The sequence below is a fragment of the Hesperophylax consimilis genome, chromosome 16, assembly GCF_061612785.1.
Source record: "Hesperophylax consimilis isolate HC1 chromosome 16, BYU_Hcon_1.0, whole genome shotgun sequence".
NCBI lineage: Eukaryota > Metazoa > Arthropoda > Insecta > Trichoptera > Limnephilidae > Hesperophylax > Hesperophylax consimilis.
In genome coordinates this window covers 23557872-24632137 of record NC_142851.1, presented here as the reverse complement: position 1 = coordinate 24632137, position 1074266 = coordinate 23557872, and the positions used below count along the sequence as shown (strand labels likewise).

Here is a 1074266-nt window from a genome sequence, read left to right as displayed (position 1 = left end):
TTTGGTGTAAAAAAACGTTTTGTAGAAATCTGGCACAGCCGTTTTTGCAAGCGCAACGACTATATGAAAGATCTAGGATTGCTTTGCATGTAACAAAGTGTGTTTCTAAAGAATCTATTTACATATAAAACGTATGGATTGTAAGTTATCTAGATGTCTTAATGCATTGCATAAGTATGTTGCGTCCGTGGGTTCAGTGTGTCCTTATCTTTATGCAATTATGCATTTAATTAGATCAATTGTAGAAAAATTTAACCTTACGCGGCTGTCGCATGTGTGATCCATGGAGTTTCATTAAAACACATACACTGCGTCAAAATGTGATGCATGATGAGATAGATTATGTTGAAAAGGCAGCGTTGTAAAGGTTAACACATTTATTTTAGTTAATTGATTCATTGATACAGATTGTAAAATTCTAATATTCTGCAGATATCTACCTCTTTGCTTGTTTGTTAACTTTTTGATCGCCGATGCAAAATTTTCGCTGTGCGCCAAACTGAATCTATTTTCGTAATAACTTTTTTTTACAAAATTATGTTTTTGTAAATTGTACTGTCTTATATATTTATATAAATAGTAAATAATCTCACATAAGTAGTTTCCCAAGAATATCTAGTTATATTCAGAGAAAAGATTTTTTAATAGAATCCTTAAGGATACGCTGGCGAACAAGAGGTTAAAGAGTAATTTATTAAATAAAAATTATTGTATTGTGTAATGCAAACTTGGCTATGGGAGCACCAATTTTTTTTAATTAAAACGCTTTCTTCTCTCAAAAACAATGCTCAACATCTGTTGAAAGTTGCTCGCACCAAAAAGACTTTGCTTAAAATATTAATTATTGTTAGAGAAAACAAATACATCATTATGTAATAAAATTGTTAAACATATTTCACAATGTTTTGTGATAAGTAAAACAAATCTATTTCACACGCATATATTTAACAAAATCATGTCTTCATTGATTCGCAAAGAGAATTAATCATTTTAAAAGTTTGTGAAAAATGTATTATTTAGTTATTACTGGGATCCATTTGACTTGGATATCCTTAAGATAAGTTATTTATTGAACTTTGTATAATTATTTTTCTTGAATATTATCATAATTATATTATTATTGCTGCTGCAGTTCCTCTGGTATTGCCATATGGAAAGATGATATTATTTTGGAATTATCAAGATATTGCTTTAAATAAAACTTTTCGAAAATAAACTGATTTTTTATTTATTACATACTACTGACGTGTACCTGGTGTCGCTCCAGGGTAAAGAATGGTTTTGAGTGTAGTCTTCCTCGAGCACACCCGACTTGTATCACTCAAACAACTCTCCAAACATTCCTCTCACTAATAAGAACATACTTTGAAATTTTCAGCGAAATCGATAGAGTAGTTTTTAAGTCTATAGAGCACACACATAGGAACATATACAGGGTTTTCCAATAAGAGGTGTTATTTTGAATAGCCCGCTATTTCGGTAGATGTTACTTTTGAAGCTGTCATTTTTTGACATTTGACAAGTAGAAACTACGCCATTAATAAAAATGGAACGATACACGCTTCAACAACGCATTGAAATTATTAAAATTCATTTGAGTGAATCAAATGCAAATCATCTTGAGTGATGAGGCCCATTTCCACCTCGGTGGCTTCGTCAACAAGCAAAATTGTCACTTCTGGGGCTCGGAAAACCCAAGAGTTATTGTTGAAAAGCCTCTCTATCCTCAACGTGTGACTGTTTGGTGCGGTTTATGGTCCGGCGGAGTCATTGGACCTTACTTTTTCGAAAATGAGGCTGGAGCAACAGTTACGGTGAATGGATTGCGCTATCGAGAGATGATTAATGATTTTTTATGGCCGGAATTGGATGGTATTGATCTGGACAACGTTTACTTTCAACAAGACGGCGCTACGTGCCACACAAGCAACGAAACCATTGATCTTTTACGATTGAATATCAAAATAACACCTCTCATTAGAAAACCCTGTAGATTACAAATTCTATTTGGTTTTGGATAAAAAATGGTCATATTTTCATGCTCAGCTTCTAAATAATGATTTCACTTCTAAATAGTGATGAATTTAACACAGATCTGCAAACTTATTTATCCAGTTGGTGGTGCTCTTGAGCAGTGCTCCGCAACCTTTTCTCACCTACGACACACAAAATTTCTCCCTAGAATTCCGCGGCACACCGAAAGCTAAAATATAAAGATATTAAATTGATACACAAATTTTACAATAATTTCTTGTTTTTTATTTGAAAAGTATACACACATACATATAACTACAACATATTTATTTTTACGCCATATTAATAATTATTATAAAATAATAATAAATTAATGAGCTACTAATTGTTAAATTATCCTGCGCTTGTTTCAATGAACACAAAAGTTTTATATTCGGCTCGATTTTTGACAGCGCAACCCGAACATCTTGGTCAAGGTTTAAGCATGACCGATTATCATACAAGCGTTGAAAAACTTTGCTCACATAAATATGTCGTTGAAAATGGAATGCTTTGACGGAAATGCGAGGATATTCTTTTTTAACGTAAATCCAGAAAACATCTAATGGATTTTTTTATTGAATAAATATTTATACATATCAACAAACAAGTCCTGCTAAGCCAATTGAATTGGCTTGTTAACAGGTGCTTAAAGTTCTTAATCTTCGGGTCATGTCATTATTTAAATCTGTAAATTCCTCTCGAATTTGCAGAGGCAGTGCTTCTGTAGAATTTATTGCATTGGTTGCAAAAGGATTTCGAATCCAATCGTCAAAATATTGACCAAATTTCTGCTGAAGCATACTTAAATGTTGTTGGGCCAGATCCACGGTTAATTGTTTGTTTTTAATTGTAAGCAATTGCATTGCTGTTTGCACGGATGGCGCTGCGGCAATGACGGGTAATAAAAGGGGTTTTGTCTCTTGCGTAAAATAAAAAAATCCAACGTTACAATTTACACACTGCTGCATACATCGCGAAGCATTGATGGTCAAAAATTTACCGGAGGAACTTTTGAACACGATGAATGAATGTATTAAAATCGTTGCGCAATTTATTGCATTGGTTGCAAAAGGATTTCGAATCCAATAATCAAAATACTGACTAAATTTCTGCTGAAGCATACTTAAATGTTGTTGGGCCAGATCCACAGTTAATTGTTTGTTTTCAATTGTACTATGGTTGGTATTTTGGTACATTTCTAAACATCCCTTTTGCAACTCTTTCTGCTATAGTTCGTTATTAAGTTCATTCAAATGCTCGAATATATCAACCATGTATGTAAGTTTGGCTATCCAGTAATTATCATCGAGGTGCTGATATATCAGCACCGCCTAAAAATACGCCCGAACTATAGTTCGGGCGTATTTTGATTTAAAAGAAACTCACGCGCCTCGTGACGAAGCTCAAACAATCTAGCCAAAACTTTGCCTCGGGATAGCCAACGAATTTCAGTATAAAACAATAAAGATTCATATTCGACCCCCATTTCTGCACAGAGTATGCCAAAGATTCCCGAGTTTAGGGCTCTTGATTTAATTATGTTTACGATTTTAATACATTCATTCATCGTGTTCAAAAGTTCCTCCGGTAAATTTTTGACCATCAATGCTTCGCGATGTATGCAGCAGTGTGTAAATTGAAACGTTGGATTTTTTTGTTTCACACAAGATACAAAACCCTTTTTACTACCCGTCATTGCCGCAGCGCCATCCGTGCAAACAGCAATGCAATTGCTCCATTTAATATTATATATTTTGAATAAATCATAGGTTACTTGAAAAATTTCTTCACCGGTAGTTCGTTTTGAACCTCCTTACAAAATAAATAATATTCTTTAATAAAGTCCTCGTTAACGAAACGTACAATAGCTATCAACTGTGCTTTATTTTTAATATCGGTTGTTTCGTCGATCTGAAGCGCAAATTTTTCAGCCAATAACAGTTTTCTAATCAGTGCTCCTAATATATTGTGAATACGTCTTTTAACAGTATCGGCAGACAATCAAAAAAAGACAATATTATGAAAAATATTTTGTCATTGTGTATTAAATACGTAATGATATATTGTAAAATGTCAAATACATTGAATTTGACCGCAATTTGTCCGGCTCACGGCACACCAGTGTGCCACGGCACACCGGTTGCGGAGCACTGCTCTTGAGGATTGAAAAGTTTTGAGCGAAGTAAAATGTTAGTCACTACATAAGGGGGTGAGGATGAAAAACAGAGAGGACATGAGGTAAAAATAAATTTATGATGTTAATCATTTTTAATATTTGGAGAAAAATTGGATTCTATCAAAAGTCAAAAGCGCTCTAAATTTTGGCAGTTTTCAGCGTCTTGTCGATTTGAGGGGTTTCAATATCTTTACAAGGCTTCATGCATGTAAGTGTGGCAATAGACGAGCAGCTTGTAGCAGTCCATTGTGGGCAACATAAATGCTGTTGGCTTGCTGCCGCGACAACTGCAAGCCAGCTGCAAACAGCTGCGGCTGCATGGAGTTGGCGATGCACAAATTAGCTACTTGCGTACATTTTTAATTGGTTTAAAAATACGTATTTAAAATATTCATGTAATTACCGCACAAGAGTCCCAACTGTCCGGAGCCAGTGGAACTATGGCATCCCCAATTAGGGTATGTTAAATACGTAGTACTTTCTAAAAAATGTTGCAATTTTAAAACATCAAACATGTAAAAAAAATATGCCTCAGAAATCCGTTGTCAATAAAAAAAGAAATAAAATTATCTCGCAAGTCGCCCATTATGTATTTGGTATTTTTGATCATTACTATTGTTTTTCTCAGTAGGTATACCAACATGCTATATTATAAAATCGAGAAATTAAAATAACTGATTTTTCTAATGGCGATGAGCGATTGGTAGGTACCTACTTTACGACAACCATTTAGCAACATTTTTTTAACTCAAATCACGTCGCAGCGCCAAATTACGAAAAGTGGGCTGCGGTAGGAATTGAACCAGTATATTATAGGCCATCAATATGAATTTTCATACAGACTGGAAAACACATAACTTTTTAAAAAAACACAAACTCCATGCCTTACTGTGAGCATTCAGTAGGCCCACCTACTCGTATTATTTTATGTAGCTACAATGGAAGCTTTCAAGATGACCAAAATGTGGGCTTGTGTAAATTCAACAGAGCGGTCTGGAGACTCGCATCAAATGAGAGCACAATGTACGAGAACACAAAGGGTTTAGGGACTCCTCGAAGAAAAGACGCCATGTGAATGTGACAATGATAGCGGATGTTTGGTGCGTGTCACAGTCCCTCACCTGCAGCCATCTACCTGTCTGAGACATACATACATATACATAGCGATCATGTTTCTAATAAACACTTGTGTACACAAATGGTAATCAAACAAGCTGCTTACCGTTCCAAATCCTTACTAATTCGAAATAAAGAAATTGATTCAGTCCGTGACTAAATATCGTACGTGTTGCACAACGGTCGCGCCCTTAGTCAGATATCTCGATGGTTTTGGTTTACGCCATGAGTAAAACTCCCCCGTACAGTGAACAACTATACTCCGAGTATACGCCGCTTACGCTCGTGCCGGTCTGTGCCACTAACTTCCCGCGCAGAGTGTCCGAGGGCTTCGACAGCGACCCCAACGGCCACGAGGAGGGAGATGATGACAAAGTCATTCTAGAAATAGGCGGGCCGGAGTGCAAGAGTGATAGATACGAAGATGACCTCAACACCAACAACTCGTGCGCGCAGACATTCTACCACAAGAAGTACGACAAGACTTCTCCCCACCAGCGGGCGCTTTACAGGAGCGACAGTCCGAACTGCATGAATAGACTCCAATGTGACTCTCGAGGAAGGGTGTACGCGGATCACATGAGCGATGACCGCGAGGACGCTCAAGATTCAATGGACAGAAGTGTGGATTATTTGAATTTTGACCTGTCTAGTCAGCACGAAGGGCTGAGGAAAGGTTTGGGGGTGCGACTGGGCGAGGACTACGCGCAGCAGCTTGGCCAGGGCAGCCGGGGGCTCGGGGGACTCGGGGCAGAGCCGCAGCACCTCCTGCGGGTAGACACGATGGGGGTCTCCTGGCGGGAGAGGGCGCTGCAACTGGAGAGAGGTTGCTCTCAACCACTTTTTACGACGCCATATGGTGATATTAAAGTAGAAATAGCCAACAATATGAAATATTTTTGTTGACATCTCTATTACCTATGTGTTATCATCTTGTTATCGATGTTCGTCATAGTGAAGAAGAAGAAGGTGATGCGACGGTTCTTGCATAATGCAGAATTCCGAGATGAAATGAAAAACGATCATTCTAAGTTAACAATCAAAGTACCACGCTATTAAAGCAATCTCATTTTTTATAATTAACTTTGACTGGCCATCTATTTAATAATTTTCTTACTTATGTAGGACAATAATAAATTATTTTGCGTATTTAAATTAGTTACTGAAGAGCTAGCTTAAGATTAACAAATAAAATGTATTTTTAATTATTATGTACCTGAATACGTTTTTAATCAATGTACGGGATAGCATTTATATTTGCATCGAATATGGTTTAAAAATATTTAATTCCGGTGAAAAGTTCGCTTTACCTTATCATTCTTCCAGTGCTCCTGATTGTAAAGATCATAATATATCGCATTATTATTTGTGCTTTCTACATGACAAAACATGGCGTCGGAAAATTCTGTGTGGAATTTCAAGTGCAAGTATGCACAAATTTAAAAATTATCAGTTTTCAAATCTTTCAGATGATTTCTTCTAGTCTCTACCAGAAACTGATAAGAAATCTGTTGTAATCCTTCCAGTTTCCCTTTAGTTACTCCAATCATGTTCAAAGTGGAATTTATTAATATTCCATTTTTAAATTTTTTTCGAAGGAAGCAAATACTTTGTGGTGTGACATTATACATTATATGAAAAACGCAATTTGTAATACACCACTTTTATTGACATGAAAAAAAACACTATTTGTAGTACACCACTTTTATAATAACAGTGAATCTTCCTGATATTTTCTTCCAGTCTCTGTCAAAAACTGATAGAACTCTTTTGTAATCCGTTCATTTTCCCTTTAGTTACTCCAATCATGTTCAAACGTGAAATTTATTAAAATTCCTATTTTTAAATCTGTCAGATTTTCTTTCAGGGTTGCCAGAAACTGATAATAAACTCGGTGGTTAGCGTTCCAGTTTCCTTTAGTTTAATATTCCATTTTCAAATCTTTCTGATGTTTTCTTTCAGTTCTGCGAGAAACTACATAATAAGAAGTCAGCAATCATTTCAATTTCTCTATGGTTAGTGTATTTTGACAATAATTGATGGGAGAGTGCAAGTTTCCGTCCTTGTCCGCAGAGTACAAGAAGTCCGCGTGCGACAGGGAGAGGACGAGGATGCGAGACATGAACAAGGCATTTGATCTCCTTCGCTCCAAGCTGCCCGCCACCAAACCCTCCAAGAAGAAATACTCCAAGATAGAGTGCTTGAGGTAAGCAACTTATCGATATTTCCCTGTTACGTAAAGCTATTTAAAAATAAACTTTTTGGTAAATTATAATGTGGTTCAAATAAATATAAACCCAACATAACCCAACCAAAATGAAAATTTATGTTTTTTTATATTGGAATAATTGAGTAAAACCTCAAATTGTAATTTTCAAATATCAAATTTTTTATAAGAAAAAAGTTTGTTGGAGCACAAACGCAACCGGGGTTTTTATATAATTTTTTTTATTAAGAATTGAAAGTTGTATCTAAAAGTTCGTTTACAAGCAATAACTTGCATGCGCAATCATTTTGTGCAAATTTTGCGCAAAAGTACGGTACACCGTGAGGCGTCCATACGACAGCGACTTGCATGCGCAAACAGTTGGTGGACAAGTCGTAATCATTTTTGAAGTCGCAAGTCATTTGCGCATTATACAGTTACACTGTCTTAAGGCGATGCCATACGTAGTAATGCAAAATCATGTGTTTTTGGTTTGAAAATTTGGTCGCCTAGAAATGTTTCAGATGCTTTAATTAAATACTGCGAGTAGAATACATCTTGGCCTTTGAAATAATCGAGTATTTTTTAGATAAGTCTTTTTATAAGCCCAGAAAAAAATAATGTAAAGGCCTATTAAAACTGATTTAAAGTTCAACATCTCCTACTTACGAACCCATTTTCGGTTATGATTTTATTGTATAATGTGGCAAATTAAGTTATTTATAAAATGATCGAAAAAAAATTAAATATTTAGGTATGCCTGAACATCCACAAAATAAAATAAAAGGCACTTTTTGGCCATGTTTTTTTCTTGCATAAATCAAAACAGGCGGATGGTGTAAAGCGGGAATTTAAACCTTATCGCCATCTACGTAAGGGTTGTTATTGATAGCGGCTCAATTTAAAATATTACACGACGTAGTGCATCGCCTTAACGTACATGGTTACTTGTGCAAATAAGGGCATAAAATTTAGTTTGCGCACTGCGGATTTTAGTAACGTTCGTGCAAGCCATCTGCGCGGTATACCGTTCAGTCGTCATAACGTGCGTGCTTACTTGCTTATTTGTGCAAATTAGAGTTTGTCCAAGTAAGATTGAATGACGGACATATTATACTAGTCGACTATAACGCTTCTCAGGACTCTTGATGATGTACTCATATTTATAACATTCCCTATCATCTTGTAATCTTTGTTCTCAATATTATGTGGCCATTATTTTTAAAATTTATTTTCAACATCTTCTGACAAAGCGGATGCCTACAGTATAAATAAAAATGAATGGATTAAAGAATACAATCACAAGCCACAAGTGAAGTGTGATTGCTGACAGTAAAAGAAAAATACAGGACGGAATTACAATGAGAATATATTATTAATTTATCTGCAGACATGAATTCTCTCAGAAACGATTCGATAAGGACGGTGGTTAAGATTGATACAGATTAGTGTGTTTATATTATTAAAAACCACTGGGAGGTCTAAACTGGAATCTGTAATAATTGTTTATTTAGTTAACCACTATTGCAACCATGCTCATATCAGCGTATCAACGAATTCACAAAGTTTCCACGATACCAGTGTTTAGTAGTAGAGTGATTTAGTGACTACTACGTAGCTACTACTTATCACTAAAATAAGTACACTTATCATACAAAATATTTATAATATATAAAATTTAGGCCACCGTAATATAGGCATGTTCCCATATTAGTAGTCGATAGTCGTATAAAAAGTTTACATGAGTGAAGAAAAAAATCATCGGGTAAAAAACAGTTTTTTTTACAACATTTCATCCATTTTCAATTTTTGACCGGGCTTAGTACTATCTCTTGGGTCGGAAAGTAGCCAATTTCAAAGAGTTTTTTTTGTTAGACTGAGGATTGAACCCTCCACCCCAAGTGTGTGGCTCTTAAGCTGCTGTAAACTTTTTTATTTTTGGTTTGACTGAGTATTGAATCTTCCTTCCCAAGGATTGGAGTTAACTACGCTAATAACTGAGCCAAATCCCAATTGGGTAGTACTGAAATTTATTTCGTATATGGCATACAATTTCAAAGAAATGCGTAAATAATGTCCGCAAGGTCAAGGTAGATGGAATGCATTGTCATTGACAACGAATCTATCTACCAGTTATCAGCTCGATCGGATGTCGGGAAGTGGGTTAATTTATATTTCAAAGATTCCACTTTTTCATTTCCATTCATTCATTCATTAAAGAAAACAAATTTGAAATTCAAATAGATGTATTTTTAAATAGTATTTTATATTCATCATATGTGAAATACAGGGTTTTCCAATAAGAGGTGTTATTTTGATCTTCAACCGTAAAATATCAATGGTTTCGTTGCTTGTGTGGCACGTAGCGCCGTCTTGTTGAAAATAAACATTGTTCAAATAAATACCATCCCGGAATCAGATATAAATATAGCCATAAAAAATCATTATTCATCTCTCGATAGCGCAATCCATTCATTGTAACTGTTGCTCCAGCCTCATTTTCGAAAAAGTAATGTCGAAGAGAGGCTTTTCAAAAATAACTCTTGGGTTTTCCGAGCCCCAGATGCGACAATTTTGCTTGTCGACGAAGCCACCGAGGTGGAAATGGGCCTCATCACTCAAGATGATTTGCATTTGATTCACTCAAGTGAATTTTAATAATTTAAATGCGTTGTTAAAGCGTGTATCGTTCCATTTTTTTGATGACGTAGTTTCTACTTGTCAAATGTCAAAAAATGACAGCTTCAAAAGTAACATCTCCCGAAATTGCAGGCTATTCAAAATAACACGTCTTATTGGAAAACCCTGTAGTATACGTAACAAAATATTTGCGGGCACTCTGATCTGATTTCAAGGTAGTCTAATTTAAGTACCTAATACCTGATGGATTTTTTAATTCCAGAATAGCGATATGTTATATCCGCCACCTGCAGTATATGGTGAACTCGCCCCCCGAGCAGGCGACCCCCGGATGGGTCCCCAGCCCATCCGCCCTGGGGCACTCGCCCGGCGGGGCCCGCCCCCGGCGCGGGGTCCGCCCGCCCCTCACACACCCGCCCTCGCAGGCCCAGCAGCCGCCGCCCTACCCCCACCAATATGCCACATACGGCTACATGTGAGGGCAATGATAATGACGGGGATGCATAAGTAATAGAAACAAAGGAGATGAGCTATGAACCATTATTAGTAAGAAACCGCCCGTATAAGTGATGTCAACATCGTTCTTCAGGGTTCCATGACAATAAGAACATTGAAGAAAAGTGAAGATATCCAAAGAAAACTAATCTAACCCAACATATTATTTTATGATATTCTATTTTATTGGGTTATCCGTTCTCCCGTACTGCGGAAAATCGCTTCTACGTGCCCCGCCGTTGTATCTGTCTACACGCCAAACGCATAATTTTCATTGGCTCCGCCGCATTTTTGGTCCTACCGCGGTGACAGTCAGCGCGCTTCCATGCCGTATCTCCATTTGCTTCTATTCTATGCGAGGATGGGAGAGAGAACTCAGATATATGGTGAAGTTTTGTGAAAACAATGACTCAGTTAAATTGCATTAAAATATCAATGTATGTTAACGTAATTTTTATTCTATAAATCCATATTGCCAAAGATCATTTAAAGAATTTTCTAAAAAACAGAATAAAGAAAAACGTAAGAGGTACTACGTGAGTGTGTTTTGTTATCCAAAAGTCTGGCCAATCTGGCCTCAATTATCAAATACAGAACTGTATTTCAACATCATTATGAAATTCAAATGGTATAGCGGTATACGATGTCAGGCAAGTGTAAGAGAGACTTGCCTGACATCGCATGCTAAATGGGTTTTATCAGTGGCCACATTGGTTTACATTAAAATCTAATTGGAAGGTATTTCTAGTGTGTATTATACATTCACTGTTCGAAATGCGACGGCCCTCCAAACTAGCAAAACCGAGCAAAATTAAAATGATATAAAACTGCTAAGTTACTCGAATTTTTCAATGGCTATATTTTATAATTTAAAAACAAAACATTAAAATTGCTCACATTCTTACTAGATATTTGCTATACCTTCTGAATTAAAAAAAAAAAAATCAGTTTGGTTGAGTGTTTTGGACTCAAATCCAAAATTAAGTTTTGTATGAAAAAGGACGCACAGCCTTCCATCTTGCAGCAAATATTCGATTGAATAATAGATTTAGCAATAATTTTACGTCTTTTCAGTTTACGAAAAAAAAGCGAAATAATTATGACGTTTAACATATTTAACATATTCTAGGCTTACAGGTAAATTTGTCCGGAACTTTCAGATTCTAGCAATAAATAATTGTCAATATTGACCATGTTCGTTTAGCCAATCAACTTTGTCTTGTTGTTTTTCTTACCAATTATCAGTTGCAGCTATGTACATCTAATAAAAGTTCATACAGCCACCACAGTTTTACCATAGACTCAAATGATCTTTAATCATTAGGTGTACAATGTGTACATCGCTACACGACCAGATCTACAACTTACTAATACCACCTTCACATATCGTTTTACAAAAAGACAAAATATACATGTATACATAAATATATGCATAATTACTTCTCAACGTAATAAATATTATAGCTTTATGATAATGTTACCTTTCTAAAATATATCCAAATAAATGAAACGTTAACTTTTTGTAATGTAAATAAAAGATATTAAAAAAAGTTTTTGCTATTTTTTTTATTTTTTATTTACATAATAAATTTTGTATAAAATGTTGGTTATAAAACATAAACTTGTTTATAAAACAAAACAACGTGTAAGAAATCGAATAACATTTTTTTCGCCGAGAGTTACTCTATACAAATGACAAGTTATATCTTTTATATATAAATAAATAATTTTAGAAAAACCCGTACATCGTAATTTTTACTTAAAACACATATTTTTGTAAAGAATGGTTTTAAAAATCTTTAAAAAAAATTGTAAGAAGGACTTTTAGAATTTTCAGAGAAAAATATTAATTTCACGAATTTATTGATTAAGTTGCTGACAGTTTCTTGTTTTTTCTTTTGTTGTATTAAACTGGAATATTTCAAAAGAAGCCTGAAATAACATCTTCCTGTTGTTTCTTCCTTCTTTAACATCCTTATCCGGTCATTGAAACGAGTCCTGTCAAAAATCAAATAAATTGATAAATAATTTGACAAAATTGTGCCAAGCTGTTTTACAGTATTTATTGAAAAATATTTTTTACAGGCGTTGATTTATATAAGACGTTTTAAAAAACTCTGCTAGGTATTGTTTGGATGGTTAAAAAATGATGATTTTTATGATCTCTAACAAAATCAAGTACAGGTCGCTATCCACTGTAAATATAATAGCTACCAAACCTCTATGGATTGTTAGTTCTGTTTCTCTGCTGTTTGCCTGCAGAGAAAAGCATGTTAAGCTGTATTTGGTTTTCAAAAAACATTAGGCACTTACCGCCAAATACGAGGACGAGTAATTTGTTGTAGAAACTGACCCATTTACTATCAATTTCATCCAATGAGGGAGCGTACTGAAAAAATTAAAGGCACTGTAAAATTGCATGCGAAGCTTAATGCTAAATCACTATTTTGATTCATCTTTAAAACGAATGAGTGTACATTATGAAGTCATTGAATTAATGTTGCAGAATAATATATTTTGACTGCTTTGGTGTTTTTTTTACAATTTGCTTACGCAGATGACATCGCCGTCACAGCTCAAGCCAAAACCCTTAAAGCAGCAGAAGATATCCTCAATTCTGACCTAAAGGCTTTGGAAGAATATTTCCTCAATTGGCGACTAAAGCCAAATGGGTCGAAAACAGTTGCGACAGCTTTTCATCTTAGTAATTCACAAGCGGATGCCAAACTCTGTGTTCAGTTTGATGGAAAAAATATTTACCATGACCCCCACCCCCGCTATCTCGGAGTTACTTTGGACAGGAGCTTGAACTACCGGCAACACATGGAAACAGTGGGTAAAAAAACCAGGACAAGGCTTAACTTAGTTAATAAGCTAGCTGGAACTAGCTGGGGATGCGACGCCAACACGCTCAGAACAGCATCCATTGCCCTGGTTTTCTCAACGGCTGAATACTGTGCTCCAGTATGGGCTAGAAGCGCCCACACTTCCATGGTAGACGTTCAGCTTAATGCCACAATGCGAACCATCAGCGGGACTTTAAAATCTACTCCTCTCCCTTGGCTCCCCGTACTTGCAAACATAACCCCGCCAAACATCAGGCGAGAAATTGCAACACTGAGGGAATACAAGAAGGCGCTGCAAAAAAGCGCAATACCTCTACACGAAGATGTCGTCTCCCACCCGGCATGCCGCTTGAAGTCCCGAAAGCCCTTCTGGGCGGAAGGAGAGAGGCTCCTCCGACTACCTCTCACCCCAGAAGATAGGTGGAAACTTGAGTGGCAAACGGCCAACGTGGGAAATGCCCATCTCATACAGGACCCCACCGAGAGACAGCCTGGGTTCTCACTGCCTCGCAAAACCTGGTCCGCCATCAATAGGTTAAGGTGCTCCCATAGCCGCTGTGCCCACATGATGCACAGATGGGGCCTTAAAGAGTCGGCGATGTGTGAATGTGGTGCGGTGCAGACTACCGAACATGTGGTCAACGAATGCCCGCTCCATTCATTCCCCGGCGGGATTGATGAGGTCCACATGGCGACGCCTGAGGCCCTAAAATGGCTCGCGGATCTAGATGTCCCCCTCTGACCCCCCACCATACGAAAGAAGAAGAAGAAGAAGAAGACTGCTTTGGTTCTTTAAAGTCGATAAGATGCAGGATTTCACAACAGTATAATAATAATAATAATAATATTTGGCTGATTGGAACGACTTTGCTAATTTATTAAGAATCTCTTCAATTTTTTGGTAATTTCGGTTAAGACGAAGCTTAATGCCAAATCTCTATTTTGATTAATCTTTGTAACGAATTGGTGTACACTATGAATACAAAAAATATGCTTTAGATAAATTGAAGATTTTCCTATCGTTTCGCTTAAGTGAATACAAATAAAAAATAAATTAAGTACTCAATAAAAAATATAAATGTAAACTGAAATTTTTTTTTTTTTTAATAGAAATGTATGAACGCGTAATGGAAACTACTTGGAAAATACAGGATTATTGCTAAGATTATGTGTGACAGTTTCACTAGATTAAATTTTTTTTTGCTTTTTTATTAAATTATTTATAAAATAAATAAGAACCAGTTTTGTGCTTGAAATCGAACGTTTCTAGTCAAGCGATTTTAATGCGTATTACCTACATTATAAGTTATACCAAGAATCTACACATTTTTGGCTTGTAGCTTCCTATTAAGACGGCACAAGACTCTAATGGCGGGGGTTTGCTCGACGCTCACATTTTAATTATTTCTGATGAACGTATTACTAAAATATTAAATGTTTCTAGTGGGATCCCTACAGATGTGAGTAATTTTTATTTAAGATTAATAAAAACAGGACCTTACAAATAAAATATTTTGTACAAAACGCTTTGAAAATTTTATAAAACTTTTTTCAACTATAAAATTAGCGGCAATCACCACATTTTATTTTTCTAGACGATGAATTAATAACTTCCCTAGAGATCCCTCTAGAAACGTTTGAGATTTTAGTAATACGATCATCAGAAATACTTAAAATAAACCCCACGGAAATATCGATTTTCCATGCCTGCTAGGGCAAACCCGACTGTAGGTCCGTCCATTACGCCGGGCTGCGCCCCGAATATTGTTTTTACACGACATCACTTATGTTGTTCTCCATTTACTCTGATTCTAGCTTTATTTTAGGGTATTGTCTCGTCTCAATAAGTCTTAGTTTTTCATTCATGGGTACTATAGGCACCTCGTGCTATTTTAAGCTTAGATTTAAGAATAGTTTTAAAATTAAGGATGTTTAAGGCTCTCACGGGTGTGTTGGGAGGCAGACACACGCAGGGAGATGGGGGTCCCGTGATAACCCCGTACCACTTCCTGAAGGTGAACTCCGTCGTCTTGCCTTCGCACCATACCCCTTCTTCGCGGGTCCACACCACTGCCCCACCCACCACGGCGCTCTGCAATACACAATATATACGGAGAAAAATTAGTATAGCTGATTTATTGAAATCCTCTTAAAAGCGTGAGTGCAATACATTTCCTAGTAAAATATTAGTCTACTCAGAATATATCGAAACACGTGTTGTCATCGGAACACGCAGGTTATAAGGATTGAAATAATACAATATTAGATATTTATGAACACATGTTCCGAAATCCTAACAAAATATTCGCATTTTAGCGACAATTTTTTAGGAAACCTTTCAATTCGTTAAAGGCCATGTTTAGCAGGAATACGAATAATTTGATCAGATTTTTAATAAATTAGTAAATTTTCTCTGTGTAGGTCATGTTTATTAGGTTTAACTTAGTGGAAACATACGTTGGGTTCTCACCCAAGCGTCGTGGGTTCAATTCTTCTGCTAGCTAAGTCTACCATAATGTGATTGATGAATTAAAAAAAAATATATTATATATATATAATTACATTTTCATTCATTTTACGCCCGTAGGGCTTTTGCATAGGTATAAGTGGTATAATTTTGACATGTTGCATATTTACCTAATACATAGGTACATAAGGATTGTGTTGGGATATAGATAACTATTTAAAATACCAAAAAATAAATAATTCCTCAAGCAATATTTTTAACTTATAATGATGATAGTAGGTGTTTGGCCAGGTTATTTGTAACCCGTAAATGTTTGACCTTATTTACAAATATAAATACGTTATATATAAGTAGGTTCGAGAACAGACCCTTGCGGCACTCCCTAGGGAATCTTCATTAATACATATGTATGTATATGTATATGCAAGTAAAAGGAAAAACTGTCTTTTCATGCAAAATTAAATTGGAGATGACTCAAGTTAGTTACAAAGAAATTACTAGGTAACTTCACTTATTTTTCTTCTTACCATTTTTTTCAAATACTAACTTGTAACATAACAATATGACATCACTAACGCAAACGTGGTCTAACCCCAAATACTAACTTGTAACATAACAATATGACATCACTAACGCAAACGTGGTTTAACCCTAAATACTAACTTGTAACATAACAATATGACATCACTAACGCAAACGTGGTTTAACCCCAAATACTAACTTGTAACATAACAATATGACATCACTAACGCAAACGTGGTTTAACCCCAAATACTAACTTGTAACATAACAATATGACATCACTAACGCAAACGTGGTTTAACCCCAAATACTAACTTGTAACATAACAATATGACATCACTAACGCAAACGTGGTTTAACCCCAAATACTAACTTGTAACATAACAATATGACATCACTAACGCAAACGTGGTTTAACCCCAAATACTAACTTGTAACATAACAATATGACATCACTAACGCAAACGTGGTTTAACCCCAAATACTAACTTGTAACATAACAATATGACATCACTAACGCAAACGTGGTTTAACCCCAAATACTAACTTGTAACATAACAATATGACATCACTAACGCAAACGTGGTTTAACCCCCAAATACTAACTTGTAACATAACAATATGACATCACTAACGCAAACGTGGTTTAACCCCAAATTTGCACAATGGAGATAAATGAACGTCGTTGAATAATTGCGTGTTTTTTCAACAGTGATAATACTATGTTTTAGTGGGTTGGATAGGGCCTTGAAATAGAAATCTGTTAAATAGTACATGTTTTTATCTGGCAGATGATGTGTCATAAGTGTGGGCGTGGCGCCGATGATGCGCCGTGATCTGCTACCCAGGCTATAGCGCCGTGATCACGCGGCTGTCATCTGTCAAAGTGAAAGATCCCATCTAAAGAAATGTTGTTCCGCGGCAGTTACCCAATTGATCTGACACCCTCTCCCGAGGAAGATCAAAGCGTAAGATCGAAGACACCTCAACATATAATCTGCAAAGGCCACTCCCAAATAAGCGTTGATGCATATATCATGGTCTGTCGCTACCTTAAACCAATACCGCAGAAAACAGTGTTAATGGTACCATCTTCTGGAATAAAAACGTGATAACATTGGTAAGTATAATACGGATTTTGTGTCAGTGGATAGTTTGAATCGTACCTTTACTGCGAGTGTCAGCAGTCTGAAGAGGAAGGCAATTCCAGAAAATGGGGGCACGGGTGGTTGGCACGGTGAGACGGGGCACGGGTAACAGCAAGGGCTGGGGCATGGACCGCAGGGCGGGCAACAGGGCGGCGGACACGGCGTGACACACGGCTTTAGTTTTAGCGGCGGGCATGGCGGCGGGATATAGTCTGGCCGCGGGGATGGGGTCGCTGCCGAGGCGCGCGGCGGGCACTTGGGCGGGCACGGGGGTGGGCATGGCGGGCAGGGCGGGGGCGGTGGGCACGGGGGCGGCGGGCACGGCGGGCATGGACACGGGCAGGGGGGCGGACATCGCGGGGGGCACGGGCAGGGTGGTGGGCATCGCGGAGGGCAAGGCGGCGGGCAGGGCGGCGGGCAAGGGCAGGGCGGTGGGCACCGTGGAGGGCAAGGTGGCGGGCACGGAGGACATGGGGGCGGGCAGGCAGGGCCCTTGACGTTCCGCAGTTTTTCACAGGGAGACACGTGCATGACGTCGGTTCTGGGCGCAGGGGGAGATACTCCAGGAGGCTGGGTCCCGCATGGAGAGCCTCCACAAGTAGATTTATCTGCAATAGTAAAGGTTGATGGTTATTTTTTTCTAGGGCAGTTTTACCTATTATACTTTTTTAATAAACTGTCTGACATATAACTTGGGCATAAATGTCTGCATTATTACGTTCTTGTTGCTAACCCGTCCAAACCTGGACGACATTTCGATAAAATTGGCGATTTCCGCTTATATTTAAATAACCTTTTCGCGTGAATATTTCGGTTTACGAAAACAATTATAAATAGCGCGTGGTTTCAACTTAATTACTACAAGAAACAGCTATTTGTCGGGAAGATGGTAAAAAATGCATCAAAGTTCAATTTTTCTCAATCAAAGTTATGTTTGAAGGTTAGGAAATACGCATAAATTATTAAAATAACCGAAACTAACAACCTAAAATACATATTTTGTGCATGCTTACTTAAACTCCCGACGTAAATAGATGTCTCCAGTAGATATTTAAGTTGAAATCAAGTGTTGTTTTTTAAAGATCCGGTAAAATTTCGATCGCGCTGGCCTCGCTTATTATGAATATTTTTTAGATAAAACCTTTAGATTCACCTTAATTACTGTACGACAAAACTTTTAACCTTCGGGGAGGTGGAAAATATTGCAATAAAAATTTCAATTACGTAAAACTAAAATTAGCTTTCGTTTTGTGAAACGAGACCGTCCATTTTCAAACTTTTATTTGTTTATTGTCAAATTTCATTTTGTTTTGTTGGTATTTCTGTTACTATAGGACAAAACGAACGGCTAGAAGTAGCTAGAGACAATCGCGCGGGCGTTTTTTTTAATGTTAAAAAATTCCGTCAAATTAGTATTTACCTAATATGCATGCATTATGTGCGTTGTGATTGAAATTTATTAGCTGGATTTTATTTTTTTACGTTCAAATTTTATTTAAGTAAACTATATCTGCGATGTTGAGCGGCTACGCTAAGTTTGTAATACAAAAAAAAGTGCCCCTTTTATAGCGCCTGCTCGCGTCAAGGCAAGAAAAACATCCCAGTTTTCAATTAGTTTAGCGGCTACGCTAGGTTTGTGTAACATGGTTTGTGATTCAAAAGAAAGTGTCCCTTTTATACCGCCTGCTCGCGTCAAGGCAAGAAAAACATCCCAGTTTTCAATTAGTTTAGCGGCTACGCTAGGTTTGTGTAACATGGTTTGTGATTCAAAAAAAGTGTCCCTTTTATACCGCCTGCTCGCGTCAAGGCAAGAAAAACATCCCAGTTTTAAAATAGTTTAGCGGCTACGCTAGGTTTGTTGTAGTTTTATATATATATATATATATATATATCTCAAAAACCATGTTACACAAACCTAGCGTAGCCGCTAAACTAATTGAAAACTGGGATGTTTTTCTTGCCTTGACGCGAGCAGGCGGTATAAAAGGGACACTTTCTTTTGAATCACAAACCATGTTACACAAACCTAGCGTAGCCGCTAAACTAATTGAAAACTGGGATGTTTTTCTTGCATTGACGCGAGCAGGCGGTATAAAGGGGCATTTTCTTTTTCATCATAAACCATGTTACAAAAACTTAGCGTAGCCGCTCAACATCGCAGAAATAGTTTACTTAAATAAAATTTGAACGTAAAAAAATAAAATCCAGCTAATAAAATTCAATCACAACGCACACAATGCATGCATATTAGGTAAATACTAATTTGACGGAATTTTTTAATATTAAAAAAAAACGCCCGCGCGATTATGTTTCTAGCCACTTCTAGCCGTTCGTTTCGTCCCATAGTAACAGAAATACCAACAAAACAAAATGACGTTTGACAGTAAAGTTTGAAAATGGACGGTCTCGTTTCACAAAACGAAAGCTAATTTTAATTTTACGTAATTGAAATTTTTATTGCAATATTTTCCACCTCCCCGAAGGTTAAAAGTTGTGTCGTACAGTAATTAAGGTGAATCTAAAGGTTTTATCTAAAAAATATTCATAATAAGCGAGGCCAGCGCGATCGAAATTTTACCAAAGATCCTTTGCATGAAGCGGAATTCGAAAGCTTTACCAACATTTCCACGTCGTCAGTCACTCTCATCTACTTCGCTTTCTAAACGTAGGACACTTTCCGATCATCGTGCCGAATGCCCAGCTAAGCTGCTAATCCTTACATTCATCTTTTTATCTCTATTCTAATGCCTCTGTTGACTACGAAAAACCTCTGCCAAAAGCTCGCACAGATTTTAGAAATGCACACTAATTTTACCATCGAGTATTATATATCTTAAGTAACTGCCAAATATCTTAGTTCTTCTTTTACAACATCAAAAAAGGTATATTTGATTAATTTACCGGAATAGTAAAGCGATCTTTCAGTCCTGATTTTCCTGACCGGAGGGCCTTTTGTCAAATATTTGATGAGCGCCATGGCAGCATCCTTCCCTTTGTTCATTGCCATTCTGGAATCCTTTTGGAAGTTTACAACTTTTTAGCATTTATAATAGCGCGATTCAGTATTTATATACCTATTTAAAAAAAAAACACTTAAAATTTATAAAATCTAAAATAGTAGGGTGATATCGGACTTAGAAATAAAACTTGAACGTAACTGAATGTCAAGTTCAAAATTCGGTATTTGAATATTGTGAAATATATTTCAATGACAATAGGAATTAGGTAGGTACCTTTTTAAAGTTTTTATAAAAGAATCAAGAATTATGTAATTTTTAAAATGTTTTGTTTTATTTTATTGAATAATATACGTGCACTATATGTAGGATATTTGTATGTAGGATTTATCGGGACGTACCGATCGACAGATCTAAGCCAAAGTTTATTTGTTTGTGGGGTACGTCCTGATACATTCGTAGGTATAATAAATATAAACAAATTAAAACGGATTGTTGATTACCTCCAAAGGGCCACCGATGGGGGCCCAATCCAGGTCCAGGCAGCCATGTATTGTTGGGTTGGCACGGTAGGTTTCTTATGTGGTGACAAAAGTAGGTATTCTGAAAAATCGCCCCCGCTCGAGGAGAAATCATTTTTTACCCTCACGATAAATTAACGGGTCAATTTAAAAACGTCATCGATTTAAAATCATGACGATATATAGAATTTTCGTTGTATTGTAAAAATATTCGGTTTTTCATGAAAACATGTTCCGACATAATGATATATTCGTAATTTTCTAAGAGTTTATCAGGATTATATAACCTGTCAATTCATTCGTAAGACCTGCAATGCTGTCTTTAACCGAAATTACCAAAAATTTGAAGAGATTCTTAATACATTAGCAATAGTTGTTTCAATCAGCCAAATATTATTATTATTATTAGACTGTTGTGAAATCTGCATCTCATCGAATTTAAAGTACCAAACCAGTCAAAATATATTATTCTGCAACATTAATTCAGGGACTAACTACCACACATATTCACCTATTTCTTGCCTTCATACACTTGGAAACAATTCACCCCGGGCTATGGCTACGGATACGGCTATGGATACGGGCTATTCACGGGCTATGGGAAGTAGGATTTATAAAATAAAATACTTCGTGTCTATAAGTACATTAAAATTAATCTACTCATCTCTCGCCGAATCCACTGTCCGATATGGAATTACGTCTTGGAGACATTCATGTAAAACAAATATAAGCTATATACAAACGTCACAAAATTCCATTATTAAGTTATTAATCCATAAATACACAAATGCACACAGAAATAACATCAAAATAATGTACAAATCTTTTAATGTTTTATCTGTTAGTGGATTATTGTTGTATAATATCATAAGTAAACAAATTATCTCGTTTCCTAGTATAAGGAAATAGTCTACCATAAACATAACACAAGATTCACTCAAAATGATGGATTAGTGGTTCCGAAATGTACCAATAAGTACGGAGAAAGAACTCTAAACTACATTGTGCCCAAGATATCTAATAATCTACAAATGTCAATAAAAAATAATACCTTGTGTACCACTAAAGTCCAATAGAAAATGGCTATTGGACACAGATGATATGTACTGATGCCCTACTGAGGCCCTTGTATAGCTAATTGGAATTCACAATGGATACAAATGCACACAGAAGTAACATCAAAATAATGTACAAATCTTTTAATGTTTTATCTGTTAGTGGATTATTGTTGTATAATATCATAAGTAAAAAAATTATATCGTTTCCTTGTATAAGGAAATAGTCTACCATAAACATAACACAAGATTCACTCAAAATGATGGATTAGTGGTTCCGAAATGTACCAATAAGTACGGAGAAAGAACTCTAAACTACATTGTGCCCAAGATATCTAATAATCTACAAATGTCAATAAAAAATAATACCTTGTGTACCACTAAAGTCCAATAGAAAATGGCTATTGGACACGGATGATATGTACTGATGCCCTACTGAGGCCCTTGTATAGCTAATTGGAATTCACAATGGAACTTAAAAATATATAGTAAATTGTACCTACCGATGTATGCTAAATATGGATATTCTTTCGATGTGACTGTTTCAATTGTACTTGTCTGATATGTAACGCTTTTACTGCAACTATATTTTTATATTTTTATTTTTTCTATTCTGTTATATTAAGTTAACCGCGTTATATTAACTTAACCGTGTCATTGTGCGAAGTATTGTCTGTATGTACCTGCTGACAAACTGCAAAAGCAGTTTAGCAGGTTTAAATTTTAAAATAAATAAAAAAAAACAATATCTAACTAACTAACCATCACGCCGTTTCCCCGCAGGGGTAGGCAGAGAGGACGGACCGCCAAACAACTCGGTCTTGGCACACACTTCTTGCCTCATTCACATTCATAAATCGTCTCATACATACTCTTCTATGTATGAGACGATGTATGACAAGACTCGAGTATCTGATTCACTTGATCGTGCTATGTCTTCCTCGGGCGTCCCCGACTTCATATATTCTCCTTACACTTCTTTCTTCGCTCATTCGCTCTACATGACCAAACCATCTAAGCGTCCCTTTCTTAATCTTACTCATTACGCTTACATCAATCTTGCACTTTTTGCCAATCTTGCACATTCCTCACACGATCATATATGGTTTTACCACACACATACGCCTCAGGGATCTCATTTCAACAGCATTCAATCTACTTTCATCCTTTCTTTGCCAGTTCCATGCCTCACTTCCATACATCAGCGTAGGTACCAGCACTCCATTGTGGACTGCTAACTTCGCTTCTTTAGACAATTTTTTGTTGGCGACATATTTAATATAAGTTTCCTTGTATTTAAGAGATACCTGAATCATATTTTTATGTAGCATAATATTATTATTTGGAATCATCGCATAGCATCAAGCAAAGGCATATATTTTTACATTATTCTTATTGCTTACTGATAAATTATATATTATAAACTTAAGGGTATTATTATTTTTACGCCATCTGAAATTTAATAACTGGTATATGATTTTTATTTTTTCTTTTTTCTAATATTACATTTTAATAAATACGTTTAAATGCAACTTTATATCTACCATGTTCTATGTTCATTTTTTAAGTTTATTATTTTTATTTTTTGTTAGCTGAACGTAAAAAGACTCTTGTCTTTGTATCATGCAAAATATAGAATCTTGTAAAGCCTGTCAGGGCTTTTATAATCACTTAAATGTTGAATTGCAGTGTATCGTGGCGTAGTGTAGGGCAGGGGTGTCTTAATTGGTTTTTTCTTTAGTCATTGGTTCTTTTAGACTGACTAACAACACTTTGCCAATATTCAAAGGCCCAATCGTTGAGGGTTAAACATCCATTTTGGAATCGGATCGGAAGTTTTTTTAAGGGAATTAGATATTTAACCCTTCAAGCCTCGGAAAGACATTTCTAGCCACAAACATCGTATTCCATTAGAGGCTCTCAAGGACAGATCTGACCGGGGCGTCCATGCATTACAAAAGTATTTTTGTCTTTTTTTATAATGCGTAGATATGCGATTTGTTCGTCGTTTGAAATATAAATAACTATTCTTCTCAGTTTGTGTCAAAGGGTTTGATTACAAATTGGCGGGATGTTTTGATTTTCAACAGTTGAAAGTTAAAAAATTATTTATGTTCTTTTATTGTGTGAATGGCATAAAAAGTGATGCGATAGTTTTCTTATTAATTTTTCACTTGTAGCAATAACTTTGTGGGTATACATAATTATAGTAATTAAAATAAAATAACTTTGTTTGAATATCACTTTATTTTAATTTTTATTCTTATTAATTCCCTACACAAAAGCAATGCGTTTTCTAAATATTAAATTCTTTGAAAATTATGGATGTTTCGAGTAAAAATATACAGTTAGTTTTTTTGGTAACATTTTCATGTTTGAAATTATTTTTTTTAGATATATCAGCGTTTATTTCAAATACAAAAATTTCAAAGATAATTTTATCTGGTTTCTAAAAGGTATTTCTTTTAACGACAAATCGAAAAATAAGTAGCACATTTTAAATACCTCGGCATTCTGAAATTCCACGAAATTTTACCGTGTGGTTGGGACTTAAAAATATTTAAAAAAAAAAAGAGTTAATACGCACCATGTTTAGTCAAGGAGCTTTCATTTTAATTTCCAGATCGTTCCCATTTACGGAAAGTATTGCATATTGCAGTGCACTACCCCTGCATTGCCGCATACCTTCTAGAATAAACTATTACTCATATTATTCATAGAATACGTGAATGGTTTAAATAGTAAAACTCAGCTTCCGAATCGAATCTCGCGGAGTTGTCGTTTCTGTCAGCTTCCGGTACTGCCATTTCTGTGTGGGAGCCATCTTATCAGCATCCGGTAGCCATGACGCCCTCGTCCTGGCTCTGATTTAATTGGACTATTTTATTCTTTATTATTATTAGTGTTTAGCGTTTATCGCATTTTGGAACGCCGTTGTGGCGTACTTTCAATCTCTCCGTAGCACAGAGGACTGAATCGCAACATTAGCTGGTCAAATATATTTCTGGAAAAAAAGGAGTACCAATATTTTCTTATGCAAAGTCTCTCAACGTATCCCAATTGGGGATGCCATAGTCCCACTGATTCAAAACGGCTCAAAATATTAAAAAAGTTTTTGGTGTTCAAATTATTAATTATGATTTTTAACCATATAGAAGTTGTAATTATTTTTTCACGTAAAAATAAGTTTTTCACATACTTGAAACTATTTAGGAAAGTAGATATTTCTGCTGGCGAAAACCTTATTGTCGTTATTTTTGTTAATCCAAGGTCTCAAAAAGCCCTCGAATAAAAGGATTTGGGTCTGGGAACATTTGAATATAATATTATCGCAAAGTTTAACAATAAAATATATAAAAATAATAATATTGCAGCTTAACTTAATTTTGGTATTTTCATAATAATTATTTGTGGTATTTTTTATGGAATCAATAACTATTATAAATAAAATTTTCAGAATATAGGTAGATACTTTGAAAAAAAAATATGTGAACGGTTGTTTCGAAAAATGCACAAAATACGATCAACAGCCTGGGTATCTAGCACGGTCGATCGATAAAGGATTTTTAGATAATTTCGATAACTTGTCATTATTCTCGAGCACGACTGCAGATCGGTGCCAAACAAACAACAGTTCATGTCGACTAAATTAAGAACACTTAGTCGTTGTGTATGGTTGTTTTTTCGTTGGCGATCTGCAATCAAGCTCGGGAACGATAAAGAGGTACCCACTTTATCGATCTACCGCGCTAGATACTTACAATTTGGGAGGAGAGTTTGGGTACCGCCGCCCTGGGAACCATTTATTGGATAACAAAAACCTCTGCCATAGGTCACCCCAAGTAGTTCGCTACATTTAGTGATTTGGCAAGGGTGCCCGGCTTCATCGGGTGACGTGTGTTCAGGATGCGCCAGCCCACCAGCTGCGAGGTGTGCCGGATCGGGAAAGAGGCTGGTTTGGGGAGAATTATTGACCTCTCCAACTGATCTCTCTTGACCCATCGCCTTACGCCACAGCGGGAAGGATAGATCATACGTCCCGCATACCATTTTCCTTCCCAGAACTTCCTCGCCTTCTGTTCCGTAAAAATACCCTCCACACAACCTCCCGAAAGATGACATGTGTGGGATTAATGTAAAAAACGGAAACATTGATGAAGTGATAATCTGGTATTTATTTTTCAACATATTGTTATATTTCTAATATTTGACTAGCCTTCTATAAATGGATTTCAAAATTTCAACGTTTTTTTTACATATAAAAATATTTTTTCAAATAAGTTCCATGAAAATAAATAAAAACATAGTGATTTCGTAATATTTTTTTACATGTATTGTCGTGTAGAATCATCTCCCAAAATTCGTGCACTTTACCCCCGGACACCTTGCATACTGATTTTAACAAGTTTTAGCAATTGTGATTTTTTGGCCATCTAATGTAGCAATATGGACGACTGTGCACATATCTGATAGCAGTTACATTGTTTCCGTGTTGGAGTTTAAAAGGATGTAATATTGTTATGATACTCGCAAATATTGACACATAAAATAAAAGGTGAAATTATTAGGGCTGTCGGATACAAGATTTTTTTTTTAAATTTGTCGCGATGTTGTGAATTAGCTTTACTACTTGACTTTTCTCGAGCTTTAACACTATATTTTATTATCGCAGAACCGTGAAAAATCACAATAATAAAATGACAGAAAAAAAATTTAATAAAAATGTTACATCAACTACATTATCGCTCGTCTGAATTTTTCACACAAGCAGTTGCAATTTTGAAAGAGACTTAAATTCAAAACAAATTTGCGTTCATTGATTTAACACAGAACTAACTAACGCACGTAACAGAGAATCTAAATTAGTTAATTAGTTTGATGACGATTGATAATTTAAATATCTGGAAAAAATCATCTTGGTTTTTTAGCTAGGATATATGACAGATGCGAATTGAAAATCATTATATCGTCCAAATAGAAACAACTTCCATGACGCAAGGGCTCACCCTTCGATAGCAAGGAGGATGGGTGATTATCTAAGAGCAGGTTTTATTATCATAATATCAACACGAGTCATATTTGGTCCTCCCTTTCGTGTGTGGTGTAAGTTTGAGTTTTTCGGAAACACATGTGAAAATGCAGCGTTCTTGATTTAGAAACTTATTTATTATTATTTGACGGCCGGCGTGGTCTAGTGGTATACGCTTTCGACTACAGATCCGAAGGTCGCGGGTTCGAACCCGGCGTGCGCAAATAAATTTTATTTGATTAATTTGTGTTATTTCACAATTAATTCATTTAAAATAATATATAGTATATTTGCGGCACGTTCCAGAGTGGAAGATACTCTCAGTATCGCCCTGGTGTAAGACCACCATTCAGAATTGAAACGTTGCTTGAAATGGCTTTAGCCGTGTTTGGTGACCAGATCTGAATAGCCAGGTACTTCCCCACCTTCCTCTTCCCCATCTCCCTCCCCTCCCCAATACCCTCAGCCTCACAACATACCCCAATTGGGGATGCCATAGTCTCACTGGCTCCAGACGGGAGCAGTTGGGACTCTTGTGCGGTAATACTGTAAAAAAAAAAAAAAAAAAAAAAAGAATCCTTCCTAACAGCACACTTTAGCTATTCTGAGCTGCAGTGCATGCAAGGGATGACCATATAACTGAGTGACAAGTCGTTACTATCTAAGATTGATTGCACAATTTGTGTCCTACATTCTAGATGATAAAAATATAAAAATATGACGATTCTAGCACATTCGAGTACCACGTGTTCCACGTGGGTATGAATGAACTCCCACTCGGCAATTTGGCGCGATAAGCCAATGAACCAAATCACTTCCTGGCTCCCCAAATTCTTATCATTCACCCCAATTCTTCGCTAAAACTGCGATAGTTGTAAAAATATAATAAATGTAAGTTTTATTTTATATTTATTACGTAGCTGTTTTAATTAAATAACTAATTGTGCGAAGGCTGTGTGATAATTAAAATGAGATTGTATTAATTGTGTCAGAAAGGGCAATAGGTACCTCTTACTTACTACTGAGAGTGGGCTTGAACTATCTACAATTTTTATGTTGCTATGTGAAAAACCTAGCCTTTACAATTCATCACGACTTAATGAAGTAATACGGTATGGATATATCACTTAAAGGCAATAAGGTAATAATAGGTAAAAGGTATAAAGCTGAAGACGGGTTATTTGACAGAATTTGAGCGCCTTTGAGGTGTTTTTGCACAAAAACGGCGCTATACAAGTCATCCAAGTATTATTTATTATTAATTCATAAAATTTCAAAGTTACTTACAAGTTTTTTAGTTCTGTAAGGTTCTATTTGTGATGAGCGCGGCTCATAACCGGGGTTTCAAAATATTCGCACATTTCAGAACACCTTCGTAACCTTCACTGGCTCAAGTGCCCTGAAAGAATCCAGTACAAACTGTGCTGGATGGTGTTTAAATCCATCAATGAAATGGCCCCACCTTACATCTATGAACTATGCGTCCCGGAAAACACTGGTCTGAGGCAGGTAACTCTTAGATCAGCAACATCATCAGCTGTAGGCAGACTGATACTAGAACCTAAGCGCAAGCCAAATACTAAGTTTGGTGATCGCGCTTTCAGAGTATCTGGGTCGAAGGCTTGGAATAAACTCAAACTAAGATCCATAACAAGTCCTTAAATTAAATATACCATTCCTTAGAGAGAGTCCAGCTATATTCAATTTTCCAATTATGTCCTAAATCCTGTATCTAAATTTCGCTAATAAACAATTAGATAATGTTTTTTTTTTAATTTTTTTATTTTTTTTATTTTTTTTTATTCTAGATAAAAGAAAATTACATTTTCACTTATTTAACTAGAAATAACATATATATTACACATAAATATATTACACACCGATATTATTCACTTTCATTGTTTTGTTGATTGAGCATAAAACTGAACAATTTTTTTTTAAATGTACCTATACTTTTTTAATTTTTAATTTCGTCTGGGAGGCAATTATATATGTTGCTTCCCTCGTAACACTTAATGTTAATTAAGTGTTAATCTCAAGTGACCTACCAGGTAAGTATTGTACTGTATCCATACATAGTTAGTTACAAAATAGATCACTGTAGAAATGTATTATAAATTTGTACAGCGCCCTTGAGGTGATTTTGCACAAAAACAGCGCTATACAAGTAATCCAATTATTATTATTATTATTAAAGTGTGTCTAAAGGTATGACAGGTATTCGTGTATGAATGAGATGATTATGCCGATGTGTAAAAGGGCGTGTCGGCTGTGTATCTCATATTTTTAATCATTATCTTCCCGATAGTAAATCCAGTCCACAAGAGTACATTATTTTATTTTCCTTCAAATATAAATTTACGTGGTGATTGAGCTCAGAGTTTCAAACGGGCGATCACCACACTATTCAAGTTCTGTTATTATTTCATCGTGGGCCGGTTGTTTCACGGTACTAGGATAGCAACAGAACGTGACTAGAACTTTCACAGACTTGAATATTAATTTTGAAATTTGACAAATTGTTAAAATTCTATGAAACAAAACCGTCTCTATCAAAATCACAAAGAACAAAAAATGTGATGAATTAGCGGGATAATTTTTTTCTCCACGATACGATATAAATCTTTTCTACCTAATTGAAAAAATCACGAGGCACGTGTAATGTGAAGGAAATGTGTGTCCAGCGTTGTTATTTTTCTATAAATCACTTTTTATTGTTTTACGATGTGGGCAAAATTCCACGCGATTCCTCTTCAAATTCGATTTGATTCGAGGTATATATGCATTTATTTGCCGCTTGCTGTGGTGGTAGAGTAGCTGTATATTGATTGTCAGCTTATTCGTAACTAGGGAATGCTTATCCATATTATAATAAAATTAAATGTAATATAATGGGAACACCTCCTTCACATTACACGTACCTCGTGATTGACGAACAAAAATTTCAAAAAAATTAAATTTGATCATAGACATATGATATATTCATATGTCTGTGAATTTGATATAATTTAACTACATCGAAAATATATCCACTGAAAAAATAAAACGATAGAAGTATGTTGTGGGCGTGTTTATGTGATCGAATTAAGGTAAATTTTATTTTACTTCCGTTGAAATTGATGAAACACTTTCAAAAATTGAAATTCTTTCTCGAGGCTCATAAAAGTTATGCTATCTCACTTTATTTTACGGTGAGAAATATGGTTTAGTCAGTGTTAGAAAGAGATAATACCAGCTTTCAGCTTTTAGCTTGCATTAAAAAAATACCGTAAACGCTCCCAAAAATTAAATAACAATTCAATGAAACAACATTTAGTATTTGTAATATATTTGTCAAGGCTTTGCAAATTTTTTTATGAATATTTTTATATTTAACGAAAGAGTGATAATGAACTATTATTTTTATAATACATTTGTCTAATTAAATTTGTTTTTAGTTTCATGTGAAGTTTTTCATTAGAATACACTCATGTTTGAATTCCGATGAATGTTGTCAGTGCCCCTACATTGAGCGCTCTACTCAGATGAAGTACCCACCTCACTGTTGATCCATATCTCAAATGGAATTTTCATACTCAAATAATTGCAAACAAAATAAGAAAAACCATTCAATTTTTCAGAACCGTACAAAACTTTCTCTGCTTACGACACCTGAAAATGATTTATTTTGCAGTCTGCCAATCTCTTATTCAGTATGGTAACACAGCATGGGGAGGCGGCACTTCATCTGCACTAGACCCAATCATAAAGGCTCAGAAAACAATTTTAAAAATAATTCTTAGGCTACCTACAATTACAGACTCGAACCTAATCTTTAATATTATGTTTATTTTTCGGAATAACTTTATTGAGTAAAACCTCAAATTGTAATATGAATGTGTTTGATTTAATATTATGAATGTGTTTGATGTTCGGCAGCTATATGCAAAAAATATCCTAACTCATCTGTTCACAAATATACATAATTACTACGAAAAAAGTTCAAATACACGATATACTCGAAGCATCAACAAAAACTTACTACAAATACCGATAACGCATACTACTTTTGATCAATACTTTGCGACAAGACTCTACAATATTCTTCCAGACAATATAAAACAATGTGATTCACAAAAAATTTCAAAGACAATGTAAAAATTTGGATCAAAAATAAGAATATTGAAGTAACCACATTATTATTATTATTAATTTTTTAATTATTTTTTATTTTTAATAATATGTTTACATGGTACATAATTCATTTTACATCTTGGGTCTTTTTACTACTCTTCCATTGAAAGCATTTGCTTGTGTATGGAAGGGGAGTGTACATAAATGTTGTTGTTAGTTAGTACTTAAAATAATTCATTGTACATAAATGTATGTTTGCTGTAGTATTTTTTTTTATAGTAGTGAAGTATATTAATATAATAAATTTAAAAAAAGAAAGGAAGTTATGGAAAACTAAGGATATTTGTGAGATTAATTAAGTGACAGTAGTTTTTTTTTTCAGAATATTTTTAAAGTGTCTCTTGACAGAGAGCAGTATTCTGGTTTTATCATTAATGCTTCTGATTTCTTCTGGTAGACGATTGAAAAAAGTTCTTCCCTGGTAAGTATAATGATGTTGTGCAAAAGACGTATTTAGTTTTGGGCATAGAAAAACATGTCTAAGTCGCGTTCTGTTTTCATTTAAAAATTGATATTTATCTTTTTCTTTTATAATTTGGATTAATGAGTTTTTAATATATAGGTCTTTAAATGAATGTACTTGAAATTCTCCAAACAGGCGTTCTGTTGGGTAGTCAAAGGATTTTTTTAAATATAATTTTAATAATTGTTCTTTGTATAATATAATTGAGCGAATACATCTTAATACAAGTATAGGTATGTTCAAAGGTATTAAGAAGTAAGTTTAAAAATTCTGCCTCAACACAGGCTAGCCTATTGAGGCGGTATTTGAGAAACCTCAACTAACTGTAATTTTATTTTCTTTTTTACCTATTATCATATCATATAGTTTTTGTATTTTTCTGTTAATTTTATAACCTTAAAAAAAAGTTACAAATCAATGTACAATATACATCATAATATGGATTTTTAGTTGAAATGTGCCAACTTTCTTAAATATTATTATGGTTCTCATAGGAGACGTGCATTGCAAAATGTCCGAGGGTTTAGGGGTTAATTCAAGCAGGTGTAGTGTATATGCAAGAAATAATATTTAGCGTAAGATCAGGGTAAGTTACAATGGGTGGCCCGCTTTCCAGGTTAGTAGGTGATGCTTAAACCCCTTTTAATTAGTTACTTTAGTAATTTGCCGCTCCAGAGCTTGGTTGGGATAAGTCTCGAGTTTCCATTATGTCTGGCAGAGAAGAATCTTTGCATTGTGGAGGCGGCCTCTTCTCTTCTGCAACTGTTTTCTATACAAACATGTTATATATTGTGTTTAAAGTGCATACATTCAGTCTTATGGATAAATCTTGGACTTTGTCAAGAAGGGGTGGATAACCATTTATGGATTTGCGCTAAGCAATCGACATTAATCGAATGTTGCAAGACCCTGAGCAGAAAATTAAATTTGCTATAGTAAGGTAACGGTCTGCAGCCCAGTTCAGTGTGGATTTTTTCTGTGCAGCGTTCGGTATATTATGTTGATTGCTTACCGATCCTTGGGTCTGCTCAAGCAGTAAAAATAATCGAAAGATGAGTTCTGCCAATACGAAAATTGAAAGCATTTCTATATGAACTTGTCAAATAGCATCGTAATTTTTATCACGAGGCACCTATGTATATTGCTTTTAATATATCCGTATGACTATCAAAAAAAATTACTTCTTTATGTCCGATAGCACGGTGGGCTGGTCTAAATAAATCGGACTGGCCAATTTCGAGTCTTAAAGTGAGTCTCTTTTCCTCACAAATTTAAGATAGGCAATTTACATCACGGAACTCTCATGTTGCTTCTTAACTCTTAAAAAACTGCATATTGGATATAGGCTTCATTTTGTTAAAGTGATAAAGCGAGTTCGAGGCTATGGGTGTCAATAATATCCACTAACCCGAATTGGATAAAATATTGCTCAGCAAATGAAAACAATTAACACTTAAAATTTTGCCATTCATTTTGATTTCCCTAAACAAAGGTTTTATATTTACAATCCGCATTCACAAAGTTCCCCAAAAAATTATCAACTCTTTAAAATTTTTTTTTTTTGAATCTCTGAAGCAAAAAATATAAACCTATCTTTCTTTCAAGTTTACAAATATATCGCATGCTTTTAAAATAGTTCAGTAATGATAAATTAAGTCATTTTTAGAATATGATGCTTGTTGTAAACATATATGAAATTTTCATAAACATAAATAATTATGGTGATTTATTTTTGTAGTATTATGCCGTGTTATGCTACTTCCTTCTTTAGCCAACGTTTAGGGCGGCATTACAGTGTCCATCACCAGGACAGATGTAAAAATAAATCACTTTTACAGTTTTAGCCGCGAAAATCTCAAATCGTATCGTGTTAAGAATTTATTTAGAAATTATGTAGAAAAAGTGAACTTTAAATTTTGAAATCGTTCAAAAGTGTTGAAGTGGATCATCCAATATGAACAAATATTAGATCTTACGATTAATTTATTCCCGATTACCTGATCAGTAATCATCATCAGAAACATTATCGTATCAAAAGAGATGATTGATGAAAATAAAACGCGAAATAAACCGCGCGCCGGGCCGGTCGGCCCGTGATCCACTAGTGCCGCTCTCAAACCAAAGGGTTGGTGCTTGCTGATTCGGCTATCCGAGACCTACATCTGGCTCTGTTTCATTCCTCCCCCTGCTCCCGGCCCAACTTACATCCCGACTGCTCGCGCCAGCATAGGGAGATTGACCCAACCCGGTACAGTGCTCCATCGCTTGTACTGCTCGTGGTCCGTGGTCTGTGGTCCGTGTTCAGTAGGCAGGCGACCCAGCCATCGTCCCCTGTCCTCAGTCGAGTTGCCGCTGTTGGCTGGAGCGGTCGCGTACTTTTACCAAAAAAACATACCTTCCGATTTATCTTCTTCGTAGAGAGATTTCGACGGGCGGGATTTCGTTTTTTTTTTCCCTCAATTTTTTTCAAACCTTTTTTTCGTCGGCGGCAAACTGTACGCATTCTTCTATCTTTACCCCGTGCCGTATATATCATACTTATCCAAATATATACAGGTAGTTTTTTTAAGAAAGGGTAGTCTTTTATCGCCGGATTTGATCTGTTAAAAAAACACCGGCCTAATTTTTAATTTTTAACGTCTGTTTATAATTATAGCGGATCGTTTGTCGGGTTTTGTTAGAAGTGAATCAGACTCGTTTTTTAAACTTTCTATCATTTCGTGTGTTTAGAAAATAATAATAAGTGTTTTTGGGTTTTGTTGATAAGGGTGTATTCGGGAATAAGGACTCCAGTGAGAGAGGCGGGGTCTGGAGTGACTCTGACCTTTGGTTTTCGAAGATCTGGAGGAGCAAGGAATGCAGCAGGAATGATGAATATCTCAACGCATTGGCGGTAAGTTTTTTGAGCTTTTGTGAAGCTTTCGAGACCGTTTTGCAATATTAGCGTTACCGACTAACGGAAATAATTTTTTCAGAAATATTTTTTTATCTTGTTAGATTTTTTTAGTTGTGTATTTAATAATTATAATTGAAACTGTCTATAAGTGTTATAATACTGATTTGCATGAAGAATTTGCGAACAGCAATAAAATATGAATAAATTTCGTTTTCATTTGGCTAATTGAGGATTAAAATAATTAATAGATTAGTATTTTAAACAGTTATCGCACATTCATTCCTTTTCTCATAATATATGATATTTAGAAGGAACGTGTTTATTAATTGTTAATTAGAATATTAGGTGTATGCGGTTTAGTGAAAATGCAACTAAAAGTGGTTATTGGAAAAAATAATTTTCAATTAACATTAAGTACGTTTCCTTCTTTGTACAATTCGCCTAGTACCTATACATTTTACCAGGTACTTAGCTGCACATGTGTACGTGAGTTCTAGCGTACTGCAGTATGGACCAGGGTTCAATTCCAGCACTGATGTATAACGTAGGCACTTGATACATTGCTTCCAAAGTGCAATGAATCACTACCTTCTTTCAAGTGAAATATTGCAGACACTGTTCATAGGCCCCAGGGTCTAGGTTTGTGCCTATTCTGTCTATTGGATAAATCGGTCTGCTAGCTTCATAATTTAATTCTAACTAAACTAATTTAATAGCGTAAGTGAGGTGCGAAAAGCTAATAAATGTACTTAATTTCTAATAGTTACCACCCGGCTTCGCCTGAGATTTCAAAATCCTTTATCTTATTGAACGTTTGACGAATATGGAACAAATATTTTTTTTTTTTAGTTAAATGACTACGTGTTTTTAAGGTCCAGAACTGATGAATTATTATTGATAGTGTCGCGCTGTACGTATAACACACAACCCCCTTACTAATAAACGTGTTTTAAATTTTTCACAACTGATAAACATCAATTTAAGATACTTTAATGGTTGTTTATTATTAGTGTAAAATTTAAAACACGTTTATTAGTAAGGTCCTTAGTATTTAGAAATACATTATATTTTTGTATGATTTGTCTCTATTGTCAATTGTCACAATAAAAATTGTGTAAACCAGAGTTGACACAAACACAGTTATTACCCATAAAATGCATTGCTTGCATACAGACTTTTCGTTTTTTCGACTTCAGAGAAGAATATTCCAGCGATATTGAAAAAAAACGTTAATGTTTTCTTGAATAAAAAATATACATGCACTGTAAAAATATCGAATATTGTTTTTTTGTTTACGAAAGGTTCCCCTTTTCACTAAAAAACTATAAGTGGGTGTAAGCTAGACAAATGCTGTTTCTCAGTGACAAGGACATCACTTTTTTTAAAAAGTTTCTTTATTCAATGAAATTATTAGTTACATGCATTGAGGAATTTTTCGACCACCATGCTAGGCACCCGTGTTATGGTGGTCGATATGTCAAAAGTGTACATATATATTTTTGTTATTTGTTTTTGGGGTGTCGCGCTAACTCCTTCTTTATCCAACGTTTCGGACAGCATTGCAGTGTCCATCATCAGGGCAGATGTGTTACAAAATTATAGCGAAGTTTAATAACTTATAACGTGAGTATTAAGTGCACGTTTAGCATTCAAAAAAATATTAAAAAAAAACTTCGCAATGGATCCGGTTTTGAACCAAATATATTTATTTTTAAATTAATTATTCCTGCATAATTTTACAACGCAGAAAAAAACGTTTCTATGATTAAGTACCGAAAAAAAAATAACTACTACTTGATAACTAAAAAAAGATTCGAATTTAATGTGAAATTAAATTGCATCATCTGAGACTTGAACCCAGAACCTTGAACTTGCCGGGAGAACATACAAACAAATTTAAATACAGACCTAATATAAAATAGATAATACAAACAGGCGAACAATACATTTACGCGATAATTAAACCTCTAACACATCTGCCCTGATGATGGACACTGCAATGCTGTCCGAAACGTTGGCTAAAGAAGGAGTTAGCGCGACACGGGATAACACCCCAAAAACAAAAAACAAAAATTCTTTTAGCCGTGAAAATATTAAACTGTATTTATATATGTTAAGAATATCAGAACGAGAAGATTGTACTGTAATGGGATTAACAATCTATTCTACAATTTAAAAATATACCTATATAAATAACACGAGTTGGTCGGCTAAATTCGTGGAACAATAATTGTGCGACCTTTACCTACATATTTGCCGACAAATTCGCAATTTGAATACCAGTGGGATAAACTAAATTGCCTCAAACATTTGACACAATAATAATGTCATTATTATTCCCGATTTTTCATTAGACACAATCTATTTAATTACGAGACGCTTATAGATGCTAATTTTTCACACAAGCCATACGAAATATATGAAAAAACGTGGACAAGGCGATTAGTAGGCTTTTGGAATTTAACAGTGTCACTGTTTATACATTTATTTTGTACACGAGATAATTGCTTGCATTTTGCTGCAAGATGTTTGCAATTCGTGACCTGACAATTCCAGGGTACTAACCACTTTGAACGTGATAATTAAATCGTTTTTAGTCCGCCAAACAAAACCCACATCCTTCTGTTATTCTAATAATTTATTATTTTATTTTGATGCTACACCTAAAAAGACTCTCATTAAAGACTGTACGGAACACGTGTTCATGAAAATCCGAATATTTTCGTATATCAAATGCACGTGCACGATACATCATGATAATATATTATATTAGTAATTGATTAAAACTTTATCAGGAAACCTGTTAATTCATTCGTTAAGGCCTGCAGTCCCATTTTTAACAGAATTACCAATTATTTGAAGAGATTCTTATTAAATTAGTAAATAGTTATTTTTCTCCGTGTGTGTAAAGACAGGGGAATTATATCGCCACCCGGTTGGGTAGCGTTGTGAGTCTGTAGGAATGGATTTAGTAATGCGTATCTTCAACAGACCCGTATTATATAAGGAATGATGCCGGTAGCTCGTTCCAGATGCGAGCCGACCTCCACAAAAACGTGTCGGGGAAACGAGCCGTTCTCATGAACATGACTTCATTGTGAACGGGCGTTTCGCTCGTATCCGTTGAGTTTCGCGTACGTGCACCGGTGCACAGAGGATCAATGCTGCTAGCTCCTTCGAGCACGCTCCATTGAAATGCCTGTAGAATAGTCTCAGCATGCCTACATTGCTTTTGTGCATTAGAGGTGGCAATCGGACTATTAACAACGGATCAATCAGACGGACCGGCTTGCTTTGCAAAGAATCATTAATACCTGATAATAATACAACGTGTTATAAAATTATTGTTTTGTTCCTTTTTCCATAAGGAAACATATGATGCAATATTAAATTCAATCTGATTTACAATTATAATAATATTGTATTTATAAGTAAGATATTAAAACATATCGATAGAAAAATGCAATTTTGTTAGGTTATGAACGGTGTCCGGAATTAAATTCGTAAAACACGCGGAAAACTCGAAAAATTTACATTACATCATTTACATAATTATCCTGTTAAAAAAGTGACAGCATGCCAAGTTACTGATAAATAATAGTAATACTTAATAATTATTTAATAAGTAATAATAATAAGTAAAAAAATTTATTCCAGGATGTGGAGATGTTAGTGCAATCCCACACGTCCCATAGCAATTAAGGATCTTAAAATATTAGTCATTCAGAATATATCGACTTCACGTGTTCTTTTCCGAATATACGTACTTATCAATTTCAGTTTTTGTATGAATACGTGTTCCGCAGTCAAAACATTTACTTTTGACTGATGTTTTCTTACGAACTTTTTCAAATCATTCGTTATAGGCCCGCAGTCGCATTTTTAACAGGTAAACGAATTATTAGACCAGAATTTTTATAAATTAACAGTATTTAACATCGGTAAGTGTTCTCCGTGTAGAGATATAGAGAACCCAAAAAAACTTTTCTTTCTATCTGAATATTTCGTAAAAAAAAACGTATTTTTCGGCAACGAAGGGATTAAAAAAACATTAAGCAGTTGATATTAACCCCTAGCGACCGATTTTTTTCAAATTTGACCAAAGAAATTCAGCTTCGGACTCGATTTCAAATTTGAAGTAGATTCACTAACTTCCCGCTTGTACTACAAATTTAAGGACACCGCATACTTACCGCATATTGGTGTAAAATTTAATTATAAATTTAATATATTCTCCCAATCATGGATAATAAATTGCATCCGAACATTAATAAAATGTTACTTTCTGATCTAACGGTTACTCATAATCAGTCTAGGACCCATTACAATTAATCTAGTAATAATGTACAGTGGTAACAGTTTAATCATAATTTTAAAATTAGCATGTGGAAATTGTAGGAACCGTAAATAAAATCACCACCATCTCAGTTTGTAATTAAACAGCTTTTCGCCGTTGGATCCCAGTGATTTAAGTCTGGCGGTATGATTGTTTTGCCTTTTTTCCAAGTGGGTTGAAATGTGCGAACACAAGACATCAAATGGAGTGCAGCCTAAATAATGACATAACAAGCAGTTATTTTTTTTTATGTGAATTATGTCACTGGTCCCGCGTGGTAACAGCAATAATAGCATCTCACATTGTGATTTGTGACCAATTTTGGTTTGCGGCCAGTTTTTTAAAGTAACGTCTGCGTTTACTAAGAAATCTTGAATTGTTTATACATTTAAAACATGACTGTTTTAATTTTTAAAAAAATATATGGATACGCTTTCGAATCATTGAAGTGTCATTCTTTGTACTTACATTTTTTGTTTATTATTTAGATTGGCAACACTTTTGAAGGCATCATCGGAAGCGTCATACAAAATAACTAGTAGTTCACAAATATTAGACCCCGTGTTCAAAAAAGTGTGTTTCTAATTTTCTATTATTTGATAAATAAAAGCTAAAATTCGATGATTTCAGGGGAAATTTCATCCACATACTTAATTATTTTTTTGTTGCTAATAAGTAATTACACAATTTTTCCAAAGAAACGTCACCATTTCAATTACAACTTTCTTGAGGTCGATAGGTACCTGTCATATTTTTGATTATTTCGATTTGGCATTTCGTAATAGGAACCACGATCATGCGAACTCTCGCGGGATAAAAATGTAGTATTTAACACGACCACCATCTTGAGCCGAAACCGGAACGTAACAAACCAATTTACAGTCAGATGAAATGCCAAATGGTCGAGTTAAAACAGGACTTCGCTACGCTCAGACAATTAGACGACCTCCGTGGCAAAGTTGTAAGGTCCTCGACATTTTACCCATATATCGCAGTGGGTATTGAAACATGGGAAAAGCGAGATAGTAAAGATAATGACAATATATACATTGTTTTGGTGTATTCAGCATAAAGAAAAAATAAATTATTTCGTGATCCAAAAGTTTCACAACACAATACTATTCAGAATTAAACTGTATGCATCCTCCGAATTGTATATATTGTGAAAACTAACACGATCTGGAATGTTTGAAGGTTACTTTCGTTATACGTTTTATTTGAGAATCATCGGAGTTAATAGGATTAATCAATTTATTGAACGCCAACGGTCTCACTAGCGTCTGCGTATGTGATTTTAATCCGGGTATTTGTATTCGATTGCTTTGCAGTAAAGATATATAAGTGTAACATATTAATTTATATAGATAACCAAAACTATTTAATGTCCGTTTGTTCAAAATAACTAGAGCCACTAGTTTATAACAGATACCTACGTACTTTGATTTTCATATATGTAAATGTGAATCTTATAATATCTACATAATATAAATCTATTTTTTTTGTGTTTAGTCGAGTGGTCAGTTGCAAGTAAAACGTTTGAAGGTGCTGTACGCGTGGGGACAATGCTCTTTAGTGGCAATTTCTAAGTAGCAATGACACTAGACTAGGCGTCGTGTAAAACTGCAAATTCCAATTCCAATTCAAATTCCAAACGTTAGCATTCTTGGTAATTCAATTTATTCATTTTTGTATGAACATTAAAATAGCACAAAACTAATATTTTGTTGTTTGTCAGCAGAAATCTTTTTACCTGCGTAGGCAGGGACTGAAAAATATTTAAAATCGTCTTATTATTTGACAGTTACTTTGACATTTTAAAGCTCTGTAGGTCATGATGGAAATGACGATTGAAGCTGAAAATTGATGCATTGACCTAAATGATAAAAAGTGTCATGACGTCAGAGTTCATACAATGATACCCAAAATATTCTGTGATTAAATAATAATACATTTAAATAAGTTATAATGTTTTAGTCGCACTGTCCTTCCAGGAAAAGGAACGTTCTGAATTTGTTTCATAAAATCTAAATGGAGAAAACTAACCGATATAAAATATTACTAATTTATTAAAAATCAGGTCATATTATCGCACTCCGGTTGAAAACTGGACTGCATGTCTTTAACGCATGAATTGACAGGTTTCCTTACAAACTATCAGTAAAACACGAATGTGTTATGGGAATGTCGGAATACGTGTTTCGACGTATAAAAATTCTAATATTTTCGCTTTTCGTCATTATATTTTTTAGGATTAACGCAGCAGCATGAAAATGTTCATATATATTCTGAATAAATAAAGATTTTGTTAGAAAATGTTCTGCCCTCACGCTTTTAACAGGATTTGAATAAATCAGCAATACTCATTTTTCTCCGTGTACCATTTAAATTTTGTGTTTTTACTTCTTTCATCTCTGGCTTTCAGCATTGAAGTGATAATCATGTAATGTTGAATAGTGCTTTCACACAAACGAAGTATTGAATTCCGTAAGTATAAACTTAAACTTTAGGGTGCACCGTTTAAACCTGCGCTGTGAACCCGCTTCTCTACAGAACATCAGACCATCCCATTTCAGTGTGGATGCTGCGATGATTTTTTGTCCTTGCAAAATTGATTTTTCAGCAGTCATACATTGTTAAATAAATAACGTTTTTGGCTTTTTGTACGCTCCATAAATGCGGCAGTTAACGTGTCAACGATGTTTTGTGATCTTGACGTAATTTAGTAGGCGCCGTTTGACCTATTAGAGTCAATGCAATGAATCTTCTTCACTCGTTTGTGTCCATAAAAAACATAGATACCTATTAAATCATTTAAGTGGTATGTAATGGTAGGAGAGTGCTCTAATATTTTAATGGTTCCATTGATTACCACACATGACCAGATCAGGATAGTGGCAATGCAACACACTTTAACACGTTTTTTAAAAGCGATGTAAAGTCATGAAAATTGATGAAAAGAAACTAGATTTAGGCGGTAATGTAAAATCATGTGTTTTTGGTATGAAAATTTGATCGCTTAGAACTATTTGAAATGCTTTAATTAAATAATGCAAGTAGTACATGTCCTGGTCTGTGAAATAATCGAGCGTTTTTTTTAAAATTAGTCTTTTTACAAGCCCAGAAAAAATAAAGTATCAGGCCTATGAAACTGCTTTTAAGTTCAAAATGTTCTACTTACGAACCCATTTTCGGTTATAGTTTTATTGTATGACGTGGCAAATTAAGTTCTTCAGAAAATGATCATAAAAAATTTAAATAATTGTATTTAAATTTAAAAATAAAATAAAATACTCTTTTGTCATTGTCACTGCCGTTTATTGCATAAATCAAAACAGGCGGTTGGCGCCAAGCGGGGATTTGAACCTTATGACCATTTGCATAAGGAGTGTTAGCGGAACGATTCCAAACGGCCCGATTATGCAACGTGTTGCATCGGCTTAAATAGGTTAGGTTAGGTTTATGGGCCTTTTTTCATCATTTTTATACCACTTCTCGCAAATGTGTTGAATTGCCACTGTCCTGAGATGGAATCCTGGTGAAAGCCTACCGTTCAAAATCACTGACATTGAAAAATTAATTTTACTGTAGTTATTAACATTTCATCAAATAATAGGTGATAACCTCCCGCTAGTATTTCTTTTCAGATATATTTATTGGTTTTACGTTATATTATTTATTGAAGGCACATCTTTATCGGAAACTAGTTTGCTTTAAAATCAAGTAAAGTGGTGTACCTATAAAAAAACAAAATATATGTCAAATAATATCCGTTGTCGTAATGCTCAAAATAATAAATATTATATAAAATTCACGTATGTTCGTATCCACCGACATTATTATTGTTATTTCTTGCTAGAGCAATCTCGATACCGATGGGTTACAAAACTCAATTTAGGACGGGAGGAATGTACTGTACATAATTTCACTAAAATATAGTACAAAAAGAGGGATTAAGAAGAAAAAACAAACAAGGGAAAACAAAAAGAAACAAACAAAGAAAAAAAAATAATGTATGAAAAACCAGCACAATAAAATGTGGTTCTCTAATTAATTTATTGTTATCAAAAATTAAGCACCAAATAAAATGGACTAGATCAACCACAATACCGACAAAGAAATTTGGGAACAGATGACGTTGTTCTAACAAAGTTTATAAATAATTTTATACGACCCGGTTTGCAATTGTATTCTTACAGTATACCTACCTACCTACTATATGTTTTTGAAACTTTGCTAGTATTTTTATTGGTGATATCCTGTAAATATTATTACTAGTTTTATGGCATGGTAATTGGTTATTTGTTTTATTACCCATCTAATAATAATATTTTTATTTAACTTGAATAATTTGATATAATCACCATTTTGGTATTTGAGTTAATGAATTTTATTTTATTGAATTAAATTATATAAATTCACAATTTCTTCATATAAAATAATAAACATACCAATAAATTCAGAGATGTGCAAAATGGGTACCCAAAACCATTTGAAATGCAAAATGGAAATGGGTCAAAACTTTTCCATTTGAAAATGCAAAATGCAAAATGGTTTTTAGAAAAGCATTTCAAATGCAAAATGCAAAATACCTGTTTTCAAAATGCATTGAAAATGCAAAATGGTTTCTCAGGTCAAACAATTAAAATAATTATAGAATTTTTAAACAATTTTTTCATTTAATAATGGACATCAATGTAGAACAAACATATTACTTGATGGTAAATCCAAAAACACCACGACTACAGATTATGAAACCACAAAAAATTTGCGCGGGACTAATGTTGCCAACGTAAAAACATAGAAACTGCTATCTAACATTTAATATTACAGCGTCATGACCCCATGTTCAGTATTTGAATCAGTATTTTTTGTAATGGTATCACTCAATTGCCAGGGCTCCTACCAGGGAGCAACTTGACAAATGTAAATTATCTCTTAGAGCGAGGTTGAGGACCGACTGATATTTGGGGCTTATGAAAAAAAGATGAGTGGAGATAGTAGGAAGAATGTTGCAAAAAAGCATTTAAAATGGAAAATGCATTGAGAAAAGCATTTAAAATGCAAAATGGTTTTTAGAAAAGCATTTAAAATGCAAAATGGAAAATACCCATTTTGTATTTTCCATTTCCATTTGAAATGGATTTATTTGAAATAAAGCACATCTCTGAATACATTATACTTATGGCACATTCCACTGAATAACCAGGGACATTCTCACCTTCCTGTTCCCCCATAACCTCCAGTCTTACAACATACCTTAATTGGGGATGCCATAGTCTCACTGGCTCTGGTTAGCAGGCTTGTTCGGTATTCACATTTAAAAATGTAAACTATGCAGATGACAAAATAACGTGTAATTTATTAATTGACGGGTGCGTGTTTCGATACTTTTCATTTCTAGGAATGATTAATTCATACATTCAAATTCAATCTCTTTAACATCCATACTCCAACACTCATAAGCCTTTAGTACACGGAGAGTAATGACTATTGCTAATTTATTAAGAATATCTTCAAATATTGGTAATTCCGGCTAAAAACGGGATTGCAGGCCTTACGAATAAATCAACTAATTTCCTGATAAACTTTTTGCAAATTACGATGTCCGAACACGTGTTTGAATTACAAAGATAATTCTTTTTATCGTCATGAAGTATTATTTACGCAAATCAATAAAACATTCTTGAACGCATGTTTTATTAATAAGGCCTGTTAATTTATCGTGAGGGCTTTCGTTTATTTTGGACTACACTTCTTAGAATAATTGTTTGATGTAAAGTTACTTCAATGGTAAGTGCTTCTAAACTTGTGTTATTTATCCTTTTGCCACAACTGCAAACACCACACCCAATTGATAGTAGCCAGTGAGACTATTACATCCCCAAATGTGCCCATGTTGATATTGTGAGGTTAGAATTAAGGGGTTTGGCTGACGAAGGTTGCATTCAGATTCAGACGCTAAAGAAAGCCAAAGTCAATTTAAGTAATGGTAACCAGTACCTACTACCATTCTGGAATATTAACTATATTGTATGGATCCGTGCAGCCGTTCAAGGCTGGGTAGGTAAGTACTTATAGAATGCTTTGTACAGTCTTAAAGTGGATTATTATTTTTCATATTATGGTATAATAGTAGCTACCTACCCTTTGCGGAGCATCAAACCCGAGAAACTCTGTTAGTTTTCTGAGAAACCAACGCATGTGTTACCGCAACATGTTGCCGGGAACACATTGTTTTCAAACAGACTAGAATAATAGTACCTACCCACTTGTAAACGTCATTATTTTAATGCTGCAGTTATTTACCATATCTTCTATCTTTTGAAAGATGTGTATGTAAACATTACATCTAGTTAGTGGCAAAAATTTAATCCCCGGAGTCTGTTGGAATATGGAATATGGGACCGTCAGTAAGGGAATGTTTGAATTTATGTGCAGAAAACAGTACACATTGAACCAAGGCTTTTCAATATAATTATGGTATTACATATTATACATGGTGTTATGGAACTATTTGACTTATTTTAACCTGATATTCTTGAAATTATTTGGAATAAAAAATGCAAATGAAATTTTGGTCTCCGGTGACATATTTTCACCAAAAACATAGAAAAACAGTAGGAATTGGACAGTTTGATAATTTAAAAAAAAGTCACCGGAAGCCAAAAGTTTATCGATATATTTTACTCCAAATAATGTCAAGAATCACTGTTATTAAATGACGTCCCCTAACACCCTGCATATAATTAAATTTGAATGCATGAATCGTGCACTCACCAGATCTATATACTCCCAGCTTGTTACTAATTGCGTAGTTTGCTAATAGGACGGAGTAATTCCCGAAAACTTGATAGTTAGTGAGAAACTGCCCGGAGTGCAGAACGCGGAAATAGTTAGTATGTAGTACGTGTTTCACATTATGTGGATTATGTGCAGTTGTTTTCGCGAGCTTTTGGTTGGAAAGTTGCAATCTCTAAACAAAATCGACCGCAAGTCCGAGAATAGTGTAACAGCGGCATTTCCTGCTGGGACTATATTCATTCCAGGAAGTATAAGAGCATTGGAAACAACGTTATCTTCGGGGAATTCACAGTTGTGAGAAATCACAATGCAACGGACCAACAATCGCGTAATTGTTAATTACATTTAAGTTATTAGGAATACGATAATTCCCGACATTATTATTAATAGATTAAGTTGATGCCATACGTAGTAATTCAAAATCTTGTGTTTTTGGTTTGAAAATTTGGTCTCCTAGAAATGTTTCAGATGCTTTAATTAAATAGGTACTGCGAGTAGAATACATCTTGGGCTCTGAAATAATCGAGTATTTTTAGTCTTTTTATAAGCCCAGAAAAAAATAGTGTAAAGGCCTATGAAAACTGCTTTAAAGTTCAAAATCTCTTACTTACGAACGCATTATCGGTTATGATTTTATTGTATAATGTGGAAAATTAAGTTATTTATAAAATGATCGAAAAAAAATTTAATATTTATCCCTGAACATCGACAAAATAAAATAAAAGGCACTTTTAGGCCATGTTTTTTTCTTGCATAAATCAAAACAGGCGGATGGTGTTAAGCGGGAATTTAAACCTTATCGCCATCTACGTAAGGGTTGTTATTGATAGCGGCTCAATTTAAAATATTACACGACGTAGTGCATCGCCTTAAAAAACAAACTTTGTTTCAGAGACAGTCTGCAATACCTACACACTTTCCAATCTCTGATGTGATATTTTCTTTACAGTGTAAATAAAAAAATATATATCGCATAATCTTGCACTGCAGAGTGATAGATACTATCCCCCCGGTAACGTTCCTTTCCATCCCACTTCGTTTTGTTTCAACCCTATAGTACGCTAACGTACCCCAATTATTGGGGATGCCAGTGAATCAGGCAGATGGGATGCGCGGTGACCGCATAAAACAATGTTAGTTCGTATTAATGCCGCCTGCACATATAGGAGTGGATACACATAGAATGTAATACAATGACACAAACATATTATTATTTACAATGACACAAGTATGTGATTATCAGAATTTTTATATTACTTAAGAATGCCAAATTTGTATTATTTTAGTTTAACTCCGGATTTGTCCCTATTCCCCGTGGGCGGCCTTGGGCCGCCACGCGCCATCATTTCTCCTATAATCAAGTGCAAACCGCAAAACGCTCGTTGAAGCCGGTGGAAGATGCAATAGAACACTAAATCATTATGTAAGATAACTACAAAGATACTTCGTAGCTGTGATTTTGCAAAAGAGAAACGAACGAACAAATAATGAACTATTTTTAAAATCCATAGATTTTGTCGTATTCTCAAAATCTACACTACCGACTGCATTAAAAGTCTCCGCTGATTCATAAATAGGTAGGTAACTACTGTTTTTTATGTAAATTCAGTGAGGTTATGGCAACCCCAAATTATTGGGGAATGTTACGAGACTCAAATAAAGAAAGAATAAGAGGAAATTTGGGAAGTACCTGCCTTTCTAGCTACAGCTGATCAATAATTCGTCATTAGGACATACAAGCAGTTCAATAACCAAGATGCTATGTTAGCATTGTTCGATGGCATATTGAGAAGCAAGCTGGAGTATGCGAGCGATGTTTGGGCACCGTACCACCAGAAGTACATTGAAATGATAGAGCAAATCCAGAAGAAATTCCTCAGGTATGTCTATATGTGGACGCATGGAACCTATCCTAGGTTCATGCACCATATCGACTTACTAGAGGAAACTAATTCTGTGAGTCTGGAAACTAGGCGGAAAGCAAGCCTAGCCATTATATCTTTCAAAATTTGGAACAATTTTATTGATAGTCCATTCCTCTTGGGATGCTATGATTTATATGTACCAGACCACTACAGCCGAAGTCGATACCATGACTTATTCAGAGTACCAAAAGGCAAAACCGACGTCCTGGCAAAGAATAGCATGACGAGGGGAGTGGTGCTGTTGAACGAACTAGCAAAGAATTTGGATGTAAATGACTGTTCTCTAAATGACCTAAAACAATTATTGAAGAGTCACTTACCCAAATGCTGATATGATGTAAAATTTTATTGTATGTAAAATTGTACTGTAACTGGAATGAATGTTCTGTTGTACAATAAAAAAATAAAATAAAAATAAACATAACCAAAGCATTTCAACCAACCTTCCGATTCTATATTCTTTGATTTGTATTTTTATTATTTGCATTCCACACGCGAAAAAACCCATGTAATATAGTATTTTTCTATACTCACGCTGAGATTTAAGCCTCCGAAATCCCCGAGGGCAAAAATGGCCTCCGTGGTCGAGAGGTTAGGTTCTCCACTAGCAGCTCGAGATCGCGGATTAATATCCCGGCGTGCACAAGTAAATTTTATTTAATTAATTGGTGTTCCTTCATAATTAATTCATCACAAATAATATATATCAAGATAAGATACTAGAGTATCCACCTGATGAAAGACCACGGTTCAAAATTGGAACGTTGCGTGAAATGGCTTTAGCCTTGTTTGGTGACCAGATCTGAATAGCCAGGTACTTCACCATCTTACTCTTCCCAATCTAATTCCCAACCAAATATATGAATTGGAAATCAAAATACATATGTGTAGCATTTAGTTTTATCTCTCCGAGTCAAAACCCTTAGAAGCTGGCCCTGACTTCCGAACTAATGAATGAATACATCTGATTTTCAAAGGCCAGTTAACTGGGCGTTTATTTACAAGTGCCCCTGTAATTAGACTCTTTGAAGATATTTTTATGTGGAACTTACGAGAATGTTTGTAATTTTCTTTAGCAGACTGAAAATATCCTCTTGCAAACATTTGTAATCTGCTAATCATAAAGCAAACTTTCTAAATTACATGGTATGTTTGATAATAATGCTAGTTAATTCCGGGATATATCTGAATTAAAAAATATATACGTAAACTGAAGTGGTATTATATTATTGAAGACGGAAAAATAAAAACTTTTGGGAAAAGAGAAGTTTATGTAACAGCTTATCTTCTCTCTGCGGATGTTATTCCAATTTATAAAAATATTTTAACAATTTTAATTAGAAATATGTGTAGAATTATGTTGAAATATTAGGTTAGGGTGAGGTTGTATTTATTCAGTAGCTGAGTGGAAAGCAGCGTCGGGTTCTCACCCAGGCATCAATCATTGCACAAGCAACATTTTACAATTTTTAATAAATTTGATATTGTTAGGTTATTTGTATGTAACTCGGGAATGTTTGTATATATTTTTACAGAGAAGTTAAATGGTTAAGGTTACGTCAAGATACACACCTGAAGATTGTCTAAAACATAAATGTTTCAAGTATTGTTACATATATTAGTACATACATTTTAGCCAAGTGTTAGTAGTTTTATTATTGAATATTGTACTAGTGACTTGTAATAGAGTCTGTAATATGTATGTATGTAATATGTACTGGTACTGGTACTGTTTGCTTCAGTCTGGTACGTATTGTATTATAATGAAGTGTTTAGTATTTTGTTTGTTTTTCCTTGCACATTCAATGGGAGCTTTCATTCTTTCTACCTCTTCATAGAACAAGGATAAACATTGCTCTTTCAATCTTTTGTATTATTTCATGCAAACGTAAATCTCTAGCAGTCAGCAGTTAGTACCCAGATACCTGATTTATATTCCATTGTGCGCCGATACTGAGGGAGGGGGGGTTTAACCACCAAACCTAACCTAACCCATCGGCCTCAGTATTATGTGTGAAAAAAGAGAATAGTACTTGTAGATATCATTAAAAAAAACATAATTTCTTTTATTTATGTGATATAAATAATAAATGGTGGGTGAGTGAGGTCCCTCCTGAGGTCGAAACCCTCTCCCCCCAGGGTGGAACCGCCTATGTGAATGGTATAGCTACGCCACTGTGGGTAGGTAATAAGCAGAACATTTAAAATACATCGTTTGTTTGCTCTTACCGATATTTGCTAGGATAAGCACTAATTAATAAAGTTTCGTCGTGGAGTAATAACAACTTTTATCACCTTTTGTCCGCAACCTCAACTCAACGATCTTAAACGTTCGATCTCTGAAATCTGACTCAAATAACAAAAAACCACAATGTTTGTCCCGTATTTTTCGAAAGTTTAGTAAGAAAGAAGTGATCAAATCAATTACGTAATGAATATCTCATTTATATTTTTTCCATCAGTTGGCATATTTTAACAAAATTGTTTCTAGTAGAATCAAAATTCCCAAGGAAGCTCCACAATTACGTAAAAAAGGAAACGCTGAGGACAGTTTGTGGTCAGGTTTGTGGTTGTGGTGTGCTCAGGTTTCTGGATAGTTCTGGTTGTGTGTTGTTTTGTGTTTGTGGTTGTGGGTAAATGAAACCACAGCCGGCAGTTACTGTCAATCATCTCAGCAAGGTGAACACGGGTCGCAAATTGGCGCCACAAAGTGTACAATGTATACCTTATGCTACGTATACATACGCGAGCCGAACTGAAAATTGAAAAAAAAATACGGATCAAAAGTATACACAGAATGTCTGGGGGTAAAGTGCACTAACTTCGGGAGGTGATTCTACATGATGGTAGAAGTAAAAAAGAAAATAACTTTTTTAGTTTATTTTCACATACAAAAAATTCAACTTATCTACCTAAAAAACTAACTTAAAACATTGAAATGTCGAAAAAGTTACTTATCTTTTTTACTTATAAAATGTAGAACCACCACCCGAAGTTAGCGCACTTTACCCACGGATACCCTGTACTTAGATAATGTAAAATTTAACCATATAATCATAACAAAACGGGGTATATTCACAAACTATGAATACCATTAAATTCATATTCAGAAATGGTTTCAACTGGCTACAACGTCATATATTATTGAAACCGCCATTAGCTGGTAAGACGGCTGTCACCAACGTTGCCCGGCGTGACGTCAACCTTGCCGAATTCACGAATAAGAAAGAACATATCGTTTTAGCTGCAAATCGAAAAGGCACATTTGAAATCGTTACAGAAAATGTATTCGTCAACATAAAAAAAACCATCACTATCGTAATTTTTTCGAGAGTACCTAAAACACAATGAAAATACCCAAAGAAAAACAACATAGTGAAAACGAGGTTATCTTTCACAAAGCAGGGGTAGAGGGTTCGTAAATAACTTATTGATTTATTTTTTTATAAAATACATTAAATTTTGTAAATTGACCCGAGGACAGACGGAAAATATCAAGGCCTGGAAGGATAAATAACTCAGTTTACATCACTTCATTTCTTATATACACAATCTACATGTTACGCGAACAATGTTCGCTTCATCAAGAGTAAAAATACACTATGATGTTATTGTGCTTTTCCCACGACCTTCTGAAAAATGAATGCTGTATGATATTGATATTAATATTTGGCTAATTATTATAGCGCCGTTTTCGTGAAAAGTCACCTGATTTATTATTGATAGAGCGGCTTTATTGTATTTGACCATTCCTTCTGGGAGACGGGTTACTGTGCTACTATTGTTGGCAGGTTATTTGGGTGTACTATTAATTATACATCGGTCACTTACATAGGTTTTTTTCGTGTTTCGTGATCAGATCTGAATAGCAAAGTACTTTCTTACCTTGCCCTTCCTTTTCCTCTTCTACTTGCCGTTCCAACTCCCCTCAACTTCAAACATATCCCAATTGAGGATGCCATGGGGATGGAACTCGTGTGAAAATATGATATGGGAAAAGGACGATTGGGAGGTTCCTGACTATTCAGATCTGGTCACTTGACACAGCTAATTCAATGGCAATGCTTAAAATGCCAAGCAACGCAGCTTAAGAGGCTAGGAAAAACGGTGGAAACTTTACTTGAAAATTTTCATGGTCACCTCGTGATGTTCCACGATATTATCGCAAAGGATAGTGTTTTAGGTAGATTATTAGGTACTACTAAACTACTATCTTAGTCCAATGTAGGGTTACGTTTCCAATATTTACGGGCTAGGGTTTAAAAGACTTTTCTTATTAATTTTCTACGTAGGTACCTATTACCTATCTTTGTAAAATATAATATATTTTTCTCGTTGCGTGGACTCCCCGCCGATGGGATGGGGTACTTGCGTGGTAAAATGATATTAACCAAGTCGGTATCTACCTCTCGGCAAGATACAACAGAATCCAATTTGAACCATTTTACAGCCGACATAACCTCCAAGCTTTCATACGATCCTTTCTTCTTTTTACCGCCGCCATCTTTTTACGATGAAATAAGTAACCCTGTTATTTTTATTTTTGCGTTTACGATTCGTTTTAATGGTCACATCGCGTCTTCATATAGGTATGTATCAACTCAATCATTGCAAAGTTTCATTAAAGTTTACGACGCGTGTTAAATGTTATATATAGTTTTATAATCATACATTGCCCCGAGCAAGAACTAAGCAATTATTTTCAAATATAACAATTATATTTGGCCTTAAAGTGTTTCCATTTACAAATACATAATAATAAGAACAATTTATTACCAGTCCAGTTTTACTACTAATATTAATTTGATCGAAAGTTGAAACCGATCGGGAATTTGTAGTACTGCTAGAGTCTTCCAAAATTTTACAAATCCGTGTTTCAGCTCGTGACGTCACATTATGAAAGTAACGTGATTTGTCCTTATACACGTTGTCCGAAAATTAACAGTACAAGCGGGAAACAAAAAAAATACATCACACAAAGAATCAAAAAACTTTTTTTTTTCGATTTGAACATTTAGTTTTTTTTAAAATATACACATATAAATATATACAGGGTTTTCCAATAAGAGGTGTTATTTTGAATAGCCCGCTATTTCGGTAGATGTTACTTTTGAAGCTGTTATTTTTTGACATTTGACAAGTATAAAACTACGCCATTAATAAAAATGGAACGATACACGCTTCAACAACGCATTAAAATTATTAAAATTCACTTGAGTGAATGAAATGCAAATCATCTTGAGTGATGGGGCCCATTTCCACCTCGGTGGCTTCGTCAACAAGCAAAAATGTCGCATCTGGGGCTCGGAAAACCCAAGAATTATTGTTGAAAAGCCTCTCTATCCTCAACGTGTGACTGTTTGGTGCGGTTTGTGGTCCGGCGACGGAGTCATTGGACCTTACTTTTTTGAAAATGAGGCTGGAGCAACAGTTACGGTGAATGGATTGCGCTATCGAGAGAAGATTAATGATTTTTTATGGCCGGAATAGGATGGTATTGATCTGGACTTTACTTTCAAGAAGACGGCGCTACGTGCTACACAAGCAACGAAACCATTGATCTTTTACGATTGAATATCAAAATAACACCTCTTATTGGAAAACCCTGTTTATATTTTTTTTTTCTCCTTTTTTTCGGCATCCAATTGGTTAAAACATAACTAAAAAGCTGATATTAAACCCTAGCGACTGATTTGTTTTGGACTGTATTATAGTATCCATTATCAAGGCAGATGTGTTTACCAAAAACGATTAACTCAAAAAATCAAAAATTTATATCACAAAATCAACTTCAAAGCGATGTAGATTCACCAGTTTCCCACTTATACTACGAGTTTCCAGATTATTACGATATTTATTTAACACTGAATGCTTTTTCCAAAAATACATAATTGTCTTTATAAAATGCTTGGGCTTGTGCACGTTATTTTAACGAAATTGTAAACTAATCCTTAATTATTACTTACTACTTCTACGATCTTGAATCCTATAATTGATTAAATTGGGTTATAACTTGAAATTGGATAACGAAAAACGATATCATAGAACCGAAAAAAATCATGTTGCATCATGGCGGCTGCGCAGTCGCCCGTTCCCGCGCCTGCGCAAGGAGTGCGAAGTTTTTCTGGGAATTCTGGCGGGATTTTTTCTTTGGCTGCCTCCTTTGTTTATCCTGGCTGTTATTAATGAGATCTTTTAAAGTTTATACTTGGTTTCGAGGCTTTCCGGCGCACCATTACCATTACAGAGGATTCAGTAAACCAACCGACAACTTATGTTTACACGTCCGTCAAAGAAGCGCTTTTATAAAACGTTTTATTCGCTACATTTTTCTTAAGCATTCAACATTCGCCAAATAAGTTTTCTTAATTTTAGATTAGCTTCTCAAAACATTTATATTCGGCATAGAGAAGAGATAAACCGATAGACGTATGTTATGGGTTTAAGAGAGTAATATGAGATTCAAAACTAACCTTTAACAATCTTACTGATTGCATGCAAAAGATAGTTTTAAAGAATCTTAAAGTTCTTTAATGAGAAGAATTCGTCAGAAAAATTCACTTCTAACGTGTGAAAAATCTGAGTGATTTTCTTCACACGAGTTTAAAATAGTTACAGCAAGTAAAAAAAATATTTATGGCCATCAACATTATTTTGTCTATTGATTTTGGGCAGTTATCAATATTAGAAGCAAACAGTTCACCCGTGTTTCTGCGATATGCCACAATTCGCATTCAACAGTTTTAATTACCAGGTCAGCAGACTTCAAAGGAGATAATATTTTTATGTTCGATGATTTACTCAAGCGTTTAATAATTTCGCACCTAAAAATCATCGTAAACAGAGAATAGGCATGCTAAAACGACTCGCAAAAACCTTTCGAGTTGGCTAAATTAACACTTTCCACAATATTAGCACGCGATGGTAGTTTTAGAAATGATGCAATGTCTGGAGATATCGTTTAAAATTTGCGAGACTTTTCTCACACTTATTTGTTATCTCATTGACGCTTCGTTTCTTCGCAATTTGGCGACAAGCATGACTAATTAGGTAATAAATCCATTTGTAGAGTCATTGCTTGTAACGATAAACAGTGCAGACAACTTATAGTTAATAGTAGGTAGGTACATGGTAGGTGCAGGGTCGGCCCTGAACCAAAAGGCACCTGGCGCTCGTAAAAACCTTAAGGGTGTTATTTAAGATGTTATATAATATGATCAGCGCCTTGACTCCTTTGTTCCTTGGCGACTGCTCCAATTGCGCCTGAACAAGGTCGGCCTACACTAAGTAAGGTGTACTTTGGGTTCTAGGTTCTAGGCAAATATTTTACTTTGACTACGAAATGTCTCTACCTTTGCTGGTTTCATTTTTCAGAAATGTTTAAATGAGACCAATTTATATATACTTCAACACCTCTGCCGTAGGTCACCCTAAGTGGTTCGTTACGTTTGGTGATTTGGCAGGGGTGTCAGGGTTCATCGGGTGAGGTGTGTTCAGGATACGCCTGCCCACCACAGAATTTCTTCAACAAGCTTGCTCTTAAAAAAAGTTATTTATGAAGATAATCTCTATTCAGATGCTAAGTTGAAAAAGTTATAACAGGAGATTCCCTGGATAGAAGAAAATTGCAAAGTAGGTGTGTTCCGAAAATGAAAATGAAAATTTTATGAAAAACACATTTGGATCTTTTATTTAATATGTTATAGGAATGAAAACATTCTCAGTGTTTCTCTAAATGCTACTTAACAAAGATGACAAGAGATTTTTGCTCTATTTTGAATAAGAGGTGTTTTATTTAATATTTTCACGCTTACGTCCCTTACGCCCCATCAATTAAAATTGGGCTTCCTCTCTCATTCGTTTTTACATATCTCCCTTTCAAACCTTCTTCTTCTTCTTTTTGATCGCTTATAACGGAGCCTTATTAAATTATTACTATTTTCGAACGAACACTATTATAAGCCCTTTAGTCGCTAGATTAGCTCAATAAGTCTCATTAGATATTTTTTAACGTTTCTATAGGCGTTGCTATGATTTCTAGTACTTTGAACTTTCTGCTATCGTAACGTATCTACAGCGATAGTAAAATGATTGAAGTTAGCCTTTTGCTTGTTTAAAATCATCCTCCGCTCTTCGCCTCCTTCGAATGTTTAATTTGGCAGTCGGAAAACATCTTCTTCGGTAAAATTCCGATGGCCTGTTCAACTTCAGTGCGAATAAATTTGCTCGGCCCAATTTTTCGACACTTCATTATTACAGGCATTACCGGCTTCACTGGCACTCCGTGGGCCATTCATATATTTAACATTTAACATATTATTATATTATAAACACAAGTGCTAATGATAGGCCGTCATCGGGCGTTATGTAAACAATCTCGTAGTAGTCTGAAATTCTTTGGTTCTCTCTCCTCTTTCTGCTGTCCTGGGAAGTTAAGTAGTTATTAAAAGTAATTCTGTTATTATAATTTAATTAGAAATGACGTCTTTCAGATTTCTAACGTGTTTAAGTTCGCTTGATGTAATTTAATTGTGAATATAAACTGTTGGGGTGTTGCAAAGTCTCGTCAGCTGATCAGAAATTGGCGACCTTAGAGCGTTATAAAGATTTTGTGACCTTTAGTTAGGTAATATTGTAAATATTATATACTAACTTACGATTTTACGAGCCAAATTATCATTCGTAATGTGGATCTCCCATTCATTACCCATGTTTTTACGAAGGGGACCAATTTTTGGAAGAAAATAAAGAAATGAAAGTGACGCATGAAGTCATGAACGAATGAGTGCACTCCAATTAGACGGAAACTCTTACAAACGTTATTTTTAACATTGATAATGGTTGTAATATTATCGTTTTTGTAATCCACCTAACCTAAAAAATACGTCTTAGATAAATTGAAGGTTTTCCTATCGTTTCGCTTGAGTAGAATACAAATAAAATAATAAATTACTCAATAAAAAATATAAATGTAAACTACTAAAAAAAATATTTTTTCAATTGAAATGTATGAACACGTAAAAGAAAACACTTTAAAAATACATTATTATAGTTAAGATTATCTGTGACAGTTTCACTAGATTAACTTTTTTGCTTTCTTTTAAAATTATTTACAAAATATTTAAAAACCAGTTTTGTGCTTGAAATTGAACGTTTCTAGACTCCGTTTTTCAAGCGATTTTAATGCCTATTACCTACAATATGAGGTATACCAAGAATATACACATTTTTGGCTTGTAGTTTCATCTTAAGTGAAATGTTGGCGACACTTTTCAAATGTGCGCGGTATTATACTAATAAGGGTTCATGGCCCATCTCCTGTATTTCTATTATCTCTGGTTACTAAACAATATGTATACCTCCCAAAAAGCAAACAAATTTTATTTTAGCCTTGTCAAAAAAAAAGAAACGCGTTGGTCTCTCATCAAGATACATTTTCCTTCAAAGAAGATTAAAGTTTTCCGTGGTCAGTTATAAATCGCAGATGCCTACAAATGACGTCATCCCTGAAAATTAACTGATCTCTAGGCGGTTCATAGAAACTGGTGTAAAAAAGAACTTTGTGTAAATATTTAAAGTAACGTTACTTGGTAATGAGTGTGTTTGAGTAAAGACTGAATCGGATCCAAAGTAGGTATACATAAGTATGTACGAGTATATCTAATCTACTGTAAGCCGGGTCGAAATAGAAAACTGTCTAAACATACTGTTATTTATTTTCTTAAGATTTCAATGAGTTTGATCTCAAGAAAATCTGCGTTGAGAAATTCAACAGGTACTGTTTCTGTAACTTACTGTAGGTACTTTTTCTAAAGACGTTATTCGTTCTGGTGATTGATAGGATTAAACATTTGCTAAAATTGATAAAAATTCACAAATTTATCGATTCAGAAGTCAGCGTTTTCAAAGGAAATATTGTCATCGCTCAATCAGCGCCATTTTGTTTTTTTGGACATTTGAAAGGTCGACATTAAACGCCGACTTTAGATCCGTTTCAGCTTTTAAACATATTGCTAAGAGCATAAAAGTACTACTGTCATATTTATATGCTTGTAAGGTGATCACAACATGACAGAAAATAAAAGAATATGATGTAACGTGTTATATGAATAGAATATGATTATATACGTAAATGCAGGGCCGGCCCTGAACCAAACTCCGCCTGGCGCGAGTGTAATTTTGGCGCGCCTTGTCAAAACCAGCAGACCAGTGATCACTGTAATCAATAATATTCCGATGATTTGTATTTTTGTGTAGCGCCGTTTCTATGAAAAATATCTTTAGAGCGATGTATTAGGACTTGCTACGTACAGTAGTGCTATGGGTAACTTACTACGTGCAGCCTACAATACTCACCAGACATTTTAGGTTATAATAATAAATGTGGAATCACAAACTTTATCCTATACTGGAAGCGCCAATTCTTGAGGGTTAGATACCCACATGAATGTTTGTGATCCCAGGGTTCTCAGGGGGTTGGGTACGAAACCAGAAATGTGTCAGGTTACAAGGTGTACTTTAGAGTCAAGGAAAGAAGATTTAGAGTAACATGAATGTATATTATTTCGAATACAATATAAGTCTACACACTCTACCGTATGAGTTATAGAGAAAACAACATAATAACAGTTAGATATAAGCTTACCCCCAAGGTTCCGACCACACTTTATCTATCTAGCTAACTAAGAAACATCCTACTCGAGCTGGAGCAGCACCTCCTCAGGCTGAGCTCCTAGGGGCTCCAGCCGGAACAAGAGGAAGAGTCAGTTCCGCCTCCTGGTGACTGTCCGTGGCAGGAAACTGTGTAATCTGGCGACTGAGGAAGAGGTATCAGATGCCCGCGGTCGCATCCGTGTATCCTGGCGAGGATTCCCTTTATGTAAGGAAAAATAGGCCTCCCCACGGCCCTGGTGAAAATGCGGTCGGCGTAGTGCCAAACCGCGAGAAAGAATACTATCCTTATGTTTCCGGGAACCGGGCACAATATTTTAAGTCACTGGCTTCTTCATCCCATAAAGGATGGGTCGGATTCAAGGCAGATCGACTCCGTTTTCGATTCATGATCCCGCGTGGTTACAATACTCGAACGAGCCACGGAACTAATTCCACTATGGAACTTCGTATTTACACCATTTATACGATTTTATTATGCAATCTCCGCGTATAAAATTAGACTTCGCCTCTCCGATTAAAGGGAAACCATTCCCAAAACAATTTCACTCCAGAAAACTGTGACTGTCGTCTGCCGAGAAATCAGGCCCACCATCTGATTTCTCCGCAGGCAAGGAAGTGAGTTCTCCCGGAACTCACCCAGATGTCGCCCTAAAAAAATAGACAAAAACTAGAAGTTGCACTCAACACTACTAGGCCAGTTCCTACTTTATAAACATTGAGGCGGGTGGAGATGTAATGATGCAGTACTACATGGAAAAAGTATTAATAATTATATAAAAAAAATATGAACTAGAACCGCATCATAACAGACTGTTAGATGTTAGGTATTAAATATAGCCCTATGTATAAAACTTAATAAACCTCAAAACAAACATAATAATTCTACAAAAAGAAAAATTAAATAAGATATCCCTTTTGAAAGAAATCAAAATCACCAAACTCATTGCTATATAGAGAGGTGAAGATTTTCTAATAAATACTGACGAATGTAAGAGTAATTTTTATTATTTGTAATTTGTAATTTTAAATACCTACTGAACTTAATTTGAAACTTTATTTCTACAAATATATTATTGTTTTTTTTATTTTTATTTATATTATAGCACATAATATATGTAACCATTGTGTATACGTGTACTTTAAGAGAAATAAAAAATATTTAAAACTAAACGATTAAAGATGTTTTCTGTTGGCCATTTGATGATAATATTTCATTAAAATTTCGATAAAGCACCCCAACCTAGTGAGAGTACAAAAATTGAAAAATCTCAGTTAGAAAAATGTCAAATTCAAACGCAACAAACCAAACCTTTTCAAAGAATCCTGCTCAAAAGAATTCAGTTATGACACAAACGTGTTTATGAAGAATAATAAAAAAAAAGTAATTTGCGAAAACGAAACATCACTGAAGAATAAAAAAGCACACGAGTTCACTTCATAAGTTCCGCAATAATTGATCAAAGAAGTTGGTTTTTCTTCCTGGAATTTACTTTGTCTATTTACAGAGGGAGCTTTCAAAGCACAAACATTTAAAATGAGTCATTATATTTCTGCGATGAAGCAAATTACCTTTTTTTTCTAAAATGCTATGTTGTATTGTACATTTCTACACAACAGTTAAACAATTTTATGAAAATGTAACATTTCTTGCTTTCCTGTTTAAAGATTAAAATTTATTACTGAAAAAAAATGTAGTAATACAATGATTGTACATTATAATATTTCCCGCGAAATGGCATTTAAGACAATACAGAAAAATAACAATTTACATAAAAAAAATGTAAAAGACAGCGATATTCGAACAAAAAAATCAGGAGTCTGTAAACTCAATTGTAATTCCTTTTTATAGGTAGAACTACTAGAAAATTTCACATAAGAGTTAAATAACATAAGAGAGCTCTACAAAATAATAATCATGATTGGTTTATTTGTATAGCGCTGTTTTCGTGAGAAAATCTGAGTTTAATGACCATTTATTAGAGAATGATCACACTTTCGAGCTAAATACGGGGTTAAAAATATTTCACATGGGTTGGAAGGCATCGCAGATTAATTATTTGAAATAAAAATAAAAATAAAAACTGTTGTGATTAGGTACCTAAGTATTTTACATACCGATATTTTGTACGAAAATCTTTCATTCGCCTATTAATATCTTCTTATATGGTGATGCCCTTGGGAAGAATCACTAGGTTAATTAACTGCCCCGCAGGAAATGTGGATATTTTCCACATGTCCTACAACGTATTTAAACGTGAAATATTATTATTCAATACTTATAAATTGTAAATCTAAATTTGAAACTTTTTTCTTTGTCCCACTTGTAAATGTACCTATTTGTTATTCACTTTTTTGTAAATGTTAATTATCGATATTGCAATGTTCTGGTTCATACTGTTTTTGCAAATAAACAATAAATAAATAAATAAATAAATAAGATTGCTGGAAGAATATTATTTTTTTTTAAATTACTACGTTGTTATCCCCTTTGAACTATTGCTTTTATGCTTTGGTTTTCTTAGAAATTTGTTGCATCTTTTTTCTGAAAAGTTTGTTTATCGAAGATAACTTCGATTAATAATCTGACATGGGTACAAGCTCCAGGATGTATATTCTTGTAAGTGTCAAGATTTGAAGCTTTTGAAAACCTTTAAAGAGCTCGGAGAGCACAACAATAAAATACAAGTTTGCAGTAATTTCCATATTTATTTCCCAATTCGATAGGCATAAAACATAATGAATATTTACTGAACTTTCAGACCTGATGTTTCTGGATTTTCTGTTTCCTTATTTTTTATTTATTTAGATTTAACTGCACAAGTGCCATTTACATAATGATATTATCGACAGTCATAGTAAAATATAGAAAGAAATGAATAATGTTGAGATTATATAAGTAAACAAGAAAAAAGTACAAATTAGTACAAAGTTTGTGAAAGAAATTAAGGCGATGCCATAAATAGTAATGCAAAATCATGTGTTTTTGGTTTGAAAATTTGGTCGCCTAAAAATGTTTCAGATGCTTTAATTAAATACTGCGAGTAGAATACATCTTGGCCTTTGAAATAATCGAGTATTTTTTAGATAAGTCTTTTTATAAGCCCAGAAAAAAATAATGTAAAGGCCTATGAAAACTGCTTTAAAGTTCAAAATCTCCTACTTACGAACTCATTTTTGGTTATGATATTATTGTATAATGTGACAAATTAAATTATTTATAAAATGATCGAAAAAAAAAAAAATATTTATGCCTGAACATCCACAAAATAAAATAAAAGGCACTTTTTGGCCATGTTTTTTTCTTGCATAAATCAAAACATGCGGATGGTGTTAAGCGGGAATTTAAACCTTATCGCCATCTACGTAAGGGTTGTTATTGATAGCGGCTCAATTTAAAATATTACACGACGTAATGCATCGCCTTAAGAAGAAACAAAAACCTGTTATGCAGTGATCTCATTAAAATATGCACGGCTAAATGTTTAATCAGGTGTAATCATTTAATACATAAGTGTTGATTGGTATATATACTATAATTTGTGAGGTATGCATAATGCATAGGAATTATAAATCTCGAAGTTTATTCACATATCCGGACCAAGATAAGAAGGCATGTTTAACATAACACAACATAGATGGTATTGAAAAGCAATTACTTGATTTTGTGAATGAAAGTTTAAAGCAATGTTTATGATAGTCAATACAGACAGACAAACAGACGGGCTGGTGGTCTTGCCTTATCAGTAAAGAGGCTCACCTTACTGCCCTCACTGGATACCTATACTTGCGGTGGCTCCTTTTTACTGGAAAACCGGTTCGGCTCCTCAGTACTCGGTACATGTCCCGGTAAAACGGAATTACTTGTAAATTCTGCGACATGTTTGGGAGATGAGTGTCACTGAAAACGAGAGTAGGCACGTTTGCAATTTGTAAAAAAATTGTCATTCGTTGATGTTGGAATCTTGTTTGAAATTTTGTTGCTCTATGGAATTCAATATTCATAATGATACATTTTAAACATGCCATTCTATATTTATAGAATGTAAAATTTTAACTGGCTAAAAACCATAACTTCATTTGCTGCAGCGGTATACTGATTGGATTAAACGTCGCACAATTTGGTGCGGCGGTATGCTGAAAGGATTGAACGTTGCACAAGACTAGGTTAGTTAAGTATGTGAAAAAATATTAAGTGAATTCGGTTGTAGATGTTGATACACAAATAATTATGGGATTTTTCGCTCCTATACAGTTCAGATCAAGCTAAAAGTGCATTTGTCAATTCATCATTCACATTCCTATATCGTCTCATACATATAATATTACTTGGATGATTTGTAGAGCACCATTTTTTGTGAAAAATCACCTAAAGGGCGACGTGCTCTTCTGTTTTCAGACTTTTGACCTGGTCAGACTCAAGCATTTGATTCACTTGATCATGTTTTGTATTCCTATGGCATTCCTGATGTTTAAATTAGTTAATATTTTAGTATTTAAATACTTATAAAATATTATCAAACTAATCCGTAGAATCTTAACTTCTCCGTTTCTTTAGTATGCGTGTGATGAATTGATATTGATTTGAAGATTTTTTGCGTTTTTAATACCTGTAGCAAGCTTGATCCTTACCAGTTTCCCGTGCTTTTATGGAGGGAACCAATGTGGGAATATTTATTTTCGTAAAAGACCATTAAAAGCATACGGTTCATACATTTGAATGAATGAGTGCACTCCAATCACCCGTAGACGTTGACAAACGTTATTTTTACCTTCTATTAACGACGTGATCTTTCAACTTCATTTCCCCTTAAAAACGCTCCCTTACCTAAAACAATATTTTTTCAGTGTGAAAGACGCGGTGCGACGCTATTTCGGAAAACCGATATTCATTACGTCGTTATAGTTAAAAACGGAACTGTACATTTTAACAGGATATTTTTACAGCAATTTCCATAAGTAGATTATTTTATACTAGCTACTGTTTTGTATTGAGAGAGTTGCTGCATACCAATGAATCTATAACACAGGGAGAGCGAACGGTTCACTCGATCGTGTCATGTCTTCCCTATTGGCGTAATATTCTACATAACGCACGTGAGCCGCACCCAATAAGCAAATAAATAGTTAAGCTGTTTAAACGGCCCAATAAAGTGCATGGTATCATTTGTGATTATAATAATGCATTTACGTCATCCCGTCAATATACAAATATTTATTAACTTACTTGGTGATTGGGACCAGCTTATGTGCGTTGCATGGAGATTCTGGACGAAGCTAATTATGAAATTATGTGTATTGATTTAATAAAATTCAATAATTTATTTAAAAGCTCACCATCTTTTATATACTTTCCGCGAATTCGTCTTTTCCTATTAAATCTGTCTTTTTAATCAAATAAGAAATATTCTTTTGTTATATTATTGATCTATTAAACTTAAAACAGATTATATTCATGTTGTCTAATACTAACATACATCACATTTTAATTTACATTTTGCTTATTTGTAATACTTATTACATACATAATTTTAATAGTTTTATTAAAACATTAGGTATATTATTAATTTCACTGAGAACTAAACTTACATTTGCATGTGTTTTTTATTTGTTCAATCTCTTTAGTGTAATGTTTTCTTTCTGTCTTGCATAGTGTGTTTGGAAGTCTTAATGCAGTAATGTAGTTGTCTCTGAAGTTGGTTGATAATATTAAGGATTCATTTTTAATACGTAGGTACGTGAGTGAAGCTAGTCATAACAAGCCATAAAAATTTGCGTAATACGATGCTATAAATATTTGATAATATAACAATCGTTAAAAATATAACATTGTAGGTGGTCGTAAATTTGATGGTCACGATATAATATATTTTGTGTAGCTAGGTGGGTAATTCTTTTGGAATGTAGCGTTGCATTTTTATTAGGCATTAACATAGTCAATCATTTGAAGGAACATGTGCATGCACAATAATAATTGAATAAAGAAAATAAAGTAATTAAATTGACATTTTAACTGTTTCATACATCGACTGAGATCTATCAAGATTATCTTAATTTTCTTAACGCTTTATTGTCTGCTATCTTTATGTTGACCTGACGTAAGTTGAAAGGGTCGAATTAGCTCAGTGGTTAGAGTACTTCCTAGATGCGACTGAATCTTTTCTCGTCTGTTCTGTTTCACATATAGTCGTTAATATTATCATCAATGATTAGAAATAAAATGACTTGTGAACGCGGAGTTTTTAACCAGCGATTTCCGGATTGCTAGTCGAGATCGAGTACTTTCCAACCTTCCTTTTCCTCATCTCCTTCCACTCCCGACTCCCGTAAGCCTCACAACGTATCCTTATTGGGGATATGGGTAGGTATATATAAAAGCACGGATATCTAAAACAGCTAACGTAAACCACCCGGTAAACTTTAAGAGTGCGTATAAACAAGCGAACCGAACTGCAGAGCTGAACCACGACTTATTAGAAAATAATTCGTGGCTGAGCTAACGTGAATTGTACTGACTAACTTGTTAAAGAACTAAACCAGTTCCATTTAAGGTAGAAGCGCGTGGCGTGGTATTCTGAAGTTCGGGGCTGAATCCCCCTTATATGGGGAGAATCTCACGCGGCCATGTGTTTTATTGAATTACATTTTACCAAACCTAGCCTACAACTGTTCCTGTCCATTCTTCATCTCGTGAGGTGATCCATCACTGTTTGGATACCGTACAACACTGAAGAAATTATATCTAGAAGTGTTATAATTATCGATGTTGGGACTGTGCAAAGATGCGCTCCCCACACTCAACATAACCCAACAAAATGCTCAAATCAGATACATTATTTATTTATTTATTTATACGCCCATTGGGCTTTTACATACATAGTTAATAAAAAAATAATATTCTGAAGATTCATAATAATATTAAAGTTCACAAAAGTAATAGTAAAAATACATATAACCATATCCATTTGACATATTATAACTTATAACAGCAAGTAAATAGCACAAAAATAAGAATATTCCTACTCCTAAGTTATACAGACTTAAATTAGTTAATAAGAAATGTAAAGTTTATATGTAAATTCTAGGTAGTGGCAGCAGTAACATGATACAATACGACACATAGTGTATGAGGCCTTTGAGTAAGAAAGCTAGCGAAATAATAATTATTGGCAGTATTGTTAACAAATATACTGCTTTTGACTGGTTGTAGTGGCCTGCTAAATCGAGGGCGATCGGTCAGTCATTTTACATAGTTTATATAAAAAAATATTGTGCAGATTATAAATATAGAATAGTAAAGCAATAATATAACATTCACCATTAGACATATAAAACCAAGCAAAACGCAAAAGTAAACATGATAGTTTGTAGGTATAAGCCTGTTTTGTCGATCTTGAGGAAATAATTCAATAAGAGGTGCAATAGCTAGATGTTTATTGTTTTATTTTAAAAGTTCTAATATTTTGGTTTTAAATTTGGAAACCGATTGCAAATGATAGACATCAATTTTTTTTTTTTATAGTGAATACCTCACAAGAGTCCCAACTGCTCCCGTCTGGAGCCAGTGAGACTATGGCATCCCCAATTGGGGGATGTTGTGAGGCTGAAGGTAAGTGGGGAAGGGAAAGAGGAAGGTGGGGAAGTACCTGGCTATTCAGATCTAGTCACTAAACACGGCTAAAGCCATTTGGAGCAACGTTTCAATTCTGAATGGTGGTCTTACACCAGGGCGATACTGGTAGTATCTTCCACTCTGATTGAACTATATTTGTTTCAAAGTGTATGAAGCCTTTGAATTGGAGAGTTTACGAAGTAATTATTGGTAGATTAGAACAGTAAATCAAATTTAATAAAGTTATTATCAAGTTTTGCAAATATTCCCGCCACCTCGGAATAGGCTCAGCCTAGTGAGGTGGATTATACCAAAAAATGTTATTTTATTGGTTAACTAATATTTTTTTAGTTTTTATTATTGTGACAGCTGTTTCGGCGTTCAAGGCCATTTTCAAATCGTGGTTTGGCCACGTTGAGACGCCTTATTTATTTATATGATTCAATTTTACCCCGTCCAATGAAAATTTTTATGATTTATTATATTATATCGGTAATACCGATTTGAATTGAAATTCTGCGGGGTAACTAGAATCATTTAAATAAGTCGAAACTAAACTAGTAAACTAAAAACTAAATACTTGCAGAAATTAATAATAACATTATTAAATTTGATTTACATAAAATAAAAATAAATGGAGTTCTACACTAAAACAATTAATACATTAGAACAGGATTATCATAAATAATACAGGGTTTACCAATAAGAGGTGTTATTTTGATATTCAATCGTAAAAGATCAATGGTTTCGTTGCTTGGGTTGTCCAGATCAATACCATCCAATTCCGGTAATAAAAAATCATTAATCATCTCTCGATAGCGCAATTCATTCACCGTAACTGTTGCTCCAGCCTCATTTTCGAAAAAGTAAGGACCAATGTTACACGTTGAGGATAGAGAGGCTTTTCAACAATAACTCTTGGGTTTTCCGAGCCCCAGATGCGACAATTTTGCTTGTTGACGAAGCCACCGAGGTGGAAATGGGCCTCATCACTCAAGATGATTTGTATTTGATTCACTCAAGTGAATTTTAATAACTTCAATGCGTTGTTGAAGCGTGTATCATTCCATTTTTATTAACGGCGTAGTTTCTACTTGTCAAATGTCAAAAAAGGACAGCTTCAAAAGTAATATCTACCGAAATAACGGGCTATTCAAAATAACACCTCTTATTGGAAACCACTGTATTAGTTTCGGTTGTGCGTCTGCCTGTAATTCTGGTTCAGTGAACTCTAGAACTCAGATTTGCTTAGAATTTAAGTGTCATTATCAAAATTGGAACTGATTTAATAAAGCGATAAATCGATGAAGTAGGTAGGTACCTGCCTATTATAAAATATTGTTATACTATCCTTTTAGTAGGTACTTAAAGAATAATATAATATAAGGTAGGTACCGATAATAAAATAATATTTTTTTTACAGAAAAAAACAATAATATCTAAAAATCAATTCTATATTTGAAATTTATTTTGTTTAAATATCTAAGGGTTTGTCTTGACAAGCAGAGTCTGATTTCGTTATTTTTCAATGGTCTACGCTTTTCCATTTTCAAGAAAGCATTATTAACTATATTTTTAACATAACATCCGTTGTCTTTTCACGGGCCTGCGCTAGTTTTATTTTGTAATAGTGGTAGGTACTCCGAATTTTTATTAGTCCAAAAAACCTCAAACCGTAATAAACGGACTTTTCGCCAAACAGACGTATTTATATTTTATACTAGTCGAAACGCCGAGGCGGCAGCCGACGGGCTGCCGCTGACTCAGCTCATTACTCACAACAATGGTAAACTAGCAGTTAAAAACCCGCTTCGCGGGTTTTTTTCTGCTAGGCCCTGCGGGCGGCTCTTGGTTGGGCTTCGCCCATATTAACAACAGTTACATTTAATAGATAGATATTAAGACATTCACAGAGAGAGGGTGAGTATATATATTGTTAAAACACGGAACAGGAAGGAGTTAATTAATAATAACATGCTAAATTTACGCATAATAAGAATGACAGTTGTTTGAATAAATGAAATTTTACGTATTTGTGATGGATTATTTCAAATGAAACACTATTATTGACTACATGTCTACAACTGATATTAACTGTTATGGTACCTAATATAATTAGCTCATAGGAGACTTGCAGTGCTTAAATATGTGTTACAACCGTCAATGTCTATAAGTTGAATCTATATCGTTTAGTTTGTCACAATAGATTATTACATATTGATTAATTGTACCCGTGTTTATGAATAAAAGGAGGGGAATTGTGCGATGAGATTAGCAATCGGTTTAATTAAAAGGTGTTAATTTTACTCCAACTGGTGGTAATTCTTTACCTACAACTGTTACTGTATCTAATAAAGTTTAAAGTTAGATTATATATACAACATCATCAGGAGAGTAAAAATCTATATATAAAGGTAGATTATTACAATATAGCGCCCCTGAGGTGATATCTCACAAAAGCGGCCTTATGCAAATTGTCCAATAAATGAATAAATATAATGTTTACATTTTATTGTGTATACACCGAAGTCAAAAATTAAATATAGATTGCAATTGGGAAAGAAGAAGTGGAAGGAGGGGGGAGGGGTAAGAGTAGGCTGGGTTTATAATAATTAGGAATTACAATATCGTTAGACGGGAAAGACCAGTTGAGTGGGAAAATATTCAAAAAAGAGTTTATAAAAAAATTCTTGTTAATTATATCTGCTTTTATATTAACATGTTTCCTCATTTCTTAAATTTCAAAATTATTTATAGTGAAGTATTTTAAGACCTGAAAAAAAACAAATAGCATATAACCATAAAACAATATATTCATAAGACAAATAGCATTTAATAACGGTTATTCTAATAAATTTATAGTTGAAATACTAAATAAAAAAATTAAACATATTCTCTTCAAACGGTCTTTCTAAAGATAGAAATAAACAATGGCGTAGAATTCTGTTTGTGGATAACGATACTTCTAAAATTATATATAAAAAACAATCCTGGTACTATTCAACTGGCGTTTTACACTAATAACAATGAAGAAATATATTCTTAATAATAAAGATAGCAAAATTCAAACAAAAAAATCAGGAGTTTAAAAAATCTATTGGGATGATTGTAATTTCTTTTACAAAGGTAGAACCAATAGAAACTTTGAAGTCAGAACTAAAGAATATCGCAGGGCTCTAAATGGAAATAGTGAATCTGAGTTTGCAAATCATCTTTTGAATAATGATCACACTTTCGATAAAAAAATCAGGTCTTAAAATACTTCACTCAGGATATAAAGCATCGCAAATAAATAATTTTGAAATTTTAGAAATTAGAAAACATGTCAATATAAAATCAGATATAATTAATAAACAAAAAAATATAAATAATAATGAAAAATGCCATTACAGAGTGATAAGCTTCCAGAAGAAATCTTCTTAGTAAACGCTTGTTAATCATAAGTAGTCAAATATTGTGAGCTGCATATTTAAATATTCGCGCCATTCATTTGGTTCGTTTTTAAACCGCCAGAGGTGCGCTCTGTCGGCCATGGCGTATCGGCCATTGAAGGAACGCGTGATTTTTTTATAAACGTCAAACATAATCACGTAACTGTGGATAATTTTCATTGTAATGTAATTAATCCAATGGATTATGAACATTCTAAAACATATTTTCTTCGATATTATCCAAAAATTATATGAGCAGAAACGATGCTTTTGAAGAAATCTCGTATTATTATTAGGCGATCCTATTTTAGTATAAAATCGTGTCTTAATTTTCAAGATAGCGGAATTTAACCGAAACAGACAATTTAAATTTGACCAATCAGAGAGCCTACATCGTCCAGACGCAAGAGTATTAATACTATCAGATAACTTATCTATTCCCAATCCGATTTGAAAGAAAACTGATGTGGTCGAGATTACTTCGTCCACAGGGACACGCCCACGACACACTTCTTTCAGTTTTTTCTTCAGTGTTGTGCATGCATATGGATTGACCCTAAATATTATAAACATTGCATGATTGTTGGGTCGGTGTTTCAGAAAAGGAAATAATTTGACAAATGAGTCGAATGGTTAATGGACAACATTAGCCATAAATCAGAAATCTTTCTACTAAGCCCACCAGAGTGGTAGATTTAAGTTTTTTAAAATTTATTTTATATTATTTATTTGTGTTATAAGCATTCTTTACATACGTATTTTACGGTTTTAGGAATTGTTTATATCACTGACCAATAAAACAACGATATTAAAATATAAGACCAAATTAAAAAAAAAGAATAATACATAACAATAAGTAGTTCTGACAAAGTGCAACTACAGGTATGAAAATGGTTTTTGAAATATTTTCTAGGTTTACATTTAAACATGGAGTGGATATCAATAATAACAATGAGAGAAAGTAATGTTATTCAATTCAAACTCCTGTAATTCTGTTATTCTAACTTATTTTGTTCAATTCAAACTGAAAGCAGAACAGGAAAAAAGAATAAAATGTGGTAAAAAAAATCAATAAAATCAATAAAAAAATATTTTGACACATTCGGACGAATATAATTTTTTAAAGAATGTTGTGAATTTAGTAAGGCTCGTGTTAAACAAATGAACATAATCTATTGAACGTGCTACAGCTTCTTCTTATAAATACATACATTTTCAAGATAATTAATTAGTATCTCTCTTAGGAAAGAAAATGTGTCCGGAGATCGAGTAACTCTTAACGGAAATCTGCAATTAATATTTTATAATACGTACGGTATCAATAAAATAGTGAATTAATTTATAAAAAGCATTACTAGGTCTCTAATATCAGGGAGTTGATCAACTGTTTTAGGGTTCATTTTCTGCGTCGATTTATATATAGAACAATATTCTCAGTATCGCCCTGGAAAAAACCACCACTCAGAATCAAATCGTTACTTAGTAACTTTGACCGTGTTTAGTGGTCAGATGTTCTGAATGGCAAAATGATGCTTCTCAACCTCTCTATTCCCATCTCCTTCTCCTCCCCACTCCCTTCAGCTTCATAATATGCCCCATAGTTGGGGATGCCATCGTCCCAATGGATGCGGGCAATTGAACTATTATATTAACATTTAGATAATTGAAAAAATGTATTAAAATAGTAGTTGCACGGTAAAAAAATTTATACTTTTATGTTTGATCAGATAAAACTCTCAAATTATGAGGTGTGGCTTTATGAAATTGGCATTGATATTTATATTGGAAATTTCCAGATTAACTCAACTATTTTCAGTTCGTAACATCATTTTAATCAAGAACGATGGGTCTTTGAAAAATTCAATCAACCTTGAAGTTTCAGATAGAATTAAGTGCCATGATACCAAAGACCTTTCGTTAGAAAATTCTAAGAGCTTTAAAAGCTTTATGGTTTAGACTTTGAAAAGGTACTGTGAATGTGTGTCGAAGACCCTTGTTTTAGGTTAACACTACACTAATCAAATAGTCGGCCAGTGATCATTGCTACCGACAAAAAGTTGAATACTTATACGATAATTGGTTATGAACACACGGCCCTAATGTACAGAAACATAGTTAAGTGTGTTATTTGCGTGCACAGGAAGCATGAAGCAAATAGCTACTGCTACACAGTGGTTCGATACGAAACTTTCCCTGGCCAAAATTACTAATGAAAAAAAGGTAATTTGTAGTGTTATTTTCAACTACATTTCCATCGAGAAACCTGAACATTATCTGCAAACCTTTTCAGCAAGATGGAAGAATCAAAATGCTAAGCCTGGAACCAGTGGGACAATGGCGTCCCCAATGGGGTATTCACGTTTATTGCGAAGTTGGAAAGTAGCAGGCCATAAAGATCTTACCACTAAATTCGGCTGAAATAATATCGAGCAGTTCTGAACAGTGAACCTTCACCAGGGTGATACTATGAGTTTCTGCCACTCTGGAACGTTCCGCAAATATATTTTATAGCTATGTAAATAATTTAATTAAAATTTACTTTCGTACGCTGAAATTCGAAGCCGCTTTCTTTGTAGCTCTGTTTCCACAATCATATATATTAACCTCTTGGCTACGAAGGTCGTAAATTCCCTGTAAAAAATTAGATAATATAAGATTTCAAAAACTATAAGCCAAAACAAGTTTTTCAACACAATACGAAAATTCCGTTTTTAGCTGTGAATACCAAATCAACTGCCTGGTCAATAAGTATTATCATGTAAGACTGCCATATCTCTAACTAGCTCTACCATTTATAAGTTATACGAATTATTGCTTTATTTCAATCTCAAGTATTTTCAAATATCTGGAAAAACACTACCATTAAAAAAGCATAATACATTATGTATGCACCATACAGATGGTTTGGTTAAGTTTAGTTAATTTGTGTTTGGACAAATAAATAAACAAACAAAAAAAGAAAGTCGAACATTACATAAGCGATTGATTCAGAATTGTCAATTGGGATTGTGACGCCGTTCTTCTAGGGGTACGATATGCAATTAATATAATCAATTAACTCTTTTCAATATCATATTTTTGACCACCTAATGTTGCGTTTCGGACATTATTTGTGCATCTTCCTAGATTCTAGTAGGTTATTGGACAATCTCACACCAACAAACAATATTACGCGCATTGTTTGTGATTACCTTTAGCTGTGATGTGTTGTTTGGGTAATAAACACGCACCTGGAGTGGGTCAGAGTTATCAGCCATCATTCATGAGCCACCATTCAAAGTTTAGTAGTATTTAACAGCTAGTATAAAGTGGTTCACGTTTTTCAGCGGGAAGAATGATAATGATATTATTTAGTATTGGCACATATTATTACACCTACACCTTGATTCATCTTCATGCTACAAAACTCCATGTAAAACATTTGCCTTCTTCATTTTCAACAAAAAACATGCGAATTCATTTTCATTTGTGTCCGTTTCACAAATTTAGGTACGTAGGTACCAAGTTTTCTAAAAGAATTAACGTATTCATTATTATTTTGTATCTAATCCAACCTTCCATACATATTACGAAAATAAGTGTTAAAACAAGACCCAGTCAACCTTAGTAATGATAGTAAACAAACCTTGGCTCTCACTTTAGTCTCATAAATATGTGTATAAAAAATAGTAATTGACTTAAATATTTTAGAAAAGGGTTGCTCTATTTCAAAAACTTAAAAAAGATTTTTATGAATAACTAGCCCAGACCCGTGAAAAACCACGGGATATTGTATTTTACTGAAGGATTTGTGAAGTTTAAATTTTTTGCCTCAGGATCAAATTGCCTTTCAAAAAGAAATATTGGCATATATATGAAATGTCTTAATAATATAATTACATTTTTTTCATATATTAGAGGAACGTCAGAAACAAATAAAAAACCTTTCGAATGGACACCGTTACTAAACGTCACCTATAAAAAAAAATTAAACGAAAATAATATATATTTAAAACATTTGTGTATATTGTATATTGTACAAATCATCAGTTATAATTTTGAAAATATCAAAAAAAAATTCGTCTTTATTACCCATGAATATTTCACTTCACAGACCACCGAAATTATTAGTAAGTTTGGAGTGTTTCAAAGCGTCGGGTTCCTATCCATAAATTGCAGGTTCAATACTTTGATAACTAGGTAAGTCCTCCACCATTGCAAAATGCATAAAAACATTTAGATATTCATTTAGACCTCTGCCATAGTTCTCCCCATAGTTCGCTACGTTTGGTAATTTAGCAGGAGTAGGCTGGTTTGGGGAGACTCCTTGACCTCTCCAACTCTCTTGACCTATCGCCTTGCACCGCAGCGGGAGGGATAGATCATTCGACCGTCACTCCTGGACACACTGATCCCTACATTCCTACCCACCCCTCATACCTGTTTTACTTCCCAGAACTTCCTCTCCTTCCCTTCCTTCCTTTACTTCTGACGACCCTCCACATAGTATCCCCAAAGATGACATAGGCTCTGAGAGAAATTATTTTTTTCAGGGCCTCTTTTGTGAGGTTAAGCTTAAAAAAATATTGTAATGGTGGAATTCAAACGTGGTCAGGTTTTTTGCAATCCGGAAATATATAATGTCTTTAGTTTAAAATCCAAATTTAATCTAAATAGCAATGTTAACAATTGTAAGTACGTGTTCAAACGTGCGTATAATCTCTAAATAGTATAAAATTAATTCACTTTCCGCGTCTGTTTGTGCGCTTAGCTCTTCTAAGTGACGCAACGAATTTTGATAGGGTTTTCAGTGTTTTCACCATCATTTAGAGAATTTCTTCCGGAAGGTTCATATATATATATATATATATATATATATATATATATATATATATATATATATAATATATATATATATAAATATAATATACATGTATTATATATATATATATATATATATATATATATATAATACATGTGTATCTTCCAGAATGCGACTATTACATATTGCTCAGTAAAGTTTAACCTTCAAGCCAGTTCCCACAGTTCGTATTTTCAAGTTTAGTGTAGTTTCCCACATTTGCAGATTCGACCCTACAATAAAACAATTCATTGGCCTGGTATTTTTATAAACATATTGCCTTGTTTGTATCATTTATGATTTAAGAATTGGTGACATTTTACTGCAAGCGGCGGCAGTTTTCAAATAGAGCTGTGCGCTATCTATTTTATGATGACCCTAGTTAAACCATTATGCCTAAAAATATTTGCCAATACCTTTCCCACCCCTGTCCCATAGTAATAAAAACCCCAAATAAAGTTTCATCTCCCTCAAAATAATTCCTTTAAAATATTTCTATTGTTTAAATCACGTCTGTATCATTAAAAATAGTTGATTGCATTTCATTTTATGTTAAGAATGTTGTTTGCCAACGAGCGGGTGGAACATCTTTATTTTGGTAAAATTTCCTTCAGAATTTAGTTTAAATACAGATAGCTCCCAGAAAAAGGTCAGTATTAGAGTATTGCTATAACGGGTAGGTACAGACGTACCTACGGAGGAGCGAGTGTTGAAATAACTGGTAGGTACATGCGTACCTAGGCAGTCAGTCGTGAGATAATTACTAGGTTTATGTAAACCTAGGGAAAACTGAAGAATAGAGGAAACTAGACCTTTATTTCTTTCAGTTTAAGTTTTAGCAGAGGAAAATAAGATCCTCTGCAATTATATTGTGAATTAATAAATTTATATGTCAAGAAGAAGAAGTGTTTTCCTGCATTCCATCTGACGGCGTGTTCTCGTACCACGATAGCAGAAACAACATGTATATTATATTTATAGAAAGTAATAGAAAAGTTGAGCAACGCCGGGTGCACGTCAGCTAATAAGTAATATCATATAATTTAAATTTATACTTAACATATGTGTATGTAATGAATAAGTGATACCTGTGGGTAAAAACTGTACTTACCTACAGCAGAATACGAAATTGCAAAGTTCTTAGCAACACGTCATTTTGATGGTGGATTTTAAATTCCGTCCCACGATTTAAATTCGAATTTGGAACATCGTTCCAGAGGGCTGCGAGCGACAGGCCGGGATGGTCAGGGTACCGCCAGGGCGGGGAGGGTGAGAGGGGAAAGGGGCAGCTGGATTTTGGCGGCAAAAACCCGCCGTAAATTATTCAAATGCGCGCGCATGCCGTTAAATGTCGTCCAACGGGTTTTTTTAGAGGCTTTCGGCTTTTGTTTCTTTGCGAAAGTCCAGACTCGGGAATACACTTTGTATTTGAACTGCGCTGAACACTTGCGATTGCGACCAGAGCTTTCAAAGTTCGGCAGCAAGATTCTAACCTCTAAAAGATTCTTGATTGAGGTGCTGCAAAAGGGTGGAAAACGAAATTTTTGGAGTGGAGTGGAAATTTAAAATCCAAAAGATCAATCTCCACACAAATTAATAAATGACAAAATAGAACGTTGAAAAAAAAGTAAAGAAAAATGACTTAACCTAACCTAACCCATCCGATCATTTTAGCATGTTCTGTTTATTCAGTTACTCTTTATTTTTTTACGTCACATCTGGAAACAGTAGGATTAAAAAGATTAAATCTCAAACCGAAATCTTTTTTAGACTGAGCATATCGAAGTCCTGTTTTAACTCGACCGTCTTGCATTTCGTATGAAATTCTGGGACTAGCTACCATATGTATTCCTCTTTGTCCAGAATAATAATGGAGGGAAAAAATTATACCAAGTAGGTGGACATCTTCAATTTATCTTTTAACAAATATAAAATGTTGTTAATGAAGCAATTCAGTTATGTACAATTAATAATGTATATTTCTTACAAAAAGTAATGTATATTTCTTCATATATGTAAAAGCCCCGAAACAAGGCGTTAATTAATAAATAAATATATATTTTATCAGGGCATATCGAAAAAACATTCTTAAATTGATGTTTAAATAAATAAGGCCTATTAATTTATCGTTTACTCTTCGTGTACCTACGTTGTTAGGCTAGGTTAGGTTAGATTCCACAAACATCTCCAATGTGATGCTAATTTTTATTTGCTATGCTAAAAACCTCTATTTAGAAGCAACGAAAATATTAAGGTTCTGACGGCTATATATTATTGCTTTTAGGTCGTCAAATCCTTCTTTAATGAATCAGTGATACCTTTTAAACTCCAAGTGTTTGCCTTCCTCAAACAATCGTCGGTTTGTTGAACCTCGCGTGCCAACCGCTTGTTCCAAATATTTGTCTAGCTGTACTGGGATGCAAAGGGCCTTGTTTCCTCATGTTAACTTGTCCCGAAGCTTGTGGACTCTGTCGACAGATTGCGCCACGTTCGCAGGTGCTGAATTCACGAATAATAATCATGCCAGTTTTAAGTACTTACTTACCCTAAGTACTTGGTATTCTCCCATCTTCTCTGTCAACAAATCGAGGAATTTTAATTTCTTATGCACCGTGTTGGAAATTAAATAAGCATTTATTTCCGTTAGAATGGGTCTTGGGAAATGTGGTTACGAATATTTAACCCATTTCTTCAACCTACTGATGGTTTTACTGACTGCTGATCTTATGTATACATATATTTAATTTTTTTGTGATATCGCACTGGAGTCCCAACTGCTCCCAATCTTCTGGAGCCAATAAGACTCTGGTATCCCCAATTGGGGTATGTTGTGAAGCTAAAGGTAGCGAGGAGGGGAAGGAGATCTAGAAGGAATTATATCTACTATATGTATATTATTTTAAAGGAGTAAATTTTGAAATAACACAAATTAATCAAATAAAATTTAATTGCACACGCCGGGATTTGAACATATTTGGGAATGCTGTGCGGAGGCTATTTTTATGTAAAGGAATGAGAGGAAGTTCTGCGAAGGAAAAGGGTATGAGGGGTGGGAAGGAATCTGGGGGTCAAAGTGTGGGTCAACAAGACTTTCCCGATTCGGCCCGCCACGCAGTATGTGGACAAACGCATCCGCCCCCAAGACCAAGACAAACCGCACCCCATGAACCAGGGCACCCCTGCTAAGTCACCAAGCGTAACGAACCACTTGCGGTGACCGATGGCAGGGGTGTAGGTTATACAATAAATGGTTCCCGGTGCGGCGGTACCCATACCCGCCTCCCGAATTGAGAGAGGCAGATACTTTCCCATCTCCTTCCTCTTCCGACTACCTTCAGCCTCACAACATACCCAAATTGGGGATGTCCTAGTCTCACTGGTTCTAGGCAGTTAGGAGCAGTCGTGACTTCTGTGCGGTATTAGCATAAAAAAATGTATTTAGGGATATGATTATTTATAAATAATTTTGGTATTAAGTGTGAATTCGACAACATATCTCGATGAATCTGAATTCTTTACTATTGTTTATTTGGGCGTCAAGTAATTCGACACTATATCCAAGGGTTACCGAATCTACATTAATACTCCTTTTTTCGGAAGGCCTTCGTTCAGATAAGAATCTCGAATAAAGCGAAGAAATTCGATCTGGATTTTAGATTTGGTCAAGTGTTTGAATTTTAACAGATTACTGAAATATAATATGGGCTATATGTTTAACGAATCGAAAATACACACTAGAAGTGACTTACGTATAGATTTGAATAAAACCGACGTCGCCACTGACTTGACACCTTTTGGTTCTAGTCGTTATATATAACCCATTTAGCAAGCGCTCTCTCTTCCACTTGCGAGGTATCGTACATCGCCATCCGATTTTAATTTAAGGCGATGCCATACGTAGTAATGCAAAATCATGTGTTTTTGGTTTGAAAATTTGGTCGCCTAGAAATGTTTCAGATGCTTTAATTAAATACTGCGAGTAAAATACATCTTGGCCTTTGAAATAATCGAGTCTTAATAATTAAGTCTTTTTATAAGCCCAGAAAAAAATAATGTAACGGCCTATAAAAACTGCTTTAAAGTTCAAAATCTCCTACTTACGAACCCATTTTCGGTTATGATTTTTTTGTATAATGTGGAAAATTAGGTTATTTAAAAAATGATCGAAAAAAAAATTAAATATTTATGCCTGAACATCCACAAAATAAAATAAAAGGCACTTTTTGGCCATGTTTTTGTCTCGCATTAATCAAAACAGGCCACATTAATTAAACAAACACCATCCGTGTTAAGCGGGAATTTAAACCTTATCGCCATCTACGTAAGGGTTGTTATTGATAGCGGCTCAATTTGGAATACGATCTTTATTATTAAGGCGATGCTCACGACGTAGTGCATCGCCTTAATAATAAAGATAAAACACAGTTCTGTATTTGAAATTTAAGGCCCAGTTGGCCAGACTTTTGGATCCCGAAACAAGCCCACATCACATTTTTGTGCTCTTCTTTGTTCTGTGACTATAATGTTATTTACTAGTATTACCTTTTGTGTTTATTATTAAAAAAATTGAATCTTAATTTCATAGTCTACTATGACTTACTACCCGATTTGCTCCGGTTTCAATATTCTTTCTTGAAACAATTATATAACGCTGCTTCTCGGATAAATATGAAATCTTGTCTAATTTTTTAACACCTAAATTAATATTTTAAGGACCCTATTTTAAAAATAAAATCTGCTACTTATATGACTGCAAAGCACACCTTTCGAGAGCTTATGGATAATACTACCACTTTTTAATAGTTATATGGAATTACATTTATCATAGTTTTTTTTTTCTTTTATATCTTGCGTCAAACTGTTCCCACACTTATAGTACCGCTATTCTCATAAATACATTTGTGGCTCTTCTTATAAAATATGCAAAGAAATAATATAAACAATATTAACTCATAGTTTAAATATGCTCGTACATTTTGATTAAAACTCATTTAGGTACTTTCATTGGTTCGGATTGTTCAAATGGACTTTTTTTCATTTTTTCAGTACCTACCTTAATGGAAATAAACATGAATAATATTATTAAACAATAAATTTGTTTAAGTTCCCAGATCCAGATTTCGTTTCGAAAAAAGTTTCGAAAATTCAACTACACCAAGGTTTCTTTAAAAAAATATATAAATTTGTAACGTTTCTGTTAGATGCTTTTGTATTTACCAACACCAAAACATGAGGTAATTGTAAGCGTTATAAAACAAGGAAAAATAATATATTAAGAATTTAATGCTGATTCACATTTTGACAGAATCGGATCAGTAAAAACTAGTCACGATCAATAATAATCTAGAAAAAAAAGAAATGTATAATAGATGAGATTACGTGGCATAATTCTGAACAAAGCAACTCGGCAAGCTTAGGTGGCACCTAAATCTATATATTAAAAAATTATATTTGAATGTTAATAATATATATTTTTTCAATAAATATTTAAAATAAAGTGCTTAGTAATATAATTGAATCAATGTTTTTTCAAATACATTTAAGCTCATAAAAAGATCAACAAAATAATTTATAGGGAAATTAATACTTCCAAACTAAACACATTAGATATTTGTAACAATAAAAGTTTAAAAATGTTACATATGGTGTTTAAATAAACGCACAGTAGACAATAAAAAAAAAACATATCAATCATTAAAGGAACCATAGTCCATGTCTTGGGTTGTTTTTATTTTAAAAATCACCTGATTTTTCTTTGATATCATAGATGTGTATCACCAACCAAGTCTAGACAGGGCGTGTGGTCATTAATGACACAGAAACCAAAATGATTGGTTCCGAAAATTGGGTTACGAAAATATTTATTAGAAAGAAAGTGCATTATTTCGCAGTCAAAATATCGAGAGAAGCAGTGAATTTTACCTTTGTTGGTCTGCTAGGACTACATTTCCTACAAGACATTATGCCTTCGAGGCGTATGAAATTAACCATTAGTGGGCAGAATTATTCGACCTCTTTTGTAAGCTTTTTTTTTGTTATTTGTTTTTGGGGTATTATGCCGTGTTGCGCTAACTCCTTCCTTAGCCAACGTTTCGGACAGCATTGCAGTGTCCATCATCAGGGCAGATGTGTTATTTATCTCATCTCTTTTGTAAGCGTCTAAAAAACATCTACACGGAAAAAACTTACTGATAAATTTTTTTAATTTTTTAAGAAACTATTCAAATTATTCGTACACCGGTAAAAACGGGACTGCAGGACATTAACGAATGAATTGATAACTGAGGTACCCTGATCAAATTTTAGTAAAATACCTATGTTTTATCACACGTATTCATAAAAATACTAACATTACATATTTTTACGAAAAACGCAGGTGCATGAACACATAATCCGAAATTATTACGACTTTATCAGGAAGCGGTCTACAGTCCTGTTTTTAACTGGTTTACCAATAATTTAATAAGTATTTTTTTTTATAAATCAGCAATACCTACTCATTTATCTGCGTCTAGAGTTGATATATCGATGACTTGTAGATTGTAAGTTATTTTTGGTTAAATGGAAAGTTATCTATGTAAGTATCTTTTGAAAAATCAGTGATTCGATTATTTTGCATTTAATTCCGGCCCATTTCCATCAGACAAGTAATGGCCAATAGCTTAGGTAGGTACCTACATAATGTTATCGGGAAACGCGCTGTCCCCACCGCACACTCACACGAGCATCCTTCTTTATGGGTTCGGTCTCCGCTAAAGGTTCCTGTTCATTGACTCCGGCTATCTATCTCTACTTCTTCATCTACTACCTATTATTTATCTATGCTTTTTGCATTGTTCTGATGAAAGCTCTGGAAAGCACGCCGATGCGAGTATAGAATAGATATCGGGTTTCATAACGATACATTATGTAAATGTGTGTTCCGTGTAAAAGGCATGGTATGATCGAATAAACAAGATAATAATATATTCTAGTTGACAATGTTGAAATTTGTTCATCTTCTTTTTTATGGTGGATTAATTAGGACGCACGGAAAACGAGTATGGTTGATTTATTGAAATTCTGTTAAAAACGTCATTGCAATCCATTTCCTAATAAAATATTAGTCCATTCAGAATATATCGGAATACGTTTTCATGCAGCTGTGTTTTTCCTGATAAATATAATGATGAAATGCGACAATATTATGAACACGTGTTCCGACATCCTAATAACATCCTATTTTAAGAACATGACCACTAATACTAAATTACCGTTCTTAAGTTTGTTATAGTAAAGCGCACTTGAAGTGAAATTACACTAAACTGCGCTATATAAATGCTATGTTATTATTTTATTCGTTTGTTGCCGACAGTTTGTTAGGAAACCTGTCGATTGATCTTTATTATTGATACCATTTTTCTAATTAAACGTTGGCAAAAAATACAAAACATATGGTGTATTGTCTATTTTTTGACAGTTGAACACATATTTTAAAGCTCCGTAGCTCATGATGATGTAAATTGTGGTGCGATAATAATTGGGTTGGAACGTATAATTTGGGCGTGGGATTTACGTATTATATGTTGTAGTGACACATCACGCTCTAATCTTTCTCAGGAGAAGGGTAAGATCAATTGGGGAACTGCTGCGGAATATCATTTATTTCTATGAGATTTTCGCAGTCGCATAATTTTCCAATATAGCTAGTTCACTGCGCATATCGTCGACACGCTCACACTTGTAAAAAATCATCTTTTTAGGTGTGACAGGTCTGTATGGAATTGTACGGCGAGCATTATGGAGTTTTTAAAAAATCTTTGAACTAATAGCGTAATCTGTCACCCCCTTTATGGATTATAGGTTTTTAACGGGCACATGATATATGCTTAAATCAAATAACATAATAAAAAAATCAAACTGATATAATACGTGCGACGTACGCATAGCAACTAATTTTTAAATAAGGAACGACTTATTTAGTAACAACTTACTTATCTAATGATTTATAACTACCAACCCATTAATCATCACTAGGAAATTATATGTGAAACATGGTTGATTAATGGGTGTGAAAATGTGTGCAGAAACAAAACATAACATAGTCTAATAACAATATTATTAATTTCCTCAACAGATATACAGGGTGTATCAGAACGTACCGGAAAGATTTTTAACTGTATTAAAAAATGTTTTTATAATTTTACTATCTAATTATATATTTTTTAAATTGAAAAAAAAATCTATTACCCGTCACCACCAATCACGCTGCCACACGTCGTAATAGATCACGTGATACGTACTCTCTCTCGCCTGTAGGGTGGTGCTGGAGCGAGATGGAGTGCGTATCAAATGCCCTTCTAGGCTGTACCCAGTGGCGACATGTAATGGAAAAAAAATTAAATTGAAAGCAAAAAAGTTATCAGAGAGCAAAATAACATCTACATATGTTTTACTTAAAATATTCTCAGGAATCGCTGGCTAAAATCAAGATAAATCATGTTTACACCTGGATATCCTGGATAATCCTGTATAAAATATGTTGACATTACAAAAGGTCATCCAATATTTCGAAGATTAAATGGAATATTAGTATTTCTGAATGTAACTTCATAATAATTGCATGTTGCTATTCTGTTGTTTAAGGCTGTTTTCAAATATTAAATTTTCTTTCTTTTATTTTTTTTTTAAATAAGTACATGGGAAGTATTGCAAACCCTGCATACATTCAGCATTTTTATTTATTTATTTATTTTTTATTGTAATTATAAAGAAATGGTACAAATTATCAATAATATTTTACATAATATTCTTATTTAATTACACAGTTAGTAGAGAAATATTCTAGTGTCTAACTATATAATAGATTTTTGTAATAGAAAGAAGAAATTACAAGCCATGTTTACAATGTATATTAGCTATGCTCCGAATATACATATTGCTTAGTAATATTATAAATCATAACAATATAGCCTATTTCTTGTGGATCTCACTAAAAACTCTGAGACAGCCCTGTCGTCTTAAATTTAAATTCCTTAGACAGAAATATCTGAATTTTCTAGGTCAACGAAACTATTTTACAAAATTTCCAAATCAATGAGTTACGATGGCTTTAAAAAAGAGTTAAAATCTATGGGCACAGCAAAGTGCTTATGTAGATTTCAATTTCGTCTATTAACAAAATATAATAATGTATAGATTTTACTCCTTTTTGTAATAAATATTTCGAGCGATCCGATATGTAAAACTAGTAACTTATACATAATATTAAAATCGTTGTAAAGTAATTTTCATACACATTATTTTTGTAATTAAAAAAGTAGCACAACGAAAACTATTGCCGAATTTTCTAGTAAATTTCAATCGATATCATATGCCAAAAATTATAATGACAGCAACGATTTTTAGAAATGTGTCGATCTGCTGATGTATTCTTAAGGACCAGATGTGGATCATATTTATTTATGCAGACGCGATATTTTATTTATTACAGGAAACATCTTGGGTTCGTAGACTCTTTGGAGCATTGGAGCTTCAAGGTTCAAAATATCACACGAATCGTAAATTCATGATAACTTCAGGATGTATCGAGGCATAAAGCAAAGTTCCGCAGTAAATCTCAGTGGATTATTATTCTTTTCTAAATTACAACATATATTGAGGGTATAGAACAAGCAATAATTATTTGTTAACCCAACTACATAAGTATTACCAAAGCTACTATTAAGACCGGCTTCACCCGGTTTCGTTTTTTTTTTTAAACATTTATTTATAAATTCTCTATATGATGTTCTGGGACACAAATAGTTGACCTGAATGCTTCATACAAACCGATTTCTGATTTTTGGGCACACTTTAAACCTATCACTGTGGAGCCATTTTTTCAAATCACCACGTCATTTTCACCATGGGCTAAGAACTTTCAAAATCATTTTATCCGTCATATTATAACACAGCACTATATTGTTTGCTCTATCGTTTACAATCAAAATCACATGCCGCGTAGTAAAAAGCTATTACACACGTAAAATAACATGAAAACTAAAAAACGTTTTAAAATAAATCTGTGTAATTTTTATACACACAAACAGACTATTATTTAAAATTTTAACGTAGATAATACGAAGCTATTACTGAATAATAGCATTCCTTGATTTATTTCATTCCTTTATTATACCATTATACCACTGTCACATTTTACCACGATACAGTGGCGTGATTTCCATAAAGGCTGAAAAGCTGTGCGTACCTTGAAAATAACTCGTGAACTTTTTATGATGATGCAATGATAGAGTTTTTTTTTAAAGAAAAACAATGATTCGAGTTATAAAATATACAGCTAAACCACTTTTAAAACTTTTCTCGTATCCGAGAGTAAAAGTACATATAAAGTAAATGATAGAACAAACAATATAGCGATGGGTTATAATATGACAGGATAAAATGATTTTGAAAGTTGAAGTTGAATAATGGTGAAAAAATGGCTCCACAGTGATTGGTTTAGAATATGCACACAAATCAGAAATCTGTTTGTATGAAGTTATATAATATATGAGTTATAAAATGTACAGGTAAACAACTTTTACAAATTTTTTCTCCTATTTATACTTTTACTTTCGGATAGGAGGAAAGTGGTAAAGTGGTTTACCTGTATATTTTTATAACTTATACACTATACAGATTCATAAAAACATCGTATTTCTTTTAAAAAAAACTATCAACCTGGCTACACCCACTAATAGAAAATAATAATAAAAAGGCTATTTTCAAAGCCACCAAAATATTTAATGCTACGCAATCAAAAATACTGTAGCCTGCCCTTGGTTAAAGAGCATTACACGCCACTGCTATAACATCAGAACTTGTGTAGGTAATATAAATATAGAATGCGGAATATTATTCAGATGCTAGCACCTCACTATTGTGACTTGTGACAGCTGCGTGATGAATAACTTCCTGGGTAAGGACTGTGAGGAGTGAAGAGGCACTGATCCTTACCTCGCCACTATAACTCCTCCAGAGTGATCTGACATCGGTTGAATCCTTGATTCACGATCGGGGTTAAGGTGATTCTTTATTATACGTCCTGGCAAATGAAGGTGGAAAAAGGAGGGCTCTGCAATTGATTACATTTCTTTAAAATATAATTCGAATATCGCTGGTTCAAATCCCGGGGGGCGCAAGAAAACTTTATTTTATTATTTTGTGTTGCTTTTTAATTAATAAATTCTTCAAAAGCAAATTGCATACTTGCGACACCTTATAGAGTGGTAGATACTTTCAGTATCGCCCTGGTGAAAGACTACCGTTCAAAATTAAACCGTTGCTTGACATATCTTTAGCCGTCTTTGGTAACTACAACTGAATAGCCAAGTACTTCCGCACCTTCCTCTTCCCCGTCTACTTCCCTTCCGTACTAACTTCAAACTCACAATTTACTGAATATACCCCAATTGGGGATGCCAAAGTCTCACAGGCTCCAAACGTTGGGAGCAGTTGGGACTCTTGTACGGTAGTCACATTAAAAAAAGTGACAACACGTATATTTTTACATTACTTATAAATGAGTGGTGTTTTCCGAAATGAAATGATTTCATATTATCATATAATGAGATAACTTTTTAAAATTAAATTTTTTATGCTTTGTAATCGAAATAATTTATTGGAAAAGTGTTTTTGTATTTCAAGTAAAATCATAAAAAAATAACAACTTAAAAAGATATTTAAGTACGTATAGGTAGGTAGGTATAAATAGAGATTTGGGTAAGTAGGTATATACCTACACCTATCTATATGTTGTTATGTCAAAATCGAAAGTCAAATAATATCCTACTGTTATCTGCATGTAGGAAGTTTTAACGTACTTGAAATATAACTACCCTAATTATAATCAATTAAAAATCGGTATAACTCGGTGTTGCCAACCTAATGAAAAAAATATTGACACTGTACCCGTCACTCCACGGGTCGGTAAGCAATCGACATAAACCAAATGCTATGCTCTGCGCAAAAAACAGTTCAACATTGAACTGCGCTGCAGACCTATAGTAAACTTATTTTTCCAGTGGGACGACGAACTTACACACATTTCTACATTAACTTGCCAAAATGTAATTATTATCTAAACACATTTTTGGAAAAACAAAACTTAGGTAAAAACTTTAAACATTAAAATATACACTTTGCTTTCTCCCACAACTAGTAACTGGTAGGTACCTACGTCGTCAAGCACACAATTCCCACCATAATGATAATATTATAATCAATTCATCTGAGGGACCTACCTAACCTTTTCACGTATTATGCATGAGAATACACTTCTCAGCATTGCAAGATGATTGATAACCTTTCTACTTAATGCCTTGAATTGTTGACACAACCATAAGAATTACTCATATAACATATATACGTCACAAATTACTTCAAATTCTGCGAACAGAAAATCGGAGACCGCGGGAAAGTTCGTGTAAATGTCCTTTCTATATAATCTATACATTTCTTAATTCCTGCAAATTTAATACTTGCTTCAAAGTAATTAAATCGATGTAATTGTTTACCAGTCCCAGTGAGAGGTCGTAAGTGACGTCGTCGTTCTGTCTTTATAGTTTTCATACAAGGCCTATGAGAAGCGCCCCTGAGGTGATATCTCACAAAAGCGGCGCTATAAAAATTGTCCAATATTATTATTATTATTATTATAAGGACGAGGACGATCGTTTGAACTAGTATATTGTATTGCTGTAACCGCGCATTTATCTGTATATTCCAGACACACAAAGCTATTCAAATTTCCTAACATTATAACTCACCGTTCAAAGTTATCGTTGTAGCTGATTCAGATAATATGATTTTTGCTTTATATGAGCAAAGAAAACGGTTATCGTCAATTTATGTAAGACCTTTCGACTGTACTTTCTATGATTATTTGAAAACGTTTGGCCAATTTCACCAAAAGTAGCGAAAAATTGATCTTACTTCGGACATACGAACACGCCCATAACACATTATTACACTATAGGTATAATTATCTTTTCAGTGGTTCAGAAATTTGACACTTCATGTTTTTTTTTGCCGGAAGAAATTATTTATACCCAGAAATTATATTTCAGTGCGAAATTAAACAACATAAAATCACCCATATTTATAATTGAAACAGCTGGAGTCGCATGAATAATCATTTAAGCTTTTATCCTCCTTGAATAATTTATTAATGTGACAAATGTATGTGATGTCCTCGTATTTAATATCGCAGTCCACTTCCTACTTTTTCATGTGTTTCACATGAAAGGTCTTGTACTCACGATTATTCACTTCAAGTTATTTTGTAGGTTGGAGTCTTTGAATCGAAACGTTCATGTGTTTTTGTTAGTTTACAGAAGGAAGCTGTTTTAAAGGTACGCTAACTGATATTATTTTACCTACTACATCAGTGGTATAGGAATCCTTCTTAACTAATTTGCGGGTCTTGTGTCGTTTTGCAGTTTTATGGGTCTTTTTTGGTTTTAAGGGGGATTTGTGGATTATACATCCACTTGCAGATCGAAGTTGAAAATTTGTTGAATTTGGGTTCAGCTGCTGAACTTTGACGTTGAAGTGTCCTACTGTGGCATTATGTTGTGGATTTGTGAGCCTTGTACGGAACTTCGTTGTTACAGACTTTCGCCGTCCTGCCGAGCTTTGTTTTGCAATTTTGTGCAATTCTTGCAGAATGTTGTTTTTACAGATATGTGAATTTTGTGTCTTGTTGCAGAGTTTGTTTTGCAGTTTTGAGATTCTTGTTACCCCCACTAAAAACATTGTTGGTACTTTTTTTCTCCTACAGATCTTTGTCGTGTTTGTGGGTCTTTTTTTAATTTTTTTTTTTTATAGTGAATACCTCACAATAGTCCCAACTGCTCCCGTCTGGAGCCAGTGAGACTATGGCATACCCAATTGTGGGATGTTGTGAGGCTGAAGGTAAGTGGGGAAGGGAAAGAGGAAGGTGGGAAAGTACCTGGCTATTCAGATCTAGTCACTAAACACGGCTAAAGCCATTTGGAGCAACGTTTCAATTCTGAATGGTGGTCTTACACCAGGGCGATACTGGTAGTATCTTCCACTCTGGAACGTGTCTATTTTCACCCTGCATAAAATTGTTTTTACGACTTAAATATTTTTTTCCTTTCTCAGAATTTTGCTGTGTATTCGTTTTGCATCCTTCTACGGAACCTTGTTTTGCAGATTTGTGGATATTCTGCATTAGTGCAGAACTTTATGGTTACATACGGGCAGGAACCCTCCCGCAGTAACAGACAAATAAAAGCTAAGAAACAAAGCCTGGATGAAGGCAGACGTATTTATTCTGTGAATACCCCTGACCTCAGTTATTAGTTTGTTTTTATTTTTTTCTTTATTGGGTAATATTATTTTTTTTTACATATTATTACTTGATTTTGCTGTGTAATTTTTTTGGGCACTATACCATTCTTTCCTAATGTACGCTGGCGTTTGTGTTTTATGAAAAGATTGCTCGTTAACATAAGAAAAAAAGTATTTATTACAGAAAGTAAAATATAAAATAAAAACGTTTAAACAAATTATAGATATGATACAGAGACATGAAGAACCATTTAAAAATTACGAAGGTATTTAAATTATACAAGTAAATGTATTATAAACACTATTTACATGCGTGATATAAAAATCCCAAATCTCACTTGCATTTTAACATGTAATTTTAACAAAATAATAATAATATTAATATTTTCTTGAATTTGCAATTATGTGGAATGAATTCAGCTGGTAATATGAGGTAATTCCATATAATACTCAAAATTTGACAAAATGCTTACAATGCAAAACACAGTTTCTTGGAATAGAAAATATTGTGTTAAACTCAAAACAATGGTAATTAGTGCTGATATGAATATTAATGCTTTTAAAAGCTATTTATCATCTGAAATTGATATTTTTCGCAAGCACCAACGAAACGTACACCAAATATCAACTTTTGTTATCATTACAACAGTTAATTTTCAGTTCATTAAGCGAATATTTCAAAAAAATATTTGTATTTGACTATGATATATTTAAACTTTGATTTCTGACTACGATATATTAAAACTTTGATTTCTTTACGTTGAGACATGTAGTTACCCTGAGACCTTCAAGAAAGAGACAACATTTAATATTTAGTTAACAAAATCTGGTTTAAAATCTGTCCCATGGGATATGGGTATGCATCTGTTCCCGATACGTTCCATGGCTGACCTTTATTGGCCGTAAAACCGTCATAATAATAATTATTTACATAATGTGCTATCTTCCGTGCGGATACTGATTTGAGTTCGTAGAGTCGTTGGTTCAGTCAGTTCAGAGAGCTATTGCCCAACCTTGCATAAAAACATGGAGTTAAGATTTTTAGGAATTTATTGCTTCGTGAGCAAGAACTATTTTTATTGGATATGTAACGCAAGTAGAAAAGTAACTACATTCATTGAAATTTTAAACTCCGTTGATTCTGTTTTCAAAATTATCGTTGTTCATATTTGAAACATTTCGTTAATCTATTGTTGTAGAGATGAATCAAACACAGTAGGTACTCAGTAAACACACAGATGAATTGCTTGCTTACACTATATTTCTAACTTGTTAGTCGACTTCAGAAAAGAAAATTCTAGTGAAACTGAAAAACGACTGTTAATGTAACTGGACAGGCTTAGTACGATTTTTTTTAAGAACACTTCGGTTCAACGTAATTATCCTAAAATACGTCAAATCATTCATAATTTAACGAAATAGCTGTTAAAATACAGCATTTTCCATCTCTCCTGACTTATAAATATTTGCTTTTCATAAGGTTTCTTTCAAAAAAATATTCGTATTGAGCGTTTCCAGTTACTCTAAAACCTTACCAAAAGTTGTGAGGATTTTGCGTATTATCCGGTACTTTTGTTTTCCGCGGGACACGGAAAAAATATCTGTTGAAAAGGATAGTCTTACCTTGTATCAACATACTATACACATACTGTCTCAATGTTTAGTTCTACAAAAGATAATCTTACCTATGTGGGTGTTTTGGAAATGTTTCACAATGCTCATTCAACATTAATCATGGGATAGGAATCTTAAAATCATAGACGCGTCTTCATAATATTATTATCCAAATAAAATTACAGCATGACAATGACTCACAGTCTTCATTGTAAAAAGCTTGTCTCAGCATTTTCATAACAGTGTTATGAAAGCACAACCTTTCGGTGACAATTACCATCTCAAAACAAAGCCTAAAGTATTGTTTAAAGGGTTTACTATGTTCTTAGCAAATGATAAGCTCTTTCCGTGCATTTGTTACTTTTTAACATCTATTTGGATTGTGAGTTTGCTTGGTAGGGATCGGCTATTTACAGCTGCGCGGGCTTTTTGACGTTTCCCCCGCCAGTGTTGCCACCCGTGTGTTAAAAAAGAAAACACAAGCGCAGCGCGGCGGGTGAGTAAGGATAAAAAAATACACGGTGGAACCAAAAAATACACTTAATGAGCGATACTTACTTATATGGAAAATATGTAAATCAAATAAAATATGTAATTGACCCCTATAAAAATGCTTTAAGCGCGTTTTCATGTAAATACAATTACAATGTTTGTGTAATATATGTTTTTAGTAAAAAAATAATGTGCCGTTCGAAATTCACATTACTAATTTCGTTTAGTTTAAAATTGATTAATTTAATTCTAATTTAATTTAATTTAACAAATGAAACCAAAAAAATAAACGAAATGAGTATATTTAAAACAAAAGTCAAAACATGGCTTAGAGATCAAAGTAATAATCAACTTACAAACATTATGAAAACAATGTAAAGACAATTCAAAACTAAATACAAAAAATTAAGAAAAACTACAGGCCGCCTCAGAACAGGAAACCCTAGTGAGGAGGACTGTGAAAAAAATACAAAAAATATACTTATATTATACTTTAAACCTACATAATGTACAAATTTTGCTATTGATATTAATAAAAAAAAATAAAAAAAAAAAATTTTTTTCAACCAGAATTATTATTACTTTAATATGTGAAATTTTCACGTTGAAATCAAATATTTTGTACACCATGTCATTGGTATTTGCCAAATATCTCACGCAATCACAAAAAATGGTGATTATATTAAAATTTGTTAACACAAAGATGCAGTAATTGTTTCGAATACTAGAAAAATTTAGAGGTAGATAGGTACTGAGATTCATTTTGGTGTTTTGATGGAATACGCAATACGCGTTAATGATAGGTTGAGTCTTATTAGATAATCAGATTCCAATTTGATAATACCAAATATTTAAAGTTGGAATGGTTGCCCTATTCCACAGTGCATTTCTCCCATGCAGTGCTTGAATGGAATGCGTCATTTCATAGAAGCGATTCTTTTTCCCCTGGCAACACGTGTGCAGCAAATTGCGCGGGAATCGCTGTTGAAAACGTCATTATAAGTAAGCATCGAGTGAACTGCATGTGAACTTTATTTTTTATTACTTTTACCCTTTAAACTTTATAGCTGCCGTTGGCTAGGATATAAAAAAATGTAAGAGAAGATGTCACGGTGTTTAAAGTTACTGAAACATTATCTAGATGTCGTTAAAATTCAGGGAAAACATAATGTTATTACTATCGAGAGGGTTTTTTTTCTCTAACATCTGTGTAAATCAGAATCGAAATAACGTAAATATATTTAAAAAATAAGTGAATAGGTACCGTAAAAGAGCGCCAACTGCTACCAATAAAGAAATCCTGTCAACAAATCCTGTTAATAAATTTTTTCATGAATGTTCACCTTCTAACTTAAATACCAGGATTTTAATTGTTTTTTACAAATGTCGATTTTAATTTCGCATTTTTCAAAGCCCGCCAAGACAATTGAAATCGGAAAGCGTGACGTCATATGTACCTCGGTTTTGTCGGTTAACGGAAAGGTCAATTCAACTCGAGTCGGTATGAAATTAACAAATCCCAACTTAAACATTTAGCAAGATTTCCAAAATACATTAATTATTTGGAAATACTTTTTATACGGCAGTGGTGACACGTGTGAGAGTCTACGCAGCGCGACGTGTGAGGTAGCTGTGTAAGTTCTGTCAGAACCCGCCGACCAATCACAGAAAACCCTTTTAAAACACCTGTTATGCGGTGATCTCATTAATATATGCCCTGCTAAAACCTGTTATGCGACGATGTTATTAATATATGCCCTGCTAAAACCTGTTATGCGATGAACTTATTAATAAATGCCCTGAACCTGTTATGCGATGATCTTATTAATAAATGCCCTGCTAAAACCTGTTATGCGATGATCTTATTAATATATATGCCCCGCTAAAAACTGTTATGCCGCGATCTCATTAATATATGCCCCGCTAAAACGTTTCAATAATACATACTATGGAACCTTGATTTAATGGAAGGTACATGAAAAAGAATCAACATTAATATATCAGGGCTATCCAGCTGATAATTTACAATTTTATATGAAAATATTAGATTTTCAAGCTGAATGAAGCGAAGTATCTGGCTATTCAAATGTGGGCTAAACAAGGCTAAAGTTATTTCAATAAACGTTTTGTTTCTGAATGCTGGTCTTTCACCAGGAAGACGATACTACATGGGTGGTTTCAGGTAATAAATAAATTAATAAAACCCGTTTATCACCTTAACCCTTATTACGGTGCCAAATTACGACGGTAAGTACCTACCCACCCCGTTTATCAAAAAATATTTAGGCTGGTACTTACCTGCGGATGTCATATTATTTGAATAAAGATTAATCTGTACTCTAAAAAAAACTTTTGAAAGTAAGAACTTGTTTGGGATTCCAAATATGAATACAATAATAGCTAATCACGGCTCTAAAAGGATTAGTGGTTCAGGTTTCCTACCCTTATTTTTTGTGCCACTTTTGACTTTTTATATGGGATTAAATTTACCTGTCTCGCCGCCATAATAATTTATAAGGAGCTGTAATTTGTCCTTTGTAAATGCCTCCGAACTTCGCGGTGGTCCAAAAAAACTGAACAAGGTAGTTAAAAAAGTTGAATTATAGATAATATTTAATATTCAGTAGAAAACTTATTTCTTTCTTATTTACACAACTAATTAATAAAAATAAATTAAGCAATCAAACATATAAATTTTGTTTGTGCGTCATTCCCGCGTGAAATTATTCACGTTCGATGAACTCAAATTTGCTTTGAATTTAAATATCATTTTTAATTGAAAACTGTTTGTGTAAAGAATAATTCCGACGAGCTACGAATTAGGTACCTATCTATAATACATATATTATTTTAACAGAAAATTATTTTAATTGTTTTTTTCAAATTAAGAATATTAATATCTCGTGATGTATCACGGGTATGTGCAAAAGTAACAATAATAACAATATCATAAACGTTGCAGTTTCTTTTGATTCATTATCGAAAAGATATTTTATGTTAATACTAGTTATTTGAACCGAAATAAATGGAGGTATAAATTTTCATTTCCAATTTCTTATTTTTATATGATATTTTATTAGACATAAACTCACAAAGGAAAATCCATAATTGGCTTTATTTTGGCTATATTCTGCACATACTGATAAAATGAAAACTGTCGATAGCCCGAAATGAATAAGTAAGTAAGTAAGATTTTCTCCTTTCTCATTAAAAATTTATGCATCAGAAAGAGACGTAAAAAACTAAACTTAATCAGCGGCAATACTTATGTTTTTTAAAATTATTTTATTATTTTAAAAAACACCCTGTTGACAGAATTATCTCAAATTGTCACAGTGACTAAAGTGAAATGAAGATGCAAATCGTTGAGAAATGAAAAAAAATACTTCCTGTTACGACTACAAAATACCCCAAATTCTTTTTTCAAATTCAATTTCCACTCAGAAACAGGTATATTTTTTTATGGGTATATTAGGTTGCCGTCAAATGAGAAGAGGGTTGTTTCGTTGTTTGTGGTTTCTTTTCAAAATGGTGTCACTGTAGTGATTCCGGTAGCTGCTTTGTGAAATATGGATATTATAATCTGTTAAAGTATTTGTACAGTTGTATTGATGGCGAGATTCCCAATTCTCACACCTGACGGGGAAAGGGAATCCCACCCTAAATACAAAGAGTTAACGAAATAAGAAATAACTCTTCAGGAATTTAAGAACGGCTGACAGTCATCTTCCTCTTTTTTTAAAGGTCAAAACTTCATCTATCTCAGAAACGGTTATACACAGATATATTAAGAAGAAGAATACAATTTTGAGCTACATGTATGAATAAAAGGTAATGGAGACAATTTTACTATTTTGCGACATGCGTCAAAGGATAGTTGATAAACTTACTGTTTCAATTGTCAATGCAGAATGGTTAGGCAAATGAGTCGCTCTGTTGATTGCGAGTTCTGATAGACAGAAGTCCTCGTTTTCTGAGTATAAAAAAGGTGCACGGGATGTCCCACGAGTATACTCGTTAAGGACATATAAGTTAACCTCTTTCAATATAGGTACGTGTATTAAATATAGTTCCGGAAATTAGTTAAAATAATATTTGCCTAAAAATATTTTTCGACGTGCTTCTAAGGTGTTGAAATCGAGCATTCCTGTTAAGAATGGATACAGAAATGGATAGAACGTATATTCTCTCATATATAAGAAACGTAAACCTCTTTTGTACTTTTTCTATTTCTAAGATATGGTTTTGTTTAGAAGGGGCCCAAATAATAAAGCTATATTCCAGGATACTGCGAACAAGGGCTTCATATCATTTTTTTTTTTTTTTTTTTTTTTAAATAAAAATATGTTTTCTGTATTGCGATTTCGTTAGTAAATGATCTCGCATTACGAAGAACAAATCCAAAAAAATTGTTGGCGTGGGAGACAATGTCAGAGAGATTTGCTTCCAAAATCACACATGTCTCGAATCAAATTATTGCGTGATAATATATTTTTATTAATGTGGTAGGGGAACAGGAATGTATCTTTCGATCTTGTAAATGTGACGACACTGCATTTCTGGATGCTGAAAGGTAAGTTGTTCAGTTCCGACCATTTGACAAGTAAATCAAGGTAAATATGGAGAATGGAATCGTTGTGATTTTTAAGCTTTGAAAACAGGCAATCCACATCAATGATAATATGCTTTTTTTCAATGGTTTCTCACGCTTACGGTGTATGTACGTATTTATTCACTGACGGCACAAACGTAACTGACTAGAAAGGTGAAAATCAACATAGCAGAAGCGAAATCCTCCTAGCTTTGAACTTTTAAAAGTATGGATTTGAACAGTGGGAACACCGCATACCCAGTCGGTTTTAGATACCTACACCGGCAGCGTATATCGCCTATATGTGAATGGGCATTAAGACTTGTGGTGGGGATAAAACAAATAATTATAATTATTAAATAAATAAATATAATTAAATAATAATTATTGAATGTTCGGTTTAAGGACCAACGAAGTAAGCTGTTCCAAATGAATCAGTAGTAATAGGAAATGTGTAGGAGTTGTTTCCTCTGTCAGACGTGTTCTTATCAGCTTATCACTTCGGTCATTGTTATGTTGACATACATTCGCGAACATTACAACTAAAATTTATGTAATTTCATAAAAACATATTTTAATATGAATGCTGCACAACAGTCCGAACCACTCCGATCCGTCTGGAGTCAGTGAGACTATGGAATACCCAATTGGGGTATGTTGTGAGGGTGAAGGTAGTGGGGAGGCGAAATAGACGGGGAAGAGGAAGGGGAGGGAGTACCTGGCTATTGAGATCTAGACACCAAAACACGGCTGAAGCTATTTCGAGCAACGTTTCAATTCTGAATGATGGTCTTAAACCAGGGCGATACTAATATTTTAAATTGATAAATTGTGAAATAACGCAAATTAATGAAATCAAATTTACTTGCGCACGACGTGATTTGAACCCGCAACTTTGCTTGTCTGGCTTGCTAGTCGATCGCGGTGGCTGTCAAACTAATTCCAGAAAATTTCTATAATCACATTGTGTGTATTTGCTAATGTTGTTTTCTTTTATTTTCAGGTAAGTGGCATCCTTTACTCTGAAAACAAACTTCATGGCTTAAAATGAGTGAGTAAATTTTTTTACAGGTTTATATATACGTATATAATTATTTGTAATAAAATAATGACATTTGTGCCAATTTATCTGATTGCAATCTTTATGAGAATACGCGACGGCACAAAAAGGGGGATTGTCAAAGTAACGACTGAATAATGAAATATTCTTTAAAACCTTTGACCTCATCTACCAGGCAAACATAAACAGCGAGTGGTAATCTGGCATCGTAAAAAAGTCGATGCAATGCCCTTACGAATGCGTATACCCCTCTGTGTGCTTACGGAAACCGACTGAGTATTGTGAACAACCCCTCCTATTATTTACCCCTGTCACGTATCAGGGGAGCATAACGCATGCGCTCAGGTAAAATCTGCCACGTGTACCTTTTACCTCAAAGCACTTGTTACGTTTCACATCTCCACCAAAACAAATGTAAGCAAAGAACGCAAACTCGCAAAAAAATCCGTTCTTAAACACTGCACGCTCAAATGTCATATTTATAAGAGGGTTCTTTTTGGTGAATGTTTCATTTGATTCGTTTTAAGGTTCGGTATCAGGTTGCATGCAGGTTGTTTTCGTAGGTATTTTACCTCGGCGAATTTCTGCGCTCCTGGTACAAGGCTGGCAGCTTGCCACAGGTATTCTCCCCAGAGACCGGGCCAGGTGACCGGGCAGCGGGCACCGGATTCACGTAAGTGAAGCACACCGTATTGCCGTGTGACTCACCTCCTCACCGTTCTGCGATCCGGAGCCAGTTCACCTGTACAGGTTTACCACAGGTTGCTCCAAGGACGCGGCGTCCTTAAGAACAAGGTTACGCTGAAAATGAAAGGGGTTGAACTCTAGGATTCCAAAAAATATTTAAAATATCGAAACGAATCCAAAAAAACAAAAACATTAAAAAAATAATCACAGATTTTATGACGTACTTGTTCGGGGTTTGGGAATAAATATAATATATTATACTTTTTCTAAAATAGTTACCTACCGTAAAGTTCTTTAGACCGGTTAGTAGCTGAGTGAACAAGTGTGTCGGGTTATCACCCAGGTGTATCGGTCGTCAATTCAATTAGTCTGTTGGCTTAGTCTTCAATCATTGCACTAACACCATTTTAGGATAATTATGATGATAGTAGGAGTATTTGAAAAAATATTTTTAAGCTATTCGTACCATGGTAATTTTTGCCTCGAAAGAAGTAAGTTCCAATAATTTAGTATACCAGTTCGAGTTCATCGAACTGGTAAGGTTACAATCATAGACATATCCACAACCGAAATTAGTATTTTTGATCACAGTTAAGCATAATTATTTAGAGTTTTTTTTGTATCGTTTCATAGAATTTCAAATTTCTAGTACAACTCTGTTTTCTGCTAAACGCGTAACACCTGAACTTTCAGTTTACCTCTGAGCACCTGAAAACACCAGTAAGCTTTCCTGCAACGCCACACAGGTGGAGGCACCTAGCACATAAAATACAACAAACAATAACAATGTTCTCTTATACTCCAAATACCAATTCATTACACCAAACCAATTCTTACCACACTTTTACTGAATGGTAAAAACGTAGGCAGTACAAGTTTTACTGGATTACTAAATTCAAGCAGGTAGGGTTACTGAAATGTTTCTTATAAAAGGTTTGACTATTCCCAAGCAAACTTCTGCAATGAATCCAACGCTTTTTACAAACGTCTTCAAATTTGCTTTTTCTACTTTTTATAGATGTCGCTATTTATCCGTTATCGTTTTATTTGACTAAAATTATTGAAGATACTTGTTACCTTCGACGTGAGTGGTTTGTTTATGCCTTCGAGGCTTTATGAAAAAAGGTAATACTGTACGCACAAATGTGTAGGTAATTAAAACAAGCAATGCATTTTTACCCAATTGGTTTGTTATTAATAATAATTTATAAAAATATCCGTGTTAGTTTGTGAATTGTGTCATAATAAGTATAGAAGATTTAATACTATTTGAACTAAAGAAACTGAAAACAGGATTATTTGAAGTTTTCTGATTTTCGGTGGTCTTTGAAATTTCTGTGAGAAATATCGATCGGTTGACGTTTGTTTCCTTTTGCGCGTTTTTGAGGCGGCAAGCCCGCCGAGCGTCAGCGCCGCCGCCGCCTTTTCTCCGGAGAGCAGAAAATTGGAGGGAAAACGGTTACGGTGACAATTTTGGCGCCACTTTTAATGCGCATGCGTAAACTGGTCATAGTTAGAACAAGCAAGAGTTGAGTCTGTCGAACTTTCCATTAGCTGACAAGCATATAACACGAACGCTTGAAACAACTCAATCTTTGGGACATTATTTATTTATTTTTACTTCCACCTTAGATTTTTACTTCCACCTTAGCAGTTAAAAATATAGAACAAGAAATATGGCGTCGTATCTTAATTTTTTTAAATGATAAGCTATTTAAAAGCTCCGTATCTAATGAAGACAAAAATTGCTGAAAAAGGTCCCTATGACTGAAAAATTTCAAATAGAAAAAATGTACAAATCAAAAAAGAGACTTTCTGGGTCGATTATAAACACAAAAAAAGTTTAAATATTGAACATAAAACCAACGACATTTTTAAAAAGTTCACCCTGTTTAGAAAAAATATCAGGTTTCAGTTTTCCTGTCAGACGTCATGTTCCGTTAAGAGGACTACAATTTTCAGGGAGAAAGGTAGTGAAATGTACTGCACAACGTTGCCAAACCCAGAGGAAAATACACCGGAAAGTATTTTGCAGGCTAAGTTAAAAAGCTCCCTTCATTCCTAGCTGAATAGGGTTTATTAGGAAGACTTTTTATAAGGTGGTTAAATTTACCTTTGTTCTGATGAAACGGTATATTGCTCATGATTATACTTCGTTTATGAATGGAATTTCAGATATTGTACTGAGATATGTAGTTACACACTTTAAAGAGCTCTTGTTTGAGCACTGGATGGATAAAAAATACTATTTTTTCTGCAAATTCAAATCAGTTTCAAATTAGCTCGAATTAAAAAAGATATATATGTTTTTCAAGTTTTGTAAATGTTTATTTTCCATATAAAAATATTTTTACATAAAAGAGCATTATTTTTCCCATTAAAATATTTCATTTTTTAACCCAAAAACTAGCTTAAAACATTGGAATTTCAAAGAAACATATCTTTTTTACTACTAAAATAATGTAGAATGTAAAATCACCCTCCGAAGTTAGCGCACCTTATCCTTGGACATCCTGTATTTTAGAAAAAATGGGGAACTGTTGAGATCGTGGTTTTGATGTGATAGTCCTTTGTATTTGGACAGTATTTTTTTCAAACGAACGAACCAATGTGTCTGATGGAAACTGTAACGTTGTCCGAAACGTTGGCCAAAGAAGGAGTTAGCGCAACACGGCATAACACCCCAAAAACAAACAACAAAAATACTTTTGGCCGTGAAAATCTTAAATCATATTTGAACAAAATATTTTCAAATACTTGCAAAATTCTGTCTTCCATGTTCGATCTTCTTTTGGAAATAACGGTAGTCTACTTAGATAGGTACTTTTATCTATCCTCTATTCATTACGTAGATAAGTCAATTTATTAATCAACACGGTATGAAAATATTCACATACCTGGTATAAGCCTGTATCAATAAAACCTGTTACACCGACAGACGCACCACCCAAATTAATTTAATTAAAAAAACAAACAAAGAGGCGTTTTTGAAACCAACTTATTTTTAATTGGTTTCTCCATACATTAAGGATGGACACGGGGCATTCTGAGATGAGATGAGAATTCCATTTTCCATTCCCCAGATGGCCAGAATATCTCGAGATCAATAACCTTTTTATTGATGATCCCTTAATTGAATGCTGGAAGTAAATATACCTTTTAATGAATGCATATGGCTGCGTGGTGCTCACTCAATACTCAATACTACTAAGTCATAAATCTTAAATCTTAATATAAAGATGTAGTGAAGTCCGTGGCATTCGAGGAATTCCTACTGTTTTATGGACTTACAAGTTTTAGTACCTTCGGCTGAGATACCAACACTATACTAGTCCCAGCGAGAGGTCGTACGTGACGTCATCTTCCTAATATTTTCTGTCTCTTTCATTTTGATTCAAGGACGATCATTGATGATGTACGTACGAGCTTTGGCTGTGACCATTTATATTTTGTCACATTTGAAAAACGATAATTTATGACGTGGCTTTCTTCATGAATGTTAAATTGTTATCAAAACTCTATACCTCTACCTCGTGACGGAAATGACGTTGCGAGCTGAAAATAAAAGCGTTCACCTAGAAGGTCCAGAAAAGTAAGAATGTTTTTATTTAATGTCTGAGATTCCAGCACTATTGTGTCAGGGCATATTTTCTGATGTTGAGTTTTGAAAGTTTCTCCGTTTTAAAAGTTCTGTAGCTAATCATAGAAAAGACGTAGCAAGTGGAAAATAGTCACTTTAACCTATACATTAAATAGCTCACCATTTGAGAGTTTTTGTAGCTTTACGGCACACACAGATTTTCAGCATCGTTGTGTAGATTTTTTATAAGGGAAGTAAATAGAAATTGAAGGTTATCTTAATTATGAAGAGAAAAGTAAATATTTAGACACTCAAATGAAATATGCCTGGTCAAACATAGGCGAATGCAAATAATGGTGCAAGTTATTTTTTCTCTATTAATTTCCTTAATTTATTCAAAATACAAATAAAGATTTTATGACGGGCCAAATTAAGCGTGCTCGTATTATGGTAGTCAAAGGACGTGATATGGGTTTTGTCACAAATATAAATAAAATGGTATAATTATTTTGCTTTTTTGCATGGTGGAGAATACTTTCAGTATCGCCCTGGAGAGATAATACATCGCTATCCAAGATTAGGCAGTAGAAAACTGCATCGGCTCAAAAGCATGAGCTCTGAAATCGGGTTCTGTAGTATAATTTTTTTTATAATGATAAAGTAATGTTTATAAGACAAAGTTTTTTATGCATATCGCACATTTTTATGCATATGTGTCGGAAATAAGCCAACGTAGCTCAGTGGTCCAGAGCACCTGACCGGACATCAGAAGGTGTGGGTTCAATTTCCGTCGGCGGCATTTATTTTTACTCGGGAGATACAGGGTTTTCCAATAAGAGGTGTTATTTTGAATAGTCCGCTATTTCGGTAGATGTTACTTTTAAAGCTGTCATTTTTTAACATTTGACGAGTCGAAACTACGCCATTTTAATAAAAATGGAACGATACACGCTTCAACAACGCATTGAAATTATTAAAATTCACTTGAGTGAATCAAATGCAAATCATCTTGAGTGATGAAGCCCTTTTCCACCTCGGTGGCTTCGTCAACAAGCAAAATTGTCGCATCTGGGGCTCGGAAAACCCAAGAGTTATTGTTGAAAAGCCTCTCTATCCTCAACGTGTGACTGTGTGGTGCGGTTTATGGTTCGGCGGAGTCATCGGACCTTACTTTTTTGAAAATGAGGCTGGAGCAACAGTTACGGTGAATGGATTGCACTATCAAGAGATGATTAATGATTTTTTATGGCCGGAATTCAATGGTATTGATCTGGACAACGTTTGCTTTGAACAAGACGGCGCTACGTGCCACACAAGCAACGAAACCATTGATCTTTTAAGATTGAATATCAAAATAACACCTCTTGTTGGAAAACCCTTTATTTTCAATTTGTATGGATATTTCAGGCGTCTAATTATTGCTTATAATATAATTTTTATAGTATGGTTTCTGATATGAGGATATACCTCACAGAGGTTCCAACTACCCGAAGTCAGTGGAACTGCAGCATCCCATATTAGGATATGTCGTGAGGCATGGGAATTGGGAAGTGGTATGGAGATGAAAGTTGGTAAGTATCTGGTCATTTCAAGCAACGTTTCGATTCCGAATTATAGTATTTGACAAGGGCGATAGGGGATAAAAGGAGGGGGGAGGGAAAGAGACGGGAATCTACCGCATTGGAATTAATGCCAATTAATTATTAAGGATACAAATTCTGTATTGGGTTTGTAGATATTTGTCCAAAAACCAGTTAGGAAACCAGTTACCGCTTTGTTTCAATCTCCTTGCATAATCTCAGTGAGCTAATCGGCGATTCCGAAAGATGAAAGGCATAAAAACTTGGGTTATTAGGTCATCGGTCCTAATGTTTGTTCAATGTGGGTGGTGGCCATTGCCATGCTTCTTTATTTTCATTTTTATTAGCTCCATGGCCAGTGAACTGTCAGAATTATTTCGGGATGTTTGTATTTGCAATCTGGGCACACCAATGTTGATTCGGTAAGCCACAGCAATCGGGTCAAACACTGACATAAGAAAAACCGAAAAAATTACAGCGTTGAAAAATACTTACATTTTTGGTAATTGTATATTTTTATGGCGGTACCACGTGGCACAGCTCAAACATACAGATGACGTCATAACAGTTGTCAAGCTTCACAATGCTTTGCATTGGCGCAGCGAGCATTATATAATGAGCTGAAAACAGTTTTTAAACGTCTTTTTTAATGTGAATAGTGGGTTTGAAAATATACACTTAAATGTTTTATGGTTTTTTTTTGGTTTAACAATTTTCACTTACTCACGGTCAATTTAGTGAGGCCTTCATTTAGCGGTGAAATGAGAGGGAAGGAATCCATTACAAGAGGTCATGATAATTAAAATACTTTATAAAACTGAAATTACTTTTGAAAAAGCGAGGAATACTGCATAAGGACGAGGAATGTTACCACCCAGAACGTCCTGATGAACCTCTGAATGCATAACTAATTAAAGGATACGTAGTCCCTAAGACATAAATAATACATGTTTACTGCAATTCAGGGAGGTCGGTCAACATGACGAATTTAAGCTACCAAAAAATATTAAACAACTTAACTATTAATCCCCATTTATATAAAAAAATTATATTTTAATTTTAATTTTAAAACCAATTGGATAACATTTCGGAGAGCGTTAAAGTGCCCATTATCTGTAACTGCAGATAATCTATTTCAACTACTTATGTAAGATTAGATTTTCTTAATGTAAATACCGAACAAGAGTCCCAACTACTCCCAACCGTCTGAAGCCAATGAGACTACGGCATCCCCAATTGGGGTATGTTGTGAGGCTGAACGTAGTGGGGAGGGAAAGGAGATCGGGAAGAGAAAAGTGGGGGAGTACCCAGCTATTCAGATCTGGTCACCAAATACGGCTAAAGCTATTTCAAGCAAAGTTTCAACTATGCGAACATGTTGCAAGTGTACTATGCATTATTTTTAATGAAGTGAAATAACGCAAATTAATCACATGAATTTTACTTGCGCACTCTGGGATTTAGCGTAGGCACAAAACATTAAAAAAACTCAATTGACAGACACAAGCTTTGAACAAAGACACCATAAATACCAGGCAATAAAAAACTTTTAATAATCTTACATTCGATACAAAAAAGGAAACAGAAAACATTTTACCCAAAATTAAGATTAGGAAAAGAGCAAAAAGGCGATATTACACAAATTTGATTACTTGAAAGAATAAAACTGCATGTCAAAACTAACCTACAAGAAAATGTTCGAATATATAATACACAATACATAGTACACAATATACATATATTATACACAACGTACCTTATTGCCTAATTTTTCATGACAGGCTTTGTGATTTTTTTTTCTATATTATTTTGTACCTACGTTCGAAGATGAAGATTACTAATAAATCTAGAAGAAACAAGACACAGAAAATAAAAAAAAAGACAACGTCTTACCGGGACAACGTCTTAACCAATCGACCACTGGGACTTATTAAACGTCGTAGATCTCACATTTCAAATTCAGAAATAAACATATCATCTAGAAACTAATTCATATTTTTATTGGCAGAAGTAGGGGACTCCCGAGGAAGACATAGCACGATCAAATGAATCAAATACTTGAGTCGGGCCATGTCGAAAGTCAGAAAGAGTTTGTATGAGATGATGTATGAATGTGAATGAGGCAAGAAGTGCGTGCCAAGACCGAGTTATTTGGCGGTCCGTCCTCTCTGCCTACCCCTGCAGGACGGCGTGATGGTTAGTTACTTGTTCTGTTTCATGTTTTGTTTAAATTTATTTGTATTATCTTCTTCAATGATATATTGTATTGATGGGTATAACCTTCCAAAAGTTATGGAAAAAGTTGCTATATTATTTTATTTCCTTTTTTAAAATTTATTTAAAAATACAGGGTGGGGAAAAAGTAATTAACCTTTTGGAAAACGCTATAACTTTTGCAAAACGGCGTCAAATGTCAATTCGGTTTTGAAATTTGTGAAGTAAACAAACGCTGAATACAAATCGACAAGACATGTGGGGCAAAAGTAATCACCTTATTGTAAAATGCTATAACTTTTGTAAATAGAGCTAAATGTCGATTCGGTTTTGACATTTGTGAAGTAAACAAACGCAGAATACAAATTAACAAGACATAAATCGGTTTACTCCGCAAAACGCGGAATAACAAGCATTACCAAAGTTTATCATAACAAAAAAATTCAGCGAAAGAACATCGAGTGATTACTTTTGCCCTACCCTGTATTTTATAGAATATCAAATGAGGGCTCATCTTGGGTTATATACTACCCAGAGAAGCCCACATTTATAATAATATTAAAAAATAATATATGATGTTATTGCTAACTATAAAAAAAATAAATATAAATTGAACACTCTTGAGGGATGAAACAATACTGATACAATGATAAAATGTAGGTTCCCGTGTGAATAAATTGATACAGACATAAAATCCCTCACTGGAATTTCTCATTGTTGTGCCAAACATTTCACATAAACTTAACTGTTTAGTACTTTGTACTTTATTTGTATGAACAACTTGAATTGTCATTTTAACCAATAAAAACAAATCGTTTTACACAGTACGCTTACATCATAATTTTACATTGGAACAACAACGAACAAACATTGTACTAACACAACAGAATGCTCAATATTTCATCAAAAATAATGTCTGAAGCAATACAGGCTCCACTTTGTCACAAGCGCATTTAAGATGAGCCATTTGCATGTAAATAAGGCAGTCGATATCTTCTTAGCATAGTAATGCCCTCATCTTTCACAATGCCAGGATAAATTCAGTATCCTTAGATGCATGTCAGGATTCCCGCTATCAAACGTGATTGCTGACCGGATATTGATGCAATTCAATTGTTTTCCGATTATGACATTGTTATTTTGAATGTTATTACGATGTACAGATATGTTTTTGAGTAAGAGAACTCACGATATCAAAGTTCATTGCTATACCAACAAACTGTTCAGGTTTAAATGGTATTCGAGAATCGAATGGGTGTAATAATTTGGTAATGTTTAAAATACCCTGCATTTTAAATACTTGCATTGATTATCGTCTACTTCTGTTCTGTTTTATTCTCTTTCTTCTTAAGGTGAAGCTTAATGCTAAATCACTATTTTGATTAATCTTTATAACGAATTGGCGTACATTATGAATACCAAAAATATGCTTTATATAAATTGAAGGTTTTCCTACCGTTTCCCTTGAGTAGAATACAAATACAAAATAAATTACTAAGTAAAAAATATAAATTTAAAATACTAAAAATTAAAAGTCGATTTAATCTTCAGTTTATGTCACTATTAATTTCATAACTTTTAACGTTAAAATGACATCTGCCAGTTGAAACTACATGGTTAAATATTTCTATACGCAGATGATACTGCAATATTTTACTTCGGAAAAAACTTAGAAACTCTATTAGAACAATCTCAAAAGGATCTTAATATACTAAACAGTTGGCTAATAAAAAATATATTAAAAATAAATATTAAAAAAACCGGCTACATAATCCTAAGCTCACCCAAAATAATAATACCATCGCATAAACCTTTACAAATAGAAGAAAGGGACCTGCTTATTCTAGACAGCGAAAAATACCTTTTGATAAACAACACGTAGAAAAATTAAAAGAAAAATCATCCCACTAATTAGTATATTTGGTAGAATTGCCCATCTCCTACCAACAGATCTAAAGAGGAGCCTTATAATTTAGTTTAATCCAGTCCCATCTAAATGAATTAATAGAAATATGGGGAAACACATGCATTACATACCTACATGATTTACAAATAATACAGAACAAAGTTATTAAAAAACTCTTCAATTATAACCAGGGCACTCCCACAAAAAAACTATATCAAAATGAAATTCTTGAAAATAAGAAAATTGTACGAATACAATATATGCCTCCTAATCTACAAAATCCAAAATGGACTTATACACACAAACACAACATTTAAACAAACGTCACAAGTACACGAACATTATACTAGGCAACATAACAAATTGTACACAAATACTGTAAGGACTGAAAGTGGTAAAAGAGGCATTGGCCCCGAGGGTGCACAAATATACAATCTCCTTCCAGATAACCTTAAAACGGAGAGTATAAATGTATTTAAAAAATACTTTTTAATCTTAAGTTATCAGAACAAAATAAGAAAACTGCTTATTTAATGTGGTATGTACTTATTTTAGGTAAGAAAGTGAAATATAAAATTTCTTTTAACTTAATAAATAAAAAAATAAAAAAATGAGTTTTGCTTATTTTTAAATTAATAATTATATGTGTTATAACCACAGACATAGGAATTAATAGACGAGAAGATAATGGCGAGGGGTAAAATCAACTGTTGAAGAACGAAGGGGGTTAAGCTGACTGTGATTCGTCAATAAATCAATCTGACAGTAAATAGGCATCTCGCATTATAATATCACCATTTAGTTCTTAAAAGTAAAATCTGCTTTTGAATGAATAGACATTTTTACATGGGAGCGCAAATTACTCGCCACGTTATGAACTAATTTGCGAAGTCCAAATTCAGCAAAGTAAATTTCTTCTGTTTGCAGAGTCGTAGTTAGTTTCAGAGTATTTAGTTAAGACACTTTTACAAATGTTTCATAATTTACTTACCCCAGTAAACAACGATGAGCACACTTGAGAATCGCTACATTGTGATGTGATAGTATATGTTTCTAAAACTGATCCATATAATACGGTGTGAATAAGCTTAAAATAAAGTAAAATAATGCTTACTTATGGAATGTAATACGACAATTGGGTTTATTCTCTTTTTCACATCTATTTTTACAAGTTTTCATATCACAAGTCAACATTTTGCCGTGTTATTTCGTAAAATGAACCGATGATGCCTCGACCATAGTTCGCACAAGAATGATGACGTCACGTTTTCAAATTTCACTTGAGGCCATACGCGAGCCCAGCCGGCTCCAATAGAACCGGTATGGGGAGTGGGGATAATACGCTTTTAATCACTTAGGGCAGGTCTACTAATATTCATATGTCTATGGTTATAACGCTTAATATTGAACCTGTTTTTCACGTAATATATTGAACGTATTTACCTGCTATAACAATTTACGTGGCTTAAGAAGAAAATACACAACTGCATGGTATATTGCTTATTTATGGACACCGCTATGAGAGTCATTGTACAACGAGATCCCTGAAAAGATTTTTAGTGACTAACCGTTTAGCAGTAAAAAAATTGCACAGCCTTCCAAAATCCCGAAAAACCTTAAAAGTAGAACTAAAAACATCGACACCCTAAAACCCTAATAAATTCCATGTTCATTATCCAGATGCTGTGTATAAGTCTCCCGATGAAGGAGTTTAGGGAAATATTATCTTATCATCAACATCCCACTTGCCTCAAGTGTTCCTTTAAAATAAATAATCTCTTATCGTGCCCTTGTCTTTATATAAGCACTTATGTATCTTTCCGTTATCGCTTCTGTCTTATGTAAACATGAACTTAAAGTTTCGTGTTGAGAGCTTTAACAGACCGTAATCGCTGATCGCTTCATTATTTGGAAGTCACAATCTGATGAGTCGATTTGTGTTGTATTATGAAAATTATTGGTTAAGCGCAAATATTGAAGGTTGAAATGGCTAGTGACCACACAAAACATACATAGTACACAGGCACAGAACACATACAAGATGCCAGATCAGACATCAAAACAGACAGCGGACAGACGAGAGACAGACAGAGCAAGAGGAAGGACGAGACATCCTTTCCTCTCTGATATTCTGCGGTTACCTCGGTGACACAGCAACAGACAGACATTTCTACCTTCTATCTGGGCTGGACGATCAATATTAAATTCCTTATAATCTGTTAACAAAACAGAAATAGATATACAAAAGATAAGAGTATGTAGAAGGATTTAAATATCTTGCTATATTTGCTTCAATAATTTTTTATTTATTTTATTTTTATCTTTTTTAATTATCTTTTAAATTTTTTTTTTCACAAAATATAACATATTAAAGCATATTTAATACACTCTCCTACAAAAGCTGACACTTGTGGTTAGGAGAGGACAAATAATTAATAACTTTAAAAAAAATTAAGAATTTAACATAATTAGAGATTAAGACATAATATTTTTTAAGATTATAAAGGTACTCGTAATTAAAACAAATGTATATGGGATGTACAAAAAACATTAGGAATAACAAAACAGTCAACAATATATCATCAGAGGAAGTTAAAATTATATGGTGTTACTATAAAAATATGATTTAATTTTTTTTTAATATTTGTCGTATTTTTTTTCTGTTCGCATATCAACGGGCTTTACTCTACAAAATAATTAATGACTACACATGTATCAATTATAAAAAACACAAATAAGTCAATAATGAGAGGGATGCTTAGCACCAGAAAAACAACCAAAGTGATACCGATTATTTATATTTGTAATACCGCACAAGAGTCCCGACTGGTACGGCATTATCTTTTTGGGGAGTGTTGTGAAGTTGGAGGAGATGGGAGAGAGTTATGAGAAGTACTCTTGGCTAGACAGGTATGGTAACTAAATACTTACAGCTAATTCTATTTCATTCCAAGAATGGTGGTGTTTTATTTTGCAATCCCGAGAGAATCTACAGTTTAAATAAATAATAGACTTTAAGTTATATAAGTGTGTAAACGATTCGCGGAATCTCCCGAAGACACGAAGATAATTTTTTTGCAAAAAAGTAATGGATTCGAAGAAACGCTAGAATTAAACCATTCCTAAATAAAATGAATGATGTAAAGATAGAATGCAAATAAACAGGTAAGTCTATTTTATGTGCCGAGAAACTGAACAAAATAGGCTCATGTGATTTTTGACATTCTATCATTCATTGACATGAACTTCGTACATTTCAAACGATTTTTCCACAATTCTTACAAATATTATTACATTACAAGCGACTTTTTCACAATTCTTACAAATACTATTACATTACAAGCGACTTTTCTATAATTCTTACAAATACTATTACATTTCAAGTGCATTTTCTAAAATTTGTTCTCTTTGATTAAGAAGAATTTTAATCAACCGTAAACATAAAGTTAAAACATAATCTGTTTTTAAAAGCTTGTGTTAGTACGTTCAGATATAATTTCGTCATCAATTTAGCATAAATTCTCTATGCCCATACGAAAAATCGAAGTGATATGTAAATATTTTTTAATGTGATTACCGCACAGTCCCAACTGCGCGGAGCCGTTAAAACAATGGCATCCCCAATTGCGGTATGTTGTGTGGCTATAGGTAATGGGAAGAGGAATAAGATGGGGAGAGAAAGGTGGGAAGTACCTGTTTATCATACACGACTAAAGCCGTTTCAAGTAACGTACAATTCTGAATGGTGGTCTTACACCAGGGTGAAACTGAGAGTATATTTCACTAAGGAACGTGCCGCAAAAGTACCTCATAATATTTTAAACGATTAAATTGTGAAATAACCAAACTAGGTCTACTTGGTCACGCCGGGATTTGAAGATTTGAAGTCAAATTTACAGTAGTTCGTGACATAAAAAAATGTAAGTATAAAATGTTTTTGTTTTGATAGTTCATGGCCATCTTTACTGGTTTTGAATTTCACAAAAGGTGTTGACAGTTTAACCATCCAGCCCTGCAAACCATCACAAGGCGAGGTCAAATAAACCGTAAATTGCTTTAATCACGTAACCGTCGCTCTCGTAATTCCCAGAGACATCTCTGGCCAGGTTAAATTCTGACGAGATGAACCCAGCGTTATTGTTGCTCCAACTGCAATAAGTCTTATTTATTTTACAGACACCGCAAAGTCATATTTGCTTAGATTACGTGAGATCACAAAATGGCAAGGACCATAAACCAATCCGTTGAAGAGATTCATCTCAATTATACTGAGAAAAGACCTATACAAAGTGTACCTACTTTGGATTTTGCTTTATTGACCGCGTGTGAAAGACTTTTTTAGACAAAACTCTAAAAAAATTCAATATTATTATTAATTCAGTATTATTGACTTTATTATTTTAATTTCTCAAATATCGATAATATTTATTACTTTTACAGGCTTTACTGCCTGGCTAAGCTTGCGATTAGTATTGAAAATAATGGTTTGAACAATATGGTTTCAAATCGTATTTTTCTCATATTTAAAAGTTCCACGTTAGAAATGTTGTAACGAACTGAAAACTGTCGCATTTGGATTGAAATTCCGAATAGAAAAAGCTGTGTATCTGTGCATTTATATATGCCAGACTCACCATTCCAGTTTTTTGTGAAAATAGATTTTCTGTTGTGCTGTTAAAATTACTTTGGCTAGCATTCAACAAGGACTTAATCTAGGGCCACCTTAAATATGATATGTAAACATTTCAAATCGTTTCAAAATGAGAACGTGTATGAACCACAGGTTGATTGTTTTAGAAACAAGCAAATTAAAAAAAATATGTACATACTAAAATATACTATCATACTACATATTTATTAACAACATTATCTTTAAGACCACCATGATTGTTTATAAAGTGCATGTTCGATAATACGTTATTTCCTCGCGATGTTTGATCACGTCTTTTGAGCCGAACGAGCTTTTGTGAACGCTATGACTTATGGTTTATCGATTCGTTGCATTGTTTATTGTCTCCTGTTTGCAGAAGAGTCAACTTTGTTATAACCCATGTCAATGCTGATATAGGTTTACCTCATAGCCAAAAGGCATTAATGGTTTCATTGTTGATTTATGCTGGATAAACTATTGTCTTAATTCAGAATTAAACCTGTTTGTTTGCCACAGCAAAAGACGTTTAAAAGGTTAACTTTGAAGAAATTTGTGCAAACTTTTAAATTTTAAATTTATAGATCAATATATATTACTATATTACGGTTTTCAGTTAACAGTGTTACATATATAAAGCTTTGAATATCCATTCATGTATCGAAAAATAGGGAAAGTCGTGATATTTTTTAATTGCTCAATAAGAAAAAGAGTAGGTATATAAAGACGGACGAAGCCAGGCTGTATTGTAACTGATGGTTTTTCATAAATTTCGTGGGCAGAGGCAAGGAAAGGTATGAATGAGGAGGCAATACATTGTGCTAAATTCAAAAGTTATGGAGTTCTCTGAGTGTAGCGAAGTCCTGTTTAACTCGACTGTTTTGAATTTCCTGTCTGTAAATTTGTTTGTATGTTCCGTTTCCGGATCAAAATGGTGGCTGTTTTAATTTTGTTTAATTTTTAATTATTTAATTCTTCAATTAAGCAGTTTCTCAACAGGATGTACATATTCAATTATAATGTAAATATGTATAAATAATATTATTACTAATTTTAAATATGCAAAATATTGTTGCTACTTATAAAATATTCAGATTATTACTATTGCCACACAGTCTAAAACAACACTAAATCTACATTCTAATAAATAACAACTATTAATGATTATATCTACCTAGCGGCCATGTTTTCAGCATATATCTGACTCTATTTAAGAATTTACAATTTTTTAATGTAATTTGGCAATATTTTGAACATTTTGGGCACGTTTTCTCCTAGGGTTCGCTGTCCGCTGTCTTTGTGAAGCCAGTGTTGTGTTCATGTTCTAATTTAGTTTTATATTCAGAGTCTGATATATGATGAATAAATATTTTGCCGCATAGTGCCTGCACAGGTAAGATATTTAAATTTCGATATAACAATGAAATGTTACGTGTCTCTGAAAAAATATATTTTTTGAAAAAAGTAATTAAACCATAGAATTTTCAACTGATTGTAGGTAATTTAAGTTAATTTTACAAAGAGTGTCCCCAAATGGTTGTTTCATAGAGTAGAGTTGATTGTGTGAGTGATTCTATAAATGATTTTCAAAATATTCGCAGGAACGAAACACTTCACTTTAAATAATCTACTCTACAATCGCTCTCAGACTTTTACAAGTATTGTTTATTTGAATGTCTGAAAATGGCAATCAACAGTCACTCTCAAATAATAATAATAATGGTCAATTTTTATAGCGCCGCTTTTTTGAGTTATCACCTCAGGGGCGCTTTAAACGTATTCATTTACCATTTCAATTTTATCGTATTTGCAGAGCTGCAAAATGTTTTGATGAATACATGTAAAGTTGTAAATATATGAATTCAGTAAAGATTATCTTTGAAAGTGTGAAACCGTCGTGTTTATTTGGACATTACCATGGATCATACCAGCCTGAAGAAAGTTTGAAATAATAATTGTCTATGGAAAAATTCTTAAATTCCTTATTTAAAAAAATATATTTATTTTTTATAGTTAAGTAGGTAGAAATTTAGGTACCTACTTACAAATCTTATGATTTCTTCTGAAATCATAAGTTTCGATTTATAAAATAAGAGAAACAAGAAACATAAATGAATAACATAAATATAATAGTCCCCAATGAGATGAGCAGCGTAGGATTCTATTGTAATGTACCATTTTATGAATAAATTATTGAAATAGAGGTTCACTGTCCACAGAGTTACTAGTTTTAAATTATTATTTTTCAATAAGAGAGTAAACAAGAACGAATGCTGAACAACGGTTGAAGTCGGGTAGTAAAGCTGGAAAAAATATAATATTAAAAAAAAATTGAGACTTTCTAAACTAACGATTCAGATTACATCGTGTTTTACACATTTTCAATTATTGCATTCATACATACATTTATGATTCATATTCATGTATTACCAACAAGCAGTTACAGCATCTTCATACATTTAAGATTATGTGGGTAGTATTGGATTTTATTTAAATTATCTGCAAAGATAGCCTAATTGCGATTGCATTGCAATCACGAACCCGCCTCGTAAGCAATTAATGCATGTTATGATTGAAGTTGAACGAGATGACTAAACAAACATAACCTTGCTTCAGTCATTAGCCCCCAGACATCCGTCTGTCATTCTGAACTCCTGGGAGGGCTGAGAAATAAACAAACTGCATTTCGCGACATTATTCGTTTATTAGTTTATCTTCGATAGGCGTTTTTAATTGCCCAACGGTTAATATTTTATACTAAGAAACAATGACTTCCACCGTTCAGAATCGTAACTTTGAAATAACAATTTCCTTGGTTAGTGACCAGATCTGAGTAGCCAGGTAGGTACCTAATTCAAGACTTTCCTTTCTCCATCTCTTTCTTCAACGTCCTTCCAAAACTTATCCCAATTGCCATAGTCCTATTAGCTAAAGACAAGTGGGAGCAGTTGGGAGTCTTGTGCGGTATTCACGTAAAAATAATTTAGGGAGAAAATCAATAAATAATATTAATAAGGTAATTTAGATACCTACTTTTATATATATTGGAGCCATAACACAATAAATTAAGTCTTATTGAGAATTACTTGAATTGTGTTCGCACACAATTCAATAACCACAAAAAGTCATTTATATCTGTGCAGTCGGAGAAGTCGCTACTGTAGATATTACGGTTACCAGTGAAAATAACAACACGTTTTGCAACCGTTATTTCAAGACACTTTCAAAGAAATCTTTTATTTCATTGGACGTTTCGAAATGTGGAATAAACAACGTGACTTCTTGTCTTTTTACAGATGTATGTTGAACCAACAACGTGACTTTTTGTCTTTTTACACATAAATGTGGAACAAACAACGTGACTTTTTATCTTTTTACCGATAAATGCATCTTTTGAAGCTCCGCAGATCTTGAAACGAGCTTAAAATAGTTGTATTGTTTATCTAGAAATTTCAGACAAAAAATAAATGTCTTATAAATTATTGTACATTCAATACAAATGCGACGAAGTTACATTAAACATCGATTGCAAATTCAATCCATCTTGTTATGTTCACGTATAAAATTATACTGATATTTGTATGATAAACATTGTAATATGAACAACGATAATTCCGATAGCATTTTCATATGCCAAAAAATATTTTAATCACGCGGTAGATATTCAATCTAAAACACAGCCAATATAAATAATTCATCAATAATTCAATTCTGTTAGATAATCTTGCATGTCATAAGCGATTAGTAATCAAATAATGCAGTATTGATTCATCTTAGAAGATGCAATTAGATGTACGATTAAATGCAGACAAATCTATATTCAATGCTGAAATATTAGACTCCCAATGGCACCGGAAGTGCAAGGATGACGGACCGGAAGCCGTGGGAGGCCTTGGCCGCCATATTAGATCGGGAATGGCGGGAAACGAGAGACAAACCGGTAAATGATGGATACGATCACGAAGTTCATTACATTTGATATCTGATCTTGAATTGATGTGAATTAATGTCAATATACCATAAACCATCTAGCTTTTGATTAATTTACAACATTATTTGTGTTTATTTATTTATTACACGCCCTAATGGGCTTTTACACACTACAAAGTTTAATAGTTGAGTATCACAGTTATTTTCTTTGGATTTTGGCGCAGACGTTTTAACAATGAGCTCTATACTCTGTTTAAGGAGCTAAACGTCACAAAATTCATAAAACTGGGAAGACTTCGGTGGCTAGGTCATGTGGAGAGAATGACCGAGCATCAAGAACCAAAGTCCCTTTTTTATTTTTTTTATAGTGAATACCTCACAAGAGTCCCAACTGCTCCCGTCTGGAGCCAGTGAGACTATGGCATCCCCAATTGGGGGATGTTGTGAGGCTGAAGGTAAGAAGGGAAGGGAAAGAGGAAGGTGGGGAAGTACCTGGCTATTCAGATCTAGTCACTAAACACGGCTAAAGCCATTTGGAGCAACGTTTCAATTCTGAATGGTGGTCTTACACCAGGGCGATACTGGTAGTATCTTCCACTCTGGAACGTGCCGCAAATATACTATATATTATTTTAATTAATTAATTGTGAAATAACACAAATTAATCAAATAAAATTTATTTGCGCACGCCGGGTTCGAACCCGCGACCTTCGGAATGGCAGTCCAATGCGTTACCACTGGACTATGCGGCCGGCCCTGCTGAGCTCAAGACCGATAGGGAGACCGATAGGGGGACCGATAGGGGGACCGATATTCGGGCGCTCTTCGGGGCTGCCGGCTGCTTTTTGGAAGCGCTCCGAGTTTATTTTTGAAATCCTGGGAAGTCCTCAATTTTCCAGGTGTAAATTTAGCATAAAATAACCGCATTAAGTTTTAGTTTACGTGTATAAAAGTAAAATAATTTTTCTGTAGCCCCTTCGGGCTTAATTCAAGTTTTAATATAAAGTTTTACATATTTTTAGTTCAAATCTGCCACGTTATCCAAAAAGTGCACAGTGAAAGGCAAAACATCGGTCGTCGGTTTTAAATGCTTACCACATGTGCACGGTGATAGACTAGTGAACAGTTTCAAGTGCGTGTAAGTGATTTATGAGGGTATCCTTTGGGCTATGATGGTTGTAAACAATGTCGTATATGACCGGGCCACACTACTCAGACTTAATAGTGAAAGTGTCTATTTGGACCCTGCAATAGCTGCAAAGATATCGCTGTATAACCTTGGACGCGTTATTACTAAAACAACTACCCGTAAAATTAGGTTTCGTGGTTGCAGAGCTGGACGCAGTAGGAAAAAACATCTGGAACACAGCATCGAAATAGTTACGTCACCGCTAACAAAAGAACAGGGAAAAGTAGCAACTCAAATTCTCCCGATTCCGGAGAGAGAATATAACACAGTTAATGCTTGTATACAACGGCATGCCAACTTTAAGAGCCGTCAACTAGGTATAGGATCCTGGAATGTTAGATCTCTCAATAACAAGATAGAGGAGGTAGGGGAGGTTTTCAACGAACAGAATCTTCATGTCCTGGCCATAACTGAGACTTGGCACGAAAATAGTGACTCTTTTTCAATAAAGAGACTCCGAGCTTTAGGTTATGTCGTGCTAGAAGAAGCCCGACCTAAAGCAACAATTTCTCGGGATGACAACATCGCTAGCGTAAATCACGGGGGTATCGTGATTTTAGGTCGCCAGGGCTTGCGTTTAACAAGGGTGTCAATTGGTGCATACCGAACCTTTGAGCACTTGGGATGCCGAGTTTCGTCTGCAGGAGCATCATTCATTTTATTTACCCTATACCGGCCTGGTTCAAAACAAATCACTTTGGACTTTTTTAATGAATTTTCGTGTTTTCTCGAGCGGGTTGTGGGACTTTCCGATAATATTTTCATAACAGGTGACATTAACATTCACTTAGAGCGTCTAGAATCACCAAATACTCTTAAATTCACTGATTTATTAGACTGCTTCGGATGCCGTCAATGGGTTAATTCCCCGACTCACGATGCTGGCGGAACTTTGGACATTTTTATCTCAAAGTCAAGCGGTCCGTTTCTGGTAGCGGATAGTGTGGATGTAGGACTATCAGACCATCGACTTATTCGCGCAGAAATCGATTTTAACCCACCGAAAATTCCTTACGTTACTATCACATCAAGAGCATGGCGCGGTTTTAACTTTGACGACTTCCTGTCAGAACTAAAAGCTTCTCCGCTCTGTACACATAGCGCATGGGAAACAGAGTCGCCAACCAAACTAGCAGCAGATTATAACACCATCCTTTCAACCCTTTTAAATACATATGCTCCAATTTCTACAAAAACTCGGCGTCTACGAAAATCTGATGCCTGGTTTGACGAAGAATGTCGGAGCCAGAAGAGATTGATGCGTAAATTGGAGAGGTCCTACAGACACTCGGGGGTTACATCACGGAACGATTGGATACAGGCTCAAAAAGAGTACACGATCTTAATCCGTTCAAAAAGGTCTGAATATTGGACAAATAGGATCACTTCAGAGCGTCAAAATCCACGTAGTCTTTGGAACTCGGTTAAGACAGTCATTGCTGATGTCCATGCACCAAATACAATCGACATAGCTCCGGAAATCTTCTCCAAGTTTTTCCTTGACAAAATTGAGTCAATACGAGCCCTAACAACCTACGCTCCACCACCGTATTTTACTAAATGCAATAGAGAAAACCTTTCTGCCTTCAAACCTACATCCCTAGAAGAAGTAAGGAAATTAATTCTTACTTCACCGAACAAGCAGTGTTCGCTCGACCCTATTCCAACGTGGCTACTGAAAAAGTGTTGCAATGAAATTGCTCCCTTTTTAGTTCATCTTTTCAATAAGTCACTTAGCACGGGTGACTTTCCAAAATCCCTTAAATCAGCTATCGTAACTCCATTATTAAAAAAACCACAACTGGACGCTGAAGATCTTTCAAATTACCGACCTGTTTCAAATCTGCCTTTTATATCAAAAATATTAGAAAAAATCGCTGCCTCACAGGTCATATGTCACTTAAATTCAAATGAATTATTAACTAAATACCAATCTGCATACAGACGGTTCCACTCCACAGAAACCGGGTTACTACGTGTTTTGTCGGACATAACTACTGCCATTGAGTCGGGTAAACTGGCACTTCTTTCAGTCTTGGACATGAGTGCTGCATTTGACACGATTGACCATGACTTTCTTATTAAACGATTAGATGAATCATTTGGTTTAAACTGCGATGTTAAGACCTGGCTGACATCGTACCTGGCCAACCGTTTACAAGCCGTAAAAGTAGGAAAAAACCAATCAAATTATGCAACCCTTTCATCTGGAGTACCCCAAGGGTCCGTTCTGGGTCCACTACTCTTCATCCTCTTCACAAATGATGTCGCTAAAATAATAGAATCATTCGGCCTTCTATCTCACTGCTACGCTGATGACCAGCAAGTTTACTTTTACTGCTTACCAGAAGAAATAAACAGTCTAAAAATTCGTATAACTGAGTGTATAGAAGCAATTACTCGCTGGATGACCTCAAATAGATTGAAACTGAATCCCACAAAGACTGAGTTTCTGTGGACTGCTACAAGCAGACGTCAGCATAACATTGAAAACTCCCCAATAACCATTTCCGGAAGTGACATCACTCCAAAAACGTGCATCAAATTACTGGGTGTCAATCTGGATGCTAATTTTTCCCTTAAAACTCAGGTGAACAGAACTGTAAGCACGGGGTTCTTTCAATTAAGGCAAATTAAAGCAGTGCGGAGAAACCTGCCAACAGAGGCGACTAAATTGCTAGTCAATTCCTATGTTGTTTCACGTCTAGATTATTGCAACGGAATATATGCAAGTCTCCCTAAATGTCAAATCAACAAATTACAATCCGTTTTCAACGCCGCGGCAAGGCTTATCACCGGAGTATCTAAATACTCCCACATTTCAGAGCATCTCAAAAATCTGCACTGGCTCAAATGTCCTGAAAGAATCCAGTTCAAGGTATGCTGGATGGTATTTAAGTCACTTAACGGAATGGCTCCGGCTTATTTATCAGAATTGTGTATTCCAGAAGATTCCAACTCCCGACAGTCAACCCTTAGGTCAGCAACGTCATCAGCTATCGGAAGGTTGAAGGAACCAAAGCGCACACCAGATACTAAGTTCGGTGAGCGTGCTTTTGCCGTGTCAGGACCTAAAGCCTGGAATGGACTGCCACATGATTTGAGAATGATCGCAGACTCGACAGAATTTAGGTCTAAACTTAAAACGCACCTTTTCAGACAGTCGTATCCATAATTTCATAAATAAATAAATAAATAAAAATGATAACAAACTAACAATTTGTAGGCTTTTAAGACAGTTAAAATACATTTAAATTAAAATAAAAACTATAGCAGACTTAAGATCATGCGACGACCAGTGTTTTTTGATATAGTGTCCTCTGCGTGCAGTTCTATCTTTTATAAGCATAAACATTTTAATATAAGTGTGTTTGTTGGAAGTGACTTGCCAGGTAAGTATGTTTTGGTATCATTTCTAAATAACAAATGTAGATCCTAGGAAATAAATTGTACAGCGCCCTTGAGGTGATTTTTCACAAAAACGGCGCTCTACAAATTATCCAATTATTATTGTTATTATTATTATTATTGGAGAAGGAGCCTGGGAAGGCCAAGGTTAAGATGGAGCGACAACGTCCTCAAAGATTTGTCTGCCTTGGAGCTTCGAAACTGGAGTGAGCTGGCGCGGGACCGAGATGAGTGGAGGAAGACTCTTGAGGAGGCCAAGACCCACCAGGGGTTGTAGAGCCAAAAGTGATGATGATGATCACAGTTATTATAAATTCTACAAAATTAAAACAATAAAGGAAACGTAATACAACGAAAAAAGAAAAATATTAAATGTTACAACAAAAGCATATAATAAAATAAGATACATTAGTAAAAATGATAAGAAGTCTCACATAAATAGACATTCAAAATAAAAAAAAATATATATATTGCGGAAATTACAGATGTCTATTTGTGTCTCGATATATAAAAAAATTGAAATAAACAATATTTATATTGATTATTTTTAAGATGAAATATATCTCCCAGATCAGAATATTTATTTCCGAGACTGTGAAGTCTTGGAATCGGTGAATTTTGATAAGACGGTGTCCTGGTGTTGTAAAAATAAAAGGGTAGTAAATTTCGGCAAGATCTTTTGGGTATGTGGATGCTGATTAATTGGAGTAACTCAAGACAGTCAATTTTGTAATGAAGTATTTTATGTAATACTATTAAATCTGTGTTTATTCTTCTTTCAGAAAGTTTTAATAGGGACAATAATTTATCTAGTAAGTAGTTATAATCAATGTTTTCTACAGGAATATGCAATTTATAGTTTGTATACTTGAGGAACTTATGTTGAATCTTTTCAATGTTTATACTAACTTTAACCGACACGCTTAACTCTTAAACCCCCGTAATAAGCGTTCGAGAATGGTTTGAGCACGCTAATATTAAAAAAAACAACGATAATAATTAATGCATTGGCTACATTTAAAGATACACTGTGAATTTTTTCATGTCACACATTAAATAACAGAGCAAAACGTGTTTTTTAAAGTTAATCGAGGGAATTCTGTATAATTAAAGTTTCGGCAAAATAAATGTAAAGATATTATCTTTAAAAATAACTATTTTTTGGAACTTAAAGAGTTATCGAGAAACTTGTTATAAATCGGTAGAAATTGGGTATGCGGGGCTTAACTTAACTTTGAAATATACATACTATGGGATTAAAAATAGTTCCTTCGTTCGAGCTTTATGGTAAAAATCTTCTTTCGTTGATGGAATTAAATTTACTAGTTGATTTTACAGACAAATTAAAATAAAATCATGACTCCAAAACTCAGCGAAAGTTATTTTAAACGCAAATTTATTTTTTGGATGACGGATTTTCTTAAATGGAACGAACCTACGTCTACATGTTCCATGTTGAAATTTAATATAAATTTTTTAACACCACCAAGATATTACCTCTGGGCACAGAGACAAAGCTCTGAATGCTCTTCCGCTAAACAAATACTAAAACAATAATACTAAATTAGACGATGATAAACTTATTTTACACGTGTCTTGTAAGATATTCGCTGACTACCGGTTACCGTTATTTCACTATCTAGGTAAACCTAATAAAACATGCACGATAAATGTATTTTATCGCTAGAATGCAATCTATGCACATGGTGAAGACATAAATAATGATAAAGCAAAATAACCATTGAATATTATCAAGGAAATATTAACAGTGTCTACCCGAGAAACAATATTATTCATATTCCTACATATTATGGTAGTAGAGTTCACAGTTAGGTACTTTATTGAGGAAATAGTAAGTATTTGAGACTAGGTATACAAACTTCTAAAAATAACTTGAACATTTCATTACTTCCTACCATACAAATGCATTATACTAAATATTATGTGGGTTCTATGTCATGACAAAGACGTAGCAGATGCATTAAAACTTTGGTAAAAGCTGTAAAATACTTTTTGAAAGCTGTTTAAAAAATTTAAATTTAGCAAGGCTTCTTTTAATTTGTCTGTAATCGAATTTTTTTGGAACGGCGGGCTTTAGCAACATGCAGTTTCTACAGTTTTTGTCTGAAATTTCTAGTTGAATGCACATATTTTTAGTTTGCAACTCTGTTTCCATCGTAGTTATAAAACTAGGCACAACTAGTTAACTAGTTATATCTCCAATCGAAAATTGGAACCGAAAAAAAGACACGATAATCGCTGTGAAACTCACGATGATCTTCTGAAACGTCACCAAGTAAGCTATCCAATGAAAAACTCTGAATTTTGACAGCTGAGTACTCAACTTGAAGCACGCCGTTGTGTTGTGGAGATTTGACAGATTTGAATATATTGTTTATACGATATTAGCGAAATGTCCGTCAGTATGTGGCTCTCATTTCTTAATCAGATGCAAACGACCAAGTGGCTCGTTAAGAAATTGTGCATTGCCAAGGCGTAATTTTGAAATCTCAACACAAAATACGACTCTTTATTGTAACCAAAAAAGGTGCGAGTTTCTTTTTGCTTGTTTCTTATTTGTAATAGCATTAACGTAACTTGCCGCGGAATTGAATCTAATTTCTTTTTCAGACCATATCCCCGTGTTTGGATTGGATTGTACCTATTCTGATTCCGTATTGAATCGTGAGTATGTCGTTTATGTCATGTAAGCATCAACTAATATATAGATAGATGGAATTATATCTGGATTGATGATTTAATCTGTTATATATAATTAATTGGCTTGTTGAAATAAAAAAAATAATAATTAACATGTAACTGAGTTTTTCATTTTTCTATTATAAACGGAGAAATGTCAAAATTCAATAATGGCGTAGGAAAGCACAATCACAGTTGAAAATCTTTAAAATTTCAAGTAAATTCAGTTTATTTTTGCAACATCTCGATTGTTTATCTCAACAACAATTATATTTGAAAAGGTTCATTCAAATATCAAGTAATTTTCATGGCAGCTTGATTGTTTTTTTAAATCATAATAACAAGTTTCCACCTGTGCTAATAAAGATAGTGCGCTGATAAAGCGCTGTCCTGAGAAAGTGAGCTGTAAAGAAAGATACTTATTTTCGCAGGGCAGCACTGATGTCAGATGGAGTATAGTTCTCGTGATTTTCCTACTTGAGTTCTGTCACGCAATGTAATAACAGAACTTGAATAAGACCGTCACAGAAGCCAAAAATTAACGTTTAAATTTAATTAATTTTTCAAATACTGTGAAACAACCCATCCTTAGAATTTTTACATTCCAAACATATTTATTTTCTTCATGGATGATATGTGACGTAGATATTTTACAAGCATACTAAATGTTGCCATATCTATGGTTAAATTGTGGACCAACTTGCTTCATACAAAAAGCTCGGAGTTATCAATTTAGTGAGTGGTATATTTATGGAACTGGGAAACTTCCATTTCACAAGCATACTAAATGTTGCCATATCTATGGTTAAATTGTGGACCAACTTGCTTCATACAAAAAGCTCGGAGTTATCAATTTAGTGAGTGGTATATTTATGGAACTGGGAAACTTCCATTTCCCAGTTAACAAAAGACGATGGTAGTTAAATCTAAAATATCTACCAACATCTTTTTACCTGATTGGTCCCGTTAAGGGCAGATCGGTTAGTATTAGGTACGCCACTGCTAAGAGAGTTTCCCATAGTTTGACATTGAAACATTGAAAGAAAATAACAGCATACTTAACATTTATCTGTGGTTAAAGTTATTTCTGCTACCTTGACTTAAGAATGCAACATAACATAGGCAGGTACTCCCTGAAAACGGTTAACATTTATATTAGTACTATGTGGGTACAATATTATAAGATAAGTTTTACCATTCTAGAGCTTTCATAAGAAAAATAACAATATCTTATTTACTTTACTTGATACCGATAAAAGTGTATTTTGGGTATTTCTGTGTCCGAAGTAAGGTAAATTATGTCTTACTTCGGGCGAAATTGATTAAATATTTTCAACTACCGAAATATTTCTTTATAATCAATGTCATTGACCTCTCTCTCTAGTGTCAGAACCAAAAGGTTCTATGGACAATTCTTTTTCTTTCACATAGTAGTAAATTCGATATTTTAAAATAAAAGGAAAGAATTTTTTTAAACTTAATAATTTCGGTTGTCGGTGCATGGGTACATGCGTGAAGTGATGTGAAATATTCCCGCGTAGTGAGTAAAATTATTCAACTTCGAATCAGTAATCTTCGAACTTTCAAAATTGGAACTGGTTTTGGGAACCAAGCGATGAAGTAGGTACAAATATATATTTTTTTTTAAATATAATAGTACACTTTAAATGCGTATTTCTGTTTAATTCTTTAAGAGACATCGTTATTTTTCACATGATTACTAACGGTGTTCATTCGAAAGCAAAATTTCTAAAGTTTCTCCAATTTGTCAGAAAAAAGTATAAGTATTTGTTTTTGTCAAGCTGTCAAAATTTTTAATGCTCCGAAATCAAAAATACAATCCGATTATTCACCTTTGATATTACGCCGATTATGCAAATAAAATCGCTCGTGCAAAATGATCAATGTATAATACATTTATATGTGTATTTCTTTGGCTGTTTGATTTTATTGGCTTAATGCGTATGTGTATGCTGTCGCATCGTCACCGTGTATTTTGGTACCCGGTGGTTAAGCAAATGCTTATTTTACCGGCCGTCTGTGCGTGCTGAGAATACATCACGTAAAGGCACACACGGTACCGGCAGGCATGAATGGGTACGCGGAACAGCGCCGGTAATGGGTGATTAAAAAAAACCCACGTTTTCGCAATTAATTTTAATATTTATTTTGGCAACGGTTTAAAGTCTCCTCGGTTTTTTTATGTTGCATTTGCAGTCAATTTTTAGGAATCGAACAGAAATGAGAAAACATAATGTAAAAAACTATATTTTGTGACTAGGTCTGTGTAGTAGTAGTCTACGTATTTTTAATGTTCATCACCTTTAACTTTTTTATTGGTCTCACACTGGGTACACTATACAGGGTGTATCGGCACTAACCCGACAAACTTTAACCAGCTATTCCTTAGCACATTTGGAGTAAAAAATGTTGACACTTTGCTGTCCGGTAGCATTTTTTTTCAATTAAAAACAAAAAAATTAAAAATTTCCACACTACATCACTGTCATCGGCATTGCTTTTCGTGTTCAACAGCTGTTATAAGCAAGTATGTCGAAAAGCGTCTTCGCTCTTTCGCACACACTAAAAAATAATAGTTAAAAATGAGACGAATGGTGCCGTACCATTTCGTTGTGATTGTAAAAGCGCGCCAATATAGGTACACACGTACATTCTTCAACGGAATTCGAATAAAATATTGCCAGATGGGTTTTTAAACTTTGACAAAGGATAAAAAAGTGGTGACATGTGGTGAAAATATGAATGATAAATTTTTTATTAAAAAAAATATTACCGGACAGCAAAGTGCACATAAGATTTTTTACTCCAAATATGCTAAGAAATAGCTGGTTAAAGTTTGTCGGGTACGTGCCGATACACCCTGTATTTGTGGATTATAAAAAACATTATCCTTTTCAGGGCATTAAAATAGATTCAACCTTTTTTGAAGCATGCTCCTATCGGTATCCTATAGCTATCCCATTGGTATCCAATCGGTATCCAATTGGTATCCTATCGGTATCCTATCGGTATCCTAACGGTATCCTGTCGTACAAATAATTTAATTTTTAAATGTTTTTTTGAATACCGCACAAGATTGAATAACTTTGCTCGGAGCTAGTGGGACTATGGCATCCCCAATTGGGATGTGTTGTAAGATTGAGTGGGACGAAATGAAATAAGAAGACCAAGATGTCTTAGTGAAATCTGACCTTAATGACACGGAATATTATTTTGTACACATGACAACATTATTATTATCCACCTATCTCTCTCTATTCATTGTCAAATATTAGAAACAGCGTCTCCCTTCTGCTAATTAAATTAAAATTAAAACGAAGAACGATAAATTCTGCCCACAAATCTTAATTATTTCTGCTATTCTTCAAATTAAAATTCCAGCTACAATTTAATGTCGAAGAGTTTTATGGCCAGTTAGCAGGTTCTTGCAATTTATTGTGCAGGAACGGCAATAATATTTCTGAAACCAAATAAGTTTTTCTCAGAATTGTAAACCCTTTTCTCACCATCCTTCTTTTCTTCATAATATGTGGTGGAATTGTGTAATGTTCATCGTCTTTCTTGTAAGTTTAACGACGTTTATTTGTGCATTTTGTGAACCAGCTGGCACCATTGAGAAATCACCGGAGTGCTTTCATTCAATGAAATGCATAATACAAGATCAAATTGTACCTAAGAGCTAACTAACCAACTAACCATCACGCCGTTTCTCCGCAAGGGGCCATGATGGTTTGATTTTAATCATTTCTATTTTATTTTATTTATTATAATTATTATTTTTTGGCCCTGACATGTCGATGTAATACAGACACCGATACATATAAAATATCTATTTAGTGGTCATAATGATCTATGTGACCTAATAGGGGTTGATAGGTCAAACGACGGGGAACTCATTGTTATAGATCATCTTAATCCTCCCCTCTTAATAATCTGCAAATACTAATCATCCAATAATCATTTCATTAATATGTTGTTTTTATTTTAACCAGAATTGACATTTTCTTTTGTACCTAAATTCTAAAACAATCTATCTGAATTTTGTTCACTCTTGGCAGTTTATCCCACAAATCCTGCTTCCTTTCACTACCCGTAAGATGTAAATACTAATTTTCCGATTCTCTAATTTAAATAGCTGTGCTTTTGTAAAGCAATTAAACTAAAGCTTTAATATGTATTGCACGATGCCTTTAAGGTGATATTTTATAGCCTAATTAAGTTCGCAAATAATATCTCATTGACCCAAAAAACTCTTTGAATAATCACTACAGATCTTTTTTATTTATTAATTTTATTTTAATAATTTGTACATCAAAGCTTACAAATGAATAATTTTAACTTATATACTATATTTTCTCTTACTTAATGTGGCTCTTACAATACATTTTGAATCTACCAGTTGGTGCAGACTTAATGTGGCTCTTATAATACATTTTGAATCTACCAGTTGGTGCAGACTTAATGTGGCCCTTATAATACATCTTATATCTACCAGTTGGTGCAGACTTAATGTGGCTCTTATAATACATCTTGAATCTACCAGTTGGTGCAGACTTAAAAGTTTCCGGCAGCGCATTATAATGATTCATCCCTTGGTATTGTAAACTATTTTGCGTATTCAATATGTCATTGCACGTCCTTGTGTTATGTCTGTGAATGTCCTTCTTGATTGTTTGAAAAGTATTTTGGCAACAGATTTTTTATTGTTTTATGTATAAATATCATCGCGTTCGAGGTTTAACTGTTAGATACTTTAGTTCCTGTAACGTTATGGTTATTTTTGAAAATCTATTTCGTATTATTCTCTATAACTAGTATTATTCTCATTGCCATTTTTTGAGAATTAGCAACTTATTCCACATTGCAACTTATTTGGTTATTTGTCGTTGCACGAGAAAATAATCGAACAAGATTCCCACGAGAGTCATTGTTGTATCACAGTCGAGAATTCTCTCACTCTCCTATCTCTTTCTCTCTATTGAGTCTCCCTTTTATCCACATATCACTAGAACTACCGTTCATTCCAATGACCTCAGCGGCATATCGCTAATTCCGCAATATGTTTAACGAGCATTTATCCAAATATAACAAGCGATAATCTGTCCAGCACTTTCCAGCTTCAGCTCCCAGTCCCAGCCAATGAGTGACTCACTGCCGGCAAATTCAATGATCACGCAATAATGGCCAGTGAACGCATTCCTCAACAAGCTGCGAAGTGACATAATGCAATAAAAATGCCGCAAAGTCAATCGAGAGATGAATCCAATGTTGTGGCTTTTCGATTACTTACAATGCGAAATACAACAATTCATTTAACTTACAAGTGCACATGTGAGGCGCTGAAAAGATACCCTGGAATAGATGATACTAGTTGCACTTCTCATTTGTCGATGTAAATATAATTCTATTTATGTATGAAATAGATTAAGCTTTCGAATATCTTTAGTGTTATGAAATTTGTAGACCTCCTTCTGTCAGGAATCTTGAAATTTCATCCATAAATCAAGGTACCTGTGTTATTATTTTGGAAAGTTATTTGGTTCTAAAATGTCTAATCAAGTGGTCCAAGCTGAAGTGCTTGGGGTACGCCCGCCAAAATGATAACAGCTATACAGCAGAAAATGGTGTCGAGAAAGTTGCACATATTTTTGTATGTACGGCTTTAAAACATCCACTTAACTTAAAAAAATATAAGAAAGTCACATTGATCAGTAAGAAATTTAGTATCTATTTCAATGTTCATTAATTTGCTAATTTCTAGTGCCGTTTTTGGTACGCTGCGACCACAGAATATAACAAAACTCATTTTTATAGAGCTTTTAGTAGTATAAGAAAACAGTTTTAGTACTTTATGAGTAAGATTCCATTTAAAAACCAATAAATTAGAACGTGTTTACTAATCGGCACGAAATGGGCAAATAAACTACACAATTCAAATTAACATTGAACTCATCTCGTAAAATCCGAAGCAGGGCATGATCACGAAATGCAATTATCAACTGCTGATGTTTTATTCCGTTAGCATCATCAGTGTAATGGCGGAAATGATATTTTATAATACTGCCTACGATTAAGATCAGCAACGCAAATGTGCACTTTGCATGCAATGGTGCTTCAATCACCTCCAAACATGGCGGCGTTTTCAGCAACGGAACTAGAAGTCGCATTAAAATGTTACGACTTCGGTAATCATGATCATGGGGCTACCGTGCGTCATAATGAACCATCATCTTCTCCTTGGTTTTATTAAATATGATTGCAGCAGGCTCTAGACATCTAGGTAGCTGATTTCATCCTACAAGATGGCAGATTAGATAACAGATTTGCATTCAAGTTTGACATAACTACAAAGACATATTTGGACGACTGTTAGCTTGGTGCTTAGGTACCTCCTTACCTAATTATGTTATTTTTTTCAATGTACACGTATGCATATGGTTTTCACCCTTCGATGGTGTTTGGCCATAATTTCAACACACGTAGAGAGGGTAGGAGCACTTTTATTCTAATTGGTATAGGTATATCAATGTAATTAATCAAATTTAAGTGAAATTGAAGATATAATATTGAATAGCGGAGAAGCAATATTATTCTATATAAGAACAATTCTTAAAATTTCAAAGTTAATTTTCAAGTTCTGTGAAGGTTTTGTTATTATTTCAGTTCTGTGAAGTAACTGGCCTATGATGATATAAAAAACAGAAGTTGAATAGGACATTCACGGAACCCGAAATTTGAACATTGAAATTTGATCAATTGTTCAAATTCTATAAAAAAATCCGTCCTTAATAAAATTAGGATATTTTTGAGTTATTATTTATTTATTTATTCATTGACGCCCTATTGGGCTTTTAAGTACATAAAAATTACAAATTTCATTTTTAAAAACAGTATAAAACAAACAATAGAAAATCGAAATAAAATATAATGATTTCTCATACATTATTTACATTTAAAAAGTGGTGGACTAATTTGGCTTTAAATGTATTGAAGTTTAAATTAAATATGTCATCGACATCACTTAGTTCATTGCCCAACCTATGTATTCTTTCTAACCCAGAATTCGTAGCAAAGTTATTGTTGTAGAATAAAATATTCCGTCTAGTATATTTTGGAGGTAAAGATAGCAAAGTTTATAGTAAAGTAAAGATAGCAAGTTTATAGTGCCAGGGCTGTTTAACCTTGAATGAACAATTTTATATAATAAAAGGAGATCAAATATTTTCGCCATTCAGAAAATTTCGATAAGTTAAGTTTACTGCGTAAATTGACATAATTGATTTCAATAATAGCAATACCAACTTTGAAATTAATAAAAAATATTATAATTATAATGTTCTGCCAGTATTTTATTCACGTTACGGAATTAACTTATTCACTTGCTATTTTTCTCCTTGAATTGGCAGAAAGGGACTCGACTCGCGTTTGTCGTTATACATGAATATTCTCGTCGAAAGTATTAGTATATTCATTTTATTTATTTTATATATAGAAAAAAAACAGTACATAATTACAGTGCTGAAAAAATATACAGGAATTAGATATTTAATGTTGGGTACCTATGATATGTTTCCTTGTAATGTCCAGTATATTTATTCCTTAATTATCAGGTGACGTGTGTAGTATATAGGTGTGTGTGTGTGTGTGTGTGTGTGTGTAATGTGTGTTAGTGTATGTAATGTGTGTTAGTGTATGTGTGTGTGTGTATATGTATGTGCATTGAACAGTTTATATTATTGACATGATGCCACGTTTGAATTTGAGCAGTGAATCCGAAAAATGTCAATTTTTGAGTTTAGACAAATATCATTTAGAGTATGGAGAGCTCGGTTGATTGGCGAATTAGATGTTGCATTTATGTCGTGTGCGTATCGAAGGAATGTTAAAATTAAAAAGGGACAGACGTTCGGTACAGTCGATGTTATTCTTTAAAATTATATGCTAGATGTTTTTTTGTACTTTCCACCATTACGTCGTGATGATAATTGTTAGCATTTTTAAAACAATGATTACAGGGCCAACTTTAAGGCTAAATATGCCAATGTGTTGGCGTTACGGTTTGGTCCTTTAGCCCTTCAGCGTGATACTTTAAGGCGAAATTTAAAATTACAGCGGGACCCTTTGATTATATCTTTCACCGCCATTTGCCGAAGAGCTAATCACATAATATTATGATTGCGTGATTTGGAAGAACTAAAATCCTTTCGGCTTGGGTCTTAAATGTCTTATGTTTAAAATAATCCCCCAAACGAACTTTTCGTTTTAATCGTGTGTCAGTTAGCGGGTGAATTTTGGAAGCGTTTTGGAACCTAATATATTTGATGAACATTTTTTTATATTGTCTTGTATTTTATTTATAGTGTCTTGTTATTTATATTAGTATCTAATTATTTTATTTATTTGTTTGTTTGTTACAAAAATATTACAGCATAGATTTTGACTGTCCAACTAGGAAGGTCTCCCGTTCTAGGACAGTCAAATTGACAGTGAATATACGTAATGGTGAAATCACTGTCACAATTTATTTTGAGAGATTACAAGAGTGAAAGCGAGGATACATGATGTAGCCTTTATATTATTATATTTTAATACATAATGAAATAAACAGTAAAAAAAATGAAAATAATAGGAATAAAATTAAAATAAAAGAAAATAAAATTAAAATAAAATTTTTAATTTGTAAACAGAAGAAATAAATCAGGCGCTTGTATCACATAATTATCATACAATATTTTTTAACATAGAAATAAGACTATAAGACTTAAGAAATAAATAAAATAAATCATAACTTAAGAAATAAATAAATAAATATATTATTGCCAGCGTAATTTAAAAAAAGGATAACAAGAGAAAATTTTCAAGAACAGACAATATGTTGACACATAAATCGTGTTTTAGAATGCTTTGAAAATCTTTGGATTTAACCAGTAGTATCAAAACAAAATGACTTAAAAATTCCAAGTTATAAAATCACATTCGGAAAAAAGGAACTACATCTATTTTGCAACAAAATTCCACAACATCCTTCCCGAAGATATAAAAGGAATAGACAAGTTTAATGAGTACAAATCAAGAATAAAAATTTGACTGGAAGAGGTCATTGAAAAAACAAACAAAAAATACTAAAAACGACATAGAACAACTCAGTACGATTTTTTTAAATCAAGATATTGTTAAAAATGTGACTATATGGCCATTTACCAATAAAATATTAGTCATTCAGAATATATCTGAACACGTGTTCACGCAAGTGCCCTTATCCGAATAAATATAATGGCGAGATGAAGAACAATTCCACGCCTTACTGATGATAGTTTGTTATGAAATTTGTCAAATCATTTTAGGCCCACAATAGGCCTCCAATCCCGTTTTTAATAGGAAAACGAATAATTTGACTGGATAAATTAACAATTTTTCATATCAGTAAGTTTGGTCCTTGTTAAATTAAATAAATTTAGTCCGCCTCAGCACAACATCCCCTAGTGAGGAGGACTAAGAAATGTCATTACTATACTGAAATTCACCATAATCTTGTGTCTGTACAATGTTTTATATAGTCGCTAAAATAAAAAAAAACATATATACATATATTTCCCTTCGGTATTGAGAAAAACACTACATAGAATATTTTGAATTAAGGTTTTGATTAAGTCAGAATAATAGAAGAATGTGAATGAGGCAAGAAGTGTGTGCCAAGACCGAGTTGTTTGACGGTCCGTCCTCTATGCCTACCCCTGTATAGTTAGTTAGTTAGTTAGTTAAGGTTTTGAATAAAATATAACCGAGCTGGCAGACCGCTGTTCCTGATTAAGATATGTGAGATTGAAAGGAGTGAGAAAGCATCCTGTCGATACTGAAAGTATCTACCACTTTGAGATATAATAACGTTCAAGTACCAATGAATAACAAACTCTCAATACTGATTGGATCATATCTATAGCGCCGTATTCGTGAGAAAATCACTTCGAGGGCGCTTAACAACTTAATTTATACATGAAACCTGTTCCCTTCCACATAGACTTATAACTACGATTTATTACTAGTGGCTTATAACTAAAATTAATAGCCAGTGACTTACATCTAAGACTAACAATACATATTTTTATGACATGAGTTAGTATTTACACAATAAAAACTCAGCCACTGACCAGTCAGCAACGATATTTGTAACCCGAATGTTTTTTCTCATTAAATAATCAATTAAATTATTCAAATAGAAAATTGCCAAGCGTAGGTACTCACTTCTGATAGCTTGGTCGTAACCTCTCCCTCCTTCAAAATATACGATGCTTGTCATGGATATAGAGGTTACAATCGAGTTCTCAACGGCAGAACTAAGCATGTTATAGGTCATAAAACGATGTTATGATGTGCATTAAGTTCCCGTCGTAATCACGTAAGAAATGAGTAATCACCCGATCAAATTTCCTGTGCAGTTTTTCCTCTCGTAAGTGGATAATTTAGAAAATATCAATTTGAACGGTAGATGCTGCAAGAATTTAAAAATTTCATGCTTCGAGATTTATGACGAGAAGGTTGGCACCAGTGTTCACAGATTGCCAATGGCAAAAAAGCAACCCTCAAATTACGCAGGTACTTGTTACTGGTACAGGTACTGTTAAATTAGGTAGGTACTTGATGCAATTATTTACACGCTTCGCGATAATTCAAGCGATAAAAAACTAAACGATACGTCTTGTAATTAACTGGGTTGGTGCCGATTTTGATATAAATAAATAATAATATCAACTTTTCCCTACCTTCTCGAGAGTAGATGAAACATCACTTTATACGTCGGTTAGTAAGTGAGTTAACCCTTTCACACCGCATTATTGTTTCCACACATATAAAATATGTAATGCTTGAAAATACCTCAGAAAATTATTTGAAAACTTTTGGTGTTTCATTTTTTTTTTAGAAAAAAAAAATGAAACACCATTTATGTTAATTTGGATTAACATTGCACGTCAGAGGGTATTTTTTAAATAGTAAATTAAAATAAACATAACACTAAAGTGATACAAATAACTGTTTCATGTCAAAAATGCACATTTACAATGCAGTGATAATCTCTAAGGTACAAACAAATAAAATTTTAACCAAATTTCATTCAGAAATAATCTAGGATAATAAATTTTTAAAAATTCGCCATCCTAGTCGAAAACATGTCCGTCACTACCATTGTTAAACTGAATGTACATTGAAATTCATTTACCATATTCTGGCAAATGAACAGTGAATTGAACTCATGTTATTATTATAGAACACATCTTAATGCGTTAAAATATTTGGAATTCGATTAGAAAATATTGATATCTCACCTTAAATTAAGTAATCAATGACGGCAGAAATTCGATGAAACTCACAATATGATGTCAAAATATTTATCGTGTTGTGGCTGGAATAAGGATTTCAACCGATCGGAAAAAATAGACGCCACAGAAAAGAGTACAAGCTACAATAAAACAAAAATACGGCTTTTCTAAATCGCTACCATTGCGGTAAAAAAATCACAAAGTTCGTGTTAATTTGAATTAACACTGGGGATAAAAGGGTTAAGTGTGAAACCGCACAAGAGTCTCAATTGAGTCAGTGAGAATAGCAACCCCATTTGGGGTATTTTATGAAACTGAAAATAGTGTTCTATTAATTCAAATTTAAAACTCAAAATTTGTGGTAGTATTTAATAATATTATGAACAATATAGTATTTTAACTTCGGGAGGTGATTTCTATTGATTTCTGTTCTTACAAAACATTAAAAATATTTAGTTTAACATTAAATGTAGTGATTCACCTTACAACAGGCGTTCTGTGTTGTGCTCTAACATTAATTCTGTGTGTATATTTTGTGCCTTAATCACACCTCAAGTTTCCCACATTCCTCCTATAAATAAAGTAACCCGACAATGCAATGGTCAGTGTTTAGTGTTTATAAAATAATCAATAGATTTTAACGAGGAAGTTAATTCTGAAAACCACTTGTGGCAAACGGCTGAAATTAAAGAGATTACGTCACTCCATATCGATTCCATCAATTTTCTATTATTTGTCTTTAATCGCTTGACCTGCTTCAGCTCTCAACACTATTTCAAGAAAATCCAATTTATTTTTGTATCACTCCCCGTCGTAAACCATTTTAAGTGGAAGTATGCTCCTATATATAATTACATTCTTCTTATTAATCCATTAACTTTTAAAAATCTTACACTTGATACAAAAAATAATGGAAACAGAAGACATTTTACGTTAAAAATGAAGTTTTCGTTAAAGAAGAAAAATACACAACCGCTTGGAAGAAAAATTATTCTGTTAAAAAAGTGATGCCAATTTCCTGATAAGTCATTCAGAATATATCGAAGAGCGAATTCCTTTCCTAAAAAATATCATGACGGAATACGACAAAATCAGTATCAACATGTGTATAAACCATTGATGTATTTGTATAAACACGTGTTCCGCCGTCCTTTTAAACATTCTCATTTTACTGATACTTTGTTATGAGCTCTGTCATTATCTGTCAATTCATTCGAAGCCTGCAATCTCATTTTTAACAGGGAAACGAATAATTGGACTAGATTTTTAATAAAGAAACAGTATTTTATATCAGTAAGTTTTCTCCGTGTAACATCAATTGCCTAATTAAAAACCGCATTTATTATTTTCTTTCATTTTACTTTATTGTATTTCGTAAAGTGGTTAAATGCGGGGGCCACATTATCAAATTCTGTTTTAAAGTATGTAAAGTTATTTTATCAAACAAAAATAAAATAAATTATATTATAATATTACATTTCTATTTTGCCTCCATGATGGTTTTTCTGACCGATATGAAGTCTGCATTATCCAAAGCATTTTCCGTTTATCAGTCATAAATTTTAACCATAGAGAACAGCAAGAAGAGCACCATAGAGATCACCTACCTTGGCGTTTGTTCTACCTGCTGGTTTTGACAAAAAAACTACACTCTACTACACTCGCGCCAGGCGGCGTTTGGTTCAGTGCCGGCCCTGGTCACACCTAGCAGAATATTGAACCCGCGACGCCAGTATCCGATATATTGATATATTTTTTTTTTTTTGTATTAAAATGTACACTGCTGACAGCTTTGTTGTGAACAAACCCACTCTCTATAAATATTATGTAAAGTTCTGTAAATCTCACATGGTTGTACTTGGTATTTCCGTCCATGAGCTAGGTGCAAACATCCGCCGAAAGGATCAATGGAATTAGTGCCGAAAATTACACGATTAGTATTTATTTATCATACAATTATACAACACGAAAAGAATATATATTTTTAAAACTTTGGGATTGTCATACAGACGCAAAAATACAATCAAATATGTATATACTGAAGATTTTTCTTAGCTTTATAAGCATGCTCAAGAACCTGACCTAACCTAACCTAACATAACACTAAAACTTTCCGCTTCTTTTTGTTTTGCCAAACTGTCCGATCTCCACGTACTTCCTATTTGTTGGGTTGGGTCAGGTTAGTAAGATCCGTAGTTCGGCCATTCAGGTAACAAATTTACCGATTGTATTTTGCATCTGTATAACATAGATGAAAAGTCTTTAGCTATGGTTTGGCGGCCAGAACTGAATAGCCAAGACTCAAAACACACTCTAATACTGCCGTAACTAAAAACACATGCCATAGTCCCACTAGCTCCTGACAGTTGGGACTCTTGTGGGGTAATTCAGATAAAATACTAATGGATTAATTAAGTTTAATAGATTAAGGGCGGCTTGCACCAACTATCGCAAATTTTATCTTAAATTGTATTTAACTAAACGTATTTAAGACCCTAAATACATTTAACTTAAATGCGTTTAGTTGCGTCCTGCACCACGCAGTTCGGTGGCAATTTTAGTTAAACGTGTTTAACGCGTCGGTAAAACAGTTACCGCGTGGTTACCGCCATTAACGCGTAAATAAAACAGCTACGATGTTTCATTTTACTTGAAGTGTCAAAATATTTTGTGATTGTGTGTGTGGTTTAATAGTGTTTTCATTTATTTTATGAAGAAAAAGTTAAAGCAAATAGACATAATGATGAAATAAGACAAAAAGAGCTTCTGTTGTTGGAATTAAAAATAAAACAATTATCCGAGTAATTTTGTTTTTTATTTCTTTTACATACTATATTGTTTTAAAGTATTATAAGAATGCTGTAGGTATGATTAGAAGTTTACAACCTTGCAAAGTACTCCTCGATAAGGAGCGTTAGCTCCAAGTGACGAGCACCTCGCTGATGTTTTTATTGGCGTTGAATTTTAACTGAGGTTCAATTTCTTGCACTAATAATGATGTCGTTTCTTTACTGAGACGAAATCTTCTTTGAAACTTCTTGGCACTGAGTGTTTCAAATCAATTTGTTCTTGTGTTTACTTCTCTGACTATATTATAATTTATTTATAATTTCTATAATATAATTTCTTCATGATCGTCAGAATACAAATCCCAAATGTTCATTGTGAATACAAATTAAAATGAGATAGATTTTAACCACAATCAGAAATCAAAGAGATAACCTAAACAAAATTTGACAGTACTGCTTAGAGTAGGGCTAAACACGTTTAACTCGGTTAAACGGCCGCTTTTGGGTATTTAACTTTGACAGTTCTTTAAATGCATTTAACGACTTAAATTTTGTGGTGCAAGACGCCAAGTCGACTTAAATCAAATAATGTGTTTAAAATTATATTTAAATCAAATTTAACTTATGGTGCAAGCCGCCCTCAGACAAACTTAAACCGCCCGCGCTAGTTAAAATGACGCCTTTATTTCATCCGGAAACTGGGGTCAATCTTCGTTTAACGACTGACCCTTCCTTGAATATAAAGGTACTTACTAGAATCGCTAGATACGTATATAATTATCTTACATAAAAGAAAAAGAGTATACATTTAAACACTTTATTAGGGAGATCGATTGATAGGTACATTTTATCTAAACACGGGTAGAATTAATCGGGAACATTATTTTTTTATCTCGGTAATTTTAAGTTGCTTGAGGTATGTATGTTGTAAGGTCATTAATTTTCAGTCAGGTTTCATTTCTTGGTTATGTATCGGCATATTTATCAAAGTCACTGAACATTTAATCGCTGGAAGTGTGATCTATACTGATTTAAAAAAAAAATGATGTCAGAAAATTAAAACCAATCGATTCCTACGCCCTAGAAAGACCAATGATATAAATTTTTTGTTCCAGAAAGAAATTAGATTTTTTTTATTACTCCCATGTTTTACTTTGGGAACATTGAAATGTTTACAATTTTGTACATACCTTAGGGTTATAGTTGTAAACAATGGAGGTAAAAATATTTTCTAACATCACTATGGTTTACAATTGGATAAAAAAATGAAAATGTCAGAAATTAATTATATCTTGACGTAAAAAATTGTATCTGAATGTTTTAAACATCGAATTTGTCACATTAAAAACATCTACATCATTGATATATTCAATTGCTGAGCTGAGAAATTGGCGAGTTTGCTACACAATTTGTTTGAAATTGTTTGAAATGGCGACATTGAAATTAGTCTTTATGCTCATTGTGTTGATTAGATACTCTTAAATTAATCAGACTAAGAAGTTTGAAACAGTCGAACTTTAAATTTACAATTTTGAAAAAGAAGCATCGAAGCTTATCTTACGCCAATTCTCAAGCGAGTTTGGTATTTAATAAAAAATGTAGTTAATTTGTTCTAAGGGGATAATTTAACTTAAAATTAATAATAAGAAATCTTTCAACGTTATTAATGTCAATTTTATGGTGAGATGACCAAATAACGGAATTAAACTCTAATTTGTTAGAACTAATGAGACAAATACAATTGTCATGCCAATAAAGTTTGTAATGGTTCCCAATAAAATCCTAATGTTTTTATACTAATATGTGTTCTACAAATCCTAGTTTTTCATCAAAAATAACTCCGAGGTCTCTAATTTTAGTTCAAATTTCCAGTCGCATATGGTCTATCGCATAATTGAATCGAATTGGAAATTTGTTTCTACAGAAAGTTATTGATTTATATTAGAAATATTTAGAAATAGATTTGTTAGTAACTCACCAATTATACAATTAATTTACACTTGATTGAAGCCCTTGGGAATCATTAAAACGGAAAGTGAATTATTCATTATTTGAAGGTGGTTGATTAATTTAGCCCGATATATAAAATGTCCTTCGGGCACACGGACACGCCCACAACACACTTCTGTACGTTTATCTTTTCAGTGTTTTAAGTTAATTCCAAAGTTTTTAGCATTAGTATCATGTTATCGTAACTGCGAATATAATGCATACACGTAAATAAATTTTCTGAACCATCGGAAAATCTCGCTCGGTGAGCTCTGGGATTATGAAATCAGCACAGTTTTTTTCCGTCAGGAATTTTTAGCACGACAAACTAGTTTCAGAGAGAAATGTTACTTACACCATGAGCTATGAAGCTTGAAACTATTAATAACGCCTCACTCAATATGTCACCGAGAAACAATCATTTTTCTTTATTTTTAGCGAAAAGATACAGAAGGATTTGAAAAAATACATTACTGGTAATGTTTCGGAAATACTCTAATATAATTTTTAGGGTTCTATTTTTATTATTTTTTTTTCTTCTTTAACTGGATTTTCTTTTTCTGAAGTCGCATAACAAGTTTGAAACATGCTATATGCAAGCAATGCATCTGTGTGAGTACTATGTTTGTTTCACCCCTCACTGCGATACGTATAAAAACGGGTTTTCACAGTTTAAGTACCTACTTTCCAGTTGTAAAGATTATTATTTATTACTATTTTTTTATGTCTTTGTATGTTTGTTGTTTTTGATTAAGGACGTTGATTTATGATAATTTTGATTGCGTGTCATTAAATGCCGAGATTATGATATCTCTAACATCCCAATTTACGAATGAAACGGCTTTTGTCGATGGTTCAGGAAGAGCCTTTTATTGTCCTGCCTGAATACAGTCTAATGATAAGGTGACTGTTGCCGAGAGATTGATGGGACTAAAACAACAATAATAAATATGTAATAAAATTTTGCGTTTTAGAAGTCTGAAAGAATAATATCTGAAATACTTGCAGAAAGATAATTTATCGAGATATACCATCTCTTCAAATCCAGTTTCCATATTCCTTTACGATCCAAATTTTGTATTATATATTTTTTTATCTCCGCTTCTCATCTCACTAGGGAATTTCTGTGTAGAGATGAGCAACTTTACAATTATATTCAATCAAATAATTAAATCACATAAAACATACACAGAGTATCATATCGAAATAGGGTTCCTAATGTGTTTCACAACAGAATCCACGATATGGGCAATCCAACAAACATCACCACTCTCAGCCAGTATGGAATTGTTATTACCATTTTCCTGAATAGATTCAACGAACCTGTAGTTTTATATGTTCACCGAGCATATCATAAAGCAACGGAGCTTTATAATAAAAAACTCCCTTGTCTAAAGAATGTTCTGGTATTCACAGGCTGATACATTAAAGAAGAACCCAATCTAGTGTTCCGCACTTGTTGTGATCTTTTGGCAGCATCAATGTTATTGAAAAAATTACAGAGAGCCTGTACTATGTACAACTTCTTCTTCTTTCGTATGGTGGGGGGGTCAGAAGGGGACATCTAGGTCTGCGAGCCAGTCTAGGGCCTCAGGCGTCGCCATTTGGACCTCTTCAATCCCGCCGGGGAATGAATGAAGCGGCATTCGTTGACCACATGTTCGGTGGTCAGCACCGCACCACATTCACACATCGCCGACCCTTTAAGGGCCCATTTGTGCATCATGTGGGCACAGCGGCTATGAGTTTTGCGAGGCAATGAAAAAGAAAGGCTCTCTCGGTGGGGTCCTGTATGAGATGGGCATTTCCCACGTTGGCCGTTTAAAACTGCCATGTACAACTGCCTTATTAACATAATTTTACTTTCACTGTATAATAACTGTGACGAACACAAAAACTTTTCTTAAGCAATATTTTATTTTTAAAATTAATTTTTATGCAACATTTAAAGGCATTACTATTTGTTACCCGTGAAAAATCACAGGATAAATAATGGCTTCAACTTTCTATTATTTTTATCATTTTATTCTGTTTTATGTTCAATTCATCTGTTTTTTTGTTTTTGTTTTTTCTGTTCTATTTTTTGTTTTTTGATCATATTTTTTGTATCTCTAAATGGAATGTGTGAGACTGCACTAACCTCCTCCAAAAAAAAACCAACAACAAACCAACATTTATTTTTATTATTTTTTTAAATTTAATAAAAACCAATTTTAACAACACAATTATTAAGTTCTGCAAGTAATTTTTGGTTTTTGTTATTGTTACAGCTGTTTCGGCTTTCAAGGCCATTTTCAAACTGTTAATTAAAAAAAAAAAAAATTATTATTTTTAGAAACATTCAACAATCTATGTAACGTTTATATGCTAATGTTTTTTTTCTCTTTTGTTTGCAGGTAAGTGGGATCCTGAACATTGAAAACAAACAATTCGTAATGTGAAAAGGTAAGTATATAAAATATGATTTGAGATGTTCACGGCCAAATTATAATAGTGATTTATTTTTGGGGTATTATGCCGTGTTGCGCTACCTCCTTCTTTAGCCAACGTTTCGGACAGCATTGGAGTGTCCACCATCAGGGCAGATGTGTATTTGTTGTAATTACAATTAACACGGCATAATACCCCAAAAACAAATGACTATTATAAAAAATATTTTCAAGATAATTTAACATTTTCACACAAGATTTAGAAAAGTGAATGCCGCCCACGAATTCAAACTGCCGGAACCAGTGGGACTATGGCATCACCAATTGGGGCATATTATGAGTCTGAAGGGAGTGGCGAGGGAAGGAGATGGGAAAGATTAAGTTTAAAAAGTATTGGCTATTCAGATCTGGTTACCAAACACGATTAAAGCCATTCGATAACGAGAGTATCTACGACTCTGGAACGTGCCGCAAATATTCTAAATATAATTTTATTTGATTTAAATATGAAATAACACATATCATTATGTGTTAGTACAGGGTGCGGCGCGGGAACTTAAATGTACCTCTTTGTAAAGGAAAAATAATAAAAATGATATCTTGTATACTTTTTGTTGAGGTGAACTTCAATGTATACCATAATTAATTAATTGACTTTGGAAGTAGTGTTTATAATGAATGAATTAATTAACATAATTCAGGTTCAACACTTGGTCACCTGTTCCCATAGGGTCCAGGACCAGGGTTAATTGACCCCCGGTGCCCGCGCGGGGCCCTAAACGTCCCGTCCGCCTCAAAAGGCCCATTAGGGACCATGAAATCAGTGTTTATGGGACCCACCGGCTCGCTGGCCCTTTCATGATGTTCACAGGCTTCTATGTCAAGTACCTACCCACAATACCTTCAGTAGGTACCTACCTCAGGGCAGACTAATGACTTGTACAAAGAACCGGTAACTCTTTAACATACATTTTCGCCTAAGGAGGCACTGAAATTATGTACATATAATATAATTTTGTCAATGCTTTTATCACATTTGTGAACATTATGATGATATAAATTTATTTAACAAAAGTAAATTATAGTATCCCTCAAGGGAACTTTTCAAAGCTAGAACGTTACCAAAAAAATCAACCCGTAAAAAAATATTTTAATATAATAGATCTATTTTTATTAACAGATGTAATTAAAAATATATATTTTTGGTTTGACTAAGGATTCAACCCTCCTCTTCAGGAACTGGCTCTTAACTACTGCGAACTTTAAAAAATGTATTTTAAAACATTGGCTTGACTGAAAATTTTTTAATTTTAATATTTTTTTATTGGAGAAAACACAGTTATAGACAGTAAAAACCTTCATTAGAGAATTCACCTACATCCTAATTATTTATCACAGATTAAACATGCGAGCCTTTAAAAACATAATAACAAGCCTATGCAAATGTAAAATTACAAAGTAATTTATATTAATAAATGTTTATTAAAAATAGGAGAAAGTGAACAATATTTATTATTAATGTTTTAAACTTTGTTTAGTGACCAGATTTGAAAAGCCAAGTCCTATCAATTCTCCTCTCCCCCCTCTCCTTTTGCTCTGATTGGTTGGTACAGAGATTTATTTAAGTACTTTTTTTATAATGTCATCCAATTACAGAGGGATGGGTGTGTGTGCGTGAGTGCCATCAACAGATAGAATGCACTGTCACCGACCAAGAGTTTGTCTGAGAATCTGTCAAGATTGTCGGGAAGTAGATTAATTTCCATTTCCAAGATTCCATTTAATTTATTTATTCATAAATTCAATAAAACAATAACGAAATTCAAAAAGAAGTATTTAAACAATATAAAGCTAGTAGTTCTGTGAACGGTGGTAGATTTCGCGTATTGTTGATTACACCGACTGGACAGCTCGCAACTCTAATGCGCTCTGGCGGAATAAAAAGGTACTATCAAACACGGCTACCATTTTGTCAGAATTTACTGGATACGGAACACATGAACAAATTCACAGACAGAAAAATGCATAGTGAGCTCAGTATATAATATATTATATGCAAACACATTCGAAGAATTCCAACTGTCCGGAGCCTGTAGAACTATTGCATCCCACTCTTAGGAATTGTTGTAAGTTTAAGGAAAGCGAGCGAGACAGCAACAGGAGTAGGGGAAGAGGAAAATTCATGTGTGGGCTTGCAATGGGATTTGGCTATTCAGGTCTGGTCACTAAACAAAGTTTAAAACATTTTAAGCAACGTTTTGATTCGAACGATTAAACGGACAAAGACATTAAAACAAAGACCCCTGAAGCATCGATAGTTAATTCCATGATCATTATTGAAATTTACATATTATTTTTTAAGCACTGACTTAACTAGATTTCTATCGTGCAATCCGAAAACAGAGATATTATCCTGGTCATCTACATGAATAAATTTCACATGGTAAAATCAGCTATCATTTCATTTTTTAAATATGATGTATTGAGATTTTTACAACACTAGCTGTCCAAGCAAACGATAATTCCTACCTATATCTAGATTCTGATGCATCTAAAATATATGTGTATTTATTTAAGTGCATGAGTTGCACATTCTATGGAATCTCAACAGGTAGCCATTTCTGATTAGTGGTTTAATGCTCGAATCATGCTTCTACCTGCTTCCCTTGTCAATACCTATACCCAATCGAAAGTGAAATCTCACTGTCCCCGCTTTATTTACAAATCTAAAATATGATCAGTAAAATTAATTATTAATACTTAATATAATATTATATACTAAAAATATTAATCTAATATAAAATGACAATTTTTGTAAGGATGGGTTATCACAGAGTTTTTAGTAAGTCTTGTTCTCCACGAGATTTTAGCACCCGTTTTACTTACATGGTATTTGAAAAATATTGAACGAAAGATTTGCGTTTTATCAGATTTTTGACAGTTTTATGGTAAAACTCGATAAAAATGCATTGCAATATGGTTGTTAATATCTGAAAAAACATTAAACATTCACGCAATCACTTTTTAAAAATCATTTGTTTAATTTAAATAGAAAAGCACTTTAAAAATTAAGGCGGTGCACTACGTAGTAAGTCATGTGTTTTTGGTTTGAAAATTTGGTCGCCTAGAAATGTTTCAGATGCTTTAATTATACTGCGAGTAGAATACATCCTGGCCTCTGAAATAATCGAGTATTTTAGAAAAAATAATGTATAAGGCCTATGAAAACTGCTTTAAAGTTCAAAATCTCCTACTTACGAAACCATTTTCGGTTATAATTTTATTTTATAATGTGGCGAATTAAGTTATTTAGAAAATGATCGAAAAACATTTACATATTTGTGCCTGAACATCCACAAAATAAAATAAAAGGCACTTTTTGGCAATGTTTTTTTCTTTCATAAATCACAACAGGTGGATGGTGTAACGCTGGAATTTAAGCCTTATCGCCATCTACGTAAGGTGTGTTATTGATAGCGGCTCGATTAAAAATATTACACGACGTAGTGCATCGCCTTAACTAAAAGTTTTCAGGTGCCATTGGTACTTGAACCCTTATTCAAATCTAGTTTTATCTGATAATTTCGCGATTACGCATTTATTTTTGGAAATCATTAAATCTGTTGTGAAATGCACTTTAGTCGTGATGGAAGATTTAGCCAGCCGAGGAATTGAACTCAGGATGCCTAGGTGGATATCTAGGTGAACCAGATGCGATCTCAACTCAGTCACTGACAGATCTATTTTTTCCATCACATTTGGTTTGTGAAAACATCGTTTATACGATATTAGAAAACGTGTTGAATACTAAGCAAGTCGCATTAAAGCTCTTTTAACTAGAATACTCTATCAAGAGAGCAAAAATAAGATACATTTAAAAAAAATTAAGTTATCACATTAATATTTTTTTATATCCACAAATATTTGTGTTGACATGTGACTTAAAAAAACGGTATAAGTGTCACCTGAGATCACTAAAAATCTCATTTTCTCTAAAATATTCTATAAGAAATTTGACTTTTCATTGGTGAGACATAATCAAAGTTTTTTATTTCTTATTATTTTTCGGAATAACTTATTGAGTAAAACCTCAAATTATAATATTTAAATATTGAAGACAATATTAGTGATTCTTAAACGCAAATCTGAAACAGAAAAATCAGAAAAGGAAACGGTCGCATCTGTCCCAGATGTGACCGTTTCCTTTTCTGATTTTTCTGTTTCAGATTTGCGTTTAAGAATCACTAATATTGTCTTCAATATTTAAATATATTTTTTTTTTATATCTGATTCTCTCATAAGAGAATCAAATTTTAAAGTTAATTTTCAAGTTCTTTTCAAGTTCTTTTATTTTTTCAGTTCTATCAAGTATCTGGCCTATAATGATATAATAACAGAACTTGAATAGGACATTCACAGAACTCGCAAATGAACCTTGAAATTTGATGAATTATTCAAATTCAATGAAACAACAGCTATGGTAAAATAGCTATGGTTTTAGCTATGGTAAAACCTAGTCATTACACTTAGACAACTAATTTCTTAAACTCACAAATAGGTCCACGCATTTATAAGCGTGATAAAAATTAAAGCACGTAATCCATTTATCCACTTTATCATTCGATACAAAGCGACTATGCGTGATTCCGAATGGGAATAAATATCAGTGACAATAGGAGATGCTGCGTGGATAATAATCCTCTTGAATAATAGTTCCTGCTATTCATCCCGTCGTAGTAGAGCCTTATTGCTTGTGACCGGACCATAGGGCTGGTGTGAACACCACCACTGGGGGTCCAGCCCGGAGGTTGGAAGTAACCAGTGGTCTGCAAACTTTACTAGTTTGTGTAATTAAAAGAATGAGATTTTTTAATTAAATTCATTGAATCTTTTTATAATACCAATTCCAGGATAAAACAGAACATACACGTAAAAAAACCAAACGTAACCTTACATATTATTTTATCGTGTACTTTTGTATTTAATCTAATTACCTAATATACTTACCAACATCTAACAGTACAAAACAATTTTATGTTGCAAAATGTTCACATTTCATTGTGTTAAAGGCAAATATATAAATTATGTGTTTTCACACGTAAGTTTAATGTTTTCGTTTCCGTTTTCGTGAAAAATCGCTTGGCTAATTTACATTGCTCCGTTTTCGTTAAAAAATCACCCAAGAGCGCTGTTCAAATATATTTATTAATTAATAACATAATAACTAGTGAGTTACATCTTAGACTTATTTCTAGTGACTTACGACTAAGGCTATAACTACTGACTTACATCTAAGACTTATATCTAGTGACTTACGACTAAGGTCTATAACTACTGTCTTAATGACCTATTTAAAAAAAAAAATTATTTTTTTTAATTTAATATTTGAAAAAATATATATTTACACAGATACAGGATAAAAAAAGATATAAAACAATAGACATTAAAGTAGCCTTTCCTCACCATAAAGAGACAATGCTCTTGTGTTTGGTGAGGGATTCTAGTTCAATTATGTACATGTTAGTATTAAGGTAAATAATTTATAAAGAAACAACATTTATTTATTTACATATTTATGTAGAAACTTACAACTAACATACTTAAATTTTAAAATACACCGATAAATACTATTTCTTATTTTACAAGCGCCAGAGAAGAGGAAAGGTCTGTTATATTCGGATGTTTAATAATTAATTTTAGAACGCGGGTGCAAAATGCACACAATGGGTTATGAAAACAGGCTTCAATATCAATCACAAATTAACACATAAATCTAAATATGTATAGTCGACCAATTCGTCTATTTTATCCGGCAACGTTGGAATTACAAATTACAACCTACGTTTTCAAAAAATATTTCAAGAATTGAGAAAAGGGAACAAATAATAATATGACGTTTCTCCATATTTTCTTATTTCTTGAGAATTCATTGGTTTTTCGAAGCTTCATAGATAATTTTGGAAATAAACATGAGTACCGAAAATAAAAAAAAGCGTGCGAGAAAATCCAGTCCGAAATAGCAGTACAAATAGAAAGACGCATATCGATGGATGGAGCGTTTTTTGTTTGTTTTAGATATCGGACAATTGTTACGCAACAATTCTCGTAACTATTACTGAACAAAACATAGTACCTGAGCTCACGATGGTGCGGTAGGTATTCTAAAAGAATGGGAGGATTTTGTTTACCCGAAGGAAGCCCTAAATATAGAAAATATGAGATATTGAAAAAACATGTCACGCTAAAAAGACTAGAATTTTTTTTTTATAGTTCGATATCAAAAGGTTGCCGATCAGTGATATTATAAACCGATGCATTTCGGAACGCTCCTCTGTACAGGGCAGATTTATCTCCGCCTGGTGCAACGGAAAAGATATACAAATTATATTGTAATTGATATTTTGATTTTAATGACTTTTTCACGTGCGTCGAATTTCAGTGGAATTAAGTCGTAATAATAATCCCTTCCAGGAAAAATACCACTATTTCTTTATTTTTATGGACATTTTTTCAAGTTTTATCGATCAGCGGTAAAAAAATTGGTAGCTTTCAGGAGCATTTCGGATGTTTTCTAAGGATTAAAATAAAATAAGTGAGTGTAGCTCTTTTATATCCTTAATAAAGTTGACATTTTATTATCGTATTATAAATCCTTGTTTAACTTTTTATGGTATTACAACAGCTTCCAACTCTCCGGAGGCAGTTGACTATGGTGTATCCAATTTGGATATATAGCGAGGCTGAAGAGAGTGGGCTGGGGAAGGAGTTAGGGAAGAAGAGTTAGGAAAGTACCTGGCTATTCAGTTTTAGTTGACAAGCGCTACTAAAGCCACCTTAACCTTCCAGCGAGCGCGTTGAGAAATTTCCCTTGAGCGGGCGCTTGTCGTAAATTTTACGTCATCAAGTTTTCTCCATGTAAGTGGTGTTTTCTTTATACAAATGTTAGGGAATTTCTTTAAGGATATGAAAAATCATAATAGGCAGTAATTTAAAAAAAATATATTTGACTTTCTTAAAAAAAACGAAGCAACACTCTAAACATGTTAATATTTCAAAACAAAATATTTTATCGACCTATTTAGTTAGAATCAATATTCTCATCCTTACAATTGTTACAAACCACCTCAACTGAAGAATGGTTCTTGCATGTAAAGGACTGGCAACGGCAACACTTCATTGATGCTGAGGAACTTTTCTTATCCAGTGCACATAACCGACAAACACCGCATTTTGGAAAGCTTCTGTTTTATTCTTCTGTTATCGGTTCAACTGCCCTACTGTAATTCACTTTGAGAAAAGCATTTATATTTTGCGGTAAATGTTTGACATTTGATTTGACTCTAGCATAGCTCGAAGCTTGATGCTTACAACTAAGTCGCAAGAGTGGGGGAAGCGATAAGGCGCGTTTGTCGTAAATTTTACGACAGCGCGCCCGCTGGAAGGTTAAGCAAGGTTTTGATTCAGAATAATGGTCTTCCAGAGAAATATCTTCCACTCTGGTCTTTCGAAGGATTTCCATAAACCCCTGGATAATATCTGATTAAAAAATAGATTTCTGGTTTGTTAATTAAAATGGAAACAAATTAGCACATTTAGTTCAGTAATACTTAAATCATCAAACAAACTATTTTTTTTGTCTGTGATGTGCGTTGGTTATTTTTGGTTCAATGAAATCAACGTTGCTTTGAATTTAAATGTCAATTTCTAAACTGGAAACAGTCGTATACCGTAAATTTTTAAGTGTTCTGCACTATCCAAAAATGCAAATGTCGGTATCTGCGCATAAAACGGTTTTTAAAATTTTCAAAATTGTAAAAAAACTTTTTTCTTAAGAATCAAGAATACTGACGAAACCCTTATTTTTCACGGGTCACCGACACTGTTTAAAATAATTAAATATTTACACACAGTACGTGAAAATATCGTCTAAATGTTAGAACACGTGTTGAACTTAAAACAAGTTGCGTTAAAGCTTTTTGAACCAGAAAATCGTGTTTATATTTACACAATATGATATACAAAGTTTATTTGCAAAACATCAATCGTAAAAATTTCAGAGACCAAACCACCCATATTCTTGTCCAGCTGCTTACTAAGTTAGCTTATTACGTTAGCTGTATAGTTCCTTTTTGCACTTTCGCTGTTCGCTGTTCCTGGATTACTCAATTCCCATACTATAGATGGATAATTATTAATTCATCGAATTATTCGGTCGTAATGTTGAAGATCTTTCTTTTTTAATAATAATTTATATAATCATACGTGATATTAAGTAACTCGCAAGGAATTTATATATTTACTAAAAAAAATAGTAAAATAAAGTAAAATGGTAAGCCACTCATCTCACTAAAGCATTAATGTGTCGAGCAGCTTTACAATTAAAGAAATAAAAATAATTCAAACTTAATTTAAACCTACAAAATTACAAAAATAAACACTAAATATGGTTACTCAAACTAAAATTACAGTTGGGTAGTCCATTTATAGTTGGCAACGTTCTGCTGTACACTAAATAAGTATTAGAAAGTACATGTGGTGGCTTATCAGCCACAATCATATGACATATATTAACAAAAAAATAAAAATAGGTAAATTCTAATAGGTAAATAATAGTAAGTAATTAATAAAAGTATACTAAGTATACAATGATATAAAACGGTAGTTGAGAGGAGAAGGAGATGCGGCAGAGGAAGGTGAAGAATTACCTGGCTATTCTGACCTGGCAAGTCTACCTATATCTGTTCGACTTATCACGGCCGAAACCATTTTAAACAACGCGTTCATTTCTGAACGGCGGTCATACATCAGGGCGATACTGAAAGTACACCCCACTTTAGAACGTGACACAAATGTACTGTATATTAATTTTATGAATTAATTGTGACTAATTTCGACTCCTTGTCCAGTGCAATGAAATTGATTATATATTCGAGAAAGAATTTCGACATTTGAATGTTTTTGACCAATTTTTCCAGAGTGAGGTTAACTTGAACTTACTTAGATACACAGACATGCCCAAAACACACTTATATCGTATTATTTCATTAGTGTGTGTGAATATATGAACATCCGATAATCTACAATGTGAGCACATCATATAATATGTCTGTGTGTAGTCTGTACTAGATACCTATCTTGTGCATTCTTCCGATATTGTACTTAAATTGTTTATCTAACAACATAAAATACGCGTTGAAATTTCTATACAAACTACCTACCAGTTGTTGAGTTAGGTTAGTTATCTACAGTAACATCTCGTTTAACGAAGCTTCGACGATAGAAGCCACGTTATAATAAATAGTAACAATTATGATAACCTTAAATAGAACTGAAGAGTGCGAGTTCCAAACACTTCTTGTTTGATTCACATTCATGCATAATCACTGTCGTCTTTTATTGCGAATATTAGAATTTCCCGACATTAGTACGATTGTTGGTTTTATCTTTCTAGGGCGTCCCGTTTCTTTTTACCTGTACTTGATCGTATTAAATATATTTTTATTATAACGTGAAAACCAAAGATATTAGAAGAACGAGATGTGCTATGCGCAGTTCGTACTGAGTGGAATTGTTTTGCCCAGTGTCGCCGGTTTTGTTCACCAATACTACTGCACACCTTCGCTTGCGCTAAGGTATCCGCACTAATACATAGAACAGATTTCTGTGCGTACACGTCCCGATACCGTTCAAAGTACCCTAATTAGGTAGTACTCCGGCTACGGTCCGGCGGCCAACATAGCATATCTCGTTCTTCTAATATCTTTGGTGAAAACCGTAGAAGAGTCTCAACTAGCTTGAGCCGTTGGAACTATGACATTGCATAGAAATGAGGAGGGGAAGAGATGGGTAATGATAGATTAGAAAATATCTGCCTATTTAAATGTGATAATTTATCTGGGTTGTATCAATTTTAAACAACGTTTCAGTATTTTTTCTTTGTTACACATTTCTTTGTCGATCGGTTATACATGTTTAAATCAGCAAAAATCAACCATTCGTAAGAATTTATTAAAAATAATTATAGATAGTTTTTGACGAAAAAGCAGTATGTTTGAAGTTAGTAATAAGACCACTAATAGTTTTGTGGATAGTAGGTAGTATACCTGGCTTTAAAAAACAGTGTGTTTAATTTCTAAATTAATAAATCAAAACCAAAATTTATGTAATCATAAAATATATAAGTAGGTACTTAAATACATATCTATTTATTCATAAACCATTTAATTTATGTAACATTTTTTGTAATTATGTAATAATTTGTCCAAACGTTACTTCCTCAGGTAGGCAGGTACCATGATATTTAAAAAAAAAACGAATAAGAAAGTTCAAATAAACACGATGATTTTTACAATAAAAAAAAATCTTTACAGAATATCTTAAAACGGAAACGGAACGTGCAAACAAATTTACAGACAGGCAAATCGCAAAACGGTCGAGTACATATATCTACAAAAACACAAATTATATCTGATACTAAGTGCTATCCATTTAACGGTATATTATACATTACATATAATATATGTCTCTACCTATGCTATTTAAATCTCGACAAATGCTTTGACAGAACTGTATCGATAATCGAGGTGTTTCTGTTCTGGTCTCGGATTAAAGATTACAAATCTTGTATTCTCTTCCGTGGATAATCCTTTCATATTATTACGTTGTGGGATGCTGGTATTTTGTGCTGAATTGAAAGTTGAGATTACAATGAAGTTATGATTTAATGTGGGAGTAAAGAAACTTGAATATCTTATATTTCATTTTTTATGTAAAAGTCCAAATATTTCCAAAGCTTTACATTAAATCAGATAATCTGCGGAAAACTTTTGAAAGACACTTTCACAGCTTTTTAGCCTGCGATTTCTAGACCAGCGTCATTTCCATTTCCACCGTGATCGCATCAAAAATATATCAAATTCATGTAAATCTGGATAGCAAACTGAGCGTTGCAAAGTCCCGTTTTAACTCTACCGTTTGGCAGTTTATCTGTGTGTAACTTTGTTTGATGCGTTTCGTTACCGGTTCAAGATGGTGGCTACTACCTTTTTCCCGCCAGATTTCCCACGAACGTCGTCCTAGTACGAGTTGTCAAATAATAATTATTTTACAAGCAATAATTATTAGCCTGAAACACTCATCCACATTGAAAAATCTCCTGATAAAAGATACATGACGCCAACGGGACATGAACCCGTGTCCTTCCGATTTCAGGTCAACAGCTCTGACCACTGAGCTATGGCGGCTTATCTCTTATCCGCGAAATAATTCAATATATACTAGTGTTTCATTCAACAATTACTGCTTGTTACATTTTTCCCACCTGAAAACAACCAACTTTATTTTATATGAGAAAGGCATTGTAAGTGCTAACTCTCTCACTAGATGGCGTCGAGACAAATTGTCTACATTTTTTGGTGAAGATACTAGAACTTGTCATTCAGTCTAATAATTATTGCTTGTAAAATAATTGTTACCCTTTTTGCTATGCATAAAAAATCTTGTCTTAAACATTAGTTTACCAAAAAAAATAGTAAATAATAGAATAATCAATCTGGCTCTATCATTGTTAAAAAGAATTGTCATTGAGATAGTGACGTTTTTTTCGACAAATTGTATTGTGCTTATTAAAAAAAAGTTAAGTACTTACATAAAATATAAGAATTTTATTACATACTTACTATCACAATTTTTCAGAGTAAATTTTGGATTTGTTTTATAAAATAAACGTACTTTTTTATTATTCATAGAACTACTAGTAACTGCTTGCTTTAATATATTTTTTAACGAGGCTATCGCACAAAGAGTTCAAACTTTCTTGAGCCAGAGGGTCTAAGACATGCCCTATTGGTGTATGTTGTGAGGCCGACGAGAGTTGTTAGGAGATGGAGATGAGGCATAAAAAGGTGGGAAGTACCTTTATATTCAGCTCTGGTCACCAAACACGCCAAAAGCCATTTCAAACAAAATTTTGACTCTGTATACTAAAAAAGGTTTGTACAACATACCTGCGGTCTTAAAAATGTAAAAAAGTTATTATATTAATTAAATGTAGTTTATAAGCAGAGCTCTATGAATTCTCCTTCAAATTATCACTATACCTATGAGCTTTTATCAAACCGAAACGAACTTTTCTTAAACCGTTCTTAAATATTCGTTAATTTAGCCTTAAGCGATAGGCGTTAGGATTTAATACTCGTAGATATTAGATAAATAAATATTTGATTGTTAGAATCAGGGGCGTAGCAAACGCAAGGCGTGAGCAGCTGTCAGGAGAAAGGGACCCGGAAAAAAATGATTTACAGAATGGCTATTTGTACAGTATTTATAAATCGATTATGAAAAATTAAAAATTGAAAATTGTAATTCCTCGATGTTAGTGTATGAGCTCACCCATAGATGGCACTAGATTAGTCTATTAGGTTTGGCGTTAGCTGTTGGGTATTGTAGAGACTGAGTGTATAATAAAGTGCAAATCTCAAGGTCATGTTCCATGTTACTCCAACCGCCTGCTAATTTAGTTATCCGATCCCATTGTCAATCTATCAGACAAACTTTGTTGAAGCTGGTTTTATTTTATAAGAGAATTTGTCAGAAACCCCGAAGACAACAAATTAAAATGGTCCTGACGTCATTTGACCCCCGATCGCTCGACCATCATCTTACGATTCAAAATCGTGTGGAGCTAATTTACTTACACCTTTTTTAAATTTTATTTAGGAAACAAACAGTCATTTATATATTTAGCATAAACAGCACTTAATTACAATATTAGACCAATAATGTTCCATTAATTCTAGTCGTTGATTCAATATTTGCACCTTTATTTATTTATTTGTTTGAATGCCCATAGGGTTTTTAAACAAATAACATAGATACATTTTTAAATAAAGAACACAAGTACAAAATAGTTATAATAATCTTATAATCATGATAACTAATTGAAATAGTTATTGATATTTGCATTGAATATTTTTTGAATAAAGAACACAAGTACAAAATAGTTATAATATAATCATGTTAACAACTGAAATAATTATTGAGTATTTTTTTAAAATAAAGAACAGAAGTTCAAAATAGTTATAATAATGAGCTGAAAGAATTATTGATATTTGTATTGAATTTCACAAGACAAGCAATAAAAATTACTACATAATGAAAACATATAAAAAAATACTTGCACTTGAAGACAATAATTTACTGTAGTTCCTCATTTTGAGTACCATCATGTACTTATTAACTTCAGGCAGTCAAATATTTGTGCGTTAAAAAATAAACTTGATTACTGTCAAACGACTAAAAAAAGTGTTTATCGTGTTCATTACATCTACGAGTAATTACCGTACTAGCCCCCGAGTTATATTATGACTCTTACCAACCTCACATAGGGAGGCATGTCTTAGTCGCTATGGTAACATTATAAATTAAAACAAATAAGTACCTTCTTATTAGTGTGAAGTCACAAGCCACAAGCGCTCAGCAACATTTTCTTCGTTCCTTTTATCCATTATGAAATAACAACACCTTCGACGGGCAGAGCCGGATCCGGCGCAATCACAAGATGCTTGTTAAGATAATTAAGTTATTAATAATGTTCACTAATGAATAAATCATTTTTTATATGAATATCAAACAAGAATCCTAACGGAGTAGGTAGGAGATTAGCTGGAGGTTAAAACCATATCAAGCAATGTTTTGATTCTGAAATAATTATATAAGAATGAAATTCTGAATATGGTGAAACGAAATAACTAAGCCTATCTCTACGAGATTTTTAATTAACCATGCTGAAATATCGATCAGTAGCTCAATTATGATTGGTGAAAGCTACTGTTATTAACCATAGAAGTTAATGATAGAAATGGCAGCTTTTATCAAAAACAGTTTAATTAAAAAAGCGGCGCAAATACCATAATGCCAGAGCTCAGATTTTTTAAATTATTTTAAGCTTGTAGTTATTATCTGTTCCACTTTCTCGCGACGGATCTGGCTGCCAGTAAGGGAAACCCTTTACATAACACCGCCCCTGATTGGTCGACAGATAATAATTCCAGTTTTAATTTTTTCCTTCTTTTTTCCCTCGGGTCGTGAGACCGTTCGAAAGGTTTAGGTCAGATTTAAGCAATCCCACCAAAGTTCGCTCCAAAAGCTCGGGGAGATTTTTTTCAAAGCAAATTTCATAGATCTCAGCTCCGTCTCGATTGGGGGCATTGTGTAATTTGAAAAGGATGTGTGCGAATGGAGGGCAGATTGTTGCATAATATGATGTATATGGCGTTTAACTTTTCCTTTAAAAGCCTGGAACGAATAATAATAAAAAAACAACAAGAATACATTTTAGATGAACAAATGCTTTACAGAAAAACGTTATTAAACGGTAGTTTTATTGATTAGAGTTCCCAAAAATCCACCAAACTTAGCAATCAACATTGTGTCACATTGATACAAAATGGTTTTAATTATTTTTTGCAAAACAAAAAAAAATCATTACAAACGGTTTAGTTTAGAATAAAATGTTAAATCTTACTTTCGTCATTAGAAAGCAAAAGAAGTATCAAAGAAGTGTATGGTATTTAAGACTACCCAACGAGGTATACAAATTTTGTTCACATTTCCATATGCAACGAAAATCAGTTGTAGTATGTTTGAAATATTAGCACTTATAGCATTCTCACAACTATGCAAATACCGACAAGCAACTGTACCTTTGTTACGATAATGGATCGTTTGTTTGTGCATGGACATTGTGGATAGACGGGAAATATATAAACACTGTATTTTATGACTCTAAAATAGGTACCAGACCACAAATACACTTCGAACTATGAGTTATAATTCATATTTTACGTATAGGAGAGTGTAAATAAGTCAAATCTTTCGCTTAGGAATGGTCAGGGTAGGGCTAATTGAAGTTAACATAATTATATATCAACTTGTAGAATGGGTAGTGTGGGGCTAATTGAAGTTAACATAATTATATATCTACTTGTAGAATGGGTAGTGTGGGGCTAATTGAAGTTAACATAATTATATATCTACTTGTAGAATGGGTAGGGTGGGGCTAATTGAAGTTCACATAATTATGTATCTACTTGTATAATTTTCTATTATATTCGATAAAAGTGAAAACGTCTTTTTTATGAAGTATTTCTCAGATTCGAACACGTTTCCGTGCCTTATTCTATATTTTTTCCCTGTAGAACATTTTAAAATATGTTATCGCATGTAACTCCGTTAATGGAGGACTGAACGCAGTTGGCGCTAACAAAAAAATGTCCAAAGAAGCGAAGATAGCAGTCCATAATGGAGTGCTGGTACCTACCCTGATGTATGGAAGTGAGGCATGGAACTGGCAAAGAAATGATGAAAGTAAATTGAATGCTGTTGAAATGAGATCCCTGGGGCGTATGTGTGGTAAAACCATGTATGATCGTGTGAGCAATGTGTAGATCCGCAAAGAGTGCAAGGCTGATATAAGCGTAAAGAGTAGAATTAATAATGGGACCCTTAAGTGATTTGGGCATGCAGAGCGAATGAGCGAAGAAAGGAGTGTAAGGAGGATATATGATGCAAATGCGAATGGTAGCAGAAGTCGTGGACGCCCGAAGAAGACATGGCACTATCAAGTGAATCAGTTACTCGACTCGGGCAATGTCAAAAGTCAGAATAATAGAAGAGTATGTATGAGACGATGTATGAATGTGAATGAGGCAAGAAGTTTGTGCCAAGACCGAGTTGTTTGGCGGTCCGTCCTCTCTGCCTACCCCTGTTAGTTAGTTAGTAAGTTATTTAGTTAGTTAGTTATCGCATATTTTTGACACGTACTAAAGTGATATATTATGAGTATCGCCATGATGAAAAATCATAATTTGGAGTCGAAGTTTTGCTTAGTGACCAGATTGGGAACTTCCCATCCTACCGCCTTTTCTCTCCTTCGCCTATACCTTACCCTAACTAGTGATGTCATAGTCCCACTAACTAAAGACAATTCGGACTCTTGTGTGGTTTTCAAATACAAAACATATGGTCGTTTGTTAATTTTAGACAGTTAAATAGGTAATTCAAAGCTTACAATAGTTGCAACTTTGTCTCAGAAATCCCAGAGAGAAAAATGATAATTTTCATGATGCCAGAGTTCACCATTAAAGTGTTATTGCTACTTCAGCATACAGATTTACAGCTTTTAGTTTATGCATGTTATCCGAGTGATTAATGTATCCAATCATCAGGGATTACAATGTACCAATTAAAGTTCATTATAACAGTTCACACACATAATATATCTGAAATAGACATTCTTCGTAATCGGTTTCGTCTAAATTTACTATTGGTTAACATAACACGGAAATTGGGCATTGAACGCTCAAACGGAATTGGACAAGCAAACGCCACGAGCGGAAACTAAACGTAAATTCCAACATAAACAAAATAAATTATATTCGAACGGAACAAGATGTATAATGAAAAGAAAAATTTTCTCAGAACTTCGCACCTTCAGAACGAAATTGTTTCATTTATAAATTTAGCGGTCCTATGAACATATTATTTGTTGGCTATTTCGTAGAGCATATTATATAAGATATTTATAATATGTTTATTAAACGTAGATAAGTAATGAAAGCTTGGAAATTGACTGGAAGAACGTATTTGTCTCAAAGCAGCAGGGCTGTAGCTCGTAGCTGCTATGAATTCATTTAGTTTTAAAATATACATTTAACTCCTTGAAAGAGGCCATATAATTCAATAATTTATTCTACATTTTCAATAGTTTAATAAGAAAAAAATAGTGTTCATGCATTAGTTTTATTTTCAAAGTACACAATTTATTATTGATACTGAAATTTTTAAGTTTTTATCTCAAAAATACGTTTTTTGTGTTAAGTCGTTTTTCTACACAACTTCTGGATTATATTGAGGTGTCTTGTTTTATAAAAATACAAATCCTTGATTTAATTGACCCACTCTTTGGGTGCAAGTCCCGTTGTATTTCAATTTGTTATCATCAACCAGATCAGACTAACTTGAAACTTTTAGCTCCTATAAACACTTCAGTAGTCATTTTTTTTTTTTTTTTTTTTATTAAATATCAAAATAATATACAAAAAATCAAAAAGTCCCAATAAACTACTTTAAAGTAGTTTGTCATTGGGTGCTTTTAACTTAAACAGATTATATCAAATGTATACATTCATATCATGAGAGGTGTAATACAATAAAAATAAAAACAAAAAACAATTAAAGCGTATGCAGTTAGAAATAGTTTGTATTAGAGTCTAGTACAAACTATTTCTTTCAGCTAGCCAATTTTTCAACAAAAAAATTCTTTTTATATTTGTACATTTTTTGATTTCTGCAGGTAACATATTTAAACAATTTGGTATCATGTAGTCTAGCGTTCTTTGTCCATATTTGTTTACATGCTTTGGTACGATTAGTCCTTCATTTAATGTAAAACGAGTATTGTAAGTGTGTTCCAGTCTATTTATGTACATAGGGTTATTTATGTGCTGAAAAATTATTTTATACCACATAATTGCTCTTACCGAGAGGATTTTCAGATTTTGATAAAGGTATGGAACATTATGCCTTTGTTCATATAAACTTTTATGAGCTAATAATTTAACAAGAGAATTTTGAACTGATTGAACATGATTTATATTTGTTTTAGAGGAAAATCCCCAAGCTGTAATTCCATACCTTATGATAGATTCAGCTAGTGATAAATAAATTATTCGAAGTGTGCATATTGGAACATAAAATTTTAATTTATATAATCTACTAATAATAGATCTCAGTCGTTCACAGACTTTATTTATCTGTAAATCCCATTTGAAAAAACAATCAATAATAACACCTAAATAAACATATTTTTTAACCAGTTCAATATTTTCACATGTACACAACGCAGGGATACCAACATGTAGGCAATCTGAATTGTGTGTTTTAATTTCGGGTATAATAGTATTTACCTTGGCATTTGGTGATCTAATGTGTATCAATTTAGTTTTTTTTGCATTTATGATTAGGCCAGAGTCTTATGAACTTTACTTGAAAATGCAAAAAATATTTCTTGTATACTCACCTTTCTGGAGTGAGAAAAGCTATAACTTTGTAAATTCTAACGACGGTAATGTGGTATGCATCGCAATATCCACGGAATCTAGTAATCATCCTGAGGTCACGTTTTAAGGAGTTCTCCGGTCGCTGGACCCCTGGTATCCAGATTCTTAGTCTTCCTGTCCTGCTCCAATGGTTTTCACATTAGTCAATTCACCTCTTCTTTGGTCTTTCTCTGGTCGCTTCTACTAGGGAACCTCTTGGTCATGATTTTCGGTCTCATGTAATCTGACACTCGTTCCGTGTACGTGGACATCATAGTCTTTGGAACCTAGAGAATCTTGTGATAGTACCATGCTTAATTAGATTCTTGAATTCACAATTCATTACATTCAACATTTAGTCGTGAATTAGAAAATATTGAATTTATAAATATATAATTCTGATAAAACTGCCAAGTAAGTATATTTTCTGTATCCGTTTGAATATAATTAAATAAATCATTAGATCCTAGGAACTCATAATAAATTATAAAGCGCCCTTGAGGTGATTTTTAAAAAAGAAAACGGCGCTATAAAGATTATCCAATAATTATAATTATATTTTTTTAAATTACGTAAATTAGTTTTTTACACTACTGAGGAAAATTATTTGCCCGATAGCCTCTCATCTTTGAGAAAAGGAAGGAGTGAACCTGGGTCTTGAAGAGTCCCATGTTGTAGGAGGGAGAAAACACAGAGGCCGGCAAATCATTCCACAGCTGAGCTGTTGAACTCAAGACGGAGTCGTAGAAACGAGCCGTTCCCATGTGCCAAATGCCAACTGAGTACAAAATGTTGGGCGCGCGTTTAGCGTGTTTCCTACTGTGCAACGGTGCCGAAGAGATAATTGATGCTAGTTCCTCGAAGCATCTTCCATTAAAATACCAGTGGAACAAGGACATCATTACCATCCGACGCTTGTGTTCGAACTTTTCAAACAACTTAAATGCATGTGCCAACAATATGCTTGACATGTATATTTTGTGTCTGAAAATAGTTCATTGAACTCGCCTAGAACTATTTAAATTCTCAAACATAAATGAAGAATGCGTCGTATCATATTATCAATCAAAAAAAAGTGAGAGTTTCTGGAAGGTATAATCCCGCCTAGAACAAACTATTATTTAGTTTTAAGCAAATGTTTCGCTGACCGAAGAAGAACGTTCTACATAGTTATTTTAATCTAGGTAGAAGGAGCGGGAATTATTACCTATCTCAACTAAATCCAGTTAACTATAACGTTTTCAATGAAATTCGACCCATCGGCGATGAAGTAATTAAAAGCAATGCGTTGCTTTAGTGACAAGAAAACTGTAGTTTTGTCTATTTCACAATTTTATAATAATAAGTGACTGAGTTGGCATCGCATCTGAATACCAACGATGACTGGCTAAGTACTCCATCACGACACAAGTAACATTTTCCGCCAAATGTGATGGTAGTAGGAAATAGTCACATTAGTTTTAAGCTATTCGCAACCCGGGAATGTTTGTCTTTATTTGCAGATTTTTTTTTTAAATTTTAGAGCCAGAATGTCGGACTTATTTTGAAAATATCTTTATTTGAATAGATATTTTCTGCTCATGATGGTAATGTCATTGCTTGCGAAACAGGTGGTGCAAACTTCATGTCACCCAGTACAGGTAAAAAAAATATTCAGAAATGTTCAAAATAAAGAGGTAGGTTTCTATAACATACCACTCACACAAAAATAATATATCCAATTAATAAAAACTACACAATTGAAAAGAATGCTTTGCAAGAAATTTCTTGATTTATGCTGACGGCCGTTGTTCCCAATCCTACTGATCAACTGTTGAGCCAACATTTTGGCTAAACACTGCTCAAACGCAAAACTACTCTCTTTCTAACGGAAAGGTGACGACTGAGTAATCAACCAATTTAAGCAAGCCAAACTACTTGATTAAGCTTGCCTCAGTAAATTAATAGTTATAAAAAGTGTGGACAGATTGAAAAATGTTCATGACACGGTGGCATTAAAGTCAAACTAACACTTTATTTTTTGCATGTTTGGTTTGTTCAAAAAAATATTAAATATCGGTTTGTGTAAATGTAAAAAATATATGTATATTTGCATTAATAATATATACAATAATTAATTATTCAATATTAATTTAACATTGAAAGTTTTTAGTTTGATTTCATTTTATTGTATAACCTAAGATAATAAACGGTAAGATGTTTGGAAATAGGCGAATCGAACGTCACTGAACAAATCACTTGGCTGATCGGAGCCTGAGATTTATCGTTTGAAATGTTGGGAACAACGGTCGTAAGTGTTTTATTATCTATACATAATAATCGGGTGCGTAAAGCAGAGTAACACAGAATATAAAGTTGTTATATTGTCTTAATTACTTCAGTCATAATTTGGGATTTTTTATCGATTAACAAGAACACATATTAAAATTAAACGATTATTTAAAAATAATTATTTAAATTCGGTCTATTAAAATGTTAAAAGTTATCGTCAAAATATGACCCGCTTCGGGTTATTTCGACCCCCCAACAGTTTTCTTATAATATATTTCTTAGAATACACAACTGCACCATGGTGATAACGTCCTCTCATGAGAGGACGTTATTTTTCCGAGATGAGCGAAAAGGGACTTACTGATGAAGATTTTGTTTTTGAATAATAAAAAAAATATATAATTAGTCGTATCCTACGCCCAGAGCCAAGGAGCCTATCTTTCGAGAACTTAGTTAATGGCTTTACAAAGAGCTTCATTATCTTATTCAGGTCTTTATCCCACAGTTCTGTAATCCAATGAACCATAGACACCTACCAATCTGTCCGATGATGGATATTACACACAGACAAATCTCGATTTACCTTCAATGTTTTCTCTGGTTTAACAGATTACCACAAAATCCCAGTTCGATGACGTCCAGACCCACGCGTGTTGAAAATTTGGTTATTTTAATACTATTTGTTTACTGTTAATTTATTTTAAAAAGGCGATGAATCAGAACTTGCAGGAATTTATTACACATTCACATAATAAAACTCCGTGCAAATAATATCTGGTTAAATGTAAAACAGAAAAAAAAGTTATTTAAAGCCTAAGGACGGGTTTAATCATGAGCCGGTTGTTTCATAGTACTTGGATAATAACCAGTGGCGGCTCGTGACTTTTGGGTGTACTAGAGTGCTAATATTATAAAAAACGGCATTTCTGATGTTGTTATAGCTGAAAACGATTTTTTATTTTTTTTTCAAAAAACGATTTTTTGTATGAAAATTTTCAGGAAATTTCAGTATAGCCGTGTGCCGCACGGAATTCCTGAAAATCTTCATACAAAAAATCAATTTAAAAAAAAAATTAAAAATCGTTTTCAGCTACAACAACATCAATAGAGCCATTTTTTGTAATATTAGCACTCTAGTAACCCAAAAGTCACGAGCCGCCACTGATAATAACAGAACTTGAATAGGACTTTCACAGAATTTTAACATTAGCTTTGATGAATTGTTCAAATTCTGTGAAACATCCCGTCCTAAAACAACAAAAACTCTCGATCACTTTATGTCATGAAACTTGCACATATTTTCGGACTGGAATTTCATTTGAAAAATCACTCGGAAAAAGTTTTCGAGTAAAGCATGGGTGATTAACTGTACGTACTAATTGCATAACGCCAGATATCACGGTTCTAAAGCTTTTTCTGCTTCGTAAAATCTATTTTATTTTTTTAAAGTTCCTAAAATCATCCTTAAATGTATTTCTGCAGTGTGATTTTGATGTTTAATTTCATCCCGACCCGTTCAAACTCGCTCAAAGTCGGGTTGCAACTAACTAGGTACAAGCAATTTCATAAAATTATCATATTACGCAGAGCCAAGTCATTGAACGCGATGACACAGACTGACATAAACCAGTAGAGGGAAAACAAGTAGCAACGTTTACTTTAGACGTTTTAAGGCATTTAATTAATCTGTGGTCGCTAGACACGGCCTAGACATCTCACTCCCTGTTCGCTGGACAGCCTCTCATGGTCCATTTAACCACCATCAATCATAACGAAGGGCAACCATAATACAGATGGAATTAGATACATAATTAGGGCCATACTAATGAACGTGTAAATATTTAAACTGATAAACAACCATTAATGTTTGGTAAATGGTTGTTTATCAGTCGTGTAAAATTCAAAAGACGGGTTTATTTATTTATTTACGCCTATTAAAGCTTTTACATATATATAACAATATTTACGAAATTATACTCGTAAATACGATATAGAAATTATAGGAAACGACTGTTTAAAACACTTTGCACAAAAATAAATATAAAGTAAAAATATTATTGAATTTGATCCAAACAAAATATAAAAAATCCAAAATATTTTATTTCTTATTTGTAATAAGCATTTACTTTGTGGCTCGTCATAATTTACAATAAAAGATATAAATTTGTTTTATACCACTTTAATTTTAATTGTACTCTACCGGTTTCGGAAGCACCCTTCATTCATCAGGAGAATATTAAAACTAACCTATGATACAAAATATTGACAGATATATAAACAAAAAATATGATTTAGGTGTTTGAGTGGGAGGTTAACAAAGGGGAACGGGTAATTGCGGGAATTCCAGCAATAACAGAGCGATTTACTGGAAATATATCTAGAATGGGACTACACGATAAATTAATTTGATTATTCAATATACTAGCGTTATTATTTAGGGATAGCTTCTAAGTTATCCAATCATTTGCTTTTATTATTACGGTGAAGAATTTTAACCCCTGTGTCAAAAGTATGATTGGTGGAAATAAGATGATTGGCAAACTCAAATGAAAAATTATTGTTATTTAAACATCTTAAATGTTCCGTGATTCTATTATTTATATTTCTGGTTGTCTTACCTATGTAGAATGATGGACAATCATTGCAACATAGTTGATAAATGCCTGAGTGGCTCAATTTATGATCTTTATCTTTAGTGTTTTTTAATAATTTCGGTATTTGGACTGGGACAGAGCGGCAACTAACTAAATTCCTTCTTATAAATTCACTCCATAAAAATATCCAATTCACTTTAGAGATAGGCAGTAATTCATTAATTATTTTTTTTAGATTTAACGCTAACTTCAGTAAATAATAAAATTGAGTACAATTAAAATTAAAGTGGTCTAAAACAAATTTATATCTTTTATTGTTTATTTTATTTCTTTCAGCCGACAAAACGCTGTTAATGTGTTAGTCAATTTAAATAACTTTATCAAAATATTCCCCTACTTGATGTAAAAAACTTCAATAAGGTCTGCTTATATATTGAAATTGATGTACTAAATATATCAACAATATTGGAGTATTTGTTTCCTAGCTGTTGAATCCGTCGTATAGGAGTGTGATATTGGAACGTTGATGTAGAATTGCTACAATAATATGGTAGGTACTGTCTTGTAACCGACCTGCTTGGTGTATGAAAAAAGATTACATATAATAAATCAGGGGTATCAAACATTGAATGAATGATTTTATACAAACAGGTTAAATCGGAAATGATTCCACGATCAGATAATTTTATTAAATTTAATGAACAAAGTACCTTATCATAATTTAGGCATTCTCTAGGCATGCCCATTTTACTTAAAAAAGATAATATATTTAATATATTTCATTTATATATATCTTATCAATATTTCTATATATATAAACAAAGGAAATGTGAGTTTTTAACCATTAGGTAGGCGGCACATTACGCTATACGCATCATGGCTTGCCTTATTTCAGCATATCGCTCGCACCAAAGTGTCGCCGACAGTGTTTACCTACTTTTAAAACTACTGCGAAACGAAATTACGTACAGCATTGTTTATACCTACAAACTAACTACATAACTTTTTATGGCTGTGCCACTTTGATAGTGCGTGCATTTTGGTCCTACTCGGCGGCAGTCGGCACGCTTCCTTGCCATATCTCCCTTTGTCCCAATCATCCATCTTTCATGATTTTTATAGTGTTATTTATATATCATGTACCTTTATAGTTTCGCGATAACTTGGTGAACCTATGCTGAGGTAACACTTGTTTTTTTAAGTAGTATTTTTGTGAATTTATTGTTAAGGAATATTAAATAATACTTTAAGAAAGACAAAAAATACGGAAAATTAACTTACTAAATAACTAACTATTACGCCTTTTCACATCAGGGGTAGGCAGAGATAAAGGACCGCCAAAAAACACGGTCTTGGCACACACTCCTTGCCTCATTCACATTCATACATCGTCTCATACATACTATTCTATTATTCTGACTCTTGACATGGCCTGACTCGAGTATCTGATTCACTTGATCGTGCCGTGTCTTCCTCGGGCGTCCCCGACTTCTGCTACCATAATTAATATTATTATATTAATTTGGTGAAAAATAAAATTAATTATTAAATAATTGTGTAGGTTCCTTTTGTTTTTATCCAGACTGAAACATTTCGTTTGATTAAATGTATTGGAGTATTCTGCATGGATTTTTTCAATGACTTACATAGTTTAATTGCGTAGTACTTAAAATGTATTTCCTTGATTGGTAAATTTTAATAAATTTTAATAATTCATAATAAATGTAATTAAAATATCATACATTTAGTATCGAAAATGTAATCCATTAGTATTGATCACAGATGCAGTGCTTACACACAGCATGTTTCAAACTTGTAATTCGACTTCAGAACAGAAAATATAATGAAATTGATCAAAGCTTATTCTCACATAATAAAAAGAACGTATTTTAAAATATTTCGAAAAACTGTAAAAAACATTACAATATTTACATTATATCAACTTTGTTTACACCGCTATGTTTCAAAACCAAAGGTTTCTTCCTCATGGTACAAAGTACTCGTATAATAATATTGTCCGTCTTATTTGAGACCGTTAGGATGGCCGATGCCATTTAATCATGTGTACATAAATAATGTAATCCTGTATGCATCATGAAGCTCCCCGTTGACTAATTAACCCGTTGAGAGGCGACTTGACGGATTGCCTAGGAAAATCTACAAGACACTGTTTATTAGATGCCTCAAATTAACTACACTCTACGCCCCATTTCACGGATAGTTTATATTAACTATGATCGTTCATTCATTTTATGGAGTGGATTTCTGATCTCACACGGATATAATAATATTTTATGGGGATAATGCAATTTTATTTTCCTTTCATTGTTATAACTGTAAAGCGTAATTATCATTTTTCACAGTCGGGGGCTTCTTCCATGTTCAAATATAAACATATATTTTAATACACTTTCAAGGCAGTCAACTTCCTTCTTTTTACTTTTCAACGAGATTATGTACAAGAAAAATGCCAACAACTTGCTTTCAAGGTATTCTCAATCGTTCTTCTGTTTTCAAAACAAATGCACTCGAATTTGCACTATGTTCTTGCCATTATTCCAAATTTCAAATATTTTTCCAGCAAGGTGATAGTTAGGGATAGGTAGGAACTGGATAAATGACATCCCGGTAGGAACTTAGCATATTATTCTCATTTCAAAACCGAACAAGTTTATTAAATCTTTATAAATGTGAGGATATTGTGCCAGCGCTTTATTAGCAGCATACACATACCTGGACGGATGACGAACCTCGTTCTAGAACTATTGGTGGACTCTCTAGTCCAGTTTCTTCACCACCTAGCATTCTTGCTGCAGACTCTCCATCTTCTATCTTCGTGTCACCTGTTCCTGTACTTCATTTTACTTAACTTAACTTCACATTTTTTTGCAATATTTATATTTTTTGTAATATCTGCATCAACTGCAAAGCACCCCTGAGGTGATGTCTCACAAAAGCGGCGCTATACAAATTAGCCAAGAATAAATAAATAAATATACTTTGTCTTTCTAGAACATCTCCGAGTTCTTCTTCCGCCAACCTACTGTTTACACATTCCCTGACAATATTTTCTTTGTCCATCTGCTGTACGAGGCGAAATCATCCAAGCGTTCCTTTATTAGAAAAATAATTTTCGGGTTCCTTTCAGATCGCATCTTTCGTGATACGTTCATACCTGGTTGTATGTACATACACTTCAGGGAACTAATTTCTTTCAGCTTCTATTGCATTCACTTTACTATCGTCCTCTTATGCGTTTTTATATCTCAATGACGGATCTATATGGAGTTGACAACAGAACTTCGTTGTGTGGCTATCTTAACTTCCTTTGAAAGTTTGTTTTTTGTAATTTGTGACCCCTACATTCCATTAATTTTTTCATGTATCAGCCTCTCTGTCCGCGTATTTTGCAAACACGCTTTCCAGGTAGCATACACTCATCCAATTGCTCCTAGAATTAACCATCTTTTTCTTGATACGCTGTCTCATTGCTAAGAATAGTGACCCCCCCAAGCCAATTGCTCTGATGAACCAGGGGGAGATTCCGGTTCTACTAAAGGATAAGGAATTTTCCTTGACCTTAAAATTATTGACGATTGTTATGTTAACTGCGATTCCAGTTCTCTCGGATTACGGCGAAAAAATCGTCAATTTTGAGGTTACGGAAAAATCCTTATCCTCACGGTCCTGTGCTGCACGGAGAGTCGTGGACATAAACGTACAAGACGCCAATGATATATTATCACTCCAACGCATTTTGCTTCTCTTGTCTAATAATCTACAATAAGTTGAATAATTTACTACAGAAAAATGTTTCCCAATTGAGAACATAACTTTACTATTCCTACAAGGAAATGTTTAGTACCTACGTAGCTTTACTATTCCTATAAGAAAAGGTTTGGTACCTTTTTTTTGCTTTACTATTCCTACAAGGAAATGTTTAGTACCTACATAGCTTTACTAATCCTATAAGGAAATGTTTGCAGAGGTAATCTTGTTACCCGTGAATAATTTCTATATAATACACGAACAACATCGTCTCGTCTGTTAAAGTAATGACTTTCCAGCATTCATAGTAGTAAGTATTGTCGTTAATGTAATTTTCCTGCGACAGGATTGCCTATTAGGCAGCCGGCAACTAAATTTCAATGGTGGCGGCTTTGAACTTGGTTCCAACGGCATTCGTTTCTCAATGCAGACGATCATTCCTTTGACTACCGAGCAAAATCGTTTTTACTTTCATACGGTTCATGAATGAAGTTCAAACGTTTATAAATAGACATTATTTTCTCTAGCACGGAACATTTCACAAAATTCAGAACGAATAAAAATAAATACTGACATGCCACATGGAAAAACTAAAATTCCACATGTAGAAAGCTGTATAACGAAATTCGTAAATGATTTAATATTTGGAATTGAATCACTGAAAAATCATGTTCCTACATGACGAACATTAAGGACCGATTGCTTCACAGAATTTGAACAATTAATAAAATTTCTAAATTAAAATTCAAGGTCCGTTATTATTTCAAATATTTCAATCCACCGGCCCATAATGATGTAGAAACAGAACTTGAATAGAACTTTCTGATAATAGTTTGACTAGTGTGTAGTTATTAACAAGATTGATCACTGTACAAATGTATTATATATTTGTACAGCGCCCTTGAGGTAATTTTGCACAAAAACGTCGCTATGTAAAAATTTTTTTCCGACTTTATGTCTGGGTTAAATCTTCCCCACAGGAAAAACTAAACCCTTCCACACACTTTTCCACAAATGATCATCTAGTCAATCCACATTATGCAAGTGCATTATATAAGCATAATAAATACAAAACAATACAGGAACAATACGTCAATCCATCAGAGATCAAATGGGAAAATAATTCACCGACTCCAGATATTTTCATATTAGAGGGTTCGGCTCGGTAGAACTCCTAACTGGACCTGTATTAAATATAATTATTAACTTTAAAATTAACATTAAAATTTCATGAATTGTTCAAACTCTGTGAAACAACCCGTCCTTACTGTCCTATTCACTAGCGACTAAAAGTTTGACAAATTCTGGGATTTACTCTAAGATTTAGATCTTTATTTATTGCCAAATATCAGAAAATGCATCTAACACCAAACACATTTTTCTAGCGAATTTCTTGTTTACATTTTTAATTTATGTTCACAAACTATCTTATAAGAAGCATTTTCTCATTATCTGGCTACCTCAGGGAGCCATGTAAGGTATTTTTAGTGACAGTAATTAGAAATTAAAATAAACAATTCTATAGAAAATTGTATTCTTGTTTAGGATAGGAGAAATGCATTTGTCTTCTTTTTGCGATTTTTTTTTTTTATATTAACTGCACACAGGAGGCCCTGAAGAAAAATAATTTCCCTCAGGGCCTATGTCATCTTTAGGGATGCTGTGTGGAGGGTCTTTTTGTGGAGAGGAAGGAGTGAACATGGGTCTTGAAGAGTCCCATGTTGTAGGAGGGAGGAAACACAGAGGCCGGCAGTTCGTTCCACAGCCGAGCTGTTGAACTCAAGAAAGAATCGTAGAAGCGACCCGTTCTCATGTGACAAATGTCAACCGTGTACAAATGTTGGGCGCGCGTTTGGCGTGTATCCCGACTACGCACCGGTGCCGAAGGGATCAATGACGCTAGTTCCTCAGAGCATCTTCCATTGTAATACCGATAGAACAAGGACAGCATACCTACCTGACGCCTGTGCTCTAAAGATTGCAGTCCGTTTGTTAAGATTGGAGAATCTATCAAACGGACCGATCGTTTCTGCACAGAGTCAAGGGTTTTTTTCAGGTATTTAGGGGCTCCGGACCAGAGATGGCTGCCAAATTCGCACTTGCGATACCTAAGATGTTAGATTGAATGTCAGATTTTGTCATGCTTACAAGAATTTAAGAATTAATGCACTCAGTTTGCAAACATCCTGCTGACAGACTTTTCGATTCTCTGTTATTGGTCGTTTAGCTGTATCAGGTTTCATATTTAATTTTAAAATTCTAATCACGTACGTTGCCCTCATTACTAAGATTAAAGTTCCAGTATAACATGGGTATAACGAGCTTTTACCATGTAAATCACTGATACTATAAATTTAATTTGAATTAATTGCTTCACTAAGGATGTAGGCAGTAGTAGCTATCTACAATCCCGGCTTTCGAAGGTTTGAAATATTTATAATTGAATAATCCTGTTTTGAGTTCGTTTGATTGGGGTAAACATACCGCCTTGATTAACTGGTCATGAGATATAGTACACTTGCAGCTTTTGACAACTTTTTGGGTTCAAAAATTCTTCCACTGCATTATATCGATCGTGTGGTGTGAGCCGTGTAAGGTAATTAATTTTATTTTTTATCGATTTTCAATCAACATGTACCGTAATTAGTGTTAACCACTTCACTATATAAATTATGCATTCAATATAAAAAAATAAGAAAAAATCATTTCAATTTAAAATAAAATAATTTAAATTTCATTTATCATGTATGTATATCACATAATACGGGCATGAGCCTAATATGGTAGGTAGTTGAGAAAATCACCAAATTTGTAATCTTTGAAAAATTTATAAAATAAAAAACTTCAGGGCTATCTCATATCTGGGGGTGCAGCGTGAAAAGCCTTTTTGAGATATTGAAGGAGTGAACGAACCTGTGTCTACCTATGTTGTAGGATGGAGGAAACACAGAGGCCGACAGAAGATTGAACCCAGGACACGCGGGTGGGTGGACAAAAGCGCGACGCATTTGTCCTTTTAGCTACTAATCGGTTAAACTAAAAAGCTCTAAAAAATGCAAAAAATCTATCGGTCGTATATCTACATGAATAAAAATGTAAATGTTCGTTTGTTTAAAATCTTAAATATCCGAAAATTCTTAACCGATTGCTTTGAAATTTTAACACAACATTGCATTCAAATACGCGTGTGTTACCTGTAATTATATAGATTTCACCTGTGACAGGTGAGCAAGAATGCTATTTTTTAAATAGCGCCATCTGTTGTGCGTAAAAGCAACACGCGCTATTGTTTATCTATTTGCAAGGAAAAGACTGAACCACAGCAAGGCGTGGCGGAGTACTGTTAGTATTATAAATACAAATTATTAAGATTATCTATCCATGTGGTTTATTGCCACAAATGTCGTCATTATGAATAAGTAATAGTAAGTATATTCAGCAAGAAAAGAAAGTGAACGAATTTCCATAAGAAAAACATTTTCTAGAATTTATAATTTCCATCTGTATAAATGTCAACTAAAGTGTTAACTTTCTAAAAGGCTTCGGTTCGTCAACTCCATTGAATGCATTAATTAGTCCTTTTATTACGCCGCGTGTTGAATTAGTATTTCTATGTAGGTAGGTATGTACAATACGTACATCTGTCGGAACTAAAATGACACTACTGTGCCCTCTTTAAATGTTTGAATGTTTAGTAGCTGGAAACATGCGATGAATTTTTATTGCACAATGTCAGTCTTGCAGAAAAATGTATTGAAGGCCCATGTAAAATGCATTGAAGTTTCAAGTAAAATGTATTGAAGGCCCAAGTAAAATGTATTGAAGGTCCAAGTAAAATGCATTGAAGTCTCAAGTAAAATATATTGAAGGCCCAAGTAAAATATATTGAAGGCCCAAGTAAAATGCATTGAAGTCTCAAGTAAAATGTATTGAAGGCTCAAGTAAAATGTATTGAAGGCTCAAGTGAAATGTATTAAAGGCCCTAGTAAAATGCATTGAAGTCTCAAGTAAAATGTATTGAAGTCTCAAGTAAAATGTATTGAAGGCTCAAGTAAAATGTATTAAAGACCCTAGTAAAATGCATTGAAGTGTAAAGTAAAATGTATTGAAGGCTCAAGTAAAATGTATTAAAGGCCCAAGTAAAATGCACTGATGAATAAAGTAATCATGAAGCAGAAATCCATTTTTTGAAGCAGTGAAACTCTGAAACGGCGAGTTACGACCTTATGCAATTTACTAAGCTCTTCTCTTTACAATTGTTCGGAAACGCAAAATATTTAGCTCGGAACGTCGGTTCCTTCATGTGTTTATGAATCTGAAAATTTAACAAGAAATTTTTCAGGAGATAAATGTTCAACATGAAAAACGTGGTTAAAGCACGCATTAAGTGGGGTGATAGTATTCATTTATATAAAATAGAAAAAAAAATCATCGAAGCAACAATTTTATTTCGTATTATTTAAAGAATTAATTTTTAGCTTGTTTCAAAAGGTATCTCAGTCAAATTAGATTTAAGTTGATGCAAATCTATATTTTCCTTAACATAAGTTTTCATCTTTTATAATTTGTGATCATAATATGAATTGCCTTTACCTCGTCATAATGGTACAAATAACTTTTCCACTAAAAAACAAACACTGCATACTCCAGTAACAAGTTTTGACTATCCCAATAAAATTTTATATCTGGAATGAGTGTTTTTCATAGATTAATCTGTAGTGGTCCTCCCACGCGAGATGCTGTGGATAGGTTAGGATGGTCATGAGAATTCTCTCTCATCACGAGGTCTGCCCTCCCATCTCATTTCTTCTGACGGGTCTTGATGGTTTCGTTCCTATTTCACTCAACTGGTTAGTTGTTGGTGGCGAGATGTTAGATGCTGCATGTTAGGTAGGGGCAGGTTGCCTTATGTCCGTCACTGCTGGAGATTAGTGCCAGTGGTGGTGAACCTTTAGCAGAATAAAATTGTGGGCACTAAAGTAATAATTCTTTTAAAAATCGCAGAGTGATCCATGACTGGGATTTGAACTCATGATTACTTTTTCACTATCCCAATGTCTGCTCTAACAAATGAACTGTCATCGCCTCATCGCGTTTTTGGACTTGTCGTGTTTCATCAATATATACATATATGTTGTTTTAGAAAATATTAACATTGCTTTTAGTTTTATCCTAGTCATCTAAAACCTACAGATTTTGTTTATGTTAGTGAGGTGTTTCAATTACCTAATCGTTGTTTAGATGAAGGTGATGTTGTCAAATTATTTTTTTTGCTACTTTAGACAAAAAACGGATTATCGTTATACATTATGGTTAAAATAAAGCAAATGACGTAAATACCTGCCATCTTACGAATACTTGTGACATAGAATAATTTAAAGTGGTCAAATAAAAAAAAATACGATTAGGCAACGTTTTATTATAAAAAAATATTTCTATCATAAGTCTCATAAATGCTTTCTATGAAAATTGGTTGAATCCTTACAATTTTCGTTGAAAATATTTTTAAACTTATTCATAACTTTCAAAAGGTGGTCAAATCCAACCAGCGCCGGCCCTGTGCGGGAGCAATTGGAGCAGTCCGCTCCAGACGCCGAATCGTCAAGGCACCAAGGCGCTGAGAATACCTAACACCTAACGGTCCTAACACATCGCCCTTAAGGCGATGCCATACGTAGTAATGCAAAATCATGTGTTTATGGTTTGAAAATTTGGTCGCCTACAAATGTTTCAGATGCTTTAATTAAATACTGCGAGTAGAATACATCTTGGCCTTTGAAATAACCGAGTATTTTTTAGATAAGTCTTTTAATAAGCCTAGAAAAAAATAGTGTAAAGGCCTATGAAAACTGCTTTAAAGTTCAAAATCTCCTACTTACGAACCCATTTTCGGTTATAATTTTATTGTATAGTGTGGCAAATCAATTTATTTATAAAATGATCGAAAAACATTTAAATATTTATGCCTGAACATCCATAAAATAAAATAAAAGGCACTTTTTGGCCATGTTTTTTTCTTGCATAAATCAAAACAGGCGGATGGTGTTAAGCGGGAATTTAAACTTTACCGCCATCTACGTAAGGGTTGTTATTGATAGCGGCTCAATTTAAAATATTACACGACGTAGTGCATCGCCTTAAGATTATTTTTCACAATAAAAAACGGCGCTACAAAAAATACATTAATCCGATTATTATCGATAACAGTGATTACCTACCTAGACGTCTACCGGATTTGACAAGGAACGTCAACATTTTACTCCCGCCAGACACCGTTTGGCTTAGGGCCGGCCTTAAATCCAACAATTTTTGGTGTTTTTCGACATTTTTTACGATAATTTGATCTAAGTTACAAAATTGAAAAAAAAAACGTTTTTCTAAAGTGATTTTTCACAAAAAAACAGTGCTATACAAATATAATAATTATTAAAATAAATATGATTAGTGATTTAATAACTTTCCTTACCCCTGCAAACAGTATAATCCTATTTGATTAGTATGACCGTCACCGCAGTGGGTCCGATAGTATAATATTGAAAACGTACACCCGCTACCCAATTAACGTTATGGCATTTTCAATTAGTTTGCTTTTAGAAGGGGTAATGTGAAATCCATATTAATTACAAAATTGATATAAACCAACAATAAAGTGACTCAATCTCAAATATTAATATGTTCATTCAAATGATATCCTGATGAAATATGACTCGTGTCTAAAAAGTGCTGAAAGTGAATAATACGATTACATATTGAATTGTGATTCTGATGTGATGAAATAAATTGATAAATCATCAACATTAATAATTTTAAAAAAATTATATTATTGATTTTAGTTATGTAAGATTAAATATGTGGTGTCTAAAATAGCAAATATTATATATTTTTAGAAAATATACAGTTTTTATGTAAATTATTAACACAAATAACTCTATGAATCCTCCCCTCTGCAATATGTTCAGCGCCCTTTAGGTAATTTTGTACAAAAACGGCGCTATACAAATCATCTTAATAATATTTTTTTTTTATTACAACACCCATGCATTCTAACTCTAACCATCTTTCACATTCCTTGTCCAATTTTCTCACTTAAATTATGATAAAAAAATATTTATAACAAAATCTGAATTGGATAAATTAATAACAATTATGAAAATTTTCAATCTATAAACTTCACCCGCTATAACTCAGGGATATCATAACATAACTCAGGGATATCCTAACATAACTCAGGGATATCATCACATAACTCAGGGATATCCTAACATAACTCAGGGATATCATAACATAACTCAGGGATATCCTAACATAACTCATGGATATCCTAACATAACTCAGGGATATCCTAACATAACTCAGGGATATCCTAACATAACTCAGGGATATCCTAACATGGCGGGTGAAATAATACTAAAACATGAATATTCTGTACATTTTTCCTTGAAATAAAAACATATATATGTTAATAGACAGACAGAATTCGTTACTATATTTATTAACGCCCTTTTTAAGATTTTTCACTAAGGAATTACATGGAGAAAACTGACTGATATAAAATATTAGTAATTTATTAAACATATGGTCAAATTATTAGTATTCCGGTTGGAAACGGGACTGCATGCCTTTAACGAATGAATTGACAGGTTTCCTAACAAACTCTCAGTAAAACACGAATGTGTTATGTCGGAACTTCAATAAATATATCGGATAAAATTTTTAATATTTTCGCATTTCGACACTATATTTATTAGGATAAACGCAGCTGCGTAAACACGTATTCCAATATATTCTGAATGTACTAATAGTTTGTTAGGAAATAGCTTGCAATCATGTTTTGATTTCAATAAGTAACGGCAATACTCATTTTTCTCCGTCTAGTTAGTAAAATTATATACAATTCCATTACTGTTTTACAGTTTTTTTTATACATAACTGTACTGCCTAGCAACAATATTTTGTATTTATTAAGTGATAAATTGCAGATGTCCTCTGACTCGACATAATTATAAGTACATCATATTACAATAGTTAGTCCCAGAATTCCCGTTCCGAAAAAAAATCCGACTTAAGTAGAACGAAGAAGTAACGAAAATGGAATACATAAAAACATGTACCAACTTTGGCGAAAATGTTTAACTGACAGTAGCCTTCCATATGTCTTCTTAAAAATGGTGTCGAAGGCTTCATTTTTCATAGGTTTGCTAGGTAAAAAAGGATTCGTTAGGTAGGTAGGTAGGAATCTACTTTGTTGGTTGGTGCTGCTAAAATCTATTGAAATTATTAAAAACGTGGGAAAAACGAAGTGTATTGCTTCAACGATTACTCCCGACTATCATCTTAACTGAATGCAGGCAGGTTATAAGTGCATATATGCGCAGGAATGTTTATGTAGGCAACTTGTAATTAAAGGCTCGAGAGATTTAAGATTTAGTATTAAATCTCTGGTAGGAGGCAGACTCTACTTGAACATGTCCGGAGGTGGGAACAGGGCACCGAGCTTATACTTTTAATATTTAGAAGAGGAACTGACGCTTCGGTACAATCACTAATCGCTTTCAAGATGAACGAGCGACGTTTACGCACTTGACGACTGGATAGTGGACAGTGCCTGTAGTATTTTATAGAATTAATTTATAAAACATATTATACCCACCTTGATGTAAGACAGTGAGAATGGAACAGGCAGAGGAAGGATGAAAGTAGATTGAATGCGATTTCTGTAGAAATGAGATTCCTGAAACGTATGTATGGTAAAACCATCTTTGCTCTCGTGAGAAATGTGGAGATTCGCAAAGAATGCAGGGTTGATACAAGCGTAATTAGTAAATTTGTGAATCAAAATACTGGAGTTGGGCCATCTCAGAATAATGGAAGGGTTCGTATGATACGATGTATGAATGTGAATGAAGCAAGGAGTGCTTAGGAGTTATTAGGCGGCCCGTCCTCTCTGCCTACCCGAGCAGTGAAACGGCGTGGTGGTTAGTTAGTTAGTTATATCGAAAGAGTCCCAAGTACTCCCAACCGTCCAGAGCAAGTGGGACAATGGCATTCCCTATTGGAGTATGTTGTGAGGCTGAAATGAAAGGGCAGGGAAGGGAATTAGATGAGGAGGAAGGTTAAGAAGTACCCAGCTATTCAGATCTGGTCACTAATTACGACAAAAATCATTTCAAGTAGCGTTTCGATTCCGAATGGTGGACTTCCACCAGAGGACACGGAATTTACTACTTGAAACGTGCAGCAATATAGGGCTTCAATCATTTAAACAGTGTACTTTCCTTATGCATTATTCCTAATAAACAGTGACATTTAAAAAATTAAATAAATAAATAAAAAAATCTTTTCAACAATAGACCTGCGTTAAAGTACCTATATATAAAAAATATATGTTCGTCAACATTACATAAAAAGTGTTATTATTCATGTACACAAAAATATAGAAAATCTTGATGAAATTGATCATAAATATATCACAAGAAATCACACACGAAAGGATCTCGTGGTCCCAGGCAGCAATACGGCAAAGTATCAAAAGTCGTATACATATCTGGGACGGAAATTATACAATAAAATCCCCGAAGAATTGAATATTAAAACATGCAAAATGTCTTTCATCGGTTCAATAATAACTAAATGGTTGATTGGCTTGGGAGGGTGGAGACTGAAAAACTATTAAATAATGTCACGTAAAATTTTACATGGCTACCTATTAATGACTCATTAAGTAAAAACTTAATATATATCAAATTTGATAAAAAAAACAGCGACACATTAATTTTACAGAATAAATTGTTGGCAATTTTTACAGCATTTGGTTCCTTAGAATGGGCAATCTGCCTAGCTAGGAACTAATGTCGACCTACAATTCATAATAACATTTGTAATTATTTTTAATATACTTATACGGATATTGCAATATTATCTTGTCTTTTTGGTATGTAATGTAATAAATAAATAAACATACAATATTATTAATGGAACTAGACGATTATTTTTTTCAATATTTGAAATGAGTGTCCACATGGTTCTTTGAAAAAAAAATTAAAAATGCAATAACAAAATTAATAAAAAAACATTTCAGTCATTTTTCACGTGTACCGAATATGATATTCTTCTTCTGATTATCAAATTATCAATCATCAAAAAATACAAATTTCGCTTGTCTGTGCGTCCTAAGTAACTCTGGTTCAATGAACTTAAATCTGCTTTGAGTTTATTTTCAAAATTGGAAGCTATATTATAATATTTGGAACAGAAAATTATTTTAATTTTTTTTCAAATTGGAAATGATTTTCCCTTGATTTTTCACAGGTCTGCGCCAGCATGTATTCTATGTGTTGGTCTGTATACCTACACATTTATGTACAATAAGAATTATTGGTTTCTAGGGTCATCTCTATTCACCTGTAACTCCGAACACTGCCATAAAACAACCAATATGTCACGTCTATTAAAACTCGATAGATTCTCTTTACAGTCCATAAAAGTCTGGTCGTGGATAATTGGACGTCGTATTCAGGAAACTTTTCCATATTATTTATATAGGGTATGATATATTTATCGCTTGTAGGTCGTTAAACACCGACAAACATGACCATTTTATAGATTTTATGAAGGTGGTTTTAAGAAGAAAAATACTTATTACATGAGATGATGGACGTATTCACGCCTCATTTTGATTTAGTCACGATTTTTTCAAACTTTCTCATATTATTTTATGACGAGTCTCTATTCTCAGTAGTTATGGATAATACATGTTCTGTGACATCGGCGTATTAAAGTTCTTTGAACGATTAAAATAACATCTTAAAATAAGACCCCCGTGGCAGAGCTTTAAGTTCTTTTCTTAAATGTAACAATTCGTAAAAAGTATCTAATTTTTACAGGTTTTCAGTTGTTCGATGGTTATCACAGGTTTTCAGTTGCTCGATGGTTTTCACAGTTTTTCAGTAACTCGATGGTTTTCACAGATTTTATATTTTTAAAAGTAGGTACATTTCAATGGCTGCTCGTGACTTTTCAGTGAACTAGAGTGATAAGATTGATAAATACGGCATTAATGATGTTGTCACTGGTCACTCAGTCAAGTAATCGCCTAACCCCTCACATCGACTATACCTGTCCAATTCCTACTTCCTGACGTTGTCACTGGTCACTGGTCACTCAGCTGAGTAATCGCCAAACCCCTCACATCGACTATACCTGTCCAATTCCTACTTCCTGACGTTGTCACTGGTCACTGGTCACTCAGCTGAGTAATCGCACAACCCCTCACATCGACTATTCCTGTCCAATTCCTACTTCCTGACGTTGTCACTGGTCACTCGGCCGAGTAATCGCCCAACCCCTCACATCGACCATACCTGTCCAATTCCTACTTCCTGACGTTGTCACTGGTCACTCAGCCGAGTAATCGCCCAACCCCTCACATCGACTATACCTGTCCAATTCCTACTTCCTGACGTTGTCACTGGTCACTGGTCACTCAGCTGAGTAATCGCCCAACCCCTCACATCGACCATACCTGTCCAATTCCTATTTCCTGACGTTGTCACTGGTCACTCGGCCGAGTAATCGCCCAACCCCTCACATCGACCATACCTGTCCAATTCCTACTTCCTGACGTTGTCACTGGTCACTCAGCTGAGGAATCGCCCAACCCCTCACATCGACCATACCTGTCCAATTTCTATTTCCTGACGTTGTCACTGGTCACTCGGCCGAGTAATCGCCCAACCCCTCACATTGACCATACCTGTCCAATTCCTATTTCCTGACGTTGTCACTGGTCACTCAGCCGAGTAATCGCCCAACCCCTCACATCGACCATACCTGTCCAATTCCTATTTCCTGACGTTGTCACTGGCCACTCGGCCGAGTAATCGCCCAACCCCTCACATCGACCATACCTGTCGATTTGTAGTTTTTTGTTAAAAAAAACATTATAATATAAAAAAAAACAAAATTTCAGTTACATTTTTTTTTCAAATAATGCCAGGAATCACTTCAAGTATGTCCGTTATCACCTTATATACATTTACATCATTCAATGAATCCAAAGGATATTTGCGAAGGCTTTAGCTATGTTTAGTGACCAGATCTTTCCCTCACCTACTTAGGAATATGTTTTATAAAATCTACTTCAGAATGACCTTTCGTGAGTTGTTTCATAACTAAACTTTGTAAAACTTTTCTCTAATTGTATATTTTCTTTTTCTTACAGTTACTTGGCGCTCTTATCATTTCTCCTCACCACATTCTTCAGTTACGCAGTGGGAAGAAATTTTAATGTAAGTTGAGATTTGAACTATTTATTTTCGTACGTAATTATAATAATCCCAGAACAAACCTTTTTTTTAATTTTTGCATTCCAACGCCGCAAGGCATCATAATATATATTTTATGTGAAAGCATTTCACGTTTATGAGTAAATAGTTGAGGTTGTAGGTTAAATATCTTTTTTAAAACTATTATATTTTGTGAATATCTTTGTTCGTGTCTGGTTTTCATCTACTCAACAATGAACAAAAAAACATTTGAAATATACAGGGTGTCCGGAAACTCGTAGTACAAGCGGGAAACTGGTGAATCTACATCACATTTGGAGTCGATTTTGTAGTATATTTTTTTTTATTTGTGCTTTCGTTATCGAGTAAATCGAGTTTGAAGTTGATTTTTTTTTTTTTTTTTTTTTTTAATCAAATTCTTATAAATTATTACTGAAGATCAAAGTACCCAACTAATTAAAACTATTTGAAAGTAAAACAAATGAAGAAACTCGGATTTGAAGCATTATTTTGAAATCACCCTTCATTTAACCCGGTGTAATCATAAAATATTTCTGCTCTGCAGGGTTAAAACATCTGTTATTCAACCCTAAACACCAGAAAAAACTTTAACCCTAAAATAGCCGAAAAATATTTTTTTTTGGTTTTTTTTTTTTTTTTTTGAAAATGCTCAAATCAAAAAACTTTATGTTTTTTTGGGTTCCCCATGTGGTGTAGATTCTCCAGTTTCCCGCTTGTACTACGAGTTTCCGGACACCGTGTATAACTACGGATTTCAAACGTTATCAATTAGAACATAACAAATATTTTTCAGTAAACTAAATGATTTCAAAGAATAATAAATATTTTTCCGTACTTTTAATAATTATCCTTATTTTTTTTTTAAATTTGCCATGCAGTAGAATATCCAAGCACAATGTCTTTTGTAGATTTTGGTAAGTAAATAGCATTTAATTATTTTTTATTTTTACATTAAATCCACACAGGAGGCCCTGAGGAAAATAATTTCACTCAAGAACTACGTCATCTTTGAGGATGCTGTGTGGAGGGTTTTTTTAAAGGAAGGAAGGAGAAGAAGTTATGGGAAAGAAAAAGTATGAGGGGTCGGTAGAAATCCTTCCACCCGGAGAAAAATCACCCTGTTAAAAAAGAATAAGCGAACTTCTTGATAAAATATTAGTCATTCAGAATATATCGAAAACACTTGTTCTTTTCCTAATAGATATCATAACGGAATGCTACTATATAAGCATGTCAGTATCAATATCAGTATTTGTATGAACACGTGTTCCGCCGTCCTCACAAAAAATTGCTTTTAACTAATACTTTGTTAGGAACTCTTTCAATTCATTCGTTATAGGCCCGCAGACCCTTTTTTAACAGAAAAACGAAAAATTTGACGAGATTTCAATAAATTAATAATATTTTTCTTAGTAAGTTTTCTTTGTGAACTACAATGTAATTTATGTGTCGGGGTTGAGAGAGTCCAACTGGAGAGGTCAAGGGTCTCTGTTAGTAGTACTGTTAATAAAGTCAAATAAATCTCTTAGAAACCCACCAGAAGAAAAAAAGTGGTAATATTTTCATTTTAAAAAGAGCCGGGTTCAAATTAAGACAATTATCATTTATCATTCAGCTTTACATTCATCGTCCAGAATCCTCGAGACTTGTAATGCTCCGGAACAAAAATGTTTAGACAGTAATTTATATGCACCAACGAGCGTGTTGAGATATGTTAATCCTGTCAAAAGAAACCAAATAAAACGATTTGAAACGAGAATGGAACTCTGTGCTTTGATAACGACTTCATAATGCATTAATGTTGAATATATTTTTGAATTTATTATTAATTTGCTTTTTAAATGGCAGCAAACTACAAAACACAGTTTTGTACTGAAAGTACAGGGTTTTCCAATAAGAGATGTTATTTTGATATTCAATCGTAAAAGATCAATGGTTTCGTTGTTTGTGTGAAAGTAAACGTTGTCTAGATCAATACCATCCAATTCCGGCCATAAAAAATCATTAATCACATCTCGATAGCGCAATCCATTCACCGTAACTGTTGCTCCAGCCTCATTTTCGAAAAAGTAAGGTCCAATGACTCCGCCGGACCATAAACCGTACCAAACAGTCACACGTTGAGGATAAAGAGGCTTTTCAACAATAACTCTTGGGTTTTCCGAGCTCCAGATGTGACAATTTTGCTTGTTGACGAAGCCACCGAGGTGGAAATGGGCCTCATAACTCAAGATGATTTGCATTTGATTCACTCAAGTGAATTTTAATAATTTCAATGCATTGTTGAAGCGTGTATCGTTCCATTTTTATTAATGGCGTAGTTTCTACTGGCGTAATGTTAGAAAATGACAGCTGCAAAAGTAACATCTACCGAAATAGCGGGTTATTCAAAATAACACCTCTTATTGGAAAACCCTGTATATTATACATCATGTTTAATTTGTGTCATCTGTTACGTTAATTTTACTGAAATTATAATAAGTGTAACATTTATTTTGTAATATTTATAATTTTACTAGACTCGTTAGATAATATGGTCCTGCCTCTGCAAGCCCCGTTTTACCCGTTCTTTAAGATTCTTCTATCATATGTAAACATTCTTATGAAATGGTGACAGTTTATTAGAAATAAAACTTTAAAGTTCTGATGGGTACAATTCTTTTAACGTGTGATAAACATTGAGAAGGTGGAATATTTGTCGCTTGTAAAAATAATAACATCTCGAGAATTAAAAAATATTTTTATTTAAATATGTAGAAACACTAAATAAAAGTTCTGAAATATATGTGTATCTGCACAAAAACAATAAGATAAAGAAAAAACTTAATCAGTAACAAATTTATCTTTAACTTTTTGAAGGTTATATCCATTAGCGTAATAAATCATTGAAAGAAGATAATGATAACAAATCTAAATGAAACATGAAACAGAACAAGACACAGAAAATAAAAATGATAACGGTCACAACTAGAAATCGAACTCAGTATCTCTTGTCTTACCGGGACAGCGTCTTAACCACACAATTTTGGGAAAATTGTATTTAAGATCGATAAATATGACGTTTATTATCTAGGTCCTAAGTAGTCGAGTAGTTAACACGCTGTCCCGGTAAGATATGATATCCTTAGTTCGTTTCCTAGTTATGACCGTTATCCTTTTATTTTCTGTGTCTTGTTCTGTTTCATTTTCGTTTAGATTTGTTAGTATTAACTTCTTCTTCAATGATATAAAAAAATTTACAAGAATACGTGACGGATATATGAGAAAATAATAAGAAATGATTTCTTGTATTCGTTTTGGTTGATTTAAGTTAGCGTCAATTTGTCTGCATCATGCATGATTCATTTATCATTATTTGCAAAGCCGTGCCGCAAATCACAACCTTTCCAGGAACCAATTACACGCTGCATGGAGGTTCCCAGTTCCCATTAGGTTTATACGGCGAGGCACCGCATCCCCATGGTATTATTCCAGCCTCTCCCGCAATGAGGAGATGAATGATGGGAGAAGTGAATAGCACGGACCGGCTGGCTAAATTAGATTGGGGATACTTACTGCGGCGGAGGCAACTTTACTTTGACTATGATCTTGGTTTGGGTCTAGGATCTGAAGAGCAGGTGTCAATTAGCGGTAACTATGTTATGACCACGAAGTTCACAGAGCATGTGAGTAGGAATGGCATAGTGTGAAGTAGTTTAGGACACAGTGTCGGACTTGCGGATAGTAAGCTTCGGTCATTCGTTTAAAATACATGATTTTTCTCATTATTCACCGTATTACTATTTAACTCAAATATTCACCGTATTACTATCTAACTCAAATATTCACCGTATTACTATCTAACTCAAATATTCACCTTATTACTATCTAACTCAAATATTCACCGTTTTACTATCTTACTCAAATATTCACCGAATTACTATCTAACTCAAATTCCAGTACATTTTTAAAAAAGCACGTTTTTAAATAAAAAAAATAAAGTAAGATTTTATGTTCGTGGAGATCCTTGCGTGTGTTGCGGTATCAGTACCTCTAGATAGCGATAGCGTTGGGTCACTGCGGGGTAAGAGGGGACTGTGGGCGGGTGTTCCAAACTAGTTAAAACCAGTTTTACACTTTTTTGAATTAGATGTTATCACGAAAGTGATAAATTAAAGTTGTCAAAATTATTATATGTTATAATGGATAAATGGTTTTACTATAACAGATAATTTTATATTATGATAATATAATAGATAATAGTAATTCATTAAAAATATTGTATAAATGTCATTACATTAGCGGACTGCGCTAAACTAAAGCATAAATCTAATGTTAAATGACATTACACTAGCGGGCTGCGCTAAACTAAATCATAACTCTAGTGTTAAGTGACATTACATTAGCGGACTGCGCTAAACTAAATCATAACTCTAATGTTAAGTAACATTACCTACATTAGCGGACTGCGCTAAACTAAAGCATAAATCTAATGTTAAATGACATTACACTAGCGGGCTGCGCTAAACTAAATCATAACTCTAATGTTAAGTGACATTACATTAGCGGACTGCGCTAAACTAAATCATAAATCTAATGGTAAATGACATTACACTAGCGGGCTGCGCTAAACTAAATCATAACTCTAGTGTTAAGTGACATTACATTAGCGGACTGCGCTAAACTAAATCATAACTCTAATGTTAAGTAACATTACCTACATTAGCGGACTGCGCTAAACTAAAGCATAAATCTAATGTTAAATGACATTACACTAGCGGGCTGCGCTAAACTAAATCATAACTCTAGTGTTAAGTGACATTACATTAGCGGACTGCGCTAAACTAAATCATAACTCTAATGTTAAGTAACATTACCTACATTAGCGGACTGCGCTAAACTAAAGCATAAATCTAATGTTAAATGACATTACACTAGCGGGCTGCGCTAAACTAAATCATAACTCTAATGTTAAGTGACATTACATTAGCGGACTGCGCTAAACTAAATCATAAATCTAATGTTAAATGACATTTAATTAGCGGACTACGCCAAACTAAAGCATACATCTAATGTTAAATGACATTAAATTAGCGGACTGCGCTAAACTAAATCATAAATCTAATGTTAAATGACATTACATTAGCGGACTGCGCCAAACTAAATCATAAATCTAATGTTAAATTACATTACATTGTCGGACTGCGCTAAACTAAATCATAAATCTAATGTTAAATATCTCGGAATCTTACTAGATACAAATGTTACATGGAAAGACAATATAAATATCACAGTGGAAAGAATAAGAAAACTTATCTTTGACTATTACATATCTATGACTACTACATCTATCTACTTCTATATCTATGACTACTACATATAAAACATATTAAACAAGAAAACCATCAAAATTGTCTATTATTATGCATAAATGCAGTCCCTTTTGCAGTCTGGCATTATTGGGTGGGTAGGGGCCTTTAAAGCCACCTTATAACACATAATAACAATTCAAAGAGTAATTATTAAAATTATCCTTATGAAACCATACGACTTCCCAACTTCAGGGAATAGATTTTAGGGAATTTAATGTAACTATCATAAACTGTATAAAGAAACGCCTTAAATCAAATTTATAAAGAATACTTCATCAATAAAATTCACCCTTTAGCACTTCACCCCTTGGCAATAGATTCAAAACAAAAAGGCCTAATAGTTATCCCGATGCGCAATGGTAAGAACGGCCAAGGCTCAGCACCACTATTTGTATTTAGGTGTGAAATGGTACAATATGTTATTGTCCAAAAACAAAATTGAGGTAACCGAAGTTTTGAACTAAGAACAATTCAAAAAGCAAATTAACTCCATGAAATTGGATAATGATATATTGGACCCATATACGTTTATAATCTATACTATCTAGCATTAAAAAAAAATGGCTCTTGTTATAATACTAATTCTTTAAAATTGCGTTTATTGAAATATGTTTGTAGTTAATTTGAATATTGAATTATGTTTGTAGTTATATTTTTATAAGCAATAATTAGTCGCCTGTAATATCAATACAAATTGAAAATATTTCCTGAGTAAGAATAAATGCAGCCGACGGAAATTGTACCCGCTGTTTCTGATGTCCGGTGAGACGCTCTGGACTACTAAGCCACGTCGGCTTATTTCCAACACGTCAAATAATTCAATATGTACTAGTACTTCAATCAACAATTACTGCTAGTTATATTTTTTTCACCTGTAAACAACCAACTTTATTTTTTTATTATTGCTTATAATAATTTATTATCGTTTGTGCTATGTCCTTGTTGTACCGGACGTACCTCCACCGACTTAAATTAATTTGCATAAATCTGAATTTACGCAGAGGCAGTTCCTTTACAAACTCACCTCTGCGCATATTCGAATTTATGCAACAAAATCATCTCTAAAAACTTGTGTAAAATCTGTCATCTTATATGAAAAATTGATTAATAAATAAAACCACGGGGTCAAGCAGTCATCATTATAGACAAAAAACAAAGGCTTGACCCCCCAACACCCTCTTATAAATTAAAATACCTATCATAATAAATTTGTACAAAACATGGAGGATTTGCATGAAATTTGAAATTGTGCAGACGCAGTTTCCTTTACAAAACTTGCCGTTTGCACAAAATTGAATATTGTGCAAAGCTTCCCTTTTAAATACCAACTCCCTTTAATATGTAAATTAGCACAAAATTGAATATTGTGCAAAGCTGCCTTTTTAATATGTAAATTTGTGCACACTCACAAAATGTCTGAAAATAAAAATGTCCCGGGCAGGCGGATTAAAGAGACAGTCAGGGACCAAGTCAAATTCGTCCCCTTCCGAGTTGCGCGACAACGGCGCTCTGTCCTATGAAAATTCTGTCCTTTAAAAGGCAGAAAACTTGCGCAATTCGGCAGAGATCCAGCAACCATCGAACCATCAACATCTCTCCTGGACTGCCCCTGACTGCCTCTTCAAGCCTCTTCTGCCTTGGGATCTTCACTTCAACCTGGCCTTCTTCTTTCTCCCGGATCCCTGGTGCTCACCAAGAAGAAGCATTTCACAATAGTCGAAGCGTCCCTTGTCAGGGCGCAGGTTCCCCCCTACCTTCCTCCCCCTGCCTTATACCTTTCTCCCATAATCTCCCACATTTTCCCCATTTCTCCCTTTCCCTATATTTTCCCCATTTCCCCCCCACATTTTTCCCCACTTTTCCCTTTCCTCATTTTTCCCCATTTTTTCCCACATTTTTCCCCTTTTTCAACATTTTCTCTCCTTTTTCCCGGTTTTCCTTCCAAGGCGTCGAAGCGGCCAGCCGGCCACTCCCGCTATATCGTCTGTGCGGCCGGCGACTACAGTGCCGTCCCGTACACTTGTCTTATAAACATTAGTTTATCATTAAAAATATATATATATGTTTGTAGTTAATTTGAATATTGAATTTTGTTTGTAGTTAATTTAAAAATTGAATTATTTTAATTTGTGTGTCGAATTACCTTTTTAGTTATTTAATAAGACTTTAAATATTGTTTACACATCGCCTTTAAGCTTTATTTTCTTAGTGTATATAATTACTCCTCCCATAAACACGAGGTCCTGGAGCTCCTTATGAAGTAGTAGAATAATTGGGAAAATATATATTTATTTCGCATATTAATTTGAAATTTTGTATTGTTTTGTAATAAATAAAAAAATAATAAAGTGGACGGAAATTCCTCCACACATCGACATTACAAGAATTAAATATTTCTTGGACGATATGTATATTTTTCAAAACTTAAAAAGGACGCCACTGGCGTAGGTTTGACTACCAACTGATTTCGAATCGGAATCCGTGCGCCTAGTTAGATGGTTACATACTAAAATATAGCATATTGGCTTTGCGTATTGCGTAGTGAAGGCGCAACAATAGAAAATTAGCTGGCGACTAGCGATGGAAATTACGCCGCGAGCTGAAAATTGTTACGTTAACCTAGACATTTTCATGATTTCAAAGCCAAAGATAAAGCGAAAGTTTTTAGTGATGCGATGCAATACGGGCGGGGAAGTCAAAATGCTGGGTTAGGTTAGGTTAGGTTAGGAAAGGCAGCGTTTGGTAAAGAGAGTTTTGGTAACATTTGATAATGTTAGAAAGTGAAGCCCACGATTTGACAAGTCTAAGGCATAGTTTTTAAAACATATTTGACGTTTTCGACGTTTCGCCAATCAGCAACGAATTGGTGTACATTATAAATACCAAATAATATGCTTTAGATAAATAGAAGGTTTTTCTATCGTTTAGCTTGAGTAGAATACAAATAAAAAAATAAATTTCTCAAAAAAAATGTAAACTACTAAATTTTTTTTTTTCAATAGGAATGTATGAACGCGTAAAGGAAACTAATTAAAAAAATACAGTATTATAGCTAAAATTATCTGTGAGAAAGAGTATCTGATATTATGTGTGTTTCACTTGATTAAGTTTTTAGCTTTCTTATAAAATTATTTACAAAATAAATAAAAACCAGTTATGTGCTTGAAATCAAACGTTTCTAGACTCCGTTTTTCAAGCGATTTTAATGCCTATTACCTACAATATAAGGTATACAAAGAATATACACTTTTTTTCTGAAATTCTACCGACAAATACTATACTTCCCTTTGAAAAATGTTCATTTTGAAGGTACTCTCTATTCAGATGCCGAGTTAAAAAAACTAGAAATCACAATTTTTTTTCTGAAAATTATAAAAAATACACCTGGTTCCGTTAACATATGTATAAAAAAATACGATGTTTCTTTAAAATCCATTTCACTCACTTATCACACACTCCTTAGTTTATTGGTTTTTTACATGTATATTAATGACTATATGTATGCATGTACGGTCATACTTGATATGTATATTTTACTTTGATTTATTTTTCCATTTCAAGTACTATTATTAAAATTCGATATTAATTACAGCGTTGGTATTTTACCATTACTTATTAGTTTTTTTCTATATATACAGCAGACATTATTTTTCTTCTTTTTTATACTTCTGTTTTATAATACATAACAGTATATTATACATACATATATTTATTTTTTATATACCTTACCAGTAAATTATTTTCCTGTTTTAAGTCTTACTGGTTTGCAACAAAAATGAATATTTGTATGCATATACGAATGTACTACTTACTTTATATTTGAAACTTTGCTTTATTTACAATATCAGGTGTTATTATTTAGATTTGATGTTGGCATTAGATTAGCATTTGATTTTTTATTTTTTGTTGTATATAGTTATGCTAGTTTTTATTATGTTATACTTATATACATAAATTATTAATTTCCTATGTAAAATCCCGATGGGGCGTTAATGAATAATACATAAATAAATATCCAAATATTTTTGCTCTATTTTAAATAAGTTACATTTTATTAAATATTTTCACTATAATCGTTTTTTTTTATTGAAAGCGCGCTCCCTCTATCATTCGTATTTGCATATCTCCCCTTTCAATCGTTTAATTTTATCCTTGATTCAGCACAGATGTGCCTACGGGAATCCGGTCAATCCGGCAATCTTCTACGTTATGTTTTGTAGTTTGAATGTCTGTATGTTTTGTCTTTATATTTTATGTAATAGTAACATTTAAAATATAATACGGTTCTCATTCGTTTAATTCCAGGTAACAAACATTCGCATTCGCCAGAAGCGGCAACAGGGGGCGGAGTTGTTTCATCCCAGCGCCTCCGTGGTGCCGGGGGGCGAAGGAGGGGGCGCCTGGGGGCCCTGGGGGGCGCCCTCGTCCTGCTCGAGATCCTGCGGGGGCGGTGTCTCATCGCAACTCAGGAGATGCGCTGATTATTAGTGAGTACTTACCTACCATAAAGGTTCCATAAAAAACAGAATAGTGTTGAAAAAAAACAATCCTAACCTAACCATACCTATCCTTTTTATCATGTTCTGTTTTGTCCGGTTCCCTGTTTGATGCATTTTATTGGGAAAGAAAGATGTCTGAGGCGTTCAGTCCTTTGGTTGTGGTATTTCAATCTTTCCTCACGATTTGATGGCCATCGAAACCTTGATCAGCGCCATTTTGAATTTTTAACATTTGAATGGTCATGCTGTTGTGCTTGTCTGCCGATCACATTTTGAACGAACCATTCAAATGTGAAAATATCAAAATGGGGCTGATCGACAATTTGATGGTCCTGATTTGATAGTGGCGAATGTTTGAAACAACTCAACCTAATGCTGTGGACATCGAAAACTATAACTTACCTATACTAGCACGGTCGATCGATAAAGGTTTCATAGATAATCCCCCTTACTTATAAAAGCAGTGTAAACATAACACAACGCGGCGCGTAAGGTCGGTACCTACACTGAAATCTTTATTTATTACTACGGCCGCAGCGTTTCTACCGAGTTAAACCAGGCTTTCCCATACCAACGTTGTAGAGGCGTAGAAGAATCTAATTCGTAAGTCTGAATGTCGATAATTTCTTATACAGGGTTTTCCAATAAGAGGTGTTATTTTGACATTCAATCGTAAAATATCAATGGTTTCGTTGCTTGTGTGGCACTTAGCGCCGTCTTGTTGAAAGTAAACGTTGTCCAGATCAATACCATCCAATTCTGGCCATAAAAAAATCATTAATCATCTCTCGATAGCGCAATCCATTCACCGTAACTGTTGCTCCAGCCTCATTTTCGAAAAAGTAAGGTCCAATGACTCCGCCGGACCATAAACCGCACCAAACAGTCACACGTTGAGAATAGAGAGGTTTTTCAACAATAACTCTTGGGTTTTCCGAGCTCCAGATGTGAAAATTTTGCTTGTTGACGAAGCCACCGAGGTGGAAATGGGCCTCATCACTCAAGATGATTTGCATTTGATTCACTCAAGTGAATTTTAATAATTTCAATGAGTTGTTGAAGCGTGTATCGTTTGATGAAATGACAGCTTCAAAAGTAACATCTACCGAAATAGCGGACTATTCAAAATAACACCTCTTATTGGAAAACCCTATGATTATAGAGCATGATTGCAGATCGCCAAGGAACAAATAACAGTTCGCAACTACTAAATGTTCTTAATTCGACGTTGTTTATACTTCGTCGATTTGCAGTCGTCTTCAGGAATGATGACAGGCCATCGGCATTATCGATAAATCCTTTATCGATCGACAGTGCTAGATACCCTAGGCTTTAATTTTGAAATCCAAAAACTAAAAAATACCAATGTGTATTTATAAAAAGTCAAATATGCATGTTTCAAAAGAATTTTCTTATCAATTTAATAATGCACATCGATTATTTTAATATGCGTCTATCACCGGATCGCGGGAAGTTTAATAAAATGAAAAAACAATAATATTATTTATGGTGTCTGCGGTTAAGCGCTACAGGCGAAATTGATTTATTCATGGCTTTGTTGAAATTGGCAATGGCAAATTGAGAATCCATTGTACTTGGCCGGTGCGGTACCTCCATCTCATTCTTGTGAGCATTGCAATAAAAGATGCTTGATTTTTCACACCTCTTGACATCTTCATAATTATTATGAGAGAATGAACGTGCTTGGCAATAATAATGATTTAATCACTAATGTATACGAAAGTTTGCAGGGTTCATGGTAACTGCAATCTTTATTTATTTATTCAATTATTAAAGCCCTTTTTAAGGACTTTAACATGGGAAAAGTAAAACAAAAAAGTTTTTTCTTCTTTTTGGGTATACATAACTGAACTGCCCCAACATCAATCTTTTGTATTTATTTAATGATAATTTAAAGATGTCTATTGACTGGTTGTAATAATTATTTCCACAGACATAGGAATTAATAGACGAGAAGATAATGGCGAGGGGTAAAATCAACTGTTGAAGAACGAAGGGAGTAAGGCTGACTGTGATTCGTCAATAAATCAATCTGACAGTAAATAGCCATCTCGCATTATAATATCACCATTTACTTCTTAAAAGTAAAACCTGCTTTTGAATGAATAGACATTTTTACATGGGAGCGCAAATTACTCGCCACGTTATGAACAAATTTGCGAAGTCCAAATTCGGCAAAAAAATTTGGTTCTATTTTCAGAGTCGAATATTTCGTTTAAGTATTTAGTTAAGACACTTCTATAAATGTTCATAATTTACTTCCCAGCAACCAACCAGCTTTGTGTTTCGCGTCCAGACGTTTCTCGATGTGATAGTAACAACTGATTCATATTATACGATGTGAATATGCTTAAAATAAAGTAAAATAATGCTTATATATGGAATGTAATACGACAATTGGGTTTATTCTCTTTTTCACATCTATTTTTACAAGTTTTCGTAGTACAAGTCAACATTTTGCCGTGTTATTTCGTAAAATGAACCGATGATGCCTCGACCATAATTCGCACAAGAATGATGACGTCACGTTTTCAAATTTCACTTGAGGCCATACGCGAGCACAGCCGGCTCCAATGGAACCGGTATGGGGAGTGGGGATAATACGCTTTTAATAACTTAGGGCAGGTCTACTAATATTCATATGTCTATGATTATTTCCCTCTTTCGCGTTAGTATTCTGTGTAATGCGGAGTACCTACTTAGTAGAAACCTGGAATTTCTGCATTGAAATAAATTTCATCTTACAGTATTACGTAATAGAATCGTAAAGCATGATTTTTTAAAGAAAAATATGGAAATAGTCCACGAAAACCCTCCTGTCTGCGGCATTTTTCAAACGAAATCTTGAATTTGGATTTGAGGCCAAAATACATGACCAATATATTTCTAGGGCGCCTCCAACTTCCACCATTCACTTCTGTATACCACAATGTTACTATTAAAAAACTAGATTACATTGACTTTAATTCGACTTCGTCTCCCATTACGGTGCAGAGATATTGCGTTAAGTATTCCTCGGTCTTATTCTAAATACTCCTGGCACTAATAACAACAAATTTTTAGCGATATCGGTCGACTACTTTTCGAGTTTTGTGAACGCAAACATACACATGCTGAATTTTTATATATTAAGATTAGAAAACAGTTAGAATTTAACTCAACCATTTGGAATGCATTTTATAATAAGGCGTTGTCCTGCCACAGATTGCCGTCTATGCAGGGAAGTTAAAATTTGTGGTTGTAGGTATGTACTTTTAGATGATAAAATAAAAAAAAAATCTTGACAACAGCGTCACCTATCGGGTCCAAAACTATCCTATATTTCAAGCTGGAACTATCCATATATATTCCCAACATTTTATTGAAATCGGTTGGGCGGTTTCGGAGATTAGCGTGTACGAACACAGTGACACGTGAAGTTTTTATATATTAAGATAATCCATAAAATAATAAAAATTTTAGTGAGTTAATGGTAATTATGAAAAAAAAATCTTTCTTAAACTATGTAAAATATAAATTTAAAAAAATATAACGTCATAAAAAAGCGTTTTTCGGCAATTATGTTTGGCAAATTTGTGTTCCTTCCTTCAAGCCCATAATTTTTTTTTAATAACTGATTTAATTTAATTTTACATTACATACGTAGTAGGAAATTTTTATTGGAATAACTTTTCCTTAAATTTTGAAAGTTAATGTAATAAATCATTGAAGAAGAAGATAATGATAAAAAATAAAAAGGTAACAGTCACAACTAGGAATCGAACTTATCATTTACTCACAGATATTTTCTAAAGTTGCCCCAAGTAGGTGATAAATTGATTTCTAAGTGCCTATATTATAATTTGAAAAACAATACTTAAAGTAACACAAATCCGTACAAGATATCATTTGCTACACCTTTGATTAAACAATAATTATTCAGTTGAGAAGTTTGGCCTCAAGTCTAAATTATGATAGGGCCGCTCAAACATTCCCATACAAATGTTATAGTTCAACGAAATTGTTGGAATACCCTTTTTAAGCATATTTTTATAATCTTCCAATAGCTTGATATAGTAAGAATATTGTAATTGATATAAATGACGTCTAAAACGATCTGTAATAAGGCGCTTTAGACGATATCGGTAGTAAGGCGCTGATGTGTTGATCTAAGGCAGAGGTTCCCAAACTTTTTTTCCCCGTAGACCACTTGCCAAATATATTTTTTTCCGTAGACCCCCTGCCTTCCGAATATTGAATTTTCCTAAAACTATTAACGTCCCGTGTGATAATCATTTCTCTTTTTCGTAAGAAGATTCCCTTCCCTTGCCTGTGCAACAACCTGGTGGGTGTATAGTTTCTCTGTCTTTACATTGTGTAGACAGGGGCGACCTTGTGAGGTATTTATTACACCAAATGAAAATAGAGCACGATAAGCAACGGGAATTTCTTTCTGTAGCTGGCCCTACAGAACTGTCCCTTAAGTTCTTTGTTAGCGCTTATTCCGATCAGTTCTTCTTGTCATATGATATCCGATTCTTCAACATTCCATTTCCACAGTCAAAATGTCCTCAAACTTAGTTTTGAAGTCTGAGTGAAGTACATTTAAATGTTGAACATCATTATTACCCTGGACGTTTTTCAAAAACAAGTTGGGAATCTAGGAAAATTTGCAGCTTCCGATGTGCAATGTATTGCTTCAATATATTAATACTGACTATAAAAAGAATGTGTAATTTTATTTATATACCTCAATAAACAACTTAACGAAATAAAAAAATACAAATATCAAATAAGTAATTTTTCAGTCTATTATTAGTATTACGTAAACTGTGTTATTTGTGTTAGGTGTATTGTGTCATCTACGGAACTCCTAAATGTTGACTTAAGGTAAATGGGGGTCCGCTCGTATGTACCCCCATTTGAATCTCGTGGACCCCCAAACTTTTTTCTCGCTGACGTAGACCCCCAGCAAGCCAATATCGACCCCTGGGGGTCTATATAGACCACTTTGGGAACCTCTGATCTAAGGGGTGTCTCAATGACAACCCGTTGCGCTGCGGAAGAACAATGCCAGGGGAAGGGTAAACGATCCGTACCGCTACAGGAGAGACTGGTACTAGTTGTAGGTATTAGGGCGCTGATGTGATGATCCATAGGGTGTCTTAACGATCAACCCGTTTCGCTGCGGAAGAACAATGCCAGGGGAAGGCTAAAAATATTATTATTGGATGGTCTCTGTTTGGTAATAAATAGAATTCTGTTACTAGGTGCGTTTAATTATCTAGATTAATGAGGTCAGCGTTTTGTAAAAAATTGCATTATACGCATTGTTCGTTCATTCCAGGAACGATTTGCACCATTGCATTAATTACATTATTAGCATCATTGCAACATACCTTGCGGTGAGTAGAACTATATAGCATGGGGAATGCATTGACCCCAAGTATTAGCCGTCATATGGTTTTACTTCAGATCTGGTCACCAAACACGGTTAAAGCCATTTGAAGCAACATTTCAATACTGAATGGTGATCTTACACCAGGGCGATACTGAGAGTATCTTCCACTCTGAAACTGTATTATTTTAAATGTATAAATTGTGAAATAACGAGATTCAATAAATAAAATTTTACTTGTGCACGCCGGGATTTGAACCCGCGACCTTCAGATGGCAAGTCAATAGCCTTATCCCTCGACCACGGAGAATAAGTATTTATTTTGTACTAATATAATATCATCACTAAGTAGGTATCGCTGAAGTGAAAGAAGGTATATAAATGCAGCAATACTGTTAAACGCATTCTGTACTGGCCTGTATATGTGTGAGACATGGTGTCACTACCGAACTTGCTCGATGGAACGACTCCGAATTTAATATAATGACGCCTGTAGAATCATATTTGGATACCGAAGATACAGCAGCGCATCGACAATGTTCACGGAACTAGGACTGAATGGATTTGCCGGCCTGATGAGACACCAGGTCACTGGAGCCAGGATGCGGCTAATGGCCTCCGCCAACACGTTGGTGGCCGCAGCCTGCCAGCGCCACTCCTGAGTGAGCGCTGGGCCCAAGCGCACTCAATACCACACCCTGCATAGTTGTCCTTATTGGTTAATTTATTATATCTATTATACAAAAAAAAATGTGTATCTATATGGGACGTGTGGGATTGCATTAACCTCCCCACATTCTGAAATAAAATTATTATTATTATTATAAATACCGTAGTATTTGTGGAATTTGTGGTACATACTTTATTAGTAAGAAACAATCGAAAAAGGCTAGAAAAGTGATGTCGGGGATTGGATCTTCAGTAGGAACTCGTTCGGAGTGTATTTATTATCAAACAATACCTGTTTTATGTTTTACTTGTGGATCCCGCAATGCTTCGCCATTGATAATGTCTTTCTCGGGCGTCTACGACTACTTCTACCATTTAAACCACCCTCTAAATATTCCTGACACTAATAAGAACACACTTTAAAATTTCCATCTCATAAGGTTTATCTTAACTTGATTACAAAACATCGACTTTTCTCTACTTTCTATAAATGTATATTATTATTATAAACCTTTGGGGAAAAAATGATCTAAAACCCTGCCAAAATTCGTTGCGTAGTTTAGGAGAACTAAGCGCACAAAGAGACAGACGCGGATAACGACTTATACTATTTAGAATAAGAAGATTGATTGTGAGAATAATAGTATTAATTTTATTTTAACTGTTATCATTCCAGTGCGGATGGTAGTCCTCGCTGTCAAGGGGGAGACAAGAAATATTTCTCCTGCAACACTCAGGTAAGAAAAAAAAAAAAAATTGTTGTTATAATAAGATAATTTTGTTACAGTAAGAAGCCACTTTAAAAATTGTGGGCTGAAGAAAAATAACTTTGAAAAGTGGCCAGTTGGATCTGGGGAGCTTTGATATGGTATATTTTGAGGTCAAATGATAACTCGATGATAACATGACAATGTAATACACTTTTAAAAGTGATATAAAGTCATTAAAAGTGATGAAAAAAAGAACTAATCCAATAACCCAATTGTTGTTTCATCACTTTTCATGACTTTTTAAAGGTGTGTTTAGTTGTCATTGTAATATATTTTTAGACACATAATACATATATCTAGAAATCATGTGTAGTAAATATTTTTTAACATTTATTTGTCTCTTTTAGGACTGTCCTGAAGGAAGTTTAGATTTTCGGTCGGAACAGTGCTCAAATTACGATTCAACGCCTTTCGAAGGTGTCACATATCGGTAAGTACTACATAATAAATAGTTAAATTATTTAACTTACAATAAATAAATCTGTTTTCTTTTCTTGCTTGCATGAAATAACCTTCCAAATCTGCGCCAGGAGAGGACATCATAAGCAGAAGCAGAATTTTTGTTCACAGTCTCAATTTTTTTCTTTTCTGTAGATGGGTGCCATACACGAAAGCGCCCAACCCTTGTGAGCTGAACTGCATGCCGCGAGGAGAGAGGTTCTACTACAGGCACGACAATAAAGTGACTGATGGAACCCTCTGCAACGAAGAGTCCCTCGACGTTTGTGTCGATGGGGAATGTCTGGTAAGATTAAAAAAAAATAAAACAAAATAAGCATTCAAAATAAAAAAAATGTACTTACCTATGTTGTTTTATTTTTATTTTATTTTTTAGCCTGTTGGATGTGACATGATGCTGGGTTCTCAAGCGCGGGAAGATAAATGCAGAGAATGCGGGGGAGATGGGTCATCTTGCAAAACTACATCAGGAGTTTATGACAAAGATGACTTGACCGTTGGTAAGAAGTGAATAAAATAAAATAAATATATAATTTCAGTTTATATTTTGAACCGAAGAATAACAAAGGAAGTTCAGTGAGAATCTTGTTAATTTAAATTTAAAGGGGTTATTTGGATACGTAATAAACATACCCATTTAATTCAAAATAAAACATTTCTATTGCTAAAAGTTCTATTGAAACCCTCATTCTTTCTCATGAATGTCACATGTTTATATTTAGAGAAGTTACAGTGAAGTTTTCAGCGGCGGGAATATAGTACTATTTACCCAATCATAATCACAATCAGACAATATTAGCGATTCCTAAACGAAAATCTGAAATGGAAAAATCAGAAAAAGATACGGTCACATCTAGCACTCGAACCCAGGACACTTTTTGTACATAAAAATGGTTACCTATAAAAAAATTTCCATAATTAAATTACATCATTACGTCATTCCAAAAATAAAATATTCACTATAGACTTGCAAAAAAAGTCAATAGATGTCAATAAAAATAAAAATAAGATATATTTATCTAAAGACACTGTCTATATTGCATTTAGTTCAGGGTTAAATCTTGAGATCATACATAAAGATAGCTGCCAATAAAAAAAATGTGCAGTGAGAAAATAAAGATAATGTTGGTAGTTCTTATCGAAGTATAATACAGTTAAATATGAAGCAGATAGGGTCCCATTAGCTCAGTTGGTAGAACGGTGCCCCGGCAAGTCAAGAGTCCTGGGTTCGAGTCCTAGATGTGACCGTATCTTTTTCTGATTTTTCTGTTTCAGATTTTCATTTAGGAATCGCTAATATTGTCTTCAATAATTAAATATTACAATTTGAGGTTTTACTCATTAAGTTAATCAAAGTTTTTAGTTTTTACTAAACAATGTTTTATATTTATCTATAGGTATATGTATTTAGGACTTGTCATAAAATACTTACTATTAAATTTTTTTTAGGATACAATGACATTTTACTCATTCCGCAAGGGGCTACTAATATTGTGATACAAGAACGAAGACCATCAAATAATTACTTAGGTAAGAAGATAAATCAATAAACATCAAAGTAAAGAACATAGTAATGTTTTCTTGCTTTCTCTGAATATACTGATATACCCTTTCTATACAGAAAATATTATGATTGCTTTTATTTCCAGCCATCAGAAACAAGGACGGTGAATTCTATTTGAATGGAAATTGGCGAATTGATTTTCCCCGATCATTTACGTTCGCTGGCGCCATCTGGCATTATGAGAGGAAGCCGCAAGGATTTGCCGCTCCCGACAGCCTCAAATGTCTGGGACCAACATCCGAACCTGTCTATCTTGTCGTAAGTAATACTGAATCAGTTATTGCTGTTCATACCGCAAATATTGCTTTAATCCTATATTACTTACTATTTTAAACAGGTGGCATTGATTGATGTAGATACATACATGGTAAATTAATTATCCATCATAAACAATAATTTGTAATTGTGAATGTGCTTGTGTACAACGATCAAAGCTTGCAAACAACCTGATGACCTTGCTTAAACTAATGGATGTTCCCTTAGATGCTGTATCAAGGAGCCAATGTTGGAGTCAGCTACGAGTATAGCGTTCCCCAGGGCATTTCTCAAAGTACTGATGATGAATATGCCTGGGTGCACGATGCCTTCACACACTGCTCAGCATCATGCGGCGGAGGTTTGTCTTCTTTTTCTAATCATAAACAAAACATTAAAATACTTTGATTTTATCTCCTTAATCATATTCTTGGAGAGTTCACGGGGCTACTTGGGATGCTGGATTTTCTCAGCATCAATAAGTTATTACGAAAATAGAATTAACTGGTGGATGGTGAAAATTTAGCTTCGGCACTACAAAAGTTAAGTAAGTATTTCAGGTTCTCGTCAACTGTATTATGGGTAAACAATGTGATTTCTTGAATTGTCATGCTAACTTAGAAAGGGTTGTTTCATAGAATTTGAACAATTCATCAAATTTCAAAGTTCATTTTCAGGTTCTGTGAATGTGCTATTCAAGTTCTGTTATTATATCATTATAGGCCAGTTACTTGAAAAACCTGAAATAATAACAGAACTTGAAAAGAACTCTCAAGGAATTTGAAAATTAACTTCGAATTTTAAAGAAATTCTCTGAAAAAACCCGTCATTACCCGTCCGCTGTGGCTTTTTTTTTAGGTCTCTCTTAGTTATTGGATTCGTTACATTGCAGTTCCTAGAGAAGCTTTTATGTAAGCAACACTGATTGAAAATTTCCAGGATATCAGGTCCGCAATGTCACATGTGCCTCCCAGAAAGAACTGACCCCTGTGGACGACAGCCTCTGTGACGAAGCACTGAAACCTGCTGTCAACCAGACCTGCTCCAATATCCCCTGTGCCGCGAGCTGGAAGGAGGGAGAGTGGGAGGAGTGCAGCGAGGCATGCGGAGACAAGGGAGTGCAGTCGAGACAGATATACTGCCACAAGATTGTCTTGCAAGGGTGAGTCAGAACCTAGATTAGTTTGTGGTCAATCTTTGTATGAGCAATATGACAAGATTATCTGGCAGGGGTTAGTCAGAATCTAGATTAATTTGATGTCAGTCAATAGGACACCAATATTTTTAGTTTAGTTTAGTTTAGAATTTATTTATGGATTTCTAATAATAATATTTATCCATGTGTCTTTCAGGTTACCAACTGTAGTGAATGATGATGAGTGCTTCCAACTCCTGGGGCCTAAACCTCCGCAGCACCAGAAATGCAATGTGGGGCTCCCGTGTCCCAGCTGGCACGTGGGACCATGGAATCCCGTAAGTATTGCTCTGAAAACAGTAATTAGACAACTGGACAGTAATGGTTTATCGGTTATCATATGATACTTGAAAAATCATCACCTCCTGCCCCTTGTCCTATTCAGGTTGCCCGTGACCCGGATTACTTCAAAGGCCTCCGTCCATTGCAGACCCAATCTCTAAATTTACTTTGTCCGGGATGACCAAATAGCCATTTTCCCTCTGAATTTGTCACCAGTATTTTTGGCAGAAGGTGATCTTCAGGCATTCTGAGTACATATAAAAGAAACCTCATTCACAACTTTTCTTCGAAGCAGGGATATGATTCTAAATCTCGGATCATCGAGCTTCTCTCTGGATTCCACTTAATAAATTGATAATTGTAAATTACAAACTTAAATAAAGAATATATTATGACAGTGTAATATTAGGAATTTAATGAATAAAAAAATCTGTTTTGATTTCAGTGTGACAAACTGTGTGGAGAAGGTAAGCAACGCCGCAACATCAGATGTTTCCGCAAGGTGGACGGGAAGATCGAGGTATTGGACGATGACCAGTGTGCCGAGGAGAAACCCGAAAAGGAGATGTCCTGCTTCATCCATCCCTGCGATGGTGTTGATTGGATAGTGTCAGACTGGAGCGGAGTAAGTACCTACTTACTTCATATATATACATATAGATGTTTTTTTATAAAATAATAATAATAATATTTGGATGATTTGTATAGCGCCGTTTTTGTGCAAAATCATCTCAGTTTATTTATTTATTTTATTTAAGGGGCATCAACAATTTAAAATGTATGTGCAATTTACTTAACTGAGAAACCAATTACAGATTTCTTAATTATACTAATACAGGTATTTAACAATAAATCCAGTGCCTGCCCTGAGCTTAGCAGTGCCTGAGCCGGCCCTGAATAAATCAGTATAGTTATGAATACAGTCCATCAAGAAAGCGTATGAAATTGAATCACATCTCATTACTTGACATCACTAAGTGACACTGGTTTTAAAATTAATTAGATTCAAATGTGAGGTTATTAATTAACTCCCGAATTTGACTTTTTGATAATGGATAGGGAAAATGGCATGTAATTCAATATTTCCAAATGTTTTTACTAGAAATATTTGGGTAGGTATCACTAATCTCTGAACACCGTTTGACGTTGCTGAGAAAAATGTTCACTTGGAATATAGTGCTTTTTGAAAGGTGTATAATTTTTCCATTTCCTGTCTTGGTGTTGCCATTTAAAACCATTAAAACATTCGAAGTGCTGTCCATTTTTTTACACTTTCTTGAGGGACTGAATGTATCAGGTTAAATGCTTGAAAAGCAGATTATTAACAAGATCATAATTAATTATAATTTCATCTTTCTAGTGCGACTCGTGCCTGTCAAAGGTGAAAACACGTTCTGCCCACTGCGCCACGAAGAAGGGGGAGATATTCCCCTCTTCCTTCTGTGCTAACCACCCCGAACCAGTTCTTCAGGCTGACTGCGATGCCTCCCTACTCCCCGCCTGCGATGCGCAGTGGTACACCAGCCAATGGAGCAAGGTAGTGTCAAACATCATTTTTTTTTTTACACATATAAATTATCAGCGCTGAAACCATTGGAGATTCTTGACCTCATACCTGTCTTGTTAGAAATATCCATAAATAAACCGATCACTAGATCGATATCTTTGAGCTTTTTGTATTAAACAAATTGGTTCACTATTTAACCATATTTAGACAATTTTTTAGCATGCGACAATACTTCGTTACATACCCTCGACGAGGAAATTTAAAAACAAGACAACCATAGACAGTATAATTCTCATTTGGAGCATACTTATTAGCATAAAATATTAAAAAAATGTTTGAAATGTCAAAATAAATATTATCTCAGAAACAGGAAAAATGAAAAAAAAAAAAAAACTCAGTTACATGTTAAGCCTTTTTATTTCAGCAAGACAATAAATTATAGATACAGGTTAAATCATGAATGAATAAGGTAGAACGATGGAATTCTACCTAGCATCATATAATCACTATCCAGTATGCACATTTCTGGCAGGAACACGGATACCGTCTGAAAAAAAAGAATTATTTCTGCGGTGATTTAGCAAAAGAGAGCCACAAACCGATGGACATCTGGCTAATATTGGATAAACAAAATATATTAGAATCCGCTAAAACTTCACAACAACGGCGTAGTTCGAGATCATCTTTGTAAGGGTCCCAACCATATGTATATAATTATCGAATCATAATGCAAGTCTTCTTTTTATATTTATCTTCGTGCCTTTCGTTTACATCGGTATTTCAACAAAATGATAGTATATTATTTGTTAGTGTAATAATTTAATTCCTGGAATGAGGGTTTTTATGACCGTGAAACAAGATTCGAATCTATATCTCTGTTCCACACTCACTCAACTCCTATGTGCAAGCAAGCGAGAGATGTCGGGCGTATTTAAAGAAAGCAGGTATGGGCAAATACCGATAGGCGGACCGTAATAAACATATTACAAGGTTAAATGAGTTGCATTTCAAATAATATTCGATTTTCTTTTAGTACTTTCATAGCTTGGGTATGCTGAGTAACTACGAAATTCTAGAAATTTTTATTGAAATATTTTCGAAGATATAGTGATTTAAAAGCAAATTAAAGAAATTCGCACGGGACCTTTATTTTTACCCGGAGACAGCATAGCGCCAGCGCAAAAAATATGCGCCAGAAATGTGTTAAAAAATAAACAATAAAAATATTTTAAAAAACCTCTGTCTCTGCCTCATATGCAAACATGTAACTGAAATAGATAATATAATAGAGCTCTCAGCAGCAAGACCAGAGGAGCATATAAAAATTAAATTGTTAAGAATTAATATTAAAAGGAGCATAGTTGTGTATTTCTTATTTCTGTAGCAAAAAAAGTGCTGCAGAAATACGAAATACACAAGTCAATAGTTCACTGACGGCACAAAGTTCCCAAAACAACCAATTTATTACAAAATCAAAAAACAAAATCCCTCCCTGAAGGCCATTCTTCAACTATCGATGTATTATATTTAGATGAGACACAAAGCGAAAAAAATGGTTACAGTTTTTTACCTCTATTTGACCTATAATGGTCACAATGCTCTAACGGCGAAAACCAAAAACTACGGAATCCGTGCCCGGTTCTTCGACGAGATATTAGTGCACAATAACGCCTCTAATCGTATAGCTCTGCGTCTACAACATAGTAGTTTTTTTTCAATCATTCTATGATAACTTAATATTATGATTCTTGGGATTTATGTTCATATTTAATTAAATAAATTGGAACTACAAATAACTCCTTCATTTTATGTGAATCACATTTAATAATATCAATATCAATACCTTAAGTAGGCAAAACATGTATTGATTTATACATCAAAACAGTGTTCCTGCTTTGTTCGAAATCTGTGTAGGAATGTAATTTATAAATGAATTTTCCAGTGTTCTGGCAAATGTGGCGACGGCGTGCAATCCCGTCGCGTGTTCTGCGGCATATTCAACGGAGAGTCTCTGCAGAAGGTGGCGGATAAACGTTGCGACGTCCCAGATAAACCCAAAGACACGCAGCCGTGTGAGCTGACTGCCGAACAGAAGAACTGCCCAGCGGAGTGGCACTATGGACCTTACAGCGAGGTTTGTAATAATAATAATAATCATAAGAAAACATTTCAATAGTGCAGTTTTGTGTTATCACTTCGAGTGCACTTTACTACACTATTAATCACCTCTATTTATGTTCCCCGGGTTAGAATTTTTTTACTTTCTAAATAATCTGTAGCCACAAGACAAGACAAAAAACTTATAAAACAATTACAAAATACTAACGCTACTAGCGGTAAGCTATCCTGGAGACGTAAATCAATTCAATTCTGAGAATAAAAAAAAATCCTGATTTTTTGGAATGATGAATGAATCTTTAAAATCTGTTTTGTACATCGATGAAAAAGTGACAAATACAGTTGGATGGGTTGGAATAATGGTCATAAAAAATAAAATTATATTAAAACATTATGATAATGGGCACTTTTATAATTCCCATGGCATAGGCACGACGATAGACGTTTCATTTCTTTAATACTTGTTGTGTTTGTTATTAGGGAGGTTTATGATAATGAAAGCATTTCTCCTTTTGGGTAACCAGAAATATGTGCATCGGCGCAAGCTAGCGTAGCAAGTAGGGAAATATAATAAAATGAGAGAAAACAAAAATGTAAATGTATATACGTCAGATCAAGTTACAACTAGTGGAGAAAATTAAATTATGTAACAAATTATTGTGGATACTAATGTTACATTGTATGAAACGGTTAACTGTTAACAATAGTTTTGTCTCATTTTCATTATTGTTTGGTGTGTAAGGAAGAGCTTATGAATGAAAGTTTTTTGTTATTATTATGCCGTTGCTGTAGAAATTATAAGAGTGCTCAGTGAAAAAAAACAAAAATTGTACATACCCACCCCAAATGCTGTCCTATATAATTACTACATTAGTTACAATAGGCGTGGTAAGATTATTATTATGATTATAATATACGAGCAAAGGAGATAGCAGGATTCTCTATATTCTGTCGTCATTATTGTTACGTGTAGTCTGTGGATCGAGGTAGGTATTCCTTAGCTGATGAGAAGAAACATTGACATTGTTTTAATTTTACTTTCGATGTTATAGTGCTCCAAGGAATGCGGTGGAGGGGAGCAGATACGCAAAGTGTTGTGCCTGAGTGAGAACAAGACCGTTTCTGGATGCGATGTTGATTCCATCTTAGATTCCACTCAACAGTGCAACATGCAGGCCTGCACTGAAGGTGAGTGAATATTTTACTTTAGTATTTCTTTGCATCCTCGTTGTGCATTCTTTTATCAGAGACTGGCTATAATCGATGCAATTTCACCCCCCCCTCCTTATGGATCTTACAAAATTGTGTTCACAGCTGTGAATTAGTAAAATAAAATACATGCATTTATTACACCTATTTAATCAATTCAATCCCACTTCAGACTTCAATTTTTGCTATGTACCTATCCAGTTTTGAACATCAAAGTACAGTCAAATCATTTTAAAGAAATTTTTGCAAGCAATAATTACTCGCCTTAAATATCCATACAAATTGAAAATATCTCCGAGTAAAAATGCCGCCGACGGGAATTGAACTCACACATTCTGATTGCCGGCCAGCCGCTCTGAACCACTAGATTTACTTGTGAGATATTTTCAATTTGTATGGATATTTCACTTGAAGGTACCTTACATAAACAGCTCCCGCACGTTTGATCGACACCGGTTCTGTTCCCAAAAACAGATTTATTTTGTGAAGATTTCAAAAATAAACTCAGGCTTTTATGAAGTCGATTGTAACGGGTTAAAAAGATTTGCTTGTACGATTTTTGTTCTGGGATCGATTAGCTGATTTTTTACTGAACCATGCATTAAAAATTAAGTTAATTTGTGAAGGGATTCTTGAAATAATAATTCCTTCTTCACAACAAAGCTGGTCTTTCATTTAGTCTAAAAACTCTTATAATCGGGAATGAGTGTGCAGGACGGTCTAGAGGCTAAAGTCCTCTCTATTATGGTTTCATAATCCCTCTAATCCTCGAAACCTCGCGGCTATCCGCACCTTGGTACCCGCCATGGAGGGGAGACCCTATATTCTACCGATATCTGACAGATAACTCATCTATAACCTTTATGATCTATCTACACTAGAACCATCTATGTCTCGTAGCTCGAACTATCACAAGTTAAGTGAATGTGATCCTATGCATATAAATAATTCAATTAACTACTATAAAATAATAAATAATTACCATTACAGACGAAGTCTTGCCAGTTAATGTTGGCTCAACACAACCGGTCACCGATTATGAAGATGAGGAATGGTGTGAAGATGAGGACTATGATTCTTCGGAAGAAGATGGTGTCACATCTGCAATGGTAAGCTGAATTATTTTTTATGGTTAACTGGTATCAGAAAATCATATTTTGATGATTTTCAACCTAATAATTACAAGAGATCGAATTTTTTGGTCAAATATAAATAAATTCTTTGACAACTTCTGTGTCAGAGCAGTAAAACAGTCGAAATACAGAGATAAATTTATCTAGTGTACATATACACTAACTGACCACCATTCAGAACAAAAAATTTCTTGTGTCGGCTTTAGCTAGGTTTAGTGACCAGAATTGAATGGCCAAGTAATTCCCAACCTTCCTCTTCTTCTTCTCATCCCTCAAGTCCCCACAGTGACGCTTCAAATCTGCTCAACAATGCTCAAATGGTGATTGGTGATGCTGGCCATGGATTCCACTGGCGCCGGGCTGTTGAAGTGGAAAAATCATTATGTTTTTATATTTTTAACAGGATGAGTCAGCTACAGAAACATCTTTGGATGATCTGATGATGAGCGATGGTCCTACTTCCTCTGGAGACGGTGAAGACACATCCGTTACAGGTATTATTTTCAATGAATTTTCACTGAAAAATAGTTTCACTACTATTTTATTGCTAGCAACTCATTTAACCTTACTAGAAAAGTACCTTTCCTTAAATGAATAAATTGAACGTTTTCTCTATTTTCAGATTATGGATACGGCTCATACTCCCCCGAGATGGATACCTCCGATACAATTGATATAGGTTCTGGAGATGATTCTTGTACCACCGATTCTGATTGTAGGTTAAAACTATGTATTATAAATTATAAACACTACAATCTTTTGAAATAATATGTTAAATTGAAATTGTATTTTTATATTTCAGTTAGCACAAGTCCAGTTTCACCGGATTCTGAAGGCACAACCACAAGCGATGACCTTGTAAATGGAAGCACAGAATCCTCTGAAAGTTCATCCGAGGGCTCTACCGATGCTGAGAGCTCTACGGATGCAGAAACCTCAACAGAAGCGTCTTCTGATTCTTCTACGGATTCCAGCAGCGAGAGTTCTGAAAGCCCGAGTGATTCAAGCACAGATAGCTCAAGCACGGACGCTTCAAGCGTTGATAGCTCAAGCGTTGATAGTTCAAGCGTTAACGGTTCAAGTACAGTTGAATCTTCAATAGATGCAAGCACAGATTCATCCAGTGATAGTTCCACAAGTACCGATTCAAGTATAGATTCATCCAGTGACAGTGCTGCAAGTACCGATTCAAGCGTAGAAACCTCAAGCGTTGATGTTCCAAGTACAGACATAAGTTCTGATGCAAGTACTGATGCTTCAAGCACAGAAACCTCAAGCATTGATGTGTCAAGTACAGACGCAAGTTCTGATGCAAGTACAGAGTCAAGTACTGACAATTCAAGCATAGAACCCAGTAGTGAAGCTTCTAGTGCAGATACAAGTACTTACGCTTCAAGCACAGACTCTAGTTCTGACGCTTCTAGCTCAGATTCCAGTTCAGATTCCAGCACAGATGTTTCCAGTTCAGACTCTACAATTACAGATGATACAACTACAGATATTTCGAGCACCGATTCTTCAAGCATGGACGCTTCAAGTACAGATGCTTCTAGTACAGATTTATCTAGCACAGATGTTTCGAGCATTGATGCTTCAAGTACAGATGCTTCAAGTACAGAGGCTTCAAGTTCAGATGCTTCAAGTACAGATAGCTCTACGGACACTACCGCTGATGCTCTTTCAACTGAAGCTATAAATGGTAGATACTAATACTGATTTCATTAAATATTTTGTATCATACATATTATATTTCTTTGATGGGCGGACATAACAGTATAACTGCATTTTTGACCATATAACGATTTATATGAGAAAATGTGTCTTGTGTATGCCGGCATCAATGGTATTAACAGTATAGTTACACCAGTACTCAAAACATATTATATGTTTTGAGTACTAAAGATTTTATATATGAACTATTTTAGATACTCCCGCAATAAAAATGTAGGTATGTGTACATTCATAGCACTTGCCAGGTTTGATAAGCGGTGCATAACTTCTTTAGTTAGGTTGAAATAACTATTAACTCCACAACTACTTATCTTTTCAGATGACCAGACCACCACGGAGGAGTATGTGCCTCGCGTCGGTGGAGAATTTGACCCAGAAAGTGACATCACACATGAAGATAAGACAACAATCGCCAGCTCAGGTATATATCCTCATCTAAAACATAAGTCGAAGGTTCAGTATCTTAATTATTAAACATAATATTTACACGGACACTGGTACTTGATGTGAAATAATTATGGGAATCATTGAGGGGACATTTACAAGCTGATATGTAGGAATTAGAATATCAGCACCTGGAAATAAAGTAACTCCGAATGGTATAGTTGGTGACATTTTTAAGTAAACAGTCGAAATAAGCAGCTGATGGTTCGTCAAACAATTTCTGATCTGTCCACATTCATAAAGGTGATATGTTCGGTCTACATTAGTTCAGAAGCATTTTTCCCAAATAGGCATTTTCCCATGACAGTCATCCCAAATGTGGTGGGTTTAAGGGTTACTTTGAGAATGTTGAGATTTGTCCATGGAGTGTCCATCTTGTACATCGTCCTGTCCACTGCCTTCTACTACTTTATACTGATGGTTGTTAACACTTTTTCTTACCGATATAGAATTTTTGCAGCCTTTAATACAGGGTGTAACAGCATATATTAAAAGGTTTTGGTAAAGGTTACGAATTCCGCTTCACGGTAAATACGCAATATTTCACTTTCAAATAAATAGATTTAGCTTTATTAATTCAAAACATGATTTATTATGTCGGGGGAGACGGAAAAATACGCACTTTTAATTTTAATTTCGTTTATTAAGTCACTTACGCGATATGTCACACGAGATTTCAAAGAAACAAAATAATGTGACATTTGCCGGAAATACCACAACTAGTTATTTACCTAGCCAGTGCGCGGGTTAGGTACAGTACCTACCTACGAACTAATTCAGTTAAAGAAAATAAAATCTTGAAAATATTAAATTAATATACATAACCTAACCTAATCTAACTGTGATTTTCTATAGCAATAAAATGCCCCTTTAATAACGCCTGCTCGCGTCCCCTTTACAGTTACATCCCAGTTTTCAAATAGTTTGTGGGCTACGCTAGGTTTGTATAGACTTGTTTGTGATTTAATTCTAATACCTATTTTCCATGTTCTAACCTAACCTAACCTAAACTACCTAAACGGAATACGTTTAATCACATTTTATTCTATTTGTTTGTTATTCGGGTATTTTATTTAATTATATGTTGATTATTTGTTATAAATAATACATTGACTTACATATTAATATGGATTAATTATACACGATGATATTATTTATTTTATATGGCAATACTAATTTTTTTTTGGTTGGCATCAGTGTCTATGAAATATTTTGTAGGTATGAATTACGATATTATAAATATAATCCAACTCTTGAACTCTTGATATGATCATAGTCGCTTTCGGCGGCGCCGCATACTAATTGACATATCGCGTAAGTGACTTAATAAACGAAATTAAAATTAAAAGTGCGTATATTTCCGTCTCCCCCGACATAATAAATCATGTTTTGAATTAATAAAGCTAAATCCATTTATTTGAAAGTGAAATATTGCGTATTAAGAGTGAAGCGGAATAGGAGAAAATTAATAAGGTTTTTAATCAGCGATTCCTGAGCATATTTGAAATAAAAATGTAATTTTCTTGTCCAATGATATTTTGGTCAGAAAAAAACTAAAAATATATGTGTAGCAGTGTAATTGATCAGTGGCAACGTGCGAATGTAAAACAAATTATCCGACTGCAAAACGACATCTACGTTTTTTACTCCAAATATTCTCACGAATCGCTGGTTAAAATCCATATGGTTTGTGCTGTTACACCCTGTATAGAGGTACATACATACAAACGTGATCATTTTTATTGGTGACTATAATATATTACACCATTGCTTTTGCAGACTCATCGTCAGGCAGCAGTAGTGATTCCTCTACTGATTCGACTGGTTCAACCGATTCAACTGAAGTGTCAAGCGATAGTTCAACTGATGGCTCCACAGATGCTTCAACTGATGGTTCCACAGATGCTTCAACTGGTGATTCAACAGAGTTTTCAACAGAGATTTCAACGGAGATTTCAACGGAGATTTCTACAGACAGCTCAACATTTGGTCCTACAGAAAGTTTGACTGACAGTTCATCTGACAGTTCTACAGATAGTTCTTCAGAATCTTCTTCTGACTCCTCTACAGATTTGTCAACAGACGAATCTTCAACCTTATCAGGATCAACTGATATCAGTTCCACTGATGAATGTAAGACATATTTACCGATAATAAAATTCTAATTTTTTAACCTAACAAAATTCAAATTTGAAAGGTTGAAAATCATTGCATTTGTAGGTATGTGTTCTAAAAAAATAATGTAAGTAATACAATTTAAAATTGCTCTGAATCTAAGAATTAGCAATTGTTACGTACATATTCATAAATTGATGTACTTATGTATAATGATTTGTTTTGCAGCCACTAGCGAAGGTTCGACAGAAGAGTCATCATCTGAAGGTTCCACCATTGAACAAAGCACTGACTTGACTGAGAGCACTTCAGAAGTATCAACAGAAACGGAAGACGGATACACCGAATCTAGCAGAAGTAAAACACATTCAAACCTTCTTTCCAAATCATCCCTTTATCATTACAAGATTTTTCTATAAATAGAATATTTAAGAAACTATGACAAAGCTTAGTTAACTTTCAATTTAATCTGATGTTGAACAGCAAAAATTCAGTTAAAAATACAGAAAATTAAACATTTCTTTCAGTAGAGATTTTCGCCTATTTTTTATGGTGGGTATTTTTTTTTTTTTTTTTTACATTAACTCCACACAGGAGGCCCTGAAGAAAATAATTTCCCTCAGGGCCTATGTCATCTTTGGGGATGCTGTGTGGAGGGTCTTTTTGTGGAGAGGAAAGAGTGAACATGGGTCTTGAAGAATCCCATGTTGTAGGAGGGAGGAAACACAGAGGCCGGCAGTTCATTCCACAGCCGAGCTGTTGAACTTAAGAACGAATCGTAGAAGCGACCCGTTCTCATGTGACAAATGTCAACCATGTACGTATGTTGGGCGCGCGTTTGGCGTGTATCCCGACTACGCACCAGTGCCGAAGGGATCAATGACGCTAGTTCCTCAGAGCATCTTCCATTGTAATACCGATAGAACAAGGACAGCATAACTACCTGACGCCTGTGCTCTAAAGATTGCAGTCCGTTTGTTAAGATGTCCGTATGTACAATAACAGTTTTTAAAGTTGACTTTGAAGAAATGTTTTCTATGAAATTAATGTCAGTGAAGTTTTACAAGCTTGTCAAAATAGCAGCCATCAACTGAGAGTCCCAACTGAAACCAGTGAGGATAAGGTATCCCTAATTGGGGTATGTCGTGAAACAGAATGTAGAGGGGAGGGGAACGAGATGGGGAAGGGAAAGGTGGCGAAGTACCTAGCTATTCAGATCTGGTCTTTCACCAGGAATACTGAGAGCATTTTCTACTAAGGAATGTGTCGCAAATATACTATTATATTAATTTAAATGAATTAATTGTGAAACAATACAAATTAACTAAATAAAATTTAATTGTGCATTTGGATTTGAATCCGTGGTCTTCAGATTCGTAGTCGAGAGCATTATCTTTAGTCATATATAGGCCAGCCTATATTAATGTATAAGTGCCACAGTCATTATAATAATAATAATCCATTTTATATTCTTTTTTAGGTTCATGGGGCTGGGGCACTAACACTGTCGGAGGAACCAAAGATGGCAAGAAGTGCAAGAGGAGGCCCAAGAAGTCATCTTGCCTCAAGTCAACATTCGGATGCTGCTTCGACAATAAGACAGCTGCTACTGGACCATTCGAGAAAGGTAATACATTTCTCTGTGCTTCTGGTGTTTCGTATGATGCCGGACATTACCATTCGCCATTGTTAGGTTTTATTAATCTGGTGCTTACATAACCCATTCTATCGATGTTTCTTAACCTGGGGATCAGTTATCAACTCTTCATGGTGTGATTATTGATATGAAGACAGTCGGCGAAGCTCTTGTAAGAATTCAGGCCTTATTCCTTTGATAGTAGCCTATTATACTTTGATCAAAAATAAAAATAAAAAACCACTCCCTAGTATTGGGCGAAATGCAGGACATACAAGAGGCAAGTGCGGCTTGGCAGGTTACCAACGAACATCAGTGAACTACTAATAAAACACGTCCTTTCTATTTCTATTGATTGGTGATTGCTGATGTTTCCTAGCTCCATGGCGTTGCTTGCCAGGTATTTGAGACTTCTAACCATAAAATTAGGACATTACACCATAAATGAACGGGTGTTTCTTCATCATCTTCACATGTTATATTCGGTCACCGGATAAAACAATCAGTGCTAAACAGAACATGATAAAAGAATAGGTTAGGTTAGGTTAAGTTCGTTGTTTTTTTGTTCCTTTTCTTCACTCTTCTTCAATGTTCTAAATTATATCCTAATAATTTATTATGGAAATGGAACCATTATATCATACAGCTATTAATTAGTGCAGCTGGAATAGAGGCTGATAAAGCCTTCCTAAAACGATTATAAACTGTTTTATATTTGCTGTCCAGATTGTCCCAACCCGGCTACCTGCAAAGTGAGCAAGCACGGCTGCTGTCCGGACGGCGTGTCGGCTGCCGCCGGAGCAGACGGCAAGGGCTGTCCCGTGTTGCCGTGCAACGAGACTCTGTTTGGATGCTGCTCTGACAAGAAGACTGCTGCACAAGGCAACAACCAGGACGGGTGCCCACCACCTTGCAAATCCTCCAAGTGAGACAATTAATTATATTAATTACTTACCCTCTTACTTATAAACACGGTGCAAATATAAACCGACGCCTAACGTCGGAACAGTGAAAAACTTGACTTATTATCACAGCATTTGTGTGGTTAAAATGTCCTTAAACCAGGCTTAAGGCGGGCTTCACCATACCAACGTTGAACCGGCGTAAAAGAAAAATAATTAGTAAGAAGATTAAACATTAAAACAATCACTATATGCGACACTATTTCAGTTACATTTATGTAAAGCATGTGTACATGGGAACGGATAACTATACTTAATAAATTCTTACACACTGGTTCACCGTTGGTATAGTTAAGCAGGCCTTAAGCCCAGTTTAAAGCCTTTTTAACCATACCCACCCCAAAGTAATAAATAGAGTAATAAGTAATGTTTTTCAAACCTCAGGCTCCATGTAATATTTATACTTATTTATGCGATTATAAGGGGAATTATGATGTGGGGGTTTTACTTTATTATTTTATTTACATTTAAATTTTGTTTTTAATAAAATATAATACAAACATATTATCTGGTAAGACAGTACAATATACAAAACCATGTAGGCGATCAAGAAGTTAAGTTTCTGTCAATTTCCCCGATTTCTGATGGCATAATTAAGCTGAAATTTAAATATGCAACGGTAAGGTTAACTTAACCTAGAGCTTGTTCAATGGACACGATTTGACCCTTAGAGTGCTTAAACTAAGGCAAAACACTTTAATGTTATGTTACGTTTACAGATATGGATGCTGCGCAGATGGAAAACAAGAAGCTACAGGAAAGAATAAGAAGGGATGCCCAGAATCTATCGGTTAGCACATTACATCATAAAAATAAATATATTTCCGATTTCAAGAATGTTTTCATCTTTCAAGATTTCTTACTAACTTATATGTTGGTTTAGTGACAACGACCAAAGCCCCGCCGGTGGACTGTTCCAAGAGCAAGCATGGATGTTGCGGAGACAACAGCACTGCGGCCAGCGGACCCGACAAGCAGGGATGTCCCTGTGAGATTAGCCAGCATGGCTGCTGTCCTGACCAGACTGCCGGTAACTTTCCTTATCCCTGTCACTTATATAGTGAAACTGTGTCGTAACATATTCAAAGGGACTGGTAAATACAATGAAACTCTCAGGGCTGTCAATGTAAATTTGGCTCATATTTTAACTTTCAATTTCAGTTGTCAAGGGACTAAACACTATACAATTTGTGTGAAAAACTACTCAGGTTTTATTGGATGTTTAAGATATTTATTTAAAAATTCTTACAAACAAAAGTCACATCAAACAATCTCAGATTGATGTTACTTGATTGGTACCCAAAATTTATAACAATTATTGTTGATCTACTTGAAAATAGTATTTCGACAATCAATTTGTGTAAAATACATAAAGAGTAAAATAGATTTTACGGCCATAAATTGGGGTATTATGAAATGTGGCGCTTCCTCCTCAGACACAACCTTGCAGTTTCCATCATCAGGACAGATTTGCAGACATGTAGATTGCGGAGGATCAATTAGATGGGGAATTATCTCTTTTTTATTAACATTCTAGAATGAAAAGGCAGTTCTTAAAATAATAAATTGTTTTATTTAATAGCTACTGGCCCGAATCAAGAGGGCTGCATCTTTATCTGCACCGGCACCACCTTTGGCTGCTGCCCCGACAAAGAAACTCCGGCCCACGGCCCCAACGGAGAAGGCTGCTGCATCTCTCAGGCCTACGGTTGCTGTCCAGATAACATTGTGCCAGCAAGAGGACCTGGATTCGAAGGTAAATATTATAATAATTATTATTGATAGAAAGCATTTTAAGGGTATATAGTGTAAAGCTTAGTTTATGGCTTCTAAGGAATGCTAAAATTATAAGATTGACCCTAATTCAGTACATCATTTAATTAATTACATTAACTACACACAGGAGGCCCAAGGGAAAATATTTTCCCTCAGCTCCTATGTTATCTTTGAAGATGCTGTGTGGAAAGAGAAAGAAGGTGGTCTATTACAGGTAATATACAAGGTGTCCTGGGGTAAAGTACACTAACTTCGGGATGTGCTTCCACATGATAGTACAAGTAAAAAAGATTTTTTTTCCAAATTCCAACGTTTTAAGGTTTATTCTTGTATGAAAAATATTTTTGGTTGATGATAATTTGATAATTAATAATTAATAATTTGACGTTTCCTGATGCATTTCCTTTGCAGGGTGTGGATGTCAATGGTCTCCATACGGCTGCTGCCCTGACAACACAACGACTGCTCGAGGATACAACAACGAGGGCTGCAGCTGTGAGCACACTCCCCACGGCTGCTGCCCCAACAAGTCAGTCATATTAGAAGCAATATTCCCATTATATACTACTCTAAGTCTTATTTACATTTTTACTATGGTCTTCTATAAAAAAATTGCAAATGAATTTGATGGGTTAGAATTTATGAGCATATTGCTGATTCTATTCAGACACGCTTACGTCAGACAGTTTTTCGATCTATTCAGAGATATTTCGTGAAACATGTGTATTTTATCATAATAAGGAGTCTAATTCACAGGAACTAGGGTTCTCCAATGGTAACTCCAATGCTACCTAATCAATTAAATCAACTAGTAAATTTTAAAGTTTTTTAAAATTTAATAAATATTCTATAATGGCAACATTCTTTAGAATTCTTAAAAGAAGTCTTCAAAAGGAACACTTCACAACCAAACACACACGGCTAAGTGCCATCGAGAATCTCCCATTCACAAATGCCCCGACCTATCACTCGTCTTTCTTTCCAGCATAATCCATATAATTACTACGCTTTCTCACTTAGATACACCCCGGCACTCGGTCCTAAATTCGAGGGCTGTGCATGTTACACATACCAGTTTGGTTGCTGCCCCGATGGCAAGAGAGTGGCTCGAGGGCCACGCGGTCAGGGCTGCAGCTGCCTGGAATCGGAGCATGGCTGCTGCTCTGATGAACAGACCCAGGCCCAGGGTCCGGAGAAGGAGGGCTGTGACTGCTCCTCCAGCAAATTCGGGTGCTGCCCTGATGGCCAGGCTGAGGCCACGGGACCGGAGTTTGAGGGATGTTTGGATAAACCCATCAATTTGCAAGGTAACCATTTCAACATATATACTTAACCTTCCTAACCTAACCTATCCTTAGTAACCTTCTTAACACATTTCTGGTGGGTATTTTTTGCACTGGTGCTACGCTGTCTCCGGGCGAAAATAAAGGTCCCGCGCGAATTACTTTAATTTGTTTTAAGTTCATATCGTTGAAAATAATTAAAAGGTTTTAATAAAAATTTCTACGTAGTAACTCAGCATACCCAAGCTATAAAAGTGCTAAACGAAAATCGAATATTATTTGAAATGCAACTCAATTAACCTTGTAATATGTTTATTACGCCTGTCGGTATTTGCCCATACCTGCTTTTTTAAATACACCCAACATCTCTCGCTCGCTTGCACATATGAGTTGAATGGATAGAGAAAGATATTCGAATCAGGTTTCACGGTCATAAAAACCCTTATTTCAGGAATTGAATTATTACAATAACAAATAATATACTATTCTTTTGTGGAAATACCGATGTAAATGAAAAGCACGAAGATAAATATAAAAAGAAGACTTGCATTACGATTCGATAATTATATAGTTGGGACCTTTACAAAGATATTGGTATGTAATATTCATATAAATTAATAATTATGTTTTTATAAACATTGAATAATTCCATCTTTTCTGCCATTGAAATCAGGCCGGCACAGAAGGTAGAACTACCCTTCCCGGCGTTAAGCATCAATCGACCAAACGGGTAGAACTACTTTTCCCGGCTGAAGTGCGTTAACACACTTGTGCGGGAAAGGAAGTTCTACCTGTTTGATCTACTGGTGCTCAACAGCGGGAAGGTTTTATAGTATTTTTTTTTTTAGTTGCAATTGCAAAGTTTGTACATGATGTTGGTATAAAGAATAATATAAATATAAATTCAATTTTTTTCACAGTCCTCCTGTAGTTTTATAAACTTTTTTACATATTTAGTTTCAAGTTGTCTTTATATCGTATTCCTAATATGTATTTGTAAGTTGAATATCACTTTGTTCTCTCAGCCATGTTTTTACTTTTGTTTTAAATATATTCGTTTCCATAATTTTTTTTTGGTTGATTTGGTAGAGCATTGTATAATTTCGTAGCATGGAATTTAATATTCCTCTGTCCATAAGATGTATTAAAACTTGGAGTAATCAGTATATTTTGGCTTGTTGCTCTGGTTGAGTATTTAGAAATCTTTTTTTAAAATTTGAAATAATTATTTTTGAAAAAAGTTTTTGTACATTGTAGACTTAAAAGTTTTTAAATATTTCTTTTGTCGGAGTTCTAACCGGAACTTTTAGAATTGTCTTTAGTACTGCTATTTGGGCTATGTAGAACCGCTCTGTGTGAGTGCTCAAGGCAGACCCCAAACCAGTTATTTTGTACTCTGTTAGCGATTGACACAAAGCGTTGTACACTTTTTGAATGTAGTTTATGTTGAGGATTTAGGGATGTTTCTAAAGAAGAATTATGTACGTGGTGAGTTTTTTTGTAATTACGTCAATGTGTGAGTTCCATCAGATATTTTCATCGATTTTGATTCTAAGATATGATGGTTTTGGAGTGTGCTATAGTGGGACAGAGGCATGATAAACCTTAATTATGTTGATAGATACCTTGGCATGTAATTTACCTAAAGTTAGATCTACCTTTAACGCTGGTTATACTTAAACAGAGTAAAAGGTATTGCTATCTGATAATTCTACATGAATATGGTATACCAATATCTTTAGAAAAGTCCCAGCTATAGTTTTATAGCGCAGGTAAAGTGAGTAACACCTAGAAATTTCTTCAAAATATGTACATTATTTTCGAAGATATAGCGATTTAAAGTTAACATTTCTAACTACGAACCTGCCTATATTACCTTCCTCTTCCGCCGTTCCGTCCCCTCCTCACTTCCTTCAGCCTCTCAACAAACCGCAATTGTATTATTTACCCCATAGCGCCAATGGCTTTGTGCAGTTGGGACTCTTAAGTGGTGTTCGCATAAAAAGAGTTGTGTTTGAAACTTCCACAGTGACTTGCCTTTGTTGAGTATAATATTATTTGTGTGATCATATAAAAAATCGACATATTTATCTAAGCAGCTTTGAACATCGCTAATATGGGTATTGCGATTATCAGTGCAAAATAAATATAGCTAAAAATGTTATTTTTGAACGAAAACTAAAATAAACACATTTTTACTAATATTTGCAGATGACAAGTTATGTTATATGAGGCTTATTTAGTGATTGCATGTAATTACTGATATGTTCTTCTCGTTCAGCTGCCTGCTCCCTGGAAAAGGAGCGCGGGCCGTGCCGAGGCTTCAAGGTGAAGTGGTACTACGACACGGTGTACGGTGGCTGCTCCCGCTTCTGGTACGGAGACTGCGAGGGCAACGGAAATAGGTTCAACTCCAAGGAGGAGTGCTCAGACGTCTGTGTTGAGCCCGTGGGAAAGGGTGAGTCTCAATCATCATTCTTTTGTTGACAGTGTCCTTTTGATGTCCATGTCTTTTCGATGATAGTGTCCTTTTGATGACCGTGTCCTTTTGACAGTCAAGGGCACCCACCACTTTCCCGAACCGCTTTTGAGCACCAGATGGGTCCCTCTAACGGTTTTCACATCAAGATTTAACCTTTTTTTAAACGGAGGTTCTATTAAGTGATTCTAAAATACTAAAGTACTTTTGATGACAGCATCCTTTTGAAGACAGCATTCTTTTACATTTTGTAATAGTACTGCTCATTATTTTGATGAATTTGTTCCACAGACATCTGCAAGCTGCCTAAGATGAAAGGTCCTTGTGAAAACTACAACCCAACCTGGTACTTTGACACGGAGAGGAAGCAGTGTGGTCAGTTCTTCTATGGAGGCTGCCTTGGTAACAACAACAGGTTCCCCAGTCGCGAGGACTGCCAGAAGCAGTGCGAGGATATCAAACCCGAAGGTTTCTATGTTATTCATTAATCAATTATCTTATTAATATGGTGCTTCGTTTTTAGCTGTAAGGAATTTTGTTCGTCCCACTGTTGAGTTTGGCAGCCATTCCTTGTCTGGAGCCACGAAAATTTTTGACTGTGCAGAAAGGGATAGTCCATTTCATAAATTTCTTTATCTTAGTGAAAGGATTGCGGTCTTTAGAACATTAGGCAGCATTTATGTACATGTTCGACCGGTTTCGAGCCAAGCTATCTGCAATTGTGTAGTCTGTTGGCATTAAATTCATATTGCTATTTTTCCACATCATTGACAATATTAGTGCAAGTTTATAAATAAATAGACCCTTTATTAATGCAGATAATCTAACACATTCCATAAAGCAATTGCATACATAAAAATGTTTAACATTGATTATTTCCCCAGACGTATGTGTCTTGGAGACGGACCCCGGCCAATGTAGCGGCAACTTCACCCGCTGGTCTTTCAACGCCGAGAGCCGCAGCTGCCAGCCCTTCACCTGGGGAGGTTGCCAGGGCAATGACAATAGATTCATCTCGGAGTCTGCCTGCATTCTGCAGTGCGATACTCCCGGAAAAGCGAAAGGTTTGGACACTGATAAAAAAAGCAAATTAACTCATACAAAGTTTGATACTTTTAAAATACATTTATCAAAATTTTACCTGTTTCAAATTCTCGTCATATTTCTTGAACATCAAATGGTCGATCAGCGCCATTTTGAATTTTCGACAGTTGAATTGTCCTCTTAAACACTGATTCTCGGTGCGTCTTTTCAACAAATTGTGATTATCTGACAAAGCAATCATGACCTTTGTACTAAAGCCAAAATGATATTAACATCTGCAAAAGACAATTTGATGTTCATCAAATGTGACAAGAGTTTAAAACAATCCAACTTAAGATTGCATCGTTTGCTCTAAGTAAAAATAATAGAATGTGCAACTAATTGATTAAAAATGCTAAAATAACATGAATCCTGTGATGAAAAGTACACTAAAGCAATCAGGATTTAAAACAAGAAACTTTCTTTCTTTGTGAAAGATTAACGCCAGCCATTTATAACCTACTTTTATATAAATGCATTATAGATGCATACATGCATTTCATTACTTACAACAAATGTAACTATTTTATTTACAATAAAATACTGCTATTTTTCTAAAATGCCTAAAATACGTACCTGCGCATTAAGAAGCTTCACCTTTTTTTGAAAATAAAATAACATGCATTTTTAATCAAGTCTTCTAATAAAGGTGAAGGAAATTTATGCCTACAGAACTTCTTCACACTTTACGTTTAGTACATTTCTATAGTACAAACTTAATTATTAATATTGCATTCTTTAACTTTTCTAATTTTCAGAGTATTACAAAATAATTCCTAACAAAACTGTATGCTTTGCACGTAAAAGACAACATTTTCTCAATAGAACTTATTTACATTATATCTTGACAACAGATAATTTAATGTAAATTAGGTACAATCCAAAATAATAATTTCAACATCAAAAGTATTGTGTTGTTTGATTTTTGAGGTAATTTGTCATATTATGCTTCCCATTTCAGAGATCCTTGCAGTTTGCACAATCTGCTCTGTTGATGGATGGTTATTTTATGGCATAATACAGCAAAAGTCAAACATCGCACAATACGAAAGACGTGTGGATCGGGCTTTATATGTATTATCAATTTGCGTTCACATCTGTGTGAATAAATAATTTTTAAATGAGAAAATGTGGTCTTGTATGACTTGATGTGGTGTTGGTTGGCTATGTAGACATGTGCCTGCTCCCCCGTTCTGCTGGAAACTGCACCCAGAAGCTGTCTAAGTGGTTCTTTGATCCAGCCGAGAACCGCTGCATGCCATTCTACTACACAGGTTGCAATGGCAACACCAACCAGTTTGACAGTGAGGAGCAGTGCGACCAGAAGTGTCCTAAAGTAGTCGGTGAGTTGATGATTTGCTGACTGTTGGTTTATGACCGTTCTCAATCAGATCAGAAGTGTCTCAAAGTAGTTGATGTCTTGCTGACTGTTGACTTGTGACAGTTCTCGATCGAACCAGAAGTGTCTCAAAGTAGTCGGTGAGTTGATGTCTCGCTGACTATTTACTTGTGACAGTTCCAAGGAGGTGGAGATCAACTAATTTAATAAATCCAATCATGCAGAGAACTCTGCTCATATTACTACATCATCTGCTGCGAGAAAACCATGTTTGTCGGTCAATTCATGAATATATTCCTTTATATTTTAAACCATTTTTAATCCTTCAATTCTTTCGATCTTTATTTATTGGTTGTGGCAGATCACAATTTAATAGTATTCTTCTTCTGGTGCACTCTCCTATCGGAGGTTGGCTATCATTGGGGCAAATTTCATTCTGCAAGCTACAGCCCGGAACCTAACCTAACTTGAGGTACATTAGAAGCCTGGTTCCAGTTAACAATATTCTTACTATCAACCCTTTCAGTTCTATCGGTCCTCCCAATCTTTTCAAAATAGGTTTCTATTGGATCTCTTCTTGTGACAAACCACTAATTAGCCTAAACTATCCTAAGTTTAGATGTTGTATAATCCTGGTTTTGCTTAGTAATATTGCAGATCCTTTCAGTCCTTTTCTTTCGATCTGATTTAAAAAAATCTTTTAATTCCTTTCTTGTGATAAACCATTACTTAACCTAACCTATGGAATACAATTGAACTCCACTTCAACTCTCAACAGCAAAGGATAAAAATAAACATAAATTTACTAAAATTTATCAATTTTTTCACGATTTGCCCAAACGAACCTTATTTTGAAATTATTTCAGCTTTCTATTGTTGCAACACTGATTTGGGTAAGTGACAAAAAATAAAGTAGGTACCCCCCTGCGCCTGTTAATTAATAACAAATTGCACAACACTGTAAACGGTGATGGAATGCCAAACTGATTAATAATTAATAACTTTATAACAGATTAATAATATAACCTACTAAAATATCACACAAGATATTTCTAATCAATTCATATTACACAAGTAAGTACCTACTCTTGTAAAGATGTAGATTTTAAACAATATTATTAACTATGTATTATTGATTTGAATGTTTGTATTATTTTTGGTTGAAGTAGTTCAGGAATATGGCCAGAAAGGCCTTGTTCAGTTTATTAAATATTGAATCAAGCAATTTTTCAAACATAAAAAATAATTGTAATGAGGCCATTGATGAACAAATCTGTGTAACTAACAGTACGTTATTTTATATAGAACAAGACATCTGCACATTGCCGTCAGCTACCGGGGAGTGTGCCGAGTACAGGGAGAAATGGTTCTATGACTCCGCAGAAAAGAGGTTTGTTCAATATTCGTACGAAAACAGCACATAATACATGTTTAAAACAATTCTTTCATGTGTTAAGTAGTCAGGCGATCAATATCACTTATTAACGTGCTTTCGTCATTGACAATATGTTTGACTTTGCGGACGTCTGCAGAAACATAACCTAAAGTACATAAATAAAGTGATAATCTTTGGATTTTTATTTCCTCAATTTTGGATACTTGCGATATAAGTAAAGAAAATCTCATTCAGCAATGAAATCTCATTCAGCAATGAAATCTCATTCAGCAATGAAATCTCATTCAGCAATGAAATCTCATTCAGCAATGAAATCTCATTCAGCAATGAAATCTCATTCAGCAATGAAATCATTCCGCTGCGTCAATGTCACTTGTATGTGGTGTCTGTATGCTCAATCAAAATACACATCATTCCCCCGTCAATGGGAAGTCTCAATTGTCAATCGCTTCAATTGCCTCAGTAAAGATCAATTAGCAATAATTGTCAATTAAAGATGTAGATTGACTCAACTATTGATCATCTTCAGGGCGTATTAGAAAGTCTGGCACAGCTCAATATGCTTTGGATGAATAGAGTTCGATACTCATAATGGGTGCCGGCTTGACACCACGTTGTGTTAAGTGAAAGGGTTACATTGTGGAATTATTAATCTTGTCAATCGCATTTTATTTTTAAAATAGGTACATAAATATAAATAATAATCCTATATAAATTGATTGTTTTTTTGATGCACAGGTGTCGCCAGTTCTACTACGGAGGATGTGGAGGTAATACCAATAACTTCCCCACGGAGCAAGAGTGCGAAGCGCGCTGCAGTGAGCGTGAGGTCACCACCACCGTCCAGCCTGAGCAAACATACGGTCAAGGTATACTCAATAAAATACAATGAAGTTTTCATAAAACCTTATTACCACAGCAGTAGACTGGCAATGTTATTCAAACAACAATATTTAACAGCTATAATTGAGTCCTGCTTGAAAACTATAAAATGAAAACAGTAATGCAGCAGCAGGGGCGAATCTAACAGTCAGCATTTCAGAAAATGCTGACTGGGCCCCTACCTACTGGGCCCCTGCCTATTGGGTCCCACCGTGGCCCCCTTGGCCCCTTGTGCATCGAAAAAATAGAAAAATCAACCCACGCATTGCCAATGCATAATATAATATGTTCTGAAATACATTTCATGATATGCAGTGAATATAGCAAAATGCGTGACGACGATACGGTTAACGTCCACAGTCCACTTGAAAGCTCTATATAATTGATTAAAAAAAAACTGTATTTTTGGGTATTAGTTATTTTGGCGTCAAATCCAAAATTATGTTTTGTATGAAAGAGGCAAGCAGCCATTCCTCATAAATTAAATTTTTTGGTTAAAAATAGATTTCTCCCCCTTCTTGGAAACGTTTGCTGACTGCCTTTTGAGTCTTAGATCCGCCTCTGTGCGGCAGCTCAAAACCTTATTTTCTAGCTGACAATATTATTGCCATAACAACATAACACTAGAGGTTATCCACCGCTTACCCGCCCTGGTATAAGTAACAGATGGTTACTCCTTCAGGGCTCTCAAAAGGACTCTAATTTTTTTTTTTTTTAACGACTCTACATTTATTATAAAATGAATCTAGACCTCCAATGTCCCTACATAGTGGTTAGGCTGCAGGATGCCTACAATATTACACAAAAACACAAATAACAATATTAAAATATGTACAGGTATAGTAAAATAAAATAGGCCAAAAAATAATACAGGACGAAATAACTGCTTAAAGCCTAGGCCATCTGTAGAGAAAGAAAAAAAAAGAAAGGAAACACATATACATTCATGTTTATATTGTAGGAATCTACATTTTAATCTTGAATCTACATAACAACATAACAGTCCAAAATTGAGTTTGAGATCCAAATTCTGCATTAAAACTTTACAATAACACTAATATTGTGGCAATTCATATCAATATCTTTTGGCTGACAATTTTAACGCCACAAAAATATTTTGACATTGTAATGTCAGTATACTTTCAACAGTAATGTGGCAACCCAAAATCAGGATCCTATAGCTGACATTTATCGCCAGAACAATAGCGAGAGAGCGCAGTAACTTCTAGCTGACAACATTATTTCCACAACAATCTTGTGGCGAATTAAATATGTTTTCCGCATATTTTAGCTGCCTGTAATTGGAATTTTAAACTTACCCAGATTCCTGTAGTAGAGACGTTGACCTAATTTATGCAGATATTTATGTGAGAACCTTTTTAAGCGGGTTTTAACACGTTTTATTTTCTTTTCCACAGAAATCTGCTTCCTCCCTATTGACCCCAGGCCTTGCCCAGTCACCCAGCCCCGCTGGTTCTACGACAGTTCCGATGGAGTGTGCAAACAGTTTAGGTACGGTAACTGCCAGTCCAGGAACCAGAACAACTTCCGCGACAGGGAAGACTGCGAAGCTCATTGCTCCACTGCTCAAGGTAAGTGGGGTATACAGTACCAAAATAAATATTACAAGACAAAATTAATAACACGCATTGTACTTTTTTTTCAATTCAATTATTCCATAAATATTTTCTTTGTATTGGTGTTACTTATTTCGACACAGGAAAGTGATACATATTGCCACCAGAATATTGGTATGTTCTTTATTCACTCGAGCAATGGGTGTTCGGTTTTCGATTTGACTAATCGATTTAATTAATATCATTCCTCAAATATTAACTTCTATATACAGGAGTTGGTAGAGACAAGATGGGACTAACGTGTAATATGTATTTATGTTTAGATCTGTGTCAGCTTCCAATGGCCGTTGGTCCGTGTGATAACTCAGTGACTCAGTGGTTCTACGACAAGAACACAGATTCCTGTAGTCAGTTCGCTTATGGAGGATGTGAAGGAAATGGAAACAGGTAATTATCAAAACTAAGATATTTATGTAAGTACCTATGATATGTAGTTATGTTTGTTGTATGGAAAAGTAATGTGGTGAAAGTTTGAATAAGTATGATTTTAGTTACTCAAGGTTAATTAATTTGATTTTAGGTTCAATGTTAAGAACGAATGTGAAGAGAGGTGCAAACAAGGACCGATCGAACCAGAAGTCGACCCCAATGTCATTTCTCCGGCTACACCGGTAATTTTATTTATTTATTTATACCCATATAACATTAGGAAAAATAATATTTAAATAAGAACATGAAAGAAAATATTATTAGACCAAAAGGGTTAATATTTTACAAAAAAATATGATACATATAGGTAATTTACTAATTAAGATATTGGTTAATTTTCAGCGTCCCCAGGATGCCCTGCCTGATGTGTGCCTGGAGCCCCTGGCTACGGGCGACTGCCGAGAGAGCCTGTCAGTGTGGGCCTACGACCCCAGCACCGGGCGCTGCGCCAACTTCCTGTACAGCGGCTGCGGCGGCAATGGGAACCGCTTCCTGTCTGAGGAGCAGTGCGAGAGGCAGTGCGGACAGTTCCGCAGGATCGGTGAGGATAAATTATTTGTTAATAAGTGAAGAAAAACAACACATAAAACAAACCTAATCTAATTAACCAACCATCACGCCGTTTCTCTGCAGGAGTTGGCTTAGAGGCTAGACCACCAAAAACTCTGTCTCTGTACACACTCCTTACTTCATTCACATTCACATATCGTCTCATACATAGATACACTTCTATTATTCTGACGCTTGACATAACCCGATTGGATTTCAATCACTTGATCTCTTCATGTTTTCCTTGGGTGCCCCTGAATTCTTCTACCATTCACTTCCACCTCATATTTTCATTATATTCCTTTCTTTGTTCATATGCTCGACATGCTTAAACCATCCAAACATTCCTTTATTAATCTTAACTATTATGCCTTGCATTCTTTCTGTAAAAAAAAGGCCTAACCTAACCTAAACTAACCCAAGCTAATCTATTCTTTCATCATATTCTGTTTTGTCACTGTTCTGATTTGTTTGTATACCCTTATTCATTGGCAAAGTAAAGGATTCAAAGTTTGCAAAATCTCTGACGGTATCCATGGGGATAGATAGACCGTAGTAGGTAACATGTGTATTTTATCATGCTAATAAATAATTAATATTTCCCAGAGGTGTGTCGCTACCCCAAAGACGTGGGTAACTGCAAGGCCAACTTCCAGAAGTACTACTTCGACGAGGAACAGCAGCAGTGCCTGGAGTTCGTGTGGGGCGGTTGCGGCGGGGCACCCAACCGCTTCAGCAGCCAGGCCGAGTGTACTGCCGTGTGTGTCGACCACCGCGAGCTGCCGCCAGACACGCCAGTGCAGACCGATGAAGGTACAATAATTATCTATTTGTTATATTACTGAAAACAACAAATAAAAATTTGCACTAAGTGCCAAAAAACTGAAACTGAGCTATGGGGATTTAGTGAAGAAACCGAAAATATCTGTTTATTATCTTCTTCATGGCTATGTTTTACAATATTTCATCATTTTTATGACATATTTTATCTTAGTGCCTATTTGTTAATTTTTTTATTCAATTATGAATTTAATTAATAATATCTTTAAATCTACACTAAAAAATGATTCCTTACAGGATAAAGATGATTCATGAACTTAAAAATCTTATATGGCGTGAGACCATTGTCGGGCAAGATTATATAAGTCCAAAAGAAGATGTTAGATGATAGGACGACAAAAATTGTGAGAGTGTGGGTGCCCCAGGGCTGGAGGCTATTGGCCAGGGATCACGCAAGTGGAGGCCGAACTCCACTATCAATAATGTTGAATTTACCTGTGTGAAGGATGTTTGCTGATTAACAGCTTCAAACTGCAATAATTGACTTAATTTAGTGATGAATTCAGTGATAATTGACTTCTGATTCATTGATTATCAGAAGCAATGCAGTTACTAGAACACTGAAGGGAAACTGTTGATCGGAACGACATTGGAAAGGGAATTTAAATAGCTAGCTTTCGGATATGATGATGTGCAGTGAAACCAGCACTCATGAAATAAAGGAATCTTCTTTTAGATTAGTAACTGCCAGAACAATGTTGATAAAATCTTGCACACTCCAGTTGGAGTTCTTCTTCTTACCTGTGATGGGAGAGTTGTATGTCAAAATTGTATGTTGAGGTTAATCAACGGTATCGGCAGTCACATGAATCAATACAGATATGCCCTCTGTAAGAAAATAATCTTCTAAGAAGTGTTCAGTGGTGTCATAATTAATAATCCTGTTTTAATAGGGCTATGTGATTACCGCATAAGAGTTTCAACTGTGCCGAGTTAGTGGAACTGTTATTTTCCCAATTTGAGAAATTTGTGATTACGTGTTCATAAAAGGAGTTTTTTTTACAGTATAGGGTGATTAGCCCAACAACGAACCCTCCTCTTTTATCCCGGCACATATAGTGTACATATTGTTAGAGAGAAGATCAAACTTTTAAATAGCAATTTATTCACAATATGTGTAACTTATACTATCAAATTCTGGGACTAAACCAAATCCACAATATAAACTAATATCAGGTTGGTATTTTATTTCAATTCTTTCTATTCTCTTGATTCAATTCTATTGTACCAGTGTTTTCACATTCATTCAAATATTTAAAAAATACACAATATGTATACATATTTTGACCGGTCAGTGGCTGAGCTGGTATCGCGTTTCCAGGCGTAGTGTGTTCAATTCTTCGGCTGGCGAAGTCCTCCATCACAACACAAGCAACACTTTTCCGCTTACTGTGGTGGTAGTAGGAGGTTTTTAAATATTGTCAGGTTATTTGTAACCCGGGAATTTCTTTCAATAAAAAAACAAAAAAACACATAGGTATACTTCACGCACTAACACTTACATTTTAAGTTGACTGTTTCACTAAAATAAATGATAATACTGAGTTATATTATTTTTAGGCATTTCTTTTCTGCACATTCTTCATCTGCATAATATTTTGATCCTTCTACCTTCCCCTAGCGATTTGCAAACTGCAGGTTGACACGGGCAACTGCGTGGGTGCGTATTTCCGCCGATACTACTACAGCGAGGAGTACGGAAGTTGCCTCGCATTTATTTACACTGGCTGCGGGGGCAACTCTAACAACTTCAAGTCCATTCAGGCTTGCACACAAACCTGCGCACCACAACGTTAGTTCAATTGCGAAGTTAACGCACGCCTGGTCTGTCAAATGATTGGCCTTCATGCACCGCCAGTGTTGTACAGCACAAGAATTATTATTTTTACCACACTAAAATGTTGCTTTATGCATCCAGTTCTTTGTTGCACCAATGTTTAAAAAAAAATAGTTTATTTCCATCAATAGGAGATATTTTTATGTATATAATATATGTATGTTTGCTTGATGAACAAAGCTTTTTTCATACGATGTATGTAATATAATAAATAAATATGATGGTTTTCCAAGTGTTTTGCACAATTTGTACATAAATTTATTGAATCAATTGTGATTTGAAAATGCTATATTGATTTATGTCAATGTATTATTATGTGTGTTGCTTATATATGTATTATAAATTACATTATGCCTACTATTTTATTCTACGGACATAAAAAAATCATATTATTATACATATTTAATATCTGACATATATATTTGAAGACATGTAATAAAATAGGGCCTAAGCAGAGGCGGCTCTAGGAATCCACACGTAGTAGGTCATTTGAAGGAATCTAACTAATCTTTATTTGTAGATATGTAGTTAATCTTAATTTATATCAATTGGTAGGTAGGTACGTCATGAGTCTGCGACTCAAAATACATATTATTTTAATATAGTAAATTGGAAATAACTACACAATCCATGTACTTACGGCAAATTATTTTACGTTTTAATATAGTTGTGCACGACATTAAAGTAAATAAAATAAGAGTTTGAAACGCCCGTCCGCAGTATCCAAATATACTGAGTGCAAAGCTAAGAGTATGGTGATTCCGTGGTGCTAAACGACGTGTGGTTTATCAATTCCATTTAAATTTAGTCGTGCAATTCTATTTGACAGTGATATTTTAAGTTTTTTGTTTTGTTTCATTATTCAGTTTTATTCTACATCGATAACGACATAAAGAATTATTCTAAGCCTTTCCCGAACTGCAGTTGATAAACAACCATTGTTCCACACACGACAAGCATGTAAAATGAAAAACCAGCATAATATGTTTATGTCACCATCTCTTTAAAACATGTAATATTCATTATGCTGTCTCCCTCACAGCAATGACCTAAGCATTCCTAAGCTTTCTTCGGTACCTAATTTTTACTTAGACGAAAGACATAGTGCCATCTCGTTTATTCTATGGCACGCAGAGAATTTATTCTATGGCACATAGAGACAGAAGATGCCAAAGACGGGACATTCTTTGAATTGACCCAGCGAATCGCGTGGACTGGTGAATGAAAGGTTCTATTAGAGACAACAGATGTCACTGCTCGTCACTCACCGCCGCCGCTTGCAGCTGTTTCTCGGTACATTTCAAATAAATTAAGAATAAGACCAGTTGTTTTGATGCACATAATTTATTATTATTGTTGTCTTATAATTTTGGGGGGTCAAACACCAATTGACCTAAGGGAAGAACCGCCCTTGGGCATAAGTTCCAGATAAATGATAAAAGTTTCAATTACAGTTGAAAAAGTTTAATTTTTAAAAAATGATTACCTACTAGAGTCCCAACTACTCCCTGCTAGCTAGTCAGTGATTATAGTATCCCTATCTACAGTATCTACCACTCTGATAGTATCTAGGGAGAGTATCTACCAATTGTCTATTGTAGTATGGAGCAAAAGGCCCATCCTGTTACACCCTGACAAAATAAAGCAATTCCTCGTTGTGCTTGCAAAAACGGCTATGTGCCAGATATCAGCAAAACGTTTTCTCAAACAAAAATTTCTAAAAAAATCAAGGAGTCGGTCTCAATCTCTGCAATGTACAAAAGTTTAATCTTTATCGCACAATACTCATTAGAAAGTTGTTTTTTGACACATTTGAATAAAAAAGTTGGAAGTTTTTTGTTTTCCTGTAAAATTTGGTAAAACTCACATAGTCGGTCTTGTACTTGCAATGATCAATTATTTTTAATTTAGGTTATTGGCGTAGGCATATAGAAAATTTTCACATACTCAACTCAAAAAAATTATTTCTCGGTGTTACTTAAGTGTCTTCATTTTTATTTCTTTTTGTTTCTTACACTATACTTCTTTTCCTCTGTGGTCATTGTTTTGTATGTCTATAAAATTGTTACTGTAATATATATGTATCCTTTTTGTATCTTTACACTTACTTACATTGTTTCAAAATGTGTCACGTGATGGGATAGATTGCGTTGAAAAGGCCTGCTTTGCGAAGGTTAAAAAAATACAAATCTATTCGTCACGATCTAAACTGTTTTGTACGTTTCCAGATTCAAACGAGATTGACGTGGACACGCGCTTCGATAAGGAGGTAACCGAAGAACCGGAGCCACCGCGCCAGGAGGTGAACCCATGCCAGCAGTACCAGGACCACTGCGCCGGGCTGCGCTGCCCCTACGGAGACATCAGGTCTGTTCAGCAGGACGGCTGCGAGAGGTGCGACTGCAGCGATCCTTGCACCAGAACCCGGTGTGAAGAAGGAAGCCGATGCGTTGTTGACTTCTACAGAGACAGAGTTACTGGAGAGACCAAGTTCACTCCAGTGTGCAGACAGGGTGAGAACCTTTTCCATTCATCAATATAATTTAATTTTAATTTCACCCTATAACTAGACCTTACTAAAGAGAACCTATATTTGTAAAGAGCATATTTTAAGGAAAGGAAGGATTGAACTCAGTTTTAAGGCGAAGCACTACGTAGTAATGCAAAATCATGTGTTTTTATTTGGAAAACTTGATCGCTTAGAAATACTTTAGATGCTTTGTTTAAATACTGCGAGTAGAACACATCTCAGCATTTGAAAGAATCCAGCCTTTGTATAAGCCCAGAAAAAAATAATTATCAGACAACTGCTTAAAAGTTCAAATTCTCCTACTCAACCCATCATAGGTTATGGTTTTATTGTACTGTGGCAAATTAAGTTCTTTAAATAAAATAATAATTATAATAATTTTTCGGTGTTTTTTTTTTCTTGCATGAATCAAAACAGGCAGCCGGTGTGAAGCGGGAATTTAAACCTTATCACCATCTATATAAGGAGTGTTATTCCTAGCGGCCTGATTCCAAATGTTACGCAATGTGGTGCATCGCGTTAAAGAGATCCTTGTTGTAGAAGGAAGTTTGGTGTGTGTCCTGGCTGTGCACTGGGCACCATCATAAAATTTGTTGTTTAGAACAATTTCCATTGGAATACCGGTGGAATAAATACAGCATTCCTCTGTATAATATTTGTGTTTTGTTGATAGAAAGGCACAATGAAATATCGACTCCGTTAGATAGTATAATCTTCAAAGTACAACTGGTATGACGATAAAATACCTTTCATCTGTGTTGTACATTCATTAGAGTTATGCATTCACTATTAATCTTCAACCTATGTTCATTACACTACCTAATATCGAAGATTGGATCTCAGCCAGTAAGATGAGGGAACCAAACAGATTTCCCTTTCTTGCGTAGTGACATAATAGTAGTAAGTTAGATAATAATATTATGATAGCCGAAACCTAACCTAACCCGACTCAATTTACCTATACTAATTTTATTATTGATGAAAGCCAAACATTTATTTCCTTCCAGACATCAAAGCAGGAGAATGCCCTGAAGTTGCCGAGGAGATGGACGAAAACGCCATTGCTCCATCCGGAGACCGATGTGACCGCGAGTGCAACACTGACGCAGATTGCTCCGCGGAACTCAAGTGCTGCCGGCGTGGCTGCAGCCTGGCCTGCGTCAGGCCTGTGGAGCACTACGAGCCCGCCTACACGGTGCAACCCACGCAGTTCAACTATCCTCCAGGAGGTACTTGTATTTCTCATTGTAACCTCATTGTAATGTTATGCTTGTCAGCTGATCACAAACGGATCTAGAATCGGCGTTTAATGGGGTATTTTCTAATATCAAAAACAGAAAAAATTACTCTGAATGGCCATTTGATGACAATTTTACATTTGAATTTTTGTGAAACACCCCAACCATCTAGAAATATAAAGTGGCAATTTGTTTCTATTCTTCATCAAAATCGTTCAATTTTCTTTGTCTTTGGGAAATTCAGTCTATCAAGATTGTTGTCAAACCTTCCTTCCACACTTCTACCTGTCTTCAGTCAACCTGAAATGTTTTTATTATATCCTACTGCATCTCTTCCACCTTCCATGAGTGTTTTCAGTATACATTCAACACTTGTCGCTCCGTATATACTTTCTGTGTTGTGTTGTCTCAGTACTTGCTTGTTTGTGGCCCGTGCTGTCCATGGCAAGATCAGTAATCTTCTGTACATTCAGATTTCAAAAGCCTCAATTTGGTTCATTGAATTAGACTTTTCGTTGCCTGCAAATGTAATTCACCAGGACTTTTTACTTAACAATATGTTAATACGAATGTATACTTGTAATAAAACAATTATTGTGGTAAAGTAAATTCTTGTTATGTGCATATGTTAAAATATAATGTAAAATATGTATGTAATTTGTTTCATATTATGTACATATGTACCACTTAATTTGTTGCTAGATAATATCAAAATCTTATCTTTTCTCTCAGCCGAACCCCCAAGGATTGACGACACTGTGGATCGTGAAGTATCGGGGGGGGAAGGAAATGTGGCCACCTTGCGCTGCCTCGTCTATGGAAACCCTCCTCCTTCCATCACTTGGAAGAAAGATTCCATCGATGTGAGTATACAACTAAAATGTGTATGTTATTACCATGTACGTTTATTAACGCCATTAAATGGCCAATCCAGGATGACTTACGCGGTGATGTTACATACGCCGTCATCTTCGATACGCGGTGATGTTACATACACGGTGATATTGCATACCCAGTGATGTTACATACGCGGTGATGTTACATACGCTGTGATGGATTGCCGTCGACGACATCACATATTAACTTAAGGGGGATGTTAAATTTACTAAACAGTTTTGATGTATCAATTATGGTTTAAAAAGCGAGTTATCTTCTAAATAAATCCAAAATAGTTTGGTATATTCTGTTGGAGGCAAAAAAATCTGAATTTTTTTTTTGTCCTCCGCTGCTCATCTTACTAGGGAATTCCTGTGTTGAGATGAGCAGCTTTACAATTATATTTAATCAAATAAGTAAATTACATAATACATACATGGATGGATTATATCGAATATGGGCTTTCTTAGGTGATTTATGACAGGAGCTATGATATGGGTAATCCAAAATCACGCTAGTATGGAATTTTTGAACATTTTCTTGAATAGATTTAACGAACATATAATTTATATATTTTCACTAAGCATATTATAAAGCAACAGGCATAACAATAAGAAAAACTCCTTTGTCCAAAGGATGTTCTGGTATTCACCTGCTGATACATTAATGAAAAACCCAATCTAGTGTTACGCACTTGTTGTGATCTTTTGGTTAAAACAAACTTCTTTCAAGTTTGTCCTTAATTTGTTTCACAGTTATTAGTCCATCCCTTTATCAGAGGAATTCATACAATAGATTGACTATAACAGTATGTGTGTTTTTTTTATCTTACATAGATTGACGGCAAATCTGGTCGCCACCGAATAACGACTGACGGATCTCTTCACATCATATCTCTATACAGAAACGATACCGGTGTTTACATCTGCATCGCTAACAATGGCATTGGACCCTCAGTGCAAAAAGAAATCAGGCTCCAAGTCAGCGGTGAGTCAATAATCATGTCTTAATTATGACTCAATAATGAGGTGAATGGATTTCTGTATCGCTGAAATTAATTAACAATTATGTTGAATTATCGTCTGGTGTTGGTAACTTTGCACATACTTAAAACTTAATATGCATTTTGATGTAATGATGTAATTTTGTTTTAACATTTTTTACTGAAAACTTTCTTAACATTCTTTGCACTATTTGAGAGCATGGAAGTGACTTAAAATTATGTCAATGCCAGAAATAGTGTTGATACAGCAGGAGTAGGTGGTTGTAAGGCACTACATATTAACTTTTCACCAATTTTATGGGTTAAATCTCGGGTTGAGAGCCTCTGAACGTACCTCTTAATATGAATGTTGTGTAATTTATTAAAACTACTATGTACTAATTATTTTCATCAATCTGTATGTAACCAAGGAGTTAAAAAAAAATGAAGACTAATTGGCCTAACATAGTGAAATTAAGTTTTTGCTTTTTTGAAGATGTTAGATATTGCCGTCCAGGGTTCGATCCCCATTCTGTGTACTTTGGCAGTCAAAACTAGATTTCAGTACACTTAAAAAAAAAAATTCACAATTTATTAGTATGTAAATATGTTTTCAATTTCTACTTCAACCCTTTGGACGCCAAATCAACTAAGTCTCCTTTTTTTATAAACAAAATTAAAAAATGCTGTGTATTGGTTTGAACTCCTTGGTTTGTGGCTAGCATAAATGTTTCTTTAACCTAACCCTTGTTGCGCGCGCATGCTATTTGTCACTAAAGATCCCACACCTCACGCTGCTGACGTTATACCCGGGGAAGAACGTGTGGTGGAAACCCTTGGCAATCCTCTGATCCTGCGCTGCTCCGCCTACGGCTGGCCGTCCCCGACCGTTCAATGGTGGCAAGGAGAAACTATGCTGCCCATCGACAGTCAAGATTATGAACAAAGACGAGATCACTCTTTACTGATCCGATCTCTGCAAATCACGCAACTTGGAGAATATGCTTGTCAAGCGTATAACGGTATTGGGAAACCGGGATCGTGGAAGATCGTGGTACAGGCTGTGAGGCCGTTGAACGCGATTGACCCAATATATGAGGCATTCAGCCGCTTTCTGGTGGCGGCTCCAACACATTCTTTAGTGATTGTAACCCCGAGACCGCACCGAACTTACTACGCTTCTCCTTCCCCATCGCCGACACCGGAAGAACCTTCACCAGAAATCAACATTCCAGAAATTCCAAGAGAACCAGATGTATTGTACACCGGTATGTAATAAATACTAGTCATTCTAATAATGTAATGATTCTATTTTTCAGAAAATTATGTTGAAATCACGGTACAAAAATATGGGTGGTCGGTTTATTTTCTTGATTTCAATATGCTTTGGTAGTATTATTTGCAATGTGCGTTTTAATAAAAAATGATTATTTCCGTTTGGTTATGGCCATTTCTTTGCATGGTATGAAGTTAGTGTTATTATGTACAATAACCATTTATGTTCCCTAGCTTCTAAATTTAATAAAATTTAGACAATTTAATAGATTTTGTGAGGTATCTGACAACAGTTATGTTGTAGTAATTGTTTTAACCCTAATACACTTTATGAATATTATATTGTTTATTACTTACAAGAAAACAAACAACAATAACAAGTATAAATGACATAATTAAGTGTCATAATAAAATAAAATGGGGAGCAAAATACTAATGTTTGTATGTTATATATATATAGTCCCCGTGTCTGTGAACCTGACCCTGACTCAGCGCTCCTTCCCCGTGGGTTCGGACCTCTCTCTCCTATGCTCCGTTGAAGGCTATCCACTCCCGGAGGTTACATGGTTGAGGGACAATATTCCCCTGTCCACCGGAGGAAGGATCGATATTTCTGGTGAGTTATACACACATGTATTGTATCAATTGATTATGTCATATGTAAATTGACACAGATAAATTAATGTATTCCTTCTTATTTCAGAGAGCAATCGGTTAACCGTGTACCGAGTGAACACAACAGACTCTGGCACTTACAACTGCACCGCCCGCAATCTCTACAGTTCTGCGTACGCTTCCGTCTCCATCAATGTAGAAGGTAACCCTCATCAAAGTGATTATTAATTAGACAATAGAACGATGGCTAATCATATTTAGGTCTCAACGCTCTAGACCTTGAGCCCACGGCTGTCTAAATTTAGGTAGACGGTTTTCGCTAATTTATTTTTATGATTTTTTTTATAAAACTTGCAAATATGGGATAAACAATGAAATATTGGTGGATTCCAAACGCCAGTAAGCAGATTATATGCTTCCTTATTAACATTTGGAGATATATATTTTGAATGAGCGCGGGCGAATCCAAAACTGAATGCCCGGAAACCTCCATCGCTCAAGACATATTTTTTAAAATTCGCCATCGCTCCAGTGGCTAAATTTTTCTCCTTCTTTAGGGTTCCAACTCTATTTATGGTGCTGAACTACTCGTGGTCTTCAGTCAACTGTAAGAGGTTCAACCTCTGGATTGGTAACCGAGGAACTTACTGTTATTATTTCTAGATTCCTAAATTGCATGTTATTATGTTTCAGGACAATATATTCATCCAAACTGCACGGATAATCCATTCTTCGCCAACTGCAAGCTTATTGTCCAGGCAAAGTATTGCACTCACGTGTATTATGCCAGGTAAGATCATTCATTCATTCTGAATTTATCTTTCCGATTGAAAACAAATTATTATAGTATTGAGTAAGGTTTGAGATTCAATTATTTTGCTTTCCACAACCTTATTGTCATTTGGCATGCAATACTGCGAATGGGATTTTTTTTTTAAAAAGGATTTATAATTGCCATTCCATTCAAAATCATTTTCTCCATGTACGCTTGATACAGAATGGCGAATATTTGTTAAAATGTTTGTTTTTGGACGACATATTTGTTTTTTTTCTCTCTCCTGAACAATTTGTTTCATGTCCCTTACGCGGTACTGCCAGAGATGTGCAAAATGGGTACCCAAAACCATTTGAAATGCAAAATGGAAATGGGTCAAAACTTTTCCATTTGAAAATGCAAAATGCAAAATGGTTTTTAGAAAAGCATTTCAAATGCAAAATGCAAAATACCCATTTTCAAAATGCATTGAAAATGCAAAATGGTTTCTCAGGTCAAACAATTAAAATAATTATAGAATTTTCAAACAATTTTGTCATTTAATAATGGACATCAATGTAGAACAAACATATTACATGATGGTAAATCCAAAAACACCACGACTACTGATTATGAAACCACAAAATATTTGCGCGGGACTAATGTTGCCAACGTAAAAACATAGAAACTGCTATCTAACATTTAATATTAGAGCGTCATGGCCCCATGTTCAGTATTTAAATCAGTATTTTTTGTAATCACTCAATTGCCAGGGCTCCTACCAGGGAGCAACTTGACAAATGTAAATTATCTCTCATAGCGAGGTTGAGGACCGACTGATTATGGGGCTTATGAAAAAAAGATGAGTGGAGATAGTAGGAAGAATGTTGCAAAAAAGCATTTAAAATGGAAAATGCATTGAGAAAAGCATTTAAAATGCAAAATGCAAAATGGTTTTTAGAAAAGCATTTAAAATTCAAAATGGAAAATACCCATTTTGCATTTTGCATTTCCATTTGAAATGGACTTATTTGAAATAAAGCACATCTCTGGGTACTGCATATAGAATAACGTCATGATTTTCACTGTGAATGAACATTACTACTTTTGTAATTTATTATAAAATATATATTTGTTTTTAGGTTCTGTTGCCGATCCTGCACAATGGCTGGTCTCCTTCCTTCGGATGGTAGTCATTTGTGGAATAAAAAGAAATAGCGTCTTTTTTAGCGGATTCCTGACTTAACTTACCTAGTTAGTTTGCAGCAGTTTTAAACTCCAAGCTTTGACTCCTCTTTTCAAAAGCCAAGTCACAAATTTTTACTAAATATTATAACAAACTTTAAAATATTATTTCCTTTATTGGTCTCTTGCTAACATTAATAGTTATTTTATGAACTGAGGTAGAACTCTAAACGCACCAGAGTAAGTCAATAAATTTCTAGTAAACCTCTTAGCTAGAGTTCTAGTATATTTATTAATTTTAGTTTGTTGCTATTTAAATTTAGTTTAATAAATGTTACTAATAAAAAACTATTCTTTTAAATGTCTGAAAATTCTTCACTGCCATTTTTGTACATTTTTTTGTAAATTATTTACTTTTTCATTAAAATATTATGTGTTATTATAAATGGAATTCGTAAACAATTATATTAATTTGAATGTAGATATAAAAAAAAATAACTTGCTATTATTTGGGAATTATAATTCGAAAAGATGGTACTCAGTTTTTATAAAAAAAATAATTTTATGATGTTAATTTTTAGTTTCAAAGTCAATTTTTTAATAGCTATTATTAAATAATAAGTCGAATACTAGAATCAAATCTTTTCCTTTAGAATACACTGTTTTAACTTGAACTTTGTCAATAACATAATAGTTTTTAATTTACTCAAATTATAAAATTAACAAATCATTTCTCTGATAGCAAAGAAATTAATATGCAATTTTTACAAATATTGATGCGAATAATATTTTTTATTTTATAGCTTTTTTAATGTTTACTATAACTAAGTATGCAGATATTTGAATTGTACACACCCATTAGGTGATATGGTTTTCAAATCGTTGTTTCTGGCAGAAAATATAGAGGATAAACATTTGCTTCATTTGTTATAATTTCTTGGGTAGAATAATTTATTTTGATAGTTTACGTTATGTGATAGAGGTAACACTTTTACTAAATAAGTTTGCACAAGTAAAATCTGCTGTACAAAGTAAATTCCTAAATAATAAAAATAATGCATCACATTGGTGGTTCTAGTAAAGTGCATTTTTGATTAACTATAGTATCCGTTGAATTTCAAATTAAAATGAATTCTTTTTCATACGAATTGATATCGCGTTTGCATTGAATTGGCCCAAGTAAAATGTAGCCTAACCCGAAATTCGCAATCTTTAGAACGAAATTTCAATTAGCTTGAAATTCAAATTCAAACACATTTAAATAGTGTTCGCATGGACTCCGCCCATGTAAAATGCAGCGTTACAGTCCAAAACGGAGCGTACTGTCATTAATTTTGTGATTTGTTTAAAAAAAACGGTGGTCTGCTACTTTTTTCCTGCAAAATACCAAAAAGTTAACATAACATTTCATATATTGCAAAATACAATCGCTTTTTCCAAAAAAATAGCAACTTTCTTTCACGAATAATAATAATGCAAATGTCGCCAAAATAATATAAATTTTGCCAAAAAATACAGTAAAATTTCCTTAACAATGGCCAGGTCGTTTTCATTTAGTTTTGTTTTTTTACCTCAAATATAATTTATTTTACGAAAAGTATTGAATCCTTTAAATTATGATTAAAACACTAAATAATTAGTACATATTTATAATATCACGTTATATTATAATCAATCACACCTTCATCAATATAGTCATTATTGACTATGAAAATAGGGTGCAATATGCAATATTATACATATAAATTAGTCTGTATTTATTGTTTAACATAATATGTTTGTAATTCATTTAAATTCTTTGAATATATATTTTTTAATCAGTTTTTTAGTGTATTAAATAAATACAAAGTGTTTTTTTTTGTCTTTCATTCGAAATATTGATAAGTAGGTTCTCCAGAAAGAATCCTAAGGAAAAAGTTAGTATTAAGAATTGTCTACAATTTCAGTGCTTTAAATGGTGCCTATAATATAATATGTTAGTTTTGTATTTAGTTATATGTATTGTTGACAGTTGACAGTTAACAGGGATGCATAAATGTATGAAAGTTTTGTTCTCGTCATTAAGGGCATTCATATGTATTTTAACCACTTAAATGTTTTTTACAATTTTCCTGTGAAACCCAAAGTGCATTTATTAAAAAATAACTTAATTACATTTCATGATATGAAAATAAATTTACAACTTAAATGTATTAACTGTAAATAAATAAAAAATCTATTTTAATGGTGAAAATATTATTTTATTTTAGTTTGTAATATGGTTTTCCATTTTTTATTAGTACACTTTTGTAAATAAAATTAATTAAATCGATACATAATGATTTCAAAATATAACGGTAGTAAAGGAAATCCTGACTTCCAAAATAAGAAGTATAATATCAGTACAAATTAATCACGAGTCAAAACTAATAAATTGTTAATAATCATTAAAAAATAGCTAATAATATGGTTTATTTTATTTATTTTTTAGTAACAAAAAGAAATATATAATCTCACCTATCACAGAAAGCTTTTATTTAGGAATGTCAGTTAACAATACTGAATTACTAATGCCACTGAGAAGCAAGGAGTTTTAAGTTCATTTATTCACGCTGAAATTAAATTCAGAAATCATTTATTTTTTTGTAAATATATCTAACTTGCTTTAGCATATTTGCTGATTCAATTAAAAAAAAGTACAAAATGTTTTTTACATGTGTTTTATAAACGTAAAAATATCTAATAATATAATATATAAAGTTAGTGATTCGAAAGGAAAATTTTAAAAAAAAAATTTAGGCATTTTGTAGGCATAATATAAGATTTACTAAAAGGGCTTATTTACAAAAAAAAAATAAAGTAAATAAAATACAAACATCTACAAAAAAAATAAATTAAATATTTGTGTGGCAAAAAAATGTTAGTTTGGGTCATCAGAATAAAATAAAGTCCAGCCATAATATGAGACGTGTGTGAATAATTCTACAGTGCAAAAAAAAAAATAATTTTCAGGTTGAATATGATTTCGATGCACGCAGTCATGAATATAATATTTTTAAGTAGGCCTAGAGTGCTCAGGTAGCTCAATGGAAAATATTTTATTTTGAGTCCAAAGTTCTGCGTGTTTTAGATTACCATTTCAATAATTTGATAATGTACGCAGTCATACCCCTTATATAGAAGCAAATCAATTATAAAGTTGTCTAAAAACACTATTCCTCGATCAATAATAATTCCAGAAAAATCATAAAAAAAATACATATACACACATATATACAAAGAGCCAATGGAATTATGGAAAGTTCAAATTTGGGGAACGTTAATTATGGAGGCTGAAGGGAAGGATTAAGGAAGGTTGCTGATCAAGATTCTTTCATCAGGGAGAGGAATGGAAAGAACCCTGGAACTAGGAGAAATACTATACCATATTTTCACTATTTACTAAGCTTTTGTAAGTATGATAAAGCGTGGATGGATTTTAAATGAATAATTTAAAAGCTGTTGGTTCTGCTGGAATTCAAATGTGCTCCAAAGAACTAGTAAAATTGTTCTTTTCCGTAATAATTGTAGTCAGGAGGGAAACCTTTGCATTCCAATCATTTGCACATGGATGGATAAGTTTTTCAGCATGAGATTTGTTTTTTTACAATTCTATACCAGTGAGCTAGTGGATTACGTTTTATCCCTCCAACAAATATCTTCAAGTCTTAAGTTCACTCACTGCTCTGCCACGGAAGTCGTAAAAGAAACAACATTTTTCGTACGTAATTCATAGATAAATAATAGTTTTACAATAAATCAGAGGAAGAAAAAAAAAATTAACTAAGGCAATTCAGAGTGTAAATTTTGACGATTTTTTTTTTAAATTTCTGAGGGGCGTAACAACAATAATTTAAAAAATTTGAGGGTTCTATTACAACGCAATTTCATGTTATTTACAAATAATTTGTCATCTTCATTAGAACATTCTGACGACATAACTTTTAGAATTTTGTAAAATATTGCATAGTACCGAAGATAATAAGCCATCAAAAAGTTGATATTTGCGTCCGGCCGACAAACGGGTGACATCGCGGTACGTGCATGGCAGTGCTTCAGTAGTGCCATTCTAATTATCAATTGTACTGGGTGTAACGTTACGCGACAAAATTGCATACATTTCACCAACGTTCACTTTGAAAGCTCATAACTATGTCAATAATAAATTATTTTTACCGTCGTTATAATTTAATATATTTTATTAATTATTAATTTTTTTTAAATATGAGATAGCCTCATTATCTTGTTAATATTTTTCCTTCCTTTGATTCATTATATAAAATTAAAAATTATTCTACCACAAAAATGGAGACCATTGGTAATATTGATAGTGGCCGTCATTGGCTAGAAATTACCCTGGTCGTACCAATGGACTTTCCTGAAGGGGGTATGACTATTTTTCCATAATTGATTTTTAACAAACCTACCCAACCTATTCGAATGACTTGACTAGGCTACATTGGTTGTTACATGTAATAATTCAAATGACTTGATGTACCGATAGTTGGTTGGTTGATTTGTCGGCCCCAGAGGGAGTGAGGTTAGGTTAGGTTACCGCTTCTTGGCAGGCTGGGGCTTCTTGTTGAACTGGAAGGAGGCGCACTTGGGGATGTGGCGCTCGGCTGCGGATGCGTTGAACCTGCGGCCGCAGTGCGGGCATGACACGTAGTCAGATGTGTCAGACGGTGGTGGAGGCGGGAGGTCAGATAGTTTTCCTGTAAAAGTAATACGGATTTGTACAAATTTCAATACCCATACAATGAGAATTTGAACAGCGAGTTTTGTGTCCTCATAATGATATCTGGACCTCTAGCACAAGCACATCAATAGATGACATCAATGTCGGTAATTTCTCATCACTCCTAAGCCTATTCCATGTGTCTGCGGAATATATTACATACTAAGAATGCCTTTCATGTAGATTTGAATGGAAAGCGATGTCACCAGACTCTTTATCTTTTGATTCTCTTTCTCCTACACTGCTGACATCATATATTATATCGCAAGCGAAATGAAAATTTCGTAATGATGATGAAACGAATTTTTGCATTTGAAATTTAAGCAAAGGATGGTCACACTTTTGGATCACAAAACATGCCCACACTGCGTTTCTTGTGTTCTTCTTTGTTCTATGCAAATATCTATTTCGAGGTATCTGATTGTTAAAGCAAATGTATTGTACGTATAATATTAAATATTGAATATTTTTAACAGGAAGAATCACAGAGATACATGGATTCATATATGAAAACGACTTTGCTACTAAGTTAAACCACAAGCTATTTATTACACCAAACACATCGATGATTTAATAAGCAGAGGATACAGGCTTCTCGGCTTCGTAATTAGAAACTCATATCCGTTTCGTAACACAAAAACACTGACGTTATTATATAACACACTAGTCCTAAGTGTACTTGAATCAAACTCGATCATCTGGGCTCCACATGAATTAACATACATCGATTTATATATGAATCCTATAATTTCTATACCCACTATATCCGATTTTTTGACAAAATGATCTGAGTATGACATCTTGTTCACATTTTTGCGAGCAATAAGAGGAGCCTAAAATTGAGTTTCAAAACCCTCCTTATCATGACCAAAAACCATGCTAAAACTGCGAGTGAGAAACCAAATCCGCTATATCATACAGAAAGTCACTATCAAAACCCGCTATATCGGATTCAACGAATCACAAGCAGTTATTTTGCCAAAATACAATATGGCCGCCGCTCTGACGCCACGCTCGTGTGTCAAAATGATCTACGCGTGAGTTTCTAAACCCGCCATGTCGCCTCAGTTGACTTTCAAAATCACGAAGTGAGTATCAAAATCCGCTATATCCATTTTATTTATCGAAATTACTTAATTATTGCTAGACATATATAGAAAAATAAATGCTTTTCGAAATTTTATTACTCCAATTCATTATATAAAAAATTTTAATGCATTTACTTATGTACGCTAGAGATGTGACAGTTTTTTGCGGTTTTCTCCAAATCAATGAAAGTTGATATAGCGGGTATAGAAATTACACGACTCATATTAGGCATGACCAATTACCACTCCCTAGAGACACGTAGAGGTATTGCTTTGCTTAAATATTTTTTCCAACTAATAAACGGTCACTTATCTAATAATGAGATACTGGCCCAATTAAATTTTTTTGTACCAGAGTCTCACTCTCGAGGACGTCATCACAATCTTCTATATAGTAGAGCAAGCCGCACTAATTTATTAATGAACTCACCTATGGGGAGAGCTACGTGCTTTTTGAATGCGGTAGATTATTTTTTTTTTTTTTTTTTATTATAAATTTTTAAAGATACAGGTATATGCAGTCCCACAAAGCTGTCACACATGACGGCTTGTCTGTAGGTTCTACAAATAATATATATAAAACATTTTTAATTTTTAATACATGTATGACACAAAATTATACAATAAACAATATCACAAAATAATATATATCAAAGTACCTACCTATATACAAATTATTTAGGCAGGTACGTTGAGATGTTCAGGAATACATCAATAATAATGTTCAGAGATACATTGATTCGTCGCTTATTAGCCAACGCTTAGTGTTTTTGGGGCAGGGTCTCTCATTATTCTGAGGTTTAAAATAATTATTAAATTTATTGAAAATCTCTGGTATTAAATATTTAAGCGTTCGGCTTCCATACTTATTTGTTACTCTTGGAATAATGAGGCCCTTATTTTCAGTGAATCTTGTTGTGTGATTATGCACCGGTTGCTTTTTATATTTGCTATCTCCCTCATTATCCATTATAATAATGTACCAAAGAAGACCCTTTATTGGAAGTAGGCCCTCAGAACCATACAGTAGTTTTAGATTACTTCTTTGTCTGTAGATATTCGGTGGTACAATTTTTTTTATTATAGCAATTTGTAAGTTTTGTATATATTTAATATAAATATTGCTTGAGTGCCCCCAAGTTCGTATGCCATATCTGAGTATGGATTCGACCATAGAAAAATAAATTATTTTAAGAGTACAATGAGGCAAAACAAATTTCAGTTTATAAAAATTACTTGCAAAAGATCGGAGCTGGTTACAGATTTTAGCCACTTGTTTATCCCATTTAAATTTATTGTCTACTATTAGTCCCAGATAAGTATATTCGTTAGTAAAGTCAATTGTTTCACAGTGGCAAATATTTTCAATTTTTCTATGAATACATTCAGAATTATGAGCAATTATTTTGGGTATATTCCATATTCCCAGGCTTGGTGATTTTACATACATACATTTTGTTTTTTTAACATTAATAATTAAACCAACATCATGAGCCCATTTAAGTAGCTCGTTAAAGTCACTTTGCAATTGTTGAATAGCTATGATAGGATTTTCATTGGATACTACAAGTGCAGTATCGTCAGCAAAAATGAATCTAAAGGCCTTTTTAAAGAGTTTTGACATAACAATAACATATATAATGTACAATTTTGGACCTAAAATTGATCCTTGCGGTACTCCTGATTTAATATGTCTTCCTTTACTCATATCATTTAAAATCTTTACGTTCATTTTTCTATTAGTTAAGTAGTTTTTAAAGAATGAGAGGAGTTTACCCCGGATTCCAATGTTTTCAAGAACCTTAATTAATTGTATATGGCTGAGAGTGTCAAAAGCTTTTGAGTAGTCAATAAAAAGCACCAGTACATGTTTTTTAGAATTAAGTTGAGAATTTATAAAATCAGAAAATTTTTCCAGCAATTTATCACAACTTTTTTTTTTCTGGAACCCGTACTGGCATTCATCTATAATATTCAAATTATTCAAATATTTATCTAAATTTATCGAAATATATTTTTCTAAAATTTTTTCTAGTGCCGGGAGAATAGAAATTGGCCTGTAATTGTTAATTTCGGAGTGATCTCCATTTTTGAAAATAGGTCTTACAATGCTATTTTTTAATTCATCGGGGATGAGGCTGGTATCGATTATTCTGTTGATAAAGTGAGCAATAACAGGGCTAAGTAATTTGACATGTTTTTTTAAATCAAACATACGAATTAGATCTATGCCCGGTGACTTTGAATTTTTCATACCTCCGATAATATATTCAATTTGCTTAGCATTAGCTCTAGGTAAGTACATTGAATGCGGTAGGGATTCTTGCAAGTGATTAGACGCTCGGAAATCACATTCATGTAACAACTTATTAACTCCTTCATCAAAAAAGTTAGCAAAATTTTCTGCCACTGCATCAGAAGATTGTGACTTTAGGAAATATTTAGATAAGACTTCATCGCAACCAGATTTATTTTTCCTACCCAAAATTGTATTAATTTCATTCCATGTTTTTTTAATGTTCTTGAAACAGTGATTAAATTTGTTATTATAGTATGCCTTTTTTGTGTTTAATATTTGTTTATTAAGTTTATTTCTATATTTTTTGAAAGAGATTTCATATTTTTTATTATTAGGCGTGTTTTTCCACTTTTTCCACATGGCATCTCGTATTAGAATACTTTCAGCGAGACTGTCATTCATCCAAGTTTTTTGGTTATTTCGAATTTTTTTTGTTTTTAATTTTGTAAAGGTACTTTTTTCATAAATATTTTTAAAAATCGATTTTAATTCTGCATAAATAATGTTTGGTTCAGACAATTTTAACATTGCATTCCAATCGGTGATTTCGATCAATAAATCAATCCTTTTGTCCGATAGTGCAGTGTAATACTCTTGGTGCGATTTGTCGACGGTACATTTATCATAGTAACAGAAGTTAATACTAGCTGCAGTTAGGTAGTGGTCAGCTATTATTGAATCGCATACGCATGAACTGATTTCGGTCGTCTCCTTCACTCTTACATAGATATGGTCTAAACATGAAGCCGTTACATAATTAGTCAATATCGCTTCTCTAGTCACATCATTTATACATCTGGTCATTCCAAAATGAGACATGAGGTTTTCATATTGCATAGTTATGGGTTCGTGTACATTTAATAAGTTAATATTCGTATCACCTAGAACCAATACGGATTCTTTTATGTCAATATTTCCCAATATTGTCTCCAGCTCATCAAGAAATAATTTTTTTTTTGTATTTGGCGGTCTATATATTGCTAAAAGATGTAAGCGAATATGTTTGTTTACTGAAATGGTTCCGTAAACGCATTCAAAATTATTAGTCATAATATTTATTTTTTCAAATGTAAGGTGATCTTTCACGTACACAATAATACCGCCACCCGATCTTTTTGTTCGACAAAAATGGTACGAATTAAATCCCGGTAATTTATAAAGATTTATATTATTTTCATTAATAGACGTTTCGCATAGCGAAATTAAGTCGATGTTTCTCAAAGAGCTAGAAACAATTAATAGTAAAGTGTCCCAATATTTAGATAAAGATCGTATATTTAAGTTGATGGCAGTTATTTTATTATTTCCTAACACATGTTTTTTTGTAGCCCAGTTTTCAAAAATTGACGTGCGTTCATAATCTATTTCTGCTGAATCAAAATCACAGTTCAAGTCACCCATATAGAATAATATTTTAATTGGCAGCAATAATATATAAACATGTATTGGGATTTATAAATATAAATACGATAGATACATAACAATATAGCAGTTAGTATTTCCGATATGTTCCAGGTTAGATTATAGTTTTGTACAGAACAAGGTAGGTTTACTAATTGGCAACAATAATTACATATTGAACTTTTTCTACACATACGAATACACGAAGAGTGCGCGAACATCAATATAATCATAGATTTCAGTATACTAGCGTTTAACACTGTGGCAATGGGATAATGCATTGTAACATAAATGGCAAAAATTTTCGGCAAGGATATGAAATATTTATGTCTCAATAAATTATATACATTACGATGCATAAATGAAAGTGATAATATGAAGTTAAAAAATGAAAAAATTGTGATTAGCATTGTAATTGTTTTTTAGAATTATAATACATACCTAATCATAGTCTATACGACTTTGAGCGATATGCATCATCTTTTTGTAGTAAGAACAATTAGTATTATTAGCTTTGTGATTGGTATTTAGGGTCATCTTGAATAAGGTGTTCTGATGTGCACAGTTACTACATTTTTCTTCAGTGTTTTTGTTAGGGCATTCCTTCCATTCGTGATCTTTTGCGCAATGTAAACACGTCGCACGTTTGTCCTTATTAAAACATTTTAATGCAGTGTGACCAAATTTGAGACAATGGTAGCATTGCGTCAAGGGGCTGGCATCTTCCACTCGTACTCTGCTAAAACCAATGTTAATTTTTTCCTTTTCCATGAGGTAAGACCTTACTGCTCCGCTGGTTTCAAATATATAATTAGTGAGTCCATTTTGGTTTTTTGGTTTAAACATTTTTATTAGTTTAATCGTGTTTTTAGTATCGCTATTCATGATATCTTTTATTCCATCGTTTTGTGTTTTTATTGCCTCAATTATGTCCTCTTCAGTTAAATCTACTTGAAGATTTCTTATGAATATTTTTGGATTTTTCTTTCTTAATTCCTCTGCAACCATGTTTTTTTTAAGGGTTTTATTGATTTCATCTGTCAATTTCTCTGCATGTTCTTTTGAAGGACAAGATATAATTAATTTATTTTGCGAGGCTTTTCGTATTCCGTTCACTGCGATACCCAAGTTTGCTATTTTAATTTTCTTTACGATTTGTTCTTTAATAGCATCCGATGTCATGTTCGAATCTTCACCTTTGATGATCAATGAGAATTTGGATTCCGGGATTACTTTGAGACAACTTGCGTATGTTTTTTTTTCAAAATAGCTCGTATTCTCGATTTTTTTTTCTAATTTTTCAATTAGTTTTGACTGCAGACAAACAATCTCGTTTTGAAAAGATATTTTTTCCTGAGTCCATTTTTCTTCTAATAGTTTTATATTTAATTCCAGATTATTTTTAGCTTTCGAGTCCTTTACCGTAGAAATATTTGAAATTTCTAATTTTATGTTTTCTATTATCGACAGCACGTCCATAATGGGTTAAGCTTGTGACCGCCTCGCGGAACACCTCGCTCCCGGCAAAACTTAGATAAATGATAAAAAATTAGATTTATTTTTTGTGTCCTATAGCGTATTTGCGAGATTTTTGGCATTGCATATACACTGCATAAATGGTACAATTATAACGTCTTAGGCTTTATTACCTGTAATTGTTATAAATAAATGTACAAATTATATATAAATAAATAAATATATATATAAATAAATAAATAAAGTTGTCGAGCGTAGATGGGTGGACGGTTCTAAGGAACTGTAAGGAGATATCAGGGGACCAACAGGAGTGATGGTGTTTTAGACCAGGACTCACAAATGGTGTAGAGATATAATGATACAATATGTCATACATTGTATGTCCTTCATTTACTAACCTCCTTTCTTGATGTGCAGGGTGACCTGTTTGGCAGCTCGGATGGCGTTGATGAAATCCTCGTGCTTCTTCCTCCAGTTGTTGGGGCGCAGTGTGACGGGGCCGCTTCGGGGCGCCGTCTGCACCTTGCCGGCCTTCTTCACCACCTTCACGTAGGGTTCCACATCCGTACCCTGGAAGGCAGACAAAATTTGGACCGGTTTTCTAATTAATGGCTACACAATTTTTTACCAGTAAATCATTTTACCGGTAAAAAAAATCAACAGCGATTACCATCGACACTCCAGGGTGGGATTTGGCCTCCTGTACAAATGTTCCCCACCAGCTGTAATACTTAGGATGTTTCACAAAAATTCAAATGTAACATTGTCATAAAATGGCAATTCCATGATAATGTTACATTTGAATTTCTGCGGCCTTAGTTATTCACCTTCACCCAGGAACTTCCATCTTGCTTCTACCGTCTTCGAAGAGTCATTCCCCTCTTCCTCGGTCTGCCTCTGAGTCACTTCCACTACGGCACCTATGTGGTGATGATATTCGGTATTCCTGGCATTATTTCCACACAGCATTTATATTTTTTGTTATAATAATTGCAAGCAAACTTTGAATCTCAAGAACGAGAAACCGTTCTAAGTTTCTGCAGGTCCCAAAGTCTGTACTGCCCTCATAAGCAAAAAGGCAGCCGGAAATGACATTTCATGTTTATCAAACTATTATAATAAAAGTAATCAGAATGTGACTGTTGAAAATTTCCAACTGGTTTTTTTGCTTATGACAGCAGTATAATGGGCTTATGCAGAAGGAAGTAGACGTGGACTGACTATGTGAAAGAAGACTGGAACAAAATGGAAAGGTTCGGAAAATATAAAAGTATCTACAAGGATTGAAGTGCGGAGAACAATATGGAAGAAACAAATACCAGTAGAGAAATCAATCACCATAATGAATTTTAAAATAATCGGAAGTTCTATTTTCTTAGGACGAGTTGTTTCACAATTCATTAATTTCGAAGTTAATTTTCAAGTTCTGTTATTATTTCAGTTCTGTGAAGCACCTGGCCCATAATTATATAAAACAGAACTTGAAAATTAACTTCCAATTAATTTGAAAAATCGTATAGATAGGTGCTTACCACCATGCAAAATGAAAAAAAAAATAATAATAAATAAGAGTGCAATAATTAGTTTCAATAAAATAGAATTTTCACAAAACACCATGCGAGGAAAGATAAGTAGATTGTTTCAGGTAAAAATAATGATAAAAAATGTTGTAAACAAGCAGCTTAACAAATAAGGAAGACAAAATAAGAATAATTTCTAACTATCTGCAATATATAATGAGAAATACACAGCAGAAAGCAGACAGAACATTGAGTTTTCGGGCACACACTCGCACGTCACACGTATACATTTTTAAAATTTTATACTTACATCAAGACCCTGGTTCCCAACAGAAAAAATGTTAATAATATATTTTTAGTAACTGAAAACATCTTTATACAATAATTAAGTATTTTTAATATTTACGTGAGATCAGTGAACAAAGGCATGTAAGGAACTCTTATTACCAGAATAAAATACATGCTTTATTCTGCAGTAAACAGCTAAAGAGTATTTACAAAGAACTTAAATACACTTCTAGGGAATAATGTCGGAATTTTCATCTACATGGTGAAATCCCCAGATTAATCAATCAGGTTGTCTCCTACAACGAAATATAATTTTATTTACAAATGTATCATATTAATTTTTGGATTTTTTGAAAAAAACCCATGAATGGTACCAACGATATAAGCACCGCCATATTAGGATTTAGCAGAGTGTGTACAAATCCATGCTACTAACCTGTACTAACTATAAGAACTACTATATAACTACAGAAGTCAGCTCCTAAAACCAATCTTAATTTGAAGTTTCATAACGTAAATTGTAACCCAAACACATTCTGTAGCTGTGAGGAGATGAAATCTGGAAAACTTATTAAGTATTTAGGTGTAACTATAGATTGTCAACTTAAATGGACCAGCCATATTGAAAAAACTGTTAACAAATTGAGATACCTAAAATACATTTTTAAAAGAATGAGTAGTGTAGTAAATATAAAAACCATGAAACTAGTTTATGACTCACTAGTTCATTGATCTCTTTCCTATGGAATAATTGGATGGGGCTGAACTTTCAAGAATCATGTAAAACCACTAGAAATTGCTCAAAAATCAATTATTAAGATAATGTACTAAAAAACTAAATCCTATCCCTCTAAACAATTGTTCCAAGAAACTGAAGTTTTGGACCTTAAGCATGCGACCAAACAACTTTATTAAAAATTCAAATCGTGCCAGCCAACGATATGGCGCTTGTGAATATGCTGTGCCTCACTGCAAAACCAGGTTGGCCCAAAGGCATATTAGTTTTATTGCTCCAAAAATGTATAATTCTTTATGTACAATCATTAAAAGGGCCACGTGTGTAAACCTTAAATCTTTTAAAAACTACATCAAATCTTGGCTAAAAAACACTGAACTAGATATTTCTTTCTTATAAGTTTTAGCAAAGCTATCTATAACATTTATATACATAGACAGTTTTTTTTTTTTATTATTTCACATACATACAAAACAGCGGATATATTTTATTGTTTGTAATGCTTTGTCTGCTAATTCACTTTTTAAGGTGTCTTGTTTAAAAACTAGTATTTACCTTATTTTTGTGTTATTTTAAAACTCTTAAATATTTCATGCTTTAGTTTCTTGTATTGCATCTCTACAGTAACTCTTTTAAAATAACTTAAATTTATATTTGATATTGTATCTCCACTTAAACCATGGAAATAAGATAAAAATACTCATAATACCCACACTCAGGCTTCGCCTTCGTGGGATTTTTTTAAATTACGTACATTTATTACAATATTTTATTCAGTTTTCAATATTTTATGTAACTATCCACGTATGTATAAAAAAAAATTTAATAGATAAAAAAAAATAAAAAATATATATATATACTAGCCCAGTGCAAAAATCCGGAATCAGATACAATACAACCCGCAAAAATATTGGTATTTGTGGCTGGCCAATAAGCGTGTGCTGCAGCACTGCCAAAAATTATTATTTTAAATTGTACTGAACTGTGTATCGTGTGACATCACAAGACACGATTGCATAAGTTTTAACCAATTTCACTTTGAAAGCTTATAACTTCGTCTTCGATATCGAATAACTAATTTTATTGTAGTTTTTAACAATAATTAATTTATCTAGTATAAACCTTTACTAACTGCCAACTACTTATTTCTATGACATTAAGGACACTTTACAATACATCTAAAACTTATTCTTTATAGTATTTAGGCATAACCACGAAAATCACCAAGGCTTTTAGCTTCTTTAAAATCTGTCGGTAGTTCATTAAAAATCTTAAATCCTTTGAAATAGAGATTATTTTGGGTTCCCGAAAAATTTGTTTTTGGAAGTCTTAAAATCCCCACAGTTTCTCGTGGGGTAGCCATGTATTGCGAAAATAAAATTTACATTCTTAAACATGTATTTCGGGAGCATCTTTCAATAAGGTAATAAAAATTATTTTGGTGTCTCACACATAATATTCCTAGTTTTTTCTGCATAATAGTTAGTTATCTTAAAATACCTACTACAATTCAAAAGTGCTATTAATTTATAACGAAATATAAAAGTAAGAGACAACCTCATTTAGAATAACTAATTTAATAAAAAAATAAGTTATCGAATTTCGAGAATTTATATTAGGTAAGGAAATATGGCATATACTTAAATATAGGTAGGGAGGAGGTTTATTTATTTAACAGGTAATTCAACTCACCGCAATCCTATGTTTGATGGCATCGTAGGGCTTCCTCTTCTTCTGCTTGGCGCAGATCTCCTGGTGCTTGGCCAGCCTCTCAGAGGCGAACTGGCGGTTGCAGATCTTGCACCTCTCCCCAGAGCCCTCGCCCGCCGGGGGGGACTGGAAAATAAAATCTGTCTTAAACGAAACACATCCCGGCCAGAACTTTGAATGATTATAAGCACCGGCTCCTTTCGGGTTTGTTGGAGGTGTTGTGGTCAAATGAAAGAAAATAAACCACTATGTTAAAAGATGACGAAGTAAGACACTGTTTTTGTATGATAAACGTTCTGACTTTTATTTAGCCCATTGTCCCACTGGCTTGGTAACGGTAGGTACCTATCGAATCGACAAAAACCGGAGGCTGCACAGAAAAGCCCGCAATGACTGCGTTGCAAACCTAAGTGAGTACCTATTACATTTTTGGTTTTGTCCTTCGTCGATCTGGTACTCTTACCGAGCCGGTGAGACGGGCTAGCTGTTTATTATCAGTTTATTATTTATCCTCCCAAGAACATCGTCTCCTTAATTTCCTTAAAAATACCCTCCACTCAGCATTCCCTAACATGACATAGGCCCTGACGGAAACTATTTTCCTCGGCAGTGGGACTAATGATTTTATTTATAAACGTGTCTTAACAAGTTCAATGCAATATGCAATTGAACTCTGTTATCTCCCGTCAACATTGTCAACTCCGGCAACAAAATCATCAATCCTTTTCGTCATTTTCCCGATATTTTCGAGCTCTCGATTTTTGGTGAAATCGAGAAATTCTGAAGAAAACTAAGAGAACAGTCATATTTCGATTCACGGATTCGGGTAGGTATCTATTTTATAAGGTAGGTATCTGGTATAAAACATAAAGAGCGCTAATACATCTCTACCATTATTTTCTCAGCCAAACCCCGCTTACTGTAGTAAAATAGCGCTTAGAAACACAGAAGCTTTATATTTTACAGCCATAGGTAAGCCGGCCAAGGAGAAAAATAAGCAATTTATTCACCCGACAAAGTCACGTTACCGCAAAAACGTTGTTTAGAATTTTTAATAAAGTTCTTAGAAATTATCTTCCTAAATTCGCAAAATATTTCATTTCACTTCAATATAGTCAATTTTGCTTCGAAATTTCGAGTAAACATTGAATTTCTAACCACAAAACTTAATTTGTTGTTTTTTGTAGCATAAGTAATATTTAGCAACATGTGTAAGCTATGCACGAAGCGAACTCGATGAAAATTAAAAGTATAAAACGTTTTGTTTATTCAATATTATTTCATATTATCAAAGAGACCTACGAGTACCTATGGATTACGGATTATGGTCAAAGGCCCTTACTAGAGGGATACACTGTGTAAAGCGGAAAGAATATTTTATAAAGTTATGATTCATCTTGCATTATCCTCAATAATATTTCAGACTTTCGTCGTGGATCACGAAACATAGGTGAAAGAATAACGCTTCCCGCCGGGTGGGTAATATTATGTCTATTAACTGTTTGGAAAGTGGTTAAAAAAAATAATTATAAAACTGGGACAGCTCTGCGGCGCAGGACAAACAGCAAGATTGGAAAATAACCGACCAACAAAAAGACAAAAAGTCTGCGTGGGAAATCTAACTTGGGTGACTGAGCAATGTGGAAACCCCCAAACTCAGTGTGTGCCTAGGGACCCTAAACACGCGGACAACCTAGACACGTGGAAATTGAGGTGGATAGCGTGAAGGCGCCAGGACTCTTAAAAAGATGAACATGCAGTGGGGGAAAAAGGACTTCGAAAATTTTTGAAAACCCGAAAAGGATTTCGAATTCAATAAGAATAACAAGGATAGACAACAACAATAGACAGCATTGCGTAAAACAAACCTTCCCGCAACACAGCAGTCCTGATGTTGGACTCTTCTACTCCCCAGAATCGGCAAAGAAGGGAGATTACACGACCAGTCGTGTTGTCATTATTCGACCCAAAACAGCAAAAAATAAAACACAAATATGTAGATCCTTATTTTTTGTGGAAAAAATGATTCACAAGCGGTTTAATTTCTACTTTTTGGCTTATGAAAAAATATGGGTAAGTAGGTAAAAAAAACTTATATCACTAAATTCTTCGTTTCGAGAACGAGTTTCAGAAATACATCAAAGTAGGTATAGTTAAGAATTTTGAAAAACAACGTTAGCTAAAATCGTTAATTTCACCGTCAGTTTATTTTTAAAGTCCAGTTAAAAATGCATGCAAGTGAAATGAGGTAGGTACATGGACACAGATCGAGAAATGCAAAAATAAAAAGGTTAACTACCTACAGGGAAAAAATCACAATTGGCTCGGGCAACGAAACTTTGTGGTGAAATTCCGTTAGTTCATAAAATAAATAACATTTTGGATAGAATCGTACGTCGGTAGGTACATACATGTAAATGTTTAAGTATTTATTTATTAACGGACTTACGTCCAATTTAAAAAATAATAATACGAAATTTTATAAAAACAATGTAAATGAAAGAGTAAAGAGTGGTATCTCAAAGCAAAGACAAAAGACAGACATAATCAAAGAAAAAAAATTAAGATATAAGTTAAATCAAGACTTCGCCAGAAGTCAAAATATTTATACACGGTGTCCGGAAACTCGTAGTACAAGCGGGAAACTGGAGAATCTACACCACATGGGGAACCCAAAAAAACATAAAGTTTTTTGATTTGAGCATTTTCAAAAAAAAAAAAAAACCAAAAAAAAATATTTTTCGGCTATTTTAGGGTTAAAGTTTTTTCTGGTGTTTAGGGTTGAATAACAGATGTTTTAACCCTGCAGAGCAGAAATATTTTATGATTACACCGGGTTAAATGAAGGGTGATTTCAAAATAATGCTTCAAATCCGAGTTTCTTCATTTGTTTCACTTTCAAATAGTTTTAATTAGTTGGGTACTTTGATCTTCAGTAATAATTTATAAGAACTTGATAAAAAAAAAAAAAAAATCAACTTTAAACTCGATTTACTCGATAACGAAAGTTCAAATAAAAAAAAAATATACTACAAAATCGACTCCAAATGTGATGTAGATTCACCAGTTTCCCGCTTGTACTACGAGTTTCCGGACACCCTGTATATGTAATATTTTCTCACTTGACTGATAGAAATCATAGACTAGCTTTAGACTTGTAAGTTTTTTCGTAAATTTACGACTTCTAGCCAATGGGCATATTGAATTTTCAAAATGCAATATGCCCAATGGCTAGAAGTCGTAAATTTACGAAAAAACTTACAAGTCTAAAGCTAGCCTTAGACTTTTACCGAAAAAATCAAGGTCTTGCTTGATTTGAGTTGACAAGTATAAGCATTTTAGACAGTGGTGAATTATAACCATAAATATAAACTGTATATCTATTAGAGCAAACAATAACGTGATCTAACTTTATTTAATAAAATAATATTAATCCAATTTTCTATTTCGGAAATAAGCATTTATATAATGATACATTAAACACACTGAATTAATAACCGTTGATCCTAAATATTGCAAAATATCACAAAGCATGATGATAACAACGCGTTTCGACAAAAGATCGAGCATCTTTATCGAGCGGAAAGCCGAAATGGTCAGCTCTGATCCTGTTTGTCGGAGTTCAAAAAATATAGGTATGTTTTCGACGTAAAAACTAAACTAATTACCATAACGCGATAGTCTAGGCACGAAAAGACCGTATCAGCAAGTGTTTTAATGTGCCGACACGGCCATACACAAAGGGGATTCCTGGAAAAGCAGTCCGGAGCTTCTGTAGGGACGTGTGTGGGGATACGGTAGGGTAGGGAGGAAGGGGTGGCAGTTTTTTGCGAAAGCCTTAAAATAGGGCGACCAGTAACCGCAGATTTTTGGCGTAGGTTTTATACAATTAAAAAAATCAGACATAATGCTACAACACCCCAAAGGCGTACATATTACATGTGTAACAGGAAGGAATGTTTAATGAACTTAATATTTTGAAAAATAAATACTAAAAACGGGTTAGGTAACAGACTAGAGCGATATTTTAACGCCCGAGTTTTCCGCTATTCAGGCGACTTCTCTGACCACCTATCGTAGAGAAAGATATTCAATATTTTTAATTGTTTTTGCGGTCACAAAGATGCTCTCAGAATCAGAAACTCTGGAAATGAATTTCATAATAAAAAATTATTAATGCTCTACGAAAATTATCAATGTTTTTTTGATGTTGATATTATGGCATCATTCATGAAATTAAACTCTCAACGACAGCCAATACCGAGAAACTTCACAATAAATATAATGTTTTTCATATGCTATGTAGGTATAGTACATATTTTTTTAATTACATAAACATGAACTCATGTGTGCTATGGCATACATTCCTTAAGATCCTACCCGAGGATTCGATATTAGAAAACAAATTCTTTACTGAATTATTATTACTAACCCGTACAATTTCCTTATAAACTTGCTTAATTCTTGCGAAATGTTGTTTTTATAAATTGTACCCTTTTACCAGATAATTTGTTTATTCTTTTTCATGAACATAGCATTTAATCTACCATAAACGTATTTCCGAAAGAATAACTACTTAGATTCAGAGAAATGATTTTTTTGAACGTGCTTCAAATCGTAACCGGAAAATAGTAAACAAATTACAGACAGATGAAATGAAAAAACATCAAGTTAAAGCAGGCTTCGCCACACTCAATAAATTATTTCAATAAAAAATTGAGGTCGATAAGAAAACCTGATAAACTTGTCGCTTTCCGCTTTCGTTTAAAATAAAAAGACCACTTGGTTTCAACTCAATAGAAAAAATATAACAAGAAACCATTCATGTCGTAGGAGATGATAAAAATGCATTAAAGGTGTATTTTTCTCAATCTAAGATAAGTTTTAATGTTAGCAAATATGCATAAATTATTAAAATAACCCAGACTTAACACCTTAAAAACCTATTTTGTGCTTATACCTACGACTTCCCACTTGGTTAACGCAATTGAAAATTTAAATTCATAATTTTCCGCCGCCCGAAATGCAAAAAGTGTTCTTTTATAGTAATTAAGGCGAATATAAAGTTTTTTTCTAAAAAATATTCGTAATAAGCGTGTCAGGCCCTATCCAAAATTTACCAAATCTTCTGATTGAAACATAGATTTCGTGAATCTTTCACAAGAATTTGGTCGCATGGTGGAGGGACGTCAAAAAAAGCCATAAAGATCTTGGCAGAAAAATAATAAGAAATGAAAGCTCAGCCAACATCTCTACAGCATTCAGACAAATGAATTATCGTCACCTCAGCCACAAATCACCTTAATGTTCTTCGTATGGCGGTGGAGGACGTTCATAAATTTGAAAGGGAAAAAATAAAAATAATAACACGTATAAACGACTCACCTCAGCTTTGGACGCCATTCTTCTCGGCGAAGCAGCCGACACTGTCCTGATAGGAGTCTATAAAAAACAACCCCTTTAATAATTTTTATTATTTACGTTAACAATTTATTTATTAGTCTTACTGCGGGAAATGTTAAAAGATTTACGGTGAAGCTATTTGCCGAATTTTCAGATTTTCATGAACTGTCAAGACAGATTTTGCAAATCAATAGCATAGTAACGAGATGTTTATTGATCTGTAACCAAGGTAATTAGAACGATTAAAACAGCTTCGTTGAATAACTATAGCCGATCTTTGTAAACTTTGAACTTGTGAAAGTTCAAAAGCACGAAGGTTAAGTAAAAAATATATAAGCCACGTAGTACCTAGTTACTATTCAGCGTCGCTTGGGTTTCGTCAGTATTTTTTTTGTTGAAGTACAATCTTTATTAAAACAAAAATTGGAACAAATAATAGTACGAAATCAGAGTCATCAAAGATAGTATTTAATATATAGTATGTAATATAAAAAACGCGTTAAGTAAAACTAGAAATATATTTGAATAAGTTTGAGAAGAATGAAGCATCTTGAGAAGATAATAATTTACCTATTAGCCAAACTAAACTATGTTCCAAGTAAAAAAATAACACGTATCATTTTTTAAAATGTGGACTTATTCGTCTTTAATGACGTTGAGTCTTATTGATTTACAGTTGAATTCAAATTTCAATGGTTTCACAGCTCCATTTCCCACAGTAAAAATGACATTGCAAGTTGAAAATAATTGCGTTGACCTAAAAAAACAAATACAGAAAAAAAGTTGTCCAAATTTCATAAGGCGAGAGTTTTTAGTGACCCAAATTTATTTATTTTATTTATTTATTTAACGCCCAGAGGGCTTTTACACGTGGGTGGTACAAATTTAATGGCAGTTTTGAAACATAAGAAAGAAAAGAAAGAAATAATAAAAATAAAATTACATAAGTATATGCGAGAAACAAAATTAAAAATAACAAGAACATAAATTAAAAAAATACAGCGATTTGACTGTACAAATGAACAAACTATAGTTAAAATAAAAAAATGGCATTCTCCTACTACTCCGAAGTAAAAATTGATAAGTCTACTTGCTACGTGAAAAGAGAAAAAAGCTTAATAATAAATTGAGAAAAAAAATAAAAGGTACAGGGGGTTCTTACTCTGGGTTTAGGTTCAAGTGGCGTCCTAGCCTTTACTGGAGTGGGCGGTGTGGCAACTGTAGGACTGCTGGTTTGTGACACTTTAGGCTTAATCGTTGTCGTAGTCCTCAGCGTCTTGGGAGGTGTTGCTCTAGCCCTTTCAACAGGCGACCCTTTCCCCCTTCCTTCTCCACTCGGACTATTCATGGAATTACCTCTCGGACCCATTACTCGCTCATCTGTTACAACTTTCCTAGTAGTTCCGTTCTTTGTTACGATTATATTGTTGTTCGCTTCTGATTGCTTAGCATGGCGCTGGCTGGGCAAGGCACCTCCCACATTGGGCAGTTTGTTGGAGATGGGGTCTAGGGTCAGCTGGTCAAAGCTGATGCCATCCGGGAATGTTACGTCGTCGAGGAACTCGTCATTGTTGAGGTTGTGGTCCCTGAAGATGCGCTCGGACTCGAAACGGTGAGTCTTTGAGAGGTTGGGCAGGTCGTGATTACTAGATCTCTGCAACAAAAGTTAAAAATAATTATATCAAAAGGGCACTAAAGCTACATTGTACAAAAATGGATTAAAATAGCATCTACAGTGGTAACCCCATCGAGTGCAAAGTAAGGTGTGTTGATCTGATGTGAAGGTGTTATTGGTCATCGTTTCAATGGATGATGAAATTATTATATTAATATTATTGAGTTGGGCAAATTACAAAAATATGTATGGAAAACTGGAGCCGAGTTTTGACTTAAAAGAGATGAGATTTTGAGGTCAGGCATTTTAGATAAGGGGTGATAGAAAATAGGGTGTATTTTTAAAGAGGAACAACCAAAATATATGTAAAGATCTCACTTCTGGACCACAGAAAGTACAATTCTGAGACACAAGCACGTGAGTTTTAGAAAAGTGAGAGCAAACATGGAAATGTTCAATACGCATTTGAATAGGAAAAGAAGTAGATTTTAATATATTTTGGAAAAAATCGGGTAATTGATGGAACAAATATATGGAAATATTTATATATGTTTTATGGTCCCTGTTCTCGCCCATTCTCGGCCAGTTTTAACCGTGATCAACCGTCAAGCACAAAAGAGTGACAGTTCAAACACGATGGAAATTACAACAAATTGACGCTGATCGTTTAATCTTAGTGCTGTTCAGAAACAAGTGAGATTAAACAATTAAGATTATTGCAACAAACAAAAACATTTTTCTATTTGTTCAATATATTCCACAAATCATACTAACAAGTTATAAACCACCATAATATATATATATATAATATATACCACCGTGATCTCAAAAAGCGAATGTAAGGACCTTGGAGTCTACGTAGACAGTAAACTTATATTTAATACGCACATTTCTTCAATCACTACCAGATCTTACAAAATGTTAGGTTTCGTACTGCGTCTGAGTAAATTATTTAAAAATCCACGTACGCTAGTAATGCTTTATTCCTCACTAGTCAGAAGTACACTGGAATATGCATCGCCTGTCTCGAATCCCAAATACACTTACTATGTCAATAATATAGAGCGCATACAAAATAAATTCATTAAGTACCTAGGTTATAAATACAACAATAATTATATCTGCACTCTCCAATCCCTGAAATCCAGGCGAACGGTAGCTGACATGACATTTCTCCATAAAATAATACACAACGAAATAGACTGCTCAGAACTTCTATCCCAAATAAATTTTAACACCCCATCTAAAAGAACTCGACACACCAACCTTTTTTACACAACTAGTAATAATACAAACGCTGCAGCCAATTCCCCTATTTCTCGCATCCTTCAAACATTCAACTCAATTCAGACAAGCACAAATACCGATATATTTTTTGATTCTCTCCCTCTATTTAAGAAAAACTTTTTTAGCACACTGAATTCGCCCACATAACACATACAACCACACACAGACACACATGCACACGTACACACACACAAACACTCACACACACCTCTCTCCTTCCCCAGCACACTAATTTAACTTAACTTAAAAATGTAACTTAACCGTAAAATGTACAATATACCTCATATGCATATATGTCAGCGACATGTCATTGGTACCAATTATTGTACTAACTTTTATAATTTTGTAACTATTGTCATCTATGTAATTATGTACTGTTTGTTTCTGCAATAAACAAAAATAAATAAAAATAAAAATAAATAACAAACTGTGGAAGCTTAATGTAATATCATATTAACCATTATATGATGTAAAATTAACTGAAACATGATATCGGCGTTTCACTTCCTGTTGACATTAAATTTTCCTGCGAGGAAATTAATGTTGGTTAATATTAGCACTAATATTACTAGCTGCCAATTAATTAAGCGATACATCAATAGAAGTGTATTGTGGACGTAAGTGTCAGAAGTAAGTTTAGTTTTTCCTTATTTTTGGAGAAATTTTGCAAACATTTCCAAAAAACGAGATTCTTTCTCCAACTGAAAATCAATTTCATTGGCCTGTCTGGGCTCTGCGAGTAATTTATAAAATTTCACTGTTTTTTGTATTTTCGAAAAAAAATCGATAATGAAGATATTTTTATGTTGACAAATACATTTTCTATAACAATTTGAAATGTGCCATGTTCGGTTTGGCGCCAAACAACATATATTGTATTATTCGTGAATTTGACGGTGTTGACGTCACGCCGGGCGACGTTGGTGACGGCCGTCTTAAGACACTGGCGTTTTATATGTCATAATGGCATTGTAGCCATTGGAACCGTTTCGGAATGTGCGGTTTTAGATCGTTTTCAAAATCAATAATTATAAACTAAATTATGTAAATACTAATCCTTTTTAGTACAATTATCAGAATCAGAAAAATAAACTTACGTTTATTTTAAACCTAAGTCTTCCACACATTTTAACGGTTTTCATAGTTTGTGACAATGCGCCTTCAGACATCAGAGGCGTTAATGCGTACCTATACAGGGCGTCCGGGGGTAAAGTACGCTAACTTTGGAAGGTGATTCTACATGATGGGAGAAATAAAAAGATAAGTATATATTTTTAGAAATTTTATTGTTTATTTTCCATAAAAAATATTTTTCCGTAGAAGAATATTTTCCATACAAACAATTAAACTTTTTAATCTAAAAACTACCTTCAAACATTAAAATTTCGAAAAAAGTTATATTTCTTTTTTACTTCTAAAATCATGTAGAATCAGTCCCAAAAAGTTAGCGCACTTTTCGCCCGGATACCTGTACAATATCACGTAGAAATGGATTCGACCACAGATTATAGAAGAACACAAGAAATGCTATGTGGGCGTGTTTCGTGATCCAAAAGTCTGGTCAATATGGTCTTAAATTTCCAATACGTAACTGTGTTTAATCATCATTATGAAATTTAAATGCGATGGCGATATACGATGTAAGGCAAATGAAAAAGAGGATTAAGATTTAGCGAATGCTAAATGATCTAGAACTTAAACGAATTGAGTCAGTGAAGAATTTGGTTTGTAATCAAATTCACATGGAAGGCATTTCTAGATTCTAGTGTGTATTATCTATTCAGTGGGTTCCACCACAAGTGAGAGGGGACCGGGTTCGGTAGTTTCCGTTGTTTGCCAGTCTTTCGCCGTTAGAGCGTAGGGGTATTTACCTCCAACTAAGTGGTACAATTTTTCGCTTTATGCCTCATCCAAGTAAAATAAAGCAATGCATTTTAGTGCTACAACAGTGCGGTCGTACGCAGTATTCGTTTAGTGTATCGTATCGAGTATTGTACTACATTCCTACCTCGCAAAGTACCTCGCGAGCGTATTAAGAAAGAACATGGATGACATTATCGAAGATATTAAGAGGGATATCGCAAAGATCACATCTGTTAAAGATTAAAGAATAAAACTGAGTTTGGAAAACAACCTAAAGAAACTAGAAGAACAAATTATAATAGAAAATTGTATCCTACAAAAAAAAATTATTGGTCTAAAAGAGCAAATTATAACAAACAATGAGCACTATAATGAGAAATTAGAGAGTTTCATGGTAAAAAATATAAAAACATATGCGCAAGCCACAACAACAATTAACAAAATCGATAAACAAATTCCACAAAAGCACGCTATCATAAAATTAACGACTAAAAACTTCAAGGCTGAAGAAATGAGAAAAAGAATCGAAAAAAACATAGATGTAACCAAAATGAAAGTTGGTGTCACTGAATTTAAAAAAAATGGTGATCAAAAAATCATAATCTCATGTGCAAAAAAAGAGACGTACAAAAATTGGCCACAAAAATAAATGAAACATTCGGTGAAGACATAAACGCTGAAGAAACAAAAAAGAGAAAACCAATAATGATCGTAAAAAGATTACAATCAAATTTGTCAGAGGATTAAATTGTCTTAGGCATAACTCAGCAAAATAAGGGGCTACAAAATTTCCGAAAGGATGATTTCAAACTGATAAAAGAAATCAAACTGAAAAAATTCGACCAACAAAAGACGTCCCAACAAGATATGTCAAACTACTTACTACAAACGTCAGGAGCCATCAGAAAAATACTAGTTAACATTGGAAAAATCAATATAAAATACCAAAGAGTCCCAATTGAAGATCTTAACCCCCTTACGCAGTGTTATCATTGCCTGAAGCATGGACACACAGCATTAAGATGACTGAACAAAACGCAACCTCCTACCTGCCCCCATTGTTCAAAAGATCACACCCTAGCAAAATGCACAGAAAGAAACAATAAACCAATCTGTTACAACTGTTCCTGCAATAATAGAAAATTCAAAGCAAACATATCGGACGATCACAGTGCTGATAGCTTCAACTGCACACACAGACAAAAAATGCTTCAAATCGCCAAAGAGAGAATAGAATATGAATAAAATTGCACACCTCCTTATTAGCGATAAAAAACACAAAGGCTCTCAACAGGTCCGTTCTCCATAAAATCTAACTCCAACAGTGAAACGAACAAAGGTAATTCACGGCTACTAATGAATTTCAATATTATTATTTCTTCGATATGAATGACTTTGTGGTAAATGCTATAGATAAAACCATATCAATAGATGAAAGAATATATACATCGGTGAACGAAAAAAACAACATATTAGCGATAAATTCCGAATTTATCCTAACCATATTTCATATGAATGTAAGGAGCATAGAACGGCATTTAGACGAACTCCTGGTAACAATAAAATTACTTAACAGACTAGACTGCATAATATTAACAGAGACGCATTCATCGAGCGATATAAATTATAATATTCCGGGTTATACACAGTGGCGTAGCTAGGTAACCAAGGGCCCTGGGGCAAATTAAAAAATGGGGCCCCACTGCTATGTAAACTGATTAGGTTTTATCAAATAAAAATATGAAATATACAAACACTTTAAAAATGCTAAGCTACTTAAGCTCTTTTTTGTGCAGGTAATAAACAGTAACAAGAACAAGTAACAACATAAATTACAATTAATACTTGGTGTAGGTTTGGCTAATAAAACGAAATAGAGAAGATTCAAGGGTTTATTATATAAAGGTCGGGCCTTCCAACTGACTAAATAACAATTATATTTACAATTTTTTCCTAGCTTTAGTTTTCGCAAAAGTATCAATGACTTCGTTTAAATCCAGGCTTGATGCGGTTTTGTTTTCAATTGCTATTAGCGATAAATGTCGGAGTCGAGTTTGGCCCATCTTATTTCTTAAATAATTTTTAATTTGCTAAATGACCTTTCAGCTGCTGCAGAAGTGACAGGAATTGTAAAGAATAATAACATTGCTGTAAATACTTCCGTTAGGTCGCATTCTAGCACTCCATATTTGCTCATTATTTCCTTACATAATTGGTGAACAGTTCATGCTTGAGTTAGTTGAGGTAAAACTAGATGGTAAATATTAATAAATTGAAGTGAAAAACTAGGGCCTATTATATCTGAATATTTTCTTTGGAATTTGTCACACTTTTGTAATAAAGTTGCTTCATCAACATGTAATAAAAACGTTGGTGTTAGAAAATCGAATATATGACAGACTGCACTCATACCAATAAAACGTGTATCTAATTGAGATATTACTGTGTCTAGTACATTATTGAAAATCTCAATTATAAATATTTTTTCTTGGTTTGGAAATCGGTGATCAGCAGCTAATTCATCAAAATGTTTTTTTAACTTTTCTTTACCTTTTTTCTTGAAAATGGGTATCAATACCATATTTTCTTGCAGTTTCACTAGCTTTGCACTTGGATAGTTCGAAATCATTTCTATAAATTTGCAACTTTGCTTTGGTCTCTGCTAAAACTTTACTCGCCTCGCCCAAATTGATGTCGCATTTTTGTAAAGTTTTGGATGCATAATTGATGTCGTTCAATACACTGTGCATGAATTTGCAAAGCAACACGAACTCGAAATTTAGCATTTTTGTTTTAATACTCTCTGCTTCACTACGCTCATCTTTAGTAGGACTATTTCTGATAATGCTTTGATAATATCCATATATTGACCCTACTGGACCATCTAGTCGGATTTAGTTTTTTTAGAGTGGGGTCCGATTCGCCAGTGAATTTTGACAGTAGATCCCAACGTTTGATGCTGTTTCCTGAATTTAGCTGAATTTATTCTCAACTGAGTTGTCATGATTAAAGTGGGGTTGCAAGTTGCAACCTGTCATATTTATTTTGAAAATGGGTGAAATTTCCAAAAGTTCAGTTCGATCGAGATTTCTGGTAAGGATTCGAGGCCCCCCTGAGCTTGAGGGCCCCGGGGCACTGCCCCGCGTAGCCCCTACGTAGCTACGCCGCTGGTTATACATACTATGCAAAAATACCCAAATTAATAAAAACAGCAGAATCGCAATATTTATTTCAAATAAATATGTTGTGACTTTTGACGGAGAAATCCAAATGCACAATGTAAACATTTTAAATATGGAAATCAGTTTCCAAAAGTACACCTTTAGCATATTCGCTATATATAGTACCCATGCCTCAATATTATCAACCTATGTAGATGAACTAAAACACATTCTTCTTGCGGACAGAAATAAGAAAACCATCATTGTCGGAGACATTAACCTCAATATCGCAAACGATTACTCATCCTATGACAAAGATAATTATCTGAATATGATGGCAGAATTAAATTATATTTCGTGTATTAATTCATTTACGAGAATTATCCCAGGTCAACGACCTTCGTGCATAGATCATGTGTTCACAAATATTCAAGATATAAAAAACATAGTATCTGCAGTCATACAAACGACAATCACAGATCATTTCGGGTGCATTTTTACGTACAATTACGATAAAAAATGTTTACCAATACAAACTCTAACTCCGGAGATAGACAACGGCCGACGCAAAACGCTCAACATAAATGCCCTAATACATAATCTAGATGAAGAGAAATGGCACGACATCTACAATTGTAATGACAGGAATAAATGCTTCGAACTATTTGAAAAAAAATTACCAACGCACGTAAGTACTGCACAATTCATTGATTCCAGAAAAAAATCATCAAAATTTAAACCGGTTAAGCCATGGATAATTTTTGGATTAATTGTATCAATCATACACAAAGAAGCACTATACAAAAAATTATTCGACAACCTACAAATGAAACACTAAAGAATCACCTAAAAGCATACAAAAACAAACTTATTTATTTAATAAAAAACACAAAAGAAAACTATTTTCGGCAAAAATTGGAAGCAACGGAGAACGATGCAAAAAAAGTCTGGCATATTGTAAATGAAATCATAGACAAGAAAAAACATTAAAAAAATGAAATACATAGCATCACACATAATAATATCACAATACGATGCAAAGAAAATCCTTTAGATGCCGCTGACATATTCAACAACTTCTTTGCAAATGTAGGCAAAAACCTTGCAAATCAAATTCAAAAAGTACCGTCCAATGACGTACAGAACCTTAACATTAATATCTCAAACAAAATTGACATGTTTCACCTTACTTCAGCACAGGAAATCAAGCAAATCATTTGAAGCATGAAGGGAAGATCAGCACCAAGTTTCGATGGAATTACTGTCGAAACACTAAAAATTATCAAAAAACATATCTCAAAACCCTTAACACATTTAATCAACATAAGTCTCGAAAGCGGAATATTCCCAACTGTATATAGACAAACCATCATCACTCCAATTCATAAATCTGGCAACCCAGAAGAAGTCTCAAATTATCGTCCAATATCGCTGATCTCAAACATTGCGAAAATCTTTGAAAAAATTATCAAAAAACGATTGACTGAATTTATTGATAAAAATGACGTAATTCACGGCAACCAATATGGATTTATGAAAAATAGAAGTACCCAAGATGCAATTGCCAAATTATCGAACATAATCCAGGACACATTAGACAAATCTTTGAAATGCCTCGGAATCTTCATATATCTTAAAAAAGCTTTCGATAGTATTTCTCATGATAAACTTATTGAAAAATTGAATTGTGTTGGGATAAACGATAAAGCTCTAAAATGGATAAAAAGCTATTTATTTGAACGATGACAAGTAGTCAAGATAAACAACTCACTTAGTCTACCACTAACAAGTAATTTCGGGATACCGCAAGGCACAGTCCTAGGCCCCCTACTATTTATAATTTATGTCAACGATATTTTCAAACTACCACTTAACGCAAAACATAATATCCTATGTCAACGACACCTATCATAGTGAATGGGATCGACTGGAATATAGTAAACGAACAAGCAAATAATAGCATGAACACATTGAAACAATGGTTTGATACAAATCTTCTCTCATTGAACACTAACAAGACATACTATATACATTTCTCAATTAACAAACTACAAACACTCCCTAACACTAAAATAATTATTCACAACAGCAAATGTAATAAAAACATATTTATCCAAGGCTGTTCAATATTGAACTCAGTATCAGAAATTAAATATCTCGGAGTGATAATAGAACAGCATATGAAGTGGAAAAGACATATCTGTGAATTGGTTAAGCGTATCAGAAAGTGTGTATACACATTCATAAGATTAAGAAATATTTTAAAAAGAAATAACCTAAAAAGAGTATACTACGCACTAATCCAGTCGTTAATTCAATAAGGAATTATTGGATGGGGGGGGGGGGAGGGGGTCATACAATAAGATTCTAACCCCGATCAAAGTGGTCCATAAGCTAATCCTTAAAGTAATCCTCAAGAAACCCTCCACGTATCCAACAGAAACGCTATTTACAGATTTCGGGGTGCCCCGAGTAGAAGATATATTCAAGAAAAATGCAATTATACAAATTTATAAAGATAATATAACTAAAAAATTTGAAACCCACTTATCTAAAAGATATCAATACAATATCAAAATTCCAAAATGTAATACCAAACAAATGCAAAATAACTATAAATATTTAGGAATAAAGTATTTCAACAACCTTCCGATTGAAATAAAGAAATTTAAGGATATTAACATACTTAAACTAAAACTGAAGTTACTCTTTCAGAAATAATTAACTAAATAATTGCCTGTTTTTCCCTTCATTGATATTCATTGATATTTATTATCAGTCTATACTCATCTCCACTGTATTTAGATTTTGTCTCTTTATATATTGTTCCTATCATATATATATTTAATTATAGCATAATGATATTCTATTTTTCTTATAATTGGTGTAACTCTCTCACCAAGCGCAAAAACCAGTTTCTTCATTGGTGAGATTGCGTACATAAATATATTTTATAATGTAAATATATTTTTTATGTACTCATATTATATTCTGTACCCATTTATATATAATAAATAAAAAAAAAATAATAAAAAAATGCAAAAGAATCAAAAGAAGTCAATAAATTATTGTTAACAACAAATTTATACATTTTTATCCTAGATTTGGACGATATTGACAGATTATTTATTTTTATGTTACAAATTATGTCATTTTATGTTACATATAATATTTTCTGTTTCCAGTACTTTGTTAACTTGAATTTTTTTATTATTCTCATTGTAATTTCTCAAAAAGTTATACTTCATAGTACGTAAAAGCTTCCTAGGCATTTAAAATAAGATAAATAAATAAACAAATTCAATTGCAATGCCAGGAGCCAATCCGATTAAATTCAATCATTTTACTCAATAAAGATACGTAAGGAAAACAATAAGGAATCTGCCAATAAACGAGCTTTAAACCTTAGGTAAATTGGCGACATCAGTTTCCATTCATAGCGGTATATTACGAATAAAGCTTCTTGTAACTATCTGTTCAGCGTATTTAGATAATCTACAACATAATATGTATTTATTATCAAGAAGGTTAAATCGATTAATTTTAAAAAGTCGGAAAACAATATTTACAGTAAAGTTGAACATCACACGAACTAAAAAAATGTGTTGTTTTAATTTAAATAACCTGTTTAATCTCCACAACCTCCTTCCTCACATAATCCCCATCTGGGTGCGCAGTTGTGGTCTGCACCCTTTGTGCCCCATTTTGTTGGGGCCGGGGCGCAGGCCGGGAACCCTGGGGCCGAGCTGCCCCGGGGGGTGCCGGGGGCCCCAGGGGCTGCAGCGGGTGGCTCTTGTCTATGCCGGCCCTTGTACGGCGTTCTTCGAACATCTGCCGGACCTGGAGAAAATGAAAAATATCAATGGAAAATGTTAACATATATTGTACAATCAAGAGAAGGAATAACGGGGTTAGTTTCATAAAAAAATGTTTTTAACAAAGGCCATTAAAATAACAACCTACCTAACCTAACCTCACTAAACTGAACCACATTTTTTCTCAAAAGGAATGGCACATACATTATCTAGTACGCAATTAGTTTTGTCATTGGGTTTTTGTATTTGTACATATTATATATATGCCCCAGCCACTTTGAAAGAACATTGCGTATTAAAAAAGAAAATGGAGGTATGAAAGCGTTTTTTTGTCGAAATTTGAAAATTTATAGCGAGAACTGCGCATCATAAGACGGTTTTTCATTTATTTATTTTTCCTTAAACTTTTCTTAATTTTTTTTGTACATACTATTTATTTAACGATATTGTGCACTTTCTCTTATTTTTCCAAAAAAGATAATTTTTTTATACAGAGTGTACAAGGGTAAAGTGCACAAACTTCGGGAGGTGATTCTAAATGATGGTAGAAGTAAAAAAGAAACATAACTTTTTTCAGGTAAACATGTTGAATTGTTTGTATGGGAAAATAAATACTGTCTCGTGGAAAAATTGTTTTGAAATCCCATTATTTTTTTTTCATACAAAATATATTTTTACTTCAACCATCATGCAGAATAAATATTTATAGTAAATATATTTTTCCTTAAAATTAATGTATTTTTTTTTAAAGTTTTATTTATTTATCTGGTGCTGTGTTCATCTTTGAGAAATAGTTAGGTGCAGGCGAGTTTGCCAATTAATGTTTTACATTGTCTTGTCAAGTAATTACTGTCTGTGTTTGTGGTTACTCTTTAATAACGAAAAAATGATAAACAGCGTTTTTTTTGTTATGAGCTACGGAGCTTTGAAATATGAAACAGTAAGAACGTAAGACAATACACCATACTGTTTGTTCCACAATGAATATTTTATTTATTTAGTTATTTTTTTATTGATACATAATTTAGAGAGTACATGTGGTTTTTGTGATATTTCACCCTCCATGCTAGGGATGACCCTGTGTTATGGCGGGTGAATTTAACAGTTTGCGGACATAGAATCTATACATTACTATAATATAAACAAAGATTTATAGCTAGTTTGAATAAATAAATGAATATTAAATTGGTTCTTAAACTTTCAATGACAAAAACAATTACTTGTCTCTTTAAATCTACTGACTAGTATTAGAAATTAAGGTAGGTACTTACACAGAGAAAAAAGTATTGCAAATTTATTAAAAATCTGTCAAATTATTGGTTATCTGGTTAAAAACGAGATTGCAGGCCGTTTCCTAGTAAAATTTTAGTTAATTCTTAATATGTCTGAACACTGTATCTCATCCCTGAATGTAAACATCATAAAAGCATTCTCGTTGACATTAACATATCTCTGGAAACTCCTATGGTGGACAACAAACGAACAATAAATCTTTTTAGGAAAGCTAACTTTGAAACAATAAATAACGTCCTCAGTAGTATTGATTGGGATGCAGAATTTTTAAACCTATCAACCAATACTGCTATTGACCGCTTTTATGCAATTTTATATGAAATCATTCGATTAAACGTCCCGTCAAAAGAAGTTCATATTAATAATTCTTATCCCTATTGGTTTAGTCCAGCCCTAATAAAACTGACTAAGGAAAAATATAAAGTGTTTAAAATGTGGAAAAGGTGGTCCAATCCTTTAGACCAGTGCTCCGCAACCGGTGTGCCGTGGCACACTGGTGTGCCGTGAGCCGGACACAGGTGTGCCGCGGTCAAATTCAATGTATTTGACATTTTACAATATTTCATTATGTATTTAATACACAATGACAAAATATTTTAACAACCGATATTAAAAATAAAGCACAGTTGATAGCTATTGTACTTTTCGTTGACGAGGACTTTATTTAAGAACATTATTTATTTTGTAAGGAGGTTCCAGAGCGAACTACCGGTGAAGAATTTTTTCAAGTAACCGATGATTTCTTCAAAATATATAATATTAAATGGAGCAATTGCATTGCTGTTTGCACGGATGGCGCTGCGGCAATGACAGGTAGTAAAAAGGGTTTTGTCTCTTGTGTAAAACAAAAAAATCCAACGTTACAATTTACACACTGCTGCATACATCGAGAATCATCGATGGTCAAAAATTTACCTCAGGAACTTTTGAACACGATGAATGAATGCATTAAAATCTTAAACATAATTAAATCAAAAGCCCCAAACTCGCGAATCTTTGGAATACTCTGTTCAAAAATGGGAGCCGAATATGAATCCTTATTGTTTTATACTGAAATGCGTTGGATATCCCGAGGCAAAGTTTTGGCTAGATTGTTTGAGCTTCGTCACGAGGTGCGTGAGTTTATTTTAAATCATAATATGCCCGAACTATATCAGCACCTAGATGATAATTACTGGATAGCCAAACTGGCTGATATATTCGAGCATTTGAATGAACTTAATGACGAACTTTGGCAGAAAGAGTTGCAAAAAGGATGTTTGGAAATGTACCAAAGGATCAACCCTAGTACAATTGAAAACAAACAATTAACTGTGGATCTGGCCCAACAACATTTAAGTATACTTCAGCAGAAATTTGGTCTGTATTTTTATTCCATTAATACGGAACAATACGATTGGATTCGAAATCCTTTTGCAACCAATGCAATAAATTCTACGGAAGCACTGCCTCTGCAAATTCGAGTGAAATTTACAGATTTAAATAATGACATGACATCACATGACATGACTTCACTTCTCCGAAGATCAATTAGATGTTTTCTGGATTTACATTAAAAAAAAATATCCTCACATTTCCGTCAAAGCATTCTTAACACTACTTCCATTTTCAACGACATATTATGTGAGCAAAGTTTTTCAACGCTTATATTAATTAAAAATAATAAGCGGTCATGCTTAAAAGGTCTTTTTTTAATTTTTTTTTATTTATTCAAAAAAACAGTTTTTAACATAAAAAAACGTACTCTGCACATCTCACTAGGGCATTCCTGTATCAAGATGTGCAGCTTTACAATTATATCATTTAAAACAATACATATATGTAAACTTAATATAGTAATAACATTAACATTAGTCTTGACCAACAACTTCGGGTTGCGCTGTCAAAAATCAAGCCGAATATAAAACGTTTGTGTTCATTGAAACAAGCGCAGGTTAATTTAACAATTAATCGCTCATTAATTTATTATTATTTTATAATAATTATTAAGATTGCGTGAAAATAAATATGTTATATTTGGTTCCATGATAACTCAACACAGTGAAAATTCAACACACCTTTAAAAAGTGATATAAAGTCATTAGAAACGATGAAAAAAATAATTTAAACCTAACCTAACCTACTTAACCCAGTTATTAAAGTTTTTGTTTCATCACTTTCGATGACTTTATATTTCTTTTTAAAGATGTAATGAATTATCATTGTGATGATTAATCCTATTTATATCTATGTATGTATCCTATTCAAATAAAAAAACAAGAAGTTATTGTAAAATTTGTGCATCAATTTAATATCTATGTATTTTAGCTTTTGGTGTGCCGCGGAATTCTAGGAAGAAATTTGGTGTGTCGTAGGCGAGAAAAGGTTGCGGAGCACTGCTTTAGACTACCGTGAATTCTGTATCCTTCGATCAAGGCAAAAGAAATTGTCTAGAGAATGTCTTAAACAATTTGTAACAAACGCTGAACTTAATATATCTCGTGACCCTAAAAACTTTTAGTCTAATGTTAAAGGAAAAAGAAATAATTCTGGTTTACCTCATGTTATGATACTGGGCGAAGTGACTGCTGAAAATCCTTTCGCAATATGTAACCTGTTCTCACAGCATTTTGTCTCCACCTTTAATTACAACACTATTTCCGATGTACACTCTACCAACTATCATTTTGACAATCAAGTTAATATCTCCTCGGTATCAGTTTCAAAACAAAAAATAGAAAAAATAATCGATACTATTTCTAGCTCACTGGGTGCGGGTAGTGATAAAATTCCGGCTTTCTTTATCAAAATGTGTAGCAAGGTAATCTCGAAGCCCCTATTATTGCTCTTTCAATCCTCATTGAAAGAAGGTATCTTTCCTGATCGTTGGAAGAGTGCTCTCATCACACCTGTTTTTAAGTCTGGGGTTAAAAATGATGTCCAGAACTATCGACCGATATCTAAATTACCAATCTTTAGTAAAATTTTTGAAAAAATTGTTCATGAACAACTATATAACTGCATCGAGTCTGTAATACTCGTGAGCCAACATGGCTTTATGAAAAAAAGATCGGTTGTATCTAATCTTGCCATTTTCATTGAAAATATTACTAAATCAATGGATGATCAAATCCAAGTTGACGTAATCTATACAGACTTCTCAAAAGCGTTTGATAAAATTGACCACAGTCTTCTTTTGTCCAAATTACTAGCTTTGGGAATTCATGGGGATTTATATAGATGGTTAGTCTCCTATCTTAATGGGCGCACTCAGGGAGTAACAATAAATGGCTTCATCTCTGAGATTGTAAATATACCCTCAGGTGTGCCCCAAGGATCTCACCTGGGACCGTTACTGTTTACAATTTTCATCAACGACATTATAAAATGCTTTAATTATGCAAATGTTCTACTTTTCGCTGATGATATGAAAATATTCCTGCCTATTCATTCTATAATTGACTGCTTTAAACTACAAGAAGATCTGTATAGGCTTAATGATTATTGTATCCGCAATCGTCTCAACATGAACACTTCTAAATGTTATGTAATTACCTTCACTAGAAATAAAATTAAATTTGACCATAATTATCATATAGCTGGCCAACTACTCAAAAAAGTTACACAAATTCGTGATCTAGGTGTTATACTTGACAGTAAACTTACATTTGAGGCTCATATTGATATGATTGTTAAGAAAGCCCTTAGAATGCTAGGATTCTTATTCCGTATTGGAAAAGAATTTAATAATATCATAACACTTAAAATATTGTATTTTTCTTATGTTCGCAGTCATCTTGAATTCGCGTCTCCCATATGGAATCCTCAATATAAAATTTACATAAATCGCATTGAAGCCATCCAAAGAAAATTTGTCCACCATTTAAATTTCAAATTAAATTCAAACCTTGACGTTAACAGCTCGATGGACCTTTATGGACTTAAGCCATTAAAAACTAGAAGAGACTCCGCAGATATAATATATCTCCATAAAATTATCAATGGCTTTATTGATTGTTCTCCCCTTCTGTCTGAAATTAATTTTAGAGTCCCGAGCGTTAGAACTAGAGAAAAATCACTTTTTCATCTCCATAAATGTTCTACTAATATCAGACAAAATGCGTTTATATTCAGAGCCTGTAGTATATTTAATAAGAATTTTAATGATATGGACATATTCACAAGTAATTTAGGAACCTTTAAAAGATATGTAATAACTAACATTAAATAATTTTAAATATTCTACTGGAAGTTATCATGTTATTGCTTTGAATCCTTTCCAGTTACTTACCTTCCAATTTATACTCATGAGTTCAATTTAGTTGTAGGTATACATTTATTATATTGTTATTATTGCTATTGTGTAGTGCTTTTATTGATTGCTGCTGTGTTGAAATTTTACAATACATTATGTTTTGAATTTTAGCTGGTTATTAATATATCAGTTAAATTTAAATTTTTGAAATTTAGCTGGTTATTAGTATATCAGTTAACTTTAAATTTTTATTTATTTGTGTTCCTAGATCTGTTATTATTTTTTATTTATTATTTACAATATTGTATTTTTTGTAAATCTCTCAGGCCACGGGTACAGAACCCTTAGTTTTTTTTAATATTCTTTATTATTATTATAATTTTAAGTGAAAATCTGTTATTGGATTTTATCTTTATTATTTAGTTTATTCTTATATTTGTAAACAATCTGTTGATTTTCCCAAATAAATAAAATAAAATAAAAACACTTGTTAGCACCTAAATTTACATTGATAATATGCAGGGTGTTTGGGTGTAAAGTGCGCTAACTTCGGGAGGTGATCCAACATTATGGTAGGCGTAAAGAAGAAAAAAAAACTTTTATAGAATTTCTAGTGAATATTTTTCAAAACAAAATATTTTTCTATAGAAGATTAACTATTTTCCCATACAAACAATTCAAGGTTTTTACCTAAAAATTACAAAAACAGATTTTATTTCGAAAAAAGTTTAGCTTCTTTTTTACTTGTACTATCATGTAGAATCAACCCCCGAAGTTAATTTCCCCAGACAGCCTACTACACACATATATATATATATATATATATACTGGACACCCTACTATATAATGACGAAATGAAAAAAAATATTAGGATTTTTATGAACACGTGTTTCGATATCGTGATAATATATTTGTATTTTACTAAAAATATATAAGGAAACATATTATATACATATTACATTTGCAGCTGGAAAACCGTTCGTACCAGCGACAAGAATTTTCTCCCGCCGACAAACAGTTCATGCGCTGCTGGCATTGGAATTTCACCCTACCTGGAATTTTTTATATGCGATTTAAACCTGGAAGCCATGAGAAATTGCATACATTTTTATAACGGAATCGCTTGCACTCGAAACACTTTACATAACAATTAATTTTTTATCCCATTTTCGATTTCCTTCAAAAACGGATCTGGTGCTCCAAAGGGCCTGCAATCCCGTTTTTAATCGGATTACGAATAATTTGAAGAGATTCTTAGTTAATTAGCAATACTCATTTTTCATGTAGAAAAATAAGCAAACATGCTAATAATTTGAATTGCAGTAATGCCAAAAAATATATTTACCACAGCATAATTAATTCTTAAAATGTGAATTTAGTCGCTTTAGTTAGCGTTTGTGCTAGGTCAGGTTGGTAGCAAGGCAGAACAAGTCGACATCTCTAATGAATTATTAATAACGGATCTGACGGAGATAAATTCACAGACAAGCGAGAGGAATACGGCTGTAAAAGTTCTGGCGTTTGGGAGCTCAGGGTCACGTAAATAATATAGCTGGTATATCATTGTGATCGTTCGGATAATTAGAGTCTTGATCGAATTAAAACAATCTGAAACTAGGTCACATATAAACTCTCTTTAGTTTTCGGCAGGGATGAAAAATATGTGATTGTTTTTTAAACACCGAAAAAAAGAATAAAAAAAACATCGATTTTAGAATAGAAATCGGAATGGATATGTTTTAATTCTTCATGCCTTATACATATATATATAGGAATGCACTGCACTGTGTTTCAAGCTGAGATGAAAGCTTAGCCTGAGCACAGGAGAATATGAGTATCGGGTACAGGAATAAGAACATAAATATATGTTCGGATAGCCAGGCGGCCGTATGGCACTGGAAAGTAACCGATGCGACTCCAGACTGGTGATGGAATGCAGGACTATCCTTATAGAACTGGCGACCATCAATAAAGTAACCCTGCTCTGGGTACCAGAACATAAACGTATTGAGGGCAACGAGCGGGCTGACGAACTAGCAAGGAAAGGGGCGAAAGCACCACTTGCGGGATCCGAGCCGGCCGTAGGAGTAGCAGCTTGCCACACCAAATTACATATCAAGAGGTGGGTCAAATCCCAACACTGGAAGGAATGGAAGAAGGCACCCGGAATGAGGCAATGTAAAGTTCTCATAAACGGATCGGACCCTAACCGAACCAGGCAACTACTCGATATGGACAGAAACTCACTGAGGGAACTGGTAGGACTATTAACGGGACACTGCCATCTCAGGAGACACATGCAACTGTTGGGAGTGGAAAACACCAACATCTTTAGGAAATGTGAAGAGGAGGAAGAGACTCCAATTCACCTATGGTGCTAATGTCCCGCTCTGCTGGGAATAAGGCTCAGATACCTGGGAAGACACACTGTGGAACCAGAAGACATCGCCATATATCCAATGACAGCCCTGGTGAACTTCATAAAAGGGACCGGGTTACTGGCAAGGGAATGAGGTAAAATGGGATATAGTACAATGGGCCTATGGCCTAAGTGCTCGCGGGGAACGTAAGTAAACCGCCTCCGACTTAAAAAAAATTAAAAAAAAAAAACAAACCTATATACCACAATATACAAACATATATATCACAACATACCCATTGTTTGTATGCCATAGTATATATACTGGCTGTATTTATTTATATATATATATATATATATATATATATATACTCGGCGTTACTGGGGGGTTATTCTTAGGAGATAGACATATAGCTGGCTTTTTCGAGGGTCTTTTTAAGATATACAATACCGTAGTACATCATTTTGATATATCTCATAAGGTTTAGCCAGCTTTAGCAATGTAAGCTCCCAAAAAAATAATTTGAGTTTATTACAAAACATCGACTTTTTATAAATATATTATATATGTATATAAACCTTCCGGAAAAAAATCTCAAAATTATAGTGAAAACTCCATTAAAATACGTTGGGCGGTTTAGAAGAACTAAGTGTACAAACAGACATACTCGAAAAGCGACTTTATTTATATATAAATATACATAATTTTTTTAGGAAGTAACATTTTTTTAGAATACCGTTAAACACTGCCGGGAGCCATGCCATGGATCTATGCTATTGTAAGGCTGAGGAAAGAAGCAGCAGAGAAGAAAAGGGGAAGGTTGGCTTTAAAAAAATATTTCTGATGGACCTTAACTAAAGTTGTTTCATGCAAGGTTGTGATTTAGAATGGTTGTCTCTCACCGATGCGATATTAAATCTCTGTTCGAAAATATTCATTTTTGTGACCAGATCTGTATAACCAGGTACTTCCCAACATTCCTCTTCCTTTTCAACTTCCCCTCCCCACTTTCTACAGTCTCACAACATACCCATTGTTTGTATGCCATAGTCCCACTTGATCTGGGAAGTTGGAACTATTGTGCGGTATTCAAATAAAATATAAAAATAGTCTATTAGGCTTTCGTTTATCACAAAGATGTGCTACTTGCATTAAAAAGGAAATATACAATTAAGTTGAGTGGTGGGTGGTGTTTTTACAGATTCACCCGACACGTAATATACCACGAAAGGAAATTGAAATAAAGATTAATTGCTTGAAAAAATCAAACGTAGCGGTTGGAACCATTATACCCGATTGATTGCGTTATAATTAACGATAAAATAATAATAAAAAACAAATTAAAATGGATTTTTTTATTAATTTGCGATTAAAATCATTCATCATACTAAATATATTTTCACCCCTAGTTGTATGATACATAACGTAGGTTAGAATAATATTCTTCCATCCCTGTGACCCATTAAAATACGAATAAGTTTTTAAAGGGATTTTTTTACAATAGACGAAATAAACATTAAATTCAGAAGCAACGTTTGAAGAATTATGTTTGTGCTGACGCTGACAAAACATAGGAACCGACTTTACACATAAAAAGGACGGCTTTGGAAATAGGACAATTCCATTAAGGTACGTCAATCCATTTCCAAGTGTACCAAGGTTACATTTTTAATAATTTTTTTTACTAATGCTAGGATTATTCCGCACGTCGAAAATTTCGAACACAGATTATTCCGCACATGGCAAACTCCAATCACAGATTATTCCGCATATGGTGAACCCCGAACACAGATTGTTCGACAGACGGAAACTCATAAAATATGATAATTGGAAAAATTCAAAACTCCGAACATAGGTTCCTTACTCGTAGATTATTCTTGACATAGATTATTAGGCACATAAACAAATATGTATATATGGTGACCGGATAAATCAACAAAATGATAATTCATTACATCTTAAAAAGTTATATAAAGTCATGGAAAGTGATGAAACAAAAACTTTTTTAACTAGGTTAAGTAGGTTAGGTTAGGTTAGGTTCTAAATTGTTGAATAGTCACTGTACTGACTATTCAACAATTTAGAACCTGACCTACTTATATATATATATATTTATATGTAGTACAGACCAAAACTTTCATTGATATTGTTGGCGAAACTCTAAGTGACTAGTTCACTCACGGGGACTCCATCGAAGTTACACGACCGCAGATACTTTAATAGTACACAACTGCTGCCCCTATACAAATCGCAAGTGCTCCCTACCGTATTTGGTAGCCACTTATGTTCTGGAGTCCCCAAATATTTAGAAAAAAAACCTAGACTCTGTCTTCACCGTTCGATAGATTCCCCTGTCTCAAAACATGGTTTGCAATCTTTACAGCACGTGCGTCATGTGGGAATGCTGTCTCTATTCTACCGGCATTTCATTGTAAGATGCCCCGAGGAATTTATTTATTTATTTATACTGGGTTTTTACAGATGTTCTCGCTTATGTGAGAACTATCCAGTTACAAAAACTCAGTTAAGTTACAGACAAAAATCTAAAAATTACACACATACAGGTAAAAATGAAATAAAATACAGTTTACGTTCAATTAAAAAAACCAAACAAATAATTATTTAAAATAATATATAAGCTCAGAAAAATTACAAATAATATTAGGAGAGACAAGAGACAAGAGAGTTACATTGATACGTAATATAATTATCTAAACATATTATTTAGCAGCAGCAGAAGATTTTTTTTGAATCTGTATAGATTATCGACGAAAATATCTACTTCAGCATACTCAATCTTATTATACAGTCGACACATTTGGGTCAGAGGGCTAAAATAGGCGATATTCTTTTTGAATATATTCAGGTGAAAATGCTATGGTGTCTCAAACAATGGGAATTAGGGACATTTATTTCAATATTATACACATAAAACACGCTCTCAACATTTATACACGGTTATCATATGCCACATGATAACGGGTCGTTTGTACGACTCGTTTTTGAGTTCAACTGCTCGGTTGTGGAACAATTTATAGGATTCTGTATTTCCTTCCTCCTACAACAACATCTTCAAGACCTATGTTCATCTCCCCACAAAGACCCTCCACACAGTATCCCCAAAGATGGTAAGGCTCTGAGGGAAATTATTTTCCTCAAATTGTTGGTGGTTTCATATTTTTCTAATGTTCAGCTGAAAAGTATTTTTGTGCCTAGGGCAACTTCCTACGTGATATCTGATTTTTCCTTTCTATTTTATAGCTTTTATAAGAAACCCTTTCTTTGACAGCGGACCAGCAAAATAAAATGAACGACGTACTTATTTTAAATGCAGTATTTTTATTCACGTGTGTTACGATTAACTACCTTTTTACGTGTAAACGACTGAACATAATTTATTAACCGCTTCGGGTACATTTGGCCAGCCTCTTAAAATCGGTACCGGCTTTACAAAACTGCCATCAAATACACGTAATCCCCAAATACAAGTGAAATGAATTATTAATATTTATCCTAGCGAATCGGGGTCGGTTTGTTACCCCACTCTACTTACGGGTGGTGGGGTAGGGTGAAGGGGGAAGTAGGGGTAACTTGAAATACGGTAAAAAGTTACACGGCAATAAAAGTGTATGACGTCAATTTTGCAAAAGGTTTTCAACTTAGAAGCGAAGTGTAGTAGAAATACAAGTCACATAATTTAAATAAAGGTGTGAATGTTTTTTATTAGTAGAAAGCAAACAAACACCAAAAGGAAGACATAGTACGATCAAGTGAATCAAATTTCAAGACTCGAGAAGAATTATTGAAAAGTCAGTATGAATGAGAATGAGTGTGTGCCAAGACAGAGTTGTGTGGCGTTCCATCATCTCTGCCTACCTATTTGGCGAAAAGCGTGATGTTTAGGTAGTTAGTTAGTTTTTCACTGAGAGGAAATAAAAAATTAACTGAAACTGAAAACAAGCATTCTTGTTGAAAATCACTTAATTGAAATCTCAACTGTTATCTACATAGTTTATCATGGGACTAGACTTCAAAAAGCTGTATCAGTACGTAAAGCCGTGTACAGATATTAACAACATAACATGCAATGCAACAAAGGTTGCAACGCTCGCGTATGTGGACCAACCAAATGCACTTGTACCACGAACAATTTGTGCGCACCTTTTACCGATGTAATATATTTTCACTGCGAAACTGTGAACAACCTTCCAAGAACTTCGCTCCGCGCACACCTCGAATTCTTTGTATTCGTCGAAAAATTTGGATCGTAGCGCGCCACCCGTGAATGCCCGCATCATGCTCGTTCGGTACGCAGTTCATAGCGACGAATCGTTGTGGTAATTTGTTGAAACTAGCGGCGAATCGTTCATGAACAAGCCGCGTAATTGAGCTAGCTCTTTTTGACGAGCCGTATTCGTTACTCTTTTTTATGCTTTAGAAAAAATTGCGGCATTAAAATTATCCAACCTAGCATCTAGTTTTTTTCGTGGTACGAGGAAACTTACCGGTACCAAGAGTTGTTCGATCATTCATAAGCTTACGCTGAGAGCTGGGCATCGGGGGAGTCGTAGCGGGGGAGCCGTACTGGAGGAGATGTATCGGGCGAGCACAGTATTCTCATTGTTCACGCTCCGAGCTAATGGCTCCCGTTTAAGGCCCCGTAGTAAAAGATGGGTTCAAAGATGGTTTTAAAGGGAGATATGTAAATACGAATGCTATTATATTAAAAAAACGATAATAATTAAGGCGATGTCATACGTAGTAATGCAAAATCATGTGTTTTTGGTTTGAAAATTTGATCGCCTAGAAATGTTTCAGATGCTTTAATTAAATACTGCGAGTAGAATACATTTTGGCCTTTGAAATAATCGAGTATTTTTTAGATAAGTCTTTTTATAAGCCCAGAAAAAAATAGTGTAAAGGCCTATGAAAACTGCTTTAAAGTTCAAAATCTCCTACTTACGAACCCATTTTAGGTTATGATTTTATTGTATAATGTGGCAAATTGAGTAATTTATAAAATGATCGAAAAAAATTAAATATTTATGCCTGAACATCCACAAAATAAAATAAAAGGCAGTTTTTGGCTATGTTTTTTTCTTTCATAAATCAAAACAGGCGGATGGTGTTAAGCTGGAATTTAAACCTTATCGCCATCTAAGTAAGGGTTGTTATTGATAGCGGCTCAATTTAAAATACTACACGACGTAGTGCATCGCCTTAAGCGAAAATGGTGAAAAAATTTAGTAAAACACGACTCATTTGAAATCGAGCAAACTCTCGACAATCGCTTTAGTTGCATTTAAAGGGTTCTATGCTAACTCAACACAATGACAATTCAACACACTTTTAAAAATTGATATAAAGTCATTAAAAACGATGAAATTTTTTTTTTAACCTAACTTAACCTACTTAACCCAGTTAATAAAGTTTTTGTTTCATCACTTTCCATGACTTTATATAACTTTTTAAAGATGTGATGAATTATCATTTTGATGATTTATCCGGTCACCCATTTAAAGATACCTACACTGTGAATGTTTTCATGCCTATAACCTACCAAATAACAGAAAAAACGTGTTTTTAATAATTTTCGGAGCTTACTTTGCGATTTTATTCTATCGAGGAAATTTCATATAATTGACGTTTCGGCATAAAAAATGTACAGATACTATCTTAAATTGACATATATATTTTTTGAATTTTAAAAACTTAAGTAGTAAACGAGAAACTTGTTATAAATAGGTAGAAATTGGTTGTGCGGGGGCTTAATTGAGCCGTCGTTAAAATGAGTCGACTTTTTGAGCCGTACGAAAATATTGAGCGGGTACCGTGGCTCCCACTCCTAATGAAATGAGTCATGACTCATCGCAAGTTGCAACCTTTGTTGCATTGCGTGTTGTGTTTCCAATATCTGTACGCCGATTTACAATTAAGAATTTTAAAAAAGTTACGAAGAAAACTTCGTATAGGTACTTCGTGTACTTCTCTCTATGGAACCTCGAATATATATTAGAATTTAAAACATTAAAATCATTATAGATGTGATTATTTGCTTCAATTTATATATGTAATAAATTATATGGAATAAGGGCGATACAAAAATAATTTCAAATTTCACGTGAGGTCTCAAGTACCCTACTAATGGCTAAGACTAGCGATCACATGTTCCAGAGTGGTAGATGCTTCAGAATCGAAACTTTGCTTAAAATAGTCTTAGTTAAACGCGTTTGGTGACCAGATCTAAATAGCCAGGTATTTCCCCACCTTCTCCTCTCCAATCCCTTTTCATACCACTCCTTCAGACTCATTACATACCCCAATGGGGGATTCCTTAGTCCTACTTGCCTCAAGCAGTTGAAACCTATAAAGTTCATGAAAAAATAAATAATTTTCAAAAAGACTTTCTTCGAATTCCAAAGAAAACCCGTAGCTTATTTAAACAGCAGCAATACAAGATATTTCGCAATACGATAAAAATATATTAAATTATATTAATAACCTACTGTAGAATGGTTTCATAAAACAATATTTTTGAATGAGCTTTCCATTATTTCGAATGAATGCTTTATGATCTCCAAATTGAAGCTGAAATTGACTGAAAAACGACAAACTGGTAAATGTTAAACTAATTTCAGTTGACATTTTCCCCCTAAATTCAGATAGTGTCTTGTATTGAAACAATGAGATTTTCAGCTCGGTAATCTTACAATAAAATTTTGAGAAATGAAACATTGCACGTAAATGGAAGGAACGTTTGAAATAACGGGCCAACTAAGCACTATGTAAAATATGAAATGTTAAAAAAAACTTTTGAAACGTAACCATAATATTTATTTCAATTGATTGAATATATTTCTGGAATCTCCGACAACGTGACATGACGTTGAAAGTCTTCGAGGACGGGAATTGCAAAATGCAAATGCTCAGCTGTGCTGTTAACAGCCAAAAAAATATTACAAAGTTTTTTTATTCTGAATAAATAAATAATAATAATTATTATTCTTTTTTACTTCACTACACAAGGGATGCGCCGAACCGAAAGCATGTGTTCGTCCAGAAAATAGCCGTTTTAGTAACCAGTTTTGAAAATCAGATAGATCATAAACTTTCTCTTTCCCGTCTCCTTCCACTCTTCGTTCCATTATGCCTCACTATATACCCCAATTGGGAATGCCATAGTCTCACAGGCTTCTGGTGATTGGAAGCAGTTGGGACTCTTGAGCGATAAACACACAAAACACATGTTGCTCTGTCTGAAAATATCTCGAATTGAAACATTACTTGAATTAAAAAAAAAAAAGACTAAATTGATAATACCTACTAGTCTTTTGATCAGCAACCTTAAATTAACAACCGAGTATTTTCAACTAAAGTTCACAGTGCGAAGGGTTAGTACAACTATCTTGGTAGACTGTTATACACTACCTAGGGGTAAGTAAGTTTGTATAGCTTTCGCCAGAGTTACATTCACGCCTGGCCAGACTGTGATTAGAAGCGATGCGGCCTGCCCGGGTTGGGTTAAGGGTGGTATTAGCTAAAGCCCGTTGCCCTTGAACAAGGGTGAGGAAAATTAATCAGTTCACCCATAAGAACAAACATAACATAAGGTAGGCAAACACAAGTACAGAATAGTAGATGGTAACTAACAGAATTTCGACGTACCACGCGCACAAGTGTTAAGTGCAGTTTTAAGTAAAAATGTTTGAAGTGAATTTAAGCAAACCTTTTTAAATATTTGACTGTACCAGTCTAGGGTCAAGGTCTTCTTAGTTTTCTTTTCAATCAGTATAGATCATACTTGTCAGGGTGAGTTTTCGAAGTTTTTTTTCTTTAAAATTTTGATACGACTTAAAAGTTACACATTAATTGCCAACGCTCAAAAAAGTTTTAAAATACATGGTTTTGAGAAATTAGCGTTACTTTCCGAAAGTAGATGTTTTTGCAACATATTCTGATAAAATAAACACGAAAACATAACATTTTAATGCTTTGATAGCAAGATAATTGTATGGAAAAACGTTTTATGTATTTTTGAAATTTATATCTGTAGGTTGGTACCTAAATCAAATAGCATATTATTATAGATGCCAAATTAAAAAAAAAAACATCGTAAAATAGACACGCACAGTATTGCCAGAAAAATGAGAAAAAATTTCAACTTTAATAAATTTCTACAATTATGCAAATGCCAAATCGTATCTATTATAAAGAACACTTCTACCATAATTTTAAGTCGCGCTGCTCCATATATTGCTAAGGCTGTGTGAATTGCGAATGTAGCCTAGGCTTGTGGTTGACTTAAGCAGTAAGTAGTTAATGTTAACAGTGGTTTAACCCAATTACCGAGACAAGATACAGTAGTTAAAGCAAACAACATATTCGAGCGCTCTGAGTAAACAAGTGTTTCTCTCATTTCTCATTGCGGACGACGCACGGTGTTTTCATCAGATAGTACCGATAGAACAACGTGAATTTTCACGGCATATTTTACATCAATACCTTCTTTACGATTGAAATACTACATAAAAACATTAAAAAAACTTTACAATTATAATCTAGATACCCACAAGAAAAACTCTACAACGTAATTTACTTAATGAAAATTAGAAAATCATACGAATGTAACATATACCTTTTAATCAACAAAATACAAAATGGACAACATTTATAAAAGCGTCACAAGTACACGATCACTATACAAGACAACTTAATAGATTGTACTCTAATAGTAAAGACTGAAGGTAGTAAGAGAAGCATAGGCTATGAGGGTATACACATTTACAGAATCCTTCGCGATAGCCTGAAAATAGTAAGAAAAGCATAGGCCATGAGGGTACACACATTTACAGAATCCTTCCCGATAGCCTCAAAAAAGAGAATCGAATAAATAAATTTAAAAATAAAATAAAAAATTCATTCTTAAGATAAGTGAACAAAATTATATGTCGTTTAATGTAGAATGATTTTTAAGAAAATAAATTATGTATTATTGTTGTATGTATGTATGTATGTAATATTTTAAAGCTTTATTTATGTAGTTAGTTGGAAAGCATGAAATTGAATTTTTCCTCTTTAATGCCTTATTCATTTTGAATATTGTGTACAAAAAAAAATTTTTTTTCTTAAAAGCAAAAAATTTGGTTTTCTTAGAAACAAACAATGTCCCTAAAACACTATTTAAAGACACTGTGCTGCGGAATATGGAATAATACGAATCAAAATAAATATCTGCTTCAAGTTGAAGTTCTTTCAATACACTTTTTGACGGCCTCCGTGGTCAAGGGGTGAGGCTTTCTACTAGCAAGCTAGAGGTCACGGGTTCAAATCCCGGAGTGCGCAAGTAAATTGTATTTGATTAATTTGTGTTATTTCACAATTTAATAATTTAAAATAATATATTGTACAATTTATCCACGTTCCAGAGTGGAAGATATTCTCATTATCGCCCTGGTGCAAAACCACCATTCAGATTTGAAACATTGTTTGAAATGGCTTTGGCTCTATACCATCTACTTTCCCTCTCAACTACATTCAGCCACACAAAACACCCCAAATCTCACTGGCTCCAGGCGGTTGGGAGGAGTTGGGACTTTTGCAGTTTCACATAAAAAATAACACTAAAAACATAAATGAATTAATTACGATAGTTAAAACGCACCAACTTATAATAGAAAAATAATTATATGTTTATCCTGACGAAGAAACCACCGTTTTCGAAAAACGTCGATTATTTTCATTAAATAGAGGTGCACAAAGTTTTTGTTTCATTAAATTAATAAAATGTTAAATTATGATGTCGCAAAGTGAATTTGCGATTATTGAAGAAATATAAAATAACTGTTTAAATTTTTTTTTGCCAAGCCGAGAACGTAACGTAAACTTACAGCAGCTCGTCCTATGATACAGTTGTAATTATTACTTTGCATAGGTTTCCGAAGCCCACGAAAGCAAACACCTTGATAATAATGTTTAGTGCATCATTTGACAAATTTCCAATTCGTATCGCTTCATGTTATAAAAAAAATCACGTTTGATGAACATTAACACGACTTGTGTCGCGTTAGCAGGCGACTATTTCAAAATCCGTACAAATACAAAACAAATCATAATAATGCTATATCGCCACTTTTGCGCTCCTCTGTAAATAATATGCAATGAATTTTGAAAAATTCTACGTCGGGCAGTTGGAACCCTTATGCGGCAAGTATATAAAAATAATAAAATACATTATTTTTAAATTATTTGCCTAAATATTTAACTAAGCTTTCTGGTTACCGCTGAATTTCCGTTGGACTTAACCTCTCGGCAACAGAGTAAAGAAAAACACTACAAATATTCTACTCCATACAAATTTGAATGAAAACCAATGTCGCAATTGATTAAGTACCTTTTGGTTCTAGCCCAATTATCATACGTTATGTCTCTATTACCCATTTAAAATGGAAATTTCATAATGATGATGATACAAATTTCTGGATTTGAAATTTAAGCAAAGAATGCCAGACTTCTGCATCATGAAACATGCCCATATCCAAAGCTTTTATGACATAATATGAATTTGGGTTTGTGAGAAAGAATTAGAGGTTAAAATGATCTCTAAGCGGCAGGTTGAAATAGTTCCACGTACAAAATACATCTTCTATATTCCTTCATTGTTCAGTGAGATACACGTAATATTGTGTAGGAGTTGTCGGGGGGAGGGGAAAGGCGGGTGAGAAGAAGCAGAATTAGTGGAAGGTGGTAGGAAAGGGGAGGCTGAAAATAATAAGGGAATGAAGGAGAAGAAAGCGAACCAAGACCAAGGTTTTGTTACCTCCAATTTTATTCACTATTGCGAAGTAGTATTTTTGTTAAAAAATTGATACCGAATACAGAATGCCGAGGAAAAAAGAAAATAAAAATATATTATTTATCGTTCCTGTTTTCAGTTTGTATTAGATTTATTAGTGTTAAAAAGTTACTTCGGGTGACAGCTGTCTCGGTCGAGGTCGTGCAAAAGCATTAGGCTAACTAGCAGAGTAGACATAATAATAATTGATTAAATTTAATTAATTCCAAAATAAAAACTAATGAAAAACATCAAACTTTGATGTCACTACGCGATTATATATATAATCAATTACAATACAGGGTGTATCGGCACGTACCCGACAAACTTTAACCAGCTATTCCTTAGCACATTTGGAGTAAAAAAATGTTATGGGCTCTTTGCTATCCGGTAACATTTTTTTTTATTAAAAAATTTACCATTCATATTTTCACCACATGTCACCAATGTTTTATCCCCTGGAAATATTTTGTTCGAGTTTCGTTGAATAATGTACGTACGTAATTACGTAGGCGCGCTTTTACAATCACAACGAAATGGCACAGCACCATTCGTCTCATTTTTAACTATTATTATTTAGTGTGTACGAAAGAGCGAGGACACTGTTTGACGCACTTGCTAATAACAGCTGTTGAACGCGAAAAACAAGGCAAATGACAGTGACGGAGTGTGGATTTTTTATTTATTTTTTGTTTTTAATGGAAAAAAAATGTTACCGGACAGCAAAGCGCCCATAACATTTTTTACTCCAAGTGTGCTGAGGAATAGCTGGTTAAAGTTTGTCGGGTACTTGCCGATACACCCTGTATATAATAATAATATGTGGGATGATCATTTTGAGACTTTGTCCTCCAATAAGGGATTATAGTACAGAAAGATCCAAAAGGAAGCGTTTAAAACACCTGAAGTTAACCCGAAAAGATCAGAAATGAGAATCATTTTTAGATTATGATCAGGACATATACTAATGGGAATAATATTGTGTTTGATAGATAGTATGATCTGTGCTCGATATGTGAACATTATGATACATTAATGAAGTGCATTAGATATGAACAAAACAGAGAGTGAAAGTATTGATGTCCTCAAATCCACCGGAAGTTCAGAATTTAATAGTTTCAACTGCGTTGTATGCCATATACATATTTAAAGTAAAGTCAGACATGGAACTAGGTACCTTTTAAAGAAAATTAGACATAATAATGACAATATATTAATATTTTAATTTTAAAACATATGGGGTAAAAAAGACTAACATTATGTTATGAGAAACCTCGATGACAAAAAAAAATTACTAATTTTGTCTGTTAAATGTGTGAATTAGATAGGTAATTACCTCTTTAAGCACCTTATTTAAGTTTTTAATGATTTTAATGAACAATAAACAATCAATTTATTAGCACCCTTTCTAGGGGTTTTTACATATGAATAGTAAAAAATATTCAGCACCTACATATTTATCATATATAACTAAACTGCTTCAGTGACAATATTTTGTATTTGTTAAAGTGATAAATTAAAGATGTCCAATGACTCGGTATAAGTATTTCCATGCATAGGTATTCTGGGCAATGAGGAATACATTAGGTAGTTAGCCCAAGAATCATATTCTTCTAGTATTACGTAGTAGAATCCGAAAGTATATCAATGCAAGCAATTCTGGACTATTAAATGCATCATTTAGAATTTTACATAGAAATACCAAGTCAGTGAAAATCCTTTCGTAATGTAGATTCCAGACGGTATAATTGTACTCAAGTTGACTTCTAACAAAGACAAAATAGAACAGTTGTTGAAATTTCTAGTTAACCTAGTTATAAATCCCCAACATTTGTAAGCCCTTGTTAGAGATTTCCGTTGTGTGGTTAACAAAATAAAGATATGATTGAAAAGTTATGCCTTGTGTTTAAGTGTTTAATTTGTATTAATGTCTCAAAAGAATTGTTATCAATGTTTTATTAAAGATAACCAGATTTTTATTCGCGAAAATCTAACCCTTTGACATTTTGAGATATTTAAGAAGTCTGTTTTCATTGCACCAAACTAACAATTTATTGATATTATCTTGAAAAATATTACAAAGATAAATAAGCAAAAAGTAAGATAAATACATGATGAAATATTTTTGTAACATAATTTATAAAGAAGATAAACAATATTGGATCAAGGTGTGAACCCTGTGGGAATAACTACAATTTTGAATTTTATTTCCGGCCTACATGCAGTGGTTGTGCATCGTAAAATGCAATTTAACCATTACTGATAATGCAGCAGATGTTTTATTTCTTACCGCTATCACATAACACGCTTTTTTAGCTGAGCCAGATCGGCACAGAGTCACCCACCTGACAGGGAGAGGGATTGTAAGTGGGAGTTTGGGGTAGATTTCAGTGAGCGCAGAAAGAGATGAGACCCTGTAGGGTGTTTCCTTACAACCAATTAAGCTCGGAATTCGTAAAAAGCACAAATATGCTGAAATAACAAGCCCGCACTTGCGGGCTGTAGGTATTATGGGATGAGATTATTTGCGCAGTAAGGCTTCTTTCCTTGGGCACTTTCACAAAGAAATGATAATAATAATTTTAAATACAAACACTAGAGAATTATGATTAGTTAAAACAAGTTGTTTAGCAATTCCCTCTAACATTTGTATTCACTTGTTCCTAAGCGGACTAGCATGCAGGCTAGGGTGGTTACAAGGTATAAGGTGAAAAAATATTTTTGTCCTAATGCCGGCCTGACCCTCCTTATATTTGCCATTTGTCTAGAAAATAAGATTTGGAAAATTTTAGCTCAATTGGATAATTTTAACCCGTGCCAAATATGAAAAATCGATTTTTTGCAAAAAAAAAACTTAATTTAATCAATTTTGATCAAATTTTGTTTCTTTTGAACACTATACATTATTAAACAATATAATAAACAACATCACATTTAATAACATAATATAATATATAATAAAACATAAAACAATCATTTTTTTTCAACGTGCAATTTGTTTTGATACCACTGCGATAAATACTGGTTGCTTCAACGGAACCTGCTTTTTATTGGAGCAATTATTAGAGAAAAAATTTCTTTATTTAGCATGTCGCCACCATATTTTAGAAATTATTCTCATATCAGTTTTTGATTTAAAAATGGGCACAACTACTGGACCCCACTCAAATATTTTTAAAAACTTTCAGACTAGATGGTCGAAGCTAGACAAGACAAAATACAAAACTGCTATTGAAGATAAAAATATTAGACATAAAATAGGGAATTCAACAATTAAAAAACCAACAGCCAAGGGATGATTACAAAGAATTAATTCAACTTTCGTTAGTTGTGTTAGGACGTACTCCCCCAAAAGATACTTTTTTTCAAAGTTCCTGATGCCATTCATCACGCTATATGGATGGCGAAGGCCATTTATTGTATCAAAGTATATCTTTTCAGGGATCAATTTACGTTAACAAATGTAGAAAAAAAGCTATCACTGACATTTGTTTATTTTTAATAAACATTTATGTAAAAGCGTGGTTTAACGCCCCCAAACCCACTTTCGCCCCCAACCAAGACCTACAATTTTTAAAATCTCTTGTAAAATATAGAGAAATCGATAAAGAACTTGCAGACAAGGCACTGTCTAAAATGATAAATCATCTGTGGTACCTCAATTCTGAGCAAGTCGCATTTTCTTTCTTCGATGAAAAGTTAGAAAAAAGTGTCAAAACAAGCATGGCTGTAAAAAGTCTACAATTAATTCCAATTGAAGAACAAACATATGATAGGGATGTGAACGCAAAACTCAGTCTCCATCAAGTGGATAATTTATTGGACAAAGATATCGTTTTTTTTTGTTTCTCATCAAACTCTAAATTTTTTCAAAAGATTTGAAATTGATACAGAATTTTTAAATACGGATCCTGATATATGGTGTGAAAATGCACATTATTTAAAAGCAAAAAAAAATTGTGAACGGTTTCAAGGTTGTCAATGACACAACTGAAAGAGGAGTAAAATTAATCCAAGATTTAAATTCCTGTTTGACATAAGACGAAAAACAACGACAGTTTCTGTTACAAGTTGTATCGGAATGTCGAAATTTTTTTCCTGACTCTTCAAAAGCCACGTTATCTAAGCCATTACCACCTTAATCTGATAATTAATTGTAAATGTAAATAATAATAATAATAACTTCTTTCTTTCGTAATGCTTTCTTTTGTATATTTTAAATAATAAAACGTTGAACATTATTTCTCCTTTGTTTTTTATACCTTTTTGCATTTCTTTTCTCGTAAATCCATCATTTTCAATTTGGATTGTGCTGTATTTACTTTGAAAAAAGTTTTAACTACACCTTTTTTTATGTACCAATTGAGAAAATAAATAAAGCAAAATCTGGAGATGACATGTAATTAAATTTTGCAATATTGTTAGGTATTTTATAAAAATAGTAGTCTTAATTTTATAGAAAGTTAAACTTCAACCTTGATGAGGCACGGGTTAACCTTATCCAATTGATCTGAAACTTCACTAATCTCATTTTTTAGCCAATTGGCAGCTTTTAGGGGGGTCATCACAACAAAATTCCAACATTGATTTTTTGTAACCACCCTAATGCAGGCTCTTGTCAAAACTAAACGATAAAGTTTTCAATTTACGCCAGAATTTCCCACATCTGGAAAGAATAAATTATAAACTCACATCAAAGTGCATCTTTAATGTTATTTTAATTGTAAAGCATAAATTTGTTTCTTAAGTAGAAAACTCTGAAACAGTGAGCTCTGGTGTCATGATAATTTTACAAACCAAATAATTTACTACAACTATATTTTAGATTAAAACTATATTTATACTGGTTAAATAGCCCACCAGTCTTCGTCATTCAAAATTACTATCGGATTAAACCTTATTTTTAGCGATAGCTCCATAAAACATGAAGTATTACATCATAAATCAACAAGTTTTAGCTGTGAATTAGGCCAATATTGATACTATTAACACTAGAAAAATCAGCTAATCAGGGCCGGATCTGCAACAGATTGGTCCAGATGTGGAAAGCATTAATTATAATGATTTTTTTATTATCTTATTTCTTACAAGTAGAGATAATGACAATCTAACTGGGTTCTCCCGTGCTGACAATTTCATTTTCACAATAAAATTTAATTATATGAATAATATGTAGTTATTAAAAGAACTGCATACATAACTTATGCAGTATTTTTAGTGCTGTTGAGTTGAGCTAGTTTTCGTTTATGTATTTGGCGACAGTGTGTTTTCTATTTCTGATCTCCGGATATTTAATTAAAGACTCCCAGATCTATAATACATAATTTAGAGTTGTCGGAGGAAAACTATTATCGGAATAAAAAAATAATTTCGTCACATCAGTAATACTACAAATCGAAACCGGATTCGTGCTGGTGATTTTAGCGATAGCGTAAATAACAATATATATTTTAAACTTCGTATGAATAAGAAGTTTTTTCAATCGATCGAAACTTTTTAGGAAGTGAAGCAATTTCCGCTTTTACCATTTTTAGTTAGAGTATCGACTTCGCCTGAATTATTTCCTGTCTGATGCGGAAATTTCTAAAGTTTGAATGAATCGGAACTCTCTCGTGGTAACTCGCTAGGTAGGTGACGTGACTATACAAAATCTGCTTGTAAACTTTTTAAAGCGGTATCATAACGTCTTGTCAGATTAATTTCCAAAGAAGACTTTATCGCATAACGGTTGAATTGTTGAATTATTAATAACATTTCTAGACGTTTCTCGTAATAAGAAAGTTTCATTGAAACAAGGCGCCGTTAAACGTGTTGTCAAACTTGAAATATTAATTTCACTAACAAAGTACATCGTCTCCAGAGAACTATTATGTCAAGCAACTTTGTAAAGTGTGATTCTCAAAAAAGAAAAATCATTACATTGAGAATATTATTCAAGGTACAAATTGTGAAACTTTAAATTTAATTAGAAATGTTGTGACATAATAATAAGAAAACGAAGATGTAAATATATATTTTATTTAAATTAAGTGGTTAAAATCATCGATTTCATTAATAGCTGTGGAATAAATTGTACTTAGTCGGAAAATAGTGAAAATTTATTCTTTAAATCTTTGTAGTAACGTATTGCATTGCACTGCCACTATACAGGGTGTCCGGAGGTAAAGTGCACAAATGGGAGGATATTTTACATGATAGTACAAGTAAAAAAGAGACAACTGTTTTAGAAATTCCAACCATTTAAGTTAGTTTTCAGGTAAAAAGGGTATGGAAAAAATAATATTCTTCTATGGAAATATATTATTTTTGTACGGGAATGAAACATATGAATTTTGAAAAAAAAAATCTTTTTACTTTTACCATCATCTAGAATATCTTACCGAAGTTTGTGCACATTTTTTTAATGTAAATACAACACAAGAGTACCAACTGCTCCCAACCATTTGGAGCCAGTTATGGCATCACCTATTGAGGTATGTTTAGAGGCTGAAGCTAACGGGAGTGGGAAACAAAAGAGATGGGGAAGAGAAAAGTATCTTGCTATTCAGATCTGGTCACCAAACACGGCTAAGCCATTTCAAGCAACATTTTTATTCTTAATGGTGTTCTTTCACTAAGCTACCACTCTTTTGTGGCAAAAGTCGAAGACGGAAAAATATTATTAAGAATAATGAAAGAATAAATAATAAAATGACGAATGCACTATCTCGGCCGAGCACTCGCCAGGCGTAATTCAGGCACTAGGCTGCGCGCTAACCACAGAGTAAAAAAATTGATCGACTCTGTTTCACACAACAAACAGTCATAAAACGTTCCAGATGAGCCTCATTTTGTATTTGTACCCGTATTGTATCGTATCTGTTATCTGCAAAGTAAATAATTTTACTGTTCGAATAAATAATTTAGCAAGCGGTTCACGATTTGGAATTATGTTTCATATATTGTAAATAGTATTTTGTATTCCGTGTAACCCTCAATCCTCGGTATCGAGTGCCCGTGCTTCGGCCGAAACGGGCAGATTGGGACACATCTTTATGTTCGACACAAACACAATTGAATTTAATAAAAATGTTTCGAAATTCTACAAAGCTTCATATTATTTAGGTGTATATTATTGACGTAAATTAAGAAATCGATTATTATATTTTGAAAGCCTTTTCATACAAAGCGATCAATTGTATTTCACAAAGAATTGATTGATAATACATCATTAACAGACCGATTGCCTTCTCTGATGCACAGACCCAATGTGGGAATGCTGAGTCTATTCTTAAGGTATTTTAATGGAGCTATTTTATCTGTTTTTCCTTCTTCATATAATACGGGCCTCTTTAAGATCCTCATTAATAAATCCCTTCCTACAGCCCCTAACTTATCCCTCCTCATAACGCTGCCCAACCGGGTAGCGATATGGCTCCCTGCCTTTAGGCGCGCTTGTGAGGTGTCACATAAAAATTGTAGCGGATGGATTTTCTTTCTTTTAAAACTTGTTCCTGATTAACCTTAGTTGTTTCAATTTCTTAAAGCGATGCACTACGTTGTGTAGTATTTTAAACTGAGCCGTTATCAATAACAACCCCTACGTAGATAGAGATAAGGTTTAAATTCCCGCTTAACACCATCCGCCTGTTTTGATTTATGCAAGAAAAAAACATGGCCAAAAAGTGCCTTTTATTTTATTTTGTGGATGTTCAGGCATATATATTTATTTTTTCCGATCATTTTATAAATAACTTAATTTGCCACATTAAACAATAAAATAATAACCGAAAATGGGTTCGCAAGTAGGAGATTTTGAGCTTTAAAGCAGTTTTCATAGGCCTATACATTATTTTTTTCTGGGCTTATAAAAAGACTCTAAAAAGATCTAAAAAATACTCGATTATTTCAAAGGTCAAGATGTATTCTACTCTCAGTATTTAATTAAAGCATCTGAAACATTTTTAGGCGACCAAATTTTCAAACCAAAAACACATGATTTTGCATTACTACGTAGTGCATCGCTTTAATTTATAAATGTTATGGTTTGGAGTAGCAAAAAAGTCATCCTTGCAATTCGCCACTCTGATAACTTGTTCACTGGCAAGAACTTTAGATCTGCCTATTTGTTAGATTAAAATCAAATATCATGATGGAACCACGCGGTGCGGTTGGTTATCTGATCGTATGGAACTCACCTTGCCGGGGTTCTGCGGAGCGGTGGTGGCCGCGCCCCCCACCCGCTTGAGGGCTTGTGCCTGCGCGCTCTCGTACATCCTCACCAGCTTCTGCTCCTTCTCCTCGAGCTGGCGCTGTTGGAAGCGGGCCTGGAAGCATATATAAGGGTATTAGCATAAGTCGTTTTTATTACCAACAGCCCGGGCGTACTTTTAAAAAGTTCATTTATTTTCAAATATTTTCGAAAAGTTTTGACAAAGGAAAAGCTCGCTAGGTTTAATGGAAGTTTCACAGTTTAGGTTTCACAGCTAAAAAAAAATGTGTTTATCTGACGCGACTTAACTGTTTGTAAATAATGAAATTATTATAATTAATGTATGAAAATTTCATGTATCCTTGAATTTTTTTTGATGTATCCACCTATATGGATAACTTGTTTTTAGTAGAATGTTTAATTGGTAGAACCTACAGACAAGCTGCCATATGACAGCTTTATGGGACTACCTTAATTTTGTACAAAAATTGTTTCTATTTACTTAATAAAAAAAAATAAAAAATAAAAAAATAAAGAATCTAAGAACTAACAACTGTACAGCGTGATGATGACCCTATAGGTGATTTTTCATGGCGCTTTGTAAAGTATCCATTTCTTATTATAATCTTTATTATTATTTATTCTTATTTATTCTTATTAAGCACAGCCGAAGATCACGCAGTTTTACAGTCGTGTTTGATCGTTTATTCTCGGTTTACTACAAACTAATAACTTGAATTATTATTATTATTAGGTACAGCCGAAGATCACGCAGTTTTACAGTCGTGCTTGAACGTTTACTCTGGGCTTACTATAAACAAGGAGAAAACATACGACTATCAAATTTTACATTGATTGTATATAATTTAATTTAATATAATAGCCAATTTTTTCCCTCACCAATATTGATATCAGGGCATTAAAAAATACAGAATTATTATAATTTTTGATGCTCGTGAAAATAAGCTTAAATATTTATAAAAAAATTAATACCACAAGTATGGATCTCCAATGTGAGATTTTCAATTTGACCGGTCAGTGGTTGAGTGGGCATAACGCTTGGGTCTCACCCGAGCGTCGAGTGTTCGATTCCTCGGCTGGCTAAGTCCTCCATCACAACACAAGCAACATTTTCGGCTTTCTGTGGTGGTAGTAGGAGATTTTCAAATATTGTTGGGTTATTCGTAACCTAGGAATGTTTGTCTTTCTTTTTAAAAAGTAAAAAAAAAATATTCTTAGGCCAAAAGGGGTGGGGAAGAAGGAAATGGGAAAGGGGAAGGTTGGAAAGTGATTAATCTAGTAACGGTAATAAATATAAATACCAGGCGAGGAAAAATTAATATCGCTAATTTATTAAGAATCCGGTTAAAAACGGGATTGCTCGTCGTTTCCTGATAAAACTTTAGTAAATTAAAATAAAACACGTGTTTATTCAGCTGCATTTGTATTGATAATATACAGTGACGAAATGCGGAAATAAAAAGATTTTTATGAAAATACATTCCTATTCTACTAAAAACTTACTAGTAATCCTAAAAACCCTATTCATCAAGGGACTGCAAACCCGTTTTTAACCAAATAACGAATAATTTGAAAAAATTCTTAAAAAAACTGCCATATTCAATATTAGTATTTTCTCCGGTGCACGATGCAAACAAATATGATTAATATTATCGTATTATATAAACGGTTATTATATAAACCAAGAAAACAAACGTCAAAACGAGGTCAGGAGTTGAAAAGGGAAACTGTCAAGAAAGAGTTTCCTACCCAATCGTCATGACTTCAAAAATCCTGCAATGGGTAATGATTAACGATATCATTATTTAAGGCACCATAGTGGGAAGGCCACGGAAAAAAAACATTTTTTTCGTAAAACCGACAGGCTGCAGACACAATTCAATGAGATTTTTTAAAATTACGATTGTAACAATGACACACAAGACTTTTATTAAATTGGCGGGCGGAATATTTGGGTAAATAAATACCCAGGCTTTTAATTGCCAAGCAAAAGTTATTTATATGACCCAAATTGCCTGAATGTTTGTGTTTACGACTAGAGAAGGACAAATCTGCCACTTTAACAAGCCACTTATTGTAATTTATTAATCTTTTACATGGAATGGCAATGCTTTTTTAGAAAAATCGTATGTCCAACCAGACATTATCATCGAAAATGCTTTTCAGCAGTTTTCCAACATATTGGCTAACCGGTCCCTTCCGAATATATTTATCAATCCCACCTCAAAGATAAGGTTAGCAAAACACAATCCCTTCATTGAAGGCGAGCAATAAACTGTTCTAAAAGTGTCATGATTATAAAAAGCTATTGGACAACATGATTACCTAAAACATCAAAATGCATTACATTAAAAAAAGGCAATATTACGTCGTAGTCCTAGTAAATATAAAGCACGGTACTCGGGTCTACATGTAACTTAAATCCCAAATGAAAAGTTTCAGATGCTGAAAGCTTAGAAATTTTAACATGAGAAAGATTTGAAAATATGAGTTTGAACTTTCGTTCTTTATTTTTTTTTTGTTTGCTTCTATGTATATCTAATGGCTCAGCACGGTCGGGAAAAGGTTTCACCGCTGGCAAACGTAGGGATGAAAACATCCCTTGGAAGGTTTTTATTTCTTAATGTCCGGCTATAAAATTTATACGGGGATGAAAAAATGTATGAAAAAACAGCGAATAACACAAGTTTTCTTATGAGAAGCCATAAATTCTACATTAGGAACTAATGTGCCTTCTCGGCATTTAAAATCATATTAATATTATTGCGGACATAAAAAATGTTATGACATGTTGACAGGGGTGCTGGCGATAATATATTAAATACACAACTAGCAGTACCAGTTGGCTAGGCCTTGTGGACGGCTTTAAGAGGAAGCTACAAGCAAAAAATGTGTATATTCTTGGTATACCATAGGCAATAGGAATTAAAACCGCTTGATAAACGGAGTCTAGAAACGTTCGATTTCAAGCACAAAACTAGTTTTTATTTATTTTGTAAATAATTTTATAAGAAAGCAAATCAAGTGAAACTGTCACAGTAATCTTAGCTACAATACTGTATTTTTTTAAAGTTGTTTTCTTTACGCGTTCATAAATTTCTATTTTTTTTTTTTAGTAGTTTCCATTTATGTTTTTTATTGAGTAATTTATTTTTTTAAATCTGTATTATACTCAAGCAAAACGATAGGAAAACCTTTAATTTATCTAAAGCATATTTTTTGGTATTCATAATGTACACCAATTCGTTATAAAGATTAATAAAAATAGTGATTTAGTATTAAGCTTCGCCTTAACCAATTTATCGAAGAATAGCCATAGCTGCTTACAAATAAATTATTAAAAAAATATTTGATGGTATTTTTCAAAGGTTTATAGCCGGGATTTAAATCGTTCACGATGAGATCAGGTGAACGTGCATGATACAAACGTGATCACGCAAAGCCCGGTCCACATAATGTGTTCCATTTTACCGTATCAGATTATCGTATCCGTATCAACAACGCGTATTATGGTACATACATTATATGGACTCACTTGAGATCAAGTGAAGTGGAAAAAGTTTCCAAAACTTCTTTCAACTTTCTCCGAAAACCTTGTACTCATGCGGGCGTAGTCCTGAACAATCACCATATTGTACGGGTGGAACGTAAGGTCTGCCTTGTAAAATTTTTTTCGAAGTCGTATCAGACAAAAGTTCCCAAAGCAGAAGAATGCTTACGAGCTGAACGTAACGAAGATTGCAAAATGCACCGTTTACAGTTACAGTTTCAGAAATTATATGGCGTATCTTCTTAATTAATATAACTTTTAAATTTGTTTATTTTCATATTTTCTTAAACCATAATTAATTACAGATACACAATATTTTTTATTCTGATGCTCTATAGCGCCCGCTTCTATGGGAGAGAAACATAAAAAAAAACGAAAAAATATACTGTGAATACTAATTTCATTATTTATTATTGTTAATAAATATTATTACATTTTGTAAACTGATTAATCAATTTATGAAAAAAGTAAAAAATGTTTTACGGACGAGAAAATTATCGTTTTTACCGAACGCAAAGTGTACCATGTGAGAATCAAAACTATCTCAAGCAATTTTTATGTTGATACAGTCCTTGTGTAATTTCGTCCATGTGTAATTTTAGCAGTATTATATTGGTACGTGAAGTTCACTCCTGTGTAATTTCCAATGAAATGAGAGACTCGCGGGGGGTTTTTATGCCATACACTTATTTTATGTTATAGACATGACGCGTAGTTGGTAGGTTTTCATAATATGCAAAACCATAACTTAAATTAGGCAAAGAAACTTCTCGGAATGCTTAAGAAGATAAAGACTAATTTAAATTATAAACTTTGAATAACTTCTATGTCATATTATCCACCATTGTATTGCACGGGTATGTATATCAGACTCGTAAATAAAAAAGATCTCTTTGGTTTAACAAGTTTTAATAAGAAATAAAAATAAAAATTTAACCCTTAAGTTTTTCCTAATACAATTTTTTTTCCACCTATATAATACAATCTTTGTAACTTGCTTCCCAATAAAAATTGAAAAGACATAAATAAACAATTTTAAATAACCCTAAAGCAGTGTTTCCCAAGCTTCTTGGTGAAATGCCTATCACAAATGATTCAAAAATTCCCCCCTCCTCATAGAAAAAAATAATTTAGCAACAACGGGAGAGCGTCGCAGACAAAATTTTTCCTTCATTAAAAAATACCTCTAATGAAAGTGGCATATTTGCAAGCTTGTAAAGCGTTTTATAAATTACGTATATAACAGAATACAAGTCCACGAACAAATGAGTTAATAACCTAAGTAACATCAATACGCGTAGTGTTGCCATCTTCTTTTCTGGGGAAGTCAGGGTTGCAATATCAACATTTTTTTATTCGATAAATGCGATTTTTTTTAACAGAAAATACAATTAAATAATGCTTTGGGCATCGCTCCCCAAAACATTGAAATTCCCCCGGTGGGTTGGGCGTGCGCCCCGCTTTTGAAACACTTCTGTAAAGAAAGCTTCTGCCCAATTTAGTAAACGAATTTAAATCAATATATTTAGATATGTTATGATTTATGAATGGATATATTCCCTTGAATTACTTATTACATAGGTGGAAATTCTAATTTTGACTGAAAAAGGTTGAAAGTCGAAATAATAAATGTTTTCAAATAAGCAAAACTCTCACTGAAAGAGTAGATCAAAGCTTAAAAAAATACTATTTATTTAAAGCGGCAAAAATATTGTGGATTAATAAAAAAGCAAGTAAAAGAGGATCATAAATCCTAAATACACACACATATTATTATAAAAGGGCTTTTAATATTGGCACACATTCCTTGTAGGTTATTAGTAGAATAGTTTTTTATGTTATATATTATGAATTGATCAAACACAGAAAAAAAACTAGCCGTTGAGTAAACGAAAAACGCTTTGACATAGTGAACTTTGCAGATGGCCGAAAGATGCACATTATGGACTATTTTATGAATCTATCGATTTCAAAAGAAATACAAAAAATACAGTGGCGGCGCCCCTGAGTGCAATGTTATGGGTATCAATATGTACCTTAATCGTATTATTTACCCGTTCAAAATATCTAAAAATTGCTGGTTCTGATTTAGCAAACATAAATCAAAAATGAAAACATTGAAATAGATAAAAAAAAATGTTTTTATTTTTTTACCAAAGCTGCATTTTATTTTATATTATTATTACAATAGTTAAATAAATATAAATATTTCGCTTTCTAACTAACTACATAGATAAAAGCTGTACAGTATTTATACATATAATAAAAATAATTTTACATAGTATAATGAAGATACATAATATCTTATTTTAAGGATTATTCTACATTATGATGTGGTTCACTCGTTTTATGATTAATTTTTTTTTTTAAATGTATTTTATTCTTAATCATTATACATTTTCGTTGTTTTAACCACAGATTTTCGATTGAATCTTGGTTTTTGTAATATTCACACAAGACTTTGGTCGTTAGTGTGGAGGGCCGTTAAAATATTATTTTCACTTAACAAAGCAAGCTGAGCCAATATGTTATTTTATTTGTTGGTCTTTATTATAATTCAAATTCTTAAAATCGATCCTCCTAAATTCGGAAACCATTTCCATAAATATGCTTTTGTCGAAATTCGTGGCAAAATCCAATATTCAACCGCAAAAACCAATTTATTCCGCCTTTCAATGTAAATTTAATAAATAATATTCAGAAGGTTAAATGCGAGCGAGTAAAAAAAATTAAAACAAATAAAATGAAATTTTTCAAGGACAACTTATTTTTTTTTAAACCAGCAATTTTATTCGAACAACGTAATACATTTGCAGGCGATATTCGTTCCAACGTCTGAGCAGTACCTAGAGTGAATGAAATATTATTTCAGGATATTTTATTGTAATAATGGAAGAAGATGTTTGGGCTGCCCGGGGAAGGTATGGGCATGATGTTAAATACGAGACTATTACGATATGTGTATTTGAATGAAGCGAGGAGTAATTAGTAATTACGAGTAAGTATGTAATTGTGATAAAATAGGGAGGGTGGTATATTTATACTTTGTCCACTTACTTAAAACAAATTGTAAATAGTGAAGATAATTCATAGTTTTTTTTTGCTTCTTTTAGATCAACGTTTGACCCAATTTATTTCTTTGGAATTCGATATTCTGAGGATAAGATGAACATCATTTATTGGTTTATCCTTGGGCCTTGTAATTTTTTTGTTTGCGGCGCTTTCTTTGTAGGTACGCGCTACGATTGATATTTGAATGATCATTTCACCAACGGTTAGTGGCTGAGTTGGTATCGCGTTTGTGTCTCATCAAGGAGTCGTCTGTTTAATTCCTTGGTGGGCTAAGTCCTCTATAACAACGCAAACAATATTTTCCGTTTACTTTGTAGGATATTTACAAATATTGTCAAGTTTTACGTAACCCGAGAATGTTTGTCTTTCTTCAAAAAAAAATTCATTGTTTTTTAGATGAGGGGGGAGGGCTTGAAATATAATTGAAAAGTGGGCTCAAAAAGGTTGGGTACCTCTGAATCAGTTAAATGTTTTTAATAATGGGTAAATGAACTATTTTTCTGTCAAACTTTAATAAACGGTTTAACTTATCTTTTTGATTTATAATCCACACCTGGAAATTGCTGGAAAGCGTCGTTAAATAGTTTTGAAAAGTAAAATAGATTTAAAACAAGGATATCTGCTATCATAGCCTTTATAATTTATTACAAAGTAATTAAATTTAACCAATTTGAATATTTGCGAAATATGGTTGATATTATCTTAGATAGATTGTTAGTCAAACAGCTTATGTAAACAATTAATAGCTTGTCTAGACTGAATTAATTTCCAGTCTTGCTAGAATCGTCCTACGATTAAATTCAAACTCAACTAATATGGAAATTGAAAAAAATACTGCCTGGTTCAGCTACGGCTCTCTAAAATAGAGCGTATTCTGGTTTCCCAGCTCGCAGTTCAACCTTGGTTTGATGATTTAAAAATGAAACCGGAAATAGGAGAATCGGTTTCGTTCAGCAAAAGGAAAGAGTTGATCAAAGTATTGCTTCAGTAAGCTGCGAAAATATAAGAGCAGAAATTCGGTGACCCGATTGTCAAGCAGTTTTAACGGAAGGTACTTGAAAGTAATCCACCTGCCACCATAATCTGAGTGCTAGAATATACAAAAAGGAAATTAAAATATGCGGAGACCGCACCCTCCTTAAGCAATGCAGGAAGATCGGAAAATATGCGGAGACCGTACCTTCAATACCTGAGCCAACGCAAGAAGATCTGAAAATATGCGGAGAAAGCGCAGAAAAAATTGAAAATATGCGGAGACCGCACCTTCAATACCTGTGACAGCGCAGGAAGATCTGAAAATACGCGGAGATCGCACCTTCAATACTTGATCCAGCGCAGGAAGATCTGAAAAAATGCGGGGACCGCACCTTCAATACCTGAGCCAACGCAGGAAGATCGGAAATGGTTACATTATGACGACATTATACAAGCGTGAATTTCACATACCAATATTACACTGCCAGAATTACACCCGGACAAAATCAGATATCGAGAGAATTACATCTACAGTTACACCAACTGGATCTACATATGCCAAAGAACCTGATCCAACCTAACCGAACCTAACTTTTGTTTTTGACCAAATATAAAATTTATTTAGCACCCTCCGGATCTTACTAATAAACGTGTTTTAATTTTTACACAACTATTAAACAGCTGTTTACGATACATAAATGGTTGTTTATAAGTTGTGAAAAATTTTAAACGCGTTTATACTCGTAAGTAAGGCTTTCTAAATTTTAAACTAATTAAAAACAGTTTTTTAAGATGTGTGTAATTCCTGTAAGTGTAATTCTTTCCGTGTGTAATTCCGTCCGTGCGTAATTCTGGAAGTGTGGAATTATCATTGAAAGAACCAATAATAATTGGTACGTGAAATTCACCCCGTGTAATTTCCCCATCACACCATCTGAAATACATTCTCGCGGTATACAAAAGAATTTGGTAAGATTTAAAAAAAACACGTTAGTTAAAAAAATGTCACAAATAAAAAAAATTGTCGCCGTAGAATTGAATTTCTGATCACTGTGCAGCGTGCAATAGGGGATACGGATTACAACACAGAATCATATGTTGAAAAGCAGGCAAATTCCAGCACTGGAATAGAAGGAAGAAAGTTCTCGGAACGGGCAAATCCCCATTTACCTCCAATCCGCTTACGAGGAGTGGCGGTTTCTTCTAATGATGGATATGTGATATGTGAAGTTGTACAGTGAACTCCCAAAGAATAACTACGGCGAACAAGATTCACTTGGATTATAATTTTACCACAGGATGAACAGAGCGCTACTACCTCATTGTATTTTCCGGTACAAATAAATGGCGCACAAGACTCCAGATTAAAAAAAATCCACCAATCACACGGCAAAACCCCTGCGATAATAATGACTTGGATAATATCGAAGGAATAATATTTATACTGGTGCAATAATTTTAATTATAAAGCTTTTTTTTCTAAATCAAATTATATAAAAATATTTTATAAACGAGTTTTGTGGTGATTTATTTTAATTAATACATTTTGAAAATATTATTAGTCAGATCGAAATGTTCATGCAATTTTACAGCTGACTGTCAGAATTCAATATTGATCTCGTATGCAAGGAAATCGTACGAAGGGAAAATAAGAATGAAACGAAAGACCGAATGCAGGGAAAATGTAATACCCTAGTGCGTAAGATCGCTTGTGATGGCTCTTTGAGTGGTGACTCCTGAAGGATAATGTAGAAAGGAGCTTTACATTCCTTTGTATGGGATTCAATAATATTTAAATATTTGTTTCACAAAAGCAGCGGAATACCTGCATTATTATATATAATAATGGGATTTCAAGCTTCTTGTAAAAGTAATATGAAATCTTAGATTCAATCAAAATTCTAATATATACTCGTACATTGCAAGAAAATTGAAAAGCAGCACTGCTCTCGCAGATATTTTTCTATAGTTTGTGATATTTGAAAAGTAACAAGTACTTTAATAATGAACAGCTTATTCAGTTGGCTCTCTGAGGTAACAAGAAAATATAAAAGTGTTAATTGTAGAATATTTGGAAAAATAAATAAAAAATATGATTGATAGAAAAAATGTTTTTATGTAAAGCTAACTTATTTTTTTTAGTTTTGGGAGTGGAGAGCTATTGACAAATTGGGGTTATCGAATCCAATTATTTGATTTCTATAGGATTTTTGCAAAAACCAAAAAAGTTATACACAGAGTAAATCAGTGCTAAGTACTCGTATGATAAAGTCATCATTACATATGCGAATTCCGGGATCTAAAAGTGGAGGCCATATACAAACTCCAATCATTCGAGATTATTACATATATCATTCTGAGGAATGTATCAATAAGGGATTCCTGTAGATCTAATATTCAAGTATTCAATATACAATATTCCAGGCTAACGGCACACATGAACTGATAACGACTCCCTTCATCGAACGCCAACAAAGAAATAACTGACAAGGATTTGAAATCCCTGATTTTTAAGAATGATTCTGAATTGGAAGAAGTAGACCTTTGAAATAAGGGCAAAAGAAATACAAGTTGACATATTATCATTACAACAGATGACGACTAAAATCGCACTACCTACTTTATTCGTTTAAGTATGCTCAAGATTACATAATTTAATAAATTTATTTGTCGTTAAGTTTCAATATAAATTTTAAGAACGAAAATGAAATACATTTTTCTTTACAATCCGGTGAAAGACGCATTTCCTTAAACTTAACATTCAGTGAATTACGAATAAAAAAAATAAAAAAAAGTATAAGTAAAGCTTTAAATAACGGAAGAAAGAAGTGTAAATTCAAATATTGCCAAATAATATTAATAAGATTACACGAAAGATGGAAGTTTTACAAGCGATTTTATAGGCGTCAGGCGTCAAATGGATGCTGTCCTGATTATACCGGTATTTCAATGAAAGATTTATCCATTTGGCATCGGTACATAGTCGGAAAGCACTCCAAACGCGCGTATTTGTTAATTGAAGACAATAATAACGACTCTCAAACAAAAGATGCGAAACAAAAAAGACAGAAAAAGATTTTGTCGCACCTTGGAATTAAACTCAAGACCTCTTCCTTTACTCCGGGCTAATAGGACTTTATCAACATAATTTTTTTTATCATACTTCAACTGACAAACATTACCTTTATTTTCTTAATGTGTGTATGCAATCTAGATGGTGCCTTAGAAAAATATATCCATTTATATTTTAATGTGTGACATCTATTGACTTTTCTACAAGTCTAAGATGAATATCTTTATAGTGTAATAACTTTATGAGTTAAACCTTAAATTGGGATATTTAATCATTGAAGACAACATTAATGACTCTCAAACGAAAGGAATGAAACAGAATAGATAGAAAAAGATTCAGTCGCATCGAGGAATTGAACCTATATTTGTACTCAGCTGAGAGATTCTCAATTGTTCGTCATGACATCACTGAACACAGATCAAATTGGCTCGGCTCCTTGGTTCGATCGTGCGCGGCCCGTTAATTTCCACCTTGCCCAAATGGATTCAGTCAAATGGTTCTACCGTATGTATCCAACTTAAAGAAAGACAGACATTCCCGGTTAGCTGACAATAATTTGAAAATCTTATACTACCATCACAGCAAGCGGAACATGTTGCTTGTATCGTGATGGAAGGCTTACCGGTTATTATTTAATGAATATACACATTTCGGACCCATCTGTAGATATTATTATCAACAGAAAAAATAAAAGCACAAAATCCATCTTCGTTCGCGCAGAAATTCCATTTTCCATAATCTTTCAAAGCTTTTCGCAATTTTTCCACCGTTCACGCTCTTCAAGACACAATCGAAGCTTTTAGGCCCTATCCACTTTGCCTAGAATTTTGTTTTCACGGAATTATTTTAGCTCGGAGAATTTTAATAAAGTAGTTTTTGTCGCCAGCGAGGTACGAAAACTCATTAACTTTTATAGGTATTTGCTCGGCGAGAAATTGATATCGGCTGACTTAAAAATACCTATTAATGAAATTGGAGAGAACTCTGTGAAGGGATCTACTTTGAATATTAATCGCATGAGACGAATACCTATACTATATTTACAAGTATATGTCGGTATGGATAGCATTTCTAGAAATTCTTTGTTCAGTGGCCTTACACAGGGTATCCGGGGGTAAAGTGCATTAGCTTTTTGAAGGCCTCCGTGGTCGAGGGGTAAGGCTCTCGATTAACAAGATGGAGGTCGCAGGTTCTAAAATTTTATTTGATTAATTTATGTTATTTCACAAAATAATATATAGTGTACTTACGACAGGTTCCAGAATGGAAGATACTCTCAGTATCTCCGTAGTGTAAGACCACAATTCAGAATTGAAACGTTGCTTGAAATGGTTTTAGCCGTGTTTGGTGACCAGATCTGAATTGCCAGGCATTTCTCCCTCTGTTGGGAAGTAAAAGCTTCATAGATGCACGCACAGATAGCAGTGCATAGAGCTTGCGTGGAAGTCCGCAAAATGGAGCCAGTGGCCAGTAGTCGCCAGGGCCAGTGGGAAGGCTCTCACAAAAACTTACTGTTTCAGATTCCAACTAACCAGCTACTAGTTAGGTCGACTACCGAGTCACAATTATAATACGCGGAGTATTAATTAAATAATTAATATAAAATAACCATTTATTTATAAACTCCGACGAGTTGGAGACCTGTTTGTACGAACACAACATCCTCGTACCTCTTCTCCTTATCTTTCATTTCCCAACTACCTTCAGCCTCACAACATATCCCATTTGGGTATGCTGTAATATTACTGGCTCCAGAAGGTCCTCAGACGAAACTCAGGAGGTATCGAGGAATAAAATTTTCCACCTTTTGGGATACTGTGAGGATGGTCTCTCGTTTAAGGAAAGGAAGGAGAGGGAGGTTCTGGGAATGTAAAGGGCATAAGAGCTAGATTAGGATCAGTGTGTCCAGGAAAGATGGGCATAATATAACCCTACCACTGTGGCTCAAGTCGATGGGTCGAGAAACCAGTTGGAGAGGTCGAAGGGTCTACCCAAACAGTTTCTCCCAATCTGGCACGCCACGCAACTGATGGGCAGGCGTATCCTGAACACACCTTACCCGATGAACTCGGGCACCCCTGCTGAACCAACAAACGTAACGAACCACTTTGGGTGACCTATGGCAGAGGTGTTGATTATCAAATAAATGGTTCCCGGGGCGGCGGTATCTAAATCCGCCTCCCAAAGTGGGACTCTTATGCGGTTTCACATAAAAAAAGGTGAGGGCAGAAGTAAAATGATAAATATTTTTTCCTAATCCCGTTGATTTTCGCATACAATTTTTTTTTTCATAGTAGTTTATATATTTTACTTCATAAACAATTAATATTTTTTACCCGATAACTCCCTTAAAACGGAAGAATTTCGAAAAAAGTTTTATTCTCAATTTAATTAAAAAAAAAACAATGGAAAGGCTTCGGGTGCAATATAACAACGCTTACCGATTGATGTTCGGACTCTCCAGGCACTACAGTGCCTCCTCAATGTTTACAGAAGGGCGAGTTCCAGGATTTACAGCTCTGTTGAGAACCAAGATTGCAGGACTGAGGGAAGGATATATCATTCCAGAAATATTCTTATCATAGAATCCCGTCTGACTTCAGGATCGAGCATTGAAGACCATTGGAGAAAGATATTTTCTCCCACAATCTTAGATCCGATGGATTCCTGTGCTTCTTTGCCGTAATTTAATTTTTAATTAAAAATTTTAATTTTTAATTTTAAATTTTTTATTTTTAATTTTTAATTTTTAATATTTAATTTTTAATTTTTAATTTTAATTTTTAATTTTTAATTTTAATTTTAAATTATTAATCTATTTTTTTTTCTATGATGTAAATTATTATCTGTACTTATACCCTCGTATTACAGTGTGATAAAGAAAAAAATAGCTTTTCCTCACCATAAAGAGACTCATGTGTTTGGTGGGGGAATTCAAGCACAAATAATAACGTCATTAAATAAATCAAATAATAACATAAGAATAAATAAGAAATGCTTATTTAACTCAAATTTATCGAAAACATAAAGCAGAAAAATGACAGGTATGGACTCTTACAGTAGTTTTAGATAATTTTTCAATTTAAGCTTCAATTCATTAATATTTTGGATAATATTTGGATTTAAAGAAGTATTAAAAAAATAAATTAATCTTAGATAGATGAGAAGAAGATATTTCGAGTATTTATGCTCGGTTTTCAATTTTTTAATTTTTATATTATTTTGATATATTGCTGATATATTAAATTGTTAATTATTTGTCTGTTTTTATTTAAAATGTTTGTATCATTGAATATTTTTTATACATTTTGTCTATTGAAGGCACATTGAATATAATAAAAAGGGTTTCAGTAGAAAATGTGGATGGTTTTGTCAAGATTACCTTAATTATTAATGTTTTAATTTAATACAATATCATAAGTATGTTATTTATCTTTTTCTTTTGTAGAATTACCCACGAAAGTTAGTGTACCTGGTATCTAGACTTATAGAAAAATAAATTATAGATTCCTGTACGAATTGAAATGACGACCTACCAACACCAAAGTTAGGATCCTTGGTTACGGATGGAAAGATCGCGGGTTTCTATCATTCAATTTATGTTTTTATTCGCAAGTAATTAAATTAATGTAATGAATCTGCGTCATGAAACTTCAATTTATGCGTTGATTCGCAAATAAATAAATTAATCTGCATCATGAAACTTAAAACAATAATTAAAATAATGCAGTGCATCTGCGGCATGAAATATAAAATAGCCGTGTTTAGTAATCAGATCTAAATAACCATGTGCTTCTCAACTTTACCATCTCCTTCCAACACACTTTAGTCTCACAACTGACCTACAAGCCAATTCAATTGGCTTAGCAGGACCTCTTTGTTGATATGTATTAACTATTTATTCAATAATAATAAAAAAAAATAATTTTCGATATTTTGGGTATTTTCACTGTTTATTTTTATATTTTAGAAAAAAAATTACGATAATGAAGGTATTTTATTTTTTTGTTGAAAAAGTTTTCTATAACGACTTAAAATGTGTCATTTTTGATTTGCCGCCATCACGGCATGTTCATCGCCGGACAACTTTGGTGATAGGCGGATTACCAGCTAATGGCGGTTTCGACAACTTAATGACGTTGTAGCCATTTGGAACCGTTTCAAAAAGTGCGAAATCAATAATTATGTACGAAACATTTTTAGATTTTTAGCAGAATGTGCTGAATCAGACATACTAATTTTGAATCTTCCACACATTTTTAATTCCCAAAACACAGATTGTCAAGATATCCAAATGGGTATACTATAGTCTTACTGGCTACTAAAAGGGTTAAGGGTTGAATGAGGCGGAAGTGGGTGGCGGTTCCCACTCGCCTGCTGCTTTATTACAAAAGCGGAGTGTGAACGACCTCTCAATTCTACCGTCACCACTCCTTGTACCCCTGGTATCGCCACCCTTGGATGATTTGCAGATTTAGGCAGTTGTTCAACCCAAAAACCATACCGATACACTGAATACGCGTGAAAACTCTTTAGGTTAAGCTGTTCATTATAATAAGGTATTTAGGTAATATAAATTACAAATTAAAAGAGATTCAATGTCGATATTTTTGCGATGCACAGCATAGAATATTTTATTTCGTAATATTTTTCAACTAACCGTGCTCTTCATACCTTCAATAATATTTGCCGCAACTCTAACATAGACGTTTTTTCGGATTCACGGCCAAAATATAAAAGTAGCATCATGTCAATGATGTTATAAACAGTTCAATATGCATATATATATGTGTTATTTCTATAGAGCACCACTTCTTAAAATCATAAACTCCCCCACACATACATACATACTTGTACACCACACACGTCACCAGAAAATTCCTCAACAACAAATAAGAAAATACGAGGAAATATCATAATTTATATTTACCAGTAAAAGGTTGATTGATATAAATTGAGAACGTTAGTTTTCCAATTAACGAATTCTAACGAAATTAAAGATTTTTTATAATTATTATGCCCACCTAAATAAATACTATTTATGCTCACTCTTTATTTTTAATTTTTTTAAATTATCATACTATTAAAGCATGGTGAAAATACGACAGTTTTAAGTAATATGGCTGGAAAATTTGAATAGGAATTTGATCTAGTGTGAAATTAAGAAATTAAATGTTTGTAAAACAGATAAATCTCTCTAATGAAATGCCTATTATTATAAAAAGTCGAAGAAAACCTCACAAATGACCACAACTAAACACAATTAGTCTTAGTTATAAAGATTCCCTAATATGCCAGAAGCGCTGGTATAGCTATACGGTGAGAGCATAGACATATGAATATTAAGTGAGAGCCATGAGAGAGCCGTATACTGCTCGGGTTAAAGAATTTACTCATACAATATTTTTTTAGACTGGCAGAAATTTTTTCCAATCCTCAAAAAACAAGGTAATTTTCGCATATCGCGTTTAGCTGCTAACTTTGTTGATTTGCGATATCATTGCCCCGGTATGCTTTAAATTGCTTCGAAATTTTTCCAATTTGATTATGCGTTCCGTATTGGCATTGGTAAATCTATATTTCGATTTAAAATAATCCTTTGATAGTGCTGCCAATAGGTATTACTGCTTTTTACATTTTCATTGATCGATATTTGTCAAATCAACCCGATTTTTAACAAAGTCTCCGTCCTAATATGTCCTTAATCCCGGGGTCGGGCGTTTTAAAAATCGGTATACGGAGTACGCATGCGCATATTATGCGTAACGTTTTCTACTAACCTGTTCTTATCTCTCCGTATTATCCATTATAAGTAAGACGGACTTTGAATAGTAATTTCATTAAAAATACGCAGGAGGCACACGCGTTCCTTATCTGCCGAGTTTCTGTTTAATCGGATGTAGGGGGGGTGAGTTAATTTCCTCTTCCAAAATTTGCATTCATTCATTAATGACAACAAAAGTGAAATTCAAAAAGATGTATTTAAAAAGCGTGCACTTCTATTACAGATGAGCAAACACAGTGTTCAATTACACTATTATTGAAGATGCATGAATATTTGAACAAAATTAACATAATATTGATTGTTTCAACACGATGACAAATACTCGCTGTGTACTGGCACTGCCGACCCACTGTGCACATATTTCTTTTACCCACACATTATACCATATTGCGTTTGTATGGCATTGCGCAGTGGGCGATTCGTAATGAGTCAGATACTAAATATAGTAAACATTCACTTGTGCCATATTACATTGCACTTGTGCAGCCTTCTACAAAGGTGTCATCAAAAGGTGCACGAAAGTACTTTCGGAAATAAATGCAAAAATGGCAAGAGTAATTTATTCTTACAAAGTTGTCAATTTATCATCATAACATTGAAGTTTTGTGAAGCCTCTTCATACTAAAGAGTATATTTAAAATGTTACCAAACCTTTTCCAACCTATTGTTTTTTTATTTAATTATTCCCTGATTTAATTTTTTTAATCTTACATTCAGTCGGGTAAAGGTAATATTTTCTTTGACTTTTTTTTGCCTATTACCGATATAAATATTTATTTTATTACCGATATTATTATTTTGTACAGTAATATACAAAATAAATGTCGGTCCTACCCGAGCGGTATTTGCGAGGATGTTAGCGCGGTTGACTCGAGTCCCTTGGAAGGTAAATACAATCCCCAGTCAAACATTTTTTTTTTGGTTTTTTAAGTTTTAAAAGCCATTTTAAATTACATGTATTATATTTAAAAAAAAAACGTTTTTACGAGTTGATTTTTTCACAATCACACATTAATTGTGACAACATAACAAACACAACGTTATTCGTAATTAACTTATTCAGGCATCATCGAACTAAATGCCCATAATGATTGAACATGAAACGAAATGATTTATTGATAATATTTATATTATGATTGCTAAGGATGGTACGACAATTTTCAAGTTCTGTGCAAGTTCTATTGTAGTTCGGTTATTATTTAATCATGGGCCAGTTGCTTCACAGAACTGAAATAATTACAGATCTCGAATTGAACTTTATTATAATTAATTTCGAAATTTGAATTAGTCCATTCGTTGAGTACCAATCAATTTGGTACGCAACAATATTTGAAAATATAATAAAAATTATAAAGTATGTACATATTTTCTTGCCTCTCTATTATTTTTCACACAAGCAGTTGAAATTTACACTTAAAATGAAGCAAAATTTCATGCTGGAAAATAAGACATTTTCCAACGATTGAAATTAGTATGTTTGATAACTATGGTTTTATATATTTTTATATCTCGCTAGAACAATCCCCATAAGTGACGAAGCACATTTAAAAACGGGAGGATCTTACAATAGAGGAATGGGAGTTAATAGGTACAATAGGTATTGTTTATTAGTAGTATATGGTATTGTATCAAAATTAAAAGATTCATATATAATATAGCAACAGAATAAATAAGATGGGTTAAGTAGAACAAACAAACAGGAGAAAATAAAAAAGTACCAAAAAAAAAATGCATATAAGCACAGAGCTAAGGTAGGAAAAAGAGAAATAAATAATGGATGATTGAAAATAAAGAGAAAATAAAACGAGGGAAAAAAGAAACAGGAAAATAGGGCGAAAAAATATGAATTTTCATTTTTAAATGCATTTTTTAAACTATTTATTAATAAACGTAGGTACTTCTAAGAAAAGCAAATTGACAGAAGAGCATTTTATAACTTCTAAAAGATGCCGTTTTATATATAATATTGAATCAGTAGAAAAAATTATTTAAGTATAAAATACATGGTATGTATATAACTGTTATTTACTGACATTGAATTACCATACAAGGCAACTGCCGGTTTCACTGTGACCAATACATTACAGTTATTTTGTATGAAGTATAAATGATATTTTTTTTAAATCTTGCTAATAAATGCGTTTCAAACCCAATACAACCGATAACCAACCATCAATTTTTGTTTCTCAGCTGCACAAAATCTAAAACACGCCCATTGTGTGGAAATTATGGGGAAAATATCAAATTAAATGCATTTAAAAATGAATATTAAAAAAACGTAATATACAGTGTTAACCTGCATCTTGGTCATTTCAAAGTACGAGTATTTGCTACAAGAAAATTCAATGAAAAAAAATATTGCGGTTATGCGCCTAACCCCTATGAGAAATTAATAGAATTCAAACATCAAACTATTTTGCTGAAAAAATATCTCAATTTTTAAAAGGATTGTTTTAGTAAAAGAACGTAGTTATAAACTGCTAAGTTTATAGTAGAGAGTTTTCTATAAACATAACTTATGTTAGAAAGCGAATAAATCTTCTATCAAAAACCAGAAACAAACCGTGTTTGGTGACCAGATATAAAAAGCCAGTTACTTCCACTTTCTTTTTACCCATCTCCTTCCCCTCCTTACTCCCTTTAGCCTCACAATGTACCCCAATAGGGGATGCCAGTGATGCTACAGTTTCACTGACACTTGGGACTCAAAAATTACGATTTTAGAATACATAAATGAGATTAATTAAAGACGTACTCGTATTTAAAAAAAAATAACAAACGAATGATTTACTTATTTATTGAACACCGTAGCGTTTTTACAAACGTAATACGTGTCGAAAATTACAAAAATTATACAGAAATAATAAATCACTACAATAAATACATATCAGAGATTTTTAAACGTAAATTTGAAACAGAAAAATGAGAAAAAGATACGTTCGCATCTAGGACTTAAGCCCAAGACCTTTGCCTGGCCGGGGAGTTGCTCTACCAACTGAGCTAATGGGACCCTATTTCTTTCGGTTATATTTAACTGTATCGAAGTTTGATAAAAATCGCTAATATTGTCTTCAATAATTGAATATTACAATTTGAGGTTTTACTCATCAGGTTATTCTAAAAATAAATAGTAAACAGAAACATATCAGTTATATTCACCAATAATTATTAATCTAAATTGAGAGATTTTAAACATATTAAAAAAGTCTGTGTATGTATTGGCAGTTCGGTGAAATCGCGTTAGTAAATAAAGTGACTTATGGAAGAGACATTACGTACAGTTTTCAATTTTCTTACAGTTTCAAGTTGGCGGACATTATATTTGATATCTGTCGTTTGTTATTGTTTTACGTTAGGAGTGAAAATATTGCATATAACTTAAAATATTGCTCGGTATTGCGATTTTCGCATGTATTTTTTATCAGAAACGTCAGATGACAGATGTTTCCATTTGACCCATTTCGTGTTCTAAGTGATGCCATTTTAAAATACATCTATTTTAATTACACTTTTGTTTTCGTAAATTAATTAATAAATGCAAATCTTAGATGTGGAAATTAATCCACTTTCCGATATCCGAGCGAACTGAAACTCAGCAAATAGACTCGTTGTTTATGACAATGCATTCTATCAAAATTTGGTGGCAATCATGCATACAGACGCGGACATGTACGCATTTTTCTGAAATTAATACATTAATAATAATAATAATAATAATTAATACATTATATTCCGTTACATATTAAAAAATATAAAACTAAGCTGGGGTATGACTCACCTTTACCAAGAATGTGCCGTTATTTTAACGAGACATATAAAAGTCATCCCATTGATTTGTCAATGTCATCACTGGCCACCTTCAAATCAAACGTAAACAAGACTTAAAGCTACCTATCGTGTTGATCTATAAAATAATTACTGTTGCTGTTATGAAATGTATATGTAAGTGTATATATTTGTGTATACATGTATGCATGTAGGTGCATACATGTACATTATTCTTTACTTATAGTTTTGTGTTCATCAATGTTGTGTTTGTCTGTAATTAGTGATAGTATCAACCAAGTTTAATTAGTGTAATTGAATTTCGAGAGCTTTGATATGAATCACTGTTGACAAACCTAAGAAAAAAAAAAAAAAAAAAAAAATTAAATGACATTACAGCAGTATACGAAATAAACGGCGGTCCTACCCAAGCAGGATTTGGCATAGTTGTTCAGTCCTTGGCAAGGAAGGTTCAATCTTCAGTCAAAGCAATTTTTTTCCTTTGTAATTCGATACCAGTCAGTCCAAGAGGCTCAAGTATCTCGAAAATTGAAAATAGGTGTATTATGGTAAAAAAACGTTTTTACGGGTTGATTTTTTTAAAAATTTAGTACCGTCTCAAAATATTATTTTTTCTCTAATAGCAACAATCTGTATGACCAGCGGCGTAGCTACATAGGGGCTACGCGGGGCAGTGCCCCGGGGCCCTCAAGCTCAGGGGGCCCTCGAATCTTTACCAGAAATCTCGATCGAACTGAACTTTTGGAAATTTCTCCCATTTTCAAAATAAATATGACAGGTTGCAACTTGCAACCCCACTTTAATCATGACAACTCAGTTGAGAGAAATTCAAAAGTTATGCCTAGGAAATTCCCCTAAATTCTTTCCGTAGGTTGACAGTGTTGTCAATTTGACGGATAGTGATATGTGCGTCATTCCCCAACGACACTTGTAGCGTATTAAAATATGGATAAAAATAAGAAACCCAGTGGTGCATTTAAACGCAAACAACGCCAAGAAAGAGAAGATAGTAAACAAAAATTGCCCAAAATTGACAAGTTTTTTAGTCAGCCTTCTGCAAGTACATCTGGCCAAAATATTTCTATTGATTGTGACTCAAACAATGTGGTAACTGCAGAAGCAGTTAATGTGGTAACTGTTAAGAAGCCTACTGAAGAAGATTCGACAATTATTGCAGTTGGAGATACCTCCGCCGCCGATCATGTGAACGTGGATGATGTTTGCATGACACACATAAGAGCGGAGGGTTTGGAGGAACCACAGACCTCAAATCTTCTTATGACTTGGGAAACTTCACGAACAAAATATTAAGTGATAACGAAAAACGTCAAATTCTTGATATGGGGCCTTTACAGCCTTCAGGACCTTTTCTAACAGACATCAACCAGAACAATAGGTGTTTTTCAAAATCGTACTACTTTTCGTGTTCTAAATATGGGCCAGTTATTCGTTTTTGGTTGTGTTATTCCAAAATACTAGACGCTGCCTATTGTCAACCCTGCTGGTTATTTGCTTCACAAAGGAATAATGTTTGGTGTACGGGAATTCGAGATTGGAAGCATTTATCAGAAAGAATTAAACAACACAGTTGTTCGAGTGGCAATTACAATTTTTTTTTGGATATGTATGTATAAGACAATTTATTTTAGAATATTTAGTTCTAACATTGTAATCAATATAGTTACATTTCTAATCATATGCATTACCGACCGGTCGGTCGATGGCCGAGTTGACATCGCGTTTGGGTCCCACCCAGGCGTAGTGTGTTCAATTCCTCGGCTGGCTAAGTCCTTCATCACAAAGCAAGCAACATTTTCAGCCTACTGTGATGGTAGTAGGAGATATTCAAATATTGTCAGGTTATTCGTAACCCGGGAATGTTTGTCTTTCTTTTAAAAAAAATGTAAATTTCTTTTTGCGTTAGCATCATCATAACAAGAATTTAAGTACGTAAGTTTTGTCGAGTTAACTTAAAATTTTGGTGGTACCATAAAATTTGGTTATTTTTGAAACATTAAAAGCATTCTGCGCCTATCTAAGTCCTTTTTTTACGATAACTTAAAACATTTAGGTTTGAAAAAGAATTTTCTTAGAATGTTATGTATAATTTTTTGTTAGAAATTCCGGAGATGGTAAAGTTTTCTTTAAAGTCGTTTTACGAGCTTATGAAGCAATGTTCAAATAGAAATATTAATAAAGAATGCACGTTTTTGGAACATAGGCTTCAACAAATCACTTAATGCCCAGAAAATTCAAATTCAAATAATAAAAATAAAAAAAATTGCACAAAAATACAGAGTACAAAGGTTATAGCTTATAGGTTACACCCTATTTCTTCCAGTTAACCCAACAAATACAAATTATATTACATAACCCAACAATTACATGTTAACAAATGTATGTAAATAATAAACAAAAAAACAGAGGTTATTTAATTGATGTAAGGTATTCATTTAAGGTGTAGTGACATTTGTTTAAAAGAAATGTTTTTATAAATCATTTAAATTTAAGTATGTCGGTTATTTGTTTGATGCTACGTGGAAGGTTGTTATTTACTTATTTTGCCAGCTTTCGAGATAAAATATTACATTGTGTGGCGTGCTTTATTCATAAGATGATTCTGTTGTGAAATTCAGACCAAAATTTTGGAAATGGGTCATTAAAATCGAAGGGTAACTGTGCATTCAATTTGCACATTCAAAATTATTATGACATGGGCGTTAGGAAACAATATAGATTTTCTCTTGTGGCGTTGATTACACTTATTGAAAAAAAATTGGTCATGATGGCAAAAAGCTTTACGAGCTATTTCGGGTTCATTCCTCCGTTTATTTGATATAATATTTCTATTATAAGGCAAAAATATACTGAATGTTCTAACAATACAGGGTGTCCGGGGGTAAAGTGTACTAACTTCGGGGGGTGATTCCACAAAACATTAAATTGTTTGTATGGGAAAGTAAATATTCTTGTATGAAATAATATTTTGGTATGGGAAAAAAAATGAATTTAGAAAATAGTTCTTAATCTTTTTTACTTCTACCATCATGTAGAAACACCTCCCAAAGTAAGTGCTTTTTAACCCCGGACACCCTGTATAGAGGATGTTTAGTATTTAAACAGTTATGGATAATATCTACCATTTTTCCCATCATATACCTACTATCAGACCTACTATCCATTTTTTCCTTAAAAACAGCCTTTTCCACACTTGAAAAGAATAAGATGATTTGTTGCATTGTAAATTGTCGCAAGTACAGCATTCGAATTCGTGTCGTGTAGCAAGAAGGTGCAATCGTAGTGTTCTCGTTGTATTATACACATGCTTTGTGCTCGGTTTGCAAATATGAAAATCAAATTACAGATTATCTCGTTTCGGAGGAAATTTCACCCCGTGAACAGTGCAAGTTCGTCGACAGCCCTATTGCCGGGATTCTGGGGAATTCAAGGCAAGCTGTTCCTTCATTCCACTTTTTCCCGTGATTTATTCAAAACCAATTGAATGAGCTCTTTACCGTCGTATTTTTTGTGGATTTGATTTACAGTTCATTTACGTGTAATAGAACACGTTACAGAAGGAGTAATACGTCAACGGTTTTTTTACAATTAAGTTTATTAAATTTATACTATATGTTAAATTCGGATATTAATTTTAATTTTTCTGTTTTGTAGATGTAGTTATTATCATGTAAATATTGAGTTAAGTTTATTGTGTGTTGAAGTATTATATTATTTTGTTTTTGGTAGGCCTACTAAAACTATGATGGCGTTACTCCCCAGTTCAAACGAGTGAATTGATTTCTCTGCTGATTTGGGTAGTTTTACAAACTGGTACTTTTATAGTTACCCTCCTGGAATGACTGTGTTTTTAAATCCTATGTAAATAATAACTTAACCAATAGTAAATAAAAAAATAAATAAATAACAAAATAAAACACAAATCATACTTCGATCGACCGGCAAGCATTTGTAGTCAGAATGGTTGCATCCCCGCGCACTGCGCGGGACAGTGTTCCTGCCTGTTTTAATATATTTTCTGAGAAATTGGGAGTAAATTTTCCTCTAATTATAATTTAATCAGGTGTGCAAAATACTCGTTAAAGCAAATCACCAAATATTAATTTCAAATTTAATCCAAAATACTTTTTAATAGTTTTTTTTCCATTTTTTTTTTCAATCTAATATTTTGTCTATGGCTCATTCGTAAGACATATATTAACAAGTCTGCAGTTAGCGTTAGACATGGTATGTTTATCTACCTGTTCGAGGCATTACAAGTTTATGGAGACTTGCGTGCCATCAATATTGAAAAAGTATTATTTTCTGTTTTCATAAAAAAATATTGTGATATTGTTACATAATCAGATTGTTATAAATCGCGTAGCTACATAAGTTTGTTTTATAAATTTTTCGTTTTCGAAAAAAAAATAATGCCACGATTCTCTAGAACATACGAACTGAAGACGGTGATAGTGATGACAATTTCAAAGTACATGACAGTAATCAATTTGAGTGCAGTGATTTTGAAGTAAGAAGAAATTGAAAATTAAGGATTGTATACACGAGTGACAGTGAAGATGCAATAAGTTATCTTATTTTTTACAACGTATCATTTAAAAATGTGAAAAAAACTCATTCTGGAGATGTGTAATTATAATTGATATTATAGTGTGCGAAAGATCGAAGATCTATAGTGTGGAGGGGTTTGACAATGTCTCCTGGATAGTAAAAATATCTTTTTAGTTTACGGCGTTGTACTAAAATATTGACCAATATTTTATTATTGAGACAATATGTGCAAAATTTATAGAAATCTAAATAAATGGATTATTACTAAATACGAAATGAACATTTATAAATTTCATAGCATCCCCAATCGAACAGATAAATGTCTCTTTCAATACTAAACTAAGAATGTCATATTTATTTAAGGGTCTATCCTATTTACTAAGCACATGATAGGTCATAGTATATCTAATTATTGCTTATTTGATTGACGTCAACTTTTGTGTTTAGGTCGTTTCGGATAAACAACATTATCTGTGTGGGCGTTTTAGGATCAAACAAAAAAAAGATTTGGAAGGGAATTTGGTCCATAGACAGATGGTGGAGAATGAGAAACAGCTGTTTTGGTGCGGTCGCTTTAGATTCAATATATGGCTAATTCTAGTCACAATAATCAGCAACTGGGCATTTTCGCCGACGTTTTTACAGCGCCCTTGATGTGATTTTCACGAAAATATTATTACTGCGTCTGTGTTCAAAGATTTTTTATTGTTTTTTTTTCATATTTACGGACTGAAGAATATTGTAAAGATACTTATTTTTGACATAAAAAATATTTATTTTCTTAATTTAGCCAGTAAAATACTATATGATTGTTGCGTTTTTGTCCCAAGATTTTTATTGTTTTTTTTCTTCATAATACGGATTGCAGAATATTTAAAAGATATTTATTTATAACATAAAATATTCATTTTCTTAATTTAGTCAGTTAAATACTATCTAATCTGTATATATATATTCTAATCTGTATTTATATCAGAGGTTTGTGTCACCGCTAACGCACGTAACGCATTGTTGACGTTATCCGTAAATAAATATAGTTTTTGCTAATATAATATCTTTTATCGTAGTAAACTATAGTGTAAAGTGATTAAACAACATTGCCCTTTGGCACTAACTAACTAGCTTTGTGAACATTCCCCTCAATCTAAAAATATCGCGAATGTGAAATACGCTTGTCATCGTGATACCTTAAAACTTAAACAAAACAACAACAAAAAAACTAATCTCGTGCTGCATACAACACAATTCTTTGCGAATCTCACCATTCAACTAGTTAAAATCACAGTGCAAAATATAGTGAACTATAGTGAAAAAATAATAGTGAAAAAAAAAAAAAACAACATAACAACACATTATTAAACTTAAGAACTTACAATAAAAATCCTCTGTCACCAACCTAGAAATATAAGAGTAATATCCACCGTCGTTCGAAAAGGGCGAATAGCTCCGTGGTCTAAAGCACCATAACCCAAGGCGACGCCCATGGTTCGATCCTCACACCGGCGAAATTATAAACGAACTTTTTATTTTTATTTTTTATAAATCTAATTTTTACTATTATTTTTTGATAATAACAAGCTATTTTCATAAAAATAAATTTATTTTAATAATAATAATACCTGCCAATAAATAAATAAAAAATTAATTTTAACACCTATCAGCACAAAAATAAATATGGAGAACTTCACCTGCAGCAAGTGTCCAGAACCTATAATTACAAAGGAATCGATGTTTTGGTGCTCTTCCTGTGAAGAGAGTCTTCACTTTGCCTGCGGCGGCATAACTGAGGGTCAGTACCGGAAGCTCTCCCAAGAAAAACGAGCCAACACCAAATGCAGCGGATGCAAGACGGAACCTCGTCGAACGGCGCGATCAACTTCCACATCGAGTAAAGAGATCGCACCGCCTCCTGCCAACGTCAGCAAAACAGGACTAAGTCCAGGGGAAACTCTTCTAATGGAGGAGCTCCGACAAATCAAGATGGAACTCCAAGATTTCAAGGGCATCCAAACAAAAGTGGCAGTATTATATGATGAATTCAAAGAATTCAAGAATTCATTGACCTTTTTAAACTCAAAAATGGAGGGATTTGAGGATGAATTGAAAAAGACAATCCTCAAAATGAAAACAATAGATTCAGTCCAAAAGAAAAACATGGAACTTGAAGCAAAAGTTACAATGCTCGAGTTTAAACTAGACGATCAAGAACGCCAACAAAAAAATTACGCTGCCGAAATAAGAGGAATACCTGAGGCTGAAGGTGAAAAGTTACGCTCCTTAGGCCTCTCCGGACCGCGCACTCCAGTTTATATATCGGAACACCTAACGTCGACAAATAAACGCTTACTCTACCTGGCGAAGAAGACGGCTACGGAAAAAAAGCTAGCTTACGTATGGGTTAAAGCGGGAAGGGTCTACGTACGCCAAACATCAGAATCGCGAGCTATACACATTACATCTGAAAATATTCTTCTCACACTATGACTCACCAATACAAGCATACACATAATATTTTACTCAAACACCACACACACATCTGTACATTTACAAATCTTATCATTGTGGGTATACTTGCATTATATGGCTACTCCAACTAAAATTGCGACAGAGATAATAGAACGCAATATTCATCCTCTAAAATGGCCTCAACACTGAATATTGATTTTGAAATATCATGTAATATAGAACACACTTTCACCAATACTACAGATTTTAAAGCAACCGTCGCCGAAAATAACTCCCTAAACATAATTTCTCAAAATATTAGAAGCATTCAAAAAAACTTTGACAATTTTGCAGTATTTTTACAAGACCTTAACACTCATTTCGATATTATCATTTTAAGCGAATGTTGGATAGACGAAACTTTCACTGACATTAACATATTAGGATATACGACTTTCCACACAACTACTAAACTGAACCAAAATGATGGGATCGTTATCTTTATTAAGGACTCGCTGAACTCTTCTCTATCAGAAATAAAATTAACAGAAGCAAATTGCGTCAAAATATCTCTAGGATCAGATTTATCTATTTTGGCTATTTATAGGCCCCCATGCTACAAAAATATATCACCTTTCCTAAACTCTTTACAACAACTCATGGAAAACAATAAAAATACTCAACAACTCATCTTAGCAGGAGACATAAATATAAACCTTCTTAACTGTAAACCCAAAACTAACGAATATCTAAGTCTACTAGCTCACTATGGCCTTCAGTCAACAATAAATTCTTCGACAAGAACCTCACTAGAGTCAAAATCCTGTATTGATCATATTTTTGTTAAAACAAAAAATAAAACCATCTCATCCACTATTCATTCCACCGTTACTGACCATTTCACCACCACACTTGGTATGCGATTGAAAAATTAAATAAAACGTAAAATATATACAAATATGTCACAGCATATCATAGATTTCAAAGCACTTAGCTCTGATATAAGTCACGAATCTTGGATTACAACTCTAAAAGAAACGGATCCAAATAAAGCGCTAAATGAATTTCTATTAACCCTGAATACGTTTACCACTAAACACACTATAATAAAAACACGTAAAAACACTACTCACAAAACACTTCAAATTAAACCATGGATTACAGCAGGTCTAGTAAAAAGTATACACAGACGGAATATAATGCATGCAAGAGTAAACAAAAACCCAATGGACAGTAAACTAAAACACAATTATTTATTATACAGAAACCTATGTAATAGACTAGTAAAGCAGGCGAAACATGAGTTCTACAGGAAAGAAATAGATAATGCCGGAGGAGACACAAAAAAGATATGGAGAGTTATCAAAGATGCCGCTTATTCAAAACCTAAGAACAGTACTTCTATTAATAAATTGTTAGTCGATGGGGAAATCTGTTTAACACAAAACGAACCCAAAAAATTGCAAATCACATTAATTATCATTTTTCCAACGTTGGCTTAGATTTAGCGGAAAAAATACTTACAAAGAACCACACGACAGAAGAGCTACTTGTCAAAGCAAGTTCCTCCTTGCGACCAAATCATTCCTTTAACATTTATAAAATAAATAAAAAAGAAATTAACGAACTCATTCTTTCTCTCAAAACTCATTGTGCACCTGGCCCGGACAACATATCTAACCAAATCCTGATTAATTTACGAGAATATATCGGTATACCTCTCCTACATATATTTAATCAAAGTTTCTTCCAATGTGTTGTACCTGACAAACTTAAAATTGCCAGTATTACCCCGATCCATAAATCTGGAGACAAAACGTTAATCTCCAACTACAGACCTATTTCACTACTTAACTCTCTATCAAAACTCCTAGAAAAAGCAATGAAAAAAAGACTGCTATCCTACCTCGATAAACACAACCTACTATCAAGTCATCAATTCGGTTTTCGGGCAAAAATGGGCACAGAACAGGCAATTTCTGAATTAACCAACTTCATTGTAAAACATGTAGATAAGGGATCTAAAGTAATTGGAGTTTTTCTAGATCTGGCTAAAGCCTTTGACACCATCTCTCATGATATGCTATACGAAAAACTTAAAAATATTGGCATCAATGGAAAACCGCTCAAATGGTTCATCGGGAAATTTCACAAAAAATAGGAAACAAATAGTTGAACTTAATAAATGCTTGAGTGACACAGCAGAAATAAAGTACGGAGTGCCTCAGGGCAGTGTCTTAGGCCCTATTCTTTTTCTTATCTATATTAATGGTCTCACTGATATTAAAATTCCAACACTCTGCTATAATGTGATCAGCTACGCAGATGATACTGTACTTCTTTTTAAAGAGCAATCTTGGGAAAAGGCATTTAAGAGCGCCGAATTTGGTATGAGGGAGATAAAAAAATGGCTCGACAAAAATCTTCTTACCCTAAACACCTCGAAAACCAAATTTCTAACATTCAGTAAAACAAATATTGGGCAACCAAAAACCGTCCCGCTTTTACACCTGTATCCATGTACTACATCACAAACCAAAAACTGCGACTGCGAAAAAATTGAACATTCGGATAATATTAAGTATCTTGGTTTAACAGTGGATTGCAAACTAAAATGGGAACTTCACATAATTTCACTTGCAATGAGAATCCGGAAACAAATATACATTTTTAAAACGATTAGAAACATTATGTCACTTAAACTACTAAAAAATTTCTACTTTTCCCTTTGTCAAAGCATTTTAATTTATGGTATATCGGCATGGGGTGGTGCCGCAGACACATACATCAAGCTACTTAATACAGCTCATAAAGCACTTATTAGAACTATGTTCAAAAAACCATATCTTTATCCCACTGAAAATCTTTTAATTAAAAATAAAATACTTGACATCAGGAAGCTATTCATAAAAAAAATTATCCATACAAATTGCATAAAATCGTCACCTTCACACATATCTCACTCCCAGAACACTAGAGCTAAATCTAACAATCATTTACAAGTGCCAATAATTAAATCCACTCTTGCTAAAAAACATGAATCTTACCTCGCACCTTCCATATTCAATATTTTCTTAAAAGAAACACAACATACAACTCAAATCAACAGAAAATGTACATATAAAGACTTTAATACGTGGCTAATGAACAAAAAAAGAAATTGCATTAACAAGTTACTCGCAAACCTTCCATGCTAATTTTTATATGACATATTAAAATGTTCAATTAGTGTTACATATGAATGTAATAATTTATATTTAGTTTATTTTACCTAGGTAATCTTTTATTTTTTAATTTACGTTTCTTTTTCCTGTATTTTGTATTTTTATTTATTTACTTTGTATTTTTATTCATTTTTTATTTTTTTATTAATGATATATGTAATAGTAGATACTGCTACCCGGCTTAGAACAGAAATTGTCTAGTGAGTCGGGTAGCGCACATAATTTGTAAACAAATATTGATATCAATAAACGCCCGGGTTACCGGCAATAAAAAAAAAAAATATTTGAATTACTTATTTTCTTAAAAAGGAAGGGTGTTTTTGCCATGTCATATTTCTACATTTTATTAAGCAACTCTGATTTCGTAATTAATATTAGGTACGTAAGATAAATTATGTGGTGTCTTAAATAGCTCCCATATATATTTTTTTTTTTAAATATAAATTTTTATGTAAATTTCTGACCAACATTTAAAAAAATCAAGATTCATATTTCTGGTAAAGAATCCGTTAGTTCCATTCTGTGACCACGTTTATTTATTTTTAGAGACCTTTTTAGGCGTTTTTACATAGGAATAGTTTATAAATAATTTAATATAAAAAATTTAAAATATAAATATGAATATGAATAATGCAATTAATAATTTGTATTGATATGGCTGTGAAGTCGTAAAATCCATCAAAACCTTGTTCCTGTCCTGACTTGACATTATCTCTATTGTTTGAGTCCTATTTTTGTCATAGAATCTTTTATTGTAACATTTCTAATTGTATTTACTTCGTGTAATACGTAATGTGTTAATTGGAATTGGCCCGTTAGTAAATAAATAAATAAAATAACATACAATTATATTACTATTAAAGAGATTTTGTACCCTTGTAGTGATCTCTTGTTCAATATTCAAACGTCCGACGTAAAATCTTTTTACTTTCCTGCATGTTTTTCTAACTTATATTGTTGACGAGCGTAGTAAAGTCCTGTTCTAGCTTGAGCGCTTTGCATTTCATCTGCCTGTGTATTTTTTGTAAGTTCCGTTTCAAGATGGTATACGTGTTGGCTAATACCCTTTTAGCCCGCCAGAGTTTACATGCGCGTTACGTGCTGTCAAATCGGAATCATCAACATCACGCGAGGTCTACTCTTCACAGAACTACAAGTTATAATGTTGTTTCCATAATTAATAATATTTTAAAAACAACAAAGTAACATTAATTTATTGTTTGATGGTTGTGATAATGTATTATTTGGACTGCCATTGTCTTGGAGTGGCATATTTACTCGGTATCTTTCAATTCAGTCAATAATCTCAACGTCACCTTTCGGAGTATTTAGTTAGTCCACGATTCCGGCAGCACTTCAAGTATCACAGCAGCTCTCATCTGACATTCTCGCCAGGCCCGGCGCGGTAATTATTCCCTGAACGGGGTGCCTCCGGGCTGGCCGGTCTGGGGGCGGCGGGCGGGCTTGGTAGGACGGTGGTAGTGTTGGTCCTAAATAAACAATCGGCCGTAATGTATTCAGCAACAAAGCCGGCACTCTGGCACGGGGACACATTTACGAAGGCAATCTTCTTATTTAAGCCGCGGGGAATTCAATACGGGTTGTTTGACGAGCAGAATGGATGCCAGTCCCACTTAATCAACGTACTTTACTAATAATATAAAACAAAGACTGGTCTCTATTTGTCATTGGAACATTATTTCAATTAAAGGTTTTATCTAAAAAAATACCTTTAAACGATTTTGTACATCTCGCTAGACGGCGAGAGAGTAGACTTCTGAATCCAAATGACTAGCATAATATAAAGGTCTCCAACAACAGACTGAGGAAATGCAGCGCTTCGGAAATGTTCCTGAAGGGACGGGTGCACTCTTTTCAAGCACTTTTCTGCAACCGCATGGGAAGCCTTATATTTAATTTTATTTAATTGTAAAATGGGGGTCTCAGGCAAATTAGCAAGTGAGGCCCACATTTTCATAAAATATTTGAACATACTGTATATTATTGTATCACTAAAAAATGGTTAAACCACACCGAAACATTTTAATCGTGTCTAAATGATATTTCAGATAATGTGCGGTTATAATTTATTTAAAAAAATTATATAAATGTAAACCATAAGCAACTATTGTTTATTACTAACCCTTGTGTAAAAATATGTAAATAATGCTACCAATTTAAAACCCCTTGGGCATATGTAAGGTAAATAAAAGTAAATAAATCAATAAAAACAACCACAACATGGAAAAAAAACACTATTATTAAAATGCACGTGGCCATCATTGTGGAAGTAACAATATCAGATATATTTATGAAAGAAATCAACTATTCTCAGGTTATTCATGTTTCGGAAATGAGTTTATATCATATTATTTAACAAAAAACAACACACACCGCATATGAAATGAAAACATTACTCCTTAACATTAACCATTTTGTGTAGATCGATGTTTTGGCTACCCACGAAAAACTATCAATATATTCAAGAAATAGGTATATGTCACAAACCACGCACGATTTTGCAGCTTATTAAACAACCCACACCTCGTCGATTTAACGTGTCTTATATGATATAAAGTCTACCGTTTGGACGGATCACGCGGCATCAAATATTGAGGAAAATCTCGACATGGAGCGGAAAACAGCACGTAGAATATGAAAATCCTGCTGGAGGAAACTGAATTATAAAACCCGATGAAAGGAAAATTACCCAGGATCGCCCGGAAAAGCTACAAAAAAACCTTCTCTCCCGCGTTGAAAATACCCATATTATGATGTACGGAGACATTTTCAGCATGAGAAGGAACCTACTAACTGGGAAAAGCTTATTAACAAATACACCAGGTTGGAGAGGCTTAAACAGACGGAATAAACGATAGAATGAGATTTGGTGATTGAATCTCCAAAATTCTTTCAAATTGATGAAAAAATTAATGCCGTCAAGTTTTTGTTGGATTCTGAAAATTTAATCATATCAGAAAGTAATTTAATATTCTGAATATCAGAAAAGTATTTCAATAAAGTTTTGTCCGATGACGCGGAGCCAGTGGGATTAAGGCATCTCCGATTTGGGTAACCTAACCTAATTATTGAAAACAATTACATAATTTTTTAATTTTATTTTATTTAATATCATAGAAACAAACAGTACATGAACTACAGAGATGAAACAATATACTGGAATAAGATATTTCAAGTTGGGTACCCATGATATGTTTCCTTATAATTTCCGCTAAGTGGTATGTTTATTCCTTAATTACCAGGTGACGTGTGTAGTATGTAGGTGTGTGTGTTTAATGTATGTGAGAGTGTTTGTGTGTGTGTGTGTGTGTGTCTGTATGTATGCGCAGTTTAAATTATTAACATGATGCCACGTTTGAATTTGGGCAGTGAATCCGAAAAAGTGTCAATGTTAGAGTTAAGACACATATTATTTAGAGTGTGAAGAGCTCGATTAATTGGCGAATTAGATGATGCATTTGTTTTATAATTAAGCGTGTGGAATAGCACTGTATGCCGTGTACGTCTCAAAGGTATGTTAAAATGAATAAGGGACAGAAGTTCGGTACAGTCGATGTTATTGTTTAAAATTCTGTGTATAAATATTGAGACAGCTACTACTCGTCTTTGCTGCAAAGTTTCAAATGTAAATTCAAAGTTATAATTCTTTAAAACCGTCAACCCTATTCAGAGCATGAACTGGACAAGTTTTGCAGCATATTTTTAGCGTGACATAGATTTATTCCACGGTTTCGTGGACAAAAATAATATACACGTCCCAAAAATGTCACCAAATCTGGGTTAGGTACTTACTTCCCCGCCTTCATAATATTACTTTATCAGAAAAGGTACTTGAACCCAAGCCTCATAATTTTGTAAAACAAGACCTTTAGGCACGCAAGAATCATATTAATTATTATAATGAAAAATTATAATAGACTTAATGGTAATAGGAGAATTTTTATGGTAACATTGGTTACCATATTATTGGCTGGACGTAAGTACCTAATTATTCTCAATTCGGTGGACCAGTTTCACGAAAATACCGATCGAATCATTTATAAAGGTAGTAAATTATTTTATACCCATTTCATAGACACGTAATGAATAAAAAAGCGATTGAAAGAAACATAATAATATTTTTATTGAGCTATATTAGAATCATACCTTCCTATAATTTTGAGTTGAGAAACGTCTATGTATAATATTATGACCTAGATACTCTCACTTACGCCCTTGTGGAAGACTGCCGTTGCTGAGAGCCGAAATGTAGCTTGAAATGGCTTTAGTCATGTTTGGCGACAAGATCTGGAAAGCTAGGTAATTACTAACTTTTCTCTTTCCCATCTCCTTCCCACCCCTACTAAACTTAGCTTCACAACATAACCCTAATTAGGTACACCGATTTAACATTCAATGAAGAGATGATATACTTTTTTTTTGATTTCTTCTATCTTCCCACTTGTTTGGGCAGTTGGAAGCAATTGGGACTCTTGTGCGATTTTAACATTCAAAAAAATTTCTACTAATATATACAGAATCGTTAACCCTTTCAAAACTTGCAGTTGTTAAACATATTTGATGCTTGATAACAATTGGTAGAGTTATTCGAAAAATATTGGTGTTTTTTTCAATATAGCTTAGAAGTTATTGCTAGTTTAATTAGAAATAAAATTAGATCTAGCAGGGCGTGTTTCAAATAAAATGATCAATCGTATACTGTTAACCACGAATATAACATTTTATTAAAATAAAAAAATATATATTGCAGATTATCCTTTCAAAACTTAAAAAAAAAATCGGGAGAAAAAATTCGGTCGAGATTGAATTAAAGTATAAAGAACGCTATCGCCTGAATTATAGGCTAAAATCCAATAAAAAAATCGCAAAGCCACTTATACAAGAAATAGGAAAACGAAAACCACCAATTTTTACTAGCCTACGATAGTAAGGAGAAATTTCTGAAATCCGTGTATATTTGAATATTGGTCAAGAGAGGGTTAAGGACTGCAGCTTGAAAGGTAAGGTTTGCCCTGATAGTAGTCATACTCCGATAGGTAAGAGCACGAGAATTAGAAGTAGCAAAGACAAGAGTTTAATAGGATGGTACATTTGATATTTATACAGGGTAAAAAAAACAATCGAGTAAGGTTATTGCCATTGCTCACAGAAATCTGATTCAAATTACTTAACATCAAAAACCGCCACATTGTTATGGTCAATAAAAAAAAACAAAAATGCATATTTTTTCGTTTTTTATTGGCCTTTAAGCACTGTAAATGACCTTAGTGCGATTTTGTACGAATGACATTGAAGCATTTTTTTTTATTTAATTTATATATTTTATTGTTTCTTTACATGCGGTATCACAGTTAATATTTTAATTATCAACCTCACTAGCTTGTGTCACTATAAAAAATAACACAAAGTAATATGTATACTGAAAGAACAATGTTGTTGCATGAAAAATGAGTACCTACTAAGCTGAAGGAACCTTTTTTAATAAAGTAGTAAACATGTAGGGTGACCACGTGAAATAATATATTTTACTATAATAATTTAAAAGAATAAAGATGACATGTAAAAGAAAAAAATGCTATATACTATGCGATTAATTTAGGACAAGGATGAGAAAAAAACAAATACCATATATTTTACATGGTTCCATGATAAATCAACACATCCACAATTCAACACACCTTTAAAAAGTGATATAAAGTCATTAGAAACGATGAAAAAAATATTTAAACCTAAACTAACCAAACCTACTTAACCCAGTTAATAAAGTTTTTGTTTCATCACTTTCCATGACTTTATATAACTTTTTAAAGATGTGATGAATTATCATTGTGATGATTTATCCGGTCACCATTTTACATAACTACTAAGAAATACTTTTTACACTCATTTTTTTAACATTTATTTTTAGCAGCTGAATTAAAATTTTGTGATGACAGGACTTACTTCCACGATTCCTTCTTTTAATTTTACCATGATTTTTATCTGTGATGGTTTATTTTTCACTATCATCGGCTCTTTTCTTTAAAGCTCATAAATCTCCGCAAAATTGATTCAAATTTAGATTTTCATAATATGATCGATACAGCTTGAAATGGTAGAAGAAACTCTTGTAGGTGAAATTATGATTGGCTTCAAAGCCAAAAGCCAAATCATAAAAATGATGTATTTTTGAGTTTTCATATTACTAAAATCCAAAGTATTAATATTTATGTTACCAAATAAAATAATTTCCTTATTTTGTATAGATGTAGTCAAGCAGTGCACTCAGTGATTCAAGAAAAAAATTCTGTGTGAGCCTGGGCCGGAGGTTTTATATAATTTTTAATAAATATAAACTTCCAAGTAAAGAAAACTATTCAAGTTAATGAATATTGGATGGTAAACTTATGTTCTGTACTGTCATCAAAATCATTTTTTTTCCTGAATCAATATCCATTTTTAATTCTGTAAATATTTTCGGTGCCCGTTACTAATCAACCACCATAATATTCTATTGAGGTCTTCTTAGGACGGGTTGTTTCGGAGAATTTGAACTGAAATAAAAACAGAACTTGAAAAAATCTTTCACAGAACTTGAAAATGAACGTTGAAATTTGATGAATTATTCAAATTCTCCGAAACAACCCGTCCAGTGTTTTATTTTCTTGATTTTTTGCCTTCATCTTCTTTCATTAAAATGGATTCGTTTTTAAACCAAATATATTCTAATTTTTTTCCCTTCGTTTTGGCTTTTCAAAGTAATTCCTTAAAATAATGAGTTAGTGATTTTCCTAGGAATATCATTTTATTACGGATTGAAATTACCTTCTTGTTTACTATTTTTACTCTTGTTTTTGGATTTCTAATTTTTACCTGTTCGATTACCTGGTCTTCTGTCATATTACCGAGGTAATATCCTATGAAATTATTTTGAGAATAGCATTTTCTGTTAGTTTTATGACAGTTATTTCGGGATGTTCATCAATATTTTCGTCAATTCCTGTTATTTCAGTACAGTTATTAAGGTTCGACTGTTCTAAGCAAGCCAGTCTAATATCCAAATGCTTAATAATTTTACCTTCATTTGCCAAATCATTTTTAAGCTCTAAACTTCTACGTTTTGATGGTCGCCGATGCCATCTGAGTATTTTTTTTTTCAAATTTAAAATGGTAATGTTTCTTCATTTCCACAATGGCGTTCAACGTGTTAACGTCATTCATGGAGTCTATGCGAGCAATTAAATCATCGTATTTTTGACAAATAAATTCGGTTGTCCTTTGAAATTCCATAATTTTTTTATCAATTGTATGACAAACTTTTGTAATGTTTGTATGCAAAGTTGTGCATAATGAACTATTATAATATTATTTGTGTGCTCTTATTGCAGTTGTATCGGCTAATAATTTTTCTGGGGTATTTGAGGAGACAAGGAACGGGATATGTTATTAAATGTAAGTACGTTTTGGCATTTTTCATATATCCTCCGCTTCACCCTGCGGCTTCAAATTGTTCTCGAATAGCTCCGTCCACGGCTTTTTATGTTCATGGAATTTACTCTTTCATATTTACTAACCAAAAAATATAACCCAGCACCACCATCACCCCGCATTCCTCTTAACTTTCCTTTAACTCGTTGCGTATTCGTTAACAAATAATTTGACAAGGATTTCGGCGAAGGGAAAACGCGCGGGGTAGAGTGGGGCGACATGTCAACCTAATGACAGTTTGCCGTTATTGTACACCACTGAGGCTTGTTTACGTCAGCCTATTGAGTGAGTTGTTATTATTAGTGTGGCACTATCGGAAAGTAATTAACGAAAACTGGAGTTATAAACATTTCGCCATGAATAAAGATAGGTGTTATCGTAATTAAATTTTATAACTTTGTTAATCTTGTAAAATAAGTTAGAAGTGCTTTGACAGTGGAAGGAAAACCCACCATTTTAGGTAAACAATTGCTGCATTTGACGATGTTAACACACTTCGGGCGGGAAGGGTAGTTCCACCTTTTACGCCAGTCTTACTTGAATGGCGGAAAAGGCATTGTTGTCACAATAAACTAGAAAAATAAAAAAATTAGCAATAATTTAAACACAAATTAAAATTAACTGTGGCATTTGATCATAAAATTACTACCGAGGAGGAAAAATGACTACTGAGTATACGGAGGCATCATAAGGATGAACTATTCCTGTATAAAGTAGGTAACAATAATATTCAATGCCCAGAGTTGCTAAACAAGATTCCATTCAATGTAGCGTTCAACACGCTCTTGTGTCCTGTTCAGGGTTGATCAAAGAAAAAGGAACTCTAAGGAGAATTCTAGCCTGAACAGACTATGCAATAATCATAATAGCGTATTATCTAAGGTTGATATTTTCAGTTGCGAACTTACCAAATACAAGAGGTCAATAAAAGAATATCTTTCTGATGGTTTGTGGACAATGTTTATGTATCTATTGTTTATATCTCTATTATGATTTGATTTATATCTACAACCTCTCTCCATGGCTATAAATGTATTTTTTTGTAAATTTTTCGTTTTATATAATCTTTTGTTTTGTATAAATTTTTTAATTCATATTCCTTTCTCACAAATTTAAATAACTTATTCCATATTATGCTGTCTCAGTTAAAGTAACAAGGAGGAAATCCATAATTGGTTTTATTTTACTAAATAACACTTATGTACAAACTGTCGATTTCCCAAAAAAAAAGAATAAATATTTTTTCAAAAGGAACCTATATTTAAGCCCGCAGAATAGGTAATAAGGGGTGGAAGCTGTCCAATGCTATGTTGAGTACAGGCAATCAGAGGCATAAAATGGTACACTATATTACAGCTGTGTTACATCTGTGTTGGAGCTGTGAAAAACTGAGAGGCACTTGTTTTATGCCTCCACGAACTCAGAAAATGGTTCATGAACATGTAAACACTCGATCCCCTAATATGAGCTCATCAACATCGAACTATGGAAACCATATAAAAAATACCATTCTCCAATGGAAAATTTCACCGGAAAAAAAAAATTCCAGCCAATAACTAACCTTGTGCTCATTAAGAGTCGCGTCCCTCCACGTGTAGAAGACCGGCTGTGGCCAAGACGTGTTGACTTGGTCCTTCCTGTCCATCCTGGCGGCCCAGCCCCTGGGGGGGCCCAGTACGGGGATACTTCCCAGACTCCTGTTGAGCCAGCTCTTGCCGCCCCAGGAGCTCAGGAGGTCATAGGAGAGACCTTCCGCGTCTGCCTGCATAGTGGTTTTCTTTGCACAGTTCCAGTTTGAAAATTTGGAAACTTTTATTTTATGTCTTTCTTGTTACTCCAACAAACAATTTTTTCAATTTTTATCACTTTTTTAGCTGTAATCCTCTTGTTCTTCTTTTAAATAGGTCTTTCCTTAATTGCCTGATAGGTTGACACAATTCCAGTTTGAAAATTTGTTAACTTTTGTTTCCTTGAGTCTCTCTTAATAAAAATTCTTAGCTAAAATGTTGATATTCACAATTTGTTTTTGATGAAACTTCCGCGTCTGTCTGCATGATTTATTTCTTGATACAGTTCTATTATGAAAAGTCAGAAACTTTTGTTCACACAAACAATTTATTGATACTTTTAATCTTGTTTCACTAAACCATTTTAAAAAAAGTAGATAAGTTCTTATTTAAACATGTATTTTCTTTCATGTCTCTCTGCTGAATGATAGATTTCTTGATGTAGTTCTGTTATGAAATGTCCGAAACTTTTATTTCTTGGAGTATCTTTTGTAACTCCCCAGACAAAAAAAAAAATATTATTTTTTATCACTTGCTTAGCTGAACCTTTATTTTTAAAGCCATTTGAAGTAATCTTTTGTTAATCTGAACGGCAATTTTGTCTTTTCTTGTTGGCCGTATTGCTTTTTAACGATCGTCAGCAGTCCATTTAGTGCGCATTATTTAACTTGTTTAACATGACGTTCAATAGGAGTATTGTCCTTAATATTATAGGTATGGCTCTTAAAATTTCATCGTTACAATCAAATTAGTTAGAGAGGTCGAACAACTTTAGTTAAAAAACATATTGTATGGAGCGGTAACATTTGGTAGGTACTACAGTAAACATTAAACTGGTTATTAATATATTAAGCAAACCGCTTTTGTTTTCTGAAATATTATATGCCAGTTACATAAGTCTATCCACATTACTTCACAACGTCAGGGGCGTAACATATTTTTTAAAACAATATTTATAACTCTATGTGAAAATTCCAAAGCAATATCATTCTGGGATTGAATTATAATTGCTAAAAACTTTTGTCGAAATTTCACCAAGACTTCAATTTACATTTCGGAGACCGTTTATATTATAATCAAAAGTTCTTCACGCAATAATATTAATTGTCTCCTGAGATAGGAAAAGTTAGTAATTACATATATCACGGAGCGCTTAGCTTCGGTATCTTTGTTCAAAATTAGTATTTTAAGTACATTTTGTAAGTGTCTTATTTTGCACCGGTTTTTGAACAATTTTGTTTTCTTACACAAAATATTTTTTCTAGAAAATCAATAATTTACGTATTTGATATTATCAAATAATGAATGAATTCAAATCAGTCCTTGAAATTGAAGTATTGGCACGTCATCCAACACAAACCTGTAATTAATTAGTACTAATTGGATAATTGATCGGTTTTCTCTCAGTACAACCAGAGAATCTAATTAGGAGAGTAGGTACTTAGCTAATATTGCCAGTTGCAATGACTGATTGTTATGAAACTGAGGCTCCGAAACGGTTTTAAAATGAAATTGATTAACGGTTATTTGGACGAATTAAAATAACTGAAAACATGTTATTTTTTCTCAAACCAGTTAAAAAAGTAAAATCTACAACCTAAATTATTTTGGAATAATCATAATAATTAATCATTCCAAAAATTAACTTATATTTAAAAAAAAGCGTTAAAATCTGTACAAGACAAAGATGCTATTCTGGAAGTGAATATTCGGGTTCTGAAGCAGGAGAAGGTGAAAACACCAATGTTCAGCAAGTAGAAGAAGAAGAGCCAGGACCAGATGTGGTGACAAAGAAGAGGCTCCAGAGGCCACAAGTTGCTCGCCGGAGGAGGTCGAGGTCCAGGAGACGTCGAAGGGGATCTCGAAGACGTCACCGTCGCCGCCGTTAAACTGCGGCCGAATTTCAAAGACGATCGACCACCATTCTCAAAAACCCCCCTTTATTCATAGTACCGATCACCTGATATAAGATTTGAGCTGATTCGAAGCCAACCTGAGATAACAGTGAAGAATTGAACACTACAAGAAACCATTTGAAGAATAACAAATCTACAACATGGCAGGGCGAAAATCTTGAAATTTTTCAAGCATTTGAAAATTTCTTCACAAGAAATTCTTTGTTTTGAATTGGTGCAAAAAATGTTTTTCAAAGTGTACTTGTGTTGTTTAACGCTACCAATTGATTTTTTTGCACATATTTTCAAAATGTTAACCTAATTAGTTTCATTTTAAAACCCATTCGTCACATTTATCGCATTTTTATTAAATGAAAAATAAAGGGGATTCAAAAAAAAATATCTCAGACTATAAAAATATTACCAGTAGGATTTATAGGCCCTGTTAGGAGTTCTACCGAGCCGAACCCTCCGATATGAACATATCTGGAGTCGGTGAATTATTTTCCCATTTTATCTCTGGTGAGTTGACGTGTTGTTCTTGTATTTTTTGGTATTTATTATGCTTAGATAATGCACTTGCATAATGTTGATTGACTAGATGATCGTTTGTGGAAGGGTTTAGTTTTTCCTATGGGGAAGATTTAACCCGGACATAAAATCGGAAAAGATATAAATATAAAACATTTAAAAGTAGAGTAGTTAGGTTTGACATTATGATTATGTCTCATCATACACGGGACCGAGAGCCCACTAAAATTCTTCAGTAAATGGCTTACAACGTGTATTTGATTTCCTAATTATAAGTAAACAATATATATTTTGGTTACATTTGAAGAGCGACAAATATAGGATTACTAAACTGATATTTCAGGGGAGATTAATGGAAGACGTAGAAGAGTTAAAAAGGATCCGGTTAGAATGCAGATTCTATGAATTGTTCCACACTACAGACTACGGTCTGCGGGGTTAAGATTGCTCTGATGATAGTCAATCTCCGACATGAGATGAAACAAGATGTACAAGAAGAGCTTTGGCTGATTATTTTTGATTATTTGGCAATTTAAGGCTGATTAATGGCAGTAGTCGGAATAAACAGCCGGAGTCTAGCAGCACAACGAAACTGTGGTACCATTACAGATGGCGTGACAATGAGGCTTGGATATAGTACGGGAGGAAGGCGAGTAGACTGAATGTATTACTTTTGAATGTTATCCTTAAGGTCGAAGTTTATTCGTATTAGTATCAGGAGTGTTTGGAGAGCGGTTTGAATGGATTAAAAAGTCGGGGACGTCCGAAGAAAACTTACCGCATTATCTGTGTAATGGAATGAGATACGAAGTCGAATAAAAGTCGATATATTGTTGTTTTTTAATAGTAATTTGGTATGCAGTCATGAACGGTAGAAATAATAGGGGACGTTCGAGGAAGGCTTAACGCATTATTTCTGCACTGTAATGAGATACGGAGTCGAATAAAATACGATATAATGTGAATATAGTGAAGTGAGTTAGGGACGCCCCCGAAGAAGACATGGCACGATTAAGTGAAACAAAACCTTATAAAAAGTAAACTTTTCAATCCTTTAGAATAATATTATTTCTACCATAAAAATAGACCAGTTTCAGGTACACTAGAATTTACAACATCAAAACTTTATTCTAAATCATTCATAACCCAGAGCAACGCCGGGTTCATGTCACCTAGTGATTAATATTTATTTATTTATTTATTGACGCCCTATTGGGCTTTTAAGTACATAAAAATTACAAATTTCATTTTTAGCAACAGTATAAAACAAACAATAGAAAATCGAAATAAAATATAATGATTTCTTATACATTATTTACATTTAAAAAGTGGTAGACTAATTTGGCTTTAAATGTATTAACGTTTAAATTAAATATGTCAGCGACATCACTTAGTTCATTGCCCAACCTATGTATTCTTTCTAACACAGAATTCGTGGCGAAGTTATTGTTGTAGAATAAAATATTCCGTCTAGTATATTTTGGAGGTATATGTAAAGATAGCAAGTTTATAGTGTCAGGGCAGTCTAACCTTGAATGCACAATTTTATATAATAAAAGAAGATCAAATATTTTTCGCCTTTCAGATAATTTCAATAAGTTAAGTTTACTGCGTAAATTGACATAATTGATTTCAATAATAGGAATACCAATTTTGAAATTAATAAAACGTAAAAATTTATTTTGAATTTTTTCAATTTGTAAACAATGAGAGTTGAAATGAGGACACCAAATGGTTGCATTGTATTCAACCTGATTTCTAACCAGAGACGTGTACAGTAATTTTATAGTTTTTATGTTATTAAAGTCTTTAGCGATTCTGAGAATAAATCCAAGCATTTGTAATCCCTTACTGGTAATGCTATTAATGTGATTCAAGAAGCGTAATTTGGAGTCAAAGATAACTCCAAGGTCATTGAATTCAAAAACTCTTTTTAGATTGGCATTGTTAATTGAGTACCTAGTCGAATAATAAAGGGGTTTTAGATCTATGGAAACTGATCGTTTGGCATTTGTTGATATTAAGATGTAATTTGTTTACGATGCACCATTCATAAAGTTTATTTAAGTTCATTTGTAGAGTTCAACAATCAGAAGAATTACCGATCGATTTAAACATCTTTAGATCATCGGCGAATAGAAGAAAGTGAATATTATCGAAAATTAGTGAAATGTCATTAATAAATAGTAGGAAAAGAATTGGTCCTAGGTGGGAACCTTGGGGGACCCCACTTAACGCAAAAAAAGTGTAAGAAGTTGTGGAGGTAATTTTTACAGATAATTTTCAATATAATTTTCAATATAAACAAGATTAAGAAATTAATACTGAGGTCTTTAGGATATGTAAAATGGATGGACAGTAAAAGAGAGTCAGAAAGAAAAAAAGAAATTGAGAATATTTTAGGAAGACGTGGCACAATTCAGTAGGGTCATGTCAAAACTGTTATTGGTTAATATATTTAAATATTGAAGACAATATTAGTGATTTTTAAACGAAAATCTGAAACAGAAAAATCAGAAAAGGAAACGGTCACATCTGGGACTCGAACCCAGGACCCTTGTCTTTCCGGGACAATGCTCTACCAACTGCGCTAATGGGACCCTATTCTCCTCGGTCACTTTTAACTGTATCATACTTCGAATAAGAACTACCAACATTGTCTTCATTTTTTTTTTTTTTTTTTTTTTTTTTTTTTTTTTTTTTTTTTTTTTTTCACCGCACATTTTTATTGGCAACTATCTTTATGTATGATCGCAAGATTCAACCCGAACTAAATGCAATCCAGACAGCGTCTTTTAGATAAACCTATCTTATTTTTTATTTTTAATGTGCGACATCTGTTGACTTCTAAAGTCTAGAATGAATATTTATTTTTCGGAATAACTTTATTGAGTAAAACCTCAAATTGTAATATTTAAATATTGAAGACAATATTAGTGATTTTTAAACGAAAATCTGAAACAGAAAAATCAGAAAAGGAAACGGTCACATCTGGGACTCGAACCCAGGACCCTTGTCATTTTTTTTATCTAAAAGACGCTGTCTGGATTGCATTTAGTTCGGGTTGAATCTTGCGATCATACATAAAGATAGTTGCCAATAAAAATGTGCGGTGAAAAAATGAAGACAATGTTGGTAGTTCTTATTCGAAGTATGATACAGTTAAAAGTGACCGAGGGGAATAGGGTCCCATTAGCGCAGTTGGTAGAGCATTGTCCCGGAAAGACAAGGGTCCTGGGTTCGAGTCCCAGATGTGACCGTTTCCTTTTCTGATTTTTCTGTTTCAGATTTTCGTTTAAAAATCACTAATATTGTCTTCAATATTTAAATATTACAATTTGAGGTTTTACTCAATAAAGTTATTCCGAAAAATAAATGGTTAATATATTGGTTGGTATAATCAGATATTGGCGTTGGCAGCCAATGATTGCAAAAAGTATTGAAATAGTCAACACATTGATGCATTAGCTAAAATACCAACGATCATTGACGTTTCACAAGAAAGTAAGCGCGAATGTTTCAAAAATGTGCGTGTGAGAGATTTGTTGGAAATGATTTGGAGGCTTTGTGCTAAATGTAACATTGCAAGCTTTGCATTTTGTATTGGAGGTTGCTATAGGTCAGGATAATTTGTTTGCTTCCGTTTACTCATGTTAGCAAATACATTTAACTGCCGAACTTCGATCAGTGAAATTATATTCAACATATTTCAAATACAAGAGAAATTCACACAAAAAACAATTGTAACAAGTCTCTTGAAAAAAAAACAGGTAATTTATCGAAAATACCCGCAAAATAAACGAAATCATACAAATACCAAGAGAATAAACGCACGAAATATGCGGCATAAAACCGAAGAATTCTTACAAACACATGAAATTAATACAACATTTGGGCAAAGAAAATATTTGCGACTAAAATATACAATAATCTTTAGATGAATCAAAGTCAATGCATTAACCTGCCAGATAAAACAAAACAATTAAAAAACAAAATAAAAAAACAAATTAAACAAACATTCTTGACTACTGTTTGATGAAACGAGACACATTGTGACTAAACTTTAGATGAATCAAAGTCAATGCATTAACCTGCCAGATAAAACAAAACAATTAAAAAACAAAATAAAAAACAAATTAAACAAACATTCTTGACTACTGTTTGATGAAACGAGACACATTGTGACTAAACTTTAGATGAATCAATGTCAATGCATTAACCGGCCAGAGAAAACAAGACAATTAAAACACAAAATAAAAAACAAATAAAAAATTCTCGACTACTGCCTGATGAAACGAGACACTTAAAAATTTAAACAAATTACAATTTTTGATATTAGTAAACTCACCCAAATCAAAAATTTATGTTTTCTAATCCCATTATTGTTACTAATTCCAAACTGATATCAAATTGCTTCCAACTAATCGTAAATCTACCCGCTGTTCAAATACCAGCGAGACAGGCTCAACAAATACTGTGAAAATAAATGTAGTTACCTACAGCCCTAATAAATAAATAAAAAATTAATGGAATAACGCCGGCTAATAATTTTTTATATTATTTATTAAAAGTAGCTCCATCATTTTTTCTTCATCTATGTCCGTACATCTCATCATGCATACTCTTCTGAAATTCAGACTCTCGACTCAAGTATGTATAGGCTTGACTTAATCGTGCCATGTCGTCATGGGGCATCTTGACTTCTCACACCCGCTGGGGCGTCACATAAAATCTTACCTTTTATCGCAAAAAATATAAAACGGTTAATTTAATCATGTCTGAAATATCCCTAAATAATAATAAATATCATTAATTTAATAGCATAATATTATATTATGTAATAGCACTTAACACTTTAAATTCTGCTTAAAATTATGAAACAATTAATTACAAAAGCATCACAGTAATTTTTACACGACGCACGTTTTATCAGATGTAATGTTTACTTTGAACGCTTTACTTTCAGAACAATTACTTAATTGTTGATTCTAGGCACCAATTTAATTACGTACGCAAGAAAAGGCGAAAGCACATTGACGTAATGATGTAATAAACCGAAAAAGACATAAACGTCGTAATAATTCACAAAATCACACCACAGCACTATAATGTTATCTATTGGTGACCGCAAGCGACCATCACTTTGGTAAGAGGGTAGGGGGTTCGTTTCAACAGTAGGGTTGTAATACCTACTGTAACCCTGTAAGGGTGTTTCGCGTATTAACGTTACTGGAGGAATAACAAGTATAGCTGTCAATATGTTAGGGGTAGCGGTTTGTTTTTAGCAGCCTGTCGCCATGGCAACCCCAAACCCTACGAAAAGCGCGGCTTTCGATGGGAGTTTGGTGAATCACAAACTTGTAATACCTGTGTAGTTAACTGCACATAATTTGCCTGGGATACATCAGAAAGCTGCGAATATTGGTATACCTACAAATTAGGAAAGTACGTTAAATTACCCACAAACACACCGCTATACTTACAATGTTTTAAGTTTTAACTATGCCTATTTAAAATGTTACCGACTCTCCACGCTAGCAACTAAATTTACGTAAAAATATTGCAAATTTAATGATTCATTCGAAGATTCAAGCCATAATTCGCAAGAAAACTGAAAATTTTACTGTCCCAATTTACAAAAATATACTCATAATTCGCAAGCAAACTATAACACATATATTTTTACGCACTTTTTTTTTTATTTTACGGAGGATTGAACCTTCCTACCCAGGGACTGACTCTTAACTGCTGTAGACTTTTAAAAGGTCTTTAAAAGTCTACAAAAACTTTTCTGTTTGACTGAGGATTTAACCTTGCTCCCCAGGGACTGGAATAAACAACTGATCGAATAAGGATCAAAATTTATGTCATATATTGACTGCGGTAATACCAATCAATTTTAAAGAAATGTGTGTATGGCCCCATGTGTATGCATGGATGGAATGCATTGTCATCGACAGTGAGTTTCGGGATTTTGAGATTTCCGGAAGTGGGTCAATTTCTTCTTCCAAGATTTGATTTAATTCCTTCACAAAAACAAAATCATAATTCGAACTGAATAAATTAATTAAAATTTTTTTTTTTATTTATTTCACGCCTATTAAGGCTTTTACATACATATATATAGAAAAATATTTACGAAATTATACACGATAATAGTGCAGGAAACGACTATTTAAAACAATTGCAAAAAAAAATAAAGTCAAAATATCACAGACATAGGAATTAATAGACGAGAAGATAATGGCTAGGGGTAAAATCAACTGTTGAAGAACGAAGGGGGTGAAGCTGACTGTGATTCGTCAATAAATCAATCTGACAGTAAATAGGCATCTCGCATTATAATATCACCATTTACTTCTTAAGTAAAACCTGCTTTTGAATGAATAGACATTTTTACATGGGAGCGCAAATTACTCGCCACGTTATGAACTAATTTGCGAAGTCCTAATTCGGCAAAGTAAATTTCTTCTGTTTGCAGAGTCGTAGTTAGTTTCAGAGTATTTAGTTAAGACACTTTTACAAATGTTTCATAATTTACTTCCCAGAACCAACCAGCTTTGTGTTTCGCGTCCAGACGTTTCTCGATGTGATAGTAACAACTGATTCATATTATACGATGTGAATATGCTTAAAATAAAGTAAAATAATGCTTATATATGGAATGTAATACGACAATTGGGTTTATTCTCTTTTTCACATCTATTTTTATAAGTTTTCATAGTACAAGTCAACATTTTGCCGTGTTATTTCGTAAAATGAACCGATGATGCCTCGACCATAGTTCGCACAAGACTGATGACGTCACGTTTTCAAATTTCACTTGAGGCCATACGCGAGCCCAGCCGGCTCCAATGGAACCGGTATGGGGAGTGGGGATAATACGCTTTTAATCACTTAGGGCAGGTCTACTAATATTCATATGTCTATGCAAAATATCAATGAACTTGATCTACACAGTATGTAGGCACAAAACATAAATAATCCAAAATATTTTTTTCTGTTTCAGTTGACAAAATTATTATGTGCTAGTCAAATTAAATACCTTTATTAAATTATTTCACTACTTAATGAAAAAAACTTCAATAGGGTATGCTTATACAGGGTGTCCGGAAACTCGTAGTACAAGCGGGAAACTGGTGAATCTACATCACATTTGGAGTCGATTTTGTAGTGTATTTTTTTTTATTTGAGCTTTCGTTATCGAGTAAATCGAGTTTGAAGTTGATTTTTTTTTTTTTTTTTTTTTTTTTTAATCAAATTCTTATAAATTATTACTGAAGATCAAAGTACCCAACTAATTAAAACTATTTGAAAGTAAAACAAATGAAGAAACTCGGATTTGAAGCATTATTTTGAAATCAACCTTCATTTAACTCGGTGTAATCATAAAATATTTCTGCTCTGCAGGGTTAAAACATCTGTTATTCAACCCTAAACACCAGAAAAAAACCGAAAAATATTTTTTTTTGGTTTTTTTTTTTTTTTTTGAAAATGCTCAAATCAAAAAACTTTATGTTTTTTTGGGTTCCCCATGTGGTGTAGATTCTCCAGTTTCCCGCTTGTACTACGAGTTTCCGGACACCGTGTATATTTAAATTGATTTACTAAATATATCAACAACATCGTAGTATTTGTTTCCTAGCTGTTGAATCCGTCGCATAGGAGTGTGATATTGGGACGTTGATATAGAATTGCTACAATAATATGGTAGGTACTGTCTTGTAACCAACCTGCTTGAAGTATGAATAATAAACATTTGATAAAACATCTCATAAAGACATCTAATGAAATATTAAGTTACAAAGTAAGATAAAATAAATTATAATAAACATTTGATAAAACATCTCATAAAGACATCTAATGAAATATTAAGTTACAAAGTAAGATACACTATGCACTTACATTTATGGGAGACATTATTAATCACAGTAACACATATTAACAAACCCGGCTCTGAGCCAAATAGCATTTAAAGCGGGTTAAATTTTGTCGCCTTTAGAAATATCGCTCAAGGGTTCCAACTGTCTAGAGACGGTGGGACTATGGCATCTGATAGTATTATTGTCCCAGCGTCTGTACGATGTAGGCCCTCTGATTGATCAAATTAAAATTCTGTGATTCTGATAAATTCTGCATAGGGGGTCTGCAGGCAAAAAATACCAATCTGCCCCTCAATTTTAAGCAACCGTAAGGTTCGTTTCGGTTTGCAGGCGACTGGATACAAAAAAAAAATAAGACATTAAAAATTAAGACACGATTTCATACTGAAAAAGAATCGCCACATGTAATACGATATTTCTTCAAAAATATCGTTTCTGCTCATACAATTTTTGGATAATATCGAAGAAAATATGTTTTAGAAAGTTCATAATCCATTTGATTAATTACATTACAGTGAAAATTATCCACAATTACGTGATTACGTTTGACGTTTGACGAAAAAAGCACGCGTTCATTCAAAATGGCCGATACGCACCGCGGCAAAAGCTCCCGACAGAGCGCACCTCTGGCGGTGTAAAAACGAACCAAAAAACTGGCGCGAATATTTAAATATGCAAAATTACTTGACCATTAAGCGTTTCATCAGAAGATTTCTTCTGGAAGTTTATTTAAACTTTGCAATGGCATTTTTTATTTTTATTTATAATTTTTTTTGCTTATTAATTATATCTGATTTTATATTGACATGTTTTCTAATTTCTAAAATTTCAAAATTATTTATTTGCGATGCTTTAATCCTGATTGTTTATTTATATCTTAAGAAATAGGGTAAAAATACCATTTGAAGAGAATATGTTTAATTTTTTTATTTAGTATTTCAACTATCAATTTATTAGAATAACCGTTATTAAATGTTATTTGTCTTATGAATATATTGTTTTATGGTTACATGCTATTTTTTTTCAGGTCTTAAAATACTTCACACAGGATATAAAGCATCGCAAATAAATAATTTAGAAATTTTAGAAATAAGAGAACATGTTTATAAAAGCAGATATAATTAACAAGAATTTTAATTAACTATCTTTTAAATATTTTCCCACTTAACTGGTCTTTCATATTGTAATTCCTAATTCTTATAAACCCAGTCTACTCTTACCCCTCCCCCCCTTCTGCCACTTCTTTTTTCCAATTGTAATCTATATTTAATTTTTGACTTCGGTGTATACTTCGTTCATGAAACATGTATTGTTTGTATATAATAAAGTGATTTAAAAAAAGTTATTTATTTTTTAATAAAATAAAGTTTAATCGGATAACATTATTTTATCTATTTCCGTTGTATATCAATGCATACGTACATAATAAAATGTAAACATTATATTTATTTATTAATTGGACAATTTGAATAGCGCCGCTTTTGTGAGATATCACCCCAGGGGCGCTATATTGTAAAAATCTACCTTTTTATATAGATTTTTACTCTCCTGATGAAGGTCTATATATAATCTAACTTTAAACTTTATTAGATACAGTAACAGTTTTAGGTATAGAATTACCACCAGTTGGAGTAAAATTCACACCTTTTAATTAAACCGACTGCTAAACTCATCGCACAATTACCCTCCTTTTATTCATAAACACGGGTACAATTAATCAATATGTAATAATCTATTATTTACGTCAACTTTGTTATAACTATATTTAATTGTGACAAACTATACGATATTGATTCAACTTATAGACATTGACGGTTGTAACACATGCACTGCAAGTCTCCTATGAGCTAATTATATTAGGTACAGTAACAGTTAATATCAGTTGTAGACAATAATAGTAGTCAATAATAGTGTTTCATTTGAAATAATCCATCACAAATACGTAAAATTTCATTTATTTAAACAACTGTCATTCTTATTATGCGTAAATTTAGTATGTTTTTATACATTAACTCCTTCCTGTTACGTGTTTTAACTATATATACTGACCCTCTCTCTGTGAATGACCTGATATCTATCTATTATGTGACTGTTGTTAATATCACTTAAAATGGGCGAATTCCAGAGAAGTGCCGCCCGCAGGGCCTAGCAGAAAAAAGGGGTTTTTAACTGCTAGTCCACAATTATCACGTTATGTAGTTAGGCCGAGAAAAGTGGAGAATGGAAAAATATGGGGATAGGATGTACCTGGCTATTCAATTCTAGCCACCAAACACAGCTGATGTCATTTTATTAATTCAAAAACAGTACAGGAAATCTCACCAGGGTATCTTATGTCGAGATGATGTGCAGCTTTGCAATTATCTTAGGACGGGTTGATTCCGAGAATTTAAACAATTCTTCAAACTTCAAAGTTAATTTTCAAGTTCCGTGAAAGATTTATTCAAGTTTTGTCATTATTTCAGCTCTGTCGAGTAACAAGCTTATAATGATATAATAACAGAGCTTGAATAGAACTTTCATAGAACCTGAAAATGAACGTTGAAATTTGATGAATTGTTCAAATTCTCCGAAACAACCGACCTTAATTTATAAAAAATTGATATGGCTGAAAATTTGTTCTTATTAGTGCTAGGAGCGTTTAGACAGTGGTTTGAATGGTAGAAGTAGTCGGGGACTACCGAGAAATTCTTAACGCAATATCTCTGCACCGGAATGGGATAAGGAGTAGAATTAAAGTCAATGTCATGAAGTTTTTAACAATAACATTGTGGTAGTGAATGATGGAAGAAGTCAAGAGACGCCTGAGCAAAACATTAGCAATAGCAAAGCATGCAGGGTCCACTAGTAGTGAATAATAATGTAAATAAGGTGAACTTTATATAATATTGAAAATTTAAACCTACAAAAGTTTTACAAAAATAAACAATACATTTATTCAAACTAAAATTACAGCTGGACAATATTTTAAAGTTAGCAAAAATAACATTCAACTGCCTTAATGAGCATTATAAAGTACCAGAGTTGGCTTACCAGCTACAATCATAAGGTGACCATAGTGACAATGCCTGAATGGATAGTATGAATAATTATTAACAATAAATAAAAAAATTACAGTAAAGTAAATAAATATAAAAAAATAGGACACAATGAAGTACATATAAATAAGCATCATTTGAAGCATCCTTTGGATAACTGGAAAGTGATCTTTCATCTGAGATATAATAAGAGTATACGCAGTACTCGATAGAACACTAGATATTTAAAATAATAAAATTTGTACTTCGGAATTCGCAACTTCTAGGTCAGGAGCAAATAAGCTTATCGCTCTTCAGAAAATGCCGCTAATTCAGCGTGGAAGATACTCACAGTATCGCCCTGGTGTAGGACCATCATTCAGAATTGAAACTTTGCTTGAAATGGCTTTGGCCGTGTTTGGTGACCAGATCTGAATAGCCAGGTAATTCTCCACCTTTTTCTACACCATCTCCTTCTCCTCCCCATTTCCTTTAGAATCACAAAATACCCCGATTGGGGATGCAATAGTCTCAATAGCTCCAGACGGTTGGGAGCAGTGGGGACTCATGTGCTGTGTCACATAAAAAAAAAATTACAAAGGTTATTGACCTTAACCCTAGAATACTAAACATATTTTTTAGCCCATTAATGCTAAACTTCGCCTGTGAGGCGACTTTTATAAAAAAAAACCATATTTTACTTTAAAAAAATACAACATATTAAAACAAAAACAAAAACACTTTTATTACATATTGGGTAACAAAAAAAAAATAACACAATTCATTTTTTAAATACATTAAATATATTAAAAGCTTATTTTAAGATCATATATTTTGTTTCGTGGTATACAGAGATCTTTTACAAAAAAAAAAAAATCAAAAAAATTCACAATTGGAAATAAAAAAAAAACTTCTGGGTCTTATAGACCTGAGATGTACTAAGTCTATAAAAATATATTTCACAGCTTACAACTTAAAAATATTCATTGAGACCAAAATAAAGTTTCGGTTTTTTCCACCTACTTTTTTTTGTCGCATTTGCAACAGTTTGGAGACCGGTGTTCTAAGCAGTATGTTAACTTGCATTTTGCGCAGAAATAAATACTCATACGCCTCAATTTCGGGGGGCAGAAGTCACACATTGATCTTTTTCCCTTTTTTATGCATGGTTCATCTGAATCAGTGTCAGTATTATGACCAACCACGTCATGAATTGCAGAACGGACTCTTTTCTGCATACGTGGCCTTTCTTCCAAACGGATGGCGCACCAGTCGCTGCATAGGTTCTTGCTTAATATCTTGAGAAATTCTCTTCTTGACATTGGCTTTATTTTCAAAGCTTCGCAATTGGATACATAAATTACAAAGCTATTGAGTAGAGCCATATTCAACATTCCATAGAACATGCAAAGTGGCCAACGCCTAGTTTTACGGCTACAGCTTGAGTGACCACACATCTGGTCAAAAGTATCCACAGCACCTTTTGTTTCGTTATAAGAATGAATTATTGTCGGCTTACCGGAAACGGAGTCAACAGAAGGCTTGTCGTGCATCGTAGAGAGCAAAAGAACGGTCTTTTGAGGTTTTGGCTTGTAGCTAACAAGAGTGAGCTTTTCGTGGAATCCAAAAAGAGATGTCCCAACAGGGCGTGATGAATTATGTTTGAACTCTGGTGGAATTTCTTGCTTATTATTTCGAATTGTTCCAATAAGAGTAAGGTTGTATGGTGGTCGAAGCAATTGCTCAGCTAGCGGTATAGAAGTAAACCAGTTATCGGCAGTTAAATTACGATTTGTGCCATGTATAGTCTTTGTAAGCAGCTTACAATAGTAAGAGCCTAATGGTTCGTTTATAGCTGTACCGAGGTTTTTTCCCAAATACGGTGAGGCATCAAACATATATTTTGATCTAACATCGCACACTAAAACAATCTTTATTCCGTATTTGGCCGGCTTATTAGGAATATACATACGGAATGGACGTCGTCCCCTGAATGCCAAAAGTTGTTCATCTATTGTCACGTATGAGCTTGGTTTATACAGATCTCTACATTGCTTGATAAAAATTTCCCAAATATTTCGGATAGGCGCAAACTTATCAGTTTTTTTTCTGTCGTCTCGAGTGTTACGATCATCGAAACGCAGACACTTTACAAGGAACTCAAACCGTTCACAGCTCATTGCAGCTAAATTTTGGGATCCACAAATCGTAGGATCAAACAGCTCATTTGTTGTCAAGTGATTATTTTTCAACGCTCCGCTCAAGATAAATATGCCAAGAAGCGCACGAAGCTCTTCTATTCTGACCTGTGATGTAGTAGTATTCTGAATTTTATACTTGGTAGCTGTTTGTATAATATATTCATTAGTCCGCAAAAGTACTTCGTCCATCAACTCCGAAGTAAAAAACAGTTCAAAACATTTCATGGGATCAACAATGCCCTTGGCGCCTTCTTTTGGGCCTGGCACAATATGGACTATGTTTCTCGAAAGAGTTCTGTTCGATTTTTGTTGTGACGAAGAAGGTTCTGAGGACCAAATATATTTGTTCTTTCCCCTCATAATCGATGCCGATGGCGTAATTATCCGATTCTCACAAGCCGGCTGCTCCCTATTTTGCGCCGTGGCTAAAGCTTCCTGAACATGAGTCGGTGTGGATTGTACATCGACATGAATTTGATTTGATACATGAATATTCTGCAAGTCATCGTCTAACTCAGTGACGTAATTGGGGTCATCCACACTGTCATCTGAATCAAAATCCGCTCCTAAATCGTCGTCCTCTTCACTTCCATCTACCGATATTTCCTCCAGTCATTTAAGTAGCTGCGCTTCAGACGTTGCCATTTCATAAAACTATAAAAATTATACTCAAACTTTAATTTTTAGCAAAAAATCAAAAAAAAAACCACAAACATATATGTACAAAAAAATTACCTTTAATGCTAAACTTCGCCTCACAGGCGCCACACGTGTCTGTATCTCAACAACGCAGCCGAGCAAATCCAAAAAACGTCTGTGCGCTAGCTCGTACAACACTCAACTGAGTTGGCGCGAGCGCATGCTTTGATACGAGTGAGCGATCAGGAGATATCACTCCAAAAAAAAATTGCTTCGCCTCACAGGCGATGTTTAGCATTCTAGGGTTAAGAGAACTCTTGATGAATCAGAAAAATATTAACATTTGAGATAGGCCTAAGTTCAAATTTACAAAATAGATGACATTTTATAGCTTAACTCGCAAAAGGCCCAATATTCAAATTATTATTCAGTAGGTACTATTTCCGACGGCGTTAAAATTTTATGGTTAAACTAACCGATCGGAACTTTTATCAATCTGGATGAGAATGCAAAATAAAATCCTAGTACTTAAACCATAAAACTTTCTTTCTATTCGCCATTATTTTTTAACAGGTCAATAAACACTTTTCTACAGTGACGAAATAAAATGACGAATTCTATAACCCATGCTAAAACCCATTAAAAAGATACCCGGGATAAATAATTTAATGGTAGATTAAAGTTTCCCCTGTTTACTGCTGAATGCTTCAGGTTTGATTGGGATTTCGGGCTTTTGTTGATCGTGTCCACTGGTCGCAAATTCACTAGAAGTGCAACATATGGCGATTTGAAAGACAACAAATGTACAAACCTTTATACAGGCAATAATGCCAACATTTAAATATATTTGACAAAAGTAAGCGTAAGTTAATTTATTTTGCTTTTTAATTTAATCTGTTGGTCTCCTGAATAAATAAATAAATAATCGATTCATGAAGCTCGCTGATCAACTTTACTTCGAAGTAAGTTATAGAAAATTATTACCCGTAAAGTAAGGAGACGTAATGACCAAAAGTTGGGAAATTTACAAGAAAATAATGGAACGCCTAATCAATTCCGACTTAGCAGAATTTTCGGGGAAAATGAAACACTGTCGGAGGAAAAACATGATTATGAGAGCTTTTAATGAGGGTCGATTGGAGATTCTATACCTTGTTTGACTAAATTCTTTCAATAATATTATAGGAAAATCAATGTAAAAAATATATTCTAACTATTATTACTTTCAAATATAAATTTATTTCATTTAAAACCGCATTTTTTGTGTAATTCTGGTATGACTAATTGAAGTTGGTACGTGTAATTTCGTCCATGTGTTATTCCTTTTGCGTTTTATTCTAGCAGTGTACATGAAATTCATGGCACCCAAATGTACCCACACTGGCACATGAAAATCACGGGACCTACGTGTACCTACATTGGAAAATGACATTCACGCCTGAGTAATTTTGATACATAACCGTTAAAAGTACCTTCTATAAAGGTTTATGTAGTAATAATATTTTACTAGCGAACTTCAGAGAATCAACTATGGGTGTAAATAATTTTTATTTTATTATTATTGTGGGTTACGATATAGCTTACAGTAATTGTTATAAGGGATAACAGACAACATGCAGACCGACAGCATAATTTGCAGTTGAAAGTTGAAAAAAAAATGTTGCTTGAAAAACCTCTAAACCAGAGGTTCCCAAAGTGGTCTATATGGTCCACCAGGGGTCAATATCGGCTTGCTGGGGGTCCATGTCAGCGAGAAACAAATTTAGGGGGTTCACAGAAATCAAATGGGGGTACATACAAGCCGACCCCCATTCACCTCAAGTCAACATTTAGGAGTTGAATGTTACATTACACCTAACACAAATAACACAGTTTACGTAATACTAATAATAGACTGAGAAATTACTTATTTGATATGTTTATATTTCGTAAAGTTGTTTATTGAGGTATATAAACAGAGATATACGTTTCTTTTCTCGTCAGAATTAATATATTGAAGCAAAACATTGCACATCGGAAGCCGCGAATTTTCCTAAATTCACAACTTGTTTTTGAAAAACGTCCAGGGTAACGTTTATCAACATTTAAATGTACTTCACACAGACTTAAAAATTAAGTTTGGGGAAATTTCGGAAGTGGAACGGAAATCATGTGACAAGAAGAAATGAACGGAATAAGCACTGACAAAGAACTTAAGGGGCAGTTCTGTAGGGATAGCTACAGAAAGAAATTCTTATCCTGCTTCATTTTCATTCGGTGTAATACTTCACAAAGGCGCCCCTGTCTGCACAATGCAATTACAGAGGGACTATACCGCCACCCGGTTGTGTTGGACAGGCAAGGGAAGGGAATCTTTTTACGAAAAAATAAACGATTATCACGTGGGACGTTAAAAGTTTTAGGAAAATTCCATTTTCGGCAAGCAGGGGGTCTACGGAAGAAAAAAAATTAGCAAGTGGTCTACGGGGTGGAAAGTTTGGAAACCTCTGTTCTAAACATACGTAGCCAGATTGGGGATGCCAGTCTTACTAGCTTCGGTTAACAGCGAGCAGTTGCGAGCTCTTGTACGGCATTCGCATAAAAAATATTTTCTTACTTTTGTCAAATTAACAGTACCAATTACCAGTAGTCAAAGTAATGAAAGTAATAGACGAAATTATGGGTTTATTAACTTAGTTTGTTTTATGACATATTAAAACTATATTTTAAAGAGATGCGGAATCTCTTTGTCCTCCTTCGTATAATCCGGGTCGGCGATATAGTTCTCCCGTCTTTAAAGTATTCATTTTATTAAGAGCGGGAGCCACGGTACCAGCTCTAAATTTTCGTACGGATCAAAGAGTCGACTCAATTGAACTACGGCTCAATTGAACGGTAGCCGTGAGCTAAGAGCGTATGAGCAATGAGAATTCTGTGTTCGCACGATACGATTCGCCCGACACGGCTCCCCCGGCACAGCTACTCGCTACCTACCAGCGTATAAATGATCGTACGGCTGCGCTGCCTCGTAACATGAGATAAATAATAAGCTGGGTATTTAGTACGTGTAGGAACATACTTCCAAATCCTGATGTTGGACTTTCAGACGCCGTTATAATTTGAAATAATTTTAGAATTTAAACAATAATTGTATAATTTGAAATCTAAAATATCTCCTGATAAAAAAGGATACCGTTTAATTAACCCGTTGTACTGTTTAATTGGAATCATAAAAATACGGCTCATCAAAAAGAGCTCAATTGTGCGGCTCGCTCATGAACGACTCATCGCTATTATATACAGAAGGCCGCTCTTGTGAGGTGTAACATAAAAATGGTTTTATAATTGCTGGCTAAGCTTAATATAAAGATTTATTGGAAATAACACTTTCATTCCAATTAATTACTATAAAAGCCAACTTACATCCCCGGGAATGGAAAATACTGCGATTACAATTACGTTAAATGAAAATTTTATATTTTATGCGACGACCCCCCATCTTGACATTTTGGTATGTTGGTATTCCTGATATTTTGTGTGATATAAATTATTAATATAAAAAAACTAGACTAAAACTCCATTTTATATTTCATACAAAATATCAGGAATACCAACATAACATATATCAATATTTCATATTATTGATAAAAATTTGTACAATATCAATATGGCGGCCGTCCCATACAAAAACAAATTTTTACTACACATTATTTTAATTAAATTATTTTCCATACCCCAGGATGTAAACAGGTGGCTATTTTGTATTTGAGTTGAATCAAAGTGTTATTTTTGTATGTGAAACCGCACAGTCCCAACTGCTTTTAATGGGCTGGAGACAGTGAGACTATGCCAACCCTGATTGGGGTAAGTTGTGAGACTGAAGGAAGTGGGGAAGGGAAGAAGATGGGGGTAGCAATATCAGAGGAAGGAGGGGCAGACACAAACACAAATTAATCAAATTAAATGGGATTTGATCCCGCTACCTCCAGCTTGCTAGTCGAGAGCCTTACCCCTCGACCACGGAGGTGGTCGAAACATTCGCCAAAAATTATATTTTTGCCTTGAATTGACGTATACTCTTTTTTTCTCTTCGTGGAAAGATTTTAGGGTATTAATTACCAAGAAATCTTTACGAAAACTGAAAATTTTTAAAACCAGACAAAAAAAAAATTATACCTTTTTTTCAGTAATGTAATTTAATTAATCAAAAACTTGAAATTGCCTATTCTTCTTTTTTGCTGGCTGATATATGTCAAGAAGCCGTATCTTTAAAACCGAATTAATTAATTTATAAATTCATTAAAAAAATCCTAGAATTTGAAGATAAAGAAGCTCTGTAAAAAAACTAAAAAAAAAACTTTTTTCGCTTGGCTCTAATTAAATTTCTCTTGGCTTTTCCATACGGGTAAGCTTCGAGGGTAATTCAATAATCGAATATAATTTCGCCTCCAAGAATCAGAGTGGCGTAAGAACTTAGTATATTGGAAGAAGGGCTAATAGAGACAAGTGGCGAGAAACCGAAAGAAAACTCAAAAGAGACATAATACATTAAAAATACAAAATTATATTGTTAGAAACATACCATACCACGTCAATTTCGAATCTTTTAAGAGCGACAAATTCAACCTTTGGAATATCAAGGGTAACGTGCCAATCGCCCCCCCCCCCATACGCCAGCTGACAATATTTTCGTAATAACTTACTTGGTTTTTGTAAATTGTACAGTCTTACCAGATGACGTCGTTATATATTAATAAAAATGGTATTTAATCTACCATAAGAAATTTCGCTCAGAGAAATGATTTCGTTGATTGTGTCAATATATACAATATATGTATCCTATATCAACTACATACATAGTTTCCCAGGGTAGGTATTTACTAATTTTAAGACAAATGTTTTTTTTTTAATTTCAGGGAAAACGAATTCTAAAATACTTTATGATCCATAAAATCACACATCGCACATTGCTATGATCCCATATAGAAGGCCAGAGACAAAATTACATGTATATTTATATTTGGGCACAGTTCTAAAGTGAACCAACTCCAGCAAAGCGACTTAAAGTTTCTTTTTATACTTGGATGTCTTTCCGAAAGAGTGCAGTAGGCAAAAAGAAAGTTCATCTGCAAGATAAAAAAAAAACTTATCGCGTATTATGTGTACAAATATTGAAAGACCCGATTTCCGAACATGGAAAAAGTTTGAATAAATAAAGACGAAAACCCTGTTCACAACTTCTTCGCAGCCTTTTGGCCCGAATCGCAAGTGGTCCTCCCACAGGGATACGCCACTGATTCGGAATCAAGTTAACATCGCACACCTAGTTAAAGAAAATAACAAGTAAAGAAGTCAATTTTTGAGTGATGACGATATATATAAATGATACAAGATATTTACAAGCTTTACAAGCAATAACAGAGGCTCACATTCCGTAATTGTATAAAAATTCACATTAACACAGTTAAAAATTAGAATTAGATACTGCTGCACTCTGTAGGCGTAAGACTTAAGCTTTTAAGGTGTTGAACTTGACTAAATCTAATTTGAGTTCTACTCAAAGGTCACAAGATAAAATTATTTTGTTTTATTTTAAAAACATCAAGCCATCGTTTTTAAACAAAATATATATGTTTGTTAGAATTTTCCTTCTTTCATTACCAACCGCCAAGCGAGCAGGGTCTTTCTGACTACCTAAGAGGAGCCGGGCCTTTTTGGATTAGATATTTGAATTCATCATGTGATTGTTCCAGTGTAAAATAAAATTAAGTGAATTTCAAACGAGTGTTTTTTTAATTGAAGAGACCTGACAACTTAATAAAAACTTTTATGTTTATATTTAATTTTATTATATTTACTTACACTTCTACTTTTTGTTAATTACATCATTCTTTAGTACTGCGTTATATTTTTTGCTACACTGGAGAATTTTGATTTGTAGCAGTATGTAAAAATGTTATTTTGAATTATTATGTAATTTTTTCTCGTTCCAAAATGACAACCAAAAATTCACGGATATTGCATATAACAAGAAATAATTGAAAAACGAATCTATTATAATTTTACCTACGGCAGAGACATTCTTGAATTTTTAATTTTCATGCATAAATAAATTTATTTGGTTTATCTCAAAACTAAATTTTTGGGATATTTGTCTTTAACCAATAGTAGGATATTATAAAATATGCAGGGTGTCTCAAAAAAAGTGTCAAGTTGAAGTCCAGAGGTAGAACACTCCTAAGGGTACATAAATCACCCCCATATACGTTGCGAGATTTCTTGATGTTTTAGAATTATTTGTATTTTTTTTTTGTAAAACCTTGACACAATAGATTGTTCGTAACAGAACCATGAATAATTGAGATACATACGTTTTTTCTTTCTAATTAGGTAAATAGCATGTCTTGTAGATACAAACATAATTGTGGGCAGATCTGATACATTTGTGCCATAAAAAGATGATATGAAAAGTCGAATCCCAAAGTTAGTTGAAATTCAAAACTCTTAAAATTTCTGAGGGCGATTTTCAAAAGTCACTGATAAAATTCCACCCAGATCTTTTTTTTTAAACTTTCTGATTTTATCATCTATTTACCCTGCAAATTTCATTGACCCATATCTACGGCGTCATATTTAAAATTTGTCCTAAATCATAATAAGTATACAAAAACACGTTTAAAAAGGTGAGCTAAAGAAAACTAAATAATAATTGTCATTAATTGTTTATTATTGAATCACAAAAAGTTTTCAAAATAACGACCTTTGATACAAACCCTTTGTTTTAGTAGCATGAACGCCACTCCGTTGGTTTTTATTGTTCTTCTGCCTGTCTCAACTTTGTTCGTAATTCCACTAAATTTTAATTTATTTGGTGTAAACTAACTGTTTGTAATAACCCCAGAGGAAGAAATCGATGAGATATAAGGCGATGCCATACGTAGTAATGCGAAATCATGTGTTTTTGGTTTGAAAATTTGGTCGCCTAGAAATTTTTCAGATGCTTTAATTAAATACTGCAAGTAGAATACATGTTGGCCTTTCAAATAATCAAGTATTTTTAAGATAAGTCTTTTTATAATCCCAGAAAAAATAATGTATAAGGTTTATGAAAACTGCTTTAAAGTTCAAAATCCCCTACTTACGAACCCATTTTCGGTTATGATTTTATTGTATAACGTGGCAAATTAAGTTATTTATATAATTATCGGAAAAAATTAAATGAAAATGAAAATTAAAAATTTATGCCTGAGCATCCACAAAATAAAATAAAAGGCACTTTTTGGCCATGTTTTTTTCCTTCATAAATCAAAACAGGCGGATGGTGTTAAGCGGGAATTTAAACCTTATCACCATCTACGTAAGGATTGTTATTGATAGCGGCTCAATTTAAAATATTACGCGACGTAGTGCATCGCATTAAGTCGGATGCCCCGCTTGTGCTCTAAGCTTTCTTAGCTTACCCTATTAAATCATTTTGAAAATAAGAAATCAAACTAAAAAATAAAATGTAACACCTAAAAGGTACCGATATCGTTTATGCCATAACAATGTTGGGGTTCATTCACTAAATCAATAAAAAGGAAGTAATAAAATCACAGAATAATAAAAATGATCAGTACACCGATGTTACATTTACGTTTTAGTGACTCCGTTATATACGATATCGACGTATCGATAGGGTCGGAAAAAAAAACCGAACTTCAATGGGCACGCGCGAGCGATATTACCATGAAAAATATAATTTTTTTGTTTGTTTTTAAATTTTGATGTTTTGTTTACTGAAAATTATTGTTTACCATTTAATACTTCATTTTTCACAACATTTTTAATAAAAAGTAATAATATACTGGGTATATACTAAACAAAAAAGTTTAATTGAGCACGAGTAATTAATAAAACTAAACCAAATAAGTTTTTTAAAAGAAATATATTGTGTTGAATAATTTAATTATGGAGACCTTATTGGTACATTAAATTATTTTTACGATTATAATTGGTTCACCTAAATTATTTTTTGATACCAACAATTATAAATGATGCTTCTTCCGTTTTAGGAATCACAATTATTATTATAATAACATTTTTTGTTTATTTCAGCTGAACAGAGCGACTAGTGCAATACTCTGCCAGCCATATATAAGCGTACATTTAAATAAATTACTTGATATTAAGTTGAAAATAAAATATGTTTAGCACGGTGGCTTGAGGGAAATTTTCCATCTATAGTGAAGAGGCGCGCCCCCGCACTGGATGACGGCCTGGACAAGAGTGTTTTCCGATCTCCGGTGATGACTCGTCCTGGCCACTCTGTGGCGCATCTAAGTAGCAAACCTATGCACCTTCCCTTCTGCAAATATCTCTGAAGCGCTGCATCACCAAGGGAGGCCGAACAGCGCCCTGTATGTATAAAAACAATACAAAAAGGAATGGGTACTAAATATAATGTCATAGGTGCCTACAAACATATTTTCATCAAACGACATAATATACTCGTACCCGATTCATGACGTAAATGGTGCGAGCTTCCGGCACCTTTGTGGCGGTCCACGTAGAGAAAATTTACATTTAAATAAAAACGATGAAAAGCTCATTTCGAAATACGCTTCACAAAGCTCTGCGGTCAAATCCAAACACTGGATTCGGAACGCCTCGGACCGATCGCATTATTCCCCATCAATATTCTTTTGTGTGGAATGAATTGGAATTCCCACCCAAACTACTTTGGAACTTTCCAATGATTGTTATGTTCCATTCGTTTCCTCGTGTCGTCATTTTTTTAAAAATCCAAAGCGACAGAGCGTCGCTACGGAGCGACCAGCAGATATCCCCTGGGAAAAGAAAGTGGCAGAATATTATGCTGGGAAAAGTGGAGAAATTGACACACGAGGAGAGAATAAAGATATGAATTTGTGTATAAAAATCTCTCAACGCAGAGCTGAATGTAGTCAGTGAAAATGTTTTTTTGTGAAGATTGCTAGTTGTTATAATCCGTCAATTTGTTCCCTTTTTATAATTTTTTTATAATAAATTAGCTGACGTGTACCCGGCGTTGCTCTAATTTACTCTACTTTCTATAAATATAATATCCATGTATTATATATATAAACTTTCCTCAAGAAATTCTCTAAATGATTGTGAAAATCCAATTAAACTACGTTGCACAGTTTTATATTTATTCCCGGGTTACGAGTAACCTGACAATATTTGAAAATCTCCTACTACCACCACAGTAAGCTGAAAATGTTGCTTGTGTTGTGATGGAGGACTTAGCCAGCCGAGGAATTGAACACGCTACGCCTGGGTGGGACCCAAACGCGATGTCAACTCGGCCACCGACCGGTCGTTTAGAAGAACTAAGCGCACAAGCCGACTGACGCGGATGGTGACATTATATTATACTATTTAGAGACACAAATATATTGTAATTTTTTTTCAGGGAACAGCCTGTAATCCCGTTTTTAGGTTCATTATGATCTGAGATGTTCCGGGATGTTCTCCAACGTTCCAAACTATTCCCGAACTTTCCAGAATGTTCTAGGAATAGTTGTGGAATGCTCGCAAATGTTCTGGACTGCTCTAGAAATTTTTAGAAGACTATACTTCCAGCTCTTATATCTTCAAAAGCACGCCCTCCGCACATTGTACACTTACTTTTATAATATAAATTGATATTTTACGTTTTTCATAATATACAAATGTAACGTCGAAAAAATCTATATAAATAAAAATGTAAGTGTTCGTTTTTTTCAAAATTTGAAAGTTCCTCATCGATTTTTTGACACACAGTTGTATTCAAATTCGCTTGCGTTTTTTTATACCTTTGACAGGTTGAAACATGCTTTTATGCAAAACAGCGCAATCTGTTGTACAAACAGTGCCATCTGATGGACGTAAAAGCAAAACGCGCTATTGTTTCTCTAACTGCACAGCCAGGCTGAGACACAGCAATGCGTGGCGGGGTACAGCTAGTAATAAATAAATATTATAAAATATTACCTCAGAATCGAGATAATCTGTAGCAGAAAGTCTTACTTTCCGACCAAATTCCATACAAGCGAACAATATCATAAAGAATCTCAAATCTTTCACTAGCAGCATATGAATATATTAAAGTGTAATATCCGCAGGTTACATCACAGAAGGAATTTCATTTTTCATCACACATAGCTCACGGAACACAATGTTCACCCGTAGCATCTACCCCGTACACACTGCATAATGCAACAACCCTCGAATTCCCGACATGGGCATTATATGAGCATTACACTTCCCGCTCCCCACCACTCCCGTACCCCAGGGTGCATTAACAAAGCCTATTTCAGCGAAGAGCGTCAGGCAGGTCAAGGTGAATATACATCTTTTTATAAGGCTAAATAAAACAGAAATTATGTTCTCAAGGGGAAAAACCACGCAGCTTGCTGAGACATAAGGCAAGTGCGTGTTATATTACAACGTTCCACGGGAAAATTTTATCTCCGTGAATGATAAATTTAGAGAACTCTGATTCACCATTATTATGAAATTCAAATGGTAAGGTGACATACTACGATGTTAAATAAGAATAAGAGGGACAGAGCTAAATCAGCCAGAAAAAAAGGGTCAGTAAGTCAGTCGCAACAATGGTTACCATTTAAATCTATAATGGAACGCATTTCTAGTATTTTTCGTTATTCTATGTTTGTACTGATAGAATGAATGTTCGTAGATTGTTCAAGTTCGTGATGAAATCATTTAACTCTAGATCAAAGTTCAAAGCACTAAAAATTGTTAAACACAAAGCTTAAAGCTCAAAACCCCCAGATCGTCGAGACAGAATGGTTGTTCGTAGAGTGTTCAAGTGCGTGACGAAATCATTTAACACTAAAGATCAAAGTTCAAAGCTCTGAAAATTGGCAAACCTTAAGCTTAAAGCTCAAAAGCTTAAAACACAAAGCTTAAAGCTTAAAGCACAAAACTCGACGCTCAACGCTCAAAGCTCAAAGCTCAAATCTCAATATTCGAATCAGATATTCGAAGGTAAAAGCTCGTTATTCGAAGATAAAACTCATTATCCAATATAAGATTGAGTATTGTAGCGCCTTTCGTGGCAACCGGACGCGTCATGCCGTCCTCTAACCGCTTTGTGTTTTTTTTTAGTATTTTCAAAAAATTATTTTTAAAATCAGTCAATCAACATTTTAAATTAACTTACCAATTAGTAATCAAAACTTTATAAAAATGTGATTAGAGTGTAGTGTGTTAAAAATGAATATATATTCGAAATTCGCTGAAGTTGAACTTGGGACGAGAATCGGTAACTGTAGGTACGCCAGACGTTTTCAACGGAATTCTTGGAAAATCCGAAGGCCCTAACAACCAGAAGGTCCACTGTTGGTGGACGCGGTGCACTCGTTTTGGCAGTTTCCTCACCTTCTTGCTGCAGAGTCTCCATCTTCATGTCACCTGTTTCTGAACTTCATTACCTGTTCCTGTACTTCATTTTATTTAACATAATTTCAATATATTTTATAATATTTATATTTTTTGAAATACCTGCATCAACTGTAAAGCGCCCCTGAGGTGATATCTCACAAAAACAGCGTTATACAAAGTGTCTAATAAATAAAGATAAAAGCTTAGTAAATATTCAAAAGTAAGCAGTAAGGGAAAATGTTTCCAATAAAATTTAGATGAGACTATCTTGTGACACGAACTCCACACAGGAATAGTAATAATCCACGAGTTTTTTAACACAAAATTTGGATTTTTGGCCAGCATACTGGACCAAACTTGAATTTTTTAAGGTAAGTATAGCAAATATCTAGTATGGTAGTGTGCTATTTTATGTATTTATGTTTTAAACTATAGTACAGGCCATCAAAGAATTTAATTTATTGACGATTTCAAAGGCCATTTTAGCAATTTTCAATGAGTAATTTTGATCATTAAAAAATAAACTTCTCCCATCTACTCTGTTGATATTATGAAAAAATTAAAATTTATGTACTACAAAATGTAAGTTAAATTTAAGACCGTCAAAATGCTTTTTTAATGATTTTTTTATATAAATTTCATTATATTTACAAAGAAGGTCGAGTACAATTATTTTTTAAAATAATTGCCATTAACTCACAATAATTACCAAAGTTGCCTCAAAAATCATGAAAAGTCGTAAACTTCTTTAATGGCATTTATTTTAATAATTTTTAAACACAAATAAATAAAATAGCACATTATCCGTATTAGATATTTGCTATAAATCTTAATTAAAACATAATTCTTCCATTCAGTTAAGTGTTTTGGCCTCAAATCCAAATTTAAGTTTTGTATGAAAAAGATCGCGCAGCCGTTCCTCATAAAATGATTTCATCTGTGACGAAAAAATATTCGGTTAGTTGGTCCTACGTATTGTCATACATATTACTGATTTTTTTTAAAATATAAAACTTTCTTAAATGTAAAATTTTATCATAGTTTTCTCGACTGCTATGCCCGTATCATTATCATGACAGTTGTAATTGTGATAGACAAATACGCTTCTTTTAAAAATCAAACGTAAATTGACACCGCACGATTCTTAAAACGGCGTGTTCATCCCATTGATCCATGGTTTGTCCTGTCTCGAATAGCACATAATAGACTCTTGCGTAAACAAAATATAGGTTTAGGATAGCGGAGAGAATCAGATTAGGAGAGTGCTCATATCGCGCAGGTTCTGTCAATCACCCCCTCAAGTCACCCTTGGTCTGGATGGGAATGGTGCCTAACTGCCTGGCGTCCCAGACAGACGCATAAACCCCGCGCTCGAACTTATTGGAACATTTTTCCATAAAACGACGGCGCGCAAACGTCGAATTGAATTTACGGCGCCAAAAATATATATTTTAAAAATTCTAATCAGAAATGCTTATGAGGAGACTACCTATGAAAATCATTCAGAAACATACCTTATTAGGGTTAGTTGGGATCAAGTGTTCGTATTTTTATTTTAAATTAGTGAGATAGATATAACATATAATTTTGAATAAACTTTAAGATGACGATAACTTGTACTGTTCATTTTTTTTAAAATTATACATATATGTAGTTTTTTTCTCTTAATATTATTTTCCTTTACAGCGGGGTCGCCAAGACTATCTGAAAAAAATGCGCTCGATTTAACTTGTCCAGCTAATTTGTTCGCTTTTGGTAACAACTGATATGATCTCACAGAAATAGTAATACCTCCCTTACTATTATGGTACTTACTAAATATGATCTAAAAGGTATTAGAAAAAGAAAACACTACGCTTTATATTCAAAGTTAACCACAGTAAAAATAAAATAAATAATAGTGCACCTTTAAGAAATCAAGGGTTCCAACTTCAATTTGAAAAAGGCTTCGTGAATTTTTTATTAATTATTTTTTAATGAAACGAAAAAAAAGTGACATTTACATTTATTATTATTATTAGTTATTATACATCAGCACTTTTACTTACAAAAACCGTAAAGCGAAATATTTATTTTTTGTTTGCATTAAAAATTTTAACATTTCAAAAAACATATGTTTATTTCTAATAATAAAATTTAAATTTGTATTTTATCCTTTCCAAAACAGTTTTCAGTTTGCGGATACGTTTAGAAATATTCCATTTATTTGCATTTTATTGCAAAGCGGAAATACTCCGACCTTCCGAAAGAATGGGCTTGAGGCCTGGGGAGTTAATAAAAGGGGGGTAACGGGGGATTTATATTAAACGTTTTAATATTAGTTAAAACATATTTTTTTCGAACTAGTAGAAAAGAGAACTTTTTGTATAACTCTAGCTAAAGTAAGCATTTCAATATATATTTTTGAAGAAAAATAATATTAAAAAAAAACAAATATGGTATTTATATTACGCACAACTGTTAATAATTGCATTTGAAAGTCCATACCTAACGTTTCAATATACATGTTGGAACCTTTATAATTTTAAGGCGATGCCATACGTAGTAATGCAAAATCATGTGTTTTTGGTTTGAAAATTTGGTCGCCTAGAAATGTTTCAGATGCTTTAATTAAATACTGCAAGTAGAATACATCTTGGCCTTTGACATAATCGAGTATTTTTTAGATAAGTCTTTTTATAAGACCAGAAAAAAATAATGTATAAGGCAATAATATATAAATATTTATGCCTGAACTTTTTGGCCATGTTTTTTTCTTGCATAAATCAAAACAAGCGGATGGTGTTAAGCGGGAATTTAAACCTTATCGTCATCTACGTAAGGGTTGTTATTGATAGCGGCCCAATTAAAAATATTACACGACGTAGTGCATCGCCTTAAAGGTCAAAAACAGGACGAGCGTAGAAACTTCGTAAATGATTCGGGCGTAACTAACTGTATTCATAAAATAAAATCTTCCGGTTCATGTTGAACTGGTTTATAGAGAATGTAAGGTATTTGTGATTAGTGGGAAAACAATACTTTTGCCTATTTTTGGCACCGTAATTTACTTTGACCGATGTAATAATAATACCTAAAACAGTGGAGAGACATGCAGAGCGGGTTCGAGTCACTTTACCGTGAGCCAAGTTTAGTTATTGCTATCCGTGGAAATTCCTAAACGTTATTCTGTGTGATGAGGAAAAAAGAAGTGAAATTCAAATCATATAAATTAAATTCTCCCTACTCCCAACGGGCCGTTAAATAATTAAATAAAAATTGTTGTTTCATCCAATATCTAAATAAAGGAATAATATTAATATAAATCAAACTTTAAAAAATGTGGAGGGTCGGAAAGAAAGCAAGGACGATGGAAGCTTAGTGAGTAATATGAAGAAACGGACGCTTATTTGGTTTGGGCATGTGGAGTGAATTGTTCGCAGAAAGGAGTGTAATGAAAATAATATATGACGCGAATGTTGATGATAGAATAAGCCAGGGATGTTAGAGGAAGACATTACACGATTGAATGAATCAAATAGTTGAGTCGGGCTATTTTGAGGGAGAGTCATAATAACAGAAGGGTACCTATGTATGCATGTGCATGAAGCAAAGAGTGTGTGGAAGACCGAGTTGTTGGTGGTCCATGATATCTGCTTAACCAAGATAGTTATTACATGTTAGAAGTAATCATAAACTTTGTTTTATGATTTTTTTTTTTTTTTTTTTAAAAGAAAGACAAACATTCCCGGGTTACGAATAACCAAACAATGTTTGAAAATCTCCTACTACCACCACAGCCGAAATTGTTGCTTGTGTTGTGATGGAGGACTTAGCCAGCCGAGGAATCGAACACGCGACGCTCGGGTGAGACCCAAGCGCTATGCCCACTCAACCACTGACCGGTCCTTGATGATGTTCGAAATAAATTCAAAAACACTTTTTTGAGTAAAGAAAGACAAGCTAAGTTAAGCCGCATTCTAGCCGATTCGGGTTAGGTCGGATCGCACTAACACCGGGTTATATGACTGTGCACTCGCACTTGGTTCAGTTTACTTCTAAAACTTCCCCTCATTTATCAAGGCTTCTTTTGTTTTCGCAGAGAATAGCGGACGCCCGAAGACCGCAATAGAGTAAAAATGAGACATGTAAAAGGGCTTATTGTCACAAAATATTGTTATTAATAAAGACAAGACATATAAGTTAATAATTCTACATAGGATCATTTAAGAAAATGGGTTCTTAACAATAAAATGTTTTTTTTGTAATTATTAAGCCCCTTTTAAAATTTCTGGAATTGTGAGTTCCGGTGTCATGAATTTGCAAAGCATTGTTCTATATAAAATCGAAAGGTCAACACTATCGTTTAGTTCAATCAAGCTTCCAAACGTCATTTGCACAATACTATGGAGCTGAGTCAAAAAACAAGTAAAAAAAGCAATAGATCACAAATAAAGGATGTCCTAACTCGGGCGAAGGTGGGTAGCGACTAAAAAACAAACTTGAATAATTATTTCCTTATTTTTAAATGTCGTTCAATCAATAATTTAAAAAAGCTATAAAGACAACTTAGTAATATTAACCCCTCGGGTCTAGATAAAAAATCAAGTTTTCAAATATTTCCACTTGATATTCAATTTCAAATAGATTCGCTGTTTTTGAAAGTATCCAAAAATTAAATACTGTTTTGGAAAGCAGATAAAAGATTCTTTCAGATTTTAAAGTGACAAATGCAATCAAAAATTATTATTTAACGACCTTAGCAGTCAAGTTATTGTAAAAGTATTGCGAAGTATGCGATTCAATCGAAGGTTTATTATTATAATCTATTTTATTGAAATAAGAGTGAGGCGTGTCGTATATTTGGTCTTCGTACGTTTGGCAAACTTGACCTTCGCAACCAAAGGAAGGTCGTTGTCTACATCTGATTCCGAAAAACTCTCTGAAAGCCCGGGCGATGCCAGGGACTTCAGCTTGCAATACAAACTTATTAAAATTGTATAGCGCAGTATGATTTTCACTTCAAGATTTAAGTTATAAATCGCCGAAAAAATCTAAAAATGTTAAAAAATTACGCAAATCAATTTGCGTGTTTTAATTATTTTATTTTGAATTTAAAATTTAATTTTTAAATACTTCTAGTTTTTTTTATGTCAATATCGCAAAAAAGTTCCAACCCAAAACAATAATGGAGGTAGTCATTTCATTAAGCCTGGATGAAAGAGAATTGTGCCTCAAAATATCCTGTTGAGTCCTTCCCAGTTCCCTTTGTGGCATATTTTCTCCTTAGTGCAATGGTGACTTATACACAAAGTTTCACAATCCACGGTCCTTTGATTACACATAAATTACATATCACTAAATGATAATGGTTTTTTTGTGATGTGGCCTTACTTAAATGGCTCAGATTTCAAAAGCTAAAGTCACGTAGAAGAAAACGGAAAACCTTTTAGTGACAGTAGGAAACGAGAAAAAATTCAGACGAGAAGATAATAAATACAGTCACTTCGTCGAACCGTTGTTTGTTAAACGAAGAGTTATATTCAACCGAGAGTTGAAGCATTCAATTTACTATCGCTGAAACCGGCAGTAGAGGTTAAACGTGTATCGGCGTTCAAAAGGCACTAAATGAGGGTAAAGAGGAAATAATACAGTACAATCTAGAGTAAGGGGTTTTCTGAATCCTTTCGAAATGGGAAAGAAAGAGTGTTTGAGGTTGGCCCGGGACTGTTGGTTATTTTCTGATAAAAAAGGTTTTTTATGGAGTAGTCGAAGACGAGTACTTGCGTACGTACTTTAGCAGTGTTGGGTAAAAACACTTACATTAGTCAATTTATAAAGAAAAACTCGCTGAAGCTTATAAACCTCAGTGTAATATTTAATCAATGAAGAAGATAATATAAACAAGTCGGAACATGGAATAGAAAAAAAAAACTAATAATAAGTTGAATATTCATTCTAGACTTCTACAGAAAAGTCAATAGATGTCCCATATAAAATAAAATCGGATAGGAATATCCGAGACACTATGCAAATACATTCTGGTAAGAACTTTGCAATTATTCCAAAGATGGCCGCCAATAACAACGTGAAAATAAATATTGGCAATTCGGAAATTGAAATACGAGATCAATAAAAATGACCGAATATATTCAGGTCTCAGTAGCTCAATTGCGAGTAAAACTAGAGGGTCGCAATTGTGACCGTTACCTTTTTATTATTCTGCGTGTTTTTCAATGAGAGTAATATTATTTTCTTCATTGATCATATATTAATGTTACCTACAATAATAAATAAATAAATTACCCCAGTATTTATTTATAAGTTAAAAAATAGAATGTAACCAGATGATGTTAAAAAGTTTTAGGATTAATGGTACAATTCATGGTTAACTACGAGAAGCTGAAATTATGTCATTATATAGGATTACTAAGACAAATTTATCGGGAACAAAAAACAATATATTTTTAAAGGTTTTAAAATAAAAACCCAGTTAAAAGTTGTTAGGGAAGCTAAAAGTTTTGTAGTTTTTTGTGGGTTGTGTCTCAATGTTGTGAAGCCAAAATGTTGCAAAAATATGTAGGTAATAGAATATTACAATAGTATAAAATGTTAACCTTTTATTGTTTATTGTGTTATTTTAAGTAGGTACATAGTTATCAATATCATAATACAATCCTTATATACATATAATTATGGTAACACATTTAAAATGAATCAATCACATATTTTCTTAATTTAATTTTAAATGTTTTTATGTTTTCTTCTGATTTTATTTCTTCTGGTAGCTCTCCAAATATCTTCAACGCTCCGTACATCAATGACTTTTGACTCTGTGTTTTTTTCCTGAAGGGGAGTCTCAATTCATTTCTTTTCCTTGTCTCATGTGTGTGTTTGTTCTGTAGTTTATCAATTTTTCTTAGGAATTCACTAGACGTATGGCCATTGATTATCTTGTAGATTAAAAATATGGTATTAAAGTAAATAATTTGTTTAAATGACAAGATATTTAACTCCTTCAACATGTTCTTAATTTTTGTGTATCTATTTTTCTTCAATATGGTTCTCATTGCTCTATTTTGTAGAATTGTCATTTGTTTGATTACACCCTCGTTGGATAAGAATAGAATGCTGCTACAGTAATTTATGTGTGGTACAATAATTGCGTTGTACACATTTTTACTGGAAACTGTGTTAAGGAATCTTCTTATTCTTCCCAACAGTGAGATTTTTTTGGCTATCTTTTTAATAATTTGTTTTGTATTTTGAGCAAAAGTTAATTTGGAGTCAATTATTACCCCCAAATATTTCATTTCAAATACTTCTTTCAATACTTCACCGTCTATCAATATGTTTTTTTTTGTTTGCGTTACTCGTTTTCCAATGTTCATGAATTTTGTTTTGTTTACATTCAATTTAAGTTTATTTTTCTTTATAGCTAAATAAATTAAACTTTAAAAATAGGGGATAGTGATAGAGCTTTGTTGCGAGTTAGTTGGGAGCCTTGGAGGTCAGTTGGAAGTAAAAAAGCAGAACCTATTTTTTTGCTTCAAATCAAATCAAAAATTATTTATTGTAAAATAAAAATTACAAAAGGTGTAGCTTATGGGTAGACCCATAAAATACATGTCTCATCAAAAAATAATAAATAAATGGGTCTAGTTACAGCGAACGGAATTGTCGGTCCTTAGAGAATAATACGGGAATTGATTAAAAAATATAAAAATATGCATTTTTAGGTTCACGTAATGAAGGTTTTTTTCTTCATGATCTACTTAGATTTATAAATAATCATATAAGCATTTCAATTTTTATGTAATGTGTTAAAATGTAAAAGTCGGAAAATGGCGTGTATAAAAAAGTAGTAGTAAGTAAAAAAATATAGTAAAACATGAAAAGTAACACAGTATACAAAAATGGTCGATTGTTTCAAACCGGGTGAAGATAGTTGCCAAGTGTATCCCCCTACTGGTAAATAATACTACTCACGCTATTATTAGGAACAACATCTTACATAAGTAGGCCTAAACAAACTTTCGCATTAAATAATTATCTCGTAGAAGTTTCCTTTGTTTGCAAACTTAATATACGTAATATATTCCATTTGACAGGGCATGAGCCCCAGTTACGGGGCTTAATTCCAACTGAGACATTGCCGATCAATCTAAAGTTCAATATTAATCCACCCCCGGGTTGTCTCAACCCCGGGACCAACCCCCTGAAACGGCACACCGCCACGTTTCTACCCCTTCTGCGTTTCAACGGAGAGTGAAAAATGAGCTGGGGTTTTTATTGGTCCATATTTTAGCGGTCGGGAAATATGGAAGTTTTTATATTTAAACGCAGGAAATATTTTATAAAACCAGTTCGGTGATATTTCGGATGGTTTATTACCGAATCATAATAAAATGATGACTGTTCAGAAATTGAAGAACGAAATCCGATTTCGAAGAGTTAAGCCGATTATCAAACGTATGGAGTGCTTTAGGCTGGCCGCATACATACGTTTTCCGTATTCGATTTCCGAATACGTTTTCCGTATTCGGAATTCCGCGAGACTAGCGCAAACGTTCGTTTTTCTTCATTCGGAATGTATAAAGGTCAGTACCAGTGTTGCCAACAAGGGCGACATATCGCCATTTAGGCTACTCAGAGCGAGAATCGGCGCCGAAAAAATCTAAAAGGCGACTGGTCGCCAATTAAGCTACTTCAAAAACATCAATTTTAAACATGTCCCGAAATTCTCTAGCCACCCCCCTTCCATGAAATTTATTTTTCTGGGGACAAATTTTATATTTTCTTGAAATTTGTTTATTTTCTGGGGACAAATTTTATTTTTTTGAAATTCTCTAGCCACCCCCTCCCACGAAATTTTTATTTTCACGTAAAAACATCAATTTTAAACATGTCCCACCTAACAGCAAATTCGGCTACTTTAGGCTACCTTATGTATGAGAAACGGCGATATTAGGTCAAGATCCGTTGGCAACACTGAATTACTGAACATAAATTTCCGAACGTTTGCGTCGGCACAAACAAACTGTATGCAATAGCTGCGTTCCGCATGACGTCATTAGGTTTTTTCCATTCGGTTTCTCCGAACGCGCCGGCTCGCATTCGGAACGTGCGTAAGGAATTTGTTCCGTTCGGAACTAAAACGAACGTGTGCGGCAGTTAATGTATTTTCTACTGATTCCGTGCATTCGGATGTCCGAATACGGAAAACGAATTCGGAAATCGAATACGGAAAACGTATGTATGCGGCCAGCCTTAAGGGACTACGGGCCAATGTTAATTTGCCCACGTTTTATTAGGATTTTTTTACAGCAGAAATAGAAAAACAATCTAAGAAATAAAACAATATTTTTTGTTTAAAACCATGAATTTTTATTAATTTTAAGACCGACCGGTTTCGCTTCACTCGAGCATCGTCAGGGTACAAAATAAAACTGAAACAAAAAAAAATAAAAAAAATAGAAAAAGAATCAATGGTTAAATAAGAATTTCTACAAACGTTTTCTATTCAATTTATCCGTTTATTACAAACTCGCTGTACCCCGCTTCGCGTTTCTGTGGCTCCTTCCAGAATATTCAAGAGCATTCTCGAACTTTCCGAAATCTTCTAGATTCACCAACACACTCCGCCACTCAGTTTGGAACCTTATAGAACATTCTTGAACTGTCTCCTTCCAGAACTTTCTAGAGAATTCGAGAACCTGCACGAACTTTTTGGAACCTTCCAGACTCACCGATAAAGTCGGCAGTCCCATTCTGAAATAATCTGAAGCATTCGCGTCCTTCCCATACTTATTTCGTTTGACGCTCATCAAACAATGTGATGGAAGTTTGAAACTGAATGGGCAAACATTTCTTTAGCTGCTGAAAAAAACTATATGTCACAAAAATCATTAACGGACAATGTACCTAGTTATGCAAGTTTTCACTGCACTTTCCGAATAATTTGTCAAACCAAATTATTGTTTACATACCACCCTTTCAGCATACGGCCACAGCTTTGGCGGAGGTGGTTTCGTCGGGCTGTATGGTTACTGGTAGCCACCCATACCCCACCCACCAGGGCACGCTAAACAACCGAAAGAAATAAGTGCCAACGAACGGTAATTTTAAGAAGATGTAACGGTTTATAGGTAATTACTGAACAACATGAATTAGGTACTAACAGCAGACCCGTGAAAACTCATGGGATATTTTTATCATTTTTTTTTCATGCTTGTACATAGGTACAGTTTACAGGTAAATAGATAATTTGTGCAAGTAATAAAAAACCAATGTTCCTAATATAAAACGTAGTAGTAGTGTGTGAAGAAATCAGTAACCTACCTCACTAGGAGAATCTCATAGAGGTGTTCGCATGTTTTAGATATAATTTTACACCTGACTAATAAATGTGTTTTAAATTTTACACAGCTCAAACAACCATTTATGCATGGTTTAAGACACGTTTATTGCTAAGGCCATTATTGTACATTTGTAGCAGTCAAAGCACGTCATAATAGTTTAAAGACACATAATGGAATATATTTAGTATAATTGAAATTTTCGGGTACTCAAATTTAGCCATAACTTAAAAATATTTTGCCGCAAATTCAGTATAAAGTAAATTGTTAATATAAATAGTTATATTCAGCCGCGGTTACCATATTTTATGGTAATCATAAATAATAATGCAAGTAAATAGCTAATTAGTGAAATCCAGCTATGTTTAACGGTAAACAGTTTAAATTACCGGTAACGCACGCCCTACGAATCACCCACCCCAGTACCCTTCGTTAGGACTTTGTTAAGTTCGTGATGTTGGCGAAATATGACGCTGCACAATACCGGCGCACGCTTTAATTATAAGCTCCTAAGTAATTCAATCGGCTGGCTCATAAACTGCCAGACTGCTAGTTCACAGAATACACAATACATAACTAACTTAGCAAAGACGGACCGAAAGTCTCGCGGGATACTTGCAAGTGGTTTAGTTACGGTTCTTTGTGGATTTCTTTACTACGCTAGTTTATTTAACGAGGAGCATAAAGTTTTCTTCGTCATACTAATAAACCGGTGTAATTATTAATTATATTAAATAAGCTCAATTCACTCGGTGTTACATGGGAAAAATGCAGTAAATGCATTAAAGTTTCAAAGTTGTAATGATAAAAAAATACAATTTATTTGCAAAATAATTTAAGAATTTTTAAAAATTGAATTCCTAACGAAGGGATATCTAAGGGGTGGGTGATTAGATAATTTTAACTGTTTACCGTTAAACACAGCTGAATTTCACTAATGAGAAAATTACTTGCATTATAATTTCTGATTACCATAAAATATGATTGACTTTCATAACCAAACAATTTATATATTTTTATCACCGGTTTTCGTTAAACCGATTTACCGGTAAGTTTGGCTGATTGCAACTATTTAAATTCTTGTTTATTAACAATTTATTTTATACCGAATTTGCGACAAATTGTGGCAAAATTTGACTACACAAAAATGCAATTATACTAACTATATTCCATTATTTTATATTTTCTATTAGTCTAAACTGCACTATTATGATGTACTGAATTTTATACATTCTAAAGCGATACGACAGAAGTGTTGACCTAGAAATTCCACATGGAAAAAAAAGGTTCGAATTTCATGGTGCCAGAGCTCATCGTTTTCTGTTTTATGTGTATAATTACTTACCTTGTTGATAATTTACAGCTCAAACAAAATGACTTCTTACCTGAAAAAGAAAAAAAAATAATTAAGGTCAGTATATTTGAAAAATATACCAGAGAAAAATCATAACTTACAATGAATAACTTACAATGTTAAAATTAATCTAAGGAAAATGGCAAACAAGATTATTCCATAAAAGTAAAGATATTGATTGTACGCCATAGTTTTAAAACCACAAAGATAACATCCACCGCTACACAAAACTGTACTATGAGTAAAATTTAAATGAATTCAGTTTTATATTCTGAATAAAATTAGAAAATAATTATGTAGCCGTGTTGATAAAATTTACACAGACTCATTGCTAACTACCCATGATATTAAATTTTTTGATGGGTATGGTTTAATCCTACTTTTGATAGTATTATTATTTACCAGTCTGAAGTGACATTCTGAAAATGATACCATTCGATAATAACAAGAGTACGAGGTTCAATAATTTTTAAAATTAAATATACACGATTAAAAAAACCACATGTAAACTAAAAATATTCCAACACCTTATGCTTACAAGTACATGCAAAATATTCGCTGTTAGGTTAGATTAACAAAATATTTTTACTAAATAATGTTGAAAAATGAACATGCAGAGATTTGGAATCAGCCGATTGAATCATTAGAGATCAAACAAAGCTTTTAAGCTACTATGTTTTAGTTGTAAACCGTTGGAATTTGTATCACTAGCGAGCTTTTATCCTTTAATTCCTGCCTCGTGCCGGTAGTTAAAATAATAAAACAGGATACCATGAAACTGCGATGCATTTCAAATGAATGAAGATTAAGGTCTTTCGTTCACGGGGATATGTAAGTATCCGATATTTATGTTGTGTAGTTACGTTGCATCGCACACAAATTGTCACGCACAGTCCGCCCATGTAGCTACTGAAATCACGAGGCTTGCGTGCTTCGCCACTAAATATTGTTGAATTATCGAAACGTCGAAAAAAAAAGAAAGCCATAACCTCACTCACAACCAAACAGTTGCTTTAGCTGTCATTTTTTATTCTGTCATTATTTGCTCACTGTTTTATTCCTAGTATTGAAGCATAGGTATTGTTGTTGCACACAAGTGACGCCATGCTTAAAGTCTCGACGACGTGAATTGCGACTACCGCTGGTCGTTGGAGACTAACGTTGCTGATCAGTTTACAAAATGTCGGCAACGTATACTTGTTTGTGTGTCACCATGGATGTCGGTAGCCGCGAAAATACTTGAATCGTCGAATATCGGATGTTTGCGTATCCCTGTGGAAGAAGGGCCTTACATTCAGTACGACACCCAGATTCAGCAACACGGGTTTTCTTTAAAAAATACTTTTTATAGTTATAGCTCTATGTGGTTAATACCAAATAATAATTTTTTTATGAAAATGCATTATAAGTGCACCTAGATTCTAGAAACATATCTAACTACTTCTTCCAGTGCAATGAAGGATTGCTGCTTGAAATAGCTAAGCAGAACTGTACTCGCACCAGTAACATAGGTTTCGAAGCCATAACGTGCGGCGTCTTCAATCACCCTCCCCCTAGATTATCAATTGTTTAAACTTGAATGTCAAACAGAACTTTGCTAGGTACACTAAACCATTCAATGTATTGTTTATTTAAATGTTGCGAAGACGAAGTAACTATGTCAGAAGTACTATCGAGTATCGAGATCTACGTGACTAATACGAGTGGTACTGGTAATACTGGATGAAGATTTCCCTGATGATAGCCAACCTCCAATAGTTACCCCATCTGTCGATTGTATCTAGGTATATATTACCAATCACTGAACAGAAAATCCCAAGAAGTAGGAAAAACTGATTTGAAAGCAAACTGATGTTCGATACTTTAGGTATTAGGGCTACCAGCAATGTAGCTTGAAAGATATTTTCGTGCGCATATATTAAAATCAGCCATCTCCTTAGATACTCAAATTTTGTCATATCCCAGCAATGGCCCAATATTTTTCAGACGCTTCTCACTCCGAACTCTAATGTTGAATAATATTATTATTCTCTTTCACTCAGAAGTACATACTCCTGTACCTAGCATTTCACTCCATTCTTTCACCTCGAATCTCCCATTTACCTCGCTTCTCCCCGCGAGCTACGAACAAACAAGGAAATGATTACATGATTCAACCTCGTTTTAGGCTTTTCGTATTACTTCTCATGTTTTGAAAAATTTTGTGCAGTTTTCCGCAGTCCTGGTCACGTTTATGAAAGTTTCCGATGTTCATGTTTCCATATTTGTCACGAGTTGATTTTTGTATCTCTGAATAAACTCGGAAAGGCTAACAACAATACGAAATAAGTTGGTTGAGGTTATTCAGAGGGAAATCATTGAAATGTGAAAGCATGTCTCGTTCTCTACTGAATTTTTAAGGCGAATGTGGTATAATAACAGTGAGCCCTTTGTAGTTTGAGCATAGTTTTGCAAACATAATTCAACCGAAGCAACTCGATATGACGTAAGAACTATTCGGTGACCGGGAACAGTTCAAACAAATTGTCCGGTAATTTATTCAAGTCTCCTATCTATTTTCTTACTATCTTTAAGAGAGAAAGTTTAAAAAAACCCTGTCTTATATATAAATATTTTTATGTTCTCCTCATTATTTACTTACACATCACGTATTAATATTTTTATGCTATCTACAATTTTAAAACTAGTACTGAATTATTTTTTTCACTCCTCTCATTCAAATGCGACTTTATATCTACTATATATTATGTTCATTTGTTAAGTTTTTGTTATCTAAACATTCATTATTGAATCATGCAGTAAATCATGTAAAATATGTATCATAGCCCATCAGGGCGTTTATAATATTATAAATAAATTAGTTTTGTAACTTCAACGTCATTTATTTGAATGTTTGCATATCTGTAAAATGGGTGTGTGTATTTTTTATTATTATTTATAATATGTTATTACAAAAAAATGACTTTATTATTTGACCATGAATTACTTGTCTGATTATGGCGAGGAAAACCTCTTATTATTTTTTCTTCATCACAGTGCAAAAATAAATGTTTGTATTAAAATAAAAAAAAAAAATCATCCTCGTTCCTGATGGGTACAAAAGACAAAACGGTTTTATTTAGTGATGTTTCTTCAGAACGTTACTTTTGATTGAAAAATAAAGTGTTTATACGATGCATAGTGCAAAATACTAACCATCCAAGACATTAAAGTGCACAGAATACAATGTTGAGTAAATGTTACTCATATTTTCAATATTTGTTTTTCATATGTCCAACAAGCAACAGAACATATTCTCTGTGATTTAAATACCTTGATAATATTAATTGCTTTTATCTTACATTGCAAAATTTTAAGTCCAAGAAAATGGTAATAATACTATTTTTTGTTAAATACCCTGCAGATGAGACATTTTTCTCTTTACGGCGCCAGGTCTTGGTAATCTTGCAGTTTGGATCTGGTTTGAACGACACCCGTTTGAACTCACACGGAGCAGGAAAATAAGTATTTTGTCAAACTAGTATGGGAATAAATAAATTATAGCAATTTAATTTTTTAAAAGGTAATGTATAATGAGTTATTACAGATTTTTATGACACTAAAACAACGTCGTCTCCTACAAGACGTTTTCATATTTTTTACAAAATATATATTTTTTTATTAATTTAGAGCATGCTTATGCTTAATTTATGCATGTATCAAGCCAAAAAGCTTGACACATCACGGTACATGCGCGGACTCTGCACCACTCAAATTACTATTATTAATGCACTGAATAAAGTCTTGTGATATCACGACACACCGTTGTTTCAAGACGTAACGTTGCGTAAAGTTTTACGCAACTTAACTTTGGAAGCTCATTTTTGGAGATAATACGAACTAATCTTCCTGTCATTAATAAATATTTAAATACATTATTTGTTCTCACTACGATCAGCTTGCTAGGCAAAAATTTGAGTAAAGTAAACGTTAAAATGTATTTTGCGTGAATACTAAACATTCATACGAAAGTTTTACTACCCTATATTTCTTGTTAAAATGAATTCCACGATGTGCTCGTTTCATTATATTTCGTATGTTTTTAAATACATCTGTTCAAATCTCACTTTTTTTTTGCTAATAAATGAATACAAAATCTTGAAAGAGGAAATTAACCGGCTTTCCGATATAAACTCTTTGTCGATGACTATGCATTCCACCAACTGGTGGCAATAAACACAGACATATATGCAGTTACTTGAAAACGAATGACATTATAATATGCGGAAGACATAAACTCCGACAGTAAATACAAGCTTTGGACAAAGACACTATGAATACCATGGTATAAAGGCATTCAACAGTCTAACACTTGAAAATAAAATTGAGGAATACAAAAATAAATTCAGACACAAAATTACAAAATGTATTAAAGAACAAAAAAAACAATAATACCAAAATTTCATAACATAAAATAATAAAACCTACACGTAACACACATCACTCACAAACATACAAGATAATATATACACATTTCTCTTTAAATGTATTATATATATTATAAAATAAAGGCCTCAAAACGGGTAAGCCACCCAGTGAGGCCAACATTACTGGATAACTATGAAATGTAAAAATCATATTATACCAAAATAAAAATAATAAAAAAATATCTATCCTACCCTATCGGAATTTGGCGAGGTTTGAAAAGTTGTCGACTCCAGTTTCTGGATAGAAAGGTTCTATCCTCAGTCAAATCATTATTTTTATTTTAAATTATAAAATACATTTAAAAATGAATGTATTGGAGCAAAAAAATGTTTTATTACAGGATGATTTTTTATTTTAAAATACAGACAATCTTTACAGATTATGGGTAACCCGAGAGTATTTGAAAATCTCCTTCTAACTACCTTCGTTATAAGCGCAAGATATTGTTTGTGATATAGAAGAATCTAACCCACGATGTATGGGTGAAAACCCGACTCATAACTCAGCCACTGACATTGATAGCTCAATCGATTCAACTGAGATCACTGTCGCCACTGTATTAAATAATAAATCAGTGAATAAAGTAATAAATCATCAGTGAATAAAATAAACAACATCAATATAAGATGAATTTATACAAAAAGTGTCAAAAGCCAAGAGGCAGTATTACGAGTATGCCTATAATGGTTAGTACGTAATATCTTTTCAATTCGTTCCATTATGTATATCTTGTGTTAAGCAATTCACAGCAAAAGATATTATCCTAGACGGGGTGATATACTCTAGAGTAAATTTCCCAATAATAACAGGGCTTTTCAATGCGGTGCCCGCGGTTTAATCGCGAGCTACTATTTACAAAATCATAGAGATTGCAAATTAAAATCGTCAAATCAAATTTTATGTTGATAATTTGTGTGGATTTTTGAAGACATATGAGGAACACTATTTTCAATGATGGAAATAATTTTTTTAACTCACCAGCGTATGTCATGTTATTGTGTTTTTAGTTATTTTTTATATCAACCCCGCACAGGAGGCCTTGAGGAAAATAAATAATTGAAAAATCATCATACACAATCTCGTACCTGGAAACGTATTGAAATATTATCATACACAATCTCGTACCTGGAAACGTATTGAAATATTATCATACACAATCTCGTACCTGGAAACGAATTGAAATATCGATTTATCACGTGATAAATTAGTGACCGAAGGAATGCACTGTCTAAAAACACACCAGCGGTCATTAGACCTGGATTCAAGTGCGATTTCTGGTCGCGAGATTAATCGCGTCGACCAAAATCTAGTGCGAGTCATTTAGTCATATATGTGTGCCCCTGTATTTGAAACAATGCGTTTTCTTTTTGCGACTGAACCATCGCAAGTATCACTTAACGTTGGCAGTGGATTCCAGGCATTAGTGTGGAGGGCGGTCACAGGAAAAGTAATATTTTACATCGTCATTATTTAAAAAAAAACTAATACTTTCAAATACCTAAATCGAATGACGAACATTTCAGTGTTGAAATATTTTTAATATTTTATTTTATGGAAACGTAACGTCCTTATCCAATATAACAGAAATTAAAAACTTAAGAAAAAAGTGTTCCTCTGTTTTAATGAACAAAATTTCGATTATATGACCATGTATTCGATATAAAATATGGTTCCATGATAACTCAACACAGTGACAATTCAACACACTTTTAAAAAGTGATATAAAATCATTAGAAACGATGAATTTTTTTTTTAACATAACATAACATAACATAACCTAACCGAACCTAACCTACTTAACCCAGTTAATAAAGTTTTTTGTTTCATCACTTTCCATGACTTTATATAACTTTTTAAAGATGTGATGAATTATCATTGTGATGATTTATCCGGTCACCATAAAATATATCGCCAACTAAAATTTTTAATAACACGACTGTTTTCCTTACTGTATAATTTTTTTCCTTCACTTCCGGCCTAATCTTGAATGCGTCCTGACTGTAAAATTGTTGAGACCCCCTGCTCTAGAAAAATGAGCACTAGATTTTGTAGGCTCAATGAAATGATGATCGCGTCCTCTGATCAATCGGGCGAAAAGCTATTTATTCTTTGGGTTGATGGGCCCTGGAAAAACATTGTAGGGGTTGGTTTATTTTTACTTGAAAGTTGTTGTTACAAGTATAAAGTGTTTCGTCTCGCTGGTTATTATAGATATTAGATTTTTTAAATTATATCAGCGGAACAGGGGTTGTAAACCTTTTCAATGTCAAAGCACATTTAAAAAAAAAAAATTAAAATTTAAGATTTATAATGTTTCTGTACTGTTATGTACTTTACGAAAGTCTGGACACTAAATAAAGTATATTAATGCTATGCATTGCATATAATACATTATTTATTAATGTATGTATATAAAAGAAAACATTCGTGGGATACGATTATCTGACAATAGATTGAAGTCCTGCTACTTACATCATCATACGCGGATATTTTTATTTGTGCAATTATGAAGCCAGTGGTGGATTGAACCCGCGACGCCTGGGTAGGAACACGACGTTACACATTCACATTCCACACTCACTTCTTTCTTTTTTTATTTATTTTTGATAGTTTTTATACAGTTTTATTTACCATTATCTATCTTTATACTGTTAATCTGCTTTAATTAATCTCTTTTAAAAGACTTTTTTTTATTTCCACCTTGTTTCTCTTTAATTATTTATGTTTTTTTTGTATATAATATGAATCTTATATGATAAATTCATCGGTTTATGCAACCATGTAAAATGTAATATTTTTTTTATAAAATGTGTATATTTGTTCGTTTTACCAATAATGAAAAAAATAAAATAATAATGAGGAGATTATTCTAAAACCAGAAGCAAAATACCTACCTATTTATGTGAGTGACAGTTTTTTTTCGTTAAATTTTTTACAAAAAGTTTAGAAAAAGCTAAGAAAAAAGGAAGAAAGAAATCAGAGAGGTCTTTCCTGCAAGAAAGACTTAGGACGGGTTGTTTCGGAGAATTTGAACAATTCATCAAATTTCAACGTTCATTTTCAAGTTCTGTGAAAGATTTTTTCAAGTTCTGTTTTTATTTCAGTTTTGTCAAGCAACTAGCCTACAATGATATGATAACAGAACTTGAATAGGACTTTCACAAAACCCAAAAATGAACGTTGAAATTTGATGAATTGTTCAAATTCTCCGAAACAACCCGTCCTTACTATTGCTTCTCTTCTCCCTGATGAAAGTGTTTATTTTGTAAACGACTCTGTTTAGGAATAATCATTTCATCCCCCCCCCCACCTCCACCGGAACAACTATTTTTTTCCAGACAAAAAAATTAAATTAGATTAGTATTTTAAATTTAGAAATCATCCATTGAAACTAGATTATAAAAAATGGTGAACACTTTATTAATTTTATTTAAGAATTGTGAACAAAAATATTTATTTATTTTTGAATGTTTTGACACATTTCAATTATTCGAAAAACGATGACATTTCAATATTTTGTAAAATATGACGTATATTCTTTATATCACAATAAAGAAAGGAAAAAAGTGTCTGGAGATTGTAGGTCTGTGGCAATCCAATTGGGGTATGTAGCGATGTTGAAGAAAGGGGAGTGAGGTATGTTGGAAATCGAAAGGTTGAGAAATTCCTAGCTGTTCAGGTTCTGGTCAATAAACAGGGCTAAAGCCATTTCAAGAAACGGAATGGCGGTCTTTCACCAGGACGATACTGAGATTATCTTCCACTATAGAACGTGCAGCAAATTACAGATAATTTTTAAATAATTAATTGAGAAATTATAGAAATTAATTTAGAAAAACTATTTGATTATTATTAAATTGTATTCACAGTTAAAGATCTCGGCTCTCGACCATGGTTATTAAGGTTTAGTCACTAAACACAGTTAAAGTTAAACAAACACGATTCAAGTAATTTTTTGATTCTGAATGGTGATCTTTCACAAAGGCGATAATAAGAGAAACCAAACATATCTGCAACCAAATACAGAATATTAACGATTAGCGTATCTGCAACAAAACACAGAATATTAACGATTATAACATATCTTCAACAAAATACAGAATACTAACGATTGCGTATATGCAACAAAACACGGAATATTAACGATTAGCATATCTGCAACAAAACACAGAATATTAACGATTAGCAAATCTGCAACAAAACACAGAATATTAACGATTATCATATCTGCAACAAAATACAGAACATTAACGATTAACAAATCTGCAAAAAAAGACAGAATTTTAACGTTTAAAATATTTGTATTTCGGCATAGTAATTAATGAAATGAAAAACAAACCAATGAATTTTAAAGCAGTAATTAAAATATGTCAAACAAAGCAAGTCCTATTCAATATTCTTTGTTGAATTCAATGATTCCGCATTACTTCCAGAGAACAAAACAAATTTCATTCAATGAAACAAATCTATTTTAGATAATAACCATTATCGAACCCTTTCAGAAGTTAAATAAAAACAAATAGACCCAATCGACTAATAAAGCAGATGAATGGCCAAAAAGAGATAGCAATTTAGTTTTTTCTTTCGGAAAACAGAAGAAAAATAAACAAAAATCAAACAAGAATACAATTTCAAGACCATTCAATCATTAATTTTCATTCCCAGCCTATTTTTACGCGCCCGTTGAGAACTTAGAAGCTTGAAGTTTGCGAGCAAATTGGATTTTTAGATTTTGCTAGGCCAATTCGTCAGAGGCCTCGGAGCGGAAGTGATAGTCTCTAATCTGGTAAAATGGATATAAAGCCTCTGCCACGAGAATACAACCTTCCCCGGGGCGTGGGGCACTCACCCCTCGAGCGGCTGGCGCCATAGCTGTCATAAAAACCTCCACAGCGAAATTGAATTTTTATACAGACACTGGACTGCGGAATCACTTATATTAATATTTTCTACCGGTATGAATAAGAACCACGGATTTAATATCACGGCGATTCCTGAAAATCTGCGCTTAATGGGATGAGATGGATCTCTGTACTTGAATTTGTCCTTTTCGGTAAGAAAAACAACCAATTGCAGCAAATATAAAAATGAAATATAGTACAGATTCCCTAAGTTACTCACTTATTTACTACTGGCTTCACTACTCGTTGTGAAGTTTTTCGAGATTTTAAAACATTTTTTCCGTATTGAATAACTGAATTACATGGACCAAACTATTTTCCATTTTCCCATATTTTCTTTCAGTATAGTGGAAAATTTTAGGCCATGATGCAAATGACTATAACCTCTGAATGAATTCCAGACGGCAAAATATGTACAAATTTATTGACGCAAGAGCTAACCGTCTGAGAACTTCTTTTGCGTAAGAAACAGATTTTCCATTTTATCATTAAAAGATAGAAACATTGTCCTGTTGTAATTTCTTTAAACCTATCCAGATTCTTATTTTTCCTGGAGTATTTTTCTTATCTATGTGAATGACATATATTTTTAAATAGAGTGTGTTTGTTAAAATAATACCTAAAAATAGATGTTGCGCTTCATGGTTAAGATACTACATTGCGGTACTATCTACTGGGTAGAAAAGGCAGGTTCCAGCTACCGCCTTGCCGATAAGAAACCTTAAGTAGCGGCGGTATAGAATGGAGTGTAGCAGGGTGGCATTACCTAGGTGGTTATATAGAAGGGGAGGAGGCGGCGTACAGCAACACACCCCGGGGCTCTCCTGTCACACTGAATAAGGGTAAATTACAGTCCCACTTGGCCGTTGCGCGGCGTCAGTCCCCAACTCCTCGGAATTTTTCAAACATTTTGATCAAAAACCTCTTCGCATTTGAAAGAAGCCTGGAATTGCCCGAAATATAATTATAAAGGAAGGTGGAACTTACCTAGGTGTTTTAAGAGTTTATGCGAAACTTGAAATCAATGAGATGATTGAGTTGTACGGTGAGAGATGAATCCGGTATTATGAAAGATTGTTAAAAATCGTAATATTGCCACGGTGCTTTATTCATAGGCCACGAGTAAAAAAGGAAACGTTATATCTTTGATATGTGACACGCTATACAAGATAAACATTGTAGCAGTTTTTGCAACAGAGACAATAGATGTTTGTTTTATCAATTTCAATTAAGCAGGTTTGAAGAACCGTTAGTTCATTTTTTATTATCGATTATTAAGTCTTTCTTAGTTTCTAAAATTTTTTCCCTCATTACTTCGTCAATAAGAATGAAAATATATTTGTTAAAAATATTCAATTTAATGGCACTTAGTTACTTTATTCATCAAATTTCGAAGTTGATTTTCAAGTTCTATGAATGTTCTATCCAAGTTCTATTATTATAGCATTATTAGCCAGTTGATTCACAAAACTGAAATAGAACTTGAATAAAACCTTCACAGAACTTGAAAATCAACTTTGAAATTTGATAAATTGTTCGAATTCTCTGAAACAATCCATCCTTAATTATACCCCCTTTTCAACTAGCAGCGCATGGCTCTGTTTATAACTCAAAACATACCCCCAACTTTAGAAGGTTGGTTACCATCAACAGGACTTCTCTGAGTTGAGTGAAGTTTTATACCACCTTTTAAGGAGTAATTCACATATCCTTTTTTTATTTTGAATTTACTTGTGTTGGAAGAAGAGTCCTTCGCTAGTTAGAAGTTAGCCTTATCTAACTTCTCATTTTGCCAGATTGGATATCGTGGTACGTGCATCACAAGGTCTGTTCTACCATTTTTTTTATCAAATATCAAATTATTTTCAAGAATGAAAGTTTTATCAAATCTTAAACGATTGTGAAACCGATATATTTATTCAGGAGAAAATTTATCGAAACAAAAATTTAATCGCTGTATAAATTTTGACTCAATGCTTTTTCAGACATTTCGCGAGATTTGTATCGCCACTTGTTGGAAATACGAACATGCCTTTTCTTTTTTACTTAACGCAATGGAAGGAGTGAAAGAAAACCATTCGCTTGAACGCTAATGTGTGTTGTATGTTTAGCGGGTTTCGGAAAAAAAACATCACGAAATAAATGACAAGTGTAAACACTTCAATTTTGAACAGGCGCCTTGTTATTTGTAGCAGCCTTTCGCTTTGTTATGTGAACAACGAAAAGGGGTGGTAAAAACTGATTTCCTTGTTTTGTAAAACTTTTTGTAAAAATAAATCCTTCTTACAGAGGATAAAAAGATTTAATTTTTGGGTTTGGATCAAGTATTTTCACAAAGGGTCTCTCCTAATGATAAAATACTGATTGATCTATGATTAATAGGAATGGTCAACGATCGTAGCGCAGTTATTTTAAAGTATGAAATATAGAAGAAATGAAAATAAGTATAACAAGTATATGATTTAAAGAAAATAAGAAGAATAGAACGAAAATATATGTAGGATGGTGACCGGACAAATCATCACAATGATAATTGATCACATCTTTAAAAAGTTATATAAAGTCATGGAAAATGATAAAACAAAAACTTTATGGACTGGGTTAAGTAGGTTATGTAAGGTTAGGTTAGGTTATAAAAACTTTTTTTTTCAACGTTTCTAATGACTTTATATCACTTTTTAAAAGTGTGTTGAATTGTCACTGTGTTGAGTTATCATGGAACCGTATCCAAGTATCAAATTATTTTTATGTATTTCACATAAACACTAACTCGCACATATAAAATATCAACATATATTTTTTTCTTATTTATCATTATATATAATATATAAATTCAATTTACGAAATCAATGTACTAATAAGAAAAAAATAACTGTTGATATTTTATATGTGCGAGTTAGTGTTTATGTGAAATACATAAAAATAATTTGATACGTGGATACATTATTCTTTAGCATGTTTTGTAAAGATTCTTGTTTGAATTCCGGCTTATTAGCCGGAATAATACTTTTAATACCAGGGTGAAAAAAATATTTTCACAATATTGTTCTCGACAAATACCGAAGCGACCCTAAAGTACATGAAACGTATCAGTGGTGTCAAACCATTTTTAATAATTAATGCAAAAACTATTAATCTTTCTGCTAATATAATTGTTATTTAAATACGAAAATTTTTAGTGGTGGTGTAGATTAATATTATGTTCCTTAAAGAAATTTCGCCCCTATCCGCCAGATATCCATTTTTGGACACCGGTTTTAAATCAAGTAATTGATCTTGATCTTTTGATGTCATTATTTAGTGCGTTGAATATTTTAGGTGCGATATATGAGTATTATCTCTGTGAAAAGGTAGTTTTTGTATTAGGCATTTTGCATTATCCTTGAGGCACACCGTAGGAGATTGGTAAACGGTAGTTTTTAAACCATACCAGGGCAGTACCTTCTATCCCAATCTGTTATAGTTTTTTTAGAAGATGTGGCGTGAAATTGTATTGAAGGGTTTAGTCAGATCTAGAAAGCCAGCGAGAGCTTTATTGCCCCTATCGAGGTTATCAGATATCAGTTTAGTAAAGGTTGCAATAACGTCTGCAGTAGGTACTATGATTTTTGCGAAAACTATACTGGTTATTTGATAGGATTTTAGTATCCCCGAGGAACTTGAGGAGTCTTAGTTTTACTACTTTTCAATGATTTTGGAAATTGTGCTCTTTAGGGATATAATTATTTAGCCTGTAATTATTTAGGGAGGATCTGTCACCTGATTTGAATATGGTGATGATCAAAGCATGTTAAAGAGTTTGGAAATATGCCAGATTGGAGGTTTAAGTTTATAATATACTGGAGAGGCTTCGCAATAAAAAAATTACATGTGCTTAGTAAGTTTGGTAGAGATTTTGTCTATTCCTGTTGAGTTTTTAATGTTGAAATATTTCTGTAATTTATAGTTCAGTGGTGGGAGTGAAAAAAAATAGACTATATCTCAAGTCTCAAGGGGGCCAAGGATATTTCTCTAGCAAATTCATGTTCCGAAACATTATCAAGATATGATTGAAAAGGTTAGGACCGATTGAAGTAAAAAAAATCATTGAAATGGTCTGCGATTTTTTCAGATTCATTACTTGTAATAATGAATCTGAAAGAAAAAAAATCTTAAGCGAAAGGTCTTCAATGTTAATCTTATTGATTGGTGTTGTCGTTTGTTTGGTGCAAGGTATGTCCTTAACAATATCTCATATTTTTTCGTTATTGATTTGTTTTTTATAGTAATCTTCTCTGGCCTTTGAAGTAATTTTTTTGCACACATTTCCGTATTTCTTATGGAATAAGTTAGATTCGTAGTCGCCTGGATTTTTTTATAGATTGTGTGAAGTTCAATAAAATTATGAATATAATACGATTCCCAACGAGCACGGAACCATTGAGACTATTTCATCCTTAATTGGGGTGTGCATTGAAGTTAAAGGATGTGGGGATGTGAAAGAGGGGGGAAACAGAAAGTGCATAAATATTCCTGTCTTATCAATAAACACATTCATTCAAGCAATAGTTCAGACCTAAATGGCAGTTTTTTACCAGCGCGATACTGAATTCAAGCCAAGGCTAGGAAAATTTTCTTTCTTAATATTGATCGATTGTTTTATTCCAGCAGTTTTGTACCAGTTCAAATAAATATGTAGTATATTTCCACCTTTTGATGCAAATTCCATGTCTCACCCCATATATCATAATCAGAACCCGTGTACGTTTTGACTAATAGCCGTGTTTCCACGAATAACTTATTTTTTTTAATAATGTCTATACATGAGGCCTGGCCTCCACTTGCGATTTTTAGTCGCGCGATTGTTCGGTGTCAAAAATAAAACTCATTGTTTCAAATACAAGTGCACACACTTGCGACTAAACAATCGCAGCGATTAAAACAGTGCAACCGGTCCTTAAGGCGATCCACCTCGGCGGGTAACATTCGTAATTAGGTGAAATCACGCACTCCAACTTCAATGGAGATAACGTTGAAATTTCCGCTTAAGGCGATGCATCACGTCGTTTAACATTTCGAATCGGGTCGCTAACAAAATACTCCTTATGCAGATGGCGATAAGGTTTAAATTCCCACTTAACACCAGCCGTATGTTTTGATTTATGCAAGAAAAAAAACATCGCCAAATGGAGAGTTTTCTTTTTAAATTTAGTTCAGGCGCAAATATTCAATATTTTAGTCAAATTTTCTAAAGAACTTAATGTAGTGATCTATCGACTACACCAATTTGTGGAGACTTTTGACTGAGTCACTTGGTAACGGACTGGTTCTTTTTTGTAGAATATTTTGAATATTCTTCTGTAGCTTTACAATAATAATACTGCAGTAGTGAATGTACACTATTTACACGTTTATTGTGGCACTACTGGTACATGTTACTTAGAATGAAGCTCCTGATAAAAATACAGGAAATAAAAGTAGACCCATTTATATTATTCAGCCTAACTATGCTGTCTCTTTCATACACGAACGTCTCTTTCATACATTCAGACATACGTTCATTACACTTAATTTGCCACAGTATAAAATAAAACCATAACCGAAAAATGGGTCGTAGTTACGAGGATACGAAAAAAAGATCAAAATACATCTCGATTATTTCAAAGGCCAATATGTGTTCTAATCGCAGTATTTAATTAAGGCATTTATAATATTTATAAGTTATCAAAAAAAAAAGATTTCGCTTGACTTTACATTAGGTCTTTGCATTCATCGCCTTCCTTAATTACGTATGAATGTGTTTAATAAATAATTTACTTCATAAGAACACAAGCTGTAACGATTTGTGATATCTTGCACAAAAAGCTCTGTTAAGTTCTAAATTCTATTTAAGCCTATTTGTGAAAGGGATGGTTAATTTCTGTAAATAAAGAATAATAATTACAATGAGTGTATCCCTTACATTGGAGTTGTGTTTCCACTCGACCCTAGCGGAACTAGACCCTTGGCGAGGTGTGGAATAATGATGGTTAGTTGAACAAGGAAAAGCTCCGACAAGCCTCTACTTGAGACCCGTTTGACATACAACACTGGAGAAGTGTTAATTTACGGAAATAACCAACGGCAGTTGAAATGGAACATGGTTTGTTTTGTTATGATTTAAGGTGATGTTCCGTGGCAGAGTAGTTAACTTTAAACCAATGGGCCGCGGATTCGAAACCAAGCGTTAACAATAAAAATGGATTTCTTTTGTGGAGTTAAATATAAATTTCGGTTTGTTTCTGTCTGTAACTCCGGTTCAATGAAATCTAGAACTTGGATTTGTTTTCAACATATTTAAAGATTAGAACTGATTGTAGGACCAGCAATAATGTAGGTACCAAAACGATTTTATTTCATTAAAATAACAATAATTCTATATTTAAAATGTGTACTTCTTCTGTTAAATTTTTTGACAGATGCCATTTTTTAAAGTAAATATTATATTTATAAATACTTTCAGCTTCACAAATCCAAGATTTCCAGCTTTTTCACGGATCTGCGCTAGTTTCACATTAAAAAGTTTAAAATGATACATATCTACTCGAGGTATACATATTTCCACACCGATTCAGTTAGATGTGGACTAGGTCTAATTATAATTATAAATAATTATTCATCATATTTTAAATAATTTATGGCACGCTATAAGGACAAGCCCTGCTATACTATGGGAGTGTTTATCTATCGCTCGTGTGAGACAAGCATATTGAGTAGCACGACTATAATTTTTATTTCTGTAAAAACTGCGTATTCAAACTTTGAAATTTTCGTGAAACAATTGGCAAATTTAAAGTAATGCTTCGTTGTACAGTAACTCGAAAAAAAATATTTAATAAATTATATACATATATTAAAGGCTGAGTGTTTCGGATTGGTTTTAGATCTGAAAAAAAAAATGGTAAAAACTTTTAAAGATTTTCTCGACGAAATACCAAATTTCATCTTCCGAACTTGTCTGGGTACTAATTAATAGTAAAATCGCAGAGCAAAAAATTGAAATTATAAATTACACCGGGTGCTTTGAAATCATTTCAATATATTTATTTTGATCTTCGCCGTTAGTGGAAGGCTCAGTTAGATTAAAACTAAAGCATTTTAGAATTCAGACCAAGCTAATAACACGAAATTCATTAGATAAACATTTCAAACGAATTTCAAAGCACTTGGCAAACATTTATTTTTTAAACTCTGGTCGAGTCAAACAAACTGAAACGTTCTTTGAATAGAAACTCCTCCTTTTGTTGAGAATGAAGCTTTTATCTTCTTTTAAGTTTTAGGCAAAACCCAACAAAAGTAACAACATAGGTTTTTTAAACAGAGCTTTTTTATGTATATTTATAACGAAGAATCAAGTAAAACGGATAAACAATACGAATTTATCATACTTTTGAAAAGTCCATTTCCTCAAATTATGTTTTTATGAACACACTTTTTCTATTACGATTAACTTATTTTCAAAAAAGTACATGAACAAAATATAAAATATTTTATGGTTGTTCCGTCACGCCGATTTGCTTTTGACAGGCCGTGTGCTGACCAATAGTATGGTCAGCTTTTGAACTGTACAGTTTGAATTCACACACGTCAACTATAATCACGGAGTGCCGTGAGTCGTACAATCGTATCGAAACGTTCGTCTTGTCAATACCAATGTGTTTACTATCGCCGGTTATTTATCGGAATAATCCTTTAAACGTATTTTATCGCAACTATCGCAATCCAATTCAACATAACGAGTGTTACCGTACAACGATCACCGTTCCAGTGCTGACAGATGATTCTCGAGATGCAGATTTCGTTCGCCACCCGGTAAGCTGACTGTGAATTAACCTTACAAATTGTGTTATCGCATTCGCCTGTCATAAGCCATAGGCTTTGTCCATGCTTTATCTGTGTGGAATAGCCCTTTAAAATACGGCTATCCCAACCCTTGTTCGTACCTAGAACAATGGTGATTAATGAGTAGTGTTTAAGCAAGTTCAAAAATACATATTGTTGAAAAGGCTATTTTTATTAAATACTAACAGAAAGGGGTGAAAGATATAAAGGCTACCTTCTGCAAAGGTTACCTACACACAGTTATTTAGTTTTTTAATATTCGGTTTGTACCATGTAGCGATTCCATCAAACAGAAAGTTAAAGAATGGGGTTTCCCCTTCAAAAAGATAACTCCGAGGAAACGCCAGGTATAATGAAATTTTCAAACTCATATACGTTTAGGAGAGAAGAGGGATTTTCAAACTAATTTAAAGCAAAGTCGTACATAGTACATAAAATATTATTACCTTTCTGGAAAAAAGAAAGGAAGAAGTGGTACATCAAGTCCTGACTACCCGGAAGAACCTGTCTGTGCCAGTGAAGTTATGGAAATCTCAACATTGGCAAATTGAATAATAGGGTACGAGGAGTAAAAAGCAATACGAAAATTTACGAAAACAAGGCTATTTAGAAGTTGTAAAACGTTTTAAAGGGGTCTTTTCTGAAAATTACGTTTGATAAAACTCGTCCCTTAAATTACAATAAGTGTTCTTGGAAAGCATTGACAACTGGTAACTTTTTCTCGCCAGAGAACCTAGGTGCTTAAATGGAAAAAAATAACATACATTTTATCATTGGAATTTTTGTTGTTTGGAGCGAAGCACCCGATTGCTCTGTTAAGATGAACGAAAAGGTAAAATAAAATAATGTTATATCACGGTGCAACCTTATACCCATTTTTTACACTGATTTCGACCTGCTAGAGGTATCTTCTGTCTGGTAAGTGGAAAGGGTAATGCTGAGCAGTCAAACACAATATTAGAGTAGAATTGTACAGTGCAATAGCATAATTGGAAAAGCGGTTCTCTTATAAAGTCTCCAGTGCAGTGCGCACTCAGTTACGCAGAAACATAAAACATGGTAGATTGCCAAAGTGATAAAATAAAGTAAAACGTCTCTAAAATAAAATAAAAAAGTCAATAGGTATGGTTGTATAATCTCTGACTTAATTCTAAAAGGGCTAATGTAATTAACGATATTTTTATTCGATTTCGCCTCAATATTCGTTTATCTTTAGAATTTTAAAAAAACATTTCGATTTTGAGAAAGGATTTTTCAAGATGTGGGTGCCAATATTACATAAATAAATCACTTTTATTATAATTAAAACTTGCTCAAAAAATCGCAAATTCGACATAGGAAAATTTGAATTCTAATTGCTTTCTGAAACTTGAAAAAATTGATATTGTCCCTTTAATAAGATGGCCACAGTTATTTGGGAAAGTAATCTAGGTAGTACCTAATGGGTCCCTTTCAAAATATAAATTACTTTTGCAAAGCCTCCATAAATAATAATAAGCTAATCCTCCATAAGTGTAATAAATAATTAAATGCTAAAAAAGTCTCTCTGCCATAGTTTATGAGGAGCAAAATTAGGAAGTGTAAACTCATCGCTGGCATTATGGCCGAGTGTAACATCCCCCGAAAAACATTACACGAGTAAATAGGTAGTGAAAGTGGCGTAAAGTGTAGTGAAAGCTCAAAGCTCGGGGGGGGGGGAGGGTTCCCTAAACCCAGCTTCAGGCCCGGGAAGGTTCCGAGGGATACATTATCCGCGATGTTGTGAAGTATTTACGGTGGAAAATCACGTATTTACTAAACATTGCTGCGAATTAGAGGGTGGTTACGGAATTAACTGAAAAAGGTAGGCACCTTGAAATGAGTGATGCCCGTGTGAAGATTGTTGTAGTTTTAATGTTATTAGACTATATGTATTACAACTGGTGATGGAATGCAGGATGTCTTGGAAAACTCTTTTACCAACGGGATGGCCCTGATTTGAATGCCCTGTCATAAAGTGTGGTCGGTTAGTTGATTGACCGGGCCAAAGCGACGGGTTCCTATCCAGATATCGCAAGTTTAATTATCTGCCATCTTAGTCCTCCATCACTGATCACAGCAACATTTTGCGTTTATTTTTCATACTTAGTTTTATTACGTATGTATTTGTTTATAAGAATGACAACAAATACATACGTAACATAAATGACTTAACAAGAATGGCAACATTCAAAACATAATATCAAGAATTATGATCCATTAAACTACGTGCATGGTAGGCAAACATTTTACATAAAAACATGATATGGGAAAAATAATCAGTTGGAGTTAGATCAAAAGAGAAAAATAGCGGTGTTTAATAATGACGGTAGAACATAGACATATGAATATTAGTAGACCTGCCCTAAGTGATTAAAAGCGTATTATCCCCACTCCCCATACCGGTTCCATTGGAGCCGGCTGGGCTCGCGTATGGCCTCAAGTGAAATTTGAAAACGTGACGTCATCATTCTTGTGCGAACTATGGTCGAGGCATCATCGGTTCATTTTACGAAATAACACGGCAAAATGTTGACTTGTGATATGAAAACTTGTAAAAATAGATGTGAAAAAGAGAATAAACCCAATTGTCGTATTACATTCTATAAGTAAGCATTATTTTACTTTATTTTAAGCTTATTCACACCGTATTATATGAATCAGTTTTAGAAACATATACTATCACATCACAATGTAGCGATTCTCAAGTGTGCTCATCGTTGTTTACTGGGGTAAGTAAATTATGAAACATTTGTAAAAGTGTCTTAACTAAATACTCTGAAACTAACTACGACTCTGCAAACAGAAGAAATTTACTTTGCCGAATTTGGACTTCGCAAATTAGTTCATAACGAGGCGAGTAATTTGCGCTCCCATGTAAAAATGTCTATTCATTCAAAAGCAGATTTTACTTTTAAGAACTAAATGGTGATATTATAATGCGAGATGCCTATTTACTGTCAGATTGATTTATTGATGAATCACAGTCAGCTTAACCCCCTTCGTTCTTCAACAGTTGATTTTACCCCTCGCCATTATCTTCTCGTCTATTAATTCCTTTGTCTGTGCGGTAGAATAATTATAAGAGAAGATTTATTTGTTAATAGATAACTTTATTATTACACATTTCAACATCATATTTGACATGATAATATTGTTAAAAAAGTCACTGTTACGTATGTTCTGTACAGAAAGAGGTAATATTTTATTACTGAGATATCATCGAGTAATTCGTAACCTGGGAATATTCGTCTCACTTTTAAAAAGGCATCAAGGGTAAAAAGCGTACTGATGAACTAGTAAAACTGATATAAATAACTACCAACTTGGGCTTGAGCCCGATTTTTTTTTTTTTTTTATGTGACACCTCACAAGAGTGTCCCTGGCTGTGCAGTGTACAGACAGGGGAACTATGTCACCACCCGGTTGGGTGGCGTTGTGAGGCGGAATAAGGTAGGGGCTGTAGGAAGGGATTTGTTAATGCGGGCCTTGAAGAGGCTCGGATTATAGGAGGGAGGAAAAACAAATGCCAGTAGCTCGTTCCACATACGAGCCGACTTACACAAAAACGAGTCGTAAAAACGGCCCGTTCTCATGAAGCCAACGTCAACCGTGAACGGGTGTTCAGTTCGTGTCCGTCGAGTTTCGCGCACGTGCACCGGTGCATCAGGAATCAATGCTGCTAGCTCCTTGGAGCAGGCTCCATTGAAATACCTGTAGAACAGACACAGCATGCCTACATTGCGTCTATGCATTAGAGAAGGCAATCGGTCTGTTAACAACGGATTGTCAATCAGACGGATCGCTCTCCTTTCCACAGATTCAAGCAGGTTTATCAAGTATTTTGGGGCACCAGCCCAAAGGTGGCTCCCAAATTCAATAGTTGGGCGGACTTGAGACTTGTACAGGGTCAGCAGCTGGTCACTGTTGAAGAATCTCCTAGCCCTGTACAAGACGCCCAACTTTTTGGAGGCCTGATTTACTCAGGCTTCTATGGATCCCCGATACTTGAGCTGGTCTGATATAGTAACTCCAAGCATTTCAATGGAGTCTTTATTGGGGAGAGTGCTCCCATCAAATTGCGCCAGACCGTCATTGATCTCCCTCTTTGCCGAGACAAGCTTGGGTTTTTGAGACGTTGAAACTGACCAAGTTGGCCTTACCCCAGGCACGAACCATCTCGAGGTGGTGGTCAATTTTTTGCTTCAAAACTTCCCGAGCTGTTCGGACGTCATAGGTGGAAGGGAGCCTGTCAAAAATATAACCCTCGTGAACGGTGCTGTCATCAACGCAGGAGTGAATTGGTGTACATTCAACGAGATCGTTGATGTGCAATAAAAACAGCGTCGGAGACAGCAAAGATCCTTGTGGCACCCCCGCATTGATTTGGTGCGGTGAGGAAGAAGAGCCTTCAACCACGGTTTGAATTGTTCTTCCCCTCAGAAAGTCTGCAATCCAACTATGCAGGGTTGGGTGGATCCCATACGATGGTAACTTCCCGATAAGCGCCCGGTGCCAGACTCTGTCAAAGGCTTTGGAGATATCCAACCCAACGGTTTGAGTTTCACCAAAACGTTCCATGTACCGCCCCCAAATATGCGTAACATATCCGAGTAGATCGCCACACGATCGATTTCGACGAAATCCATATTGTCGATCGCTTAGGATATTGTTATTCTCGAGATATGTGAGCAATTTTTTGTAAACCACCCTTTCTAATACCTTCGAGAGTATGGAAGTGATGGCTATGGGACGGTAGTTAGAAGGGTCGGGAACACCTCTTGAGGACCAAGGCAGGTATTCCGTCCGGCCCACTGGCTTTGTCGACTTTCAGCTCGTTCAAGACTCGGAGAACCTCTCTGTTCCGGATCTTCGGTTCCTCCATTTGAAAACCGCAGTGCGGAATGGAAGGAGGAGTCTCTCCGTTATCTTGAAGAGTTGAGTTTTCCGCGAAAATTTTGCCTAATAATTCAGCTTTCTCGCGGGCCGAGTTAGCCAGCCGACCATCAGGCTTGGTCAGAGGTGGGAAAGTGGTTCTGCAGAAATTTCTTCCGATCGAGCTAGCGAGTGACCAGAAAGCACGGCTACCAGTGGGGCAGTCAGCCAGCTTTTTCGCAATTATCTGGTCGTGATCGCTCTTAGCTCTATTTAGAACTCTCTTACAATCCTTTGCCCGTTTTCGGTATTCCGAAAGGTTATTCATGGAGCTAATCTTCCGGAGTGCATTAAAAGCCGTATTTTTGAGTCCGACAGCTTCAGCACAGCGATGGTCAAACCACGGTTTTGTGCCCGCTCCAGAGGATTTGACGGAGAAGGGAATGTAGCAATCCATTGCTGATGTGATTACTTCTCCTACCTCGCGTGCACAAATTGATGGGTCCTCGGAGCTAAAGCATACAGTACTCCAAGGAAAGGCGCCAAAGAAAGACCGCATGCCGTCCCATTTTGCTGCCCTGTAGTGCCATACCTTCCTCTTTACATGTTTGTCGGGTTGACGGTTCATGGAGGATGGGACAGAGGTGGTAATCAGGCAGTGGTCAGAGGATCCTAAGAGCGCTGTCACCTCCACTCTGTACCCGAGTGGCTCACTAGTGAGAAACAAATCGAGTAGGTTGGCTCGATGTGATGGGATGTCTGGTATTCTAGTCGGAGATTCTACGAGTTGGCTTAGTCCATGGATAAGAGCAAAGGATTCCGCTGATCTACCGGCAGAGTTTGTTGGGCCCGAAAACTTCAGCCAAGGATTACAAACTCGGCCGATGGGTAACGGGGCAAGAGAATATCTACAGTGTCACTCAGAGACGAGCGCAGCTGATGTCAGCACGGCTGTAAAGGCAGACACCTCCTTTTGGCCTGAAAAGGCTTTCCAGATGATATCCTGGGCAGTTCAGATAGGAGGTATCTGGGGGCTCGGCAATCTGTGTTTCCGTAAGGAAGAGGAGATGGGGGAGAGAAGTTGGTGGTGGATGGGAGTTAGGTTGGTGTGCAGACCACGAATGTTAGCGAAATTCACCTTCATCCTCGGTCCACACTGAGGACTCCTACTGTTCGCTGTCGCTGAGTTTATATTAATTTGTTGTGAGTTCATAGTTTTTAAGTTTGTTTTATTTGTTTGTGGGATTTAGGATGGGTTGGGAAGGATTAGGTTAAAAAGGTTGGGTGGGGAGTTGGAGAGTGGAGCAACTGGATACACCAAATGTAAGGTATGTTCTTCTGACTGCGGTTCTAGGCAATGGGCAGGAGAGTCCGGCTGTGGAGGTCGCCCAGTGCACCCCAAACGCTAGATGCTGGGTCCTCACCGGTCACGAACCGGCGCAACATTTGGGGTGGTTTCATAGGGTTATACGACATTATTATCAAGTTAATGGCATTATATCATTACATCGGAAAAATTTACACCTGGACAAAATTACGTACGGAAAGAATCACAATGACTTAAATTACACCTACTGGAATTAAATACAATTTTAAACTTATTTTTACAGACATTTTTTAAAATATTGTTTTCAGCTTCACAAAAAATAATTACTTTGATATTTGGGCAACCACGATGTCCCGGTGGAAGTGTCCTAGAAGTTATATTATATTGTATTATTATATTGTCCTAGAAGATATTGAGGAAGAATGCGAAGTCTTGAGGATTGAAGATGAATGGCCAGGAACCGGAGCCGGTAGAGCAAAATTTTAGAAGAGGCCACTGACTATATTTAATAGAATTGCCTTAAAGCCAAATTTCCGTCCGTTTCAACGGCTGGAAGCAACTGCGTGTCAACTTATTTTGGCACATTTATTGAATTAAAAACGTCATCATTAGTATTTTGAGGCCCGGCTGCGTAAGATAAATTTAAAAAAAACTTCCACATGACGAAACTGGTAATTCAGCTGAGTAACCGCCTAATCCCTGAAGTTGACCCTAGCTGTCAAATTCTTCTGATTTTTTATGTTTTTGTAGACAAAAAAATATCAAGAAACTCCCATGAGGCCAAAATTTAATTATCATTTTTTACTCCAAATAATGTCAGGAATTACTGGTTGAAGCAAATCAAGTCCCTTAACACTCTATATATACAGTTAAGACCACGATCCCTAATATGGCATTATATTTACAGGTGAGCGTCATTTTTCTAAATTTTAAGCGAATTCAGTTTAAATTTAACCGTTTTTAAGACGTCAGTGAGAGGAACTCGTACTATCACAGCATAAGTATGGGGACGCAAAATAAAAAAAAAACGTGCGGTCAGCAAATTATTGATTGTTTCTTCGAATGTATTGGTCAAGTGAGTCGAATTCTGACAAGATTTTTCAGAAATGAACGCTTCTATTCGTTTTCTTTCGGATGGCGGGGGGAGGGGTCAGAGGAGAATGTCTAGGTTAGTGAACCAGTCTAGGGCCTCAGGCATCGCACTGTAGACCTCATCAATCCCTTCCAGGGAATGAAGCAGCGGGTAATCTTTGACCACATATTCTGTGGTCTGCACCGCACCGCATTCACACATCGCCGACTCTTTAAGACCCCACCTGTGTATTATATATTATGGGCATAGAGGCTGTAGGAGGACCTTATTCTATTAATGGCGGACGAGGCAGTGAGAAACCAGGCTATCACTCAGTGGGGTCGCGCATGAGATGGGCATTTTTCTCGTCGGCTGATAGCCACTCAAATTTCCACCTATCTTCTGAAGTGAGAGATATTCGGAGGAGCCTTTCTCCTTCCAACCAGACGGGTTTTCAGGACTTCAAGTGGCAAGCAGGGTGAGAGACGACATCATTCTGCAAAGGTATTGAGTTTTTTGGCAGCGGCTTCTTGTATTCCCTGAGTGTTGTAATCTCTCACCTCTTGACGGGAATATATTTGCAAGTACGAGGAGCCAAGGTAGAAGTGTAGATTTTAAAGTCCCGCTTGTTCGCATTGTGGCATTAGGTTGAACATCGACCATGGTTTTGTGAGCGCTTCTAGCCCAAACTGCAGCATAGTATTCAGCTGTTGACATAACTAAACAAACTTCCTTGGGTGAGAACACTTTTTTGGTATGCATAAATGTATATTATGCCGTGTAGGGAAAGTCGGGGACTTTTAGAAACATTTAATACTAGTTTCGTTTAAAAAAATTAAAGTTGAGTTTTCACGTGAGAACCAATGGAGGGAGCCATCTGGTCCTCGAAACGATTCACGGTTCATTCCTTAAACGGTTGAGAAAATCAGGACAATGGATGCCGTTCTTAAGGCATTAGCTTCGCATCCCCAACTAGTTTCTGCTAGCATATTGACTAAGTTGAGACTTGTCCTGGTTTTTTGCTACCTGTTCGTATGTGTTACCCTTAAATTAGCAGAGGACCTTTAACTCTGACCTAAAGGCTACGGAAAAATATTTCGTCAATTGACGACTAAATTCGAATGGGTAGAAAACAGTTGTGACAGCTATCCATCTAAGCAATTCCAGGCGAAAAGCAAACTCTGTGTTCAGTTTGATTGAAAAAATATTTACCATGACCCCCATTCCCTCGCGATCTGGGAGTTACTTTGGATAGGAGCCTGAACTACCGGCAACACATACTCGTACAAACGGTTCTATAATAATGATCAACAAAGCAGCAGGGAAATTTTGTTATAGAGCAGAACAGATCAATTGCCATCTCCAATGCACAATGTAGGTACACTGAATCTGTTCTACAGGTACTTGAATGGAGACTGCTTGAGGGAGCTAGCATCATTGTTCTCCTGCGCGCCGGCGCACCTACGTTAAAAAGGACACGAGCTAATCAGCCGTTTACTGGTGATTTTTTTTTTGATGAGAATGGTTCGTTTCTTCTACTCGTTTTTGTGTAAGTCGACACAATGTGTCTTTCCTCTTCAATAAATTCGGACCTCTTCAAGGCCCACATTAACAAATCCCTCCCTATAACCCCTTCCTCGACTCGCCTTACAACCATTTCAAAACAGTCTTCGTGTCTTTGCATCGTACAGACAGAAACGCTCTTGTGAGCTGTTAAATAAATAAAAATAACGTCGTTACTGTAAAGGCGCAGCCGTTTCACAGACAAAACAGTTTAAAAAAAGAGTGGCTTTAATGCGTTAAGGTGCCGAAAATCATGAAACAAATTGTGCCCGTGAAAAGGTCTGATTTAATTATTCACAGCACACATTAGGGCATGAAAGTTTGATACATGGCCCTTCTACGCCACCTGATCCTAATAAAGGCCAATCAATTCACCGAAGGCTGCGAAAGTAAGCAGTAATTAAGTTGATTAATTCGATTAGCTCCAGACGGCACTTCAGCCCGTATTATGTGCGCCATTAATTAAACAAGGAGGCTACGCAGCCCGAAGCACACGAGCATCGTAAGGGCTGATGTATTATTCCCATTATGTCAGACATTAACACGATATTGCCAATACGGCCTATCGATATTTCAAATAATAACATTGCGATTTTTGGGTCTTATAGGTTTCGTCTGAAAATAAATATACCCCTTTTTTAAATACTTCTATTTAAATTTCACCTTTGTTTACGGGAATTAATGATTTTAGAAACTTCCCGATATCCGATCGAGCTTAAACTCGGCAGAAAGACTCGTTGTCGGTGACAATGCATTCTTATAACTAGTGGCAATCACATACACACACGCGGACATATATGCATATCTCTGAAATCGGCAATCTTTATAACAATGTCGATCCTGATCGGCATTTGGCGAGAACCAAGACCCAAGTACACATTTCGATTAAATGTCTTAAACTCTGACTCTTCTCTCAACCCATTTATTTAACTGTGTAAAAATAAGACATTATTATTTTTGGTTCAATATTTATGTCAATGATTATAATATATAATGAAGAGTGCTGAAACTTAATGTACTACCGGTACTAAATATTTATCCTTAATTAAATTAGTTGAAGAGTATAAAATTAATCTTAATAATAAAGATAAAATCCAATAACAGATTTTCACATAACATTATAATAATAATAAAGAATATTAAAAAAAACTAAGGGTTCTGTACCCGTGGCCTGAGAGATTTACAAAAAATACAATATTGTAAATAATAAATAAAAAATAATAGAAGATGAAAGAACACAAATAAATAAAAATTTAAAGTTAACTGATATACTAATAACCAGCTAAAATTCAAAACATAATGTATTGTAAAATTTCAACACAGCAGCAATCAATGAAAGCACTACACAATAGCAATAATAACAATATAATAAATGTATACCTGCAACTAAATTTAACACATGAGTATAAATTGGAAGGTAAGTAACTGGAAAGGATTCAAAGCAACAACATGATAACTTCCAGTAGAATATTTAAAATTATTTAATGTTAGTTATTACATATCTTTTAAAGGTTCTTAAATTACATGTGAATATGTCCATATCATTAAAATTCTTATTAAATATACTACAAGCTCTGAATTCTTCTTAACTTATGCAACGGATTTTGATAGGCTTTTAACTATTATTGAGAGGTTTTCTTGCGGAAGGTTTATATATATATATTACATTTTTACTATAATTATAGAAAGTAGAGTAAAATCGATGTTTTGTAATCAAGTAATAAAAAGTATTTTCGGGCGCTTACATTGCTAACGCTGGCTAAAGCTAATGAGATACATCAAAATAAGGTACAACCATGGTACAACGGTATTGTATATTTTAAAAAGGTCTAGAGAAAATTCATTGATGGTGTGTATCTCCTAAGAACAACCCTTTGCAATTCCGGGTACATGTCAGCTAATCTAATATAGAATGAATGGGAATAGAAAATATAGTAGTTTTAGATTGTTGGCACTTCAGGCTAACCCTGGTATAAGGTTTTAACCTTCGTTATCTATTTATGGTTTTGAATTTCTGAAGAGATGAGTCTTGAGTGCTCTGACTTCTGTTGAGTTGTTTATTAGTCTTGGATACTTCATGTGGTAATTTATTTAAGGCTTAAGCGCCTGAAATAGTATTGACGTAGATACGAGTCTTAGAACTGCTAATGGAATTTATTTTTGGTAACGTTAAGTTTAAATTACAAACAATTTAATGGTAACGGTGGACTTGAAATAATAATGTGGTAGTGGTACCTACCTCCCTTACATAGAAGGGCGGCAAGTTGGCAACAGTCTGTAGCTTAGCAATTTATTTTCGTATTGCACTCCCTGACATAAAGTTCTAATGTACTGGCTGTGGCAATAGAAAAAGATTATTTAATTTATCACTGCAACTCAAACTTAAAAGAATCTAAGATAGTACAATTAAGTTGATAGAGAAAGTAATTTCAATTATATTTAACTGATTTAGGACTTTTTGTTTGGACTTTCCTATTCTCAATAATCAATTAGACATATCAAGTAGTCCAATATTAGGTTTGTTTCCAATAAAATCATCTATAAATCATTCTCCTTATCACCATATCAGTTGATGCTTTGTTTCTCCAGATATATTATTATAATCCATTAGTCTACATAATTATCTTTCGGTTTTTCCCATGTCTTTTGTACTTGTGTAAATGTATTGTATGCTTTCTCTGTTATATTTATATAATATTGTCTCCCTCTAATTTTATTTTTATATAAGCTCATACTTTGTACTTTTTGTTTAGTATTAATTTGTACCCTGAAGATGCTTGAGTAAAGCGAAACTGGTCTGTTCTAAAAATTATTAAAAACTCTGGTTTTTAAGGTTTTTCCAAAAAACTGGTTGAAAAACAAAAAGTATTTTATTTCATTAAATATGCCAAACCACAAAGTGATTACTTTCTACAATCATATGTAAGAACTAGACAGCGAATGATATAAAATACTTACATGCAAAATGAGATATTTATGTCTCTTTTTTGAATAGACGATTACAATTCATATAACAATAAAAAAAACCAATTTGGTACTTAATTATAATTACTTTGTTTAAAAAACTTTTTGAGGACCAACAGAGTTACGCGGTATGAGCGTGGAACACGGTTTATAAACGAGTAGGTAAGATTTATTTATTTAAAGCAACATCACCGCAAGGAAACAGTTCGGCAATGATTCATTAAATTTGTACAGGTAAGCGAAATTTGCAACGGTGGGCGTAACCGACAACACAATGTCGAGACAGAGAGGAAACTGGGTTAGACCGAGGGGGCGTTGACCTCTCACAAGACAGAATCCGACAGTGTTCACTATTGGCAAGGACAATCTATTGCGAAGTGGAGAAATTAACAGCAATATTCCTACATCGCTAATGAGAAGTCAAATTCATTGCACAATTCAATATTATTATTGATCAATTTAATTAAGATTTAATTCCAACTGGACTGGCTGGAGAGTGCCAACTGCGAACCTGATCTGTGTCATATTGATAATTATGACAATTACGATAATTATATAGGAATAAAATATCTAAAATATCTGGAGTCGGTGAATTATTTTCCCATTTGATCTCTGGTGAGTTGACGTGTTGTTCTATTGTTTTGTGTTTATTACACTTATATAATGAACTTGCATAATTTGGATTGACTAGATTAGTTTTTTTGTGGGGAAGACTTAACCCGGACAAAGTCGAAATAAAAATAACCTCATACCCGATACATGGAAATCGAAAAGTGCACACATTCTGCATAAATCGGTTCTGGACTTAGGGAGAGTCCAGAGCGAACATATGCTAACTTACAGATAAACAATAAATGTTTATTACGTTCATATAATTATTTAATATTTTTGGCCTCTAGACCTAAAATTCTCATTTCACTCTCACCACTGTAAACATAAATCATTTATATTGTAAAAGCCTTTTACGGCGTCTAAATAAATAAATAAATAAACTCAAATAATATGTACAGTTTAAAATAATAATTCTTAATCTAATTTATCTCTAATATTATAAAGATGAAAAAAATTTCCACAATGTTATGCATTGTTATGTAAAAAGTAATTTCTGCAACGATTGAATTTATTGATATATATTTGTGTTACATTGATTGTCCTGAAATGGGAAACCTTCCCAGTTGGACAGCCAAAGATTCACTATTCTGGAATTGTATTTTTTGTATCTAATAAATAAATAAATAATTTAACAAATAAATCAAAATGTGAGCAATTATTAATTTTTGGATGAACAAAGACCCATTTCCTGGAGTAAGTGGAACTATGGAAACACCGAATGAGAAGCGTTGTAAAGAAATTGCGGATTTTTTTATTGAATAAATAGTTAATACATATCAACAAACAAGTCCTGCTAAGCTAATTGAATTGGCTTGTCAACAGGTGCTTAAAGTTTAGTTACATACATTTTTATAAGTTATAATTTACATCTTATATCTACAGAATCAACAATTTTTTCATACAATTTTTCATACATATTAAAGTAAATATTTTTTTTCCGATAGCTAATTTTTCACCATATATTTAACCTTATTCATAGACTTTGTCACATAAATATTTTGTGACAAGTTTAGTTCTTGCTTAATTGGGGTTATTTTGTCTATGGTGTTTTTTCTCAAACTCTGGCAATATTTTGAAGGAAGGAAGTACAGTTTTGTTTATGGTCACTTCCTCCCCGGCCTGCCTTGCCGGTGGGTCGGTGGATCCAGTCACTCTCCTTTAAAGGGGCTTCAATCTGAGTTAATCATGTGAATAGGAGTTATTATTTCTTTTAAAAAAGGCGCGGGGTGTTTATCCATTCACGAACAGTTCGTGTTTGTTATTATTTTAGTGGGGAATATGGAATCCCGCTTTTATTGAGTGTTGGGCGATGGTCATGTCGGAGTGCTCGTGTTTCGGACTTGAAACCGAGATGGGTTTGGTCCTAGCTGTGGCTGGTTGTTCTTGGCGGAGTGTCCCCGTGTCGCAAGAGAACGGATTGCTGTCTTGGCTCCGTTGAAGAGTCTGGTCGACTACCACGTGCTGCAGGCCTGATGCCCCTGCAGGCGTCCATTGAAGGAGCTGCGTTCTCCCGCTGCCACTAAGAATACGGATTGCTGTCTTGGCTCCGTTGAAGAGTCTGGTCGACTACCACGTGCTGCAGGCCCGATGCCCCTGCAGGCGTCCATTGAAGGAGTTGCGTCCTCCTGCTTCCACCAAGGGAAGGATGTCCTGGCTTTCGACTCGGGTCCGTTCCCCGTTGCCGAGAGCAAGTCTTCGTTCGCCATCCGTTGTCGTTCTTTCGTTTCACGTTAAGTTAGTTTAGTTTGATTCAGGAGTCCATCGGGTATGTGCCTATATTTATTTCTATGGTTACAATGTTTATCATCTGTACTGCTTTGTTGTAACTCTTGATGTTTCAATATATTTTCCATTAAGAATTCATTCTTATTATTTATGATCACCCAACTTACTTGACAGGAAATTAATCCCACAATCATGAGATGAGATCTCTGCTCTACCGTTTCCTTTTAAACATTGGAATGTACCTACCTACATTACATTTCACCATTTCATACATTACATTTGGCGACCCAACATTTTCCTTACATTACAACTTATATTGCTTTATAGTGATAAAGTGAATAAAGGAAAGGGAAAACGAAATGAACCTTTTAATTCAATCTGTTACTCATAGCATTTTTATAAATATGAAATAGAATAAGAAATATTTTTTTTCACGAGAGTCTGTCCAAAGACAGTGGGACTAAGCACAAAGTTTATTGTGAAGCTGAAGGGCATAGGAGGGGAAGCGGAACTTTGGGATTACCTGGCTTTCAGGTCTAATTTTGCTGTTGTAGCTAGTTGGAGCTTAATTTTTTTTTTACATTAAATCTACTCAATAAGCCCTACTGAAAATAATTTCTCTCAGGGCGTGTGCCATGTTATCTTTGGGGACGCATTATTAACTAATTTTATTTCGACTTTATATCCGGGTTAAGTCTTCCCCACAGGAAAAAACTAAGCCCTTCCACCCACTTTTCCACAAATGATCATCTAGTCAATCCACATTATGCAGATAGATTATGAAAATAGTTCAACGACTCCAGATATATTCATATCGGAGGGTTCGGCTTGGTAGAACTCCTAACTAGACCTATAAATCCTATTGATCCCTCAGTATAAATATTCAAAAAATCTTTCGTAATCCTACATGTATTTAAAATTATTGATAATTGCATTTTTATATATAAATTCCTTGACATATCTAATACGCCTAAATTTTGAATGAGAGAGGTAGGTATAACGCCAGTAGCCGAAATAACAAATGGTTATTATTATTCAAATTAATATTATTATTTTAAAATATTTATTTTATATTATTATTTAAATTATTGGTTTAAAATTATTAATTTATTATTATTATTTAACTTTCTACTATATTTTTATTATTATTGTTAAAATTATTTATGTATTATTCATGCGTTATTTATTTATTTCATACATATTTATTAAACATTCCTTTTATATTTCTTATTTAGATGTAACTTATTAACTTTTTATGTAATAATAACTTATTTTTATTTGATTAATTTTTTTTTCTTAGTTATTTATTATTTATTTATTACGTATTTTTTTACTAATTTCTTATGTGCTTCCTATCATTTCAATCGTTCCTGATTAAGTTTTTTCTCCATATATATACAGTCTACTTTACCATCCGGGTAATGCAAAAGCCAGTGAATGGTTCATGTAAACTAATCAATATTGGTACCTCACTTAGAAGAGGGCGGATTATTAGGCGAGTTATCACTCCTCTCCTCAGCACTTCTGCTCCTCTGGCACTGCCTCACCCGGGAAGATAGCCTCATTAAGGCGACACAAGACTCGTAACCGACGAATTATTATATATTATATATATGTATTTAGTGCGATCCCATGGATGTAAGTTATTTATATTTAAGATTAATAAAAACAGTAACTTAAGTATAAACGGTTTAAAAAATGTATCAATATTTTTTCAACTATAAAATTAGCGATAAGCACCAGATATTATTTTTCTAAACGATGATTTAGTAACTTTCCGAGGGATTCCTCTAGAAACATCTGGGATTTTAGTAATTTCATCAGATATAATTAAAATAATCCCCACGGGAAGATCAATTTTTTGTAGGCCTGCTAGGGTGAATTCGACCGTAGATCCGTCCATAACGTCGGGCCGCATATTGTTTTTCACATGACTTCATCACTTGTGAAGTTAAGATTCACACATTATTTTCGCGCGTCGATTATTTTCATGCATGGCTTCTCAAAGATTCTGACTTTGTTTAAGGGTATTGTGTCGTCTTAAGACACCGATCACACTGAGCAGTTAGGCTATTGATGCGGCAAGTGTGAGTACTTAGTGTATCGTGAATATTCAAGCGAGACATATTTACAGTATAACAGGCTGAACCGTATACCCTTTATTTGAAATTTTGATACGCCAGGGATCTCAAAAAATATACTACATCTACCTTTATTCTTCAAATTTTCAAAACTATTTTTTGTTGTTCTTTAACTCACAGAAGTTTGGTGATAATAAGTGTTTAAAGACAAAATACTTTTTTATCAGTTACTAGCGCCATAGCGGCACTCATTGCGCTTGTAAAACTAACTAACAGGTAAAAACGTGTTCTACTATTATCACGCGAGTAGCAGCGCGTGAGGCCGGATTCTGAAGTTTCCGGTCGTTCGGCGTTAGAACGTTGGCGGTCGGTTGTATTATAGTTATTAAAACGTGAGCCTCGAGCAAACCTCCGTTATTACAGCTTTGTGCGGCTAGTATTTCTTTGATAGGAAAACACTGACTTTTTCCCTTCTTGAACATTTATTATTTTTATATTAAGAATTTTCTGCGATATATATCTCAGTGATAGTGTCAAATGAAAAAAATGTATTTTTGAACTGAAAAAAATGAGATCTATTTAAATTTATACATATAGATCTCGGAGATGCGACTGAATGTAACAATCGTAATAACACGAAAAGTCGCTAATCAGAGTTGGACAGACGTACCTGTCGATATTAATAAATGGTATCGGCGTAATCTGATACTAATTTCGGTTTTTGGTGAATGGGTAAGTATGTGCAATATTCCTGCGTAATTAATTTTCAAGGTTATCATATCGGAAAAACGATAAATAGGTTTAAACTTTTTAAAATATTTTTTTATTCGAAATGCGTATTTTTTTTGGTCAAATGATTGACAGATGCTTTGATGAATTAAAAGAGTTTACTGAAGACGTTATTGAAAATATTTTAGCGGCCCATTTAAATACACATATTTTGAATGGCAATCATAATCACGCTTCTTCTTTCGTATGGTGGGGGGGTCAGGGGGACATCTAGGTCTGCGAGCCATTCTAGGGCCTCAGGCGTCGCCATGTGAACCTCATCAATCCCGCCGGGGATTGAATGGAGCGGGCATTCGTTGACCATATGTTCGGTGGTCTGCACCGCACCACATTCACACATCGCCGACTCCGACAGATGGGCCGACCAAGGCGTCATCTGTGCATCACGTGGGGACAGCGGCTATGGGAGGCACCTTAACCTATTGGCGATATTGACGATGGTGGACCAGGTTTTGCGAGGCAATGAGAACCCAGGCTGTCTCTCGATGGGGTCCTGCATGAGGTGGGCATTTCCCACGTTGGACGTTTGCCACTCAAGTTTCTACCTATCTTCTGGGGTGAGAGGTAATCAGAGGAGCGTCTCTCCTCCTAATCATGCAACATTTTTTGTTCGATTAGTATGAATATTTCGTTACTTATATTTTTATAATGTCATTGGGGAAATGTTTCAATGTTTAAAGTTTACTAATATACGAGAGTACTTCTTCTTTTGGAAGTCTAAGATATTGATGCAAATATTATTTTATTCATATTTCAGTATCACATACCCATTATTCTTATAATATCCTGTGATTTTTCGCAGGTCTGTGCTAGTATACAATAATATGATCTGATCCATGCTACAGGGATTCACAGAACGACAAATTAACCCAAACCTAATTATAAACAGCAACCTGATAAAGCAGTGTTAATAAGTCATTAAACAACTCGACTAACTAAATTTTCGTTAGCGACAGATCTGATATTCCCCGCGTTTAACACCTTACGGGAAAGATATTTGTGGCAAATTGCATTAGTGAGACTTCTCAACCGGAGCAGAAGCCAGTGAGTTGACACCTGGTTGGCAATAACGATTATTGAATAATACTACGTTTGATCGGGCCAGGTATCGATTACCGGTCCTCAACCCACACAGCCGGCGCGCCCCCGTCAACCGGTTCTATTTCAAGGAAAACTCAAAGTATTATACATTGTATTGTACAGAGAGTTGTTGGAAATTAGAGTCATTTGTCATTGCGCGGTCCTTGGATAATGGTAATGAACGTAGGTGGGTTATTTTTAATTATAAGGTACCAACCTAAATCTAATAAATTTGCCATTATATACGGATTACGTATTGAAATAGTGATTTGGTGGTGATAAATGATAAATGGTCTCCAAACAGAGAATTTTCCGAAGCAGCTTTAAAAAAAACTTTTACCACATTAAAATATATAATAATATCAATAAATCTATGCTTGTAGGCTACACTAAAAACTCTTAATAGTTTCTTAATAATTTTCGGATGGTTACGTCGTTTCCATGTTTTCGACTATTTATTGGAATGTCATTTTTGTTTTCGGTAATGAATGAATGCAAATTTTGGAAGAGGAAACTCATCCACTACCCGACATCTGACCAAGCTGAAACTCGGTAAATACACTCGTAATTTATCTTTTGGGGTTATGCGTATATGACGTTATCGTTTATGCGTATATGACGGTACAACAGTTAATGCACGAAATAAATTTCGGTTCTCCCCGATCGGCATTTGGCGAGGTTGGTAAAAGGATTCAGTCAAACCAATTTTTTTTTCTTTTAAAATTTAAAAAATAGATTTACCATACTAAAAAAAAGGGTTTTACTCGTTGCGGTCTGTCAAAATATATCAAACTGAGATATTGGACCCTTTGTTTCTATGCCCTGAAAACCTTTTATCCATGATGTTTTAAATCTGCTAAACTATCATAGTACACAATTATTATAAAAAACTCTAAACAAAGGTTAACAGAATTATTGTTCACACTTTAGAATTGCAATAAATACACATAAAAATCTTGATTCATTTTTATAAAAGTATCCATACATCTGCAGAGTAAAGATACAAAATTTAAGCCGATTTTTACTTTTTATTTTGACTTACGACACTTTACAGGCGGGAGTGCGAATTATTTACCGTCGTAAAAACATAGTTGAAGTAATAAGTCTACGCGATGAAACCTTATTCTTCGTAGGTACTTCTATCTGAGAGTATTCATAAATAATCACGAAGGTGTGTTGTTAGGTTGGGGGTTTCCCTCCATAAAATAATATAAAAAAATGCCAGCGCGACGCTCACAGCGTTCGCCACTGAAGAGAGAAACCGATAGAAGTGCATTGCAGGCGTGTTCGTGTGCCTGAAGTAATCCAACTTGGGAGGCGGGTTTGTGTACCGCCTTACTTGACGCAACACCATCACCCCAAGTGGTTTGCTACGTTTGGTAATTTAGCAGGGGTGGTCGGGTTCATCGGTGGAGGTATCTCAGGTTTTCACCATTGAAGTAATAATCATGTATTGTTTCATAGTGCTTTCATACAAAAAAAGAATTGAATTCCATAAGTCTAAACGTATGTTCATGATACGCCTGCCCACCACCACCGGCGTGCCAGATCGGGAGAGGATGATTTGGGGAGACCCTTTGACCTCTCTAACTGGTCTCTCAACCCATATCGCTTTGCGCCCCAGCGAGAGGTATATATTTATAACGCAATACTAGACACAGTGATCCCCATATTCCTACCTACCCCTCATACATTTTTCCTTCCCAGAACTTCCTCTACGTAAAAAGGACCCTGTGTCTGTCATACAGCTACGTACATAGTTACTTTGTGAATAATCATTATTTATACAATTATTCTTACATACTAACAGTAGGTATGTACTTACACACAGTGTCCGGAAACACGTAGTACAACCAGGAAACTGTTGAATTTACATCACATTATTGGAGTCGATTTTTTGGTGTAAATTTTTGTGATTTAAGATTTCGTTTTAGAGTAAATCGAGTCTGAAGTTAGATTTTTTTAAGGTCAAGTTAAAAAAACCGTTTGCTAGGGGATTAATATCAACTGTACCTTAAAATGCGTCAAAGCATAGAACCGGCTCCAAGGTTTTTTAAACCCTTTAATTGCCCTTTTTAACCCTTTAATTTAAGTGTACGGGTTCTCTATGTGATGTAGATTCACCAGTTAACCGCTTGTACTACAAGTTTTAGGACACCGTTTATTTAAGTGCAAATAATATTTAGTCATGTAATCCCTACAATTTATGCGACAGAATGCATAGATAAAATTTCCAGTAATTGTCTCTTCAGTAGAAGGTGGCTAATAAATTAAAGCGGCAACAGGAACTTTCCTGGCCATCCGGTACATTGTGCCCGGGCGTGGGAGCGGCCAGTGATGTAATCCCACCCCGTGCAGGGTGGGGCAGGAGCACTTCACCGTTTTACTAGTTTTACGAGCAATTGTATTAAAATTACTTCCAAGTTAAACACTGTAATATTACGTCGGATGGTCGCGGATTGTAAGGCCAATTAACTAAATAATTAACGATAATCGTCGCTTAAAATGTATATTTTTGAGAGGAACTGAATCCACAAAGCGTTTAGCTGAATGTAGCCTTAATTTGGGTATCTCTCTATTTACAGACTTAATTGAAAAGAATTTAAAAACTCACGCAAAACAAGCGTTATAATGTTCGTTAATAATAATTAATAGATTCCGTTAGTGTAAATGAGCCAAGAAATGAGTGAAGGGAGAATATATCACGCAAATGTGAATGGTATTAGAATTAGACGTTAGGGACGCCTGAGGCAGTCATGGCAGTGAATCAGATTCTTGAGTCGGGCCATGGCAAGAGTCAGAATAATAAAAGAGTATGCATGAGATGATGTATGAATGTGAATGAGGCAAAGAGTGTGTGCCAAGACCGAGTTGTTTGGCGGTCCGTCTTCTTTGCCTACCCCTGCGGAGAAACGGCGTGATGGCTAGTTAGTTAGTTTGTTAGATTTTTTAAAATATTAAATTTAAAATACCATTTTCTGTGAGTTCAAATGCTATGTTTCAAATACAGCCGTAGCGGAGATTTAAAAAATTGTAATTTCTCACTTAAGGGGTAAATGTTACCCTTGGAAATGCAATGTGGAGGGTATGTTTAAGACAAGCAAGGATTGAAACCTAGTGTTCTAAAGAAACACTTATTGAGGAAGGCGGAATACGAATATCAGCATGAAATAATTGATTTAAAAGCTGATCTGTAACGTAAAAACTTCCTGTTCTCGTGTGGGAAATGTTAAACAAGCGCAAATGTAATCTGACCACATTAAAATGCTCAATGTAAGGCTAGCAAATATAAATTCGAAATTAAAAGATGGAAACCCAGAGAATAAAATCAACAACAAAAAAATGTTTTTTTTACTACAATGCTTCTATTTAAAAATGTCTTTTAAACGTAAAAATAAAATAAAATTGGTTTGACTGAGGATTGAACCTTCTTCCCCAGGGACTAGAGTCCAACGCTGACATCACCGATTGGGTGTAGGACCGACATTTATTTCGTATGTATGTGTATTTGTCCGCGTATGTATACGTGATTGACATAAAAAATTGAAAAAATGCATTATCGTCTACAACGATTTTATCTGCCGAGTTTTAACTCAATCGGATTTCAGGAAATGGGTTAATTTCCGCTGCATTCATTACCAAAAACAAAAGTGAAATTCAAATAGACGTATTAAAAAAAGTAATTGAACCGAAAAAAGAGCCACATTTTGTAGATTTAAAGCTTAGGACTTCGATTGAAACTTGCAATTCGTGATACTTTCATATGAATTTGGTCGCTTGTGGCTGTTAAATATCATGATAATGTATGGAGCGTACTTAAAAAAAAAACACAATGATATCGTTTTATTGTAATTAATTTAACACCATGGAAATGACAATTTTTAAAAATTTTATTCTAGAATAATTGATTCGGATTTATTTTCTATATAACCAACAGAGATATTAATATTTTCCCCCTACCTTCAATTTATTATCGTATCCAACAAAAATTTCAAGTCACCACACTAAAACATAGATTAACAAGTCCATGTAAGTCGGAGTGCGGGAATTCACTGAAACAAGCTTAGTATATTGTGTCGGTGGCTTCTGAATTATTCCAATTGCAATATGCTTGCACAGAGTGTACCCACATTGCAGTATCGCCACTACACTGCCATAACTCAAAAATCTGGAGTTTTGCTTTAATTATTTTTTTTTTTAAACTTCCGATTTAGTTGTCCGGGTTAAGTCTTCCCCAAAGGAAAAACTTAACCCTTCCACTCACTTTTCCACAAATGATCATCTAGTCAATCAACATTATGTAAGTGCATTATATAAGCAAAATAAATACAAAACAATACAAGAATAACACGTCAAATCACCAGAGATCAAATGGGAAAATAATTCACCGACTCCAGATATTTTCATATCAGAGGGTTCGGCTCGGTAGAACTTCTAACAGGGCCTATAAATCCTGCTGATCCCTCAACATAAATATTTAAAAAATCTTTTGTTATCCTGTATTCAAAATGACCGACTTTTGCATCTTTATATATAATTTTTTTGATAGATCTAATACGCCTAAATTTTTAATTAGAGAGCTAGGTATAATGCCAGTAGCCGAAATAACGAATGGTAATATTTTTATAGTCTGAGAATGCCAAATTCTTTTTATTTCATTTCCTAAATCTGTATATTTTCTTATTTTTTCACTAACAGATTTTTGAATATTACAGGAATTTGGAATAGCGACATCAATGATATAAGTTATTTTGTCATGTAAAACTATATCAGGTCTATTATGACTAATCGCTCGGTCTGTAAGTATAGTTTTATCATAATATATTTTATAAAATTCGTTTTCTAAAAATGAATTTGGTTCGTATTCATAATATGGTACTACATTACGGCAGTCAATCAAGTTATGTTTAATTACCAAATTTTGGTGAATTATTTTTAAAACTTGATTGTGCCTAAATGTATACTCGGACGGTGCTAATATAGAACATCCCGATATAATATGTTCTATAGTTTCCGGAAAAGCCAAACATTTTCTACACAAATCATCAATTTGATTTGTATCTTTGATTATATGCTTTCTATAATTTTTAGTATTAATGACACTATCCTGAATGGCAAGCATAAATCCTTCTATTTCTGCGCTCAACTCTCCAATACTCAACCATTTGTTTGACGAAATTTTGTCAACATACGTTTGGTTGAGATAATTGAAGTGTTTTGCGTGTAAAATTTTATTTGACCAGGAATCTAATAATTCCTGGTTGGGATTTATAAAAATGTTGGCATTCTCATCGTATAAATTTAAAGGTGTAATATTTCTATCTGCCTTGCAAATTATTTTGTGCATTTCTGAGCTATGAGCTTTCCTATGAAAAAAAGTTCTTAGCATTTCTACCTGATTATGTTTCAAAGAAGTTATTTTGACTATACCTCTACCTCCTAAATTTCTAGGTAAATTAACTCGTTCTATAGCTGAATTTGGATGATGGCAATTAAACTTTGTTAGCGTAGTTCTAATTAATCTTTCTAAGTTATCTAAATCTGTATTAGACCATTTAATTATGCCAAATGAGTACGTTAATAGAGGTATTGCCCAAGTATTTATTGCTTTTACTAAATTTTTAGCAGATAGATTGCATTTTAAAATTTTCCTGATCCTAGTTTGAAATTTAATCCTAATATCATTTTTAATACTACTATGGTCTAATCTATTTGATTGTGGGTATCCTAAATACTTATAAACCTCATCCCTTTTCATACTAGTAATTTGGAAATTTCTAAATATACTCTCGTCCCCATCTACAATTTTGCCTTTCTCTATATGGATCGTTCTACATTTATCTAAACCAAAAGTCATTTTGATATCATCTGAAAAGTTTTTAACTACCTCGATCATTTTCTCTAAATTTTGTTCAGAATTCGAAAATAATTTTATGTCATCCATATATAATAAATGCGAAATTGTACTACTCTCCCTTGTATTACCCTTAACTTTTATTCCAAACTTGCTTTTAATTAACATTTTAGATAGAGGATTCAATGCTAAACAAAACCAAAGAGGACTCAATGAGTCTCCTTGAAAAATTCCTCTTTTAATTGAAATGCCCGGTATTACTATTTTCTTACCTTTTAAATTGATAAGTAAATTGGTATTCCAAAAGGACATAATATTTTCCAGAAAGCTAATAATAATGGGGTTAATTTTATATATATTTAATACTTTGATCAGCCACGAGTGCGGGACACTATCGAAAGCCTTTTGGTAGTCTATATAGCAAGTATGTAAATTACGTTTTCGAGTTTGAATCTGTTTTAGAATTACAGAATCAATAACTAATTGTTCTTTACATCCCATATGTTTTCTGCGACAACCTTTTTGTTGTTCAGATAAAATATTCATAAGTATTTTTATTATTTACCTTATATTCATTCTTTCGAATTATAATATGTACTAGCTCATGTGTACCTGGCATTGCTGAGGGTTATGGATGGTTTAGGGTATCTAAAGTATTGTAGAGAATTAAAACTAGTAAACTGGGTGTAATATTGTAAGGTATTGTATACTATACATTTTTTAACCAAATCGGTAGAGAACTTTTGATTTTTCAAGTACCCGCCGAAATTTTTAAACTTCGTTAACGGTCCAATTTTGAACCAAATCTTTGTAGAACTCACTACATTCAAGATGGTTGTCGGAATTGTGCATTTTTAATAATTTTGATAATATTTGAGGTAAGCTGCTCTTTAACCATACCTATTCCGATTTTTTTGGTTTTATTGGAGAAAACACAGATACAGACAGTAATAAACATGACAGTATAAAAGCATTGATTGGAGAATTTGCCTCCATCCTAACCATTTCTCAGAGATTAACATCGTAGCCTTTAAAAAAATACAAATATAACATTACAAAGATAGTTATAATAAAAATTATATTTGGCTAATTTATATAGCGCCGATTTCGTGAAAAATCACCTCAAGGGCGCTGTACAAATATATTACTCAAATAATTAATACTAGAACTACTGACTTAAAACTAGTGACTTAGATGTAAGAGTTATATCTTGTGACTTCCGACTTAGGCTTATAACTGCTAACCTAATGACATATATATTTAAATATAAAGAAGCTAATAGAAGCTAATAGAAGCTGATAATTTGGTAGGCGGGAATGGGTACCGCCGCCCTGGGAACCATTTATTGGATGACCAACACCTCGGCCACAGGTCACCCCAAGTGGTTCGCTACGTTTGGTGACTTAGCAGGGGTGCCCGGGTTCATGGGTTAAGGTTTGCCCAGGTCTTGGTGGCGGGTGCGTCGGCCCACCTTCTGCGTGGCGGGCCGGTTGGGAGATGCTGGTTGAGGGAGACCCTTTACAACCGGTTACCGCTGTCCGGGCCGCTCGATAGTACAGGGGCCCGACCCTCAGGCTCACGACTAAGGGTGGGCTGCCCCATCAGCGAGTGAAAAAACCCCGCCACTGCTGTTGTGCCGGTTCGTGACCGGAGGGGACCCAGCAGCAGCGTTTGGGGCGCATTGGATGCCCTCTCCAGCCGGACTCTCCCAGCCTATCGCCTAGCACCGCAGTGGGTGGGCTGGAACCAAACGCTCATCACTCCTGGACAGTCTGAACCCCATATTCCTACCCACCCCTCATACCTTTCCATTCCAGACCTTCCTTTCACTTCATACCCTTAAAAAATAAAAAAAAAAAAAAATAAAATCATGAATATACATAAAAACAAACTTAACATCTTTACAGCGGCGAGTAGCAGGCGTCCCCGGTGCGGGCCAAAACTGTTGGTAAATTTTGCCAACATTCGCGGCCTGCACACAAATTTAAATTCCGTCCATCACCATCTTTTGTCCCAACGTCCCAACCTTCTTTTCCTATCCGAAACTCAGATAGCCGAGCCGCCAGACTCCTCCTATCTGGACTGCCCGGGCTTTACCCTCGCAAGCAAATTCCGACTGAAAGGAGGAGTCTGCCTCTATAGTCGAGCTGACGTCAACTGTGTGCGACTATTGAGTCTGGAAAACTCCAGATTCGACGTAATGTGGGTGCGCGTCAATCTTGCCAGTACGGCAAGATTCTACGCATGTCTATACCGCTCACCGAACCATAGCGAATCAGACACTTCCGAGCTCTTCAAACATTTGAGCGATACTATTGATGATCTCTTGCCCCGCTACCCTTCGGCCGAGTTTGTTGTTCTGGGGGACTTCAACGTTCATAACGAACCATGGTTGAAGTTCTCAGGCCCAACGGACTCGGCTGGCCGACAGGCGGAATCCTTTGCCATTTGCTACGGATTAGAGCAATTGGTTCAGGAGCCTACAAGGGTTCCTGATGTCCAGACTCACCGCTCCAATCTGTTAGACCTATTCTTAACTACTGTGCCACACGGTTATAAGATTGACGTCACAGCGCCTCTGGGATCATCTGACCACTGCCTAGTGACGACATCAATCCCCGTTAGCCTCAGACCTGTAATGATCTGCCCTTTGTACTTCAAACTTTTCCTTCTCTTCTTTCTACGATAAATTTTCCTTAAGTCCCGTATGTAACTTTTCCATAAGGCTTTGGTTATATATATATCCGGGGAGGGAAGGTCCTCCCTGCCGTCTTTTCTTTATTACACACCCCTTCAAGAGTGTACATCCTAGTTTGTCTACGTGACGTACGACCTTGAACGTACTCATTTCACGTGACGGTTCAGTATAAAAGGCTTCACCGAACGTTGTGTTGGTTTTTTGTTTCTCGGTTTAGAAACCTAGTTATCTATGTATGTGTGGTATCCCTTGGTTCTTTTGAGATAGAGTGAGTTGAATCCATTACCGCTGTGTTTTAAAACCATTTTATAAACCTTATCTTCTAAGTCGCCTGCTCCCCCCCCCCCCACTAGCTACTCGATTCTACCTATCGTAGGGTAATGTGAATATAATAAAGTGTTAGATTTTATATATGTGATATACATACGATAAATTTATGGTGTTAGTTGTCGGCGCCATCCATGTATATATTTTAGGAGGGGAAGGAGAGGAAAAGAAATGAATTTTTTTCAAGCTAAGATTGACTCCTCCTCTTACCAAACAAAACTGATGGATGATAATTTGAGCAAGGCGATCGATATCTGCGTGTCTGGATATCACAACCGGCCGGGTCTCCCCTTGTTCCAAATCGGCAACCGTCACGCCAGAATAAAGAAAACCAGGTCTCATCACCAATTTCAGAATTGCCCCAATCTCATACACCTCCAGGAAAATCTACTTTACTGAGTGTAGAAGGGGAAAACCATGACATCCCTTGTCACGAATCTAGTCGCGAAAATGTGACACGCAAGGTCCTAAGTTACGTGCCACCTCTAGAAAACGTTGTAACTCCCACGCCGTCGGGGATTTACATCCCTTTCTAGGTCAATACATAGATAACACACGACGATCTTGTCGACATTTAGCCTGCTTTTTAACGATAGGTTGTGTGCCTACCCATTCAGCCAATTATCATGTGAGATATATGTAAGGTCTACTCGAAATGCCAAATTTAGGATGAGGACTGTCTGTATTTTAATATTCGGTTCTAGTAATTATTTTATGAGGTTACTAGCATCCTCGTGTATTAGGTATGGGTAACTTCTACTGAATACCTATCCTCTCAGGTAGGTATAAACGGATAATTGGTTTGATTTTTGCATTTAATTTAAAGAGGCTGCCTACCTCTCGAAAGGTACCTGTTGAGAAAAGTTGTTCGGTTGGTAGTTTTATTTCGGAGATTACCATCTCCCTCTTTCGACTTTAGATTTGTTTTTGTGCATCCCAATTCGTAACTTAGAAAGTCAAACAATAGATGAAAAGTATTAAATTAGAAAGTCAAATAACGGAAGAAAAGTTTTCGTTTTGTTCCGTCTGGTTGCATCCAATCGCTTTCAATTCGGGAGGGCATACGCCAGCAAAACTTCCCCTTTGACCGACTGTACACCGCGCCTCTCGGTCTATATATGAAAAGGTCATTGGCTCGTCTCTCGCTGACGGCTGATTGACATTTCGCCTAGCACATCCCTTTTAATGATAACATTATTTGGGCGGCAGGTGTCGTAAACTTAGTTCCTGTACCTCGGTTGTATCCGTCTTTTAAAAGGGTCCTCTGAAATTTAATAAATAATATAAAAAAACTCACCCAGTTAGTCATCTCTCATTCTCAGCGTGAAGCTTACCTGGTTACACTATATAGCTAAATCACTTTAATTTTCGACCTCCTCCCTACGCCTATAAAAGGGTAATTAAATAATTCTGTAAATACAATTGTACCTCCCTAATCTCTGTTGGGATTCGAACCCGAGTTTATAATTTGTTTGATCCTCTGGTTTTCGGTCTCCGTGGATAGATCTCGCCAAATCAATTTCTCCCTAGACCGATTAAAACTTGCTGCCTTCATATACGTTCACTCTGTTTTAACGAAATCATTATTATTATTATTTTCTCACTGAGTCGAACCACTTTCACTTCACACAAACACTGGTTCAATAATCTTTCACTTTAATTCAAAAACCAACAAAGCTTTCTTACACCATCTGAATTCACTAATTAACTCTAATTTCACACAACACTTTTGATTTGTTTTTATTTCTCGGAGCTGTGAACGTATCTAAGTTCAAGACTCGACTGTTTCATCGATCTCTGCTCCTTTCCCGTGGGAACATGGCACTTCTAGCCCGTCTGTCAACAAATCCCATCTGTTAGCCCAAACAAAAATTTTTTAGAGCACGTTCGTTTATTATTTATCGTTTATTTATGTGGATGTTCAAAACATCACAGACCAACCAATGAGAGGCTGAGGAGAAAAGTGTGGCACTATAGGTCAGCAGATTGGTTCGGTATGCGGGCCCATTTCAATGCTTTTCCGTGGTCAGCTGTTTGTTTTCGGACTTCGGACCCTTCAAGATGTGCCCAGGAGATTGGTGAAGTCATCAATTCGGCGATGGATGGCTTCATACAATCGACTACTAAAGAAACTGGTGTGGGCTCAAAGCCGTGGTTCAGTCGACAATGCTCCGAAGCAGTTCGACGAAAAAACGCGGCTTACCGAGCCTACAACACATCTCGAACGCCCGAAAGCAGATCAGCATACAACAAATCGGCAAAGGAATGCAAGAGAATCATCAATAGGTCAAAATTCGAACACGACCTGCAGATCAGCAAAAAGCTGGCTGCCTGCCCGCATGGCAGCAGAGCATTCTGGTCGCTTGCGGGCTCAATAGGTCGAAATTTTTGCAAACCCAGTTTGCCACCTCTTACCAGACCTGACGGCTCACTAGCAAACACCGCCACCGAAAAGGCAAACCTTTTGGGGAAAATGTTTGCGGAAAACTCGACCCTCGACGACGGGGGTGCTGTTCCGCCGTCGGTTCCTCACTGCGGCTTCTATATGAAAAAGCTGAGGATCCGGCATCGGGATGTACTCTACGTCATACGGGGGCTCGATGTTAACAAAGCTAGTGGACCTGATGGAATACCTGCCCTGGTATTGCAGAGGTGTGCTGCGGAAATAGTTCCAGTTTTGACAAAGCTCTTCAAAATGTCCCTGAAGTGTGGCACTGTGCCCTCTGGTTGGAAAAAAGCGGTAATTCACCCTATTCCTAAGAAAGGTGACCGCTCCAACCCGGCCAACTACCGCCCCACAGCGATCACATCAGTTCTGTCCAAAGTGATGGAACGTGTGATCAACGACAAACTGCTCACATACCTCGAGAAGAACAAAATTATCAACGACCGTCAATACGGATTCCGGCGGAACCGCTCGTGCGGTGATCTTCTCGCGTATGTGACGCATGTTTGGGGGTGGTGCCTGGAACGTCACGGTGAGACCCAAACGGTCGCACTAGACATATCCAAGGCCTTTGACCGGGTCTGGCACCGAGGACTTGTCAACAAATTGCATTCTTACGGACTTCCCGCATCCCTGTGTACGTGGATTGCTGACTTTTTAAGGGATAGGTCGATTCAGGCGGTTGCTGACGGTTTCACCTCTTCCTCGCACTCCATAAATGCTGGCGTCCCACAGGGATCGGTTCTGTCTCCAACTTTGTTTTTGTTGCACATCAATGACCTTTTGACATGTGCACCGATTCATTGTTACGCGGATGACAGTACAGTTCATGATAGCTTTTTGTTTGACAAGCCCCCAAAGGGCACACAAACTCCAACGGCTCGGAGGGCTTTGAAGCAGAGAAACTCCAACGGCTCGGAGGGCTTTGAAGCAGAGAATGGACGGTTATCTCGAGAGTATTTCCTCCTGGGGTAAAAATAATCTCGTCGAATTTAATGTTTCAAAGACCCAATCCTGTCTGATTACGTCTAAAAGGGATCCAAATGATAATCTAGTCTCCTTCAACGGAAGCAATCTTCCGAACAGGCCTTCCATTGATATGCTTGGTGTAACTATAAGTGACCAGCTCAGGTACGGGGGCTCCATCGAAGCTAGAGTAAAGTTGGCCTCTCAGAAGCTGGGCGTACTGTACAGGGCCCGCAGATACTTTAATAGTACACAACTGCTCACCCTGTACAAATCGCAAGTGCGCCCTACTGTCGAATTTGGCAGCCATCTCTGGTCTGGAGCCCCAAAATACCTGAAAAAAACCCTTGACTCTGTGCAGAAACGGGCGGTTCGTTAGATAGATTCCCCAATCTTAACAAACGGACTGCAATCTTTAGAGCGTCAGGTAGGTATGCTGTCCTTGTTCTATCGGTATTACAATGGAAGATGCTCTGAAGAACTAGCGTCATTGATCCCTTCGGCACCGGTGCGTAGTCGGGATACACGCCAAACGCGCTCCCAACATTTGTACACAGTTGACACTTGTCACATGAGAACGGGTCGCTTCTACGATTCGTTCTTAAGTTCAACAGCTCGGCTGTGGAACGAACTGCCGGCCTCTGTGTTTCCTCCCTCCTACAACATGGGACTCTTCAAGACCCATGTTCACTCCTTCCTCTCCACAAAAAGACCCTCCACACAGCATCCCCAAAGATGACATAGGCCCTGAGGGAAATTATTTTCTTCAGGGCCTCCTGTGTGGAGTAAATATAAAAAAAAAAAAAAAAAAAAACAACTAACATTAACATAAACAATCTAATTTAACTTTCGCCATAAGAAGGAAAGAAAGTTCTAATATTAATAATTGTTAATTAATAAATACGAGAAAGTGCTCAATATACATTAACAAATGTGTATAAATATTTTTTAGCAAATAGAGGGTAAATGTAATTAATTCGAAAATTTTATTTTATAGGAAAAAAGTTTTCAATTTTATACTAAAATTATTTTGAAGGAAATCGGTGTGGAAACTTTAGAATTTCGTCAACATTCAAGAAACGTACATGCAAAATATACGCAAGTTATAGGCATATTATATAAATTCATGTTAACATATTCCTAAGTTTCACTAAGATATATTTTGACTTATGGCAGTATATTTGCGGGCGTGCGATGTATTAATCATCGCTTTAATCGCAAGATTGATTACGTCTATTCCCCATTTGACATACTCCTTGGCTAAACGGTAAAACTTGTGTGCCCCGGACCCGTAAGTCGTGAGTTCATAACCCGGCGCAAGGAAATATTTTTTTCTTTCTTTTACAAAGAAAGACAAACATTTTAAGGTTACGAATAACCTTACAATATTTGAAAAGAAAAAGTCATTATATCATCATTAAAAAACGAACATGTTGCTCAAGCAATGATGAGGGCTTACGATGATGCTAGCACAGGAATTGAACACACAACAAACGCCCTAGTGCCAACAGTCACATACTCGTACTATGTATGTTTTTTTCACATTTTACGTTATTAAAAATAATGAACGGAATATTTGTAAGTAGTTTCAGAGTTGTAGAGATTTTCAACATCATCTTGGTAAGATATTACAATCTTAAAATGGCATTTGAAGATCTGAATAGCGTAATCTCACGGAAAATTACGATTTGTGACGTCGTTGATTGTGAAGGGAACTGAAAACAAGTGAAGCACTTATCCTTAAATTATATAAAATAATAATTTCGCATTGTGCTGCCGAGTTATAAGTATGAAGTTTTTCTAAAAATTGGTAATTTGGAACTTGCAGATTGGTTGTCGGTAGGTCCAAAGATTATAACATTTATTTTTAACAGGTCATTGCCGGGCATTTGACTTCTGAAGGCGTTATTTAAATTTAAATCCAGAGGTTTATCGAGCAAAAAATTGTAGCGTGGGTTTTCCGTCTATGGCTTTCACGGATTTGTATTAATAATGGATAACGCACACTACTGACAAACTGAGGCATCTATCGAAAGAGAAAAAAAAACAGTAAAATAATCATAACATGTTCTGCCAAAAAAAAAAGTTTTTTTATTCGGTCGAATATTTTGAAAATCTACGCGTTAAGGGTAAACTTATTCATATTCATACAAAAAAAATATTCATAAAATGGATGGCGCTAATTTAATTATTTTTGGAAAAAAACGCTTTTCGCAAGTTATGCTTTAAAACATAAAAGAAGAATTTGTTTAGTCACGTACTAATAGTTTAGTTTGTATGAAAACTCAATTATTTTAGAAAGGCATAAAAATAATATATTGTATTGGCGATTCAATCCAATCCAAATTTAATCTTAATGTTTTAAAGCATAAATTGCAAAAAAAAAATATCCTTAAATAATAACATTAGCGCCGTCTATGAATAAACAATTCATGATTAATTTTATGTTTAGGTATCTACCCCTAACAGATAAATAAGGGAGATCTATTATGGAGGTTGGGCGTTGTATTTGTTTAACTTTGAATACCTACGGCTCCAGAGTCCCAGCTGCCCAGAGCCAATGGCCAAGTACACCATGAGACTGGATGGAGTGGGGAGGGAAAGTATATGGGGAAAAGGAAGTTTGGTTAGTTTGAACGGGATTAACAAAAAATACTCAATACTCCATTAACGACCTCCAAGTATTACAAACTCTGTGATGCTTTGCATCATTCTACGCCAACACCTACTTAAAAGCAAGGCACACAGTATAAGTAATTATTCGCAAACATATACGTGTTACTTTACAAATATGAAAACCACACTCATGATGGTATGATGTCACTGGAGTAGGTATATAAATAAACATACTGATTTCGGTGGTTAGTGCATGTGTGGATGCGTGAAGTGATGTATTCCAGCATAATGCGCAAAATTATTCTAGATCAGAGAACTTTAAAAAAAAATTGGAACTAATTATGATTTAAGATTTTCACGGCCAAAGCGCATCTGCCCTGACGATGGACACTGTAACGTTGTCCGAAACGTTGGCTTAAGAAGGAGTTAGCGCAACACGGCATAAAACCCCAAAAACAAATAACAAAAACGGAACTAATTAGTTTAAATTATATAAGACAGGCAATAAAGCAGGTACCGAAAATGAATTAATTGACTAATATTTCTTTATTTGACAAAAGTATTTCTACAGATGTCGTAATTTTTAAAGCTTACTAAAATTCGATGGGTATTTTTTCTCTTTTAAAAGACAATGTTCCTGAGGCAAATATATATTTTATAAATCCTTTAAACTTCACGAATCCTTCAATTATAATGCACTAGTTAATAATACTTAGCTCTCTCATTCAAAATTTAGGCGTACAGATATATGTCAAAGAATTTATACATAAAAATGCAAAAATCAGTCATTTAAAATACATGTAGGATTAAGAAAGATTTTTTAAATATTTGTATTGAGGGATCAGTAGGATTTATAGGTACAATTTGAAGTTCTACCGAGTCGAACCCTCTGATATGAAAATATCTGGAGTCGGTGAATTATTTTCCCATTTGATCTCTGGTGGGTTGACGTGTTGTTTTTGAATTATTTTGTATTTATTATGCTTATATTATGCACTTGCATAATTTGGTTTGACTAGATGATCATTTGTGGAAAAGTGTGTGGAAGGGTTTAGTTTTTCCTGTTGGGAAGATTTAACCCGGACATAAAATCGGAAAAAAGAATATTAAAGTGAATTAAATTCCAGTATTCCTAACTAAACATAACTTTAATTTTTTTAACAAATACGAAAATAATTAATTATTAAAACCACATTTTTGGTATGTGTAATTTCAGTAGGTGTGTAATTCATGCCTCTGTAATTTCGTCTTGACACAGGACCTGAAGTCCTGAAGCGCAGGACGAATATGTCAGGAAGCGCTTTGCAGAAGCGATGGGTCCCCGACCCAAATAAGACAAAAAAGATAATTATGTTATTACCGTAAATAGGGGAAAATAAACTGCCAAAGAGTTCAACTTTGCTAAAATTTTTCAAACGTTAGCTTTATAAAGTGATCATAAAATGCGATGTATAAAACTGTCCGACTGTTTATCATAAATTATACTTGCCAATATACACGTGATAAGTTTATTTTTTTAACTTTATACATTGCTCATCGCTCATGTAACCATACAACCACATGCGTGTATATCTCGATTTTGAGTTAAACATGCGAAATGAGTTCCCCAAGTTTTTTTGTGTAAAAATACCACGTCTGCTATTTATCTAACTACAACTTTATTACAATAAAGTATTACAAACGTAAAACGTAGTTTTCACAAAAATTAAAAGATAATACTTTAGAATATTATAATTATAGTGTAAAAATATATCACTTTTCTGATTAAAGGTAGGTACCTACATTATCGCCTGTCTGTTTCAATTGCGAAATTGACACTAATATAAAATCCGAGTTAGAGTTTATCGAACCAGAATTATGTGAGTCAAATAGGAATCTATGTCTTAATTTAAGTCATAGATCGACATAATTTATTATAAAAATACTAGTGGACACCGCAATGATTTGCTATTGCTAATGTTTTTCTCAGGTGTCTCCGACATCTTCCATCATTTACTACTGTATACCAGAATGTTACTCATAAAAAATACATTACATCGAATTTAATTAGACTCCGTATCTCAATTCACAAAAAGAGCCCAGAGCGACGTATTTGTGGCAGCCGGTGACAGCTTGTCTGACCGACGGGCTTATTTATTTAATATCAACGGTATAAATATACCATAAACAATGATAACATGTCACAGTTAAAATCGTAGAAATATTTAAAAAAAAGAATTACAAATATATGTGGCATTTGATTGTGAAATAACATTAGAGAGTAAGTAAGTAAGTAAACAAGAGATATATATACTTATTATGGCTTATGTGCGATAATAAGCGCAGTAAATCACCAGTTTGTCTACTGGACCTCAGTACCTTTTCATCTTTTTCAGCGTTCATTGCGAATCTAAGCTTTAAATCAGGGAAATTCCCTAACCATTTAAAGCAGTCAATCGTCATTTTACTGCATAAAAGTGGGGACAAATCACTGATACATAATTACCGGCCTGTTTCCTTGCTCAACTCTGTCTCTAAAATTATGGAGAAAATTGTAAAGAACCGTCTCATCCTTTATCTCGAAAATAACAACATCCTTTCTAGTAGACAATTCGGCTTTCGCAAAGGTTTAAGCACTGAAAACGCCATCGCTAATTTGACAAAAATCATCTCTAATAATCTAGATAAAGGTAGTAAATGCATTGCACTTTTTTTAGATCTAGCTAAAGCGTTCGACACTATCTCGCACAAAATTCTGCTGAATAAACTACAGCGAATTGGGATACAGGGTCAAATTTTCAAGTGGTTTGTTAGTTACCTAGAAAACAGGAGCCAAAGAGTGGATATTAACGGTACTCTAAGTGATCCAGCCAATATTAAATATGGCGTACCGCAAGGAAGTACACTAGGTCCCATATTGTTTAATGTTTATATAAATGACTTATGTAATACTTCATTTGCAGACCACATTATTACATTTGCTGACGATACAGTACTTTTATTCGAAGGTAAAACCTGGAATGAGTCTTGCATTAAAGCTGAATTTGGCATAAACAAAGTTAAACAGTGGCTAGATAGTAATCTCCTCACTCTAAACTCGGATAAAACGAAATTCATCTGCTTCAGTTCAACTCAAGCGGGTCAACCACAAGAAATTATTAACATTAGAATACACCATTGTTATGACACTATTACATGTAAATGCAATACCTTAGAATGTGTGGACAATATAAGATACCTAGGAATTATCATTGATAAATTTCTGAGATGGGACAAACACATAGCCTTTACTTCCACAAAGGTCAGGAAACTTACACATCTGTTTATAGCAATAAGAAATATTCTATGTCTAAATGATTTGAAACGAATTTACTTTGCAATGTGCAATTCCATACTAGACTATGCTTCCTTAGGTTGGGGAGGTTGTGCTAAAACCATACTAGATCCCTTAGCTAAATCCCAGAAATCGCTTATAAGAGTCATACTGAAAAAACCTTTCAGGTACCCCAGCGATTCATTGTTCGCAGAGTTTCGTGTTCTTGATGTAAGACAATTATACATGAGGAAAATCATATTACATACTCAAAAACAGAGGCACTACTTAGCTTCCGTAAACCACTGTCATAATACAAGACATGCAAAAAAAAACCCAACAGTTCCGCCCACCACTTCCTCATCTTTAGCACAGAGACAATTCTCATACTTAGGCCCTAAACTGCTCAATCTCATACCTGATGCATGGAAGGCAAAGAGTACTAATATTCTGCGTATGCAGGTAAACAATTGGCTTCTGGTCTTGGGGAGAGCTGAATGCGAGAATATGCTAAAAAACAGTAATTAAATTGTAAATTTTGTTTTTCTTTACATTCTTCTTTACATTTTAACTTATATTGGTATTATATTAGCATTACAGGAACTGTATTTTTACATAAAGAAAGTTCGAAAATTGTTCAATTCTTCGTGATATTTTTCCTTAAAGGAAAAGTTCCTTCTTTACTTTCATTTATTATTTTTTTTTTATTTTTCATTTCCTTGTTTTATCTATTAATATTTCTTTAGTTTATTATATCAGCTAAACAATAGTAAAAAAAAAAAAAAAAAAATGTCGTGGTATAACTGAAAGTATACTAGATTATGAATATACATTTGTATTACTTTACCAACAGAATTTCTTCAATTCAGTTTCATTTTCAAATTCATTTTCTTGTTTTTATCTATTAATATTTCTTTAGTTTATTATGTCAGCTAAACAATAGTAAAATATGTCGTGATATAACTGAAAGTATTCTAGAATATGAATATACATATGTATTTTTTTTTAACAACAGAATAGTCAACACTATAATTTACTATAATTTACATGTAAAAACATTATCATATTGGAATGTCCTAAAACGGGCAATCGCCTAGTTGGACATTTTAAGTTCATTAATCGTATTATGTAATATTTACAAACAAACAATAAATAAATAAAATAAATAAATAAATCTAAGGTGCCAACTACCGAACGCAAAGCTTGCGTCCGCCGCGCTGTTCGCGATGTCGCCGGGGCACGTTTATTGTTACTGCTTATGTATGAAGGACAGTGAGTGATATTGCACCTAAAATAACTGGGCCTCCGACTATAGATTATGCCGTTTAATAAGGGGACGAACATTGATAGGTCTCCCAGCCAAGAGAAATCTCTAAATACTCGTAAGATAAAAATTATAGGATAATATGAGAAAAAATAATACAAAAAGACGAAAAATTACTACAAAGTTAGTGAAAGCAATAAATAATAAACAAAAACAAAAATCCTGTTACGCAGTTACCTCGTTAAAATATGTACTGCCAAAGAGATTAATTAGTACCGCTCCATGCTAAATTTTATATTGTGTATATTGACAAATATATTTGCAAATTCGTCAAATATTCTTCAGACACCGTTTTCTCAAAATGCAGTTATCTATGTTTCTTTTGCATTAAATGAGCGATATTATGATTGTGTGATTTATTTATACCGTCCTAATATTATGTTTTTATAGTACGTAAAGATAGTGGGATAATAATAATATTAATTGATGCCTTGATAATCCTAGGCATTAAATAAGTTCAGAGCGAAAGGAAAAGTGAATACATGAGCCTTGATGGTCCTCTATCTTAATATGGTATAATAAACTATAGGTAATAAAATAGGTATAAATTAAAGGGGTATTTAGGTTTGGTAAAGGTATGACAGACTTATTTATGAATATTTAAATGTATTATTTAAAATCAACCAATTCAAATTTGAAGAGTGATCAGAACGATATTGGAATTATGTTTCCGACTGTATTAAATCAGGCCTGTATAATACACGCATAACATCGAGCTAGCCTCAGCTTAAGTAGGGTTAAACAAATTCCGCACATTTTCAAATTCCGTGGGATTGCTGGATACAATTTAGATATCTCGCGGGTTTGGGGGGGGGGTTATTTATTTAGGGGTACTAAATTAAAATAATGCCAATATTTGATAATTTTTTTTTATTATTTGGTACCAACTATATTTGATAGATACTGATTTTGTAAAATTACATTGCAAAGGTAACATAGTAAGTATAATAAGCGTTTAATTTTTTGAAAATCCGTTTCAAATATAATTGATACCAAATAATGAAAAGTGCTTAAGAAATATTGGCATTATTTCAATTTAAAAACTCTTAATAAATAACCTCCAAATCCTGAGATATCCTGCGAATTTTATAAATTTTATCCTGCAATCTGGAGAAATTGAAAAAATACATATCTCATTATGTTACAAAAAAAGATATTGTGAGGTCTTTGAAAAAAAAAATATCGTAAAAAAATACTGTTCCGGACCGGACTCTTCACCGTTATTTGAGATCAATATGGTATTAATAGAATTATTAGTTAAAAACCTATACATTGGAAGTGTAGTGTAATAAGTATTTTAAGAAGGCTTGATATAAATTCAGATCGTTATATAAATAAGGCTATGGATGAGTTCTGTCACGCGCACTCTCTTCCCGTGTTATCGCAGTACTCTGGGCATTTTGCGTTCGCGTATCACGTGATCCGCAACTCGCATGCACGCGCTAATCAAATGTTTTTGGTGTAAATAATATATATTTTTAAATCCTGTTAATCCCGCATACGAAAAATCCCACAAATACGCGGTACCAAATATAGCTGAAATCCCGGGGGATTTGAGGGATTGAAAACTCTAGTTTAAAGGTACCTGGAGCAGTCCGATTAACAAAACAATAGCTTGCGATTTTACATGCAGACCTGTGACTTTATTGGTGATCTCTGTATGTGCAATAGGAATAAATTTCAGATTCGGCATAAATATTCTCCATAGAGTAGGGGCTACGTATCACCGGCTCATAGCAGGTGTGAAACAATGGTATCGTATCAAATTCACAGAGTAGAAGCGTACGGATTTGAAAATATTGTTCCTATCTACACAAAAATACATGAAAAAATGGCACTGGGCGTGTGAACTGGTGATATACTTATGTTGCAGGCAAACACCATTTACACTGATGTATTGTAATTGAGCGAACTGCCAAATGAACAGTACATCAGTGCCAAATCAGATCTTACACGCCCTTATAGTCTTATTACAATACTCACCCCTATTTCATTGTAACTTCAACTAAGGTCAAAGCGACTCCGGTGATTTTGCATATTCTAACAAAAATAAAATGGGTACTAATAAAGTAATTTGGTAGGTGATAGGCACACATGTATTTATTTTCACAAATGTTAACGAACCGACTCTTTGGGTGTTTACGAGTTAAGTTCGCACAGTGGTTTGTTCTGCGCAATAACTGTACGGATGCGAAACACGGAAGCTAAAAAATATAAGCACAATGACTCAAATACAAGAATCAGAAATGTTTTCCCTTTTTGAAATTATAGTAGTCAAACCTTTAGGCTTTTCAATATTTTGCTCAGGTATTTTAAATGCGCTATATATTTCTCATTCTATATGCTTTCGTTAGCAAATATTACTGTTTTAGAAACAAAAATAAATCTATTAGGTCCATGTATTACGAATAAACATTGCCATTATTAAATAAAAGTCAAAAACGCTGACCACATTTTTATTTAATTTTTTACTCAAAATGAAGAAAAAATTGACAGAACACGATATCTCGAAAACACATAAATATATTATGGGCTCGGTAATTCAATCATAACCTACGGCTGAATTGGGTGGGAGGGGTACAGGAAAAACAATATTAAACCCGTTATTGAAGGCACAGAAATCTATTTTACACGTTATTCTGAAGAAACCTTTCAGATATTCGAGCGATGCTCTCTTCAGGGAATTTAACGTACTTGATGTTCGACAGTGTGATATAAAAACAGATAATAATGCACGTTTATAAAAAATAAAAACCATATAAAAACCATCGAACAAAAATATCAGACTAGAATTAAGGGCAGAAATAACTTGTCTGTTACAACGAACAACACAGCAAAAAAAGTATTCTCGTACCTCTGTCCAAAAATATACAATAAAATCCCTTGAAACTGTGTGAATTGTCATCCTTAAGCCCAAAAATAGCAAATTGATCATCAGATTTGGGCAGGACAGATTTGGAAATGTTATCATCTTCAATTTTATTTTTTTTTTTTCAAAATATAATTTTTCTTCATCAATTTTTTTCCATATTTTATAGTTATATAAATTAATATAAAAATATGTTTTTCAAATTTACAATTTTGTATTAGAAATAAAACAAAATAAATTAATGCCATGATTAATTTCTTAAACAGGCACTGACTAGTTAGAAACTAATGTTGACAAAGCCATAATGTATTCACGCCTGTATTGCAGCTTATCCTCGACATACATTGAACTATTTTTGGCGTAATACGTCAATAATTTTTTTTGTATCAAATAAAAATAAACATACATAACTTTTGTATAGGGAATATAAAATAAAATATTCATTTTACTTTTTCTTCGTTTATATACAAATGTTATGTTAATGGTGCTGTTTCTGCTATCGTGGTACGAGAACACGCCGTCAGATGGAATGCAGGAAAAGACTTCTTCTTCTTGACATATAAATATATTAATTCACAATATATTTGCAGAGGATCTTATTTTCCTCTGCTAAAACTTAAACTGAAAGAAATAAAGGTCTAGTTTCCTTTATTCTTCAGTTTTCCCTAGGTTTACATAAACCTAGTAATTATCTCACGACTGACTGCCTAGGTACGCATGTACCTACCAGTTATTTCAACACTCGCTACTGCGTAGATACGTCTGTACCTACCCGTTCTAGCAACACTCTAATACTGTCCTTTTTCTGGGAGGTATCTGTATTTAAACTAAATTCTGAAGGACATTTTACCAAAATAAAGATGTTCCTCCCGCTCGTTGGCAAACAACATTCTTAACATAAAATAAAATGCACTTAACTATTCTTAATGATACAAACGTGACTTAAACAATACAAATATTTTAAAGGAATTATTTTAAGGGAGATGAAACTTTATTTGGGGTTTTTATTACTATGGGACAGGGGTGGGAAAGGTATTGGCAAATATTTTTAGGCATAATGGTTTAACTAGGGTGATCATAAAATATAAAGCGAACAGCCCTATTTGAAAGCTGCCGCTGCTTGCAGTAAAATGTCACTAATTCTTAAATCATAAATGATACACAAACAAGACAATATCTTTATAAAAATACCAGGCCAATGAATTGCTTTATTGTAGGGTCGAATCTGCAAATGTGGGAAACTACACTAATTTTGAAAATACGAACTGTGGGAACGGGCCTGATTTTATATTTTACTGAGCAATATGTAAAAGTCGCATTCTGGAAGATACAGGTGCGAATTAGGAATACTTCACATTGACTATTTTTAAGATTTTATTCATGACGTTCAGTGTATTTTTATTATTTGAGGCAAACAGAAGAATTATTAATTCTCTTTTCTAATATCGAAAAATCTCATATTGTTAGACAAATGATGAAAATGGTTTTATAATATCTAGACACCTGGTATATACGACGGCCGGCATAGTCCAGTGGTAACGCATTGGACTGCCATTCCGAAGGTCGCGGGTTCGAACCCGGCGTGCGCAAATAAATTTTATTTGATTAATTTGTGTTATTTCACAATTAATTAATTAAAATAATATATAGTATATTTGCGGCACGTTCCAGAGTGGAAGATACTACCAGTATCGCCCTGGTGTAAGACCACCATTCAGAATTGAAACGTTGCTCCAAATGGCTTTAGCCGTGTTTAGCGACTAGATCTGAATAGCCAGGTACTTCCCCACCTTCCTCTTTCCCTTCCCCACTTACCTTCAGCCTCACAACATCCCCCAATTGGGGATGCCATAGTCTCACTGGCTCCAGACGGGAGCAGTTGGGACTCTTGTGAGGTATTAACTATAAAAAAAAATAAAAAAAAAATATACGCCTGGTTATATTTGGCCCTAACAGGCCAGATGGGTTTTAAAAAAAATTCTTTGGGCGTGATTTGAGATTTTCACGGCCAAAAGTATTATAGTGATTTGTTTTTGGGGTATTATGCCGTGTTGAGCTAGATCCTTCTTTAGCCAACGTTTCGGGCAGCATTGCAGTGTCCATCGTCAGGGCAGATGTGTAATCAGATTATATATATCATCATCCCTGATGATGGACACTGCATTGCTGCGCAACGCGGCATAATACCCCAAAAACAAATCACTATAAATAATTCTTTGGTACACGATAAGTACATGACCATGAGCATTTTTACAAGTATATATAATATTATCCTCTTGTCCCTTAAGGATACTATTAAAAAATATTTCTCTGAATATAACTAGTTATTACTAGGGAAAATAAAAATGGCAGATAATATACTATTTTGATAAATAAGATGAACAAGTAATGAATCTACCTAGATTTCGCCGTTTATCCCATATTTTTAGATTCTTTACGGCACACTATGACAAGCGATCTCTCAAAACGTTTTTGCAAAATGGCTAAACATGCTATATTTATAGAAGCTCAAAATTACTCCAGTGGTTAACGTTATCAGAATTAAATGCATTGAAGTTTTAAAACGTCCTGCCTAATTGTCCAACATAAACATAAAAAACCCGATAAGCCTTCTACTTTTGCTCAGATGTTTTTGAACCGGAGTTATATTTTGGCAACTCGGTGAACTCGCTCTTCGGAGTTCAAGGAAGATCACCAATATGAACAAAACACATGGCCGACTGCATTCCTGGGAATAACTGCGAACAGCCGGTCGCAGCGGAAAGTGTCGGGATTCTGTTCGCCGCGGGTCCAATCAAAAAGTCTGTCGAACCATTGGGAAGATTGAGTTCATCGAATCCATTTCATCGTCAATTTTTTTTTCATTTACATTTGTTTTCCGTTACGGGTTATTTACTATTTGAACACACTCTTAATACGGATAATTAATAAATACAATACATACTAATCGCCTTATATTTGCCTTGATAATTATCATGATGAAATGCAAAAATATTCGAATCTTCATGTTCCGACATTACGAAAATATATTCATATTTTATTAAAAGTTTATCAGGAAACCCGTTAATTTGTTCGTAAGGCCTGGTACCCCGTTTTTAACCGGAATTACCAATAATATGAAGAGAGTCTTAATAAATTAGCTAAAGTCATTTCCTCAGTGTAAAACTATTAGCTACTATCAATATGACATTAATTTGATGGTAGGTAAAAAAGTATGAATATAATAATAATAATTGGAAAAACTGAAAATAAATAAAAATGGATTTTTCGCTAAATGGGTTGCTTTCCATTTCGATATCAGACCCATCAGATATCAGACATGGCGCTATTAAATCACGCGTTAACGGGGACCCATCAGATATCAGACACCCGGCGCTACTAACTCACATGTTAATGGGGACCCATCAGATATCAGACATGGCGCTATTATATCACGCGTTAACGGGGACCCTTCAGATATCAGATATGGCGCTACTAAATCACACGTTAACGGGGACCCATCAGATATCAGACACCCGGCGCTACTAACTCACATGTTAATGGGGACCCATCAGATATCAGACATGGCGCTATTAAATCACGCGTTAACGGGAACCCATCAGATATTAGATATCAGATATTGCGCTACAAAATGGCACTGATCGATTTGTGATGATGTAAGATGTGTCGGTCGATCAAACAACTGAACTGGCTACTATGACTTTTACTCGTTCGTATCAGATGAAATTTCTTAGAAATCTTTCCTTTTTTAAAGGTCAGCTACTCCTCCATAGTTCAGCTCATAGATATAATTTATGTATTTAAGTAGTTAATAAAAGGGGTTTTGAGCGCTCCTCACACTATGCTAAATCAGTAAAGGTGCGTCATCGATCCACTGCACTGCCACATTGAATCCTTTGGCGTAATAAGAAATAGCCAACAAAGGGTCATCTACACCAGCGAAGTGCCAACCTGCAACTTGGAAGAACCGAAGTGAAGTTCTCACAGATTCAAAATGTTCTGGTGTTCATTTGTATCTCGTTTACACTCATTACTTGTGTTGATACTTCCTATGCTAATATTTTAGTGCTCGGCTAAAAGCGGTGCATTGCTCTGGAAAGCTATCGTTGAAATCATGGAATAAGGATTGTTCTTCCTTATTCTATTAATTCGATGTTTGAAACTTTGTTATTATATTCACGTATTTTATTAATGGTTTTGACTTAGTTTTACTATATGTTTGAATTAACTAATTTAGAAATATATGGTTGGATTAGAGAGGTGTTGTATCTCAATAAACAATCATTTTTAAAATCAATTTCCAAGTTAAAATTTCGTGGAAAACTCGATTTTATTGTACCTCTATTTAATAAAAAAATAAATTATTATTAAAGATGCGGGCCTGATATGTGTGAGAAAATCTTTATTATTTTTTATTTTATTTATTGTGTATATCATCGAATTAAAATAATCGAAATTTTATAGTGAGTTACTTTTATTATTAAAAAAAATCATTTTTATTATCACTGCAATTATCTTTTGTGAAGTCGAATATAATTTTATAACACGCGCTACATCGGCAAGTGTTAGTACCTGATGTGTTCAACACAGCTCTGGTCACGATTTCCGATCATTAATTGATTAGTTGATTTCATCGCTGAAGAACATCCAGATTTCGTCGGGCGAATCATTGATAAATTGGTATAATTTGACACACAAGTAAGCCATAAAACACAAATATCGTAATAACCAACTGATATGTACTGTGTGTAAGCAATTTATCATTTCCTAGTTTTGGCGAGCGTCTGTCTTTTGAGCAACATATTCATATCATTTATCAGTTCGTAAATGGTCACACTGGTCAGTGGTCATTTTATTCAACTTCTTATAATAATAATAACGGAAAAATCATTTTGTTCATACTTTTTGTCTTGCCGACTTTATTATACAATCAGTTGAAGAATCACGGGAAAATTTCATTAAAGTAGTTAAAATATTATTATTATTTGAAATAAATAGCAGGTTATTTCACCAACACGAAATAAACGTGGTTTTCATCAATGCTTAAGTATATTTACTGCACGTTAATCACGATAATTATATATTGAATATTAGAATAATTTAGCGCTATATTAATAATTATAGGGTTTAAGCCTTAAAATTGTAAAGATGTGGCTAGATTTCCACAAGTGATCATTTAGTCAATCCACATTATGCAAGTGCATTATATAAGCATAATTAATACAAAACAATACAAGAACAACACGTCAACTAAATTTTCTTTTCCGACTTTATGTCCGGGTTAAATCTTCCCCACAGGAAAAACTAAACCCTTCCACACACTTTTCAACTAACTAATAACTATAACTATATTATTACTAATATTACTAACATTACGTATGTCTAGAAAGTTAGTCCATATGGATGAATATTGATTCCGCTTAATCATTGTAGACACAGAACAAATAACTAATAATTACTAACTAACATGAAACTGTTTACTGCGGTTTAAAGACAATGAATCCACCTATATTTAACCGTTTATACCTTATTGTTCAATTCTATAAACTTCATAATGTTTTTTTGTAAACTTGGTGTAATACCCCTTTACAACCGGATTCATACGAGCGTGAGTTAGTCGTTGAAAATTTTTTAACGAAAATTGAATCTGTTTTTGGGAGCGGACCCGGTGTCGATCGATCGTGCGGGAACTGCTCTAGCCGCGTGAAGTTAGATGAACGTGTTTGAACTAGCCAGTAGCTTGAGAAATACGCTCGAAGATGTTTGTATTTTTTGAGCCAGCAGTTGGCAAAGGTATGTGGATATTTTAGTATTTATTTGTTGATACATTTGTAATATTGTGTATTATTTCAGAGCCTAAGATGTTAAATAACAGTTTAAATGCACTTTTGTGTAGTTGTGTTACGTTAACTAATAGTTATTATCCTTTTAATCTCTAACAGCACGATCGTAACATTCAGGGTTATGGTCACATTTTTAGGTGATTTATATACAAATATTTTATTTTAAAGTGCTCATTTATCAACCACCTAATCGGTATTTTTTGTTTATTTTAAGGAATCACCATAAAAGAGTATAATGTTTTGAAGATTCTGGGTGATGGTGACGAGTCAGAAATTGAAGATCTGGGCAATGATGATGAAGGGTTTTTTGGCAGAGTGTGTTGACCTGTTTACGGATCTACAGAAACCCATGAAAAATGACAATAATCTCCCTCCTCACACTATATCAAGATCGAAGAAGCCAAGGCAGAAAAGAGATTCGAGGAAGAAGTGGAGACGAAAGCGTACATGGAACCAAACACCATTCACAGATAAATCCCATGACCTCCCTGAGCTACCGAAGAACACTTCGGAATTCCATGGAATATTTTATGGACTATTTCGACAATTTTTTTGAAAAAGCTACTACATGTTCTAACTTGTACCACCTAAGAACAATTGCTAATGTACTGGCGTGCTGATGAGCTCTGAAGTGATGCAACGCGATAGTTTCCTGTGCTTTTCCTTTTGCGTTTCGAATGCTTTTCATGTGGTTGAGACAGATGCAGCTCCACCAGAAAAGGCCCAAAACCCGCTATGGAAAGTTCAACCAGTAATAAAATGGGTTCAAATGCATGTACCAAGCTTGAAAAAGTTCCAGGTTATTATTCGATTGACGAGCAAATGATCCCGTTTACTGGACGATGTAAACTTTGCCAGGTGGTGAAGAACAAGCCTCGCCCTGTAGGATTACAGAATTTTGTTCTCACAACAAGTCGTGGCCTCATGCTGGATTTTGCCATATATCAGGGAGCCAAGAGTACTTTCGGAGACATACCACTTGGCCTTGGTCCATCGGTAATTCTACACTTGGCTAAAAGTGTCCCCCCGGCAGCTGTCTTTACTTTGATCGCTATTTTGATGAAACAACTACACCTTCAAAAACTACATGGCACTGGGACTATTATGCTAAATAGATTAGCTGGAAGAGTCCACATTTAATTTAAAAATGACAGAGTCATGCTTTAAAGAGAAATCCAGCAGTTTGTCAGTGGAAAAACTGTACTTGTTAAATGGAAAGATAACAAATCAGTTCTGATGGTATCAAATTGCACTGGTGCTGGAAATAAGACATCAGTCAAAAGATGGGACAAAATTTCAAGGTCTTACATTGACATTTTAGCTCCAAAGATAGTGCAGAATTACAATATGCACACGGGAGGAGTGGACGTTCTGGACCAGCTCGTACCTTCATTAAAACCAAAAAATGGACACTGAAAGTTCTAATCCATTTCGTGGACTTGGCTCTGGTAAATGCTTGGAAACTCTATACAAATGATTGCTTGCAAATGGAGTTCCCAGGAACAAGATATTGACATTATTAGAGTTTCGCCTGGATGTTGCCGATAGATCTGTAAATAAACCTGAAAAAAAGAGAAGAAGTGTCGAAAAAGATGAGGAAGAAGACGAATTGCCAAGTAATAGGAATAACAGGCCAGCAAATCCACCATCTGTAGCTAAAAGATATGATGAATATAATCATTTCCCAGTTTTTGACGAGATAAATGCTCCCAGAGTCTGCCGCTATGAAAATTGCAGAAGCAGTTCTAAAATGCAAATTGTATCTGTGTTTATCTCGAGGGAAAAATTGTTTTTATAATTACCACAAGAAAACATAATTTCAAAAATGTAGTACTGTGTAAATGCATGAAAAAGCATAAATAAATATTGTTTTTTAATTTATTGTGTTTATTTTAGAGAAATTATACCGAAATAATGATAAGCGCACGATCGTGCGCATGTCAAATTATTCCTGAATCGCACGATAGTGCGTGTACTTTTTCTAAGTAGCTGGTCTCTGGAGATTTTTAAAATTATTTTTCCCTGACCTAAGGGATAGTATCTAAAAGCTTTATGGGTATGATGCATTGTTATTCCAATTTTTTTTCCACCGGTTGCAAAGGGATACGCCAAAAATTGCTCGATTATTTATTATTATAAGAAAAAATGATCTGCAGACAAGCAACCATGTGGCAGCTTTGCAAAACCACCTTTTTTTAAAACAAAATCTGTATTATTTAACGCAGCTCCGTGGAAAATCACGGGATATTAGAATTGTAGGCATTGTGATCCTCGTCTTTCAAAAGACGATAAGTAATTTACATTTAGAATGAAAACTTGTAAACTAAGGCGCCATTCGGGAGGTAAAACTTATTAAACTTAATTGACTGAGCGTAACGAAGACCTGTTTTAACTCGACCGTTTAGCATTTCATTTGTCTGTACATTTGTTTGTTACGTACCGGATCCGATTTCATGGTGGCCTTGTTGGATACTAACTTTTGATCCCGCCAAAGAACGCGTGGTCGTGGCTTCCACTACGAGCTTTCAAATCGGAACTATCAATGCTATTATGGTGCCTACCGGCCAGAGAAAATCTGATATAAATAAAAATCAACCCGGTAAAACTATTTTTTTTAACACAATACATCTATTTTTAACTAGCTGACGTGTACTGGGCGATGCTCGGAGTTGTGAATGATTTGGAGTAACATTTTAATTATCTGACGTGTACTGGGCGTTGCTCAGGGTTGCGAATGATTAGGAGTGAGGTTTTAGTTAGTTGACGTGTACTCAACGTTGTTCGGGGTTGTGAATGATAGGAGTAATGTTTTAACAAGCTGACGTGTACTGGGCGTTGCTCGGAGTTGTGAATGACTAGGAGTAATGTTTTCTAGCTGACGCGTAGGTACTGGGCGTCGCTCGGGGTTGTGAATGATTAGGAGTAACGTTTTAACTGGCTATCGTGTACTTGGCATTGCTCGGGGTTGGGAATGATTAGGAGTAACGTTTTAACTGGCTATCGTGTACTTGGCGTTGCTCGGGGTTGGGAATGATTAGGAGTAACGTTTTAACTGGCTATCGTGTACTTGGCGTTGCTCGGGGTTGGGAATGATTAGGAGTAACGTTTTAACTGGCTATCGTGTACTTGGCGTTGCTCGGGGTTGGGAATGATTAGGAGTAACGTTTTAACTGGCTATCGTGTACTTGGCGTTGCTCGGGGTTGGGAATGATTAGGAGTAACGTTTTAACTGGCTGACGTGTACTCCGCGTTGCTCGAGGTTATGAATGATAAGGAGTAACGTTTGGAGGTTGTGAATTCTAGGATAAACACTTTTCTCTATTTTATTTAACTACAATATCCATGTATAATAATTTTTATTTTTTTTCATCTAACTCACTTCCGTGAAAAATCACGGGATATTATAATTGTAGGCATTGTGAAACTGAAAGTATTTATAAAAACATATGTTCCTAAAGTCGTCTTCGTCTTTCAAAGATAAACCTTTCGGAAGAAATTCTCTAAATTAATGAAAACCCTATCGAAATTTGCCGTTGCGTAGTTTAGAATAACTAAGCGCACAGACAGACGCGGATAGGGACTTTATTTTACACTATCAGAGATTACAGAAGAGATATTCGACCTAGTTACTACTAGCAAATTTTAAAGTTTTTTTTTTAGTTTGACTGAGAATTGAACCATCCTCCCCAGGGACTGAAGACAACCGCTCCAAAAACCGCGCCAAATCCCCATTGGGAAGCGACATTTATTTAATATATTACTGTAATGCTAATATGATTGCTACAAAAATAAGATAGAATGCATTGATTGTCATCAACAACGTCGGAATGCTAATCTTATGCTAATCTCCGCTTTCAAAATTTGCATTCATTCATTAACGAATACGAAATCGAATTTAAATATGTGTATTTAAAAAGAATTGACAGTTCTTTGGACAAATTGTATAATTCCTTATTTGAAATACCTAAGTGTGTAGGTATTTAAGTACCTACACACAAATCTTTTTATTTCAGGGGAAATTTTATAGCAAGTATGTTTCTAAGAGATAATTAGAAACATACTTTTTTGAACGCGAGGTCTACTATTCACAAAACTACTAGTCATGCATCGACAGCCGTTTGTGACCTACTAGTTCAGTCGGCGGTAATTGGTTTTCATGAACTTTAATAGAATGGAGTCAACTGTGAGCGCATGGTGTCAAATCTAATTCATTAACCGTCAATATTGTGTATAAAAACTTTTGTTGTGTCAATATTGGCAATAATTAAGCGACCCCCATAAACCATGTAGGTAAATTGTCAATTATTTTCGCTGTCACAGGGGACGTCACCCGACACCAGCCACCCGTCAGCCACGCGTCACTCCAGTTGTACTTCCACGTAGCACGACGCGACGTGTCTAGAATGACTTTACTGCCGTGGAGCGTATAAGGCGATTCGACTTCTCAATGAGGTTGGATATATCTTAGATATATTTAGATGTGCGTGAAGGCACTTAAAAATAGATTACTACTTGTGTGAGTAATTCTAACTACTGACATTTTTTTAATACATCTATTTGAATTTTACTTTTGTGTTCGTGAAATAATGCAAATCTTAAATTGGAAATTAAGCCACTTTATGACATCCGATCAAGCTGAGACTCGGCAGATAGACTCGTTGTCGATGGCAATGCATTTTATTGATTGCATCATATTTTGGTGGCAATAACGCACCCACGCGCGGACATACGCATTTCTCTGAAATTCGATGACGGTCTTATCCTGTGGGGATTTGGCTCGGTCGGATTTTTAGAGTTGACGATTCCAGTTCCTTTTACTCCAGTTTTTTTAGTCAAACAGATTCTGTTAAATAGTTAAGATTACTTACCTGGTTCAAAGTTGAGTGCTCAATTGAAAGTAAAGGGATATCTTACCTGAAAGAAAAAAAATGTAGTTAGTAAATGATCGACATAGTTACGTTGGTTGCCTTTGGGTATATTGATGCGTGTGTCGTGTTGTGCTTTCTACCAAGAGCCACCTTTGAAGTTGGCCTTGCAATGAACAAAATATGTAGGTGCCTGCCTCACTGACCGTGAGAATTAATAAACAATGTTATAATTGCCCAGAAATCTTTTGTTTTCTTCTTTCATGCAAAATGTGTTCAAATTGAGATGCTGGTATGACGTATGATAGTGTAGGTGAAAAAAACTGTTTCATTATACCCATACTAGCGCAAATTCATGAAAAATCATGGGATATTATGATTCTAATGTGAAAAAAGGTAATTAAAATAAAGTTATACATCGGTACGTAGTGAGACTACGTATCCCCAATCGGGGTATAATATGAGACAGGAGAAGCAGTGTGGAGGGGGAGGAGATGGGGAGGGAAAGGAGATGGGGAAAGGAAGAAGAAGTACCTGGATATTTAGATCTAGTCACCAAACACGGCCAAAGTCCTGAGTTAAAGATACTCTTACTATCGCCCTGATGTAAGACCACTATTCAAAATTGAAACGTTGCTTCAGATGGTCAAAGCCATTAGGGCGATACTGAGAGTATCTTTCACTCTAGAACGTGCCGAAAATATACTATATATTTAACCATATTTATTGTGATTTAAACAATAAATCAAATAAAATTTACTTGCGCACGCCGGGATCTGAATACGCTTGCTAGTCTAAAGCCTTAAACCTCGACCACCTAGACAAACTTCACCCCATTAACCCAGGCACCCCTGATAAGTCACCAAACGTAGCGAACCACTTGGAGTGGCAGAGGTGTTGTTTATCCAATGAATGGTACCCGGAGCGGTGGTACCCACACCCGTTTCCCAAATGGAAAAATAATATGATAATCATTTTTACGATTGGCACAACCGTCAAATGTCACATCTAGAGTGTTTTTATACTAACAACTTTCAACATGGCGTCAACTGAAAACGAGAAATTACGTTTTCATAAATTTTATTGAAATTATTATTCAAATGCTTATTTTAGATCTCCCCCAACCTAACGTTTTCTTACAGTAATTAAGTTAAAACGAAGTTTTATTTCAATAATCCATGCGTATTAACAATGCGGTAGAATACTGAATAATATTGAATTAGGATGCCGTAAAATAAATGCGCATATTAAATATACTAATTTCGGTTGTCTGTGCATGCAAGCGTTATGTGAAATAATCCTACGTATTCCCGAGAAATGCGTAAAATTATTCCAGTTTTTGACAATTGGAATTGCTAAATATTAAATCATATCAGACGAGCAATAAAGTAGGCATCAAAATATATTGTTTTAAATTAATTAATATTCAATATTTGAAATATGTATGAACACATTTGTTTGGTTAACATTTTCAAAATTAATTAATATTCAACATTCGAAATAAGCATTTACACTTTTCTTTAGTTAACATTTTTTTAAATGAATTCATATTAAATTTTTGAAATATGTATGCACTCATTTATTTTGTTAACATTTTTGACAGATCCTTAATATGAATAATGATATTTAAAGTTTAATAACGGTGTTCATTCGAATGGTAAATTGATCGTCACAAATTATCTTTTGATGGCAAATGTTCCTGAGGCAAATACTTTCAGCTTCCTACAATTATAATATCCTGTGATTTTTCACGGGTCTGCTCTAGTACTCAATAAATGTGCACATTCGGTACGTGCACGGGACGGTGAGTGGGGCGGCTTGTTTACGCGTTCTGATCGATTTGTAGAAGTGGTTTAGTCTGGGCTACAACCAAGGAACATTATGTCTGGAGGGGTATTATTTACATTTGCCTAGTATAGATGTAACTTTTCCATGTTTACGTAATGTTTTCTCTTGTCCTTTACATCAATTTAAGTTATGCATTTGCATTTCCTTTTCGTAATGCTTTGAAAGTTCATCAATCATTGCTTAGATATTTCTATATAAACTTGTTAAATAAATATTGTTATATAATTTTTTTCCGATAAACGTTTGGTATCGCAATCAACAATTCACACAGACGATTGAAAGATGTTCGCCCGAAAGTATCAATCTGCAAGATAAGCAGATAAGCAAGCGAGTATTCCATTTATGGACAGTGCCTACCCTACCTTAATCACACAAAAATTATTGCAAGAAATCAATATACATTTTCAAAAATATCGCGAACTACCATCACGAATCTCAGCGCACTACTGTGAAGGAGTAATGTTAAAGGCAGAAATTAAGTACACGGAGAAATCTTACTGATTTGAAATATTGTTAATTTATTCAAAATCTGGTCAAATTATTCGTTTTCCTGCGGAACTGGAGGCCTATAATGAATGATTTGCAAAATTTCATAACAAACTATCTGTAAAGCACGAATATGTTATGAGGAAGTCGGAACACGTGTTCTTCAAAATAATAATATTTTTGCATCTCGTCCAGTATATTTATTCGGAGAAGGCTACTTGCGTGAACAACTGTTCAGATATATTCTGAAAGATTAATATTTTACCACTAAATGGTCAAGCAGTGACATTTAAAAAAAAGCGGTACAGCGGACAAAAATGACGTATACTTCTTATTCAAGTGTTCCCTGTATCCTACACGTCGAATGGAACATACTACTGCCAAATAAAGCAATCAATGTCATCTCTTAGTGACTATGTTAATTTTTATAAATAACTAGTATACCCCGCAATGTTAGTGTCTTCCTCAGACGTCTCCGACTTTTTCCACCATTCACTACTACAGGGTTTTCCAATAAGAGGTGTTATTTTGAATAGCCCGATATTTCGGTAGATATTACTTTTGAAGCTGTCATTTCTTAAAATTTGACAAGTAAAAACAACGCAACGATACACGCTTTAACAACGCATTGAAATTATTAAAACTCACTTGAGTGAATCAAATGCAAATAATCTTGGGTGATGAGGCCCATTTCCACCTCGGTGGTTTCGTCAACAAGCAAAATTGTCGCATCTGAGGCTCGGAAAACCCAAGAGTGATTGTTGAAAAGCCTCTCTATCCTCAACGTGTGACTATTTTGTGCGGTTTATGGTCCGGCGGAGTCATTTGACCTTACTTTTTTGAAAATGAAGCTAGAGCAACAGTTACGGTGAATGGATTGCGCTATCTAGAGATGATTAATGATTTTTTTATGGCCGGAATTGGATGGTATTGATTTGGCCAACGTTTACTTTCAACAAGACGGCGCTACGTGCCACACAAGCAACGAAACCATTGATCTTTTACGATTGAATATCGAAATAACACCTCTTATTGGAAAACCCTGAATATATCACAACATTACTGTTAAAAAACTACATTACATCGACTGTAATTCGATTCCGTGTCTAATTCCTGTGCAGAGATATAGCGTTAAGTACTCCTCGGGCATCCCCGATATTTTCTACCATTCAAACCAACCTCTCTAAACGCTTATGGCACTAATAACAAGAAAATTTGAAATTTTCAGCGATATCGGTACACTGTTTTTCGAGTTATGCAAGCACAAAAATAAGCAGGTGGAATTATTCATATATTAAGATAGTAATATACAGGGTGTATCGGCACTAACCCGACAAACTTTAACCAGCTATTCCTTAGCACATTTGGAGTAAAAAATGTTATGTACACTTTGCTGTCCGGTAACATTTTTTTTCTTTTAAAAACAAAAAATAAATAAAATTTCCACACTCCGCTACTGCCCACAGTATAGGGGTAAAATAATTGGCAACGCCGCGCTACTGTCATCTCTTTCACACATATTCTGTCTCAAGTCCCGTGTGGTTCCCGCCACCCCGTCTCGTATCAGTGGTCAGTGCTGTTTTGGGAGTTCGCATGTCATCAAGTTTCTAGTTTCGTTTTTGTTTTGTTATCTAAGTTTTTACTGTTGAAATATGCCCCTCAATTATCCACCTGCCGAGCAAGCAGATATTGTTTTTGTTTATGGATTTTGCAATGGAAATTCACGAGCAGCCGTAAGGGAGTATCGCATGAGGTTTCCTGGAAGACGCGTCCCACACCATGCTACCTTTGTCCAGGTTTGTACCCTATCAATTGTTTATTGAAACTATTTACATTCATTGATAATGCCAAAAAGCGCTTTTGAAATTTAAACTGGGAACATTAAAAACATAACAAGGGGCCACCAACTTTAAAAATGTAAATTGTACTTTAGGTGATTTGTGTTCAGTGGTCACTAAACGGCGTTTTAAAAAGTTAATTAATTTTAATCTCTAATAAATGCATCATTCACTGCAATTGAATTCACTCCCTTTCTCACCATGGGATTATTTAAATTACTTGAATTCAATTTCACCCCTGTGAATCCAAGATATCAACCGTACCTAGTTAAGAAAATTATAATTTAAAACACTTTGTTATACATTTTACTATAAAAAAATGAAATAAATGAAGAGAAAACGTAAGTTTTCTGATATGTGCCTAAAATAAGTGTTCTTTAAAAATAAAATGAGTGAAAAAGCCCGCGATTGTTTATTTGACATTATTACTGAGCTGAATAATAAAAGCAGTTATTTGTTGTTTTGTTTCAGATGTATCAACAATTGCGTGACTGTGGCATCGGACGGATTGAAGGCGCCGGCGGAGGACACAACATCGTTCCTGTGGCAGTTGAGGAGAGAATCCTGAACTTAATTACCGAAGACCCCACGCTGTCCGTGCGTCGGGTCGCTCTGATGATAGGACACAGGGAACACATGGCGGTATGGAGAGTTCTGAAGAAGCACGGGCTCAAACCTTTTCACTATAGGCGCTGCCAAGGCCTCATGGAGAATGACCACTTTTCCAGAGTCGTGTACTGCAGAAGAATGCTGCATAATGTCATAAGAGATGCAGACTTCATGAAAAACATATTGTTTACCGACGAAGCACAGTTCACTAAAACAGGAGTGCTAAATGTGCACAACTTGCACCATTGGGCTGAACAAAACCCCAAGCTTGTTCGGGAGTCGTCGAGCCAGGACAGATTTTCCATCAACATGTGGGCAGGAATCCTGGGAAATCAAATACTCGGTCCAATCGAGTTGCCTCCCAGACTAAATGGACCGATGTATTTGGAGTTCTTACAAGTGCAACTGGGCGAGATTCTGGAAGATGTGAACCTCGAATTACTACGGAGAATGTGGTTCCAGCACGATGGAGCCCCACCACACTATTCGATTGCCGTGCGGAACTACTTGGATGTCGAGTTTCCTGGTCGTTGGATAGGCCGTGGAAGTCCGGCCATTGCTTGGCCACCAAGATCACCCGACCTGACCCCCCTGGATTACTACCTGTGGGGGGCTCTCAAGGAAAAAGTGTATGCTAAGCCAATAGCCTCAAGAGAGCAACTGCTCGAACGAGTGATGGAAGCCGCTGCAGAAATTAAAGCAAATCCTGCAAACTTAAATAATCAAAATATAACAAGACTACACGCTTGCATCGAAAATAATGGTAGTCACTTCGAACAAATGCTCCAATAAAAAAATTAACATAAACTACATGTCCGCATTTTCATTTATTATTTATTGGTAAAATTCTCACAATGTCATTCATTTACACATCAATATTACCTACATATCAATATTTAATAAAATCTGTAGAAGAGTATGCCCGTCGGCATTCAACAAGTTTTTCGACAAGTGTGTCGAAAAGCGTCTTCTCTCTTTCCTACACACTAAATATTAATGGTTAAAAATGAGACGACTGATGCTTGTAAGCGCGCCAATACGTAAAAACAACGAAACTCGAATAAGAATTGCCAGGTGGGTTTTTTAATCGCTTTAATCTGACTTTAAACAATAATTAAACACGTAAAAATTATTTAATATAATATTACAGTACAGTACTTTGAACCTTCGCAATAAATTTATTTGATTTTAAGTTTAGTTTGTAGAACTCCATTTCAATTTAGAGATTTTTTTTATTTTAACAGTCTTATTAAAAAATTTATAAAAACAGTGTGTTTATAAACAAGTTCTGCTAGTTGTAATTATTATTACGCGTGACAGCTGTTTCACCTTCTGACGGCATTATCAAACTTTGGTAAAGCCACTTACAGACGACGTAAGTGATAACTTTCTTTTTTTATTATTCTGGCTTTATTGATTTCCGAGTAAATTGTCGTAAATTATTATTTGCTAATCCCAATATTATTTGCTAATGCTAATAATTAAGTGAAATTTTAAACAATGCAATAATAGGATTATTGCATTGTTAATTTCACTTAATGTCGTTGGTATTTCCAACTGATGACTCAGGGGTTTATTTCCCTGAATAATTAAGTATTTTGGGGTCTAATTATTATGCATTTCATTAATCCGATAATTTAAACAATTTTTATGTTGAATTGGGGTAAGTTTTATGGCTAAGGGAAGGAGTGGAAGGTGAGGAAGTACCTGGATATTCAGATCTGGTCACCAAATACGGCTAGTCATTTCAAGCAACGTTTAAATTCTAAACCTGGATATTCAGATCTGGTCACCAAATACGGCTAGTCATTTCAAGCAACGTTTAAATTCTGAACCTGGATATTCAGATCTGGTCACCAAATACGGCTAGTCATTTCAAGTAACGTTTAAATTCTAAACCTGGATATTCAGATCTGGTCACCAAATACGGCTAGTCATTTCAAGCAACGTTTAAATTCTGAACCTGGATATTCAGATCTGGTCACCAAATACGGCTAGTCATTTCAAGCAACGTTTAAATTCTAAACCTGGATATTCAGATCTGGTCACCAAATACGGCTAGTCATTTCAAGCAACGTTTAAATTCTGAACCTGGATATTCAGATCTGGTCACCAAATACGGCTAGTCATTTCAAGCAACGTTTAAATTCTAAACCTGGATATTCAGATCTGGTCACCAAATACGGCTAGTCATTTCAAGCAACGTTTAAATTCTGAACCTGGATATTCAGATCTGGTCACCAAATACGGCTAGTCATTTCAAGCAACGTTTAAATTCTGAATTAATTAATCAATTACGAAAAAGCGTGGGGTTAAGAATATTTTTTTTAAATTATAGTTGTAATTTATTGTCGATTTTTTAAAAAAATTGCGATATTTTAAATAAAATTTAATAATTATTGTTTAAATAAATTAGCAATCTGGCAGCATTCATTTGCAGGTGGTCAATCCAATGCAGTCATGACGTTTGTGTGAGTGCTTTCCTTTGTCTCAGTGTGTTGCGCAGCAGTTTTATATGAACCGTTTTTTGATTCATCGGGATTGTTTTTAAAACTATACATTCTTTGTACCTTCAAATTAGTGGAAATAAACTTAAGTGTGTCAAGCTGCTCGTTATATTCCGGTAATTCTGGAAGGCTTTTAACATAAGCAATAATATTCATAAATCACATTCCGCGAAGTTGTAAATAACTAAATTTATTAAAAAATATACGTTGTAGGATAGCCTAGCAAGTAACATTTTGACAGAGCACTTACGGTGATTTAAAAAACAACGGCGCTGTTCAAATAATCCAATTATTATTATTGATAAGTACCTAAGTGAGGAAAATTGTTTTTAAAAGTGCTCAGAATTATTGGACTTCGATTATAAATTCAGGAAATCTACTAATTAGTTTCTTAGTTTCAAAATTAGACTATTTAATACGTGAAACGCGTAAGAGGTGAAACCAAAGCATTCCAGAGGTGAAACAATTTAGATACAAAAATAAAACTGATGTGTACAATACAAGAAGACAATCAGTGATTCGCATACGAAAAATGTGAATAATCATTATTGTTAAATAAAATATTTCTTTTCTGGTACTGGATTATGTAATACGGGCTTCGTTCGCAGCAACACGCGAGAGTTGCGATGTTGCTTTCAAATTTTGACAAAGGATAAAACAGTGGTGACATGTGGTGAAAATATGTTTAATTAATTTTTTATTAAAAAAAAACGTTACCGGACAGCAAAGTGCACATAACATTTTTTACTCCAAATGTGCTAAGGAATAGCTGGTTAAAGTTTGTCGGGTTAGTGCCGATACACCCTGTATATGGTGACCGGGTAAATCATCAAAATGAAAATTCATCACATCTTTAAAAAGTTTTATAAAGTCATTGAAAGTGATGAAACAAAAAACATTATTAACTGGGTTAAGTAGGTTAGGTTAAAAAAAAATTTTTTTCATCGTTTTTAAAGACTTCATATCATTTTTTAAAGGTGTGTTGAATAGTCATTGTGTTGAATTAGCATGGAACCATATATATATACCATGAATTAAATACTAGTGTATTACATATATATAGCATCCACAACGATGAATCCTGTGTAGGATTAATATATTTAAAAAAATGATGCAGTTATTTTATATTTGTTGTAACTTTGGCAAATCTAAATTATGCAACAAATCTAAATTATACCACTTATACCTATGTAAAAGCTATACGGGCGTAAAGTGAATAAAAATATATAATCCCAAACAACATTCGGTTAGAAACAGAAGCTTAGCCTTCTTATCTTAAGGGTTGTCTATGGAAAGCTTTTTTTACCAATGATTTCGCTGTTTATCGTACTGCCTACCCTGGTTAAATAATCTTTGCACGCCGCTATAGATAAGCTATATATATATATATTTATTAAAATAATAATATAGCTCTTTGCGTCACAGGCAGACAGAAACTAATCTAACATTATGTGAATTCTGATAAAATTCGAGTATTATTGGAGTACCTACTATTTTGGCAGGTGTTATAATATGAATACATGAGAATATCATGAAAATAAACCGACCATAAATTATATAGATCATATGTAAGTAGGTGTGTAATTGATCGCACACTGAAAAATTTCTTCATGGTTAACATAAAAAATGTTAAAAACAAAAAAAAAAAATATTTCGAAAAACTACGAAAGCAGAGCTTTAAAAAACTAACATGATGAAATAGACATTTACTAAAGAAAGTTGTCGAATTCCGCTGAAAGCAAAAGCTCTTTAAAAAAACAACGCTTGATTTCAACTTACATATCTAATGGAGGCAACTATTTAAGTTGGGGATTTAAGTGAACACGTACAGAATAGGTTTTTAGGGTGTTAGTGTGAGTTATTTCAATAATATATTTGTATTTTCTAACCTTCAAATATAACTTTGAGAAAAAATGCATCTTTTACCATAACATCCCACGACATAAATAGTTATTGATTGTAGTAATTAAGATGTAGCATTCTGGAGGAGGCCCACCACTTTTTCGACCTGTTTTAGGTACTGATGGTACCCCTTCAGAGCTCTCGCGAGGACGCTAATTTTTTTGATATAACGAGTCTACATTTAAAATTTCAAAACAAGACCTCCAAAATGTAGTAAGATGTAGCAGTAACCAAGTGCTATTTATTATTTTGTTGAATATTAAGCGTGCAGCGGAATTTGAAAATTTTTGTAATATTGAATTTTATATTGCCGCTAAAACGACATGTTCATGCGGAAGACGGCTGTGACGTCACGCCAGCCAACAGTTCTAGGTAGCCCCGGGTCCGGTGCCTGTTACAGTTGTTTGCGAACAGTGGGGGAACCTACGTCATAATACCACCAACCACATACGAACCATTTGCGAATTCATGGTTTTGGGTTTGTTATTAAGTACTTACTATTTTAATAGAAGACACCTCAAAAAAAATTTACAGTTTAAAAAAACCCATCCTGTTATTTAATGAAATTAAGAAAATGTTAGTATACTTCTTCAATGCTCAACTTATGTTTGCAAGACAAGGTTTTTATGCAAAGCACAAAGGATAAAAAAATATTAAAAAATGTAAAATTGTTGAGTTAAATACTAGTATTTATTGAATTATTTAGTGGTTTATAAATAAGCCAACATAGCATAGTGGCTAGTGCACCTGACCGGCAATCAGAAGGCTTCAGGTTCGATTCCCGTCGATGGCATTTATTTATTTATATGGGTGTTTCAGGATAATAATTATGGCTTATAATAATTTGTTAAAAGAATGTTACCTAAAACATGTCTGATTATGTAGAGAAAACATATGAATGGAACAATACCATATGAGATCCCTAAAAAAACATCGACGATTCGACACATCTGTAGGTACCTACATCTTCACATTCTATGCAGCATCCCACTCCGAGCAGAGTCAATGTACCGGAGAGCGCAACGTGAAACCTGTTTGGATATGGGAGAACGAGTAGACGCGAGGAGAGATTGGATTTGTCGGGCGCTGGCTCATTTCGAAATTGAACGAAAATTAATAATTATTACTATTTATGATTTTGGCACAGCAGATATGTTATTAAAACATGTGATATTTAATTAAATTTGGAATGTATGATGATGGTTACCAATTACGTAATTAGTTAATTACTTACACAGGGTGCAACGAATCAGAAGGTGCAGTTTTGAAGGTCCGATATATCCCGTGGGGGTAGGAACCTGGGAGAGGTTTCGACTCTCATTGTGTCGGGTTTTCAGTCTTTACTATGGTTTGGAATCATATTCGTGAGGTTAAATTTATATAAACATAGTCACGGTTTTTATTTATTTACTAAACTTTTTATAAATCAAATGTAGACAGTAATTTTCCTCTTAATTTGAGCGTCAAGTTAGTTAGACGACCTCCGTGATAGAGGGGTAAGGGTCTCGACTAGCAAGCTAAGGGTCGCGGGTTCGAATCGCAGCGTGCGCTATTAAAAATAATTTATTTTATAATTATTTCATTTAAAATAATATATAGTATACTTGCCGGCAAGTTCTAGGGTGGAAGATACTCTCAGTATCGCCCTGGTGTAAGACCACCATTCAGAATTGAAACGTTGCTTGAAATGGCTTCAGCAGTGTTTGTTGACCAGATCTGAATAGCCAGGAATTCTTTTACCTTTCTCTTCCCCATCTCTTTCCCTTCACATTCTCTTCAGCCTCACAACACACCCCAGTTGGGATGACATAGTCTCGCTGGCTCCAGACGGTTGAGAGCAGTTGGGACTCTTGTGCGGTATTCAAATTTTCGCCGTACGCAAATTACCATCGTACGAGTCTATTATAGTTATAGTCTTAGGACTGATTGTTTCGGAGAATTTGAAGAATTCTTCAAATTTCAAAGTTAATTTTCAAGTTCTGTGAAAGATTATTTCTGTTCTGTTAAGCAACTAGTCTAAAATGATATTATAACAGAACTTGAATAGGACTCTCAAAGAATGTTGAAATTTGATGAACTGTTCAAATTCTCCGAAACAGAGTGATTTCCCAAGAATAGCCAGTATTATTCACAGAAATATTTTTTAATAGTATCCCAGGCGAGCAAGGGGATAAATAAAAGGGTTTTTTTTATAAACATTCATGTAAACAGTGACCTTCCTCTTGATTTAAAGGTTAAGTGTGAAAAATTTCATCTTTTTCATATAATACTAGCTGAAGTCACCGGCGTGGCCCGGTTTTTAACAGAGTTCTTTGAAATCATATGTAGACTGTACTTTTCTCTTATTTTGAACGTCAAGTGTTCAAAACATCATCAAGAAGTATCAAAATTCTGCTTTAAGGTGTGGAAAAATGAGGTGGGGATGGTTTTAAAAATCTTATGTAGACATTGAACTTCTTCTTGTTTTGAAGATCAAGTGTGAAAAGTTAAATGGAGTTCTACCAATTAACGCGCAATAACACTGTTTTAAAAAGATAATTCATTTACAATAATGAAATGTTGCTATTGGTTTTAAGATCATTTCGGCATAGGCTAACCTTTAGTATACTTTTACTACCAAAAGTTACAAGAAATGAAAGGATAATGAATAAACAATAATAAAACTTTAATAGCCTATTCGGTCTGACATCCAATAAATTTGATAATACCCGTACTCAAATAAAATGCTCAATAGAGACATTTACCAGGCTGTCTATTTGGTGCCAAGATTTAATCTAATGCATTATGTATTTACCATTCAACCCGTCCACTTTCTAGAAATCTACTTACCATCTCCCGATCCTCTTCCTACCCTCTACGATCCGCTCTCATTCATCTCAAGTGGGATCACTTCCGAGAGAGATCGCACGGGAATCATCACATGACTGTACCTAATTAATAATTATTATTTTGATTACTAAAGATAGTGAGCGAGCTTCGCGTCTTATAATATATTTATTTACAACATTAAGGGGTCTATTTTTTGACGTTAACATTAAAAAATAGCAACCAGTATAAAGCCAGGTATCTTTTTTTATTAATAGATGTATTTAATTTTTGATTTTTTCGTGTGACTGAGGACTGAACCTACCTCCCCAGGGATTGGCTCTTAACTGCTGTGATCTTTCAAAATGTCTTTTAAAACATAATTGAAGTGAAACTTCTTTAGGCGCGTAATTCGGGGACGGAGTAAAACCGAGTCAGGATCGACACGAAAATGCGGGTACCCCCACCACCGCTCACCGTTCACTGTCCCTCTCTCACCATATGCGCTTGTTGAGGTGGGGGAGCCGCTCACGAACGTTCTCTCTCTTCTCTTCTTTCCTCTCTCTCAGACACCAGCGAACTGCGCCACGCCAAGCATCAGCTGCTTGGTTAGTATACTGCGTCGTGAGTGTAATACGAGTGAAATACGTAATTGATTGTGGTTCATACGGTTTAACAAAAGAAGTTTCACTTCTGTCTTGCGTAGGCTTGACACACCCACTTTTTTTTTTTTTTGGTTTGACTGAGGATTTACCCTTCCTCCCCAGAGACTGACTAAAATGAATGAACCGTAAACTTAAGCCAAATCAATCGTGATTGAAAGGTACCGAGATTTATTTCGTATTTTAACAGTTGTAAATTTTTTATAATCCAATTTCAGATAAATGCGTGTGTGTGCGTGAGTGTATTAAAAAGTGGATATAATGCATTGTCATAGACAACGAGTATATCTGCCGAGTTTCAGTTCGATCGGAAAGTGCATTAATTTCCACTTTCAAATTTGTATTCATTCATTCATCCACGAAAACAAAATTTAGTTACCACCTTTATTGCTCAGTTCACTTAGTTCCAATTTTGAAAATCAAAGCAAATCTCAGTTCCAAAGAGCATTGACCCGAAGTTACACAAGGACACCACCACTGATATCATTATTTCTCATTAATAACTTAGCATGGAGAGCGAAAGGAACTAAAAAAAACTATTTTACTTTAATTTTAAATCAAATTTAAAGGAAATTGAGAATCATTTTGGTCTATGCATCAAAATATATTTTTTAATTAAGCCCTAATACCCAGCACGTACATAGTATAAAAAATGATAACTTAGCGTTCTAAATTATAAGAAAATAAAGGAAGTATTGAAGACAATATTTGCAATTCTTAAATGAAAATTTGGAATAGAAAAATCAGAAAAAGGTACGGTTAATTTGAGCCAGGAATTGAACCTTGCCTTGCTGGGGCACCGCTCTGCGAACTGAGCTGATTAAATTAAAATTTAAGGTTTTACTCATTAAATTATTCAAAAAATAGAAAATAAAGTAATTTCTCAAAAAAGTAAGAAAAAAATTGGTGATTTTCGTTTTGGATGTGTTATATAAACAGTTTACATGACAAAATAGAACTGAGAAGTAAATCAAAGAAAAACAGAACTTAACTAAACTAACCAAACCTAACCTATTTTTATTTGGTCACGTTCTGTTTTGTCCGGTTACCAAAATAAACAAACCACACTCCAACATTTTCTTATTGAATAGCAACTCTCGTAACGTTTTATTATATTCACCGGTCAATAATAAATAAATTCAATAAGAGTTATGTTGTGATCCTTGTCAGCTTAAAACGATTTGGACAAAAGCGGAAATTGACCGAAGATTGGCGTTTAACTTCGATTATTCAAAAGTCAAATTTTCAAAATAGTGCTGATCTTCAATTTGCATTTTTTCTCTTCAACCCGGTAACCGGATAATATAAAACGGTGGCAAATGAAAATACGATAAAACAACATAAGATACGTTAGTTTAGGCAAGGTGAGGTTAGGTTGTGTATATAAATAGTTTATTTCTCCCTTTACATCATATTCCTGCTTTTTAATGTTCTTATTTTTTTTCCTGGAACCTCACCATTCCTAGTATTACAAAAAAATAGTATTCCCGGAACTGTCTTGGATCAGCAAAATCAAAATACTCCTAGTAAAACAATGTTATAAGTGGTCTCAAAACAAAAGCCGGTGGTGACGTCACTCGACTCGCGAGTGGTCAAGTGAGTCAGATTGATGACAGAATCAACACCGACGCTAACTAATCAGTGAAATTACACTCGAGGAATGTAACCGGTTGGAACCAGCCATTATTAACTACTCATAATTTTAGTTATTTTAGTTAAAGTTTCATTACCATACACACATAAGAAAAATTTAAGCCGTAAAGGTAAAAAAAATCCTTTCCAACTCATTTGTTGGTTCGTTCATGAAGTTTAAATTGTATGTATCGGCGGTATACCTATAATATGCGGAAAAATTATAGGAACAATGTGAGTGATACCTGACAATCATAGTTTGAAACATTTATTTATTTATTTCTCATCCTACATTCTTTGTACAAACATTTATTTATTTTATTTATTTATTTGGTACATTATTTTTTACAATTTATGTTTTCCAGTAATGTAGGCCTCACTGGGTGGCTTGCCCGTGCTGAGGCCTTCATTTTATAATATGAAAATATAATCTACAAATTACATTTAAAGAGAAAATAATAAATTTAAAAAGAAAATAATAAATTTAAAATTAAAAATATGAAATACATAATAATACATTTAAAATTAGAAAATAAGACAATGAAAATCTTGTGTGTTTGTGAGTGATGTGTGTTTATATTGGTTTTGTGTGTTACGTGTAGGTTTTATTTTTATTTTATGCCATGAAATTTTGGTAATATTGTCTTTTTTGTTCTTTAATCCATTTTGTAATTTTGTGTGTGAATTTATTTTTAGTTTCCTCAATTTTAATTTCAACTTTTACACTGTTGAAAGCTTTTATAGCATGGTATTGGTAGTGTCTTTGTCCAAAGCTTGAATTTACTGTCGGAGTTTTTATGTTTTCTTTGTACGCTTGTCTAACTGGTCTGTTAGTGCTATTTTGTGTATGTTGAAATTTATTTTTTTTGTCAAAAATGTAGTTTAGTAGTGTTTTAACATATAATTTATTACAAACATTAAATAAAATGTTTGCGCAAACATAAAAAGTAGGTCAGTGGCCGTACACATTTTTGTATACAGACGCAATGTTCGGTTCAACAGTGTCGCAGGAGACACGGATGAAGGCATATGTGCGCAGTTAATTTTAGTTAGTATATTCCTCAGGGCCTTCTTATAGGATTCAACGTACAAAATTTGGTCTTTGTAAGGTAAATCGCGTTTAAGAGTACTTGGTTGGTAACGTACGCGAGTTTATTCTCCTGAACCAATCAATCCAAACTGAAAAAGATGCAACCTTTAACCACGTTTGATTTTTTAATCAATAATTGTTATGATTATGTGTTTCCATCTTTTCCAAAATAGTAAAAAACAATTGTCCATTAGAATTGATGTTAATTGAGTTAAATATCTTTTATTTTGGTGTTTCTTTATTCATAATTTTTTTAATGATTACAATTATTTTGTTGTCTACAACCACCATACTATACTCATGCCCGTGACTCATGCAAGTGAGAGAAAAAAGAGGTGAAAAAAGAAAACATTAATTAAACCTTTTAGCGTATTGTGTGGTTCATTTACGCACATCATGATAGATGACAGTTTCCCATTTAGAAATAAAAATTGATAGCCATTATTTTTCAATATGTATCGAAACCCCCATAATTGTCAAAAAAAAAATTTTGCTGGTAAAATAAACTCCATTCAGAAAAAAAAACATTTGGTCAATGTATTGAAATTGGAAACGAAAATGCGGAAAATTTCTTCTCTTTTCCACTGGAGTAACACTACCACGTTTCAAAATCATCCAACTTCAAAGTTGTTTCTCTTCACATTTTCTTTCATGGGCTCCTACTCCAGAATATCTCCAATTCTCAGAGTTAGTCACCCTCGACCTTCAGTGTTTAGTCATGTAAAGCTAACCCAGCGAAGCTCCAACTATTCGCTTAAATTTGTGGCGCAAAAACTTCTGTGGAAGCGGTTTAGTTTGTGAACAAAGTTTCACTCTTGAGGGGCTGGTGAAAATTAACATTTTCCTGGCAAACAATGCGGTGCATTCGTGCACTGTGGCATTTCAAACGAAAATACAGTGTGACTCTCTAAAGTTTGACGCTAGTTTGCACAGAAAACAGTGTTTTAGCGGAAATCAGAGATTGGAAACAAAGGGTACATTTGAAATATATGTTTTTTTCGACGTGTGAACAACTAATTAATTTACTTGCATAGTACATTATGTAGATAAATCATAAATTCATATGTATTTACATCCACAATTTAAAGTAGAAATAGTTTAAATAAGACTAATGTAATTTTTAATGCTTTCAATAATAATACAGGGTGACCAGGGATAAAGCGCGCTATCTTCGAGGTCTGATTCTAACTAAAAAATGGAAGCAACTTTTTTAGAAATTCCAATGTTTTAAGGTGGTTTTAGGTAAAACAGTGGAATTTTTTGTGTGGGAAAATAAATATTCTTCAATGGAAAAATTATTTTTATAGGAAAATAAACTTTCTTGATATATTCTGAATGACTAATATTTTATCAGGTAGTTGGCATAATTTTTAAGAGTATGATTTTTCTCGGTGCAATTTTATTCCCTGTCTGAATAGCCATCTACTCCCTTAGCATCTGCTTTCACTTCTCCCCTTCTTCACTTTCTTAAAAAAAAACAAAGAATTTTTGAGCTAGCCACAGTTTGACGATTCTGGGCACCATACATCACCCGTCGCGCGTCGGTCTCTCGTCTCGCCTCTCTTCGTAGAGTGACTTAAGTGTGCTAGTGGGTACACACACAGACACAGAGACCCACAAGGACCTACTCAGGCCCATTCGCGACCTCAGCTCGCATCGCCTTGTTAGGGCATGCGGGCGATTCTCTACGTATGGAGTGGAGCCGGTAAGGCGTCAGAATCTCGTCGACACAGTACTGAATTAATGTGAGCTGTATGATTGATTCGGCATTCGTTTCGCGGCAAATGTCAAAACAGCGAGAGTGATTTCGATTATTTAAATTAGTACAAAACGTAAAGACAAAAAATAATGATGAATTGATGAAAAATACATATTGAATAATTTGGCGGGTTTTGAATAAGCCGACGAAATTGGTAGAAAACCTGACCGGCAATCAGAAGGTTGCGTGTTCAATTCCCGCCGGTATCATAATTATCAGATTGTTGGACTTGTTTAAGTTTCGATAACTGTCGAAGTGCATTAAATGTAGCATGTTTCGTAATCTCTTTGAAAATCTGCAGTAAAAAATAAATATAACCTTGGCGTCAAGAAGTTTCAAAAGATAAATAATTGTCTCATACAAGGCCAACGTACTTATTTTCAGACTATAACGTCACTTCCATAATAGGCTACAGAACTTTGAAATATAATTGCACCGTTTAAAAATAAAAGACAAAGTACTATTTAGCTGTTTTTTTATTTTTTCAACATTGATCAGTTTGACACGATATATAGGAAAAAGAGCGTTGTAATGATGATCGAAATCGGGTATTAAAGCAAGATAGTATTATTTTTATCGTTAGTATTCTGAAGTCCTTATCAATATTAAATGTTACACTGATAGATTTAATTCTTTAAAAAATAACGTGCACACTATTTATTTATTCGTTAAATAGTATTTAAGAATAAAACCGTAATCCGCTCATCTCACTAGGGCATTTCTGTGTCGAGACGTGCAGCTTTACAATTATGGTAATTATAAAAAAATCATATAAAATTATGGAAATATTAAAAATTTAAACCTCATTTACGTGAAACCGCTCAAGAGACCCAACTGCTCCTAACCGTTTGTAACCAATAAGACTATGGCATCACAATTAGGGTATGTTGTGAGGTTGAACGTAGTGGGGAGGGGAAGGAGATAGGGAAGAAGAAGGCGGGCAAGTACCTGGCTATTCAAATCTGGTCACCAAAACGGCTAAAGCCATTTAAATTCTGAACGGTGGTCTTACACCAGGGTGATACTAAGAGTATTCACCACTCTACTCTAGAACGTGCCGTAAATATACTGTATATTATTTTGAATGAGTAAATTGTGAAAGAACACAAATCAATCAAATAAAATTTACTTGCGCACGACAGGGTTTGAACCTGCGACCTTCGGCTTGCTAGTCGAGAGCCTTACCTCTCTATCAAGGAGGCCGTCAGACCTACAAAATGATTACAAAAATAAATACAACACTTATTAAAATTAAAATATCATTTGTTTATTCACATTAATAAACTAGACTAACAGAAATAAAAGAAAAATATTTACAAAACGACCCAATTATAATTTATCTCTTAATGATGATATTTCATAACGTAAAAAAATATCTCTAAATTATTTCAAAAATATTGAAACTAATGTTCACCAAACTTTAATAATTAGAGTTTATAATCAAAGCTAATTTAGAAAATTAAAATTAACTATTTACGCAAACAAATTTATTGGGAACTAAATTTCAAAGCCAAATATATTTTGGTGTAAACTCCGATCAAATCCCTCAAGAACGAGTGGGGGATTTATAATATTAATAATTTATTATTCATGTCAGTAATGCCTCAATTCGGGGGAATGAATATAAATTCGCTCAAAGACCTTTCATCGGTTTTGATGAAGATTTGACTACCTACGTACTATAACATTTATTCACAAATCCAATTGAAAAAAAAACAAATATTCATTAAAAATGCTTATAAAAAAAAAACAAAATTTCTAAGGAATAATTAAATTTTCCAATCAAACGAAAAAAAGAAAATTGGAAATAAGTATGTTTGAAATTTAATTTATTTTATTAAAATACTTCAATTTCTTTGAAGTGTATAAATTGTTCACGAACAAAGAAAATTTGATTTCTAGACCTAACAATTAATGAATGTCTACAATTTCACGTTACTATATATTTATTTTCACACAAGGAACATCGAACAATAAATCAATATTACTTTCAATGTCATATTGTGTCTATTTTTAATCGTATACTAGTCGCAGCGATAGCTCGTACACACGTCAGTGACGATCGTTCTCTTCCTTCTCACATGTCTTGTATGAAAATGAATCAGACAATACTCGAACGATGACGTCACGTACGACCTCTCGATGGGACTAGTATAGTCGCACATATTTCTGATAAGGTATATTCATAGGCTATATAATTTACCACCTGTAAAGGCTTCGATTCGATAGGAAAAACCTTAAACACCCACCTCACAGTGAGGTGCCCTATTATTGTTTTGTTACGAGGTCTTAAAATGATATAATATACTTGTTTATCGTCATGTGGCCTTCTTGAAAGTAAAAAATCTATATTTTATATTTTGTGAATATTACAAAAGTGTCAGAATATTACAAAAGTTTATCCTTCATTTTGGATTGATACAAAGTATATGCGAGTAAAAGCAGGCAACATTTTATTTGCTTAGTAAAATCATTGCTTAGTGCAAATAAGTATTATGAAATGATTATTTTTATAAATTAAAAAAAAAACATTATAATTGGTTAAAAATTTTTGATTTTGCGTACCCAGCAATGTTAACTTTGTAGGTAAAAAGTGCGATGGTGCGTCATGGGCAACACTCATTTATGGTAAAAAAAACTCTTACACGTAATATTTTAACAAACAGCGGACGATTGCTTTGTAATTGGGACGGTTGGTCACTTAGGCCGACACATTTATTATGTATGAGACATGTAAATACGGCTGAAGGTAGGAAACGCGGCAGGTTGCCACAATTACCCACAATTTGACGGTACTGAGGTGGTCAAGGTTATTGGGCCAACGTTACCTCTGGGAAAATGTTAAAAATACTATTATCAGACGGCAAATTTATTATCAAGTTAACGAGGGGATACCCGATTTCTGAAGAGCACGTTTATATCAAAGTATTTATAAGTATTAGAAAAATGTGTGGTGTTCCTCAAGGATACATTGTGAAGCAGACGTTATTTAATATACACGCTAATAAAACATGCAAATGATTTTGATTGGTTGCACCATCACTCGGTATATTTATGATATTCGTGTGCAACCGCAATAATTTTAGTGTATGTGATTTTCGATTTGAGCGGCCACTAAACAGGGTTAGAAAGGATCAGCAACCCGGAAAGTTGTAGGTACAGGAATTTCATGGATTAGAGGAGCCTGATTCATCAGAGCTGTTGGCATATTTTAGATCCCGACGAGGGAAAACATTGACAAAGTTATGAAGAATGGTGATGGCATCTTGGATTGTGGTTAAACTCCAGCAAACCACACGAATTGTACTTCCGTATGTCATCAGCGATAAAGACAAGAGAATATTTGAATGTACGTTTAGTTTAACGGGATATTTAAGACCTTCATACGATATTTAGTAATCAAAAGTGAAAAGGAACAATCCACTTATTCAAGGATTTTATGGAACATTGTCCACAAATAAATAACAGGGTTTAATAATATAATGTTATGTATACGGGAAATATTTCATTGAAATTCTACCATTGTGTTTATCGTACCGTTTAGATTAGAAATATTTCTTTTATATGATAAAATACTTACTCTTTCTACTTGGTAAGTATTTCAGAGTTGCAATTCCAACAGGCAGAATAATTGAAATTGCGAATCTTTGCGAAGCTGGCATATTTTACTGTAAGACATTCCTAGATCGTATTTTATTTTTAACAGTATTTATCACTACATAACCTAATATTACACCGGCTCATTTGCAATATTTAAAAAAAAATCAAAGTAGGTATGTAGACAAGGTTTTATGAAAAGCACAAAGGATAACACATTATTACTAGCAATAATTATTAGCCTGAAATACAAATATAAATTGATAAATCTTCGGTGAAAAAATAAATGCCGCCGACGGGAATTATTTTTTATTTCCAATCGGTGGCATTTATTTTTTCTCGGAAGATTTTTTCAATTATATTTGTGTTTCAGGCTAGTAATTATTGCACTCAAGATAGGCTATCAATTGTCGTTCGCCAAACTGAGAACTTTAACCTGGAATAGGTCATTTCTTAGGTACTAAGAAATTGAAACGCGGGAGAAGCAGATAAAGATCACCGTGCGTTGGATTGTTCGGAACCTAGGTATCAGGATCCGCGGCGCTACATATAACTCATGACCGTGAGGAGCGCAGAAGCCTTTTTAAAAATATTACCGTAAGAGTAAGATGTGTCATCATTCAAAAGTAATAATTTACCCACTTGATTCACATCTGCAAAGTGCAAGTATTTTTCCACGGTCAATTGCTGCATTGTGTTTGATACGGTGCATCATATATCATTAGAATAAGTACTTTGCGTTTCCTTATGCCTTATGGAGGCATGGACAATTTTCAGAGAGTGAATGATTAAAAAGCGTTGGAGTAGAAAAATGAGATTAAGGACGGGTTGTTTCTCAGAATTTGAACGATTCATGGAATTTGAACTTTAATTTTCAAGTTCTGTTAAAGTCCTATTCAAGTTTTGTTATAATATAATTATGGGCCAGTTACTTCAGAGAACTGACATAGTAATAAAAATTGTATAGAATTTTTACAGAAATAGAAAATTAACTTTTAAATTTGATGAATTGTTCAAATCTATGATACAACCAGTCTTAACCTTCATGTCATCCATAATGTCCCGGAGCAAGGTCATTAGGAGATACTTGTGATGTCATAATGCAGTCTTGACTTCAAACAGTTCGTATTGACAGTCTCAATGAAAACTACAAATAATGACTCTGGAATCTTGATATAGTCAAATTTTCAATTAGTATAAATGTAAATAATAGTGTGGCAATCGATTAGCCGTTTGAATTGACGACATTCGTGGCTGAACGGTTAAGATCGTTAACTCCAGGCCAGAGACCGCGGGTTTGAAACTAGTTATGAGAAAACACATTGTATTTCATGTATATACGTTATTTCACATAGAATTAACGTAAAATAGAAAAATTATATTATTTGTTTGTGGTACGTTTCACAGTGGTAGGTAGATACGTCCTCTTAATATCGCCCTGGTGAAAGATCACAATTCAAAATCTTAACATTGGTTGTAGTGGCTTTGATCGTGTTCAGTGACCAGATTTGAAAAGTTTTGGTTAATAGGTTTAATTTGTTAATTTTCAACCTCATGCTTTTCTATCTCTTCACTCAACTCATTCTTTTTAGTGTCCCAGATGACATAGTCCTAACGGCACTGAGCAGTTTGCACTCTTGTGAGATATTCTCACAAGAAAAGAATTTGAGAAAATTTTACACGAATCGAAATATTGTAATGAAAATAATGTTTTGGATGTGTTTCGTTTGAAATCAAATCGTTTTCACGTAGAATAAATACCTTGTCAATATATCGGTTATTTTAGGATTCGAAACTTTTCTAAAATAATCGGTAAATTCTTGATGTTACTAAATTCTTATCATTAGATAGATCAGTTTATTTCTAAATTATTAGTTAACGTTTCGTCTAATGAATTCTCTGTCAATGTTACAAAGCTCTCAACTATTCCCTATTGTACTCGTTAGGTCGAATTACTGGGAAAGAAATGCCCCAACGAAGGGGATGAAGAGATAATCACAGAGTTTACCACAGACATCTACCCTTTGATTAGAAAAGCGCTCTTCCACACGAAATTATTTATTTATACGATTCGTTTCATGACAAAGATACGGTATAATAAATGAAGCCTTCTTGACTGAGCGTCGTATTGAATTTAGTCTTTCTGTAAATTTGTTTGTTACGTCCCTGTTCCGGTTTATCCTTATAGTGGCCGATTTAATGGTTTATTAAATACTATTTTAATTTTTGGAAATTGGAAAATGTACATTTTTGGTTTTGATTTATTAAATAAGAGAGAATTACAAACACCCTTTTTGGGGGTAAGGTCTTCTGTCCATCGAAAGTACTGGCTTTTGATAACTATTCTTGGGAATACGTCGGATAGGTATGTAACATTATTTATATTAGCAAAAAATCTTTTATTGTTGTTGCTTTTTAACCATATTCAGGATGCAATTGCGGCGTTATCCATTCTGGGAGAACTGGGCATTTGGAGAACTTGAAATTGGATAAATTAATGGTTATTGGTAAACTGGAATGCGAGAGACGCCGAGGAAGATCGCCGATATTCATCTGTTCAACGTATCGGTGATCACCAATGTATCACAAACGTTAGCGTCAGCGGCTCTCAACTCTGCACAGAACCGTTAGTAGTGGATAAGTCTGGTTCATCAGGGCAATTGGAGTAGGAGTTGAAATCCTCAGCAATGAGGCAACGACTCGAGAAGAAGAATACGATTCTAGCCCAATCAAAATCGTATTTTTAGCTACATAATGTTGTTATTCGGCGTATGTGCAGCGGCAAGTTTATCAAATTGTGTGGTCTCGCCATTCAAGCTAGAGCTCGACCAAGGTTAAGGGTTGAGCGAATCTAAAGTATTGTAATTAACATAATACAGGTAGAGGCGCTGGCCGGTCTGGTTGTTGAGATGTTTATTGTAAAGTTTACTGTACCTTAAAACGATGATGAAGACATTTAGAGCTAAGGTAAAGAAAACAAATTAAACAATTTCAGGCATTCATTAAAGCCGACCTTTACAATAAAGATTATATTTTTTTTTAAGAAGAGGCGAAAGCGAACACTGTTCATAATTTATTAACTATTGAAAGTTTACGTTTAGCATAATTTTAATATTGGTATTCTTTTAATTATTATTGATTTTAAAAAAATATCGAAAAATCGTTTTACCTATACCAATTTATACATTGTTTGACAGCATTTAGGGAACTATTGGTAAAGGGAAAGATACAAGCAGGAACTCGAATCTTAAGTCACACTTCTAAATTTTGGAGACCATCTGAAAATTCTATAGAACTACCGATTTGGTTCGAAATTGGTAGAAGGGAAGTTATTTTTTATTTGTGAAACCAAAAAAGTGACTATAGCCAGTGAGACTATAGCATCACCAATTGGAGTATGTTGTGAGGCTGATGGTTGTGGGGAGGGGAAGGAAATGGGGAAGAGGAAGGTGAGTACTTATTACTTACGCAAATATTCTACAAATGTATAATTTTAAATTAATAAATTGTGATATAACACAAATTAATCGAATGAATTTTACTTGTGGATGACGGCATTTGAACCTGCGACCTTCGGTTTGCTAGTTGAGAGCCTTATCCCTCGATCACGGACACCGTCATTATGTGGAGCTGAACCCGAAACAAGTTATTTGGAAAAAAAATTGGCTGCCATATTTTAATTATAGAGTATCGATTTTTTTTAAATAGGTTTAGTGGAGGTTGTGGTATGAGAAGAACATCAGAATTTCGAGGTGGCTGTCGAAAAATTGTACTTCGATTTTAGATTCGAGTTCACCTCAAACTCAACCATCACTATACCAATTTGAAACAAATCGGAGAACTGTGAAATTTCAAGAAAATCGCCGATTTTTTTAAATTTGACTTCATTCTAGATTAACGTTCAGATCCTTCTAACATCACCTATACCGATTTTTTACCAAATCGGTGCAGAACTTTTGAAAGATTTTGATTTTGTTCTTTTAACACAGAATGTGTTACAAATCGATATTGAAATTGAAGTAACATACATAAAAACTTTCTTCACTGGAGTAGATTTGCAGCAGAAAATGTGTTACTACTTCGCTGTTAAGATAAGGAGGTATTAATTATTTCTGACATGTATGAACGTAACGTATTCAACGTACTTACATAATATTAATTAAATAGTAAGTCAACAATCTTATTCTACTTCTAAAACAACTATCTAAGTCGTTGTATTCAAATAGATTTTAATCAGAGAATCGCTAAGCTAATTCTGCTTGCGTCATCTCCAGAGATGTCTAAAATAATTACAACGAATGATATTGTAATCACAGGCAAGGTAGACACACAAATGCCCCAGACTAATCTCTGAATAAGAACATAATAATTAGCAGCAGTGAATGCACTACACAGCAGCACGAAATGAAAAAATAATCAATGAAATTGTCTAAAGTTGTAAACTATGCGAAGCGACTGCACTGCTTAACTGACCAGCTATGAGCTTAACAGCTATATCTACACTAGCAGCAAAATTCTTATAATTCTTGCAATTGAGAATTTTTTTTGAGAAATATACGATTTAACGTAAAAACTCAAAAATGCATTCCGCTACCCACTAACAAAAATACATATAATATTTGTAAATATTTCATTAATTCATATAATTCATTAATATTTTTCTATCGATTTAATTTGTTTTCTTTCATAAAACACCATACTGAACGTCTAAGACGATTGAATTAAGTAAATTAATGTTTCAATTTATAATTAATAAATTAATCAGTTAATTTATAATTTAATCAATTAGTTTATAATTAATAAATTAATCAGTTAATTTATAATTTAATCAATTAATTTATAATTAATAAATTAATCAGTATCATGCTAACGCTCACAACGGGAGCACGTATCAATTAATTTATAATTAATAAATTAATCAGTATCATGCTAACGCTCACAACGGGAGCACGTATAGCAACAACAATAACGATCGTATCGGGAGCCCGTATCGCAGTATTGTCATTACATCGAACACCCTAACCCATTCATGACGGTGGAAGAATTACTTATCTTACTAAAAAATAAAGTACAAAAAATTCAAACCGTGACTGATTCGAAAACAAAAACCAACATTGAAAAGATTATCGTTGAACTGGACAATGAAGTAAAATCAGAAACATCAAAAATGAAAGAAAAAATAATAAAACTTCAAGACAAATTAATAGAACGTAACGACCTACTGGTAGAAAAAATAAAAAAAATTATCGATAAAAATACTAAGGAACCATCCTATGCCCAGATGACCGAAGAAAAAAAACATTGGACAAACGAACCTAATTATGCCATTCTTATATCGGCAGAAGACAAAAAAACTTCGGAACAAATTGAAAAATGCATTTCTGAATCCATATCAGCCTTAAAATTAGGGATTGGAATAAACAGCCTAAAAAAACAACAAAAAAACGGATTTTGATGACCTGTCCGAAGAAAACGGACGCCGAAACATTGAGAGATGAAATTAATAAAACTGAATTTGTCATAATCGCCAAAAATATTGAAAAAAAGAAACCATGCATGATAATTAAAGGCGTGAGTGCCGAATACAACGAAGAATGCGAAGAAAATTTCATGAATGACATTATTAGTCAAAATCAAGATATCAAAAATTTGGATCAAATTAAAGTGATGAAATTTAAAAAAAAAACAAGAAAAGTGACAAACTGTGCAATGTTATTATCGAAACAAGTGCCCAAATTCGTAAAGAACTAATTGAGAAACAGCGAATAAATATAGGCTTCGTAAGAGCCCATATCGAGGACTGCAACCCTCTGATGCATTGTTACCATTGTCTTGGTTTTGGACACACCTCTATCAAATGCCTTAACAAAATGAATAAACCAAGATGCATGTATTGGAGCGAAGAACATATATTTAAGGATTGCGTGAAAAAGGACAAAACCCCAAAGTGTTTAAACTGTACCAAAACAAATACGATATACAAAACAAATGTAACTACGGACCATAAAGCAAATGATGTTAAATGTACCTACCGAAAAAGAATGATGAATATGGAAATTAAAAAAATTGAATACCAGTAAAAAGAAGAAAAAAAATAACATCAATTAATACATTCGACAAAATGGAAGACTTTAATAACATACAACTGGAAAACACCTTCAGAATCAGTGAATTCAAGAGTCATAGTGCAAAAGAGTGTAACGAAATCATCACAGACAAATTCCTTGGTATAGAAATAATCCACCTTAATATACGTAGCCTTCAAAAAAACATTGAAGAATTTATTCTCAATATAAATAATCTTCAAGTAAAGCCGGGAGTCATAGTGTTAACGGAAACGTTCACAAATAGTGACTCACCACATTACAATTTACACGAATATACTTACATACAAACAAGCACAAATATTTATAAGAATAGTGGAATCGTGGTATGGGTACATAATAAATTTAACATTGTAACAATTTCGGAACACAATATAGACTCAACAAACTGCATAGAAATTCAACTTAGCAACAACAAAACGAATTATTCTTTAATAGCAATATACAGAACCCATGAATCTAATGCTAACGTATTTATTGAACAAATACGGCATATAATATCAAAATTCAAAAATAAGAATTGCATAATAACGGGAGATTTCCATATCAACATTAACAAAAATAATGATAGTAAAATTAAACATGAATACTTAAATTGTATGACTGAAAATAATTTTAAATCGTGTAATAATGAAAACACGCGTGAAATTCAAGGTCAAAAATCATCTTGTCTAGATCATTTCTGGACAAATATTAACTTAAAGGATCTTCATAAAATTAAAACCACTGTATGGAAAAATAACATTACAGACCATCATACATGTATATTTTTGTACGAAGATGGAAAAGAAATTCACACAAAAAACATGTCAGTAAAAAAATCATATACCAAATTAAACATAGAGAAATTAATTGAAAAATTGAAAACGGAAAATTGGAAACAAGTAATCGACTGTCAAGAGGTTGATTTATGCTCAAATAACTTCGAAAACATTTTAGCGATACATATAGAAAACTCTAAAACGGAAATTCCAAATCGAAATTTAGCTAAAAATAAATTCTTGAAACCGTGGATCACACAGAGATTATTTAATTCAATTAGAGAATAAAGTAAACTTTACAAAAAAACAGTTAATTTCCCAAATGACAAAGAATTGGATTGCAGATATAAAAAATACAAAAATAAGCTTACACGCATAATTAAAATCAGTTGATGAGTATTATAAACATAAAATAATAAACTCCGAAAATAACCCAAAAATAATCTGGAAAACAATTAATTGTGCAATAGAAAATGATAAACAAAATAAACCAATCAATGAAATTGAAGATGAAAATAAAGTAAAAATAAACGCTAATGTAAATCCAAAAAGATGGGCAAATGTATTCAACTCCTTCTTCGCAAAAGTTGGGCAAAACCTCGAAAAAAAAATTAACGTGACAAAAGGATCAACTAAAAAACCAATTATTGAAGATATACAAAATATAAACTCATTGTCCCGATTTAAAATGACTAGTGAAGTAGATATTTTGAAAAAATAATTGAAAATATGAACGGAGGTTCGTCGCCAGGATATGATAATATAACGATCCAAATTCTAAAATCTATTAAAAACTATGTGATAAAACCATTAACTCACCTGATTAATCTGAGCCTTAAGAAAGGAATATTTCCATCAAATTATAAGAAAACAATTATCTCGCCTATATTTAAAAGTGGAAACACCTTTCATGTTACCTACTATCGACCAATTTCTCTAATCTCTAATATTGGAAAAATATTCGAAAAAATTGTGAAATCTCAACTCATGGAATTTATTGAAAACAACAAAATACTTCACCATAACCAATATGGATTCCGAAAAGCGCGCAGCACACAAGATGCAATTGCAAACGTTACTTCACGCATATACGAAAACCTAGATAAGAGTAAAAAATGTTTAGGCATTTTCATAGACCTAAGAAAAGCATTTGACAGCATATCTCACTCAAAACTTATGAAAAAATTAGATAATCTGAACATTAAGGAGAATGTTGCAAATTGGATAAAAAGCTACTTAAAGAATCGCCCACAGTATGTCAAAATAAACAATATATACAGCGATGAAGAGACGTCTGAATATGGAATCCCACAAAGAACGGTACTGGGTCCATTACTATTTATCTTATATGTAAACGGGATATTCTCCCAGTCAATTCTAGGTAGTATAACTTCATACGCGGACGATACAGTACTCATTGAAAGTGATAATACATGGAGTAAAACAAAAAGCAACAGAAGAAATAAATCTACTCAAATACTGGTTTGACATAAACCTACTATCCCTAAATAGCGAAAAAACCCATGTATTGCCATTCGCAATAAAATCAAACGATATTCCACAAAAAATTGACATAATTATACACGACAACTTTAAAGGACATAATGCAAATCACTGTACAATAAATTGTTCCACACTACAAATTACAAATAAAATTAAATACTAAAGAATAATAATGGACAAAAACCTTAACTGGAAAGATCAAATCAACCTTGCCATTAAAAAAATAAGGAAATTAATTTATATTTTTCTGAAACTGCGTAACTTTCTATCATTGGAAAATTTAACTTCAGTCTACTACGCATTAGTACAATCGAATCTCCAATACGGTGTAACCAGTTGGGGATCCGCATACAAAACTAATCTCCTACCTATTGAAATTATACAACGTCTGATTGTTGAAATAATATTGAAAAAAACCGAGAGATTATCCAACTCAACTTATATTTGAAGAATTTAAAGTACTAAAATTTAATGATCTTATTCGAAAAAACATAATAATTCAAATAATAAAAGAAACAACTGAAAGACGTACTCGTCAAAAACATATATTTCCAATACAAAAATGTAACACTTCATTTGCACAACATCATTACACATTTCTAGGCAAAAAATACTTTAATAACCTACCTGATAATATCAGAAAAATCGAAGACGACAAAACCCTACTCAAAGCGATCAAAGAACATTTCAATGTAAAAAATCAAAATAACGAAATTCGTCAGTTAAATAATGTAACGTTATAAATCGTTAAATTGTACATTGTTGGTATACACTTATATTTTTAATATTCTTAACTCCTTAAATTATTAATAAGAATACTTACATAAATAATGTTCATCTCGATACTCAGCATCTCCCAAAAATCAAAAAACATTTTAAAAAATTGTGAAAACTAATTTTTATATATCATTATTGTTAGCAAATATTATTATTCATTGTAAACTGTTTAATTATTAATAATAAAAAAATGTAAGTATATTTATCTGAGTAAAGTAAAATTTTATGTAAGTTAAGTAGCCACTGAATAGTAATATTTGCATTTCTATCCGCCTGAAGTAAGGTCGCTTTTATCTTACTTCAAATGAAATTGATCAAACATTTTCAAATATCAAAATTCTTTCTTGAACACACATAATATAATAATATTATATCACAATATTAATTTTACTGTTTTTTTTTTAAATTCTCAATAAAAACATAAAAATAATGAAAGCATTTTTATTATTTAGTATATTTTTCATAGCGACATAAAATCTGCCATTTAATTTTCCTACAAAATGACATACTCGTTTTTGTTCGTGAATATTGCGTTGTTGACGTCACACTGGCTTACCAGCCAGTGGCGTTTTGTATGTCATGATGACGCTGAAGCCGGTTGGAAACGTTTTGAAATGTGCGTGCGGCTTGAGATCATTTTAAAATTAATAATTTATTTGTTAGAAATCTTAAATCTCTGAAAGTCCTTCAACGATTGCTTTGAAATTTTGACATAACGTTGCATTCGAATACGTGTGTGTTTTTATATACAGGTATGTAGACAGGTAAAAAATGTTTTTTTTTAATAAAGAGCGCCATCTGCTGGACATAAAAGAAACACGCACTGTTGTTTCTCTATTTACACACACTGCAGAGATATACTGAGTCACAGAAAAGCGTGGCGAGGTTTCAGCTAGTTTTTAATGAAAATATTAAAAATACACATTGTTAGAACGATGACAAAATAAGAAAAAAATAATTTTAAATCTTCTTATAATCAGGCGACAGTTTTATTTCAATCCAGTAAACAACAACAACATTCTTCTGTTCTTACAATTAACACATTAGCCCACTGAATTAGGTAAACAAAGGCTGTGTTTAGGTCACATTGATTACTCTTTAATTCAGTTACGTTATTAATTTATAAAATGTTTGATGTAAACATAAATTTGTTAGCTTATACAAGTTTTTGTTGTAGGTCACTCAACCAAACAGGTTAAAAAGTATTCGCACGATTTTCTTGTTGAATATTTACTATATTATAAGCATAAGTGGCTTTTGTTGTGGCATTACTAAATAATTAAATTTAAAGTGATAAATACCTACCCATAAATGCAATAATAACCAATTTTATTTTAAATAATAATTACTAATCAATCACCGCTTAATGTAAGGGCACTTGTTTGTCGACAATATATTTTTTTATTCATTACTATACGTCTATCCTGACGAAGAAACCACTGGTTTCATATAACATATCAATTCTCTTTGATTGAATAGTCGTGTTTATTTGATCAATTTTGATCAATTCGCATAGCAAAACCCTTCCACAACATAAACACTCCATATTCCCTTTATACCTCATATATTCGCCCGCACCTGGAACATTGTACACCGATCTGGACTCCTTTATACCAAGCCCATATCGACAGAATAGAAAGAATTCAAAAAAAAATTTAAACTCATAAATTATAAACTAAATTTACACTTCTCAAATTATACCAAATCCACTAAATTTCATACTTTTAACTCGCTCCAAACACGACGTCTAATTTTTGATCAAATTTTATTATTTAAAATCCTAAATAATGGTCTCGACTCACCAGAACTTACCAATTTAATAAATCTTCATATTCTGTCTAGATCACCCCGACAATCTGATTTATTTTATCTACCCTCGTTCAGAACAAACATTCGAAAAAATTTCCCAATTCCTCGTATATGTGAACAATATAATACAAAATTTTACAGAATTGACATTTTTGGTAATAACCTAAAGAAATATCGATATGAAGAAATGCGTACGATCGATTATTAATATGAGAGTTGTGATGAACTTGCCCTGGGATAAATTTTTTTCCGTTTATTGTAGGAATTAATTAATTCTGGTTTCTCCAATCAAAACGTGATCAGGGGTGACATCTAGAATGAAGCTGGGAAGTAGAGGGAACCAGGGTGTGTCGTTTTTTTATCTACGCCAAAAGATAAGATGTAACCAATCAGAGAGACCTAATGAAAGTTCGAAATAGAGAGGCAACACCTACTTTATTGATTTATTATGGTGAGAAAGAATTTTTCAGTTGATTTCACGAAATAAGGACTTACCAGATGTTGGCGTTAAAGCTATTTTAAAAACAAGTGCTTGAATTTATGATGATAGCAAAAAAAATAGGAACATGCACTGCATTATCAGAGACCTCCGTGATGGTATTTTGAATTCTCAGATTTATTCCAGTGCAGTAGTAACGAATTTGGCAGGTTGGGGCGGATAGACAAAAAAACCCTAGCAAAGTCAATAAGAAACAATTAAACTCCGCTAAGCAATGCTACTAAGTGACTTATTAAGTAGGAAATACGCCGTTAAATATAGTTACGTAATTTTTCTAAGGATTTGGACGAATTATAATTATGACGAGCGAGGTAAACAAAATTTTAACAGGACGAGTTTGGAAGTTGCTTGATTAAATTGACGGGGTCGAGTTTCATTCCTTGGGACAAAAAAGTTGACAGTCCAACAATTTATGGGTTTTGAAACGACTGAAATTAATGTGACGGATTCTAGTGCTTATAATTTATGTGATCGTTTTAGAGCGATTCTGTCCTAAAAGTTTCAGATTTCGGAAACATAAATTAGATCTCGCCATATGGCGAAAGGCGGAGTTTATTTGGGGGAGGAGACGAGGGGGTGGGGGGAGATGGAGGGAGTTTAGATTGAGGAGCGCGAGGAGACGGTCAAGATAGTCAGTTTTTGAAAGGTTGGAAGACGGTCAAATAGAGTCAAGCAGAATAGAGCCAAAGGTTCTAGGTTTGGGAGACGGTCAAGGATAATCAGGATCAGTCAGCATTTTAAGATAGTCGAGTTCAGTAAAAGCTAGGAAACGCGTCAACAAAGAATTCATCGTCGGGACACGAACGCGGTTAAAATCATTTAGTGTAGAAAGTGTAGTTTTTCTAACAGCATGAGTATTTTACTGCATGTGACTGTGATTGTTTTTTATAATTATTTGGGATGCACTAAGATGATGAATTGGTAAGTCTTATTATAAACTAATTATCAACCTTTATTTCCTGTGGATTTCTTAGAGAAATAAATTCGTTCCAATACGGGTAAACAAAATAATACAATCGTACTTTGAAGTAAGGGTATTTAACTTGAATACTATAGGTAATTATGTTAAAATCTTCAACAGAAGAATTTGAAGTCCGGACCCTTCTATAATAAGGGGTCATAAATCACATATTGTGTCGAAGCCAACCGGGTTTTGGCCATTGCAAAAAGGATGACGAGCGGGTTACTTTTAACACGTTAAATTATTGAACAATGGGCATTATATGGGTGACGAGTTAGAATACCTTTCGTAAATTTAATATGATTTAATAATTCTTCATTAGTTATATTTAGCGTCTAAAATTTATAAAATATAAACCATTATATTTATGCGATGTCTAATATGATATGAACAATCGATTCGGGCAGCCGGCTAACGGTTAATTATATGCTTTAGTACCTGTTATTTAACAATAAGTTCTCGTGTCCTCCTTGGACATTCAATATATTTGGTATTACCAAAGTTATTCACGGAATTAATACAGCGGATTGAAGGTAGTCGCCGAGAGTATGCATCTGTCTGGCTTCCCTATTCTATCAAGTGAGATTTTCATTCACATAAGTTTGGCTTGGGACAAAGTGTACGACTTTTCCGTAGGCTATCCTATCTTATCAAAGTGACAAAAGCAAAGGAATCGAAATTGGTAATTGGCTTGCCTACTAGGGACTTTTTTGTGTTAGCAAATTCGGAACCCTGGATACCAGAATAGCGTCTATTTCAGTAGCGCAGCGCCGGCCTTTCCCGTGCTCTTAATGTGGTTGAGTTATCCCGTAAAAGCATCGGTTTCTGTCAAGGGGGTTGGAGGACCAGCCTAAGATGGTTACCCTGGATAGACCCCTGTTCTGAGTATTTTCAACTGGTGAGAGGACGCTTTCACGGAGTTCCAGTCGAAGGGAACGAAGATTGCCAATGGGCTTTCCTACTTGAGTTAGTTTGGTAGACGAAGGAATAAAGCGGATAATGGCTATGCTATATAATAACTTTTCTGTGCCTTTGTAGATCTACAAAAAGCATACGACCGAGTCGACAGGAAAAAGCTATGGAAGGTGTTGTCCAAGTATGGAGTGAATACAAATCTGACTCAGGCAATTGCGTCTCTGTATGAGGGAAGCGTTGCATGTGTTAGGGTGAACGGTGATTTTACGGGGTGGTTTGATATCACAAAAGGTGTTAAACAAGGCTGCGTAATGTCACCATGGTTATTCAATCTTTACATGGATAATTGCAAAAATTGAAAGAGGTGGGATTGGGCGCGAATTTGAATAATTTGAAAGTATGTTGCCTGTTGTATGCTGATGATGCGGTGCTGATTGCTAATAGTCCACAACGGAGTGCTGGTACCTACCTTGATGTATGGAAGTGAGGCATGGAACTGGCAAAGAAAGGATGAAAGTAGATTGAATGCTGTTGAAATGAGATCCCTGAGGCGTATGTGTGGTAAAACCATGTTTGATCGTGTGAGGAATGTGGAGATCCGCAAAGAGTGCAAGGCTGATGTAAGCGTAATAAGTAAGATTAAGAAAGGGACGCTTAGATGGTTTGGGCATGTAGAGCGAATGAGCAAAGATAGGAGTGTAAGGAGGATATATGATGCAAATGCGAATGGTAGCAGAAGTTGGGAACGCCCGAGGAAGACATGGCACGATCAAGTGAATCAGATACTCGAGTCGGGCCATGTCAAGAGTCAGAATAATAGAAGAGTATGTATGAGACGATGTATGAATGTGAATGAGGCAAGGAGTGTGTGCCAAGACCGAGTTGTTTGGCGGTCCGTCCTCTCTGCCTACCCCTGCGGGGGGCGTGATGGTTAGTTAGTTATGGCTATGCTATCCTTTTTTGACTTATGGGGGAGGTTTTCTCGCTGGCAGAACGAAGGGATCGTGACGAATATGAAGTTGTTTCGACGATCTTCCAACAGCCTTCCTGTCACATCCAATAAATATTTACCCCACTATAGGAGAAGTCATCTAGAATTAAGTTGGGAATTGACTCTGACTGAAACCGTTTGAGGTGACGTAGATCGGATGATTTCAGATTCACGACCTGATAATTCCTGTATCCCTGATTCTTAGCGCCGGAAGTCGAGGATACCATTTTCTACCATTCTTTGATATTTGAAGCGGACGGAAGGTAACAAACAATAGAGCGAGTGACCATGACTTGAAAGTGGAGTAAGACTTCCCGTCCCGGAAACATTCGTTATGTCGGATGGGTGGCCTTCATCCAAATTAAATATTGATATGACTATTTTGAGTGTGGACGAAAGACTTGAAGTATGTTCTGTATTGCACATATGATAAACATGTGTCATTACCTCTACTGGAACGAGAAGCTGTATAGGCTGGGGCCAGGAGCTATTTGGAGTAACGTGACTGCAGAGGCGAAGGCGAACAAACTGAGGCTGGATCTAACTTATTCTTACAAGCGTAAACCAGAGGGGTGTTCACGGGACTCCCGAACTCCTGACGTTGCTGATGCAAACCACTTCAGTATATGTTTATGTTTGAGGTTAGTAGAGTGGACTCGTAACTTTCGGCATGCTGGCGGAGCTTAACTCATCATTGATTTGGGGGAGGTTGACGCGACCTGAACCTCGCGCCACCCACGTACCTCAAATGGTTCCTGACATCAGGCTATCATGCCCACCGAACCGGAGCAGCTCCTTATACCCAACGGTATAAAATTAATCTTCACCAATCATCATCACCATCAACATCATCATTTACCACCAAGGACCTTCATATCAGAATTCAAAGGAATCCTACCTTCATCACCCTCCGGCAGGAGGCAAAACATGTCATTATTTCACCTGTCGCTGAGCGACATTCAATTAACCTCTGGAGGAGATGGGGTTGGACTATCAACCTTGATGCTCTCGAGCTGGCCACGTTGATGGATGGGATTTGGACGGAGACCAACCGTAGCAACACATGTTTTGTCTCTAGCCATTCCTTAAAATACCTACTCGTAGAAATAACTCACAAAGTTAACAATCCATAGTCAAATCATTAACCTAGAATCTTGTGCATCTTGAATTGAATTTGTCTATAGAGAATTTCATGTACTTGCATTTAATTGTCCCATTGTATTAGCACATCATCGACTGTAGTAACCGGAAACGTTTTGGCGAGCTAACAAGGTAGGAAAAAGGTAGTTAAAATCAGGATAGTCGGTCATTGTCTTATTTTAAAACCATACAGAATGTAACACGCCTCATCTAAAAGGAACCAAAGTTACCACAACCAATTAAAAGGATCCTTCAATGAATTAATCACTGTCTAAACAAAAAATTGACACAACGTGACATATTAATTCGATAAGATTGAAGGGCTGATGTACCGCAAGAAGTTGCAAATCGGACGGGAGAAATCATTAGTTTCAAGAAGGAGAAGGTAGAGTCAGCGATTCGTTTTGCGCGGGAGAGGGGTATTTACCAAAATACATACCCGAGTAAAACATTAAAAACAGTATGGAATGTATCAGCAGCATCTCCTATCCTCTCCTATTTTCCTCTTCCTCTCCCCTTCCTTTAACACCAAATTAATTTTAAGATACTAAAACTTCATTTCTAATGAACTTTAACATAAGAAACTTCTGTGGCTTGACTTCAGTTAACTTGTATATTTATATCTATCATTGTATATTATATAAAAGCTGTTTGTTTCTTACAAAATAAATAAATAAAGTTATCTATTTTATATAAATTAAAAGGTTAAGGTGTTAACTAAGGTTTTTTGCGAAAATAAATTAGAAATTATAAGAATAAAGACGAAATTGATAATTGCGAAATACTAAAAATAGAATTTCGTCGCTAGTGTGTAGGCGGTACGAGCCAGTACAAAGAATTAAATGATTACGAGTAAATAATTGGCAGCCTTTTTGTTGCGGGCGCTATTTCGTTATACGTACATGTGTACTTTCAGGTGACTCATGGCATGGCCATTGTTCGCGTTATGCATTCTCATATAACTCATTAATAACATTTATTGCATCACCTTGCGTTTTTCAAGCGATCGTAGACAAATAAATGTATGTATTTTTAACGTGTGTTAAAATATTTTTAACGAATACATAATGTATTGTTTAGTAAACATACTTTATCAGAATTGGTTTTTTGTGCAACTAGGAAGATTTTTACGGTTTTAGAAGAGTCAAATATAGTCAAATCACTTCTACAGCGCCGTCTTCGTGAGAAAATCACACCAAGGGGCTTAATAACTTAACTTATATGTTTAACTTGTACCGTTCCACTTACCACTTTGATTTATTACTAGTGGCGTATAACTAAGATCAATAGCTAGTGATTACAACTAACACTTATAACTAGTGAGTTAAAAACTATACACATTTTTGTGATGAGAATCGATATTTTTTTCATTTGTATCATCAGAAACTACCAATAATCTGTGTGTCAAAGAAGCAAAACTATCAAATATGACCGGTCGGTGGCTGGAATAGGTCCCAGCCAGGCGTAGTGTGTTTAATTCCTCGGCTGGCTCCTCTAAGTTTAAGTCCTCCTCACAACACAAGCAATATTTTTCGCTTACTGTGATGGTAGTAGATTTTGAAATATTTTCAGGTTATTTGTAACTCGAGAATGTTTGTCTTTCTTTAAAAAACTCCATATATATCATACAGCTCTGGCCTCATGAAATATGTACTGCTTTTTTTACCTACAGCTTCAAGATTAAAATAATTTTTTTGAAATTGAAAAATTTATATTTTTTGTTTCTTAACATAGAAATCTAAGGTTGTTTTGTAGAACTATAATAATTGTGTCTGTCATTTAACATATTGTTAAAAATAAGTTAATTTTTTGGCATGTTCAAAACCACAATTCCGAAACGAAACATTGTTTGAAATGCCTCGAACCGTGTTAACCAGAACCGAATAGCCAGGAATTTCCAAACCCACTCCTCCCGTATCTCTTTTCACTCCCTTCTACCGCAAAACACACGGGACGCCATAGTCCTACCGGCTTAGGACGGTTGTGACCGCATACATTTTTTTAAATGATAGGTTACAGCACCAGTAAAATAACATGTATTCACAAACATCAATCATGAACGTTTCCAACAATAATGGTTTGATCGCCAGATACGCTCAAAGCCGATCAAGTGGTACTCTCCGTAATGCGTTTGCACTCCAATCACCATCCCGCTTTACCAGAGGCGGACGAACCCCGCGGGCAACGGAAATTTCCCGGCGGACATACAGTGCCTATTGGACCCAACATATTCTCAAAAAAAACTGCGTCAATAGATACATACTGCGTGTTTCAAATAAATGAAAAAGTAAGGTATCCCACAGGGACGTTAAACAAGGTAGAGTTTAAAAATTCCGTTGACCTGGCGAGAAATTTACGTGTAAATGTTTTGTATAAAACCTTTTACTAAACACAACTACAGGATACGGCAAAACAGAGAGTGCAGTTTTGAAGGGCTATTAAAAGAAACGGCTCAACTTACAGACATGGGGTTTATTTTATTTCATTAGGTACATTATGCCGTTTTATGCATCAGTTCCGAAAGATGACATCTTGATGTCACATGGGACATATTGACGGGTATAGAGCGGTGATTGCCTCCCGAATTCAATCCTTGAGTTCTTCCAAGGTGTGAGGCCGATGTTTAAAAACACTTTCTTTCAGGTAGCCCCACAAGAAGAAGTCGCAAATTGCAACTGGAAGGCCCGATGGGTGGCTCAAAAAAAACGGTTATTTTCAAGAAACATGCGGACGGCGAAGCCCGGGCATTGTCCGGATCAAACCATTATGATGACTGAAAAGGGCACGATCCTCCCGACACAATGAGACCTCTTCCAGATTCCTATCCCCACCACATGGGATGTGATGTATCAGCCCTTCAAAACTGCACTGTCTGTTTTACTGTACCCTGTATTAGAATCACAATCTGGTAGTGCTCGCAAATGAAAAACATATGTACCAATATTTAATTTTTGCTCTACGAGCTCATCTAAAACGATTCCTCTGATTGAAAACCAAATTACAGACTACGATACGCTATGAGGGCAGCTTTTTAATCTGAATCTAATCTTCAATGGGTCTAGTGACAGTATAAGGATTGTCCGATGTTTTTTATGGAACTCATATACATAGCGCGGTTTTAAACTGTTTGCTTTCAATAAAAGTTAAGATATACGGAATCGAATACACTCGAATATAATTGATATACACTACTTCATGTTGGTGAGAATTAAAAAAAAATTAAAATAAGAAAATGCAAAGAGGATGGAGAAACAGCGATTCATATGGTGGAACAAGGAGACGTTGCCAGCGCTCAAGCTGTTGGTGAACTTTATGACTACTGGTCTACCGTCAAAGGAATAATGTGATACTTCAGAGCTTGTGTAATAAACATTTGGTCTATGCGCGTGGGATCTATTCAGACCACCTCCATATCAGTAAAAATTATAAAAACATGAAATGATTCACCTGTGGAAAAATATAAATGATACATAAGTAAAATGAAACATAGTTGTGAATAAAATAAGGCCACTGAAGGACCACAATAGGACTTTAAAAAAATATATAACTATATTTACCATGCATTACCAGTTCGCTGCTGTTTCACTAAGCCTGTAGGAGGCATTGAGTAGTAGGTAGGCACCAAATCGTTTTACGGATTGTGTATAATGTGGAGGAAAACAAAGCTTCGACGAATGAAGGGCCCGGACTTCGAAATGGCTAAACGGTTTCAACTTAGTCGATCCGAATATGTTGAAAAATTTGTGTTTGTTGTTCTTTGATGTTTGGTTTTAGTTCCTGCGCAACTTATAGGATGTGTTTTCTATCCGCAATAAAGAAGAACGATACAAAATTACTTGCGAATACAGATATATTTACAATCCTTAATATCACATTTTACCCTAGTCTCAACCCAACTTATTAACTTACCTACTGAAAATTTAAAAAAATTATGGTCTCTTTTCATCTTTTTTAAAGTTTCTGAATATTGTATTTCCAGACAGCACTAATTTGATGACGCCAGAGCTCACTACCTCAAGAGATTTTGTAGTTTTAGACATCATTGTAATTAAAAAAAACAGATTTTTTGCTTATTGTTAATACAAATTTCAAAAACGTCTTCGTGGGAAATCCCGAAAATCATTCCCACAAAAAACGCTTGCCGCTATATTGCGGTAGACTATAATCTTTCTGCTAAATAACAAGATTGTTCAAAACATAGCAATCCTTCATAATTATTCTAAAGCACGATAGAAAACAACTGCACTCGGAGTAAAATAATTCGTTTGTTGTGATTAAATACAAAAATGCACTACTTTCTTCACGATACATTGATAATGGTAAAATTACAATAAAATTCCTGTACCGATACATGCGTTTATTTTTAGACCATTTTGTGTGGTTCTACCTTATCTTATCTGAATGAAAATTATATTGATAGCAAGGCGAGAATTGGACGATAAATAGGTATTATTTGTCGGGATATAAAACAGCAGGTAGTGAAACATATTCTGCCCACAAGGTAACACGTGATGTGTGGCCAACTATTGCCAATGACACGCAGAGGAGTCGGAACTCACCTCACCGCAGAAATATCATACCATATGAAGGCAAATAGGTGAAGACATTGAGTTATAAGTATGTTAATTATATAAAATAGAGTAGGTAGCCCACACAGGCGGAGGTTTCACCTCGTTCCATTTGGATCAGCGGAGGTACGAGTAGGTATGTGGTGCAGATAGGGGAACAGTTTACGTGTTTTTTTTTTTAAATATTTAATTGTTATCAAGTTTTCAACTCCATTTTAATTTTAAATTTTTTTAAATTCAAATATTCAATAATAAATTATTAAATGTATTAAAAATACTGAATGCTGTAGAAATGAGATCCCTGAGGCGTATGTGTGATAAAACCATGCATGATCGTGTGAGAAATGATGAGATCCGCAAATAGTGCAAGGCTGATGTAAGCGTAAGGAGTAAGATTAAGAAAGGGACGGTTTATACGGTTTGGGCATGTAGAGAAAATGTGCGAAGAAAGGAGTGTAAGGATAATATATGACGCAAATGCGAATGGTAGCAGAAGTCGGGGATGCCTGAGGAAGACATGGCACGGTCAAGTGAATCACATACTTGAGTCGGTCCATATCAAGAGTCCACGGAAAGTATGTACGAGACGATACATGAATGTGAATAAGGCAAGGAGTGTGTGCCAAGACCGAGTTGTTTGGCGGTCCGTCCGTTCTGCCTATCCCTGTGGGAAACGGTGTGGTGGTTAGTTAGTCAAAACAATGTATATATAAATAGAAAGGTGACGTTTTCTTTAATTTTTTGGCAAAACCTATTCTTGCTTAAAACACATTTTCTCGATAAAAGTTACTACGTAGTTATTTTTTAACATTAACTTTCCCTCAGAGCCTTAGTCAAAACCTATCCTTGCTTAAAACACATTTTCTCGATAAAAGTTACTACGTAGTTATTTTTTAACATTAACTTTCCCTCAGAGCCTTAGTCAAAACCTATCCTTGCTTAAAACACATTTTCTCGATAAAAGTTACTACGTAGTTATTTTTTAACATTAACTTTCCCTCAGAGCCTTAGTCAACTTTGGGGATGCTTTACGGAGGATCTTTTTATCAAGGAGTAAACATGAGACTTATGACGTAGGAGGGAGGAAACACAGAGATCGGCAAATCTTTACAAAACCAGCTGTTGAACTCACGAACGAGTCGTATAAGTCGACCCGTTATCATGTAACAAATTTCAACCTTGTACAGATGTTGGGCGCGCATTTATATGTTCCGTTACTATGTATCAATGCCGGAACGATCAATGACGATTGTTCCTCGGAGTATCTTTAATTGAAATATTGGTAGAACAAGGAAACGAAGATGTTGCAGTTACGCAAACAAACGGCAGTAAGGCGTTTCGATATAGGATTACGTCAAATTCAGACGATTGTTTTAGGTCTACTAAATTGCTGGGATAGTATATGGATACAACCTCCACCAAAGTGGAGTCACTTTTTTATCTTACAATTTCAACTAATTATAATACGTCTATAGGTTTAGAACGGTTATATCATTTCACCCGTCCAATGAATATTTATTTAGGTATTGCAGTTTGTGCATAAAATATGATTCATTGATTTCAGTTCTACCAATCATCGATCATTTAAAAAAATTATTACGGAAACAAATAAAATTCATGACATGTAATAATTTACTGACAATTAGTTGGAATGATATCATTCCAGGAAGGATGAAAACATTTTCAATACAAAAAAAACTCATAACTCATAAATTTATTACATACTTTTTATAATTCCAGCTAACTAACCCGTTGGGCGCATTTTGCATCCGTGTTCTAAAATTAATTTTTAAACACCCTAATATAATAGAACTTCAATCTTCTGGCGATTATTAATGTATTTTTAAATGTCAGTATGTTAGTTATAAATAAGTAAATATATATATGTTATAGACCTTGGTCGTAAGTCACTAGACATAAGTTTTAGATGTAAGACACAAGTTATTATGAATCCTAGTTATAAGCCAATGTAATAAATATATTTGTACAGTGCTCTTGTGGTGATTTTCCACTAAAATGGCGCTATATAAATTAGCCAAATATTATTATTAAAATAATACATTTGGATTCAATAAATATGAATACTTGAATATCAATGGCCCTTGAGGCTAGTTATCAAATTCATTTACAAGTAGTACTAATTCCAAGAATCAATCTAAGATCTAATTTTAATTTGAATTTGAATCGGCTCTCCAAGGTAACTAACTGGAAATCGAAAAATATCCATTATAAGGTATTAAGAAATGAACGGATGAGCGTTGTCTTCAATTTATTTTTTGCAATTAATCTGAAACCTTGATTTTATAACGCTTTGCAACAACTAATGTGGAAAAAGATAAATATGACGATATGCATTGAAAATGTATTGAAATATTTACAGTTGATTTTAGAAATGTGTTGAAATATTTACAGTTGATTTTAGAAATGTATTGAAATATTTACAGTTGATTTTAAAAATGTATTGAAATATTTACAGTTGATTTTAGAAATACAATATTCTTTCACCATAAGTATTAATATATAAATTCCAGCAGTAATTGTTGAATGAAATACTAGTATTTATTGAAGTATTTGGCGGTTGAAAATAAGCAGACGTAGCACAGTGGTTCCGTGCACCTGACCGGCAATCAGAAGGTACGGGTTTAATTCCCGTCGGCGGCATTTATTTTTTCCCGGAAGATTTTTTCAATTTATATTGGTGTTTCAGGCTGTTAAATTTAAATTTAATAGAGTACCACCAATATTACATTGAGTTTCATTGGAGTAAATATCACGTGATAAGTGAATCTTTTATCAGCTTGATAAATATAATACTATGTAGTAGTAAAAGCAGTGGTTTTAATCCCAAGACATTTCATCTTTACTACGCACATATTATTATTATCTATGATCCTCAGGTGTGCTTTCAAAACCGGTGTCATCTCAGGATTCTGTGCGAGTGATAATAAATTGGCAAACGTTAAACTTGGTATCAATCGTAAAGATCAGGTAGAATTCTCAGAAGGCAGAAGCTGGGTAAAGGTGTATTTTATATTAGAACTAGCTGACGGGTACCCGGCGTTGCTCAGGGTTGCGAATGGCTTGGAGTAAAGTTTTGAGGTTGTGAATTCTAGTGTGTACCTGAAAACTAGGTTCATTTTTAAGGTGGAAATAATATTATTTAAAAAAATTTAAAAGTTAATTTTTAAGATATTTTTTCACTTAATCGTGCCACGCCCCCCTTGACTTCTTCTCCCATTCATATACATTCTCTTTATACACCATTTTTCGTTGATCATATAAGCCAAATTTTACCACATATAAGTATTTGTTTTACTTGATCGAGCCACGCTTCTTCGGGTGTCCGAGATTTCATCTACCATTCACTTCCACGTCATGCATTCCCCGTATATACCTTTCTTCGTTCATCACATACGCCATATTTTACCAAAGTCAATAGGGCACATAAATACGGACACCGCATTTTATTTATACAGATATATATCATATTTACAATATCGTACGAAAATAGTATGTACAGATTCCCACAATAATGTCCATAACAATACACATCTATATACATATGTATGAACCCATTGTTAATGGTAGGTAAAGTGCTAACAGTTGAAAGATTCAAATCATTGTTCCCATAATAATGTATTCTTTTGTAAGCAGTAATTGAACACAATAGTTATTAATAATTATTATTACAGAATTAAACCATTTATCACCACCGTGGTTTTAAAACACATGCTTATTGAAGGTATATTTAGAAATGACTCATACAGGTAAACATTTATCTACTCGCTGGCGTCATAAAATAATTTATCTTCATGCATTATAATATTTTCTCTTTATTTCCTGACAAGTATTTATTAGCTGTTACATGTATGTGAATGAGTTGTGTTCCTGCTGTTGTGGGAAATATAATAAATAAATAATTATAAATATAAAGGGGTATGGAAAGGGGTAATAATTATAAAGGGGTATGGATTTGGAACAGGCATTTGATGCAACGGAGCAATTTCAATCTTACAGCAATAAGATGCAATTGCGTCGCTACTCAAATTTCACGGCCATGGGGACCAGCACAGTGAAATCGATAACTTTACAATATCGAATCAATAGGCGTGACTACCGATAATTTTGTACCGATTTCTCGAGCACGGTCGCAATATCGATATAAATCTATGGATCGTTTATACGTTTTCTTTCAGTTCTAATAGCTTAGTTAGTTCATCCCCACTAAGCCAGTTAATTTGAATAACGAACGACATTATCCAAAAAGTCGTGCATATTGACAGCTTATACGACAACTTGGAGGACGCGCTAAAAGTAGCGGCTATCAACCGACTGTCGGAATCAAATTCTGACCGTTCTCGGTAAATAACACAACTGACCATAGATAACGTATTTCGTGATTTAGTGAGAATAATATTTTCCTCATTCTTTAGCTGCCCAATTCTTTCTTCACTTCCTAGAAAAGAAAATCACAAAAAACTACGTGTAAGTTTATTTAATTTTTAATCCCACCGTAACTAAAACGTTTATTAAAGAAGTTTCCTATAAGCGCAACGATGTGCCTATGTACAGTACACACGTACGTTTTTTAAATAGGATCAATAATAGTCTCTAAAAATTAAGGAGGGCCACAGCTCGCTTGCTCGTGCTCCGAGAACTCCAGTTTACGTAGGTTTCTAATCGAATTAAAAATGAAGTACAAATATTTGTACTGAAAGAGAGAAGGTTGATTTTAAATGTAATACACCCTTTGTTTAAAAATAATCATGCTTTCGGTCAGTTAAGCATGCACCATCTAAACTTGCAGGTACAATCATAAATCTAACAGATAAAGTGTGACCTATCGCATGCGAAGCAACGTGTCAGGCGGTCAGTGGAGCAATAATTATTGATTTCATTTCCGGGTTCGAATCGAAGACTAGACAACTGCAATATCAAATGTTGAGGAGATAACGATAAAACAACAGTTTGAACCGTAGATAATAAAATCAAATGAGATAGGTTAAAAAACATTATATTGACTGAACATTGTGAAGTCCCAATTTAACTCGACCGTTTTGCATTTTGTCTGTCTGTGAATTTGTTTGTACGTTCCGTTTCCGTTTCAAGATGGCGGCCGTTTTAATGTAACATAAAAAGATCATCTTTTCAAATGTGAAATCGGCGTATTTATTTGTTCTTATTCGCATTTTTTTTTTCAATATACTTACGTACGTTTATTTAAAAAATATTTATTTTTTATAATATTTATATTTAAAATATTATAAAAATATTCATATTATATTTTCAATATACGTACGTACGTTTATTTAAAAAATAGCATAAATCCTCATTTGAAATAAAAAAGTAACATGGTTGATAATTAATTAGGTAGGTATTTAAGTACCTACTTACAATCTTATGACTTCGGAGGAAATTGTGATTTTGATTTATTCTAATTTTTTGGAGACGAGGTCTACTTTCACAGAACTACTAATTAATATGAAACGGTGGAAACAAATGTGTTGCCTAACATCGTTTACGGTAGTACCGCGAATCGCATTTAAGCACATCGTCGTCCAGCCCTTGTTTTTACCTACAAACCAAGCGCGTAATTTTCTTTGGTAATCTGCGAAGTTTGGTGGTAGTTCGGCGACAGTCGGCCCGCTTCTATGCCATATCTGCCTTTGGTTCTACTATCTATCGGTTGAACGGTTCAGTGACCACCTGCTCAATGCTCCGTATACTAGGGCAAGGATGTCGGTTGTTACATGGTCGGTTGAGCAAAAAACCCAATTCGACCTGACGACACTCAAGATTTAGTGACATCTCTGAGAGCACAGTTCAGACTCAAAAAGCATGAAAGAAATCAAAATAATACCTACGCTGTATAATAATAATAATGAAAATTATTTTTATTTTAATCGGGTCCACGTGCAAGGGTTGTGTGCAATGCACAATAACACACAATAAAATATATTTTTTTATAAATACGAAAGCAAAGAAATAAATGAACGCTAAAAAAATTGCGACATTTATTGGAGCATTATTTTGGGAGGGAAGATTGCATTGGGAGTTGGTCGATTTATGCCCCATTGTAGCATAAAAACAATTTACTCTACCTGATGTACACTTTTAGCTGGCGGTGCAAGACTCCGATAACCGAAATAATATTGTCTGTATGCGTTGTTCCATTGAACTCTTATGGCATTTCATTGTGCTTGCGTATAGTGGATCCACAGGTCTCCCGTGTAGTGTAGTGTATAGGTTTGTGTGTTTATGTTTATGCGTTGAATAGCATTCTATCCATAGGGTTGGCACAACCTCATCGTTTGGTTGAGATCCGCGGTGATGACATCGCCCAGGTATTTCACCTCGAATACAACTTTCAGTGTATTGTTTTTCAGTTGTATTGAAGGCATGACGGAATAGATTAAATTTTTTCAATAATGGTGTTTTCTGTGCTATTTCTCATCGGCACTACAATATTTGGCTATACCTGTTCCTCAAATATAAGTAGATATAATTCTTCCAAATACTCACTTGGAAAGCCCGGCTATGGTATGGTGAACATATTTTCACTGACGGTTTGTTAAACAAAAATGATGGTTCTACAAGAGAGTTTAATGTAATAATTTCCAGTGCAAAACAACGAGTCTAGACGGACGGGTGCAGCTAAATGATGCTTTTTGATCTTTCTGACGCCTTCTTACTGATCGAAGTGACTTATGAGGACAGTGATTTAGATATGGGTGAACTTTTATTTGGATTCTTCGAAATAATGGTGATTATTATAAGACTAATTTTCTTTAATTAACTTTCTTTTATATGGTCATTAAAAATATATGGACGATTATTCCCGCAAACTAGCAGTTAGTTTGTATTATTTATGTAGTGAAGTAGAATTTAATTTATGATAAAGTGTTTAGGGACCATATTTTTGATAACATATTTAAGTATTTGATGTTCTACATCCATAAATGAGGGTGTATGATGATCGAGGAATTCGACGTCAAGTTATAGATGACACCATAAAAAGGGTTACGATATTTTCTTTCAGATCTTTTATACTTCAGATTTTAAGTAATAAACCATTGGTGATTTCCTCGATTTGAACATGAGCTACTGTTAGACATGGTTCGTTAAAACAATGATTGAATCGCCGGAAGTTGCCGAATCCGCGAAACAAAATCCGGAAAGGGGACAGATTAACTGATAGAAATGACTGATTAACATCGACGATTTTAAAATGAACTGTAATCAGATGAAATGCAAGTAGACTTTCTAAATAAGTAACAACAGGAAGCAATTATAATAGGAATAGGACGTAACATTTAAAGTGGATGAGAGATAAATCTAAAACAAATGAGTTTAGCGAACTAACTTTCATCACACGAAACGATGAAGCTCTTGGAATATGGTTTAATAGGAACATTCTCAAAATGCCCTACAATACTGATTAATGTAGAAGTTATTGGTCAAATTCCCAAAAACTAAGCAATTATCAATAATATAAAAGGAAGAATGCGAACTAAAATAGCTTAGTCACAACATTAAAAGGAACATAAAAAATTCCTAACCCAACCCAACTTAACCCGTATAATATTAGTGTAACACCAGTGAACATCATCAAAGATGATTAAGGTCTCGAGTAAAATTATTTTCTTCAGGGCATAATGTAAAAAAAAAACAAAGTTTATGTTTGATTAGTATTTTTTATGTGAAACTGCAGAAGAGTTCCAACTCTTGGAGCCAGTGCGAACATAGTAAGACAGTTGTAAGGCAGTTGTGTGACTGGAACGAGCGCAATGATCTTCTGAGATGTTTTGGGCTCCAGTGTGCAGGATGAGCTGAGCACTGCCCCCATGACAGTCAGCCTCCCATTTAAGAGAGGGCACCCGATATTAATAATTTGAGATGCAGTCACCCTGTATAATACTAACGTCCTGGCAGCCATGAAGAAGTCTATCGAGAATTCTCTTATTTCATATAATTAAGCTAATTGAATAATTACAGTTCCAAACTTACCAACGTCAAAGAAGGGCGTTCCGATGTGCGCATGCCCAGTTGTGCGTTGAACGCCTTGGACACGTATTATAGCATACTATTCTGTAGTCAGTTTATGTTCCTAATTGCAAACCACTTTACGGATTGTACATTAGGCTACAATAGATCTCCCTTCGCAGACGAATACGACACAAGTACGACTCACGTAAATTTCGCTACAAAAAAATATCCAAGTGGTATTTTCATTATTAGGTATAACCTTTTCTTCATCCATAAAAATGTATAAATGCATAACTTTCTATTGTGTTTAGAAAAGTTGAGGTGAGAAAACCAAAAACTTTCCGACGAATCTCTGGCGTCTTGAAATTTGGTCAGTTTCTTCAGTTTTACACTAGCTCTTCGTATTTACGTAAAATTAGACATATTTACTATATGCTACTTTACAACTACTACATAACAGAACAACTCCATTTCAGCAAGAACTCTAAAACGGCGAGTATTATGAAATAAGTGCAGTTTTACGAAAATAATTTCTAGGTTAATGCATTTTTTAAAGAGATTTAGAAAGTAATTTTAACTGTCAAAAAAATGCGACCAGGCCTCATAGAATTATTTATAAATATTATATTGTTACAAATTGTTGACTTATTATTAATAAACACAAATTACGAATTATTTCCAAGTGCCTAAGAATCATACTACTACGATTCATCGACACATTATTCAATTAAAATTTTATAATTATTTTTATTGAAATATGTAATTCCATCAACATTTCACAACAGTCATGTCCAGTAAATCAGTTGGGATTTTATTGAAATGGGTAAGTATGCGTAAGTACATTCCATCAACATTGCAAGGCAGTCATGTCCAGTATATTAGTTGGGATTTTATTGAAATGGGTAAGTATGCCTTAGTATATTTCATCAACATTGCAAAACAGTCATGTCCAGTATATTAGTTGGGATTTTATTGAAATGGGTAAGTATCCGTAAGTACATTCCATCAACATTGCAAGGCAGTCATGTCTAATATAATAGTTTGAATTATAAAATGACAATTTATTTTTGAACAGATTATCGGATAACTACAATTTATAAACTCTTGAAGCATGAAATGCATCATTGCTCGAAGAGTGAGTCATAAACCTGTCAAAAGAAGAAAAAAGTTTTCATGATGTCAGAAATAAGAATAGACATTGTGAAACAACCAATGAAAGTTGATAAGATCATCCATGACTGCAAAAACAATTGAATAAACAATAAGGAAAACACAAAAGCATATTTATATACACTTATCTTAAATATGTAAATAAATAAAACATTTATATACACATATATAATACATGTAAATAAATAAACAATTTTTCTTCATTGGCTTTTATTTATTCATAAAATAACATGTTTTAAACCATATTAATGTTTTCTTGTCTCATCCACGACAGTTATAGTATAGATATTTTAAATATCCATATCTCCAGATGAAATTAACGTTGCAAGCTGAAAATAGTTGTGATGACCTTGATCTTTTACATTGGAAAGTGATGACACTTGAACCCAACGTTCTAGAGATTTTTCTGCGAGAAAAGAAAAACCCTTTTTTCTACTTTATTTTTAAGATAAACATTATATATACATAATAAAATGTTAACAACTCCTCGTTTAGTGATTTTAAAAACAATTAATTTATAAATATTACAGTCATGAAATGTTTATTGTAAATGAACTTTAATAATACAACCTCTTTTAACATAATGATTTGTAAAAATCAAAATAAATAATAGTAACAAATGGCAGCACTATGATGAATAAAATTACTAATATTTCAATAATATATATTACGTCGAGTGTCTTTTAACGGCTTAGCCTATTTCAGTGAATCGCTCGCCATACATTCGCATTGGTAGTGTATGGCGAAAGATATGCTGAAATAAACCAAGCCATGGTGCGTATAGCGTGATGTGTCGTCTACTGAAGCCTGTGCTATCACAAGCCACGAGAATATAGCGTGATCTTTACCAAGCTATATTTTCGTGGCTTGGCCTATTTCAGTATATCGCTCGCCATACATTCCCATTGGTAGTGCATGGCGAGCGATATACTGAAATAGGCTAAGCCATGTTGCGTAATGTGTCGCCTGCCTGATTGTCATCAATAATATATTTAGCACATGTGCATTGCAGATCAAATAAAATTACTTACGCACACCGGGATTTGAACCTGCAGCCTCCGGCTCGCTAGCCGAGAGTCTTACCACTCGACCACGGTGGCCATCTTTAAACAACTTTCCGTGACACATCCCCAACATTGCGAAATAATACTTAAAACCTATATTGTACCAACAAACTTTTTACATAAAATTAAAAAATAAATTAAATAAGAAACATGACATGAAAGTGAACGATAAAAAATGGGAGACGGAAGGCACGATCAAGTGAATCAAATACCTGTGTCGGGTCATTTCAAGGGCCAGAAAAACAGAAGATTATGTATGAGACGATGTATGAAGAACAGAGTGTATGCCAAGACAGAGTTGTGTGGCGGTCCATCCTCCCTGACTACTCACGAGGAAAACTGCATTGGTTCGATATTTATGCCTACCTGCATCCATTCCGTTGAAATCAAATGGTAATATCAGAAAGTGCTGACACTCGAAAAACTTGTGCCAGATGTTACAAGGATGCAGAAGAATCGAAACTCTCGATACCGGATCAAAAAACCCCTTACATTTTAACATATATCCTCTCTGCCTACTCATTTCGAACACTCCTTGAAGGTACGCATGTAAACACGCCCGATTATAGGTGTTTATTGCCTATCTACATTTACCTTGGTGAAATAGGTATTATGCGATAGTATTTTTGTCTACGCATTCGCTACGAAACAGTTAGGATTATCGATTTCCCCAGTGTTTTCTTCATTTTTTCAAGAGATATGTACAATTTACATACACTCACTTACATATTGGTTCTATCTGTGTGTTGACCGCAATTAATCCTCCGCACAAAAATGGAATAGTAATTTACTATGTATTAACTGACTCCAAAATCATAACATAATTATCAAGCTGATTCATGAACATTTATCACATTTTTATATTAGGTTCTGGTCTTACCTGCATTTGATTTAATCTGCTCATCTTGAAATAATGTTGACAACACTTATTTTAAACAATGTTTTTATTCGATAATAAAAGAACAACACAACACTACAATGTCAAACTAATAACCAAAAAGACTTGATAACGCACAAACACAAATATTAATCCATATAAAACATCGCTTTACTATTATTTAATAAAGTTTCAATTTTGAGGTTAAGTCTATAAAGAAAAAATCCCAACTGTTTTTTCGTTCGAATATTTACCGACGTCAGACTGTCAAAATTCAAGTTAGGAGCGAACACTCGTTAGAACACCGCGGGAATGTTCGTAAAATACACGAATTTTAAATAAATATAAGATCGTTCATTTATGTTCCTAAATTAAAGTTTTATGGTTGATTTATAATAATTAGGTACCGTTCTATAATGTACGCCGTCGTCAGATTCGCAGCCTTAACTAACGGCTCGCTGCTTTTTGTTTAGCGCGCTGTTCTAACCAGACTTAGGAACAAAAGCAAGGTCACGCAAATTATGCGGCTTAGTGAAAAAGTGTTTTCATTTAAGTGTGCTTTCATTGTGTTTGCGAGCAATTTTTACTCGGGTGTATCGTGACTCGATACTGAGGTTTTCTATCGGGTGCCGGTGTGTTCGATGTTTTATATACATATTATTATACCGATCAAACATTGCAGCTGATTCACCGAAACCACAGGCACTGGCGGGAAAAGGACGAATTCATCTTTCAAGTGTGATGGAACAATGGCGGAACAATTTTGAGACTGGTTGTTAAAATTTTAATAATAATTCATATTGCCATACATATATGTACCTACTCTGGTTGATTGTTCTAGATATTATATCGATTTACGCAGGTAGGTCAAGAATTGATTTTATTTTGCATTGGTACCGTTGTAATTTATTATCTAAATGCCAATTATTTTAACAAGCTCTATAAGTCGAATGTTTTTCTTTTGTTGGAACAAAACGCGTGTCGATTGGGAGTTTATTGATTTAATATTTTATTAAGTATGCAACAGCTACCAATATAAAAACTATTGATACGGTTTACTTAAATAACTTTTTTCGGTGAACTAACTATGAATTGTTTTTGAAAAATTAGATTTTATGTGTAATAGCTACTTTTTTCGTTGATCAATACTTTTATAACATGTTGTGGATAACAATCAATTCAATGAACGTTGAATTTTACAATTTGCAACTGATAAGTATTAAATCATATCAGATAAGAGAAAAAGAGGTATTTTTTTAATAATCTCACAAAGTGCTAATAGTTTTAGAAACATAATAAAACAAAAAAATACAGTAATTGGCAAACAATGGATCTTTAAATATTTAAATGTAAGTATGTATTGCCACAAAAAAAAGAAAAAACATCAATATTTAAGGAAAATAGGTGTTCTCAATTCCTCTTTAAACTTAACCATCTTTTCAATCTCAGTAACTTCCTTCAGGATTTTTTTATACAGTTGGACGGCATGGTACATGAGAGATTTCTGGGTGCTTGATTTTTTTCTTGCTGGCAATCTGATTTTCCTTGCATTTCTCGTCCAGTGGTTGTAATTTATTTTTCTATTCAGTTCATTAGAAATCATCCCTATTTTAATTTTATGTATAAAAAGAAGTATATTAAAATATATATTTTGTTTTACCGTCATAAAATTTAGCTCATTTAACATGTGTGGACCGAAATTATTTTATTTTAGTAACTAATAAAAAAATTCTATGTTTGAAAGGTCTTTTGTTTAAGTTTTTGATAAATCTAGATTTTTGAGAGATCTAAATCTGAATAATAATTTGTTAGGGTAAACGGACATTTACGCATTCGTCAAAGACGCTAATTAAATTATTTTAATAAAAAAAAGTTTTTGAAGTTGTGCTTTATAATGTTAAAATGAATTGTTTGTTTGCACTTATATACCTACACGTAATATGAATTTGAATGTGTAGTTTTACCCATATAAAACTCAATTCTTTCAAAATACACATAAAAATACAATATTAGATTAAATCACCGATTCGTTATTGTATAATATACACAAATTTAATTTATTTTTAAATGCATTTCTTGAATAATTGAGTTTTTTACATACAGTTGGCTTGGTATTTTGAGGATTGATTATGGAAAACACTTTTGACTCTTATAAATGACTACTGACGAGGACAACATTCGAGTTGTTCCTTCAATAGATCACCAGACAATAATAATCTCACTACCTACAGTAGTGATGTGACCTGCGAATAGTGATGTGACACCGACAAAACTATTTACTTACATTCATATTACGTATACACATACATACACAAACAAGAATATTCATCTTAATATTTTAAAGCGCAACTTTCAAAACGTGTTTTTTCTTAAAATAATTAAATCAGCGCCGTCTATGAACGCGTAGATTAAAACATATTATGTTCCGTTTACTCTTAAAGTTCACTAACAATTTTAATAGTAAATTTCTAACGGTCTCTACTTCAGCTTCACAAATTGTACAACTATAATATCCCATGATTTTTCACGGATCTGCGCCAGTCTATATATATATATCTTTAAAAAAATGTGTTCTTAAACTTGAAAATAAATGCGAAAGGAAGCAATAGCTTTAAACAAAGAAAATCTTCAATAAACCATTTTCGTTGTAATATAGGAAAGCTGGTTATCACAAAATATAATTTGATACAAGTGGATTGAAAAAAATAAATTACGAGTTTTTATAAAGGTAAAATATAAAATCTAAGAAACACGAAACCATAATATGTCACCCCAAATCAATTGAGGGCAAACTCGTGACGGGGGTAAAAATCTCTTCCAATGAATTGAATCCAATAAACCAATTTATTTAAACATCTTGTACCGATTCGAACTAGGTTAAGTGGATCCAATAAAACCAATTACTTCAGTCTAATAGTTTTTATTACGTTTTTTTATAAAATGTACATACAAACATTTATATAATTTACCAACTGTATACCAAATAAATCAATGGTTACAACGGCACAGTTATTACATATATCTATTAATTTATTTTCAGTACAAACACATAGTATGGTCATGGGATTAATAAAATTTCTACCTAATTATATGACATACTTTTTGGAAAATAAAACAGGTAAAAAAGTAGCAAGCACCTACCGAAATTACAATTTTATCACTTTTGAGGGTTGTCCTATAAGAAATGAAACAAAAGGCTGAGGTGATTTTTTTCCAAAAATATGGCGTAATCGAAATATGTCATCGTGTTTATCTTTGGCACCTACTTCTTATTCACGATATATTTTTAAATCAATTCTGTTTTGCATATTGGCACTTTCAGAAACTAAACATTATAATAACTATTATTATTATTTTATTAAGTTGGAAAGAAAATTTAATTTTCTTCGTAACACGTAAATGAGGAGTACTTTCGCAAAACAGGCTTATTCCAATTTTTGTTCAAATTTGATCTATTAGTGCAATATTTTTCTAAATACATTTATTTATGCGCAATATTTTTGCGAAACGATGTTGCAAAAGTTACTTATTATCATGGAAAAGTAATTTTAAAATTGTGTGTCAATCAAAACAATCTTATTCCATTTCAAACAACACAGCATTTTACATCATAAAATGGCCGCCTGTTTGCTTTGTATGAAAATATCTGTCAGTTGTGCTTTGGCATATCAAAATCAGCTTATTCCAAGAGAGTTAGTTGGTTGCGACTCAAACAAAAAACATCTTATTAGTTTTCAATATTTTTTTACATTTTATGATCCAAATCGAATACTATTGAAATAATCTATTGTTAAAAAAAACACAAACAAACAATCACATATTTAACACCTGTATAAGTTTTTTGTAATTACAAAACGCTCAGTTGGAATAAGTCTGTTTTGCAAAAATACCAATGAAATTTAAATCAAATGGATGGTTATAATAATAAACATCATTGACTATAATATTCAATCAAGTAGGTCGTGTTACGAAATAATTCGCCGAAATCTATAATATAGTGATTTTGTATTAGGTATATTATATATTTACATTTCGAAAAATAACAACATTTTTATTGTGTTTGATAAACAGATTATTTCGTGTTTTCTAAAATAAAGAGATTGCTACAAAATTGGTTGTAATTTGCTTTTATTTCCAAGCAAACGATCCTCTAAGTTTTCATACTTTTACAGCAATGCGGGGCGTGGGGTATTTTTTGTGAAATCACCTTTTTACCATAAATTTTCTATTAATTAAAATATTTTTTCATATTTATGAGAACTAATTTTTTCTTGTACCGTAATGACTACGTTCAATAGTATTTAGCACACATATTTTATTAACAATGATGACCGGCATCTTTTATTATTTAAAATATAAGCTTTCAATTTATTACGCTAGTAAAATATAAAACAACAAAAAACTATATAATGTTATTTGTAGAGTTAACGTTAGGTTTGATTCTCACTGATCCGCAGAAACTTTGAAAGCCAACAAACATCGATTCAGCAATTGCAAAGCTTGCCCTATCAACAAAATGACTTGGGCTAGGGAATTCAATGGCTTTACGAGGATTTAAAAAAATATATATCCATTTTGAATGTGACTCAAATAAAAATTCGAAAGACGTCAGACAGCGCGCGTAGTGATCCGGAGTAGATTCAAATTATTTCCAAAAATTGTACAAGAGCGTCAGAAGAATTGTTTTTGGAAACTTTTTGTTCAAATTATACAATTTCTGAAAACAACTTGTTATATTTATTGGAGTTTATCAAGTATTATTTTCCTCTGCATAGTAAAATTATCAATGAAGATGGTATTTTTAAAACACCTCGATAACTATGTTTACATAATGTACCTATTTCAACATATCAAAAGACACCTGAAATTAGCTATTAAATGAAAATCAGTAAGATTGACAGTGGTTTTTTTTTAAATTTTCACCTCCGAAGCGACAGTCACTCAACGTAATAATTTCACGTCTTTTGTAGGTAGTTTGTTTTACAAGGGCTAATATATACATCATTAAAAGTCGACTGTGATAAAAATACCAAAGTTTAGTCGATTATGATAAATAAAAATACCAAAGTTTTCATTAATTAAATATGGTAACTGACTACATGCCAATAGGTTGGCGTAGTGCAGCGAGTAATAAATCACAATAAAAATAAAATAAATATTTTAATTTTCACTCTTCCGCGCGCTCAGTGAGAACCACGAAAACAAAAATTAGTACATTTATGTATATAATTACATATATATTTTATCCATAGGTGTCTATAACATATGTCGACTCTAAAACACGCACATAAAATATACACACATTTTTAAATATTAATCTTATATTTAAGAACACACACATTTGATGCTAAACTTCCATTAAGAGATGTCGCATCGTTAGGATAATTTACTTTACACATAATAATTGAGTGTATTGACTTTATATTAACAATAGAATACATTTACCTACAAACATCCTAACAGACATACACACATACATTTATTTATTCATGCAAATACGAGTAAAACTATTCAGGTCGGTATTTATCTAGAAGATATACCTACAATAGTTATATTTTGGTTTCATGTAAAATTTGCTTTAGTTAAGAGAAGGTTCTAATCTAACTAAACCATAGAGTATATAATAGGTAATAGAAACGTCTGTGCAGTTTGGTCGTAGCTAGGCGACAGCCTGCACGGGTTCATTACACTTTGTTTCTAGTATCTGTATTTTAAATAAACTAATAATAGTGTTTACACAAAGTGAGTGTTTCAATTTTTGCAACCAAAGATATCTAAGTTCAATAATTTTAATACGGGTTCGAGTTCTTTGTGTGAATATTCCTAGAAATTTCTTACACTTTGCGGAAAATGTTACACCGATTGCCTGCACTTGAAAATTCAGGCGTTTACATATATTTTTCCGACAAAAATAGTACCTACTAAACTTCCAACGAAACTCTTCTTTCTCCATCCGTATAATTTATTTCTATGAAGTGATCCATCACTTTGAGAATTATTTTAGTTATAACTACAAATTATTATTTTAACTGACTATGGCATCCTCATTTGAGAAATGTTATGAAGCAGATAGGAGCGGGGATGGGAAGGAAATAGGAAGAGAAGGGTTGGGAAGTACCAGGATAATTGAGATCAGGTCACCAAAAACGGCGATAGCCATTTGGAGCAACGTTTCGAATCTGAATGGTGGTCTATCACAAGAGTGAAACTGGAAGTATCTGTCACTCTAGATCAGTCATACTCAACCTGCGGCCCGCCAAGCTATTTTGTGCGGCCCTCAATACATTTAATATCAGGAAAATAGTTTACAAAATCTGGCATTCTATATCATATAATTAATTTGAGATTAATTGCGACTTTGACGTACAGACATTGAAACCCGAAGAGGATAGTCGTTGTCGTGTCAACATCAGATCTGGTATAAGAGTGTTGCTACTGCACACGCTAGATCTATCTCCTAAAAGATATGACAGACAAATATGCGCGCAAATAATTTTGCTCGTGGCAACACATAAATTTTTGACAGCTCCAAAGTTAAATGCGTCACAGCCACAGTATTGCCAAAAAACGGGGATGGTGGGTTTCATGATATTTTTGTCATACCAGTCAGTGTTGCCAACGAAGGCGATTTATCGCCATTTAGGCTACTCAGAACGAGAATCGGCAACGAAAAAATCTAAGAGGCGACTAGTCGCCTATTAGGCTACTTCAGAAACAAGTTATTCAAATCAGCCAAATCACAAATAATAATAAAAAAAACATAACAAAAATCTCTTGAACTTACCTTTTAAACAAAAATACACTAATGCCGTCTGAAGTTGTCGTTTAATTTTGCCCAATTTATGACATTTCATTTTGACGTTTTGTGATTTGCTGACAGTATTTTTGATGGGTATTTTTAGTAGCTATTTTTGACCGGTATATTCTATGGGTAATTTTGATTTGTATTTGTGACCGGTATTTGATATAATATTTTTTGCGACCGGAAAAATGTGAGGAATTTTTCGAAACGGAATTCCGTAGCTACCCCCCCCCCTCCAGCCCATGGATTTCGAAAAATTGTTGTGGGGAATCACATATGATGTTTTTGGCTGTGCGGAATTTATTTTCAGCGAAGTTCTGTAACAACCCCCCCCCATGGATTTTATTAGAATTTAGCTTTAATTTTATTTTATTGGATTTTAGCGAGTTCATTAGAACACTGATACTAGTATAGTGTTCTAATGAACTCGATTCTTGTTCTGAGTAGCCTAAATAGCGATAAATCGCCTTCGTTGGCAACACTGGTGACCGCGCGCAAGCTGCATTGTTTGTTTTACCGCGGGCCCGCGACACTTTCAAATTGGCGGATTGGCGGGTTTTTTGAAAATGGTTCACGCGGGCCACTTATAATTCGTTCGCGGGCCACATTGTGGCCCGCGGGCCTGGGGTTGGGCAGCCTTGCTCTAGATGATGTACGACATAGGCGTTATAAGAATGTGACAAATCCTCAGAAAATGTGCCTCTTAATTTAATGGAAGAATAAATTAACTGGACTAATTCCCATTTTTCCTATGAAAATTTAATTTTGTCTATAAGCTCCCCCCTATTCCCAGTTTCGAAGTTAGCAACAACTCCGTAAAAAGTAAAGCCCCCTACAACTTTTGTGATGAAAAAAACAAATAGTGCTTCAGTACACTTGAATAATCAGGTTATATTACGTGTGCTATTTTATAGTTCTATTCCCAGAGAATCTTATGTACGTCATCGACGATCGTCCGCTTCCTTCTCAAATCGTATTGTACGAAAACGAAAAAGACAGAAGATACTAGAACGATGACTTCACGTACGACCTCTTTGTGACTATTTTACTGACAGTTGCAATTAGTTCCATCCACGCGGAATTTGATTAATGGCAATTGGTAAGCGTAGCCGGCAATTTGCTGTTGAAACAGTGGTTATGGTAATAAATCATTGAAACTTCGACAATATTATGTTATCAAAGACATACGAGTATAAGTTTCAAAGGGAGCAAACACTGAGTCTAAATGAAAGAATGTCTGTTCCAAAAATTACTAATACGGGCAACGAACATTATCGTAGCTTGTATCTTCTATATTCAATAAGATTCCAATGCATATAAAAAGCCAATCAAATTGCACCACTGAATTCAAAAAAATATTGAAAAAAGAGTAGATCAACATTTTTTATATAGATTTAATACAATCACCACCATTGTATACATGTGATTGTATAAATATGCCAATGAGTGTTTTAATGTATGTTCTGTGCCTTTGAGTGCGTGTATGCCTATGAGCATGCTGACCGTATTATATCTGTCTATGTTGTACATTTTGTATATTTTGTCACTCTATATTGTAGTACTTGAAATGTTATTCTTCTTTACATATGTTCTACATTGTGGCTTCTAGTTATGTGTGTGTTTTAGTGCTACAATTCATAATTTCAAATTGACCTGCTGACAAACTGCTTTGACAGTTAAGCGGGTGTTTTTTATAATAAACAGTCAATAAAAGTAACAGGAAAAAAATGCATATTGCTGGCTAGCCTATTTTGACATATTTTAAGTCATAATATATATATAACTTTGATTTATCTGATTTTAGAATAAAAACAATTTGTAATTGATCTGAAATATGACGTAATCCTCAAACATCTTTCAAAATGCTTAAAAAAGTAGCTGACTGATACATTATTGGATAAACTATTTAATTTTCCTTACAATGCTATAATTTGAGAGCGAAAATTCCCTAAGTCGCGCAGTCAATCTTTTTCATCAAAACGATGATGCGATCTCTATAACATTGACAACGATCTAATTCACTTCGGGTAGATGCGTCGAAATTAGAATTTGGCTAATTATTGAAAAGTGAAAATGTTTTTTCTCCCCAGGCCTAAGGCACATTCTGTCAGATGTTCGGAGTATTTGTGCTTCGCAATAAAACCCAAATAAGTGCAATAGTTCTGAACGTACCCGACCACAGAAAACTGTATTGAAATGTAATAAAATACTCCTTAACATTTTATTATTATTAATTATAACATGTATTTAAATGTCGAAATTTTGAATGCAAACATAGAAAGTAATTAAAAAGATTCACTTTACGTTTTTTATAACTAAAATTACTGATAACAAAAAATATCTAAAAACATGCTTATTTTATTAGACAAATCATCATATAAACTGTCGTTTCATTTACAAATAAATTTAAAAAAAATCAATTCATAATTTATAAATTCTAATCATTTTAATTTTTCTGTGGTTAACTTCTAGATTTTAATATAGCTGGATGTTTTTTTTCTTCCTAACACCGTTTAGATCATATTTCTCATCAGAAAACAACGATTTCTGTGAGATCATATGAGTTGTTCCTAAAAGCGACCAATTTGACCTGAAGGGCTAAATAAGGTCAGCTTAAGTGATAGCTTCCTATGATTTCTGCGAGATCATATGAGTCGTTCCCAAAAGCGATAAAATTAAACTGAAGGGATTATAAGGTCAGCTTAAATGATCGCTTCCTATTATTTATGTGAGATCATATGAGTATTTCCCAAAATCGATAAAATTAACCTGAAGGGCTAAATAAGGTGAGCTTAAGTGATCGCTTCCTATGATTCCTGTGAAATCGTTCCCAAAAGCGACCAAATTAAACTGAAGGGATTATAAGGTCAGCTTAAATGATCGCTTCCTATGATTTATGTGAGATCATATGAGTCGTTCCCAAAAGCGACCAAAGTAACCTGAAGGTCTAAATAAGGTCAGCTAAAGTAATTGCTTCCTATGAAAATTATGTCATAATTGATTACTTCAATATAATCTTATCTGCGCGGTGGTAAATAATATTTTGGAAACAAAACTCTGGGGCATAGACTAATTCGAAATTTGCAAATGAATTATTTGATACCCTAATCTCAGTGTCATACGAAAATAGGCACCAACATTTGCGTTTATCTTAATTACATCTTAGTCCTTCATTTCATTTATCTTTGTGTCAACAAATTGAAGACATCACCGCAAAAGGACCAGTAGGTATTCTCTTTCAATGTTTTTTATTCTAAACAGTACAATCCCTGTTCTGTCGGTACTATAGTGGAAAATGCTCCAAGGAACTACTAGCTTCATCGATCCGTGCATAATCGGGAAACACACCAAATATCATAATTTGTGCACGTACACGGTTGACATTTGTCACATGAGAACGGGTCGCTCCTACTACTCTTACTCGAATTCAACAGCTCGGCTGTGGAACGATTTGCCGGCCTCTGTGTTTCCTCCCCCCTACGACGTGGTGTCTTCAAGACCCATGTTCACTCCTTCCTCTCCTCAGAAAGACCCTCCCACACAGCATCCCCAGAGATCCCCGTCGTACTCTTCAAAGTTTTTACCTTGATAGCAAAATTAGCGATTGCGTGGTTACACACGGTTAAACAGTTTAAGATACATAGCCAGTTTATAAATCTAATATTTCATTATTGAAGACAATATTAAGGATTTCTAAAAGAAAATTTAAAAGAAAAAATCAGAAAAAGATACTGTCACATCTAGGACTTGAACGTGGGATCCTTGCTGGGGCACCGCTCTACCAACTGAGCTAATGGGATCATATCTCTTTCGGTCATATTTAACTGTTAATCATACTTCGAATAAGAACTACCAAAATTATCTTCATTTTTCTCACCGCACATTTTTATTGGCAGCTATTTTTATGTATGAGCGCAAGTTTCAACCCGAACTACGTAAAATCTAGACAGTTTCTTTAGGTAATTATATATTATTTTAATTTAATTTTAGTGATTTTTCTGCTAAGTCTAGGATGAATATTTTATTTTTTGAAATAATTTAATGAGTAAAGCTTCAAATTGTAATAAATAATTACTGAAGACAATATTAGCGATTTTTAAATGAAAATTTGATTCATAAAATAAGAAAACGATACGTTCACATCTAAGACTCGAACCCAGGACCCTTGCCTTGCAGGGGCCCAAGGGTCCTTATAGTTATTCCAAAAATAATATAGTTAATCTAATAAGTGCGTAGAGTCTGAAACGCGAGTCTCTCGTAACACTACGCGTTTGAAAATTTAAAAGCTTTTTCTGGTATCTCAAAGCTCTAGAGGTTTCTTTCAAAATAAACGTGAAGGGTGTTAGCAATATTGGAGTTACTATAATATTTGTCACAGAATTTCGAATGAGTTTCAATAGTATCATGCTTTCAAACGAAAAGAAAAATGTTTAAAATCTAACACTCTTGAAAAAATATGATGATATAAGTAAATTTTGTATTTAAACTGTTGCTTCGAAAAAATATTATGCAAAGCGTATAAAATGTTAATGTTATAATCTTTTACTTGGCATATTGTATTAAACTTTTTTTCCATATAATCCGTTTAGCTTCATCGGGGGAAGTATGTTATAACATTTTTATCTTTATGGACTTATAAAACTAGAAACTAAAGAGCAATTCCTTTTAACGAAACTATCGTAAAGGCAACATCCACCTAAAAGTTTTCCGGATCGATTTTCCATAAGCGAGAAGTCTTTACTTTTTTTTTTTCTAGGAACTAAACTTCTATTCCTAACTCGTCATAATATATTTGGTTTAGTGTACTGGGTCTTTTAGTACTGAGTCCGACGAAACTTAACTTTACCGTCGTTATGTCATGCTTTATAATAGAAACGTTATCACACGGGTTCATAAAGTTAGATACTTTTTTCATAAACAGTTGACTGACTAAACCGGCTGACTATTATATAGCCGTTGCGGAGCAAAAGTCACCTCTTTTCTTCTCATGGACTTCAAAAAAGCAAAATTTAGCCCCTACACCGTTTTTACAACATCATCACTGACCATGCAGTTACTGATAGTAAGAAGTAGCAGCACTAACGTGTATTCCTTCCGAAGATTACTCTCTTAATAAAAAGAACATCATATTAAGGAGGCTTCAGATCCAGGAGATCTCCAGAGAGCCTGACCCAAAAGGTAACAAAACGTAATATAATATAACTATATATTATAATACTTTGCTATAGATGGTACCTAATTTGTCACGGAAACCTAAGATTGGACGTGTTTTTGTTTTATATATATGGGGGCAGGGTAACGTTTTCATCCTTTCTCAGCCAATTTCATTAAACATATAGTATTATTTCTAAATGATTTTTTTGCAACTTTTTACAAGTAAGCTTACATAATAAATTAGCTTCATCGCTCTCATGAGAGGCGGCAGCGTAATTTCTCTACGTTTCTTAGAATTAGCTTTCCATCTTAGGGTACACATATTATTACATAGATATAAATAACTAACAAACATGCAGATTTGACATTATAGACACCGATTCTTTTACAATTGCTAATAATTATTTCGATTATTACAAAACTCGTATGTAGATTATGCTAAGTAACATTAATCAATCAATTGGTTATTAAAACTAATGGGATTCGTGACAAAACTGTCGGAGTAACGGGCAGTCTTTGGGAAGGTTGGAAGCATAATTTTAAATGTACTCAACACTTAAAATTCTAATAAAAAAAAACTTTCGAAATGGATCTTAAATTTTAAAGTGGGGATCAATTTCTCATGTCTTCCGATGCTTTTAGGAAAATACTCTCTTCGTATTGTATTTAGTAATAACAAGACAACAATTCGTTTGAGGACATTTTATTTATACTTGATCGGACTTTTTATTTATACTTGATCGGACTTTTTCAATGACGAAATATTAGGGATAAGGTCGTTGTGCCAAAAAGGGAGTTAGGTTACTGTCTAAGGACTAAGGTGAAACATGATAGATATCACATTTGGCATATGGCCCGTATCTATTAGTGCTTACGGGATCTAAGCTTCATAATCAATGTACAATTAATTACAAGATCTCAAAAATGTACCTACTGACAGGAGGATTAAGGAATTTTTCTATATCTTACTTTTTAAAATCAGAATTTTAACAATCATAAGAGGGTGGGAGTGGGTGGTGGGTATTTACCATTGACATGGGTTCTAAACTATGTACATACCTATCTCCTATATCGTACATATTATCATCTAATAACATAATACTTATTTTGATTGACACCACGTTTATTTCCATATAAAATATCTGTACCAATTACTTTATAAAGGTACTCGTGAGCGCTAAATACTTCTATAATAAGGGTCTTAGCATTAAGAATGTTAAAAAAACGTGTTTTTTCTCATTGTTATAATATTGCACAAAACAAAATTTATAACCCATCGTTTTAACCGACTGTTGTAATACTTTTTTACAAACGTTATGAAAAATCGAACATGAAATTTAGTTATTTTTGTGATGTGATGTTGAGAATGATGAAAACAAAATCTTTAAATTAATTGTAATTACAGATTACAGCACTAACGTAGGTAGAGTAAGAATGATTTTCCACTTGAAAGGTTTTTTTCAAATGTGAATTTTACTAACCGGAAATTTTACGTTCTAAAATAAATTTATCATTAAATATACAAACTAAAATATATTTTATAATTTTCTATATTCAAAGAGATTAACAGAAAACCTTTTCTTTAGCATGGGTGATACAAATGATTGATTGTGTCAACAATTTACATTAGATTTTTCTGTTTGAAAATTGGTTACGTATAAGAAAAGGTAATAACAAAATAAAACGAAGAATCGTGACTCCCTTATCATGCACGAGAACTCTGCTTTTTTGACAAAGACAAATACATGAGTGTAAAAATGCAAGTATGCTCTTACAAATAAAAAAATCTTAAAAAATATATGTGTAAAATGAACCTCTTATTTATATTACAATACAAGAAAAAAGTGTACTTTTTTTCTAAATAAGATAAATCATGTTAAGTAGGTGATGTAAATTTATGATTTATGCTATCACTTAAATCACTCTGAATTACTTTTTATCTCTTTTTAAAAGTGTTCTGTTTCGTCACTGATCTGTTTATTTATGGAACCAAAAAATGTCATTTTTCATTCTAACCATACAAGGTGTCCGGGGTGCAAGCATTACAGATAAATACATTTGTTCGAAATTGTAAGGTTAAGGTCAATTTAAAAAGATCCGTGACGGCATAGTACATTTACAGACAGATGGCACATTTCCTTTGTCGTTCCTTCAGTGATACCACAGTGACTCTTATTCACACGTATCAGTGATTCCATCAGTTCTTTCACAAAGCCATCATGCAACATATACGTTTACAACGGCGCTACTTTCGTGATCATCTATTTGATTTTTTAAACATTAACCCCACACAGAAGGCCCTGATGCTGTGTGGATTGTGATTGATTAGTGTATATTGCTCTATTTAATAATACAGAAGAAGATGAGGAAAAAAGCAAAATGGGTGCATGAAGCATGGCAGAAAAAAGAAACAGAAAGTGACTTTAGATTGCATAAATAATTAGTGCTATTTTAATATTCTTTTTAATAAACTGAATTTCCCAAAAATCTCATTTCGCTTCCGACGTGTCCGTGATCCGGCGAAAAATGTTTTTCAACGATACGTATTTGCCAGTGGCTAAATTGATTCTAAGATCACTGATACAGACGTGTACAGACGCATTCATAGAGGATGTATGAAAAAATATTTTTTTCACTGACACGGACGCTGTTGCCGGTACTGTGCCATAACAGATAAGTGTTCATGTACCTTTATGTTTCTTTCAGGAAAAAAATGCATTTGTTTTAACGTCATTGGTGGTAATTGTTTTAAGGCAGTTTCCATGAACATATTTATATAATAATATTAAAACATTTATTTATCAATAGATAATTAGTTTTTATATTTTTTCACAGCATATTTGGTTTGGTTTGAATGTGGATCATCAGATTTTACGTTGCCAGTCTTCACTCCCGGCGTATTCATCGGGGAAGTTCAACGTTACACTCTAGATTTTTAGTTGGAATTTAACTTCGAAGTTACTCTACTTTACCCCGGGACACCTTGTAGATTTTTATTTTAGAATAACGTGATATCTTGAAATTGACATGTACTTATGTACATGTATTTTATAATGTACTAGTGGGCCCGGGCAGACGTTGTCCCCACAGACCGCCTTCAAAGTAGACCGTATTTTATATAGACCTCATTTTTAGTAGGCTGCCTTTTATCTGTCGTCGCTGTTGTCAGATATTTTATGCATTTGACATACATAGAATACATGCGCAAGTCACTTCCATTGTAGATATTGTTTTGACGTTTCATTTGATATCGATCATTTCAGCAGATTGTGATTATTTTTCAGTACGACCGGAACCGTTCTATTCTCTTAGAACTGCCCTGAAGTATGTCTTTTACAGTTCGACGAATACGATCAGCCGTACGAATCCGATGCATAAAAAACACTTTTAACATATGTATATATACCTATATTTTTTTTATCGATTAAATTTTCAAGTTTAATAAATAAAATTATTATTTTTAAATTAATAATGAATAAAAATCAAATGTTATAAATGAGGTTAATAAAGATTGATTCTTAAGTCACTAAATTTCAATTTAGTGTAGTGCGTTTTGGTGAACAATATTTTTTGTCAATCCGTCTTTTGCCAATTTGAGAATATTTTTTAAAATGATAATACGCTGAACTTGCTATGGAGGCCTTAGACTTCCATAGCAAGTGCTATAACTAAGTGTAAATTTTATTACTGTAGGTAGTGTATGTACCTTACATTAAGTTTATGAAAAGAGTTAAGATACATAAAAAATTTTAGATTTGACAACAGCGCCACCTTTCGAGTCCAAAACTATCCTATGTTTCAAGCTGGAACTAACCATACACGTTCACAAAATTTCATTAAAATCGGTTAACGGTTTCGTAGATTAGCGTGTACGAACACAGTGACAAGTGATTTTTATATATTAAGATGCGCTAGGTATCTATTTTGAATTTTGAAGTAATTGATGGTTGAATTTACTTCGTCTGAAATTGTAGCTCGTTCGGGTGCTATTGCCTCCTCACATCCGGAAAAGATTTTAAAGACGTTTTCACGCCAAAATGATCTTTTTGACTTGTTAGTCCGCGGGTCCTATTTTTGAGGTAAAATGAAAAGGTGAATTCTTTTTCAATTATTTACATTGCTGTCACATGGCCCTGTCGTGGGTTTAAGATATGAAAAATGTTTATTTCAGTAAAAAGTACCCGGCCGTTATGATAACTAATGGAAAACGTTATCAAATAATGAAATCTGGCGCCAATTTACAGTGCGATAAAAAACGCCCCGTAAATCTAATTTTAATGCCTGCTAAGTGATTTATTCTTTCGAAATAATGCTGCGCACAAAATTACAATGTTAACTCTATGGCCCGAATATTTCAAAAAATAATATGAATGAGTTTTAAATTTACTAATTTAAAAAAAATTACGTTCCCTTTAGTTTCACTTTTTTTTAATATCTGGATTAAAACTCTGTGTTCTTTTTAAAATCACATAAAGTAAAGACATGTAATTCAGCAGAATTAAGATTACATTAGTTACGTTATTTCAAATAATTAATGAAACGATGTAATAGAGTTTTATGTAACGTTATTGTAATCAGATTCTATAAAACTCCTTAGTTCTTCTATCATAATCTTTAAATCTTATTCTACTTAGAATTCTTCTACATTCAGGTTATCATCAAACGACTTGCGATGATTTTCATGCACTAACTAGTCGTTAAATATATTTACAGTTTATATCGAGGGAGAAGAAAAATTGTACAACACACTTATCTCGTAGTGTTTGGCGTAGTACATTGGAGATGTTAAACAAAATGTGACAGTTACACTTAACTTTTGGTTTGGCATGATGGATTATTTGTATCCGTGATGGAGTTATCCTTAGTAAAAATGACGTGTCTGTGCTAAGCTCTCTGCCACGCCACGAATCAGACCAATGTCAACCATTACTTGCAAAGTTTCCCAATTCTATACCTCCAAAATATTGTTACTCCAAAGACCTATCAAACGAGAGAGGACACAAACCAAATTGATATGAGAATATTGAAAAAAATGATACTACGCTAAACTTGCTATGGAGGCCTTAGACATCCAAAAAATAACTAAGTGTAATTTTTATTAGTGTAGGTAGTGTATGTACCTTACATTAAGATTATGAAAGGAGTTCAGTTTTTTCCTGTTATTTATTAAACGAATCCTTCTCATGGAGATGAATTAAGTATTAAATGTTAAATGTTGAAAAAACAGAAAAGGTTCTTAAAAAATAATAAATAATTTTGGATGGTTTTCTTATTTTACACTCCTAACATTTACTACAATTTCAGATTTTTTCTAAAACATACATTTTTACTCATTTCAATAGTGAGCTCTCCTACAAAGCACTGTACAAAGTTTACATGAAAAATATCTATCAATTTTCAATTGAAAGCTCGACCGACAAATATTTATATTTTATCGAAACATTAATTAAAAGTATAAAATGGGAACCAGAATCTGCCAATCCAATCCAATTTATTAATGAAATGAAAATATTCTTTTCATGTATTTTCATTGTTTGCTGTAAATCACTTGTTATTTAAATACCACAGCGTCGTGGTATTTTAATAACAAAATAAATTCTGATTTATTTTTTTCATCAAATCAATTTTGTTTATATAGCAAAATCACCATGGTTTTTACGGCTTGCAATTGTTCGATTAATAAATCTACATTATTAATTTTAACAAAAATTACCAAAATTTTAATTTGTTTTTATTTTTTGGAAACATTTTGCATCGTATAAAAGTTTCATTTTCGTTAAAAATACACTAAGCACTTTTCATTCAATACAATGAAAAACCCCGTATATTACAAACATGTTTGGATTTCTACGTATTTATCACCCACTTCAAATCTCCCTGAAACATTGGTAATTTACGCTGCGACGAAGAAACCTTTTATGAAATGATCAATAAAAAAAAGATTTATGTAAGAATTGCTCGTAGGCGTAGGTATAAATACTTACAACCTTGATGGCAGGTATAATTACTTACCACTACAGCAAAGCGGAAATTTTAGTTTTAAAAAAAGTTAAATTACCATTCATAAGATAAGGTTTCAATATCATCAAGAGGTTTTAGCGCACATTAAAAAACATCTTCTTTATCGAAATAATTTTCCGTTCACCTTTCTACATCATGAAATCTCCACAATCAACGTTGAAATCCCAGTCCTCCGCTCCACCGTCATCATAATCGTTGATATTGACACCACCGTAGTCGGCGTAGCTCCGTTCGTAGGAACCTTCGTAGAGGGCCGCCCCGTCAGGGCCGGCGCAGGCACCCACCGCCGCTACGGAGTTACTGTGATGCACCAGTGGCATAGCGTGCAGCGCAAAATCATCCCCTTCCTGCGACCAGGTCAATCCTGTAGAAGAATAATACATCAGAAACTGGCAAGGATAAAACTGCTGCTGAGGGACCAGTTAACGTTATTTTTGGTAGTTTAAAATAAAGAATGATTAAGAAATGGGTAAGTAACAAATATATGGTCTTATCTCTGAGAGTTAACCTCTCTTTCTATCACTTATATATATTAGCTCCACACTTCATCTTAGAGGATGCTGTGTGGAGGTTTTTTTTAAGGAAAGGAAGGAGGGGAAATTCTGGGAAGGAAAAAAGGTTTGAGGTATCGCGATGTCGTTAGAAATTTAGGGGTCAGTTGGTCAAGAAGTAACGGACGTATGAATTTATCCCTCCAACGGCGATGTAAGGTTGGGTCGGGAAAGTCTGGCTGGAGACGTCAAAAGACCACCCTCAACCAGTCTCTCCCGATTCGATCTGCCACGCAGTAAGTGATAATCATCCGCCGATAACATCAAGACAAATCTTATCCCCATGAACCCTGGCACTCCTGCATGGGCACGATATATATATATATATATTAAAAGAAAGATTATCATTTCCTGGCTACGATTACTCATACAATTTTAAGCTCTATCATTAAACTCCCGAATCTTGCCATTAAAATCAGAAATGTGTTGTAATTTATTTATTTTCATGTATGTACAATGGTGGAGGTGTTTAGCCAGCAGAGGAATGAACCCGTAACACCTAGGCGCGAAGCCAATGCTTTTGTCCAATCGGCTACTAATTAAATGTATGTCGAGAAGTAGTGAGATTTTACCACAAAAGTATCAGCGATACGTCTTTACGATGTTAAAAAAGTGAATTTTATACACGGCACACGCCTACAAATGCAAGTATATTGTCATTGATGTTGAGGTTTACGGTTGAAGTTGAAAGTATTTTGATTAAACTCTCGTTTAGGCTTACGGCGGGTCCTTGTCGTGTCTGGAAGTGCAAAGTTTTCAAAATATGATTTTCTTTATTTTATTGTAGGTACTATCATATGTTTTTTTAGTGATGGCAACAATACCTATAATAATTATAATGATAATAAGTACCTAAAAATGTTTTAGAAATGTGAAAATAAGACTACAACTTTCAATTTTCTTTAAAATTTAGAACATTGTCTATGGGGAGTAACTGAAGTCAATTTTGTAAATTAATGTAAAGAAGTGGAGCTTAATGCCAAAAGGTTTAAAAAATAATAAAATAACATTAACAAAAATAATTTTATACTAATACTATGTTGTTTGTTAATAGTCGTGGACCCTTCAATTTGTTTGTAAAGTGGGATACACAAAATTTTCAAATTGAAGAAAATTTGAATTGAATGGTAGACGAATTTGGGAACGCCCGAAGAAGACATGGCACGATCGAGTAAATTAGATGATTGAGTCGGGCCACGTCAAGTCAGAATAAAGTAAGAGTATTTACAAGAAGATGTATGAATGTGAACGAGGCAAGGAACGTGCCAAGAACGTTTTGCCGGTCCGCCTTCCCTGCCTAACCCTGCGGGGGAAACGGCGTAATAGTTAGTTAGTTTGAATTTAAAAAATTCGAATTTTAAGATCTACAAGAAGATATTATTCATACTCATGATTTATATTAGGGGTTAAACAAGTTTTGTTACATATAAAAACAATATTCTATAAAAAAAATTTCCCACAATTTTTTTCTAATTTACATTAGTTTAAATGTCCACAAATGATCAGTCAATTAACATAAAAAGGCAGTCAGGGCTCGTCTAAAGAACGGCGATGGAGTGTTTAATAGTCTCTTGAGGGTGATCATACCATTTGCAAAGGTTCTTGTAAATACTGAAAACTACATTATTGAGTATTATTCTATTACAATAAATAGAGAATATAAAGTGCCACGTAGGTAAGATTTTACAATAATGTTAGAAATCCAATATGTGTATACTGCCGAATTGGTAATAATTCCAACGAGTTTGCCAATGTTCTTATTATGGCAAGAATCGGAACAAATGTGTTTTTTAATTTTTTTTTTTGGTTTGAAGTAGATGTGGGCTTTATGGATTTTTAAGACAATTTACGTTTAGTATATCAGAAAATGTTGATATAGTGAATTTTGATAAATGTATTGCTTTTGAGCGCTTACGCAAGTGAAGTCAAGAACATTTGCTTATGGTATCAACAGAATTAGGCCAAATAGTCATCGAGTAAGTTACATACACAGACAGTCAATGTCTCAAAAGGTTTTAAATTTAAACTCACTCCCACTCCACACGCCGTTGGGGTGCGTGACCCATCCCCAGCCCTGCCCCCACTCCAGTTCCCCGTGAAGTTGTCCTGCGAATGGAACCTGTCTCTCAGGCGGCGTTCTATCTGTTGACAAACGCTTAGACTTAACGTGAAGTGTTCGACATTTCTCTCTTTAACAGTACTTGCCGAGAGGAACTGCGTCGAACTAATAATGACCAGGTTTAATACTACTTTCCAGGAAAAACAGTGGCATACCAGATGTGAAGACAAAAGTGAACATAAAATCTCATATTTTTCATAAAATTATGTTTTAATAAGTTGGGCAATCTCCTTTAAGGCGTCTTAAACAGATAGGTTTCAAATTTAAATCTCAAAAAGTAGTCAATCGAGGGTTTTATGATTGGCTTTGTTTTTAAGCATTTGAATAATCCATATCAAATACGAAGTCAGCTTTATTTTGCTTGCATTGAATTCAAAGAAATTTGCTACTTATTCCCTTGATGAACATACCTAATGTGAATTATGACTGCACCTAAAACATTGAGTGCGGGTAAATGGGGTTTTTAAAATAAAAAAAATGGCTATATTAATAAGACTGACTTACCATTCCAGCTTTTCAACAAAAAGTACATTACAGAATACCAAAAAGAAAAAAAGGTTAAATCTAATATTTCCAAAATTCTGCCTCTTATTCAATTTTTCTGTGGTTTGTCAACCGGTTGTGTCTCAAAGAGAACTTATAAAAAAATAGGAAAATGGTTGCAGTAAAAAGATCAAAAATAAAATTACCATGCTTTTATAAGAGCTACATAATATTAGTATAAGAGTTTCTTCTAAAAAAATTGTAAATATTTAACTTACTTCCACTCCAAACCCCGTTAGGCAGGGTGACCCAGCCCCACCCCTGGCCCCATTCTAGTTCTCTGTGCAGCTGGCCAGCCAGTGGAACCTGTCTCTTCAATAGGGCAACCAGGTTCTTGCCGGTGGTGACCCCATCTCCACTAGCGCTCGTGTGGCAACGCCTCACCTCTCGGGCCGCCAGTTCAGTAGCGGTTGCGGCTGTAACAAAATATGGAATTAGTTTACTTAAAAAGGTGTAAAAAATAAAACATATTATACCACATTTCTATAATCTTAACTCGCGTTATATAAAAAAATAAAGGAATAGTGATTTTGTTATTAAGGAAATCGATCTAGGAATATGTAAAAACAACAAATAAAATAGGTCCCGTGTGCGATCCGTGCGGAACTCCGAAACATATTTATTTTTGTGAGAAATTGCATTTTCTCAGAAATAAACCTTTTCGTGAGACTTATTTCCTATAATATTCCATAACGCCGAGATCATCATTTCAAAGCTCCTAGATGAGGTCTGAATTTTTTTGCGAATCGTTGGAACCCTTTCGGGTGCCAAACATTATTTTAAAGGTATTAAAAAACTTAAGCTTACAAAAAATTGTTTTTCACACACATCTAAGCATCACGCTGTCCGTGTGTCAGTGAGTAAAAACTGTTTGATTATGGCAGTTATGACATGACTATGCCGTGTATCGTAACTTCTACGCAAATACTGTAAAATACTCGTATATCATAAAATACGCATTCTACATCATTTGATTAGGTACTGTGTCTAATTTTAATTTCTCCTTTTTGTTAAATAATGGCTAGGTGCTTTAGAAAAACTGTTGAATTATCGCGTTGATATATTTTTGTAATTAAATATATTAAATACCAAACAACTAAATTGTTAAAAGGTGTAGTGTATGGACGTCAAATTTTAGTGTGTGAAGGCGATCATATAAAGAAATTTTCTTTTCGTAACGTGATCTGTACCTAGTAGGGTGGATTACCAATTAACGCTGGCATAGATAAGCACAAATAATTATATTTAATTTTACATATATATATATATATATATATATATATATATATATATATATATATATATATATATATATATATATATATTTATACATATTAAACATACATATTATCAATAAATAACAAAATGTGTACGGAGATCGAACAAAGAGCCGTAACATTCAATCTATCAAGTAAAATTTTAGCTAAAATATTAGAAATAAAACATATTGGTAATACCTACATTTTAGACAGTAAATTTGTAAACAAGAGAGATTTATTACAATCAAGCTGAACAGTACTAAGTTTTGTAAAATACGATTGTAAAAATAAAGAACTTTTTTTTATTTTTTTTATTTTTTTATTGAATAAATAGTTAATACATATCAACAAACAAGTCCTGCTAAGCCAATTGAATTGGCTTGTCAACAGGTGCTTAAAGTTTAGTTTCATATACATTTTTATAAGTTATAATTTACATATTATATCTACAGAATCAACAATTATTTGATACAATTTTTCATACATATTAAAGTAAATTTTTTTTCCGATAGCCAATTTTTCACCATATATTTAACCTTATTCATAGATTTACATTGCTTTATAGTGTCAGGTAATAAATTAAATATCTTCGGTATGTTGTATTCAAACGTTCTCTGTCCGTATTTATTATTAAATTTCGGAACTATTAACCCGTCATTGCGCGTGAATCTAGTACTGTATTTATGTTCTAATTTTTCTTTATGCTGCGGTGTAAATATATACTGAATTATGATTTTTTGCCATAGAATAGCCTTAACAGGTAAAATTTTGGCACTCTGAAACAGCAACGGTGTATTATGTCTCTGTTTAAAAATATTAGGGACGACTATTAATTTTACAATTGCGTTTTGTACAACTTGGCCTTGTTTCAGATTGGTTATAGTAGTATTTCCCCATATGATTAATCCATATCTTATAATAGATTCTGCCATTGACATATAAATTATTTTAAGTGTTTCAATTGATAGGAAAAAATTTAATGTGTACATTCTGCCAGTAATTGATCTGAGTCTTTTACAGGTTTTTTAACCGTTTTTTAGGTTAGGTAACCGGATAAATCATCAAAATGATAATTCATCACATCTTTAAAAAGTTATATAAAGTCATGGAAAGTGATGAAACAAAAATTTTATTAACTGGGTTAGGTTAGGTTAGGTTAAAAAAAATATTTTATCATCGTTTCTAATGACTTTATATCACTTTTTAAAAGTTTGTTGAATTGTCACTGTGTTGAGTTATCATGGAACCCCCATAAAAATTTCCAAAATGATTGTTTGAAACGAAAAAAATAAAACGATGCCTTTGTTTTCAATAACTGCAAGCAACAACAACAGTCAATGTTTACTCACTCGCAAAGTCGCAACAAAAGAAACCATCTGGCATTGGCAGGTTATTAGTATTATCACAAAAATAAACTGTTTATATTCCTTACTAAGAGGATCTATTAAAGGATAGGCATCGAGTTTAGTGCCTTCAGTAATCTGTAATGGCCTCCACAGCCATCTTCCTTTTCGTAATTAATTTTTGATTCTGGGATTTAATTGACGCGATTAATAATACGGCATTTTGTGAACATTAGAGCGGCAACAAAGGGTCTTTCACGGCTTGTTCGAGAGAACGAGACCCACAAAAAAGATGTTTATTACTTATTACAAGGTGAGCTGGTAGTCTAACGATGTAATTATAGAAAATGGTTGTCAGATGCACGGAATAAAACAATATGAAACACCCCTCAGTGAGTAAAATAAACTTGTTACGATTCAGGTAACTTTTGAAAGTAGGTATACGCTTTCTCAGACGTAACGCGAATATATATATCACTTCTCATATTTATTCTAACAAATCTGAACTATGCTGACATAGCAATTTCAGCTAACCAAAAATAGCGATAGCGATAAGTACCTACGTGCTTATTATATTGATAAATACCTACAATTTTAATTATCAACACCAATTTTTTTTTCTTCGAAGAAATATACAGAACTGTTGTAGATACTTTCATTTATATTTTCCATTGTCGCCTTGGCTTTATTTTGGCTAATATCCAAACATTTCTTCGAAGAACAATGCATTTTATACATATTTTTCTGCCATTGTGCCAACACTTGAAGTCATAACAACGATTTCTCATATTTTGTATTGAAGTTACAAAGCTGAAATCATTGAAATGATTTATCTATAGGTAAAGATAACTTGTAACTTTGTTCTGGGCTTCGTCTGTTTTAACACGCTTTAACAAAATCTTTTGTCTTTTTATTAAGTTTAAAAATATTGAAAAAGCTCCCGGAAATGATAGAGCGAATCAAAAAAATTACTTGTTTCAGACTTACGCTCTGTCCTAGAATCCAAAACAAAACATTCGAGATTTTAAACCTTTAAAATCTCTTAAATTTGACGTAAAGATAAGCTGAAATTAATAACTAATAAATTAAAATCATTGGTACTCAGGTTGATTTATCTTCTTAAGAGAAACGGCAGCGCGGCCTTTTTCATGTAAAACTTACATTTTCAATTGAGGCGAGGATATATATATATATATATATATATATATATGTGTGTATAGTAAATATCCAAAACGAATATCATTTTATTTATTTGTGTTTAAAATTATAAAATGTAAGCTATTAAATAATAAAATATTTACACTTTGAAAATTTTTCGTGAGTCAATAGTATTTAAAAAAATAAAATCCTGCCGAACCTACAATGTAAATAAAATTAAATATAAAAAAATGTTTGTCATGTCGAAATTTTAAATTTGTGTACCAACGTTAATCGGACATATGTAAAATAAATTTAAGCCCATCAAAATGTATTTTTATTTTTTTATATTTATATAGTACGTGAAGAAATTAAAAAAAATATATCATTAACTCGCAAATCAGTGCTAAAGTTGCCTCTAAAATCGAATAAATTCGTTTTTTTTTATTTTATAATTTGAAAACAAAAATAAATAAACTAGCACATAACCGTATTAGATATTTGCTACACCTTGTGATTTAAAAATATTTATTCTGCTTGGTCAAGTATTTTGGCATCAAATCTAATATTCTCTCCCCAATAATTGGGTAGGTAATTAATAACGGAGTTAAACTAACAGATATATAAGTGTTTACGTGTAGCCATGTAGGTTTATTCTAGGAAATACGGTCGAAGAGCAAAACGATTAGATAATTTGTTCGTTTGTTTCGAACGATTTAGTGAGATGGAGCTCATTTAGATTTGCTTAGGGATCGATTAATTAGTTGTGTTCCGTATCGTAAAAATCGATAAACATCATGAGGGATGGCAAATTAAGATGCAAAACATTTAATTATGTTATTAATTAAATATTTTATTTATATTAAGAGTCGAATATTTTCAGTATAGAGAACATGGATTTATTTTATTTCATGATTTCGGTATTCGAAAGTCTACCTAAGTATCATGTTGCATAGTGCTTGCTTGCAATGGTGGAATTGGTAATATTTGAGATCGTCACTAATTATAATTACTCTTTAAGGCGATGCACTACGTAGTGTAATATTTTAAATCGAGCCGCTATCAATAACACCCCTTACGTAGATGGCGATAAGGTTTAAATTCCCGCTTAACACCATCCGCCTGTTTTGATTTATGCAAGAAAAAAACATGGCCAAAAAGTGCCTTTTATTATATTTTGTGGATGTTCAGGCATAAATATTAAATTTTTATCCGATCATTTTATAAATAACTTAAAAAGCCACATTATACAATAAAATCATAACTGCAAATGAGTTCGTAAGTAGGAGATTTTGAACTTTAAAGCGGTTTTCATAGGCCTTATACATTATTTTTTTCTGGGCTTATAAAAAGACTAAAAAATACTCGATTATTTCAAAGGTCAAGATGTATTCTACTCGCAGTATTTAAATAAAGCATCTGAAACATTTCTAGGCGACCAAATTTTTAAACCAAAAACACATGATTTTGAATTACTACGTAGTGCATCGCCTTAAAGTCAAAATTATCGCGAACCTTGCAAATTCTAATACTTGGGAATGACTTAGTCAACAAATTACATTAAAATACAAATATGCACGTTATCGTCTTACTAAATGAACCCAACATGTGGGAAGTAACAAACACTCTCATGTAACTTATGTTTCCAGTAAATTCTTAATTCAAACGTTGTTGATGTATGGCAAAGATAAACATTCAAAGAAAATTTGTGTACGAAGGAAATATATATAAGGTTGCGTGCTTAAAAGTTGCGGAGAATACTACATTCTACATCACGGGCTTGACTGAGATGACAAGATGTGTTTACTCGCTTACACCAATCGAATGCTTGGTGAAAGGCTGGGAATACAAGTACAATTTTATCATCCGACAGTCGGTTCCGATAGTCTGATCAGACTATCCGAAGGCCTTCATGCCATGCATCTGTTGAAACAGTCCATACTCATCCGATCCGATTATCGGGTCATTCGGCCGAATCGGAAGGTCGTTGCTTATTTTATTACCGATCCGATTGTTTGAAGCGATGTGCCTACTTTTGTAAGGAACTGAAATTCACGTCTGACTTTTTTCCGACTCGTCGGAAGGTTGCTATTTGGTGAGGAAATCCTCCAATTACGGGGAAATTTCAAAACTTTTTCATAAATGTGCATTTCGCAGGAGAATTTTTTTGTGGGGAAAATGTGAAAATTTGGACATTAATTGATTATTCTACGGTTTTGAAAAAATATATTCATAATAATTTTGAAAATCCAATAGAATTTTTTTAACTTAGCAGAAAATTTTCAAAAAAACAAAAAAATAAATGCAAATTTCAATAGAACTTTGTTACATTTTGAAGGTAGAATTACTTTTACATTGTGAATGTCGAGGATATGTTCGGCGCTGTTTAAATTAAAAAGGATGTAATATTTTTATGTAGGATTATTTTTTTCGACGGGGATAAGTCAACCGTGACTAACTCTCAAACAACATAAGTATTGCACACTAAAGCAATGAAGATTTTAAAATGATTGCAACACAAAAGAATTGTACGACAGATTTATATTGAATGGTACGTTGAAGTTTGTGAAAAGTACTGTTCGTAAAGCGCTCGTTGATGCTTTATAATATAGTCGTGTTACCTTGAGACATTTAGTAGCCGGCGGAGGTACCTCCAGGAACCGCGTAGTACTTTCTCGCACAGTCCGGCTCGTTCAGTAGTATAAATAACCCACCCATTCCAGTAGATTATAGGCCGCATGAGGTACTGAAGTATACCGAGGTACCTTAGCGCTTGGGCGACACCAGTGGTGGCGGTAGGTTCAGGGCGCTTTTTGGGCGTTTGCATGTAGCCCTATGTATTGTTAGTTGTGTGACACTGCATTTGGAATTTGTGGGAAATCGCCATTTTATTCACCCCAATTTAGGGATTTTTAGCACTTATTGTGGGAATTTTGTTCCCTGCTTGTCAGGTGAGTAGGACATCTATGCTCGTCAGTTTGCAAATGAGTATTGACACCTTATTACTTCAGAACAGATGTATTAATGCCTTTGATGTAAAAATATTATTCAATTAATAAAAAACTATTTATTTATATACTTTTCTGCTGTGTAATTAATATTATGCATGATAGCTATTTTGTTTTCTGAAAGCATTATCACATTTGATAATGTCTTCAAAAGGCTAACTAAATATTTGTTTATAAAATGGATTATAATACTATTAAATAGGTAGAAACATAAAATATCCCCTCCAAAAATACTTCAACCAGGAGTAGCAATCTGGAGGTCACGGGATCAAATCCTAACTAAACTTTATTTGACTGTGTTGGATTATTTCACAATATATTCATTTAGAATAATAAATAGTAAATATGCAATACGTTACAGGATGGAGGATACTCTCAGTATCGCCCTGGTGTAAGACAACCTTCCAGAATTGAAACGACTTTAGCCATGTTTAGTAACCAGATTTTAATAGCCAGGTACTTTTTCACCTTCCTCCTCTTCGTCTCCTTCCTTTTCCTCATCTAATTCCCCTACCCGCATCTTTCAGATGGTTCGGAGCAGTTGCGTTACTCTTATGCGGTAAATAAAAAAAGACATACATAGAACTTAAAATTCAAATGGAGTTCACAAATTGAACATCATGACAATAAATAAACATCACTGCCTATAATGTAAGGAAGGAGTACCATGATGGGGAAATAAAACAAATTAGACCACAACAAATCGGACGCAAAAATCGGACCTGTGTTTGTTTCATCCGATCCGATAGACAATCGTAAAGCAAAATCAGACATGTATTCTCGGCCTAAATAAATGTGAATAGAGTAAATAAAAAATATAAATTATGTCCGCTGGACCTAGTTCAGTGATTCTACAAGCTTTGTCACGGTAACATATCTTCACATTTTAATTCATCTAAGTAGTCAACACTTCTCTAACCTATTGACCAAAATTTATTGCGAATTTGTAGATCTAGTCTATAATTCGATACCTTGTTTTCATATAAATTATGTCAATGGTTGAAGACTAGGCGGTGGAAACGTCTCCCTTTCTCTAGTGAGCGGGTAAGGCCAGTGAGTAAAATAAAGGAGCAACACCTGTGACAGGAGCATACTTGCGGAGGTGTTTCATTAATTAAATTAGACTTAATTTCATTAATTAGTTAGGTCAAGGATGACGGAAGGAAAATGCGTGCCTGTTACTACTCAGTAATAAATTTAGAGAATTAATCAATACACGTGAATTATCATTAAAATAAAACTATTTAAGGGATAGATTTTTTTTTGTGGAGATCGTTTAGAACTCCATATCAATGAATATAATCTAAAATGTATGTAAAAACGAAGAAAAAGAAGGAAGAAAGGAAATATATGAGGGAATGTTGCCGCGCAACTGAAATAAAAACAAAAAAAATTAGTAACTTAAAATAAGATACAATTTATTTAATCATCATGATTTTGTGCTACTCATACTAAAAATGTGATACAATGAACTTCTGTAACGATAGTAACTAGCATTGAATATGTCAGCATGTGTGTCTATATTTAAGTTTTTTGTTGTACCAATTACAGGTTCTGTTCAAATATTCATTTTGATTGGAGTTGGTGTTGCGTTTGTCAATATAGAAAAGGTTTTTCTGTCTGTTATGTCGATGCGGTGCGTGGACATTTATTTTGTTTAACAACTCCGGACAATCAACTTTTGAGATAGTCATTTTGTAAGGGAGCATCTGATTAGAAATAAGCCTCCTGTTGAATAGTTTCGTGATTCAAAAACGTTTCTCGATTTCATCATTAGAGTTGTATATGTTGAATGATTTAAAATTGAGAAATTTTTGAAATCGCTCCTGAACTCTTTCTAACCTGTTAATATAAACAATGTAGCGCGGATAAATAAAGACAAAATAAAGCTGCTGACTGTAGGCCGAACGCAACATCAGATGAGAATAGAGATGGCAGGAGTTCCACTAAAGAACACCAAGGAGTTTGTCTACCTCGGGAGCAAAATAACATGGGACGGTCGGTCTAAGAGCGAGGTTGACAGCCGTATACATCAGGCTAGGCTTGCATTCAATAAAAGGTCGAAAATAATAGAATCGAATAATATAGACCTAAAACTGAGAATACTCCTCATCAAGACCTATGTATGGAGTATCTTGATGTACGGCTGCGAAACATGGTGCCTATCCGAAAGAGATAAACGGAGACTAGAGGCTTTTGAGATGTGGTCCTATAGAAGACTGTTAGGAATTTCCTGGAGAGACCATATTACAAATGAGGAGGTTTTCCAAAGAATCGAAGGAGGAAGGCACCTGCTCAGGACCTTGTACGAAAGGCGTGCAAGATGGATCGGCCATGTTATACGACAAGAAGGCCTCTTGCATGTCATAATGGAGGGTATGACCGAGGGGACAAACTCTAGGGGACGCCCACGCCGAGAGTACCTGGAGGACATGCTGGTGGACGTGCGCTGCTCATCATATGCAGAAGTCAAAAGAGCCGCACAAGACAGGGAAGAATGGAAGAGGAGATTAGATGAAATTGCTGCAAATCAATCCCAGGATTGAAACCAGAGAGAGAGAGCGCGGATTCCAAACCTGTGAACGGAATGCCAGGTGTAGACGAACATGTGAATTATAGAGAACCAGATAAATCTTAGTGTTGTTGAAGAATTTGCATGTTATTAGCACAAAACCTAGACGTTTGGTTGCTTTGGTCCGAAAGAAACCAAAGATCACGTATATAGTCTTTATTTTTTAGTAGCGATCCAGAAATGGCGAAATTATGCGATATTTTCATACGGTTGCATGTGAATGTGACATTGCAGCATTTCAATATATTGATAACAAGCTTGTTTCTGAGACAGTAATCAGTCAGTCGGTCAAGATCTGCTTGCAGATCTTGAGGAGCTGAATATTTTGACGGTGAAGCAAACTGTGTATTTGAATGTACTTTTTTTTATACATAAAATTAACATAGGGATGATGTCTAAGGAACTGAAAAGAAAAATAAATTACAATAACGAGATACACGGACACGGGACGAGAAATTCTAAGCAAATTAGATTGCCAACAAGAAAAAAAACAAGCACCCAAAAATCTCTGATGTACCAGGCCGTTCAACTCTATAACAAAATCCCGAAGGAAATTGCTGTGATAGAAAATATTAATAAGTTCAAAAATGAATTAAGAAAATATGTCTATCTCAATTATTAATGTTTCTTTTTTGTGATTTTATTGAAATATTTAAAGAAAGATTATGTTTGCCAAACAATGTACATTTTTATATGTTTATAAAACTATTAGCACACACGAAGATGTGAGCTAACTTAAGATTAATAAATAAATAAAATAAAGACACAAACAGCAGTCGGGGGAGCTCATATGTAGGTATATCTTCATATTATCATCAATAAATAGTACAATTTGAGCGTTGTGGAAACATGTCGTAATATCATTTATATACTCGTAGATATGGAAAAGCGAGGGACCAGAAATGGACCCCTGGGGCACACCGGAAGTAATAATTTTCCTGATGGAGGAAAATCCACCCATCGTGACAGCCTGAGACCTATTCGTTACGTATGAAGATATCCAACGAAGGAGATCTCCATGAATACCATGATAATCAAGTATTCTAAGCAGAACGTTGTGATTGATCTTGTCAAAGAACTTACTATAATCGGTATAGACTGCATCAACTTGCACACGTTTATCCATGCAGGCAGACAGGAAATTTGTAAATATTATAAGATATGTAGCAACAGAGCGACCTGCAAAGAATCCATGTTGAAATTCGTTGATCGAATTCTTTACGACGGGGAATAACTGGTCATAGACTATGTTTTCGAATACCTTTGAGAAAATGCATAGCTCAGAAATAGTTTTATAGTTATCTGCTTCACACTTAGATTCCAATTTATGGATTGGTGTGATGCAAGTTCTTTTCCATTTATCTGGAAATGTACCAGTTTTGAGTGATATATTGAACAGTATTGACAGCGGAAGTGACAAATGATTTGCGCACTCGGTAATGAACAGTGGTGGGATACCATCTCTCCAGCTCCGTTTTTAGTACTGTGATGGACTCGCCCTGGGATAATTTTTTCTTATTTGTTGATTTATTATGGTTAGAAAGAATTTTTCAGTTGATTTGGGTTTACCAGATGTTGGCCTTAAAGCTGCTTTAGAAACAAGTGTTTAGATTTATTAGGGTAGAGAAAAAAATAGGAACATGCACTGTATCGTCGCAGACCTCCGTGATGGTCGTTTGAATTCTTAGATTTTATTCAGTGGGGTAGAAATGGATTTGCCAGAGTAGGGGGGGGATAGGAAAAAAAACCTAACGAGATCGATAAGAAACAATTCAACTAGGTTGAGCAATGCTACTAAGTGGCTTTCTAAGTATGAAATACGCCGTTAAATATAGTTACGTAATTTTCTAAGGATTCAGACGAATTATAATTATGAATAGCGAGGTAAATAACATTTTAACAGGACGAGTTTGGAATTTGCCTAATTAAATTAAAATCTCGCAAGAAGATTAAAAAAATAAAACTATCACATCATAATTATTTACTACATTCTAGAATTAGGTTGGTAATTTGAAAAGAGGCTAAAAACTGGTGGGCCAACACGCCACTGGACTGGGGGTAGTCAAGTTTCATCCTTTGAACAAAGAATTAGACATTTTACTGGAGAAGTAACAATTTATTGGTTTTGAAACGATTTAAAATTAATGTGACAGGTTCTAGGGCCATAATTGATGTGTTCCTTTAGTGCATTTCTGTCTTTTGAAAACAAAAAGCATTCAGAATTCAAAAGAACATAAATTAGAAATCGCATATGGTGATTTGGGGGGGTTGGTTTGAGAAGGGGGAGTCTGGATTTGAAAGCGCGGGGAGACGGTCGGGACAGTTAGCGTTGAAGATCGGAAGGAGGAAGTCGATAGTCGTGGTTAGAAAAAGCGGTTCAAGACAGTCAGCGTTGAAGGTCGGAAGAAGCAAGTCGATAGTCGTGGTTAAGGAGCGCGGGCGGGTAGTCAGTTTTTGGGAGTCTGGATTTGAAAGCGCGGGGAGACGGTCGGGACAGTCAGCGTTGAAGGTCGGAAGAAGCAAGTCGATAGTCGTGGTTAAGGAGCGCGGGCGGGTAGTCAGTTTTTGATAGTCTGGATTTGAAAGCGCGGGGAGACGGTCGAGACAGTTAGCGTTGAAGATCGGAAGGAGGAAGTCGATAGTCGTGGTTAAGGAGCCCGGGCGGATAGACAGTTAGCGTTGAAGAACGGGGGAAGGAAGTCGATAGTCGTGGTTAGGGAGCGCGGGGAGACGGTCGGGACAGTCAGCGTTGAAGAACGGAAGAAGAAAGTCGATAGTCGAGGGTGAAAAAAGCGGTTCAAGAGAGTCAGGTTTTGAAAACGTTGGGAGACGATCAAATACAGTCAAGGGGGTCAGAGTTTCAAGGTTTGGGAGACGGTCAGGAATAATCAGGATCGGTCAGCGTTTTAAGATAGTCGAGTTAGTAAAAACTAGGAAGCGCGTCAACAAGAATTAATCGTCGGGACGCGAACACGGCTAAAATCATTTAGTGTAGAAGGTGTGGTTTTCTAACAGCATGAGTATTTCACTGCATGTGGCTGTGTTTGTTCTTTATAATTATTTGGATTGTTGACTCTAAGATGTATCGGTAAGTCTATTATAATCTAATTATTAACACTTATTTCCCTAATGTAAACCAAATAATTCAATTGTATTTTGAAGTAAGAGTATTTAACTTGAATACTATAGAATAAAATCTTCAACAGAATAATATAGTGCGGACCCGTTTAGCAGAAGAGGCCATAAATCACCTAAAGTGGGGGCCGACCGGGACCCGGCCATTTCGAAACTCAAAGAAAAAAAAACCTTTAGATCATCCAACAATAGACATTGTTTATGAGTTAGACTATTTTATGCAATTTAAAATGATTTAATAATTCTCCAGTAGTTATATTTAGCGCCAAAATTTATAGAACACAAACCATTGTATTTATGCAGTGTTTTTATAGTAACGGATAGAACGGTTATTAGTCGAAACAATCAGATACCTATGGGCGGAATAGTAACGGATAGAACGGTTACTAGTCGAAACAATCAGATACCTATGGGCGGAATAGTAACGGATAGAACGGTTAATTAAATGCTTCAATGCCTGTTATTTGACAATGAGTTGTCGTATCCTCCTTGGCAATTCAACTTATTCTATACGGAATTCATAAAATATATTTAATTACATATAACTTATTCAAACATCATAATTTTAATTCATTTTTGAATCGGAATAACGCAGCGGATTGAGGCTAGCCGCCGAGAGAATGCATCTGTCTGGCATTCCTATTCTATCAAGCGAGATTTTAATTTTTCATAGGTTTGACGGGGACGAAGTATACGAATTTTCCGTAGGCTGTCCTATCTTACCAAAGCGACAAAAGCGAAGGGAACGAAATTTGTAATTTGGCTTGCCTAATAGGGACTTTTGTGTTAGCAAAGTCGATAACCCTGGATACCGAGATAACGTCTATTTTAGTATAGCAGCGCCGGCTTTTTCCCCTGCTATTGGTGTGGTTGAGTTATTCCCGTAAAAGCACCGGTTTCTGTCGAAGGTGTTGGCGGACCAGCCTTAGATAGTCACCCTGAATAGACCCCTGTTTCGAGTATTTTCAGCTGGTGAGAGGACGCTTTCACGGAGTTCAAATCGAAGGGAACGATAATTGCTAATGGGCTTTCCTACTTGAGTTAGCTGGTAGACGAAGGAACAAAGCGGATAAGGGCTATGCTATTCTTGTCTGGCGTATGGAGAGGATTTTCTCGCTGACAGAACGAAGGGAACGTGACGAATATGAAGTTGTTTCGGCGATTTCTGACGTCCTTCCTGTCAAATTCAATAAGTACTTACCCCACTATAGGAGGAGAAGTCATCCAGAATTAGGTTGGAAATTGACTCCGACTGAAACCGTTTGAGCTGACGGAGATCGGATGATTTCAGATTCACGACCTGATGATTCCAGTATCCCTGATCCTTAGCGCCAGAAGTCGAGGATATCACTTTCTACCATTCTTTGATATTTGAAGCGAGCGGAGGGTGACAAACGATAGAGCGAGTGACCATGACTTTGAAGTGGGGTAAAATCTCCCGTCTAGGAAACATTCGTTATGTCGGATGGACGCCCTCATCCAAATTAAATATTGACATGACTATTTTGAGTGTGGACGAAAGACTTGAAGTATGTTCTGTATTGTACATATGATAAATATGTGTCATTACCTCTACTGGAACGAGAAGCTGTATAGACTGGAGCCAGGAGCTATTTGGAGTAGCGTGACTGCAGAGGCGAAGTCGAACAAACTGAAGCTGAATTCATCATTATCCTTGCGAGCGTAAACCAGAGGGGTGTTCACGGGACTCCCGAACTCCTGACGTTGCTGATGCAAACCACTTCAGTATATGTTTATGTTTGAGGTTAGTAGAGTGGACTCCTAATTTTCGGCATGCTGGCGAAGCTTAACTCATCATCGATTTGGGGGAGGTTGACGCGACCTAAACCTCGCGCTACCCACGTGACCCAAATGGTTCCTGACACCAGGCTATCATGCCACCGGACCGGAGCAGCCCCTTGTACCTAACGGTATAAGATGAATCTTCATCATTCATCATCAACATCAACATCAACAGTTACCACCGAGGACCCACATTTCACTTCCATCACCCTCCGGCAGGAGGCAAAACATGTCATTATTTCATCTGTCGCTGAGCGATATTCAATTCATTTCTGGAGGTGTTGGGATTGGACCATCAACTTGGCTGCTCTCGAGCTGGTCACGTTGATGGATGGGATTTGGACGGAGACCAATCGAAAGCAACACATGTTTTGTCTCTAGCTATTCCCGAAAATACCTACTCATAGAAATAACTCACAAAACTAACAAACCATAGTCAAATCATTAACTTAGAATCTTGTGCATCTTGAATTGAATTGTGTATAGCGAATTTCATGTACTTGTAATTAATTGTCTCATTATATTAGCACATTATCGACTGCAGCAACCGGAAACGTTTGGGCGAGCAAACAAGGTAGGAAAAGGTAGTTAAAATCAGGGTAGTCGGTCATTGTCTTATTTTCAAACCATACAAAGTGTAACACGCCTCATCTAAAAAGAACCAAAGTTACCACAACCAATTAAAAGGATCCTTCAATGAATTAATCCCTGTCGAAACAAAAAATTGACACAACGTGACATATTAATTCGTTAAGATTGAAGGGTTGATAAACCGCGAGAAGTTGCAAATCAAAACTAACAAAAGATTAATCCGTCGTTAAGAACCTAGGGGATACGGGGAAAACATTACAGTACAGATACAAGGTCAGCATCGATTGAAACTGGTCCCACCGCGCCAACCTGCTCAACTATGGAGTCATCGTAGGAAGTCTCCAGTGAGTCCACTGGTTCGTAGACGGAATGGAAATAATCCGCAAACAAATCACAGATCGCCTGGCCACCCTCCACTTTTTTATCCTTAAGATTAAAAACGCTACGAATAGAGGTTGATAGTTTTTTTGGTTTTTAATATGACCAGAATGCCTTGGTATCTTTGGCGATATTTTCCTCAGCGTTATAGATAAAGTCTTCGTGACATTTTTTTGCCATTTTTTATGTCTGATTCGTAGCCGTGAAAACGTAATTTAATCGGAGAGGTATTTATACGTAGTATATAGTCTGTAAAATTTGTTCTTTTCATAAATAAGTTGTAGGAATGTTTACCAACACGCCGCGATAAACCTTTTGTCCGGCTTAAAAATCAATTCTTTCAAAAAGGCAAGCCAATGAAATATTGGATTGAACCACCGATACAATATTGTATTTGTATGCCTTTCATGAAATAATTGAGTTTTATAACTATAATAAATATTCCGTGAGTACATGCACACACAAATAATTCATCTCAATATTTAAGAGCACGACTTGCAAAAGTGTTTATCCATTAAAAATCAATTCATCGCGACATGAACAAGCAGGTTATGACTAATGTAATGTTAATCCTTAAATCAATAAGTAAATCTTGTTAAATTAATAAAAGGAAAAAATTAAACGTAATCTAATAACTATAAAAAAATTAATTACCAGCAGCTAGCAACCTATACGGTATCTATAATTATATACTTTCAGGAAATATTTTCACTACCTAAATACTTCCAGAAAATGGGTTGAATCTGTAAAAACATTCATCCCTTCGCTTCTGTCGTTTCTGCCACCCATTCTGTATATCGGGCATTGTTTTTAGTGCTTATTTAGTCGCTAATTAGCACGGCACACCATCGAAACGGATTCTGTTGTAGTTAATAATAAGTATTCTTGAAACTAAGAGTGTCGGAATATATTAAACAAAATTAGAACATCAGCTTTGGAACCCGAAAATACTTCTTCAAATTCATTAATTTCAGTCCTCTCTTTGAGATACAGAGTTATAATAACACGTGGAATGTTAAGTTCACTTACTGAAGTTCGCGTTTTGAAGTACCCAGCTTCATCTCGGGAATCAATTATGCAAGAAGAAAAGTTGTTGTTTGACAAATTTTCGCAAAACGAAAAGTTTTGTGGAAGAATTATTTATCAGTTTTCACCGGCCAACGAGAATTTTCAGTACCATTAAATAAATTTGATAACTCTGAGTGAACGTGTTTTTATGTTTGTTTTTACTTTTTGCATTAGTTCCACGTAGGAAGGCCCTGAGAAAAAAATCCCTCACGGCCTATGTTATTTTTGGTGATGCTGTGTGGAAGGTCTTTTTAGAGCAAGGAAGAAAATATTGTTCTGGGAAGGAAAAAGGTATAAAGGGTGGGTAGGAATCTGGGGTCAATGGGTCGAGAGAGAGTCCGACTGGATACGTCAATAGGTCACCCTCAACCAGCTCCTACCCGCTAGACATACCTCACCCCATGATCCCGGGCACCCCTGCTAAGTGATATATTCATGGGTGTTGGTTATCTAACAAATCGTTCCCGGGGCGGCGGTACCAATACCCGCGCAACTCCCAACCGTCTACAGCCAGCGAGACTATGTATGGCACCCCCAATCGGGGTATGTTGTGAGGCTGGAGGTAGTGGGGATGGAAAGGAGATGGGGAAGAGGAACCTGGCTATTCAGATCTGTCACCAAACATGGTTAAAGCAATTTCAATTCTAATTGGTGGTCTTACACCGGGCAATACTTAGAGAGTATCTTCCACTCTGGAACGTGCTGAAAGTATATTATATACAGTATATCCTACAGTATCTGGGTTTCTTAGTAAGAATATGTAAAGTTTTTAAAAGTGCTAAGACTCTAAGAAATGTTGTTTTGTTCATTGGTCTGAAGTCCACTGGAGTATGCTTCCACAATATGGAATCCTCAATATAAGGTATACATAGATTTAGTAGAAAGTATACAGAATAAATTTTCGAAACATTTACTCAAGAAATACAAAAAACTATAAATAATATGTTAACTTTACAAAAAAGACGCACATTGTCAGATCTGTTGTTTCTACATACTCTGCTAAATAATAAAATAGATAGTCCCAAATTGCTATCCGTCATTGGTTTAAATGTTCCAACGAGGCGTACCAGGCACATTACAATTTTTCATATTGAAGCCAACAATACCAATGCAGCAAATGGTGACCGGAAAAAATCATCACAATGATAATTCATCACATCTTTAAAAAGTTATATAAAGTCATGGAAAGTGATGAAACAAAAACTTTATTAACTGGGTTAAGTAGGTTAGGTTCGGTTAGGTTAGGTTGGGTTAAACATTTTATTTTTTCATCGTTTCTAATGACTTTATATCACTTTTTAAAAGTGTGTTCAATGATCACTGTGTTGAATTATCATGGAACCGCAGCAAACAACTCAGTAATTACTCGCGCAATAACAACTTACACCCACTACGAAAAATTACTACATATAGACATCTTTCATGATTCATTTCTAACATACAAAACTAACTTACTAAGTTTCTTAGTGTGACATATTTAAAAAATACTTTCACTCATTTTCTATCTATATTCTAAACTTCTATCTCATATTCTGTCAATTACAATTCGTGAGCATATTATAATTCTTGATTTAATTTTTTTTTCTCTCCACATGCTTTCTTCCTTTTGTAAATTTTACCTACTGATAAATAAATTAAAATTAAAATTCTTCGATTTTAGCTTAAAATCATTAGTTAAGTTTTCAGAACAATTTCAGGCGAAATTACGTAATGATATTTTATGGACATACGTAATAGGTACTGTAACTATATAATAACAAATATCCTTAACTGTATCTTATTGTACTGTGTATGTCTTAATAAATAAATAAATATATTATTTTAAGTGAATACATTGTGAAATAACAAAATTAATCAAATAAAATTTACTTTCTCACGCCAGGATTTGAACCCGTGACCTTTGTCTTTCTAGACAAGAGCCTTACCTCATGACAACGGAGGCCGTCAAAATAATTAAATATTTTTAATTTATTTTATTTTAAATATTTCATTAAGGAATTTTACATTTTGTCCAAAGAAATGTCACAATCTCAATGAAAATTATTTTTTCAATCTTTCTACAGGCCGGTAGGTATGCGTACCATGATATTGATTATTACTTATTTGACAGCTCGTAGTAGGAACCACGATCATGCAAAATCTTGCGGGATAAAATATAGTATTCAATACGGCAGCCATCTTGAACCGGAACCGGAATGTAAGAAATAAATTAAATAAATGCCAAGTGTTCGAGTTAAAATAGGACCGAAAAACACTTTCAAACTTTATGCAAGAAGAGGCTCATTTTCCACAGACACAAACACAAAAAACATGGACATGTCCACAAAACACATTTCTGTGTACTTTTCAGTGATTATCTCGTATTGTGATTTATACATTATGGGTAATCAGGTTGCTTTCCAATCACATAAGTAAGTTGGATGTTTCGGGAGGCAAGATTTATTAGGATCTCAATTAACAAGATTGAATGATCTGCTCTTAAGGAACCTTTTCCTTTCCGGCGATAATTGATCTAACCGTTTTATTTTCCTCGGTGAAACTAAAGTAAAAACTTTTTTAAACTTAGAAAATTGGGACAAATGAGAAACAAAAACTGTTTTAGTTTCATGGTGCCCGGGTTTTCCGTTCTAGCGATTTTGCTGATTCAAATATCAGGTACTTTCCCACTTTTATTTTTTCCATCTCCTTCTTCTTCCCACTACCTTCAGCCTCATAAAATACCCAAATTTGGGATGCTATGGGCGCACTGGCTCCAGACGGTTGGGAGCACGATTGGGAGGTTTCACAATAAAATAATTAAAAAACCTTTTTAACATCTCCCCGACTAATAATAAGTTGAAACGAAGTGTTATATCAATAACTTGTGCGCTTAAAGCGTGAGGCGGAATTTAAGAATTTTACCAAACATTAAAAAAGTATCTTGTAAATAGTTGTGTTTCACATTATTTAAAATTTCACTCAACAATGTGTTTGTTTCTGAACCTTTTTTGTAAATTCAATTACTGCAAACAAATTGAAATTCACTCCCCATCGTGACAACTTAGTTAAAGTTTCAAGGCTCGCTATGATCACTAAATCTTTGTTTAGTAATGATTTAACACAATTAAGTTCGGGCCTATTTGGTCAACAACTGCTAACAACCGATACTTAGGGTTCAGAGCCTCCACGGCGCATAGGTTGAGAAGTAGGACCATCCCAATTAAAACTTTGGTCAACAATAATATTCCTGTATTAAACAAAGGATTTTGAATTTCCCGAAACAAGTGTAATTTACATAGTTTGACAATGGTAGGCGCCCTCTACCGATATCTTGGTAATTTCTGTGAATTTACAAAAGGCAGTTCTTTGTTCGGCAATCTATTCTTTTAAGAACTATTGAAATTGCTTTTCAATTGTGTGTATTTATAAATTTGATTAAGAATCGTCTTTTGTCGTCCATTTTGAAGATCTTCATGGTCGAACGGTTAAATCTTTTGCTACGGATGCAGATACTCTCGGCGCGCGCTAAAAACAATATTCGTTGTAGAGCAGAAAATACTCTAAGTATCGCCTTGGTGACCGCCATTCAAAATTGAAACGTTGTTTGAAATTGTTTTAGCCGTGTTTGATGTCAAGATCTTAATAGCCAGGTGCTTCCCCACACTCCTCTCCCTCATCTCCTTTCCCTCCCAAACACCTTTATCCTCACAACCTACTCCAATTGCAGATGCCGTACTCTCACTAGCTCCAGACGGATGGGACTATTTCACATTAAAAAAACTTTTTAATGTGAAATAAAGATTAAAAAAGAGTTTTTCATTTATAATAAAATAGCATGTTTGCAGCATGTTTCGAAGAAGTAGATACCTACTCTCAATATTTTCTTGGTGAAAGAACACGATTCGTTGAATCGAATTGTTTGTGACTTGTTATGTCAATCGTAATGATTGACCAGATCTGCATAGCCTGATATTTCCTATCCTTCCTATCGCCTGTCTCCTTCCCCTCCCCCACTTTTTAACCCCGCTATTTATTCAAATCGAAAAGTATTATATTGTTACTGTAACGTAAATATATATAAGATATTTTAGAAATAGCCAAAATATATGCTTAGCCTTTGGGGGCGTATGAGATAAAGGGAATGGGGTGGATTCGACGATAAACTCGATTATTTCCGTCAGTGAGGCGGGAAATTTATTTATTTTTTCTAGCTCTAAATTCCATTCATGATAATCTTCAGACCGAAGAATTATCGACTATTGCCCAGAATTTCAACTGCCAGGTACATTGGGCAAAGATCATAATTTTCACTAATTGGAAGTGGTAATTCATATTATACAAGACATAAAAAAACGATTTGTTTAAGTTTTTGACTGATTGAAGAAACTAGATGATGCTAAAGTAAAAGAAGCCCCTAGCGAACAAAATATGAAACATTATTTATTTATTTATTACACGCCCTAGTGAGCTTTTCTTTAAAAAAAATACAAGCATTTTGTATCAGAGTAAACACTTAAAAATTAATACAATAAAGAAGAATGTTAACATAATGGCAAAAATGAATCCTCACTCATATAATTAAATTTATAAGATTCAACAAAACAAAATAGTAGAAGCGGAGAAGTTATATGGGAACATAGGTCTATTTGTGTCAAGAAGAATAAAAGTGATAGAATATACAACATTTATACTGATTAGTTTTCAAATGAAATATATCACCCAGATCAGAATATTCGTTTCCGAGATTGTTAAGTCTCGGAATCGGAGAATTTTGGTAAGCTAGTGTCCTGGTGTTATTGAAGTAAAAAGGTAAGAAATGTTGGCACGTTTTTTTTGGGAACATGGATATTGATACATTGAAGTAATTCGGGACAGTCAATTTTAAAATGTAGTATTCTTTGTGACAGTATTAAATCTGTGCTTATTCTTCTTTCTGAAAGTTTCAATAGAGACATTTTATCCAAGAGGTAATTGTAATTTATTTTTTGTATAGGAATATGCAATTTATAATTTATAAACCTTATAAACTTTCGTTGAATCTTTTCAATGTTATCTGAATGAATATTGAAAAATGGAGACAATAAAGTCGAGTTATACTCAAGTTGGCATCTGACAAGAGTTTTATATAACATAATAAATGTTCCTAAATTATTGAAATCTTTTGCAGCTCTCAAAACAAAGCCAAGAGTGTTTAGGGCCTTGTTGATAATATCATTAATATGACATAAAAATGTGAGTTTATTGTCGAACACAATGCCTAGATCAATAATTTTACTAACACAAATTAAATTTTCATCATTTAATGAATATTGAAAAAAAATATTTACTTATTTTGGAAAAATGAATGAATTGGCATTTATTTATGTTTAATGCTAATTTTTTGGCTGAGCACCATTCAAAAAGATGTCTCAAGTTAGTTTGAAGTGTAATACAATCATTCATGTGGTTAATCTCTTTATAAAGTTTCATGTCATCGGCAAACAGTAAAACGTTTATATCAGTAAATACATCAATGATGTCATTTATGAATATTATAAACAAAATGGGCCCTAGATGAGAGCCTTTAACCATTATGACTTTTTAATAAACTTGTATTGGCACTTCATATCGTGTCTGAATTACATAGAGATACTTGAAGCTTAGTGTTTTAGTTCAGTTGCTGAGTAAAGTTCAGTAGTATTTAAACACGCAAAGAAAGTTTGGTACCACCTAACTGTTTTCTTTTATGATTTTATCAAATATGCATTGCTTTTTAATTTGATTTTCTGGAAGTAGAAATACAAAATATAATTAGTCATTTTAATGTATGTTCGAGAACTTTGCATTCTGGTAGAATATTAATCGGTTGAGACTTAATAAAATTGGACTTTAATCTTATACATAAAGCAATAATTTCTCTCACGAAACATGAGAACCAACTCCCCAAAGTCCAGAAAACTTCCCAAAACTTCCCTCCCCGCTGCCGCGATCCTTGTCACTTTTCCGCTTGAAGAATCTTTTTACATACATTTTTCATTTTTCCGCCAAACGATTACGCACTCCGCTTATAAAAGTTTTCCGATAGCCGATCCCAGAAATATGCCGATAAATGTCAATCAAGCTTTTTAAATGAAAATATACGGTAATTTTATGAGCTTAAACACTCATAAATCGTTTTTTTTTTCAAGTAATTACTTACGCTTTAAAGGAGATCCATTGATACAAAATTAGCAAAGGACCTTGAGTTACATATTTGGCCTTTGAATCATGATCCTTACTCTTGTTTTTGTGCGTTACCTCACTGTAAATATTGGCTTGAATGTTATGATTAAACTAAAAACAGATAATTTGATTATAAATTAACACACGCATATCTATTTGTACAATCCCATAAATGTTTGTATAAAGATAAACTACCTATAAATATAAACGAATTTATGAATGTCATTACCTCTTTAGTAATCGTGTGGCTTTCTTTGACATTTTCCTAACACTAGTGGATTTTTTGTTTCAGATGCAGTTTTGGGTGGTGAAAACCCATTGTCTTACATTTTGAAAAAAGAAGGTTTTTTTTCATTTGATGTCAGTTTAATGAAAATTAACGACTGTGCAAGCAAGGAGATCTAAGATATTTACAATAAAATGCGATGAGCGCTAGAGATTTTCGTACGTTTGGTTTTGCATTCACCTACGCTCATTATAAAAATCGTACATCCGAATATTGATACTAAAACAAATAAATTGTTAAGTGTCGTTTGAAGCCAATGAATTTCCTATATTTCGTAATTTATCTTTTTTATATCATTGATGAGAATATAATACTAATTAATCTAAACGAAACATGAAACAGTACAAAACTACCTTTTTCAATTTTTTTTGGGATGCTGTGTGGAAGGTTTTATTAAGGAAAGGAAGGAAATGAAGTTCTGTTAAGGTAAATGTGTGTCCAGGAGTGATGGACGTACGAATCTATTCTTTCCTAGCGGCGCAAGGCGGTGGGTCAAGAGAGACCAGGAGAGGTCAAAAAGTCTTCCCAAACCAGCCTCTCCCGATCTGGTAGGCAGTCGCATCCTGAACACAACTCACCTGATGAACCCCGGCACCCCTTCTAAGTCACCAAACGTAGTAAACCACTTGGGGTGACCAGGCTGAGGGGTTAGTTTTCCAATGAATGGTTCCCGGGGCGTCGGTACCGAAAGCGGCCTACCAAATTGAATAAAATTAAGCTCCACTAGTTTGAATAACAATTAAGTAAAATAAATTAAATTATTATGAAAAGGTAATTATAACGTATCTATACATGAGAATCTTTTATAAATTAATTTTAAAAAGTTTTGTAATATTTAGTACGACTGAAAGTGCTAATGCACCACATAATAGACGAAAGCAACTGATTACACTTTTATCAATACGCTGAAGTCCACTCAACTGAAAAAAATTCCTTTAAATAAAGAAATGTTGATAGTAAAGACCGAAAAAATGTATCAAAAAATAAGCAGTCTAGGATTAGCTGTGGCATCAATAAATAAAAGGTATTTGTATCACAAAAGTAACTCTGTTTCATTCTGATGGGAATCTCATTATTTATTTAATCACATACTCCAGCTACCGTACCTTGCTCGTTTATCAAAGACATTAAAGTTTCCTAGAACTTTCATGCAAGGGATAAACATTTGATAAGGCTTCCTACGTAAGTAGAACCATCATACTTCTACATACTTAGAAATTTTGAATTGAGCTTGAAGTAGTGCTTTACTTTTTTTTGTTATTTGTTTTTGGGTTTTTATGCCGTGTTGCGCTAACTCCTTCTTTAGGCTAAAGAAGGAGTTAGCGCAACACGGCATAACACCCCAAAAACAAATAACAAAAATACTTTTGGCCGTGAAAATCTTAAATCATATGAGTGCTTTACTATTCCTATCCACGATAATCTTCATAGAAAATACATGAAATAAAATTGTAAACTCTTTAGGTTTGTAATTGCAGTCGAGCACACCTTTAGTTACTTGCTGGTTTTGCCCTAGTTTTAAACATATTTCTTCTAAATAAACCATTCTTCATGTTTTATATATTAACTGTTGAATAGACATGTCAACATTTTTCATAATTCATAGCTCATGATGAAAATGATAATGCATGGTGAACTTGGTTAAAACTACAAAAAAAAAATAACGAAAAAAGCAGTACGATTTTGATGGCAGATTTCCACTTAGATTTACCCTTAAAGTGATTTTCTCACGAAAACGGCGTTATACAGATAATCCAATCTGATAGTATTATTACGCGATCGTCTTGACGGTGTAGGCCCTCTGATTGGTCAAATTCAAATTGTTTGTTTCGGGTAAATTCCGCATAGGGGGTCTGCAGGCACAAAATACCACTCTGGCCCTCAATTTTAACCAACCGTTAGGTTCATTTCGGTTTAAATATCGCCGATACGCACGGCGGAGATGGCCGACAGAGCACACCTCTGGCGGTATAAAGAACGAACCAAATGACTGCCGCGAATATTTAAATATGCAGTACACACAGTTATGCAAAATTGCTTGTCCATTAACAAGCGTTTAATAATTTGGTTTATAATTTTTTTTGCTTATTAATTATTTATTAATTTCTATACATGCATTACGTGTCTACCAATTATTTACATTTGTATATAATACATAAATTGAGAACTGTTAATATGGTGTTTTTTTATGCTGGGTTTTAGTAGGTGACACTGTGGTGGGTAATGTTATATGTTTCGTGAACACCTCACTGGGAGAACCTGTGCTGAGGTGTTAACATGGTTATGATTAAATGGTACATGTATTTATGTGTATTGGTTAAATTTTCTTATATAAATGTAGGTTGGGTTTTTAATTTTTCTTTTAATGGTTATTGTACATTGTTATTTAAAGATAAGGAAAAAAATATTTATTTATATGCACATATATGTCTTAAAATACTTCACACAGGACATAAAGCATCGCAAATAAATAATTTAGAAATTTTATAAATAAGAAAACATGTTAATATAAAAGCAGATATAATTAACAAGAATTTTTTTTTATAAACACTCTTTTAAATATTTTCCCACTTAACTGGTCTTTCCCGTGTAACGATAATTCCTAATTCTTATAAACCCAGTCTACTCTTACCCCTCCCCTCTCCTTCCACTTCTTCTTTCCAATTGTAATCTTTATTTGATTTTTGACTTCGGTTTATAAATAAACATGTATTGGTATATAATAAACTGATGTTAACAACGCTATTTGTTTTTTAATAAAATATAGTTTAATCAGATAACATTATTTTATCTATTTCCGTTGTATATCAATGCATATGTACACAATAAAATGTAAACATTATATTTATTTATTTATTGGGCAATTTGCATAGCGCCGCTTTTGTGAGATGTCACTTCAGGGACGCTATATTGTAATAATCAACTTTTATATATAGATTTTTATATAGATGTCCTAATGAAGGTATATATGTAATCTAACTTTAAACTTTATTAGATACAGTAACAGTTGAAGATAAAGAATTACCACCAGTTGGAGTAAAATTAACACCTTTTAATTAAACCGACTGCTAATCTCATCGCACAATTACCCTCTAATCAATATCAATAACTGTCAATTCTTATTATGCCTAAATTGAGCATGTTATTATTCATTAACTCCTTCCTGTTCTGTGTTTTAACAATATATACTCACACTCTCTCTGTGAATGAACTAATATCTATCTATTAAATGTAACTGTTGTTAGTATCACATAAAATGGCCGAAGCCCAACGAAGTGCCGCCCGCAGGGCCTAGCAGCGAAACCCCTTTTTAACTGCTAGTCATTATTATTACGATAACTCATTTAATTTTCATAGAATATTCTTAATTTATTTAGAAAACCTATAAAATTTAATAACTTAGTATCTACATAGGTACTTAAGTACAGGTATTAAACAATATACTTTTTCGGAAGCGAATTCAATGTTTTATCTTCTAGGGTAATGCTTTCAAATGTCGACAAAAAAAAGTTTTTTTTTTCATTTATGAAGTAGTCTTTGTAATATAACCATCACAAAGTGGTGTTCACTAAGTTATTGTTTTAAACTAGTTGTACCCCATCACGCGAAGCTGTGGCTGAGTCTGTCTGTGCAGATATATAAACATTAGCGCGTTTTGCTTTGACGTCAAAAATATGGCGCTGTTTTAAAATAAAGCATGATTATATCTGGCATAAGTGACACCTATAAAATTTAAGTATATATAAACACACGCGTATTCGAATGCGACGTTGTGTCAAAATTTAAAAGCAATCGTAGAAGAACTTTCGGAGACTAAAGCTTTTGAACAAACGAATATTTAAATTTTTATTTTTATAGAGGGAATTTTTTTTTAATTTTAAAATATTTTCGATTATTATTTGTCATTTAAGAAAATATTTCCAGAGTGTTTGAAAATGTATAAATTAATAAGATTAAATTTAAATTGTTAAAAAGTGTAATCTAATCAATTTATTAAATCGCCGTACGACAGCACTCATGTAAAACTTCTTTCAAATTTTAATCTCGACTTAAAATGTATCGAGATTGATGATATTTTATTCGTCCATAGATCTAGATACACCGCGTTTGGCTATATTTTACTTGGTAAAGAGCGTTGAGCTTTAAGTAACGCGCTGTAGGCACTCCCACCAGAATGGCAGTAGGGAGGGCTCGCGAAAAGTTTAGCAGTTAAAGTTTGTTCGTTGCGGCCAGCGACGGACAAAATAAGCAAGATTTTGAGAAAAGCCCCTCTCGCCTCCATGACAAATCAGAACATTATTGAAAAGTGATATAAAGCCATTAAAAGTGATAAAAGAAACAAATTATCTTAAAATCCTGGTCTAACCTAGTTAACCTTCTTTTTTTATCGTCAATTATTAATGAGCAAATCCAGGATCCATTGTTGCTGCCGACAATGACGATAATGAACAAAAAAAGACGATAAAAAATTGCCAAATAGTTTTGTCAACTGCTTGACATCTTCAGGATGTAAAAAAGCGCACATTGAAATAACCGGATCGGGTGCAGAAAAGCAAGGAAATGGCTTGCAGCGCTCTCAGTTACGGGACTTTTATGCGCTTGATCTGAATGTTAGTTTTTAAATTAACCGCCTTCAAATCGGGTTGTGTACTTTAAAATTTAGGGAAGTGGATAAATTATAACTCATTTCTAAAAGTGACTAACTAAATAGTGGGAAACAAAATATAACATTTTGGAAAAAGCCCAAACTTTTGTATACCCGATTTGGGATATGTGAATAAGTTTTTTCATGCAGCCAGCAATTTTGCACCATTATTGAAGAGACTAGTTAATTTTCGCGGACCAAATGGTGGTTTGCAATGATATTTGCTACTCTGTAAGATTAATTTATAGACAAATCTCCGAAAGAAGGATGGTCACCGCAAAAATCGGTTTGTTTCCTTTTCTTTGATATGCGAGTCTTTTCATTTGAATGTCTATGGTCGTGGCATTTTCTTAACTCCCCTCTATGAAATATATTTAAATAAATCGAATATTCAATCGGTCACGCTGGCAAACATACCATCTTGGGAAAGAGAAAAAGATTTTGAGCATTGTATCTTGAAGGTTACATTCCTATTTGAATTATTATTGTATTCGTATTCTTGTGTAAGTATTACATCTTAACTTACCTTAAGTAATCTTAAACCACCACACATTTAAGTATTGACACATTCTCATTGCTTCAAAGACATTTATCTTTATTATGGTCTCACGCATCTCTTTTAAACTTCATTCACTATTAATGTGATATTCTGATCATAAAACGACCTTGGGCCAGTTGAATGCAGTGCCGTCCGCCCCTGGCGCCCGTGCCCAGCCAGCCAGTTCACTAGGGGTGGGTCTGCGAGGGGTGGCTGCGTTCTATCGCAGATGTAGCAGGATTATTATCTTCTTTGATTACGTCGCGAGGTTCATTAATCAGTCTCAGAGAAGTGGTGTTTTGTTTTCGACTCTTAACTGGTGAAGTTACGACTCGAATTAATAACCCATCATAATAGTTTTATTTAAATATAATAGTTGGCAAGTTTATACTGTTTGCCAGGTTATCGACAATAGATTCTTTGTTGAAATTAGTTAACTTTTTGTATGATTTAAAAATATGAACAAGCATTTTATCAATGTTCACATTCATTTTGTTTATTTAAATATTCATTTTATCCAGTCGTCTAATTCTTATTCCATATTTTTGTAGTATTTTGCATCACGTTTCTCCAATAACTACAATTGAAAAATATTGACTACCTCCTAAATTTCTTTATTCATTACTTTATAATTGTTGATCGCCTCCCTCTGATCCTCTCACACCACTTATTTTACAGTTGCGTTTATTTCTGTATTTGTATGTCATTTTGATTTTAGTTAACCTATTCTGTTGGTTCTGAAACATAAACAATGTTTGATTTTGGAATAATTTAATGAGTAAAACCTCAAATTGTAAAATTTAATTATTAAAGACAATTTTAGCGATTCTTAAATGAAAATTTCAAACAGAAACATCAGTAAAGATACGGTGATATCTAGTACTTGAACCCAAGACCCTAGCCTTGCCGGGGCGCCGCTCTACCAACTGACTTTATAGGACCCTATCTCTTTCGGACACATTTAACTGTATCGTACTTCGTAAAAGAACTACCGTCATTTTCTTCATTTTCTCACCGCAAATTTTATTGACTGCTATCCTTATACATGATCGCTAGATTCAAGCCGAACTAAATGCAATCTAGACGGTGTTTAAGTGTAGATTTAATAGCTGTCCATACTAGCAATAAAATTCATCTCTTCGCTCGACTTTACTTGTCAAGGCCCCGTAGTACGCGTTCAAAGATGGTTCTAAAGGGAGATATGTAAATACGAATGTTAGAGGGAGCGCGTTAATATTAAAAAACGATAATAATTAAGCGAAAATGGTGAAAATATTTTATAAATCACGGCTCGTTTGAAAGAGAGCAAAAATCTTTTTTTTATCTTAAAAAATAACTTATAATATTTTATTTTCGAACATAAAAACTTACAGAGTTAACGAGAAACGTGTTATAAATCGGTAGAAATTGGGTATGCGTAAGGCCTAATATTAAAACACATCTATTGACTTCTCTGCAAGTCTAGGATGAATATTTATTTGTTTCCTTAAATGATCGCTAATATTGTCTTTAATAATTAAAAAAAAATGGCATAATAAGTGTTTGGTTATTATTTAATAAAAATTGGTGCACAAAGAATTTATCAAATAAATAATAATACAAGTTAAATAAGAATAGCAAAAAGTGATTATATGGACAAAATTATATTTATTTCTAGCAATATACAGTTATTATGGTAAAAAATACTAACTTCGCTAGTTTTGCTATATAACACTGAGTCGCGATATTATAGAGAAATCTGATGCATGTTGGTACACGTAAATCAGAAACTGTACAAAAGCTCATATTAAATGTTATACACTAGAAGAGAAATGAAATGATATCTACAAAAAATTCAATGAAAAAAATAGTTTTGTTTTACTCGGAATGATGTGGAGTAATGGCTTGCGTGATTCCATTATCAGTATAAAAATCATCAATTTCCAATAACCATAATCCCATAAAATAAGATTTTACTATGAAAAGCGGTTTTTTTTCCAGAATCCTTTTTAAGGGAAAAATGTAAGTTCTTTAGGTACTCTCAATATCTCTGGCTCCACTGGGCTGAACTGATAAGGAAAATAATCCTAAAAAGAGTGAGTAAGAGTGGTACTGAAGGCTGTATAACTATAGGGAGTAAAACCTCCAGGGGGCGGGCATTGCCCATCGCTCCTAAGCAGATCCCAATTTCGACCGAACTCAGGGAAGTGACACCTCGATCTTCGGTATATCGATTGTTCACCTGGGCATCCGAGTATATCAGACGTGAAAAGCGATGAAGATGAAATTAAAATGTCCGAAATTTATCTTGTGGAAAAACGCATTGAATACGTTTTATTGGAGATTCAGGTAGAAAATATAGTTTCCAACTGGTTTAAGATTTAATGATTTTAGTATAACCGTTTGTATATCAACTATTGTAATTAATGATACGTAAACAGAAATACATAAACGAGATGTTCATAGCTCATGTGATGAGTTTATAAACCTTATAACGTCGGTATCATTTTTATGAAACCGGATGTGTTCGTGTAAATGAGTGATGCACGTGAACATATATATTTGTGTTTTACTGTTTGTTTGACCTCCATGAGACAATATTTTTAAGTGATCTTCGTAGACCATACGAGGGCAGTTGAAGTAATCGGCCTAGGCAATGTAACACGATTTTTTCGGGAAAAACTTAATTTATTTCTCAACACATTCTCTTTTTAGCTCCATACCATTCCGATTCGGGAGGCGGGTATAGGTGCCACCGCCCCGGAACCATTTCTTCGATAACTAACACTTCTGCAATAGGTCACCCGAAGTGGATCGTAACGTTTGGCAGCTTAGCAGGGGTGCCAGAGATCAGTCGCCAACTGCCTGGCCGGCCAGATTAGAAGAGACTGAATGAGGGAGATCTTTTGACGTCTCCAAAAAGTCTTGCTTGAAACATCGCCTTGCATCGCTGATTTGAATTCATACATCTGTCACTCCTGATCCTGATCGATGCTGATTGTCAATTTCTTGAAGCTCTAAAAATACGCCTTTGTGTCAGCGATGACCTTCCTATCTCTTGCCACCAAAACATTTTTTATATTTTTAAAATAAATGAATGTTGCAAGAGGTCAAATCTAGAGAAAATGGTAGATCAACATCCAAATCGCGGTTTGGAGTTTTCCTATTGCTACTACGCGCTTGTGCATCCCAAAAAATATTAAGACTATTATTTTATCTATCTATCTACATGTAACTCTTCGAAAGTTTTATTTAACTGACTTTATAAATTGAATTAATACATTGGCATATCTATATATCTAGATAAATAAAAATATAAATGTTCGTTTTTTCAAAATCTTAAATCTCCGAAAGGTCTTCACCCATTACTTTAAAATTTCGATACAAGGTTGCATTCGAACACGCGTATGTTTTTATTTACCTATATTTTTTGATGCTACCTGTGACAGGTAAAAACATGTTTTTTTAAACAGTGCCCTCTGTTGGACGTATCTCCACAGACAAACTGAGAAAAATATATCTTTCAAATATTCTGTAATTTCTAGCTATGAAGAAAACAAATCACGGTCGCGGAACATGACAAAAAAGCAATGCACTCGACTTTGTTCTCTGTACTTTTATGAATCTTTTGTATTTTAATCACATTTTTACTATATTTGGCTGAATTTATAAAAAAACAGTAACATAAAGTAAACAAATAAAACTTTAACAAGTAAGAAATACATTTTAGTTCCTAAAGAAGGTTTTTTTTATTGATTGAAGCCAAACCAACGACATAATTTTTCCGATTATGAGGAATTTACTGAAGTGAAAATGTTTTCTAAAGAAATTTGAATCACACGCATGTACGAGAAAGTGTTTGATTGAAATTACACAGGCGTGAATTTCACGTATCGATACACATGGACGGAATTACACATGGAGAAAATTATACCTACTGGAATTACACATGACTAAAAAAAGTGTAATTTTTTTAATAGTTTTAAGTTTTTCAGTGTTAAATAATGAATAATAATTAGTGCGTGCTAATTTTTTTTTTTTATTTAAAAATATATTTCTTTTATATAAAAACATAAATATGATAAACTAAAAAAAAAACTAATTACAATAAAAATGTTTTTTTTTAAAGTAACTACCCAAATAAATATCATATTAAAAAATGTTAGATAAGGTTTTTTCGATCTGTGTTATTTTAGTAGGTATACGTAATTTTAGGAAGTGTAATTTCATTAGTTTGTAATTCCGGCAGTGCAATATTGGTTTGTGAAATTCATGCACACATGGAGGAAAATGAGTTTTGTTTATTTATAAAGAATCTCTTCATATTATTAGTAATCCGGTCAAAAAACGAACGGATTGCAAACCTTAACAAATGAATTAACAGGTTGCGTGATAAGCTTTTGGTAAATTACGAAGATATTATGACGATGTCGGAACACGTGTTCATGAAAATCCGAATATTTCGTCATGGTATATTATCAAGGCAAGTGTGCACGTGCATTATTTATATTTTAATATCATTATTTAATTTAAAATGGAAATCAATACTATTATCAATTTCAATTTGTAATTAAACTTGAAATAAAAATAATAGTAAGAAATAAAATAGAAAACTTTCATATATTTAGAGTAAATGGTTTTCCTGTTTTCAGTCTTACTGGTTTTGCAACAAACATGAATATTTGTATGCATATACGAATGTTTGTACATTCGTATATGCATGTACATTTGTACATACTAACTTTATATTCGCAACGTTGCTTTATTGACAATATCAGGTGTTATTATTTGGATTTGATGTTAATCTTAGTATTAGCATTTGTTTTTTTTTGTATATAGTAGTTATGCTATTATCCATGTATTATGTTTCAGTTACATACATAAATTATCAATTTCCTCTGTTAAAGCCCGATAGGGCGTTAATGAATATTAAATAAATATTTTATTTTTTAATATACTTTAAAAAAACTCTATCATGCAAAGTTTAATTTTAAGTTAATGAAGGTATTTTTTTTAAATTTTTTGATTATTTGTAATGTTTGTTTTTTTTAGTATTTTAAAAATGGTAACATATTTAAAATTTGCATTAAAAAAAAAACTATGTTTTTCCCACCGGTTGATAAATAATTAATTTAAAACGGCCCACCAACCAAATTGTAGTAACAGTAATGATCATTCGAAGAATCATGAAATAATACACGCACAATTTGAAAACGCGTCGATTTACATTGTTTTGATTTCTTATTAATCTCGGCTACAAATCCGCAGCTCAAAGGTTTGAATCTCGGCGTGCTCGTAAAATTTGAGTATTTTCAAAACTATTTCAATAAATATAATATAGTGTACCTAGATTTGTAGAGTTATAGATTATTGTATTACATTATTCCCTGGTGGGGGATAACCATTCATAGTCCAAGCGTTGCTTGACATGGCTTTAGCCGTGTTTAGTGACCAGATCTGAAGAGCCAGATACTTTCACACTTTCCTATTAACCATCATCTTCCCCTCACTACTACCTTCAGCCTCACAACACACTCAAATTGAGGATGCCTTAGTCTCACTGGCTTCAGACGGTTAGAGCAGTTGAAACTCTACTATAATAAAAAAATATTATATTTTTATATTTGCGGCTTTTTTGGAGAGCAGATTAAATTACACAATGTCCGACTTATTCAATTTTAGATTTAGATTTAATAGCTCACCATACTGTCAATAAAATTCTTCTGATAAAAGATGGTATGTCAATACGAATGTTAAAGGGAGCGCGCTAATATAAAAAAAAAATGTACAAAATTTTCTCGACAAATGTTTTAGGTACATTTGAAAATTCAGTGTATCTTTAAATGTACCTAAAACATTTGTCGAGAAAATTTTAATCTATTTCAAACGAGTCGTGTTCTATTAAATATTTTCATCATTTTCACTTAAAATTCTTCTGATAAAAGATGGTATGTCAATACGAATGTTAAAGGGAGGGCGCTAATATAAAAAAAACGATAATAATTAAGTGAAAATGATGAAAATATTTAAAAGAACACGACTCTTTTGAAATAGAGCAAAATTTTCTCGACAAATGTTTTAGGTACATTTAAAGATACACTGTGAATTTTTTCATGCCAATAAAATATATAACAGAACAAAATATGTTTTTAATAATTTTCGGAGCTTACTTTGCGATATTTTTCTATCGAAAGAATTTTACATGATTAACATTCGGCATAACAAATGTATAGATGTTATTTTTAACAATAACAAATATTTCTTTTTGAAACTTAAAAACTTACAGAGTTAACGAGAAACTAGTTAGAAATCGTTAGAAATTGGGTATGCGGGGCTTAAAGCAGTTAAAAGTCCCAGTTTCTCCGTTCTAAGGCTGTATATTAAAAAAATATAATACATGAACAATGTTTATTATTGTTTGTATCTGGTTTTTCTCTCGTAAACATGTTTTTTTGCCGTCATTATTATTATTTCGATTACATAGGAATAACTCAACTGAGCAATCCGCTATGGGCAAATCATGTAAATAAAATAAGGTTTTTATAGACCAGCCAAATACAGGGTTTTCCAATAAGAGGTGTTATTTTTTATAGCCCGCTATTTCGGTAGATTTTACTTTTAAAGTTGTCAGTTTTTTTAATTTGACACGTAGAAACTACGCCATTGATAAAAATGGAACGATACACGCTTCGACAACATATTGAAATTATTAAAATTCACTTGAGTGAATAAAATGCAAATCATCTTGAGTGATAAGGCCCATTTCCACCTCGGTGGCTTCGTCAAAAAGCAAAATTGTCGCATCTGGGGCTTGGAAAACCCAAGAATTATTGTTAAAAAGCCTCTCTATTCTCAACGTGTGACTGTTTGGTGCGGTTTATGGTCCGGCGGAGTCATTGGACCTTACTTTTTCGAAAATGAGGCTGGAGCAACAGTTATGGTGAATAGATTGCGCTATCTAGAGATGATTAATAATTTTTATAGCCGGAATTAGATGGTATTGATCTAGACAACGTTTATTTTCAACAATACGGCGCTACGTGCCACACAAGCAACGAAACCATTGATCTTTTACGATTGAATATCAAAATAACACCTCTTATTGGAAAACCCCGTATGATCCCATCGAAGATTTCTGCCTTAATAATCTAACATAATATAATATCCACGTAAAACAAGTAAAGAATACAAAATCAGTCACGATTTAATTATGTGCTGATTTGTAAATTTATAACAGCATCTCATATTCAGATTTGCCTTCTAGTTTTTGCAGACAGTAAAAATTAATTGCGTTTTTGTTCTTTCGAGCGAAACAATTTATTTTTTTATTTTTATGTGTGACAGCACACGAGTCCCAACCCAACTGTATCAGACGTAATCGTGTGACACACAAGACTGTAAATGGGGCCGGTGATCCCAATCTGTGGAGGCGTGAGATGTCGTCCTTCAGTGGCGTGGAGGGGTAGAACGGGGCCGTCTCTGAAGCCGCTGTAGAGCTGGTCCGATAGCTTGTCGCTTGTTCTTGAGCTGATTCCGAGTCTGGTCCGAAGGGGTAGGCAAGTCCGTGGTTCAGGGTGAGGCGGGGGTCAGAGTGAAAGAAGGCGAGTAGAAGCAGAAGTCGGAGCGAGGTAGAGGGCAGAGCAGAGAGAGAGGTGTAGAGCTGGTGGTGGTTGCTGGCTAACTGACGTTTTCAGGGCCTGTCGCCCGTTTTATAGGCCACCAGCGGGCGCACGACGCGCACACGGGCTCACTTTCTCTTTGATTCCTGGAATCCGTGAGCCGTGTTTGCGACGCTATCGCGGCGCCCCGCCGCTCGGCCGGTAGTTTTGGGCCGTGGCCGAACGTGACCACGGCCTTCCTTTCTGATCCTCAGAACCGTGCCCGTGGGACGTAATGACGGCGTACCACCGGACATTTTAATATGGGGCGACGTCGGCTGATATTGGAGCAGTACGTCCGTTACACTCCCCCCGTGGAGCTCGGCTACACTCTTTGCAAGCGGCGTGCTGCGACATGGTCCCCGGCGGCATTTCTGGTGGCATGGTCCCCGGTGGCATGGTCCCCGGTGGCATGGTCCCCGGCGGTATGGTTCCCGGCGTTATGGTCCCCGGCGGCATGGTCTCCGGTGGCATGGTCCCCGGCGGCATGGTCCAGGGCGTTGGCAGCGAGGCTGGTGGGGCGGTGTCCGGACAAGCCATCCTCAGTGTTGTCCCGAGCTGGCGGGCGGCCCGCTGATGTTCGACCGAGCTGCTCGGCTATTTTCGGTGAGGCCCGACCGCGGCACCGCGTTGGTCAGCCGCTTCAGGAACGCGGCAGGCTGCACCACGGTAGCCGCGTGCGTCTGGTTGGCCACCTTACCCAACCACAAGAGGCGTAGGGCTAACGGCATCTTCGAGGCGATCTCGCTGAGGAGGGGCGGGTTAGAGAGGTAATCACCCTGCAGGTTCCCCAGCGAAGCCACGATGTTCTGCACCGTGCCCGAGAACTCCACGAGAAGCTCGGTCGATGCGTCCTCTTGTAGTCGGGTCAGCCGCTTTATCCTATCGAACATGATAGCCGCGACAGAGTGCGCGCCCCCAAAGCGGTGCTCCAGGACATACATAATTTCCGGCACCTGCGCCGGGTCCAGGAGGAGAGGGCTGACGGCTTCTCGTGCCTTTCCCTTCAGGGCACGCTGCAGCCGCATCAGATTCTCGGCCGCCGTCATCCCGCAGGTGGCCGCAGACTGGAGGAATTGCGCCTTCCAGGCTTGCCACTCTATGGCGTCGCCAGCGTATGGCGGCAAGTCCTTTGCGCTGGACTGCCGGGCGATGAGGGATGCCATCCGCTCATCTTCAGGATGGTAGCGAGGTGTGCCACCGGCCTGGGACTGCCGGAGGGCGTCGGCGAACATGGACGTCACCTGGACGAGAGGGACACTCCCTTGATTCACCCAGTCTCGTGTATGCCTCGCTGCCTCATCCGCTCGGTTGCAGGCCCCGTATCCGTCAGCGGGGGGCTGCGATGGCGAGTTTCCGCTCGGGGCAAAGGCTGGGAACTGGGCGGGCCCGCGGGTCACACCGGAATAGCCGTACTGCGGCTCTGGTCCACCTCGCAGCGTCGCGGCGCCTGGGGAAGCGCCGTCCGTGAGTGGATCCGCAGCATGGTTTCTCTCCGTCCCGGTGTGAGCCCTTGCGGCGCGGCGCGAGCTCCCGAAAACATCGCTAGGCTGGGCTGTAGTTGTTGACTGGCGCCGCAGTCTGTGGAAGACCCACCCGTGGTGCTGTAGCTTGCGGAACAGTGGGCTCTCCCCCCACTGTGTAGGCAAGGCTGTGACTGGGGCCGCTAGAGGGCGCCGCAGTCTGTGGCAGGCCCACCCGTGGGCCAGTGGTGTGCGCCTCGGGTGCGTAGCTCTGAGATTGCCCGGGGCCGCTAGATGGCTGGCTTCCGGGATAGGCTCCGTCGGGTTGCCAGGCTGCAGGTGAAGCGGTCCGCGTGAGGCCCTTCAGCATGGCGACAAGTTCTGCCATCTGTCGGGCGTGGTCGTCCTGCAGCTTCTGGGTGCGCCGCCTCTCAGCTTTTAGCTCGAGCTGCGCCTGCCGGAGCGTGTCCTCGCTGGAAGCCTCGCTTCTTGACGAGACGTCGGCCGCGGCAGGGGTCGTCTGTGGTGGTGATGCGCCGGAGGGACCAGGCAGTGGGTCCGCTCGGGGATCAGAGGGGGCCAGGGGGGCGTTTGGATGGAGTCCGGGGGGCGCGGCTGTGGCCGCCCCGGTCGGTGTGGGATCATCGCTTCCCTGCGATGAATCCCCGTCAGCGCTGTTCTTCCCAGAGCGCAGTGAAGGTGACATCTTATCCACAGAAAGATCCGGCGTCGAAGGACCACTTATGTATCAGACGTAATCGTGTGACACACAAGACTGTAAATGGGGCCGGTGATCCCAATCTGTGGAGGCGTGAGATGTCGTCCTTCAGTGGCGTGGAGGGGTAGAACGGGGCCGTCTCTGAAGCCGCTGTAGAGCTGGTCCGATAGCTTGTCGCTTGTTCTTGAGCTGATTCCGAGTCTGGTCCGAAGGGGTAGGCAAGTCCGTGGTCCAGGGTGAGGCGGGGGTCAGAGTGAAAGAAGGCGAGTAGAAGCAGAAGTCGGAGCGAGGTAGAGGGCAGAGCAGAGAGAGAGGTGTAGAGCTGGTGGTGGTTGCTGGCTAACTGACGTTTTCAGGGCCTGTCGCCCGTTTTATAGGCCACCAGCGGGCGCACGACGCGCACACGGGCTCACTTTCTCTTTGATTCCTGGAATCCGTGAGCCGTGTTTGCGACGCTATCGCGGCGCCCCGCCGCTCGGCCGGTAGTTTTGGGCCGTGGCCGAACGTGACCACGGCCTTCCTTTCTGATCCTCAGAACCGTGCCCGTGGGACGTAATGACGGCGTACCACCGGTCATTTTTGACGCTATGACGGCGCATGGCGCACGGCACGGCTTCCCACTACGTTTTGGCACGGTTCTAACAATCGTGCCCGAATTAAATTATGATTTTACCAGCTCTCACAATACTTCTCTGCCCGTATACCCCTAGCCAAGCTCCGACGTTCATTTATTATAAGATCACAAAAACATTTTACATCATTTTACAAACAGAGGGTTATAACAATTTATCTTTTCACACATCAGCATTTTACATTCTTCAATTTAACAACAGGGCAAATATCAAATTTTAATATGGGGCGACGTCGGCTGATATTGGAGCAGTACGTCCGTTACACCAACCATCTGGAGCCAGTGAGACTTTGTTGTGAGGCTGAAGGTAAAAGGAGGGGGAAGGAGGCGGGGAATAGGTAGGTCAGATCTGGTCGCCAAACAAGGCCAAAGCCATTTCAAGCAACATTTCAATTCTCAATGGTGGTCTTACTGCTTAAACCAGGGCGATACTGAGAGTATCTTCGACTATCTACTATCGACGTAGATAGTTTACGACATTAAGAAGGAATTAATTATTTACGTAATGGACATAATACTTAATAAAAATATATTATTTATTAATTTTATAATTAATTAAAATTATAATAAACCAACGTGTATGTAACAGAACTGCAATCAAACACGTTCAATACTTAGTCTAACTTTCAAACTTAAACATCTTGGTGAATAAATTATGTATAGATCAACATTTTAAATTGAAAACACTTATTTTTGAAGTTTTCAAACGAATTAAGAAATGTATTTATATATTTATAAGATTTTAAAATATTCTGACATTAGAAAACCTAAAAAAAGTGTACTATTGAATTGCTCAATCTATATTACAATATAGTATCATTGGCTGGCATGTGATATTGTTTAAAATCCACTTTGAATTTCAAAGATTTATAATTAAAGGGGGTTAAAGATTACGCTATAAGTTGAAAGCTTTTTATATATATATATTTTTTTTAATGTTCTTTATTCAGTAAAGTTTATACATTACAGTAAACGGGTAAATTTTTGGCCACCACACTAGGCACATGCCCGTGTTGTAGTGGTCAATTTTATGTTAAGTATAATAATACAAATTAAAAATAAGTTGAATGAAAAAAAAATAATATAAAAATAAAATAAAATAATTTATACATCTAAAACAAGTATGAAGTATAAAGTATGAAGTATATATAACTCCATATTGCTTGCCATACAATCCTATACAGACCTGTCACACCTAAAAAGATGATGTGCTGTAAGCGTGGGCGTGGCGACGATATGCGCTGTGATCTGCTAGCCAGGCCACATTTGAAAATTATGCGACCATCTCTCCTACCTACTGCAGGAGAAGGGGTCAGAACAATTTACGGAGCGCCGTTATTAAGCGGCTGACATCTGTCAAGGTGACAGATACCATACAAATAAATGATATTCTGCGGAAGTCCCCCAATTGATCTGACCCCTCTCCTGGGGAAGATTGTAGCTAAGTGTATCAGCCTAACATATAACACGTGCACGATACGCCCAATTTATATGCTCATAATATAGCGTAATGTGTATAAGGCTTGAAAAAAAAAACATTTACACTTTCTACCGAAACCCATTTTATAATATTGACCAGCGAATAATAAATGTTCAAAATACAGATTTTAAAAGAAACAAATAATTCAATATAAAGTTATCAAAATAAAATTAAAATTCCAAAATTAGATACCATCCATATTCAAAATGCCTACCTTATTTTAACAACCTTCCTTTAAATCCAAAAAAATACAGAAAAATTCCTCAATTAAAGCTTAAATTTTAAAAAATACCTAAAACTAATACATGAGAAGAAATTTGATATTATTTTAAAAAACTTTTCCATTTTTTTTTATTTAACTCACTTGACTTCTTTGCATAAGCATGAATTCCTGCAACAGACATTGTCTGTTTATTGGGAAGAAAAACTTTTATTTTTCTCATCTGTATCACATTGTAATCTTTATCATATTTAATAAAAAAAATATTTATATATACCTATTTAATAATAAAAATATACAAGTGCTCTAGATAATTATCAAAAAACTAATTTTGTTGTATTTCTTTCAACAACTCTGTTTCAATGAACTCTATTATTCGAATTTAACTTAAATTTTAGGGTCATTTTTAAGGTAGGTGCCCACCTATAAAATTGTATTTTAAAATAATAGTATTTTTATTGTCTTTTTCAAAATTGTAATTTGTAAAAAATCACAATCTGTGCTCATTATATTGTACTATCGCAGAGCTGTGAAAATCACTGGACTTATATTTAAATTAAAAATTTAAATATAAGTCGATACATATTTAAAAAAAAATATATATATATTTAAAATCTTAAATAATGTTGCCACGACCGAGAACTGAACAATGATCAACTGCAACTATGCTGGTCATTACACAAACAACTAATTTAATAACGGTGGTGAAATTCATTACAGAAATAATCAGAATTACGCATTTTATTTCATTTAATTTTTATTATTTAAGAATATCACATTCGAAATGTTACGTACACACAACCTAAATATTATAAACTCTGCCTCTCCGATGATAAAAAGGAAGGTACGTGCGGTTAACCTGTTAAAAATAATGTTGTGAGATAATCTAATGTTGATATTAATTAGTAGTTTGTAAAAATACTCGCTAAAAAAAAATACGCTCCAACGTTTACGCTACTGAACACAATTCTGTGTGTTTTTCAAAGTATAAGATGTTCATTATATTGTTGTTAATATTGTTTAGATTTAAAAACAGCTAATTTGATTGCAGTTAGCTAACGTTTTATTCAAATTAAAAAGTAGTTTCAATAATAGTGATAATCTTTTAATAATAAACTTCAATAAATTCTTAAAACTCCAGACGAATGAAAGTTTGTTTGAATAGAATATTTTAAATTAAATCCGACGGACAAGTAGGAATTTTTATGTCTCTCGTTCAGCGCCACAAGTGGGGTGGAAAATTCCTGAACTTAGGTATTCAATAAAAGTATTTGCAAAGGTTTGCTCAGCCAGATAGGGGGGCTATTCTGTACTATCGATGTCTGGAGATTATGGCGGCTAGATAACTGCGCACAAGGCAAGGCCACACAATGTAAGTGCACATGTAGATTGATAACAGCGCACAAGGCAAGGGCACACAATGTAGGTGCACATGTAGATTGATAACAGCGCACAAGGCAAGGGCACACAATGTAGGTGCACATGTAGATTGATAACTGCACACAAGGCAATTGCACACAATGCAAGTGCACATGTAGATTGATAACAGCGCACAACGCAAGTGCACACAATGTAGGTGCACATGTAGATTGATAACTGCACACAAGGCAATTGCACACAATACAGGTGCACATGTAGATTGATAACAGCGCACAAGGCAAGTGCACACAATGTAGGTGCACATGTAGATTGATATGATTTATATGCACAATATTGTTTGTATTCTTATGGTCACCAATGTATCGATAATCTTTTATTTTATATAAATTTTAGTTTTTTTTTTCCCCTTTATTTTTGTTGTATTATTTTGTTCTATTATTTTATACAATTCTTTTATTTTATATAATTATAACTTCACATTTCTCATAAATTTAATTATTTCTTCTAATGCTGTCTTACGTAAAGTCACAAGGAGGAAATCCGTGATTGGTTTTATTTTGGCTATTTTACTTATGTACAATCTGTAAAAATGTAAGCTGTTGATTTCCCAAAAATGAATAAATAAATTAATAAATAAATAAATAACAGCGCACAAGGCAAGTGCACACAATGTAGGTGCACATGTAGATTGATAACAGCGCACAAGGCAAGTGCACACAATGCAGGTGCACATGTAGATTGATAACTGCGCATAAATTAGCAAATAACATATATTATAAACAAGCATAAATTTTTTTAGGAACTCTGTAATATAAATTTAAAATTCAAAATTTAAAAAAATATTTACTGATAATTTATTTTTAACAAGCTATACCTGTTTACTATTTGACTTATTTTGGGTTATTATGCCGTGTTGCGCTACCTCCTTCTTAAACCAACGTTTCTGACAGATGTATGATGTCTGATGATAGACACTGAAATGTTATACGAAAAGTTGACTAAAGATGGAGGTAGCGCAACACGGCATAATACTCCAAAAATAAATCACTATAATGTTTTTGACCATGAAAATCTCAAATCATGAACATTTTTTTTTATAGTTACAGATTAGTAAGCAATAAGATTTAAAATTTTTTCTCTAATCTCTGTCAATGTAATGCGCATGTATTATATAAATAAACCTTCCAGAAAAAAATCTCTAAAAGATAGTGAAAACTTTTTCTAAAACCGTTGCATAGTTTAGAAGAACTAAGCGCACAAACAAACAGACGCAGATAGTGACTTTGTTTTATACTATTTAGAGATAACAATTATTTTGTACAGTAATTTATAATTACCACGTCTACTGGCATAGACATGAGAGTGCCCAGAACATTACAAAATATGAATAAAGAATCATAAATGCACGAATCCATGTGCTTTTGTGAATCTTGTCCATATGCGCACTTGTCAACTGGGCACTTTATATGTCAATGAATGCACTTGTTCATGTGTGCACTTGGTCATGTGTGTTTCGCCAATATGTGCACCTCTCATGTGAGCAAATGTCTTGTACGCACGCGACTTGTGCGCAGTTTTAATGGAAACATGAATTACGTTTTACCTTATAATCTTCGTACAAAATATTGTTGTAGTATGAATTACCGGCTGAGGGCAGAAGTTAGTTTTCCTTTCTATTTTTTATAATATGCTGATTTATTTAATTTTAAAGGAGATTCAGCAATGATTGACGTAACGGAAATTAAATTGGACATTTTATTTACCAGTAAATTTTATTTATTCTTTACAAAGAAATTCATTTGGCCTTCCCAACCCTTTATAATATTTAATAACCATATCTTCTAATTTAAATCAGGGCAGAGATTTTAGTAAATACGTGGGGAACAAAACAAAAATTATCTGTTAATATTAAAATAGTTTTAGTCGCTTTTCATATATTTAACAAGTCTTTGAAAGGACACGTCGATTTTGCCGACGTCGATGAAGTGAAACACAAATATTGGCCTTAAAAACTAAAACGGAGAGGCAGAGAGCAGATAAAGAATTAAAGCAGAAAGTCAATAACATCAGACAAATAAAACCTACCTACTTTAAAAGTTATCAAAAATAGATGGTCTCCGTGGTCGAGGGATAAGGCGCTTACCTAGGAATCCAAAAGTAACGAGTTCACATCCCGGCGTGCCCATTAATTTTTCACAATTTATTAATTTAAAATAATATTTATAGCATATATAGTATACTTGCAGCACGTCCCAAAGTCAAAGATACTCTCAGTTTGGCCCGCTGAAAGACCACTATTCAGAAATAAAACGGCTTTAGACTTATTTGGTGACCAGATCTGAATAGCCAAGTACTTCTCCGCCTTCCTCTTCCCCATCTCCTCCCCTTTCTACTATCTTTAGCCTCACAACATACCCCAATTGGGGATGCTATAGTATCACTGGATCCAGACGATTAGGAGCAGGGATTGCGGTATTCAAATTAAACAAAAAAAGTAACGTTGATTATACATTATCAAAGTCCGTGCCATAGTTTGGAAGAACTAAGCGCATAAACAGACGGACGCGGATAGTGACTTTGTTTTATACTCCAGGGTTTTCCAATAAAAGGTGTTATTTTGATATTCAATCGTAAAAAATCAATGGTTTCGTTGCTTGTGTGGCACGTAGCACCGTTTTGTTGAAAATAAACGTTGTTCAGATCAATACTATCCAATTTCGGCCATAAAAAATCATTGATCATCTCTTGATAGCGATCCATTCACCGTAACTGTTGCTCCAGCCTCATTTCTGAAAAAGTAAGTCCAATTACTCCGCCGGACCATAAACCGCACCAAACAGTCACATGTTGAGGATAGAGAGGCTTTTCAACAATAACTCTTGGGTTTTCCGAGCCCCAAATGCGACAATTTTGCTTGTTGACGAAGCCACCGAGGTGGAAATGGGCCTCATCACTCAAGATGATTTGCATTTGATTCACTCAAGTGAATTTTTATAATTTCAATGCATTGTTGAAGCGTGTATCGTTCCATTTTTATTAATGAAGTAGTTTTTACTTGACAAATATTAAAAAAAATGATAGCTTCAAAAGTAACATCTACCGAAATAGCGGGCTATTCAAAATAACACCTCTTATTGGATAACTCTGTATTTAAAAATCCTTGGGGTTTGTTTGTTTACTCGTAAATCAATTTATTTATGCAACTGATCGGCATCAACAAAAGTGTGCCTTCTTTGGTATAAACAAATTATATAAAATGCTATGGATATTGGATAAGTTAAAGTTTTTGACATTTTTATATGAACTCTTGAAGGCCCTGGGGGAAATATTTTCTCCGAAGGTTTTGTTATTTTTCAGGTGCTGTGTGGAACTGTGGATGGTGAAAAATATTTAATTAATCAGAAACCGGGAAACACATTTACATTAAATACATTTTTGCCTACTTTACGTGTGAGTCGACTATATTTCGATGAATAACTTTTAATTTTAAATAAAATATCAATATGTTATTGGAAATGAATATTTGAGTTCGCGAGCATCGTTTCGCCGGCTGTTCTAGATATCGATGTTTGCCAGACTCGCTCGAAGGGAGTTATAGAGATTAGGGGCGGATATCATCCCGGGGTTTAAGTTTAAGAGGGGAGGAGGGGTGAGAGCTTGAGAGCAAATATGAACATTCGACTAAAGTTTGTTTTCTTTTTTTCGAGGGGAAATTTGTTTTCCAAGGAAACTTTACGAAAAAGTATCAAACGAAATTGTGTTATTCTGACTCTTGAATGACATGTGATTGGATAAATGTTTGAATTTATATGAGATAAACCAACTTGATATAATTCGTTGTCTCTGAACAGCCAGGTACTTTCCATTTCAATCTACTTCTCTCCCGAACTTCCTTCAGCCTCCAACGTTTTATAGTCTCATTGAACTATGTTTGGACTGCGCACTAACCACATAAAATAACAGACATTCTCCTTCATAGTAAAGGTGAGTCGGTTACTAATGGTTTGCAAAATCAACATTGAAGATGTATCTTTACTAAAACCAATAAAAAGTAAAAGACATAGAATAAAGAAGAAAACTAGAAGTGCATTTCATTTAAATTTGAATGGAAATAAATGTGCGATTGACTTAGTGCCTTTTGGTTCTAGACTATTTAGCACGCGGTTTGTCTCTCTTACGCTTGCCTGCAGTTGTATATCAGTGAAATACAGTATTATATGGAAATAAAGGCCACGTTTAAGTGTCTCGTTGGGTCACTAAATACGCCAACAAGGCAATTCTCGCGTCCAATTCTTCGTTTTGTGGTAAAAGATAAGGTGAAATTTTCCACTTGTTTGGAAATATCGTAGAAAAAATATCAGACGAAAGACGAGAATGAATGGTTCTGAAGACGTTTTTGCAGGAAGTCACGAAAAACATCTCTATTGGTACTTCTGAAAGTACCAGTATGAGGAAGTGATAAATATAGCATATCTTATATTTTCCTTTAAGTTCCAGGAAGAGGGTGGAAAATATTTCAAAAGTGAATTGATAACAATGTTATGTTTTTCTTTAAAATGCCGATATTTTTTTATAATGAATACATAGAAAACAGAAATTCTATGAAAATGGTATGTGGTTGAACGACCGAATATTTTAGATTCCTTTTATGTTTTTCTTGTGGATCTCATTTACTTTACATAATAAGTATGTCAATCCTCACAAAGTCATAAAAAACGTAGCTTTATATGAAAATGATAATATATATAATAATTATAATATTGCATTATAATTTTGTACTAAACTTGGAAAGCAAAACTCATATTTTATGACTAATTTATTCGCTGCATTTAATGACGTCTTATCCAGCGCGACCTCGTATAGGATATGAGCTCCGAGAATTCCAACGTGGAATTGCAAGTCAGTATTACTACAACGTGAATTCGTGGAATCAATATTCTTATTGGTTTTGAGGTCAGAATACGAATATTTTGTAAATGGGATGATAATAATTTTCTGACGATTAACATTTTTTGTAAAAGATCACTATTTTAAATCAATATTATGATACGTACATATATCTGTACAATACCAAATTTTTATTTAATTTAATTTTCTATTTTAGAGGCGGGTGCTCCAGGAACAATTTATTGGATAACCAACACCCGTGCCATGTGTCACCTCAAGTGGTTTGCTACGTTTGGTGACTTAGCAGGAGTGCTCGGGTTCATGGAGTGTGGTTTTTCTAAGTCTTGAACCAACCGACCTATCTTTTGCACCGCAGTGGGAGGGAGAGATGCACACGTCCGTCACTCCTGAACACATTGATCGCTATATTTCTACCCACCTCTCATAGTTTATCTTTCCCAGAGATTTCTCCTCTTCATTTCTCTAAAAAAAAACCTTCACACAGCATCCCCAAAGATGACATACAGCTCGGCTGTGGAACGATTTGCCGGCCCGTGTGCTTCCTCCCTCCTACAACAAAAGTCTCTTTAAGACCCATGTTTCGCTTTCCTCTCCTCGAAAAGACACTCCACCTAGCATCTCCAAAGATGACCTAGGCCCCGAAGGAAATTATTTTCCTCAGGACCTCCTGTGTGGAGTTGATGTTAAAAAACAAATTATTTTCGAAAGTTTTTTTTGGCGTGGTTAACTATTTTTATGGTTATAAATACATTGATTTTGTCAACTTTCCAAAAAATCAATAAATCATTACTCTACACGGGAACGCTGAGGGCGAGAAAATGTAAGCCATACTACTAGGTAAAGATACTATAGTGTGCACAGTGCACTATTAACGGAATCAATACTGCATAACGTATCAAATACCAACACAAGTAAGGTAGGTTAGTATAGCATGACGTACCAAATACCAACACAGGTAAGATAGGTAAATATTGCATGACGTACCGAATACCAACACCGTTAGGGTAGGTAAATACTGCATGACGTACCAAATACCAACACAGCTAAGATAGGTAAATATTGCATGACGTACCGAATACCAACACCGTTAGGGTAGGTAAATACTGCATGACGTACCAAATACCAACACAGGTAAGGTAGGTAAATTTGTGGAATAAATAATTTGTGGTGAGATTTTCAAGTAGATTCAGAAATTAATGTGGAAATAAACAAAATGATTTAAATAATAGCACGTACTAGCAAAAACGCTTACATATGACAGAAACAAATCAAATAAACCCAAACACTCAGTAGAACCAGAAAAGACAAAGAAGATCGAAGGAAAATAAATTTGAATACTAACAACGTCTAGAACGGTAGGAGACAGATGTAACGGGTGATTTGTATATGAAATGGATTGATTGCCAGAGAGATATTTTTCATGTACTGATTTATCTGTAAAAAGGCCACACCACGAGAAACAATACCATAAGATACTATCCCATACCATATATAGGTGATTTTTCACAAAAACGGCGCTATACAAATTATCCAATTATTATTATTATTATTATACCATAATATACTTCACCTAAGACGAAATATTTTCGTCTAAATATTTTAAGACTATGGCTGAGGGTAGACGAGCCATCATAATTAAGTCACACAAAACTTTTTAATAACATCAATATCATTAAGCAACTCTACTTTGCCTACGTACGAAGTCATCTGGAGTTTGCATCAATTGTTTGGTCTCCATTCTATAAAATCCACATAAACAAAATCGAAGCAATTCAAAACAAATTCCTAAAATATCTCTGTTACAGGTCATATTATGTAAGATTTAATAATTATGCAGAGGCAGCTTCGTACTTTAAAATTGATTCATTAAGTGTACGAAGGCATCATGCAGATGCTCTATTCCTATATAAATTAATTAATAATAATATTCAATGCCCAGAGTTGCTAAATAATATTAAATTTAATGTGCCTGCACGTTTAACACGGTCTTCTATCCTGTTTAAAATCGATCAAAGCAAAACGAACTGTAGACAAAATTCTTGCCTGAACAGAATATGTAATAATTACAATAACATATTATTCAATATCGACATCTTCAATTGCGAATTTACTAAATATAAAATGACCTTAAAAGAGTATTTTACTGATGTTTCTTGAATTGATGTTTCTGATGTTTATGTTTCTAGTATTTATATATTTATAATCCTGTTATGGTATGATTTATATGCACAACATTGTCTTCTTATGGTTATGGTTATGATATGATTTATATGCACAATATTGTTTGTATTCTTATGGTTACCAATGTATCGATAATCCTTTATTTTATATAAATTTTAGTTTTTTTTTCCCCTTTATTTTTGTTGTATTATTTTGTTCTATTATTTTATACAATTCTTTTATTTTATATAATTATAACTTTACATTTCTCATAAATTTAATTATTTCTTCTAATGCTGTCTTACGTAAAGTCACAAGGAGGAAATCCGTAATTGGTTTTATTTTGGCTATTTCACTTATGTACAATCTGTAAAAATGTAAACTGTTGATTTCCCAAATATGAATAAATAAATAAATAAATAAATAAATTATTAATGTTTTCAACATCGATTAAGTTTATCCATCTCCATATGTTTAGTTCAGAGTTCGTTATCGTGATGTATGGTAATGAGTATTTAAGCGATAGATGGCGCTAGTCATAAAGCTTACTCCAGAGGCCGTCAGATGTCGCTAGAGTGTAACAGATGTTTGTGAGGTTATAGTGACAGGGAACAAGCTTCTCGAACCAGAGCATTACCAACTCTCGGGTAATGAACAGTGTAGGTAAATCCAGACATATTATTTGTAACGTAAATAAACACAATTATAGGTAGAACCTTTTACTTTTTAACAAAGAATTCCCAACAGTTAAATCTGAAAAATATGACAGATATAACAGTTATTTACCAGGGATATAAGATTAGATTAAGAGACCCTGAAAAAGGGACAAATTACGTTACAAAAAAAAAAATTCAAAAGTTCACTCATGAACAACACATAAAACGAAGATAATTAATCATGACTGCCCGAATGAACCACGAGTGTAATATTAAGAGGCATTCCACTGAATTAATCTCAACAACGTATCATGTATCATTTACACAAGTGTTAATTTCCGGAAAATTCGGTTTGGATTTTCTATGGAAAACCGTCGCCAGCGGCGCGCGGAGGCCCGCCCACGCGTAACTCGTTTTCAGGCCCCAATTTGCAAACGAAGTTCCAATTACTGGGATCAGTGGGTCTGTCGAACCAAATTACGTTTTTAACAATTCCCTCAAGTGGTAGCGGGATCCTGGATGTCTTTAGAGCATAACACCCCGGAGATGAATAATAAAAGTCGTTACTTATGAAGGTATCTGATGGTGCGGTAAAAAATATTTGTATAGAGTTTCTCAGGACAGTAATGCCAGGTGGTGTATTTTTTAAATTATTTACTTTTCTATATATAATTTTTCGAATGAACAGTGTTACACACATGAACAAAAAATATATCTCTAACCAATCGGGGAAAACATCCAGTAAAACATTGCAAAATACAGCATACAGATTACTCTGAAGATAGCCAACCTTTGATAGTAGAAGGTATCAGAAGAAAAATAAGAATGCGTTAAATGAAAAAAAAACACAAACTATGATAGATTCCGTTCAATTTTATAGTGATTTATTTTTGGGATATTATGACGTGTTTCGCCACTTCCTTCCCTAGCCAACGTTTCATCGTCAATCATCAGGGCAGATGTGTAAACGAGGATTGCGGTGAAGTGTGTATATAAATAAATTTTTATTCATAATTAATCTACCCGCCTACACCGTATTTTAAGGTTTTTCGGACACGATGCTCGCCAAACCAAGGACTCCAAGTGTTAGGCAGGGGAAGGAGAGGAAAGTCGCCAATGCGCAGGAAAGATCAATTATCACCGGCGTCCAATACGTCCGGGTCCTTGGAGGAGTTTTATCCACCATGGAAATTGGAGAGGGTCATGATTCTCAGCAAGGAGGAACCGACTTCGGAGAAACGACTGCGCGGTCCTTTTCATAAATTTGGATTTGAGGTCAAAATACCCAGCCAAACAGAAAAATATATTTTTAAATAAAAATATATATAGCAAATAAGTACGTATAGGTATATTTGCACGGAGAAAAATGAGTAATGATGATTTATTGAAAATCTCTCCAAATTATTAGGAATAATGTTAAAAACAGGACTGTTAGCCACTTCCTGATAAAGTGATGTTAAATTTGCTATAATATCGGAACACGTGTTTATCCACCTGCGATAGTCTTAATAATATATCAGGACGAAATGCAAAAATGTTTGGACTTGTTTGAACACGTGTACGGACATCGTGACAAAACATCGATATTTTACTTAGTTTATTTTACTTAAGTTTTTTAGGATACCTATCAATTTTATCGTTAATGGCCTACAATTCCGTTTATAACAATACGAATACTTTATGGGATTTTTAATAAAATTAGCAATTCTTTTTATAGGGAAGTTTTCTCCGTGTACTATTTAATTTTTTGAGTCTTTAAATCATGAAAACACAGTATTAATATAATAAAAAATAAAATACAGTAAAATTGCGTTTTTTTCGTGTAGAAATCTTTATTTACATACTGCAAATTTGTTTTCCAACGTTAATCTTTTAATTTAAGTTTATTCCCATTAAAATAATTTTTTTATTGTTTTATTAATCCTTTTTTTATAATTCATCATATTGGTATGATAAATAAAAAAATAAAATAAAACATTAATCATTAACTCATATAAAGTAATTTCAATTTTTTATCAAAAATCATTGAAAATTGGAATCTTTAATGGCCTACATTAATTCATTTAAAACACATATAAATAAATAAAAAAAAAGTATGACTGCTTTACCGTTTGATTAATCATATATAATCATTTCATTTTGTTTGGTTGTGTATTTTGGACCATATTCACAAAGGTCGTTATTCAAAATATTTTCTGCAATTACATTGGTGTTTAATAGTTCTACGGAGACCATAAAAAAGATAATCTAGGAACATCCCTTGCTTGCCACAAATCTTTTCATAAATAATATCTTATACTTTTTAAAACCAGCAAAATATCTTTTTACAAGTGCGTGCAGATTAGGGGTTTATAAACAACCTTTGCGGTCCCTGACAAAACCTTTACAATTAATAACTCAGTTTAGAAAAGCAATAAGTCTAAAACGTTTTTTTTAATCCCCGCACCTTTCTAATCCGAACAAACAACCTAGAGGATATTTACAACGTAAAAATTACTTAACCATAATGTAAACCATTTTTATTTCATTTCTGACTATGGATTGTTTACCAGGTAGCTTTATAATTAATTTCACCTATGTTATTCTTCCATTTGAAAAACATGTTTCCTAAAATGAAAATTAAATTTGAAGTAGGTAAATTATTGAAATTTTCACCCTGCTTCGGGTATCTTCAGATTGGAGTTCTTTTGGAGACCATTCCAGAAATACACCATGAAAAGGCACAAATTTTCAAGAAAAATTAGTAATATAACAAAAGGAAGACTATTTACAGTTTAGAAAGTATCCATCACCTATTTTGGAACTAACCTGGAGATGTCAAAGACAAAAAATTACTCTGCTATAACTTCAAGAGACGAGTGAATTCTTACTCAAAAACACTATATAAGCAAAATAAATTAAAAAAATATCAGTTTATTGGATGAAAAGATTGACTCTGAGCGAACCAACGTATGACGTCTCTGGAACTCAATAAGGACTGTAATTTCCGAAGTCACTATTACAAGAAGATATTTATTTCCCCAGACGCCTTCTCAAAGTTTTTACGGAATTTTTTTCCATTCGTGCCTTTATATCTCATGCTCTTACGCCAATTTCGCTTTTATTTCTGAAGAGGTAATTAAAATAATTTCAAGTTCGCTCAGTAAGCATTGCAGACTTGATCATATACCAATATATGGTTATTAAAATGATGTTCGAATGTCTTAGCTCCTAGTTCACGTTTTTAATAAATCAATCAGCACGGGGGACTTAAGTCAGCTGTATTTACACCGATAGGTTAGTAAGTCACAACTAGATGTCGATAACTTTAACTTACCTTTCACATAAAAAATTCTGGAGAAAATTTATGCTGCAAAAATGACCAGTCATTTGAATTCAAGACAATTATTCGCAAATCGTCAATCTGCACACATAAAGTTCCACTCAACAGAAACTGGACTAGTTCGTATGTTATCAGAAATATCTCTTGCCATAGAGTCAGGTAAGTTAGCACTTATCTCACTCCTAGACATGAATGCAGGGTTTGACACGATTGATCATGACTTCCTCATTAAGAGATAAGAGGAAACATTTGGTTTGAAATCCGACATAAAAAAATAGCTGGCATCCTATCTATACAATCGCTTACAAGCCGTAAAGGTTGGAAATAAACTGTATAACTTCGCAACAATTTCTTTAGGAATACCCCAGGGATCTGTTTTGAGTCCACTTCTCTTCATTCTTTTTACAAATAATGTCGCCAAAATAATCGAGTCATTTGGTCTCTTATCTCACTGCTATGCTGACGATCAGAAAGTTTATTTTTACTGCACTCCAAACGAAATCAATAGTCTCAAAACCCGTATAGCTGATTGTATGGAAGCAAAAACTCGTTGGATGTCTTCAAACAAGCTTTAGCAGTATCCAGAGATTGAGTTTCTCTAGGCGGCCACAAACAAACGTCAATATATCCTAGACGATTCAGCTATTTGTATTTCGGTCAAAATCATTTCAAAAACAACAGTCTACCTTTTCGGTGTCAATCTAGAATCAGAATTTTTGCTTAGAAGTCGAATAAATAGGACTTTATGCCCCCGGTTTTTTTACCTAAGACAACTCAAGTCAGTCCAAAAAAACTTTCCTATAGAGGCAAAAAAACTACTCATCAACGCTGTGGTCTCACGTCTCGATTACTGCAACGGAATTTATGGCAGCCTTCCAAAATACCAAACCGACAAACTTCAATCCATGTTAATGCGGCGGCACGGCTGGTGACTGGAATCTATAAATATTCACACATTTCAGATCCCATTCTTAACCTTCACTGGCTCAGGTGCCCTGAAAGAATCCAATACAAATTGTGCTGGATGGTGCTTAAAGCCATCAATGAAATGGCCCCACCTCACACTGAGGCAGTCAACTCTTAGATCAGCAACATCATAAGCTACAGACTGATAGAACCTAAAGTATGGAGATCGTGCTTTTGGAGTATCTAGCCCTAAGGATTGGAATGAACTCTCTACGGAACTTAGATGCATAACAAGGCCAACAGAATTCAGGTCCAAACTAAACACTTACCTGTTCAGGCTCTCATACCATTAAACTAAATATACCTTATTTAATAATATTTTCTTCTAATTTAAATTCCTCTGGCAATTTGCCAAATATGTCCATTGATTCGTAAATTAACGACTTGTGTTAATGTCACAATTTTTCAAGTTTACCGACGTTCGAAAGGTAAATTTCTTCTTTTGAAAGGCAATGATCTTGGGACTTTTAACTTCACAAATTGTACAAAAATTATATTATCCCATAACTTTTTCCGGGTCTGCAATAGTAATATATATATTTCATGTGGTATAGTTATAGGTTGGAAAACAATATAATAACAATAGAAATTCGCCATTTTGAAAAATAGAATCACACTCCATCGTATTAATGAGAGTTGTGGACCGAATGCCAAATGGGTCCTACAATCTCTTTCAGTTTCCTGAAATATTTGATAATCGAAGCCTTTCCGTACCCGCTCGTACGTGTAAAGCCTTCACAATGATTATTTTCATTTATAAGACGTCTCAAATCACGTGTGCTGCACATACCTAGGGGTGGTTTTCCCTCAAGCGAGATGTTATTGTTTTGAACACTGATGTAGGTTAATGTTTACTGGCCGGATATCGGAATAGACCTTTGTTATCTATAAGGGTGGCCTATTTCATTCAACTGAGATAGAAGAAATCAAAATTAAGCGGAAAATTATTTTTTCTGGAATATATTCTGCGACGCAATTTTTTCTTTGTTATTGCTATTTTCACAGAGGAAAAATTAATATATTTTTAGGCATAAAATCTCTGGGTTTTGCCAATGTTCTGGTCTCATTAATTATACGCACTAGCATTATAGCTCAACGCTGCCATTTTTTTATAGCAATATCGTTTATATAATGAAGAACGAAGCTGTAATAGATGCATTTGTTTATAAATAAGACAATACGAAAAAATTTAAAAAAAAACCGAATCAAATTTGACAATACAAGAAAGACAAAACTTTCAAGTGTTCGAAGAAAAAATCTTCTTTGAAATCTACATAAAAAATATTTGGACAAAGTCCAGAAGTAATATTTGGTCATATTTATAAAAAATTAGATAATTAATTAAAACTGTTTATTTTGATAAACAAGTAGGTTTTGTTGTAAACAGTACGGAAAACGTTATTTTAAACTATACAGAGAATATTTGTAACTACCGATGAAACTTAAATAATTCTTGATCACCCCTTCCTAAGTCGAAAAAGCTACTCCTCATGAACATGTGTTACCTAATATATGACTTCTGAAAAAAATAATTCAATGGTAAATTTATTGTTATCAAGTGTAATTTTTGGTTTTTATTTTATATTTTCAATAATATTATTATTAAATTATCATTTTTTTAAATTATTTACAAACAAGTTCTGCTGTGTAATCATTATTACACGTGATAGCTATTTTTCCCTGTGAACGAATTAACAAACTGTATGCTTTTAAAGGGCGAAACAACTATTACGCGTAGTAATAATTATACAGCAGAACTTATTTATAAATAAGTAGTTTTTTGTAAAAAAATAGTACTCGATAATTAATCGGACATATAAAATATAAAATGGTAGAGTCTATAATATCCGCATACCTATCTAAATCATAAAGCTAAAATTGCATACTGAATTAAAATTTTAAGTACCTGAATGATACATAATATTAAACTAAACGTTCTTAAGTGCTTCCAAAGTTATAACTAAATCAAAAGCATTTAACGAATGCTTCGCCGATTAATCTCCAGAGCTTAAATATTCATTCATAGCAGCGAGGCCTACGTGTTGTCTCAATGGGAACCCTTTCATTGCCTTGGAGAAAACTGTATAACCCGATACACGTGCTCCTTGCGTGGCTTACATTATTCCCGTTATTCACCCCCCGGGAGATTTATCTCCACTAGGGGAGGAGAGCGGCTAGGGGAGCGAAAACAAAACCGTTTGTTCTCACACGTGAGCTGATTAACTGCCAAATAAATGGTATAATACGGATATTTTACGACCCTGATTAGGAATGGGTTTGATAACTTTTAATTCACGGTCTCAATTGGATGAAAAACAAAATAATAATTCAGGAACGTCTCTTTTTTAAAATTAATTTCAAGGGTTTACCCATCAATGTGATATATAATTAATGAAGAAGATAATACTAATAAATCTAATATAAACGTGAAATAGAACAAGAGTCAGAAAAATAAGAAGGTAACGGTCACAACTAGGAATCGAACCCAGGATCTTAATGCGGAAGGTTAAAGGAACTATAGCGCACGCCAAGTTCAGAAATGTGGTTTTAGAGTATCAGACCTTAAAACTTAGAATCGTCTGCACACGTGAACTGAATTTAGAGCAAAACTTAACTCATTTCCACGAATACTGAAAACTTTAGTAGTGATATCTGATACCTAAAATCAGGTTTTATATTTTAATTTTGAATTGTGAAATTGTCTATTTTGAGTAGTTAACGTTTTTTCTGGACGCTAGATAGCTTTTTCGGACGTGAGAGATATACGTGACTACCAAAAATCATTTATTTCAAAATAAATAAACATTGAAAAAACTGGAATACCGTTTAACATAACTTAAAATGAATGATGCATGTAATAATTTCTTTGATCCAAACACACTATACTATTAATAAATAATGAAGGCAACTTGCTTCACTAGCGCCTCCTATCGTCATGAGTAGTGCGCTTCGATTTCCTCTCATGTATTTGAACGGACTTGAAATTATATTCTTTATTTTATGTTAATAAATTATTTGAATTATGAAGAGGATTTTTTAAATTAGATTGATGATTAAAGGATATTTTTTAAATTCTTACTGTTTTTTTGCTCATACATTAAAAAAATATTACAGCAGCTAGTAACTCTGTCTTTGTGGTTAAGAAAGGTAATAAAATATTTATAAAAATGTCAGAAATTTGTCAAAAAGATTTCAATTAATTTAATAATATGAATTTTTAACAAAAAATTGAAATTTATTAACAGTACGTATCAATATGTTTAATGTCTTTGAATTTTTTTCCCCTTTCATTTAGTCTGGGCCTCTTCAAGACCCGCATTAATAAATCCTTTCCTCTAGCCGCTAAACCTTCCTTGCCCCACAAGGCTGCCCAATCGGCTGGTGACATAGCTCTCCTGCCTTTACAATGTGCAGACCGGGGCGCTCTTGTGAATTGTCACGAAAAAAATTCAAAAGGTGTTTTCAACATCAACATTGACGATGATTATAACATGAACTTCATAGAATGCTACATAGAACTAAAACAGCTTTGCTGAATTAACCTTAAAAAAATTAAAATTATATTTACACGTGTTTTACGAAATCAACAAGATTTTATTTTCTAGGATTTTACTAAATCCTTTCATCAACTATAACCTGTTAACCTTTTCTGGCATCTTAAAAAATGACTTAGAAGTGTTTTTGCTGTTTGTTCGTTAACTAAACCACGGAACCCATTATTATAAACATCTTTATATATTTTTTAATCAAAATAAGCGCAAAACACCGCCACCACATACTAAATAAATTTAATTTGCCGCCATTGAGAGGAATGTCTAAGTCAACATGCTACACTAGCTCCCTCTAGCGACTAGAGTTGTTGAAATTCCCACTATTTTACTGAACGTATCATTAATATTATAAGGTATTTGATTGATGTAATCCAACATAACATAATGTCCAATCTAAATAAAAACTGTAAAGAAAATTTTACATAAAAATTTACACATTAAACCTTGGATCTCACAGAATATTGTACTGTTAAATATCGCATTGTTAACATTATTATAATGTAAGCTATCAAGAATATGTGTCAATGCAAAATTAAATTGGAAGAAAAATTCATATTTAATCTCTAGAGCTCTGAAGACATAATTTTTCCGTTTCTTCTTTGCCTTTCCGATTTTCCCCTAAAGTACATAATATTATGTGTGATAAAAACTATGTCTCGGTCACCCCGATATTTGAAGTCCATCCTAATACAAGTTATGAGAAAAACGTATCGTTTAGCCATCTCATTTATCTTATTTACTGGTATTTCATTTTCAGGCTGTGGCGGCGGACTAAGGCGGATTTAAGGGTTAGTTGAGAGGGTGTGGGGCGTGGGTGGGATGGAAGAAACTGGGAGGGTTGAATAGTGAACCGTTTTTACTTAAGGCTGGATTATTGATGTGAATTGAGATAGATAGTTCCTCCAAATCCATGGATCTTGGTACAAATTATCTCTTTCTTTTGATGATTGATCTGCTTTTGTTGAACAAAAAATGTGGGCATTTTCTGATAATTAATATTACCAAATGTAAAATATCTCTTGGAAAGCATTAAAACACAGTAAAAAGTCTAAACTAACACAGTTTGCTTGCATCTAGAAGTTGAAATACTAGATTAAACACATTTTTTAAATTTACATCTTCAGATTTGTTTCTATTTGTAACAAATATTCGGTTTTAAATTATACTGATCTGAACCATGAACTATGAACCGACAACTAACTGTGATATCTACAGCTACAGGCATTATAAGAAAATTAGCCAAAGTAAAAAATCTGTGTGCTGAGGTATAAAATCTAGAAAACTGAGTTCAAGGTTTAAGAAATTGCAAATCATTTTGTGAGTGGGTTTTTCATTAGATAGAGCTATTTTCAGTTCGCAAAAATATTAGGAAAAACGAGTGTTGAGTATTATTGTTGCGGACGAAGACTTTTAGTAGCTATTATTTTTGTAGTATAGATCATACTGTAAAAATATTGACTTACTTTTTACTCATTAAGAATCAAATTATAAATTAGATTTCAACCCTAAAATTTCTGCCTAGGTTTTCTTTTTCTTCTTTTTGTTTGACTTCTCTGTCATGGAAATATCTAAATGCGACATTAACCGGCTTGTTCATAAATCATTTCCAACACTAAGCGACATGGATCCAGTCAAGGAAACTTGGAACTTATGCGGCAGTGTAATAGAGGTCATTGTTTCATTATTGAATCAGGCCCAGAAAAGGGGTTCATGAAGGGTGAAGGGCAGCACGACGTCGCAGAAGATTGTAAGTTACTATCGAATCTTTTTTCCTTCGTCCTTCTTTGAAGAAGAACTTATTTCTGGGAAATAATACTTTCTCTAGTCACAGAGACATTTTTTCCACGTTCTACGTTCAGTTTTTTTTTGCAAAAATGCGTGGTGCTCATTCCAAAAATAATTAAACACCGTAACTGTGAAATAGAGATCTGTTTTGTGAAGCAACTGTGATGCAACTGTGATGTGATGCAACTGTGATATGTGATGTTTCGCTATAGAAATTAGCGAAACTTTTTTCTAGAATTTCGACCAATATATTTTTTTATGCAGCTTGCAAATGCTATATCAATTTACATTAAAAAGAAGTACGCTTTACGATTTTTTTTGCGTTAAAGACCTTCGGCAAGACTTGGACGAACCTCATCACATGAACTCGGGCAACCCTGCTAAGTAACAAAATGTAGCAAAACAATTGGGGTGACCTATGGCAGAGGTGTTGGTTTTCCAATAAATGGTTCTCAGGGCGACGGTACCAATACCCACCTCCAAAATACAATCTATTATTTGCAATGCATCGAAATTTGTCTCACTATTTTCTGATAAATTACATTTGAAATAGCATTCGAATTTAGCTCGCGCCCATGTATTTTTTAGCGCCTCTCCTCAAGGGTTAGCAACTCAATACGTTTATTATTTTAGTTTAATCGCAATACTAAATTCCTCACTGCAACTTGCCAATACTCGAATCCCGCCGTATTGACACAATCTTTACTGCAAAATGTTACAATGCGGTCAAGATAGAAATCTATCTCAGTGAAGCGAAAATTCCCTTCTTTGAAATCTTCCTTTTACATCAGATTTACTTTGATCAATTGCAATCTTATTTCCAAAAAGCCATTTTTAAAATAACATTCCACTCTGCTCGGTCAAAATTAGATCTTCAAAACGTATAAAACAAGCCAATACTTTCCAGTCGATGATATTTTGTTGATGTTGAAATCTTTTCCGATTTATTTAAGCAACTTCAAAGAAAGTTAAACAGCTTCTTTAAAAATTGAGGCAAAACATCGTTTTTTAGATTATGAAGAATATTTACTTCAGGAAAACTAGGTGAACTGAAGCGAGAAATAATCTTCAAGAGGGTAGTGAGAGAGCATAGCGAGTTTTGAAGTTAAGGCGATGCCATACGTAGTAATGCAAAATCATGTGTTTTTGGTTTGAAAATTTGGTCGCCTAGAAATGTTTCAGATGCTTTAATTAAATAATGCGAGTAGAATACATCTTGGCCTTTGAAATAATCGAGTATTTTTTAGATAAGTCTTTTTATAAGCCCAGAAAAAAATAATGTAAAGGCCTATGAAAACTGATTTAAAGGTCAAAATCTCCTACTTACAAACCTACGAACGATAATGTGGCAAATTAAGTTATTTATAAAATGATCGAAAAAATTTTTAATATTTATGCCTGAACATAATAATACAAAATAAAATAAAAGGTACTTTTTTGCCACGTTTTTTTCTTGCATAAATCAAAACATGGTGTTAAGCGGGAATTTATTTTTTTTTATTTTTTTTTTTTTATAGTGAATACTTCACAAGAGTCCCAACTGCTCCCGTCTGGAGCCAGTGAGACTATGGCATCCCCAATTGGGGGATGTTGTGAGGCTGAAGGTAAGTGGGGAAGGGAAAGAGGAAGGTGGAGAAGTACCTGGCTATTCAGATCTAGTCACTAAACACGGCTAAAGCCATTTGGAGCAACGTTTCAATTCTGAATGGTGGTCTTACACCAGGGCGATACTGGTAGTATCTTCCACTCTGGAACGTGCCGCAAATATACTATATATTATTTTAATTAATTAATTGTGAAATAACACAAATTAATCAAATAAAATTTATTTGCGCACGCCGGGTTCGAACCCGCGAATTTAAACCTTATCGCCATCTACGTAAGGGTTGTTATTGATAGCGGCTCAATTTAAAATATTACACGACGTAGTGCATCGCCTTAACGATAAAACTATTAATTCGTTACTAATAACTATACAGCTTAGTTCTAGTTATAAACTCTATTTTTATATGAACACTTTGAAAACATTACTTGTCCCTTTTATAACAGGTATATATGGAAAAACGTTCTGTACCGAAAATATAGGTTTAAAAATCTATCCACGTTTCAATACGTTCAAAGTTTGAAAAGTATTGAATTTGAAAGTTTGTTTATTGACTATCATACATCATCTCGATGAGTGAAACAATCTGTAAAAATGGTATAAAATAATATCAAAAATATATTTATGAATTAAGCAATGACAAATTATAACGAATACATTGTGAAATCAAAGCCCTATATAAAATAGCACGGTTTGGATGAGTCCATGATTTAAGTTTTTTTATGTCATCTTATCAATAAAAGATATAACTAAATAGTTTATTTGCATAAATACTGAAATAAATCACTTCGAAGAGCATAAACAAATTCGAGGCTTGAGCCTTAAGTTGAAGTCTCAGCATTCTGTGTATGGAGAATGAATTCGAAATGAAATATTGCAGTGATATAAAATTATTTACTAAAATTGATATGAGCTGCTTCAGAAAAAACAACCAATTTTCGTATCGAAAATGAGAACAACAAATTATTATAAGCAATAATCATTAGCCTGAAATCTAATATAAATTGAAAAATTCTTCCGAGAAATAATAAATGCCGCCGACGAGAATCGAACCCGGACCTTCTGATTGCTGGCCAGTTGCACGGAACCACTGTGCTACGTCGGTTTTTAACCGCCAAATAATTCAATAAATACTATTATTTCAATTAACAAATATTTTTTGATTTTTTTTCACCTGAAAACAACGAACTTTATGTTTGTAAGGAAAGGTATTGTTATTGTATTTCTCACTAGGTGGCGTCGAGATATATTATATTTTAATTTAATGGTGAAATATTTTGACTTTAATTAATTATTAATATTTTTTATAAAAGGTAAGCTTATGTATAGCATAAAGTTTTATGCATAGCATAAAGGATAACAACTAATTATAAGCAATAATTAGTCATCCGGAATACTTTGTTTAAATCGAAAACATTCTCCTTTTATTTTACCAAAAACACATTGAAGTATTCATGCTTTTCTTTATATTTATCCTTGATTTACTAAAAAATAAAAAAACCTTGCGATCTTACTGCATACATAAATATATTATAAACTAAAGCCATTTAGGTGAAATGTATTTAGTTATCAAGTCAAAAGTTTGTCAAATAATTTCGTACATAAATATTTATGTGTTTTGAAAGTTCCAAAATCTTGTTTGCTGACTTCAGTTCCCCGCTATATAACATTGTTTTCAAGTCGATTTGGAGTTGGGAGCCATATAGCATTGGAGTTGTGGAGATTTAGGATCTGGGGTTCAGCCCTGACTTTTGACTTGAAAGTTTTACACAGGGTATAAAAAATAATTACGGATTCAGATAGTAGAATTTTCGAGGTTATTGCGATGAGGAAATTTAGCTGTTTTCTTTTATTTTTTTTGGAAAAAAGTGTCCTTGTGACGGAAAATTATAACGTATATTTCTATAGCTTGAAACACGAAATTTTTCAGGCGGCCAACGGCGGATCAATTGTCATATTTTTGTTATAGGTATCTATGAACTCGCATTTGCAACGCAATCGAATGCAAAGAAAAAAAGTAAATAGAACTTATAAGTGCATTAACTTACTAATGCGCAGTTTTGCAGACGATTTTCTCGACTTCGAAGGACCATTAATTTTGTATACAGTTAAAACTCTCTTCTCAGATCGATCGTTATAACGTAGCGTATAAAAAGAGAACGTTACCCGAATTTATAATATATACGTGTATATGTGTATTTTTATATATTTTTTAGAGTAGCTATCGAACAAGAACCTCAACTACTCCAAACTCCTGAAATCAGTGAAACATTGGCGTCCCCAAATGTGGTTGCTGTGAGGCTGAAGGTAGTGGGACGAGGAAAAGATATGGGAGAGAAGGATGCGTTGAAGCCCCTGTCTATTTAGATGTGGTCACCAAACACGACTAAATCCATTTCAAGCAATATTTGAAATCTGAATAGTGAATATTACTGTTTTTTCTATTTAATCAATATGCGGAATATCGGAAATTACTATTTTAAATTATTTACTCAACCGTAATGAATATAACTGAAAGCATTTGAAAACAAAACCTAAGCTAATTTTAAGCATATCAACTTTTAATTTAGAAAATTGGAACCATAAATCATATCAGACGTGTGAAACCACATTATTTTATTTATCAATAATAATTTATTTAAAATGTGTATTTCTTTTGTTGAAACGTATGATAGATGCTTATGCTTTAATAAGGTGAATATTATTTATTTAGACAGTGTGCGTGGTTTCACTGAACTAGATCCATTGGTCATACATTAGTGGACCGTCCATTTCCCCTCCTATTTCATTCGCACATTAATATTCTTTAAAAGGCTATCCTTTTCGTAAGCTAGAATATTGTTCAATTAATATGAATATAACAGGTTTTATAGATTTAATAATAAAAATATTTCAGTAAAATGTTTCTTCTTAATAATATGGTGTCTTGAATAATAAACAATAGTTGACGCATGTTTAGTATTGAAACAGTTTGGCATAATACCTAACATCATTTCGCACCATAAACTATCATACCTACTATCCATTTCCTTCGTTAAATCAACATTACTCACATTGTAAAGAAGAAGATGATTCTGATGCATTATAAATTGTCACAAGTCAGTACATTATTCGCATTTTGTGGCAAGCAGTTGCATGCGTTGTGTCGTCGTGAATGGGATTCATATATTCACATTCTTTGTGCTCTTTTTTGCAAATCATCATCTTGTTTTGCAGTAAATTTTCACCCTGTGTACAGTGCCAGTTTGTCGAGAGCCATACTGCAGGGATTTATGGGAATTCAAGGTAAGCTGTTTCCATCATTCCAAATTTCCCGTGATTTTCAAATCAAATTGAATGTGCTTTATATTTTCGCATCCTTGTTGATTTGGTTTACAGTCCATTCCGTGTAATATAATACGGTACGTATGGAAATTTGCTGGCGCAACCTCAAAATTGCCTGAATTTATTGGGTGACTACCTAACTAACTATTTACTAAGAGGAGTCAAACAGTAGTTTCACTTTGTACTCTGGAAATGGCTAAGGTTGTGGCTTCACTAAGGTAACAACTGCGTCAAATTAAAAGTGCTTACCCACAACGCCAGCGCCGTGAAATCATTGATAGTCTGCTAATTCGTTCGAAGTTTCAAGCAATATCTCGATGTTGAATGTTATCCTTTCACTAGAAGAATCGGGTGTAATTATGATAATATTCACGATTTTTATTTTATAATGTTGAGTTGATTTAAGGCTGTTGATGTGTTCTCTTTTTAAATTATTTTACTTGGTTTTTCGGGAATAGGAAGTAGAAATTAACCCACTTCCCGACATCCGATCGAGCTGAAACTCGGCAGATAAAGTCGTTGTCAATAATTGAAAATAGATGTATTATTATTTTTATAAGCAATAATTATTAGCCTGAAACACCCATCCACATTGGAAAATCTCCTGATAAAAGATACATGACGCCAACGGGACTTGAAGCCGTGTCCTTTCGATTTCCGGTCGATGTATTATGGTAAAAAAAGTAAGTTTTTTTTAAAAATTTAATTCAAATGACGGCGTCGAGTGATTTTGCAATTATTAAAGCACTTTTATTAGTTCATTATGACTGAAGTCAATAAAGGTGTCCGTAAAAACATCGGGATCGAGAGTTTAATTGAATTTTATTGAGAAATGCATTTTTTAATGCCAATTTACTGTGATTGAATACTCTATAGCGCCGTGACAAAAAATATGGAATTAAATAAAAACTAATGCTTTTCACGACTAACTAAAGTTTTAATTTAATTTCATATATTTTGTGAAACGTTCAAGTGACGAAAATGTTGAAAATTTAACCTGCTGAAGGTAATCTTGTATTAATATTAATTAACCAGTATTAACAGGGCACGATCTCGAGCAGTTACGTATCTGTTTTCGACCAGAGTCCTTTGAATTGCGGAGTCAACCGAAAACTTTCCGTTACGGTAGCAATTAAAAGTTTAAGTTTCTACCTGTTTAGAGGATTCCTACTTTGACCCGAGTAGAGCCTTCCGAGGGATGTATAGAACCTCTGCCTACCTCACCACCCTCTCCTTTAGGCCACCTGCCAATCCCGTGTACTCGTACTTGCTTCTTAACAACTTTTCGGGGTGGAGTGAGGAGTAATTATTAAATTTAGTTCCTCATGGGAGAGAGAATTTTTTTTAAATTATTGTTTTTGAAGTTATGAGGTAGGAAGATCGAAAAATTATTTTTCCCTGGATTTCTACTACTGATACCCTCTACGCAATTTAAATTGACCTATTTGAATAATCACCGTATTTAAAAAAAAAGTGGGTGTGTCAAGCCTACGCAAGACAGAAGTGAAACTTCTAGTATTCCTCTCTCTCTATTTTCATTTCATCATCTCTATTTTCTCTCTTAGGTTAGTTTGAAAATTAGAGGTTAAATAATTCAACGACGAAGCATGGATTTGCTTTTTCTAATATTTTCTTATAGATGAATGACGTTCGATTAATGTATAGTTCCAAAAATTTTCAATTTATTCACAAGTATACAATATTACATAAATAACAATATTACAATTAAAAATTACAAAGAAATTACAATGACAATGATGTGTTCATCACCTCTATCTCGTCACTACTCATTTTTAACACTGAAATTCTGTACCAAACCGTATGAACCACAATCAATTACGTATTTCACTCGTATTACACTCACGACGCAGTATACTAACCAAGCAGCTGATGCTTGGCGTGGCGCAGTTCGCTGGTGTCTGAGAGAGAGGAAAGAAGAGAAGAGAGAGAACGTTCGTGAGCGGCTCCCCCACCTCAACAAGCGCATATGGTGAGAGAGGGACAGTGAACGGTGAGCGGTGGTGGGGGTACCCGCATTTTCGTGTCGATCCTGACTCGGTTTTACTCCGTCCCCGAAAATCCATTACGCGCCTAAAGAAGTTTCACTTCAAAAATATTTTTTTAGACTTCTTTGTAAACATTTTGAGATTCATTTACTTATAGTACTTGCTTACATTTAAATATTCACTGCACTTATTAAAGCACAAAAAAATGTACCCATCATATTATTATTAATTACTTATAAGTAACTACAATAATGTACTGTACACACTTCTTCTAGACACGATCTAAAGCTCCCACGTAAGAGTAGTATTAAAACCTCATAATATGTAGAAATGCAATGTAAATACTATTTTAAATGTAATTATCTTATAACTTTTATATATATATATATATTTTATAAAAATCTAATAAACTACTACTTATAAACGTAGGAAGCCTTAAAAGATGCCATCATGCTATACCAACAAGCGATGCCATCCTCTAAGAAAATATCTATTTGCAAGGTGACCTCATTTGGATGCGGAAGACTTGTACAATTTATTTATTTATTGATAAACTATTTACTAATAACCTGACACTATTTGAAAATCTCCTACTACGGCCACTTTAAGCGGAAAATGTTGCTTGTGTTGTGATTGAGGACTTAGCCAGCCGAGGAATTGAACACACTACGTCTGGGTGTTATCCAAAAGCGATTTAAACTCAACCACCGACGGGTGGCTGAGTTGACATCGCGCTGACATCGCGTTGACATCGCGTTGACATCGCACATTCCCGCTTGACCAGATTTGAATAGCCTAACAACTAGGATTGACTAACTAACCTACCTCTTCTCCTATCTCTTTCCTCTGTTTACTTCGTTCAGCCGCATAACATATCCAGTTAGAGATACCTACCATAGTCTTACTGGATCTGGGTAGCTGAGGATTTTGTGCGGTATTCACATAAAAAAGAATAAAGAAAAATTACTAATAACACAAAAATTTATTGTTACGTGTAGAAAAACAAAATGTTTCCAAGGGATTGCTGAAATAACCTTTAAAAGAGTAACTGTTTGAAACGGTGCATGAATTTGAATGAAGCAAGGAGCATGTGACAAGACAGAATGATGTAGCAGTCCATCATATCTGCTTATACCTCTGGTAAAATTGAGTGATTTTTCGTTAGTTAGTAGGTACATAACACAGAAATAAATATTGGAAATCCATGAAAAAAATCGTTTAAGTGATGCTTCATTTGCGATTTTCTTGCGCTGTTTAGCTTATATCATGGAATTGAGTTTTAGAAACCACAAAACCTTTGCAGCAAAATGATAACTAGTGTGGAGGGCCGTAAAGAGCAACTAAACACACTATTTCTGCAGATGTTTAAGTATTACAAATAAGGTTATTTTTATATAAAATTTACGAAATAGGAAAGTGAATAGAAAGAGGTAATGAAAATAAGATAAAACAAAATCCTCAATGGAAAAAATGTTTATTAAAATAAAAATATTTTTATCGTTTCGCCGTATTTCAAATTTCATCGAAAGAGAACGCCTCGAGATTTGTACTTTACACAGGGCGGAAAGAAAAATAAAATATATAACATAAGTACCCAAAATAGAATCTTCGGAAGATTTCCATTTTTAATTCCCCGGGCGCTCAAAGTTGGACCGTGGAGGGGAACAAATCTAAAAGAGCTTTCAAACTTCTCAACACACTATCAACGCGAAGTGGGTGGTGTGTTCGAATGCAAAAACAGAAGGAATAAACAATATTAAAGGAAACAAATCACTAAAAATTTTGATTTCTCGAATGTTGTTTGAAATTGGCTGCGATCAAATTATTTATTATGACAATAAATCATTATAGAAAATTTAAACACATATTATATGTTAAAGGTACAATTTATTCAATAATATGTAAATCCCCATTTACCCCAAGAGGTTAGGAAGAAAATGATTAGACGGTCAAGAATAGCCAATACCATTTTTAACCTTGATTATTTAATCAATGAGTGTTACATTTAAAAAAAGGATGTATGATTAATTAATACAGATATTTATGTTTTTCTTATATCGAATAATAAAAAAACCGTATCATATTTCGACAGATCTAGAACACTCCGTATTTTCCACTAGCCTTGATGTAAAAGTTAAGTATTTATAGATATTGTGTAAAAGTGTTCGATTAGCTGTCGGGCGGATAGATTTCGTTACTCACAGCGGGTAATGGTAGATCGGTTCCATGATAACTCGACACAGTGACAATTCAACACAGTGACAATTATATCACTTTAAAAAGTGATTTAAAGTCATTAGAAACGATGAAAAAAAATTAAACCTAACCTACTTAACCCAGTTAATAAAGTTTTTGTTTCATCACTTTCCATGACTTTATATAACTTTTTAAATATGTAGTGAATTATCATTTTGATGATTTATCCAGTCACCGGGTAGAACATCTGTAATATCTTAGGGAATGTTACGGCTTTCTTAAGTTTGCGGTGCAACCAAATGATAAAATTCTTCAATATCTTTCAAAGATTGATGACTCAATAGTACGATACAATAGCTAGATTAATTATGTACATACAATCGTACCCCAAAGACTTGAATCGCTGAACAGATTAAAATAAAGCTGATGTAGGAACAAACCCAGCTTGAAAATTATCCCGATGGAACATACTCCAAAGAAATCCAAATACATCCAAAGAAATAATAGTATGTATTAATATTTATGAATGGTAAACAAGAAAAGGTTTTATGCAAAGCACAAAGGATAGCAAATTATTATAAGCAATAATTATTAGCCTGAAACACAAATATAACTTGAAAACATCTTACGAGAAAAAAATAAATTCCCGTCGGTGGCACTTATATTTTCTAGGAAGGATTTTCAATTTATATTTGTGTTTCAGGCTAACAATTATCGCTTATAATATTTTTTTTGATATATGTATGTTCATGAAATGTACTCACGTCTTACTCGAACCATGGGTCTTTTGAATGCTGTCCGGAGGTGTGGTAAGGTCATCACTAGCTCTATGTGGGGTGGCGGGGGCAACTAGTGAAACAAAATATAAAACACTTTGATAAAACACTTCAGACGACAAAGATAATTGGTTTTAAATTCCACACACATGCCTACAATTTACAAAGAAGGAAGTTTATTTACCAAAATACTGAATAAACAAGAAAGGCAAACATTCGCGGGGTACGAATAATATTTAAAAAATTTATACGACCACTACAGTAAGAGAAAAATGTTGCTTGTGTTGTAATAGAAGGCTTAGTCAGCCGAGGAATTGAACGCTCCACGCCTGGGTGGGAACGCGATGCCAACTCAGCCAGTGACCGGTCGATATCTATTTACATAAAGACGAGCGTCTGTGGCGGGCGGCGTGGATTTGATTTTTGTACAAATCTTACTGTATTTTGCCACAATGATTGGTATGAGTTAGTAGACTGAATGACCAGTTCACAAAACACTCGCCTTTCTTGACACCATTTAAAAGAGTTCAATAAAAGCAATACAAAAAATGACTATCTGTAGAAAAAGATCACGGAGCATTGGTTTGCGTGGATCTTATTAATATGAAAGGTAGAAAAGAAATCAAACAACTTATTAATATGTAAGGTAGAAAAGAAATCAAACAACTTATTAATATGTAAGGTAGAAAAGAAATCAAACAACTTATTAATATGTAAGGTAGAAAAGAAATCAAACATCTTACAGTTTTTGAAATTGCAGTCATCCAGTCCCTGAGCAGCATTGTAATGAAAGAAGAAAAAAACATGTTAGATATTTGTAGACACATAGAACAAAGGAAACGTTGGGCATATTAATTTATTTCTTCGATAAACTTGAAAATTTAATATTTTAGAAGAGCAAAACATAGTATTAATATTATAACCACTATCGATGTCGAAATATTTGCTGTTACCTGTTGGACTTCGGTATTTTAAACTGCGACTTATCAATCATCAATTAATCAATATAAATAAAAATGTTCGTTTGTTCAAAATCTTAAGTCTCCGAAAGTCCTTAATTGATTGTTTTGAAATTTTTGACACAAAGTTGCTGTCAAATATGCGTGTGTTTTTTTAATATATATATATATATATATATAATTTTTATTTTTTTAATATATATATACTAAAATTATGACAAGAAAAAAATGATTTAAAAAAACAGTTCCATCTGTTGGACGTAAAAGCAACATGCACTATTGTTTCTCTATCTGCACAGATAGACTGAGCCGTAGCAACGCGTGGTGGGGTACGGTTAGTAAAAATATTTTTTTAGTTATTTTTAATTTACGTATTCATTTAGTATTTCCTAAATCATAATAATTTTCATTTATGTTCCTTATTATTAGACATAAAAAAATTTCTTTCGTTTTACGCCTTTCTCACTCTGGTGGAAATTTTAATATTACGGTTCATTCTCCCGCTTTATTGGTCAATAAAATTGGTTTTATGACGTAGCGAGATATGCCAGCTTAATTATTATGTATAGTGTAATTTACTTTATTACGTCTAAGAAATCTAAGCCGAGTGTTTCACTTTAAGAATTGTAATATTAACCTTTAAATAATTATGACGAGGAATATTTCACATTTCAAACGAAGCTTTGTTGATAAAAGGAAATACGGTTAACGGGAGAACACAGAAAGGCAAATTAATAAATAACGGTACCTACTTCAAACAATCAACTTAATTTTAAATTTAAAAAAAAATTTTCTCAATGGAAGAAATTCATCTAAGCGAATAGATTCGAAGTGGGTGAAAAAGTTAACTTGTATGTTTAAAAAATAGGAATTATATTTGACAAAAAACTAACGTTCAACCAACACATTGAATACATTGTAAGTAAATCAAATAAATTACTTGGTTTTATTGTAAGATCAACTAAACTATTCAAGAATTCTAAAAGCCTAATAATTCTATTCAATTCGTTAATCCGCATTGTTCTTGAGTATGGGTCAACAGTCTGGAATCCACATTATATCACACAGGTATCTAGACTTGAATCTGTCTAAAGAAAATTTACACATATTTTGTCTTATCGATCAGGTGTCTACCATCTACTAGACGGTTACGAACAAAGACTTACATATTTCAAATGAGAGAGTCTAGTTAAAAGACAAAACATAAATGACCTCTTAATACTTTACAAAATTGTGAATAATCAAGTAGATAGTAACATAGTCCATCAAATCAAGTTAAACGCCAGGCCCAAATTCACTAGAAACCATAACATATTTTGGACCGAAATTTTTACCAATAACACTGGTTACTTTAATCCTATGTCGAGAATGTCTCGATCATACAACGATATTGCTAAAACACATGCTTGCATATATATTTTCGTAAATAATATAACTTGTTTCAAGAGATATCTCCACGATTTCTGTGCCTAAAAAAAAACAAATATTTTTTTATTGTTTCGATTTTTGATATTTTGATATTTTCTATTATATACCTAATTTAAACATATTTTTAAAAATATTATGTCTTGTAATTTTTAGCTTTGTATAAAAAAATACTGATATTTTTGTGATAGTGAATTACACATTAGTCTTGGGACATTTATATTTGTATTTAAATTTATTTTATACTGACCACAAGAATGTACTTTAAATGTCCTGTTTGTGTCTCAATAAAAAAGAACATAAATAACATTGTTTTAGCGCCTCACGTATAAAAATAAAAATTGCTAATTTATTAAGAAACTCTTAAAATTATTGGTATTTTTATAAAACCGCATTGCAGGCCTTGTGAATGAATTAACAAGTTTACTGATAACATCCCAAAACTCCAGAAATAGACTTCATCAATGTATTGATACTAAAGGCTGCCATCTTGCTGAAATGGTTTTCAAAACAAAAAATGCGATTATGTACTGATCATAGTAAAAAAGACTCTTAATTTTTAAAATTTATTTTATACCTCCTGAAAAACATCTGCCCCACCCTGTATTATCAGGAACTAATTAATTTTATCCATAATCCATTGTAATGAACCTACAGCATAATAATTATAATGGGCGAATGTACGACGTCATCAATCTCTTAAAGACGTCATCAACTTTAAATACGACGCGTGTCTATATTTATTGACGTCGCGTATGTATTAATTTCTTATTAGGGAAAATAATAGAAGTCTTCCTCTTTCGCAATACTCTTCTCCTCACTCCCTTCAGCATCACATTATTTAAAGATCCAATGGTTACTTTTAAATGTAATTCTTTTATGCTAAGATAAAAAAATAGACAGCTGGTGTCATAAATATAAAAGATTTAAAATCAAACAACTATACTTAGTAATATTTAATTATTGAAGACAATACTAGCGATTCGACGAAAAATCAGAAAAAAGATTCGGTCACATCTAGGACTCGAACCCAGAACCCTTGCCTTGCCGGGGCACCGCTCTACCAACAGAACTAATGGGACCCTATCTCCTTTGGTCATATTTAACTGTATCATACTTCGAATAAGAACTACTAACATTCAAGGGTCCTGGGTTCGAGTCCTAGACATGACCGTATCTTTTTCTGAGTTTTCTGTTTCAGATTTTCGTTTAGGAATCGCTAGTATTGTCTTCAATAATCAAATATTACAATTTGAGGTTTTACTCACTAAGTTATTCCAAAAAATAAATAACTGTACTTTGAATTCGTACGAAGCCATCTGAAGTGTGAGTGTCTCCATTTTACGAGGAACATAATTAACAAAAATGCATCGATTCATTTATCATATTTAAATATTTTGTATATATACGTAATGCCGACACTATTTTATTGTTAAGCACATCATTTATTTATTGGCCAATTTGTATAGCGCCGTTTTTGTGAGATGTTTTACATTTGATGCAGGTATGACAAAAAAATATAAATATTACAAAAATAAATTAAAATGAAGTTAAATAAAGTGAAGTACAGGAACAGGTGATGAAATACAGAAACAGGTCACACAGAGATGGAGACTCTGCAGCAAGAACCCTAGGTACTAGGTAGTGAGGAAACTGAACCAGCTGCTGCAGCGAGAGAGTGCACCGCGTTTACCAACAGTGCCAGCACGAGGTTCGTCATCCATCCAGGTATGTGTCTGCTGCTTATTAAGCGCTGACACAGTATCCTTACATAGATAACAGACGTTTGCAGCACCGCTGTGACGTTCGGCAAGTCCATCATTCATCTCCATATAATCTTGTTCCTGGTGATTGTGTTAGTGGTGCAATTAAAGGCGACGGTCGGGATAATAAATTACCCTGGGTACTTGTTAGGGCCTCCAGAGTTTCCAATAATTCCGTTAAAAACATCTGGCGTCCCTACAGTTACCGATTCTCGTCCCATTTTAACTTCAATTTCGGATATTTTTTAGCACAATTTTCGGTTATTCAATTTTAACACACTGCACTCTAATCACATTACTGTAAAGTTCTGATCCCTAATTGGCAAGTTAATTTAAAATGTTGATTGACTGATTTTAAAAATAATTTCAATGGGATGTTGGCTCATTTCCTTTGAAAATACTAAAAAGAACACAAAACTGTTGGAGGACGGCATGACGCGTCCGGCTGCCACGAAGGGCGCTACAATAGTGTATTTGTATAATTGATGTCGTCCATGGTCGAGGAGTTATGTTATCGACTAATAATCCGGAGGTTGCATGTTCAAATCCCGTCGTGCGCAAGTAAATTTTATTTGATAAATATATATAAATCATAATTTACACATTTAAATAAAATAAAGTATATTTGCGACATATCCCAGAGTGAAAGACACTCTCAGTATCGTCCTGATGTAAGAACAACAGTCAGAATTGAAACGTTGCTTGAAATGGCTCTGGCCGTATTTAGTGACCAGATCTTAATAGCCAGATACTTTTCCACTTTCTTCTTCCCCACCTCCTTCCACTTTCTACTACTTTCGGCTTTACAACATATCCCAATATGGGGATGGCATATTCTCACTGGCTCCAGGCGGATGGAAGCAGTTGGGACTCTTGCGCGGTATTTACACAAAAAACAAGATTTTTTTTCTCGGTTAAATAAATTGCGCATGTTTATACCAACCAAATCGCAAACTGCTGATTTCTCTAAAATAAATTAAATAAATGTACACTTCTAGCAGTCGGAATTGGGATCAGTTTCCACAAGATTACTTATTTGTTTATATTTCCTCAAGCTTAGCAGTCTTCTTACACAAGTCATATTATTTATTTTTTAAAGATATGCATCTATTTCCAGACTTCCATTTCCACTTTACATTTGGATTGAAATAACAAACACGGCGGATTGGGAAGTGATTGGATTATTTCATTAATTTTATGTCTCATCGTAGTTTTGTTTTCAAGCCCATATTCATTCCCAAATTGGAAATGTTTGAAAACAATATCAACATTAATAAGTTTTTGATGAATGACATTAGACTTTAGACGAACTATCCCTCCGAGATTTCAATAATTATTCCGCTCCAACAAATCCATTTCTAAAAGCACCACATTTTGGATAGTGGTTGGTATAAGCTTAATGAAAAGAGCAAAATAATATTTTAATACAATATGTGTCACAACTCTTTTTAAAGCATTTTTGTTTGAATAATGAGAATTAAATTATCGAAGAAAACACTTTGTGGCTTGACATTATAAAAATAAAAAAGTTCTTTGTTTAAAACCACATTATTTGGCATCCCCAATTTGGGTATGTTGTGAGGCTGAAGGTAGTATGAATGGTAAGGAGATGGAGAAGAGGAAGGTGGGGAGTACCTGGCTATTCAGATCTGGTCACCAAACACGGCCAAAGCCATTTCAAGCCACGTTTCTATTCTGAGTGGTGTTCTTAATCAGGGCGATACTGAGAGTATCATCCGCTACGGAACGTGCTTCAAGTATACTTTATATTATTTTAAATGTACAAATTGTGAACAAAACACAAATTCATTACATTAAATAAACTTTAGCCCTCTTGGATTTGAACCCGTAACTTGTGGATTGATAGTCGAGTGCCTTACCCCTCGACCACGGTGAGTCATTATGAGTTTTTACTTTACTTAACGGTAAGCAGAAATTACAGAATGCCACACGTCTTGAAATACAAGTTAGCATATAGTTATATTATTATTTGTATTTTTTCTTTTAAATTATGATTAGCCCCTGGCTATAGTGGTTAAAAATATGAGAATAAGCGGAAAATATTGCTTGTGGAATGATAACGGACCAGCTAGGAGAAGAATTTAACCCACAAAACCAGGATAGGAACCATACACATTTGTCCACTCAGCCAATAACCAAATAACATTACAAAAAATATGTTTATAAAGACTTTGAATTAAAACCATGTTGTATCCCTCCTATCACTCCTTCTCAATTTCTTTTGTGGCCAGACATAATATAATATACAGATATAAAAATGGTAACAGACATAATGTAATAAACAGATATAAAAAGAATATCAGATATAATATAATAAACAGATATAAAAAAATATCAGACATAATATAATAAACAGATATAAAAGAATATCAGACATAATATAATATACACATATAAAATTAATATCAGACATAATATAATAAAAAGATATAAATATCATATCAGATATAATATAATAAACAGATATAAAAAGAATATCAGTCATAATTATAATATACAGATATAAAAATAATATCAGGCCTAATATAATAAACAGATATTCCGGTCAGCAACGTAAGCAGATATACACGATAAAATAACGATAGCAGTCAAGTACAATAAGCGTGTTTACACGTCAACGCGTGTGTTTCCACAAAAATCGTCATAACTCCGTTATTCTTCTAGTGACATCCCTAAAACAAAAAGTAGAATATTCGTATTGAATGAAGCTTCACATCTCTATTCAAAGTTATCCATAGAAACCCGTAAAAAGACCTACTCAGTGGAAGCAAATTTTACCCGCCAAATCGTAAAACGACGCCAAGAAAGCCGTTTGACGTGCCGACCCGCCTCGCAAGTTTAATTATTTTTTTTAAAATATATTTTGTATGAAATGGTCAAAAAGTGAAGTGACAGAATTGTTTATTGTACATTTGTACGATGAAATAAGTGTTTTTTTTTACATTATCCGTGATTTTAGTATCGTTTTTACATAAAACATTACAGGTGAGTCATTTTTACAATTTTTTCATGTTTCCATTCTAAATTTAAATATTTACAAATGTTAATATTTATTTATGATACAACAATTTGAAAGCCTATTTTGTAACCTTTCTAAAACAGTTTTTACTATTCGGCTCCGTTCAGTAATGTTTCATTTATAGAGCTTTGATTGTGAGGCGGTAATAACACAACGTTTTCGTGAAATTGACATTTCGGTAAAGACATCTTAGCTTCAAGTTCGCGAAAAGTCGGAGGGGTTAAAAGAATATCAGACATTATATAATATACAGATATAAAAATAATATCAGACATAATATAATATACAGATATAAAAATAATATCAGACATAATATAATAAACAGATATATAAAATTTATATGTGTTTGTTCTAGTTTTGTAGTGTCAAACACATCCTCTCATATTTGTTAATTCTAGATCAGATTTCAATTTTCTCTCCAATGCTCCAACAAAGTTCTCCACGCCATTTCAATTATGAGTTATGGAGTTTTATAATATCTATATGAATATCTCAAAAACATAGTAAAGTACATGACATTTGTTTTATATTTAAACACATCAATTATAACATATTTTACATATGCTCCATATAGGAGGCCCATGACTATGTCATCTTAAGGGATACTTTGTGGAAGGTCTTTTTAAGAAAAGGAAGCTTTGGGAAGGAAAAAAGTGTGAGGGGTAGGTAGGAACCTGGAGTTAGGTGTGTCCAGGATTGACGGGTATAGGATTACATATCTTCAACAATCTGGCTGGAGGGGTCAAAAAGCCTCCCTCAATCAGTCTCTCTTGATCCGGCCCATCACGCAGTAGGCGAGCAGACGTAACCACCGTCGAGACCCGGACAAACCTCACCCCATGAACCCGGGCACCCCTGCTATGTCACCAAATGCAGCGAAACACTTGAGGTGACTATGGCAGAAGTGATGATTATATTATTAGTTTGCATACCCGCTTTCCATTTTGGGAAACTTACCTATTAAATGTTATGAAAAAAATGAGATAAAAAAAATTAACTACTTGAGCATATTGTTTAATCCTCATTTTTCAAAGGTTCATGATTGTTTTTTTTTTACTAAAGGGGTGCGTCTGGTTGTCACTGGAAAAGCTTCATATCTAACCGTTCAAAGTTTTACATTGTTACTCCTCTCCTGTAATTACCCCCATTTTCAAATGTTTCGCAAACACAATTTCCTTATAAATTTAATTTAGATTAAATTTGATAATATTATTATTAAGTTCTGCAAGTGTTTTAGTTTTTTATTATTGTGACAGCTGTTTCGGCTTACAAGGCCATTTTCAAACTGTGGTTAGTCCACATTGAGACGACGTTTTTATACTATTTCAAATGTAAATTTTGAAGGTGCTGTCGCGCGTCGGACCTGGGGGGGCCCTGACTTTCCCTCGGCCAGCTCAGAAGCGGGGGCATGAGACGTCTCTCTCATAGTCAGGGTTCGGGGTCAGCGCGAGGCTCAAGAATCCATATCCCACCGTCTACACAAAACACTCCCATACAACCGCTATCCCCAAATGAAAGAGGTTAGGTTTTTATAAATCAACATTGTATTTGAGCGGCAAAATGGACATTACATGGGTGAATGACAATAGAATACAGGTTGTTACATCCTAACTAGAATTATCATCAAAGGGTTCCCTAATCTCTCTCTGGGAAATAATTAACAGCTCTCTCTAGGCCGACAGGCAGCGTGGACGAATTTAGGTTATTAGCGGACACATTCAAGGGTAATAGGAAATGTAAGAGACTCACAGCGTGGTGTTGTCGGGGTATCCTGTTGATTGCAGGACTGTGCGCCGTGTTTCAAACAAACGGTGCCAGCCTGTCGATGTTCAAAGCGCGACATTGTCGTACATTTGGCTTCTCGACCGAGCGGTGCGAATTGGAACGCGGGCGCCGAAACGAACACACGTCCAGCTAGGTCAGAGGTCGGCGCGTAAGAAGGAGGAACGAGGAGCTCGGTCGCCGGGGGTGGGGGGAACTGTAGCGGATCTTTTGCGCGTTACGTTTGACCCAGCAACTAGCCTGATAATTCCCGCTACTCAAGTTGGCAACTGTAGGATCTTTGCGCCTAAAATCTGTTATATGACACCTCCCCCCGCGCTCGTAAAAAGGGCGACGTGGTAATGGAGCATCAGGGTTAAAAGATCCTCTATGTGCCTCCCTTGGGGTTTTTTGACAAAACAAGAGTTGCCCTTAGTTTGAGAGACTTGGATGGCCAGAGAGATGCCTAGCTAAAACATAATGACTAGCTTATGCCATAGGCTAGGTAACAATATTTGTGGGGAGAAATGAGGAAGGGTACATAGCATGTTTGGAGCAAATAATTTTGGGGAGAGAGCAGGTGTGGAAACAACAAGTAAAATTATGCAATTAGAAAACAAAAGACATGGTTATGCAATTGAAAGACAAAAGACAAAATTATACAATTGAAAGACAAAAGGGCATGGTTATGCAATTGAAAAAACAATAGACAACATTATACAATTGAAAAAAACAAAAGACGGAATGTTAAGGTGTGATTCTAGGGTTTCATTGGTCTGGAAGCTAAGTTTGCGTTGCGTTGGTTTTTTGGTTTCGAAGAGTTGCGAAGGAAACGAGATTTCACTGACTCTAAAAGATTACATTATCACTGTAATCTGACCCATTGAGATAACACTCAGGAGTACACTTAGGCCTTGGAAAGAACACTTTGCTTCGTTGTGGGCGTTGATGTTTGCGAAGTGGGGCTGTGGTTTGCGGGGCTGCGGCTATGGTTACAGTGGTCATTGGAGAGAGTAGTCCAGGTTCCGTAGTTATGCCAGTACGAGTCCTATGTGCTATTATGGTGGGCACGGATCGTATGTGTTGGTTATCGGAGCATAATGTAGCTCAGGATAACTTTTTAGAGATGCGCAGTTTGTGTTTACTGGAGGGGCAAAGGGTAATTATGTTTCACCCATGACCTGGTATGTGTCACTGCATGACAGAGCAAGAGACGGTATAACTGGCATTGGCATTGAGGGCAAGAAATTTGAACTCCGGGACTAGCGTGTCCGAAAGGTAGTTCAGAGTGTCATAAAGTATAGTGGGACAACTCGGCTTGCAGTGGTGTGACAAACGTCATACATATGAGTGGTATTGTCTGTGGTTTCAGGAACAAGATGGAACAAGATGGAACAAGTGTGTAGCGAGTAGTAGTCGAGGGGCCTTTGTAACCACAGCGCAGGCTGCTAGGAGGTGAGGCTCAGCTTGGCTGCTGGAGATGGCATCCGCCTGGGCTTCTTTTTAAATCCGGGGGAATTATTATTAAAGCAAATTTCTTGAAGTTTACCTGCCTAGGGACCAATGAAGAAAAGTTTGGAGAGAAACAAAATGTGTCCAGAAAAAATAAACAAACGAGGTTTAACTGCCGGTCCAGAGAGTGACGAAGAGTGTGAGAGAGAGGTAGAGAGAGGTTCCTAACTAGTTTTGATTACATAAACATTATCCTTTATTAGGATGACTTGGCGTTTGCCGAATGACAAACTGTCTTGGTTGAAAAAACAACCGGCCTTCTTTGGCCTATGTTAACATACAGGTGGTAACATTTTCGTAGGATTTCAAAGAACAAGACAAAAAAATTCGTGAACGAGTCACGGCAACAGCAGGGAAACTAATTCATGAATAAAGGTTGTCAGAAAAGACAGACGATACGCCAAGTGCGTATCATACATATTCAAAATTCATGAATGTGTTTTGTTGAGGAGAGAAAAAAAAAACAACATACGTGAAAGGTGAGGTAGGAAGCCTGTTGGTGACCGGAACAATTACCGATTCGAACTCGAAGTGAGGGCGAAATATGGTTGACAACAGATTTTCCACTTCATACATATGCCTGAGGGCATGGGGGTAGGGAGTGGGAGGAAAAAAGGACGGGAATTGAGTTACGAAATTGCTAGAGACTGGACTAATTTCCAATTCAACCTCTATGTGAGAGTGAAACATATTCAACCAGCAGATTTCCTGACTCTTTACATTTTAATAAAGTGGATTAATTTTAAACAGTATTTGAATACACATTGTACTAAAGAGGCTAATCTTTTGCGTGTATTTGGCAAAAGATTAGGGGTCGTTTTAAACTTCTACATGATTGTGAGAAAAGACAGACCCTAGTTCCAATTTCACAAACCTGGGATTCTTTTTATTCGTTTCCCAGACGACGAGTTTAGTGGTTTTGTGCCCATCGATTAACTCCTGCGGCACTATGCCCCATAATTGACAGTGAAGCTGAAAACTAGTCCTTTTGGGATAGTAGATATTCCTGGGCTTCTTTTCTTTTTGGAAAGCAGCAAAAACAGGAAGTCCACGGGCATTGGCGTTGAACAAAGAGGTTTCTGTGAAATACTTACGTAGTTCACATATAAAGGTTTGATATTATTTCGTTCGCACGATTCATGGTGAGTATTGTAACGTCTTCACGTATAGTGTACGAGTATGCAGTATATGCAAGGTACAACTCAATTATAGACAGAAGTCAAAGAGTGTAAAAACAGTTCCTTAAAGGAGATGACGATGTCGATATTATGTCGTTCACACGAATCACGGTAAGTATTATTATTACGTCTCCACGTCTCGTGTACAGGGTTGTACACAATTATACACAAAAGCGGTTCTCATGACATGTTAATGACACACGACCAGATTATACACAAGGGCGGTACTCATGGCAAATTAATGTCACACGACCAAATTATACACAAAGGCGGTACTCATGGCAAATTAATGTCACACGACCAAATTATACACAAAGGCGGTACTCATGGCAAGTTAATGTCACACGACCAAATTATACACAAAGGCGGTACTCATGGCAAATTAATGTCACACGACCAAATTATAACACATGGTTATAAGTATTAAGTAATTGTAACGAACTTCTCGTGTAGTGGTGGATTTTTTAAGGATCTCTCCTATCGCGTGACAAATTTTACATTTAAATATAATTCAACAAAAGCTAGCAGTATCATTTGATACTGTTTGCAAAGATTTGTTAGATTGACTAACTCCGTAGCCTGGAGAGGCGTACGATGGAACAATAGAGAAGATAAACAATTTCAATGTTACTTCATTTGTTACAAGGTGCAAGGTGATGGTAGGAGGTATTTCTACTTACATCGTGCGATGGGTGAGAACAGGCCCATAATGGCTTTACATACTGTTCATTGTAGCGTGCAATTGGGTTGCAAACACTTGGTTAAATGGTGAGACAAAGGTTGGGTGTTTATATTATGCAACGATGATCGAACAAAGTCCTGTTGATTTACGTTGTGATATAATTATTTGCGTTCGAAGATCAGGATAACCGTAAGGTTTTACTAACCTGTCCCGTAGGGTTGAAACGTGAGGTACGAGACATACGTGACGTAACAGTAGAGAAAAGAAATCGAGATCTCGTCATACAATAAAAGACCTTAATGGGTTTTACATACTTTTAGTTGAAGCGAATCCAGTTATGGTATGTGGTTTTATAGGACCGACATTTGGTTTTCTTTTATAAATGCAATTTCCCAAAATGGATGTGTCAAAATCCGATTTTTGGTAAATGTGAGCTTGGGTAGGACGCCATCAATTTTTGAAAGGAAAAAATTGAAAAAAAATGAAAAAAATTATATACATACAAAGAAGACAATTATGTGATTAATTGCTACTTGGTTCTTGCCTTTGAGACCACTATAGGGTTTTACATACTCAAGGTAACGTTGAATTGGACAAGAAAGAATTAATGGCTGTACTTGACAGGTTTTCTTTTTTTTTAAAAAAAAGGGGTCGGTATTTAACACTTTGGAATTTACAAAATCCGAACTCTTTTGGATGGCACTCTTATGAGTGATTACCAATCGTTATTTTACAAGGACAAAAACAAAAGTGGGGTGGTTCTTTCTAACACGACGAAGGGAACAAAATGAAACGAAAATGGGGTGACATGACATAAACATTGCATAGTGTAGAAGTTGAGAAGCAAAAGCGGGTTCGCGACTTCCCGGCGATTGTAACTCGAAAACGTGTCTCTATTCTAAAATGATCAGTTTCAGAACAGGTGAGAAAATAAAACGTAAAAAGAGAGAAAACGATTGTCGTGAGGGAAAGAACGTTATTACAGGAATAATATTTCATGGTCATAATATGTTAATATACATTTATTTACAAAGGTAGGTTAAACTCGTTTTTGACGAATAGGTTGACATGTAGTTGACACTTTACACGCCTAATTATGGTAAGACTTCATAAGCTTACAATAGTTTGTGATAATACACAATGGGTTAGTTTAAAGTTGCTGGGGTGGTGGGGCAGTTTCAACTGTCTCCTCACTTCCAGACTTTACAATGTCCTTAATATGGTAATTACCAGTATGTTTGCCAGAGGAGTCGGACAGGTAGTAAACTAAGTCCGATATTTTTCTTACAACCTTGGCTTTGACAAAACGGGGTGCCAGCTTGGCAGAGAAGTACAGGGCTCCTTGAGAGAGGGTGTTATTCCTTCTCCAGACAACATCGCCTACATTAAAAGTGATGTGTTTCCTACGTAGGTTATATCTGTCCGCACTTTTTTGGTGGGCCAGCAATAGGGCATCAGTAACTTCACTATAAATGGCAGTAAGTTTTTCCAAACGATGAGCGTAATCAACGGCAGGATTGCTTGTGGAGGTGGTTGACGTGGGGAAATTCGTGTTCCAGTGCAATGAACCATGTACCACCTGTTCCATACCGTGTTTTAAAAAGAAGGGGGTGTAACCAGTGGATAGGTTAACAGTGTTATTCATGGCAGCTTGAATTTTATCTAAATTCTTACACCAATTACGTTGGTCTTTGTCAACCAAAATGGCCAGAGCTGTGTTAATAGTCTGGTTATACCTTTCGACAGTGTTATTTTGGGGAGTGTACAAGGTATTATAATAAATATCTTTAATCCCGTATTTAGCAAGGAAATCTTTAAATTCTTGTGCTATAAACTGTTTTCCGTTGTCAACTATTACGGTTTTGGGTGTTCCGTAGGGTATGAAAATGTGTTTTTCCACAAGTTTGACAATGGCGGCGGCGTTGGCTCTTTTTAAGGGGAAAATCCAACAAAATTTGGTAAAGATATCCACAATGCTGAGTATATGCATGTGTCCAGAATAACTCCTGGGAAAAGGTCCGACGAGGTCCATAGATAACGATTGGAGGGGTCTATCAGCACGTTTGGGTTTTCCCATTAGGCCGGCAGGGGGTGCCGTACTATGTTTGTAAGCTTTACATGTTTCACATTTGGAGATGTAGTTGCGAACTTGCTTGAAAAGACCAGGCCAGTAATACTTCAAGGAAATCTTTTTATACGTCTTGAAGGTTCCTGGGTGTATAGAGTCGGGGGCACTATGATTGTTGATGATTACTTGTTTTCTCTTTTCGAGGGGCACAACGAGTTTCCAAGAGTAATCTTCAAGGATGGACAGTGGGGCCTTACAATTGCGATATAGTTGTCCTTCTTTTATAATAAAATTGGGAAACTTTTGTTGATTGTTTTTGCATCCTTCATAGATTTTGAGATACCATTCATCTTTTGTGGATGGGGTAGAGGCAATTGTATCGATGTTTAATGTGGCAAGTTCAATTCTTGACAGGGCATCTGGGACAATATTGTCCGCACCTTTACGGTGGATGACATCGAAAGTGTATTGGGACAAACGAGAAGCCCAGCGAGCGAGTCTGCCGGAGGGATTACTTAGAGAGATCAACCATTTCAAACTACTATGGTCTGTGACTACAGTAAATTTGCTACCGTCTATGTAACCGCGAAAATGGTGAACAGAATCCAATACTGCCAGTAACTCTTTTTCGGTGATTCCGTAATTTTTCTCGTGTTTATTCAAGGTGCGGGAAAAGTAGGCTACCGGGTGTTCGCCATCGGGGAATTCCTGAGTTAGGACTCCACCGATCCCTACGTTAGAAGCATCCGTATGGAGGGTAAAAGGTAGTTCAAAATTAGGGCAATTCAGGACAGGGGCTGTTTGAAGAGCATTTTTTAAAGTCGTAAAAGCTTCTTCGGCTTCAGTAGACCAACGAAAGTTGCTGATACCTTTACGGATACCAGTAATTTTGTTTAATGGGGCCGAAATAGTGGAAAAGTCTTTAATGAATCTCCTATAGTAACCTGTAAGTCCAAGGAAACCTTTGACTTCTTTCGCGTTTTTGGGTCGGGGGAAATTTGCCATTGCTTCCACCTTAGTAGGATCTGTTCTCAGACCTTTTTTGTCGACAATGAATCCCAAATAACGCAGGCGAGACTTACAAAATTCAGACTTCTTTAAATTGATGGTTAAACCAGCAAATTTAAGTTGTTGAAAAACTTTTTCCAGCATTAACAGGTGTTTTTCGAAGGTGTCACTAACGATGATGAGATCATCAAGGTAGCAGAATAGGTTGTTGTCAACTTCAGGGCCGAATAGTTTGTCCATCAGCCTCTGTAGTTCGGCGGGGCTATTTTTTAGACCAAAAGGTAGCCTTTTAAAGTGGAACATTCCCCTACCAGGTACAACAAAAGCAGTTTTTTCGCAGGATTCCGCATCTAAAGGTATTTGCCAGAAAGCTTTGCTTAGATCAATGGAAGAAATGAATTTGGCATTGCGTAATTTGTCTAAAGTTGCGTGAACGAAAGGCAGTGGGTACGCGTCGGCTTCAGTACAAGAGTTCAATCGTCTACTGTCGAGGCAAAAGCGTGCAGAGCCGTCTTTTTTTGAAACCAAAAGGGTTGGGTTGGTCCAAGCACTTCTGCTGGGAACTACCACTCCCATTTTCAACATTTCATCAAGTTCATTTTCTAAAAGTTTCAATTTTTGGGGGGCTAAATTGTAGTAGCGTTGCTTGATTGGTGGGCCGTTGGTTTTGATGTGGTGTTTTACCAAATTAGTTAAACCCAGTCCGCATTTTTCGAAAGATATTGATTCAAATTTGTTGATCATTTCCTTTAATTGGAGAGCCTGGTCAGTGCTTAGGTTTTCGTGAGGAATTATAGTGCGAATCTCACCAACTTGAGCGACCGGAGGTTTTTGGCCAAGAGTATTAAATACTTGTGGAGCAACGTTAAAAGCCTTCCAGAAGTCAACGCCAAGGATGAAATTCTGGGATATAGAGGGTACTATTAGAAAGTTAATTGTAACTGTGTTATTGTTACATTTAATTGGTAATTGCAGAGTACCGATGACTGTCTGGGGAGCATTGTCCGCAGTTGTCACGAGTGTAGGTTTGGAAAAAACTTTAAAACCGTTGTTAACAAAAGGCAGGTGGGCATTGTTGCCGAGGCAACTAACAGATGCACCACTATCTAGTAGTCCAGAGAAGGGGACATTGTTAACGGAGAAAAGGGCATAAGGTCTTCCATCTTTAGCTTGTTTGCAACAAACCGAAGAAACATTTAAGGTCTGGTTAAAATATTTAATGTGTGATAACCAATCAGTCCATTCCTTAGACCTTGGTACAGAATGAATACCTGAGAGGTTATTATTTAGTTTTTTGGTTTTCTTGCATGAAAATTCGGTGGGGGTTTAGAGAAATCCACTTGAGGTTTAACAAAGTGAGGGTCTTGCAACCTTTCCATGTTATTTCTTGATTTTTTGAAAATTTCACGCAGTTCGTCGCGTGGAGGAGAACGATCCCTGGAGCGATGTCTCTTTAAGGTTCTGGGTTCTTTAGCTTCCAGAAATTTGGCCTGCTTGAAACAAGTGGTTGCTAGGTGACCTACTTTTTTGCAAAAGGAGCAAACTTTTTTGTTGTCAAATTCTGGTTTTAATCCAGAAGGACGGCTTGGTACAGTGATATTGTCCGTGGTGGTTTTGTTGTTTTTCCTGTCTTGGTGGGATTCCAAAATGAGGCAAACTTCGTTTAAATGGGCCAACGACACAATTTTCTGTGAGGTGATAATGTTTTCATATCTTTGTAGGAGGCCATCAGTTATAACTGGTAATAATTCGGCTTCCGAGACAGGGTGGGAAAGTTTGATGTTGATGGATTCGGCCCTCTCTATGAATGTTGCCACAGTTTCGTTTACTAATTGTTTAATGGATAGTAACGATAATTTAATTCTGTGTTGGGCCTCTGATTTGCCGAAGCTAGTGATCAGGGCTGATCTGAGTTTATTCCAGTCCTTGCATTTTGATTTTTGTATTCGGTGCCACGGGATTAATTCTGGAGATATTAGTTCTATAAAGTTTTTCTGCAGCACGTCAAATGGAACATTTTTAATTGAGGCCGTTTCTTCGATTCGGTCAATGAAATCCAGTACATCAGAAACACCGTTATATTTGATCTTCCAAGGAGTGAGATCGTATGTTTTTTCTTGTGCCGTGATGGGTGCATTGTCTTGTTTTACTGTAACATGTGTCCTGGTTTCTTTGTTAGAAACGGGGATTTCCAAAACTGGGGTATTGGGTGCCTTGTCTTCACTTGCAACGGATAGGTTTATTTTCCTGATGAACTTCTTGTTGAATAACAAAGCGTATGCTTTCAATGCTGACTTTGATTTGTTTAGTGGTGATATTCCTCTGTCTTTTAAGACGGCTTGTAGGTGCACTTTGGATAAGTTGTGTACATTGGGAATGACACCCATGTCCAAAGATGTAGCCATTTGATTGGAATTCATTGTTAAAAAATGGTTTAAAAAGGGAAAAAAAACTCCGAAATTCTTCTAAGTCTTTTTGAAGAAAATTTGGCCAGGGGGACACTTTAGGATTTGCATTATTTAATTTTGTGGGCACTATTCGCACTTATATTCACTGCACTCGAGGAAAGGCACGAAAAAAGGCACAAAAACAGCACTTTAGAAGCGAAAAAAACACTTTTGATGGAAAGATTTTATATTTGCTTCATTTACTGGCACTAAATTGTGAGATTGAACACACGTTCTTATTATTGCGTCGAGAAAGCACTTCTTTGCAAAAAAACACTGCACTTCTGAAGTTAATTTGAAACAATTCACTTAAAATCACTTTTATAACAGTCAATGCTGAAAAAAAAACAAGAAAATGGACAAACACCGTACCTATATAATTAATCGGGATAAAGAATTATTTGTGTTTTACAGGTTGTAGCTGATATATTTTTTAGAAATCAGCTTCGATGGGCCGTTGGGTGTATTGTGCTTTTTTTAAAAAAAATCACTTCCGGTGTAAAAATTGGCTTCACAGTTCTAAATCCTGACTGTTATTATTACGGTGCAATTTATGCCGAAATTAAAACAGTGGGTTTGTTTTGTTTAAACAAAGAACACAGAATCTATGTTATTGAAGAAACATTATGTTCAAACTTTCGTTATCACAGCGTTTTGGCGGGAATTTCGTGCGTCTCTTTTATTCGTTCGAGAGGATTCCTACCGTTATTTTTTCGCGGCAAAATGCGCTTGACAACAAACAAAAGTTCTCGCGGCGAAAATGCGCTTGGCAACAAAATTGCATAGTACATGTTTTCAAATTGGGGGCAATCGTAAAGGCAATTCTGTGCAGTCGGGAAGGATATGTTTAAAAAAAAATTCTGCCCTAAGTTGGTCGCCAGTGTCGCGCGTCGGACCTGGGGGGTCCTGACTTTCCCTCGGCCAGCTCAGAAGCGGGGGCATGAGACGTCTCTCTCATAGTCAGGGTTCGGGGTCAGCGCGAGGCTCAAGAATCCATATCCCACCGTCTACACAAAACACTCCCATACAACCGCTATCCCCAAATGAAAGAGGTTAGGTTTTTATAAATCAACATTGTATTTGAGCGGCAAAATGGACATTACATGGGTGAATGACAATAGAATACAGGTTGTTACATCCTAACTAGAATTATCATCAAAGGGTTCCCTAATCTCTCTCTGGGAAATAATTAACAGCTCTCTCTAGGCCGACAGGCAGCGTGGACGAATTTAGGTTATTAGCGGACACATTCAAGGGTAATAGGAAATGTAAGAGACTCACAGCGTGGTGTTGTCGGGGTATCCTGTTGATTGCAGGACTGTGCGCCGTGTTTCAAACAAACGGTGCCAGCCTGTCGATGTTCAAAGCGCGACATTGTCGTACATTTGGCTTCTCGACCGAGCGGTGCGAATTGGAACGCGGGCGCCGAAACGAACACACGTCCAGCTAGGTCAGAGGTCGGCGCGTAAGAAGGAGGAACGAGGAGCTCGGTCGCCGGGGGTGGGGGGAACTGTAGCGGATCTTTTGCGCGTTACGTTTGACCCAGCAACTAGCCTGATAATTCCCGCTACTCAAGTTGGCAACTGTAGGATCTTTGCGCCTAAAATCTGTTATATGACAGTGCATACATTGATTTATTACTGGTTACACCGATGACATGATCTATTGTTGGTTAAACCAATCTATGTTTTCCCCTCAGTAAATGGTAATGGGTTCTTAATTATTTACTAATGACTTTATTGCTATGAATTATTTGGGTGCATTATACTGCTTGGGTTTTGTGAAAATACTAAGAAGTGGTGAGTAAATTATTTTCCGTACTTTATTAATTAGTGTTAAATTTGGGTCATTCGTTCGTTTATTGATTTCTAATTGTTCAAGTAAATTTAATCTAATGCCCTTTTTTTCTATATGCAATGGTTTAGGACCCTTGTTGTTAAGTGGGGTATGATTATTCACCAAGAGATGTTCTGCGAATTTTGAGGATGTGTTTTTATTATTATAACATCGTATATGTTCTTGGAATCTAGTTGAGAATGCCCTCCCCGTTTGTCCGATGTAAGTGGCGTTACAATCGGCGTGGTCACATTTTAATTCATATATGCCACTGTTATTGAGTATAGGGATTTTACTTTTAGAGTTTTTAAGGCTTGTTCCTAAATTATTGTTTGTTCGAAAAGCTATATTTAAACCACATTTTTTAATTTCTTTTGCAATTTTTTCAGATATTGGGCCGAGGAATTCGAGACATGCAAATTTTTCTATATTTTTGTTATTTACCGGATATATTAAATTGATTTTATTTTTATATTTCTTATTTTTTATTATTTTTTCAATGTTATTTGCCTCATAGCCGTTATTAATCGCGATCGTTTTTATCGTTTCCTTTTCTTTTACATAAGCTTTATTGTCTAAGGGAATGTTAATGAGTCTATGTACCATTGAATGGTACGCTGATAATTTATGAGACCAAGGATGATTTGAATTTGAATTTATTGTTGTATCTGTAAAAGTTGGTTTTCTAAATATTTCAAAGGTATGTTTATTATTACTTTTACCAATTGTCAGATCTAAAAAGTTTATTTTACCTTCAATCTCATGTTCAACTGTGAAGCAGATTTTATTATTAACGGTGTTGGCCCAATTAGTAAAGATATCTAACTGTCGGTTGGTACCATTCCAACATATAAGGATGTCGTCTACGTATCGGACATAGTATACTATATGTTTAGCTAAGGGAGATTTAAGAATTATATTTTCAATATAATCCATAAATATCTCCGCTAGAAGTGGACTTAATGGTGACCCCATGGGGAGACCATCATGTTGTTGGTAATATATATCATTGAAAAGGAAATAATTTGTATCTACGCAGATTTTTATGAGCTGGAATAACTCTTTTCTTATTACCGGATTGATATTGCATTTTTCCAAGATATTTTCAATTATTATTAGGCATTCTTTAATGGGGATGTTGGTAAATAGGGATTTTACGTCTAGAGAAATGAATTTACAGTTATGCGGGAGATTAAAATTTTTTATTTTATTAATTTTATTAAAAATAACTGCCGTTTATTAGAAAAAACACTAAAATCGATAAACAATAAAAATAAATATGCTGTCAGTACAGAAACCCGAACATTGAAAGAAATTAGAGATAAAATTAAAAATAATAATCTAACTATAACCAAAGCTGACAAAGGTAACTCAATCGTTATTTTAGATAGAATTGATTACATCAGTAAGGTGGAAGACTTCTTGTTACCAGAAGATTTTAAAATTTTAACTAAGGATCCAACCAATAAAATTGTCAATAACGTCAACATCCTTTTAAATAATTGCAATGCCATATTTCCCACCGAATGGTCAAAGAAAAACGTAAGGGTCATGAACCCAAGAGCCCCAGCTCTGTATGGCCAACCTAAGCTCCATAAAGCGAATAATCCAATAAGGCCCGTAGTATCTTTTATTAACGCCCCTACATCAAACCTGGCTAAAAGACTTAACTTCATCTTCAAAAAATTAACAAATTTTTCACCACGTTACAGTGTCAAAAACTCGATAGAACTAGTTAATAAAATAAAAAATTTTAATCTCCCGCATAACTGTAAATTCATTTCTCTAGACGTAAAATCCCTATTTACCAACATCCCCATTAAAGAATGCCTAATAATAATTGAAAATATCTTGGAAAAATGCAATATCAATCCGGTAATAAGAAAAGAGTTATTCCAGCTCATAAAAATCTGCGTAGATACAAATTATTTCCTTTTCAATGATATATATTACCAACAACATGATGGTCTCCCCATGGGGTCACCATTAAGTCCACTTCTAGCGGAGATATTTATGGATTATATTGAAAATATAATTCTTAAATCTCCCTTAGCTAAACATATAGTATACTATGTCCGATACGTAGACGACATCCTTATATGTTGGAATGGTACCAACCGACAGTTAGATATCTTTACTAATTGGGCCAACACCGTTAATAATAAAATCTGCTTCACAGTTGAACATGAGATTGAAGGTAAAATAAACTTTTTAGATCTGACAATTGGTAAAAGTAATAATAAACATACCTTTGAAATATTTAGAAAACCAACTTTTACAGATACAACAATAAATTCAAATTCAAATCATCCTTGGTCTCATAAATTATCAGCGTACCATTCAATGGTACATAGACTCATTAACATTCCCTTAGACAATAAAGCTTATGTAAAAGAAAAGGAAACGATAAAAACGATCGCGATTAATAACGGCTATGAGGCAAATAACATTGAAAAAATAATAAAAAATAAGAAATATAAAAATAAAATCAATTTAATATATCCGGTAAATAACAAAATATAGAAAAATTTGCATGTCTCAAATTCCTCGGCCCAATATCTGAAAAAATTTCAAAAGAAATTAAAAAATGTGGTTTAAATATAGCTTTTCGAACAAACAATAATTTAGGAACAAGCCTTAAAAACTCTAAAAGTAAAATCCCTATACTCAATAACAGTGGCATATATGAATTAAAATGTGACCACGCCGATTGTAACGCCACTTACATCGGACAAACGGGGAGGGCATTCTCAACTAGATTCCAAGAACATATACGATGTTATAATAATAAAAACACATCCTCAAAATTCGCAGAACATCTCTTGGTGAATAATCATACCCCACTTAACAACAAGGGTCCTAAACCATTGCATATAGAAAAAAAGGGCATTAGATTAAATTTACTTGAACAATTAGAAATCAATAAACGAACGAATGACCCAAATTTAACACTAATTAATAAAGTACGGAAAATAATTTACTCACCACTTCTTAGTATTTTCACAAAACCCAAGCAGTATAATGCACCCAAATAATTCATAGCAATAAAGTCATTAGTAAATAATTAAGAACCCATTACCATTTACTGAGGGGAAAACATAGATTGGTTTAACCAACAATAGATCATGTCATCGGTGTAACCAGTAATAAATCAATGTATGCACCTTCAAAATTTACATTTGAAATAGTATAAAAACGTCGTCTCAATGTGGACTAACCACAGTTTGAAAATGGCCTTGTAAGCCGAAACAGCTGTCACAATAATAAAAAACTAAAACACTTGCAGAACTTAATAATAATATTATCAAATTTAATCTAAATTAAATTTATAAAAAAATTAAATGGAGTTCTACGAATTAAACACAAAAACAATAAATAACACAATTTCCGACGCAAACTTCGCCCGAAGCGCAACACGAAGAATTCAAACATCAAAAATTTAAAAGACCAAATTTATCAAATAATGGACTCGCCCAATTCGAGGGATGTCCTATTTGAATTTAAGATATAAAATTATGAGTTGTGAATGAGAATCATAGAAACTGCAGACAAGCTGCCACATTCATGGCAACTTTGCAGGACATCTATTTTTTTAATATGTCTGTAATATGAATGCATTATAATAAATAAAATACACAATTCAGTAATACAGTAATTTTTGGTACCAGGCCTAACCACTTGGTTGTGGTCTGAATATGCTTCTCGACTAGGTTTGTTTGTTTAATGTTTGTTTGGCCTCTTGCCCGCTGAATAATGTACGTGTACATAATATTATAAATCATTCTCACCTCATCTCAATCTCAGATTTGGCTAGCATTCATACGTCTCTACGAGACCACATCACCAGCATGAGGAAGTTTCATAACTTAGGGAAGTAGTTGCAGACGGGCAATGTTGGCCTGCGCAATGCACGGTACATGAATCGTCCACATGGTGGCCATGAACAGCATTTATGTGAACTCTTTGACCAGGTATTTCTGCGTTGCTGACCTCTTGGCAATTGAATCCTATAATAAAATTCATTTCATCATACTGACCTCATCTCCATCTCCGATTTAGCTAGCATCCACACTACCGAAGCCGTGTCTCTGCGAGACCCCACCGCCATGAGCTGCGATAAGGAGGTACCCACAGGTAGTGGAGGCCTGCGTGGCACCTGGCCCGTCCACTTGGCCATGGCCAGCATCTCAGGTGACTCCTTGACCAGGTGTTTCTGCGTTGCAAGTCTCTTTCCAGATGAATCCTGGGAACAAACAAAATGTATTATATTATTTTATTTTTGAAATATCCACTTAAAACGGGGAAATCATACTAATTTTTGAGTTTTTCAATTGTTAATTCAAAGTTAAATAGTCACGATTATTTATGGGAATGTGAAAACTTGATTTGTTTCACCGTAATCAACACATTTTTTACATCATTTATCAAATTAAATTTGGTTTTTAATCGATTAAACTAACTTGAGTAATGAAACTCAAAATTTTATATTTTGGATTTCAGTATACGTATGTCAGGTGCACAATAGACAGAACAAGATTTTCGACAGGTAGACTTGCGTGTAAGAAAAGTCGTTAACGTTAAGGAAAAATCAAGGAGAAATATTATGAAATGAAAAAATTTGTGATGTTCTACGTCAAAATAAAATGTCAGCTTCATGGGCTTTTCTATGTTATTCAAATTTCGAACTTCGCCAAGAATATTATAGTTAATAACGAGGGCGAAAAAATGGACTCTGTGATTTTGTTTGAAATGGGGAACACGCATTATATTATATACATAAGATTTTTAGAAATATATGTTTTTTAAAAAATAAAATACATCAGGGGCATAAAAGTTGCGCGTTCAAATACTGATAATTATAAAAAGGTATCTGAAAAATCACAAAAGCCAGTCATCAAAATTATCATTAATTTATATAAAACAATTGAATGGCAAGCAACAAATAAATTAGAGCCTTTTCCAACATTTTGGCAGTTTTTATCTCTTCCGAAACCGTCATTAATTTCATTATTAATTATGTACCACACTACCCTCTACACTGGATCCCCAAAGATTATAATATAGACCCTAAGTTAAATTATTTTTCAATAGGCCTCCTGTGCAAAGTTTATTTAAAAAGAGAACTACGGATTTGATTTTGATGGCTGCAAATTTGGAGAAAAGTTGCGAGTTTCTTAACGCAAGAGTTTACCGTAATAGAGCTTTTTTGCATATAATCATGTTACGTTACAATTGAGTTATGCTTCTAGTTACTTTCCCGATCGCATTTACGCTGGAATGTGAATGAATTTGATTCTAGAACGTGGAGCAAAACAAAAAAATTAAAAACGTATATATATATATATATATATATTGATCGTCTTTCAGAAAGGCTTCCTCCATCTCATGTGATCTAACAGAAGTCGTTGTATCGTCCTTACTATTGTGGTGAGAAATATGGTCTAAACGGTGTTAGAAAGAAAAAACACAACGCTTTATATTCAAATCTAAATGTTAACCAGAATATAATTAAAATGTACACCTTTATGAATCCAAAGGTTCCGACCGCGATTTGAAAAAAACTTGAATTTTTTTTATAATTATTTATATACGTAACGACAAGAAAATAATGTTACACTAACGTTTATAATACTAAGTCTAATAAAATAAGAGTGTTACTAAATATTTTTGCGCTATCGGTAATTTTTTAGTTACAAAAAACGTAAAGTGAACGATTTTTTTTATTTTTTTATGTTTACATTCAAAATTATAACATTTCAAAAAACGTACATGTGTTTATAAAAATAACATTTGAAAGCATAATTTATCACTTTTTTAAATCAGTTTTTACTTTTTTGATACGTTCAGAAATATTGCATTTATTTGTATTTTATTGATATGGAGTATTAACTCAAAACTTCTAACAGAATAAGCCCGATGCCTGAGGAGTAATGAATTTTGAAGAAACAATTGACACCCGTACCCGTGACCTAAAACTATTTCAGTGTTTGAGGTTTTCCGATACGTTTTCTAAAAAGAGAAACGGCAAGAAATAGCGAAAGCAAAGCTTCTATTACCATCGTTAGAAACGGGCGTTAAACTACTTTATTCTCAAAGTTTTTCAATTATCTTGATTGTTTGTAGTCTCATTTCAATATGCCCGGTCTCGAAGTGAGCAAAGAACGTTTCGATTGAAAATCGTATAAATCATTAGGAGTTTAGTTTTTATTGCGGAAAGTTGGGATTTCGACGAAAGTTCGTAAGTCAAAATACAAATATATCTTTAGGCGAAGCACTACGCCGTGTAATATTTTAAATTGAGCCGCTATCAATAACAACCCTTACGTAGATGGCGATAAGGTTTAAATTCCCGCTTAACACCATCCGCCTGTTTTGATTTATGCAAGAAAAAAAACATGGCCAAAAAGTGCCTTTTATTTTATGTTGTGGATGTTCAGGCATAAATATATTTTTTTTCTATCATTTTATAAATAACTTAATTTGCCACATTATACAATAAAATCATAACCGAAAATGGGTTCGTAAGAAGGAAATTTTGAACTTTAAAGCAGTTTTCATAGGTCTTTACATTATTTTTTTCAGGGCTTATAAAAAGACCTATCTAAAAAATACTCGATTATTTCAAAGGTTAAGATGTATTCTACTCGTAGTATTTAATTAAAGCATCTGAAACATTTCTAGGCGACCAAATTTTCAAACCAAAAACACATGATTTTGCATTACTACGTATGGCATCGCCTTAATATGTAATGCAATAATTGCGACCGGTCGGTGGCTGAGTTGACATCGCGTTTGTGTTCAATTCCTCGGCTGGCTAAGTCCTCCGTGACAACACAAGCAACGTGTGGTGGTAGTAAATATTGTCAGGTTATTCGTAACCTGGGAATATTTTTATTTATTTTAAAATAAAACCAAATATAAAAATCATGTGTCACTGTGTGCGTACACGCTAATCTCCGAAACCACAGAACCGATTTAAGGCGATGCCATACGTAGTAATTCAAAATCATGTGTTTTTGGTTTGAAAATTTGGTCGCCTAAAAATGTTTCAGATGCTTTAATTAAATACTGCGAGTAGAATACATCCTGGCCTTTGAAACAATCGAGAATTTTTTTTATAAGTCTTTTTATAAGCCCAGAAAAAAATAATGTATAAGGCATATGAAAACTGCTTTAAAGTTCAAAATCTCCTGCTTACGAACCCATTTTCGGTTATTATTTTATTGTATAATGTGGAAAATTAAGTTATTCATAAAATGATCGAAATTTTTTTAAATATTTATGCCTGAACATCCACAAAATAAAATAAAAGGCACTTTTTGGCCATGTTTTTTTCTTGCATTAATCAAAACAGGCGGATGGTGTTAAACGGGAATTTAAACCATATCGCCATCTACGTAAGGTGTTTTATTGATAGCGGCTCGATTTAAAATATTACACGACGTAGTGTATCGCCTTAAATGAAATTTTTTTAATGTGTGTGGTTGGTTTAAGCTTGAAATATAGGAATGTTTTGGACCTGATAGGTGGCGTTGTTGTCGAGATTAAAAAAAAATAATAAATAAATTTCACCCAAAAATACATAAAAACCACAAATTTTAACATCCCTACATATAATTATTATAAAATGCATTCCAATTAAGATTTAAGATTTTCACGGCCAAAAGTATTTTTGTTATTTGTTTTTGGGGTGTTATGCCGTGTTGCGCTAACTCCTTCTTTAGCCAACGTTTCGGACAGCATTGCAGTGTCCATCATCAGGGCAGATGTGTTATTAATAATAACACATTAATAACACATCTGCCCTGATGATGGACACTGCAATGCTGTCCGAAACGTTGGCTAAAGAATGCATTCCAATTGATTGAGTTAAGATCTAACTGGTTTCAGTTTGTTTCACAGTTTGGCTGGTTTTTTTATTAAAAAAAAACAGCTTACGTATGTTTGTGCTCGCAAAACTTGAAAAGTAGTCGAACGATATCGCTAAAAACTTTTTATTTTTTTGTTATTAGTATCAAGAGTATTTAGAGATTTTTAAATAGTAAAAGAAGTAGGGGACGCCCGAGGAATACTTAACGCAATGTCTCTGCACTGGAATGAGATACGGAGTCGAGTTAAAGTCGATGTAATGTAGTATTTTAACAGTAACTTTTTGGTATACAGTAATGAATTGTGGAAGAAGTGGGAGGCGCCCTAGAAAGACATATATATATATATATATATATATATACTTAATTTTATTTCATATCGTATGAGCGATGCAGATCGGAATTCGGTTAACGAACACTGCCTCTCCACAAACCTATCCGTGGCCAGAAGCTTGACAAATTTTTCGTCCATTAATGGTGATGTTTTTTTTTCTGAGTAAATGATTAGTTACTCAATTTTGTCTATCAAGCGTAAAAATGATGTACGTTCGTAGTGCATTGAAAAGTAAAAATGCGTAAAAACAATCATATTTTAACTATAGTGGTTGATACTCCCAGTATCGCCCTTGTGAAAGATTAGCATTCTTAATCGTAGCAGTGGCTTAAGCCTTGATTTTGACCAGATCTGAAAATTTTTCTAACCTTTCTCTTTCACGTCTTCTTTCCCTCCCCACACACGGAGAAAACTTATTGATATTAAATATTGTAAATTTATCAAAAATCTAGTCTATTCGTTTTTGTCTTAAGAACGGGACTAGAGGTCTTTAACCATTGATGTATAATACTTTAGTCTATTTTTTTATTATTTTTTTTATTTATTTATTTAATTCAAAAAACAGTTTTTACATAAAAAGCATACTCTGCACATCTCACTAGGGCATTCCTGTATCAAGATGTGCAGCTTTACAATAATATCATTTAAAAAAATACATATATGTAAATTTAAAATAATAACAACATTAAATTAAATTTAAACAAAAAAAGAAAAGTTTATGACACGGACGTTTCGAGACCGGTAGACAAAAATAAACAAAATTTTAGTAACAAATGTATGAAAAAAATAAAAACAAAAAAGTCAACAAAAGAAGCATTATTAAGTAAGTTGGCAACAATAATATTCTTCTGTTAACTAAAGTACAAGGTACCTGTGCTGGCTTATCAGACACAAGCATAAGCATAGGGAAACCATACTGACAATTACAACATGGATAGTATGAATAATAGATTATAAGAAAAAATAAAAAATAACTAAATAAAAAAAGGTAAATAATAACCGATAGGTAAGTAGATAATATTATAATAAAAAGTAAGTAAGTAAATATTTTAGCTAGACAATAATTAAAGTAAATATTAATACGATAATTAAGTAGATAATAATAATAATAAGTAACATAATAATAAATAACCAAAAGTTATTTTAGAAGTAAATAAGTGCATGCGCAGTAAGTAAATAAGGATTGTATCGAAACAGAGCTTCCACAAGGAATTATGATATAAGCGACAACATGGGTGATCCAAAATCATCATTCTCAGCTAGTACGGAGATTTTGACCATTTTCTTGAATGAATTTAACGTACCTATAGTTTTTATATTTTCTCCAAGCATATTATATAGCAACGGAGCTTTATATGAAAAACTCCTTTGTCCGAAGGATGTTCTGGTATACACCGGCTGATACATTAAAGAAGAACCCATTCTAGTGCTGCGCACTTGTTGAGATCTTTTGGCAGTCTATGTCTTTAACGAATGATTTGAGAGATTTCATAACAAAAGCACGAATATGTTACGAGGAAGTGTGAACACGTGTTCTTCAAAATAATAATATTTTCGTATCTCGTCCATTATACGAGTATTTATTCAGACAAGGCCACCTGAGTTGAACCTACGTGTTCAGATGTATTCTGAATGACTTGAATTTTATTAGGAAATAGTCATATATTTAACAGTATCTTGATAAAAAAGCCGAACTTAATTTTCTTCGTGCACCCTCAGCCAAACAGCAAATGTTTATCTCAATTAATAGGAATTCTTTGATTTTTGTGGCTTATGTCAATAAGGAGAAGCTGGTGAAAAAATGAGTAATCAGACTATAAAGTGATGTTAAGGTCAATTTCGGATTGCTAAAACCTAAGGATTTAAATCTGTATATTACATTATTTATAATTTTTACTAATTTCATTATGTCAGTAAATCCATAAAGGTATAACGTTTGACAAGATTTAAAATACATAATAGTCATAACACAATAGTTTAAACACATTAATTATAAACAAAACTTACATTTCTCAAATTACGCCGATTCTATTAATTACCACAACTTCAACTCACTTCATACACGACGTTTGGTTTTTGACCAAATTTTATTATTTAAAATTCTTAACAATGGCCTCGACTCACCAGAGCTAATGAATTTAATAAATATTCATATTCCAACAAGATCAACACGGCAATCCCATTTGTTTCATTTACCTACATGTAGAACTAACTTTAGAAAAAATTCACCAATTCCACGTATATGTGCCCAATATAATACTAAATTTCAAAACATAGATATTTTTAGCAATACACTTCACAAATATCGATTAGAAGTAACTCGTACGATCGAAAATTAATACTATAGTATGGAATGTTTCAGAGCATCTCCTATCCTCATCCTAAATACCTATTCCTCTCCTCCTCACCTAAAATATAAATATATATATATATATATTTTTTATGCAATAAAACTCCATCTCCAATCAATATTAACATAGGAGACTTTTTTGGCTTGACTGTTTTTAACATGTATATATTTATATTTATATTTTATGTATAAGCTGTTTGTCTCTTACCTTTACCAATAAATAAACAAATAAATAACCATTGTTTTGAATTATTGTAAGGTCACCGTTACGTATATTTCCACGGTAAATCCGAATTTCTCATAAATCTGAAAAGCTTGAAATATTAGACAAAGGTTCTACCTGACTATAGATCAGCCATAGCTCGTATCCAAAAAAACCTTCTATCTATATCTTTGGCTTAACTTCCTGTTTCCGTGTAAACAAAAATAAAAAATTCAATTTCCTTCAAAGTAAACAATCATGTTTGATTTTTGGAAAAAAACTTTCATAACGGCGGAATTTATTATTGTAGAAATATATCAAACAAAATCTTTTCCATGTTACATAATAAAGTAGTATACAAAGAATATAAATTAATTCGATGAGACATTTTTAAAGTGTGATTTTTTTTAAAGAAAAAAATCATTACAGGGTTGCAAATAACTCTAAAATATTTGAAAATATCATACTACCACCACAATAAATGGAAAAAAAGTTGATGGTATTGTGATGGAGGAATTAGCCCGACGAGGAATTGAGTTCACTATGCTTGGAGGAATACAAGACGCGATGACAACTCATCCACTGACCGGTCGTCATCATGCATTTGTGCAATGCATTGCCGCACATTCATGGTAATGTAAGAACAGCAATAAAAAAATTGTGTAATAGCGCAGTAGTATTGAAAGAATACGTGCGCCAAAGAATCGATGTATGAACGACGTAACGTAAAGAGTCGTGACGTCGCCTGACGTGTTCTCACTGTGGGCACCCGCTCGAGTGGCTGAAACCGTGAAATGAGGAAGACAGACTACTCTCATAACGGCAAATCATGTGTTAGAGCAGTGAAGACATGGATCTCGCGTGCATTAACGACGCATGCGCAGACGCATCCTTGATCGTTGACAATCGTCGACAAGTCGGCAACTTAGCGGATGCTTAAAATAAAGAATAAAAAACGCTAAATTTTCAAACAAACATAATTATTTATTTTTAGTAATATTTTCGTAATTTTAATACAAGTATCTATTCTCAAGATTTTTTCCCAAGTCATTATAAAATGCAGGCAAGTGGCCTATTGGATAATGCTCCAAAAAACTAGCGTTATTGTTCCCTTTCAGCAACTATCAACGCGTGCCCAACATTTGTTGACGATTAACATTTGCCGCGTGATAAATGGACACTTTGCGACTTAATTTTTGCTAAAAACTCCGCTGTGGGATGACTTGCAGGTTTAACAAATATGTTTATTTGAAGGCCCCACATGAAAACCTAATGTTGCATATAAATTTACTTCTACCTGAACCTCGAATTACAGGAAAGGAAGGAAGCAACCTCAAGCGGCGTTTTGCTCGATTTGGTGTTGCTTCGTTCCTTCCCCATAATTCGAGGCTCAGCTCGCATTTTGGCTCGCAAATGTAACTAACTAACTAACCATTACGCCGTTTCTCCGCAGGGGTAGGCAGATAGGACGGACCGCCAAACAACTCGGTATTGGCACACACTCCTTGCCTCATTTACATTCATACATCGTCTCATTCATACTCTTCTACTATTCTGACTCTTGACATGGCCCGACTCAAGTAGCAAATATCTCGCAAATGTACTCGCACCATTATAATCTCCAATATGAATACGTGAAAGGAGTACATTAAAATATACGCAAATGAAATAAATGACGAAAAATATTAATACACATCTTTGTTTTTTTTTATATATATTCAACCCTTGGAGTACCTGTACTCGAAGAGTTACCTCTCTCGGTCACGTGAAAGTACTCGCTTGGTGACAAAGTAATACTCTTATGCCGAACTTTAACTCGCATAAAGTTATTTATTCAACCCCGAAAAAGTTATAAATTCAATTTCACTAAAGTTATATATTCCACTCTAATAGAGATAAAATATATTTCACTCTCCGGCGTACATAAATAAATGACAGAAAGTAACGCTTTCGAGGGGGAAGAAAAAAAAAACTACATTCCTTCTCTTGGTCTCGGATTTTCTTATATGAACCGTAGTAATCGATAAGACAGGACTTCTACAGGGTGAAATACTTCGAGCTTAAGATTTTTTAAATTACTCTCTTAATGTGTTTATTAAGTTTAATTTTCAAAAAAACATGTTATAATGTAAAAAAATTATATTTTAAAAATACAAGATGTATTATATATGTATTATACCCCCCATAATTAAGTTGAGCTTGTGTATATGAGGGGTGTGTCATCATATCATCGTTATTTATTTATCTAAATTAGAGTTTTCAGTTTAACTTATTTTCAGTTTAATTAACTATATAATTAATTTGAGCATAATAAACACAAATACTTCTTTGGCCAGAGTAAAAAAAAATAATAATTTTAATTTACGTGATGGAGTGCACAATACTTTCATCAGCCGAGAGGTCACTCATTTTATGGTTATTCTTAACCCCTAAGGCCTCTGGCATATTGTGTGCAATTTATGTATATTTCCGCTTTGCAATATAATCCAAATAAATGGAATATTTCTAAACGCTTCTGAAAACTACAACATATATTAGAAAGGTGATGAAATTGAATTCAAAATATTGTTATTAGAAATATGTAATTTATTAAATATTAAAATTTGAAATGCAAACATAGAAAAGTTTGAAAATAGGCTCACTTTACGTTTTTTAGTACAAACACTGAACTAAAATTATTAAAAAAATCTATTGTTAACCTTACAGTCACCTTACTTTTATGTTATTTCGTATAAAAATAATTAATAAAACAATGGCGAAGTTTTATAATTTTTTTCAAAATAATGTTGAAACCTTTGGTTTCATAGAGCGCATTTGAATAATTGTGTTGTCAACATTTAGATTTTAAGATAAAGCGTGGTGTTTTCTCTTTCTAACATCGTTTAGATCGTATTTCTCATCATGAAAGTAAGGGAAACAACGATTTCTTTGAGACCATGTATGAGCTGTTCCCTAAAACGAACAAATCAGCCCGAGTTTACTAGTTCTATAGGGTGTTTTCCATTGATATAGTAGTAGAAAAGCCTCAGCTTATCAACCTTTCCAAGTTTCAACGACTGCAATTTGTTAATCGCCCATTTATGCACTATGGGTATTGAGTTTTTGCAAGTATTTAGGAACTGCAGAGTAATGGTGACTGCCAAAATGATTAATGTAGGTAGGTACGCACTACATAATATTATAACGATCTATTACCCACTCGTGCGATTGGTGTCATAAATACATTTACCATATTATTGAATTAATACCATTCCTCAAAATATTGATATGGAAATATATAAATATATACTTACTGCATCAAGATTTCACCGTTTATTTAGGTTGTATAAAGAACAATAATAACACCGATATACGAGTATATAAAGCAGACTGCCCAAATGACCCACAAAATTCCCGCCCTATTTCTTTTGTATATAAAATATTCGAAAAAAATTGTAAAAATCAAATCTTGTCCTTTCTAGAACAACATCACATTATAAATCCTAAACAGTATGGTTTCAAAAAAAAAACACCAGCACCCACGATGATATTGCAAAAATAACAAATTATATATATACCGCCCGAGACTCAAATAAAAAATGCATTGGAATATTTATTGACCTTAAAGCATTTGATAGTATTTCACATACTGACTTTAATAATAAAAATCAATTGGAATAAATGGAATGGTACTGTCCTGGATTATAAGCTTTTTGAAAAATAGATACCACAAGGCACAGTTTTAGGGCCACTATTGTTAATATTATATGTAAATGATATATTTGAAGTTGTTAAACACGGGGAAATCTTCTCATATGCAGATGTCACAGTGCTTCTTCTAAAAGCAAACACATGGTTAGAACTGAAAAAAAAAGCTAACACAGACATCAATGTATTGAAAACATGGTTTGACAATAACCGACTAACGTTAAACTCTAAAAAAACACACTAAGTACCATTTTTCATCAAAAAACTAAATACGCCGCATGAAAAAAACATTAGGATTCACTCTGCACCAAACATTCAACAACACCACTGTAAAGTTACAGTGTTAGTAAGTACCGTGTACTAATATTGAAATCAAAACTTTAGCCAAATATCTAGGGATCACTATTGACCAATGCCTAAAATGGGTACCACATATAACCATTGTCAAAAACAGAGTACGAAAATTAACCTATATTTTTAGCTGCTTGAGACATATTCTAAATAAAGAACTACTGAGAATGACGTACTTCGGATTCTGTCAATTCGTAATCCAATGTGATATAATAGAATGACGGGCCGCCTATAAAACTCACACACAATCTCTTTTTATTCCGCAAATACTATTAATTAAAATATTCAAAGAATTAAAATTCAGAAAATTAAATACTCTATTCCTGTATCACTCAACTTTACAAGTTTACAATGAGGATATACTAAACAAAACCGTACCATTCGAAAACACAGCAAATTTCAGGCAAAAATACATGTTACCAATTCCGATTTGTAAAAAAACTTTGGGTCAGCAAAACTACAAATACTTAGGAACAAATTTCTTCAATGAATTGCCAGAAAATATACGATCACTTAATGACAGATTCAAAGAATTCAAAACACAATTATATAAATATACTGGAAACCTTAAATGAAAAAAAAAAAAACAAACAAACAAAAATTTGGCACATTATGGCAAGCGATCGATCAAAAGGTTTTTGCAAACTTTGCATGATATGCTAAAAATCTCTCGAGTGGTTAACACTACGACGGCCGGCGTGGTCTAGTGGTATACGCTTTTGACTACAGATCCGAAGGTCGCGGGTTCGAACCCGGCGTGCGCAAATAAATTTTATTTGATTAATTTGTGTTATTTCACAATTAATTAATTTAAAATAATATATAGTATATTTGCGGCACGTTCCAGAGTGGAAGATACTCTCAGTATCGCCCTGGTGTAAGACCACCATTCAGAATTGAAACGTTGCTTGAAATGGCTTTAGCCGTGTTTGGTGACCAGATCTGAATAGCCAGGTACTTCCCCACCTTCCTCTTCCCCATCTCCCTCCCCTCCCCAATACCCTCAGCCTCACATCATATCCCAATTGGGGATGCCATAGTCTCACTGGCTCCAGACGGGAGCAGTTGGGACTCTTGTGCGGTAATACTGTAAAAAAAAAAAAAAAAACACTATTATATTGGCGTTGGCAATCATTTAAAGTATTGAGTAAAAGTCTCGAACACGTACACATCTACAAGATAATGCATGCGTATCGGCATTTATCGAGTAACACACGCGAATGTAGGCTTTATGCAAAAAAAATCTAACTAGACTCTCTTTTTGATTGCCCCCTATAAGTCTAGAATCTAAAATTATATATTTATCAAAAGTGTTACACCCTGTAGTTTGTAGGTATGGCCAAAATAGCCAGAGAGAACTTTCACGGATGAAAGCAAGTCGATTTATTCTAATGGATTTTTCCTTTGTGGTCCCGGAGATTGACTTGAATTTCAATTTTGCTTTTAATAAAACAACCCCGTAAAAAATAAAAATTTTATTGTTCATTTTACGGGCTAAAAATATTACGGCCAATTTTTTTTATATGAATACAGCATAAGATTCCCAATTGCTCCCAACAGTTTGGAACCAGTGCGACTATGGCATCACCAATTGGGTGTGTCGCGAGGCTGAAGGTAGTGGATATGGGAAGGAGATGGTGAAGAGGAAAATGGGGAGTGCCTGGCCATTCAAACCTAGTCACTAAACACGTCTGAAGTCACTTCAAGTAATGTTTCGATTCTGAATGGTGGTCTTTCTGTAGGATAATATTGAAAGATCTACCTACCTGGAACTTGCCCCAAATATGCCATGTATTATTATAAATGCATTTTGAAAAAACACAAATCAATCTAATAAATACATTTTTCGCACATCATGATTTGAACACTCGACTTCCGGATCCGTGGCCAAAGATATTAATGTGTTTTTTTTAATTTATTCAGAAAAATATTTGATACAATTTATTAGCTTAACACTTCCACCCCGGACCGGGGTTATAATTCTACACTAACTAGAGTTTTAAGCTGTATCTAGATGGTTTTTTACACCATATAACAAATAATTTAGGTAATCTTAGAAAAACTATTCAGCTATCGATCTGCATTTAAAAAATTTATATCGCATTACTACTTTTTAAGATATTAAATAAATTACATCTAAATCTGATAGAATATTTTTTACGGGGCGGGACTTTATAAACGTTTCCACGAACTGGACGAAGATCCTGCCGAAGCCGGTAGCCGAAAGATAAATTTTGCATTGTAATAAAAAGGGCTACACCGTTATAATTGAGTCACGCTAGTATTCTTATTATCACTTTACCATTTTGCTTTACCTAATGATTGACCGGAATTGAAATGGGAGAGGCGGTAACTGGACAATTTTTAAGGGATAGTAAGTAATTTCTTAGTTATTAATGAAAAGGACTTAATCCGAATCGGTGACACAGCGCTTCTCATATGTCCTTTTGAAATACTAAGATATTCACTTGGCGGTCCCAGACCATTTCGTCTGGGTAACATCCGGCGCAGGTGTCCTTATACATTCTATGAGCAACACATTTTAGGAACACAATTAAAATTGCATCCGTCTCTGTTTGTCGTATGAAATACAAATAGACCAGAAAGAGACAATTATTTTTTTAAATTTGTTGGAATTTGGAAGATAGAACTTGCTCAAAAGTTTAAAGTACAGTATGATTGAAGACTGCAGCGAATAAATAGTGTTTTCGGTTATTGCTAACTTGTGTTTTGGTGTTAAATAATTCTCTTTGGGAACGGACCAGTTTCACAGTGCTACGGGCGTCTTCAGATTGGTAAGTACATTTATCTTATGCAATGGCGTATAAAAGTATATGTTTCAGGGGTGTTAACTAACTAACTAACCATCACGCCGTTTCCCCGCAGGGGTAGGCAGAGAGGACGGACCGCCAAACAACTCGGTCTTGGCACACACTCTTTGCCTCATTCACATTCATACATCGTCTCATACATACTCTTCTATTTTTCTGACTCTTGACATGACCCGACTCAAGTATCTGATTCACTTGATCGTGCCATGTCTTCCTCGGGCGTCCCCTACTTCTTACACCATTCACACTTGCGTCATATATTCTCCTTACGCTCCTTTCTTCATTCATTCGCTCTACATGCCCAAACCATCTGAGGGTCCCTTTCTTAATTTTACTCATTACGCTCACATCAGCCTTGCATTCTTTGCGGATATCCACATTACTCACACGATCATACATGGTTTTACCACACGTACGCCTCAGGGATCTCATCTCTACAGCATTCAGCCTACTTTCATCCTTCCTCTGCCAGTTCCATGCTTCACTGCCATACATCAGGGTAGGTACCAGCACTCCATTGTGGACTGCCAGCTTTGCTTCTTTGGACAGCTTTTTGTTGGCGCCTACGGCATTTAACCCACCATTTATGGAGTTACCTGCATTCACCCTTCTTTCAATATCCCTATCAGCCTTCCCATCTCTCGTAAACATACTTCCCAAATACACAAACTCATCCACTTGCTCCAAGTATTCATCATTCACAACTATATTGCACACTGTTTTCATACTCTCTCTTTCAAATACCATGACTTTGGACTTACTTACATTCATAAACATTATTTATTCTCCACAATATTAAAATATTGCATTTTAATAGTTTGCTTTTATTGATGGTATCAGTGTCAAAATTTCTCGGTGTATTATTATTATAACTGCATATTATTGCAGCTTGTTTTTGCGCTTTTACTCAAAATGTTCATTTGGTTCCCATATTCTTTTATTTTATGATAAAAATTATTATATTAATTCTAAATTTATTTTCATGTAAACATTATGTATTCCATTGCTCAAACCATACAATTTATAGAATAATCGTACTACTAGTAGTACTAATAGTACCTACTAGTTTTTCACGCATTAGAATATGACCATATGATTTAAATAGCGCCGTTTTTGTGAAAATTCACCTCAAGAAGCGTTAAATTTAGTCTTACATTAATTATAATTAACAAAAAGGTATCATTTAATTCTTTTCTTTATGTGAAATAATAATTTCAAGATGTTTTTGTTATTTATTTTATTTTATCTTCGTTATTTGATAGATCATTAAAAACATAAAAATGTAAACACATAATCAACGGAAGGCACCCATGGTTATTTTTTGGATGCATAAATTTTCGATTTGAGATATTTTGAGAATATCAATCTCAGATGGGAAGGCTGATAGAGATATTGAAAGATGGGTAAATGCAGGTAACTCCATTAATGGAGGACTGAATTCCGTTGGCGCCAACAAAAAGCTGTCTAAAGAAGCGAAGCTAGTAGTCCACAGTGGAATGCTTGTACCTACCCTGATGTATGGCAGTGAGGCATGGAACTGGCAGATGATGATGATGAAAGTAGACTGAATGCTGTTGATATGAGATCCCTGAGGAGTATGTGTGGTAAAACCATATTTGATCGTATGAGAAATGTGGAAATCTGCAAAGAATGCAAGGCTGATGTAAGTGCAATGAGTAAAATTACAATATGCCCATGCTATTGATTATATTACGACTGGCAATTTAATGTTATTTTTCTTGGAAGCCTCGAACCAGGTGAAGGTAGTTATAATGTGTTGATTGTTTTGAGAAAGGAATTGTGGAGCGGGAAAACGAAAAATTAAAAACAATCATTGATTATAAATTTTATGAATAAAAGTGTTGTTTTCTAATACACTACACATATATTAATAGTAGGGGCAGGTAGGTAGGTACTTACGACTTTTAGAAAACCTATTTTGGATAAAACGAGTAATCGCTCTAAGGAGAAAATTTAGTTTTTTGTGCTCGCTATAACCAAGTTTGACTGTATATATATATTCATATATCGTCTCATATATATATATATATATGAGACGATATATGAATGTGAATGAGGCAAAGAGTGTGTACCAAGACCGAGTTTTTGGCGGTCTGTCCTCTCTGCCTAGGTACCCCTGCGGGAAACGACGTGATGATTAGATATTTAGTTAGTTATTATTGAAAAGTAAGTGGGTTGATGCTACATAATTACTTTTTTCTGATTACAGATTGCAGGCTCTGATTGCAGATTCAGTTACGATATCAAGTTTACCTACTTACTTTTTAAATTTACACAATTCTAAAAAAATGCCCAAAAAATTTTTAAACGCTGAGCAGGTGCGAGCGTTATTAGAGAAAGACTCTGGTAGTGATGAGTCAAACAGTGATTTTGAATTTGAAAACATTCAAAACACATCGGACATTGAAGATCATGTTTCTTTTGAAAGTTCTTCTGAAAGTGAATCCGACACCTCTGACGAAGATGCCGAAAAGATTACTGATGAAACGGAAGAAAAATCTTTTACTTCCAAATCTGGATTTAAGTGGAGTTCCGTTCCTCCGACACAATCCCGTAGTAGGCAACACAATATTGTTTACTCTCGTCCTGGCCTAACAAATAAAATCAAAAATATTTCATCTATTGGAGACGCATTTTCATTGTTTATTACTGACGATATTCTCAAAGAAATAGTTACTGAAACCCAACGTTTTTGTGTGAGGGAAAACAAGGGCACAGCCGATGATGCATCAATTTCTACGGATGAAATTAAATCCTTTATCGGCATATTGCTTGCTGCTGGGAGAAACCGTTGCAGAAAGATGCAGTTGAAAGAGTTGTGGACAACGAATGATCTATTTAGGCAATTTTTTTATACAGCAGCTATGTCTAGAGATAGATTTGCATTCTTATTTAGTACTCTACGATTTGATGATAGAGTGACTAGGCACGAAAGAATCGCACAAAGTGGGACAAAACTGGAGGCGATAAAATCAATTTATGAAAATTTTAACGCAGCTTGCACTAGAAATTACTCCCCGGATTCCCACATCACCGTAGACGAACGTTTGGCGACGTACCGGGGATCATGTCCTTTCCGTGTATACATGAAAAGCAAACCTGGACGATACGGAATTAAAATATGGGTGGCAGCTGATGCCAAAACAGCCTATATTTTAAATACTCAAGTATACACGGGCAAAATTGGCAATGCCCGAGAAGTAAATCAGGGGTTACGAGTCGTAACTGACTTAGTAGCACCATATTACGGTTCTGGAAGAGGTGTTACGACAGACAACTTTTTCACGTCAATACCTCTTGCCAATAAATTATTGGATAATAATTTGACGCTGACTGGTACATTGAGGTCGAATAAAAGAGAAATTCCAAAAGAATTTTTACCTTCTCCGCAAAGGGAATTACATACAAGCCTTTTTGGTTTTACCGATGCACTTACAATTGTTTCTTATGTGCCGAAAAAGAAGAGTGCAGTGGCTCTTCTTTCAACCGAATTCCACGACGACAAAATTTCATCAGCGTCAGAGTCAAAAAAGCCAGATATAATATTACATTACAACTCAACAAAGGGGGCTGTAGACACCGGGGACAAAATGACAAGGGAATATTCCTGCGTTAGGTCGACAAGAAGGTGGCCATTTCGTATTTTCATGGAGATTTTAGATATGGCTGCCTTGAATGCTTATGTTATTTGGATCACTAAATATCCAGAATGGCATTCAAATGACCGAAGCAGACGAAAAATCTTTATCAGGGAGTTGGCCATGGACTTAGTGAAAAACAACATTAAAAGTAGAAAAGAAAGCGGTGTAAAATTTCACAAAGCGCAGCAATACGGCTTCGAATTATTTGAAAAAGTTATGCCGAGCACAAGCGACGATATTGTATTAAATGAAGTACAAGTTTTACCTACCAAGGCAATACGAAGACGGTGTTATCTTTGCCCGCGCAACATTGATAGAAAAACTAAGCTGTGTTGTTATACTTGCAGGAAATCTATTTGTGTTCTGCACAGGGTCCAAGAAAATTTTTGTACTAACTGTAAAACTATCAAGGACAATGCCAATAATGAATGTTGTTAAAATAATAAAAGTTGCTTAGGACGGATCTTTTGACAGATTTTAAACAATTCATCAAATTTTGATGTTAATTTTCAGGTTCTGCGAAAGTTCTATTCAAGTTCCGATATTATTTCAGTTCTGTGAAGTACCTGGCCTATACTGATATCATAACAGAACTTGAATAGAAATTTCATAGAACTTTAAAATTAACAAACAATCTGTCATTTTTGTAATAAGCATATCCGACCTTTAGAAATTTCTTCTATTATTCACTTTTTCTAGTATTTTTGCTGTTTCTTTTCAAGTCATCACTATACTAATGGTGCCATGATCTGCAATTTTAGGTTTGTCTAGTATTTTAGAATTTGTTCACGTTCATTTGATTACACAAACTCAATTAGTGTACTGGTTGTTTGTGTTATCTTGGTGTATTCTCAGTCGAATTGTTTCATTTTTAAAATGATCACGTTGGAAAATATTTTGCATAAAAATCCGTTTTGTTTATTTCATATTAATATTATAGTTTTTAATAATAAATTACGTGTATTTTAAATAATTAAAGCATTCATGATAGTGCATGTAGTCACTTACTAACATTTGGTAAATGAACAACATATTTTTCTATAAGAAAACAAACATTTTTCGACCATATCTTTTGTGCTTTTAATCATTTCTCTGTTTATCACTTTTTTACAAGAAGTCCCTCTACTGTTTTAGACGTGGTGCACTTTTCTCATTTTCCATTTAAATTTATGTATAAAGGTTTCAATTGCTCAAAGCATAGTGGTCATTTGGAAATTGTTAATTTATGCGATTGTTTATTGATAACTTGATATCAATTTTACAATGTTTTCCAGAACATCTAGTTCACTTTTGCAGTCTTGTGCAATAAGTATATATCCAGGAGTCATTACGCTATAATATCTTACAAGTGAAATGTTGTCAAAAACCGGACATAATATCCAATAGTTACTGTACCTTCTTATAACATTATATTTTATGTTTTTCCATCAAATTACGCAAAAATTGTGTTGTTAACGTCAGCTTGTTTTTGTTTTGTCTTCTTTTATAAATATGATCCCAATTTTAGATTAGATTATTTCTTGGTAATCACTTTGCATTTCATTTTTTCATACAATTTATTCTGGAGTATATTTATTCGATTTACCAATAAATTAAAGTTTGGGATATGTATGTACCAAAATTAATAGCTGACAGAATTATTCGCTATTTAATAATGCTGATTTTATTCCATGTTGTTTGGGTTTAACTTTCATCGTGTTGTGTGTGTTTTTCTAAATTGTGAATTTTTATTTAAAAAGTTATTGTCTTCTAGCTAGGTTATAATTTTCGTTTATTTCATCTTCAATTTTGGGAACTCGTGCCGTGTGTATATGTTACATTCCACTTGCTCAAGAAAAAAAATTCTTTGTAATAATACGATAAAGAGTAAATATCTTACATTTCAAGTTGTGATTTTCATCACGCGATTTGTGTATAATATGTAAATATAACGATCGTCCAGTTGATTAGTCAGACATCTCCGAAGAATCGGAATTTGAGTTGAGTATACAGTTATATGTAAAATGAAAAAACAAACAAAATATATGTTTTCTGGGTTATTTGTAGAAAATTTAAAAATGTCGTACTAATGTACCGAACCGTTATACTTCCCGGTGTTATTTTTTTATAGCATATTTAATTTATAAAATACAGACACATGTAAATAATATTTGGTTTATGGCGAGCATTCGAACATTGCTTTCCTCATTATCTCAAAACTTTGTATTTAGAGATGTCTGACTAATCAACTGGATGATCGACATGTCTTGTTTACCAGTAATAGGTATGTTCATTATACTATATGTGTAATAATTTTTGCTAATATCTAATGTTTGTTTCATAAAACTCATTTATTATAAAGTAGGTACCTACCTTATGTGTTTCCAAAATGTTGAGGTGTATTTTTGTAAAAATATAATATTTTGAGGTGTGTTTTTTGTCTTTTTGTAAATTTCTTCATTTTACTACGATATTATGTGTGTAAGATATTTTAAAATTATATTAAAATTATGTTTTATATTACGAATGTCTTTTTCTATTTTCTATTATAATTTTGCAATTTTCAGTTTATTTAATCAATCCCTATAAATGGTCACCATAAAAGAGATAGCCTCCTAGTATGATGACGTTTCTATTCTAAATGGTGGTTTTTGTTCAGGGCAATACTGAACGCATTTCCCATCCTTGGCCGTGCGGAAAATATATTATATTAAATGCATTATATTTTATGAATTATTTATGAAATATCACATAATTATTGAATTAATTTGCGCTTGCTGGGATTTTGAACCCGCGACCCAGAATCTCAACCATTTGACCATGGGGGCCGTCATTACTAAGAAAAAGAGAGAAATTCTCCGGTTTCTCATATGTATCCTATTACGAGTTTATAAATACCGTTTCCAGATCTCTCATAAATATTGTTTATCAAAAACGGGGAATTCTCAGGCTACAATAAAAAAATATTTATTTCAAGATTGGATTTCAATACTTTAAAAATACCTTATTTTTAACAATTTGAAGTTATTAAAAATACCTTATTTTTTACAATTTTATTTGATAAAACATTACAAAACAAAACCATTCACCGTTAAAAATGTAAAACATACCTACATAAATGGATCAGTGAAAAACTATAAACTCAATATATACCTATTCAAGCAAACGCATCATTTATGATTACAGGTTAACTGCGGCACGATGCTAGATGATACTCTAAATGAAATTATAATAAAAACAATCAGAAATAAGATATTAATTATTTTTTTTTTTGTAAACTAATGTTTAAGACAAGAATTTTTTTTCATAGCACAAAGGGTAACATTTATTTATAAGCAATAATTATTAGCTTGAAACACTCATCCACATTGAAAAATCTCCCGAGAAAAGATACATAATAATAATAAGAATAATTGTAGAAATAAAATAATTTAATACCTACATTAAATATCAACATACAACATTTGTTTCAAAATATTTAACATCCGTACCTAGTTTAGTAGTACGTAGTAGTTTTCATAAACTATAAAAGTAAAAAATACATATCCATCATTTACAGACCACCCTATGCAAGAAACTAGCCACCCACGTCGACGCTTAATCGCCAATCGGCAGTCGAGATTCGGAAACGAGGGGCGATGCTTGCTACGTACCCGCCTTCTCCGTTTTCTTTGAAAACATATGCGTTATGGTCTAAATTCATTAGAACATTAATTATGACTTTATTTATGAAACGATTTTGATAATGACTACTGAAATATGTAATATATACTTCCCTCTAATTATAACCAAAACAAATTTCATCGAATTATGTCATTAACACCTTTTAATAAGCAAAACAAATTGGGGGACTGAGTGACCCCGCTTCGGATCCAATGTGATTTTTTTCTTTCCGGGACGAAAGGGTTAAACTCGAACAAAAAACTTAAAAAAATATATTATCTTTAATATTGCTGTCCAAGTTTCAATGCCTCAACAGTTAAACAATCTCTTTCCTTTTTTAAAATTATTGAAATTTAAGTAACTATCCATAAAATAACAATAACACTTTTAGGCTGGCCGCAAACATACGTTTTCCGTATTCGATTTAAGAATTCGTTTTCCGTATTCGGAATTCCGTGAGACTAGTGCAAACGTTCGTTTTTCTACATTTGGAATGTATAAACGTCAGAACCAGTGTTGCCAACAAGGGCGATATATCGCCATTTAGGCTACTCAGAGCGAGAAGAATCGGCGCCGAAAAAATCTAAAAGGCGACTGGGCGCCAATTAAGCTACTTCAAAAACATCAATTTTAAACATGTCCCGAAATTCTCTAGCCACCCCCCCCCCCCCATGAAATTTATTTTTCGGGGACAAATTTTATATTTTCTTGAAATTCTCTAGCCACCCTCCCCATGAATTTTTTTTATTTTCTGGGGACAAATTTTATTTTTTTGAAATTCTCTAGCCCCCCCCCCACGAAATTTTTTTATTTTCACGTAAAAACATCAATTTTAAACATGTCCCACCTAACAGCAAATTCGGCTACTTTACGCTACCTTATGTATGAGAAACGGCGATATTAGGTCAAGATCCGTTGGCAACACTGAATTACGAATGGAAATTTCCGTACGTTTGCGTCGGCACAAACAAACTGTATGCAATAGCTGCGTTCCACATGACTTCATTAGGTTTTTTCCATTCGTTTTCTCCGAACGCGCCGGCTGGCATTCGGAACGTGCGTAAGGAATTTGTTCCGTTCGGAACTAAAACGAACGTGTGCGGCAGTTAATGTATTTTCTACTGATTCCGTGCATTCGGATGTCCGAATACGGAAAACTAATTCGGAAATCGAATACGAAAAACGTATGTATGCGGCCAGCCTAACTGTCACTTGAAAGGTTTTTCCTAGTCCTTTAATCGCCCTTGAGGTGATTTTCTCACGAAAACGGCGCTAATCATTATTAAAGCTAATGGTAAAAGTTGAGAGCATTTAACAAATGCATAGACTTTTAATTATTTTATTGTTAGGTGATTGTATAGTTCTTCATTCGAAACTTTTTTACCGTGCTAGATTTTTGATTGTAGATATGCAGTTTAAGCATACGTAGATGACTAAACAAACGTAGATACGTATTTTGTTTTCAACAACGTTACAAACGCTTAATCGTTTTCCAATATATTTGTTAGAAAGAAAGATGTGCATGTTTTTTCCCGAATGTCTCCTGCCAGTATGGCAAGCATTAATTAAAATGTTTTCACGATTCAAGCAGATGTTATTTTGTTCTAAGTAATATATTTGGTTGTTATATACTAAAAATTAAAATTAACATAAAACCACGGAATTCAAAAGGTCGTCTATTAGACCCTGAAGGTCAACAGAATTCTATAAGCGAGCTCCCCTTGACAGATTCTAAGAAAATGATTACAAGAAATGGTCGTTTGTCCCAGACAGGACTCTCACTTAGCAGAAGGAGGTTCTTAATTGGACTGCTAAAGCTCGAGGACATTGTTGGATGGCAGTGACTTACTTATGTTAAATAGTGCTTTCTTACAAACAAAGTATTGAATTCCGTAAGCCTAGTATTTATTTGGTTACTTTCAACATTCAGGTTTTCAGAAAAATATACATTTTTTCAATCGAATATTTAGAAAAATAATTTTATTTTATCTGAACATGAAAAATTCTCAGTCCAAAATTCTAGCAAATTAATTCTGCCAAAAGTTTTTGCTTTCAACTTATCAAAAAATGTACTATGTATCAAAATAAAATATATATCTTAACTAGCCTTTTTCAACACATCCATAGTGAGACAGGCACACTAAAAAAAGTACAGACACAGCTAAAAATCGTAAATACATAATATATTATATATACCCTAACACAAATTATTTTTCTATCTATTTGTCAATTTGAATATCAAATTTGCATTTGTTGAAAAGAAATTTGAGAAAACTTACTGATATGAAATATTGTTAATCAATTCAAAATGACAAATTTCATAGCAAACTATCAGTAAAGCACGAATAACTTATGAGGAAGTCGAAACACGTGTATAATAAAAGTTTCGCATCTCGTCCATTATATTTATTCGGACAAAAGAAACGTTAACACGGGTTCAGATATAATCTTAACGACTAATATTTTATTATAAAAGGATCATGCAGTCACATTTTGAACAGTATCTTGATAAAAAAAGTCGCACTATTTTTTCTCTATGATGTTTCTATAACGGTTTTTTCAAGTATAAATTAGCTTATGTTATTACTTTTTAAGTTCAGGCAGAGTTTACTTTCAAAGCTTCGTTTAATCAAAAGTCTAGCGAATGTTGAATAAGTGTAATAAATTTGTATTTACCTTAAACCACGCCATTGTTGAGTCGTCATAAAGGACGACCCATTCTTCTGACCAACTCCCCCACAGTAGTCTTTCTGAAAAGAGAAACAAACTTCATTACTACCTACTTATTATCATTATATAAAATATTATTGTATCGAACTCCTGGAAAACAAAAACAAGTATTACAGCTCACGAGAAACGAAATAAGCTCCTGCGATTCAATCATGCGATGTTATTGCGGATAAATTGATTTGCTTTTACTCTAAAGGAAGATCACAAAAATTTATCTTGTTTTGAAATGACATTGATCTACGATATTTTGAAATAGTCTATTCAAAATCAAAAAGTTTCAATTCTGTTTTTCGTTTTTCAAAAAAAATCAATTTCAGTTATAGTTTATTTCTAAAGTTGGTTAAACGTTTAAATTAGACGTGTGTTTAATATTTAACCATCAAGTTTTGTAACTGGAAAATATTTATTTATTTATTTTATTAATTTATTTATTTAAAAAAAAAAAAAAAATGTATTGTAAATATGTTTAGTTCAAAGACAAAATAATTAAATGTGTCAAAAAATATTACAATTTCGACGCCCTTCGTGGTTATCGACTACGAATCCGGAGGATCTCTTGGAATAGGCTCTCGATTACGAAATCATATGTAGTTTATTTGCGGCAGATTCTAGAGTGAAAACTACACTCAGTAACTCAGCCCAGGTGAAAGATAAGCGTTGAATATTGAAACATTGCTTGAAATGGCGTTGGTCGCATTTGGTATATGGCCCAGATTTTAATGTACTATAACGGTAGGTACTTCTCTACCTTCTGGTTGCACATTTCGTTCTTATCCCAACTACCCTCGGCCACAAAACATACCACAATTATTGGGGATGCCTCAGTGACATTGACTCCACACGGTTGGGAGCAGTTGGGACTCTTGTTCGGTATTCACATAAACATTGTTACTGTAATATTATTTCAAATGACATTAATGACATATTATAATCGGTTTTATTATTTTTCTTATTTTGTATCTTTCGTATTTTACCTGATATGTATGAAATCTTGCAAACACCGAAATAAATATTTAAAACTAAAAAATTATCATATTATGATCGCGATAGTACTAAATATTATATTCTGCAGTCTACACCCAAAGAGAACGTATTATTAATTTGTGTTTCCTTCATGTTAAATTGACAGTTCAATCCAACTGTCGATTTCCATTTAAAATTGGCCTGAGTAAAAAGACTTCGTCACAAAACTAGGTATTTATTTGAATTAAAATATATTATCCTTTCAGCTTGTTTACCGTTTCCTTTGGTAACCTACTTCGCAAAAGCACAAAGTCATCCACTCGTTCGAAGGTTTCAGCGTTAACAACTATATCGCCATCAACCTCTCCCTTAAAAACCATGACTTTGTACTTATCTTACTCCGGCCGTGAACACGATATTATTATTTATCACACATTAGATGAGATTCATCTATGGAGTTGAACTAGGTAATACCCTACTGTAATTTACTTTTATATCTATCAATTTATAATATTCTTGGTAATCATACGTTAAATAAACTCAAAAGTTTTAAAAATAATAATACACAGGTATGAAGCAAAAGTAACACTAGTTTTATGGAAAAAAGCAAGAATTAAAGATTCTGCAAAATGCCACAAGTTTACCTACACATTACTAATATTCCATTACTATATCAGCGCGGAAACCTGCCATCAGTGCTATTAACCCAATAAGTAAAGATTATTAATATGTCAATTTGACTAGCACTACTTTCAAACCCTCATAAAATGCATTTTTACTACGGTTTCAAATAATTACAAAGAATAACAACTTTATACAAAGGTAAAAAATAAAACGAATGTTCGTAGTTTGTACTAACTACTTATTTATTCCAAAATTAATGTTTAAACCTTGTGGTTGCAACTCCTCAAAATCAAAAATTAAAACATTTTTCCCGTTATCTAAAGTTAACATAAAAAGCTTAATTCTCTTAAAGAACATAAAATATTATCCATTTCACTGTGAAAATTTGGTAAATGGCGGCAATTTATCCCGTAATCACTGCTAGTTCTCGTCGGAGACAGAGTTGGCAAGAAGAACTAGCACAATCAGCTCTTAGAAAGATACATCATAAAACACACGCAGTGTTAGTTGAAACGACTGAGATTAGTCCTCCAGGGTTAAGAACATTACTTTTAATTAATGCAATAAAGCTAAGTAATATCGATTTAAGTAATTAAAGTGTAGTTTAATGTCATCTAATGAATACTGTTATCAAAACATTTAAGTACTAGAAAATTGTTTAACAAATAGCGAATTGCTTTGAATGGAGAAGATTTTAATATTAAATTGAATAAATACCTTTATTTGTTTATATTATACTCCCTTTTATCGTAATATCATCAACCACCTGCGTTGGATGTTACCAATCTAGTCCTACACGTAATAAAGATATAATGCTTATAACCAATACAAGCCCTCATAAGGGGTAGATCGTTATTAAATACTAGGTTCCTACCCTTATAAAATTAAACCCTAGAGAGATAAACACCCTTTATCAAAGGTTAAGGTTTACGCATTTGAATTACTGTACCAAGTTGAAGGTTGTACCTATCTCTGTTAACTACAATAATTTACCGTATTCAAGACTACTTTGTAGTTGATTCAGGATAAATTTAATTTAATGGCATTTAATTTATATTTTGAATGAGGATATTGTACTATAATGGGTTGATTAAGGATTAAGAATTAGTTTGCATGGTAAGTTAAATTGTGTGGTGATGTCGTAATTGGATATTGAAAACGTTATTCGATTTATGTTGTGGTGAGATCCTTTAATTAAACAAAAAACATTATTTGGCGAAAAACATTGTAATAATAATGCAAGATAGTAATCTTTAGAAATTCATTCAAATATTAAGGGATATTATATATTATGAAATAAAAGGCATTTGGTTAATTTAATTTTAAAAAACAATCAAAGGAGGTTCAGGTATAAATAAAAATCATCGACCACTATTAAATCCAAAGAATAAAGATTTCTCCATAAAATCCACAAAAATTTAAATGGAAAAAAATCCATTTAGTCCCATAGCCCAGCACTCCATCTCACTTAAAAGCGGCAGAGATCGTAGTTCTCACTCCAATTTGAATTTTGCAAAGTTTTGAATTTTGAATTTAAGCTCCGATTACGCAATTTCTATTTCAATTTGGGAGACGGATTTGGTTACCGCCGCCCCGGGAACCATTTACTGGATAACCAACACCTCTGCCACATGTCGCCCCAAGTAGTTCGCTACGCTTAATGATTTAGAAGGGGTCCCGGCTTCATCGGGTGAAGTGTGTTTAAGATGTGCCTGTCTACCAGCTGCGTGGAGTGCCAGATCGGGAAAGGCTGGTTTGGGTAGACCCTTTGATCTCTTCAACTGGTCTCTCGACTTATCGCCTTGCGCCGCAGTGGGATTAGTATGGCTGTCACTCCTGGACATATTGATCCCTAGATTCCTACCCAACCCTCATGACTTTTACCTTCCTAGAACTTCCTCATCACGAAACACGTCCAAAAGACGCTTTGAATATTTAGAACCGAATCACAAAAAAATAAATAATTTTTAATTCTCTTACTGAAGGCCTGCAAAATTATCAATCACAAGCTGTAACTGACTTCGTGAACACATCTCTCCAATCAAGTGATCTACGAGTACTTATCGCAAAGCAGAAACTTTTATAAACTAAACTTAGTATTAAAATTACATTTACAGGTAACTAACTAACTAACTAACTAACCATCAAGCCGTTTTAGGCAGAGAGGAAGGACCGCCAAACAACTCGTTCTTGACACCCACTCCATGCCTGATTCACATTCATACATCGTCTCATATATACTTTTCTATTATTCTGACTGTTGACATGGCCCGACTCGAGAAACTTTTTTTTTAATTGCCGGCAACCCGGGCTTTTATTGTAATAACATGATCAATATTACAAATATGAAAGTAACCCGCCTCACTAGAAGATTTCTTTTCTGAGGCGGGATTTGATCTAACATCTGATTCACTTGATCGTGCCATGTCTTCCCCGACTTCTAATATTTGCATTTGCATCATATATCCTTCTTTCACTCCTTTCTTCGGTCATTCGCTCTACACGCCCAAACCATCTAAGATTCCCTTTCGTAATCCTACTCATTACGCTTAGCTTTGCACTCTTTGCGGATATCCACATTTCTCACTCGATCACACATGGTTTCATCACACATACACCTCACGAATCTCATTTTAACAGCATTCATTTACAGGTTGAGTATGGTTAATTAGTAATGAATTTAAAAGCACTATATATCATCGTATTACTTCAATTATCAACGAAAGATTCTATCACAGAATAAAATATGTTAAAGTTGAATCTGTTGGCAAAATTTCTTGACATACAAGCAGGGTGTCCGGGGGTTAAGTACACTACCTTCGGGAGGTGATTCTACATGATTTTCAAAAAAAGTTGTTTTTCTTTTCTACTTCTTAAATCATTTAAAATCAAACCCCCCCTCCCCCGAAGTTAGTGCACTTTACCCTCGGACACCCTATATTAACACAGTCTCAGTGGAAAATTCATCATATGAATTTCGTTACCTGAAATTGTAACCAAAACTGATGCAGTAAATACTTCTCCTGATTATATTAAAACATGTGAGAATGGTTTATCGGATTGATTTTATCGGTTTTACCGGATGTCCTGATTGAATAGTCCTCAATTTTAGGCACCAGACTTACTTAAATTATTGAACAATTGTATTGAATATTAAGTAAATATGTAGAGATAAAAGACCCGCTTGATACGGACATTTTATTTAAAAAATATTTTTAATTGTTAGATAATAATGAAAAGTTAGTATCTCATTTTGCGGAAAAGGAAAATAGTGCATTTTAGTAGCTATTTTGTCAAAAAAAACTGATAATTTGGTGTCATTCCTTTACGCCAAGTTTTGACACAATAATACTATAATGTTTTTTTCTAGTTTTTATATTTATTTCTTAATTTAATCCAAACCAAGAAATTAAGAACCTATAATAGGATGAAACGTTTATATTTAGGATTAAATTAAATAATTTTTTAGTTTTCCCGCTTTCAATCTTTTACCGAAAAATATTCAAGTGATAACTAAACTTCCTCAATATTTAAAAGAGTTAAAATTATGGCTTTTCAATACAGCAGTTGAAATTTTTTTTATTTAATTTGTATCACTTCATGTTTCTCACAATCTATACACTTAATATTACACTAAACACTTATAACTTCACTATACACTATTGTGAACACTTTTTATACAAAAGGCTTAGACAAATTGTAATCTTGTTTTTGTTTTATATGCCCTCAGTTTGTTTCTTTCTAGGTACAATAATATAATATATTTAACTGTGATGTCCGTACGAATCTTGCGGAATCGTACGAAAGGCGATGCACGCTAGTTGTGTACCCTCTTTTGTTATAAGTAAAGAATCACGTTAGGGGTTACCAATACCTTACGCACAGCCATGGAGTCAAAAAATATAGTGTATGGAGTATTATCGTGCCTTTATTGTAGCGTGTCGGGTATTATGCAATAATATTCTTATGTGATTTATGTACTGGTATTTATTGGGGAGCTGTTTGTAACAAAAGAGGGCACACAACTAACGTGCATCGCCTTTTATAAGATCTTGCAACCATTCCATCTCGCTTGCACTCATCCATATTCGTACAGACATCACATTAACTATATTACTAACGCACAGGCTGCGCCTTAGTGGGTTCCCATTTTCCTTATTGATTTTTATAATATTGTATCTTCTTAGTGTAAAAATTGGGAAAAATAAAGGTATTAAAAAAAATAAGAAAAGAACATAACTGCCGCTTTCTTTTGCTTCAATGACAAATAGCTGCCAAGTGAACAATCGACTTTAATTTGAAAGAAATAACTATCAAAATGCACTATTTTCGATTTCCAGAAACGTAAATACTTAGTGCTCATTATTATCTAACTGTATTTTTATTTTTTTTTTCAAACAACATTGTATTTTTTCTGAACATTTACCGAATATCATTAAATTTATTTTTTGAAATAAAAATTGCTATCGTTTTCTAATAATACTAGGTAGGTACTCACTTTTATAGCGTAACATATAACCTCCCTTGATTTGGGCGCCTCCGTGTTCTGAAACAAATAAAATAACAGGTTTACGTTAATCTTCTTATATTTATATGGCCAGTCCCGTGTGAAGGGCAAGTTTATCGTGAATAACAGGGGTTTAGTTAAGATCTTTATATCAATATAATACTGGCTATAAATCAGAACTAAATAATATATTTTATGTTTCCAAAATACATGTATTATATAGGTACCTTCACATTATAGGTTATGGTAGAAACACATTAATGATATTATTGTTTAAAATAATTTAATAATATCGATCAATCTGATTTTCTTTTTTTCTTTTCTTTCTTCAATCTATATAACTTCATTCAAACAAAAAGTAATTAAGAATAAATCAATTATTATAGATCGAAACTAACTCGTCTCGTTGCAATTCAATCCCTGATGCAAGTAATTAATTGGCTGCAACAATCGTCAGCGAGTTGCATCTTTCCAGTTAAGTTCCAATTCTTGTCAATTGTACCGAAATTATACAAAATTGGTAGTAGAGAACAGTCACTCTAACAAACTAATATATATATATTTTTTTAATGTGAACACCGCCCAGTCAACAAGTCCCAACTTTTCCACTCTAACCGGAGGCAGTGAGACAATGATTTCCCCATTTATTGAAAAGTGTTATGAGGCTGAAGGGTATGGGGAAGAGGATGGCGCGGAAGTGCCTGGTTATCCCGATATGGTCACCAAACACGCCTAAAGTAATTTCAAGCCACGTTTCGATTCCGAATGGTGATTTTTCACTACGGTGATTCTGCAAAAAAATATGGAATACCTACAGATACGGAAAAGATTACAGCTTTGAGGATTGGAATAAACACTGGAGTAAAGGTGACATTCAAGTAATCTGCCATCAATAAGATGGATTTATAAAATATGCATTAGTTTTTAAGAGAAGTAATAAACAAAGTCATACAATTACAGAGATGCAGAGTTAGGTTTCTATCTAGTTAGATGGGTTAATAAATTGACAATTTTACTCAACGGATCAGAAATTAAACGTCTCGTTTTGAGCCTAGTGTCATTTCGTAATGGATGATAAGCCTCTTCGCCAATATTTTTTTTCATATTTAATAATTAAATTGAAACATTTTCTGGAATGAAAAATGTGGGTAGTTACCCTTTGTACCTAAAATAAAAATAAAAATTAGTTGACGTTTCAAATTTAATAATGACATTTCATCAAGAAGTTACAAAGGCGTGTTAAGGTAAAGATTACGGCTGAGCAAATTCTGGTATGCAGATGTTATAGATCTCTCTAACGAAGACCCGAATTCAATGAACTTGAACAATATTCAAGTAATACTGCATTAAAAATGAATCTCATGAACACCGAGGTGATAACGACAACCAATTTGGTTTTAAATCTAAATTGTCAACACATATGGCAATATTCAGTTTGAAACAAAGTATCGAATATTATAAGGCAAGAAAAACAACAGTGTATGCTTGCTTTCTAGACCTGAGTAAAGTTTTCGACCGAGTATCTCATGCACTGATTTGGAAAAACTAAAAGAAATGAATGTACCCAGTTCAATAATTAACATTCTGGTAAGCTGGCATCATCAACAAGAGAAGCAAGTTATCTGGAAAAATAAAATGTCAGTACCAGTGAATATGGAATGCGGCGTCAGACAAGGGAGAAGCTTATCACCAATTTTATTTTACGTCCATATGAATGATTTAAGCAATAAACTCACCTCGGCGAATGTAGATTGTTACCTGGGAAACATTTGCGTAAATAAAATTTCGTACGCCGATGACATGGTTATTTTGTCTCCAAGCATTAAAACATTAAGAAAGCTGTTAAAGATATGCGAAGAATACGCCGCTAAACATAACATGGTCTACAACCCAACTAAATCTGTGTTATTAGTATTGAAAACGGGCGCAGGCCCTAAAAAAGTACTACCCGTCAGCCTAAACGGCACAAAAATAACTGAAAAACCGGAGGTCAAATACTTAGGACACATCGTAACAGCGGAGCTCAATGATGATAAGGATATTGAGCGACAGAGAAGATCACTGTGCATCAGAGCAAATATGATTTCTCGACGATTTAACAAGTGTGGCCCAAAAGCAAAAAGGCAACTTTTTAACACATACTGCACGAGCCTATATACCTCGGAGCTGTGGACCAACTTCAACAAAGCATCTCTAAAAAGAATGGAAGTACAGTACCTACAACAATTCCTACCGAATACTTTTTGGGCTGTCCTGGTACTGCAGTGCCACTGAGATGTTTGTAGAAGGGCGTGTTCCCGGATTCCGAGCACTAATGAAAAAACGGATCACCGGCTTTCAAACGCGACTAGCCACGAGCGAAAATGGTCTTGTGATGGCAGCACTGCACTTCTGGCAGGGACCTATTTTCAAGCGATGGAGCCAAATCCTGATGTCATAGATAAAAAAATATATATTCATATATATTTTTTAATTTTTTTTTTCTTTTTAAAAAACTTTAGTCTCATTATTTTTAAAATTATTGTCTTTTGTGTTCGTTTACTGTGTATGTATTAACTAACAATATTTTTTATATTTACTTTAAATATTCTATGTATAATATGGAGCTGGTGGGATTGCATCACCCTCCCCGAGATCTGGAAAAAACAAGAAAAAAAATAGTAACAATAACATGTCAATGACAAGAAAATGTCAATGACATTTGTCGAGTTTTTGTTTTGCTTAAAAAAATTTAAATTTTATTTTTATTTATTTAAATTTTATTTTTTAGCTAAAATATATCAAAATCTATAAAACTATAAACAAATAAATAGTGTTTGCAAACAAGCCAACTTAAACTTCTGTGTGCAGTGAATCTGTTTCTAGTCTGCATATCCGCAATTTTGTTTGACATAACTTTTATCTAGGTCATCTTCTTAACATGGATTACATCTATTTACTGTCAGTGTCTGCTGTATAATACAGATATTCTCCTATGTACACTGCAACATGTATCACTTTTATGTAAAAGCCTTAAATAGTAAAAACATAGTTCTTCGGACATTCTAAAACACTGTGTTTTTAAACTGATCTAGATAATTTATCGCATTTAAAGGGTTAAAGTAGTAATTTAATCCAGAACCTTGAGTAAAAAAAGGATGTCACCCGTTGAAGACAAAGGTAGCCAAAGATACCGTCACAATTTCAAAACTCATGGGGGACAATTACCCACGAGTATTTTGGGAATAAGAAATGCCGCCAACAGACAAAAGGCTGTAGTAAAAACATGATTTCTCAAATAATTTTACTGCATAGTTACAAACCGAACAAGAAACAAAGATACATCTTAATTGTCTAAAATAAATAGAATTTCATCTAACGTAAATAATTATCTTCTGTCTACATATCTATTAATGTAAAAAAGAGTGTCTATGGTGGATAGAACGGATTTGATTTTTGTATAATCTTGTACAATTCTACTGTTTTATTCCGAGATTAAAGAAATTTGTCATACATGGCTTTAAAAACTACCATCATCCCCTTTTCCCACCCTTAAAACTGTGTTTTGACACATTTTTATGAAATTTCGCATACTTGGGTATCCAGCACGGTCGATAGATAAAAGATTTATCGATGATGTCGATAACTTGTTACCGTTCCTGAACACTACTGCAGATGGCTAACCAGTAAAAAACAGTTCACGACGAATAAATTAAGAAGACTTTCTCGTTGTGAAGTGTTTTTATTCGTTAGCAAAATGCAGTCATGCTCAGAAACGATGACAATTTACTCACATTATCGATGAATATGTATCGATCGACCGTGTTAGATTACCAGATATTTAAAATAATCGGAAAATCACTGTCATCTGTTTAACCCTGGCAACGCCGGTCGGAGAAGTCAGCTAAAATAACATTAAAAGATCTATTTTTCAAAAAATTACACATTTATTCAATTTATACATTTACATATAAATATAAAGTAAAAAAATCTTTGGATTCAGAGAAATTCAATAGGGATTTAATTTAAAAAGATAAAAAATCTTTGATTCGAGCAATATTATCTCCAACAAAGCTTCCCAAATTGACAATAACTAAAGAAAAAAGCCAAAAGTTGTTCCTGAGAAAACTCATAAAATTAGATTTATTTTCTTATTCGATCATCCGGCATTGAAAAATACCTTCGCTGGAAACGGAAGTCACTGGGCCGTCGTTAGGCTTTAAAGTTGGAACAATTAGAATATCTTAATTCCAAATTCGAGATTCAAACCTGCCTTGGCGGACGGAAAGTCAAATTCCGGCGGTAGTTTCCGGATTTGAAATTCAAATTTGGATTTTTCCAGTTCTGAAATCGAATCTCGACCGGAAAGGGTGCCTGGCGGGACGCGTCACGCCGTGTATTCGACACCCCGCACCACGTTTCAAAGATTTTCAAACTTAAATAGGTCATTACATTAATAACAGGAACAATGAGATAAGGGTGAAAAGGGCGTTAAATTTAAAAAAGGAACACTTTTGTCCAAGAGAGTACGTATTTTTTTCATAAGCTCCACACATTCCTATGGCATCTTAGGGGAAACTGGATGGAGAACCTTTCACTCTCTCTCGATCCGGCTCACCAAGCAGCAGGTGGGTAGGCGCATTCGCCGCCAACACAAGCTAAACAAACCTCATCCTATGATCCCGGGCACTTGGGGACCTTTTGGTGACCTATGGCATAGTTCTTGGTTATCCGATAAATGGTTCCCGGTATGAATACCAATAGTTTGTGAAATATTATGGTTTTTAAAATAAATAAAAATAATGTCTCTTATATTTTAAAGTACTTTCATAACTGCTAAGTTCCTTCAAGGAGCTTGTTAGCAGGAGCTTACTGAATATAAATATTATGAAAGTTACAAAAATCGTTTGTAATACTGTCCATCTTAACAAGAGTGAAAGTAAAAAAAAATATATATCAGCAGTACAATCATAATAATAATAATAATAACATGGCATTTATATACATAGCGCAGTTTAGTGCCATTTCACTTCAAGTGCGCTTAACTACTCGTATAACAAACATAAAAAATGGTAATTCAGTATTAGTGCTTCTTAAAATTATTCCTACAGTGTGCCTTACCCAATACAGATCTAATATTATAACACTAAATACACTAATATACAAAGTGATGAAAAAACTTAGAATAACAATAACAGCAGGACAGGACAAAACAAGAATATTAAAACTTAAATATAATATAAAACAGGAGGCAGTTTGTGCTCAGAAATGAGAATCTTCTGAGCAGACACTTTAAAAAGGTACAATAAGGAGACAACCGAAACCAAACAATTACCGGAAGTTTTAGAACATGGCTTATTATAAAATATTGAAGGGAAGTTAAAATATATGAATGGTAAGATTTTTTAAATAATTTTGTTTTTAAAGCCCGTTTAAATTCAGCCAAATTCTGGAGATTGTAAGAGCTGAAGGAAGTCTATTTCAGATGAGCGCGACTGTTACACTAAAAGAACGATTATAGTAAACGGCTAGATTTGACCTAGAAAGTTCGATTAGACTATTACTATCATCTAGATCTGCTGACCTTAGAGTAAGCTGTCTTTGCTTAAGTTTTATCGGATACATAGTTCCGATATATAGGCTGGCGCCATTCCTTGCAATGCTTTGAAGGTCATTAAGCAGATCTTAAACTCTATTCTTTCAGGGCATCGAAGCCAGTGAAGGCGATCCCTTATTATACGGGGTTATACGGCAATACTTAGATTCACCAAAAATCATTCTCGCCGCAGCATTAATCATAGACGTCCAATTTGATAGACTTGTCCTAACTTGAAATCCGGGAATCATTTTAACGAGCTGGAGGCAGTCCGCGTGATTTTATTTTTGGCACCAGGAGGGTTCAAGAAAGCTTTGAATAATCTACGACAGTCGTACATTGAACGCTGAAATAACCAGACCCTGCTCAGAAAACTTCGCCAAAATAAAGCATCGGTTGCAGCTCAGTCCATTGTGAGACTATTCTGTTTTTTCAAATCGGGTTGCGTAGCGATGCTTAAAGAGTGAAGTAGGTAAACCAACACATTTTTTATTGTGTCTTACTATCTAGGGTAAGAAAATATTCAGTTTTAGAAATAAGCTCAAACCTTTGTTCACGCGATTTGGGATATACAGTTGTTGTGGATACGTTTGTGGATATAAGTTTTTTACACAGCCAGCAAATTGTGCATCATTGTAAAAATGACTATTCGTAAGCAGATTATATTTTTGCGGACTAAATTGTGATATTACAATGCGAGCTGCTTCATACTCACATACATTACAGAAAAGGAGACGCCCCCTCCGCGCTCTGCGTATCTTGGTTTATTTTTTCCCTGATGGGCTAGTCTGTCAATTTGGATTTCTGTGAGTATAATTCAAATTTTATGTAAATACCTACCGGATTCTTTTAAAAAATAATAAACAAAATTAACTCGGTACAAAAAAACGTTCCCTGTTATCTAGGTCTTTAAATACTACGAAAAAAATGTTCAAAGACAACTTTTTTTAAATCGCGTGGCCCTTCTTGGAAATATGTATTAATTACGTTCATGGGTTCGTTGTATTGGTATATGGGTTTGTATTGCGTATACGGCCAGCTTATGATAAATGTTACTAATAATAAGAAATTATTATGCTCATTATCAAAATCAGTTAGCACATTCCCATTGTTTCTTTCTTAGAAAATGGATGAATAAATGGAAGAGAGAAGTAGGAACTTATTCTGATACGATATTACTGATGTTATTGAAAGAACCTTCTACTTATAACATTATGAACCTAAATGGCAAAATTATAAATAAAGGAACACAAATTGGCCGATTAAAAAAAAGACATAGTATTTGTACATGAAAATATAATAAACTAACTAAAAATTTCAACGAGCTTACTTAAGGTGCGTTTTTTTATGTGAATTTCGCACCAACTTCTCCCAAGCCAGTGAGATATGGACAGTGGCATCCCCAATTTAGGTGAGTTGAAAAGGGAAGGCGATGGGGAAGACGAAGGTGGGGAGGTACTTGGCTATTCAGAACTGGTCACCAAACAGGGCTAAAGCCATTTCAGGCAACGTTTCAATTCTGAATGGTGGTCTTACATCAGGATGATAGCGAGAGTCTGTTCCTCTCAAGAAACTCTGTGTGTTTAAACTATGTAACAAAACATCTTTTTAGCCGAGCTCTGTGGCTTTGTATTTATTATATTGCTGAACTAAATAAAAAAAAGCATTCACAACCGCATCACATAGTATAGAATATAATATTAAATATAAGTGCACTTAAACCATATCATATATTATAGTTCATCAGAAATTCTGTTCAAAGAATTTTTTTTTTAAGAACTTAAAGTCAGAAAAATATTATATTTATTTTTCCTTAGATTTCTACCGAACCCTCATTTCACCACCATTAATTTTTACCTTCCCAGAACTACCTCTCTTTCCTTTTCTTAAAAAAGACCATCCACAAGATGACGTAGGCCCTGAGGGAAATTATTTTAATTAGTTGACACACATTTCAGTTGGTCGTTCCATGAATGTTATTAGAGCATAGCTATATATATTTTTAAATGTTTATTAAAAAATAATATAGCCTCAATCAGACAAAATGTGTTATTATTTACATAGAAATTATTTCAAGCTAGGCTTGTGCGAATGAGGGATGTGTTATTATGTTTTTTTTAATATTTATTTGTTAAAGTTTTCAGTTTTATTTTCTACCCAACTCTGTTTTAAGTGTTTTTAAGATGAAATTTAAAGTCTCTTTTATTATTTGTATTTCTGATTATTTTTAAAAATGTATTTAAAAACTTTGCTCTAAGATATTTATTGTTGAATTGCCCCATTTTTTACATTTTGGAGAATTGATGTTTGTCAGAGTTTTATTTTATTTTTAATGGGTGCAGTTTTATTTTCAATATTATATTTAAATATAATAGTGAAAATAAAACTGCACCCATTAAAAATAAAATAAAACTCTGACAAACATCAATTCTCCAAAATGTAAAAAATGGGGCAATTCAACAATAAATATCTTAGAGTAAAGTTTTTAAATACATTTTTAAAAATAATCAGAAATACAAATAATAAAAGAGACTTTAAATTTCATCTTAAAAACACTTAAAACAGAGTTGGATAGAAAATAAAACTGAAAACTTTAACAAATAAATATTAAAAAAACATAATAACACATCCCTCATTCGCACAAGCCTAGCTTGAAATAATTTCTATGTAAATAATAACACATTTTGTCTGATTGAGGCTATATTATTTTTTAATAAACATTTAAAAATATATATAGCTATGCTCTAATAACATTCATGGAACGACCAACTGAAATGTGTGTCAACTAATTAAAATAATTTCCCTCAGGGCCTACGTCATCTTGTGGATGGTCTTTTTTAAGAAAAGGAAAGAGAGGTAGTTCTGGGAAGGTAAAAATTAATGGTGGTGAAATGAGGGTTCGGTAGAAATCTAAGGATCAATGTATCCAGGAGTGACGCAAGGCCACCCAGCTGGTGGGCATGCGTATCCTGAATGCACCTCACCAGATGAACCAGGGCACCCCTGCTAAACCACCAAACCTAGCAACCACTTGGGGTCACCTATGGCAGAGGTGTTGATTATCCAATAAATGGTTATTGGGGCCACGGTACCCAAAGCCGCTTCCTAAATTGGGAATACTTTAATTCACCATAATATTTTTAATGTACCCTTTTTTATAAAGTCACTTAAAAAAGTGTGGTTTTAGCAAGCGCACACTTGACGGATGTAAGGCGATAGCTATACAGCTGTGCTACAAAAAAAAAACGGGCCTTCGGTCCGGTAGCTCCATAGAGAGTTTCCTCTGGTTTTGTTGATAGCCGATATGAAAGAATTAAGTAATTTGATATAATGTATTCTTTGAGGAAGACACAGTGTTTTTATTTACCACGGCAGTATTTGTATAGCTCTAGATTTAGACTACAAAGTTGGGCTAAATATATAGCTGTTTTCGGGTGGAGTTTAAGAAAGCCAGTTGCAAAACTATTTGCTATAGCAAAGCTTTAATAGCTGTTTTGAAAACGTGGGTTTTGAAATCCACTGACTTGTGTCGCGTGAAGTACCGACATTTTTCCTTTGATGTATTATATTAAGTTGTGACATGAAGCCAAATAATAGGTTCAGATTTTTACCTCCAACTGACCTCCAACTCTCCGAACGCCCTAACTAAAACTACTGAATCCGGTCTACCCGCACCGCTTATCGCGTTCTAATAGTGGAACAAATTTCGACGAGATATCAGTACGCAGTAGCGCCTCTAAGTGTAGCTTTATGCAGAATGCTGTTTGCACAATACGTTATATTCTTCTTAAAATTACCACTATAACTTTGTAAGATTCTTGGTTATACTTACGCAAGACTGTTATAGAAAAACGTAAAATTTAACTTGAATTGTAATTTGAGCATGGATGTAGAATTTGGGGTACCTTGGTACCTACCTATATTAACCCTATTAAAACTGAAAGTTAGTTGCAAAAATTTTATAATTGATGAAAATATCAAGTAACACAAAAAAGTCCATACCTAATACTAAAAGTAAATTGTTGTTTATTGTGTCTTCACATGGTAAATTAAATTTCACTGGAACTAAACATGAAATTAACCATTTTATAAGTTAATCAAAATATCACAAAAATATATTGAAAACACATTATTGCCATAAAAGTTTTAACGTAAATGATAATTAAAGCTGTGCGTATCTCAAATAAGGTACCTAGTTAAACAAAATATCTTTTTTTTTGCTTTTGTATAAGATTTATCTGAGTAGAGCATATTTTTATTAAAAAATACATCCTTTAGACAGATCGGGTTCTGTTCAATTTATATGTCTACGTGTTAACGAAGTACCCAAATTCCTCACCAACAGTCTAAAATTTGAGTACAAAAATCGTACAAATACCAAATGAAGATATTAAAACATTTGTTGTATGCAGGTACATAAAACGGTTGAAAAAACTAAGCGAGCCACAGTTTTCCCCGAAAAGCGAGTCGCTTTATCGATCCGCGGACTAGGCTGGAATTTCATGAATGGACCAGTCTACACCTGCCCTCTCACTCCGTCTCGCAGTCGCGTCCCTCTCGCATTCTTCTCGAGCACGTACCCTCACACTTGAAAAATGGTAATGCAAGTTGGAAACACAATGGCCTATTCTCACCACGAGTTGGTGAACAACGGAGAAAATTATGTGAGAAGACAGCGAATTCAGCACTTACCTTTTCGGGGATTAATTGCTAAAGGAGAAAGTGTTTGTCCCCTGCTTTTTCAAACACTTCGAAAACTCGAGAAAGGAAATCACACCTTCACAACACCGGCATCTTGTGTCGTGAAGGTGTGATTTGTTGCGTCTTGTGTCGTGAAGGTGTGATTTGTTGCGTCTTGTGTTGTGATACCAAACGTATGAGAAAATGTATGTAAAATGGAAAGTATCCTTATAGTAATCCAACAGACAAAGTTTTTTTTTTGTTTTTTTTTGTTGACTGAGGATTGAACCTTCCTCCCCAAGGACTGGAGTAAACCGTGCTAACAACTGAGCCAAATTACAATTGGGTAGGTCAGACATTTATTTAGTATATTAACTGCCGTAATCTCATCAGTTTTCAGCGAAAATACGTGGATGTCCACGTTTGAATGCGTGACTGCCACCAAAAGAATAATGAAAACAGAAAACAGAAGTGAAATTCAAATAGAAGTATTTGATAAAAAAAAAGTTGCAATAGCCTATGAGTCTGAGCTGGTGGGAGGGGAGGAGAGAAAGGAGGGGAAGGGGATGGATGTAGTCTGTGTGGGGTGGTATGTATTGTGTGAATGTTATTTAATGGTTTCATGTTTGAAGATGTGAAGTGCAGAGTTAAATAACAATTTCTGTGTATGAAATGTAATAATGTACGAATATATTATATTATGTACAATATTATATTGTTTACGACAAGACATTGCGGATTTCACCAAGGTATTTTTTACTTTACAAGCACAAAAGAAATCCATTTTCTGGCTTCTTTGAAAAAAATTTGTGTGTTTCTTTGCAAAAGTTATATTTTATGGCCCATAAAAAGCTTCAGATATTTTCTTTAATGGGGTTAGACTGATATTTGAAAAGTCATGAATGTAATGGTTTTCAGATATTTTGTAATTCGAATATTAGTGTGTCGGGGGCGAGTGGCACTATGGCACTTACAGATTCAGATTAATATTTGGTGAACTGAAATTAGAGAACGACGAGAGACTTTTTACTTTGTGTGCATTTATTCTAATTTGTTGTATAATGCCGGGTTTCAAATTCTTAACCTGTGGGTTCAGAGCCTAGGAACTTACTAATCTTTTACGTAGCTCATAGGTAGATCGTAGGTAGATGATGAATGGTATTTTTCAATTTTGGAGTTGGCAAAACTTATATTGTAAATATCTTGTTATTTTTCAATATTTGTGTACATTTTATGATTCAAGTCGAATGTAACTAAAGTAATCTATTACAAAAAAAAACACAAATAAAAAATATAATTTTTTCCATTAACACAACACAAGAGTCCGTGAAGAAAAGAATTTCCTTCGGGGCCTATGTCATCTTTTGGAATGCTGCCTGGAGGGTATTTTTAAGGAAAGAAATAAGAGGAAGTTCTGGGAAGGTAAGAGGTATGAGGCTTGGGTAGGAATCTAGGGATCAGTATGCCCAGGAGTGATGGACATATGAATATATCCTTCCCACTGAAGCGCAAGGCGATAGGTCGAGAGACCAGTTGGAGGGGTCAATAGGTCTCTCCAAAACAGCCTCTCCCAATCTGGTACAGGTGAATCCTAACAACGCACCTCTTCCGATGAACCCGGGCAACCCTGCTTAATCACCAAAAGAAGCGAAACATTCGGGGTGACCTATGAAAATGATGTTGTTTATCCAATAGATGGTTCCCGGGGCGGCGGCGGCCCAAACCCGCCACCCAAATTCTATATTTAAATAAAATATTTGGCTCCTTTAACAGTATTTTGCGATTTCCCAACAAAACGTTTAGGTAGATATCAATTTTGCAAAAGCACTCCTCGTCTATTAGGAGATTTTGTGAAATATCACTATTCCATCCGCTAGATCGCTTGTATTGGCACGAAATTTATTGAAATTTTGTAAAAACTGTTTCATTTCAAACTTACTAAACTATCCGAAAATACTAAGTAATAATGATAGTGGTTACGTAAAATGAATCTACAAAAACTAATGATAAATTTGCTATTTGCAAATTTCAGCAAACAATTACAAACATTTGACCTTTTTAGGTGGCGCCCTGCATACAAATCAGTTTTCTTCTCATGCAGAAGGCACCATCTGGCGGCGAAACTATTAAGTATGAAACTGGGTAGGAAAAAATCTAGACAATTAGTAGCATCTGCTGCGTACGCCCGCTTTGACTTAATGAAACCAAAAAAATGGTCCAACGAGTTAGAATTTATATTAACAATACAATATTTTCCCTTTCGAAAATATCAGAGGCAAAAGCACTAGTAGGTTTATAGGTACATTGTTTTTTTTGCTCGTAGTCGTTTGAAAATTATTGAGTAAAACAAAAGGGTCATATTCTAGCTAAAATAATCGTATATGACAAACATAACATTTTATTTTGTACCGAAATACGTTATTGAGAAAGATACAAAGTTATAAGACCGGTTCGCGTTAGACATGAATTTGTGCCTCCTCGTATGTATAAAACGGATAATTGCTTGGCAAAATTTGGATAGTAGAAACATGAAGCATATTTGTTTTCAGTCATGCTTATATTTTTTTCTGTTTACAATGTTATATTATAATAATAAACAAAACAATCGTGTTAAGGCGATGCACTACGTCGTGTAATATTTTTAATTAAGCCGCTATCAATAACAACCCTTACGTAGATGGCGATAAGGTTTAAATTCCCGCCAACACCATCCGCCTGTTTTGATTTATGCAAGAAAAAAACACAGCCAGAAAGTGCCTTTTATTTTATTTTGTGGATGTTCAGGCATGAAAATTTTTTTTTTTTCGATTATTTTATAAATAACTTAATTTGCTACATTATACAATAAAATCATAACCGAAAATGGGTTCGTTAGTAGGAGATTTTGAACTTTAAAGCAGTTTTCATAGGCCTTATACAATATTTTTTCTGGGCTTATAAAAAGACTTATCTAAAAAATACTCGATTATCTCAAAGTCCAAGATGTGTTCTACAGCATCTGAAACATTTCTAAGTGACCAAATTTTCAAACCAAAAACACATGATTTTGCATTACTACGTATGGCATCGCCTTAAACAGTGCCATTACTAATAAAATGGTCTGTATCACCAATGGTCATACTTTTTTTCGGAATCGGTTATAATGTAATTGGGGAGGATACTTGTTTATTCCAAAACACATATCTGTATTTTTCTGCTCTGATGTCATCATTATCATCACCTTGATTCACTTTCAGGTGATTTTTCACAAAAATGGCGCTAGAGAAATTTTAAAATTATAATAATATTAATAATTAAAGAATTCAGATTGTTCTTAAAACTAATTAATTAAATATGTACCGTTTTAACAAGATACCCAAATTAATATTTTTTCACCAACCTACAACTAAAACGATTTTTGGTCAAAGAAATTTGCAATATTTCTCTATAAAACTATTTAACATCCTCCCTCTTGCAATAAAAAAAACATCATCAAAATAACCGACTTCAAAAGAACTTGGTTATTTAAGATATGGATTATGGACACGCGAAGAAAGAATATAAATAAATTTTGCAACCTAACAAAGATTAACGTTATGTTATGTTTTTCTTCTGTTTATTTTTCCGATATACATTTTTCTTCTGTAATGTTATGTTTTTTTCCATTATTTCGCATTATAATTTACCATCCGTATAGCGGGGTTTATTTAACGGGGTACCCCAGTAAGGTCACATGATTTTCAACAATTGTAAAAAATTATTAAATAAATAAACTAATGCTCGTTAATATATATATATTCCGTTTTGACTAACAAAACACGATGATATACTTATACTTTTTAAATTAATGAATAACTTTATAGAATGCCCTTAAATGTTAAATCTTATAAATATCCTTGACCCTGTTAAATCTACCCGACTCCACCGTCTTTTCCACTGTGACAATCAGAGTACTAACTATTCATATCACTCACTACTAGCCCGATTTCACCAAACTGCGAATACATAGTATTTCTTTTCGTTATATTCGAAACCCCTCCGTCCTGCATCAAAGATGATGATTTGTATTTCTATGTTATGTTTGTAACTTAATAAGTGTTTACTATATCCACTAATATGCATTATGGGTACTAATATGTATTTTATTTCTACGTTACGTAAATTTTCAACTTGTCTTATATTTGTAAAATTAATACAAATAAATAAACACAAAAACATATATTTTTTTAACCTTTCGGGCTTAAAAATATTTTTACCAACAAGTCCCAACAACAAGGTGAAATTTCATGGAATTTCGAAATGCTACCGAAGCATCTAAAATGTGCTAATTATGGCTTATTTTTTAAGTTGTAGTAAAAAGAAATACCATTTTATATAAAATATAAGATTATCTTTGAAACACGAAAATGATAATAAAAAAACTTACCGCGAAATTTTTTCTTGAAATTACGTCCATAATTTTGAAAGAATTTGATATTTACCAAACACATTCCTTTTGTGTAGGCAATTAGTAACAAAACTATCAGCTGAATTTTTATGCCGTTTATACACCAATATTTTTTATCATTTTTTAACTTCCAACTGTCAATGAAAAAATCCCGTCAATTTGTGATCATATACTAAACATTTTTTGAAATTTTATCCATTAAATTATGTATAAATATTTGAGACTAACTGAGAAGAAAAATTATTTATCTTTCCAATGAAATCACATATCTACGCATTATAGAAAAAATAAAACTTTTGTAATGTGAGGTACGCCACTACTCGAGTCGGATGGTGTCGGGTACTACTTGTTACATAGTGGTACCTAGGTACTTAGGCCGTGGTAGAACCTACTAGACACTTCGGTCGTTGCCTAGAGATCAAGCCGGACGGTACCTGAAACCACTGTGCTATTGCTACAGGCATTGGGCGACCGCTAGAATCTTCAGCGTTACGGGCGGCAACATATTGTAGTGATAGTAACTAGAATGTTCAGGAACCTTTTTAGGTGTAACTTGAACCGCTTTGGAACCTTCTAGCAAACACCGTAGGTAATGCTCATTTACGTACCCGCTGGATGATTCTCGATGCATTTGCACATTATAAAAGCGACAGCGGGAAGGTTCTCAGGCAGTCTTCTACTTGCATATCCTGAACGCTCTAATCAAAAAAAATTAATCAATTATATCAATCAAAAAAATATAGATTACTTAAATAATCCTAGCTGTGTCTGTTGTGATTAATTACATGTGTGATACGTGAAATATTGTTAAAATTTATTCACGGCTGTTTTATCACGGCAATAGAATAAATTTACTATAAAAACTTTTATAGTTTAATTTCAACACCGAATACATCTTCAACCTTCGTAACAAATGTATGAACGCCTCTGATGAAATATGATGTTTATGGCTAGTAATGTCCTTCCTAGGCCTGAAGAATTTTAAGAATACAATGTTTCGTAAAGTTTTCTTCATTTCCTTTAAGTTTTTAACCACGTAATACATTTTGATGATTCGTCTTCACCTGTCAACGTAGTTTTGTATGCTCAGTTCGCGACATTGCGTCTTAAAATTGACCCGAAGATCTTTGATCTTGTCACATCGAGTGACCACATTTTGTCACGACCCAATTGATAAGTTGAATCATTTTCATTTTATTTTCTTTTAACAACAAGAAAAGGGTGATTTACGTCATGTAATCACTACTAATCGAGCTATTACAAAGTAATCAAATGACCCCTAAATCGTTATTTAGTTATTATATCGTTATATGGTTATTACACATAATAAATTAACTCTTGACAAGCCAAAATGCCAAACAAAACGTCTGTAACAAAGTGGGTCTTCCGACGACCCTATTCATTTTTCTGTCTTATGGGCTTTTAAACTACAGAAATCCCAATCCTTCAGTCAATTATTAATGGGAACTTATGTATTTGTTATTCAGCAAGAGCGCAAAATAAATAACTTATCGCTCTAATAATATTGAAAGATTCTCCAAGTAATCCCATTGATAAACTATTATGCTTACATTTCATAATATATCGGCGCGGTTTATAAAAACAAGCGTTAATGATTACGCCTCAACACATTCCTCGAATGAATAAATCCTCTTGTGCCGTATGTTTGTTCATCGTAATTTAATTACATAAATATTTCCCGATTGGCTGAGAAATGGTTTGATTTCGCTAACAGCACGATGGTTTTTACCTTACATGACATTCCGCCGCCAACGAAATTTCGTGCAAACTTTCCATATCTCGTGTTGGTAATGTTCTGGTTTCATGTAATGCTATCACCGGGTGGTCTCAATCAACTTCACTGTTGAACTTATCAAAACCATATTGAAAAAAAAAAATCTTTCGAATTTTCGATTCCATGCACTTTTTCCGTTCGCACAAATCCAGGGATTTTATTTTTTGCTTTTCTACGATATTTTTATATACAGGGTGTCCCTCTCTAAATTTAAAATTTACCCCCGGAAACCCTGTAAATGTGTTCCCGTAATTGTCAGACGTATTAACGTGAAAGGAGCACCTTTGTTACAAACCTTAGCATATGAAAAAAAATGATGGAAAGTAATGAATGTATGAATGGTAATGAAAAACTGCGGGATGGTAGTTTATACATTTGAATGGTGAGGTGAGATGATGAGGTTTGGTAGTATGGTTATGAAATATTCATGGTTGGTAGTGAAATATATAAAATAATTTTTAAGCATTTAAGGAATACCTTGTTTTAACTGAAAATGAGAAAAACGATTTTCAAATAAAAATTTGCAGCGTATCCAGTAGTTTTATAGATTTTTCTAGAATTTTCTGTTTTCTATATCAAAAAATAGATGAAACCAAATTATATGTTCACCAAACCGAAATTATCCACTTTTGTTGGACAACTCCTCAAGTATCTTGAATACCAAAATTCAAGAAGCTGCTTTTCTTGATAATATTAGCTATTATTAACCTCTACAGATGGTTACAGATGCAAATATTTTATTAACCTCCAAACATCTTCATTTCTATACTTTAACCCTAGAAGCCTAATCTATTTTATAGGTACATAAAGCCTTAACATACCTCTCAGAGGCGTGCACATGTAAATGACGGCCAGTAGGCCAAAATATACCTACTTGTGCCCTATTTTTCGATGGAAAGCTACGGTTGAAATGTAAACTAATAATAAAACACAGTTTTATCAATGAAAACTACTATCACAGGTATTTATTACAACGAATCAAAAAATTATGCTTATGTTCAAACAAAAAAATCGTCTTCTTAAAAATCAACTTGAACATATGTTTTTTTTAAACAATCATATATTTTTTAAGATTAATTTCTTGTTCTTAGGGCAAACATTAAAAGTAATCATGCTTTTAATTACTAGCTATAATTTTAGAGCAATCTACACAGACATCAACTTTGTGCTCAGAAAATACTGATTTTTTGCACTTATAGCACACTAATTTTGACATTCTCTTTTTTTTAGCAGCAAAAAGCGCAGTATTTACGTTTTTTGGGCTCTGGTTCTCCTGCCGGAAGTTTATTACCTGAATCAGTAGGTTTTGCGAAAATTTGGCTTATATTTTTAAGTCGGAGCTTCAAGTCTGAATCCAAGGCTTGACCGAATCTGTGCCGAGTTGTTTAATGAATTCTCTTTTGTTTGAGAGTTTATTTGATCATGCTGTGGCCATAAATTACCGCAGAATTAACGAAAGCCATGTTTAAGATGCCATGGAAACAGCCATTGACTATCTATTAGTTTTGCGGCTGCACGACATTGAGGAGCACATTTGATCAAATGAATCTACTCCTCCTTTTGTTTGGTTCTAGAAATGAATCATGTCTGGTTTGCCACTTGAATTATTAATTATTGCATTTTCATCACAACAAGATAAAAGGTAAACCATATTTGCAGGTTTTGGCTTGTACGATAGAAGTGTCAGAGGGCCATCAAAACAAAACGTAGAACTGCCAACAGGTCGAGATCTCGAGTTCTTCAATTTTTCGTGCATTTCTCGCTTATTTGATCGAATAGTGCCCACTAGATTTAATTTTTAATTTGAGTTGGTCCTCGAGAGGTGCGGACTTTATTCATAGCTGAAGTTGTGTGAGATGATTGACCCTTATTTGTAGACCAAACATCCTGCGTCCATTCTTACCGTGAAGAGTATTTCCAGGAACACGATAAATTCGCCCTGAGTTGGCAGATTGCGAAGCATGAGCAGAATAAGATGCTAGGTCAGCTTTTGAAATTTTGAGTCGGCTTCTTCAGTGGGAGCAGATTCTTGTAAAGGGAAAGCGTCTTCAGTTACATAGTTATTCTCATCTTTGCTTTGAATGTCGTCCAAACTGGCTGTCCTCGTCTTCAGGAGCTGATTCTCCCAGAGAAAGACTATTTTCTTGGTCTAAGATTTTCAAAATATCGTTACTGTTTAATATATTAGACCATGACATATTGGTATCTGAAACAATGCCAAAATAAACATAAAATGGACGAAAAATTAACGAAATTAAAAACACATAATCTTAGTTAAAAGTTACACAAAGCCTAAACATACGTCTCGCAGGCGTATTATACCTCAAAAACTCACAAATGGCTGGATTTACCTTAGTGATACAGGTACCATCGGCGAGCTCCTGTCGGCCACTGGGTTGGTTAAAGAGCACGAGGAGCTAACTTCAACCGTTAGAAAGAGAAATAGAATTTACGATTGTGTGTACGCTTCGCAGGCGTAGATAAGGCTTCTAGGGTTAAAACACTTAAAAAATATATATTTATATATATATCGCCCTGGTAGAAGAGTAGTCTCATTTGTTTACTTCCCACTCAAATACATATTGGCTAGTTAATAATTAAATCATTCGGTTGTCAGTTTAAATTTTGTTCTGACGAAAGAAGGTTGCTACCGAAACCGGTTGACAGTTTAATAAATTGTACTGATAAACAGTGAGTATCTGTTGATTTTAATCCAATTATGGAGTCATGTAATTTTTACAAGTACGTAAAATAACCATGATGAGAAAATATAATAATATAGTCAACAAACTGGAACAATTCCTTTGTATTATTTAAATAAACCATCTTAACAGGTTCTGAAAAAACAGTATTTAAAAATGTTTCCAAGTAACCCGGTGCTCAAACAAACCTGTCATTTTCAGATGTCAAAAGGTTTAATGTCTTTTGAGTCGTGTTTCTGTCAAATTATGCGTACTACCAATGCATAATGCCAAATTTCAGCCATTCGACGCGAAAAAAGGTTGGGAAACTCAAGTGTGGATATTTGATGAAAGTTTTACAAAAATTTCTGTTTGATCGGGCAGTTTAAAACTCCGTGTTTTTTTTTCTTGCTTGAAACATTATAAAGATATTTAAATAAAAGCTAATATCTCAGATATCATTTACTAAAATTCCAGGGAGAGAGAGTTATTGGTGTTTTTAAGAGCTAACTTAATAGTTTGCTTGATTTTACATACAAATACTGATCATCCGATGGGATTCTATGGTTTTTCTAAATATGTCAGTAGCACTATTTTTAGTCCCTGTTTTTTTTTTAAATATTCCCATTCAATTTCTATCTTATTAAGTATATTGGTTTAACATTAGGTATGTATGGCGTCTTGATTTTTTTTCACTATAGGTCGTTTTTAACTACAAGAGACTTTCTGCTTTTTTATTTATTTACTAGGCGAAGTCCAGCGTTTTCCGGCGTTGCCCAGGCTTTACATGGTGTTTTTCGAAATCAGACCAGTCAATGAGTGAAAGTATGCAAAATTTCATCAATCTTGAAATTAAACTGTATATTTGTATACAAATCAAATCCTTAACGCCCTAACGCCACAGATACTCTTCCATATAAATAAATTACATTTACGTAGAATTGACACATCAAATCACCTAATATTATTAACATTGTTAGTTGTTTTTTTAATTTTTTTATGTGATACCTCGCAATAGCGCCTTGTGTGTACAGTGTAAAAGCAGGGGAACTACGTCGCCACCCGGTTGGGCAGCGTTGTGAGGTGGGTTGAGGTAGGGACAGTTGGAAGGGATTTATTAAGGCGAGTCATTACCATCTTATGAGAGGCCCTGATTATATGAAGGAGAAAAACTAATGCCGGTAGCACGTTCCACATACGAGCCGACTTTAAAAACTTCGTAGATTTAATATTTGTAAAATAATAATAAAAATAAAAAAAATTATATCGTCTTCATTTTATATTAATTAAATTGACCTTTACTTCACGTACATCCTAGTGCATATTACGACATCATTCGACACCAAATTTGAATAAATAATATAAATGTTAATCAAACGTACTACTTTGAACCATATTATTTAAATTGGCATGTGTGTGCTTTTACGTAAATATAATGACATAGTTCGCATCGTTGTGTTTATTCTGCAAAATAAATTAAACATCGCTATTTTTTTAATTGAATCCAACTCAATACAATCCCCAATCTAACCCTTTCGTACTTATGTGTGACTGAAATGGGGTAGTTTTTGTGTAAATGAAATATATTACCCGTTTTTAGCGTGGAACTCAAGGGCCAAGGGTTGAGGCACATGTAAATGATCTTTTTGTCCGAGTGCTACATGGCAATAGCGAGGGAACTGGAATGAGTGGTAGGAATTGTATTAAGGGGATGGCAATAATTTAAATGCGTTGGAATGGGTGAAAGACATTCTGGAGAGAATTCAGCAGAATTTTGGGATATTGTAATATCACGGGCATAGAATATCGGCGTACGCCATTTCCAAAATATCAAAGATATGTGTTTATGAATTTTAATAATACATATTATGATATATATTTAATTATCATGGAATTCAAAAATCTGACATAATAATTTATTCATCAAAAGTAATAACTTGTTTCTCGCTGGCATTTCAATATCCGTACCTTATATTACATATTAATAACAGTTGAACAGGGTTCTATCTGAAAATCTTTTAAAAAATGGTATTTGAATGCAAAAAAAAATTCTTTCGCTCATTTTTATAGCCAAAATATCTTTCAAAAACCATTTGTGTTGTATTTCCGAAGATACTTGTTTGACGAAGTTCTAACATCAAGTTTTTAAAATAGGTAAATAGATTATGAGAAATCCCTTCGCAATCTTTGACACCTCGTATCTCCGAACGAAGTAGGGTGAACATTTTTTTTTATTTTTATTTTTTTTTTTTTTTTTTTTATCGTACGACAGACAGGTAAGTCCAATTATGGTACAATTTTATTAAAACTAACAATACATGTACATATTTACATAGAATCCTATCCAACTGAGGTGACGATATGAGGCGACGACCAGTCAGTAGCTGATTTGGCATCGCGTTTTGGTCCCACCCAGATGTCGTGAATTCGTCAGATGGCTAAGTCCTCCATCATGACACAATTGACATTTTCCGCCAATTGTAGTGGTAGTAGGAGCTTTTCTTTTTTTTAATCTTTTATTATTATTTTTATTCTTACCCGTGCTTTAAAAAATAAAAAAAATAAGCACAACGATTAGTGATCACTCATTGAAGTCATGTCTCCGGATACAAACTCACTCCGAACTAGGTGGAAGAGTGATCGAAGCTTCTTAAGCCTACTTCAGTTATTAACATTATATATATTCATGTGAAAAGGGATAGTGAAATATCAAGGAGTCTATAAATGAGATCTAAATTTCTACGACAAATATTATTTGTTTTTGCAATTTTTGATAACAAATGTAACTTATGAACTATCCACCCTAAGGACCTTAGCACAAGCATGTCGGTAGATAAGACAAACTAAGCTGTCCAGTTTGTTTTTCTATAACCTTAAAGCACGAACTCTATCGATAATTAATGTAATCACTCTCGGGAAAAAAATCACCCTTCAATGGTAACACTGATATTACTCAGATGTATTGAACGATCTAAATTAAATTGTTTCTTTTGTACAAATTTTCTTGGACTCTAAACTTACCTTTGATAAACACGTTGATTACATTGTCACCAAAGCATCAAAAAGTCTAGGTTTTGTACTGAGAACATGCAAATTTTTCAAAAATACTAAGACATATCTGACTCTCTACAATTCACATGTTCGTTCTCACCTGGAGTACTGTTCACCGGTGTGGAACCCGCGCTATATTGTTTATGTTAACAGGTTAAAAGAGTTCAGGAACGATTTCTCAAATTCCTCAATTTTAAATCATTCAACATATACAACTCTTACGACGAAATTGAGAAACATTTTCGAATCACAAAACTACTCAACAGGAGGATTGTCGCTGATCAGATGCTCTTGTAAAAAAATATTAACTCAAAAGTTGACTGCCCGGAGTTGCTGAACAAAATAAATTTCCATGCGCCAATTCGATATCGCAGACAAAATACACTTTTCTACATTGATTAATTGGTCTGTTTTTTTCTTATCCTCTTATGCATATTGTATTACTAAGACTGTTTATGTTCCTCAAATAAATAACGGTTGCACGCTTTTCAGAAAATTCCTTTAAATGAATCTTCCCTACAATTCCAGGTAGTAGATTTTGGGAAAAATCACGTAACTCCCTAGATGTCTAGAGTCTAGAATCTGCAAACCTAGGAGTGTCTGTTATATCCAACTATCCACCCTTACTCACCTAAATATACCTAGAGGTGTCTGCCCTACCCTTGAGGAACTACCCCAATACCCACCCTAACAAATCAATATATAGATATTAAGTTTTTCAACTCAAATGCACTTTTTGACATGGTAGGAAATAGGAGTATACAAAACATTCGCCGTACATTGAAATATAGGAGACACATAGATTATTATAATTTTTATTTTAATACTTTGCTTTCGGATAAGGCAGTTTCAGAAGGTTATAAGAGAGTTTCCAATTGAACGTTCTTCACATCTCAAAAAATTGTAGTGTGCCAATCAAAGTTGTTGAGGAAAAAATGCATCAATTATGTTTAAATCAATAACAATCATTGTAAGAAGATGGGGTTGTTTCATTGTACCCGTCAATTGTTATAACGATGTCGTATTGGGTTAGGGTAAATTTATTAATTTTCTGATAATAGGAACAAGGATGGTACGATGATACTGCATTTTTTCTGATAATAGGAACAAGGATGATACAACGAGACTGCAATATTTTCTTATAATAGGAACAAGGATGATACGATGAGACTGCAATATTTTCGAAGTTTATTTTGAATAAACTCTGCTTTGGAGTTAAATTAAACTTCAGAGAAAAGCAGCAGTCTTGTTATTGTTCAAAGTGTAATTGGTTTTTATTTTGTTCGGATAGAAGTTTCTTAGAGAAAGCATTTCAAAAGTGTAAGTTTTGTCCGGGAAAAAATATTACAAGAAATTTTTTCGCGATATCTCACGAAAGTTGATTCGCTTTCGTCTTACTAAAGTTAAAATACTCCTAACAAATCAGCCATTTTTCCGATGGAGAGATGATATTATTTTCAAAAAGAGTGTTTTCCATTTCTTATAGCACCTTTGGCAGGATCGGATTACATTTTATTCAAGAATATCCTATTGAATACATCACCCATCGACTCTTGATTCGCCTGAACAATAGGTCGATATTTGATATCTTCCCATTTCTCATGAGCGATATATCAATGCCGTATCGATACATGTAATAAAGGCCTGATTGAACATTGCGGGGATATTAGAAGGTAGGAAGAAGGGAGGTGAAATAATGGAAAGTGAACGTGGAACGGGTGAAAGTAGAGGAGGATGGTGATTACCCCGAGGAATGGAGGGCTTCGGGGAGGATATCAAATGGGAGTGAAGAACTTCCGAGAGCAATCGAAGTCCAAATCGTGAGTTTTTTTTCATTCCGTAGATGAATGAATGTATTTTTATGTGAATACCGCACAAGAGTTCTAACTACTCGCAACCGTCTGGAACCAGTGAGACTATGGCATCCCTATTTCGGGTATGTTGTGAGGCTGAAAGTGGTGGGAGGTTAAGGAGATGGGGAAAAGGAATATGGGGGAGTAACTAGCTATTCAGATGTGGTTACCAAGCACGGCTAAATCCAGTTGAAGCAACGTTTCAATCCTGAATGGTGGTCTTAGAACAGGGCGATACTGAGAGTATCTTCCACTCAGAAACGTGCAGCAAGCATAATTTATATTATTTTCAATAAATAAATAAAGAAATAACACAAAAAATAAAATAAAATTTACTTGTGCATGCCGTGATTTGAACCCGCGATCTTCGGCTTGCTAGTCGAGATCCTTATCCCTCAACCATGAAGACTGAATGTGGTTGGTAATTGGATAACTTGTATAGCGCCATTTTTGTGAAAAAGTACAATTTATTACGAATTCCTTGTCTCCATCTAATTTAATTACTTACAAAACATTTTGCAAGTGAAAACTGATATTTAATAATTAAAATTATTCACGGATAAAACTACGATGTTGTCTTTAATTTTATTAATGACGAGAGACAAACGTTCACAGCTTACTTAAAATATTTAAATCCTATAACTACCATCACTTTAAGCGAAAAATATTGTTTGTAAAATAATGACAAAGCCCAGAGAAGGATTCAACAAAGAAGCTCGTAAAGATCAGAAACGACAAGAAGAGTTCACAAGTCTACTCTTGGTTGGGTGAGCGTTCAAATGAGATATATTAAAATGATTATTCCTACATCATTTTAATTAATGGTTGTCATTAATAATTTTTAATGATTCCACCAGTTCCAAGAGTAAGATAGTTTTAACAGGTGGAATTATTTAGTTTTGAAATTTTGCTTGAAATGGCTTTAGTAAAGTTAAATTTTCAGATCTGACAGGGTATGCTAGATACATATATATTATTAATTTATAGTTTTGGTCTGCTATTTATGTGGTAATAATAGAAAGAAAAAAAACATAGACCGTTTTTTATGTTCATCATTAATGTTAAAGTGACTTAATGATAATGATTTGAATTTGAAGAATAATTCCAATCAGAACGATAAGAATCAGCTTAATTGGTCATATGGCCTCCTTCAGAGTCGTAGATACCGTTGGTATCGCTTTGGGAGAGATCACAATTCAGGATCAGGATCGAACGGTGGTTTTTATTTACTTATGCCGTATTTACTAACAGAATATAAATATCCAGGTAGTCCCAACATTCCTCTCCCCCTCTTCTTGTTTCCCCCACTCTTTTTCAACCCAACATAAGCCGTGTGGAAATATCATAGTTTCACTGCCTCCGGGCAGTTGGGACTGCTGCAGTATTCAACTCTAAAAAAATCTCTATTGATCTTTGCCAATTTTTGGCTCTTTGCCATCCGGAACCTGTGGCTTATTTTAGATGACCACTGTTGTCTTAAATCCTATTTTTAATTTTAAAATTTTTGAAACCTTCGCATTTAACTGTTTTGAGTGACAATCAAGTTTTTGTCATGATAAAAATGAATATATGTCATAACACATTCCTCCACCCTCCAATATATCTTACTCATTACGATTAAATACACATACATTACACAAGAGATTATTACGAGTTGGAAGAAACATATCACTTTGTTTTTGTGAATCCAATAACGTTTGAGCTTCGCTACTGACAGCTTCGCTTTTCCAAGATAAAGTGTATGAAAACTGGTAAGCTGGAGCCAATATTACGTCCCGAGCCAAACAATCCGAAAACATGTTTATGATTCAAACTAATTTGAAACACGATATGGTACGTCCATAATAATACTTCCAACATAAGTAATTTTCTTTTTGAGCGTCCGACGTCAAATTTACAAAGAAATATGTCTAAACTTCACGTCTAATTGAGAAATTAGAGAAATAAATTTATTATGGAATAGCCATAATACTCGAAAAAGTTCCTAATGGAAACGATTCCGGAGAAAATACACTATTTCCGTATGATTGTGTTTTTCAAGTAGCGTAATATGTACTCAACCAAAAAGATAACGACTAATTTACGCAAAGGGTTTTTTTCTTGAAACAGGTTTTTTTTATTTATTAGTCGTGGCTTGGCGAAATTAATATTTGACCGAAACATTATATTTTGAACTCCGTTCTAACAAGGTTTTGCATAATAATTAATAATACAAATAATTAGTAAAAAAGATTAATTTCGGTGGTGTTTTTCGGTGTCTATGTGTATTGTGTAACACAGATTCAATGATCTCTGGAAGCTATATGTTATTTTATTGGACAAACTTACCGTAATCTTCGCTTTTCGGCTTTTTACAAAGCGAAAACATCTTCCTTGAGTTGAATCCAACCTTAAACAAATAAAAATTCTCAATTAGTTACAATTATTAATACATTTAATGCAACGTTACCCAATAGACTGGTGATATAGTTCTCATGTCTTTACACTGTACAGACGGGACCGCGATTGTAATGTGTCACATAATATAAATATATTTGTTTTAGTGGCTGAAACCTTTACATAATTAATAATTAATAATAATTAAAATAATGATAGTCATAATAAAACCAATGTAATGTTACTTACATTATACGGTAAGAGCAAGTGGAAGAAAAAAATTGACTGAAAAAAACTGTATTTATTTTCATTGCACATTACATAATAAATTATCACATTCCTTAATTTAAAGGTTAACTAAAAATGAAAATAATACAAAATTAGTGTTTTATTATTCCAAAAATGATTAATGAACTACATGTAACTTTGTGTTGCACAAAGTAATCAAAAAGCTATTTATTTCACTTCAAACCCAGAACATTCACAAAAATTATATATGGAAACAAAACTGTTAAAAATAGGAAACTATATTAATATAATATGACCGGTCGGTGGCCGAGTTAACATCGCGTTTGGGTCCCACCCAGGCGTAGTGTGTTCAATTCCTCGGCTGGCTAAGTCCTCCATCACAACACAAGCAACATTTTCAGCTTACTGTAGTGGTAGTAGGAGATTTTAAAATATTGTCAGGTTATTCGAAACCCAGAAATTTTTGTCTTTCTTTTTAAAAAAAAAAAATAATAATACATGTCTCTTTCTATATAAAATAAATAATAAACCCCTACATATACATATAGAATTTATTAAAATATCCACAAACACTTTACACGGCAACACGACAACATACATTTAAACACCATACATACTCACTACGACAAACAATCTATTTTTTACTAGGGGGGCAACATATGTAATTGCCTGTATTTGAATGTAAAAATCTGTAAAAATGTATTTGTTTATAGTTAAATAAGTAAAAACGTATATTTAAAAAAATATAGTTTTTGAAAAAATATTAATCGGTGTGTGAAATGTAGAATTTCAACATTTCATAAAACCTGCCATTAAAACATTATATTCGACGAATAATCATTGGGAGCGTATAAAGACATTTATTTATAATTTTAAAACAACGTTGGAGCTTTTCGTACGGTAAGAGCCCGAATTTAACAAAAATTTTCTAGATGGACACAAATTTCACCGAAAACACGATGTTTAATTCAATGAAGCGTTTAACTACGGTAAAGCTAAGGTTTTCACACAATGATTTAGTCGTAGTATCCACTTATTGCCTGCTGAGTGCTTTTCTGCCCTTGGGCTGGGGGAAGGAAAGAAGTATTAAGCAAGAGGGGATCCTTATTGATGTAAGACATCCATGTGGAGGATGAAAACAGAAAGAGATGCTAGACTTCCAGCTATTCATATTGTACTACCTCATTCTGAATGGTGAGCTTATAACGATTGTCGAATAAAACAGTACATTATCATAAAAGCAAATATTTCGTGTTAAACAAGATTTGATTGAATTTGTCGTGCCTTTCGAAGCAGGCTATGAGTTTATAAAATGTACTAAGAAAACCCTTCACTCGGAATAATGTAAGAAATAATGTAATGTGAAAAGGCACCTCACATCATATAAGAAGATGTAAACCCTTCCAAATTGAGTTATCTAAGGTTTAGCAGCTTTCAAGTGGGGTCTTAATGGGACAGTTTTCTACGACGTAATGCTAAATAAAAGATATAATAGCGTACTTCGCGAGCCCTACACGAATATGTGGAGTAAACATTTTTTTGCTTTATAGATTTAGAGGTTGTGTAGATATCACAGTGTTTATTGAGTCAGTAAAGTTTTCTGTTGCGATGTCTCCGGACCGATGCTCGACGCTGAAGTGGACATGATCGTTGGCGAATTACCCAGGCTAAAGATTAAAACCACATCGGTGGATGTAATCGACGGCGAATCCTCCAAGTCGATGGTCAACAGCATATGAAGCGGAGATAAACGATGGTGGAGTAGTCGTGGCGATGAAGTCGGTGGCTCTACATCGCGTTGGTAGAGACTAAACTTGTGGATGATGCTCAGCACTTGCGTTGTATAGAGTATTGTGACTTTTTTGTGGCGTTTGTAGGTAGTAACTCAGCAAATAATACGTGATCTTGTACTGGTATTTATTCGGAAGCTGTTGTAACAAAAGAGGCACACAAATTACGTGCATCGCTTTTTATAAGATCTCGCAAGCATGCTCTCTCGCTTACACTCATACACATTCGAACAGACATTACAACACTGGTGAACCCCATTCTTAACTAACCGCGTCGCCATGGGCCACGGACCTACTACGCCCGGCGATGCATGCCCTTAAAGGAGAGGCTACAATTAATCATCGACTCCGCGGATTTTTACTGTGACATATTCGCTGGTCTGTGCCTTGGCCCAGTGACATATTCGCGTATGGACAGCCGTTGGCCTGGGATTGACCGGAGTGCTAAAGACTGACTGCTTAAGGCTGAATACGACTTTATTTATGTAAGGTATGCTGTAACTATAACTGAAATAATAACTGTAACCAAAACTGTTAATAAAACTGCATTTTATTTTTAACCGTAACCACAAGTTTAATTGTAAAGATCTACCTTTGAGTGAGATGTTTGCTCAATGATGCACAGTTGGGACCTTTAAGAGTCGGTGTGGAGTGAATGAATGCGGTGAGGTGCAGACCACAAAGCATGTGGTTAAAGAATGCTCGCTACATCATTCACAGGCGGGATTGATAAGGTCCACATGGCAACACCTGGGCTCTAGACTAGCTCACTAACCCAGATATTCCCCTCTAACCCCCCATACGAAGGAAAAAGAACTATAAATATAACTTTAAGCATATCTGTTAACTAATAACTTTAATAAAAACTTTAAATAAAACTGTAACTATAATCGTAACCGTAACTAAACCTTAATTGTAACTGTAACTATAGTTGTAACCACAACTGTAACCATAATGTAACAACAAATGTAACCACAATAGTAAGTAACTGTAACAATAACTAATTTTTTTATTTTCGGGTATAACTTGTATATTTTAAATTACGAGTAATTTCGCCAGGATTCATCCGTTCTTTCCCAGCATCTCCGAATTTCCATCTTACTAACAATTGCAAAATGATACCATAATCCTAAGACTCGAGGGAGTGAGATGAGTCTTCTTTCAAATGAAAAAGAAAAATTTAGAAGTATTGTCGACTCGATTCATACATTCTTAATTCGCGAATTCTTTTCTCCCCACAAGAATCCTTCATTTGAAAATATCGTGGTTACTCTTGCTCCGGACAGTCTACTTTTGCATTTAATGCGAATAATATTTTATAAATTTAAAACATAAAGGTATAAGTTTTTTTAATATTGCACACTAGATTTTGTTTCCGACCTTTGTTTGGTATTTCATATTTGACAGTATACTCCACCACAGACATTTAGAAAGCTCGAGCGAGATGATTAAATTTAGCCGGCATTTGGTAAAGTGCCCGTTGAAGAAACACTTTTCATGATTTTTATTGTGACCAGGCAACATCTGTGCGATGTATAAGAAAGCCATCCCATTTAGAAAAAATAATTTTTGTTTTAAACGTAGGAACAAGGAGAAATTTTCTACTTTCTGCGAACTTAACCTTAATTTTTATCTTCGAATTTTAATAACTTTGATTAAAAATTGCAGGAAAAAACCAAAAAATAATGATAAGGTCATCTAATAAGAGCCCAACCACTTTCAAGGCGATATAAAATGAGCTTTCGAAGAATAACGCTTTTGTAAATATGATTTTTTATGCGTTAGTAAAAATCACGCAATTTCCAAAACAAAAGACAAGCGTCTCAACAATAAGCTATAAACAATAGCTAAGCAATAAACAATAGCTTAGCAATAAACAATAGCTAAGCAATAAACAATAGCTGTTATAGTGTTATCCGAAACATTTACGAACGCTGAGTCACCGCCTTATCACTTACCTGAGTACAACTATATTTCTACCAAAGTAGACATCAATAAAAATTCGGGAATAATAATATTTGCAAGCAATAAATTTAGTATTGTTAACATAATAGAACATCCAATACACTTAGTAAACTGCATCGAAGTACATTTCAAACTCGGCAAATCCATATACCATCTAATAGCTATCTATAGAACGCATGGCTCGAGTATTATTACATTTATTAATGACCTCAAATACATATTATTAAAATTAAAAAATAAACTTTGTTTCGTCGTAGGAGATTTTAACGTTAATATTAATGAAAAAATAGAAAATAATAACAAAAATGAATACATCAATTGTATGACTGAACAAAATTTTATATCTTGCATAAATAAAAATACTAGGGAAATAAAAGAACATACTCCATCTTGTTTAGACCACATTTGGACAAATGTAAACATTAAAGATCTTCACAAAATAAAATCAATTGTTTGGAAAACTAACATAACTGATCATCACTCATGCTTACTTCTGTATAATAATAATATTAAACATAAAAAACATAATTTAATAACCAAAAAATCAACAATAGATATGACTATTCTCTCTAAAAAATTAAAAAAGGAAGATTGGAATAATGTTTTAAACAGTGATGATACTGAAATTTGTTCGACTAACTTCGAAAATATTATGTCACAACACATTAAAAATTCGACAACTGAGATAACAACATACATAAAATCAAAATTAAGATGTTTAAAACCTTGGATTACTAAAGGACTTATTATATCTATCAGAAATAAAGAAAAACTTTACAAAATAACTTTAAAAAATCCCCAAGATGAAAAAGCATATATTTTCTATAAAAAATATAAAAATAAATTAACATCTTATATTAAAAAAAGTAAAGAAGAGTATTTTAAAAATAAAATATTATCTTCAGAAAATAACCATAAAGAAATGTGGAAAACTGTTAATTTCGCCATAGAAAATACAAAAACACAAAACATTAAGTACATTGAACATGATAAAAAAATTATAGATGCCAATATACAGCCTAAACAATGTGCAAACATATTTAATTCCTTCTTTGCAAATGTTGGGAAAAATCTTGCGAAAAATATTCATAAGCCTTCAAACCAAGAAAACCATAAAAATAAAAATATACAGAAACGTAATATACTTTCAATGTTTGAAACAACAACAGAATGTGAAATCTCGAAAATAATAGAAAATATGAAAGGAGGTTCGTCCCCCGGTTTTGATTCTATTACGACACACATGTTAAAAACTATGAAACCTCACTTAATAAAACCTATCACTCATTTAATAAACTTAAGTTTAACAAATGGAATTTTTCCAATGAACTACAAAACCACAATAATCTCACCTATTTACAAATCTGGAGATCCACATCAAGCAACGAATTATCGCCCAATATGTCTAATTTCTAATATAGGAAAGATCTTTGAAAAAATAGTAAAAAAACAATTGGTAAATTTTCTAGATAATAATAAAATATTACACAAAAACCAGTTTGGCTTTATAAAATCACTCAGCACACAAGATGCTATTGCTAACGTAACTTCGTCAATTTATGAATCATTAGATAAAGGTAAAAAATGTGCGGGTATATTTATTGACCTTAGAAAGGCATTCGATAGCATATCCCATGAGATGTTATTAAAAAAATTGAATAATATTGGCATAAAAGGCAACGCAATTAAATGGATCACCGACTACTTAAAAAACCGTCCTCAAGTAGTAAAAATCAATCGTGTTAATAGTGATCAAGAGATTACAAGCTTTGGAATCCCCCAAGGTACAGTGCTTGGACCAATTCTATTTACTATATATGTAAACGATATTTTTTTTCAACCCTTACATGGTCAAATTACGTCATACGCCGATGATACAGTATTAATAATAAGTGATACGAATTGGGAAAATGTAGAATTAAAGGCCACAGAAGACATCAACACGCTCAAGAATTTTTTCGACACTAATTTACTGTCACTTAATAAAGAAAAGACATTTGTAATTCCATTTGCAATCCATACAAATGATACTCCTAAAAATTTTAACATTGTCATACATAATAATACTAAAATTCACAGCCAAAACTATTGCAAATCAAACTGTACAGTACTAAAAACAACACATAAAATTAAATATCTAGGAGTAATTATTGATAAAAATCTGAAATGGAAGGAGCAAATATGTCAAGTAGTAAACAAAATTAGAAAATTAATATATATATTTTTAAGAATTAGAAACTTTCTGTCGATAAAAAATCTATATTTAATTTACTATGCCTTAGTTCAATCCACTTTACAATACGCTATTATTAGTTGGGGATCCGCGTATAAATGTAACCTTCTTCCAATTGAAATTATACAAAGAACAATTATTAAAATTATATTAAAAAAATCCTTTGACTACCCAACAGAACGCCTGTTTGAAGAATTTCAAGTACCTACATTTAAAGACCTATATATTAAAAACTCATTAATCCAAATTATAAAAGAAAAAGATAAATATCAATTTTTAAATGAAAACAGAACGCGACTTAGACATGTTTTTCTATGCCCAAAACTAAATACGTCTTTTGCACAACATCATTATACTTACCAGGGAAGAACTTTTTTCAATCGTCTACCAGAAGAAATCAGAAGCATTAATGATAAAACCCGAATACTGCTCTCTGTCAAGAGACATTTTAAAAATATTCTGAAAAAAAAAACTACTGTCACTTAATTAATCTCACAAATATCCTTAGTTTTCCATAACTTCCTTTCTTTTTTAAATTAAATTAAAAAAATAAATTAATATATTATCCTTCACTACTATCAAAAAAAATACTACAGCAAACATACATTTATGTAAAAAGTATTATTTAAGTACTAACTAACAACAACATTTATGTACACTCCCCTTCCATACACAAGCAAATGCTTTCAATGGAAGAGTAGTAAAAAAAAATACAAGATGTAAAATGAATTATGCACCATGTAAACATATTATTAAAAATAAAAAATAATTACAAAAAAAAAAAAAAAAATAAATAAACAATAGCTAAGCAATAAACAATAGCTCAAGTTCATTATTTTACTCATCTCTCACATAACAGTGATCGTTAAGTAGAGAGATGTCCAAAGGGTCGAGTTCCAACCCAGGAGTCGCGGGTTCAATCCTTTGCTAGCTAAGTCGTACATGATTATAGTATAAATAAACACATAAATGTTTTTTTTCGTAAATGGTTGAGATAATGGCAAAGCGATATGGGAGTAGCAGAAACAAACATGTTATATGTTTTTTTGTAACCCGGAGGTGTTTGTATTTTGTAAAAAAACTTGCGTAAGTCAAAACTTCTAAAAGGGTGGGATTATCAACTTCTTTTAGAGTCGCTTTAAAAAAATACCGATACTGAAGGCGTAGGAAGAATTAAAGTTTTTATTGTGAAAATACTTTTTTTCTTTCTCTTTTATCTTAAACATTATAATAAAATATACTTTTGTACACCTACATACCATTTGATATATCAAATATATATATATATATATATATATATATATATATATATATATATTTTTAATCTAAACTTTTATTTTAAATTTTCCGTCCCATACACTAAATGATTATAACGTTAAGATCATGTAAAAGTCCATCAGGATTTTTATAATTAATAAATACAATTAAATATATTAGTTATTAGTCAGAAAGTTTTTTCATGTTTTTTTCTTTCACAAAAACACGTCTCCGGGAGTGGCTCAGAGATAATAATGATAAATAGATAAAGGAAAGACTTGAAAATGGCTTGGCCTATATATGATCATAAATAAGCACATGAAAACAATAAAAAAAACTGTTGCCTTGCCTCACCGGTATTCAGATGTGGAAGGACCTTAAATTATTGTCTACAGCGAGGCAATAAATATCCTTCTTGTTAAAATGAAACCGGAGTGCTTTTGCCCTGAAAAGGATTGTTTTTCGGGACTTTAGTTTCAACGAAGATGTACTACAGATTTTGACGTCGAAAAATAATGGCTGGCAAAATATGACCCTTTTCTTTGTTACATAATAATGTAACTAAGCTACTTATTTTTATGAAAAAAAATAATTGAAGATGTTCCATTTTTTAGGAAAACATTTTAATTAAGCAAATCAGTCACTTTGACAGATTTTTAAAGAAAAAAAACTGTATTTAGTGGGGCTTAATCCGCTTTTCCTTTTTAAAAATTAAATAAGAATTGAGGAGTCGGCGAGGAAAATAGTACTTAGGATGGTAAGGGGAAAACGGGCAAACTGGCAAAGAATTAGGTTTGGATGATAGTGGAGACAATTGAAGGAAAAATAAAATTAAGGTTTGAACAGAAAGAAAACAGCAGGGTTAAACAAAAAATCGGGGGGATATAGAGAAAACATAATGATTTAATAGATAATTGAGATCAAAAGAGTGAATTTTAGGGAAAAAATATTAAGGAGTCCTAAACAAAGGTTTGATTATGGCATTGAACGCCGAACCAGCAATCACAATAATATAAAGAAAAAATAGTTGCGGTTCTTAAAAATAATATTTGAATTATTTATATAATATAAGAACCATGAACACTAGTAAATTTACACCGAGTAAATAACAAAGCTAATTTAGATCCAGTTTGTAATACAATATTGGAAATAAAAAATATGGTAATATATAAGTAACTGACAAATGAGGTACATAGTAATTGTACCAGCTAACAGCTCTGAGCGTGTATAACATAAACTGTTACAAAATAGAAGTTAAGAAGGTAGTGTAAATAAAAAAAACCAACAGTGAGAACCTGTACTCAATACAATGATTAATAGAATATATTACGTAATATAACATATAACTCACTTAACACAAATATATAGGTTAGTTATATAATAAGTTCAATATATTTCTAGTTAAGATGATGAAAAAAAACTAATTTTCCATGAAATTATGTTAGTAAAATGCATAACGTGTATACAATTTCGAACTATGAAAAGAGGGAATAAAAAGAAAGGCCAGTTAAATAATTGGATTAACATCAGGGTAGAGCTTATTATCGATAAACCATTCAATTAATTTTTACAAATTTGCTGAGATAGTATAACAGTCGTTTAGGATTTGAATTAATTTAAAATGCTTCAGATTATCTACGAACATAAATACATAAACGTATTAAAAAAATATTTCAAATGTCGTTCAAAAAAAAGATAAATAAAACAGGTCATATGTGGGAACCTTGCGGTACACGACTGTTGATAGTATGAAAAATATTTATTTATAATTATATGATAAAACCCCATTTAGTTTAAAACTAAGTTTCTATTTGAAAGATACTTATAAAAAGAGACGACGAATTTATTTTTTCATATATACGGCACAACGTGTGCCACCAACAAAAGTATGAATAGTGAAAGTACAAAAACTCAAACAAAAGTATAAGTGACAAGCATTAAATGTAAGAGTTCAACAACTCAAAGAATGGTATAAAGTAACAAGTATAAAATGTAAAAGTACAACAACTCAAATAAATACAATACAATACAACAATAACATTCAATGACAGCTGTCGTGTTTTTATTTCACTCTTGAAATATCGCAAAATAAAATAAAAAATTCTAGCTAAAATCTAAATATCTATATTTTAATAGCTTTAATAGTGAAGTGAAGTTATACTAATTAATATTTCGTGCCAAAATGACTACACGAGCAACTGCAAAAACACTAAATACTACGGACACCCAACTCCTCCAACTTCTTGACAAAAAGTTTGAAGAATTTAAGGTACAATTTCTGGAAATCATCAGAAACGAGTATAAAGAAGAAATCGAGGAATTAAAAAATAAAATATTAACTCTAAAAAAAAAAATTGATACGAAAAAAAACAACAACCTTGAAAAAACTCTGGAACAAAACGCCGTAATACAAAGTGAATTTAAAGAATTACAAAAACAATTGGATGCTAACGAACAACACGCACGCATTAATAACATAGAGATCATTGGGATACCAGAAAAAAAACAAGAGAACCTGACGGAGATTATCAAAAGGATCTATTCAGAATTAAATATAGTAAGCGACGACATTGAATATGCCACCCGAGTCACCCCCAAGGAGAAGATTGAAGGAAGACCGCGGAATATTATAGTAAAACTAAAGGGCAGGAATCAGAAAGACGAAATCATAGCAATCCGGACAAGAAAGGGCCTAACAGCAGAGGATATTAACTTTAATGGAAAACAACGGATCTATATAAATGAACATTTAACTCATAAAAACAAAGTACTCTACAAAAAGGTCAGAGAGTTTACCAAAATTAATAAATTCAAATTCTGTTGGATCAAAAATTGTAAAATTTATGTAAGACTTAATGAAAACACAAATCACCATTGCATAAATAATTATAATGATCTAGAAAAACTAAAAACATATAATATTTCCATCAACTAACTTTCCAGCAACATTATATTAACTGCACTATATACTTAATACAATGGAATCATTAGAATTATACTATCAAAACTTAAGAGGTCTCAGAACCAAGACACACATTTTTCTTCAAAATGTATTATTAAACAACTATGACATTATATGTCTCAGTGAAACATGGCTTAGCAATTCAATCTTTAATGAGGAACTTTTCGATCCACGGTACCATATTTACAGACGAGATAGAGATTATCATAACCTCAATCAATGGTTATGGTTATGATATGATTTATATGCACAATATTGTTTGTATTCTTATGGTTACCAATGTATCGATAATCCTTTATTTTATATACATTTTAGTTTTTTTTCCCCTTTATTTTTGTTGTATTATTTTGTTCTATTATTTTATACAATTCTTTTATTTTATATAATTATAACTTCACATTTCTCATAAATTTAATTATTTCATCTAATGCTGTCTTACGTAAAGTCACAAGGAGGAAATCCGTAATTGGTTTTATTTTGGCTATTTCACTTATGTACAATCTGTAAAAATGTAAACTGTTGATTTCCCAAAAAAAAAAAATTAATAAATAAAAATAAATAAAAGTATAAAATGTAAAAGTCCAACAACTCAAAGAAAAGTTTAAAATGTAAAAGTAGAACAATTGATAGAAAAGTATAAAGTAACAAATGTAAAAGTACAACAACTCGAAGAAAAGTATAAAATGTTAAATTAATAAAATATCTAAAAGTATAAAATGTACAAAAAATATTATTTATTTAAAAAGTGAGGACTGCTAAGTATGAGCAACGAAGAAGAAAATAATTGACAGAAGCAGAAAATCTTTGATAAATCTAACTATTCATTGAAAAAGTTCAATATCAAGTTTCCAGTTGTGAAATTTTCACTTTCTATCTTTGTTCGGAGCCCTCGCACATTTTGATAGTAAAGGTTAAGTGTGCTAAATTTTTGTTTGACCCACAACGATTATTGGTATTGAGTTTATATATTTAATGATGATATTAGTTTTGCCGTTTTTTATTCTTGATTCCAGTTCACTATGTAAAAGAGCAAATTCATTTATTTCTAGATCAGCGAAGTCGTTTGCTGCTTTTGCACCATTTTACAACTTTGCTCTGTTCAGCACAATAGATTTGGAAGGTGTTGCATCTTTGAATTCGATCTTGATGGTCCTAGGTTGGTCAGGTTTCTGTACTTAAAATGTTTAACTAATAATTAATTATTTAAACTAATATTTTTTAACTTTAAATTAAATAAAGAAGAATGTTGTGACGAATCGAATTTCATCGCAAGTACATTTGAATAAAAAGGTGCGTCCAAGACAAAGATAGTGTTGATATACGTGGGTCGTAAGGACAAGGATTGAAGAGGGGAGAAGAATGGGGTAGGGCCACAGGTCCTACATGTACCTACATAGAGCAAAGACAGTCAAGACGGAGAGGGGTGAGAATCAAGATTGTGACGGGAGTGGAGGTGGAACACGAAGTATGCATTATAATATGCATTCCCCGTCCAGCGGCGTGATGCTGAGCGGTGGATGATAAAGTTGCAGTTGTGTTTGGGAAAGTGATTTGGAAGATATTTGTTCGTTCTGGCGATGTAAAGCAAAGCGTGAGATAAAAAATGTACGGTATCTAGACGCGGCCGGTAGCCAAAGTGCGAATAACAAAGGGACAAAAAGTATATCTAAGTATAATTGAGATTTATTATTAAAACTTGGCCAAATCTTATTAAAATCTTTCAAATATTTAAATAGATCTTTATAATTAAATTTATCCCCCTCCTCCCAACAAACGCGACCAAATTGGTGAGAAGGTGAAGTGGAGAAAGTAAACGAATGAACAGGTAAAATATAAAGCTGCATTTATTTATATAATCATTATTATTCTTAGCTAGTTACCGGGGACCAAAACATATTTGCTCGTAATGAAATTGATTAGGGAACAGAAAAAAAACAATCAGATAAAATAGAGTTATTGACAGAAATTAATTATTAGATTATCGGAGAAAATATGTGTTATGAATAGGATGCTTGGTCTCGAAATGGGAATATGCTTGGACCTACAAGAATGCCATTTATCCAGTTCCTACTATCCGTAACCATCATCTTGCTGGAAAACTATTTGAAATATGAAACATAACAATTTCAAATAAATCGCGCTTGATTTCACAAACTCGATTTCAGTTATTTTGAAAACAGAAGATAGATTGGAACTATCTTGGAAGCAAGTTGTTTGTATATTATAATCTCGTCGAAAAATAAAAAAAAGGATGTTGACTATCTTGTAAGTGGATAATATCGATTTAAGTGCTCATTTGTTGGGTTGCGGCGATAATTACCTCGAGGTATAGCAGTGGAACTTACTATAATGTGAGCTCCTTAGAAGGAATACATTGGTAGGTGATTAATCATCCAGTTTTTTTTCTCCTATACTTTGTTCATTCCTACACAGAATATCACCTAGTTCCAGAAAACACTAAGGACGGGTTGTTTGAGAAAATTTTAACAATTCATCAAATTTCAACGATTGTTTTCAGATTCTGTATTCTGATTCAGTTCTGTTATTATAGCATTATAGATCAGTTGCTTGAAAGAACTAAAATGATAAAAGAACTTGAAAAAATCTTTTATAGAACTTGAAAATAAACTAAACTAAATTTAGACAATAGTGCGAATTCTACGAAACAACCCGCCCTTATTCATTTCGTTTCGTTTAAATTATTTACATTCCATTTGTAAGTACATTTAAAGGTGTAATTCGTAACCTGTTTCGGGTGCAACCAGTGGCGGCTCGTGACTTTTGGGTGTATTAAAGTGCTTGTTTTACAAAAAAGTTGCATTATCGATGTTATTGTAGCAAAATACTTTTTTCTTTTTTTTTTTCGAAAATTCGGTTTTTGTATGTAGATTTTAAGAATATCGGCGCACGGCTAAACTGAAATTTCCTGAAAACCTTCAAACAAAAAATTGAATTTTCGAAAAAAACTACATCAATAATGTCGAATTTTTCAAACTTACCACTCTATCACACTATAAATTAACGATTCGCTACTGGATGCAACATATAAACAGGGTTAAAACAAAGTTAAACATCGCTTGAAATTATATATGTGTAAATAGTCAATGATGAACACGAGAAGAAGAGCACATATTGTAATATAAAAATTCAGCCTTTGTATGAAAAATCAAAAAGTAGGAAACCAATGTTGCTGAACACTTCAAAGTTTATTCTTATTAGTGCCAAAAATGTTAAGAAAGTGGTTTGAATTATATATAAGAAGTCGAGAACGTCCAAGGAATACGTAACGCAATATCTCTACACCAGAATAAGATACTAAGTCAAATTAAAATCGATGTAATGTAGTTTTTTTAACAGTAACAGTATAGTATATAGTAGTGAATGCTGGTAGAAGTCGGAAACTCCCTAAAAAGGCATAAACAATAGCAAAGCATCGCGGGGTCCACTATTATTTTTATAATTATTTAATTTTGGTCTATAAATTTAATTGAGACAAAGATTCTCATTTGTTGATCTTCCAAAATACTAATTTCAGTTGTGTGTCTATCTATAATTCTGGTTCAATAAACTCTAAGTCGGATTTGATATTGTTGTAAATTTCGGAATTGGAACACACAGTCGATAATGTAGGTAGGTTAATCAGAAATATTATTAATTTTTAAATAATAATTAAAATTATTCTTTTCTACACTTAAAGTGTGTATTTCTATCGTTCAAAGATTTGATTTTTACTAAAATTAGTTGATCCAGCTTCCTTCAGTGAATAAAGTGATGTAAAGGTACACTTATGTCCAAGATTGGTATTTACCACTCACTTCAGAGTTTTCTTAGAAGATCGAAAGGAGAAATTTCTGATGCTCTGAATCTTGCCAAATTTCCGATTGTCTTAAGAGTCTATAATACTCTTTATATAAGAACTGCAATACTCTTTTAAATGACATGAATATGCTTAAATTATCGGACAGAAGAGTTAACTTGGTAGTTATTTACAAAATTGATAAGCTTTTGGATTCCACTACGTAAAACTAGAAGTCAGAATGTTTCAGTGCGAAAATTCCGGTATTAACTACCACTTGTATTCTTCACTGCCCAGAATGGAGGCAATTAATTATACCAAGTCAGCGGATAGCTTCAATTTATCACTAAATAAATACAACAGTCTGTTACTGAGGCAGTTCAGTTATGTGTAATAAATGCGGTGTAATTTTATCACTAAAAAAGGAGTTAATAAATAAATAAAATGCGAATCAATTGGAAGGCCGCCGCAATAGCTTATTTGCTAGCTGCACGGCAATAAACTACCATTGCGACATCTACCGTCTTCCTTAGATGGACCCATCAGAGAACCTGTAGCTTACTCGGTACCAATTGGAAGAAATTTTAAAATTGTGAGAACATTAAAACGGTTTGTTCCAATTCGATCATTCATGTCAGGAAAAGTCAGAGAAACTAAACATTTTTGTATTTCAGCTATGCAATAAACATTAAGACTCATATAAAATAGTAAAAATTGACGCTGTTTCGTCACGCCATTGGTCCCCGGTGGGTTTGTTCTGTTCCCGTCAGTCGCAGAGTCAGGATTAAAACAATTTACTTTTGAATACCGCCGCCTGCGGTGATTCTGCAACGACTTCTGACCTAATCACAACGTAATAATTTGATGAGTGTATCGGGAATGTATGTATTGGGAAGTGCAATCCTGCAGGGATCACATGTTTTTATTCGACAGAGAGGACCTAATCCTTTACCATGTCACCGTAAAGACCCTTCAATCTTATTTTTTCCCAAATCACGAAATCTGTTTTTTATTTAAAAGTTCTTTGAGAATCGGATTGATTTATTTTTAAGCTTTTGAATATGTACATATCATACACAACTTTTTAGACCACATGCATTTAAAAATAAGTCATTTTTATCATTATAGAGAGTGACACACACAAAAATTTTATGGTCTTCTTTTAAAATATCACTATGGGGATTGCTTAAAAAGGATTCTCTAGAAATACCTACTTTCCTAACCATAAAGTGATAGAAATGCTACAAAATACAATTTCAAGAACTTTATAAGGTTGAGTTACGATATCATAATTTCCAGGCGTTTCTACGAAGTTGAAAAAAGCCTTTCGAACTCCTTCTCATGAACAACTTTATAACGAATTAACTTTATTTGGAAACCAAAATAATGTTTTAAAGTAGCATTTTCTTCTCCATTCTCATTATCAAACTCCGCAGTTAAACTAACGACCGATTTATCATTTACGATTTTTGAAAAATTATTTTTAAATCTTAATGCCATTATTTTTATGACACTAATTAATGTCCAACCGCAGAGGGATTAGCGTTGAAACCGAAAGATGGATCGATTAATGTAAACCTTCTAATATTAAATAATTAGATATCAAAAGAAATGTGAAAATTTAGATTTTAGAAAATAACAAATACACTGCGATAGGATAATAATCGGTTGGCGCCCGGAGCCAGTCTTACTATGGTATTCCCGATCTTTGTATTTATTGTGACGCTGAAGTCAGTGGGGAGAGGAAGGAGATGATTCGTTGGGTTGCCACGTGTTTCCACCTAACTAGGTCATATTGCGGAGTTAGACCGGCCATAAGTCCAGCCCAACATAACACAAGTGTTAGCAAAAGATTGCGTACAAATTGATTTGAAACTCGGGTTTATGTTGGTAACAGGGCTATTACAAGTTGAACCATGTGAGAGTTTAAAGATTTACCAGAGCAATCTCGTGCGCTCATTTTTAATTGCAGCGGAAACAAGGAACAAGCACACGATGCAATGCAACCTTTCTATTTCAATTATTATTTGATATTTAATATTACGATATACATGCACCAATATGGATAATTTTAATAAGTGAATTGGGCATATATTATTTATATAATGAACAGAGTTGGTATGTGTTGGACGAAATTGGGGGAGAGTTAAAATAAACAATTTTTATAATTTTAAATGTAAGGCACATAGTTATTCCACATTCGTTATTGGCTTTTCATTCGGGTACGAAATTTGGGCCACATTGTATTGGAAAAATATTTAATTAACTGTACAAAAACCGTTTTCGCATACATAATAGTAGTGAGCGTAAATCACACGTCACATTTGAAAATTAATGGATATTGTCCGGTAAGTCTATTCTTTCACAAATCGATGGATTTATATATAATAAACGCCATTTTTTAGCATATTTTTACCATATTATACTACTCATATCCGTATGATAATCCTATTTATAAATTAAAAAAATGGTAAATAAGTAAGAACGAAAATTAAAAATGTTTCTTATAAAATAAAATCAGTAAATGAGAAATTTTGGTAAATCAACAGTCCGAAAAATATATTTGTCAGGTTTGGTAGCTGACTTAATGTCTTTCAAAAATATTCAAAAATGTACTATATAAATTTTACTTTTAGGAAAACTAAAATTCTATTGCGTAAAATATACTTACCTATGTTTGTAAAGTAGATTCTGATTTGTATCCTTAAAACTAATATTTCCATAATACCATCATCATCACCCATAACGTTGCTACATTCCAAGTGTAGGATTGACTCTCCTCCACAAATGTTCTCTTTCAGCTTCGTTTCATTCATCTAAAATTTTAGTGTTTCCCAACAGTTCATACCTTCCGGGAAATCATTTCTCTTCTTTGTTCTGCCACACGATTTTTTCCACCGAAGAACAAACTTGTAAATATTTTTCAGTATTTTATCATCTGGTATTCATTTAACAATATGTCCAGGCCATCGCAGTCTTGAAGACCAACACATTTTTTTAATGCACGGTCCTTTTTTATGCTTAACATTATTGAAATTATTATTATAGTATTTATTACATTATAGTATCAACCTACTTTATTTATAAGGAACGTTATGTTATGAGTATACAACAGCGGTATGTAATTCAAATACTTTGTAGATTTTATATCAATAATACATAAAAAAAAGAACACAACAAATCCGTACCACTAGATATGGCTGTTCGTTGAAGTTTGTGGCGGTATTTACTAAAACATTTTTTTGTCAAAGAATCTTTTTGTATCAGTATCCACTTTCTTTTAATATTCTTCAAGATTATATCAAGTCGTCCAATTATTGTATTTTTTTTAAATGTGAAAAACAGTGCTTCAATTTTTTTTCATTTTTTTTTATATTAAGTTCGATAAATTTGTTAAAAACTGACAATCACTATCGATATCGATCAAATATAGTTACAGTGCATTCTCACAATATCCAGCTGGCCACCCATATAAGTTTTTATAATTTCTACTTGTAATATTGCGTGTTTATGCAGTGATTACTTGGTATTGCTTCGTTAAAATGTGTAAATTGTCAAACTCAATAAAGGCTTTGTTCTAGTAAAGTTGATAATTATGTGAAATTTTTTGCAATATGTTCTGTATAATTGTTTATTCTTTAAAAAAAATAAAAATAAACAATAGTTTGGTTCCAAACAATTTGATGAGGAAAATTGGAAAAAAAAATTTTTTCTCCATCTTTGGCAAATCGCCACATGGGAATGATTAAAAGCATCTAAATTGTTTTATTACAAGAATATTTGGGAGCAAATTTTCTTTCATTCTGCTGAATTGTAATATTATTTACCATAAAGTAAACAGAATGATTTATTGAAAAAATTGTAATTGTGCCACCTTATAATTGTCGTTGAAAGAACTGGGTCAAACATTTTCTTCTAAGGGGATAAGATCTAAATATGTGCTTCATAAACTAGGGACAACCCAATGCTTCAGATAAGAAGCTATGTTGTACATGGTGACCGAATAAATCATCACAATGATTATTCATCACATTTTTAAAAAGTTATATAAAGTCATGGAAAGAGATGAAACAAAAACTTTATTAACTGGGTTAAGTAGGTTAGGTTAGGTTAGGTTAATTTTTTTTTTCATCGTTTCTAATGACTTTACATCACTTTTTAAAAGTTTGTTGAATTGTCACTGTGTTGAGTTATCATGGAACCGTTGTACATATTTCAAATGAATTAAAGTGAATATTTTATTATTTTAAAATAATAATTATTTAAATTTTTCGAAGCGATTAACTGTTTAAAGCTACTGAATGTATTTAATTTGTCGAAACAAAAGATGTTAGGAAGAACAAAGGGTTTTCCCGAAAATTCTTTTAATGATGATGCAGAGATGCTTTTAATAAATATTGCAGTGTAGTAAAACAAAAAATATGTTTTCTTTCATCTCATTTCATTATAAAAGTCCCATAAAAAGTGTTTTAAAAGGCTTTAAAAAGTTTCATTTATTTTTTTAAAAATGGCTAGTCATAATAACTACCATATATGTAAACAACATAGGTAAATACGTAGTAATATTACATAAAATAACTGTCATACTTCTACTACTTATCATTTTTTAATAGTTTTTATTATTAGTAAATTTGATCGAAAAACTACGATCTAGAAATCAAAACTGACAATTCGTAGGAAATTTTAAAATTCAATATAAGGCAGAAATCTGTAGAAAATATCGAACGTAAACATAAACGTGAAAAGATGGAGGTAATTGGGGCGACAAAGATATAATTTCATTAAACATCTATATAAATTGATATCACGTAATGTAACTATAAGTATTTTGTACAACATGCAAAGGCGTGATTAGTTTCTTAGAACAGACATCTGCCTAGTTAGAAACTCATCTTAACTGGGCCTTAATGTATTCCCACCTGTATTGCAGATAATTCTCGACGCACGTATACTGATTCCGGTGACCCGACTTTTGATCCCCCTACTGTTGACCCCCCCCCCCCAAAAGTTGGTCCCTCTGCCAGTTAACCCCTCGGTTAACAACAGTTAACAATTGATCCCCCAAAGGATTATTTCGGTTGTAATTACTTCATGGTGCCGTTATATGCAGAGAGAAACTAGAATCGGTGTTGTAAATTGAAATGCTTACAATTTTGTACACAAGGGTTATAAACAATGGTAGCAAAAAATAATATCTTACATGAGAGAGGTATACAATTGGATAAAATATAGAAAAATATTAATTATAAACTGAAAAAAAAAAGTTTGAGTATGTTTTAAATATCGAATTTATTGTAATAAAAATGTAGACAACACTGGTATATTCATTTGCTAAGCAGTATAAGCGAGGAATTGGTGAGTTTTGTTTGTACTCTTTAGGTACTCTTAAATTGACCAAAATCAGAAGATTGCAACAGTTGAGCTCTGAATTTACAAGTTTGAAAAAAAGCATCGGTCGTTTATCCTACGCCGATCCTTAAATATTTTTAATATTTGTTATAAAATGTACTAAATTTGTTATAAGGAGATGTTACGTTTTAAACATTGAAAAAAAAACCTTATAGTGCTGACCGTTTTTGTAATAGAACCAATGTTCAATTACAATGCAGAAATAGAACAAAAAAATTCGAAGATTTTTTTTTTATAAATTGTGAATTTATAGCTTCTTGACAGATATTATATAAAGAGACTTATTTTACTCGACGAAAAAAATGGAACGTGTTTTTGTAAATTCACCCATTAGATCCTCAGTAACATAACTTGTGTAATCATTGTCTCTCCTACCACACAGAGACTGCCTCCGTGTAGGAACTTGAAAGATTTCACAAATTCCTTCATGAAAATTTAATGGTAAGCATTTCAAGTTGAAATTTTCATCACCCCTCCTTGAGATAAGGTTTTATCAAAGTTCTGCCGCTTTGATGCGATCTTCGAAGAGAGTAGAGGAATGGTCTAGATGATCAACGCTTAAATATTTTAATTGTTAAATCTTTTATGGTAATTGAATTTACCTATTTTAAATTGGAGTTTTGTTTGGCTATTTACACTAAAATTAAATTAGGATAACGTAACTCTAAACTTCAACTTTTACATATTATAATTAATAAATGTTTTAAATCAATTGATGCAAGCAAATCATTTAAAGAAGAGGGCACTCTTTAATTCATTCCAACCAGATTGAAACACCAACCCGCAGTGCGCACGATAGTGTTTTTCTTTTACCATATTTTACAATTTTTCTATAATAGTATTATTTATTTAGTAAAAATACTATTTATGTAAACAAGTTCTGCGGTGTAATTATTATTACTTGTGGCAGCTGTTTCGCCCTCCAAAGTAATTATCTAACTGTTTGATAGTGCTTTCTGTACTAAAATACCAAAGCAAAACTTGTTAGTAAATAAACGTTTTTTTCATAAATTGAATGTTAATATTACTGAATACATAAAAGAAAAACTTTAAAATTAAATGGAGTTCTACACGGAAAAAAATGAGTATTGCCAAGAATATCTTCATAGAATCTGGTTAAAAACGGGATTGCAAGCCTTTAACGAATGATTTGATAAGTTTCCTGTTAAATTTTTAGTAAATGTGAAATGTATTTCCATGATGGTGAAACACCTGACCATAAAAATCATAACATTTTTGAATTTCGTCATTATATATTGTCAAGGAAAATGCAGGTGCATGAACACGTATTGCAACATATTATGAATGTACAAAATATTTATCAGGAAACGCCCTGAAATCCCGTATTAAACGGGTAACGAATAATTAAAAGATATTTTTTTATAAATCAGCAATTCTAATTTTTCACCGTATTCAAATCAAACTACTTAGCACTAAGTAAAAACCTTTTTATAATTGCTTCTTACTTCAACTTCTTTCAATTTAATTTTTCTTTCTTTGATAATGCCGACTGATTGACGATATTTAAAATGTTTTCTTATGATTTTATAGAAAAGGTTTTATGAATTTATTGATTTGGAACCATTCACAGAAAGTAATCTACCATAATCTGGATTAAGCGATTAGTAAGTATATCTGGTGAGAGCTCAGTATATTAATCTGTGTCTTCTATACTCCATAAAATGGTTCATCTGAAGAGTGTCATTCGGTTCACAAATATCAGTATACAAAAATATGGTATAGATTTTCGAAGTCTAATTTTAAACTTTAGCAAAAATCTGGTAAACGTTGGTTATGAAGGAATTACAAGTATTTTAATAATCTACCAGGGATTCTGGGAAGGGAATGCGAAACGCATGAGTACTTAATGAAAAAATAAGTATACAGTAAGTTCGTTGCAAAATTATGGATTGTGGAACATTAAATTAATTGAAATTTTAAAAGATTTTTAAAGTTTTTACACATTTCTGTGCAGGATTCTAAAGAGAAATTTGGCGTCTCCTAAGGAACATACAAATGAATATTGAAGAGTTAGTACGCTATTGAATACTTTTATATAAAACTGGTTCAAATTAATAAAGTTAATAAAGTTTTATAGAGAAATGTAAATATTGTTTAGTAAATAATTTTGATGCACAACTCTAAGTCATAACTACAACGCTCAATCTTTAACATAATATCACTTTTCTACGGGAAAATAATATTTTAATGAAAAATGTATTAAAAAAAAATCTTAATATAAGACTTTTACTTGCTTAAACAAAAACTTACTTCATATCTCCCGTTGCCGTATCGTTTCCAGACCCTTGAACTGAGTGAACTCAAAGTTCTTTCTTCGAAGAAAAAAAATCTAATATTAGAGGTAAAACAAAGAATAAGTACTTATGATTTTTTGAGTCATTCAAAGGTTTCTTATAACATATACAAACCTAATAAGTATAAAAATTTCATTCCTTTGTCAAACTATAACTTAGTTTCCTAGTTTCATTTTTTCTCAGTAGGCAATTCGAAACACTTTGTGCCAATGGAGTGAAAATCAAAAAATGTTTGTTTTCTCGGAAACAATTCACAAAATTTTCAATTTTCCCTTTTCGGAGAAATTATTTTCCATTGAAAGTAACGCCTCGGAGGGAAACCGTTTTCAATTCCAGCAAGAACATTTTTTTGCACAATTGTGTACGTATACATTCGTTTAAGCCGTTATTTTAGAACTTCATTCTAGAAGCAAAAATACTTTCATAAATATATATATTCTGATACACAAAATTAAATTTGCAACTTATTTTCGTCATAATTTTCTCACTTTTTCGTTAATTTTACGAAAAAGTCAAATTCTCTAACGTCATTCTTTATTGAAAAACTCACGTTTCACTATCAACAAATACAAATAATGATGAAAATATTCAACCATTTCATCTTACTAAAGAGACTAGAACAAATAGGAATACATGGAGACTTATTGCGCTGGCTGAAATCATATTTATATAATAGAGTAACTTCTGGAGTACCACAGGGGTCAAATCTTGGCCCCCTGCTTTTTCTTATATTCATAAATGACCTTGGCTCGAAATTAAACCGTGATTATGCTTTTTTCGCCGATGATCTTAAAGTTTTTCATAAAATTAAGTCTGTTACCGATCATCTAGTGCTACAAAAGGATCTCGATACACTTAATAACTGGTGTACTGTCAATGATATGCACTTAAATGTTGAAAAATGTTACATTTTAAACTTTACTCGAAATAAGGTTATAAAGAATTTTTCCTATTTCATTAATAAGATTATTCTTAAGAAAGTGTCTTCTATAAGAGATCCAGGAATTACTCTTGGTTCTAAATTCATATTTGATTTACATATTAATGACAATAAGTCCAGATCACTTAAAAATAATAACTAAACCTTTTAAAGATCCTCAATCAATTCTAACCCTTGACTATGCCTTAATTAGAAGTAAACTTGAATATGGAATCACTATTTGGAATCCACATTATTGCAAGTATGAAAACATTATAGAATCGGTTAAAAAAATGCTTACACTATTATCTTTCAAATGACCATCTTAGATCGTACGACGCACGTCGCGGTCGTGAATACTTTAAGATTAATACACTTAAAATAAGAAGGCAATTGACTGACCTAATATGTTTGCATAAAATTATCCACGGACATCTTGATACATCATTATGTTTTAGAAGTATTGAAATAAATGTACCCAATTCCCATTGTTTAAGACGCCATAACATTTTTCACCTGAATATTTTCAAAAATAATATCGCCTATTTTAGCCCTCTGACCCAAATGTGTAGATTGTACAATAAGATTGAGTGTGCTGAAGTAGATATTTTTGTCGATAATTTGTTTGAATTCAGAAAAAAAAATCTGCTCTTGTTAAATAATATGTTGCACTGATTATATTATGTATTACTTGCGTCTCTTACTTTTCTGAAATATTTGTATTTCATATTTATTTTGAATTTTTTTTTTTTTTTTTAAATTATAATCTTTATTAAGGTATATGAGAATAAATGTGTCTTTGTATGTGTATTTGTATGCTGAGTTTTTATAACTGGATTGTTCTCACGTAAGTGAGATCGTCTGTAAAAACCCGGTATAAATAAATAAATAAATAAAAAACAAGAAAATTGTGACAAACATATCAATTACACACTAATAGAAGGATCTTTGGTATTGGTAAGTAATAATCTCATGAAATAGAAAGACCATTGGGTTAATTTTAACCCATAATTTGCTTGGAACGTGGCATGGTGAAAGACGTTGGAATTTTAATATCTTTGTGTGGTATGCTTGGCTGGAAAAAGAATCAGCGGTCACCAGGAGATGATATTAGCTGATGACCTAAAGAGAACTTTTGGTTTCGGATGTTAATAGACTCTACCAACTGGGAAAACTGAAGTCATTATTTGATTGAGGCCTGTATTCATTTTTATTTTTAATAATATGTTTACATGGTACATAATTCATTTTACATCTTGGGTTTTTTTTACTACTCTTCCATTGAAAGCATTTGCTTGTGTATGGAAGGGGAGTGTACATAAATGTTGTTGTTAGTTAGTACTTAAATAATTCATTGTACATAAATGTATGTTTGCTGTAGTATTTTTTTTGATAGTAGTGAAGGATAATATATTAATATGATAAATTTTAAAAAAGGAAAGGAAGTTATGGAAAATTAAGGATATTTGTGAGTTTTTTTTTTCAGAATATTTTTAAAGTGTCTCTTGACAGAGAGCAGTATTCGGGTTTTATCATTAATGCTTCTGATTTCTTCTGGTAGACGATTGAAAAAAGTTCTTCCCTGGTAAGTATAATGATGTTGTGCAAAAGACGTATTTAGTTTTGGGCATAGAAAAACATGTCTAAGTCGCGTTCTGTTTTCATTTGAAAATTGATATTTATCTTTTTCTTTTATAATTTGGATTAATGAGTTTTTAATATATAGGTCTTTAAATGTAAGTACTTGAAATTCTTCAAACAGGCGTTCTGTTGGGTAGTCAAAGGATTTTTTAAATAAAATTTTAATAATTGTTCTTTGTATAATTTCAATTGGAAGAAGGTTACATTTATACGCGGATCCCCAACTAATAATAGCGTATTGTAAAGTGGATCTAAGAATTTTCTTTAATATATATATTATACAATCAAAGGGACTTTTACACCCATAATTATGATATACATAATAATAATGGGCAACGGTAATCATTGAGCAAATTTTAGCTAATACAAATTTGTACAACCCTTTAGTGATACAGAAAAAAAAATTATTATGTTTAATTTAGTAATTATTTAAGGGGTGTACTGCGACCAACCGACGATTTTATATTAATTCAGTTTCGAAAATGCACGTTTCAGTAATTCACAGCTTTGTACCTCATGGCTGTTGTCTTACATTTTGAATAAAGCCGATTAAAAAGGTATTCAGTTTTCAGTATTCTATGTACGTTGGTACATTCAATTTATTTTATCTCAGACTTGTCAACTAATGTCAGGACCTTGACTTTTTTGTGGTCTTAATGATTGTCAGTGCTTACGTAAGTAATATTTTTTTATTTATATGACATAGTCGTTAAATCCGTCAAAAAATGTCCCTGTCTTGACTTGACATTATCTTTATTGTTTTTATGCTTTTATGTCAAAGCTGTAAATTTTTAAATTATCCTATAGTTTAACATCTCTTCGTGTCATATGTTATATGTTCTAATTGGACATTGTCCGTTAATAAATAAATAATAACCTGTCTCAATGGGAAAAAGATTCAGATTCCAGGGAGCAACATTTAATTATCATGCATCTTAATTCATGGGACTGGCTTACTGTCAAATAAAGAAGAAATGGGAGAATGGAAAAAAACTGTATGCATACCGACCTACGCACTGAGAAGCACGGAATTCATCACTATAGGTATTGTGTAAAAACCAAGAAGGTCCAATAGATGCAGGTAACTAGATAGCATATTATATTATCTCGTATATGACTTTAACACCGTAAGAACAGACGATATTCAAGAGCCAAGTGGCAACATCTAATAGGTATGTGAATATTCAAATGTTTTTCTAGGCTTGCTAGCTTAGAATGTAAATGCACGCAAGCATTATCTATGATAATTAATTGTACGGTGAAAAAATGTTGTCCTTGGTCTTGGTCGTTAAAAATATTTTCTATTAAAAATTTTTTAAAAGAATGGCGTAGTATTAGGTTTTTAACAGAACATTTAAATTTAGTGGCATTTAAAAAAATCTGATTTCTAAATTTTCATGAACATTTTTAATTTCTTCTCCGACAATTATTGTAAAGTCACTTTGTGGCATCATTTTTAGTGATAAAACAATTATTTACCAAAATGCAAAACACCTAAGTTTTATTATAACAAATAATTTAGTTAGAATAAAAAGAGAAAAAAAAATATACGACAAATTTGTAGTATGGTATACTATAATAAAAGTCTTACCTCAAAAAATACCGGTAAATCTCAGAAGATCACTCCTTGAAACTTTACGAAAGATACATTCCACTCACTTCTTGAATGAAACGTCAGAGTATAATAACTCATAGATGAGTACAATAAAAATCACATCACTTTCGCGCCATATTCATTCCAACACAATAGCAAGCCAACGCGCCAAGAAAAAAAAGTATGTTTTTTTAAACGTTTTATATTTTATTAATTTTTATCTATTTTTTCATGTATTTTCAGTTTCACCGGAGAGTGGACATTGCCAGACTGAACCGGCTTTCCAACTAACGAGAGCTTGGAGAAGTTGATATGGAGCTCGGGAAAGTCCGTTGGTGTTCGGTTGTGCTCGGTTTTCTTGCCTCTACTCCTCCAGCTAGAAGGTAAAATAGCTACGCCATACAATACTCGGATTAGGCCAAGATAATAATATTCTGTCTCGCAGTGAAATAATTTATAAGCGCTTACATTAGACTCTTTTCTACCCGCCTGGTTACGTACGAGCACTATAAACGATTCATGAGAGATGGTAAAAGATCTTAAAATTTCTGTAATTACCTATTTCAATAAAACAGTGTTTTTTTTCTTTTCAAAAGTTGACACAATTGAAGGATTTGTTAAAATAACGCTACATCTCTGAAATTTTAGATCTGAAAGCAAAGTTGGGGGGGAGGGATCCTTTCAGCTTTGCAGCAGAAACAGAAAGAAACATTTACTTCTTGCTTTCTTCTACTATTATTATTATCTTTGTCAAATGTAGCCTACTTATTCATTTCGAGATTTGAAGATACTCTCAGTATCGCCCTGGTTGGTATAAGATCACCGTTGGGAAGCGAAACATTGCTTGAATTGGCATTGGCCGTGTTTGGTGACCAGATCTAAATAACCAGGTACTTTCCGACCTTTCTCTCCTTCATTTCCTTCCTATTCTCCTAACATTTAGCCCCACAACATACCCCAATCGGGGGTGCCATAGTCTCACTGGCTCCAGACGATTGGGATCAGTTGGTCACTTGATCACTTTTGTGGGGTTTAAAAATAATATAATTATACTTTCTTGTTCATATTTATACTTGCTTATCTACTTATATATCATATTTAAAATCAACAGTTCCTATCTTCTTCTAGTATGCGCTTCTATCGGAGTCCGGCTATTATCTGGGAGTTACTCGTTTGACGCGTTTTTCCGCAATCTATTGTCATCAATTTTTAACCAATATTTCAAACGAATTTCCATCCAAAAATAAATGGGTTAATATAAATTTAACAATTTTGTAAAAAGAAACAGGTGTTTGACAGAAACGATTTAATAACACTCTGTGAATCTCAGCTCGAGATTTGACGCAACTGACGGATCTATCCTAATAACAAAAATGCCCTAAATCATCAATCTTAGGCCAAGTTGCTTTGATCATTATAAGATGAATGATTTAATATAATAGAAGATCTGACACGTCTTGGACACCACCTTAACACTTATTTAAGTAAAGCTAACACATGGATAATACTTACAAATATCACTAGTGTACACATTGTTAGCGTTTCATTGCAATTTCAATTTCAATTTTTTTGTGAATACCAAACAAGATTCCATCTACCGGATCTAATAAAACTGTGGTTTTGCCAATTTGTAACATGTTGTGCAATTCAAGGAGTGGCGCGGGCGAGGGGAAAGAGATGGGTAAAAAAGGTTGGGAAATGTCTGGCTATTCAACAGTAGCGTGTATCTGACAAAAGGTAGGACGTGTGTATTGTTTTTTTTTCAATTATTAAATAAGAGAAAATTAGAAACACACTTTTTTGGATGCGAGATCTACTGTTCACAGAACTAAATAACATTTAATCACCTCCATCATGTGCAACGGGTAAATTGCTTTACTTCAAATATCCGAGAACACTTATTAGGACGGGTTGTTTCGGAGAATTTGAACAATTCATCAAATTTCAACGTTCATTTACGGGTTCTGTGAAAGTCCTATTCAAATTCTGTTATTATATCATTATAGGCTAGTTGCTTGACAGAACTGAAATAAAAACAGAACTTGAAAAAATCTTTCACAGAACCTGAAAATAAACGTTAAAATTTGATGAATTGTTCAAATTCTCCGACACAACCCGTCCAACTTTGACAATTTAAAAAAATCAACCCGTAAACAACAAAGTTTTAATTATTTTTATAAGCAATAATTGTTCGCCTGAAACACTCATCCACATTGAAAAAATCTCCTGATAAAAAATACATGACGCCAACGGGACTCGAACCCGTGTCCATTCGATTTCCGGTCGAAAGCTCTGACCACTGAGCTATGGGGGCTTATTTCTTACCCGAGAAAATATTCAATATATGCTAGTGTTTCATTCAACAATTACTGCTTTTTTACATTTTTTCACCTGAGAACAACCAACTTTATTTTTATATGAGAAAGGCATTGTAAGTGCTAAATCTCTAAATAAGCCCCCATAGCTCAGTGGTCAGAGCTTTCGACCGGAAATCGAATGGACACGGGTTCGAGTCCCGTTGGCGTCATGTATTTTTTATCAGGAGATTTTTTCAATGTGGATGAGTGTTTCAGGCGAACAATTATTGCTTATAAAAATAATTGTTATCCTTTGTGCTATGCATAAATAAAATCTTGTCTTTAAAACATTAATTTATCAAAAAAATAATAACAAAGTTTTGTTACTAAAATACATATATTTTCTATTTTCGATCTAGTTGCGCCATCTTCGCCGGCTAGTGACAAATTTTTAAGATTTTTTTTTATTTTTTACTGTGGATTGAACCTTTCTGCTGAAAACTGCTGTGAACTTTTAAAATGTCTTGTAAAACTTAGGATATATATTTGTATATGTTTTCTTTAGTTTGATGAAGGATTGTACCTTTCTTCCCAGAGACTGGAGTCAACCGCGATAACAACCTCAACAAAGGCCGATCTTGTCGATGTCTAATTTCAATAAGTTATTCTTTATTACTCCTATTATTTATACATTTTTTTCATGTTAGCGCGCTGCCTTCAACATTTACATATTTCCATTTACATATTTCCTTCTCAACCCATATTCTTCTTATTTTTGAACGCTTATTACGTAGCCTTAAATGTCACCTTTCCTTACTACGAGAAGTACTTATTTACCACTCTAGTGTACTACGTATAGAGTGTACACGTGTACACTAAACAGCTTCTATTTGAATCACGAGCAGGTGAGGTAGTGAAGCAGAGATGAAATCTGTCAAAAACACTCCCTAATGATTGCCGTCACAATGCTACTTTAAAATCACGTGGACCTACAACGTGAAACCTGCCACAGCAGTAACAAACAACGCAATTCATTCCCGGCAAACCATGTTAATAAAATGAAATAATAATTTTTCAAATAAAAGTCCACAATTTTTTTTTTTTTTTTCTTTATTTATAAAAATATATTTGGATACAGGTTTTTTAGATGCTTTTCGACTACCACACTAGACACATGTCCGTATGTAGTCGAAATTTGTGTATGATTATATAAATGTAATACATGATTCATTCAGTTTTAAAATAGGTATAGGTTAAATAGGTTTAACTGATAATAAGAAAGAGATGAAAATAAAGATAAATTAATTAATTATTTAAAAAATAAATTTAAACAGAATTGAAATGAAAAAAAATAATAGTAAAGCAAATATAAAGAATAATAAATTTATTAAGCTCGTATAGAAAAAATGTATTCACCAAGCTTTATTTCATATAGTAATGTAAAATTTATTTAATCAGTGTTATAACGCATGTAAAAACAGTCAGCCTTACTAATAAACGTAGTGTAAATTTTATACGATTGATAAATAACCGTGTACGTAAAAACCCTAATAATAAACAAAAGATGACCGTTCGGTGGCTGAGTTGACATCGCGTTTGGGTCCCACCCAGGCGTAATGTGTTTAATTCCTCGGCTCGCTAAGTCCTCCAACACAACACAAGCAACATTTTCCGCTTACTGTGGGGGTAGTAGGAGATTTTCAAATATTGTCAGGTTATTCGTAACCAGGGAATATTTGTTTTTCTTTAAAACAAAAAAGGCGACTAAACCGATATTATTTTTTTAATGATAAACTAACATTTATAAGACAAGGTTTTATGCATGGCATAAAGGATAACACATAATTATAAGCAATAAGTAGTCATCCGAAATACTAATACAAATTGAAAAATAAATTATTAATATTATTAATATTTCAATTTGTATTAGTATTTGTAAACCGATATTATTTAACAGCCATAAAAAAAGTGTACATCGTTTATATAACGGAAGAGGGTAGTTTATTTGCTGTCTAAATTTACAATTTCTCATAGAATTTTAGAATATTTCTAATGTATTTTTAATTGTGCCGTATATTTATTCCTGTTGAAGATGTCGTAGAAATAAACACCATTTTAGAAACTAGACAAACTTGCATTTTCGATTTTTGTATCTGAAATATACATTAAATTTTATTAATTTTAATATTTTATATCATGCGTGAAAAAAATTTAAAAAAAAATCGCAAACATTTTTACTCATAACAATTATTTAACAGTACACAAAATTTTCAAAACGCGTTCCTTTTACTTGATCTGTAAGAAAACTGTCACTTCGCTGAGGCCCCCATTTTACAATTATATGTGAAAAATCGCCCTCTTAAATGAACAGTTTTGTATGTATGTTAAGTTAAACGAATTTAAATTAAACATTAAGAAATAAAATAAAAGAAATAAAATAAAATAAATAATATAAAAGATATAAAATAAAATACATTAATGAAATTTTATTATTTTGGGTAGTAATAAAAACTAAGCAATATGTGTGTAATTATTATTTCGGTTGTGTACGATATTGTGTACTATGTAGGTAATTTTTTTTATCTATTAAGATTTATTTTTGTAATACATCTGTGTTGGTTCTTTAACCCATATATTATTTTTTTTCGTATATTTTTTTTTGTTTTCCTCATATTATTAAACGATTAATTGCCCGGTGTTTGTAGTGATTTTGTTCAAAGCTTGTGCTTATCGACAGAGTTTTTATTTTTTTGTATGTACGCTCGTCTAACTATTAGTGTTATTTTTTGTTTGTTGAAATATAGTTTTTTGGTCAAAAATGTATTTTAGTAATGTTTTTTCGTATATTTGGCGTTTATCTAATACCTTAAGGTGCTGAATATTTGGTCACTGTCAGCCTTTCTATGTTTTTTTTTTTAATATTACCTTTATGATAGTTTTCTGTGTAATTTCCAAATAACCGACAGCTGGGATTGTTGCATCATCCCAAACAATTATACCGCATTCTTAATGGATAGGCAAAGTCCATAGTATATTGTTTTACTTTGAATATGTTTATGTTCAGGATAATGTGTGTTGTTTGGAGGAGTTTATTTGTGTTGTGTATATGATGTGTTCATCTGAGGTAATTGTCTATTGTGATTCCAAAATATTTTATTTGGTCAGTTTTTTCTATATAATTATAGAGAATTAATATTATAACAATAGCCAAAGTTTTTAAAATGCTAGATAGTATATAGTACAATATTTTGTTATCCAATTTCAGGGATATAATTTTCTTTTTGAATTTTTCGTATACCTTAATTTTGTTTTTGGGCAATAATATATTGTAGCATTTTACACCTAAATACGAGTAGTGGTGGTAATCCGTGGTCGTTCGTGATATTGGGATGGCTATTAGGCCCTTTGTTTTGCCCTTCTATTGCTTAAACTATCTAAGGAGTGAACTTTATTGATGAATTATTCATTATAAATTTGATATGAGGCGTTAATTGTATACAATTTTGTGATAGTTGGTACATTAAATTCCCGAAATATCACTAAAGTCGTATAGTTTCCTAAGGATGATTTTAACAATAGTTCTTTGAATTGTTGGGCTGTAAGGTATCTTTAAAGGCCCCTCCCACCCAATAATGCCTTACTAAAAAAAGGAAGGACGTATTAATGCATAATAGAAAATTTTGATAGTTTTCTGGTTCAGTATTTTACGTACATATGTTATAAAAGACAGAGATAAGTTTTCTTATTCTTTCCTCTGTGAGGTTGATATGGTTTTTCCATGGAACATTTTTTATCGATAAGGATTCCGACATATTTAACATATATGATTTAGTATAGCGCAGTCCGTATTATATGTAATGTCATTAATACAATTTTTGTAATTAATGGTTTTGGAAATTGAATTTTATGGCATATCTTGTAGATAGAATGGAATATAATAGGTTTTTTCCTGTGTTGAGTGATAATAGATTGTTATCGAACTATATTTTGAGAAACCCAAAATTTCATCTTCACTTAGTGTGTGATTTAATTTTACCTTTTGACTTAGATAGCTTTGTAACCAATACCTAACCTTGCCAATAATACCGGTGTCTATAATTTATTAATTAGTTTTGTTTGTGAGATACTATCAAATGCCTTACGTTAATATTAGTTATCCAATGCATGATATATAGTTTTAGTTAGTTTTGCAATGGCATCATGATTACCTGGTTTTTCTCTAAATCCAAATTGGCTAGGATTAAGTATCTTCAATAAAATAAATATATTGTTTTTTCACAAACTTTTCAATTTTCAGACAAGAAATATAGTTTAATAATTGATATTTCGTTGGGGCTGAATAATTTAAAAACAGGAGTTACAATTACAACAGGAGTTGTTATTTCGTCTATTCCCGGTGCAATGTTGTTTTTCTTCTTTCGTAGTTTAAAGATATTCAAAGAATACTTGCGTATGAATGAAGTACATAAACGAGAGTGTGCGGTTTTTTCGTATTTGCGTCGAACACTACATTCTACATCACAGGTGTGAGTGAGATAAAATATACAGTAATGGTAAAAACATACTGGGTACGTTACTTATGCAAATCAAGATATCTGTACTGAGTAAACATTTTATATGGCAATAGAAGCTTTATAAATACACTTTTCACACGCAACGCAAATCTACACTTCCATGCCGGCGTGAGACGTTTAAAAATGGAGGGGGTGGTGTCACGCCTCTAATTTAATTTCTCATCTATGAGTGATATTATATTTGCATCTTCTGTTGGTTTGGTTTATTTATAATTGTTTGTTTTGACAGTAGTTGGCTAAATGAAATAATAAACTAAGCTAATCATCCTCAAATAGGAAGACATGACAAGCTATGATTTGCGTCTGCTAAGAATTTAGCTAATGGAGTTAATGTAAAAAAAGTGAAACATATAAAAATATTAACCTAAAAAAAAGAGGTTTAATCAACTAAAGAAACTTAGGAACTAGAGACCACTCGTTGAGTGCGTAGAATCAGTGTGCACGTTGACCTGTGAACGTAGTGATGCAGATGTCACGTTTTTTTTATTCTTTATTCATTTATTTTTTACATCGACTACCTTTACTCGCTTACACTACAAGACGAACACGCAATACTGTATGAGACCATCTTCTGGTATTAGGTTGTCTCTTTTATACTTACGTTCGCTATTTCTCTAATGACGCTGAAAATCTTCGGGAAGCAATCGAAATAATCGTATATTTATAATATTTAAGATTTAAATCTTATTTCTTAGCTTTCATTATTGTTTGTCAAATAATGAAAACATTTTCTTATCACACAAAAAGGCATTTTTGCACTTTTCAAATGTAATTTACTTAGAGGTGGCACACGACCTTACGCGACGCGTGGCAGTTTAGTACTAAAATTACGAAATCTAAATAAATACAATTGTCTCGCTTTTGACTTGCCACTTTGAGATTCCTACAGTACGTCTTCAATTATTTTAACGTCATCACATATTTTCAATTTTTGAGCTACTAAAAACTGTCAGCTACGAACGAAATTGCTTGAAATTCGAGATGGTCGAAATTTCTGATCTTGTTAGAAATTTGAAAGAAAGGGGATCCTCCGCTTTCTCATAATTTCAACTGTATTGAAAATTCAATGGATCTGGAACGTTTTTATCCCGGAACATTTTAATTTATTTTGAGAATCCGTTTCAAAGTTACTTATCTGGATAAAGTTCAGGTTCCAAATCGCAAAAAAGGCCGGAAGAAATAAAAAAAAATAATATAGATCGCAAGAAGAACAGGAAAGCAAGCAGAAATATACCGTATTGCAGTCCGAGACCCTAGGAATACGAATGAAATTCGAATGATTCTAGTCGCTGAAATTGTAGACAGGATTTGTTTTTTCTCTGGAATTTTATTTTCTGTAGTTGATTAACTAGATTGCGTTCTGTGTTCATGTTATCTGGCTACCATACCTACTATACATAACAGGGTGCAACTCGTGCGGCACTGTATCCATTTTACTTACACTTAGAAGGAAATTATGTTATTCATAATCTGTATGCATGATCAAGGTACCTGTTGTCTAATCACCCACCAAATAACTTCAAATAAAAAACACCATAAATTCATTTATTTATTGGAAAATTTGTACAGCGCCGCTTTTGTGAGATATCACCCCAGGGCCGCTTTACTGTTGATGCAGGTATTACAAAAAAATATAAATATTACAAATATAAAATTGAAATTAGGTTAAATAAAATGAAATACAGGAACAGGTGATGAAGTACAGAAACAGGTGACACGAAGATGGACACATTCAAGTATCTACATAATAACATTCTGCTGTTACACGTTTCGTTTTATAATATTCACTACAGTAAAATTATTTGCCTTCGAAAATTAACCAAAGGAAACAAATTTATAAAAAAATATTTTTATAAGATTATTATATTCATGATTTATTGAAGTTTGTTTGCCGTTGACCGATGTTATATTCTTGTTCCTATTAGTGTCAATCACAACCCTACTTTAGAAAACATTCTTTTAACTGTTTCAGTAGTGCACTTATGTTTTCACATGTAGATTATATTTTATGCTTGATAATAACACCATAGGAAATTATTTGATGTGCCTTTTTTGTTTTGGCTTAGATTTCTATAATTCATTTTTATTATGTTTCTACACACAGGGATAATTTTTGTTAATAAGGAAAAAATAGTCATTCATTTAACCCTTTCAAAACTGCACTTCTATTTTCTAATTTAGGTAATATTTTATGCTTGATGACTTAAGAAAATCGTTTAAAGTGTAACATGAATAAATATAAAGGTATATAAAAATAATAATTGGTCCCAGACCAAGCCAGACGAGATCTTTCACTTTATTCGCGATATTTGCCGCGGGAATAAGGATTTCAATCTAGCAGAAAAAAATAGCCGCAATCTTTCAATATAATTTTTCCTTACGCAAAATACGGGTTTTCCTTCATATGCCTTGGGAAGAACACTAATATTGAAAGGTTGAAAACAGCTGAACTAATAATTAACCTTTTTTAACATTTCTTGCGACTTGAAATTTGTATGAAGGTTGACATTAATGTAACATTCCAAGTGGATTAATATTTTCGAACAACTACGTTGACAAGAAAACTATTACAAATTAAATATTCATAATATATAACACAGGAACCACCAAAGAAAACTGTCCATTTGGCTTTGTCTGGAGAAATCTTATTTTTATTTATTAATAGTTATAAAACATACAAACAAACCTATAGATAATTTTTCTGTGTCAAGACAGACGTAGGAAGTAAGCACAAGTATTAAGATTAACAAGATATTTGAGTTTAATCCCATAATAACAAATGTAGTATTTGCATGTAAGTGTTCAGATATTATATTAATAGGAAGCTACAAGCCAAAAATGTGTATATTCTTGGTATGCCTTATATCGTAGGTAATAGGCATTACAATCGCTTGACAAACAGAGTCTAGAAACTTTCCGTTTCAAGCAAAAAACTGGTTTTTATTTATTTTGTAAATAATTTTATAAGAAAGCAAAAAAAATAATCAAGTGAAACTGTTACAGATAATTTTAGGTATAATACTGTATTTTTTAAAAGTTGTTTCCTTTTTGCGTTCATACATTTCTATTGAAAAAAAATTTTTTTTAGTAGTTTGCATTTATATTTTTTATTGAGTAATTTATTTTTTATTTGTATTCTACTCAAGCGAAGCGATAGGAAGACCTTCAATTTATTTAAAGTTTATTTTTTTGGTAAACATAATGTAGACCAATTCGTTATAAAGTTAATCAAAATAGTGATTAATTCGCATTAAGGTTTGCCTTAAGTGGAACGGCTGCCCGACCTTTTTCGTACAAAATTTGGTTTCAGGCAAGAATAAGGAAGTTGAGTCCATTTTTTTTATTTTTTTTATCAATGTTCGCATTCAAACTTAAATACTGGTATTTTTTTTTTTTTTTTTAAGTTTTTTTTCATAGTTAAATTAATTTTCAAAGTTTAAATTTTATTAAGCCCGCCAAAACGAGCGGAATCCGAGCGGTAACAGGCGGGGTGTAGTGTGACGTCATTAGAACTGTGAAAACCACGTCGCTTAAGCATTATGTATGGAAAAAAATTTAATTCTTCAACAAGGAATTCCAGTAATTTTTTTACCAATGTTAACCGTCTATTATAATTGATGTTATTAAAAAAAAAAAGAAAATTGATTAAGATTTCATAGTTAAATTAATATTTTAAGTTAGAATATTTGCTTTTCACGCCCGATACGGTACTTGTACGGTATCGCCGTCGCTACTTGTTGACGTTCCCCGCGCGAATTCAGGACCACCGCGCAGAAAAGTAAAGACCAAAAGTAAAATAACGGTTTACAGCCCAGTTCACTGTGAGACTTTTCTGAGCGGCCGGCGGCCTGAAGTGTATCACATGCTTTGTGACATGTATAATAATAAAAACATCTAAGTTATGCAATAAACAACATATTATTATAAAGCACTATACGAATATGTATCTTTAGAAATCCATTTCATATAATAATAATAACAAATACGTACATATATTTGACAAACCCAAATAAACCTTTGGCCTATACACCTCTCTCGTCTAAATCGACCATCTCTCATGTAATAGAAAGAGATGCACCATAGGTGTTCCGTTGTACGTACAAGTCACGACACATGTGACGACAGAATTCTTTCGACCAATCGTGGAGCGTATACAGTATATTGCTATTGAATGCTTTTTCAAGAACGTTTAACTAATTGTAAAAATAATAATATAGAAATATATTTATATATTTAGAATCGATATTTTTTGATCTACATGAACATATTTTTTAAAAGTCAAAATATTTTTCACTCAACTTCCTTATTATTAAATTTTTAAAAAGAACACACAATATTTCAAAATGTTTACAGCCGTGGTTGTCCGTCGCGTTTGTATAAAAAAATAAAAATAAAAAAGTACAAAAATGGTTTTTTTTCGTGTGTTTTTTGTTATTTGTTTTTAAGGTGTTATGCCGTGTTGCGCTAACTCCTTCTTTAGCCAACGTTTCGGACAACGTTACAGTGTCCATAATCAAACACTCCAAAAACAAATAGCAAAAATGCTTATGGAGATAATGATTTAAGGAATAATAAAAAAAAAATAAAAAACGTTAAAATAAGTTCATTTTATTTTATTAATGTAATTTCATTATTACATTACAAAATATTTGAATTTTCAATTAAATAATCTTCAATAATTTGTATCTAATCAGTGTGTAGTAGAGTTTATTTTTATGGGAAAAATATTTTATTGCTTGTAAAAAAAAGGTAGAATTTTTAGGTAATCTTTCATAATGTAATAAAGTTGCGTGATGAATTACATACTAGACAAGAATTTAATTAATTCCTTTGTTCAACATATTTTCTATTGTGCTTCAAAACATGTGCTTTGTAAACATTCCATTCTGATTTCTGCTGTGTAACATTTCAAAGAATTTGTTCCTCTCCTTACATGTCAAACCACAAAGTGACTGTTTTCAACAAAATATTAAAAAAAAACTAAATACCTTAATACTTATTAAGAATTTGAAATCAAAAGAATCTAATACACATTGCCGTAAAAACACTATGTAATGTGATTTCCAGATTATTCATAAGTTTTCAATGAAGCATGTGTTTTGATTTGTAAAACGAAAGGTTCTTCTCTCGGTGATGTGATTCAAATAACCATATTACCTTTAAAATTTTGTAGTAATTCGTATTCCATTATTTTAACGGATTCGCGTTTATATAAAATAAAAATAAATTCAACGCCTTATGTAATTAATTTCCATACAGGTATTTTAGTTTGGATTTTTATTTTCAACAGATGATATTATTATTTGAGATTTTCACGGCCAAAAGAATAAAAGTGATTGGTTTTTGGGGTGTTATGCCGTGTTGCGTTACCTCCTTCTTTAGCCAACGTTTCGGACAGCATTGCAGTGTCCATCATTAGATTACACATCTGTCCTGATGATGGACACTGCAATGCTGTCTGAAACGTTGGCTAAAGAAGGAGATAGTGCAACACGGCATAATACCCCGAAAACAAATCACTATAGATGATATTATGAATACATATTTTTTTTAAAGAACAATTACTTTTTTGATTATTTAGTTGTCGGACCCTGTATCAAATACACTGATAAAAGACTTTGTAATTATTGTTCTGTGAATTATTATTACGAACGTTGTGCTTTATTCACTCGTATTCGGTCTATCTACGATATCGGCACTATTTAACGCGAAGAGCCTTCCTTATTCATTTCGTTACACGAATAATAAGCTATCAAATTATCAATTGAATAAAATAATTATCACGTTGACATTTGAATTTTAACTGGGATTATTTGAATTTCGGCTACTTTAATTTTCCTTACAGTTTTATCCTGTGAGTGAAAACGGCGGATATTTTTTTCAAAATGCTGATTCTTACCTATTTATTAGTACTATTATTCTCAACCATAATGGTGAAAACCAATGTAGTGGATATTTTACTACCCAGTATAGATATTAAAATTAAAATAGAAATCGCAACTTGCGTTTTGAAGATTGTAGAAAAATACATTGGACATTCTAAAATGCAAGAGTTCAGAGGAAATATCTATCAAATCAAAACAAGCCGTACAACACCGACGACTCAAAAATATCTACTCTTAAAAATACACGAAAGTGGAAACATCTCAGTCATTAACGTAGCCATAAAAAATAAATCATTGGATACCTCAAACCTAATAGATAAGATTACAATATACGTAATTGTCCTTGAAAAACCCGAAGATATTTCGGATGAAATCATTGTTTTGATGAAACATCCCAGTTGGAATCCAAAAACCAGATTCTTTATTATTATTAATGATGCCGAGTCTGACGTTTTAATGATATTTAACATCCTAAGGAAATACAGAGTCTTGGATTCATATGTTATCCTGATAACTCCCAATGATGGGAAGGTAGAGTCATTCACCTGGTTTCCATTTGAAGCTGGTAGCTGTGGAAAGATAGCGAAGAAAGCAACCAAGCTGGACGTTTGCGTGAATGGAGAATTGAACCAACTAAATGCAGGGCAAATCAAATTCCCAAAACGATTTCAGACACAATGCCCTCTTAAACTTCTGGCCGTCGTCTCCCAACCGTATATTATGCCATCAATTTACAATGCAACTTCTTTAGAAAATAAAGGTATAGAAATCAAATTGTTACAGTTGATGTCAGACAATATAAATTTATCTCTCACTATACATCCACTATTTTCGTATGATGAAGGTTTGATGGAAAATGTATATTCTTCACTAGATCTGGAAGGAGCTGATGTTGTTGCTGGGAACTTATTTCCTGAACTATATACCCCTGACTTCGATAATGTGATCTACTATCTGCAGGATGAACTCACATGGTGCGTACCCGTAAGCCGTAGCTCGAACCTTGTCATTTTGGGAGAATTCCAAATACATTTTTACATATGATTCGTGGATACTCATAGGTGCAACAGCGGTGCTAGTTTCTATAATCGTTCAATATCTCAGTGCCCAAAAAAAGTTTTCGATATCTCTGGCGCAATCTATTCTTACATTACTTTCAGTTTCTTCAATGATGCTGGGAAGAGTTACAAAATTCAAGCATGATAGCAGTTTTCTTAGGTTAACTTTCGTAGGGTGGCTTGTTGTATGTGTGATTACAAATGTTATAATCCAAAGCTCACTGCGAACTTTTATTGTCAATCCTGATACCGAGAAACAAGTTGAAACTTTTGATGATATAACTCAAACTACACTATCTTTTGGCGGGCACGGAATTCACTTATTGAATTTCGAATCATCAAGTGATAACAATAAAGTTTTCACCAGAAAATACCAGATGTGCCAACCTTTGAAGCTTTGTTTAGACAAGATTAGGCAAGGAGACTTTGCCATCGCTGCTCCACGGAGTTACATGAGGTTCTACCAGCAGAAACAATTAGCCAACATGTCTCGCACCGACATCCACTGCTTTCTAAAGAACCCGTGGAAGACTTACAACCCAATGATATTCGTTTGGAAACATTATCCTTATCGTTTCAGGATGCAAAGCATCGCCGACAGAATTTTCGAGAGCGGACTACTATTTAAATGGTACTCCGAAATAATTACGCATAAGTTTCAGAAATCTGATGAAGCCATTGCAAGATCAAACAATAAACCTTTGAATGTGAATGAATTTAAGGCTTTGGGTTTATTTTATGCAGCCTCAATTTCTCTCAGTGTTCTTATATTTGTTTTAGAAATGGTTAATTCAAAAATAATAATATAATATAATAATTTTGAAAAAAATCCGATTTACAAAATAGCAAACATAATCCTAAAAAAAAGTTTTGTCTTTAAAATTATGTATCAGTGTCAGTAGATCACCGCCAGTGAAATTTCAATTGACCCTCAGAAAAAAATCACACTGAATCAAACTGTAACATCTAGCGGATGCCACAGGCTCTGAAAACTCACCGAATTACGATAATTTTAAAAATAAACTGCCAAAAATTCAAACTAAAAAAAAGTCCCGTAATATTAAATATATTTCGTTTAGGTCTATAAATTGGTCTTTAACTTTCCCGAAGCCAAAAAAAATTAACATCTGAGAGTTGGCAGTTATGATCTGGTGTTTTTAGATGCATAGTTCGTACTCCTCCTATTGGTCTTTGATGCCTTCTATAACAGATTTTATTTTAGGCTTTTCTGTCATGTTAATTTACCTCTTAATTAATAATTATTAACTAATAATCACGTATTTAGATTTAAATAAAAATATATGTATCGGGTACATGCAACATCTCATCTAAACTCGACTGCGATCCTCCATATAATTTTGGAACTTGCCCATTTTAACAAAAATAATAATATTAACAAAACCATAAATTATCATGTAACAAGATAATTTTTTGAGTTATATTATGCTAGTTCTAATTTCCTCGTAGGGAGAGTTAAAGTAAGCTATGTTAAAATACAATATTGCGGAATTTATAAGTACCTGTATAATGTATGTGTTTGGTGTTAAACTATTTCTCGTGAAGCGAATAAAAAAAATAGTTTTCCAAAATATAACAACACACAAGTGTAAAATTTATTTTTTAAAGTTACGGTATATAATGGGCCTTACTAATAAACATGTTTTTATTTTTGCACAAATGACAAACAACCCTTAAAGTTGAGTACATTTTTTTACATACGGCGTGACATTTTATTAGTTTTTTAATTCGTTTTGGTGGCGGATTAAATGAACTATTTACAAGAATCAATAAAACCGCTGTACATTCTCATAAAATTAGTCCTTTTGCTAATTATGCTTTAATTTTTTTGAGAATATACAGTAATTTTTAAATACATAGTTTGCGAAATAAATAATAGTTAATTTCTTTGAATCTATAATAATTCAGTCAAGACTGTTCTATTTAAATAATTTCATGGAACTTTATTTGTTAAGGCTTAATAAATGCCTCAAGCGCTCCACCCCACCCTATACCGCCTTATATGCGGCCGGGCGCGGTGGTGGGGATGATACATTGTACTACGTAGATAGCCTGCTCGTCTATCTCTAGAACGTTGTATTGGTTCATTGTCCTGTCCTGCAAACACCAGTCCACCCTAGGACACCATTGTCCGGACATTCCGCTACGGACCATGGGTTCTGGATAATACCAATTTGTCCTGTCCTCGTGTAAACTAGGCATAACCCACGCGGTACTGTATCCTCTATACTTAAACCTAAAAGGAATATTGTGTTATTCACTATCAGCATGATCAAGGTACTTGCAGTCTAATCACCATAAAGCTTCCAATTTTTAATAAATAACCACTATAAATTAATTTATAAGTATTTGCATATTAACATTCTGCTGTTTAATAATTAATTATAATTTAAGCTGATGTAAATAAATTTTAGTAAATTTACCAAAGAAAAAAATATTAGTTTATTATATTAAAGATTTATTTTTGTTTGCTTGCTGTCGGACAATGTCATATATTCCCTTATATTTAACAAGTTGGTACCTACTTTAAAAAACGCTAATTTGACCCTTTCAGTACTGCACTGATTTTCACATACTATATAATATTTGTTTAAATTTTTATACATTTTTTGTTTTGTTATACGTTAGATATTGTTTTTTATCAGGTTTTATTAGATTTGGTCATCACATTATCACATTATTTTCATTAATTCAGAGTTAACTCTGATATAACCGATTGATTTAATTTAATTATTACATTGTTACTTTCAATAAAATCATAAAATAAAACCAAATAATTAATTTATTTAGAATGACTACATATGACCACACGAGTGCCATTTATATAGATGTATTTTTTTGACTGTCATAGAAAGAAGAAAGAAAAAATATAGTTTAAGATTACATAAGAAAAAAAAAATCAAATAAAAAGAGTATACAAGTATAATATAGTAAGCTGTTGATGAAACCAGTGAAATAAAAACCAAAACAAAAAAACTTATTATACAGTGACCTTTTTTAAAATATGTATTGATTCAGTGTTTTATTTGTACAGTTTTAAACTTCAATAGAGGCATATTAAAAACATCAGCAACATTAGCATAAGAGTTACCAATGGTGTGTAATCTATTTATTACAAAATAATAAGCTGAGATCGTGTATAGTTGTCACAAAAATAGGCAACATTAATATATCAGGACCATTCAACTGATACCTTCCAATTTAATATAAAAAATATTAGAATAATAATAATAATGAATCCCAGTCCAAGCGAAATAGGAGCCGAAATGGGAGCCTAAACGGGATCTGTCACCATATTTGCGGTATTTGTCGCGGGAATAAGGAATGCAGAAATAAGCAGAAAAAAATAGCCGCCGTTAGGAATATCCTTCACAAGAATAGAATAATCCTTTTTCTATGTCTACAAGCGCAAGTAACGGAACTGTTTGTCTCACAAAATCAAGGGACATTTTTGTTATCCTTATGGTGCCTTCGAAAGAACACTGGTATTGAAAGGGTTAATAGCTTTATCCCTACAAGCCTCGGAAGAAAATTACTAGCCACTAACATCATAATCCATCAGAGGCTCTAACGGATGTTCATACATTAAAAAAAGTATTAGTAGAAAGTTTGAAAAAATACTGGCCAACATGTCTCAACTGATCCACTGCTTTCTGAAGACACCGTGGAAGACTTAAATGATATTTGTTTGGAAGCATTATGCATATCGCTTAAGGATATAGAGTTTTCGAGAGCGGATTACTATTTAAATGGTACTCGGAAATAATTACGCATAAATATCAGAAATATGATAAAGCCATTCCAAGATCAAACAATAAACCTTTGGATATGAATGAATATAAGGCTTTGGGTCTATTGTAAGTCGCTTCAATTTCTTTCTTTGTTCTTATATTTGTTTTTGAAAATATTATCTTTAACAAAACCTGTTGTTAGAGATAATTTATAAGATTTATGATATTATAAAAATGATCGGTCAAAAATTCAAACCACTGAACGTCCAGCAATATTTTTTTTAGAATTAAACTTTTTATGTCTATACTCTGGGCTAGCTCTGAAATAAGATTTTTTATTTCTATTATCTCTTTTTATGGACATGTCTTTCTGAAAAGACGGGTTTCGATCTATTTCGATCGGCCTCACCATTGACCCATACCTCAAATGGAATATACATACTCAGATCATTGCGAATAAAATTAGGAAAACAATACATTTCTTCAGATCCGTAAGGAACTTCCTTAACTTACAAATTCTAAAAACGATTTATTTTGCATTAACCCAATCTATCATTGAGTATGGTATCATTGCATGGGGAGGGGGTACTTCATCAGCTCTAGATCCTGTTGAAAAGGCGCAGAAAACAATTATGAAAATTATTCTCAAACTTCCTCAAACTGCTTACAGTAACTTAATTTTCAACATAATGAGAGTATTTGATGTTCGACAGATCTATGTAAAAACTATCCTCATGCATCTCTTTAAAAACAAACACGTGCTTTACGAAAAAAAAACTAACTTTAGATTTACGCGTAATTCGAACAAAGACATGTTGCAAGTTCCAGCACTTTCTTCCACCTTTGGTCAACGTAGCTTTGGCTACTTTGCCACAAAGATCTTCAACATGCTCCCGGAAAATATTAAAGAGAGTCAAACACGGAAAGAGTTTAAAAAAAATGTTAAAATTTGGATTTATTCAAATGATCGAGCCTACACTGGTGCCCTCACCCAAACGCCTTGTCATTGACAGTTATTGCAGTATGTACGGTGCTAAAACTTACTATATACGTATTGTGTAAATGCAAACAATAATGAAAAGTAACCAAATGCCTTGTCACAGTGAGTTATTATAGTATGTATTGTGTTTAAACTTATTCTATCTGTATCTTCAATATGTAACAATAATGTAACCTAAAATAATGGATTGCTGTATGGGAACCCATATTAAACATTTACATATTAGCAAACCATAGACAAAATGGAGAAATAATTAACTAAAAATTCTGCCTCAATACAGGTTCGCCTAGTGAGGCAGGTTATGCACAACCTAAAATATAGTATATTATGCCATTTCTATATAACACTCTTACATTGATAAATATTTTTTCTTATATTAGAAACTGCCGTATTATTGTAACATTATTCTTTCAACAATTTCATTGTTTCTAACTGACATATAATTATACAACTTACTAATGATATATTATATATATTCTGTAATTTTTTGATGAAATAAATAAATTTAAAAAAAAAATTATTTGAGTTCTTTTGAAACTTCCAGTAATCTTAATTAATCATTAGTGGTTATCTTTTCGAAGACTTAGCGCCCGTTACACCAAAGCACCGCATCCACAATATCCGTCGTTCGCTTTGGTACCTTCAACTTTCCAAAAGCCAATACAAAATACCATCTGAGAGTTGGCAGTCGTAATCTGGTGTTTTCAGGTGCAGAGTTTGTACTCCTTTCATTGATTTTTGGGGCCTTCTATAACCGATGTTATTTTACGGTATTGTTTATTGTTAAAACGGTTAATTTTCCTCCTAACTATAATTACTTGGAACTATTAATCACAAAACTAGTATTCATCTATAAATTGGCATGTTTCTATTTTGTACAATTATATTATGTACTAGTTCTAATGTGCTTATTGGTAAACTTAAAGTAAACTAGTTTGAAATTGAAAATTACGGACATTATAAATACCTGCATATTACATGTGGAATCTGGGTTCAATGATATACTTATTCTAGTAGGCGGGAAAAAAAACCATGTAACAGAAAAAAATAAATACAATAAAAATAATGCCCAGGTTGCCGGCACTTAAGCTGAAACTCAATATATATTTTTAATATAAAATAAAGTGCTAATGTACAGGATTTTCCAATAAGAGGTGTTATTTTATTTTAGAGGTGTTGTTGATGATCGGCCGCCTTGAGTTCTTGTATTAACTGAACTTTATAAGCCTTAAGACACAAATCTTCATGCAAAACGGTGTAATGACGTTTGTGGAATGCCTAATTCCAAAGAACGACGAGGAATGGACAAACCTGGGTTTTCTTCAACACTTTCGGCTACAGGAGCAATATTCTCGGCTGTTCTTGAGCGACGTGCACGGGTTTTATTCTTCACATCACTAAGTTGTCCCAACAGCTCAAATTGTTCTACCAATTTCTGTATTGCGGTCCGACAAGGTGCTTCACGACGACCCAAAAATGTTAGAGTATTACGAACATTCCCTGCCAAATTTTCACCATGTGAATTTTAATAATTTTAATGCGTTGTTGAAGCGTGTATCGTTCCATTTTTATTATTGGCGTAGTTTTTACTTGTCAAATGTGAAAAAATAACAGCTTCAAAAGTAACATCTATCGAAATAGCGGGCTATTCAAAATATCATCTCTTATTGGGAAACCCTATACAACCACATGCAAGAATATAATGTTAATGTGAAATGTTAATATAAATTTAATTTGCCTTACTAATAAACATCTTTTCAATTTTACACAGCTGATAAACAACCATTAAAATAGGGTAAATTCTGTTACATACAGCGTGATATTTTATTACTGTTTTGAATTTGTTTTGGTAGCGGATTAAAAAAGAGAATCAAAAAATCCACTGTGTATTTGCAAGATTTTGAATTGATTTGGAGGTTTAAAATATGAGTCCTTTTGCTAATTCTGTTTTCTTTATTTTTTTTTAAATACGTGTTCAATAGTTACCAGAATGAATGATTAATGGATTTTAAATACATGTATAAAAACTCAGTCGAAAATGTTCTGCTTATATTATATTATGTAATTATAATATTTTCTTTAGTTACTTGTGAAGGCTTAATAAATCCATCAAGCGCTCTACTCAATCCCAAACGCCTTAAATGCAACTGGGTGCGATGGTGGGGGTAAGGCATTTTCCCGCCTGTCTATCACTAGGACAATATCTTCGTTCATTTTCCTGTCCACCAAACATCTGTTCACCCTGGGACAATGGGTCAGGCGCGGGACAATACAATATTATCCTGTCCTTGTGTGAACGAGGCATAACTCATGCAGCACTGTATCCACTGTACGTAAACATAAAAAAGAATATTGTGTTAATCAGTATTATAAAGTTCCAAATGTTTTAAATAGAATCACGATAAATTAATATTTTATTACCAACATTATTACATGAACACACGTTTCGTTTTATTATTTACACTACAACAAATTAATTGGCTTTAGTAAATTTCCTAATGAAAAAATCCATAAAAATCATTATAAGTTTATTATATTCATGATTTATTGAAGTTTGCTTGCTGTCAAACAATGTCATATTACTATCCGTATTAGTACGAAGCACGTATGTACTTAAAAAAACATTGATTTGACCCTTTTAGTACTTAATTTTTGTTGTCACATACAAATTTTTCGTGTTCATTTTTTTTCGTTTTGGGTTAGATTATTTTAAAATTTGATTTTCATCAAATTTAAAATTTGAAAAAAGCTGACAAAACAATTGATTTAAATAAATAAAAATCTCTATGTGTTTTTTGACAGCCATAGTACAATATAGAATGAAAAGATATATTTTAAGATTATATAATTAAACATAACAAAAAAAGAATATACATTAGCACAAGATATGAAAGCATTTCAGAAGAAACAAAAACAAAATATATATTATGCAGTGACCGCGTATGTAGGCATATTAAAACATCAGCAACATTAGCATAAGAATTATAAAACCTAATCTTGTAATAACAGTATTGTAGCCTGATACCGTAGTAAAATTGTCACAATAATACATACTAGGGAACCTTGATCAAACTATGGGAACATGACAGTGAATCACTATTAGATCAGGGCGATCCAACTGATAATATAGAATTGAATATAAAAATACAAGAAAATTAGTAATAATAATGATCCCAGACCAAGCGATATGGTTACAAGTGATATGTGTAGTATTTGTGGCGGGAATACGGATTGCAACATTGCAGAAAAAATAGCCGCTATAAGAAATATCCTGCATAAGCATAAAATAATCAAAAAGCCTTCGGAAGTACTCTGGTACTGAAAGCGTTAATAGTTTTAAAGCAGTACATTGAACAAACAACAAACATTTTTTTGAAATTTGCTTGACAGATCTATTTAAATTTCCCTATAGATTGATGTTTCCAAACTACTTCGTTGACAAGAAAACAATTAGAAATGAAATATGCAAAATGTAAAACAGGGTCCAGCAAGAGAAACCTGTCGTTTGGATTGGTGGTGTCTGGAGATCAATGTTTCATAAATCTAACATTTAATTAGGTATCATTATAAAACATGTAATTGATTTTTCAATGCCTGTTTCAGTGAAAAATTACTGTATTGAGACGGCCGTAGGAGGGAGGTATAGGCATTAAATGTAATGTTCCTTTTTGTGTGAGAGCAAGGGATTGTCTTTAATCTGTAAATGATTGACCTAAACTTATAGTTCCAATTACAATACTAATTACTAATTTAGATAGCAACTAGCTAGCATTCGGGAGCACTTGGTAGTATTCGGCTATTGGATTTGCCAAAACAGAATAACATCATATACACAATAAAAGTATGTTGACTTTTCTATATACTGCGGAAATATGTGATTTGTTCGTCTTTGGAAAGAAAAATAATTATTTTTTTCAGTTTATCTCAAATATTTTTACTTACTTCTACAAAATTCTAAAAATTATCAATGTATATGATTGAAATTGGCTAGATTGTGAGCGTTTATAAAGCAAACCAATAAATTCAACATCTTATGTAAGATTGGATCCTACCTAGGTATTTAAAAAAAAGGTTTTTTTAAATTATATGTTTGACGACTTGAAAAGCACAATTAGTTTTAAGGGACAAAACTTATATAGTGATTGAGTTGCCGGACCCTGTACAAAATACATTCGAGGAAGACTTTGTAATTGTATTTTGGATTAATAATGAGTATAGTGTAACTAATTCACTTTTATTCAGTATGCCTACAAAGTAGGTACGTATCTAACGTGTAGATTCTTCCTCATTCATTTCATCACACGAGTAATATGCAATTAAGTTGTCTATCGAATAAAATAATATAATCTTGACATTTGAATTTAATGAAGGCTTATTCGAATTAAGTTATTCTCGGCTACATTTAATTTTGTTCTACATAAACAGGCTTTAATTTTTTTTCACAATGCTAAATATTACTCAATTATTAATGCTATTATTCTCTTCCGTAATGGTTAAATCTAACGCAGTAGATATTTTGCTGCCCCAAATAGATATTAAAAATAAAATAGAAACCGCTTCTTGTGTTTTCAAGATTGTAGAAAAATACATGGGACATTCTTCAGTACAAGAATTCAGAGGAAATATTTTTCAAATCAAAACAAGCCGTACGACACCGACGACTCAAAAATATCTACTCCTAAAAATACACGAAAGTGGAAACATGTCAGTCATTAACATAGCAATAAAAAAGAAATCATTGAATACATCGAACTTCGTAGATAAGATTACAATATATGTAATTATCCTAGAAGAACCCGAAGACATTTCCGACGAAATTATTGTCTTGGTCAAACATCCCAGTTGGAATCCAAAAACCAGATTCTTCATTGTTATTGATGATCCTGAGTGTGACATTTTAATGGTCTTCAATGTCCTGAGGAAATACAGAATCTTCGATTCGTACGTTATCCTGACAACTCCCAATGATGAAAAGGTAGAGTCATTCACCTGGTTTCCATTTGAAGCTGGTAGCTGTGGAAAGATAGCGAAGAAAGCAATCAAACTGGACGTTTGCATGAATGGAAAACTGAGCCAAGTAAATGCAGGGCAAACAAAATTCCCAAAACGGTTTCAGATACAATGCCCACTTAAACTTCTGGCTATCGTATCTCAACCATACATTATGCCAGCTATTTACAATGAAACTTCTTCGGAAAATAAAGGTATAGAAATGAAATTGTTGCACTTGATATCAGACAACCTAAATTTTTCGCTCAATATACATCCACTATTTTCGTATGATGAAGGTTTGATGAAAAATGGCTATTCCTCACTAGACTTGGAGGAAGCAGATATCGTTGCTGGCAACATATTTCCTGAATTATTTACCCCTGACTTCGATACTATAATTTACTACCTGCAGGATGAACTCACTTGGTGCGTGCCCGTAGCCCGAACGTTTACATTTTGGGAGAATTTAAAATTCATTTTTACATTCAATTCGTGGATACTCATAGGTGCTACAGCAGTTCTAGTTTCTATAATTGTTCAATATCTCAGTTCTCAAAAAAACATTTCAATATCTCTGGCGCAATGTACTCATACATTATTTTCAGTTTCTTCAATGATGCTTGGAAGAGTTACAAAATTCAAGCATGATAACAGTTTTCTTAGGTTAACGTTTGGAGGGTGGCTTGTTGTATGTGTGATTACAAATGTTATAATTCAAAGTTCACTGCGAACTTTTACTGTCAATCCCCACACCGAGAAACAAATAGACACTATTGATGATTTATCGCAAACTAAAATACCTTATGGAGGTCATGGAATTCACTTAATGAATTTCGATACATCGAATAATAATGGTAGAACTTTCGTCAAAAACTACCAGATGTGTGAACCTCTGAAACATTGTATAAACAAGGTTAGGAAAGGAAACTTCGCCATCGCTATTCCGCTGAGTTACATGAGGCTCTACCAGCAGAGACAATTGGCCAACATGTCTCGCACTGACATCCACTGCTTTTTGAAGAACCCATGGAAGACATATACACCAATGATATTTGTTTGGAAACATTATCCTTATCACGTAAGAATGCAGAACATCGCCAACAGAGTTTTCGAGAGTGGATTACTACCGAAATGGTACTCGGAAATAATTACGCATAAATTTCAGAAATCTGATCAAGCCATTCCAAGATCAAACAATAAACCTTTGGATATGAATGAATTCGAGGCTTTGGGTCTATTTTATGCAGCCTCAATTTCTCTTAGTGTTTTTATATTTGTTGTAGAAATGGTGAATTCAATTTTGAAATCAAATAAATTTAATCTAATTCAGAAAATCAAAAATATAATCCTTAAAAAATAGTTTCGTGTTAAAATTTGTGTATCAGTGTCAGTGGACCACCGCCAATGATTCTTTGATCTGCACACATATTGATTTGACTTCCGACAAAATTCATGTAACATCTAGCCAGATGTTACATGAATTTTGTACATCAACTGTAAAAAAATGGAACTACAAAAAGTCGCGAAATCATTATAATTGGTTTTGAACTACAGAATTTTGGTACATACTACGGGCTAGCTCTGGAATAAGATTAATATCTATTATCTGTTTATGGAAATGTCTTTCTGAATAAGTGAGTTTCGATCTTTGGGCTGAATTCTATTTATACTTCCTACAATCTTAATTAAATATAAATGGTAGCCTTTTCCAAGAATATCCGAAGTTCGCGTTGGTACCTTCAACTTTTCTAAAAGCTAATAAAAAAAAATCTGAGAGTTGGTTGATCCGGTATTTTCGGTTTCATGGTTCGTATTCGATGATCCCTTGCCATTAAGTACCAAAATTATAGAACCTAATAATATGGGATATCCAGGTGGATTCAATGATTTAAAATCACGTTAAGAAGTTTCATACGTCAATAAAATATTAATCTTTAGAGATATTGTATTGATTAAATAATATTGTAAATGTAGATCGAGTGGTTAACTTATAATTATTAAGACAAATAACAAATATTTATTTTAACAAATGCATAAAATCTAAAAATACCTGTATGAAATTTGAAACAAAAGAATGTAATGAAACCCTCTAATGCAGTGCTATTTTAAAATTATGGTATAATTTTATTAATATAATGGGCCTTACTACTAAAATATATTAAAAATTTAAAATAACGTTTTAAATGTTTGCACAAATGATAAACAACCATGGAGTAGGGTAAATTGTTCTACTGCAGCGTGATATTTTAGTAGCCATTTGAATTTGTTTGCTAGCCGATTAAATGTACTCAAAAAAAGCTGTGTATTGGTATTGGTTTGGGGGTTTAAAACGTAGGTTTTTTTGCTAAATGTGATATAATTTTTTTTTATTATTGCTTTTTTAGTAAGTATAATAAGTCAATCAAGAAATTTCAATTAATATTTTATTATGTAACATTAATTATGTGTTTTAAGTTATAACTACAATACTTATAATTACATTCATAAGTACAAAACCCAAGAAATAACAACAAACACGTACAATAGAAACACTAGCTTTCATGGTCAAAAACTTATCCAACAAATAACTACTAATTCAACTTTTGGGCAAAAAAGCTTCTTATATCATAGTATTAAACTCTACAATAAAATACCACTCTCACTCAAAAACCTCAACATTATAACATACAAATCTCAAATAAAAAGTTCGATACTTAATATAGGGAGATCTGAAAAAAAAATATACTGATATCAAACACAGACTAAAACCGAATCTATTAAACTGAACTATACAAAAAAACACTGTGTTACTTTAAAAAAAAAAAAAAATATATACTACATGATATATGTTTATAATTAAATTCATATGTTACTTTGTTGTAATATTAATTTCTGATAATTAAATTATAATATGTAAATGACATATTATAATTTCAGCACGGGAGATCCCAGTGAAGATATCATTATCTCTATATGTTACCAATGAAAAGAAGACAATAAATCATTATAATTATTATTATTATTTGTAAAGGCTTAAATGCATCACGCGCTCTACTCCGTCCCACAATGCCTTAAATGCTACTAGCGCAGTAAATAGTCTATCTCATGACAAGTAAGCTAGTTTAAAAGACAAAATTGAGATGTTTATAATGACAAATATAATTTACAATTTCAATTTGGGAGGAGGGTATTACTCGCACATATAAAATATCATCAATTTATGTTTTCTTATTTCCGTAATAGTTACTACTTCATATATATTGTTTTACTTCTTATATTATTTTTAATTTTTTCTATACTCCTTATTTTTTTTTTGTAACTTTCTTATATTTATATATTGTAATTTTTAATATTTTTTTGAATATTTCTTTTAAATTTCCTTATTTCATATTTAATATATAATCGACCATCATACCACAGGCATGTGACTAGCATAATGATGAAAAAAAATCTCTAAGACTGTAATTAAAAGTGCACGAAATAAAGAAATATTTAATAAAAAAATTAAATTGGCCTTTATTTTGGATTTGTTTCTGACGTCCTGCGAATACTCATGAAAAAAAAATCATGGGCAATTGAAATCCACAAAAAACTCCATTTATATTAACAGAGATGGCAGGAGTATAGCTCTTGGTATTCGGTACTTGATGGCTAATAAATAAATAAATAATAATAATAATACCTGGATGACTTTTATAGCGCCGTTTTTGTGCAAAAACACCTCAAGGGCGCTGTACAAACTTATAATACATTTCTACAGTGTTATAACTTAACTATTTATGGAGAAAATATACAGTTCAATACTTACCTGGTAGGTCACTTGAGATTAACACTTAATTAACATTATCTAATTGTTTATTGGCGAAATTTAGATACAGGGTTTAGGACTTAATTGAAAAATTGAATATAACTGGACTTTCTCTTAGGATTGGTATATTTAATTTAAGGGTACGACAACTTAAAAAGGTAAGTTTTTAGTTTAGACCTGAATTCTGTTGGACTTGTTATGGATCTTAGTTTCGGAGGGAGTTTATTCCAAGCCTTCGGCCCAGATACTCCGAAAGCGCGATCACCAAACTTAGTATTTGGCTTGCGCATAGGTTCTATCAGTCTGCCTACAGCTGCTGATGTTGCTGATCTAAGCGTTGACTGCCTCAGACCAGTGTTTTCCGGGAAGCGTAGTTCAGAGATGTAGGGTGGGGCCATTTCATTGATGGATTTAAACACCATCCAGCACAGTTTGTACTGGATTCTTTCAGGGCACTTGAGCCAGTGAAGGTTACGAAGGTGTTTTGAATTGTGCGAATATTTCGAAACCCCGGTTATGAGCCGTGCTGCTGCATTAAACACTGATTGAAGTTTGTCAATTTGATATTTTGGAAGGCTGGCATAAATGCCGTTGCAGTAATCGAGACGTGAGACTACGTAAGAGTTGATAAGTAGTTTTGTTGCTTCTGAAGGAAGGTTTCTTCGGACAGACTTGAGTTGTCTTAGGTGAAAAAAACCGGTGCTTACAGTCCTATTTATTTGACTTTTAAACGAAAAGTCTGAATCTAAATTGACACCGAAAAGTTTGACTGTTGTTTTTGAGATGATATCGCTGCCGGAAATAGTAATAGGTGAATTGTCTATGAAATGTTGACGTTTGTTTGTGGCTACCCAGAGGAACTCAGTCTTAGATGGATTGAGCTTCAGCTTGTTTGAAGACATCCAACGAGTTATTGCTTCTAGACATTCAGTTATACGGATCTTGAGACTATTGATTTCATTTGGAGCGCAGTAAAAATAAACTTGCTGATCGTCAGCGTAGCAGTGAGACAAGAGATCAAATGACTCGATTATTTTGGCGACATCATTTGTAAAAAGGATGAAGAGAAGTGGACCCAAAACTGGGGTACCCCTGAAGAAAGTGTTGCGAAGTTGGACAATTTATTTCCAACCCTCACGGCTTGTAAGCGATTGGATAAATAGGATACCAGTCAATTTTTTATGTCGGAATTCATACCAAATGTTTCCTCTAATCTCCTAATGAGGAATTCATGATCAATCGTGTCAAACGCTGCACTCATGTCTAGGAGTGAGATAAGTGATAACTTACCTGACTCTACGGCCAGCGTTATGTCTGATAGCATACGAAGTAGTCCGGTTTCAGTTGAGTGGAACTTTCTGTACGCAGATTGACGTTTTGCGAATAATTTATTTGAATTCAAGTGACTGGTTATTTGTGCGGCAGCAATTTTCTCCAGGATTTTTGAAATAAATGGTAAGTTTGAAACGGGCCGATAATTACCTAAGTTATCGGCGTCTAGATGTGAATTTTTCAGGATTGGTGTAACTACAGCTGACTTGAGTGGTTCAGGAAAGTCACCCGTGCTAAGTGATTTATTAAAAACATGAACTAGGAATGGAGCTAAAACAGTAGAACATTGTTTTAATAACCATGTCGGTATGGGATCAAGACTGCACTGTTTATTAGGCGAGCTTGAAATAATTTTTATTACTTCTTCCAGCGTTGTGGGTTTGAAGGAAGACAAAATTCCTTTAGAATTTAAAGTGAATATTGGCGGAGGGGCATGAGATGCGGAAGCACGAATGGATTCAATTTTTTCCCGAAAAAAAAATTGAGAAAGCTTCCGGGGTAATATCTATTTTCGTTGGAACAGTGACTTCCGAAATTACTGTCTTTATTGAGTTCCAAAGACGTCGCGGGTCGGTTCGCTCAGAGTTAATCTTTTCTTTCCAATAGTCTGATCTTTTAGAATTAATTTTACACGTATACTGTTTTTGAGCAAGGATCCACTCGTCTCTTGTAGTTACAGAAGAGTTTTTCCTATAGGTCCTCTCTAATTTCCGCATAAGTCTCTTCTGGTTTCGACATTCATCGTCAAACCAGCCGTCAGACTTTCGAACTTTCCGTGTTTTTGATGATGTCGGGGCATATTTATTTAACAGACATGAAAGTATTTTATTATATGTCTTGACAAGTTCGGTAGGGGTCTTTGTTTCCCAAACATTGGGTGTACATAAGAGAGAGGTCTGTAACTCTTCCAGAAAATCGCTAAAGCAAAATTTACGCTATTCCCTTGATACAATTGTTTTATATGGTACTTTAGGTGGGTTAAAATCAATATCAGTGCAAACGAGCCGATGGTCTGACAGTCCTATATCACGAATATCTGCTGAAAGCGGTGGATCACTGTTCCTTGAAATTAGTACATCTAATGTACCACCAGCATCATGAGTTGGGACGTCGACCCATTGGTGGCATCCAAAGCTGGCTAATAGATCTAAGAATTTAACAGTGTTTGGTGATGTCACGCGCTCGAGACGAATATTAATGTCGCCTGTTATAATGAGTGTGTCGGAGAGTCCGACTGAAACTTCCAAAAACTGTGAAAACTCATTATAAAATTCGACAGAGATTGGTTTCGATCCGGGCCTATAAAGGGTGCACAACATGAACGACGTTCCTGAAGAAGAAACCCTGCATCCAATATACTCAAACGTGTTAAATGTACCGAGAGCTACTTTGTTTAGCCGTAATCCTGGTCGGGCTATTATCGCGACACCCCCGTGATTCATGAGTGAGATATTGTTTGATGGTAGGTCCCTACTAGGTCGAGCTTCTTCAATAACCACATACCCTAAAGCTCGAAGTCTCTTAATTGAGTACGAATCACTGTTCTCGTGCCAAGTTTCTGTGACAGGAAGGATATGGAGTTTTTGGTCTCTGAAAATATCGTCCACCACCTCTAGTTTGTTGTTAAGGGATCGAGCATTCCAGGAACCAATCGCAAGCTGTCTGCTCCTATAGTTGGCATGTCGTTCTAATCTAATTTCATTTAAGTTGTTGTGGAATTTATCAGAATCGCGGAGGGCTTTGGACGGTAGGTAATTCTGTTTGTCGATCGGTTCGACTACTTGAACATCCTGTACTGACGGAGACTTATTATTATTTTCATTACCATTGTTATTATTAATAATTTTTGGAACGTATTTTTCCTCCCTGCATAAATATTTTGTTTTTTTGTCCACCGCGACACCCCCTGTATCTAAATTTCACATTCGGATCACGGACTAGATTGTATATGGTTTCTTTTGCAGTCACTGAAGGGTTCAACACACTTTTATAACTTAGGAGTGTAGCCCGATCACTTACAGCAGGAGTGTTTTCGGCCTGTGCTGCATCACAAAATATTGTAACATATTGTTTCTTTCTGATGCACAGTGTATGTTTTTTATGATAGCGTCCAGCACGGCAACCACGAAATTTAATTTTACGAGTAGTATAATTATCGCGTCCAAGGTCATATAATGATATTTTTGCGGCTAATTTAGGGTCCAAAAAAACACTTTCACTTTTGAGATGTAGTAGTGTCGCCTTGTCGTATCGGATATTGTTTACAGTCACCATAGTTCAAAGAATACCCATTATAGATCACTTGACGCATTTACACTTGACACGGTTGCTCGCTTGTCTTTCACACTGCACATGTGGCCTATTCTTTCGACCGATTTTACCGATGCTGCAGCGTTATTATGCACTTCTAGAACAACGTGGCAGATTTGAACTTAAAATATTTGAAATTTTGTATTAAAACTTGAATTAATCTCGAATCAGCGACACTAAAATTATTTTATTTTTATACATCTAACTTAAAAATTATTGTGGTTATTTTATACTTTATCTACACCGAAAAAAATGAGAACTTCCCAAGATTTTTCAAAATAAACGCGAAGCGCTTAAAAAAGCAGCCGGCCGCCCCTAGAGCGCCTCTGTCACCCTAAACACATACTTCACCACAATCTACATATCTTCCCAGATGAAGGATAAATTGTAAAAATAATTGCTAAAGAAGTGAAAGCACGCCACGTCATAGCGCAATAACCCAAAAAATAATCAACAAAATTATACGACTAAAGCCCATGCCAGAACTTTTTTTGGACTCAAAAATCATAGTTACATAGGTCGTTGAAATAATGATTATAGCTTGTTGAAATAAGTAACAGAATCCAAATAACTCAAAAGATGATGTTATATTGGTTGGAAAACATTTTTCCGTTATGTGGAAGTTATTCAGTGTTGGCTACTTGGAGTGTACGTTGGCGATAAAAAGTAGAAACTCACCACAGAATGCGAACCAAATATTGTCAAATTATTCAAATGGCATTTTTATTCTTGAGGTATTACAAATTTCCAACGAACTAATAATGAATGTGGTTCGGCAGACTCATACGTGCGGTCAAATTTGTCGAGGAATCACATTAAATAAACCACTCGGGTTTAGCAAACTTGACTCTCAGAAGTATTGTTGTACCACAAACTAAAATTATTTCACAGCGGGATTGCGATACGAGGTGTGATTTTAAATGGCTTTAATTATTTAGAATTTTGGAATTGACCTTTCTGGACTGACGGCGAAATTTCATTCTTGCAGATTTTGAACCTGAAAAACAAGCACCTTGTTTTTTACTATTATAATGCCAGGTTTTTCTTTCAAGACCAATTTAAAAATTTCATCAAAAATGGTTCTAAGCATTTCATCGTAATTAGAACACTGAAAAACAAGATGATCTAGTTTCCTATGAATGTATAAAGCAGCGAATGTGTAAACGTAAACCTATCCCCATGTAAACGAGGAAAGCTAGTATCAGGAGCTCAAAGCTCTGTGGGGATTGTTTGCAGCAAACATTTTCAGGCGCATTTTATACCGCGAGCTTTATTCAATAAACTCGGAATTCCTATTGAAATGATAAACGTGTGAAACGGTGTAATGTTAGTAAAATGAAAATTCGTGGCAAATGGAAAAAATATCAAATGCAAGTAGGAGACAAATAAAATTTATTTTGGAAATGTTAAACTTATAAAATTTCACTAAAAATCTAATGAATAATATCTTAATCCTAAATAAATGAGTAGTTAATTCAATAATTTTATCTGTTAATAATATTAATAATAATAACATGGCATTTACAGAGCGCAGTTTAGTGTCATTTTATTTTAAGTGCGCTTTATTATAACAAACTTAAAAACGGTCATTCAGTATTAGTGGTCATGTTTTTAAAATTATTCCTACAGTGTGCCTTACTTAATACAGACCTAATATTATAACACTAAATATGCTGTTTATACAAAGTGATGACAAAACTTAGAATAATAATAACAGCAGAAAAGGACAAAACAAGAATATTAAAACTAAAACATAATATAAAACAGGAAGCACTTTGTGCTCATAAATGAGAATCTTCTGAGCAGACATTTTAAAAAGGTACCATAAAGAAGCAAACGAAACCAAACAATAACCGGAAGTTTTAGAATATGGCTTATTATAAAATATTGAAAAGAAGTTAAGATTTACGAATGGTAAATTTTTTTAAATAATTTTGTTTTTAAAGCCCGTTTAAATTCAGCCAAATTCTGGAGATTAGTAAGAGCTGAAGGAAGTCTATTCCAGATGAGCGGGTCTGTTACACTAAAGGAGCGATCATAGTAAACTGTTCGATTAGAATGTGTTATTCAGAATCTGTTATTCAGTTAGTATCTGTCACTAACGTCAAAAGAGCTGCCACCTAGTAATGAGGTGTTTGTAAAAACCCCTCGTTTAATGTTGTGTGCTCGCCCTTCTACATACCCACACATTTCTATGTATGCACGGTTTCAGGCATGGGAAAATCTACCACTTAGTACACGACACATAACAATATATTATGTACACTTGTACGACGGAAATGATATATCCTCATACACTCGCGATGTACCGAGTCTCCCTTGTTCTTCTGTTCCCCGGGTAGAAGATAGCAGACAGAAGCTTACTCACGTTGCATATACCTGTGTCAGACATTGTGCTTACGTTATAACTATGCAGGTACGTATTATTTAACGCATTTTCCCCTCTTATTTCTGAGTTCCGCGTCGTTTTCCTTAAATATTTTCACACGAGTGCCGGTTTTGTTGTGTCTAAGAGTATTTGTATACATGTGAATTTATTTACGAATAATATGTAGATTATTATATATATTGTTATAGTAGCTGAAATGAAAATATCTGTTTTAGGAATCTCATTTTTTTACTAGATATATAACATTATATTGAACTATCTAGCTACAGGTCCCGGTGCCCGTGCTTTATTCTGCTCTAAGCGATGAAAAGGGGAAGGTTATGGCTTTATCTCGTATAGATAATGAACTTTCTCATATAATGTAGGTCAAGTGTGCAAAATTTAATCAATATTGGAATCAGACCAAAAAATTGAATTAAAAAATATCCCACCAACACCATTTTTATGTATTATGTAATATCTACTAAAGATAGATACAATATGGTACCTTCCGAGGCATTGTCTCATACCAACATCATGTTACTTGCAAATATGAATTATATAAAAATTTTACAAACATATTGGAAATAATGGTCACCTAAACGGCAGTGCGATAATACTTGGCTCATAAACAACGAGATCGATACCAAAGTGCAACTTTTTTTTTAACATTTCTATTTTATTTTTATTTTTAATAAATTGTCATGAAACGCAGACATTTAGAGCTTTAAACAATACATTACATTATTATGAATGCTTTCAAATTGTTTTGTTACAGAACATATATTATCGTTTTTGTGGTGTCCGGAAATTTGTAGTTCAAGCGGGAAACTGGTGAATCTACATTACATTTAAACTCGATTTTTCAGTACTACTTAAATTGAATTGAGCTTTCGTTTTCAAGTAAATCGAGTCCAAAGTTGATCTTTTTAAAGTAAAGTTGAAGTAAATCGGTCGGTAGGAGGTCAATGTCAGATGTTCAGTCTTATAAAATGCACCTAGTGTAGACTCGTCTCCAATCGTTTCATAACCCTATTGTTGGAATAAAATGTAAAATACCTTTTTTTAAATCGAAATGCTCAGACCGAAAAAAACGTTTTCCTAGGTTCTCTATGTAACGAAAATTCACCAGTTTCCCGGTCGTAATAATATTCTCAGGATACGATTACTCCGTAAGAATAATCGAGATATGCATATAAGGTAGCAGTGGGTGTACGATACGTCCTTTAATAAGTTTCTCTAAGAAAACATTGATTCCTGTAAAAGTAATACATAAAAGACTTTTTTTTCACATCGATGTGACCTGCACAAATCACGTGCTATTGTGATCGATACAAATCGCTAGGGCGAAAATGCTATGCAGAACTGTCTATTCAATATGATGCTTGGGGTGCACTGCATCCCATCATTGGGTCAGTAGCACTTCGAGCATAGGTTTGACTGACCCATTTACCCAATAGACCGGCCGAGAGGCGTTTTTACAAAACCTGTACCATTCAGTCCCGGAGAAGACAGTAATATTACTGACCTACTAAATAGGTAAGTTGTAGATACCTTGTTTTTGTTTGTGAAAAATCATTTACAAAGCCTATACAATAGGAAAGAGAATAACCCTGTCTACTCTATGGCCTATACCATTTCAGCCAGGGAGACAACTGTGATAGTCCATTAATATGGTCGATAGTGATTTGTTTGTACGAAAGCACTTACAAAGCGTATACCATTTCAGTCACGATGATGACTGTGGAAGGATAGACTTTGTTTACACGAAATCATTTACAAAGCATATACCATTTCAATCACGGTGATGACTGTGATAGAATAGCATTTGTTGGCACGAAATCATTAACAAATCATATACCACTTCAATCACGGTGATGACTGTGATAGAATAGCATTTGTTTGCACAAAATCATTTAAAAATCGTATAACATTTCAATCACGTGACAACTGTGATAAAGTATTTGTTGTTTGTGCAAAATCGTTTACAAAGCCTACTCCATTTCAGTACATATACTTGTGCATTATTTTTTTGGGGATTGAGAAATACAATACAATGGTACAGTCTAATCTAATGTAATCTATATGTTACGTTACGTTAGTTAATGTTAATGCAGTCTCAGTTAGGTAAGATTTAGACAAGCGAATGCAAATGCAGTCTAAGTTAGGTTAGATTTACATAAACTAATATTAATCATGCATTATAGTCGTCATTATGAGTGAAAATGATTTGAGACTGAAAAGTTACAGACTTTGAAAATGATTTTGCACAAGCAAAGTCAGTTATTTATTTTACATATTTATTTATTTAGACGCCGTAAAAGGCTTTTACAATATACATGATTTATGTTTACAGTGGTTCACAGGAGCGAAACAGTATTATGTTAAACAGAATAATTACTGAGAAATTATGTTGAAAATTAAACAAAAATAACATCTGGTATACATAGGTACATTAGCATTTTTATTTTCAATCCGTACAGTAGTTTAGTATTGAGGTTATTGTAGTATTATTAAACAGTAGTATTATTCAATTTATGAAAAAAATGGATATTTAAACAAATTCCATTATGTAATTATTATAACATAGCAGAACTTGTTTATAAATACACCATTTACAAAAAAAAATGAATCAATAAAAGAAAAAAATAAAGTTCGAAAAATTAAAAAAAAAAATGATGAACTACTTTCGTCACCGTGGCTGAAATGGTATAGGCTTTGTAAATATGCGACCGGGAGGTTGAAGCCATTGATTTTTTTAATAGTACCTACCTGCAGGTGGGTATGATTTATTGATCTCTCGAGGAAACATAGATCAAAGTATCTAGGCCATTCACGATATTTGAAAATATAAGAAAAATAAATCGTCTGCTCTACCCTCCAATGCTTTAATAAAGCAGCGCGCTGCAGCTGGGGGTGATTTTGGTATACAAATGTTTTTAAACTAGATAATGTATAGTTAGATTAGTAAAAAGACAAAAATTTGTGGGTTGACTAAAAAAATAGGTAGTAAATGAGACTGACTTTGGGTTTATTGGAACTTCACTTCATCAACAATCACTTTATCTGGACAATATAACCCGAAAAAAGAAAGTGAAAAAAGCTTGTTTAGTTATAAACTTCTCTGAGAGAGAGTAGGTATATATATATATAAGTAATAAAGATGAGTATTTATCAGATTACAATTGTTCTCCAAGTGTTTTTAAGATGATTTCAGAACCAATAAAAATAAATTCAATTTCTAATTCCAAGGAAATATTGACACAATTCACTTCAATGTTATAACGTCTGAAAAGAAAACGCTGGAACTGCATCTGGGATTTTCTTACAATAATCGTTCCATTTCTCGGATGTGTAGGTTCCACTAAAATCTATTGGTACCTATTTGGAAATGATATTATGTAACTTCAAATATTTAATTTCACATACCTACAAACTACAAACAAATTTGTAGAGTGCTACAAAATATAGGATTTAAGATATTGATATTTGGCATGCAATACCACTTATGCGACAAGGAACAAATATCTCAGGAGGTAAAACAACGAAAGACGAGCGGTTTTGTCATTGGAAATCACATACGCGGTGTATTGAACTTAGAAATCAAGTATACGAAGAATATTTAGATACACTCAAAATTTTTGGCTATCCGATTAAAAACGGGATTGCAGGCCGTTTTCTGATAAAATACACGTAGGTACGCGGTATTTCATCAGATTATACTAAGAAATCACAAATGCAGTATTACATCATAATGTATAATCATGAGTGTCATACACAAGAAAATGATTACCTATGATTCGTAAAGCATTAAAACACTTGACGCTTTTGGAAGAATTGCCACCTATCGTTATTGCGTGTATAATTTATTCGCGTCACAAGTTTTCCGTATAGAGTTTTCCGGAAAATGGTCCAGTTAGTTACGGTAATACCAATTTATAGTGACAATAATATTAATATGTTCATATCAAACAGTGAGACTATGGCATTCCCAATTGGTTTATGTTGTGAGACTGAAAGTAGAAAGAAGGGGAAGGAGATGGGGAAGAGTAAGGTGGTAGAAGTACGTGACATTTTTAGATCTGGTCACCAAACATGGCTAAAGCCATTTCAAACAATGTTTTATGTCTTAATGGCGGTCATAAGGTGATACTTAGATTATCTTCTATTATGGAACGTACCGCAAGTACACTAAGTAACCCGCGACCTCCGGATTGCTAGTAGAGAGCCTAACCCCGCTACTATGTAGGCTGTCCAATAGTAAAACTTCACTAACGAACAAATCGCAGAATGGAACTTCCCGACCCGTTGTCCTAGACGGGCACATCGCACTCAGCGACATTTCAGGTGCGTCCCATTTAACGGGCCCGCGGACCAGGGGCCGCTGGAGGGGGTAACCCGGTCACAGGGCGACACCCCCTAAGTGGGGCACGGGGCCGTCACTGCGCGGGGACCGCGGGCCGGGGCTGGCACGCCCTGCTACTCCTCTGGACGGGGGTTCCTGCCCAATATCTCCATATTCCAGGAAAACTGTGTTGGAACGATAGGATTTATATATGTCATTTCCTCGATGGGCCGAAATAGTTTTTAAAGTAGTTCAATTGCATTAAATATACTAATTTCATTTGCCTATGATTTTTAATATTCCTTCGTAATAAACTAGATCTTGCTTTGAAATTTTAAAAATTCGAACTGATGATTGAGTGAATTCAGTCAAGCGATATTGAAGGTGCTTATCCACAATCTGAAAATTATTTTTTAAAATTTATTAATCTAGTCTATTTTGGAAATTTGTATTAAATTTTTTTTAAATGATTATATGAGTTTATTTGCGGTGTTCACTCGCAATTAAAATTTCTGACGTTTCGCTAATTTGCTAATGAAAAATTCTAATAAGGTATAATAGCAGAATAAATTAGAAGCATTAATGATAAAAAACAAATATTGAACTAAATAAAAAAAATATTTTAGGGAAATAGTTAACAAAAAAACTGATTCCCCTAGTTTCACTTGAAAATCTCACAAATTATCCAACTATACTCTATTTATCCTCCATAATATATATTTTTTCTTCCTTCCAAATATAATAATTTATATGGATTTTAATTTTGTAATTTTATTTCTTTTGTAACCTAGTTAGGTATATTATTTTTTCGCAAATATACACTCCTCTTCCATCCACAAGCAAATGCTTTTAATGGAAGTGTAGTATAAATTAAAACAGTACTACTGTACATTTATAACATTGTTTATTTATTGTAAAAAACACAAAATTATGAAGAAAATTATCAATATTTGGTTTTGAAAGGCAGTGTGATCCTTAGACTAATATTTTATACATACTTTCAGCCCTTAAATCCTACAATTATAATATGCCTTGCGTGAGAGTGTGTTCTTGTTTTTAATAAATTTGATAACACATTGATGTAGAAAACCCAATGACCGTAAATTATTGTGTTTTGAGGGGAAACACGAATGATTTTGTTGATTTGTTCCACAGATTGTATCTGGAGGGGTTTGGCACGTGAAAGAAGTGTGATTCATTTATCAAATCATTTTTGACATGCAAGTATATGAACATAAATTAGGCCATAAATTATTTTATTATCACTGACAATTTCGACAACAATCAATGATTTCGTAGCAATTACGTGTATAACATTGAAGAATGGCATTTTTTTACCGTTTTCTGACACTTAACTCAATTTTACAAATTATGCTGCCAGCATAAACCCCTAATTAGGCTGTGATTTTTCCCTAAAATTAAAATCAGTCATTGGTTACATTTTTTTAGAATATTATTTCATATAATCTGTAACTTATTTTTTATGTAAATATTGACTAATAATTTTGATTTTTGCTATTTACTTTAGACAAGTAACAATACTGGGTTTAAATACATTGTTACTTTAGACTAGTAACAACAATGTATTTAAACCCAGTATTGTTACTAGTCTAAAGTAACAATACTGGGTTTAAATACATTGTTACTTTAGACTAGTGACAATACTGAGTTTAAATACATTGTTCCATATTCACTGATGTTAACATATTATTATTTGCTGATGACATGAAAATATATAAAATCATAAAAAATATATACGACTGCTTGTCCCTCCAATCCAATTTTATAAAATTCGTAGAATGGTGTACCATTAACAAACTTACACTTAACATAAAAAAATGTCAAATCATGAGTTTCTTTAGAATTAAAAACCCTATCAAATATAGTTACTCTTTTAACAATCACAGTTTATTGTCAGTACCTGTAATAAGGGACCTTGGAATAACCTTCGACTCTAAACTACTATTTACCAATCACATTGATATAATAACGGGTAAAGCAATGAAAATTCTGGGCTTAATTGTAAGAATTTGTAAAGATTTTAAAAATATCCAAACATTTAAAGTACTATATACAATTTTTTGTTTTTAATGAGTTTTATTAATTCACAATGTACATTTGTTACGTATAAATTTTTATAAAATTAGCGACCGGTTTCGACACGTCCGTGTCATTAACTAGCTATTTTAAAACTAAATTTTTAAGTGCAGAAATATGGGGTTTTATTTAGTTTGGTTCTTTGGTGGGAGGGGATTTGAGGGAGGGGGAGGGGGTTGAGAGGGAAGTGGAGGGAGGAGTCAAAATAACGGGGAACATTGTCAATAGAAGTGATTTGCAAGGTGCTATTATTTTATTTACTATATTAATGCTTGAATTAATTTTTTTGTTGATTTCTAATGTTTCTAATGCGCACAAATTAAAATATTTATTAACGTTAGAATGTTTAAACTTAGTTTTATCCCGGTTGAAGCTATGGCCTGTCTCTATCAAATGATTAGCGAACTCGGAGAAATTATTATTTTTTAAACATAGTTCGTGTTCCCTAATTCTGGTTTTGAAATTTCTTGTAGTCATACCTACATACTGGGAGTTACAATCATTACACTCTAAAGTGTATATCCCATTTTTATCTAATTTATTTGAAACATCCTTGTTATTAATTAAGTTTTTTATTTTAGAATTGGTGTAAAAAGCTGTCGAAATATTAACTGGTAACATGCGGGATATTTTTAAGGACAAGTCGCCTGTATAAAGAAGTTTTTTATATATTAGATTTTTACTAGATTTAGTGTTATTATCACCACTATAAATGTACTTTTTAGAAAATATTTTGGTTTGTTTCTTATTAACTAAACGATTAATTATGTCAGGTTTATATCCGTTGTTTATAGCTATTTGTTTTATAATGTTAATTTCATTATTGAAATTCTCAATATTTAAAGGGACATTAATGGCTCGATGTATCATTGAGTTGAAGGAGGCGAGTTTATGGGACAAAGGATGATTTGAAGTAGAAGGTATAACACAGTCAGTGTGTGTAGGTTTTCTATAGATGTTAAAAACACACTTATTATTATCTAAACTGATGTTTAAGTCTAAAAAATTTAAATTGTTATTATCGTTATGTTCCAGTGTAAATTTTATATTTTGGTGAATGTTATTAATAAAAGTGAGAAAATTGTCTAATTGTCTGTTGCTACCTGTCCAAATTACAAAAATGTCATCAACATATCTATACCAAACAAATACATTAGCTAAAAGGGAAAGTCCACATTCGAAAAGTTTGTTTTCAAAGGAATCCATAAATATTTCAGCAAACAAAGGAGAAGCGGGATTTCCCATTGGGAGACCATTATGTTGTTTATACAATTTATCATTAAAGGTGAAGTAGTTTTGATTGGTACAAATTTCTAAGAAAGTGGACATTTCCTTCACAATGGTTCGATCTAAATGGGAATTATTTAAAATGTTTACAATTAGGTTTTTACATTCATTTGTGGGAATGCTTGGGAAAAGATTAACAACGTCAAAGGACACTAATTTACTGTTGCTAGGTATGTCTAAGTCTTTGATTTTATTTATTAACTCCAAACTGTTTTTAATTGAACGATGTGATCTGAATAAATTATTAGATTTGAATAAAGATACAAAAGCCACAGCTACAAGATACACAGCCTCCTAAACTATATGGTTTAGCGAAAATTCACAAACCAAATATCCCCATTAGACCTGTTGTTCCTGCATATTCTAGCCCCAACTATAATATATGTTCTAAATTTGTATCTTTATTCAAATCTAATAATTTATTCAGATCACATCGTTCAATTAAAAACAGTTTGGAGTTAATAAATAAAATCAAAGACTTAGACATACCTAGCAACAGTAAATTAGTGTCCTTTGACGTTGTTAATCTTTTCCCAAGCATTCCCACAAATGAATGTAAAAACCTAATTGTAAACATTTTAAATAATTCCCATTTAGATCGAACCATTGTGAAGGAAATGTCCACTTTCTTAGAAATTTGTACCAATCAAAACTACTTCACCTTTAATGATAAATTGTATAAACAACATAATGGTCTCCCAATGGGAAATCCCGCTTCTCCTTTGTTTGCTGAAATATTTATGGATTCCTTTGAAAACAAACTTTTCGAATGTGGACTTTCCCTTTTAGCTAATGTATTTGTTTGGTATAGATATGTTGATGACATTTTTGTAATTTGGACAGGTAGCAACAGACAATTAGACAATTTTCTCACTTTTATTAATAACATTCACCAAAATATAAAATTTACACTGGAACATAACGATAATAACAATTTAAATTTTTTAGACTTAAACATCAGTTTAGATAATAATAAGTGTGTTTTTAACATCTATAGAAAACCTACACACACTGACTGTGTTATACCTTCTACTTCAAATCATCCTTTGTCCCATAAACTCGCCTCCTTCAACTCAATGATACATCGAGCCATTAATGTCCCTTTAAATATTGAGAATTTCAATAATGAAATTAACATTATAAAACAAATAGCTATAAACAACGGATATAAACCTGACATAATTAATCGTTTAGTTAATAAGAAACAAACCAAAATATTTTCTAAAAAGTACATTTATAGTGGTGATAATAACACTAAATCTAGTAAAAATCTAATATATAAAAAACTTCTTTATACAGGCGACTTGTCCTTAAAAATATCCCGCATGTTACCAGTTAATATTTCGACAGCTTTTTACACCAATTCTAAAATAAAAAACTTAATTAATAACAAGGATGTTTCAAATAAATTAGATAAAAATCGGATATACACTTTAGAGTGTAATGATTGTAACTCCCAGTATGTAGGTATGACTACAAGAAATTTCAAAACCAGAATTAGGGAACACGAACTATGTTTAAAAAATAATAATTTCTCCGAGTTCGCTAATCATTTGATAGAGACAGGCCATAGCTTCAACCGGGATAAAACTAAGTTTAAACATTCTAACGTTAATAAATATTTTAATTTGTGCGCATTAGAAACATTAGAAATCAACAAAAAAATTAATTCAAGCATTAATATAGTAAATAAAATAATAGCACCTTGCAAATCACCTCTATTGACAATGTTCCCCGTTATTTTGACTCCTCCCTCCACTTCCCTCTCAACCCCCTCCCCCTCCCTCAAATCCCCTCCCACCAAAGAACCAAACTAAATAAAACCCCATATTTCTGCACTTAAAAATTTAGTTTTAAAATAGCTAGTTAATGACACGGACGTGTCGAAACCGGTCGCTAATTTTATAAAAATTTATACGTAACAAATGTACATTGTGAATTAATAAAACTCATTAAAAACAAAAAATGTCTAGAAATTGTTACATAGTGAATGCCAAAGAAATACAAAAAATTGTAAACGCTAGTACAGCATACCAAGGCAAATATTATTTAAAACTTTTTTGCAAGTACAGAATTGTGTCTTTAAATATATATTTTAATCAAATGTGTGTTAAAAATAAAGTTTTTCCTAAATATATAAATATAAAATCTAAAAACAACAGTTTATCGGCTTCCAAATCGATTCTTTTTGCTAAGAAAATGTGGTTAAAGGAAGAAATAAAATCGTGGTTTCACATCAGAGACAACATACAAACCTTGTTGAAAGTTTTACATACTGAACTTGTGAACACTTTACACCCTATAGAATGGGATTTGTTCGACGACAAAGTAAGAAATTGTGCTAGTGAAGTTGCTTTCAAAAAGAAAATTACCTTACAAAAGAAACTAAAAAACCTTATTCTCGCCTCCAAAAAACTAGATGGATGTTTGAACCCCGTGCCTAATAAAAATAGTTTTTCTAATCATACATTTAATGAAAGAATAATAAATCTGTCTGATCATAAACTATCCGTCAAAGAAACGTGTTTATTATCCAAAGGACTTAACTATAACATTCAAGATGACAAAGTTAATAACGTTGAAATACTTGCTGCTGACACGGATCAAGCCCTTTTCAAATGCCCAGACTCCATTAAACATAAATCTTCTGAACTCATCAAAAAACACCTTAAAAATAAAAATAATAATAACAATATTTCCTCCAAAAATACTGAAAAACAAACCTTAAACAACATCAAAAAAACCATAAAAGAAAATAATCTAACTCTAACCAAAGCCGACAAAGGAAATACCATAGTGATTTTGAACAAAATAGACTACGTTAATAAAGTAGAAGATTTTTTAAAAAGTGATAATTTTTCAACTCTTCTAAAAGACCCTACAAAGAAATTTCAAGAAGATGTCAAGAAGACAATCAAAAGCTGCCCTTTACTATGTGGTGAACCTAAATATAATCATCTAGTATTAACTAATCCACAGCCTCCTAAACTATATGGTTTAGCGAAAATTCACAAACCAAATATCCCCATTAGACCTGTTGTTCCTGCATATTCTAGCCCCAACTATAATATATGTTCTAAATTTGTATCTTTATTCAAATCTAATAATTTATTCAGATCACATCGTTCAATTAAAAACAGTTTGGAGTTAATAAATAAAATCAAAGACTTAGACATACCTAGCAACAGTAAATTAGTGTCCTTTGACGTTGTTAATCTTTTCCCAAGCATTCCCACAAATGAATGTAAAAACCTAATTGTAAACATTTTAAATAATTCCCATTTAGATCGAACCATTGTGAAGGAAATGTCCACTTTCTTAGAAATTTGTACCAATCAAAACTACTTCACCTTTAATGATAAATTGTATAAACAACATAATGGTCTCCCAATGGGAAATCCCGCTTCTCCTTTGTTTGCTGAAATATTTATGGATTCCTTTGAAAACAAACTTTTCGAATGTGGACTTTCCCTTTTAGCTAATGTATTTGTTTGGTATAGATATGTTGATGACATTTTTGTAATTTGGACAGGTAGCAACAGACAATTAGACAATTTTCTCACTTTTATTAATAACATTCACCAAAATATAAAATTTACACTGGAACATAACGATAATAACAATTTAAATTTTTTAGACTTAAACATCAGTTTAGATAATAATAAGTGTGTTTTTAACATCTATAGAAAACATACACACACTGACTGTGTTATACCTTCTACTTCAAATCATCCTTTGTCCCATAAACTCGCCTCCTTCAACTCAATGATACATCGAGCCATTAATGTCCCTTTAAATATTGAGAATTTCAATAATGAAATTAACATTATAAAACAAATAGCTATAAACAACGGATATAAACCTGACATAATTAATCGTTTAGTTAATAAGAAACAAACCAAAATATTTTCTAAAAAGTACATTTATAGTGGTGATAATAACACTAAATCTAGTAAAAATCTAATATATAAAAAACTTCTTTATACAGGCGACTTGTCCTTAAAAATATCCCGCATGTTACCAGTTAATATTTCGACAGCTTTTTACACCAATTCTAAAATAAAAAAACTTAATTAATAACAAGGATGTTTCAAATAAATTAGATAAAAATGGGATATACACTTTAGAGTGTAATGATTGTAACTCCCAGTATGTAGGTATAATATGTAGATATAAGAATTAGGGAACACGAACTATGTTTAAAAAATAATAATTTCTCCGAGTTCGCTAATCATTTGATAGAGACAGGCCATAGCTTCAACCGGGATAAAACTAAGTTTAAACATTCTAACGTTAATAAATATTTTAATTTGTGCGCATTAGAAACATTAGAAATCAACAAAAAAATTAATTCAAGCATTAATATAGTAAATAAAATAATAGCACCTTGCAAATCACCTCTATTGACAATGTTCCCCGTTATTTTGACTCCTCCCTCCACTTCCCTCTCAACCCCCTCCCCCTCCCTCAAATCCTCTCCCACCAAAGAACCAAACTAAATAAAACCCCATATTTCTGCACTTAAAAATTTAGTTTTAAAATAGCTAGTTAATGACACGGACGTGTCGAAACCGGTCGCTAATTTTATAAAAATTTATACGTAACAAATGTACATTGTGAATTAATAAAACTCATTAAAAACAAAAAATGTCTAGAAATTGTTACATAGTGAATGCCAAAGAAATACAAAAAATACTATATACAACTCTGGTTAGGAGTCATTTAGAATACAATTCCCCCATATGGAACCCTTTCTACAAAAGCCATGCAAACTCTATTGAAAGAATCCAACGCAAATTTCTCAGATCAATTAATTTCAAATTAGGTATTCCCGCGGTTGACATAAACTATGAATCTTTATTACAAAAAATGAGACTCTTATCGTTAAAAGATAGAAGAATACTCAATGATCTTATTTTTTTATTTAAAATAAACAATAACTGGTTTGACTCCCCTGAATTGGTCTCATTAATAAATTACCATGTACCTAGTAGACCGACTCGACTCAAAACACCTTTCCACTGTGACAATACTATGACGAACGCAGAACAAAACTCAACCATAAATCGCTTGCATATTTTAGGCAATGAATATGCTAATATTGATCACGCTGCCGGTAATCTGTCTTCATACAAAAGATGCGTTAAACTAAATTTGTTTGCTATTACCACGTAAATACATCATGTAAACATAATATGCCTACCAGTACTTCTAAAACTATTCATGCACTTGAAATCATAAGTACTTGTAAAATTTATCATATCGGTTAACATAATCTAGGATTTATTACTTTTTATATTTAAATCATTGTCGGTACCTTGAGATAGGTATCTTATTGGTACATTTTATTGTTTTATTTCAATCTTTAAATTTTTATTTTTATTTTTACTTTTTCCTAATAAATTATGGTTTGTACTTTAATACTTTATATTTTAAACTATTCACTTTACAATTTACTTTTATACATTATAGTTTTTATACACTACTTATTACCTTACTTTTTACCTATTTTCTTAAATTTTACTAACATTTATACTGTTATTCTTCATGTTGTTGTACTATTTTAAGTATGTCAATTATGTTAATGGCACGTGTTGTGCCGTATATGTGTAAATAAATAAATTGTTGATAACATTATAATCTTACATAATTTTAAGGCAGTAATATAATTTATTAATACTTGTTTTATGTGAAATCCCTAAGGGCGATATAATACACAAAACAGCAACAGTACCCAATTAGGGATGCCATAGTCTCACTGGCTTCAGACGGTTGGGAGCAGTTGGGACTCTTGTTTGGCATTAACATAAAAATATATATTTACATAATTAACCGTTCAGTGGCTGAGTTGGCATCGTGTTTGGTCCCACTCAGGGGTCTTTTGTTCAATTCCTAGGCTGGCTAACAAGTCCTCCATTACAAAACAAGCAATATCTTCCGCTTACTGTGGTGGTAGTAGTTTAGATTAGTATCGGATTATTTGTAATCCTGGAATGTTTTTCTTTCTTTTAAAAAAACAATTTAAATATATATATTCAAATTGTTTTTTTAAAATTTTATATCAAATATCAATTCATTAATATTGTTTTATAGGTAATATAATTTATATAAATATAATATATCAATATTGTATAATTAATATGGTAATTGCTGATTGGCAATTTCTTTGAACGTTTTTTTGTGGGAATTTAATACATAATTAAGAATATTTCGTACGATGCTAATGTTATTAAAAATTGCAAAAAAATCTATTGTGGTAATGATACCGATGACTTCAAGATGGGAAGGATTTTTTTTTTTGTTTTTTTTAATTTATTTAAATTTTTTAAATTATTTTAATATAATTTAGTACACAAACCAGGGATAATTGGATAATTAAATAAAAAAAAATATTTCGTTTTGCAGGTAGCAATAAAATAAACTTTTTTGCATGAACGATACGCAATGCTACGCGTTTTAGTAAGTACGTCGAAAAAATCTAATAGTAAGCAATATCTAATTAAATCTCCTCGGCCAGCCAGGTCCTCTAAGAGGTTTTCAATTATTGACGTTGGGCTAATATTTACTACACTATCCATTTTTCAGGTCTCATACACAGTGAACACTTTCGTATTACATTTAACAAACTTGCGTTACAAAATGATCAGGTGTTCTTGCGTTTCATAGGAAAACTTACATTTATTGTAATAATTATTAGCCGGAAACACAAAAAATAAAATGCCGCTGATGAGAATTGAACCCGCCTGTGCTACGTTGCAAATATATTAGAAGAACGAGATGTGCTATGAGCAGTTCATACTGTGTGGAATTGTTTTGCCGAGTGTCGCCGGTTTTGTTCACCAATACTACTGCAAACCTTCGCTTACGCTAAGGTATCCGCACTAATACATAGAACAGATTTCTGTACGTACACGTCCCGATACCGTTCAAAGTACCCTAATTAGGTAGTACTCCGGCTACGGTCCGGCGGCCAACATAGCATATCTCGTTCTTCTAATATCTTTGGCTACGTTGGCTTATTGTTAACCGCCAAATAATTCAATATTGATTGGTGTTTTATTCAACAATAATTGCTTATTGATATTTTTTCCAGATGAAAAATATTCAAGATTTTCTTTTTAATTCATATTTGTGTTTCAGGCTAATAATTATTGCTTAAAATAATTTATTATCCTTTGTGCTTTGCATAAAAAGCTTGTCTTGTAAACATAAATTTATCTTTAATATAAAAAATATATTTATTTTTTGAGTGATTTTAGAGCGTTTTTTTGTAGCAGGTTAACATAATACCATTGTTTTTTTATGTGAATATCGCTAGTGAGTTTCAACTGCCTCGAGCCGGTATCTAAAAGGAATCCCTATTTAAGGTATTTTATGAGGGGATGGAAAGAGAATGGTTTAGAATTACCTTTTTTTTAAATTAGCTCCATTATGGCTATGAGGAAAATAAATTCCCTCGGGGCCCATGTCATTTTAGGGGTTGCTGTGTGCAGGGTCTTTCAATAAAAGGAAGAAGAGGAGGTTCTGGGCAGCAAAAAGGTATGAAGGATGGGTAAGAATATGTGAGCGTCGCACGCAGGTACGTCGTGCGCTTCGCAGTAGGTGGGCAAACGCTTCCGCCACCAAGACCTGGACAAACGGCACCCCGGATAAATTACCATACTTAGTGAACTACTATCCAATAAACGTTACACATACCCGCCTCCCAAATCGTAAAATTTTTTGGATCTGGTCACAATTTTGAATCCGAACGGTGGCATTTAACAGGGGAAAAGGCTATGGAATTAACACACAAAACCTTCGTTTTTTTCTTCTTTTAATAATTACTAGCTGAAGTCTCCGGCGTTGCCCGGGATTATCGCATAAATCAAATTCAAGCTATCCGCTCCCACTCGATACCCCCCAACAGGCCGCCCTCCAACCCGCCACGAGCCACAGACACTTTCCAATCCCAAATAGATGTATGAAATAACCAAATAATTTATTTATGAACCTCAGGTTTTGCCACCTCTGGATCCGAAGGCAAGGATTTTAACCGCTCGTCTTGATCGTTAATAATCACTTGGATATGCCTCAACTTGAAAGGGAAATTATTATTAAAATAGAGAATGAATTACTGAGAAAAAACCTTGACTCCGAACACATATTCTATTCAAAATATTCTTAACAATCTTTCAATCTTTAGAGCAAAGGCGTCAGGTGGAAATGCTGTCCTTGGTCTATAGGTATTTTAATCGAATGGACTTCGAGGATCTTTGGTACCAGTGCATAGTCAGTAAAAACGCCAAATGCGCGTCCTACATTCGTATATGGTAGACATATGTCACATGAGAATGGGTCTACTACTAGTTTTGAGTTCAACAGCTGGGCTGTGAAACGATTTGCTGCTTACAGCTAAGGTATCTTCACGATCCATTTCCACCCCTTCCTCTTGTCAAAAAAACCCTCCACACAACATTCCCAAAGATGACATAGGCTCTGAGGAAAAAAAATACTCTCGTGTGGAGTTAGTGCGAGTTAAGAAAAAATACTGTTATTTTTGAAAGCGTCATAAATGGAACGTTAAGGCGATGCACTACGTAGTAATGCAAAATTATGTGTTTTGGTTTGAAAATTTGGTCGCTTAGAAATGTTTCAGATGCTTAAATTAAATACTGCGAGTATAATACATCTAGGCCTTTAAAAAAATCGAGTATTTTTTAGATAATTTTTTAAAAAGCCCAGAAAAAAATAATGTATAAGGCCTATGAAAACTGCTTTAAAGTTCAAAATCTCCTACTTACGAACCCATTTTCTGTTATGATTTTATTGTATAGTGTAGAAAATGAATTTATTTATAAAATAATCAAAAAAAAACATATATTTATGCCTGACCATCCATGAAAATAAAATAAAGGGCAATTTTTTGCCATGTTTTTTTCTTGCATAAATCAAAATAGGCGGATGGTGTTAGGCGGGAATTTAAATCTTATCGCCATCTACGTAAGGGTTGTTATTGATAGCGGCTCGATTTAAAATATGACACGACGTAGTGCATCGCCTTAAGCCGTATTCTTCATTAATTGAACAATGCTTTTAAAAAAAGATGTGATTAATCATCATTAACGCTCCTACGAGCCGTCCTCCTTCTGAAATGTATTTTAAAATATTCATGGCGAGACTGAATTCAGTTAAAACAATATTAAATTAAACATTTCAATATTCGTCAGCTGTTGTATTGTTACCATTTCAAAAAAAATCACAACATTTTCACCCACAGACAATTATTAAATCGGCCCACACTTATTGCAGTTTTTGGTTTGCTTTATTAACACCCACCGACTAACCCCCTAAAATAGATAAAACACACTAGAAATGTCTTCCACCAAGATTTGAATAGCAACCAATTCGCCACTGACTTATAACCTTTGATTCATTTTGGGAGGCGAGAATGGGTACCGCCGTCTCGGCAACCATTTATTGGATAGCCAACACCTCTGTCATAGGTCACCCCAGGTGGTTCGCTACGTTTGGTGATTTAGCAGGGGTGCCCGGGTTCATCGGGAAAAGTGTGTTAAGGATGCCCCAGCCTACAGGCAGCGTGGCGTGCCAGATCGGAGAGGTTGGTTTGGGTTCACCCCTTCAATTGGTCTCTCTCGACCCATTGCCTTGTACCACAATGGGACCCCCAAATTTCTACCTACACACCTCATTCCCTTTTCTTCCAAGAACTTCTTTTCCTTAAAAAGTTCCTCCACACAGCATCGCCAAATATAATATTGGCCCTGATGGAAAATATAAACCTTTGTGGAGTGAAAAAAAAAAGGTCTAAGTAATTGAAATTTAAGAGAAGAATGGTTAGAAATAATAAACTACGGCCACATCTCGATTCTTGGGTTTTTCTTTATTCTGTGGTACTTATTCTAATGTTACTAAAATATTGTATTAGAGTATGAAGTAGGTTGAAGAAATATCAACGCGACCTTTAAAAAAATCGCTGTCATAAGCGGGATTGTTCTGGTTTTTAGCTATATTTTTTTCATAAAAAAAAACCTTTGGTAAATATTCAGGATCGCTGGCCACGCTAAAAACTTTTTTTTTAAATAAAACCTTTTATTAACCCTAAGTGTTATAAAAGGCAACTATCTGCATTTGGGAAATTTTCAATTTTGACATTCTAATTTTTAATTAGGTAAATTCGCTTGGGATTCCATTTCCAATAATTTGTGTCTATTTTACCATATGTTGGTATTCTTAATACGGCGAGAAGAAACTTAATTATCATTTAATTCGTGGTTATTAGGTAGGCACTATTTTGGCGGAAATAAAATAAAATAAAATTAGTGTGTAAAAAAACCTAACCAATACTAAGCTAAGCTATACTAACTTAACCCAACCTAACCCGACCTAATCTAGCCTTTAATAACCTAACTAATTTTCATTAAATAGTACCTACCTTATTTGCTAAGAGTGAATTGTAATAACGTTTCTCCTAGCCACTCAAATAGTATCAGAAATACCAACACAAGAAAATTAGGAAAGCGAATGTTTACGTTTTATACGTTAGTAAAAATTAGAATGCTAACATTAATAATGTCCCAAATGCAAAAAGCTTCTTTTTATGGTACTTAGATGAATCAAAAGGTTTTATTTAAAAAAAAATCGTATTAAGTTGTGGACAGCGATCGCGAATAATAATAGTTTTTTAAAGGTCTTTAAGAGCTTGTCTTAAATTAATTGAAGTGTATTCAACATTACATTATGTTATTAACGTCATATGTCATAGGAAAAAAGCACTCAAATATATGTTTTTTAACCGTTCTGATAAATTACTGACATCTATGAATGCTATATATAAGCTCAAATAAGTTGTGGAATAACGATTTCCCTAGTGAATAACTTAAGCATCACGAAACGTGAACTTTGAAACCTTTCAGAAAACAGGGAAGGTTTCTAGGCTTAAATGAAAGCTGCAAAGCGCTTTAGTTTTCCAAACATAGATGTCGTTCAAGGGATGTTTAAATTTCAGCTCTGAGGACAAGATGAGTTTCCGGTTTAATGCGTGAAAAATATGTACTCATTATGAAAAAAGTATTGATAAGAGCTAGAGAAGTAAAAAAAATTTATTGATTTTCAGTTCTCAATTATAAAGGATAAACGTCGTAAAATGTAATCTGACTACATCTGCAATAAGCATAGATTGGCGAGTTCTGACGGAAATATGAAGGAAAAAACACAGTAGGAATATTATCTTGCAACCATAAAACATAAAAAAGCCATAATGAACATTACTCTGAACGACCCTGTAAGAACTAGTAGCACTTTCAAAATCTTCAACAAACTTCATGTCAATCAAACAACTCTATTCTAAAATAATACTTCTTTACATTCATAAATACAAAACACAAGAAATAATAATAAACATGTATATTAGAAATACTAGATCTCGGGGTCAAAAACACATCCGCCAAGCGACTACAAATTACAACATTTGGGAAAAAAGCTTCCTTTACTATGGTACTAAACTCTAAAGCAAAATCCCACTCTCATTCAAAACTCACAACAATATTATAAACATTTAATCCTTCAGGCCTCTTCGATATTAACCGGTATATTTCTTAAAGATGCTGTTAGAAAGTCGAAAAATTTGTGTGTTATTCCTCTTATTGATAAAATCCAAAAAATGGGATATTTCTAAACGTATCCAAAAAGTAATAAGTGATTTTGAAAGGTGATGAAGTACGCCTTCAAAACCTAGCTCTATACACTGCACATTCTAATGAAACTGAAGGTAATCATGATTTCACTGGACTGCTATTGTAATTGGTAGTATCATAAGGGTTAAAATGCTGTTAGAAAGTAGGAGAATTTGTGTGTTAAACCTATATTGATCAAATACAAATAAAGGGATATTTCTAAACGTATCCAAAAACTAATAGCTGATTTTGAAAGGTGATGGATGAACTACGCCATCAAAGCCTAGCTCTATACACTGCACATTGCAGTGCACCTGAAGGTTGTCATGATTTCTAATTTATAATTAAGAAAAAATTCACAAAGTTTCAATTTTCTTTTCTTATTGCGATCGAAACCTTCGGTTTTATAGAGCTGTACGTTTTAATTAGCTTAAATATTTTAATACAAAGCTTTAAGTTTTTTTCTTTTCAACACCGTTTAGTTCATATTTCTAACTATGACAGTAAGGGAGATATATAACGATTTTTATGATACAATGTGAGCTGTTCCGATAAACAAACAAATTGACTAGGTTTTTCTTTTATAATTTAAAAAAAAAAAATCGAATGAATTCGCCCGAGGAGTTATATCTCTAATTAAAAGCCGAATAGAAAACATGGGAAGATCAGAAATAGATAATATAATGACAACAAATACAGACTGAAACCAAAACCATTCCACTGAGCAGGAAAACACTATATAAGTTTATAGAAAAATAATTTATTTATTTTATTTATAAATTATTTCAGAAAAAAACACTATTTAATATACTTATAATTTATTAATTTTCCATGCAATTAAATTTAACCATACGTAAATGAAATACTCTGCACGGGACATCTCAGTGAGGATATCATCATCTATATGACCGGTCGGTTGCCGAGTTGACATCGCGTTTGGGTCCCACCCAGACGTAGTGTGTTCAATTCCTCGGCTGGCTAAGTCCTCCATCACAACACAAGCAACATTTTCAGCTTACTGTGGTGGTAGTAGGAGATTTTCAAATATTGTCAGGTTATTCATAACTCTGGAATGTTTGTCTTTCTTTTTTTTTTTTAAATAAAAAAAATATTTGTTAAAATAAAGGAAGATAATAAAAGACTTAGACTAAATTAAATTATAATTATTACTTCTCATATAGACAGACATTTTCATATGGTCAGCATAGCTTTTGAATACAGGAACGAGTCGTCAAAGTTATTGTTAAGTAAAAAGTTAATGTATAATTTATAACGCTGTATGTGTCTGTCACATAAATTTAATTAAAAAAATATTTTTACTTCACAAGAACTCCCCTTTCTGTCCGGTATAAATACTGAGGAACTGTTTAGTTACCAGAGACGGGTTAAGGTAGAGGCTGTATGTCGGGATTTATTAATGCGGATATTGAAGAGGCCCGGTTTATATGCAGGGGGAAAAACAGATGCCAGTGACACGTTCCACATACAAGCCGACTCACACAAAAACGAGTCGAACGACCCTTACTCGTAAAGCCAACATCTACTACTGTGAATGGGTGTTTTGCGCACTACTAATTCCCTCAAATTTTTCCAGTGTGTCCCAAGCCGGAATTTATCTTCAATTCATCAGCTGATCTCATATTTGGGCGAATACTATTTCTCTTACCCATCCAGGAACGTCATGCGATGGTCTTATATTTCCGATGGTTATCTGTTAATCATGCTATGTACCAAGCATACCACGACTAACAAGTTATCGCTTAGACTATGTGAAGCTACTTTAGTAAGATGTTAACAGAAAGAGCCTTAAAAGAGAGAGATTCCAAACCCCACTGGTAATAAAACACCATGATTGCAATAATTTGTCATAGTACAACAATCTTCGTTATTAGTAAAGATTATGCATACTGTCACCCGTGCTAAAATAAAATGTAAATATAACGACGTGGAAAAATACATCAAAATAAACCATGTCCATCACTGTATGAAACGCACCCTCGCTAATTGAGCCACAGTATATTATTTGATGGTAATGATTCTGTATGATTATCAGCAGACTTGTCGCGCAATACCCCTGTCAAAATGAATAGGTGAAGCCCCGCCGACACCACCCACTCCACCCATCCTCTCCACCACCTACACCCTTCACCACCCACATATCTGGTGGTAGGCGAGTGGGTTTGGGGTAGGGACCATCCCAGGGTAATAATTTGTCGCTCAACTAGTCTCATCAGTGAGAATGACTAACGAGAGGGGTCTAGACGGTCGCACTAGCTAATTTCTAAGTATGGCTGATGACACGTAGTGCTAGTCGTAATTTCAAAAATTTGTTTGGAATTCAATCTGCGAAGAAGGTATGTAAAATAACGTTATTAGAGTGTAAATAAAATACTGAGATAAATTTATAAAGTTACTATTCATATGAAAGTTATATCACCCTCCAATTCTTCCAGCAACCTATATACTATTGAGTTTTGGGAAGCACGATAAAAGTGTAAAATGTATTGTAAGTTAATTATTTGGGTAACAAGATTATATGTACAATGGAATATTATCTGATGTAGACCTCCTCAATCATTTTATTGTGATATCAATAACATAAAATTGATTTTCTAAGCAAATCGATTTTTATCGAGTAGGTGTAAATAAATAAGTCTTTAATTTTTTTTCAGTTCTTCAGATTTTTACTACTAAGCCGATTCATTCAGATAAGACGAATCTAGCAAAACCGATTTGTCCTACAACCAGGATTTTATGCGTATCAATCAGCCTTGTAAGGAAATTTAAAATTTACGATTTTATGTCCGGGTTAAATCTTCCCCATAGGAAAAACTAAACCCTTCCACACACTTTTCAAAAAATGATCATCTAGTCAATTAAAATTATGCAAGTGCATTATATAAGCAAAAAAATACAATAACAACACTTCAACTCACCAGAGATCAAATGGGAAAATAATTCACCGACTCCAGATATTTTCATATCAGAGGGTTCGGCAAATAAATAATTGGAAATAATTATTATTTTGAGATGGATTTTGATTGAGTACCTAATCTTGAAATGTTAACGAAATTCCTCGAAAACGCAAAAATGTTCAACTGAAATGATAAAACAGAAGTGGGTTGAAATAATATTGTTTAAAGTCATTTGTAATCTTCTTTGTTTTGTATCTGGTTCATTCAATGTTGTGAAATATCAACTAATTTGACTGATAATATGATTTAAGATTTTCACGGCCAAAAGTATTTTTGTTATTTGTTTTTGGGGTGTTATGCCGTGTTTTTATCCTAAAGAAGGAGTTAGCGCAATACGTCATAACACCCCAAAAACAAATAACAAAAATAATTTGATTGATGTTCTGCGTAGAGTTTTATTCAGAGACGCACGAATTACACGGGATTTTTTGCTGCAAACGTAATAAAATCTGCCCGAAAATCCTGACTAGAAGAATGTAGAGGCTTTGGATTAGAAGAAACAAAATTAGTAAAATGTATACAAATGGTATTACTAACAGCTAAATATACTAGAGCAAACACGAGTCGAGTGTAATCTATCTCTGAAATATAACGTAATGCACCTAATTTTTGGAATAGAGAAAAAAGGTGAAATCTTTACCATAGTGAAATATAAGTCGTGAGTCAAAAAGTTATTATTTTTATTACGTCTCTTTACGCTGATAATTCAAAGCAGAATGTTTACAATAATGATAGATTTCTTTTGATTTGTTATGTCAAGTAAGATAATAATAATAAAATGTCACTAATAATCATTATCTCTCCGAAAACGGTTCAATCAATAAGGTAATAAAAATTACCACAATGCAAACAAAAAAGCTTTTAGTTTTTTCAGCGCCACCTTGAGAATAATAGAACAATAATTGCTTTTAGAATTACTATTAGTAAGTGGAATTATTCGGAAAGATTCATTTTACTAACTAACTACTTGCAGTCATAAAGAATATTATTTTTTGAGGGGGTATGAAAATAAAATCCTTAAGGGCGATGTGTTACGTGTTAAGTTTTATCAACGCCTTGGCTCCTTGGCGCCTTAGAGGTCGGCGCCCGGAGCAAACTGCTCCAATTGCGCCCGCACAGAACCGGCACTGAATCTACTGTACCCCATTTGAAAACGCACTTAAAGAAAAATACCTCGTTGCATCTTTAACTTTGTTCATTTGAAACGTGATTTTTCAGCTGGCAAGTCAAACCATACAACTGTCGATTAATAAGTCGTTTTTTAAATAAATATGAATACCGCACAAAAGTTCCTGGGGCCAATGGGGGTATGCCATCCCCATTCCTGGGGCCAATGGGGGTATACCATCCCCATTTTTTTCCATACAGGAGGTCCTGAGGAGAGGTGTGGCTAGGAATCTGGGGGTCAGTGTTTCCAGGAGTAACAGACGTATGAATCCATCCCTCCCACTGCGGTATGGATTGGAAACGGTTAAATCAGAATTAAAAAAATATATAAATCTAATTCTTTGTTAAAATATTTTTTTGTAGCGTATAAAGTTATATTTAAACAGTTTCTAGTTGCTGTTTATTTTGGGAAACCGGAACGAATTCGATTTTTTGAAGAAGAAACCGAAACGCCCACCAATGGTGCATAGACCACATCTTCTCATTGCTCACTGAGAAATTTTGGGCAAAAAACCAGAAACTTTTCTGTTCCTTTGTAGATCTACAAAAAGCATACTACCGAGTCAACAGGAAAAAGCTATGGAAGGTGTTGCCCAAATATGGAGTGAATACGAATATCAGAGGCAATTAATTGCTTCTCCGTGTGAGGTAAGCGTTGCGTGTAATAGGGTAAACGGTGGTTTTACGGGGTGGTTTGATATAAAAAAAGATTTTAAACAAGAGTGTGTAATGTCACCGTGGTTATTTATTCTTTACATGGATAATTGTATGCAAGAATCGAAAGAGGCGAAATTGGGCGCGAATTTAAGTCCTCTGAAATTATGTTGCTGATGATTGTGTGCTCTCTCGTTCTCTCGTTTTTAGGATGAACTAAGTATGCATGAAGAACGAATTAATGATGAATGTAAGCAAGTCTCAAGTTATGGTGTTTGAAAGATAGAGTACGAAAACAGTATGCAATATAGTTGTGAATGAGAAATACTTGGTGCAGCCATCTGAGTTTGTGTATTAAGGAAACATATTTACGAGAGATGGGAAGGTTGACAGTGATATTGAAAGATGGGTTAATGCAGGTAACTCTATTAATGAAGGACTGATATCTATCAAAAAAATCCAAGAAGCGAAGCTAGTAGTCCACAATGGAGTGCTGGTACCTACCCTGATGTATGGCAATGATGCATGGAACTGGCAGAGGAAGGATGAAAGTAGACTGAATGCTGTAGAAAAGAGATCCCTGAGACGAATGTATGGAAAAATATGCAAGATCACGTGAGAAACGTGAAGATTTGCAAGAATGCAAGTCTGATGTAAGCGTAATGAGTTAGATTAATAATAGGACGCTTAGATGATTTGGGCATGTAGAGTGATTAAAGAAGAAATGGGGGTAAAGAGAATATATGAAGAAAATGTAAAAGTAGTCGGGGACCCTCAAAGAAGACATGGCACCATCAAGTGAATCAGATACTTGAGTCGAGTCATGTCAAGAGTCAGAATAATAGAAGAGTATAAATGAGTAGATGTATGAATAAGAATAAGGCAAGAACGATTCAAACTTTAATTAAAATCACAACATAAAAATAATTTATTGCAACACTGGTAAAATAGTCAATAAAAAAAATATAGTGCGGTTGACGCATAAGATAATCACGCTCATAATAGAAGATATTCTGTTTTCGCAAAAATATGTACAGTGATTTTTTCAAAAATAAAATTATACGATTATGGCGGATCTGTATAGTTGCCCTAATTACTAAAAAACAGTCGTCGGATGAGTTATTAAAAGACATAATTAAATATATAAAAATATAGTAAGAGTAGAAATAAACAATAAAAAAAGCACAATAAACAAAAATATAGTTACAACTAACTAATCATCAAGTCGATTCCAAGGAAGGGTTGGAACACACTCCTTGATACATCCACGTTCACACAAACCCTTCTGTTATTCTGACTCTTGACATCGACCGAATCGATTATTTAGTTCATTTGATATTGCCATGTCTTCCTCTGGCATTCCCTACTTCTTCTACCATTCACATTGGCTTCATATATTCTCCTTAGACTCCTTTCTTTGTTCATTCGCTCAACATGCCCAAACCATCTAAGCATCATTTCCTTAATCCTATTTATTACGCTTACATCAGTCTTGCATTCTTGCAAATCTCCACGTTTCTCAGGCTTTCTTGCATTGTTTTACACACATGGGCCTCAGGGATCTCATTTCGTTGCTTTTATCCTTCCTCTGCCAGTTCCAAGCCTCATCGCCGTAAATCAGGAGAAGGTACTAGCACTCCATTGTAGACTGCTAGCGTCGCTTTTTTGTGTAGCATTTTACGTAACAGATTTATTTGTTTTTCAAACCAGTAGAAGGAAAGGTTTTCATATTTTTTTATTACGAAGTAGCGGAATAAATTTTTTAAACATACAGATGAAATATACGTATTACAAAAGCAGTTGAAATAAATGTTTAATATTTTGAATCAATTTTTTTTCATAGACAGCCCATAAGGTAAGCAGCGGTATTATTTAGTTCGGAGGTGAAAAACTTAAGACGGGCAATCCCCTTGGGCATAAACCGTCAAGCTAAAAAGATACAATAATGATGAAGGAAAATAACTTATTTTTCCTTTAAGAACAGCCCACGTTGCTGCCTACGGATTACATCGGAAATAAAGAAGAAAGAACTTACCATTAACTACTATCGTACAACGGCCGTGCTATACTAACATTTGGTTATATCTGCTCCAGACGACATTATATGTGAGCAGGGGTTTCAAACTTTCTAAAGTTATATTTTTTTTATATATAATTTTTTTGTAGAGTGAAGAACATAATATGTACGTATAAAGCTTCATTCGACATGATTGCAAGAATCTGAAAAACTTTTAACTAAAAATCAGATATCTTTTTCTTGCTTCATTTGGTGCCTTTTTCTTTCGGAGGTTGGATAGTCTCAGCGCAACTTCAATACAACCACGCACTTGATTTTTCATAAAACTCATCAATTTTTAATGTACTCCGAAATAAATTTTGAATCCACGTGATACGTTCACCCATAGTACGTTGAACAGTTGGGTAATCTTGCATTTGACAGTCTTTATAATGTGACCAAGTAAACTGTGTTTTTACCAATACGTAATGGACTGGAAAGATTCTCTCTTCACGTGTTTAATTAATTCCTTTCATTCGTAACAACAAAACGACTTACATTATAGAAATTCAACAGACGTATATTATAAGTAGGCCAAAAATACGGATGAATTTTATAAAGGTGTATGTAAATAACTCAAATAAATACTTACAAGACTATGCGGTGGCTGAGTTGACATCGGGTTTGGATGCCACTCAGGCGTAGTGTGTTCAATTCCTCGGCTGGCTAAGTCCTTCATCACAACACAAGCAACATTTTCCGCTTACTGTGGTTAGGAGATTTTCAAATATGTTCAGGTTATTCGTAACCCGGGATTACAGCAACGCTTGCGTGTCATTTTGGGAACTTGGTTACGGAAAGGTTAAATAGTGAGGCCACCAAATAATCATGATAAAAATTTGCCGGTTTGTATCGTAATTTATCCATCATTGTTGCGTACGGAATATATTTCCTAATATGACTATTTAGCGAAAGTTTTTTTTCTGTGATGACATATCGACAACTTTAAAAATGATTTCAGGTTATCTTCAAAAAACCTTACAGATTGAAAAATATTAATTTTATAAAATATCTAAGGTTGTTTATTGTTGATCTCTGTTAACCATCGTAAAATATATAAACGCTGTAACCAGACGCGTGTAATGGCCTCACGAGGGGAGTTCGGCAAAACCCGGGTTGTGACGTAAGACGTAGAAGTGAATTGCTTAATTAAATATTTGTTCATGTAATCTGCGCTTCTCGTGAAGTTTTGCATAGTCTTACAAATGTGCAGCTTTTTATTTGTGACTTTTTGAACAAAAAATAATAAAAGAAGACGGGCGAAATCACCAGTTTAAGATGGGATATCAAAATAATAAAATTAACGATTATTTTTGAATGGTGATCTCTCACCAGGGCGATGTGTTCCATTTTGAAGCAAGGCATAAATTCCTACACTACATATTTAAATGGTGATCTCTCACCTGGGTGATAGTAAGAGTTTGTTCCATTTTGAAGCCAGGCATAATGGCTCCACTACATATTAATTATATGGTGATCTCTCACCTGGGCGATAGTAAGAGTGTGTTCCATTTTGAAGCGAGGCATAAATGCCTCCACTAGATATTATTTAAATGATGATCTCTCCCAATGGTGATCGTAAGAGTGTGTTCTATTTTCAAGTGCGGCATAAAGGCCTACACTACTATTATTAAAATGGTGATCTCTCACTAGGGCAATAGTAAGAGTGTGTTCCAATTTATTTATCAAGACTATTTCACAAATGTATGCATATTATATCACATGCATTTGTGAAATAGCCCAAATGAATATGATTTAATATTTTGTACTTAATTTTAGGATGAGTAAAAACACACACAATCACTTTAAATATCTCAAAAAATAATAAGAAAAACAATCCTAAATAAACAACAATGTAAATTTTCATCAGAATTTCCCTGCTGACGAATAAATATATAATATTTAGAAAACATAGTACTACCAACACAGTAAGCCGACAATATTGCTTGTTTCCTAATGAAATTGAACTCACAACGCCAAGGTGAACCAGAGGCGATACAAACTCATCCACTGACCGGTCAATAACTAAAAGCATTACAAATTTATGAAGATATTATGAATAAAAGTGCACCATTAAAAAAAAATCTTAAACAAAAATAATTTATTATTACTATTCCAATAGGTAAAAAAATAATGGGGCAGTTCAATTATTAAAAATATCTTTAAGTATTTTTTAAAATTATATAATTGCCAGGCAGAATCAGAAATATATTGGCAAAAATGCCCATAAATAACATTTTGAATAATTTTTAATTTTACACGCAAAAAACCAACTGAAAATATTAACAGATTAATGCAACATAATACAATTACTAACAGATTAATGTAACATAATACAAATATTAACAGATTAATGTAACATAGCACATATATTAACAGATTGATGTAACATAATCATTCATTTAAGTCATTCATACAAATATTAACAGATTAATGTAACATAACACGAATATTAACAGATTAATGTAACATAACACGAATATTAACAGATTAATGTAACATAATACAAATAAACAAATAAACTATAACACCCCCATACACTTCAGGCAAGTTTAATAATGAAGGCACACAATTAAACTGAAAACGCCGTTGAAATCCTCTAACAAAATGCTACTAATGTCTATGATTTGGCTATACTGCCTAGATAAAATAAAGAATCCAAAGTGTATGCACTGCGCCACCAAATGTACCAACTGCTGGGATTCTAATCAAAAGACTCTACCAAATAGTGCAACGTGTAGGTATGAAAATTAAATTAATAGCAAAACAAAAATTGATTATGATTCAGAAAAATAATTACTATTCAAAAACAACTATCAACCCAACTCTCAACATCTCATATAATTACCTGTACAGAGTGTTAAGCAATATTTGGTGTTAAATGACGTACTTGACTTACTGTAACCAATTATTCAAGACATTATTTCGAGTAAAAATGTAAATTAAATTTTGGCGTCCGGCAACATTTTTGATGTTTTTTTTCAACTGAAAACATAAAAAATTACTGGGTATCGCCCAATCCTCGAAAGAAAGTGGAGGATTGGGCGGTTACGAGATTTAGTGTCCAGTAATAACATTAAAAAAAACTTTTTACGTTTGTTTTCATAAATGTTACTAAAATTACACTATTTTTTGTCACCGATACATAATTTATTTTTCGAAATAAATAGATTTAAATAAAAATTTAATCAGTTAATTTGTTTATAGTCTTACCAAGCAGATTTAAAACTTGTATTTATATTATATTTATTTTAAACTAGCGCAGACCCGTGAAAATCAAAAGGTAGAATTCTTGACACATCAGTTCCAATTTCAAAAATTACATTGTAATTCAACACAAATCCGAGTTAATCGAACCTGAGTTACATCATAGAAAGACAACCGATTTTTTAAAAAATTGTGTTGCTTGCGTAAGAGATTACCTCTAAATGTACAAACAAATTTTGTGCAACCACTGTTGGACTCCCAAAAAAAAAATGAAATAAAATAAACCATTTCCAAGGTTTTGAGAAAATTTAAAAATACGATAATTTACACTTTCAAAAACTTTTCTGCCCATAAGCAACTTAACTCATTACCAGTGACCCGAGAGCTCAAACAAAACGAACGTCAAGCCACAGCCGAGCACAGATGGCAGACCGCAGAGACAAAAGTTTGGGCAAATTTAAAGAGGCTTACATTCTATTATTATTACCGACAGAAAAGAGCTAAATAATGTTTTACTAGATATATTTTGAGATTTTCACGGCCACGTATTATAGTGATTTATTTTTGGGGAAGTTTCTGCCATATCTGCCCTGATGATGGACACTGTAATGCTGTCCGAAACGTTGGCTAAATAATGAGTATAGAATACCCCAAAAATTAATCACTCTAAATGTTTTATTACTTTACAACTTCAATCGTTTTTACGAAAATGCCAAAGCATGGACTGGTCGGTACAACCTCCGTGGCGTAGTGGCCAAAGTATTTGTCTTTGAGCATAATTTACAATACGACAGTCAAACGTTGTCCGTATTATGCCAGGCTAAATAAATAAGTTCAGATTTTATTTATGAAATATCACACACTTTGATATAAACCAACCCAACCCCAGAATAGCAACCACGACGACGCCCTCACACACTTGCACTCTCACTGTTGCCTCTTGTATCTCACTATTTCATAATCACGTATACTACATTTACTTTGGTATTTCCAGGTGTGATGTTTAACCTTAATCCTGGTAGACCTAGAATATCTGTTAAAACAACATAAATTGAGCCGAGTGGTCAGAGGCGTTATCCCGGTGATACAAATATCCTTGGTTGCAACTGTTGCCTTTTTTATTTTCTGTATGTTGTTCTCTTTCATATGTAGTTTAGATTTTATAGTATTATCTTCTTTCTCAGTATTTATATTGTGTTTTATTGTATTTATTAGTCTTCTGCATTACTTCGAGTCATTCTTCAGCTAAAAATTAATAATTTTACAGATCGTAAACTAAAATAGTTTGATTTAATGAGAAGGTTGTTACAAATAGTCTATATTAGTGCCACGATCACAGCCTTTGTCAATATATTAATTATATTTATAAGAGTACAATCTAATTTATACTAATGATGAAAAACAGAATAACCTAAAGGTATGTATCTAGTACTATACACTATTGTAAATATTGTACAGATGGTAGGTATCTAATTAATAATAATGAATACTTCAGCGCTCTAGTTGTTTGAAGTGTGTATATTAAAAAATAATACATATTTTTTACTGTGCGTTGAGATGTTCGGAGTTGAATACAATAATAATATCGATGGCAAGTTATTCCTTCATTCTTAATTCTTTCGCGTAAGTTAATAAATTAATACAATTTTTAAAAGAAACTTATTATACAAAAATACTCGTTGAAAAGATTTGTGATCTATATTTCTTACATGTAATATATATTTAGTTTCTTCGGTGCGTGGTGGGATCCTAAAATACGAACGCGTCACTTAAAACATAATTTTCCACGATATTTATTCCGTTCCGTTCCGTTTAAAATTCTGACTGGTCACCCAGGTGGAAAGAGAAAAGTGGGAAGACCCAGACTGAGGTGGGAAGATGAGGTAAGAGGGGATGCAGCACAGCTTCTCCAGGTGACAAACTGGAAGTCAGCCGCTGAGGACAGGAGGAGTTGGAGGCGACTGTTGCAGGAGGCCAAAGCTCGATATGGGCTGTAGCGCCATCGAAGAAGAAGAAGATTTATTCCGTTCATGAACCGTTCTACATAGGATATATACTATGTGCTTGGTCGTTACCTTGGAGTTATCTTTGCATACGGTCAAAGATAAAACTACAGACCCCAAGTTTAAAATGAATTCTGTTTTTTTATGGACACCTCACAACAGCGCCCCTCTCTGTACAGTGTAAAGGGAGGGGAGCTATGTCACCACCCGGTTGGGCAGCATTCTGAGGCGGATAGGGGCTATAATCGGGGCTGTAGGGAGGGATTTCGTAATGCACGTCTTGAAAAGGCCCCTCATATAAATTAAGGAGGAGAAACAGATGCCGGTAACTCGTTCTACATACGAGCGGCTTTACATAAAAACGAGTCGAAGAAGCGGCCCGTTTTCATGAAGGCAACATCAACTGTGAACGGGTATTCCGCTCGTGTACGTCGAGTTTCACGGACGTGAACTGGTAAAACGGGGATCAACGCTGCTAGCTCCTTACATCAGGTTCCATTAAAATACCTCTAGAACCGACTCAGCATGCCCACATTGCGTCTGTGCATTTGAGATGGTAATCGGTCTGTTAATAGTGGATTATCAATCAGACCGACTGCCCGCCTTTGCACGGAATCAAGTATTGTGGGGTTACAGCCCAGAGGTGGCTCCTAAATTTAATCGTCGGGCATAGATGAGATTTGTATAAGATTATCAGCTGGTTATTATTGAAGAATCTGCTAGCCCTTTACAAGATACCCAGTTTCTTGGAAGCCAGATTTACTCGGGCTTCTATAGAGCCCCGAACCTTGAACCGATCTGATATACTTACTCCAAGCATTTCAATTGAGTCTTTATTGTGGAGAGGGCTTCCATCAAATTGCATCAGACATTTATTGCTCTCCCTTTTTGCTAAAATCAGAGACGCTTAGGTTTTTGAGACGTTGAAACTGACCAGATTGGCCTTACCCCAGGCACGAACCTTCAAATTTTTGCCTCAAAACTTACCGAGCTGTATAGACATCAAGAGTGGAAAGGGCTCGTCAAAAAGATAACTTTCGTGAACGGTATCAGTCGTCAGCGTAGCAATGAATTGGTGCACATTCAACGAGATCGGTGATGTGCAACAAAAACAGCGTCGGCGACAACACAGATCCACGTGACGGTTTGAATTTTTCTTCTTTTGAGGAAGTCGTTGGATGGATCTCATTCGATGGTAACTTTCCAACAAGCGCCCAGTGCCAGACCTTATCAAAGGCTTTGGAGATGTCAAACCGGCAGCTTGAGTTTCTTCAAAACGCTCCAAGAACCCCTCCAAATATGCGTTACATACCGAGCAGATAACTTCGCGATCGGTTTTTACTAAATCCATATTGGCGATCGCTTAGGATGTTGTTATTCTCAAGTCATGTTTATTCTCAACTTCTTAACCTCAACCCTTTTCAATACTTTTTAGAGTATAGAAGTGATGGCTATGTGACGGTAATTGGAAATATCAGAGAGGTCTCCCTTCTGCTTGGGCAGACGATCGCCCTTTTCCAAAGAGTTGGTGCCTTTCCGCTTTTGAGTGAGAATTGAAATAATTTTGAGAGCACCGGGGTTAATTCTGCAGAACACCTCTTAAGGACCAGGGCAGGTATTCCGTGTGACCCACTGGCTTTATCAATTTTCAACTCGTTCAAGATCCGGAGAACCTCCTTGTTTCGGGTCTTTGGTTCCTTCATTTAGAAACCGCAGTACGGAATGGAAGAAGGAGTTTCTCCGTTATCTTGAAAAGTCGAGTTTTCCGTGAATATTTTTCCTAAAGACGCAGCTTTTTCTCAGGCCGAGTTAGTCAGCCAGCAGAAGTGGAAAAGTGGTTCAGCAGAAATTTCTCCCAATTGAACCAGCAAGCGACCAAAAAGAACGGCTACCGGTGGGACAGTCTGCCAGCTTTTTTGCAATTCTTTAATTGTGGTCGCTCTTGGCTCTATTGAGAGTTCTCTTGCAATCGTTTGCCAGCTATCGATCTTCTGAACATTAATTCACAGAGCCAAGTGCATTCTAATCCGTGTGTTTTAGTCTGACCACTTCAGTACAGTGATGGTCAAACCAAGGTTATGTGCCCGCTCCAAAGGATTTGACGTTGAAGGGAATGTAGCAATCAATCGCAGATGCGATAACCTCTCCCACCTCGCGAGCACATATTGATGGGTTCTCTGAGCTAAAGCAGACCGCACTCCAAGTAATGGTATTGAAGATGCTCCAAGAAAAGAAGCATGCCGTCCCATTTTGCTGCTCTGTGGTGCCATACCTTCCTCTTTACATAATTGTCAGGTTGATTGTTCTTGAAGAATGGGAAAGAGATGGTAATCAGGCAGTGATTAAATCCTTGATATTGAGGTAAAAGTTCACCCATACATTGATTAGTTTTCATTTAATTAACCCCTATTTAATTTTTTTTTTTAATTAACCCTAAATTAGGCAAATGCCCACATCACGGTGGAAACAAAGAACAAATAAGAACATACAACATATACAATGATATAATAATAATAATAATAAAACATTTATTTCCCAATAGATAAATTTTACATATTTTTTAACATAAATTCTATTGACAAAAAGGTCACTGCTCAGCTATGCATTCCAGATCTCTCCGGGAATGCAGCTGGTTTTCAGCAGTGCCTCCAATATAATAATAATATATACATATTTAGGTATAATAATGAACAATTAAATAATATTAACAATAAAAATTAAATCAACACAAACAAATAAAAATAAAAATAGAAACAGTAGGTATACAAATCAGTGAAAATTAATAATAAAGTCAACAAAAATTCAAAATAAACTATAATCGCAACCACATGTAGCTAAGTATCCCTTTCATTGTAACGATAGCAACCATTCGCAGCAAAGCTTTTTGAAGCAACGCAACGATGTCGATATTCGAATTGACAGTGGTACTTCGTTCCAAAGCTTTGACGAAGAATAGCTATAACTACCCTCAAACTCAGTAGTTTTATTTTTGGAGAGAACGAGTTAGTAGTTTCTTTGACGCGTACTATGTGTATGAGAGTCACGGGACCACTGCAATCTGGCAAACAGATAGGCAGGAACCTTTGAATTCATCAAATTGAACATTTGATTTATACATGTATGTAGTAAAATTAGTAATATAAAAACAACAATGAAAATTAAAAAACCGATGGCGCTAGTAGTAGTCCATTAGGTTACTCGTAGATGGCGTTAGTTGTCGAGTATTATAGAAACCCAGTGGATAATAAATAAGGTGGGACCCTCGGTCCATATTATTCCAACTCTCTGGTAATTAAAAAAGCAGAGTCCATTGTCAATCTATCACATTAAAAGTCCAAGTGTTTTGTTGAAGAGTTTTATTTAATAAGAGAGTTTGTGAGATACTCTGGAGACACAAAAAAACATTTACAACTGTTTAACTTTTAAAAGAAGTGAAAAGGAGATAAAATAAGTTATATAGTTAAAAGTTATATTTGGGTTTGGTCAAAGATTTATCATGTAAAATGTAAGCAATGGGAAAAAAGATGAGCAACGCATTTATCTGGAGGATTTGGAAATAATATATATATTTTTAATGTGAATTGGCATCTCCAATTAGGTATGCTGTGAGGCTAATGCTAGTAGAGAGTGGAAGGAAATGAGGAAGTTGAGGGACTAACTGGCTATTCAGACCTGGTCACCAAACATGGCTAAAGCCATTTCAATTCTGTATAGTGGTCTTAAACCAAGACGATACTGAGAGTATCTTCCACTCTAGAACGTGGCACAAGTACGCTAGGTTTATATTATTTTTAATTAATAAATCGTGAAATCAACAAATACAATTTACTTGCGCACACCAGAATCGCTAGTCGAGAGCCTTCCCCTCGAGCACGGAGGCCGTTAGACTATAAGCACCTCGTAAAGACCCGATAATTCCAGTATAAGGACGAATTGTTGTAATGATAATAATGTTATATTCGCTTTAAATAATACAATTAATTATTTTTCATTCTTACAAGTAAGATTATCGTATTTTTGATGCGCACCATGCAATGGATGAAATTATACATTTTCACGTTTTTATTTTAAAAAATCTGTTTTTAGTTTAAACAAAGCCTGAGATTTATTTTATGGCAACATCCGCAAATATGAGTGGCAAAGCTATAGTTTGCATAGTTATGTGTGTCACTTTATGAACGATGTAGTAGGTAGGTACATAACTACTATACATGCATTTTAGGGGATAACATTGCGCTTTGTATTTCACTTAGAACTTTCTTACAATATGACGCTGAATGTCGGAGCCCCATTAAATAACACTCGGATTTGTCGGGAAGCTCGGTCAGCATGTGGGCTGAATATAAAATAAGCAATAGAAAGTAGTCTCATAAATTATATGAACGAAGCTAACTTTATTAATAAACCTTTTTATATGAATAACGCACAAAAGCCCCAACTGTTTCCAACCAGCTGGAGCCAGTGAGACAATTGCATCCCCAATCAGGGTATTTTATAAGGGTGAAGGTTTGTGGGAGGGGAAGGAGATGGGGAAGAGGAAGGCGGGGGAGTACTTGGTTATTCATATCTTGTCACCAAACACGGCTAAGGCTATTTCATGAAACCTTTAAATTCTGAATGGTGGTCTTACACAAGGACGATTCTGAGAGTATATTCTACTCTATAAACCTGTATTTCATACAACGTAAGTCATGTGCATACCGCAAAACTACATGTGCGAATTTTTGTTGTTTGTTTTTGGGGTGTTATGCCGTGTTGCGCTAACTCCTTCTTTAGCCGACGTTTCGGACAGCGTTGCAGTGTCCATCATCAGGGCAGATCCGGTAGATCCGAAGATGTGTACCGGATCTGCCCTGATGATGGACACTGCAACGCTGTCCGAAACGTCGGCTAAAGAAGGAGTTAGCGCAACACGGCATAACACCCCAAAAACAAACAACAAAAATGCTTTTGGCCGTGAGAATCTAAAAACTTACCTACATGTGCGAATATTTATTATAATTTTAGGAAATGATTAAAATAAATTTAAAATCTATTTTTTTTCTTTTAATGCTTTGAATTCAATTGAATTGTTTTTGTTGAAACCTTTTACATAATAATTCTACATATCCAACTTAACCCCTCGAATAATTTGTTCGCTTTTGGGAATAGTTTTTTTTAATTTCATAGAAATCGCTCTTTTCCCTAACTGTCATGGTAAAAAATAAGATCTAAATGGTGTTAGAAAGGGAAAATATCACGCTTTTTATTCAAATCTAGAAGTTTACCAAAGAAGAATTAAGAATGAAAGAAATTTATGAAAATTCAAGAAAACTACATAACGTTTCTAATACATTTGTCTATTAAAATCAGCATTTTCAGTTACAAAAAACGTAAAATGAGCCATTTAAAAAGATCATCTTTACATTCAAAGTTTTAATATTCCAATCAACATACGTTTATTTCTAAAAACAAATTGAAAGCGTAACAAGAACAGTTTTCAGTTTTGGATACTTTCAGAAATATTCAATATATTTGGATTTTATCGTAAAGCGGAAATACCCTATCCTGACAAAAAAAATGCCAGAGGCCTAAGGGGTTGATAATATTTAACTAGACGGGTAGGTATGCTGTAGATACCTGTAATAACGATAGAAAGTTGCGGAAAGGCGCCAATGCTATTATTCGTACACGTATCCTCGCCTGCCTTGGCTCAAACTACATTCATCAGATAGTTTCATTGGATTCGTTGACTAAAAAGGTGTATATTATCTGGACAACTTTGCAAAATTTCTTTTTACTTTTTCAAAGATCAAATACCACTTTTCGACATTTTCAGAACTGAATGTGAATAAGTAAGTAATGGTAATAACTTATTTGGCCTTTTCATGTAGAAAATACGGTTCATTCTTTAGAAGCACGTCCAAATCCCAAGCGAGCCAGGCAACTACTTGATATGGATAGAAAATTGCTATGGAAGCTAGTGTAGCAATGGAAAACGCAAAACATTACAGAAATGCGATGAATTTCGGATTCATCTTTGGTATCACAACTTGCTGCTACTAAGACTTATATATATGGGGTTTCGTGCTATAAAACCAGGAGACATTGCCAAAAACCGTACGATAACCTTTGCAAAAAAGATATAAAAAAATAATAATACTGTGGGGAAAGCACGTAGAGGATATAACTCGAGTGTTTACAGGAGCTAGGAGACGGTCTCAGAAAGTAATTATAAGTAACCAAAGAACCTCGGTTTTGCAAAGTCTTCATCGCTATCGACAAAATTTCTACCGATTTAAAATCATGATGTATATTAGGGGAGACCGAGGGGTTTTGAAACAAAGTGAGTTGAAACAGTACCGATTTCTCCGAACTTAAAATCTTTGGCGAATTGGGAACGTCGCTTTTCAACCGTTTACCTCCGCCTGCTGGCTCGTCAGTTCGCTTCGGTGCCGCGAGTCGAGCGGTTGTGGAGTTGTGCGTGCCGTGTCTCAAAAATCGTCAAAAGTAAGTTTTTAACGTTTTTTTACGATGCCTATATTTTGATAATGGTTTTGTATTTTGGTTTAAATTATATGTGTTTCGAAAGCTCATTAACTAACAATTTATTACATATGTTTGGTACAATTGATTTTTTTGTATTTGCTTCTTGATTGTGGATTAAATAAAAAAATGGGAGGTTTTTTCGTACTGAGGAGAGTTGAAACAGACTGTTTCAACTCTCCTCGTTTTCAATTTTATTTGTTTATTATATTACGGGCACAAATAAAATGTTTTTTTGTTGATTTAATTTGTTTCAGAATGCCTACTTTTTATAAAAGAATGACAGAGGTATGATGAGTCTCGAAATATATGATCTCGCAGCAGAAGAAGTAACTTTGCGACAGAAAAGTCTCCGTGACGCGGCTTCGAGTTACAACCTGAACCATACCTCCCTCTACAGGTATATTTAAAAAAAAACTGCATATGAAGCTAAGGCAATGGCGACTGCTCCAGCGGTTTGATATCCCGAAAAGACCATTTTTAAAATCTTAAATTTACCGGCTACTCCTCCTCAAATCAGCTACAAAACAGAAGACGTACCCAAGTCTGCAGAAAACTTTGATAAGAATTCACCTGATCTGGCGATATCTGAAGTAATGCTTAATACTATCACGATACCTTCAACCACTGAAGATATAATACCTGTAGCATCTACATCACGAGATACTTCAGTTACTGTGACAGCAATTCCATTCTCACCTGAAACTCTTAGACCCTTGCCAAAAGCTCCGCCAAGGAAAGGAAATCAAACAAACAGACGCAAAGTGAAATCCGCTGTCTTAACTGACACTCCCGTAAAGGATGAACTAGCTGCAATCGAAGCAGCTAGAACGGCTAAGAAAAAGGTGAAAAAACCTAGCTTTAAAGAAACAAAAACAACAAAAAGATCAAAACCAGGCACTAAAATTGAAAAGGTCAAGGTTGTCAAGAAACGAAGACAGTGCAGAAGAAGAAAAATCCTTTTGCCTTTGTTGTTTAGAGCCATATTTAAATAGCAGAGCCAAAGAAAAGTGGGTGTAATGTCTGGAATGCAGCAACTGGGCTCATGAGGCTTGCACTAGTGGGGAACTTTCTTATGTTTGCCACAACTGCTTTTCAGACTGACGTTTTTTATTTTCATAATATTTTTATTTCTGTTAGTTTTAAAATTTTAATTTTAATAAATACCTTTAAATTATGTCATAATTTTTATTTTACAGCCCTTAATACTTCTCAAAAATCATTTGTTTCAACTCTCCTCGACCCCTGTTTCATCTTACCTCGGTATGAGGGGAGTTGAAACAAGTTGACTTGTTACGGTTAAGTCGATTTTTAACCACAATATTTAACGCTTACAATTTCTTTATGTTAGTCATTCGCAAGTGTAAGGAATGTCCTATCGATTGTTACTAATATCATACGATTTCTGTCTATAGTATTTGGTGTATGAAACAAAATGTGAAAATTGTTTCAACTCCCCTCGGTCTCCCCTACCCTTATAATGACGTATCTAGATCAAAATAGGTAGATGGTATGTGTTCAACACTCACCTCATTATAAACAGTGGATTTGTTTAAATATTGAAGACAATATTAGTGATTTCTAAACGAAAATCTGAAACAGAAAAATCAGAAAAGGAAACGGTCACATCTGGGACTCGAACCCAGGACCCTTGTCTTTCCGGGACAGTGCTCTACCAACTGAGCTAATGGGACCCTATTCCCCTCGGTCACTTTTAACTGTATCATACTTCGAATAAGAACTACTAACATTGTCTTCATTTTTTCACCGCACATTTTTATTGGCAACTATCTTTATGCATGATTTCAAGATTCAACCCGAACTAAATACAATCCAGACAGCGTCTTTTTAGATAAACCTATCTTATTTTTATTTTTAATGTGCGACATCTGTTGACTTTTCTGCAAGTTTATTTTTCGGAATAACTTTATTGAGTAAAAGTAAAACCTCAAATTGTAATATTTAAATATTGAAGACAATATTAGTGATTTCTAAACGAAAATCTGAAACAGAAAAATCAGAAAAGGAAACGGTCACATCTGGGACTCGAACCCAGGACCCTTGTCTTTCCGGGACAGTGCTCTACCAACTGAGCTAATGGGACCCTATTCCCCTCGGTCACTTTTAACTGAATCATACTTCGAATAAGAACTACTAACATTGTCTTCATTTTTTCACCGCACATTTTTATTGGCAACTATCTTTATGTACGATCGCAAGATTCAACCCGAACTAAATGCAATCCAGACATCGTCTTTTTAGATAAACCTATCTTATTTTTAATGTGCGACATCTTGAATTTTTTGCAAGTCTAGAATTAATATTTATTTTTCGGAATAACTTTATTGAGTAAAACCTCAAGTTGTGATATTTTAATATTGAAGACAATATTATTGATTTCCAAACGAAAATCTGAAACAGAAAAATCAGAAAAGAAAACGGTCACATCTGGGACTCGAACCCAGGACCCTTGTCTTTCCGGGACAGTGCTCTATCAACTAAGCTAATGGGACCCTATTCCCCTCGGTCACTTAACTGTATCATACTTCGAATAAGAACTACTAACATTGTCTTCATTTTTTCACCGCACATTTTTACTGGCAACTATCTTTATGTGTGATCGCAAGATTCAACCCAAACTAAATGCAATCCAGACAGCTTCTTTTTAGATAAACCTATCTTATTTTACAAACAAAACTATATTCATAGAAGCAGAAAAAGAGCAGAGCTTTATGCGTTACCTGTAAATGATAAAATATATATTCTACCTATTACCGAATCCACCCCTGTTCTTAACAAGAATGCTCGATTTCATCACCTTAGAAGAAAACAAAAAACATAAACATTTTATTGAACTAATCTGTGGAATACTTAATCGACCTATATTAAATTGAACTACACTAAATAAGTGCCTAACAAGTATACTCGTGGGAGATCCCACGCCCATTTTCAATACTCTGAAAGCGAGGAGTTCTGCCTATCAGAACGCGTCAATTAACAGAGCGACTCAACTGCTTAACAATTTTGCATTGACCATCGACATTTTCAACGTCGCCTACAGACGGTTCAGAAACTATCTTTTGATACATGTCACAAAATATTAAAACAGCCACCGTGACCATTTATACTTACATGTACCTCAAAATCACTGAAAAAATTGTATGCTTAATCCTAATTTAAAACTAATAATAATTAAAACTTCTCGTACACACCATAACGTTGTAATGTTGCTAGTAAATTCTCTACGGGTAAACAGTGTTGATGGGAGGAACATTAATCTTCATTAATTTTACGTTGCATTCCGACTTTTTATTTCACTTTCCTTGGTGCTGATACGAGATACGCCGTGACGGGTTATAGAACATTTTTCTGTGGCTCTGAGACATTTTTTGCTGATCCAAAACTGCCAGAAATGCTCTTAAAAAGTTAGACCTACGGTAGTTTACTTCTGAGCTGTATTTTTCATATTATTAGATTGGAGATCTTACTTTGATAAAATGTTAATAATGCTGTATATTCTGCAAGTCGCAAACATCGAATTTGATACCAATGCAAAAAAAAGGTTTTTATCTTATATGTCGCATTTTACAACAAAACATACTAGTCATCTTGAAATCACTTAATATGCATTTTTTTACAAGTTTTTGAAAAAAAAAAGTTTTTTTTTGTGATGAGTTCCAAATTTATATTATGTTTTACACTATAAAAGAAAAAAATCGATTCACTAAAACATTTTGAAAACGTGAGCAATTTTCATGGCGATTTATCTAAAACACAAACATAAAGTCTTTTAAAGGTAAGACATGATGCTTTAATGATTTAGCTATCAAACAGAAAATACACTAATTTCAGGTTTATAATAAGCAAAGAGAGTTCATAAAGAGGACGTGAACTCGGGCGATAATATGCCTATATTGGATGCGTTGTATTTATTCTGTGAAACCTCATGTTAACTGGGCAATAATTTTGCTAATCAATGTATACAATTTTCCCGGTAGAGCGAGCATGTTAATATCACCTGAACTGTTAAAAAAACACTTTTTTATTAGAATAACTTTTCTATAATATTTTTTTAAGAAAATATCAACGTTGTACAAGTATATCATTGAAAGAGAAAAATAAAACAGATAAAAGTCTCAACTGGGAATCGAACCCATGATATCTGTCTTACTGTGACAACGTCTTTAACAATTCTACCATAAGCACTTAATTATTAAGCGTAATTTTTTAAATTCAGAATTAATATTTTTATCTTGCAACTAATTTTTCACATCATTTTTGGCTGCTATCTTCTAAAATTCTAGTATATGTTGAGTTATTTTTACTCGGGAGATATTTTCAATTTGTATGGATATTTCAGACGAGTAATTATTGGTAATAATAATTTGTTATCTTTTTGAATAATTACGAACTTCTAAAGATTAAATTTACAAGATTCCCAGTTGAGACCGTTATCTTGTAAGTTTAGTTTTCAGAAATTTGTAATCTTTCAAAAAGATAGCTGCCAAATATATGGGTAAAATTATTTGCAAGATAATATTGTTAATTCTGAATTTAAAATTTGAGATCAACAAAAATGACATATAATAATTAGGTCCCAATGGATATGTAGTTAAAGACGTTATTTGGGTAAGACAGAGATCCTGGATTTGATTCCCAGCCATCTTTTTATTTTTTATGTCTTATTCTGTGTCATGATTCGTTTAAATTTATTAGTATTATCTCATTATTCAATGATTTATTAAAAAATACCCTTTGAGTTAAGCATAACTTCTCAAATTTAAAAAAAAATCCCGGGTGAAAAATATCACAATGTCCATAAAACAAACATAATTCTTCGGATCAACCTTCCTGTCAGTATAGGTTTATTAAATAACTTTATCGTGCTCTGCTTTTGTTTACTGTACCATAAAAAAATTTTAAACCGTCCAATGCTACCATGGTGTTCCCGACTTGGGGATTGTAGTAGGGCAGAAAGAAGTAAGGGATGATAGGAACATGCAAATAAAAAGGTGGCTTAGTTTCAGATCTTGTCTCTCCTTCCTTTTTTAGCCTACCCCATTCCTGAAATTGGGAAAACTCTAAATCCAAAGGCCATGAGCAGATAAGGTTTTGTGAACCATTTACGTATAAAACCAGATTAATGCAAGCTTTGGTTTACCTCGTTCTTTCAATAAGGTTAGAAAAACATACAATGTCTCCAGTCATCGTAGAACAAAACATTTTGTTAATTTCTTTCAGGTTTTGACGAACCGGGCTAAAACTTAACATCCAACCATAGAGATAAAATAAAACCACCCCAAAGAGCATTTTACATTTGTATTCTCATCTTATTTCTATCGAAAAAATATGAATCAGAGTTTTGGATGAATGCTTCAAACGACAAAAAATAATTATCTCATAATTAAGCCTTCTTCATTTGTCACTCCAAGAGCGGCGAGGTTACTCTAGGATAAAGGTCACATTTCGCGTAATAAATTAATAATGTAAACAAGAAAAGTATGTACGTTTCAGCACAGGTTCACACAAATAAATACCGTGATTCAATTATTCATTCTGTCATTGTGAAACAACGCTTTTTGTTCATGCAGGTAAATTACAATGGAAACTTCTCCAAACGTTATGGAATGATGTGTTAGTTTCTTTTGAAAGAAAATTACGTTCACATTGTAACCTTTTGGGTCTAAAAAGTTGAATAAATTTTACCACTCATTATTGTTTGGTTAATTAGATATTGTAGCCACCATTGCAATAAAATGCATATTATAATAATATGTAAGTTTTCACAAGCAAAATGTTTCAATATAATTTGCGGATAAATTTAATAACGAGTACTTTTCTAAGTAACTTAAGAAACCAAGCAATACCATGATTATTTTCTTAAGTTGTGTCCATTTTTTTATATTATGTTATGTTATAAAATGTAATGCATAAATGAAACCCACATAGTCGGTGCAAACTCTTAATTCATGCATATGCAAAGTAAAGTCGTTTGATATGACAATGTTTGTGAAACCTTTTGTATTTCTTTTTTTTTCCAGGTATATTAACTTCCTTGTTTATTAGCTGATAGTGTTACATTTATATTGTCCCTTACTAAAGTTTTCACGAGATTATTGATTTCTTACAGTTATTTTTTTTTTTTTTTTGTCTTTTCTTGAACCATAAAAAAAAATTGTTATTCTGACATCAAACATATAGCTAATGAAGTCAATTGTAATTTGATAATAACGGTTAATTATTGGTTTGTGCAGATTGACATCAATGGAAAATTATTTATTATTTTTATTTATTTTGGTACAATATTTTTTAAATTTTATAGTTATCCAGTGATGTTGGCCTCACTGGGTGGCTTACCCGTGCTGAGGCCTATATTTCATTAATACGTCATTTAAATTTTTTTCTCTCACCTTTTGTATTTTTATATTATCTTACAGTTTTAACATTTTAACTTTATACCTATGTTAATGGCACGAGTTGTGCCGTATGTTTTTTAAAATAATCGTATTTTTTCTTAAGCCAGTGGTGGAAAGAGAGCTAAAAAGATTAGTCCTTATCTATATGCCTACATACATAATACATTTTACACCCTATTTAGTCGCCCGTATTGAAAGTACTTGCCATATTATCGCAATTATTGTGTTACAAGCGTAATCTATTAAAACATCCCATGTATTCGACAAAGTCTCAAATAAAATATTTCAATCAATTCATCACTTAAAAAGTAATTATTAATTTTCAATTAATTCATCACATATATGATAACGAATAATACGTTTTTAATATTATAACGTAATTCCGATGAAACGGTTAATTCATAAAAATGCCTGTTTTTTGAAAATCAAACCATTCCAGTTTTCCCCACGTGACCGATAGATGTCTCTGCCTGACCAGACGCCATTTTATTTCGGCGCCTGCGCCATCGGGACTTCCCTCCCTTGCGCATTGTAACACTTTTAACCCCCACGCGTACTCCAAAGCTACGATACCAACACCAACCATTATGGATCCGAGATTCGTTCGCGACGCGTTGCACTCCGATCAAATGCCTCAGTTCCCTAATCATGTGTACCATTAACTTGATAAACGAACATTCCATCTACGGGGAATGTGACAAGGCAGGATTTGTGCCCATTGAGAGGATCCTGTGTGTTCAATTTGTGACATAGACTTGACTGACTTTTGGGACTTGCATTAAGGCTGTGTTTTGTGTTGGTGGCGTTTTTAAAGTGATAACGTTTTGTGGAAACATATAACTGATGCACTTTTGAAAGAATTGGACGAGACACAGCATTTCTCCTCTCAGGTTAGTATAATTTTAAAGCGATTCTTACGTGTTATGATAGCAATTAATCAGTTTTGACGTCGATTTTTGTAATGCGGTTTTTCTATGCCACATTGTAAGAGAATCGATGAAATTCAGTACCCTTGTATGCGCTTATACGCTACCTTGGTTTGTTTAAGCCTGCATTCCGGAGGTTGTATCCATTGTTTTCGAGAAATCTTTGGATTGAATGAGTCTATTGTCTGATGAGGACTACCATTGTATCAAAGGTTTTGTCCTGATTTGATTGTCCCAAGGAAATATAGGGAATTGTCTAGCTCTGCCGGGAAGGTTGTTCTGTGAAAAGGTTCTGTGATTGGTAATCGTTCGAGGAATATCCGATTATAGTTAATTACAGTATTCGTTAAATGTTCTGTATTCTTATACTTTGACCAATATTATTACTCATTTAAAATAAATAGTTTTTAATGTTTATGCAATCGGGAAAATTTCAAACCAATAAATAAAATATAATCACAATGAGCGCAATTTTTACGGGAAAAAATATTTTTAGATCATTTAAATATTGTATCTCATATTAGAATAAAATTTCTCGAAATATAACTTTGAATTTTAAAAAATGACGTTAAAAGTTGTTATTTAAACTACATATCTAAAGAACAGAACATTTGAATCACGATTCGTTTGATTATTAGGAAGATATATTATACGAATCAAATACTCGAGTAGGGTCATGTTAAGATTCAGATTAACAAAAGCGTATGTATCAGATTAAATATGCATATAAATAAAGCAAGGAGTGGGTTTCGCGGCAGAGTTATGAGGTAATCTATCCTCTCTGCCTACTCCTGCCGAGAAATAGGATGGTAATGGGTGGAAATTAGTCAAATTATGTAAAATTTCTATTTCATAGTTTATACATTGGAGTGACTAAAGTAAAGTTCCTTCGATATTTACATTGTTGGGTAAGTACCTACACGAGTACTTGGTACGGAGGTTTATGCATATTTAAACGTTACATTTACCATCTTAAATTGCACCAAATAAAGAAGAAATGAAGAACATAAATACTGATTTTCAATCCACGAAAAATATGTTGCGTATACACAATTCGACTTCTCGATTGCATTTATTCATTGTTTTATCTGAAAAATTAGCTATTTTATTTTTGTTCAAAAATTTAATTAACATAAGAAAAGTTAACCTTAAGTTTATACGGCACAGATGGCCAAAAAAATTATCTAAAGTTATCAAAAAAACTGATATAAATCTGATTTACAATAAACCGTTGACGTGATAAATGGCTAACAGAATATTCATAAATAACATTAACAAGTTGTACACTAATTTGTTAATAAAAACTCTGACTGCTCAAGGAAAATGTTCCCTAAAATAGCTTAAATCTAGGCTCCACAAAGCACCCGGATTTAGTTGAAAGTGCACCTATTACCTGCCATTATTTTTCAGTAAAATTCTCTTATATTATTTTTAACCGATAAAAAAAAAAAAGTTCTTTCTACAGTTCACAGCATCATTTTTGGTGTTGCCCTCCATTTGGTTGAAGCTGGGTGTTTACTATTTGTATGATGTAATATATAAATACATGGAAGAAGAAGATATTCGGTATTTCACAATACACCAGATGTAGGCAAATAAAATTTTATTCTAAACCAGCTGTTTGTTACGAAGCAAAAAAATATTTTTGTACATTTTATATTATCAGACATAATAATTTAGGTTTTTCGTATTGATGTGCGCGATGTGAAATATTCCAGCGTAAGTAAGTAAGTAAATGTAATTTAACAAGTAAAATTGTCCACGTTGAAAGTAGGTACCAAAATAATATTAATTTTTATAATAATTCTGTATTTAAAAAAAGAAGATCTAAACCTTAATTTTAAATGATTTTTAAATTTACTAACGGTGTTCATTTAAAATGTAACTGATACGCAATGATTTCGAAACTAATATTTTATAAATACTTTCAGTTTCACTAATCCAAGAATTATTACATCTCTAGGATTTTCACGGGTCTGTGCCTTTATTAATATAAAATATTCTAAATTCTGGCCAAAGGACGGTCAACGTTAATGTTTGAATTACGATCGATAAGGATTTGGGTAGATTGAAGGAAAAGATTTCGCTTTCATTTTCTGCGCTCCGGATAAGATTTAAATATTGTATCTATGTTATGTGAGGTCAAGTTAGGTAAGGTAAATATGCCATCATAAGCTGTTGTCTAAATAAATAAATATATATGTGGAACAAGAAAGTCGGTCATCTTTTTTCCCTTCTACTTTCCTAGCCGTGAAAATTTTGCATAGTTACAATTACAAGGTGACTGGAACTAAAGGGCAAAGGCGAAAAATATAATAAAAAAGGGTAATATAATTATATTCCATAATACTTTCGGTCCTTTACCTTATGACAGTTTTTATTTCTTGACTACTAATATTTGACGTTAAATAATTTTGTACGAACACAATCACATTTTTTAAAGATATATAAATATTCCTGGGTTGCAAATAACCTGACAATATTTGAAAATCTTCAACTAAAACCACAGTAAGTGGAAAATGTTGCATGTGTTTTGATGGAGGACTTGGAGGGAACACACTATGCCTGGGTGGGACCAAAACGCGATGCCAACTCAGACACTGACCGGTCAATATATATATATATCATATATTATTCTGCAATATCACCATCACCACCCATACATAAAATGTAGTAATGGTAGTAGGGAAGTTGTATTGTTGAACTATGAAAAATATAAAAAAATAACAATTGATATCAAAATGATTGTATTATTTTGTCGATTAAATTTTTTTGCTTGCGTTACTAATTATTGTCCCATTTTCAAGGGTCGCTTCGGTAGAGTATTGAGTCCCGTAATATGGGGCGACTTTTGAATCATAATTCTCGCTACCCCTCAGAAATTATAAATTTGTTTTAAATGATTTTTTCGGGAAATGTGGACACAACTACCTTTGGAAAATAAGTATCAAATTAGTTGGTTTCGAGTTATATTCAAACATATTGATGGTTGAATTGTGAATCCTTTTTTTATATTTTCAAATAGAGAAAAATGTTAAGATATTTTGTAAATTGCTCAAAAAATGTAATAGTTTTGTGACATTTATATTGCCCCAGTCTCTATACGTAGTGCCTATACAACAAATTGAAAATTCAAACTAACAATACAAAAAATAATAATTATTATTAATTATTTTTGTTTTGGTTTATCGTTGTAATAAGCTTATTAAAATGGTATTTCAAAGATACCCCACTCCGAAAGGAGACTTTGCTTATAAAGTTTTTTTTGACTCCCCAAACACAAACAATTTCTGTTGTTGTATGTATTTAAATAAACATGTTGTTGAATATTTTTTTATGAAAAAAATATTTAGTTTCGTAGTTGAAAATTGATCAACATCACCCAGAAAATAATGAAATATACAGAGGTAACTAAAGGGTAAGGGGAACAAACTTAACATGAGCGAGGTGGTGAGGTGGTCGTGGGCGTCTACCTTTCGGTGATTTGCGAATAAATGTATCCTACAGTCTGCAATCAACACGCATGGCAGTTAAAAGTATTTTAGTTTCCGATAATGAAATCTGCTTACGAACTGCCGTTCTTTTTTACAATAGTGCGCGAATTCCTCGCCGTCCTTAGCCGTAACTAAACATCCTAAATCTCGTGAAAAGGTTATACTTATTTATAAAAATCGAATATGTTGTAAGAGTAAATAGTTACTACACCAGAAATTTGTATTTTGCGTCACGCTTTTTACGTTCATAAACTGAATAAGCCAACAATTAAATAAATAATTCCTTCTTACCGAAAATGTTCCGATGTGGGTCAGGAGTCAAAATATAAATGATGACGTATTCCAATCTATAAATGCGCGAACCCTGCTGTTGCGAAGATAACTTGCCTTCAGGCCTCCGAAACGGTACGTAAGGCTTTGACATGTCTAATTAATCTGACGTCAGTGAAGCCACCCCACTTTACGTTATCGTTGTGCCTGAACAAAAATAAAATAAAGTTAAATGATAGCTATGCATTCACCACCCACTCTTTTCTGGACCATTTTATTAATTTTACGAATATGCATCGTCTCTTGCATACCAACATAAATATTTCTCATCAAATACTAGCCACCAAGTATAATTCTTACCTTCATGCTGTTTTTCTGTTTACCCTGTTTTGCCAACAACCATTAAATTATTTAATTTGGGTAAATATGATTGTTGATTAAACTACCGGCTATATGGGATTACTTTGGTACCTGAACACAAAATGTAGTAACCAGTATGAAAAGCACTTCAGCTCTTTGCGTAGGACAGTACATAAGCGAAAGTGCTCCGACAAGCCACGTAATATTTGTAACGAAAAGTAAGGGATTTTGAAAGTTTTTTTATGCTTATCGAATTCGGACCTTTTCTATTACCTTCCCAAACTCTCGCCATTATTTTTCCAAAAGACTTAAACAAAAAAAAAAAAACAATTTGGGAGGGGGTTATGAGAACCACTGCCCCAGGCACCATTTATAAGATTACCAACACCTCTGACGCGTATCACCCCAAGTGGTTCGTTAGTTTGTTGATTTAGCAGGGGTGCCTTGGTTCACCAGGTGAGGTGTATTCATGATGCGCCTCCCCATCAGCTGCGTGGTGTGCCAGATCGGGAGAAGCTGGTTTGGAGAGACCCCTTGACCTCTCAAACTGGTCACTCAACTCATCGCCTTGCGTCACAGAGGGAGGGATATATTTGTATGTCCTTCACTCCTTCACACACTGTTCCCTAGAGTCCTACCCACCCATCATACCTTTTATCTTCCCACAACTTTCTCTCCTTCCTTTCCTTAAAAGAACCCCTCAAAAGGAAAATTATTTTCTTCTCCTGTGTGGGGATATATATTAAAATTTTAAAAAAGTTCCCGCATTTCTTTTTCTAATGCATAGTATCACTTTCTGATAAGTAGTAATATCGTTATCCTAAGCGACATTTTTTTTTTAAATCGACAAATAATAACAATACACAAGATTATGTATGTAAATATAAACATTTTTGCCGAATCTAATAACACACCCTTAAGTTCTTGCATATGAGTAAGATGCTTGGCTTTGGGCCAGCGGTCAAACGTTTAAAATACAAGAATAAAATAAATATTTCATGTACAGGGGATAAAGGAGTAAATTACATTTCAAAACGTATTTATTTAACTCTTTACAGACTGGAATTTTTTTCCATTATCGCCTTATTAACATTGCTTCAAGGGCGTTAAACGTATACGAAATCTGAAAATTCATATGCTTATACCTCTTTCATAACACCCTTTTCTCCCTATTTTATTGAGTGTCACGATATGTATTCACACCGGGTTCAGGTAGCTTTGTCTCGTACACAAAAATTATTTTATCACCCGCAAGGTTATATTTAACATGCAGGATTATCCAATACATTAAACTTAAGCAGAGTTTTAGAACCGCATATGCTTATCTAAATAGAAATAGCAAAAACATATTTCAGAAAAATAGTCACGAAATCTTGAGTCAGACAAACAATTATGATAACGTTTTCCAATATGTAACACTACTGGTCCATTTATTCAGATCTCATTTCGTTTTAATACTTGCTTATCTTTTGCCGACGCGTAGGTACCTATGTGCTAGTACGTATCTGGATGCTAGGCGGCCATACCGGTGGCCATGTCGCAACCCTTTAACAAGGGTATAACTACAACCCTTTGTGGAAACTTTCCCGAAAGAACCACCCACCTGACTTAACTGGCTGGCACTCGTGGCGATGAGGATCCACGTAGGAGAGATTAACTCTCCGTAAACCGCGTTATTTCAATGCTCCGTGTGCAGGACTAAAACGATATCGAAAATGCGTAGACCGACAGTGAAAAGAATAACACTTATCTTTAAAATGTAGTTTCGTGGACTGGCAGCAAGTTAAAAAAACCTATTTGTTTTTTTACTGTTTTAAAACTACTAAAGTTATTGCTATTATTGGTAATACCGAATGTCATTGAGATAGTGACACGTCTTTGGACAAATTGCGTAATTATTTATTTGAAATGAATAAAAAGTTAAATATCATGTCTTTTATGTTTTAAGTGAATATGTACCATCTTTCAAATCGTTCGAAAAACTTGATTTTGAATTATTAAAAAAGAGAATCGAATATTACGAGGCAATATTAGCGATTCTCAAGGGAAAATTTGAAACAAAAAAGGGAAAAAGATTGGATCTAGAAAAACGCAAAGCCTCGGGAAGGCTGAGGTCCTGGGTTCACTGCCAATGTGCGACCACGTCTTTTTCTGATTTTTTTGCTTCAAATTTTAGTTTGAGTAATCAAATGATTACGTATTATAATTTAAGTTTTTTTCTTATTAAGTTATTCCAGAAATGTAGTATCATATTTTTCAACAGCTGTCTTATTAGTTGTTAAGAGGAAGCTCGAAGATTTGCATTACTTCTTGTTATTTCCAGAACCTAGCTGCATTGTAGACTAACATAAGGCGAGGATAGAATAGCGCTTTTAGTATAATAATGACTTGCAGCAAATGTGAACTAATGGAATACACATAGCTTATAAGTTTTTTAAGTAAACATAATTTAAAACCAAGCATACTCCCTTGCTTTGTGTTAGTAAAATTAAATGATTTTTATTAATTTTATTGTACCAAAAGAAACAATGATCAAAGGTTGAGTTTTTTTTCATATAAATGTATCCAAATGGTTAAAAATAGTACAGCTACTTATGTGGTTGGGTAGCTTGAAAAAAAAAGGTTATTTTTCTTGGGATTCGGAAAACTTGGACATTGGAAATATTATGTTTAAATATTCCAATTTCAATTATAAAACGAAATTGTAATATTTTCAGGAAACACATTAATTTATTTGGGGTCTCTGAGATTCTAAGTTCCAATTAAAAGCAACCTTTATTTGTAAATAAATTTTATGCGCATTTACTCAATATTTCCACCAAAATATTTTTTCTGTATATCGTAGTCGTAGTATTTTTAGTTACTAGGCTTTTATTTAATTTACAATAGTGACTCGATAGTCGACTTAACTAGGAGCTGGATAAATGCGATCTGCAAACACCAAGTTTGTCTGGAAGTAGCCTACTGGCTACTAGCTGCCTTCTTGCGGACTTCCAAGTAAGCTCTTTGCACTGCCCTCTAGGAGTGCATCTATGAAGTTCTTAGCTAACTCACTTCCCAAAACTTACATATGGCAATTATTATTTATACTATATGTGAAAATCTCTCTTCGTTATCTGGACATATATATTAATTTTGTTTTGTGTTTAATTCGTAGAAATACATTTAATTTTTTCAAAATTAATATAATTTATTATTTAATATGATTCACATTAAACAAAAAATAAAACTGCACAAAATAGTTTGTAACCTGTCCTAATTCATTCCGTTTTTTTATTATTATTTTGTAAGTATGTTATAAATAACTAATTTTTCGAAGAAACTTTCTTCTGATAGCTTGTCACTTTGTGATGCTATTATTTATTATATTAAAACACAAATAACCTTGTTTACATTAATATATAGTATAATACATATAGTAAAGTAAATTCTTGCTCATGATGAGGTGAACTTTGTTAATGAAACATGTAGAGGTTTTATATATATATATATTAAAGTGATGTAAACAAAGTTATTTGTTTTTTAATATAATATAAATAACTCATGCCGCAAAATTCATATTTTGAGGCTTAGTTCGTGACCAGCAACGTTTTGAATTTCATGTAAATAAAGGTAAAATCGATGTAAACATTAAAATGTTCATTAAGTATATGGAACATCCTTGGATTAAATACTTTATTGAGAAACGAAAAAACTGTCGACAAAATTTATTATTATTTCCCGGAGAGTAAGGAGACATAATGGATTATTTATAACTGCCACTTAAATATGTTTAATGGCCATTTCTTCCGAAATAAAGTTGTTCTGCTAAGGCAAGATTCAATCTTGTTTGATGGGATATATTAAAAACGTGACAAAACACTCTCCATTAAATTTTACGTTTTCTCCTCCCCTACCACTCACCAGAACCCAGTACCTACCCAAAAAACACCACCTAACAAGAGCACAAGTAATTTTATTGTATGGATCATGAAGCTTTTATTGAAACCATTACTTTCAGCTTCTTTGCATTTAAATATGCGGTTGGAAAATTCTTTTAAGGTTTGAAATTGTTCAGAAATGTGATTTTGTTAAGTAATAATTTTTCAAAAGCTGAACAATTTCATGGCTCTTTTTGTTCTGGTTTCTTATTGAGTTTGGTTTTTCTTACTGTGGTTTATTGTTGAGATTGGTTATTCTTCTTCTAGTTTCTTATTGAGTTTGGTTTTTCTTACTGTGGTTTATTGTTGAGATTGGTTGTTCTTCTTCTGGTATTTTTATCGAGTCTGTTTTTTCTTATTGTGGCTTATTGTTAAGATTGGTTCTTCTTCTTCTGTTTTTTATTGAGTTTTGTTTTTCTTACTGTGGTTTATTGTTGAGATTGATTGTTTTTCTTCTAGTTTCTTATTGATTTTGTTTTTTCTCACTGTGGTTTATTGTTGAGATTGGTTGTTTTTTTTCTGGTTTCTTATTTGGTTTGGGTTTTTCTTGTTGTGGTGTATTGTTGAGATTGGTTATTTTTCATCTTTGATATTGCTTATTGTTTTTTTTTTGATATTGCTTCTTTTTCTGCTTATTTATTATTAAGATTGGATTTTTTTCTTCCGAACTCATGTTGAGATTGGTACTTCATGTTTTGGTTTTTTGTTGTTGAGATTGGTGCCTGTGCTTCGATTTAAAATAGGACGCACCCGTTGGCAAGAATATTTATGATGACATAGAGATAAAAAATAAACGAATCGCTGATACGATGAAATACTGAATGAATTAATTTGAATACGATAGGTTTGGTGTCTAATGTACCTCAGTAGAATAAGTACGGCATTGAAAATAAATGCTGAAAAAATATATGCATCATCAAGACGGTTCAAAGGGAAAAAAAATATAATTGTAAATTAGACGAGTATTTGGGGTATGAGTACTTTGTGCTATTTTAACTTCCTAAGAAAGTGAGATATTTGCAGGGAAAATGGTTTTTATTTTTTTTATACATACGTAGGTATTCATTTTCTTTTTTTAAATCTTCAACTAAAACCTACACACATAGAAATGTTATGAAAAATACTATTAAACCCATACACAAACTTTTCTGTGGGATTTTTAGCTACATATAACACTAAATTATGATTTGTATAACTATTCCTAAGTATCAAAACTTAATTAAAAAAATAGGATAATGTTTTATATTTCCATCAATGTAAGCAAGTGGGCTGCCAAAAATGACAACAATTTTGTTTATAATTGAAGGGAAATTAAAGGGATGAAGTGGGTGTTTCGCATTTCACAATGTTCATTAGGGTGTAACGATTTTTAACTTTTTTTTGTTTTCAAATTCCTAGCCTTTTCCTATTCCTTGACAATTCGTTCCACCGCTTGAGTGTGAGAAGGAATTTTAAATACAACCCTTCCACTTTTGCCAGTTTCCGCAATTGACTCCAACTCTTCTAGGCTCATATCAGTAACATGAGGGGGTTCGGTTACTGAAGTGGATTGCCAGTCAATCATTATAGTTAGTTGAAAAAAATTAAAACTTTAGTCCTTGTGCGGGAGACCTAAACATTTTTTTAAAAAACCAATACTTTTTGTGGTCAGTTGTGGTACCTAGTAGCAACTTTTTTTCAACTTGGAATTTGAAAACAAAAAAAAAAAAAAAATCGATTCACCCTAATGTTCATTGGGCCTTTTTTCGTTCTTGTAATTTCTACGTTTAATTACTAATCCGTATATATTTTGATATTTGAATGTTCGATTTTGTGAAATATCTAGAATATAAACACAAACCCTATCCGCTAATGACTATTTGGCATTCTTGCCAAAGTACCTCAATCTAAAAATATGCCAGTAACATATTCTGAGTATTACAATAAAAATGACACGAACACGCAATCCACACCCGTCAAACAAGTACCCCGATATCAATAATTTCACGAGTCCGTTGAACCCAGATGTGGTTCAGAATATCTCTGTGCTTTGAAAATAATTGTATTTTGGTTTGTAACCAATACAGAAAAAAATTACTAGAACTTACACTACTAGAACTTACAGGAAATTTATTTAATATTGGTCGCAAAAGGTTATCGGTTTTAATGTTATTTTTACTATCCCACATGTAACGTTAGAACTCGTAATGTTGAATTAATTGTGCAATTTATAAGCTTACCCCGAAATCTTTATGATCAACTTATGTGAACCCATATTTCAGAGTACAGAGGACGTAAAATTATACGTGAATGATCAGGAATATAACATATTTATTTTAATGGAGGTTAAAAACACCACTCGGGGGTCAAACAAAATATGATGTTTGCACCTTAACGACGGAAATAAGGTTTTTATGGGTTAGTGAGCAAATGGAAGGAGAATTGTGAACAGACACACGGATATTCAGAAATAGTCATCGTATCAAATTTACGATTTCCTTGGACTAAGCATTTGACTGTAATTTTAATGTGGTTCGGAATACTAAATGATCAATAACAGTGTGCATTGAATGGCGATTGACGGAACTTCAATCGGCCCGTCAACACTTTTGCCCCGCTTGCTTTGTGGACGTCTGCGGAAACATAACCTAAAGTGTGCGAATAAATTGATAATGCATGGATTTTTCTTTCCATAACTCTGGAAAATCGCTAGATAATGCAATTATATGTATTTATATAGATCCATTGAATCAACGATTGTCAATGGGACAGCAAAACAATGGCGCTTGCCCGTGACGTCTATGTACTCAACCGAAGTATACATCATTTCCTCCGTCAATGGGAAGTCCCGATTGTCAATCGCTTTATTTGTCCCAGTAAACGATCAGTTAGTAATATTGTCGAATGCATAAATAACGAAAATTGACGTATTCATTGACAATAATTGATGTTGATCGTCTCAGATCTACTTGTGAAGGTATACACTTATAATTTTATTAATTGTGAATAATGTTAATATAAAATTATAACTTTCATAGAGATTTGAATAAATTGTGTTGTTTTCCCTATCGTGGAAAACCTAATGGTTTTTGTTCCGATATTTTTTGCTTTAGTTTGATTGTTTTTGTAGCTCGTTCACGCGAACAGCCATTAAAATAAACCCCTCTAATACGCGGAATTATTTGGAGATATTATTTGAAATTGCACAATATTGTGTGGCGAACGGAAAGCTTTTGGATTCGCGATTTTATTGTTGAGTATCAGCCGATAAAATTGATGTAATTTCAATATTTTTAGTGTTATATAAACGCATATAGATATTATTTGAAATTGCACATTATTGTGTGGCGAACGGAAAGCTTTTGGATTCGCGATTTTATTGTTGAGTATCAGCCGATAAAATTGATGTAATTTCAATATTTTTAGTGTTATACACGGTGTCCGGAAACTCGTAGTACAAGCGGGAAACTGGAGAATCTACACCACATGGGGAACCCAAAAAAACATAAAGTTTTTTGATTTGAGCATTTTCACAAAAAAAAAAAAAACCAAAAAAAAATATTTTTCGGCTATTTTAGGGTTAAAGTTTTTTCTGGTGTTTAAGGTTGAACAACAGATGTTTTAACCCTGCAGAGCAGAAATATTTTATGTTTACACCGGGTTAAATGAAGGGTGATTTCAAAATAATGCTTCAAATCCGAGTTTCTTCATTTGTTTTACTTTCAAATAGTTTTAATTAGTTGGGTACTTAGATCTTCAGTAATAATTTATAAGAATTTGATTAAAAAAAAAAAAAAAAAAACAAAAAAAAATCAACTTCAAACTCGATTTACTCGATAACGAAAGCTCAAATCAAAAAAAAAATAGTACAAAATCGACTCCAAATGTGATGTAGATTCACCAGTTTCCCGCTTGTACTACGAGTTTCCGGACACCCTGTATAAACGCACCCGTAGGTATTTTTTCTACATGTTGGTTTTTTGTTTAATACTCACACTTAATACATCATATTATAGGTATTTATTTATAGATTCAAAGAAACTTATATTTTTTAATTGACTCTGGAAAAAAGTTCACCGTAACGTGAAAAAAACACCCTAACTTAAAATATGCCTTTATTTGGGTATTGTTTTAATGCAGCGTGGGAGAAAACTACGGCAATCAAACTATGGCATCATTTGTATAATGTTTTATTATGGCTGTGACAAATACCATAGGCGGGACAATGGTATTTGTTCTCTAGCATTATTAGGGGAATATTTTATCTGGGGAATGTTTTGAGGTTGTACGGGAGGTAAATGTAACGTTAATTATTGGGGAAAGGGGCAGGTAGGAGAGTTAATGGTGAATTCGTTTGGGGAATGTTTTGAAGTTTTGTGCAAGCATTATTTGAGGAAATTAGAGAATTATGACATAGTCATGAGCATTGTTAAAAATCGGTGTGATGGGGAATTGTGACATCAATTGGGGAATGTTTTAAAAAGAAATGGAAAGTAATGGTAGCATCATTTGAGGAATGTTTTTTAGTTGTAAGTGAAGCATTTACGGCATCGATTGGACGTTGTTGTAATAGGAAACTATGGTCTCAATTGGAAAATGTTTTGAAAGGCTATTGGAAGTATTGGCGAAATGAGGAATGTTTTGAAGTTGTAAAAGAGCGAGTTATGGCATCACTTGGGTATTATTACAAAGCTGTATGCATTGATGTTTAATTTAGTCTATGGCTGTATCATATGGAACTATGGCATTAATTTTGGAATGTCTCGTGGCTGTGTAGGATGGAAAGTTTTTGTTTAAAAGAGATTTGGCCGAGAATTCAATTTTATTTTCAAAAACTACATTGCATAGATCATTTTATTAGCAGCCGTTATACCGTCTGATGAGTTTTTCTTCAATTAAATATGTTTTTATTACATGTCGCCGCTGGTTTCGTCTGTATGGTACCTTTTATTACACCCTGTACACATCCCGATGTATGCTGTTCCGATAAAGCGATACATGCTCTAAATCTGCCAAACAAATAATTATTGATTGTCCTCTTGACCTCTTTCTATATTCATTATGTGTTTGAAATAAACAGTTTTCCCGTGTGACCTTTTACTTAAATGTAATTAGTCGGAGTTTTCTTCTATGAGAGAACAATATTTTATCACTTAAACATTCTTCTTCCTTAGTCCTTTCATCGTTGTAAAAAACTCCGATAAAACGAATTTCTCTGCATACTTATACATACTTACGTACTATTATAATAATAGTAGTGAGTCATAAGAATTATCTGGATTCTAGATTGTTTATTTGTTTTCGGAATCTCCAATAATGGTATGATTTGATGAGAAAGAGGAAGAGTGTGGGAAGAATGTGACGGAAAGAGGAAGATTGAAAGGAGTACCTGGCTATTTAGAACTGGTTACTGAACATGGTTATCAATTTGGGAGGCGGGTATGGGTTTATCAACACCTATGCCGTAGGTTACCTCGAGTGGTTCGTTTAATACGGTGGCTTAGCAGGGATGCCCTGGTTTATGGGTTACGGTTTATTAGGGTTTGGTGGCGGATGCATCTATCAGCCTACCTACTATACTACTCTGCATGACGGGCTGGATAAGGAGAGACTGATTGAGGGATACCTTTTGACCTCTCTATTCGACTCTCTTGACCTATCGCCTTGCATTGCAGTGCGAGGGATGGATCCACACCCACACAACCGTCACTCCTGGACACAGTGGTCTTCAGATTCCTACTCACCCGTCTTATCCTTTTCCTTCCCAGAACTGCATTTCATTCCTTAACTTAAAAAAACCCTTCACACAGCGTCCCCAAAGATGACAAGGGCCCGAGGGAAATTATTTTCCTCAGGTGTAGGGCTAACGTAAAAAAAATAACAATAGCCATTTCATGACAGTGAAACAAACAATAATATCAATCGTGCTTATCAGATTGTTGTATAATTATTATATTAGTATGTAGCTTAGCAATCCGTCACTGGTGATGAGTGCCTCTGATTGGATATCTAATTTAATACATTTTTTCTTCATCGCGTTGCAACTTTTATTTTTTTTTTTTTTATAATATTGATTACATTTTATGCTTTTGACTGTCCAACTAGGAAGGATTCCCGTTTTAGGACAGTAAAATGTACCTATAGGTTTCAAGTTATCCTAGACGAATAGAGGATTTAAGACTAGATAAAATAAATATGTTAAAACGAAGATGCATAAAAGATACATAAAAAAGATACATAGAGGTGTTCGTGATAAATAATTATCAAATTACATTTTTTAGTAACATTTCGGAATCAGTCCTGCCTAGATCCAACAACCATTTTGTCACTCTTGGACCGAAGGATGACAATTCACACAGTTTCAGCTGAGAGGGGATTTTATTTTATATTTAAGGACCGAGATATGAGAATATTTTTTGATAAGCCGCTCTGTTGCTTGTTGGAACAGAAAGGTCATTTCTTCTCTTACTTCTGGTTTGATGTTTGTGTTCGGCTGTTTTCATTTTGTTTTTATTTTTATGAACATGGATTACAATTTTTTTTATATAGCACTGTCAGACATCTAGTACATTAAATTCCTTGAAGAGAGCGTCGCTAGAACTTGTACTACAGGTGCCTTGCAAATTATAAAATGCTATACACGCATGCTAAGTCTGAAATGAATGAAGTAAACTAACTGTTCATGCAAAGCTTTACGTTTCTTTCTTAAAATAATTTACATACTCTTTTTTCTTACAAATAATGGCATGCTAGAAACAACTGGAGTTTTCCTTGAACCTTTAATAATTATTGCTGCCTTCTAGTCTAATTCATTTGAATTAATTAATTAATTCTCCTTAATACTCCGGTAGGTACTTCTCAAGGGTTGGACATTGCGTGTTCACGTGCCAACGTGTGATTGGCGCGTTCACAGGTAGCTACTGACCACTGACGTCACGAGACCGCCTTGGCGGTTTAATGGCTTTAATTTTCATTGCTACTGGCAGCTTTTCCCAGGATATTTAATGTGAAAGAAAGATACTTTTCTCCGAAAATATTATTAAAGTAGTTTTTGACGCAACCGTGCCCTTGTCAAAATATTTTATATCTTTTTTGCTAATTTTTTTTTCTTCATTGAAATTCATACATTGTCTAGAACACGTTTTTCTGATAGTTAGATTCTTGAAACGGCATAAAAGATTTATCAATTGAGAATGCGAAAAACAGTAAGCAAAAACTTCACAAACGAATATTCAACACATCTTGTGATTAAACTTTTTGTTAGAGATGACAAAATGGTTAATTTTTTTAACCTTTAAAAGTGCTAATGAATTTTATTAGTTAGCGAATTAGTTAAGAGTAAAATTTGAAAATGAATATTATAATAATTAATCTTAAATATATAATTTTTACATGTAAAAAATATTTAAATTTATAATTTAAATATACATATGCCTTCCTCACCATAAAGAAATAAGTCTCGTGTGTCTAGTTAAATTTATTATTCTTCAAAGATGCAACACTTATTCTTTGTGATGAGAGGTATTTAATTTGTATAAAGTTTGTTTAGAATCTCATTAATAATCAAAACTTAATTATCAACAATATTTTTTCTTACCGTTTGTACTTATATTTTTAGAACTATATATTTATGTTAATGGAATATGTTCTGCCATTTGTATATAAATAAATCACAAATAAAAGAAATTTGATTTTCAAAGTTGCATCAAAAATATGCAAAGGGATACAGATTAAATATGTTTTAATAACACAGGATGTTAATATTGTTGCATTGAAGTTGGTGGGAGACTTACTCGTCGTGGTATTTTGTCCTTATCGTGTTGCTTCTAATATTTTTATTGCAGTCGATGATAATTTTATCGAGTTCAGCATTTGGCCCCTTATACAGGGTTTTCCAATAAGTGGTGTTACTTTGAATAGCCCGCTATTTCGGTAGATGTTACTTTTGAAGATGTCTTTTTTTTAACATTTGACTAGTAAAAACTATTATTTTAATAAAAATGGAACGATACACGCTACAACAAAGCATTGAAATTATTAAAATTCACTTGAGTGAATCAAATGCAAATATTCTTGAGTGACGAGGCCCATTTCCACCTCGGTGGCTTCGTCAACAAGCAAAATTGTCGCAGTTGGAGCTCGGAAAACCCAAGAATTATTGTTGAAAATCCTCTCTATCTTCAACGTGTCACTGTTTAGTGTGGTTTATGGTCCGGCGGAGTCATTTGACCTTACTTTTTCGAAAATGAGGCTGGAGCAATAGTGACGGTGAATGGATTGTGCTATCGAGAGATGATTAATGATTTTTATGGCCGGAATTGGATGGTATTGATCTGGACAACATTTATTTTCAACATGACGGCGCTACGTGCCACACAAGCAATAAAACTATTGATCTTTTACGATTGAATATGAAAATAACACCTCTTATTGGAAAACCCTATATTATATTAACCATTCAATCGTGTGGCCATTTTATTTTTCTTGGCAACAAATGTCTTTTTTGTCTGTTCGGTTAATTTTATCATGACAGGCTAAAATCTCTTGTTTCGACCATTTTTTGCCTTACCTACCTCACAACTTTGCCCAACCGCGGGATGACACCTCACAAAGATCCCCTGGCTTAATTGCTGTCGGAACAGGTGGTATCTTGCAAGCCCCAATGATTTTGTTAAATGTGAAACTAATACAAGTTATGGTAAATAGGACCTTGCTAGGATATGGTTCCACTAAATTGATATATCTATGGGACAATTCAAATCGTAATAAGTACAAGTTTTCATTCTCGGACATCTCGTTCGGATCTATTGAAGTCTTGTAAAAGAAAACACTTCACATATTATAAGTTAGCAAAACCAGATTTCGTGTAAAGTTATTATTTAAGTTAAAATAAAACTGATATCTTTGTAAGCGCCACTAATTAATCAAAAGGATCGACATATTTCAAAACCAATGGTTTCTTCATCGGGATAAACGAATATTGAAAATAAACATATTTACAAATAGACGAACAAAATTCTACAGACCCTTTATTTAAATTAAAACGACGCCCCAGAGTGATTTTTCAATTATTATTGAAGAAGTCATTATTGAAATGTTAATTTTATTTATGAGTTCAGCATGACTGCTTCCTTTTAAAAACAGTGAATTTAATACAAGAATTGTGTCGAGAATAATTTTCAGATGTAAGTGCTGAATGATTTTAAATAAAGCTTTTAAAATATTTGATTTTTAATGTGAATATCGCACAAAATTCCCAACTGCTTCCTGTGAACCGGAGCTAGTGTTACTATGGCATGCCCAATCGAGGTATGTTGTAGGGCTGATGGGTAAAGAAAGGGAAAGATGACGAAGTCGAAGGTGGGAATGTATCTGGCTATTCAGATCTAGTCACCAAATACGCCTAAAACCATTTAAAGTAACGTTTCGATTCTGAGTGGTGGTTTTTTACCAGGACCATACTGAAATAACTACCACTTTGGAAGCGTTGTGCAAGTAGTAGAAAGGTTTTTTTTATTTTTTTTTTATGAGATCTTACTCCTTGAGCACGGAGGCCGTCTGGTTGATTTATTTTTTTATTAAAACCACCGGACAAATCAAAATTCAAAAAACGAAATTTGTAGGCAAGATCGCCTATACAGATTATCAGATCGCCAAATGATAAGCTCGGCGCAATGAACGGGAAACAGGGCTTGGATTTTAGCCATCAGTCTAGTGACGTCACATTGTTTCCAGGCGAAGTTGACGTAGGATTGCCTTATGGATTGCGACGCGTACGTTAAATATAAAATGGAATAATACCGGCAATAAAAATAAATGACGTCAGGATTACATAAAGGTTGCCAGTTCGCGTATAGATGGGGTTGAAATATCGTTTTTTATTTATCTGTCGGTAAAACCATAAATTAAACTTGGATTCTACTACGGTTCAAATTCATTTGTTTGTTCGTTATAAATACGAATGGGTTGAATTGATTTTAACTTGTCTCTTTTTCCTTAGCAATATTAGTGATAGATATATGTTTGATTATTTTTATACTTTTCCTGGGAGTCAATGTAACTATTGCATCCTCAAAATCGGAATGTTTCGAAGCGGAAGTTGGATAAGAAAAAAGCAGAGGAAGAGAATAGATGGGAAATACACGGAAATTTAAATCTGAGCACTTAACATGTTTGTATCTTATAATTTATTTATGTATGAAAAAAATGCATGTATTTAAATAAATATTTAAAAAAAAGTCTTTTCAAGTACCTAACTATTCTTAATGGTGGTCTCTCACCGGGGCATTATTATTTTTTTTTTTTTTTTGTAATAATTTTTTATTTTTAATAATATGTTTACATGGTACATAATTCATTTTACATCTTGGGTTTTTTTACTACTCTTCCATTGAAAGCATTTGCTTGTGTATGGAAGGGGAGTGTACATAAATGTTGTTTATTACTAGCAGATTACTGAGAGCATCTTCCACTCCGTTCATTAATGAAATGTTTTCGGTCAGCTTATTGTGAAAATTACACACACTAATCCGCTTGGGCAGCTTGGTTCGTAAGATCTAATTCAAGCATGAAATGTAGTAGAAACTTGAGCGCTTCTGAGGCGTTGACAAAATATTTTCACCCGCTTAAGCGTAACAATATTTTACTCCTGACAATCCTTTCGTCATCTATTCTATAAGATTTTAAATGTATGAAAAGCGACATGCGAGGCGGGGGTTGATCGATACATACGGATGTAAATAATTAATATTTAATATTAATAAAAACAGTAACTGACCATTAAAATATTTTCCAAAACACGGTTTTAAAATGATGTAAAACGTTATAAAATTAGTGGTAAGCAATTTACTTAGGTATTCAGTTAGAAAACTGAGATTTAAGTAAAATTTTTATCATCATCATCACTTTTGGCTCTACAACCCCTGGTGGGTCTTGGCCTCCTCAAGAGTCTTCCTCCACTCATCTCGGTCCCGCGCCAGCTCTCTCCAGTTTCGAAGCTCCAAGGCAGACAAATCTTTGAGGACGTTGTCGCTCCATCTTAACCTTGGCCTTCCCAGGCTCCTTCTCCCTATCGGTCTTGAGCTTAGCAGGGACTTTGGTTCTTGATGCTCGGTCATTCTCTCCACATGACCTAGCCACCGAAATCTTCCCAGTTTTATGAGCTTTGTGACGTTTAGCTCCTTAAACAGAGTATAGAGCTCATTGTTATAACGTCTTCGCCAAAATCCATTTTCTAGAACCGGTCCGAAGATGCGCCTCAAAATTTTCCTTTCAAAAACATCCAGAGCTCGCTCATTCTTCTTAGTTAGAACCCACGTCTCGGCTGCTTACGTAAGCACTGGTCTAATTAGTGTTTTGTACACTAATACCTTGGTGGTTTTAAACATTTTATAGAATTGTTAAAAATAAACCCCACGGAAAGATTAATTTTAAAGCCTGCTTGGGCAAACTCGACCATAAATTTCTCCAAAAACGGCTTTGCGCCAAATATTGTTGTATGCACCTTCTTCACTTATATCGTTAAGATTATCACTTTATTTTCACAGCATTTGCTAGGGCAAATTTGACTGGGAGTTCGTCCAATACACCAGGGCCGCCCGTCGCATATTTTTGTAAACGACTTAGGTCGTTAAGATTCATATTTTATTTTAGGGAATTGTGTTGTCTTATATCAGGCTTGCCACATATATTCAAATCTTTCCATTTGTATTACGGTCATACACGGATTTTTCACATAAACGCTACACAGGTTTAGCTTAAAAAATATTAAGAAAAACCTTATATAGGAAATTTACGAAGAACTTAACATGATTTTTATTAAATATCCTTATTTGTTTCAAGAATACAAACCGCATAATCTTTTTCTGGTAATTTTTCTTTTATATTTCTTAAGGTTAATAAACAAAATATCTTTTACTACCCACTTTTTCTCACAACTGACTTCGTTAAGATAAACTGTATTTTTTGTATAAAAAACTTTTACTTTTATCGCTTTACATAATTGAAAGAATAACAAAATAATATTATCTTTCGTCGGTGTACAGAAAAGGAAGCTTTTCTGAGAGATATTCGAACAAATAATGTGCCCTTGCCATTATATTGTAAGCGTTCTCTTGGGTAAGTAAGAGGGAGGTACAAAGCAAGTGCGGGGAATGACAAGGAGGCAAAGAAGGAAATGGAGAAGAAGAAACGGAGCGGAAGGAATGAAGGGAAAGAATCACGGAAACAAAAGAACGGATGAAATTAACAACAGAAACGATGGCTGGAGATTTTCAGAGAAAGTGTTTTTTCTTGTAAGTGAACTTGAAGTAATACTTGTTAAGATTTTCTAACCCAGCAAAATTTTGATTTCATTTCACAATATTTAACAAATGTATGAAGATTAAGCGTTCATGTAGAGAGTGTAATTTTCACTACGCTTTTGATGGTGAAGGCAATAATTAACACCTGATGAACGATGACCCGACATATTTGTCGACTCAGTTACTATCCGGTCATTGAAGCCTTAGTCATGATATAGCGAATTGGAGAGTTTTAAATGAAAATATGAAAAAACTCAAAGTATTGAGTTATTAGGTAATACATACACTACTTTAAAACCATAAGAACTGAGAGTACTGTGAATAGTAAACCTCGCTTCCAAAAAAGCATGTTTCATTTTTATCTTCAGATTTGTTAGTAGGTACTTAAATACCTAACCACTTTATTATAAACCAAATGTATTTTAGATAATTCAAAGAAGAAATACAATTCTTCCAAAGAAATGTCATTATCTAAATGATAATTGTGTTTTCAAACGTTCTTCTTGCCCGTTGGAACCATAATATGAATTATTTTGATTTGACGTAGTAGAATCACTCATGCAAACCATGGCGGGATAAAAATGTAGCATCCAATACGACCACCATTCTAAAACGAAAATGAAACGAAACAAACAAATTTATACAGAGATGAAATCCGAACGGTCGAGTTAAAACAGGATTTCGCCACGCTCAGTCAAAAATTTGTTTAGAACTTTTGAAAAAATATTGCCTTTTTCAAATTTTGTTTAGTTGGTCACTATTCTTTCAATACATTGAGCAAAAAATAGCGGCCTCTAAAATTAAATTGACATTTCATCAATCAATAATCCATCATGTCACTTATCGACTGGAAGGCTCCGACTCCATGATCGAGCTTTAAAATACTCTTACATGCTTTGCTCTACCAAACTCCCTGCGCCACAGGACGTTACGATGTCCAGAGTGGAAGTGATGTTCACGGAACATCCATTAATCAACCATAATGTTGAAATGGACGCACTCAACTACGACGTCAAGTCGGCCGTATTGTTTTAAATTGCTACATTGTTTGTACGGCAACCATATTATGTAGTTACTATTCGTATGAAGCAGCCAATAATCATTTATAATATGTTACATATTTATTTATTTTATTTTATTTATTTTATTTATTTTATTTATTTTATTTATTTTATTTATTTTATTTATTTTATTTATTTTATTTATTTTATTTATTTTATTTATTTAATTTATTTCATTTATTTCATTTATTTTATTTATTTTATTTATTTTATTTATTTTATTTATTTTATTTATTTTATTTATTTTATTTATTTTATTTATTTTATTTATTTTATTTATTTTATTTATTTTATTTATTTTATTTATTTTATTTATTTTATTTATTTTATTTATTTTATTTATTTTATTTATTTTATTTATTTTATTTATTTTATTTATTAATTTTTAAAAAACATGACATATTACATATTACAGTGATCTTTGGCTGTCCAACTAAGAGATTAACCTGTTTTAGGACAGCCAGAAATAGGCAGATTTATTAAATGCGATTTTTGTTTTGTCTAGTGTATTGACTTTTACTTAATTATTGCACTTACATAATTTGAAAAGTTTTCTTTGTTGATATAAGAAGTTGCTAACTATATATTTTAAATAATATAAACGTAGAGAATAGACTAAAAGAATATTCAAATATGATAATTCAAAAATAGCATTTTAGTCAGAAATTATTGACATGTGAGTTTATCAAATTGAAAATTTACTTTTTATTTAGATGACATTAATAAGCTAGAGAATCAAAAATAGATAAAAGAAAGAAAGGAGATTAAAAGAAAATAGAGAATAAAAATAAGCAGAAAAAAAGAGAATATAAATAGGGAATTAAAAAATATGCAAACAGAAAAAAGTATATGTATATCTATATAAATATTAAAAAAATAGAAGGATGTAAGCTTTTCAACCATTCCGCGAAGTCTTACTTTTGATTTGGTGAAATAATGCGCCAGAGAATCAAAAATATATACACATATTTTATTTTTTGCATGCTGGTATTTGATTGTACAACATCACAGTGCACCTCATTTGCTACAAATGCACCTGTTTGGGCACCACAGATTTATTCACTTTAGGCTGAGGTCAGAAAAGCGTAATTTTGAGTTAATTCGCGTAATTCACGCTTCACTCGGTTTCATATAAAAGCCCTGATGCAAAATGAGTTGTCTGCCGACCCACGCATAAAATTACGCTCATCTGGCTTAAGCCTTATCGCATAACTATATCCCGCCACCACCTCCCTTTCCGATCACTTTGTAAAAAGATATAGAGCAGATAATAAGTACAATTTTAAGCGTTCAACAAGCAAATTAACAATTTCAACTCTAGGTTACGTGCAAAAGAAGAAATCCGAATTCTCCGTGAAGTTTTGTCATATCTTTGTCCTATATAAAAATTCAGTTTGCGTGTGTTTATGCTCAAAAAAACTAGAAAAGTAGTCAACAAATCAAATAGTCGAAATTTTTAAAGTTGGTTCTTATTAGTGCTAGAAGTATTTGGTGAGTGATTTGAATGGAAGAAGACGTAATAAACGCCCGAGGAATACTTAACGCAATATCTCTGCACCGTAATGAGATACGGAGTCGAGTTCAATTCGATTTAATATTGATTTTTTACGGTAACATCGTGTTATACAGTAGTGAAAGGCAGAAGAAGTCTTTCTGGGTCAACTAGTGTGAGAATAAAGAATATCCATCACAATGTGGGCCTATTTTAATATTTTGGTGGCATCCTCTCAGCTGAACCATGATTTTATTTCCCTTCCTAAACATACTTATTATATCACTTGGTTTCCGAAATCAAATTAACTTTGCGGCCTGGATTGCAGTTTCAAAGAGCTATCAAAACAGTACCGTTGATTCATTGAGTACGTAATTCCAAAAACCTTGCAAACTCATTGTAGAACCTGTTATGGTACTGTGAACGTCATTGCACAGTTTTTCAATGTAGGTTTTCTAGGTTAACGCATTTTTTTTAGCAAACAAACTTACTTTTCAGCATGAGTTGTGTTTTTGAAATATCGTTTGACTGCTGAAAAATTGGACAATACGCCATAAAGATTGCATAGGTACCTATACTTCAACTATTCAAGAGCAAAAAAGATTGATCGTAAAATGTAAAATGACCAAATAAAATAAAAGTACCTATCTATGTTATCCTACAATCATTCAGGATGACTTCTAAGAAAAGTTGTTAAAATTATAAGTAGGTACTTACTTATAGATTCGTAATCATTATGAAATCGACGTTTTTGCTAACTTTGCCAAGAAGTTTCATTGTGTTGAGGCGCCATCTTCGAAGTAGTTTTTTATGCACATTTCACCCCCCTATTTCAGCGGGTAGAACTTCGGGAGCGGAATTAGGAGGTGATACGTGTGAAACGAAGAGAGTGATTTTCTTTGTAGGCCATTAATGGAAGAATTTGGCAAATTTCGGAGACGTGAGTTCGCACTAAATATATTTATATAAACTTCACAGCGGGAGCTTTTCTAGTGAAGAGAGTTCGACTCAAGTTTGTTTCATAATTGGCATATATACTTCACGATAAAGATTTACTGAAGAAAATTAGAAAAAAAAAGAAAATCATTTCTAAAGCAGGAACTTAAATCATCAAATTAATATAAAAAACCATGTTTCAACAAATGTTTGAGTTATCTGAAACAGAATGTAATCACTTTTGTGTAAACAATGAACTTATGGTGTTTGCCCTTGAGGTGTTTTTGCACAAAAACGGCGCTATACAAGTTATCCAAGTATTATTATTATTATTATTTATCGTGGTTTTAACAAAACCAATGGAGTATTGGATAAAACTTTTGTTTTGACATCATAATTATGATGGAAAATGGCAGAGGTATTACAACAAAATTAAGGTATTTATATTTAAGAGATTTTGAATTAATACCTGGTTAAATCCGTCAGCTTTATTATAATAGCTTTGCCAATAGACAAAAAGCTGCATGGCTGATAATGGCCTATATCCTCTTAAATGGTCACATCAGCAATCCAGAGATTTTAGAAAAAAAATGCCTTTATGTCACTGATAATTTTACAAGACGTCACCGTTTCTTGTTCGTCAAAGCTGAAATGGTCAACCATTAGACTAAGAGAAATGACCGTAGTGTTAAATGAACTGATGATGTCGATATATGCAATATTCTCTAAAAATCAATTTGGTTTTCGGTGAAATAAGAGCACTGCCGATGCTATTATTGCTGTTCTGTTCTGTTCGAAAAAGGTTATGAAATAATTAGTCACCTCACCCAAATATAATCCTCTATCTCATTATTGTTACCACCACCTACGAGTACCAACCTGAAAATTTTACTCAAATATTTTGCTTTTTTGAAAAATGTACTTTATTTTAATATTATAAAATATTTGTCCCTTTACTTAATATTATTCCCATTTACTAAAAACTGAATGTCACCCTATCTGTCTTTATTATCTACTTTGCTTCTTCTTTTGAATAATGATTAATGATTAGTTATGGTTCAAATATTGTTACAATATACTGTCAAATTACCCATCTGGTAACACATTTAATACTTATTTTTTTCTTTAATTTTGAAATATTTTGTGTTCGTATGTAGAATTAATTTATGTTTGTGATTACTCTTATGTTTGATTCACTATAATGTAAATTGTTATCCTCGATACAGGCTCAGTCCTAGTGAGGTTGATTTTTGTGAGAAAAAAAAAGTATTTATGTATAGTGAGGATAGTGATAGTGATGCAATAAATAAATAAATAAAAAAGCTAGTCTGTCTCGACACAGGATTTCCTAGTGAGAAGGGAAAAAAACAAAAAAATATATGTAAACCTTTTTATATAGATGCACATAATAAATAAATAAAGTATATTTGAATCCTATTGATTTCAAAATGCTAATAAATTATTGAATATTTTTTTACAAAATTTAAAAAAATGTGTCTTTACTGGGGTCCTCCGTTCTATGTAACAAGTACCAAATAACAACGAAGTGTTCATTTGTCATTGGAATTTTGTGTTTAATGTAAGTAGGCACCTAAAGCATACCAAATATTTATTTTGAGATGTATTTATTTTTAGGACTCTTTAGCAATATGAATTTACTATGGTCTTATTTAGACTGGTATATTTTAAACTTACGCTAGTATATGTGAAACAAAACTACTGTAAGCTCCTTCGCAAAAGTGTTTTTTATGTGAATACCGCACAAGCACAATAATTGCTCCCAGCTGTCCGTAGCCAGTGAGATAATGACATTAACAATTGAGGTATATTGGCCTTGTGATAAGCCAATAAGTACCTGGCTAATTAGACCCAGTCACTAAACATTTTTAAAGCCATTTCAAGCCAAGTTTGGATTCTAAAATAATGGTATTTTATCAGGAAGATTTATAGAGTATCAATACATATATAAGTAGCAGACAGCAGGACTGTAGTAACAAGATTTTGAAATAAATAAAAAATTGGAGCATAAAAAAAATTCACATAGGACTTTGACAAACAAGTCAGTAAAACTTAATTTATAGTCTCGAAGATACAATTTATATGCTGACGAACGATCATTTCGATTTATGTCATCATTTGGATGTTGTTCCATTTCATTACATCGTTCAAGCAAGTTTGAACGGGGTCTGACCTAGTTTATTCAAATTTATTATTTCTTGAGATAAACATCGTTCAAAAGGCCTTCGCGATGTGCATGTGTTTAAAAGCGATATTTAAAAACCATACACATTGCTTATATCTATTCATATCAGAAAATGATCTCAAACATAAACTAAAATAAAAGATATTCATAAATTATGTAACTTTCAACCAAAGAACTATATTTTTGATGTGAATCCCCAACAAGACTACCAACTGCTCCCAATTGTCTGGATACAGTGGAACTATGGCACCCCCATTTGGGGTGTGTTAAATAAGACTGGTAGTAAAGGGAGGAGAGGATACGTCGAAGAGGGAGGTAAGAAAGTAGCTGGCTATTTATATCGAATGACCAAATACTGCTAAAGCTATTTGAAGCAACCTTTCTATTCTAAATGGTGGCCCTTTACCACGGCAACACTGGATGCATCTTTTACTTTATTTTCTCGCTTACTTTGTGATTCGATATTAAAATACCAATTTTTATTTCTAAAATAAAATATGATGAATTGATAGTAATATTTCTGGCGTAAGCTTTCATCGTACGGTAGCAAAACATTCACCCCAAATAAAAAAGGACCAAATCTTGAACCCTGTGGAAACTCAAATGCATTAAAGAATATTATGGAACTTGATCGGTTTATAGATTAATCATTAATCATTAATTAGTCGGGATTTTTTTCAGTCCACACCACTACAAATTTCAAGCTTGTTAATTTAACCGTGAGCTCTAGAGTTTTGAAATCGCCATTGTAACAACGTATTATCATTGACATCTTTTTAGCTATAAAAAATCTGGCTAAACTTGAAAATGAATCTCCTAGATATTTTAAATTTAAAACGGTAAGCAATGCGTCAGGTTCCCATCCCGGGCTCAGCCCACTGCTAGCTAAATCTTAGGATTTAAAATATTGTTAGGTTTTTTGTTACATGAGAATTTGCGTATTTAAAATTTAAAAAAAGTACTTATTTAAGTTTTCGATATAACCAGTCTACCTGTGTCAGTACCTGGTAACACGTCTGGCAGTTCGAAGAAACTACTTTTTACATCCGAAATTTATCCTTTATAAAATTATTTCGTTTTTATTTTACATTCATATTCCGAACATTCTGTTACTACAAGTTACCAACTCTAAGATAATTCGAACCACGATCTTGAATGACTATCAAAAGATAAAAATAGAAGATACCTTTTACGGATTTGTACTTGAATCTTCGGCTTTGTTTTCACCAAAAATACTACTATCAAATACCTTTGTGAGAATTTAACCTTTCGTTTATCTTTGCGATTTTCTCGTATAAAATATATTCGAAATTTTTTTTATCATTTAATTAGCTATGGCATAACCTAAGGAGTCTTACTTTTGTTATAATTTGGTACAGGATTAGATTGCTTGTAAGATCAAAACAAAAATGATGTTTGAATTGTGATTCGACATAAGGTTATATTTCTTATCTCACTACTTTTGAATTAGGTACCTATCTCATAGCTCTCAAACTATTCAATGTAAGGCAATGTAGGCATAAATTTAACGAGTAGCTTACTGTACTTATCTTTACTCATTTAAAAGTTGTATATTTTTATTTAAATATAAGAAGGAACATGATAATGGCATACAAATACACATAAGGCATGTGCGACACGCATTTAGCATGTATTAACGATCAATCAGCAATACAGAAATTTTATAAAAAGGTAACTATGAAGTAAGACGTGTTATATTTTGAGAATATGAAATGAGAAGAAAATATTATTGTTTCGCTTCCAAGGCAAAAGCGCGTAAGTTAAAATCGTAACATTCCAGAAGACTGAAAACGGTGAAATTGTTTGTTCCAATTAGTTTATTACACCTTTTTTCATGTATAAAGTTACACTTATGTTTTTTTTTTAAATATTTTTATCACAACGTAATCATTTAAAAATTATTATTATTTTAACGTTTTTATCCTGAATTTGGACGCCATTTCGGCTTAGGTCAGTCGATATGAAAAATAATATTTTATGTGAAAACTAAACAAGAAACCGCAATCTTTTGTACTAAGCGGGTGGCAAAAAGTTTGTTGTAAGAAATGGAAAAAAGTTGTGTAATTGGAATTCGTAACAGAAAAAATCATTTCAATTCAGTTTAATAAACGATGTGCAATCGTCCCTTAATTAAGCCTCGAAAACATTTCTGGAATTCACGCGAACCTTTCATGATTGAAGTTTAAGTAATACCCCTTTTTCCACTCAGCATTTTTATCCCGCCGTGCCTGAGAGGAGGAAATAGGGAGGAATGTTTAGGCTAGGTTTATTTAACCCCATGGGCCGTACTAATCTATTTAAGGGGGAGGACCGGGCAAAGGCTCTTGCCGACAACCTCCAACCTCCGCTAACATTGCGGCCAGTGACGTACCGCCCACTGGGGGCAATCAAAGGATTGGTTACAACCTCCGGGCTCCCAACGGGTTAGGGAATGGGCGGGAGGTGGTTGGGCGATGGGGCGGAAGGGGTTGATTGACTATTTCGCGGTAACGGATTGTGAAATCACTAAAACACTGCGGGCTAATGATTTTATTGCAGGGATAAACCGAATGAACGCCTTTCTGAAGAAAATAAACGGCGTTTATGTTAATAATGCTTTCAGTAATTACTTTTAGGCAAAGAAGCGCATATATATAAGCGTTTTAAGTATTTTACTAGATTTTGCTAATTTATTTCTTGGATAATTTGTATAGTGCCGCTTTTGTGAGACATCACCTCAGGGGCGGTTTACAGTTGATGCAGGTATTACAATCAATACAAATATTACAAAAAGAAAGTGAATTTCAGTTAACTAAAATGATGCACAGAAACAGGTGACACGAAGATAGAAGATGGAAACTCTGCAGCAGGAATCCTAGGTGGCGAAGAGACTGGACCAGCTGCTGCAGCGAGAAAGTCCACTGCGTCCACCAACAGCACCAGCAGTAGGTTCGTCATCCGTCCAGGTATGTGTCTGCTGCTAATAAAGCGCTGACACAATATCCTCACATAAAAAGCCGAATCCATCATTCATCTCCATATAATCCTGTTCCTGGTGATTGTAGAAACGGTGCATTTTGCCCACAATAAAAAAGCGACGGTCGATTACATCTTGAAAATCAATGAACGAATGAACGAACGATTACATCTTGAAAAACAATGAACAAATAAACGAACGATTAAATCTTGAAAATCAAGTACGTAAGTACCTAATTTAAATTCATTTCATAAGTTCATTTGCGATTACCTATTATTAAATAAATAATATTTCTTTTCATCCTTAAGGGGGCTAGGTTATATTGAAACAGATTGCATATTGAACATTAATCTAATATAAACCTTTAAAAACTTTAGATTTATACTGGCTAAACCAAAACGTTGTGCATTTCTGCAACTGGGCTAGATAATCTCAAATCAGATAGTGCGTTATTGGCCATTTCTGTGTATCTGGACGATTTCAGCCAGTCCTTTAGTCCATTGCAATAAATAAGGGTAATTTATCACGCAGATAAGTGGCGCAATGGGCCGCTTTGGTCACTGTACCAAAAGCGTTGCGGGTCTCGGGTTCTTATCGCGTCTTGGCCAACGCATAACCGTGAACGAGCTCCATGGAACCATCGCTCTGGAAGAAATAACAAAGAATTGGTTACGGAGAAGAGAGGATTTAATTAACGCTATCTATTTAATGTGAAGGAAATTTAATGCTTCGATTGTTTCTGTTCATTAGCGTTAGCGCAGAAAATATTTTTTAACCAATCTTAAACAGACAATTGAGGATATCCCTTAGAATCAAAGCATGATGTGCGGTACCAATACTTAAAATATGTGGATATTATATTTCCTGCACCAACCCACCTTATGATAATTCCAACAAAAAATACTTCTATGTATCCGAGTTTAATTATGTCTTTCTGTTTTAAATGTAAGTTTATCTTTATCCTTTGAATTGAATTTATGGTGGTAATTTGGGAGGGGGGTTTGGGTACCGCTACATCGGGAACCATTTATTTGAAAACCAACACCTCTTATAGGTGACCCCTAGTGGTTTGCTACGTTTGGTGATTAAGCAGGGGTACCCGGGTTCACCAGGCAAGATGTATTCAGCATGCGCCTGTCCATCAGCTGCGTGGCGTGCTAGATCAAGAGAGGCTGGTTTGGGGAGGTAGATTCATTCGCCCATCACTACTGGATATACTGATCCCTAGATTCCTACCCACCCCTCATACCTTTTTCCTTTCTAGAACTCCCTTTTATTGCTTTCCCTAAAAATACCCTCCATACAACATCCATAAAGATCTCATAAGCACTGAGGGAAATTTTCGTTGAAAAAAAAAACATTAATTTTTCTGCTATTCAGATTGATCCTTAGTCGTCTTATTTAAAAACTGCAATGGTTCTCTTCGACAAATATGTCAGCATTTTTCTAACAATCAGCCATGATTTTAGTAGTGTAACACAAGGATTTATAGAGCGCCCTATGGTGTTGTGTAATAATGATACCATCGAATGCGCGCTACAACATCACATGCAATAATCTTCTTCTATACGTTCTCCTCCTTTGACTTTAGACGTGGATCTTACTGAAATCATTGAAACTGTTATAAAAATTATACAAAAATGTCAAATAAATGTTCTCTTGCCTAACTACTCTCAGTGATAAGGTACTTAATGTTTTTATAGGTTTTCATTTGCAACGTGTCTTTCTCCACATTATTAGCGAATGATTTATGTCCACACTAGAGATCGAAAATACGTATGTTTTTGCTTATTTCTATTTAATTTTATAGAATGCAATATTTACATTTGTTACCAGTTTGTAGTTTGTAAGTATACATCGCAGAAGTAAAAATTTCTGCTTTTCAGATAGGAAATAGGGTGAGGTTTTTCTTTGCAACCCGGAAATGTTACGGGTTTTTTTTAATGCCTTAAAATAATAAAACAAGTTTATCATAAAAACGCGTTTTCTGTATGGTGCAAGTCAGTTTAGAGTATTTTGTAGTGTTTTCCACTGTCTGTTGGTATTTTCAGTGACGTTTTCAAGACAAGATAATAAAATATAGTAAACAACACTCAATCATGTTTCAGTTTTCCATTAAAATGAACTTTTATGGAATAAATTCATACGCACGTAATGTCACATTTAGTATTAATGCCTTCAATAAATAAATAAACAAATTTTCACTTCACCACCATGAATATTTTATAATCGAGTTAATGGTTGATTGCCATTTTGTTTGAGTTTTGGTTAAGTATTTAATCAATCGATCGCTTGAGAAGCCCTTGTCACCCATTTGATTGATTAATAAAAGCAAACATAATATTCAACTTTTAATAGTTCCGTCGTCAAATGGTTTAGCCTTAATGGCATCCGTAGGTTCGTAACTGGTTTTCTAACGAAAATAGCCGTTAGAACGCGCCGTAAACGTGAAATTTGTCGTCGTTATGCCGCTTTATAGCTTTATTGTTCGACCCGCTGAGCCTACATTATAATAGTAAGTATAACTATAATTTTGCAAAATTTTAATTGATCACTAAAATTACTTGTATGGAGAAAGTATTTGAAGTAGGTTTTTGACATTTAATTTTTTTTTTTTTAAATGACACTTGTACATATACATAAAAAATACTTGACTGCCCAACTAGGAGGAATTCCCGTTTTAGGACAGTCAAAATTGAATTAGTATTCATGCACGCATACATATTTTGTAAGAAAAAAAAACAAAAAAGGAAATAAAAGAGTAATATAATATATATAACTAAAAAATATATATAACTAAAAAATAATGATACATAAAAAAATATAATTATACATGATTAAAAGCAAAAAGTTATAAAGTTAACTGATGTTAACTTGCTTTTTGGTTTGTTTAGTTTTGTTTATTTTCTTGTTTTCTTAGGACGGGTTGTTTCGGAGAATTTGAACAATTCATCAAATTTCAACGTTGATTTCCGGATTCTGTGAAAGTCCTATTCAAGTTCTGTTATTATATCAGCATAGGGTAGTTGCTTGACAGAACTAAAATAAAAACAGAACTTGAAAAAATCTTTCACAGAATCTGAAAATTGACTTTGAAATTTGAAGAATTGTTCAAATTCTCCGAAACAACCCGTCCTTAATGTGTTTGATATTTTGTTTGTTTTATTTTTTTGAAAAGTGTGAGTTCACACTCTTTTCTCCCTAATTGGTGAAGCCAGACAGTGATCGATTTACGAAGAGCACCTATGCTTTCCTTTTTCCAAGCATCAGGTATAAAGTTGTCTAGTTTTTGGGCCTAGGAATGGAAATTGTCTTTGAGCGAGTGAAGTTTTGGTTGTAGGTGGTACGATTGGATTTCTTCGTGAGTGTCGGGTGTCGTGGTCGATAGATGGGTAGAGATGACGTTTTCTATGAGTGTTCGAAATTATTTTCCTCGTGTATAATTGTCTGACATCTAGAACTCGTAACTCTTCAAATAGTGAATCGCTGTGGTACCTAAAAGGTTTTTTCATGATTACCCTTAGTAAGGATTTTCGGGCCTTTTAACTATAATATTTTTATATATAAATAAAAATAAAATGCAGCCTTCTACAAACATGCTAAAAAAAGTTTTTACTTTCTTACAGCCTTGCAAGTACGTTTAAGATATTGTAATCTGTATAGTAAAACAAAATTAATTAAGATTTTTGTTGGGCACTTCAGGATCCTTTGACTGTGTTGTTTATGTCCCCTTATGATAATAAAAAAACTGTTCCTACTAAATAACTTAGCTTATTAAAAAAAATTGGAAATGAAAAATTTCATCACGTTAAAAATTTGTATTTTTTTATTATTATTAGGTATTTAACTATACGGTTTTACTTTTTTGTATTATATCTTTTATTAATCTATGATAATTGCATGTGTATTTAATTTTTGCCTCCTAGCCGTACAACTAGTAAACTGTTTGTAAGATTATTACCTATATTTTTTGTATATTTATATATGCATGTACACGCTACTAAATAATACGGGTCACACACATCAGTCTGGAAACTTTAAGTTGTACGGCAAAAGCGCGCCGACCTTCCATAGCTTCTGGAATTGTCGGGATCACTCCACAAGGCGCGTGTCTACAAATGCCACACGCCGCGCAAGCTTGCGACTGGCGACAATTGCGTCGCCGGGTTATGTCGCGCCTGCGTCGGGGACTGATTTACGTCTCCGACCTGAAAAAAACATAGGAAAATTCGTGATTTTTTACCGTACAACTCGTATTTTCCAGGGTCACGCGTGCGGCCCGTTTAATCGAGTAGCGTGTTGCTAAAGACATGTAGGTATTATGTTTATATGGTGTGAGCATTTATTGTTGGGTTATATCCTATTTTTAATGTATAAAATGTTATCATCTTGTTAATGTTCCAAATAAAATAAATAAAGAATATTTTTTACCACGTGCCAAAACATCAGTGAAGTCGAATTTCGAATTCCCCATTCCCAACTAGGAAATAATTTATTAATACTTTAAACATTAAAGAAACCTAAAATATAAGTTTCAAAAATCGGTGTCTAAAAAGTCAACATAACTCAGTGTAGGTACGGTAAAGAACCGCTAATTGACCTTTCATTTTCCGCTAGTTATACTACACAAGAGGTTGGGTATATAACAATATTTACAATAGACTAATTCAGAAAAAAGGTTTGCATGTTTGCACAAATAACTACAGTATCGTAGAGTTAAATTTCTTTTTTTTAAAAGCAGCCTAACATACCAGTATAGCCAAAAAATAATACCGCCTAAAAGTCAAAAAGAAATAAAAATAATTATAAAATCATCATCACTCACGGGGTTAATAGCCAGACAGGCGGAAAAATCTGTTACTCCCTTGTCGGCCGAAAAAATTGCCTTAACCCTTTCCACACCGCCGGCCGCAAATCCTCTTAATGCCCGCTCTTTAGGTCGGCCCTAATGGTTTTAGCACGGCTGTTTTAAATGCTAGATAGTGGTGCGGAATCATTTGAAGGAATGGGCAAAATTCCGACTTTATCTAGTTGGTAACCAAATTAAATGAAAAACAAATGTCAAAAACGATATTTTTTTCATTGAGATATATAAATCCCAATGGTTGGTTTACCATCATAACGAAGGTAATTCAATTATTTTAAGTATGTGTTTATTTATATTTTACTATATCTGTATGTGTTATTCAGTTTTTACAAACATGTGATTACTATACATAATAATTTAGTGGAACAGAATCGTGATGTTAAATATTCTGATAAAATTACATAGAACCAATTCACAATAAACTTCATTATTATCATGATTGAGGTATGTTATTATAGCCTTCTTGCAACTATATTTAGTGCAGTTGAATACTACTATCATTTCGGCAAAAGTATTTCCAACTGCATACAATCTAGGTACTTGTACAAGTGAGCATCCAAATCACTCAGTCTTGATATTGTTTTTGCAATTAAAAAGAGTTTTTGATCGAGTTGTTCTAGTTGGTTGGTTTAACTCTCAATAAATCAGGGCTGTCACAATTAAATTAAAAATTACAAAAAAAAGTCAAGTGCGAAATAAGTCTTCTATTTGAGAATTTCAATCATTTAAATTCTTTCATCAGTGGTTGTAATTTATAGTTTCTATAGGTAGACTGAGGTTTTCTATTATAGAAAAATGAATGTTCATTTTTTTTCCCCCTATAGTCTATACTCAAACTACTGGACCGATTTCGTTGAAAATTTCTAAGTTTGTTTTCGTTAGTGTCAGGAGTGTTAATAGTTGATAAAAGGTAGTTTTTTTAATAGTAAAAACGTAGCACACAGAAGCGAATGGTGGAAGTCGGGGATGCCCGAGGAAGACATGGCAAGATCAAGTTAAACAAAAACTAACAATTAAAGTAAACAATTTCAATTATTTTGAATAATATTACTTCCACCTTAAAATAGTCCCAGTTTTCAGTAAAATTCACAATCTCAAAACTTTACCCCAAACCATTTATAAATCGCCAAGCAACGCCGGGTACCTGTCAGTTAGTAGTTAATATATTTCGTCACCCTAAGAAATCTACTCTTTTGGGTATGACAACACATTTCGTCAAAACGTTTCATCTATCCTATAACCTATTTAAGTTAGTTGTGGGTTGTGAGAGTGTCCTTGTGCTAAAGGTGACTAACTAACAATTTTTCTTGAACAGATAATCAATTTCGTTGGCATGTCTGGACCCTGGGAGTTCTAAGTTTTTACCTAACTGAATGACAACGGTTTTCTTTCAAATCGCTAAAATCTTAAGCAAATACGACGGCGCCTGATGTTCTATACGGAGAAAACTTACTGACAGAAAATATTATTTCTTTTCCTGTTAAAAACGGACTGCAGGTCTTTAACGAATAAACTAACAGATTTCATAACAAACTATCAGTAAAGCACTAGTATATTTTTCAGTTGGAACACGTGTTCTTAAAAGTTATGTTTTAGCATTCCCTTAGGACAAAACTACCTGATCAGGTATATTCTGAATGATTAGTATTTTATTAGAAAATGAGCATGCAGTCACATATTTAAAAGTATTTTGTTAAATCATCCGTCCTCACTTTTCTCCGTGTAGAAGACACCGTTCGATAGTTTTTATTGGATGAAGGAACAGTATTTCTGCTTTATAATCGTTATTTATTTTTTGCTAAAACAACGCTTTAAAAGTTTATTTTAGCTCAAAAGCCTTTGGTAATCAACCCCTGTCCTAGAGACTTCCATTAGTCCGTTGGACTGTCACCGCCCAATTGGATTTTAACAAATGTCACTACTCGTAAAAGTTATAAAAGTCATGAAACTCGCAAATACGGAAAAAGTTCCATTTTCTCGGTAAGAATTAGGCTTAACGAAGCTCGGGTTAACTTTATTGCATTCATAACACCAGCAAACAATGTAGGTATTCTTGGTGCAGTGGAAACGACACATGACTTTTTATACATTTGGGACAGTGTTTCGTAAATGCCATTTTCAGAACCGGCAGCCGGTAAAACCAGTAATCGAATAATGTTTTTATTCACCAAAATACGTGTTGGCATGTTATAATCTAATTTTGTGCCGCGCATACCGTTAGTTGACCGACGACGTAGTGATGACGAGCTGGACCGATGGTCCCTGTAAACAGCGCACAGCAAATTGTGTGGCACTACAGCTCTTCATTTATTCACCTGCATATTGCCGCAAGTGTCCAACTTACGTGACTTAAGCGGCACTATTTCCAACCTTACGCCTAGGATTCAAAATTCAATATTAATTTGTTCAATTGTAAGTGCCGTCTAAAAGGCATAGTTTTGGTATTTTAACAGATAATTAAATTCTTTAAAGTCTTTAAAAAATATTGAATAGCTTCCGATATGTGATGATTTAGATGGATTATCTTTTCGTTATTTTAGAGAATTCTCTTCAAAAAAAATATCAAAACGAGCTCAGTTTACACGCTAGTGAAATCTTCGAAGAAAATAGATATTATGAATGATGAGATAGCTAAGACTTATGGATATAAATTTAACCATCTGGCTTTTGTCGATGACTTCTCTGTCTTTACTCGTATTTTTATGGGATCTAAATGATATAATTTTCAACTCTACTTTAACACATGTTCTTTTTTTGTATATCAGATTGCATTGACAAAACTTCAATTTAGAAATATTAAGAGAAAGTGATTGGTCATTATTTTAATCAGAATTCCTCTTTAAAAAATTTTCAAAGCAGGATCCGTGAGCGACAGACTTTACGACAAGGTTAAATCTACCATGCAGTCTACGTCTGTAAACAGTGGGTAAAAAAGAAAGACAGCATAATAAAATGTCAGAACTACGCTTCTACTCGTATAAAGTTATGATGATGAATACTTTTTATGAATATTTGTACTGGAACTTTGGTTACTTTGGAATGATGAATGGTATTCATCTAAAGACACAAGAGTTTGCACTGAGCCAGATAAGAACACCTGTATTAGGTATTACTTTTGTGAAGAAACTATTTTTTAACCGCGACATACAACGAATTTTTATTTTAAAAAGTGGTTTGTTGTTACTTTATTGTTCTCCGCTATTAGGGTAATTCCGGGGGAGATGGCCGTACGGGAGAGATGGCCAATAGAAAAAAGTTCTAGGAATAATTCATAGATGGCGCTACTTTTAACTTAGTTCGCTTCGTTTCGGCACGGGCAACAAGTATTAGCGGAGTTTTGTGCGTAAAAATTATGGAAAGGTGAGTAATTTGACATTGTTTTTTAATAACACGTTCGATTTAAACTAAGGGGTTAAGATATTAACATACTTACGTTAAAGTTTTCAAAGTTTTGCCCGTTTTCGTGATATCTTTGTGAATTAAAAAACTTTCTCGTGTTCTAACCTCAAAATTAACTAATAAACTGAGAAGTTGCTTTTATTATGTCATGTGGCCATCTCACCCGGACAATCGGCAAAGATGGCCATAGTATTTACGGGAGAGATAGCCATAAAATTTAATGTTCTAATTTTAATTTATTTTTAATATTTAATATTTTCTACGGATGCCTAACCAATACATACGGAAGGCAGCTGCTGGACGAGGTGCCTGGAGCCAAGAAGACTTAAAAAATGCTATGGAGAAGTACAAAGTGGAGGGATGACTGTTTATAGGGCCTCTTTTATCTACCATATCCCAAGAAAAACACTAGAAAGAAGGTTAAAACAAAACAACTACACAAAGGGATCTATGGGACCATCATCAACCTTTGGTGCAGATAACGAAAAAAGACTGAGCAAGCATATAAAAGACATGCAATCGAGAGGCTTTCCATTGACTATCGATGATTTAAGAAGAATTTCATTCAAGTATGCTGAGCAATTAGGAATTAAACACAGATTCAATATTAAATCTGAGAAGGCAGGCTATGATTGGGTTCAATTGTTTTTGAGAAGGAATTCCAATATTTCATTGAGGAAATCAGAAGGGGTGTCATATGTTAGAAGTCAAGGGATGAATAAAGCAGAAGTAAACGCCTGTTTTGAAATGCTTGAGAGGATTCTCAGTGATAATGACCTAATAAATAAACCTGGCCATATTTACAACATGGACGAGTCTGGGTTGCAATTGAATAATCGACCAGGTCACATTTTGCTGAAAGAGGCTCCAAAGCTGTAGCTATGTCAACATCTACAGAAAAGGGAGAAACGATCACGGTAATTGGTTGCTGCAATGCTGAAGGTAATTTTATACCTCCTGCATGTATTCTGAAAGGGCAAAGGAAGAAACCTTAATTTGAAGATGGACTGCCTCCAGGTTCAGTGGTTTATATGTCACAAAAATCTGCCTATATAACCTCCGACATATTTCTAGAATGGATTAAATCGCATTTCTTTCCTCGAAAACCAGATGGCAAAGTGCTTCTTTTGCTGGACGGTCATTCTACACACTGCAACTCAGTTAAAATGCTTTAGTTTGCTAATGATAATGACATCATTTTACTGACAATGCCATCACACACATCCCACTATCTACAGCCACTGGATGTGGCTGTGTTCAAGTCTGTGAAAACTTTCTTCTACGAATCCTGCAGGTTATGGATGAAACAGCATCCTGGACGCCGTCTAACAAGACAACAATTTGGCTTCTTATTAAACCAAGCCTGGGGAAAATCAGCGACAAGTGGAAATGCAATATCAGGATTCAGGGCAGCAGGAGTTTTTCCATTAAATCCAGGAGCCATTCCAGAGTACGCATTTAGTGAGAACATCGAGCAACCTATTGAAAGAAACATCGAACATGCAGCGCAGGTCCAATCAATTTCAGATTCAGGCCCAAGTACATCCTTTCAGACTGTGGACCAATCAACACCGACTAGATTACTGAACGAAGTATCTCCACTGCCTGTAAAACTATACCAGGTTCGGAAACGAGCCAAACAAGTAAGCATTCTCTTGACATCTGAAGAGCATATGGAAAAACGAAAAATGAAAGAAAATGAAAAGGAAAAAAGGGAAGAAAGATAAAAAAAACTAAAATAATAAAAACGGAAATTAAGACTGAAAGACCTAAGAAAAAAAATATTGTTAAGAAACGAAAGGCAATTCGTAAGTTGTCTGATAGCAGTTGTGAAGAAATTCCCATCGTTTTCAACGATACCTCTGAAAGTGAATCTGAAGATAGAGAAAAAGATAATTGCAGAGGTTGCGGTGATAATTATTATAGGACACAATTAGTTGAAGATTGGATACAATGCAATATTTGCATGCTTTGGGTGCATGAAAATTGCACCGAGTTTGAGGACATGTGTTCTTATTGCGGCAATAAGAAAAGAATGGAGTTAAAATGTCATAAGGGCAAAGGAAAAGGCAAAAAAAGTACTGGCCATCTCCCCCCAACCACTATGGCCATCACTCCCGGACACTCTGGGAGAGATGGCCAGTCCTAGTTTTTTTTTAAAGTTTAAAATTATATTGTTTTCATTAGTTGAAGTGATTTATCGTTAATATTTGATAAGATTAATAAATAAAGTTTATGTTCTATAGTGATTAAATGTTTTATTCATCACAATTCCTTCACAATAGAGTCATAAAGTTACTAGGGCCATCTCCCCCGGAACTACCCTATATTTATCTACGATAACAGCTGTAGTTCCATATTTCACCACGGGCATACAAGTTCAGCGATAAATCAGCTGTGCCGTTTCATTACAAATTTCTTAATTTAATGTCAAATCTTGAATTAACAGTCTATCAAGAGAATTTACTTTCCTTCTTTCCTCCTTTATTAAAAAGTTCGAAATTTAAAATTTATGGAGCTGTTTTAAGAATCATTTTAACCTGCCACCTGGGAAGTACATTTTCATATTAAAAATTATGAATATTTATTTTAAACCTCAAATTGTAATATTTAATTATTAAAGACAATATTAGCAATTCTTAAGCAAAAATTTGAAACAGAAAATGCTACCGTATCTTTTTTCTGTTACAAATTTTTGTTTAAGAATCGCTAATATTGTCTTCATTAATTAAAAAATATGGAATTTAATTTTCAAATTAGACATAATCCCTTGACTACCCGTTTTCCTTAAAATGCACTCTTTTAAAGGTTCTAATTTTATCACCCATTACCCGTTGTGCGTTTAACTCTTAAGTAGAACCTGTTTCTTAAATAAGTTTTAGAAACAAGATTTAATTATCTTTCCGGTTTATACACTTAAAACAAACATTATCATTCCTAAATAATAAAATTTTAATTTCAAACGAGAAAAAAAATTTGAAAACACATTCGTTTTGTTTGGAGAATTTGTAAGAAAACTATTTTAAAATTTATTTTTATCTCGTTCATTTAATAAAAAATGTTCAACTGATTGTTGCTATAGCGGCTCTGTACATGAATTATTTATTTTGACTATTTTTAGGATTTTATTCATGGATCCCAGTATAAATATTTGAGGTAAACTGGAAATAGTTATTATTTATCTTTCTAACTTCAAAAAATAGTATTTCCGCAAGATAGAAAAAATTTTTACTACTTTTATAAAATATGGACGCCTGGTCATATATGACCCTAAAACGCTGGACGGGTTAAACGATGACAAATTTTCCCCGGTTTACGATTAATAAATACTATTTGAAATACTCTTACGTTTATCCTTAATGATGAAAGACTTACGTAGCAGTCGTTAACCTACGACACCAGCTGGGTGGAAACCGGACACTAATAGCGTCATGAAAATTGCAAAATTTTATTTCTGGACTTTGCAGGTCAGTTAAACTACTGTCAACGAAATTTTTCTCATGAGCTGTGTGGTTTTAAATTTCACTTAAATTAACTGCTGAAAATTAAGACACGAATCCATTTTTTTAATTTTTTATTAATTTTTTTGTTTAATATAAAATATGCCAATATATGTCTTTGACGTGCGTTATTCCTGCGTGAAAATATTCATAATCGATGAAAACTAATTGACTATGACTTTAAATGTCATTTTGAAAAATGGAATTGCTCGATTGAAATATATTTTATGTCAGCCATAAAGTAGGTAACTTTTTTTTGTAGTTTTCCGATTTTATGTCCGGGTTAAATCTTCCGCGTAGGAAAAACTAAGCCCTCCTACACACGTTTCCACAAATGATCATCTAGTCCATCAAGATTATGCAAGTGCATTATATAAGCAAAATAAATACAAAACAATATAAGAACAACACGTCAACTCACCAGAGATCAATTGGGAAAATAATTCACCGACTCCAGATATTTTCATATCAGAGGGTTTGGCTCGGTAGAACTCCTAACAGGGCCTATAAATCCTACTGATCCCTCAAGATAAATATTTGAAAAATCTTTCGTTATCATACATGTATTTAAAATGACTGATTTTTTCTTTTTTTTTTACAAAATTTTTGATAGATCTAATACGCCTAAATTTTTAATGAGAGAGCTAGGTATGATGCCAGTAGCTTAATTAGTTAATTTAATATTTGTTAATTAACTAATTAATTCGTAGTATTATTATTTAAATATTCTATTCAAAATAGGAATTATAATATCTTATGATTTTTAGAAGCTTAGTCAAACATACCTACTAATTTCGGTTGTTTGTGACGTACTACTTTAGTTATTTCTGCGTGAAAAACACAAACGTGAACTGAAATTTGATTTGAAATTATGTGTCAATTTTAAAATTTTGAATAAGTTATGTGAAGAATTCAGACAAACGACTGAGTACAATTATAGTACAGTATAATTTTTTATTATTTTTTGATGACAGTGAAAAATCATTAATTTTAAGCTTAAGGACAAGTCCTTATCCCTCAGTAGAATCGAAATCGCCTTTCAGGATTGCGTGGAATGTAGTTTTACTGCCTACCTACAGTGCCTACATCGCCCGGCGAGTAAAGCTTACGAGTAAAGTTTCAGACGCAATCTTGGGAAACCCCATGATTGACGACTGCCTCTTTACTGCTGTGGTATTTAATACATTTGGTGGGAATTGAATTGTACGCACTGCGGTAACGGTTGAATTGAATCGTCTCTTTTGATTACATGTTAGCATTTTTCAAAATGTCAAAAGCTTTTTTATAATTTATGTAGAAAAACATCTAAGATGTCAGATCCCGAGTAGATACATTGCCTGTATTTACTAGTATTTCTATATGTGAGTCCGCGCAAGAATTTCATACCCAGATTCAGGTAATCCCAAGTTATGGAATTTTGCGAGGTTAAATATTTCGTAAGGGGAGAAGCGTAAAGGGTAATACGGCTATAATTATTTCAAGCTACATTTTGATTCTGAATGTTAATCTCTTACTAGGGCGTTGTCTATCAGTCACTGAAGATATAAACCGAAAGAAGTTAGATAAATTTTGTCTTACTAGCATTAAACAAAACTTTTCATATCCTTATCGTGTTTTCGTGGTTTCGTTTTTAATCATTCTATTTGTGTATGTATTGTTTTGACGACTAAAAGGAAATTTTAGGAGGGCTTTAATAAATTTTCTTGGTGTTGCTAGACCAACAAATTCGTATTACTAATAAATCTCCCTTCAGTCACTAACTCTTTTCATAGATTTTTTGTAGATTTTTAACCTTTCAGGTTTTAAAATATCGTTGCGTACAAGCCCCAACGACATGCTGAAATTTCATGGAATTTTGGAATGCTCCAGATTTTTCACCGAACGTAGAATCATAACATTTACATAAATGCCTTGTTTATATAAGGAATACAAATCTTCCGGCGTCCGTTTATTCCAATTATTGACACCTTTTATAGATCGTTAGGGAGAAAAAATCGCCGAGAGCCCTTTTACCCTCATTGTGAACGCAACATGAAGTATTTTTTCTCAGAGAAAAGAATCAAAGAATGTTAATCAGGTGAACGTGCTAGTACAATTAACGTCTTAACGACCAATTCAACGACCGTAAAAGCAGGGGAATTGTGATCATTTGAGATAATCGCAAACGACTGTTGCAAAATGGCAAGGTGCTTCATCCTGAAAGATTAATGTGTTAAAAATACGATTACGAAGAATTTAACGATTCCAACACCAGCGACAAAATTTGACAGAAACTCAAACTTCTTAAAACTTTACAAAACATTTATGGTTGATATGAGGAGGGCCGTTAAGCCCTGAAAAGAGTTTTAATTTTACGAGTAAAGAATTTATTATAATAACTAGATATTTTATGCGAGTTTTTCAAAATAAGGCCCGATCCTCAGGGTCCCAATCATCGTGAACCCCGCCTCCAAGTTATTACATTATGCAATTCCATTTAAGATTGCTCCGTTATAGATATTCGTAACAGTAACGGCCGCTTTATCGGCACAAGTCTGTTATCAAAATGTTGGAGCAATTTGCTGTCACATAAACGTAGGTCACAAAATCTTGTCACTGAATTTATGACGGCTACTGTACCAGTTATCTTTGTGTAACATCGTATAAGTTAATCTTGAGATATAATGGGAGGTATAACGCCCTGTGAAACGATGAAATGTTTGAAATTCATTTATTACTGTCGTAGGTATTTCATATTATTTGGCACAATGAATTTATAATATTAATTCATTCTTTTGAAATGTGAATAAAAATGGAAGTGTTTAAGTGTAAATACTTGGTTTCTAAATAAATGTACAAAATGATTAATATTACGTTTCTTTTAATAGTTACTTGGATTTTTCAACGTTTCATATCTCATTAATAGGTGCATTAACCAAGAAATTCTAAAATGAAAATGTTATGCCTTTACGACTGAGCTAACAGTTTGAGCACTTTTCTAGTATGAGCAAAAATGTTTTCAATTTAACTAACTAACTAACTAACCATCACGCCGTTTCTCCGAAGGGGTAGGCAGAGAGGACGGACCGCCAAACAACTCGGTCTTGGCACACACTCCTTGCCTCATTCACATTCATACATCGTCTCATACATACTCTTCTATTATTTTGACTCTTGACATGGCCCGACTAAAGTATCTGATTCACTTGGTCGTGCCATGTCTTCCTCGGGCATCCCCGACTTTTGCTACCATTCACATTTGCACCGTATATTCTCCTTACACTCCTTTCTTCGCTCTACATGCCCATACCATCTAAGTGTGATCTTACTAATTAAACTTACATCAGCCTTGCACTATTTGCGTATCTCCACATTTCCCACACAATCATAAATGGTTTTACCACACATACGCCTCAGGGATCTCATTTTTACAGCATTCAGTCTACTTTCATTCTTTCTCTGCCAGTTCCATGCCTCACTTCCGTACATCAGGGTAGGAACCAGCACTCCATTGTGGACTGCTAGCTTCGCTTCTTTGGACAATTTTTTATTAGCTCTGTCAGCCATCTCTCGTAAACATACTTCCTAAATACATAAACTCATCCACCTGATCCAAATATTCCTCATTCACAACTATATTGCAAACTGTTTTCGTACTCTCTCTTTCAAACACTATTACTTTAGACTTACTTACATTCATCATTAACTTATTCTTCCTACATACTTTGTTCACCTAGACACGAGAGATTGTAGATCATCCATACTATATTAGCTTTTAAATCTAGAAACTTCGCTCCTACTAAAAAAATTGTTTTAAATCACCGTTAACCAAACAAAAATGGTTGTTTATCAGTTATTCAAAATTTAAAACACATTTATTTATATATTTTGGCCCCTAATGTAGGTATATTTTGAAATCACCCACCACAAATTACATTTTTACTTTATTAAAAATACCATCGAACTCACTTGTTTGAATAAACCTACTCGTATTTCAACAAGAAAATTTGTAATTTCTTAACCTTACAGTTCTTTCAGTATGAACGTAGTTACTCAAATATTTATATCCTTCCGAAACTCAATTGCCAGCATTAACCATTATTTCTATTATCAGCTTTTCGTGTTTAACGTAAGCATTTTTTAATGATAATAAATCACTTTATATACATCCTTATTTCATCAAAATAACCGACATTTTTCAAAACCAATAATTTTGAAACCAACTCATGTAAATAGCAACTTGAAAGTGTCTGACTATTAATTTATTTGTGAAAGTTCAAAGCTTTCATAAAAAGCTAAGGTTAAGTTCAAAGTCGTATCTGTCATCAAATTATGGATTTTACTCGCTCCATTTCTCGGTTAACTCCACGTTACAGATATCAGTCACGACAAGCTCTGAGGTCAAATTTTAAAACCGAAAAGTACGGAAAATAAATTATTTGTTCAAGTATTTAGTAATAACTTAATTTAACTCGTTTAGTAACTATCTAAAATTGTGATATCCTAGAGATTAGTTTAAGAGGTTACTCATTGATGACACGTTTGTAACTGTCGATAGTGCAGAGATTGAAATTATAATAAAAAACTATTGCAACCTCAGGTATCAAGAATAATTTCTACGTCCTGCTAAAAAAGCCATCAGAGTTCATTGTTGTCTATCACTACAAAGTCAAAAGCGTTTTGTTGACACCAAAATTTATTTAAAATTGTTTAAAGAATTTGTTAGACAAACCCGGAGTTACAACAAAGATCTTATACATTTTTTACTAAAATACTTATAAGGATATTTGATCTGAATCTGATCAATGAATATCCACGGCATTATAAAATACTTTTTACAGGCTTACAGAAAATTTTATTAAAGTGATCAAAATGAATTGAATTTTTTAATGAGACCCACTATCAGCAAGTAGATGAATACTACATTAATTAACAGTAGTAAGTTAAAGTGGAAAACAGTCTATAAAACAACAGTAATGTCAATATGAAAAATGATCAAAATCAGTAAAATTGATGCTTTTTACAAGTAACGATTTTATAATAATGCCATTAATGCCCTATTGTTAATGCCTATAATTCTGAATAATTTAATACATTTTATTAGGGGCGGTACAAGCGAGTTCATGAATAATTATGTTATTACACATTTTTAATTGGCCTTCGGGAATTATTATCCAAAAGTTTACTGAAAATACCCTTATTAAAATTAAATTAACGATCCGGTAAATAAAAAACATATTTTCCGTAGAAAAAAACAACATATTTTACAAAAAGCTTTAAAAAAAATTATTTCAACAATTCATTAAATTTGTATCCACTCTATCACTGAAGCATAAATCACGTAAATTCGAAAGCTTTTTCCGTATTAAAACCTCAATTACCAGCGATGATTTTTAAAAGCGTACATAAAAATTGGACCATCAAATTGACCAATAATTTCACTTGCCAGTATATTATGCCTTATACTCCATTGAACGCTTGTAAATTTGATTTTTTAATTGGATTTTTCACATTTCAATTGTGTGTATCCAACCATATGGAATCATTAATGATTTTCATATTCGTTCTGTTGCAATATTAAAATGGAAAAGCAATGAAGCCTTGCGAACGAATTTTGAATTTACCGGGTTCCAGAAACCGATTGGCCGGATATAGGTGGAATTCTATTTCCATTTGAAACTGAAAACTCTGCAATTTGAATACGTTGGAATCACGATGGCATTTGTGGATGACGAGAATGCTATTTTATCTTTTATCGGTTCATGCCAACTTCATCAAATTATTATTATTTACTAAGGATCGCAATTCATCAAATTTCAATGTTAATATTCAAGTTCTGTGAAAGTCTTATTCAAGTTCATTCACAAGAACTTTCAAGATCTTCTTCAAGAAACTTCTTTCTTTTTCAAAAAATTTCACATACTTTTGAATTTTAACTTTAAAAATTGATGAATTTTTCAAAGTATGTGAAACAAACCGTCCTTAAAACACAGTTTCTGAACTAAAAGCATTTGAAAATTTCACGAGGCTTAATTTAACTTATTTTTTAAGTTAAGTTATTTTTAAAAATAAAATTTATTAAGTTTAAGACAACATTTATGTAAATTAAGATTATATATATATAAATATTCATGTTTTGTTATGAATAAAATTTTACTGAAATTAAATTAGTTTTTTTGAGCGACATAAAAACACAAAAATGCATTGTAAGTTTATAAAAACATTGTACAAAAGTTAGGCAAGTCTGAGTTGTCGATGCCATAATTCCATAGTAAAGTGGATTTATTCTTCTGTTTTTGTTTTTTTTATTTCATTTATTAGGTAGTATTTCAATTATATATTTTACACGAAATAACAGTTTTCAATATAAATTATTCTTTTTTAATGTGAGCTGGCGCTCGTGCTAGGATAGTGTAAGGTCCCGATTTCGAGTTCCATTCGTACCAGAAGAGGAAAAATGTGTTCAAAAATTAAAATTTTCCAAAAAAACCCCGTCACAGTCACAAAAATTTCCTGGATATTATTTTTTGACGTAATTTTCCCATACAAATACGAATTCCCCGATCGATTCTGACAAGTCTCGTGTAAAAACTGGCAAGTGAAACGGCCACTGAGTACACATACCTCCCGTAATGGTAAAAATAAAATAATACTCGGTTATATCGCGTGCGGCGCTGTTCATGGCGTTCCTTGGTACAACGTCAATGAGTATATTGCGTGCGATAGTCCCGCTACGTGATTGCTGCCGAATACAAGGGTTGATCAACTCGTACAATATGGGGGCTGTAACCTGCAACACTGTTAATTCGTTTTATAACCGATATGTTTTTTCTTTTTAATATCCTATTTAAAAGCGTAAACGTAATTCGATAGTAATTTACGTAGGGCAAAAAACTAGGAAAGATGATTAAAATAATTAATTCTACTGTAGCAATGATAACAAGTCATACTCCTATAATGTGTTCTATGAAATATTATTTTTGATTTTTAAAATATCAACTACATGTTACCAACACTTGTTCTTACATTCTGTAATTTTTATGTATTTGAAAGCGTTCGTAGATCATCATAATATGAATGATATTATGAGCTGAAAACAGTTGCAATGATCGAGAATTTCGTAAGCGAAATTTTTTTACGGAATAGTTTTTTTCTTTTGTTTTATTTTCTGCTGTCGTAAAATTAACATGAGTAAATGTAAGGGTGGCATTTTTGTACTGAAAAAAGAAACTCTGTTCTTTGAATATCCCTGCTTTCATTGAGGTATTGTATTTTTTTCACGTGTGAAGCCTATACCTTCAAAAACCGGAATCTTGTGATATTATGTCTTCATCAAAGATAACAAAGAATGTAATGATAGGTTCTTAGTGGCTTTTTCAGAAGCCATCAAACACTAAATAATTTTAGGGACATTATTTTCCTCTATTTTCTCCCAGACCAGCGTGGACTTTGTACCCGATACAATCGAGACTAATCGCGTATTTACGCTCATTAAATTCATGCATGCCTTTCCGAAAAATACGTAATGAAAATTATACAGAATTAGTTTCAAACTTAGCTTTCCGAGAACGGTGTGGTTTTGTAAGCGAATAATATTTATTTGGCAATTTATATTTTATGACTGTTTTGTGAAAACACAAAATAATGTTTTCTGAAAAATTTTTGCAAATGCAACCGTTTATGAACTCAAGTAGTATATTGCCGAAGTTAATACGGTTCATCATCCTCACACCAAATGAATTTAGTGCAAGTTGAATGATTTTTTAGCAAAACTTGAGTAGAACAATCAAAGAACTTGAAAATTAATTTAAAATTTTATGATTTGTTCAAATTCTGTGAAACAACCCGTCCTAAGTGTGGTTACTTCGTTCTACGAAAACATGCACTGAAAGAAATGTTTAGGTACGATTTACCAAATTTTCAGTAATTATCTACTAAACAGTTTAGTTGCTGTGGTGACTGCCGAACTTTTAGCTACTGTTTGCTAAACAGCAGTTTATTTATGAAAGCTTAAGGATTCAGATATTCTAGCTAAACTAATCGGTTGAGACAGCTTTGTGTTTAGTTGTGTTACCTAAACTGTATTTATGACAGCTTAACGATTCAGATATTCTAGCTAAACTAATCGGTTGAGACAGCTTTGTGTTTAGTTGTGTTACCTATACTGTATTTATGACAGCTTAACGATTCAGATATTCTAGCTAAACCAATCGGTTGAGACAGCTTTGTGATTAGTTGTGTTACCTAAACTGTATTTATGACAGCTTAACGATTCAGGTATTCTAGCTAAACTAATCGGTTGAGACAGCTTTGTGTTTAGTTGTGTTACCTAAACTAAAAATGATATACCTAAACCATTTTGTAGTGTTCGGTTAGAAAAACTTAACTGTTTAGATGTAGTAACCTTATTATTTAGTTAATATTACAAAATGGTTAGGTTGATTAACTAAACATCGGTTGGAATAGCCCTACCGATATAGGTGTTTTAGCTCTCTACTGCTAGCTAGCTTTAGGTACTGTAGCTTAGCTTTTTGGTTAGATTATCTAAATTAAATAGGAAGTGCAGCTTTGCAGTTTAGCTGAAAACAATACAGGGTGTAAATGTAACCACCATCAACTCGAAGGATTATACCCATAATTCAAAATCATGGGTTAAATACTTTGAGTTGCAGGTAGTTTATTACAACCCTTTTGAGAGATGAAACCTAAATAAATAAATATTATGTTTTGTAAGACTAGAAAGTACTTATTAAAAACCTCATTCATATAAAAGTTATTTTGTTAAGAATCGTCTCTCAAAATATTGTTTCCAGCTACCAGCAAAGCCTCAAAAAAGAAAACACGTTTGATCATACACACATTTATATTATCATTTTTTATTATAATTTTTTTTAAATATAGTAAAAGATGTTTGTTTCCTGATTTGGCAAATTATTTTCGGCGCTGCCTGTATGTGTCTAGTAATTTACCTTTAGCGGCAATTTTTTGGGTAGGCCCAAAACACACATATGGGGTGAAATATACAGCTGCGCTTTCTTTATTAAAGACTTTGGTGATTTGAAAAGCAAATTCATAAAATCTCTTGCTTGTAATGGATCTATCTGGATTACCCTGCAATTCCTTACTTATAATAGTACTGCACAGTCTGGCAGAATCGTCCAACAGACCCTTTGACTAAAACTGCATTAAAAGTGCTTGCCCTTCATTGATTGATAGGAGATGATTGCGTAAGTCCTGGAAAACAAAATTAAATTGCATATTGATTACATAACTAATAACCACTTCTATAATCATCATAATATCAGTCACAGGATGGCTATTCTACGCTGCCACTACTAAAATACATATATCGTAATGTATAAAACAATTAACCTAAGTTACTTAGGTATCTGAAACTTACTAAAATTATTTAACTTACATTCGAAATTTGCTCTTCAAAAGCTTCTTGCGTTATTCTTTGTGATTTGTTTTTATTTTCCAACAAGGAAATGTCATTTACAAGGAAGTCATCGTGTTGATAATATATGGGCGTTGTTTGTTTGGAAGTCTTCTTCTTCTTCTATCTTCAATCTGAAACAAAAAGCGGGTATGTACACAAAGGGGAAAGAAAGGGTGAAGGGGTCAAGCTTTGTTTTTATCCCTTTGGAATTGCTTGACCCCCCCGGCAGTCGATTTATTCATTAATTACAGGAATTATTATTTTAAATACTATTATTTTTGTATCAAAATCGCGTTTGGTACAACTATTTCCAAATGGTTAGCCAAAAAAGGCCTAGGTATACAATATGTCATCATAACTGCTGTCGCGCGTTGGACCTGGGGTGCCCTGACTTTCCCTCGGCCAGCTCAGAGCGGGGCATGAGACGTCTCTCTCATAGTCAGGGTTCGGGGTCAGCGCGAGGCTCAAGAATCCATATCCCACCGTCTACACAAAACACTCCCATACGACTGCTATCCCCAAATGAAAGAAGTTAGGTTTTTTATGAATCAACATTGTATTTGAGCGGCAAAATGGACATTACATGGGTGAACAACAATAGAATACAGGTTGTTACATCCTAACTGGAATTATCATCAAAGGGTTCCCTAATCTCTCTCTGGGGAGTAATTAACAGCTCTCTCTCTAGACCGACAGGCAGCGTGGACGAATTTAGGTTATTAGCGGACACATTCAAGGGGTAATAGGAAGCGTAAGAAACTCACAGCGTGGCGTGGTCGGGGCATGGGAGTCCTCGGGGCATCCTGTTGATTGTAGGGCTGAGCGCCGTGTTTCAACCAAGCGGTGCCAGCCTGTCGATGTTCAAAGCGCGCCATTCTCGTACATTATGCTTTTCGACCGTGCGGTGCGAAATTGGGGACGCGGGGCCGGAACGCGCACACGTCCAGCTAGGTCAGAGGTCGGGGCGTAAGAAGGAACGAGGCGCTTGGTCGCCGGGGGTGGGGGGAACTCTAGCGGATCTTTTGTGCGTTTTCAACTCCGTTTGGTCCAGCAACCAACCTGATAGTTCCCGCTACTCAGGCTAGCAACTGTAGGATCTTCGCGCCTAAAATCTGTTATATGACACCTCCCCCCGCGCTCGTAAAAAAAGGCGACGTGGTAATGGAGCATCAGGGTTAAAAGATCCTCTATATGCCTCCCTTGGGGTTTTTTGACAAAAAAAAAGTTGCCCTTAGTTTGAGAGACTTGGATGGCCAGAGAGATGCCTAGCTAAAACATAATGACTAGCTTATGTCATAGGCTAGGTAACAATATTTGTGGGGAGAAATGAGGAAAGGTACATAGCATGTTTGGAGCAAATAATTTTGGGGAGAGAGCAGGTGTGGAAACAACAAGTAAAATTATGCAATTAGAAAACAATAGACATGGTTATGCAATTGAAAGACAAAAGACAAAATTATGCAATTGAAAGACAAAAGGGCATGGTTATGCAATTGAAAAAACAATAGACAACATTATACAATTGAAAAAAAAAGACGGAATGTTAAGGTGTGATTCTAGGGTTTCATTGGTCTGGAAGCTAAGTTTGCGTTGCGTTGGTTTTTTGGTTTCGAAGAGTTGCGAAGGAAACGAGATTTCACTGACTCTAAAAGATTACATTATCACTGTAATCTGACCCATTGAGATAACACTCAGGAGTACACTTAGGCCTTGGAAAAAACACTTTGCTTCGTTGTGGGCGTTGATGTTTGCGAAGTGGGGCTGTTGTTTGCGGGGCTGCGGCTATGGTTACAGTGGTCATTGGAGAGAGTAGTCCAGGTTCCGTAGTTATGCCAGTACGAGTCCTATGTGCTATTATGGTGGGCACGGATCGTATGTGTTGGTTATCGGAGCATAATGTAGCTCAGGATAACTTTTTAGAGATGCGCAGTTTGTGTTTACTGGAGGGGCAAAGGGTAATTATGTTTCACCCATGACCTGGTATGCGTCACTGCATGACAGAGCAAGAGACGGTATAACTGGCATTGGCATTGAGGGCAAGAATTTGAACTCCGGGACTAGCGTGTCCGAAAGGTAGTTCAGAGTGTCATAAAGTATAGTGGGACAACTCGGCTTGCAGTGGTGCGACAAACGTCATACATATGAGTGGTATGGTCTGTGCTTTCAGGAACAAGATGGAACAAGTGTGTAGCGAGTAGTAGTCGAGGGACCTTTGTAACCACAGCGCAGGCTGCTAGGAGGTGAGGCTCAGCTTGGCTGCCGGAGATGGCATCCGCCTGGGCTTCTTTTTAAATCCGGGGGGAATTATTATTAAAGCAAATTTCTTGAAGTTTACCTGCCTAGGGACCAATGAAGAAAAGTTTGGAGAGAAACAAAATGTGTCCAGAAAAATAAACAAACGAGGTTTAGCTGCCGGTCCAGAGAGTGACGAAGAGTGTGAGAGAGAGGTAGAGAGAGGTTCCTAACTAGTTTTGATTACATAAACATTATCCTTTATTAGGATGACTTGGCGTTTGCCGAATGACAAACTGTCTTGGTTGAAAAAACAACCGGCCTTCCTTGGCCTATGTTAACATACAGGTGGTAACATTTTCGTAGGATTTCAAAGAACAAGACAAAAAATTCGTGAACGAGTCACGGCAACAGCAGGGAAACTAATTCATGAATAAAGGTTGTCAGAAGAGACAGACGATACGCCAAGTGCGTATCATACATATTCAAAATTCATGAATGTGTTTCGTTGAGGAGAGAAAAAAAATGACAACATACGTGAAAGGTGAGGTAGGAAGCCTGTTGGTGACCGGAACAATTACCGATTCGAACTCGAAGTGAGGGCGAAATATGGTCGACAACAGATTTTCCACTTCATACATATGCCTGAGGGCATGGGGGTAGGGAGGGGGAGGAAAAAGGACGGGAATTGAGTTACGAAATTTGCTAGAGACTGGACTAATTTCCAATTCAACCTCTATGTGAGAGTGAAACATATTCAACCAGCAGATTTCCTGACTCTTTACATTTTAATAAAGTGGATTAATTTTAAACAGCATTTGAATAAACATTGTACTAAAGAGGCTAATCTTTTGCGTGTATTTGGCAAAAGATTAGGGGTCGTTTTAAACTTCTACATGATTGTGAGAAAAGACAGACCCTAGTTCCAATTTCACAAACCTGGGATTCTTCTTATTCGTTTCCCAGACGACGAGTTTAGTAGTTTTGTGCCCATCGATTAACTCCTGCGGCACTATGCCCCATAATTGACAGTGAAGCTGAAAACTAGTCCTTTTGGGATAGTAGATATTCCTGGGCTTCTTTTCTTTTTTGGAAAGCAGCAAAAACAGGAAGTCCACGGGCATTGGCGTTGAACAAAGGGGTTTCTGTGAAATACTTACGTAGTTCACATATAAAGGTTTGATATTATTTCGTTCGCACGATTCATGGTGAGTATTGTAACGTCTTCACGTATAGTGTACAAGTATGCAGTATATGCAAGGTACAACTCAATTATAGACAGAAGTCAAAGAGTGTAAAAACAGTTCCTTAAAGGAGATGACGATGTCGATATTATGTCGTTCACACGAATCACGGTAAGTATTATTATTACGTCTCCACGTCTCGTGTACAGGGTTGTACACAATTATACACAAAAGCGGTTCTCATGACATGTTAATGACACACGACCAAATTATACACAAGGGCGGTACTCATGGCAAATTAATGTCACACGACCAAATTATACACAAGGGCGGTACTCATGGCAAATTAATGTCACACGACCAAATTATACACAAGGGCGGTTCTCATGGCAAATTAATGTCACACGACCAAATTATAACACATGGTTATAAGTATTAAGTAATTGTAACGAACTTCTCGTGTAGTGGTGGATTTTTTAAGGATCTCTCCTATCGCGTGACAATTTTTTACATTTAAATATAATTCAACAAAAACTAGCAGTATCATTTGATACTGTTTGCAAAGATTTGTTAGATTGACTAACTCCGTAGCCTGGAGAGGCGTACGATGGAACAATAGAGAAGATAAACAATTTTAATGTTACTTCATGTGTTACAAGGTGCAAGATGATGGTAGAAGGTATTTCTACTTACATCGAGCGATGGGTGGGAACAGGCCCATAATGGTTTTACATACTGTTCATTGTAGCGTGCAATTGGGTTGCAAACACTTGGTTAAATGGTGAGACAAAGGTTGGGTGTTTATATTATGCAACGATGATCGAACAAAGTCCTGTTGATTTACGTTGTGATATAATTATTTGCGTTCGAAGATCAGGATAACCGTAAGGTTTTACTAACCTGTCCCGTAGGGTTGAAACGTGAGGTACAAGACATACGTGACGTAACAGTAGAGAAAAGAAATCGAGATCTCGTCATACAATAAAAGACCTTAATGGGTTTTACATACTTTTAGTTGAAGCGAGTCCAGTTATTTGTATGTGGTTTTATAGGACCGACATTTGGTTTTCTTTTATAAATACAATTTCCCAAAATGGATGTGTCAAAATCCGATTTTTGGTAAATGTGAGCTTGGGTAGGACGCCATCAATTTTTGAAAGGAAAAAATTGAAAAAAATTAAAAAATTATATACATACAAAGAGGACAATTATGTGATTAATTGCTACTTGGTTCTTGCCTTTGAGACCACTATAGGGTTTTACATACTCAAGGTAAAGTTGAATTGGACAAGAAAGAATTAATGGCTGTACTTGACAGGTTTTCTTTTTTTAAAAAAAGGGGTCGGTATTTAACACTTTGGAATTTACAAAATCCGAACTCTTTTGGATGGCACTCTTATGAGTGATTACCAATCGTTATTTTACAAGGACAAAAACAAAAGTGGGGTGGTTCTTTCTAACACGACGAAGGGAACAAAATGAAACGAAAATGGGGTGACATGACATAAACATTGCATAGTGTAGAAGTTGAGAAGCAAAAGCGGGTTCGCGACTTCCCGGCGATTGTAACTCGAAAACGTGTCTCTATTCTAAAATGATCAGTTTCAGAACAGGTGAGAAAATAAAAGGTAAAAAGGGAGAAAACGATTGTCGTGAGAGAAAGAACGTTATTACAGGAATAATACTTCATGGTCATAATATGTTAATATACATTTATTTACAAAGGTAGGTTAAACTCGTTTTTGACGAATAGGTTGACATGTAGTTGACACTTTACACGCCTAATTATAGTAAGACTTCATAAGCTTACAATAGTTTGTGATAATGCACAATGGGTTAGTTTAAAGTTGCTGGGGTGGTGGGGCAGTTTCAACTGTCTCCTCACTTCCAGACTTTACAATGTCCTTAATATGGTAATTACCAGTATGTTTGCCAGAGGAGTCGGACAGGTAGTAAACTAAGTCCGATATTTTTCTTACAACCTTGGCCTTGACAAAACGGGGTGCCAGCTTGGCAGAGAAGTACAGGGCTCCTTGAGAGAGGGTGTTATTCCTTCTCCAGACAACATCGCCTACATTAAAAATGATGTGTTTCCTACGTAGGTTATATCTGTCCGCATTTTTTTGGTGGGCCAGCAATAGGGCATCAGTAAATTCACTATAAATGGCAGTAAGTTCTTCCAAACGATGAGCGTAATCAACGGCAGGATTGCTTGTGGAGGTGGTTGACGTGGGGAAGTTCGTGTTCCAGTGCAATGAACCATGTACCACCTGTTCCATACCGTGTTTTAAAAAGAAGGGGGTGTAACCAGTGGTTAGGTTAACAGTGTTATTCATGGCAGCTTGAATTTTATCTAAATTCTTACACCAATTACGTTGGTCTTTGTCAACCAAAATGGCCAGAGCTGTGTTAATAGTCTGGTTATACCTTTCGACAGTGTTATTTTGGGGAGTGTACAAGGTATTATAATAAATATCTTTAATCCCGTATTTAGCAAGGAAATCTTTAAATTCTTGTGCTATAAACTGTTTTCCGTTGTCAACTATTACGGTTTTGGGTGTTCCGTAGGGTATGAAAATGTGTTTTTCCACAAGTTTGACAATGGCGGCGGCGTTGGCTCTTTTTAAGGGGAAGATCCAACAAAATTTGGTAAAGATATCCACAATGCTGAGTATGTGCATGTGTCCAGAATAACTCCTGGGAAAAGGTCCGACGAGGTCCATAGATAACGATTGGAGGGGTCTATCAGCACGTTTGGGTTTTCCCATTAGGCCGGCAGGGGTGCCGTACTATTTTTGTAAGCTTTACATGTTTCACATTTGGAGATGTAGTTGCGAACTTGCTTGAAAAGACCAGGCCAGTAATACTTCAAGGAAATCTTTTTTATACGTCTTGAAGGTTCCTGGGTGTATAGAGTCGGGGGCACTATGATTGTTGATGATTACTTGTTTTCTCTTTTCGAGGGGCACAACAAGTTTCCAAGAGTAATCTTCAAGGATGGACAGTGGGGCCTTACAATTGCGATATAGTTGTCCTTCTTTTATAATAAAATTGGGAAACTTTTGTTGATTGTTTTTGCACCCTTCATAGATTTTAAGATACCATTCATCTTTTGTGGATGGGGTAGAGGCAATTGTATCGATGTTTAATGTGGCAAGTTCAATTCTTGACAGGGCATCTGGGACAATATTGTCCGCACCTTTACGGTGGATGACATCGAAAGTGTATTGGGACAAACGAGAAGCCCAGCGAGCGAGTCTGCCGAAGGGATTACTTAGAGAGATCAACCATTTCAAACTACTATGGTCTGTGACTACAGTAAATTTGCTACCGTCTATGTAACCGCGAAAATGGTGAACAGAATCCAATACTGCCAGTAACTCTTTTTCGGTGATTCCGTAATTTTTCTCGTGTTTATTCAAGGTGCGGGAAAAATAGGCTACAGGGTGTTCGCCATCGGGGAATTCCTGAGTTAGGACTCCACCGATCCCTACGTTAGAAGCATCCGTATGGAGGGTAAAAGGTAGTTCAAAATTAGGACAATTTAGGACAGGGGCTGTTTGAAGAGCATTTTTTAAAGTCGTAAAAGCTTCTTCGGCTTTAGTAGACCAACGAAAGTTGCTGATACCTTTACGGATACCAGTAATTTTGTTTAATGGGGCCGAAATAGTGGAAAAGTCTTTAATGAATCTCCTATAGTAACCTGTAAGTCCAAGGAAACCTTTGACTTCTTTCGCGTTTTTGGGTCGGGGGAAATTTGCCATTGCTTCCACCTTAGTAGGATCTGTTCTCAGACCTTTTTCGTCGACAATGAATCCCAAATAACGCAGGCGAGACTTACAAAATTCAGACTTCTTTAAATTGATGGTTAAACCAGCAAATTTAAGTTGTTGAAAAACTTTTTCCAGCATTAACAGGTGTTTTTCGAAGGTGTCACTAACGATGATGAGATCATCAAGGTAGCAGAATAGGTTGTTGTCAACTTCAGGCCCTAATAGTTTGTCCATCAGCCTCTGTAGTTCGGCGGGGCTATTTTTTAGACCAAAAGGTAGCCTTTTAAAGTGGAACATTCCCCTACCAGGTACAACAAAAGCAGTTTTTTCGCAGGATTCCGCATCTAAGGGTATTTGCCAGAAAGCTTTGCTTAGATCAATGGAAGAAATGAATTTGGCGTTGCGTAATTTGTCTAAAGTTGCGTGAACGAAAGGCAGCGGGTACGCGTCGGCTTCAGTGCAAGAGTTTAAACGTCTGCTGTCGAGGCAAAAGCGTGCAGAGCCGTCTTTTTTGGAAACCAAGAGGGTTGGGTTGGTCCAAGCACTTCTGCTGGGAACTACCACTCCCATTTTCAACATTTCATCAAGTTCATTTTCTAAAAGTTTCAATTTTTGGGGGGCTAAATTGTAGTAGCGTTACTTGATTGGTGGGCCGTTGGTTTTAATGTGGTGTTTTACCAAATTAGTTAAACCCAGTCCGCATTTTTCGAAAGATATTGATTCAAATTTATTGATCATTTCCTTTAATTGGAGAGCCTGGTCAGTGCTTAGGTTTTCGTGAGGTATTATTGTACGAATCTCACCAACTTGAGCGACCGGAGGTTTTTGGCCAAGAGTATTAAATACTTGTGGAGCAACGTTAAAAGCCTTCCAGAAGTCAACGCCAAGGATGAAATTCTGGGATATAGAGGGTACTATTAGAAAGTTAATTGTAACTGTGTTATTGTTACATTTAATTGGTAATGACAGAGTACCGATGACTGTCTGGGGAGCATTGTCCGCAGTTGTCACGAGTGTAGGTTTGGAAAAAACTTTAAAACCGTTGTTAACAAAAGGCAGGTGGGCATTGTTGCCAAGGCAACTAACAGATGCACCACTATCCAGTAGTCCAGAGAAGGGGACATTGTTAACGGAGAAAAGGGCATAAGGTCTTCCATCTTTAGCTTGTTTGCAACAAACCGAAGAAACATTTAAGGTCTGGTTAAAATATTTAATGTGTGATAACCAATCAGTCCATTCCTTAGACCTTGGTACAGAATGAATACCTGAGAGGTTATTATTTAGTTTTTTGGTTTTCTTGCATGAAAATTCGGTGGGGGTTTAGAGAAATCCACTTGAGGTTTAACAAAGTGAGGGTCTTCCAACCTTTCCATGTTATTTCTTGATCTTTTGAAAATTTCACGCAGTTCGTCGCGTGGAGGAGAACGATCCCTGGAGCGATGTCTCTTTAAGGTTCTGGGTTCTTTAGCTTCCAGAAATTTGGCCTGCTTGAAACAAGTGGTAGCTAGGTGACCTACTTTTTTGCAAAAGGAGCAAACTTTTTTGTTGTCAAATTCTGGTTTTAATCCAGAAGGACGGCTTGGTACAGTGATATTGTCCGTGGTGGTTTTGTTGTTTTTCCTGTCTTGGTGGGATTCCAAAATGAGGCAAACTTCGTTTAAATGGGCCAACGACACAATTTTCTGTGAGGTGATAATGTTTTCATATCTTTGTAGGAGGCCATCAGTTATAACTGGTAATAATTCGGCTTCCGAGACAGGGTGGGAAAGTTTGATGTTGATGGACTCGGCCCTCTCTATGAATGTTGCCACAGTTTCGTTTACTAATTGTTTAATGGATAGTAACGATAATTTAATTCTGTGTTGGGCCTCTGATTTGCCGAAGCTAGTGATCAGGGCTGATCTGAGTTTATTCCAGTCCTTGCATTTTGATTTTTGTATTCGGTGCCACGGGATTAATTCTGGAGATATTAGTTCTATAAAGTTTTTCTGCAGCACGTCAAATGGAACATTTTTAATTGAGGCCGTTTCTTCGATTCGGTCAATGAAATCCAGTATATCAGAAACACCGTTATATTTGATCTTCCAAGGAGTGAGATCGTATGTTTTTTTTTGTGCCGTGATGGGTGCATTGTCTTGTTTTACTGTAACATGTGTCCTGGTTTCTTTGTTAGAAACGGGGATTTCCAAAACTGGGGTATTGGGTGCCTTGTCTTCACTTGCAACGGATAGGTTTATTTTCCTGATGAACTTCCTGTTGAATAACAAAGCGTATGCTTTCAATGCTGACTTTGATTTGTTTAGTGGTGATATTCCTCTGTCTTTTAAGACGGCTTGTAGGTGCACTTTGGATAAGTTGTGTACATTGGGAATGACACCCATGTCCAAAGATGTAGCCATTTGATTGGAATTCATTGTTAAAAATGGTTTAAAAAGGAAAAAAAAAAACTCCGAAATTCTTCTAAGTCTTTTTGAAGAAAAATTGGCCAGGGGGACACTTTAGGATTTGCATTATTTAATTTTTGTGGGCACTATTCGCACTTATATTCACTGCACTTGAGGAAAGGCACGAAAAAAGGCACAAAAAACAGCACTTCAGAAGCGAAAAAACACTTTTGATGGAAAGATTTTATATTTGCTTCATTTACTGGCACTAAATCGTGAGATTGAACACACGTTCTTATTATTGCGTCGAGAAAGCACTTCTTTGTAAAAAAACACTGCACTTCTGAAGTTAATTTGAAACAATTCACTTAAAATCACTTTTATAACAGTCAATGCTGAAAAAAAAACAAGAATATGGACAAACACCGTACCTATATAATTAATCGGGATAAAGAATTATTTGTGCTTTACAGGTTGTAGCTGATATACTTTTTAGAAATCAGCTTCGATGGGCCGTTGGGTGTATTGTGCTTTTTTTAAAAAAGTCACTTCCGGTGTAAAAATTGGCTTCACAGTTCTAAATCCTGACTGTTATTATTACGGTGCAATTTATGCCGAAATTAAAACAGTGGGTTTGTTTTGTTAAACAAAGAACACAGAATCTAGGTTATTGAAACAAAACATTATGTTCGAACTTTCGTTATCACAGCATTTGGCAGGAATTTCGCGCGTCTTTTTTATTCGTTCGAGAGAATTCCTACCGTTATTTTTTCGCGGCAAAATGCGCTTGGCAACAAAGTCACGACGGCATTGCGTGCGTTTCTTATTTATTCGAGAAACTTCCACCGTAGTTTTCGCGGCAAAAATGCTCTTGGCACAAAATCGCGCGCTTTGTGTGGACAAAATTGCATAGTACATGTTTTCAAATTGGGGACAATCGTAAAGGTAATTCTGTGCAGTCGGGAAGGATATGTTTAAAAAAAAATTCTGCCCCATGTTGGTCGACAGTGTCGCGCGTTGGACCTGGGGTGCCCTGACTTTCCCTCGGCCAGCTCAGAGCGGGGCATGAGACGTCTCTCTCATAGTCAGGGTTCGGGGTCAGCGCGAGGCTCAAGAATCCATATCCCACCGTCTACACAAAACACTCCCATACGACTGCTATCCCCAAATGAAAGAAGTTAGGTTTTTTATGAATCAACATTGTATTTGAGCGGCAAAATGGACATTACATGGGTGAACAACAATAGAATACAGGTTGTTACATCCTAACTGGAATTATCATCAAAGGGTTCCCTAATCTCTCTCTGGGGAGTAATTAACAGCTCTCTCTCTAGACCGATAGGCAGCGTGGACGAATTTAGGTTATTAGCGGACACATTCAAGGGGTAATAGGAAGCGTAAGAAACTCACAGCGTGGCGTGGTCGGGGCATGGGAGTCCTTGGGGCATCCTGTTGATTGTAGGGCTGAGCGCCGTGTTTCAACCAAGCGGTGCCAGCCTGTCGATGTTCAAAGCGCGCCATTCTCGTACATTATGCTTTTCGACCGTGCGGTGCGAAATTGGGAACGCGGGGCCGGAACGCGCACACGTCCAGCTAGGTCAGAGGTCGGGGCGTAAGAAGGAACGAGGCGCTTGGTCGCCGGGGGTGGGGGGAACTCTAGCGGATCTTTTGTGCGTTTTCAACTCCGTTTGGTCCAGCAACCAACCTGATAGTTCCCGCTACTCAGGCTAGCAACTGTAGGATCTTCGCGCCTAAAATCTGTTATATGACACTGCTTTTAAAAACTTACACTTATGACAGGTGGATTAATAACATCCTTGAGCGCATTAATGTGTGCTGTAGGCAGTGCCCGGTGCCCTACAGTCGGAATCAATTCTTTAATATCATCTTGAGATATTATCAGGAGTGTTTTCGAGTATATGGCTTGAGTCTGAAATAAAGAAAAAAAACGACGAGATAATACAAAAAATTTCAAAACAAGAAAATAATTTATTTTTTTTGTTATTTGTTTTTGGGGTATTATGCCGTGTTGCGCTAACTCCTTCTTTAGCCAACGTTTCGGACAGCATTGCAGTGTCCATCATCAGGGCAGATGTCATCTGCCCTGATGATGGACACTGCAATGCTGTCCGAAACGTTGGCTAAAGAAGGAGTTAGCGCAACACGGCATAATACCCCAAAAACAAATAACAAAAATACTTTTGGCCGTGAAAATCTTAAATCAAAGAAAATAAAAATTTATTTTTCAAAGGAATGAAAATTATTCATTAAAAAAATGTATATTTATACAACAGCAGATACCGAACACCCTGTATCATGAATCAAGCGGAGATAAAATAGTTTTAATAATGAAATTATTTCATTCATATGAAAATTTCAAATGTAAACATTAACAATGGGTGGTCACCCTGTATTTAAAAAAAATATCCCTCCCAAAAAAAAACAACAGAATTCAATGTTCAAAATGTTATGTCCGAATTAATAATTTGCAATACACATTTATTAAAATTAAATATAACCTGCTATGATTGACCATCCATCGGTACGATTTCAAAGCTAGTTTGGTTGGTTCTAGTTTCTGGCTAGGGTAAAATTGTAACTTAGAAAATACTACAGTTTCAAACAACATTCGTTCAATACAAAATAATACTGGCGGAAACAAACAATGAAATAAAGGCGCCCTTGAGGTGATTTTGCACAAAAACGGCGCTATACAAGTGATCCAATTATTATTTTTTTTATATACCACTCTCTGTAACTTGTGTCATGACTCCTGACACAATCTTGGTTGTAGTGTCAACACGCACTCTTCAAACTAGGTACATAATTAGGTAGGTACTTGAGTCATGGAATAATGAAGGTGCCAGTTTCTAAATCAAATAGAATGGATATTATCATAATATACCTATAATATCATAGTTCCATGATCTAAATTCTAAATCAATAAAAAAATGAAAAAAGAAAACTCACCTTTAAATGTTTCTATGTAAGCCTCCAGATTCCAAGAAATTAAATAATCCTCCACGGTTTTGTCTGCCATTATCACTAGGAACTAGGAACAGCAGTTAACATAAATTCAATTCAATTCAAAAATAAATTCGCAACGCGCGCAAGGGGCCATTCAAGTATTACGTAAGCAGATTTATTACAATTATTTACCCCCTCTTCTCCCTTGTCATCAAAAGTAAGCAAAGCTCTTACCCCCCCCTCCCATGCTTACGTAAAAATTGGTACCTACATATATGCATTTTCTGTTAATGTATTCTGTTTTGTTATTGATTCATAAGCAGCACTTATAAAATAGACTTAGGATAGAGGACTTTAATGCACATAATATTCATTTAAACAAACTTTATTGACACAGTGGGAATCCCCGAATATGTATTCGGTTTTCAAACAAAGACAATGTGTGGGTTGCCAATGTGTAAAAAAAAATAACTACTGCTGAGCAGTGCTGACGTAATCACTATCTCGACCCACCCACCCACCATGTCATCAAAAATAAGCAAAACAAAGACCCCCCTGCCCCCCTATAGTGCTTACATAATACTTGAACGGCCCCCAACGAACGTCAATTCACGTATGGTGCAAACTGTGTCGATCTGAGAACTGCGTCGTAAATGAACACCTGCGCGTCGACCATTAGCGACGGTAAAAAGATCTACCAAAGTTCGGGAGATTTTAACTAAAGTTTTGTTGCACTTTGCCTAAGTTTGTGCAAAGCAACTAATTGTTATGTAAAAATACCAAATTTAGATATTCCTACCTCAGTTTTGCTATATGAACAAAACATTTAACCAAACTAGATGTTTAGTTAAATTTAGCTAAATACTTTGGGAAGTAACACATAAACTTAAGTTACTAAAGTGAAATAGGTATAGTAAATTACTTTAGCTTGATTAACCAAACCGATTATTTTGTTAAGGTAAGTATGCTTTTAGTGTGCTATTATTAAAGTTTAGTTGTAATAGCTCTAGCACATTTTACTAAACAACGACGGTATCTGCACATAAAGTATTTTAGGTAAAGTAGCTGAACTTTAGGCGATGGTTACACAACTTCAATTAGCTTAACACTTTAGCTAACTCATTTTTTTCAGTGTGATTGCTTTACAAAAATGTCATTTACTCTTTTTTTAAATGTAGTATATTTAAATGTAGTTTGTTTTCGCGAATGAAAAATGCAAGTTTTGGAAGTGCAACTAAACCAACTTCGTTACTACAAGACTCGTTGTCGATGACAATACATTTCTGGCATTGGTGGCAATCGCGTAACACACGGAAATATACGTATTTCTCTGAAATCGGATGACATTAAAGCAGTTAATATACGAAATAAACGTCTATCCTATATGATCGGCATTTGGCGAGGATGCTAGAGATGTTGACTCCAGTTCCCGGGTAGGAAGGTTCAAGCTTCAATCAAACCATGTATTTAAGTTTTAAAATATATTTAAAAAATATATATAATGGCAAAAAAAAAGTTAGATTTTGTCTATGTTTTACTATGCTCTTCTTCCAGAAATCTTCTTTTCCAGGATCATTCTGCGAAACTCGATCGTTAGTGTCATATATCGTATACAGTTGGTCGACGATTCCCATTTTTACCCAAACATTTTTCTGAACCCACAATCTTGAGTCTTGAAGTTCTGTTGATCGCCACATATTTTTGAACCTAAGTGCAGGGTGAATCCTGCACAACTCTTGAGCATGTCTTTTATTATGTCAAAGGACATTTTCAATAAATTATTTGGTAATAATTAATATTTATTAACATTTTCAGAGTAAACCGGAGTTTTGATTGCCAGTTAAAACACCATTCATCATATTAATCTATTCTTTTTTATCTTTTCAGATTAAACAGTCAGCGAAAGAAGTCAGTTGAAAGAATTTAGAATAATGAAAATCCGTAAAGTGTTCGCTTATCCGATCAGATGACTTTAAAATAATCATTTTAAAATAGTTTTCAAAAGTCATCAACAAATAAATCGTATAACATTTTTAAATTAGTCCGCAGAAGCATCGTGTTTTAAAGAGTGTTAAGTAATTTAAAAGTGTGTTGTTTTTCAATATTTTTTTAATAATATGAACAGTGTAGTTTCGGGTGTATGGTGCACTGATAAATTATCCTCACTCTTCTGCTGCAGTTGATAAAGTGTGCTTCCAAAACCATGTCTCACTGCGGAATAATGGTTCCATTGCTGGGGATTCTAGTTTCCTTGGGTTTCCACTTCCAGCAAGTGACCGGTTTCGCCTTGGACGGGGGACAGAACTCTTACTCCCAGTTTCGGAAGTGGAATGCGGCGGCAAACGGTAGCCTGGAACTAGAGTTCAAGACGGACCAGCCTAATGGACTTCTGCTTTACACCGATGACGGTGGAACTTACGATTTTTTTGAGCTGAAGCTCGTCGAAGGAGCCCTGAGACTGCGGTACAACCTCGGAGGGGGAGCGCAGATCATCACTGTGGGAAGGGACCTCAACGATAGTCATTGGCACAAAATATTGGTAAGTTACTATACTTTATTTACACGTTTAAGTTATTCACACGTACTATTTACACATTTAAGTTACTCACACGTACTATTTACACATTTAAGTTACTCACAAGTACTATTTACACATTTAAGTTACTCACACGTACTATTTACGCATTTAAGTTACTCACACGTACTATTTACATATTTAAGTTAATCACACGTACTATTTACACATATAAGATACTTGAGCTTACCATTTACACATTTATTCAACTTACTTACAAGGACTTCAATATATATCGTCGCTTTTCAGGCAAAATTCAACAACCACACGCACAAGTTTTGAGATATCTAAATTATAAAATTAGATAAATAATCTGTTTTGAATGTTTTCACTTTTTCTATTATCATGCGAGTAGATAAAATTTCCATTAGATAAAAATAAAAAGCCTTTTTATGTTTATGTAATATATTTTAGTTTTAAAATTTTCAAATCTCAAAACTGTGTGCTGTGATTTCATGATTTTTATCTGAACGTTGACAAAATAGAATTTGACTGGTAATTAATATAATTATTTTTTTATATATTTTTATTTTACGACCGTCGTGAAGGAGTGGTTAGTGGCTTTGAACCCAGACGACGTGCTTAATGTAAATAAAATAAATTTGGGTGTACAGGAACAGTTTTAAGAACTCAAAGTATTATCAGTTTAAAATTTAATGATTAAGTGTCGTTTGAAACAAACAAATTTTTGAAAAGTTCATTTTTCTGAAGAAATAAGAAAAATCACAATTTTTTTTCCTGTTTTTTAAATTATAAGATAAAAATAATGCTTTAAAAATATTATTTTCAAATGGTCGAGTAGTCAAAACTATCGTATAAATAGGTCAACAATTATTGCACACAAGTATATATATGAATTGATTATTCACACAGCATCCCAAAAGATGACATAGGCCCTGAAAGAAAGTTATTTATGGGTTAAAGTAAAAAATATATAAAATTTTATTATCAATTTTAAGTGTTCTATTATTTTATTTTTAGTAACAAGTAGATTTAATGATATACCTCACTGGGGATATTCCATGCTGAGGATTTCATTTACATATTATTAAAATTTAGTATTATGGATAATTTAAAGTAATTATATAAGTAATTATAATTAAATCGTATTTTATCTAAAATTATAAACATAGTATATGGTGTTATTAAAATTTAGTAGTATGGATAATTTAAAGTAATTATAAATTTATTAAATCGTTTTCTATCTGAAGTTATAAACATAGTATATGGTGTTAATATAATTTAGTAATATAGATAATTTAAAGTAATTATAAATATGTTAAATCGCATTTTATCTGAAATTATAAACATAGTATATGATGTTATTAAACTTTAGTAGTATGGATAATTTAAAGTAATTATAAATATATTAAATCTATTTTATCTGAAATTATAAACATAGTTATGGTGTTAGTAAAATTTATTAGTATGGATAATTTAAAGTAAATATAAATATATTAAATTGTGTTTTATCTGAAAATATAAATATAGTATAGGGTGTTATTAAAATTTAGCAGTATGGATACTTTAAAGTAATTATAAATATATTGAAACGTGTTTTTTCTGAAATAATAAATACAGTTTAAAGTGTTTTCAGTACACAATCAATTAAATATATGAAATAGTGGTTTTTCTAAAATAGTTACAAATATAACATGGCGTTTTTAGTTCGCTTGAGTGGTTTTAGTTGTACCGTAATCATTAATTTAGAAGACAAAGTAAATAATATAACAAAAATGATTATATTCCGACCTTTCTTGAACAAAATATTCATCCACCGAGAATAATTGTGTTCGGAAAATTTGAAGGATTCATTTATCAAATCAAATTAGCTGTGGTTTGAGAACAGAGTTATTTTGTTGTTTATATTAAATAGGTATCTTAGTTTGAACGTTTTCCTTTGTCAAATTTGCGAAATTTCCTCAAACGCTTCGCGAAACAATTTTATTTGTGATTAGATGAACACAATTTCAAATGCGATCCAATAATTTCAAAGTTCAAGAAATATAATTATTTAATCTACCTTAATTATTATTTTTAAATGTTATCTTGTTTTGTTGAGCTATAATAAAGCGTTCGTGATGTTAAAGAAACCTTGAAAGCTTTTTTCTACTTGTAAGTTAAGTATTTTTAAGTATAAACCTTTTTCTAAAATTTACAAAGTTAATTTCTTTCACATTCATAACGGTACTTGCGTGTTAAATTTATTGTCCTCAAATAAAAATAATTACTGTTGAAAAGATCGTTGCTGGATAATTGTAACGACCTTCACCCGAAAAACCGTCCATTCTTAAGATTGTTTAAAGTAGGGCAACCTTTTCAACTCAAATCAGTTCGCGATAAAATTGTTTAGAAAACAGGAACAGAAAAGTTCCCTGGGAGAAAAACGGCTGCAGAATATTCTTCAGAAAAATCGATGCGGCTTGCAGCTTCCTGTCAAACAGGATGTGGTTGTACCTCTCTTCTTCCTCACATCCTTTTCCCTGGGGTTCTTGCAATCCGGATATTTATTCAATAAAGTCTTCATGCAGCGAAAATATAAAGATTGATTGAAATCCTTTTGGAAGCCTTCAGAGGCGTTTTTCATACATTTCAAACCATGGAATAAATAAGAAAACTAGAAGTGCCCAAAATACAAATTTAAATAGAAACAAATGTTCCGTTTTACACACACTCTGTCTCACTTATAATCGCTTGATATCTTAGAACACAATCCCATTTGAATTTTGTAATCATGGTGAAAAACAGTTGCGTATTGAAAATATTTAGGCACGATCGGCCAAATATTTGGATCACGAAATAAGTCAGCAAGCATTTTTTGTGTTCTTCTTTATTCTATGTTTCAAACGTATTATTACAGCATACCTATCTGAATATAGTCTAGTAGAATACAGTCGTTATTTACCGGGTACTTTTTTTTGAGCAGCCCTAAAATAAAAACAATGATTGAATTTTCTGAAAATAAAAATGTTTAACTGTAGTCATTATTAATCATCTTTGCACTATGAATATAATTTAGCGACCAGTCTTAATAAATTAGAGTAAAAAATATGTAAAAGGATATATTTTTTCTTTGAAAAAAAGAGGCCCGTATATTGGGTGCCATGCCTGCCATTTATCGGGTACCCAGTGATAGAATGCCTACCCATATATCGAGTACCCGGTAATAGAATGCCGACCCATATATCGGGTACCCGGTGATAGAATGCTTACCCATATATCGAGTACCCGGTGATAGAATACCGACCCACATATCGGGTACCCGGTGATAGAATGCCTACCTATAAATCGGCTAGCCGGTGATAGAATGCCTAGCCATATATCGGGTACCCGGTAATAGAATGCCTACACATGTATCGGGTACCCGGTGATATAATGCCTGCCCATTTATCGGGAACCCGGTAACAGGTATCAAATTTTAAGTAGAGGTACTTAGAAAATTAAATAGATATTTTTCAAAATAAAACGCATTAAATTAAGTGTTAAAAATATTTTTTAATATATTTGTATTGAAATTACAACCCAAAATCTTAGAAATAGTAATGTATTACGATAGTAGTGCATTCAAATCTTCTTTACCGAAGCCAAAATCACAAAAAAGTTATCATTACCACAACATTCTACGTAAGCCCATTTTTTTGCATGTATTCCATTTCATTCATTGTTTTCCTCTGAAATTCGATGAATATGCATTTACGAATTTAAAAAAAAAACTGAATAACTGAAGCCTATTATCGGGTACTGTAAAGCGCTGTACCAAGTGTTAAGAATAACAAGAATCTTTAATGCAAGTCGCAACAGAAATGTAAAAAGCACGTTGTGTGAAATTAATCACACAAGTTATTATTCCTAAACACACTTGTTTAAAACGGTGTTAAGTATAACAATAATCTTTCATTCAAGTCACAACAGAAATGTAACAGAACTTCTGACATGTCTAAATAAAGAACGTTTTATGAAGTTAATCAGACAAGTAATTATTCCTAAAAACACTTGTCTTCAAAATATGTACTGTTAAAACTGCCCTGATAGGTATACAATTTATTAGTTTTCTACAAAAATCCTCCAACTTGATGGATGGCGTGACGGTTGTTAATCTTCATCTCGTAATGGCTGATGATAATAATAATCCATGTTTTACTGATCGATTTATGGGGGTACCTGGCATTGGGCAGTACTTGGCCCTTAGATCTTTAAAAGACAAATAAGCGTACATTTATTTACCTACATCACAATAAAACTGTGTTTCGCAAAAATAACCATTTGTGGTTGACGAAATAATTTATATATCATTTTTTTTCACTTGTAGCAAACACTCTGTGGGTATACATAATTATAATAATTAAAATAAAATAACTTTGTTTGAATACCACTTTATTGTATATATTTATAACCAACCGGTTTCAGTTCAACCCGAACCTTCATCAGGGTTAATAATAACATATTGATATGTTATATATCTACTATAAATTTATCCAGACGAAAAGAATTAAATGAAAATCATAGCGCCGTGAAATTCTTTGCTTATGCTTTTATAGCACTAATTTCTATTTACCATCGATTAACGAAATAATTTATTCATTCGGTAGGTGCCTACAAAAGGTATAAAAATTACACAAATCTTCAGCTCAATGATTATTCAAATTACAAGAAGAGGTTAATTTACTATTCAAAACTCTCTAGTTGCAAATCAACAATTCAGTGTATGAAATTCCTTATATAATAATAATAATTATATAAAATAATTCAATTTCTTCCCAATAAAATAATGTTATTATATTCTTTGGACCTATATTATTAATTAACACATTCCTTCTTGGAGCATTTTGACGTTCCGTTCGGAATAATTTGTAATAACAAGAAAGGTCATGTATTATTAACGTATGAAAGGGTTCGGTAGGTACTAGTGAATTGGATAAATTTAATGAAGAAGTTTGAAAATTGAACAACCTTTCCGAATTTGAAATTTCGAAAGGATTGTGTTCTATTATACACAGAATTCTCACGGTGAGTGGCTGTTTGATATGCAATAACATCAATCCATTTATGATACAAAAGCCTCTGGCAGTGCCTCAAACTTAATGCTTGGCATTTTATCTTTGAGAGTTATTCTATAGACGATATTCAATTTTAAATTCTTGGAATGTGACATCTCCAACCAATTTGGGGGTAGGGAGGTGGTTCTGCGTTGCCAGACCCCTATTTTATGACAATATAACAATAATCTTTCATTCAAGTCACAACAGAAATGTGACAGAACTTAAGACATGTCTAAATAAAGAACGTTTTATGAAGTTAATCAGACAAGTAATTATTCCTAAAAACACTTGTCTTCAAAATATGCACTGTTAAAACTGCCCTGATATACAATTTATTAGTTTTCTACAAAAATCCAACAGACCCCTATTTTATGACCTAACAAAAAAATTTAAACAATCTTCAACCACACCAAGCAACCAATATTTATTTTATTTATATTTTAATTTCTTTTTATTTAGGAAGCAAACAGTCGTACAGTAAAAAAATATAACAATAAACCTTCATATGTTCTAGACCAATTAAGTTCCATTGGGTTAAATGTTGATTTAGTATTTTTTTACCTACACAACATATTAAATGGCAAAAAAATTAACATAATAAAGAAATACATAGGATTAAAAACAAATAGAAAAAATACAACTTTTCGCATAGCTATACTATTCACTATGGGTGATAATAATGTAATTTTCACGATAATAATAATCATTTATGTGAATAATGTCAAACACAAGATCACCATATTGTTTTCTTACCATCAAAACATCGAATTATTTTTTATTTTTATTTATTTTTGAATTATTATTGCTATGTTTTAATTAGGCAAAGTTTGAATATTATGTAACTACAGAACATAATAAAAGTATTTTGTTTTAAATTATCACGGTCCTCTTCACTTGGTTTTCTTATTCTGAGGCGGCCTGTGGTTTTTTAAATATTTTTGTTTCTAGTTTCTAGTCAAGTCTAGTCGTTAGGTCTTCTTTATAATATTTGCAAGTTGATTATCACATTGTAATCTGAGCCAAGTTTTTAATTTTGTTTTAAGTTTATTGATCTTTTAAAATAATTTATGGTGGACATCTAAATTAAGCAAGGAAATGCATAGCGAGCGATATGATGAAGTACGCCAAGCTCACATAAAATATGAGAGTTTATCGTTCGTGTGGGATTAGCATTAGGATATTTAGATAATATTGGTTAGAAAATTGTTTGATATTTTTTATGTTCGGTTTGCAGAACTGCATTTAGATGATTTATAGCTTAAACCTTACATTGAATCGAAAAAATCGTTATTACCTATGAAAAAGTTAGGTCACCGACATCACAAATCGATGAGAAGCATCGTGTTCATAATCGAGGGTTTGAGATATTGTGTTTGGTGTTCTATTATTTCTTTCTACACTTAGTGATGAATCGCTAGCAATGTTATTATGGTCATTTGGCTAGCCCCTGCAGCTGCAAGCTAATGGTGAATAATTAATTAATATTCAATCTGTTGTATCCATCTTGTACCTAATATATTATTTACATTTAATACATCAGCCACGTTTCACACATCAAACTAATACCGCAGAAATATTATAATTCCTTTATTCCTACTATTCCTCCGCCTTACGATACTTTCAAATGAGTCATATTGACCAATATTAAATAGTTACCAAGTCTTATTTTTTTTCTTTAATGCCGGCTAGTTCAGTTGTACAAAAGTGTGTAGCCATTTTAATGGCATATTCAAACTAATGGTATGATTTTATTACTGCGATGATCCTGTGAACCACTTTTATTTTTATTTAATGTTCTTTTTAATGTCATGAAAACATTCTTATTTCCTTATTCAATCATATTATTTTATGTAATAAACAGCTGATATAACTTACATTACTAATCAAACGACGATATTAAAACTATTTTTGGAAAAGCATGGTTCGCGGAGAGTGAAATTTATTGCCACTTATAGTATCTGTAATAAGGTTATTTACCTTTGAAGGGTCAACAATGAGACGAAAAATTAACTTTAAATTATTTATGCGTAGGCACCTAAAAATATATATAAAATATTTCATACAATGTTTAAAATCTATATCACAAAAGTCGATTGATCGCAATGAAATTGAAATGAAAGTAACATAAATCGGTCTCACATTAAAAATCTGGCGAAACGATCTTTAAAAGGGATCTCATTTACGTATATTAATTTTTGTTCAATATTTCAAAAAGAAATACGCACAAAATTCTTTGATCGGAAGTATCTCCAAATCTTTTAAGGATCCTTGCGACAAACGCTTGCGTTGCTTTCACACGTTCATTAGTAGAACTTCCAAACTGGCGACGTATGGACGCCGTTATTGCTCCTTGCCGTTTGACGTCAATTGTATTGAAACAAAATAAAAAATATAATATTGTTATTATTATGTAACATAATTTGAATGCGGTAAAACTTCCAATAAAAAAAAAAATAAAAAAATTATGACTAGAGCTGCAAAAATACTTTGTTGCGTCATTTTAACAATATGAAAATGAAATACTGATTTTAATTTTAATTATCCTGACGAATAAACCATTGGATTTAAAACATTTAGATTATTATTTATTTAAAGTGACGTATACAAAGTATTTAATTTTCATATAATGTTGTCTTTCTTGAAATGAGTTAATTTAAACTCTCTGTGAATAATGTATTATAAATAAAAAAACATATTGTATTCCTTTCACTCTACAAGAAGATGTGCCAAATAACCTAATTAACATAACAATTCATTCTAAAAACTGTGTAAATGACGGTACATGTAATACGGACTGCGCGAAACTAAATCATAAATCCAATATAAAATATCTTGGTATCTTAATAGATAAAAATGTTAAATGGAAAGACCATATTAATCTCACTGTTGAAAGAATAAGAAAACTTATCTATATTTTCTATAATATACGAAATATTTTAAATAAGAAAACTATCAAAATTGTCTATTATGCATTAATTCAGTCCTTATTGCAGTACGGGATTATTGGGTGGGGAGGGGCTTTTAAGGCTTCTTTACAGCCCATAATTACAATTCAAAGAATAATTATAAAAATCATCCTTAGAAAACCATATGACTCCCCTACTTTAGAGATATTTCAGGAATTTAATGTACCATCTATAACAGAATTGTATAAGAGAATCGCCTTATATCAAATTTATAAAGAATATTTTATTTATAAAATTCACCCCTCAGATAGCATAAGCAATAGATTCAAAACAAATGGCTTAATAGCCATTCCTATGCTTAGAACGACCACGGCTCAGCACCACTATTCGTATTTAGGTGTGAGATGGTACAATATATTATTGTCCAAAAATAAAATTAGTGTAACCGAAACTGTGAATTATGAACAATTCAAAAAGTTAATTAAGTCCCTAAAATTGGATAATGATATATTGTACCCCTAATTTTCTTACACTTACTCAATCTGTAAAAAATATATATTAATTTGATTGTCTTTAAAAAAAACTACTTTTCTAAATTTTTCTTGATATATTGTACCCTTAATTTCCTCACGCTTACTTAATCTGTAAAAAGATGAATTATTTTAATTATCTTTAAAAAAACAATTTTCTAATTTGTGTACCTATGTTAATATTATGTTTGTATTTATTTCAAAAGTTTTTGATTATTGTTAAATCATTAGAACTAAATGTAAAGACTCCTCCCATAAACACGAGCTCCTGGAGCTCAACTTATGGAGAAATAGAATAATAATGAACAAATTATTTATAAGTCTGCATATTGTTATCATTTATAATGTTAAATAATAAAAAAATAAAAAAAAAAAAAAAAAAAATACTATTGTTCACATTTTGTAATGTATTTTTACTTAACTGAAAAAAAAATGTAATTTACATTCTATTTTTAAAATTCACCATCTCTTTTTTTGTTTCGCGTTAAAATAAAATTAGGTTAAGGTAAACATCATAGCCTAAGTAGTTACTCCGACGTCCGCCACGCTTGGACGCTCCGATAATACTGGCGTGAGTGGTTCATTTATGATACTGGCCATAAATAAACCTGATACTGGCCATATGCTGGCTGATAATGGCGCACTCACAAGCATCTAGGTGTCGAAGTTAGACTTGCCTTTACTTTTGCAAGCATTTGCAAAAGCGATTTGTGACAAGCGTTTAGACCTAGCATTACAATACCCTAAGAGATAAAACTTTATTTATTTATTGTTTTCGTTAATTTTTACTATGTAATATTATAATTTTTAATATCTATTTATTTCCTAATCTGTATAACAATAATTATTGTTAATGGATCTTAATTGGTTTAGTTTATAATCACCACTAAATATAAAATTAATTTATTCATACAGGGTGTACGGGGGTAAAGTACAAAAACTTCGGGAGGTGATTCTATATGACAGTATAAGTAAAAAAAGAATAATGATTTCTTGATATTTTAAAGTTTTATGCCAATTTTCAGGTAAAAAAGTTGAATTGTTTGTATGAAAAATATAATTTGATACTAAAAATTTTGTATGGGAAAAAATTCGAAAAATATCATGATCATTTAGAATCATCTCCCGTAGTTTATGGACTTTACCCCCGTATAACATTTGCAACTTTATGTTAATAAGGATCTCCAGTGAATGTTATTAAGATATTGAATGAACCCCCCAATAATTAGGAAGATATTTTTTTTTACTTTTAACTCCCTCCACAAAAATAGTATACATTATTCTCCTTTTCTTCTTTTTATACATAACTGAATTATCGTGAATTAAAATCGCATACATTTACATTTCAAACTGGTCTCGTTTTCACAATGCCATGATTAACCTCTCATTTTTAGTTTTACAGGATACCGCGCAGTTGTCGATAGTAATATTAATTAAAACTCATTTTTTGTTTTCAGGTATCACGGAGAGATGAGCACACTTCTCTGGGAGTCGATGGAATAACACAAACCAAGACGTCAAGGGGAAAGGAGTTTGATTTTGGAAAATTCCCTTCTAATTCCGACGTATTCATTGGTGGAATGCCTCCATGGTAAGCATCTTTTTAACATTAATTGAAAAACTACCTAACTTATAGAAAATAAGTTTGGTCGAAATGTTGGAATAAAAATTAACATGAATTCAGCCAAGAATTTTCAAAAATGTCTTCAAGCGTACCATATCATAAAATCATATTTGTACCTTGCGTACAAAACGGAAATGACGATAACAAATATTCACATAAACCCCCGTAAAGAATGGTATCTAATACATACAATAAAACATATTCAATTTGTAACATTAAATCTTACCTGTATTGGATACTTATCAAAAGGAACTCAAGATATATGTGGGTAGATTAATGCTTGCACCAGTAATAAAACTCTTATAACAAATATAAGATTTATTTTATGAAATGCAGTTTCTGAACACATAGCTCTAGGAAATAACAAAAGAAACAAGAGACTCAATATAAAGGTTATATCTCAAAGCGTGTCGAGACGATTGCTCGATAGTTAAAAGTGCAAGTCATGTCAGTTGAAGATTTTACAAAGAATGAATGATGCTATCAGAAATAAATGGGCGCCAGTTCCGAATTAGATAATTCTGAACAAATTTATAAATTATCAGTGTAATCCCTAATAAACTAAAAATATGTCAATCTCAAATAAAAGGGCCTCTTACGTAAATTCAGGGTCCGCCAAGGTCGGTAAGCCTTTCACCGTTCCTTGTCACACGAGTTTCGAACCACAACTGACAGAACCAACAATTCAATGCAGCGCAGCGCCTTTCAGAGTAGTTCGCAAAACAAGACGACAACTTGAGAATGCTGACTGTCGGTAAGGTAGGTACTTAAACGGGCGAGACTGCTACAAATTAACCCCAGCTTAAATTGACGTATTTGATAAATACTTTTTGTCATAATTCTTGCCATACGTATAAAATCGTATATGCATTATCACAAAAACCGTTATCATGAAAATATTAATAGATAATAAAATAATATACACAGTGAAAATATTTGCGAAAGATTTGATTTTAATCGGTTAATATTTTGTAGCGATAAAAATAAATTTTAAACTGCTGTCCTCAACAATCCGGATTTTGGAGATACAATAGTTTACGTAGAAGGGGTCGAGTAGGCAAAACTAGTTAAAAGTTAAGCTGTTTGGTTTGACGGCTGACAATGTTTGAAAGGAAGCTGGATATGGCCGATCTGTGTTTAACTATTTAGCAATGAAACATTTATTAACTTTCAAATTTCAAATGGTAAAAATGGCAATGATTAACTTTAACGTCAATCACATAGGTTGGAATTTGAAGAACTCTAACCCAAAAAGTCGTTTAAATTACTATCGTAATATTTGGTGTCTTTATCGAATCGGCAAATAGCAAATTTTTGCAACTTTCACCTTGTCGGTCCGCCAGTGTTTCGTTTAACACTGAACAGCGTTATATTTGACGGCTGGATCAACAGCAAGAATCGGCGGTTTACGTGGGCCGTTAAAATATATCAAATCAAAACTGAACTGCATGACCCAACACATTAATAACACTTAAAGGCTGCGTTATGTAATACCTAAAAATTAAGTTTTTAAGGAATTTTTACATCACATGGTGAACTTAATACACGTATCATACCAAGAGCTGTTGATGACGAAGTTACTCCAGGTTAAAGGTCACATCTGGGGTAATACATCATGTTGTGGGATGAAATGCGTCATCACAGCGGTTCGCAGAAAGTAGTCCGCTGATTCTACATACAACCGGGTCTTTCTTAAATCTTTTAATTTTATTAAGTGCTTTGCGACCTTTTGGTTTTGATGACATCTTGGGATGGTATTTTTTCCAATATTTTTTTACACATAAGTTATATACACCTTAATATTTCGTATTTCTGAATAAAAATTTACATAGGTACCTAAGTATTAATTTTTAAAAGAGTACGTTATGGGAACCCACAAAGGCACCGCCTGTGTGTAGCTAATATAAAAAAATAATAAAAAATAAACTACTTTCACAAAATAAAATACTAAAAACGTAAAATAATACAAAACATTAAATACCTTAGGCATCTTCACTATCGCACCTGTAATTGAAAATATATTGTCTTATTATGTTCTTGTAATGAAACTAGCTGAAGTCACCGGGTTTATGAAGAGTTTTTCGAAAACAGATATGGTCAGTCATTTTACTCTTATTTTCAAAGTCAAGTGTGCAAAATTTCATCAAGAAGTTTCAAAATTCTGCTTTAACCTTTCCCTTACTGAGCTAAAAAAATCCACGCATTCCGGTGCTGTGTAGTCAATACACATCTCAAAATAAGCGATTTAATATCGGAAAAATATGAATATTCGCTTATGTTTATTATATTTTATATCAAAAGTGATAATAATTGTAATTTAATTACTGAAAACATGAAAAAACCATCGGCAGATGCTAAAAAAACGTGCGAGGGGTCCAGATCTAACGACGGTCCGCGTCCGATTGGCTGGGCTGGCGGCTGGCACGCTGCTGTGCGGTCACAGGTATCGATGGTCTAAATCAAAATACAACTGCGGACGTGTGGATTTTCCATGTTCCCGCGTAGCGAACTAAAGCGGGACATCAATAGCGTGTCATTTCCTCGCACACTTTGGTGTATTTGTTTTCGATTTTTAATAAAAATCTCTGATTTGTAATTGAATTTGAAAACCATGTAAAATATTATTTTTTAATTCAGTGCATAAATGTATAGCGGAGGAAAACCTAAAATCTTAACCTAAAATTTATTATATTTATAGAGTTATCATAGTTATTAGAAGCAATGTGTAGTAAATACACACCACAGATAAGGAAAGGTTAAGGATTGGAAAAAGGAAATGGAGAGGGTTTTCGAAATAGACCTTTCTCTTCTTTTGAAGGTTATGTTTGCAAAATTTCACAAATATCGGAATAAAATTGTAGATTTGTATTTAATTCAAATCTACACTGCCACAGACATTCTTCTAGTACTAAAGAATACGGTATACTTTTTATTAATATTATAAATTATACCTCTCATCGTCTGCTTGCTTTTTTTTACCTAGTCTATAATTCTTTATGTTAGGTCAGTGATAATAGTAAAATAAGGGCGCACCCACCGCGATGGAATGCAGTGGTTTTGGAATAGCTGAAAACGCTTATTCGTTTACAAACACTGAAACCTGCGTTTTGTTATGTATATAAGGGTTAACACGAAAAAAAATTATTAATCGGAAATTCATCTGTGGTATCACCATAATTTAATGAGAATAAAACACTTCTGTGTAAAATAGTTTTTTAAATTTATATTCACATTCCATAAAAGATTTATTGTACATTTTACGTGTATAAATCACATTCATATTGATTTACCATGATTTATTGGAAACTACACGGGAAAAGAATGAGTATTGCTATTGTTAAGTTCCGACATCGTAATAATATATTCAAAATTCACTAGAAGTTTATCAGGAAACCTGTTAATGAAATCGTTAAAAGCTTGAAATCTCGCTTTTAACCGGATTACCGATAACTTAAAGAGATTTGTAAGATATACCGAATACCCAATTTCTTCCGATTAATAAAAAGTTTCTTACAAACTTTTTAAGTTTTAAGTTCCAAAAAAAAAAATATTTTTGAAGAATAATATCCATTAATTTGCTAAGCCGAAACGTTATTTATATGAAATTCCTTACAAAACAAAAAAATGGCAAATTAAGCTCGGAAAATTATTAAAAACACGTTTTGTTCTATTATCTAATACGTTTTAGGCATGATTAAATTCACAGTGTATCTTTAAATGCAACTATGGCACTTGTCGAGAGATTTTTGCTCTATTTAAAACGAGTTGTGATTTATTAATTATTTTTACCATTTTCGCTTAATTATTATAGTTTTTTTTTAATATTAGCGCGCTCCCTCTAACATTCGTATTTAAATATCTCCCTTTCAAATCATCTTTAAACGCTTATTACGGGGCCTTGAAATATTTGCAATACATATTTCTCTAAGTGTACAAAATTGAAAAATAAGAATCCATCACCTAATTAAAAGCAATGCGGTAAGTACACCCCTCCACATAAATATTTTAGTAAGCAAAACAAACCACTCATTTATTTCCTACAGCCTCACGAGATTGGTCCAATTAAACAAAAGATCGCATTGTTACGTGGCAAAGCGGGGGAAAGAGAATTGTTGGATGGGGAGGAATAGAGGGTTTCTCGAGGGGTGGGAAATACTTCCCCCATTTTAAACCTTTTCTGTTGCCAAAATTCAGATAGGCAGATGATTATGGCGGCGTAACAAACGATGTGTATGTAAAGCCATATTTACATAGATTTTGCTGCGAGGATTATTTTGTTGGCAAGTTTTGTTTATTCGTGGAGATCTGTTTTTATTCAGCAAGAACTTGGCTTGTGTATTTTTTGGATTAAAGGCTTTGTTAGTAACGTTTTAGGTGGACTGACAAAATTGACCTACAATCAGCACATTGTTTAAAGGGTGATTAAAAGAAAAAGTTCTATTGTAAAAGAGGTTTCCTTTATTTAAGAATACTATGTACGTAAGGTATAAACTAGGTAGCATATAAATATAACGATCTTTGAGGCGATGCCATACGTAGTAATTCAAAATCATGTGTTTTTGGTTTGAAAATTTGGTAACCTGGAAATGTTTCAGATGCTTAAATTAAATACTGCAACTAGAATACATCTTGGCCTTTGAAATAATCGAGTGTTTTTTGTTAAGTCTTTTTATAAGCCCAGAAAAAATTATGTAAGGGTCAATGAAAACTGCTTTAAAGTTCAAAATCTCATACTTACGAACCCATTTTCGGTTATGATTTTATTGTATAATGTGGCAAATTATGTTATTTATAAAATGATCGAAAAATAATTAAATATTTATGCCTGAACATCCACAAAATAAAATAAAAGGCACTTTTTGGCCATGTTTTTTTCTTGCATAAATCAAAATAGGCGACGGTTTTTTTTTTTATATATTTACTCCACACAGGAGGCCTTGAAGAAAATAATTTCCCTCAGGGCCTATGTCATTTTTGGGGATGCTGTGTGGAGGGTCTTTTTGTGGAGAGGAAGGAGTGAACATGGGTCTTCAAGAGTCCCATGTTGTAGGAGGGAGGAAACACAGAGGCCGGCAGTTCGTTCCACAGCCGAGCTGTTGAACTTAAGAACGAGTCGTAGAAGCGACCCATTCTCATGTGACAAATGTCAACCGTGTAAAAATGTTGGGCGCGCGTTTGGCGTGTATTCCGACTACGCACCGGTGCCGAAGGGATCAATGACGCTAGTTCCTCAGAGCATCTTCCATTGTAATACCGATAGAACAAGAACAGCATACCTACCTGACGCCTGTGCTCTAAAGATTGCAGTCCGTTTGTTAAGATTGGGGAATCTATCAAACGGACCGCCCGTTTTTGCACAGAGTCAAGGGTTTTTTTCCAGTATTTAGGGGCTCCGGACCAGAGATGGCTGCCAAATTCGACAGTAGGGCGCACTTGCGATTTGTACAGGGTCAGCAGTTGTGTACTATTAAAGTATCTGCGGGCCCTGTACAGTACGCCCAGCTTCTGAGAGGCCAGCTTTACTCTGGCTTTGATGGAGCTCCCGTACATGAGCTGGTCACTCATGGTTACACCAAGCATATCAATAGAAGGCCTGTTCGGAAGATTGCTTCCGTTGAAGGAGACTAGATAATCATTTAGATCCCTTTTAGACGCAATCAGACAGGATTGGGTCTTTGAAACATTAAATTTGACGAGATTATTTTTACCCCAGGAGGAAATACTCTCAAGATAACCGTCCATTCTCTGCTTCAAAGCCCTCCGAGCCATTGGAGTTTGTGTGTCCTTTGGGGGCTTGTACCCGCTTAACAATGAATTGGTGCACATGTCAAAAGGTCATTGATGTGCAACAAAAACAAAGTCGGAGACAGAACCGATCCCTGTGGGACGCCAACATTTATGGAGTGCGAGGAAGAGGTAAAACTGTCAGTAACTGCCTGAATCAACCTATCGATTAAAAAGTCAGCAATCCACGTACACAGGGATTCGGGAAGTCCGTGAGAATTTGTTGACAAGTCCTCGGTGCCAGACCCGGTCAAAGGCCTTGGATATGCCTAGTTAAGTGCGACCGTTTGGGTCTCACCGTGACGTTCCAAGCACCTCCCCCAAACATGCCTCACATACGCGAGAAGATCACCGCACAAGCGGTTCCGCCGAAATCCATATTGACGGTCGTTGATAATTTTGTTTTTCTCGAGGTATGTGAGCAGTTCGTCGTTGATCACACGTTCCATCACTTTGGAAAGAACTTATGTGATCGCTATGGGGCGGTAGTTGGCCGGTTTGGAGCGGTCACCTTTCTTGGGAATAGGGTGAATGACCGCTTTTTTCCAACCAGAGGGCACAGTGCCATACTTCAGGGACATTTTGAAGAGCTTTGTCAAAACTGGAACTATTTCCGCAGCACACCTCTGCAATACCAGGGCAGGTATTCCATCAGGTCCACTAGCTTTGTTAACATCGAGCCCCCGTATAACGTGGAGTACATCCCGATGCCGGATCCTCAGCTTTTTCATATAGAAGCCGCAGTGAGGAACCGACGGCGGGACAGCACCTCCGTCATCGAGGGTCGAGTTTTCCGCAAAAATTTTCCCTAATAAGTTAGCCTTTTCGGTGGCGGTGTTTGCTAGTGAGCTGTCAGGTCTGGTAAGAGGTGGCAAACTGGGCTTGCAAAAATTCCGACCTATTGAGCCCGCAAGCGACCAGAATGCTCTGCTGCCATGCGGGCAGGTAGCCAGCTTTTTGCTGATCAGCAGGTCGTGTTCGAATTTTGACCTATTAATGATTCTCTTGCATTCCTTTGCCGATTTGTTGTATGCTGATCTGCTTTCGGGCGTTTGAGATGTGTTGTAGGCTCGGTAAGCCGCGTTTTTTCGTCGAACTGCTTCGGAGCATTGTCGACTGAACCACGGCTTTGAGCCCACACCAGTTTCTTTAGTAGTCGATTGTATGAAGCCATCCATCGCCGATTTGATGATTTCACTAATCTCCTGGGCACATCTTGAAGGGTCCGAAGTCCGAAAACAAACAGCTCACCACGGAAAAGCGTTGAAATGGGCCCGCATACCGAACCAATCTGCTGACCTATGGTGCCACACTTTTCTCCTCAGCCTCTCATTGGTTGGTCTGAGGCTAACGGGGATTGATTTCGTTATTAGGCAGTGGTCAGGTGATCCCAGAGGCGCTGTGACGTCAATCTTATAAGCGTGTGGCACAGTAGTTAAGAATAGGTCTAACAGATTGGAACGGTGAGTCTGGACATCAGGAACCCTTGTAGGCTCCTGAACCAGTTGCTTTAATCCGTAGCAAATGGCAAAGGATTCCGCCTGTCGGCCAGCCGAGTCCGTTGGGCCTGAGAACTTCAACCATGGTTCGTTATGAACATTGAAGTCCCCCAAAACAATAAACTCGGCCGAAGGGTAGCAGGGCAAGAGATCATCAATAGTATCTCTCAAACGTTTGAAGAGCTCGGAAGTGTCTGATTCGCTATGTTTCGGTGAGCGGTAGAGACATGCGTAGAATCTTGCCGTACTGAGTTTTCCAGACTCCATAGTCGTACACAGTTGACGTCAGCTCAACTATAGAGGCAGACTCCTCCTTTGAGTCGGAACTTGCTTGCAAGGGTAAAGCCTGGGCAGTCCAGATAGGAGGAGTCTGGCGGCTCGGCTATCTGAGTTTCGGATAGGAAAAGAAGGTTGGGTTTTAAGTGGGAATTTAAACCTTATCGCCATCTACGTAAGGGTTGTTATTGATAGCGGCTCAATTCACTTAATCCGGCGCTTAATTTGAATGAAACTGTATTTTAATTTAATGTTGTTTGTTATTTATCAGCCCTGTATTATTGTGAATAACTGTAAAAAAGTAAAATTCTAATGCATGAAAAAAATTGAAGCATTCCTTTTTTTTTTAAATACAAGTCTATAAATTATTTTTAGTTATTGATAATGTGACGAATTTTCGTTGAAAATTTCACTCTTCTCTGTGTAATTTTATATATTAAAACCAACATGTATATATAAAGTTAACTAACTTTCAACGAAAATTCCACTCTTCTGTGTTTAATTTTATATATTAAATCCAACATGTAATGAAATATTATTTACTACGACATGAAACAAATTTTTTTGCGAAGATAATATAAGTCAATATATTTGAAACCTCGTCAATCAATTTGTGTTATATCACAAATTACTAATTTAAAATCATATATAAGTACTATATTTGCAGCACGTTCCATGTAAGAAACTCTCAGTATCACCTTTCAGATTTGAAACATTGCTATGGCTTTGGTCGTATCTGAATAGCGATGTAGTTCCCCACCTTGCTCTTCCCATCTCCCTCCCCTCCCCACTATCTTAAGCCTCATAACGTACCCCGATTAGGGATGCCATTGTCTCATTGGTTCCAGGCGGTTTGGACCAGTTGGCACTCTATGCGGATTCACACAAAAAAATTATAACATGAGTAGAAAAAAAAATCACGAAAATGGTCGTGTTTCGGTATTTTTTAAAAATGATTTTTACGTGAAAGTGTATGTGTGCCTATGTGTCTGAATTGTGTTAAATAGTGGAGATTGTGAGTGCCCACTGGTTGAGTTATGAGTAATCTTTTTTTAATGGTGCAGGGAGTCCAAAAATGTGTCGAAAGTTGAGGCAGGATAAAAATTATTGAATGTATTACGGGAAATTGGTGAGTTTGCTACAAGAGTATTGTGTTTTTTTTTAAATTTAATATAAATCAAATTTAATAATATTATTATTAAGTTCAAGGACATTTTATTATTGTTACAGCTGTTTTGGCTTTCAAGGCCGTTTTCGAACAGGCTTTCATTTCGCCTTGAAATCTGAAATAACTGTAACAATGATAGAAATGTCCTTGAAAGCCTCGCAGGACCTAATAATAATATTACTAAATTTGATTTATATTAATTTTTTATAAATTAAATGAAATTTTACGAATGAAACACAAAAACAATTAATGAATGTTGTGTTGTTTAATGTATAAAATAATTCGGTGTAGCGGCTTCGTTTATATGGTGTGTTACGATTTATTTAAGACAGGAGTTCAGAGCAGTCTACGAGTATTTCTTTATTTCGGATTTTATACAAGAGTAGCATTTGGCTATCATTCGCATTATTTTCATAAGTTGGAGTTTAAAGTTAGAGTTATCGTTACATTTGAATCGGAGAAATTATATTTATTTATTTTGTATTCGTTCTATGCTACATATTTATGAGATTCCAGACAGGTGGCATATTCAGGTGTAATTTTGACCTTCTAGTAAAGAATAAAGCATTATTAAAGTGAGTGAATTTTAAAATGATCTTAATAAACTTAATTGTAGTACAAATCCATACCTTTTGTTTTATTTATTCGTGTTCTAAGCTTTAAAATAGTAGCTATTAAAGAAGTCGTTTTTTCATTATTTTAGAAGAAACAACTGTGGCAATTATTTGACAGTTAAATACAGCTATTATTAAAAAACCCCTACATATTATGTAATATTAAATATAATATAAATTTAAATTACAAAAAAAATTAAAAAAAACTCTTTCGACGGGCCTTAATTTAAATTCCAGACGACTGAATTAAAATTAAATACATATTAAAATTTCTACCCTAAAAATTATTTATTTATTTATTTTATTGATACATGATTTAGAGAGTACATGTGGTTTTTTGTGATATTTTACCCTCCATGCTAAGGATGACCCTGAGTTATAGCGTGTGAATTTTACAGTTTGCGAACATAGAATGTATGTAGTATATGTATAGTACATAGTATGTCTTACAACGTTTTATTTTTAATGTTAAACTTAATTACATTAACACAGTATGAAGCGCAAGATTATTATTATATTAATATTATCCAATTGCTGAAAAGCTTTCTTCTTGAATCACATGCATTTTATAAATTAAAACATAAATTGTGAAAATATCTCCCACCTGTACTTGATATTTGCAACATATTTAGATTTTTTTATTCAGTTAAATTGATTTTGTTGGGTATTAATTATTGTACGAAAAGGGTTTGTGCCATATTTACAAACCAAATTAGGTTTGCAAGAAACGTCATTTCGGGATATGGTTACTTCCTTTAATTTATATACACATTGTTTATCATTATATTATTTTTTTATACGTCATTAGGAATAATTGTTAACGAAAAAAAGATTCAATTGATCCATTTTATTTAAATTTTGTTTTCAAAACAAAGTATGTTGTCACGTCATTCTGGAAAAACAAAGTCTCTGTTCAAGTCATTCTGGAAAAAAAGTATGTTGTTACGTCATTCTGAAAAAACAAAGTCTGTTGTCACGTCAATCTGGAAAAAAAATCACGTTTGCATCTTGCTCTAGAATGCAACCTTCTTCTCCCCAACCTTCTCCGAATTCTTCTCTTTTTCCCACCTCACAACAATCTCTCAATTGGAAAATTATTGTTCACTAGCTCTTAGCAGTTATTAATAACAATTTAATATATAGGTAGTTAATGTTGCTAGCAGAAAATAGTCTGATTTGTCCAGTCTTGAAAAACGAAGTGTATATTTCATGACACCAAAGTTTAACACTACAATTTGTTGATGATTCAGATTACCAACATCACAAAAAAGTCACACGGAGAAAGTTTAGTGATATTATATATTGCAAATTTGTTAAGAATCTATTAAAATTATTCGTAATCCGATTAAAAACGCAACTGCAGGCCCATTAATAGGTTTCCTGTTAAAATTTTAGTATCATGGCGATGTCGGAAATTCAATTCTCTTGAAATCATAATTACATGAGAAACATAAAATTACCCACCTTTACCATAAGTTTAAAAACTTTTTCTATAAAAATAAACAATTTTTTTTCTACGTATCCAAAACGATAATTTGTTAGTAACTGTCTTAGAATCTTAAAAGCGTTTTCTTGGCATTCTTCCAAAATAAAAATGTTAACTTTCATTAAAGTAAGCGCAAAAGCAATATCTCTTCTCATATGGCACATATTATTTCAACTGGCTTACCTTATTATTATATTGAAACCGCCCCGCCAGTGAAGATATAATCTAATTAAAGCGCGCTCCTGATTAACACCCTCTGCAGTTACTGGTACCCTGTTACATTCTCCCAATTATCCTTGTTTTCTCTCCGCATTGCGTCCGCGACCTACTTCCTATTTTCTTCCTGCTTCCCACTTCCTACCCCTAACCAGCCTTTACTTCTTGTTTCTAGGTCATTTTCTACAACTTACTACGTACCCAACACTGTACTGTACTCTTTCCGCTCTCGGTTTCTCACGCCCTACCTTCGCTTTAATTTACAGAGAACGTTAAAACATTAAGCGGTTATATTTGACACAAACTTTAACTTGTAAAAAGGACTAATAATTCGGAAGTAAATTTTATTTTCGAGGATCGAATGGTGGTACTACAATGCGAGTTGCTTGTATACTGTCATTCATTCATTCATCACAGAAAGTGGGACAATGACCCAGCCTCCCAAGCTCTACGCTAGTTAGTGTGTGTCTTTTTCTATGATTGGCTCGTCTATTAATGTGGATGTATGAGTATAAATAAATTATTCACAAATCACACCTTTAGCACTTACGAACATTGATTACATTAATTATACGGTGCCTACACTGCTAACATTATTCAACTTTACAGCACCCGACGTGTTTCGTTGGGCTTTCAAAGAACTCTAAGCTTATTTGGATAAATAAATTAGCACCCGAAAGTCATGAGCGGGCGTGATTCGATTACATCAGTTATTTTTCAAAACTCGCGTTATGTGATTATCTTTTTTATTGAAAACCTGCGAGGTGTGATTCCCTTTTGTTTTAAACTTGCGGTTTGTGATTTTCCTTTGTTTGAAATCTGTGGTATGTGATTTTTAGTTTCCCTGTTTTTTGTTCTGTTTTCGTTTATTTTAACGAATAATCAGTTTGTAGCCTGTTTGGGATGCGTGGACACGTCCCATGTACATTGTACATTGTGTTCCTCCGCGAGGAATAGAGAATACAATACGCCTGGGAACATTGTACAAAATGTGTACCTAGGTTGTGCATACAACTTTGATTTTGTAAGGACTACAGAAAACTAGCACTATGATAGATGCTTACTTATACTAAGTTTGTTACGAAAATATAAGCCTCCTAGACAAAGTGGTATGAAAAAACCTTACAAGAGCGTTCAAATTAATAAAAAAAAAACCACAGCACGGAGAATGAGTTAAAAACCATTTTCGTTTACAAAGTCAAAAGCGGCTGGCCAGAGATCTTTAAAATGAACAATGATTGATTGATGTCAAATACGTCACTTGCACATTCTGTAGTAAGTCACCGCACAAGAGTCCCAACTACTTCCAACCATCTGGAACCAATGAAACTATGGAATATGGCATCTCGGATTGGGATTTGTTGAGAGGCTAAAGGTAGTGAAAAAGGGAAGGAGATGGGGAAGACGAAAGCGGGAAAGTACCTGGCTATTCAGACCAGTCACCAAACACGGCTAAAGATATCTCAAGCAACCTTTCAATTCTGAATGGTGGTCTTACACCAGGGAAATACAGAGAATCTACTGTGGAACGTCCTACAAATATTCTATATATTATTTTTAATGATTAAATTGTGAAATAAAGCAACAAAATTTACTTGTGCACTCAGGTATTTGGACCCGCAACCTTTGGATTGTTAGTCTCTCGACCATTAAAAAGTAAATAATATGCTTAGTTTGTAATATTCTTGAGATATTTATTATTTAACTAAAATAAATTTAACTTTTTGGCTTGTTGTCCGCCCTTTCATATTTCCATAAAAGAATTTGAGATAAAAACATGGTTAAAAACAAGCAAAATTAAATTGAAACGGCATTTGAAAGCGGTTAAATATAACAATAACAATTTTTGTTCCTTTTAAAATACCCATTGAAATTTTGAAAAATAAAAACTTATAAAAGAAAATAATATTGAACTTAATTAAAACATACCGAAGTAAAAAAACCATTTAAATAATTTCCTTACCAATTAATTGAACTTAATGCAATATTTGATTACTAATTTTAATGTTTACTTTGGTTGTAATAGTCAGGAATAAAACTGTAAGTGGGAATGTAATAAAAAAATAACCACGAAAGAAAATATTTTTGCCATGTAAAATTTAAACCTATTCAGAAACCTTAATCGTAAACATAATAATTTTTATTAGCCAGTAGAAGCACTTCACATTTCAACCTAACAATCTAAACGGCAATTTTAATTTTTTAATCTCCATTAAATTATTTTGGCGGCATTTAAGAGAAGCAAAAAATGCTTAAGAGGGTTAAAAACTCGCCCTAACGACCGAGAGGGAGCAGATGCATCCACTGAGATCACCTTTGATGCCAGGAGAGGGTTAGACAGTTAGATGGGTTCACTTAACCGATATAAGCACCCAGATAGTAGAGGGTTAAGGGTCAAAACTTGGCGGGGTCGAATCCAACCTCATCCCACCCAACCCATAATCAGAGGTACGTTATCATTTGACGCCATGTAATTTAAAAACAAAAACGATCGAAAAAAGTAAAAAATATTTGAAATTTCGTGAAGGAAAGGTATTTAAAGCTGCCACTTTATTTTGTTACAACCCGCTAACCGGTTTCGACACAATCGTAGATACCTACAAATAAAGAACAAAAATTATTCTTTCAGTTATTCTAAAAACCGTTATGTCAGAACAGTGAAAAACTTGACTGATTACCATGGCGTTTGTTTGGGTGAAACGGTCTTAAACGAGGCTCAAGGCCGGCTTTACCACACCAAAGTTGAACTGGCGTGTAAGAATCTAATATATATCTGTATATTTTTCTTTTAAATTCTGTAAGCATATTATTGTTATCCGTACTGTCGATGGAACGGTTGTGCCTAAACTTTAACAATGTCCTATCTCTAAGTAATTAATGTCAACTTACATTTACTGATGAACGGCTTCGTTGAACTGTGTTTTAAGCAGAGTTGGTGATTTTTATTTTTTTATTCTGTAGGTTTTACCGTTCTTTGATTTCGAAAGAAGCTTTTTCAGGATAAATTGTGAAATATTTCGGCGAAAAAAGAATCAGAAATTTCTATTTGAAAACTGGGCATTTCACAGAATGTTTTGACATTTTGCGAATTCATTTATCAAAACTCCCTTTCGGGCTTTATGTGTATTAAAAATTTGATTTTACACAATATTTGATGTGAACAAATTATATTTCTTTAATTGGTGAATGTATAGGAACTAGCTTTCGATAGATTCTTCTGTTTTTTTTTTTACGTAATATCAGAATTTTTTTAAGTGTTATTTCCGAATTAATTTAAAGGACTTTTTTGTGTCACGGGTTACGGAAAATTAACGCAGCTTCACATTTGCTGGATAAGGTGTAGGAGAAAATTTTCAAATTTAATCACAAAAATATATTTTTTTATAGCTTACAAAATTGCGAATTAAGCTTTTCTTCGTAGTAATAACAAATTATTCTTATTTTATAACCAATCAACCAATTCACGATATGTAATTAAAAATTTTATATTTCGTTTCCGTGAGGGTCCAAACATTTACGTAACTTAAATACTAATAATAATCAAGAAGTTAACGTAGGCATATTCAAAAATGCTTGCTCGCAATATGTTTTGCAACATGAAAATTAGAAACAGTAAGTTACTGACGAAAATTTAAATACGAGCCCTTTTGAAAAATAAAAAAGCTCTCGAAATCAAAGGGTTGGCGACTTCCGCCCGATGTCTGCCAGTGAATGTCATTAGCGAATGTTACCATATGATAAAAAAAAACAAATTTAATTTTCCAGATTTGAATTTTAATTTTCGCTTTGATCGCAAAAAAATTATTGGCTCTGTTCCAGACTTCAATTATGTTTACTACTGATTAAGTATTTGATTATTTCATGCTTATTATTTATTTCGAATTTGATTCTCTTTTTTATGTCGTTTCTTAATTGCTGAAGCTCTTACACCAGTTTCCCTGGTGAAAAAGGCTCCTCCGCTCCTTGCAGTCTTGTGCTGCGTGAAGAGCAAAAAAAACCGACTTCCGTACGCCTGAGATTCTTGGTAACTCCAACGCATTAGTAATCTGTGGATTAATGATAAAACTATAAAATCCCATTTACTGGGTGATGGGAGCTTTTGAACAATTTGATGTCTGAATTACAATATTGGTATGGTTTCCCAAGGGGGCACGAACGCTTGAATGTACGTTGTATATGCGCTCGCTTTGCCTTGTTGTTCATTGCGTGTCCTTATACGAAAAAGGAGTTGACAGCACTCGGGATCAGTCAGCAATTGATATTATTTTTTTTACATTAGCTTTACACAAAAAGCCCTGAGGTAAAAAAAAAAATCCATCGGGGCATAGATATGTCATCTTCGGGGTTGCTCTGTGGGGGGTATTTTAGGGAAATGAAAGAGAGGAAGTTCTGTGAATGAAAATAGTATGAGGGGTAGGAATCTGATGGTCAATGTTTCCAGGAGTGACGGACGTTAAAAAGATCTCCCTCAATCAGTCTCACTAAATACGGCCCGCCCCACAGTTTGTGGGCAGACGCATCCGCCGCCAAGACCTATTCAAACCTCACCCCTTGAACCAGGGCACCCCTGCTACGTCACAAAATGTAGCAAACCGCTTGAAGTAACTTATGGCAGGGATGTTGACTATCAAATAAATGGTTACTTTGTCGGCGGTGCCAATACCCGCCTCCCAAATTGAAAACTTAATAATAGTACATTACGATAGGCACATAATAAATATTTATGTAGGTACTAGGTATATCAAGATTAATTAATATTTTGTTAAGGTTTTTTAAATGTTCTACATATTTTAAAATTTAAAAAAAAATATATATGTGAGGATACTAGTCAGGATAAACGATTCAAAAGTTTTTAGTGAGACGTAATTATTGCACTGAAAGAATTGAATTTGAGTTTCAAAAACACTTTGACACAGTGGGTCATGACGTAAGAATCTCAGCAAACAAAATTTAGTTATTTTACGATACTTATCTGATTTCCTATTTTACCTTTATTGATCATTGCTTGAAGTTTTATTACTTTTTACTCTACCCTATCTCTAGTCTTTCAAAGTTAGGCTCATTAACAAATTAGTACTATCTCCACTTTATCAAACTATATTATCGTTTTAATAAAGCAATCAATCATGTTCACGTGACTTCGGATTAGCGAAATAGCTTTGCTTAACGTAAATATTTGCGATATTACTTCTTATCATAAAGTCAGGCAACTTTAAAAATGTTAGGTAGGCCATGTGAAACCCATATTGTGTTACCACGTAATGTAATTTCTAATCGGTAACACCACTACTTTAAAGAGATTATTTTTTAATTCTTATAAAACTTGGAATATATAGCAAGGACAGCATTTCTGTCTATTTTATTATGGTAGTGTTGGTGTAAGTTAAAAGCGGCAAAACAATATAAAACGTAGTGCTTCGGAGATAGGTAAAAATTTGACAAAATTATAAGAATATAACTCGCCATTTAACCGAGCTCTTCATGCTATAAATAATAGTTTTGTTAACTCTAACATTGATATTTTTTTTCGGATTCATCTCCCAAATTCAAACGTGTCATCATGCCAATAATTTAAAATATTCATTGCGCATACATACAAAAACACACATAAACAAACACTCACACATACATTACACACACCTATAAACTATACACGTCACCTGGTAATTAAAGAATAAACATACCATTTAGCAGACATTACAAGGAAACATATCATTGGTACCCAACATGAAATATCTTATTCCTGTATATCGTTTCATCTCTGTAAATCATGTAGGTACTGTTTGTTTCTATAATATAAAATAAATAAAAAATAAGAGAATATGAAAAAACTGTCAATTTATTTTAATATTCTAAAACGTGTGAGAGATGAAGAGAGCTCGATGTTTTGTTGGTAATAAATAAACAATTGAAAAACACGAAATATGGCCGTCTTTTTGCGGGTTTGACCAAGGTTCGAACAAATAAAAATTCGTGCTACTGAGTGATATTAAAAAAGTTTAAAGATTACATGAAGCTAATGGAATTCTATTAGTCACCGCTACTGGATTTGAAAATAGTAATTATAAATTAATGGTTGTGGATGGTTCTTAATCATTTCACGTCGGATAAATTTACGATACCACAAATTTATTTGACAATTTTTTTTAAAGAACGACCAACATTCCCGGGTTACGAATAACCTGATAATATTTGAAAATCATCTACTACCACCACAATATGCGGAAAATGTTGCTTGTGTCGTTTCGCAAGAGTTAACCAGTCGAGGAATTGAACTTATGACGCCTGGGTAGGACCCAAACGCAATGCCAACTCAGCCACTGATCGGTCAATTATTTGACGTTGTTTATCCATTTCTTTGCCATTTTTCAAGATGTCAGATGAAAATTGGAGTTTTTATCAAAAATCAATAAATTTCTGCTTTTTAATTAGTCGGAACCATTAATTAAAAAATCTTTTTAACAATTACAATAATTCTAATAATTACAGAACGATGAATATTATTAATGGTTTATTTTTAAAATTGACAATTCATCATGAAAAAATTGTTGTTATCCCTGGTTAACACTTCGGGTATTTGTTCCAGGTATAACTCCAAGCTGACCCAACTAGCCCTTCCCTCGGTGGTATTCGAGCCCCGGTACCGCGGCTCTGTCAGGAACTTGGTATATGCGGACCAGCCCGGCTCTGCTCCCCGGAGACAGGAGGCCCGCCAGCCCAGGGACATCAAGGTGAGTTCTTTATTTTACTTTCACCCTGTAAGACGGTTTTATTCTCGAAGAACGATGGAAAATATGTCGTTGAGGTATTGTTTTTTCATGTTTCTTTCAATCGATTCAATTTTACCTTGATTTATATTTAGTTATAGTTTAGTACCTACTACTTACAATATCATTTAGCCGTGTGCAGTGACCAGATCTAAACAGCCAGGTACTTCCAAACTCACTTCCCCGTCTTCTTTAATTTTCTACCCCAATTGGCTCTTGAGCTATATCATTTTTGGGGATTCTTTGTGGAGGGCCTTTTTAGGGAAATGAAGAATATGAAGTTCTGGGAAGAAAAAAGGTACGAGGGGTGACGGATGTATGGATCTATTCCTCTCACTTCGGTGCAAGACGATGTGTTCAGATAGTCCAACTAGAAAGATCAAAAGGTCTCCCTCAGGTCGCCACGCAGTAAGTGGGCAAACGCAACAGCCGCCAAGACCTTGACAAATCTCACTCCAAGAACCCAGTCACCCCTGCTAAGTCACCAAACGTAGCGAACCGTCTGGGGTGACCTATTAAATCGGTATTGGTTAACCAATAAATGGTTCCCGGGGCAGCGGTACCCTACCCGCCTCCAAAATTAAAATAAACAAGTGCGTGAAATATTCATCCTTTTTACCCTGGAGAAACGTCACCATTCAGAAGGTAAACGTAAAAGTTGAATCAACATAAACACTATATATTATTTATAAAAATTTGAGGTTTATTAAAAAAAAATTACTAATAATAATATACTTAGTCCTATTTAAAAAGAATTCATGTCCACAAAAAAACTACGAAAATTCGCGAGATGAAGATCTTGGAAACAATCCAATTTGTGAAAAATCACTTACACGATTGTCAAAGTTTATAAATATATCTCCGTAAAGGTTTGAAATTTCATGAAAAATCCTTGTTTATGTAAAGATAATGTATTGTTTTGATGCCTTAGAAAATAAATATTGCATTGAATTTAATAATTGAATTGCTTCTTCAAGAAAGCTTTAAGCGGTAAATGAAAATAAAACAAGGTTGTTTTTTAACGTTTGTTGTCGAAAACAAAATATTTTCCTCGTAAACATTTCTTGGTTTTCTTTGAATTTTATTCCACAACAAATAAGATTACAGTACATATTATTCAGGAAATTATTTTGGTTTTATTACTCTAACCAGCGATTTCACGATCCTATTATTCAAACCACTGTACCAATTTTCTAAGATCAACAGACCTCATTTATCAAAATTACGCATTCTGAAAATTAGTTAAATATTCTTCAATGCTTATTTTATTTATATATAACCAATGCCTTTTACAAATGATACTTATAGTAAAAGAAACATGAGTAAGTAAGAAAGCAAATTGAGATCCGGCTTAGGTAAAACATATAATTAATATTTATAACCTTATTTAAATTCTTGAAAAACGCCAACATGTAATTTGTATATTATAGATATTATGATTTCACGTAAAACAGGCTTTGCTGATTTTGATATTTAAAGAAAAATAATACAACCCTTTAAAATTTGCTATATCCACAAATAAAATGCACATCGATAAATCAAATATCGAACATTACTAGGTAAACTTTGAATTAAAAGATATAAGTAGTTGCGCGTGAGGTTTTAAAATTGAATAGCCTTAAAATATGTACCCTTCACTCCCCCTTTGCCCTTTGTCCCCTTTCCTTGACCCGGGCCCAAAGACAAGGAACATTGTTATAGTTGCATCTTACCGCGAACATTCGTGTCATCTTGAGTACCCGCATATGTTGAACTCGGCTGTGACTGTTTTTGGAGCACACATCGTCCAGTGAAATGTTTTACCCGCCGCAGTGAATGTCACTGTTTTTGTTTTGTGTTAATTGATCGAATGTTAAAAGGGAATTTCAAGCTGATAAGTGAAAAGAAACCAGCGGCTAAGGAGAACGAGACCAGGGTAAGTCTTTGGCCTTTCCCTCTCATTTTCCTCTTGCAAACACTAAGGCAAAATTCAATTAGTTTTGTTTGTCTTAGTCTTTATCGCACCACCGCATTCACCTTTACCCCAACCCCGCACAATTGCGAAGGAAGGATTTGCGCACCACCAATAAGCATAAAAATATATTTTATTTTATTTTTTTGTTGATTTTTATTTTCGGATAAAATACAAAGTATCGTAAATAACATTAAGAAAACATATTAGAAAACCTCTTTACGGGTCCTATCCATCAAGTACGTAAACCCTATTCAAAAGAAAATCATTCAAATTTTTCGCCGATGCGATGGAGGGAAGGAAGTCCAAATCCATTCACCAAATATTTTCCAATTTATGAAATGAAAATGGCTGAGAAGGCGAAATCGAATGCGGGTTTCTCTAGGCGGGGTAGTTTTCCTTGCGCCCCCGATCTACTCCTTTCCAACTCTCCCCTCCAACCCATATCACCTACCAGTACCAAACATGGGGTGGCTTAACCCAAAGGCGGCTAAGTTACAAGAAAAAATATAATCATTTATGAAATTCTAAAATTTTCTTGAATTTATTTTTATGTAATGTGGTAAATATTACGGTTAATTTGTCACTATCAAGCCGTTTATCGACGAGGGTAGACAAAGCAGAAGGAAGTTCTAGCACAAAGTCTGTGTTTTATTTACAATCTGATATTGCAATACTTGACGTCGCTTGATTACCATAATAAATATTTTAATTTTGATAGATGAATGAATGTGTTGCATCTCAACAGATTTTGGCAGTAAAAAAGCATAATAGTAAAATTACTGTGTAGTTTCTTTTGTAAAATCTATTTTTTACAACATCTTTATTTTTTAACTTGTCAAGTCTAGTGCGAGCTTACGATGAGTGAAAGTAGCAAACTAAAAGGAATACAATTTTTTTGGCTCCAACGGTCTTACGTTATCAATGAAGAAATATACAATATAAATAAATATAAACGAAAAATTTAACAGAACGAGAAATATAAAAGGTGACGTTCCCAATTGAAAAACCAAGACAGGAATCTCTGTCTTACCGGAAAACGCTTTTAACCACTCCGTCATTTCGTTAACATAATTTTGGTAGAGCTTTCCCCCCAGACCAAGAAAAACCCTTAACATTACCAATATTGTCCTCAACCAATTCTCATGTTTGTTTTTGGAAAATACAGGGTTTTTCAATAAGAGGTGTTATTTTGAATAGCCCGCTATTTCGGTAGATGTTACTTTGAAGCTGTCCATTTTTGACATTTGAGAAGTATAAACTACGCCACTAATAAAAATGGAACGATACACGCTTCAACAACGTATTGAAATTATCAAAATTCACTTGAGTGAATCAAATGCAAATCATCTTGAGTGATGAGGCCCATTTCCACCTCGGTGGCTCCGTGAACAAGCAAAATTGTCGCATTTGGGGCTCGGAAAATACAAGAGTTATTGTTGAAAAGCTTCTCTTTCCTCAACGTGTGACTGTTTAGTGCGGTTTATGGTCCGGCGGAGTTATTGGACCTTACTTTTTAGAAAATGAGGCTGGAGGAATAGTTACGGTGAATTGATTGCGCTATCGAGAGATGATTAACGATTTTTATAGCCGGAGTTGGATGGTTTTGATCTGGACAGCGTTTACTTTCAACAAGACGGCGCTACGTGCCACACAAGCAACAAAACCAGTGATCTTTTACGATTAAATATCAAAATAAAACCTCGTATTGGAAAACCCAGTATAATATGGCAAGTATGATGACATAGTTCTACCCGAATTTATTTGTAATAATGATAGTGTCTCGAATATACTAATACCTATCTGATTGTTATTTATATGTGAGACCTATTCTTTTTCCTAACATGTGGAATGAAAATATCGTTTATTTGAGCAATAATATAATTTTTCAATAAATTAAATAGATCTTACATACATAATTTTGCTGAAAATATATATTTTTTAAGCTTTTTCAATTCAGGTATATTAGAAATCCAAGACCACCAATATGTACTGGGCATAAAAGGTTTTGGTTAAAAAATCTTTTTGTATAACCCTTGGCACTTCAAAGGTTGAAGACCCAAAAGACGTGACCTACAATTCAAATTGGCTTTGTAAAAATTTCAACTCCATCCTGGTTCTTTGTGGGGACCCGCAGCACGGGGCGGGCTCTGAATAAATTTTAATTTATTTATTCCCATCAGGGACGTCATGTTTTTATTTCGCCATTAAATTAATCGAACCTTTTGCATTGTGACAAATATAAGCTGAGAAAGTGTATTGACGAAAAGTGTTGATACAATTGTTTTTAATATGAAACTATTATATTCCAAGAATAACAACGGCAGTGTTTTTAATAAATACTTATTTTTTCTAGTTCTTCGTAGCTAAAAACATAATTTTGGACTCCACGTTGAAGTAATTTTGATTAAAAATGTAGTAAATTGAACGCAAGTGAATTTCTATTAAAACGTTACCTTCGACGTTGAGTAGTTTCCACCCTTGACTATAAATCTGGAGGTCGTGCGCAAGCATCATTATTTAAATACAATAAAAAATATATGTGTTCCATGTTAACGAGACATTCTAGAGTGATACATACTTTCAGTATCGCCCTAGTGAAAGACCACAATTCAGAAATGAAACTTTGCTTGAGATGTGATTACTCCGTGTTTGATGACCGGATATTAATAGTCGGGTACTTTCCCATCACCCTCTTTCCATCTCCTTCACCTCCGCATATATATATTTATATAATATATATTTTTTTATATTAACTTCACACAGGAGGCCCTGAAGAAAATAATTTTCCTCAGGGCCTATGTCATCTTTGGGGATGCTGTGTGGAGGGTCTTTTTGTGGAGAGGAAGGAGTGAACATGGTTCTTGAAGAGTCCCATGTTGTAGGAGTGAGGAAACACAGAGGCCGGCAGCTCGTTCCACAGCTGAGCTGTTGAACTAAAGAACGAATTGTAGAAGCGACCCGTTCTCATGTGACAAATGTCAACCGTGTACAAATGTTGGGCGCGCGTTTGGCGTGTATCCCGATTACGCACCGGTGCCGAAGGGATCAATGACGCTAGTTTCTCAAGCCTTCTTCCATTGTAATACCGATAGAACAAGGACAGCATAACTACCTGACGCCTGTGCTCTAAAGATTGCAGTCCGTTTGTTGATTGGGGAATCTATCAAACGGACCGCCCGTTTCTGCACAGAGTCGAGGGTTTTTTTCAGGTATTTTGGGGATCCGGACCAGAGATGGCTGCCAAATTCGACAGTAGGGCGCACTTGCGATTTGTATAGGGTCAGCAGTTGTGTACTATTAAAGTATCTGCGGGCCCTGTACAGTACGCCCAGCTTCTGAGAGGCCAACTTTACTCTGGCTTCGATGGAGCCCCCGTACCTGAGCTGGTCACTTATAGTTACACCAAGCATATCAATGGAAGGCCTGTTCGGAAGATTGCTTGCATATACTTCAGTCTCTAAACTTACCTCCATTAGGGATGCCATGGTCTCAGTGACTCTAGACAGTTAAGAGCAGTTGTGCGGTACTTCCTCACATAAAGAAAATAAAAAACGTAATAACCCGTACACTTTAAACTGCAAGTAGTTAAGTTTAATTACAGCAAAATATTTTCCGTAAAATGAGTAAGTATTATCAAAATATCTAAGGAAATAATATCGCGCTTATATTTATCAGAATTTTTTTAATCTTTTTTAGGTTCTGTTATATTATTGATGAGAATTTTTGTAATTAGGTAATACATTAGAAGTATTTTTCTAATAAAATTTTATTTGGTAATGCTTTTATTTCCTGGTATTTGTGGTGTCTTTGCCCAAAGCTTGTGTTTATCGCCGGAGTTTTTTTATGTTTTTATGTACGCTGATCATGTCAGTTTGTGTTTGTTGAAATTTAAGTTTTTTGGTCTAAGAATGTACTTCATTAGTGTTTTTATGTATATTTTGAGTATGTCTAGTGCTTAAAACATTTTGAATATTTGGTAAGTGTCTGTCATTTTATGTTTTTTTAAGTATTGTCTTTATGACAGTTTTCTGTGTAATTTCTATATGACCGGTATCCCCAAATAATTATACCGTATTTTGTAACGGATCGGCAAAGTGCATAATGTAATATTTTCATTTCTTTTAGTTTTAATATTTTTTCTATGTTCAGGAAAACGTGTATTGTTTTGAGGGGTTTATTTTTAATATCTTTGGTATGATGTGTCCATTTGAGATTATAGTCTGTTATGATTTATTTAATTTTGTTAGTTTTTTCTAGAGTAGGACAATTTCAGATGTTGATTAATTAATAACAATCTCAGGGATATATAGTTCAGGCCATCTCTGAAGGAACCATCAAAATGAAAACAATTTGTACAGTTATACTATTTATTTGTTAACAAATTTATGAATATTATTACGAAATTATTTTTAATCTATTGCATGAAACAATTTTAAAAGGCATGTTTTACACTATATTGCTGCGTAATGGATGTGATGGTATGTCCTCTATGATTTGTAGTCGTGGGGATGCTTGGTTAATCGAGGATATGGGAACTCATAACAATAATCACAAATACCTAGCACAAAACATATATAAGAAATATAAGAAAATAAGACGGTAAGATAATAAACTATATAAGATAGGGATACGAAAACTATTTCAAATAAAAAATAAAAAATATTGTAATGTCACATTTTTAACCGAAAACAACAGACTGATTGATATTTTACCGATGATTTTCAGATAAACATTTGGACAAATGTAATTGTCCAAATTGGATAAATTGGACAGATTATCTCTCATTCCGATGACACAGTCCAGTAAAATATAAAACTTGCAAAAAACATAATTTAAAAGCCACAAAAGACATTAGTAATCGAAAAAAATAGTGAAAAAACATATGTTATCCCCTTTGAAATTAATACTAAAAATATACCCCCAAATCTTCAAATTTTCTAAGATAATCATTCTATCACATAATCCGATCGTAATTACTGTCCACCCTGAATAATCAATTCTGAAAACAGCTGATAAAATTAAATATCTGGGAATAATCATGGTTAAAAACCTAAAATGGAAAGGTCATATCTGCAATACACTAAAAAAAAAAAAATTTATGTTCTCACGAATTAGAAATGTATCATCATTGAAAATATATATGCAACGCATTACACATTAGTACATTCTTTTCTACAATTTGCCACTATCAGTTGGAAAGCCGCTTACAAAATTGTTCTGATCCCCATAGAAATTGATGAAATACTTATAATAAAAATTATTCTAAAAAACCTACAGACCACCTTCCCACTGAACGCGTATTCGACGAATTTTAAGTTTCTACATTTAAAAACCTATTTGTAAAAATTAAATTAAAATTACAAAAGAAAAAGATAAATACTCATTCATAACTTAAAATCGTACTAAACTCAAATTCATTCATTTATTTAAAAAACGTAAATGTTTGTTTGTTTTAAGTCTCCGAAATCTCATCACCAATTGCATTGAAATTATGACACAAAGTTGCATTCGAATACGTGTAATAATAATAATGTTTTATATGCCTACATTATATAGAAGTCACCTGTGACAGTTAACAACATGCTTTAAAAACATCAGGGTACAGCTAGTAAATACATAAATATTTGAATGACCTAAACGAAGCCCAATACCAAGGAAAATGTTTTTCAAAAAAATAACCAGACTAAATCAGAAACATAAATGGTAAAATGCAAATATTAAACTCGGCCAATAACCATTTTAGAGAAATCATTAACAAAAAAACTGGTTACCCTATTCCCACCTGAAAATCGTACAGACAATCCTGTAAAATTCTATTAATCCTGAACGATTTTTTTTTTCTTTAAGGACGGAAACATTTTTTTTATTTAATTCCATAATCATGTTTACTATGTAACCATGATTATATAAACCTTAAAAAAAAAACTGAAATCAAGCAGAAATTTTCAATAAATGTATAATATTTCACAAAACTATGCTTGCACTACAATATATTACTAAAGTGATATTTTTTCCAAATGAACACTCCTCTTCCATACACAAGGAAAATTTTTTTGGAAGAGCTTTTAAAACATAAGATACAAAAATAAAATAAAAAAAACATTTTAAAACTAATTATCATGTTATGTACAAAAGTTTTATAAATAAGCAAAAAATTTAATATCCTTTTGCAATTTATTTTTATTTTCTGTTGCTATTTTCTATGTTTTTTCACTGATTCAATTACTGTCCAACATTTATTTTCTTGGATTTTATTTTAACTAGATAAACCTACTATTTTGTGAGCACTGTATCTATATATGTATTGTTGTATGTATTGTATCTATCTATGTACATCATTGTATCTATGTATCTATATATATATATATATATATATAGATACATAGGTAAATATATATATATACCGGTCAGTGGTTGAGTGGGCATAGCGCTTGGGTCTCACCCGAGCGTCGCGTGTTCGATTCCTCGGCTGGCTAAGTCCTCCATCACAACACAAGCAACATTTTCGGCTTTCTGTGGTGGTAGTAGGAGATTTTCAAACATTGTTGGGTTATTCGTAACCTGGAAATGTTTGTCTTTCTTTTTTTAAAAAAAAAAAATGTATGTATCTATCTATGTATATATACATTGTATCTATTATTTATAAGTATAAGTAAATAGACTAGCTCCCCAGTTAAACCAGAGAGTATTTATTTACTAATGCTCTACATGTAATTAAATAAGTTAATTAAGAATATTACGTTTATTATTAATGTTTACTTTTTCGTTATAATTTAATATCAACAAAAAATTTATATGAATGGAACAAAAAAAAAAAAAGTTTATAGTACGCAGCATTATTCGAGATTGATGGGGCCAAAAACCTTCTCCAGTTTATAGTAATATACTCGTACATGGTGTAATAGAAAGGATATAATCTTAGTAGATGGTTCGTTGCGGGAATTTATATTGAAAAATCAACCCTTAAGATTATAAAATCTCTTTTTTTAATTATATAAATTCATAAACCGCTCAAACTGAGTGGAATTATCCTGAATCGATAATCGAATCATTAATTATCGGTAATTATTGGTAATTATCCAGAATCGATTTTTAAATTTTATTTTGTTATATGGAAGCAAACTGTGAAAATGGAAAAATATTTTAAACAAATTAAGATAAGTGATAATTAACAACAAACACATACATTTTTTTAATATGTTTAAGGTACATGTTTTAAATAAAATTAAAAAAAAAACACTTGTGTTAAAAAATAAAACTCATAAAACAACCCTTATAATATAAAGGTACTCAATTTGAAGTACTGATTATTGAAGAATATTAAATGAATTAACTTTCAGTTAAGCTTTTGTCAGCTGAAGAGAGGTGAGCATCACTTCCCTCTGAACGTCAATAGCCTCATCTCCCCTAGGTATTATTGCATACCCATCGAAAGGCTTTCGTTTCTAGTTGACGTGCCTGTAAGCGTGTTCCAAAACAATATTACTACTGAATTACGTCGTAATTTGTTTTGAGTTGTAATAAATACTTAATATTTTTTGTATGTTATTTATAATTTTTCCTAGTAAAGCTTGCGGTACAAAATTTAGTTAGTTAGCCAGTGAGATTATGGCATGTCCAATTAGAGAGATTTGCTCAGAATTTGTAGGCTAAGGAAGAGGTAGGAGTTGAGAAAGGTGAAAGTTATCTCTTGACTATTCAGTAGGTAACATTAAATTGCATTTGAATGGTCGTCTTTTATCAGGACGATACAAAGAGCATCCAGTTTCCCTCTTTATTATTTATTTCTGTCAAATATGAAACAGGTGGAGTACTATTATTATCTCCTGAAGTATTCATTCCAAAACAATAGTTAACAAAGTTTTTTTTATTATATTTTTTCGGCTTTTTGTTATTTGACGAAACATGGAATAATATAAAGTGAAATGAAGCGTTCAAATTATTATAACCAATAAGCATATTTTTTTATACGATAATCGTCCAAAATACCGCTTGTTTTAATAATTTTTTACTGCAAAATGTTATGGTTAATATTTCAGAATTTATAAAGCGTTTAGTATTTTGAAAAATTCAGATTTTTTAATAATAGACGTAGCTCAGATGAATCCGTTTACGCGCTTGGTCGCTTTTTCAGAAAAGGTTAAAAGGTACAATGCTCCCCTTCGCAGGGGAGCCCTTTGTTGAAAAATACTTGTATCGGGGTTCATTTAATAAAAAATAACGATTTGAGGCGCTATAAAGGTAAAATAATTTGACAACCCTTCAAATTGGTAATTTCTGGTTTACACGTATTTTTGGAGTTTGACGCTAGTGTGATGTTTTAGCAAAGTCTTCAATTTATATTGAATTTTTAATTTATGTGCATTTTAATTTCAGATTATATTTTTCTTTCATATACAGGTTGTCCGGAGGTAAAGTGCGGAGGTAAAAAAACTTTGGGGTGATTTTACATGATTTTAAAAGTAAAAAAAACATATTTTTTTCAAAATTTCATTGTTTTAGGGGAGTTTTTAGGTAAAACAATTAAATTGTTTGAATGGGAAAATAAACTTTAAACTTGGAATTTTGAAAATTGTTGTTTATCCGGTTTTTACTTCTACCATCATGTAAAAGTGTGAATCATCTCCTGAAGTTAGCACACCCTGGACACATATATGTGTGTGTGCATATTTATGAATAATTTAAATCAACATTACGCACTTACCTATTCTTAACTATTTAGCAAGAAGTCAGTTTTGTTTCTCTGTATTAATATCAACCCAAAAAAAAAAATCCGTTTGTGTACAAAAATATTGATGATAGTAATCTTTTCAAACCAAATACAGGGGAATGTTTGATATGTCATGGCTACTGAAATGATCAGTGATATTTTTTGACAGCTGCAGCATTAGTAATATTCCTGTGTAGCGGCACGCTACGAGAATGTTCTAGACTCACAGCGAAGGCCCATTGTTCTGCCTGTGACGCAATTACTTGAATGTTCCTAGCTTTACAAGACGCACGCGCCCCTATACAAGCTGCAGTTTAGACTTAGCACGAGCTTCCAAAGTCAATGGCGTGGGGCGACTATGCAAAGGCGCCCGCCCCGCCCACCGCTCCCGTCGTTGAGGTCCAAACAGCATCTCACTGGAGCAGCAGGAAGACTCGTGGTCTTCACCACGAGTCTCACCGACTACATCGCCGTGACCACGCTCCACTATCGTTCATCTCTCTTATCGTTCAGCTTGTACAGTGTGCATCAGCCTGGTGAATTCGATTATCTCCATCGCAGCGGTGTCGAGGATTCGCCACCGGTCATCTCCACTACAACTTCAAGCATCGGTCCGGAGGAATTCATCATCAGCAACAAACAACAACTCCATTGACTTCTCAATAAAGACGCCATGATACAACAAACATATTGGATTCGTCTCTGCCTAGCGACATCAACACTTGCACCTGCAAATTCTGCTCAACTGATAAACAACCATTTATGTTACGTAAACACCTGTTCATCTGTTGTGTAAATATTAAAACAAGTTTATTAGTAAGCGCCTTAAAGTGCAAATTCATTCACCGGCACATAAAACATATTTTTGTTCATCCGCAGAGATCGATAGCGAGGCGAGTAAGCCGCTCCACCGACAGCAGTCGATGATCGAATTCATATAGACGCAGAAAATACCGCAGATAATACCGATTGATTGTTCAAAACTACTTCCATTTTATTTTAATTAATTTTAAAATGTTTATTGATAAAATAAACTAACAATAACGGATTTTCTGTTACTGCGGTCATAAATCTGTAAAAAATGAAACGACAAGTATGTTCTATCATAGTTTATTACGTTCTTGCTTCAAAAATATCTTCTATGTAGCATCCTCAAATATAACACAGGCTTTGAAAAAAATGATTTCCATCAAGGCTTGCAGTAAGAACGAAATATTTTCCAAAAAAAGAAATATCAACTAAACAAAAACCATAAAAATTCGCTTTTTGTTGAATACGTACAAGTAACATTGTTTTTTCATTACAAGTCCATCAAGGTTTTCGTGCTGCTACCTATGCAGGCCTAAATTACGCCTAAGCGATGTTTATACTTCTCCCAATAAAAAATCGTTTTACTTGATCGCCTGCGAAAGTATCCCCTTGAATAATGCGGCCTCCACCGAAGAGATAAACCTATAGAAGTATTTATTGGTTATTTCGGTGTTCTCGATGTTACTCAAAACACAATTTTTCGTTAATTCTGGTGAAACTCATCAAATATTTTCAAATATCGAACTTTTTTCTTGAGCGTACAATTTATCAAATCTATTGGCCTGTCTGAGACATCAGTTAACTTTCGAGAAATGTGGATTGCACTTCTAGGTATTATCTATTCATTGGAGGCCCAAATGGTGATAAATGGGTGCTTGTTTGCCAAACGCAGAGTTACGAGCTCGATTTGCTTGTGCGTGAAAATAAATCATGATTTAAAGGAGATTTTTTTTTTCATTGGGTGCCATATCGATATAAGCATCTGCATAATTTTGTCATAGTCATTTTATTGACAATACTCGAATAGTAATGTTAATAGTTCTGATAGTAAAATAGTAATAATAAAATGTAAAAATTTGTGAAAATAATATAAATATTTAAAATGATTTCAGTTTTCAAGTTTTAAATGTGTCAACACATCTGCCCTGATGATGGACACTGCAATGCTGTCCGAAACGTTGGCTAAAGAAGGAGTTAGCGCAACACGGCATAATACCCCAAAAACAAATAACAAAAAAAAGACATGCCACATTGTTTCGGTGCAGGTACTGACATTTATTTATATTTTTTATTACAAAAATATTGATCTTTACTAGAATTTTAATAATAACCAAAAAGTAGTCACGCAAAGCTGCCACAAGCCAGCCTCTCTGCAGGTTATACCATTTTTTAAATTTAATAAATATAGCACATAATCATTTTGTTGGTAAATTTAATTTCGCGACAATATCTATCTGTAATGTACTGGTGTCTTCTTCTGATTGTATCTGCTTTCTTTATCATGTTTCCACTATTCCTCATCTAGATTATCATCTGGGTAAATTTAGTAGATATGTCAAATTCAAACACATTGTGCGCGTCCATTTTTATGATGTTTTTTTAAATTCTATGTGGTTTAGTAAACGTTGTATCTCTTATGAAAATTAATCTGTAAATATGTTGAGTAAATCGTTGCAATAATAATAAAGAAAATATAATCACCTGTATCTCACCATCATTACCAGTGGAACCGGTCTAACCAATAATAAGGTTTAGTCTGCCAATTCAGCCCACCAGGCTCTCGACCCCTTTGTGATGATTGTTTTTCTTTAAAACAGTACATTAAATAATTAATGATCACTTAGGCCAAAGGCTCCATACGAATAATTTCATCGTTCCTTTCACAACAAGGAAAACCATAATAGACCCTTCTTAAAGTTCCCTAATAAAAGTGTCTCGGATTATTTTACTCGGATAAGATTGAGAGGTTATCCGTCACATTGAGGTTAAGACAGAATAAACTAAAACATATTTAAGGCGATGCCATACGTCGTGTAATATTTCAAATCGAGCCGCTATCAATAACACCCCTTACGTAGATGGCGATAAGGTTTAAATTCCCGCTTAACACCATCCGCCTGTTTTGATTTATGCAAGAAAAAAACATGGCCAAAAAGTGCCTTTTATTTTGTTTTGTATATGTTCGGTGACAAATATTAAATTTTTTCCGATCATTTTATAAATAACCTAATTTTCCACATTATACAATAAAATCATAACCGAAGAGATTTTGAATTTTAAAGTCGTTTTCATAGGCCTTATACATTATTTTTTTTCTGGGCTTATAAAATGACTTATCTAAAAAATACTCGATTATCTCAAAGGCCAAGATGTATTTTACTCGTAGTATTTAAAAAGCATCTGAAACATTTCCAGGCGACCAAATTTTCAAACCAAAACACATGATTTTGCATTACTACATAGTGTATCGCCTTAAAAAAATATATTATATTTAATTAGAATATATTGTACCCTGATAAAGAAACCATTGGTTTTAAAAAATGTTAGTAATTTTTATCAAATAGTGGTGTAAACAAAGTTAGTTATTTTATGTTATTAATATGACGCCACAGACAGTGTTTATTTTATGTGTTGAAGCAGTTTATGTATTTAAATATTTGGTCAAATTAAGTGATGGCTCAACGCCAAGAAAGAACTGTTTCAACTTAATTAAAATGGGTACAATGTTTTCTCGTGTTTCTCCTGTCAGTCGTCGAAATTAGTTAAAACTGCAACGAGAGACGTTTTCAATTACTAAATTGTGCAATTAATCACCTGCAAAGAAATGTGACCCGAAATATTAAAAAAATATCACGCGATTTATACCTGTTGATTCGCTAAATTTGACAATTTCTTCTGTTTTTTCTCGAAATCACGATACGCTTTATGTTATGCTATTGCGGCACACTTTTTTGCCTAATGAAGTAAACAAAGCTATCAATTGAATAGTGGATTTATGAATACAACAAATTTTAATGATTACCACACAGTAGTGCCTACTTCAAGGATACTATAAATCGAACATCCACCAAACAGATTAATATTTATAATAATAATAATATAAAATCATTTCAAGGATAGGTATTTATCTACTGATCGACAAATTTAATTTTTTTTTTAAATATTTCCCATTTGAAGACAATTTTGGCGATTTTTAAGCTTCAGAAAAGGATAAAGCCGCATCTAAAACCCAGGATCTTAAATATTACAATTTGAGGTTTTACTCATTAAGTAATTCCAAAATTAAAAAATTATATTTCATTTATATTTTTAATATAAAGGACTGGTTGTTTCAATAAATTTGAACAATTCATCAAATTTCAAAGTTACTATTCAAGTTTAGTGAATATTCTATTCCAATTCCTTTGTTATTTCAGTTCTCTGAAGCATCTCGCCCATAATGAAATACTCGTAATTACAGAATTTGAATAGGACTTTCACAGAACTTGAAAATTAATGTTGAGATTTTATCCTTATAGATATATCACCATTTCAAATACAACATATGTCGAATAGATACCATTTTAGAAGTGAAGATTGAAAATACAATAATTTACGTGCGGCAGTCAGTAGCACTTTTTTATTTACAATGTGTACATACGTATAGTGGTGTAAAGTTATAAAAGAAGTAACACAAATTTCACACTTCCTAAAAATGATCGATTAAAACCGATTGATCGAGTTAATATAAAGTGTTTGGTGGGCATTCTAAAAATACTTATATAATATTTGGCTAATTTATATAGCGACGTTTTCGTGATAAATCACCTCAAGCTTAGCTTAGCTTAGGTTTGCATACAATTCATATTGAATTATGATATTATTACAATCTGAATATTTGGAATTAAAATTAGAGTAGGAACCTACCCTGAAATATTTTCCCACCTGATTTACAATCGTTTTTTTACCACCCTTCATTCAAAAAACTATATTTTTTGGAGGCGTGAGAATGAGTTAATAATAAAAATTTTCTGTTTTTAGATTTTTATCATTGCGTTAGGTAAAATAATATTATGGAAAAACATGTTCATATTGGGACATAGTTAATTAGAACACAGTGTCATTTTAAACAAACAATACTTGAAGACCAGAAAGTTTTTTAATTTCCGTATGATGTTTGCAGGGCACGAAAATAAATGCTGTCACAACTTTTCCCTCAATAGCTGACGGATATTCAAAAAGTTTGAGAATCTCATTAGATGAAGTTTTCAACTGAGGTGACTTTTTAAAAACAATGTTTAATTTAGTCATTTGTTGGAAGCATAGTTTTCTACTTGAATAACAAGGGTTTAATATAAAGCTTAAAAAAATAGTTATTATATCCACGAAAAACGATAAAATTTTATTTAAAAAAAAAAAAAAAAATTAACCAAATACCCAACAATATAAACTAGCTGACGTATATCCGGCGTTGCTCTTTTTTTCTACTTTTTATAAATCTAATATGCATGTTTTAAATAAATAAACTATTCGGAAGAATTTCTTTACATAATAGTGGAAATCCTATCAAAATCCGTGGCGTAGTTTAGAAGAACTAAGAGTCAGACACGGATAACTATTTAGAGATAATACCACCAACTTCTGACATTTCCTAGACATCTGATGGCAACGTGCTACACTAGCGCCTCATATCGACATGAGTTGTGGGCCTTGGTTTTATCTCATACATTCAATGGATTTTATGTGAAACAATAAATGTTTTGATTTTTTGGTGTTAATAAATTATAGATATCGAAAAAACAAAAATATATCCTGCCTAGTAATAAGACCTTCCAGTTCTTTTTGCTTATACATAAAAAATAACTCGGCTATTATCTCTGTCTTTGATGGTTCAGAAATGTAATAAAATACTTTAAATTAAATACATTAAAAAAAAAACATATTATAAATTATTATCCAACATCAATATATTCAACATAAATATAAAACATCAATATCGATTGTGATTTATAACTTCAAAATGAAACACAGAATGCTACGTGGAACTCAAATAACACTACTGAATTAACCTTATTTTTTTATAATCATATTTTTCATGATATAATCCAATTTTTACGCAACCAATAACATTTTATTTGCTACGATTAAACGTTTCATATTATATTTCAGCAAGCTGCCTGTCTACGTTTATTGGCATCACGCAAAACGACTGTGTTTGAGGGAGTGTTTTTGTTGTTTGTAATTATTACATCCGTAAACTGAACACAGAAAACACATTTTATAAACATTTTCACATTTCAATATTGATCAAAATAAATATAGAAAGCGCAAAACACTGCCATCGAGTACTAAATAAATTCAATTTGCCGCCATTGAAAGGAATGTCAAAGTCAATTTGCTATAATAGCGCTTCTAACGGCCAGAGTTGTTGATATTGCCACAATTTCACTGAAATTTGGACGTATGATTAATATGTTATTTGGTGTTACACATGTTAAAAGGGTTCAAAAATGTATTCATTGGTCAATAACTAATGATTTGTACGTTAATTGTTACTTACACGATTTTTGTTGTTCAATTGTAACTTACAGTGTATCTCTGATAGAAGTTAAATTATGTATAATTACTGACCGTGCAATAGTAGTAACATAAGGAGTAAGTTTACAATTGCAACATTTTAGTAATTATGGTGCCACTCTATGTTGCGTATCTCAAGACGGCGCAGTTTTTCCCACTTTCGTTCGCTTTATATGTATTTTGTACCAGCTGTACCTGTATAGTCTATCTGTGAAGATGGAAAATCAATAGCGCGTGTTCACTAACCACGAACTTTCAGTGCACCATAAAAAGACCGAAAATAAATCAAAATTTAATATGGAAATTTATTCAAATGTTTAACTAAATAATTTTCTTTCCCTTCTACACCTTGATATGGGATTTGACGTTGGGTGCCAATGGATATGAAGTTTGTTAGGTGGGTGGCCAGGAAACCGTGGTAAGCGTCAATTGATAAGGTTATAGATAGGGACTATGTGTGCGTAAGCTGTGATTGTGTAGTTAATATTGTAATAATAATTAGTAGCGTATGTGGAGTGGTTACGTAAACAAAAAATAGTCACAGGACGCGTGATATTGATTAATTAGGACACCAAACTCTGATTTTTTTTGACAGAGTTATTTATCATCAGAGAGTGTTTTCATGACATACCTGGGATAGAGATGATCCTTAACAGAATTAAACAAGTAGGTTGGTCAGTGAAAAGATATATATTAAAGACTTAGATTTACAGTAGGCTTCTCCTCAAAGAGAGGAGTAGGTGCATATATAAATATTTCTTACCCGAGGACCCTGAAAGAACAATATAGCTAAGCTATTTCTGTTTGTAACACATTCGTCTACTTGGCAGGATTCTTGAAAGAGGCAGATGACCCTCGGAGTATCGGGTCCCGTCAGGCGAGCAGATGATGTTCAGAGAGAGAGGCCATGGGCATCACCTTCAAACAGCTAGATGGCTTTTTAGAGTATCACAGATCACCAGAAGCAGAACAGCCGCGGAATAACACGATCCCGGATCCAGAACTAATATATATTATCAAGCCCGCAAAACATTGGGAATGGTGCCACATACACATACAAAAGCGCACACCATCGGATCATTGCGAAGCCAATCGCTAACACCGGGTAGTCTACAACACGACACGTGATTTTAAAAGGAGCTGCCATTACTTATTGGCTCTTTCAACACAAGCACGAATCTTTAATTCCAATTACAAACTATTTGGCAAACAGTGCATTCGGGATTTTAAGTGAAACCATAACCCACGGTTATTTAATCCCCCTGGACCATGTTAGATAAAAAATAAAAATGACAAATCGTTCAATCACAGCCGTCCACTATGTGCCTTCACAAGCAGTGGCGGAAACGGAAAAAAAAACAATCTTCACTTCATAAAATTATTAAGTGTTTTTTAAATAGAAAGGTACAACAAAATAAAGACTCCATTGATAAGTAAGTAATATTTAAAGTACAATTGGTATGACTGTCAAAAATGAAAGAGGCCCACTAACAAGTAAACGGGCCGTTTCTACCCTCCCTTCTCGTCGTACTTAATCAGAGACATATAATAAGAAAAAAATATATTTAGAAGTGCCTTCTATATAAATTTGAATGGAAACAAATGTGCCACTGACTTAATACGCGAACTGACTCTCTTACACTTGCTGAAATTGTATATCACCATCCCTTTTTAATTTCGTAATCATGATTAAACACAGTTTTCTATGGAAATGAAGGCCCAAATTGGGTTTATATTTTGATCATGAAACACAACAAGGCATTTCTTGTGTTATTCACTATTATTTTATAATCTCTGACCTAAGTTCATTACACTTAGCTTGTTATTAAACTTATTATAGTATTTTTGAAAGCGGTGTTTTCTTTTTGTATTTCAATTTTGTGACAATCTGTTTATGTGTTTTATTATAACACAATAATTGTTTGCCTCAAATACTAATTTATTAAAAATCTCATCAAAATATTCGTAATCCAGTTAGAAACGGGAGGCAGACCTTTAACGAATGAATTGACAGGTTTCCAGTATAACACGAATATGTTATCCCGAATGTGGGACATGTGTTCATAAAAGTTCTTATATTAGACAGCCCTGATTTATTGAGCCTAATCCCCTTCAACAACTAGAACTACTCGATCAAAAAATATTTTTAATTACAACAGCAAAATATTCACATGTACCTATATTACATGCAGTAACTGCACGGAATATTGTTACAAGAAGGCTACAGAAACATACCTCAATAATATTAATCACAACGCTAAGCATAAAACTATTTGCATTTCTATACAACTAATTGCAAACTTTTATTTCTTCATCACTGTTGCACTAAAATTATTGTGTATATCAATTGTTTGTAAAAGCCCGCACGTTCGTAGAATATATTAACAAATAAATATTTTCGCATTTTGGCGTTATATATTATCAGTACAAATGCAGGTCCATAAACATGTGTTTCCTGCAAATCCTTATTTAACCGGATTTTAATAAATCAACAATACTCATTTTAACAAGGTAAGTCAGTGAAATAGTCGCTACGTAGTCACAAAAAAAGACAGATACTTATTTTTTATGTTCTTTTAAATTTTTTTACTTATTTGATAATCTTGAGGTAGATCATATAAACCGTGCGAACTTGTAAACCTCTAATAAACTATAATTAAGTCACTTTCCGTGTCTGTCTATCTCTTTGTGGTTTCTGGTTCATCACAGTTCACTTTTCACACCCACAAACTCGGTAGCTCAATAGCTCAACAAGGAGGCTCCGTAATCAAACAGTTAAGATGTTGATAGGATGAATTATGAATTTTAACTGAACTATACACACGTTATAGTCGGCATAGGGTGGGAGGAATTAAAAGATAATCAAAATAAAAAATTTGAAATTATTAAAATTGGTAAAGACTCTTTTGGTCTAGAATTCGAGCAGGTACCGATTTGCATCGACGAAATTGGTACCGTTATATATGTTTTATGCTAATAATTTCATGAATTTCTACTGGAGTTTCATTACGGAGTATCTTCTAAAAACTCTGATAATTACATGAAATAAAGTGGTTACTTTTCAGAAGCCATGTTCCCTCAGTAGAAACACTTCACGAAAGTGCTCCACTTTTTCAAATTAAATTAATTACAAAGGGCTGAAAAGGGGTTGAAACAGGTGGGAACCTACGCACATAATAAAAGTTACTTTTCTAAAAACTCTTTCATTACTCAGTGTATTGCTCGTAACTGGGTCAGGTTTTTCGGGTAAATTAAAAATATGTTCAAAATGTTAGTTACGTTGTATCAATCACCATATCAAATACCTTTCTATGCAATGCGTTGTATTTATCACGTATATTATTCTTTAAAATATGTGAATATATATTTTTAATTTAACCACTGAGCATCAAAGTAAATTTTTTAGCCCTGCAAAGAATCCCTAATATTTCCATGTATTTCTATGTATATGACAAGAAAAGGAATAAAAGAGTCAAGTGAAGCATTTTTAAATTTGGGATATAGGTATGATCTGTATGATTGGGTGTAATATGGATGATTGAGTATGATATGTATGATCGGGTGTGATATGTATGATTGGGTGTAATATGTGTGATTGGGTATAATATGTATGATTGGGTGTAATATCTATGATTGAGTATGACATATATGATTGGGTGTGATATGTATAATTGAATATAATATGTATGATAATGTATGAATGATTTGGGATAGGGGTATGGGTACCGCTTCACCGGAAACGATTTATTAAATAACCAAAACCTCTGCCATAGATCACCAGTGGCCCGTAAGTTAATGCGTGGCGGGACGGATCGGGAGAGACTCCTTGAGGGAGACCTCTTGACCTCCGCAGCCAGATACTCTCGACCAATCGCCTTTCACCGTAGTGGGATGGACGGATTAATACTTCGGTCACTCCTTGACATACTGAACCCCAAACTGCTACCCACCTCTCATGCCTTTTTTCTTCACAAAACTTCCTCTTCTTCCTTTCCATAAAAATATCTTCCACACAGCATCTCTAAAGATGACATACACGATTAGGGATTTTTTTTTCCTTTTGTGGAGCTAATGTAAAAAAATGATTAGCGCCGTTTTTATGAAAAATCACCTCAAAGGCGCTGTGTAATAAGTATAATCTACGAAAGTTAGCAGATTTTGTATGTAAATATAGATTTTTATGGTTTCCCATCCGCTCTGGCTGCATGTGCGGGGAAATTCCATGAAAGTTATTAAAAAAATTGTATGGTTTTACGTTTCTCGTATTTCATAATGCACCAGTGACTTTTACAACGATTATTAATAATTCGATGATATTTGTACGTAGTTGGTCCAAATATTCAAGCTCGTATGAATATTGTCGTGTTTGATTATATTCAAATCAGATATTTGAACAATATAAAGGATTTTAAATTAACACAATTAATTCTGCATATTAAGTATAAATTATACTGCTGAAATTATCTATGAAAATTATGCATAATACACACAATATGATAAACCGTTTAACTATGCAATATCTACGTCATAATGAATATGCAATATCTACGTCATATTGACCGGTCAGTGGTTGAGTGGGCATAGCGCTTGGGTCTCACCCGAGCGTCGCGTGTTCGATTCCTCGGCTGGCTAAGTCCTCCATCACAACACAAGCAACATTTTCGGCTTTCTGTGGTGGTAGTAGGAGATTTTCAAACATTGTTGGGTTATTCGTAACCCGGGAATGTTTGTCTTTCTTTAAAAAAAAAAAAAAAAAGATGCTGAGAAGGCACTAGCGAACGAAAACCTTTAGACAAATAAAAACAAAAATTGTTGCTAAAAAAATTACATTATTGATGACAGAAAGACTACATAATGTATAGCTCTTATTATCAAACCATTATTTCTCATAAATAATCACATTTGACATTATGTCGCAAACAGTCGATCTGTAAACGACCTCTGTGGTCGAGTGGTAAGACTCTCGACTAGCAAGCTGGAGGACGCTGGTTCAAATCTCGGCGTGCGCAACTAAATTTATTTGATTAATTTGTGTTATTTCACAAATTACTAATTCAAAATAATATAAAGTATGTTTGCAGCACTCTTTAGGCCTACCTAAGACCACCATTCAGAATTTAAACATTGCTTTAAATGGCTCTGGCCATGTTTGGCGACCACATTTGTATATCCACGTTCTTTCCCTCCTCACAACATACCCCAATTGGGGATGTCGGTTTCACTGGCTCAAGACGGTTGGTAGCTGTTGGGACTCTTGTGAGGTTTCACATAAAAAATAAAACGAATAATAGTTAAGTGGTCGGTTGTTCCCTTCTTCAGCTAGTCGCAGCAAATAAATTTGATTGTCATTGGAACTATACACGTCTATTTTTTGTAGCTCATATTTTTTTTCCGATATATAAATATCTTAAAATCACGTAAAAATGAACATGTTTTTGTCTTCAAATGGCGTTTCGACAACATGTCAACAGACACGGAAGCTAACTAACAATACTACTTCGTAGCCCTTTGAAAGTGCAATAAACGATTTGCCAATTATTTAATTTTACAGAAACAAAAACTTGTATGGCCTTTAACTAAACACAACCCTGGCCCAAAAGTGTTGGACCTTTTGAGCAACGTGACAACTATTTACAGAATGCATTCACGACGTCACCAGTGCCATTAATGAATGCAATTTGCCAACACTTCTGTGCAACTCCAAACTTTCCAAGGGTTTCGCTTCCCAGTTACAATTGTAACTAAAACTAGAATAAGCTCGACGCTCATTTGCGTAGACCAGTTAAAATGTGCATTATGGCTGCTTCCCATAGGGGTTCTTCTTGTTTGAATACGGTTATGGTATTAAAAGCCTTAATGGAACTGCGGTTAGGTGCCGACTTTGCACGATATCTAACACTTTCGTAGCCACCATATTGCAGTCATATTTTATGATGAGAATCAGATGAAATAAGGTTGAAGCAGTAATATTAACTCATATAGAAATTTTCGATTTAGAAGTGAACTGAGATGGCTTAGTACTCATGTAGATACTCAACCAACTGAGATCCGAATAAATTATGCTTTCCTCGGTTTACACTGTATTTTGGTAATAGGTTGTATATTATTTTTTTGTACAAATATCATCGTGGTCAAGTCCTGCATCTGTTTAACTGTTAGCCTTTAACATTAAAGTTAATATTGTTAATAAATATAATTCTCATTGCTCTGTTTTGGATAATTTGCAACTGGTTTTATTATCTGTCATTAGATAAGAAAAGATTCGTTGAGCAGTTGTTAAAGTGTGGAGCATTAATTGATTTGTATATAGTGAGTGTCGTTTTTCTGTTTTTTTAAAATATATGTCAAATAATTGTTGATGGTAAAAGTGAGGTTTGTTGTTTCGATGTTTTAATTTGAATATTTTCAAATTTTGCATAAAAAACCGCGCTAAAATTTATCCATCAGACGCTATTCTAAAGAGAAGTGAAGAATATTTATTTATTTTCTAAATGAATTTTCATACTTTATGCAGAGCTTAATATGATTTATGGTTAGTGGAGTGAAATTTCAGCAACGCTCTTCACGAAATTAATTATTTGTAAAGTAAAACAGATTAATAAACTTCATCTCAGAAGACTTGAACAGAAATTTAATTTGGGAATAGAGGTCATTTCATGAATTTGTTTTAATCATTATTTTCAGCGAAAGTCTTAAAGCTATTTTTCTCAAATGCGTTAAACTTAACAATAAACTGATTTTATAATAACTACATATATATTAGTATCTCTTTTTTATCTTCGATACGAAAATCATTAAAATTTAATTCAATGTACAACATATATTATAAATCGAAAATCACAAACTAATACATCGTAAACATTTCAAATAAAATTAATATTATTATTTTTGCAGTCTATATGGGAGTACGTACGTATGTATTCGCAAAACTTAATGGATGGGAAGCCTCAATATTAAATCCGGCAACCTACCCAATGTACCCATCCTAAAAATGTCACCATGACCGGAATAATTGCTAGAAGAAGAAGAACCTTAAGAATTTTCTTTCAATCACACAGTGGTCACAGTGTAAATTGATACCTCGAACGATGGTCAAACGGGACGGGTTGATTTGTATAAATAAGATAAAGGAGACCGTAGAATACAATTTTGTGAATTTAGTATTGTTTACATTCATCTTACCAGTGAAACAGCTTGAAGCTGGCATTCTTTGTGGCCCCAACTGCTAAACCGGGTATGTCTTTTTCTCCTACATTCCAATCTGGACTTATCCTATGTTTCAGAAGCCCATATAATACTGTCCATCATGTTTAGCGTAGTAATTAATAGTCTTATATATTAAATATCATTTTTAATAGTTTTTGTACCAGTCCTTAGAGTTTAGAGTATGTGGCAAAGGACTTATCAACACCTCCGAACGCCAAAAGTGGAGTTACCAATAATTATTATCTCAAAAAGGGTTAATGATATCAGTAAATATTCAATATTCTATGCATCACTTATATTTACAGATAAACAGGCCCAAATATTTCGTTTTATTATTTGATTTCTGCTAACCGAGAGCGTAAGTTCATTTGGGTATTATAATGAATTGTGTATATTGAGGGGTTGCGATGTGTTTTAATGAATTGTGTATATTGAGTGGTTGCGATGTGTTTTAATGAATTGTGTATATTGAGTGGTAGCGATGTGTTTTAACGAGTTGTTTTCATATTATACAAGGATTCCGCAGTAAATGAGAACAAGTAGGTACTTGTATGCATTTATTTTGTAAGTACATAACGTTTACATAATAATAGGTTGCCACTACTACTATTTCATACATTATTCTAATATTGACCACCTAACTTTTTCCAGCAGGTATATTCATACAGGCATTTAAGTAATGTTTTCAAAATGGAATATATTTTTAAAGTTTTAATTATTTGCCTCCTAAAATGGGCTAAATTTCAAGTCTTAAAAGCTCTATACGAATTAAATGGATTTATTTTTATAAATATCTAGTTGTTAACCTATTCACATTGCTTTAGAATAGCACTACGAGCATGATATAATTACATCAGGGGTATTCTGATTTATCACTTTTTTTAAATAGTTTTGTTCAATTGATTTATTAATGCCTTGCGAATAACCAAATATAATTACAAGCCTTACTAAAAAAAACACTTTCCAATCGTTAAACGATGTTTTGATTACACATTGAATCAAGACTATAAGCTCTGTTTTGAATTCTTACTAATAAAAGTCTCGAAACAACTGGCAACATCGCATTTAGATTGATGCATACGCGTGAGATTCTCATCCTAAAAAAGTGAGGTTATTTGTCAAATTTTTTTTTTTTATTTCGCTCTACAGCGTGAATTTAACAAGATTTGAATCATATAAATTCCCTGTGAATCGGTAGGTGATTATAAATCCAATAAATCACTGTTTATTTTATGCAAAGAAAATCAAAATGTCATTTTTTCGGTTATTTTATGGGAATTCTTAGCAAAAAAAATTTTGTATGAACCAGATAAAAAATGAAGTGACAGTTTTCCTGCAGATTCCATTAAAAAAAGGAATAAATTTTTCATATTTATTTATTTATTTACAATGTCTTTAAAACGAAGAAATGTACAGAACATTAAAAATACCTTGGAAATGTGATAAGAATTTAAAAATAATTCTAAAACAAATAAACTACCCTCTTCCGCTGTATAAACGATTTGTATAACTTTTTGGATATCAAATAGCATATTAGTCAATTTTAGTTTATTAGAAAGGCTTTTAAATAGACGGTTATTAATCAATAATTGGATAAAATTTACAACACTTATTACTAAAGCTGTAAAAGTTCAACAATTGATAGTATTTTTTAAGACGGTTCCTTATGGTATTTGAGTTTATTGCATTTAATTTGTATGCATATTTATTTATATAGATTATCCAAGTACTCCCATACATTTCTCATCCGATATCTCCTCCCTCCCCGCTAATTATTTTGGCCTCACAACTTTCCCCGATTTGGCGTGCCACACGTAGCGTAGTGTTACACAATATAAATCTTCCTTAAATCGCTGAAGGCAGTGCCCGCCCTCTCAAGGCTGATTCCACACTTGCGTGACTCCAGACTCCTATTCAGAAGACTCCTTTGGCCGAGCAATTACGAGGAATAGGTACACAGAGAAAAAGAAAAACCTTTCTTATTGTGCCTTATGTCACCAATAATAAAGGTAATAGACATACAAATCGCTTGGCAAACTAGAAATGCTCGATTCAAGCTCAAGAGTGGTTTTTATTTATTTCGTGAATAATCTTATGTAGGAAAAAAATTAACCAATGAAAACTGTTAAATCTTTGATTTGTCCAAAGCATATTTTTTCTATTCATAATTAAAGTAAAAATTAATCGAAAATGGTGATTTCATTGATAGCTTCCTTGAAAACGGATCATAAAACCAGCAATCGCACACAAATATTATTTTTTTTAATTTATACATGATTTTCGTAACTATAGCAAAAAATTAAATAATAAAGTGCAAATGTATGCCAAGTTTTACAGCGGTAAATATTCTTATTTTTTCCATGGTGAAAACCATAAATTCAGTATCGAAACGATGCTTGAAATGGCTTTAACCGTGTTTAGTGATTAGATCTGAATATCAGGTACTTACCAACCTACTTCTCTCCATCTTGTTCCTTCGCTACTCCCCCCATCCGCACAATATGCCACAATTGGGTATGCCGTAGTCGTTAAAACATTTAAGCAGCATGCATATAATTTAAAGTCTCTTCGTAGTCGAGAGAACATAAAAAATACTGTTTTTTTAAATACAAATTAATTAACTAGCAGATAACGGTAGCACCATATTATTTTTCGTCTATTTATTTGCCCCTTTGCGGCAAAAGAGAACCTTACTTCCTATTAATATTTTTTCTCCTTTTTCCTAAATACTTCCACCTCAACCGTGGTCTCACAGTGTATTCAGTATTCACATAAAAAGAGATTCTATTTATACTTTTCCATGCATTGTTAAAACTGTGAAAATGTTATGCATCTATTTCCTTTGACAGTTTAGAGGTTGTTGGTGTCATATGAATTGACCTAATTTCCCGGCGGATGTATTTCTGTTGACAGTTTTACGAAACTGAACGACTGTGGGAAAGTTGAACGTACACGATAACTCCAGTAAACGTTGATGTACTCCGTGGTCGAGGGGAAAGACTCTTGACTTCGAATCCGGATCCGGGTTATATTTTAATATAGTGTATTTGAACCACTATTTAGAAATCTAATGTTGCTTTAAATTGCTTCAGCCGGGTTTGGTGACCTGATGTGAATAACTAGGTACTTATCCGCCTTCTTCTTCCCCATTTTCTTCCCCTTCCCACTACCTTCTACCTTCAGTTCACAACATACTTCAACTATTGGGGATGGCCCCTGACAGTGGGGACTTTTGTGCGGTATTTGTCTTCTTCTTTCCCATTTCCTTCTTCTTCCCACTACCTTCAGTCGCGCAACGTACCCCAATTATTGGGGATGGCCCCTGGCAGTTGGAACAGTTAGGACAGTTTTGACTGGTATTCGCATTTTTTTTAAATATACGAGTACATTTCAAAAAATCTGTATTTATTTTTTAAAAAATAGGTGTTTATAGAAGACGGCTAGAAACATAGATTTTCTTGAGTGATCAAAATTTTAACAGAAATACACAATACTACGAAATGTTCAATTCAAAAATAAGCATGAAGGCAGATAAGATTATAGATTGTTGATGAGGAAAACACATGCTGCAGGCAGTATTTTTTTATATCGTTTAAATTGATTCATTTAAGTTTTTTTTTATTTTTATTTATTTTTTTTTTTTTTTTTTTTTTATTTATTAACGCCGATTATAGCGGCTTTTACAAAAAAATAACATTTGTTATACATATTAATACAGAATATACATAGATAAAAAAAAATATAAATATAAAATACATAAAAGAGAACAATAGAAATAGTTATTATAAATACAATACAACAATTGTTTATATATTTATATATATATATAAATATATAAACAATTCATATACAATAAATCCCGGATAAATTAATACTTTAAAACTATATTTGATTATAATCAATCTGAGAAGCGCTGACATACAGTTTTAATTAAATAGTGTTTGTATGAGGTTAAGCTAGTAATGTTTATAGATTCATCCAAAACATATTTATTACCAAGTACATGTAGGCGATTTATTATGGAATTGAGTTCAGCGTTAGATCCTGTATTGTTGCAATGATAGGGTAATTTGAAACGAACTGATCGACTAGGTACATGGAAACATATTAACGAAAGAAGTTCAGGGGAGTTCAACAGGTTGGTAACGATTTTAAATAAATAAAATAGGTCAAAACAAATTCTTCTTTCTTTTAATGTATCGAGTCCCAATAATTGTAACAGAGAGGGGTAATTAATGTTTTCGACGAATATTCCCAATTTAAAATTAATATAACGTAAAAATTTATGTTGGACTCGCTCAAGGGAATTCTCATGTACACTGTAGTAAGGACTCCAAATGGTGGTGTTAAATTCTAGTTGGCTTCTAACAAGTGAAGTGTAAAGTAATTTGACAGTTTTTAAATTTTTAAAATCCTTTGAAATCCGTAAGACAAATCCTAACATTTGCATTGCTTTACTGGTTATATTATTAATGTGTTTAATGAATGTTAATTTAGTGTCAAATGTTATACCAAGGTCTCTTATTTCATCCACAGATAATAAGGTGTGATTATTGAGAAAGTAGGTGAACAAAAATGGGTTTTTTTTTCTGTGGAATCTCATAAGTTGACATTTTTTTACATTAAGAGTTAATTTGTTTTTAAGACACCAATCGTAAAAGCTATTAATATTAGATTGAAGTGTTAGACAGTCCTCGATATTGTCAATAATTCTATATATCTTCATATCATCAGCGAACATTAGAATGAGAACACGGGTGAATATGATTGTTACGTCGTTAATGAATAAATTAAAAAGTAAAGGACCAAGATGCGAACCCTGGGGTACGCCACTGGTAGCTTCGAACATGTAGGATAAGTGATCATTAATACAGACAGTTAACTGACGCCTAAGTAGGTAACTCTTAAACCAAGATAAAAGGTTTCCATTAATGCCGAGTTTCAAAAGTTTATTAATGAGGATTTTATGACAGACCTTATCAAACGCCTTACTGAAGTCCGTATATATAGAATCAACTTGTTGTTTGTTGGCAAGTGCATTGGAAATAAAATTTTCATATAATGTTAGGTTAGTCAAAGTTGATCTGCCGGAGATAAAGCCGTGTTGACAAGTTGCGATACAAGAGTTTACAAAGAAGCTGATTTTCTTAAGAATCAATTTCTCAAAAAGTTTAGGTATAGACGATTGAATACAGATAGGCCGATAATTTTCAACAAAGGATTTATCACCACTTTTAAATACAGGAGTTAGGTAGCTAAGTTTCCATATTTGTGGAAAGTGTCCTGTGGAGAGTGACTTGTTGAACAGTATATTAAGCGGAACAGATAAACTTTGGACACAATTCTTAAGTAAGATGGAAGGAATCTTATCAGGTCCCGAGCTCGTTTTGGGTTCAAGTGATTTAATACAGACTATAATGTCTTCAATATCAATGTGTATTTGCGATAAGTGTAAATTTATATCCGAATTGAAGTAAGGAATTAAGTCATCTGGAATATCAGGTTCATACACGTCCTTAAAGTAATCAGCAAACATGTTAACAATTTCATAAATTTTACTGGAGCTATTTTGTCTGTAACGTATATTACCAGAAATACCAGCATCATTGTTTTTCATTGATTTTGTGTATTTCCAAAAGTATTTTACATCATGAAGTATCGTGTTCTCAACCGAATTAATGTAATTTTTATAACATCTTTTTGTCATTTTTTTGCAATCTCTTCTAATATTGTTGAATGCCGTATAGTTGGGAATTGTTCTGTGTTCTTTATATTTTTTATGTGTTTCTTTTTTAATAACAATTAACTGAATTAATTCTTTGCTGAACCATATCGGATACTTTCGTACTTTATGATGAATTAGAGGAATTGTGTCGGAAATGATACTATTCAGTTGAGAGTAAAATAGTTCTACGCTATAGTTTAGATCACCTTCCTTGAGAACAGACCAATTTACTTTGTTAAGTGCATGATTAATGTCCTGGTAATTAGCATTAATGAAATTACGACTACAATTTTTAATTAGAGGGTCACACTCTATTGTAATAGGTACTAGTATTGTAAGTGGAGGGTGGTGACTATCAATTGGGTCAAAGGATTCGGCTGACTCATAGACTTTTATACCCTCATCAGTAGAAAAAATTAAATCAAGTGTCCGATTACTACAATTCAGCACATTGTTACATTGAAATAGACCTAAATAGTTCGACATGTCTAAGATTTCTCTCTCGCACGCCGTTAATGGTAAGTAATCCAAATCATTAAATTTACAATTAGGTAGGTTATAATCACCGCAAATTATAATATTGTGATTAGGGTGGTTAGATTTGAGTAGCTCGACATCTTCACAGTGATTTTTATACATTATTATATTAGAATTTGGTGGAATATATACACATCCGATGATAGTTTTTTTGGATTTATCGTTTAACATTACAAAAATTTGCTCAACATCATTGTTTTTGTTTTTTAATAATTTCGATGAAATTTTTTTATTTACTGCTATCAGGACGCCTCCTCCTCTTGATTTGGAGCTGGTGTTCCGATTTCGGTCAACTCGGTAGATACTGTGGTTAGGTAGACCGAGCTCCGCTGAGTATATCGATGGTTCCAGCCAGGTCTCAGAGAGTATGATGATGTCCTGTGTGATGGTGGGTGCATTAGTTCTAAAGTCACTGAGTTTAGTCCGAAGTCCCCTGACGTTCTGGTAGAAGATGTAACGTGGCGCGGTTATAAGTTTTTTGGTATATTTATTATAATTTTGGGTCTATTGTTGATATATTTGATAATTAAATTATTTTCTCCCTTGCTTTTTCGATCTTCCAGCTCCTTCCACAAGTTTTGTACTTCTTGCCGTTGAAGCATTGTTAAGTCGTTCTTGGTCTTGATAATTACATTTCCATACGGTATTCCTTTTTTCTGTAGAACAGTTCTGGCTTGATATTTATCGGACAGTTCGACCTTGATGGGGCGTGTTTTATTAGTGTCCTTCTTACCCAATCGATACACTTTAATTAGCGAGGTATCTACATTATCAACATTGTTAAGAATATTCTTGACATTATTCAGATCTTCACTCATTGTTGCAGTTTGAGAATTACCCGAGCTTTCAGGAACATTGAACATTATTACATTTTTAGATCGCGATTTTCTCTCGTCCATTTCATTCAAAGTTTCGCAAATTCCTGTCAGTTGTTCCGTTTCGATGTTGGTAGTTGATAAATTTTTGGAATGATTAGGTGAAATGTTCCTGTAGGCATTCAATTCACCTTCAAGAAAACCAACTTTTGTGGAAACCAAACTAATATTGCCTAGTAGCACTGAGAGTTGAGGCGTTAATTTACCCATTTAAGCTTGTTTCGTGATAAGTTTTTTACCGTTTTTACGTCATAAACATCATTAAAGGATTTATTCAATTTGTATGTTGATCATAATTAAAATCAGATTTTTCTGCATCCAGAAACCAAAACAATTATGTTCTTAACATTTTTGTGGCATTGTTCAAGTCATAAATAAGGTTTTAATTTTTATAGGAACCTTAAAAAGTTGAGTATTTGGGCTGTTAAAATAATTTTATGTTGTTTTATTTAACTATTTTAAAGTTAGAAATCGCATTTATTAGCATGGATGAAGACGGTTGATAATTTTCTTTTTTTGAAACATCGTTTAGATTTTTTGTTCAGATTATATTTCTTTTTATTCTAATGAACTAATGGAGCATTAATACATATTTGGGGATCCGGTAGCAGAGACACAAGAGGTTGTTGAAGGTCACAGTGTTTTTTATTGAGTCAGAATGCAGCGTGGGAGATGACTTCGGGTCCAATCGCGATGACACAGGATGCAGGTGGTGAAGTGGTCTAGGCGGTAGTTGGCGACGGCGCGTTGAGACCGGACTCGTGGATGAGTCAGCAAATGGTGAAGACCATGGGTCTTCCTGGTGCTCCAGTGCTGAACAAGATAGCCAAAGATACGAAGGATCTGGTCGGAGGTTGAGCGGGATATGCATGCAGGCCAGTGAGGATGTCGCGGGCCGATGCGCAGACCGGCGAGGATGCCGCGGGGTCTAGGCGTGTGAATGTAGTGCTGATCAGGGATGCTGAAGCCAGGACGCTGTGATGATCCCTTAAGAGTCCATAAATGATTTGCAAAGCCGGGTGTATGTAGATGGTCCTGTGCGCGGCGGAGGCTGGTCACTCGTGAGACTGCAAATTGTCGACTGGCTAATGACTAACTGACTCACTCGCTGCGTCGGACCGGTTTATATAACCAAGCTGACGCGACGGCGGAGATAGCTTTTTCGAGACCGCTGCACTAGTAAACTGCCGGTTACTCGCTGAATCCAGATGTTTTGATGGCGCCATTATTTCCAAAAGTGAGTCATCAGACAAAGTGTAAATTTCTAGTTGCTACATGAATTATTATTCTTCTTTAAAAGTGAAATAAACAACAATTCAATATAATGGAAGAGACAATGGCCGACTTGAGAAAACTCAACCCATCAAGAGAGAGTCTCATCGAGTACCTCAATTCAATGCCAAATACAAGGGTTACAAAAACTACTTACTCGCAACAAGACCCCCGCTCCACCGCCAACTCGTCAATCTACCAAAAAAATGCAGACGACTTCAACATCGGGGACGTAGCTTCCCTATTCCCGTCCCAGGCCTCGCCCGTCACCACCCAGGAGGATTACGAACCTGATCCAAACTTCCCGCCGCCACCCTGGATCACTCCCTACGGGAAAACTAACAACAAAAGGAGGAAGGCAAACTCTCCGCGCCCCATCTCTCCCGTCGCATCCTGCTCTCAAAACCAAAGGCAGCCGGAGTAAAAGTCGCCAATTCAAAGGCAATCCCTACTGGCTACGTTTTAAATACAGAAGACTCCACAAGCTTTCGCACAGCCACCTGCCTTCTCAAAGAAGCCCAAGTGCCCTTCCACACTTTCCAACTCTATGAAGATAAGACGACGAAAGCAGTCCTGCGCGGGATACCCCCGTCTACCTCCACGGAGGAAATACAAGAGGAGCTAGAAGAGCTCAACCTCCCTGTCATCAGCGTCACCCGCATGCGCTCAGGACCCAACAGAGTGGCGGCCCCCTTGGTTCTCGTCCAGTTAAACCACGGCGAAGCCGGAAGAAAAATATTTGAGCTGGAAACCCTCTTCCAGCTGCGAATCAAGGTGGAATACCTAAATCCGAAAACCGCCCCCTCCCAGTGCCACCGCTGCCAGCTTTTCAGGCACTCCGCGAGAGGCTGTCACCTGCCCCCCCGCTGCGTCAAGTGCCCTGAAAACCACCTCTCAGCCACCTGCCCCCACAAGCGGGAGGACGGAGACGCCACATGCACAAACTGCGGCGGACCCCACCCCGCCAACTACCAGGGCTGCCCAAAGCGCCCCGCACCTTCCACCCGCTACGCTCGCCGACCTGAGGTAAACCCACAAGTTACCTTTACATCCAAGCCCTCCAACCCCTCCATCTCCTACGCCCAGTCCATGAACCCGCCCCCCACCCGCAACCCCTCAGGTTCTTCAAACACCCCCCCCCCCAATAAACTCAGCACCCTTTTCATTTACAGATTTCCTCAAAAAATTAAACTTACAAAAAATCGGCGAACTCCTCGCCGATCTCTTACCAAAATTTCTCTCAGCTCAAAATCCATCAGATTACATTAGTATACTGCTCTCTGCAACCCCCCAGATTATTGCCCTTTTTTCAAATTAAATTATGGCTAACACCACCATCCCGCCCCACGCGCTCCGTTTGGCATTCTGGAATGCCAATGGTTTCGACAAAAACCTGCTCGAAGCTCGCCTATTCACCAACACACACAAATTAGACATACTACTCATAAACGAAACACACTTCACAGCCGCACAAGCACCAAAAATCGCCAACTTCACACTGTACAAAAACGACCGGTTACACTCACGAGGTGGTGGCACAGCCATCTACGTGAACAATAAAATCACACACCAACACAATATTACACCTACCCTCTCTACACTAGAGAGCACCTCCATTACCATCTTCACAAAATCTTCCGGGCCATTAAGAATCAACTCAATATACAACCCCCCACAAAAAGTAATTGATCCTAAAGACCTTGAGTTGCTTCTTGATGGCCCCACCCCTACTATTCTAGCCGGAGACTTCAACTCGAAGCACTCCGCCTGGAATAGTAGGCGCACCAACAAAAACGGAAGAATCCTTCACAAATTCGCCGCTTCCCATCCCGATCTAGTAGTCGCCGGCCCCGTGACTCCCACACATTTCCCGTCACGTGGTCACACCCCAGACGTACTAGATATCGCTCTCATACACAAATCATCCTGGGCGTACAGCATACAAACCATTAACGAACTCTCCTCCGACCACAACCCCGCGCTGCTAACCCTACATAAATTCACCAACCCCCCCCCCCCCTCAAAAGCCAAACAAAAAACTGATTGGACGGCCTTTATGCAGAAAGTGGACGAAAACATCACGATAAAATCAAACATAAATAGCACCAACGAACTTGACTTTGCGGTTGACAATCTCGCCCTCACAATACGCACCGCCATAAATGAAGCATCCAAACCTTTACCCGTCCGCCTCCCCTACAGCCCGACCGACGACTTACCAAAAGACATAGCCGACCTCATCTCCAACAAAAACTTTCTAAAACGACGCTTCACTAGAACTCCAGACCCCAGAATAAAGACTGCCATTAATAGACTACAAAAACAAATTAGACAAAGACTCTCCGAAAACACAAACTTATCCTGGAACAAAAAAATACAAGAAATTAACCCAAAGGACGGCTCCCTCTGGCGCTTATCAAGACAATTAAAATCTACACCGACCCCAAACCACCCAATACACGGTGAAAACGGACTAGTATTTGACGCACTCGACAAAGCCGAATCTTTCGCAGACAGCCTTGAAAAACAGTTTAGCCCCAGTTACAAACACGCGGATCCCGACCACATCGCCGACGTCAACCGCAACGTAAACCACATTTTTGACACCCTCCCCCCTGACAACACCCACTTTACTACCCCGGCCGAGGTACGCAGCGCCATAAAAGGCCGCAAAAACAAAAAAGCCTCCGGCCCGGATGAAATCACAAACTTCGCTCTTAAAGCCCTCCCCCAAAAAGGCATCCTAGCCATAGTCAACCTTATTAATACAGCTTTCAGACTGCGCTATTTCCCCAAAAGTTGGAAACACGCGCACGTCATAGTACTCCCCAAACCGGGCAAAGATCCACTTTTCTGCGTAAACCACCGTCCAATCAGCCTCCTCTCCAACATTGGGAAAATTTATGAAAAAATCCTCCTCACTAGGCTCATCAAGCACATTAACGAAAAATCCACACTACCCGACGAACAGCACGGGTTCAGAGCCCAGCACTCAACCTTCCACCAACTACTACGGGTCACCGAGCAAGTCATCGGTGGCTTCAACTCCAATAGATCTACAGGCGCCATTTTCCTGGATATAGCCAAAGCCTTCGATAAAGTATGGATAAACGGCCTACTTCTCAAACTCCACCAAACAGACATAGATCCCCAACTGCTTGGTGTATTAAAATCATTTCTTCGGCACCGCACTTTTCAAGTGCGATACCGTGAGGCAATCTCATCCCCACGTTTCATGACAGCAGGAGTACCCCAAGGCTCCCTGCTGTCCCCCACCCTCTTCAACATTTACACTCATGATATCCCCCTCCCAGACAACCCAAACTCCAAAGTAATGCTCTACGCCGACGACTCAACCCTCATGGTCACCCACGGTTCACCCAGGATGGTTACACATCGCCTTCAGCAAGACGTAAACAGACTCCAAGAGTGGTATGACCGCTGGCGCATAGACGTCAATCCCTCAAAGAGCGTAGCCGTCTATTTCTCCAGAAATGGACGAACTACCGCTCAGCGAGGGACCATCACGATGTACGGCCAAGTCATACCATGGCAAAAGACCGCCAAATATCTTGGAGTCACACTAGACAGGAGATTAACTTGGTCACCCCACATCAAAAACACTTTAACAAAAGCCCAGCAAACCGCCGGCGCTTTATCACCACTACTACACAAAAACTCAAAAACTTCAATATCCAATAAACTCCTCATATACAAATCCCAAATCCGCCCCATCATTACCTACGCTAGCCCTATATGGGCCAGCGGAAACACAAAGCGACTCGAGCAATTCCAGAATGCCTCACTCAGACGGTACACCAAAAGCCCTTGGTTCGTACGAAACAGCATAATTAATAAAGGCTCGAACATCCCCCCACTCCGCAAACACATGGTGGATTTAGCCATACCATTTTATAAAAAATTAACTTCCCACCCGAACCCTAGCATTTCGTGCCTAGGTAAACCTAGCCCCTACGAGAACCCTTCCTACCCCCACCCAGTATCCATCATCTACCCACCCTAATGCTGGCTCTAAAAAAAGAATATTCAAAGTACAACCGATACAAAAAAGATAGTATTCGATTAGTTAAATCCTAAACTAATACCGACAAAAAATTCAGTCTCAAATACAAAAAATATAGTATAAAATACAAAAAAGCATAGTATTTTAAAGCCCCCAAGTTGTCAAGGCAGCCCAAGCATTAGGGCAGAAAAAAACCATCCCCCAGGTGACTTACCCTCAGGTCGCGAGAAATAGTCCTTAGCTGGACTGCACCTCGCAAAATGTAACAATATGATATAGTGATGGCGCTGAAATTATGCCTTGGCAGTTGCCTAGAATCTTCTGGCGGATGCGCGGGTAGTTCGTTCGGACGTCGCAGCGGCAAGTCGGTAACAGCCACATATTTACATTACGCAATTAATTATGCTTCGCAAAATGTCTCGTAAGTTCGCGGCCAGATGCATTTTATATCAGTCGTTTTTCTGGAACACTCTGGTAGCATCACTACACACATTCAAAGTAAAAACACACCTTATAGATAAACGGAACACATGTTATAATCTTTTCGTTCATAGATGGCGCTAATATAATTATTTCAGGAAAAAAATATTTTGCATGTTATGCTTTAAAATATTAAGATGAATTATTAGTTTGCGAATGCATATATGGAATACAAATATGAATAAATAGTTTTGCATGTGTAAAAACTTATTTTTTTCAAGAAAGGCATAAAAAAACATTGTATCGGTTCTTCAACCCATCATTCCGTTGGTATGCCTTTCTTGAAAGGATAGAGTTTTTATACGTTCAACACTATGTATTCATTTTCATATTCTGCATGTACATGCGCAAACAAATATGTTGAAACATAACATGCAAAAGTTTTCCTGAAATAATTAAATTAAAGCCATAAATAAATACATTGATTATAATTTATGTGTACTGATTCAATTTGAAGAGCGCTTTTGATCACGCGGCAGATAAGAACATTACGGCAATCGAAACATGGGATTATTAGGTTTTTCCACAGTGTTTACGTCGAACTTTATCGATAGTTACCAATACAGGGCAATCAATGGGTATATTTAGTGCTGAATAGAAATATCGTCGAATAATCACATTGTGATAAAGCCCGAAGTACTTGAAGACTTGTCGCAAGCGATGTTCGAACAAAAATTGTGCGGATTCAAAATAAAATGTTTGAATCCTGGCTCTACAATTGGCGGGAACAAATCAAAGACACCGGGAATCAATGGCTTGATGAAACATTATGTACCGTTTGCCCTAAAGCAAACATAAGTTTTGTTGAATAGGGTTACCCGTAGAGTTAAAATTCCGTCCGGCGGTATACTCGATGGAATTCGAATTCGACCCATCCGACACCCCATACGTGTCGAGCATCCGACCTGCCTCAACAACTTCAGGGGAAAAATTTACATTTTTAAAATTGTAATTATCCGCTTGGAGTTTAGATATTGATTCTTACCTACCACATAATTATTGAGTCTATTGTAATGGTATTCCCGGTTAAAAAAAAACATTTTGGCTACTATTACAACACCACATTGTGAGACAAGTTAACCTTTTTCTGGAAGAATCATCTTTATAAATTTGTATCAATGTCATAAAAATAACATCACCATTTTTTTCTAGAAATCGTTACACAGATCTTACTAACTAGATATCATTCATAAATTTAGCCTGTAACATATTTCAACAGATGGCATAGCGTGGCGTAGCAGCATTTCGTTAAAATGTTGCCAGATACGTGAATTATTACCGGAGTTTCTAGTGTTCAAATTTTAAATAATAACAGTCGTTCTCGCTACTTAATGAAATTCAACTGAAAAGAATATTGAAAAATGTGTTATGTCGGTTTAAAATTGCAACCACTTAGGGGTGTAAAATTTGAACTCAGTTTGGTGGTGGCAAGATTCATTTATTCAAGTACCTACGTCATATATTTCGAAAGGGGAGAAATGTTATGGTATATTTTACCGACCACGAACAGAATCAGTTAATAATGCCTGGCATTAACATTATTCGTAAGTTTTTACTGTTGTATACATTTTTTTTAATTTTGATACAAACGGTGCGATGAGCATTGGTTTAATTGAGAAATTATGCGATTCTTAAAGCACCATGAGCATAATTACTTACATATGTCGTTAGATTCATATTGAGAAAATTCACCTCTAGGGGCCTATCCATTATATTAAAAATGTTCTCCACTAAAATAAATCAAGTTACCATTATTAAGCCATTAACAGTAGATATAGTAGGTTCTAAAAACGTTACAAATTTTGTCGAGTAAGATCAGTGCCGAAATAAGATAATAAAAATAATTATTATGTAATTTTTATTGCGCCGTTTTTTGTGTGAAATCACCTAAACAAATATATTATATATTTATACAATAATTAATCTTATAACGAACCACAGACTTGTCAAACTACTGACAATTTATGGCTAACAGAATGCATTTGATTAATAAACGTGATGCTAGAGTGTACATATATTATTTTTTTAATTTATTTATAGACTAGATATTACTATTACGTAGATCTTAAATTTATTATTAGGTTTTTAGCGGTGTTTTTAAATAACCCACACATTTTGTTAAGTCCCTTTCTTTATGATGACAACGTCGCATTTTAATATAGATAATAACAATTCACTGCATGGGTATCATTTCCAAAGATATATGAATCACAATAATTGAAAATAAAACTTAAAACATATTTTTGGTGTGAAACATCTTTGGGTGCGCTTAGGGGGTAAAACCAACTCTTGCGTGGCAAGAAGGGACGACGCTCTTTCATTCGGTCAGCCTCGTGACTGTTCGGTTCTTTCCGCCCGGCCTCCAAAACTCTGTGCGGGGAAGAGCGTCGTTTTGAGCACAGCTCTGTTTTCGTTTCTTAATACATTGCAAGTTTAAATTAATTTTTAATATGAGTGACATTATTAGTATGAATTACAGTGAAAATAAAAAATCATCAAATGTAACAGCACTGATTCCTATAAAAATAAAAATCAATTTTGATATTATACTTCTGCCAGCCATCACGTGACGGTTGTTTGTATTAATTAACAGTACAATTCGTTATAAACATTAAATCACAAAAAAGTCAAAGGACGGGTTGTTTCACATGATTTGAAGAATTCATCAAACTTCAAAGGTGATTTTCAAGTTCTGTGAATGTTATATACAAGTTCTGTCTATTTCAGTTTTGTGAAAAAATTGACCAGTAAAGATATAATAACAGAACTTGAATAAAAAATTAACAGAACTTTAAAATCAACTTTGAAATTTTAATGAATTGTTAAAATTTTGTGAAACAACTTGTCCTTGGGGTTTCTTCGGTTACTTAATCATTTATTATATTTTTCACCTGATTTGATTGTCATACGTCTTTAAAAAATCCAGATCGTGATTATTTTTGTATAAGTAATTTATTTGTTTATTTGTAAGAGCTTTTACAAAATGTACAATGATAAATACAAATATACAAGTTAACTGAAGTCAAGCCACAGAAGTTTCTTATGCTAAAGTTCATTTGAAATGAAGTTTTAATATCTTAAAATTAATTTTGTGTTAAAGGAAAGGGAGAGGAAGACGAAAATAGAAAGAGGATAGGAGATGCTCCCGATAGTAATACGCAGGCATATTTAGATTATCAAAATAATTTTAAATAATGTCTCTCCTACACTACTCTTTTTTGAAGAGAGTAAAACACGAAGTTTTATAGGTGTAAAAACAGTTAAGAATTAAATACGTCGTACAAACATTAATCTTTGGCCACGGGTCAGTTAACTTCTACGAAATATTAAGCGAATCAATGAAAAATGACTCTTCCACTATCGTTTATCATTTTTCATGGCGCTATTCACATTCCCATGTCACTCTCGCTTGACCGCCCCTCTGGCGCACTGATAAGAATGTGACAGGACGTAGGGGATGTTTGTTTGAAAAACAGATATTTAAGTCTGTAATTCGTTTCTTGAATTACATGGTACAAACCAATGGCTTAACTTCTCCAGAAACTACTGAAATTTTTTTAAACTTAAAAACAAGACGTTTTTTGTTTGTGCGTCCATTTTTTCAACTTAGTTATATTACAGGTTTGACATATTTATTAAACTTTTATTACTATAAATTTACTGCTGATTAATCTTACATAATTATAATATTTTGCCACAGCAAAAGATTTTGATTTTGAAACGCAACACATTTACTTTGTTTTGAAATCTTCGTAAAATTAACAGATTTAATTTGTTTTGAAATTTTCGTAAAATTAACTGATAAACTGATGAAAATCGTTCGTTAAAATCTGAAATAAGAACACGGAACACAACGGAAGATTAATTATTATTGGTTCTAGGAAATTCGTAAAGTAAAACATTTTACGATTTATCCTCTTGAAAGTATTGATTAAATACCATCACTTTCGATAACTACATTTTCAATTTTCAATAAAAACTACCTACCGACCAGTCGCATCTCATTTTACTATAAACTAATTTAAAAATAAAACAATCTTAAAGTTAGAATTAAAGTTAGAATTCAAGTGAATATAATCATTTTTGCGTTTGCGCACTATCTGTGAGCTGCGCTATTCTAAAAAACGACAAACCGACATTAAATTTGTGTTTTATATCAACACCTTCTGACATACAAAAGAAGGTAACAAACAATCGTAATAAACATAGTGTAAAGTGAATCTAAATAACAAACATTAAAAATAATTACTACTAAACCAGTGAACCCGTTGTGCGTGAACGTGAATTTCACGATTTATTTTTCAAAAAAACAGTCGTTATATAAGTGTCAAACAACTAAACCACAATTTAGACCTCTTGTACGACTATTTCGCAAGTCTATCAGTTATATTGGAATAAATCACGCTAATTGTGTATCGGTACTTGGCAGCGTGGTGAGAGGCGCCGACACATTCCGATCTACCTTCCTGGGACGTGAGTTCGAAACCCAGAGTAAACATTTCTTTTTTATTTTTTACGTTGTGAAGTTTGATTTACTTACTGTCCAACAGATGACAATCCAATAAATCATACAAAATAAATCCAATACTAAATCAAATATATACTGTAATTTTAAAAATAAATGTGATATTAAATCTAACAACAAAATAAACTAAATATAATATTCTAATACAAATCCTTCAAAACTGTAATACTAAAATATAATTTTTTTACAACTCAGTTTCTGTGTCGATTGTTCATTGTAATACATAATAACTCCCTGCAATATGGAGAGCACCACCTGCAGCAAGTGCCCGGAACCCATACTCACGAGGGAATCAATGTTCTGGTGCTCCTCCTGCAAGGAGAGTCTACATTTCGCCTGCGGTGGCGTAAGTGAAGGTCATTACCGAAAACTCTCCCAAGAAAAACGCAATAATACCAAATGCACTGGCTGCAAGACGGAAACGCGCAGTACGGCGCGTTCTACTTCCATTTCCAGTAAGGAGACCCCAGCGGCCAGCACCACTAAAGTAGGTGAAACACAGCTCGACCTAATCACACATGAATTACGTCAAATCAAGACTGAGCTACAGGGATTCAAGAATGTCCAGACGAAATTATACGAAATGTTCGATGAATTCAAGGACTTCAAGGCCTCGCTAACATTCTTTAATAGCAAAATGGAGGGATTTGAAGAAGACTTTAAAAAATCTCTGATAAAACTACAAAGCATAGACTCCGTTCAAAAAAAAAACACAGAACTCGAGGCAAAACTAACTATGCTCGAATTAAAGATCGACGATCAAGATCGGCAACAAAAAAATTTTGCCGCCGAAATAAGAGGTATACCGGAGGTTGAAGGTGAGAATTTGGCAAATATTTTATTTAACATAAATCAAGAAATAAAAACAAACACTACGAAAAATGACATTGAGACCAGCTATAGGTCTCCGGGTAAGACAATCCCCCAAAAAACCAGACCTATAATTGTGCGGTTTAAGCACGTTCACGTAAGAGATGTCTTTTTAAACGATGTAAAAAGGTACAATATGAATGCTGTGACTAAGGAAGACAAACTCAACACGACCTCAATAGGACTCTCCGGACCGCGCACGCCGGTATATATATCGGAACACCTGACTTCAACAAATAAACGCCTACTTTACCTAGCGAAGAAGACGGCTATTGATAAAAAATTTGCATTCGTATGGGTAAAAGCGGGACGAGTATATATACGCCAAACCACGGAATCGAGAGCTATACATATCACCTCTGAGAATATCTTACTTGCACTATGACTCACAAATGCAATCATACCCATACTACCTGTATCCCTTTTCAAAATGTTAATCAGAGTGTTCCTATATTTCATGATATTTCTATTCCTTTCAAAAAAATACTACAATATTGCATTGTTCAATCCCCAAATAAGCACGATGTCAGACATTTCAATTAATAATTTAATTATTAACATCGTGGTGCATTTATATTACCCACACATTATCAGGAAATTCTTATATGACAAATTTACAACTATATTATTGTGTCTCTCTGACCCCGCTACTTTACTTCCTTATTATAAGAAATTACTAGCTAACCCTCAATTCACCACTAATACCAATTGCAATTTTTATTTGTACCATTCGAAGAACATGTAATGGCTAATGTTTTCTCACAATTTATGTATTACAATAAGTTATGTATATTATTTTATTTCAATAACTGAGCAACCAAACTTATGTACTGTTTGTTCACACATCAAAAACATAAATTTACCATCCCAAATTAATATTACCGTGTGGGTTTACTTACAGATAACTTACTCTAAAAATGATCCAACATTCTTTTGAAATTCCCGATGAATCTATGCTCACATGCAACAATTATGTAGTTGATAATCCTAAAGACATAAATAAATACTGTTGGGAATCGTACAGTCTAAAAATTGTACACCAGAATATACGAAGTATTACCAATATTGATGATCTTCTCATATTTCTTGATCAACTTAAATTCACATTTGACATATTAGTTTTGACTGAGTGCTGGATCAATGAATACTATACCTCCAAAGAAATACAAAATTACACTGAATACCACACATCTATAAAAATAAATAAATCCAGTGGAATTGTTATCTATGTCAGGAACGAAATACAAGCTCAAGTTGACGAGCTCGCTTTATCACAAGCAAATTGTCTAAAAATAGTACTTAACAAAAATGTGTGCATATTTGCAATTTATAGATCACCATCTTTCAACAATATTGATACCTTTCTTAATTCACTACATTCCATCATTAACAGCACAAACTACTCAGAACATCAAATAATCATCGGAGACCTAAATGTCAATATAATCTTAGACAATCACCGTCAATGCGATGATTATTTATGTTTTCTGAGCGAAAACGGTTTCACTCCAACAATTAACACCCCCACTAGAGTACAAGGCACGAGCAAATCCTGCTTAGATCACATTAACATAAAAAATATTAAGTTCATAGACTCGTTTGTCATACACACAACCATTTCAGACCATTATACCACGGCGCTCGGTCTAAGAAATAAGCCCTCCTCTGCTGCTAAAAACAAATATATTTCTAGAATAAATTACAGCAGCCTGCTCGAGGAGCTACGTACAGAAAAGTGGCATAACGTACTAGATCAGACTGACACTAACCAAGCAATGGACGAATTTATTAAGAAATTGCAATTCTACATATCTAATAACACTGTCAACAAATGTATCCCAAACAAACAATTTAAACTCATGCCATGGATCTCCCCTGGCCTTGTCAAATCTATTCACAGACGAAACCAACTCCACAAAATTGCGAAAAGGCAACCAGATAATATTTTACTACAAGAACAATATAAGAAATATAGGAACTTGTGCAAAAAATTAATTAAAACAACAAAAGAAAAATTCTACAAACAATATATATACGAAAACACATTAACTCCGAAACGTTTCTGGGATATATTTCGAAAAATCACCAAAACAAAAAATAATAAGTCGTCATTCATACAATCATTAGACACTAAAAACACAAACACTGCTGACCCCAAGGGGATGGCTAATTTTGCAAATCATTATTTTACTTCCGTAGGAGCTTCACTCGCTAACAAAATACTCGATAAATGTAAGAAAACTGAATCCGATCTAGCCAACATACCTTCAACTGTTTATAATTGTAAATCAGATGAAATTCAAACTACGACTAATGAAGTAATGAAAATGATAGATGAACTCAAGACATCGAATGCTTGTGGGTCAGATAAAGTGTCAACAAATTTGCTAAAAGTGTTGAAACCACTTATAGCTAGTACTATTGCATTTATCTGTAATCTTAGTTTCAAATCAGGCATATTTCCGAACCACTTAAAAGAATCAATTGTCATACTGATTCACAAAAATGGAGACAAATCGGATATAAAAAATTATCGGCCTATATCTCTACTAAATTCAATCTCAAAAATTATTGAGAAAATCGTCAAAAATCGTCTTAGTCTCTACCTAGAAAATCATAAGATCCTTTCCAAGAACCAATTTGGCTTTCGACCTGGTTTAGGAACAGAAGATGCTATTGCTAAACTGACTGATATTATTTCCAATAATATTGACCAGGGAGTTAAGTCCATCGCTCTCTTCCTTGATCTGGCAAAAGCTTTTGATACCATCTCGCATAAAATACTTCTGAAAAAACTACAGGCCATCGGCATTCAGGGACAGCTATTCAAATGGATGGATAGTTACTTAGCGAACAGATACCAAAAAGTTAAAATTAATGATACAGTTAGCGATCCCGCCCTTATAGAATTTGGTGTACCGCAAGGAAGTACCCTAGGACCACTTCTGTTCAGTATTTATATAAATGATTTATGTAACAGTAATCTCTCCAATCACATCATAACATTTGCGGATGATACTGTCTTAATATTTGAAGGAAGAAACTGGAATGCTGTACACAACAAAGCAGAAGACGGTATTAACCAGCTTAAATATTGGTTAGATTATAATCTTTTGACTCTCAATTCGGAAAAAACAAAATTTATACGATTCAGTGCGACAGAAGCGGGCCAACCCAAAGAATTATACAATATTTTCATACATAAATGCATCGAATCAACTATCTGTAATTGCTTTAAATTAGAATGCGTGAACAGTATAAAATATCTCGGTATTGTTATCGACAAACATCTTAGATGGGACGGACATATAGACCTTGTGACTACTAAGGTTAGAAAGCTGACGCATATCTTTATGCCAATTAGAAATATCTTATGTCTAAAAGATTTAAGACTCATTTACAACGCTATGTGTGGGTCACTATTAGATTATGCATCATTAGGCTGGGGTGGATGCGCAAAAATGGTTTTAGACCACTTAGCAAAGGCCCAAAAATCCTTACTAAGGGTAATCATGAAAAAACCTTTTAGGTACCACAGCGATTCACTATTTGAAGAGTTACGAGTTCTAAATGTCAGACAATTATACATGAGGAAAATAATTTTGAACACTCATAAAAAACGTCATCTCTACCCATCTATCGACCACTCTCACGACACCCGGCACTCACGGAGGAATCCAATCGTACCACCCACAACCAAAACTTCACTTGCTCAAAGACATTTTTCATTCCTAGGCCCAAAACTTTACAACTTTATACCTGATGCATGGAAAAAGGAAAGCAAAGGTGCTCTTCGTAAATCGATCACTGTCTGGCTTCACCAATTAGGGAGAAAAGAGTGTGAACTCACACTTTTCCAAAAATAAAACAAACAAAATATCAAACACATTAAGAAAACAAAAAAACAAACAAAACTAAACAAACCAAACAACAAGTTAACATCAGTTAACTTTATAACTTTTTGCTTTTAATCTTTTATAATAATATTTTTCTTTTTAATGTATCATTATTTTTTAGTTATATATATATATTTTTTTTTTAGTTATGTATATATTATATTACTTATCTTTTTTTCCTTTTTTGTTTTTGTTCTTACAAAATATGTATGCGTGCATGAATACTAACTCAATTTTGACTGTCCTAAAACGGGAATTCCTCCTAGTTGGGCAGTCAAAGTATTTTTTATCTACATGTGTCATTGTATCATCACCTGTACTAAATAAATAAATAAAAATAAATAAATAAATAAAAACAACGCCATTATACCCGACGTAAGATTAACTACGCATTTATATACTGACATAAAAATGTATCTAAATTATATGTATGTTTCGCTAATTTAAAAGGGAATTATTGGAAGGAAAAAATGATTCAATCACAAATAATAATGATTTTATTGTATAATGTGGAAAATTAAGTTATTTATAAAATAATCGAAAAAAGTGAACATCCACAAAATAAAATAAACGGCACTTTTTGGCCATGTTTTTTCTTGCATAAATCAAAACAGGCGGATGGTGTTAAGCGGGAATTTAATCCTTATCGCCATCTACGTAAGGGTTGTTATTGATAGCGGCTCAACTTAAAATATTACACGACGTAGTTCATCGCCTTAAGATAATTATTATGATAATATGAAATATTTAAAAAATAAACCTTCTGATTAGGAATCTAAATGCATTTGGGAAATTTTTTAATTACGTAAAATAAAAAATTCGCTTTTGTTGTTTGGGATGACAGTCGGAATAATTTCTATTGATGACATTTTCTTTTGTTGGTGTTCCTTATATGAGTGGCTAGAATTTTTACAATTTACTCTATGCAAATACTAGGTAGGTACTATTTTAGCCAAGCTTGAAACATAAAATAAAGGTTTTTAGGTTTGTTTTATGAATAAAGAAATATTTAAAAACAAATTTTAATAAAGGTTAGGTTGGGTTATTATGGGTTAGGATTAGTTAAGTTGGGTTAGGCTAGGTTAGGTTAGGTTAGGTTGGGCTAGTATAGGTTAGGTTAGTATATAGGTTAGGTTAGATTAAGTTGGATTATTATAGGTTAGGTTAGGATAGGTCAGGATAAGTTAGGTTAGGTTAGGTTAGTTTGGTTTATTATAGGTTAGGTTAGGTTGGGTTTTATAAGTTAGGCTATGACATGGGTTAGGTTGGATTATTATAGGTTAAGTTAGGTTAGGATACTTTCGGTAAGGTTAGGTAAGGTTGGATTATTATAGGTTAGGTTAGGTTGGGTTATTATAGGTTAGGTTGGGTTATTATATGTTAGGTTAGGTTGGGTTATATTAGATTAAGTTGGGTTATTATAGGTTAGGTTAGTATGTACTCGTAGGTAAGGTTAGGTTCGGTTGGATTATGATAGGTTAGGTTAGGTTAGGATAGGTTAGGTTGGGATATAGGTTAGGTTAGGTTGGATTATTATAGGTTAGGATAGGTCAGGTTAGGTTAGGTTGGGTTATTATAGGTTAGGTTATCATAGGTTAGGTTAAATAAAATAATCATGATAATAATAGCAAAATAAATAATTTATGCTTTTTAAGAAGCGCTATTTTGCCGGAATATTGTTTTACATTATTATTATTTTTTAATTAACATTGTTTAATTGTCTCTAGCCGTTCATATCAGGAATACCGACAAAAGAAAATGTCATCAACAGAAATTATTCCGGCTGTCATCCCATACAACGAAAACGAATTTTCATTTTACGTAATTAAAAATTAATATGCTAAAATTCAAAATTTCCCAAATGCTGTTAGATTCCTTTTATGGTAAGTAAGGTAAATCAGAAGGTTTTATTTAAAAATATTTCGTATTTTCCGTGTCCAGCGATTCCGAATATTTACTTATATTAATTTACCTTTACCCATTTAGTCAATTATTCGGGAAATAAGTTTTACCCGAACATCTTGTAACACATTTAAATTAAAATGTCCAACTACCACGTTGGCGCCATTATAACGCTATAATTTAGGCTAACATTAATTATGACACTTTGGTCGCCATTATAACGTTATTAGGATAACTAACAGTAAGGTTTGTTAGATATTGAATGAAAGATAGATGAAGTTAACGACATTTATTTTAAAACAAATAAAAAACATGAGACTCTTAATTGGCATGGTTTACATATTCTCAAGGATGTGCTGCGAATAAAGATCGCTAGCACGGTAGAAATTCGATGGTAGCAATTTACAGTTAAATATGTGACAAATGTATAAAATAATTATCGTCTGACCTAATTCACAGATAAGCGCCATACAGCTCTGAGTAAAGAACTATACAATTTATTAAGATTAACATGATGACCAGCGATTACTGAAAGCTAGCTAATTCAGCCATCAAAATCTGAATCTCGAACCCTTCCCGTTGAACCGACTCCGCTCCAAGGCTGCCCGTTTGTTACTGGTTTTCCGTAAAGTTTCTCCGAAGCGCTTCCCGTGATCCACCATAGAGCACGAGTCCCATAGAGGAAAGCGATCTTCGGATAGAGTTGCGTAAAGCATTACATAACAGTAGCGGGGCAAAAGTGAACTGCTCATCTAAAATAATCTGTCATTGTAAAATAATTTCGTTACAATGACAAAAAAAAAATTGTAACACATTTAAATTAAAATGTACAACTACCACGTTGGCGCCATTGTAACGCTATTATTTAGGTACATAAATTATGACACATTAGTCTCTGTACCGGACAGCAGGTGGATGAACATAATTATTAAAATAATTAAGGAAATTAATATTTACTATTATCACGCATTTAACGACGCCAAATCCCCTTTGAAGCTTATCACCGGACACGTATAATATGACAAATGGGATTTAACCGTAAAAATTAAAATTTGGTTATTATTCTTGGTTCCTTAATGCTCTCATGCATCCTATTTAGAGATAAGTAATATAATTGCTGTACATTAACACGTGTTGGATCTGAACTCAATAAATATGCAAACAACTGGCACAACCAGTCAGTTGTCCGACGACATTCGCAATTTGTGTTTCTTTGAAAATCCTTACCTGAGGTACCCCCGAGAGGAAACCGGCATTTACAGTCGATGTCACTGGCGTAGGTGTCTAGTACAATCTCCATTGCAACGTTATTCGGATATCTATATATCTAATTTATTCCTTAATTGCACTTAAATCCTTAAGACGCAAGCTCGATCAAAAGATTCACATCTCATTATTAATTCAAAAGGTTTATCTTGAGTGATTAAACGTTCGGAAAGCGGGTGATAATTTTCCAATCACGCTGATGGAGGTAGCATCAATTAGGGGAGAGTGTTTTCCCGCGTACATGGGGAGAACAACAATACTCGATTCGCGTTTCTGGCGAACTGAATTATCTCGAGAGATACTGGTAAAATAAGCCTGGCATGTCCTAGAAATATAGGTGGAAAAGCCAAAATTTCCATCCAAGCGGATAAAAAAAAACATAATATTTTATATCGATGCATGAATTCATAAATGGTTTGTTAGAAATCGCTCTACACTGTCTCTGCAAGACATCAATTGATAGGTCACCATTCGATGGTTCCTAAACACTTTTAAAAAGAGATTATCTACAGCCATTTTCACTCTTGAATCGAGCATTTACTACTTGCATCATTAATAGTTATTTTCAATAGGAATTTTAAAACCTTCCACTTTCGCCAAATATACAAAAACACGATGGGAGATTTGAAGAATTGAACAAGGCCGCAATTTACGACGCACTAATTATTTGCCTCTCTATTGATTTAAGTACATTGCACTAAAAATAACACATAACATTTATTAACTTCTGAATAAGTTGATTACTCGATAACTATTTAATCGTTCGCCAGTAATTCAAGCAATAGATATTATACACAATAGGCTGCTGTGTTACTGTGAACAAGAAGTGGTTGTTAATTCCATAATTTGCGCTAATTATTCCAGTTTATTGGCTAGGGGATTAATCATTTCGTGGCTTGGTTGTGTTCATTTTAAACATATTGCAGAATTTCAAATTTTCGATTTGAATAATAATAATTATGCTGACTGATTATAAAACAATAATGTATTTTGGACAAGTTTTATTGACATCGGCACGGGTGGTGGTAGACACTGATTGAAATAATTAAAAATAATTATAAAATGTGGTTATTGGGAGCAAACATATTTGCCAATAGTGGAATTGGCGGATTAAAATTTATATGGATGCTGCTTAAAATAAAAAAAAATAATTAAAATTTATATCTTTAATGTAGATAGATTAAATATAAGCAGCAGATGCTGCTTGCTCCAGAGTGGTACATACTTTCAGCATCGCCTTGGTGAAAGACAACCATTCAGAATCGAAACGTAGCTTGAAATGGCTTTAGTCGTATTCTGTGACCAGATCGGAATAGCTGAAAACTTCTCCACTTTCTTGTTCTCAAACTCCTTCCCCTCTTCAGTACCTTCAGCTTGTAAACATTCAATATACCCCGATTAAGTATGACTTAGTCTCACTGGGTCCAGACGTTTGAGAACAGTTGGAACTCTTGTGCGATACTCGCATAAAAATATTTAAAAAGTACAATAACTGATTTTCGATGTTGGTTGATTTTGAAAAGCGAATAATCTTTTAATCATTGTTATATTGTTATTCTGTTTTTAGGGGGAAAAATCAACAGTATTTTTGCATTCTGACAAGTTCCATGTCCGTCAAGTGGGTGATAAAATCGCAGTTTTTAAGTTCTCGAACTTACTCGGCAAGACGTCACGTCAAAGTCAGTGATATACCGCAGCTTAGCTCATACTGTGACGCGATGTCGTCGATAGAGGAAGCTTTGCGTTATTTAGAAATTATATAATATTACATTTTAAAAACCAACAAAAAAGATGAGTTCAATGAGTATTCGTGAAGCACTGGCTTACGAAAAGAAAGCGTTAATCATATGTGAATTTATTAAGAGAATTACCTACGTGAAGAGAAGTAATATTTTGGAAATTTTTATATGTACACAAAACAAGAATGGAGTTTTTTGAGGCAAGATATTGATGGAAAACAAGCTGCTATTGCGCTTCCTGCTGAAGCTGGTTCACATTTATTTCATTATATAGTTTCATTATATAGTTTTAATGACAATAGCTAATGCAAATTACGAATTTATTTGAGTGGATGGAACAAATGAACGTATTTCTGATGATGGTGTATTCCGAAAGACTAAACATTGGAGGCTCGGTGTGATAATAGACGTGCAAGCCGTGACAGGCTACGATCAAAATTTCAAACCGATTAGATTGCCGACGAAATAACTCGACGGTTTCAAAGTGTGCATATTTTCTTTGTTATGACATTGTGATTTGCTAATGCTACCCTTAAATAAGAAGTTATGTTAACTAAAGTCTTCCATTCTGTATTTAATGTTCACAAAAAGTAAATTACGCATAGTCCTAACTTGATTAATTTGTTGCGGGTTGAGTTTCGATTAATTTTTCAGAAATGATTAATTTCTACCGCTTCCACGTTGGGCGTTTATTGTGTTTGTATATTGTATTCAATAAATTGTGTTTTGTTCATAAATGTAAAACACAGCCTTTGATTATATAAATAATCAAAGAACACAGCATTATAGAATACAATTTAGATGTTCATACAAATAAATCGATTTAAAGAAAGAAACAGTATTTTATTTGAAAATATATTCATTTTTATTAGAACTAACGATCAAAACAACGTTTCAAAAGTATAAGACAAATCTCATCTTTGATCTCACCGTTTTGAACCCCAGGATATATTTTTACGGAAATAATATTAAAAGATAAATAAATTCCCATTATAAATCCAGTATTAATTTTAAACGAATGGATTGATTAATTAATAAATTCTTCAGTCGGAAAAGTTTACATAGATTGATTCTTATTGATACCCTTCAAAACTTTACTGCTCTGCGAACTCGAATTTCTCAATTAATATATTGATAAATTAGTTTAGTAAGCTAAAAAGATTTCAGGATGATTACGAATTAGGAGTGAAGACCAAAATAAAACGCCTCTTTACCTTTACTTTGCAAAACAGTTTAACCATCTGGATGTTTAGCTTTTTGGATGTAATATAGAAAACCGACGTTAGTAATCAAATCTCTTTTTAGTTCAAAAAGTGTCACAATTGTTTTTTTTAATACGGTGGGTTAACCGGCTACAGAAACACAGATATTTGTAATCTATGAACGTTTGAATTTCTTTTTCAAAATACTTTAAATATTCTCGCTTATCGTAAGAACAAATATTAGTCATTACTTGGCATCCAGAAGTTTAAGGCTTCGGAACGCAAATAAGGCTGTATTATTTTAGTGGGCGGCCGATCGTGGGTGGCTGCTTAAGAAATGCTTATAAAAGAAACAATCTTTTACAAGCATTTTTCATGTTTTGCGAACAACAAAATTCCGAGAAATATAAATTTGCTGAAATATATATTTTATTAAGCCCAAAATATTATAAGAAATGTACATTTTATTTTCCTACCTTTCTACGTTTTTGGAGTGATTTCTCATTTTGGAAACACGAATACAACATGAATTTGGTACAAGGATGCTATTATTTTGAAAAGATCATATAATATATTTTTTATACTATTAAAATTTTTGGTGACCTAGGAAAATAATATTGTTACAAATAGTACTTTGTTGTTACAATTGGTATTGTGTTGTTACGCAAAACTGCATGATTTATTTATTTTTTCTTTGTATTTATTGTTCTGCATTAATATTTGTGTTTTTTAACCAATGTATTTGTAATAATCTAATATTGAAGGTAGGTAGCTACTTGTTTTAAATATAACCTGCTGGCTACCTACTGGCCACGAATGCAAAAGAAGAAATTCAAATGTTGAATATGAACAAACGACAGCCACAATAAAATATTACCATTATTAATTCCTTTACATTCACTGCTTGTTAAGTTAGCATCATTGAATTCGGTTATTTTCATTATCATCTTTCCATTAATTTAATTAATAAACTATTTATACTAAACTGAATCCTGAAACAGTGAATCCTTTCATTTTAATACTCACATCTTTGATTTTAATAATAATATATACTCAATTCACAACTATAGGTATGTACAAACCGCCCAAGATTAACCTTAATATATATTTATATATATAAAAAAAAATCATATCAATATGTAAATATCAATATATAAAAAATCATATTTCCACAATATTTTCATGAGCAGATTTGATTTGATCACGCTTAATAAGAATCTCTTAAAATATCTACTAATATGATTATATTTGGGTAAAAATATATTTTAGTGTTTGTTTTCAAATACAAGTTAGAAGAAATTTAAAAAAAAAATCTAAAATCCGGTACAAATTTAATTCGGAACAAATTACTCCCAAACCCAAATAAATCAACCATAGAAGCAATAAAAAAAATTGATTTAATTTTGGTACAAAATTAAAAAAAAAAAAATATTGTCCTTTTGTTGAAATCACATAAGAATAATTTGGGATTTGAATGAGAGGACAAAGAACAGATGACTGCGTGGGTGGATTGGGTGGGCGGATTGGGTGGGGGGATTGGGTGGGCGGATAGAGTGGGCGGAATCGAATTTCCCCAGCTGAAGAAATAAATGCTCCGCATTAATAATCGCGCAAAATATCTGTGATATTTCAGCTATTGGAATTATTGTACTTTATCGCCTTGCTAGTATATTTATTGAAAGGAAATGATATACACTTCTTGTTCAAGGTAACAATTGATAAGTTATCAAATATGTTTGCAATTAATTAGAATAACCAATGCGTGATTAACATCGAAATCATTATAATAATATTTTTGAAATATTATCATCTCTAAGAAATATTATAATCTCTAGATTGATGTAATATATTTAGTTGAGACATGAAGCAAAAAAATAGGTTCCGCTTTTTTACCTCCAATAGACCTTCAACTCTCCCAACGCTCTAACTAAAACTACCGAATCCGGTCTACATCGCGTTCTAATAGTGGAACAAGTTTCGACGAGATATTAGTACGCCATAGCGCCTCTAATTATAGCTATATATCTCTGATATGGTTTGAGATTTTCACGACCAACAGTGTTATTATGATATATTTCAAAAATATTTTTTTTCTTAAAATATTTGTTAAAGAAATGTCTAACGTTTTTGAAAAAAATAACGTTTCGCACAAGATCCCCAACTGGCCGGAACACATTCAATTCTTTACAATTCACTGGAAGGAGATTGGGAAGAGGAAAATTAAACCTCCATTCCCCCGGCATTTTTTGTTTCAAATTAATTGTAATGTTTTTTATTTTATTATTAGAGTTCCTTTCGTTTGTCCTTCACCGCAAAAGAATATTATTCATCTTGATATTAAAGATCTCACCAGGAATTGTTTTTTCACAAAATTTAAAATGATTTATAACCCTCGAGAGCTGTTCTGATATTATTTTCTGTGCAACATTTTAATAAGTCATCTTTTACATAAGACAAACTTGTAACGGTTTCAATTACAGAATAACCAAGAAACCAGTTTTGTTATCTAAAAGTCTGTCGATTCTCTGGTTAAATTTCATGCTTAATTTTAATGTTTCACCATAATTATGAGTGTAAAAGAGACCGAAGCGCGTTCTAAATGGGCTAGAACTAAAAGACACTCCGTTAGTGGTATTGGTGTCCATTTAAATTTATGGAAGACGTTTCAAATAGTTTTCTTGACTACATCGGTACAATATGCTAAATTAATTATTTTCACTCATGAAATGTACTATATTCTAATATTGGTTAGGTACATATTTATTAAAGTTCACTTAATTAATCTAGGAAACTGAAAGGTTCCGAATTTCAAAGTATTTTTTTTTGTATAAAGTATCCAGAAACGTAGAAGCGGGAAACTATCTGAATCTAAATCGCAGAGAGAACCAAAAAACATATTTTTTTCGATCTGAGCATTTAAATTTTTTTTCACTTTGCGAGCATGGAAATAACATAAGACATACATGTCTATGACTTTGACGTGTCAATAAGTCGCTTATTATTTAAATTTTACTTAAAAATTCCAATTTTGGACTCGATTTACTTAAAAACGAAAGCTCAAATTTCCCAACTCAAGTTTCTTTATAAAATAAATACGTAACCTTAAATTTGTTCTCGACAAGGTTGGTCTGAGGTCCGCACCAAAAATAATAATATATTTCGATTACATAATATAGTAAATGAGAAAACTTTCTGCTTACAAATGACCAGATTTTCCACTATGAAATCTGTTTAAATTTCACCGGTGTCGCATGTAAGAGATATAAAGTATTTTCGCTATAAATACGGCAGTCATATGGGGCCAGACCAAGTTAGTGGCTACAGGGTGGTTCAGTAAAAGATAAGGATAGTTTTGGTTACCTCACTTAGTTACAGATGTTACCTGCCCCACACAGAATCTGTACGCAGCTTCGGTATTTGTGCGACCTTTGTTAGATCTGTCAGTATATGCTGATTCTTGTTACGACGAGCAAACGACAGCTATGATTTTAATTGTTGGATTAGTTAAAAAAAATGTTATATTTTACCGGCTGTATTATTAGCTTCAACATAGGTATATCGGCAGATATAAAAATGATATATCTTTATTGGAAGAAATTTGCAACTGTAACTAAAAACAGATCTTAATTGTGCATAGTTTACATTATTTTATCAATAATTAACTAATAATTATATATAAATCAATACAAATTAATTTATTTTTCACACTAATTTTATCGTGTTAACTATATTAAAGCGAACTATGCTATTAGGAAATGATGTCAAAGGAAAGTGATTTGTTGATTTTTTTTATGAATATTGATTTTTTATTTAATATTTGACGGATTAATACAAAATTGACTTATTTGGAATATTTAACGTTTTAAAAATATACACATACCAGTATATTATTGTTTCTTATTAGGTTAAAAATAAATATTTTTTGTTACAATTGTATAATCTACCAACTGGAAAATAGATTCAAACACCTCTTACTACCTTACATATTTATCTGATAAATACAATATTTTCTAATTACCTACGAAAAAAGTTAAGGAAGTATTTATTATTAGATAAATATTCCTCAAAATCGACACAAATGCACGTTAATTTACGGTGATTTTTTCTACTTCAATATTTCAATGACTTGGGTTTTTCAGTTTTTTTGTTACAATTGTATAATCTACCAACAGAAAAGTAGATTCAAACACCTCTTACTACCTTACTTATATATCTGATAAATACGATGTTTTCTTATTACCTACGAAAAAAGTTAAGGAAGTATGTATTATTAGATAAATATTCCTCAAAATTGAGATGAATGCACGTTAATAAATACATAAGGCGAAATTGTAGTGATTTTTTCTACCTCAATATTTTAATGACTTGGGTTTTACAGTTTAATGATCTCTCATTGTGTTAAGTATATAAATCATGATTTTATAAGAGACTATCACGCCATTTGAGCGATTTTTGGCATATTATGCCAAATTTGCAATATCGTCTTTAGTGATCGATTGCCATAATGTGCCAAATTTATAGAACCTAAAAATATGGTATAAACGGTGAAATCTAGGTGGATTCATTGATGCTTTAAGCCGCAGTAAGCAGTTTCAACTAACTAACCATCATGTCGTTTCCCCCGAGGGGTAGGCAGAGAGGACGGACCGCCAAACAACTCGGTCTTGGCACACACTTCTTGCCTTATTCACATTCATACATCGTCTCATACATACTCTACTATTATTTTGACTCTTGATATTGCCTGACTCGAGTATCTGATTCACTTAATCGTGTCATGTCTTCTTCGGGCGTCCCCGAATTCTGCTACCATTCGCATTTGCATCATATATCCTCCTTACACTCCTTTCTTCGCTCATTTGCTCTACATGCCCAAACCATCTAAGCGTTCCTTTCTTAATCTTACTCATTACGCTTACATCAGCCTTGCACTCTTTGCGAATCTCCGCATTCCTCACACGATCAAACATGGTTTTACCACACATATGCCTCAGGGATCTCATTTCAACAGCATTCAATCTATTTTCAACCTTTTATTTGCCAGTTCCATGCCTCACTTCCATACATCAGGGTAGGTACCAGCACTCCATTGTGGACTGTCAACTTTGCTTCTTTGGACAATTGTTTGTTAGCATCAACTGCGTTCAGTTACTTTCATATGTTTCAGTTTTAGTTTCATGTTTTATTGTGTTTATTTCTTGCTAGAGCAATCCCGATGAGTAACAGAACTCATTTTAGGACAGGAGGAACTTACAATTCATATGTAGGAGGTAGTAGGAACAATTTTACAACGGTATTTTGATATCAAATATAAGTTTCACATTCAATACAGCATAAAAATTAAAAATTAAAATAATGACACGTTAAGTAGAACAAACAACAATAGAAAACAAGTACAGAAAGAAAAAAAAAACATGGATAAGATACAACAAGAAATGACAACACAGTTACATATTTTCATTTTTAAATGTAGTTAAAAAATATTCTTTTAAAGCATTGCTTTGCAATTTTTTATTGTGGTGGATGTGTTTGTACATATCTGGAAGCGAATTATATAGTGTATAGGCAATATAGTTCAGTGATTTTAACCCATATTTTGTAGTGTGTGTTTGAGGAATGCGGATTTTATTGTTATTTCGAGTATTGTGGTTGTGGATGTCTTGATTGTAAAGTGGCTTGATGTTGGTGTGAGTTGATTTTTGGGTAATTTGTAGGATGGTGCTTGTGATTTCATATTTAGGAAGGATTGTAATTGGAAGGATACCAGAAACTGAATAGATGTCCCTAACATGAGTGTCCCATGGAAGTTCAAACACATTTCTGAGAGCTCGGTTTTGAGCCACCTGCAGGTCAGCTATCAATTTCTTTGAGGCAAAACCCCAGATACAGCAGAGATAGGAAAGGTGTGAATGTACCATGGCATAGTATACTGAAGTTAGTAAAGGAATGGGTAGTAACCCTTGAAGCCTATATAGTACACCAGTTATAGGGGTAATTTTCTCTTTTATATGATTTATATGGAGATCCCACGTGAGTTGGGAATCTACGATCAGACCCAAATATTTTGTGTTCATTTTCTTTTCGAGGCAGTTGTCTCCAATTTTAATATCGAGGCTGAAATTTTTCTTGTTACCGAAAAGTATATAATGGGTTTTTTTTACGTTAAGAGTTAGTTTGTTTATTCTCAACCAGTTTGTGAGATGGGAAATATCAGCATTCATCTCCGTTTCAAGCTCCGCTAGGTTCAGTTTATTGTAAAAAATTACCGTATCGTCAGCATAAAGTTGTATAGTTCCTTTAATACCCCACTTTGTTATGTCATTCACGTAGATTAGGAATAGCAACGGTCCAAGAATTGATCCCTGTGGTACTCCACATGTTATTTTACCTAATTCACTCATTTCTCCTCCAAATTCTACTGCCGAAAAACGATTTGATAAATAAGATCGGAAAAGCTCCAGAGGTGTACCAACAATACCCAAATGCTTCAGTTTTTCGATCAATACGTTATGATCCACCGTGTCAAACGCCTTCTTTAGATCAATAAATATTGCCGCCGTAAAATCACCGTCATCTATATGTTTCTGCAGATTTGATATAAAATCGAAGGCTGCACATTTAGTGTTAGATCGTCGTCTGAAACCATATTGTTTTGACGTGAGAATTTTGTTGTTTTCGAGATATTTCAATAGTCTTTCTTTAATGACACTTTCAAAAATTTTAGAGATAGCTGGAAGTATAGAGATTGGACGATAATTTTGGACATTTTTTTTACATTCATCTTTATGTACAGGAATAATTTTTGCAATTTTTAGTTTATCTGGAAATATACCCTTTGATAAAGAGAGATTTATTAAGTAAACGAGGTCATCCACCAGTTCACCCTTGCAGTTTTTGAGAAGGAGAGAGGTTACACCATCGGAACCAGCTGCTGCTTTAGACTTAAGGTTAGATATGATCCGTAAGATTTCCTTTTTATTTGTCCTGATCATGTTAAAAGATTGTTTTGCTTGAGGTTCCGTGTAGATCGTATTTACATCAGTTTTTGAAGATTTTATGACTGATGCTAAACTTTCCCCAACTGAGAGAAAAAATGTGTTAAATGCAGTTGCAATCTCTTTTGGTCCCTTTACTTCTTTGTCATTTATGACTAGAGATTTACAAGCTATTGTTGGGTTTCGCGAGCTATTTGATAGAATGGAATTGATTGTTTTCCATGTTCGTTGTGGCTTATTAATGTTTTCATTAATCAATTTCGTATAATATTTAGATTTAATGTATCTTCTATAGTTGGTGACAGTATTACGAGCTTTATTTTTTTCTATTGTCAAAGGAATACTTTCTTGATTTTGTTTCCAAAGTTTAAATATACTATTTCGTTTTTTAATAAGTGTATCAAGTTCAGCATCAAACCATGGAGTATTGTTCAGTCTTTTGTCGCCTGTATTTGTTTTTACTTTTGTTTTGCTTGAATTTATAGCATTCTGGAGATAGTCAGCGAAATTATTATAATTTTTGTTTACATCATCAGACGAATGATCAAATTTACAAGTTTTAAGTGAAGTATTTAATTTTTGATAATTTATTTTGTAAGCATTTGTGAGGTTTATTGCGGATCTGTTATTGGAAAGGTTTTTCAAGGAATTTTCATAATCCAATATAAGTATATTGTGGTCACTAAGGGGATCATCAATGTTTGAAATTGTGCCGGAAACATTTGTCCTATTTGTAATGATGTGATCTATCAACGAGCTAGTGTTATTAGTTACCCTTGTGGGAAACATTGTGTTACATAGATAAAAGTTATATGATTTCAAGGTGTGAATATATCTTCGTGTAGTATCAGTGTCTTTTGAGATATCGATATTGAAATCTCCAAAAAGTAATGTGTCTTGTTTGTTATTGTTTAATATTATTTCGAAAGATTCAAAGAAATCTGTTATATTTGAGTTCGGCCTACGGTAAAAAACATACAAATTTAGAGGTTTAATACTTTTTGACGTGACTGTAATTCCTAGAAAGGTATTTTCGCTGCAGCATTTTTCGATCTTCTTACTGTTGAGTGTATTATGCATGTAGATGGCGACCCCTCCTCCTCGGTCCATCTCGCGGGAAGCAAAGATTCCAGAATAGTCAGCAATATTGAAAAAAGTTTCCTCTCCTTTACGTAGCCAGGTTTCCGTAATCACGAGAATATGTACTGTTTGTGTAATGTTTTTGAGGGTTTCTTCGATTTCGTCTATTTTGTTTCTGATGCTTCTAGCGTTCATGTACATAATACGCATACAGGAATTTATAGTAGTGTATTCTTGTATATTGAAACATTTTTTTTCCTTTATGTTGCCTTTAACAGTGGCCCACGTAGTCTACCCTTCATTTTCATATTCATACTAATTTTCAGTTTCATGTGTTTCTATATTAATATTTTGAGTAATGGTATTAATTTAATAAATATGGTATGTGTATATTATAATATATGATACCATTTTCCACAAAACGGAATATTCCGGGTTTCTACTTCGTGTTCGTGCAAAACCATTATTAGCACACCGTCGAATTCGCTCTGCATTGGGATATATATTTAGAATGTATATCGGATTTCAAAGATAGAATTTATTCACCAACGAAATGTCTAAACTGTCTGACACATATTAATCCAAATCCGTTTCGCCAACAATAGTGTGACTTATAAATAATAATAATCATGCTAAATGAATATAAGGCCGGGCTTACAGCGTCGCGCGGGACTAAAATGGGAATAAACTGCCAAGTGTTACTATGGTCTGACAGACCAACACAATACCAGGTGGTGGATTATATCGTGGCATATCCTGTTCCGGTTAACCACAACTGCTAAAACTGGATTACCAGGGTTTGAATTTGGGCTTGGACCGACATTACTAGTGAAATCACTTAAGTTCGAAAATCTTTTTAAAGTGATGCTTAAAAATTTATTTAACATGTATCACTGTCACTTCACCAGACGTTTGTAGTTATTGCAGACGGGTTACTGGATAGTTCGTTTTAAAATACGAAAATGTTAGTTTTTAAACGACCGATTGGTAGCTAAGTCCTCCATCACAACACAAGCAACATTTTCCGCTTACTGTGGAGGTAGTGGGAGATTTTCAAATATTGTCAGGTTATTCGTAACCCGGGTTTATCTTTCTTTAAAAAATATTTTTAACTTTTTTTTCTTTCTTTTACCTATTCCTCGATGAAGATATGCGATCAAAAGGTAAAGATCGCAACTGGGACACAAACACAGGTATTCTAGTCTTACGGGGACTAACTTTTGCCAACTGATTATATTCCGTAATTTTTATCAACCTTATACTTCCATTTTTTAACTACTAACATAAAGTGCATTAATGTAAATAGTGTGCTAATTTTAAATCAATGAGCGTCTAAATAAATAAATTAATAAAATTATCTTCAATTATTTACAATATTTTTGGCTGCCATCCTTTTTAGTATGATTGCAAAGTTCTACGAGCGACCTCAAGGTCTATAAATATGCCAAGACATTTTTTATCGGAATCTAGGGCCGTATATAAATAGTTGGTTATTTTTGCTATCGCGTCGTGAGTACTTGTATTTTTTTTAAATCCGAATTGGTTATAATTAATTATTTTATTTTCTTCTAAGAATGTCCAAATTTGTTTTTTTACAATTTTTTCATATGTTTTTTATATATTCGATAAAAGTGAAATCGGGCGATAATTTTGTGGATCTTTACGACAGTCTGTTTTATAAATGGGTGTTATAATTGCTCTTTTATAGTTATTGGGAAATTCGCCATTTGCTAGACTTAGGTTTATTATATGTGTTATGGGGAGAATTAAGTATTCTTTCATCGATTTTATGGTTTTAGTATCTATGTTATCAAAGCCGGGGGCAGAATCTCCTATATATATATCTGATTTTTTTATTCGAGACATCTTTCGATTAGTCTAGAATAAATATTTAATTTTAGAAGATATAACTTATTTAAGCTTATTTAATATAAATCTCATTATAATATTTATTAGTTGACAAAGATAATATTAACTCTTCATGCATATTGAGAGTTGTTGATATTATCTTCGTCGATGATCAAATATTACAATGGAATGTATAAGCTTCAATAAGGTATTTCTAAATGAATTGAATATTCTTTTACGTAAAATGAAAAGCTTTTTACAGATACTAACTAGAGTTACAAAACGGGATCCAGTGAAAAGCTTGACTATTCGAATTAGCAGCTAACCGCTGCAGCTCGTTATTAAAAAAAAATTCCGATTAGGTAGCACGGACAATAATGACATGTAGAAGCCTTCTTAGGTTGCCAAAAGACCGACTTTTACATATACTGATGGAAATTCCAGATAGAAGATTTGTCAAAACAAGGTTGGGGAAAACCACAAGAGGATGTGCGAAAAGAGGTTTGGTTTTAAACTGCAGTGGACGGGGGCCGAAGAAGTGGCACGAGACAAGGACGCCTAGAAACGCCTTGTTGAAGCGATGGGTTACCGATCCAAACAGAACTAGGGAAGAAGATGACGATGATAATGTACTAGCATAACTATCAATTCTTAATCACAGTAGGTACAAGAGGCGCGGCGACGCGTGGCGATGACACTTGTTCTAGGTTTGTTGTATAATCTCACCGCGACTGTGGAACTGCTATTTCTAATATGGTTACAAAGCTATCTATACGACTTGGATACTAAGTCAAAAAGTAAAATTAATACTTGTTGTCAAGAGATTTGGCATTGATTCCTTTGCTTTCTATCTTTCAATCATTATGTTTCACGAATTTTGTTTTTTTTTTTTTAATTAACTTTATTTTTTTAAAATCCATTTCTTCTAACGGAAGTATACCGTAAATTAATTATATAAATTGAAAGATTGCAACAATAACATTTGGCTGTCATCAGTTGTTTTGTTTTGCTCTATCTAAAATTAATTTTTTACCATTTTTTTTTGTTTTCTGGCAAAAAAAAAGTGTAGTGTGTTGTGCCTTGAGGTTTCTTCTCCCTCTTGATCTTCCAGGAGTCACTTTTTGCTGCTGATTTCCAGATATTTATAAACTTTTTTACTTCTGTCATTTTTCATACTATTATTGTAGTTGTTTACTGTTGTGAATAATGGAGGAAGATTTCCCTCCTGGACCCCCTACAAAGCCCCCAGATCCCTCTCCAGACCCCCCAGACGGGGAAAATGTAGAAATTTCTGACAGTGATTCTGTCATCTTGACTTCTACCAAAAAAAGGAAATTTACTCCTTCTTCCCCAATAAAACTTGACTCGCCTTCGACTTCACTGTCCCCACCAGCACTTTCTCAACTTCCTCCAACAAACTTTTATTCTCCTCATTCCCGTGGCCCATTCATAGCATACGCCCAAAAAACTGAGCAAGGAAAAACCATCCACCCTCTTGAATTTGGCAAATTCCTATCAAATAGCAAGAATCTTTCAATCAAACCTGGAGGTGTAAAAGCCGAGGGTCGCTTCCGAATCTCCGTCGAATTCCTCTCAGGGCCAGCTGCCAACAGTTTCATCAAAAATATCTTCATTTCATCTAATTCAAAGTTCAAGGCATATATCCCTACTTTCAATGTCACTCGCATGGGCCTGGTCAGAGGTATCTCGACCGATCTGTCCATCGAAGAAATTCTGTCTTCACTTTCAACCCCCCAACATATTGGCAATCCCATAAAAGCCAGGAGGCTAAATTACAAGGACTCCTCTGAGGGTATAATTACCTGGAAGCCCTCCCAATCTGTTGTTATCACCTTTGAAGGTCAATCTCTTCCCTCCCATATATATTTATTCTTCAACTCATTACCAGTTGAAATGTATACATATCCCACCACTCAATGTTTCAATTGCTGCCGTTTTGGTCATACCAAAGCTGCATGCAGATCTCAACCCAGATGTTTTAAATGTGGAGAAAACCACGCAGCTGACCAATGTCCTTCTTCCTCCTCACCTAAATGTTTTAACTGCTCAGGCTCACATACAGCTATCAACACATCTTGCCCAGAACAATCTCGCAAAAAAAATATTAAAATTTCTATGGCCTCTCAGAACTTGTCTTTTCTGCAGGCTTCTAAATTATTCCCGCCTGTCAAAAAATCATTTGCTGAGGCTTTATCCAGCAACTCCTCATCCAACCCTCTTCCCTCCACTACAACAACTTCTTCTCGTTCAACTAAATTCACATACAAAAACGCTATCTCTAAACCGGCTCCTGGATACGATCAGCAACAACACAACTCACTGCTCTTAAATCCCAATGGTTCACCTCTTTCAAATGCCACAAATGGGTGTGCAAATAATTATAATCCGTCCTCAATGAACTCTCTTAAACTTTCTGAAAAACTCTCCCAAGACAATTCTTCATTTATCCAAACTCTTATTATTCTTCTAATTGACCTTATTTCTTCTCAAACTAATCTACCGTCCAACGCTGCTACTATTATTTCCACATTAAAATCATTTATTCAAAATGGCTCTTCAGGATGTCAGAATACTTCAGTGGAATAGCCGAAGTGCTATTTCTAACAAATCTGATCTCCTTAACCTATTAAATTCCAACTTTATTTCTTTGGCTGCTATCTCGGAGACTTGGTTTACTCCATCCACCCACTTTAATGTGGGAGGGTATTCCTGTCTCCGCGACGATCGCCCGGAAGGTTCGGGCGGCGGTGCTGCCCTTTTTATTAAAAAATCCATATCATTTTCCCCAATAAATAATATCAAACCCCCCAATGCTGACTTCCAAATGGTTGCAGCTAAAATAAAGGACACATCCTTTATTTCAGTCTATCTTCCCCCAACAGCCCACTTCAATAAACAAATTTGGTTGCAAATTGTAAGTCAACTAAGCCCTCCTTTCTTTATATTAGGCTATTTTAATGCCCATTCCCCCGTCTGGGGTTCTGCTTTCTCCGACCGAGATGGTCGAAGTGTGATGGATTTCCTAGATCAATCCAACCTTTTCCTTTTGAATGACGGATCTCCTACTAGGATCTCACGCCCCAGCACAAACCCCAGTGCAGTGGATCTCTTGATATGTTCTACTAGTCTGTCTTCTCTCTCCTCGTGGGTGGTGTCCCCCGACCCTTGCTCCAGTGATCATTTCCCGATCATCATTACTTATCAAACTTCTTTCCAATCGGACAAGTCTCATATTTCGACAAAGATTAAAACGAAACACACCAAATGGGATGAATTTAACTCTCATATGGACAAGTTCCTACTAAATTCACCCGCCACCGATATATTTTCCGTCAAAGATGATTATAATAACTTCAAATCAATGCTCATAACTGCAATAAATAAATCAAATCCTCCCCCTAAAACTAAATCTCTCAAAAAACTCCCTCCAACTCCCTGGTGGGATGAGGAATGTTCCAAAGTAGTAAGAATTCGGAAAGCTAAATCTCTTTCCTATCGTTACAATATGACTATGGAGAACTATCTTATATACAAAAACGCTGAATCCAATGCCAAAAGGGTATTGAGGTCAAAAAAAAGATCCGGGTGGTACAACTTTTGCAGTTCAGTATCTCCGAACACTCCAATTTCGGAAGTTTGGTCTATGATCCGAAGATTTCGATCCTCCTTCAGTTCACCATCTCCTCGAGCGTCCCATTCTAAATGGATAGATGAATTCTTGGACAAAATTGCCCCCCCTTCTGTTCCTAACTTAGATGAAATAACGCCCATCTATAATACTCCCATGTCTAATCATTGGCTAGACTCTCCATTCACCTTAATTGAGCTAAAAAATGGTTTATCAACAGTCAAGGACTCATCTCCAGGCAGAGATGGTATACCTTACAGCATAATCAAAAATAGTAATGATAATGTTCTAAACCACTTCTTAAGCATCTTAAATAAAATCTTCCAGACTGGTATAATGCCTGATGACTGGAGTTCTCAAATAATCATCCCTATTTTAAAAACAAACAAATCTCCAAATTTTGGATCCAACTACAGGCCAATCGCTCTTTCATCCACCCTCAGTAAACTTTATGAAAAATTAATTAAAAACCGATTAGAATTTTTTGTCGAGAGTAAACAGCTTCTCTCTCCATCTCAATTTGGATTTAGGAAAAAAAAATCCACTCAGGATAACCTTGCCATCATCAGCACTGATATTAATTTATCAATTTCTAAACAGGAAGTTTGTCTTGCCGTCTTTATAGATATAGAAGGCGCCTTTGACAATGTTTCCATCCCAATCCTGAAAAAAAAACTTCTAGGCCTTGGCCTTCCCCCCATGTTTGTCCAATCAATTATTAATCTATTTCTAGATAGAAAAATTTTCATTGAACTTCCAGATATTTCTCCTCAAAGTAGGTCTATTTGGAAGGGTTTACCACAAGGCGATGTATTGTCCCCCTTACTGTATAATATATACACATATGATATGCATGTCACTATTCCCCCACAAATAAAAATTATCGAGTTCGCAGATGACATAGCTTTCTTCTTATCATCCAAAATCATCCCTCTTGCCGTCAAATATCTTAACGAAGCCATGAATGCCATTTGCACATGGCTCACGTTACATGGTCTTGAACTTTCAATCCAAAAGACTCAGTGTGTCACCTTCTCAAACCGCCATAAAAACCCCCCCGTTCAAATTTTATTTAAAAATTCTCCAATCTCCAACGCTTCTGAAGTAAAATTTTTGGGAGTAACATTTGATAGGAAACTTAAATGGTCTTCCCATATTAATAATTTAGTTACTAAATGTGAAAAAAATTTAAATATCATCAGATCATTATCTGGCGTTTGGTGGGGAGCTCACCCTACTTGCATTAAGTTGCTTTACAATGCACTTATTCGAAGCCATCTCGACTATGCCTGCCCACTTTTTAGTACTGCCTCAAAAAATGTACTTAATAAATTAGACAAAATTCAATCTAAATCTTTGCGAATAATAACTGGAGCGATGCAATCGTCACCCATCAATTCCCTTCAAGTAGAATGTTCTGATCCTCCTCTTTATTTAAGGCGTCAACTATTTGCTGACAAATTTGTTCTTAAATGTTTAAATTCTAAATGTCATCAGGTTATCCCCAGCGTCTCGTTGTTCATTGACTCAAACCATTCATCTACAATCAGAGCTTCAACTAAACCTCTTCCTGACATCTGTAAAAATTTTAAGTCTCTCTCAGAGCTCCACATCATCCAAAATGATCTACTTCCCTTATACAAACTAAAATATAGTCACGTCACCCTATTCCCAACAATATTAGAAGGGATCGGAATCTTTAAAAGTCATTCCAATCTCCCGGCCCGAACTGTCAATAATATGTTCAATGACATTATTTTATCTAAATGGCCCAACTTTTCTCTTTTATTTACTGATGGATCCAAATCTCCCGACTCTCCTAACTGTGGTATAGGTATTAACGTTTACCACAATAATTCTAATGATAGAATATTTCATTCAATTTCAAATCAATTTTCAATATTTTCAGCTGAGTGCATTGCAATAATAGAATCTCTCAAATATATAATCAAAAATAATTTTGAACATTCCCTCGTTCTCTCTGACTCTCTCAGTTCCCTCCAAAAACTTAAATCCAGTCCTCTTCTTCATCCTGATGATCATTTTGTATGCCTTATTCGAGTGATGATAGCATCCATTCAAAGCTCTGGTAAATCTGTAACTCTGATTTGGATTCCTGGACATGTTGGTATCATGGGTAATGATATTGCGGATGCCTTGGCAAAACAAGGAGCGTCCAACCCTGTTGTTACCCTCGTAAACCACATTCCCTTATCTGACATTTTTTCCATCATCAAAGAAAGATCCCGCAATGTTTGGTCAGAGTATTGGCACATTGCTAGTCAATCCAAGGGAGCCTGCTATGCCTCAATACAAAGGACTATACCATCAAAACCGTGGTTTCAGCAATTCCCTCATTTTTCCAAAAAAGAAATTTCTTCACTCATTCGAATGAGGATCGGTCATTGTTCCGTTCCTTCCCATCTTTTTAAAATTCACGTCCTTGACTCCCCAGATTGTACATTCTGTGGTCTAGAAGTGGGAACTTTAGATCACATATTTTTTGGTTGTCCCTCTCTAAACAAATATCCTCTCTTCTATCAAGCCTTAACTAAAATTGCCTCCCCTCCATTCAACATTTCATCTCTTTTAAGTCTGAACTCGACTCCAATTTTCATTATAATTTTGAAATTTGCCTATTTAAATAAAATTAATATTTAAATTCACCTTTCAATACACCTTTCTCAATAATTTTAAATGATGGCCAAGAACACCCTTGAAGGGTGAAAGCCAGAAATAATGGAAAAAAAAAATTATATAAATTTCATCCTGCGTACATGATCATGATAAAACTAGATACGAGCATTTCGAAAGTGCTTCAAAAAGTTGGTATTTATTTTTAAATTGTTCCGGCAGCAAATAACTCTACGAATATCAATAATTTTGTAGTAAACTACATCGAGACTAAATGGAGCGAACACAATGAAAAATGCAACACTTTCTGTCTGGAAATAATGGTTTACTGAGTGAACCGTTGTTCCTGAAATCTCCAAGTTCGCAATATGTTTAGTATTTATCTTTTGCTGAACAGGCAACTTTAATGATCAATAGAGCCTTCAGTTAGTGAACAATGTTTAAATTATTGGCAATTTCTGAATTCCAACTTCAATGAAGTAAAACTTATAGAAAAATTAGAAAAAAAAATTGAAAATTCAAGTTATATGGAAAAAAAACCTATGCAAGTCGACTAAAAGAAATCCCGGAATCGAAATATTCATTTATTATTAAAAGTGAAAATTCAAATATGACATCAGACGCAATAAAAGAACAAATTGTCAAAAAAATAAAAATAGCAAATTTAGGCATTGCAGTAAATGGAGTTCGTAAAGCCGCCCAAAATAAACTGATAATATCTTGCCCTACTAAAGTCCACGCAGAAAAATTGACGGATGAAATTAACAAAACGCTCAAAAAAAATATGGTTGCGGAAGAACTAAAAAAGAAAAACCCAAAAATTTTCATAAGAAATCTACAGGCAGATCTCACAGAAGAAGATATAATCGAGGCTTTAAAAACCCAAAATGAAGGTATCAAAGATATAATGGAAAATGATACAAAAAACACTGTAAAACTAATAAAAATGTTTAAACCTAAAGTACAAAATGGACTCACGAACTATATACTAGAAACCAGCGGAGCACTGAGGTCCTACCTCATTGAAAAGGAAAAAATCAATATAGGATTCAGCAGAGTACGAGTGGAAGATGCAAACCCCCTGACGCAGTGCTACCACTGCTTGAAATTTGGACACACTGCACTGAAATGTTTGAGCAAAGACAAAAGCGCGACCTGCTTACATTGTGCTAAGGATCACGAATGGAAGGAATGCCCAAACAAAAACTCGGAAGAAACATGTAGCAACTGTATTTACCAAAACAATACTTTTAAGATGACCCTTAACACTAATCATAAAGCAAACAACACAAACTGCACTTACTTTAAAAAGATGATGCATATCGCGCAAAGTCGCATAGACTATGATTAGGTATGTTTATATGTATTATTATTCTAAAAAATCAATGCTTCTAACCAAAACTTTATTTAAATACTTAACATCTTCTTCTGATAAGCACAATAATGTATATCTTTTACTTCCGAAATATGAGTATCTCATATCTTTGATATTTTTTTCTTCTTTAAATATATTATATTCTAATTTATTGTCCGGTATCTATAGTGTTAACACGGGAGTATTGAAATGTATATTGATGTTAGTTTATCCTAGGTATACTCATACATGTAGAAAAAATATTTATTGTTGTCAATTATTTAACCAAAAACTTTCTGAACAAAGCAAAAATCTAACTAGGAATATATTGGTAATGTTTACTTCCGTAAAAATATTTATACAATTTATTTGCCTTGATAAATCTTCACACTTGTTTATATACTATTGCCGCCTATTAAAATATTATTCAATATGGGTGATTTGAACGTAGATTTTGACACCTCTGAAATCGCTTATGAACGCACACAAAGTTTTGAGAACTGGATTATCAAAAAACATGTTTCGGAAAATAATAATTTAACTGCAATCAACTTAAACATTCGATCCTTATCAAAATATTGGGATACGTTTCTTGTCGTTATCTCTAGCTCTCTAACTAATATTGATATAATCACGCTTTGTGAAACGTCGATTAATGAAAATAATATACATCTATACAAAATATTGGGTTTTACTTCTCATTACTTTTGTCGAAAAAACAAATCGGGAGGCGGGATTATTTTATATGTGAAAGATCACCTAACGTTTGAACAAATTAACATAATGCCAACTAAATTTGAATGTGTCTACGGAACTATTTCGGTCAAAAAACATAAACGTCTACATATATTGGCAATATACAGACCACCTAATTCAAATAAAAAAATATTTCTCGAAGAGCTAGATGTAATATTGGGAAATATTGAAATTAAAGAATCCGTTATGGTACTTGGGGATACGAACATAAACTTATTAAATTATCAGGAACCAATTGTAATGCAATATGAAAACATTATGGCTAAATTTGGATTTTTAAAATGTATTAATGACGTGACCCGTGAAGCCATACTGACTAACTATGTAACGGCTACATGTCTAGACCATATCTATGTAAGAGAGAGAGAGACAAATGAAATCAGCTCATGTGTATGTGAAACTATAATAGCGGATCACTACCTTATTGCAACAACGATGCGTTTCTCTACCTATGAGGCAGGTACCACCAATAAATCGCACCATACAAAATATACTGTAATATCGGAAAAAAAAGTCGACCTACTTATTGAAATCACTGATTGGAATGAAATACTAAACATAACGGAACCTTACTTAATTTATGAAGAAATTAAATCGAAATTCAAATATATTTACGAAAAAAGTACTGAAACAAAATCAAATACAAATAAACAGCGTAATAACCAAAAGGGCTGGATAAATTATAATCTCATTGAAAATATACAACTACGTGACACATTATGGAGGAAATGGAAAAACACGCCTAATAATAAAATATATGAAATCGAATTCAAGAAATACAGAAATAAACTAAATAAAAAAATATTAAACACAAAAAAAATATACTATAATAACAAATTTAAACATTGTTTCAAGGACATTAAAAAAACATGGAATGAAGTAAATCAAGTATTGGGTAGGAAAAATAAATCCGATTGTGATGAAGTAATATCTAAATATTTCTTAAATTCCCAAACTGCGGATGTGGTGGCAGAAAACTTTGCAAAATTCTTTGACGAAGGTGTAAATCAGTTATTGCACAAATGCAATGTTCGAGCGTCTGAGTTGAAGCAAGAACATTTGCAACATTCAATGTACCTACCAAGAGCTAATACAGAACAAACTGAATGCATTATCGGAAGAATGAAAAATTCAAAGACACCGGGCGTCGATCTAATTCGCATGTATGATCTAAAAAAACATGTTAAATTATTTAGTCCTATAATTACTCACCTAATTAACAGAATTATTGACACAAGTCACATTCCAGCTGAACTAAAATGCAGCATCATAAGGCCCATTTTTAAAAATGGAGATCACACCGTAATAAATAATTATAGGCCTATTTCCTTATTACCCGCATTAGAAAAAATATTAGAAAAATATATATCTATAAATTTGGATAAATATTTAAATAATTTGGGCATTATTGATGAATGTCAGTATGGCTTCCAAAAACAAAAAAGCTGTGATAAACTGCTCGAAAAATTTTCCAATTATATAAATTCAGAGCTTAACTCAAAAAAACATGTACTAGTATTATTTATTGATTTCTCAAAAGCTTTCGATACACTCAGCCATACACAATTAATCAAGGTACTCGAAATCATAGGAATCCGTGGTAAACTCCTATCATTTTTCAAAAACTATTTAACAAATAGAAAAATGTATGTAAAGATTTTGAATGTAATGAGTAATTTTAGATTTATTAAATCAGGGGTGCCACAAGGGTCAATTTTAGGACCAAAATTATACATTATATATGTAATTGCCATGTCTAAACTTTTTAAAATAGCCCGTAGATTTATTTTTGCTGATGATACTGCACTAGTTGTCTCTAATGAAAACCCTGAAATAGCTATTCAAGAATTACAAATTGACTTTAACGAGCTACTTAAATGGTCTCATGATGTAGGATTAATTATTAATGTCAAAAAAACTAAATGCATGTATATAAGATCACCGAGCTTGAAAATGTGGAACTTACCTAAAATAACTGCACATAATTTTGATTGTATACATAAAAAAATGGATAATATTTGCTGCTGTGAAAAAATTGATTTTGCAAACGAATATACTTACCTTGGCATAATCGTAGACAATAACTTTAAATGGGACAAAAGTGTGATCAAAATTTGTAACCAGCTCCGATGTTTGGCGAGTAATTTTTATAAATTAATATTTGTATTGCCACGATGTACTCTCAAACTTATATATCATTCTATGGTCGAATCAATACTTAGATATGGAATTCGAACTTGGGGACACTCGAGTAATATTAATATTAAATACATTCAAAATCTACAAACTGCTATAATTAAAAAAATTGTTAAACCTAGCATTTACAAACAAAGAAACAACTTAAAATTACTGTATGGCTCTGAGGGCCTACTCCCAATTAAAGGGCTTCTCTGGTTTATTATAATTATGGATAATGCGGGAGAAAATGCGTACAAAAAGCCATTGGTGCATAGTCACAAAACAAGATTTACTGAAAAAAAAGGCCTAAAAATTCCACTAATATCAAATAAGTATGGTAGCAGAACACTTGACTATTTGATACCTGTGATTTATAACAAATTTAACGAAAACTTTAACTTGAAAAATAATGAGGAACCTTGCCCTAAACTGACAAAAAAGTGGTTAATAAATGAACAAAACGTTTATCTATCCTAAACATTATATTTGGTATTTATATTTAAACTTAAGCTAATGTGTATTATGTTATAACATTAAATGGTAGAACCTACAGACAAGCTGATTGTCACAGCTTTGTGGGACTACCCATATCTTATATTGTATAAAATGTAACTATATTAAATTTAATAAATAAATAAAAAAAAATAAAAAATGTGAAAGGTTTCACTGGCGAGGGCGACATTCTATTTTCGAGATGTATAATTTGACTTGTATAATTGCAGTTCATAAAGATTTTAACATTTCTTGACAGCTTCGATCTATTGATTCCAAAAGCTTGAGAGGTTGAAATCGTTAATATTTTTTTTATTTATTTAACTCCTGTTAACATATTGAAATAAACTTATGGTAACAAATTTACCACCCCAAGTTTTAATACTATTAATTCTGAAGAATAGAGAGTTAGAGAATAAATTTTGTGGCGATCAAGTGAACCAAATAGTTGAGTCGGGTCATGTCAAGAGTTTGAACAACAGAAGAAGATGTACAAAACGATGTATGAATCTTAATGAAGCAAGGATTGTGTGCCAAAAATGAGTTGTTTGTCGGTCCATTCTCAATGTCTTTCCCAAAATGAGTTGTTTGGCGGTCCATCCTCAATGTCTTTCCCAAAATAAATTATTTATTTACATAACTTTTCTGAAATGCCCAAAGCTTTTATTTTCTTCCTGAAATGCTCATGCTATGTACTTAACCATGCATAGAGTAATTAATTTTAACATCAACCGAAGAATCATTTTTTTGTAATTGCGTTACTCAACAAAACATAACGGATCTCTTGAAAGATGAAGTTTCCCATGATTAATAACAAAGAGGCGGTGCTGGTGTCGTTAGTCCGCTAACGTCTTTGTTTCCCGTTAACCGTTAGTCGTTACCCGTTGGTTGTTCTCCTTATACCATTACGTACAACCTCGCTACTGATTTTGCAAACAGTCTCAGCAACGCCTCTTAATGTGTTTGGCATAAGAAGTCTAATATCTTTTACTTTTATCTTTGAATTATATCAGTGATGTAAACCTTATTATTATCCTCGTAACTTATGAACACGGTGTAAATATTATGCGGCGCGTAATGTTAGAAAAGTGAAAACTTGATTTGTTATCACGGCATTTGTTTGGTTAAAGAAGGTAGTCTTAAACCAGGCTCAAGGCCGGCTTTACCACACCAATATTGAACCGGCATGTAATAATCTAATTAGTAAGGCGTTTAGTTTTAATAGACAAAGTTCTTTGTTTTAGACGTGAATTGTTGAAAGTTGTTGTAATCATGTCGGGAATCGGAAAATAATTCATAAACTCCATACTAAATTTTGTTTAAAAAAAGCCATTTTTGAATGAGACGTTTTGTGTTTTTTCTAGAGTTCTAACTGCCCATCCTTTGGGTTATAATAGCAATCTCTAGTGTCTATTAGGTGATTTTTAAGAGGATAAAGAAAGAAGGAAGATAAATTAAAAGAAATTATTAGACAAAATCCGAAAAAAATATTACGTACACTTGAAACTCGGTGTCAATATTCATAGTTAGACATTTTTCTTGATAGCCATTCATTTTTCAAACAATATTTCCTCAAAGTTTTATTGTAGGCCAAAAAAAAATTCTGTCCCTAATGAATTTTTATGACGTACCTAAACATGTAATTTGTAAGGAAATTTTTATTTATATTTTTAACTTGACTTTTGAATTCGGTAATTAACTTGTGCAAATTTAGTGCTGATAAAGTGTCACTTCATCATAAAATATCAAGTAAGCAACTTTAAATAGTACTTAGAGTAATTTGACGTCCAGAATTTTTTTTACTACGGTGTAATAAATAACGTAAAATCACCTTGCCTTCGAACCCACTTACAGAATGGGTTATTATTTGAAACACATAATTATGTTTTTTTTTATTTCAAATTAACAATATTTCAAATCAGTAACCTTCTCCATGTACCCCTGGATGAAATGGAGTGATAGTTGGTTAAAAATAAAAATTAATGTGTATTTTAGTATTGAGTGTTATGTTCCGACTTCTATCAAATAAAAATCCATAGAATTTCCTCCAATTATCTCGCCAGCTGATGGATTCCCTAAATGACCTCAACTGGCGAGTTTCATCCGGTCCTTTAACAAAGCCGGCGCATTTCTGTGGAACGATGGGAACGGAATGAGCTTTTGGCAGCTTTATTACACAAGGCGACATTCCATTCCGGTAATCTAAGAGTCCATTCACACACCAAATAAAGCTTTTACTGGTTAACCCAGTTAACCGCCGGGGTATTTTGATTTCATCGTATGGTCACTGGGAGCTTTATTGAAACGTTTCTGGTTAACGTGGTAACTATTTAAAAATGAATGTAACTACCCTTTTAAAATTTACAGCACACAGAAAGGAAGGTAAGGAAGTTCTGGTCGGGAAAAAGGTATGAGGGATGAGTAGAAATCTAGGTGTACCGGACAGCAGGCGGATGGACATTATCATTAAAATAATTAAGGAAATGAATATTTACTGTTATCACGTATCTAACGACGCCGAATCCCTTTTTGAAGCTTATCACCGGACACGTATCATGTTTCAAATGGGATTTAACCGTAGTAATTAAAATTTAGTTATTTTTTCTTGGTTCCTTAATGCTCTCATGCATCCTGTTTAGAGATAAGAATATTTGATGTACATTAACACGTGTTCAATTCGAACTCAATAAATATGCAAACAACTGCCACAATCAGTCAGTTGTCCGACGACATTCGCAAGTTGCGTTTCTTTGAAAATCCTTACCTAAGGTACCCCCCAGAGGAAAACCGGCGTTTACAGTCGATGTTACTGGCGTAGGTGTCCAGTACATTTATGGTCCTTCGAGCCGGATTTTCCTCAGAAAATCAAGAAACATGGCACCGTCACTACGCTCCGGGAAAGGCGCCGAAGCACCTGCTTCCAGGAGAGGATCAGTGACGTCTTCAGAAAGCGACAACTCGCCCTCTCTCGAAGAAACTATTCGAATACTCCGTGCGGAGAATCTGCGCTTACAGAAGGAGTCTGCACGGCAACGCATCAACACATTGATTGCAGCTAACCAAGGTGGATCAAGGCCCACCCACATAACACTGTCTGAGTAACAACCGCAAACAGCGTACTCGCCTCAGCAGATTAGGCCAGAGGAAACCATAGCTGTCAAGGAGAATCCACAGATACAGTCAACCTCTGCGCAATTTTTTGAAGAAAATGAAGAATTTTGTCAACATACATTGCCACCAAACACGGCAAAGGAGAAAAAACGACACACACAAGAGTGGGTCAACAATCAGCCAGATCTGCCGGATACCATGGCACTGATGACAGCCGCAATAACGGATGCCATTAGATCAACTAGGGGAGACGGCAACCCTAGAAATACTACTAACGAAGAAGATTCAAGAATGACGGCACTCATAGCACGGCAATCTAGTGCCAAAGATCTCCCTATGTTCTATGGTGATCCACTAGACTGGCCGACATTTAAATCCCAATTTGATCAATCCACTGAGACTTGCGGGTTGACACTTGCAGAAAATCTTCTACGTTTGCAGCGCGCCTTACGTGGACGGGCCAAAGAAGCTGTATTCTGTCTCCTCGTAGAACCGAGAAACGTGCCTGAAATACTACAAACATTGGAGTTACGATTCGGACATCCAGAAGCAATCGTCGCTACGATGCTTGACCGTGTGAGGCGACTTCCTAAACTTCAAGAGAACGCCGCCACAGAAGAAATTGTAGAATACTCGGTCACCATACGAAACGTGGTGGCTACAGTCGAAGGTATGCAGGAAAAATACCTGGCATCACCCCAGTTACTTAACGAAATGGTAACAAAATTGCCCCTTTCCGCACGACTCATGTGGTTTGGATCAAGAATTGGAGGGCCAAGGAATGCCACTATAAGCGATTTGTCTCAGTGGCTAATGGGAATTAGCAATGTGACACCGTATGCAGGAGGTCTCGATCCTCAGATATACGGCAGAATTCAAAAAACTCGCCGTGAAAATACAGTATTCACCCATCAATCCACCGCTAACAATGAAAAAAGGGAGCAATGTCTTCTTTGTAATCAAACGCATCGACTCTCTGTGTGTCCGGATTATCTCAAGAAGAATATTAGTGAGCGGTGGGAATTTATCAAAGAAAGGAAAATATGCTATCTGTGCCTGAATGGCACTCACAGATCACCCACGTGCCACAATCAAAGAAAATGTGGTGTTGATAAATGTCAGATGTTACATCATAAAACGTTACATAATGCACCACGAAAAAGATATGTTGCTGGTAATAATGATTCAAGTAACGCCGCAGCTGTAACTCGAGCATCCGACACTGTTATGAATACGTACAGTAATGGACACCCGGTGCTGTTAAAAATTGTCCCTATAACAATTAGTGGCCCTCGTGATAAGATTGAAACATACGCACTTCTCGACGAAGGATCTACAATTTCACTAATTGATGCTGGTATTGCAGACGCTCTTGGGGCCCGCGGACCTAGACAGGGAATAAAAATTCATGGAGCTAGTGGAATGTGCTCAACAGATGACGAGTCGAGATCCGTGAAAATTAAAGTACAAGCTTCGCTCACAAGTAACGAATACTCAATCCGAGTAAATACGATGAACAATCTTGACCTGCCCATTCAACCCTTTCTACAAAACAATAGAGATACAGGAAGAGCGACCGCGGAACAAGTCAAGGTCTATCCACGCATATTAATAGGGCAAGATAATGCCCATCTTATTGTGACACGAGAATTACGTGAGTGTAATGGTTATATTACATCATTAACAGCGCTCGGATGGACGACCCATGGAAAAATAAACAATAACAATGAAAGAGAGCATACGGCTTCAGTTATGAATACGATGATTAAGAAAGAAACCATCCAAGATAAACAAATGGATGATTTAATACGTCAACACTTCGCGATAGATTCACTCGGGGTGGCGTCTAAGCCAAGAGAAAACGCTGATGATGTTCGAGTAAAAAGGATAATGAATGAATCAACACGACTCCTAGATACGGGACATTGGGAGACAGGTCTCCTGTGGAAAAAGGATAATACCTGGCTACCCGAAAATAAAAAATGCGCTTTAAGCCGTCTATTGGCTAACGAGCGAAAAATGAGAAAAGACGCAAACTTTGAAAAAGCTTATAAGGCAAAGATGAAAGAATATATCGAGAAAGGGTACGCACGAAAAATCACTACCAAAGAAGCTACAGTCCCGGGAAAAAGTTGGTACTTACCGCACTTTGCAGTGCTGAACCCGAATAAACCGGGTAAAATAAGAATCGTCTTCGATGCGGCCAGCCAATGCAAGGGAATTTCTCTCAACAATTTACTACACACCGGTCCCGCACTTTTATCATCGCTGCTTGGAAATATATTCCGTTTCCGCGAAGGCAGAATCGCCCTAGCTGCTGATATAAAAGAAATGTTTCTTCAGGTGAAAATAAAAACTGAAGACCAGAAAGTACAATTATTTCTGTGGGGGGAGAATCACCTGGAAGAACCACAAACTTACGCGATGACTTCAATGATTTTTGGCGCCACTTGCTCGCCCAGCAGCGCCCAATACGTGAGAAATAAAATCGCCGAATCACAAGAACAATATTTTCCCGCAGCCGCTGAAGCCATTAAAAATAAATTTTATATGGATGATTACTTAGACTCTATGAATTCAGAAAAAGAAGCTATAGTGATGGCAAGAGAAGTGGGCCAAGTTCTCCTAAAAGGAGGATTCGAATTAACTAACTGGGCATCTAATAGCCCACTTGTGATGAAGACAATCCCGACTGAAAGACGGGCTACCTCTGCAATTGAGATCTTTCGAGGACATTTGACAACAGAAAGAGTACTGGGAATAAGATGGAACCCAGCTTCAGATGAATTTATATTCAAGTTTCTTAATAATATAGAAGCTAAAGAATGGCCAACTAAACGGGAAATGTTAAGTGCCGTAATGCAAACATTCGACCCGGTGGGATTTCTATCATGTCTTCTAATAAGGTCAAAAATACTCCTACAAGAAGTCTGGCGCTCTAACATCGGGTGGGACGACAAAGTACACCTAGAACACCAAGAAAAGTGGAAAATTTGGATAACACTCATGAAAAGATGCGAAATAAACATACCGAGATGCTGTGTAAGAAATAAACAGAACAACATAACATTACATGTGTTTTGCGATGCGTCGGAGTTGGCTTGCTGTGCAGTGGCGTACTTCGTGGAGCAACATGAAAATGGAGAATTAAAATCTTCATTTATTAGCAGTAAATGCAAAGTAAGCCCGTTAAGGGCGCTGTCAATTCCACGTCTCGAACTCCAGGCAGCATTGATGGCGGCGAGATTAGCGGCCACAATCCGAGCAGCATCAAACTGTACAATTCAACGAACCATATATTGGACAGATTCGTCCACTGTATTGTGTTGGCTGAGAAATGACCCAAGAACGTATTCGGTGTTTGTCGCCCATAGGCTGGGAGAAATAGACGAACTAACGGAAATCGCAGCATGGAAATGGGTACCGACTAAAGAAAACCCCGCTGATGCTGGGACCAGAGATGGCGAGCCACCGGAACTCTCACCGGAAGGAGCCTGGTTCAAAGGGCCTAAATTTATCACACAGCAGGAAAATCACTGGCCAAAGGAAAAACAAATAAAACCAGATGAAGCACTGTTAGAAGTGAAATCTAAATTTGTAGCAGCTTCAACAAACAGCAGTATAAATGCGTTGCCCGATATACAACGATTCTCATCATGGACGCGATTAATACGAGCCACAGGATGGATGTTAAGGTTTATTAAGAGATGCCGTAATATAACTGACAAATTACCAAACGAACTATCGACAGAAGAACTCAACAAGGCCGAACAAATGTGGGTAAAAGCTTCCCAGGCAGAATCATTCGGTGAGGATGTCGAGACTTTGAAACGGGGGGAGAAACCCGCTACAAGCAGTAGGCTTCACCCTTTGACACCAATGCTAGACACGGAAGGGATAGTTAGAATGAACACGCGCTTGCAAAGATCAACTAGCCAAGCCATTACACAAAGTATGAAAGCTCCCATTATACTAGATGGTGCCCAATCATATAGAAAACTGTTGATAAAATATTATCACGTAAAGGGGCACCACTGTAGTTCAGAAAGAACATTGAACGACTTACGAAGCGGTTTGTTTATATTAAGAGCAGTGGCGGCTCGTGAATTTTGGGTTACTAAAGTGCTAATATTACAAAAATGACATTATTGATGTTGTTGTAGCTGAAAACGATTTTTTATTTTTTTTCGAAAATTTGATTTTTTGTATGAAGATTTTCAGGAATTCCGTGCGGCGCACGGCTATACTGAAATTTCCTGAAAATCTTCATACAAAAAATCGATTTTCGAAAAAATATTAAAAATCGTTTTCAGCTATAACAACATCAGAAAATGCCATTTTTTTAATATTAGCACTCTAGTTCACCCAAAAGTCACGAGCCGCCACTGATTAAGAGTACGCACAAACACCAGAAATATTATAAACAAATGCCAGACCTGTAAACACTTGAAATGTAGGTCACAAACTCCGTTAATGGGTCAGCTGCCTGAAGGGCGCCTGTCACATAACAATCGACCATTCACTCATTGTGGTATTGATTATTTTGGGCCCTTGCAAATAACGATTGGTCGACGCCGAGAAAAGCGTTATGGTGTATTATTTACATGTATGACCACTAGAGCAGTACATCTTGAACTGGCAGGATCTCTCAGTGGTGATTCTGCGATTTTGGCTATCAGACGTATGTCTGCACGTCGAGGACACCCTACTGCATTTTATTCAGATAATGCAACCAATTTCCATGGTGCAGATAAAGAGATGCGAGAGGCAATAAAACATTTGACGAAAAATTCGAAATTACATGACGAATTAACAAAGAACAGAATTGAATGGAACTTCATTCCTCCAGCGTCACCACATATGGGCGGAGCATGGGAACGCCTAGTACGCTCTGTTAAAAAAGCGCTAAACGCGGTTCTGAGGGAGCAATCGCCGCGGGAGGAAACTCTCATCACCGCGCTAGCGGAAGCAGAATTTTCAGTAAATAGCAGGCCACTTACGCACGTATCGGTGGATCCACGAGATGAAGAGGCACTGACGCCGAACCACTTCCTCATTGGTTCTGCCGGAACAAGGCCTCATCTTGCCTTCTATAAAAAAGAAGATGATGAAATATGCTTGCGTAAACAGTGGCGCGTAGCTCAAAAACTAGCAGACATGTTCTGGAGGCGATGGCTTAAAGAATATCTACCAACTTTGGCCCAGAGACCCAAGTGGCAGACTCCAGCGAACCCCATTAAAGAAGGAGACTTGGTATTAATAATGGATCCAACTACACCAAGGAATACCTGGCCGAAGGGAATCGTCACCGAGGCCAAGCCCGCAGCAGATGGACAGGTGCGAAGCGTTCGTGTCAAAACAGCTACCGGAGAGTACATTAGGCCTGCTGTGAAAACCATAGTTCTTCACGCCTGAAGAAGACACCTTACTGTCCGTGGAAACTATTAGGCGAAAAATACTTTTTCACGTTGGGGGTGTACCGGACAGCAGGCGGATGGACATAATCATTAAAATAATTAAGGAAATGAATATTTACTGTTATCACGTATCTAACGACGCCGAATCCCTTTTTGAAGCTTATCACCGGACACGTATCATGTTTCAAATGGGATTTAACCGTAGTAATTAAAATTTAGTTATTTTTTCTTGGTTCCTTAATGCTCTCATGCATCCTGTTTAGAGATAAGAATATTTGATGTACATTAACACGTGTTCAATTCGAACTCAATAAATATGCAAACAACTGCCACAATCAGTCAGTTGTCCGACGACATTCGCAAGTTGCGTTTCTTTGAAAATCCTTACCTAAGGTACCCCCCAGAGGAAAACCGGCGTTTACAGTCGATGTTACTGGCGTAGGTGTCCAGTACACTAGGGATCAGTGTATTCAGGAGTGTCGAAGGCGATGGGTCAAGAGATATCAGTTGGAGAGGTCAAAGGGTCTCCTCAAACCCATCTATCCTGATCCGGCACGCCATGTAGCTGGTAGGTAGACGCGTCTTGAACACACCTCACCCGATGAACCAGAGCACCCCTGCTAAGTTACCAAAAACAACGAACAACTTCGGGTGACATTCGGCAGAGGTATTGGTTCCCGGGGCGGTGGTACCCAAAACTGCCTCCCAAAATGTACCTTTTTTATTTATTTTATTCACCTTGGTAAAGCTTTGTAAATATGTCACGTGGCTGTCTTTGACTGGAAGCAACGGGATAGGTAAAAATGATGGGTATGCATATGCATATACGAGAAAATAAGCACTGTAAAAGTTAGTTAACTAGGCGATAAAACACGAAAATACGTATAAAACGAGAAAAAGACGTATTTATTTTATGCGATTGCTTAGATCTTTGAATGAATCGTGAATTGCGAAATAATCTTTTGAGAATTCGCTATTTACTGTAGAGGCCGTCAACAGTTTCACGAGAAAACACCATGTACATAAGATAACGAATAAAAGGGTTGTATACAAACCAAACAAAAAAACAACAAAAAAATGTATGTACCGTAATAGTTACCTACCCTACATAATCACTTTAAGTGTTGGTAAATGCTTTAGATTATGTTTAGTTTTATAAAAGCCATTATAAATCTCACCTGCATGATGTTCTGGTATTCAATTTCAGGCACGTTTTTCCCACGTGGCTTCCTGCGGGCAAATGATAAAAGTTGCGCTCGTGCCGGTGAATATTAATATTCATGTAACTTTTTCTAGTGAGGTGTAATTTACGGCACCAGCTTCTACGAGAGCAAACCTATTATAATTTCATTAAAACAATACTTTATTTTACTACTCCGAGAAAATTGCTACAGATATGAATTAAAAAAATGTATAAAATTTTAAATATTTGGCGGGTCAATTTTTGTTGCAGAAGCGCAAAAAACATTCATAGCGTACATATTTTTTTATTATTTACGCTCAACTTAACTAAAATACTTCGAATAAATTGTAAAATATACACATTATATGTTTATTTATTCAATTGTATTGAGCCAGTCGGAGTATGGCATCTCCAAGTAAGTTATATTGTACGACTGAAGAGAGGAGGAAGAGGGAGGTTTAGAAGTTATGTTGGTAATATTTCGTTATTTATAAAATTAGGTTTTTGCAGTAAACATAATATTTTTTTTTAATATATTCGTTCTTCTTCATTCCTCAGACTTTCAGTCATTTCATGATACATCTTTAAGTTTTAGAAGAAACTGCAAGTAAACTTATACGAACATAAAAATTACCAAAAATTAGATGTTATTATTCAATAGTTCCGGGTACACGATGCAAAATTTAATTTGTATGTTGTAGTTACGGAAACAAAATACTCAAATATTTTAAGCAAACTTTGTCATATTTAAAACATCGTTGAAAATAGTTGATTACATTTTAAATCTATTAACAACGTAGATAGTTACTTCCGGAAAATTTTAATTAAATTAAAAGTATGCGCTTAGTTGCTCTTGAGAAATGTGTCTATCGAAGACTTAAATAAATTATAAAGCCAGCTCGCACTCCTGCGCGAACTGTTTTTTTATACCTACTACGTTCTATTTTTCGATATGCAAGTTTACAAAAGTTGGCCAGAGGAAATATTGAATTGTCGACTAAAGAAAATGGAACTGGAAAGCGTGCATGGAACTTTGCAGAATCGTTGACATAGAAAGAAAATGAAACAAAAGCAAACACTGGAACCATGAGAATTCGTTTTCAGTTCATTTAACGTCAACATTTATTTTTCTGAGAAGCCACTGTACGCGTCCCCTACACAGTTAAAGGGGAACAGAAGATATATTCAATGATTTTCTTTCTAATATCAGCCGCTCTTGCAGAAATTCTTTTGTGCAGAAATACGTTAATATCAGTAAAATGATAATTGGTTTATTCCATTTTAAAGGAATGTAAAGTGGAAACAAATTATAAGTAAGTACTAATGGCCTACTTTATTTCTATAATAAGACATAAGAGAATTTTCTCGGAATTTAAAAAGATTTATTCCATTTCAGTTCACATTCAACAATTGCAGCATAGTTCGGTATACGATGAAAATATGCACAACAAAATGAAGAAATTCCCCAACTTCCTAACAAACGGGTTAGACTCAAGATTTTTTTTTAAATAAACCGATTAGTATACTCAAACAGGGAATTTTGCGCTGATTACTTTGATAAAATATAAAGGTAAAAGCAGTTTTTTTTTATGTCGTAACGTAATTTTCAGCAAAATCTAATTTTGTATTGTGCTGATTGTAAAGTAGCCGACTGATGTGCAAAGTACTCACCAAATTATTAACATTTTATAATATTTTGTAAAAATATCACACTGAATATATACAGGGTATCTGGAAGTAAAGTGCACATCTTCAGGAGGTTATTCTTCACGACACTACATTTTTTCATGAATTGTAGTTGTAATTTTCTTGTAACATTTGTAATTGTCTTCAATGTGTACTTTTTATATTATATGTATATTGTCATTGCTTATCTTTAATATATGATCTTCTTTCACTACCATCTCTGTTTCTTATTCGTGTAAAAAATATGATATTGTTTACGGACTATTTGTCCGTAAATAAATAAATAAATTAATTAAAAACGAAAAATTACTTTTTGGAAATTTGAACGTTTTAAAGTAGTTTTCGGTTACAAAAGTGGAATTGTTTGTATTGAAAAAATTATATTCTTTTTTGGATAAATATTTTTGGATTTAAGAATTTTTTTTTTTGTAATTTAGAAAAATGTTTTTTTTAACCACGACTTTTTTATTATTACATCTACCGGTTTCGCTACAGTCGAGCTTCATCAGGATGTGAAATAAGAAAAAAAGTTAAAAAAAAGTTTTTTTTTAACTTTTTTTACTTCTATCATTGTGTAAAATTACCTCCCGAAGTTTTTGTTTTTTACCTCCGGACACCCTGTATAAATAAAGAAAACTATTTAAAATTACTGCATGGCGCTGAGGGCCCATTTTCAAAGCTGTCATCTGGTACATTACAATTACGGACTATGCTGGCATACAAAAAGCCACTACTGCACAGACACGGCACAAGATTTATCGGAAGAAAGGGTTTAAATATTCCACGAATCTTAAATAAATACGGAAGCAATTTGAATACATGATACCAGTGATTTTCAATAAACTTGATGCGAATTTGAAATTGGAAGAAAATAAGAAGCCGGAAGACAATAAATGAACAATCCATGCATTATTAGTAACCGTAATCAGGTAATCTTAATCAACGGTGTCTTCTCAAAATCTATAGAGGTAAAATCTGGTGTCCCTCAAGCGTCCCACCTAGGGCTGCTAATGTTCAATATTTATATAAATGACATTGGATCATGTTTTCAAAATTGTTAATATGAACCTTATGCCGATGACATGAAAATATTCAAAGTTATTCGTCCTTTTTTGACTGCGAAGCGTTACAAAGTGACCTAGATAGGCTTTGCAAGTATTTCAAATTTAACTGTCTAGATATCAATGTTTCTAAATGTCACACTATGACATGATTTTCAATAAACGGAATGTAAAGACCTTGGCGTTTACCTTGATAGAAAACTTATATTTAATAAGCACATTCACAGGTCGTATAAAATTCTTGGTTTCGTACTTCGTATAAGTAAAGTATTCAGTGATCCGCGTACAATTGTAATATTATATTTCGCATTAGTCAGTACACTGACCGTGTATGTGATATTTACACTGGAATATGCATCGCCAATTTGGAATCCACAATATAAACTTTACGTAGATAGTATAGAACGTATCAAAAACAAATTTATAAAATATATTACCTACAAATTCAACAATAACTTTGAGTGTACATTTGAAACTTTGCAGCGAAGACGAGAAGTAGCTGACTCAATATTTATACACAGAATTTTAAACAATGACATTGACTGTACTGAACTTCTGTCCCTTATTAACTTTAACATTCCTTTGAGACGTACAAGACAAACAAATGCAGCATCTAATTCGCCAATTAACCGAGCTCTTCATGCTCTAAATAATATTTGTCTTAACTCTAACATTGACATTTATTCGGATTCACTGCCCAAATTCCAACATAGCATCATGTCAATATTTAAACTATTCAATGCGCATACATACTTACACACACATACGCACACAAACACTCACACATACATTACACACGTCACACACACACCTATATACTACACACGTCACCAGGTAATTGAGGAATAAACATACCACTTAGCAGACATTACAAGGAAACATATCATAGGTACCCAACATGAAGTATCCTATTCCCGTATATTGTTCCATCTCTATAAATCATGTACTGTTTGTTTCTATAATATAAAATAAATAAAAATTATATGTAAAAAAAAAATATGAGAATACTGCACAAGAGTCTCAACGGCTTTCAACCGTCTAGAGCCAGTGAGACTATGGCATCCCCAATGGGGGTACGTTGTGAGGCTGAAGGTAGTGGTGAGGGGAAGTATATGGGGAAGAAGAAGGCGGGCAAGTACCTGGCTATTCAAATCTGGTCAACAAAAACGCCTAAAGCCATTTTAAACAACGTTTAAATACTGAATGGTGGTCTTATATCAGTGCGATACTAAGCGTATCTTGCTCTCTGGAACGTGCGGCAAGTATACTATGTATTATTTTAAATGGTTAAATTGTCAAATAACACAAACGAATTGAATAAAATAATTTACTTGCGCACGCAGGGATTTGAACTAGAGGAGAGGCGTATTTATCGTACCCAGTAAAAGTACCAAGTATTTTCATGTGGTACTTTGTATTTGTGACAAATCTCCAAAATACCTGGTTCCAAAAAAAAAACATAAGTATTTTATACTGGGGCTGAGTATTTTTTACTTTCCGTCCCCAGATACTATCCTGTATCTACTCACTGGTACTCAGTGAACCCAGTAACGAAAAGTACTCACAGGACCCATCTCTAATTTTAACCCGTGACCTTCGGCTTGATAGTTGAGAGTGTACCCTTAAATATTTATCAATGTTTACTTATAATAAGTTCAAATTCGCATATTCTAATAGTTTAGGTAAATATACCCCTTAAAATAATAACATAAATGGGTCATTAAAAAACCAGATGTAAGTAGAAATATAAAATTTACTAAATACTAAGACATAATTTTTTGGTTGAACCTGCAGATGTGACAATAGTGTGTGTGTTTTTTTTTTTTTTTTTTTCTTTATTCATGAAATATTAATGTGTACAGTTTTTACATGCTTTTCGACTACCACACTAGACACACGCCCGTATTATGGTAGTCGAAGTGTTATTATTACCTATTGTAAAAATTATATTTATAGAAATAATTAAAAAATATTTTTATTATTTTCACATTCTTGATTCCATATTATTATCTACCTGAAAACTTTGTGCTTTTTAAGATGGAAATAATTTTATCGAAAAAACTTTTAAAAAGTTTTACTTTTTTTAAATATTTGTTTCACTTGATCGTGCTATATTTTCCTCGGGTGTCCTCAAGTTCTTCTACCATTCACATATAGTTATTCTCCTGAAATATCTATTTTCGTTCATCACGCACGCTTCATCTTACCACAAAATAATAATTTGATTCGTGTCTTTCTCAGGCCTCCCCAACTCTTATTTCATCTTTTTACTTCATCTAGTGTCATGAAATCCACACTTTTTCTTTAAAAAACTACATCGTATGGTCTTTAGATCAGCCATCATCTCATTCCAATGCAGATCTGATGTGTTAAGTCTTCTCCGGGCGTCCCTTTCTTCTAATATTCAAACTACTTCTCTAAACACTCTTGACACTAATAAGAACACTATTTTAAATTTTCATCGAAATAGTCTAGTGGTATTTGAGTCTATAGGGGAGAGACAAAGAAAAAATATTTTCTAAATGTATAGACTAGTGCAATAATTAAGTTAGGTTAGGTGATAATATTTTAGAAAAATAAATTCTTAAAAAAATGGAGCATCGGCACATCCAACGGAAATTCCACTTAACGGGAGAAGACAATAAGCAATGACATTACGTCAAATTAACCAATAACATCGTCTTAGATCACAAAATATGTGACCCTTAATATTATCCACAAATTCAATACTCTACTAAAACAACTATTTTTTCCAGAATCTCCGCGGAAACCAGACGGATGCCTGTGAGAGGCAGGACCCCTGCCAGCATGGTGGGATCTGCATCTCAACGGACTCTGGACCAATATGTGAATGTAGAAATCTGGAGTACGAGGGAGCCAATTGCGAGAAAGGTTAGTAAAGAATCAATTAATGCGCTGAGATCTGCAAACAAACAATAAGGTATCAATAAAAATTTAAACTACTAAAATTATGAGCCATAAAATTATTTTTGAAGAAGAAGATAATCCTAATAAATCTCAACGAAACATGAAACAGACACAGAAACATAAAAAAGGATCAAGGTTTAACTTAAAAAAATTATTAAAAGATAAGTAATTCCAATATAAATTAAATATTCATAAATATTAGTAAAAGTCAAAAGATGTCCCATATTATTTAAGATCGGGTATTTTTACCCGAGACACTACTAGGTTACAAACCAATTCTATAGAACTTTCTAATCATTCAAAAAGAATGCTGCCAAAAATGTGCGAAAAATAAGTTTCAAAATATTAGTATATTGTTCATTCTGAATTTGAAATATGTGATCGGCAAAAATAATGTAAAATAATTGGGTTCCAATGGTTGAGTAGTTATCCTGGGTTGAATTCCCAGGTGAGAACGTTCTTATTTTTCTGTATTTTGTTCTGTTTCGTGTTTCGTTTAGATAAATTAGTGTTATCTTCTTCTTCAATGACACATTGATGGGTATAACCTTTAAATAGTATTAAAAGAAAAATTATTCCAGTAAAAATAAAACATAATAAAATGATGGCTTTATGCCGACCATCATAAGTTAGTTAATAATAAAAATAAAACTTATTGCTTTACTTCGCTTCTTCTGCCGCGATATGTGAAAATTATTTTTTCATCAAGCCGATTTCACGCTCGGTCTTACTTCTTTTTCATTGATCAAACCTTACTTGTTTTTCTTCTAATGCGAAACTTATTTAGTACAAAAAAAAAAAATTAACATGATTTTTTCTTGTAGATATTCAATTATATTAGTATTCGTTTATAGCTATTTCGCCTTTTTTGACATTACCTACGTACCGTCTAACCTTATTTCCGCCTGTGTAAGTTCATTCTGACACCATTCCAAAGAAAGCAATTTTTGTCCAGATATTTGCATTATGTACAAACAAAGTTCTCTTCAGAGTTTGATAGTTTAGCATCATGTTTCTGAACATTATATTAATTGCCTTTGAACTTCAATACGGATATATAATATATAACTTAAAAGCTATCTCCCGTTTATAATCATATTGCATTACCAACCTAATCGTAAACTAATTAACCAAAGCGTTGCGACAACCGCAGTAAAATATTACACGATTTGCCGAAATGAGTGGTTTAGCAATAAATATGATTTCCCAGGGAAATAGCGGTGCAATGTCCAATCCACGGGAGATTTCATATATTTCCACCTGGGATTACTATTATCTTGAACGTTTGGAAAACGTCTCGTAAGATAAATGAGAAGCAAAGGCTTTAGGGATCCGAATGAGACCGGGTTTTAGATACATGCATTGGTTAGCAAAATATGACTTAAATAGACCCATTCTCCTTTGTAAAAGTGAGATGAAATGAATGAAACGTGTCGAAAGAGAGTATAGTAACAATAGAAAAAAATCTAAAAATACAGAAAACCATCGTCCGAAATGATTCGGAATCAATTATATTTGTAGATCAGTTACGTCAAACTAAATCTAATATTTTCAAAAGATTTAATTATCATCTTTTTATGTTTGTTACTGGTTTTAAAAATTCTTTGATACAGTTTCCGATAAAATTATTATTTGCCAATTAGAAAAGATTGATATACCCGGCAACAAATTAGTCTTGTTTAAGAGCTAGATATTTCATTGGTTAAACCATAAATTGTTCAAATAAAATCCGCCCAATCAGAAAAAATAATGCCACAAGTGGAGTCCCACAGGGTTCAAACCATGGTCCAATCTTGTTTATAGTGTTTGTAAATCATATTAAAAAAATATTGCTTAATGTATTTATCTTACCTTTTGCTTATAATCTCAAAATTTATATAATCTTTAAAAATATGTATCATAGTTTAACATTGTATAGTTAATATAAAATAAAAAAAACGTTAATTTGGTGCAATGTAAACAAGCTTTCCTTAATATCTTAAAATGACAAGTAGCCAGATTTTTCGAATAAAAATCTAGTGATCTATAACTACAACGTTGATAACGATGTTCTCGAGATATTAACGACTTAGGTATCACTTTTCAATCAGATCTTTATTTTGTTAACCATATAACAGACATCTTTAACAAGGGCTTACAAATGTTGATATTTACAACTAGGTTAACTAGAAATTTCAATAATATTTAAAGTTTTAAACTGTTGTAATTTGCCTTTGTTAGAAGTCGACTTATATATAATTCTCCTATTTGGAACCCACATTACAATATTCATGTACAAGCTATTGAAAGATACGTTTTCTAATTTTTAAAATGGTTATTCCAGTCTGTATTCAAAATTTTACCACCTACATGTAAAAGCCCTCTGCGTTAAATAAATCAAATAATTTTGTTGAACTTTAAACTTTTTTCAGTAATTTGCTTAAATTGTCGGACAGAGGGATTTTCACGGATTGGGTATTTCTGTATAAAATTCTAAATTATGCATTAGATATCCCAGAATTGCTAGCATTGTTAAGCTTTCGAATTCCACTACGTAATACTAGAAGTCGGGATTTATTTCGGTGGAGGAATTCAATGACTAACTACCATATTTATTCCTTATTTCCCAGAATACTTATGAAGTAAATAATTATACGAAGTCAATGTACATCTTTAATTTATCACTTAACGCATACAAAAGATTGTAACTGAAGCAGTTTATATATGAATAATAAATATTTACCGTATTTATATAATTTTTGCTATTCATATGTAAAACCTCTAAAATAGTGTTAGTAAATTAAGAAATAAATAAATGATTAAAACATTTTATTGGTTTTGCAGAAAACGATTTTTAAAAGAAAGCGGGAAAAGATTCTCCATTTATTATCTAGTGGCGATTGAGTAAATTTAGTTACACGATTCTTTAATTTTGTTTTTTAAATTTCCGGTAACAGCTCTATTATAAAACCGATAAATATGAAATTAACAATGAGATATGTGTGGATTTTTTGGTTCTAAATTACTCTAAGCAGTTTATATTTTTCGGTAATAATCGGAGCTACGATCTTTTGTATGACCGCTGCCGAATCCAAAACCGAATGCCGTTTTTGTAAAAACCACAACGCTAAATTCTTTCCTTTCATTTTAAGAGTACGAAAAGTTTGAAGCTGATGGTTTGTAGCCATTTTATATTCTCTTATAATAGTTTTACAGCATTATCAAATCTTAAAGAAATTAATAATAGCTAAGGCTTAAACCTTAGAGCTTAAATAAACGTGGAATTTAAGCTTTGTTCACATATGTGTAAATAAAACAACGTTTGGGTTATGTTCCACACGCTTCTTTATTTCACCAAATTTACGTGGGAATCAAAATTTTAACATGAAAATTTTACCTCATCTTTTGCGACGCTCCTTAGATGGTAAAAATACTTTCAAAAGTTTGAGTTTCCCTTTTCCATGTTGGAATAAAATTGGCTGCCACGTGCAAAAGAGAATAACGTTGTTTTTTCAATAATCAAGATTCAGATTAAAATACGTAAATAAGCACCGAAGGAATATTTAATCAAAAATAAATTTTTAAAAATGCTGGAACCTTGTGGTCCAGAGAAAAGTCTGAAAACTTACACCAGGTCCTGTTTTGTGGTAAATAAATTTCGGTGATAAAAAATTGTGGAATTCAAAAAAGTCCAGGGATTAAAAATTATTTGTCCATTATTACTTTCGCCAATTGCTATGTTAGGTGTGGCAAGCAATTCACTAATGTGCAGAGCATATATTAGTGATGTGATGGACTCGCTCTGGGATAAATTTTTTTATTGTTGATTTATTATGGTGGGAAAGAAATTTTCAGTTGGTCTCACGACATAGGAGATTACCAGATGTTGGACAACTGATTTTAAAACAAGTGTTTAGATTTATTAGGGTAGAGAAAAAAAATAGGAACATGCACTGTATCGTCAGAGACCTCCGTGATGGTGGTTGATAATAGTAAGCCGAGCTAAAATGCTGGTGGGCCAACACGCCACTGGACTGGGGGTAGTCAAGTTTCATCCTTTGAACAAAGAATTAGACATTTTACTGGAGAAGTAACAATTTATTGGTTTTGAAACGATTTAAAATTAATGTGACAGGTTCTAGGGCCATAATTGATGTGTTCCTTTAGTGCATTTCTGTCTTTTGAAAACAAAAAGCATTCAGAATTCAAAAAAACATAAATTAGAAATCGCATATGGTGATTTGGGGGGGTTGGTTTGGGGAGGGGGAGTCTGGATTTGAAAGCGCGGGGAGACGGTCAAGACAGTCAGCGTTGAAGAACGGAAGAAGGAAGTCGATAGTCGGTGGTTAGAAAAGGCGGTTCAAGACAGTTAGCGTTGAAGAACGGAAGAAGGAAGTCGATAGTCGGTGGTTAGAAAAAGCGGTTCAAGATAGTCAGTTTGAAAGCGTTGGGAGACGATCAAATACAGTCAAGGGGGTCAGAGTTTCAAGGTCTGGGAGACGGTCAGGAATAATCAGGATCGGTCAGCGTTTTAAGATAGTCGAGTTAGTAAAAACTAGGAAGCGCGTCAACAAGAATTAATCGTCGGGACGCGAACACGGCTAAAATCATTTAGTGTAGAAGGTGCGGTATTCTAACAGCATGAGTATTTTACTGCATGTGACTGTGTTTGTTTTTTCATAATTATTTGGATTGTTGACACTAAGATGTATCGGTAAGTCTATTATAATCTAATTATTAACACTTATTTCCCTAATGTAAACCAAATAATTCAATTGTATTTTGAAGTAGGGGTATTTAACTTGAGTACTATAGGTCCGGACCTGTTAGCAAGGGAGGCCATAAATCACCTATTGCATTGAAGTGACCGGGTCTCGGCTATTACAAAAGGACTAAGAGCGGTTACCCTGAAGCCGCTTAAGATCATTCAACAATAGACATTATTTATGAGTTAGACTATTTTTCGCAATTTAAAATGATTTAATAATTCTCCAGTAGTTATATTTAGCGCCAAAATTTATAGAACACAAACCATTGTGTTTATGCAGTGTTTTTAAGTCCGGCGAACGGTTATTAGTCAAAACAATCAGATACCTATGGGCGGAATAGTAACGGATAGAACGGTTATTAGTCGAAACAATCAGATACCTATGGGCGGAATAGTAACGGATAGAACGGTTAATTAAATGCTTCAATGCCTGTTATTTGACAATGAGTTGTCGTATCCTCCTTGGGAATTCAACTTATTCTTCACGGAATTCATAGAATATATTTAATTAAATATAATTTATTCAAACATCACTCTTTTCATTCATTTTTGAATCGGGATAACGCAGCGGATTGAGGCTAGCCGCCGAGAGAATGCATCTGTCTGGCATTCCTATTCTGTCAAGTGAGATTTTCATCTTTCATGAGTTTGGCGGGGACGGAGTGTACGAATTTTCCGTAGGCTGTCCTATCTTACCAAAGCGACAAAAGCGAAGGGAACGAAATTTGTAATTGGCTTGCCTAATAGGGACTTTTGTGTTAGCAAAGTCGATAACCCTGGATACCGAGATAAAGTCTATTTTCAGTAGAGTAGCGCCGGTTTTTACCCTGCTCAGGTGTGGTTGAGTTATTCCCGTAAAAAGCACCGGTTTCTGTCGAAGGTGTTGGCGGACCAGCCTTAGATAGTCACCCTGAATAGACCCCTGTTTCGAGTATTTTCAGCTGGTGAGAGGACGCTTTCACTGAGTTCAAATCGAAGGGAACGAAAATTGCTAATGGGCTTTCCTACTTGAGTTAGCTGGTAGACGAAGGAACAAAGCGGATAAGGGCTATGCTATTCTTGTCTGGCGTGTGGGGAGGATTTTCTCGCTGACAGAACGAAGGGATCGTGACGAATATGAAGTTGTTTCGGCGATTTCTGACGTCCTTCCTGCCAAATTCAATAAGTACTTACCCCACTATAGGAGGAGAAGTCATCCAGAATTAGGTTTGAAATTGACTCCGACTGAAACCGTTTGAGCTGACGGAGATCGGATGATTTCAGATTCACGACCTGATGATTCCAGTATCCCTGATCCTTAGCGCCGGAAGTCGAGGATATCATTTTCTACCATTCTTTGATATTTGAAGCGAGCGGAGGGTAACAAACGATAGAGCGAATGACCATGACTTTGAATTGGAGTAAAATCTCCCGTCTAGGAAACATTCGTTATGTCGGATGGACGCCCTCATCCAAATTAAATATTGACATGACTATTTTGAGTGTGGACGAAAGACTTGAAGTATGTTCTGTATTGTACATATGATAAATATGTGTCATTACCTCTACTGGAACGAGAAGCTGTATGGACTGGAGCCAGGAGCTATTTGGAGTAGCGTGACTGCAGAGGCGAAGTCGAACAAACTGAAGCTGAATTCATCATTATCCTTACGAGCGTAAACCAGAGGAGTGTTCACGGGACTCCCGAACTCCTGACGTTGCTGATGCAAACCACTTCAGTATATGTTTATGTTTGAGGTTAGTAGAGTGGACTCCTAATTTTCGGCATGCTGGCGAAGCTTAACTCATCATCGATTTGGGGGAGGTTGACGCGACCTAGACCTCGCGCTACCCACGTGACCCAAATGGTTCCTGACACCAGGCGATCATGCCACCGGACCGGAGCAGCCCCTTGTACCTAACGGTATAAGATGAATCTTCATCATTCATCATCAACATCAACATCAACAGTTACCACCAAGGACCCACATTCCACCTTCATCACCCTCCGGCAGGAGGCAAAACATGTCATTATTTCATCTGTCGCTGAGCGATATTCAATTCATTTCTGGAGGTGTTGGGATTGGACCATCAACTTGGCTGCTCTCGAGCTGGTCACGTTGATGGATGGGATTTGGACGGAGACCAATCGAAAGCAACACATGTTTTGTCTCTAGCTATTCCCGAAAATACCTACTCATAGAAATAACTCACAAAACTAACAAACCATAGTCAAATCATTAACTTAGAATCTTGTGCATCTTGAATTGAATTGTGTATAGCGAATTTCATGTACTTGTAATTAATTGTCTCATTATATTAGCACTTTATCGACTGCAGCAACCGGAAACGTTTGGGCGAGCAAACAAGGTAGGAAAAGGTAGTTAAAATCAGGGTAGTCGGTCATTGTCTTATTTTCAAACCATACAGAATGTAACACGCCTCATCTAAAAGAACCAAAGTTACCACAACCAATTAAAAGGATCCTTCAATGAATTAATCACTGTCGAAACAAAAAATTACACAACGTGACATATTAATTCGTTAAGATTGAAGGGTTGATAAACCGCGAGAAGTTGCAAATCAAACGAGCAAAATATTAATTCGTTAACAAGAACCCTAGGGGAGATGGTAAAAACATTACAGTGACTTATCGTAACAATGTAACATTATTTATTAGTGTTGTAACTTTCAGAGAAGATATCCATTGCCTGAAAGAATTACTTCTGTCAAACCGTTGAATCGGAGAGATATTTTCTTATTATTCGACTTTGGCTTTTATAGACAAATATCAAGTGAGAAGCTTAACTCCACAGGTCTTGGATATATTCTGTCAGAAAGTCGGAGTATTTCCTCTTTGCAATACAATAAATAGAATATTTCTGAATGTATTAAAAAAATTTAAAATTGTTTTTGAAAGTGATGAAATATAATTTTATATATTATTATTAGAAATAACCATATATTTTTTGAAAAACATATTAAAATTTTGGTTTTAAGTAAAAATAATTAATGGCTCACTATATGTTTTTTGTAACTAAAATTACTGATAACTAAAAAAATAAATAAACATGCTTTTTTATTGGACAAATGTATTACAAACGTTACCTACATTATTTTTTGACGCTTCGTGTTAAAATAATTATTAAAAATTCACAAAGACAAAAAGATGTATCTGAGACCATATGAGTTGTTCCCAAAAGCAAACAAATAAGCCTTGAAGGGTGAAGATTTAAAATAATTAACAAAAAAGGGTGAAACCTAAAACAATAAATCGTATCACAATGTGGATTAATTTTTTTTTAATAGCCTTAGCCTCGTGTATTTTTTTAAAGCCCACTCCCCAGACATTCAAAATAATATCATAATGTGTTTTTCCAAAATCTTATATGTAAAAAGTATAAATCTTTCCCAGGCCGCAGGCCCTTTAGATTTTCAGTCATACAAATTTCACATTGCAGACAGAAACGGAAAGATAAAGTTTGAAAAAATAACCAAAAATTTCTGAAAAACTTGAATAGTTGAAAATTATTTTCGGAGAACAAGCTGAACTAGAACACGTCAAATAACACAGAGAAAAAAATGAAGACACTAAATAAAAACGTCAAAGCGTTTTCATTGGGAGTAATAGAATTAAATACATATAAAAAACTTTTTTACTTGGTGTCATAACTTCTTTTAACACAAATGATATTTTTATCTGAATGTAGGAGTTTTACAAAGGTACCGTAATAAAATGATGTTATGATAGCATTTTGCACATTTCTTTTATTCTTTATTCTAGGGTAGAAGATGTTGTTTTGTTTGGGAAATATAATGTACAAGGATTCTTGTGAGTAATATTTTTGTTTGTTATGTGAAAACCTGTTTTCCATTCTTTTGGTTATGTAAGAATCCTACGAAGCGGATAAACTTTATCGTAACCATTCTCAACAAGACGTAAAACTGGAATTGTAAACTCTAGTGTTATAAGATTTACAGAACTTTTTAAATCTAGGCGAGAACAATTATTTTCAGTTCTCATGATGATGTTTTTTTTATTTATGAGCTATGAAGCATTAAAATATATTTTAAAAAAAACAAGATGCCATACTTTTCTGTAAAGGAGGTCGCGGGTGCAAATCCCGGCACGAGCACGTAAACTTTTACATACGTTGAAGAAGTAACCATCGGTTTTGAAACGTGTCGCTTAGTTGGATTTAAAATTCATATGAATTTAATTTACTTAATGTTATTTCCCAATGGATTTCATTAAAAATACGATAATATACAGTATATTATCTTCGACAAGTTCCAGAGTGGTAGATACTTCCGACCTATTGAAGTACCTCCATTCAGAATCTATTAGCTTGATCAGATTTTATTAGCAAGCTACTACCCCCACATTACTCTTTCTCGCCCCCTTCCCTTCTCCAATACTTTCAGCCTCATATCATACCTCAATTGAGGATGCAATAGTCACAATGGCTCAAGACGATTGGGAGCAGTTGGGACTCTTGTGCGGTACTTACATTTAAAAAAGATATTTTTTAATTCAATTAGAAATAAAAACATTAAAACTCTCGGACAAAGCCGAATAAAACATGAATATTATTTTAACATCAATTTAAAAAAAATATAGCTGCTTCCCGACCTTTGCCTTACCCATCTCATTCTAGTTCCAGGTCCCTTGAACCCTCAAAAAATCCACAAGTATACCAATTGGAGACGCCATAATCCCACTGACTGCGGACAACTGGGGCAGTTGGGACCTTTTTATTGTATTCTCATAAAAAAAAGGATATCATTATTCAGAAAAAACATCGCTCATAGAACTACATTTGCCAAAGTCGCGATTTTGATTTAAAAATCCAGATTTCACCAACTTTGTTGCGTAAAGAGACCACATCTGCCTTATATATTTTAACCGTTATTGTTAGATGAAATGTTTATTTCAATTAAAACAAATCGGAAAAAAAGCAAATCTCTTTTCATTTTTAAATAAATTGTAGTTGTTTGATTTTTTGAAATAAATTTCAAAATTCATCAAATATATACTGACATCTTTGTTAAAAAACATGAAATACATATGCAGGAACATTTATTTTCCATTATATGGGCGATGCAATTTATTTAACATACCGATAAGGAAATATTGCAGGACGGAAGTCAGATATAGAGGATTGAAACAGATTTGAGGTTACAAATGGCCTAAGGTTATTTAACTTGTCAGATTGAAAGGAAGCATTGGTTGGAACTTTTGTAGAAGTTGACTCGGGTGGTGAGTTTTCAAGTAGAAAGTTGAAACATAACACAAAGGTTGTTGAACTGCTTGTTTGCCTGATGACTTGGAAAAACAACTTTAGCAATCAGAAATTTTATGGGGATTTCGAAACTTTGTTTACAACGTGTTACATATGATTTTATTTTCAATGTCCATTGGGGCGAATAAAAAAAGGGATGGTTTCCAAATTAAAAATCTGTGGAAGTTTAATGAGAGATGTATAGTAGAAATATGCCGCAAATCATGTCTTCTACGTAAGGTACTTTATGAGCGCAGTTCCGCAGAAAGTGAAGTTTCCCCGATGATGGCCAACCTCCGGTGGGAGAGGGTATTAGAAGAAGGATTAAAAATCAGACAAGATTCTCAAAAGCCCGCAGCAAATACGATTTCGATCATGACATTCGCATTTGGCGTATATTTTGGGGTTAAAAGGGAAAGGAAATAGATGCAGGTTGAGAAGTATGTACCTGTCTATTAAAATCTGGTACACGGCTAAACCAAGCTTAAGCATTTTGAACTATTACCAAACCGTAGTGCATCATATATTACCTATGTATCTAAAGTCCAAAAGATTTTAAACTTGAGGAAATCACGAAATGGCACGAATCATTAAGACAAATTTTTAAGAAATTTCAAATATTCCAATCGTAATAGCGTTTTTTCAGTGTGGCAATATTCCAATTATTAATTACGAAAAAGTGAGTGTTCGTCAAATCGTTTGAATATCGAAGCAGACGGAATTCTCGTTATTTGGCAAGCCTGGCAACTTCTTTATTTTTATCCGAATAACTGAATATAAGGCTGGCCGCACACATACGTTTTCCGTATTCGATTTCCGAATTCGTTTTCCGTATTCGGAATTCCGTGAGACTAGCGCAAACGTTCGTTTTTCTTCATTCGGAATGTATAAACGTCAGTACCAGTGTTGCCAACAAGGGCGATATATCGCCATTTAGGCTACTCAGAGCGAGAATCGGCGCCGAAAAAATCTAAAATCTGGTCGCCAATTAAGCTACTTCAAAAACATCAATTTTAAACATGTCCCGAAATTCTCTAGCCACCCCCCCCCCATGAAATTTATTTTTCTGGGGACAAATTTTATATTTTCTTGAAATTCTCTAGCCACCCTCCCCATGAATTTTTTTTTATTTTCTGGGGACAAATTTAATTTTTTTGAAATTCTCTAGCCACCCCCCCCGTATTTTCACGTAAACATGTCCCACCTATCAATTTTAAACATGTCCCACCTAACAGCAAATTTGGCTACTTTACGCTACCTTATGTATGAGAAACGGCGATATTAGGTCAAGATCCGTTGGCAACACTGAATTACGAACGGAAATTTCCGTACGTTTGGGTCGGCACAAACAAACTGTATGCAATAGCTGCGTTCCACATGACGTCATTAGGTTTTTTCCATTCGGTTTCTCCGAACGCGCCGGCTCGCATTCGGAACGTGCGTAAGGAATTTGTTCCGTTCGGAACTAAAACGAACGTGTGCGGCAGTTAATGTATTTTCTACTGATTCCGTGCATTCGGATGTCCGAATACGGAAAACGAATTCGGAAATCGAATACGAAAAACGTATGTATGCGGCCAGCCTTATGTTATCATGCATTTATCGACTGAAGCTTATTTGGCCACATTTTGGCCATTTGAAAAACCCTCGCTGGCCAAAATGCAGCCAACTTGAATACCTAAATACCTTTTTTTAAGTTAGACATTATTTCAAAGTTCTATATTCACAGAGCTAACAGTTTTACACAGCAAACGGTTTCCCCATTTTTCAAAAGATGTATCGCATCTCTGTACAATGCATTAATATAATCAAAAAATTTCAAATGCGAAAATTTTTTCTAAAGTCGTTTTGTCCCTGCGTTAAAAATTTGCGTAAATGCTTATTGCTTATGGGCTTATAAAAAAGTCACACCTTGCGTAATCAACCAAAGGTTTATTTGAAAAAAAATTAATATATTTTTTTTAATTTCCCCGATACAGCTTTTACATGCAAAGGGAAATCATTAGGTGATACTTTTTGGATCATGTCCAGTACTTATTCCAACCACATGCTTAAACCTTCTGTTGTCTCTTTGTCTCAGACCACTGAACCTTTTTAAATTTTTCGTATGTTGTATTTTTATTTCGTGCATGTATTTTTTATTTTGTGTGATTTTAATTTTTATTATAATAATTAGAATAAAATAACTTTGTTTTAATACCACTTTATTGTATATATTTTTAATATATAAAACTTACCGGTTTCGGTTCACCCTGAACCTTCATCAGGGATATATAAAAACATATGTTTAATGTATAAACCAACCGGTTACGGTTAACCCTTAACTTTCATCAGGGATATATAAAAACATATGTTTAATATGTAAAACCAACCAGTTTCAGTTCACCCAGAACCTTCATCGAGGACATATAAAATCATATGTTCAATAAATAATTAAACTTTTAATAAAATTCGTTTTTTCTTGTTGTATTTTTATATTTTGTATCTATAATTCATGCCTGGCAATATAATGTTCTTTAAACTTATTTTAAAGCTTCCTTATCATAATCTGCAATTGCATTTGCTGCAAATGGAAGGGATATGATCGCAGCAGATATTCCTTGGCAGGAAACGGAACGCGTTTTGATTGCTTTTTTTTTAGCAGGATACTTTTGAAGGACCTTCTCAATGTGTCCCTGTTGGTTTCTTTCTGTCTTAATAGGAAGCCAAGCTAGGCGGATATAGTCGATTACACGTTTTTCGGTTGACTACACTTTGAATCCTACAAACAGCGCGGGAGGAGATGTGAGGGGGTGAATATTATACTATTTTCTACGTTGTATCTTTACTTCAAGTTGCCTGGCAAAGCAGATGAATACGATGAAAGATGAACCCCTAACAGAAGGGCAGGGGACATGCGCGGTTGTTTCGACGCCGCGTAACCACTTGAAAGTTAAAAAAAATAGTGTATATGTGAAATCATACGTAGAACACATATTAAATCGTCTTTTCGTATATTAAATCTCTGCTTATACATAATTTAATATAATATAAAATATAATATTTTATATAATATTACGTAAAAAGGTTATTTCAATTGCATAATATAGTCAATATAGAATACAAAATACAATGCCTTAATAGTGAATATTCAAATTTTTTGTTGAAACAACTTTCTTTAATAACTTTTTAAAGTTATACCCATAAATGTAATATATCATCAAAGAAGAAAATAATGATAATAATAAATCTTAACGAAACCTGAAACAGAAAAAGAGAAAGAAAACAAAAACAAATATGGCTAGGCGGGGATCCTGGGTTCGATTCCCAGGTGAGACCGTTATCTTTCTGTGTCTAGTTCTATTTCATGATTCGTTATCTTTTTCTTCAGTGCTTTAATAATGGTTCGTTTTAACGGTTTCGGATATAATGCTGTAATTGAAAAGTACTCAATTCAAAGCCTATAGTATTTCAATGGGCGATTTTACAAAAGATTTTACATACTATTTGTTGTCTTATTTACGGTATTTTATCCAATAATAATGATACACAGTAATAACGTATAAAACGAAAAGAAAAACCATGAAAATTACAGAAAATGGATAGGACATGTATATTCGTTAGTAAATAAAGACAAGTAGTACCAAACCATTTGGAAGATAATGATTTGTTCCGTTGGAAGTCTTCGTCATAGTCTAATTAATATTTTGAGGACCATAGTCATATCAATATAAAATATTGCACGACGCTACCTGCCTAATACGGGAAGGTTTTTTTTTGTATAATTAAAGTAAATACAAGATAATTTTTATCATACATGGTATTCATTGAACATTTCAATTACCCAGTTAGTAGAGAAATTTTGGGTCTAACTGGGGAGCTAGTCTATTTACTAATTAAATAATTACATTTATAAATAGTAATGGTGGTCATATAGTAGGCATCGTTATTACAATAAAAATACAGTATCTAAGTATTTAAAGGACAAAAGTAAAAAAAATAACATTACAAAAATAAATTGCAACAGTGCATATCTGAAAATCATCGATCATTGTGTAGATTTTCTGTAAAAAAAAAGTAATGTCAGTTGTTTTTTAAATTTTGAATAGTTTTTTTCACTTTTTATTATATCGGGTAAATTGTTGAATAGTTACACAACAACTTCTGGCTACTTAATGCTAAAGCTCTGTACAAAAATTTTATATCTTCCTATAATATAAGTTAAGTTCCAGAAACACTATCTGGGTAGGTTCTGACACAGCATATAATGGCGGGACTGTCTGAACTGACTCCATTTTGGGGCGAATGGCAAAATGGCCAAATGGCGAAGAAAACATTATATCGATCTGCAGCGAGGGGGACCAAGTGATGAATGACCTGTTAAGGATGTGTTGCATTTGCAACATAATGTTGTTTTTCAATTTGTAAGGCCGGTTTGGGTACCGCCGTCCCGGGAACCATTTATCGGTTAACTAACACCTCTGCCATAGGTCACCTGGAGTGGTTCGCTACGTTTGGTGACTAAGCAGAGGTGCCCGGATTCATCGGGTGAGGTGTGTTCAGAATGCGCCTACCCACCAGCTGCGTGGCGTGCCAGATCGGGAAAAGCTGGTTTGGGGAGACCCTTCCACCTCTCAAACTAGTCTCTCTTGACCCATCGCTAATATATATCATATCTTGAACCAAGGAAGAGTGGAGAGGAGAGATGAGGCCACCTCCGTGAACTAATCCCTTGTGGGGCCTTCAGATAACCAGAGGGCAATAGAAAGGATAGATGAGACCTTGGAAAATACATTGTGGAATCAGAGGACATAGCCACATATACAATGATAACCCTTGTGAAGTTTAAAGAAGGGACCTGGTGACTATTAAAGGAATGAGGTCAAATGGGAGATAGAACAATGGGTCCATGGCCTAAGTGCTCACGGAAACTACATGTAAACCTTTACGCCCTATAAATAAAAAAATAAAAACAATGTCATTATGTGAATGTGCCATAATTTTTGCAAATGGCGTCAAAATTTATTGTGCTTTGCCATTTATGTTATAGACAGATAGAGAATTAGTTGAATACAATGGAGCGATACACACCTAAAAACGCGAAATTATTGTTACCACTTATATATATTACGAATTTCCGGTCTGTTTTTTTCAACACTGATGGGGCAAAATTAACGTCATAATATGAATTGGCATGGTGCAGGACAGCGAAGAAAATGATGACTAAATTCCCGCTGCGACAAAAATCATCACCTTGTATCATGACGAACAAAGGTAATAGGCATAAAAATGGTTAACAAAGTCTATAAATGCACGATTTCAAGCGCAAAGGTGGTTTTTATTTATTTTGTGAATAATTTTTGAATAAAAAAATAAACCTGATCGAAAAAAACTGATACAGATAATTTTAACCATAATATTGTATTTTTTAAAGTTGTTTCTTAAAATAATGCGTTCATTCATTTTTTTATTGTGGTTTACGCTTATATTTTTTATAAAGTAACTAACGATTTTATTATCATTTTACTCAAGCGAATTGACGGAAAAAGCTTCAGTTCATTCCAAGCATATTTTCTTGTTACTCATAATATAAACCGATTCAAAGTTACGATATAAGTTTAACGTTAGGCTTCGCCTTAAGCCAGAAATTCGCTACGCGCATTCAATCAAAACATGACAATCGATGAGAAAATTTATTTATTTCAGGACAGAAGATCCCGAGTTGTGATTTTGGTAATGTATAGCTTATATCTCGATAGATTGAATGATAAAAAATGTCTTTTGAGAAAATATTGATCCCTGGTATGAAGGTCTTTCTTTCCGAAAAATCCCTATACACAGCATCCCCAAAAATGACATAGGCCCTGAGGGAAATTATTTTTGTCAAGGCCTCCTACGTGGATCTAATGTAAAAAAAAACTTATCCGAATAAATATTCATCGTAGTTCAGTATCCTCTCCGACTCAATAATCCACGGGGGGAGTAAGGTCGGGCACTAACCTCGTTTGGAGATCTGAGGTGCAATGCACCAAGCCGAAGCTGATTCGCAGATACCACGGGTTATAACGCGACTGGGTTTTCACTGGGATCTTGTAAGCTCCTGCCAGTGAGAATTCCGCGGTTACTTCTCTTTCTGTTGCACGCGCCATTCTGAGAAAGAGGGAGAGGTTGGAATAGAATGGTTACATCTTGGTAGTATCTCGAATTATCTCCGTTATAGGCGGGCGCCATTTTAGAATTGTCCCATAAATGCCACCTTAGATATGGCGGCCAGTGAAAAATAATGTTTGTTGCATGTCTATGAGTATTTTACTCACTTTGTATCACAACCCCAAGGGTGCGATTGAACCCTCTCTCCAGGAATATGAACTTTAAAGAATTCATTGTAAACAGACTAATTAAATATCAAGTCGCATTCAAACAAGAAATTTTATAATTACTGCCTAAGTGTTTACAAACGTAAAAAAATATATTTGTAAGCGTTAAATGAACATTAACTGTATTAATTTCCTAGCACTTCTGTACAAAGTTTTTTTTACTGTTTTACAAAAGTGATAGGTACTTCACAAAAAAGCTCTTAAAATATTACGGCTAATGATTATTTTCTGCTTATTTACATGGTTTTTTTCCATTTTTAACTAAGCTTTTAGCAAATGGCAAGAGTATACAGATCAAAATTTTATGATTTAAGAGCATAAAAAACTTTTTACAGAAACTTAGAGTGTAATGTATAAGCAACGTCATCCATGATTAGCTCGGAGACATAGGAATAGACATAGTACGTTCAGATATATTCAATTTATTTGAATTTTATTGCAAAACGGAAATATTCCGATTTGCAATTAAATTGAATATTTCTGAATATATCCGAAAACTCTCTCATATTATTGGAAAAAAAAATATTTTTTGGAAATATTAATATTTTCTTTTCAAACATAAAAAAAAATGGCTCACTTCGTTTTATTAAGTTAAATTACTGATAACTAAAAAAATATTTTTATATTAGACAGATTTATAAAAAAAGTTTTCGGTACCTCTCTTTTTGTCGTTTCAAATAAAAATTATTATTAAAAAATTCACGTAGTCTCAAAAGTTTTGTCAAATTGCTCTCGGTACATTTGGTTTCATAATTGTACTGTGGTTAATTTCTACATTTGAATATAAAGCGTGGTGTTTTTTTTCTTTCTAACACCGTTAAAATCACATTAGTAAGGATGACACAACGATTCCTGTGAGTCGTTATGAGTTGTTCCCAAAAGCGAACAAATTGATTTGAAGGGTTAAAAATAAGATTTTTAAAAGTGGTTGGAATTCAGAATTTAAACAACAAATAATTTTAAAATTTCAAAAGATGCTGGTTAGTCTACAAAATTTTCAAAGAAAAATGTTTTATTTCAAGAAAAAACTATTTACCTACGTACGTGGAATGGTTTTTTATTAAGTTATTATAGAAATTTTAATTTAAGGCGTAATGATTGATTGAATTGCATGGTATTATGTTATTAATACTACAAGAAAATAGAATCTTAACATACATATACTACTAAGATTTAAATTTTATGATTGGAAATTTTTCTTTCAACGTAACATGTTTTATGAATCAATATATATTATGATGTTTTTCCTACTACTAAGTACGTACCTGACAACGAGTATATAGATATATTGATAGATGAGGCCGATAAAATTCTGATGAATCAATATGCATGACACGACATATCGGATAATGTAATATAATAAATCGATGTTCTACTTTGTACATATTATTAGATTGAGTTAAGTTAATCGACAGCAAATGAGTTCACCAATTTGTATGAAACGTATTGATGTAACGTGATATTATGTTGTCAAACATATCAAGTTCTTTTTTGTATTTTGATTTTTTTATTAGCAAATTAGTCTCATGTAACTAGATTGATTTAAGACACCCAATAACTTGGATAGAACAATCTATGTAGGTAGATAAACTACATACACTATACTAGTAGTTGTATGATCAATAGTAGACCTCGCGACCAAAAAGTATATTTCTACTTTTCTCATAGTTTACAAATCAAAACTCCCTCTGAAATCATAAGATTGTTAAGGAGGGATAACTAATTTTATAATTTGTTCAAAGAAACTATCTTAGTGTCAACTCTGTTTTTGTAACTTTTTTCAGGCAAGTAAGTACCGTAATAATGAAAAAGTACTAATAAGAAAGTCTAAGGAGGGGTTGGGACACCTTCGAAAGAAAGGTACTTCGAAGAATCTTAGGAGCGGTGCGAGAGGGAGAGGCATGGAGAATCCGCCACAATAAGGAGCTATATGACATCTACCAAGCTCCCAGACTCTCTACTCATTTACGGCTCCAAAGACTAACATGGGCCTGACATGTGCACCGAATGCCAAGCACACGTGTACCAAAGAAGGTTCTAACAGGACACCCGGGAGGCTAACAAAAGGCCGGCAGACCTAGGCTGAGATGGGAGGACGATGTCAGGAAAGATGCCAGAGGACTACTCCATATTGCAGATTGGAAGACGACGGCCGAGGACAGAGGGCGGTGGAGACTCGTGTTAAAGGAGGCCAATGCTCGAAATGGGCTGTAGCGCCATTGAAAAAGAAGAAGGAGGGGTTGTTTCACAGAATTTGAACAATTCATCAAATTTCATAGTTAATTTTCAAGTTCTGTATAAGTTCTGTTATTATATCATTATGGGCTAGTTGCTTTGCAAGACTGAACGAATAGCAGAACTTGAATGGAACTTTCACAGAATTTAAAAATTAACTATGAAATTTGATGAATTCTTTAAAATCCGTTAAACAACCCATCCTAAATTAACACGATGATATGAAATTTGAAAAAGAAAATCTTTACTGAACCGTTAAAAAGGCCACCATCTTGAAACAGAAACGGAAAGAAACAAATTTATATAAAGATGAAATGCAAAACGATCGAGTTAAAACAGTACTTCGCTGCGCTCAGACAAAGATGAAATAATAACTATGTGGTAATATAAAATTTCAAGCAAGACGTTTTATGAATTATTTTATTTAATTTAAATTATCTCGACTATACCGAGGTATGAAACAATATTATGTTTGATATATCATGTCCTCATATTACTATCGAAGACCGAGTGAAAATACGCTGTGTGCTAGTTGGATTTAAAAGGAGCGGTTGCGCAGCCTTTTTCATACAAAACTTACATTTGAGGCCAAAATACCCAACCAATCTGATTTATTTTTTTAATTTTTGAAGATAAAATTAACGAATTTTAAAAGAATATTATATATTTGAAATATATATATTCAAAAGGTATATAAAATATCTTATAAGACAAATGTTTGCTTTTTTGATTACTTGTATTTGAAATTGAAATGTTATATAAGCCATTAAAAAAATTTCAAAGATTTTAAAGGCAACTTTGGCATTTTTTAAAAGTATAAAAAATAATCTTCAAAAGGGTTTTTTTACTAGAAACGAAAATTTATATTTAAATTTTATTTTTGAATAATGAAAAATGAAATTTAAAATAGTATTTTGATGAATAAATAATGTACCAAATAAGCTTTAGTTAATTTTTTTTAATTTTTGTTTGGTTAAGATACCTAGTAACATGCAAATATGTCATATAGAATAGTATTATATTTTTTTCCAATACCAAATGCGATCATAATATAATATTGTTTATAAATAGTATACAACACTTATGTATTTTTATTTAACTAGAATACTTTAAGATACGCAACGTACGAATAAAGCAATTTAAATTACATAATGACAATTATAAAGAAATACACTTTAATAAGATCAAAAAAAAACAAATAATTAAAAGCAATAATTAGTCGCCTGAAATATCAATTTAAATTGAAAATATCTCCCGAGTAAAAATAAATGCCGCCAACGGGAATTGAATCCCCGCCTTCTGATGTCCGGTCGGGTGCTCTGAAACCACTGAGCTATGTCGGCTTATTTCCAACCCGCCAAATGATTCAATATGTACTAGTACCTCAATCAACAATTATTGCTTTATTTTTACTCGGGAGATATTTTCAATTTGTATTGATATGTCAGGCAACTAATTATTGCTTATAATTATTTGTTATCCATTATGTTTTGCATAGAATTTTGTCTTATAAACATTAGTTTATCATTAAAAAATAATGAAAAAAAAACGTTTGGAAAATTATGTGTGCTAAAATATGTCATCCACTAGAGCAATTGGTGTCGTATATATATATATTTATTGTATTATTTAATTAATACCATTCCTCAAAATATTAATATTGAAACATATGAAATTGCTCACTGCGAGTTAAAGCCAATGAATCTAACTAGATACCACTGTTTATCCCATATTTGAGTTATATACACTGTTCTATACTTGTTAAGCGATCGCTCAAAACGTTTTTGCAAATTTGTCACAATATGCCAAAAATCGCTCAATTGGATGACACGTGTTGATAAATAATTAATAAACAAAGCATACGAATAATAATTCCTATACTACCTTATAACTCCGTTTCAGGTTTTTTCAATGTAACGCTATCCGAGACGTTGGCATGAAAACCAAGCGAAATACACCGTATAATATGCATTGTATCTTACTAGGCAGCCAGTTATATACGAATGTCACATAAATATTTTCATTACTCTACCAAAGACCAAGCAAGATGATTTCAAAAAAAAAATAATAAATCACGTACTTACCAAACTCAATGCTGATAGAATTTTAGACAGGCCAAAAATATCGTGAGCCGAATCTACATAACCTGAGATTGGAAGATTTTCCTTGCCTCGAATAAATAAGTAACGCTTCCCTCCACGCGGTACTCAGTACGGACACTTCCAAGCTTGTTTGGTGGTAAGATGGCAGAATTATGAGGTCAAATATGAAATATTACCCGCCGCCACTGCGAATTCTGGTCACGGACGGTTCCAATTATCTTCGGCGCCGCCACTGGCAAAGATTTTCATACTGCCGAAATAATATTGTAGGCCGTCAATTGGTTTTATGCAGGGGCGTCCTGGGATTTTTTTTTAATTTAACCTAATTGCAGACTTTAATTACCGATCATTAACAACTGTAGTACCTGTTATCTTAATGGAAATATTTTATGAAAGTATTGAAAAAATAATTTTAATGGTAATTTTTGTATTTACAAAACAATATAAAGTTGGACCAATTTACAAGTGACAATTACTTCTTTTAACCTAAATTCACATTGAAAAATAAATAAATAATTTCTTCGAAAAGAAATGGAATAGACAGTAGACAGAGATAATAAAACCACTCAAATATACAAACAAAAAAAATTGAGTTCTTGTCTTCCATTATTTCAATGACGTTCATGGCATGAGACATGACATGGGCGATGAGATTCAGTAATTTCAATTCACAGGCACGTTCATGAAGAGAGACATAACATGGGATATGAGATTCATTAATTTCAATTCATAGGCACGTTCATTAAAAGAGAGACATAACATGGGCGATGAAATTCATTAATTTCAATTCACAGGCACGTTCACGATAAAAGACATAACGCGGGCATGAGATTCATTAATTTCAATTCATAGGCACGTTCATTAAAAGAGAGACATAACATGGGCGATGAAATTCATTAATTTCAATTCACAGGCACGTTCACGATAAAAGACATAACGCGGGCATGAGATTCATTAATTTCAATTCATAGGCACGTTCATTAAAAGAGAGACATAACATGGGCGATGAAATTCATTAATTTCAATTCACAGGCACGTTCACGATAAAAGACATAACGCGGGCATGAGATTCATTAATTTCAATTCATAGGCACGTTCATGAAGAGAGACATAACATGGGATATGAGATTCATTAATTTCAATTCACAGGCACGTTCACGACAAAAGACATAACACGGGCATGAGATTCATTAATTTCAATTCATAGGCACGTTCATGAAAAGAGACATAGCACGGGCGATGAGATTCATTAATTTCAATTCACAGGCACGGTTTCATTTTGAATAGTGGTCTTTCATCATGGCGATTCTGAAAGTATCAACCGCTCTGAACGTGAATTATATAATATGAGTAAATTCTGAAATAATATAAATTACCTATTTCAATGAAATTTGCTTGCGGATGCTGGGATTTGAACCTGCGACCAATGGTTTCGTAGCCCAAGATCGTAACCACCAGGGGCGGTTCTAGATTTTTCGTGAGTTAGAGTAGTAAGATTTAAAAATGTGACGATATTGATGTTGCTCTTGTTGTACTGAATACACGTAGGGTGTTAAGCGATGTACTTGACTTATTTTAACCAGTTATTTCTGACATTATTTGAAGAAATTTTGTTTTTATATCAGTAAAGGCGGTAAAGTTTGAGGTGAAGGGTTGGTCACTTGGCTTTTTTGCTTGATTTAAAAAAAACCGGGTACCAGCATTTCATTTACATTTTTACTCCAAATAATATCAGGAATCACTGGTTAAAGTAAGTCAAGTACATTAACACCCTGTATAATATATATATGTATATACTTGAAGATATGTAAACAAAAAATTAAGTTTTTGTATTAATATTTGTATCTGTTTTGGGAGGCACAGCCACTAAGCACAACCACGGAAGTTGCGTGGTTACGATAAAATGCAATAACATTAAGGCGATGCACCACGTCGTGTTTAAATTAACTGTTTAAATTAAGGTAGGTAAAAAACATCTTAAAAAGTGTGTTTTATTTTATTTTGCTTAGTTCAAGCACAATCATTTTGTAGAGAACTTAATTTTTCACATTATATAATACAACCATCAACGGAATAACGTAAGTAGAGGATATTTAATTTTAAAGCCGTTTTACAGGTCTGACACTTTATGTTTTTATGGCTTGTAAAAAAGCTTATTAAAAATACTAAATTTTTCCAAAGGCTTGTGTGTTCTACTCGCAGTATTAAAGCCTAGATATTTTTAAGCGATCAAATTTTTAAACCAAAAACACACGATTTTGAATTATTTCGTACTGATTCGCCTTAAAAATAAAACCTTTATACACTCGCACATAAAGTATAGCTTATTTACGTGAGTTGGAAAAAGTGATGTGAAAATATATCACTCCTGGGTGAATCTACAGGGCAATAATTAATTTATTGAAAAACTCATCAAGCTGAAAACATGGAAAGATGTTCACGAGCATTTCCATCCAAAATCGATAAATTTACCTTCCAATTCCCCCCTGTCAGCGCACTGAAAAGCAAAGGTTTGGTTGGAAAATGGCGTGGAAATTAAGAAGCTTTTTCATCTGAAGCTTCGATGGGGTGGCTCTCGTTAGGGGTGATCAGACCCCCCGTGAAGACTGTATGCTCTAGGGGGACGGGGGAGGTGGGCCACCCCCAGTTTGAGTATCTGAGTGGTGTTCTGGGAACACATCGACACCTCAAATAGTAGTGATGTAATTCTCGGAAGTATAGGTTGGTTATTTCAGATATATCTGAAATGGACGAAATAATAATGTTTTGTGTACCCAAAATTTTTCTTACAAAAGCTTTATCAGTGTTTTATGTGTACGAAGGGTTGGAAAAATAATCCAATTCGTAATGGTTTTATTTGTCTAAGATCAAGAGCCCAATAATTTTATTTCTCGACATATTGGAACTGTCAAAGTTTGCGGTTAATAGTCACAGTAACGAGCGTTGAAGGGTGGAGACTCGGGTACAGGTCAAGTTAGGCTTTTTGATGAAAGGTTGGGATATAATGATGTTTCGTAATCGTACATCTCTACTGACTTTAAAAAATGTTAAGTATCTTAATATTTTATTTTTGTCTCACCTATTTATAAAAGTAATAACTTCGGTGTATTAAAAAATAACATTGATTAATATAGGCAAGATATCATTTATGAGAAATACAATATATTTATACTAATACATTGTTAATACAAACCAATAATAATCGATAAATATAAGAATCAGATCATTTAGAAGAGATAGGTACTTGGCATTTGACAGAATTTCTTTTCATTATTACAATATTAATGGAAAGAATACTCAGATTTAAAAATGTATATCTGTATAGTAAATGATCTAGCTATTTATATAATACTAGCGCAGACTCGTGTAAAATCACCGGTTAGTGTGGACAAATCAGTTGACAATTTCCCTTTGAAATTATGTTAAAGATAGGTACTATATATCTTGCAAGAATCCTTCAAAAAAACAATCCGCTTTTAAGAATTCATTGAACCAGCGCTAAGCAAGACACAAACACAACCGAAATTAATATTTTTTACTATAAACTTTTAATGGCGTATAACAAAATAATAAACTTTTTCTATAACAGCATCAGCATTGATTAATATGTCATAATCGAGTGAATCCCTAACAAAGCAATATTCAGGAAATCTATTTAGTTTTCGTAGAAATTTCCTACGCATTTAATCCGGCATGAATTATATGGACTCTAATTCACGATGGCACTTCAGGACCTTAAATCTAAATACGATTAAAATATGTAGATAATTAGCTGGTTCCTTTAATGACGATCGTAGAAAATGATAAATTATTTACGTTTTCTTCTATGAATTCAATTCTAAATTTAGATCTATAAATTTGGGTTCTGAGAACTAGAGCTTTGTTTGACTAAACCAATCAAATAATAACTTAAATAACCGCTATCTAACCCCATACATCAATTATTAACTGGATCGAGTGGAAAGTTAAATTACTTCCTATTTTCAAATTAAATAATTAAAAATGACGGAGGGGTAAATACTACCATTATCGCCTAGGTAAGAGATCATCTTTCAGAATCTAAATGCTTCTTGAAATGGATTTAGCTATGTTTGATTGCCACAATTGAAAACTTAGTTATTTTAATTTTTTTTTTAAGTAAATATTCACAAGAGATAAAAATATATTACATTTCATATCAGACATCACTTTTTTTGTTTACCCAATTTGAAGAGAAATATTCTCGGGTCAAACTGGGGAGCTAGCTATGTGTTAATATATATAGATAATAATATGTACAGTTACAAAAATGTAAAAAAAATACTGTAAAATATTACAAAATATTTTACAATAAGAAAATTACATATAATTATAGAAACAGAATATCAAAAAAAAATCATCGAAAAATCAACAAAAATATAAGCAACAGAATGTATCTGAAAATCACCGATAAAAGTAAGTCAATCTTCTCTGTAAAATTTTTTTTTTTAAATTAAAAATAATTTTTCTCACTTTTTATTGTATTCTTCTTACCTTTTCCTCTTTTCTCAGTTTCATCCCCGATTGAGTATGCCATAGTTTCCCTGACACCGGCCAGATGGAAGCAAATTGGACTGATATAGAAAAACTCGTATAAAATATTCATTAAAATGACTTTATTAGGTTCATACTCTTATACATAACATATGCATAAATTAACTCATTTACTTCCTTGTAAGTTGGATATTAATATGTTCAAACAAATTAAATAGAGTAGGTACATATTATTTATTAAATTACTTAAGGAAATTTCACGGGACGTACGTACAGCTTTCAATCAAAAAAATACTAAGCTTGAGTTTGTCACTTAAGCTTCAGTCAACCCTTTCTGTTCAAGCTGGACAAAAAGGGCCGAAATCACCAAATAATGAATTTCTTTCATCTGCTAAGAAACGTTTAATCAACAAAATGTCACTTTAACGACATTCTTCAATCATATTTTTTATAACAGTCTATTAGATTGAATAACCTTTAATTAAAAGGCTTTAGGGTGACATACCGCAAAACGTTGACTAGCGTAACTCAATTATTTATTCGATTACAGCCGTTAAATTGAGTTAGCGGCGTACACAAAACACTATTATGATGACTTGTAAAGCATAAAATTGTAAAAAAAACTAGAGCAACTTTGGTACCAGTAACCATACTTTAAGCCGACTAAAAAAAGTGTTGCTAAATAATAATATAATATCCGAATGGCATAAAACTGACGCTTAACTATTACATACCTATTTTATCCTTAAACGACCCTGACCTTAAACGATGTAAAAAAATCCGCCGGCCTATACCGCAATAGATTCAATAACGTAATTATACCGTAATATGGGGTGGGGAACCTTTTCACCATTTAATTTCAACCTCAATTTACCAAATACCGATTTAGTTTTATTTGAATGTCACACCTGACTAGAATTTTTCCATTTGCGGTTGCTTAGTACTTTTCCCATAAATCTTGGGTGGCTCGTGGAAATTTTATCCTCTTTATACCAAGCATTATGTTCACAACTGTGTCTACTACTATAAATTTATTACTGCACTTGAAACACGAGAATAGTTTCCCTTGAGTTGCGTGTGAGTTTTACTTGAAAGGTACTTGAGATGAGTCCACAAATCCAATTTTAAATTGCATTCAAAACAAAAGACTCTAAACTTATGATTAATTCTGCATAACAATCCACGAGCTTAAATAATCGTTAAACGTGGAACAAGAGATTTTTTTTCATTGGAATTTTGCAGCATGTGGTAAGAAACTAGAATTTAAACTCCACACGGAACATGCAAATGGTTTCGTTCAAAATGCGTCAGCAGATGAAGTTGTAACTGGAATTTGAACACATCACTCGGAAGATAAAACTGCTTATAAATTAAGATTGATACCTTGAGAAAGTCCCCAACAATAATTAAAAAAAATACCGACAACACAAAAATGGTTTCCTTAGATTTTTGCGGTAAATATTCTGCAACCATACTTTTAAAAACTGCACTTCAAACACAAGGAGGGTTTCCATCAATGCGTCTGGAGTAGAATCCACTGCTGTAATATTATTTGAAATAGATTCCCTTGTTAAATTATCATTACATTCATAACTTCTCATTACACATTATTAGTAAAATATTAAGAAATTAAAATTTAATTAATAATGTATGTTGGATCGCCTACTTATTTGTGTCTGCTTTCAACTGCTTTTTAGTAACGTAGGTGCATATGTAAGTATCTTTCAGCTATGTTGTACATTTATTTGAGTCTAGTAATAATGCCTTAAAATGTATATGAAACACTGTGAAAGAAAACCGTTCTCGCGTTCTGAAAGTAATTTTTTTATACCCCGTCAGTAGGCCGCACCGAAAGTGCTCACGGGCTGCACCAAAATCCTCGTGAGCCGAAGGTTTCCTTCTCCTGCCGTAATGTGTCTATGTTCATAAAGCATTATCTGGTCGTATCATTTAATGGTATATCGTGCGACGACGTATTGTGTAATGATGGTTGATAATCAAGGATTTAACTCAATAGAGTCGAATGGTTTTAGTATTAATAATTTTACAATTCACTGAACAAAACGTGAATCTTATTTGGTTATGTGACTATGACAAAAGATAATGATGTTAGAGTGACCTACCTAGATTTTAGGCTTGTGTAGTAAATACCTAGACTCAATATCTAAATATTTACGATTCTGGGCATACAAATTACACAATCTAAAACAACTTATCATTAACGATGATATTATATTGATGGGCCATTTATAATGAATGACCATTACTTTATTATTATTTTTCTTCGCAAAATAAAATTCAGATACTTTTAGATGATTTTGGAACAAGTTGAGATTGCAGAAAGAGAGGAGAGAAAACCAGAATGAGGTTAAGTTTGGGAAGCGTTGCGCTTCAGATTTGATCACTAAAAGTTTCGATGATTCTAAACGGTGATCTCTCACTAGGACAAGACCGGAAAAAAGGTGTAAAAATGACATATTTTATGTGTAGTGTATAAACTTAAATGTATTATATACTGGTTATTAAGAGTCGTAACCAACTTTAACCAGTGATTCCTAAAATAATTTGTAGTTTTTACTACAAATAATTTCAGTGTAGACGAAATTTTTTGCCTATAGTGAAATTTTTTATGTTGCATTTTTCAACTAAAAACATTAAAAAAATCCAGTATTAGACAATTGGAGTGGCGGTGGGGGGTTGGGTAGTTACTCGGCTGAGTGACCAGTGACAAAAAAGAGGAAAAGTTTTTTATTTGTTTCTTTTTGAAAAAAAAGGTATTATTTACCCTTCAATTTTTTAAATTTGCATTAAAAATAAATAAAAAATATATATTAAATTTTTTATATTATTACTAAAGCTTGCCTTCTGTCAGGCCGTTAAAAAAATATTATTATTCATTTTAAATTATCGCAATGAGTAGAAAAATGTCCAAATTAAGACATTCTGATTTCCGTAGGCGTAGACTGAAGACACAGTCCAAATTTCGTCCCTCTGGGGATTTGCTAAAAAATCTGAATAAAAATAAGTCTCATTCATAACACAAATCCGAAACAGTAATCTTAAATTCGAAACATTTTCCATAAGCAATAACTGGGACGAAGGTACCGCCGTGGTACGGATGTTCTTCGGGGATTATCCCTTTCCTTCCGCCTTATCATTCGTCGTCAGTGTTTTGTCATAGTCCCATTCCTTCCCCGGTCCATCCCTTTCCCGTTTCGTCCCTTCCTCACTCCCGTTACGTCGATCGAACACAGAAACCCGCAACCCTAATTTATTTTACCCAATACAGTTTCCCCGCCCCGTCGACCGGCGGTGTATCTGTAATATATTAAGGGTCATCACTAATCAAAATACCGATTTTGCAGTAAAATCGAATTGTTTCGTTTTTACTGTCGGGATTTGAGATATTCATCTTTTTTTCGTTGGAGTTGATATAACAGTTATTGAGGTTGATATTACGTTGACAACGGTGAGATTTTAGTGTCGAACAAAAGATAAGTAATATTTTCAGTACATTTACACTATTACGAACAACATTTACTCTATTCCGTTATGTAAGCGCTTTAACAAATGCTTACGCTTACTCCCAAATACTCAGAATTCATAACCTTGGGAAAGAAAACAGGCATTTAATTGAATTTAATTTTTGTCTCTACCCTCCTCACATTTAAATCTGATTTATTTGGTTGCTTTACCTACCGAAGTATTTTTAGCAGACCTCTAACATTTAACTCAATGCTTCATTCTATCAGATGGCCATTGCGAAATTGCTAATAATACTATCTATTTCTATTTCACCGTATTACAAGTATTCATTTGTAATTTATATTCGCCCAATACCTTATCATAAACATATACATCACTTGGCTTGCCGAGGTAGCTGAAAAAAGCTGAGACATCCATTAAAATGTAGGTATTTATTGAAAAAATAGAGATTTAAAAATGAAAATAGATGTTCATTTGAATTGAGTGAAAAACTAATTAGAGATAAAATTATGGAAATTGATGTTAAGATTTCCATTAAAATGTGTTTATTGAAAAACAAATTGTGGATTAAATAATAGAAATCGATAATAAGATTGTAATGTATTAATTTTTTGTGAACAATATATAAAATATTCAAAAATATCGTAATCACTGATAAGACGTCTTATAAATATAACATTTCGAATATGATGATTAATCTCTGAAATATTTCATTGACATTTTTAAAATAATAACTAAAAATGTAAGATTTTATAATCATGGTCTATTTTTACCTGTATTAACAATATCAATTTTGAAAAGGATGCGGTTGGTTTTCATTCATTATTTCGGATCGCTGTACAAGAAGAAATATTCGATTCCAGAATGCGACAATTGGTGAACATAGTTTTTTTCGAGAGAGTGACAATTGAACCCAATCATATTACCCAGTAAGCGACAGTCGGACACAATTCTATTTCCCAGAATTCATTTAAAAATCAGGATTTGTGTAAAAATAAGATGATATTCCTGAAAAAGTCAGACAGTCTTCGCATTTTTTTAAGAAATGGTGAGAAAGATAATAAGGAACGTGTCGTTATTAAAAAAAATTCTCAATAAAAATGAAGCTAGTAGTTATGGAGTGCTGATCAACTCCGAAGTAAGGATATTTGACATGGAACTTGTAGAGGAAGGATGAAATTTAACTGATTGCTGAATAAATAAAATCTCTGCGGCGAAGTTGTGTCAACACCATAGAATAAACATAATAAACAAAAAGATCAATACCAAGATCGTATGTTCGAATGAGGAATGTGGAGATATTTACAAAAATATTGGATAGCAGATGTAGGGCCCTTGGTACATGTAGATACTAGCCAGCTACGGGACTGTGACGCAGCCGCAAGTAGCCTACCGATATGCTACTCTCAAATGCTGATTACCGTATACGGCGCACTTTGGACGGAATTTAAAAAAAACGCGAATTAAGTGGTTTTTGCAAATGTTAATTTTTTTAATATTTATATTTTTTTTAGTGTAGTACAATAGTTTCTGCATTTTATGTGTTAATTTAAATATTTCAATAGGGCTTGATGGATGTTTGGCAACGCTGCAAAGTGTGTCGTAAGTTGGATGTTCTGCATGGCGTTTTTCAGTTCACTCCTACGCGTGAGCAGAGACGGTTGTGTAATAAGTGACGTTTGGATATATTTACAAAAGTTTGTTATGTCTGACATTCCTCAAGGTATTTTTAATTTAATTTACTAAACTATATATCAATATATCATGTGTGTGAGATTTGAACTAACATCTAATTTTACACTATTTTTGAATTTTTTTGCTGTTAAAATGCATATTTCAATTAGCATTTAGAAACAAAACATCGTTTGTTCCCATTTATGAATATATAAGTATTGTAGACTAAAGTCTCACCTTTAATGACATATATAAATTGTGATCATCTTTTGTCCTTCCTTGAACAATTTTGTTATTTTCAGGAAGGCCTATATGCATTCCCCGGAGAGAATTATTCGAGGCATTAAAAGAACGGGGTATATTAAATGCCACTTCTGTGAAATCAAAATAGTTTTTAATTAATTACGTAACACAAAAATACCACATAGCGGCAGGTTCTAACATTTTGTGCCCTACATTTTACAAAAACATTAAGAATTTTTCACTACAATTAATGAAGAAATTTCTACATAAGACGATATTAATATTTTTACTTAAAAATAGTTATAATTCATTAATAAGATAAAAAAAAATATTGCACTAATATTTAGCCAGCAAACAATTAATTCGTGTTTTTTCTTCATTCCGTCCACTGTGCGGCGCTATACGAAATTTACTGAACTTGATAATTTTTTCACGTGCAGCCGTCAAGTTAACACGATTTCAAGTTACTCTAGCGACGATGACATTAATATTGTTTTGCTTGATATTTACAAGCATAAAAAAGGATTTAAATCAATACTTTGGGTTCCACCATACAATGAAATAAATGTTATTTTTTTAACTACATGAAAATATGTCAAATGGATTTTTATTTCCAACCCCAATCCAAGCTTTCTCCACTTAATCATTTCTAACGTATTCCGGCAATGAATATAGGGTGTTAAAGGGTGTTAAAGGACGGTAACTTGTGACTGTTGACGTTATTAGGATTTTACATGAAATTTTGGTCTCCAGTGACGTTTTTCATTTTTTTTTTTCTACAAAAACTATTTTCTGGTCATTCATCCGTGTAAGCGCTCAACCCCTACTCCGAACCTAACTGGCAATACCTCATAATTTTCAGTTGAGGAAAAAGTCACCGGAAACCAAAATGCCTTATTTTTTTAATCCAAACAACCTCAGGAATCACTGGTTAAAGTAAATCTGGCAAATCTCTTAACGGTAACCGGATAAATCATTACAGTGATAATTCATCACATCTTTAAAAAGTTATATAAAGTCATGGAAAGTGATGAAACAAAAATTTTACTAACTGGGTTATGTAGGTTAGGTTAGGTTATGTTAAAAAAAATTATCGTTTCTAATGACTTTATATCACTTTTTAAAAGTGTGTTGAATTGTCACTGTGTTGAGTTATCATGGAACCCTCTTAACAACCTGTATATTAAGACGCAAGAGTGAATATGTATGAGAAGTTCGTGAAGAAATGGCATAATCGAGAAAATTAAATACAAATAAATAATACGTAAATGGAGAAAGGAGTATAATGCGGAAGATACCCAGGATAACGCACCAATTGAACGATATTATATAATATTTTAGTCGAGTCATGTCCAAGAATCGCAATAACAAAGAATGAACACATTTGGTAAAAGCAAGGAGCGTGTTCCAAGGCGAAGTTGTATGGTACAACAGTTAATTATCTATGTCTACCCCTGCTGAGAAACGACGTGATGGTCAGCTAGTACGATGTGTAAAAGTATTTTGGCTGTAAAGGGTAGTGGGAGTTTGAGTGTCTTCGACAGCGTAATAAAAGAACTACTCACGGTTGTAAGTTATTGAGGTCTAACCAAAGCAATTTCACAACATCAAAATCGATGTTGTCTAGTTTGTTTTCCGCCCTCTGCGCCAGAAGTGAAAAATGATCAAGTGAGATTGGATCTGGAGTTTTTATTATCATGGCCGAATTTGAATACCAATTTGACGGCGGGTTTACTGCGCGGAATTGGTTCCAAACACACGTATATTTCGCCGCACACACAACATATACATATACATTATATTATGTATGTATTATAAAACACATGCCAAATATATAAGCCGCAGACTTCGAGTCACATTGATGTATAGAAATACACGAAAAATATATTGAAATTGAAAACCTTATTTTGATTATGTTGTTCCTGTTCCTTTTTTCAAAGCCCAAATTTGTTGAAACGTTTTTATAAGACTCAAGAATTCAAACTATCCCATGATTTTTCACGGGTGTGTGCTTGCAGGTCAATGAATATTTTAGATGCCTTTAGTTGTGACCAGAGATGTGCTTTATTTAAAATAAATCCATTTCAAATGGAAATGCAAAATGCAAAATGGGTATTTTCCATTTTGCATTTTAAATGCTTTTCTAAAAACCATTTTGCATTTTGCATTTTAAATGCTTTTCTCAATGCATTTTCCATTTCAAATGCTTTTTTGCAACATTCTTCCTACTATCGCCACTCATCTTTTTTTCATAAGCCCCAAATATCAGTCGGTCCTCAACCTCGCTATGAGAGATAATTTACATTTGTCAAGTTGCTCCCTGGTAGGAGCCCTGGCAATTGAGTGATACCATTACAAAAAATACTGATTGAAATACTAAACATGGGGCCATGACGCTGTAATATTAAATGTTAGATAGCAGTTTCTACGTTTTTACGTTGGCAACATTAGTCCCGCGCAAATTTTTTGTTGTTTCATAATCTGTGGTCGTGGTGTTTTTGGATTTACCATCGTGTAATATGTTTGTTCTACATTGATGTCCATAATTAAATAACAAAACTGTTTAAAAATTCTATAATTATTTTGATTGTTTGAACTGAGAAACCATTTTGCATTTTCAATGCATTTTGAAAATAGGTATTTTGCATTTTGCATTTGAAATGCTTTTCTAAAAACCATTTTGCATTTTGCATTTTCAAATGGAAAAGTTTTGACCCATTTCCATTTTGCATTTCAAATGGTTTTGGGTACCCATTTTGCACATCTCTGGTTGTGACAATGTTTTATGGTGATTAATCAAAATAATATTTTTCAAAATACTACCAAATAGTTTTATGGGGGTGTTATTCGTGTAGTTAATATTTGAAACACATAAAAACACATGTTTCTTCTATCAGGATATTATGGGATACATATTTGTAGTACAATTTTTAAGTGCAGATACACGCGCTACCATGTTTTGTTTCTAAAGAGCATCTCGTTTCATAGTCAGCTCAAGTTACCAGCCATCTAAGATACTTAAAGTCAGAATAAATAAGAAATTTTTACTTTATCTATAAGTGGTGCAACTTATTTTAGGAATTATTAAAAGAAGATATAAAAAAATACTAAATTAATGTTAAATTGCTAGGTTGTGATTTTAGCGTCGCCTATAAATATTATAATAAGCAAGTTACGACATACGTTCCAATGGAATGCTCAATGATGAAGTGCATATACGAGCTCTTCCTGGGAATACTATAGTTTTATTATAAACCAACGACTTTGTGTAGAATCGAGCGGTCCATTTGATAGATTCCCCTGTCTTAACAAGCGGATTACAATTTTTTAGTGCAGGCATCAGTCCTCGTTCTACCGGTATTATAGAGGAATATGCTCCGAAAAACTAGCTTCATTGATCCCTTTGGCACCGGTAAATAATCTGGAAACAAGCCAAATACTCCCCCAACATATGTACATGGTTGGCATTTATTACATGAGAAGGAATCGCTTCTACAACTCGTTCTTGAATTGAACAGCTTGAATGTGGAACATTTTTCCAAGCAACTGTGTTTCCTTCCTCCTACAACACATGTCTCTTTAAGACTCATGTTCACTCCTTCCTCTCCTCAAAGGAGATCCCCAGAAATAACATAGGCCCTGAGGAAAATTATTTTCATCATGGCCTCCTTTGTGGAGTTAATGTAAAAAAAATATAAACAAAGTTGCTTATAATTAATTTAAATCTAAAATCGTTGAAGCGTATATTTGTTGGAAATATGATTTTAGCTTGATTTTTTTTTTATTGTAACTGTGTCACATTTTGTATATATATTTTTTTGAACTTAGTTCATCCACTGGCGTGCAAAAGGCATGGTTATTTAATGGTTAACCAAAAAAGATTTATTTCCCAACAGCCAACTTTATTTGATGTTTCGCGCATTATTGATGTTAAACATATTCATAAAAATAACCTTAAAAAGTTATTTCTAGGAGATTTGTTAATACATTGCATAAAATAACAATATCTTCTGGCGGTTTCCCCTGCGTGCTTAGAGTCCACCCTTGTGTTAATATACACCCTAACGGCCAACACTTGAAATGTCGGTGAGTTAAATAATATTGAAGGTCAGATATAATTATTTGGGGTCGAGGCTTTATATACCCTTCATCGCAATAACTGACCTTCCGTTTTAGTTTTTGCTGTCAAGTAATATCGTAAGGTTCACAAATAACGACATAGGTACTGTAGAGGGGTTTTTGTTTATGACGTAATGTAACACGCGTTTAATAACGTTGCGTTTCGTACCTAATAATGTATTATTTTTTATATGCTTACGTCACACACTTATCTACTCTTAAGACATCCATTACTTTGATAAAACAGAATTTTAATCACTTTTCCTCTGGTGACAGGACACCATCAAAAATTCGCTGTGAATTTCCTGAACATTTTAATCATTGAAAAAGAAGATAACACTAATAAATTTAAACGAAACACGAAACAAAACAAGACACATTCGAGGATCCCACCACTTACCCGCACAAAACAAGACACAGAAAAATAAAAAGATAACAGTCGCAACTGGGAATCGAATCCATGATCTCTGTTTTACCGGTACAACCAACGCCTCAATCAACTCGGCCATTGGAACTTAATTATTGTACGAAAGTTTTGTCGATCTTATATTTATAAGGTTGTTCGTAACCCAAAAAGTTGTTCCAATAAAATTGAAACAATAGATTGTTTAGGAAAACCGAAACTGAAATAGTTTCAAAGGCATACAATAATAGCTGTTTTAAAACATTTTTAAGAATAATATAAGAAGGTTTTATTTCTCATGAAAACATTCCGCACAAAGATTTTACGGAAACATTAAGTAATCAGTGGAGAGATACATTTGGATCCGTCCGACCACGAGAGCATATCTGGTCGGAGATGTTAAATAAATTATTCCGGAGTTTTTTCCACGTCTCAAGGTATTAGGATGGAACTAGGTTGCCAATATCGTGATTGCTTCGTGAGCCTCGGTTCGTAGCGCCTTACAAACGACCCTCACACCGTTCGAGTGATATCCGTAGGTCGGGAATAAAATTCCAGGGCAATAATGTGGGGTCGATTTGCATGCATAAATTTCGTACATTTGTGTGCAATTAATAAATGACTTACTTGTTTTCAAATTAAAATCTGCATTGTTTCTTTTTTTTATATATATACACATACGTAAAGTAACGGGGAGTAAATTGATAAATACGGCCACCCGGCAAACCCAAAAGCACCTACAATATTTTTTTTCTGTCTCTTTTTTTTAAGTCTTTGAACTGGATTTAAAGAAAATGTTTACAAATATTACCGCATCACACAAATTATTCATACTTAAATAAATTAAAAAAACACTTTAAATTGTATTTTTTATACGTGCTTAAGTGTTTTTAAATTACGTTAACATACAATTTAAAGTGTTTTTATTTTTTATGTATGGATCATTTGTGTGATGCGGTATTATTCGTATACATTTTCCATAACTGGATTTAAAGAAAGTTTGTCCAAATCTAAATAATAGTTTGCCAACTCAACGATTTTAAAATTTCAATTTCATAATAGTGTAAAAGATATACCTAACACTGTAAATGAAGCAATAATATAGTTTATAGTAATTATGTTTAGTAAAAATATGCACAAAATATGTACCTATTGGTTTTTTGCATATAATAAAGAATAACAAAAGAAATACCATAAAGGTTTGTTAAAACGTTTTATCATTATTTTTATTAAGTATTTCTTATGCAGAACTGTGTATCGTCATCATCATTAAACTCAAACGGGATGGTGAAATACAATGTCAATCAAGTGTTCTAAATGGGCTACAAACAAAAGGTTTAAAAGACTTAAGTCAGTAGCGACATTTAAATCAATATGAAAGGAATTAGTAGTGTTCTTCTTACTCTATAGTTCATTGTATCTCTGCAATAAATAGCAAATATTTAGATTGGAGTTGATGAATAAAAACCCTCTTCGTGACTTAAAGCAGTTATAGTTGTATTTCTCTACGCTACCGCGCTAAACAATTTTTTAAGCTGTTATCGCAATAGTCTTGTAATGCTAGTTGTATTTTAGATGGTATTTCTGACAGCTTTAGAAGTAAACTTATTACGTGTTGGGCAATCTTTTTTTGCAATGCAGCAAACACAAAAATATCAGCTGATATTGGTAAGTAACAAAAGCCCGATTGGTTTGAATTCGAAAATCGTAGAATATGATCGAATAAATTCCTTAAATACCAATTAGTCAGGGTCACCATTTTGGTGTGTGCAATCATTGATGTGTCAGTGACGGCCATCCGGCTGCCGCCTCAGCGTCTCGGTTATTCCAAAATGACAACCCGTCTGTTTGGCGAAGATTTTGTTTATTTACTGTTTTGATTTAGTTTATTTTTTATTGTGTGTATTTTATATCGTAACATAGTCAGAACACCTTTTAACATAGAATTAATCAAACAAACGACAAAATTCTAACGTTTGTTATAATTCTAATAATGAGAACATGTATTTATACATTTCACATACCAACCATCCAAACAATACTTATATTTCCAGGCAGCTAGAAAAGTGAGGAGAAAAATAGAAAAAGGCAGCTAGAAAAATGTAAATAGGGCAGCTAGAAAAATGAGGAGAGATTACTTCTGGAATTAGAAGGATTTACATTTTGAGTCCCTCCTCACTGATGTTAAATAATATATTATACTAGGTACAATATAATATATGAACCATTAGTATGTATTAAATCATCAAGCACATGACGCATATTGCAATAAAATAATTCACATCCCGCTAGAATATATTGCACGTATTACGAGATTATAATCTTTTTCGTCCCAACATCTCGGAAATAAAGTTGTGCAACTAATTAGCGCTTGACACTTCCTATGTTTGTTGTTCGTCAATTGAGTCACCTTTTTTTTAATCGCAAAAAACAGGTGACTCAATTGACGATGATTTACTGATTTTTATCGCAAACGGAATCAATTAGGCATGTGCAAACGTCTGTATAAACGAATGATTTTTTTTGGACGGTAGCCAAAATATAGTAGTACCAGAGAGTGGTCGTGCGTGACTTCATCATTCTAGTGTCTTCCGTATTTTTCGTTTTCATACAAGACGTGTGAGAAGGAAGAGGACGAACGTCGATGGCCTATGTACGGCCTTTCTCTGTGACACTATTCCTACAGTAGTGATGCCCCCGATATCATAAATAAGTACCTACTTCGATCTCTGAATACCTACTTAAATAATCCTTACAAATATGCCATAAATGAGTTGGTTGCTGTTATTTAACACGTCATTTAACTTACATAATAAAATACAGTAAGAACACTGGACTAGTGTTGTTGCCATTACGATATAGTAAAGTTATATTCTTAACAATTGACGTTTTTTCTTGCTCACCAAACCAACCAGAAAAGATAATAAAAAAAATTTACTCAAAATTGTCAGCTTTTTACAAAAAACCACCGTCAAAACACACTATCGCAGTTTTCCTTCCGTTCGATGAAATCCATCACCCATTCATTATGCACTCGCCGTATTCATCAACAGCGCGACATCTAGCTGGAACAGTAAAAAGTGCAATCGTGTTTGGTTTATGCCGTGAAATTGCTTGAAAGGCTCTACATTCCGTATGAGAGAATCTGTGATACTGGATACGTACGAGGGATCCACTCTTCAATAGATTTCGCTACTTCGGCGTTGTGGCCTCAATACGACGGTTATTGGGTAGCGGAAACGGTTTCAGGGTTGGTGCGTACTTTAAAAAGCTGAATGCTTCATCGGAAATTCTGGAGAATAATGCACACAATTTATCAGCTGAGTATCGAAATGTGAGGCACGTTTTTCTATTGTCACATTTTTATTAAGAGAGAAATCAATTGATTTGGAAGTAAAATTTCGTTTCAGGGATTTGTTTATACTAAACCTAGTTACCTAATCACTAATTTATTAGTCCCACTCACAAAATAATTATTTCCTGTTTTTACACTTATACCACAAAAATTTTATTATTTGTCTTATATTTTTAAACAGTAAATAATATAATAAATTAATTATATTTGCATTAGAAATGAAACTATTTAGTAGAGCTTACTGTCAGAGATCATGATAACTGATTGCTCTGAAAGTCACTAAAGAGCTTAAGAAGAAAGTAAGAATTGAATGATCTTTTTTATTGATCTCAAAAGAATTATAGTTATTACTTTATTTCAAATTAAATAATGTCTTTCGAGACTTACATTTTTAAATCTATTTCACACAACAAAGGCTTAAGAAGTTAGAGTGAAAAAAAGATTTAATTCTTCAGTTTACATAACCATGGCGTGATATCGTGTTAATTAATTACATTTTACGTGGAAATGAAACACACTTCATAAACAGTAGGTTTTAAAAATAATGTAATATGGATCACTATTCCCGATGTTCCCTCTTTGGTAACAAATATCATTTTTATATCAGAATACCAGTGAATATATAAATACACACTATAAATTCCTTCCAAGTAGATTGGAAACCAATGTTGTAAATGGTTTAAGACCTTTTGGTTCTAGCCCATTTAACACGCGCTCTGTCTTCTTAACATTTGCCTGATATCGTATACAGCCTTCTATTAGATTCCTTCTATTAGAAATGAAAATTTTATAACGAGGTTGAAACATTTTGTTATTGGAAATTTCAGCAAAGAATGGTCAGATTTTTGGGATCACGAAACACGACTACATCGTATTTCTTGTGTTGCTTGTTTTACTATAACTGCACACAGAAGGCGCTGAAGAAAAATAATTTCCCTCGGGGATTATGTAATCTTTGAGAATGCTGTGTGCAGGGTCTTTGAAAGGAAGGAGAGGAAAATCTTGTTAGAAAAAATGAGTATAAGGGATGGAATGGTATATGGTGGTCAGTGTGTCTAGGAGTGGCGGAAGTGTGAATCCATTCTTCCAATTGCGATGCAATGCGATCCAGTCCGGCTGGAAAGGTCAGAAGGCTGCCCACAACCGGCCTCTCCCGATCAGGCCCACCACGCAGCCGTTGGGCAGATACATCCTCCCTCAATACCTTGATAAATTCACCCCATTAACCTGGACACCCCTGTTAAGTCCCGGCCTTAACTTGCCACTTGGGGTGACCTGTGGAAGAGTTGTTGGTTATCCAATTAATGATTGGCGGGTTGGCTGGCAGTACTCATACATGATCCCGAAATTGAAAAGGGTTCCACTTTATTCTGAGAAGAACGAAAAAAAACCGTTGCTTAGTTATTTTAGTTTTCATGTAAATTTAATTCATAAAATAAGATTGTAAAAGTAACATTGTAAAAAAAAATAACATCAATTGATTTCAAATGGGTTGTAAGACTGGCCACTCACATAGCCCGACTGTGGCAGTTATAATAAGCTGGCGGAAACCTATGTTACCCGTTCGACTGGTTGCCTCGATAAATGCATGAAGACTGAGGCAGTTACATTTACTCAAGTCGTAATTGGCTGAGCGCAGCCTTTGCTGCCTTGCGCAATCTGTGTGTTTCGACTGACTTCGCGGCAGCCGATTTTTGGCTACATAATGCGTTCGCTTGAATACATTTTAATATAACATTCAAGATTATGCTGGCTACCTAGTGTGCAGCCAGCTTCAATTACGTGCAATCAGTACTCGTTCCTGAGTTGTAGGTGCTCTCTGTATATGTACAATATGCAACCCTAGTGAGAGAGACTTAGCAATAGCAATTGAAATGGTTATAGTTCGGAAATAGATGTGAAGGTAAGATTATTCCTAACTTCCTTCCCTCCTGTTCCTATCACAAATAAACTTCTTTCGGTATCAGATCAATTATGAATATCACTGGACAAACCATAGTTCTATTGACTGCGGGTAATTGAAAGTTGAGCTGGTGGTAGTGCAGCATCATTGGTAATTATATAATAGTTTGTATTGTTTTTGTGAGTAGCCGTGCCTATTACGCTATAATTTTTATTTTTGCTTTAAAAAGTTTAAACACTCCTTAAAACACGTTTCATAACAAAAATAGGTACGTGAACACAGTGTTTTGTTTCTAAATAGTTGTACACCATGGCGATACTCAAAGTATGTTCGAAAATGGTACGAAGCCAAAAAGTTTTCTACTTTTTGGAAATTTTTTTTTTTCGATGGGTTAAACCTAAACCACTTAGTCGTAGAACTCATCTAACAGTATTTCAGTAAGTACTCATACATACCGTATTAATGATATGCTTTTTTAGTATTTTCTCATTTGGTTCAGTTTTTTGAAGTGAAACTTCTTTACGCGCATTATGCATTTTCGAGGACCGGAGTAAAACCGACTCATGACCGTCACGAAAAACCGTGATCATTTCGCTATAGGAGCCTAGCTAATATTATATACCTAGTTTAGGTCACTCTCCAAACTCAGCTTCGTGGTCTAGAGGCAGAGCGCCCGACTTTCGTCGTGAAGAACCGAGGTTCGATCCCCGCTTTAACTAATTTTTTTTTTCTTTTTGTGATTTTTTTAATACGAGGAAAAGTGAAAAAATGCTCTCGTGCTGCGACTTTGTCAGGCATACACATAAGAAGATATCTACATGAATGTTGTCAAAAATGCACATTTATATTTTTTTATTGAGTAATTAATTTTTAGAATTTTTGCGATCGAACCTTCTAATTCTGTTTGAAACGATCGATTGAAGGAAGCGAATTTTGTATCGTAATATAATATCATATACAAACTCCGTTATAAAAATAAGCGCGGGACAAGTCAATTGAGGAGTACACGTTGTATACGCGGTTCTCGTCGCGCGAGATACCTCTCCTCGCGGTCTAGAGGCAGAGCGTTCGACACTCGTTATGCAGGACCCGGGTTCGAATCCCATATTTTTATAACTTTTATTTTTTTTTTGTCACATGCTACTTATAAATATGTCAATATTAGGAATATAGTTAAACATTCATTTGTTAACAACACGCCTATAAATAAATTCATTATTTTTAAAACTATAATGTACAGCATTCTGAATAATAATAATATGAAATGAAAAGAGAGAGAGAAGAATACTAAAAGTTTCACTTCCGTCGTGCGTAGGCTTGCCACACACTGTATTTTTTTAATATTATCTGTATCATTTTGCCATAAACATAAACGCCCTAGTTACCGATATCGATGGCTAAAAAAACACCATGCACTTTGTTAAAACTTATCGATAGGGTTTTCAGCAGTGTTCTATTGTATTAAACCCCCTGTTCCCCCACTCCTCCCCAACAAGATCACCCCTATTCTATACAATCCTTAGTCTGAATTTTCTCAACTATTGAACCGCTTCCGGCTGCCAATTTGAATATCCGGGCTCGGATTTAGGCGGGCACCGGAAACCCACCTGAAACCTGAATTTCAGTATTTCAGTCATTAAGGGGAAACAAAACGATGGATTTGCAGACATTAATAGCCCGCTGAACTCGGAATCGTCAAGTTGCCGAATTGTAGCCGAGGTGTGATGGGATTCTCTCAGTGAATTAGTGATTGGATTAATTATTCAAATATCTGCCTACCTAGGGATTTTAAATTTCATTATCTTGTTGTCCGTGAGGCCTGAATTAGTAATTATTTGTCATCGGTACTATCGAGGGTGGATATTAGGTGTACACGTATTTCCATTTGAATAAAATCCCAATTTTTGGACAGGTCTGACTGTGGCATCCCATTTAATGTACAATGTGAAATTAAAGGGAGAGTGGAAGGAATTAAATGAAGAAGGGGTAAGTTGGGACGTACCGGGAAAATAAGGAAAATTTGACCGGGTGGCAGGAGTCATAATTATTTTCTGAATTTAATTCAAGCTTGCCAACCGGAATCTACAATAACATGTGAATTCCCATTGTACAATACATTACATTAATTTTTTGAGTTTTGCTGCAAAGCAAACTAGTGGAGTGATCAAATTAATAAAAGAATGATTTTATCCGCATGATTTATCTATTGACCTTTGTGAACTGTTGTTAGTAAAATTCATCGCTTTTGTCGAAAAAATACATCAATTTCCACTTTTAAAGATAAATGTAAATATTAGAATTTCGCGAAGTGAAGTCGAACATGTTACGACCATACAGAAAACAGCTGGGCTTTACAGGGAAGCGTAATATAGTTATATATTGGGACTCCTTAATTAGATAAAACAGGAAGTATGTTAAACTCAAGAGAAACTAAATCAAACCTCCCTCCCCCTCCCCCCACGGAGGTGAAGATTATCACACTTTCACAATCGACATTAACGTCGCCACTTGTAATTTTATGTTTTTTTATTTGTTTTCAGGTTTTTCAATCCAAATATCTATAATTCACACCAACGTCGAAAGAGAATTATTTATTTTAACCAATTATAATGTGTATTTTAAAGTTTTTCTGGTGTGAAGTGACATAACTTTAACTTCTATGTTAAGAGTTTAATTGGAATAAACATTGCTTATTTATGATGTGTTGTTATTTAGGTCTCTAAATTATACTACATTGAATTTAAAAATATATTTCTCAAGATCCCAAAGCCTTGAAGATAGTTAATTTAAATCAATTCATTTCTGACTTAAAAGTAGTTGTCAGAATTTTGCCGATGCAAATGAAAGAGTTATTTATGTACATGGAACATAACATCCTGTTTAGAGGTATTAAATTTGAGTATTCGGAACGTAAATTTGTTATTATTAACTGTTAAAAAATATTAATTATTAAGAATTGGAACAATAAAATGCAAACAGAAATATGGTTAAATAGTCTAAGTTAAACATCTACAATGGGAATTGAAAAATGTTATAAAATATTAAGACTAGGTACTATCTATGCCGTGTTGCGCTTCCTTCTCATTTAGTAAAGGTTTCAGAAAACCTTGCAGTATCTATGTTCACTATTTACACACATGCCCTGGTGATGGAAATTGCTAGGCTGTCTGAAAGATTGGCTAGAGAAGAAGGTGCAACGTGGCAAAGTAACCCAAAAATGCTTGCCACATATTAACGTATGTTAATATCTTAAATCCTATATTATAATAGACGAAAAGTAACGACGTCAAACAATACAGAGTGTATAATATTCCACGTAATTATCTTATGTAAACTGCTAGAAACATATTTCAAGGACATGTTGTAAACACTTACAATACGTTGTGCATTAATGAACATGTTGTAAATTTATTGACATAAGATATTTAAATGGAGATTAATTTACGATTTACATTGTTCGATGATTTACCATGATTTGTTTTTTGGGTAATTATCGTTCGAAGACGTTTTTTGTTATACTTTGTTTCAATTAATAAAAATATTGTTGAAAGCAGAAAATCAGTTTTTACTTAGTGCTAGAAATATGTTTAATACGTTATTTCAATCTGTTTCCACGCATAAAATAGCATATCGTATTCAAAAGCAATATAAATATGTCCCCGACGTTCAATTTAGTATAGAGTGTTCAAAGTCCGAGGAGACGTAACGGTATATCTATGACATGTATGTCAACACATAATACCTTTAGAGGGGGAAATTTATCCAATAGCTCTCATCCCCAACCCTCTCACACACCTCCTCACCCAAGCTCATAGAGCCTTATTATAGGGGTTTGAAACATTTATTCGTCAAGAGATCGAACGTTCTTTATTCCATGAATATTTTCTTTTGACAGCTCTCAAAATTATTGAGAAACCAATTAATTGGGAAAAAAATAACTACCGACAACTCACCACAATTAGCAAGATATTATTTGAAAAAATAATATCACTCACTGTCACTGGATAGTTTATTGCTAGTTTATTAAGCTCCTGTGCCGCAGATAGGCTAGTGAAATGATTGTACTTGATTTGGTCAAGGAAAAATTCAATTTTCTTTGGCACACTGGCATGCCTGCATCGCACGTTGATTTTTTAATCTCTTTAATACTATTGGCGTAAGATTGTTGAATTTTAAGGTAGTAAAATAATGATTACATCAAATAATATCGTTATTGGTTACTGCATTTACAGTGTCGTGAATTCAGTGGACTTAATATGTAAAATTGGGAGTTTTCGAATCTCGTATCTTAAAACAAAGGCGGTTTCTATGACCCTTAACCCTTCAGGCCTTTGGCATATCAACCGTTTGATTTCCTTAAGATCCTGTAAGAAAGTCGGAGAACTTGTGTGTTTTTCCTCTTCTCAATAAAATCCAAACTCATAGGATATTTTTCATGGGACATGTATTTTGAACAGTACTGCTACCTCAATTTTCATATTTATAAAAAAAATCACATAGTTTCATAATTTATTCTCAAATTGCAGTCGGAACCTTTGGTTCCATAGAGTTCTGTATTTAAAAAAATGTGTGGTTTACTTTTATACTTCAATATAAAGCTTGGCGTTTTTTCTTTTTAAAACTGTTTAGTTTATATTTCTAACTATAACGGTAAGGGAGACATAATGATTTCTATGAAACCATAATATAAGCTGTTCCGAAAAGCGATAAAATAAATTTAATCTACACGTAATAGCTATTTGTTCCCAAAGCCGAAGGACTGTGTTACTAAGGACTAAGTTACTGTGTGTACTGTTTGAACTAGATACTCATTTTGACCCTCTATAAGTTTTAAATTTTACAAGTTCATAAACATCTATTAAAGTATTAGCGGAATTCTTCTGTTATCGAATTAACATGGGTTGCTTTGCAGACATCTTCTGCTTTGCATTGCATTATGATTGACTTATTTTTACAAAATTACAGATTTTAGTAGCGTTCTACATTAGTTCCCACCACTTAAGGCGGGATTTTCTTCGCATATTTTCTGCTTTCCACGTACCGCACAATTCTCACAACAATTGAATTGTTCATACTCTCTTTCTATTGCTAAACACGCGAGTTCAAAATGAAAATTCTTCCTTAGTCTAAAAAGACTGACAATGTTATTTTTACACGTCATAAAGAGCATTCCGAGATGCCGGGAAAGCAGAACAAGTGCGGAGAAAATGACCTGACAAAGGGTTGGCCGTCTCTTCCCTTATAGCCTTGTTTACCTTTCACGGGAGGAGCACAAGTACACAGGATGTCGTCAAGGTGATTCACACTTCCTCGCTACAAAAGAGTGTTTCCGTTCAATCTCAACTCAATATAACGTTTCCTTTATTGCGTTTTTTCTACCCGTGTACACACACACTATAACGCAATATTCTTCTGGGAAATTGTATACATAATGTTTATATTATCGAAGATTCTACGATAATAATACTTTCTGGAATCGCAGATATTATTCTGCCATCAAAATGTAACATGAAAATTCAACACGGTGTTACTAAAATATCTATATTCAACCAAGCAACGATTCTTATACGCATAACTACTAACTACATTGCCGTAAGTCAAAGTAAATTTTCATTAATGAACTTTTGTAATAGAATCTTCATAGGTATGATACATAATCTTCAGTTGAGATTTATTAGAGTTCTAAATAACTCTTTAACCCTTTAAATATAAGGAAACCAAATTCAACTTTTGATTTCCTAATAATAAACGGGTTAAGTACAGTGACAGCAGTATTTAAAAAAAAACAACGGAAAGTTAGTCTAAGATGAATATTAATTATTTAAAATTTTTATTAATAAGTTTTTATTTTATTTTGACAGCCTCCATGGTTGAAGGTTAAAGCTCTCGAATAGCAAGCCAGATGTCACGGGTTCAAATACCGGCGTGCGCAAGTGATTAATTTATGTTCTTTCGCAATTTACTTACTAAAAATAATATAAAGTATATTTCTTTTTTGTTGTTTGTTTTCGGGGTGTTATGCCGTGTTGCGCTAACTCCTTCTTTAGCCGACGTTTCGGACAGCGTTGCAGTGTCCATCATCACGGCAGATCCGGTAGATCCGAAGAAACGTCGGCTAAAGAAGGAGTTAGCGCAACACGGCATAACATCCCAAAAACAAACAACGAAAATGCTTTTGGCCGTGAGAATCTAAAAACTTACCAGTATATTTCTTGTATTTATAGTATATTTCTTGTACGTTCCAGAGTGGAAGGTACTTTAGATATCGCTATTCAGAATTGAAACGTTGCTTGAAATGGCTTTGGCCGTGTTTTGTGACGAGATCTGAATAGCCAGGAACTTCCCAACCATCCTCCTCCACATCTCCTTCCCTTTCAGCCTCACAACATTCTCCAATTGGGAATACCATAGTTTTACTGTCTCTAGATGGTTGGAAGCAGTTGGGACTCTTGTATGGTATTCAGTGTAAGTTTGAGATGTGACATCTTTTTAATATCAAATTTACCCGTCTCATTATTTTGATCTAATGTTGGCAGGGTAGTTGCGGGAGTGCGTTATGTTATCATTTACTATGAATAACTGCGTTGAAAAAATCGTTTCGAAATGACCGTATCGTTAAAACGCTACACGGTTAACCCTACTAATACAACGCCTTAACATTTGATCTCATTGAATTAATGATAATTGAGTAGAAATCACAGGCTCGTGTCTAGTAACTAAAACATGAATACAGAATTTTAGAACAAATTTCATGTAGCCGCTACTGAACGTTTGAGAGATTTTAGAATGACAAAAACACAATTTTTTGCAATTCTTTTACAAAAGTATCTATGTATGTACCGACAATTTTCAGAAAAGAAATTCACCATGTAAGTTTAGCCAAATAAATTGGTAAGTCCATTGGTCAAAAGCCCGAGATGCTTATCGTTCCGCTGATGACCGCAAATTTGAATAAAGGGGGTTAACATTTTAGTGGAATACCTACATAACTATGTAATTTATTATCAACCCCCCTATAAAGGGGGAGAGACATTACCTAGGGTACTTTATACGAAACGATTGCGAATGAAATTATTCAAATTTAGTGATAGCAATCGCAAAAGCTTTTTATATAGGTTTATACGTGGTGCGTACTCGCCTTGGTTTAGATAGTTTATTTGAGTACCTGCCTAATAAATCCGTAGACGGCGTAGACCGAACGATTCATAACTATTATATAAATCAGAAAATCTACGAGCTAGAGCGGTAAAACGTAGAACCAGTAAGGTTATTATTTGTTATAAGATTGATTGTAAAAATAATAACATTCAAAACTTATATAATATGTAGATGCGACGTGTGTTGTTCTACCTGATAATATAGCTCCCTGAAAATCTTCCAATAATGCAATTTTATAATATTTTCAGTTTTTTTCAGTTTCAGTGCCGGCAACCCGGGCGTTTATTTAATGTTGGTTCTGTGCAGATGTTTTTTTTTTCATTACCCTCCTCACTAGACAAAGTCTGTTCTGAGGATGGTAACTAACAATTTATATATTAACCAAATGTTTAGTAAAAAATAGTAAAATAAAAATAATAAGAAAAAATAGTTGTAAAAAAATGAGTAATAGAAAAATAAGTGATGTATAAGATATGTGTTAAAAATTATGTATAAAAATATGAAATGAGTATTTCGTATTATAATTAATTGTAAAATTTTGTAATTTTGTTAGAATTTGTGTGCAGCATATTTTATTATATGCTGATAATACATTTTGTATGAGATCCACTTAAAAAATAATGGTTTGGAGTGATTTACATAATTAAGAATGCTAATAAGACCGTACATTCATCTCCCAAATACCTAAAACTGGTACTTACAGATGATGGTTCCAAAGCATGTTTTCCCTAAATTATTAAAAGATAAATTAAACGTCTGAAATTGACATTTTAACGTGAATTGGAGTTCTTAAGGCAGAGTTGAGATATTCGGCTGAATTAAATTGGTTTCGAAGCAAATAAAACATGGCCCTGGGCAAATTAGGGGTCTCATTTAAAAGTTAACGCTCGAAGAAGAAACTTGAGAATATTATGGGCGATCATGTAATTTACATAATGTAAGTAAACATGGCACTTTAAAAGAGAAATATAGATTTATTTTGTAAATTTAATTAAATTTATTTTAATTACATTTTTTTAACATTAACCCCACATAGGAGGCCCTGAGGAAAATAATTTCCCTTAGGCCTACGTCATCTTTGAGGATTTTGTGTGGAGGGTCTTTTTTAAGGAAAGGAAGGAGAGGAATTAGTGGTAAGAAAAAAGATATAAGAAATGTTTAGGAATCTAGGGATCCGTTTGTCCAGGAGAGACGTACAAATATATACTCCCCACTGCGGCGAAAGGCTGAGATTTGGTCGATAGATCAGTTGGAGAAATCAAAGAGTCTCCCCAAACCACCCTCTCTTGATCAAGCAGCTGGTGTGTAGGTGCATCTTGAACACACTTCACCCGATTAACCCGGGCACCAGTGCGAATTCACCAAAATTAGCGAACTGCTTAGGATGACTTAAAGCAATGTGTTGGGAATCAAATAAATGGTTCCCGGGGTGGTGGTACCCAAACACGCCTGCTAAATTAAATTTAGTTTAAATTTGAGTTATAAATTATATTGAAGTTGGTTTATTTCTCTCAGAGCAATAAATTATATTCAGTTTTAATTATTTATCTTTGAATTATAAATAATATTGAGGTTGACTTATTTCTCCGGAAATTTTACATTCAAAGCCGAATATGAATGATACATCAAAAATTTTCAAAATATGAGTTCGTGTGTTATAACAATGTCTTTATCATTTTTCAGTACCTACGAACGTAATATATATACATTTGATTTCCAAAAATAGAATAGATCGCAATTTTGCTTGTTCCGTATTTTTCAATGGATTAGTAAAAAATAAACAGAATTTTGTCAAAAGACTATTCTAGTGACTGGAATTTGCAAGTCTGTATTGAAAAAACAACTGAACAATGACCTGTAATAAAACTTTATTCAACTTCAGTTAATTATTTTAGACACTTTTTCATTTACCTAAAAAGTGCACCTCTTGAATTAAAATATTCATTGATTAATGCCTTCAAGAAAACTGCATTTCCTAGTACAGATTTTTAAAGAAATCGATTCCAAAGGACTTTAATCTCCCGTATAAAGCGCCTAAGCCTCCGGGCGTGCGGTGTGGTAGTGCCGGGGACTTAAAGACTATATTCACGTGGATTGAGGCAGCCTTCGGGCTCAGACTTCCGCCGTGAAAGGCGGCGGGAAATGAAAACGGATTCAAGGAAAAATGAGTCTTGGAGCGCTAAATTTATAATACCATTTTAAAGGAAATTTCCATCGGCTCGTTATTTTCGCTTGGAAAGTTTTGTTTTTTTTTAATTCTTAGTGGATAAAACTTTAAAAATAGTAAATATGGAGTGTTTATTTATATTTTCTTTTTACAAGAAAGACAAACATTCCCCGGTTACGAATGACCTGCCAACATTTAAATGCCTCCTACAACCAGTATTATAAGTGGAAAATATTAATTTACCCACTACGCATTGGTGAGAACCCAACGCGTTTGTACACTCAGTTACTAACCTGTCATTTTTTTAAAAGTTTTTTTAAGTTCAGGATAATGTGTACACAAGCGATGAAAATGTATACACTGATCGTTAAGGAATCATCATAAACCGGGTGCAGTAAGAAAACGTCATACCGAGAGCGTTCGGTTCCATTTAATATTATTGGCGTCCGTACAAGGGTCGGTGCAGCGCGGGAGCGTACTTGCATACTTCCATTTTCTGCATTATTTTTGTATGCAGTTGATGTTTATTTCATACCGACCCGTAAGGGAGCGGGATTAAGCTTCATATTGACGATAAAACTTTTAAAGTTTTCTGTCCTTGCTTGAAAAAAAAAGCTGGACTTTTTAAATAAAATTTAATTTAATTTTGTTGATTTTCATATCGCCGCTTTTATCTGAATTTCAAGAAATAGTACCTACGTATCCAAAATTACTTTATTTATTTTTCACGCACATTGTCATAGCTTTATTTTACCATTTACTGTATTAAAATTAAAATCTGGACCTTTTCTCTACAAAGTCTACTATATTGAGATATTCATTTTCAAATGAAAAATATAATTTTCTTGGAGTGGGGAAACTGCAATTCCAGTGAAGTAATTAAAATAAAAAAAGAAAAGCTGGATTAGTAAAAAAAATCGAAGTAAGTAACCTTATCATTTAATTAATACTTCGTCTAAATATTGTAAATAATATTTGTAAATAATAAATAATATTTGTAAATATCTGACATCAAAAATATGATTTGGTATTATTTATTGTTTTTTTGTTTGATTCGTAGAACTCCATTTTTTTTTTCAAATTTAAGCGGGTTATATATAACTTTCATTACTTTATTAATTAATGTTATATTAGGGTCATTGGTTCTTTTATTGATTTCTAATTGTTCAAGTAAACTTAATCTATGGCTCTTTCTTTCTATAAATAAGGGTTTAAATTCATTGTTGTCAAACGAGACGTGATTATACACTAAAAATCTTAGATAGGACCTACATATCAAAGGTATCACGGAAAAAAATATAAAACTTATATATTTCATTAAAAATCTCAAAAATCTGTTAAATAAAAAGGACATGAAAAAAATCTATTACGCTTTATGTCATTCTTGTATTGAATGTGGAATTATATGATGGGGATCTCCTATATCTAAGTATAAACATAACCTGAACACAATTCAAAAAGGAATCATAACGACCATACTGAAAGTACTCATAAGAACGCCTTCGATTAAGAATTTCAATAGTTTTTGATGTACTAAATTTACAACAAATATGAGCTAAAAATATACTATTGAAACTATTCAAACATACAGAATCCTTTACAATACTTTTGACGGCCGGCATAGTCCAGTGGTAACGCATTGGACTGCCATTCCGAAGGTCGCGGGTTCAAACCCGGCGTGCGCAAATAAATTTTATTTATTATTTTTCGGAATAATTTATTGAGTAAAACCTCAAATTATAATATTTAAATATTGAAGACAATATTAGTGATTCTTAAACGCAAATCTGAAACAGAAAAATCAGAAAAGGAAACGGTCACATCTGGGACACGAACCCAGGATGAAAAATGAACAAAAATGAAAAAATGAAGACAACGTTGGTAGTTCTTATTCGAAGTATGATACAGTTAAAAGTGACCGATGAGGATAGGGTCCCATTAGCGCAGTTGGTAGAGCATTGTCCCGGAAAGACAAGGGTCCTGGGTTCGCGTCCCAGATGTGACCGTTTCCTTTTCTGATTTTTCTGTTTCAGATTTGCGTTTAAGAATCACTAATATTGTCTTCAATATTTAAATTTTATTTGATTAATTTGTGTTATTTCACAATTAATTAATTAAAATAATATATAGTATATTTGCGGCACGTTCCAGAGTGGAAGATACTACCAGTATCGCCCTGGTGTAAGACCACCATTCAGAATCGAAACGTTGCTCCAAATGGCTTTAGCCGTGTTTAGTGACTAGATCTGAATAGCCAGGTACTTCCCCACCTTCCTCTTCCCCTTCCCCACTTACCTTCAGCCTCACAACATCCCCCAATTGGGGATGCCATAGTCTCACTGGCTCCAGACGGGAGCAGTTGGGACTCTTGTGAGGTATTAACTATAAAAAATAAAAAAAAATACATAAAAAAATATTCCAGGTCATAAAACCACATCCGGACAAAGCAATTATATTTATTTTGCGACGAAACTCCACAACATCCTTCCCCTGATACAAAGCGAATAGAAAATTTGAATGATTACAAATCAAGAATAAAAATCTGGCTGAAAGAGATTAATGTAAAAACTGTGAAAAATACATTAAAAAGGACATAGAAAACTAATAAAACAGAAATGAATAACTTTGGTTCGCATCAGCACAGGTCACCTTAGTGAGGAGTAAGAAATACAATTTAAGATACATATATTTAATATCATATTTTTATGTACAATATAGTCGCTAAAATAAAATTCAAATTAAGAAAGGATTTCGTTTTTAATTAACGTTTTAATTTCTTCATTAAAACGCCTTTCTCGAAAACTAAAGGGGTAGAATTTGTCTATCTATATATTTTAAAGGTTTATAATAATTTGCAGTAACTCGTCAAAAATCATTCATTTATCATTTTCATTATTTTATGATCAAATGCCACAGTTAATTGTAATTCTGTGACATGTAATTATGGTATGTGGTATATTTATATCGTTGATATTAAATAAATAAATAAATCTAACCACCGCTGTTTTATATACTTATATTACAATATTTATCAATTTTATTACTGCCTTATATTAGATGTTATTTTGTATGAAGTTACAGGTGTGTATCAAAAAGACTTTGCCAATAAAAAAATCATAAATTTCTTAACATCCTCACGTGAATTTTGTCGTGTGGAGCGCCGTTTAACGCCCATGATGCACAATATGATACGCGCCTCCACGCTCCGTAGAACATATCCAAGACGTAATAAAAAATAAAGTTTTCCGATAATCATTTAACCCGAGTCACACCATAACACGTGAACCCGCTCAGCGCGCAACCCGCTCCATTGTGGCAGCAGATGACATCGAGTTTGGAATCCATTAAAGCTCCCGCTAAAGCTGTGATCCGTAAAAGTATTACATAGATTTATGTTAGTAGAAGGGAACAATACCACCATGATGTAATAATGTGCATTCTAGAGGGTGTGTAGTTTTGTTACGAGATTTTATTTTAGGAACACATCGATGGCTCAGAGTTAAAATGATGTAAAAAAAACTACTTAACCCCCGCATACCCAATTTAATATAAGTTTCTCGCTAACTAATACTTTTAAGTTCGAAAAAATATAGGTTTAAGACAATATCTATACATGTTTTATGAAAATATGTATAAATATGTAATATGTGGCATATTATAGAATATAATATGCCAAAACGTTAATTATATGAAATTCCCTCGAGAGAAATAAATCTAAAAAGTATGTTCCGGAAATTCTTTAATACACGTTAAGTTCTGTTATTTTAAATGTTATAGGCATGAAAAAAATCACAGTGTATTTTTAAATGCAACTAAAGCATTTAACGAGAGATTTTCCTGATAACTTCAAACTATATATTGTAGATATAACATCATGTAGATTTACTCCTAGCTATCGAAATTATTAATTCTGTTAAAGGCCAAAAATAGGTTTTTTAAACTTCAAGAGGCCTATGTAGAATGTTTACTTTTCGGCAAGTTTTGATTTTAAGAACATGTATTTCCATTATATGTATTAACATTGGCCCCGAAAAACGTAATATCTTTTCTCGAAATGGAAAGCATCTTTTAGAATTCGGAAAACAGCTCAATTTTATTTTTTATTTTACGAACGAGGTAAAAATAGAAATTAGTAAGTGAACGTGTTTGTGAAATGACAATTTCTGATTTTTATTTTCGTTTGAAATAAAAAAATGAGTGTGTTTTAAAATAATTTTCAAATTTGTTGTTAAACTAATATTATTTAAAAATTCCAAAACAAAAAATTATAAGATGATTTTATCTTGTTTCTAAAAAGGTATTTATTTTTACAAAAAAATATGACATGGGTATATACAGTATGTTTAAATAAATCGGAATCATTGCGAACTGGGCAAAAATATTGCAAGAATGTAAATTTGATGGATAGAAGGACATTTAAGAATAACCTAACCGTTTATTCAGATCTAGTTACTAAAAAGCCGAATATAATTGGTGAATGGTGGGGTATCACTCTAGCGAGGCTGCTAGTATTCTAATAGAAATAAATCTTTTTCATTTTAGTATTGCATACTTTTCACAAATAAATAAATAAATAGGTAGGTAGGTACTGGGTATGTTTGACAAGCGCTTTATTATCGAGGTCGGGAATTTCCGCTAGAGATCGTTTTAGTTCGGATCCACCATTACCCGCGCGTCACGTGATTTATGCAAGTTTTGAATATGAAATATGGAACGTGCAAGACTCGTTCTGAATCCGAATGATTCAAATGCGACGTTTCGAATAAATTTCAATTCCTTTTAAACTTGTAAAGATATTTATTTGCGAATAGCTTTATCCGATAGTTTGTTGCTCTTTGATTAAAATTAACATTCGGAATGGATCAATAAGTTGAATTTAGAGAAACGCCGTGATAGTTTTCACGGAGTAAATCTGTTTCCAAAAAACTGGTCTTGTATAGGGATAGTAGATTCTTCAATGTATGCCCAACAATTGAATTTGGGATCCACCTCTGGGCTGAAACACCACAATACTTGATAAAACTTATAAGAGGGCGGTCGGTCTGATTGAAAATCCATTGTTAACAGACCAATGGTCATGTCTAATTTACAGACGCAATGTGGGCATGCTAAGTCTGTTCTACAGGTATTTTATGGAGCCTGCTCTAGGGAGCTAGCAGAATTGATTCCCGATGCGTCGGTGCGTGAAACACGTAGGTACACCAACGGAACACCCGTTCACAGTTGATGTTGTCTTCTTCAGAACGGTCCATTTTTTCGACTAGTTTTTGTGTAAGGCGGCTCGTATGTGGAACGAGCTAACGGCATCTGTATTTCCTTCTTCATATAATCTCTTCAAGACCCGCACTTATAAATCCCTTCATACAGCCCCTACCTTAACCCGCCTCACAACGCTGTCCAACCGGTTGGTGACATAGCTCCCCTGCCATTATTCTGTACAGATACGTGTATTGTGAGGTGTCATAATAAAAATAATATTAAAAGTTAAAAACTACTAAGCTAAAACTAGAAAAAGTACATGTTTTTTAAACGATTACATTGACACAGGCTTTAACGGAGTTTTTGTAACTATTCACTATTAGTTCATATTAAACCAAAAGCTTCAAGCCGCACCAGGGTATAATATTAACACAACCCAAGCTTTACCACTACCATAATTAAATTTTAATGTCACCGAATACTTCATTTGAAGTCCTAATGAAGCTCGACTAACAGCCGAACACTGTTAGAATTAAGATTTACCTAGTTAGAGTTAGAGTAAAATAAGTTTGCTCAGATTTTTGAAAAGACAATATAATTGTTAATAATAAAAAAAACACATTGCTTAATTTCTGTAAAATTGAAAATAAAATCATAATATTTTCATTCGATGATCATTTATCATATGCACTTGTTGTCCCATTCTCGGTATTAACAGTAAGTAGGTTCAATCAGGACAAAAGGCTGTTTCTCAGTGACGTTTTGCAAGAACATCCCTATCTAAAGTGTGTGTGTAAATATAGTATATTTTTTAAAACAGGCTTAGGCATTTAAGTTTTGTTTGTAAAACATACAAGCGACCGAATTCAAGTGAGAGCATTGCAAATTGAAATGATTCTGAGGAAGTCGTCAAAAAAATCGACAACGAACCCTGAAATAAATTTGAAAAATAAAAATCCAATTCATATTTGCTGCGTGCCTTGTAATAAACAATCAATTTCCAATTCATATTTGCTACGTGCCTTCTAATAAACAATCAATTTCCAATTCATATTAGCTGCGTGCCTTGTAATAAACATCATTTTCCAAGTCATATTAGCTGCGTGCCTTGTAATAAACATCATTTTCCAAGTCATATTCGCTACGTGCCTTGTAAATAACATCAATTTCCAAATTTATTTTCACTTCGTGCATTGTAATTAACATTCAATTTCCAATTCATATAAGCTGCGTGCTTTGTAATAAATATCAATTTCCAAGTCATATTTCTTACGTGCCTTGTAAATAACATCAATTTCCAATTCATATTCGCTACGTACCTTGTAATAAACATCATCATACTCAACTAATACAGACGGCGAAGATGTTCATTGCTGTTTTTTGTGATAGAAACTAACTCTTACTAGGTATAGCCCTGGTGAAAGACCAGTATTTCGAATCAAAACGTTGCTTGAAATGGCTTTAGCCATGTGTGGTGACCAGATCTGAGTTCCAGATGCTTTCCAAATTTCTAATTCTCCATCTCCTTCCTTACCGCACTCCCTTTAGCTAGTGGTACATAAAAAAACTTTTTCCTGACAACTGAGCGATGCCATTGGGATCCAAAAAAGTGTGCTTCTATTTAAAAGACAGTAATGAATGAATTTCCTTAATTGCAGATAAAGCACCTTCTGAGGCCACCTTCCGAGGTACCGAGTTCCTGTCCTACGACCTCACACAAACCGGGGGTGAACCCATCGTCAGCACGCAAGACGCCATCTCAATTTACTTCAAGACCAGACAGTCCAACGGTCTGCTGTTCTACACAGGTATGTCTTATTTTTAAATCCATACATAGGAAGTCTATGGTCCACTTTTTGTGAAAATGAGTTAATCAACAATATAAATAAGTTATATCTATAGAATAAAGACTGTTTTATTCTCCGGGTATAGCATGTATCTTGTACCGCTCAGAAGTATTTACTTAATTAAAAATAATAATAAATATTTACTTAATTTTAAAGTATAATATATACTTATATTATACTTTAAACCTACATAATGTACAAATTTTGCTATTGATATTAATTAAAAAAAAAAAAAAAAAAAATTCATTTCAATTAAAAAATACCTATTAAAGAAATTTACTATTTCGTAATTTTAGAGGAAACTTTTTCGAGTATTTTTTAGTAAATGATTCGGTGGTCGAGGGGTAAGGCACTTGATTATCAATAATTGCACAACTTAATTTTATTTGTGTTATAAAAATGTCTTATTTCATAATTTATTCAATAAAATAAGATATTATTTGTAGTATATTTGCAGTTTATTCCAGAGTTCTGTCACCCTAGTGTAAGACCACCATTCAGAATTGAAACGTTGCTTTAAATGGTTTTAGTCGTGTTTGACGACCAGGTCTAAATAGTTAGGTTCTTTCCCACCCTTATCTTCCCCGTCTCCTTCCCCACTACTTTCAGCCTCATAATATACCCCAAGGCGTGTACCTATCTGTGCGTCTTCATGGAGAAGCGTCTTTGTACAAACATACATACATATTTCATCCTTGTTGCTGCTCATTCGATCGAATTCAAGGTAACTTATGCCATAATCTATGATTATGGCCTAAATCTAACATCAATAAACGTATTTAATTGATTTCTTCGTTCCCATTTCTATTTTCCATTACATTATTAAAAATATCTTACAATATGCTTACAATGAACAAAACAACATCTAAGTCGACTAAAATAAGTAAAATTAATATTAAAATGATAATATACGAGTAGAGTGATAATAGTCAAAGTAGACCGCTGAAAATTGCCTGTACTTTTATAGGAAAATAAACTGGTGGGATCACACTTTAGGTATCGAGTTTCGTATTCTTTAAATCTTTGTAAAGAGATATATTCAGGAATTCAACTTTTTGAGTGAGAAATATAATTCGTATTAGCGATGGGCACAATCGATGAATCCTCGATGATTTACTCGATCTTTTTTATCTTCTAAATATTTAGATTAATTATCATGTACAAATCGATTCTTTAAAAAATCATCACACAGTCCGACACAATCGTTTTGAAACGTCATAGAACAAAGAATCGATTATTTCAAAAATCATTCGAAACCATAGCCGTCATGTCATTAGTCAGAATTAATCGACATCAAAGCAGTCACGTCATTGGTCAGAATTCACTCGAAAACGTAAATCAATTCCCAACTCCGAGAAACGTCAAAAATATTTCGGATTGCTAGATATTATTCCGTGGTACATTGTGTTACAAACTACCTTATATGATTTGATATTGGGAACTGGGATTTTACTTTTAATTAAATTTTCAAATTAATTAAAAGCAATAAATTATTAATTAAAAGTAAATAACTTTTATTTTTTTTAAATAATGTGTGGAAATTGAAATACTTCGCAGAAGTAACTTGAATTTTATTTGGGTAAATTTACTGGAATATGATGGAATTAACTCGTTATTTATTAGTTTCACATTATAACTTTGAAGGTCGAGCGTTTATGATAAACATCAAATGAGGCGCGTATTCGCAGAAATTTTCGACTTCGTGGACGAACAGTAAATTACGCATGTTTCCGAAATTGTTCTTGTTTCTTTTAAAATACTCGTAGTTGTTATATTAGTGGCCTGCTTATTTACGTAGTAGCCTTGTGCAGTTATTCAAAAAATGATGCATTTTCAACACTTGGCTCGGGCTTGAGAACCATTAAAACATATGGTAACGTGATTTTTTTACTACTTAAAATTTTAACATTTTTTTTTTTATTTTTTTTTTTTTATTATATATCAAAATAATATACAAAAAATCAAAAAGTCCCAATAAACTACTTTAAAGTAGTTTGTCATTGATTTAAAATTAACGTAAAAACTGTACAGTTCAATGAAAACATAATAATTGATAAAAATAATTCCATCATTTAAGTCAGACGGATAATTTTGAAAAAATATGATTTTGTGACCGAAGCTCTTTTTTATATTAAGAGGAAGATACAAGCCAAAAATGTGTATATTCTTGGTATAATACTTGAGAAATTGAGTCTAGAAACATTCGCTTTCAAGCACAAAACTGTTTTTTATTTATTGTGTAAATAATTTTAAAAGAAAACAAAAAAGTTAATCAAGTGAAACTGTCAAAGATAATCTTAGCTATAATGCTGTATTTATTAAAAGTTGTTTCTTTTACGAGTTCATACATTTCTATTGGGAAAATATTTTTTTTAGTATGTTACATTTATATTTAGTAATTTATTTTTTTATTTGTATTCTACTCAAGCAAAGCGATAGGAAAACCTTCAATATATCTAAAACATATTTTTTGGTATTCATAATGTACACCAGTTCGTGGATTTTTTTGGATTAAATAAAGTTATAAGAAGGAAAACGGTATGAGGAGTCGGTAGGAATCTAGGGATCAGTTTTTCCAGGAGTGACGGACTTACGAATCTATCGATGGGTCGAGAGACCAGTTAGAGAGATCAACCCAGCCTCTGCCAATCTGGTACGCCACGCAGCTAGTGGGCAGATCCATCCTGAACCCGGGCACCCCTGCTAAATCACCAAACGTATCTTACCACATGGGATGACCTATGAGGTGTTGGTTGTCAATTAAATGGTTCCAAACATGATACCCAAAACCGCCCACCAAATAATGAATTTATTAAAATAATTCAAGATGTTCGCTTATTTGTATTTGAACGTATATCGAAGGCACGCAATAATAAGCCACTTATGTGAGTCAATTTATTTGGAAAACGTATTTTTTATTCTTCCACGCCATCTGCAGAGCATGAACATCCCCATATATTATGTGTAACGTTTCAAATAAATTCCCTTCAAAGTGCTCGAACAATTCCTCTGAGTCCAGTAAATCTAGCATCACTACATTTATACATATATATTCCTACTTAGTGGCACATAGAATGGATGTATTACCGTGGAATACAATAGGAACAAGGTCCAGTTTTGGGGAGTTTCGATATCCCGAAACCATAAAGTCTACTTTGTTTATTGACCAGACTGCCGACCATTTGCTTATACGCATGCTTCTTTGCTGACATGTTGGTGTCTTGTTTTAACGTCACGACTTAAGTCTGTACATTTATGAGTAAATTTTTTTTTTTTAAATCATGTCTTAGAAATACATCCTTCAGCGAAAAAAATATCATGTACCTAATTTGTTCATTAAAGGTATCTATCTGATTTTCCTAAAAAAAATATAACTTTAATTATTTATCACAAAATGAAAAATTAAACTGTACTTAAATACAAAATACAATGAATAAACATGGAATAACAATGTTTTTTAGATATATATAACAAAAAAAAATATTGGCAACAGTGTTTTGGAAAGCAAAAATATCGACTTACGCATAAACACACTACAGTATAAGAATGTATTGAGATATCTCTCTCTCTCTCTCTCTCTCTCTCTCTCTCTCTCTCTCTCTCTTTCTCTCTCGCTCTGTCTCTCTATCTCTCTGTCTCTCTCTCTGTCTCTCTATCTCTCTGTCTCTGTCTCTCTCTCTGTCTCTCTATCTCTCTGTCTCTCTATCTCTCTGTCTCTATCTCGTTTTTCCAAGTAATACTAGGCATATCCAGAAAGTAAGTGTACTGAGGCTCTCACGACCGAATGAATTTTATTTTCGATATGTCGGCTACATTTCCGTGTAGCCTGACTCTTCCCCTCCGCAACGAGACCTGTTCAAGATCAGTACGTTGAGAAGTGTCAACGCGACAACAAGTTTCGTGAAAAAAGTCAATCCAATCTCCCGCCAAATGCGAAATACTCGGCGTCATCCGTTATCTCGTTTGGAAGGAAAAACCTCCGTTTGAGGTTTATAATGAGGTTAAAACTGCATATGGTGATAAAACTATGAATTGTACGAGTGTGCACAAGTGGTATCGCGAGTTTAAAAACGGTTCTCACCTCTTCACTCTCCGCCAAAAAGTTCAAAACCACAATTTCAGCCAAAAAAATCGTGGCATCCGTGTTTTCGGACCGTCAAGGCATAATTTTGATTGAATATCTGCCTCAAGGGGAGACCATCAACTCTGCAAGATACTGTGAGACCCTAAAAAAATTGCGGAAGGCGATTCAAAACAAGAGGAGAGGCATGCTGACAAAAGGGTCAGCCTGCTGCACGACAATGCCAGACCACACACGGCCAACGCAACGAAGGAACTGCTTGCTTCGTTTAAATGGGATGTCCTGAACCACGCCGCGCATTCCCCTAACCTAGCACCTTCAGATTATTATTTCTTTACCTTCCTGAAGCTGTACATGGGTGGAAAAAGGTTTTCAACCGACGAGGAGATAAAGGAGGAGGTGGAAAAGTGGACGAAGGGGTTGGCGGGAAACTACTTCGAGGAAGGCATCAAAAAGTTGATCCCCCGCTTCACCACCTGCATTGAGAGGAATGACGACTATGTCGAAAAATAGCTTACATATGTACTACGGTAACCATGTAATTTTTTTGTTTCAACCAAATGATTTGTAACCTACAAAAATTCAGTACACTTACTTTCTGGATACGCCTCGTAACTTTAATGATGTTTCTTATACCCCCCTCCACATAACGAATTTAAAAAGTATTTCGAATTATAAAATTCAATCGTAGATCTAGATAAGCTAAAAATTTTCGGAAAACCTTTTAATGAGCATCTTAACCCTTGATACAAATTACTTGAGGTATTTCGCAAGTACCTGCCCATAAATCAAGTAAAAACGTGAAAACTGAAAGATAAATGCGTTATTTTTAAGATTTATTTTGAAGCTGTATTTTCAATATTTGTTCGTTTAATTTTTGGAATAACTTTATTGAGTAAAACCTCAAATTGTAATATTTAATTATTGAAGACAATATTAGCGATTTCTAAACGAAAATCTGAAACAGAAAAATCAGAAAAGGAAACGGTCACATCTAGAACTCGAACCCAAGACCCTTGCCTTGCCGGGGCACGGCATATAATTAGATATTTGTTCGATTCATTGCTAAAATCATCTATTAAATTTTAGTATTTGGAATACTCCAAACGGGGATTAAATAATTATGATCTTAATTAATCTACGTATTTAATAAAATAAATTGCTAAAAAAAGTACTACTTTAGTTGACAATGGAACATCACAGCGGCATATCAAATGAAATTAATTATTGTCATTTTAATAAAATTATGCCCAAAAGTGATTTTAGAATAGTCGAAATATAAATTACTATATCAAAAGTTAAAAAATAAAATTTATATTAATGTATTAAAATCGATGTTAGCCATTTTCGGGATATAAAGAATTAGATCGCGGGTGCGGGGCCCATTATAGGGTATCATCTAGCGATTCTTAAATCAAAGTATGAACTATGTCTATTCTCATTCAGAGTTGCGTTGAAAGCTTCCGACTGGAGTTTTGTAAATTATTCCTTACAGGGTGAAACGGAAGGGATGGGATATTTCCGACTGGTGAAAAGTGTTATTTTACATGTTTCTACATTTAATATGTGCGCCGCTCGTGAACTCTTTGGAGAGAAATAAATTTCGGCCGAATGTGGACTAACCGCAAAAGACTTGAAAGTTAAACCTGAAAATAATGTGCTCAGAGTTTATTTTACTTTCATAACAGTTTTTTATGTCCTTTTTGCACAACCGTGAAACAAGAAACTGGATATTTTGAACGGATGATACCACCCATCTGTCAAAATAATTTTTACAAAAAACTTTTATATTTTAACAAAAATAGAATCCGCAAAATCAGTTTGTGACACTAAGGACGGGTTGTTTCGGAGAATCTGAACAATTCATCAAATTTCAACGTTCATTTTCAAGTTCTGTGAAAGATTTTTTCAAGTTCTGTTTTTATTTCAGTTTTTTCAAGCAACTAGCCTACAATGATATAAAAACAGAACTTGAATAAATCTTTCACAGAACCTGAAAATGAACGTTGAAATTTGATGAATTGTTCAAAGTTTCCGAAACAACCCGTCATGATGAAACGATAAAAAATCATAAAATTTGATTACTTAAAATGGAATTTACTAAACTAACTTTTATCAAAGTATTTATGAAATAATACATATTTATTAATACTACCATAAATTAAAAAAAAGAATTACTCAGTTAAAGATAAAATATAAACTAAAATATTTAAGAATGTGGTATTGAAATCTATAAAGATAAAAACACTTTTGCTTGGAAAAACCGAGTAGTTCAATATGTACCAGTATGTGTTATAATTAATGACTTGTTAACAAAATATTGAAATAATTTTTAAATTTGACCACTTCAGTTTATAATAACCAGATTAATTCTCCACCAGACCAGGCTGAAGATGGCTACAAGCTTAAGCCGATAACCATTAAAAATTAAAATAAGCGGGGAAAAGTTTTTAATTATTTCAATGCGTCATTATAATGGAATTCCACCACAAATTGCCGGAATCAAAAATAATAATACTCATTAATTTTCCCAACGAGTAAATAAAACATAATATTAAATATGTGTTCAGATATACAATGATATGTTTCACATAAAAAAAAATGTGACCCCTCGTCGGGAATCGAACTAACTCCAGATCGCCAGTCTAGAGTAAAAGGTAACGACCAATTCATTATTTCCAAAATTAAAATTCCAATTTCCGAAAGCACTTCATCAAAATGCATCTAACATTAATACTCAAATAGTGAAATACTCTTCCTAATGTACGAAATTTCCATCTCTTTTAAAATCTTATCACACCGTTGAACATCACAACGATATCTGAAAATAATTCATATTTCTTCATGGAATATATTCTGTGTAACATTCAGGTCAAGGTCAGTCTACCCGGCCGGGCGATTCAACAGTTCTACAGTCGCAGCCTCTTGAGTTCCACAAGCGTGCTTTAGTTGGAGATAATTGAATTTAATAAAATAATATACTTCATGATATGAGCACTGCGAAAACGCATTCCATATTAATGGTAAATTTATAGTTTTATGAAGGAATTAGAATGTTAAATTTGAGAGTATATATAAGGATATAGGTGTTAACCCCCCCCCCCCCTACATTAGCCTTAGTTATAGCTTAGGAAATAAGTAATCACTTAAAAATGGGAAATACAACAATATTATTTGCACCATCTACACCAGTCATACTCAACCTGCGGCCCGCGGGCCGCATGCGGCCCGCCGAGCTATTTTGTGCGGCCCTCAATACATTTAATATCAGGAACACGATTTACAAAATCTGGCATTCTATATCACGTTTCACGTTAATTTGAGATTAATTGCGACTTTGACGTACAGACATTGAAACCCGAAGAGGATAGTATAAGTATAATATACTATCTATATAATATAATATGGTATAAGAGTGTTGCTACTGCACACCATAACTGCACACGCTAGATCTATCTCTAAAAAACAAAGATTTGACAGACAAATATACGCCCAAATTATTTTGCTCGTGGCAACACATAAATTTTTGACAGTTCCAAATTTAAATGGTTAACAGGGTTACTACCAACGAAGGCGATGATTATATATCTATTTGATATAATTTTTTTGCGGCCGGAAATTTTCTATACCCCCTCCCCATGAAAAATTGTTGTGGGGAATTACATAAGATGTTTTTGGCTGTGCGGAATTTTTTTCAGCGAAGTTCTATAACAACCCCCCCCCCCCATGGATTTTAAATATTTTGCGGGGAGCACTCATTTTGTATTTTTTTTGTGCGGAATTATTATGTTTTACAGAAATTCTCTAACAACCCCCCCCCCCCCCCCCCCATGGATTTCGAATAATAAAAGGGGGAATCAAGCTCACACCGTTGGCAACACCGACCAGTATAGTGTTGCGGCCCGCGTAGCTTTACAAACATATGAATGTGGCCCGCAGAAGAAAAAGGTTGAGTATCACTGATCTACACTAACGTCACCTACTATAATATTTTATGAAAACTTCAACATTTTTCTTTGAAAATTGTAGATGGCAGCATTACCGTTTGCGTCTAGTACGTGGAGCGCGTTGGTATACAATATTAATATGTTAGAGATTTATACAAAATAACTATTATGGTAGGCCCTTCATCTTGCCCAAGGCAGCCGATAAGTGCATCGGATAAAAAAAACCGTCAGGTGACTGAGGTGACATTACTACAAAAAAAACTTGTTAAAATAACCAATAGATACTTGAAAACGAAATAATTATAAATAAATTAATTGGTTAACCTTGATGTTCCTTTTGTAGTTAAAAACTTCTAAGTCTGATGGCTTTGGACAAAAGTAGTAATTCTGAAAATTTACTGATATACCAATTTATTTGGCTGAAGCGTTCCATTTGTATGTTTTAGTGGTTTAGACAAAATAAATAAAGACGAACTTTGAAAATGTTGTATCAATAGATGCATTATTCATACTGCGTGCCTATCTGAGGAAATACAAAGGGATGAAAGCGGACGAATTTTCCTCTCTGAACCCAGTATACAACAAATGAAAACATTCCAGGCATTTTCCTCTTGATTTTGACAAAAAATTTTGCATAAACAATAATACGTAAAATATTCAAAGTTTACATTTGGCTTTGGTCTTCGAAAAATTCCAAGGGGAGTAATAATATAAAAATAAATTATTTAATTAATATAAATGTAAGAATATACCTACTCAGGTAATTTGTGTACGATAAACGATATTATATCTATATTTTTGTCAAATACGTAAAAGTTAATATTTCTGTAAGCTCATAAGAAAATTCACGTTTTATTCGCGAATTTAATCAAAATTATGTATCAAAACTTTCTCGCAATCGATAAAATTTAGGCTACCCTGATGATAAAGAAGTAGACTCCCTACATATTAAGGCTAGTATTCACGAGCGAACAAATCCAGGCCAGCATGCACGGAGAAAACTTACCGATGTGAAATGTTGTTCATTTATTTAAAATCTGGTAAAATTATTCGTTTCCCTATTAAAAATGGGACTAGAGTTTAAATTAAAAGTCAAAGCATAGAATTTTTTGGTGTAAGCCTGAATGAATTTTGACAGACAATACGTAATGTGTAATTTTTAAAAGTCATTTAAACCCTCTTCATTCATTGTAATTGTAATTGTCTTATAACACTTGTAATTGTCTTCAATCTGTACTTTTTAAATTAATTGTATATTATCATTGCTTATCATTTATATATGCTCTAATTTCACTGCCAACATTGTTTCTTATTCGTGTAAAAATATTATAAGTTAAAGGACTATTTGTCCGTAAAAAAAAAAAAAAAATCAATGAACTTCCTTTAAATGTTAAGGAAGCCAAAATTTTTGCAGTTTTTCCTGGGTAATGTCTCAATGTTGTGAAGTAGAAATATTAGTAGCTAGGTAATAGACTATTTTGTATAGTAGTTTTAGAAAAGATTTACACTAGATATAAAATGTTTAATTTTATAACTAAATAAAATATACTAGGAACCTGCATGTTCAGATATATTCTGAATCGGGTCGGGTCACAAACCCGTTATTTTAACAATATTTTGATTTTAAAACAGCCGTTCTCATTTTTCTCCGTGTGACGTTACGAGCCGAGCGACGAGCATTTCGGTATACATGTCTGTTGGACAGATCCATCCACAAGTACAGAAATGCTCCTGTGACATCATGCTCGGCCAGACATGTCCGTATGCTTGAGATGGCAATCTTCAGACATTTGATGGTATTGTCCTGCCGTGCAGAGATCCCTTATTTCCTCTCATTTTGTTACATACGTCGTTTACGGGAAAAGGAAAAATTCTAATCGCGGTAAGAACACCCATAGTTAACTGGCTCACCATTGCGTGATTGGTGGTGTTGTCAGTAGTGATAGATATTAATCCTAGTAAAAGACTACTATTCAGAATTAAGATATTGCTTGAAATTAATAAAAATGTAGATTGTGTAGCGCAACCTGAAGCTTGTCGATCCTTTATGATTAAAAAGTGTTGTACATAAAGTTATTTATTTAATTTAAATTAAAAATATATATGGGTACTTATCTATTTTCGAAACTGAATTATGTTCTTATGATGATAATGCAAAATGAACAATATTTTTTCATTATCCCGTTTATATACACATTTACACTATAAACGTTTTATGGGGGTAGTAAAAACTTATTATTCATTATACATTTTCATTATAAAAAAATAATTCAGTTTCAAGAATAGATAAGTACCCATATATTTTTTTTAATTTAAATTAAATAAATAACTTTATGTACACCACTTTTTAATCATAAAGGATCAACAAGTTTTAAAACCAATGGTTTCTTCATCAGAATAAACTTATAATGAAAATTAACAAATAAAGAATAGACAAATAGTATACTAATATATATTTTTATTTTTTATTTTTTTATTTATTTAATATTTGTATGTTTTTTACAATAAATATACAATTATACATATTATACAGTGTTATCAAGGTAAATAATAATAGCTTTTCCTCACCATAAAGAGACAAGGCTCTTGTGTTTGGTGAGTGAATCCTAGCTCAATTATATGGAATCATGTAAGTAAGTAAATAATATATTTGCAAAACCAAAGGGATAAGTAAGAAATAGGCAAGATTTATCAATAATACAGTTTCAAGATTTGAAGGAAATAATAATAAGAGTAAGATATGGACTTTTATAGTAGTTTTAGGTAATTTTTTAATTTTATTTTAAATTCCTGAATATCTTCAATATTTTTTAGATATAATGGAAGGATGTTAAAATATGTTATACCCAGATAGAGATAGGTATTTTGTGTGTGCTTTGTATTAAGTTTTGGGATTTTGATAGTTTTTTGATATCTTACTGATGAATTGAATTGTAAGTTATTTAACTGTATTTCTTTATAAATTTGTAGAATTGAATATTTTTTATATATATTGTCTATTGTGGGTACATTGAATATTGAAAAGAGAATCTCAGTAGAAAATTTGGATGGTTTTTTCAATATTACTTTGATTATCAATCTTTGAACTATTTTAAGTGGATTTAATATATTGTTATAAGTTCCTCCCCAGCCAATAATACCATATTGTAATATAGATTGTACAATTGCATAGTACACTCTTTTTAGGTTTTCTAGTCTAAGAATATTTCTAAGTCTTATAAATATATAAATACATTTTCTAATTCTTTTGACAAGTTCACAAATTTGTTTTTTCCATTTAAAATGTTGATCTATATATATACCAAGATATTTAATTTCAGAAGTTAGGCTAAGTATAGAACATTCTTGATTGCAATTAGTTCTGTTACATTTAAGTTGATGTATTATAATTTTTAATTCTGGTATTGATTTAAATTTGTTGATAGAGAATGGGATACATTTTGTTTTTTCAGTATTTAATGAGAGGAGGTTTTTATCGAACCAATTTTTCAGTATATTAATATCAGTATTTGCTAAGTTATTAACATTATTCCAATCTGTACCTTCAATTATTATGACAGTGTCATCAGCATAAGATATTATTTTTCCATTTAATCTTTGATTGAATATGTCATTTACATAAATGATAAACAGTAACGGTCCCAGGACTGTACCTTGAGGTATGCCGAAGTGACTTGTTTTTTGTTGACTAAGAACATCGTTGATTTTTACGACTTGAGGGCGTTTGAAAAGGTAGCTTTTTATCCATTCTATAGCTGTACCACTTAATCCAATGTTTCTTAATTTACTTATAAGTTTGTCGTGTGATATGCTATCAAAAGCTTTTTTAAGATCTATGAAAATTCCAATGCATTTTAATGATTTATCTAATGAATTATGAACAAGACTAGTTAATTTTGCAATTGCATCCTGAGTGCTTCTACCTTCCATAAAACCGAACTGATTTTCATTAATTAATTTATTACATTTTACAAATTGGTTTATCCTTTTTTTAACTATCTTTTCAAAAATTTTTGCTATGTTCGAGATTACTGATATGGGTCGGTAATTGCTAACTTCTTCTGGGTTACCAGATTTAAATATTGGAGTAATGGTAGTTTGTTTGTAGATTGATGGAAACACTCCGCTTTGGAAACTTACATTTATTATGTGTTTTAACGGTTTAGAAATTTGATTTTTAATATTTTTAAAAATATTAACTGTTATTCCATCAAAACCCGGGGCAGAACCTCCTTGCATACCGTTTATAATTGATATTATTTCGTTCTCTGTGGTGACTTGGAATGTTGCTATATTATTGTCAGTATCAATACTACAGTCTGGAAATGTTATATTTGGGTCAGTATGAATGAGATTGGCAAGATTTTCCCCTACATTCGCAAAGAAGGTGTTAAATATGTTTGCAGCTTTTGAGGGATTTTCTTTACAACATGTTTTCATGTTGTCATGAAATATAGTAGCGATGTCGTTATTCTTGTTTTTTTTCTTGTCAATTATTTCATTTATAACTGTCCACACTCTTTTACTATCATTTTCAGCCTGATTCAACTTTTGTTTATAATACTTTTGTTTTGTGTTTTTTATAATATATGAAAGTTTGTTTTTATATGCTTTAAAATGATTTAGTAAATTTTTATTATTTGGTTGTTGAGTAGTTAATTTGTAAAGAGCTTGCTTATGTCGTACAGATACTACTAAACCATGAGTAATCCATGGTTTTATAGGTTTCAAGTTCGACACTTTGGATTTGGTTATTATATTATTATTTGTCGAGTCATTTATGCATTTAGATATTTTTTCTTCAAACATTTTACAACATATATTGACATCATTACATTGTAATAATTTATTCCAATTTTCTGATTCTAATTGGTGTTTTAATGTATCCATATTAAGTACTTTTTTGAGTAATTATTTTGTTTAAATAATGGCAAAGTTGGATTGCTTAATTTATAGTTAAAAATACATGAATAATGATCAGTGATAGATGTATGAATGACAGCTGATTTTATATTTTTGATATCAGGAATATTTGTAAAAATGTGATCTAAGCATGAGGGGCGTTGACCTTTAACATTTCTAGTATAAGAATTTATGCACGATAAATAATTGAGTTCTGCTAACATATTTAGATATGTGTCTTTATCTTTACTAGAATAGTCATTTGCGATATTTAAATTCATATCTCCAACAATAATGGTATTTTTATTTCTAAAATTTAACAAAATATTTTTTAATTCATCTATGAATTGAGGTACTATCGATGTATGCGTGCGATAAATAGCAATAATGTTGTAATATTTATTTACGTCTTTAAATTCTATATTTAATATGTTAACATTACTAACATTAATTATTTCTTTAATATTGAGAACATTATACTGGTTAGAAATAAATAATCCGATACCTGAGTTTTTGTTTATTTTGTTTATTGTCGCATGGTATGTGTAGCCTGGAATAGTGTAATTGATTTCGCCTGCAGAGTGTGTCTCTGTTAAGACAATCAGGCCCGGGAAAAAATTTAATTCTTTTAATGTTATAATTAATTCATCCATATTTCGTTCTAAACTTCTAATATTTATATGAAATAGGGTAAATCCTTTTTCAGTGCAAATTAAGTTAAAATCTTTCATAGATTGACATAAATTTTCTTCAATATACATTTTTTTATCTAATGCGTTACATAAAAAATCATTCATTTTTAAAGTTTTAGATTAGAGTTTAAAGAAATGAAATTTACCGTATTATTCATAGTCGATGCGCTCTCTAGCTAGTTGAAGCATTTTTTGCCGATAGAGACATTTCATGCTATCAACTCTGTGTTCTGTAGAATAATTCATATTAAACCTTTTGTTTTGAACACAGCAATTGTTGCATGTTGGAGGTTGTTCTTTATTTTCACATTTAGACAGAATGTGCTCCTTTGTGCAGTGAGGGCAAATGGGGGGCTGCGTCCTGGCGAGACATCTTTGCGCTGTGTGGCCGAACTTAAGGCAGTGGTAGCATTGAGTAAGCGGGTTACAGTCTTCTATGTATACTCTTTGGAATTTGATGTTTATTTTGTTTTTTTCTAGTAGCGTTTTTCTTAATTTACCGGTTGTTTCAATAATGTAGTTAGTGGTGTCGTTTTCTTTTCCTTCATTGTATTTGTTTTTTAATTCTTTGATAAGCTTGATGTTGTTTTTGTCTTCCAGGGTTAATCCTTCATTTTGTTGTACAATCCCATCTATTATTTCCTCTTCAGTCAATTGGCATTGCAGTCTTTTCAACATTAAACACGGTTTCTTTTTTTTAATTTCTTCGGGCAATATTTCTTTTCCAATTACCTTATTAATTTCTTCGGTTAACTTTTCTGCATCTTCTTTTTTTTGACATGAAATCAGTAATTTTTGCTCTCCGATTTTTTTTACTCCATTTACTCCAACTTTTATTTTAGTTAAATTAATGTTTTTTTGAATTTTTATTTTTATATCTTCGGCCTTCAAGGTGTTTTTAGATGTAATTATGATGGCGTGCTTCTGTTCTGGGATGTGTGCACTTGTATTCACGAAGTTTTTATTGTCACCTAATACATTTGCATATGTCCTTTTGTTATTATTATGAATTTCTTCTAGTTTCTGTGCGTAGTGATGATTGTTTTTAATATTAGTTTCTTGTAATTCTATAATCTTTTTTTGTAGATTTATTAGTTCATGTTGAATTTTTTCTTCCAGTGATATAATGTTCTGTTCCAGTGTTAATTTTATTTTTGAGTCCTTCACTGAAGTGATCTTGTTTATTAAATCTTTAATGTTTTTAATAATTTCTTGAGTTTCCATATTGGATGGAATGGAGCGCCCAGGTGGGCGAGTTATTAATGTAAACTATATTATTTGATTTACTTGTTACAAAATTACGCGACTGTACTCCTTCGATGCGGAGCATCGAAGGAGTACAGTCCTATATTTATAAACAAGTAGGTGTAGGCAAATAAGACCTTCAGACAAAAATATTATAATGAGCGGTGATTAAGTAGATACTTTTGTAAAAAAAACAATTACGTGAAATAAATAAAATTACGATAAAATATGTAATTATTACAATCATTTATTTTTTTTTTATTTGAAGAAATGAGGTAAGTGCATACACAATTGTGTAAATATTATAAGATTTGAATACTACTCTTCCACGGAAGCTCTAGCTCCTATAACAATTTTTTTTATAAACTAACATATTTATGTATACATCATAACTTTTATAAACTAACACATTTATGTATACATCATAACTTTTATAAACTAACACATTTATGAACACATCAAAAACTTTTATAAGCTAACAAATTTACGAATTCATCAAAAACTTCTATAAACTTATAAATATATGTATTTATCTAAAACTTTTATAAAATTACACAACAGAATCAAAGAGTCACTAAGATATCTAAATTGGGTGGTTATTTAAAAAATATATGTAAAATACTTATTTTACTATTAAAATTCTTTCTAATTTCTAAAAATTAGTTTTAAATTTTACCTAGGTATATTTATATTTACCTACTAGAAAAAAAAAAACAAAAAATCTCCGTTTAAATGAGTTTTGCAAAACTAAAAATATATTTGTTGAAAGTTTTAACTTGGGACTTCGATTTTTATGAGAAAATCAGCAAAGCGCGTGTAAAATACTTTCTGATCTGACGACTTTTTAAAGGCAGTCTAATTAGCTTGAACTGCCCCGGGGCTTATTTTACTAATAGCGTTTTCCAACTCCCATCCCACTGTCACTCTCCCTTCCTCATCAGTCATTTGATGTGATGATGATGAATGGTTCCTAGATCTCGGGGAATTATTCCCCGTGCGATGAATTACAAAAAGGGTTCCGAAAACACATCTACAATCATTATTATGACGCGGTTAGTTAGAAGAAATGTTAACTCAAAAATGACAATGAAATAATACTGACCCAGGTAACTAATTAACCAACACGACATTTGACTAGGTACTAAATAGAAAGAGTAGAACTCGACGTAATTCCACATAAATTGGCATTTCATGAACAAATCGAATTTTTTCCTTACACCTTTCAAGGACGTACCTGTCTGTAAAGTGTAAAGATAAGGGAACTATATCGCTACCTGGTTTGGCAGAGTTTTGAGGCGGGTTAAGGTAGTGGCTTTGGAAAAAGATTTATAAGACGAAACATGACAGTTTGATAATAGCCTTGTACGCCGAAACAGCTGTCACAGAAACGAGTTGAATAATTCATAAAATTTCTATTTAAGTTCTGTTATTACATCATCGTGGGCCAGTTGCTTCGCATAATTGAAATAATAACATGCCGTGAATAGAACTTTCACGGAACTAGAAAATTAACTTTTTAATTTAATGAATTGTTCAAATTCTGTGAAACGACTGGTCCTAATACTTGCGAAACTTAGTAATAATATTATTTTATTTTATATACTTTTTTTTAAATTAAAGCAGTTATTTGATTTAAACTCCGTAACAAGAAAAAAATCGTATTCATAATAGGTACTTTTAAAAAAAAAGAAAAACAAACATTCCTGGCTTACGAATAACCTGATAATATTTGAAAATCTCTTACTCCTATCCTGTAAGCAAAAATTTTTGCTCGTGCCGTGATGTAGGACTTGAACTTACGACGCCTGGGTGGGACCCAGAGGCAATGCCAACTCAGCCACTGACCGGTCAAATTCAAATTATGACCGATCAGAACCGCTAAAAAAACGTACGTAGGTAGTTACTCTTCGGATAACCAGGCTCATGCGTTTGATATACCTGATCGTGCATGTCTTTCTTGTAGTTCTCGACTTCATCTTCGCAATGTGATGAAAAATGCTACATGACACGACCTGCCACTCTACATGCAAACAATACCAATTATGATCTAGTACTTTTTTTTTCAATTTAATCGGTAAAGATCATTCTTAAGAGGTTCTTGATTGCTTACCACACTGAGGCATGCTCAGTGATTTCCATAAATTTTTGCATAAATTGGTTGACAATTGACTTCATAAATTGATTGATTGTACTTCGGGAGAGTAGGAAACGAACATATGCTAACATACAGATAAATAACAAATATTTATTAATTATTTAATATTTTTGGCCTCTAGATTCACCACCAAGTCTCACCACAAACTCAAATTATGTGTACTTATTTAACACGTCTTGAATCAGTTAAAAAAAATAATTCTTACACAGAGAAAATTAAAATTGAGATGCTTACCTAACTTATCTCTTATATTGTAAACATGAAACTTATTTCTATAATGTTATGTAAAAAGTTATTTCCAGTGTTATGAATTTATTGTTTTATATTTGTGTTACATTATCTACTTAATATGAACAAATCCTATCAATTTGACTCTCAGTTGGACAGTCAAAGCTTTCTTATTCTATAACTGTATTTTTAGTATCTAATAAATAAATATTACTATTAATTCGGAAGCTTACGATCACAGGGGCTTAACTACAAAAACTGGTGTTTTGAGTTAAGCTTGGTTTCGGTAATGCCTTCATCATGTTTATTAGTGACACGAAGCTCGATCTCGTACATACAGTCGTTTAAGAAATATAGTTAGGCATTTCAGTTTAGCATACAGTTGGGCATATGAGCATGCCAATCTGTATTTAATTTTCTCTCAAACTTATATTTTTATAGATAGGCCCCCTGTCATCCTGAACCTCCGAATTATTAACTAGAATAGTACGTATGAAACTATGTATGTGAATGAGGCAAGGATTGTTTGCCAAGACCGAGTTGTTTGGCGGTCAGGGCGTGTTAGTTAGTTTATTTGAATTCACAAGCACAAACTTTCCGGAGCAAGTGGGACAATGGATCCCCAATGAATTATTAGTTGTTAGACTAAATGAAAAGCAGATGTGGAAACTTAGATCTGAGAGGAAGCAGATATAGATAAAGAGAATGAAGAGATTATCGGTTTATGTCAACATTTCGACTACAAATGATCGTATATCACCAAGGTGATCCTGAGAGCGTCTACCACAGTTACGTTACATATATCCCTGAAATCATTAAAACATTGTATTTATGTGCCTATTATTTACCATAAATAACTGCTCATCAGTTCATTTCCTTCCTCTTAAATTCTCCCTTCACCACAATCGTACATCTTGTCTAGATTTGAGATGGCAATTTGCGCATTTCTCTGAACGCGAACGTGAACGTGTTAACACGGCGCTTGTGTAGCGGGTGTACTAGTACTACTTTACGTGTATAGCAGCCGACGTGTATCCACGACACGGGTAAGCTTAGCTTTTCCGTAACGTTAGCATGTTTGACGCAAATCCAGTTTCCGAAGCGGAAATGTTTTCAAGAATATTCAAGCGTTAACTAAATTTACGATTGGAACTCACATTAGACGTTAAGTATCTCGTAAATTAAGTCTTTAATTATTTTATTTTATTTAGGATGCGAATTAAATGTTTACCTTGTGGCATCGTCCGGTGAAGTTTCCGCTAGTAATATATGTTTTTACAAAAATATGGTAAATGTAGAAGATAAAATGAATACAAAATACAACTTTTTTATAGTGAAAGTGAAAAAATAGTAAATATTTTTTTTAAATACAAGAAGCGTTAATTTAAAGAAATGATTAATATATACATAGATAACGTTTAAACCAGCCATATACGTAAAAATATTAGGTACATGCTTTTATAAAAGAAAGAAAAAAATATCAGTTAGTTTAATTGAAAAATAAAATTATATTAAGATGTTACAATGAATTTTATGTTGATGTTACAATGAAATTCTTAATTATAAACCTTCATAATTTCTTCTTGAATGCATTTAGTAAAAACACATGATGTATTATAATTGAAATTCAAATATTATTTTTTATTGTTATCAAGTTTAATTTATAGAACTCCATTGATATTCAAATTTTCTTTTATATATTCAATAATATAACTAACATTTTATAAAAACTGTTTAGTTATTAACACGTTCTACAGGTAAATTATTATTATGCAGTAGCTGTTTCGCATTCTTAAGGCATTATCAAACTATCAAAAAAAAAACACAAACGAAAACAAATATTGTTATTGTACACGAATTTTTGGTTTTTCATGCAATTTTTTAACGCCTAGATAATCATCAATTTTGTGACGTTAAATTTTAATTACTTAACCTTAAGGTTCAGTTACATTTATTTAAACCTCACAACAATTTACGTTAAAATTTCAACATTCCATGTAATCAAAAATAAACTAAGTCCTCTCAGCTTAGCAAAACATGTTATTCTGAACGAAAAAAATAAATTCCAGCCTGCTGAAAATCACATTTATCTAGAGTAGCTTCGTTTTCCGCACTGTTTCCGCTCTAATCCGCTTTAATCCCGCGGCTTAAGCGCTAATACAAGGATTAATTTGGTGGCGGTGGTGACGCAGGTTAACACATATTATTATTATTTGTGGCTGTAATGCATCTGACATGACGAAAGTCTGCGGTGGCGAATGCATGGCGAAATTGAAACTAATTCGCGTTTAAACTAAAGATTTTATTTTTTTTCACAAACATAGGTAACTTCAGCCTAGTTTTTATTTGTATGGCAAATTTTCGATTCATATTGCTTTATTCGATCGTTCTTATTATACGATGAGATTATTATAGTTTTTAAAATATTTTATGGTAAAATACAACTTGACAAGTATTTGATTATTAGCCTGATAATTAAGTATTTGCAGTCGGCCAAACGAACTAAAGAGTGCTTATTAATATTTTCAGTTCAATTTCTTAAGCGTTTATTTTTGTTGAAATTGAGTCATTACATATTAATAATCGATGAATCATTACAAAACCCCTTTCTTAACAAAACCATATCTTAGAAATAGAAAAATTAAAAAAAAACTTTAGAAACCCGATTAAAAATATTTTTTTAATCAGGTTTCTAAAACTATTTTTGAAAGCATATATTGTGCCTAACAAGTACACTCGTGGGAGATCCCATGCACTTTTTTGTACTTCGAATCGAGGACTTCCCTATATCAAAACACGCCAATCTGCAACGTCTCAATTTTCAATATAAAAGCTCGGCGTAAACATCTATCACGTATATTAAGGTTGTAAATAGTGCGAGCGCAAAACATACAACACGTAGCACTGTTTACGACCTTGAACCTGAGAATTCAAATAAATATCTGAACGTACAAAACACGATAAACTGAATATCGTTTCCCCTGACGGCGTACCTACCACAAGAGAAAATGTTATCATTACTGGAAGCTTCGGTTGCACCATTAAATTATTGTACTAAGTGTCTAAGGTGTCTAAATCGCCATTCAGAATCTGATTTTAAATTGCTTTAAATAGTTAAATAAATAAACATAGGTTTAGTGACCAGATATGTACTTCCAAAAATAATTCTTTCCACCTCCTCCCTTCCTCGGGAGATGTCTTAGATCTCACTCGCTACGGGCAGTTGGGACTTTTTTATGCGAATACTGCACAATAATCCCTACTTCTCCCTACTACCGGAGTCAATGAGACTATGGAATCCCAAATTGGGGTATATTGTGAGGTTGAAGGAGAAGTTAAGGGTATGGGGAAGAGAAAGGTTGGGAAGTACGTAGCTATCTTTTCACCAAACACGGAAAAAGCCGTGAGAGCAAAATCTCGATTCAGAATGTTGATTTTTCACTAGAGCGATACTGATAGTATCTTCCACTCTTGTGCCATATGTTATGAAGTTATACTCTTATAGTCATATATGTACTTCCTAATCTTAATCTGTACTATCCTTTCTTCCCAGATCCATCAATTTCCCAACATTTCCCAAATCAGGAACGTTATAGATCCCATTGGTTTGAGGCAATTGGGAATTAAATGGAACCATCAAAAATTATTTTGATTGCACGCTTTTCAAAAATTATTTGTCTTTTCATGGAATTTTAACCAAGACCATTAAAATCAGAACTGTTTATGAATATGATTATACGAAACTGCCTTGATTTTTACTCCGATTTCGTTTTCAGGCAAAGCAATAAATTTTCTAAAAATACCTACCGAAACCAAAGCAAGTTTGCATAAAGGTATAAACCACGTGGCAATCCGAATAAACTCAGAACTAAGCCATTGTTTTTACTGTTCTAGTACCCTTAGCAAAATTTTATGATAAGCAAGGGATATAAATTCTACGTATTTTTCAAGGCGTTCCAATCACGCAGTTCTTAAATATAATTTTCACTACTCCACCTTTACCACAAGAGCGTAACATTTTATATTGATGATGACGTCAGGTCGTGAGAAAATAAAACCAATTATTTTATACACAAAACCCAACCCGACTAAAAATTCGACATATTAATTTTTTCCAGATTTGTGGAACACGTACATTAATTTTTCCTAACAATACATTCTGTTCATACACCAACACATAGTTTCATGACATTTGTGTACCCTTTTAACCAATCAGTTTTATAACGCCTGGGGCTGGTGTTCTGATACCAATCTTAGTAGTGTAAAAGTAGAAGAGTAGCCTAAAGTAACAACAACAAAACTAAAGTAACACCAATACAAACTACAGTCGAAAAACATGAAGATTAGGAAATCATCAAACACAGTCAACAAAAAATATTCAAAGAATGAAAGATATGTATAAATACTTTCAATACTTTGATACTCGTAATTAAATAAAATTTCAGGAGATGTACCAGTGTACATTGAACGGCATGTGGTAGTTGACTGAGCACAGCGAAGTCCTGTTTCATCTCGACCGATTTGCATTTCGTATTAGTAAAGTAGTTTTTACGTTCTAGTTCCGTTTCAAGATGATGACCATGTTAAAGGTACAGTAAAGATTCTTTTTTTCAAATGTGAAATCGTCGTGTTTATTTGAACATTATCATTCACATTTTTCAACATTACTGCCTGAAGAAAGTTTGAAAAAAATAATTGTTGTCATTGAGATTGTGACGTTTTTTTGGATGAAATGTATAATTCCTTATTTGAAATAAAATAAATATGTTATAAATTATGGTAAAATAAAGTAGGTGGGTATTTATGAACACCCCTACAAATCTTATGATTTCAGGGAAATTTTGGTTTTGATTTATTTAATTAAGGCGATGCACTACGTCGTGTAATATTTTGAATCGAGCCGCTATCAATAACACACCTTACGTAAATGGCGATAAGGCTTAAATTACCGCTTCACACCATCCACCTGTTTTGATTTATGCAAGAAACAAGCATGGCCAAAAAGTCCCTTTTATTTTATTTTGTGGATGTTCGGGCACAAATATTTAAATGTTTTTCGATCATTTTATAAATAACTTAATACGCCACATTATACAATAAAACCATAATCGAAAATGGATTCGTAAATAAGAGATTTTGAACTTTAAAGCAATTTTCATAGGCCTATACATTATTTTTTTCTGGGCTTATAAAAATACTTATCTAAAAAATACTCGATTATTTCAAAGGTTAGGATGTATTCTACTCGCAGTATTTAATTAAAGCATCTGAAACATCTCTAGGCGACCAAATTTTCAAACCAAAAACACATGATTTTAAATTACTGCATCGCCTTAAAGACAATTGTAAAAAACGTACTTTTTTTTATACAAGGTTTATCTGTACTATGCACAGAACTACTAGTGATAATCATATGGCTACTTAACTTAATTTTCGATTTTTCCTTGTTCCAGGTCACGGGCAAGACTACCTGAACCTTGCCGTAAGGGATGGGGGTGTCTCCCTCACGATGGGGCTGTCTAATGGAAAACAGGAGATGCACATCAAACCAGCAAAGGTTCGCTTTGATGACCACCAGTGGCACAAGGTCACGGTGCACAGAAGGATCCAAGAGGTAAAATGAACCTAATTTTATTCAGAGTTTCAGATGGTGCTAGTGTTTCCCAGAATTGTCGGCATTTTAATTTAAAAAAAATAAATCTTTTACTTTTAACCTCTTTTATTTTTTAGACACAACCAACGTGTATCGCAAGCAATGCTCATCGTTGTTTACGAAACATATCAATTTTTAATAATGAAAGTGGTTAAAACTAAGAGTTGATTTGTACCACAAAATAAGTTCGCCGTGTTTGAAAAAGAAAATATTTCTCCAACCAATGTGATATAAGTACCTAAGCTGTCAGGGTATGTAGTTAGGTTTGCTCAGACATCAAAGTTTTGTTATCAAACGTATTACTCTGGCCTTTGAGAGATGAATTGTTTTACCAAACGAGGTGTTCTCAAAGCACTGCATTGCCGAAGGCATGGATCTGGAAAATTTATTTGCTTTGAGAATTCAATGCACCGATTATGCTGTTTTGATAAAATACTATCGAAATGGATATTTAAATATCCAACCATCCTAATGGAAGACCGTCAAAGTAAATGATAGTTTTGAGAAGGGTTAGTTTTTAGACGCTGGGGAACAAACTGAGAGACCCCTTAAATTGTGGTGGTGGAGAAGTATTCAACTATGTCAATAACGTTTCTTAAGACACTTCGAAGATAACTTTAAGAACTAGAACCAGAAGAAGCTCACGGTTACAGGCAAAGTGCAATGCTAGGTAAGCAGAGGATGATCTAAGTAAGCGTTGGACTGATTGTGGTTATGCGTGTGACTCTCCGCCTAGCGTTAAATTGTTAGGAGTGGAGGAGCCTGTATTGCAAGTGCAATTGGATTGGGGATCATCATCTTTAGCAACTCGAAATTCAAGAGATTTGCCAAGAATACATTTGATTGCTGTAACATTCGCAGAGGTCCGATATGAATTTTGCCTTCATATTAACTGCTAAAAAAATATATTTTTAATGACACGACTCACAGAAATTTGTATAACGTTTTTGTATCAATCAAAATAACACAAGAAGTACCATGTGGGCATTTTTTGTGATCGTAATATTTGCCTAATCGAAACTTTAATACTTTCCAACATAAAACTGTGTTTACAAAATTTAAATGGAATGCAGAACTAATATTTCCGGCAAGCGTAAGTGAGACGGGGCGCTGGGAGGTTGAGCTAAATGGAACATTTTTTTTCATTTCAAATTTGTATCGAAGGCATCCCGTGTAATTCTTTACTCTATGATTAACAATAATGGCGCCAGTATTAATTAGCTGTGTGAAAGCCCATTACGAAATTATGATTATCACAATAACCTAAATATGTCCATCCAATAATCCATCTTTTAATTATTAAATATGACAAAAGTATGAGAAAATAAGTGTACTTAACTAACAATATTGACAGAATTGATGGGAGAAAATCCGGCCGAGAAACCACCGTCTACCATATTATCATCAAATCCTGTCAAGCAGGCATTCTAAAGTGAATGCTGTTTCACCAGTGCGGAATAAAACTATAAGCTCAATCCTCGTCCATTCATATTCATAGCCATGTAAGCGTACGTGCAAAGTACACGAGTGTATATTTACAGGAATATTTGAATCTGCATGTACAAAATAATACTCATTTATCTTGTGATGTGTTGAGAAATGTCACCTAAAAATGTTTATTAAAAATGCCAGCCTCGAATACGCCTTGACCTTAAACAACAAAAGATTTGGCTTTAATGGCTGTCGGCAAAACATAAAAAATGTCATCCATGATAAAGCCAGTAAAACTGTCGTGTGTTTTTTAAATTACTAAATTGCCCTTCTTTAGAAGTAATACAGAGTATTAGAACCAATTCTAACTGATATGGCACAGAAACTTTTAAAAACTTGCAAAAAAAATTACAGCTTCGCGTTCAAATGTTATGTATTGTATTAAACAGTATTGCACGATAGTGTTATAAAGCACTAGTGATAACAGAGCCTCTATTATTAAGAAATCTTATAAATTATTTCCTTGCCTAGATTTTAAAATTGTATTATGAAATCTCCACACCTATTTATATCTAGAAATTACGTGTAAGCTCTAAACTATAAACTATTTTTAGCTTGCTTCAACATTTACATTACGTTCTAGGTGCTTTTATTTTAGTTTCTAATGTCCAACGTAGCCAGGTAGCAACTACTAGCAATAAATTTATAATGCTTTAAGTATAATATTAATTTAATTTCAATTAATCAATATATCGAAATTAAAATTTGTCCTCATTTAAATACTAGCAATTAGGTTTTTATTTTAATTCTCTCACGAGATTAAATTTTATCCTTATTCACGAAAAAAATGACTGTCTTTTAATTATTGGCAATAAGAATTTCGTCAAGCGTATTTCAAATTATTTTTTTAATAAAATAATCAACCCTCTCACGAGATTAAATTTTGTCTTCATTTGGGGACAGCTACTAATTTGCTTCTTCGAAGCTACCCTCAATACATGTCAGTATTTTAGTCAATACACGTTCAAAGTTAACCCATCAGGCCTCTGATATATTGACGGTTGCATTTCTTAAGAATGCTGTAAGAGAGTCGGATAATTTGGATGTGTTACCGCTTCAAAATTAAATCCAAATAATGGAATATTTATGAACCTATCCAAAAACTAATAATTGTTTTTGTAAGGTGATACGCCTTCAAATTTTATTATTAGAAAATAATAAGACAAAATTTTTATTTTTCAAAGTTTTGAAATCTTACATAAAAAGTTTTAACACTGAACTAAAATTACTGATAGCAAAAAAAACATATTTTACTATACAAATGTATTAAAACATTACTGCCACCTCGCTTTTTTGCCGTTTCATATAAAAAAAAAATTTAAATTTCACGAGGCTTCGTAAATTTTTCTCAAATTGCGATCGGAACCTTTGGTTTCATAGAGGTATACATTTTAATTATTCTGTAATTAATTTCTATGTTTTAAAGTAAAGCGGTATGTTTTATTTCTAACACTGTTTAGTTTATACTTCTAACTATGACAGTAAAGGTGACACAACGACTTCTATGAGACCTTATTATGAACTGTACCGAAAAACAACAAACTGACTCTATGAATTAAATAAAAAACTGAACAAATTAGCCTGAGGAGCTATAGAACTATAGTTCATCTAGTGACCACTAGATGAATAATTTAACACATTGATTGAATTATTTTGCTATTACTAACCTAGCTAGTTTTAAAGTAGCGCGTCTTGGAGTTATGTTGAGATTGTTGTGAGTATTGTATTTATTTAGTAATAAATAAATCGTTCTTCAAATAATAATTAAACTACCAGTCAGTGGCTGAGATGGCACACTCTCACCAACGCGTTGTGTGTTAAATTCCTCGGCTGGTAAAGTCCTCCATCATGATACAAGTAAAATTTTCCCCTTAGTATGATGATAGTAGAAGATTTTTTTTAATATTTTCAGGATATTAGTAATCTGGATGTTTGTATTTCTTTCCAAAAATTAAATTATTATACTAAATACTTTTTTAAATGTACGAGCTTTTCACCCATTTTTTAAAGCTGTTTTTGATGAAAGTCCTCATTTAAGGATAATAATTTATTTTACAAAAAATTCCACTAACAGAACATTTATTATAGCATAAATATCACACAAGGTTGTATTTTGTTTTTACGTCCTTCATAATTCGTCCTTGAAAGAGTCTGTTACTAAATATTCTCTTGTTTAATAAAATGTATTTTTTTATGTAAATAAAAATGTAGAATCCTGACTCCCGCTATACACGTATCCCCAATCGTAAAAAATCCAGTATCTCGACATAAATATATTATACAGTGCTGATTTTTATTTCTAAGGAAATTTGTTTGGAATTTTGTATATTGGAAAATAAATGATAACTTTTTTTTGTTTTTAATAAAGGCAAATGAGAGAATCGATCCATCACATGGTAATTATTGAAAACAACTATGTGTATTTCCATTTGGGTCTATTTGGCGTGTATTAATCTTCATTAGGCGAACAATCGATACTTTACTGGCTTTTGGAGGGGTGGGTGGGACAGGATTGTGAGGAGGGTACGGGGGGCGCCGCTTAAAATAGGAAACACCGGAAATGAACCCTCATCCTTCCGGTTCCCGCGGTTAAGGCAGGAGCGGGGAATTCAATGGGAAATATCCGATTATAACACGGAGAATTGGTTATATTTCATTATTCAATTAATGGTTATTATTTCAAATTCAGCTATAACAAGCTTAGCGAATTATCAATTATTATTGTACCAGTTGTTTAATACTGATTAATTCTTGAAAATAACTAAATATACTAGTTAGGTTGGGTAATAAAATACAGGGTAAAGATTTGTGTTTGAATAATAACAAAAAAGGTTCAAAAATATTTTAAGTATATAACAAAAGCAAGTACTTAGGCTTTTAACATATTTATAATAACTACACCTTCTCTACACGTAGAATTTAAAATGTAGATATACATGACGACTACTATTTTAAATGTTAATGCTGAACAAACGCTAGTTACGCATTTTTCGCAGGATCAGTTTCGGGCAGTAAAATTACAGATTGATATATAATGTGAATAGAACCTGGGTTGAAAATTCTTTAAAAATTCAGTTTTAATATTAAAACATAATATTAATTTAAAAAAAAAAAACGACCAAAGGAGGTATAGATTTCAGCCATCCTGTGCACAAAATAATTTGTAATAAAACGCAGTAACGCTGAAGTGGTTTTTATTACCAGCTTTCTTCGTAAATTTTATAATAATAAAATAAATGTGTTTTCAAAACTCCTCTCTTGCCATCAGAAATCACCCAAATAACATTAATAGAAACCCAACTAGTAGACTGACTATTCACTGCAAATAATTAATAAAAAAATGTTTTTTAATAAATTCACAAAGATGGTTTCAATAATGAAAATTCTACATTAAATTCTAAAAGCAATAGACCAACTATTCCTGGCTCAGTAACACTATCACATCCTAAAAATTTTATAAATATACTAGTGGGCCCAGACAGACGTCGTCCTGCCACAGACCGCCTTATATGTAGACCGCATTTTACCTCATTTTATGTAGACAACCTTTTATCGGCTGTCGCTGTTGTCGGATATTTTATACATTTGACATACATAGAATAGTAGATATCGTTTTGACGTTTCATTTGATATCGATCATTTCAGAAGATTGTGATTATTGTTCAGTACGAAAGTAAAAATGTGACCGGTACCGTTCTTTACTTTTAAAACTGCCTTGAAGTATATGTCTTTCACAGTGTGACTGATTGCCGTACGAATAAGATCCATAGAAAAAAATTTCGAGATATATTATATTCAAATGTAATAAATAAAATCAAAATTCTTTATTGATAATTGTGATGTTCTATCCTTCAGGATATACAGCCGTGGACTTCTTGCCACAGACTCCCAACACTCCTTGGATGGAAGATACCTCTTTCAGCAATAGATAGGTTACTTGTTATTAACTGGTTTATTTAGAATATCGCGTGTACAATATAACCGCGTTGGTCAACCTTTATCGGTACTCGCTCGATTCGGTCTCCCAGAGGGATTCCAATCAAACCTAACCTAAAACAAAGACGCCCTCTGTCGTCGGAGGCTAAAACTAAGAGCACTGCCATCTGTGTCTGAAAGCCCGAAGCTTTATACACAACAATAATGGATAAAAATTAAATGTTATAAATGAGGTAAATAAAGATTAATTCTTAAGTCTAAAAAATATTGTTGTTTTAAATTATAATACTGAATTTAAATTTAATGTGGTGCGATTAGGTGAACAATATTTTTTGTCAATCCGTTTTTTACCAATTTGAATAGATAAAGCTTACACAACTATAAAATGAATTACGACCCTTTTTTCCTAAAAAAATACTTACCCCAAAAATATATTCAGGGGGGGGAGTTAAAATTTGTGCTTGTGTATATTATTGGATGATAAAGATGAAAAAAATACGTATAATTTTTTTGTAAATGCATATATGTACCATAGCGCCACCTATCGGGTCTATCCTATGTTTCAAGCTAGAACCAACCGTACACATTCACAAAATTTCATTGAAATTGGTTGTGTGGTTTCGCCGATTATCGTGTAAGAACACAGTGACACGTGATTTATATATATTAAAATTGAACTTAAATGGTCTAACAATAAAGCAATTATTAATAGCAGATTAGAAAAAAAAACAAAATAAAAGTAACTTACACTACCTACAACAAACATATTAAAAAAACTTTAACAGTAATATTTCTTAAAGCGTTCTATGATTTATTATAATATATTTTGAAATAATGATAATAGATATACGTAGTGCAATATCTCTTCCTTCTTATTCTCATTCATATTACTTTATATTACTATCTTTACTTGTTATTTTGTATATTTTTTATAAAAAAACTTATATAATCTATCGAAATTATATCTTATTCTGAATAATATTAAATGTTTAAAAAATATATCATTTTACTCTCTATAAAAAGACGAATGTGTTTCTGAATTTATGGTATTACTTATTTATTTTGTATAATTAGATCGGCATCATTGCGTAAATCAAAAAAAAAATCAAACTTTTTAAAAATTATTATTATTTTGAAATAATAGGGTGTCGGTAATTGAAGAGCGTTTTTAGTAGAGGAAATGTGATAAATATTATCATTATAATACTATTATCAAACACAGCTGTGTTTATATCATAAACCGAAGAATTTTTAGTTATTTTAGAAAATCTGTGTATAGTTAAGACTTAATTCTTTACGACATGTCCGAATAAATATGACTGGCCAGTGGCTCAGTTAACATCGCTTTTGGATCCAACCAGGCGTTGTGTGTTGAATTTCTAGGCCAGTTAGGTTCTCCGTCACAACACAAACAACATTTTCCGCTTACTGTGGTGGTAGTAGAAGATTTTGAAATATTTTCAGGTTATTCGTTACCCAGGAATGTTTGCCTTTCTTTAAAAAAATTCCAAGCCCCCCAATTCTTAAGTCACTTTTGATATCGGAAATGAGAACAGAAAAACATCTTGCGGTCGAAGCGTTTAAGAAAGACTCTAAGGAAGATGAAGGTCTGAATACAGTCGGACATCAGAGATTAAGATGAAGACATCTCAGTGTGTCAACAGTAACAGATTATGGTCATCCTGATTCGTGATCATTAGCAATGAGAAATAAAAGCTAAGTTCACCAAAATGCCTTTGGAATTTAAACAAAATAACACGCTCTTTACACAGGTTGGCGGCAATAAATGATAAATAATTGCTTCTTGACGCGTTGGTAGGCTTTCACGATTCATGCACAAAAAACGTGTTTTAATTTTATTTTGCTAAGCGCAGCCGTAAACAAAAACAAAAAAAACAAATCATAAAAATGGTTCGTAAATAGGAAAATTTGCAGTTCAAAACATTGGTTTTCTAACATATTTATAGGACTTTTGCAATATTTTATTCTACACAAATAATAATAAAAAATTGCATAAAATATGAAACAATTATGTTTTCTACGCGTAGTGTTTTATTAAAAGATCAAAACAGTTTATTGACTATCAGTAACAATTATTAAATACTTGATTTTCACGTTTTCTTTCCCACCTTTAATTAAATCTCTAACAGACTCTTTGTATTATTTATAAACTAATGTTTATAAGACAAGGTTTTTTATGCATAGCACAAAGGATAATGAATTATTATAAGCAATAATTAGTCGCCTGTAATATCAAAAATATAAATTTATTATCCTTTGTGCTATGCACAAAAAACCTTGTCTTATAAACATTAGTTTATCATTAAAAAGATAATAATATTTGACAAGTCAAAATATTTCACCAACAAATGTAGATATAATATGTCTCGACACTAGTAGGAAATTTAGCACTAACAAATCCTTTCCTACAAAAAAAATTTAGTTGTTTACAGGTGGAAAAAATATAATAAGCAGTAGTTGTTGATTGAAGTACTAGCACGTATTGAATTATTTGGCGGTTGGAAATAAGCCGACGTGGCTCAGTGGTTCAGAGCGTCTGACCGGACATCAGAAGGCGCGGGTTCAATTCCCGTCAGCGGCATTTATTTTTACTCGGAAGATATTTTCAATTTGTATTGATATTACAGGCGACTAATTATTGCATATAATAATTTATTAGACTTCTTATATGTTAAAATATTAAAGACGGTGCTGTGCCTGACTTTTGAGAACCTGTGAAACTTTTGTGAAATTAAACTTAGTTAGCGGTACATCATTGCATTTATCTCTGCAGCAAACAGTTTTATGACTTCCAATTACTGACAATAATTGACAATCAATTATTTTTTTTGTCTCCTGCCATTGTCCTGTTGGCTATTTGATAATTGGTGTTTTCTTCCAGCCGCGCCCTAAATAAAACCTGTCATTTACAATATACGTGAATGACATAAACTTATTCTGTTTATTTTTGTTGCAGATCTCGACAATCACAAGCTTCTGTAGGGTAAGTAACATTACTTAGTATAATATTATTTACACAATAATTTGAACACGACCCTTACTATCATACACACCCCTATAATAATCTTTATGTAATTTTTATAGAGGTATAAATGTGTTAAGGATGTAATGATTGCAAGGGAGAACTTTATTCAGTTTTCCCAGAGAAGTAAAGCAAAAATGTTTAATATAGGTACACCTGTAAATATAATTGATACGATAAACACTGGAAAACCTGTGCTGTGAGACACCACAAAACAATTAATAGTAAACCAATCTAGCAAAGGCAATCTAAAATTACTATTCGACACAATTGGAAGAAGTGGTGAACGAAAAATTATTTGTAAACGTTATCAATTTTAATAATTCAACATTATCACTTAATAATTATCATTAAAACTTAATTTACTAAGGTCTATTGATACATTCATCGTCTACCGACTTGGTTCATACCTACATAATGTTATTCGTCGTTATTCCTATGTAACACGATAAACACTACCCCATAGACCAAATGTTTAAAATATTTTTATTCCGACACAACTATTTTTCTGACACAAACTAAAATAAATAAAACAATGAATATTGGTAGGCTGCAAAAGTTTTGCCGATAAAGAGAATTCAGGAAACTTTCTTAGAAAATTTGCGGAATTGATATCAAATTGCTTTTGGGGTTGAATTTTTGAACCATTTTTCCCAGTCGTAGATAAATGAACAGATTATCGGACGATTGTATTTGATTTCATTCAATTTCATATCGTTTTGTTAGACTGGGCTCTAATAAAAATAATGTAAGACGATAAGAAAAGGCATTTTTACTGATTCCGCTTTTAGTCTGGCAAAAATTTATGTGATTTATTATGCGGAATTATTATTTTGTTTGATTCTTCAATATTACCGTTAATTGTTTATCATTTTACAATTAATCAAAACTCTATTGGCAATTATGACTGTAAATAATAAGTTGAATTTCACCATACAATTGTGTTGCTATAATTATGTAATGAACATATGTATAAAGGTATGAAAGAGACATTCATTTGTGAATGAGATAGCTTGATTATGCTGAACATATAAAAGGGTGTGTCTGTTTTGTGTCTCGTATTTTTAACAATTGCCTTCCTGATAGTAACTTGTATCACAGAGTGACAATACAGTATAAATATTCTACCAACAAGATCACTATTATATTCTGCCATTAATAATAATTTACATGTCAATCCAGTTCGTCTCTAAAAGAAAATTTAGTAATAAAGGGTTTTCCAATAAGAGGTGTTATTTTGAATATTAATTAAGGAATTAATGATTTTTTAAGGCCGGAATTGGATGGTTTTGATCTAGACAACGTTTACTTTCAACAAAATGGCGCTACGTGCCACACAAGCAACGAAACCATTGATCTTTTACGGGAAAAGTTTCCGGACTGTGTTATCTCCCGAAGAGGTGATCACAATTGGCCACCGAGATCTTGTGATTTAACACCTTGAGACTTCTTCCTTTGGGGCCACGTGATAGAAAAGGTCTACGCCAACAGCCCAGCGTCAATTCAAGACCTCAAAGATGGAATTTGTGAGGCTATCGAGGACATAAGGCAGCCACTTTGCGATTTGGTTATGGAAAGCTTCATGAAAAGGATAAGATCCTGTAGGCGTAGTCGTGGTGGTCATTTGATTGATTTTTATTTTTCTCTATTAACCTTCTTCTTTATAATGAAATAAACATTCGATCATTTATATTAAAAAATTGAATTTTTCTTTGAATATCAAAATAACCTCTTATTGGAAAACCCTGTACCTCATGTACCTACGTACATCTATGAAATTATTTTAACAACGTGAAAATGGCGTGATGGTTGATGTTAGTGAGTTAGTTATATTCATAATATTCTGTTAATGTAACCTATTGATCTGATTATTAATCTATCATCATCATTATTTTTCGTGTACATTTTGAAAACATGTGTCATTTAATTACATTAAATGTTGTCAATAGGTAAGTACATAAATAGTTTGGCAGGTTTGAATAATAATATGATAAATAAATAAAAATTAACAGAAAACCACAAGTTGTAAAAAATGTTTAATTCAAAACGATTTCCATATTACTTACACGTTTATTATTGATTTTTTTAAAGTTAGGAAACAAGATCACTATCAAGCTATCCGTGTTTCAAATTTATTTTTAAAAAAAGCACAGTAACAATTTTTCGACAAAATTGAGTACATATTTATTTTCGGCGACATTCCTTTGAGGTCTTCATAATTATAATTCCGCCGAATTTCTAATAATACCACCACCGTATTCTAAGACTCGTTTTTTTATAAATGCAAGCAAATTGTAGAGCTCTTACATAGGAAAAGAAAAATCATTTTTCGCAAATAATAAAATGCCAAGAACACGGAATAACTTTCAACGTTCTAACAGCACAATGGGTAACTTCTCACAATTGCAAAGAACTAATTTGTTAAATTCCCAAGTGGTGAAAAAATAAAACTCTTGACACTTTATATTTTTCTTTTCTGTTGGTTTTGTATATTCTCGACACGTCTAGAGCACAGTTATTTTTTGTCATTGAGAAAAATGTTTTTGACTCGTTTTCGTTTCAATGATGATAGACTGAGCTAACTTAACAATTATTTTTTTCCAGAAATTATGCACGGGTAAGAACATTCAATACGTCCAAATTTATTACACACTTTTCGTATTAAAATATATAAACTCATACAAAATCCCATTACAGTGCTAAAAAACTATTAATTAAAAATATATATATCCTTGAGAACTTCTTCACAAATTTAAAGTAAGAAAATTAAATATTCCGTCCCTATACCACCCAACTTTACGAAAATATATAAAGATTATGGTTTGAGATTTTCACGGCCAAAAGTAATAACGGGATTCATTTTTATTTATTTATTTATTCAAACGCCATATAATGACAATACAGAGATAATCGAATTACAAGCTTACAGTGGTAAACAGGATAATAATAACAATAAATTAAATAACAATTAGGTATGTTTAAACAAAAACACTATTGCAAGTGATGCAGTTTTTAATATAAGTGCAGTAAGACAATGCATAATTCAAAAGAAATATATACCAGGGTAACAATAGTTGAGCTACTTTATACTAGGTTTGTATAAGACCTGTCATAAAACGAAGTATGAGGTGAGGTGAGGTGAGTTATTGAAACCCACAAAATTAATTGTAGGTACTTGGAATAGGCATTGGAGTAGGCATCGCAACTTGGCATTAACAATTCAGGGCTGTCAGCGATGCAATGATACTTATAAATAATAAATAAAAAAAATGAATAAAATAAAACATATCTTAGTTGACACTATAAGATATAAAGGAGCCATGCAGAAGAATGCGACAAGAATTTTTGGGGTATTATGCCGTATTGCGCTATCGACATATTTAGCCAACATTTCAGACAGCATTACAGTGTCTGTAATCGGGGAATATACTGTCAAAAACAGGCTAAAAAGGAGGTAGCGAAACACGGCCATAATAATACCCCAAAAATAAATTACTTTATAGCAAGGAGTGTTTGTGTCTTCCGCTGTAAAAATAGTATTGGTGGGTTATCTGCCACGTCGAAGTTTGTCCTTTGAAAGAGTGCACTTGCTAACAGCTTGAAAGCTGCACACGTACAGTCAACCCACAATTCCGTGGTATAGAGATATGTGCATAATATTGCATAATGTATTGAACAGTATTCTTTTGACATTTTCACTCCAGAATTGTAACTCCTAGAAAATGTACCTGCTCTAAGGAATTTCTGGCACTTTTCTCTGATATTCTTTAACAGCATTGTTCTTCCAGAATATAGTACATATGTGAAATATGTAGCAGATATTTTTCCTTCCTTCTTCCATCTTGCGACACTGATTTTTTTACGTCTATTTCATTATAGAACGGGATTTGTTTACAAAATAAAAGGTTACAATTATTTATTTATTAATTTGTACCGGATTTGACAGATGTGCTTCTTAGTATTATCGCGTTTCAGTTTCAATAGTTTAAAGTAATAGTCTTGTAATTTAGTTTCTTAAATTAACCTTCAATCATTGGTGAAGTTTGTTAAATTAATACACACCGTTCCAGGTAACTAGATTGCATGTTCACCACGTTGGTGACCTTGACGTTTGTATAAAATATAAATAATTTTAAATATTCTAAAACCTTAGCAAAACTTTATACTGATTGGTCTTTATTTGTTTTACTAACCCCTCGAGCTAATTTGTTCGCTTTTGGGAACATATAGTCTCACATGAATCGTTGTGTCTCCCTTACTCTTGTGGTGAGAAAAATGATCTGAACAGTGTTAGAAAGAGAACCACGGTTTGTATACTAATGTAGAAGTTGACCACAGTCCAATTAAAATATGTGCCTTTATAAAATCAAATGTGTGTTCTAAATCATATCTTAATTTCAAATGATGGGTGAGAATATGTTTGCTACGTGTTCTCAATCATTTCTTAATTTAAAATGATGGGTGAGATATATTTGCTATGTGTTCTCAATCATCTCTTCATTTCAAAAGGTAGGTGATAATGATCTTATTTGGTGAATCTATATTTAGGACATAATTGAATTGATGACAGGTTCACAAGACTGTATACTGTGTGATTTCTGCTTTTTATACTAGAGGATAGCACATTATTATTAAATGAAGTATTAAGTAACAATTTAATTTCTAGAAAATTGAAATCATCAAATGGAAATAAACTGTGCATTATAATTTATAACATCACTAGGAGGAATATAGAAGGCGCAAATAAAATGAGCGAGTTGGATTAAGAATTGGACTCGATCACAATCCACAAATCTTCTTTGTCACGCTCCCACTCAGTTTTTGTTGATACAAGAAGTTTTTTTAGAAACTGCAGCTGGAACTCCACCACCTTCTATAGAAACATTTTTTATAACCAAACACATTTAACAAAAAAGAGCAATATGCTTTAGTGCACCATTTGATGACTATTATAGAATAACAATGCAATAGGATTTTATTATTGATTTAATAATATATTTCTGTTTGAAAAATAAAAGGAAACGAATTGATTTGTTTAAAAATTGTGGAAATTGCGTTAGATCGGCACGTGTATTATGTAAGACCAGATTATAAGTATTCCTTGCTTTCCAAAATTTGTAAAAATGAAACTAATTTGGCAATAATTATTCCAGCGACAAACCTATTTTAAGAAAAAATACTATCAGTACTGAGTATATTGTAAAACTCTCCTAAAACCAGGACATGTAGAAAAGTTGTGCATTGGTTATAATCAAAAACACACAGAGTAATTTTTTTTTAAATAATTGTGCTTGAGGCTTTGTAACAATATTTCATAATGTACATAGGAAATCATAATATCAGTGCAAAATCTTACTGTAACTTTCCGAATTTTAGTTCGTTGTTCTCATTTCTACCACAATGATACAAAAATATAATTTAATCTCGTACGTTCAGCAATATATTGAACTATCGACCTATCTCTCTGTGAATAATTTATTTCTCTTCAACAAGTCCAACATCATTTAATGTGGAGAATTATTTATACATTCTGTATTAGATTGGGAGCGTCCCAGCCTGGGACTAATTCAATACTGAAAGTGTGGAAATTTCTTTCGGTTTTCTGAAATTCATCTCCATCCGTCACCAATTATTTCGTCACGTAGACTCCTGCGTGATCCATTATCCTTTGTTTGTATTCGATCCTGGTATCCTACTAAATATATTATTTCAAAGCGCGAAACTAAAACGCAAAATATTTGGAATTGTTGGAATTCTCGATTAATGAGTTTTGAAATAACCGTCTTCGTGAAATATTCAGAACAGTCCTGGTCAAAATTATCATTAGTTATCAAATGATGTGCCTGAAATACAAAGATGTCTGAACACAATTTAAAGAGAGATATTAGATGTTTACTTAAAGCCAAGGTATAAATTTCTTTAAAAAGTATTTCTCACTAGAGTATTATTCTCACTTACTCTGGAAGCGAAGCGCAGGATTAGGTTAGGTTAGCTTAGGTTAGGTTGGTGATGGTGAAATGACGCACACCTCTATACTGGCACACATTCCTCATTTCAACTAAACTCGTCTATTATTTCACATTTTGTCGCCTGACATGACATATTGTCTTCGTGGAAAGTCCACGGTGTCATTTGCATAATAATATATCTTCGAGACATTCCTTTCGACGTTGCGTTTTAAAATAATACTGCGTTTACCTCAAAAACATTTCAAATTCCTTGAGCCAATGTCAAATTTAAATAATGCCATATAAAATGATAATTTATTTTTATATTTCCGAAATTTTCCTTGCTGTGAAAAATATTGTAATTTATTTATTTAATTATTAACGCCCTTCTTAGGGGCTTTTACATACAAATAATAAAAAAAAAATATAGTTTTTTCTTTCTTTTTATACATTATTGAACTGCTCCAGTGACATTTTTGTATTTATTTAGTGATAAATCGAAGACGTCTATTTTGGGCAACGAGGAATTCGTTAGGAAATGTAACCGTTTTGTTTTCGATTATTCAAGAAAGCGACCACTTCGTTACTTGAAATTATATAAATGTAAATTTTTAATTTTTTTTAAACCACTTTAATGAGTTATATAGGACAACCTTCTTCAAGACAATGACCAATATAACTCAATAAAGTGGTTTAAAACAAAGTAAAAAAAAAAACATTTAAATATTGGCGTATAACATACTTTTTCGGTTTATGTGATGGAATAATTTTGAAACCACAAAACGAAATATTGTACAAGATAAACGGAATTGGGTAAAATATAATTCATTCTAGAAATCATCTCTCAAATTTTGAAAGAGGAAAAAAAGAGTGATAAAAGGGTAAAGAATTAAAATAGAATGCCAAATAGGATACGAAAACATTTAATGTCTTATCACTAAGCAATAATTATTAGCCTGAAACACTCATCCACATTGAAAAATCTCCCGATAAAAGATACATCATGCCAACGGGACTTAAACCCGTGTCCTTTCGATTTCCGGTCGACAGCTCTGACCACTGAGCTATGGCGGCTTATTAGCTCTTAAACATTAGTTTACCAAAAAATAATAACATTTAATGTCTCTTAAGCAGCGTCTCCATCGATTGTTTCCAAAACATTACTTCAAACATTACGAAAAAAATGGCCTCAAAAATTTGAAAGGGGACCGTTCCCATCCACATTTTAGTTCGAAAACGCAATGTTCGTGTTTTCCGTGGCGTTTTTCGTAAAAACATTCTCCCGCGCATTCGGAACGGGAAGGCAGGGGAGGGGATTATTTCAATTTGTGACAGCCACCGCGCGGTGTGGTCTGTCATGGAGCATAAATCTTTGGAGTTTTTGAGGTTATGTGCACTGAACGAGCGTAATAATTATGAGTTTAATAAATGATGTCGTAATGGTTGATTGTTTTTATCATGGACTCACTTTTAATTAAATTGTTTTAAGTCTATTAAAGAGGGCCCGACAAACCTCCGGAACAATTTTTAACAGCTTCTGTTTCGAGATTCTCAAGTGGTATATCAGACGTTTGTATATATATATACAAATATGAATCCACAGTTATAAGAAATCGTAATGTGACACCATGGTATCCGTGGTTTTTGGCGGTCTCCGTAATAGAGGGGTCGACTAGCAAGCCGAAGGTCACGCTCACCGCTCCCTAATATTTCAACAAAGGAAGGAGACGGAATGTGGAGAAAAATAAAAATGTTTGAGGTATTGTTTGTGGAAACGGTCGCAGGAGTAACCCAACCAGGTAAGATTTGTAATGACTGTAATAACGACAAAATAAACCTTGAGCTATTAATACCAGTAAAGCATAACAATTATAGAGATTGAAAGATACATGGGAATAGCGATATAACCAACATAGCGCTGATGCAGCTAAGATTCGTAAAGACAACAAAAGACACCGGAACAACGAAAAAACCAACCATGAGCCATAACAGTCAACTTAGACATTTTTAAAGACAAGAATATACACGCGAACAATCACGTTTTTACCAAAGCAGCCAGGAAAACTTAACGAAAACAAAAGTCCTAGTAAATCAAATTCAATCTTTTCTTCAATAACTAACATAAATTTTATCAATCCAGCTTTAAAACGCCTATTTACGCTTATATTATTTACGTACCACCAATTCAGCTAGGTATATCGGCTTAGTAATTAATTACGGCACCCTTCATTCAATTTTTAAATTGAACAAGTTTATTTACGTTTACACAAACGATATTTAAGGCTTCATAGGTAATTAACGAGCCAGTCACCCGAGAAGTACCCTTGGCGAATAAGGCCTGGAGGTTCTATTTATGGGAGGCAAGGATACTCCATTTAACAACCCAACTGAATGCAGCTTCCCTTTGGGTCTCAGTAATTGTAAGTTTCTGGAAAAACCATACTGCCTTTCACGGAGTGCACATTATTATTAAGCATACATAAATATATGTTTTCCTTGAAAATATGTTGCAAATTTGTTATGTTGCAAAATATGTTGTCTAATTTTTTTATGTTTTTGGTGTATTTGTGGGCTTTAGGTTTCTTCACAGTTTTCTCTGATTAAAATATATTAATTGTATAACCGTTTTAACAGGTATCAGTTTTTTTGAGTAGTAAAAAACACATTCGATGAGTTTATGCGTCACTAAATGAATTTTGATGACAAATAAATAACACATATTTATAAAGATTTTAAGTCTACAATTTCAACATCAACGTCACTCAATAAATTAATATATATGATCTAGCTTGTGGTCACTAATAAAGTGCGGAAAAGATTTTAAAAAATATATCATTTTATTGTCCGGGGGTAAAGTACGCTATCTTAAGGATGTGATTCTACATGATGGTAGAAATAAAAAATATAGGTAACGTTTTTCGAAATTCCAATGTTCATTTTCCCAAACAAAAATATTTTTCCATTGAAGAATATTTATTTTCCCGTACAAGTAATTATATTTTTTACCTAAAAACATTCAAATTTTAATTTTTTTATAATCTTTTTTTCTTCTAAAATCTTGTAGAATTACCCCTCAAAGTTAGTTCACCCCCGGACACCATGTATACCGCAATATATTTTGCATCGAGAGCTATTTTTTACTTAAATTTTGTTATTAATATGGAAAATGAATGTGACAAACTTTTTTTGCTAAAATCAACAAATCATTGTCGACTCTACGGCAAAATTGGATACTTATAATTGCTGATGGAATTACACAGTTAACCATTTAAAAATAAACTTTTATAGATTTGTTCATTTTTTTAACGTTTTTTATGGTATAATAACTTGATGAGTTAAACCTCAAATTGTAACATTTTCATTCAGTCTTCAGTTTTTTTCAAACTTTTTTTCCCGCCTTAAACACCAATATAAGAAAGATTTTGATGTTAATTTCTGATGTTCTAAGTTATGCGTTAAATAAAAATGGCAACCTTTTTTAAAGTTTAAATTATTTTTAAAAGTGATTTAAACGAAGTTTGTTATTTTCATTTCAATTAAATTTACAAGGGTTAACATAGTGGATTGTGATCCTTTGACTCAGTGCTACCACTGCTGCAAATTCATGCACACAGCCTCCAGATGCCTAAATCGAACGAATCCATCGGTGTGCCCGCATTGCACGGGTGATCATACTTTTGCTAAATGCCCTGAAAGAGAAAAAACACCGGTTTGTGCAAATTGCACATCGCAAAATAAGAAATATGGCGAGAAAAATAAAACAGACCACGCAGCTTTCAGCAACTTATGTCCCTACAAAAATAAAATGCTCAAAGTAGCAAGAGACAGAATAGACTTCGAAGAAAAATGACAGATTTTTTATATAACGCACTAGACGAAAAAAATAATATTGACGAAAAAACATATGACAGCTATCAAGAATACCGTACCCACCAAAACGACCTCAATCGCAGCCCTTCAATTCTACACATGAACATAAGAAGTTTAGAACGAAACATGGATGAATTTTTGACAACAGTAAATAATGATCTCAGGAAGCCCGCTTGCATTGTGTTAACAGAAACACATTCAAGTGGCGAAGTGGCGTACTATATACCGGGATATACCTATGTATCTACTACAAACCGAATTAACAAAAACAGTGGAATCGTTATGTTCGTAGAAAATAATTGTGACATATTGTGCGAGGAAGAAATTAATGTGAATGGAACAAACTGCTTACATGTACAAATGAAGTGTTATAACAAAAAAATTGATATTATCTCTCTATACAGAACGCACTCGTCTACTGTCTGTTTGTTTATAGAAGAATTAAGACATGTGTTATTAAACTACAGAAACGCGAATACAATAGTTTTAGGTGACATTAATTTAAATATATCGCACGATTATACATCAAACGATAAAGATAATTACTTAAATATGATGGCGGAATTGAATTATGTGTCGTGTATTAACTCTTACACCAGAAACGTCAATGGGCAACGTCCATCATGCATTGATCACATTTTCACAAATATCAAGGATATAAATAATTTAAACTCGGGAATTATAAAAACCTCAATTACCGACCAATACATGACTTTGCTACATTACAATTCAATAATACCTCAGGCGATAAACCAACATTGCGGACAAACTGCTAATAATAAGAAAGAAATATCTGTTGTTAATATCGAATCTTTGAAAAATAAATTGTCATCTGAATTATGGTTAGATATTCTCCAAAGTGATAACGTCAACGAGTGCTGTAAAATATTTGAAAATAGATTAACGAACTTTATAAATGATTCAAAAAAAATTATTCCAAAAGGAAATTCAGCAAAATTTCATAAAATCAAACCGTGGATAACACATGGGCTTGTTGTGTCCATAAGACACAAAGAATGGCTTTATAAAGAAACAAAAAAAAAACCACTAGACATTAAATTAAATGTTCATTTTAGAGAATACAAAAATAAATTAACCACGCTCATAAAAAACACGAAAGAAAATTATTATAAAAATAAACTTGATGATTCTGAAAATGACAGTAAGAAAGTTTGGAATATAATCAATGAAATCATGGAAAATAAACAAAAAACCAAAAGTAATACTATTAAGAGTGTAATACAAAACAATAACATAATTAACTGTATTGAAGAACCTAAAAAAGGAGCAAACGCTTTTAACGATTTCTTTGCAAATATCGGAAAGAGTCTAGCAGAAAAAATTACCGTGAAAAAAATAAATAAGATGTATATTGAAAATATTCCGAATATAGAAACTAAACTTGAACTCTTTGAACCAACCAATCCGTCTGAAATTGTACAAATTATATCAAAAATGCGAGGTGGTTCTGCTCCGGGATTTGACGGTCTTGCTGTAAAAACACTAAAAATCATTAAAAATTATATTTCTACACCAATCTCTCATATTATAAACAATAGCTTTAAGACAGGAGTTTTCCCGAGCACGTATAAGAAAACCATAATCTCTCCAATATTTAAGTCCGGTAGCCCGGAGGACATTTCTAATTATAGACCCATTTCACTCTTATCTAATATATCGAAAATTTTTGAAAAAATTGTTAAAAAAAGACTAACTGCATTCTTAAAAAAAAACTCGATTATAAATGAAAATCAATTCGGTTTCACAGAGGGAAAAAGTACCCAAGATGCCATTGCAAAAATTTCATCTAGTATTCAGAGTGCCCTGGACAAATCAAATAAATGTATAGGAATTTTTATTGACTTAAAGAAAGCATTTGACAGCATTTCCCATGAAAGACTTATATTAAAATTAAAAGAAAATGGCATTGACCACTTAGCTCTTAAATGAATAGAAAGCTACTTAACAGAGAGACCTCAAATTTTAAAATTAAACCAAACCTTTAGTACACCACTAACAAGTACATTTGGCATTCCTCAAGGCACGGTCCTCGGACCACTACTATTTCTAATGTATGTAAATGACATTTTCCAACAGAAAATCAAAGGTGAATTAATCTCTTATGCTGATGATACTGTCTTATTAATAAAAGGTCAAACATAGGAACTAGTTAACAAACTTGCAAATGAATGTATTAATATCTTAAAATCATGGTTTGATAATAACCTACTCACACTTAATGCCAAAAAAACAACATATGTATTATTTTCACTACAAAAAAATACCTAAACACAAAGTAAATATCATAATCCATAGTGAAAATTTTGACAATGTCAACTGTAAACTACTTAATCCTATTTGTACTGTAATCAACTCTTCTTCTGAAATTAAATATCTTGGTGTGATCATCGATGAAAATTTGAAATGGAAAAGCCATATTACGGAGTTAGTAAAGAGAATAAGGAAATGTATATATATATTTGTTAGGTTAAGAAATATTTTATATATGAAAATACTAAAAAATGTATATTATGCTCTTGTCCACTCCCTGCTTATTTACGAAATCATAGGTTGGGGAGGATCTTATAAAAACAACCTACACTCAGTAAAAGTCTCACAAAAAATTATTATAAAGGTAATACTTAAAAAAAACTCTACTTTCCCAACAAAATTGCTTTTTAAATTGTTTCCAGTACCAAATATTGATGATATATTTAAGCAAACTTCAATTTTAAAAATGTGTAAAGAAAAAAATAACACAGAATATCAAGAATTTTACAAACTGATGAGAAATGGAAATCAATTTATTACGCCAATATTTAAAACAACTCAAATGCAAAACCATTATATTTACCAAGCCATAAAAAACTACAATAATCTCCCTTCCGAATTGCGCTGTATTACGAACCAACAAGAACAAATAAATAAAATCAAACTTTTTTTCCAAAAAAACTTATATTAAAAAAAATATGTATATATATATATATATATATATATATATATATATTATATTAATATTTTACACATAACATTGAATCTAAGTAAGAATCGTGGCTCCCTTATCAGGCACAAGAGCTCCTCTTTTCTGATAAGGTATACATGACCAACTATGTACCTAAATATGATATATTGCAAAATATGTATGTATTAATGTAACTATGATCTATATTAAAATAATAAAAAAAAAATAAAAAAATTATTGAAGAAGCAAGTTTTACGTGGTTGTTAAATATCACTTTATATTATTAGAATCTCGTTTATCAAAATATAAACCAGATTCAGTAAAGTCTTGTCAAAGTCAAGTCAAGAATCAATTTTCGCTCCAGCAACTTATAAAAGTAGTTCATATGCCATTCACCACGTGTTTTCGTGCTGAAATTACCGAATAAATCCAACAATACTATTTGTTTATTCGTCGCATACAATGACTTAAGAAAATAACCTTCTTCATTCAATGTTTAGCAAATATTGTTCAGAGTATTTGAACAATGCATTATAAATAATTACACAAAGCATTTTTATATTTCATACCTATTCCTTTACCTACTACTTTATTAATAATTAATTAATTCGTTTACATTCTTTCCGCATATTCTAGCTTGAACTCATCGTGTGACAAAATGTTTTATTTTTGATTTTTTAACAACGTATTTCACTCAGTAACAGATGTGTCTGTAATCAGGCGTATTTTAAAGATTGATATAAATGTCGCCGAGTGGTCGTGGCTTATGATATTTTTTAGATATAAATATTAAGATGAGATATTTTCCAACTTTATTGTGACAAGCAAATAATGCTTATAAGTTTACAGACAAAACAGAAATAAAAATTGTACCCAAGCAATACAAATCAACGCGGCGGATCCGCTTGTTTTTCTTTAATTAATTTTTCAATCTCTAGCTTTTTATTTGTCATCTTTGAATTTTATTTTGTTTTTTTATTGTAACCGTGGAAGAGAAGTGGGCTTGTGCAGTCTGATAATTTTGAGAAGTGCAGACCATTTAACACATAAAAAGCTGGAGGGTGCGTAGATGTGATTTTTTTAAACTTAAATGGGGTTGCGCCTTTAAAAAGTTTGAAAACCGCTGGTCTAAAGAATCGGGTTTACCACCAGGCGTAGCAGGAGCAATACTCAGCAAACTACGTCCTCCATCATTGAACAAGAAACCACCCATTCTAAATTATGTTACTGGACTATTATTTATCTTATATATTATATATCTTTTCTTGTCTGAGAGAAATTGATACATAAATACTAAATGGTCAAGAAAATATCTTCCTTTACTTAAAATGTATAGTTGGAAAAAGGTTGAACATCCCTGAACACCCTTCAATAATATTATATGAATGCATGCCACCCCATTAAGTCTGACGGGGTAGTTTCGGGGGTAGATCGGTTGAGAGCCTTTGGCGGCCACTGTCCACAGTCCACTGTTCATGTCAATATGTCCTCCCTCACAGGACTATAAGAGGCTTACGTATGAAAGGACGCGGGTCGGTTTGTCATAACTTAGGGAGCATTACGTTTTGAATGGCGTTACCGAGAAAATCAGGTGAGAAGAACGCGTAAATTCGATTGAAGAAGGGTAAAACACTCCGAATTAAACTCAATTAGCTTTCAAAGTCGCATTTTCATGTCAATTAGGTATTTTGGATCCTTCGTTTCCAACATTATTACACAACTAATAAAATAAAAAAAGAATTTTTTTAACTTGTAAGAGACCAGTTTATTGTTACAAAATGAACGCAGTTGTTTAGTCGTTGCTTTCGAAGGAAAATGATGCGAAAAGATCTCAGAAATGGTGTTGTTCACATCTTTGGCGAACATAGTGACTGTGCTTCTTATTACTGTAGGTGGCAAAAGGCAAAGGAAGAGGGCAATACTGCAAGTATCATGGAAGACACAAATCTTTTGCCGGTGATAAAAAAAGAGGCCGTAGTCTGGAGTCAAATTTGCGCAGCCAATGAGGCCATAATAATGAAATCGGATAGGCTATCGACCGAAACAACTAACGTTGCCGAAAATTTGATGAGTCTGCTGGCGAAATTCAATTGTGGGAAGAGAATTTGTTTGACGAAAAGCGGATCTTTCCAACGCAGAGCTCAACTTGCAGGTATTTATGCACTTGTATCTTCATAAATGAAAATCCATTGCAAACATGTTATTACTAAATAGTTCACTTTATTATTACAGGCCTTGCACAATCCTGCGGAAGCAAGTGGCAAACACAGGCTTGGAAAAAAGCCACCTTACGTAGCCCTGGTTTAAATTTTAAAAAACATCTGCAGCGGTTAGAAAAATCTCAAATTCGGCAGAAAGGCTATGTTCGTCGAAGGTTATTTAAAAAACCTGTTGCAAATGCTGACAAGGATTACGGTCCAAAAGCGACAAACCCTCCTCCTCAAATGAACGAGGCAGAATTAAAAGAAGAGTGCGAAGCAAAGTTGAATACATTCCGGGTAATTATTACTATTATTTATATATTTTATTTCCGGGTATTTAGCACTAGTAAATCATTAAATTTGGTCAAAACTAGGTCTGGAAGTATTTTATCATTATAATAAACATACGTTTTATCCCATTATTATATTTTCAAAAAAAGCACACGTAAAAATGATGGTCCGAGATAAGGGGTTTGTTGCTCAAATTATAAATTTACTTTTATATATATATATATAATTTTTTTTCAGCTAAGTGCAGAAGAAATACTTTCTGTCGAATCAAATACAAGAGAGCAATTCGACAGTGAACTTTACAAAACACTGCGGTCGAATCGTCTTACAGCTTCACTATTTGGAATGGTAGCTAACTTAGGGTCATTTGATCATTATTTTCAAGTATATATAATATAATCTACGTATTATATAAGTAATATTTCACTGGTGAATTTCTAATTCTTACAGATATGTAAAAGAAAACCAACAACACCATGCCACAATCACGTTAAAACCATTTTGTACGGTCGTGATTTTGCGACAAAAGATACCATTGAAGGGAAAAAGCAAGAGCCGGTGATTAGAAATTTATTTGAAAAAAAAATCGGCAAGGAAGTTAGGAAATCGGGCCTTTTCATTGACCAGGAATACGGCTTTTTAGCAGCAAGTCCTGATGGTATTATTATATTTTATATAAAAATATGGTATTATTATTAAAAAAAATAATCATATTATTATTTTAACATTTTTATTTTATTTTATCTTATATGTACCATGATCATGGAAGGGGCGTATTGTTGTATTATTTTATGTGTTATTTTATCATTATTATTTCAGGCGTAGTGCAGGGAGAATCTTCACTGGTAGAAATAAAATGTTTTCCATCATTAAAGAGATGGGCGGAAAAATGTAAAATATCCTCTAATATCATGCAGCACGCCATCAGAGAGAAGAAGGATTTTCCAATAAAGTTGGATGAAATGGGTACTCTTCGACTTAATAAAAAACACCATCACTATTATCAGGTGCGTACTGTGCAGTCTGCAATATAAATGACTAAATCAGTAATACGATTAACTTCTTTATTATTTTCTGTTACAATGACATATTCAACCAACAGGTTCAAGGACAATTACGCGTAACACGTTTTCATAAGTGCTACTATGTGGCGCAATCTGAAGCCTCAGAGGACATCTGTGTGGTAGAAGTAGAAGCAGACGAGCCTTTCATCGATGTCATGATGCAGAAACTAATCTCCTTCTACCGAAGTTGCGTCCTGCCGGAATTGGTGTTAGGCAGATATACCGCAGGATACATTTGCCTAGATCCACCACAAATCTTAAATGCCATTAACGAGAAGAAGACAAAAGGAAACAAATAGCGCACCATTTCGATCTGTCATTTACGCAGTTACCGTCCACTAATCACTAATTTGATCACATTAACTTGAGTTTTGAATATTTGGACAAGTAAATACATTAAAAGCATTGATATTTCAATCATTATTACACTGGTATACAAATATATTAGAAAAACCAACAAAAACACTTAAATTCAACATTTTAAAACGGCAAGACTTTGACAGCTGACATTTCACCAATAAAATTTCTCCAAACTGTTTTAAAATCAAAATCATTTATTAAATACAAATAGGAACAGTGACATCTCTTGGCCGTAATGAGAACTATACTTTCATTTTTCAAACAAAGCTAACTGTGGAACGCGGGAATATTTGAAAAAATTTAAAAAAATGTTCTACGAATGGTAGGAAAATCGGTCCAAAAATGGACCGATTTCAAACCTAGAAAAATAAAATCGGTCCAAAAACGGACCGATTTCTTTCCAGTGGTCAAACAGAAAAAACTCCTTTCTCCAGAACAATTTGTGGCCGGGGTGCAAAGTGCAATGCGGAGAGCTATATCCAAGTTTGGATAAACATTACACAGAGATTGTTTCCTCAAAAACTTAAAAAGATTCAGTAATGATGTCGATTCAGGTTTCTCTGCCGTCTTATTGGAGGAAATGTGACTACAAAAGTGTACACATTCCTGAACTAATACGTCTTCTAAATCATTACAGTAATATTGCACAAGAGACTGAGCTTTTTCTGAGACTCTTTGTGTTGAAAGTTCACTCATTCTTGTTAAAAATGAAAAATTTTCTTTAAAGATTACATATGCACCATGTCTTCTCTCTAATTCAGGTTTCAGTCTGTCCAGAATTACCAAAAAGGTGTTGACTCTGAAAGAGTCTCTGGAGGTTGTTTCAATTTCCTCATTTGATGCTTCATCTATGAAGTTTTTTCTCTTAGGGTTCCTCTTACTCTTGTCGCCCTGATATTGCTTAAGTGCGCTCATTTCAATTGCACTTTTTTCGAAAAAAATTTTGCACGTTTTCTCGCTCTGCTATTGTAAATTCGAGAAGAGATCCATAAATATCAGATACCGTCAGTACATCAACAGATGAGTTCTGAATCTGAGCACTCACTTTATTTAATCTGTCCAAAATAGCATTCCAAAATACGATCATAAATGCCGTTTCCAGTTTTTCCAATTTAAGGCGAATTCCCTATGCTTCAATTCGTGGGATGGGTTTCTGTGTAGCGTCATTTTCAATCATTTTTAAAACCGTAAGTACTTCATCCCAGGAATCTCTTACACTTTGACAGGCATCTGCTCTTGCTGACCAACGTGTGAGGTTTACTCTCTTCAGCGTCTTTCGTTTTCCTATTTCATTAGCCAATTTTTTCCAACGATCGGTTGACTTCACAAAGAAAGTATATACCTCTTCCGTCAACATGAAGAAGTGACAGGCTTCTGTGCAAGACTCAGCGGCCGAGGTTCCCAGCAAATTTAATGAATGAGCTGCACAAGGGACGAACATGGCAAGTGGTGCTTGTTCTTGAATTTTGGCTTGTAAACCATTATAAATTACTGACATGTTCGAGGCATTATCATATGACTGACCCCGGCAGTCTTCTAGATTTATGTTCATCTTTTCTAGCTCTAAAATAATGGCATCAAACATATCTTGAGCCTTGTTTCCTACAGAAGGTAAGAAATAAGAAGGTAAGATATTTAAGAAATCTCTCACATGGCTCTCCATTATTTAAAACATATCTAATCACAAGTGTCAGTTGATCTACGTGTGCTGCATTCGGTGTAGAGTCTACAATTAAAGAAAAGTATTTCGCTTCTTCTATCTCATCACTAATGCATTTCAGTACTTTCTCAGCCATTAAGCAAATGAACTCGTCGCAGACAGTTTTTTTTTTCGTCGCAGACAGTTTTTGATAGGTAGCTAGTAGTTCCAGATCCTTGGTTTGCATGTCTTTCAATATACTTGACTAAAAATGGATCAAACTCTGCTATTAGTTCAAGTAGCATAATGTAATTCCCACTGTGCGGGTCACCAAATTTTTCATTACTTCCTCTGAAAACGAGACCTCTTAATGCCAATCCTTTCATTACAGCAACGATCCTCTTTAAAATGTTCTTCCAATAAGCAATTTCCTCGTTTAGTTGGGCAGTTAGTGAAGATTGAATACAACCGTGAATCAAACCTCTAGATCTTAAAGCGAGAATACAGGACTTATGATTTGGATAGTTTTCGTGTTGAGCTACTCGAATTTCTGCATTTTTCCAATCATTGAAACCTTGCTGGTCAAATTGGGTCCTGTTCTCAATAGATCCAAATGCCAAACAGGGTCCGCAGAATACGGAGCTCAATTGGAATACCAGTACCTTGATCTTCCTTATTACTACTACTCCCACTCCCCGAGTTCTCTTGTGAAATATTTAATGAATCGTTGCTGTTTTCACTTTTTAAAAAAGTTTCTATTTTCCTGATTTTCTGAAAAGCATGTTGTTGTTCATCTTTTTTAATTTTGATATCTTTCTGTACTCAGCACCACTCAGTCGCTTCCTTCCATCACTCATTTTTCGTCAGTATGAATATGAAGTTTTTTGAAAAATCTGTTAAAAGAAAAAAATATATGTAAAATGCCGACTTTTAAAGGTTCTGGACTAGATGACGCTGTAATAAAGGTCATAGACACTCTGAATTTTAATGTTTTTGAAACTTGTAACTTGAGTAATCTTTTTTTTGTTAGCGAGCCGAAATCATTTATTTAGTGTTATCTATCTAGCCCAGCAGAACCAGAATATGTAATAGTATTATTTATTATTGTGTTAACATACTCACCTTTCACACCCCTGTGAACAGAAACTGGAGCGTAATCAAGAACGCACTTCCACTTAACTTAAAATTTGCAACAAACAATGTACAAGAAGTAAAATGTATTCGGACTCGTTACAATCTGGTAGGATATCAAATCGAAGAAAACGTTTCGAGTTGCGACAAGTGCGATGTTTCCGAAATTGACACAAGTATACACACGAAACTGCCGCTTTGCACTGCCGGCCGGCCCGGCGCGCGCGTGATACGGTATTTTTATTTATTTTTTATTTTTTATTATCAATATAAAGTTTTTTTACAGGTTTTTTTTTCGATGTCTGTCTCACTAGGATAAACCTGTGTCGAGACAGACGTATTTGATACATTAAAAATGTTTACATATTTTTCGATACATTAAATATTTCATTACATTAAATGACATTGTGAAAAAGATAGAAAATAATAAATAATAATAATAAATGATACATTTGTTAATCAGCATCTAGTTAGAGTACATACTTATGTAGGGATTTTTATAAAATTTTTGACCATGGATAGAAAAGAAAAAGAAGATAGAAAATAATAAATAATAATAATAAATGATACATTTGTTAATCAGCATCTAGTTAGAGTACATACTTATGTAGGGATTTTTATAAATTTTTTGATATATTATGTGTTCGTACGGGCGGGTAGCGGGGGTGACTGTTACATCACCCACCCCCGATCCACCGCCACCCTTTACCCTTGCCGCCCGGGCAGTAGCATAAATATAAGTAACTATCTAACTAAAGTACTAAGAATTAGCGCCTCTAAAAAATAATATTTATCATCTAATAGTTATAAAACTCTGTCTATCCACAGGGACTTTTTTTGTTTATAATCGCATACACGGCTTACCAAAGCGAGCGAGTGCCGCCCCCTGAACTCTGCCGCCCCTAGGCCGCGGCCTATAAGGCCTATTGATAAATCCAGGACTGCTTCTCTGTGAGAAAGATGATGAATTAATTGGACAAAGTAGACCAATTCAAGCTATCGGACAAAATATTAAAACAAACATTGAAAGAAAAAGGATCTTACAAAAAAAAAGAAATATGGACAGAATATGTGAAAAGAATAAAAAATAAATAAATAAGTAAATAAAAAATCTTTTACTATCGTCGTTCCCGCCAGGCATCGTGAGTTCAATTCCACAGCTGGCTAATTCCTCCATCACGACCCAGGCAACGCTTTCCGCTTACTGTGATGGCAGTTTTACAACTAGTTTATGGACACCGTGTATAAGATATTTGTACAAAAAGTTTTTTTTTTTCAATCACCTTTCTGCCCTATAAAGGATTTACTATTATTAACATGACATGTTTGTCATTTGTGAAAATAAAATATACCCATTTACAAAATACAAAAAGTTTTTTAATGTGAAAAGGCGACTTCATATGCACACTGTAGGCATCGTCTTTGTGGACACTCATAATATTACGACGCACGTGGCGAGCTGATTTCAAAACAATGCCTATAATATTATTTATATGCGAGATGATGTTACGAGAGCTTGTGCATATGACAAATTTGTTTCTCCGTCTGGCAATTCTAACCACTTCGTTGGTTTGATGAATGCGCCCCATAGAAATGTAAGAAAAAGTGTAACCTTTTGACTTATTCGCGAAATATTTGTGAGCAAGTAACCGCGCGAATACATGGTTACTATGTAGGTATATACCTACATCGCTTGGTATGATTATGTCCATTTAGCAAAAGCAGCCTTTAAAAAAAGGTCCAGTTAACGCCAGCTCCCGGCACACATACCGTTGTTCCTAGCCGGCTCCTTTTATAAATTATTTAATCTTCCCAGGCATTGATTTAGTTTAGTGAATTGAACAAACCTCTATCTCGTGTCTCTTTCATACTCATGCGAAACATCGTAAATTTTTTGAAATGGAGTCTTTTTCGCAAATGGTTTTGGTTGGGTAAATAAAAATTTCCTGTACCAACGCGCGCGGAGCTGCGTGAAATGTCTTTTGCACGTATTTTTTGCAATGAAATTGTGCATTTTTCAGCCGTTTTCTACGATTATGTAATTATAGGTACCATAAAAAATTTATACAGATTAATATTACTTATATACGTTCGCAAACCAATAATTCATCTCAATATTATAAAGCATAACGTGTTAAAAGTGTTTTATTAGACGATATTGAAAATAACACCATCTATCGGCGTAAAGTTTCGAAAAATGTTTTGAGATGGCCCTTAAAAGATCATTCATAGTTCGATATAGAAAGTACCGAAACCCATTGAATACATGCTGTTTGAAAATTTAAACTTAATTTTAAATTCTATGGGTAAATGAAATTCTTAAATGAAAATAAATTTGTAATCTCTAGATACATTAAATTGCCAAGAATTATTAAAATATAAAAAATTAATCAGTAATTTAAAAATTATATACAAAACTAAATAACGTTTCTTGCTTTATTAAAATTCATGTATCGTCTCTTACACACTTTTCTGTTACTATTGATATGACCCAACTCACTATTTCATTCGCTCGATCATGTCATGTCTTCGTTGGGCGTCCCCTACTTCTTTTACCATTCTCCTTCTACTACGTTATACTTTCATTCACTCTGTTTGCCCAAACCAACGAAGGGTCTCTATCTGAATCTTAACCATTATTCAAAATGCATTCTTTCCGAATTTTCATTAGTTCACATAACATTCACAATAATTTAGAGAATTTAAAGCTGTACATTATGTAATGAAATGTAATTTTCGTTTAATATGTTGACATAATTTGTAAAAACAGCTCTGCAGTCAGCGAATTATATTGTAAGTAATGCGTCCAAGGGAACTCGTCTCCATAGAGACCAGCCTTTCTGCTTAACTTTGAGCCACTTTGGATTTAAATCAGAGTACATAATTGTATGTTCACTGACTTTTGTGGCGTACCTTAACTTTTACACGAATTCGCACGTAAGTTCGTCGCGAAATTTTTGCAAATCTTATAAATGAAGGTCTTTATTTTTCGGACATGTTTAATTTTGCCTTCTTCGTTTCAATTGTTTTAGGTTTATATAATATTCGATTTTTTAACTACAATATTTATGTCAGCACGTCCCTGGTAGACGTGAAGGCTTCAACGTAAATTAAAACCAGTAAGATTCCTCTTCTGGCGAAGTGATTGATTCAACTTTTTCAGATGCAAAAACTTTTATTCTTTTCAGATGCTTTAAATAAGAATTTGAAAACTCCACCATTAGGTAGGTTTTATACAACTGAATAAAACCTAGGTGGGATAATTTTGGTACTAACAACCGAAACATTAAATAACGTACCTCAATTTAGTCGAGACTCTCACAAAATAAACTGATGATTGATGCAAATTTTTGTAACACATGTTAAAAATAGTAAAAAAGTTGTTTTTTCAATAAGTTAAGGTTAATTTTAGCATGTTACTGCTGTTGTTAGATTGTACATGATCCCTGATCACCAAATAATAGGCAGCGAAAGAAAACTTAATTAAAATATAGTAATGGCCCCAAACTAAAACCCTGTGGAGCCCCTGCCGTAAGCCGATTCTTCCTATTAGCCATCCATACGGTGCATCATTATCTCAGCTTCAAAAGCCTTTATCGTGAAAGCTCTTTCAAGAAGCTAGCACAACAGCTCGCAGCTTATTCCGGGGATAAAACTGTCACTGGATTGTATTTCTAATAAAGAGGACTGCCTAAGCAGCCTGTATATAATAATAATGGCGGTTCACGTTTGACGGGTGGCTTTTATAATAATGGTTTAAGTCTTTGTATTATATTGTTACTACGATATCTTAGTTATCCGTGATTTTCTTAATCTTAATTAAATCAAACATTAATCATGTTTACATTGTGAAAAGCCATCCATTTGGATATTCGGATTTTATTACATGTTGTGTGAATTTTTTTTTAATGAAATTTTTAATATTTGTCCATTTTCTTGTCCTGTTTAATGATCATATTTGGAAAAGGAAGAATGTCATATTTTACGAAAAGTTCATATAAATCTTTTCTGAAGAATTCATAGAAGTACCTACTTGAATCTAAAATAATGTGTACTGCTGTAGGTTTTTAGGTTTTTATATATTATATAGACATGCTTTATTTAATTTTTACTTTTTTATTAATAATTGGTTCAAACAGACACTAATTTTTACAAAAATATAAATATAATTATCACATTATCTGATCTACGTTTTATAAATTTTAAATTAAATATCCCTGTCGAAGACTTAAAATACAATTTCTTATTAAATACTCTAAAAATACATACATTAGAAGATAGACGTAAAATAAACGATTAAACGTTCTTATTCAAAATACTTAACTCTAAATTTGACTGTTTTGAACTCCTGCAACTTATAAACATACATACACCCACAGTAACAACACGACAAAATACAATATTCTACAGCAGCACACATAAGCGTAACTACATTGCTCACTCTCCGATACAACGACTTCACACCATGGGAAATCATTACTTGGGTGATGTTGACATATTCAATACCAACTTGGCAAGTTTTGTGGATCATTTAAAACATTTATTTCAACAATACTCCTAACACATCATGTAAACCTACAAATAGCTGTAATTTTCTGTTTTTGTTTCTTGTGTTTGTATAACTTGTTGCATAGCTTTTATCAAATGTAATTTTATTCTTATTTTTTATGAATCAAAGTATCTGTCAAATTAAAATTATACTACCAACCATGTAAAAGCCCTCTGAGCGTTAAATAAATAAAATAAAAAAATAAATAATACCTGATATCATTCAACAAAAATTGATATTGAAAAGGGTCTTGAGTATCGGTTCGGCAGCCAAAAAGCTTATTTTAGGCATCAGAATGATCAATATTACGATTATTTTCTTTTCTGGAGATATGTAACCAAAATACAAAATTTTCCTTAAAGGAAAACCTCAACAAAACCAGATTAGCAAGAAAATCGAAGCTACTATTCAGTTTGCAGTTTTAACGTTCAAGAAAACCAAGAATGCACAGAAAATTGAACATTCATTTTCATTGCCAATTAAACATATGTAAATAAATCACACAAAAAAAATATATATGAAAAAATAATTTAAATATTATTAGGTTTGGGATCTACATGCCTAATTTCTGTTTTAAAATGAAATATATAAGAATCAATCAAAATTGACGAACTATCGAAAGATTTTCTCTGATATTGACATGGTCCAAACTAACATATCCTTAATCCCCATTTACTGTTTTAACCATACATATTACGGCTTATTATACTACCTGGATTTCTATAAGTATATTATGTCTAGTGTAAGTATGAATATCTAAATCGTTAAAATAAATATTTAAATGATTTCAATTTATTTTGCATACACATCCATAACATCCTCACAACAACCAAGATAACTTATAATATTTATTTTTAAAACACAATATTTATTTTTGGACACACAAAATACTGAAAAAAAATCTCAGCAAGCCACTTTAAACAAGAAAACACACATACCATAAGTTTTTGTATGACCTTTGAATGGCACCATAAATTACCCACGTAAAGTTTGATTTTATCAACTAATTTTGTAAAATCTTCGATAAAGACAAGCACCTATCTAAGAATTCGTAATGATTCTATTGTTTTTTGGCTCATTTGGATAAAAAAATTCCTGATAAATTTTCTTGAGCAAAATTATCAAAAAAGTGTGATTCAACGTTTTAGACAGTCTGTTAAAATATAAAGGTTAACGAGCAAACGATTCCATTTCTTACCTCAAGTTCCTACCAATACAAAAATGAATTTAATTTTCGTTTCCCTCTCATTGTTTCAAAAATTAATTCCTCAGGTAGGTCGTCTCTACCAGTATCTTGAGTCAAAGATAAGGGTTTTCTTAATTTCTATTCATCTTTGAAATAGGTTTGTTAATTTATAATACGGACGCTAAACAACTAATCTCCGTCAAATTGTTGGAAACAGAGAACAAAGGGAATACAGAGGACAAAGCATCTCAGAGACGCTGGAATGTATGATAAAAAGATAATCATTTTGTTTAATTATTTGAAAAGTTTGAAACAAATAGTATTTGAAATTGCCATTTTAACAATTTGGTATAAATATGGATTAAACAAAAATTGAGATAAAAACTGGACATGATACAATTTCGGAATTTAGTAACATTATTAAAATAAATACTTCATTTTATATCGAAAATATTTTCAGTATCTAATATTTCTATTTCCAACACTGACAATTCTTTGTAGAATTCTGAAACTTTTAGAACCGCCATGGTGTGGGTGATCACATTTTAGAGTGATTTGACTTACCTGTTATAACTTGGGACTTATCCCAACCGATATAATATCTCTCACCTTCATTGCTTTTTCCACAAGTATCCTTATCATCAGTATCATGACACAAAAATAACGATATCATCGGTCATGATCTCTGGCAGTAAAGACTCGTATGCAATAAATCTAAAAGAAACACTTCAAAATTGCTGCACGACACAAGAAAACGAGAAGTGCCATCAGTACAAATTTGAATGAAAACAAAAGTTCCATTTGCCTAATAGTTCCATCTCACTACTACTTACGTTGGCTTAAACTTACAGTTTTGCTATGGAAATTTTAGCCTCAATTAGGCAAATATTTGAATTACGAAACTCGGCTACAAGACACTTCTCGTGTTGTTCTTTATTCTATGCTGCACGACCTTCTCATTTCTAAATATACAAAATGAAATAAAATGTTATCCGTAAACGGCTCGTTTATAAAACCGAATATTTGAAAAGTTATCAATGTGAGTAGAATGTAGATATCGATGAATTATTATTGGGCATTCTCAGAACCTTTGATATTAGTTCCAAGGAAATTGATAAAAGTATTCCCCAAGTTTCTCGTTTATCGGACATAAGTGTGTGGTTTTCTCTAGGTAATACTTGATGTAAACTTTTGCTCGTCGTTTGTTGTTTTCTGGAATCTTGAATTTTTGCAAAACTGGGTTTAAATCATCTATGATAACAGCATTATTCTATAATCACCTTGAAACTTGCTCGGTTTATTTTATTTTGCATAGGACTATTGTCAAAAATAAGACAATTTTTTCTTGAATCGAAGCCGCACAATATTAAGAAGTTTTATGCTTTATAAACTTTAGATAAACCCTTAGATAATACCTAATTAAACTAGAAGCTAGAGCCAACTTCTCGAAGGCCTTCTGTATCCAGGCTATTTTATTCAATAGTGTATTCAAATCAGGTAATCGGGTTAAATGTTCTATCTTAACCATTGAGCAGGAATCTGATGGTAGGAAGCTGCAGAAACTTCTGGACGATGTTAATAAAGTTTTGTTATATCTGGCATTTTTTCAGTATCGATCAACAAAACTATTTTCAGCTAATTACCCCATTATCTTCATGACCTACGGAGCCTTAAAATATCCTGCTTTCAACCAGAAAAACAATGTCTCAAATTGTCGTTTCGTGATATTAAAAAACTGGTAAATGAAAATCGATAAAATTGTGGAAACTAGCATTATCAAACCAATAAAATCGTCATATGATTTAGCTGTGTGGTATAGAACCATTTGGAGCGGCCGGAAAAAAACATTTTACGCTGTGAATTTTCAATCATTTAGAGAAGGCCAAAAAAACTTTGCGTTTTCGAATTCTTTACGTTTTTATGTTACCTAATAAATCTTATGCAAGAAACTCTTTCCCAACATGAATGGAAAACATTCGTAATGCTTTTTCGGGTATCTTTTTTAGTAACAGTTCTAATGAAAAAAACCTTTGAGTGACGTCTTTCACAACCTACGCATGAAAATGTACAACTTTTAACGTATTCCCGTAAATTCAACGCTTGTACAACGTCAAGTGTCACGTCACTCGTAATCACTTTTAGGCGATTGAATTTACCCTTTAGAAAAAAACCCACTCCGAGAATTTATTTTAATGAAAACTTGAAGATTCTGAAACAAAATTATATAGACGTTGATATTTGTATAGTATATATAACTGCACACATACGTTTCTGGATTCGAACATACAAAAACACTCGCCTTTTTATTGAGTATTATCTACTAAACTTGTCTAATACGTAGGTACCAGCATTTTTGGCGCAAAGATGTAATCTGCAAAGTTCATAAAGTATGAATAATATAATACAAGAGTAATTCCACAAGTAAGGTCTCCTATTCTTTGTTAATTCAAAGAAACAATTCGATATTGTCCATAAATACCAGAAGGTGTGCACAAGATGGGTCCCTCGAACGCTCAAAGAAGACCACAAACGCATTTCAACACCGACGACTACACGAAGTGAAAGATGAGGTTCAACACTCTCACAATGATATGCCGGCGAGGTAGTATGACATGGGTATACTAAAATTACCACAGCGCTTACAAAAATGCATACACTGAAATTGCGATTAAATAGAAAAATAGATAATGTTCAACTTTTTTAATTTAAAATTTTTTTTAATTTGTGTCATATTTCTGCTTACTAGCAGATTTCTGTGTTGGGAACTCTTGATGAAGTAAAAGGTTCTTTACAATAATTACGTTTATTTACGTTACAACAGCAAATTAAGTCTTGAAGTCTGACAAGGATACCCCACAGGCAATTGCTACACTCTAGCGACATCTGTCGCACTCTGGAGTAAGCTTTCTGACTAGTGCCATCTATCGCTTGAATACCCAACTTATTACCATACATCACAATTTGTATTTAAAAAAATAGAAGACATCACTTTTGGGACTGACCATCAAGAAAAAGAGTTTTTCCGACGAGAGGCGGTAAAGCACAAACCACATTTCACAAGGGGACAATTTTTCAGGCCAGTAGAAAGGGAACATTCCACTAACGTAAGCTTTTTTTTATTACTCTCAGAGAATTGTAAGTGGGTAACTATTCTAATTATCAGCCTCGTAATTTTCTTCTTTATCTTGAATCTCGTGCACTCTTTAAAAAAACATTTAGGATTCGCATTAATCAACTACAGAGTTCCCGTTTTCATAAATCTATTTTGATCACAAAATATCCGTTCACAACAACATTGGGTTATATCTCTAACATTTTGGGCAAAATCAAATACAATTCACCAGAAATGTGTACCAAATTCAACATGCAATTAATGAAAAAGAATTGAAAATGGAAGATTGTTAGAATTGGAACGTTGAGATTTTCCGCGAATGAAATTCAGTAAATCACCCAAAAAGTTCTTCAATATGGCCAAAACACAAAAAATGGAACCAATACGAATCTATCTAAGAGCATTTATTTTTGTTTTTACTTGAATAAAATTGAATGTTTCCTAGAGCCTCCCATTCACGCACAAAACAAATATGTTTACAAAGGTATCAACCCTACTTGTCCCGTTATGTTTTTAGAAGCCAAAACATGAAAGTATTTTATCTGAAGGGGTCTTTCTAAAAAGCAATAATAATATTATTTGAGACCCAATAAATATACGCGGAATTTCTTTTCATAAGATCACATCTGTTTCAGGTCGTTCAGAGACATTTTAATGGTGTTTTGGTAAAATTGTACGACATCCCACTTGAGTTATTCATGAGTAATAATACCTTTACATTTTAAATATTGTAAGGGCCTCTTGAAATATTCCATTAATTGTTTTATTAAGAATGTATAAAGTATATATAACACATTATTTTTCTAATGTATTTTTAAACCTAAGTCCCAATTGCTCTGAGGCAATGGGTTAGTGATATTTCCGAGCTTTGACCTGATAAAAACTAAGGTTGGAAGATCTGAAACATGAAGAAATATGACTTTTTATGACAGTACCGCATAACAGTCCCAACTGCTCCCAACATTCTGGATTCAGTCAGACTACGGCTTCCCCAATTGGGGTATGTTGGGAGGCTAAAATTGTATCTCTCCTCTCCTTTTTTACATTAGCTCAGGATACACAGAAGACTTTTTCCCTGATGATGAGGGCCTTTTTATGGCAAGGAATGAGAGGAAGTTTTGGGAAGGACAAGGGTATGAAGGGTGGGTAGAAATCGGGGAAGTCAATGTGTCCAGGAGTGATGGACACATGAATCCATCCCTCACACTGCGATACAAGACAATGGGTCGACAGCGATCAGCTGGAGAGGTCAAAAAGTCTCCCTCAACCAGTCCCGATTCAACCCGCCAGGCTTCAGATGGGCAACGCATTTTCCGCCAAGACCCAGACAAACCTCACCCCGTGAACCAGAGCACCCCTGCTAAGTCACCAAACGTAGCAAACCACTTGAAGTGATCTATGGCAGGGGTGTTGATTATCCAATAACTGGTTCCGGGGGCGGCGGTATGCATACATTGCATACCCGCCTCCAATATTGAAAAAAAAAATTATTATTGTATTATTTTAATTTATATATCTTTATCACCGTATTATACTTAGTTTTAACCTAGTTATGTGTTAATGTGTATAGATTATTTACCAAATACTGATCAATATCAGTTATAAAAAACAGTTAGATAAAAGGAGTAAAATATTTTGCTTTGCAAGTAGCTATCGTACCATCGTTAACCGTATAAATAACTCGCTTTAAAAAGTTAATGTTCAAAGATAGTTATTTTCAAAAAAAAAAATAATAATTATACACATATATGTATATTTATTACTTAGGGAAATCTAAAATGTTTATTGTTCATATTCACAATGTTTGAATAAAAGGAAACTAACTCGAAGCATAATGTTTCCCATATTTTTAATGTTTGAAAGTGATTTTCTATTCTTATCTTATTGGAATGGTAGGTAAATCCCCCAGCAAAAATAATTTATACAAAATATTTTTGCGTAATCATGCAACATTCCTTTGCATGAATAATATAACAGGATCTTCACATAATGGACAACCTGGCATATTCTCTTAGGGGAAGCATGTCATGAAATTTTGATGAAGATTTTCATAAGCTCAAGAGAAAGGCAGATGCAAAAAGTCAAGCCTTCTAAGATGTCCCATACGAACCTAGTTAATTATTGTTGTCCTACAAAATATTACCTACGTTCTATGAGATATTTTAGGACAAGTCAACACTTCTCACAGAAGACGATGAAGACTAGGAAGACAAAGATGAAGATAATAGAAGAGTGTGCTTTTATTTCTCTGTTCTTTTTATTTGAGCTTTTCTTTACTTTTTTTAACCTTTATCTTCAAACTTCAAAATCATAAGGGATGTTGTGTTATTATATTGTGCAATAACAGTTGATGCAAACAACACATTCTTAAGATTGTGTGTATTCTTGCATTTGGATACACTTCCGATAGCGTTGTTCTTGAAAATTATCACTGAGAAAAAGCGTTGCATCTTGCTTACGCTTACTTACTGTTTTTAGATAAAAGGGACAAAAAGAAAATTCGAAATATTTTTACGCATGTCCGAAATTTTTGTGTGTTCTTTTAATTAGGTTATTTTTTTATTTTTCTCTGAAATTGAGTAAAAAGATAGAAACATGCTGTATGCAAGTGATGAATTTGTGTGAGTAGGGTGTTCGGATCAAAATTCGCTGCGATATCTGTAACATTGACGTAAAAATTTAATTTTTTGTGATTAGTTTCAAAATTGTTGTCTTATTTCTTGGCTGAAAAGTGCTGTGGTATTTATTAGGATTTTAAAACTTTATTGCACTTATTTAATTGGTCTGGATTCACCCAGCTGTGTGCATCTTCCGACTGGTAAATTTAAAATTTGTCTTGGTTTTACATCTCATTTGTGATATCTGAATCAAGGCAAGTCTTCAACATATTATTACAAAATTAATGTCTTTCAATCGTGAAACAAATATTTGTGCATATCCTAATAAATTTTAAAATTATTTTCCTGTTGATGCCCGTACCAGAGCGAAACCGATCTAGTCAAGTATAAATAAGTAAAATGTTTTTCATTATAATGTAAAGTTGAAATGCATCCAAAAATCTGTTTATGAAAAAAAAGAAATACACCAATTTAGGAAATGAGATAAAAAGAATTTGGAATTCTAAGAGTATAAAAATATTACCATTTGTCATTTTGGCTACTAGCATTATACTTAGCTCTCTCATATGAAAATATCTGGATTCGGTGAATTATTTTCCCATTTGATCTCTGGTGAGTTGAGGTGTTTTTCTTGTATTGTTATTATTTATAATGCTTATATACTGCACTTACATAATGTGGATTACCTAGATGATCATTAGTAGAAAAGTGTGTTGAAGGGTTTTTCCTGTGGGGAAGATTTAACCCGGACATAAAGTCGGAAAAAAATGTTGTCAGTTCATTGTGTAGATTTAGTTAAGAAAGGCAAGCTTTAGTATAGTGTTTTAATGGTGTTTTTATAATAAATTTTCGTAGGTAGAACAAATTACTTTAAAACAACTGAACCTTTAAAGCGACCTGAAATCTTTTGACATTTCGGTGATATTCAGCTCTTTACATATAATTTTTCGAAATATTCAACTACCTATGCAGGAAGATAGCGACATCTGTTGAAGATGTCGAAGACAGTTACGCCCAAAAAACTTTGAACCGAAGTTAGCCTAACTTGCCTGTAGACAGACTGTTCTGATCGAGTTTCTAAGCGATATCATTATTATTACTCATTTCCTAGCGACAACGGACGCCTAATTGCAAAATTATGATATTGATTTTTCTTTAAAAATATTAAGAAACTGTATTTTGTCTCCGCTATATCATACAATATACCCTGACATTTTCTTTGTGTTGTGAAATTTAATGTTTCGTTTGACTTGGCATAATAATAATTCAAGGTAATTTTATTGTATTTATTGGATAAGTGTGGAAAACCAACTAATTATCCAGTATTAATTAATAGAGGTAGGGCAGGTGCTGACAGAAGTAACTGATTGCCATTGAATTTATTACCACGAGCTCTGCCTAAACACTAACAACAATACTAACACAATCACTTGAATGCATGCACAGCTCACAGCACACATGAGAAAATATATCTTTAAATTTGGTAGGCGGGTTTGGGTACGTAGCCTCTTCTTCCTCTTCTTTTTCTTAAAAGACCCTCCACACAGCATCCCCAAATCTGACAAAAAAACACACGGCAAGTAAGTTCAATATTACGTTGTGCACAGCACAAAGGATTATGAAATTATTATAAGCAATAATTATTCACCTTAAACAACTCACACAAATTGAAAAAAGAAATTCAAACTGCAG

General features: G+C 33.7%; 6 protein-coding genes and 1 pseudogene across 13 annotated transcripts; 5 read left to right on the top strand and 2 right to left on the bottom strand.

Moving 5' to 3' along the window:
• The first annotated feature begins 5448 nt into the window (after positions 1-5448).
• Positions 5449-12238, top strand: sage (salivary gland-expressed bHLH). Of its 2 annotated transcripts, none has more exons than XM_089640681.1 (3): positions 5449-6134; positions 7382-7514; positions 10417-12238. In XM_089640681.1, exons 1-3 carry the CDS (start codon positions 5516-5518, stop codon positions 10631-10633), a joined length of 969 nt encoding a protein of 322 aa, XP_089496807.1. In that variant the 5' UTR covers positions 5449-5515; the 3' UTR covers positions 10634-12238. The 2 variants fall into 2 exon arrangements, with proteins under 2 accessions (XP_089496807.1, XP_089496806.1); XM_089640680.1 differs by having other exon boundaries at positions 5449-6167.
• Positions 12239-34109: 21871 nt separating this feature from the next.
• Ppn (proteoglycan-like sulfated glycoprotein papilin) lies at positions 34110-240372 on the top strand. Of its 7 annotated transcripts, none has more exons than XM_089641050.1 (52): positions 34110-34123; positions 34487-34723; positions 179773-179839; positions 189514-189695; positions 196451-196511; positions 196892-196974; positions 197139-197289; positions 197380-197503; positions 198453-198533; positions 198653-198825; positions 199051-199183; positions 199762-199984; positions 200175-200295; positions 200745-200924; positions 201660-201836; positions 203749-203940; positions 204977-205112; positions 206124-206242; positions 206670-206760; positions 206889-206981; positions 207069-207965; positions 208317-208418; positions 210221-210574; positions 210785-210913; positions 212037-212183; positions 212919-213117; positions 213874-213944; positions 214038-214184; positions 214737-214910; positions 215342-215459; positions 215951-216237; positions 218495-218671; positions 218984-219160; positions 219577-219756; positions 220948-221118; positions 222420-222504; positions 223249-223379; positions 224811-224984; positions 225293-225416; positions 225550-225640; positions 225801-225999; positions 226614-226820; positions 228469-228639; positions 230913-231197; positions 232222-232443; positions 233185-233315; positions 234165-234315; positions 235090-235578; positions 236046-236201; positions 236289-236402; positions 236894-236990; positions 238097-240372. In XM_089641050.1, exons 2-52 carry the CDS (start codon positions 34698-34700, stop codon positions 238170-238172), a joined length of 8646 nt encoding a protein of 2881 aa, XP_089497176.1. In that variant the 5' UTR covers positions 34110-34123; positions 34487-34697; the 3' UTR covers positions 238173-240372. The 7 variants fall into 7 exon arrangements, with proteins under 7 accessions (XP_089497176.1, XP_089497175.1, XP_089497173.1 ...); XM_089641049.1 differs by lacking the exon at positions 34110-34123 and adding an exon at positions 34144-34325; XM_089641047.1 differs by lacking the exon at positions 34110-34123 and adding an exon at positions 34144-34386.
• Positions 240373-240397: 25 nt separating this feature from the next.
• LOC149416910 (uncharacterized) lies at positions 240398-497213 on the bottom strand. The gene is made up of 8 exons (XM_089641045.1): positions 496787-497213; positions 297453-297581; positions 270367-270582; positions 259979-260470; positions 258799-258855; positions 253396-253539; positions 249558-249729; positions 240398-242872 (listed from the first exon to the last, which is right to left on the bottom strand). Exons 1-8 carry the CDS (start codon positions 496808-496810, stop codon positions 242709-242711), a joined length of 1398 nt encoding a protein of 465 aa, XP_089497171.1. The 5' UTR covers positions 496811-497213; the 3' UTR covers positions 240398-242708.
• A 17176-nt stretch (positions 497214-514389) lies between these two features.
• LOC149416909 (uncharacterized) lies at positions 514390-692970 on the bottom strand. Its single transcript, XM_089641044.1, has 9 exons — positions 692693-692970; positions 666518-666578; positions 640120-640167; positions 633981-634054; positions 610415-610620; positions 587442-587469; positions 586687-586771; positions 518192-518389; positions 514390-515124 (listed from the first exon to the last, which is right to left on the bottom strand). The coding sequence occupies exons 2-9, from the start codon at positions 666555-666557 to the stop codon at positions 514889-514891; spliced, it is 915 nt and encodes a 304-aa protein (XP_089497170.1). The 5' UTR covers positions 666558-666578; positions 692693-692970; the 3' UTR covers positions 514390-514888.
• On the top strand, positions 581600-1041622 carry LOC149416907 (neurexin 1-like). Its single transcript, XM_089641346.1, has 8 exons — positions 581600-581681; positions 835986-836637; positions 846606-846739; positions 864402-864546; positions 953332-953467; positions 1010082-1010231; positions 1032974-1033134; positions 1041578-1041622. Exons 2-8 carry the CDS (start codon positions 836302-836304, stop codon positions 1041620-1041622), a joined length of 1107 nt encoding a protein of 368 aa, XP_089497472.1. The 5' UTR covers positions 581600-581681; positions 835986-836301.
• On the top strand, positions 809849-810789 carry LOC149416908 (uncharacterized; annotated as a pseudogene).
• Positions 1041623-1056261: 14639 nt separating the features above from the next.
• On the top strand, positions 1056262-1059786 carry LOC149416906 (uncharacterized). The gene is made up of 6 exons (XM_089640679.1): positions 1056262-1056575; positions 1056656-1056921; positions 1057153-1057263; positions 1057366-1057573; positions 1057735-1057922; positions 1058018-1059786. The coding sequence occupies exons 1-6, from the start codon at positions 1056356-1056358 to the stop codon at positions 1058276-1058278; spliced, it is 1254 nt and encodes a 417-aa protein (XP_089496805.1). The 5' UTR covers positions 1056262-1056355; the 3' UTR covers positions 1058279-1059786.
• Positions 1059787-1074266: the final 14480 nt, after the last annotated feature.

Bases quoted from the DNA above. Each gene is read 5' to 3' on its own strand.
- LOC149416910 (XM_089641045.1), bottom strand. From the start codon at position 496,810: ATGAGCAGATTAAATCAAATGCAG. The intron at 258,856-259,978 runs GTAAGAACCCCC...TGTTTTTTATAG, and splicing joins CACTTGAACCTAAACCCAGA to ACTCCTATCAGGACAGTGTC. The intron at 242,873-249,557 runs GTTAGTAAATGA...TTACTTTTACAG, and splicing joins CCTGCACATCAAGAAAGGAG to GAAAACTATCTGACCTCCCG.
- LOC149416909 (XM_089641044.1), bottom strand. From the start codon at position 666,557: ATGTTTTCGCTTTGTAAAAAGCCGAAAAGCGAAGATTACG. The intron at 640,168-666,517 runs GTAAGTTTGTCC...TATTTGTTTCAG, and splicing joins GCCGAAAAGCGAAGATTACG to AACACGGAGGCGCCCAAATC. The intron at 515,125-518,191 runs GTAAGTTAAATA...ATTCTTCTACAG, and splicing joins TAACGGGGTTTGGAGTGGAA to GATTGACCTGGTCGCAGGAA.
- LOC149416906 (XM_089640679.1), top strand. From the start codon at position 1,056,356: ATGGAAGACACAAATCTTTTGCCGGTGATAAAAAAAGAGGCCGTAGTC. The intron at 1,056,576-1,056,655 runs GTATTTATGCAC...TTATTATTACAG, and splicing joins ACGCAGAGCTCAACTTGCAG to GCCTTGCACAATCCTGCGGA. The intron at 1,057,923-1,058,017 runs GTGCGTACTGTG...TTCAACCAACAG, and splicing joins AACACCATCACTATTATCAG to GTTCAAGGACAATTACGCGT.
- LOC149416907 (XM_089641346.1), top strand. From the start codon at position 836,302: ATGTCTCACTGCGGAATAATGGTTCCATTGCTGGGGATTCTAGTTTCC. The intron at 836,638-846,605 runs GTAAGTTACTAT...TTTTGTTTTCAG, and splicing joins GTCATTGGCACAAAATATTG to GTATCACGGAGAGATGAGCA. The intron at 953,468-1,010,081 runs GTTAGTAAAGAA...CCTTAATTGCAG, and splicing joins GGGAGCCAATTGCGAGAAAG to ATAAAGCACCTTCTGAGGCC.
- Ppn (XM_089641050.1), top strand. From the start codon at position 34,698: ATGATGAATATCTCAACGCATTGGCG. The intron at 189,696-196,450 runs GTGAGTACTTAC...TTATCATTCCAG, and splicing joins AGGAGATGCGCTGATTATTA to TGCGGATGGTAGTCCTCGCT. The intron at 232,444-233,184 runs GTACTTGTATTT...CTTTTCTCTCAG, and splicing joins GTTCAACTATCCTCCAGGAG to CCGAACCCCCAAGGATTGAC.
- sage (XM_089640680.1), top strand. From the start codon at position 5,516: ATGGTTTTGGTTTACGCCATGAGTAAAACTCCCCCGTACAGTGAACAA. The intron at 6,168-7,381 runs GTGATATTAAAG...CCTTGTCCGCAG, and splicing joins ACTTTTTACGACGCCATATG to AGTACAAGAAGTCCGCGTGC. The intron at 7,515-10,416 runs GTAAGCAACTTA...TTTTAATTCCAG, and splicing joins TCCAAGATAGAGTGCTTGAG to AATAGCGATATGTTATATCC.